A 1,097,452-nucleotide genomic window follows, 5' to 3' on the forward strand; every position below is an offset into this window, starting at 1 on the left:
TGGAAAGCTCTGGGTCAGATTTGAGTTGCTTTCTAAGATATGGCATCTTGTTTTTCTTCCAGATCAAATATATTTATTACACGATAAATGATTTGAATGAAGACAGGGCATTATTTTTTATTTTAAGTCTTTTGGACGAAAGAGTAAAATACATTAGAATTAATGTCCAACAAAGCAGTGATACTGGAGGTGGCCTCAATATTGATGTGATCCTCGATCTAGTAAAAAGTACCAAATAAGACCGAGAAGGCTTTCTCCCTCAAATGTGTGGTACAGCAAAGAAAACCAGGCAGGTTTGGGGATGATATGAAACCTCGTGTCTTTTATGCTTTGATGGGGAAACTGGCAGACCAACCAAGGAAAAGGGGTGGTGGGACGTGCAAAGTGGTCACATGACTGACTCCTTTGTGTTTTAGAATTCACACTTAAATGTTTGCACCAATCAAAGGCACCACATGTGCCCCACAACAGAAGCATATCGAGGTGCTGCTTAGATGAACTTTATGTAGATATGACTGTGAAAAACAATGAGGACACTAGAGGAAGGGGGGCAGGGGGAGAAAAGTCAATATCCAAACCAAATAACTAATTTCCAGTAATTTATATACTAGATATACACGTAAACAATGAAAGATGATCAATGGGTACAAAATTTATAACAGTGATGCAGAACAGAAAACTAAAAGCAATACATACTGGGTATAAAAGTAACACATGCACTATAGGAACAGACTAGTTAGAAAGGCACTTTTTGAAGTCTGTAACCCTAAGTTAGACAAACCTACAAATATGGACTGTGGTTAAAAGAATACGAGATCCCAAAAAGTGGCCATTAGGTCTGTTCAAAGAATTCTGCATAATAGTCTCATACTCCCAATCCCTAAATCAAACTGTCCTGGAAATAGTTCTTGGGATTACTTTTAATGAGATTGTCAACTGGTTGGTGAGCAGGTCCTGCCTGAGGACATAACTGCGTTAAAATACAGATTTCCAGCACTAGTCAACAACATTCATATGCTGAATACAAGTGTTATATACAGAGAGGGAAATAAAAGACAAATCCAACATATTTTTGACAATATGGGCACTAGCCCACGTAAAATGGCACCCTAAGAAGTAGCAGATTTCTTCAATCTGTCATGAAAAAACGAATTTGGGAATCGATGACTTCCTTTCAACATGGTAGAAGTATGGATCGACTTTAATCAGTTATCCTGAACAAGGCAGGGGGGTGGGATCAGCCAGAAGCAAACTTAATCCGCAATCATCTTCAAACTAAATTTTACAACAAAAGGTTCCGAGATGAAGCACAAAGTGTGCCCTTGAAATAAATAGGCTCCTTTAAGGACACCATCTGATAGGATGCAAAAAGATTCCATGGCTATGCAGATCATTCTTTCAATGTAAAATTCATTCTATATTTCATCTTACTTTGTTAACTGCAGAAGCTCAAATATACAGCAGATAGTTCTCTTTAGTATACTAATCTTGTGATAACATTTGTTTGACAAGTCTTTTCAAGTGTAAAGTTTGGAAGGCAAGGAGGTTAAAACAAAAGGATGGGCCGAAGAAACAATTTCTGGCAAAAACAACTTTTATTTTTGTATGCACAATATTTTGAGACCAGGCATGATCTTCGTAAACACCCTTCTGCAGCGAGATACTGTTTGAATACTTGGAAAGTCCTATTTTCCATATCTGCTAGACTACAGCAGTTCACAACAGAAGACCGTTGCTCCTACCATTTGACGGCTCTTGGAGGCAGTCGAGGACTGAAGTGACACTATGAAAAACATTACTGCAGACTATTGGCAGCTTCGACCACTTGAACCAAAATTGGTAAGTTTTTTTTGTTCAGTGGTACAGACAGATTAACCGTGTTCAGTCTCCAACCATGTCTAACAAGACACTTACACGAGTAAGAGGAAGAAAAGCACATTTACTTCTGTACAGAATCTGAAATGTCCATTTCGCCATTTGACAAGCTGACTGCTAGGAGGGGAAAAAATATACAATGCTTAGTAAAAATACTAACATTTGCGCTCTCTCTCGCTCTGTCCCCAATGCTTTTTCAAAGACATACGAAATGTGGAGTATGGCAACGCTGTTTGTGCTTACAACCACCACAAATGGTTAACGGATGCTAGGAGTCAGACAATACTGCTCTCATGCAAGCTCTTTATGCACCAGTGCCAAGCACAACACCCCACCGGACTCTGAAAAAACTCGTGAGAAACACGTTGTGGCAGGTGTGGTACCGCCTACATGGGCAGAACCTCCATGAAAAAAGTTGGTTAAAAACAGAACTTGATGAGACAAATAATATCACTTTAATTTAGTTCGTAAATTAGGATTAAAAAAATAGATTATACACATTCCATGAAACAATAAAATGTACAAAGAATGCTAAAAAAAAAAAAAAAAAATAACAGAAGGTCAGCTGGCTGAAGACAGTTATTGTTAGGATACTAGTGACCTTTCTTTGATGCTTGCCGCCTTGCTAGAGTTCTTGGTAGAATGTGGTGTGTATCCATTTGTATGCCTTGTGATGCAATAGTCTGAGTTTATGCTTCCTCCCAGTCAGCATGAGGAAATGTTTTTAAAAAAGGAGCGCTCCCATGCTTCCAACTTCGCTTTGTTCCTTGACAAATATTTCAAAGTATTGGTAGATGATGGTGACAGCCAACAAGATTCCTGTTCCAGATCCAATTGCACCAAGAAAATCGGCCAAGACGGAGAGTGCACCGATGCAGAGTCCGCCAAATGCAGCAGCTGTTGGAATGTACCTACGAAAAAGGAAGGAATGGTCAAGTTAGCGGACATTTTAAAACCATCTCGAAAGATCACATATCAGACAAACATCTTTAGATGTGATGTACAAGATACAGACAAGTTAACCAACTTATAAACATCTTTTTTAAAACTACTATATTCCCTATTTCTTTTGTTACACTGTTCTAGTGCTATAAATTGACTACCTTATCTGTGACAAAGGACTAAATACTGTCTCACCGAGGACCTCACCCCCACCTGTCTGTTCCACCCAAACGACACTGCACGGGTTTACGGCGTGAATTAAGCGTACCGAAATTACAGGATGGTCCCATACATCTTAGGACCGATAGGGTTGTGTTGAGACATTGCTCAGCACTAACATATGTCTGACCATATATACCTGGATTGAGTGTTTATGGTCACAGGGAAACAAATCCATCTATGGAGGTAGAGAATGTCTGATAGCCTCTTATTTTATTTCCTGTGCTCACTGGGCAGGGCAAAATGTGTTTGCTATTGCTAAACTGTATTTAATTGAAAGTGCTATGATCTTTCTTATGCTACGGAACTGGACTGCCAACAGTACGCATTCTCTTTGTAAACCTAGAACATTTTCTTCATGGAAAACAAAAATTATTATAAAAAAGGGAGTTCATTTGCAGAAGAGGCGTCTAAGGTGATGCCTTCTTCGTAACTTCTGTGCCTAATAAAAAGAGATGCAATAACTTAAGCAAAGTACTGAAAACAGAGCAGCAGTAGGACCTTCTCATAACGTCTGGGTAGAGTTCTATTAGTTCAACAGCCAATTTGACCAGATAATCCAAGACAAAACAATCCTGTAGGCTACATAAAGTCGTACAAACCAATTAGCACATATGCAGCTGACGTGAGCAATTAACCCTCCCTTCACCCACGCCTGAAGGAGAAGTCAGATACTCAGAAGGAACTAATTTCATAAACGTCCTAGTTCACCCGATATCTGGATACGAGAAAATACTTTGTCAAGAAAAAACCCCAAAACTCTCTCCTTAACAGATCACTCTTCTGAATTATTCATTTAGATTTAGAACACAGACAACAGAATTTCAAGTGTAATTAGGAAAAACATGGGATAATGGGACTCCTACATGAAAAAGGAAAAATACACAGCCAAGTAAAATTTTCAGCAGAAGTTGGTTTGTTCATTTTGGGCCATGGCATTTTATGAAGTACCTCGGGAAGTGTCTGAAGATCCATGTACATGAAAAAACTGAACAAAACATGTTGCAAATATTCAATGAGTGATCTTTCATACCAAGATAAACTTATCAGAAACATGGAAGCACTAGATTATTTCCTAACAGGGTACACACCAGCCCAGAATGCATGCATGAAAAAGTCCTCTACATCTAACCATAACACTAGGTTTTCTGGTCACATGTGCTGTCATTGCTAAAGTCAATTTGACAGCAGGGTGTTTTATGATAGTAACGGTAAAGAGGTACCTTGGTCAAATAAATATTTACTGAATAGATTTGAGGGACAACAAGCTTATTGCTTAATGGCACAAATTGGTAAATATTTCTCCCACCAAAGGTGAAATGAGGCATGACCAATATACAATTAGTGGTCATTAGGTCAACAGACTTGGGTTGTATATTAAGAGTATATTTTAAAACCGGCCCAGCTTTACCACCTTTCTGTATAGTTGGCTGGGGCGTGGTTAACCTATACTGAATGTACATGCCTTCTTTGTATCATAGCTCAATCTGTAGCACCTCACACAAATAAGTTACAAAACCCATACATACATTTTATGAAACTGCTTACCTATTCAGCTCATGAACCATGGAGGTCTCTCTGTGACCTCTCATAACCATCTGCTGTTCTTTCAGTTGTTTAGCAACCTGTGAAGAAAAAGATTTATTTAGAACCATACAAACAACAGTTTCGAGTCCTATTTGTTTTAAACAAAGCTCTTATCTAATGAATAGGTCCTGTAGGAAAGAAAAACACACTGTAAGAAGCCTTCATGAAATGAATGAGATATAGGACAGTCAGCGGAGTCCCTTCACATATTGGCGGAGCAGTTTCTCAACAATGTGACCCAAAAATTAGATGTTACTTACCTGTATTCCTAGTTTTTCTTCAGAGAAATCTCTATTGAAGTTAGAAGCACTAACAGTATAACCGAATCACTTTTCTTCACAAAAGTCAATTTTAAAAACAGTATATTTGTGGTAGTGCACTGCAGTCTTATTTGCCAAATTATGTTAATTTTACTTATATATAAAAAAAAAAAAAAAAAAAAAAAAAAAAAAAAAACAAAACACGTATTTAAGAGATGTCAGTATTTATGCAAGTAATTATACATGTTTACTAGTGCAAAACAGGTGGCAGGGATACCTTCTCACCACCCTTTAATAAAATAAAAATGTAAGAAAGCAGGGGAAGGTAGCTAGATGGGGTGCACCCTAGAGGCTGAAAATAATGCACTCCTCCTTTAAACGATCACACTGCACCTGCATCCGGAAAAGCCTGCTCAGTTGCGCCAGTTAGTTTTGCACAATTCACCGGTCTTCACACTAAATTGAATTTCTGCTCCTCCTGGCACAAAGGACAATAAAGAACAAACTTTGGCAAAACCAAGAATGTTCATAATTGCCTTTGCAAATCCTCTTTTGCCAATGCTGCGCAGCATCAGACAATAAAGACCTAAAATTGAAACAAAGATGCAACGAGGGGGACCATATTATTCTGTATGCACCTACAGGCATATCACCATGCGTGCACACTACCGGAATGACAGACGTACAATTTTCTCTTTTAAATGAACAATTCATAATTGCAGATGCCACTTGGATTGGCTACATTTTAAAAGACAAAAAAGCACTTTTTGGATTAGATGCAAGGTCATAAAACTTTTTTTTTTTTAAATGCAAGGATAGCAGGGGAACAGTTGGAGAGGGTGGAAGCAGCACAACAGAGAGCAATACAACGTATGCACTCTTATGGGGTGCTTCCGTGAAAAAGAAAAAACGTGAGAATTGGAAGGATTCAAGTCTGCCAATAAAAAGGATGGTAAAGAGGCAATATGCCCCACAGGAGATACAAACAAGAAGAGTAAAGCAAGGCATTGAATAATAATAAACAAGCAGCTTTGAGTGATACAGCCCACCAATGGGCAGGCTTTAAAACTCACCAAGTTGTAGGTCCTCAAGAGGCTTTTGCCTACGCACAGCTAAAAGATGTTAGGCAAAATTGAAATTTAAATCTATGCCAAATTAGACAAATAGATGTAAAAGAATAGAGCCACAACCACAGCCCACAACCAGATTCTAGGATGCCTTAAACGGTCAATAACTCAAAATAAGGCCCCTTTTGAGAGGGCAAGATCCCAAAGATATATACAACCTAAGAACTGCCAGCTTTTGCAAATCCACACAGACTGGTTAACAGACAGACGTTTAAGGTTTGCTGCATGATATTCTTGATTGAGTGCTCATTTAACTGTAGAACATGCACAGGGCTCCTCTGAAGCTACACTGGTTACAGTCTATCCGGATCAATTATTTTCCCGCCTACAAAGCTATTTGAGTGCCTCGAATATAGCTCATCCAGGACGCAAACCTAGAATTTGCAATGCTTTATCCTTGCAAGCTTATAACAATTTTAAGAAGTCATTATTTTACCGATCTAAGGGGGCCCCATGGCATTCATGTAGGTCCACTGAAGGCTCACTTAGACTCTGATCACAAATGCAATTATAGGAAATAGATAGGCACCTTTTCTTTTTTTAACAGGATAAGACTTGGATTTGGGGTACTTTATCGCATAGATTTTTAACAGTTGTCTGGGAGACTGCATAGGTAATGCCAGTCACCACTTTTTGGCTGAATTACTATATCTGGGGGGAGTGGGGCAAAAGAGTTTCTCTGTGGGCCATAAAAGTCATTGACTGAGCAACCCTGTACACAGATGCTTTTTTTGTACGCTTCACTGATCATGGAACGCATGCACTTGGTTTCCTTTTCTCCAGTGCTGCAGTTCTTTGTTTGGACGTGTGGTAGGTTGGTAAGGTATTTGGGAGTTTATGAAATGCATGCAGCTATAGTGGGTTGAAGGCAACAATTCAGTAATCACTAATGACCATTACTATGCAAAACATGGTAGGTTCTGGCAGTTGCCGGAGGATGCATTCAGGCAGCTAACGTGGAAAGGTGTGGACCAGGGCCAAATCAAATGAGTTAGTATTAACTTGTTTATATTGGCACAGAATAAACAGAATTGTGCTTCAGAACACCTGTTAACCCAGGGATCTCATGGAAATGCTATGGCTCTGGGCCACACTAAGATTATTCCTTACACCATGCACTTAGAGGATTTCAATACAAAAGCCTGGATAGTTTATGGAGTTCGGGTCAGCATAGGACTCCGATCTGAGTTACATTATTTTCCCTCGATTCATAAAGCAAATACACCCGGAGGCTGACATCTGGTATGAAGAATCTCTCTCTCCCAAGAGGGAAAAAAAAGACACTCATGGGATGGTACAAGTATCACCTTCACATAATTACCTGTTTTTACTGTCTTAACTGACACACGGAAACTGCATTTTACAAAGTGTTTTCTTTAGTTCACTAACTTTATGTACCCTCTTGGCTCTTCTACTCTCCTGAAATGAGTAGGAGTGTTGGGTGGGAAAGACATAGGTAGGGGAAGTGGAGAGTGAGTTCACTGTGGTTCCGGAGGCATGCACAGGCCAGGGCAACCTTTAGCAGAAGGCAAGTGCTTGTTTTGTATACTACATTTGGCTCTGTAGTGCAGCTCCTAGAGTGCCCTTATCCCCTAGATCCAACATCAGACAAGACATCTTCAAAAGAGAGATGAGCTACACACTGCAGAGGGTAGGCACATGATAAAAGACAATAAACCCTTCTTAAAAGTTATGCAGGACCCCAGGACACGTGCAGAGCAGGTGTGGACCAGCAACGGAAATAACCATGCAACAACATTGACTGGTTTTATGAGCAGAGTGTATGTACCAAGGGTAATGGATGGCCTTACTCAGACAAAATCCAAGTCCATATTTTTCTCACAGAGCTTTCATTCATAACCCAAAATGTAAGAAGAGGAGTACTACGAGCCATCAAATGAGCTTCGGCGCCTCACATGAGGCATGAAAAGCTATATAAAACACAATTGCAAATAAAATGGAAAACATTAGGGAGCGTCATATGGTCTAGAAGGTAAATTGGCTGACAAAGGAAAATTGGAGAGAGGCAAACATTTCACTGTGAACTTGGAGTACAATTAACTTACTAAGTGCTATATGGACTAGTTGGCCAAACTGTCTCCTAAAACGTAATTTAAAAAATTGTTTCATTGAGATCCAACTTGATATAAAACTAAGTTGCGATTTAAGATATACTTGCATCACAAAACCACAGCGAACTATGTTACAATTGTGAACATTTGAGCACTTTCCGATTTTGCAAGAATCTCATTGACTCGAATAAAAATCAAGAAAACTTATCACCATGACAAAACAACATTTAGCAGTTACAAACCAGCTTCCTCACTTACATCTTTAGCAGAGGATCCAGACACTTCAATCCAGGTCTTTGAAAAGAATGCACATGAGCCCAGCATGAACACGATATAAATTGCAGCATGAACCGGGTCGTCTAGTACTGAACCAAACGACTCCGGTGGCGAGAGGTAGTAACACAGCCCACCAACCGGATAAGCTCGAGCCGGACCGCCAGTGGAGGTATCCTAGGAAAAAAAATAGTGAAAGGTAAACAAAACAAATATTCCTTACACGTGTAACAAATCCAAGAAAAGAAACAGATGTCTTTAAACAGAAAATGCTGCTGCTTTCCCTTATTCACTTTTTAGGTCTCGCCTAGCGTTGCAGCGCGCATACGCTGCTTGCTCTGTGACTGCTATTGTGATCGAGGAGATTTCAGAAGGGGACTTGAAGCCCTGCCCATAATTTTTCATTGGGTCGCGTCAGCGTTAATGCTAAACACTGGCTTCCTATTGAAAAGAATGCTTCTTGGTTACCGCCCTTTCTCCTTATCGCCCGGCCCATACGGACTGGGTCGCTTGCTTCACCGCTGTAATGAAGGTATTTCTTATCTGAAGGAGGCGTATAGTAACAGATCATGTTTCCGCCTTGTTTAACTTGCATCAAGGTTCAGGCAGAGTTCACAAAGCTCAGCTCTATCATCGCTGCGCCCGGTTTTGCTTTAGTTTTTATAGCATTTTCTATATTGCACTTTTTGTCCACTTTTATTTTTTTGTTCACTTGGAAGCGCGTACCTGTTGGACTTTGCCGCCACGGTGAATTGCTCTGACACGTAGTCGCGGGTGTCCGCTGTCCCCGTCGCGCAGTTCTGCACCCGCCCGTCCGCAGCTCACATCTAGGCCACTATGCGGTTGTGAGTGCTCTGCACAGCTTGAGGGCAAGCTGTATCACAGTGCGGACTGCAGGGCACCTAACTTTGTGGAAGCGTTTTTTACGGGTAAACCACTTATTTTACAATGACGCCAATGTTTAGCTGCTTTGCCTGTATGACACACACCCCGACTAGTTGCGTGTCTCCCGACTAGCACGCTACTTCGTTTTAACAAGCGCTCGTTATGCGCTTTGCCATGATTTTGTGCTCAACGCACTTACTCTCCCCAATGCTCGAAGAGATAGTCGTTCCCCACACCCATGGATGTATGCATCCCCTTTCCACCCTCGCACACAAGACACGCGGTTTCACAGGCTACCGCCACGTGCGTGCATTAATCCGGTCAGGGATTTTTCACTCAAACGAGGCTGCTGAACCTACGGCTGAGCTGCTGCGTCTGTAATATGCCCCTCGCTCTCAGGGAGGGAATGCCTCGGGCTTTCCATGATCCATGTGGTGTGCACAGTTTTCAGGAGCAGGGGCTGCCCATCCTGGGAGGGTCGGGCTGAAGAGGCGGCCATAGTGTTTTGGAGGGAGAGGGAGGGGCAGAAAGGGATACATGTGCGGAGGGGCGCTTGGGCCTGAAATACGCGCTTTCCTCTAAAGACGGGGAGGGGGCTTCACACTAAACAGGGCTTACCTTAAACAAGAGTGCCGCATAACTGCCCGCATGCCTTCCTCCCCACCCCCACAACTGTAGGGGGTGCGCTTCCCTCAGACACAGCTGTTCGCATACAGAGGGTTCACAAAGTTCAATCTTCCAGATTTGAGGAGAGATAGAGGGAAAGCGGACACCCAGGATTTACACTCCTGGGGGCTGATCTGCAGAATAAACTGGCCCTCAAAATCCCAGCACATCATTAGATCATGGCGCCTACTTCCTCCATTCCCCCCAATGCTGCTGTGGCTGCGATGCCCCCTACTACACCTGGAGGCTCAACCGTGGAGGGTCTCAATCAGAATGGGTCTAAATGCCACCCGCTGAGAGCCCGTCCTTCGCCGCCAGAGCCCAGGGGCAGATCACACATGGCGAATGCAAGCACCCAGCTTCCCTGCGAATTTTAGATGGTCCTGACGCGCATCTCTCCTGCAGCACATTAACACCTTCCTGATCTTAGGTTTCTGCACCTACTCCCTGATTTCAAACAGTATATATCTCGCATTTAATGCTACTCTCCTCTGCAAATCATGCTTAATGTAGCCATCCCAAAATACAAATAAAATGGCTGCCTACACCACAACGCGAGTCAGCTAGTCACTGGAATAAAACTGGCATTTAAAGGGGTTTATACACATGCAGGTACTGGGTAAATACTAATATTTAAAGGGGTTTTTAAATACACAGTTTCACTGTAGTAACAAGCATTTTCTTTTTCCTGTGAGTAGTGTATGCCCCTTCCCCCCTTCTCTTTGCTGTGCTGGTGTCCATCACATTAATAAAAACCATTTCCATTTACAATAGCTCACACTTGTGTAAATGCAATAGGTTTCGCATTTACAAAACTTTTAGCTATTGGCATTTTAAATTACAATGCATTTTATTTTTGTTTTACAAAAGAAAAACAAAAAAAAAAACAATGTCATTTACAATATCAATGGCTCAAAATAATGTCAGTGCGAGACCTATTGCATTGTAAATGCTTGTTAATCAATATAAACAGATGCTCCTGGTTGACAGTTTTGAAGCCTGTGCCATTTTCTTGGGCCCTTTGAATATGGACAAAAAGTAAATGGCTTACCCCAGAGGTAGGGGAGGGATGGGGGGGATAAATTGCGCAAAACTAGAAATAATATCCCCTCTGCCCACAATGTAATAAAAGCCACAAAAACATATAAGGTTGAACAAGTGTAAGACACAGAAGCAATTTTAACTGTTGAGCCCTCTACACACATCATTTATTATGCATCAGTACAATTCCTATTCCCTGAATATAGATTATGAAAAAATAGCAGCAGAATACTTACAGACCAAGTACCTAGGAGATTAACCAGTAGGTTGCCACTAAAGCGAGCAGACAACATCTGAGATATCACATACAAATTGGATACCAAAGCAGATTGGAGGATGATGGGAATGTTGGAGGTATAGAAAAGCTTGATAGGATAGGTGTTGTATTGTCCACGATAACGTGCCGATTTGATTGGAAGGTCAACTCTGAAACCCTGCATATAACAAAGGAGAGACAGAGTAAACATGCACTAGAACTTAAAATGAAACACAATATACTTAACACAGAAGATTCAATGACATCTGCCATTTTCTGGCTTTCAGCAATCTATGCTGGTTTCTGGAAAAAGGTTGCTGCAACCAAAACTGATCATCCCACTCCTCCCATGTCAAATAGTCATTTAAAACTCTTTAACCTCAAAGTGTTCCGCTTCTGTGAACATTAGGATAGTCATCATGCCTTTCAACGTTAAAGTGGAGGAGCTCAAGAATTTACTTAACGGGTTGAAGAAGTTCCTTTACTTTTATATGGGGCGCTTTAAAATTAGTTTCACCCTGCAGTTTTGTCAAGTTAATAAGCTTAGCACTCTGAGAAGTTTGAGACTTTATAAAACTTGGCCAACAGAAAATTCTTGTAAAAGTTGTTGATAAAATACTTTCCTGAAAAAGCTTAGAGAAGAAATATTCTCTTAAAACTGATTTTTAAGTATTTCATCTCCACAGAGATGGCAGACAAAATGCGAGCCAGTCCAAAGACTTATGCGGACTCAAAACTACAGTGCAGATTACAAACGATTTACAACATATAAATAATGATGCCTTGGTTGGAAGAAGGAAAGACAAATATCCTAAATTCTTAATTTTAAGCTCAAAACACAATTTTCAGTTGGAGACCATTTTATTATCCATATATTGAATATATGAAGGAGGCGGCGGCCATGAAAACGATGAACTACATTTTCAGCAATAGGAAAACGCCTAGAAGATGCTGACCAGTACAAGGATGGTTACGTAAACTCACCTGAAAGTATATTACAACAGCAAAGACAAAGATGGTGGCAATCAAATTCATCAGGTTGGGAAGGTTCTGTCGGTAGAAGGCCTCACGGAGAGCTCTGATTTTGTCAGTGCGTGTAGCCAAAAGGTGGAACAGAGCAATGATGGCACCTTCAAACTCAGTACCTGAAACGGCAGTGCAGCAGATATAGGAATTACTACAGGAATGTTAGAAAGACAACGTATCCTCTGTGGGCAGACCAACATTGGCAGAAAAGTATACCACAAAAAATATCAAGTTAGGATATGAATACACCGGGAACTTAAATATGTTAAATGCTCTTCACTGAACTGGAACAGCATCCAGCAACACAGTACTTCAGAAACATTTTATCTATGCAGTTCCTATAGCCTGGACTCCGGTGTCCACCAGCATGGATCGGTTTTTATTAAATACTGTTCAAAGAGTGGTCCGTACCTGTCTGAGTTGAAGGGAGAGTTTACTCCTCTGAACAATCAAGACAGAGCACAGGCAGAGTCTATGTAATTAAGTGTATGCAGAGTAATCTGCTTGTAAGGATGCAAACTAGGGAGGTTCTGTAATTCTAAGAAAACTACCCCTTTTTGTTTGCAATATATCTATTTTTGAGTATCAGGTGAAGTACCAAAAATAATGCAGGAACACAAAAATGGCTACACGTTTTAAAGAAATGTAAGCAGACAGTTTTCCTTTTACCTCTGCCAGTGTTCACGGTGGTGGGGCTGAAAGCTTTCCAGACAATTGTCTCACAGATGTTTGTAGCAATGAAGAGAGAGATACCAGATCCCAAGCCATAGCCCTTTTGTAAAAGTTCATCCAGAAGAAGAACTATAAGACCTGCGACAAAAAGCTAAAAGAAAGAAAGGAAAAGAACCATGTTAACACAGGGTATTACTCTTACTTAAACTTGTTGATGTCAATTTACCTGTGTAAGTATTTGATCTCACTTTCGTAATTGCATAGCTTAGAAAGGTTTTGACCTATCGGCACTGTACATGCTTTGCTTTTTCATAAGAAAGAGCGAGAATGTTTTAAATATGAATAATAAAAAGAAAACCTCTAGGGCAAAATTAACCCCTTCCATGCACGGTGAATTCCCGCGCTGTGCGGGCGTTTCTCTTAGTGGGCGGGGATTCCGACGGCCGGGAGCCGTCGTGCGCACACGCCCACCGTGACACCGGATGGCTCCCGGCCGTCCTGCGCATGGAAGAGGTTAAACACATCAAAAACCTGCTAGTCATTTGTTGCAAACAGATACGTAAACAGTTACAAACAGATATATAAATGGTTCAATACTAGTCAGTTAACTGCACTAGCTCCGAATTTGTAGAAGCATGCAGAAAGAGTCTAGCTGTTCTAGCTTATAGCTTTCTAAAAAGTGCTGAAAAAATAATAAATCATGCTCTGCTGGTCATTAAAGGCCAAAAACAAACAAACAAAAAAAAAAAAAAAAAACCAACGAAAAAAAAAAAGCAGAAGAAAGGCAAGCAACGGTCTGTTATTGTTGCTTTAAACAGCTGCTTCAATTGTGCTCCGTGACTCGACCTGCCTTTCACCTCGGCTGCTGGCAGCAGGCATTGGGACATCAGACATTGTGGCATCAGAACTAGACTGTAATAACATAGTCTAATTCTGACGTCTTTTCTTTATAATCGGCGACTGGGAGCGTCACAAAACGCCAATTACAAATAAATTAGAGACTGGCGTTTATACAGAGATTACAGAATCCCATGTATAATATATGTATAGGGAGAGCGACAAGCACCCCTACATTATGCAAGTAGACTCCTATTTATCGCAGTGATTCTAATGACTTTCAAAATGCCAAGCATGTATATGTTTGCACAGGATTGACAAAGGAGGGTGAACAGCGAGTGTGTGCATTTTGACACCTTAAGTACGACACACAAGTCCATATATGGGATACCTACTCACTGTGCCATGGAATTTAAGCTGCACCATAGTGACAAGATCCAAAAAAGCCGAAAAGGGTCTGGGGGTTCAAACAATGCAAGTAATATTTTAACTATTCAAGCCATAAGCAGGTGGTTGATAGTCTACCCAAAACTCACAGAATCTAACCACCAATCCCAAAACTAGAAAAAAAAAAAATCAGCATTTTAGGAAACTGATTCACTATCTATTTTCCGAAAGCGCATGCAAAACTCAAGGTAACCAGGCAGTGGAGTGCACATTGACTATTTCACATACATATTTTAGATCCTGTGCCTTATGAAGCGATTAATGGAGAATATGGATGCATCATAACAGATACTTCTAGATGTCTGTTGCCTCAGGATCATCATTCTGGCAAGGAATTCTCTAAGTTTAATAACACTTAACAGGTCAATTTTCTTCTTCTACAGATTTTTTTCATGGTTTCTGCCGATATTCTCCACCTCTCTGCTTTCCAAAAACATTTCTGGTAAACCTTAAACAGGGATTATACCTGCAAAAGGGGCTCTTTGCCCTTAGCATTTCTGACATCTTTATCACCAGTAATTCATTTCGCACTTTATATTCACAACAATTTACGTAGTAAAAGAGAAGCAGAGATGCATTGAATCAACAAACAGATTTTAGTTCAGAATATTTCATGGATGCAGCCATTAATGAACGAGATCCTCTACTGATGTACTAAATCTGGGACTACTAATGGGTCTTGGTGGCCACTAATCACAGTCTCTAGCAAAATCTAACCATTTGCGGAACAAACAAAAGATCAGATTTACACCATATGTCCATGGCCTGCACTCGCTGCTTAAAAATCCTGTGCTTACCCTGATCACAATTAAGTTCGCAGAGGAGATTTATTCACAGTAATTGTTTACTACTGCAAACACACACACAGACAAAAGTTATGAAACTGGAATGCCTATTTGCATTTTTACAAGTGAAAGAAAAACAATTTAAAGAAAATAAAGAAGCAGAGAGAAGAGAAGTAAAGTAATGTGTTTGTTTAAGGGCGGTTTAAAATTTACATTAAAGAAGGGAAAGCGGAGATTTCATTGAGGGGGTTCAAGCTGGATGGTGCAAAGAAAGGAAGAGATCTGGACGACTATTAAAATGGGGTGGGGAGGGTGTAACAATCTGAAGTACCAGGCGCATGTGACAAACAGTGCAAGTGACTGTGAAAGCCACGAGTGAGTAAATTGTGTGGGGGATCACTTCAAAGCACTTTAATACAGCATCAAGTGATAAGGATCCCGATAGCCAGTGTGAATGAGTTTCCCTGTTCGAACAAAAAACATTAGCATAATAAATCTGCTTTTGCAAATACCTGGATAGTGATAAGGAGGCAGATGCCCGCACCCATCTCTGAAGGATCGCCATACATTCCTGTCATTACGTACACAATAGCCTGGCCGATGGTAATAATCATACCAAACACTGTAGAACAGAAAAAATGTAAGGGTTAAACCCATGATATGGGCTAGATTTATTATCATGAATAACACACTTCTCAGAACCAGTTGAGGCCATGGGGCAAACAGGGGTTACTGGGTTTTACGCCTTTGTCCTTGTGCATGACCCACGATGGCTCTGCAAGCTGAACACCATGCACACCCATTCAGCACTTGACCCTCCGGACAGCTGGGCAAGCAGTCCGAGGCTTTTCATGGAGGTGGGGGGGGGGGGGGGGGGCAGGGTGTAGAGGCCCAGCTCAACCGTTAACAAATAATATGTAATAATGATTGGCTAATCCAGTACTTAATTGAATTAAAGAGACAGTAGGCCCTTGGCACAGTTAACAGGAGAAAATACTGATCAAGCTTGAAATTATTTCACTGATGCAGGATCACTGCGAACATCTTAAGCAGACTGCTGTGTCACTGGTCCGCAGGTGAGTCATTCATTTCTTCAGTCACTGGCAACCCCCCCACGGCAGCTTTTCCTAAAGCCAGAACTCCACTGTTTTGAACAAAAATTCAAAAGGCACAGAAGTTACCCGAGCGGAGGAGCAGTAAGGCCCGTAGCACGAGGCCTCACTCCTGAGGTGTGCTCAACAGCCCTGCCATTCTCAAATGTTTGGGAGCTTTATGCAGACCACGACTGGTCAGTGCGCGCAACTGCAGGGTTCACAGAGAAGAGAGTCCCAAAATAAAAAGAAATTCTCCTAAATAAGCAAAGAGCTCATCCTCCAGAGCTTGTGATTCTCCAGTGATCCCCCCCACTCCCTGACAGACAGCACAGATTATGTCTGAGGCAGTTTTTGGAGGTACTGGTCTCACACTTCTTCTCCAGGGTTGCCGCAGCATATAGGGTGTGGTTTAAGTGTGTGCGCACGGCATAGATATACAATCCAGCATTCAGGTCAGCTCCTGAGTCACAGCAGGCTAGTGTGTGCCTCTGGGCTGTCTTTGCCACCAGGACATGGTGGATGGGCTCCTCTGGACAGTCTCTTTCTGCGTGGGGTATCTTCAACTTCCCTCCCTTAGCAGACCAGACAGACTGGTACAGAAGCAACCACACAGCTTTTTGAAGATTTTCCAGATCAAGTCAATCAATGAGAAATCTGGAACCAACGGCTGGTGGGGCCAAGAGGAGGAGGCGTGGATAACAGAGTCATGCTGTAGACATACAATTCTGATCCAACTGTAAGGGTCGTAGAACCGGTCAAATGCGGTACATTCGCTTTGTTACCGTCTCCTTTGCAGAGCAGACAGTCTTCGTTTCGGGTCATGGTTTTCACAGCAGGTACAGAAGAAAAGTGCGTCAAACTGAAGCACTCAAAACAGGAGCACAATCACCCGGGAAGACTTAGCACCAGGCAGCCATGAGCCTTTGATAGTTGCACCAATGGCTACAGCAGCCTCCCACGGTCCTTCCACACCTTACTGCCAATGTATGTTCTAAACCCAAAACTCTAGAATGGCAGCAATACACTTGTCAATACTGTAGAGGGTCATCTTATGTCAGACTCTACCATGTGGGATCCAAAAGAGGAGCCTACTTGCCTTAGAGTAGCCCATTTGCATTCAACAAGGAGAAAATTCCAGCCACCAAATGTACTCCTAGCGCACACAAACTCACTCAGAGGCCCGTGCAGGGTCCTCACACATCATAGTAGTGAAAATGTATCAGACCGAGACAGATCGCTCTCACAGGAAAAAAAGCTTGGCCTGTACTAATGATCAGAGAGACCGCTTTCTGCCAGTGCCGCTCCATGACTAGGTCTATGATTAAATCGCCAAATTCTAAGGTTTAGGACCCGTTGCTCATGACACCATAAGTCACCACAGCCTAGCCAAACAGGAGCACAATCTTCAAAAAGAATGAAGTAGCCTTGTCAATAGTCCCATGTCCATACTACCCCACTACTGAGGCATTGACACTTCAGCATTTTATTACTGATAATTAGTAGAGCACACGACCAGCGATTAGCATGGCAATGCAGCACCAGTCAAGTGTGAGAGTTTGCACAACTGTACATAAGTGTAGGTCATTGAACCAAAAAGAATAGAGATTAACTGTAAAAGACTGCCCGTAACAACAGTTTTGCACTCTGAAGACTAATATTTCCATTGGTTTAACACTTCTTATGCTGCAATCTATTGGTTAGGGGACCAAAAGCATTTTAAGTTTATTTGTTGGCAGAATCCATGTAAGACACCGCCCTTCGAATCTAGATCGGTTCTCTACACTGCCCCAAGCGACCATGTCCATTTCAAATTCCTTTAAACGCCCTAGTGTACTGGATGGCCGCAATGAAAGCCTGCAATGCTCCACCCCACGTGGAGAGACAGACTGGTTACCTGTAAATTACCACTGTTTCAAGTTGAAAACCTCTGCAGTTTATTTCACAACCTGTATTTTTCTATCCTAGATTTGCAGGTTTTGCATAGAGAACCATTTGCAGCTTAGGTGAATGACTGAACAAATGCATCCAAAGGAAGGTTGGGGCAAACACATGCACAGCTACTTCTTCCGTGGCACAGTCTGTTATCTTTCGGGGTGTCGCAGAGAATGGAAACTGGTGAAAAGGCGATGGGGGGGAAAGATGCATGAGAACATCTCACCATCCTGGTTTTTCCTTTTCGCTTTTAAAAAAGAATCTTTCCCACAGTCCTGTTCCTTCTCTCACGAGACAGATCCTTGGTGGTCCTCATGTTTGGGTACAGTATTCTAATCTGTTCAACTGTTTTACAGGAAATGTTACCCATGTGATCCAGACAGAAACCAAGCACAGTGCACCCCTAGTTTCTGCTTCAAGAAGGACAGGCTGGTGGCCTCAGAAAAGATGCCCCATATCCGGAAATTAAGGATTTGAGAGGGCGCATGAAATATTGGGTGGACGTACTAGAATCAGCTGCCATTGCTTCAGTCTGTGGGTGCAATTTACAGCCTGTTCCTACCTAAACTCCACCCCACTACTCAAAACTCAACTGAGTTCCTGTCATCTTTGCCATGGTGCAGTTACCAGGTTTCCACATAAGCATATCAGCTACTCTCATTTGGCAGCTGTGGAAAGTATGTGCCCCAAAGAACATGCAAATTTCTGAAGGGGTCTTGCAGAAAATGGAGGGTGCTGCACGGGGCCAGTTTGATATAGAGATGGCAGGTGTACGTTTCAACATTGCTGGTTAGTCCTTCTTAGTTTGAGAAAATGTCACTGGGTCAAAGAAGTTTCCTGCATACAGCATACGTAGCAGTAAGACCCCAGTCACTAGGGCACCATCAGAGGCCAATTCCTGGCCAAGCAAGCATTTGATGCACCGAAGTCATGGTCGAGGGTAGCCTGCTCACAGCCCAGGGACCCTTCAACCAGTGAAAACATCTTCACCCATGGCCGGTACAGAACAACTGCAGTGTCGAATGACTGCGGGATGCAGTCGAGGATAGGGACTTTCCAGAAGGTCCCGCGCAGCACCTTCCTACCCCATCCAACAAGCACCTTGCTAAAGAAAGGACCAGCTGAAGATACCTTGTATGGTAAGGAAGGAATTAGTGGATAGAGTTGCAACTCATCTTTGGATAAGCCGGCAATATGTTGTAGCTACACCGCTAGTAAGAAGTCGAATCCAAGGGCAACAATTTCAGTAGTACCATTGATTCTAGGCAGTGTGTCTTCTAAAGAAGCGAACCACTCGAGAAGCGGTCATACAAGAATGGAAGGCAACTATGAAATTGCTATATTAATATGCTGACAAAAACGTACCTATTAAGTGGTACAATACAGCCTTTCCTGCACTGTTGTGCGTACACTCCTTCCCATCACCCCCTGGCTTTTGCCGGTCAGGGTGGGCTGCAAACCAGTAAGATGTTATGGAGAAACAGCTACAGTTTGATTACGACACTTCAGTGACTATCCTAGGAGATGCTGTTCTTGTTCCAATTGTTGGGATGGCGGGCTGAAGACATTTCTAACTTTACTTTTAGAACTGCAAAATCACAGAAAGCAATGCATCTAAAGCTGCCTTTTTAGGGCCATAAACTGGACCTCCACTCAGTGACGAACCTGTGATACAGGCAGCAGAAGATGCAAAGGAGCAACAGGCTGAAGGAATAAGAATCTTCAGAGAAGGATCAGCCTTGGTTTCGTCCAGTCAGCCTTTATGACTATGGCAGGCACATGAAGGCTGATGAAACAGGGCATCTTTGAATCAAAGGAAGTGGATGGATCTTCCCTTGAAGGAGGCTGGCAGTCTCAAACTCTCCCACTGCCACACCAGTCTCCCACAGTTTTTACCAAACCCCCACCTCCTTGATGATCCTACTCTAAGCAGGAGGAATACACATCCACTCGAATCTGGGTGACTGCAAAGGTCATGATCCGCTGCATGGTCACTAAAGACAAGGAAGCTGCTTTCTCTTCTGCAGAAGTATAAATGCTGATGAACGAGAGAAACAAAATCTAATCACCTGGCAACAGTTATCCTTTCTGGGGGGCCGTCAATTTATTTTTCTACATTAAGCCACTAATCTAAGATGGATTTCTCTCCTTCAGCTACTGATATGCTTCTTTGTCACTCTGCCTTTTCGGCACTGTTCGATAAAGACACTCAAAAGATATGAAGGAAGAATAATTACTAATCCTGATTTCACCCAACTGGAGCACAAGTCTTGATGTCCTCCCCTTTGTTGTATGCCACTCTCTGTGGAGTTATTCAATGATTTAGCATAAACTGTATTTCTTGTGACTCTAGCGATTTGCTCCCCTCACCGGATGCAAGGCCTAGTTTAGACAGGTTAACAAATGTCATCCTAGTTGAGATGACAATAAAATAAGTTTGTTTCTAGATGAACGAGGAACCACTGAGCAGGTTTGTATTTCTTTTCAGTCCTAGACTGACCTGTTTGGAATTGCCATGGTCCTACTCCTTGACCATCTGCTTGTAGCATAGCTCAGTATCTGCCAGATATTTGTTGTTGGGGAATAGTTTTGATCACTAAATATTTTCTGCCTTTTTGGAGTGAAATGTGAACATGCCTACAGCTCTTTGCCATATACTTGCTAACATTCATCTGATTTTCTTGTGGTGAGGAAGTTGTTCCACCTATAAGTGGGATTCCACCAGATTGTCTTCATAATGCTCTCCATTTGGTCCATTGTAGGTCAACTTGATTCCTCTATTTCCCTTCAAGATCTTTTTGGAATAATATACTATATACTCTATTAAATGTCTCGGAGAAAGTGATACGTTTTCTGGGCATGTCCTCTTTAAAGCTCGAATTAGATTATGTGCCAATGCATTAAAACAGAATCCAGAGTTTCCTCAAAACCATTTTGATTTCTCGCAGTATCAATGTTGTTCACTTGTCCCCTTGTCTATGCAGACTCCATCACCGAGTGCCAGAGTAGAAATCCGATAAAAAGTATAAGCTATTAATGGGTCTTCCGTTTCGCGTAAGAGAAGTGTTCAAGATCAGTTGTAAGCAAAAATCAAGTATTTTTTATTTCGGCCTACAAAAATATTGGACTTCTGAATATAGGCTAATACTATATGGTCAAAGTAATTTGAGCATATTCCATTGCGTTGTCTGCTACAGAGGTCTAGAATGTCTAAACTAGCAATTAGAGGAAGGGGGGTGGGCTATAATGGCTGGTATAGCTGCAGGCATAAGCGCCATAATTCTATTAGAAAGCCCCCTCACTAAGGGTATAATTTTTTATCAATTAAACAGAAACCAAACGACCTCCAGTGGAATGTTGGAGCAGAAGGTAAAGGCCTGCCACTATTGGCCTAGTGACGCAGTATTATCTTCAATGTGGCACCAAATATTACTAAGATCTAGATAACTTTTTTTTTTTAACTCAGTGTCTATGTACTCGGTTAGTAATGTGTATATATATATATATATATATATATATATATATATATATATATATATATATATATATATATATATTTTTTTATTTATTATCTACTGACGGTCGCCAGTAGATAGTTATAGTTAGGATCGTGTTTCCATAGGAAATCCGCAACATTCTATTTGGAATAACTTTGACGCCGATTGACGAATCCTCGTGAAATTTTCAAAATAGGTGGGGCGCTCCGCTCCTTTCCCTGAAAGTCTCGGGGGGGGGGGGGATTCGTCAAGCGGGGGCTGAGAAAAAGGGGGGGTCCCAAAACGCGTTTTCCCCATGCATTTTTCCATAGGACCTTTAGTCCAAGCTACAGCCCGAACGGCTGAACAGAATTACTTGGAATTTGGCAGAGAGGTCCTCAGGTCAGGGATGTGCCTTTTGCAGGTCTGGTGTAAATCTGTTCAGTATTTCCTGAGAAAATAGCATATATATATATAAAGTTTTCAGCTCCAGTAAGCAAAACACGCACTCAGAAAGGTACAGCTCGTTGGCGATTTATTCACAAGGTAACGCTACGCGTTTCAGCACAGAAGTGCCTTGATCACACGTTAAACCTACTACCAATCAGAAACATCTTATGTACAAACACCAGGACTGGTCAATTGAAAACAACATAGTGGAAGGACACTCGCAAGAGAAATAATGATTCGGCCATATTGAAATGGTTCCTTTCCATTGAATCCCTATTGCATCATAGAGATATGTAATGCAGAACAATGAGTCCGATAATTCAAGTGAAACATCCGGACTACATCTGATATGAAAAATACAAAAAATACAAGAACAACAAGATATGCGCATACTAAGTAATATCGCATATATGCATCAGAAACAACATTGTACTCGGTCTAGTGCCCGAAAGGAATCAGTATCTGTAATACAAAAATTGATCAAGCCCAATGGCGAGTAACTAACGTGTCCAATATCAATAAGGTGATCCCGATGGGTGTGACTAGGGATGTTCCAACATGGTAATTAGAGTGCATCTAGATCCAAGGATCAAGATAATTTCCAACGAAAAAAGGGAGGAAAAAAGGGGGGGTAAAAATAACAAAAGTGACAAAGTGTATCTTAGCTTTATCGTGGTGAGGTGATAGTCTTCTATTCAGTTCAGAATGTGAAGATCAGTGCAGTGCTCAGGTTTTCTAAGGAGTGACGTGCCCCCGGCTGACTCCTAGAAAGAAGTGACAAAAACATTGATTAAAAACAATATCATTAGTTAATAATTAGCAAGAACAATCAGAAAACAATCAAGCATCAGGACATGAAGGTTTACCCTGGACAACTATGGACAATAACTGGATGAATTAATCAGTATGTAGATGGGTTGCAAGTTCCTCGTCCAAATTATGCCCCCCAGGGAATTTGGTCTCTAATTCCAATATCCATTTAGATTCTCTAGTTCTGAGGGCAAGTTCTCGATTCCCTCCACGCCTACCCACATTGACCTGTTCAATCGCATAGTATCTCAATAGATCGCTATTTGATTGGTGTACATTTTGGAAATGTCTGGCAATGGGATATTTGGGGTCTTTGTTATAGATGGCTCTCAAGTGTTCCTGGACTCTTTTTGGCCATGCACGACGTGCTGCCCACATACTTTTTTTGACAAGGACATTCCAAAATGTAGATTACATAGGTGGAGCTACAAGTAAGAAATTGTCTGATCTGTTTTTTTGTTTGGGTCCCTGGTATTGCAAACTCTTTAACCATCACACTAGACCGGCAGGCCCTACAATGTCCACATGGATAAAATCCACTAAGTCCTTGGATATGTTGGCCCCTTTTATCAGTGATGTCACTTTTCACCAACATGTCCCTAAGGTTGCGACCTCTTCTGTATGTTATGAGTGGTCTATTGGTCAATTTTGGGCCTAAGATGGAATCTGATTTTAAAATTTTCCAATTATCGGCCACTATTTTTTGGACTTGTTTAGATTTTTGGTTGTAGGTAGTTATTATTCTAGGTGGTTGTGATGAGACAATGGGTTTAGGTGTAGGGTTCAGGGTCTCTGATCTTTGGATGATCGATGCTTTGGAAAGGGCTTTAGTCAGTACCCACTCAGGGTATCCCCTGTCCCGAAACCGTTGGAGTATGTTGCTACTCTCGTGTGTGTAATCTGTCTCTTTAGTGCAATTTCTTTTAGCTCTTAAGAGCTCCCCATAAGGGATGCTCCATTTGAGTGATTCAGGATGGGAGCTCAAGGCATGGAGAAGGCTGTTGCCAGCCGTGTCCTTTCTATGGAGTTTGGAAGTAAGTCTACCCTCTTGGATCGTGATGCTAGTGTCCAAGAAATCCACATGGTGTTCACTAATGTTGTATGTCAGAAGTATATTATAGCTGTTTTGGTTGAGCTTTGCAATGAAGCTAACAGCCTCTTCCATGGTGCCCTGCCAGATGACAAAAAGGTCATCAATGTATCTTGACCAAAATTGTACCTTTGTAAAATGCTCTTTGAGATCTTCATTAGACCTAATTTCTTCTTCCCACTTCCCCAAAAATAAATTCGCGAAGTTAGGAGAAAACGCCGAACCCATGGCAGCGCCACGGATTTGCTTAAAAAAGGTTCCGTCAAACATAAATATATTATTACGTAGACAGAGTTTCATCATCTCTATAAGCATAGCAGTATGGTCTCTAAATCCTATTTCACGATTTTTTAAAAAATAGTAACAAGCCTCCATACCCTGGGTATGATCAATAACAGTATAGAGGGCACTGACATCCATTGTGATAAGCATGGAACCTTCAGACAATGTAATGGTCTCAATTTTTTTCAGAAAGTCAGTAGTGTCCTTGATGAAGGAAGGGAGTTGGAAAACATATTCTTTCAGGAAGTGATCTACGTACACTGACAGATTTTCGTTGACACTTCCTATGGAAGATATGATGGGTCTGCCTGGGGGTTCTAAGAGGTTTTTATGAACTTTAGGCAGTAGATAGAAAATAGGGAGTTTAGGAAAATCACGTTTAAGGAAGCAGAATTCATGCCAAGAAAGGAGCCCTTCAATTTGCCAATCATGAAGTCTATTCCATGTTTCCTCTATGCTAATATTGTATTCGTTGGAGTTGGATTTGATGTAAAAGACATCACCTTCAAGTTGTCTGAGGGCTTCTTTGACATAAAGATCTCTTCCCCAGAGAACAATATTGCCTCCCTTATCAGAGGGTCTGAGTATAACAGAGTTATCGTTAGCCAGTGATAGGATGAAGTCACAGTCATGTTTAGACAAATTTCTATTCCTGTTCTCTCTGTTGTATTTTTTATGTTTAAGCTTGGCAAGTTCTTTGCTCACTACTTCTTGGAAGGTATCTATAGGGTCATGTGGCATGATGGGGTAAAAGACTGATTTCGGTCTAAAGCTAGTACATGCAGCCCTATTCATATTTGTTTCCCTCACACCTACAATAGAATCATCAGGTTGACTATCAGATGATATACCCCCTAATACATACATATCTAGAAGAAGGTTTTGGTCATGAATATTAAGTTCAGGTGTATCTACTATTGCCATGGATTGAGGAGTATCTTTTATAGTTCTTAATGAATGCCATTTCTGGAGTTTTAGTTTCCTGCCGAATTTGTACAGGTCTATTCGGGTATCAGGATAACTGAACACTTCACTGGGGCAAAAAGTCAATCCCAAGCAGAGAGTACGTTTTTCTTTTATAGTCAAAGTTCTAGACGATAAGTTTATGATTGTTTTATTTACCATGTCGTCATCCATGGTTAACGTCTTCGTCTGTAGCCGCCTCTTTTGGATCCCACCGGCTTTGTACTCTTTGCGTTTTCTCTGCTGGAACTTGAATCTTCTCTTCTGTGATCTGCTCTTCCTCTTGCTTGTCCTCTTGGTCTCCCACGAGTTGGTGTTTTCTGGGAGGACTGTTGTTGTTGGTATGATTCGGCTTCTTTTTTCCGTCTGGTCCGTAGAACCCTGAACTCTTCTAAAAAAGTCGCCGGTTTCTTAACAACTATTTCAGTCTCGGATGCAGTGCTGGCAGAATTTCTCGAGATATCTGAATCTGGTTCGCTGACCATGGCATTTGAAGAACATGCTTCCTCAGTGTCGTGTACATCAAGAATCTCAATTGGGGGATTTTGTTGTTTATATAAGTAATCATATTTTGGACTATAGGTGAGTATCCGTCCGCTATCATAGTCCCCGCAATCTCTATGTAGCTTGCGCTGTTTACGATATTTAATGTCCTCCTCGTTCTTTTTTAAGCGCCCTTTGAGCTCTTCCTTAAATTTATTAATCGTATCTTGGTTGGGGTGTTTACTGAATTCCTCCTCAAGATCTTTCAACTGTTTGATTATGGTGGCACGGTCTTCCCACGCATACTTGATAAGGATGCACAACATGTTCTTGCTACTGGTGGCTGAGTTCTGCGACCATTCTTCTAACAAAGGGCGCTTAAAAAAGAACGAGGAGGACATTAAATATCGTAAACAGCGCAAGCTACATAGAGATTGCGGGGACTATGATAGCGGACGGATACTCACCTATAGTCCAAAATATGATTACTTATATAAACAACAAAATCCCCCAATTGAGATTCTTGATGTACACGACACTGAGGAAGCATGTTCTTCAAATGCCATGGTCAGCGAACCAGAATCAGATATCTCGAGAAATTCTGCCAGCACTGCATCCAAGACTGAAATAGTTGTTAAGAAACCGGCGACTTTTTTAGAAGAGTTCAGGGTTCTACGGACCAGACGGAAAAAAGAAGCCGAATCATACCAACAACAACAGTCCTCCCAGAAAACACCAACTCGTGGGAGACCAAGAGGACAAGCAAGAGGAAGAGCAGATCACAGAAGAGAAGATTCAAGTTCCAGCAGAGAAAACGCAAAGAGTACAAAGCCGGTGGGATCCAAAAGAGGCGGCTACAGACGAAGACGTTAACCATGGATGACGACATGGTAAATAAAACAATCATAAACTTATCGTCTAGAACTTTGACTATAAAAGAAAAACGTACTCTCTGCTTGGGATTGACTTTTTGCCCCAGTGAACTGTTCAGTTATCCTGATACATGAATAGACCTGTACAAATTCGGCAGGAAACTAAAACTCCAGAAATGGCATTCATTAAGAACTATAAAAGATACTCCTCAATCCATGGCAATAGTAGATACACCTGAACTTAATATTCATGACCAAAACCTTCTTCTAGATATGTATGTATTAGGGGGTATATCATCTGATAGTCAACCTGATGATTCTATTGTAGGTGTGAGGGAAACAAATATGAATAGGGCTGCATGTACTAGCTTTAGACCGAAATCAGTCTTTTACCCCATCATGCCACATGACCCTATAGATACCTTCCAAGAAGTAGTGAGCAAAGAACTTGCCAAGCTTAAACATAAAAAATACAACAGAGAGAACAGGAATAGAAATTTGTCTAAACATGACTGTGACTTCATCCTATCACTGGCTAACGATAACTCTGTTATACTCAGACCCTCTGATAAGGGAGGCAATATTGTTCTCTGGGGAAGAGATCTTTATGTCAAAGAAGCCCTCAGACAACTTGAAGGTGATGTCTTTTACATCAAATCCAACTCCAACGAATACAATATTAGCATAGAGGAAACATGGAATAGACTTCATGATTGGCAAATTGAAGGGCTCCTTTCTTGGCATGAATTCTGCTTCCTTAAACGTGATTTTCCTAAACTCCCTATTTTCTATCTACTGCCTAAAGTTCATAAAAACCTCTTAGAACCCCCAGGCAGACCCATCATATCTTCCATAGGAAGTGTCAACGAAAATCTGTCAGTGTACGTAGATCACTTCCTGAAAGAATATGTTTTCCAACTCCCTTCCTTCATCAAGGACACTACTGACTTTCTGAAAAAAATTGAGACCATTACATTGTCTGAAGGTTCCATGCTTATCACAATGGATGTCAGTGCCCTCTATACTGTTATTGATCATACCCAGGGTATGGAGGCTTGTTACTATTTTTTTAAAAATCGTGAAATAGGATTTAGAGACCATACTGCTATGCTTATAGAGATGATGAAACTCTGTCTACGTAATAATATATTTATGTTTGACGGAACCTTTTTTAAGCAAATCCGTGGCGCTGCCATGGGTTCGGCGTTTTCTCCTAACTTCGCGAATTTATTTTTGGGGAAGTGGGAAGAAGAAATTAGGTCTAATGAAGATCTCAAAGAGCATTTTACAAAGGTACAATTTTGGTCAAGATACATTGATGACCTTTTTGTCATCTGGCAGGGCACCATGGAAGAGGCTGTTAGCTTCATTGCAAAGCTCAACCAAAACAGCTATAATATACTTCTGACATACAGCTATAATATACTTCTGACATACAACATTAGTGAACACCATGTGGATTTCTTGGACACTAGCATCACGATCCAAGAGGGTAGACTTACTTCCAAACTCCATAGAAAGGACACGGCTGGCAACAGCCTTCTCCATGCCTTGAGCTCCCATCCTGAATCACTCAAATGGAGCATCCCTTATGGGGAGCTCTTAAGAGCTAAAAGAAATTGCACTAAAGAGACAGATTACACACACGAGAGTAGCAACATACTCCAACGGTTTCGGGACAGGGGATACCCTGAGTGGGTACTGACTAAAGCCCTTTCCAAAGCATCGATCATCCAGAGATCAGAGACCCTGAACCCTACACCTAAACCCATTGTCTCATCACAACCACCTAGAATAATAACTACCTACAACCAAAAATCTAAACAAGTCCAAAAAATAGTGGCCGATAATTGGAAAATTTTAAAATCAGATTCCATCTTAGGCCCAAAATTGACCAATAGACCACTCATAACATACAGAAGAGGTCGCAACCTTAGGGACATGTTGGTGAAAAGTGACATCACTGATAAAAGGGGCCAACATATCCAAGGACTTAGTGGATTTTATCCATGTGGACATTGTAGGGCCTGCCGGTCTAGTGTGATGGTTAAAGAGTTTGCAATACCAGGGACCCAAACAAAAAAACAGATCAGACAATTTCTTACTTGTAGCTCCACCTATGTAATCTACATTTTGGAATGTCCTTGTCAAAAAAAGTATGTGGGCAGCACGTCGTGCATGGCCAAAAAGAGAGTCCAGGAACACTTGAGAGCCATCTATAACAAAGACCCCAAATATCCCATTGCCAGACATTTCCAAAATGTACACCAATCAAATAGCGATCTATTGAGATACTATGCGATTGAACAGGTCAATGTGGGTAGGCGTGGAGGGAATCGAGAACTTGCCCTCAGAACTAGAGAATCTAAATGGATATTGGAATTAGAGACCAAATTCCCTGGGGGGCATAATTTGGACGAGGAACTTGCAACCCATCTACATACTGATTAATTCATCCAGTTATTGTCCATAGTTGTCCAGGGTAAACCTTCATGTCCTGATGCTTGATTGTTTTCTGATTGTTCTTGCTAATTATTAACTAATGATATTGTTTTTAATCCATTTTAATCAATGTTTTTGTCACTTCTTTCTAGGAGTCAGCCGGGGGCACGTCACTCCTTAGAAAACCTGAGCACTGCACTGATCTTCACATTCTGAACTGAATAGAAGACTATCACCTCACCACGATAAAGCTAAGATACACTTTGTCACTTTTGTTATTTTTACCCCCCCTTTTTTCCTCCCTTTTTTCGTTGGAAATTATCTTGATCCTTGGATCTAGATGCACTCTAATTACCATGTTGGAACATCCCTAGTCACACCCATCGGGATCACCTTATTGATATTGGACACGTTAGTTACTCGCCATTGGGCTTGATCAATTTTTGTATTACAGATACTGATTCCTTTCGGGCACTAGACCGAGTACAATGTTGTTTCTGATGCATATATGCGATATTACTTAGTATGCGCATATCTTGTTATTCTTGTATTTTTTGTATTTTTCATATCAGATGTAGTCCGGATGTTTCACTTGAATTATCGGACTCATTGTTCTGCATTACATATCTCTATGATGCAATAGGGATTCAATGGAAAGGAACCATTTCAATATGGCCGAATCATTATTTCTCTTGCGAGTGTCCTTCCACTATGTTGTTTTCAATTGACCAGTCCTGGTGTTTGTACATACGATGTTTCTGATTGGTAGTAGGTTTAACGTGTGATCAAGGCACTTCTGTGCTGAAACGCGTAGCGTTACCTTGTGAATAAATCGCCAACGAGCTGTACCTTTCTGAGTGCGTGTTTTGCTTACTGGAGCTGAAAACTTTATTGAATCTAAACTCGGCGGTGGGATTGGCCGAGTACAACACGCCACCTGACTATGGGAGATGGATCCCGGAAACGAATCCTGTTGTGAAATGATGAAATATATATATATATATATATATCTCTCTATAGGCGCGCTCCGTGCGCGTACGGTAAAACTTACCGTACGCGCACGCTGCCGTGCGCGAGCGCGATTCTGATTGTTAGATCTTAGTAAACATTCGAATCGGTCGAAACCAGGAAGTGTCGGCCGCCATTTTGTCTCTTGCAGTCTGAGGGGGTGAAAAACAAAGGTGGAGAACGTGAAAAGGGGGCAGGGTGGACAGTTCCTGACCCCCTAGCCTTTGTCAGGGGGTCCCAGAAGGACCCCCAAGGACCAAAATTTCCTTTAATTTTTTTGCGAAAAATCGCGGAGTACGCGTAGCGTAGAAACGGAAAAATTCCGCGAACTGCGTAACGTGGGCGCGCGAAGCGCACCGTGCGCCCACAGCCGCGCACGGTGCGCGAAGCGCACCGTGCGCGTACGGTACGCGCACGGTCAAAAACCTTAAAAAAAATACATAACATAGCATTTAAAAAAAACATACAAATTCACTGAAAAAACCATAGGTTTCACACACGTTATAGTTAGGAATTAGCATTTAAAAAACCTTGCAAATTCACTGAAAAAACCATAGGTTTGGCACATGTTATAGTTAGCTGGACATTTCACTCGTGAAAAACCATTGAAATTCCCCCGTTATAGTTAGTGCAGGCAACTATAACTCACGCGACCGCAATCCTCTGCTGATGACGTCAGATATTACATCACTGATGACATATGTGTCTTTCTGAAAAAAAAATATTTGTAATATATGTATAGCTAAAAATTAATGGAAGAAGACATGGGTAAATAAGTGTCTAAATACAGTGATGTAATAGCTGACGTCATCAGCAGAGGATTGCGGTCGCGTGAGTTATAGTTGCCTGCACTAACTATAACGGGGGAATTTCAATGGTTTTTCACGAGTGAAATGTCCAGCTAACCAGAACGTGTGAAACCTATGGTTTTTTAAATATATATATATATATACAATGTAGTGGCAGTCCATATTCCGATCTTGTGGGATGTCAAAATATAAAGTTACCGTGGTAGAGCACGATTCAAGTTCTAGCTTAGATATTTTAATACTGAAATCACCTGTGACTTCTATCTTTCAGCAGCCGCTTTTTTTTTGTTGCAGAGTTTTATATAGCGCAAACTTGACCCGAATCCAATCGGGTATCAGAGCGCTTTACATAGCACCAGTTACGTTACATGAGGACATACATTCATTTTTTGTTAGGCACAAGGAGATTAAGTGATTTGTCCAGAATCACAGGATGTTTAGCATCATTACCGAGACTGGAACCCAGTTCCGAGGTGGAGCGCCCTAGCCGTTAGGCCAACTCCTCAAAGCAGAAACTTTGGGTCCCTTTACATTTGGGGCTTCAGAGTTCCTTACATTTGGTTCAGTGCAACTTACTTCACACGTCCCCTCAATGTCTACACTTACAAAGCTGAAGACAGCTTAACATTCAGAGCCTTACATTCCAGAGTGCTCCTTATTTTAAATGTGTCTATCGACTGCCTCAGTAGCAATGGATGCTGATATGTACAGAAGCACAGCATCATGCCAGGCACAGAGTACCAGCTTTGTATGTCAGCACGAAAGAAGCCTTCCTCTTTTTCACAGATGCAGGTGGTTTGGCTTAAGGAGTGCAATACCTTCAGAAAAGGTAACTCTTTTCTCTACAGTAAATTTGTTCATGGCAGCCTCTGCCAACAGCGATTCGGAAGCCCTGCAAACAGTGCCCAGCGCATTAGCTTATGACTGCATGCCTTTGACAAAGATCAAGATCTCCCGTTGACAGTGGACCTGTCCAGAAGAAACCAACATTAAAGAACAAAGACCTCTGCCCTGAAGAACCACGAAACCGCCACCGGACCCACCTCTGTACCAGAAACCCATGGACCGAGTCCAAATGGCCTACCGGTCCTGTGAAGGCTCCCCAGGGCTCCTGAGCAAGAGTCCACCGTGGGCTGACCCCTGCCGGGCTCAAAGTCAACGCCTGCAGCCTCACTCGAAGACTCCCCCTGGACTGAGACCTGCCCAGTAAGGCTTTTCCGATGCTCAAGAACACCCCTGCACCCGAAGCCCAAGGGCCATGGGGAGCTTAACCAAAGATATCCCTACGCTCCCTAGCATCTCTAATTACCTGGGCAGCTGTGGGTTCTTCGTCTGGCCCCCTGGCCTGAGCCTGCAGCCTTTCTGCAAGTCCAATCTTCTCTATTTAATTGCATTGGGCACCCGACGCTCTGTTGGCACTCTGCACTCGGACGTGTCTGTGCCGCTGAGGGTGTGAATTTGGTGCTGCCTTGTGGCTCCCCCTGTACGGACCTTAACTCCAGGAGATCGACCCCTGACACCACTTTACTCACCTGTGAGCGGCACAACTTCGATTATCCCCGTCTCCACTGATTAACAGTGGGTGCCTGACCCAGAATTTGAACTCTGCACCCGGCCGCCCATGTGCCGCTGGTGGTGCAGTCTTGGTGCTCCTTGCTGGATGTTGACCTCAGAACCCGGAGACTGAATTTGCAAGTCAAGTACATACCTGCAAAACTGCATTCTTGTTTTCCTCCGCTATGTTTACATTGCAAAGCCTGAAAATAGCAGTGTCCACTTTTTGAAGTGTAATGTATTTTTCCTAAAAACGTATTTACCTTTTTGCATACATCCTGGTCTTAAAACAAAACTTGAGAAGCTTATTTTTCTTAAATTGGCGTGGATCTACTTTTTGAGTCGTGTGCATAACAAATGTCTTGCACTCCTCTGCGTTAGGCCTAAGGCTGGTCGACCACACCATCATAAATAGAGCACTTTGGGTTTACATTGAGCCCTGTACACTTCTGGGGGAACCTCTGGACTCTTTAAACAATATAATCACCTAGTGGTGTATCATATAAAGAGCCAGATTCCTACATTAACAAAATTAAAAAAAAAGAAGAAAAAAAAAAAAAGACGCAACCCATTGACTCTCATATGAGCTTGTCTTATGACAAACCACACTGCATTTTTAGGTCTCGCCTGAGCCAGTGCATGCGCTGCTCTGGCGAGACTTTTAGTAAGTGGGCTTCAGAAAATGCGCCCACACACTTTTGCTGGCCTCAAGCTTGCGGTTACGCACGTGCTTATGAGCAGAGGCGCCATCTGGCTTTCCTCGTCATGCTCATTAAGCACATCGCTCGCTATCACTTTCGGCCGCACGGCAAATGCTTGTTTCTTTAGGCCGGCCCATGCTCCTCAGTTGTACCCTACCACCGCCCCCATCAAGCTCCTCTTTTGGTGGCCACTCTCGGCACAGCACGGCGGATCTACCTCATCATCAGACCCATTATAAGCCGCCCACCGTTCCCTAGCTTTTGGAAGGCACAGTTTTACCAACGCGAGACTCGAATTCAGCTCCCCAGGTCCAAAGTCGTCTGCTTTAGACGTTACGCTACAGCCTCTCCCCTGCCAAATATATCCAAATGTATATGAATGCAAATGAATCATATCTAATCATTACTAAATCATGTTACTTTAACTGTTTACTCATGGCGCTGACAACGGCTTTCAGAAACTAAGTATGGAAGTCGTGCATCCTTTATGTTCAAGCCACTTATCTTCCTTTATAATTGTTAGCACAATGGCTGCAATCATGAACGCCAGCGCAGATGCTGAAAATAAACAACAGCCAATATCGTCATTGTGAGCGAGTCTTTTCGGGTCTCCTTGTTACCTTTGGATTCTCTTTGCAAGTTGTGGGGAGCACCATTTATCCTTGCTCACACACGGCAACAGAAACAAAAGTGCTCTTCTACACTTCTTGTACTAGCACTTTTAGGCATCTGTAGCACGGTTCTTTAAACGCCCACAGTCTTTGAAGCAAGGAAGCACAGACGTATTTGAGTGGGTGCCGTCGCTCACGGCCCTTCAGTCTGTGTTCCGGAGGCCTCTCAGGCGCCTGCTTTTTGTGTCTTGATGTGGAGGGAGCCTGGCCTGTCTTTCGGCTGCAGGGGGCCGGACCACTCTCAATGGTGTTTAAAGCTGCCGCGGCCTGTGATTGTGCACAGGCAGTCGTCGGCACAGCCTACACTCTAGAGAGCTGGTGCTGTACCTGCAACAACGCACCCACCCCCCGCCGTGTGCAAAAATGAACCCCTTTACACACCATCCACTAAGTAAGGGAGAAAAAACACAATGCACAAGTTGTGGATCCAGAGCACAGGGTGGAGGGACATGGCTCTCTCAGCACACTGTGCCTACTTAGACTGAGGACCAGTCTAACCTTTCTGCGATGTATTGCTTGTGAAGAGTGTGCACTATTTAGCACCTGTACGGAAGAGTCGTGCACCATACTCTACTTTGGGATGTACAACAATAGATTTTCACATTTGCATACAAAGGCGCATACTACATTGTCATATGTATGGAATATGCTACTTACCAGTATGCATCTGTTCTTGGCATGTAGAGCTGCAGAGTTGTACACTTAGCATAGGTCGCCATCTGGTGTTGGGCCCGGATGTTTGCAGTTTGTTTTTCTTCTTGGACCGTGCTTGGAAGTCACGAGTTTGGTGACTCCTCCTTCGGTCCGTACTGCGCATGGGCTTCGGCTCCATCCTCAGATTGTTTTTCGCCAACAGGGAAATGATGGAGCGTAGTAATAACAGTGAGAAACCCATGTGTGTTGTATCTAAATAAGATGGACTGGAACGGATACAGGTAGCCGGGGAGGCGGGTGGGCGTGTACAACTCTGCAGCTCTACATGCCAAGAACAGATGCATACTGGTAAGTAGCATATTCCGTTCGAGGCATATGAGCTGCAGATTGTACACTTAGCATAGATTATATAGCAGTACCCAACCTCAGCGGCGACCACCGGTATCCGTTGCAGCTGTTTGAAAGAGTGTTTTTAGTACAGCCTGGCCCACCCTAGCTTGCTGCTGGGAATGCACATCTACACAGTAGTGTTTTGTGAATGTGTGCGGTGTAGACCATGTGGCTGCCTTGCATATGTCATCTAAGGGTATATTCCCTAGAAAAGCCATAGAAGCCCCTAACTTTCTTGTAGAGTGGGCTTTAGGGGGAACAGATAATGTTCTCTTTGCCTTCTGATAGCAAATTTGTATGCATTTTACAATCCACCTAGCTATCCCTGATTTTGAGATGGGGTTGCCTTTATGTGGTGGAGAAAAGGAAACGAACAACTGTTTGGTCTTCCTGAAGGGTTGCGTTCTTTGTATGTAATATAGCAACGCTCTTTTCACATCTAGTGTGTGTAAGGCCCTTTCCGCAACAGATTGGGGTTGCGAAAAGAAGACAGGTAATTCCACTGATTGATTGAGGTGGAAGGGGGTAATGACTTTGGGCAGGAACTTCGGATTAGTTCGAAGTATGACCTTGCTGTGATGCATTTGTATGTAAGGTTCCTGTATGGTGAACGCTTGTATTTCACCAACCCTTCTAAGGGAAGTGATAGCTACAAGGAAAGCTGTTTTCCAGGTGAGAAATTGTAGCTCACATTTGTGCATTGGTTCGAAGGGCGGACCCATTAGTCGTGTAAGGACGAAATTTAGATTCCATACAGGGGAGGGTGGTGCCCTGGGAGGAATTACTCGTTTAAGGCCTTCCATGAAGGCTTTAATAGCGGGCACTCTGAAGAGTGACAAATGCTGTCTGTTTTGTAGATAGGCAGCGATCGCTGCTAGGTGTAGGCGTATGGATGAATACGCCAGGTTACACCTGTGAAGATGGAGCAGATAGCATATGATGTGTTGTATGGATGCATCTAGAGGGTTGATTGTATTGTTACGGCAGTACATTACAAATCTTTTCCACTTTGCGGCATAGCATGCTCTAGTGGTAGGACGTCTGGCTTCCATGATGATGTTCATGCAATCAGGGGGAAGGTTAAGGTACCCGAATTCTAAGATTTCAGGAGCCAGATCGCCAGGTTGAGCTGAGCTGGGTCCGGGTGCCTGATTTCTCCATGGTTCTGGGTTAGGAGGCATGGGGAAAGGTGCAGTTTTTGATGTGGTACCACTGATAGTTCTAGTAGCGTGGTGTACCACGGCTGTCTGGCCCACGTCGGAGCTATCAGAATGAGTGTGAGGGAGTGCTGTTGTAGTTTCCTGACCACTAATGGAATTAGTGGGAGAGGTGGAAAGGCGTATGCAAATCTGCCTGACCAGTTCATCCATATCGCATTGCCCTTGGACAATGGGTGTGGGTATCTGGCGGCGAAGCTTGGGCATTTTTTGTTTTCGTGGGTGGCGAAGAGGTCTATTTGAGGATGCCCCCACTGTTGGAAGAATGGGTGAAGAACTTGTGGATGCAGTTCCCATTCGTGTAGTTGTTGAGTCTGTCTGCTGAGCAGATCTGCTATGGTGTTTTGTACGCCTGGAACATGTTGTGCCAGGAGAAAAATGTTTTGGGGAATTGCCCATCTCCATATGCTCTGGGCTAAGCGGGAGAGCTGGGGAGAGTGTGTCCCCCCCTGTTTCTGTATATAATACATCGCAGTCATGTTGTCTGTGCGAATGAGGACTGCTTTGCCTGAAATCTGCTTTTGGAAAGATTTTAGGGCTAGAAAGATCGCCAAAAGCTCCAGATGGTTGATGTGGAGCGTTTTTTGCTGTGGCGTCCATAGACCTTGCATTGTGAGGTGTAAGAGGTGCGCTCCCCAGCCGGAGAGCGATGCGTCCGCTGTTAGAGTCACTTGGGGAACCGGGTCCAGGAACGGCCGTCCCTTGGAAAGGTTTGTGGTGTTCCACCACTGCAGAGAGTGATGTGTGCGGCCGTCCACCAACACCAGATCCGTCAGCTGACCCTGGGCCTGGTTCCACTGTTGTGCTAGGCACTCCTGAAGTGGACGCATGTGGAGTCTTGCATGGGGCACTATGAAGATGCAAGACGCCATCATCCCTATGAGCTTCATAAACACTCTTGCTGGTAGAGAGTGTTGAGGAAGGAATATTTTGCGTAAGGCTAGAATGCTTGTGATTCTGGCTGAGTTTGGATAGGCAATACCCTTTGAGGTGTCTATGGTGGCCCCGAGATATTGCTTTGTGTGAGATGGTATGAGGTGGGACTTTTGGTAGTTCACCGTGAAGCCTAGCTGATGAAGCAGTTGGATGGTGCTGTTTGTATGTTGCACGCATTGGTGGTAGGACGCGGCTTTTATGAGCCAGTCGTCTAAGTAAGGGAAGACGTGAACATGTTGACGTCTGAGGTGTGCTGCTACTACTGCTAGGCATTTGGTAAACACCCGTGGTGCAGTGGTGACCCCGAAGGGGAGAACCTTGAATTGGTAATGTTGCCCGTCCACCACGAACCTGAGGTATTTTCTGTGAGAGGGGTGTATTGGAATGTGAAAGTACGCGTCTTTCAGATCCAGTGTTGTGAGAAAGTCTCCCTGGCAGAGGAGTGGGAGGACTTGTTGTAAGGTGACCATGTGAAAGTGGTCTGAATGTATGTAGGCATTTAGAGGCCGGAGATCCAGAATGGGTCTGAGGGTCTCGTCTTTCTTTGGGATTAAGAAATATAGGGAGTAGACCCCTAGATTTCGTTGATTGTCGGGTACATGCTCTATGGCGTGTTTCTGGAGGAGCGAGAGTACCTCTTGTTTGAGCAGTGTGGAATGCTCTTGGGACATTGGACGGTGCCTTGGTGGGATATTGGGTGGGGTAGATGTTAGCTCGAGGCAGTACCCTGACCGAATGATTTGGGTCACCCATTTGTCCGATGTTATGGACTCCCATACGTGGATAAAATCTTGTAGTCTGCCCCCGACCGGAGTGGAATGGTCTGGGGGGAGCGAAGGGGAGTCATTGTGCGGGTGGGGTGGCAGAACGGGTATTGTTGGTTTTGCCCCTGCCCTTATTGTTGTTGCCTCTGTAGCCACCTCTTTGGTTGCCCTTTGAAAAGGTATTTTGAGGAGGGGATTTGTAGGAGGTAGAGGCATTATCGGTGGAGGAGCCTCTACCTGTGGCACGAAAGGACGAGCGTCGAAAGGAACGCTTAGAGGCTTGGGTCTGGAGCGCTCCCATAGACTTCGCTGTGTCTGTATCTTTCTTCATTTTTTCGAGCGCTTCGTCTACCTTTGGGCCAAAGAGTGTTTGCTGGTCAAAGGTGTGATTAAGTATTGATGTCTGGACCTCAGGCTTGAACCCTGATATCCTGAGCCAGGCATGGCGGCGAAGCAGGACACTGGTGTTTATGGCTCTAGAAGCAGTGTCTGCTGCATCGAGGGCACACTTAATGGAGGTGTTTGTGATTAGTTTGCCCTCCTGTATCAGGTCATGAGCTTGGCGTTTGTATTTCTCTGGAAGGTGCTGCATAAGAGCCTCTAATTCATCATAGTGTGCTCTATCATATCGCGCAAGCAGTGCTTGTGTATTTGCAATGCGCCACATGTTTGCAGCCTGGTAGGCGGTGCGTTTACCAGACGCGTCCAGAAGTTTAGATTCCTTGTCTGGTGGTGGGGCATCTCCTGAGGATTGGGAGTTAGCCCGCTTTCTAGCTGTGGAGACAACTAGGGAATCTAGAGGAGCAGGGCCCTTGATGTATGCAGGGTCTGTGGGTGCCGCCTTGTACTTCTTCTCTATTCTAGGGTTTAGTACTCTGGCTCTGACAGGGTCTTTGAATACCTCTGTAGCGTGCTTGGTGACACCCTTAAGCATGGGTAAAATAGCAGTGAAGCGATCTTGTAAATCAAATGTATCCAGTAGGAAGTCTTCTTCCACTGGTTCCGTGTGCATGTCCACCCCATGGTAGTGTGCTGCTCTCTGCACTAAATGGTGAAACCCTAAAGAGTCCTCTGGAGGAGACGGCCTTGATGGGTATAGGTCGTCTTGAGGTACATTGGGTACGTCAGGGTTATTATAATCCTCCCATGGATCTGGGGTCCCTGGTGGAGTGGGATCCATTGGGGCGTCCCCTGGGTCATTGTCCGGGTCCCCGTCATCCGGATCTGGGGATGGGGCCGGATCGTAGTGAGGTAAAGGTGGAGGGGGTGGTGGTGGGAGGGGGGGTGGCAGTGGGGAGGGTACTCTAAGGGGAGAAGTAGCTGAGTCCCTCTTTTTGGGTGGAGGAGGAGGAGCCGGAGCCTCAAGGCGACGCTTCTTAGTAATCACAGTCAAAAGGCCAGTCTTTGGATCTCTGGACAAAGTCTTTTGTAAAGGGTCTGGTGTAAACAGAGCCAATGGCGCCGAGTCGTCTGTCGGCACCGGCGATTTCGGAACCGGAGGTTTCGATGTTCTGTGTACGCCTTGCTTTTTGGAGGTCTCCGTGTGTTTTGGCGTCGAATGCTGTTTCGGCGCCGGAGCGTCGGTGCCGACCGATTTCTGTTTGTGTTTGGTCGGCGCCGAGTGTCCAGGCTTCGGCACCGGTGGTTTCGGAGTCGAGCTGGATTTTGCAGGCTTCGGTGCAGAGTGGTGTTTATCGGCACCGGGCGTCGGCTGGCTCGATCCCGAGCTGCCGTGAGACTTTGAGTGCTTCGACACCGGGCCCGAAGGTGGGGTGATCGAGGCTTTGGTTTTGGTTTTGCCCAGGCCGGCAGGCGAGGGAGTAACCGGAGTCTCTTTGGTTTTTGGTGCGGGGCTGGGAGGGGGCATTGTACTCACGGCCCGCTGTCCTGGTGTTACGTCCTCCAGGTCGGAGTCGTCGGCCTCGGAAGCGCTGACGATGTCTTCTCCCAGTTCGGTGTGTGTCTGCCCCGAAGCTTCGGCGTCGTCTCCGAAGATGTCCGGTGGAACTGTCGAGGATGAGTGCGCCATGGTGCGTCGAGCCCTTCGATCTCGGATCGTTTTCTTCGATCGAAAAGACTTGCAGGCGGGGCAGTCTCGAGCCTCGTGTTCCGGAGAGAGGCAAAGGTTACACACCTGATGGAGGTCGGTGTGGGGAAATTTAGACCCACATTCTGGGCACTTTTTAAACGGAGTCCTTTCCATCGGCCGGGACCGGAGTCGCGGAGGGCCCGAAGGCCGGTGTCGATGTACGGGATGGAAAAAGTGCCGCTTCGAGAGATGAAGATGATGAAGGAACTCGAAGAATCGAGGATTTTCCGTCGAGGCTGGAACCGTAGAAGTTCGAAGCCGGAGCACGAAGTATCACATCCGAGCCCGATGGCGGAAAAAAACAATCTGAGGATGGAGCCGAAGCCCATGCGCAGTACGGACCGAAGGAGGAGTCACCAAACTCGTGACTTCCAAGCACGGTCCAAGAAGAAAAACAAACTGCAAACATCCGGGCCCAACACCAGATGGCGACCTATGCTAAGTGTACAATCTGCAGCTCATATGCCTCGAACATACAATTCTGTCCACACATACCAGAACAACGACTTGGATAGCCGCTGCCGCATTACACCGCATGAGTTGTAAAAGAGCATGAGATGTAATGGTATGCGTGGTTTTACCACATGTTGTAACATCGCATGCGATGTAATAGCAAGGCATGGTAAAGCCCACGTTGTAATGGCTGTTCCCCCTCCCAACCTCTCCTCGCCCTAAGCGCTTTCACATGCAGTACAGCTCCCCTTGGTGTACAGGAAGTGGCGAAGATCAAGAAAGCTATAAGTGTACCACTTCCAGAAAACTCTGAGCTAGTTAAAACCTGTGATTCTATTATTCTTTTGGTTGAGTATGCATCTTGAGGGGAGTTTCATTGCCATGTACCGTATGTTAACATACAGGCACACTCATGCATGCAGTCATATATTCAAGGCAGGAATAGGACAGAATTTACAAAGATACCGCTATGTCTTAATCTTATAGTATTTCAGGCTTACTCCAGAATTTCAAAAGTCAGTACTTAGCGGGTGATAGCTAAACACTTATAAGGTCCCAAAGGCGAGACCTATTGGCTATGTCAATGCTTGTTTTTATTCATGAGGATAGTTGTTGGGGGGGGGGGGGGGGGTTAGGAGGCTGGGGTATGGTGTACTTCCAACTTGAATGAAACTGCAAAGAAGCATTTGTTGAGAACCATTTGTGGTTTGAAATCATGGAATTTGGTGAACAGTGCAAGAGTGGTTTAGTTTTTAAATACTCAAAGTTCAATACTGCATACTTCACCATCGTACATGCATTATTCCTATATTCATTTTATTCCAAAAACGTCCCCTTGACACTCAGAGCACTCGCTCAGTCAAGCTCTCATAATAGTCCTAGACCCTGTAATTTCACATGTCCATATATACAGCCAGACACTCAGTTAAGTGAAGCAAAGTGTTTGTCTGCTTTGCAGCTCTCCTTTAGCGGAGCAACTAGTGCGCTTCGAGGAGGCTGCACATAGCACTCTCTTATACCAACATCAAACCAGCAGACTTGGCTTGACTGCCATATTGTTACTCTCCAAGGTCTCCCTCAAGTGACACAAGGCATTTACCTACTGTTGAAGAAAACCATTCATTCCCTCTACCCCAGATGTATCAGGTCCTGCATCTCAAGCACAATTTAAAAAGCCCAGTAACATTAAAACAATCACAGCCTGCTATTCCAAGAAATCCTAGAATTACGTTAACAGCAATTTTGAGCACTGCATCCTACACAAGTCTCAAACAGTAGCTCACCTGTGCAGTCACTCGTGCACACTAGTCTGAGGTCTTGAGCACTGAAAGCCTTGTCCGAGGCACATCAGGAAAACTATCAGTATCCTTGAGTGCACTTCAGCGAACCCAGATATTGCGGTCATTCCAGAAGTTATGGCACCTAGTGAATTGAGTACATCTCTCGTCAACTGTTGACATTTTGGTGAAGAACACTCCATTCACAACACCGGTTTCTTATTCTCCCCACACTTCTACCCTTTTCTGTCCCTTTTTGTCCACTCCTTTTTCATCACTTGCCCCATCCATTTCTATCTCTTGTCACCTAAATGCTTCGAGGCTACGTTTGAGCAGCAAAAAGTATTATTCAGGCAGTCAATGTAATATTTAAGTCATACATATATATTGCCAGCTGTTAACATACAAAATTATTTTGGTGTCCAAGAAAAACAAAAAAATCCACCAGTTCTGATAAATGGGCCACTGTGCACCTTAACCAACCTTTAAATAAAGTAAAAATTTTATTTATATATATATATATATATATATATGCTGTGCTGCCTGCTGCATGTATCAGTGCAGTGACGGGGCTGGCCAGAGCAGGGAGAGGAGTAGTTTACACTCCTTACGTGCGCATGACTGCTTGGCCGGTCCTCTTGGGCCGGCCAAACAGTCCTGCACATTTTGCATTTTCCTCACCAGCCTGCATTACAAAGCCTGGTGAGGTACATGCAAAGCCTCCCCGGTGCTTAGACCAATCAGAATGCCGCATTGCAGTGTTGATTGGCTATGGGGACTCTGGGAGCTTCCTGCAGCCGGTGAAGATAGGAAGAAGAGGCAGCGGCCGGCTGGCACAGGTATGTGTATTTTCTTTTTCTCGTTCTGTCCTGCGACCCCCCAACCACTCGCGATCAGTAGCTGCCGCTACTGTATTCGTGTTGAAACAGAGACGGAAACACTTTTCAATAAAAATGACAACTTACGTTTCTGTGCACCATTGAAGAGGGCTCTGTCTTTTGGAGTGTCTCCAACTTCAATAATTTTGGCACCAGCCAGAAGCTGCATGATGAGACCAGATGTGACAATTGGAGAAATGCCCAACTCCATTAAGGTACCTGATCAGAATGAAGTAAAGAAGGAAGAGAACATATACTCAATTATTCACCCCAAAATGACATGAATAAAAAACAAAAGTGACGTGTGGTAGGTATCAATGCTACATAAGTCTTCTAACCGACATCCAAAAGCCCAACATTTGCGATAATCGCGCATTTGCGGAGTAGGAACCCATGGTGTCGTACGGCTTTGGTGCTCCATATTCTATCATACGGAGTCACAGCCCAGAATTGCAGAAAGCCGAGTAGAATGTGCAAATAGAATGGACATTTGTAAGTTACTGAAGACTACTACACTTTAGATGTCTCAAATATCCCAGTTGAACTATCCTAAAATCCAAAATAAAGCCACACAATCCTCATATCACGGTTTGATAAAAGTAGGACACATTTGAATTTCAAGGTCAAGGTTTAATTGGCGATTCATCTTTCTACCAACTTCAAGCTGTATTCAGTCCAATACCACCAATACAGGCCTACCAACTCACATGGTGCCACCATGTGTCACTCAATATTGGCTCTCTTCACCTAATTTTCCTGCTCGTTTTTGGAGGCTCTGGGCAGTCTATAGCCATTAAAGGGGTGTGAAAAAGAACAGGGGGTGGGGTGTTAAGAGCACATAAAAAAAAAGAAAAATTGGGAGGGGGTTGGTGGGGTGGGGAAATTCAGAGTGCCCCTTAAGTGGCGCTTGGCATGAGGCCCCTTCCCGCACGTAAAAATATTTTTGTGCGTTGGCTGGTCAGGCAATAATGCATTCATCAATGCCTCCTGACGCAAAAAATGTATGAGGCATAGGTTACTGGTTGCCCTTTAAGTGGCAGATCACCGCACTTTCAGCCAAGAAGAATTATACTAAAGAAGGAATCACTTTGGAATTGTAGTTTGGTAGTTGCGATAAGTGGATAAAGAGCCTGGTCAGAATTTCAAGCAGTGACAATGCACACTATAGCTAAATACGAATACATGTTAGAATGAACACAAATGACACTAGGATGTATACCCCAGACACTGTGACAAACGCACAGAATGAACTTACCTCTGTTTGAGGCAAGAATGACTCTCATCCAGTAAAAAGGATCTGCAGAGTCTGAGGACATGATCCCGAACAGGGGAATCTGGAACATCAAGATTCAAAAACATTATATAAAGTCCTATAATTACATCAGCGCTTAGCTAAAAAATATTTTTAATACATTCCTGTTTAATTTGGGCAGCTGGGGTCCCGTCTGCTTGTGTGCGAACCCCTGCAACTCACCCCACCCCCCCGAGAACTTAATCATAGTTAACTTAAATGTTTACCAAGTCTACCTAAACCTCTTTTTTATCACAGAAATCCGTTTTTCAAAACATAAATACATGGAAGACTTTTTGTACCCATTGTCTGATATTTGGACATGGGGAATCCTTTCTGTGTCGACCTAGTTGTAGGCAAGCACTTAGAGTGATGTCAAAGACAAAAATCAGATTTAACTCTAGATGTTATTCCAATCATAACTGGGTTATACATGCTACTGGATCATCATCTGCTGCCAGTATCTTTTCCAAAAGCCAGGTTCCAATAGGATCACGCCTCAGGACAGCTGGCAAACATGTGTACAAGGTCCACAGAGTAAGTATGACATCTGGGACATGAAGTTGATAAATCTGGCCTCCCCTCCACTGAGGTAATCTAGAAGTCACACAAATTACGACGTTGTAATTTACATTTGACAATTCATGTAGTTTACTATAACCGCAATAGAAACTGATCAAAGACAGGCGTGACCCAGAACCTGATTCGCTGCTAGAGATCAGCTAAACGTTAATGAATTCTGCTAATGTTAGAATAAACTGTTTTCATCACGCATGCACAGATGCAGTGAGTGATCCGCAGCTACATATAAAAAATGCACGCTTACCTGGCAGCACACTAAAAAGATAAAGAGCGTGATTGCAGTCCATAATACTTTCTCTTTAAATTGAATCTGCAAGAAATGTGAAGAAAAAAAGTTAAATCCACAATTGTTCACTGCAAATCTTGTATTCATCTACAGTGTCAGTACTGCAGGATTCCCTGCAACATTTTTTATAAAGTGTTTATACATTTTCTCTGAGGTTCCAGGGGGCACCCACACCTCCTTGTGCCTCCCAAGAGGTTCACAACAAATTGAAGAAAATATAACAAAAGCAAAACATTTTACTGCTTTATAACATAGCAAATGGCTCCCAATTACCACACCAACCGTGTATGAACCAGTCCACAGGTGGATTCTTAACAGCTACCCTCCTTGAAGCAGAACAACAGATCCAAGCCTGTGTATCAACACCTTTAACGAAGAGTTCAAAATATAGAATGGTTTGAAATTGTGTGGGTTTGGCTAAATGTGTAACTGTAACACAGTGGCATTTCGAGGTACTTGCACTAAAAATCTGGTACATTTTCAGATAAGTGTACCGAAGAATCTTCAATCAATGCAGAATTTTGCAGGTAGCTGGTAGTCCACTCAACAAGTATATATGCTACGAATCCAATATATTGTGGATTAAACAGTAACAAAAAAAATATGTGTCAAGTCTGTGACGGGCTACACTGGAATTGGGTGACAAAATGCAAATTAAGCAAGTTCCTTTCAGCAGATGGCAAACTAGTCATTGGATTCCTTTCAGGAGCCGAATAGTGGTTACAATCGTGTGGGGTGTTGCTCGCATTTGGGGTACTCAACTTGAGTAAACAGAGGAGCAAGCTGCATGGGTCAAGTCTGGTTCCCTATCAGGGGGCCGCTGGCAGTTAAGATTTATTACAATTTCAGTCAGGGACTATATTTGCCTTGAGGCATACACTGTTTCTTGAGGGAATGTCTCCAGAAGCATTTTCTTTTTTCTTGATAAACAATTATTGATTTAAAGGACAAACAAATTAACAGCATATGAAATTTTCCAATGATACAATTCGTTACCGCAGAACAGAATATGGAATACAGACAGATTATTGGTCGAGCGAGCCACCGTGACATAAAAACATTACATCTGTGTACAGAAGTGCGTTTTGGTACATTTAGTCCAATTGATTTAGTCATTTGCCCCTGACCCTGTTGTATTTGGTTGGGCATCCATGAGCCTCAAATAAGGGTTCTTCTTGAGCGGCACACCAATCCACCCCTCGAGTCTTTTTGCTATTCCAGAAGCCTTTTCTAACCGATGCCAACACTATGCTTAGTTTATAGTGACAATGGTATGATTGAAAGCTTTGGTCAACTCGTGGAGGCATTTACATTCTCCAATCCTCCAGGCTTCATGAATAAACAAGCATTTGCAATGCAATAGGTTTCGTATTCACACGATTTTGAGCTATTGGCATTGTAAATGACAATGCCTTCCATTTAGGTTTTGGGTTTTAAAACATAAATATAAGGCATTGTTATTTCCAATACTAGTAGCTTATAATCGTGTGAATGCGAGACCTATTGCATTGCAAATGCTTGACAATATGCTGAGGGATTTGACAAGTAAAGAGTGTGCTTCGAGTCAACCCAGTCCATCGAAGGATATCGCAGAGAGAAAGGAAGTGTGTGTTCAAGTGGGCAGTTCGCAGGGACCCTGGCGCACAGCAGCAAAAATATATGTATATAGCCACCAATGTGAGTGTGAATGGCCCCATTTAGATTAACCTTGGTAAGCGCGAGATATGGGTTTATGGCACCATCAGGTAAACAACTAATTACCGATAGCGTGTGAGGCACAGCAGCTCTGACACCCTGGAAGAAGCTGAGAAATGATTACTGATATTGTCATGTCACTGATTACTCATTGTGAGCCGAGCAGCATCTCAGTGTGGGGTCCTGCCCAATGCATTCTTGCCCAGCGCCAGGATGACCCAGTATTGGGGGCAGGTAGGAGATAACTGATGCCTCGTGGCGGCGGAATGTAGGAGGATGTGATCCGCACGGGGAGAGATATGCAAATTATAGTGACCCCCGTGGAGAGATCTACAAGTATTCCTCATACTGACCTACACAAGGAGAGAAATACCACACTGCATACGCTGCAGCAGTGCGAATTCAGGTACAGCAGTATCACACACAGACCCGTCAGTAACTTATAAAACCCTTAAGCACACCCACTCTTTCTAACCCTTAACCCAGCCGCATCCCCTGCCCCCGCAGAGACGCAGGGGAGAGGAAGCCCCCATGCAGAAAGATCTCCAGCCCAGATGGGCTTACAGACGAGTAATGCATGCATCACAGGGGAGGGCCGGAATTACAGCTTAGATTCCCCCTCCCCAAACATCTGGCCTAGAATTAATATGCTACAGCACACCTGGCTCTGCAATCACCACATGCTCTGTCCGTGCAAGGCCCGAATTAGCCTGCACCGCGGCTCTGGGCGAAGTCGGATGAAGCACAAAGGGAGGGATTCACCAAAAACAGACAATACAAACTAAATAATAAAATAAAGACGCAAGCTCCCTGGCACCAGCCACAAACGCGGGGCGATGGGCAGACGGAGATTAGAGTGGGAATTCTGTCATGCCGCCCCCCTCGCTTCTTTCTGTACCATGTATAATTCAAAATGGAAGAAGTGCCTACGAGGCTCCTGGCAGACCGAAGCCTGGCTCCTGCGCCAGAGATCTACCCTCCCTCGGGTGCAGATCGCACAGTGCCTCTGCACGGATACAGACCTCTAACAGTCCGGGCCCAGAGTGTGCTGCAGTTTCCTGTAATCTCCCTACACGTTATTCTCCACCCCCTTCGGGCCCCTCTGCACCCTTAAGCACAACAGCAGATCACACTTGAAGGGTTTTTTGTGTTCATTTTTTAGAGCTTGCATCTAGTTTTCATTTTGCATGAATCGCGCAGCAAAGCTGCGAAGGAAGCCCCATCTGGCCTTGGCCGTTCTCTCGTAGCTCCATCCTGCACCAGCGCCCAAGGGATCCCCAAAGCCGGCGGCCGGATAGTTTAGATCCATTAATTTGCTCGTTCAATGGTGGTTGCTGGTCTCTCCTCCGCCCTGCGCTTTGCTGCTCTCGATAATGGTCTTTCTTTTCTCCTCTCCCAGAGAGTGGCGGCTGGGGCACTCTGGGGGCCCCGGGAAAGCGGATGGTGCACCCGATGCTCTCCTGATCCGCCCGACCAAGGGACGCTCTTATTCTTCAGGATTGCACTTGTATTTTTTTTCATGGTGCAGCCATATTTGCAGCCTCCCGTTTGCATCTATTTCAGCTTCCAGAATATATTTCAGTGAACTGGGGGGAGGGGAGCCTCAGCCAGCCAGGGAGGGCGGGTTTGGGAGGAGAGCCAGCCAGGGAGAGACACAGTCAGGGGAGGAGATATGCTGGGGGAACAGAGGGGGTTAGGGTGGGCAGAGCCAGAGAGGCAGACAGGCAGAAGGGCAAGCAGAGGGAGACACGCTGAACCAGAGAGAGACAACTAAGAGGAGAAAGCTTGGGGAAGACAGCGTGGATGCGGACAAGCGGAGCTAGTAAAACACAGACATAATCAGGGGGAAATAAGGAGAGCTAGGGGGCGGGGGAAGAATACAGAGGCAGGGAGAGACACAGTTAAAGGAAGAAACAAGCGCTGCCATTGCGGGAAGGCAGCCGCTTGTTTATACTTGCATTGCGCTTTCACTTTAAGTGAAAGCGCAATGCAAAAATAAACACGCAGCTGAGTGAAACAGATGTGTACAAGCCCCCTTGAGATAAGAAATTGCTTCACGACAGCCGTGAGCCAGACGACCCAGTCCAGATGGGCCGGATGAAAAGGAGAAAGGGCGGTAACCAAGTAGCCTCCTTTTCAATGGGAAGCCAGCGTTTACCATAAACGCTGACGCGACCCAATGAAAATAAGGGGCGGGCTTCAAGTCTCTTTGTAAAATCTCCTCTACCCAAATTTGTCTCGCAGAACGAGCAGCGCATGCGCCCTGCAACACAAGGCGATACCTAAAAATTGGTGATTTGTGCAATTGCTGAAGAGCTAAACCCAGGAATGCCCAACCTATTTGCTAACCAGATAAACATGCCATGGTGAGGAGTATGACTTTATCTCAAGACCAATCAGAGGGGTAACCTTTACTTGTAGGTCTTATAATCCAACAACAATCCCGCTCATTTCCTTTATAACCAATCGAATTTGCTTTTGTTTCACTGCTAATGGGCATTACCAAACATGCCTTTTCAGACATTGGCTAATACTAAGACAACTTAGCGCTTCATCATTGATTAAGACCAGTACCCCCATGGTTTCCTTTTTTCATTCACCTTTATAGCTCTGAGGCTGGATGGCAGCAGCCCCAAGAGGGCATGGACTCTACATGCAAGTACCTGTGCAAATACTGGATGTGTTCCTCGAGGCACTACTTAAAGTATCCATGAATACATGAGTGCACTTAATGACTTCCTTTAGTGAGGCAAATGCGGCTCATTTCAAAAGCGGAGGCAGGAGCACTAGGGTTCCTCCAAAATGAGGCTGAGAGTTTTATACAGAGTCAAATGGTCCACGTCCCCAATTGTAACTACGAGACAATCTATAATACAAACAAATTCAACTTCACGACAAGGCTTATAAAACTTGTGAACCACCAACTGAAACAAGACAAAGCCTCACTGGCTGCCTTAGAGGTCACAATTCATTTAGCCCAGGTGTCCATGCTAAAGAATTGTGGCGGTTTCAATACAGAATTGGTTTTATCACGTTTGGTTACAGGCCATGACTTCGGTTTAGCAGTTTACAAGTAATAAACTTCATTCTAGGAAATGCACAGCACTACACTCTCCTTATCTGGAACAACAGGCCAGAGAAGGTTAAGGAGTCCCATCACACAATCTCTCAAAGAACCAGTAGATCTCTTCACCCTCATCTTTATATACCCATTTCCATAGCAGTCAACTTTAAGTTGACTGAGAAGAATGATGGGACTTTCCGATAACCATAGACAATAGATCATGACTCCACATATCATTCGCCAAACTCACAAAAACACTAACTTAGTGAGTCGCCATTCCTTCTAATCTGTCCAGTATCCCATTGTCAGATCTCAGCCCTCTCACTGCTGTTCTATAATACTGCAGCTTATTCATGCCAAGCGACTTGACTACCATTCACCTAAGACAAATATCATACATAACTCTTTGCCCTCTGCACCAATTAAGTAAAATCAATAAACTGGGATTTACACACATCAGCACCTGTAAAGCATCTCACCAATGACAGGGGGAGTGGTCAGTCTTTCGGTAGATACTAACAATTTGCAACTCTTCTCGGATTGCTCTAACTGCCACTGATGCTCAAGTATCCACACACTTCAGACATTAAACCATAGGACTGGTCTCTGGATGATAAAACTTTGTTTTATAGTCATCCCCCTTCGACTCTTACATGCCAGCCTTACTCCAGAGGTTAACAAAACGAGTATCAACTACTGACATGGACAGGAAGCATTCTCTCTCAAAACCCCCTTCCACAATCTTTTACTTTTTCTGTAGACACACTCTCTATAATGCATGGCTTCGACTTCAAGAGATTTTGCATCATCAAAACCATATACTTGGAACAGTCACACTGTTGGGTCCTAAAATTTCAGCCTGTTCTTCCATGTACGTTCTAGAAGTTTCAAAAATCAAAATGCATTGCGACACTTCTTAACACCGTCTCACTCACAAGAAGCACACGCCATATCACAGGTGTTTATTCAAATATCACATTTAAGTAATTCCTAAATAATCTTCATGCAGCTCCAGCAATTAACAACGTATCCTACTATCTCCATCTTTTCTCCTCACACTCCTCTTGATCCCCCAGCAACCTTAAACAAACTTCTGTGAGATTTGTGCTCCTGCAAACACACCATCCCAAACTCATGAACCTGAATCTTTAGGGGTCTACCCGCAAAGCTACCCGATACTTGGTTTAGACACTAGGACATTTAGAATATAAATTATTGGCATGATACGGGGTTCATATCTTGAACTATTCCCAGGCCCTCATTTTCAACATGCAAGTAAGGTATCCACCAGACATATGCACTCTGACTTACTGCCGCTTGGGCTGTGCTGGCGAGTGTTGGAAAACTGATGTGATTTCCTGCCATATCACAGTTAATATTAGGGGTGAGTGGAATCTATTATTCGATTGATGGTATTAGCAGAATTTAGCAATTCCGCGTTCCTCTTATAACATGGAATTACTAATAAATTCTGCTGCTCCGCCAGCGGAATTAATCCAGATTCAGTTATACTTGGCACTAAGAGTGGGATCCAGCACCATTTAAACATGGTCGGCCTCATATTGAAACAGGGCTTGTTTTTATATGCCCGAGTTAAGCATAGTGGTAGGCCTCTCGGCGGTCTTGCGATGCTGAGGGCGGTGACGCAGGACTGTGCGCTGCAGCGTGTGGGATCTGTTGAATTGGTCATGCCAGGCGGTGTACGCTGCATGTAGGAGAGACGACAGGGGACTGATGGACACACACTGAGTGTGCGGCGGGCAGGAGGGAGAGGAAAATGTAGTATAGGTAGCCCGTGGACACAGTCATCCTGCGGAATACCTTATTTGGCATGTGTGTGTCGAGCAACTGTGCAATTATTCACACAAGTTCACTATCAGGCTGATCATGACTTACACTGCATATAGTAGGACAGCGCTCTGCTGATCGGGCACTCACATGGCACTACGAAATCACAGAATAATCATGCCATGTTATTAGAAGCAGACTGCAGAAAATGTGCGGCTCGTCGCGTTTCCTTCTGCTCATTCTCTATGCATTTAGAGTGTTGTGTGATTTCATAATGCCCTCAAAGTTAAGACTTCAAATCCCGGAATTCTATTAAAATTTTTTTTTTAAAACCACAGGGAAAAAAAAAAAAAAAAAAAGAGAAAAAAAACCCCCAGAAATAGCCAACTAATCACGCACAGGTCAGCTATGTGTCAAGAGGCTAAAAGTGTAACTATCCCCTCTACTTCCCCTCACAAGCTGCTGAAGTGTTCATCTTCAGGGAACAACAGAAAAGAAAACGTTGTAAGCTAGCGCATAGTTCTGTGGTCTCCCGTACAACATTTAGGCAGGGTGGTATTTATTAATGCCTTACTGGGCTTGTCTGTTATTTTGATATTGTTCGCTTCATAATGCACGAGGCAGGATTTTTAAGCCCCACTAATTCTTTTCACAGCGGCATGTGCAGCCCTGTTCTTTGCCTATTCTTCTATCACTGAAATTTAGTTACATATGTGTTGTCGATTGGGAATGGACTAGCCAAAGGAGGGTCTTCAAAAACGCAGCACGGAGCAGATCAGTTGATATGAGGAGGTGTTGTCCATAGCGATTTAGTAGGGGGAAGATTCCCTCTATCAAATATGGATTTTGCCAGTTTGGGGTGTTTAAAAATTCTATCACCAGTCGTATCTCTAAGCAAACATCTGCTTGCGCTAAACTGCTTATATCACTTCCTGTCATGAGCTCACTTAGCCTAGTGGATTTTCAAATGTAATCGCTCGACACCTTTGTTTAAACATGATTTTTTAATACAGGGATCTCCACAATCACTAGTTTTTCAGTTTTTCCACGTTATATGTTATTCCTCTTGGTGTGGGGTACGAATGTATAAAGTTCCGTCGTAGATCTCATTTTTCAAGAGCAGTGTCCTGGTCGACAGGAAGAAATGTAACATTACACGCGCTGCTTTTCGCTTTGTTAGTTCATTTTAATTAAAATTAGGTGGGACTCCGTGGAATCTCACAGAGTTTTTATGTAACTTCACGGAGTACAACTCCACGAGTTATACCCATCACTGGCTAAGATGGAGGCGTTCGTGGACATTTGCCCCATGTCAAAGATGTTGGCTAGGGAAAGTAAGGATAGCACTCCTGTTTTTTCCAGGCTAAAAGAGGTCATCTTTGAAAAATGGACACATGGAACTGTTCTACATACGTTACCTGCATACATTAGGGTGAAAGTATCATTTTAATCTTGTCAGGCAGTTTACAGTTAAGGCAGAGACCGTACTTGCCTGTGAAAAGCACATCAAACCAACAGTATGTGACTCAAGCACAGTGATCTTGGATAGGGCATTGGGTTCAAAAATTGACAAAAGGCTACGAACACCCCCCCCCCCCCCCAACAAAAAAAAAAATCAACAGCCACAGTAAAGTGCCTCTTTACGGACAAATTATTTTAATCATTGTATTTTGTTAAGTAGCAAGTGGAAAGTGAGCACCTGACCATAAACCTCCTTTGCATCAGCACAGTCATTTATGAAAGACTGTAGATTTTAATGTTACTGGGTAAAAAAAGTTCTCACAAAGAAACTTAAGGTAGAATTTTAAAGCAAAATAGGTAAATTATCAGTCAATTAATAGCCAAGTAAGGGATCATAAATTGAGCCGCTGCCAGATATATTGAAACCAAACACTTAACTAATCAACAGCAACTAAGATTTGTCTTATGAGAAGACCTGCAAGAATGACATGTGCATACATGGTGTCTTGGCCATCACATACTTACAATATTACCATTTAATAACACAGAAACAAAGTATGTGTGATATCAAGAAAACTAACCAACATACCTTCCTTTCAGGTTTTTGGATCTCTGGCAATATAGCACAGAAAGGCTTGATGACTTCCAGAAATTTAACTGTGGAACAAAAAAAAAGTGTTTCATTAAACTAATAGTCACTTAATAAAACCATGCAGTCTAGTAACTTACAAGGCCGGTTATGAAATTTAATTAAAGGGTGGATTCCACCCACTGACAGTTCTCGTTTGAGAAGACGAAAGCAGATTTTTACCATTACTTTTAAGAGGATGCCGGCCCTTAAGTCACATAACCACGATAAGGATAAACATGTTTATTCTAAAGGTATTGTGGTTTGAAACCAGTAAAACCTAGAACTGCTGGGTACACAAATCAGTCATATTGGGACTTAACATGTGATACAGAAATACATTTTAAAACAAGACTGAGAGGTGTTGAGCAAGAGGCAGCCTTAATACTGCCAGGGTATCATTGCTGCAGGCTGATCTAATAGATTGTGGTACCTTAGTCATATTACAACCAATCAAGAGAGGTCCTACTATTGAACAATGCAAAAGGAAGGAACGAAAACAACGGTCCATTATTATTAATATTGGTGTGATAAAGTAGGATATGGATCATCGGGCTAAGTGACCTCCCCACATACCCTTCTTAGCTTTTCAAAATTAAAGAAATTAGACATCTGCACTACCAAACAGTAAGAATTATTGTTGAGCTGCGTTCGCGTTTGTAATTTCTAGACCTTTGTTGAAAAGCATAAGCACTTTAGCAAACAGTAACAGGTTATCCACGGGAGCTGTCCCTTGCACACATTACTAGACACTCACATTGGGAACGGCGGTGTCACTTACTCTTACTCCTTTACACAAACAGAAACGTGATTCAGTCTTAACGCGACTGATAGACATAAAACAATAAAATTGTGCAGATACCAAAAAAATAGTGTGACAATTTATAAAATTGCTTGTTAAACCTAATAAATTATGTATACCATTGTATATGCACAGCATCCTGAACAAAACTCCTACACCCAAATAATATTTATGACTACTAAGAATGCACAAAGAGAAACTAGTCTAAATATAAATGTCCTCGCGTTGGAAAGGGAATTGGTTTTTCTGGCATATTTGAAAATGAGCACAACACAGTGAAGCAAGATTCATGTCCTGGGTTGTTTTACCTTTCTGGCACTCTTATGATCTGGGCGTGGTTAGTGGGAAATGAGGACACCTCAGCACTAAAATCTTGGAAAACCAGGATTGCAGGAGAGGGCTCAACCCGAACTGAGTAACTTTGATATGGCGTAACATGATTATTCAGGCAACGCACAATGGGAACAAGGAAGTGGAATAAAGATGTTGCAATGTAGTATTGTCTTGTGCAGGTGTTGTTTCGATTTTGCTAAACTGCAGAAACTACACATCAGATCCTGACAAAGAAGTGTATGCCTTTTAAAGTTAGGGAATACAGACAACTCTGCATTATTTTACATCAAACTAAAAACATGCCAGCATTACAGATGAGCGCCAAGCCATGGAGATGAGTTTCACAACTTGTGTGTAAAGACAACAGTGAAGTCACTGGACCTTTTGCTAATTTATGATATTATGTTGCAGATATATAATCACCGAGCAAAAACATACGATTAGAACGTACATGTAGAGATCATGAGGCCAGAGGGCTATAAAAATGCAATTCTAATACATGGATTTCAGAATAATTAACCCGATCCATGAATGAGGGTCACTTTTATTACGACTGAGACAAATTGTAAAACAGCCCGCACCCAAACATAATACAACATGTGCATTTACAAGGTACACACAGTTAAACGGATGAATAAACACGAGTAAACACACAGATACGTGTGTAAACAGAGACGCACAGACCCACATGCAACTAAACTGGACGAGATATCTCAACTTTTATGTCCCTGGACTACACCAGTCCATCAGTTTCAGGTTGTGCCATTTGAAAAGTGCATGAGAATAGCTATATGCAAACTGGTGTCGCCATAACTAAAGTCGCAGGGTAAAGTACACTTCTAGGCCACGTACTCTCTTAAGTGGATATGCAAACAACCTCAAATCTTAATGCCTGGGGGTGGAGGGAGGGTTTAGGGGGCTGGAAAAGAAATAAACAAGGAGCAGCTGGAGCCTCTATTGGCAGAGAACAAGTGATTCATATCTGAATTCCCTCACGGCGAGACGCAGTAGTATAAAATTCTAGCAAACAGCAGATCGAAGACTACTAGCACACGTCAATCAACACAAAACATTAAAACCCAGCCATAAAATCCTTTGGTAAATCTTTCCTGCATTACACCTATCAAGAGGGAGTAGTGAAGGGGCACGATGTTTTCTTCTGTGCACTACTTCTACATCCGACAGATCAAAGCTACTTGAAACGCTGCTCAGCCCTTGCTCTAATACACGAGCTCTACTGACACTCCTGTGACCAGTCTCTTCAAGTAGCATTCGCTATCCTCTGCAATATCTTATTAGTTGGTTCACATCAACAGCAAGTACCCAGCCCTGCTCAAGATGCATTGCTAATGCATACAAACATATAGTTCTCTGGTATGCAAACTGAAAGAGGACTTTCTAAACTTTCTTCCTTACATCAACTAAGTGTAACAGACAGTACGGGTGAAGGTGTTTGGATATTTAGGACATCGAAGTATACTGCGCTTTTCCACAATGCGGTCTCATAGCACACCGCACAAAACAGGCGTAAGGGGAATCCAAATTTAATGATACCCAATAAATGACTACAAAAGGAAGAAAGGCTAAGTCAAAACTTCCGACATTGGAACTTATGGACTGCAGGTCATGATACTTTAAGGAGATAGATATCAACTCGCCGAGCGATATTTTGGAGATAGTTCAGCAGTTATGGCAAAGGGACATTACACAAGATGTAGTTTAAGCGAAATCAGGTGCAACTACTGTAGACACCCTACTTGAGAAAAAATACAAAATAGACGGGAGGGCTCCATAAATCCACGGAACCCTTTATGCATAATCATATACAGTTCTTCGTTTTCAAATTCAAATCCAGTCTGGTACATCGTTGCTTCGGGGATCACTGTAAGAACTTCCTGCCACAATCCTGGCACTTCGATTGTATCAAGAGAGGATAGGAACTAAACACTAAAAATATTTTAACACTAGGCTATTGTGGCTAGACGTTCTTGTAGTGATCCATGAACCAACGATGTTTCAGACTGGATTTGAATTTAAAAAAGAAAGAACTGTACTGGATTACGTATAAATGATTCAGTGGATTTATAGAGTGCTTCCGTGTTAGGTAATTTTTATTTACTGAGCCATCTATCTCACCAGCTTCAAAATGTCCCTGGGGTACAAAAAGTGATCCTTTGGTATAATAAGTAGCTCATAAAAGACTCATATCTACAGTCTGGACATTTACGTTTAATACATTGACTAATGGGGGGGGAGGCTTCAATTAGCTGGTCTGGGGGGGGGGGGGGGATGTGTGGCAACAGAAAAGGAAGAGACGTTATCTCATTGATGACACTTGTGTCACTACCGCTGAGCTGTAGGGTAGGGTCGTTCTTTCACAACAAACGGACATCCTGTATGAAAACCAAGGTAGGTGACATGTAAGGCAGTGAGGGGGAAGTCCTTAGGTCGAAGGAACCATGGGCTGCTTCTTCCAACATCCCTATTACCGGACGCCCTCCAATCATAGTATTAAAATGGCGGATTTTGGCGTTATTTATTTGAATTATAGGGCTGGTTGCGTCCCCGGCTCGGCTGTGTGCTCTCCCTCCAGTGGGCTGCGGATACTCACTCCCCATGATGTCTGCCTGGCTCCCCGCTCCTCTGTTGCCCGTTCAGCCGCTGTCCCGGCACACACTGCCCGCCTGGCTCCTCGGGCGGCCGCTGCTAAAAGAACCCGAGCAGGAGAGACACGTCACCTTCCCAGGGAGGCAGCGCAGGCACACGTCAGTGCTCCTCGGAAGCAGCTGCCAAGCGCCTGACGTCAGCACGCCGCCGACACCGAAGACAGACTGTACACGTCAGAGCCCCTCGGAAGCAGCTGCCTGGCGGCAGACGCAAACGCGCCGGCGACACCAAAGAAAGACTGCACACGTCGGTGCTCCTCGGAAGCGGCTGCCTGGCGCCTGACCTCAGGGACCCTGAAGAAAGACGGCACACGTCAGTGCTCAGAAGAGAGCCAGGAACCCGAAGCGTAGAAACAAAATAAACAATACAGAAGGTGTCTCTGACATACGAGTTTAAGCCAACTGTGTTAATAGTTGATTTTTAGCAGCTGACTGGCCCAATGTTGCTCAACATTTGCTTTCAGCTGTGAGCGTCAGCGTAGCCGCCCTCGTTTTATTTATTTAGTGCATTTTTATAAAGCGCGGACATTACCCGAAGGTGTCAGAGCGCTGTACAATAGAACCAGTTACGTTACAAGAAAAAAGTGTTACACAATAGAACATTACAAAGATAAATAGGAGACTTAAAAGGGAGGGTACACAAACACAAAATCCAACACAGCACGCAAGAGTGAGGAATATACAAGAACAAATACAAGTTTACAATGATGAGCTAACTCCCTAGAGGGGCCTGAGAATGAAAGTCTGGGTGAACGGGGAACTTCGCTTTACAATATATTTATGCGTTTTTATATAGCGCAAACTTTACCCGAAGGTGTCAGAACGCTTTACAATAGAACCATTACATTACATGAGGACTTCAGAGTACATGAACTACATAAAGATACGAAACAGATAAACTCACAAAGAATGGTAGTAAGAACATATGCCTACTACAGATACTAGTGGTTCGAGTTTTTTATTTATAAAGTTTTATATAGCGCTAGCTAGACCCGTGGGTATCAGAGCGCTTTACATATAAAGAGGAAGAAAAATTGCATAACATCGTAGGACATGAGGACGCATAAAGATATAAGCAAAGACATAATACTTATGTATCCAGTGTGGGGAGAAAGATGCAGCTGGTTGAAACAGTCAGATAACCACCGTCCTTGAAGGTCAAAGTGAGTGGGGAGTCCATTAGGCTATTGATGCCTAGGTTGGTTGACTTGGTTGGTAAAGTATTGGTTGAGGAGAAGGAGTTTCAGGTCCTTTTTGAAGCAAGAGAAGGAGGGGTTGCATCTGAGGTCAATAGGGAGTGCCTTCCACATCCTGGGTATGTTACCAGAGAAGGATCGGCACTGGGTCGTTTTCCTTTTCAGTTTCGGAGGGATGAGAAGAAGTAAGTTGGTGCTTCTCAGAGTTCTGGATTTTCCTGCTTTTACTAGTTTACTGTTTAGGTAGTTGGGGGATTGGGCTTGAAGGGCCTTGTGTGTGATGCAGGCCAGTTTGTAAATACCTTCCAAGGGAAGCCAGTTGAGTGCATTGAGGGTTGGTGTGATGTGTTCAAATCTTTTTACACCAGTTAGGAGTCGAGCTGCCATGTTAAGGACTGACCTTAGTGGGGCTAGGTGAGCTTTTGGTGACCCTGTTAGGATGGCGTTCCCATAGTCAAGTTTAGAAAGGACTAGGGATTGTACTATTGTCTTGAGATCATCTTGGGGAATGAAAGGTTTAATTTTCTTGAGGTGTTTTAGAGAGTAAAGCGCACCCTTTGCAGAGTTCTTAATGTGGTCCTTCATTGACAAGTTCTTATCCAGGGTAATGCCTAGTGACTTTACCGAGTCGGATAGGATGAGGGAGCAGTTTAGAACATCAAGCTCCTTGAGGCAGTCTTGAATTGGTCGGAGGTTACTTTTTGGAAAGAACAGTATTAATTCCGTTTTGTCCGGGTTCAGTTTTAAGTGGTTTGCGTTAAACCAGGTTTGGATCTTGGTTAGCGTGACATTGAGGTGTCGGACGTCACTGGGTGATTTGATTTTGTAGTATATTTGTGTGTCATCTGCATATAGGTGGTATTGAACCCCTGCTTGTTTCAGAATAATTGCCAGGGGTTCCATGAAGAGATTAAAGAGGGATGGTGAGAGGATCGATCCTTGCGGGACCCCAAGTTTGACTCGTGTTGGTACAGAGAGGCAGGAGTTGATCTTAATCTGTTGCGAACGGTGCTGAAGGAAGGAAGTAAACCATTCTAGTACTGTGCCATTAATGCCAGAGTGCCTCTTCAGAGTCTCAAGTAACGCTAGATGGTTTATTGTGTCGAATGCCGCTGATAAGTCAATAAGGATGAGGGGACAGGCTTCACCTTCATCTAAGGCTCTGTGTATATCGTCTGTAATATTGAGCATCGCTGTTACCGTGCTACAACCTTTCCTGAAACCCGATTGAAAGGTGTCAAGGAGGTTGAAGTCATTAATATGTTTGTTGAGTTGTTGGAGAACGCACTTTTGGAGAACGCACGACTGGATGAGGAACAGTCGACTGAAGTTGAACTCGGACAAGACGGAGGTCCTCATCCTCGGATCCACCCCCTCGGCCTGGGACGACTCCTGGTGGCCGACTGCACTAGGAGCACCCCCAACACCCACCGACCACGCACGCAACCTGGGGGGTCATCCTCGACTCTACCCTCTCCATGACGAAGCAGGTTAACGTCGTCTCCTCCTCCTGCTTCAACACCCTCCGCATGCTTCGCAGGATCTTCAAGTGTGTCCCCACCAAAACAAGAAGGACGGTCACCCAGGCCCTCGTCAGCAGTAGATTGGACTACGGAAACGCACTCTACGCAGGAGCCCCAGCCAAACTCCTGAAACGGCTTCAACGCATCCAGAATGCCTCCGCACACCTGATCCTCGACATCCCTCGCCGCAGCCACATCACACCACACCTGAGAGACCTACACTGGCTCCCTGTCAAAAAGAGGATAACCTTCAAACTCCCCACCCACGCACACAAGGCACTCCACAACACCGGACCAACGTACCTCAACAGCCGACTCAGCCTCTACACCCCCACCCGCCAGCTCCGCGCCGCAGACCGCGCCCTCGCCACCGTCCCCAGCATCCGAAGAGTGACCGCCGGCGGCAGATCATTTGCCCACCTCGCCGCCAAGACATGGAACACCCTCCCCATCAGCCTGCGGCAGACCGAAGACCTTCTGACCTTCAGAAGACTTCTCAAGACCTGGCTCTTCGAACACTAGCAGCTTCCCCCCTCCCCCCTCAGCGCCATGAGACCCTCGCGGGTATATAGTGCGCTTTACAAATGCCATGATTGATTGATTGATTGACTTCTCCAATGTTTTAGATAGGAAAGGAAGGCCGAGATAGGTCTGAAGTTGTTGAGCTCGTTGGTGTAGGCCCCTGGTTTCTTGAGTATAGGTGTGATTTGTCCTAGCTGAAGGGAGTCTGGGACACAACCTGATGTGAGAGAGGAATTGATGATTTTTGTCCAGAAAAGGGCAATGATGTGGTTGAGTTTTTTTACTATTGTGGATGGGAGGGGGTCCATAGTGTGGAAAGTAGGCTTTAAGCTTGCAATTATACTGAAGACTTCGATTTCCGGCATGAGACTAAAGTTCGACTAATTAGCGTAATTTTTCAGTTGGAAGTGGGCCTGGTTGTCCATGGTATGATTTAGATCAGTTTGGTCAGGTGTGGTTAAAGGGGGGCAGGTTGCGAGGGAGGGAGGATTTGAGGTTTGGATGAAGGATTGCTCAATTTTTGTGTCTTTATCTGTGAAGAAGTTGGCGATTTCTTCGCATCGATCCTTGGTGGCTTTTATTTCTTGTGGGGGTGTGCCGTTTGTTTGACTTATAACAATGTTGAAGAGTTCTCTAGGTCTATTCTTCACCTGGTCTAGTTGGCTGCAGAAAAAGTGGCCTTTTCTCTAAAAATGTGTTTTTATATGCCAACTGGGTTGATCTAAGCTGCGCTAGGTGAAGAGCCGAAGGGTTTAGTCTCCAAGTCCTTTCCGATTGTTTGAGTTGTCGTCTTTCGTTATTAAGATCCATGTTGAACCAAGATTTAGATTTGATAGATCTCAAATGTTTGAGTTTAAGTGGTGCTACTTGATCTAACACCTCTGTCATTGTGGAATTAAAGTGGGCTGTGAGGTCATCGGCCACCATAGTGGAAGGCTGGGGTTGAAGATGGGCTTGAATCCTGGATTCCAGTTCGGTTATGAGGACTCCTTTGATGTTCCTGGTCCAGTGCTTAGGTTTGTCAGGTCACATTGGTTGGTTTCTGACATGTGAGTCAATATTAAACCGTATTTATTTATTTATTTATTTACAGAGTTTTATGTTGCGCTGGCTAGACCCGGAAGTACCAGAGCGCTTTACATGAGGATCAGCGAGTTACAGGTTACTAAAATTACATTGGTTACAATTACATTCACAAGTATAGGCTTAGGAGTAAAACATGAGATTACACCATAATATAAGTTATTAGCAAGTAGCATAGCCAAGACACGCGTCTTATGGGGAAAGGAAGGTGGAGAGGGGGAAGGTAAACAGGGGAGAGGAATGCAGATAGAGTCAGGTAGACCAGAAGGGGGAAAGTAATTTAGGAGGAACAAAGCAGTCAAAGCTGTCAAAGAGAAAGACAGATAAAACCATGAAGAACCGTGAAAAACAATGTCCGATGTCCGGCTGGGTAGGTGACGGCCACGGGAGTGAACCAGAGCCAGACTCCTCTATAGCTGCATAGGACAGCTCCACCGGGCAGCGGCTATGAGGTGGTGGTCAGACCGGTCAATGGGAGAAATCGATCTCAAAGAGACCAGCTCATTTTTGTTGATAATCATATCCAGTGTTGCTTCTTTGATGTGTGTTGGTTCATTGCAGAGTTGTTTGAGGTTGGTAATTTCAAGCCGGTTGGAGAGGTTCTGGGTTGTAGTGTCTTCTGGGTTGTTCCACTGGATATTGAAGTCACCCATGAACACGTCTTCCGTGTCTGTTAGGGAGAAGCGAGTTATTAGGTCGATTAGTTCTTCAGCGAAGAGGGTACGTTCTCCAGGAGGATGGTAGATGGTGTGAAATTTGATGGGCGTGGTGCCTTTGGCTGTAAGTTCAACACCTAGGTACTCAAGAGTCAGGTATTCTGTGGATTTTAATCTGGTAAACTTTATTCCTTCTTTATGAATGATAGTTAGGCCACCACCTGTTTTGACCAGTCTGTCGTGTCTGATGATGTTATAGCCTGGAGGGGTGAGAAGGTCTAGGATGGGGGTAAAATGGTAATTGAGCCAGGATTCTGTGAGGAATGCGATGTCTATTTCTTTCACGAGTATAACTTCAGGAATATCTGTGGCGTGTTGTACTGCTGATCTACAGTTGAGGAGCATGCACAATAGAGGACGGGGAGCCTCAGTGTTGGTGTGTGCTGTATGTATAGAAGTGTATTGAGCAGTGGGTCTGGGCGAGAGGACAGGTCTAGGGATTCTATTAGTGCTCACTAAAACTGGGATTGCAAAAGTGTCCGTGTTCTGGCTTATTGTGAGGTAAGAGTCGTTGATATAATCTGCTTCTCGTTCTGAAATGGGGCGGAGAGCTCGGCTAGGTCGATGAGCCTGATTCCTCTTAGGATTGGTGGGCCATGTGGTGCCAAGTGGGGCCATGGAAGAGGCTGTATGGGGGGAATATGTGTAGCTACCCGGAGTGTGTGAGCAAGGTAGCTTAATCCGGTTGGGAAGGTCTTGTTGTAGGTGTAGGAACTCTGCCGCTAGGGAGTCTATTTTCTGTTCCATTCGGGTCAGTAGCTGGTTAAGTGTGCTGAAAGGGCATATTGCCTTCGTCGGGAGCAGTGTATGACTAGGGTCTGTGGAAGGAGAGGCTACTAGGTTGTGGGATTGAGTGGCATCATTGGGATTAGGAGTAGGGATAGTTTGGACGTGAGGAGTCGGGTCGTAGTTGCTTCTGGTCAAGAGGTTAGGAGGAAGTGCTGTGGGTCTTGGGTCCAAAGAGGGGAGTGAGTAATGGTTAGGAGGAAGTCCGTGTCTAGGGGATTGGCAGTGGGATTGGAAGTGGGGGTGGTTTGGGCATGTGGCGGTGGGTCAGGTTAGGAGAGTGTGCAGTGGTTTGAGGGAGGTCCGTGTTCCAGGGATTATCGGTGACGTTGGATGTGGAGATGGTTAGGGCAGGAGGAGTAGGGACCAGTGTTCCCTGTAAGCTGCGCACCTGCGCGCCCGTGCACCTCAGTGACCCCGAGCATGCAGTGTCCCGAGTGAAGAGCACACACATCCCGGGAGAGCATTAGCGAAAAGCGGTAATTTTAAGGTTCAGGGACGAGTTCTAAAGCAAGTGTCTCCTGCACTTGCTACTTTTCTTTCTTAATGGGCCATGGCTGCGGGGTGATTGTGGGCCAATGTGAAAATATTCCTGTTAATTGTAGCGCAGCAGGGTGCTGCAATGAACAGGAATACATTCACAAGTGCCCACAATCAGCCCGCAGCCGCGCTCTATTACGAAAAGGCATGCATCAAGTTCAAAAGCACGACGTGTAAAGCGTACGTCGTGCTTTTGGGCTTGCTGCATTTCTTTTCTTAATGGAGCGTGGCTGAGGGCTGATTGTGGACACTTGTGAATGTATTTCTGTTAATTGCAGCACCCAACTGCGCTGCAATTAACAGGAATATTTTCACAATGGTCCACAATTAGCCCTCAGCCTTGCTCTATTTGGCTCTACAGTGAGTGCCGCCACAGAGGCTGCTGGACAGTCTCAGTTTGGTGGTGCCTGCTGCCTGTTATGGCCTGTGTGTTGTATGTTGCACGACGGTCTTTCAACCCCTGTTGGTTCCTCCCGCCCACCCCCACATGAGTGGAATTAGATTGATGATCACTGTAATATACCTACTTAATACATAGACACATTTTGGGAGTTTGTTTTAAAACCAGGACATATACACAGGAGCATGTTGGGTTTTGAATACATTGGATTATTGTGGTTTTTTTGTCCATCGCATAACTATTTTATTTTGACTCAGTTTTTTATAGGAGGTGGACTGGCCAAGCTGAATGTTACTTGGGCTGAGCATCTACACTAAATAAAACCAGTTTTGTTTTCTGCCCTTCCCTCTTATCTGCTTGCATCTCCGTAATACTAATCTTTGATCTAGTTTCACTTTGGGCCTGCCTACTCACCAGACATGCGACTCATCTGATCTACCCGCCCTGGAGTCCCTCACCACATAACCACCCCCCAAGAGTGCTGCCCTGCTTCCAGGGCCGGACTGGCCATGGCGGGCACTGGGAAATCCCCCGGTGCGCTGCACGGGTGGGGGCCGGTTTTGGGCCCCTGGGGGCCGTTTTTGTTACAGGGCCGTTTTTGCAGCTTAGCTGCAAAATCGGCCCTGTAACAAAATCTGCCGAAAATCGGCCCTGGCAAAGAGCTTGGCGGCACCCTCAAGCCCCGGGGGGCCGGCCGAGCACTTTGCCAGGGCCAGTCTTGGTTCCCAGTCCGGCCCTGCCTGCTTCTGTGTTTTTTGGCACTGAAGGCAGAATGTTAAAAGAGGAGAAGGTTGCCATTGCAAGGGGGTTTGTAAAAATACAACAACAGCTGGGGAACCCCTTTTTAGGCCCTGGATTCAATTATGTTCCAGGTCGCCCAGGTTGGAGGGCAAAGTAAGTGTGTGTCTAGAAGCATATGGTGACATGCAGCCACATGGCCACCCTGTTTATGCATCAGATGTCCAGGGGCGAGCAGTCCTTGCATGTCCTTGGGTGCTAGGTGTGGTGTTGTAAGCTAAACACATCACTGAGATTGAGTTTGTTTCCTCTTTGTTCAGCCAGCACTTCTAAAAATCACCCTTACCTGCCCCCTCACAGTTCTTTGAGGCAGACTACGGTTTGAATAAAGAGCTTTACAGGCAACCGGAGTAACCTCCTTGTTAGAATCCGGGGTCTCTGGTTGGCCAGGTATGTACTTGCGACAAGCAGGGACCCTTTCCTCCAAGTCAGGTCAAAAGATTACTCTTGAAAAATAACCCCTGCTCACCCTCTAGGTAACGTGGCGCGAGCTGTCAGGCTAGATTCCAGAGGGCATGAGGTTAAGCATTTAGGGTGTCCCACAATAACCACCAACCCACCACACAGAGACACAAGACTGTATTTATCAAAATAAAGTTCTTTATATAATTTCTTCAAGCAGGCTTCAGTTACAGTCTTTACTTTTAAATAAGGTTCCAGTTACTTGTTTAGAATGTTCAAGGATGCCACAGTTCTTTAAAAAGTTCAATTTGGGTGCAATCTGCACCTTTTGGGGGTCTGTGCGCTTCGAAGTGCCTTCCGTACGTGTCATACCGGCATTGGTACGCTTCGTACTATTCCTCACGCTTCCCGCGTGAGCAAGCGTACCGAGACTCAAGCTGCACGGGCCGTACCATCGTAGGTACGCTCCGTACGAGTCTGGGACGATTCTTGCTACTCCTCACGCTTCCCGCGTGAGTAAGCGTATGGGGATTCAAGCCGTACGGGCCGTACCGTCGTAGGTACGCTTCGTACGGTGCCGAACACTCTTCCGGACATTCCTTTCAATAGCTCACGCTTCCGGCGTGAGCAAGCTTACGGGGACGCTTCGTACAGAGCCGTACGGGCCGTACAGTCGAGGGGACGCTTCGTACAGCGTTATTCGGGGAGCACAGTACCTTAGATCTGAGTGGGGAGTTCGGGGCGGCCTCCGCAGTCACAGGAGGGGCATCCCACGGCGCCTTGCAGTCCCCCTTGGCAGTGGACGACGGTGCTTGGTGGGGCGCCTCAGTACTTTCACGGCTCACTCCGGGGTTGGTGGAAGGAGGGGCGGCTCGGGGGCGATTTCAGCACGCAGCGCTGCAGCGTCGTCCAGAAGCGGCGAACTTGAGTGTCGTCGATCTTTGCAGTGGTCTCTACGGCTTGGGGTCGCAGAGGCTCGGGGCTTGGAATCAGACAGTCTTTCCTTACGGTGCGAGCTCCGGCTCGATGGGGCAGCAGTTCACTTTGCTCAGGCCAGGCAGGGCAGGCCTTCACGGTGTTCACAGCAGCACAGTCGGCCAGAGGTCACGTTGCTCGGCAAGATGGGGGCACACAGGTTCTCTGGGGTCAGCGTTCGCAATCCACCCACAGCAGCTTCCTTTCTTCCAGGGAGGGGTAGCGCCCACTGTTCCTGGGGCGCAGTTCAGTGGGCAAGTTCACCAGCAAGCCCTTGGAGATTGTTCACACAGCACAAGTTGATTCAAAAGTCTTTCTTAGTCTTTTCCTCTCCTTCTTGCAGCAAGGCACCCACCACAGGCCAGTCTCTCAGGCTAGAGACAGTACTCCTCCATGCAGCTTTCCCAGGTCCTTCTCTTCAGGCACAGTTTCTTCTTGGCGTAAACAGGATCTGATTTCTTAGGAGCAGGGCTCCTTCTTTTATGCACAGTTTCTTTTGTTCTTTGTCGCCAGGGGGCCTGTGCCTGGCTCAGTCCGGTTTTGGAGCACTTTGTTGTGGTGACTCTGCTCTTTCCTTTCAGTGCACAGGGCAGAGACATCAGTCGCTCCACAGGGGGCGGAGCCAGCATTGTGGTGGCAGAGCACAGGTCTATTCAGAGTCAAGGTGTACTCCTCCCACCCATCCTGGTGTAATCTCTTTACCCACCACCTGGCAGCCAGCCTGTCTCCTGGAATTCCCCAGCCCTGCCCCTCACTGAAACTAGACAGCACACACACACACACACAAAGCAGAGGCGGACTGAAATGGCTAAGCAAGTAAATACCAACATTCTAAAAGTAGTATTTACAAACACAGGATATTAAAATAAACTCTACTAAAAGAAGTATTTTATTATTCTGAGTTCAGGCATACTAAACTTGACTTTCTACCATGCTCTCTGAGTCCGCTGGGATTATAGAGTGTAATAATTCCAGCAGCCCATTCTGGCCTATGGAGAGCAGGTAGCCTTCAATAGTGAAAAACGAAAATGGCTGTAATTCACTATTAGGACATGCCACACACCTCAGGGCATGTCTTACCTTATGCCTACAATGCACCCTGCCCTTGGGCCTACCATAGGGGTGACTAATATGTAGTTAAGGGAAGGTTTAGGGACTGGCAAGTAGGTGCACTTGCGCAGTCAGCGTGACAGTACAAGACTGCACGCAGGTTCTGCAATGGCAGACCTAAGACACATTTTACTAGGCTGCTTCTGTGGGTGGCACAACCAGTGCTGCAAGCCCACCAGCAGCATTTGCATTTACCTGCCCTGGCACTCCTGGTGCACTTTACTAGGGGCTGATAGTAAACCAAATAAGCCAAACATGGACACCAATCAATGTCAACACTTTACCATAGGGATAGCATATGCACCTTAGCACTGATCAGCAGTGGTAAGGTGCCCAGAGTCATAAATCAGCCAACAACAGGTCAGAAAAAATACAGGAGGAAGGCAAAAAGTTTAGGGATGACCCTGCAAAAAGCCCCAAGTCCAACACAACCCCCTTCCAGCCAAAACGCAGGGCAGACCAATCACCACTGTGATGGTCTTCCCTGCTTGGGGCGATAGAACAAGGACCTGGCCTGCAACTGCAGGGGCAGACTCCAGTTCTACGCCAATCTGAACCTATGGGAATCCCTCTGTCCATACTCTCAGGGCCCACCAAGCCAATCCATGGGGAACCCTTCTCCTCACCTGTGGACACCACCTGTGCAGCACCTAACCTTAACTGGCCCACAGGTGTGTCCCAGCAGACAGACAGCAAAATGCTACAGTGGCCACTGACAGTAGTCAGGGATGAGACCCAGGCCGTATGCCTCTCAGGGCTCTCAAACCTCTGTGGCCCCAGGGAGCGGGGGGCAGTAGCCCCAGGTGCTTGGCACCCGTTGTCCATTCTCCCTCCTGTCAGGTCAGGTATGACATCCTGGCACTGACCCACCAGCCCAAGGCCTGTACCCGGCAGCTGGACCAAAGACTGGGGTGGCCTCTCCCACACCCGGTCCTCCTCCTTGGGGCTCTGTACCCTCCCACTTGGAGTGGTACCTCCTTCCAGAATTGCCAGGGCACCTGGGGCAGGTGTCCTGCGCAATTTGCCCACCAGTTCTGGGGTTCTATCCTGCAACTGGGCATCCAGGTCAGGGGGGACACCCTGAACTTGGCCCTCCAACCTAGGGTTTAAACCCTTCAGTTGAGCTGGGGTCAGAGACGAGGACTCCCTCCCTCTGCACCCCCTTCCAGATGGCTGTACCCTCCCACCTGGAGTGGTACGCCAAGAAGACAGACTGGTAGGGACACTGATTACAGATGTCCCTCCCTCCAGGTCAGACAACACCTGAACCTGGCTCTCCAGCCTAGGGTCAAAACCCTCAGGCTGCACCGGGGTCAGAGGCGAGGACTCCCTCCCTCTGCACCCCCTTCCAGAGTACTGCACACTCCCAACTGGAGTGGTACCCCTAGAAGCAACCTGGGTCAGGACACTGATTACAGTTATCCCACCCTCCAGGTCAGACAACACCCGACCCTGGCTTCCCAACCCTGGGACCAACCCATGCGGTTGAACGCTCGCCTGGCACACCAGGACTTCCCGGGGAGCACGCGTGCCCCCCCTGAATGTGACACATAGCTCATGTGTCGTGTGACAGTCTGCCTGGCGCTGATCTCCCGACCCCTGTCCATCTGACAGTGCATGAAGATCCCCCAGGACAGAAGTGGTGTCACCATGGTCATTCACTGGTGACGCAGCCCTTCTGGCTGGCCCCTGACCCACTGGTTTTTCCACTGGGGACTCTTTCCCCCCTCTCAACCCTCAATCTGGACTTCTGCACCCTCCCAACTGGAGCGGTACTGCCAGACACCAGAACTGAGGGAGGCTTGCCTACAGACACTCCCCGTTCACCAGACACTAGGGGATCCCGCACAACGGGCAGCCCCTCAGGACAGACTAGGCTCCCCACCTGGTGTTCCCTTAAAGAACCATCCAAGCTCTGAGACTGAGGTTGGACACTACCGGGACATAACCCATTCTCACTCCTTCCCCTTAAAGACAGGACGTGAGGCCCTACACCCCTCTCACTACTACCGGACCTAGTTGGGCTACTCTGAGACACTTCCACCACACTGGGTTTGAAGATACCTGAACCACTCCTCTTGGGATCACTCCCCAATGCCTTTCCAGACCCTCTGGACTCCACCAAAAGGTCTGCCTCCAATGTGAGCTTCCTGCGGTCAGAGAACTCACTCTCCAACAGGTGTTGGCATAGCTCTGGAAAACAGGGACGTACAATATGCTCTCCCACAATTGGATCACACAGCCCCCTAGCAGGGTTAACCAAACTATCCTTCACCTCACCATCCAGTGCCTCACACACATACTCTACACCACTCTCCTGAGACTGGCAAGACAGTATCTGACTGTCTCTGTCACACAACCCACACTCTTCTGGGCGGTCATCACACTCACCCACCAGGACTTCAATTTTGGGGGAACCCCTCTCCATGCACCTCTCATCTAGAGTCAGTAGAGTGTCCCTCCCACCACTAGGACCATGAACCCCTGCACCAGTTACCCTATTCCCTTCAGGGATACTGCGCACTACTGGAGCTACCTCATGCCCTTGAACCTCCTGGTGTATGTTAACCCCCTCCTTCAAGTAAGGCGCCACATCTCTGGGTGTGCGTACTACTCTCTCAGCACTAGAAAATTCAATATTGCTGCCACCATCTGAGCTGGATTTCTCCTCCTACTCAGCAAAGCTCAATCTCTGAGCTACACACATTTCTTGTTGCTGGGCTGAGACACTCATGGCCTCAAGCCTCTCGAGCTCCATATCATATTTCCTCATTATCAATTCATGCTCCATTTGCATTTCTTTTCTTCCAGAGCCAGCTTTTTGCTTTCTAGCTCCAATTGGCTTTTTACTTTCAGCTCTGCCAACTTCATTTCATGATCCCTGGTGGCCTGTCTGTCTGCCAGCTCCTCTGGCGACAGGCCTCTGCCAAAACTATGAACGCTCTCTGCTGGTTTCAATGGTGTAACTTCCTCAGTTGCACCCCTTGATTCAATCTAGGCTTTCAGTGCCTTGTAGAGATCTGATTTGTTCTTGCATCCTGCATGTGGAACCTTTAGCTTCCTGGAAAAGTGCTTGAGTTCAGTTTTCTTGCAGCTATCCAGTTTTGACTCATCCCATTCAATTCCTACTATTTCAGAGGTTTCAGAGGTCGATTTCTCAATGCTGTTTGGGCCAGGCATGACTCCAAACACAAGGGATCTTCTTTCTTGGCAAGCAAAAATAAAAAGTTCTGTGGCTCAAGCTACTGGACTGTCCTCACTGTGCAATAGCTAGTAATTACTGCGCAGACACCAAAGCTGCGAATCCGTAGATCCTCACCGCTGCCACCAATGTTAGAATCCGGGGTGTCTGGTTGGCGCAGGTATGTACTTGCGACAAGCAGGGACCCTTTCCTCCAAGTCAGGGCAAAGGATTACTCTTGAAAAATAACCCCTGCTCACCCTCTAGGTAACGTGGCGCGAGCAGTCAGGCTAGATTCCAGAGGGCATGAGGTTAAGCATTTAGGGTGTCCCACAATAACCACCAACCCACCACACAAAGACACAAGACTGTATTTATCAAAATAAAGTTCTTTATATAATTTCTTCAAGTAGGCTTCAGTTACAGTCTTTACTTTCAAATAAGGTTCCAGTTACTTGTTTAGAATGTTCAAGGATGCCACAGTTCTTTAAAAAGGTCAATTTGGGTGCAATCTGCACCTTTTGGGGGTCTGTGCGCTTCGAAGTGCCTTCCGTACGTGTCGTACCGGCGTTGGTACGCGTCGTACCGGCGTTGGTACGCTTCGTACTATTCCTCACGCTTCCCGCGTGAGCAAGCGTACCGAGACTCAAGCCACACGGGCTGTACCGTCATAGGTACGCTCCATACGAGGCTGGGACAATTATTGCTACTCCTCACGCTTCCCGCGTGAGTAAGCGTATGGGGATTCAAGCCGTACGGGCCGTACCGTCGTAGGTACGCTTCGTACGATGCCGAACACTCTTCCGGACGTTCCTTTCAATAGCTCACGCTTCCGGCGTGAGCAAGCTTACGGGGACGCTTCGTACAGAGCCGTATGGGCCGTACAGTTGAGGGGATGCTTCGTACAGCGTTATTCGGGGCGCACAGTACCTCAGATCTTGGTGGGGAGTTCGGGGTGGCCTCCGCAGTCACAGGAGGGGCGTCCCACGGCGCGTTGCAGTCCCGCTTGGCAGTGCACGACGGTGCTTGGCGGGGCACCTAAGGACTTTCACGGCTCACTCCGGGGTTGGTGGAAGGAGGGGCGGCTCGGGGGCGATTTCAGCGCGCAGCTCTGCAGCGTCGTCCAGAAACGGCGAACTTGAGTGTCGTCGATCTTTGCAGTGGTCTCTACAGCTTGGGGTCGCAGAGGCTCGGGGCTTGGAATCAGACAGTCTTTCCTTACGGTGCTAGCTCCGGCTCGAGGGGGCAGCAGTTCACTTTGCTCAGGCCAGGTAGGGCAGGCCTTCACGGTGCTCACAGCAGCACAGTCGGCCAGAGGTCACGTTGCTCGGCAAGATGGGGGCACACAGGTTCTCTGGGGTCAGCGTTCGCAATCCACCCACAGCAGCTTCCTTTCTTCCAGGGAGGGGTAGCGCCCACTGTTCCTGGGGCGCAGTTCAGGGGGCAAGTTCACCAGCAAGCCCTTGGAGATTGTTCACACAGCACAAGTTGATTCAAAAGTCTTTCTTAGTCTTTTCCTCTCCTTCTTGCAGCAAGGCACCCACCACAGGCCAGTCTCTCAGGCTAGAGACAGTACTCCTCCATGCAGCTTTCCCAGGTCCTTCTCTTCAGGCACAGTTTCTTCTTGGCGTAAACAGGATCTGATTTCTTAGGAGCAGGGCTCCTTCTTTTATACACAGTTTCTTTTGTTCTTTGTCGCCAGGGGGCCTGTGCCTGGCTCAGTCCGGTTTTGGAGCACTTTGTTGTGGTGACTCTGCTCTTTCCTTTCAGTGCACAGGGCAGAGACATCAGCCGCTCCACAGGGGGCGGAGCCAGCATTGTTGTGGCAGAGCACAGGTCTATTCAGAGTCAAGGTGTACTCCTCCCACCCACCCTGGTGTAATCTCTTTACCCACCACCTGGCAGCCAGCCTGTCTCCTGAAATTCCCCAGCCCTGCCCCTCACTGAAACTAGGCAGCACACACACACACAAAGCAGAGGCGGACTGAAATGGCTAAGCAAGTAAATACTAACTTTCTAAAAGTAGTATTTACAAACACAGGATATTACAATAAACTCTACTAAAAGAAGTATTTTATTATTCTGAGTTCAGGCATACTAAACTTGACTTTCTACCATGCTCTCTGAGTCAGCTGGGATTATAGAGTGTAATAATTCCAGCAGCCCATTCTGGCCTATGGAGAGCTGGTAGCCTTCAATAGTGAAAAACGAAAATGGCTGTAATTCACTATTAGGACATGCCACACACCTCAGGGCATGTCCTACCTTATGCCTACCATGCACCCTGCCCTTGGGCCTACCATAGGGGTGACTAATATGTAGTTAAGGGAAGGTTTAGGGACTGGCAAGTAGGTACATTTGCGCAGTCAGCGTGACAGTACCAGACTGCGCGCAGGTTCTGCAATGGCAGACCTTAGACACATTTTACTAGGCCGCTTCTGTGGGTGGCACAACCAGTGCTGCAAGCCCACCAGCAGCATTTGCATTTACAAGCCCTGGCACTCCTGGTGCACTTTACTAGGGGCTGATAGTAAACCAAATAAGCCAAACATGGACACCAATCAATGTCAACATTTTACCATAGGGAGAGCATATGCACCTTAGCACTGATCAGCAGTGGTAAGGTGCCCAGAGTCATAAAACAGCCAACAACAGGTCAGAAAAAATACAGGAGGAAGGCAAAAAGTTTAGGGATGATCCTGCAAAAAGGGCCAAGTCCAACACTCCTCTAAAAAGTGAAAAAATAAAAAACTTTCTTCGAGCTGGGTGTCTGTTGTTTAACACTGCAGGAAGCCGGCATCAAATCTACCCTCCAGCCAGCTAAATATGCATTTAAAACAGCAATTTAAAAATGAGAAAACACACAATCTCCACACAATGATTAACAGAAAGAAAATCATCGGTTTTAGTTTTTTTGTTTTTGCCACTGTCAACTACCAATAGTTTGCAACTTACTGCTTTTGATATACGTTTGATACCACATCAGTTTCATGCCATAGTAAAACAGGCTAGCCACATAAACAACATGTTTTCTGGGGGCATTAACAAACCATTCGAACGTCCCACATGTATTTTTGGCAATTAAACATTTCAACCAATGGAAAGTACAGATTTTTATCCATGTTGTGTTGTGGTGCTACAAAGCCATCGCAGGATTTAGGTGACATGCAATCTTCTCCTCCTTTAGGCTCTGCAATTTACTATCCTGTCACTACAACCCTTCACTGTCTTTAAAGGAACATGATAATACTCATTACATTTTACACGTTTTTCTTGGTTACATGTGCCCAGTGGTTAATTTGAGCTGGTGGTCTCACCCTCACTCGTTTTTTGGGGACTGCATTTATTAAATTGTGAGTTCCCCTTTTAAGGTAGGGGTGACGGTTGTGGAGATACATATATACAAATTGCAAATTCACTCAAGATTACATTTTAAGAAGAGTTAAAGCGATTAGGGTTCGACAAAAATATATTACATATTTACAAAGCTTGATCTTCTCACCATTGCTGTGGTTCTTGCGGTGCTCGGTCAGCCAGGCTTTCAGGGAAATTGTTACATTCATGGGCAGTGATCTAGGGCCTGGAGGGATCCCCGAGCTGGTAGTGGGCAGATGTCCTCCACGCTTGTTAACCTGGTTGCCTCAACTCTCCTGGGACATTGAGAACAGTGAATGGCGCCGTGACCAGCTCAGCACCGTGGGAGGCTGGTAGCTGAGGTGTGTAGGAGTGGGAACGTCATTGCCGCTTCATTCTCTTTATCATGGATTTACCCCACTTCTTTCTCTCCACTTTCTTGTCTTTCCTTTAAAAAAAAAAAAGGAAGAATTTGCATTTCCAGGCACAGTTACGGGGAGAAATCCTCCCTACTGGCTCTCACTCTGACCCACCACCACTAGGTCGGCGTGAGTGGATTATGGCCCCAGGGAACGGTCTAGAGCTGGACAAGCAGACAGGGGCGGGGTGGGGGAGCATTGATGAGCCCCTGCACGCATTCGGCGGTCGTGGCACAGTTTGCCGTTCATCTGTGAGAAGACGGTCTGCACCAGGGTGGCAGGGCAGTTGACCCTAGGCACCCAGAGTGGTGCAGCTCTCAGGGGGTTTCACTATCGCTTTCTGAGTGCAGGCCCCCGACCACTTGGTGGGGAGGGATGTTTTGGTGCCAGCTGAAAATCAGGGCACAATAAATCCAGCGGCTGCATTTGTAAGAGGTGCGGTCTTAGGAGATACGATGGCGGCCGACGGGACCTCGGGCTCTCTCACCCCTTTGGGATCTAACTCGGGCGCTACAGCAGCTGTCGCGGTGAGTGCTCTGGGATTGCCGATACATAGGTGACACACCCAGTCTCCCAAAGCTGGAGAAATGCTGTTGTACCGACAAGTTGTGGTGACAGTGCGCAATGGTTAGGTTGTAGGTGTGGATTTACACTAGAAAGGTGATCACGGATCTGGGTCTTCTCACGTCTCAACTGTGTGATCAGCCATGTTGCAGGATTTTCGTCGTTGGCGATCCTTCTTGTTACTGCTCGGATGCTGCACAGACTTCGCGTCGATATAGGATTACGGGATCCTTTACAAGGATCCCAATGGGTGGTGGCTTGATGGGGATTTATTCCAGAAGGTGATCCCTAGCCGGGGAGCTCCCAGTGGGACATCCTTAACAGTCGGCCATTTTTTCTGGACCATACGGACCGTACTGGAAACCACTGTCTGGTTGACAGGAATATGAAAGTGTTCTATCACTTCCCTACAGACTGCATTGGACCCCAGCTGCTGTACTCATATATTATGCGGACAGTGATGTGCAAACGGTGTTGTCTTTTGAAAGTGACAAATCAAATTCAGAAGTCAAGCCCCTCCTCAAGAAAGCCCTTCGCAGACCCAACAGACCTCAAGAACTACAGACCCATCTCTCTCCTCCCCTTTGCAGCCAAAGTCACACAGAAGATCATCAACAACCAGCTCACGAACTTTATTGAATCCAACTTGACACTCTGAACCTCCCAATCCGGATTCCGCAGCAACTACAGCACCAAGACCGTCCTCCTAGCCGCCACGGACGAATCCGCACGCTCCTCGACCAGGGCCACACGGCAGCCCCCATCCTACTTGACCTCTCAGCAGCCTTCGACACCGTCTCCCACCGCACATTAACCACCAGACTCCAGGATGCCGGCATACAGGAAAAAGCCCTAGACTGGATCCACTCCTTTCTCACCGGACAAAAGAATCAGACTCCCGCCCTTCCTCTCCGAGCCCACAGAGATCAGCTGCGAAGTACCCCAAGGATCCTCGCTCATTCCCACACTCTTCAAAATCTACATGGCCCCCCTCGCTATCATCGTCAGAAAGCACAGACTCAGCATAGTATCCTATGCAGACGACACCCAATTCATCCTCTCCCTCACCAAGGAACCCAACATCACCAGACACAGTTTCCAGAAAGGAATGAAAGACGTTGCATCCTGGATGAGCAGCAGCTGCTTGAAGCTCAACTCAGAGAAAACAGAAGTCCTTGTCCTCGGATCCACCCCCTCTGCAAGGGACAACACCTGGTGACCCACCGCCCTCAGCAACCCTCCCACACCCACGGACCATGCCCACAATCTCGGCATCATACTCGACTCCTCCCTCACCATGAACCGACTGGTCAATGCCATTTCTTCCACATGCTTCAAAACCCTCTGCATTCTCTGCCAGACCTTCAAATGGACCCACCCCGAATCCAGAAAATTAGTCACCCACCCACTCATAAACAGCAGACTGGACTTTGGGAACACCCTCTACGCCTCAAACTCCAGACCATCGAGAAGACCATAGCCAGACTCGTCCTCAGCATCCCACGACAAGACCAAATAACCCAGCACCTACAAGACCTCCACTGGTTCCCCGTTGAAAAGAGAGCGAACTTCAAGCTGCTCACTCATGCCTAACAATCCCTCCACAACACCAGACCCCAATACCTCAACAAAAGAATCTCCTTCTACGCACCCAAGAGAAACCTCTGCTCCACCGACCTTGCCCTGGCCGAAATCCCACGCATCCACAGAACCAAAACAGGAGGAAGAACCTTCTCCTACATCGTGGCCAAGAACTGTAACAAACTCCCCCTCAACATCAGATGAACCTCCACACTGCACGCATTCAGGAAGAGCCTCAAGACCTGGCTCTTGGGATGAGATTGAGCTGCCCTCTCCCCCCTCTCCCCAGCGCCTTGAGACCCTCATGGGTTAGTAGTGCACTTCATATATCCCTGATTGATTGATTGATTGAAATCAAGCGGACCACACTTGCAGAAGTATCACATTGTTTTTTAATGAACTGCAGTGTTGAAAGGGCAGGTTGTACAGTGTTTTTATCACAAGCATTCACATATTCACGTCACTGACTAAAATTATGAAAAGTTTACATTTTTCCCATTTGTATGTACTTGTGTGTGCGTACTGGTACTTTTAGCTATGTTGTGCGTGCAGCAATAGCTGGCGTCCAGAGGAAACTACTCTAACAGGAAGCTTCTACTCTTTTAAGTAGATCAAATCCATCTTTAGTTTCAATGACGTCCCACTCCTGTTTATAGTGTCAGTCCTGCACCAAAGTGCGCCTCTCTCCCATGGTTTTCCCTCATTTCCTGCCATGCTAATGTCTCTTTCCAGCTGCATCACATCCTAAGCTAATACATACATTGCTATGCGTCCTCATAGACAGTATATGGTGTTTGTTTGTCTGTTATGTGAGAGAACTCATCATAATATACGAGGGGTAGCGTAGAAGGGATCACATGGATCAGCTTTGTAGTTTTTCACTTGCACATTTGTTCTCTGGACCTTTTTTGTTAGGTTTATCATCTGTTGCATTTGTGTGAAGATTACATACCCCCCCACCACCGTAATACCAGCACTTTTGTGCCCATTTATTCTGGTTGAAGACCACACCTTTGGTGCACTGCATACATCATCTTTGTGCCACATTCGTTTAAATTCTATGTTAGGACCAGAGGCTTCTACTATGCTTCTCTTTTTTTTACTTCTTCAAAACAGCAGCCAATCACAACAAAGATTCAACAAGCATTTGCAATGCAATAGGTCTCGCATTAGGAAAGTTTGAGCTTTTTGTATTGTAAATTGACACATTTTTTATTTATGTGTTGGTATTGAAAATATTGAAATTACTAGCTTTCTCATGTACAATGTCAATAGTTTTAACTGTTGCAAATGTGACACCTATAGCATTTGTAATGCAATATGTGTTGTATTTACGTGACTTAGATGTATTGATATTACAAATAACAATGGCTTTTAATTTTTGCAAATAATTAATACTTAAATAAAAGTTAATGTAAATTATAATGGCAATTGTTTAAACTTTTGTTAATAACTCTTGTGAAGATTATGTTTAGTGTATTTAATTGCGCCTAAAATCCAAGAACAGAAGTTAAATATTATAATTTTTTTTGTGCCATTTGTAATAAAGCCTAAATATTGAGAGAACATATTAGAGACAGTTGTTGTTGAATGGTTGTACAGATTGATACTGTGGTGGCGGTGAGTGATGTTGTGGTGGTGTCGAGTGATGCTGTGGCGTTAATTGATGCTGTGGTAGCGCATAGTGATGTAGTGGTGCCCTTGAGTGATGCTGTGGTGGTGCTAAGTGATGCTGTGGTGATGCGATAGATAGATAGAGTACAATAGTCCGATAGATAGATAGATAGATAGATAAGATAGATAGATAGATAGATAGATAGATAGAGAGATAGATAGATAGATAGATAGATAGATAGATAGATAGATAGATAGATAGATAGATAGATAGATAGATAGATAGATAGATAGATAGATAGATAGATAGATAGATAGATAGATAGATAGATAGATAGAGAGTGAGGGCGATAGATAGATAGAGTGTAATTATGTAGAATATAATTATGTGGCACTGAGTGGTTTTGTGTGGAGTGCATGTTGATTTTAGTGGCGTGTAATTATGTGGCATTGAGTGTTATTTTGAGTGTATCTTGCATTGTTTGCATTGTAATTAATTGGCACTGAGTGTTATTTGGAGTGCATGTGGCATTGAGTGTAGTGTAATTATGTGGTGTGTAATTATGTGGCGCTGAGTGGTATTTGAAGTGTATGTGGCATTGAGCGCTGTGTAATTTTGTGGTGTGTAACTATGTGGCACTGATTGGTTTTTGGAGTGTCTGTTATATTGAGTGCATTGTAGTTATGTGGCATGTAATTATGTGGCTCTGAGTGGTACTCGGAGTGTATGTTGCCTTGCCTTGTATTTCTATGGTTCCTTAAACCCTTAGAGGCAATTCTTTTATTTTAACTAAAAGGATGGTAGTTAAATGGTGTTTACGGCAGGATGGTCGTTAAATAGTGGCTACTGAGAAGCTGTGTGCTGAAAGGCAAAGAGAAGACAGGCATGAAAGTGAAAGCGAGGATGAAAATGGAATGAGTGTGGCAGGATGGTCGTTAAATGGTGGCTACGGAGAAGCTGTGTGCTGAAAGGCAAAGAGAACACGGGCATGAAAGTGAAAGCGAGGATGAAAATGGAATGAGTGTGGCAGGATGTTAGATAAATGGTGGTTACGGGGAAGCTGAGTGCTGAAAGGCAAAGAGAACACGGGCCAAAACTGGAAGAAAACACGAGATGCGAGAGGCATGTGTGTGTGGCAAACACTGGTGGGGCTCAGAGCATTATGTTGCTGCCTTGATGCCTGTGTGTGTGAGCAGTGGGTCTGTGTGTGTGAAGTGCCTAAAGTTGCAAGAAAACATATGGTTATTTAAATCCTTAGACGCAGAATTTATGGAGCTTATGTTATCGACCTTAGAAGAATGAAAAGGGAATGGGCGCGGCATATGTTAACTTTGTAAGCGCAGAAAGCGTGCAGGGCAAACTTATTATTTTGGTTGTTTGAGACTCAGATCTGGGCAAAGCTGCAAGAAAACACGGAGGGGGAGGGCGGGGGAGAGATAGGCGAGAGGCATGTGTGTGTGGCAAACACTGGTGGGGCTCAGAGCGTTCTGTTGCTGCCTTGCCTTGTATTTCTATGGTTCCTTAAACCCTTCAAGGCAATTCTTTTATTTTAACTAAAAGGATGGTAGTTAAATGGTGTTTACGGCAGGATGGTCGTTAAATGGTGGCTACGGAGAAGCTGTGTGCTGAAAGGCAAAGAGAACACGAGCATGAAAGTGAAAGCGAGGATGAAAATGGAATGAGTGTGGCAGGATGGTCATTAAATGGTGGCTACGGAGAAGCTGTGTGCTGAAAGGCAAAGAGAACACGGGCATGAAAGTGAAAGCGAGGATGAAAATGGAATGAGTGTGGCAGGATGTTAGTTAAATGGTGGTTACGGGGAAGCTGAGTGCTGAAAGGCAAAGAGAGCACGGCCCAAAGCTGGAAGAAAACACGAGCTGCGAGAGGCATGTGTGTGTGGCAAACACTGGTGGGGCTCAGAGCATTCTGTTGCTGCCTTGATGCCTGTGTGTGTGAGCAGTGGGGCTGTGTGTGTGAAGTGCCTAAAGTTGCAAGAAAACATATGGTTATTTAAATCCTTAGACGCAGAATTAATGGAGCTAATGTTATCGACCTTAGAAGGATGAAAAGGGAATGAGCGCGGCATATGTTAACTTTGTAAGCGCAGAAAGCATACAGGCCAAACTTATTATTTTGGTTGTTTGAGACTCAGATCTGGGCAAAGCTGCAAGAAAACACGGAGGGCGGGCTGTGTGCTGAAAGGCAAAGAGAACACGGGCATGAAAGTGAAATCAATGGATGGCAATGCGTCCGTGAGACTAGCCCTGTGGTGGGGGAGGGACAGTTGTGAGAGGCGCCATGAGGAAACAATCTCTCGGCATGCCTTGGCGGGGGCGGGGGAGCGCATTCCAGGCGGGGGAGCTGACCCTTTGAAGTATGTGGCTACACGTGCACGCGCCAGTGGACTGAAGCGCTTCCCCAAACGGATTGCATGGCGGCACGATGCACGTGATTGAGCGCGTGCTCGCCATGCAATCCACTTTTGGGAGCACTTTGAAATGCCCCTCTTACTAGAGTCTCGCATAGCGATTGCGTAAACGCAAGAGCTAGGCGAGACTTAAAAACACTACATTTCTCATGACTGTATTCTAGTCACCTGATTAAACATAGAAACCCAGCAATATAAAACCCTTTCACAATACATGAACTTCCTCTTTCTTTGTCCTTCGCAGCCAGTTAAGTGCATTCCTCCTATGTCTATATATGAGGTAATTTCCTATTATAAGGTGTAGTTGCCTATTGATTGCTCGTGTAGTTTGCATTACTCGGTGTCTTTCGTGCAACGAGCTTCATTTGTTGCATGACTTGGTATAGCTTGATTTGACTTGCTGTGCTTTTACCGTGTATTTATTGGGACCCACTGCGCGGCTCACGATTTTTATTGCTTTTTTAAGGGAGTGTTCTGCCTCCCGACGGGGCGGTCTCCACCCTCGTCTTTCCGTGTGGAGTGGGAGAGAAGGGAGCGAGTACGCGCGACTGGCCGATGTGCGCTTCTCTTCCTGTTTTTAAACGTTGTGTGAACTCGCGCATGCTCGGTGGCCATTTTATGGCCTCCTGCAATCGGAGGCTTGAATTAAACACCTGAGGCACATTAAAACTCAATCTGTCTCTGCCCTTCGTGTTTAGCTCCCGGTTTACACCCTAGTTGCCCCAGGTTTATGCACAGGGTTGGAAAATTATCATAGGCTCTGCCTAGAGTTGTTTGTGCAGGTCCTCCCTACACTCTTTATTATAACTCTTCAAGATACTTTGCCTTCCTTGGATGTTTAATTTACTGCTCCCCCTGATTGCTCCTTATTGAGGATTGAATGTCCTTCTCTGATGTTTGGTCTTTTACGCTCCTGAGACACCTTTGTTGGCTCAGCTGTGCAGGCATTCAGATCTGGGCTGAGTACTATGAAAAGGGATATTAATATGAGGACTCAGCTGAGTCTCTAGATCAAGACCTTGTAGATGCATTTGATGTTGGGGTGCACCATTTAGTAAACAAGTTCCTGGTGAGGACCATTGAGCCCATGAAACACCACCTATATAGGTTTGCTGAGCAATAGGGTTGGTTGCCTACCCCTCCCCTGCGAGTACAGTGTGGTCATTTGTCCTTCCAGACTAGGACCTACTTGAAACCCCCTAGAGGTCCCTACACAGCTGATTTGGAGAGGCTGGCCAGTTCTCTAACTATGGCTCATGACTACAGCGCCGCGTCCTCCGTCTCAACCTTTGATCCATTTCAAGGTGAGGAATCCAGCTCTTCTTCTGGCCAGAGCTCAGATCACAAGGATGCGCCTGACTCTATTGAACGCAAACTCAAGGTGTGTCACGTTGACCCCATTCCCCAGGCTAAACTACTTACCTTTGAATCCTCTGACATTGTCCATCCGATATCTACTGTTTGGCTCCCTCTGCTGGAAGTGGTGGAATATGTTCTGTCACATATCCGGCATGTCTTTGATAAGGATGTGCGGGCTCGGTTATGTTCCAAATGCCCAAGGCCCGACTCTCCGGACAAGGTCACTGATACACACAAGGTAGATCCTACTCTTGTTACTTACCTCAAGAAGTAATTTAAGAATCCAAATAAAGGGATTGATAGAGCCTGGTGCTCCTGCAATGATTAACTGCTGGACATGTCCGGACCTCTAACAAAAATTCTGGAATTGGGTTTCAGAGCTAGGTGGTTACCAGGATTCCAACAATGCCACCTTCTACCCTTCTTGTTCCAGAGTCAACATGAACCGTTTCCGGAAGGGTCGCTATAGAGGATCGTAGGGCTCCTCCCAGGAGTCTGGTGCCACAGGTGAGACTAATTCAGTTTTCAGAAGTGTTACTGGGGGGCAGGATTCAGTCCTTCCTACACAATTGTCAGACTCTTACACAGGATGCGTGGGTTTTAGAGACAGTTCAGGGCTACAAGCTGGAGTTCTACAGTTCCTCGAGACAGGAACTCTTTCCTCCCATGATGTCTTTATCCTAACGAGAGCAAGATTGTATCACCTCAGAGGTTCAAACTCTCCTACAAAAGGGCGCAATAGAGATATCGACTCTTCACCCGCACGGTTTTCTCAGTCACATCTTCCTGGTTGGAGAAAAAAGGGGGGGGTTCTCGTCTAGTGTTAAATCTCAAAGAATTTAATGGTTAAATCATCTACCACTATTTCAAGATGGAGGGCATCCATCTCCTGTTGTATATGGTCCAAGAAGGGGATTGGATGGTTCAGTTAGACTTAAAATACGCATACCTTTCCGCCCCCATCCTTCCACCTCACAAACGCTTTCTTCAGTTCCTTTGGCAGGGTCTTTGTTAAGAGTACAAGGCCCTTCCATTTGGCCTCTCCTCCACCCCTGGGTGCTTTACAAAACACCTGAATACGGAGGTGGAATCCCCCAAGAGCTCATGAGGTGCGTATGATTATTTACTTAGACAACATCATTCTCATGGCCCAATGCTCCGATTGACTTTCACTCACTTGGAATGGACGATTTCCCTTCTCCAAGGTCTGGACTTTATAGTTGTAGGAGGCTGGCTTAGTATATGGTGCTCACTTATGTAAGTGTAGCACCCTGCACTAATCCAGACAACCCATATGGTGATTTTAGTGTTCTTAGACAACCTTAGAAAGCTGGCTAAGTGGTAGCTGTGGAGAGCAGTCTTCAGGCTTAATCCAGAAGGAGTGTAGAGCAGCTTATTTTACCATTACTTAATCTTATGGTATCAGGTAAGTGAAAAAGAACCACACAGTGTAGTTATAAAAATATGTATTTATTATAAACACTCACTAACACATTGCAATATCTCCTACCCGGAGATATAAACACAATACAAACAAATACTTTGGAAATAAAACACGTAAGTAGCACAAATACACACTGGTCTCTGGGGGATACCAAGCTATATACTAAAGTAGTGGAATGCGAGCTTTGACCTAAGTCGAGAATGGGCCCAGAACGCCTAGAAGAGTCGGGAACCCAAGGAACCACCCAAGTGAGTATCTAGGAACCCCATGGAGGCCGTGTGCAGTGTGGGAACACAACCGCGTTCTCAATGCAAGTCAATGGGTAAGGTGCAGTTTTAAAGAAGAAGGACCCTTCCCAGCAGATCCTGATGAAACCCTGTGGAATATGGAAGGTTGGAAAATCATGCCACCTGGGATATCCCAGGAACCAGGATACCAACACCAGGGAAGCAGGGTGCGTAGGTGCGAAGTGACGTCGGAAACCGCCGTAGACCACAATGGAGGACTTCAGAAAAGATGCTGCTGGCGAAGAAGGTGAAAGAGTCTGGTGGAACCCAAAGGTGGATTCTAGATGAGAGGTACCTGCAAGAAGAGGGGACAGAGTCTATGCCACTCAGGAGTGACCAGGAGGCACGGAAGATGAATGCCCACCGATGTCAGAGATGCAGGGAAGTTGACAGTGCCCTTGATGTTACAACTGTGCGGACCAGGCAATGCTGTGGAAGACCAGGAGCTGCTCATGAGCTGTCTCACATCGGATATCAAGAGCCAAGGGGTCAGTGTCCGGCAGGGGTACCAACAACCCTTGACAACGGCAACCAACGTAGTCGCAGAAAAAGGTGCAGTGTCAGGACCAGCGAGTCCAAGTGACTCACCATGAGCAGGTAAGTCAGAGTAGACCCCAACCAAGCAAGCAGGGGAACCCGCTGGAGCCAAAGAAGACCCTCAAGAGGACCCACAGGCTGGAGGCACATGAGTCGCAAGAGGACCTCGAGCAGCTCACCAAAGGATGAAGGCTCACAGTACAAAGGATACAGTGCAGGTGGCGGCAGGAGATGCTTGAGGCTGGAGCTTCTTGGAGCCCGAAGATCTCTGGAGGAGAGAGTCAACCAGCCTTGGCAATGGCAAGTCAATGCAGTGCACAGGGGTACTACTCCAGCGGTTCCGACGAGGGTACTGACTTCAAACTTGCTGTGAAGACAGAGCAGCCTCGAGAGAGTTGCAGAACCATCTCCTGTGTTGCTGAACCTTTCAGAGTCCATAGGAGCTCAGGAACAGCAGATTGGTCAGCTTCATTGCGGTGCCTGCAGATGCAGGGGAGTGACCCCAAGGGAGATTCCTTCGAGTGTCTTGGATGCCCACAGTCCGTGTGAAGAACCTGTAAGAAGCACAGGCACAGACGTTGCAGAAGACTGGCAGGATGACGAGATCAGGAGCAGCAGGGGTCTTCCCAGTTGCAGTCTCGGTTTCCAAATCGAAGTCCAGCGAAGTTCAACATGTCCAGACGGTTAAAGTTGAAGTGGTTTTGGATCTGAATCTTGTCCCATGATGAATCTGGGGACCCACCCACAGGTAAGCCCTTAAGTACCCTAAGGAAAGGGTTGGGAGTATTCAGGGTTCCCTCCCAGAGGAGGGGCTGGGCAGTGGGGAGGATACTCCCATGTCCTTTGTGCAGTTTAGCGCCAAAGCGGGAGCCAATGGGTCCCTGAACTAGTTTCAACTGGAGTAGGCAAGGAGGACAGCAGATGTGCCCTTCAAAGCAGTCTAGAAGTGCTGGCAAGTGCCCCCACCCTGTCCCAACACAGTAAGTCCTGTCTGGGAGGTGGGCACACCTACCTGTGACAGGAAACCTGTTGTCCTGCCTTCCCATGCTCGAGCTTGGCTCAGCAGCAGGAGGGCAGAATCTTGTGTCTGGTCGGCAGCAGCCATAGTTTGCTGTCCGGGTTTAGAAGACTGGTACCAGGAGCACTGAGGGCCTCCCTGAGGAGCTTTACAGTGCATGGAATCATACCTCGACACCATTTACGGTGTGGGGGTGTAATCCTACCTCCCACACCGCTTACAGTGTGGGGGTATGATTCCGACATGTTTGATACCAAACACAACAGGGTTTGTTACAGCCAGTTTAGAGATAGCCATCATGTAATGATGCATGGCCTCTCTATGTATTGTAATGGCTGATGCACTTACAACCTGGTAGAATAGACTCCGAGGGTCGTAGGGGTGTCCTGCTCATGCAGGGCCACCCTCAAACTTAGAACTGAGCACTCTGCCTTCAGGATCGAAAGGCCTGCCTTAGGGGTGACTTATAGGTTTTAATTGCAATGACCTCAGATATAAGGAAACTTATATCTGTCGTAAGTGGTGCTAGCACCAGCTTACACGGGCTGCAATGGCAGGCCTGTAGTCACAATTTGAGTGGTCTCTCATGGGTGACATAATACATGCTTCAGCCCATGAGAGACCCCTGGTCTACTTATGCCCTGGGTACCTTAGTACCACAAACTAGGGACTTACAAGGGTACACCAGTATGCAATCTTGAGTGTACCTAAGTTCCCGATTTAGGGAAGAAGCACAGAGACTGGGGTCCTGATTAGCAGGATAACAGTCAGACTAGTCAGTAAAACATAATGACAGCATCACAAAGTGGGGGTCACCATGAAAGCAGATTCTACTTTTCTTCAATAGTGAATACTAAGAATTGGGACAACCAGTAAAGAGAGGGAGATACCTGCCAGGGTTATTCAAAAAGACCCTGTAGAGGGTCCGAAAATTAGTGACCACACACCGTAGCAAACCAAGTTAATAGGATAACATTTCAAGATTCACATGAACGTGATAACTCAGTCCCACACATCTCATTCTCAAACCTCAATCATACTAACACACATTCCACAATAGCATCATCCTATTTACAACAACACACAAATTGGGTTCACATAAATAAAAACACATCGAAATAATGGGGCTGCCATAAGATGGTTAAGTAACAATTGGCAGTTAACATCCACGAAGTATGGGTAGTGGGGTTTCAACTACCCAGTAACCTAAACAGCGCCAACGCGCGTTTCGGTGTCAGGCCCCCGCCGGGGCTACACCTTCATCAGGGCGAGGATGGACAGGTAGTGTGGGACAAACACACCTATAATCAAAAAAGAGGTATATACAATTTCAGAGTGCAGAAAAGATTATATCAAAGCAACAATACAATACTACAAAAAAACTTTTAGAACATTATTTGTTGTAGTGATTTTATTTAAACCTATATATTTTTTGTAATATTTGTCACTGCAAGTCTGCCACGGTGGGGATACTCAATTAAGCGATATGTATAACTACTTAAAATTGGAATAAAGTGCAAGACCAAGGTAGGGTAGGAAAAAGAGAAAAGTGAAAAAAATGATAACAAAAGTATTCTCCGAGTTTGCAAGTGCTTAAAAAAATAATAAATAGATGGTGCATAGATCTCAAGATCATAGGATCGTCAAAGCGACATACGTCACCAAGAGGATGGAAGAAAAAGAAGAAGAAAAGGAAAAAAGTACCAAGTACCCAATAAGAGTGTTGAGGGCATAAGAAAGATACATGGGAAAGATATATGCAGCACTTATAACCCATCCAAACGTGATATATCAACGGGCATTCTTTAAAGAGGTGCCAATAGGTACCTAAGGGTCGAATTCTTTTTAAGGGATAGAGAAAACGCTTTTCCACAGCCTGTTAAATGGGCTCCAAGGGCTGTCGATAACCTGAGATATATATCTAGAATAATGGTAAAGGAAAGAAGAAATAAGAAGCAAAGCAAATAGTCAAATGAGGGGGACCCAGTATATTGCGAAATTCACACATATAAGCAAGGTTAAAGGCCACCTACCTATCAGGATCAAGATAGGGTCCTAACCCAAAGAGAAGGGGGTAGTCGGTGTCCAGAATACGGACTGAACGTAGGGACTATCACATCAGGCAATAACAGTCAGTGATGAAAAACTTGTTGCCAGTCAAGTCAAGTCAAGTCATCTGTACTTCTATAGCGCAAACATATCACTCTAAAGAGTCTCATGGCGCTTGCAGCGGCTGGAAGCAAGAGGAAGAAAGACAGAGGGAGATTACTGATCAAACAACCAGGTTTTGAGTTTGTTTCGGAAACACTTCTAGGACGGGGGTGGACCGCAGGTCGACCGGCAGCTTGTTCCAAGAAGACGGGGCTCAGTATGAAAAAGATCTACCACCCTGCCTGGTGGTATATATTCTAAAAGGGGTGAGCAAGGACTTAGCACTCGACCGCAATACCCTCTGGGGCTTGTACCAGCGGAGTTTTCTGGACCAGTACTGTGGTTTGTTTCCAAAAAGGTATTTGTGGGTGAGGCATAAAACCTTAAAGAGAATGTGCTTTTTCACTGGGAGCCAGTGCAGAGCTCTGAGACATGGAGCAGAGGAGGTTTGTTGAGGGAGATTCAAAATCAGCTTGGCCGCAACATTTTGCAACACTTGGAGCTTATTCAACAAGGACTCATTTATGGATAACAGAAGTGCATTTCTGTAATCCATTCGGTTGGTAATCAAACCCTGAAGCAACGGTTTCCTGGCTTCCAGGGGAATCCATTTAAAGACTCTCCGCAGTGTGCGCATAATTCCAAAACAGGAACTGACCACATGATTAACCTGGGCCCTCATGGACAATTGATTGTCCATATAAAAACCCAGGTTCTGAACTACCTCCTTAGGAGCAGGACAGGCACCAAGGTCACAGGGCCACCATTCTGAAGACCAGTATTCTGAAGCTTTCCCAAAAAGCATAATCTCGGATTTTGCACCATTCAGTTGCAGATGGGTATCCTTCATCCACCTGTTAACATGGGACATGCAGTTCTGGAAACGTGTCATGGTTTCCTTTGGATCCGGGCCCAGCGTGACTATGATCTGGGTGTCATCGGCATACGATATGACCTCAAATCCGTATGCTCTAATTACTGGAGCCAAAGGGGCCACATAGAGATTAAAAAGAGTGGGGCTCAGAATGGAACCCTGTGGAACACCCATGGTAACAGGTCTGGTGGAGGAAGTACTGAGTCCCAACTGAACGGTAGTGCTACGGTCCGAGAGATAGCTTCTGAACCAATTCAGAGCCGTGCCGATGACACCAATCTCCCCAAGCCGATGAATTAAAATGCTATGGGAGATGGTGTCAAATGCGGCTGACAGGTCAAGGAGTACAAGGATTACTGGTTGTTGTCTATCCAGGGCCCGTCTGATGTTATCAGTGACCTCGACCAGTGCAGTCTCCGTGCTATGAGCCACTCTGAACCCTGATTGTGAGAGGTCTAATAACTCGTGACTCTCCAAATAACCGACAAGTTGCTGATTAGCAAGAGATTCCAATACTTTCCCTAAATAAGGGAGTAGAGAAATCGGACGGTAGTTGGAGAGGAGGCTAGGATCGGACGTGGGTTTTTTCAGAATAGGCCTCACACAGGCAATTTTCCAGTTAGAGGGGAAGACAGCTTCTGATAGTGATTTGTTACATAAGTCAGTAATGGCCGCAGAGGTGGGTGAGCGAGAAGAGACCTCTGCCTCCGGCCCCCACAAAGATTCACCGTACACTGCACGTTTCCACCCCCACTGAAGGAGTGCTGATCTGGGCCTGAGGAAGGGGGAACTGCACTGCGCCCCCTCCTCTCTTCCCCCTTTGCCACTGGAGGACAATGGAGGGCCTCGTGAGGCTACACCTCCTGCAGTTGGACTGGAGCTGAGCTGGGAGCACCCGGGGGCTCTGGGGACCCAGCCGCCCAGAAGCTGTGCTGTTACCCTCCATGCCTCGGGCTGCAGCACTTGTTAAAGAGGAGGCCTCTAGACGAGAGTAGTGTCACAACTGATCAGTAGAGGAGAGGAATGAGTGAGTGGCCTTTGAAAAGGTCTCCAGCCATGTACAACAGATGCAGGCCTGTGATAGACCAGGAGAAGGTAGGACACGGACTGGAAAGACCTGCATGAGAGTTGGCTGCCCTCGAGAAGCTGCACACCCCAGGAGGCGCAAGTGAGCGGGAGCGCTGCCGTGCCCGCTGTTCTGTGGAGTGTCCACTGAGTCTGGTGGGGAAGTATTGCCAGGAGAGCGGGGGAGATCGAGAGGCCTGATAGCGCCTGACGGTAGGGACACCTGTGGCCCTCAGGCCCTAGACCCTCACTACGAGCCCGGCTCCCACTTTGGGAACAAGAGGAGAGCAGCCCGAACTGCTGGAGACAAGAATGGGGAAGACGACCAGGAGGTGGGACCGCAAGGCGAGGAGCGCCACGGGAGACGAAGGAGCAGACTCCCAGGAAGAAAGCGACGGCCTGCTGGCGCTGTCCAGACCCCAGGAGGGCCCCTCCTTACAAGACATTCTGCCAGCGATCACTACCTCCAGGGTGGTACTGGAAGCTAAAATAGACACTTTAGTGATGGACATGGGTAAGCTGTGGGCAGATCATCGCCGGCTGGCGGAACGAGTAACCTCAACCAAGCAAATGGTGGCAGAGGAATCGCCAGAGCTGACGGCTGTGACTGGCCGACTGACAGATGTGGAAGTAAAAATCAAACTGTTAGAGGCGTGAGCTGAAGATGCAGAAAACAGATCACACCGGAATAACATACGGATCATAGGGTTTCTGCAGAAAGCATGGTGGACTACCTAGAGAAGTGGATTCGGGACAAAGTCACCGTCACCCTGGAGTGACTGTCCCAGTTCTTTGCCCTTGAGAGGGCGCGTAGAGTGCCGGTGTGCCTTCCACACCCGGGAGCTCCTCTGCAGGCAGTGGTGGCCAGATTACTATACTATAAGGACCGAGACTTTATATTACAACGAGCTCGGACGCTGGATAAGCTACAGGTTGGAAATAGTGAAGTCCGAATTTTCCCTGATTTCTCCAGCGAGGTGCAGAGGTGTCGATCCACGTTTTGGGAGGCCAAAGCTTGTCTTCCCCAGATGAAAATAATACCATACACTATTTTGTTCCCAGCCTGGCTCAGAGTGGTGACAGATGGAGGCACTTTGTTCTTCCGGCACCCCGAGGAGGTATGGAGTTGGATTGAGCAGCAACCGGAGAGCGACTCAGGCGAGAGACACAGAGGACCCCGCCCAAAGACAGCTAGAGCACGGTGACGGTCCAGCAGGCGCAGGGTGGCGGCCCCGTCCAGAGCAGAGGTACAACAAGAAAGGCAGAGGGTGGTGGAAGTTGTGGCATCCTTGAACAGTGGGGGGTGGCCCCGTTCGAAGACTTCTGATGATGATGAGGATCAACGGAGCCTGGACTCAGACATCAGGCATAGCTCCAGCAGTGCCTCAGATAGTTAACTGCCTTGAGGAACTCCTGGGAAGGCTGATTATTTAGCGATTATCCTTTAATATTGTCTATACCTAATGATGAATGAATGATGCTTTGCCCGCTTGATGCCTTGTGGGACGAATGCTGTGTGGAGGGGTGGACCCAGAGAGGCTGCACGATGCAACTTCAATCCCCCCCTTGTTTCTCTACTCTTGCGTTACCCGTGGGTCCTCCTGCGAAGGCTAGTAGTATGCCTGTTTGCTGGTTTGGGTGAGTGGAAGGTGCCTGCTTGTCCTGGGGTGTGGGAGTAAGGGTATGTGTTTATATTCTTTACTTGGGGTAATGTGAGTCGATACTGCTGGAGTCTTTATCTGGGCCAGGCAAAGGTTGACTGTTTTAGTACTCGGTACCCACTGCGACTGGTGCTGGGTGGCGGAGCGGTGACTGTTGTACAGTACAATGGCTACGCATGCAAACTATAAAATTACTAACTTGGAATGTCAGAGGGATATAAAGTGTTCTCTTACCTGAATCGCAGGAGGATACAGATTGCCCTGCTGCAGGACGCACATCTGATGGCTAAAGAGTGGGCGGCATTACGCAAATGCTGGAGGGGGCAGGCTTACTTCACTACATTCTCGGCCTTGGCACGGGAAACATTGGTCTGGATCCGGGCTGGGGTTCCTTTCCAACACACAGGGGAACTGATAGACCCTGAATGAAGGTTTGTAGTGGTGGCAGGCAGATTAGAAGGTAGAAACATTGGTTTATTAGCGTGTACACCCCAAATGTAGACCAGTGTGGCTTTCTGTCTCATTTATCAGGAGTTCTGCACCCCGATATGGTACAATCAACTCTGCTGGGGGCAATTTCAACTGCATGGCGGACCCTGACACGGACCGTTCCCCCTCCTTCTTGAGAGACTCCCCCCCATAATCAGGACGGCGAGATGCTTCACAGAGTGGCAAAGTAGATGGGGACTACTAGACTCCTGGCACCAACTAGACCCGCTCCAGAAGGACTATTGCTTCTTTTCCCACCTCCATATCCAGCTAGACACATTTCTCTGTACTCCTGATACACATGGACCAGTGCGAGATACTGGAGCATTTAGCTCAAACTGTCTCGGATCATAACACAGTGCTGCTGCAGCTTCAATGGGAGCGTCCGCTTATCCGCTTCCCCTCCTGGCGAATGAAACCAGAGGCCCTGGAGGATCAGGTGTCCCGGGTACTCACCTCAGACAATAGTTTGCAGACAATGACGGGACAGCTTTTTACCATTAGGAGAATGGGATGCTTTCAAAGCTGTCATACGGGTGCGGTGCATTGCGGAATCAGCGGAAATCCGAAGCATGCTGCTGCAAGACATTACGCAGGCCAAATAAACTCTACAGGAGGCAGAGAAATCCAGGCCGGAACACCCATAGTTTCACCAGACATTAGGAGATGCTAGGGAAACAGTGGCGGAACAGACCGAACGACTGCGTAGTTATGACTATAAACAATATATGGTGAGGGCTGATGCAGAGCGCGATCGCACAGGCTCCTTACTGGCCTGGCTGGTTAACCCAGCACGAATGGGCTCAATGATTGTTGAGCTCTCCTCGGATATGGGAGATCGCTTGTATAGACAGGAAGAAATCAACACAAGATTCCTGCAATACTACACTAGATTTTACACAAGTGTTGCCCATTATGGAGAGGACGAGTTATAATCTTATCTGACACCTTTGCTGATCACTGCCCTCTCCGCTGAAGAGGTGGAGAATTTGGAAAGTCCAATAATGACTCAGGAGACATGAGGGGCAATAAAGGGACTGGCACGTGGGAAAAATCTAGGGACAGACGGCCCTCCGTCTGAATTCTATATGACATATGCAAGTGACTTGGCCCCAGGGCTGGAGACCCTTTACCAGGAAGCCTGGGATAGAGACCATCTTCCAGACACAATGAGGGAGGCATTAGTGGTTCTAATATTGAAACCAAGAAAACCTGGCCATGACTGTAAGTCTACAGACCGCTGTTGATGCTCAACCTCAACTACAAAATACTTAGCAAAATGCTAGCGACCCGACTTCTCCCTTTCATGTACAAATTAGTCCATCCTGACCAAGCAGGGTTCATGCAGGTAGAAACTCCGCACTGAACATCAGACGGTTGGTTGGTAGCCATTATGGACTCTGAGGCCTATGATCATAGCGGGGCAGCGGGGCCGCGGCCTTCTTGATTGACATTGAGAAGGCCTTTGACAGCCTAGAATGGAAGTTCCTTTACAGAGTCCTAAACAGAATGAACCTGGGACAGGGTTTTCTGTCATGGGCTAAGCTATTTTACACAGACTCAGTGGCCAGGGTGCGAACAGGACGGAGGATCTCTGAGAGTTACAGAGTGGGTCGAGGGATCTGACAGGGATGCCCGCTGTTGCCCCTGTTATTTGCCATGGTGATGGAGCCGTTCGCTTGCCTAGCACAGGAAGGAAACAGATACCCAGGAATCCATATTGGTGATTATCAACATCAAATAGCCTTTTACGCAGACGACCTAATACTGTTTCTCAGAGACACAAGGAGGGCCCAGGAGGGGGCAAGGGATTTGATGGAGGAATATGGCTCTTGGTCTGGTTTGCGAGTTGACTGGCAGAAGTTGTTAAGGTTTCTTTTGGAGAATGGAGCTCCCCGGCAGGATGACTTAGGTGACCTCCGCTGGGAATCTGCCTGCTTGCCATACCTGGGTGTGAAAACATGCCATGATAGGCAGCACCTGCTGGACAGGAATGTAAGACAGGCTATCAGATCCCTACTGTCGAGCACTGACTTCTGGCGAACGCTCCCACTGTCGGTTGCTGGTAGAGTGGCCCTGTTGGAAATGGTGGCCCTCCCCGGCTATAAAAACTTTTTCACTGTGCCCCCAGTATGAATCCCTGGATCAGTCTTTAATGAACTCGAAACCTCCTGCATACGTTCCTATGGGACTCAGATTGCAGATGGGAAGCATTGGCTAAGCTACAGCAGCCCTCGGCTAACAGACGGCTCGCAGTACCGAGTTTGCGTCCTACTACCTAGTCGCTCAACTTCAATGGATTACCTAAATGGATAACAGGGAGATGCTCCCCGGGTGTGATGTTGCAATTGTTTGTTCCCGGAGCTCCCCAGATTACTGGAGGCACTGCTGAGGACGGCATGCCCCACTAATGAAGACATGCTGGAGTTTCAGATAGGACACGTTGCCTGCAGAAAACGCGGTCGGGAGTCCCTTATCCTCCAGCCATTCCTCTAGAGATGCTGAACGACTTGCCCCATGGAGAGCGCTGGGATGGCTTACACGACTGGATAGATGTGTGGGTTGAGAAGGTGGGTGACCTATTCGGCGATGGACTGCTACTCCCATTCGAATACTTTAGGGAGGATTCAACTCACCCCGAGGACATTTCCTCCTGCACAGGGCGATGACGTGAGCGTTCTGGGTACATTTGAAAGCTGAGCTGTCAGAACCACAACTTCACAACACTTGTCATTACATGATATGGGTGGCAGGCACTTTTAGGGTGGTTTCCTGTCTTTACAGAGTGATAAGAAATGATACACAACTACCATTAGGGTTGCTAAAGGCTAGATGGGAGAAGGATTTGGGAGCCCCTATCCTGGAGAAAGACTGGGCTAATATCCTAGCTAGAGTGCCCAAGGTCTCCAGGAACGCGAGATTCAAACTCATTAATTACTTCTCATTCCACAGGACATATTTGAGCCAGAACACATAAGCAGATACTTCCATACAGAGGATGCGGCCTACCCACAATGTGGAGAGATGGGGCGGAGCAGAAACACATGCTATGGGACTGCCCGACTTTGATATCTTACTGGGAAGAGGTCACAGCAGTGGTAGCACATACACTCTCTAGGGAGATCCCCTGCACGTTGGAACATTGTCTACTTAACTGGTTTCCCCACACAGCTAAGATGAAGGTCACAAGCAGATTCCAGGACCTCACATTTATACTCTCAAAAGGAGAGATTAATCAGAACTGTAAAGCTCCTAGAGGTCCCAGAATTGCGTGATGGAGGAAGGACCTGGAGAAGTGGGCGGGTTCTGAATGCGAGAAAGTACTCAGGGAAGCTAGAAGGGGAATTTGCCCTCTAGAAGCAGTGAGGGTATAGGAGGGTTTGGTGACGCTCTAAGATGCCCTTATACAGACTCGCAGGGCTCCTCTTCAGTGGACTCCCCAGCCCAGACCCCACTGAGCCTTGAACATCGCGCCTGCCATCCGCCATGACAGGATCTCTGTTAGGAGTGCCTCCCTCTCTACCTCCAAGAGCAGCCCCAAGTCCAGTGGAATAACTGCCTAGCCGGCCGTCAGCTCACAGTATTCTGTTAAATTAAACTGTATCTGACTCAGGGGAGGGTGGAAGGGGAGGGTGGGAGAGAACTGTTTCGGGTTAGATGCGATTATGTATCACGCTGCGGGATGGCGACAAGATAATCTGCCCGGTAGGGCTGTGGCCAATTGTATGGCTTACAGCTATGTCACTGATTTTACCCTGCAATAAAATTTGTTTAACAAAAAAAAGAGGCTTACGGATAGTCAGACCCCCTATTTCTAAATAATCTGTTTTGTGGGATGTGACCGTAGTCCTGCGGTTTTTCGAGTTTTGACCGGTCCATCGATATCCATCTGGGAAACAATCGTCAGCCAAATTGACTCTTACATCTCATATTGTGTAAGCGAGTGTCTGACGGTCAGGATTTAGATCTCCCAGGGAGGATTTTTTTCTCCTGAGGGAGTTACTTTCTCTATCTCTCGTCGCACCAAATGCAATTCTACCTCCATTTCCTATCCTGTTTTTCCAGATAATCCTAAACTTTGCGTGGTGCAAAGTGTGAAGGCTTATGAGGGGCTTACTGCTGAATTTCGTACTGATATGAGGGGATAGTTGTTCATTGCTTTGCAGCAAACATTATGCCCTGTGGCCTCGGCCATGTTGGCGAGATGGGTTCGCTGGCTTATGAGTGAGGTAGTTATTGATACCTCCATATTTGGTGCTCACTCGGCTCATGGAACATTGGCTTCCAAGTCGTTTGCTTAGGGCTCTAGTTTGATTGACATTCTTGAAGCGGCCCATTGGTCAGCAGAATTTAAATCAAAGTCATTTTACTATAAAGCTACTGTGGATGTTGCTTCTGTGGTGGTGGCTCAGCTTTAAACAAGCATAATCAGAGACTCCGGTCCTGACGTAGAATTCAAAATTTTCCAACATTTGTGGCAATAATTTTCAATTCTGCTAAGAACACGGAGGCGATGATGATCCCACCCTTTATGTTGTATTTACCTGTATGTGATTGATTGCATATTGCTCGCTGTTATTGGTTGTTTTCTGTTTTTTTTGTTCCCTCCTCAATGACACTGTATTGGTTATTGCATGTCTTTGCTGAGGCCAGTTTTTACAACGTACTTTTTTACTCCCTTGTTAGGAACTGACGACAAGTGATTATCGGATTGACAACGTACAGAGTCTGTGGAAAGGCCCTTGTTGGTCGGAGGTCTGTTTTTGGTGGAGACACTCTTGAGGTTCCTTCAGGAGATCATCGGTTCACGTTGGGCCGAGTTCCGATTCCTACTCATATTGGGGCAGACGGTGATATTCGATGAGAATTGCTGTCCTGTTGTTATAGGGTCTTGGACTGTTGGTTGTGTCCTGGCATTGCTGGGCTTCAGACTGTTATGATCATTGGACTGTGCAAAGAAGACGAAGTGCATGTGTTGTGAAAGGGTTTAATAGGGATGGGTCTCTATGACTAATCAAGTGACTAGAATGGAGTCATTGAAATTGGAGAGTTTTTGTAACTTTATTAAGATTTGCTGCTCTTTTAAAGATGTAAAGAAAGAGAAGCATAATCCTTGCCTCTGTGTCCTTAATTGAAAATTCTTGTCACGAATGTTGGAAAATTTCGAATTGTTGGTCATATTTTATCGGGGTGGCTGTGTGTGTTAATGTATTTTAATTGGAGTTATAATGCGCTTACCCATTTATTAGGTGTGGAGGCGCTGTGCGGGAAGTAGCACACTACTCTGGAACCCAAAGTTAGAAGTAAATTGAGTGGTTGTTGGTTAGTTTTGCGCTTTACATGCATTAATCTCATTTATTTACTTCAGATTCTTAGTAGTAAATTAACTGATGGGAATTATATGTATATGTCATCGTTAGTAGGTGCTATAGGATTTCATGCAAATGATAGGTGGAGTGAATAGATGAGCTAGACACTATTAGAGACTTTTAGGGGCATATTTACAATGTCTGGCGCATGTCTGCAAATCAGCAGGGGTGCGCCAGAACAGATGCGACACGCAATTTTTCCCTTGCGCCACCACGGATGCGTCGCATTTACAATGCAGCGCACCATGGCGAAAAGATAGGCAGATGCGTGTCGCATCTTGTGGCGTAAGGGCGGCGCATTGCTGGAGTCGCGTCGCAAGCGCGATGCAACTCCAGCAAAGCACAGGGGCCGCCCATAAATAACGTGGTGCGTCACTCCTTATGCCTGCTTCAAGCAGGTGTAAGGCTTTGAGGCAGCGGCGTGGTAAAACTGACTCAGTGAAATCTTGTAGATTTCACTGCATCAGTTTTACGAGGCTTCCCTGCGACGGAACGCGACGTGACGCAGCTGCCTAGATGCATCACGTTGTAAATAAGTCGCAACGTGGCGCATGGTTTACGCCACCGCTGCATCACAGAAGTGAGGCAACGGCGGCGCAAATGTGTCGCAAGGGGCTTGTAAATCTGCCCCTAAGAGTGCAAGGACATGGTTAGAGTAAACTTCGAAAATCTTACTCACATCATATGCCTGTCTTGAAGCCTTGGAGTTCCCTCTGTGATGAACTGGCTTTCACCCCACATCTAAACAATGCCAAATCTGCTTTCTTTCGTCTGCACCCTTTCTATTAGATCTTGCCATTGCTGCCACATTGGATGGTGTTGACCCCCTCAGCAATCATCTCCATAATTATCCATCCCTCTGATATCCAGTTAGATGTCACTGCTAGTACACTGGGCAAGCTTGCATGGCCCCCGATGATTTTTGTTGCTGATGAAACAGTTGTCAATATAGAGCCATTACCTTTCAGGCCTTGAAAAATCGACTTGTCTACTCGCTCTGCAGAGTCAGATTTTATCAGGTCGAGCTATTTTCAGGACCTACTGGTCCGTTCTGGCAATGAACTTGAGCTGGAAAGGAACAGGGGGTGTATTACAGAAGGTGCCCCGGGCCGGTACGGGCGTTTGCACCCACTTTGCGTGCCCCCCGGGCACTTTGGTATTATAGAAGGGGGTGCAGATGCTTGTGCGTTCCCTTCTATAATACCAATAGTGCTGGCGCATTTAAAGCGCCAGCGCTACCTTCAGAGGGTATTCCCTCATTTGCATAGTGGCGTGCCCTATGTAAATGAGGGAATTCCTTTGACTCTGTGCCTGCGCCATATTACAGACGTGGGCGCAGAGTCAAAGAAGCCCTCAGGAGGTGCACTGACAGTGCACCATTTAAAAGGTGGCGCACTGTCAGTGTACCCCCTGAGAGTAGCTTCTGCAGGGGGTAAATAGGATCTCTAATACCTTTTGAAAGTGCATGCGGGTGCCGCCTGCTCTTTGAAAACACGGAGCAGCTGCTCTGTGTTTTCACATGAATGCGCTGCCTCCAGGGCAGCGCAAGGTCACGGCTGCCCTGGAGGCAGTGCATACACCATAATGGGGCGCATTATCATTGTTTGGGCCCGGCGCACCTTTTAAGAGGTGCGCCGGCCGCAAACAATGATAATGTGTAATAAGGCCCCAGGTGTTCTGTTCATTCAGAAAGTGAATGAGCAATAAAGATGCCTTTAGTTGACACATTAGCTGTCCAAGGATAGAGGACAAATGCCAGTTGTCTTGTTTCTAATTGCTGCTTATCTTATCCTTGAAAATGGTGTTTACTTTTACTAGCTCTTACTACAGTCAGAGATTTTTGTCAAGTGAGCCGTCTGACAATCATTCTGAAACAAAAGGCAGTAGGATGTCAGTTTTTTTTAACACACAACATTCAAATAGCATGTTCATGAATAGTACAAATATTTCAAACTATATCAGGAATTACGAAAGTTAATTTTTTTTGTAATTCCGAAGTGTGATGCAAACAAAGATTTAAATAGAATAAAAACAAATAAGAACTCTTTACTTGGTGATGTGCAAGTGACAAATATTTACAGTAACTCGATTTCCAAACATTGCTTTGTACACTATATAGTTTTATCAGTAAAACCGCACGTCAGTGGGAAATGTTTTGGCCATTCCAATGGAAAATCTGCTGATTATAAATAACAGTGTGCTACCACTTCATGCTTTGGTTATGTATTTATTAAAAGTGATAGTTTTTATACGTGATTTGAGAAACATTCCTGCCACCGCCCTGATGATAATGCTGTTAATGAACTAAGAAGCAAGTCAGCTGTCAGGTGCATCCTATATGTGGCTAGATTTCTATCACATATGGAGCAAAAGTTTATGCTATTAAATCAAGGAAAAAGTGTTTTTTTGTAGAGCAGGCATGATGAACTTGAATATTTGAAGGTGCACTCATATGTGATAAAGAAGAAAATGGCAGCTCAGTGAATTAAAATATTTGCCCAGGTTCACATAATTTGAAAACAGTTTATGGGTCGAGAACATTGCAATTAGGTATGATTTTTGAGGCCTGCCTTTAAATCTAGATCACCAGGTAGAGGAGCCAAAAAGTGAAGCATGTGTGGGGGCATTACACCATAGCCTGTGTGCCTAGGGTTGTGGTTTAGGGGGTAAGGGATATGGTTGGGAAGAGTGGGGAGATCTAAGGACAGTGTAGCCTCAGGGCGGTGAAGGGCTAAAGGGCTGTAGCAGGGGGGTCAGCACAGACTAACAGGACATGGGATTGGACATTGAAGAGTACTACAGGGAGTACTGGGACAGCAAACTATGTGCCCACTTCACCCAAGATGTGGGCTGACTAGGGAAAGGTTCCAACTAGATTTGAAGTTTTCACAGAGGCAGAACCATTGAACAGAAACTCCAAATAAAAGCAGGGAATTACAATTTAGTGGTACAAACAGTCAAGGCCGCATCAGGAGGAATCAATCAAAGATCAGAGAAAGCCACTGATCTAATTTTATCAATCACATACGCAGGGTCTGGTGTAGGGTGGGACACAGCAAATAAAGGCCTTGAAAAATCATAAGAATGTTACCAGACCTGCAGGTCTAGTGACTTGAATAATCTCAACCTAACTGCAACACGCTTCACCCTTAAAGTGTTCTCAAATTGTGTGATCCTAGACAACTATTTTATTTCACAGTCACCTTTTCTCTTCATTATTGCATAATAGAGCACCTTCAAATATGTGAGTTCAGCATGTCTGATGCAAAAAAAAAATGTGTTTGATTTAATAGACTTAACTTCTTCTCTGTGTATAATAAGAATCTAGGCCATATGCAGGGAACACATTACCCCTGACTTGTCTCTTAGTTCACTGACAGCTTTGTCATCAGGGCGGGGGACAAGAATGTTTCTCAGTTCATGTTTAAAAATGATGACTTTTAATATATTACTTTACCATGATGTGGCAGCACACTATCATTAACAGACAGCGCGTTTTCCATTGAAATAGCCATAACATTTCTTACTGCCCTGCAGTCTGATTGATAAAACAATGTAGTGTACGAATGATAATGGATGCTGTTCTTTGCCAGCTCAAATTCCTTCACCAGAAAGAACCACCAGTAAGCCCTAAAAATAGCTTGTCCTGATAAAATCTGACTCACCATAGCGAGTGGGTGAATAGATTTTTCTAGGCCTGCCAGTACTCTTACATGCTCCAGCCAATGGTTACTACAGGGGAGGAAGGACAATTTTTTTAAGAGCAAGAAGTTGCAGAGTAGTGTTTTGGCAACAGTGTTTGTCTCTGAGGAGTGTTAGTGTCAATTTAAATGACCACATATTCCCTTGTGCAGTGTTTTGGGTTCCACCAGTCCATGAGGCAAAGAGAACAAGCATTGGCAAAGCCAGTAGTTCTGGCCTTTTAAATACTTTGGCGACCTGGTAGGAAATTATATAGGATATGGTAGTAATAATAATTTTAAGAAAATGGATCGGGTGCAACAGGAGAAACTGGAGGAGGTAGAATGAAAAAGCAAAAAAGTAGAGGGTAACAGTCAGGGAAAGCAAGGAATGAGCTGGTGAGGAGCAACATGGAGAGCGTGGGGGGGATGTGAGGAGGAATGTAGCAGACTGGGAAGAAAGCAAGAAAACCTATGCTGTTCTATGGAGTGCTGAAAGAAAAAGAAAAAAGTAGTTCCCTGATTTCAGCCTTGGAAAGAAACAAGCCGGAGTTGCTTTGTTACACCCCATATATTCAACTGCTGTAGAATACTAGAGGTACCTAGCTATACCCTCACTGTTACTGGACATTTTTTTTCCAGCTATATTTATCCCTCATCTATATGACGCATTCCACTTCCCTTGGTCAGAGAGAAACTACAGCAAATATGTCTATCATTCGCAAGGACTCAAACGCTGTTGCTTCACCTAAGCGTCAGAAGAAAGAACCCAGCTCTCCTACTAAATCTCCTCTACCCATTCCCATGGAAGACCTTATGGAAGTACTCAAACTTATCAAGCCTTTCGTGATCGACACTAATGCTACTATTCAAAGGTTAGAGGAGAAGTGGTCTAATCTAGAGGCGAGGGTGTCTGAGGTAGAGCAGAGAATCCGCGACACTCAGGTTGTAATCCCTCAAGTTGCTGCCATGTCCAAGGAAATAGCTCTCCTTAAAACTCAAACGGAGGAATTGGAAAATCGCAACTGGTGAAATAACCTTAGAATTTATGGTATTCCGGAGGGAGAGGAGGGTACGGATATGATTGCTTTTTTGAAACTGCACATTCCCAAAATTGTTGGTCTCAAGGATGGTACCCCTCTTAACCTGCAGAGTGCGCACCGCATTGGCTCCTCTTCCCTGGGTCAATCCTTCTCCTCCGCGGTTTCTCGACCTCGCGGAAAAATTGTTTTATTCTTGGAGTACACTGAGCTTTTAATGGTCCTTTCGGCGGCGAAACTCAGAAAGCAGATGCTGTGGTCCGGCCCAAAACGTTTTTCTCTCAGGATGTGGCGTGGGCAACCGCTGCTCGTCGTAAAGAATTTTTGTCTCTTGGCCCGGATCTTCAATCAATGAATGACAGATATGGCCTTGTATATCCCTGCTTCTTCAAGGTTACCTACAAGGATCGTTCCTACTCCCTTGATCGTCCCGAAGATCTGCGTCAATTTATCTCTCGTCATAAGGGAGGGGCTATGGACTCTGGAGGCCCCTGAAGAATGTCTTGCCTAAGTCCTTTTTTCTTGTGTGGTTATTCTTCTTGCATTTTAGTGTTTGGAAGACATATGCTCTTATCTATACGTTGTTAATATAGTCTTGTTAGTTCTTTGTAGGTCATCTGTTTATGTTTATCTCTTATGTTAGCAAAACCAAAGGAAATGATGGACGGAGTGTTGAACATTGCAAGCACTCACCACCAGTCAACTAATCTGGGTTTAATCCATCACCGTTCTTTAGCCCACTCTGCCACCCCAGTTCAGACATGGCCATATGCAAATCAGTCTGACCCTGTGCCTCGTGGGAACAGTGCAGCCCGAACTGCCAAGCCATGTCTTCCCTGGACTGGAAACAAGCTTTCTAGGACGGGTTTCTGGCATTTCAGCCGTCTTCAGCCAGGCTTGCTTGAATCCAGTGGCAAAGTGAGCAATCCTTGGTTATATTCTTATTTCCGACCATGCTCCTGTTCTAATTGCTTTAATAATGACCTTCTTAAAGATCGCTCTTTTCTTGGATGCTTCAAGGATTTCATATCTGAGTTTTTTCTCCTTAATGCCAGTCCTGATATGCCCTTTCACACTGTCTGGGACGCCTTTAAGGCAACAGCCAGAGGCTTCATTATCAATTATGTAGCTAGTAAAAAGAAGCAATAGCACAAGGAATCTGCTGATATACTATCCTCTATTAAGAAATTGGAACACGCGTATTTTTCCTCCAACAATGCAGATATTCTTAAAAATCTGGTCCAAGCAAAACTAGATTTTAATAGGAAATCTACGGACGAAGCCTTTGGGACTTTATTGAAAATTAATTCCAAATTCTATGGAGGTCATAGTAAAGCTGGCAAACTGTTGGCTAATTATTTAAAGATCAAGTCCCAAAGGTCTAGAATCGTTAAAATTACTGATAACTCAGTTGTTCCCCGTTTTAAGGATGATGATATATTGAATTGTTTTATGGATTTTTATAAGACCCTGTACACTCCGGAATCTTCTCCCTCAGATGCGGAATTGGATTCCTTTTTCGATTCATTACCCCCACGCCCCTCCCCTCTTCCTGATTGCTCCATTTTGGATAAGGACTTGTCTCTCTCTGAAATTAAGCACGCTTTGTCCTTGTTACCTTAAGATAACGCCCCTGGTCCCGATGGTCTTACTGCGGAATTTTATTCTTGCTATTCTCATATCCTTTTGCCCCACCTTCTATCTCTTTTTCAACACTTTGCTTCCTGTAATGAGGCACGTGGATCTTTTCTCGAGGCCATGATCTGTTTGATTCCCAAAAAAGATAAAGATCCTACCCTGTGTGCTAATTATCGCCCTATATCATTGATTAACCTCGATTGTAAAAATTTTGCCAAGATATTAGCCATTCGCGTTAATCAGGTACTTCCTGAATTGATTGGCTCTGAACAGACGGGGTTCGTTAAAGGCAGGAACATTACCGATAATTCCAGAACCTTCCTTAACATTATACATCTTGCATCTAAGAGCTCCTCCCCTGTTGCTTCCATAACCCTTGATGCAGAGAAAGCTTTTGACCGCGACCATTGGCTTTTCATGATGCGTGCGCTCAAGTGGCATGGCTTTAACCCCCCTATTCTGTCTCTTATCAATTTATTATATTCTTCCCCAACTACCTCAGTTTTAGTTAATGGCTCTCAATCTTCTTACTTTCCTTTACAAAGGGGTACATGTCAAGGATTTCCTCTTTCCCTTTTACTTTTGATCCTCTCTCTCGAACCCTTTCTTCACTTTTTACGACACTCCTCTACCTTTCAAGGCTTTAAGCATAAAGCGACTGAAATTAAATGTACGGCTTATGCGGATGATATTATGTTGTATGTTTCACATCCCTCCACCTCCTTGCCCGCTTTCACAGAGATTCTTTCCTCTTATGCTGCCCTTTCTGGCTACAAGTTAAATTTTTCCAAATCTGAGGTTCTTCCTTTGAATAAACATTATTTTAGGAGTATGTTTGAGGGAATGGATTTCAAATGGAATCCTAACAATATCACCTGCTTGGGGATTAAATACTCCTCTACCATTGCTAAAACGATTCAACTCAATTTAGAAGAGGTTCTTTTTAAAGTTAATAACATGGTAGGCAACTGGTCTCCCCTTTTCTTGTCTTAGTGGGGTAGGTTGGACACAGTAAAAATGATGATGCTTTCCATCATCAACTTTTACTTGTCCATGTTACCAGTGAAACTCCCACTGAAGTTTTTTAAGACCCTTAATGGAGTTTTGAGCAAATTTCTCTGGAACGGCCGAAAGTCTCGTATTTCACTAGCTCTCCTGTCTGCTCCTAAAGATCGGGGTGGTGTTCACTTCCCTAATTTTAGACAGTATAATTCTTCATTTCTCATTCGTCGAGTTATGCCGCATCTAACTCCTTCGGGGGAGAATTCCGCTCCTGTCGGGCACAGATTGGAGAAATCTTTGATTTCCCCTTTCCCTTTTTCTCTGTTAGCCAATTATCCGACAATTTCTAAATTTATTTCAACTTTTTGCCCAATTAAGTGTAAATCTCACAGCCCGTTACAAATATTTCTCGACTTGCCTTTGTGGCATAACAAATCCATTAAGTTGTCAAACCACACTATTTTTTGGAAGAACTGGGCCGCCAAGGGGATCTTTCTGGTTAAGCATCTGATACAAAAATCCCTTCCTCTTTCCCCACAAGATGTCCAGTCCAAGTTTGACCTTCCTGCATCCTCATTACGTAGATACACTTCCTTAAGATTGCTCTTAATTAACCAGCTCTCCCTTCTTTCTGGACCTCCCCCTTCTTCTTCAGATCCCCTATTAGAAACTTTATCCACTTTCCCTGCTATTCGGGCCTCTCATATTTACAAATACCTCCATTTTTCCCCTCTAACCGTACCAAAAGTAAAGTTGAGCTACTTTGGGAAGTGGATTTACAGCGCACCCTCCCTGTTCACACATGGAACTCTATCTGGGCATGCGTATACCGCACTTCTGGCAATGCTAACACCACTAGGACTCTTTATTATTTTTTATCAAAGACTATTTTTAACTCCACTATCTCTCTCCAAGTACAGTTCAGGTGTTTTCCTGAATTGCTGGTCTTGTCCAGATACCCCTGGCTCCTTAATGCACTCCTTTTTTCTTTGCCCCAAAATTGCCCGCTTCTGGATTAAAGTTTGTGAATCAATCTCCGCTATTTGCCATGTTACATTTCCTTTTGATATTTATTCTATATTCCTGGGTAGCAACTCTACATATTGGTTTAGATCTCACAAGGTGGGTATTTTTGTCGACTTGTTAATTGCTGTTGCTTTTCAGGTAATCACCTCCAATTGGATGGACGCCACTAAGGTCTCCTATTCTGCTTGGTGGAATGTTCTTTGTTATCACCACAGACTAGATAGAGCTTCCGTCTCCACATCTCAACAACTCATTCAAAAGGAGGCCTTTTGGTCTCCGCTCACCAATTATTTATCCTCATCTGTAATAAGGACAGCACCTTCGTTTTTCAACCACCATGAGTATCTTTTCTCTGAAGTTTTTTATGAAATTCTCTATTTGCCAATGTAAAGGTTTCAGTTTACATTTAGTAATCAATGTAATTACTGTATTGTACTAGTTTCAAATAGAATATTAGATAAGGATATTATCCTAGTTTCATTTTTTTATTTTTTCTCTTCCCCTCTCTTCCTTCTCCCTTCTCTTCTCTCCCTCTCTTCCCTCTCTTCTTCTTTTTCCTCTTCTCCCTTTCTTTTCTTCTGTCTATCTCTCTCTTGTCCCTCCCTTCTGAAAAATTTAAAATGCTATTTTGTTTCCGGTACCATACATGATTATGGCTTTTTTCTTATGGGATATTTTAATATTATTGGTTGATATTTTATGTTTTTTCATTACCCTCTAGTATATATTCAGTTAACTGTCTTTTCGCCATTCTTCATATAAGTTTTGTTGTACTGTGTACCCCTGTATTTTATCTTCTTCAATAAAGCTCTTTAAAATCTAAAATACAACGCCCCCACCTGATGTCACCGCTGAGTGCGGTTGCACTGCCCTAGAGCCTGCCCTGATCTTGTGTTTGCATGTGGATCAGCACTATGAGCTATGTCATAATTATTACACCATTGTTGTTTTCCCCTGGTAAATTCCAGAAGGTCAAACCTGCTGAAATGTATTGGGGGGTTTGGTGGAACCAGAAAAGAGGCAAAACATGCAGAATTTGGTGTGTTAAAAAGAACTCAGCCTGTTATGTTCTAGTTCCCTTTTAAAAACTTGAATAGGAGGTATTTACCATTCGTGGTAAATACATCACCCCGGGGTAATGGTATTTATCCCATGTGGTAAATACCCCACCCTATTCCGATAAACTCGTAGTGAGAGCCTAAGTATATTCATCAGTAAGTGATTGGAGGCTTATGGTCTCCAGTCTTCAAGGTCCAGGTCTCCTTTTCTGATGTCCCCCGTTTCCAAGATGTCTAGGCCAAAGTCCTTTTGGCTCGGTGAGTGTGGACTGAGAGCCATGAGTGCCCGGAGGGCATCTTGTGCTATCCTTGCTTGCTGTCCCTGCCATTCCCAAGGCCACAGGTTGGAGATCACTCCCTCTGTTGTCCTTATAACCGCAGCTCTAGTACTGTGCCATTGATTTCTTCTACATTTGCCTCGTGCACCCTCCCAATTCTGACTCTCTTTCCCCAAATGAAACAGTTTAAGTTGGACTTTCAACCCTCCATTTTACATTAAACTCTGTGTTTTCTGTTTCAGGTTTGAAATGTGCGGTCGTCTCTACCATGCGTCCCTTGCATTAACCGCAACTTTCCTTTGCTTTGCACATTTTCATATCGCCGTCCTATCCAGACCTCAGTCTTTTGTGCTCTCTTATCTTTCGCGGTCTTTCTGTTTTCTCTGGTTTCTTCATGCGTTCTTTGCTTGCCCTGCTCTTCCCCAAAGGGCTTCATACCCTTTGTATCTGCATCATCTGATACTTATCCCCCTACATGGGCAGGTTGCGTTGACAGAACCTTCCCTCCTATAATGAAGCAGAAAGTGAAGCTGTAAGACAAAAGATAATTCTTCAGCTGATAGGAAAGGTTGGCATTTGTGATACAGTCCTTATTCCTAGGGCCTTTGTGAGTGACTCTGTGTGAGGATGAAGTTATTCCCTACCATGACTGCCAACTTCTTGGCATTCTCTTCTCTGGTTGTGGGTATCAATGCTGGGACCAGCTATACAGGGATTATCTTAACCTTCTCCATTCAATTTACGCAACCCCGAATTATTCGAGACAGCCTCATGTTTTTCCCTGTGCCACAGCCCGACCACTGAGGTCAGTCCCTATTTCTGGAGCACTAGGCTCTTCTTACATTTCAACAGTAGGACATCCCTTGCTCCTCTTCCCCACAGCAGGACAAGCAGCTCGTTCAGAAGTCTTTCGGAATGTCCCTCTACGATGATGATCCTGAACTAATACTCGATCTCCAGTCTCAATGATTGGAAGCAGTGGTGGCTGGTAGGGTGGCTGGAAGGGTGGTAGCGCGAGGAGGACGGGGGGATGACAAATATTTAAAAATAAACACTTACCTTTTCTGCCGCTGATCCTCCATCTCCTTTCCTCTCCTCTTCCTGACTCCAGTCCGGAAGAAGTTGCAGGAAGCATCCGTCACATAGGCTCCCCTGAGCCAATCACAATGCTGCAATGCAGTGTTGTGATTGGTCTGAGCACCATGGATCATCGCTCAGATGGGGACATGTGGCCTATGCATATTCCCCACCAGGCCGTGCATTACACCCTGGTGGGAAATATGCAAAGTGCGCATGACTGTCTGGCCGGGCCAAGACGGCCGTCCAAGCAGTCATGCGCACCTAAGTGTGCACAATCCACTCCTCCTCCCTGAGCCACCGGGCCCGTCCCACCCTAACCCAGCTCCGCAGTAGGTGAAAAATAAAATGATAATAACGTTGTTGTTATCATTTCATTTTTCCCTTTTTCACTGCTCTAAGAGCAGTGGGGCGACGTTCCTCCGCCTTAGCGGAGGGTCCGCCACTGATTGGAAGGCAGGTACTCCCCTTACAACACCCTCTTTTCACAGTGTCCCTGTTTAATGCAATCTATGGCAAATGCTTACAGAATTTACAGAACAGTAATGTTGATTTTTTACCCACTGAAGAGATTCAGTAAAACGATTTGAAGTTACTGAATATCTACAAATGCAGATACAAAAAAGTTACCACAGATTGAAGAACTCACAAAGCTATAATTGAATATATTAATTGTAAAAGGAATTATTTTAAATATTGCAAGGATTGTGCCTCTGAGATTACCTGCAGCAGCAAATGTGTCTGTGTATTAAATTGCTAACTATAGCGCAGTAGTGTGACGCATCAACTAGTTAAATCACTGTTGTTTTGAGTTAAGCTCTAGATGAAACTGAGCGTGTGACTTGCCACTGCCTACGACAGACCCAGGACCTGCTGGCCTTCAGGAGACTCCTCAAGACCTGGCTGTTCGAGCAGTAGCAGCACCCCCACTTCCCCAGCGACTTGAGACCCTCACAGGTAAGTAGTGCGCTCTACAAATGGATTGATTGATTGATTGATTGATAGGTAGGGCCAGACAGGCATTTTATTCCACCTGGCATTTCCCTAGTGGGCTGGAGCCCTTGGCATTCGGTTCTGAAGCCCTGGCTGCTCCTGGTGCCTCTGTCGCTTTCTCCAGTTACTCCGAGGTTAATTGCAGCAGGCACAGGAGGTTTCTAGAGACAGAGAAAGAAAGGGAGGGACAAGGGAGGCTGAGAGAGAGAAGAGAGAAGGGAGAAGGAGAGAGAATGGATGGATGGAAAGAGAGAGATAGTAAAAGAAGATGCATGGACTGGGTCTGTTGAGCCTTATCGCCAGGGCTGCTTTTGTTTAGGCAAGCAGGCCCAATGCTTGGCAGAGCGAAACAAAGACATACACATGTAGTGTCTCGAGAGTCAGTGGTCTGTGTGTCATGTCCTGAGCGCAGTTTGGTAATGCCCTTGTGCTCAGGAAAGCAGGCACGGGCGGGCAGAAGATGTGCTTTGGGCTGGAACCAGCCACTTGGCTCAGGTGCTCTAGTTTGCCGCTTGCGAGCAGACCTGTTTTATTTCTTACCCCTCAAGTATCTTGAATCCTGGATTAATGCAATACGAGAACCCCGTCCGAAAGAATTACCTTCCTCGCCCCAGTCTTAACCAGGTGAGCAATAGTCTCTTCCTGCACTGCTTTAACCTATGTCAGTAAAAAATGTTTTTGTTTGTACAAAATCAGGTCTTTTTTTTATTCTCTACCTCATTTTGTGTTTCTAGAAAGCTTGTGAAATAAGGGTGTCTCCCTTTTCAGACAGCACCTGCTTGTTAAACTGAAGTAGTTTACTTCTCATCTTGCTCTTGAGAACCAGGCGCGCAACACCCATTGGACTCGAAGGGCTTCAGCCCCCCCCTCATGTGTGGCAGCCCGGGATGAGACAGCTTCCCGGCGCGAACACACAGCCGCACCCGAGCACTTCACAGGTCTTTAAAAGACCATTTGCATGTTAATGAGGCCTTGCTGTTGTTTCACCCCTTCTAAGAGCCCCTGCTGCTCCACTCTGCCTATTGCTTAAAGTTTCAGCCCCCCCCGAAATTTTTTCTTAGCCCCCCCCAAATTTGGATCTAGTTGCGCCTCTGTTGAGAACAGTGTCCGGTCTTCAGTTCCAGCATCTATGTTTTATGGCACATTGGAGATAATAACTAGGAATCATGACCTTTGACACTGGAATGCTTGAAAAACAAAACCCCACTTCCTCAGTCTCTTGTGCTCACATTAGGGCCATCAACATACCCACACAGTCGCCCCCTTATGGAACAAAAATAACTGAAAGTACACAGCAAGGTGCTTTGGAAGCAAAGTCCCATCACAGCATCTACTCATAATCTCAGGTCGAATTTTCGGAAATCATTCTGACCAACTTTCTTTCCTGCCACAGTAGAATTAACTATTATTAAAACGATATGTTCATTGAAACTCCCTTTCTATTACCAGCTACCATAGCCAAAGGTACTTTGAGCCTTTATGTTTAAGAAAAACCCTTGCCACTCAACGAAGGCTCTTTCCTACACTGTTTAAACTCTGTTCATGACACTCATTTATTAAAGACAACACATGCTGGCACCATCCTGCTCTCAAACTACTGACCAGTAACACAATGACATTAAAAGTCATGTATAGCCATTCAACTCTCAATGGGCCCGATTCACAGAACTAACTTAAGACAAAATCCTAAACTTACTACCATTTTGGTATTCACAGAAGGCACTTACTCATTTCGGTATTCACAGAAGTTAGGAGTCCTAACTTTAGGACTCCTAAATGCCTTCTGTGAATACCGAAAGTCTTAAAATTAGGATTTTTCTCAGTTTAGTAGTAGTATATTTAGGACTCCTAACTTTAGGACTCCTAGATGCCTCCTGTGAATACCGAAAGTCTTCAAATTAGGATTTTTCTCAATTTAGTAGTAGTAAAGTTAGGACTCCTAACTTTAGGACTCCTAAACTGAGAAAAATCCTAATTTTAAGACTTTCGGTATTCACAGAAGGCATTTAGGAGTCCTAAAGATAGGATTCCTAACTTCTGTGAATACCGAAGTGAGTAAGTGCCTTCTGTGAATACCAAAATGAGTAAGTGCCTTCTGTGAATACGAAAATGGTAGTAAGTTTAGGATTTTGTCTTAAGTTAGTTCTGTGAATCGGGCCCAATATTCTTAAACTATGACAACCTGTTGCCTAACTAGCAAATCTGTTTTTTTCTAGAGGATGCAGCACTGAAACTGATATAGTTAAAATCCTTGGCATTCAGACCGTATTGTATAATGTAGAGGCTTACCTTCTTGACCTCTGACTGGCCTTTGACACAGTTGATCTTTTAAATCTTGTTGAGATCCTCAACACTTGGATGGGTTCATTGACACAGTTCTGATTTGCTGCATCTCATACTTGACAAACTGCAAGCAGTTGGTGAGAATGGGGCATTCCTGCTGTGACTCTGAAGCATCAAACAAACAAAAGGTGATGAGAGGAATGCTTACAATTTGCCTAACCACTGACAATTGCTCTTGGTAGCATCCCAATCCATCGTTCTTTTGATCACCAACCCACCTCAGTTTGGACCCAGCCATTTGCAAATCAGTCCTGACCCTGCTCCTCGTGGGGATAGTCCAGCCAGACCTGCCAGGCAATTTCTTCCCTGAACTGGAACACAAGCCATCCATCCACCAACCAACATGAAAATTGCCTCCTTGGCCAACATGGTCTCTCTTATAATTTGTGTAATAAACATTTAAAAAATGGATGTCCTCAGACTTGCTCAAGTTAAACCCAGAAAAAACTGAATTCATTCTCAATGCCCATGAACGCCAACTAAAAGTGAGCAAAATAGGCTTGAGGAACTGCACATGGAATGCTTTTCCACCAACCTAGCCAGAGAGTCAGCTTTCTTCATTGTCGGATTAACTCACACCTTTCCATAAAATCAAACAGCAAGTGCACAGTAAGTTCTGCCAGATCAGCATAGCTCACCCTAAACGACTTAGAAGGTGTAAAGGAAAATTGCATTTTCCAGTGTCCACCGAGGTTTATTCATGTGGTTTGCCCCTGTCTAAACCCGTGTTTATCTAAAATACAAGAAAGGTGCTTCTGCCTTAAACCATCTGTTGGTAACTTAGGGCCATAATTAGGAACCCGTTTGCGTCGCTCTTGCACCAAGCAAAGTGGTGCACAAGCGACGCAAACCTTAAGTCAGATTTTTGAAGCCACACAAAGCCACTTTGCGTGACACTGAGTGGCTCCAAAAATCTGGAGGTTGCTTTACTCTGTCCTGGGAAGGTGTTCTGTGGGCATTGCGTGGGTGTTCCCACGCAACTCTCATGACTTTTGATGCATTCCCATATTGACGAGACCTTGTAAACCTTGGAAAGTAGCAAAAAGGTATGCCTCCCTAGGAGAGGCATGACAAGGAGAAATATCTTTATTTCTACTTGTTACTTCCTCTTACTATGTGTGCTGCATTGTGCAGCACGCAAAAAAAGAGGAACATGCCTCTCACGCAAATGACTACACACACACAGAGCTCTGTTATACATGTCTTTAATCTTCGGCATGCAACTGTTAACTGAGCTCACTGCATCATACACTTTATTGACCACACCTAAAGACCTCCCAGCTGATCTCATAACTTTGTAAGGAGTCAGCCTAGGACCACAAGGGTCCTATTGCACTGGCTCACCTGACACTACATCGCTTGGCAGCCAATTATGCACCAGCACAGGGGGAAAAGACAGGAATGTGCATTCTGCCCTTTCCCAGTGACAGTGCAGGGCAGCAAGATGCCCCTTAGGTTATGTGTTTGCAAATATTTTTCCCTTTCTCTTCCTTGAGGGATTTTTTAGGCCCTACTCCTAACCGGATCATAGCAATTTCTTTCAGGGCCAACCACTTCCAGCTGGGGAACCAGAGTGGACTACGCTCCCTTGAATGGCCTATAGATCCCAACACTCCATCATGACCTATTGCTGCCAAAACAGTAACGTTTGTTACTTAAAGCATTTGCACTGTTCATGACAACATCATGATTTAAAACAAAATCAAAGGACATGTAAATGAAAAAAAGAATCGCGACTAAGCTTCTTATTTATTGGCAAATCAAAACATGCAGACGTTAATAACATCAGAATTCGTTATAACACAAAAGCTTCTCTCTGTGAGAATCAAATATAATGTGTAAGCCTCTCCCACTTATAATGAATCATCTCAAACCAGTAAAATATACCTCTTTTCATTCATAGGCCCAATTTCACATTACACATTATCTTAAATGCTCCCTAAAATGTATTTTATCAAGTTATAAAAGCACTTTCTTTTAAATACAGCGTGTCCGTTCTTCAGATTTTTAGTTATAGAACATTTCAGCCTTTCTATGCCTAACCCTACAGGGGGGATTTATGTGTTCACCCAAAATGCATACCAGCAAGAGTGACTTGTGATCTTGATATATTGAAGTTTGTTATGTTTTATTTCCCTATAGTACAAAAGTCTCCATGACATAGGGGCATATCAGCAATGAGGCGATATAAAATTATCGCTGCTTTTGCGTCTGTTTTCGGGCGATAATTTTATCGCCTAATTAGCAAGGCAACGCTATCGCGTGAAACCTTGCATTAGCGCCCGGATTCTTAACGCCCAGCTTTGCATCTCTAATGAGATGCAAAGTGGGCGTTCCTGACCTGACATGACTGGAGAAATGTCGCTAAGCGACATCTCTCCTATCATCAAGCCCCACGCTATGAAGCATAGCGGCAAGAAAAGTAGCGATAAGTCCTGTTATCGCTACTTTCCTTACGTCTGCTTCAGGACTGACTTAGCCATGATATCCTATGGAAGGTGGATATCATGGCTAAGTATGTAAGGCCCTATCATCAAGCTAACGCCAAACTTCGTGAGATTATCGCTGGGTTTTCAGCGATAATCTCACATTTGGCAGTTAGCGCAATAATTTTTACCGCTTTTGAGATAAGCGTTGCTAATAGCACGCTATCTCAGCGATAAAAATCCACGTTAGCCGGCGATAATTATCCCAGCGCTAAGTGCGCTTAGCGATAATTATCGCCGGTTGTTGCTGATATGCCCCGTGGTGAGGTTGATTAGCCCTGTCACACAGGTAACCACTGTGTTACAGGGAACCCTGGTTGGTAAGCAAACACATTTTAAATGATACAAATGGTGAAATATAAAAATTGCTATAATCTCCCACATCAACTCATATTCGAATCCGTGTCCTGTGCCACTAATTCCCATTATCACAAGTAATCATTATCTCAAAATACTCTCTACTTTCCTTCACATATCACACATAATTCATGCCGCTCCTTTTTAAGAAGGAGAATTTCACAATATTCCTTTAGTGTCAGTACAGAGATGCTTTAAAATATGGAGAGATTTGTTTTTTTATTGTTGCCACTATCTTTAGAGGAAATGAAATAACTCATATACAAAGTTTTAAAAACATATCCTCTGGGCAACAACTCTCATTTACCCCTTTCCTGATTATCCTTAAGAATAATATTGTCACCTGTGCTCTGGGTACAGGGCACACAGTGGAATCCTTCTCTGTGGCCAGCACAATCCAGCTCTTCACTCAGCAGCTCCAGAGACTAAAGCACGGTCATGCTAAATATATCTTCACTGACCCACCCCCAGAACCAGTTTTATCTATAATACAGGTATTTCTGTGGCCAGTAGTAGCAGTGTTTATGCATAAGACAGTGTACACAATAGAGGCCAATTTACCTTACTCCGGTATCTCATGAAACAGAACATTCAGGACAACATTCCAACAAATGTACATTGGAAGTCTCAAAATGGAATTCAGCGGCAATGTCCTTCACTGATTCTGCCCCCTCCTTTCCAATTGGCACCAGTTTGTTCACATGGGCACCTCCAGGTGAGGAAATTACTATCACCTGTGGAGTCACCCAGGGTTACTTACTGTCACCTGTCATCTTCCCCCTCTAATGGAGCTGCTTGGTCCTCTTCTCACAGCCTGCTGTTCAAGCCCTCGTACTCTTGCATCTTGATGGTGGTAATGCCCTGCTCCATGCCCTCCCAGGCTCCATGCTGGCATCCCTTAGGTGCATTCTATACGTCTCATCCATTACTTGAAGAAATATGGTCACATCACTCCCACCCGATAGAATTCTGTTGGCTCCCTTTGCTGGTCATCCACGTCTTCAAAACAGCTGCATCAGTTTTAGAGCCATCACTATCTGCCCCCAATTATCAGCTCACATTCACTGGTGGTTCCCAGCACACCGCAGCCAGGACACCATCGGACTGCAGACTAAGAAGTGTAAAAAAGAAAAACCAAGACAGCAGGCATTCTCCATCTATTCACCTAGGATCAGAAACAACATCTTTGTATCAGTCAGAACTACGCCTGCGCTGCTCCAATTTAGGAAAGAGTTGAAGACATACCGCTTTAAAGAACGCTATATCACAATGCATTAACCACCCCCTGCCCAGCTTCTTCCTATTCCTCGTTGACTTTGACCATATACAGTGCTCCACAGCCTTTTGCTTAGGTTTGTGGGCTAGAAATACATTATACACACAAACATATCTGTGGCTGCAATGCACCCTTGATTCCCAGGCTTTGCCCTTGTGAATCTCAAGACACCAAGCTTCTCTAACACATTTGAAAACATTATCGGCTGAAACCACTGTGGCCGGGTGACAATTTGGACTAATTTCAGTGAAAATCTGCCTAAAACAATGAATTGTTGTACTTCACTTGATGTTCCATCCTTCATTCACATGACGGAGTGAGATTTGAGAAAGGTCTACAAACAGTAGTCACTTGTAGCACCAAAACATACTTTTTAAGGTCACATGTTGTGACGAATAGATATCCGTCTACTCGAACAGAATCAGAAAGGCACTGTCCTTTTTAAAACGTGAGCTGAAAACTTGACTTCATACAAAACACAGTGAGTCAATACAATACAACACTATGCAGCATGTCAGGTCTCTGCCTACATATTATATTCATTATTCATAGCAGTCGCTACTTTGCGTCAATGTGCTGCATCCATCAGTTTTTCACTTGGCTATTTACATAGCAGCTAAGGCATATAATCAACACGCCCAAGGCAGTCTGGAGTAGTGAGCAGGTGTGCATTGTGGACAACACCAGGCTGCTAACTGCCTAAGGAGAAAAAGCAACAAAACTAGAACAAAACTGTCTCCCTCCCTCTCCCTCTGTCTCTCTCCCTCTCCCTCCCTCCCTCTGGCACCCTCCGTCTCCCTCCCTCCGTCTCTCTGTCTCCCTCTCTCGGTCTCCCTTCCTTTCCCTCCCTCTGCCTCCCTCTCCCTCTGTCTCCCTCCCTCTGTCTCCCCCAGACTGCGCCTCTCTGTCTCCCTCTCTCTGTCACCCTCTGTCAACCTGTATCCCTCCCTCTCCCTCTCCCTCTGCCTCCCTCTCCCTCCCTCTGTCACCCTCTGTCATCTCACCCCCTGTGTGTGTCAGCCCTCAGCCCGCACTGAGACAGCTTCCCAGCGCGCACAGACAGCCGCACCCGAGTACTTCACAGGTCTTTAAAAGACCATTTACATGTTAATAAAACTTTGTTGCATTGCACCTCTTAGGCCCCTGCATCTCCACTTTGACAATAACTGGAATCCCCCGGCCTCCACAGAGCAGAGTCTCAGAGTCCGGGCTGCTGCAACCGGCAGTGTTTGCTAACACTATTTAATTTCCTACACAGGTAGGATGTCTCCAAGGTCCGCCAAGCAAGGCTTGCCGGGATGCTGGCGGCCCGCGGGCCGTACTATGAGTAACCGTGCTCTACAACATGTTAGAATTGACTTATACTCACTTGCCATATTTAATTTACTCCTAAGTCCCTAGTAAAGTGCACCACATGTCCCCAGGGCTTGTAAAGTAAATGTTAAAAGTGGGCACACTGCACTGATTGTGCCACCCACTTAAGTAGCCCTTGAAATATGTCTCAGGCCTGCTATTGAAGAGCCTATGTGTGCAGTTTATACTGCCATGTCAACCTGCAAAATAAACCTTTTGCCAGGCCCAAGCCTTCCCTTTTTATACATATGTCACCCCTAGGGTATGCCCTGCACAGCCTTGAGGGCAGTGTGCAATGTATTTAAAAGGCAGTACATATACTTTTAAGTTTTACATGTCCTGGTAGTGGAAAAACTCTTAAATTCATTTTTTACCATTGCAGGGCCTATATCTCCCATACGATAACATTGGGATTACCTTATTACATTTTATAAGTGTAATTTCCAAATGGGAAGATGTAACTCATGCAAGTTTGGTGTCGCTGGCATCCAAATTTAAAATCCAAACTTATGGTGAAGTTGGATTTTAAATTACAGTTCTGAAAATGCCACTTTTAGAAAGTTGGTATTTTCTTGTTTTCCACCATTTGGTGCCTGTAGCCTGTCTCTGATCACGTGAGTGGGCGTAGTTGGCAGTTGGGCTTTGTGTATTCCTCCTAGACAGCCACACACAATGTGACCTTAAGTGTATCTCAATGGACCATCTCTGGCAGGATGGGACGAAGGAGCTGGGCACAGCCTCACTTACAGCTAAATAGGCTGTGTCCTGTCCACACACAAAGGGTTGCATACTCCCCATAGTGAGCCTGGAGCCAGGGCAGGAAGGGAGAACATATGTGCACTTCAGATGCATGCCTTTAAGGTCTCCCTCACTTTAAAGGCACCATTGGGTTTAAGTACTAGACCTCAGATACCACCATTTCAGTACACTTCTGGACCTGTGGATTATCTGCCAGGAAGATGGACTGCTATGCTGCTGAAAGGACTGCCACTCTGCTGGACTCCTGCTCTGCTGTGCTGACCTGTTTTCTGCTGTCCTCTTGTCCTGGTGAGACGGACTGGCCCTGCATCTCTTGAACATCAGAACCCAGAGTGACTCCAAGGGCTTAGTTGGCTGACCCCCTCATCTCAAGCCTCAGGGACATAACAGGCTTCTAACAACCTTGCATCTGCACCTGGATGCTGCCATCTGTGAGTCTACCCTGCCAAGTGGTGTCAACCCAGTTCTGAACCCTTGGAAGTGGGCCTAAGGTGCTTACCAGCAGAACCGACGCATCTTCTCTGCTGAGAGGCCATCCATGAGCCAAACCAACGGATCTCCTTGGCTGAGTGGCACATCGTCAAGCAGAACCGACGCATATTCACTGCTGCGTGGAGTAGACCCGGTGCAGAAGGCCCACATTTCCATTACAGTCCTCAGACCTGACACATCACCGAAGCCACGATGCCTCTCTGGCCCAGGCCCTCGCATCTGTAGGTGAGGGCAGCCTCCACGATGACGCTGGACTGCACATTGCAGCTCTTTGAAACTGACACACACCGCCAGCTGCACGCCGCAAACCCGATGCCAGGAATTCACATCACAAGCCCCGTCAACGGGATCCTCGACAACGATTCAGCAGGATCTTGCAGCGTAGCCTCACCACATCTCAGAACTGACGCATTGCCGCAGCTGCACTGTGCTTCTCTGACCAGGATCTACGGCTTTGTAAATAGTTTATTTGCTATCTGTTTGCCCGATAGCCAAACAATGTAAAACATCTGCTATTTAACCAGTAGCCTGGTAAATACTGAAGCTTCGTTAGGTATTTATCTGACTTCCAGGTAAATAGTGCATAATCCCAACTATTTAGCTGGCCACCAGGCAATTAGTGAAGTTTAAATGAAGCTTGTCCAGCACTACCCATATGGGACACAACCTCTGCTAATGAGCCAGGTGTTAACTTACATTCAAGAGAAGCGTCGCTATTTCCCATGGGTTTCTAGCCACTACCATTTACATTATGACTATTTATGGGCCTCCTGTAGTTCACCACATTACTGGAAATGATCTGTGAAGATAGATCCATTTCCATTATCTCCAATCCCATTGCAGGGAGGATCCTATGTGGTTCTGGATCCTATTTTGTATAAATATTTAAAATAAATTCAGAACACCCAAGGTCTATAAAACCCCAGGCTCCCTTTGTAAGCATTTAGCCTTGGGGCTTGTTTTGATAATACATAATACAACAATTTACCTTCATTTTATTTCCCCACCATAGTTACTCTCACAGGTGCTTCTCCCTGGTCAATGGGGCTTATCATCCTTTATAGAAACAATCTGTAGCTAATATCACTTATGCATAGGCTGCTGCCTAGACATTAGGAGCCCCCTCCCTTCTCTAGACGTCCCTGTAAATGTGGAGACTTTTAATTAACACTCCTTTTATACTTTAACAGCAATCATTGGGATAATATTTCTCATTCTCTGCTCTGGAAGACAATGAAGGGCTGTATCAGAAGAACCACCATCAAAATAATAAATCAAGGAAAATGAAGACATGGGGCCAGTTGATGTATCAAAGGGTTTTACTCATTCTGCGTCTATAGGGAAAATGTGTTCATACATACGGCTCATGAATATTAAAAGGAGGTTCTTAGAAATGAGTATATGAGGCACACAAGCAGCCCATCTACCCGTAAGATGTTGCTTCAGTCTCCACTAGCTCAAAAATCTGAAATTTCAATATACGGCATTACAAAGGAAAGGTGCTGATCCTGGATGTAATACCAGCAACAAAATCCTTTTGCAACACCAACTCATCTGGCTGTTTACTAGTGACTTACTTCAAACGCTAGAAATACACAGAATATATATCTCTAAGGAAAATCAAGAATGGTCATATTCTAATGAAATATAAAGACATGTTGAACTCATTATAGGAACTGTACACTAAGCTCTACTCCCTGACAAACCTCCTACTTGAGGTGTGATAGATCTTTATCTGGACAAGATTAACCCACTCTGAGAATCTCACAAGCGGATGCAGATTACCTTAATGTGAAGTGGAGCTCACCTGGTCTATCAGCACTCTACTCTTAAATAAACCTCTTGGCTCAGAAGGCCCCACCAATCTCCTTCACATGAAGCTGGCTAATAGATCCAAATAAATCCGTATTTCACTTTCCCTGGGATTTACAATGGAATATTATTTAGTGGCCTAAGCCTTGGAGTCGGGAATGGGGGTGTCAGGGCAGCGACCTTTGTGATGAAACGCGGGGAGGGAAATCTGCAACCGTGTTAGGTGCAAAGGCTTGGAATCTTATGCCAAACAAATTGAGATCGGTAGAACCTGAAATGCAGTTTAGGAAGGCCCTAAAGACCCGGATTTATGGAGCATCTGACGAACTTTGCCAAGCCCTCATCTAGGTCTCCATTCTCCATTGCTAAGTTTGTTATCTGTACAGCGCGAGGAGGCTCCTTTCGGAGTGACAGTTTGCGCTATATAAATATCACATTTCATGATTTCTGAAACAGCCACATTGCAGCCCAAAAAATTCAGTCGAATCTCACACTTGTTTTCGCACCGTAAAAGTTGTGCAACAGTGTTTGCCTCTCCAGTGACCATCATGCTGAGCTTATTAATACAACGCTATTAATCAGGATTTATGAAGCGTATATAGTGTAGTCACTGTATCAGACTCACGTCACGTGGTTCCTGCAGCCACATCTTCTAGCCTCTCATTGGGTGTTACTGAAAAGGCATGTGACACGGTATACTCGCCCCTTCTGTATCCTATCATTTATCAGTCTGACTTATGTCTGTCCTTTATCACAGCAATAATGATCCTGTACCATTCCCCCAGGACTGACTGCAATTAGAACTCAGGGGAAGATTTAAAATCCCCTTTTGTCACTTTTACACTGCTATGGCGTCACTTTTGTGACTCAACGGCGGCGTAAAAATGCGTCAAATTTACAACGTGACGCATCTAGGGAGATGCGTAACTTTGTAAAGCCCTGCGTGACATTATACCTGCATCAGGTATACTGTACAATGGGTGGGTGTTCCCATGCAGGACAGCCTCATAAAAGTGACGCAGTGAAATATACAAGATTTCACTGCGTGACTTTTAGGACGCCACTGCGTCAAAACCTTATGCCTGCTACAAGCAGGCGTAAGGAGTGACGCAGTGTATTGGAAATAGGCCGCAACACGCATTGCTGGAGTTGCATCGTGCTTGCGACACGACTCCAGCAATGCGTGACTTTTCCACCAACAGATGCGCCAGAATTTCTGACGCATCGGTCAATCCTTGCGCCATAGTGCGCCGTATTGTAAATACGGCGCATCAATGGTGGCGCAAGGGTTTTTCACTCAGGCTCAGGGAAACTGACGCATCTGTACAGATGCGTCAGCTCTTGTAAATCTGCCCCTCAGTCTTTTGTCAGCCCCTTCGATAATCGCACTAGGAATCGGACAGGGTTTTCCACCGCGGCCTACTGATTCTGTTAGTCTCCAACCCCTTCCGATGACACTCTGAGATTGAACAAGTTATTCCCTTGATAGGGGAAAGTGACAAGATGAACATGTTCTGAGGACATCATTAAGGGGCATATTATGAAGCCAGGCGATAAAATTATCGCCGCTAAAATGGCGATAATGGGCTTGATAATATGCTCTATGGAATTCCAATTGAAGCCCAGGTTAGATGTCCTTCACATCTAACATGGGCTTCTATTGGAATTCTCTGCGGCATATTATCAAGCCCATTATCGCCGCTTTAGCGGCAGTTTTCTGCCGCTAAAACAGCGATACTTTTATCGCCCGTCTTGATAATATGCCCCTTAGTTTGTTTCCAAAGCAGAAAGAGGAGACCCGGCCAACCTCACTGTTATTTCAGAAGACTTCAAAGTCTCTGGATATACACTCAACAAATTCAAGATAGAAGGTAAACTAGTCAATGTCCACTGTACAAACACAATGTTAATGGTCCAGGCTTTAAATAGCAAACAAGTCCATTGAAAAACCTGGGGATTTTCTTTGGCTGAAAAATCAAAGAAACTATTGAATTAAATGCAGAACTGTTATTGAAAAGAGAATGATTTTACATTATCGAATGAGATTTTAATCTTGCTCGCTCTCTTCTTTCTTAGTTCCATGTTGGGAGTAGCGTTGGCTAGTGGTCCAGATACCTGCACGTGTCGAGAAGCCCAACCCTACAAAAGAGCGTTAGGTGCACGGATCTGAATTGCTGTTTGTTGAGAGACTTTGACAAAAGCATCGCAATATTATTTTTATTGTGTTTTCTTTCTTAAGTTTTATTTGTCATTTGAGTTTCTGTTTTATACTCATTCAGAAGGGTGCTTGGGGGTTGAGTTACGTTTTGTGAACAGTTGGGGGGTGGGGAGTTGCTATCTTCTTAACACTTATGGACTGATCGAGCGTTAAAGTATGTAAAGGGGATTTTAATCCCAGGTATGCTGTCCTTTTTCAACACCGTCTGGGGGTGTTGTTTATCAGTGGTCCAGATACACTTGCATGTGTCGACCAGCCCAACCCTATAAAAGCGCACCAGATGCACGGACACGCCACTGGTGCACTGGAAGCATACCTAGGAAGACCTAGCAAGCCCTCCTGCATTGGTCCGTGCCCGAACGCCGTCCCACTACCATAACGCTACATGTTTAATATCAGTCTGGACTACAGTACTTTATGCCATGTTAAAGGATTTTTGGATTCAGCATCAGCAGATGGTTTATGCTTCACCCCATCTCTTCTGAACCAAGAACCATCAAGTGTGGCATGCCACAGAATTCAATTTTATGCCTTTTGCTCTTCAACATTCACATAGACCTTTGTCGTATCTCTTCCATCAGATGTAAATAAGATTTTATATGTACACAGTGATACTCAACTTATCATTGGCTTATTCCCTCTCTTCTGAGTGTCTACTTAAAACCCACTGGTGGGTGAACACCAACTTCCTGAAATTAAACCTCAGCAAAATGGAGATTATTCTAACCTCTCCTAAAATTCCGATACTTCCTTAACTGGCCATCTTCTTTTGCTACTCCTCCTACTCCCACTTTGCAAGTCTGCAATCTCATCAAAAACATTGATTCAAATCTTCAACTTCTCAAAGATTCAAAGTGTCCAAAACCTGCTTTTTTCACCTTACAACCCCAAAGAAAAAATTGCCATTTTTAGGCAAGGAACTCAGGGCTCCTGTAATTATCACATAGATACAATCTTGTTTAGGTTATTTTAGTTATTTATTTATTTTTATTTGCAGAATTTTATATAGTCCTGGCTAGACCCAGAGGTATCAGAGCGCTTTACATTAGGATCAGCGAGTCACAAGTTACAAAAAAATTACATCAGTTACAGGAGCAAGTATAACATAGGAGAAAAACAGTGATTAAATAATAACATGAGTTAGTTAGCGCATAGCATAGCGAAGACACATGTCCAATGGGGCATGGAAGGTAGAGTGGGAAAGGTTAAAAGGAGACCTAAGTGGGGGGTCGACTAGGGGAGAAGGTCAGTTAGGAGAACAAAGGAGTAGTCCAGCAGCAATGAGGATAGGATGAAAACCGCAAAGTTGGAGGAACCAGGTCACGGGAAACCGATAGCATTATCCCAAGATGGTGGGATGTATACAAATCAATTCAAAAAACAAAAGGTAACCTATTCTACGGATCAACGCAGGGCTGGAAGAGGGAGGCAGCCACAGGAACACAGAGGGAGGAGGCGGGGGGGAAATGAAACACAGCGGAGAGATGAGGAAAAACTATGTCCAATGTCCGGGTAGGTGATGGCTGTGGGGGTTAAACCAAAGCCAATCTCCTCTATAGCTGCCTAAACAGCTCCACCGGGCATCGGCCATATTGCTCAGGCTCCGCGGTCAGTGTAACATATATGGTTTCCGCCCGGGGGGCATCGTCACTTCCTCAGCCACTCTTTTCCTATTGTAGCCAGTTTTTAATAGTTTTATTCCAGACTTTTCCAATGCTTGAGTCTATTGTGTTTATGTCTGATCTGCAGATCTCGTTAAGGTTATATGCCTTGGGTTTGGTGGTTCTGTTACAAATACTCAGGTGCTAGTCATCATCTTAAGGTCAGGCAGACCAGTAATAGTGATTAAGGCTTTGGGCGCCTTTTTGGTAGCCATTTTGAAGTCAGGCTGTTCACAAGTAATACTTATTGAAGCATGAAAAGTAAGAAAATATGCCCCTAACTTCGAGGTATTTCTCTTTTGTTTTTAGTATGTCTGTAGTAGGTTATGGGAATGTGTACCTTTAAATTCCCTTAAGAGCCTGGTCTCTTGGCTCAACTTATCTAAAACCCATCAACCCTCTTGCTCTATTATCTTAAAAAGCATTTTTCTGTCCTCTGTGGTCTTTGCATTGCCTACCAGCACACAAATGCATTGCTTTCAAAGGCCTGACCATTCTGAAAAAAGCTATTTATACAAACAAACCAGGATTTGTTAAGAAACAATTCAGCTGGTACCACCTAGGCAGTGTCATGCAAAGAAAAAATGTCTCTTATCATTTCCGGAAGTGATAGCAGCGACGTTCAGTGATAGTTATTCTCTGTCGTTGCTGTTAAATTTGGAATTCCCTGCCTCTGTATTTAAGAGCATCACCCCTTATTTTTAGGAGACTGCTGAAGTCTTTCCTTTATAACGCCTAACTCTGTGCTCCGCCTTTATTATGGCAGACTGTTGCTTATCCCATTTTGAACAGTTGACTGCACCAATAAATGTTGGCAATTGTGCAGTCAATCAATCAATCAATGATTTGTAAAGCGCACTACATACCCGTGAGGGTTTCAAGGCGCTGGGGAGGGGGGGGGGGGGGATGCTGCTGCTATTGGTCGAAGAGCCAGGTCTTGAGTTGTCTCCTGAAGGTCAGCAGGTTTTCGGTTTGTCGCAGGTAGAGGGGGAGGGTGTGCCAGGTCCTGGCGGCTTGATGGGAGAAGGATCTGGCTCCGGAAGTAGTTCTCCGGATGCGTGGGACCGTGGCCAGGGCGTGGTCAGCGGAGCGGAGTTTCCTGTTGGGTACGTAGAAGGATAGTCGACTGTTGAGATAGGCTGGGCCGGTCTTGTGGAGTGCTTTGTGTGTGTGGATCAGGAGCTTGAAGGAGATTCTTTTGTCGACGGGGAGCCAGTGCAGGTTCCTCAGGTGGGCGTGATGTGGTCGCGGCGTAGGGCGTCGAGGATCAGGTGTGCCGAGGCGTTCTGGATTCTCTGTAGTCTGTTGATGAGCTTGGACGAGGCTCCAGCGTAGAGCGCGTTTCCGTAGTCGAGTCTGCTGCTGACTAGGGCCTGGGTGAATGTTTTCCTCGTGTTTGTCGGGATCCATCTGTAGATCTTGCGGAGCATGCGGAGGGTGTTGAAACAGGTAGAGGAGACTGCGTTGACTTGTTTGGTCATGGAGAGTTTCGAGTTGAGGATGACTCCCTGGTTGCGTGTGTGGTCGGTGGGAGCCGGGGGGACCCCAGTGAATTGGGACACCAGGAGTCGTCTTATGCGGAGGGGCTGGACACGAGGATGAGGGTCTCCGTTTTGTCTGTATTCAGTTTGAGGTGGCTGTCCTCCATCCAGTCTGCAACAGCCTTCATTCCCTGGTGGAGGTTGGATTTGGCGGTGAGTGGGTCCTTGGCGAGGGAGAGGATCAGCTGAGTGTCGTCGGCTTAGGAGATTATGTTGAGGTCATGCTGTCGGGCGATGCGTGCTAGTGGCGCCATATAGACGTTGAACAGCGTCGGGCTGAGGGAAGATCCTTGAGGGACGCCGCAGATGATCTCGATGGCCTCGGACCGGAATGGGAGGAGGCGGACTCTCTGAGTTCTGCCGGAGAGGAAGGAGGTGGTCCAGTCCAGGGCCTTGTCTCGGATCCCTTTGTCATGGAGGCGCGTGCGTAGTGAGCGGTGGCAGACGGAGTCGAAGGCGGCGGAGAGGTCCAGGAAGATGAGGGCCGCCGTTTCGCCGTTGTCTAGTAGGATCCTGATGTCGTCTGTGGCGGCGATGAGGGTGGTCTCGGTGCTGTGGTTGCTGCGGAATCCTGATTGTGACGGTTCCAGGATGTTGTTGTATTCGAGGTGACGGGAGAGCTGGGTGTTTGCTATCTTCTCGATTTACCTTAGCTGGGAACGGAAGCAGGGAGATGGGCCTGAAGTTCGCTCGGGTCCGCCTTGGGTTTCTTCAGTAGGGCGTTGATCTCTGCATGCTTCCAGTTCTCAGGGAAGGTGGCGGTCTCGAAGGAGAGGTTGATGATTTTGTGCAGGTGGGGTGCGATGGAATTGCCGGCTTTGTTGAAGATGTGGTGCGAGAGAGGGTCGGACGGGGATCCGGAGTGGATTGTTCCCATGGTCTTGATTGTGTCCTCGATGCTCACGTTGGCCCAGGTTGTCAGCGTGTCGTGGGCGGAGGGGTGCGGTGAGTTCGGTGCGATGCGGTAGGCATGGGTCGTTCGGGGTCTGAAGCTGTTGTGGATGTCGGTGATTTTCCGGTGAAAGAAGGCGGCGAGTATGTCGCACAGGGCGTGCGATGGTGGGATGTCGTTGGCGTTGGAGCTGGGGTTGGGGAGTTCCTTCACGATGGTGAAGAGTTCCTTGCTGTTGTGTGTGTTGTTGTCAAGGCGGTCTGTGTAGGAGGTCCTCTTGGCGGTCCTGATGAGGTGGTGGTGGTTGCGGATGGCGTCTTTGTGGGCTGCGCGGCTGTCTGGCGTCTTGTCGCTGTGCCATATGTTTTCCAGTTTCTGGCAGGTGCGTTTTGAGTCGAGGAGTTCCGGGGTGAACCAGCTTACTCTTCTGCTGGTGTCTCTGCTGGCGGGGTTTTTCAGCGGGGCGACGGTGTTGGCGCAGTCGTTCATCCAGCATTCGAGGGTTAGTGCACCTTTATCGGGGTTGGTGGGGTTCGTCGGAGGGTTGAGTGCGGGCTTGTCTGTAGTTGTTCTTCAGTGACTTTGCCCCAGCAGCAGCGGGGATTCTGTGGTGTGCGGTTGTTTGTGAGGGGTTTTCGGAAGAAGAAGTGGATACAGTGGTGGTCTGTCCATGTGAGTTCGGAGGCGTGGTTGAAGGGGACGTGGGGGCTTGATGAGAAGATGGCATCTAGAGTGTGGCCGGCGATGTGGGTCGGCGTCGTGACGAGCTGTTTCAGTCCGAGGTTGACGAGGTTGTCGATCAGGGTGGAGGAGTTGCTGTCGTTGTTGATCTCCAGGTGATAGTTCAGGTCTCCGAGGAGGATGTAGTCGGTGGAGGTCAGCGCATGCGAGCTGATGAGGTCGGCGATGGAGTCGCAGAATTGGGACCGGGGTCCTGGCGGTCTGTAGACGAGGGTGCCTCTTAGGGTGGTCTTGGGGTCCGTGTGGATCTGGAAGTGCATGTGTTCGGCGGTGCTGAGGGTGTCGTTGGTGTTTGTTGAGATCCTGATGGTGTTTTGGTGGACGATGGCGATTCCTCCTCCGGCCCTGTTGGTGCTGTCTCTGCGGGTGATCTTGTACCCGTCGGGGATGGCTATGGCGATGTCTGGCGAGGAGGCTTCGTTCATCCAGGTCTCGATCAGTAAGGCGACGTCTGGTGATGTGGTGTTGAGTAGGTCCCAGAGTTCGACGGCGTGTTTGTGTGCGGAGCGGGTGTTGATCAGGATGCATCTAAGCTGGTTGGGTTCTGTCGTGGTAGGTGTCTTGGCGCTTTCGCAGCAGGAGAAGTTGCAGTTCCGGCAGGTGAAGGGGCCATGGGTGCACCTTGGGGCTGCCTTGCAGCAGGTGTGGGTCCTTCTTGGGTTGAGAGCGACGAGAGTTTTGGCGGTCTTCGTGGCTAGTGCGGGGACCAGGGGTTCTGGCGCTGGGCGTGGTCCAGGCGCGGATGGGCTTGCCTTAGGTGCGCCTTCGGCGCGCCCGCGAAGCGGCCGCCATATATGGGGAGGTGGGGAGGGAGGAGCAGCTGGGAGGCCGGAGATGAGGGACGGGTGTAACAAATGGGTGCTGAGGGGGCGGGGCCGCAGGGGAGGCAGCGGCGGGGACGGGGTACAGGAGACCGACGCGGGGCACAGAAGAGCAAAAGGGGTACAAAATCAAAGGGCCACAGAGACACAAAAGTCAGCACGGGGGTACAGAAGTTGGCGAGGGGTACAGAATAAAAGGGGCACAAAAGCAAGGCGGCGAGCGGGGGGGGGCAGGGGGCACAGACAGTTACGGGCACAAAGCAATAGGCAGCATGCAAAAAACGAACCTAAGGCCACCACTGGCCACCAGGGATGAGGCGCAGGTGGAAGCCTGCGGGTGGTGGAGGGCCACGATTCACCGGCAGCAGCAGCTGAGACAGCGGGGGTGCAGGCGGAGCTGCAGCGGGGGGGAGCGACATACCAGGAAGGTCAAGGGTCGCTCTCCTCACCGCACAGCGGCCGCCATATATGGGGAGGTGGGGAGGGAGGAGCAGCTGGGAGGCGGGAGGCGAGGGACGGGTGTAACGAATGGGCGCGGAGGGGGCGGGCCGCAGGGGAGGCAGCGGCGGGGACGGGGGACAGGAGACCGGCGCGGGGCTCAGAAGAGCAAAAGAGGTACACAATCAAAGGGGTACAGAGGCACAAAAGTCAGCACGGGGATACAGAAGTTGGCGATGGGTACAGAATAAAAGGGGCACAAAAGCAAGGCGGTGAGCGGGGGCACAGACAGTTACGGGCACAAAGCAATAGGCAGCAAGCAAAAAACGAACCTAAGGCCACCACTGACCACCAGGGATGAGGCGCAGGTGGAAGCCTGCAGGTGGTGGAGGGCCACGATTCACCAGCGGCAGCAGCAGAGACAGCGGGGGTGCAGGCGGAGCTGCAGCGGGGGGAAGCGACCTACCAGGAAGGTCAAGGGTCGCTCTCCTCACCGCACAACGGCCGCCATATATGGGGAGGTGGGGAGGGAGGAGCAGCTGGGAGGCAGGAGGCGAGGGACGGGTGTAACGAATGGGCGCGGAGGGGGCGGGGCCGCAGGGGAGGCAGCGGCGGGGACGGGGGACAGGAAACCGGCGCGGGCACAGAAGAGCAAAAGGGGTACAAAATCAAAGGGGCACAGAGGCACAAAAGTCAGCACGGGGTACAGAAGTTGGCGAGGGGTACAGAATAAAAGGGGCACAAAAGCAAGGTGGCGAGCGGGGGGCAGGGGGCACAGACAGTTACGGGCACAAAGCAATAAGCAGCAAGCGAAAAATGAACCTAAGGCCACCACTGGCCACCAGAGATAAGGCGCAGGTGGAAGCCTGCGGGTGGTGGAGGGCCTCGATTCACCGGCAGCAGCAGCAGAGACAGCGGGGGTGCAGGCGGAGCTGCAGCGGGGGGGAGCGACCTACCCGGAAGGTCAAGGGTTGCTCTCCTCACCGCGCAGCGGCCGCCATATATGGGGAGGTGGGGAGGGAGGAGCAGCTGGGAGGCGGGAAGCGAGGGACGGGTGTAACGAATGGGCGCGGAGGGGGCGGGCCGCAGGGGAGGCAGCGGCGGGGATGGGGGACAGGAGACCGGCGCGGGGCACAGAAGAGCAAAAGGGGTACAAAATCAAAGGGGCACAGAGGCAGCAAGTGAAAAACGAACCTAAGGCCACCACCGGCCACCAGGGATGAGGCGCAGTTGGAAGCCTGCGGGTAGTGGAGGGCCTCGATTCACCAGCGGCAGCAGCAGAGACAGCGGGGGTGCAGGCGGAGCTGCGGCGGGGGGAGCGACCTACCAGGAAGGTCAAGGGTCGCCCTCTAAATTTACAATTACACATGCACAGGCCTTGTACAAACATTGGTGGAGCATTTTCCTTAACAATTATCTCTCTTGCCATTGACATATGTAAATATATATGCGTCATGAGGGTGAAATAGGTGCACTTTTAATGGAATATTGATATTTACATCATCACTAGGGCACTCAAAGGATGAAAGACCTGTGGGGTGATGGCTGCCCTCTTTTGGTTCCTCAAATACAGCAAATGTGTGACTTATCAATACCTAAATGGTGCAGCTTTGGAAGAATAAAGTGGATCTAGCTAAAGTCAGAGTGAGCAAACATGGATCAAAGGCTATCTCTCTGTGAAACGTGTCAATATCCGGCTTTCAGGACACAATAATACCTGACTAACTACCCAAGCAATTGGTAATTGAAAGGACAAACAAAAATGGCATCAGGCTATAAGTAATATATCAATATAGCAATGGTTGTGATGCACTCAAATAAACAAATGCGACCTATTCATATACTCTGTATCCACGGGGATTGGATAATTTGTGAGTACTAAAGTTGTTATGCTTTTTGACTTGTAGAATCACCGGTTTGAAACTGCGTGGCTAATCGTGAGCCATGGCATAACCTGTTGGAGGCATTGTTTCTAGCTGTTTTTTTCACTGGGGGTTTGTTACCGTGATATCAGAGATTTTTCCCCATTTGCATGTTTTTTTGATCCACAGTCATTCTGCCCTGGTCGGTTTCTACGACACATACGAGTTGGCGTGTTGCTTGCCATTCATGATAATTTAAAGGTACAGTTTATGAACTTTTTTCAACTTTTGTGCATGCAGTTCGTTGCACTGACAATAACTCTGCGTTTGTATACAGGACTATGTTCTGGCACCTATTCTGTCTCTTTCGATTCACTGGCACGCGCATACAATGTTAGGCTGACTCACATGTTTTAGGTGCTGTCTCGGTGGGCGTCACCCATTTGCTTTCTTCTGGGCTGGTTGTACTTGGTGTCTGTTGCATTGGTTATTCCTCGCTCTGCTCCCTTCATATACCACTCACTAACATGAACACACTAGTAAAGTTAGATGCCACAGGATACTGATGTGGGCTCGGAGGAATGGTCAGCTAACATGTAGGCTCTGTAATTATCCAAATGAGTCCTGGTTACATCTGTTATGTTGTTGCCCTCATCTTGCCAATGATCGCCGACGCCTACGGGCCCCAGTTTATTGGTAAAAGTTATTGAGACACTGCAGGGAAGCATCTGATTTGTGCTTCAGTAATAACTCAGCCCAAGTTTTAGCAAGAGCTGGGAAGTTTGTCAATATTATTTTAACTGCACTGCATAATGCCCAGCATTAAGAAACTGACAAACTCTATTCTTATTGTATATATGAATGTCGATGAAAGTTAAACCCTTTGGATAAGCATTGTGACATTTTTTACTGTCTTTTATACTATACACTTCTTTTTTTTTTACCAAATGGCCAATCGTGATATATTGCCAATAACTTGAAATGCTGCTCTTGGATTTGATATTTATTTTTGTATTTACCAGATTTAGAAATGTATATACAATCTTTTATTAACCCTTATATTTTAATCCTTGAATTTTTATTAATATGATGTTTGCATGTTACGGTTTTAATTAACTGTATAATAAAGCGATACTGATGGCTTGCTGCCTCGTCCATCTACAATTTCCAACTCCAGGACTGTCCTGGGAAGTTAAGCGTTGATGCTGATGACCAAACAACATGTTCACAACTCAAAGAATCTGATTCAGACTGGGTGGACCTGCCCACCACAATGGGGCAAGTACTGGTGACACACACATGAATACACTGCACGTCCATGCAGTGGCAAACTGGCAAAAGTGGATGGCAATTGAGATCCTGAGATCCAGCCCAGAAGATCGTCCTGCAATATACTGCAAGGTGTCCATAACTGGATCAGATGTCCCGCTGTACAGCGGAAACTTTTTTGGTAGCCACGACAAATGTGCTTACATGTCATAATCAATAAGATGGTGTAACTACGTTTCTAATGTCCTTCATGGTGCAATGGAGCTTTTCGGAGCTAGATGAGAAGGACGTATCTATGATCAATGAAAATAACAATAGCTTGATGTACAGTAAGGACATGTGTTTGTGTAAGGAGGGTCTGAAGGTATTACTTTAAAGGTTGGCGATCGTGGGGGCATCCGCAAAAAAAACGCCAACAAAACAGCATAGCATTTGTTTGCAAGTCTCAATATTCGCCTGCCCTAGAGCTAAATAGCCAATTATGAACTATTTAACAGGTGCCAGGATAGTATCTGAGAAGTGGCCTAGGTGCAGGTTAGTGAAACTGGAATGTGTACTATTTAGCTGTGGGCAGGCAAATAGCAAAGGAGTTTCACTGCAAACAAACCAGCAAAGATTATGAACGTTTTGGCAGTGGCCGTGCAAATAGCAAAGAAAAGTCACTAATTACTTGGCCACTGACTAAATAGCAGACCATATACTGTTTGATCAGGGTCGATCAGATAAGCCATAATTTTCACTATTTACAGAGCTACCAGAGTGCCCGGAAAAATAGCAAAGAAACTTTATTGTTCACTCATCTGAAAACTAAACAGAGATTACAAGGTTGGTGTCTGGGCAGACAGCACAATAAATATTATTTGCCTGTCTGCTTGCTAATTAGCATTACTTCTATATATTTCACCAAGCTATAAGTAAGATAAATAGTGACGAGTAGCTGCTATGCCCCTTTCCAGTGGTCAAACAGTATAGAATCTTTGTTCTGTGGCAGGCAGCTGGGTTTATATTCTGTGTTATTTACTTGGTCATTGGCTACAGTTTTCAGACTCCATGAAATTTGCACATTTTGTCGACTCACACGGCCTCGGTCGTAGACAAAGTTTCCTCCAAAAACCTTTTGTGAGAGAATTATAATGCAAAAGTGTTGTTTGCACTCTGTGAGATTTTTCCCTCCAAAAACGTCCTAGAAGTAAATAAATAATCAAAACTTTTCCGACACTTTGTATTTTCTGTCATTGAAGATTATGGGTGCCTGCTGGTTTTGCCAGTGAACACTGGTAATACACCTCTTTTTGCTTCCAAAACACTGATGCTCTTGTATTTTGATTTGTAATGATAACATGTGCAGTCTCTGACCCTCCTCGCCAGTGGGCGCTGTTGAGCCCTTAATGACATCTTCTTCGGCACAGCAAGAGTAGCCGGAAGCTGCACTGCTGGCAAATGGGAATCAGCGAAGTCAGCAGATCCCACATTTGCTTACACCAGGGAGGGACGAGTGAGGTGTTGCTGCTGAGTAACAGCCTATGCTGATGATAGCAGTGGCATTGTGTTCAGACTAGGAGCTATATGCAAATCATAGGCATAGAGATATGCAAATCAACCTGTAGAGTAAGGCAGGCTCACTGGTCATTTAGTGAAATAGTGTTTCATTAATATTTGGGGGTATGCAAACCTAAGTGGTTGAGAGGGCGTGCATTCAACAGCTCTACCACAGCTTATCCAAGCAACTGCTGCTAGAAGTCTAAAGGTTTGTCCTACAAATTGTATTCAGCGGTTTGTAGCCATAAAAAGGTTATGGGAGAATAACATCTGGTGGCCTGTGATGGAAATGGGTAATATGAACTTTGATAATCCTTGTTAGACCCTCTTAACATGAGATGCATACTATTTTTCAAACTGTAAAACGTTGTACATTATCTTTGTATTTAGATCTGTTTGCATTAAAGTCCTTTTTAGATCTGGCCTGACCGCTTGAGCTTCCTGCAAAGCTTATGTAATAGCAAGCAAACCAGAAAATATAATCAGGCATACACAATTCAATTCAATATAACTTTATTGAACGGCTTGTTGTATCCATAAAGGTGCAACAATAAAAATACATCCAATTCATTACATTTAAACCATAAATATGACGTATAATGAATGCAAAAGTTTAGAGATCCAGCGCCCTCAAAAGTACATAAAGTGCAAAACCGTGCATCAGAGCGATACAGTATCCATGGAGCAACGCGCTCTTACAGCAGCGACGTGCTCTTACGGCAGCGACGTGCTCTTACGGCAGCGACGTGCTCTTACGGCAGCGAAGTGCTCTTACAGCAGCGACGTGCTCTTACAGCAGCGACGTGCTCTTACGGCAGCGACGTGCTCTTACGGCATCGACGTGCACTTACAGCGGTTTTCAAAAAGGCAGCCAATCAAATTGTCTCAACTTCATCATTCAGGTGAAGAAACAATTCATGTGCCTCTATTAAATGTCCAATTCCTCGTTTCTTTAAAAAAGGGACCAGAAAATGTTTGGAACATATAAGATAAAACCAACAAAAAACATAAAATGTGTCATTGACTGTCCTGAGTTGCCATCACAGGGACATGGGGTAAAATCAAAATTAATGTTAAATGCATGCACATACAACAAAGGGTTTTGGTCAGCCCTCTTCAGCCAATAGTGTTTGTGAATGTCATTCCCATTACGCCCATTATAGCAAATGGGGTGGGCAAATGGGGTGGGCCAATAGATCAGCCCACTTGAGCCATAGACCCTAATGTTCTGTGAACAGTGACATTTCACCTGATCAAATGTTGACATCCTCTTGAAACTGGGTGTGCTTCAGTGCCAGGGCTGATGGGTTGTACTTTAGTCTTCCATTTTCTCTTTTCATTGGTCCACTTTTACCACTTTCCTTCTCCTTTTTTATTTTGTTTGTTTTTGTAAAGCTCCTGCACCTCCCCACACTGTGCTACCTGGCCCCACATTGCCACTCAATTAATCGGCAGGGAATCACATTCCACGGGGCATCTGCTTCTAACAGGGAGGTCATCTTGGAATTGAATTGTACATAGTGCATCGTTGTTTTACAGTTCCAAGATGGCTGCCATATTTAGAAGCAAAATGTCATCCTTCATGATATTGAAAATTGTTATACACAATGCTCAATGCCATTCCAAGGTGGTTGTCAAGTGCGAAGTTTAGGGAGTGGCAACTTTTATTATTTGAATTGTCTTGCCTATATGCTTCTTGAGTTTGTGTGTGTGTTTTATTGTGGATGGGTGAGTAGTTACAAACCAGCATGAGTCAGGATGCAAATGGATGGATGCATGAACTCAAAGATGAGTGACAGAGTCCTTCACCAGTGTTTCAAGAGACGCTTTCAATCATAAGCCATACCTATTCGCCCTGCTTGTTCCACGAGGGCCAAACCTTTGTTGCCAGGTACAAATTGAACACTTATCTTTCACTAGCGCAATATTCTATGTAACCACAAGATGGCAGAAATACTTTATTTCTGCGAAATGCCTATACAAACAGCACGAGTTAAACAAAAAAACATATGTTTCTCATTCAGCGGGGATTCTGTTTGAAAATATTTTATAATCATAGACGCTGCTGCATTTTTATTGTCACACACAAGTGTTAACATTGCTGGAAGCGGAAAAGGTCGACAATCAAAGGAGGGTAACGCACTAATATTTTCAGACAGTGATATGAGACAAAAATAGAGTGATTTGCTAAGCAAATGAGAACATGAAAATAGTTAAGGTCATAATGTGAGTTGGATTGGAGGTTGGGAATTGGTTTTAGTAGAAAGAAGCAAAGTTGAAAACAAAACGTGGACAAGCATAACAGAACCTCCCAGCTTCAGAATCAACAACAGACCCTCCCAGCAGGAACATCTGAAAACATCAACACTGCGACCACCCAACCACACTATTCACCAAGAAGTCCAGAAACGTTGTGCTTTGCACACGTGGGTTTGAATCCCATCCTCGTCGCCAATGCAATGGTGCGGGGCCCTACGCCCCCATGCATGAATAGTAAGGACACACATACACTTAGATAGTTGTTAGAACTGGCCCAGGGCACGTGCGCCCGGCCCCTTTTATTAACAGGGTCACATGTCCTGCGATGCCTGTGCTGGATGGGTCTGGGGTGGGGTGTAGGCCAGCCCACAGGGAGTGGCTGGTGCATCAAACAACTAGAACAGTGACAGCTGGTCAGTACATCGCTGAGCTGTGGAAGCTGAGTCATGCTGGTGAAAGCATGTGGGAGGTGTACCTACCTATCCTGCCAGGTGATGAGTGAGGCAAGCTGAGAAACACATGCTCTTCAGAACTCACCAGAACCACACATCAACCAACACATACCAAGGCGCAACCTAACAACGGTTCCGGTGACCTCTGACTTTCAGGGTTCAATGGAATGGCTCTCGTTTACTAATCAGACCTCAAAGTGAAGAATGCAAAAGGGAAATGCAAGTGTTTTATCCTGATAGGAAACCCACATCTCTCACTGTGGACATTCTCCTGACTGCTGTTAGCCTAGATAAGCGGCTTTACAGTGCTGTCCTATTGCACACTATAAATTACCAGTTGCCATCCGGACTGTTCATAGGTAGCCCCTGTCTGCAGTAGGGTAGCCAGTGCGTCATGGGCCCTAGTGCAAGGAAGGAAATGGACCCCATGGCTGCTGTCTGAATGATAAAACACAGCAATAATCAGGGTTCGGTGGGTTTGGAGAACAACACAATAAGGTCATGGAAGAGACACCAAAGATATAGGTAGAAGACTCATTCTAGGGTTGTTGAAAAATATGGTATTCTAATGCCCCAGCTCCAGAAGGAAACATGGGTAAACTGAGCTGGTGTGTCATTCATGGTTCTACGGTCAACGACCTCAAGTAATCAGCCTGTAAACGATAAATAAAGGTCATTCTCACTACATCATACCGTTCTTTTGGTCTGATGAGTTCCGAAACTTTATTGAATTCACCTATTTCTGCTTAACAATCAGCTTCTTTCATTTCTGTTACATTTAAATTTAAGTTGTCGGTTATTAACAGTGGGACTCCCAAACCTCTGTCAATTCTACTCGAGCAGCTACATCAGCGCGTCCTGCAAGGGGTATATAAACTCTTAGCGATCTTATCATACGTCTGCCAGACTGAAAACTGAACACTATTGTCTGTATTTTTGGTTTATTGTCACCCAGTTGCTTGAGCCCTATGAGCTAGATTTAGAGTCTGTTGGACTCGTGACTCCATCACAAATGTGACGGATATCTCGTCCGCTGTATTACAAATACATTATATTCTAAGGCACTTGTAAACATTTGGACGTTATCCTATGGCACTTGTAATTATTCGAACAGTATACCAGTCATGTTTGTGACCTCTCTGCCAACCTCGAAATAAGGCCCCATGCCAAGAGATTGCTCTCTGAATGCCGTCCCCAAAGGCCCCTCCTGGTCTCAATGTAATGGCTGTTAGAGCCAGGTAAGGATACCCATTTTAAGCACCAAGGGCCTCATTTAGAGCTCTTGAAAACAAACTTCAAACATGATGCCTACTTGTGAAAACGTCAGTGCCTTCAGCAGAGCCACCTCAGTGGTAGCTCCACTATAACCCCCTGCCTGGCAAAGGCCTCTAAATATGGTGGACAGTCCTCTGCCAGAGGAGTGGAGGTGATAGCCACCCCTGACCTGATGGGCTGTCGGGCCACAATCTTGTTTCTTACAAACAAATTTAATTTCCTCGTACAGATGAAATATATTCCCCTCAGTTATCGTCACCAGTCCTGCAGCATTTCAAGAATCAATGGCTGTCGAGCTTGGGGCTGAACTAGTATTTATTTAATTATTTGACGTTTTATTGCAGTCTCTGAAGATTAGGAGATGTCCATACAAAGAAACACTAGAATACAAACCATCGTGGTGTAAATGTGAAATAGTGTACAGAAAACAGCATAACTAAGTCTAAAAAGTTGCTCTGTGGAGGAAGGGGGTTTATAGACGGGGATTGAACTTCATCAGGCAAGATGATGTCTTATGGGTATAAGAGGAGGGCAAAAGGGTATAAGAGGGCTAAATATCCCCAAAAGAGTCAAGAATTAGTCAACACATTAGCAGCAAGAAGAATTGAGGATCAGAATCATAAGTATAACTTCCATAGGAAGTCCATTCGTTTTAAAAGACATCTCCCAAAGACCCCTAAACTCTGGAAGAGAGACTAATATCAGGTTGATAGGTTCCCTGGCAGATCTAGAAGGACATTGAAAAAGGAGGCCCATAAGATCTTTCTTTAAATTGTCATAGGAGGGGTTTGCCAGTATGTAAACCAGTATGTGCGTTGCCGTTACTAGGAGCAAGGAACACCTCTTCTGTTCCATGGCGCTGCCAACCATGACCCTCCCTCATCTCCGCGGTGTCGGCTATGGAGTTCTCCGCCTGCTGCAGATCAGTTCTTAATTTGCGTAGGTGGTTGCTGGTGGGCATCAGCGGCTCTTATTAGTGGGGACCTGGGGACTTGGTGGTGGTCCTGTGAGGGGCAATCCCAAACTTTGGCTCCTTCTGAGAACAGAACCAGAAGAGTGATAGATTGCCTACCCCGCCCCTGAGGACAGGCCAGCCCAGGCCCAAACATTGAGGTTGTTGAGGGTGTGGCAGCGTCAGAAGCAGCAGTAAAGTGAGTGACGCAAGCCAACATCAGTCGTCGCCTGTCACAGCACTCCCTGGAGTGACTGGCTACAGCTCAGCTGGGATAGGGCTGCGGACAGGTCATACGCAGCTGTGGAAGAACATGCAATGTTTGTCCTATGTTTGGCTGCTCACACTGCTTATGCAGTAAACTTAGCTTGTAGGAGATACTCTAGCTGGCGCACAGCTCCTCCCACCTCACAATCTTCGTACCAGTGCCACTGAACGGAGAAGCATGGTGGCCAGACTGAGGTCTCTCACAGTGTGCAGTGCCTCTTCAAGCTCTAGCCGTGCTGAAATTGAAAAACATAACTCAGACAATCCCCAAACAGGGAGAATGTTGATTAGGAATGAAAGGCAGTGCTTAATTTGTGTGAAGGAAGTGTGCCGGTGTCTGAAGCTCTGCTCAGAATCCAGCGGCTGGTGCAATTAAATGTCGGCATGCTGAATGCCCGGGCTAGTATTCTTTAATCCACTCCCGGACACTCCCTGCCCCTTTTTGTCACTCTTACAGGTTCCTGCTTTCTCCCTTTGTGACTGTTTTGCCGTCTTTTTCTTTTGCCGTCTTTCCAATCTGTGTTTTTCTCTCTCTTGCACTCTGTAAATATCTGACACTGGGAAGTAAGTGCTAGTCCCAAAATGAAGTGCCAATGGTCCCCACCGGATCAAATTAAGCACGGATGAAAGGTGTGGTCCAGAGGGCAGAGCAGCAAGGAGCCCGAGTCAAGTCAGGGCAGAGTAAGAAGGGGCGCATTCAGTGACAGCAAGCTTGACGTCCAAGGTCTGCAAACAGACATCCATTATTATAATTAATTCTGCTGCAAAAGAAATTGATAAGTACAAATGCAATATTAAACCTGTACTAGAATATGTTTTTGTCTCATGTGCACCCCATTTCACAAACCCTGCATAGCTACACATTTCCACCAAGGTGAAAAACAACCTGGGGCAAATTTACAAAGAATTAATGCAATGCAGAGCAGCAACCACAGTTATGTGAGAGGGAGAGCAGAAAAGTATCATATCTGTTATGAAATTGTACTGTTTTCCTGTCTCTCTGCACTGGTGCACGAGGCTGGCATGCACCAACGCACCCATCCTGGCACCATGTTTCAAGTTGTGTGTTTGATGTCAGATTTAGGGTTTTTCCCGGAAGTGCTCCCTTCCAATGGAAAATTCTATACTTTGACATAGTTTAAAACTTTCATAACTTTGTTTGTGTGGTGTTCAGGACAACACACATGCAAAGTTAGAAAAGTTTTGGGAAAAGAAATCTTTTTTCAATGTTACAGCTTCCTCGAGGAGGCATACATTCTGGTGCAAACCTCTACCAATGTTTGTAGATCGGGATTTGCATCAAAACCCAAGGGGCGTTGCTTGGGAACACCCATGTACTACCCATGGTACATCCATTGATGCAAAGTAGGACTAGGCAATGCAAAGTGCTGTTTTGTGTCACTGTGCGGTACTCTCCAGTGCAAAACATGTTTTCCAGCCCTGCTTGTGATGGTACGTAAAAGAAAACTACTTAAGTATTACTTCACACACTACAAATATTACTGTCAATCGACCCCATGAATGCTGCGCAGCTTTTACATTTTACACGACTGATTGGCCGCACTAGTGTAACCAAACTTGAGGGGGGCCCCCTGCAAACTATATGGAGGGGCCAGGAGCTGTCATGCATTACGCCCCTGATTGGCCGCTATCTGTCAAGCACTGCAAATGCAGATGGAACAAGTGTTGGCAATCAAGACCTGCCTTTTGTTGTCATAGATCTAATGTAGATTCAACTCACAGGCCCACCGTTTCCTCTAAATTCATATGGGTTCAAGCTGAGAATGAGGCAGGCCTTTAAGTGGGCCGGGTCCTGCTGTGCTCACCACCAAAAGCTCTAAAAAGCAGGTGCTGAGACTGATCCTTATTGGGCTCTCCATTGTTGCCTTCACCCTCAGGATAAAAAAAAAAAATCTTAACTCTGCAGCAGTACCACCCTTCACTGACTTTGATGCAACTTCAACGAGACTTGTTATAGTTCTTTCACAGTCTCATTTCAGAACTTTTTTTTGTAGCTTGGTATAACGCAAATTCGACCTGAAGGTATTGGAGTGCTTTACATGAGCCCCAGTTATATTACACAAGGACATATTCATTTTTTAAATTATAGAATGTGAAGCTGAGGCTCAGCTCTAGCCTTTACGCCACAATCTCTCCCACAAGAACTAAGGCATTTTCAATATTATATACACCCAAGGCATAGTTGGTGCTTATTTATCTTATGAAACTAGCAACCATTGAAAAAGACAATAGTCCGAGCTTGTTGTAGGTGTAATATTACTTGTATTATATAGCTGGACGCAATGACAGAAGCAGCAAAATACCAGACGGGCAGCACACTATGCTAAGCACAGGTTTTTAGCTTAAATGTTTCCAAGCCACGCCCTTAAATACATCGGTCTTTGAAAGACCCCCACGTTTTTAGGTCGAGCCTAACACAGCGCGCATGCGCTGCCCTATGGGGAGGTTTCTGGTAATCACTGTAAACTTCTTCTTGTGGGTCTGACTCCTCCCACATATTGGATTGGCCTTTGTGTGTGGCTTTCAAAAATGAAAGCACGCAAATGGCCAAAAGCGGGCGCATGTCCCACCTCTTTGTTTACTGGTCACTCCTACTGCGTTTTGCTGACGGGAGCGCGCAGGGGTGCGCAGTGTGTCAGCTGCATTCCTCGCATCCCACGGCATTTTGCCTGCGGGAGCGAGCAGTGCCTCCTTGTTTATCTTTCCATTCCTGCTTCGCGCCTTCCTTCTTCCCTCCCCACCTCCCTTCCCACCCTCCTCTTCGCTCCACACACCTCCAGGAGCCCCTCTTGTGTTTTGCAGCGGGACTGTGCTGTCAGTCGTCCTTGACGCACTTGGCTTCCGTCTATGTAAAATTACTCGAGGAACAGTTCTATTTTAATAGATAGTGCTCGCGCCTTCCTTCTTCCCTCCCCGCCTCCCTTCCCACCCTCCTCTTCGCTCCACGCACCTCCAGCAGCCCCTCTCGTGTTTTGCAGAGGGACTGCGCTGTCAGTCGTCCTCGACGCACCTGGCTTCCTTCTAAGTAAAATTTCTGGAGGAACTGTTCTATTTTAATAGATTGTACATGTGTAGTTTGATGTTGAGGTTTATTTAAACTTGTGATGTGCTGGAAACTTGTTCGCAGAGCAATGAACCCTGCCCATCTGAACCTTGACCTGTTGGCACAAAACAATGCCATTTAATTTACAGTAGGCTCTTATTGGAGTAGTGCTGCAAAAGGGATACCTGTCGCTCAGAAGTACTAGTGCATGAGTATGGATCTCCTGGGATTGCGCCAAAGTGCTACTGTGTGAAATGTAAAACCACGCGGCCATATAGCAAGGTTGTCCGGACCCTGATTTACTGGGACATTTTAACGCTCCAATAGGTGCTCTACAGCAGCGATTCTCCACAGTTGGACCAATGTGAATATCCCTGCCGCTCCCCTCCGTTCGTTAGTGGAGTATGCGGGCCCCTCTGAATCCTTCCTGCTAGCCGGTGACCCCCAAATAGACATTAGTAGAAGCCGGGGACACCCAGCCTAACCAGTCTCCAGTTTAACATTCCTTCGCACTTACAGAACGTTTTAAAGAGTTCCCTGGACAGCAGTTTAAGAACCGTTTCATTATAGGGTATTGCTAAACTGCGTCTTTTTCCAGTATTGCGATTAGGTCTACGTTATAGTTATTGCACTTTTAAAGGCAGCTTAACAGTTCTAGGGGCATATCAACAAGGGCTTTATCTCTGCTTTTTTGGCTTTAAAAGCCAAAAAAGCAGAGATAAAACTAGCACCCTATCAACAACAGGGTGCTAACACGCAAATTTGCATGTTAGCACCCTTTTACTCTACGCTTCCCCTTGCATCTCTAATGAGATGCAAAGGGGGCGTTCCAGAGTAAAATAATAGGAGAAATGTCGCTAAGCGACATTTCTCCTATTATCAAGAATGTCGCTAACCCTGTTAGAGACAAAAAAAGCAGCGCTAACCGTGGTTAATGCTGCTTTTTTACGTCTGCTAATTTTCAGACTTAGCCATGATATCCTATGGAAGGAGGATATCATGGCTAAGTTTGCCTGTCCCTATCAACAAGGTAACATGTGATTATCGCTGGGTTTCCAGCGATAATCTCATGTTAGCCTGTTAGCGTGTAGATTTTTATCACTATTGAGATAAGCGTTGCTAATAGCACGCTAACTCAGCGATAAAAATTCACGCTAGCCGGCGATAATTATCCTCACGCTAAGAGAGCTGAGCGATAATTATCGCCGGTTGTTGTTGATATGCCCCCTAATGTTTTAAATTGTCATTTAACTAGCCACTTTCACAGTGTACTTTAAACCTAACTCGGGTAGGGTTCCTTATGCTGCCATTCTCTGTGGTTCCCATAGATGTAATTGAGCTAAAATGGCAGCTCATGCACTCCCCCCGCCTTTCCCTCCTGTAGGTGGCACAAAAGATGTCTTGTGTTTTTGGAGGGCAGTGTTGGGTCAGCAGAGACGTATTTTCTAATTTCTATATTGGCTGTTTACTAACGCTTAGATGTAAACGATTCATAGTATTGTAATGAATTGGACTGAACTATGTTGTGTATGTGCTTTCTTTTTCAGTGTTGTGTGTCCTCGGTGGAGATACACGCTGTATCTGAAAATGTGTTTTATACTTTTTTTTTTTTTATTATTTTTTTATTTTTAAACAGACGGAGTTTGCATTACATAGTAGGCAGGCAGTAAGGAAGCAAAACCAATACCGCCAGTTATTTTCGCTATAATGGACTGTGTGAGCATTAACCGTTGTACTATTTTACTGGACTCAGATTTACTGCCACACATTCCAGTGGGCAGAGTCCGCCCACTGGTAATGTCTGAGATGGTTAGGTCCTCACATTTATTCCTCCTCTGGGCCCTCTTTTCTGGAGTACCCCATTCCTCCAACCTATATACCTTTTGCAAAGGGTCAACCCGTGATTTCATTAGTGCATCTAAATTCGTGTTTGCTGCCCTGTTACCGTACGACTGTGCGCTATATGTACACAGTGCATAGAGTCAAAAGAGTGCAGTGCTCTATAGTGTAAAAGGTAGATGGTCAATCAGCGATTGCGCCTGCTTGAGGTGCCCCCCTGGCTGACTGCATTCATGGCAGCTTTACTCCGCGTGAACCAATCCCCCCACCCCTTCACCCCCAGCCCCCACTTCTGCAGACTCATCTCTGCAGAGGGAACAAAACAAACAGGTATCAGTTTGGGAATACGGCCGCTCTTTTCATGTACTTTCGGCTGGTTTGCTCCCATGTTTACCCTTAAAGTTTGTAATTGAAGCCCTAAACTTTCACTGCCTGGGGATGTTAAGACAACATATAACGTCAAAAAGTGTCACTTACTTGTTTATACTTTGACGTTTGCGGCGTCAAACGTGAGAGCGGAGCGTGTAGTTGTGCAGCTCGACTCTCAGCACCTCGCAGTGTCCTCCAGATGCTCCCTCCCTCCCCCCAGCTCATCTGCTGCCCTCTTCTTCCCCCATCACGCTTTCCTGGTTTCCTTTTTCATATCCCTTTATGTTCAATTGCATCTCTTACCAAACTTCCAAACACCTCTGGCAAACCACTTATAAGGTCCAAGAGGCGAGACCTATTGGCTATGCCAATGCTTGTTAATTCTTCTTAAAGCCCTGGAATGAGGCATTATTTAATAAAGGTGATGTCCCTGTCAGCTATTTGTGGACTCTGTTACATTTGTTTGATGGACTTTGCTCAGACCCCGCAGTACCAAATGTTGCATTCAGGGTTACAATCACCATTAAACACGAATTCATCTATTAGCCTGCAATCTCACTGACACGGAAGTAGAGTAGTGTCTCTCCTTTGCAGTGTCTTAGCGCCCTCTGCAGGTGCTGGTACTTCACATACATGCGTTGTCTTCATGAGAGCAGAATCTACACGAGAATTATGGGGCTCTTTTCCTCTCTGTCCTCCAGTGTTGACATTTTAGTCGCTCCTGTGTCGTTCCAATGTTTATTTAATTATTTCATACATTTCACCCACTCAGATACTTATAACTTGCAATCTATCTCTTTTCTTGTACTGTTCCCAGAAGTAGCCAAAGTTTGGGCATGCCACCCGCAGGAACACCACCAAGTGCCCAGGTCCCCACCAACGAGTGCACCATTTGGCACTGCAGGGTCTGGCTAAAGGCCATCAAACAAACGCGCCAGCTCCAGGAGCACTGAATGGAGAAACTGCTGGGACTGGCCCGGAACACGGTTCTTGATCAATAGTTCTTGCCGGAACCAAAATCAGAGGGTTCCCACTCCATTGCAGCCATGAGGGCAGGCGGGGCTTTAAGTAGGCCGGGTCTCACCGGTGCTGAGCACCGGCAGTTTTTTAAAGGGGGCCTCGAAATGGGTCTCTATCGGGCTCTGTTTTGTGTCCTGGCACAGGCGGTCTGTTTTTTTCCGGACTGCAGTGACAGCAGGCACATCGATGCGTGCGCTCAAGCTGCTCCCTTCTCACTAGTTGAGATGTTACGGCATGACGTCATGCTAGCTGAGCGTTGTAGGGGAAGATAAATCCTTTAAAGAGAGTCATTTTCTCTCTGGATTTCCCTTCTCTTTTTGAAACTCAGGATCAGCAACATTGTCGTGGTGTCACCAGGGCTTTAAGTGGTAGCTTTTTCAATATTATACAAAAGCCATAATTGCTGCTTATTTATCTTATGCAACTAACAACCATTGACAAAGCCAATAGTCCTGGCTTGGTGTAGGTGCATTGTTACTTGTTGTATCATATATCTGGATGCAATGACAGAAACTGCAAAATACAAGTCAGGCGGCACACTATGCTAAACACAGATTTTTAGCTGAAGTGTTTTTAAGCCACGCTGTTGTATTTACATTTGCAATGCTTGTTTAATTTATTCCATGTAATGTATCTGCACCATGGCATCATATGAATAACATTCCTGTTCCATATAGAACCTTGGAAACACTGTTAGGTACTGAGGGAGTTGCATTGTTCCTGCTGTACTGACCAGTTGTGTCTTGGTTGCTGTGCTGCTTTTCAATAAACAATTTATTATTTCTACTGGACTTTCATCTTCATTTGCAACAATGGCGACGACCCATGGAGAAGAACACCTTACCAACCACCTTTCAGCAGCACAGGTGTTGTTTGTTCTGTGACCCTATTTTGGAAAACGGATTCATCTACAGCCTTCATGAAGTGAACTACTCACAGACTGTGCCACCCCGCGAAAGTCCGATTTTTGAAGACCTTTACGACGTGAGTTATTGAATTTTACATATTTTGTACTGTTTTCTCTCAAGAACACTTGCAGCGTGAGAGACTTTTAAAAATAAATACTTGTGCCGACACAAGCTGACGCGCTGGCGCGTGGTCCTGCTGTGGAGACCTGCTGTTGAAGTATTCCATTTGTCCCCTTGGAAGAGCGTATGCTGAATTCCTTCCTGGAATCTTCTATCTCAGCATAGGCGCGTCACCCCGTGACACCGTAACGCGCTATGTCACATCAACGCGCTACGTTACAGCCATTTTTTTGCTTGTGTGCTCGTGTTAGCTGTTCAGTTCCCATAGTAACGGCTCGTAACAAGGAAACTCCGGGCCGATGAAAGCTATTCGGTTCCTCCGAGAGCAGATTCCTCGAGCACATCGTGTTCAATAAAGTAAGTGCATTTTCACTCGTTTTTTTGCTTCATCTATATATATATTTTTTTTCCCAAAGACTGTGTTTGGTTGCACGCACGCGAAGGGTATTACTAAAAGTGGATTATGGCAGAAAATATTGAACTTTCCAACAATACAGTCCATAAACAATAGTCACTCCAACTATTTACTTCAACTGTACAACTTTTATCTGTTACCTTGAGGAATATTGTTGGTTGACAGCAATTTATTTATTTTTCAACTATCTTATCACACAACTGTTGAAAATCTTACAGCCTCAACATTCATATATATATTTTTTTATAAAAAAATATATATATATTTACACATAATTGCGTGACACTTATATTCTACTTCCTCTCTGCCACTCTGTGTGCTTTATTTATCCAAACAAACAATATGCAATTTGACCCACCTGATAAGTTCCTTCAGAACAAAGGTGATCCACCAATACCTTGGACACGTTGGAAAGAAGAATTCCTCAATTATATGAAAGCTATTGATGGAGAACGTATGGGAGCAGAAAGAAAAAAAAGTATTTTTTTGCATTGTCTGGGATCGGAAGGTCAAATGGTGTTCAGGGCTTTACCTCAAGTTCCTCCCTTGGAGGGAGAAGGAGAAGGGTTTAATGTATATAAAGAAGCCTTACAACAAATGGAACAGAGATTTAAACCTGTCACAAACATTGCGCTAAACAGATACAAATTTTACACCAGTATACAACATGAAAATGAATCATTTGACGATTTTCTAACTGCCTTAAGAGCTTTAAGTATACACTGTGATTTTGGCGCAATGTGTGACGAGATGATTGGAGACCAAATTATTGTACATGTCAAGAATAAAAAAACTCAAGAACGTTTATGGGAAATTGGTGACCCTAAATTAGCAGAAGCGATTTCTACGGCAAAAGCGTTAGAACAATCTGAAAAATGGATGCTTACCATTAAAAACACCACTATCAATAAAACAGAAGTCTCCGATGAAATATGTGTGGTCAAGCGCCCAGAAACACAACAAAGTGAGCATTCTCTTCCCAGAACAAAACAAAGTGAGCACTCTCTTCCAGGATTAAATTCATCTCGCACTCCTAATTATGGCGGCCAAAAGAAATTTGAAAGAAATGATAGAACAGGAACGTGCTACAGGTGTGGTAGTAGATTACACTTGGCCTCTTATGGAGGTTGCCCAGCAATTAACAAAGAGTGTAGGAAATGTGGGAGAATAGGTCATTTTTCTTCCGTGTGTAGAGATATAAGAAGGAACAATGTCACGGTACAAGGTAAAGTATCTTCATGTCTGAAGCAAATGGCACTCTGCACAAATGTGGTTCTTGTGAATGCACAGAACAAAACGAAGGTTTTGTTGCCTCGCTATATGAAGGCATCTCTAGCATAAGTGATTCTGATGCCAACCAATGTAAGAGATCCCCTATGTGTGTTGTTGAGATTTCTGGTGTGTTATGGGATCTCATGGCTGATTCCAGATCTCCGTGGACTATTATTTCAAATGACTATTTCCTTGAAAAACTTAGTAATGTACATCCTGCTTTCCAATATGTTACCATCTGACATTATTGCACAAAGTTATGATGGATCCAGAATAGACAGGCTTGGTTATTTTGATGTGAATCTCTCTTTTAAAACTAGGAAAACATGCATTAAATTATACATTGCTGTCAAAGGAATTAATGTTTTAGGATGGAGGGACCAATGGAAGTTGGGTATTATCCTAAATCCTCGCTCAATTGAACCTGTATTACTTGATGAGGAGGTGCATTTGAACAATTTCTCTGCAAGAAAAGGACATTACAATTAAAAAAAACTTCAGTGATGTGTTTTCAGATACTCTAGGTAAATTAAAAGACCTTTCTCATAAAATAAAACTTAAAAGAGATGTCACACCTGTGAAACAAAAATTGAGAGGTGTACCTATAAATGTCAGAGAAGAGCTTAAAAATATGCTAGATGACTAAGGGCCTTATGTAGGTAAATTACATTTACCACTTCATAAATACCGAATCTTACCGATTCGGTATTTATGAATCGGTAAATGTAATGTAGGTAAAAAAATACCGATTCGGTAAGTGTCGGTATTTTAGAATCGGTATTTACTGATTCGGTAATGGTAACCTGTATCTCATTGATTCCTATGGGCCAGGAGGCCCATAGGAATCAATGGGAAGCCAGTTACCATTACCGAATCGGTAAATACCGAATCGGTAATGGGGGGAGCTCAATCAAGGGTGGCAGGGTGTCACATTGACACCCTGTTGCACCCCTGATTTCTGCATGTGTGCACATGTGGCACACATACATGCCCTGAGGGCATGTGTGTCTGCCACATTGCACACATCTAAGGGCCAAAAAATGCATTTCCTGAGTCATTTGTCATTTACCACCAACTTACAGTTGGTGGTAAATAACGAATCCCCACACCCACCACACACTCCCCCTACATCTCATTTCTGTATTCGGTATTTACCGAATCGGTAATATTACCGATTCGGTAATTTTACCGATTCGGTAAATTACCGAATACAGAAATGAGCCCCCTACATGTCAAAAGCCTAAATACCGGTCGGTAACGGTATAATTACCGAAAATCGGCCATTACCGACCGGTATTAGGCTACGTACATATGGCCCTTAGTGTCAGAAAGTATTATTGAACCCATAGGTTCAGCTGAATGGTTTCTCCCATTGTTTTAGTAAGAAAACCAGACAAAAAATTGAGGGTGTGTGTTGACCGTAGGGCACTTAACGCTGGAATTGTCATAGATTGTCATCCCCTTCCTAACATAAATGAAGTTGTCTCCATGTTGGAGGGTGCCAACGTTTTTTCCACCTTAGATCTCAGGTCTGCCTACCATCAGATTTCACTCACTGAAGATTCCAAACCACTTACAGCCTTTATCACTCTCCAAGGTTTGTATCAGTTCACCAGAATGCCGTTTGGGTTGGCCTCCGCGGCATCTGTATTTCAAAAAGTCATGTTTAACATTTTTAGGGATGTTGACAAATTTGTAAAATGTTTCCAGGGTGACATTTTGATATTTTCAAAAAATGAGGAAGAACATTTCAGACATCTAACTGAAGTTTGTGAAAGGTTGAGAAGTAGTGGTCTAACCCTTAAGGCCAATAAGTGTAAAATGTTTAAAGCTTCGGTCGAATACTTAGGCCACACTCTATCTAGTGATGGGGTGGTACCCATGAAGTCAAATGTAGAAGGTATAGTTAATGCTCCTCCTCCCACGAACAAAGAACAGTTACTATCTTTCACTGGAATGTGTGAGTACTATAGCAGGTTTGTAGACAACTTTGCATCCGAAATGGAACCCCTAAGGAAATTATTAAGACATAAGGCTGTTTTTGAATGGGGGTTGGAGCAGCAACAAACATTTGAATTCATCAAGTCTGAAATTCTTAAAGCTCCCACACTTAAACCTTTTTGCATGAATAAAGAATGTATTATTACAGTTGATGCAAGCTTGTATGGGATTGGAGGAGTTTTATCCCAAAGATGTGGGAAGGATGAATGGAATGTGTGTTTTGCCTTCCGCACCCTAAATGAAACTGAACGTAGGTATGCAGTAATAGAAAAATAATTGTTAGCTTGTGTTTGGGCTATTGAGCATTACCGAAATTACATATGGGAAAGCACGTTTGTTTTAAGAACTGACCACAAGCCGTTATTAAACATAATTTCTCCTGGTGGTGGCTGGAATTCCACAGCTCGCATTGCGAGACTTACTTTGAGGTTGCAGGAATATTGTTTCAAACCAGAGTTAGTTCCTGGAAAAAAAAAATGTTATGGCAGACTTTATGTCCAAACTTCCTTGTCAGGTTGCTGGTAGTAGTGAGGGTGATGACTCTGAAGTAATCACCACCATTCAGGATGTCGTGGCTGGTACATTTGAGGACATTTCTGAAGAGAGTTGGAAGTTTTGCAAGAAGGAAGATCTCACCTGGCAAACTATCAAAGAGTACATTTTGAAAGGCTGGCCGGATAAAAAAGATTTGGCAGAACAATTCATGCCAATGTATAGAGTCTCTGACGTTTTAGAACTAGAAGGTGAACTCATGTTTAAAAAAGGCAAATGTGTACCCCCTTTTGGAATCCAGAAAATGTTTCTAGAGTTGGCGCACAAATCTCATCCTGGCATGTCAGCAATGAAACGTTTGGTCAGAAATTACTTTTGGTGGCCTGGGTTAGACCGCATGGTTGATCGCATGGTCAGAGAGTGTGAAGTGTGTATGGGAAGTGAGAAAATGATGAAAGTTAACATTCCTCCATTAAAGAGTACTGAATGGCCTAGTGAGCCATGGAAGAAAATTGCTTTTGACATCTCTGGTCCGTTCATGTGCTTACCACATGATTCTCGTTATGCGTTTGTTTTGGTGGACTATAACTCCAAATGGCCTGAAGTGAAGTTTTCATCAAGTGCTTCTACCAGTTTAGTTATTGAGTTTTTTAAAGAAGTTTTTTCCAGAAAAGGGTGTCCTGCCGAACTTGTAACCGATAATGAAGTACAACTCACTTCAAATGAAATGGAGAGTTTTTTAAAACTTCACAACATCAAACATTATACTGTCTCTGTTTATGAACCACATGAGAATGGTCTGGTGGAACGTTTTAATAGAGCGTTAAAGGGTTATGTTTCAGATGGTGTTAAAATGGGTGGAAATTGGAGAAATTTTGTGAGAGAAAAATTATGGTTGTACCGCATTACGCCCCACACTACTACAGAAGTCAGCCCTTTCCGGCTTTTAAAAGGCAGGGATCCTGCATTTAAAATATGTCCATGGTGGTTTAAAGAAAAATGCAGATACCAGTCATTTTCTGATTCTATGGTAATTGGAGTTAAAGAAAGGGTTGAATCTAAACAAATTAAGACAAAAAGCTGGTATGATTGCAAGTGGAAAACTAAGTCTCATGATTTCAATAGGGGAGATTGGGTCAGAGTTAAGAAGCCTGGTTTCACCACGAAGTGTTCTGATAGTTTTGGTAAGCCCATGAAGATTGTAAGAGTTTTTGACAACAGTGTCATAACCCAAGATGGTAGGTTATGGAATGTCAAACGTGTTGCAAAATGTTCTAACATACCCAGACAAGCAGATAATCTTCCGCCAATGTTAATGGTACGGTGGCTTCAAGAGTCAAAATTTCTGATCGTGTTAGATTTCCCCCAAAAGATTTTATGATGAATAACTTATTGATTCTTATCTTATGTTTAGTTTTATCTCGCTCTTTTGTTTGACAAAAGGGAGATATGTTGTATTTACATTTGCAATGCTTGTTTAGTTTATTCCATGTAATGTATCTGCACCATGGCATCATATGAATAACATTCCTGTTCCATATAGAACCTTGAAAACGCTGTTAGGTACTGAGGGAGCTGCACTGTTCCTGCTGTACTGACCAGTTGTGTCTTGGTTGCTGTGCTGCTTTTCAATAAACAATTTATTATTTCTACTGGACTTTCATCTTCATTTGCAACACACGCCCTTAATTACATTGGCCACGCCCCTTTGAGAGACCCTTCAGTTTTTTCATCCCACTTAAAGCCCGGAGAGCAGGCATAGTGAATCCCGCCAGGGAGCACACAACTTTCCTTTTACAGCTGTGCCACCGACCAGCCCGACCTCTACCTGGCGGGATTCCTTCAGGAGCTCACCCTCCCCTCCGAGGGCACATATTCTCAGCCCACACCGTATCTCCCAGAAAAGGTGAGTGTTCTGAAACTTTGTCACTGCTCAAGGTCCCAATACTGCTCTCTCTACCTCTACCATACAGTGCTTCAAAGCATAGCCCTACGTTGAATTCCTGCATAACACACTCTTTATTGCGAACAAAAAATCAGTGCATGAGTGTTGCAAAGAGGTTGTTGGGCGTCCTTTAAATGACTTTCATAAACATATGTTTACATTTTTTTTTTGTGGTTTCATGTAGCATGAACTTGGCACGGGCATTAGAGTGTTTTACATGAGCACCAGAATATGTTACACATGTTTTAAGGCACAAGCAGATTCTTATCAGAGAGGGTGAACAAAACCAACACCCTTGCCTAGTATGGTAATTTGTGATAGACTATGCAACCAAACACTTATTCATAGCCTGTAAGATTACGTTATAACAATCCACCGTTAGAGTCCTATTGGCCTTAACAAATGCTTTTCATAATAAATAAGCCAACCCTACTGCCTTTGTCATAACATTTCATAATAAACAGACCAGACCTATGGCATCTGCCATAACTTTTCTCTTAACCCAAATCAGGCTTACATCTTGTCCACATATCTAACTCCAGCTTACTGTTTTGAATGTGAGCTGTTCCATAAGGCAACAGTCAGGGACACAGTCTTAAAATTGGAAAAGTGTCCAAAATTACAGTTAGTTGAGCAAAATACTGTCTCTCCTAAGAGGGCCTAACAAGGAGTCTCACAAAGCCACTCTTTTATATCCACAGTTTGTCCCAGGAGATAACCATCATCAAACCCTGTGCCTACTACTGTAATCTGGGAGATTTCATGTAACAAAATACCCATATCTGGGCTTTATCAAAGACTAATAGCAATCCACTCTTAAATGCCTATTGTCTCTAAAATTTGCTTTTTACAATAAATAGGTTAGGCCTACTGTCTTTATCATAACAGTTAATAATGAACAGATCAGACCTATCGCCATGTTCAGTTGCTTGCCACCATAGGAAACTCAGTCCTGCTGTATTGTGTACAAGCTTTTCCATGAGCCAAAAAGTACAAAGAAGCACTCTGTTTTGTAGAAGAACACAAATCCAGGCCAATCAAATCCTGCCCTCAGGAGAGCAAACTTGTGGGTGGAGCCGAAGCTTCTCTCTCAGTAGCACTGTTAAAGCCTAAACTCAGTAAGACAATTGCGTAGCAAGGTTCAAAGGGAAATTTTATACACAGCTGCGTGGGGTCCAGATGGAATTACCTCTGAACTCCTAGATGAACATGGGCTTTTATAGTTTTCAATACATCTTACTGAAAATTTACAGTGAATCAGAGTATACCCCGGCATACCATATTTCATAAGATCCTTCCAATTATTTATTTTCTCACAAAAAGTGACTACATATTGATATATGTTTATGCAATTTGAACCCAGGTGAAGCAGCAGTTTGGCACGTACTCATATGATTTTCTCAGTCAGCCGTGGGGTCATTGCGAGTTGAGCACAGGCCATCAGTCCTTTAGGTGTTCTGCAAGGTCATATTAAGTGACACAGAATGGAGCCAGGAATAAGATGGATTCTACAGCACTATGAAAGCTTTGTTTCATTGATCATATAAGGTCAAGCAACAGCCAAGTTGCTAAGCCAGACCAAAATATCTATGTAGATTAGTGTACGCCTGGGTATTCCATACTTCTTTCAAACACACAACTGCACTCTGAAGACTAAAGTTAATGATGGACGTGGAGGGTGCTGGGAATGAAAAACAGCAATACATCCCTCATGACTGCCCTCCTCCTATCTGTGCTCCTGCCAGAAAAAATACAAGCCCTATACATTATATAAGACACTCTAACAGCATTACAGTGGGCTGTGGGTGCCTAGAAAGGTCAACAAAACCAAACTGCTACTGGCTCAGGCAGCTGGACAAACAAAACAAAGATCACAGCTGCAAGGAGGGGAAGCATGTTTCTTCCTGAATCACACAGCGTCTGCCCAATCAAAACATGTACTCCTGTCCACCAACATACGCAGAGAGCCAAAGTCAATTTTTGTAGTATACTCCTGGATGATCTTTTTAGTGTAAGGTCTGGCAATAGCTACGCTGTCAAGCTAAACCAAAGGTATTTGTCAGGAAGAGTTGAAACACAGCAGCTCCGGTATCTGTTACAATAGAGTACAAGGGCTATGTTTAGCTAAATACTTATTAATAACTGGAAGGGTTGCTTTAAATTGTGTAACTTAATTTTGAAGCCAAATTGCTAGTCCCTGTACAGCACTGGGCCTGATAGTGGACTCTTTGGCTCCCCTTGTGATGGCCCTGTTTGTGGATATACATCCGGGGACACCTAATTCTTGTCATTTATTAAAGTTACACCCCTCTTTGCAACTTTGCACATGAGTTCATGCTGCCAGGGATCTCCTACCACCCCAGAACTTTGCTCAGCATTGTACAAGTTGGTGCTCATATGGGGATCCTGACAACCTTTAGGATGGACACTTGGGAGGGGGGGCCTCAAAGACCATCATCGTTTAAAAAAGCACTGAATGGCTTCCTTCATTTCCCCCCCTCAGCACAGTTTAGGCCCTCCCAGGAGGTACGATGCTCTTGCAGTATTTTCAATATGCTTAATTTTAGAGTTGAGAGACTGAAGGGAGGTAGTGTTACATTCCTCGTAATGTTGGTGTCACCCGAACTGTGGTAGCTTCCTCAACAATATATTCTTCCACAATCATTTGTTACCCCAAACTGTCCACATTGGATTCAGTTTTAGAGAAGTGTTTCCCCTCCCCCCAGGGGGGTGGGGGGGTGAAAGACATTGCTGGAACGGAATCCAATATGGTCAGCTTGGGGTAACGAATGCTTGTGGAAGAACATGTTGCGCAGGAAACTACCACAACAACCCCGGCACATAATCTGCAGCTATTTACAGGTGAACCTTCCAATGGCCTCCCATAGGCATTCCAACATCTCCATCATCTTGGACTTACCCTGGAGAATGCACTGTCTGTGGGGATGAAAGCCTCAAGGCTATTGTTCTGGAGGGCACAGGGCTAAAAAGGTCATATTTTTCTGTGCCTGTTCTGCCTATTCTCCATTTAGGCATTTTCATATATAAATTAGGGGTGGGGGGTATTTGCACTACGCAAAGCTCTGTGAAACGGTAAAAAATCTCTAGTTCGCGATGCCTTTTTCCTGTTTGCGAACGCTGTTTGCGTGCTCGGGGGGAAATATCTCGCGAACACGCATTTTGAGAACACGCACAAGCACAAAATTCCATGAAGCCGCGGAACGCAGTATTCTGGGCAATTCCGTGTTCTCTGCAGAACGCGAAATTACCCAAATTCCTTAAATTCCGCGAGCGGAACAGAATTTATCGCCCAGGCCTAATATAAATATCAGGAGAAAAAGGCACCTCCAATCGTCTGGTCCTTGGCGAAAGTCAGACAACTCTGCTCATCTGCCCAACACCTGACCTCAATGTCTGACAAGTCCTCAAGTAGCGGGGGCTTGCAGTGGGCACGTGGGTCGTCTGGTCAACACCAGTCCACTCTCTGGTCCAGATTCACTATCCCAGCCACCTTTCCACAGAGATCACGTCACTGCTGGGCCACACAGGAGATGCAGCGGTGCCACGAAGCATCAAGAAGGGAGCTGCGCCAGATGTTCACTTTAGAACTTCCGATTTTTTAATGTTCTATTTTTACAATTTAACATTGACCTGAAATCAATCAACTCCACTTGAATACGTCTAAGCCTTTTCCATCTAACTTGTCATTTAAAGATTCATTCCATGATAGGAAATTATCCTTGAAGATATAACCATGCATCTGACCTTTGTGCTATTTTCATTCCTTGCCTTCGAATATAAAGGCCTTTTGGTCTGCTAACAAGGCATGTATCCAGCTACCCCTTTCTCCTCAGCCCTCTGGGGAGGACTACATGTGATGTGCAGCACTTTACAAAAACATATAAATAAAATTATATTAAAATCCTGCAAGAGGCACCTAAGAAAATCGAGAATACAATTCTATATCCTCAAATTTAATTTATTAGTTAAAATATATCAAACTCAATAATAGCAAAGCAATGTTGCTGATCACACAATAATTGGTTTGTTATTAATCAGATTAATATATTGTACCTAGTACATGAATTTGGAGAATATAGCACTGCATTCTCGATTTTTTTAGGTACCTCTTTAAGATTTATTTTTTATAACAGTTACATGTGTAATGATAGTAAGGCAACTATAATTCAGAGAGCACCTAGTGCTGGCCACAAGCTCCTTACACCTCTTTTCCTTGATCTACTGAATGAAATGTAAAAATAGGTTAATACATTTTGGAGCCACAACGAAGCACCCCAATCAGGATGATGACACAAACGTTATGTTGATCAACTTTTTATAAATAAATAGCATGGCAGATGGGATACAATGATAGTTAATGCTACACAGCTCTTAATGCATGAAAATATCCTTATGGTCATGTAGGCATTTACGCCTCAACACATGTTCAGGAACAGTCCGGCCATTGTGTCACGGTGGCATTTTCCCAGTTAGCTTCAGGCTAGTGGCTTGATTCAGGGCTGGCTGGGCTGCTGCGACTGAGCCTTAAAGACTCCATGGCCCCATAGTCGTCACAGTGGCTCTGGCGTGGTGAAGGCTTCAATCTTTCAAATATAACCTCATCGCTCTAAATGCACCTTCCTTCAGTGAATCAGCAGCACATCTGATCAGATTGCAGAGAAAAGCCTTTCTGAGAAAGAAATTGATTAATACTTAAAATGAAAAATAGGTCAGATAAGGTGACACTGAACCCATGAGGTTTCGGCCTTTTATCTTGTCCTGATGAAGACCGTGTTAAATTATTTTAAGTGTCGAAATGTAGACTTTTTTTGGTTTGGCCAGAAACCAATAATTGACATAAGACATTATGGTTTATTAGTTGATGTCGTGTATCATAAGAACTGTACTTGTAACAGTTGCATTTTGTATTGGTGCCCTCATCACTTTGTCACTTTTTCATCTGCACTGAGTCTAGACAAGGGACACCATTTTTCGATTTATGTCTTGTAATTTTACATTGCCCTAATTATGTGTCCATATGTTATAATATTTGTCTTCTGCTTTAATTTATTTTAGGGTTCCCTCCGGCTTGTGACTCGGCTCCCCAAATAAGCACTATTCCCAAATGAATCTGAAGGAACCAACTTTCCATTGATACTTTCCTAAATTGGAGCAGAGTCTGGAATAATGCAAATTAAAACAAATAATAAAATTAGAAGAAAAAAAGCATGAGGCGGGCAGCTGTTCCAATTATTTTGCAGTGGCTACTGAAATCTCGATAGTTTGACTTTGAACGCTGAGAGCGATGTTTAGTGTTTTTCCTGTAACAATTTTAGACGAATTTAGCTCTCGTGCATTGTTACAAGTAACCACTAGGTGGCAGGAACTGCTAGTTTAGGACTACAGAGCGTTGACTTTTTCAAGCAGTATGAACTGGGAGACCTCGATAATACATTCATTTATTTCGGTTCTAGCATTCCAAGACCCTGAGTACAGGACGGCAGAGCTGGGAAAATAAACTACCAGGAATTTAGATCCTAGGAAAGAGATTAATTCCTTTGCAGGTTTGAGCAGATCAAATTCAACAGACTAGCACAGATTGGGTTTTTGTGCTCGGATGTTACAAAAAACACATGCTATTTTACAGACATTACTGTGTTGACCAACTGGTCACGTCTAGTGTTTTTAAATGCTCTGTGGTCACTGTAGCGTTTGAAACGCTCTAATTTGCATGCTTGCGCGATCGCGCTAAATAAGGACAGGAGCCGGTACTTTATGCTTTACACGCGGCTCCCGACTGCCGCGCCGAGGCCACGCCTCTTTATTTATACCTGCTAGCGTCTGACGTCACGCGTCAGCGCTAGCGCACCCCGGCAGCGCGGAAGGCTAGAACGCCTCGCGCGCGCCGGACATTACACTCCTTCCAACCTTTATAAAAACATCAACCAATAAACACAAAATGCAAATGAACGATGAATCTGTTACCAGTCTGCCAGTCTCTGCAGGTTACACCATATAGTCCGCCAACTGGGATGATGGTGCGGGGTTCCTCCGCAAACTGTAGCGGGATTGGCCGCCTCTGGGTAGGGCCACCTCGGGGTTTCCGCGCCTTGGGGTGTTATTCTCCTCCCGGGACGGGGAGCAGCCGGGCAGGTTACCCCCGGGTGTGGCTGGTAGAGACTGGGAGTCACAATCTTCACCCGGACCTTCCTCCCCCTCCTGGTCTCCGCTCAGTTGGTCGGGGCCGGGTCCCTCTGGTTCAGCCCCGGGGCGTGAAGGTGTCCCAGGATGAACTTTTTTGAAGAAGGACACATCTCGGGTAACAGTTTCAGCTCCTCTTTGGGCGGTCAACATCGTGCCTGTCCGGCGGGTGACGATCCACGGTCGTGGTTCGAACGGAAGTCTGACCTTGCTTCCTGGGTAGCGGTCCTTCACATACACTTGATCCTGCCATTGGATTGTGGACTCCTTAGCTCCCCTCCGTCGGCTGGCTTGATCATTCGAGCGCGTCCGATTGGCCAGAGTCTTTTCATTACTGGCTTGTACCGGAACCCAAGTCGGGTGGTGGGGAATCGTGCCACTCACTATTCTTCCCATGGTGGCCGTTCCCGGCGCTGCCTCTGTTGTGACATTGGGGGTCATCCGGTATTTCCTCAGGAAACTGTAAATAGCTCTTTCAAGTGGAGACCCGTCCGCCATGGCTATGCGTATGGTTTTGTTGAGTGTCCTCATAAATCTCTCTACCTCTCCATTGGCTTGGGGCCAGCGTGGTGTCACCTTGCGTTGATGGATCCCCCAACTCTTGAGGTACTCTGCAAACTCCTGCCCCTGGAAGGGGGGTCCGTTGTCGGTCTTGACCACTTCAAATATGCCATGAGTGGCGATGGTTTTCTAGAATTTCGCTATCACCTCGGTGGCTGTCTGGCTTCCCACGATTTCGACCTCTGGATATTTGGTGAAGTCATCGATGATGACTAGTGCGTACCGTCCATCTGAGAGGTGTCCGAAGTCGGCACTCACGCACTCCCACGGCCTCTGGGGATTTTCTTCGGTTGCCACGGGGTGCAGGCGATCCGGCTGTCCTGCCGCTTGGCACCGAGTGCAGGTTCTCACCGTCTGCTCTACCATAGCATCCATGCCAGGGAACCATACCTTGGCCCTGAGCCTGCCCTTAGTTTTCACCATTCCTTGATGCCCCCTGTGGGCTAGGTCTACTGCCTGCTGGGCAAGACTGGCCGGCATGACCAGTCTAGGACCTCGAAGAAGACATCCTTGGCCGTCGACGGACAGTTCACCCTTTACTCTCAAGATGGATTCCAGTGTCAGTTTGGCTTGGGGTCTCCTCCGACTTAGCGATTCTTTGGATTACTCTCCAATCCCCTGACTTGACGGCCTCCGCCGCTGCTCTTAAGCATTCATCGCCTCTCGACGCTTCTATGATGGCAGCTAGGCTCATCGGAAGGGGTTGTGACTGCTCTGTTACATACCGGACATATTCCTCTGTTTCTTCTGCCTCTTCCTTTTCTTCTGTGGTGGTTTTCCGCGGGTGACTTGACAGATAGTCCGCCGGGTTCGTGGCCCCCGGTTTGTACTCCACCCGGTAGTCGTACCCTTGTAATTGGAGTATCCACTTTTCGATCCGGGGTGGTGGTTTGGAGGCTGACCCGTGGAAGAGAGGTATGAGGGGCTTGTGATCAGTTGCCACCGTGAAGTGGTGGCCATACACATATACATGAAAGTGTCTGCAGGCCCAGTGCATGGCAATGGCTTCTCGCTCGATTTGCGAGTAACGCTGCTCTGTCTCGGTCAGGGACCTGCTCGCGTAGGCGATGGGGGCCCACTCTCCATTGCTCTGGAGTTGAGCTAACACTGCTCCCAGACCAAAAGGGCTTGCGTCCACCGCCACATTGGTGGGCTTCGCAGGGTCGAAGTACGATGAGGTGGTGTCCGCCGAGAGGGCGGCCTTCGTTGCTTGGAACGCTTGCTCTTGTTCCGGGCCCCACTGCCATGTGGTCGACGACTTGGTCAACTCCCTGAGAGGTTTGGTGAGGTTGGAGAGATCAGGTATGAAGCGGCCGCAGAAATTGACCATGCCCAGGAAGCTCCGGGCTTCTGAGATGTTTGTTGGGGCTGGGGCTTCTTGGACGTCCTTCACCGTGTCCGGGTCTGGGGCCACTCCTTGATCCGAGAAGGTGTACCCGAAGAAACTAATCTTGTTCTGCAAGAATTGGCACTTCTCCCGGTGCAGGGTCAGGCCTGACTCCTGGGTCCTTTTGAGGACTCCTCTCAACCGCTGGTGGTGTTCCTCTATGGTTGATGCATATATCAGCAGGTCGTCGCTCACATTGAGCACTCCGGGGAGCCCGCTGAGGACTTTTCTAATGGTATTTTGGAATACCTCGGCGGCACTCGAGATGCCGAAGTTGAGACGCCGATACCGTCTGAGGCCCACGTGTGTGGAGAACGTGGTTATGTACCTCGAGTCCGGATGGAGTGGCAGTTGGTGATAGCCTGATCGTAGGTCCATTTTCGAAAACCACCTGGCCCCGTTCAGCTCTCCCAAGATGTCATCAATGGTGGGCGTCAGGTGCCGTTCCCTTTTTACTGCGGCGTTGGGGAGGCGCATGTCCACACAGATGCGGTTTTGTCCTGGTTGTTTCGGCTTCCTGGCAATGACGATCGGGGATACCCATGGGGTTGGCCCGCTGACCTTCTCTATGATGCCTTGTCTCTCCAGGGCCTCCAGCTCCTCCTCGACGTTTTGCCTCAGATGGAACGCGATTCGCCTGTGCCTCAGCGCCACTGGTTGGACAGATGGATCGATATGTAAGGACACTTCCTTCCCTTTCAGGCACCCGATCCCTTTGAAGACTTCCCCGAACTCTTCCATGATGGTATCCAGCTCTTCCTCTAGGACCGCCATGGCAAACGATATCAGTTTCAGTTCTTCAGCCGATTGCCCGCTCAGCAGCATCCCACTGCCCTCTTCTGTGACATAGATGGTGGTGCTTATTTTCCTCTCTCCATGTTTCAGTCCCGTCTTGAAACACCCGATGAGAGGGATGGGCGTCTTCTGGCCGTACGCAAATACTCGGATCTTCGCCTCTCGCAGCGGAGGTTTGGTGCGTAGTTGGTGATAGACGTTGGCGGCCATCAGCTCAATGGACGCCCCTGTATCAATGGTCGCTTTTACCTCCTGTTGTTGGACCAAGATGCGACATTTTGGAAGTCTGCGCTTCTTCTTTTGTGGCTGGTTGATCGCAAACACATAGTGGACTGGGTACTCTTCGGTGTCATCGTCCATGTCTTCGCTATCCGCCCCCTCCTGCACCGCATGGGCCGCCTCTTTCTTGACCCTGGTGGACCTGCACACCGCCGCAAAGTGGTTCATCCACCCGCAGGCGCTGCACTTTTTCCTCTGGCTGGGCAGTCTTGCATGTGGTGGGGCTGGCCGCCGCAGTATCCGCATTCTTTCTTCTTCATCTCCGGTTGTCTTTTCCCTCCGGCCGGTCTCACTTTGGGCCGTACCACGTTCACCGCTTCTGCCACCTGCACTTGTTCAGTCTTCACGGGGTGATGTAGGGCTGCCTCCATGTGCGAGGCCCTCGCCTGCGAGAGCTCCTTCGTCCGTCCGAGGGTGAGGATGTCCGCTAGGGGCTTTCCTTCTTCCTGGAGGACCGTGACCCGGAGCTTGGACGAGTAGCACCCTTGTATGATCTGCCCTCGGATCTCCTCTTGCTCATCGCGGAATCCACACGTGCTGGCTAACTCCTTCAGTCTGCCGTGGAACGCATCTAGGGACTCTTCTGCCTCCTGTTTGGCTTGACGAAAGATAAATCTTTCATAGTCTCTATTCGCCATGGGTTCGAAATGGGCGTTGAGAGCGTTCAGCAGCGTGTGGTAAGTCTTTGGCGTTGCCTCCACGAGGGTTTTGTAGATGTGGTGGATGTCTTTGCCTCCTAGGTGGAGTAGCAATGCTCTGCGCCTTTCCCTCGAGATGCCTGCCCCCTCAAAATATATTTGTAGGCGGTCTGTCCAATCCCTCCAGCGCGGGGCAAGGGACGACGGGGCACCTTCAACGACAAACAGCTCAATGGCGGGAATCGAGGCCATCTTGGCACGTGCGCTACGTGCGGTGGAGGCCGGCTGCCTCTCCCCTTTGTTGAAAACGATTGGTGGGGACCCCCTTGTGGGCGTCGAGCGTGGTTCCCCTCCGTGCCTCTACACCATCAAGTGGGCACACGTACCTCCAGGAGCCAGCATCGGGTTCCTTAGGGTTCTCAGGGTCCTGGGCGCTCCCACCAGGCCTGGGCCTGCTCTGGGGCATAGGGCGGCCGTCGTTGGGCTCCTCGTGGCATCAGGCCTACCACCACCCAGGCGTGACAGACTCCTCACAGGCTTCACTGATGGGGCTCCCAGGCTCTCCCAGTGTCTCCCACAGGAACTACCAGCAGGCTCAGCCGGGTCATCACTGGGATGGGACACCACTCACAGGCCCAGGAGACACGGGTGGCAGCTGCACCACACAGTGGGGCACATATAGCAGATGCAGGGCTCAATACACCCCTCGTCGCCAGTGTAGCGTTTGAAACGCTCTAATTTGCATGCTTGCGCGATCGCGCGAAATAAGGACAGGAGCCAGTACTTTATGCTTTACACGCGGCTCCCGACTGCCGCGCCGAGGCCACGCCTCTTTATTTATACCGGCTAGCGTCTGACGTCACGCGTCAGCGCTAGCGCACCCCGGCAGCGTGGAAGGCTAGAACGCCTCGCGCGCGCCGGACATTACAGTCACCAGCCACTCCTTGAGGGCTGACATTCACACTCACCCCACACCCATCCATCACAGGTGTTAACGGTCAGGTCAGGAGACCCTGCCAATAAAAGGGGCCAGGCGCACGTGCCCTGGGTCAGTTCCAGACAGTATTCCACTGTGTCGGCGTGATCATTCTAACTGCATGGGGGCCTAGAGCCGACCCTTACAATGGCGATGAGCTTGTGTGACCTCGCGTGCCTGCTGGAAGCCACCCCGCATTTCCTGATGGGGAGAAAGGCTGCCCATGTCGAGGGTACCCCTGCAGCTGCTGCCAGTACAAGGGCCGACGAAGGTGGTGGAAGGCAAAGAAGTGTCGCAGTCAGCACTGCTCACAAGGTGCCTTCAGGCTGGTGACCCCGCCTGGAAGAGGTGAGCAGCCCCCCCCACTGCTCCAGAGTTGCCGGTGTGTGCAAAAGGACTGCACTGTCACTGCAGCGCTGAAGTGCCCATTAGGTGAGAGGGGCATGAATCGGCCAATGGCCGCATCTCAAGTGTGTAACCTCTCTGCAGAAAGTCAAGCAGAGAGCCAGCGAAGGAGAGGTGTGCCGACGTGTACAGGCTACAAGACGCCGCCGGGCCCTATACACACCTCAGCAGCGACTGTGAGGGCAGCACGGCCTACAGCGCCATGGCAGAGTAAGTGATGGTGAGGGGGGCCTGATGAGGCATCTGGCTGAAAATAAATAAATACAAATAAAGATATGGATGCAGGTGGGAATTGGCGCTGCACGTAGCCTGTGCCGTAGCCTGTGAGTAGGAGCCACACAGATGTGCCACGGGAGGTGACTCCAGGGGAGAGCCGCCCGACGGCATTCTGGACGTCCGCGCGGATGTGAGAACGCCCTGAACTCCAGAGAGGCATTGCAGCCTGCAACGAGTGGTGGTTGCAGTGCCACCTAATGGTAACACATGACACTGACTGGGGCTATGCACTAGCAAAGGGAACAACATGGAGGAGAATGATAAAGCTGCCTTGAGTACAGGAAATCCCCTCACCTCGCTCTGCTGGTCTGGAGCCTAGCATCCCCTCTTTGAGGAGTGGAGAGTCCCGCAGCAGTGTCAGAAAAGTTGCGGGTGGGCTAGAACTGATGGTACAGTCGCACCTAGTGGCCACATGTGGTTACTACACCTATCTTCATCAAAACCCTGTGGCCTTAGTGTGCAGTAAGCCATGACGGATGAAGGCAAACCCCCTTTGCTCAGTGAGTTTCCTCGTTGCGCTGTTACCTTCCTGCAAGAGACCACCACTGCACCTCCATGGCTACCCTTGAATATGCCCCTGCCACACCCCGGTGGGGCGTTCTCCAACCACCATATCACACAGGTCCCCAGCTTGTTGCTCAAATTACGCATGGTGACCGTAATGCCTGAAACAGTGCCCTTCTCCCCAGAGATGCCAGATTATTCCCTCCCAGGTGTATGGCCAGCACATTAGGAGGAGGAATACCCCCCCCCCCAAAAAGACTCTGCTGTAGCTTCTTCAGCCAGCCGGTTCAGCGCATGCCTGGGTATCCTAGCCCAATAATGTCTATTTTGTACAGAGAATTTACGCATGGCGCGGTAAACTCTTTTGTGCGAGGCTTCCTGGCCTCCCTTGACCGGGCTCCTTGCTTCACTAAGCAAGGGGTTGTCCTTGACCCCTATAACTCACATGTCCCTCGTGCCACCCTGAAGACGCACGAAAAGGCCATATACCCAACCATTGATCCTGGCAGAATAAAGAAATGCTGTGTTGCTTAACACCCTTAATTGAGCACTGCACACCTTTCTTTGTACCTAAGCCTATTTACCTACATCCTGCTTGCTTGAGCCCCTCTCCAGGTCCAGAAAACATGTCCATGCCCCCTTTGTACAAGGGTAGACATCTTTACCTACATCCAGCTGATACCCGGGCCTCTCCCCGGTCCAGCAAACACTTTCAGCAGGTGTAACCCTATCTTCTTCAAAACACCCTGTGGACTGGCAAGTCAAACTCACATGCCCCCAATTGTAGCCTAACTTACACATGGAGGACTTCATCTCTTGCCACAGATCCCTCTTCCCCAAGAGAGTCAAGTGGCTCATGGCTCGTGGCTCGTGGCTAGTGAAGCCCTGTAGTAAATCCTCCAAAACTTGCCTGCCCTTTCTTTTCGATGCAGGAGAGGAAAAGTAGGAGCACTAATATCTTTTATCATCCAGAGACCTACCACAAGTGTACCCCACACCCTGAGGACCTTGCCCCCCTCTACGGCCCGCTCCTACCCATCTGGCTGGGCCAGCTATGGGGCAGGAAGTCTCAACCATAAGTGAAGCGTCCTGTGGTACCTACTGCTTCTGTTGAGGGGCATCCCCGTTAAATGGCCACTTCCTAACATGGCGATCGCACGCTAGCCTCACACCTTCGGCCCAATGCGTGGTGCCCGCTTATCCCTTCTACTGATGACCGTCCTGTGGTACCCCCCGGTTGTGCTGAGGGATATTCTCGTAGCTGGCCACTAATTATGCACCTTCCCATAACTATTGAAAACCGGCTTGCCCATGTTGTGTTGTAGTCCCGTACCCTTGGGGCATTGTCTTTTGTGCCGAACCAAGTCCATTAGTCCCTTGCTCATTTAAACCTGTTAAAATCTAACAGTGACCTCATACTTTAGGATGATAGGTCCCCGTGGAGACCCTGCGACCTTGCTGTAGAAAACACCACACCCGCAGGTAAAGCATTCCAGGTTACTACTTACAACAACTTTCCGTTAGCCCAGCTGGTTACAACTTCCCTCGCATCCATGCTTGGTGGGACGTGGTGCTCACTTTGTGTGAATTGCACATTTTCTCAAACCGGAAATGCGTGAGCTACTTGTAGCTCATGAACGCCCACGAAGTGGCTCTCCAAATTGAATCTCGACCATGTTCAACATACAAGGACTTAAGCACTGTCCACATCCGGACCCTACAAGTCACCCAGCTGCCCCCATGGCAGGCTTCCATGCTAAGACACCAACACTACATGGCCAGTACGTGCTAATATGTGTCCACAATGCAATTAAACCAGAAAAGGCTTGATTGTATCTGCAAGACTAAAACTTGGAGTCAGAACAGAAAGGTCTTAGTGGGGCCCGAATGGAAAAGGTATATGAATGGCTAATGCAGGCCCAAAGATCTGTGAAACTGCGGCTGCATCACAATAATGCCAATGGCCCTGAGTGTACGAAAAGATGGTGGTCGCTTCACTTTGCACCACACATAGCTCCTGCCGGCTGCCCCTCCTGGTAACATCACAACACTAAACCTGGCCCTTGTGCAAGTGTGCCAATTCAGACTGTTCCTTGCCCCACCTATAATAATGGCTTTGGCAGCAGGCAATAGCCATATCAAAGAACTGAATTACTCAATGCATGTTGACACGGTCATCTCCAAGATAGGCAGACCGTGCCAACTAGTGGCAGACTGTCACAAGCCCTGGTGGTGACAAATAAGAGAAGGGAGAACAGCCCCTTCCCTTAACCCCTTCGGTGCTCATGACGGAATGGTTCCGTCATGACCCACGGTTGAGCTGTGCTCATGACGGAACCATTCCGTCATGACCACACCCGCGCAAGATTCCGTCAGCACAGCGGCGGAATCTGCGCAGCATCGAAGGGGTTAAATAACCAAATGTATATCAACTAACTGATCTGCAATAGTCAACCTTGTACATTACAGAGTAATCCAGTTAAGGGACAGGCGACTAAGGTTGTATCTCTTCCCTTTGTCCAAACAGACTGACACATCTGCATCCCCCTTACGGATGACGGTCATGTGCTTCATGTTTGCCTGCTCTACTGCTAAGTGTTCCAGATCTTGCACTGCTATATCCAACCAGTTATTTACTCTCTGACCGCAAGTGGTAGGATAATGTAATTACCAAACCCAATGCAAACCTAAAATGCAAACAGAACTTGTCACGAGACACTCATCCTCTGTTCTTGATGCGCAGTAAACGTGGCAATCGAAATTAAAGAGCTGACAAGCCTCTATTTAACTTGAACTCGAAGTGTGACAAATGAGGCAAACCAGGCCCCCCCTCCCAGGCTAACAGGATGGCTTGGGCCGAAGGCAATCATCAACAATGATCTTGACTTACTCAGTGCATGTTGCAGTGGTCCTCTCTAAAAGCCAGACAGTGCCACCTCGTGGCAGACTGTCAGAGGCGCCGGTGGTGACAATAGTGACGGTGCCTCGCACCCGAAACAAAATTAAACCACTCAGTCAGATTTAACACGGGTGAACTTGCTGCTGAAAATCTCAGTGGTGGGCCCTTGCCGCGCTTTTGGAAGTCCAGGCTTGACTTTCTCACCTTGAGGGTTTAAACAAGGTACAAATATGACAATTGTGTACCCCGTGGCTAACTGGACGGGTAGAAAACGTTAGGGCCCCTCCCCCTGCTTTGTGCAAAACCAACTGTGTGTCGCATATACTGATCTGCAGATAACTTCAAGAAAAGTCCACCATGCTCCCCCCCATGAGTACCAGACATGTCTTCTACCATTCCACCCATGTGGTTACTCCTCCTGTCACCTATGAGCTTTGTCGCTGTTAGGTAGTTGCATTAGGTAATAGCAACAACTGTGGCTGTCGAGTAAGAATATAAAAATTCCGCCATTCTGAACTGATCAGACAGAGCCAAGGAAGTAGTAACTTCATGGGATTTGCAAATCCGCTACACTTATCTGTGCTTCTACCCTCCCCAACCAGAGTTCTAAACCGGGTTGTGTCCTTGCCCACTACTTTTAGACTCTATGTGGCTGACGTTGGCCCCCAACCCTTACAACAGACAGTACCCCTCCAAAATAAAAGATATTTGATATAATAGGATTTGGCCTGCCACATACACTGCACCAGCTGGACACCCTATTGTGCAGCCCAACAATGTAAGCATACATCGTGAAAGGCCAGCCAGCTTCACCACACTAGCAAAAGGATCAACTGGAAGGGAGGTTGGCGCATAACAAGACCATCAAAAATGCTGACTAGTACCTGGGCCTATCGTTTAACATCAAAGGTTTCCTCTCCAGACAATTAGTGGAAATAAAATCAAACGAGGGCGGCTTGTTTTAGGCTTTCTTGAACCTATTCAATGATCTGACAGGGCCCCGTGTAAAATGCTTACTACCGGTAGAAGGCAAAGTAACTGCCTTCCCTGTTGTGTTTCTGCCAACTTTTGTCTACCTCTCAGTTCGACAAATTGGAAATAACAGAGTGCACTCTCATTAGAAGAAGGCTAATTGCCATACGATTTTCAACACACCAAGAAGTCTATCTTTACACTATGTCGCTAGTAGCCAGTGCAAAGCTGCAACATACATTTTGGCCCCTGACAGGGGCAGTGTCATGGCGCTCGAACCCAAAAGCATATTTAATTTGTTTAATTTAAATTATTATTTTTTGGGGTGGAAAAAGCCCAGAGCAGGAAGGAGCACGACACGCCCAACTGTCTTGCCCTTGCTCCTGCCATGCTGACACTACATACATACATGACAGCAGCACCACAGTGGAATAACCGCATCAGCTAACCCTACACAGGCAACTGTTGACATCAGAACAGTGGAACTGTGGCTCCCTAGAACATGGAATGCGCATGCACGCAGCCGCGATGCAAGCCAACGAAGCATGACGTAACTGGTGTGTTTACATGTATCATTGAAGATCTGGTTCGAATATGGATGGCAACGGTGATCACATGGATGAAATCAGATAGCTGAGTAGATTGCTATGTGTGACAATTTCATAATTTCCATGTACTGAGTGCTGTTAAACCAACTATGAGTGCACTTTCTCGCGAGCATAAGACTGGTCAGTTCAACGTAGACACACATGAACAGAACTGCCTGCCTCTGTGCCCTGAACCTAGACCAACAACCCACCACCTGAAGACATGGGGCCCGATCCACAGAACAAACTTAAGACAAAATCCTAAACTTAGTACCATTTTGGTATTCACAGAATGCACTTACTACTTCTGGTATTCACAGAATGAACTTACTACTTTTCCGATTCACAGAATAAACTTACTACTTTTGCTATTCACAGAATGGATTTACGACTACTAAACTTACGTCCGCACTCGGGCCGGAAATTCCGGCCCGGAGGCGGAGCTTCCGGCCCGGAGGCGGGGCTTCCGGGCCGGAGGTGGAGCTTGCGGCCCGAAGGTGGGGATTCCGGCCAGTGGCGGAGATTTAGCCATGGCCAAAATCTCCACCTGTGGTCCGGAAGCTCCGCCTCCGGGCCGGAAGCCCCGCCTCCGGGCCGGAAGCTCCACCTCCGGGCCGGAAGCTCCGCCTCCGGGCCGGTAGCTCCACCTCCGGGCCGGAATTTCCGGCCCGAGTGCGGACGTAAGTTTAGTAGTCGTAAATCCATTCTGTGAATAGCAAAAGTAGTAAGTTTATTCTGTGAATCGAAAAAGTAGTAAGCAATACTGTGAATACCAGAAGTAGTAAGTGCATTCTGTGAGTACTAAGTTTAGGATTTTGTCTTAAGTTTGTTCTGTGAATCGGCCCCTGAGTCTGTCCACCGTGCAGGTCCAAGTGAGGAGGGGGCTGTGATGGATAAGCGCTCACCGGAGACTGGCGACCCCACCTGGCTGTGAGCCCCTCACTCCCCCCAGCAAAGGAAGGCGACTCCGCACACACCCAGAATACTACAGCGCGGCCCGGCATCAACACAGACGTGGACCATGCACCCCAGCCGGAACCTCAGACCACACGTGATTCAACCTTGCACGTCGCAGTTTGGCCTGTGTTGAAAGGTACTTCTAAACGACGAGCTCCCTGGACCACCTATTGCTGTGGGTATACCAACATGCCCAAGTTTGAATCATTCAGCCTAGGACATGGGTCCAGCCCCGGAAGAGAGTATTGCGTTGGAGGGGAACACTCCCAACCACGCCACACATGCTGTGGTGCCCCTATTCCACGTTCCTTCGATGCTCTGCGTGCGGGGATGAAGAAAATTGTTAGCTGTTGTCCCCAGGCTCGGACCGGAGTCACATCACCCAGGTGGCCTGCCCCCTGCGTACAATACAACACCCCCATCCTCCCTAGGTATGCCTGCACGCCTCCCTTTCCAGTGTGCGCCCTGGCTCTACCTGTTCCCGTTCCCTGCAATCCCCTCCTAGTACGGTGCCTGCCTCTTGCTCCAGTGAGCCCTGCTCCTTGGCCTAGCGCAGGCGTGTCGTCCGGCGTCGTATATTTGATCACTGTGTGAGAGCTGGAAGGTAAAACCAACAGGTATTAGCCCAACCCCCCCTGCCTGTTAATTAACCCCCTCAACAGACGTGTGCCCTCAAAGCAACCAGACCGACAGTTAATAGTTTTTAATTTAAGACAGATGTCTTCTTTAGCCCATTCGAAATGTGGCGCTGCTGACATTTGAACTTCGGATAAGGTTTGCGCTATATCCCCTTGCCATAATTCGATGTCTGAGCTGGAACTCCCCCTGCGACGTTCTTGCCAAGAGCCCATATATTCTACTTAGGGAGGGAGATACTCACAAAGTGGTGCACTTTAGCCAGTGACAGGCTACACCAATACCTAGTGCAGTCTGATGTGTGAGGCTACTTGTGGAGCAAACGCAGGCTGCCCGGGGCCCCCCCCCTCCGCGAACATCCAGCCTCGCCCCGTGGACGTAGTGGGCGGAGCCTGCCTCAACACTGGGAAGGTCGGCGCTGACCAACCCGGTCAGCAAGAAGAAGTTGAGGGTGCTGCCCGCTGTCCCCCCCGACCTGTCTCCCCCCGCAGAAACCGGCTTCCACGGGCGAGACCGCGAGGACCTGAGGTGAGTGCTTGTATGCGGCCCGGTGAGCTCTGCCCCACTTTGAATGCCCGCCGTCCGAATACATGTCCCGCTAACGGAGAGCCTGCTGCCACACAACTCCTGCAGACTGCAAGCATCCAATCTTGAGTCTTAAGTGGGGGAGGGGGGGGGGGGGGGGGGTCCAGCACGCGGTCCCCCTCTGGGCCTGGGCTCCACCCCCCATCCTAAAACACAGGGACTAGACGATGGGCCCGGGCCTGCACCGCAGTACCCTGGCCAGGCTCGCGTGCCGTCACGCAGGACTCGAACGGCGAACCCGGGAGGGGTGGGGGCCCGCCTGTAGACCCACCACCCTACTACCCCCTGCTGCCAAATTGCACTCGCGCTGACCTGGTCCTCACTAGACTCCCGTGGGCGCTCACGCCGCGCACAGGGAAACCAGCGCGAAAAGTGCTAGATGCACCCGCCGATCTACCCATATAGCCTGGTGCCGGGCATAACACACGTGCCTGCCATTGTGACCCCACCCGTTATGAAGGCATTACCACCCGATGCTATCCAAAGCGCGGAGGTCACAGCAGCTAATGGGGGCAACCGACATCTACAAACCCATCGCGTGATGCCGGCTACTTGTTTTGGGCCTGCACCCCCGAACCTTCCGTTAGTGCCCAGGGAAGCTACCCCATCTCCTCCCTCCAATCACTCGGCCCCCGGATGCTGAACCCCACCCGGGGTGGGGGGGGACCGGCAAAATTCCGGAAGGCCTGTGAGCCCTACAGCCCCACGCTCGCCCTAGCGCGATTTAAAAGCGGGAGGAGAGGGCCCTTGACGGACCTCCAGAAAGGCCTAATTGCCCTACAGCCTATCCGCTTGCCTGGCGTGATTAGAGAGAGACCCGACTGCGGGTGAGACCACATTCCCTGCCCCCTCCCAAGCCCCGGGCACCCACACGGCCCGCAGGCTCGTATCTACATTAGGCCCGAGCTGGAGAACTTGCTTGGGACGGGGTCCCTCAAGGGCATGGCACACATGGTGGGACCCAGATGAGGGGAGGGGCAGGGGGCGAGAGAGAGACTAACCTTGTGGTCACTCAGTCCAGCAGCAACCTCTCTACACAACTGTTAGAAATGGCGATTTCTGGTTGGCTAGGGCTTGCGCCAAAGCCAGGCAGAAACCACCACTCTAGTCAGGGCTGGGGAGTTACACGCCAAAGATAACCCCTGCTCACCCCCTTGGTAGCTTGGCACGAGCAGTCAGGCTTATCCCGGAGGCAATGTGTAAAGCGTTTGCGCTCGCACCCAGCAACAACACCCAAGGCCCACCACAAAAGAAACTCCACACAAGGTATTATATAAAAATAGCCTTTGTATTATACCAAACACATTAGATAATAAATACACACATTACAATGTGCCAACAGGCACGGGCAGAATTTACAAGGGATTATATGTACAGGGGACAGGGCCACATGGACCACTGTCAGGAATTAGCACTTTTAGAACTTAGCCCTTAGAACATAGGATATAAAATTACTGTAGCACCAATCAGAAATTACTGGTAAATGTTAAGTACCACCTACGCAACCCTAACCACCTTAGGAGAATAGTGCGCAGGGAACCAGGACCTCACTAGCACCACCTGTACTAGGAGCAAAACAACCACCTAAGTATTACAATACCTGTAGGGGTAGAAGCACACTACACATGATGCATCCCAACACATTCAGAGGTGTAAACACAAGGCATATGACGCATAAAAACACATTCAGTGGTGCAGGAAAACACAATTGCGCCAAACTCACATAAGTCACCACCTGTGACTGTCCCTAGGCCAACTGGCCTTGTTGGGGCTAGGACGCCCTGTGTCCCAGTGTCAGGGGCCTAAACGGAGCAGCTGCCCACGAAGTGCTGGGCAGCTGTAGGACAATGATGGGGCCAATGCTGGAGCCTTGCAGGCTCTGGCCAACTGACTGTCCCTTGTGCCCCTCTGGGCTCTAAACGAAGGACTGGCCCCTTGGAGTCTCGCTGTGCTCAAACAACAAGAAATGCCCCCTAGATCCTCCGTGGCTCTGAACTACAAATATGCCCTGGGGCAACGTTGGAGCCTCGTGGGCTCTAAACAAACAATGCGCCGTCGTTGGAGTCCTGCTCGGGGGACTCGAAATCGCCAAAGAAATGCCCCCGTCGTTGGAGCCTTTCAGGGCTCTATTAAATATTGCCCCCGACGTTGGAGCGGCCCTCTGGCAGGCGGGGCCGCTCAAGCGCTGGCACGAGTAGGTGGGGGCCCCCTCTCTGGGGCCCTTGCAACTAAAATCACCCCCACACTCACCGGGACACTGCACGCGCTGCTCCGATGTCTCCGGTGGTGTCGCGCTGACTCGCTGTCTTCTCTCCTCACCCAGGAGCGCGGGGTAGGCTCCCGTCCGCTCCTTCCCGGTTCCCCCGCTGCACTTCTCTTAGGGAGCCTCCGAGGCTCCAGGCACACCGGACTCTTTGGGGGCAGTACGACGGCCACAAGAGAGCTCCCGCTCCTCGGGGGCTCTCTCCTTCGGGACGGCCTTTTCGCTGCGGGCACCGGAGCGCGGGTGGGCTCCCGTCAACTTCCGTTTCAGGATGAGGCCCTGCCCCCATCCTAACGAGAACTGCCTGACTTCCTGTTTAAGCCCGGACCGGCTGCAGCGGTGATTTTTCCTGCCGTACGAGGGGTGGGCTCCCTCGTAATAATAAGAACAATATCCAGCGGGTGGGCACCCGCTTACAGAAATAAAGCGCTCCTAGCGCTAAGGGTAAAAGTGAGAGTGCTCTCATGGCTAAAGGCAAGTCCAGCGCTTCCAGGCGCTGGGGGGGGCTTCAGCAAAGCACCTAGTAAAGCGCTCCTCAACGCTGGGGCCTCACATAAAAGCGCTTCCAGGCGCTGGGGGAGAATAAAAACAAAAGTCCAGCAAAGTTCTCCTCTGTATGCAGCAAGGCAGGGGGGGCAAGGCTGGCCCCAGAGCCAGCTCACTGGACCTCCAGGCAGGGAGGTAGTCCAAGTGGCGGTCCTCTGGCCCAGCAACAGCAGCAGCCCCCTCAGGCAGGATCCTGGAAGAGAACAACATTCATGGGGTCACAGCCCCTTTTTATACATAGCTTTCCTTTGTCTCACGGTGCAGGGAAGGGGCGAACCAGTTACAACTGGTTCCTGAGCACTTTGTTTTGCTCAGCCCCTCTCCCTATTCACAGGACAGGCCAGGGTCATCAGTCGCACCACAGGGGGCGGAGCCAGCATTGTGTGGGGAAAGCCCAGCCCTATTCAGGTCCCAGGTGTACTCCTCCCACCCATCTGGCTGCTGATCTCCCTATTCACCACTGGGTGACTCCTCCTGACTCTGGGGATTCCCTAGCCCGTCACATGACCTCAGCCAGCCAATCGCCAGACAAGGCACACATTTCACACTGCACACAGAAGTGCCCACTTCTAGAAGTGGCACTTCCATACTAGGTACATGCACGCCACACACATCATCGCGCAGCATTTCGTCACACGAGTCCGTACAAACCAAACTCGCATCTGCACTCCCCACGCATCAGGAACTACCAGGGACACATACATTCCCCCATGCATTCCTATGGGAGGGCAATACACGCACGCACTTTACCCTGGGAGACAGTGGTAAAAGTGCGCAGAAGCCAAAAATCACTACACCAGGTCACAATAAAAAGCAAAAAGATTAGGGGTGAACCTGCCAGAAGGGCCAAGTCCAACAACAACCAAACGGCATCAGGGTAGTGGGCAAAGAGGGCACCCAGTGGGCGGTGAGAGGTATATGTACCTAACCCCCCCACCCCCTCTACCCGGAAGTGACGCAGCATGCCAGACCCTTGAGGGTCCTAAACACTGGGAGGCTGCCTCCTGTGCCTCTTGTGACACTAAGGCGGCCGCCTTCTTAGCGGGTCTCCTTCGTGGGCCCCGGGCAGCCGGCAGATGGCACATATTGTACAGTGAAATAGCCCCAGGACAAGGAAGGTGTCCGTAGCTCTTAGATGAAGGGGTGGCAGCATCCAGGAGCATGAGCTGTGAAGGGGAGAGAGACTGTGAACTTCTGCAATGTGAGGGCTCCAAGAAGCTCAAGGCTACCCACCAAGGAAACTGCTAAGAGTCCACTAATGCCAAGAACAGTCAAGCCACAAAGTCCCAGGCAGCAAATCCACGAAGGACAGAAGAACATGCACTTCATGCACGCCCCAGTGCAGGGCCGGCTTTAGTGCTGGTGGCCCCCTGTGCGACAATGTTTGTTGGCGCCCCCCCCAATGACCACCTCCACCACGGATTCTCTCACTAGCACCCTTTAACAGTGACCAAGTCTCCATAACCACACGCTCTCAGATGCATTGAATTAGTTATATCCACATCCACAAGAACACCATCCGCATCACGACCAACTCGGATGACCCCTTCACCTCCGCCGAACACCTTCACTTCCAGATACAAATCGACCCCAAGACCACGCTCAGAGGCACCCTCATCTACAGACCACCGGGACAACGCACACGATTCAGCGAAGACATCACAGACTTCGTCAGCCCGCACGCCATCAACTCCACCGACTACATCCTCCTGGGGGACCTCAACTTCCACCTGGAGAACAGCAAGGACCACAACACCGCCACCCTGCTGGACAACCTTGCCTACCTCGGACTCAAGCAACTGGTTACCACCCCCACCCACTACGCCGGCCACACGCTCGACCCAATCTTCTCATCCAGCAAGTACGTCGCCTTCAGCCACTCCACCAAACTCCAGTGGACCGACCACAGATGCGTCCACTTCAGCTTCAGAAGGACTACGACCCACCACCGCACACAACAGGCCCCTCGCAGGAGCTGGAACAAGATCACCGACGAGCAGCTCACCGCATCCCTCAGCCAGAACCCCCCTGCCAGCTCAACAGACCCCAACGAAGCCACCAACAACCTCACACAGTGGATCACCAACTGCGCTGACGTCCACGCACCACTGAAGAACCCTCCCAGCAGACACGGCAGCAAGAAAGCACCTTGGTTCACCGACGAACTCATCACCTCCAAGAAGAACTGCCGCTCCCTGGAGGCTACCTGGCGCACCAACCAGACCACAGACAACATGATTGCCCTCAAGCACGCCACCCGCAAACACCACCAACTGATCCGCTCCACGAAGAAGACAGCCTTCAAGGAACGTCTGGACAACAACACCCACAACAGCAAGGAACTCTTCAACATCGTCAAAGAGCTCTCCAACCCCGACGCCGGAAACAACGACATCACTCCCTCGCAAGACCTCTGCAACTCACTTGCCGCCTTCTTCCACGACAAGATCACCGACATACAAAGCAGCTTCGGCCCACCAACCACGAACCCCACCACCGAACCAACGCCCCCCACCTCCACCCTCCGCACCTGGACCCCGGTCAGCACCGAAGACACAACCCGGACGATGAACACTATCCACTCCGGATCCCCTACGGACCCCTGCCCACACCACATTTTCAACAAGGCCAACGGCATCATCGCACCCCACCTTCGCGACATCATCAACGCCTCCTTCGACACCACCACCTACCCGGAGTGCTGGAAACACGCCGAGATCAGCGCCCTGCTGAAGAAACCCTCAGCAGTCCCCACCGACCTCAAGAACTTCCGCCCCATCTCGCTCCTCCCGTTCCCTGCCAAAGTCATCGAGAAGACCGTCAACAAACAGCTAGCCGACTTCCTCGAGACAAACGGCTCCCTCGACCACTCGCAGTCCGGCTTCCGAGCAAACCACAGCATGGAGACCGCCCTCATCGTGGCCACAGACGACATCAGAGCCCTACTGGACAACGGGGAAACAGCGGCCCTCATCCCCTTGGACCTCTCCGCAGCATTCGACACTGTCTGCCACCGCACCCTAGTGCAACGCCTGAACAACACTGGAATCCAGGAGAAGGCCCTGAAGTGGATCATCAGATGAAGACAACAAGGACCCCCTGAACAGTAAATAGTTCAACTCCTAGGACAGGGTAATATACATATAGTAAAAATAAATTCCTAGGCAGTCTCTATGTACTAACACGACCATCTATCGATACTGTTTTTGGGAAACGAGAGGAATGCTAAAAACATCAATTTAATTTCAAAGATAATAAATTTTTATTTTATCATCTTATTTATTTCTTCGTTTTTTTCAAAGTGAAAAACAGAATTTCATATAATTTAATACATACAATATAATTTAAATCAACAGCAATAAAAAATATACAATACAATACAATATAAAATAAGTGGCGGTTTGTAATGAATAATCGCAATCGACGCACGTTTCGGCGTTCACAACGCCTTCATCAGGAGTAGCCACAAAAATATCTACAATAATAAAAGATGTATAATCAGAAAACAGCCTAATATTTAAATTTACATCCATATCTTTTCAAAATCATGAAGTGGATCATCTCATTCTTCGCCGGAAGAACCCAAAGAGTCCGCCTCCCCCCGTTCCAGTCTGCGGCCACCGAGGTAATCTCTGGCGTTCCACAGGGATTATCGCTCAGCCCCACCCTCTTCAATGTTTACATGCACCCCCTCGCAACCATCGCACGCCAACACAACCTCAAGATCATCACCTACGCCGACGACACCCAGCTGATCCTCTCCCTCACCAACGACCCGGCCACCGCCAGAGCCAGCCTACACGAAGGGATGAAAGACATCGCCGAATGGATGAAGAACAGCCGCCTGAAACTGAACTCTGACAAGACGGAGGTCCTCATTTTGGGATCATCACCCTCAGCCTGGGATGACTCCTGGTGGCCCCCTGCCCTGGGCACCACCCCCAAGCCAACGGACCACGCACGCAACCTGGGCTTCATCCTGGACTCCTCCCTGTCGATGACCAGACAAGTCAACGCCGTCTCATCTTCATGCTTCAACACCTTGCGCATGCTTCGAAAGATCTTCCGGTGGATCCCCACCGAGACTCGGAAGACGGTCACCCAGGCACTCGTCACCAGCCGGCTGGACTACGGAAACACCCTCTACGCCGGCACCACCGCCAAACTCCAGAGGAAACTCCAACGAATCCAGAACGCCTCAGCACGACTCGTCCTGGACATCCCCCTGCACAGCCACATCTCCGGACACCAGAGAGACTTACACTGGCTCCCTGTCAGCAAGAGGATCACGTTCAGACTCCTCACCCACGCACACAAGGCCCTCCACGACCTGGGCCCCAAGCTCATCAACACCCACCTGACCTTCCACACGCCCACCCGCCAGCTCCGCTCTGACAGCCTCGCCCTCGCCGCCGTTCCACGCATCTGCAGAACCACTGCCGGAGGAAGATCCTTCTCCTACCTGGCAGCCAAGACATGGAACTCCCTCCCCATCCACCTCCGGACAACCCAGGACCACCTCGCCTTCAGGAAGCAACTCAAGACCTGGCTGTTCGAGCAGTAACGTCCCCCCCCCCCCCCCCCCAGCGCCTTGAGACCCTACGGGTGAGTAGTGCGCTATACAAATTCCATGATTGATTGATTGATATATAGCGCCTCTACCAGTGTAGGGTGTCCGAGCACTTTGCATCACACGCACATTACACAGAGACAATCAATCATACGTGTGTAAATCAGTGTATAAGAAATGTTACATAAGCCAAAGGACTAAAAGTATAGGATTCACATGTCATCCATACAGGTAGGCAGTATAGTTTAAGAGTGCTTGGTGTGGAGAAGCACAAACTCAGAGTCGAAAAAGAAACAGCATAGTTGGGAGTTTTCTTTAATAATAAGAATCGATTTCTAGCCAAATTAACTCTTTTTGCAACATTAATCAATGTTCTAATAATGTATACTTTGCAGTGTGTATGCAGTTCTAGGATGAAAGTTAATAGCTCACTATTCTATATTAGGACTTTAAATTATAAATTGCAAGTAATAAAAGGATGTCTCTTTTGAAAGCAGTAACCTGCTGATCTGTTTACATCATAGGCACTCTGTAATCTACTTGGTACACGTTCTTTGCAGCAGGCATATTAACCCTCTGCACTAACTTCACCTAAGTCAAAACCTCAACTATACAAAATGCTGATCTCTCTCCAGGAAGATAATTAATCACACGAGTTATCTTGACATTTATGTGAGGCCTGGTAATTGCCCGGGGAAAGAAGCGCTGCTGCAGGTGCTTCAAAAGCATAATAAACTTTCAAACATGGCGCCCCCAGGAAGCCAGCACCCGGTGCGGTGGCACCGGTCCACCGCCCTAAAGCCGGCCCTGCCCCAGTGGTTGTCAGAGGCCACTGCAAGAGAGGAGATAGCACCACAAACCCCAAGTAAAGTAAGGCTGCCCGAGCCCAGAACAGGAAGCAATCCAGCGGTAGACTTCAGTGCAAACCACTGATGCGCAGTGGCAACTGGCTAGGAAAAGGATGAAGAGAGAAGTTGGTCCCTAAAAGGAATGGACCTGGTACACAAGGCACAGTGGACAGCGCTCAAGAAGAGAAAGACAGAGCATGCAGTCAGAGATGCGTCGAGGGCCGCATCTAGAGATCGGACAGTACGGGCTGGAGCCCGGGAGTGAGAGCCCTGCGAGGAAGTGGACCAATGTCATCAAAGGGTGTGACAGACCCTGTGAAGCCTGCCTGAGTAGAAGCAGGAGCGAGCTCTACAATGGCTTAGCCTTGAGGCGCAAGGAGTGCGTCCTCAAGTGCACACGAAGACGAGACCTGTGAGAGGTCCACGGTGAAGGGACCAGTGGGAGATCCATGAAGAGGAGACCTGTGAGAGGTCCACGGTGAAGGGACCAGTGGGAAGTCCATGAAGAGGAGACCTGTGAGAGGTCCACGATGAAGGGATCAGTGGGAGGTCCATGAAGAGGAGATATGTGAGAGGTCCACGATGAAGGGATCAGTGAGAAGTCCATGAAGAGGAGACCTGTGAGAGGTCCACGATGAAGGGATCAGTGGGAGGTCCATGAAGAGGAGATATGTGATATGTCCGTGAAGGAGGATGACCTGAGAGAGGTCCATGAGAAGAGTCGAGTCCTACGTAGAGGACAGGACATGACCAGGAAGTTCCCTGTGAAAAGAAGATCACAGTGAGAGGCCTGATCAGGGAAGAAGGAGGAGAAGAGAGCCAGTCCTAGAGGTAGGACATGATCAGGAGGGTCCAAGTGAAGTACACGTCACATGGAGAAGCCTGGTACGAAGGAAGAAGAGTTTGACAAGATGGAACACGGCTACATATAGCAAAGGAAGAGAAAAGAGGTGACGAGTGTGGCAAGTGAGTATATTGCCACGTTGCAGAGACGATGGAAAAGGAGAAGAAAAGTGTGGCACAAGGCCACAGCACTAGAGGACAAAGAAGATAAAAGAAGAAGAGAAACGTGTATGGTGGACACCTGTTGAACCGCAAATTACAGACTAAGAACTGTGAGTGTTATTGTAATCAAGTGCATCACTAAGAACATCCAAGGAGCACTGGACATCTAGAGTGGGACCTGTGCCTACGAAACACCCAGAGGCCAATGAGGCATCTGTGGTGCTGTGGGTGGCTGCCCACCCAGAAACCAGCTGTGTGCACCGGTGAACCTGGCGCCTGCTGCTGAGAGCACTCTCGACTATTAAACGATCAACCCGTGGGATTGCACGTGAGGTTTGGACATGGCCCTGTTGGGATTTCATCAGTGACTCCTTGGCAATGCCTATGAGAGGCCGGCACTGCCCATGCAATGCCATGACAATCCAGGGGCAAGGGCCTCAAGGGATTCCTGTGAGAGGGGAGTCCGCCAAGAAAGATGTGTCTACAGCTGCACCACAACAGGTATTAGGAAGCAACGAAAGTATGCATGCAGACTGGGTCACCTCAAAGACTGTCCTGTAGATGCCCGTGCACCAGAGTCCAGACGGCAAGAGCACACCGACCCTGAAACAACTACCCTTGAGGTGGAGCAAGTGACTTGAAGGTGGGACTGGTGGCCATTCCTCCATGGCCCTATGGTGTGGCATGGGAGGGAAGGTCCACACAGTCCCGTGTAAGCCCGGTGAAAAGGGTCTTAGGGGATTCCCATGAGAGGGAAATCCTGGTAAGAGAGGGAAGCCTGAAGTTGCTCCAAAATCCGGCAACTGGAAGCACTGCGGCATCCAAGGAAGACTAATTAACAGTAGCTGTGACGTCATCTCTTTGGAGGCTTGGTATCCATGGAGCCAGGGCGCCTTTGAAGACCTATCAGGAGCAGACTCCACTATTGCTCCAAATGCACCCTCACAGCGAACATGGTAAATATACCTCTACGTCTGAGACCAGATGGGACAGCACCCACAGTGCCCAGGTCGATTGTGAGAACTTGGACTGGCGAGCGAGAAATTCGGACTTCATCTACACTACCATTTGTGCCCCGAGTAGTCTGGTTAAAATGACGGAGGCGTGCTGTGATGCCTGGTGCTCCCAGCTGCACATGTCCGCTCATCCTGTCCTGCAAGCAACCTGAATAGACTCAGTGAAGTCTTGGTTTGTCGTTTTGTTCTATTCCACGGGTTGGGCTCATTTGTCCTGTTTTTTAATAAGGTTTGGGATGGATGTAGTGACCGGCTGGTCATGGTCTAGTGTTTCTAAAATACTGTGTTGCCACCAGCCACTCCTTGAGGGCTGACATCCACACTCACCCTACATGTACCCATCACAGGTTTCACCGGTCAGGTGACCCTGCCAATAAAAGGGGCCGTGCGCACATGCCCTGCACTAGTTCCAGATAGTATACCGCTGTGTCTGCGTGATCATTCTAACTGCATGGGGCCTGGAGCCGACCCTTACAATTACCTTACTCAGTCCAGCTCCTTTTTTTGGGGTTGATAATCTAGAAAGAAGACCAGAGGAAGGGAACCTGGTTATGAAAGGAGTGAATAGATGCGCCGCCTTTGACTATCGGGTGTGTTTACTTGTACTGTTAGTCTTGCTACCAAGGTACATTTTGGTGTTGTTAACTAACCGTGTACTCGGGTTGACATTACACAAACCTATTTGATCTTAAAATAGCTGCGTAACAAGCAGGTGATGTGTTAAGATGTTGTTTTCACCAGAACATCCCATGGGGGTCAAGAATGATTATCAGCAGAAAAGATCAACAGAGGAAACATTACATCATCATGACATCACGTATTCTGGTGCTTTTTTATGATGCAAACGAGTGCACGAAAAGTGGTGCCGGTCAACGCCGATAAGCAATAATGAAAGTGTACTTTATCTATAAGCAATGATGCATCGCTACAGCAGTGCGGCGGGCTCAGTGAGTAGGAAGATAAAGAACCATTTTTATATGTATTAAATGTGACCTATTATGACAAAGGAGACATAGAGGAAACCTGAAGAAATAAAGGTACTAAAAGATATCAAGAAGGCAATTTTTACTTAGAAATAACAATGATTTCTATTATCTGTGTGAAGTGTATATAGCTCCCTCTGACTGAGATAAAGTGTATTTCCCTGATAATAAGAGGCCGATGACGTTTATTACAGGATTTGTCGCCACTTAAACAGATGCATTTAAAAAATGCCTCTTCATGTCTTATTTTGATATGATATTAGATGTGAAGACAGCTACTTACATCTATCTTAAATGTTGCCTTGTTTCATTGTTAAGTAATCTTGTGGGATATAATACAAAAAGCTCCCTGAAGCTGTCAGCTAGTAGTAGTTTGGCACTACCAAAAATCCGAATTAAAAGTACACATTTGTAGATCGAGCCTGGGCAGCGCATGCGCTGCTCGGTGAGCCTTGCTGTATTGGAGTATGTACTTGAAGCCCCGCCCACTCTCTGCCCATATTTGTCATTGGCTTATGTCCTTGTCCTTCGTAAATGCTGGCTTCTGATTAGTTATTAGGCTTGTTATTCCCTCCTTAGTACCGCCTTGTCTTCATTTGTAACCTCCAATGAGGACTGGCCTTTTTACTTCTGTTGTTACACGGTACGTCTTCTTTAGTGTATAAGCACTATTTTCTTTAATGAGTTTCTCTTACTGCAGGAGGGCTGGAGGATCTCTTGTGCGCAGTTGTGAACACGGGCATGTTTAAATCGTAGCAAACGGGGAGCTCTTCAGGGGGAATGGGAGACAGGAGGAGGCAACTCAGCGATGCTTTCAAGCATTTGGAATGTAATAGGTCTCGCATGTACGAGAGTTTAAGTTATTGGCATTGTAAATGACAATGCCTTTTATTTATGTTTTAAAAACCAAAACATAAATAAAAGGCATTGTCATTTACAATGCCAATAGCTCAAACTCGCGTAAATGCGAGACCAATTGCATTGCAGATGCTTGTTGATTTTGGTTTCAGAAATGTGGAGCCTAATCTCATCTCACAGGTGATGAATAAACCCCAAAATGTCCAGCCAAGTGTGGGCCGCTGCCAGATGTGAGTAGCAAGCCCAGGTGCAGTGCATCTGTCTCTTTCAGCACGCCAAAAAGCTTTTGCTTGTTTGGAAAAGGTCGCAGAATATTTTAATTTCCTAATAGCATTTTAGATCAATGGTTCTGTTCTCCTGCAGCTCCACGAAGGCAAGGTAACCAACATCAAATTAACACACTCAGCAATTCTGGTGCCTGGTAAGCGAGCGGTGAATACAGGCTTCAAAACAGTAAGTAGATGTTTTTCCAAGCACATGCTCTTTAAAATACACAGGGAATCTCAGCCCTGGCTGCAGCCTGTTAGTTTTGCATGCAGTGTAATGGTTGCTCTGTTGCTGACACTGTAAATGTAGACCTGGCCGATGCTTAGTTTGTAAAAGAGTAAGGGCCCTGTTTATCTAGGGGCTGCGTCTCTTTTGCACCACGCAACATGGTGCATGTGTGCAGCGGCGGCACCTCTGCTAAGGTGGAGGAGCGTCGCCCCACTGCTCTGTGAGCAGTTCAAAAAGGAAAAATAAAATGATAATAACGCAACGTTATTATAATTTTATTTTCCCGTCGTGTCTCTGTTGGTTACGGGCGGGACGGGGCTGGCTGTTACAGGAACAAGGAGCGAGGGTGGGGGGGCCACTCTCTTACGTGCACATGACTGCTTGGCCTGCCTTCTTGTGCCGGCCAGTCATGCGCACTTTGCATGTTCTCCTCTGGCTGTATTGCACAGCCTGGGTGGAGAACATGCCCAGCCTCCCAGTCCCTCACTGAGCACTGAATAACGGCACTCAGACCAATCACAACACTGCTGTAACACAGCCTTGTGATTGTCTAGGGGTGTCTGGGAGCCTGTGTTCTTCCTGGTTCCTGGTTTCTGCTCCTGAAGTCAATCTAAGAGCTGAAGGGGACCGAGAGGCAGCGGCCGGCCTGCTGGTAAGTGTTATGTTTTTTTTAAATGTATTCCCCCAGCCCCGCACCCGAGGAGAAATATCTTTATTTCTCCTCATTACTTCCTCTTCTTAGGTATGAAGCATTCTGCAGCACACATAGATAGATGAAAAGGCATCAGGGGAATTTTGTGCAGGAAGGTGCCCGTTTCTGCACAAAAACAATCCTGCATGCAGTACAGGCACCCTTGTACGATGGTGCAATGGTGCCTGCATTGTGTGCCAGCGCAGGGAAAAGGCAGGAATGCGCCATAGTGTGATAAATACGGCACATTCCGGCGCTTTCCCTATCATGCAGCAAAGTGACTTGCTGCGATGCATGACATCTAGATAAATATGGTAATAAGTGGTAATAAGTGCTGGTGCCCATAGTTTTGCTCAGAAACCCCGCTTGGCACTATTGGATTTCAGGTTCGCTGAATACCAAGGCTGTGCAGTCTTGATTCCACCTCATGCCTCTTCAATCCACAACAAACACTCCCTGCCCCTTTTATCTCACTCTTTTAGGGCCCTGCTTTCTTCCGTAGACACGTTTTTTTTCAGTCTTTCTCTTCCTCCTTCATTTCCCCTCGTATGTTTTTCTCTCTCTGGTGCAAAGTCTGGGGGCGGGGGAAATAAGTGCTGGCCCCCAAAAATGAGTGCTGGAGGGCCCTACCTGCAAACACCGGTTCAAATTAAGTACCGTGTTTAGCCAAGGGGCATGCTTCGCACTGTTCTGGCCATCAAAGGTTTTCTTAGTTTAAAACAATACAAAAACGTATTTTGAGTGTGTTTTTGTCTCCCGACCCCAACGCTATCAAGTACCAAAATTCTGTAAAACCTTTTGTTATGAATAACCTCTCATAGAAATTGTTATTTAGATTCCATAGATATTCTGATCTATATAGTGGAAAAGCTTATTTTTATTGAGTGTGATCTATTTTTCACCTTTATGGAAAGAGATTTCTCATGCTCAAACCACCCAGTAGGTTTATGGTTTCAGAATTCCTTGATGGTTTAGTGAGTTGGATACCCACCTTCCTAAGAAGTTTAGAAAATGGTGTCATATACCCTAAGGTTATTGACTAAGGGTTTTCAACAATTCCAGTTGGGGTAAAATATTCCTTATTTTTTCTGGGGAGATGATTTTCCCTTTTCCTCTTCCTTCTGTTGTCTTAGGTATTACATTGACTGGCTTCATAGATATCAATATTTCATGCTACCCCCAAGTACATTTGGGGCAGTTTTGACTCCAATTACTTCTATAGGATTGTGATTGCTCCTTGCAATCACAGACACATCTTATATCAGGTTTGTCTGGGCAAGATTTGTTTCATCTGATTTTTTCTGGAAAAAATTCCAATTTAGTACGAGTTTATCCAAGGTTTTGTAGTTATTTATTTGCACTCTATAAGAGTGGGTTCGAAAAAAAAGAGGAGAAAGACACAGCCAACACGTGTTTCGCCCCCTACATGGCCATCCGGCCTGGGGCTTCCTCAGGGCTGTACAGAATTTAGTAAAACGAGTATGAAAACATGTGGTTAGTATCGTGAACATATAAGGGGTGGGGTGGAGGATAGGTGGGGCGGAGTTTTATTAAGGAAGAGAAAAAAGAAAAAGAAAGAAAGCAGTGAAGGTTTAGACCAGGAGGGAGTACAATTTACAATGGTGTGTTAGTTAAAATATGAGAGATGGGATAGAGGGTGGGAAGGAGTTTGAAACATTTACATATATTCAGATAATGTAGAACGGCATACATTTGAATTATAGTGCACAACGATTTCATAGATATTTATATAATACATGTGAATAATGAAGGCATTTTTAAACACACAAATTAAAAACCACCTTCGCTAACAGATGTATTTTTAAATTCTGAGCTCAAGGAGCCCAAATCCAAAATCTCCATCTCTTCCCAATTGAAAGTTACACTTGTAGAATGTTACAAGGCAGCTCCAATGATAACCTATAGGAGAGACAGGTGATGCAATAGTGAAAAAAGAAATTGACAGTATTCACTGTCAGGACATGTAAAACACACCAGCACACATCCTACCTTCCACAGACACCGCACCCTGTCCATTCAGCTAACTTGAGCCATCATTAGGGGTGCTTTACATGTAGAGAAAGGGGAGGTTTGGGCATGGCAAGCGGGGGCACTTGCCAGGTCGACATGGCAGTTTACAACTGCCCATACAGACACTGCAGTGGCAGGCCTGAGACATGTTTATCGGACTACACATGTGGGTTGCACAACCAGTGCTGCAGGCCCACTAGCTGCATTTATTTACAGGCCATGGGTACACAGAGTGCACTTTACCAGGGACTTACTAGTGAATTGAATACGGCAATCATGGATACGCACACAGGCAGCACTTGCACTTTAGCACCGATTAGCAGTGGTAAAGTGCCCAGAGTACCTAAACCAGCAAAAACAAAGTTCAGCACGCAGTCAAAAAATACAGGAGGTAGAGGGGAAAAGTGAAGGGAAACCATGCCAAGGATTCCAGGTCTAACACCCCCTAATGTGATCGACCACAAGCCATCACATGTATTAATTGAAAGTATAATTGGTTTTATTTCATGCTTTCCCCCGGCTGCAGTACAATATTGCTCAGGTGTCTTATCAGGGCGGGCTAACCCTCCTGTTTGGCAAGCAGGAGACAGTTTGGTGCTTTATTGAGTGCTGACATGTGCTCAATAAAGTCGAGCGTATGTCAGGTCGGACAGGTCTCTTACTGTGATCAGCCTGACATGCGCACTTCAGACCTCTTGAACCTGCACTGTGTTGAAGAGTCAAGGAGAACACAGCACAGCCCAATGGTCTCCTTTGACGTACTGGGTTAACCTGCCCGTAAAGATCCTTGCGTTGCTCTCATGCTCTTTACTATATAAAGAGCATGGGAGCAACGCTAATATGGGTTTTGGTGAGTTTAGGATGCCCTGTCCCTGCGGACTCACGCTCACAAGGGAGTATTACATAACATGACCAATCACTGCATGGCTTTATTTTGAAGTCATACAGTGATTGGTCATGTTTCTGTTCCTCACGGGTGACTTAAAGCTCTTCCCCTCCCACACATCGCCAGTGACAGCATTGTCCATGAGAGGAGTTGAAGACAGCAGTTGCTTTGTCATTGTCCTCTCTAGCTCAGAGCACGTGCGTCTAGACCCCTGCCTGTTCGTTTTGGACTTGGTGGCAGAACTGGACTTGCGCGATGAACTCTGTGCAGTGTGTAGCCAAACTGGTGGGTCAAGCTCTATTTTATTTATTTTATTTATTTATTTAGAAAGTTTTATAGAGCGCGAACAAGATCCTTGCGGATATCAGAGCGCTTTACATAACAACTGGCTGTAAGAAGAACAAAACAGAAATATGCAAGTAAACAATCATATAAAACCATAATGAGATCAAATATAGTAGGAGGAATATATACTGAGCAGACTCTATTGAGGAGAGCTAGACAGAATACACCTGCTCATTGTGTGAAGAAGGGCATATTCTAGAAGCAGATAAAAAAGCCAAGTCTTTTTTTCTGTTTGAAAAGCTTTATTGAATTTTATAGCAACAGTAGTACATAGTGAATATATCTATATATTTAGTCACCATTTTAACAAAACCAATGTAATATTTAGTATATAATAGGAGGCGAAAAGTAAAATAAAGCTATACAACTATAGAACAGGAAACACATATATAAACTGTAGCACCTTACAATTAAGCCTTCTAAACTTTTTGGATTTTTTGTGGATTATAGAAAGAGGAGAAGAAGGAAAAAAACAGAAAAGAAGAAGCAAAGGACCAAATAAGAAAAGATTACCAAAATCGTGTAACTTTACTTGTAATTGATTTTTAAAAATGAATATCCCATAGATACTGTGAACACGTATGCAGTTCTGAATAAAGTAATGAAATAACTCATGGAGGTTTAAATGTGGTAGTTGTGTACAATGTCCGAGGAGGCGTACAGTTCAAATAAGTTATTAGGGGTAACCAGAATAAATCCTTTGTAATGAGTTGACACAGTTAGTTCCAGGCCCCACGCACCAGCTGGGGGCATGCTCTAGATCCAGGGCCGGACTGGCCGTAGCGGGCACCGGGCATTCCCCCGGTGCGCCGCACGGGTGGGGGACGGTTTTGGGCCCCTGGGGGCCGATTTTGTTACAGGGCCGATTTTGCCAACCGGCCCTGGCAAAGAGTTCGGCGGCACCCCCAACTCCACGGGGGGCCGACCGAGCACTTTGCCAGGGCCGGTTTAGGTTCCCAGTCCGGCCCTGTCTAGATCCCATTTTGGGTAATTTCGCCAATATTTCGGTGCAACCTCCCGTGCAGGTAATTTGTTCAGATCATAGAATAATGCCCTTCCAGCTACAGCTAGCCACACCAAATACGGAACCCTCGAAAATTGTATTGCGCAAATCCTGTAAATGGACAAAAATGCAGTTCGAGGATTTGTTGAATGTTCTACATCAATTGACCCTAATGACAGGTGAAGATGTGGAAGCAGCCTTTAATGGCTTTGGCCCTGGATAAGGTGGTGACTTTAACTCAGATTAAGGTGACACGTACCCAACCCACTGCAGCGTTGTTCACTAAAGAGTTAGCCCTCTCCAGGAAAGATTGCAAACGCCTGGAGCGGGTATGAGAGGCTATAGTATGGAAAGCAAGCACGCATACAAGGAGGAATTAAAATGATACCATCAGTTAATTCGCTGCTCACGTAGGACTTTCTATACCCAGAAAATCGATACCTCGCCCAATTCTACAAAAGATATTTTTTCTAGGGTTATATCCCTATCCTCCCTAGAATGCGTGGCAGCTTGCAACTCACCATCAAAGCAAAGTTGCAACAAAATCGCATGTTTCTTTGCCAATAAGATCTCAACACTTTATGAGGCCGTCTCACAAGTGGCTAGAGATTTCTGTGCCATGGAAAATAACTTTGACGACTACCAGTCGGGGCTCGTCTTCTTAGTTTTGAGGTCCCCCCTTGGGTGAGCTCGGTAGTCTTTGTGGTAAAATTACATCTGGGTCTCCATTGGACCCGGCCACTGATAAAATTCTTGCTCCAGCCCAAGAAGTTATACTGTCCCATCTAAGCAACCTGTTGGTTACGTCCTTCTCATCAGGACAAGTGCCCCTAAAATGGAACAGGCAATGGTTGTCCCCCTACTAAAAAAAACCTCCTTAAACCCTTCACAACTGGAAAATGTAAGACCTATCGACTTGCTCCCCTTCTTTGCAAAAGTTGCAGACAAACTGGTCAATAGTCAATTGACCAATGTTTATAGAGGCCAATAATTTACTGCATCCTGCTCAATATGGTTGCCGTTCGCACCCTTCTACGGAATCAGCCTTACTGATGGCCACTGAATCACTGCGGCGCTATGCTGATGGGGGCCAGACGGCGGCACTGATTTTGTTGGATTTAAGCGCCACCTTCGACACTGTGTCACATGGCCTACTTCTACTTTGGTTAGGCCCCTGTGGTGTGAGGGGTTCTACCTGGGAATGATTTGCGTCTTTCCTATGAGTTTGTTCCTTGCAAGTGGTGCAAAAACCGCACTCCTCAGATCCGATCGCCATGTCCCAGGGGGTGCTGCAGGGCTCTATCTTGAGCCCTACATTATTTACCATATATATGTGCCCCCTGGGGAGGTATTCCTTAATTGCGACTCGCAATTTGCGAGTCGCAATTAAGGAATGTTTAGAAATCACTATTTTTTAAGCGATTTCTACATGCATAGCCTTTTGCTATTCCTTATTAGCGAATCCTTATTTTTCGCTAATAAGGAATCGCAAATGGCATTATTGATGCATGTGCCAGTAAATCTTTAATCCACCCATCAATCTGAGGACTAAGCCTGCTCTCCCATGTCATAGCCACCCTCCTCTTGGCCAATTATAGGTTGATTCGAACATATCTGCCCAACACTCCTTTCAGCTGAGGAACGTAACAAAGCAGACATGTGAGTGGTTTACATTGAAGTGTGGTCCCTGTCATAATATGTATATGGCTAAGTACCTCCTCCCAGTAAGTAAAGACTCTCTTCAACATCCAGCTCCTTTCCAGACCTTCAACCCTGCCTTTCAAGGTTGGGCTAACCCTTTCTTCCCTGGACCGCCATCAATGGGCATACCACCACCACCGAATATGAGCCAAAACTTCACGCATAGACCCCCTTTTTTAGGGAGAGGCCAGACCAACACCAGAACAAGAAGAAAAGGGGTGACCTGGGACGATCAACAGCGCCAAGTACACACCAGGAGTATGACCAACACGAAACAAGGGACCAACGCAACGACCTCATCTTCAACTTAACTGATATGTCTCTCACAAAGGAACAAGTTGACATTCTGAATAAAGGCCTTAGCTATGTCCCTACTCCACCTTTGGATGTTTTTAAACTCCAGTGTGAGATGGCTGAGTTCTGTAGGAAGTTAAAATTAAAAGCTTTCTTCAAAGATCAAGAAAAAGAAAATTTTCTGAGTGACGGCAACACCAATCTACGCCGAAAATCCACCTTCTGTCCTCTCAACCACCAAGTCCCAGTTGAAATTCTAGCCTTTGAACAGGCTATTATGAAAGAAACAGAAGGCCTCAAAGATCTACAGAAAAGACCCTTCATGAACATATCCAATGCAGAACAACAAGCATTGGACTCATTAAGGAAAAATGGAGACCTAGTGATTAAGCCCGCCGACAAGGGCGTGGGGATTGTTCTGCTCAGCACAGAGAGCTATGACCAACAATGCACGGAACTTCTATCAGACAGGAAATTTTACGAAGTGATCACAGTTGACCCAACAGAACGCCTACAAAGAACTATTACACTAATGGTGGATGAAGCTGAAACAAACAAATGGATTTCGAAGTCCGAGGCAGATTTTCTTCAGGCCCGAACACCAAGGATGCCGTATTTTTATTCGCTTCCGAAGATTCATAAGGAACGGAGACCACCCCCAGGAAGACCAATCGTCTCGGGGATAGGATCCGTTCTGGAACCTCTATCCCAGTTTGCGGATCACTACCTAAAACCCTTGGTACAAAAGACACCTACCTACCTCAAGGACACAAAAGACCTCCTAAACCTACTGCAAAACCAGCAATTCGCCGGGGATAGGATGCTCCTAGTAGGATTGGATGTAGAGAGCTTATATACTAGCCTTCCACAGAAAAAGACACTGGACACCTTGGAAGATTTACTATTCAGTCAACAATGGGACCATAAGACACCCAGACATTTTGTTCTCGAATGTTGTAGACTGGCGCTCACTGAAAATCATTTTAAGTACAATAACATCATGTACAGACAATGCCATGGTACTTCCATGGGGAGTACATTTGCGCCGAGTGTGGCAGGACTATACGTGAGTGATTTCGAGACCAAGAACATACTGAGTCCGACCAACCCTTTCCGTGAGCAGGTAGTCTTCTGGAAACGTTATATCGATGACGTTCTGCTGATCTGGGAAGGGAATAAAGAAACTCTCATCACCTTCCATCATTGGTTGAACACCAGAGATGAATGGCTGAAATTCACCTATTCTGCAAGCTCTCATACTCTGGACTTTCTAGATGTCACGTTATTCACAGATAACGATACCATCCAGACAAAAACCTTCTTTAAACCTACTGCCAAGAACAGTCTGCTGTCATTTAAGAGCTTTCACCCATGCCCAATGAGGGAGAACTTACCATACGGGCAGTTCCTCCGTCTACGACAAAACTGCAGTAACATCCAAGACTATAAGGAACAAGCTCAAGATCTCTGCAAGAAAATACAATATAGAGACTACCCTCAACATACCATCAAGAAAAGCCAAAAGAGGGCCAGAAACCAACAAAGGGAAATCCTCATAGAAACAACAGTGAAGGAACCCACAAAAGATCTAGTCACCTGTGTGAGCACCTACAGTTTGGTATATAATGAGGTCAAAAAAATCATAAATAAAAATTGGAAAATCCTCACGTCCGGTACTCTGGAATGGCCAAAACCTAGGTTTTCAAATAAACGAACCAGAAATTTGAAAGATATACTGGTACATACCAGACCACTTCCAAAACTAAGTCTGGCCACTACTTCTAGCCTCTGTAACTATACACCAGTAACCGGCCATTACCCTTGTGGTTCCTGTTCGGTCTGTTATCTCACCAAAGCTGCCAAGACCTTACAACTATTGCCAGACTTAAAATGGACTATGAGGAGCCACACAAACTGTAATACTACCCATGTGGTATATATGATCACCTGCCCATGCAGTTTACGTTACATAGGCATGACTTGCCGCAAAGTCAAGGTTCGACTCTGCGAACACAAGAGTAACGTTAAGTGCAAGAAAAGTACAACTAAAATGAGTAGTCACTATCTTGAGAAAGGTCACACAGTGGATCACCTGCAATGGGTGGTTTTAGAGACATTAACCATGAAGAATGACAATGCAGAAAACATCTTGTTTGAAAAAGAGCAGAGGTGGGTTTACCGCTTACGCACACATACTCACGGATTAAATGATAATATCCCGTAGCTGAGCATCAAGAAATAAGTATTTGATAATAACTAGCACATGATGAACCATTTAAGCGCAATATTTGCATGGCGACATTGGGAATTATACCACAACGGTAATAGTCATCACTAAGCAAGCAGTTTCTCCTTGCAAGTGGCCACTTTACTTCGTCACTATAATGATGAAAATACCAAATGATGACATTTAATACCGCTTTTGTCAAAATACAGTAGTAAATATAAAGGGTCAACCCATATGTAGTCACTGGGACCTGGGTAGGGAACAGTATAGAGAAAAGTGGTCCCAGCATACAATTCATTCAAAGCAAAACATTAAAGGGACACAATTAGACGAACAACTCAAAAGAGTTCGAATGCCATTTAATCACATCGAACATGTTAGGATGTTTCAAATGGAATCAGCAAATTTAAGCAACAATTTGAAGAAGTAAAACAAGTGCCCAAGGAAAGGAAGGGGGAGTGAGTGAAATGGTGCGGAATTTGGAAAAAAGTGAACACAGTGGTAAAATTACTATATTGCACTCAAATTGGACGGCATACATAAGTCTCTGCCGTATTTAGAACACAGATCCAATCAAAATCACAATATCTACAATTCTCAGTAATGCCATATAGAAACAATCACAGTGCATCATGTACTGTTGACGGTATTGGCCAAAAACGTTGAGTCGACGTTTCGACCCCTTGAGTGTTGTAGGTGTTGGATGCAACCTTACGAAGTGGGGTCTTCATCAGGACTGGGATAAACACAAAGGGAGGGTGGGCACCTGAAGAAACAAAAGTATAAATGAGTTTAAACTCATCAATCCTTTAATCAGGGGAGCTAAAGTATGTTGAAGTGTCAACAAAAGTTACCATTTCTGTCGGAAGACAGGCCTCTAAGACGTCCGAAGGTCGTCAAAGAGAGAGGGATTCAAAACTCCTCGGCGGTAACGAACGGTCGTAGAGAGTGGTAAACACCTAAAATAAAGTTAGGTGAATCAAAATACTGAACCAGAGTAGTTAGTTCAATGAATGGTCGCTCCCAAAGTAAGCGAAAAGTAATTTACCATAGTGAGGAAATATGAATTTTTATGGTCAATTGTGTCCCCTATCTTAGACCCCAACGGCTCCATGTACATGCTACAAGTACATGTATGTTCCCTCCAGTTCCAGCTATGAAGACGCAAATACATGTGCGTCCAACGTCAACATGTCCTCTTTCAGATCCGCCATGAATGGGTCGAATATTCCATTCCTAAGTATGATTGGCCACCGACTTTATATGGTTCACTTTTCTAGTTTTACAGTTCAGGCGAGTAGGCCCTGAATTCTGTCATCAAGCCTTTTCCTGCTTCTGCCTCTGAAATGCTCCAGCCTGGACCTGCATCCGTATCCATGAACTTTGTCCTACTCCCTGCGCGGCTAACGGTGCTTGACGCGGCCTGTTGCCTGCCAAAAACTGTATTCAGCCTTCAAGTTATCTGCTCCGCTCCTCATCCAATGCATTCCTGTCTAGTAGTTTAGGTAAACATCCTTCCAGCTACCGAGCAAAGGGCTCGGCCTCGCTGTCTTTATGCAAGTAATTCATAGCCCCTGTTACCATGGAAGATTCCTGCCCCCTCGCATCTCATGTAGACACATAGACGCTTGTACATGCACTAACAGTCAGTATAGAATAGATTCCGTCCGAGAGACCTTTCCTTTTGGATAAAACAGTTCCTTAAACAAAGATATTAGATACGATTTGGGATTAGGTTGACCTGACCCCCCAGACTTCTGTCTCCACATGTAGAGCTAAATGTCAATTCCCCTTCACCCTCTAGTTGCACGTCAATCACACGTCATGCGGCTGCGCGCGCATCTCTGCCAAATATTTCTGCTGACACTGCAGGATTCTCTTATGGATCCACCCACTTGTGACATCATTTTAAATGACGTTTCTAGTATACGCCTATTATTACGCCTATTTTCATTACGTATGTGTATTCTTATCTGTATTATCAGCTGTTACGCCTCCTGCATCTGTCTTAATGTAATGCTTTTCATATATATATGATTACTTGTCAATAATGTATTGCCTATCCCTTCCTGAACCTTCGTGGTGATGGAATAAGATTGCCTGGTTCGAACCATAATTCCTTTGTAAGGAATAAAGCCCTTTTCAGAACCTCTAATACCACGGATTCTGCCTCTTATTTTGACTGAGTTATTCTTACTAGACTTTACCGCATAAAAAATAGTACAGGTAATTTAAATATTTACCACATAAATTGGCGCCCGAATAGGGACACTTTCTCATCTCACGCGCCGGAGGTGCGTTGCAGGCCCGGTCTCCTGCCACAGCTGGACGGACAAAAACGCGTACCCGCAGGATTTCCTGTATCTCCCTCCGGCCGAGCGGGGGTGACTGAGGCTGCGATCAACACCCAGACGAGGCGGTGAGAAGTGCGAAGTATCCCGACCAGAGCCTAGCTGAGAGAGCAAGATCCGAGGTATACAGAGGCCCACCAGGTTCCGAAGTTCCGAGTCGAGTCGAGTCCAGTCCGGTCCAGTTCAGTTCAGTTCCGAGGCCTTCCGTTCCGTGCTACCCGGTGAGTACCATTGCTGGGGAGGCATTTAGACGTGCACATTGGTTTGTGCCGGTCCTGACGGGTTTGGGTACACAGATCCGGTCTGCACTGTTTTAGCAGTGTATCTGTACTGTTTAGCAGTATATCCAGTATGTTCATGTATATAATTCAGTGTTATCTAGTATTAGTATTATGTCAGTAGTTAGTTTTCTCTTAATTATCATTGTTCGTTAAATGTTAAATGTTAAATGTTTACAGTGTTTAAAATTGTGGTATGAATGAGTGTTCATTATTGTGTTTATCGTATTAATTGTGTTCAAGTCCAGTTTGAGTAAGAATCAAGTAGCAAGGTTTAAAGATGCCGTTCTTTTCAAAATTAAGACAGATCAAAACTAGAAAAGGAGTACTCGAAGAAGCTGTTTCCATTCCACCTAGGGACACTCCAGGGTATTTTATGTACCATAAGCATGGCCTAGATGCCGTATTATATCTTGATTTATGGGTGGACTACACCAAGGATCTAGCAGAAAGTCAGAGGTGGCCCGTAGCTGGGACATGGGATGCAGATTGCATCATGAGAGTAGAAGAAGAATTATGGAAAAAGAAAGCCAGACAGTCACAGAAAGATGCCATTGAGTTATGGCGTAAAGAATCGCATAGGCGCACAGAGAAAGCGCTCAGACAGGAAGAGAAAAGTAGGGAGAACTCAAATAAAGCCCGAGAAAACGTATTAGTTGAGGAAGGTATCCGAGTAAAAAAAGAACAAGTAGATAGACAACGAAACACTCTTATGAATGGTATGTATCCTCTTTTGGCCGAAGGTTTACCTAAGGCCACCCCGGAAATACCGAAAGATTTGCCACCCCCATTACTCCCGATTAAGGCACATCCCAAGACCGCAAAAGATATTTTCCTTTCCTCCTATTTAGACGATGTAGCTCCCGAATATGTTAATGTTCCACCACACACGCCACCTGTCGATGGTGCTCAACCCCGAGATCATCCGCCCCCAACTCCGCAACCACAAACTCCTCCGCACAATCCAACAGGTCCATTTGTTTCCACCACTTTTCCTGCATCCACAGTTTCTACCTTACATCCCACAAATCCTTTTATGCCTAGCACCTCAGAAGGTGCGACAGGAGGTGCGGCAGCAATTTTTGCCACGCCACCATCACGAAGTAAATCGTCTCTTAGAGATTTAGCAAACCAACGTACACCCCAAATAGCAACGTCCGACATGTTTAAGGAACATCTTGTAGATTGTAGATATGATCCAGTGCCCGGTAAAAATGACAGAATGCTGCTATCATCACTACGTATACGACGAGCTTCAATATATTTAACGACACTACCAGGAATGATTAAACATTTAGACAATATATATCGCTTTGTCCAAACAGGGCAAGGCCCTGAAAGTATTGACGAAGCCATGGAATACCAGAAAGTGGATATACAGAGACTACTGTTACGCTTCTTCATAAACTGCTTGATCAGAGACAGAGATAGGTCCGAGGTAGACCAGGATGAAATGCAAGTACTTACCAGATGGGGTCAGAATATATCAGAGGGAGAACATGATAAGCAGACGTGTATAGTAGCTATGTGCCGAAAGATCCGCAAAGAAATAGAACGAATACATAAAGCCAGATTGGAGGCAGACAAAACTGAATCAGAGGGAGAGGAGGAGGAAGAATCAGAAATGCCCACAGGACAATTAGAAACGATAGCTTATGTAGGTAGGGGAAGACATTGTAACAATACCAGATACTTTAACGATCCAATACGTCCGATACGTCCAGAATGCAACAGACATTTTCAAGCCCCTATGTTAAATGCAAGGTCCCCTGAATACCTATTCCAGGCTGCTGATAAATTACTCCGAGACCGAAGGGGGTATCACATGCTCGATTCTATGGATGAACAAGAATTAGCCAGGTCAGCAGTACAATGGGCTGACAGTTCTGAAAAATACAGTGATGATGCGCTAGCACACACGTTTTTGAACCTTACCCCAGACAAACAGCGTTTAGCTGGTATATACATGATACAACACCTCCTTATATTATATAGAAGCCAACACTCCGATCCTGGTCCCCTACCTGATATACTGATAGAATTACTCACGAATAAATGGAGAGGTTCAGGTACTGATTTAATTAAAGAAATTCTAGAATATCGACACCAGTACATTGTCTTCGTATGCCCAGAACATGTTTCAGTTCCCCCCAAGGAAAGAAAAACGTATCACATAGACAGACAGAATCCCTTACGCGAAGTGCACCCAATCAGAGGTGAGGACAATACTTTTAAACGCGTGTTTGTGTACACGCCCATAACTAAAATTGAATTATTAGAAATGAAGAAAGTAGTACCTAGCCATGACAAAGACCCAGCAGGTTTCCACCGTGAGATAAAAGACATGTTACTCATGGGAGAGTATACTTATCCTGACATTATGAAAATATTGAAAGTTTTATTGCCTGCCGGTATTTACGAGAAACTCAAAGAAAAGGAATGGGAGGTGGGAGACCAAAAGATAGAGTGGACAGCATTAGAAAACGAAGAAAAAGCCCGAGCTGCAGGTTCAGGGCTTGGGGAAAAGACTACAGCATTACCAGGATTATTAGTGCAGGTACTACCACGTTTATTGACTACGAAAAAGGAAGACTGGGGTGCAATTTCAGCCTGTAAACAAAAACAAGATGAAGACACTAGTGATTTCTATTCCCGATTTGAAAAATGTTTTGGTATTAATAGTGGCATAAAAGCAAGTAGTGAGTCGTATCCACATCTGTTTGTGACAAAATTAGTTGAGAATTCCCTGCCCCAAGTTAAGAATAGAGTATTAAAATTCGAGAGTACTTGGCAAGGTAACACACCGTCACAGATGTTACAAATGTTACAATATCATCACAATAGAATTAGAGAAGAACAAGAACATGAACAAAGACGTATGAAAGACACGAAAATGAAAATGCTTGTTGCTCAGTCCGTTCCAGCTGACGGTCATAAAAAGGGTACGACGCAGTCCAATGATTCAGCGGGTCCCGTTAGAGGGACATGCAACTATTGTAAACAGCCAGGTCATTATATACACGATTGCGCAGTTCTGAAACATAATATCTCTACGGGTATAACGAAGGAGAGACCACGTCCGCCCAGACAGGATCAGATCCAACAACAAGTCCCTCAGCATGCGCAACCTATGCCAGTTCCACAACAGACCGCACCACAACCACAACAACAACTACAACAACAACCACAGCCTATTGCTGCAACACAAAACACGACACAACAGATGTACCAGTATGCACAAAATGACTATCCAGAGTATCAGCGCTACACATGAAATAGCCTAGAGAGGGAAGTTGGCCTACCCCTTATTGAGGTCCCCGTAGATCAAGAGGGTCCTTACGTACAGAGTCAAGTATTAGGGAAAGACAGAAAGTTTCTACTCGATACAGGGGCAAGCAGAACAACTATCAGTCACAGCGAAGTCCCAGGGGCACCCCTCTCAGGCTCACAAAATATTTCCCTTGGTTTTTCAGGAAAGCCCACTATTAACGAAGTATCACAACCGCTTGCATTCACAGTCGGTCCATTAACACGGACTACAGATCTATTGCTTACAAAATCATGTCCAGAAAACTTGTTAGGTATAAAAACATTGAAGGCTCTAGGAGCTGTAATATGTTGTTCTCCGGAAGGAGTACGACTATTTTTGCGTGACTTTAAAGGTCACTACGTGTCTAGAGACATGGATCACCGGTTACAGAATCTACCAGCACATTTATGGGCGCAAGGCCCCACTGATGTAGGTTGTATGCACATTACACCATATCGAGTCACACTCAAAGCAGGAGTGGTACTACCACGAATGCGACAATACAAGTTACCCCCAGATGCTGTTGTGGCTTTACTGCAAATCGTTGACGAGCTCATTGCACAAGGAGTGGTTGTGAAAACCGACTCCAATGTATGTAATTCCCCGATAATTCCGATTCTTAAACGAACTGATCCAAAAGCACCACCAGTATATCGATTAGTTATTGATCTGCGAGAATTAAATAAATGCATTGTACCACAATACCCCGTGGTCCCAGATATCTCTTCATTGCTAACAGCCATAGATTCAGAAGCAACGTTCTTTACTGTAATTGATCTCAAGAACGCTTTCTTTAGCGTCCCAATCGATCCGGAAAGCCAATATTTGTTCGGATTCAGTTTAAATGGACGAAGTTTTAAATTCGCACGCGCACCGCAAGGATTCACAGAAAGCCCCAGCATCTATAGCCAAGCACTGAAAAGAGAACTTGACAGTATCCACATGCCAGCTAACACTGCCCTGCTTCAATACGTCGATGATCTGCTGATCACCGCCCGAAGCGAACCTGAATGTGAAAAAGCATCACTGACAGTTTTACATTTCTTAGCCGACAAGGGGCACAAAGTGTCCCCTTCGAAGCTGCAATTCTGTGTCCAGCAAGTTGTGTACCTTGGGCACTTGCTGTCCAAGGGGGGAAGACAGCTTACACCCGACCGTATCCAGTTAATTGTTAACATGCCGCCACCCAAGACACAAAAGGAGGTACGGGCATTCATAGGCCTCACTTCGTACTGTAGGCAGTGGATCCCTCAATATGCATTTCTAGCAAAACCACTCATTCAGTTGACAACACAGGAGGCAGCGACATCGACTGTCCTCCCTTGGACTCAGGAACATACGCAAGCTTTTGAAAGCTTAAAGAAAGCTTTATGCCAAGCACCTGTTTTAGCAACACCATGTTACAGCAAACATTTTACACTTTTTGTTACAGAACGTGAAGGTACTGCTTTGTCAGTACTCACGCAGGAACAAGCAGGATCACACAAGCCATGTGCTTATTTTTCTAGTACATTAGATCCCGTAGCTCAGGCTCTTCCTGCGTGCCTGAAATCAGTCGCAGCAACAGCTTTAGCAATCAGACAAAGCCATGCCATAGTGTTAGGACATCAATTGACAGTACAAGTACCACACGCAGTAGAGGTTCTCTTGAACCGGACCCAAACACAACACTTGACTATAGCAAGACTGACGGGTTATGAATTAACATTGTTCCAGCCACACATAGAAATCAGACGTTGTAGTACATTAAATCCTGCCACACTTTTGCCATTAAGTGGAACAGACCCATTGGCACATGATTGTATTGAAGTTATCACTATTACGACGAAACCCAGACAAGACTTGACAGATATTCCATTATCAGATCCAGACCTGACATTGTATGTAGATGGTTCATGCATGAGAACAAGTACAGGAGAGTTAGTGGCCGCTTATGCAGTCACAATAGACACTGAAATTATTGAAACAAATTGTATCGATACCTTGTCAGCTCAAGCAGCAGAGCTCATCGCTCTGACACAAGCCTGTATTCAAGCCAAAAATAAAAAAGTCAACATATACACAGATTCACGTTATGCATTCGGAGTCGTCCATGACTTCGGCGTGCTTTGGCGAGAGAGAGGTTATTTAACTTCTCACGGTGCCCACATCCAGCACGGTCCCCTTATTCAAGCTCTGTTAGATGCAATACATCTGCCTACTGCAATATCGATTATGAAGTGCAAGGCCCATACGAAAGTGATTGACATTATTTCTCAGGGTAACGACCTAGCTGACAGAACAGCTAAACAGACTGCTCAGAATCAGACTCATACAACTGACACGACAAAGACAATAGTTCCGACACCAACACACTGCATGACAGTTAAGGATCCCGCCCTTGATGTAATTGACATACAGACACATGCTACACCAGAAGAAATAAAGAGATGGACTGAATTAGGAGGGATCCAAACGGATCAAGGATGGATGACGAAGGGAAAATCTATATGGTTTCTCCCCGACTCAATGGTTCAAGTCATCATTAACACAATACATAGTCTAGCGCACCTAGGAGAGAAAGCTATGCTAGACAGTATTCAACACATTTGGTTCAATAAACACTTGCGAGCAGCAGCTAAACAGAAAGTACGTACCTGCATGATTTGTTGTCAGTTCAATCCAGGAAAAGGCGTACCTGTAGAACAGGGTGGATTTCAACCCCCCGATCACCCCTTTGAAGTCCTCCAGATGGATTATATCCAGATGGAACGATGTCGAGGATTCAAATATGTCCTCGTAGTTGTATGCGCTCTTCCCCGGTGGACAGAGGCGTATCCCGTCTCAGATTACACTGCCCCGACTACTGCCAAACAGTTAGTTCGAGAATTCTTCCCACGGTATGGTTTGCCCCGTGTCGTGTACTCAGATAATGGCCAGCCATTCTCATCCGAGCTAATGAAACATGTTTCACTTCTGTTAGGCTATCAATGGAAATTCCACTGTGTCCGACATCCCGAAGCAGCAGGTCTCGTGGAGCGGCATAATCAAACTTTGAAAATTAGACTGTCCAAAGTATGTAGAGAAAAAGGTGTCGACTGGATAGTAGCTTTACCAGTTGCGCTCTTTTACATGAGAATGGTAGCACACTCTCGAACAGGGCTATCCCCGTATGAGGTGATCTTCGGTAGACCACCAAATATGTGGGGGACGCCTATACCTCGTAAAATCACTGATGTTGATTGTAATATGCTGACAGATTACCTGGCTTCCTTGATGTCTGCACTACAATCTTGTCGTTCACAGGTAGCTGCAGCTTTTCCCGATAACACTGAGGTGAAGCCCCATGACGTGGTTCCGGGGGACCTTGTACTTGTAAGGAACTTCGACAGGAGGAACCCGCTGGAGCCTCGCTGGCAGTCGCCTAAGCTCGTCTTATTGACCACAAGGACAGCTGTGAAGATTGAGGGACGTAAAGGGTGGTTGCACTCGAGCCATATCAAAAAATTTCATGGACTATCATCCGACTTGAATTTTCAGCCCTGCATTCCCTCACAGACTGACTCAAAACTCCCCCTGGTTGATGAGCCAGAAAAAGAGAATTATAAACTGAAACTAAGGTCTAGCGAGTCAGACAATTTGATTGTTTAAGTCCTCTCCAAGGTGAATCGGTTGAATTTGTCTCTGACATGTATCCTCTAGACCGAAATAGAGAGAGAAATAGACAGAAACAGCTCAAGAAACATGCGTACTGTAAATCACTTCGTAGTCACTGCATAGTGACATTGTTAATTATGTTTTCTCTAAGTCTTCTGATTATTATTGCCAGTATATTATTACACATGTATTACCCTATTTCTAAGCGTGCTTTCAATGCTACTGCCGAACATTCTTTTAGCGAATTACCCCCGCATGAGTTGTCCTATAGATTTGCGCTGCGCAACAATACATTCATTAGTATGTTACATCATTCTCATCAGACCAGCAATGCTACAAATTGTTGGATATGTGGCCGACTCCCTCCCTATCAGAAATACAGGGGAGTTCTGCCCCTCTTTCCGTATCCATTCACACACAATGGCTCCTGTGGAGCATGGTTTAGTTTGATTAATTCCCTAGATTCAAATTCCGTAGTTTATCAAGATAATTGGGTTTGGGGAAACCTGAACCTAGTTTTACTTAAAGTCTGCTACCCTAACAAGGAGAGACTTCCCAAAAGAACAGGAACTGATCTAGAAAATGAAGTATATGGATTAGGTAACTTTACACTTAATCTCATGATCCTGAATGTTGAATCCGAAGCTACACCAATCTTGCCCGCTATGTCAGTATTTCCAGTTAGAGGCGAATTATGTGTAAGAAAGAATGGTTCAATGCACATGGGCCATAGTAAATGTACCACTGTAATAGAATTCAGTGATAAAGGCAAGTCTACATTTAGAGCTTCTCGTCACTCCTACTTCATCTGTGGTCACACCGCATACATACGCCTACCCCTAGATTGGGATGGTACCTGTTACATTGCATTCCTTCTGCCACCTGTTTTCCTAGCCCCGCCTGATTACCATAGGAATACCCATTTAGTACACAATAGACAGCAGAGAGATCTCCCGATTGTCGACTATACCGAAACAGCATGGGAGCAGTACACAGATTTCAATAAAGGTTTCTTTCCCTACATAGGTACAGTCACAAATAGTAAGTTGATACGTAGATTAACTAGAACCCTTGAAGCAGTAGTGAATGAAACTACTTCCGCCTTAGGCAACTTAACAGAGGAGCAGTCTGCGATGCGGATTGTTGTTCTTCAAAATCGTCTTGTCCTTGACGTCATTCTGGCCGATAGGGGCGGAGCTTGTAGGGTCATCGGATCAAGTTGCTGTGTTTTCATACCAGAAAACGCGCCGTCAGTATATAAAGCCATAACTCGACTTCATAAAATCGTAAGCCAGATACACCAGAATACAGGCACCTGGACTTGGTCCGGTTGGTTCTGGAGCGTGTTGTCAGCCTGGGGATGGAGGATCCTATCCTTCCTAGGTATTGGCTTCCTCATACTATTCAGTTGCTGCTTGTGTCTACAATGTGGGCCAGCGATCTGTGGTCTGTGTGCCACATCGTGTATCCCGCCTTCAAATTTTCATTCAAGATTCCGGAAGAAGAAAGAAGAACAAATGATGCTATATGAACAGATTGATGGAGTGATGAAGATGGATATTTCATAAGGGTCCGTAGGGGACAAGGAGGGAATGAGGAAATATGAATTTTTATGGTCAATTGTGTCCCCTATCTTAGACCCCAACGGCTCCATGTACATGCTACAAGTACATGTATGTTCCCTCCAGTTCCAGCTATGAAGACGCAAATACATGTGCGTCCAACGTCAACATGTCCTCTTTCAGATCCGCCATGAATGGGTCGAATATTCCATTCCTAAGTATGATTGGCCACCGACTTTATATGGTTCACTTTTCTAGTTTTACAGTTCAGGCGAGTAGGCCCTGAATTCTGTCATCAAGCCTTTTCCTGCTTCTGCCTCTGAAATGCTCCAGCCTGGACCTGCATCCGTATCCATGAACTTTGTCCTACTCCCTGCGCGGCTAACGGTGCCTGACGCGGCCTGTTGCCTGCCAAAAACTGTATTCAGCCTTCAAGTTATCTGCTCCGCTCCTCATCCAATGCATTCCTGTCTAGTAGTTTAGGTAAACATCCTTCCAGCTACCGAGCAAAGGGCTCGGCCTCGCTGTCTTTATGCAAGTAATTCATAGCCCCTGTTACCATGGAAGATTCCTGCCCCCTCGCATCTCATGTAGACACATAGACGCTTGTACATGCACTAACAGTCAGTATAGAATAGATTCCGTCCGAGAGACCTTTCCTTTTGGATAAAACAGTTCCTTAAACAAAGATATTAGATACGATTTGGGATTAGGTTGACCTGACCCCCCAGACTTCTGTCTACACATGTAGAGCTAAATGTCAATTCCCCTTCACCCTCTAGTTGCACGTCAATCACACGTCATGCGGCTGCGCGCGCATCTCTGCCAAATATTTCTGCTGACACTGCAGGATTCTCTTATGGATCCACCCACTTGTGACATCATTTTAAATGACGTTTCTAATATACGCCTATTATTACGCCTATTTTCATTACGTATGTGTATTCTTATCTGTATTATCAGCTGTTACGCCTCCTGCATCTGTCTTAATGTAATGCTTTTCATATATATATGATTACTTGTCAATAATGTATTGCCTATCCCTTCCTGAACCTTCGTGGTGATGGAATAAGATTGCCTGGTTCGAACCATAATTCCTTTGTAAGGAATAAAGCCCTTTTCAGAACCTCTAATACCACGTATTCTGCCTCTTATTTTGACTGAGTTATTCTTACTAGACTTTACCGCATAAAAAATAGTACAGGTAATTTAAATATTTACCACAATAGACCGCAACTCTTGGGGGTTGTGTCTTATATTTCGTGAAAGAACATTACCTGGAGATCAAGCCAGGTAATCTGGATGGTCGAACTGCTGGAAATAAATCACCGCTAGTTCACCAACAGGGAACGAATCTAAACAGAGGAAAAGACAAATCGGTTGGTTGGGAGGGGGGACCTGCAGGTGAAAAATCACAAAGGGCGCTGGAGATTGCACCATTCTAGGAAGGTATACGGTAAAAAATCACAGTCTAGTGAGTGAATCCCGTAGGATCCTGAGGACCATGGAGTTAATATTGGAGCATGGTTAATACTAAAAATAGTATATTACGCACTAAGTTGGGACAAAGTGTCGGGCGCCGACACAGCATGTCATGTACTACATGCGGACATATCATACCAAGATAAACAGGGCAGGGTGTCTAAGACAGTGAACAGAGCCCCAAGGCCAGCATGAAAGGGGGAGATAGCTTACCCTACGTCTCAGCGTCTGCTGCATCAGTTAATGGAGAGTGCGCGAACGGGGCACATCATTAAATAGGGAGACGCGCGGTGAACGCGTGATCTCCGTTACCGTGCTGGCGCTAGATGCCGGTTGGTAACCGTAATGGAGAAAAGACTATAGTTGGAAGAGTCACGGAGTAAACAACATCTTAAAATTGTGCAGCCACGGAAGTATGTAACGTGTGAGTCTAACAAATCACAGAGATGGCAAAGATTGCTCAACTAGAAACATTGTAATCAGTATATACATTGTATACCCAGACGATTTAACATTTCTCATTGGTGCAAATTACAGAACAACAAAACTTTACATGAGGAAAAATCTGTTGGGAAGAGAGACAGATATAATGTAAAATGTCCACACAATCAATGAGTTTAGCAGATCTTGAGCACGACAAGCATGTAAACATTATAGCGTAAAGAGCAATATATGTAGTCATTTGCGAACATGTAGATTAAGAGAGATAACGGATTCTCATCATATTAGTGAAAGAGATAATAACTTCTTAACCTTGGGGGAGGAGAGAAACAGACATATCGAAAACAGATATAGCTCACACTAATTACACGCGGAGGACTGCTAATTGGGCATTACTGCCATCAAGTTCATTAAGCCCATTGACCACCGTGTCCATCATAGACATCCATTTGGATTCTCTCACATTGAGGATGGCTGACAGGTTACCGCCTCTGGGGCCCAGCTTAACCTTCTCGAGAACTAGCCATTTGAGATCATCCGGTTTATGATTTTTAGAGGTACAGTGTTCAACGAGGGGGGCACCCACCACGTTGCACCGGATTCTGCTGTGGTGCTGCAGAATTCTAGCTTTCACCTTTTGTTGTGTCTGACCAATATAGAGTAAGTCGCAGGGGCAACTGATACCATAAATTACATTGGAGGAGTTACAATTCGTAAAAGAACTGAGAGTGATCGAATGTCCTCTATAAGCAAAGATCTTCGTTGTGTCAGTGGAATCGCAGGCCTTGCAGTGGCCACACTTAAAATGTCCGATCACTGGTGGTAAGCTCCACAGTTCTTGGATAGTCTGTGTTGTTGCTGTTTCTAGAAAGGAGTGGACTACTTAGTCCTTCACATTCCTCGCTTTCTTGAAGGAGTGCATCGGCGGGTTCGGTTGGTCGATGTCATCAGCTACTAATTTCCAATGCTTGTTAATCACTTTCTTGATTTCGTTACTCCGTGTCGAGAAAGTGGTGACACAAATCATTCTCTGTAATGCTGAATCTTGTTTAGCCTTAGGTGTTAGGAGGGTTTCACGGGGATTGAACCATGCCCTCTTGCGTGCCTTCTTAACCAGTCTTCTGGGGTATCCCCTAACTAATAGACGATTGCTCAGATCCTCAGATTCAACAAGGTAATCCTCCTTTTTGGTACAGTTTCTGCGGATCCTCAGAAACTGTCCAAAAGGTAAGTTATCCCTAAGACCACGTGGGTGGTGGCTACTGTATCTAAGTAGCGAGTTACGTTCTGCAGGTTTCCGATACAATGTTGTGTGCAATTTGTTGTCCTCACAGTAGATTTTGACGTCCAGGAAAGCAAGTTCTTTGGCATCCGAGTGTGTCGTAAACTGGATGTTGTCGTTGCGTAAATTGAGCCATTCATGGAAGACCGCCAACTCAGTGGCGTCTCCATTCCAAATCAGGAGAATATCGTCAATGTAGCGTCTCCATAAATTGATCTTGCCAGAGAAAGGATTGTTGGTAAAGATGAATTGGCGTTCAAAGTGATCCATGAAGAGTATTGCTAGATCTGGAGCAAAGGCTGCTCCCATGGCAACACCTTTAGTTTGAATGTAGAAATCTCCTTGGAAAATGAAAACATTTTTTTGCATAGCAATCGTCAAAAGTAGAATTATGAACTCTGTTGGAACTCTCATAGGTGCTGGTCTGGTGTTGAGGACTTCGGTCATCACCTCCAGTGCCGGTATCTGGGGAATGCTGGTATACAGGGACACGATGTCGCAGGTCACCAGTAACTGGGTACTCGGATCGAAGGGTAGTTGGTCAACCAGGTTGATCGTCTGCATCGTATCCCTAAGATAGGCCTCAGTTTTCTCCGCCAGTGGTTTCAGGAAGAAATCCACATATTTACATAATGGTTCCAATAGGGAGCCGCATCCTGAGACAATCGGGCGTCCAGGTGGTTTTTGGAGATCCTTATGAATTTTGGGTAGGGTGTATATAGTGGGCAAACGAGGGTATTTCTGATTGAGATACTCAAACTCGAGTTTGCTCAGTATACCATGTCCGTAAGCTTCGGAGGTAATTTGCAGAATTTCTTCCGCCAGATCTTTAGTTGGATCAGATCGTAATTTGGAGTAGCTCACACCATCTTGGAGTTGCCTCAAGATCTCATCCTTGTATGCAGTTGTATCTTGAATAGGGCTCCCGGTTTTATCGTATTTATTTTTTTGCCATTTCCGTCTGTATTTATCCATATTTATTTTTCGGGCATTTTTTCTGTATTTATCCACATCTATTTTTGCCACAAGCAAAAGACGACGCTACAGCTAGTATTTTTCCACATTTATTTAAATTGACAATGCACACATGCGCTCAGTTGTTATTGGTCAACACTATATAAAATTAACAAAGAGTCCATTTAAACTGCTTCCATGCTGCTGCAGGGGCTCCTAATGCAACAGCAGCGAGACACCCCCCCCCCCCCCCAAGGATGTTGTGATGTATTAATGTGTAGAAAAATAAGCTTTAAAAAAAATGCACAATTGGCGCTTCTATGTAAATCCTGTGTTGCTTTTTACCCCAAGCAACATACACGAGTTTGTGAAGCCTGAATTTTAGTAGGCGAGGGGGGAGGCAGGGTGTGTAAAGATTTGCAAATAGTGTCATGAGGTTTGGTTTTATGACGGAAGTCCTGCTCTCTCCCGATGCTATTTCGCTCTAAAACGGCGATAATGAGGATCTCACTGCCGTGCTTTGCCGTGAGTATTGATCAGCAGTCCAGCGGTGGACCCAAGCAGCTGCCCAGGGATAGAGTTCTTCTGGTTTTCTTTCTGTTGAAATGTCTACTTGCTTCGTGCTCCTGCGTTCACGCGCGTTAGTCTTTCTGTTGAAATGTCTACATGCTTCATGCTCCCACATTCACACGCGTTAAAGTCTTTCTGTTGAAATGTCTACATGCTTCGTGCTCCCGCATTCATGCGCGTTTAAGTCTGCATCAATGTAGCGTATAAATGCAGAGGGACAATGAATGCAGAGCTGTACTAAATACGCCGGGTTCGCAAGTCGATCGCTCGCATCCTGGTCTTCTGTTCTCCTCCCAAAGACATTCCGAATCTCACATTCCTAAATATGACGTTCCAATGCCTGTATTAAACAAGCCAGCGCGAGCAGGCACATGGAAACAAAAGTAAACACGAACGCAAGTGAACGCGACCGCCATCTGTTACAGAAAACAGTGGCCAGACGCGAGGTCACAATGTGAATGGCAGGGGCTCTAAAAGGTGTGAAATAACAAAAAAGCCTCATTAACAAATAAATGGTCTTTCAAAGACCTGTGAAGTACTCGGGTGCGGCTGGCAGCTCTGTGTGTGCCCGGGAAGCTTTCTCAGCCCGGGCTGACACCTCTTAACCCTTTAAGGAGGGGGAGACACCAGACGGCAGCACAGCAACATGTACTAGTATTTTCCCGTTTTTTATATATAAATACAGATAAAGGAAAACTTGTTTTCCGTCTGTATTTATATGTAAAAATCCGTAAAAACGGAAAACCGGGAGCCCTAATCTTGAATGACGATCGCACCCCCCTTGTCGGCAGCCTTTATTACAATATCTCTATTGTTCTTCAATTTGGTTAACGCTGTTCGTTCCAATTTCCTGGTGTTGGGGATGGTATGTTTGTAGTTACCCAATAGTTTATTCACGTCGGTTAGTACCATGTTCTCATAAGCCAAAATCTTGCTGGACATCGCACTAGTGGGTGGGACAAAGGTGGAGGGGGCCCTGAGCCCAGTGGCCGACTGTATTGCATCAGAGGCAGAATGTTTGAAAAAATATCTCAAACGAATCTTTCTAAAGAAGGCATGTAATTCGACCTTAGTATCAAAGCTGTTAGGATGAGACGTTGGTATGAAGGAGAGCCCCTTTGAAAGAATGCGTTCTTCATCTTCAGTCAATGCGTACGATGAAATATTCACCAATGGGTTATCCTTTTCTACCATCTGTAGACCTTGCGTCTGGTTGATATTTCTCCATGGTTCTCCGTCTGAAAACGCACCTGCTTGCCTGCCGATGCCCTGCCTCTCTCCCAGTTGGTTGTATTGGATTGTCGACCTCTTTGTGGGCCCCTTTGCCACGGGCCTCGTCCTCTGGGGGGTCTCCATTGACCCTCGTCTAAAAAAGAGGGAGGGTAATAGCCTTGTGGGGGATACCAATTTTCACGGTAACCTTGGTCAGAGCTGGTAGATGGTTGCTCGTTGTCACTTCCAGAACTACCTGACGATTCAGAGAAGTTGGTAAAGTTCCTTCTGCCTCTGTAAGGGCCTCTTCCCCTGCCTGTGAATCTGCCTTGGTTATCCTGCTTGTAGTAATCCTCTGTTAGGTAGGGATAGGTGTTCTTTTTCTCATAGAAGCGGATGTCTTTCGCAAGTTTGTCCAATTTTTTGTTCTGAGTTGTGAGCTCAAAGTCTTTTAAAGATTTAGCCAAATTTGCCAAGGCCTCCTTGGCGTTAGCTAGGGTAGAATCACCGGCAATTTCCTGTTTGAGGGAGGAAATTTCTCTGGACAGTGATTGTACTTGTTCCGCTGCCGTCTCGACTCCCAACACCATCCAGTGTCGTGAGGCGTTGTTAGCCACAAAACTGAAACCTTCTTTGAATTTTGGTATATCGACAAAAATGGCTGGTTCGTTCTTAATCTGTAGACCGACTGGTATTACATTGGCCTGTAGATATTTAGTGAGTAGGTGACCATGAAGGTGGGTACGTATTAACTTCTTCTCAAGGCGTTCTAAACGTGCCACTTTGTCGTTCAGCGTAAAGTCAATATTGGGGGTATCTGACGATAAAAATTGATTAGCAGGGTCTTGTAACAACCGATTAATATAATCCTCTGTGTATGAAAGAGTCTCACTCTCTGCCATCTTCTGAAGAGTGATTAATCACAGAAAGACCTCGCAGGTGTGCACCTGCTCTGAAGTAGTAAATATAAAGGGTCAACCCATATGTAGTCACTGAGTATCTCAATCAGAAATACCCTCGTTTGCCCACTATATACACCCTACCCAAAATTCATAAGGATCTCCAAAAACCACCTGGACGCCCGATTGTCTCAGGATGCGGCTCCCTATTGGAACCATTATGTAAATATGTGGATTTCTTCCTGAAACCACTGGCGGAGAAAACTGAGGCCTATCTTAGGGATACGATGCAGACGATCAACCTGGTTGACCAACTACCCTTCGATCCGAGTACCCAGTTACTGGTGACCTGCGACATCGTGTCCCTGTATACCAGCATTCCCCAGATACCGGCACTGGAGGTGATGACCGAAGTCCTCAACACCAGACCAGCACCTATGAGAGTTCCAACAGAGTTCATAATTCTACTTTTGACGATTGCTATGCAAACATTTTTTTTCATTTTCCAAGGAGATTTCTTCATTCAAACTAAAGGTGTTGCCATGGGAGCAGCCTTTGCTCCAGATCTAGCAATACTCTTCATGGATCACTTTGAACGCCAATTCATCTTTACCAACAATCCTTTCTCTGGCAAGATCAATTTATGGAGACGCTACATTGACGATATGCTCCTGATTTGGAATGGAGACGCCACTGAGTTGGCGGTCTTCCATGAATGGCTCAATTTACGCAACGACAACATCCAGTTTACGACACACTCGGATGCCAAAGAACTTGCTTTCCTGGACGTCAAAATCTACTGTGAGGACAACAAATTGCACACAACATTGTATCGGAAACCTGCAGAACGTAACTCGCTACTTAGATACAGTAGCCACCACCCACGTGGTCTTAGGGATAACTTACCTTTTGGACAGTTTCTGAGGATCCGCAGAAACTGTACCAAAAAGGAGGATTACCTTGTTGAATCTGAGGATCTGAGCAATCGTCTATTAGTTAGGGGATACCCCAGAAGACTGGTTAAGAAGGCACGCAAGAGGGCATGGTTCAATCCCCGTGAAACCCTCCTAACACCTAAGGCTAAACAAGATTCAGCATTACAGAGAATGATTTGTGTCACCACTTTCTCGACACGGAGTAACGAAATCAAGAAAGTGATTAACAAGCATTGGAAATTAGTAGCTGATGACATCGACCAACCGAACCCGCCGATGCACTCCTTCAAGAAAGCGAGGAATGTGAAGGACTACGTAGTCCACTCCTTTCTAGAAACAGCAACAACACAGACTATCCAAGAACTGTGGAGCTTACCACCAGTGATCGGACATTTTAAGTGTGGCCACTGCAAGGCCTGCGATTCCACTGACACAACGAAGATCTTTGCTTATAGAGGACATTCGATCACTCTCAGTTCTTTTACGAATTGTAACTCCTCCAATGTAATTTATGGTATCAGTTGCCCCTGCGACTTACTCTATATTGGTCAGACACAACAAAAGGTGAAAGCTAGAATTCTGCAGCATCACAGCAGAATCCGGTGCAACGTGGTGGGTGCCCCCCTCGTTGAACACTGTACCTCTAAAAATCATAAACCGGATGATCTCAAATGGCTAGTTCTCGAGAAGGTTAAGCTGGGCCCCAGAGGCGGTAACCTGTCAGCCATCCTCAATGTGAGGGAATCCAAATGGATGTCTATGATGGACACGGTGGTCAATGGGCTTAATGAACTTGATGGCAGTAATGCCCAATTAGCAGTCCTCCGCGTGTAATTAGTGTGAGCTATATCTGTTTTCGATATGTCTGTTTCTCTCCTCCCCCAAGGTTAAGAAGTTATTATCTCTTTCACTAATATGATGAGAATCCGTTATCTCTCTTAATCTACATGTTCGCAAATGACTACATATATTGCTCTTTACGCTATAATGTTTACATGCTTGTCGTGCTCAAGATCTGCTAAACTCATTGATTGTGTGGACATTTTACATTATATCTGTCTCTCTTCCCAACAGATTTTTCCTCATGTAAAGTTTTGTTGTTCTGTAATTTGCACCAATGAGAAATGTTAAATCGTCTGGGTATACAATGTATATACTGATTACAATGTTTCTAGTTGAGCAATCTTTGCCATCTCTGTGATTTGTTAGACTCACACGTTACATACTTCCGTGGCTGCACAATTTTAAGATGTTGTTTACTCCGTGACTCTTCCAACTATAGTCTTTTCTCCATTACGGTTACCAACCGGCATCTAGCGCCAGCACGGTAACGGAGATCACGCGTTCACCGCGCGTCTCCCTATTTAATGATGTGCCCCGTTCGCGCACTCTCCATTAACTGATGCAGCAGACGCTGAGACGTAGGGTAAGCTATCTCCCCCTTTCATGCTGGCCTTGGGGCTCTGTTCACTGTCTTAGACACCCTGCCCTGTTTATCTTGGTATGATATGTCCGCATGTAGTACATGACATGCTGTGTCGGCGCCCGACACTTTGTCCCAACTTAGTGCGTAATATACTATTTTTAGTATTAACCATGCTCCAATATTAACTCCATGGTCCTCAGGATCCTACGGGATTCACTCACTAGACTGTGATTTTTTACCGTATACCTTCCTAGAATGGTGCAATCTCCAGCGCCCTTTGTGATTTTTCACCTGCAGGTCCCCCCTCCCAACCAACCGATTTGTCTTTTCCTCTGTTTAGATTCGTTCCCTGTTGGTGAACTAGCGGTGATTTATTTCCAGCAGTTCGACCATCCAGATTACCTGGCTTGATCTCCAGGTAATGTTCTTTCACGAAATATAAGACACAACCCCCAAGAGTTGCGGTCTATGGTAAATTACTTTTAGCTTACTTTGGGAGCGACCATTCATTGAACTAACTACTCTGGTTCAGTATTTTGATTCACCTAACTTTATTTTAGGTGTTTACCACTCTCTACGACCGTTCGTTACCGCCGAGGAGTTTTGAATCCCTCTCTCTTTGACGACCTTCGGACGTCTTAGAGGCCTGTCTTCCGACAGAAATGGTAACTTTTGTTGACACTTCAATATACTTTAGCTCCCCTGATTAAAGGATTGATGAGTTTAAACTCATTTATACTTTTGTTTCTTCAGGTGCCCACCCTCCCTTTGTGTTTATCCCAGTCCTGATGAAGCCCCCACTTCGTAAGGTTGCATCCAACACCTACAACACTCAAGGGGTCGAAACGTCGACTCAACGTTTTTGGCCAATACCGTCAACAGTACATGATGCACTGTGATTGTTTCTACATGGCATTACTGAGAATTGTAGATATTGTGATTTTGATTGGATCTGTGTTCTAAATACGGCAGAGACTTATGTATGCCGTCCAATTTGAGTGCAATATAGTAATTTTACCACTGTGTTCACTTTTTTCCAAATTCCGCACCATTTCACTCACTCCCCCTTCCTTTCCTTGGGCACTTGTTTTACTTCTTCAAATTGTTGCTTAAATTTGCTGATTCCATTTGAAACATCCTAACATGTTCGATGTGATTAAATGGCATTCGAACTCTTTTGAGTTGTTCGTCTAATTGTGTCCCTTTAATGTTTTGCTTTGAATGAATTGTATGCTGGGACCACTTTTCTCTATACTGTTTGTCAAAATACAAACAACACTATGTGCCTTATAAGGAACATACCAGATGTATGAAATTGTGATATCCTTTCATCAATCCAAGCATCCGGGGGTCAACCATTCTGAATAAAATGGGATCTCCACCCCCTTTTTACCCATTTTTTATCCCGACCACTATATGGACCCGATCAGTGCAAGCAAAAGCTTTGCCCCATGGAGTACAGCTCCGTGAATATACATTTATGTGGGTACATGGAGTTCTAATGTATTTATTGTAATAATACTAGTGCGATCACACTACAAAGCGGTAAACCAGAAATTACGAACTTTTTTTAAAAAACTGTTTTTTTGGAAAAGCAATTTCAAAGTTCTCATTACGTAGACGTGACTAACTAGGAGACAGAGAAATGACATTAGTCCTCTTTTTCTGTTCATGAACATTCCCCCTTCATTTATCTCTGACCCGGTTACGAAGTGCAACACACCGGGAGGAGAGAGGCAGTGACAGAACAAGTCACGTATCGCCGCCGCAAAGGTACTGTTCAAGAGTGCACGAGGACGCCGATGGAAATACATAAAGTATTCAAATTTTTAATTTCTTTCTTTTCCTTTTTAAGAGCGTGCACAGTCTATCCCTCTTGATGTAACCCTCCGAATGAACAATTAAGGTATTTCTCCAACATCTGAAAAACACTATAAATGTCTCTGTTTTCTATGTACGCTCGTGAAAATAATGATTAAGTTTGGCATCAAGGTTAATTCTCTACTTTCTTCGACTAAGATCTAGATATCGTGACCTACACCACTTCCCTTTGTTTTTCGTTGAGAGACTAGACATGGGAATCAATGGATAAGACTATCTTTAACACAACTCGTTTCCTCCTTTCCATTCAACTAACCTTGAAAGGTCAAGCATGAAAGCCATCTGACCTATTGAAGTACTAGCACTGCTCTGCTTTACTCCCTCTTTACTAGTATTAATCCCTATGACAGTAAGATCGTAGTATAACATATGAGAACCTTTTCTGGGGGTTAAAAATGTGAATACCACAAGATGTTATACATGTCATTGTTATACTATTTTATTTCTCGATCATTATTTAGAAACCAGTGTCGAACTAGAGATACATCATTCACTATGATTAAGACCTACTCAGGGATGTCATAATTGAACGTGGTTCTCATTATCAAGAACCTAGTGCCTAATTAGTGACACGTCACCTGCCCTCTATGTCGATCAAGGGGCATTTTATCGATCATGACTAAAACCTATGTATGGGTATGAAATTAGGATGTTATTCTAATTACTAAGAACCCAATGTTGAACTAGGGATACGTTATCTACTTACAATAGCATAATAATCGCTTTTGGGTTACTGTGTTAATGGTCTTTCAGTTAATCTTGTAACCTGCTTTCCTTTTGGAAGGGAGGGCTGATTTTGCCGTTACTGCATTGGAATGAATATGAATAGCCAAATCGGCTATGTTACATGTGAAAAGCATTGCCATATTTATAATTTGCTACGACATTTGATGTCTCGAATTTTGAACATCATGACAACATATATATGGACTGTAATTCCATTCCTCTTTTTTCACCCAATATTTCCTTTATAAATTTAGGTTCAAATTGAACACAGACGTTTTGGTGAAACAACGATACTCACCTTTTTTTCACAAGGGAGAATTCTTGCAAGTAGAGAGTCCCCCACACATACACTAGGGTCCTGATGAAAGCCTATATGACCCCTCGGGGCATGACAAAAGGCTGAAACATGTCGACCTATTTTCTGGACACATATTGTTAGTGCACTAGACCCTAAATAGTCTGTTCTGTGCACGATAAGTAATTTTTAATCGTACTCGAATCCAGTATTATTAAAATTATAGACTGGTTCTTTCGAGTCTTTTTAATTTTTCCATTCTTTCACTCACTGTATAGCACTTCACAAAACACCCAACATCTCTGATCACAACTGAAAAAAACAGAGGAATTACCTCCGGGTGGAGGAAGCATTCATTAACCCAATGATGATGCTGTCACGTTGTCTAGTAGCGGATTATCGAACATACCGCTAGAATTCCACCTGTGAATCCACACGTGATTGAGGGTTTCTTAACAGTACTTGTACTGTAGCTATTAACCCTGGTTCTTTCAGGACCTGTGATCCACTCTCCATTGATATTTAAATCTATCTTGAGCCCTACATTATTTACCATATATATGTGCCCCCTGGATGAATTGTTGAGTGTCACAATCTGACTATTGTGTCCTAGGCGGATGACACACAATTAATAGTCACCTTATCTCAGGAGCCAGATGGGATGGGCTCTACAATTTGAGAGATGCTTGTTAGATGTGGCTAACTTGATGACCAACAGTTGCCTCAAATTAAATGCCAATAAAATGGAGGTTCTTACTGTGGGGAAACGCCACTCCACCTGGACATCGGTCTGGTGGCCTGACGCAATGGGCCCTACCCCAGTCCCGAAGGAAAAAGTAAAGAACTTGGGACTTTTGGACGTGGCGTTATTTCTAGAAAATCAGATAGCCGCTGTTGTGGGAAAGTTTTTTAACATTTTAAATATGTTAAAAAAAGATCTTTGATGTCCTTCCGTTCTTGGCCAGAAAACCCGTTGTACAGTAAACAGTTACCTCTCAGTTATATTACTGTGATGTATTATACCTAGGAGTTACCAAAGCGAGACTGCAGAAATTACAGAGACTACAAAATGCTGCCTCTGCCAGGCCTGCCTCAACTGGTTTGCACTGGCTGCCACTCAAAAGAAAGAATTCCATTTAAACCCTTGGGCTTTCGCCACCAGTTTTTTATGGTAGAGGTCCACGATACCTGACCTCTTTGGTGAGTTGTCATAAACCGAGTCGTAATCTCTGATCCTCAGGAACCAACCAAGCAGTTATCCCGCGGGTACGGAAAGCTAAACGGGTTGGCTGTTCTTTCGCCTTCTTAGCAGCTAAGGCCTGGAATTCTCTGCCCCTTCACCTGAGGATGGAACCATCAGAGCTGTTGTTCCAAAGGAGACTAAAAACATGGCTTTTCTGGTATGTGTCAGCATAGATCTCAACGTAGTTGCCATATTAGGTGGATATATTAGTTGTTGCTCCTCTTTATGGTCCCTCTCTCACAGCGCTGTGATAGGCCGGTAGGCGCAGCCATGCGCTTTATAAACATCTTTATTATTATTATTATGATGATGATGATTATTATTATTATGATGATGATGATGATCACGATGATGATTATTATGATGATGATGATGATTATTATTATTATGTTGATGATGATGATGATTATTATTATAATTATTATGATGATGATCACGATGATGATTATTATGATGATGATGATGATTATTATTATTATGTTGATGATGATGATGATTATTATTATAATTATGATGATGATGATGATTATTATGATGATGATGATCACGATGATGATTATTATGATGATGATTATTATTATTATTATGATGATGATGATGATTATGATTATTATGATTATTATTATTATTATTATTATATGCATATTAGAACCAGGTGTTGTTTTACAGGTTCAAAAAGTTTTGTCAATGTTATGGTTGTATTTGTGAAGAAAAACTAGGGTTAAAAATAACCTATTGTAAAACCTTTATAGGGTTTGCCTAGTGCTTGCTGTGCGAGAGGTGTGGTGGATTTTGAACCAGATTAGATTCCAGATTTGTAGCGAAAAAGAATGCTGTAAGTCTGATTCCCACAAAAATTCAACTCTAGATTTGGGGCCAGTGAGAGGTGCATATACAAGATATCTGTGTATATATACAATGCCTTAACCTCTTCAGTGCCCCGCCCTTTCCACGCCCTGTGCCGGGCGTTTCATTAGCGGGCGGGGTTCATGACGAGATAGTCTCGTCATGGGCACAGCGCAACCGCGCTCCAGGGCACTTAAGGGGTTAAGAGCTAGGGAAGGGGGACAGTGACTCAGGGAGCAAAGTGGATGAATGGGCATGTGTAAGAGTTGAAATGCATTGCAAAATAACTTTCCTTAAGAGTTCGTACTTTATTTTATTTTTTAATTCTCTTTATTGAGTTTTCATAGTGAGACAGTAAACAACCATACATGACGCCTCGCAGGGTGTTGAAGACAAAACACCCCAAGCAACAGGTTTGTGTCTAACGCATGTGATCTACATTGCAAATCGGGACACCTACAACAGGTCAAGACGTGTTCCGAGATCTATCCACTCAGATTTGCAGATTATTACAACATTACAATTACAATTCAGGAAGATGTGACCTCACTCGGGACATAATTCATCAGATATTACCTCAGCGGCTCCCAGATGTCCTTGGGTCTGGATGTTACCGGCAACTCCTCTGCATACAATTCAAGAGTTTCCTTACAGTACACTGAGGCCCACATGCATCAAAGCAGAAACCGGTCGCAAACGGGCAGATTGTCAGAATCTGCCCCTTTGCTACCGGTATTTTTGCATTTGAGATGCATCATCCCAAATGCAAAAATCGCAATTTAAGTAATCTCTAAATTGCGATTACTTAAATTGCCATTGCACTTAAGGAATCGAGATTCCTTAAATGCAATGCATTAAAGTAAAAGAAACTAGTGGTTTCGCAAATAGGGGGAGCAAATTACCATCAATTTGTACTTGATGGTAATTTGCAAAAACTTTGAAAAATGCACTAAAGTACATTTTTCAAAGTTCCATTTTACACACACCCTTGGGGCATGTGTGCATGCAAGATGTACTCATATGCAGATTTCAGGGGTGCAACAGGGTGTCCTTTTGACACCCTTGCACCCTTGAAATTGCATTCTCAATTTGCGATTCTCTAATTGAGAATCGCAAATTGAGAATGTCTTCCCATTCATTCCTATGGGCCTCTAGGCCCATAGGAATGAATGGGGAGGTATTCCTTAATTGCGACTCGCAATTTGCGAGTCGCAATTAAGGAATGTTTAGAAATCACTATTTTTTAAGCGATTTCTACATGCATAGCCTTTTGCTATTCCTTATTAGCGAATCCTTATTTTTCGCTAATAAGGAATCGCAAAATGGCATTATTGATGCATGTGCCAGTAAATCTTTAATCCACCCATCAATCTGAGGACTAAGCCTGCTCTCCCATGTCATAGCCACCCTCCTCTTGGCCAATTATAGGTTGATTCGAACATATCTGCCCAACACTCCTTTCAGCTGAGGAACGTAACAAAGCAGACATGTGAGTGGTTTACATTGAAGTGTGGTCCCTGTCATAATATGTATATGGCTAAGTACCTCCTCCCAGTAAGTAAAGACTGCTCCACATCTCCACGCTAGATGATAGAAGTCAGCTTCACCATGTCCACATATTTTACATTGATCCGAGTCGCAAAGTCCTATTTTATACAATTTAGTGGGAGTGTGATATGCCTGGTGAATAAACTTGGGTGAAAGTCTGCCAGTTAAAATGCATACCTGTTCCCATTCTTTCATAGTTATTGGGGGCTCTAAGATGGAGTTCCAACGCTCAAGGCTTTTATCTACCACCCATATTGTTTCCTCCTGTACTGCCTTGTACAAGTTAGTGATTAGCTTCTTTTTGGTGGGAGCTACAATAAGAAGCTGCAGAGAGTGGAGAGACGGTGGTTCATCAGGGAAGGACGTATAGTGGCTCCTCATGGCGCGCTTTAGGCGATATGTAGTGTACAGTAAGAGTGGTGTGGGGTTAGCAATGAACCCTAAATCAGCTTTGTCTATATATGTACCAGCAGGGTAAAGATCGCGCATATGTGTGATTCCCACGTCTCTCAAGGATCTCAGAGGACCAGCCTCTTGTGTAACAGATAGTGCTGCATGTCCAGCTATTGGCACAGCCGGCACATAAATAGGGAGCTTGCCGGCCAGCTTTCCAATTGTCTGCCATGCCGCCATGGTGGCGTCAATGGGGTTAATCTCCTGTTTGGGTGTACCCCTGTTAACATGTGTAATTATCCCTGTTAAAGGTATGGGATGTGCGTCCCTGCCTTCCACCGCTAAATGTGGAGTGAAGTCATGTGGCCTGAACCAGTAATAGGTATATTGAGCCTGCGCACCTAAGTAATATATGTATAGATCTGGTGCCCCAAATCCCCCTCGAGCATATGAGAGTGTCAACATGGTCCAACTAATTCTAGCCTGTTTGCCTCCCCACACTAGTTTCAAGAGTTGTGTTTTGATCATGGTGAATAAGTGCCTGGTGAGGCTGATTTGTATATTACAAAAAAGATACAAAAAGCGGGGGAGAATTACCATCTTGATTACCGCAACACGGTCAGCCAGGGACAGAGGGAGATGAGTCCATTTTTCCACCTGATTCACCAAAGTGTTGTATTCCCTACCATAATTTTCTTTGACGACTGTCTCTGGGTCACGATGCACCCAAATGCCTAAATATTTGACAGGCTCAATTGTCCAGACCAGGGGATATTCCATCGGAGGGGGGAGTATGCATAACGTCAAGGGAATTACCACGGATTTTTCCCAGTTCATCAAGAGTCCGGAAAAAAGCCCGAATCTAATGTATTCGCGGAGTACCGAGGAGAGATGAATCTGTGGGTTTCAAATGAACAGGATCATGTCGTCGGCATACATTGAAATACCGACAGGTCTGTGATTGAAGTTAAGCGTAGTGTGTCTGTGCCGCTGCCATATTATACAAGCAAGCGGCTCCATCATTATGGCAAATAAAAGAGGCGATAATGGGCATCCTTGTCGGGTGCCCCTATTTATACGAAAGGGTTCAGAAGCAAGACTGCCCACTCTCACCCTTGCCAACGTGTCGGTGTAGAGTACTTGCAGCCAGAGCAGCAGAACATTGGGGAACCCTATTCTCCTCAAGACATAAAACATATAACCTCATTCAATTGAGTCAAATGCCTTCGCGGCATCAAGCATGACAGCTGCTGCTTGGAGATCAGAATTTAAAATATGGTACATGGCGAAGATCGTGCAAAGGTTATTGGATGTGGAGCGTCCTGGCACGAAGCCTGATTGATCAGGCAAGACCATGGTGGGTAGTAGAGGTTGCAATTTAGTAGCTTAGTTTATTTTCGTCATAATTTTTGTGTCCAAATTAATTAACGACAAAGGGCGATACGATTCACATAATGTTGGATCTTTATCCTTTTTAAGGAGAGTTATAATGAGAGCCTGCCTGAGGCATGGAGGTAAGATTCCAGAGTCATGAGCCTCTGCATATACTTCTAGCAAATAAGGGGTAAGGAGGCCTGCATAGTGTTTATAAAATTCAGCAGTGAACCCGTCTAGTCCCGGGGCCTTGTTGTTAGGTAAAGACATAATCGCCTCCTTGACATCAGACTCCTCTATAGGCTGACTGAGGTATTCTCGGTGCCCATCCGACAGCCACACACAGGCGACATCATCAAGATACTCAGCTAGGATGGCCTCATCACATGCTCCAAGTGTGGTGTATAAGTCTCTATAAAAACCTCTAAATTGTTCTACTTTTTCTTGCGGCTTATAGTGGTCAACACCCTGAGCATCCACTATTTTAGTAACCTGGTGATGCTCAGCCCTAAAGCGTAACGTTGCAGCGAGCTTCCTACCAGGTCGTCCCGTCTCACCGTAAGCTCTAGCCCCATGGCGACGCGTCAAGTAGCGAGCCTCTGATTCCGCCAATGATTCATACTCCTTTAACAAGACCTGAATTCTGTCAAGGGGGGTTGCTGTCGAACTGGCTAAATTTTTTGTTTCTAATTCGCTCAGCAGTTTCTCAGTCTTTGTGAGCTGACCTCTGATGTCCTTCAAAATGCCTGATGTAGTGCTAATGCAGACCCCACGTATCGTGACCTTGAATGCCTCCCATAGGACAGCCGGACTCTCCACCGAACTCGCATTTAACTCAAAGTACTGTATTATTGCCTGCCTTATAGTGCCCTCATAGACAGGATCAAGTGGGGACTCAGCGCGAAATCGCCATGTAACGGGGTAATGTATGTTTGCAGGAATTTGGATGCCTAACAATATCGGATTGTGATCTGAGAGGGTACGCGGTAGGTTGTGTACATGTGTTACCCATCCATTAGCCTCCCCATTCAATAACCAATAGTCTTACCGCGACCAACTGTTGTGCGCTGGGTTGATATGTGTGCCCACTTTAGCATCAGCATTGCGGAGTCGCCAGGCGTCAACCAGTCCCATCTTCGCCATGGTCTCTCGAACACATTGCGCTATTCTGTTAGTTCGCGCGCCGTGTGGGTTGGATTTATCTAGACTCGGATCAAGATGCGTGTTGAAATCGCCTCCCCTAAGGATTGCCGTCTCCGGCCATGTTCGCAGCAATCCCAACAATTGGACGAAAGCCTGCGGCTCATCTACAACTGGGCTGTATACGTTAATGAACATTGCCAGTGTATTGCCCAATTTGCCCTGTGTCATAGCCCAGCGACCCTCCCTGTCAGTATGTGATAATATAGGGAGGAAACGTACTCCTCTTTTAATCAAAATAAGGACACCCCTTGCGTAGGTGGAGAATGACGCCGCCACTTTATTTCCCGCCCATTTATGTGCAATGTTGACTTCCTTCTGTTTACTCAAATGCGTTTCCTGCAGTAAAGCGATTTGGACTTTGTGCCTCACGAGATATGCTTTCACTTGCCTGATTTTTTGGGGAGTATTGAGGCCACGGATGTGCCACGTTATGCAATTCTATTGCTCACCCAGGCCTTCCATTGCAATGCTTGAGTCTATTCTGAGTAAGTATCACTCCGTGTTCCAACAAAATCGTAAGCAGACCTGTACCCATGTCTGACCTGTCAATCACAGCAAAGAAATCAATTTTGTACAATAAACACCCCCTCCCCCCACCCACTTTGGCAACCCCAATTCGCCAAAGCCATGACCCCGTCAAAAACCCCACCCAACAAGGAACTCAATACAGCAATTACGTGATGGGGTATACCCATAGGGGGAACGTAGTGGCACCTACCACTCCCAGTTGTAACAGGGAGGGGGCCGCCTCAGAGAGCATAGGTCACTGCCCATGACCTGCCCGCGACTAAAAGGGACAAACGTTATGCAAGGCATTGTTAGTGACAAGAGCAAACAAGGATGCCAACCCACGCTCTAATAATCTATCTCATAAAGCAGATCGTACTCCGCATGCCCTCAGTTATCTGCAACAAACATGTCCACAACAAACCCTCATGCAGAATCCCAGTCACAGACTAATTTAGCCGCACAAACACATATCAACAATTTGCCTAGCATCATATTTGTAATAAGCAGTATCTCTGAAATCGTATGCCTGGCCTATTGATTCCATCCAACTATTCTGCAAGAGAAGTGAGTCAGTCGGTCTCGGAGCAGGTAGGCCCACTTGGATCTGTAGGCAAAATTGACAGACGAATACAAAAAGATAATTTTATTCGTCAATGTCTGAAGTGTGGCCCGAAGGCTGGTTTTTACGTCGCAGAGTTTTAGCATATTCCATGGCCAGCTTCGGATTAATGAAAATCTTTGCCTTGTCGTCTATGCCAATGTGAAGGCGAGCGGGGTACAACATAGCGTATGACACCTGCTCCTTCATTAGCAGTTTCGTGACGCCTTGAAATTCTTTCCTTGCCGCCTGGACAGAGGCAGTAAAATCAGGATAGAACGAGAGTTCATTTCCTTGATGACGAATAATGCCTTTTTAACGGGCTATGCGCAGCACTGTGTCCCGATCTCTGAAGTTTAGCAGCCGCGCGATGATGGGCCTTGGGGGAGCGCAAGGGGGCAGTCAGGGCGCAAGAGATCTGTGAGCACGTTCCACAACCAGCATATTGAAAGGTTCTCAGCTCCGCAAATGTCTCTGAACAGAGCCTCGACGTAGTCATCCAACCGCCCCACCTTCGTTGACTTTGGCAGACCCAAAATGCGCACATTATTGAGCCTCGAGCGTGCTTCAATGTCCTCATTTTTATCCCTGATGAGTGTCAGGATCTTCTCAATGTCTGAGGTCTTGGCTGCCACCTGTTTCAAACCGTCTTCGGCATCGGATATCCGTTGTTCTGCTTCACCCAGCCTTACCGCCTGTTTATCTAGTTTAGACGACATGTGGTCCATGCGGCCATTCAGCGCTTCGAATTTGCCGTCTCTAGACTGTAAGCTGGCTTGGATCGCTGCCAGTGTCTTCTCCAGTGCAGTTGGTGCCTGTGCAGCAGAGTCCAGCTCCGAGTCAGATGCAGCGTTTTGCGTCGATTTGCCACTTTTACGCAATTCAAAGTTAAGCCGAGGCTGGTTCTTCTCCGGTTTACCCATGATAAATGGTGCAGAAACCTGTGGAGTTTAGGAGGCGCTTGAGGATAGAGACCAGGCCACAAAAATAGCCGTGTCACCAAATCAGGCCGGCTGCAGCACAAATAATGCGAGTCTTGTAGCCAAATAGCTGAAAGCCAGATACCCCCCTTGCTCAGGCGCTAATATATAGTCCAGATCCACAGGAGAAAACAAAGGGAGCACCCAGCACACGACTACCAGCAGCCAGCCATTGTCCTCAGTGAGGCCTAGTCTATAGTACAGAGCTGGGCGCTCGCGTAGCACTCACCCCCTCCGATCGGGTCGATCTCCAGCTCTGCGCGCGCAGGATCCCTTCGGAGAACTTACAGTCAGATCGCCGCTCACCCGCTGTAGTACGTGCTGCCCCCGGGGGTCCGATACTCTGCCCGCAGCTTGCCAGCAAGGTTGGGGGGAGCTGTGTCTCGTCCGCGGCCACGTCTAATGACGCGCGGCCGCCATTTCAGCAATCGGCGGCCACATCAAAGGGACACGGATCGGGCTTCAGGGGCACCCCACAGCGGGCGAAACTTCACCAGAGGGCAGCACAGTGCTCCAGCACACTCTCAAGTCACTCTGGACTCGCGGGTTGCCACAGCAGCACAGGATAACTTAAAGGATGGAATTAGCGGCTGGCAGAGCTACACTACTGTGCGGCCATCTTGCTGCGCACCAGACCACGCCCCCCAAGAGTTCTTACTTGAGCGTGGATGCAGGAGAGAGACCGTACTTGTGTTGAATCTCAGATAGGGAAAAAAGTTCACCACCCTGAAATAACCGTTTAACTTGAATTATATCTTTCTCCACATGTACAGTTTGACAGTTTAATGTGTTTGTTGTGCCAAATAGAGGAAACTAGAAATGCCTGTGTGAGAAGTTGGCCTGGCATATGCTGTCTACTAGTTATAGGGGACACCTTGCACCAGTCCAATTCGACTCTTATGGTGATAGGTTAAAGACAACCTTTAAAGAAAGCTATCCTAGTGGTAGCTGTGGAGAGCAGCCTTCGGGCTAAGTCTTGAAGGAGTGTTAAGCTTATTGTTTTACCATAGATAACCTCTTGAATAACCAAATGAAAGAGTAGTCCACACAGGTATATATATAAAATATATGTATTTATTCTAAGAATAATCCCACTAGTCTCTTTATGAGGCTGGAGGTAAAGATACAATTCAAACAAGCATTGATAGTTACAATAAATAGCACTGGAATCATAGGGCCCCAGGGGGGGACCAAACCATATATCAAAAAAGTGGTATAAGAACCACGACAATTCTACAGACAATGCCTAGGGCATTTAGGGTCGCTGGCCCCTTGTGAAACCACCCAAGGTAGTGAGGAAGGGGACCCACGGGAGACGCGTGCAGTGGCAGAAGCTACTGTCGGGATCTCTATTAAAGCCTATGGAGAATGTCGCGGTTGAATTTTACAAGATTAAAAACACTTCTAGCAGGAGTTCAAGTTCAATACTTTAGAGTTAAGCTTTTGAAGGGCCCACACCCACGAGAGTACCAAGGTACCACTGTTACCTGCCCCAGGGAAGCCGGGTGCATAGGTCGTTTTTGATGTCGGGTCGCGGGCTGATTTTCAATGGCAAAACGTGAAGAACTGCTGCTAGCAAGAAGCGTTGTCGATGTCGTGAAGATTGAAAATGTAGATCTTGAAGAGAAGGACCTGAAAGCAGAGGGGACAGAGTCTGGGTCACGGCACAGGGACCAGGGGGCTCAGGAGAAAGAGCCCTTCAATGTCGGGTGCTTCCAGGTGGAAGAGGTGTAGCTTGGATCATCAGCCACGGGGTCCAGGAGGTGTCAAGGAAAGCCAATTTCTGGAGGGCAACTGTCCCACAAAGGGTGAGGGTTGCTGCGGTGTTAAGATCCGGATTGGATCTACTAAGCCTTGGCAACCACAACCCACTCAAGAAACACAAAACAGCTACTGGTGCAGACCCACAAGGTATGAGCAAGGTTTCCAGCAAGGAGACTGAAGAGCAGGCCTGGAGCAACCAGAGGAACTCTTGGAAGTGAAGATTGACCTCTGCTAGGGCCCACCAGTCGAGAGACAAGGGACCGTGGGAGGCAGCAATTTGGCGTGCGTAAAGATGCGCCCACGGGTTGCCGGTGCGGGCTAGGGTGTCGATCTTTGACACAAATGATGCTGAGAGGTTGGCTCAATAATGGACCAAAGCACGACTTCCCCACTTGCCGGGATCGGGTGCTGTGCAAGAGGTGGCCGGTGTCCTGGGGTATTGGGGATCTCGGCACCCACGGGGTCCACGGTGCTGAGCTTTGCTGTGCGCACACACTGGTCTCTGGGATGCTTGGAAATCTACCTCAAGGTAGGCAGAAGTCTTCGTTGTCCGTAGGAGCAGCGGAGTTCCAACCGGGTCACTTGCAGTGTTTCAGGTGCCTGCCAAGCAGGGGGGTAACTCCTTTACCCCAAGGAAGATTTCTTCATTCAGCTGTGCGGCAGCAAGTCGAAGTTCAAGTGTGTGAAGTCCAAGAATAATCTGAGGCTCTGGGGACCCTGTATTCACCTTTATCCAAAGATTAGGGGAGTGTCCAGATCAGAGCCCACCAATGAGAGTTCAGGAGGGAAAGGGTGGCTACACCCTCTCCCCTTTGTGTGGTTTCCCGCCTGGGCAGGGGACAGGATGCCCCTGAACCGGTTTGAGGCGGTGTATGCAGAAGTAGGCACTGGAGAAGCATACGTGCAAGTCTGAAAGACATCCTATGGTGCCCCCACCCAGTTCCAATCCACATAGTCTGTCTGGGGAGGTGGGAGCACCTCCCTGCAACAAGATCCCTATTGTCCAGCTGCCATGGCTGGAGTTCTGCCCAGCAACAGGCAGCCAGAGTCATGTGGGTGGCGGTAGCATCCATTTTGTACTACGTGTGCACTTTTAAATTGGTGTCCCTCTAGCAGGGGGGAATCATGCCCTCACTCCCATGGCTGGATTGGGGGTATGATTCCTACATGTTTGACACCAAACACGATATGGTTCTGTGTAGCCATTCTCAAGTTATCACGCTATCGCGATTACTTATAATGCAGTTAAGAGTATATGGTATGGCTGCACTACAAACAACCCAGCAATAGTTTTACGAAGGTTGCAGAGGGGCCCTACTCAGGTAGGGGTTCCCACTCACACATATCTCAGCACCCTGCCTTGTAGGATTAGCAAGGCCAATTGGTAGGTACCTAGGGTGCTCACATCAGTTTAGAGAAGAAGCAGATAGGCTGGGGTCCTGGATAGCAGGGCCACATCCTGGCTAGTGTCATAAAACAGTCAAAACATCAGCAAAAAGTTGGGGGCAACTATGCAGTCGATGCCACTCTCCTACAGCCTGTTTTGGTGATAGCAACAGAGTAACAATGGGATATGCTAGAAACATTTAGTTCTTGATAGTGGGGGAGGAGAAGGATCTCGGGGGTATGAGAAATGAGCAACTGTGCAAAAGGAAAAAGGTGAAATCATTGAATCTTCCAATTTGCACCCTACGGTAAGGGGAGTGTCCCCATCACCATCCAAATAAGGCAATTTTTGTTTCAATATGAAAGCGAAATGATAGTTTTGTCAATTAGTAATACTTAACCCTCCCTGCTCTTTAGGTTTACCCAGTGAATGCAATAAAATACGTTCCCCTTCTGACGTTTCCATGAGAATTTACCAAGCAGACTGTTAAGAATTTAAAAGATCTTCAGTGGGAGCTTAACAGGCAGCATAGATAAGTGAAACGTTATGACTGGTAACATCATCATTTTTAATGTATCTAATCTGCCCCACCCAGACAAATAAAGGGGAGACAACTTTATGAAATACTATGTATTCCATGATGAGCATCAGTCAAATTAATCCGGATAGCGTCAGTTATTTAGGTGGAATACTTAATCCATAGACACTTAACACAATTAGAGGTCCATTTAAAACCAGTGTGCGCAAACATATCTTTTAAACAATACCCATTTAAGAGGAGAGCTTCTGATTTATCAGTATTGAGTTTGCAGCCTTGATAGAATGGAATAATTAATTAAGAGATCAACAAAGGTGGGTATGGAAGATTCTGGATTTGATAAATGGAGAACTACATTGTATGCGGTAAATTTAACTTCCATAGCATTATGCTTGAAGCCTTGAAAAGAGGGCAACTGACGAAGCATCTAAAGAAAGGGTTCCAGTGACAGTATAAATAGTAAAGGTGACAGTGGGCAACCTTGTTGTGTACCACTGAAAGGAAAGTTGGTAGGAAGACTGGAGCCGTTCACGTAAATAGATGTTTTAGGGGAGGAATAAAGTAGGGTGATGTATTTGAGAATTCTTGAGCCAAAAGCGTGTCACTTTGATGCTCGGAGCATAAAATTCCAATTAATTTGATCTAAAGCTTTTTCTGCGTCTAATGTGATGGCAGCCATTGGTAAAGTACCTTTTGATGCAAGAGGTAAAATATATATTTTAAAAAAGCAACATATTTTTTATTTTTTATGCATGTAGAAATATTCAGAAGTATTACCATTGCCACCCTACATCCAGTCGATACAAATATGAAGATACATAAATTACTGATATATACCTGTGACCCCTTCTTCTTTGATTTTAGATAACATGCATGGGAAAGATGGATAATTCTTTATTACATTTGCATATTTGGAGTACGCAGCTCTAACCCCAGCAGTGGTCCAATGTGCCAGTCCCACTCCGCTCTGCTTGCAAGGTGTCCTCAGACATGTCAATGGGAAAACACTAGGTAAGGTGTACTTTTGTTATTTTGTATCCATGGACCCACATACAAGAAAATGGGGGGGTTGTATGCAGGAACATCGCAGAATGGGGAATAGTGCCGAATAAGAACTTGAACATGCAGGATCACATCAGCGCATCTACCAAAGGAGCGAACTTTCAACTGAGCATCCTAAGGAAATTAAAACCCTTCCTTCCCACTGATGACTTCAAGTTCCCATTGCAAGCATTAATTCATCTCACGGCTCAAATATGGCAGTGCAACCCTCTGCGGTCTACCTCTCAGGACCTCACTGAATGCTGCTGTGAGGCTCATCACAGGCTCCAAGAAAACCAACCACATTTCCCCGGATTTGAAATCTCTAAATTGGCTACCTTATGAAGCAAGGATTCAACTAAAACTTGCCTGCATGACCCACAAAGCACTTCTTTTCAACACTCCTCTGCCTTGCAAAGAAGCTATAACTCTCGGGGGGTCCCCGTTCTTCCAGCAGCTCCAGTAGGTAATTACCCATCAGTACGGAGGCTTTACTCTGCATACCATTACCTCGCAAGGGGAAACATCGTTTACAACGCGGGGATTACATCGCGATGCCATTACATCGCGGTTTTTACAACGCAAGTCGTTACAACGACTTGCGCTAGATGGCGCTCTAGGACAAGGAATAGTATAATTTACTATACAACACCTTCCCTACTGTACGTAGACTGGAGTTGGAATAGTAAATTATACTACTCCTAAGTCCAGCGCCCTCCAACGCAAGTCATTGTAACGACTTGCGTTGTGAAAACCGCAATGTAATGTACCGCGATGTAAATGTATGCGTTGTAACGTCATACATCCCTTTGCAAGCGTTACAACGCATGCGATGTAACAACGCGTAGCCTTTACTATGCAAGTTGTTACATCGCATGCGTTGTAACTACGCATGCGTTGTAATGGGTAAACAATGGTGCTAAGGCGGATGAGGCAGAACTCCTCCCAGGATGCGAAGCTGACCGGATGAGCGCACACAGAAAGGTGCGAAGTACGCGATGACAAAGCGGAGCTGGAGATGATTTGGAGCATGTGCAGGAAAGGGGCAAAAGTTGTATACTTATGTCACTTGTCTCACCTGCCTCGGCTTTGCATCGGAGAGTTGCAGACAACTTACTCCTTCCAGGAGGAAGCGGTAGGGGGGGGTGGTGACATGGAGGGGCTGAAAAGGGATTGGGAGAGCAGCACCAGTCATAATGGAGTGAGGGGGCCATGGGCGCCACGGAGTCACGCATAGGTTTCCTCACCTACGAGGAGGACGTCAGGATAGGAAAGCCGGGGGCGTTGTCCTAGGGGGAGGGTCGTGCAGGGGGTTGTTTTTTGGGGTTTTAGGGTAGTGTAGTTGTGTTTGTGTAGTGCAGAGTAGTGTATTTGGGTTTAGGGTAGTGTCGGGATCGTGAAGGGTAGTGTTTTGGAGTAGGGACAGGACTGGGGGAAGGGGCAGGGTCGTGCTGGGGGTAGTGTTTTAGGTTTTAGGGTAGTGTAGTTGTGTTTGTGTAGTGTAGAATAGTGTATTTGGGTTTAGGGTAGTGTCAGGGTTCATGAAGGATAGTGTTTGGGAGTAGGGACAGGACTAGGAGTAGGTAGGGGCAGAGTGGTGCTGGGGGTAGTTTTTTAGGTTTTAGGGTTGTGATGTGGTGTTTGTGTAGTGTAGAGTAGTGTATTTGGGTTTAGGGTAGTGTCGGGGGTCGTGAAGGGTAGTGTTTGGGAGTAGGGACAGGACTGGGGGTGGGGCAGGGTCGTGCTGGGGGTAGTGTTTTAGGTTTGAGGGTAGTGTAGTTGTGTTTGTGTAGTGTAGAGTAGTGTATTTGGGTTTAGGGTAGTGTCTGGGGTCGTGAAGGGTAGTGTTTGGGAGTAGGGACAGGACTGGGGGTAGCGGCAGCGTCGTGCTGGGGGTAGTGTTTTAGGTTTGAGGGTAGTGTAGTTGTGTTTGTGTAGTGTAGAGTAGTGTATTTGGGTTTAGGGTAGTGTCGGGGGTCGTGAAGGGTAGTGTTTGGGAGTAGGGACAGGACTGGGGGTAGCGGCAGGGTCGTGCTGGGGGTAGTGTTTTAGGTTTGTGATGTGGTGTTTGTGTAGTATAGAGTAGTGTATTTGGGTTTAGGGTAGTGTCGGGGGTCGTGAAGGGTAGTGTTTGGGAGTAGGGACAGGACTGCGGGTAGGGGCAGGGTCGTGCTGGGGGTAGTGTTTTGGGGTTTAGGGCAGTGGTGTTAGTGTAGTGTAGGGTAGTGTTTTAGGGTTTAGGGTAGGGTAGTGTTGGGGTGTCGTGCAGGGTAGTGTTTGGGTGTAGGGACAGGACTGGGGGCTGGGAGAGGGTTGTGCAGGGGGTAGTGTTTTAGGGTTTCGGGTAATGTTGTGGTGTTGTGTAGTGTAGGCTAGTGTTTTAGGGTTTAGGGTAGTGTTGGTGGGTCGTGCAGGGTAGTGTTTGAGTGTAGGGAGCGAGCTGGGGAAGGGGGAGGGTCATGCAAGGGGTAGTGATTTAGGGTTTATGGTAGTGTTGTGGTGTTTGTGTAGTGTAGGGTAGTGTAGTGTTTGGGGGTTTGGGTAGTGTTTTAGAGTTTGTTATGTATAGGGTAGTGTATTTGTATTTAGTATTTAGTGTAGTGTTGGGGTAAATGTCTGTTTTTATTACTAGACACATTTTTAGTTTGCATAAATTAACACTTGCAATGTAAAGGTATGCGAGCTAAAAACTTACGTAGTAATGTTAATTGCTAAGTAAAAACTTCGTAGTAAAAAGCTGCAAAGTAATGGTATGCTAAATAACGAGTCATATTCGCTCCGGTACCTTGTTGCTTAAATCAAAGAAATTGAAAAAATTGAAAACCTACAATCGATCCTTCTCAGGTATTGCCCCGAGAATCTGGAACTCCTTACCTATGGAAACTAGACTGATTCCATCAACAATGTCCTTCGAAAAGGAATGGAAAGCTCTACGGATGAGTACCTTTCTGAGTTAGAAGTTTAGCGTCCGCCTTTCGGCATACCATCCTAGTCCTGGCTGGCCCCCTAAGACCAGTGGCCTGTTCCTCCTCATCTAGTGTAACGTCAACGCCCTGTGCCTTACTCTACTCACATGGTCTTCTGACTTCCTTGTCTTGCTCCTCTGCTCACTTATGATATCTTGCAATGTTATGGTTCTGATCCTCTCCATTATTTCTTCATTATGTATCTGTTATTATTTTTCTTGCATACTGCTCCTGTTTTGACACAACTGTCCCCCCTATGCTTGTTGCAACTCTTCTGTAAAGAGCTATACAATTTTTTTTAAAATAAATAAATGGAGCCCCCCAGGTGCCAGTCAAGGGTGTTTTGTCACAACAGTCCAGTTTTTGTTGTTGAACCTTTTTCTTTCTGGATTTGATTAAAGTGTTTCACTCTGCCCTGACTTAATACCACAGGAAATGTGACACCACCTGGGTTTCTGCCGCTTTTTTCATTGTGTAATTTTAATGTGCAAAAAGAGCAAAAATATCCGCAGGAACCTGTGTGTGCACTGTGGCGTAGAATTTAAACCGTGCATATAATGCGTGCTCTAAGACTGTGCAAATAAACCTAAAGAGGCAGAACTTGTAAGAAGCAGACGTGAGAACCCTGGCTCTGCCTAAGATAAGATGACTGCAAGCAGCCATGCATTATTTACAAACACACCCCCAACCTGAAGTTTGAATGACAATAATAGGAGGTGTTCAAGAGAGGTGTCAATAAACAGAGAGAAATGCTAAATTGAACTTTAAAGTTCAAAAGCAAATAAGAAGTACTGCACTGCACTGTTTGGGCCCTTCCGGAGGCCCTCAACCCACAATCGTCTCTAACTGCTGGGATTTTTGATCCATGACACTGCATGCCTGGCACCACTGCCCAAAGAGCGTCGCCCCAGCTCCGCTTCCCATGCACAGTCCGCGGGTAACTTTCAATGTGCACATGTGGTTACCCTTGTATTCTCTCTTCTCTGCTTCCAAACTACACACACTTTGGGGCAGATTTACAAGCCCCTTGCGACACTTTTACACCGCCGTTGCGTCACTTTTGTGACGCAGCGGCGGCATAAACAATGCGCCACTATGCGAGATATTTACAACGTGACGCATCTAGTGAGATGTGTCACATTGTAAAGCCCTGCGCTACATTGACAGATGCGTCACGCATCTGTCTATCCTTGCACCACGGTGCGCCGCATTGTAAATGCAGTGCATCCATGGTGGTGCAAGGGGTTACTTGAGTCACGCAAAATAACTGGAGCATCCCTGCTAATATGCAGGGATGCGCCAGTTATTGTAAATCTGCCCCTTTGTGCCTAGCTTCATCTGTGCTCTCTGTGCTTTCTACCTACTTCCAGGGGTTCCTCTATGCCCCCAGTGGCTCTGATGCGCTGTGTGTGCTTCATCAGTGCATGATGTGTACTTCTGTCCTTCACTTGTACTTTCTGCCTTTCTAGTGTACTTAGGGGCATATCATCAAGGCCCCGTTTATCGCTACTTTCCTTACGCCTGCTTAATCGCACATTTTGCAGCTAGCGCTTGGATTTTTATCGCATTGGAGAAGAGCGTTGCGGATAGCACGCTATCTCTGCGATAAAATCCAGCGATAGCCGACAATAATTATCCTCGCGCTAAGCGCGCTTAGCGATAATTATCACCGGCTGTTGCTGATATGCCCCTTAGTGTCTCAAGTGTAATGTCTGTGCTTAATATAGGGGCATATCATCAAGGCCCCGCAATAAAATTATCGCCGCTTTAGCGTCCATTTTCGGCGAAAATTTTATCGCACTATCAGCAAGGACACGCTAATGCGTGTTTCCATGCTTCAACGCCATTTACCTTAACGCCCAGCTATGCATCTCTAATGAGATGCAAAGTGGGCATTCCTGACCAAAATAACGTGAGAAATGTCGCTAACCGACATTTCTCCAATTATCAAGCTGCACGCTAACCTGCATAGCGGTAAGAAAAGTAGCGCTACCCGCGCTTATCGCTACTTTCCTTAGGCCTGCTTTCAATCTGACTTAGCCATTATATCCAATGGAAGGTGGATATTATGGCTAAGTCTGCCCTGACCTATCAACAAGCTATCGCCCATGTTTGTGCGATTATCGCTGGATTTCCAGCAATAATCACCCATTTTGCAGCTCTCGCTTGGATTTTTATCGCATTGGAGATAAGCGTTGCTGATAGCACGCTATCTCTGCGATAAAATCCAGCGATAGCCGGCGATAATTATCCTCGCGCTAAGCGCACTTAGCGATAGTTATCGCCGGCTGTTGCTGATATGCCCCATAGTTCTTGTGTGGCTCTGCGCTTTCTGGTTACTCTCTGTCTATTCAATCAACCCAGGGCTTTATGGGTAATCTGGGTGCTTCCTGTGTCCACTCTGCCCTTTGAGTGTGCTTGGTGCTTCAAGAGTAATGTCTGTGTTTCCAGTGTACTCTCTGCCCTTTCGGAGTACCAAGTACTTCAGCATTAATCCTGGTAGCTCCCATTCACCCCTGTGCTTCATGTGAACCCCTGTGCTTCTCATGTACTTTTTGTCTATCCAGTGTACTTAGCGCTTCATGAGTCATCTCTGCACTTCTGGGTACTGTGGGGTTTATTTACAAGCCCCTTGCGCCACTTTTGCGTCACTTTTAACATGGGAAACGTGACGCAAAAGTGGCACAAGGGGCTTGCAAATCTGCCCGTGTGCCTCCAGTTCCCACTTATGCTCCAGTCCACCCCTTAATGTTCTTGTATATTCTCTGTGCTTCATTCTGTCTGTACTTTCTCCGTGCTTCCCATATAGTCTGGGCGCTGCTTCCAAGCGCACATCTTGTCTTCCTCTTCTATAGCCTCATCTGGTTTGTTTCTCCCACAGTTTAATTGTGAAAGAGCTTGTTGGTGATCTGCAAAAGGTGCGAGTGATATCAACAGCGGGGACTGAAACCGGGCTGTGCCCATGTACTTGCACTACCTACCTTATAGAGATTACTTCTCCCAGGCATAGTGCCTCTTGTAGTGGGGTCAACACTCAGGGCCCGGTCTCAGGGCGTGCCTAACAATCGCCATCAGTAATTAAACCCCAAACATTAGCTGGGTTCTACGTGCACTAGCCCCAAACGGCATAGGCACCTTTGTTTATAACCTTTGGGCTGAGCCTGGCCCTCAGGGTGCAGGTGGTTTGATTTGATTTTAAGTTTGTAAAGCGCAACAATTACCCAAAGGCATCAAGGCGCTGTAAACGACCATCCGGAGAAACCCTACTATGCCTATAAAAAATTAGGGAGATCATCTATAGGGCTTATAACCCGGATCTTGAGTGCTCTCCTAAAGGGCATCAGCCGAGAAATCGCCCTGAGGCTTTGTGGGAGGGAGTTCCAGAATCTGCTTGCCTCCGCTGAGAATGCTTTCTCGCCCCATTTCTTTCTTTTGGTTCTTGGCACCATAAGCTGTATTTGATGCGCTGATCACAGATTTCTTCCTGGGAGGTACCAACCAAACATAGGGGCAGATTTATGTTCCCTGGCGCATCCCTGCAAATCAGCATGGATGCGCCAGGGAAGATGCGTCACGCAAGTTTGCCCTTGCGCCACCGCAGATGCGCCGCATTTACAATGCGGTGAATTGTGGCGCAAGGACAAGCAGATGTGTGACGTATCTGCCGGCGGAAGGTTGGCGCAGTGCTGAAGTTGTGTCGCAAGCGTGACGCAACTTCAGCACTGTTCCAACCTACCCCATACCTAACATGGTGCGTCAAGCCTTACGCCTGCTTCAAGCAGGCGCAGGGTTTTGACGCATCAGCGTTGGGAAAGTGACTCAGTGAAATCTTATAGATTTCACTGAGTCACTTTTCAGGGGCGTTCCTGCGACGGAACGCCCCCCTTGCGTGGAAACGCCCACATGAAACCTGACGCAGGTTTCATGTGGCGCAGGGCTTTACACCGTGACGCATCTCCATAGATGCGTCACGATGTAAATAGGGCGCAATGTTGCGCAGGGTTTACGCCGCCGCTGCGTCACAAAAGTGACGCAACGGCAGCGTAAAAGTGGCGCAAGCCCAACATAAATCTGCCCCATAGTTTTTATTCTTAGTGGGCAGGGAAGGTAAAGGGCCCTGTGCACAATGCATAGAGATTTAAACATAATACGCTTTCTTATTGGAAGCCAATGTAAGGCCTCTAGTCCCTTGGTGGCAGACTGGTGCCTAGGGATGCCTAGATTTAATCTGGCAATCGCATTTTGTACCACCTGAAGTCTGTACTGAGTGCTCTTTTTGGAGTCCAAGTATAGTGAGTTGTAGTGTAGTTAGTCTGGACATAACTAGGGCAAGTGCGACCTGCTTACGGGCTGAATGCTGAATAAGCAGAAAGATTTCCGTGAGCATCCTTATAATCAAGATGCAGGTTGCTACCGTGCGACTCGCCTGGGCATTAAAGTTGACTTTGGTATCAACGAGAACTCCAAGGTCCTTAGCCTTCTTCCCCTGGGCCAGGCAGGTTCCTAATGATTCTGGCCACCAGTTACTGTTCCAACTGGATGATCCTGTGCCAAAAAACCAGCAGCTCTGTCTTTTCCCAATTAAGTTTTAAAAAGTTTCGGCCCATCCAGTCTGCTACTGCCGACATACATTGTGAGACATTACCTGCAATGGAGCATGAATTCTTGGTGATGGACACAATAATTTGAGTGTCGTCAGCATATGACGCTACCTTTATCCTGAATGCTTGATTATTGCCGCAAGGGGGGCCACATAAAGATTAAAGAGCGTAAGGATCGACGAGGAGCCCTGCGGCACTCCACATGGCAGTGAAAACACCTTTGAGTAGAAGTGTTGTACCTTCACCTTTTGAGATCGATCCCTAAAGGAATGAGGACAGAAGGGCCAGGGCATGGTGAGAGATACCCAAACTTTGGAGACGATCCAGTAGCAGCAAGGGCGAGATGGTATCAAACGGTAACAAATTATCGTAGCAGCCGGGTGGCTCTCTACCTCCTTCTGAGGGGCAGACTCTTTCTTGGCCTCCGTGCATTGTGCCAATATTCAATCCATTCTTGGATGGTGTCATTTCTTTATCCCTTCCCTTCAACCCTCCCCCAGATGACCATCTCCTCCTCTCGGATCTGTAGTTCTGGAACCAGGCATTGACCTTGACGTTGATCTTTCTGAGGGGCTTGGTTAACATTGCCCTTGTGGCTCAATCCAGGTACTTCTTCCAGTGGAAGCGCACCTTCATCTCCCAGCAGTGGCGTAACATTAGCCCCCACAGCTCCCGCGGTACTGGGGGCCCCCTCAGTGGCACAAAGTCACACACCCTGCACTGGCTGGCACTGTGCATGGGTGACTGGCCCTTGGCCTGTAGTGCCTGCTTGAATGCCACCTAAAAGTCACGGCGCTGCTGCCCCTATGTCCATGTGCAGTCGACCCAGTTTCTAAAACAGACACAATGTAATGTGCCTGGGCGCCTACCTACTCCTCTGGGTTCGGGGACGGAGCGTGCTGTGTCGACATGCACCGTGGTACTGTTGGCTGCCCGTGGTCCACGAAGGGGACCCTCCTAAGAGGGCGGCCACCTTAGTGCCAAATGAGGGCACACAAGTCAGTCCAGTCTGGAGGGACCCACTAAGGGTCCGCATGCCTCGTCACTTCCGGGAAGAGGTGGACGGGGGATGCAGTATAAGTACTTCCCCCCCGCCCATCTGGCGGCCTCTTTGTGGCTTCCCGTTACGCTGTTTGGTCGCGTCGAGATGAGCAGAGGCAGGCAGTTTCGTTTTGTTGTTTAAGGTGAGCAGGCTTGGGGTTTTCTGTTCGCCCGTCTGGTAATTGTTATTATGGCCTCTGCTCTTCTTCTGCGTGTAGGGTTTAGACCGCCGGTAGGAATACTTTGAGGTCTAAGTCCACTATGCCGGACAGGTGGTAGGAGGCATTGGTTGACACCGTAGTTGGTGCGACCATATTTGTAGGCAAAGGTGCAGTGTTATCGAGGGCTGCGGCGGTGAGCGGAGCATGGGAGACATTTGGGTAGAACGGCGCTCACTGACCACCAGTCTTTGCGGCACTCGTATCTGGATTAGAGGTCATGGAGGGGAAACTCTTGCTGGATCTGCTTTGCCCGTGCCGTTGAAGGTACCTTGACTAACCTTGGTTTTGTGCCGGCTTGAAACACAAGCAGCTGTTTATTGAGGCCAACACCGGGAGGCTCATGAAACACGGACCTGTATGACCGCCCCCTCGCCAGGAAGGAGGATGTTCAGTGTCGGGGTTAAGGAAGTTTTCAAAAGGGCACTTAACTCAGATTGCTCGTTCATGTATACTCCGGGTGCAGTGAGGTGTCTAGGCCACCGGATGGCACTGCCACTCGGTTTTGCGTGCTCTCCTTCCTCGCCAGAGTTTTGTCATCCCCAATTAACCCCTTCGCTGCTAGGCCTTTTCCCCTCCTGTGCTAAGCCTTTTTTGGGCTATTTGGGGTAGTGCGCGCTTAGGCCCCTGTAACTTTTTGTCCACATTAGGTATCCACGCCAAATTTGCGTCCTTTTCTTCCAACATCATGCGGATTCTAAAGGTACCCAGGGTTTGTGTATTCTCCGAGAGGGTTCCCAGAAATTAGTCAAAATACAGCAACATTTTGTTTTTTTTGTGAAAAATGGGGAAAAGTGGCTGCAAATGAAAGTGTCTGGGTTTTTCTCTGCAAATGATATCAAAAAAGGGGTTGTGGGGCTGAAATCACCATTTCTCCAGTTTTTAGGGAATGGCAGATTTTTGTCAGAAATCCAACAGTTTTTACACAGTTTTGACATTTTTCTGGGACATACCCTATTTTTGCAATTTTTTGTGCTTTCAACCTCCTTCCAGATAATGGTAGAAATGCAATAATGGATCCTGGAAAGCTATACATTTTTGAAAAGTAGACACCCAGGGGAATCCAGGATAGGGTGACTTGACTGCCTCCCACCATGATCTGTTACCCAGAATCCCTTGCAAACCTAAAAATTGACAAAAAAAACACCTTTTCCCCACATTTCTGTGATGGAAAGTTCTGGAATCTGCGTGGATCCATAAATTTCCACCCAACCCGCGTTCCCCAAAGTCCTACGAGAAAAATGGTACCTCACTTGTGGGGGTCGGCCTAGTGCCCGCGACAGGAAACGGCGCAAAATGCAACGTGGTCACACCTCAATTTGGCATTGAAAATTGACCCTTTTTTGGCAAAGTGCCTAGCTGTAGTTTTTAAACGCTAGCCCTGCCGGCACCTAGGGAAACCTAGCAAACCTATATATTTTTGAAAACTAGACACTCAGGGGAATCCAGGATGGGGTGACCTGACTGCCTCCCACCATGGTCTGTTACCCAGAATCCCTTGCAAACGTAAGAAATTGACAAAAAAAACACATTTTCCCCACATTTCTGTGATGGAAAGTTCTGGAATCTGCGTGGATCCACAAATTAACACCCACCCCGCATTCCCCAAAGTCCTACGAGAAAAATGGTACCTCACTTGTGGGGGTCGGCCTAGTGCCCGCGACAGGAAACGGTGCAAAATGCAACGTGGTCACACCTCAATTTTGCAGTGAAAAATTACCCTTTTTTGGCAAAGTGCCTAGCTGTAGTTTTTGAACCCTAGCCCTGGCGGCACCTAGAGAAACCTAGCAAGCATATATATTTTTGAAAACTAGACACCCAGGGGAATCCAGGATGGGGTGACTTGACTGCCTCCCACCAGGTTCTGTTACCCAGAATCCCTTGCAAACGTAAAAAATTGACAAAAAAAACAAATTTTCCCCACATTTCTGTGATGGAAAGTTCTGGAATCTGCGTGGATCCACAAATTTCCACCCACCCCGCGTTCCCCAAAGTCCTACAAGAAAAATGGTACCTCACTTGTGTGGGTCGGCCTAGTGCCCGCGACAGGAAACGGCACAAAACGCAACGTGGTCACACCTCAATTTTGCAGTGAAAAATGACCCTTTTTTGGCACAGTGCCTAGCTGTAGTTTTTGAACCCTAGCCCTGCCGGCACCTAGGGAAACCTAGCAAACCTATATATTTTTGAAAACTAGACACCCAGGGGAATCCAGGATGGGGTGACTTGAGTGCCTCCCACCATGGTCTGTTACCCAGAATCCCTTGCAAACGTAAACAATTGACAAAAATAACACATTTTCCCCATATTTCTGTGATGGAAAGTTCTGGAATCTGCATGGATCCACAAATTTCCACCCACCCCGCGTTCCCCAAAGTCCTACGAGAAAAATGGTACCTCACTTGTGCGGGTCGGCCTAGTGCCCGCGACAGGAAACGGCGCAAAACGCAACGTGGTCACACCTCAATTTTGCAGAGAAAAATGACCCTTTTTTGGCAAAGTGACTAGCTGTAGTTTTTGAACCCTAGTTCTGCCGGCACATAGGGAAACCTACCAATACCACACATTTCTGAAAACTAGACACCCGGCGGCCTCTAGGGAGGTATGGCTTGCGTGGATCCCCCAACGTTTCCTTACCCAGAATCCCCTGCAAACCTCAATTTTAGCTGACAAAATCACTTTTTTCACTCATTTTGGTGTGGGAAAGTTGTGGCATCACCGGGCTCACACAAATTTACCACCACCCAGCCTTCCCCCAGGTCTCCCGGTAAAAATGGTGCCTCACTTGTGTGGGAGGCCCAAGTACCCGCGACAGGCAAGGGCCCAAAACGTAGTGAGGCGACATCAAAATGGCCTATCGCAAAACCACCTGGTTTTGCAAGGGGGGTCACTTGGGTTTTTGGCCCGGTGCTCGGCGGCCATCTAGGGAAACCTACCGAACCCATGCATTTCTGAAAACTAGACACCCAGCGGCTTCCAGGGAGGTATGGCTTGCGTGGATCCCCCAACGTTTCCTTACCCAGAATCCCCTGCAAACCTCACGACTCACGACTCATGACTGCCGGAAAAATAGCAGTTGCCATCAAGGGACTAGTAGACCAATATGAAGACATTGATGGCTTCCTTAGCCAGCCCATCAAAAAAGTTGAACCCAAGAACTTCTTCATCTCTTCAAGATGTGTGGGAGTCCACTGGGTAGCTCTAGAGTGTGGCTTAAGACTGGCACTGTTGTCCCTCAAAAACTGTTCGGCATACAAATTAGTCTGCTCAACAATCTCTGCCAAAAACACATCGTCCATAAACAACTGAAAAAAACTTTATCGGCAAAAAGTTTTCAGTATTCACTCTACATCCTGGAACACCAGTAAAGTCTGGCAATGCCGGCTGCACCATGCCAGGGGCAACCCAGAGGTCATCACTTTCAAAGGGAAGCCTTGCAGCCCAAGCCTGCAGCCCAGATGCCTCTTGCCGCACTACACCAATGGGAAGCCTTGCAGCCGCAGGCTGCAGCCCAGAAGCCTCTTGCCGCACTACACCAACGGGAAGCCTTGCAGCCCCAGGCTGCAGCCCAGATGCCTCTTGCCGCACTATCGGCACATCAGTCTCCTCCTCTAACACAGGCACTTCATCCGCACTAAGAGTATCTTCATCATCCGATGACTCCATATGGAGAGAAAACTCACTGCCAGAATCGTCCCCTGCCTCCTCTGCCTCAGATGCAGAGTCAGTCTCTGAACCATGGTCAGAGGAAGACTCAAACAGCAAACCAACAACCTGCTGAGCAGTAATCCTGCGGCTAGCCATTATACTTACTAAGATAGAAGACTTCACAAACAAGTCAACAACAACCAACAATGTGCAAACCAAGTAAGTAAACAAATGTGTACCTTTATCACAAAGATCAATGTACTCAAAAACTATGCAATTCAATTACAAGAGACAGCTGCACTCACCAGAACCTACTCTGCAGTGACACAGCAAAAACCAACGATATCCAACTAGAAAGAAGAAAAAAAAACAAATTACTCACAAGACAACAAAATACACTCGAGCACCAATGCAAACAGTTTTTGACACTCAAAAACCAAACATACTGCTATTATTACACCATTTGCAAAAGAAAATTCATGCAGAGAAATCAAACACATTTACATTGTAAAAAAAAAAGTCTCTTACCAAACTACACAAACAGCAGAACCACCAGTAACGAAACCGCAAACTGGAAAGAACAAAAGCCTTCACCTAGAACAAAAAAGTTAAAAAAAAAAACATTACAATTGCAAATCACAAAAAATATAACAATAAACATTATAATGTGCTATGTAACTACCCAAATGGTCAATTGGGTTGTGTGCCAGGTGGGGCAGAAAACAGCAGGAAAAAAAAACAGGCTAATCTGTCCAGGGGCGGGGGGTCCAGATACATATAAAAAATTGCCCGCTGGAAGCAACCCTTGCCCAAGGGGTCACTTCCATTTTTATTTAAACTAAATCCCTGGTGTCTAGTGGGCTTTTCTGCCCGCCCCTGGGACCAGAAACGGCTACACACAAGACCGATCTGCCCCCAGGGGGGGCAGAAGAGTCTTGATAAATAATTGGGCCCCCAGGAAGCGACCCTTGCCCAAGGGGTCGCTTTCTTTACTCAAAAAATAACATCCCTGGTGTCTAGTGGGCTTTTCTGCCCCCCCTGGGAGCAGAAACGGCTACATAATCAACCGATCTGCCCCCAGGGGGGCAGAAAAGTCTTAATTATATTTTTAGCCCCCAGGAAGCGACCCTTGCCCAAGGGGTCGCTTCCTAAAACTAGAAAAGACATCCCTGGTGTCTAGTGGGCTTTTCTGCCCCCCCCCCGGGAGCAGAAACGGCGACTTATGCGACCGATCTGCCCCCAGGGGGGGCAGAAAAGTCTTGATAATATTTTTCGCCCCCAGGAAGCGACCCTTGCCCATGGGGTCGCTTCCTAAAACTAGAAAAGACATCCCTGGTGTCTAGTGGGCTTTTCTGCCCCCCCCCTGGGAGCAGAAATGGCGACTTATGCAACCGATCTGCCCCCAGGGGGGGCAGAAAAGTCTGAATTACATTTTTCGCCCCCAGGAAGCGACCCTTGCCCAAGGGGTCGCTTCCTAACACTAAAAAATACATCCCTGGTGTCTAGTGGGCTTTTCTGCCCCCCCCCCCTGGGAGCAGAAACGGCTAAAAAAAAAACGATCTGCCCCCAGGGGGGGCAGAAAAGTCTTAATAATTTGTTTTGCCCCCAGGAAGCGACCCTTGCCCAAGGGGTCGCTTCCTAACACAACAAAAATAGATCCCTGGTGTCTAGTGGGGCATCCCTGCTCCACGATCGTGACGCTGTGTGCGATCGTGAAGCAGGAATGCCCAGCATTGAGACATCAGGGGAGAGGAAATACTCTTTCCTCTCCCCCGATGCCTCAAGGCATCCCAATTCCCCCCCCCCCCGCCACACCGGAGCGAAAAACCTACCTTCTCCGTTGGACATGCTGGAAGAAATGAATTCCAGCGCGTCCAACGCTTCCTGATGACGTCGACACGCGCTGTGCGCGCTGACGTCATGGGGAAGCGTGGGGGGGATAGGGGGTGGCAGCGGAAACTCTTCCACTGCCATCCCCCTCTGGGGGGGCAGGATCGATGCCCCAGGGGGGGAGCGCCAGCTCTTCCCCCAGGGGCTGTGCTCATGACGGAGCGGTTCCGTCATAAGCACAGCCCAACCGATGCTCATGACGGAACCGCTCCGTCATGAGCATCGAAGGGGTTAATGGGTTTTCTCCTGCATTTCATTAAAAGGCGTACCTCGGGCCTAGAATCATGTTTGTAGTCGGAGTAAGAAGGGTATGGATATTTATTGTGGATTGGCAGGATTATGTATATAGCTACAGGTTACAGCACAGCTACACTTGGTTTAATTTAGAATGCAAGAGTAAGCTGAAAGTTAAACTCAAACCGAGAGGAAGCATCCTGTTAAAGGAAGTGGTTGAGTACTTTCCTTTGAAGGGATCACTTTTATTTATGCACAGCTCAATGACCTGGAGAGCACCCCCCACCGTTCATGTACACTTGCCCCGTGTCTGCTGGCAGTCAGGTTAGCAAGCCAACCTATCAATATGCGGAGTATAACCGCATTATGGGAGCCACCATTACAATTGAACTGGAAAGTGGCTGAACGGGTGAGGTATGGGAACCTATGATGCGCATCCAGATAGACACGTCAGTTGCCATCCGCCCACAACATTCAGTTAAACCCAGGGTCCAGGGGGTCATCACCTAAGTTACATCTGGTCATGGTAGGGGTAGGTTGGTCATATACTCAGCAGCCGTGGTCAAACTCCACAATGGGCGACACCAACAGGAAGTGACTACATGGGGGTTTCTGTAGAACGGGGCTGTCTGATCGGGGATTTGATAGCAGAGGAGCAATTGAGCAGTGGGCTGTGTCGCCCTCAGTTCCCACGTGACTCGGAAGGAATAGATGTGGGCACTGCATGGCAGGCCAGTTGGTTACCGTACAAGCGATTGTGGGTGATGCCAGGGTCGAGGCTTAAACCACAGCGGGCTGGTGCCTTCCCGTAAGGCAAGACGGGCAAGTCTAGCAGTACGTTTTCAGCTCAGGGGCTGTGCTCCTAGGCAGGGGCTTATTCATTGGTGGTCTCAGGCCTCCTTGTAAAAGGCAGATTTACGGTGCAGATTCCAAGTTATGCTGGGATAGTATTTTCTTTTTTTTTTTTTTTTTTTTTATTCCTCATTTACTGCCATGGTTCCAGACTACTGAAAGCCTGCTGCTTGGGTAACAGGAGCTACGGGCGCACCGTTGTGTTGGCACAGCAATTGCTGGGAGGGCGAACGGTAAGAGATCAAATATAAAAGCCCTACAGCCACCACGGCCGCCCTAACAGCTCAACCCTTGCTAGCCAGCTGACAGAAGTTAACCATCTTTGTGGTTATTCATGCTGGAAAGGATATGTGCGCCTGGGCAAGAGAAAGAGGGAGACCATCAATGAGACAGCAAGGTGGCACTATGGCAGAATAATCATCGGAGCCGGGGAAAAAAAAAAAAAAAAAAAAAAAAAAAAAACCCCAGCAAGTTCAAGCAGTCCCATCCAGCATCTTCCAGTAGTTTCTCCTATCACGATTACCGGCCCTAGCTATATCTAGTTTAGAGAGCTGAAGCAGAGAACTACGCCACTCAAAAAAAGATGGTGGCGTAGGTTCTTTCCAACGTTTACAAATTTCTCTTCGAGCCGCTAACATTGCGTAGAATAGTAGGTTACCAGCCATAGAACGTAAATTGTCTACTGTTCCAAAAATGACAAGTTTCAGATCTATCAATATTGGACGACCCAGGCTGGCCGAGAGTTTATTGCTAATTGCATCCCAAAATGGAGTTAAATGGGGACATTCAAAGAACATATGTGTATCTGCCGCCTCCATAAGTCCACATCTCGGGCAAACCACCGGGCCTCCTGCAGCAAATTTCGAAAGTCTTTGTGGAGAATAATAAGCTCTATGTAAAGTGAACAGGTGATTCCTGCGAAGCCAAGCTGGTTTGACTAATTCCCACAACAGTTTACAGGACATCAACCAGAGATCTACAACATTGGAGGCTGGCAGTGAAGAGCTCCAGAGCTGTTTTGGGAGATCAAAATCGCCGTCCATTTCGTCCAATATTAAAGAATACCATAGTGAAACCTCTTTTTTTACAGGAGTCTGATCAACCAAAAGAGTTTCCAAGTGGTTTCCTCCCCCTAGAACAAACTTATCAAGCCGTGTGGGTCGTGATGTTACTGCTTGGGACCAACTTACTATTTGTAAATACTTAAATCTTGAGAAATTGGGCCCAACTTTACGAACTAAATCCTCCCAGGGGATCAAGATCCCTTCCACAAAAAGATCTCCCCAAACAGCTATCCCTGATTCCCTGAGTGGTACTGCAAGTGCATCACTTAGCCAGTTTGGGGGCTCTGGAAGATCCCAAAGGGGAGCTCTGCTAGAATAATACCCTAGTTTAGTAGAACATTTTATTTTTGCCCAAGTTCTTGCCAGGCCCTGTAAAATCTTTAACTTCACCTTTTTGAAAAATTTGGGGTCTCCAAACTTAAACAAAAAACCTGACTGCCCAGCTCCTTCGCTCTTCAACAAGGTAGAAAACAAGTTGCCAATCCCATCACCTGCAGGAGTTTTTAAGAGCATACGTGAATGGGAAAGCTGAAAAGCCCAGGCATAAATTTGTAGATCGGGCCCTGCCAAGCCCCCCTTCTCCCTTCGACGCCTTATCTTTTTCCAAGCTATCCTTGGATTTTTATTGCACCAGATGAAAGAACTGATCTCACCCTGAAGTTTAGACAACAAAGCAGGTTCAAAATAAAGAGGGATTGTATTAAACAAAAAAGAGATTTTGGGAAGGATAGACATTTTGACTAAGTTAACTCTGCCAATTAGAGTAAGAGGAAGATGCACCCAAGCTCTCATCAATTTCCGACATTCTTTTGCGATCCTGGCAAAGTTATTGGACGCGATCAAAGTGATGTCTTTAATAATATTTAACCCCAAATATCGAAGGCATTTATTTGAGCCGTTGCTAAAACTGCTCCCGACGTCATTCCATACCAACGTTTCAGTTTTGGCAGCATTTACTTCGTAACCGGAAACATTTCCAAATTCGACTGCCAAACTGATAACTGCCGGGAAAGCAGTATCGATGTCTGATGTCATAACCATGAGGTCATCCGCGTACAACGCAACTTTCTTCTCCCATTCCCTATATATAAAAGGTTTGATACGGGGTTCCTCACGAATTTTTTGAGCCAAAGGTTCGATATAGAGGTCAAATAAAAGAGGGGAAAGAGGACAGCCCTGACGGGTCCCTCTAGAGATGGAAAATGATTCAGAGAGACCGCCATTAACAAGTACCCGAGCTGTTGGACAATTGTATAACAACCGTACAGCCCTTTGAAAGTTTCCCCCCACGCCAAACTTAGCCAAGACCCCCGACAGGTACAACCAATTGACCCTATCGAAGGCCTTGGTGGCGTCGAGCGTGAGAATGGCCAACGGGGCTGCATTCAAGGTGGCCATATCTATGGCCCCAATTAGATCATATGTTAACTCGAAGAGCTGGCGGCCTCTGATAAATCCCTTTTGGTTAGGATGAACTAAAGCGGGTATGACTTGACCCAGTCTTCTAGCCAATAAGGAGGCAAAGATTTTGTAGTCTGCATTTAAAATGGATATGGGGCGATAAGAACCACAGTCATCAGGAGGCTTACCGGGTTTTAATATAAGAGTAATAGAAGCTTCATTCCAAGTTGCTGGTGGTATGGCCCCTCCTACTATGATATGGTTAAATAATATTGTAAGAAAGGGAGAAATTTCTTCTACCAGGATCTTATATAGTTCTGCTGGTAGGCCATCCGGACCAGCGGCTTTTCCCCTCTTACTAGCACGGATTGCCGCTTCTACCTCTTCCTTGGTTACCTCCTTTTCCAACATATCGCGTTGCAGATCCGAGAGTCTTGGGAGAGAGATACCCCTTAGCCAACTCTCTATATCTGCTAAGTCAATATTCTTGTCCTCCAAATAGATGTTCTGAAATTTTTTTTTAAAGGCGGTTCTAATCTCTATATCAGAGGAAGCAGTACCCTGGGTGGTTGTTACCTCGCTAATAATGTTACGCGCTCTATCAGACTTTGCCTTCCAGGCCAACAGTTTACCAGCCCCCTCTCCATATTCAAAATGCGACAGTTTACTCGCTTCCCATTTTTGCAAGATACGTGTATTTAATACGTCGAATAAACCCGCTTTAAGGGAAGCCAACTTCTCTTGGAGCGGAGAATAAATATCTGTAAGATCTTTATTAGTAACATTAATTTCTGCTTGCACTTCCAGAAGCGCAGCTTCAATAGATGTTACCTCCTGGACATAGAGCCTCCTACGATGTACAGCCTTATTTTTAATCACTCCACGAAGACTACACTTAAATGCATCCCAAACGACCCGAGGGTCTGAAGATCCAATGTTTATACGCATGAATTCAATGGTTTCTGATCTAATAGACAACACATCTTGGGAACAGGAAAGTAAAGATCTATCAAATGACCAAGAGTAGGTGAGAGGTTTAGTTACACCGACCAGTTCCAAAAGAACAGCAGAGTGATCTGAGAGATGCGAAGGAAGGTAAGAGATGTCTTTAACTGAATCAACCAAGATATGGCTTATCAGAAAGTAGTCAATTCTAGAACGATGGTGATACTTGTGATTGTAAAAAGAAAAACCTGGTTTCGTACCTGCTCTTGCCCGCCAGATGTCAACGTACCCGTATTGTTTCATGGAACTCTGCAAAAGAGCTCTGGCTTTAGATGGAGCTAACTGCCTACTACGAGGGATCTTATCCAAAGATGGATCGAGTACTATATTAAAATCTCCTGAAAGGATTATGGGATCCGGAAAGTGTAACAAACTTGAGAAAAGAGACTCTAGAGGAGCAGGATCGTCCTGGTTGGGACCATAAAAACCTGCAAGTGTTAGGTTTACCCCTCCAATAACCACCTGAGTAATTGCCCATCTGCCTCCCGGATCAACCTTACAGGTTATGATCCTAGTATTGACTGGTTTTTTAAAGAGAACAGTGACACCCCTCGTATTCGAAGTCTGGGAGGTAGATACCGATATGTCAATCCACCTGTTCCTTTTCACTAAGTCCAACATCTCCTCTTCAATTAGATGTGTCTCCTGGAGTATAATGATCTGAGCATCAACATCACGAAGATACTGAAGAATTCTGTTTGCCCTTGATTTGGTTCGCAGACCATTAACATTCCAGGAGAGAATCCTGAGATCACTCATAGCTCAAGTTCCACCCTTTAAATGAGTTAAAATGTAAGAATTCATACCAGGAAAAAACAAAGGAAAATATAAATTTACAGAACTGAATCTGGGACCAGACTGAAAACGAGGAAATTTTTCTGTTAATGCTAACCCACACCCCTAACCTTACCCCTACATCCCAGTGACCTACGCGCACCCCCCCTACCCCCTGGGGAACCCATGCCAAGTCCAACCGGAACCCGGTGTGTGGTGCCCCTTGCCCAACCCCACCCCCCGGAGTGTATGTACAATTGATATAGTTCCACTATATGTGAATATTTATATAAGTTTTTTATTTTTTTATTTATTATTATTATTTTTTTTTTTTTTTTTGCTTTCTTGCTCCCACTTTATAATTTACAAGGTGCTTCAGATTTCCCACCTTACTTGCGATTCCATGTATGGACGTAAGAACAATCTATGGATATATAGAGAAGTGGGAGAATATGAAATTCCCTAAGAGTACACCTGAGGTAAAGAATAATAGCTGTAAAAAGGATTGAAATAGGTTGCTCAAGGAGGCACCCCGGCTGCGCCCTTATCGCTTTGAAGGGTAGCTAACAAATCATCAGCCGCCTGAACTGATCGAATATTGTACATTTTGTTACAGAACATAACCTTCAAAATTGCAGGAAAACTTAACTGGACCGTGGCACCAATCTTCCGAAATGCATCCATCCTTTTACCGAGTTCCCATTGCTTCTCAAGCGTCACTCTAGACAGATCAGAGTGTACTTGAAATGAAAAACCTTTATAGTCGAGGGACTTTAACATTAAAGCTGCGTTAAGAATCTGCTCCTTTATAGTGTAAGTATGAAAGTTCACAAGGATCCTCCTCGGTTTTGATCTTTGAGGGTTCCGTCTAAAGGGTTCTCTGTGTACCCGTTGAATATCCCGAACTATGTCTTCTTCAGATAACGCCAGCTTTAAAGAGTGAACTAGCAAAGGAACAATGAAACCTTTAAGATCAGAGCCCTCAACTCCCTCGGGTACATTCAAAACTCGGATGTTGTTTCGCCTTGCGTGATTTTCCAAAGTCTCCATCCTCTCAGAAATAGAAATGTCTTCGTTCTTAAGTTTCAGTATCTCATCCCTCGCTTCATCTATATGCAAGGATAATCCACCAACCGTTTCCTCTAACGCATTAGTCCTTGCAGTGAGCCCATCAACTTTAGTACCCAACGCTTCGCAAAAGCTTTTGATCTCTCTTTGAATCACTGCTGATTCTTCAAAACCACGCTTAATGTCGGCTGAGAGAGATCGAAACATTTGCTCTAGAGAGGGAACTGATGGGAGAGACAAAAGAGGGGTTGCTATATCAACTGGGGTCGTTTGATGCAGCCCTACCCTCAATGTCTGTGAATCATGCTCAAGGTTGCTGCTCAATATCACATCCTGCACTCCTTGAAGCGAGCATTGCTCCTGTACCAATGAATCTATTGCAACCTGGCCCGAGTGGTGATCATCATCTCCTACCCCCTGAGGTGCCTGAACCATAGTATCTAATCCTCCGAGCTCTGGCTTTGTAGCGTGAACGGGGCCAAAGACAGGAACGATGATACCTGGCATGTTGACCGGCAGTGGTGGAGACTCTCCCAAACAAACTGGCTCAATAAACGGGGTCGCCATTGATAGAGATCAGGGTGTGTACAATATTCCCACTACCACGAATAAAGTAATCTCACAGTTACACGCACATGCATACATCATACGCTAGGGCCCATTTCACTAACATACGCTCAAATACTCTATCAGCAATAAACCTGTGGAAGGAAAACACTCCTAAACACCCTGCATCTATACCGAGGTCGATAAGACCTGGTTTTTGTGACTGTCCCTAAGCATAATCTATACAATATATACAACAATAATCAATAATGCAAACCCAATAATTGACAAGAAAGAATATCCAACACCATGTTTAAAATTATATTGCTTTATCTAAAATTAGTCAAAGAAAATCAATCAGAGTAAATCATTTCTCATAGTTACCTATTCTAGCTAAATGTCAGAACGGGTCAGGACAAGTCTCTCGGTAAATGTCTCTCAAGACGAAGTCCCTTCAGCATCAATCTTCAGCAACGCCGATTCGGTACGCGGCAAAGGCAAAATGGCAAGTGGCAAAGACCCTCTCTAGGCTAACATCTCTTATAGTTTCTAAACAATAGAAAGATACATTGGGAACATAGAAAAAACTATAATGTCCGCCGGACTTGCTGAGCAGAGCGAGAAGGAAAGGATGTAACATCGCTACATTTGAGAATCTCCGCTCAGGAAAAGTACACATAACGAAAACTACGGAACAGGAACCAAGAAAATAAAACATGTATCATAATAATCCTGCTTCTCCTCGGCCATCGAGCCACAGTTCAGAGCTTCTCTCTAAGGCTCCTTTGTTTCCCAAGGCTGCCAAGGACACTTCCACTTCACTTGGAGATTTCCCAAAAACTGCTGCTGTCCTCATGGAAAGTTTTTCAAGCAAGGACCATGGTCAGTTAGCTTCAGGACCATTTCCAGCAGGGGTCTCCCTCGTCACAGTTTTCACATTATAAATCACAGCCAGGCTCACAAATCGGCCATCTTTTCTTAGGCCAACATAGGCCTCAATAGACCATCTTAATTAAAAGAGACAAAACAACGTTACCACAGCATAGTGATTAAACAGTGTTAACCCCACTAATACCCTTATGTGTATGCATTTATCTAGCACTTGCAACATAAAAAAGCATTAATTCGGAAAGCGTTTTGTGCTCAAAAATAAACAGCACATAGCAACGTTTAAACATGAAAACACGCACGTTATTTTTAAAACAGCATATTTATGCACACCCACGTGTAACTCTCTCTTGTTAGGACAAACAGATTGATTAATATAAACACACTTGCACAAGACAAATGATTAATTATTCATTATTAATAATTAGTACAACGAATAGACATGCCAGAGCTTCAAAAGCCCCAGAATTTTCAAACTGAAAACTCTGCTCCAGCAATCCCCCCTTTGGTGATTTTATCACCAAATAAACCCCCCAAAAAAAAAAATTTGTGAAAATTTAGTCCCATTTTAGGAGAAATCGGAAATGTCTTTTCCCCTTTACACAACATTAGACACCAGTCACTCTTTCATCATCCCTTTTTGTCTCTAAGTAAACACTCTCCCTCAATTCTTCTAGTTCAATTTCTTGAGGTTCTCTTTTCAACCTCTTGTTTTTCTTTTCTTTATTCAATTTCTTCCTCCCTCCCCTGTTTTTACAACACACACACACCAATCTTATTATTAATAAAGCAACAATTATACAAGCTAAGGGAAACAGTATTCTACCTATAATAGTACTACCTATTTTTGCAATAAAATCCTTAACAGCTATCATTTTATTAGCTATTTTAGTCCATAAACTCTCAGCTTCAAGTGGTACTAATTCTTCATGCAAATCAGTAATATTTTTGATATAGACCTTCAGGTCTTTGCTTTCGTCTGGAATGTAAGTGCAACAATGTTGAACTTTCAGCATTCCACAGACTCCACCCTCCTTGGCCAATAGAATATCAAGGGCAAGTCGATTTTGCATAGACATGGCACGTACAGCACTTAATTCCGTATTCACCAAAAGAAACCCTCCAGCGGTATTTGTCGATAAGCGATCAACCACGGTGGACAGTTTCCGAATCCCATAAGCATTCAAAGAAATTCCCACTGCTGGAATCAAAACCCCAAAAATATCACCCACTATTTCAGACCAAGTTTCTCTCTTAAAACGCATTAGTAAGTTAATATGTTCTACATCTGTTATTTTATCTATATGAAAAATCTTTGGAAAAACTAGGCCCACATAACACGTGCCATACCAATGGTCAGGCAACTTGTAATAAGCCTTATTCCCACAAACATAATATACTCCTGGAAAAATTGTATCTTCTCCACCTCTGAAACCCCAACCTGTTGCAACGAAGTATGTATCATGGCACTCACTAGTCCCGACAAAATATGTATCATATTGGGATTTCCTTCTTGTAATACAAAGTTTACCCTTCTGTGGTGCATCTAGAGCTAAAGTTGGACTAGCCCCATTCTTCAACTCTTTTCCCATCTTAATGTCCCAAATTGTCTCACTCACTTTATATTTTCCTGCTTCCTCATGCATGTTCAATCTCCTTTCTTCTACCATATCCAGGAAAGCTTTCTCCTCTCCTTTCAAACTGCAAGTTAAATTGTTCTTAAAAATGTAATCTAATGTTAATCCTTTTTCTTCAATAAAAATCTCACCAAAAGTGTTAGCTTCTTTAGCTGGATTCAGCTCTTTGTTCATTGGCAAATGCCCAAAAATACTATCTCTGTTAGACATTTTATAATCTACTTTCCCTAACAAATAAAAAACACTACTCAAAATACTACAGGAAATACCATATGTAGCTGGTAAATGATGATAAGTAACACCCTCTGAAACGGATGCAGGTAATTGCATACAGACGTAGCAATCCCTTACTTCCATTGTCTTCACATATTCATATAACAGTTTCGAAAAAACATTACTAGAAAAGTTATTAATTGACCTATCTTTGTGTATGTAAGTATTACTAATTCTAATTGGAACTACTTTTTGTGAATTCTTCTCTACATTTGTTTCATTCTCTGTATGCATTTCAAACTCTACTTTAAAAGTAACTAATAAAACTAAAACACCCCATAGAAGCATTAATAATCCAGTACAGCAGCAGCACATCCTACACCACCTCTTAAGGAAGGCACATCTATTTCTATTATCCTCTATGTTAGCCATTTTAGTTTAGCCTCTACTACTCCACTACTGTTTGAACTTTTCAATTTCAATTCTTCAGCAATTCTTCAGCTTTCAGTTTATCCAAATGATCTCTTCGTTCACTTAATCCAAGTGAATCTTTCTTTATTCAGTTTGGATACTTGTCATTCTTCACTTCAATTTCTTCAACATCAAATTGTATTAAATCTCCAACATCAAAATCTTCAGTACTCGACTCTTCTCCAATGTCAGTCAAGAGTACTTTCAGAATTTCACCAGTATCTTCCTCAACCACTTCTCTCAAGATCTCTTCCGGATTATCTCGAGTCACTGCTTCTTCTTTTCCTCCTTCAGACAGTGCCACATAAGACCATTCCGGTGATCTGTACTTTTGGTTGGGTCTTCTTACTCTTTTTATTTCTACTGGTTCGTTTGACTCCTTTAATTCTTCTCCTTCAGCTTTTGAACTTTGACTCGAAACTTCATTCACTTGTTCAGCTTTCGATGTATTTGCTCTTATTATTTTGTATCTCAGCCTCTTAACTCTGTTGTTAGGCCAACGATCTCCTCTTAACATCTTTTTCGGCTTTATTTCTTTATTACTTTTTTCTCCGATCCAAGTTCTCTTTCTCAGAACTCGACCCTCTGTTTGTTCATCCTCATCATCTGTTTCAAGTGCCTCTTGTTTCCGTTTTCCAGCAGCTCTCTTCTTTTCCACAGATTTTTTCACCACTGTTTGAGACTTCCCTACTCCTGTCCCTCCTCGGGTCTCCGACACGCAATCTTCTTGCTGTCTACTTGTCCCTTCACCTGGCTCATCAAGAATGTTCCCTACACCTCCTCGGGGGTCTTCCGCAATCTGTCCCTCTCTATCTTCTTCTGACCCTACTTCTTCAAGTATAATCTCAAGTGGTTCTTCAATCTCCTCCTCTTCTGATTCAGGAGTAGTCTCTGTGTGATTTCTCTTTTCTTTTCTTTTTCCTTCACTGCTGTTTGAAACTTCAGGCTCTCTTACAGAATTTGATCTCTTCTCTGATACTCGCAGTGGTTCATTCGAAGCTCTTCCTACTTCTTTCCCCACTGATTCTGTATCTTCATCATCACTGGAATCTGACTCTTCAAAATACTCTTTACCAGTCCCTTCTTTTGGGTTTGGAACTCTCAGAGTATGACTTGCATGTACCCAGTGCTTCACTCCAGCACACTTTACTGCAGTCGTCGTAGTCAGAATAACTTGTCTCGGCCTTCCCCACCTTGGAATCAAGCAATTTCTTCTTCTGTGAACTTTTATCCTCACCCAGTCTCCTGGACTCAGATCATGGGCTTGCTTCTTCTCAAGTGTGGTAGCTTCTTCTCCAACCTGGTGAAACACAGAATGAACTGCGTCAGCCAGGCCTTTACAGTAATCCAAAATCATGTCATCAGTTATTGTCACCAATTTATTGACAGGCACGAATGCATGGCGCATTGCACGTCCCATGATTATCTCGTGCGGACTCAAACCAGTAGTTCTATCTGGAGTAGATCTCATAGTCATCAGAACTAGAGGCAAAACATCTGGCCATTTCATGCCAGTGGCTAAGCACATTTTTCCAATTCTATTCTTGATTGTGCCATTTATCTGCTCAACCACACCAGAAGCCTCTGGTCGGTATGCACAATGTAGCTTCTGCTGTATTTTCAATGCTTCACAAATCAAAGCCATGAGCTCATTTTGAAAGTGTCCACCTCTATCAGACTCAACTGTTACTGGAAACCCGTACCTAGGAATCAACTCCCTTAACAGTAACTTTGCCACTGTTAATCCATCATTTCTTCTAGTCGGGTAAGCTTCCACCCACCTTGAAAACAAACAGACTACCACTAGAACATACCTCAGTCTGTTTACTTGGGGCATCTCAATGAAATCAATCTGCATTCTTGTAAAAGGACCTCCTTCTCTGCCTATTGTCCCCAGACTCACCACTGTCTTTTTCCCAGTGTTAAATTGCTGACAAACTAAACACCTCTGACAGATGCTTTCTGCAATTGTCCTGAACTTTGCATTGTACCAGGTTTGCTTGAACGACCTAACCATCGCGTCCCTCCCCAAATGTCCCTGGCCATGATACATCCTTGCCATTGACGACAAGATGGAGTTGGGCATCACTGGTCTGCCATCTCTGTAGACCCAAACATGGTCTGTTTCTCTTGGAGCACATCCTGCCTTAATCCAATCTTTTTTCTCTTCCTCTCCTGCCTCATCTTGCAACTGTTTCACTTCATCCCAGGTCTCTAAGACATTAGTAAACATCACAGAGAGTAAAGACATTTCCCCTTCTCTGTCCCTGTTGATGGATTGATTCGTCTTGGCACAGTATTGCGCAACATCGTTGGCATAACGGTTTCCGACCGTTATAAAATCCTCCCCTAGTCCATGGGCAGCACATTTTACAACTGCTAACTCCTTAGGCAGCTGTATCGCCTCAAGCAATTTACCAATCATTTCAGCATTCTTTATCGGAGTTCCACTCGATGTCAAGAAACCTCTTTGTAGCCAAAGTTGGCCAAAATCATGCACCACTCCAAATCCATACTGACTATCAGTCAATACAGTCGTCCTCAAATCTTTCCCAATTTCGCAAGCTTTTGTCAATGCTATCAATTCAGCAACTTGCGCAGATTTCACTCCTTTCAATGGTGATGCTTCCATGACCTCTGAAACTTTGCATACCGCATATGCTGCACATAGCACACCATCATCATTTCTCAGGCATGATCCATCCACAAACAACACATGATCACTCTCATTCAAGGGTAGATCCCTTATGTCTGGTCTTGGTTTTGTACAGTACTCAAGCACATCCAAACAATCATGATCATCTTCCATCTTCACACCCACATTTTCAATATCTGGCAAAAGCGTCGCCGGATTCACATTCACACATCTCTCGAGAGTCACATTTGATGCTCCCAGAATCACTTTTTCATATTTAGTCAATCGACTATGTGACATGTACTGAGTCCTGCTTCTTGTCAAAAGAATTGCCACATTGTGAGGTACGAATACCCTTACAGGATATCCCATTATGATTCCCTCACTCTGTTCCAGACTCCTGCATGTTGCAGCCACAGATTTCAGACAACCTGGTAAACCCACAGCTACAGGGTCAAGTGTCGATGAGAAGTACTCAATAGGCCTTCTCAATAATCCATGCTTCTGAATTAACACTGAAAGTGCACACCCATTTCTTTCACTGCAGTACAGCTCAAATTCTTTCTCATAGTCAGGCATACCCAAAGCTGGAGCCTGACACATTTTACTTTTGAGCTCTTCAAATGCTGCCATTTGTTCTGCATCTAGATCCAATGGATCTGTCATTTCACTTTTTGTCAGTTTAATCAGTGGCTTTGCTATCAAGGAAAAATTAATTATCCACTGATGACAATAACCCACCATGCCCAGGAACATTCTCACTTCTCTCTGGGTTTTTGGAGCTTTCATTTCTCTGATTATTCTGATCCTGTCAGTAGTCACTTTTCTCAGACCCTTTTCAATATTGTGTCCAAGATAATGCACCTCTTTCTTACAAAACTGTAATTTGGCTGGAGATACCTTTAACCCTCCATCTGCCAGATGATTCAGTAAAGCTATGGTATCTACTTCACAAGCTTCACGTGTCTTTGATGCCACCAGTAGGTCATCAATGTACTGCACTAGCACTGAACTCTCGGGCATGATCAAACTTTCCAACAATTTCTTCAATAACTGATTGAATATCGAAGGACTCTCCGTATACCCCTGTGGGATTCGACACCATGCTAAGATACGCTGGCCAAACCTAAATGCAAAAATCGGCTGGCTATCATGATGCAATGGAATTGAAAAGAACGCATGACACAAATCAATCACTGTATACCACTCAGCATCATGTGGAATTTGATACAGGATCACTGATGGATTTGGCACAATAGGACAACATGCCACCACAATTTGATTAACTTTTCTCAAATCCTGTACGATCCTAAATTTCCCATTGGGCTTTTTTAGTCCCATTATCGGTGAATTACACGGACTACTCAGTAGTTCTCTCAGGACTCCTTGCTGAATCATTTTCTCAATTATAGGAGTTATCCCTTCAATTATTTCTGGTGTCATTTTGTATTGAGGAATGTTAGGATATGTGATTCCCTCTTTTACTGCAATTTTCACTGGATCTACATTATTCATCAATCCCACATCCTCTCCAGTAAAATCCCAAACTGTCCTTTTCACTGTGTCTCTCAGCTCTTGAGGCAAATCCTCCGGATTAAACACAGCAAATGCACCAATTAACTCACTTTCTCTATTTTCTAGAGTCACTCGGTACAAAACATCTTCATCTGGTGTCTCAAAGGCTATTCCATCCGGTGTACAAAAAATTGTGCAGTTCATTTTGCACAACAAGTCCCTACCCAATAGGTTCACTGGACTCGTGTCACAGACAATGAATCTGTGCATGTCTGAAAATTTCCCTATCTGTACTCTTACAGGTTCAGTAAGACGTGTTTTGATTTGCGTATTGGCTACACCAACTACTTGGATTGCTTCATCCGAGAGAGGAAGATTTCTAACATCTGTTGACCTGACAGTTGATCTTGTCGCACCTGTGTCTACCAAAAAAGTAACACTCTCCTCATTTATTTTCCCATCCACAAATGGCCCTGCCTGGTCTATTTCTAGAGTTGCACCAAGTATGCACTCTTCTTCCTCTCCTCGGCACCGTCAATAATCACCCTCAGACTCACTCCCTTCACTCTTTAACAAGTACTGCTGTACTTTGTTAGAACGTCTTGGTTTGTTTACCTGCTCATCATTGTAGAATCCTGAATCCTGATCATACTTTTGTAACCCTCTATTCTGCGGCAAGGGCGGTTTTGGCTCTTGACTCTGCTGTCTCACAACTTTCTGTTGTTGCTGCTGTTGATTATTTCCTTCGTTCTGCACCTGTTGATTTAAATTTTTATTTTCATTACTCACTAATGGTGGATTAGGACACTCCGATCTCCAATGCCCCAATTGGCCACAGTTGTGACAAGGGAACTTTTTCTTCGCTTCCTCAAGACTTCCTTTTCCTTTCCCTGCATATCTAGGTCTATTCCCTGCATTATTTCCTGGATTATTCGCTTGTTCCACTAACTGTGCTTCTTGTCTTTCCGCAACTTTCACTTGTGCCCACATTGCTTTCTCTTTCAGCTTTCTTTGTTTTGCTTCAATTTCATCACTGAAGTATTTTGCATTCCTCAGGATCTCATCTACTTTCTTACTCTGCCAATCCACTGTGTGCTCACGAATTCTCTCACCAATTTCAGGTCTAAGGCCATATACAAATCTGTATACAAAATGACTCAAATCTTTGTCACCCAGGTGTTCATCTCCACTGAATTGTTTAAATGCCAGTATCAGCCTCTCGTAAAAAGCATGAACTGATTCTTTCGCTTCCTGTTGTGTTCGATCTATCTTTACCCAGTCTGTCTCTTTTGCAGGTACTTTACTCTTCAGGTATACCATCACCTGATCATACTTCCTCATTACCTCTGGATCTGGTGCCCCTGTTCTTGGGTCTCTTGGATATTCCTCAGTAGGCCAACTCACAACTATTTTACACTCAGTCCACAAGTCTGCTGGAACAATTATATCAAACAGACTATTCAGGTCAACCCACAGCACTTTTGACAATTTCACAAACCTATCTACCTGCCTATACCACTCGACGGGCTTTTCTCTCAATCGAGGGAAATCATTCGTGAATGATAAAATATCCTGTCTGGTCCATGGAACATGTACATATCCTCCTCCAGGTATTTCTCTCATAGGATAATTATCCACTGGTTTCTCCTTTTCTCTCACTGGAAATGCTGAATAAGTTGTTCTATCTTCAGTCTCATCTCTTTTCTTGTACCACCTATCCTTCCACTTTTCTACATCACCCCATCTTCGCAATAATGCTACCTTTTCCTTAATTTGTCCTGTTCTACCAGTAGCATTCAAATTTTCAATATCCTTCTCTGTAAAATCCATCCTGTAAGTTCTTTGTAAAGCTTTCACTTTATCAATGTCAACTCCCTGCTCATTTGCTATTGCTCTTAGCCTGTCATGTGTATTCCTTGCTCTCCAGGTAACACTTTTGCACATAAACATTAGTTCACCATCATGATGACTCTTCAGAATCTCTGTTGGAACTGTTCCTGTAACAAGCTCTTCTAGTTCTACACGTAACTTAGCTACATCAATTACTTGTGAATCTTTATCCTTTTTCTGTAGAACCTTCATCCAATCATTCAAATCATCCACTGTTATTTCAGCAGTTTTTCTCACTGGAACCACTCTCTTTTGCGGTTCTAAAATTGGCATCCCTGAACAACTAGCTTCACTAGCATCCAATATTTCACTACATGTGTCATGTCTTGATTGTCTCAGGTCATTTCTTTCTGCTCTTTTGCCTGAATCTCCTGAAGGACCAACTGAATTTGTCAGATTATTCCCAACATATGGAATCATCAGTCCATTCTCACCTGTCCTCTGTTTGTCAAACACAGGCATAACTGGACCTATTGTTACAGGCACCGTAACAGCTTCTAGATTCTTCGTTAACTCCCTAATCTTCTCAGTCAACTCTGTTGTAGTTCTGGCTAATTGTCTGGCATTCTTATCAAGGTAATGATCACTTCTCACCTCAGGTGTCTCATTTTCCGTCTCACTAACACAAACTGTATCCCTTATCGGAGAAACAACTGGTGTACTTTTATCCGGTTCTGATCTATATGGAGGTGGTCTTTTGTAAATCATGTCATTCAAGACCTCATCCTCATACTCATTAACTCCATATTTTCTTATTTCTGACTCAGGAACCCTTTCTGCTCCTCCTTCAACTGTTCTCATTGGATATAATCCCTCTGACATACTAACATCTCGCCACCTTTTCATTCGATCATGATGAGTCTCACGATCATGTCTCCTCCCAAACATATACCTATAGTACCCTCCAGATCTTTGTTTCTCTCTCTCATGTACTTCCTCTTCCCATTCCACTAAAGCCTCGAACTGTGTAGGTCTCGGTTTCCGGTCAAGACATAGCATCTTTTCCCGTAGATTTCTCAACACGGCCAGATTAAATGAACCATGTTCTGGAAAAGCTAGAACACCATCTTCTTTAGTATACCTAACCCAATTCTCCAACCATATACAGGTATGAAACCCATGTCTTGCAGCCATGAAGGATGCAGGTGTTTTCGGTGGAGGTAACAACTCGCCCTCTCTTGTTTTAACATCTTTATCCTTGCTAAACCACTTTTTAACTTTACCAAAAAATGTTTTCTTCTTTTTCTCTTCTTGGTAATACATTTTAGCGTTTACAAAGAACTCTCTACTCTTTCCGTATTATAAATATACAATACGAATTTTCAACCAATTGCAGCGCAACTCACACTAACGCACCAATCCTGGAACGTCTACGTCACTAAATAGTTCTTCCAATCCTTGCGCGGCTCACACTAACACACCAATCCTAGCGCGAGCACTATTCTGATCTACCATCCAATCAGAGCGCGGTCTTTCTGACGTCAACAGTCGCTGCAGTTTGTCTCCTGTCTTCTGTCACTCGTCTACCCCTCCTTTACAAAATCTTTTCAGTAGACTTCGTGTCAAAATTTCTACAAAATCTATTAGTTACAACATAAAAACATCTCCATTGTCTGCTTCGCTAACCACAGAATAGTAAAAGAGAGTCTATTTCATAAGAAACCTTTCATTGACACAGTAGCACTTCTTCTACTCTGCCCTACTAACATACATTTATTAACTGTTTCCTCTAGGACTTGTCCAAAGAGTCTTACAATCAACTAAATGTACAAACATTCACGCACATTCATACAAAGGAAATATAGTACATACACACAGAATCCTGCTTCCCGAGAACAGACAATCTGCTCCACTACAGAATTATAACACACATTAACTAAGCAAGCTTTCTTTGCCCAGTTCTTCAAATAAGCTCAGAGAATACCTATTACTCCTCCCGCAATAAGCTTTAACGGAAATCCTTACGGATCCCTGGGACTTAAGACCAGAGTTTCACAGATAACCTTCACTATCATACACACTCCTTATATACCAGAAATATCTAATAGTAACATACGACGATGTCACTGATTCCGAACCCAGACAATGTGACGCGCAACTTCAATTGTCACACGTTATTCCTTACAATTCCGTCTTTCCCGAGAGCAGCATATACTTCCCTCTGCCCTACTACGGAACTGCTACCAGCTTCCAAGTTCCAGAAGCACTACATATAACTCAACATTACGACTCCAACATATAGTATTAGTACATATACCAACATGAACCAATAATAAATAATCAATAAAAACAATCTTATCAGATCAAGACAATCATCAAAAACCATCCTCTGCTACCAGGAAATTGATAGAGATCAGGGTGTGTACAATATTCCCACTACCACGAATAAAGTAATCTCACAGTTACACGCACATGCATACATCATACGCTAGGGCCCATTTCACTAACATACGCTCAAATACTCTATCAGCAATAAACCTGTGGAAGGAAAACACTCCTAAACACCCTGCATCTATACCGAGGTCGATAAGACCTGGTTTTTGTGACTGTCCCTAAGCATAATCTATACAATATATACAACAATAATCAATAATGCAAACCCAATAATTGACAAGAAAGAATATCCAACACCATGTTTAAAATTATATTGCTTTATCTAAAATTAGTCAAAGAAAATCAATCAGAGTAAATCATTTCTCATAGTTACCTATTCTAGCTAAATGTCAGAACGGGTCAGGACAAGTCTCTCGGTAAATGTCTCTCAAGACGAAGTCCCTTCAGCATCAATCCTCAGCAACGCAGATTCGGTACGCGGCAAAGGCAAAATGGCAAGTGGCAAAGACCCTCTCTAGGCTAACATCTCTTATAGTTTCTAAACAATAGAAAGATACATTGGGAACATAGAAAAAACTATAATGTCCGCCGGACTTGCTGAGCAGAGCGAGAAGGAAAGGATGTAACATCGCTACATTTGAGAATCTCCGCTCAGGAAAAGTACACATAACGAAAACTACGGAACAGGAACCAAGAAAATAAAACATGTATCATAATAATCCTGCTTCTCCTCGGCCATCGAGCCACAGTTCAGAGCTTCTCTGTAAGGCTCCTTTGTTTCCCAAGGCTGCCAAGGACACTTCCACTTCACTTGGAGATTTCCCAAAAACTGCTGCTGTCCTCATGGAAAGTTTTTTCAAGCAAGGACCATGGTCAGTTAGCTTCAGGACCATTTCCAGCAGGGGTCTCCCTCGTCACAGTTTTCACATTATAAATCACAGCCAGGCTCACAAATCGGCCATCTTTTCTTAGGCCAACATAGGCCTCAATAGACCATCTTAATTAAAAGAGACAAAACAACGTTACCACAGCATAGTGATTAAACAGTGTTAACCCCACTAATACCCTTATGTGTATGCATTTATCTAGCACTTGCAACATAAAAAAGCATTAATTCGGAAAGCGTTTTGTGCTCAAAAATAAACAGCACATAGCAACGTTTAAACATGAAAACAAGCACGTTATTTTTAAAACAGCATATTTATGCACACCCACGTGTAACTCTCTCTTGTTAGGACAAACAGATTGATTAATATAAACACACTTGCACAAGACAAATGATTAATTATTAATTATTAATAATTAGTACAACGAATAGACATGCCAGAGCTTCAAAAGCCCCAGAATTTTCAAACTGAAAACTCTGCTCCAGCACCACCACCGGGACAGGGGGAGGTGTACTCATTTGCTCCGGGGTAGACTCGGTAATGGGATGCGAGGGCTCAGAGGAAGAAGTGTGAGGAGAGACCTCCATTACAGCCAGAGATGAGGAAGATTGCCGTAAGTTTAAGGAGACGTTTGGCAGAGAGGTTATCTGGTTATTGTTGGACGACAATCTGGACTCGGGGAATGAAACAGAGGCGGAAACAGAAACAGGCGCTGGCAAAGAATAGTCTTGCTTACGCCCGTGAGTGGTCTCAACACTGGGCAGAGGTGGACTGCCTAGATATGCAGAGGGGCTTTTGTGAATATTAAGGAGTTGGGGGACAACCTTAAAATAAGAACGTAAAGAAGGTGTAATCTTAGAGTTGGAGTCTAGAACAAACTTAGCAGATTTTACCACTTTATTTGCCTTAGGAACTCGTTTAGCCTTCACCTCATTAGCTAAGAAGGATGAAGATTTTTTTGCAGGTTGTGTCTCTTGTGGGGAGGCTGCTGCGGGCTGATGTATTTTCTGTAACTTTTGTGCCCTTGCCCCCCTACTAGACGCCTTATTATCGTGAGAGGAGTGAATTTTTAGAACCTTAATACCTTTTTTTCCCTCCCTCCCTGCCTCATGCGCTTTAGAGACACAGTCCCCGGCTCCAACACTGTCAGTAAACCGCGAGGGCCCAGACTGACTCTCACGCTCTACACCTAACTCGTCTCCCCAGGGGGTAGTCTTTCAAACGCCCCCGCAACCCTTTCCCTTTCCCTTTCACCTCAGGTCGCTGTTTCACCGACGCTGCTGTCGACCTCGTAATAACTCGCTCTGGTTGCTCCGCGTTGGTCTCACCAGCAGCCGCCACCACTGTTGCTGCTTGAGTCTCTGCTGGAGTCCCTACGCGAGCCGCCACCTCCACGTTGAAGCAGGTCGACCCGGTGAAGGGAGCAGCGGAAAGAGCTGTGATCCAGTAGCTTCGTCTGCTCCGCCACAGATCAACCGCCGCAATGCTCCAGCGCAACACACCTGGTGAGAGGCTCTGACTCAGCTGACTCGAGGGAGCCGGCCCCGGTTCCCTCACGCGTTCAATCCAAACGCACATGGAGGAGAGAAAGAAAAGGCATCCGGACGGAAACAAGAAGAAGAAGAAGCTTAGTAATGTAAGTTTTCCTAGAAGCTCACAGAGTTAACGGAGTAGTCCCCTGAGATGTCAGTAATGGAACCGCAACTGCTGCATTCCCCACTCCGGAGGTCAGGGGCGGAGCACCGCGACAGCTAACCAACTGCCGCCATGTTCCCCATCAACAAAAACCTACTTGGATTGCTGGGATAGTATTTTGTGTGTTTCCAGGCATAGGGTACTGCACGTAAAGCACCATGATCCCGAACTTGAGGAGGTATAGGTGACCCACGGGCCAGACTTATGTCATGGAATGGGGGCTGAGGTTTGAGTTCCGGCTCCAGCTAATTAGTATTCCTTCGCCCAAATCAAGATGGGCCCAGTCCGCGCCAGACATTAAACCTAAAATTACCTCCCTGATGGGCTTAGGCTTATGTGTTTATGGCTGTCGTCAGTGTGGGTGAGCATATTGGCGCTGGACTGCATGGGGCGAAGGCCTCACCCCTCCATCGTTCTCAGGTGCTTGTAGTTATTTTTGCAGTTTTTGTTTCGCAGGAGCACGCGGTGAGCGTTGCCATGGGCCCGAGGTCCACTCTTCGCAGGGGTACGAGGCCCAGAAGGTTAGTCGCAGGTTCTCTGCACAAACTGGCCCAGTAGAACCTGGAATGCGCATCCGCGCTGCTAGCGCCAGTTGTAGCTGGGCAACTACTGCCTGAGTGGTTACCCCATCAAGGAGTGTTTTTCGTCGTGCTCTGTCCTGCGCCGGATTGTTTAATTTATTTGCAGTCTTATATAGCACGGACCTGGCCCTTAGGCATCACAGGGCTTTACAACGAGCAGGACAATAAGTGTACTGCGTGTTAGTTACAATGGTTTAACACAGCTGCCAAGGCAGTTTGCTATGTGTGACATGCTCCAACCTTAAGTGTAATAATGTGACGTTTCAACGACTAGGGGTGACACTTCCACCATTACAACAGGGGCACGCATGATTGGTTTGCAGCCCGGGCCTCTTCTGTTTGTTTGCTAAAATGGTTCCGCCCATGGTGTAGGAAATGGCTTCTGGTGTAGGTGCGGTGACTCCGGAAGTGAATTTTGATTAGCTTGTTGCTGGCAGTGTGGTGCCGGGAGAATAGTCTGGTCATATTTGCTCCCCTTTACCCATTGAGCGCCTAGTTTTGACGGTCAGCATGCCGAAGCTCACTGTGGAGAGGCACGTGATGTGTGTTCATGGGTGGTATTGCAGTGCTTGGTGGTAATGGTCGAACACAAGCAAACGGTTATTATGGTTTCGGGGGACGTTTATTATTACAAGCGTTACTGTGGTGTCTGCGGGTAAACGCAACTCGAGATCGGAAGCGAAAACGAAGTCACTTCGTTTTTCAAGTAACGGATGTATTAGCCTATTCGGAGTGACAGTAGGGGGTGTTGTAGCCAGAGTTTTGTGCGTTTGTGCATTTCAGTACAAGGCGTACTTCAGGCCACATACTTAGAATCATGCTTGTACTTGTATAGGGAGGGTATATATATTTTAATTGGTACCCGCAGGATTACACAAGATGGCAGAGGTTACAGCACAGGAACTCTGTTTCATCCAGAATGCAGGGTCATCGCTTGCATATAGGTGAAACGTGACAAGTGCATAGGGGATTTCACGTTGTTGCAAGGTTTCCAATGGGTGCAAAAAGGCCTGGTTTGCAGTTAATGTAAATGTAAATGTTGTAGACTTGTAAAGCGCACAGCTACCCCAGCAACGGGGCGTCCCGGCGCTGTAGACCACTGGGGAACCCGTCCTGGCTATCCCTGTGAGATGGTCCCTTTCTGGGTATCTCCAAGGTGAAACCAGGCATCCCCGGCGTCTGTGGGGGGCCGTTGTAGAGATGAGGCAAGCTTAATGCCCAGAGTTGCCGAGTGTGTTCCTGGTTAGAGTAGGTACCGAGGCAAGAATTATCGAGTCCGTTTTTGACCCTGGTCCACGACCCTGCCGCGTCAGGAATTGAACCCTGGTCCCTGGCTGATTCTCTGCTTACGGGTCTGCCACCTCTAACTAGTGAGCCACACCTCTCCACCGTTGTAGAGATGAGGCAAGCTTAACCCCTTCGGTGCTCATGACGGAACGGTTCCGTCATGAGCCACGGTTGAGCTGTGCTCATGACGGAACCGTTCCGTCATGACCACACCCGCGCAAGATTCCATCAGCACAGCGGCGGAATTTGCGCAGCATGGAAGGGGTTAATGCCCAGAGTTGCCGAGTGTGTTCCTGGTTAGAGTAGGTACCAGGCAAGAATTATCGAGTCCGTTTTTGACCCTGGTCCACGACCCTGCCGCGTCAGGAATTGAACCCTGGTCCCTGGCTGATTCTCTGCTTACGGGTCTGCCACCTCTAACTAGTGAGCCACACCTCTCCACCGAAGGGATAGGCTAAAGGAGGGATTTTACTAAGGGTGGCAGCAGGGGCCCACATGCAGCAGGTGCGTACTGGAGCAACTCTGCGACAAAGTTGTAAGGGTGGAGCGGGAGTCAGATTAACCTCTAACAATTGCAGTATAGATCTTGCACAGTCTCATGATTCAGTACTGTAGCGATTTTCAATTTCTCTCTAGGAAGCCATATCGGTTGCTTATTTGCCTATGCTACTATCAACCTTTGACAAAGGCAATATTAGGACTGGCGATGGGTCCAAAGGTTACAGGTTTTTTAATTAGAGGGAAACTGGACAGAAGTGCCAGAAGTGTGTGGCACACTAGGCTAGGAAAAGATTGCAGCTTAATGTTTCAACCCAATGCCTAAGATAGGTCCATCTCCCAGGCCAGAATCACTGGGCCAGCGGGTGGCTTGACGACGTACGTTCTTCTTAGAAACAAGCAGGTACTCTGGTCCAGAGTACCTGCACTGCTACATTTCCATTTTAGCACTGGGGATACCGGGTAATACTAGTGGAGCATGGCCGAGTGCCATAGCATATCAGACTGTTCAGGTGCTATTATACTACCCTTATGTGCCTATGTGCCTATGCTCCACCTTTACCGTACTCCTGACGGTTAGGACAGTCAATTGTGGACCCGAAATGACATTACTTGGTGGCATTTTGCCGACAGCCAACCTAGCAGCTTTGCACAGGCACACATGAGGGTCCTTACTTTGTGTCAGTTAATTTAAGGCCCAGGGCTAGGTGCACTGGTAATCTTTTGTTCCCTTATACAGTATTTATTTCGTGGTTAAACAGGTACTAAGGTGGGGATACCTGTGGCAGTATTTTCATGCCTGAACGTACGTAGTGATGAAGTAATAGTGTCCCAACATGATATACTTTTGTATAGGGAGCGTGTTAAAAGTTTCATTTGGTCTAACAGTGCCAGGCTAACGGGGACGACTTGGGCAAGAAACAAACTTGGTTACTCAACACTGTTGGTTAGAAGGGATGTTGTCAAGAGCAGAACTCAAACTAATTAGCCTTAAACACATGATGGAGACGATTTAAGTGACATGCCTAAAAGCTGTAAATGTTGTACTAAAGGGATGGCATGCCGAGGGAGATATCTTCCATATTTCACTGGATCCCCTCAATTCAACACGCCTAAGGTAAGCGGAGGATGCCTGATTGATTTGTTAGACCTGTTATTAGTTTTATTAAACGCACCAGGTACTATGAAGTAGACTTTTGTACTCAAATCATAGGTACTGCCAGGACACATGTCGTTCAATACACACACCTCCAGACAGGACCGCCCCCCTCCCCCGAGTAGAGGGAGGTAAAACACTTTAGGGGTTGGCATGCTTTTACAGACGTTGGTGGCAAGCTCGCACATGTGGGTGTTCCGCTGAGTTTGGGGCAGGTTGCATGCTTCATCTTGTCACTTCCCTGTCAGAGCCAGCTGACCCCTAGGGTGACAGCACGCTAAAATACACGTCGTGTTGGAGGTAGGTCCAGGATAAAAGGTTGTGCTTGGTGAGGCCCAAATCCAAAGCGGTTGGAGTATCTTTCCAAGGGGCACATAGGGTTGGGAAGTACAAAAAATGTAAATTGCAACTGGGGATCCCCTCATTCATGTCAGATCCTGCTCATTTGTTGTTTCCGCAGAGTTTGGGGCATGCGACGGCGCCCCGTTAGTCCTACGGGCGGTTGTGGACCTGAGCAACCGGGGGGTGCCTGGAACGCTCCGCCCCTTCGGGGACGTGAGTAAGGGGATGGACTGGCGGTCCACCGGTGGGAGGGCTAGCCCCTCCCCCAAAATTGGTAAGCCCCGACTGGCGACGGCCACGGTGTAAGTGGTAAGCACCGATTGGCGACGGCCACGGTGTAAGTTGGCTCATCAGGCGGGCAGGCACCGTATGGGCTCGCCTGCCCTTGGATCGCCCGTAAGATAACCCACCATGTTTGGCATATTTGTTATGCAAATAAACCTGCAGCAACTTTCTCCACAAATAATGTGTGGTGTGGTTTATTTACTGATGATATTGCTGTATGTGTGATGGGGAGTGTTGCCAATATCGGCACTATGCACATGTGAGGCTGAGCCTCTCTGCTAGACTTGCCCATCACTCGGCTGCTGTTTCAGGTACACACTCCGCACTGCCCTGTGGTTCCCGGCCAGACTAACGGGGCAGCTGACCCCTCTGCTGTTCTGCACTCTGGTCTGGTACACACCGGCACAGCACACCAAAAAGCAGACTTTGTTTTGCTTCGCATGCATCGATCGCACAGCGGCAGCATTCAGGCCTGACACTAAATTACCATAATTCTGAGCTGAGCACCGAGCCCTTTCTATTTATGCCTGTCTTGTCGTCTTTTCTCTGTCTAGTCCCTCTCTTCTTTTTCTCTTGTTCTTTCTCTCAGTGGCATCCTTAATCGTTATCTCTTTTGATTTTTCTCACCTCGCCCCCTCAAATTTTGAGCTCTCTCAACGTCACACTTTCCAGACCTTACCCGAGGAGCACAATCACTGACATGCTCCTACCCCAACCCGACAGGCCTCTCAGAAGCACGGGCGGTGGGCTTTGCTTAGGGCCCGACTGGCCATAGCGGGCACCAGGCGTTTCCCCGGTGGGCCGCCAGGGTGGGGGCCGAGAAGCAGTCACTCCCTCCTGTGCTCGTGCTGTCAGTCTTGAAGCCCAGGCACGTGGTCCGCATGGCTCTGCCTCAAATATTTCTGCAGCGCTCCATCTCTCGCCATCTCCCTCTCTTTGCTGTCTTCCCTGTCCCTATGCTCTCCATGTCTCTTGCTCTCTCTGGTCTCTCTCTCACTTGCTTTTTCCTCTTTCCTCTCTCTCGCCCTCTCCTTCTAGCCATCCTGGCACTCTGACTCCCCTTGTTCACTCTTCTCCTGGCCTGTCTGCTTCTCTCTTTCTCTCCGCTCTATGGCTATAACTCCTTAGGTGTATGTAAGAGTGCGAGCATGCATGTGTGTATGCATGTACGTGCATGTGGCATGTGTGTCGATATATAGGTGTCTATTTGAGTGTATACATATGTGCTTATGCATGCATGTTTATATGAATACATTTATGTAAGTGTTTATTCTAAGTGTTTTTGTCGTAGAATAACTTAAGGGTGCTGACGTATGCCGATTCATAACAAGAAATTAGAGCATTAGAGTCCAGCCCTGTCCCGCACACTCGAAAAGGCAATTTATATAAACCGCAAAAAGTTTCATCATCAGTAAATACTGTAAATCAGTGTCTCCCATAATCCTATGTACTCACCATCTGCTGTTTCAAAAAGTATTCCTATTTTTCTGACACCCTGGTAACATAACTCCGCCAGCTGCCTTAAAGGTCACAGGTGGGAAGCTCAGTGGGTCCAGACGGTGCTGCCAAAATGTTCTATGAGGATTAATAGCTCTTGAGTTACTATCACTGTTCTCGAGTTCCAGGCAATTTTCCAACCCAAAACTTTTTTAGCGTGAAAAGCTGTGCAGAAGTTGTAACAGGATAAACAGTTCAAACATCCGTTCAGTGGCGTAATCATAAACTTTGCATGAGTCCACTAAGGGAATGAACAATTTGTACCTCTAGTTCTGTCCCCAGTTTTCCTCCTGAGGTTCTGGAGAGTAAGAAACTATTTTATCATCAGGAAATGATTCCCTTTGAGTCTGCGCTCTACAGACCGACCTTTATTATCTTTACTAGAAGTATATCAGCAAATGGCATTTAGATATTTGGGCGCATAAACTACTGTGGCACAAAAAGACAAATTCATCTGCCCAGGATCACTCAGTGAGGGAAATGGTTGAGCTAAGAATTAAGGCATAATGCCTGAGAATTCAGCCACCAGGAGGAGCTTTGATGATACGCAGAGGTGACATGTAATATGGGTGTCTCACTGTATATTGAGCACGCTTACATTACAGTTTGCAGAAGCCGGAATTTAATGAGTTGCCTCAGAACTATATGCAGGGTAGTGAATTGTTACTGTCCCATTTTGTTTTGGCTGTACCAGCACTGTCCAAATGAAAGTGTTTTAGCCCAAATAACTTGTTAAGGAATTGCCAAATTAAAAGCACAGAGGCTTGGTAGGAAAAGGGTTGAACAGCACTTTGTCCTGCCGGCTTACTTGGAAGTTTCGATACAACCTGATTAAAAACAATGCGTTACCTTGGGTCTATCCCATCACCAGTACATGGCCTACTGTGAAAAGACATTAGTATATTTTTACTACAGCCCCACGGTCACCAACGCCAAACCTTCTGGTCTTTTAAAGGCACCCATCTGGGACCAACTTGACCCAGACCCAGCAAGCACCATGCACAGGCAGATGAAGGGAAGTCTGTATCTTGACTTGTACTTTCCAAGAAGGCTGAGGCAGGACAGGACTCTACACAGGTACACCTCAATGGGCTCTCAACATCCAGGGTCTTCTCTGGACAGTTACTGAATGCCACAGAATGACCACAATCCCAATAAACAGGCCCTGGACCCACACTAGTGGGCTGTCAGCATGTAGAGCGAGGGCTTCCAAATGTTCTAAAGAGGCCTCTTGTCCTGGTACCTTTCCATAACACAAAGGGGGTGTCAAGTCCCCAAATTGATTGCTTTATCAACACTGAGGTGCCCTGGTGGCTGTGTTCCCAAGGGACTCTTCAAAGAGCAGGCCATGAATGGCAGGCCCGTTTTCCCTGATGAAGGGAGCTGACCCGGCTTATGTGGACTACCCGGGTGGGGCTGTTTGTTCTGCCCCCACCCTTCCCTCATCCAAATGAGTTAACTTCTTAGTAGATTTGTTGTCACTTTAAATTTGATTACTTTGAAAGGAGCAAAGGTTTTTAGCGCTATTCTCGGAGGTCAATTGTTTTTGCATTTGCCCCCAAATTGGGTTTGTTTCAGACCTTTAAAGGTCACAGTCACAGAGGGAGAGATCTTGGGGGCACTCGGCTTAATACAGTCCACTTCAGTTTGTATTCTCATACATACCATTTAATATTTGGACTAAACCTGTTTTGAAACACTCACAATTTTTGCACATATGTCACATGCAGATAACATGTCTTGCCCAGGATCACACAATTTGATCCAGAAAGGGAATCAAGGTTTAGAAGTCTTGTCATTTGGTGCCGCAGCTTACAGTGTAATCACTAGACAGCAGGGTCGGATTGGGATCACAATTTGGCCCGGGCACGGCCCAAAAAAGTGGCCCACTTTTGCGGGACGTGCACTTTCATGAAACACTATTTGGTTACTCTCCGTGGTGTCATTTGTAGAGAAATGTTTGGTGAATTAAGCATTTTAAAGCTTAAGAAGCCAGTAACATTGGTAAAGACTAGGAGCACTGCAGTTCTAAAAACTGAATATTTACTTGCAGTCTTAACGTCCTGCACAATGTAGTTAAAAGCTCTTCCCCAACCAGATATGTCCTTGACTCTGATCATCACATAAATCAGAAATCTAGTACAATGTCAAGGGGAAAGGGTGAGACTGGAATCTCTGGGAATAGAAAATGTAAAAACAAAAGTAAGAGGACAGCAGCTCTGAACCTCTACCTTGGAGAATAGAACCTCTAATGACAAACAGTAAAGAAATAAATGTTGCTTATTGGCCATAAAAACATTTCGCAAAGCATTCAAAAGAAATTAAATCTAGCTCCCTCACATATTTTGCACTTTCCCCTGAATTTAAAGTACTTTTTGCCGCCTTGTCTTGCCTCCCCTCTTTCTTTGTGTGAACTATTCTAGTTAGACAGTGATCCCCAGTTCTGCTGGGCAGTACCAACTGGGGGCTGGGGGAAAAGAGGAGGTGAACAGAGAGGTAAAGAGACATTATATTGAGATAGGTGAAGTAGAACTAGAAATCAGGTAGTGATGGGGAGAGACATAAGGTAAATACGGAAAGAATAGATAGCCAGAAGAAAAAGGTACATCGCTATAGAAAGAGGAAGAGGTAGGTAGATAATGAGTGTAAGAGATGTAGGTAATACTTTATGGTCATGGAAAAACACATGAACACATGCAAACCTGCAAAGTGAACCTTCTTCACTTTTCCAAAGAGAATATGTATCAAATGCCGCACAGAAATCAAAAGAAGCAATAAAGTCATGGTTCAAGTGACCTGCAGACAACTAGTGATATTGGTGTAAATATTCCATCTGAGTAACTATCCCTAACAAGTCTTCACATGCCCTCCATGTGTAAGACACATGCTGTAGCACCAAATCTGAAGCACGTTCTGTGGGCCACAATTGCCAACAGCTGCTCAACCTTATAAAAAGTGCTTCGCACTACATGGAATTTCATTTCTTTTTATTTGCAGATTATTTACTTTTTATTCCACTAGTTCACCTCTTCTGCCTTCTCACTTCAGATGATTTCTCAGTGGGTTGAATGCACTTTGTGGAGGTTGGAACCTGGAGTTTGCTAAACTTTTCATCCTTCTCATGCAGATGAAATGGCACTGGTACAAAACACTACTGCTTTCCTAGTACATATCCCTTCATGGTATCCATACAGACAGCACTGCAGCCCCGAATCGTGCTCTCATGGGGTGCACCTGGAAGGTGCTTCTGCACCCCCGCAATATTAGAGTGTATTGCAGCTCCCAGTAGCACCCTTTGTACATGCAGATTTTGCAGGACAGTACAGCAGTGTCACCGGTCTTGATGTCGCTGGTATAGGTCTGGATGAGCAGACGTCAGCGCTGTACAATACAACATGAAAGATGTGCAACTAATGCACAAAGGAAAAAAGTTTACTAATAGACTATTAACCTCTAATCTTGGGTTTAGGGGTAGCTTGCTACTCATAAAGCACTTCAACTCGTTGTCAGGGCTAGTAAGCACGATATAAATTCAATGTACACTATGTTAACTAACAGTAGCGGCCGGCACGGATCGGGAGTGGCCATGTGATGTAAAACAAAAAAAAGTTAAAAAACGTACCTTCTTGCTGCTCTCCCGCACGTCGTCTTAGTCTCTTCTCTCCAGGGGCCGGAACAGGAGGCAGCCAGGCTCCCTCCCCTAAGCCAATCACAACGCTGCAATGCAGTGTAGTGATTGATCTGAGCAACGTAGACGGCACTCAGCCAGGGAATGGGGTCCTGGACATGTTCTCCACACAAGCTGTAATGCAACCTGCATGGAGAACATACAAAGTGCATATTATTAAACTGCACAGCATACCACTACACAACACAAAATATCATTCCATATAATTACACTCCATGACACACAATCCCACTCTACATAATTCTAGTACACTCAAAAACACAATTACTATCCACATAATTCCACTGCACACCATGCCACATAATTCTACGCTACACGATTCCCCAACTAACACTTACAATCCAAACCACATAATTCCACCACACACTTCATACCTCCACTCCACAACACATAGGTAAAAAACATTGTCATTTACAACGCCAATAGCTCTAACTCCTGCAAATGCTAGACCTATCGGTATTGTCAATGCTTGTTTTTTATTGCTGTTCTTCCTTTTGGCAGTTTTATATAGTGTGAAGTCAGCCCAAGGCTATTTGAGCGCTAATTATGACCACCAATTACAGTCCCCAAGATCAGATTTTTTATTTAAGGGCCAGGGAGATGAAGTGATTTGCCCAGAATCACAGGATGTTGAGAGCAGGCGCTGGGACTCGAACCTGCTCCCCCATCTCTGCAACTCTGACCTTCAGGCCACATATGTCTATGAACACGCAAGACATGAAAGTGGGGGGATACTGTCCTTCTGATGGACACTGGGGCCAAGGTAACAGTGGCCTCCACCCTGAAAGGTAGAATAACAGTGAGGTCCCTTAGTTTACTTATTACTCAACCCCTCCCCAGACCTCCATTACCTGAGCAACAGACCACTGCCAGGCCCCCTTGTATTGCTAAATTAATCAAGCCCTCCCCAGCCCTCCAGTACCTCAGGACAATGGCCTGTCAGGGAAGGGGACCACAGCGAGGCCCCAACAAAGACACCCTTTCCCACCCACCATGCCCCCTGAATGAGAAGGGCTGTGGGCAAGGTGTGAAATACGACACTGAACACGTTTCTGAGCTGCATGGGCCCCAGGGGGTGCGAAGTGAGAATGGCTTAGTGGCCTGGCCCACAGGGAGGCAGATTCTCCCAATTACCTGATCCCCACCCCACTATCAGGGGCGATAGTCTGTCAGGGAGAGGCCACAGATGATTGTGGCTCCCCAGCGAGGCTGCTTTACTATCCCAGTCCAGTGCCCTCTGTGGACTGAGGAAGAAAAGAAACAGGCCACAGAGGGCACTGACACTGCAGCTCTTCGGACAGTGCCCGACTGCCCGCTGTGCAAATCCGTCCCTGCTAGACAGCATCTCCTTCAGTGAACAAACTGCCACTGTTTTGTTAAAAGCAAAAAGAACAATTGATGGACAGAATGCAGAACAATGTCATACATTCATCCAAGTACAGAGATCTGGACCTAAATCCATCGTTTTTTTGCTCACCATGCCTTTCCAGTTTGGACCCAGCCATATGCAAATCAGTCTTGACCCTGTGCCCAATGGGAACAGTCCAGACCGAACTGCCAAGCCAGGTCCTCCCTGGACTGGAAACAAGCATCCTAGGACCGGTTAATTATTTCACAATTAATGAATGGGAACTGGGGACAATGGATGAAATCATTGTATGACAACATCTGCCACTTAGGATTTAAAATAAAAAAGGCAGTGGCCAGAAAAATAAACTACCCACCACTTTCAAACATATCACTACTGGATGCCATTGAGTGAGGCGAACAAGCCGGGCACTTGTTCGGCTGCTTCCCTGAATTTGGTCTTCTGTCAATCCTTCTACTCTTTCCTTCTCGCCGTCCATCCATTCTTTGCTTCATTTACCCATGAATACCATTCTTCTCTCTATTCATCCATCCATACTTCTCTCCAGCCATCAATCGATTCATCCCTGCCATCCGCCAACGCTCCATCCCCAGGGCCACACCCCAACCCAGAGCTTCCGCAGCTTACGTGTGGTATTCATGAGGCCCTTGGTAGTAGCTACAAACCAAAATCATGTCTTCCTTCTAGAACCCATTCCCTCACTACCACTCTCCAATGGAGCCCCTCACCTCTCCATAGCCCCTTACACATTTATTTAATCTCTTTTATAGTGCTGGTCATTTTGGGGCAGTGGGCCACATTGGTGGGTGGGGTGTCACCTCCATGTACTTTGCAGGGGGGCCCGCATTAGGTTTTGCTATGCCCCTGGCTCGCAGATCTTAATGCGGGAGAAGGGGGTGTGTGACGTGTTGCGCTTGGCGGGGTACGGTCCTGCCAGGGTTGTTCGATCTTCTCTCGTCATCTCTCTTCTGTCTAGCTCTCTCGCTATCATACTTACACTCTAATACTCTTGCAGTCTCATTAGCAGTGGTAAATGATGCCGCTGCAGAATGTGATGAGTCTCCCATATCTCACAGATATTCATTGGCTCTGGGCTGAATGGGGCCCCTGTTTAATGATTTGGGGCTCCCTGCAAGGGTTGCCCCCCCCCCCGCACCGCAGGGGCTGAATGGTTCTTCCTTACCCTGTCGCCCCTGCTCATGTCTCCCTTCTTTCCAGCTCCACCACTGACACTCTCTCCCTGGTCTCTGATGTATCTATTCTCTTTTACTTTCCCTCTCACTGATTTCTGTTCCCCTCTCCAGCTCTCTATCTCCCACACATGCACACTGGTGCTCTGCTTTCTGTCTTCCTTTTCTCATTTTCTCTCTCTGTCCCTCCTTCCCTATTTCTTTCCCGCTCTCGCTGCTCTCCCTCTTTTTACCACTTCGTCTGTGTCTCCTCCTCTTCTCTTTCACTCTTATCCCAACTTTCATAGCCATCCATAAGCATCCACTGTGCAAGGTTTTGTTTTTAGTTACTTAATGTTTGAGCAGAATACTTAACACAGGAGGTGCCACAGATGCACAACAAATAGTCCATATAAAGCAGACGACCCACACTTGCTTTTCGACAACTTTTTTGCCTCTCTTTGGTTTAGCTGCTATGTGTAGAAAGCAAAGCCTACATGCGCATATTTGTACTCTGTGAAGCTATGAAGCGCTTCATTGCCTCGTTTGGGGTAGTAAGCACTATATAAATCCAATTACAATATAACACAATGTAAATTGTGCAACGCACAACATGTAGTCTCTTCAAAATTCAAAAAAGTGTATTTATTAAGTCTCTAACATGCGGAAGCGTTTCACCTCAGTAAATTAGATGATATCACTGCACACTGTCTTTAAAAGTGATAGATTTTAAACATGAGCTTACTAGAAACATTCAGGCCCTGCCCTTAGAGCAATGCCGTTAGTGAACTAAGAGGCACGACACCTGTCATGTGCACACAACACGAGGCCTACATTCTCATTATACAAAAAGCAACATTATGACCTTTTACGTCAAACACCAGATGTGTTTGTAAAGCACATATCCTGAACTCACACATTTGAAGGTGCTTTCATGTCTGATAACAATGATAACGGAGGCTCAGTGAAAATATTTTCCTTGAATCACACATTATTGGGGGAAACCAGGATTATTCCATGATTTCTGGTTTAACATTATACATAACAGCCACTAGATGGCATCTTTTTAGCAGATTGGACATGAGAGGGTAATGCTCTCTCTTTAATTCTTAGCACAGGTGGTCAGAGCGTTGCCAGCAGACGGAAGCCACGTGAAGACTCGGCTGGTTTTGGTCTCAACAGGTCAGAACCAGGTTTCTGGCTCAAGCTGTAGCGGCTGCTACCGGATGGGGGCGGCGGGGCGGCAGAGAGGGGGTGGACGGGAGGGAATGAAAAAAAAAGAAAAGGACTAACCTGGCTGCTGCCTCTCCTCCGTCCTCTTCAGCTTCCTTCTTCCTGGCTCCAGTCCCGGCCGGCATCAGGAAGCTCATGGACACACAGGTTCCCCTGAGCAAATCACAATGCTGCAATGCAGTGTTGTGATTGGTCTGAGTGCTGTGGTTCGGTGCTCAGACGGGGTCAGGGAGCCTGTGCATGCTCCTCACCAGACTGTGTAATGCAGCCTGGTGGGGAACATGCAAAGTGCGCATGACTGTTTGGGCGGCCCAAGAGGTCATGAGCCCTTCAGGAGGGGAAACCACTCCTCCCCCTGCTTTGGCCAGCCCCGCCCACCACTGACTGGTATAGGAAAAATATAATGATAATAACTTTACGTTATTATAATTTTATTTTTCCTTTTGACCAGTGGGACGAAGCTCATCCGCCTTAAGTGGAGGAGCCACCACTGGGCTCAAGGCTTTAGTGGTTCACCCACCTCCATTTATTTTATAATGCTAAGAAAAGTAGCGCCTTTTCAGTCCACATTCATATTAAACACTAAGGCAGGGAGGGCACCAGACATGCTGATGGAGTAGTTTGAGCCTAAACTTTGGTATATTAATAGATTGTGGGTGATGAAACAATATGGGGCCGATTCCGATCCTGGAAAAACCGGGTACGAACCGTCGGTCGGAGCGTTTTCTCCGTCCGTCTCGTACCTGGGAAAAAAACTTTACAAACATGCAAGTACGATTCGCACGGAAACACCATTTCCGTACGTATCGTAAAAAACACCGACCGACGAAAAAATATATACCAATGTGATCCGGGATAGCGCCGACGTGACGTCGGGACGCATTCAGGCTGCGTTTCACGAACCAGGAAGTACGATTTGAACCGACAGCAGTCCGGACGGCAATATTTTTACGGCACCCAAAAAGTGCCGGAAAAGCGAAGTACGCCGCGATGCGAGTGGAATTGGGGGCCCGGTATGTGCCGTACACCCCCCCAGCCCTCCCTATGGATGCGCCGAACACCCCCCAGCCCCCCGTATGTACGCGCCAAACACCCCCCTAGTCCCCCGTATGTATGCGCCGAACAACCCCCAGCCGCCCGTATGTACGCGCCGAACACCCCCCAGGCCGCGGATGGACGCACCGTACCCCTAGCCCCCTCCGCGTATGGACGCGCCGTCCCCCCAGCCCACCACGCAGATGGACGCGCCGTCCCCCCAGACCCCCCCGTGGATGGACGCGCCGTCCCCACAGCCCCCCCGTGGATGGACGCGCCATACCCCAAGCCACCCCCGCGGATGGACGTGCCGTCCCCCCAGCCCCACGCGTATGGACGCGCCGTACCCCCAGCCCCCCCGTGTATGTACGGTGCGGACCCCTACCCCACCCCCCGTATGTACGGTGCAGACCCCCACCCCACCCCCCCGTACATACGTGGGGTGGGGGTCCGCACCGGACATACGGGGGGGTGGGGTGGGGGTACGCTCCGTACATACACGGGGGGGGCTGGGGGTACGGCACGTCCATCCGCGGGATGGCTGGGGGTACGGCGCGTCAATCCGCGGGGGGGGGCTGGGGGGACGGCGCATACATACGGGGGGCTGGGGGGACGGCGCGTACATACGGGGGCTAGGGGGGGGACGGCACGTATGCGGGCACATGTCTCCATGGTTGCTATTGAAGTTCGCTCCGTGCGGTGTTTTTTCGATACGGTTGTACAATCGGACGGACGGGATGGATCGTACTTGCGCGCTCGGACTTCAGTTTTCTGATTCGCACGTAAAATCGTCTGGGGACGTGTCGGACACTTTTTCCGACCCGAGGACGTGTGGGGGAATTTTCCCAATGCGATTCGTATGTATTTTTTCCCATGCGAATCGTACTTGCCAGTTTGTACGGTACTTGTACGATTCGGCCGGAAAAAAATCCGGATACGATTCGTACGGGGAAAATTTTTCCAGGATCGGAATCGGCCCCTATATCTGTTGCAGACATCATTTCTTTGTAGACACAGCCAAAACTTTAACAGAAAAATATATGTATTTTTACCACAGGAGTCATGAGGAGCGATGTAGGGCAGTCAGACAGATGCAAAGCAGAGACAGGCACGCGTGGAGGTAATTCAAAGCCTTACTTGTGGCACTGAACAATTTGCCCACTGCAGCAACTGTTGCAGATGGATCACTGACGAAATATCGAGAAGGAGAATATCGACCTGCCAAAATATCGAGGAAAAAATATAGAATGCCAAAATATCGAATCCCTATACAAACAGGTAAGTACAAAAATATAGAATCCAAAATATAATAGGATAGCGGGCGGGTAAAATTTACTATTACCACTCCAGTAAGTGCAATAGTAGGGAAAGCGTTGGATAGCAGGAGGGTAAAAATTACTATTCCCACTCCAGAGAGTGCAACAGTAGGGAAAGCATTGGATAGCAGGAGGGCAAAATTTACTATTCCCACTCCAGTGAGTGCAACAGTAGGGAAAACTTTAGATGGCGTAGGGGTAAAAATTACTATTCCCACTCCAAAGAGTGCAACAGTAGGGAAAGCGTTGGATAGCGTAGGGGTAAAAATTACTATTACCACTCCAGTGAGTGCAACAGTAGGGAAAGTGTTGGATAGCAGAGGGGTAAAAATTACTATTCCCACTCCAGTAAGTGCAATAGCAAGGAAAATAATAATTTAATATTTTATTAAAAATAAATTAATTATTAATACCAAAAAAGTATTAAAATTAATTACCAATCACACAATATTTAATAATTAATTAATTATAAATACCAATAATTTGTTATTTTAAATTAATTACCTATTAATAATTAATTAACAACCAATTAATTTTCAATACCAAAAATTTATAAATACAAGTAATACCTATTAATAATTTATTAATAATAAATTAATTATCAATATACAATCATTATTTCAATAATTAATTATTTACAATTAAATTGCTTCCCACCATATTCCCCTATAAACCCACAACCCACTACAAATAATAAATTAATAAAATTAACATAATTATCAATTAAACAATTAATACAAATTATTTACCAATTAATACAAATTATTTACCAATTAATAATTAATTAACAACCAATTAATTTACAATACCAATCAATAATTACTTAATAACAATTAAATTACTTCCCACCCTATTCCCCTATAAACGCAAAATTAAATTAAAAATAATTAATATTTCCTAAAAATTCTTATTTAATGTACTATAATTATATTACTTCCCACCCTAATCCCCTATTAACCCACAACCCGCTACGGAATTAAATTACACAAAAATTAAATAACATAAAATTCATTACTTTAAAAATATTCATACATACTTTCCAAAATTAATACATACTTTTAACACATATACTAACACTTAAAACACTATAAAAAAAATCGATATTTTTAACAACTATATTATGACTGTCGATATTACTTACTTCTATATTATGTAAATCGATATTTCTTACCTGATTTTCGATATTCTTCACCACTATATTTTGGCAATTCGATGTTCTGTCCATTCTATATTTAAAACTCGATATTCTGTCCAGTCGATATTTTTTTTCTCGATATTATGTCTGTTTACCGTTGCAGATAGGTAATACTGCAAAGCATACTGAAAGGCACTCTTTCTGGTTTTTAAACATTTAAAGACTGCACCTTCCAAACTGCTTTATAAACCTTATTGCTTTTTCACAAAATTCTTTAACAAAATTAGCTTTAAAATGCAGCATTTGCTCATCTTTATTTTTCTAAACTGTTCATTGGGGGAGGACCCTCCAAAACCCCTCTCATGTCAGTCAGGCTTACTAGCTTCACTCACTAAGTCACACTCTTACACCCCGCCACTTTGAAAAGTCGCCTGCCATATATTTAGCGTAAGTCAGTTTGGAGTTCCATGACCTGATCAAGTAACCTGAATTTTGGCCTTGTTCCTCTCTATGGTCATGTACCTCCTCTGCGACTGGCTATATCCTTATACCCTACGGCATACTTTATAAGGATATGTATTAAGTAGGTTGTCAGATCTTTCATACTTCTTCAAAGATGTCGCCCCTACTCAATAACAGAACAATGTTTCTAAGATGTTACTTAGTGTTATAGGCTTTGGGTCACTAAACAATGGATCATTGAGCGGCTGTGTCTATTGTGGTTCTGCAGGATTGACGTATGTTTCAGTTCTCTTGAAGCAGGGGTATTCAACGTGGGTCCAGGAGATCCAAGTTCCAGTCCGGATTTAAAGGATAGCCTCAAAGGATACTTTTCCATAAAATTATTCTAAATGAAACATATTTACTTGGTCAGGATTTTCATGAAATTCTGGTTAGGATCGGTTCCTCCTGGACCTATAATGGACATCCTGTTTGAGGAAGAGCACAGAAGGATCCGGGCTCTCAACTTTAGGGAAGCGACCCTGCCCCCCTTATATTTGCACCTGATCCAGGGCGCTGCTCACTCTATAGAGGAACCCATTGCATTCCATGTGTCTTGTACCCGGACAGTCGCTTGCCTTCAATGTCGATATGAAAAAAGAGTTTTGCTCAGTGAAGATTTACATATCTAATGATTTTGCCCTGACCTTGAATCTGATGTGAAATCCTACAGTAAAAAGGCTGTGTGTTGTACACATTGCTACTAGAAATGTTTCATTTCTGCTGCACCTGAAATGTAATGCTAGTATTCCTATTTTCGGCTCAACCTAAAACTGGCCCAGAACTGTGTCATGCTCATTATGGTCTGGCTTAAAAGCACAGCTGCCACCAGTCAATTGTGAGAGAATCACCAGGAGAGGGTCTTTGGCGCTGCCCACATGTTGCGAGCTAGGAGTACATTCACTTCAAGCTTATTGGTTTAACCTCTATAGAGATCAACAGATATAAAACAATTAATTTTTTTTCATTAATTTCCAAACAATAACATCAGTAATATTTAGAAAAAGGTTGAAAAAATAAAATAAAAAATGTAAAAACATTGTAACGTATTTATATTTGTTAGAAGGAAACATTACTAAATTGATTATTTATTAAGTACAAAGGTGCTAAATAAGGGGGTACATTTATTCATAAAGTTTTATATAGCGCGAACAAGATCCCGAGGGATATCAGAGCGCTTTATAATAGGGGGCCGATTCCGATCCTGTATTTTTTTTTTCCATACGACTCGTATCCGTATTTTTTTACGTACGAATCGTACAAGTACCGTACAAACGGTGAAGTACGATTCGTACGGGAAAAATACATACGAATCGCCTCGGGAAAAGTCTACGAGACGTCCCCGGAGAGTTTTACGTACGAGTCGTAAAACTGAAGTTCGAGCGCACAAGTCCGATCCGTACCGGCGTTCCAAATGCACAAGCGTATGAAAAACGTCCCGTACGGAGCGAACTGTGTACGACCCCTACCCCGGGTACACTTATGCCCGGGGTACGAGTCGTACGGACCCCCCACCCCAGCCCCGTATGTACGCGCCCTACCCCCACCCCAGCCCCGTATGTACGCACCGTACCCCCAGCCCAGCCCCGTATGTACGCGCCGTACCCCCACCCCAGCTCCGTATGCTACGCGCTGGGGGTACGGCACGTACATACGGGGCTGGGGGTACGGCGTGTAAATACGGGGCTGGGGTGGGGGTACGGCGCTTACATACGGGGCTGGGGGTACGGCGCATACATACGGGCCTGGGGGTATAGCGCGTAGATACGGGACTGGAGTGGGGGTTCGGCACGTACATACGGGGCTGGGGGTACGGTCCGTACAAACGGGGGGTGGGGGGTACGGTCCGTACATATGCAATGTTGAGGTACTCACCGTACATGATGACACGTACGATGTGGGTGATGGCGTGTATGTCGCGTAGCGGGCCCCCTTTTCCTCGTGCATCGCGGCGTACTTAGCTTTTCCGGCACTTTTTGGCTCCCGTAAAAATATAGCCGTGCGGAGTGCTGTGGGTACGAATCGTACTTGCTGGTCCGTAAAACGCTGCCTGACTCCGTGCGGACGTTGCGTACGCACTGTCCAGGATCGGAATTGTATGTAATTTTTAGCCGTACGGTGTGTTTTTACGATTCGTACGGAAATGGTATTTCTGTACAAATCGTACTTGCTGGTTTGTACGGTGAAATTCCCGGGTACGAGTCGTACGGAGAAAATGCTCCGTACGACCATTTGTACCTGGGTTTTACAGGATCGGAATCGGTACCTAGGTTGGAAGGAAGAACATAAATACAATATCGACATCAGGTAAGAATAGGAAACAAGGATGATCACGCAAAGAACTCCTATAAAGAACCACATACTAATAATTCAAAAATGCTTGATTACTCAGAAAAGTAAATAAAAGAAATATGAAGTCAATTTCACCAGTGCAACAGTGGATCTTTTGAGTCAGACATTAGCATATAGTACTGCTTAAGGCTGAGTTGATTTTAATTTTCATTTATTCACAAGCTTATGATTCTTTGTACAAATAATACATAGAAATTCGAATATTTAGAAATGGTACAGAGTCTGCAGGACATACAAAAAGTGCATGTTTCAAATCCTGAGACCCTAGGTTACATAAATTGTACGGACTATTGAGCTTTTTCAAACTGAACCAGTGGCTTTTAAATGCATTTAATTGAAGAAATCCCAACCTAAGTGCGAGTATAACCCTCTGAACTCCATGATACGTTTGTGGGCAGTTATATTCTATAATATCTTTCTAGGGTTTATGCAGTTTCAGTTTCTTGCAGTGCATACTGTCCTCAGAAAAACTAAGGGGCAGATTTACAATAACTGGCGCATCCCTGCATATCAGCAGGGATGTGCCAGTTATTTTATGTCACGGCAGACACCTCTTGCGCCACCATGGATGCGCTGCATTTACAATGCGGCGCCCCATGGGCCAAGAATAGACAGATGCGTGATGCATCTGCTGCCGTAAAGGTGACGCATTGCTGGAGTCGCGTCGCAACCGCTACTCAGCTCCAGCAAGGCTCGGGGTGCCCCAATGCCTAACATGCTGCGTCAATCCTTACGCCTGCTTCAAGCAGGCGCAGGGTTTTGATGCAGCATGGCCGTAAAAGTGACTGAGTAAAATCTTGTAGATTTCACTCAGCCACTTTTAGGAGGCGTTCCTGCGCCGGAACGCCACCCCCCTGCACCGGAACGCCCACATGTGGCGCAGGGCTTTACAACGTGACGTATCTCCCTAAATGTGTCATGTTGTAAATACCCCGCAGCATGGCACTGGCTTTGCGCCGCCGCTGCGACACAAAAGTGACGCAACGGCGGCGCAAATGTGGCATACGCGGTTTGTAAATCTGCCCCTTTATTTTCAATAGCAAAAAAGCTAATTAGTGCAAGTTCTCATTGCAACGCTTGGACTGGACTTGCTTGGCTCACTGCTGTTCAGTTTCGCAGAACTTTCCCTTCGTATAGATTTAAGTGCGACCATTTACTAAATGGGATGTGCTCCAGTGCAAATGTGAGTATTGGAAAGATGTTGACTCGATAAATTTATATTAAATAATTATAATGTCACCTCCAGAAGCTGTGTAGAATGTATTTAAAACACTGGCCTGTGGAAAAGCCTCTAGATGTGAGAGATGCAGTTTACAATTCCGGTTCTGAGAGAAACATATACTTTTTCACCACTTTAGCGAGTTTCCACCTAGCTTTCAGGAAAATAAGCAATACTGTTTTCTTCCCTTAAGAGCAATTACCTTAGTTTTAGAGCCAGGGGTACATGTTTTGACTGGGCATAAGTTGTGTGCTTCCACAAAAAAAGTGCTGGCCCTCCACACAGCTGTGATCGTTTTATTTATCCAGCTGCTTTGGCTTGAATTTTCAGGGGCACAGGCATACCATTGTAAGTGTCTTAGATAACTAGCTAATTTATGGCGTTTTTCTCTGGCAGTAGCACATATGAGAGGCGGGCAGTTATTAAAGTACATGAGTTTTTAGGTCTGGCTTGACAGTGCATTCATAAGACAGACCTTTTGGCATTGACAATGCTTGTTTTATAGACATACAGCGAGGTCTTGTGAGGTAAAGGAGGCGATTAGTATTCACTTGACTCAGCTCCTTCGTATTTGCGTAGTGCTTATCGGAAGGGGGCGCTGTGTACAAAGTTAGATGACGTCAGCTGAAAAAGACAGGCCATCTGATGAGAATGTCTGCAGAGGCAGCACAAGACAATGACATCTAAATTATAGGGCATTTTCGGACAGTCACAGACTGACTATATCCGGGCAGCCACATAGTGACACAGCGGGCATATTTACAGACTAAAGAGGTCATGGGAGAGCTTTAACTACCCAGAATAGACTGTTACCGTGGCAACGGCGCCTGAAGCTGCTGAAAACATTTAAAGATTATTTATTATGTATTTTTCTCGTGGTTAATACCTGCAGCTTTGAACTCTCAGTCAAACATTTCCTGTCCGTGTGGGTTAAGAGCAATAGGTTGCAGTGGCACGGATGTGTGCTTTATTGGATAAATGTAGATTGGCTTGCCAGTCATGGCTACTTACTTGGCCAAACAGTGGGATCCTGGTAAACCACCTTATCTCCACGTGCCTTAGGGGCATATTATCAACGGCCAGCGATAATTATCACTGGCCGTACATAGCGATAGAAATATTATCGCCGGCTATCGCTGAATATTATCGCCATGATAACGCTTTATTTACAACGCATAGCGCTATAGCGATAATATTTCAGCGATAGCGGTGTTTTCAATGGAACATTGCTGGTTTTCCAGCGATGTTCCATTGAAAACAGCGATAACATTGCTGATACGACCCTGTGGTCCTATCAGCATAATCCATCTCCCATTAAAAGTATGCCTTAGTCAGGAATTTAAAAACGTTAAATTCCTGAGCTAAGGCTGAGGTAGCGCGATTTTTTTGATCGCTGCACCTCCTTGTTAATATCGCAAAGCTACCTTCGCGATATTAACATGTGTTGTTTTCACAGCTACGCCTTCTTTGCATCTCATTAGCGATGCGAGGCGAGGCTGTGAAAAAACAGGCTCTACATCAAGGAAACGCGCGCTAGCGTGTCCTTGATGATATTGCGATATGATTATCGCCGCTTTTCACCCAAAAACGGACGCTAAAGCGGCGATCATTATATCGCCAGCCCTTGCTAATATGCCCCTTAGTCTCTTTATCTGACAAATGTCACAGCAGCGCCTCGAGGCGATTCTTATCAGATTGCGTGTTACACATGAAAAAGAGAGAAATTCATTCAGGGCCTGTACGATTACAACGGCCTATACACTTGTTTTGAGTAGCATAGGATACTTTACCTAAATAAACTATAGGAACCATTGCCAAATGTATTGACTCCAGTGCTTAATTTGTAAAAAAAACATAAGTGCCAGGGCTCTCGTCAGGAGGCCACCACAGCTTGAACCACACATTGCCCCCGGCAGCACTGCCAACAACAGAACCGACACAACTACTAACCATCACACCCTACAAATGTGACAATTCAGACTATTCAAGGCCCCCAAAGCTATAAGAATGGTATGGAGCGGGTAGGTAATAGTCCTTTCTAATGTATATTGAATTTATAATTTTCTTTTGTGGCCACCTCTAAATCAGCCAGACAGCGCCACCTTGTGGCAGACTGTCACAAGCACCGGTGTTGAGAATTAGGTGCCGGAGCCGAGTACCGGAAACCGCCCGGCTCAAATTAAGCACTGGTTTACTTATGTATATGAAAAGCTGTAATTGCACCAGTGTTAAGCTAAATGTGTTTATCCTTTGAGATTTAGCATTTTATATTAATTTATGTTTGTATTGGAATCATCTGAGATGTTTATCGTCACATGATGCATTGTCCAACGCTTCATCAATACGCAGACTCAAAGCCTGACTTTGAGTTTGGTGCCTGACGGTGCAATATCACGCGCCTACCTCGTGGTGGCAAATATGCCACTTTTCAAGCAGTAGAATAGCACCGATGCCATGGGCCCCGGTGTAGCCAAGAGAAATTACCCCTTTGACTGCTGTTGGGATCATAAAACTACAGCATTGGCCACGTTCAATTTGCCCCTCGCCATGACGAAAGAGGTGTCTTGACTTAAGTGCCATCTTTACTAAGATTAGCGCTGTTTTGATGGTGGTGCAAACCTCTGCGGTAATTTCCACCAAAATCCCCATATCACATGATGACATTTCTGCACCAATGTGTGCACTGGAAATGTACCCCCAGGGGCAGGGGATGCATTTCCTATGCCCACCCCACATACCTTGTGTCCCTATCATGTTGGTGGGAGCTTCTCAGCATGTAAGGAACACTTTACTTTCTGTAACTTTTTGCCCCACACCCATAGGGGGGTCTGATCAGGCCACTGGATATGGGACGGCGGAGCAGTGACCGCCCGCGTTGAGAAATCTCGCTAGGAGGTGGTCTAGTGTAGGATTTTCCTCGCTCGCCAACTTAATATTGATGAGCGCGAGCGAGCAAAAAACTCAGCTCCGCGAGTCTTTCGGAACTCCACGTGCTCCGCGGAGCGCAGAGTGCGGGAAATCTCCGCAAACTCCGTGAACAGAGCAGAGTTGACTGCCCTGGCCTATTACATTTCTGCCCATGGGCGTCCGCAGGGGGGGGGGCAAAGGGGGCACTTGCCCCCCCCCCCTGGATCGCTGGTGCAGGCCCAGTCAGGGCCGGCGCTAGGCATGGGCAGTGTGGGCAGCTGGACCTCGCGGCTGTCTAACTAGAATGGGCCCCCCACGAGTCCATCATGCTTTTGAAATGGTGCCTTTGTAGTTACAGGTGGGCAACCCCCTCCCTTTGTTTCGCAGATTTGGTGAACTGTGAAAGACACAAGGCGGGGTGGGGGGGTGAGGGGGGAGCCCTCTCCTGGGCCCGGCTGCGGTGGGCTGAAATGGCAACATGACACCGCATCCCTTTGAGGTGCTGCAGACTGGGCAGGGCAGGGTTTGTGGCCGTGATTAGCTTTCCCTTTATCTCTTTCTTTTAGCTTAATCGCTGCATCTGCATGATAACAGCATTAGGCAGACACTTGAACTGGTGTGAGGTGTGAAGTGAGCCCTGCCTGTGCATGAATGAAACGCAGAGCATCCTGCAGGGCTCACAACAAAAAAACAGAGTGACCTCACATAACAATGGGCTCTGCTCACTTCCAAAGAAGGGAAAGGGAGAAGAGCAGAAAACGGAGAGAGAGAGGTGGTTATAGATTTTTTTTTAAATGTATTTAATACTTGTGCTCAATCATGTCGGAGGACGGTGCTCCGGCCCATTTGAGTATCTCGCAATTATCTACTGGAACCCACTCTGGTCAGATGGACCTTTTTACTTGCCCAATAGCGTGGAGGGAAAACACACAATTATCAATTACTGTCCGCAATTTGCCATAATCAAGGACTCGAGACTTAATCTCTTGGCTCTCTGGTTTTTATTATCAGCATGAAGATTTGCAGATACAAAGTCCTCAATACGAGGCACAACAAGTACATAGGCACTAACACAAAAGCTACTCTACGGAGAATCCGCATACGGCTAAAAATAACTAAAAGTACAATCTCTAAAAGCATGAGGTAGAACACCACCAAGCAAATGTCGATACTAGGGACACTGAACCATACCATCTCTGTCCCTACTCTGCACTAGATGACATCCCTACTTAGCAATCCCTTGAGACCCTCATCGAATAAAAGGTGTCAGAGTGAAACTTCATAAGAAGACTTCACTTAGAGAGCTTGGTCTAAGTTGCCCCCTCTATCCCTTCGCCTAGCCTTCCTCGGCTCTGGGCTGCTCTGATCTGCCTCCACCCTCGGGGCGCTGTCCCTAATACAGAACCCCAAATCCCAGAACACGCCCTTTGCGCCTCCTCTTCTGCGGGGTCGTCTTTCAGTAAATTTCCACAGAGCGCTGTCCAGTTCTATCGTCCATCGCTTGGCCTTGAGTCCCAGACGCCATCCGCACTAGGAGTTACGATTGGCACATTCCGATACACTCCCATGTCTGGCTTTTACTACATAAGTCAAATTGTGAACAAAGAGCTTCTCTACTAACGAGCAACTGTCCTTGCACCTGGGGTGAGATCATGCAAAGCAGACATTCTTCACATCTTTTAAGTTGCAATTTACTACAGCCTAAAACCTCTACTGGAATAAATCCTTTTTGGCCTATTGCCCTTGGCTAACATAAGAAAATACCAGGCCTTTCGCCTCAACGATATATGCGAATTCTGGCCTCTACTTCGGTTACACAAGCAGGTTTCAATCACAGTATTGACATTTACGTCTTTCTTTCATGTGTGGTCAAACTAAACAGTCCACAGACACGAAGTCTAATCTACACGTTTTAACATCACATTGTTCAAAAAGGACTAAGCTCTATGCATGACTTCAATATATACATACGATGCTTGTACATAGCTGGCACTTCTATTAAAATCGATATAGGTTATACAATTCGTAATACATTGCACACAAAATACCTGAGTACACGTTTGATTATATGCGGGTGCCGACTAACAGTGAGTATACTGCACCCCTACAATTTTCAAACTTTTAAGCGCTACATCAGTTCCCCCCTTTGATGACATCCGTCATCACACCCTTACATTTCTCTTCTTTAGAACCGATTTAGACCGCGCTAGTCATAACTTTGCCATGTCGAACTCCCTCCAGTCTCTTAAGACTCTCATATTGCTGCTCCTGGAGCTTCGCCATCCTTTTCTCGTTTGCCTTAAGAGCCCTTTCAACCTTGCCTCCTTGATACCACTTCCATGCCTTCACGCATCCCCACAAACAAATCACGCAAACCACAGCAATGATAATCGGCTTCAACACTGATCCCAGAAATCCTCTTCCCAAATTCGCAAACCAAGTTCCCACTCTTCCAAATCCTAATCCAATCTTCTCCCACACATTCTCCTCCGTCAAATCCATAATCTCCTTGTGAATAGTCGTGATGTTATCTATGTACTTCCCTATCTCCTTCGTGTTGTCTGGAATATATGTGCAGCATTCCTGAACCTTCAATAATTTGCAGACTCCGCCCTCTTTGGCTAATAACACGTCTAAAGCAAGGCGATTCTGCATAACCATATTCCGTATCGACAACATCTCTCCAGCCACCAACAACAAAGATCTCGCCGTGTTCATAGACAACTCATCAACCACAGTCGCCAACCTCCTAATCTTCACATCATTCAACACCACACCCATACTAGGTATCATTGCTCCGTATATGTCCCCAATCACTGCACCAGCGTTCGTAGCCCTACGTTTCCTGGACTGTCGCTTCGTTTCTAACAACTCCAAGTCCTCGGTGTGATAGATCTTCGGGAATATAATGGCCAAATAGCATATGCCATACCAATTCGCAGGTAGCCTGACATAAGCATTCTTCCCACATACATAATATACTGTCGGAATTACCTCTACTGGACCTACCATAAAATTCTTAGCAGAAGCTTCCACTGTGAAGGTCTGAGAACAAGTGCTATGTCCGACTGCGACCTTATCCGTATCGGATTGAGGCCGTCCAATACACAAATTCCCTCTCTGTACCTCATCTAACGCTATTGGTCCATAACTCCCCTTGGATCTGTGAGCTCTCTCCTCATCTGTCCAATCTACTGGGCTATCTCCGGTGTGTCGTGTCTGGGTCAACCGTCTGTATCTGTCCTCTACCTGGTCTATGAATTTCTTCTCTATCTCAGATAACGCACATGTCAGGTTATTCCTGTGAGCATGCGCCGTATCCAACTTCATAGTCGGTCTAAAATACTTCAGGAGTCTGTCCTCTTTCTTATTAGAATCATATTTGTTCAAATGCTTGATTGCTGGAACTTCAGGAAGTACCGTATCAAAATTTGAAAAGAAATACTCGAACTGTCTCCTGTCATAAAATAAACTGAGTAATAAACTACAAGAAATCCCATAAGTCAATGGGAGATGATGATACTTGATACCCTCATCCACTGAAGCAGGCAACTGCATACACACATAGCAATCCTTCACATCCATCGCATCAACATACTCATACAGCAACCTTGCATATGCATTAAGCTTAAAATCACCCTTCGATAAATCCATGTGTAGTCTGCGATCGTCCCTCATCTTCGATGTTTCCTGTTCCCTGATACTGACACCACTCTGCCCTGGGGTAATAGGTGTAGGTGCTCCCTGAACCTTCCCCTCTTGCCTGTGAGCCACCATGTACGAACTTATCACTACCGCAAATATGGTGATTATCACAACTCCTACCAATGGGCCTATTATCAATTTAGCCCTACGATGTGGGTTTGCAGGATCTGCCATCTTCGGAATATACTCAGTGTCCAATACAGTCTCTGAAAGGGTAAGTCTCTTTCTCATCAGTGTCTCTTTCGTGAACTTAGGCAAACCTCCCTAACTTTTCTTCGTTCTATAACGGAAAAATCCCTGATTTTGTTCTTCTTCCGCTCGGATCTAGGTTATCTTCTTCTCTGCTTGCAACCTTCTCAAATCAATCTAACATAAGCGCTGGTCCCAACAGCTCCAAGACTCCCTGCAATATCTCGAGCTTAAGAATGATCAGTTCTTGTGGATCTGGCACAGTCGTGAACGTCGGGAACTCCAAATTGTCCAAGATCATACCTCGAATGACACTCAGGAATGGCGGACTTGGAATATGAATCGTCAGAATTCCTTCGATCTCCAATCCCGGAACCTTCAGCAACACTTCCACCCTCTGGAGCGGGACACTGTTGACCAATGTCATCGACCTCAACCTTCCCGTGCTCGGTAACCCTGGCATCAGTCACTTGATATGCCCACTCGGGTGAAGCGTACTTCCGACTTGGCACTCGAGTTCTCTTGGACCTTCTCACACCACCTTGAGGATTCTCCTCGTCACCTGATTCTTCTTCTGGCTCTTCCGAAACTGGTGCAAGATCTGTGTCCGGAGCCAACCTCAGGTTTACCCGGTTCTGTCTTGCGGGCCAAACCCTTTCTGCTTCGGTAACACCTCCGGTCTTCCCTTCGATACCCTGTGCACTGACCTCCTCTTCTTCGGCAGAACTTGATTCTGTACTACCCACTGCACCTCTTGCTCCTTCGCCCGTTTCTGGGTCAGTACTTCTTTCACGTTCTTCCTCAGCTCGATTCAGTGCACCATCAGCCGCTTCAGCAACCCTTACAGCTTGACTGGCCCTCTCAGGAGGCTCTGTCGGCTCACTGGGATCTTTGTTCTCGAGAGGGGCTGTATCTTCCAAGGGTGCTGGAACTCTACGGGTATGAGAAGCATGCACCCAGTTCGGTAAACCTCCACACTTGACAGCGGTGTTCGTGACAAGGATCACTTGGAAAGGGCCGCGCCACCTAGCATCCAAACAACTCTTCCTCACGTGCTTTCGGACTAGGACCCAATCGCCTGGGTCCAAGTCGTGGCACCGGTCACTCGCAGCTGGAACCGTTGCTGTCTGCACCTGCTGAGACACAGAACGGACCACGTCAGCAAGGCCTTTACAATAGTCCAGGATCATATCATCAGTGATATTTATCAGAGCAGTAGCAGGTATTGCAGGCAAACGCATCGCTCTTCCCATGAGGATTTCATGGGGTGACAACCCAGTCCTTCTATCAGGCACACTTCGGAGGCTCATAAGGACCAAAGGTAATGCATCTGGCCATTTCAGAGACGTAGACGAACACACTTTCGCCATCCGAGCCTTCAGAGTTCCATTCACCTGCTCCACTATCCCTGAAGCTTCTGGTCTATAGCTACAGTGCAACTTCTGGTCTATATTCAAAGCAGCACAAAGCAACTTCATAACTTCGCTGTGGAAATGAGTTCCTCTGTCCGATTCAAAGGACGTCGGGAACCCGTACCTTGGAATGAGTTCTCTCAATAATAGTTTCGCTACTGTGAGTGTGTCACATCTGCGTGTAGGGTACGCCTCCACCCACCTGGAAAAGACACATACTATCACTAATATGTACCTCAACCCATTACACTTCGGCATTTCGACAAAATCTAACTGCATCCTATTGAAAGGTCCCCCTGACCTCCCTATGTGGCTCAACGTCACAGCGGTTCTTTTCCCTACATTCATCTGTTGACAAGTAACACACCTCTGGCACACAGTTTCAGCCACTGCACGAAACTTCGGATTGTACCAAGTCTGACGAAACACTCTCATCATGGCATCCCTACCAAGATGTACAGCCCCATGTATCAACCTCGCCATGGGATTCAACAAACTTTCCGGCAACACTGCTCGTCCATCATTCGAAACCCATATATCCACATCTCCCTTCTCACATCCCGCTCGTATCCAACTGTCACGTTCCTGATCCGAGACCCCTTCCTGAAGCTGTTTCAGTTCCTCCCATGAGTCGGCCATTGCTAACATCTGACCGTACAACACCTCCTCCCCAGTTTCCTCAACGTGGGTCTCAGTGAAGTTGCATCCCTGTTCTGCACAAAACCGGGCTACTTCATCAGCGTAGTTATTTCCCAACGAAACGAAATTGTTCCCCTTTGTGTGTGCAGCACATTTAACAACAGCAATTTCATCAGGACCTTGCAATGCTTTTAACAATTTCCGCACATGATCACCATTTCTTATAGGAGAACCTGAAGACGTCATAAACCCTCTCTGGGACCATAGCTGTCCGAAGTCATGAACCACACCAAACCCATACTGGCTGTCCGTGTAAATAGTTACACGGATCTTGTCGGCTGCCAAACAGGCACGAGTCAAAGCAATGAGCTCAGCCACCTGTGCGGAGTGTACTCCTTCCAAACAAGCGGCTTCAACCACACCCGTGATGGTGCATACAGCAAACGCTGCTCTCAGTCGACCGACACTGTCTCTTAAACATGAACCGTCTACAAAGAAAATCTCATCTGACACTGGGAGCGGTTCATCGACAATGTCAGGTCTCGGTTTGGTGCATAGTTCAGTCACATCGAGACAATCATGGTCCTCACAATCTTCATTATCATCCATAAATGGAATAGGTAACAATGTAGCAGGATTTAAAACAGCACACCTCTTCAATGTCACATTATCGGCTGCAAGGATAACTTGCTCATAACGAGTCAGCCTATTATTCGTGAGGTGCTGTGTTTTAGTCCTAGTCATCAACAATTCAACAGAGTGTGGCACATGTACAGTAAGAGGATGCCCCATCACAATGCTCTCACATCTCTCGATGCTGACACCTGTTGCCGCAACGGATCTGAGACATCCGGGCAACGCAGAAGCTACTGGATCTAAAGTAGCTGAGAAATAAGCAACTGGTCTACGGACACCTCCATGATTCTGAGTTAACACTGCTAATGCGCAACCTTCTCTTTCGCAGCAGAATAATGCAAATGCCTTGTTGTAATCCGGCATTCCCAACGCAGGAGCGCTACATAAGGCTTCTCTCAGCCTCAGAAATGATTTCAAGCAGTCGTCGTCCCATGGTACCGGATCACTTACATCCTTTCGCGTCAGCCGCTGTAAAGGCTTCGCTTCAAAGGAAAAGTTTGGGATCCACTGGCGGCAATAGCCCACCATTCCCAAAAACATTCTAACTTCCCTCTGCGTCGAGGGAACTGGCATTCTCAGAATCGCATCAATGCGATCTGGAGACACCTTCCTTTTACCCTTCTCAATTCTGTGCCCCAAATACTGTACCTCAGGTAAACAGTATTGCAGCTTGTTTGGAGACACCTTGTGACCGTTCTCTCCCAGGAAGTTCAACAATGCAATGGTATCGACCCTGCAAGCGTCTTCTGTCTCTGACGCAACAAGCAGGTCGTCAATGTATTGCACCAAAACAGAGTTTTTCGGCAACACAAGATCTTCAAGATTCTTCTTTAAGAGCTGATTAAAAATTGACGGGCTCTCCGTATACCCCTGTGGGATACGACACCACGTTAATATACGATTCTCTAGCCTAAATGCAAAAAGAAATCTACTCTCTTCATGTAGGGGAATCGAAAAGAATGCCTGACACAAGTCAATTACTGTGAACCATCCAGCTTCGCATGGGATCTGGAACAGTATCACAGATGGATTCGGTACCACTGGACAACATGGAACAACTATGTCGTTTATTTTCCGCAGGTCTTGCACTATCCTGAACTTCCCACTTGGTTTCTGCAGTCCCATAATGGGTGAATTACATGGACTACCCATGATCTCCACCAGTATTCCCTGCCTAATCATAGACTCAATCACTGGTTTAATCCCTGCAACTGTTTCAGGCGATAGTTTATACTGAGGTGTTCTCGGGAATTCTGCATTCGGTTTAACCTGTATCTTCACTGGTTCCACTCCCCTGACTAAACCGATCTCCTCTCCGCTTAGATCCCACACATCGGTCGATACAGACTCCCTCAAATCCTGTGGAAGCTCCTCCACTGTCAAAGCCGGGTACATTTCCACACACACCCGCTGATTTGCAACCTTAAAGGTCGCGTCATCATCTCTTGTCTGTACCTCTACTCCCTTCGGGGTACAGTAAATTGTGCAATTTAGTTTACACAATAAGTCTCTTCCCAACAAACAAACAGGACTAGAGTCGCACACCACGAACTGGTGACGATCCCTAAAGTTTCCTATCCTGACTGGAATCGGTTCCGTCAAGGGGCTCACTAGTCTCTTGTTCGCCACTCCAACCACTTGTATGCATTCCCCCGAAAGGGCTACCCCCGGAACTACCGCTGACCTTATAGTTGACCTGGTAGCCCCCGTATCTACCAAAAAGGTAGTCGGGCGTCCATCGAGTTCTGCTTCCACAAAGGGTCCTCTCTGATCTACCTCTAGAATAGCCCTAAGGAGGCAATCATCATCCTGACCTAAACTTAGCTGCGCCAACAAATCTGCATCCCTCTCCTCTCCCACTTCGAACATGGGCATCTGCAAATAAGTCCGAGCTCCCTGCTGTATGTTCTGCATCCGGGGTGGCTGGGGAACCTGCACCTGCGAGACGCCGGTCCCCCCTTGCATCATTCTCGGTACAGTCACCGTCTGTACCTGTTCCGCCCCAGGGACCTGACCCATTCCTCCCTCCATCTGCGGCTGATTATAGGGGTTCAAGGGGCACTCGCGCCTCCAGTGTCCCACCTGGTGACACTGGTGACAAGCAGTCGTCTTCTTCAAGATCGCTACATCTATGCCTGTCCTAGGGTCAACGGGCCTCGGCCTTCCCTGACCCTGCATATTCTGATTCCCTGTCTGATAATTTCCCTGTCTCCGCACCACCTGACCCCCATTCGGCGGTCCCTGAGCAGCTTGCATCTGAATGAGCAATAAGTTATCCTTCATCTTCTTGTGCTTGGACTCAATCTCATCCGTGCAGTACCTGGCGTACCGCAAGATCTCGTCTACAGGCTTATTCTGCCAACAGATCAAATGCTGCTGTATCATAAGACTGACCTCGGGCTTCAAACCCAGCACGAACTTAGACACGAACTGTCCCATGTCCTTCGTTTCCAGCTCATCTAAACCACTGTACTGCTTAAAAGCCTTCAAAAGTCTCTCATAAAATTCATGTACTGTCTCCTTGGGCTCCTGCACTGTCCTGTCTATCTTCACCCAATCGATGTCTTGGGGTGAAACCTTTGATTTCAACCAGGTAATTACCTTATCGTACAGCCTCATTACCACGGGCGACGGACCATTTGTAACTATGTTCCTATCAGGCTCATAGTCCGGCCAATCAACAGCAATTTTACATGCGTTCCACAGATCTCCCGGAACCACGATATCGAATAAGGTGTTCAGATCTATCCACAACACCTTCGAAATCTTAACGAAACGCTCAACTTGCTTGTACCACTCTGCAGGCTTCTCCCTGAGCCTGGGAAAATCATTCGTAAATGATGCCAAATCCCCCCTGCTCCATGGTACATGCACATATCCTCCATTCGCCACCTCCCTCAAAGGAAGGATCTTTACCTCCTGCAAATCTCCTTCAGAGCTCCCTCCTTTCGCTCCCCTAGAGTTCTTTTTCCTAGCCCATTTCTCTTGCCATTTGTCAAGCATCAGCCATATTCTCATAGCTACAATCAGTTCCCTAGTATGTGACCTTAGACCAACAACTCTTTTCTCTTCCAATTCCCGCTCGGTACAATGCATCCTATGGCTCCCTTGCAATGCTCTAGTCTTGGATAGATCCACCCCATATTCTCTAGCCAAACCCGCCAGTTTCTCATGTGCCGCTCGTGCTTTACGAGTCACATCTTTTGCTACAAAAAGCAATTCATCTGGAGTATACGTCACTACCCTCTCAAGAGGTAGATTCCCATATATTATTTCATCCGCTTCTGCTTTAAGTCTTACTACATCTATCATTCCTGCCTTCAAGGCCCCTTTCAACACCTGACAACTTGCTCCACATCCCTCATCATACTCGCATTCCGGCTCCTGCTCTCTCCTTTCTTCTGGTGGTTCTATGGGAGCAGAATGGCTCGTAAAGGCAACTGGGGTTGTCCCCGCTCGGCCCATATTCCAGCTCATTTGCTTCTTTGGCGGTACCCATGACCCTGAATCTGCTCTTGGCTCCATCAGAGTCCTCGGCCTCACCGGTCTCTCGTCCTCTTCGCCCCTAGATGAGTCTGACACCGCTGCTAACGGTGTACTCCATTGTACAGGGCTTGGAGGTCGGGCCGTTGCCCCTTCCAACTCACTTTCCCCGCTTTCTCTCCTCGTTCTTTCTGCCACTCTTTCTGACCTCTCTCTTTCCTCTGATTCCGGACTGTATATTGACACAATCGGTCCAATGGTGACCGGTACCCTTAAGGCATCCGGTAACCTCATCTCTCTTCCAATCCTTCCACTGGTCTCCGACTGACCCTGTGAACTCGCTGTTTCAAACGAAACCAACCCTTCCACTCGGGTCTCAGACTGGATTGTTACCCTCCTAGAGTCTCCCCTCTCACCCCACCTATCATCCTCTTCATCTGGATTATAAGGGGGTGGTCTCTCGTCTAGCAATCTTTGCAATACCCCATCATCAGAATCACTATCTTCCTCTCTCTGTGCTTTCCCATGCCTTATCCCAGTCTCCTCCATTAGCGCGGGATACAGTTTCGCTTCCTCAATTGTCTGCACTCTCCATCTTTTCTCCGCTGCGTCCCACTTGGCATCCTGGAATGCCCTAATCGACTTCCTCATTCTCTCTTGACTTCTTCCCTTTTCCTTATCGTGCGCTGCTCTAATCCACGCATGTAATGCTTCAAACTGTGCTGGTCTTGGCAAGGGTTTTAAGGACCCCATCACCGTCTTCAGTTGGTACAGCACTGCTAATCTAAATGAGCCGTACCTCGGGAAAGCTAATTCCCCTTCACCTTGTGTAACCTTGTGCCAATTCTCGATCCAAACTATAGTATGTAACCCCACATTCTGTGCCATGTAATGTGCCGGGGTATCCTCGGGAGGGGCTTCTTCTCCCCCACGAACAACCACATGCTTATCGCCTCTACACAACTCTCGCAGAGCCCTAAGGCACTTCATAATGAGCAAATTCGATCTCGCGCTCTATTGACTTCTTGTTCTCGAATCCTCCAATAACAGCGCGACTCACACCAACCGGCCTATCACAGCGCGACACTCTCTGACGTCACCTTCCTTCGTTCGCAGCAGTTCCCTTCTCCAAAACTCGTTTCACGCTTACTCACGTCCCATTCACACACTGAAATAACCAATTAAGTTACTTCTCTGGCTGTCCGTCCACAGCCTCTGACTGTTCGTCCACAGTCTCTCGACCTTGTTGACCTCGATTGGCGCCCGTCTGCCCCCGTCCGGCCAGACAACTCGCCTCTGATAGGTTACTAACACTCCGATCTGCACACCACAACCCACGACCAGCGTTAAGTTGCCATACACACACGCATTCGCTCCCCCTATCTCGGTCCAGGTGATCGATGGTACCTCACGATCTCCTTTGGGTGGTCAACAAAATCTATCTCAGGTGTCTTCTACACCACAATTCCCGGGCTGCGCGCGCTCACAGCCTGATCTCACAATCACACGACATACACAACAACTCCGCAAGACATCACACAACAAATCAACACCGCAATCTACAACCACTCATTATGTTCATACTCACTCCTGGAACTGCTGCTTTCTGCCGCACCGCTACTCGCCGTCGATGCTCATCTGCTGCCGTCTGCTGCTCGCCATCTGATGATTCAGCATCACTTATCGTCTTTTGGGCCTCAAGGGTCACTTATCCTTCTCTAATCTTCCCTCGCTATCAGTAAGAAACCATCCTCGTTTGCTACCAACTGCTCCGGCCCATTTGAGTATCTCGCAATTATCTACTGGAACCCACTCTGGTCAGATGGACCTTTTTACTTGCCCAATAGCGTGGAGGGAAAACACACAATTATCAATTACTGTCCGCAATTTGCCATAATCAAGGACTCGAGACTTAATCTCTTGGCTCTCTGGTTTTTATTATCAGCATGAAGATTTGCAGATACAAAGTCCTCAATACGAGGCACAACAAGTACATAGGCACTAACACAAAAGCTACTCTACGGAGAATCCGCATACGGCTAAAAATAACTAAAAGTACAATCTCTAAAAGCATGAGGTAGAACACCACCAAGCAAATGTCGATACTAGGGACACTGAACCATACCATCTCTGTCCCTACTCTGCACTAGATGACATCCCTACTTAGCAATCCCTTGAGACCCTCATCGAATAAAAGGTGTCAGAGTGAAACTTCATAAGAAGACTTCACTTAGAGAGCTTGGTCTAAGTTGCCCCCTCTATCCCTTCGCCTAGCCTTCCTCGGCTCTGGGCTGCTCTGATCTGCCTCCACCCTCGGGGCGCTGTCCCTAATACAGAACCCCAAATCCCAGAACACGCCCTTTGCGCCTCCTCTTCTGCGGGGTCGTCTTTCAGTAAATTTCCACAGAGCGCTGTCCAGTTCTATCGTCCATCGCTTGGCCTTGAGTCCCAGACGCCATCCGCACTAGGAGTTACGATTGGCACATTCCGATACACTCCCATGTCTGGCTTTTACTACATAAGTCAAATTGTGAACAAAGAGCTTCTCTACTAACGAGCAACTGTCCTTGCACCTGGGGTGAGATCATGCAAAGCAGACATTCTTCACATCTTTTAAGTTGCAATTTACTACAGCCTAAAACCTCTACTGGAATAAATCCTTTTTGGCCTATTGCCCTTGGCTAACATAAGAAAATACCAGGCCTTTCGCCTCAACGATATATGCGAATTCTGGCCTCTACTTCGGTTACACAAGCAGGTTTCAATCACAGTATTGACATTTACGTCTTTCTTTCATGTGTGGTCAAACTAAACAGTCCACAGACACGAAGTCTAATCTACACGTTTTAACATCACATTGTTCAAAAAGGACTAAGCTCTATGCATGACTTCAATATATACATACGATGCTTGTACATAGCTGGCACTTCTATTAAAATCGATATAGGTTATACAATTCGTAATACATTGCACACAAAATACCTGAGTACACGTTTGATTATATGCGGGTGCCGACTAACAGTGAGTATACTGCACCCCTACAATTTTCAAACTTTTAAGCGCTACATCAACGGTTATGAAGTAAAAAGTTTGCCCCCCCCCTGGAAACATTTCTGCGGACGCCCATGTTTCTGCCCCCTGTGGGAATAGGAGCTATGGGATATGCCACATGTCATTCAAAGAAATACGCCAGGGAACCCGAGCTAGCATCATTAGCCAAGCAACAGCTGGTACACCAGTGTGAAATCTAAAGCATTCTCTAAACTCCAGATAACTATGTGTCTGGGTCTGTTAGAGGCAGCACAGAAGAATACAAAATGCACTTTAAACTGATGTTATTGGCTATCACTTAGGTACGGCTTCAGCTCCTCCAACAAGGAGCAGCTCCTTGGGAAGATGAGCATATGTTTCATAATGCCCAGTCTAAAACTCCTTAAAATATACTGCTCACAGGGACTATTAAACCTGTAAGGTGTCCTTTGGGAACCCATGACATTTTGAGAGGCTAATGCAATCTAGGACAAAATTGAGTCCTACAGCTTCTGGTAATTCAGACCTATGCATCCAGGAGTGTTCTCTGACACCCTTCTTCTCATGGGAAGTAATTCGGAATTGAAAGGTAAAAATTAAGTTGGTATCTATAGCTTGATTCATGGGAGCAGCGCAAGTACAGGAAACAGTGGCATGGATGACCGGTGGCCTCAGTTAAAGCACTGGTGTGCGTGGACAAGAAGAGAGGCTGCGTTAGAAACAATACAGATAAAAGGCCTGACATTGGGGCATATTAACAAGCCTGGCGATAAAATTATCGGCGCTTTAGCGGCAGAAAACTGCCGCTAAAACGGCGATAAAGGGCTTGATAATATGCGCTATGCAATTCCAATTGAAGCCCATGTTAAATGTGAAGGACGTCTAACATGGGCTTCAATTGGAATTCCATAGAGCATTTTATCAAGCCCATTATCGCCGTTTTAGCTGCAGTTTTCTGCCGCTAAAGCGGCGATAATTTTATCGTCAGGCTTGATAATATGCCCCTTAGATCTTGCCAATGGGGAATACTCTGTCACAAATGTCTCCATAGGATTTAATGGGATCGTAATACGGCGAATGGGATGTCCGACGTATTACGAACTCATTATATCCTATGGAGATTGTAATATGGCGGTCGGGACATCCGTCACATTGTGATGGAGTATTCCATCTGCCAAGACCTAAATAAGGCCCAAAGTAATGTCCCAGAGTCTACCATATCACTTTGTGTTTAAAAAATAAAAACAATTTTAGTAAAGTTCAGTGGGGGTCCACGGAAATGAGAAGTTTAAGAACTGCTGCAATAGAGGACGCTCTTTGGAATTACATGTATCACGTGTATATATGTCACAACCATAGCATAGCTGTAGAATGTTCCTTGTCTAGAATGTTGTTAAAAAAAAGGCCGAAGGAAAACGGTGCATAAAGCAAGATGTCTTCCAGATATGGGAGGGATATCACCTGGTGCATGTGTCGGTCCTGCCCCTTGAATGTTTGTGAGGATATCTCCTCCTCCTCCATGGAGGGGTGACACGTGCAGGGCTCTAACCAATCACTGACGCCAGACCTATTATTTCAAGAAAGTTGCAAGAACCTTTATTTGACCATGAGACAGAATCAGCTCTTGTCAATGGGAAATGCAGCAAAGCACCAGCCACAGAGAGAGGTGAAAGGAATAAGGGATGGGGCGCTTTATGGCCATTACTTCCCACTCTATGATAAAGTTGATTTGTGTTGTGGAAGTCAATGTTCTGGCCCATAGTTGAACCTAAATGGCTTTAGTACTCTAAACTGATATGTGACATGACCTGTTTATTATTTCTACAGCCGCTAGGAAATGTCTGAGCTTTGAAATTCTTGCTTCTTGTTTTGTTTTTCCTCACTTTATTTGTGTGTGTGTGTGTGTTACATGACAGAGTATACATATATATATATATATACATTTGTATCTTCTGGCATAGAACTTATTTTTCTTCTATGATTTATGCTTAGGAATATTCTGCAACAAGGCACCCCTTGTTTCTTTTATAAATACTTGTACCCATGGTCCCTTATATACCTTTGGGTTCCCTTGCCTATTACAAATTGTGCTGAATTCTTGGCACATGAGGTCAGAGCGTGGGTGGAAGACAAAAGGCTCGGCTCATTTTGGGCCAGAGGCTCCAAGGCAACCTCGAGCTGAGGCAGGCCTCTAGCTCAAGCTTGGGTGGATCTTTCAGTGACTTGCTGACTTATTTCACATCATGGCAATTAAGGGGCCAAAGGCATAGGAAGGCGTATGATTTGACTATCATCAAATTACAGGCACCTTGCACCAGCAGTGTTGTCCTTCTGCTCATCTGCCCCCTGTTGACCGGAGAAACCTAAGGAAAGCACGCAGGCAGACCGGGCGGACTGCCGGACAGAAGAACTACGCCTCCCAAGATCCTTAGCGGCGCTTCACGCCACGCACGCAGTCACCAGCGCGCCAGAAGGCGCATAAAAGGGGGCCAGGGCTCCCGCAGCACGGGACCCCATTACACACACCTTGCACCAGCAGTTTTGTCCTTCTGCTCTTCTGCCCACTGTTGACCGGAGAAGCCTAAGGGGAGCACGCAGGCAGACCGGGCAGACCGCCTGACAGGAGAACTACGCCTCCCAAGATCCTTAGCGATGCTTCACGCTGCGCACGCCGTCACCAGCGCGCCAGGCGGCGCCTAAAAGGGGGCCAGGGCTCCCGCAGCACGGTGCGTGCGCGTCCGCGCCCGGGCGAAGCCTGGGCAAGGGCGGGCCCGCCTGCGCCCGTCACAGACGGACAGAGGCCGGGCTAGGCCACAGCTCTGAAATTCATGTTCGTGACTTTGAAATTATTTTGCTAAAGGTGTAACAACGCCCAAGGACTGGAACTTTATAAACATCTGATATAACTTTGGTTGGATACTGGACTTCTGTTTTGCTGCTATTCTCCCCCAAGGCAGTGCGTTTGAAAGGTTTTAAGCCTGCCATTAGTATTGGCAAATATATATTTTTATCCTCCTTCCTTTTTCTTTTATCTCTGCTTTGTTGGTAATTTAAAAAGCGTTGGGTCCTTTTTATCTTGATTTTTGCCATCTGTTTGTGACATACTCAATATGGGGAAGAGAAAAACAATGTCCACTCAGAATAAGAAATCAGTTAGTACAGGAGAGCACTCCCGCCAGTCTTTACTCAGCTACTTCACTGGAGCTGTAGCTGCCATATAACGGCAGATTAACACGGTTGAGGAGGCCCTGAAACCTGGGGTAGATAAGAGTACCTCAGCGAAAGCGAACTCTGAATTAGTTGAGGATCAGAGAAGTAAATTGGGTACTAATGGCTGTGTGGTGAATATTTCTGACCATCTGTCAGGTAGTGAGCAGGAACTTGATGCGCAGCACCAGTCACCAAATAAGCGTGCCAGGAATCCGAGTAATTGTCCCAGTATCTGCCGGAACACTAACGGGGGGAAGCTATAGACTCTATTGCAGTAAAGAGGTTTTCCCCTAAAACCCGAAAAAGGGCCCAGAAAAGGACAAAGTTAATACCAGTAACTAAGTCCGAAAACTGGGAAAAAGCAATAATTAATACTAACACGCGCATGCAAATTGAGGTAGAAAAACTAAAAGCAAAACTGGATGTTCTAGACACATTGATAAGAGACAGCCTAGGTAGCCTGACAACTAGAATAGGCGCAATTGAGGCGTCTTTAGCTAAATGCTTAGATATCGTTCAGCTTTCATTATCAGGTAGAACGAATTCGGTTGGCCACACTACTAAAGATGACCATTTAGCCATTAGCTCACATATAAGACACACTGATCCTGTTAGTACTAGCTTTAAGGCTCCTACAATTGTCCCCCCTCCAATAATTCAAAATACACTAGCCGCTAATTCATCGGTCCACTTAGCTACTAGCGCACCGGCCCTGTTGAAGTCAGCAACAACTTTTTCTTTAGCAAACCCAAGAAATGCGAGCCAGAATCCTGGGTTAAAACATGTTCTACGCTTAGATTTACCACCAGCGGTTACACCGTATGTAGTGATTCTAGTTAACGTCCCTGCATTGGCTGATGAGATGGGAGAATCATGGGTGAATCTAAGGAATAAGTCCTTACAGTGGCTGGGTCGTAGGTCAGGCTTAACCGGAAAATTATTTGACGAATTCAAAATGGTAAGGAGGGTAGGCTGGTTAGGGAGCAGGCCAAAAAACTACCAAGGGGACTGCGTTGTGTTGACATTCAAAACGCCAAATTTTGTGAGATTAATCTTGAATAGAGTTGGAGATAACTTTATGGGAAACTCACAGATTAGTGCCGTTCCCCTATGATATTTTTATCAGCCCCTACAATGGAATCCCCCTAGGTCAAATTGGGAAAATTCTATGCCGTTTTTAGGAGTCAGTTTAATATTCCCACCCAAAATCGCTTTGACAGACTCAACGAGCTTAAAGAAGCAGACTGACTGAGATCTGGGGACTCTTCCGAAGCTGTTACTATTAGTCCATCAGATGGTGTCCACCACAAGGGTCCTTTATTAGACAGCTCTAGTTGTATTAGAACAGTACAACCACCCAAAGAGATACCAGCCAACACAGCTGTCAATCATGGAGAGAAGCGGGATGATTTTGTGCATACCTCGATCTCTCACAATGAAATTATCCCCACTTTTGGCGTAGCTACTGGTGGTAAATTGGGCAGCAATGTAAAGGATACCAAATGTCAGATCATGTTTTGGAATGTGGCTGGACTGAAAACAAAAGTGACTAACATTGTGTGGGTGAATCATGTAAACAAATATGAGATACTTAGTCTACAAGAAACCTGGGCTGAGGAGCCGATTCATTTGTGTGGCTATATAACATTGCACACCCCAGCAGCCAGATCGATACATGGCAGAGCAAAAGGGGGTCTTTGTACTTACATCTCCAAATATTTAAAAACTAGGAAAGTTGAGGTGGTCGCTAATAATAGTTATTATCATATTATTAGTATGCACGTGGACAAGGCTTCCTGTGTGATTATTTTGAACTTCTAGAATAATGCCCCCTCCGAAATGGTGGAGGAGGTATTGGGAAATTTATGCAGAGATGTGAAAGATTTGCTTAGCCGGATTACCAAAGACGTTTTTGTCATTTGGGGAGGCGATTATTTATTTATTTATTTTTTTTTTTTGAAACCGTTTATTGCAATCTCAAATAGTTACAGGTATGGGCCTACAACCGTCTGGCCAGCCGCTAGAGTGGCAGAAGCATATGACATATATACAGAAAAATCGCTTGGCGGTGCAAAAAGGTAAATCAGGAGATATCAGTAGTGCAGGCCACATAACTCCAAACCCACAATACGGTTTCCTTTTGTCAAAACACAACACAAAAACCACACCCGCAAGGCAACCCGCGATCCCAAGTGACAGCACGCGCTCCTTAAGTGGGGGACCCCAACCAATCGCCAAACTCTGAAGAGGGGAATGAGAACAGATCAGGGACTGGGGAACCACGTGCCCGTGGCTGGGGGAGGGGGTCGGCTAGGGGGACGGAGCTGGTGAGGCAGCCGGCAGCAGTGGCGGCTCGCAAATACCCCCGCGCTAGGCGTTCCAGGGGCCCCAGATTTTCACCCACGCCCCAGGCTTACCCCTCGCAACATACACCACCTTTTCACGAAACATACACCAATCCATGTGTTCTTTCCAGGCCGACACCGCCGGGGGCCTCTGGGATCCCCACAATTGAGCAATGTCACGCTTAGCTATCATGTATCCCAGAGTCACCCACCGCGCCTGCGGCACCGAGTAGTCAGTTGGCTCCCACACATTCAGCAAGCATCTCCTCGCTTCAGGCAACAGCGCGACACGCGTAACCACTCGCAGGACCTCGTGCACACCACGCCAGAATCGCTCCACCTTTGGGCATTCCCACAGAATATGCAAGAAAGTTGCCAAAGCACCACAGCCATGCTTACACAGTCCATCCTCAGCAAAGCCCATACGTAGAAGCCTTGGCCCCGTCACGTAAACCCGGTGGAGGATCTTAAGCTGGACGAAGCGAAGGCGAGCCGGGATGGCCACCTCCTTCGGAGAGGCCACCGCGGAAATCCAGTCCTCGTCGTCCAACTCCAGCCCATCGGCCACCCAGGCCTCGCGGAGGCCAGTCAGCAGGCCCGATCGGTCGTTGATCAGTTTTTTATATATAAGGGAGATCGTGCTGTCTGGGACATGGCCATCCAGCACTCTGTCCTCCAGGGGGGAAGACTCCGGAATGGACGCGACATCCGGGAAGACGGAGCCCAGCGCGTGGCGGACTTGTAAGTACCGAAAGTACTCACTGCCGTGCAACTGAAACTCCGTCTGCAGCGTCTCGAAAGTTTTGAATCCCCCCCTCGTCCAGAGATCTCCCACTGTGCTGATGCCGATCGTGTCCCACTTCTCGAAGCCCTTCGAGGTCCACAGGGAGCCCAACCTCGCAGACGCATATAGCGGTGACGCCCGGGTCAAACGGTCCTTCCACCCCATAGCTGCGTTAGCCGCGTGCCATACACGCACCATGACACGCGTCGGTCCCGTCAGGCGAGGGTCCGGCGCGCCAGAGTAGAGCGCTCGATTGTAGTCGCCACCGGGCAGGAGCATCTTGTCCATTTCAAATGCCGGGTTCAGGGCGGGCCCGTAAAGGCCATGATTAATCGCAGCTAGCTGGGAGGCCCAGTAATACCGTTTAATATCCGGGAGGGCAACCCCCCCATCGTACCACGGGAGCGTCAATTTAGCCAGGGCAATACGTGGCCTCCCGTCCCAGAACAGGCGACGCTGCAAACTCTCCACCTCACGGAAGTAGCGCGCCGGGACCAAGTCCATAGTGTTCTGGAGAGCGTACAGAAAGCGCGGCAACGACATCATCTTAAACAAGGCCGCTCGGCCGAGCGGCGAAAGCGGCAGACGCCGCCAACGCACCACGTCCTCCTTCAAGCGCTGGAGGGGGGGCAGCAAATTCCGCTCGTAGCGGGCCTCCAGGTCCAGAGTAATATATATACCCAGGTACCGAAACCCCTGGGAGGCAATCTGGATCGGACAGTCCCGTGGTAGGACCGGAGCCTCCCCGGCAAGCACATATACACAGGATTTCGCCCAGTTGATGACGAGGCCTGAGTTGCGACCGAATGAGCGCAAAACATCAACTAGGACGATCAGTGATTTACGCGGGGAGGCGAGATATAGAAGGATATCATCAGCGTAGAGGGACACACGGTCCTCATGCTCGGGGGTCCAGCGGAGACCACGGATGGAAGGGTGCCACCGCAGCCACTCCGCCAGGGGCTCCAGGGCCAGTGCAAACAGGAGAGGCGACAGGGGGCAACCCTGTCGCGTGCCCCGTCCCAGTGCGAATGGGGCCGAAACTCGTCCATTCACCACCACCTGCGCCAATGGGCCGGAATACAACAACTTGACCCAGCTGATGAAGCCCGGTCCGAAGCCAAACTTCGCCAGCATCGCCCAAATGTATGGCCACTCGAGCGTATCAAACGCCATGGTGGCGTCCAAGGACGCCAAGATGGCCGGTTCCCGCACGAACGGGACACGCGCTAGCACCCCGTGCAAGCGTCGCAGATTAAGGGCCGTGTTGCGATGGGGTATGAAGCCGGACTGGTCTTGGTGGACCAAATCGCCCACCACGCCGACCAGCCGGTTGGCCAGCACCTTGGCGAGGATTTTGGGCTCCGCGTTCAAGAGCGAGATAGGCCTATAGGATGTGACCCGCTCACGGGGCCTCCCCTCCTTGTGGATCACCACGATCGTGGCCAGACGCTGGTCCGGCGGAAGGGAACCCCGCGAGCGGGCCGCCAGGAACATCGCGCGCAGGTGGGGCGCCAGTACATCCGGTCGCAGCTTATACAGCTCGATAGGGATGCCATTGGGGCCCATGGCCTTGCCAGATGCGACCGAGCGGATAGCAAGGGCAATTTCGTCCGAGGTGGGAGGAGCGTCCAGCGAATCCCTGTCCTCCACCGAAAGGGAGGGCAGCGCGATGTCCCGAAGCAGGGCATGGGAATCCTCCTCCGAGCAGGGAGAAACCGGGGAATACACCTCGCGGAAATAATCCGCGAAGCAGGAGACAATGGCGTCCGGCTCGGTGACACACACACCATCCATCCTCTCGATCAACGGAACCACACGACTTGGGGAGGCGATTTTAATTGTTTCTTATGTAACAAGGGAGATAGGGAGGTGTGTGGGATTAGTTTTGGTAAAGACACTAGTTTCCCGCACTTTTCTCATTCATTGCATGGGGATCTCCTGAATGACATTATATTCTCTTGTGACATGGGGTTTGCAAATAGCCTATGTTTACCTGAGGCCCCTTTTAGTCCAACTTTTAATGGTAGAGGTGTCTTTTCAACTATCGATTACATCCTGATATCCTGTAGACACTCTGCCCGTGTTAGGAACTTTATTACTCACAATATCGCTTTAAGTGACCATTTTCCATTAAGTGTTGATATTTTGGTGTTTAATCAAGACTTTAATAGGAAAAATAGATCCACGCAATTCTTGAATAACATCATCTTGAGCAGACAAAATGGATTTGCATTGAAGTGGACGAAAGTGATACCAGAGGAATTTCTTTCTAAATTACTGATGACCTGTAGAAATAGTTTTTGTGTCTGCTTAGATGAAAATTCTTCACACTCAGCAATTATAGAGAATTTTATAGCTATTTCAGCCCAAATTAAGGATGGTTTGATTCTACGTGTACTAAGGCCTATTCTAGACTTAAATATGCCTTAAAAGCTAGAGTTAAGGACTATGACCTTATTAGAGAAGCCAGAAGGAACTACAAGAGGGCACCAACAAAAAGGAAAGATGAATTAAAAGAGGAAGCGTGGAATGCCCTGCATGCGGCTTCGACGAATTGCGATTCCGCTGCCTTTTGGAAGGCGGTTAACGCGCCTTTCCTTACTGATAAAACTAAAGCAATTATAGAGATTGCCATCCCGGAGTAGGACTGGGTATCACATTACTCCCAGCTCTACACTAATCAACCACTAGATGATCAAGTGCCGTTGGAGGTAGAGGCTGACCTGGAGCTCTTATCCTCTTTACATAATCTTAGAATGGACTTCACTTTGAGTGAGGTCAATTCGGCTATAATGGCTAGCATGGGCGGCAAGGCACCGGGCTTGGACGGTGTCCCGGTTGACTTGTTTAAAAATAATGTGGCAATATGGGGACCTCTGCTTACTCAATTTTTTAATGCATGCTGTTCTATGGGCTGTTAACAACATGGTACGAATCCACTATTGTTCCTATTTTTAAAAAGGGCGATAGAGCAAGTCCAGCTTGCTATCGTCCAATATCGTTATTGGATTCTACAGTCAAGATAATAGGGTGTGTGGTTTTAAATAGACTTCAAACGTGGGCGGAGGAGCAGTCAATTCTCAGTAATCTCCAATATGGCTTTCGCAAGGGTCTGGGCACCATAGATCAGGGGCCTAAACCTCCACATTCTTTTAGACAAATATACGAAAGCTAAAAGGGGGAGGCTGTTTTTAACTTTTGTTGATTTAACATCAGCATTCGATTGCGTCGTTCACGAAAAGCTCTGGGCAATTTTGGAAAGGCTGGGGGTGGACGACCATATAGTCTCTTTTCTTAGGCAGCTTTATTCAGGGGCGAGAGCGAGGGTCCGCTTTGGACAGGATGGGGACTGTACCAGGGACTTTCAAATTTCGAGAGGAGTGCGGCAGGGCTGCGTCCTTGCTCCATTCCTGTTTACTCTATACATCAATGATTTAGAAGGTACTTTACTTAAGGAGTGCAGGGATCTGCCTTCCGCAGCTGCTCGCCCTATCCCTGCACTCCTTTATGCAGACGATGCGGTTTTGTTGGCCCGCACGCCCATTGGCCTGCAAAGGGTCGTAACATCCTTCTCACAATTGATGACAAACTTGGGCCTGACAATTAACTGTTCTAAAACGTTTTCGATGAGATGTGGGCCTGGGGCAAATAAAAAGAAAAACTCTATTTTCATTAACTCAAAGGCTTTAGAGAACTCTTACACATTTTCCTACTTAGGAATCCTTTTTGATCAGTCCGGCTCCTGGAGCAGTGCAATTAAAACTAGAAGGCTCTTATTTTGTAAGTCATTGATGGCACTAACGAACTTCAGCTGGACAATGGGTAGACGTTTGCCAGGGGAATTGTTGTGCATTTATAGGGCAACATGTGTAGCGATTGCTACTTATGGTGCAGGCATACAGGGGTATGCTAATGTCAATTTGTTACAAGTGGCTGAAAATATTTTCCTCAGGTATCGCTTGGCAGTACCGGACAGTACGTCTACATTCATCTGTCATACAGAACTTGGTTTGCCTTACCTCGAGGGCGTGACAAAAATACAACCTGTCCTTTTGTGGCACAGGGGTTGGACCACTGAAGAATCTGCATTTAATCGCCTTATTTTAAAGGACACAATGGGAATTGATGGGGTTAACAAGATAAGATGGCTATTCTATGTGTCGGGTACTAAGAAGGGATCTTAAAAATCTATGTACGTCATATTTGAGTGAACTTAGAATTACTAGTGAAATGACTAAATCCACGGTGGTGGCACATCATCTCCCATTGATTACTGTCAATATTCAGCCGTACATCCTGTTAACTACTAAGGACTTTAACAGGTTCTTGTTAACGCGTCTCAGACTTAACATCTTGCATAGAACCCTAAGCTTCCCCGAGGTAAACGATTGGTCAAGATCACTCTGTAACTGCCCCTGTGATGATATATCAGCCCAGTCGTCCAAACATATCTTGTTCTTTTGCAAATTTTATTCCATACCCAGAAAAAGATGGATAGTCCCAGTGATAAAGAGAATGGAACTGAGACATTGTCACCCGGCATTCCTGGCGCCACAGAATTTAGATAATGTATTTACTGTTGCTTCTGTTACTGCCTTTTTAAAAACTATTTTTAAATTTCGTAAATCAATTGTGATATGAATTTTTATCCATCTGTTTCTAGCTGTATTTATCTCTCCTATTTTTAACCATGTAACTTGATTATGATTTATAAATTGTACTTTTATGGTTATTTGCTCTATATAATAACGAATAAAGTTCTTTGATTGATTGACTATCATCAGTTTGGTGAAGCAAGAGTACCAACACTACAGTACATGGCTTATTGTTTCAAGATTCATAACTTTAGTAAGCAGACTATGAGACTGAACGTTCTCTCCCCTATGGGTAAAATAAAATGATTGTTGGATTAAAGTCCTGTTTTCTTATCACATACTTAATACGGTGTTTAGGTTGATTGAAGTTTTTCCTATCTGTTGAAAAAAGAAGCAAATCAGAAAGTGATTACCCAAGAGTGCACAGTTTGCCGCAAAGAGAGGACAAAAAAACATGCCTTGCACACTTTGTAGAGGGGTCTTAGGCATGGATTTCTTTATAGCACTTGCTACATTAACAGAGCCTGTTTATAGGCACTCCTAATCTTTACAGATAAGAGACTAAAGTTAATAGGAGATTGTGAGGCCTATGCAGTTGTATAGCTTCCATTGGTGCAGCAGGTGCAGTGGCACTGGGGCCACTGAACCCTGATCATTGATTTATTATTGCTGTATTTCACAGCTCAAAAAGTAGGGGTACACATGTTCTTCCTTGCACTGGTGCCCACGACACGCTGACTACGCTACTAGGCCTAAGATTCATTTCCATTCCAATTCAATAATCACACTACTTCCTTTGTGCACTTGACTTGTCAAAGGTAGCAATAACAAGCAGAGAAGGCTTACCCTAGGGTGTGGTAGAGCGATAGCAACTCAGACACAGCATAACACAGTATTGTCAAATGTTTGACTCGTCTGGAGACCAGAGTTTTAATTTAGAGAGCAGTATTGAAAGAAAACATCCAACATAACTCCACAACTCACTGTGCACACCATGTACATGCTTCGCATGTTTGTAAGTACCCGTGCCCTGAATGAAATGTTCTAACCTGTGGGGCACATTGTTAAATCCTCTTAAGTGTCTTTGAATGTAATCCAGCTTAGCTGTCTCCTGCTGCTCTGCCAGAGTGAGAGATGATAACGGAATGTTTGTGTGACTGTGATGAATGGAATGCTTGGGTGCCAGTGTGGATGTGTGGTGACATTTGGAGATGGGCTGAGCAGCAGGCAGGCTGCTCCTGGTGGGGACGGGGAAAGAGCTGGAAATAGAGCTCTAATGGACTGATGTACATAATACCTGGAACTAATAAAGAAGTCTTCAAACTCAACATGGCTACTTGTGTCAACCTGTGTGTAAGGGCACAACATTATTTTGGCGACGAGCGGACCTGAACTCAAGCGTCTTTAAGGATGGTGCAGAAACCAAGAGAAACTATTAGAGACTACAGAAAACTAGAGACTACAAGAAACATGAGAACCAAGACAGAAGACATCAAGCGTAACAAAGTAAGAGTGTCAAGTATGGAGCTACAGGCTGGCCAGCCCCACCAGTGTCCATGTTAACGGATGGCCCCAACTACCATTGCCCAGCCTGTACATGCTCCATTGGAATTATAAAAGGTATTGTGAGTATAAAGTTTTGTGAGAATAAAAGGGTATATAAGTAGTGGTGTAATGCACACTACAGTCACATGTGGGTGATACAGCCACATTATTCTCCTGTGATCTTCAAGCAGTGTATTGGTTTGAAGAAAATGGCACAATAGTTCTCCAAAGCCAACCTTATGCTTTCTTCATTGAGAGTGCACAAGATCTAGTCGTTTATACAATCTGCTATGTGTAGCTGCACCAGGCGGGCAACTAGAGCCAAATTTCGGGGGGGGGGCTGAAAAAGATTTCGGGGGGGGGGGGGGGCTAAGTCTTCCAGCCATAGGCAGAGTGGCTGTAAGAAGGGGTGAAAACACAACAAAAGCCTCATTAACGAGTAAATGGTCTTTTAAAGACCTGTGAAGTACTTGGTGTGGCTGCAATTAGACGGATGCCAGCCCGCGAAGCTGTCTCAGCCGGGCTGACACACATGACGGGGGGGCTGAAGCCCGGTGAGCCCAATGGGTGTTGCGCGCCTGAGCTGCACGGGAGGTGAAATTCCTGCATACGGTGCTTACTTGTCTTTGATTTGGAAATTTAAATGGTTGGATCTAAGGAACGTAGGGATTCTTTGGACTCACGTATGAGTATTTCGGCAAAGAAATGTGTGACCGTCAGCGTAATCCTAACACTTTGGTTATTGGGTCTCTTTTTCCAGCCTACACGAACGAGTGGAATTTTTCAAGAAATGTAACTACATGAGCATAGCGCATTAGTCTGAATACTTCTGGATACGTGAACAACCGTTTTAACAGTGTCATTTTTAAGAGTATGTTCTTTGCGCTGAGGACCAAGCTTGCAGCATTCTGATGTTTTGTTATACGCTGTCAAGGGAAATTTTAGACAAAACCAGCCCTTTGTGACAATTTTATCCAGATTTTCAGGTGTCTGGGCTCAATGGCGGTTTAACCGCTGCGCATCGTTTTTTTAAAAAGTATGGCACGAGCCCTTACAGTACGCGCAAGCTCACCCACGCCTGAGGGAGTCGCGTGGAACCTCTTGGCATCTTGGAATCTTCTTGAGGTGTCCGCTTTCTCCACGTCGATTTTTCAATGCAGCCCTGCTCTGAAGAGGTCTGTCTGGAAGCACTAACGCGCTGTGAACCATCCGGCGTGACGTACGTGGCGATCTGACATCTTGTGGTTGGCGGTTGCTTCTTCTGGTGATTCCTGTTTGTTTTGCCAACCGTGTGTGGCATACATGTGTTTTGTGAACTTCGTTGGGCTGTCACGATGTCCAACTGTCTGCTGCTGGCGTTGGAGAACAAGATGAGGAACTTTCATCGTGGGATTCGTTTTTCTGATGTTCCGTTTGTCGTTTGTATCTGTGTGCCACAGCACCAGGAATTCAGAGGTACTCTGTTCTCTGTGTGCATATACACTATACAAATCTTGCATACAGTCGAGGGGCCAAGAAAAATAATTGTTGGTTGAAGCAGCCACAGGTGGGGTCTATTTCTGGCTTACTGTGTTCCGTGCCAGTTTCATCGCTATTTTTTGCACGTAAAAACCCACTGTTTTACTTCTTGACACATATGAACAGTAGAGTAAAGTTTTTTTTTTTGTGAATGTAAAAACACTCTGTGTTAAGAAATCGTGAGACATCTCTCACATGAGGTCTGCTGCGTCAAAATGTGTTTACAGTGTTGTTAAATACTAAAGACTATGTATAATGTTTATGGTGTTTCAGCAAGACCACTTTTATGCCCCCTGGGTTTTCGTTTTCTTGGATACATAGGTACCCTTAAGCAAAGGAGGTTTTAGTCAAGTAGTACTCGTGTGAAATGTCGCTCACCAGTGATGGGTCACAATTTAAAATTACATGAGTAGAGATTTAGGTGCCGATTCCGATCCTGTAAAAATTTTCCCCGTACGAATCGTATCCGGATTTTTTTCCGTACGAATCGTACAAGTGGCGTACAAACTGCCAAGTACGATTCGTATGGGAAAAAATACATACGAATCGCATTGGGAAAATTTCCCCACACGTCCTCAGGTCGGAAAATGTGTTCGACACATCCCCGGACGATTTAACGTACGAATCGGAAAAATGAAGTCCGACCGCGCAAGTACGATCCGTCCCGTCCTTCCGATTTTACAACCGTATGGAAAAAACACCGCACGAACCGAACTCATATAGCAACCATGGAGACATGTGCCCGCATACGCGCCAAACACCCCCCAGCCCTCGTATGTACGCGCCGAACACCCCCCTAGCCCCCGTATGTACGCGCCGAACACCCCCCCAGCCCTCGTATATACGCGCCGAACACCCCCCCCAGCACCCGTATGTACCCGCCGAACGCCCCCCCCCGGCCGCGGATGTACGCGCCGAACCCTCATCAGTGTATGTACGGAGCGTACCCCACCCATGTACGTACGGAGCGTACCTACACCCGTGTATGTACGGAGCATACCCCCACCCGTGGATGTATGGAGCGTACCCCCACCCGTGTCTGTACGGAGCGTACCCCCACCCGTGTATGTATGGAGCGTACCCCCACCCGTGTATGTACGGAGCGTACCCACACCCGTGTATGTACGGAGCGTACCCCCACCCGTGTATGTATGGAGCGTACCCCCACCCGTGTCTGTACGGAGCGTACCCTCACCCGTGTATGTATGGAGCGTACCCCCACCCGTGTATGTACGGAGTGTACCCCCACCCGTGTATGTATGGAGCGTACCCCCACCAGTGTATGTACGGAGCATACCCCCACCCGTGTATGTATGGAGCGTACCCCCACCCATGTATGTACGGAGCATACCCCCACCCGTGTATGTACGGAGCGTACCCCCACCCGTGTATGTATGGAGCGTACCCACACCCGTGTCTGTATGGAGCGTACCCCCACCCGTGTATGTATGGAGCGTACCCACACCCGTGTATGTATGGAGCGTACCCCCACCCGTGTATGTACGGAGCGTGCCCCCACCCGTGTATGTATGGAGCGTACCAACACCCGTGTCTGTATGGAGCGTACCCCCACCCGTGTATGTATGGAGCGTACTCCCACCCGTGTATGTATGGAGCGTACACCCAGCCCCCCCTGTATGTACGGTGCGAAACACCACCACCTATGGACGGTGCGGACCAACACCCTGCCCGTGTCTCTACGCACCCTACCCCAGGCCCCGACACCAGCACCCTCACCCAACATCGCGCATGTACGAGTCGTACTAAGCCATAGCAAAGGTCAGTACTGTACAACAACATGGCCCATGTACACACCGTACAGACGCTAAAAACACTCGTACCGAACCAGGACAAAGCAAAACAACACAAGGAGAGTCAATTCGATTCGCACAACACCACAAAACATGTACAACAAGCCCAAATACATCCTATACACTGACCTCCAACTGCCAAACAGCTAAACAGAGGCCCAAAACACAACCACTCCTTATAACACACCCACCCAAAGTTCAAACACAGCCACACCCACACCCACAAATGGACCAATAAAAAGGCCCAACACACACAAACCATGATCCTTTGCAACAGATCCACTACTGCCAGACCACAGAGAGAACGCACTGCACCATACTACATCCATCAATACACCTTACACTTGCACTCCTTCACACAACCACCATCGCAAACACCCCCTCATCACATTCACACACACACCTTCACAACCACACTCACACAACCACAACCATCCACACCCACACCCCCACAAACATCCACACCCACACTCCACACCATGCCCACTAACAAGAATCCAAAGTTCACTAAGGATGAGCTGGAGACCCTTGTTGACGAAATCATCTGAGTCGAGCCACAGCTCTTTGGAACATTGGTCAGACAGACCAGCATATCCGCAAAATCTGCCATGTGGCAGAGGATCGTTGATTCAGTGAATGCTGTTGGAGCCACCAGAAGGACCAGGCATGAGTGCCAAGCCAGGTGGTACGATCTGCGGAGGACGATCCGCCGCAAAATGACGGACGATCACAACCAGGGGAACATCACTGGAGGAGGGCCACCCCGCAGACCGGTACATGGAGCGTACCCCCACCCGTGTATGTATGGAGCGTACACCCAGCCCCCCCTGTATGTACGGTGTGAAACACCACCACCTATGGACGGTGCGGACCAACACCCTGCCCGTGTCTGTACGCACCCTACCCCAGGCCCCGACACCAGCACCCTCACCCAACATCGCGCATGTACGAGTCGTACTAAGCCATAGCAAAGGTCAGTACTGTACAACAACATGGCCCATGTATGCACCGTACAGACGCTAAAAACACTCGTACCGAACCAGGACAAAGCAAAACAACACAAGGAGAGTCAATTCGATTCGCACAACACCACAAAACATGTCCAACAAGCCCAAATACATCCTATACACTGACCTCCAACTGCTAAACAGCTAAACAGAGGCCCAAAACACAACCACTCCTTATAACACACCCACCCAAAGTTCAAACACAGCCAAACCCACAAATGGACCAATAAAAAGGCCCAACACACACAAACCATGATCCTTTGCAACAGATCCACTACTGCCAGACCACAGAGAGAACGCACTGCACCATACTACATCCATCAATACACCTTACACTTGCACTCCTTCACACAACCACCATCGCAAACACCCCCTCATCACATTCACACACACACCTTCACAACCACACTCACACAACCACAACCATCCACACCCACACCCCCAGAAACATCCACACCCACACCCCACACCATGCCCACTAACAAGAATCCAAAGTTCACTAAGGATGTGCTGGAGACCCTTGTCGGCGAAATCATCAGAGTCGAGCCACAGCTCTTTGGAACATTGGTCAGACAGACCAGCATATCCGCAAAATCTGCCATGTGGCAGAGGATCGTTGATTCAGTGAATGCTGTTGGGGCCACCAGAAGGACCAGGCATGAGTGCCAAGCCAGGTGGTACGATCTGCGGAGGACGGTCCGCCGCAAAATGACGGACGATCACAACCAGGGGAACATCACTGGAGGAGGGCCGCCCCGCAGACCGGTACACTAACATCCCTGGGAGGAGAAGGTGATGGCCACGCTGCCGCCGGTGGGAGTACACGGAGTAGAAGGAGTCCGAGAGCCTGGTGAGTACACAAACAACTCACCTCACATGGGGGGAACGCCATACACAACCAATATCCCAATCATGCACGCAACCACCCCAAAGCCATCACCGGACACAACCACACTCCAAAAACACACACATGCCACTAGCGCCTTCATGCCCCATGCACCAAGCAAGGCCATGCCAAGTCACAGGCCACACAAAACACCAACACAAGACAGGATGTCCCCGATGCCGGGAGGGTGGGCCTCAAAATTAACATTGAGCAACTCAGAAGCAGACAACAATGCCCTCAGCCCATATGGCCTAGGGCACAGCCATACACACAGTGTGTCCCCACACAGTACTGTGTTGCCTGCAAATGGTGGCCGCGTTGCAGGATGACATGGGTATGAAGGCACACTTTGCACACAACAGCAGCTAATGAAGAGGCATCACTGTGAAAGAGTGTCACCACACACCGCCACACCAGCAGGGCAGACTCAGACACTCCGCCCAATGGGTGCCTGGAGATTAGAAACAAACCCACATGAACAAGCCAATGGCCTTTCGAAAGACCTGCAATCTGTGTGTGCCCAGGAAGCTGGGCTGAGGTGACAGAGGGTTACAGACAGAGGAAGGGAGAGGGGGAGAGAGAGAGGGAGGGAGACAGAGGGGGACACAGGGAGACAGACAGAGGGAGGGAGGAGGGTGACAGAGGGAGGGAGAAAGGGAGACAGAGGGAGACGGACAGAGGGAGGAGGGTGACAGAGGGAGGGAGAAAGGGAGACAGAGGGAGACCACATCACCCTTGGGTGGTGTGGCCATGTCGCTCGTCAGCAGGTGGACTGTGTGCATGTAGACAATGTTTGCCAGTGCGTTAACCCCCCCCTTTTTCCTTTGATAAACACTGGGCCATGTGTCAATCTGTGCACGAGTACATCCGTGCTGCAGGCACAAACCTAACCTTACACCCAGTATACCCACCCACTGTGTTTGTTAGAACCCTGTCACAAATGATTAAGTTACCTACCTGCATTCTCAAATAGCATGGAAAATACACCATTTGCCCACGTACAGTGCAACACGTAAGGCGGCTCTGCATGGCTCGCTATGCCCGCTCACTACACTGCTGACTGCGTTCCAAAAAGATGCATCAACTAAGATTGTGTCACACATAGGTAAAGTGTCGAAAGCTGTGGCCAAGGGACATACCCATGCACAAGTGCACTGTGAGAGGAATGCAAGACATATCCAACTACCCAGAGGAACTGGGCCAACTCAAATATGAAAGAAACATGGATGTCGCATGTAACACAATTAACATTGTCTCTCTCACACACAGGTCAACTTTGTCGATCTCCCCCCAACATTGGGGGGGAAGACTCACAGGACCAGGCTCTGCGTGAAGAGGACCCCACTGGCAGCGACGACTCACACCACTCCGTGGATGACCCAGACCAACCTGCCCCCTCTGGTGTCCAACCACCTGCAGCACCTGCCTCAGGTACAACTGTGCCAACCACCACCCCCATTCCTGCCACATGCCAGGAGACACCCAGGAGCCCTGCCCGCACACAACAACACAGCCAGTCTGACCAGGAGGGACAAGGTTCTCTGGGCACTCAGGAGGAGGCAGGCGACACCGCAAATGCCATCCCTCAGGGGTCCCGGAGACCCGATGTGCCCACAACGGCAGGCCAGGTGCAAGTGGGCAGGGGTGGTGGGAGTGGAGGACGGCGGAGGCGCAAACCTGACCAGTTGGCTCAGGAACCGGTAATGTCACACGTCCGCAACATCCTGGACACATACCGGCGTGACACCAGGGGCATCAGCCAGGCCGTGGAGGCCCTCAATGAGATCAAGAACCTGCAGGCCGAGCAATATGCCAGTCAACAGCAACACCAAGGACGGATAGAGGCAAAACTGGCTGAGCTCGTGGCGGTGCAAACGGACATGACCAGTGTACTCCGTCGGATGGCCGAAAACATGGGCAACCCTCCCTGTGCCACCAGGCGTAGATCACCACCAGCCACAGGGAGGGATCAGGAGGAGGAGGAATCGTCCGACGGAGCATCACATGCATCGTCACGGCCTGCTTCTGAGGGTCCCCGGAGGAAGGTGGTCCTCCACGCAAAAGACAGTGAGAGTCAGCGGAACATCACCATCTCCCAGGTCACCTGGCCTGGAACCTGGCCCTCTGGCCCAACAGCAGCACATCAGCAAATGACATTCTCTGCCACATGGACTTGCTGGTCACTGTCTGACCAATGTTGACAAAGACTGTGGCATGGACTCTGATGACTTTCAATGGCAAGGATACCAACTCCCCCAGTGAACTTTGGACTCTACACACCCGGAAAGCACCTCTTGTCATCCCCCAAAACACGTACCCCACAACAAATAAAATTCAGCACTATCAAGAGATGATGCCGTCATTTTGCATTATTCCATGACATGTGTGTGTTGTAAAGCCTAACCATGCCTGAGTATTTTAAATAACTACAACCATCCATACCCTGGGGTCTGAGTCTGGCACAGGGCACACATGGGTCACAATGTATCAACCAATACAGACATGTCAATAAAACAATGCCACAAGTTGCACACAAAGACAAGGCTCTCAGGAAGGAACTATGCAAAAGGTGTATGTCAAGGAAGGAATGTCTGGTCCAACATGGCACACAAACACACAATGGATGCACATGCAGCACAGTGGCCGTCGTGGAGACTGACATGCCACAATACCTACACAGCCATGGACATCATGCACAATACAGATTCTAATCCCTGACAAACAGCTTGCATCTTGCTACTCTACACATAGACTCATATGCACTATCTCTGATAACTATGCCAGACATGCCGCATGCACAGTGGCAACAGACCACCATTGACAGAGATGAGGCACCTTGGAGGCAGAGGGACACCTTTATTAGTCATGTGTGTCGGAATGCAAATGCAACTCTGTCAACACATACACAGGTCATGTGGATGAACATGTGGGACCGACACTGGCACCCCCCTTTGCACCACAGATGCTGGAAATCCATAGAACTGGCACACAAGTGACGGGTTACAGCTAAACACCCCCTGCTGCTCACGGAGAGGCTGCTATACACCATTGAGGCTCTAATGGGGAATTCACACACCATGTCAACCCGGTGCAACCCGTATGTTTCCGAGGGCAGTGTTATACACATTGATGGCTTCCTCACAATCCACAATCCCATTACAGATGACTGTCACCAAGTATGATCATCAATTCAGGTTAATTCAGCTCCATTTCATGTGCCCCATGGTGATTCTACATGTATGCAAAGTAACCAAACATGAACAGGAGCAGTGCACACACATGCAAAACAAATACCACACCCAAAAAGCCGTGCTGCATCCCTTACCCTAAGGAGATGTTCACAATTATCCGTCATGTAACGCTGATTCAGCACATGTTGCTGTGTTCATGAGGAATAGCAGGAGCACAACAATGCCACCAGCAGACAGCATGCGCAAGTACCTGTGGATGAGAGACACACAAGAAGTCAGCCAAAAGAAGCACATCCGCATGCATGTGCATGTACTCGACACGTATAAGGTTGTCAACATGCTAGGTGACAATGATGACTCTGGGAAAACATTCTTCTATTGCACCATCACTCGAGTGACACATCCAAACACACCTCTGACTCACTTGGCAGACATGCAGATGGACACACACATTGCAACACATGCCACACACGGCCCAATGCGTGCACACTCAGACACTGGAACGCACCACTAAGCAAAGAAGTCGCGTATGAGCCGATTCCGGATGTCCTCTTCCGCCTCCTCCTCCTCCACATCACTTGCCTCGTCACCAAGCCCTTCATCCTCCACGGGTGGATGTTCCTGCTCATCCGGATCCAGGATGAGTGGCACAGCTTTCTCCACTGCCATGTTGTGCAGCATGCAGCACACGAGGAAGATCTTGCAGACCTTCACCGGTGCATATGAGAGTGCGCCGCTGGTCTTGTGGAGGCAACGGAATCGGCTCTTCAGGAGGCCAAACGTCCTCTCTATCACTCGCCTGGTCCGCCCATGGGCGTTGTTGTAGCGGTGCTGGGCAGCCGTGCTGGGGTTGCGGAGAGGCGTGATCAGCCATGGCATGTTGGGATAGCCAGCGTCCCCTACATGGAAACATCATGGACAAAAGTGGGTCAGGAGAAGCAGTAAGACAGGAAGATGACGCTAAATACAGGACTCACAGAGTATACCCACCAACAATACATGCTCGTTCGTTGCGCAGCTGCAGCATCATTTCAGGCACCCTGCTACGCCTCATGATGTAGGCATCGTGTGTTGATCCTGGAAAATGAGCACAGACATGGGAAATCACCATGTTGGCAAGACACACCACAAGGGCATTATTGGAGTGGTAATGCTTGCGGTTCCTATACGCTACCTCCTGTGCCTGTGGTGGTACCAAAGCCACATCTGTTCCATCTATGGACCCAATGACATGGGGCATCCCTCCCAGGGCATAGAACTCACGCTTGACACCTGTCAACTGCTCAGGATTTGGGAATTTAATGAACTCATCCAGGTGATCCAACATGGCCTCTAAAAATTCATGCAGAACACGGCTGAACATGGTTTGGGACATACCACCAACATGAGCAATGGTATATTGAAAGGTACCCATGGCAAAGAAATATAGGGCTGCCATCACCTTCATCTTGGGTGTCAGTGCGGTGGGATACCTGTGTAGCGGTTGGAGGTGTGGTGCCAGCCGTGTTGTCAAGTTCTCAATCAACTGTCGGGGGAAGCGGTAGCGCCGTATACAGTCATGTTCCCTCAGGTCAGCCAAGTCCGGAATTGGTCGAGGGAGAGGCGGAGCCCTGCAGTAAATTTGAAGGGACAACGAAGAGTGAGTACAGTACACCACCAATTTCAATGTACTGAGCACATGTTCAACAGGCAATACACATATGCTACATACAGAGTCAGGTCTGTGCAATATGGCCTGGACACGTATGCCAGGCAGGTGACACTCCTACCAAGAGCCAGCTACAAACGTCGATTCTCAAGCTCAATATGCCATGGCATGAAACTAGCTGTGGGCCAGTGTAAGTGAACAGGCAGACGCATTACAGGAGTTACAGACATCCACATATGTGCAGAAGAAGGATGTATATCGTACAGACAGGTTGCGGAACACTAGAGGCACAGGTCACATGTCATAGAAAAAGGACAGACCACACAACTTGCCATGAAGGAGTACATGTCAAGGCTGATCACACATACATTGAGAGTATGCAGATATGTCCTTGTTTTGAACTTCCGAGTCGATGCATACATACACACCTTACGTCGGATTACACATGTGGGCTGGTGTGCGTAACAGTGTGCCATGCCCATCTACACACAGGCACATGTTGGTTGCATCAACTGCAGATGCATTTGACCAAACACCTACAGCAAACCTATGGGAACACATGACACACACATGACATAGTTACAGCGTGCAACGCGGGCATTCACATGTCAGGTGTAATATTCCGTGTACCTGGCACCAGGGGACAGTTGAGGGTGTCGGTGACTTTGCCATGCCAGTGACGCATGGCTCAACAAGTCTGTACTACATGCACACATGTCAAAGGAGTGTAGGGGAAGTGTGGCACATAGTGCACCATCACACATGACATGTGTACACAGCTCATCATACATTGAGTAGCTTCACACCTCAGGAGTAATGTGCCACATCACAGCCTGACACACCTGTGCCCGACACATGTAGTACTGCACAGACAATGCCTTGATGTCCAGCCTTGGCCAAGTATGACAGCTCTATTCCTGTCTGTGTGCCGCCTGTCACCACTGTCAGGTTTGAAACGCACCGTAGATACGCTCTGAGGGCGTGTGTAGTAGGGTCCGTATCACTATGGGAGTGCTGGCGTATGCGTACGCCATAGTAATACGGACCGTACAGGCGTGTGTACGGTCCGTATTACTATGGCGTACGCATACACCAGCACTCCCATAGTGATAAGGACCCTACACACGCCCGTACGGTCCGTATTACTATGGCGTACACATACGCCAGCACTCCCATAGTGATACGGACCCTACACATGCCTGTACGGTCCGTATTACTATGGCGTACGCATACGCCAGCACGCCCTTAGTGATAGGGACCCTACACACGCGTGTACGGTCTGTTTCACTGCATTTGGGGTGCCCTAGGGCCGTGGAATGCACCGTACCTGTGTGTAAATATTGAAATAACATAGGGGACACATGAGGGACAAGTATAAGGGCCTAAATGCATGCTGGTTGTCATGGAGACCGAGTTTAAAGTTTGAATTCTTGCATCAGGTGGCCAGCAAAAGTCGGTTGGAGACAATATACTTTGTTGCAAAGTGGTTGTTGACTTGACATCATGCTCAATTTTTAAACCATGCAAAGCCACTCACTGAGGTAGGTTTAAAGGGATTGGAGGAAACGTAGGATGCTAATTTAACTGACCAATCACTCTGTACTCCTGTAAATGAAACAGGCCAGCAAGGTAGATATAAGGCAGCCAGGTCCCATGAGAGAGCACTTGCCTGCACATCCTTTCATTCCACAACACTGCTGCTGCTCGTGATTCCTCTGGCACCATGTCCAGGTCTGTGGAGAGGGCCCAGCCATTCACCATGGAGGAGAATATGGCGTTGGTGGATGTGATCCTCCCACAGTACACCATGCTGTATGGTCGACCAGGGGAGCAGGTGAGTGCTGACTACACTAGCTTAGACTGTGCCCCTTATTTTGTGACTGTGACTTCTGGCATTGTGTCCATGTGTGACAGACATGCAATGTTGTTTAGAGTGGGTCCCAGGGTGGTGAAGGCCTCATGTCTCACATGCAGAGCATGCTGTAGTTCCTGTGTCCACTCCTCACTTGCATAGTGCTTACTGTGACAATAAATGCATGGTGCATGCCACATTCAGCCTGGCTACTCCTCCTGGGAATGTTGTTTCTACAGTCCTGATGTGATTCTGTGGTCCCCCCAGTGTGACAGGTGACAGTACCCATAGATGTGTGTTTGTTTAGTGTACCTGTGCGGAGAGTGTCCAAATGATGTGTTCGTCCCCTGGACATTGGTGTGTGTGTGTAAGTCCCCTGTCATGTGGGTGAGTGCATATGTGGAGTGTTGCACACCAGCTGCATGAGGGATGGATATACCGTGGCCATGTGATGTGAGCAGGGAGCAGCAGTGCTGTGTGACTGCCGTGCTGAGCCAGCCCCACACCTGTGACACCCCCCCAGTCTAGTGGCACATGGGCAGAGTGAGGTTTGTACCTGCAGTTGGCAATGGCAGGTCATTATTCCTGTGCCTGTGTGTGTGTCTGTGTACTCTGCTGAGGTTGTGTCAGTGGCCTGGGGCATGTGACTGCTTTGAGGTGCTGTACATAATCCTGGTGTAGCTTGTGATGCACAGTGTGAGCCTGGATCATTGATTGTGTTGCACCCCTCATGCCACCTGTGTACTTTCAATGCCACCTAGTGCATTAGCCCTTCCCCAGAGGATAATGTCCCTATGACCAAGGTGCAATGAGTTGGCTGCATACCATGCCCTGTTCAAAGAAGACTAATTATTAATATGTGCGTCTCTGTGTCATTGCTCAGGTGGATTAAAGTATTCTCACTTTTGCATCCTCACAGGTAGGCGTCTATGCCAAGGAGGAGATCTGGAAGGAAGCCGTCAGTGCCATGAGGAAGACGGAGGGTCGGAAGCGGCTGCTGGGGGACTCACCTGAGAGGCACAAGAACCGTGGGCGCCGGCGTCTGACCCACATCCACAAGCGTGTGCTGGCGGTGGTCTTCCCCAACTTGGATAGGCGCTTACAGGAGAAGCAGCAGCAGGAAGGGGGTAGGTACATGTGTGTTTGTTGTGTGTCACCAGCTTTTGGAAGTGCGCAGTTGCATGGATACACTGCCAAGGTTTAAATGTGCAGTGCATAACCTGTTCCCCAAAGGAAACCGGTGCTGTTCTTCCTCCCTTCCCCTGCTTGCCACGTGTTCCCTGGTTTGTGTGTAGTCACTCTTGCTCAAGGTTATCTAGGCTGGCAGTTAATCCAAGTGCCCAATGCTTGCAGCATCATGTGTGGGGGTGGTGTGTAACAGGTTTTGGGACCTTGCCTGTGCCCTGGCCAGTTCAGTCATTGTGGGGTCCATGTCAGTTGGCACGGATGGTGAGTCCTGACATAGGAGTGTCTCTTAAAAGTGTACTGCCTTACAGCATGCATGTCCAATGTTGTGCCCTCTGACATGATGTGCATGAGTGGGAGTAATGCATAGTGCAGGGACGGTTGCTTCAGTTGCAGTCATATCCATCCAGGACCATGGAGGAGTGTGGCCACTACCGGGCCCTGGGGCACCTTTTCCTAGGTATCATGTGTGTCATCCTACAAAGTGGACATTCTCTGTGTCTTCGGCATAGGTTGGGCTCTGTGGCATTGTACCCTGGCCTCATCTGTATTTACGTAAAGTGTGCTACATGTGTCCACTGTACAGGGTGACCCAATTTTGCTTGTGCATACTCACAGTGGGCAGTGCCTGTGTGTCTTGGTACGACAATCTGATGATGGTTGATTGTCAATGATATATGTGGACAGGCGCACCAGGGGCAGTTTGTGTACAATCAGGATTTAGTGCAGGCCATGTGTTTTTATCCCAGAGTAAGAGGTGTAAGTACTTCCTCTGTCTCAATCACATTGTCTCAGGTAGGGGGTGGTTTGTGCGGGCAAGGCCTACATGTCAAAATCTGAAGTCTCCTTGCTAGGTCTGGCCTGTGTGTGATGTTTGTCTGGACATACACTCAAGGTGCAGTGACCCAGTCATGTTGGGCATGGTTTAATGTATTAGCTTTACAGCATGTGCAAAAATTTAATAGACATGGTTCCTGCTCATCCCTTTTTTGGCAACGCTGTGTGGTGCAGATGCTGTGCACGATTGTCCCCAGAGCCTGGCTCCTCTGTCCAATTTGATATCAAGTAATTTGCTGTTGTGTCATGCTCTCCATTGTTTCTCAGTGGCATGGTGGGTCAACCAACTGTGTGTTGCAGGGCCTACATATGTACCTTGTATTGTAGATGTTACTCATGTTGCTTTTCAGGCTATGCACTGTGACCTATGTAGATTTGACTCATGTGACATATGTTTACAGGTGTCTGATTATTTCCTGTCTCTTCACCTTGCCCACAGCATCGTCGGGGGACTCCGAGGGAGACACTGGCACGGACCGTGAGGAGGGAGCGAGCACCAGTGCCAGCAGTGCTGTCTTGTCTGGCGCATCGAGTGGCATGGAGGCCGAGGGGAGTGAGGCGGAGGACCTGTCCAGTCCCACCACCGACTATGACGCTGACGGGTCCGAGGCTGAGCTCCCAGAGGGGGCGGAGGCTGCTCCCACAGCTGAAAGCAGCACTCCATCTCTACCCGCCCACTCCATTCCCATCACCGGCCTCCCACTTGCTCGGGTCCCTTCCCGCCGTGCTAGGTCACCACGTGTCTCCTTCTTGCCAGGCACCGCACCCCCTGCCCCTGTCTCCACTGCTGCCGGGAATGCCGAGTCTGTGGACATCCTGCGCCAGTTGCAGGTTGGTCAGACTGCGATGCTTAATGTCCTCCATGGCCACACAGAGTGCTCACCCAGATGGAGGCATACATGGAGGGCATCTCAGCTGCGCAGTCTGACCAACGCCAGTTGCTGAGGTCCATAGACTCGACACTGACTGCAACAGTGGGTCTCCTGCAGCGCTGCGTCCCCCCCCACCCCTGCACCATCCACACTTCCCACTCACATGCCTGTCCCAAGCACACCCAGACGTACCCATGCACGCACCCCACCTGACACAGGCACCACACCACCAGGGAAGGCCAAGCTCACACCTCCTGTCACGCACACACAGGGTGAAGTAGGCACACCCACTGGGTCGGGGGGCAAACGGAAGACACGCAGCCACAGTGGGAGTCCACATTCCTCACAACCCACTCCCTCCAAATCCACTCCCCTCAGCTCTTCTGGCCAAGATTCCAACAAAGATTCCTTCATGGGCGCTCTGTCCCTGAGCCCCAGTGTGACACCACCCCGCAAGCGGTCAAAGAAGTCCCCGGTCAGGGTAGTTGAGTCCCCCCCCTGTCCACACCCTCCCCCACTAGTGCTGCGACCCATCCCTCCGACACATCCCCCTCCTTGGGGCCTGTGGTTCCTTCGGGTGCAGGGGAGACGCTGGGGGACCTTGCAACCGTGTGCAGCGCCATTCTCACCACCACCTTTGGCGCTGCCCCACCCCCTGTGGTGGAGTCCTCCGTCTCTGCACCTACCCTTGCCCTCCTGTCCCAGCGGTCCCTGGTCCTTCCCCCCCACATGATGCCCCCCCCTGTGGAAGCAAAGGAGGTATGAACTGTGCAGGCAAGCTAGGGGACACGTGTCCCTATGTGTCCCCCACCAGGAATTGGACTATGGGCTGCCCTATGGGCCTTGTACATATTGAACTTTTATTCACCAATTTTTTTTCATGCTGAATAAAGCAATGTTTTTTTTCCTTTGCACACTACTGCTTTTCTGGTATTGCTGTTGGTGGTGCTGTTCCATGATTTGGGGTGGTGATAATGTGTTAGGTGTCTGGGAAATGTAGTAGTGTGCTGCTCATGGGGTGGACCCTGGTATCTGTGTGCCATCACAAGGTATTTGCAAAATATCTTTGTTCATGTAAGCTCTTACTGCATGGTGACATTGTCCCAAGGTGTGTTCCTTCCTCTGTGGACCCTGACATCTTCTCTGCAGGGTGTTTCCAAAATGTTGTGCTGAGCTGTGTCTACACTTCCTTGGGGTGTGACGGATCGGTTCAACTTTGCCCATGCATGCTGGGCAATGTCTCCACCTGCATCATTAGTGGCATCCATGGTGATCACTATACTTGTGTATGGAGTATATTGACATGACTTCATGTGGACATGTTCCCTTTTACACACTATGCATGTGTGTACTCCCAGCCTCGCACACATGTGTTACGTGTTCTGCAGGGTCTTTGAGCACCTGACTGACAATTGTGGGCATTGTATCTGTGGGTACTCCACCCTTTTCTTTCCATGGGCACTGCTGGGAGGACTCTGCACCCACCCCTCCTATGTCTGGGCACTGCTAGGGGGTCTCTGCACCCACCCCTCCTGTGTCTGGGCACTGCTGGGAGTGATAGCCACCCACCCCTCCTGTGTCTGGGCACTGCTGGGAGGACTCTGCACCCACCCCTCCTATGTCTGGGCACTGCTGGGAGTGATAGGCACCCACCCCTCCTGTGTCTGGGCACTGCTGGGAGGACTCTGCACCCACCCCTCCTATGTCTGGGCACTGCTGGGAGGACTCTGCACCCACCCCTCCTATGTCTGGGCACTGCTGGGAGTGATAGGCACCCACCCCTCCTATGTCTGGGCACTGCTGGGAGTGATAGGCACCCACCCCTCCTATGTCTGGGCACTGCTTGGAGGACTCTGCACCCACCCCTCCTATGTCTGGGCACTGCTGGGAGTACTAGGCACCCACCCCTCCTGTGTCTGGGCTCTGCTGGGAGGACTCTGCACCCACCCCTCCTATGTCTGGGCACTGCTGGGAGTGATAGGCACCCACCCCTCCTGTGTCTGGGCATTGCTGGGAGGACTCTGCACCCACCCCTCCTATGTCTGGGCACTGCTGGGAGTGATAGCCACCCACCTCTCCTGTGTCTGGGCACTGCTGGGAGGACTCTGCACCCACCCCTCCTATGTCTGGGCACTGCTGGGAGGACTCTGCACCCACCCCTCCTATGTCTGGGCACTGCTGGGAGTGATAGCCACCCACCCCTCCTGTGTCTGGGCACTGCTGGGAGGACTCTGCACCCACCCCTCCTATGTCTGGGCACTGCTGAGAGGACTCTGCACCCACCCCTCCTATGTCTGGGAACTGCTGGGGGGTCTCTGCACCCACCCCTCCTGTGTCTGGGCACTGCTGGGAGGACTCTGCACCCACCCCTCCTATGTCTGGGCACTGCTGGGAGTGATAGGCACCCACCCCTCCTGTGTCTGGGCACTGCTGGGAGGACTCTGCACCCACCCCTCCTATGTCTGGGCACTGCTGGGAGGACTCTGCACACACCCCTCCTATGTCTGGGCACTGCTGGGAGTGATAGGCACCCACCCCTCCTGTGTCTGGGCACTGCTGGGAGGACTCTGCACCCACCCCTCCTATGTCTGGGCACTGCTGGGAGGACTCTGCACCCACCCCTCCTATGTCTGGGCACTGCTGGGAGTGATAGGCACCCACCCCTCCTATGTCTGGGCACTGCTGGGAGTGATAGGCACCCACCCCTCCTATGTCTGGGCACTGCTGGGAGGACTCTGCACCCACTCCTCCTATGTCTGGGCACTGCTGGGAGTGATAGGCACCCACCCCTCCTATGTTTGGGCACTGCTGGGAGTGATAGGCACCTACCCCTCCTATGTCTGGCCATGTACGCTCGGGACATACACGGGTGGGGGTACGCTCCGAACATACACTGGTGGGGTGTGGGTACGCTCCATACATACACGGGTGGGGGTACGCTCTGAACATACACTGGTGGGGTGTGGGTACGCTCCATACATACACGGGTGGGGGTACGCTCCGAACATACACTGGTGGGGTGTGGGTACGCTCCATACATACACGGGTGGGGGTATGCTCCGTACGTACCCGTACCCACGCTCTGCAGGCCTGGGTACGGCCCGTACCCATGCCTTTGGAACGTGGGTACGGTGCGTACCACGCGTACCCCTATGTGACTCCAACAATGGCGGTACGGGCCGTATACACGTTCTAGGGGCCTGGGTACGGCCCGTCCCACCATTGTTGGAGTGACGTAGGGTCACGCGTGGGGCGACCCGTACCCACGCTCTTAAGGCCTGGGTATGGTGCGGACCCCCAATGGGGTGCCGTAGGGGTCCGCACCGTACCCAGGCCTTCTGAGCGTGGGTACGGGTCGTACCACGCGTACCCCTACGTGACTCCAACAATGGCGGTACGGGCCGTACACACGTTCTAGGGGCCTGGGTACGGCCCGTCCCGCCATTGTTGGAGTGACGTAGGGTCACGCGTGGTGCGACCCGTACCCACGCTCTTAAGGCCTGGGTACGGTGCGGACCCCCAATGGGGTGCCATAGGGGTACGCACCGTACTCATGCCTTCAGAGTGTGGGTACGGGTCGTACCACGCGTACCCCTACATCACCCCAACAATCCTGGTACGGGCCGTACCCAGGCCTTTAGAACGTGGGTACGGGCCGTACCGCCATTGTTGGGGTGATGTAGGGGTGGGCGTGGTACGACCCGTACCCACGCTCTTATGGCGTGGGTACGGTACGTACCAGAATTGTTGTGTTGCCGGTTCGCGTCAACATCCACTTCCGTTGTGGCGGACGCAGGCGTTGCTGGACACGCCCCCACCCCCTCGAAGTAACCAGGCCCTGAAGGTCAGGTATGTCCAGGGCATGTATGATTTGTGACTTGGGTGGGGGTTATGTGTCCTGCCCCTGCCCCCCCCTTTGCCCCTGGGTGTTGGTCTGACCTTCTGCGGCGTCTGCGTCGGTTCCTGTGGAGCAGGTGGACTGCTATGAGGTCCGGGATGACACGTAGGTTCGGGTCCATGGCTGTCCGTCGCGTACAGGTGCTCCTTGTGCGCGTCGTCCTGATTTCCCGGCAGTTTTTGGCAGCCGGAAAATATTGTCCGTGCGGGGTGACGTCGGTACGGATCGTACTTCCTGGTTCGTGAAACGCAGCCTGAATGCGTCCCGACGTCACGTCGGCGCTTTCCCGGATCACATTTGTATGTGTATTTTCGTCGGTCGGTGTTTTGTACGATTCGTACGGTAATAGTGTTTCCATACGAATCGTACTTGCATCTTTGTAATGTGTTATCACCGGGTGCGAGTCGGACGGAGAGAATGCTCCGTCCGACGGTTCGTACCTGGTTTCTCCAGGATTGGAATCAGCCCCTTAGTGTGTATTTTGGTAATATTTCCATTTTGTGCATATTGTTTATTGAATCCACTGTTTTGGCTCCCTTACACAGGGTTGGTCCATGTACTTTGTGGGTGGTAGTCACAGTTTAATTAGTTTTATCCCTTACTTGAGGGGTGGGTTTGGGTTATAGCCCGTCACAGTTTTATCCCTTGCATGAGGGATGGGTTTGGGTAACAGTCCAATTTTTTAGGTCTCGCCTAGCGTTGCTGCGCACATGCGTAGCTCGCTCGGCGAGATTTATTGTCAGTGAGGACTTTGAGAGAAGGGCTTGAAGCCCCGCCCCTTATTTCCATTGGCTTGTGTCACCGTTTATGGTAAACGGTGGCCTGCCATTGGAAATAAGCTTTCTTTGTTGCCTCCTTTTCGCTTTCTTGTACGGCCCATCCGGACTGGATCACCTGCTTCACGGCTGTCGTGAAGCAGTTTCTTATCGCAAGGTGTAAACAGGCCGTGCGATCCAGTCCGGATGGGCCGTCCCAAAAGGGCGCCAGGTGTTTATTTTTGCAACGTGCTTTCACTTTAAAGTGAAAGTGCGAAGCAAAAATAAACAGCCCTGCCTTCCCGCAATGGCGAGCGCTTGCTCTTTACTTTTATCTGTGCCTCAAGCATTTGTTGGATAGTTAGACAGAGAAACCTTATCAGGTTGGAAGAAAAGAAAAAAGTGCATTGTGACATTTACAATTGGATTTTTCCATTGTCTCATTTGCGCTCAGCGTGTCGTTAGATTGTGTAACTCGTGGACACAGCCAGATGTGAAAAGTTTGTATTGGCATACAAACGAGAGGGGGGAGTCCAGGAGGCGGATATTATTTGTACACGATAAAGGCCTCTGTCCACACATCACCGAGCCCCAATCCAGCCCTGGGGAGGTGGGCTGGGGTGGCATCAGAGACATCCGCCCGCTGCTGCACCGCCAATCACCAGACTGACAGAAAACCTATTTTAGCAAAAAAAGTTAAAGATTTGCAGTGGGCTGGGTCGAGGAGGGTGGGTCCGCCATCATCCTCAGGAGGTGCCTGCCCTGCGTGCGAGGGAGCAGAGCTTCTTTCCTAGTTTCCTGAGGAGCGGCAGCACAGAGGCTTCTCGGCTCCAGTGCGGGCTCTGGGAGTTTGTGGCAGTCCCTTAAGCAAGGGATGTACACACGGTGCTGAGGCGGGGGAGGCTGCGGTTCGAGTCTGACTAGAGGGGAGTTCACACAGACGCGGCGCTGCTCCTCGCACTGACAGGCAAGTGCTTATATACTCTCTGCAAAAGGTATGCATGCCCCTCCCCCACACACACTCGCAAACCCGCACACCACTACCACTCCACTCTTTTACTAAAGAGGCTGCTTCTGTTCTACCCAAAGAATGTATTTTCTAACTTTTTCCTTCGTTATTTTGCTATAAAAAATATCTTTAATCCAGTGCAAGCCGAGATGGGCATATAACGTGCATTCTCTTCCCGACACAACACCCCGTTCACTCCTAGAAGCCCAAATCTTGGCACAAAGAGAATGACTGACATTAATGCCTGAATAAAGAAACTAGAGAGGCGAAAGAGGAGAGTGGTGGTTGTCTTTCTTTCTGTAACAATCCTTATTGGTTTAATATTAACTGTGTGATTTTCTTTACCACGGTATTCCATCCACGCCCGTATTTTTGTTTTCTCTATAATTTGGGATGTGGTAGTTTTGTTATTTGGGGATCACTATGTAAATCCACCAAGCTAATGTGTATTTTTATGTGAAGCGGCCTCAATATAGCTACAATGCACCGAGGCAACTGCCGTGTATATTGCATGTTATTGGCATGTAACATTACTGTCAGCCTGTTAATATAGTCCAGAGCCAAGAATGTGTGCGCTTTATGATTTCTAGGAATCGATGCAGAGAGTTGGGGAAGCTTGGGTGTCCTGTGACCTCACAGTTCTTGCGGCGGTCCGGAGGAGGGGTGGTTGCAGTTTCTCTCAGACCCTGGGCGCGGTGTGCCAAGCGGTGCCCTGTGAAAGTGGGCATATACCCACATCCTGGTGTAGTGTCACCTATAGTTGGCTAAGTGAGAGGGCAACATTGGGTGCATGGCACACTTGGCGGGCACGTTCTGAGCGTAGGACTAGTGGACATCGCATGAGTGAACATCTGGAAGGCCCAGATGATAGGACAACAGGCCATTAATCCTGGTCCCATTGTTTTTTTTTTAATTATTATTTTTATTTTTAACTAAACTCTTCGGGCAGGTGGGAACGCAAGAGGGAAGTTTTGAGTGTGAATCAGATTGGCCGGTTCCAGGGAAAGGGCGCCCCGGGTGAGTTCTTTAAGCGGTGTACCTCTGGGGCCTTGTAAGGCAGAGCACCTCTGGGCAGATTCAGAGCACAGAGACCACGTCCTGGGCACCTCCTAGGCAGGAAACAAATGCACATGCACTTACGGCAAGTTAAATGTTGCGCAGGTGGGCTACTTGTGAAAGTAGGGGCACACCTGGGCAAGTCCTGATCGCTAGTTGCATTGTGCGTTTTCTGAACATGGTATATTTGGAATTTGAAATCTGGATGGAGACTGGCTGCAGGGTGACTGTGACTGACTTCCCAAGTAAAGTGTTCTGATTTATTTTGCTCCTATTTAAATCTTTGTTTGCATCACACTTCTGAATTATAAATAAACGTGCTTTTGTAATTCCTTGTATATTTTGAAACATTTGTACCATTCATTTACAACCTATTTACATGTTGCGTTAGAAAAGAAACTGACATATTACAGCCTTTTGTTTCAGAATGATCGCCAGACAGCTCACTTGACAAAAACCTCTACCTGTAGTAATAAAAAAAAAAGAAACTACATTTTCCAAGCAGCAATTAGTAAAGAAGCATTAAAAATACAATAGGTCTCGTTTTTTATTAGGTTAAAGCCATTTGCTTTGCTATACAATACCATTAGCAAAGCAAATGGCTTTAACTTAATGAAAGGCGAGACCTATTGCATTTTCAATGCTTGTTTTGATTTTCCAACCGGACCTGAAATGACTTTTGTAAATGTATCACTTTTACCGTTCTCTGTAATTTTTTCTCCTTTGCTGCATTTTCTTTGTCATCAGGCTCTAAGACACGATGGTGCATGTTCTGTTCAGCGTTATGATCCAGGAAAAAAGAGGTTTAGAGGCAGGCTGCGCTGGCAAATCCTAACAAGCATTTGCAATGCAATAGGTCTCGCATTTACGTGAGTTTGAGCTATTCGCATTGTAAATTACAAAGTCTTTTATTTATGTTTTGGTTTTTAAAACAAATAAAAGGCAGTTTCATTTGCAATGCTAGTAGCTTAAACTCTCGCAAATGCGAGACCTATTTCATTGCAAATGCTTGTTACATTTTACAGTCAGTGACCTCTACATGGGGGTAGGTTTATGGGTGAGTTCCCATATAAACAGGTTTTGATGTTAACCTTACACAAGGTTGGTTTACGAGTTTTGGCCCCATTTACTTGTTGTACTGTACAAAGGTTCATCCCTACATAGGGTGTGTGTTTATGGGTGTTAGCCCCATTTTCACTTTGTGTTTGTTGTCTTGCCCTGCACGTTTAGTCTCCTCTATGGGTCGGATGTGTTTGTAAGTTGCGTTACTCTGCACGTCCTGTAACGTTTTGTGTAAGTCGCCCTGCGCCTCACGTTTTGTATCTACTGTAAGTCGCCATGCGCTTAAGATTTTGTTGTGTGTAAGTCGCCCTGCGCCTCACTGTGTGTACCCTTTGTGTTGTTCACTTTGTGGTACACGTGTATTTGTCGTTTTGATTTCACCCTTGTTGCATGTTTCTTTATATTTTAAATTTGTTTATTGGGAAGGATGGGTAAATGGTTTGACAATGTATTATCTTGCTTGTCATTATTTTCCTTCTCCTTCTAGTATTCAGAGTTCTTTCTTTTGTGGAGTCGTTTTTAGCTTTGTCTCTCTTAAGTTAGAACTTTTACTTGTTTTGCATAGTTTTCGTGTTTATAGTTATTCCCATGTTTTCGCACACTATTAGTTTTCCTTTAAAAGGAAGGGGATAATGTAATGTCCTCTTAAGTGTGTTTGAATGCAATCAAGCCTAGCTGTCTCCTGCTGCTTAGCCAGAGTGAGGGATGATAACGGAATGTTGGTGTGACTGTGATGAATGGAATGCTTGGGTGCCTGTGTGGATGTGTGGTGACAGTTGGAGATGGGCTGAGCAGTAGGCAGGCTGCTCCTGGTGGGGCTGGTGAAAGAGCCGGAAATAGAGCTGGAATGGACTGATGTACATATTTCCTGGAACTAATAAAGAAGTCTTCAATCGTAACATGGCTACTTGTGTCAACCTGTGTGTAAGGGCACAACACACATCTTTTACAACAGTTCCCACTGCTCTGTAAATGAGCCTAAACACTACTGCTTGTAAACTTAATTTCACCCAGAGTTATGGGTTGGGTCATGCTCCTCAGTCTTAGCGTTGGCCCCACCCTGATCCCTCACATTGAGTTTTGCCAGTAAGTTCTTCTTTTAGCCTGCAAGACAGATGTTCCACATGGATCTTCCCCCTCCCCAGTTCTTGATGAAACCATGATGTACTCATGAAATGTAACATAAGGCATAGCAGTCTGTTTGACGCGGTTACCTAGTGAGATTCTTGGGGGCACAGTCTCAAGGATCTTTTGCCGAGTTATCGGCACTTTATCTCAGCCAAAGTCGCGAAAAATTAATCGCCCCATTCACAAGCTAGTGCTAAAAGCAGATACCACCAGTTTACATGCGATAGCAGCCGCAAAAGACATTGCCACGGATGACCCCGGCAACTATCGCTAATGAGATGCAGAGTAGGTGTTCCAGAGCAAAAAGGTGCGACATCACCACTCCGCAACATTCTCAACGACCAGCTAGATCTGCGATAAGATCACAAAACAGGCGATAAGGCGCATTAGCAGCAGGAAACTAACACTTGCTCTGACCTGATGCAAAGTCGGATGACAACCTGCGCCAGAAAAGGGAGCCCAGCCCAGAGCCACACCTGAAGAACAACAAATGCCATGGAGCTACTCATCATGCAGCTCGGAGCCCCAAGAGGGCCACAACACCCACCGTCACTCACCCCCGGACCACGCCCCCGGCCCTACTCTGGGCACCCCCCTCCTCCCCCGGACCAAGAGATTGCACATCAACGTCACAAAACCATGAACAAAATCATTCGCCTGATGCCGCAGAATCACAACAACTAACAGTCATGTGATTACAGAAAAAGCAGAATCAATCATTCACCATTGAAAGTCCAAATAAAATATCACAATCAAATTTGTCTCCAAACAACTAATGGAAGAGTCATGGCGGGTCATCCCTCGACAAATCTGTAAGTGACAGCCTGTAAGACAATATCCAAGAAAAGAAGGTGTAACAGGCACTCATCAAAGGACAGAGTGAGAGAGAGAAAGAGAGCGAGAGAGAGACCGAACAAGGGGAGCAAGGACAATCGGGCCCTTGGCTCATACATGCCAACTGTTGCGTGTGTTTCGCAATCGGTGCACCCTAAATCTAAGGCCTGGCATCAATTTCAGCGCAAAGGCCACATCACATTCCAGAAATGCAAGCAGTAGTCAGACTAAAATTAGGCATAAAAAGCTCCTTTGTCTCAATACACAAGGCGGAAGGGCATCCGAACCTCAGACCTTGGTCTTCAATGCGCCCGGCACCCCTTGAGCGAGATACCATACCAGACTCTGACGACTCCCACACCACGAACTGCGCTAATGAAAGACCAACGTATCCACACCCCACACACACTTGTCCCTGCTCGAGCTACATCTGCATGGGATGCCCCTGACACATTGGTAAAAAACAACCCAGACGTCCAAACGTTGAACACACATACAACTCAAGCTGTGGCATATCGTCCACAGAACTGCCGCCGGTCTGAGGAGTGCCGGTGGTACGAGACCAACAAACGCAACGGCAGCCAATCCCGGGCACATGCACAACCCCTGTCATGTGGAACTGTACCGTGCATGAATGCTGTATCTGTTGGGAGCTCTGCCTATGGCAGTTTTGCGAATCAGTTACTGTATGAGTTTCCGGCTTCGGTACGTCACATGCTACCAGCCCTGGTTCCACTGTCGATCATGCACATTCGAGTGGCCCATGGAGGTCTGCCTATCCAACAAAACGGTAGCTGAACTGGATTATGACTTGTGTGTGTGCCCCCTGTTGGCCCACGAACAGGAGTGCAACCTGGATACCCATGCATGGGACATCCTGATCTGTGGTGTATGTACTGGTAGTAGTGGATGGGAGATTGCACAAGTCATCGTGTGCAGTGACCACATCGAGGCGCTTCTCTATTGGGCTGTGTTGCGGATTGGTGAAACGTCGTGGGCGGAGCACATCTGTCTGGACCAGTTAATGGATTGGCTCTCCCTTGTGTTCCTTGAACTCGAGAACGACGTACTTCTGAAACTGATTGCTTATGAAGCTGCGCTCGCATTCATGGATGAGTAACTTCCTTCCTGCAGCCACAACTGATTGACACTGAGAGCACAGGTTCCAACACCGTGTTGCATTGTGGAGGAATGGTCACACATCTCCGGACAACAGTGGACATGTATGCATTCGCCCGTACTCAGAATGCATGTGCGTGCACCTACGCGTGTTGTCACACACCTTTACAAGGTGATGCAGCCCCATGGGCAGAGGTGCACAGCGTTGTTAGGCAATGTTCCTAAATCTGACATACTGCTGGAGGGAGACTACACACCTGGCAATGTAGCATGAAATGTGACCTTGTTGGTCTCTTTCACCTGCTCACTGTCAGCATAGCACACAGTCGGCGCAGTTCGGTGGTACAGCTACATGCAGATCCCATGGGCTGTGAGTCATGTCCCCGGACACGGGCAATGAGCAGACGCCAAACATCACATGACTCGACCAGCAAGGCAAGGTGGGCTGAGACCGTTGACAACCGTAAGGATATGTGTTCATTTTTGCCTCCCCATTTCTTGCACCTCGACACGTTCCCATTCTGCCTGTAAGTGTCTTAAGCATTTGTCTGCCTGTTGTGGCCCATTCCTTGCCCGTACTGACACGCACGTGCTAATAAAGTCTACGCAACTTCACCAGTGTACAACTGTGATGAGTGTTGATTATTATGACAAATCCTGTGCCTCAATGAGCATTGTCCGTACACAGGGAGAGACAGACTGCTGCTGGTACATTGGTGGTAAATCCCTATTGGCAGCTCCACCTCTGTGAGCCAGACATTGTTTTTGGGATAGTTGCTGGTAGACCTGTGCTCTTACGTGTCTTCAGCAATGTGAGTATGGTGTCCAACTTCTTGCCATGTGGATCAATGTGATCCATTAAAACAGACTGTGTCCACACTGATGTGTGTGAGTAGGTGATGCGAAGAGATGTTCTGTAGCCACATGCGATGAGGGACACTTCTTCAGGCGTGCAACCGATTTTGACATTTCTACACACAGCCCTATATTACACATGGACGTGGGGCTACGTTGGGGGTTTGCGAGATTGTTGTTCATGTGCAATGAGGCCACAGCTAGTTCACACCTTCACAGTCATCTAATTGGCCATGTGGGTCAGGGCCAAACATGCGCATTTATGACATTTACCAGGGTGTATAAATTAACAACAGGAGAGAGAGGGAGTTTTTGGAGCCACTCTTAGTCCCCCAGGGCTAGTATAGATCAACAACAAAAGAGTGTGTCCATCAGATGTGAGCAAGTGCAGAGCAAATTAGAAAAGTGAATCACTATGTTTTTAAAAGAACCCTCACTCACCAACCTAGTTGGTGACATGCTTCATCATTGGGTTCCCACCGGAGAGACCGAATGTCTCCCCGGTGTGCTACGACGCCTGAATTACAGCGGAGCTGGTTTTTTGTGTGTGGATGCAGTGCAAAGGGTGATAGTGTAAGTTTAAAATATGCCACAGTTTCAACCAATAATGAATTTTAATAGTGGTAAACCGGACACAGTTAAAATGGTGTGGCGGACGATAGGAACTGGTGATAATTAGACCAGCTACGTCCTAAATCAAGTGCATAGTGAAAAAAGTGGTCAACATGTTTCTGCTTCTTGCGTCAGTGCACGAAGCATTCGTCAGGACCTAAAGTGAGACCACCACGGCGGTATACGCACGCTAAGGCGTACCCTAACCTGTGGGGTCAGAAACCGCTTAAGACTTACGGTCGAGTTTACCCTTCAGCAATTTCTGAGAGGTTCAGTTCTGTTGGAGTAAAATAGAGAAAGACAACACAGAACAAACAAACAGTGATTCACATCATACATATATAATTTCACATAAAAACAGACTTGGGCTAATCACACAAGTGTCGTGAAGATATTTCATGCACACACATGGTGGGAATTTCCCATTGTTCTGAACCTACGGGGAGCAAAATTCACTAGTATTAGCCCGTGTTCAAATTGTAAAGGCATGTGGTGCTCTTTAGTGCTATCACTAATTGTGCCGGAAAAGTGATACACCCTGATTTTGGGGGGTGATACGGCAAAGCGGCATAAGTGTATCGCCTTCACACTGATGGTCAGCACTGCATTAAGGCCGACTTCTAGGAGGCGATAGGGAAAATAAAATGCTTGGTTTGTGATGGAGATTCAAGGGTTAATGTATCAAATGGAATTGTGAACATCAAGAGAGCCGATCACAGTGCTTACGTGATGTTCAATTCAGTTTCACTACATGAGTCCGGGTGGGAGGCGGGACTTATAGTCACACTCTGGACGGGGAGCGAAAAGAATAAGAAGAGTTAAAAACTTACACGGTTGAAGTAAAGGTATAGAGATCCGTCCTGCAGCACCTTTACTTACTACTCCAAAGTCACCAGCCCTCTGCAACACCTATTTGGCCCTCCTGCGGACTCGGATGTTGATATCCGGAGCAGCCGAGAGGAAAAAATAGTGAGCGTTTACCAATCGGAAGGCGTCACGTCATCACGTGAATCACGTGAGACGTAGACGCGGGGGAAACAAACTAGACTGCTGCTTGTCAGGGGGCAAAGTAATACTTGGTAGACTTCCGGGAAAGATAGCTCGTTGTCTAGAGGTACGGTGACAAAAGGGTGAAAAAGAGGCTATTTGCGTTAACCTGGTTATGCGTACAGCCTGCAAAGCAGGTTTCCATACCAACTCTATCTGCGGAAAAGACTTTTTGTGGAAATCATGGTTTCGCGTGTTGCAGTATTTAAATATGGTAATACTCTCGAAATAGAGCCAAAGAATGAGTGTCAAAATCATTGCCTGGTGCGTGTTCAATAGAGCAGGGGCTTAGTCTAAGACATGTCCCCTAGCTCAGTTCCTAGTGTTCTAAGCCCGTGGAAATGAAACTTAAATTAACGCATGTGCTCTAAGCCCGTGGTAATGAAACACATTTTAATGAAGGCAATTGCGAGAGTGTGTGGAAAATTGCCTATTGGGTGTTCAATGAGGCCCAGATTTGTTCATTTGAAGGGCATCTGCAACGAGGAACACAGTTACGTGGTGTCATCAAGAGGGAGCAAAACCACAAGGTGACTGGTTAGGAGTTTCATTGGCATATTATCTTTATGACTTATTATCTTTTTAGTACTGTGCCCCAAGGGATGTTATCGTTGAAACCTGTGGTGTGACTGGACAGGCGATAAATCCAACGTTGTTCCTTTTCGAACAGGATGTTGGTCGCTCTGATCCCTGGATTAATTTGTTCAATTATAGTCCAGGTTAGGTCGTCAGGGGTGTGTTTGAGGGCTGAGTAGTGTTCTGTCATTTTGGTGATACTCTTCCCACAGCGGATTGTACTTCTGTGTTCGACAATGCGTTGTTTGATTTTACGTGTGGTCATTCCAACGTATCTGATCCCACACAGACATGTAAGTAGGTAGATGACATTGGATGAATTGCAGTTCGTGTGGGTACGTTGACTCCACACTTTGTCTTGTTCCAGATTCAGAGTCTTACTTGCTTTTGTGAGGTGGCACACACTGCACTGCCCACAAGGAAAATGCCCTGTTACTTTGGGAAGTCCCCAGGATTGTAGGACAGACGGGATGTTATCAGGTGGTGATATTCGTGGTCTCGTGTGTACTAGGGCATCTTTTATGCTTCTTGCCTTCCTGAAAGAAAATAGGGGTTTTTCCCATTTCAAGTTGTTACTCAATAGGATGCCCCAATTTTTGCGAATGGATTTGGTGACAGCATTAGAAGCCGTGCTGTAAGTCGTTACACATGTCAGAGGGATATCTTCTGTTGTTTTTACTGAATCCTCAAGTAAAGCCTCTCTGTGTTGATTTCTAGCCCTCTTGCAGCTGCGTTTTAGAATTTTATCTGGGTAACCCCTTCTTTTCAGTTTTGTTGATAGGTTATCAGATTGAATGCGAAAATCTTCCATGCGACTGCAGTTGCGTCTGATACGCAAAAACTGACCAAAAGGGAGGTTTTCCCTAAGCGGTCGTGGATGGAAACTTGAGAAGGCTAAGAGATTGTTTTTTGAGGTCGGTTTATAATATGTTTTTGTGAGGAGCTTGCCTTCACACTTGGTAATAGTGAGATCCAGAAAGATTATTTCGTTCTGATCATATGTGTTGGTGAACTTCAGACTTGGATCGCAGGTGTTGATCCATTCAAAAAACTTGACGAGTTGGATTTCAGGTCCTTTCCAGATCACCAGGATGTCATCTATATATCTTTTCCAAAAAGATATATAGAGTGAGAAAGGGTTGTTGGGAGTCAGTATGTACTTCTGTTCGAAATCATACACGTAAAGGCCTGCCACACTAGGAGCAAAGGTACTCCCCATGGAAGTACCGGTAGCTTGGAGGAAGAGGGTCCCCTTGTATTCAAAGAAGTTCTTTTCTAAGGCTAGGGTTGCACAGTCAACAATGAACTGTTTCGAGGTCTGAAAGTCCCAGGGACTCATCTCCAAAGTTTCACTGATGACCCTGATGGTATCTTCCTGGGGAATGCTGGTGTATAGACTTTCTATGTCTAAAGATACCAGGAAGGTTGGATCGTCTGTCAAGGTTACATCCTGTAAAAGTACCAGCAGGCTCTTAGTGTCTTTCAAGTAGGTGGATGTGCTCTGGATCAAGGGTTTTAGGAAAAAGTCACATTATATAGAAAGAGGCTCCAGAAGGGAACCAATTCCAGAAACAATGGGACGGCCAGGCGGAGGGGACTTATTCTTATGAGTTTTAGGTAACGTATAAAAGTAGGGAATAATCCCTTCACTTTTAGTTAAGAAGTCAGCCTCATGTCTGCTTATATGACCGTTGGACTCTGCCTCCTCCACCAGGTTAATAATCATTGTCTTCAGCTCAGGGGAGGGGTCAATGGTTAAGGGGGTGTAACTGACCCTATCCGCAAGGAGGGTTTTCAGTGCCAGGCACTGAAAACCCTCCAGTCTAATCCTTCCATTGTCATCAAACCAGCTGACAAGGGTGGGGGTCTTGTAATCCAGGATTCATCAGCCTATGATACTGAATGCAGACGCCTCCTTGCGGATAGGGTCAGTTACACCCCCTTATTCCCTACTTTTATACGTTACCTAAAACTCATAAGAATAAGTCCCCTCCGCCTGGCCGTCCCATTGTTTCTGGAATTGGTTCCCTTCTGGAGCCTCTTTCTATATACTGTGACTTTTTCCTAAAACCCTTGATCCAGAGCACATCCACCTACTTGAAAGACACTAAGAGCCTGCTGGTACTTTTACAGGATGTAACCTTGACAGACGATCCAACCTTCCTGGTATCTTTAGACATAGAAAGTCTATACACCAGCATTCCCCAGGAAGATACCATCAGGGTCATCAGTGAAACTTTGGAGATGAGTCCCTGGGACTTTCAGACCTCGAAACAGTTCATTGTTGACTGTGCAACCCTAGCCTTAGAAAAGAACTTCTTTGAATACAAGGGGACCCTCTTCCTCCAAGCTACCGGTACTTCCATGGGGAGTACCTTTGCTCCTAGTGTGGCAGGCCTTTACGTGTATGATTTCGAACAGAAGTACATACTGACTCCCAACAACCCTTTCTCACTCTATATATCTTTTTGGAAAAGATATATAGATGACATCCTGGTGATCTGGAAAGGACCTGAAATCCAACTCGTCAAGTTTTTTGAATGGATCAACACCTGCGATCCAAGTCTGAAGTTCACCAACACATATGATCAGAACGAAATAATCTTTCTGGATCTCACTATTACCAAGTGTGAAGGCAAGCTCCTCACAAAAACATATTATAAACCGACCTCAAAAAACAATCTCTTAGCCTTCTCAAGTTTCCATCCACGACCGCTTAGGGAAAACCTCCCTTTTGGTCAGTTTTTGCGTATCAGACGCAACTGCAGTCGCATGGAAGATTTTCGCATTCAATCTGATAACCTATCAACAAAACTGAAAAGAAGGGGTTACCCAGATAAAATTCTAAAACGCAGCTGCAAGAGGGCTAGAAATCAACACAGAGAGGCTTTACTTGAGGATTCAGTAAAAACAACAGAAGATATCCCTCTGACATGTGTAACGACTTACAGCACGGCTTCTAATGCTGTCACCAAATCCATTCGCAAAAATTGGGGCATCCTATTGAGTAACAACTTGAAATGGGAAAAACCCCTATTTTCTTTCAGGAAGGCAAGAAGCATAAAAGATGCCCTAGTACACACGAGACCACGAATATCACCACCTGATAACATCCCGTCTGTCCTACAATCCTGGGGACTTCCCAAAGTAACAGGGCATTTTCCTTGTGGGCAGTGCAGTGTGTGCCACCTCACAAAAGCAAGTAAGACTCTGAATCTGGAACAAGACAAAGTGTGGAGTCAACGTACCCACACGAACTGCAATTCATCCAATGTCATCTACCTACTTACATGTCCGTGTGGGATCAGATACGTTGGAATGACCACACGTAAAATCAAACAACGCATTGTCGAACACAGAAGTACAATCCGCTGTGGGAAGAGTATCACCAAAATGACAGAACACTACTCAGCCCTCAAACACACCCCTGACGACCTAACCTGGACTATAATTGAACAAATTAATCCAGGGATCAGAGCGACCAACATCCTGTTCGAAAAGGAACAACGTTGGATTTATCGCCTGTCCAGTCACACCACAGGTTTCAACGATAACATCCCTTGGGGCACAGTACTAAAAAGATAATAAGTCATAAAGATAATATGCCAATGAAACTCCTAACCAGTCACCTTGTGGTTTTGCTCCCTCTTGATGACACCACGTAACTGTGTTCCTCGTTGCAGATGCCCTTCAAATGAACAAATCTGGGCCTCATTGAACACCCAATAGGCAATTTTCCACACACTCTCGCAATTGCCTTCATTAAAATGTGTTTCATTACCACGGGCTTAGAGCACATGCGTTAATTTAAGTTTCATTTCCACGGGCTTAGAACACTAGGAACTGAGCTAGGGGACATGTCTTAGACTAAGCCCCTGCTCTATTGAACACGCACCAGGCAATGATTTTGACACTCATTCTTTGGCTCTATTTCGAGAGTATTACCATATTTAAATACTGCAACACGCGAAACCATGATTTCCACAAAAAGTCTTTTCCGCAGATAGAGTTGGTATGGAAACCTGCTTTGCAGGCTGTACGCATAACCAGGTTAACGCAAATAGCCTCTTTTTCACCCTTTTGTCACCGTACCTCTAGACAACGAGCTATCTTTCCCGGAAGTCTACCAAGTATTACTTTGCCCCCTGACAAGCAGCAGTCTAGTTTGTTTCCCCCGCGTCTACGTCTCACGTGATTCACGTGATGACGTGACGCCTTCCGATTGGTAAACGCTCACTATTTTTTCCTCTCGGCTGCTCCGGATATCAACATCCGAGTCCGCAGGAGGGCCAAATAGGTGTTGCAGAGGGCTGGTGACTTTGGAGTAGTAAGTAAAGGTGCTGCAGGACGGATCTCTATACCTTTACTTCAACCGTGTAAGTTTTTAACTCTTCTTATTCTTTTCGCTCCCCGTCCAGAGTGTGACTATAAGTCCCGCCTCCCACCCGGACTCATGTAGTGAAACTGAATTGAACATCACGTAAGCACTGTGATCGGCTCTCTTGATGTTCACAATTCCATTTGATACATTAACCCTTGAATCTCCATCACAAACCAAGCATTTTATTTTCCCTATCGCCTCCTAGAAGTCGGCCTTAATGCAGTGCTGACCATCAGTGTGAAGGCGATACACTTATGCCGCTTTCCGTATCACCCCCCAAAATCAGGGTGTATCACTTTTCCGGCACAATTAGTGATAGCGCTAAAGAGCACCACATGCCTTTACAATTTGAACACGGGCTAATACTAGTGAATTTTGCTCCCCGTAGGTTCAGAACAATGGGAAATTCCCACCATGTGTGTGCATGAAATATCTTCACGACACTTGTGTGATTAGCCCAAGTCTGTTTTTATGTGAAATTATATATGTATGATGTGAATCACTGTTTGTTTGTTCTGTGTTGTCTTTCTCTATTTTACTCCAACAGAACTGAACCTCTCAGAAATTGCTGAAGGGTAAACTCGACCGTAAGTCTTAAGCGGTTTCTGACCCCACAGGTTAGGGTACGCCTTAGCGTGCGTATACCGCCGTGGTGGTCTCACTTTAGGTCCTGACGAATGCTTCGTGCACTGACGCAAGAAGCAGAAACATGTTGACCACTTTTTTCACTATGCACTTGATTTAGGACGTAGCTGGTCTAATTATCACCAGTTCCTATCGTCCGCCACACCATTTTAACTGTGTCCGGTTTACCACTATTAAAATTCATTATTGGTTGAAACTGTGGCATATTTTAAACTTACACTATCACCCTTTGCACTGCATCCACACACAAAAAACCAGCTCCGCTGTAATTCAGGCGTCGTAGCACACCGGGGAGACATTCGGTCTCTCCGGTGGGAACCCAATGATGAAGCATGTCACCAACTAGGTTGGTGAGTGAGGGTTCTTTTAAAAACATAGTGATTCACTTTTCTAATTTGCTCTGCATTTACCAGGGTGTACCTTTTTGTGCAATCAATGCCCCTACATTCATTCATACTTGTATACGTGAATGAACATAGACATGACACATCTGTGTGATTTGGAATGTTTTATTCACATTCTGGGGAGTATCGGAGCTGGAGGGTACATGGCCAGTTCAAGCCCACATAACGTGGTTGCCCAGTGGTGGGCCAACCAGAGTCCTTGGGGGAATTCAAGGTTAATCTGAAGAGGAAAAGTTCAGTCCGCAGCAAGATTACTGTGTCATTGGTACCAGAGCAGATATGGCAGGCCATGTCAGGGTCCAGGTGAATGTCGCTAAGTGTTTTGGGGGACAGTGGGAGGCGTTGTTCCAGATCATGATGCATAGGGCTGAACCAGGCAGGGACAGGCCATGTGGCGGGTACGGATGCTACAGCCTCCTTCCTCACACAGTCATTACCCTCCACATCTTACTCCTCTGAGACGTCTTCTGTGTCCGGTGTGTCAGGTGTGTGTGGTGGTGTTATGGCTGCATCACCGTGGGGCATTGACACATCAGGGGCGGAGGTGGTAGCGCTGCATTACTGTGTGCCACTGACACATCAGCGGGAGGAGATGTGTGTGTCGAAGTTCCTGCAGCAGTCATCTGGGACAGGCTCAGTGGCAGCAATGGCAAGATGAGGATCTGCAAGGCATGGAAGATCCCAGCTACATCTCGCTGGTGTTCAGCCGTGGCAGCCATCCTGCCAGCCTGCATCCGCTCCATGGTCTCCATTGTCCTCTGCAGCTGTGCCAACTCTGTGCTGTCATCGCTGGAGCCTGTCTGACTAGACAGTTCTTGTATCCGTGTAATGACCCCAGCGAGGTCAGTCAAGGATTGTTGGTGAGCATGGTGCGGACACTGGGTGTCCGTTAGGGACTGTAAGTGGTCCCTGATGGGACTCAGACACCCACGTATGGCATCGAGTTTGGCTGCCATGAGGTCGAACCCCACCCGCAGCTGATCAGTCACCTTCTCCTGGCACCCTAACACACGGTATTGGAATTCCATGTGTTGGTCGTGGGGGTCCTGTGAGCCAGCTGTGGTGGTGGTGTGTGCTTCCTGCTGTGTGGTCTGTGTAGGGTGTGGGGTCTCCTGGGGGTGGTGTGTGGAGGCTGTCCACGAGCCGTTGGAGGGTGTCTGGGCAAATGTGCAGGGTGTCCTCTTCATCTTCACTGTAGAGATGTGTGGTCTGCTCTTCAGGAGGTGTTGATTGTCCCTCTGCAATGTAACGGGAAGAAGCAGGTTAACAGTATGTTCCATGTATGTTCACGCATAGGAGATGTTTACATTCAGACTGCATGACAGTGTACATTTTGGCTGTTTTGGTGAAGCTGGCTATTTGATGGGAGACAGTGGATATTTCGACTACATGATGGATGTGAGGTTGTACTCGTACATTATCATCTCACAGTGTCATGCAATGCCAGATGTGATTGGCCAGTTACTACGCACGAGCGGCACCAGTTGTGTCTTCTGTCCTGTGGTGTAAGGGTTGCACTTTGTATGACATTGTCATCAATGTTGATGTACTGTGATTGCTATGTGTGTGTGCTGCATTGTTGGCGAGTCTCTCCTGCAGCTCTGATTTGGCGGCCCCTTATACCTTTGAGTCGGTGTGCCTTTGACTTGTGTGCTTTTCGGGTGCTGGGATGTTTGCGACTTGGGTCATTTGTGCTCTTGGATGGTTTTTGTACTCTTGTGCATTGTTTGCCTGCTCCTTTACGGATGTGGTCCACACTCACTCACCTCAAAGCCGTCTCGTGCACCATGTGATGTATTGTGACTGCAGCCATGCCATCTGTCATGCAGTGTCACTTGCATTGTCCGTGTGGCTTACAGAGCAGCTGCTTTTCTGCATTCAGCACATGTGCATGGGTAGGTTGTGGCATTGGTGATATGGAGGGGGCCCATTTGTGCACATTGTGGATGGGGGCCTACTTGGTGTTTCTATGTGTGCTGCAGTGTGCTAAGGGTATCAGGGACATGTTCCACCCTCATTGTGGGTGTGCAGTGTACTGCACATTATTGTGCATGTGTGCCATTGTGCCCATCTCCCTCCGTCCCACCAGTCCCTGGTCCTGACTCACCCTGTTGCTGTTGGGTCAGGTCATATTGCGCTGTGTCCAGACCCCTAACTCCTGCCACTGTTTCCACACTGATGACTGTGGCCACCATTTCCTTCAGCTCATCCAGCTCCTCCTGTGGCGCAGGACTGCCACCTCCAGTCGCCTCTGCTACCTTCCTGTTGGCAGCGAGTTTCTCCTTGGTTTGGCTGTGCACTTCATGCCAGCGCCTCTTGCCCTCTTCCATTGACCTCCTCGATACTCCGACTGCATTCACGTTGATGACGATGGACTGCCATATTTCCGTTTGTGTTGCCAACGATGCAGTGGAGGTGACGAACAGTTGTTGGTAGTGTTCTATCACCTCCGTGACGATAATCCGGTCTTCCTGCGGACTGAACCCCGTCTTCCTCTTCCTCTTCTCCTTGCCCTTCCCCGACCCCGGGATTCCTGGCTGGTCCTCCGTGGGGCTTATGGGGTTTGGGTTGTCCTCTGTACTCGGTCCAGGTGCATCCATGGTGCTATACAGTTTGTTTTGGTGTGTTTTTTTTTTGCTTTTATAGTGCATTTTCCCGCATGACGCGTGGGAATTGAAAGCCTGTCGCTGGTTGTCGCTGATTTTTGTATCGCGATTTGGGGCCTCGCAACTTTTTTCGCGTTGGTGTTCTGCATTTTTGCGGAGTCGCGTTGATTTTAGCACGGTCCTTTGACGCGTTGTCGTGGGACTATCGCATGGTGCCGCTGGCTTGGGAATACCACATTAACACGGAGCTATTTTCCCGCGATAGACTGCGATGTGAAGAGTTGCGTTAAGCTAATTTTGCGATTTTTGTCACACGTTCTTGAGAATATCCCCCTTAGTGTTATAAAGCCTTTCGTTGACTGGTGGTATGTGTTGGGCTTTTTCAGTAGAGTGCAACAAAGATGGCCACCAACTCTCGCTGGAGTTCAAATCTAATGTTCAAATCACTGCTCAAGTGATGCTGAGACCAGATGCCTGATCAAAGACCCTGGTGGTCTGCTGTGCCAAAGGCAGCCGATAGAGAAAGATGAGCATGAAATGGAGGCTAGTTTTCTAGGTGAGGCTGAAAGTATGATTGAGGAACATCGCTGTAGAGAAGCTCTGAGGAATCTATATGATAGGGGCCTGCACAGGCTGCTTGTGGTCAGAGAGCTTGTGGGTGTGCTGTGTAAAGCTCATATAACTGAGGACTAAGGGCAAAAGAAAGAAGGGAAGATGGTTGATAGAGGTAGGAGCAGTCAGCAAATGATTACTTAAATATGAGAGGAGATGTAGTCTTGTGGCTAGTGAGGTGATGTTGGAACCTGGAGACCTGACTTCCATGGGTACCAAATGCAGCTTATACACGTAATTGAAAATCTGTATGAATCTGGGAACCCTGTCTCACTCTACCCCAAATTGTAAATTTGTTATTTAAATGAGTTCATAGTACTTCATCCAGTATGGCTGCAATTACATGTTGCTATCTTGTTCTCCATCAAACGCTGGATTAGGGAGACCCAGCAAGACAGCAGAAAGCTGAACCACTGGTAGGTACGCTGGGTGCATTCTGCCCACTTTTTATAGGGCCTCTGTGCCACCACAGCCAAGGACAAACCATATGCAAACTAGTCTTTACATTGCCCACAAAGGGATGGTTGAGCCCAACGAGTGAATTTTTGGAGGATGATGAGCTACTACTGGGGTAAGAAGCATAGCAGTGAAGCGGAGGATGGTCAGAAGATTGCCGCAATAGTCGGCTGGCAGAGAGAGTGGGCTTGTGAGGTCACAATGAGCATGAAATGATGTTCAATGGAGTTTATGGGCACGGCAGCCATTATGCAGTTTGAAGATGTGTGTTTGTACTTGTATAGCGCACTGCCACCCCCAACGGGGGCATCCTGGCGCTTTTACTCATACCGCTGTGGAACCCTTCCTGGCTTTCCATGTGAGGTGTCCACTCCTGGGCACCCCCATGGTGAGGCCAGGCATCCCAGCGCTGTTGGGGCCGTTGTGGAGATTAAGCAAGCTATTGCCCAGAGTTGCAGCGTGGGACCCATGATTAGAATAGGCACTGAGGCGAGAATATCCAGTCCGCGGAATTTATAGCCCGAGACCCTGCCGTGACGGGAATCGAACCCTGGTCCCGGACCAGTGCTCTGCATCGAGGTCTGCCACTCTAACCATTGAGCCACACTTCTCCTCACTGTACTATAAATAACGTTAGCGCCCAATGGTCAATGGCAACATGATCCCACCATGCCATGGACATTCCAACCGCCTGAAAAGAACACTGATAGAATGCGCTTGGAAGTATCTTTGAACTCACAGGTAGTTATTTCATGGTTGTCCATTGATGACCATGTATTATTGGTGGAGGTCTGCAATATTGAGTGTGCAATCTTGAGTTACCAAATTCTTGAAGCTATAGTATCAAGGACCAAAATATCGACAGGTAAGTACGTATAGGTGAGTATAGGTCTACTATACTTAACTCCATACAAATGTACTTTGATGATATATACCTCTTTAAGGTACGTATATGTGGAGTAAAGATTCGTAAATCTATTCTTACCTATATGCACTTACAAAGTCGATATTCTTGTCCTAGACATTTTGGCTTCATATTCCGGTACCTTGAGATTTCACACTGGCTATTCCAGCTATAACCTGTATTTTCCATGGATAACCATGCTTTGTCCAAGGACAAGTATCTCTGTTAGGGGTCGGCGAATTTTTAATTATGCCTGTATATTTGGGCACATTTGTGGCGTTTGTAATTCACAAAGATGTTCCCTAAATTTACCTGAGGCCTACATGGTTAAATTCACTGAAAACATGCAGCTCAATGTCCCACCAATGGGGACAGGAGGCTTAAGGGAATTCTTTTCCCACTGTCACCTGAGTGGCAGTGAGGAACACATTGTTAGCTGCTCGGACTAGGGCCCATAATACAGAATATTTTGCGCCCTCTTTGTTTGCACCGGGCGCACCTTTCAAAAGGTATGCCTTGCGCAAAAAAGGAGAGTGTGTCGTATTATATTGAATTTGCTGTCCCCAGGGCAGGTGCAAGGTTGTGCTGCCCTAGGGGCAGCGCATTCAAGTGAAATACGAAGCAGCTTTGAAGCAGATGCTCCGTGTTTCACTGTGCGGTGGCAATTCCCCTGCACTTCAAGGAGGATTAGAGATCCCCTTGCAGGTGGGTGGAGTGAGTGACTGCACCCGCCTCCAAGGGCGTGTCTCGGGGGTCCATGGGACATCCTTTTTCCCTCCAGAGCACTGACAGTGCACCACTTTTTTCGCTGTGCAATGTCAGTGTACCACCCGACAGCTTCTTTGCCTCTGCACCGGTGTCTATAATAGGGCTCGGGTGCAGAGGCATGAGCCACGCCCCCATGCAAATGAGGGAACTCCCTCCGGTAACAGAACCGGTGCTATATGTGCGCCAGACCAATCTATATTACAGAAAGGGCTGGACAGCTATCTGCGGGCCTTTCTGTAATCCAACGTACTCCGGAGGCGCACAAAGCGGTCCCACATGCCCATTGTGCCCCTAGGGCACTTTCCATAATACGGCCCTAGACGTTTAGAAAACCGACAGAACATGTGCTGCAAGAGGAAGGTGGCGCTGCTCTGAGCTTTGCATGGCAGTGGGACCCTTCCCACCGCAGCGCTTGGTCACACATGCCAATAGACCCGATTCAGACAGAAGACTCACGATTTATGAGGCCAAAAATGGCGCTCAATGGGAGAAATACATTATCCCGACTTTTTTAAATCTCCCTCATTTTCTCTGCTAGCCTGTTGGCATGCATGCTGGGCCCTTTTCCGTTTTTTAATAAAGTCTGTCAGCTTCACATTTCTGCAAGGATGGAGAACTTTTTAAATAAAATTTGTGGAAATGCACAAGTCTTCTGACTTTGCAGAGTCACACTCTCAGAGGGTTGGTTAGTCAAGTGTTTCTCAAGCTTTTGACTTCTGGGACCCTCAATGAACCAGTACTGGAAGCCGAGACACCTGCCTAAGCAATTTCTACAATCTGAAAACTTAAACATATATATAGAAACATGTATTCATCAAACAAATACACAATATATTTTATTTCACACCAAAACAAAAAAAATACAGAAATCAGAATTTTAATTTTAATGGGAAGGTTCAAGCTTTTTAATATTTTTATTCTGTTTGTTTTAAAATACTAGATATCAATTTGTCTTTTTTGCTCTTAATGAAAGATGTATTTTTATTGGTGCATACCAGTGCTTTGTTTGAGTCCACCAATAGTCCATACATTGTTCTATCTGATATATGTGTGAATCAAGATAATCTTAATTTTTAGCTTCCAAATAGCGACTCAAACTTAACTTAATTTTTAGCTTTCAATATAAAATTCTTTCACATTTACTAAGCTTTTTAACATTTTCAATTTTGCTTTTCTATGTATATATATATAGTCTTAATTTGCTACAATTATTTAATTTTGCAAACAGGTACAGACCCCTGGGGTAGGCATTGCGAACACTCATGGATCTGTGTCAGGGTCAGACAGCCTATACAGCAATCAGGTATTGTCCAATGGGCTGGTCTGACAGGTTCGTGAGCTGCTTTTTTTATGGCTTTTTAGGGCCCTGTCTTATGGTCTGCTGGGCCAGATTTTACTGTTCCTTTCTGTAACATTAAAACAAAAAATGCCTGCAGCAAGCTCAAATCCAGGCAGTGTTCCATACCTTGCAAAGCAGCTATGCTGCGTGGCTTAACAAGTTCAAAATTGTCTCATTTTGCAAACATAGCCCCCATTTTAGCTTTCTAATTCCCCTAATAGTGGACATTTTAATTTTGGTGCCCTGGCCTATTTTCCGTTCCAGTCCAACCCTGGTCTGCGGTACCAGGTTAAGAATCGATGGGTAAGTCCATTTACCCGACGATCTGTTTTTGAGGTGCCCCCTATTCCCTTTGCATTTCAACACAGGTTGTTTTCCTTTCTCCTAGAATACACGCTCCATCAGAATAAATGATGCGACAGGTTGTCCTAGTGACGTAACGGAACTTGAGGGGCCACCCCTGCAAATTACACGGAGGCGGCCCCCTCCCCAGCTCTCTATCTACCACTTTCGCTGAGGGGGGCTCCCTGGAGCTCCGGGGTCTCCCCGCACTGCGGGGGCTCTTGCTACGCCACTGGGTTGTCCAGCTGTGGGAACTATGTGATGGAACCGCCCCTTAATGAACACCAAACTGCTTTCTAGGTCAGCCTCAGGCAGGGCCGGACGGGCCGAAGCAGGCATTGGCCATTTCCCCAGGAGGTTGGTAGGGTGGGGGCTGGTTTCGCAGTGGTGGGGGCCAGTTTTGTTACTGGAGTCCGGTTTTGCAGCGGTGCTGTAATGTTGACCCACAGTAACAAAAGCAGCAGCTTCATACCTGCATACATGCCCCTCCTCTCCCCCACTCCCCGGGGCTGGTCTTACAAAACTACCAGGGTTGCTTTCGGTTCCCAGTCTGGCCCTGGCCTCAGGTACGTTCACTGAAGGGTGGGGACAAGACCCCCATTTTCCTTGCTCAATTTCACACGGCCTCTACGTGAAACCACAGTTTTTTTTACAAAAATGCAGCACCTGTGTTTTTGTGCAGCTAATGATGCCACCGAGGAATGAGCAACAGAAGTGATGCTAATGAACCGGTCCAAGCCAGAAACGAGGGCAGAGGTCGCCTCTGAGATGGCTTGTCCCCGGCAGAGGCAGAACGGAGCAGGCAGATTCACATCAGCATCTTTAATTGACCCTCTGTTTTTTGGCTTTAATTGACTGTCTCTAGTAAGGGTGAATAAAACTGCGCTAATGAATCCTCCGAGGGCCGATCCGCACCACTCAGAATGCAGATAAAAGCTTAAATGGGATGGAGCTAATCTGCCTTTAGGATGGAAAAGTCTGAATATATAACAGCATTCGCCGTATGAGCCTGCTTCAAAGACCAAAAACTAATACACAATCAGAGATGAAGCTTGAGGAAGAGGATGTTCCTTGGCGAGGAAATCAGGACACGATCGTACTTTATTCACCGAACACAGGCGCAGTGGGTGTTCCAAACACAGGCGCAGTGGGTGTTCCGAACACAGGCGCAGTGGGTGTTCCGAACACAGGCGCAGCGGGTGTTCCAAACACAGGCGCAGCGAGTGTTCCAAACACAGGCGCAGAGGGTGTTCCAAACACAGGCGCAGTGGGTGTTCCGAACACAGGCGCAGTGGGTGTTCCGAACACAGGCGCAGCGGGTGTTCCAAACACAGGCGCAGCGAGTGTTCCAAACACAGGCGCAGAGGGTGTTCCAAACACAGGCGCAGTGGGTGTTCCGAACACAGGCGCAGTGGGTGTTCCGAACACAGGCGCAGCGGGTGTTCCAAACACAAGCGCAGCGAGTGTTCCAAACACAGGCGCAGAGGGTGTTCCAAACACAGGCGCAGCAGGTGTTCCAAACACAGGCGCAGCGGGTGTTCCGAACACAGGCGCAGTGGGTGTTCTGAACACAGGCGCAGCGAGTGTTCCAAACACAGGCGCAGAGGGTGTTCCAAACACAGGCACAGAGGGTGTTCCAAACACAGGCGCACTGGGTGTTCCAAACACAGGAGCAGAGGGTGTTCCAAACACAGGTGCAGCGGGTGTTCCAAACACAGGGACATCGGTTGTTCCAAACACTGGCGCAGCAGGTGTTCCAAACACAGGGACAGCGGGTGTTCCAAACACAGGCACAGAGGGTGTTCCAAACACAGGCGCACTGGGTGTTCCAAACACAGGAGCAGAGGGTGTTCCAAACGCAGGTGCAGCGGGTGTTCCAAACACAGGGACATCGGTTGTTCCAAACACTGGCGCAGCAGGTGTTCCAAACACAGGGACAGCGGGTGTTCCAAACACAGGCGCAGAGGGTGTTCCAAACACAGACGCTGGAGGTGTTCCAAACACAGGGACAGTGGGTGTTCCAAACACAGGTGCAGAGGGTGTTCCAAACACAGGCACAGAAGGTGTTCCAAACACAGGTGCAGAGGGTGTTCCAAACACAGGCGCAGCGGGTGTTCCAAACACAGGACAGCGGGTGCTCCAAACACAGGGACATCGGTTGTTCCAAACACTGGCGCAGCAGGTGTTCCAAACACAGGGACAGCGGGTGTTCCAAACACAGGAGCAGAGGGTGTTCCAAACACAGGCGCAAGAGGTGTTCCAAACACAGGGGCAGCGGGTGTTCCAAACACAGATGCTGAGGGTGTGCCAAACACAGGCGCAAAGGGTGTTCCACACACAGACACCGCAGGTGTTCCAAACACAGGGACAGAGGGTGTTCTAAGAACAAGCGCAGAGGGTCCTCCAAACACAGGGACAGAGGGTGTTTCAAACACAGGCGCAGATGGTGTTCCAAACACAGGTGCAGCGGGAGTTCCAAACGTAGGCGAAGAGGGCATTCCATACACAGACACAGCGGGTGTTCCAAACACAGGCGCATCAGGTGTCCCAAACACAGGGACAGTGGGTGTTCCAAACACAGGTGCGGCAGGTATTCCAAACATAGGGACAGCGGGTGTTCCAAACACAGGTGCAGAGGGTGTTCCAAACACAGGCGCGGCAGGTGTTCCAAACAAAGGGACAGCGGGTGTTCCAAACACAGGCACAGAGGGTGTTCCAAACACAGGTGCCGCAGGTGTCCCAAACACAGACGCTGCGGGTGTTCCAAACACAGGCACTGCAGGTTTTCCAAACACAGGTATAGAGCGTTTTCCAGATATAGGCGCAGCAGGTATTCCAAATACAGGCACAGTGGGTTTTCCCAATATAGGCACTGCAAGGGTTCCAATGACAGATGCAGTAGGTTTTCCAAACACAGGTGCCACAGGTGTTCCAAACACAGACATAGCGGGTGTTCCAAACACAAGCTCAGTGGGTTTTCTAAACACAGGTGTGGAGGGTGTTCCAAACATAGGCGCAGCGGGTGTTCCAAACACAGGCACAGCAGGTGTTCCAAATACAGACGCAGAGGGTGTTGTGGAAATGTGCCTTTTTAGGGGCACACCGGTACAGGGTTCACCCTTATCTTTGCCCACGGGTCCTTAGACTAACAAAGAAGAGATTGGCACTGAAGCTGGAATTCAAATAACAAGTTTATTAATCACTCATGAGTCGGACTACATCAATACAACACCCTCAAGTGCTGCAGGAGGTAGTACATTAAAGTCACAGACCATGGTGCTTTTATACACAATTGTTGCATGTAGTTACAAATAGAAGGTACAAGCATACACAGGAATAATTACCGACAAACATGGGCAGATGGATATCACTTAGTCAGCAAAGTGGGAAGGGGAACAGAACTGCTTACATCAGTAGGAAATAGTAGACAGTTACATTTTTAACCATGTGCATTCTAGCAGCTACAGGCCTTTTCTCAGCACGTCTTGCTTTGGCTCAGTACAGAAGGAGTTAACTAAAGCTGATGACTCAAGCAGAATAGAAAAGCAAGCAACAGTGAAGGCGGAAGAATCACAAGGCTAACAAAATGGATGCTGCAAACAAGATGGCTTCAGCCCATGCTAACAGCAATTAGTTTTGATTTCCACAGACGGCCCTTTTAGCATTGGCTGAAGACATCTCTACGACTTAGAAGGGGCATGGAATATATCCTGTACATCTATTCTCATGAGTTCATTGATTTCCTGGTCCATTGCTAGGCGGTCATTTACATTCTTGACATTTTGTTTAGTCGGTATACATGAGGTACAAGTAGAAATACAAAGGGAACAAAGCATCGGGCCACATTGGATACATAGGCAACAGGTGAAAAGAATCGCAAAAAATATACATAGGGCTGACAATATTTTCCATCCCCATTCAGTAAACATAGTCCATAGCCATCCAGTCAAAGTCCATGTCCCCGAATCCTGATAGATTTCAGTGGCTATCTTGTGCATCTTAGCAATTGCTTCAAAAACTGAAGGGGCATGGTCAGGGATATACACACAGCAGCTGCTGCCAATAATGCGGCATGCTTCACCACGGTCGGCCAGGATGACGTCAAGGACCATCCTATTTTGGAGCGCCACAATTCTAGCAATTTGTAGTTCTTCTGTGATATTTCCAAGTGCCATGACTGTCTGATCGGTTACAACCTCTACAACACGTGTCAAGCGCCTTATCTTTCTGCTCTTTAAGGCCGCACCAACAAAGAAGAATAGTCCCAAATTAAAGTCAATGTACTGTTGCAATGCAGTATCAGTTTGATCCATCTCATCGTGATTTATTGTCCTTTTAAATCTACTCTTGGAAATGTCACTATGCAGTTTATAGTCTTTGTGGTAGGATGCAGGTGCCATGAACACAGGTGGTAGCAAAAAGGACACATAGCAGCTTCCTGGCCAACCAATAGGTAAATGGTAATAACCTTTACTTCCACAAATGAAATAGGTGTTATGTGAGGACAAAAAACTACTATTGTTTATTCCAGTAATGTTCAATGTTATAGTACAGTCACTTTTTCCCACAGGGATACTGCCAATACTGCTCACACAAAGGTCTGCTCGAGCTCTAGTAACAGCTATAACAGGAGATCCATTACCCTTGATTGTTCGAGTGTTAGGAAAAACATAGCGCACAGAAGAATTTCCTCGACGATACTCCTCCATTTCCCATACAGTTCCTTTAGCTTGTGGATCTCCTTCCTCATCAGGGTAACAAGCTTTGTTTAACTGAGCGTTTAGTCTTCCTACATCAGCATAGGTAATATTAGCAACTTCAGAAGGCCACAACAATGCAAACTAGGCTCTGCAGGAGCCATTGTGTGAAAACGGCAAAGGAATGAAAGGCGTTCCTCCCTTTTTCTGATGAGCTGGCATCATTCCTCACACCCAGCAGTTGGTAATATTCGTAGCATTGTGGGGGTGATGCAACATCTGAATGAACGTATTGTTGAGATAGGACATTCTGTGCTTCTGCTCATGATAAGGAAGAGTGAAATGGTGGTGTTCAATGGGGACAGGAGTAGTAGCAGTCAGTAGTTTTCGAGCAGGAGCTACTCCCTCTACCACCCATTTTATTGTAGCAATGATAACAATCGAAGTGAGTCCAATAATGAACATACTCTTTCGATCACAAACTCTTGCAGCAGTTTGTCTCTTTTCCTTAGGCATGTTCATCTCATGTCAGATGACAAAACAGATGGTGCCCTAAGGTCCTGGGCAGACATTGGTTTCTTCCCTGAGGTTGAGACGAGTTGCCACTAAAAGGTTAACCCCCTGTGTAACTCAGTCTTTCACTACCCAGGACAGTGGCTCAAATAGTGGCTCAAATAGTTTTTTTCAGCAACGAAGTGTCTTTCTTCCGGGGTTGCAGCTGATATCGAGCTGTACCAGGGATCGTGTGGTCCAGGACGACTTCCTCAGGTCCTTCAGGTGTCGAAGCTTGTCCTTTCTCGGTGTCCAGGATATCACGGTGATCTGCCAACACAGCTGGGCTCACTAGGTCCTGCAACACTCTCCGGCAATGTGTCGCGTGGACCCAGTTCTTCCGGTTGGTCACTCGAACCGCAGTCCTAGTAGCCAAGAGCACCTGCCCAGGGCCACGCCAATGTGGCTCCAAGGAACTGGTCCGCTGAAAGGACTTTGTCAGCACGAAATCACCTGTCTGGAAGAGTCTCCCGAACCTGTTGATAAATAGAAGACAAACTGTCAGTCAACTGAGACAAATAGTCGTTCATCAATACATAGGGTACATCATGGATAGGGCGTGGCTTAGGAATCCCCCAAATATTCATTGGCCTTCTAAAAACCACCTCATACGGTGTGAGGCCAGATCGTGTATGTGGTACCGATCTAATGGATAGCAATGCTAAGGGCAGTGCATCAGGCCATTTCAAAGATGTGGAAGCCTGTATCTTGGCCAATTTTAGTTTTAGGGTAGAATTGTAACGTTCCACCAGCCCTGCTGATTGTGGGTGAAAAGCAGCATGAAACTTCTGCTTAATTCCTAACCCTTTCATGAGGTAATCAACAACTTGTCCAATGAAATGGGGTCCGTTGTCACTCCACAAAACTCGGCAAATCCCAAATCTGGGAAAAAAACTCCTTTAGGAGCACCTTCGCTGTAGTAAGAGCTGTATTATCTTTCGTGGCGTATGCCTCCACCCATTTACTAAAGGCACAAACCACTACCAACACATACTTTAGGTTGTTACAACGCTCAAACTGTATGTAATCCGTTTGCAGGAGTTCAAAAGGTGCAGAAGGTATTGCAAACCCTCCTGCTGGAGTGTGTGTTCCCTTTCCAGGATTATATTGGAGACAGATCAGACAAGACTGGACTATCTTTTTAGCTGTGCCAGCAATATCTGGATGATCCCAAACTTGCATAAGTTGTTTTGCCATTGAGGATGCACCAACATGTGCCGGCCCATGTGCCATGTGAATCAAGGGGTATGAGTAGGCTGTGGGTAGCTTCCATTTTGTCGTTTCTTTATTCCTCCAACAGCCCTCATCATCCAGTGTTCCCTCCTTAGACCATTGGTCTAATTCATCACCAGAAGCAGATCGTTGCATGTCCAGCACCTCTTGTCTGGCATCATGCCAACATTCAGCCTGTGACTTGACTACATACATAGACGAGGTACTTCGCTGCATTGCAGTCTCACGAGCTGTGTAATCTGCAAAGGCATTTCCTTTTCCTATTTTATCAGTCACTTTCTTGTGTGCACTACACTTAACAATTGCCACTTTCTTAGGATATGTCAAGGCTGTAAGGAGATTATGTACTAATGCACCATGCACTATTTGTGTCCCATGTGAAGTAAGAAAGCCTTTTTACTTCTAGAGTTGCCCAAAATCATGAGCCACTCCAAAGGCGTATCGGCTATCAGTGTAAATGTTAACAAGCAAATCTGTACTAAGCTCACATGCTCTTGTCAGTGCTATCAACTCAGCTGCTTGAGCTGACTTCTGTGGGATGCGAGCTGTCTCAACTATTGTCTGAAGTGCTGTAATTGCATAAGCAGCAGACGTAGTACCATCAGGCAACTTCAGGCAGGACCCATCAACTCACAGTTCCCCCTCAACACTAGAAAGAGGAGTATCTTGTAGGTCAACACGACCCTTTGTGTGTTCTTCAGTATGGGATACACAATCATGTAACTCTTGTGACTGAGACTGAGTGGCTGGAAATGGCAATAATGTAGCAGGATTCAAAGTCAAACATCTTTTCAGTGTGATATGAGGGCCCAAAAGTGTCAATTCATATCCTGTCAAACGGGCACTAGTCAAATGCTATGTTTTCGTTTGATTTAACAAAGCATCAACCGAATGGGGTACTAGCACAAGCAATCTATGTGACAAGACTATTCCCTCATACTGACGTATGGACACAGCCGTTGCCACCACCGCTCGAAAACAACCAGGCAGCGCACGGGCGACTGGATCAAGGACAGCTGAGAAATATGCACAAGGACGCTGCTTATCACCGCGTGTCTGTGTTAAAACTGAGAGAGCGCAACCGTCCCTCTCGTGTACATAGAGTATGAAGGCCTTAGTGTAGTCTAAAGTTCCTAATACTGGTGCAGTACAAAGAGCTTGACGTAACTGTTGAAAAGAATTCTGGCATTCAGTGGTCCATGGGAGGGGCATCGGAGGGTCTTTAGTTAAAAGGGCTAACAAGGGTTTAACAATGTGAGAAAAGCTAGGGATCCACTGCCTACAGAAAGAAGTAAGGCCAATCAGTGAATGAACATCCTTCTGAGTACGGGGCACAGACATGTCTAAAATAGCTTGAATGGGATCTGGTGTGAGTGCATGTCCCTCCTTAGACAGGAGGTGACCTAAATAAGTAACCTGCTGTCCACAATATTGCAATTTCTTCCGAGAGGCTTTGTGATGATGAGAGGCAATGAATGATAGCAATAACAGTGTACCTTCTTCACACTGTTCAGGGGTATCGGCAGCCAACAAGATGTCATCGACATATTGAATAAGAGCCACCCCTTTCGGTACAGGGAAAGAATCAGGCTGCCTTATTAATGCCTGACTATAAATGCTAGGACTCTCTGTATACCCCTGTGGAGCTCTACAAAATCTCAATGGTCGATTATTCAAAGTGAAGCTGAACAAATAACGGCTGTCAGGATGAATAGGTATTGAGAAGAATGCATTCTTCAAAACCATCACACTAAATGTAGTGGCAGTAGGAGGAACCATCAAGTGTTGTGATGTCAGAGACTACCGGACATTGGGGCACCACTATTTTGTTGACCTCTTGTAAGTCAATGATGAATCTGTAAATTTTAGTGTCAGTATCTTTTTCAAAATAGGAAGAATAGGACTATTACAGGTATTGTAAGGGTCTTCTTCCACAACCCCCACCGTGATCAAATCCTAAACAATGTGTATTAATGCTTCTGCGCCTTCCCGAGATATTTAATATTGGGGCAATCGAGGCAATGAAGCACCTTCCTTCACTTGAATATGCACTGGTGGGATAAACATGTGTCCCACATCGGTATCTGATGTAGCCCACAAAGTACTAGGTAAGGATGCCAGCGCAACATCCTCTTTAATGAGACTAGACCTCTCAACCATTGGATAGTTATCATTTAAGATAACACGCACACCCTCTGGAGAACAACGTATTGTAGCACAAAAATGTTTAAGCATATCGATACCCACAATGTTACCTGGCCTGGTAGGGGAAAGCAAAAATGGACGTGCTGCAGTGAATTTATCAAGACTAAAAGCAAGTGGCTGTGACAGTGGGCTAAGTGTAGGTGTCCCCTCGAACCCTATCGATGTTATCATTGTGCCAGACAGAGGAGCCCTAGGAACCAATTGTTTAGACAGAGCACTACGAGTAGCCCCTGTATCAACCAGAAACCGATCAGTAGAACCCAAAAACGTTTGCATCAACATAGGGACCCTTCTGATCTACTGCGACCTCAACCGGTTCCTTACCCCATCCTAGGCTTTCCTATACATAATCAGAATCCTTGAGACCTTCACCGAAAAATCAGACATTTGATATTGGTTTCGTCTATCAAAGGTAGTAGAAGAATTTGGGTTGTGTTCAACTGCCTCAAATCTGGTATCGTTATCCATGCCTCCCCTATTTCCTGAGTTCCCTGGGCGACCTCTCATACTTCCTCTACCCCACTGATACTGCTGACCTTGCAAAAGGGGACATTCAGAATGCCAATGTCCAATCTCTTTACAATAGGCACATTGATCAAAAGACAAAGTTGCTTGAGGGAAAGGGGCTACACCAGGGCGATACATCGCATGTCCACCTCTTCCACCACCTCTAAATGGTGGACCATATACTTGAGCCAACATAGCTTTCGTTTTGGAAATCCTTAACCTTTTTATCCTCCTTGCCTTTTGCTTCCAATTCCTGACGCTCATAATACTGGGCCATAGTCAAAAGGGAGACGGGGGAAGACGTAGTCCATGAACTCTCGCTGGCCTTTAGGCGGCTAGCTATTTCTGGCAACATGCTGGCGACAAATTTGTCGACGAGCAGATGCTTACCCGTGTCATCTGTCAATGACTGCCCACTAAAGTCATGGAATGTCTCTTCAAATCACGTAAAGAAATCAGAAACTGACTCATCTGCTTTGTTTACAAGACGCTAATGTAGTCCAATCTATTTTCTTAGGGGATATGAGTTTTCAATTCAGTCAGAATAGCTTTGGGAAGGTCTAATATCTCCTGTCGTGGTTTCTGCGCAGGCTCTCTAGCCGCATCTATTTCCTCTAAATGCACCCAAGTATCACCATAGGCTACATTATCATCTACCTTCCGAATTGATCTCCGCATATCAGGGGGTAAAATAAGTCCAAAAAACATGTCAGTATCTGGCGGAGTCATAGTAGAGGAGCTAATAGCTCCTTCCACTTCTTCATAAAAAGCGGCCGGATTTTTCCGTGGGTCGGGCAAAGCAGCTTTAAGAGCCATAACGTCTGCTCTACTCTAAGGAGTGTAGACCCAATTATAGACAAATTATCCCTTTGCATCATCTGAATCTTTATCATCATTCGTTCCCGCTCCCTTTGGGCGAACGTACAGAGGTGCTGCTTCACGCATGGGTTTCATAGTAACTACAGTATCACTAGTATCTTTATCTGTCCCCGTAGCTCCATCTTGTCGCTTCGGGGTCTGAACTGTTTGTTCAGTTGTAGCCTTACCAGCTGCTTTTTTCTCCTCTCGCAGACGGAACGTGTCAGTGCACAATTTAACCACTCGCCTAATTAGATCAGGCACCTGTGAAGGAAGAAAGGTGCCATCACTTAATTGTTTATAATCAGAATTTATATCAGAGGGCTCTAGATCATCAGAATGCTTTCTAAAACTGAGTATTTCTTCCCAAGTAAACATCTCTACAAAATATAACTGCTCTAAATCTTTCCACTGCTGAACCATTGCTACGAGTTCTGGAGCAGAGCCACTCCCACAAGCTGCTTTACAAGCAGCGGATCTAAGAGTGGCCTTGCCTTCAGTAGTCAAAGTAGAGCGAGTCTTCCGCCCCTCTTGCTTATCTTCATCTTTTTCTTCTGAAGACAAATGCTCCTCATCAGAACCCTCATTCTCAGGGGCACTAGAGAATCTATACGGGCTGGAGGTCTATCTAACAAGATGGAATCATCCTGAGGTTTATTAAGTATGGGATAAATAGGGCGGTTAATAGGGTACTGGCCAGTTACCTCTAAACGATGCTCCCTATCTTCTTTTTTTTTATTGCAGTCATCTCTTTATTTTTTAATTCTAACCCTTTTTGATATATCGTTTTACGCTGTTCTTTTTCTGCTATAGCTTCTTTTTTCCTCACTCTCTCTTGCACTTCTTTCTCCCACATTCGTACACAACATATCTTGTAGACTCTTATGCTTAAACAAACACTGCTCTAGATACTGAATCTTTTTAAAATCAAAAGACCCTTTCACAAGCCATCGTAATCAGGATCCTTTTTCAAATATTTGTTCCACAGTGTACTATAAATTATGGAAGAAATGCCGTATTTAATATACATATGCCTATTAGGTGTCCCCTCTGGGGGAGCCGGCTGACTTCTTTCTAAATCCATTCTGGTACCACCAAGACAACAACACAAACTACGGAGTGCGCTAGGAGTAGGCATGCTATAAAAATTTTTTTGTAAAATATTACTTATCCCAGATATGTCAAAGTAGAGAAAAATCTCCACATTACCTGCCTTTATCTTTTGCAAGAGATAAACAAACAAACAAAACCAGAATCTTGGCCAAGCAAATCCAAAATCAAGGGTGCCGCAGCGACCTTACCAAACAATAGTCTCCAACCTCCAACTGCCAATGTCTTGGTCGACCTAATGGTCACTGCAAAACTTGCGCCAAAGGAAGTCTCAGTCGGGACTGGCCACCACCTGGAGGGTCAAATTGAGAAAACCGGAAAAGTCGCTTTGGTCTGCAAAGACAAGGGTCTCGTCATGCAGGACGTCTCCTCAGCAAGATTCCATCCTTCCGTCAAGACCACTCTTTCGGGCGGCCGCGTCTCTGATGAGCCTTACGAGTCGGGCGCCAAACTGTGGAAATGTGCCTTTTTAGGGGCACACTCATGCAGGGTTCACCCTTATCTTTGTCCACGGGTCCTTAGACTAACAAAGAAGAGATTGGCACTGAAGCTGGAATTCAAATAACAAGTTTATTAATCACTCGTGAGTGGGACTACATCAATACAACACCCTCAAGTGCTGCAGGAGGTAGTATATTAAAGTCACAGACCATGGTGCTTTTATACACAATTGTTGCAGAGTAAGCATGTAGTTACAAATAGAAGGTACAAGCATACACAGGAATAACTACCGACAAACATGGGCAGATGGATATCACTTAGTCAGCAAAGTGGGAGGGGGAACAGAACTGCTTACATCAGTAGGAAATAGTAGACTGTTACATTTTTAGCCAGGTGCATTCTAGCAGCCACAGGCCTTTTCTCAGCACGTCCTGCTTTGGCTCAGCACAGAAGGAGTTAACTAAAGCTGATGACTCAAGCAGAGTAGAAAAGCAAGCAACAGTGAAGACGGAAGAATCACAAGGCTAACAAAATGGATGCTGTGAACAAGATGGCTTCAGCCCATGCTAACATCAATTATTTTCGATTTCCCCAGTGTTCCAAACATAGGCGCAGCAAGTGTTCCAAACACAGGCACAGCAGGTGTTCCAAATACAGACGCAGAGGGTGTTCCAAACACAGGCCTAGCAGGTTTTCCAAACATAAGTGCAGAGGATTTTCCAAACGGAGGCACAGCAGGTTTCTCAACCGTAGGTGCAGCAAGTGTTCCAAATACAGGAGCAGTGGGTTTCCAAACACAGATGCAGCGAGTGTTCCAATGACAGACGCAGTGGGTTTTCCAAACATGGGCAACTAAAGAAACAACGCCCCGTCTTCTTCCCAAACAATAACTCATGATTTCAAGTAACAAGATTATGTGAGGCTCAGAAGAAGTAATTTGTTCCTTTTCTGCTTTATTCATCACTGTGATTCATTTCCCATTACATGCTTATACTTATCAAACACCATGATTATTATCACAGTTATAAAAATGCCCAGAAATCCAGTGATTACAGGCCACATAAATACAAAAATACCTCATGTTAAAAACACGACACAATCACTATCAACCATTCCACACACACACTCTCACTACCATTCCTTTACTCATTCGAATATCTTAAAACTATCAACATATTGTGAAGCTCTTTACTCTTGTGACAATGGTCACTACAAAACATCCATGCCTCTATTACTTCATTATCACACAATTTAAAATTATTTTCTTCAGTATTTTCTTATCATGACCATAACATATATGTTTAAATAGTTAGCTCTCCTTTCTTATTGCTCAATAGTTGTTTTTTCATATTAACTACAGAAAACCATCTTTTGATGATTGAAAACATGAATCACATTCATTTATTTTCTATTCAAATTTGACTTTTCTTTTTAGTTGCGACACAACTGGATCTCACATTCATTCCAATCTCAACCTCTAATCCACAAATTCTAATCTCTAATTCCTCACCCAGACCCTAATCTTAACTCTACCCCTAAACCTATGTTGTACATCCCACCTTATGTGCTGCGGCCCCCACAATGCAGAGTACACTACATCACATAACACTACATGACTAGGATGTAATTAGCCACTACACTGGCACTATTAGATCAATATCGTCTCCAAACCTAATCCTACCACTACACCCTATCCTACCTCTGGCCTCCGCTATGGCCCACCTCTTACCCCTATCCTAATGTCATCTTTTACCTGTACACTAATCCTAAACTTAAAACTTTGGGCATATTTAAAAATCCCCTATCGTCACAGGAACGTCACTTTTAGTGACGTTATGTGCTTCGCCTTATTTACAAGGCAGCGTGCCTTAACGCTGCCTTGTAAGTAAAGCCTCCTTTCACGCTATACTTAGCGTGAAAAGGGTGGGCAACAGGTGCTACGGTGGACGGTCCACCACAACACCCATTGATTTTGACGCTGCCCCATATTTACAAGTGTGGCATAAATATGGTGTAGCACCAAAATGTATGTTTTTGCTATTTCCATGTCTGCTGCGTTGTGCAGCACACATACAAACAGCAAAAGGCCTTTGATTGTTTATGTGCAGGAAGGTGTCCCTTCTTACACCTAAACAATAAAAAAGAAATGATGTTTTAAAACTTTTATGTGTGCTGCATTAAGCAGCACACATAGAAATTTCAAAACGCCATTTAAAGATTGTTTATGTGCTGGAAGTAACACCTTAGTGTAGTGTAGATTGATATTCAGTGCAGTGGTATGCATCAATGCAGTGTAGTGTAGATTGAGTGGTATTCAGTGCAGCGGTGTGCATCAATGCAGTGTAGTGTAGATTAAGTGGTATTCTGTGCAGTGGCAGTCGTTAATGCGCAGTAGAGTAGATTGAGTAGTATTCAGTGCAGTGGTATGCGTCAATGCAGCGTGGTGTAGATTGAGTAGTATTCAGTGCAGGGGTATGTGTCAATAAAGTGTAGTGTAGATTAAGTGGTGTTCCGTGCAGTGATATGCGTTAATTAATGCGCGGTAGAGTAGATTGAGTAGTATTCAGGGCAGTGGTATGCATCAATGCAGTGTAGTGTAGGTTGAGTGGTATTCAGTGCAGTGGTATGCGTGAATGCAGTGTGGTGTAGATTGAGTAGTATTCAGTGCAGTGGTATGCATCAATGCACTGTAGTGTAGATTGAGGGGTATTCAGTGCAGTGGTATGCGTCAATGCAGTGCAGTGTAGATTGAGCGGTATTCAGTGCAGGGGTATGCGCCAATAAAGTGTAGTATAGATTGAGTGGTATGCAGTGCAGTGATATGCATCAATGCGGCATAGTGTAGATTGAGCGGTATTCAGTGCAGCGGTATGCGCCAATAAAGTGTAGTGTAGATTGAGCGGTATTCAGTACAGTGGTATGCGTTTATGCGGCATAGTGTAGATTGAGTAGTATTCAGTACAGTGGTATGTGTCAATACAGTGTTGTGTAGATTGAGTGGTATTCAGTGCAGTGGTATGTGTCAATGCGGCATTGTGTAGATAGAGCGGTATTCAGTGCAGCGGTGTGTGGCAGTATAGAACACTGCTGAGTACATAGAATGAGTGGTATGCAGCGCAATGGTATGTGTCAATGCGGTGCAGTGTAGATTGAGTGGTAATCAGTGAAGTGGTATGTGTCAATGCAGAGTAGTGTAGATTGAGCGGTATTCAGTGCAGCGGTATGCGCCAATAAAGTGTAGTGTAGATTGAGCGAGATGCAGTACAGTGGTATTCATCAATGCGGCGTAGTGCAGATTGAGTGGTATTCAGTGCAGTGGTAAGTGTCGGTGCCATGTAGTGCAGATTGAGCGGTATGCAGTGTAGTGTTATGATTGGAATTTAGGGCAATGGTACGCGGCAAAGCAGTGTAGTCTAGATTTGGTGGAATTCAGTGCAGTGGTATGCGTCAATACAATTTAGTGTAGATTGAGTGGTATTTAGTGCAGTGGTATGTATCAATCAAGTGTAGTGTAGATTGAGTGGTATTCAGTGCAGTGGTATGCATGCATCAATAAAGTGTAGGGTAGATTGAGTGGTATTCAGTGTAGTGGTATGCGTCAATACAGCGTAGTGTAGATTGAGTGGTATTCAGTGCAGTGCTATGTGTCAATACAGTGTAGTGTAGATTGAGCGGTATTCAGTACAGTGGTATGCGTCGATGCAGTGTAGTGTAGATTGAATGGTATTCAATGCAGTGGTATGCTTCAATGCAGTGTAGTGTAGATTGAATGGTATTCAATGCAGTGATATATCTCAATGCAGTGTAGTGATGAATATGTAGATTGAGTGGTATTCAGCGCAGTGGTATGTGTCAAAATAGTTCATTATGAGTGTCATTCAATGCAGTGGTATGTATCAATGCAGTGTACTGTAGATTGAGTGGTATTCGGTGCAGTGGTAAGTGTCAATGCAGTGTAGTGATGAGTATGTAGATTGAGCGGTATTCAGTGCAGTTGTATGTGTCAGTATAGTGCAGTGGTGAGTAAATAGATTTATTGTTATTCAGTGCAGTGGTATGTGTCAATGCAGTGTAGTCTAGCTTGAGTGCTATTCAGTGCAGTGGCATGTGTCAATGGGGCTCAGTGTCGATCGAGTGGTATTCAGTGCAGTGGTATGCATCAATAAAGTGTAGTTTAGATTGTGTGGTATTTAGTGCAGTGGTATGCGTCAATTAAGTTTAGTGTAGCTTGAGCGGTATTCAGTACAGTGGTATGCGTCGATGCAGTGTAGTTTAGATTGAATGGTATTCAATGCAGTGGTATGCTTCAATGCAGTGTAGTGTAGATTGAGTGGTATTCTGTGCAGTGATATATCTCAATGCAGTGTAGCGATGAATATGTAGATTGAGTGGTATTCAGTGCAGTGGTATGTGTCAAAATAGTGCATTGCTGAGTACATAGATTGAGTGTAATTCCATGCAGTGGTATGTGTCAATGCAGTGTACTGTAGATTGAGTGGTATTCCGTGCAGTGGTAAGTGTCAATGCAGTGTAGTGATGAGTATGTAGATTGAGCGGTATTCAGTGCAGTTGTATGTGTCAGTATAGTGCAGTGGTGAGTAAATAGATATATTGGTATTCAGTGCAGTGGTATGTGTCAATGCAGTGTAGTCTAGCTTGAGTGCTATTCAATGCAATGGCATGTGTCAATGGGGCGCAGTGTCGATTGAGTGGTATTCAGTGCAGTGGTATGCATCAATAAAGTGTAGTTCAGATTGTGTGGTATTTAGTGCAGTGGTACGCGTCAATTAAGTTTAGTGTAGCTTGAGGGGTATTCAGTGCAGCGTATGCGCCAATAATGTATAGTGTAGTTTGAGCGGTATGCAGTGTAGTGGTATGCTTCAAAGCGGCATAGTGTAGATTGAGTGGTATTCAGTGCAGTGGTGTGCGTCAATGCCGGTAAGTGTAGATTGAGTGGTATTTAGTGTAGTGGTATTTGTCAATGCAGTGTAGTGTAGATTGAGCGGTATTCAGTGCAGCGGTAGGCACCAATAAAATGTAGTGTAGATGGCGCGGCATTCATTGCAGTGGTATGTGTCAATAAAGTGTAGTGTAGATTGAACTGTATACAGTGCAGTGGTATGCGTCAATGCGGCGTAGTGTAGATTGAATGGTATTCAATGCAGTGGTATGTGCTAGTATAGTGCAGTGCTGAGTACATAGAGTTAGTGGTGTTTAGTGCAGTGGTATGCGTCATTGTGGTGTAGTATAGATTGAGTGGTATACAGTGCAGTGATATATGCCAGTATAGGGCAGTGCTGAGTACATAGATTGAGTGGTATTCAGTGCAGTGGTATGTGTCAATGCAGTGTACTGGAGATTGAGTGGTATTTAGTGCAATGGTGTGCATCAATGCAGTGTAGTGATGAGTATGTAGATTGAGTGGTATTCGGTGCAATGGTATGTGTCAATGCAGTGTAGTGTAGAGTGGGTGGCATTCAATGCAGTCGTATGTGTCAATGCAGTGTAGTGTAGATTGAGTGGTATTCAGTGCAGTGGTGTGCATCAATGCAGTGTAGTGATGAGTATGTAGATTGAGTGGTATTCGGTGCAATGGTATGTGTCAATGCAGTGTAGTGTAGAGTGGGCGGCATTCAATGCAGTTGTATGTGTCAATGCAGTGTAGTGTAGATTGAGTGGTATGCAGTGCAGTGGTATGTGCCAGTATAGTGCAGTGCTGAGTAAATAGATTGAGTAGTATACAGTGCAGTGGTATGTGCCAGTATAGTGCAGTGCTGAGTACAAAGATTGAGTGGTATGCAGCGTAGTGGTATGTGCCAGTATAGTGCAGTGCTGAGTATATAGATTGAGTGGTATGCAGTGCAGTGGTATGTGCCAGTATAGTGCAGTGCTGAGTACATAGATTGAGTGGTATACAGTGCAGTGGTATGTGCCAGTATAGTGCAGTGCTGAGTACATAGATTGAGTAGTATGCAGCGTAGTGGTATGTGTCTATACAGTTTAGCAAAGAGAATGTAGACTGAGTGGTTTGTCTCAATGCAGTGACCTGGATGCAGTGGAGGTGCACCGTGTAAACAGCTGCTGTCTCCCCATCACCCCCTCCCTCCCAGTCACGTGTGCACATCTTATGCTCACGGCTGCGCGAGGGCCATCTGGGTCTGCTCCTGGCTGTCCTTATTTGGCCCCACAGCATTCCCCATTTATCTGAGAGAATGAGACACTTTTATGCCGCGGTTTCACTCCTCACATCTGCCTCGAGTGACTGTGACAATGGCCCCTCGCCTTGACTGTTCCCTAATTGCCGGCAGGGCGGGGCGGCAGATGTGAAGTTATCCTCTCTACCGCCATTGTCTCCCCGCTTCCTGCTCCCCCTTGTAATTCCGCGCACAGCGCAGACAACTGAAATTATAGGGTTGGGGCAGCGCCGCGCGCAGAATCCCAAAGAGCTGCCGGCCCAGGATGCACCGTGCGCAGGGATGAGGCGCGCGGAAGGAGGACACCGGGCTGTGGAGGAACAAGGGCCTCAACAGGAACATCCGGCTGGGCATCCTCTGGGTCCCTGGTAAACGCAGCTCTCCCATCCTGGCACCTGAAGTACAGGGCATCGGTCCTCACGCTGCGCGCGAGGCCGCACTCACGTGCCGCATTCCTCCTGTGCGTGCGATGATGGATAGTCGTGGCTTTCAGGTGCTTCCAGAAAAGCAGAAGTCTATTACATGGCGACCCAGAGGCTCGAGGCTCATGAATCAAAACTGCCAGTCTCACTGCCTGACGTCTCTATGCATTTGCCCAACCATTGCCCTATGAGAGTATCATCTCATTTGCATAAATAACTCATCACAGAATGCAGCACAGCAGGGCTGACTTTTAGCATGCTGGCTTCCAGCATGTTTTTTTTGTTTTGGGACATTAGATGTGGGTAATATATTGTTGGAAACAGTGCTTTAAATGGACCGGTACTGTCCAGGACCGAGCATCAGCACTTTTTATTTTGAGAGTGATGGTACCGACACTTCTCAAGAGAAATATAATACTTTTATTCGGAGAGTAGCGGCACTTCGCAGAAACAAGCAGGTACTCTGGTACAGAGTACACTTCTATCTTTCCATTTCAGGCAGAGGTTGGAAATGTAGGGGCAGATTTACAAGAAACTGGCATCTGTACAGATGCGTCAGTTTCCCTATGCCTCCATGCAAAATCCTGCATCACTTCTACGAGGCTTTCCTGCGGGGAATGCCCATCCTGCATACATTATACCTGACGCAGGTATAATGTGGCGCAGGGCTTTACAAGGTGACACATCTCCCTAGATGCGTCACGTTTTAAATAAGCCATTTCTGAATGCATTGTTTATGCCGCTTCTGCGTCACAAAAAGTGATGCAGCGGCAGTGCAAAAGTCTTGCAAGGGGCTTGTAAATCTGCCCCATAGGATTGGAGCATGCAGGACTGCAGAGACCAACTCTGCCACATGAAATGAAACAAAATAGTTTTCTAAACCGCGCAGTACCCAAAGGTGTCCGCTGGACGGAGCAAAAAACCAGGACAAAACCTAGAACAAAGACAGGTCTGGGAAAGAAATTAATCTATTGGGGAAATATCCAGGTCTTCAACTGCTTCCTAAATGTCCGCAGTGTAGCCTTCGAAAGAAGAGCAAGAGGCAAAGTGTTCCAGAGTGTCCCTCCACAATAAGAAAACATTTTTCCCCCCATTTCACTTTGTATATTCTCACAACCTTGGCCTTTGGTGCCGAGCTTGACCTAAGGTTCCTACTGGGGGAATACCAGGAGAACTGTTCCTGAAAATATGTAGGGCCGGTCTGGGAGAGGGCCTTATGGACTATGCACAGGGCCTTAAAGGACATCCTTTTTTACACCGGAAGCCAGTGTAGCCTGTGCATTAGTTGAGATATTGGTGCAAACGTTGGAACTTTCAGCAGCACTGCAGTTTCCTTATCAGATGTTTATGGGTACCTAGATATAAGGCATTGCAGTAATCCATCTTAGATAAGATGAGGGCCATCATCACTACCTTTTGTAGATCAAAAGGGATAAACAGGAGGATTTTTCAAAGAACTTTCAGCATAAAAAACCTGATGAGGTAACAGCATTGATTTGGTCTACAAAACATAGCTTCGGGTCAAAGATGACTCCCAGATTTCTTGCTTTCTGGGCTGGCCTCGGTAACGTGCCTCGGTGCGAAGGTCACCATGATGCATCCCAAAAGATGGTTTCATTTCCAAAGAGCATTACCTCCATCTTTTCTGAATTCAACTTAAGATAGTTTCTCTGCATCTAGCCTGCAACATGGGACATACATCTACAGAAATTGCTTGCCTCCTTTTTGGCATCCGGTGAGACAGACACCACAATGTGCGTGCCATCTGCATAAGAGAAAACCGCCGGACCATAACTATGAATAAGATTAACAAGGGGAGTAATATAACTATTAATCAATGTGGGGCTAAGAGCCGACCCCTGGGGCACACCACAGGGTAGATGGAAAGGCCTGGAACTTGCATTTCCCATCTCTACCCGATGCTGTCTATCTTTGAGGAACGAGCTCAACAATGTGAGAGCAGTGTGCCTGAAACCATGCCAGTGCAGCCGTTTGATGAGAATTGCGCGGTGAACTGTATCGAAGGCAGCTGAGAGGTCTAATGATATCAGTACTGCTCTACCTCCCTTTTTAGTTCCTCCGACGCTGCTACCAGAGCTGATTCAGTACTATGGTTTGCTCTGAAGCCAGACTGGAATGAATCAAGCAATTGGTTGGCATCTAAGAATGTCAATCTTTCCTCATTCATTGGCCTTTCTAATATCTTGGATGGAAAGGGTAGGTGAGATATGGGTCTGTAGCGTTACGCCTTTTTTGGATCCAGAGAGGGTTTATTCAACAACAGAGGGATAGAAGCATTTTCCCATACAGTCGGAAAGAGCCCTAAACACCAAACCTTATTCAATAGGTCTATGAGAGGTCCCGCCACCACATTGGGCACTGAGTTGATTACCTGAGGAGGACAGGGGTCTGAGGGACCACCAGGGTTGAATAAGCTAATAGGATTTAGTGTGTTTTCTTTAGTAAGAAAAGAGAACCTGTCAAAATGAGGGGTGTTAAAATAGTCCCGATCCGATCCTGGTTTCAATCTCACAGTCTGCCCTGCGTAATCCTCTAAACTTAGCTTATTTGAAGAGGCGGGAAAAGATTGAAGATGGAGTCAACTTTAAGTTGAAAGAATTCAGCCAGCTGATTACAGAAATGTCCGTCAGGCTTAAAACTGTTGCTGTTATTCCACTTGGACAAGGATTTAACCGTTTAAAAAAGTTCGCTAGTGGAATTTGTCGCTGAGCTTATTTTTTCTGAAAAATACTTAGTCTTGACTGTTTTAATTGATTCTTTATGCTTTAAAAGTATTTTTTTATGCTTAATGTTTTTTTCAGGACAATATTACTTTCTCCGTATGCGCTCTTGCAGTCTACACTTAAGTTGCGCAGTTTGTAGTTCTTGCGAGAACCATGGGGCAGCAGAACTTTTCCTGTGGCTCTTAAATGTTTTTTCCGGTACCAGCCTCAATACGGCTGTGTCTAACCACTCTGTGTAGTTGATTGCTGCACTATTCACATTATTGTCTGGAGTAGGATTTGATTTATCACAGCGACCCAACTTAAAGGAGAGGTTTTTACATGTTGCCTGGAGGCTGAGGAGTTCTGCTGTCTGACCTTTGACTGAGGACAGTAAAAAGGCCATGGGTGGAATCTTGCAGTAATCTCAGCCACTGGTAATTGCTCATGGCCACATTCCAGTCTGTCATTTCTTTGCCCACCATGCCACTTTAGGTTGAAACCGGCCATATGTAAGTGAAGACTGATTGGTAAAATACAATATGGCTTCCGCAAGACTGTAGCACAGAAGCCACTGCCCTTAAAATGCCACTCACTGCATGCCGGATAGTGTGATATCTGCCTCTGCAACCATAACGATATATCAGTCGTGTTTAATAGCATTGAGCATAATCGGCTCCTCACAGTCCTTAAATCCCACATGGGCCTCAGAGGTAAGGTCCTTGAATAGTTTTCGTAATTCCGAACCAACTACAAACACCTGGAAGAGGTGGGCAGTAATCTGTTTGACCTCATTCCTGTCATGTGTGGGGTCCTTGCACCCGTGTTTTTCAACTAGTACATGGAACCACTAACAATCACGATGGAGGAGGCCGGGTTGCGATTCTCCAACATACAGACAATAACCAACTGTATCTAAAACAAGTGTTTACAATGCAATAGGTCTCACATTTGCAAGAGTTTAAGCTATTTGCATTGTAATGAAAATGCCTTTAATTTATCTGTTTTGCTAATTAATAAGTAAATAAAAGGCAGTGTCATTTACCATGCCAATAGCTCAAACTCTTGTAAATGCGAGACCTATTTCATTTCCAAGAAGCCGCCATTGTCCCGGGCTGCTTGGAAAGTAAAAGCGCATATGGTGCGCTGAATGTTGCAGGAAAGCATGTCGTGCCTGCAGTAGGAGAAACTAATTAAAGAAATTGGTGCTTACAGACTAAAAAAGACGTACCATGTAAAAGCCAAAGGAAAAGGGCCAGTCCTCATAGGAGGTTACAAATGAAGACAAGGCGGTACCAAGGAGGGAGTAACAAGCCTATTAACGAATCAGAAGCCAGCATTCACCAGGGAAAATGGCACAAGCCAATGAAAAATATGGCCGGAGAGTGGGCGGGGATTCTATTCCATACTCCAATACAGCATGTCACAGAGCAGCTCATGCGCTGCCCAGGCTCGACCTAAAAATCATTACCATGAGATATTTGTACTGTTTAAAATTTTCTAGAACAGAGTCCACAGTTGGATTTCAGTGACTTTCCTTAAGTTAAATTCACCAAAAAACACAAAGTGATCACTATGGGGCCGATTCCGATCCTGTATTTTTTTTTCCGGTACGACTCGTATCGGTAAATTTTTCCATACAAATCGTACAAGTACTGTCCGACCCGTGAAGTACGATTCGTACGGGAAAAATACAACTTTTCCCGATCCGATTTGTACGGATCGGCCCGATGCGTACAAATCGGATCGGGAAAAGTTATACGAGACGGACCTGGACACTTTTCCGTACAAATTGTAAAAATGCAGTCCGACCGTACTAGTACGATCCGGACCGGCTTTCCGATTTACGATTTGTACGGAAAACGTCCCGTACACGGGGAATGCCATTACCCGCTACGAAGCGAACTGTGTACGACTCGTATCGCGGGAAAAGTTGCTCCCGGGGTGTGAGTCGTACAGGGGTACGAGTCGAACAGGCATACACCCCCGTGCGTTGTGTATGTACGGTGCGTACCCCCCGTGCGTATGTACTGTGCGTACCCCCAACATTGCGTACCCCAACATCGTGTATGTACTGTGCGTACCCCCAACATCGCGTACCCCAATATTGCATACCCCAACATCGCGTACCTCAACATCACGTACCCCAACATCACGTATGTACTGTGCGTACACCCAACATCGCGTATGTACGGTGCATACATACGCGATGTTGGGGGTACGCGATGTTTGGGTACGCGATGTTGGGGATACATACACAACGCACGGGGGTGTATGCCTGTATGACTCGTACCCCTGGGGACTCTGCTTTTACGGCTGTTTTTGGCTCCCGTAACAAAAGGGCCGTACGGAGTGCCGTAGGGACGAATCGTACTTGCTGGGCCGGAAACCGCTGCTTAAATACGTACAGACGTCGCGTACAAGCTGTTCCGGATCAGAATCGTTGGTTTATTTTAGCCGTATGGTCTTTTGTACGATTTGTATGGAAAGAGGCTTTCTGTACGAATTGTACTTCCTAGGTTGTAAGAAAAGTTTACCGGGTACGAGTCGTACGGGAAAAATGCTCCATACAACGATTTGTACAGCCTTTTTCCAGGATTGGAATCGACCCCCTTATGTCTACCTGAGTCCAAATTTCAGATGGGCTGGCTATCTGAATTCAGCATCTATTTTTTCTCATCAGCTCTGGTGTGTGAGGTTAAATCATTAGTACACTTTCTTGTTTTCAGTTTCTATTTCTTGTGAATTCTGAAAAAAGTGTAAAATTCAGTGGTCATCAGAGTTTACCTTTTTTTTTTCTCCGTACAAATTAACTGGGATGAGTACTTTCTAGTGCCTATAAAGAAATTTGTTTTTATTTCCTTCTTTCCATCTCTATTCATACTTGCTTCTATCTCCCTTCTTTTTACTTTTTACATGAATTTGCTCTTTAAAGTGACTTTTCATTATTTCCCTTCTTAGCCTGTCTGATTTCTCCATACTCAGTCCCCTCGTTTAGCAGTCCAGCCCCGTCCCATGTCAAGCACGTGCATTGACTGGGCGATGTTTGCACTTCATTACGGTTTGAATGTATTGGGATAAAGATTAATGGTGGCCATTTAACACCTCTCTGAGATGTGGATTGTGGAGTGCTTGGTGCCCTGTTATTCCAAGCCAGTATCGCACTGCCCTGTACTTTGTCTGGAGATACCAAGAAAGAACTGGGCTAATACATGTTTATTACTGTGTGCCCTGAGCCTATTCGTGCTCTGCCTTGTCAGAAGGGGGAAGACCACTAAGTAATTAATATGGATGCCATTATCTATAGGGACTTTGTTGACAGCAAACTGTTCTATTGGATGAAGACACAGCTGACGTTGTAAAGTAGATACTTTACCCTGTAGGATTTCTTGGGGCATTTGCCAGTGCAGTTTACGCCATGTATTAGATATATTTATGAGATTTTTAATTTATTTATATGCGAGCCTGCACAAGGACATTTTAGCATTGATTTTTATGAATCATGTGTTCGTTTGTTTATGTGAAAGCAGTAAGTGCAGTTTGTTTCCACTTGTGTTGGCACTGCACAAAGCACTTTACCTTTGTGTTCTGTGCAGTGTGCTCAGTTCTAACCGATTCCCATCCTTGAGGTCGAGGGGAACAAGCGCGGCTCAATATGATTCCATTAGATGAAGTCACAGGAGTTTGTACAAGTGATGTTGCCAAGTGTTAAACCTTATTCAGTACCATACATTCCCAGCCTCGTTTTACCTAGGGGTGTGCAAAATTTGCATAATTTGCTGTCCTGTAATTATGTCAAATTTTGGCAAAATGACTCAAAATTATGCATACTTACTCGAAATGCAAATCCGACATTTGACAATAGATTTTCACATGAAATGAATTCTCGGGTCAATTTTCTCAGCGAGAGTGCATTTTGATCTAAAAACCAAAAGCCCCTCAAACACCAGCAGCTTGCAATCTGCTGTTCCCATGCATTTGCAGTAAGTTATTACAAGCACATGGCGCGTTCACAGTAAGTTTTGACTGCATATGGCATGTAAGTATGCAAAATGGGATAATGCCAGCATCTTGGAAATTTGGAGGAAGTAGGAATGACGCTTTAACTTGGTGACCATGGGGCTGCATCATGAATGCATCCTACCTTAGTGTGCAGGCTCAGAATGGGAGTATACACTTGTTTTTTTCTGAAATTGTACTGTCTTCAGCAAATACTAGGAAACACATTGCAACGATTCCCTCTTCGTGTTACTGAGCTGTGCTATCTGCAGCTCAAATTCTAGCTCTTTGGTTTGCTGAGGTAATTTGTGGGCTAAAAGCAGCACAATTTCAGCACAACCGGCAAACAAATCCCATCTGTGCATGAGTACAGAAGAGGTTTATGATATGGCCCTCGATCCTTCTTTGTGAGGGGATGTGGCTTGTATAGACTTGCTTTACAGACCATCATGGAGCACACCTTGGAAAGGAATGTTGTGTGCAGTATTTTATGGGTGGACACTCACTCTGCGGTCATTGGCATGCACAGTGATCTTTGTTGCCATAATCCTGATACCAGAGGTTTGAGAAATCAAACCTCTGCAATGCTCTCAGTGAAGGAGGATGACATAGTGGAAGTGCCACTTACCCTGGACTGACACACCGTGCAGAGCTCAGCTGAGAACCGTCTGGCCGCTACACAGCATCATGTAGTGAACAGTGAACGGAAACCACATGAGATGAACCAAGCTCCCGAAAGGGAAGTGTAAGAGGTCCTGGGGTACCAGGGACATTGTGGATGGTTATATGGGTACATTAAGTGGCTCACCGCGGATCGAGTGGACCACAGTGAAATCATTTATTGCACAAAGGAGCTTAAAGGTAGGGGGCTGAAATTAAACTGCTTAACACCAGAGGCCACCAAATGCAGTAAAAGTGCAGCAAAATCTATGTGTTGAAGATGACCATCCTTGCGTGGTACCACCCTATATTTTTACCTTGCCTGTTTTGCTGGCTGTCAAACTCAATGCACTTTACCCCTGCTCACCAGTCAAAAAGAGCCTGTGCTCTCCATTTCAACAAGAGGAAAGTAACATACATCTTATTGGCATCTTTAACTTACCTATATGTCCCTCGTATATGGTACCATGGGGTACCCAGTGCCTGTAAGTTAAATGTCACAAGTGGACTGCATCACACATTGTGTGATCCACAATTGAGGCAATGTTAACATGACTGCAAGCCTGACACCTCTCTCCTGGCTGTGCTGGTTTAAACAGCAAATACAACCTGTTAATGTAAACCCTTTTGACAGGCCTAAACCCTTGTTTTAAATGTTAAGAGGTAACCCCTAAGTTGCCGTACACGCCCATAAGGCAGTGTTAATGATATTTAGGAGTAGGGCATGAAAATGTTTAATGTTATCCATGTACTTAAAGTTAAAATGCCCAAAAGGCTATTTTCACTTTAGCAGGGTCAGCTCTTCCAAAGGGAAGTATTGGAATGCACTATAAAATTTAATATTGCCCACCTACACATAGGAAAGAGCTACAGAGTTCATGTTTGGACTTTTTAAAATATTTATCACGAGCCCAATTCATTGACGAAGTCGTATTTGTAATACATATTTTAAAACAGGTGCATTTAGAAAAGTTACATGTTGTCTGCATAAAGCCTCTGGAAGACCATTTACAACTTCACTCAGGAGTTGTATAGCTCCCCCGATGAGGTTTTGAGTGACTAGAGAAGAACCGTTTCCCTGTCTACACCTCCAGGGTGGGATCAGGAACTCTGTACATGGCGGAAAAGGTTCTGGCATGTTGGGTTTGGTTAGAGGAGAGAACTGTGGGATTGTTTGCAGTATAAGACACAGGAAGTGCTGCAAAAGTGTGTGGGGTCAGCCCTGGGAACTTTTACGGTATTGGTTAGGGAGTGGCTAGGAGTTTCCACCACCCACAGACTGGCACTGGGCATAACTTTGGAACTCACAGTACCCCTCCTCAGATCACTTCTGGCCCTTTGGAAGAAAATAAGAGGCCTGGACCTACTCTCTATGACCCAAGAAGAGCATTGAGGACTGGCTCTGCTCTCCCCTCTTGTGGACAAAGAAGTGGATTCCAAGAGTCATGAGGCTGACCTCCTGTTTAGGCTACATGGACACCACATGCTTCAAGGTCCTATTTCCTGCATCCCTAGCCAACCAGTACCAACTGGACCTGCCCTGGACCATGCTGCTGGCCTCTACTGGAGTGAGTCTTGACCCTCAGGTGCTGTCCCAAAGGTCCTGGGCCCTTGGCTGGTGTCAAGGTACACTGCTCCTAAAGCTTAATGTAGCGTGGGACTTGGAACTCTTTTTGCAATGTTTTGCTCTGAGAACTTATGGGGGACCGGCACCAACTTGCCAAGCCGATCAGATGAAGGTGCTTTGCAGCTGGGCCAAAGATTCAGGTTGTTCCTGCTATGTTCTTCTATGCAGCAGCAAACCCAACTCCACAGGACATTGCGGAAAGGGTAGCTGTACTCGTGCAGCCCTCTTTCGCTACAGCCTGGAGCCTTCTCCCACTGCAGGAATCTGAGCTCCAAAAAGTGACTAAGTGTGAAAGTAGAAATTGTCACTTTTCGAAGGCTTGCAACTTATCCACCCAGCAAGGGACCTTCTCTGGGTGCGAAATTTGATTGTCTCCCACTTGGAGCTTCCCTGCCAAAAGTCAACGGCTTCACTGAGACCTCCTCCAGTGGCTAACCAATGACGTGGAGCCTCTTCGGCCAAGCCTGCCTTCCTTTGCTGAGTATTTTTGACTTTCATTCCAGAGACTAATTCTGAAGGTAAAGCTTTTCACTGAGACAAACCTGTCCCTGTATTTGACCGATACTTCGTTGAGGTTAGCTTCAAATGTTACCCTTGTCCTTGTTAAGCACAACCAGATAACCATGGTCAGCTCTTAAAGCTTTTTGGTGCTATTTTGAACCTTAACATTAAAATATTCATATCTCTAGTTCGTCTTACTGAATGTTTGTTGGTATGGTTTCATTTTATTTATTAAAGTTGGCTCTATTTTTCTAAATTGGTTTGAGAATTTTCTTGTGTTGTTTTTTCACTTTATTATTGTTTCAATGCTGCATTAATTTTACACATTGCCTCTAAGTTAAGCCTGCCTGCCCTGTGCTATAGCTACCAGGCTTTTATTGTATTTTGTCTGAATTACAGTAACTCCACTCTAGCAGGCGTACCAAGCTCATCATTTGTGCGTATGAAAGCCATTGTACATTCTGCGGCTAGAATGATATTGGGAACTGTAGGAAAGTAGAATCTGCTTTCACGGTGTCTTCCACTTTTTGCTGGTGTCATTGTATTTTTATGACTAATCTGACTGGGATCCTGCTAATCAGGACCCCCATTTCTGTGCTTCCTCCCTAAATTAGACCATGGTGAGTACTTAGGTACCCCCCAGATTGGCTACTGGTGTACCCTTGTGAGTCCCTCGTATATGGTACTAAGGTACACCAGGGATCCCCATTGGCTGAAGCATGTATTATGCCACCCAGAGGGGACCACTCAAATTGTGGCTACAGGCCTGCCATTGCACCCTGTGTAATCTGGTGCTAGCACCACTTATGACAGATATATGTTTTCTTATAGCTGAGGTCACTACACTTAAAACCTATAAGTCACTCCTAATTCAGGCTTTTCAATCCTGAAGGCAGGGTGCTTGGTTATAAGTGTGAGGGCGCCCCTGCATTTGCAGGACACCCCTAAATTCCCGGATTCCATTCTCCAGGTGTTGTAAGTGCATCAGCCATTATGATGCATAGAGTGGCCATGCGTCATTGGTGCGCAGTCAAATTCATTTTACATTATTTTTTTAACTTTAAAAAAACTGATATTTTTAACAACGATATTTTTGACATCGATATTTTTTCTCTCGATATTTTTGTACTTACCATAATGTAGATAGGATGTCGATATTCTTGACTTCGATTTTCTTTCTGCGATATTTCTGTGGGTCGATATTCTGACCTTCGATATTCTGTCAGCAATTCGCGTCATTATGTGATGGCTAACTATAAACCGACTGTAACGAACCCTGGCATGTTTGGTGTCAAGCATGTTGGAAACATACCCGCACTGTGGGTCAAAATATCGATTTTTTAATATCAACTAACATAAACATCGAGTTTTTGATATCGTAGGGACAGAATATCGAAGTCAAGAATATCGTTGACCAGAATATCGACCTCAAGGTAAGTAATATCGTTTTTTTTAATATCGATGTAAGTAATATTGAAGTAAGTAATATCGTTAGCAAAAATATTGTTGTCAATAATATCAATATTTTTATTAGTGTTATGTATTTTAGTATGTATTTTATATGTATGTATAAATTTTTTTTAATGTATTTTCATTATTTTTAAATATATGTCTAAAATGTTTAGACATTAGTAATTTTCTTTAAGTAAATTTTGCGTTTTAGTTTTAGAACGGGTTGTGGGTTCATATGGGAATAGGGTGGGAGGTAATTTTATTATAATTAATTAATTAATATTTTTTTATTTATTGGTATTAATTATTAATTTATTGTTAATACATTTGACATTGTTAATTAATTTTTATTAATTGATTAATTGATAATGAAATTAATTGTGTTTTTTTATGTGTAGCGCGTTTTGTGTTTATGGAGGAATAGGGTGGGAAGTAATTTAATGTTATTTAAGTAGATATTAATTTGATTTTATTGGTATTTATTAATAATTTATTAGTTAATTAATTATTACTATGGTATTTATTTAAAAAAAAAAGATTTGAATGATAAGTATGTTAATTTAACCCCTACGCTATCCAACACTTTCCCTACTGTTGCACTCACTGGAGTGGGAATAGTAATTTTTACCCCTCCGCTATCCAACACTTTCCCTATTGTTGCACTCACTGGAGTGGGAATAGTAGTTTTTACCCCTACGATATCCAACACTTTCCCTACTGTTGCACTCACTGGAGTGGGAATAGCAATTTTTACCCCTACGCTATCCAACACCTTCACTACTGTTGCACTCACTGGAGTGGGAATAGTAATTTTTACCCCTACGCTATCCAACTCCTTCACTACTGTTGCACTCACTGGAGTGGGAATAGTAATTTTTACCCCTGCGCTATCCAACACCTTACCTACTGTTGCACTCACTGGAGTGGGAATAGCAATTTTTACCCCTACACTAGCCAACACTTTCCCTACTGTTCCACTCACTGGAGTGGGAATAGTAGTTTTTACCCCTACGATATCCAACACTTTCCCTACTGTTGCACTCACTGGAGTGGGAATAGCAATTTTTACCCCTACGCTATCCAACACTTTCCCTACTGTTGCACTCACTGGAGTGGGAATAGTAATTTTGACCCCTACGCTATCCAACACCTTCACTACTGTTGCACTCACTGGAGTGGGAATAGTAATTTTTACCCCTACGCTATCCAACTCCTTCACTACTGTTGCACTCACTGGAGTGGGAATAGTAATTTTTACCCCTGCGCTAGCCAACACTTTCCCTACTGTTGCACTCCCTGGAGTTGGAATAGTAATTTTAACCACCACACTATCCAACATTTACCCTACTGTTGCACTGTTTGGAGTTGGAATAGTAATTTTATTCCCTCCACTATCTAACATTTTTAGTATTATTTTAGCTAATGTTGTATATAATTAATTTAAAAAAGATTAAAAATAATTTTAATTTATTTAATTTGTTACATATATTTATTTTATTTGTATTTATATTATTGTTTTATGTGTATAGATGTATTTATAATGTATAAGATTTATTTTAATAATTTATAAGTTATTAAAATAATTATTAAAACATATTATTAAGTAAGTATATATATTATATATTATATGTATATATTTAATGTATTTATAAATTATATATATATTATTTATAATTTTTAAACATTTAACAATATTTTTAACTGTTTATTTTAATTATATGTATTATTTACTTCATTTTACATTATTTTTTTAACTTTAAAAAAACTGATATTTTTAACAACGATATTTTTGACATCGATATTTTTTCTCTCGATATTTTTGTACTTACCATAATGTAGATAGGATGTCGATATTCTTGACTTCGATATTCTTTCTGCGATATTTCTGTGGGTCGATATTCTGACCTTCGATATTCTGTCAGTGATTTGCGTCATTATGTGATGGCTAACTATAAACCGACTGTAACGAACCCTGGCATGTTTGGTATCAAGCATGTTGGAAACATACCCGCACTGTGAGGGTCCACCGGGAAGCCCTCTGTGCTCCCGGTACCAGACTTCCAGAGTCTGACAGCAAGCTATGGCTGCTGCCGACCACAGACACGATTCTACCCTCCTGCTGCTGGGCCCAGCTCAAGCAGGGGAAGGTAGGACAATAGGTTTCCTGTCACAGGGAGGTTTGACCACCTCCCAGACAGGACATAGTGTATTGGGCCAGGGTAGGGGTGCTTTCCAGCACTACTAGACTGCTTTGAAGGGCACATTTGGTGCCCTTCTTGTATACTCCAGTTGGAACCAGTTCAAGGAGCCATTGGCTCCCACTCTTGCGTGAAACTGGACAAAGGACATGAGAGTATCCTCCCCACTGTCAGGCCCGTCTTCTGGGAGAGACCCCTGAATCGTCCCAACCCTTTCCTCAGGGTACTTAAGGGCTTTCCTGTGGCTGGGTCTTTAGATTCGTCTTGGGACAAGATTCAGATCCAAAAACCTCTTAATCTTCAACCGTCTGGGCATGTTGGACTCAGTTGTACTCCGCTTCGGGATCTAAGACTGCACCGGGAACACTCCTGCTGCTCCTGGTCTCGTCATCCTGCCTGTGCTCCATACAGATTCTTCTCCAGGCCTGTGGGCATCCAAGACAACAAAAGGAATCTCCCTTTGAGTGAAGGAGTCACTCCCCTGCATCTGAAGGCACTGCAACGAAGCTGACCGGTCTGCTGTTCCTGAGCTCCCACAAACTTCGAAAAGTCCAGCAGCACAGGTTGGTTCTGCAACTCCCTTGAGGCCTGCACTGTCTTCACAGCAAGTTTGAAGCCAATATCCCTCGTCGGAACCGCTGGAGCAGTACCCCTGTGCACCGCGTTGACTTGCCGTTGCCAAGGCTTGTTGACTCTCTTCACCAGAGATCTTCAGGCTCCAAGAAGATCCAGCATCTCTTGTTACCAATATCTTTGTCCTCACCACATCCTCTGCACCGTGGGCTTGCATAATTGGTGAGCTGCTCGAGGTCCTCTTGTGACTCCTGTGTCTCTGGCCTGTGGGTCCCCGTGAGGGTCTTCTTTGACTCGTTTGTTGCCACTGCTAAGGCTTGTTGGTGCTCCTGCCAGACACCGACCCCCTGGCTCTTGACATATGATGTGGGACAGCTCGTGAATGGCTCCTTGCCTTCCACAGCATCGCCTGGTCCACACAGCTACAGCGCCAAGGTCACTATCAACTCTCCTGCATCTTCCGACATCGGTGGGTATTCATCATCCGTTCCTCCTGGTCACTCGTGAGTGGCATAGACTCTGTCCCCTCTGCTTGCAGATATGTCTCTTCCTGAATCCACCCTTGGGTCCCACCGGACACTTTCACCTTCTTCAACAGCGGCATCTTTACTGAAGTCCTCCATTTTTTGTGGTCTACCGTGATTTCCGACGCCACTTCGCATCTATGCACCCGACTTCCCTGGTGTAGGTATCCTAGCTCCCGTGGTATCCATGGGTGGAGTGCCTCTCCAACCTTCCATCTTCCATTGGGTTTCTTCAGGCTCTGCTGGGAAGGGTCCTTATTCTTGAAAACTGCAACAGCGACTTCCCCTTTGACTTGTGTTGAACACAAGGTCGTATTCCCACTCTGCACACAGCCTCCGTGGGGTTTCTGGGTACTTACCTAGCGTGGTTGCTTGGGTCCCTGGCTCTTCTCAGTCTACTGGGTCCAGTCTCGACTTAGGTTGTGGTCCACTTTATTAGTACATGGTTTTGTCTCCCCCTGGAGACCACTGTTATTTGTGCTACTTAGTGCTCTATTACTGATGTATTATGTGTATTGTGATTATATCTCTGGGGAGGAGATATTGCAATGTGTTAGTGAGTGTTGATAATAAATACATATTTTTATAACTACACCGTGTGGTTATTTTTCACTTAACCTACACTATATGGTTAGTACTGGTAAAACAAGCTGCTTAACATTCCTTCTGGACTAAGCCTGAAGACTGCTCTCCACAGCTACCACTTAGAGAGCTGTCCATGGTTGTCTAAGACCACTAAAATTATCAGAAGGGTTGCCTGGATTAGTGCAGGGTGCTACAATTATATAAGTGAGCACCATATACTAAGCCAGCCTCCTACAGGAACCAAAAGATTTGGACACATATCGCCCATACCGTAAGAACTTTTCTAAAAAACAGAATTACACTTAAATTCCTAGCAAGAGGATGGCGCATGTAACACTCTGGAGTGGTTATGTTTCCCCATACCTCCAGTGCAGCCCTATTTCAGTGATCCTCTGGATGCTCTGAGGTTTGGAGATGTGGTAGAGACAGGGCACCTGGAGCTGGGAGAGTCTCACCTGTTGTATGTAGGGCTCCTGGTGGCCTTATTGGGTGGCATGTGCAGATGAAGACCTCAAAGGCTCACACTGTTGTAAAGACGGTGTTCAAGATGACACCTGCTGGGATCATAAGCGCCGGGAGGCTGATTGGGTGTTTATTACCCCTAGTAACTAGATATGCCGAGTGTTGTGGCCTGTGTGACACTCTCAGGAAGAGACAGTGGTCCAGGACTGAGCTCCTATGTTTCTCTGTGTGACTGGGGCCTGAGGCGCACAAGAAGAGACATTGAGGATTGTGCATTAAATGTATGTCTGTGAGCCGGGAAGCTGCATAAACTTTTTAACTGCCTGGGCTAACACGCTGGGAGAGAGAGAGCAGCCTATGGTGTACTGGAAACGAGTGGGGGAAGAGGAGAACCGTCTCAGCCCCACAAGAGATTAAGTGGAAAACCAAGAAGGCAAAAGTAAATGTGATGGAATTTCCCACCCCAAGGCATCATTCCTGGTCAAGTGGTGAAAAAGATGGTGTATACGAACAGGGATGAGGAGCGTAGAGAGAAAGAGTAAGAAGGAGTGATTCCCTATTCTTGGCAGCTTTGCATGAACTAGAGAACAAGACAAGAATTTGAGCCCAATGCAGTGGTGATGGAGCAATACACAGAGTATCAATAAGGATCTTTGCAAATTGATTCTCACAGCTTCCCTGTGACATCTTGCGAAACTCAGGCAAAAGACATATCTTGAGTTTAATCAAAACTGGACGAACCCAGTGGTGTTGGTACGATCACTGGTAAGCAGTGCTTGAGGACCCACTAGGTGAGTAAAAGGCCCCTCACACACCAACCTAGTTGGTGTCATGCTTCATCATAGGGGCCCCAACCGGGTGGCCGAGCGCCTCCCGGTTGTGCTGCAACGCCTGACTACAGCGGAGCTGGTGTGGTGTAATAGTGTGATGTGGTGGAAGTTTAAAAATATCACTGAGAATCCTTGCCGAGGGAATTTTATTAGTGGCGGCTCAGGATATATTAAAATTAAGGTTATGTGAAGCAACTACGAAAAGGATTTAATTTCTAATAGTTGACTATGTGGTTGGTCTACATGTTTCAGCCCACCTCAGGATGTGCGGGGCTTTCTTCAGGACCAGAAAGTGCAGTGAGTGACAAAATAGAGCCACGTGGATGGTGAAAAAATTAAAAAGGTAATTTACATACACACTCACTAAGGTGTGTGGAAACGGTATCGGCTCAGTGGCAGACACCGCAGCGAAAAAAGACCTGTGGGAAAGAAGAACACAACACACAGACACATATAGCAAATGATGCTAAGAATCGCAACAAATATAAAATGCAATCTGGCTGTGAGAAGATCAATGTTTGCAAGCAGTCGTACCTGTGGTAACACACTCTGTGACATGCGTCTAATGTCTGGTGCTGGTCGATGTCAAGTGATAGAACGGGCGTGATGCGCCCTATGTGAACTATCGGTGGGGTCAGCAGATTGCGAGTGGACTGCCCTCGTGGGGTGCCTGGTTGGTGTAGCAGGCAACTTAAACGGTGATGCCGTGTAGCCACTGACTGGAATGGTCGGGCTGTATCGCAAGGAGTGAGCGCTAGTGCGATTTAGCATGCCGAATGGCTGTGTGTGTACCTAACAATGTGCTCGGTACAGTAGTGGGGAAATTTCCCCTGAGTGGCGCGCTACCAAATAAAATAAAATAAAATAAGGAAAGAATTACACTATGGCTGATGTTGATCGCTGATCAGGAAGGGGAGGAGTGGGCTCCTCGAGACACAGATTCTGTGAAAGAACGAAATATTGTCAGGCATAAGCACTGGGAAGTAAATGGCCCGGTAAATCCAGCAATGAAAAGCGCGCGTCACCTTACTTGGTCAGGAAGCAGCACCCGCTTGGCACCTACTGTGGTCTCCCGGATCCTGGATGGTGAGGAGTCCAAGTTTGTGGGAGTATATAAGGAGACTGGGGCCATTGCGTACGTGTTGAAGGACCAGTGATCGCTGGGCGGGGCAGAGCAGTCTGCTCATGTGCCGGAATGAAATGCTAGTTACACGTGAGTGCTGGATGGAGGTATTTGTGGCACGCATGCGTCCAAGATGCTGTTAAGACGCGCATGCGCAAAAAACCGGCAATGTAAGAAGAGCTCACGGGGAGCTCGTTGAGGTGCTGAAACGGAGGTGTTGGCAGCAGGCTGGTGTTTAGGCAGTGGCTGTTATGCCTATAAGTGAAAAAATCATTTGGGAGGATATGATGTTATGAATGGTTTCAGACATGAAAACACGTGTTGTAAATACTGTGGGTTAGGTCAAAGAAAAGCGGGCATGTAATTAGGGTCTCCTCAGACTGTTCCAGGGGATATTATCGTTTAACCCAATTGTATGGCCAGAAAGGCGATAAATCCATCTTTGTTCCTGTTCCAAAAGGCGGCTCTGAATGTTGGGTAGGTTGTTATCTAGGGCCTCCAGAACGACCCATCTCATGTCGTTGGTGGTATGGCCTTTCTCTAAAAAATGATTTGTCATTTTTGTAATGTTTTTCTTGCAGCGTATTGTGCTGCGATGTTCGCAAATTCTGGTTTTCACCTTGCGGGTGGTCATGCCAATATAGATGAGATTACATGGGCACGTTATTCGGTACACCACATTTTCAGTATTACAGTTCGTGTGTTTGCGAAGTTCCCATGTTTTGCTGGGTTCAAGGTTCAGCAATTTGGTCGTTACAGTGATGTGGCCGACACTGCAGTTGCCGCAGGGGAAATGTCCTTTGATGTTAGGAAGACCCCAGGCGTAGAGGACCTTGTTGGAGGGTCTGGAAAAGTGTGGCGGTCTTGTGGATACAACAGTGTCTTTTATGGTGCGGGCTCTTTTGTTAGATAAGAGGGGAGGTTCCCAATTGAGTTTGCCCGTGTTAAGTATTCTCCAATTCCTTTTGATGATTTGGGCAACTTTGTGTGTCACTGTGTTATAGGTAGTCACGCATGTCAGTGGCGGACTGGTGGGTTCTTTGATGTAGTTGTCCAAAAGACCGTCACGGTTTTGATTCCTGGCCCTTTTGTTGGCTGCCTTAGTTATTTTTTGTGGGTAACCTCGTTGGTGCAGCTTCTGGCAGAGATCAGTGGCCTGTGTCTTGTAATCCTTGATGTCACTGCAATTCCTGCGGAGGCGGAGGAATTGGCCATACGGAAGATTTTCACGGAGGGCTCGAGGATGGAAACTGGTAAAGTGCAGTAAGGAATTGCGGGCCGTTGGTTTAAAGTGAGTCTTACTCATAAGGCCTCCCGAGGCTGCTTTTATATCCAGGTCAAGAAAGGTAGTCTGGTACCTGTCTGCGCTGTGTGTGAATTTAAGATTAGGGTCACACGTGTTAATCCATTCGCAAAACGAGGCCAGAGATTCTTGTGATCCCTCCCAAATCAGAAGGATATCATCAATATATCGCCTGTAAAACTTGATTTGGGGAATGCGTGGCATGCTGTTATTGAGAAGGTGTTTTGTCTCAAAGTGAAATACATACAAGCCTGCTATGCTGGGGGCGAAAACGCTGCCCATAGATGTACCGTACTTCTGTAGGTAGAGCTTGCCCTGGTATTCAAAGTAATTCTCTTTGAGCGCTAAGGTGGCGCATTTCAGTACAAAGGAAGGTGGAGTTCTGTATTGCCAGTTCGAGTCTGTAAGAGCCTCTTCCAATACTTTCAAGGTGTCATCTTGGGGGAGACTTGTATATAAGCTCTCCACGTCGAGTGACACGAGAAAGGATGTGTTTGGGTCGTAGGGCATATCCGCTAGAAGTCCTAGAAGGTCCTTGGTATCTTTAAGATATGTGCTGGTGGATTGAACCAATGGTTGCAGGAACTGGTCACAGAAACGTGAGAGAGGTTCCAGTAGGGATCCGATGCCCGAAACGATGGGGCGTCCAGGGGGGGGGGGGGGGGGGGGGGGGTTTGTTCTTGTGGATTTTTGGAACCGTGTAAAAATATGGGATTTTGCCTTGTGTGGTGGTGAGGAATTTGGCCTCGTTCTTTGATATATGGCCAGAGTGTTCCGCATCGTCCACTGTGGATTGTATGCGAATTTTCAAGGTGGAGGTAGGGTCATGTGTGAGTAGCTCATAATTCTTGGTGTCATTTAGTAGGCGCTCACATTCATGATGGTAGTCATCCTTGTTGAGTATGACCGTGCCTCCCCCTTTGTCCGCTGGTTTGATGACAATGTCTGGGTTGTTTTTCAGAGACATTAGAGCCATGCGTTCTGTTTTGCTGGTGTTTTGAAACGTGTGGGGTTCTTTAAGTGCTTCTATTTCCTTATACACTGTCTGCTCATATACCAAGATCTCAGGTGGTATGGAGCACGGTGGAGGCATAAATGAGGACTTGACTCTGAGGGTGGTGTCCCCCTGGTCTTCTGGATCAGTGGTAGTGGGGGCGTTTTCAAAGAAAGCCTTGAGTTTGATTTTGCGGAAAAATTCCGCCAATTCACAATGTAATTTACATTTATCCAATTTGGTTGTGGGGGCATACCCGAGGCCTTTTTCTAGAATGGCTGCTTCTGCGGATGTAAGAACATGGTTGGAGAGATTAGTGACAAGACTCAGCGCGTGCTCGGGCCTGGTTGTTGGTCTCTGGTTTGGCTCCTTGTCTGGGCACCTTGCTGCGGGTTGTCTTGCCAATGTACTGTGTTCCCTCTGCGTCTTCTTCCACGTCCTCGTCGGCCTCTTCCTAAAAAAGACTGTGGGTGATTTTGATTTAGGTATGGCGGTGGGGGTCCAAATGGCGGGTTCCAACCGTATCCGAACTGGGGGTGCACCGGTTGGTACAAAGGTGGATAAGCCATGTTGGGTCCCTGGGGTCCGTGAGGCCAGGGTGGTTGCCATCCAGGTTGTCCATTTCTTCCTTGCTGGCGTCTGCGGTAGCTGTTGTTGCTAGAGCCACTACTTGCGGATGAATCATCGTCTGATGAATTGCCTGTTGTGTCAGCACGGTGAGGTGGTTGATAATCAGCTTCGGCATAGGGGTATGTCTTGGCGTAAGAGAATCTTTTGAGATCCTTCTGGAATTTGTTGATCTTACTTTGTGTAAGGCCTTCTTTGTATTCGTTGATTTCTTTGTTTGTTTCGTCCAGTCTTTTCTTAAATGAGGAAAGTGTAGCTTTGAAATGAGTTTCTGTGGCTTGTATTTCGATGAGAAAGGCATCTGAGAGACGTTTGGATGTTTGGATGATGAGAATCATCCAGTCACGGGTGCATCTCCATGCTATTTGTGCCCAATCTTTTCGAAAGGTGGGATCTTCAAGGAAGATTCGTGGGGCATTGGTGACAATTAAGCCCCTAGGTGCGGTGTTGTTCCGTAGGTATTCGGTCAGAATGACTCCGTGGAGTATAGTTCGTATTCTGTTGCTTTTTTTTTCATTGAGATTTTCCCAATCTGCTGTTTGGGCAATGGATGATGCCAGATTGAAATCTGCCAGTAGGGGGGGATTGTCAAGTATGCTGCTGACGTCGTCCAACGTAAACCCTAAACCTGGATTTTCAGCCATAGTGAAAAAAAGGGGGGGGGAAAGGATTTAGGAAGCGAGCGTCGTCAATAGAGGAGGCTCTCACAGCTGTGCGCTGCGAATAAATGGAGAGAACAATGAGAGAGCTAGGGAGGCAAGGGTGCGTCCGTATCCCCTGTGGTATATGTTTTGATTAAACTCATATATACCACAGGGGATACGGACGCACCCTTGCCTCCCTAGCTCTCTCATTGTTCTCTCCATTTATTCGCAGCGCACAGCTGTGAGAGCCTCCTCTATTGACGACGCTCGCTTCCTAAATCCTTTCCCCCCCCCCCCCTTTTTTTCACTATGGCTGAAAATCCAGGTTTAGGGTTTACGTTGGACGACGTCAGCAGCATACTTGACAATCCCCCCCTACTGGCAGATTTCAATCTGGCATCATCCATTGCCCAAACAGCAGATTGGGAAAATCTCAATTAAAAAAACACAACAGAATACGAACTATACTCCACGGAGTCATTCTGACCGAATACCTACGGAACAACACCGCACCTAGGGGCTTAATTGTCACCAATGCCCCACGAATCTTCCTTGAAGATCCCACCTTTCGAAAAGATTGGGCACAAATAGCATGGAGATGCACCCGTGACTGGATGATTCTCATCATCCAAACATCCAAACGTCTCTCAGATGCCTTTCTCATCGAAATACAAGCCACAGAAACTCATTTCAAAGCTACACTTTCCTCATTTAAGAAAAGACTGGACGAAACAAACAAAGAAATCAACGAATACAAAGAAGGCCTTACACAAAGTAAGATCAACAAATTCCAGAAGGATCTCAAAAGATTCTCTTACGCCAAGACGTACCCCTATGCCGAAGCTGATTATCAACCACCTCACCGTGCTGACACAACAGGCAATTCATCAGACGATGATTCATCCGCAAGTAGTGGCTCTAGCAACAACAGCTACCGCAGACGCCAGCAAGGGAGAAATGGACAACCTGGATGGCAACCACCCTGGCCTCACGGACCCCAGGGACCCAACATGGCTTATCCACCTTTGTACCAACCGGTGCACCCCCAGTTCGGATACAGTTGGAACCCGCCATTTGGACCCCCACCGCCATACCTAAATCAAAATCACCCACAGTCTTTTTTAGGAAGAGGCCGACGAGGACGTGGAAGAAGACGCAGAGGGAACACAGTACATTGGCAAGACAACCCGCAGCAAGGTGCCCAGACAAGGAGCCAAACCAGAGACCAACAACCAGGCCCGAGCACGCGCTGAGTCTTGTCACTAATCTCTCCAACCATGTTCTTACATCCGCAGAAGCAGCCATCCTAGAAAAAGGCCTCGGGTATGCCCCCACAACCAAATTGGATAAATGTAAATTACATTGTGAATTGGCGGAATTTTTCTGCAAAATCAAACTCAAGGCTTTCTTTGAAAACGCCCCCACTACCACTGATCCAGAAGACCAGGGGGACACCACCCTCAGAGTCAAGTCCTCATTTATGCCTCCACCGTGCTCCATACCACCTGAGATCTTGGTATATGAGCAGACAGTGTATAAGGAAATAGAAGCACTTAAAGAACCCCACACGTTTCAAAACACCAGCAAAACAGAACGCATGGCTCTAATGTCTCTGAAAAACAACCCAGACATTGTCATCAAACCAGCGGACAAAGGGGGAGGCACGGTCATACTCAACAAGGATGACTACCATCATGAATGTGAGCGCCTACTAAATGACACCAAGAATTATGAGCTACTCACACATGACCCTACCCCCACCTTGAAAATTCGCATACAATCCACAGTGGACGATGCGGAACACTCTGGCCATATATCAAAGAACGAGGACAAATTCCTCACCACCACACAAGGCAAAATCCCATATTTTTACACGGTTCCAAAAATCCACAAGAACAAACCCCCCCCCCCCCCCTGGACGCCCCATCGTTTCGGGCATCGGATCCCTACTGGAACCTCTCTCACGTTTCTGTGACCAGTTCCTGCAACCATTGGTTCAATCCACCAGCACATATCTTAAAGATACCAAGGACCTTCTAGGACTTCTAGCGGATATGCCCTACGACCCAAACACATCCTTTCTCGTGTCACTCGACGTGGAGAGCTTATATACAAGTCTCCCCCAAGATGACACCTTGAAAGTATTGGAAGAGGCTCTTACAGACTCGAACTGGCAATACAGAACTCCACCTTCCTTTGTACTGAAATGCGCCACCTTAGCGCTCAAAGAGAATTACTTTGAATACCAGGGCAAGCTCTACCTACACAAGTACGGTACATCTATGGGCAGCGTTTTCGCCCCCAGCATAGCAGGCTTGTATGTATTTCACTTTGAGACAAAACACCTTCTCAATAACAGCATGCCACGCATTCCCCAAATCAAGTTTTACAGGCGATATATTGATGATATCCTTCTGATTTGGGAGGGATCACAAGAATCTCTGGCCTCGTTTTGCGAATGGATTAACACGTGTGACCCTAATCTTAAATTCACACACAGCGCAGACAGGTACCAGACTACCTTCCTTGACCTGGATATAAAAGCAGCCTCGGGAGGCCTTATGAGTAAGACTCACTTTAAACCAACGGCCCGCAATTCCTTACTGCACTTTACCAGTTTCCATCCTCGAGCCCTCCGTGAAAATCTTCCGTATGGCCAATTCCTCCGCCTCCGCAGGAATTGCAGTGACATCAAGGATTACAAGACACAGGCCACTGATCTCTGCCAGAAGCTGCACCAACGAGGTTACCCACAAAAAATAACTAAGGCAGCCAACAAAAGGGCCAGGAATCAAAACCGTGAAGGTCTTTTGGACAACTACATCAAAGAACCCACCAGTCCGCCACTGACATGCGTGACTACCTATAACACAGTGACACACAAAGTTGCCCAAATCATCAAAAGGAATTGGAGAATACTTAACACGGGCAAACTCAATTGGGAACCTCCCCTCTTATCTAACAAAAGAGCCCGCACCATAAAAGACACTGTTGTATCCACAAGACCGCCACACTTTTCCAGACCCACCAACACGGTCCTCAACGCCTGGGGTCTTCCTAACATCAAAGGACATTTCCCCTGCGGCAACTGCAGTGTCTGCCACATCACTGAAACGACCAAATGCCTGAACCTTGAACCCGGCAAAACATGGGAACTTCGCAAACACACGAACTGTAATACTGAAAATGTGGTGTACCGAATAACGTGCCCATGTAATCTCATCTATATTGGCATGACCACCCGCAAGGTGAAAACCAGAATTTGCGAACATCGCAGCACAATACGCTGCAAGAAAAACATTACAAAAATGACAAATCATTTTTTAGAGAAAGGCCATACCACCAACGACATGAGATGGGTCGTTCTGGAGGCCCTAGATAACAACCTACCCAACATTCAGAGCCGCATTTTGGAACAGGAACAAAGATGGATTTATCGCCTTTCTAGCCATACAATTGGGTTAAACGATAATATCCCCTGGAACAGTCTGAGGAGACCCTAATTACGTGCCCGCTTTTCTTTGACCTAACCCACAGTATTTACAACACGTGTTTTCATGTCTGAAACCATTCATAACATCATATCCTCCCAAATGATTTTTTCACTTATAGGCATAACAGCCACTGCCTAAACACCAGCCTGCTGCCAACACCTCCGTTTCAGCACCTCAACGAGCTCCCCGTGAGCTCTTCTTACATTGCCGGTCCTTTGCGCATGCGCGTCTGAACAGCATCTTGGACGCATGCGTGCCACAAATACCTCCATCCAGCACTCACGTGTAACTAGCATTTAATTCCGGCACATGCGCAGACTGCTCTGCCCCGCCCAGCGATCACTGGTCCTTCAACACGTACGCAATGGCCCCAGTCTCCTTATATACTCCCACAAACTTGGACTCCTCACCATCCAGGATCCGGGAGACCACAGTAGGTGCCAAGCGGGTGCTGCTTCCTGACCAAGTAAGGTGACGCGCGCTTTTCATGGCTGGATTTACCGGGCCATTTACTTCCCAGTGCTTATGCCTGACAATATTTCGTTCTTTCACAGAATCTGTGTCTCGAGGAGCGCACTCCTCCCCTTCCTGATCAGCGATCAATATCAGCCATAGTGTAATTCTTTCCTTATTTTATTTTATTTTCTTTGGTAGCGCACCACTCAGGGGAAATTTCCCCACTACTGTACCGAGCACATTGTTAGGTACACACACAGCCATTCGGCATGCTAAATCGCACTAGCGCTCACTCCTTGTGATCCAGCCTGACCATTCCAGTCAGTGGCTACACGGCATCACCGTTTAAGTTGCCTGCTACACCAACCAGGCACCCCACGAGGGCAGTCCACTCGCAATCTGCTGACCCCACCGATAGTTCACATAGGGCGCATCACGCCCGTTCTATCACTTGACATTGACCAGCACCAGACATTAGACGCATGTCACAGAGTGTGTGTTACCACAGGTACGACTGCTTGCAAACATTGATCTTCTCACAGCCAGTAAAAGATTGCATTTTATATTTGTTGCGATTCTTAGCATCATTTGCTATATGTGTCTGTGTGTTGTGTTCTTCTTTCCCACAGGTCTTTTTTCGCTGCGGTGTCTGCCACTGAGCCGATACCGTTTCCACACACCTTAGTGAGTGTGTAGGTAAATTACCTTTTTAATTTTTTCACCATCCATGTGGCTCTATTTTGCCACTCACTGCACTTTCTGGTCCTGAAGAAAGCCCCGCACATCCTGAGGTGGGCTGAAACATGTAGACCAACCACATAGTCAACTATTAGAAATTAAATCCTTTTCGTAGTTGCTTCACATAACCTTAATTTTAATATATCCTGAGCCGCCACTAATAAAATTCCCTCGGCAAGGATTCTCAGTGATATTTTTAAACTTCCACCACATCACACTATTACACCACACCAGCTCCGCTGTAGTCAGGCGTTGCAGCACAACCAGGAGGCGCTCGGCCACCCGGTTGGGGCCCCTATGATGAAGCATGACACCAACTAGGTTGGTGTGTGAGGGGCCTTTTACTCACCTAGTGGGTCCTCAAGCACTGCTTACCAGTGATCGTACCAACACCACTGGGTTCGTCCAGTTTTGATTAAACTCATATATACCACAGGGGATACGGACGCACCCTTGCCTCCCTAGCTCTCTCATTGTTCTCTCCAAAAGACATATCTTCACACAGTTGGTGGCAGCGGAGGGATTTTTGGAGGTGTGAGGAAGTGGATCCGAAGGTTCAGACAGAGGACAACTTCTTCTTTTTTCACCTTTGGTTATTACTGTTGTGGAGGTTCCAGGCATGAAGGTACTGCCCTATTTCAGCCTATAGACACTTAGATATATAGTTCAAGCATTGTGGATAGTGATTGACTTCTGAAATTTACTTTGAGAGTTGGGTTTAGTTGTGATTTCCTCCACCCCCCTGCTTTCCTCCTTTCGTGCTTAGGGGTAATAAAAAGTTTATAAGTCAAGGCACATATTACATGATGGTTGTTTTATTTAATTGGGGAAATGACATGTTGCGGTTGCTGAGTTACAAAATACAATGTGCTCCCCGAATAAAAACGGTTGAATCCTAAATTAATTTGTGTGCCTCACATACCAGACAACCTGAAAGATACTTTTAAAATCTTTGATGGCATCAAGAATTTAAAATGTTTTGATGCGCTTGGTCTAGAAAAGAAAAAAATCAAGTACTGCAAAGCTGCTGCATAGTTTATCTCTGGCGCAGACCCCACCATCTGATACTCAGTACCAGTTGATCTAAGATGCTTTAAAGTACTCTTCCGACTTCACAAAGGACTAAACCCACACTTATTTTAAATGTACCCAAAATAATTTTATTTACTGACTTCTTGCTACTCTATTTCTATCTCGGTCCCCCTTTAGAATCCCCCTGTGGTCAACTGTGCCTGTCTTTACTGTACCCTACTTTACTTCTGCAATTTCCCTTTCTATGTACGATCGCTCCATGAAACTTCTCCATTCACTGGCCTCCTGAATATTATCTTTCTACCTCAGCCTTCCTTTACCCTTACTCATTCTTCTATCGAAATCCACAAACCCACTCTCCTGCCCTTTCATCTCTCCCTGCCTTCGTGTCCTACTTTACTTCAGCCTTATATCTTCACCTACACTCTGGGCCTCTTTCAGCATCAAATTCCACATCTTAAGTTCTCCCTTGTTGTTTCCGAAATAGTTTTGCCTTAAAGATCTTTTCTAATATCTTTCATCCTCTGCCTTCTTCCTTTTCTCCGTTCTCACCCGGCCCCCGTATTCAACCTGCTATTTCTGCTTTTTTGGCTTTAAAAGCCAAAGAAGCGGAGATAAAAATATCGCCCTATCAACAACAGGGTGCTAACATGCAAAATCCCATGTTAGCACCCTTTATCACTACGCTTCCCTTTGAATCTCTAATGAGATGCAAAGTGGGCGTTCCAGAGCAAAATAATAAGAGAAATGTCGCCAAGCAACATTTCTCCTATTATCAAGCTTCACTCTAACCCTGTTAGAGACAAAAAAAAGCAGCACTAACTACGGTTAACTCTGCTTTTTTACGTCTGCTAATTTTCAGACATAGCCATGTAATCCAATGGGAGGTGGATTACATGGCTAAGTCCACCATGGTCTATCCACAAGGATATCCCTATCCTTGTAGTTTTATCGCTGCATTACCAGCGATAACCTCCCAAAATGCCGCTATCGCTGGATTTTTTATCGCCTAGGCGGTTAGCGTTGTTAATAATGCGATAACCAGGCGATATTATCCAGCGATAGCGGGCGTTAAAAAAATTAACGCTAAGCGCCCTTAGCGTTAATTTTCCCTGTTCCTTGTTAATATGCCCCTATGTTTTTCTTTTGCTCAGAATATTTTTTCCTCTGCTTACATATCTTGTTGAGACTTCTGTGATCTCTTGTCTTTATCACGGATGCTCTGTTCTCATTGGTTGGCTGTTCTACACAAGGGGTTAACTTTACCCACTTGTTCGGTTGCTGACGCCTCCACAGAGCTGCACTTTCTAAAAATGAGAAATAAATAAATAAATAAATAAAATGTTAACAATTCTGCACCACCCATGCCTTGCATTCCTTTAAAGCAACCCCCTTATGTACAGAAAAAGGTACAGCAGTTATCATTACCATTAGAGCATAACCTTTTGTTCTCGACTGAAAAGTCACAAGCGCCGTTCATCTGTGCTGATAGATAGGTGCTGTAGGTCACTGGTAACACTTCACACAAGGATCGCCTTCGCAAAAACGTCAAGAGCATAGAGACATCAGAAAGGCTAAGACCCGGAGCCTCCATTTTACATTTGGAATACAAGCATTTATGCACTAAAATAATTTGGGCTTGATTATCGGCCTTATATATACATTTGTGGCCAAAATAGTTCTGACACTGTGGTCTGACGACTTTCACTTCTCTGCTTTCCTGGTACTTGATGTCTACATGGGCTGCAACCGGGTGTCATGGTTTGAGTCACTACTGTGGATCTACCAACCCTAGTGGGTGGGTTCAGTTTTTTTTTGTTGTTGCAGATTTTATATGGCACGAACTCGACCCGAAGGTATTGGATTGTTTCACATGAACACCAGTTACGTTACACAAGGACACATTCATTATTTGGTAGGCACCGTGAGATAATGTGATTTGCCCAGAATCACAGGATGGTGAGCTGATGCCGAGGCTCCAAAGTCGGCAGCTCTAGCCGTTAGGCTACATCCTCTCCCCAAGGTTGCTAGGCGGGTTGATGTCCTATTGTCCAGGGTAGGAGCTGCTCTCATTATTTGTACTCAGCAATTGAGAGGGCTCTCATTCTCTCCTGAAGCAAAGAACGACATAGCCCAATATTGAGGGAGGTCTGTAGAAATCCAGTAGGGAGTAAACTCACACCCACATGTTCTTTTTTTGCTACAGCCTGATTTATTGTACCACTGCTGCCCTAAAGTGGGTACAGATAGTTTACGTTTATGTTTATTGAGCTGGTAAAGTGCATGGCTGCTTCATATGAAACGTCCCAGCTCTAGTATTCTGTCCCTCAGAGGGCCATATTTTGAGATGTCTTCTGAAGACCCTTCTGAAGGGCACCTCTGGAGGTTAAGAGGCAAAGTGTTCCAGATGTTGGGTGCTAGACACCTGAATAAATATCCCTTTTTCACGCTATCTTGATCTGAGTAAGCACGGCCAAGCGTTAGATGAGCGAAGAGTTCTTGATTGAATGTAGGGCCTTATCAGATCGGGAAGGTAACTAGGGCCAATGTTAGACAAGGCCCTATAAACATAACACTTGGCTTTAAATTGTATTCTCTTACTGGCCAGCAGCCAGTGTAGCCCATCTAAGACCTGCACTGATAGGTAGGTATCCGGGAATATTAGCAACAGAAGAGCTGCTGAGTATTGAATCGTCTGCAGGCATCTGAGCAGCCTTTTAAAAGACCCAGGTAAAGTACGTTACAGTAGGCCATGTTCATGTTGTCAGGGCCAGGACCACCGTTTTATTGGCCAAAGTGGCAACAAACACTTCCTTCAAACATCTCAATGTCGTGAAACGCCTGGCTGACAAAGTCTTGACTTCATAGCTGAGATGTTGGTCCATCCAAACTCCTAGGTTATTCACTTTAAACTTAGGATGAGGAAAAGCGTCTACGGGACTCAGGACACCAAGCGGTGGACACGATGCTTGGTTGGTTCCTCGCTATCATCACACCCGTCTTATCCCTAGAGAGCTTTAAGCAATTAAGGCTCATCCAACTCCCCACTGCAGAAACACAGAGTTCCAGCTGTGAGGGTCCTTCCCAGCTGAATCTTGGAAAATTGTAATGATCAATTGTGTATCATCGCATGAGTGAGAAGAGTGAATCCAAAGCCTTCTATGATCTCTGCAAGATGCCGCATAAACACTTTAACACGTGTAGGGCTCAGGAAAGGGCACTCGGGCACCCCTTGCAACAGTGGGAATGCTTTGGAGCAGAAAGGTTTCATCAACGCTTGATTGGATAAAAGAGGGGAGCCACGATAGGGCTTCGTTTCAAATCCCACAGACCAGTAGCCTCCTTAAGAAGATATTGGTAAAAGGCTGCACTGAGATCAAGCAAGATGGCTGCTGCAGCGGCCCCCTGGTCCAAAGCGAGACATAGATTCTCGGTAGCAGAGAGGTGGGCAGATTCTGTACTGTAGTGGAGGCAGAAGCCAGACTGAGTCCCGTGAAGCAACTGGTTATTTTTTAGATATTTTAAAAGCTGCTTGTTGGCATGTTTTTCAACTAATTTAGTATAGAAAGGCAGTAATGAGACAGGGAGATAGCTTTCTGGTTTCAAGGGATCCAGGGTAGGATTTTCCAAAAGCGCGATGACCACTGCGTGCCTCCATGATTGTGAAACTGAGGAAGAGGTGATTGTTTCAATAACTCGCACAAGATGTGGTAAATCGTAGGGCATCCTTTCTTAATAATATGGGGGTGTGGGGCGGGATCTAGTGGGGAACCTGATTCGATGGAATTGCGTAGGTTGTGGTACTCCTCCCTTTGACTGATGTTAAAATGTGGTAGGCAGGAGTGCCCAAGCTCCGAAGTCTCAAAGGTGTCAGGGGCCAAAGTATTCCTTCCCTCTTAGGGAAAGGTAGAGTAAATGCCATTTACTTTTTGGTAGAAGGCTGTAATTCATTGCACCTGGCAACTGAAGGAGGAGCCAAAGGGGCTATGACCAAAGGGATCTCTTGGAGGAGTTGGCAGCTTTTTTATTTGTTTCTGCATACAATGCTGTGGCTGTCTGTCTAATAGTTTTCTAACACTCTCTAATAGGCATGCAATAGTTGGCTTTGCAGATCGGATTGCAAGCTTTACGCCAAGTTCGTTCCACGGTCTCTCCATAGTTGACAATTTTCCATTAAGCCAACTAGCTTATGGTTTTGGTTTGGACAGAGATGATGGTGTAAGGGGAACCATTTTATAAAGCGAGACTGTGATCTAAGTGTTAACTACTGAGTTGGCCCTAGTGACATTATTAGGAAGGCTCGGTATAGCTAAGGCAAAAGATTTGCAAAAGAGGTCGCGTGAAAGTTTTGACCATTGTCTAGACAGTAGAAGAGGCAAAGAAGTGCGGCTGTTGTCCACTGCCTGAGGTATGAACAGAGGAGTGGCGTAGTGATCTGACTACAATAGTGAAATAGGAGCCGCCATCAGCATGTTGTGAAGGTTAGAAAAAAACTGGGTCTAAAATGTGGCCCGCATAATGTGTTGGGCGAGTTGCCTGTTGCAATGATTCGATGCTTTCCAGATCACTTCCTAATCTCATTACTGAGGGGCGAGTTGAGCGATCAAACTGTAAATTGATGTCTGGTATATTGGAATTAGTGAACCTAAGCGCCTGTGGAGCAATAAGCTACAGGAAAGCATTGGTGACATTAACCGCTGGACCTGGTGGATGATATATGAGAGCCCCTGAGAAGGAAAAATGATGGCCTCATTTTAACGTGATGATTCGCTTTCTGGAACCCTCAGTTGTGAGACTGAGCATCTTGAAAACAATGGCGGCCCCCCCTCCCCTTTGAGCATGGTGGTCCTGTCAGACAATGTAATAATTGTGTGCAAGGGCTTGCACAATGTCAGGCATTAAGGTTTCTTTAAGCCATATTTCTATTAGGAATAAAGCATTGCATTTGTGGTCCATCAAAAAAGTTATATATATTTAACTTATTCTTAACCATGGATCTACAATTGATGCAAAACAGTTTTAAGTTGTTACCTGGCAAAACAGAAGTTACTTTAACACTTTGCCCTGGGTTCTTGGGGAACACGCAGTGCGTCCACTGTAGGGGCCTGTGTTTGGCCTCATGGTCACACGTTCAATTCCCAGCGGGTCCACTCAGCCTTTCATACTTCTGAGGTCTATAAAATGAGTACCATTGAGTTGGGAAGCAATAAACATCTGTTATTCAGCGCCAAGATACCCTTGGGTGAATGTGCACCTTACAAATACACGTTATGCTATTTATACTGTAGTAACGATCAGAGAGGGAAGAGGTGGCCTACACACAATTGATGGACGGAATGCAGAACAAAGCAAAACATTCTCCCCAGTCAAGAGATCTGGGTTAAATCCATCATTCTTTTGCTCACCATGCCACCCCAGTTGAGACCTGTCCATATGCAAATCAGTCTTGTTGATGGATTTAGGGCCAGATCTCTGTACTGGGGTGAATGTATGACATTGTTCTGCATTCTGTCCATCAACTGTTGTTTTTGCATTTGTCACCCCGAGTGGGCAGGGTATGCCCAGACGTGGGTCCCGTGCTCTCCATGCCACTGGAATCAAGCTATCCTGGCTGAGGAGGGGTGAAACCCCGAACCGGTCCTAGGATGCTTGTTTCCAGTCCAGGGATGACCTGGCTTGGCAGTTCGGGCTGGACTGTACCCATGAGGCACAGGGTCAAGACTGATTTGCATATGGCTGTGTTCAAACTGGAACAGCATGGTGAGCAAAAAAACAATGGATTTAGGCCCAGATCTCTGTACTGGGGTGAATGTATGACATTGTTGTGCATACTGTCCATCAACTGTTGTTTTTGCATTTGTCACCCCGAGTGGGAAGGGTATGCCCAGATGTGGGTCCCATGCACTCCATGCCACTGGAATCAAGCTATCCTGGCTGAAGAGGGGTGAAACCCCGAAACCGTTCCTAGGATGCTTGTTTCCAGTTCAGGGAGGACCTGGCTTGGCAGTTCGGGCTGGACTGTACCCATGAGGCACAGGGTCAAGACTGATTTGCATATGGCTGGGTTCAAACGGGAACGAACGGCATGGTGAGCAAAAAAATGATGGATTTAGGCCCAGATCTCCGTACTGGGGTGAATGTATGACATTGTTCTGCATTCTGTCCATCAACTGTTGTTTTTGCATTTGTCACCCTGAGTGGGAAGGGTATGCCCAGATGTGGTTCCCGTGCTCTCCATGCCACTGGAATCAAGCTATCCTGGCTGAAGAGAGGTGAAACCCTGACACCGGTCCTAGGATGCTTGTTTCCAGTCCAGGGAGGACCTGGCTTGGAAGTTTGGGCTGGACTGTACCCATGAGGCACAGGGTCAAGACTGATTTGCATATGGCAGAGTTCAAACTGGAACGGCATGGTGAGCAAAAAAACGATGGATTGAGGCCCAGATCTCTGTACTGGGGTGAATGTATGACATTGTTCTGCATTCTGTCCATCAACTGTTGTTTTTGCATTTGTCACCCCGAGTGGGAAGGGTATGCCCAGACGTGGGTCCCGTGCTCTCCATGCCACTGGAATCAAGCTATCCTGGCTGAAGAGGGGTGAAACCCCGAAACCGGTCCTAGGATGCTTGTTTCCAGTCCAGGGAGGATCTGGCTTGGCAGTTCGGGTCGGTCTGTACCCATGAGGCACAGGGTCAAGACTGATTTGCATATGGCTGGGTTCAAACTGGAACGGCATGGTGAGCAAACAAACAATGGATTTAAGCCCAGATGTCTGTACTTGGGTGAATGTATGACATTGTTCTGCATTCTGTCCATCAACTGTTGTTTTTGCATTGGTGAACAGATGTCAGTGATATGTCTTCAGGCTTGTGAGTGAAAACCACATAAACTAACTTGTGTGAATTAGAGTGTGTGTATATATGTCTTCCCTGAGTGAGTGTGCATAGTACCCTACTTTCTGATGAGCCATGGAGTTGAGAATGATCTGCTCCCTTCCAGAGTAAACCGCCTTGCCTATGTGTGTGTGGGTATTTCACCAGTGTGACACTCACATGGATGGTTTCCAGACCCGCTGACTGTGATGGAGGTAAATGATATTGATATATAATAATGGTTTAATGTCCCTGAAACCCACAGTGCAGATCTGCCAATGTTACGACAAAACCTACATTTATTCACTGACATTTGGAGAAAGGTCTACAACAGAGTGGAAGCCTGCTCAAAGAGTTGAGGCCTGTGCACAGAGCGTGTCCTGGTATCTGTGCAGTGTTGTATGGCAGGAAGCTATGCAAAGGCAGAGTCTGGAGTAGTTACTAGTTAAACTGAGGCAGAATGGATCCCTGCCTGGTGGAAGTTGGTTGTCCAGGGGCTGGGCGAGCCAGATACGGAAAATGTGGGCAGGCTGGCAGCTAAGATATGGGTGTAAGATGGCTACAGGTGGGATTCCTGCAGCAGGGGGAATCTGAGGGGTAACGGAAATTTAGGACATTTGTAGGGATAACAATCACATAGTGCTTGATGTGCAAACTGCAGTTTGGTAATGATTGTGTAGAAGTCTGAGCGTCCCTGTCAAGGTCCATAGTCTTAGCCCCCATGAGTGGTGTGAGTAAGGTGCTCCTCCTCGGCACTCCCTTGTAAACCGAAGAAAAGAACTCTGGGGGCCCGATTCACAGAACTAACTTAAGACAAAATCCTAAACTTACTACCATTTCGGTATTCACAGAAGTTAGGACTCCTAACTTTAGGACTCCTAAATGCCTTCTGTGTATACCGAAAGTCTGAAAGTTAGGATTTTTCTCAGTTTAGGAGTAGTAAAGTTAGGACTCCTAACTTTAGGACTCCTAAACTGCGAAAAATCCTAACTTTAAGACTTTCGGTATTCACAGAAGGCATTTAGGAGTCCTAAAGTTAGTAGTCCCAACTTTACTACTCCTAAACTGAGAAAAATCCTAACTTTAAGACTTTCGGTATTCACAGAAGGCATTTAGGAGTCCTAAAGTTAGGACTCCTGACTTCTGTGAATACCGAAATGAGTAAGTGTGTTGTGCTCTGTAGTAGAAGTAGACACTGGTAGCCAAGTAGATTTAACTTGTACCTTTAATCTTTAGTCGGTTCAAGTACATCCAGACGGTTGGTAAGTACATCAGACAGGTAGTCCAGGTAACAGGTGAAGTATAAGTAGATTAGCCAGTAGTCAAGCCATTAGTTCCAGGTAGTAGGAAACCCCTTGTAGTAGCAAACCCCACCAGGAGCAGCCTGCCTGCTGCTCAGCCCCTCTCTCTCTAACTGTCATTCCTCACTCACACAGACACCCAACATTCCATGCACCACTGCATTTCCAACATTCTACAGTAAACATGCACATTGACTGAGCAGCATGAAGAAAGGGTGAAGTGTGTAAAATAGAATAACTATGCAGGGCATAACACATCCCTTTCCTTTTAAAAGAAAACAAAAAGTAACAATGCTGCAAAAGAAGAACTATACACAGAAATGTACAAAGGCAAGAAATAGTTCAAAACCCAGGGATGTGAAATAAAATAAACATCACGGGAGGGTCAGAGCTATTCAAAACAGAGAGAATGGATGCCTTACGAACATCAATGGAGTAAAATAACCCATCCTCTCCCAATAAATATAATGAACAAAGCTCCTTGTAAAGGGCAAAGACAAACCCGACACTACAATCCCTTCTGAAAGGGAACACATTAATAGACAAGATTCCTCACGTAAGGAAACTTACATTTGCTGTGAAAGAGGAGCAAAAACCAAACTTCCACCCCTCATACGAGGTACTAACACTAGGGACAGTGACCCATAAAGTCCAGAAAGACTTTATACAGGAATATGGGAACAAAAATTATGTAAATACACCCTGTGTAGGGGAACTGAACCCATAAACCCAAAACCCACTAAGTGTAAGCGTTACATGTAATTTTGATTGGAGAAATCCCCCAAAACATACACCGCGTAGGAGTTACCAAACTAACAAGTGTAAATTGGAATCGAACCCATGACTAAAACCAACCCAGTGAAAGGGTTACCTGTTATGTTAATCGGAGAAGACCCGATAAACATACCCCGAATCAGGGTTACTAAACAAACAACTGTACCTGTGAGACACACTCATAAACTCACCCCCAGTGTAGAGGCTGCGTGTAACGCTTAAAGAGAAAAGAAGAACTCACAATACCCACCCCTGCGTAGGGGCTAAATGTAACACTTTATGCGAAAAAGGAAGAATTCCCAAACGCATGCCCATACCAGTTAAGGGAGCATTGTAGTGCAGCTACCCACTAATAAACCAGATCAGGACGTCCTACGGGAGAGAAAACCCAAGATGTGGAAGCTGGCACATGTAAACTGTTAACCTAAATCCCTCAAGCATAGTTGCTGTTCAATACATACACAATGTACAAGCAAAGCAAAAACATTTCTGTAGGGAAAAAAAATAAAACCAAAGACTACGCCGGTGAGCGATCTCTCACCTGAGCTGTGTGTACACACCCAACTTGTGCACACCACCCTACAAAAATGTGTCTTGTCTGAGAAAGCCCATTGAAGCCAAATCCATAATACAAGACAGTCCAATAATGTGCGCCTGTGAGCAAACTTAAAGGAAGAGCACCTCCATTAAAAAAAATTAGTCAGTGATCCTGTTTTAAATACACCGCTGCTGCCATAAGTCTCTCAATTGAGATTAGTCAATCTCAAAAATGTTTAGTGAATCAGAATACTCATACTTAATGTCCAGATACATGGAACATGGCACCGGAAGATAGTCAATGGAGAAACTTTGTCACCGGATGGTAAATAATAGAAAAAAACTTCCACTCACCGCAGGTGTTCAAACAGCATCCTAAGACCACTTTTAGAAACCTGACCGATCACCGGGGCAAAACGCTGCATGGAAACAAGAAACAGCAGCCAACTCGTTCCCCAAAACGCGACAATTTTGTCACTCTTCGTGCTCCACATAAAAAAAGTGGTTGGCAAACAGACAGGCTGGCAGGCACGCTGGGAACCAGCATTAACAAAAGCGCTTGCCAGCCTCAAGATGGTGGCACGCTTGTGGCGTTGCGCCGGGTGGCTCCCGGCACGCGAATGCACCAAAACGCTGCAGTACAATGGTAGAGCGTCACAGGAGAACCCTCGTGGATCTACGCGACATGGAGGCATCTCAGGTACGAATCCACGCGCTGCATGTAGCTCGCGCCTCAGCTTTTGAATTTCAAAACACCAGTTAGACTAACAGTAAAGCGCTGCCAGTAACAGAGAAAAAAAACAAAAGAAAGGCTCACCTCAAAAGCGCCAAAAATGTACATTAGGCAATATCCTCCGTTTCTTGCCGCATAACAAGTACAAAAGGGCCAATTATAAAGATTCGGTACTCCAACACTACTTCGGCTCTGAAAATGCCAAACGTAGTGCAGCGTCGTGTAAACCGCAGGGTGTGTGTAGACTCCATAATCTCCCCAAACAGTGCTTCAACTGCAATATGCTGCCACTACTGCGCTTACAAACACCTGTGCAAGACACGGTCAGTGTGGATCACTGCTCCAATTTAGATGAATGTAGCAATTAAAAACACTATCTAGGCACCTCCAAAGCTGCTCCCACATCCAGAAGGAGTTAGATTTCGCACAGATTAGATGGCCATGTAAGAACATGACAAGAGCTGCTTCCAAGCACAGTTGTACAAAATGAAAAACTTTACCAAAATCTTAACATGTGCTGCATACAAGCACAGTTTGTACAAGTTCCAAGTCCTTACTGAAGCAGGACTAATACAGCATGCTTACTTTGGGGCTGTCCGTTGTACAGGACACTGGTGGGGCTGTGGAGAGTGCTGTGCCAATTTCTTTTGTTGCTTGTGACCTCTTGTGTTGCGTTGGAACCTCTTGAGACTCTTCATAAGTTGCCTTTAGCGTGCTTGTAGTTGCATCATTTCTATGCTGTCTTGGCAAGTTAGACCTGTGGCTTCTTCTCATCATGTGGACTTGTGCAGATGTCATCCTGTGGTTACTTGACCAACTGTACAGGCAAGTAGGCATGTAGGTACTTCTCCAACTGTCGCTCGTCGCCAAAATATGTTGTGTTCTGTAGTAGAAGTAGACACTGGTAGCCAAGTAGATTTAACTTGTACCTTTAATCTGTAGTTGGTTCAATTACATCCAGATGGTTGGTAAGTACATCAGATGGGTAGTCCAGGTAACAGGTGAAGTATAAGTAGATTAGCCAGTAGTCAAGCCATTAGTTCCAGGTAGTAGGAAACCCCTTGTAGTTGCAAACTACACCAGGAGCAGCCTGCCTGCTGCTCAGCCCCTCTCTCTCTAACTGTCTTTCCTCACTCACACAGACACCCAACATTCCATGCACCACTGCATTCCCAACATTCTACAGTAAACATGCACATTGGCTGAGCAGCATGAAGAAAGGGTGAAGTGTGTAAAATAGAATAACAATGCAGAGCATAACAAAGTGCCTTCTGTGAATACCAAAATGTAGTAAGTTTAGGATTTTGTCTTAAGTTAGTTTTGTGATTCGGGTCCTATGAATATTTGCTTTGGATGCAGTCCAACTACTCTGGAAGAGGAATGGAATCCTTTCTGTATGGATGGCCACTCAAGCTGCACATGAGTGCTGGTGGACCTAGTCCAACAATATAATCTCAGCAGAGTTATAGAAGCTATCTCCGAGAAGCGCCAACACCACCATCAATTCTGGCATGCCTTTTGAAACACCTTTCACACTGGCTGTAAATTGCTCAAAATGCCACTTCAAAGAGATCTCCCATGCTTCCAGCAACTGGTGGTCATTGTATCAGTTGGACACCCAAGCCTGAATTTTCATTAAGTGCATCTATCATGTAACCCCACTATATCATAAATCCCAGGTATTTTCCCTAATCCACAGCAGTGTACAAAGAACCTTCGAGCGATCTTTTCTGGGTTCTTCCAATTTCCACCTGTTTTCCTAAGGAGGCAGAAAAGTTCCCTTCCAAACAGCCCAATATTGGAACTCTTTGTCTTATGCCTGTCCCACGGCTTCATAACCTTCTGGCTGTTTCAGAAAATTCACCTGTTCTCAGTCTCCTTCCATACACAGTGCATGGGCCCTGTGCCTAGGTATCACATCTATGAACACGCGCTATATCGCTCGATCACTCATTCCGTCCCACCCTCTCCCTTACCCTCCCCATTAGCAAATTTACAATGGGGAGATCCAGAACCAGGCTAAATAAATAATACGGCGAGTCCAGAGTATCCTCTCAAAGTTTTTTATTTGAATGTTTAAACCACATTTTAATAGGATAATAATATTTTTAGTCATACCTGTAAGCAAAATTAAAATTGCACTGATAAAAACAAAAACAAAAATCTTTAGAGCTACAGTTGGCAATTCACAAATTAGTGCTAAAAAATTGATTATATTCATAATAAAAATGCATCTAAAAGAACATCTATCTCCATCGCCCTTCATAAGTTCGCAAATTTGAGATATCTTTATGAATTTAAATGCAACATTCATGTCGTCATGCAAATATTATAAAATGCTTGCACATTCTAGATCATACGAATGAAAGCATAAATACATCAATGAAGGAAATACCTCAGTTCCCAAAGAGATTGATAATTAAGGACATTTTTTCTCCATCATCAGTAACATTCATTTAAGACATTTTATAATAAGAAGACCTTGACCTCCGCTGTGGACTGCACAATCCATCATGTTGGACCCTTAACTCTAACATCCAGCTCCTTAAATGTGGCCCTTGGTGTGGCTCCTGGTATCCTAGTCTGGCTACTGATATCTTTTGTATTGTTCTCTTCACCAAGGACTGAAAAATAACACTTGCTATGATGGTTCTAAGAGAGGACAAAGACTTACATGTGTGACTGCATTGTGCCTTTAGATGGAAGAACTACACATGGTGACTGTGTTGTTCCTTTCGATACAAGAACTACACATGGTGACTGTGTTGTGCCTTTAGATGAAAGAACTACACTTTGTGACTGTGTTGTGCCTTTCGGTGTAAGAACTACACATAGGGATTGTGTTGTGCCTTTTGATGCAAAAACTACACTTTGTGACTGTGTTGTGCCTTTCGATGCAAGAACTACACATGGTGACTGTGTTGTGCCTTTCGATACAAGAATTAGACTTTGTGACTCTGTTGTGCCTTTCGATGCAAGAACTACACATAGTGACTGTGTTGTGCCTTTTGATGCAAGAACTACACTTTGTGACTTTTTTGTGCCTTTCAATGCAAGAACTACACATGGTGATTGTGTTGTGCCTTTCGATGCAAAAACTACACTTTGTGACTGTGTTGTGCCTTTCGATGCAAGACTTAGACTTTGTGACTGTGTTGTGCCTTTCGATGCAAGAACTACACTTTGTGACTGTGCTGTGTCTTTCGATGCAAAACTACACATGGTGACTGTGTTGTACCTTTCGATGCAAGAACTACACATGGTGACTGTGTTGTGCCTTTCGATGAAAGAACTACACTTTGTGACTGTGTTGTGCCTTTCGGTGTAAGAACTACACATAGTGATTGTGTTGTGCCTTTTGATGCAATAACTACACTTTGTGACTGTGTTGTTCCTTTCGATGCAAGAACTACACATGGTGATTGTGTTGTGCCTTTCGATGCAAAAACTACACTTTGTGACTGTGTTGTGCCTTTCGATGCAAGAACTACACATGGTGACTGTGTTATGCCTTTCGATGCAAGAATTAGACTTTGTGACTGTGTTGTGTCTTTCGATGCAAGAACTACACATGGTGACTGTGTTATGCCTTTCGATGCAAGAACTACACTTTGTGACTATGTTGTGCCTTTCGATGCAAGAACTACACATAGTGACTGTGTTGTGCCTTTCGGTGTAAGAACTACACATAGTGATTGTGTTGTGCCTTTCGATGCAAGAACTACACATGGTGATTGTGTTGTGCCTTTCGATGCAAAAATTAAACTTTGTGACTGTGTTGTGCCTTTCGATGCAAGAACTACACATGGTGACTGTGTTGTGCCTTTCGATGCAAGACTTAGATTTTGTGACTGTGTTGTGCCTTTCGATGCAAGAACTACACTTTGTGACTGTGCTGTGTCTTTCGATGCAAGAATTACACATGGTGACTGTATTGTGGGTATATCAATGCACTAGCTGCAACTTCTCAGCGGTGATTTGTACATTGTAATCTAATAAATACCTGGTAAATACCTACAAAATTCGATGGTCAAAACATGTTTCATGACCCTACCTGTGCTGTGGGGGTCGTTGTTGCTCTTCTGTCCTTTACATCATGCTAAAACAATTTTATTTGCATGAGTGACTTGATGACATCATCAGCGTGTGGCTCTTTAAATATAGTGGTGTACAATTGTTCCCTGCTTGTGCAGCACAGCAGAGCTGTGACTCATGTGGCCAAAGAACATTGTGCAGAGAGACTAGAACAGCTCAGTGACTGCCAGACTCTCATTGGCCAATCAATCAATCATCTCGTATTTGTAGAGCGCCGCTAATCACCCGCGAGGGTATGCAGACAAATCTGGGTTTATTTGCGCATTTGAATGTTGAGTGTTGAATGTTGAGTATCCTCTCAAAGTTTTTAATTTGAATGTTTAAACCGCATTTTAATAGGATAATAATATTTTTAGTCATACCTGTAAGCAAAATTAAAATTGCACTGTAAAAAACAAAAACAAAAATCTTTAGAGCTACAGTTGGCAATTCACAAATTAGTGCTAAAAAATTGATTATATTCATAATAAAAATGCATCTAAAAGAACATCTATCTCCATCGCCCTTCATAAGGTCGCAAATTTGAGATATCTTTATGAATTTAAATGCAACATTCATGTCGTCATGCAAATATTATAAAATGCTTGCACATTCTAGATCATACGAATGAAAGCATAAATACATCAATGAAGGAAATACCTCAGTTCCCAAAGAGATTGACAATTAAGGACATTTTTTCTCCATCATCAGTAACATTAATTTAAGACATTTTATAATAAGAAGACCTTGACCTCCGCTGTGGACTGCACAATCCATCATGTTGGGCCCTTAACTCTAACATCCAGCTCCTTAAATGTGGCCCTTGGTGTGGCTCCTGGTATCCTAGTGTGGCTACTAATATCTTTTGTATTGTTCTCTTCACCAAGGCCTGAAAAATAACACTTGCTATGATGGTTCTAAGAGAGGACAAAGACTTACATGTGTGACTGCATTGTGACTTTAGATGGAAGAACTACACATGGTGCCAGTGTTGTTCCTTTCGATACAAGAACTACACATGGTGACTGTGTTGTGCCTTTCGATGAAAGAACTACACTTTGTGACTGTGTTGTGCCTTTCGTTGTGAGAACTACACATAGTGATTGTGTTGTGCCTTTTGATGCAAAAACTACACTTTGTGACTGTGTTGTGCCTTTCGATGCAAGAACTACACATGGTGACTGTGTTGTGCCTTTCGATGCAAGAATTTGACTTTGTGACTGTGTTGTGTCTTTCGATGCAAGAACTACACATGGTGACTGTTGTGCCTTTCTAAGCAAGAATTAGACTTTGTGACTGTGTTGTGTCTTTCGATGCAAAAACTACACTTTGTGAGTGTGTTGTGCCTTTCGATGCATGAACTACACATGGTGACTGTGTTATGCCTTTTGATACAAGAATTAGACTTTGTGACTGTGTTGTGCCTTTCGATGCAAGAACTACACATAGTGACTGTGTTTTGCCTTTTGATGCAAGAACTACACTTTGTGACTGTGTTGTACCTTTCGATGCAAGAACTACACATGGTGATTGTGTTGTGCCTTTTGATGCAATAACTACACTTTATGACTGTGTTGTACCTTTCGATGCAAGAACTACACATGGTGATTGTGTTGTGCCTGTCGATGCAAAAACTACACTTTGTGACTGTTTTGTGCCATTCGATGCAAGAACTACACATGGTGACTGTGTTGTGCCTTTCGATGCAAGACTTAGACTTTGTGACTGTGTTGTGCCTTTCGATGCAAGAACTACACTTTGTGACTGTGCTGTGTCTTTCGATGCAAAACTACACATGGTGACTGTGTTGTACCTTTCGATGCAAGAACTACACATGGTGACTGTGATGTGCCTTTCGATGAAAGAACTACACTTTGTGACTGTGTTGTGCCTTTCGGTGTAAGAACTACACATAGTGATTGTGTTGTGCCTTTTGATGCAATAACTACACTTTATGACTGTGTTGTACCTTTCGATGCAAGAACTACACATGGTGATTGTGTTGTGCCTTTCGATGCAAAAACTACACTTTGTGACTGTGTTGTGCCTTTCGATGCAAGAACTACACATGGTGACTGTGTTATACCTTTCGATGCAAGAATTAGTCTTTGTGACTGTGTTGTGTCTTTCGATGCAAGAACTACACATGGTGACTGTGTTATGCCTTTCGATGCAAGAACTACACTTTGTGACTATGTTGTGCCTTTTGATGCAAGAACTACACTTTGTGACTGTGTTGTGCCTTTCGATGCAAGAACTACACATGGTGACTGTGTTGTGCCTTTCGATGCAAGACTTAGACTTTGTGACTGTGTTATGCCTTTCGATGCAAGAACTACACTTTGTGACTGTGCTGTGTCTTTCGATGCAAGAACTACACGTGGTGACTGTGTTGTACCTTTCGATGCAAGAACTACAACTGTTGACTGTGTTGTGCCTTTCGATGCAAGAACTACACATGGTGACTGTATTGTGGGTATATCAATGCACTAGCTGCAACTTCTCAGCGGTGATTTGTACATTGTAATCTAATAAATACCTGGTAAATACCTACAAAATTCGATGGTCAAAACATGTTTCATGACCCTACCTGTGCTGTGGGGGTCGTTGTTGCTCTTCTGTCCTTTACATCATGCTAAAACAATTTTATTTGCATGAGTGACTTGATGACATCATCAGCGTGTGGCTCTTTAAATATAGTGGTGTACAATTGTTCCCTGCTTGTGCAGCACAGCAGAGCTGTGACTCATGTGGCCAAAGAACATTGTGCAGAGAGACTAGATCAGCTTAGTGACTGTCAGACTCTCATTGGCCAATCAATCAATCATCTCGTATTTGTAGAGCGCCGCTAATCACCCGCGAGGGTATGCAGACAAATCTGGGTTTATTTGCGCATTTGAATGTTAGCAGAAGCCCATTCAGTGATACTCATCTCAGCACATATGGAATTCCCTGTATGTGCCTATCAGTGTAAGACTGGCAAGGTATGGTATACCAGGGACCAAAGTTTTTCTCAGGCGTCCGCTGCAGAATGTTGGGTTGCCGAATACCAAGGTTGCAACGTACTGATTCCGTCTCTGCCTCTTGCTTCTAACATCCTACATTTCCTGTCTTTTTATTTCATCCTTTGCAGGTTGTTTTTCAGTCCAGCTTTCTCCAGTCTTCCTTTGTGACTGTTTTCCTATCTTTCTTTTCCTCTTTCTATATCCCTTTTCTGCCTTTCTCTCTTTTGCTCTGGGTCAAAGTTTAATGATGAAAAATAAGTCCTGGTCCCCAAAAATGAATGTCGGTGTTCACGACCTGCAACCACCTGTACACATTAAGCACTGTTTCTAAGGAATCAAAGCTTTTAGCCCCCATAATACTTTTTTATAGGCATGATTGCATTTCTCTCTCTCTGGTCAGCACTTGTGTGTCTCGCTAGGGTCTTTTTTAGGACTAAGTGGGCCTTGTATTCTTCAACTTGCCTGCAAAGTTCGGTCCTGGGCTCTCATTGGCCAAATCCTGATGTTTATTGACAAGCCATATCTGCTGCTTTCTATATGGTGCCTGTGGTTTTCATGCTTCTGTGGTGAGGGGGCCTGAAGCTTTCCCTCAATCCTCTTTCTTTCAGTTGGGGACTGCTTCTGCCAAAGAATATCATCTTTGTTGGGACAGAGTTTTAGGCAAAGATTCCAGGTTGATTTTTTAAAGTAAGGGACTGTTTTGACATATCCTATTATGAGATAATATGAAGAGAGATTCGAGGTAATGCCTCGATTACATGCAGTAATGTCTTCTCGTCACAGCACTTACACCCCTTTCTTTCTTCTGTTTTGTGTCTTTATTTGTCGTCTGTTAGAGGGGTCTGCTTTGGTAATCATACCATAAGACATGGGTGTGTTGATGAGGAGTTTAATGTGTGGGGAATGGTCACAGATTTCCAGTTCTCTAACCAGAAATAAAATAGGTTTATCGTTAAGGTTCATGACACATTGGTTTGTCCTTCGACTATGTATGACAAAGGTAGAGATGTTCATGTTCTCCTTGAAGGGCTGTAGGAAGCATGCAGATTGGTAATTCTCATACTTGGACTCCTGATAAAGTTATGTCATCCTTCTTGGAGGTCTCTGAGATACTTGTTTTGATGGGGTTTGCCTTCGAAGGAATCCAAAATTGGGCATCTTTAATGAAAGCCCTGCTTATTGTTTCCCCTCTTCAGGTGAGTACTTCTGGATGAGTAAAAAACTTACTTGGGTAAATATAGGGATTATAAGAATGTGGGAGTTTAGAACAGACAAGACTTACAATCTTGACTTCCTGAGCTTGTTCATTTGTCCTCAGCCACTACTGCGCCAGGGCAGAGAGAGAGCAGGACTGCCCTAGACCCTGGTAGCTATGCCGCATTCCTGCCCTCTCCATTTGACGCAGAACAGAAAGTTGTCTTGCTGCATTGTGTTGAGTCAAATGTTAGTAAATCTGCCCCTTTGAGTCTATCAGCAGTGGGAAATCCCATCCCAAAGGTAAGGGCAATGCCTTCCTTTGATAAACGCATGGGGCACCGCTAAAGACCTTTCAATCTATCAGCAGTGGGACCAGCGATTGCAAATGGTGAAGACAGTACCGTGACTTTGATAGACCCATGTGGTGCAGCTAAAGACCTTAGGGCCTCGTTTATGAAAAGTGACGCATCGCTGCATGAAAACAGCGATGCGTAATTTTTCATTGCGCCCTCCTTGCGACATGCTGGACACATTATATTTACAGTATGACGCATCATGTCACAAGGAGTTACAGATACGTCAGTATTTCTGACGTATCTGTAGGCACAAAAATGACGCATTGCTGGAGTGTGTCACAAAAGTGATGCAACTCGATCAATGGGTCATTTTACATGGGCAAGTCCCATTTCAAAATGTGCCTGCGTCAGTCTTACGCCTAGAAGTGATGCAGTGAAATCTCACTGCGTCACTTCTACGAGGCTTACTTGCGTCAGACGCCCAACCCTGCATACATTATACCTGGCGCAAGTATAATGTGGCGCAGGGGTTTACAAAGTGACACATCTACCTAGATGCGTCACTTTGCAAATATGACGCAACATGGCGCATTTTTTACACTGCTGGTGCGTCACAAAAATTGACGCACCGGTGGCGCAAATGTGACACAAGGACTCATAAATAAGCCCCTTTGAAACTAGCGGCACTGGAAAATATATTGAAAATGGTGAGGGCAGTGGCATGGTTTTGCTAGACGCAAAGGGTGTACCTACAGATCTCTGACTCTATCAGCAGTGGGAAAAACTATTGATGGGGTGCAGCTAAAGACCTCTGGGCCTATCAACAGAGTGAAAGGGCAGTAGCGTGGCTTTGATAGCTGCATGGGGCGCAGCTAAGGACCTCTGAGCCTATCAACAGAGTGAAAGGGCAGTAGCGTGGCTTTGATAGATGCATGGGGCACAGCTAAAGACCTCTGAGCCTATCAACAGAGTGAAAGGGCAGCAGCGTGGCTTTGATAGCCGCATGGGGTACAGCTAAAGACCTCTGTGCCTATCAACAGAGTGAAAGGGCAGTAGCGTGGCTTTGATAGTCGCACGGGACGCAGCTAAAGACACCTGAGCCTGTGAACAGAGTGAAAGGGAGGTGGCGTGGCTCTGATAGTTGCATGGGGCACACATAAAGAACTTTGAGCCTGTCAATAGAGTGAAAGGGCAGTTGCATGGCTTTGATAGCCGCATGGGGTGCAGCTAAGGACCTCTGGGCCTATCAACAGAGTGAGAGGGCAGTAGCATGGCTTTAATAATAGCATGGGGCGCAGCTAAAGACCTCTGGGCCTATCAACAGAGTGAAAGGGCAGTAGCGTGGCTTTGATAGCTGCATGGGGTGCAGCTAAGGACCTCTGGGCCTATCAACAGAGTCAGAGGGCAGCAGTGTGGCTTTGATAGCTGCATGGGGTGCAGCTAAATACATATGGGCCTATCAACAGAGTGAAAGGGCAGCAGCGTGGCTTTCATAGCCGCATGGGGTACAGCTAAAGAACACTGAGCCTATCAAAAGTCTGAAAGGGCAGCTGCGTGGCTTTGATAGCTGCATGGGTCATAGCTGAAGACATCTGAGCCTATCAACAGAGTGAAAGGGCAGTAGCGTGGCTTTGATAGCCGCATGGGAGGCAGGTAAAGACCCCATAGCCTATCAACATAGTGAAAGGGCAGTAGGGTGACTTTGATAGCCGCATGGGAGGCAGCTAAAGACCTCTGAGCCTATCAGCAGAGTGAAAGGGCAGTAGCGTGGCTTTGATAGCCGCATGGGAGGCAGCTAAAGACCCCATAGCCTATCAACATAGTGAAAGGGCCGTAGGGTGGCTTTGATAGTCGCATCAGCGCAGCTAAAGACTTTTGGGCTATCAATAGTGTGAAATGACGGTAGCATAGCTTTGATTGATGCATGGGACACCGCTTAAGGCTTTGAGGCTATAAGCGTTAGGGAAGGCAGGGCAAGGGTAGTAGCATGATAGTTAAAGAAGGTGAAGGAAAAGGTCTTTCTGTCAATAAGCACTGGGAAAAGTCATCTCAAGGGGTTGGATAGCAGGATATTAAAACAATATCAAACTGTTGAACTTTCATTAAATAAAAACAAAAACAATGCAGCTTAAAATACAGTATTGGGAACCACAATGCTTGTAAATAAAGATACTGGCTGAACAAAAAGACAATCCATCCATAATCCGGCATCAAGGGGACCTCTTCCAGTCCTTGCAGCTGCTCTCAGTTTGAGGAACTGGCCTCATCACCCAGTGTTCACTTCTCACGTGGAGGTCCAGATTGAATGGATGAATGGAGGAAATAATGCATGAGATGAACTCTCCCAGAGGGGGTGGAGCTGTGGCTACTGCTCCACCAAGTCTGTGGGGGGAGGGATCAGATCTCGAGGGTTCATCTTTGCAACAAGGCAGACGTCATAGCTGTCGTGCATCAGAACCTTCACAGCTGCCATGTTCCACTTGTTCTCCCACGTGTCAAGCTCTAGAATGTCTTTCATGATGACCTCGTGACGATCTGAAATAGGAGGCAGAGAATATGGAGCTCAGGTCAAAGGAACAAGACAAACACGTAGAGCAGGTTCTCAGCCACGTCACACACTGTGCTGGAAACCGTCAGCCATGATGAACTACACACTCCGGTGAGTCTTCAGCCACGTCACACACTGTGCTGGAAGCCGCCAGCCATGAACCACACACTCTGGTGAGCCCTCAGCCATATTACACACTTTGCTGGAAACCACCAGCCATGAACAACACTCCGGTAAGCGCTCAGCCACATTACACTCTGCGCTGGAAGCCACCAGCCATGAACCACACACTCTGGTGAGCCCTCTGCAATGTCACACACTGCTCTGGAAGCCAGCAGCCATGAACCACACACTCCGGTAAGCCCTCAGCCAAGTCACAGGATCTCTTGGATAGCTTTTCCACTCTCTTGCACTCTCTATTAAGAGGCATTCTGGAAGGATCCTAGAGGAATGAGACATATCTGAGGACTTGCCCTCAGATATGTCTCATGCTACAAGCCCTGTGCTTAGTCACATGTTTTCCTGGGAGCCCCCTGTCTTGCCATGCTCCCTTTGAGGTACCCTCAGCCATGTTGCACGCTTTGCTGCACGCTCTTTGCCACCCATGTCAACACTGCATGTGCCACCCTCCTGTGGAGACTATTTGCACCATTACAAGGCCTCCAGGAGGCTCTCTGCAATGGCAAACACTTCTTTGGAAGCCCTCTGCTGGGTCGCATGCTCTTCTGCAAATTATCCGCCAGTCACTTCCTCTCTGGGTGGCCTCTAGCATGTTATGTTCTCTTGAAAGACTGCTAAAAGTCTAACTGCCCACTGTAGGTCACGGGATTCCTTCCATGCCCTCTGCTATGCCACAAGGGTTCTTTCATGAATTCTGCCGTATCATGAAATTTCCTCCATACATTCTGCCATGTCCTATGCCCTTCTGAAAGCACTGCTAGTTACACTGTCTTAGTGTTGTCTCTACCATCTCTCACTGTCTCCTTCGGGCCCTCTGTCAGTCAGTGTCTCAGTGAAGTCTCTGCCATCTCTCACTGTCTCCTTCAGGCCCTCTGTCAGTCACAGTGTCTCACAGGTCATCTTTCGCTCTCTCCTGTAGGCTACCTGTCCACCAAACACTCCTGTGAGCCTCCCACAATGTCACAAGCTCTCCTATGTTTCCTTTGCCATTATGAGACAAAGTCCCTTGTCAGGCCATTACCAATCCCTTGGTCTTGACACTGGGTCCCTTGCCATGGCTTAGACAACGCATCTTCCAAGTCAAATCCTTTCCAAAAAGCCCTTTCATACCACAATCATTCCCCAGTAGTCCTCATATGCCAGTAATCTGCCAGTGACTTGCTTTACTGCTGGTCTTTTGCCTTGTCACATTTTTTCTCATAAGACTCTACCATATTTCACGCTCTCTTGCATATGGTCACCATGTCATACACTCTCCTTCAGGCCTTTGTCATGTCTCATACTCTTCTGAAAGTCCCCTGCCAGGTCACAGTCTTCTCCAAGCCCCATTCACGTTGCACCTTCTTCACCAAGCTCTGTGCCCTACATGTCCGTCTACACTCATGTCCTCTGAGAGCTTTTGGCTGTACTGATCACTGTCCTGGGAGACTTCTCCCATGTCACCTCTGAAACTGCGAGCTTTCATCCCTGTCTCATATTAAATACCCTCTTTTAGGTGACATTAGCTCTAGGAGCTCTCAACCATGTCCAATGCACTGTCCAGCAAACTTCCTGCTCACCTATAAGGATTCTGCAATATCACCAACACTCCCAAAAGCCCTCTGCCATTTTACACACTGGCCAACAGTCCCTCTACTATGCCACATGCCTCTTGCAATTTGCCTGTCATGTCACTCTTTGTCCTGCTGTCACTGCTGGGTGCTATGCTCTTCTTAAATCCCTCTGCATGTTGCATGCTTTCCCGCAAGCCTTTTGTCATGTTTTGTGCTTGACTTGCTTTAGGGTTTGTGTTATTGGACTGGTGTTGGATTTTAAGTCCAACACGTTCCCTACTGATGCGCAAACTGGAGTTGGAATAGTAAATTATACTATTCCAAAGTCCATTGCTACCCTTAGGCAAGTCATTGTAATGACTTGAGTGGTCGAGGAATGCGTGGTAACAATGCATTTGTTGTATTGACTGCGTTGTGAAGGCAAGCATGGGAAATGCATGCGTGGTTCCGTCATACAACACTTGTGCTCTCCAGATAGCTGTTAATCATGCTGCATTCTCCCCTGCAAGTCCAAGGCCACTTCACATGCTCTCCTGAGAGCCCTCTGTATGTCCCACGTTCTCCGAGTGAAATGGCAATGCCACACACACATCTCCAAACTTCAACTATGCCGTACACTTTCCTTCATATTTCTTCTTTAGTTAATTAATGTAGGGTTGTCTTCCCTACTGATTGTATCAAGTCTGCAGAGAATGTTTGCAATAGGTAGTATATTTTTGCCATATCCACACAAAAGGGAGGAGAGGGTCCGAGGAGAAAGTTTTAAGACCTGCGAGGGTTAACTACCCAATCTTTAACCATAACACTATATAGAACCCTCTGGTCTAAGATGAAAACAAAGAAGAGAGAGAACATCCAAGGTGAGCCTTTAGTGTCCCTTGGGGTGTACCTTGAGTAGGATGAAATCCCTCACCCACCATAGGTGGCACGCTTCATCATGGGATTCTCCTTGTTAGGGGAAAACCTACTCACTCCACGGGCTACAACCCCCTCTCTGAGAGGGAGGAGCTCGGGGATGTTTTGTTCCTAGTTTTTGATGTACTAAATCTGACAATGATGAGTGGAAAACTAGGTGGGTGAGATACACAGCGCAAAGAAATATAGTAATAGTGAGAAAGTGAGATAAAACAGGCTACCAGAAAAGTCATTTTTCCGTCAGGCAGCAGACTTTCGTGCCCGGAGTACCGACTGCGAGAGCGGTGCCCCCTCCCTGAGCTGCATGCCAGGTTAAGGTGAGGCTAATTTCCCGCAATATATGGGTACCACCAGTAAATCCCCAAAGAAGAAAAAGATCACTGGTTTTGCATTTTCTCTTCTGAACCTCTTTCACCATTTTTTCACGATTAAAGTAATTGTTGACAAACTACTATACTATAATATACTTTGGTCCTGACGAAAGCCACAACACCTCTATTGAGGGTCAACAGGCTGAAACATGCAGACCCCCCCTGTTTCACACCAACTCAAAGGTAAATGTTACCCCTGATAGTGCTTTGGTTTTAATTCTGGCCCAAGGACGTGCTAATAAAGGTATATTATGCACCTGGTAGCCAGTATTATCTCACTTTCTCACTATAACTATATGTCTTTGAGCTGCGTATCTCACCCAACCTAGTTTTCCACTCATCAATGTCATATTTAGTACATCTAAAACTAGGAACAAAACATCCCTGAGCTCCTCCCTCTCAGAGAGTGGGTTGTAGCCCATGGTGGGACTAGGTTTTCCCATCACAAGGAGAATCCAAATGATGAAGCGTGCAACCTATGGTGGGTGGGGATTTCGTCCTAATAAAGGGAAACCCCATGGGCCACTAAAGGCTCACCTTGGATGTTCTCTCTCTTTGTTTTCATCTTAGACCCGAGGGTGCTATATAGTGTTATGGTATATTTTTGCTGCCTTATGTGAAAGCCACCTAAGAGGGCCCAGGAGGAAGCTCCAACATTGTATCTCTTTTCAGGAAGAAAGGATGAGATAATCAGAAATGTCTGGTGGGGAGGGCAGAATGAGTCAATATGGCCTCCATTGATATTGTTGATGTCTCTAATGATTGAGCATATATAATCCCTGAAGGTTTCCAGAGAGCGGTCTTTAGCCCATTCTCAGTGGAAAGTGAGCAAAGGTCATGCCGGCAAGCTGACTGTGCAGCCTTATATGATCTAAGCCCTCCCATGCCCAGTGTTAGGGACATCTCCAGGAGGTCTCTGAAAGCAGCAGGACCTCTCCTGAAGGACGGATCTGACCCTTGTGGAACCACGAGTAGAACATTCTGGCACCAGACTCTGTACGACTTCCTAGTGGATAGATCCCCCATCTGGGTCCTACCCTTTCTTCACTAAACATGAGCTGCAGAAGATTGATATCAATCAATGAAACAAGGACTGCATGATTCATGGTCAGGCAGTAGCATGGGTGACATGCTGCAGGCCATCACTGATAGGGCTACAAACCAAGGGGGGCGTGCTTAGGGCACTAAGTGGAAACCCGCTCTACTGCAAGGATGCGCGATCCATTTAAGAGATTGCTTCAGGCAAGCTTGTTTCATGCAGCCCATTATGCCTCAAGAAGGATGTACTGTACAGCACCAGTTAAAATCTTCCAGCGTCGCTTCACTGCTGACCGACAACTGCCCCACAGTAGCACAATTCTGTGTCAGAACCACCAGGGAGGGAAGAGTTTCTCCTGCCCTTGGTGAGAAAAGAAAGCTTATAAAGCTATCTCTGATGCATGAGAATGAGTTACTTGTAAGCTATGCGGGAAATGAGACATGCTCTTTACCCAGCTTTTCGGACATCCTTGGCGTGTAAATGGTTAATTTTGAATATACTCTGCTATGGACATGCACTGTAATGTGAAAATAAACATCAGAGAGGGCACCCTGCCTGCTGAGTATGAGTTCTTCAACCTGAGTGAGACGTTCAAGTAGACTCGTTTTTACAATGTTTCGACCTAATGCAACTTCAAGGTCATCAACAGGACATAGTAGTTTGGAGCATTAGCAAGATTTGGATCTTTTAGACAATCATGGATATTCAAGGATTAAAGTAATTAATAAGTCACAGGATGTTGAAGTAAGGGCTGTAAAAGTTGAAATAAATCACAATCAGCATATAGGTTCAAATTTCACTGAACGCTCACATCTCAATAAGCAAGCAAGCCAATCGGACAAAATGGACCTTGAGGCTTATGACTAAATGCATTTGTTTTGCCCCTGACAGAGAATTGATTGTCGAGGTCCACTATCTTTTATTGTATCCATAACTTTGCAACTCTTTTTATCACACTGTGTGGTCACTATTAGCAATGAGCATCTTTACATCTAATTAAAAAGTATTTATCTTTTTTTCCCACTAGAATGGTTGTATTTGTGGTTGATGAAAAATCTGTGATGATTTTCAGTTGTTGAATATATTTAGGTTGTCCAGAAATTGGTAATAACCGATTGTGCCCGACAGTACTCTCCCGGCTGAAAATCAGCTGACCCTGTTTAAACCGGGTATCACTGATTTTTCACATTTGTTGCACCGTTTGGCCACTTGAGGGAGCCAACGCAGTACAAAACAGAACTGGACTGAAAACTGCAATTTAGAAGCAAACAGCGCGGAACAATGTGAATCACCCCCATTAAATTAGGGGAGACACATTGGTTGGCAAGGTTGGTAGGTGGGGTCAGGTCCTATTTCAATTGTTGTAGGGAGTATGTCTGGCACTACACACCTCACCACACTGCAGACGATGATGAGACAACGACCGCCAGTGCTCCAAGACCTAGCAGGTAAGTTCTGCAGGGGAGGTGGATTGGCAGAATCCTATACCTCGCTTGGGGTTGGAAAGGTGGCGGGCCTCGCTCAGTGGTGGTGGTGTGGTGTATTCTTTGATTAAGTAACTTCCCGTCCTTATTCCCCATTTGTGTATAGTTGGTGTGGGCCTGGTGCCTCCGATGGCACTGAGTGCTCCATACAGTGGGCACCTGGATTCTAGGAAATAAATATTAAAAACTGTGCTGGACTATTCGATGGGGAAAATTGTGCTGTACGGTTAGGGGCTGTGCCTTGGGTGGTATAAGCGTGCAGATGCCAGTGGCTGTTCTGCCTGGTCAGGAGGTATGGGAGCGCTTTACATGAGCACCAGTTGATTACACAATGTACCCCCAACTCTAACTCCAATGAGTGTGGCACTTTCAGGACTACATGCTGTAACTGTAACCCACACCGCACGAATGCGGTGGAAGGGCCATCACAGGCAGGGTGCAAAAAAGCAACCAATGATGGCCCCCCAACCAGTCAGCCTACTCCCCCTTGCCCTCTCATAACTGTAGGAGATTTGTTTTTTGCCGTTTTATATGGCACAAACTTGACTTGAAGGTAAGGGAGAGAGCGCTTTAAATGAGCACCAGTTACATTACACAATGCACCCCTGACCCCAACTCTCTCCTCCAGTGCCGTATTGAAAACCTCCTTTGGTGCCCACTGAGTGTCTGCAGAAGGCAGGCTGCCTTGACTAGATGTGTGGATACTGGAGGTAGGCAGAGCTTACAGCTCTAAAAGCCCCTAGACATATGAGTATTCCTCTACACCTCATCTGCTGTGATATCTAATTGGTGCAGTCAGTTGTGGCCTTTTGGGGACATAGACCACCTTTCATTGGACAAGGACTAGCACTATTGTAATTGAAATGGTATTTATTTAGTGCTTATGAACCCTGATGAGGCATTGAAGCGCTTTGCGGAGAGTAGCATGCTATTCCGGTACCGAAAATGTTACATTGACAAGCAGCACAGATGAGAGGAGGGCAGACATGAGGAATATATATATATATATATATATATATATATATATATATATATATATATATATATATATATATATATATATATATATATATATATATATATATATATATATATATATATATATATATATATACACATATGTATGTATGTATGTATATATATATACACATACATATTACCTACTGGCGGTCGCCAGTAGGTAGTTATAGTTAGGACCTAGTTACCATAGGAAAATCGTAACATTCTTTTCCCAAAACTTTGGCGCCGGTTGACGAATATTCGCAACATTTTCAAAACTAGTGGGGCGCTTCGGTCAGCTCCTATCCTGAAAGTTTGGGGGTGACTCGTCAAGCAGGGGCCGAGAAAAAAGGGGGGTCCCAAAACGCGTTTTCCCAATGTTATTTCCCGTAGTCTCCTGAGGCTTGAGCCGGGAGGTAGAGCATGACGCTTAGCTACTTGCTGCTATTTTCGTTTTTTAACTCGCTTTTAAAACTGTTTTACTTGTATTTAACTGTTGGGGGTTTTACCAGCTTTTAATACTCATTGTAATTCAGACCGCTAGGTTGGCGCTTTGCACTGCTTACCTGCACTTTTTTGGGGCATTTGCACCAGGGACGCCATCAGATCGGCACTCCAGCTTCTCGTGTGGAGGCAGGGGGGACGCCATCTTGGTGGTACCTCCTGGCCCGCACTAGCCTTTCCACTCCATGCCAGCACTTAAGCGGACGCTCACTCGGGCCCGCCACTGTAGTCTCCTGAGGCTTGAGCCGGGAGGTAGAGCTTGACGGGCGCGCAGCGGATGAGCCTAAGGCAAGCCCGTCTGCTTTCGTCCGCGCCAGTACGCCGCCAGCCGCCAGCCATGCTGCTGGGCGTTCCCCTGGAACGCTTAGGTACACCAGGGATTTTCTGATAGCAGTTGGACACAATCTACCCCTGTGCAGTGTAGATCACTGTCTATCTCCAGAGGGACCCTTCTGCTGTAACAGTTGCAGGTACAACTCATACCTTTCTCCTCCACCCGCTGCTCACATTCCTATCAAAATTCCTTTTAAAATACTCCACCTGAATGCGCGTTCTCTAGTAAAACATTACAACGAAATTTATGATCTCATTGATTCAGAATCTCCAGATGTCTTCTTCATTACCGAGACATGGCTCACGGCTGATACTGTTGTTGAACCTGGGCTTGCTCTTCCTCCAGGTTTTAACATCCACACCATCAATAGAGAAACCAGAGGTGGTGGTCTGAAAGTCATCTTCAAGACTCCCCTCCACTGCACATTCACTCGCGAGGATATTGCTGGTTCCGAATGTGCACGCTTCTCCATCTCACTTAATGCCAACTTTTCATTTTCTGGCCTCTTGGTCTATCGTCCTCCTGGCCCTTCCACGGAATTTAAAGTAGCCATTATGGAAGCTGTTCATGCTCTGGCCACCAGAACAGCCAATTTCACCCTTGATTCTAACGTCAGCTCCCTGCTTGCTGATCTTGAATCTTGTCAACTTAAACAACGGGTGCTGGAACCCACGCATTTGGCTGGACATCTATTAGACCCGGTCTTTTCTAATATCCCTTCTCTCCAGGTCAAATTCCCTAGCCCTGTCTGCTGGTCTGACCACTACCTCATTACTATTCTTCTTCCTCAGGTGGAGACCACTCCTAGAGTTGCGACTAGGGCCATGTTTAAACGTAGCTGGCACAAACTGAAACTGGAGGACCTTCTGGCCTTCCTGTCTTCCAGCCTCCCCACCCTTGATAACCTCGACCCTGAACAAGCCTACAATGCTATCCGTGAGTGGATTTATGCGGCACTTGACTCCCTTATTCCATTAAAATGGTCTAAGGGACGTGACGCCTGCTCCAATCCCTGGTATACAGATTCCCTGGCCGCTATGCGGAGCGCCTGCAAACATAGCGAACGAGCATGGTGCAAGGATTATTGCCCCTTAGTGAAGAAACAATATCAGGCCGCTATTAAAAGCTACCACAAAGCCATACGACTAGCCCGTACTGCCTTCTTCACTAATCAGATTGCCTCCAGCAACAACCCCACAAAATGCATATTCAAAATCATCAATGATCTGAAAAAAAGGAAAGATCCACTCACTTCGCATATCACTTCCGGAAAACAATGCGAAGAACTGGCATCCTACTTTGTTCAAAAAGTTGCAAATATCTATAAATCCTTCCCTAATCCTCCCATGACGTCAGAACAGCTCTCAATTCCTACATCTTATTCCTCCCTGGAGAGCATCCCCTCTATCTCACAAGAAGAGTTCCTTGCTCTCAGCTCCAAAGTCAAATCGGGGTCCCCTCTCGACCCTATGAGACCAGCTTTATACCGAGAGTGCCTTTCAGTTCTCCTTCCACCGCTACTCTCGACTATCAATTCCTCATTCAGCAAGGCTCTGGTTCCCCTGGCCGGGAAACAGGCCAAGGTACTTCCTTTGCTGAAAAAACCTCTCCTTGACCCCACCAAGCCCGAGAATTTTCGGCCGATCTCTCTTCTACCGTGGGTGGCCAAAGTAGCGGAGGCACATGCCAATAAAATTCTTTCTGATCATATAAACAAAAATAAGATTTTAGATAAATCCCAGAATGGATTTCGTGCGGGCTATAGGCCTTCTAGCTGTGAGCGAAAACCTACGTTCCATCCTTGATAAAGGCCAAACAGCGGCACTCGTATTACTTGATCTGAGTGCGGCGTTTGTCTCCCATCGGATTCTCCTGCGCCGGCTTGAAGAAGCCGGTATAAAAGATCTTGCCCTTGAATGGTTCCGCTCCTTTCTGACTGACAGATCCTTTCAGGTTTCTGCCCCCCCTTTTGCTTCCTCCATCAAACCCATTGAGCAGGGGGTTCCACAGGGCTCGGCGCTTAGCCCGGCCCTTTTTAACCTTTACGTACAACCCTTAGCTGCAGTCGCCCACTACCATGGTCTCTCCATGGTTTCCTACGCGGACGAGACCCAGCTCATGGTAGCTCTCTCGGACGACCATGTTCACGATGCCTCTCATTTCCAGATAGGCCTTGAGGCTATCGCGGGCTGGCTGACAGAGAACTGTCTCCAGCTGAATGCCAGTAAATCCGAGGTTCTTCTGGTAGGCAGGGACAGGGAGCTCTGGAACTCCCATTGGTGGCCTCCGTCCCTGGGACCTGCCCCCCCCACCAAATTGGTGGTGAAGAACCCCGGGTTTCTGTTTGATTCCACCTTGAGCTTTCAAGAGCATACCAAAAAAATAGCTGGCACCTGCTTCGGTCTTCTACGTGCCTTAAGACCCACGCTCCGGTTTTTTGATTCGTCTACACGCCAACTTATAGTCCAGGCCACTATTCTTTCGAGACTAGACTATGCCAATTCTTTGCTGCTAGGGGCCAATAAGGCGGAATTGAATCGTCTTCAGCGCACCCAAAACTCTGCAGCTCGCGCCATCCTTGGTCTCTCGAGATCATGTTCAGGAGCAGGGGCTATCCAACGCCTTTATTGGCTGCCGATCTCCAAAAGAATTGAATACAAATCCCTCTGTCTCACCTTCAAAATTCTTAAATTCTCCACCCCCGAGATCCTGTCTGACTTGATCACCCCGTACATCCCTAGTCGTACGCTGCGCTCTTCTGAATCGATGCTAGCTTCTGTCCCCAGAGTTAAGAGATCGAGAGCTGGGGGCAAATCTTTCAGTCTTTTGGCACCCAAGCTTTGGAACTCCCTGCCGCTGAAGAACCGCAGCCTGGACTGTCTGACCTCATTCCGTAAAGCTATTAAGACCTTTCTCTTCCCTATGGCCTAAACATTTTTTTCTCTCGATACTGCTACTAGCGCCGGGACGCCCCTTCGTTGGGGCAGCTGTGCGCTTTATAAATGATTTTAACATAACATAACATAACATAGGATATTTTCACATGGCTACAGCCCGAACTGCTGAACGAAACTACACCAAATTTGGCAAAAAGGTAGCCTTTGGTTCAGAAAGCGCCCTTATTTTTAAATGGTGTAAATCCGTTCAGTAGTTCATGAGAAATTAAAAAATATAGAGGTCAAAAAATCAATTTCCCATAGGAAACTTTAGACACGGTTATAGCAAAAACTACTGAACGGAATTGTACCAAATAGGGCAAAAAGGTACTGTTTGGCTCAGAAAGCGTCCTTTTTAAAAATGGTGTAAATCCGTTCAGTAGTTTTTGAGAAATTAAGAAATAAAGATAGTGATATCTATGGCCGCGGAGGATCCGCGCACCCTCCCGATCACGAGCTTCATGCTAATTGGCTGTCAACACTCCAAACCAGAAAGTGTTGGCAGCCATCTTGTGCCTCGGTAGAACCGAGGCACAAGAAAACAGAAAAAGAAACGCGAAAAACAAGAAAAGGGGGGAGGGTAGAAACACCCTGACCCCTAGGCCTGCTCAGGGGGTCCCACAAGGACCCCCAGGGCCAAAAACATCATTTAAATTTTTTTTTAAAATGGCGATATTCGCGAACCCAGTGCGAATTTCGGCCGAAAATAAAATAAAAAACGAAGCGCGGGCTCCCGCGCTTTGTTTAATTAAGCCCCCAGGAGGGCCAGGTCCCGGGGGCAGTTAAAAAATGTGTGGGGGGGCCCAATCCCCCCATACTGCCCCCGGGACCGCCACCTCCCGGGGCTTGATCAAAGAGGTGCGGGGGGCACGCAGCCCCCCCGCAGCCCCGGGGACCGCTACCCCCAGGGCAAATTTTTAATAGTGTGGGGGGCCACTTAGGCCCCCCACCCAAGCCCCGGGGACCACAACCCCCTGGGGCTTTCATTAATTGTTTGCAGGGGACATACGGCCCCCCGCAGCCCCGGGGACCACCACCCCCCGGGGCTTTGCATTAAGTGGGAGGAAGGCCGCGCTGCCCCCCTCCTGGAGCCAGTGATGGCCCTGGGGACCGCCACCCCCCAGGGCCGGCTCCTGCAGTGTCCTGGGGTGCCCACCTCCGGGACACAGCTGTTTGCAATGTCATTGCAAACTGCTTTGCTTCATCGAAGCGAGAGCAGGGAAAGCAGATTGCCACGCTGCCCCCCTCCCCTGTGCATTTCTTTTTTTTTAAAAGCAGAGGCCAGGCCCCAGGGGATGGAGTCCCCGGGGCCATATTTGGCCTGAGGAGGGGGGCCACGCGGCCCCCCTCCGAAAAGAAAAAGTAAAAAAGCAATGGACAGGCACGGGGCCAGAAGTGACCCGGGAGGGGGACGCGTTTGCAGAGTGGTGAAGGGGGGGGGGGCTGGGGTGACATGTGTGCAAACACGCCCTGTGGCGCATTTGAAGTTGGGGAATTAATTCCTCTTCAATCCTGAGGGTCCCTGGGGGCCAACTAGCCCACAAGGTACCTCCAGTAAGCGCCACAGAGCTGCGTTGCAGAGAGGTGTAAAAAGGGGTATGGCCTCTGAACACCTCTCTGCAACGCAGCTCCCCGGCGCATACTGGAGGTACCTGGTGGGCTAGTTGCCCCCAGGGACCCTCAGGATTGAAGAGGAATTCATTTACCAACTTAAAATGCGCCACAGGGTGTGTTTGCACACATGTCACCTCAGGCCCGCCCCCTTCCTTCACCACTGTGCAAATGCGCCCCCTGGTGAGCTCACTTACTCATACAAATACTAGCACATTCTAACGCTCTTATACAATCACTGATACAAGCACACACTCATCCATACAGCCTCTCTCACAATCACACACTCTCACTTATAGCCATTTAAATACTCTAACACACATATATACTGCCTTTCACATATGTAGTTACTCACACATATACCACTGAGATATACATTCACTCACTAACACACCCATACACACACTCACCCACCCATACAGTCCATCACAGATGCAGTCTTGAAACCATGCACCCAGTGAATCATCTACTCACACATCTATGCACAGAGTCACACACACCCCACCCACACAAGCACTCAGGCACCCATACACATACTCAGAAAACAAATCAATAACTCATATATACGCTCATGTAGTTATTCACAAACCGATGCAGCCGCTTACACACCAACAGACAGACGGATACAGACATTCACACAGTTTAGTCACTAACCCATGCATTCAGTAAGATACGTTTAATCACTCACTTATAGAGTCACTCACAAACCTACTAAATCATCCATTCAGACACTTATACACCCACTCATTCTTCAATACGCCTTTCCCTATATATATTAAACATATTTAAACTTTACAGAAACACACAGTCACTGGATGATGTCATCAGTGATGTTATCAGTGATGTCATTTGAGATGTCATCAGTGATGTCACTGACCATGTCATGAGTGATGTAATATGTGACGTCATCAGCAGTGCATTGCGGTGGCGCGAGTTATAGTTAGCTGAACTAACTATAACGGGGGAATTTCATGGGTTTTGTACGAGTGAAATGTCCAACTAACTATAACGTCCCTGAAACCTATGTTTTTTTCAGTGAATTTCTAAGGTTTTTTAAATGCTGATTTCTAACTATAACGTGCCTGAAACCTACAAGATTTTGTACGTGCCCTAGTGCAATCTGGAACCAGTTTACACCAAGCCGATGGACCGAATGGGAATCTGTTGCACAAGCTTGCACCAGCATGAAAAACATTGCCAAAAGCAAAACAAGTGTATGACAAATACCTACCAGGAGTGTTTCTCGCAGATATTGAACATATTTCTTAGTTACTCCAAGGGAATGTAAAGAGCTCTGTTACCATTGATGAAACTCCAGAGATTTATGGCAACCCATCAGTGGCAGTACTAATCACATTTCGCAATGCAAAAAATGGATGATTCCGACGTACCATCATGGCAGATCTAGATGTACTGGAAAAATGCAATGCAGTGTCACTTGGAATGTTGCTGCAAAAAGTTCTTACCAAGTTCAACAAAGATTGGAGTGATATTGTTTGCATTTGCAGTGATTCAGCTACATATATAAAAACGTTGTATGAAGACTTGTCAAAATCGATACCAGAGCTGAAGGGCTTCCCTGTAAGAGATCCTTGCCACTTGCTAGATTGTATGCTGAAAGCATCTATTCAATCTTCAGAGTTAATGAAGAATGCTATTGACTTTGCAGTCCATTCTCATGCACTATTTCGTTATGCGTTCTCACTAAAATGCAAATATTTCTAATTTTGTGATTTTCTTGGCATCAAAGAATGAGTCATCCCAATTGTGTCATTTAGCTGATGGTTCTTAGTCCTAGTGGCGGTGAATGCCATATGGTCCACTTGGAGACCATTTACAGAATTTTTGCTTAGTGATGATTCCAAAGGCAAGAAATGTGAGGATCTTCGGTTGCATATTGATAGTGATCTGAAAAAAGTACACTCTAAGGCATTCTTAGATTTTTACAGGAGAACATGACTGCTGTAGTGGACATAATAAAAAAAACTACAGTCAGAAAACACCCTTGTCTACCAAGTGTTCAGCGTAATTGGTGTTGATGTGAGAGTAGGCTGGGCGAAACTTTTAGTGACTTAGGCACTGCAACATGTTTCATGTTAGAATGCTTGCCACTAGGTAAGTAAAGAAATGTTGAGAAGCAATTCAGGAAATTTTATTTTACAATGCATGAGAAAGGGTTTGCAATGATGCATAGAAATTTCCCTTCACCAACCATGGCATTTGAAGTCAATGAAGCCTTACTGTGGTACTCTTCACCAGTTCTAGATCCCTTCCATAAAGGGAGATTTTCTCCGGACTTTGAAAAGTACTGCTTAATTTTTGACCGCTTAAATAACTCTGAGGGCATTTGCGCCCCGTTCAATGCATATGTTGCAGAACCTGTCCCAAAGAATCGCAATCTTCAGGTGCACCATTATTGGCATGGAAAGCTATGTCAGTGCCCAGAGTTAGAAAACAGTGATTGGCTGTTTTGGCTTTGCCCGTCTCAAGCACCAATGTTGAGTTGGCCTTTTCACAGATAAAAGTTTACATGGGAAAGAGCGAGTGCGCATGACCAAAGACTCACTGAGGAAGTATTGTATGATGTACCACAATAAGTTTGATCTGTAAAAATTTATTTGGACCTCATATACACTGTAAGTACACTGTCTACATACCATGAACTATCAATACAGAAGCAAGCAATAATACAAGCAAAACGTTCCATAAACACCTGAAAACATTGTTTCGGTTGCTTTTAATGCCACAAAAATATTTAACCACTGATAATTACTGCTTTTTAAGGTATTGAAATCATTGGAAAACACTAAAAACACTGCTCTAGAATTTACCCAAAATAAAAACTGAAAACAGGAAAGCCTAAATATAATTGTTGGTCAACGGTAGTGAAATTCGTAACACGCGTTGTATAAATTTAGGATTTATTGAGTAAATACGGAGGAGTAAATAAGGATGCTGGTAACCACTGCTAAGCCTTCTTTCATCATCGCTACATTCTACGTTCTACCTTATATACACATTCTACCTGATGTCGTGGTAACCTTCCACCCAGAAGGTTCTAACTAATTAAAGGAGCAGATTACTACACATCCCCTTCCTTATAACAAAAGAAACATACATCGCATAAAACTAAATGCTACAAATGAAACATGTTTACATAACAAACTAAAAAATACATAACTTGTACAGATAATTACTTAACACTTATATCAATCTGAATTATTACACACATACTCATTCAAAACTTTAGGCTTTATAACTCTTCTGCCAAACCTCGTGATTACAGGATCATTATCCATGTCACTGGTTTGTTCTGGTTGAAGAGCATAATTAGAGTTGGTATGTGAATTATATTGGACAGAATCAGATGCCGCTTCAGACCTCATTTCACCAACTTGGAGTTCAAATGCCACACCTTGTTTAGTAGAAATCTCCTTACTAATGGTGTCATTAGGGGTGCGAGTGGTGTCAATTGGTGTGAATGTGTTATGCGAGACTTCAGGAATGGTACTTGAACTCGAACTACATTCAGGGCTTAACCACCAATAATCACCACCCCTCCCCCTTTCCTCAACATCATTGTCATTGTCTTGGTGTTGATGTTGTGCAATTGCAACCCGGTTCATATGATGAACACTGCCCTCATCTAACATAATCGTATTGCGCATTACTTTAGAAATTTTTCTGGGTGCAGAAAAACGAGGCTGTAGTTTTCCCACTTTCTTCCCTTCTTTAATCCTGACCCATTGTCCCACTTGCAAGTATACGTTTTGGTACCATGTTTGGAATCAAAATAAAGCTTATTCTTTTTTTGTGAATTCACAATGCAGTCTCTGACCTTATCGCAATCCCATACATATTTTTTACTTCTACCCATCCATGCTGGGTTAATATTGCAATAGGGAAATCTCCCTCTCATAAGACCAAAAGGACTTTCGCCACATGTATCATGCTTAGTGATCCTGTATGACCATACTAGTTTATCTAGCTCTAAATCCCAATTCTTTCTTCCTTTGCTGGCCATTTGTAAAGCACCTTTAATCACTCTGTTGACCCTTTCTACAACTGAATTTCCTCTAGGATGGTACAAAGCAGTGATTTTTTGTACTATACCGGTGGCGCCAATAAACTGTTTCATTCTATCTGACTTGAATTGTACACCATTATCGGTCAACATTGTTGCTGGTAACCCTTCTCTGATAAAGCATTCATCAAGAAATTTAATTACCACCTCTGTACTAATGCATTCCACCACTTTGACTTCAATCCATCTGGAGAACAAATCAACTAATACCAAGATATATTTACACACCCCATCCTGCCACATTATAGGACCCATAATGTCCAAAGCTAAATCTTCCCAAGGTAATTTCGGACACCCTAAGGAAGACATTGGGGGGGTTAAGTGTTTTCTGACTCTTGTCAGCACCATCCCAACTCACACAGTCCAGGACCTGTCTTTCAATATCTAAGTCAACTTTAGGGCACCAATATAATGCCTTAATGTTTTTCGTAGTTCTAGAAACCCCTGGATGACCATCATGACCTATTTTAATAATTTTTTGCCTGATTCCAACAGGAGTAATAATTCTTTTGTCTCGACAGACAAATTCGCCATCAAGACTTAATTCATCTCTTACTTCCCAGAATGCTCCAAGTTGTGGGTCAGACTTGTCTGTACTCAACCAACCATCAGAAATTTTCTTTGCAACTTCCATGAGTAGGTGATCCTTAGCCCCCTCATGTTGCCATTCATTAATTTGTAAGCCACATGACTCTGAAAAAACCCCTGCAACACAGTAATCATTCCAAATACTCTGATCCACCTCCCTGAGTGGTAAGGACATTCTACTTAAGAAATCCGCAATGATGTTCTTGACACCTGGTACATACTGTACTTCATAAACAAAGTCCTGGAGTCTCATGGAAAGTCTAGCTATTCTAGCCGAAGCCCTACAAAGGCCTTCAGTGGTGAGAAGTTTGGTTAAAGGTTTGTGATCGGAACGAAGAGTAAATTTTTTTCCCCAAATAAACTTTCTAAAATGTTCCATTGCCCAAACACACGCCAGCGTCTCCTGTTCTATTACAGAATACTTCTCCTCAAAAGGAGACAATGATCGTGAAGCAAAAGCTATTACCACTTCTACTCCTTGCTTTGTCATTTGGGACAGTACTCCCCCAAGCCCTGTGCCACTGGCATCTGTAGTTACAAATGTTTCAGCAAATGGATCGAACCCTTGTAAAGTGGGTGCACATGTGATTGCATTTTTGATTTCTAAAAAGGCTTTCTGACAAGCTGCATTCCATACAAATGGTATCTTGTTTTTCATCAATTGTCGCATTTCGTAAGTTTTTTGTGAAAAGTGGTTGACAAACTTTGAATAAAATTCAGCTAATCCCAAGAATGATTTAAGATCATCCTTAGACTTAGGTGCAGGAGAATTGATGATGGCTTCTACGAGTTTTGCTTTGGGTTTGTGTCACGGGGTCACTCCAGAGGGAGAACGGGCTGGCGATGTTATTGACTGTTCCTTTCCGCCCCGGCCACAGGACTCACATGGCCCCTTTAACGCGAACTGGGAATTCCTGGGGGAGGACTCCAAAGCGAAGAAATCCGTTCTCTGCTTCTGAGGTTCTCGGATGTTTTTTCCGATCAACCAGGGAGGACCCTTCTAGCAGAGCATTCCATCTCCACCCCACCAGGGGTCGTGGTTAAACAGAAACCGTACCGGATTCCTGAAGCTCGACGAGCCGCATTTCAGGAGGATGTCTCCCGGATGTTGGTATCAAGGGTTATAGTTCCTTCACACAGCAATTGGTGTTCCCCCGTCGTTCTTGTACCAAAACCGGATGGCAGTATCCGGTTTTGTATTGACTTTCGGGCCGTGAACAGAGTGTCCAAACAAGACGCCTAGGGTGGATGAACTCATAGAACGCCTTGGTGAGGCCCGATACATAACCACTATCGACCTCACCAAGGGTTATTGGCAGATCCCGTTGGCCCCCGCTGACCAGAAAAAGACCGCTTTCTCCACCCCTTCCGGCCACTACCACTTCACGGTCCTCCCCTTTGGGTTGCATGGGGCTCCAGCCACATTTCAACGAGCTATGGACACCCTCCTGGCCCCTCATCTGCAGTACTCGGGGGCTTATCTCGATGACATTGTGGTATTCAGCAAGACCTGGGAGGAACACCTACTCCATTTAGTAAACATCCTTGGTAGCCTTAGACAGTCAGGACTGCACGTCAATGCAAAAAAATCAAGGGTGGCATTTCAGAAGGTCCGCTATTTGGGATATCTCTTGGGGGTAGCCGCCATACAGACAGTTCCCTATCCGAAGACCAAAAGGGACTTGAGGGCATTTTTAGGGTTAGTGGGTTATTATCGTAGATTCATAGCCCAGTTCGCTACCATAGCGGGACCCCTTACCGACCTACTACGCAAAACCCACACCTCTCCCCGATTACAAGCCCCTTCCGATCAGGAAGCCCATGCGTTTCAAGCCCTAAAAGATGCCCTAACTACCTCCCCTGTACTAGTGACCCCGGACTTCACCAAAACCTTTATCCTACAGACGGATTCCTCAGGTATCGGGATTGGGGCGGTCCTCTCTCAACCGGACCCAGACGGCCACGAACGCCCCCTTCTTTTCCTCAGCCGGAAACTATTCCCCAGGGAGCAGGCCTATTCAACCGTGGAAAAGGAGTGCCTCGCGGTCAAATGGGGGGTTGACAAACTCTGATATTACTTGGAAGGCAGACCCTTCATCCTTTATACGGATCACGCTCCTCTTACCTGGCTACAAAGGAATCGCGGCCATAATGAACGGATCCTCCTTTGGTTTCTGGCCCTACAGCCCTATCAAATAGACGTCCGGCATCGGAAAGGGGTGAACCAGGGGAACGCTGACTTTCTTTCTCGAATCCCTTGTTCCCCCGACCGGGGTACTCCTGGGGGAGGGAATTGTCACGGGGTTACTCCAGAGGGAGAACGGGCTGGCGATGTTATTGACTGTTCCTTTCCGCCCCGGCCACAGGACTCACATGGCCCCTTTAACGCGAACTGGGAATTCCTGGGGGAGGACTCCGCAGGAACCACGTCAGCAACGACGAGCCAATCAGGAGAGACGCTCCCACGTAAGGGGGAACCGGAAGAGGAGGACAGCGCGAAAGCCGGAGAGAGAGTCGAGAGCGGAGAGAAGGAGGCACTACGGAAGCAAGGAAGCGGAGGAGACTGAGAGAGGGCGATCGAAGGGACCGAAGGAAGCCGAGTTGCGCAGTCGACAGAGCCAGGAGGCCAACGGATACGCCACTTGCCCCGCCACGTTCCTGGAGGAGCGTGGCTGGGAAAGGTACGGGATCGCATCCTGAGCTTTTCACTTTCACGGGGAGGGACAGAGTAATTTGTGTGAGGGAGGTCACGGAGCTCCGGGAGCCCGAGGGTTGGGTGTTGTCTTTTGGTTTTCTTCACCCCACAAACACGCCTCTGGACCTAGGGTCCTCTCGCTTTTGATTGATGCACGACTGAGACGGTGGCAGCCCCGGTGACCCCTCACTCCCATTCCCCCTCATGTAGCGTACGCCCCCTTCAATCCTACTCACCTTTGTGTCCCTGTGTTTCTTCCTTGTTCTCTTTGGCAGCACCGAGGAAGAGACGTCCCCGGAGAAGGAACCCATGACCAAGACTCCCCCAAGCAGGAAGACGTCAAAGTATACGGGACAATTTGTGAGACTGTGAACGTAACGCAATAAACCAGAGTGTTCAACACAGTAGCGGATCGTGGTTTTCTTACAACCCCTCCATCCGCCTTATTACAATTGGCAAGCCAGATAGGAGCCGTTGAGAACCAGCATCCGAAACAGGATGGAGGCCCTCATCCATCAGATGAAGGAGGGCCAGGCCAAACTCGAGTGGGCAGTGGAAAAATCCTCCAGTCAGGCGGAGGCGGACCGCGCCGTGTTTACTTCAGCGATCCAGAACCAGGCTGACAGTTTGTTGAAACTAGCCGAGGGACATGCCTAACTGCTTGTCACGCTGGGGCAGGGCAGAGCGAGTACCCCTGGAACAGTGGTCCTCCTCCAGAAGTTCGTACCGGGAGACGACCCCTTGGCATTTTTCTTGATCTTTGAAAGGGCCGCGAGAACCAGTGCCTGGCTGGGAGAACGTTGGCCTTTTTATCTCGCCCCCCTCCTGATGGGAGAAGCCCAAGCAGCATACCAGACGGTAAACAAAGACGGGACCGCCACCTATACGGTGGTAAAACAGTATGTTCTGGATCGTTTGGGTGTGGACGACGAGACACACAGGTTAAGGTTCCGACAAGAACGAGGTGCCCCGGGAGACTTACCCAAAACGTTGTTTTTCAAACTCACAGGAGCCGCTGACCTCTGGCTCAAACCCCATGAAGCCAACATGGAAGAGGTCATGAACAAAATCTATCTGGAGCAGTTTCTAGAGTCCCTCCCATATGCAACTCAACGTTGGTTAAGAGAACACGCTGGATTGTCGCTGGAACATGCCATTGAAATGGCGACTTCCTACGCCAGGGCACAGGGCAGGCCACCTATAAAAGAAACGGAGAGACACCCACGTCCACCCGGCCCTGTGAAACCAGAAAAAAAGGCCTCGAGGCCTCCACCCGAGGCCTACCGTCCCCGTGCCTCCCGACAAGAGAGCCCTGCCTACTCGTCTCCCCAATGTTATGACTGTGGAGAATGGGGACACATAGCGCGGTACTGTCGCAAGAAAAGAGAGAAAGAAGAAGAACCAATGGATGTGAGCTATGCCCCCCCGCTCTGTCCTATTTGCTCAAGAAACCGGGCCGGTGTTTTATGTAAGTGTGTCTCTCAATGGGAGGGTGGTAAGGGCTCTCCTTGATTCAGGATGCAGGCATTCAGTCATAAAGCGGGAACTGATAACGCCTTCTTGGCTTTTACCTGGGAAAACAGTGCATATCAGGTGTATACATGGGGACGTGAAAGAATACCCGTTGGCTAGGATTACCCTGGGTGTTGACGAGGGTATACAGTCAGAGGTAGTGGTGGGGGTGGTAGAAGACCTCCCAGAATCACTAATCATAGGGATTGACACCCCCTCTTTTACACCCCTACTGCAGGCTGCCCTAAACCCAGCCAAGTACAACGTGTGTCTCACACCTGAACCCTGGGCTAGAGACAACCACTTTAGGATGGCCCAATTGAATGACGCAAGCCTCACCCATGCATGGCAAAAGGCCCGAGATCAGCAGGATCCACTAAATCGGACCTATCCTACCTTCCTAGAACAGAAGGGTCTCCTGTACTGGCTCGCTAAACCTGACGCAATCCCCCAACTGTTGGTCCCCATAGGGTTCAGGGACCAAATCCTGTTTTTTGCACATGCTCACCTTTTGGCGGGGCATTCCAGAGCAGAAAAGACAGGCCAGGCCATTTTGCAACATTTTTTCTGGCCTGGGGTATACGCTCAAATCCAGAAGTACTGCCAGGAATGCCAAACTTGTCAGAGACGCAATCCCTATGTTCCCCCCTCCAGTTCCCTTACACCCCCTGCCCATCATTGGGACTCCCTTTGATCGATTGGGTATGGACCTTATAGGGCCATTGCTCAAATCCGGCCGCGGCCACCAGTATGCTCTGGTGTTGATTGATTATGCCACCAGATATCCAGAGGCCTTCCCCCTTCGCTCCGCGACCTCCAGCGCCATCGCACAAAGACTCATAGAGGTGTTCTCCCGCATGGGGTTCCCTCGAGAGATCATCACTGATCAAGGTACACCATTCGTGTCGCGTTTAATGAAACAGGTTTGCGACCAGTTACGTATTAAACATATCACCACCTCTGTTTACCACCCCCAGACAGACGGGCTTGTGGAGCGGTATAATGGCAGTCTCAAGCTGACCCTAAAGAAACTTATGTCTGGGGATGGAAGGCACTGGGACCAACTGCTCCCACTAGCCCTCTTTGTACTCCGTAGCCAAAAACAATCCAGTTTGGGGACCTCTTCCTTTGAACTGTTGTTTGGCCGTAAACCTCGAACGTTACTCGAGATCACCAAAGATAGTTGGGAACGGGAGGGGTTACAAGAAGCCGAAGCCCTACTGGACTATACCCGGCAGCTACAAAGCAGGCTCCATAAACTGAGAACCTTGGCCCATACACAGTTGTCGGTAGCACAGAACAAACAGAAAACGTTTTATGATCGGGGCACGAAGTGGAGGGAGTTAAACATAAGTGACTGGACGCTGGTACTCCTACCCACGTCCACCCACAAATTAAAGAAAGAGTGGCAAGGTCCTTTCAAGGTAATACGAAAGATAGGGAAAACCACGTATATCCTACAGATGAGAGGGAATAGGACACAAATGTTCCACATCAATCTCCTTAAAAAGTGGTTAGGACCCCCTCCCTCAGGGGCCCATACGGTGTCTGTGGTCTCCCCTCTGTCTCACACAGTCAAGGAGACACCTACCAATCCTGATCTCACAACGTCCCAAAGCGAAGAAATCCGTTCTCTGCTTCTGAGGTTCTCGGATGTTTTTTCCGATCAACCAGGGAGGACCCTTCTAGCAGAGCATTCCATCTCCACCCCACCAGGGGTCGTGGTTAAACAGAAACCGTACCGGATTTTTGAAGCTCGACGAGCCGCATTTCAGGAGGATGTCTCCCGGATGTTGGTATCAGGGGTTATAGTTCCCTCACACAGCAATTGGTGTTCCCCCGTCGTTCTTGTACCAAAACCGGATGGCAGCATCCGGTTTTGTATTGACTTTCGGGCCATGAACAGAGTGTCCAAACAAGACGCCTAGGGTGGATGAACTCATAGAACGCCTTGGTGAGGCCCGATACATAACCACTATCGACCTCACCAAGGGTTATTGGCAGATCCCATTAGCCCCCGCGGACCAGGAAAAGACCGCTTTCTCCACCCCTTCCGGCCACTACCACTTTACGGTCCTCCCCTTTGGGTTGCATGGGGCTCCAGCCACATTTCAACGAGCTATGGACACCCTCCTGGCCCCTCATCTGCAGTACTCGGGGGCTTATCTCGATGACATTGTGGTATTCAGCAAGACCTGGGAGGAACACCTACTCCATTTAGTAAACATCCTTGGTAGCCTTAGACAGTCAGGACTGCACGTCAATGCAAAAAAATCAAGGGTGGCATTTCAGAAGGTCCGCTATTTGGGGTATCTCTTGGGGGAGGGACACATAGCACCCCAGACTGAGAAAGTAGCCGCCATACAGACAGTTCCCTATCCGAAGACCAAAAGGGACTTGAGGGCATTTTTAGGGTTAGTGGGTTATTATCGTAGATTCATAGCCCAGTTCGCTACCATAGCGGGACCCCTTACCGACCTACTACGCAAAACCCACACCTCTCCCCGATTACAAGCCCCTTCCGATCAGGAAGCCCATGCGTTTCAAGCCCTAAAAGATGCCCTAACTACCTCCCCTGTACTAGTGACCCCGGACTTCACCAAAACCTTTATCCTACAGACGGATTCCTCAGGTATCGGGATTGGGGCGGTCCTCTCTCAACCGGACCCAGACGGCCACGAACGCCCCCTTCTTTTCCTCAGCCGGAAACTATTCCCCAGGGAGCAGGCCTATTCAACCGTGGAAAAGGAGTGCCTCGCGGTCAAATGGGGGGTTGACAAACTCCGATATTACTTGGAAGGCAGACCCTTCATCCTTTATACGGATCATGCTCCCCTTACCTGGCTACAAAGGAATCGCGGCCATAATGAACGGATCCTCCGGTGGTTTCTGGCCCTACAGCCCTATCAAATAGACGTCCGGCATCGGAAAGGGGTGAACCAGGGGAACGCTGACTTTCTTTCTCGATTCCCTTGTTCCCCCATCCGGGGTACTCCTGGGGGAGGGAATTGTCACGGGGTTACTCCAGAGGGAGAACGGGCTGGCGATGTTATTGACTGTTCCTTTCCGCCCCGGCCACAGGACTCACATGGCCCCTTTAACGCGAACTGGGAATTCCTGGGGGAGGACTCCGCAGGAACCACGTCAGCAACGATGAGCCAATCAGGAGAGACGCTCCCACGTAAGGGGGACCCGGAAGAGGAGGACAGCGCAAAAGCCGGAGAGAGAGTCGAGAGCGGAGAGAAGGAGGCACTACGGAAGCAAGGAAGCGGAGGAGTCGGAGAGAGAGCGATCGAAGGGACCGAAGGAAGCCGAGTTGCGCAGTCGACAGAGCCAGGAGGCCAACGGATACGCCACTCGCCCCGCCACGTTCCTGGAGGAGCGTGGCTGGGAAAGGTACGGGATCGCATCCTGAGATTTTCACTTTCACGGGGAGGGACAGAGTAATTTGTGTGAGGGAGGTCACGGAGCTGCGGGAGCCCGAGGGTTGGGTGTTGTCTTTTGGTTTTCTTCACCCCACAAACACGCCTCTGGACCTAGGGTCCTCTCGCTTTTGATTGATGCACGACTGAGACGGTGGCAGCCCCGGTGACCCCTCACTCCCATTCCCCCTCATGTAGCGTACGCCCCCTTCAATCCTACTCACCTTTGTGTCCCTGTGTTTCTTCCTTGTTCTCTTTGGCACCACCGAGGAAGAGACGTCCCCGGAGAAGGAACCCTTGACCAAGACTCCCCCAAGCAGGAAGACGTCAAAGTATACGGGACAATTTGTGAGACTGTGAACGTAACGCAATAAACCAGAGTGTTCAACACAGTAGCGGATCGTGGTTTTCTTATAACCCGTCCATCCGCCTTATTACAGTTTGATACCTGCATCACAAATCTCGTGCCCTAAATACGTGACTTTTGTTTCCGCAAATTTCCATTTGCTACCTTCAGCCACTAACCCATTTGACTCTAAGATTTTTAACAATTCTTTCAATTTAGAGTCGTGATGGAGTTTGTCTTTACCCATGATTAAAATGTCATCTTGAAAAAATACTACTTCTGGAATATGACCTAGTAGGTTGGACATAAGTCTTTGAAAGACGGCAGCTGCCGAAGCTAGCCCGAATGGCATCCGTTTGAATCTGAAGCAGCCAAAGGGGGTACAAAATGTAGTGAGATGCCTGCTTTCTGGATCAGGAACCACTTGATGGTAGGCAGCCGAAAGATCTAGGGTTGAAAATATTTTGGCATCACGAGTTAGAGACATCATCTCATCAATTCTGGGGAGTGGGAATTGGTCTACTAGGATTTTATTATTCAAATATCTCAAATCCACACATAGACGGGCTTTTCCATTGGCTTTGCGAGCCACGACCAATGGAGAAACCTATTCAGCAGCTTCCACTGTTTCAATAACGTCATTCTCTAGTAGTTTCTCTAATTCCTGTTTCACTTCTTCCCTAACTATGAATGGTATGTTGCGAGCCTTATGTATTTTGGGAGTGGCCCCAGTTTTCAAAATAATCTTATGTGTGAAACCTTTAAGCTCGCCCATTTGGGATGAAAAGACCCTAGGAAACTCTTTTAGTACCCACTTTTTAGTGTTTTCATTTTCGCATGCAATGAGAACTTGCTCTTTACTGTTCGGATCTAATATGATGTTGAGGTTTTTTTGATCTTTCCACCCAAGGACAGAAGGTCCTTCTTTGGAAATGTATAATTTTCCCGTTGCATGTCTTCCCTTAAATCTAAACACCAGTACTCTGAACCCTAGTATATCATTTTTAAGATATTGAAATCATTGGAAAACACTAAAAACACTGCTCTAGAATTTACCCAAAATAAAAACTGAAAACAGGAAAGCCTAAATATAATTGTTGGTCAACTATAAATATTTTTTCCACTAAGAACCCTTTGTGGTTTATTTGGTGGCAATATACAGTAGACAGGTCACAAGCACTTTGAATTACCATAATAACTTTGCACCATTCATTGCGTACATTGGTATTATTCATAGAAGGGATATTTGTAGGTGATAGAAAATCTTGATTACACAAGCCATTGAAATTTCAGCTTGGTTGCGAAAATCTACTTCATTCTCTAGGAATGAGGGAATGAATGTAGGGAATGAATTCCCGCTGCCTGTCTCAGAGTGCCTCTTCTACCGGCAGTGTTTGGTACCACTTTTCCTACTGCGCGGCACAAATGGCCTGACAGGCACACATGGCACTGGATTGTTTTCTGCCAGAAAATAATTTTGCCTTCACTCTCTTCATGTAGAGGTTGGAAAGTGTCAGACATTTTCCATTTACATTGGTTACTCAGAAGTCATTATAGGCATGGTTGGTTCTATGATAACACATCTTATCGCTTCATTTTCCCTAGATGCTATTACTAGCCCAAGTCCAGGTGCTAGAAAAGTGCAAGATATCAGCTCTGCCTTTAGCTCACTATCACTGACAGTACAAACTTGTTGCCGAATCAGGACATGAGAAGTACTTCGCACTTTACTTCTTGGCTCTGTTTGGTCCCCAAAAGGAATTGGTGGGGTCACACGTTTTCAGTCAGTTTACTTGAGAATATAGTGACTTGAATATTTTTTAACTTATATTCTGGCATGGAACATCTTAAAATAGTATCATTACTTTGGCTATGTTAAAACCACTCTTCTGAAACTTCACTATGGAAGACAAACAAATACATCATTAAAAATATGTACCCAATTTACAGTAGGTTTAAAATTAAATACTGCCTGGTTGCATCTTAGTTGTGTGTGGATAGACAGTCTAACCTGTCCTTATTACATCTTTGTGTTCTCTATAACTATTTTATTAGATCATTGTATTCTGTCAACATTCTTTAATGATCTTCTACAAGATAGGCTGTTGGGGAGAAATATTTTGAATATTGGAGAAAGCTGATGCCGACTGATCCTTGTGATTTGCATCATTAGACCAACAAAAGTTACACTTCACAATCTCCAGTCTCCAATTTGATGTGGATTGATCAAGGAATATTACAGTGGCGACGAGTTTAACAAACTCTGGGGTGTAGAAGACAGGAGTGGCGACCGGCACAGATCAAGGGTGGGGAGCCGGGGGGGGACAAAGGAAGGTGGTGTTTAAGAGGATCGAAAATAAGAGAAGAAAAAATATATATCTTACTGCTGCGTCTCTCCTCCGTCTCTACTCCTCGTCCCTCCACACTGCTGGAACAGAACAGGAACCACTTCCAGGCCCCCCCAAGCCAATCACAAGCCTGCAATGCAGCATTGTGACTGGCCTGAGTGCCGCAGTCGGCGCTCAGCCAGGGAATGGGAGCTTGGGCATGTTCTCCACGCAGGCTGTAATGCAGCCTGGGTGGAGAACATGCAAAGTGCGCATGAATGTTTGGCCGGCCCAAGACAGCCGGCCAAACAATCATGCACACTTACAAAGTATGCTCACCACTCCCCCTGCTTCTGTCGTCTGAGCAGCCCCGCCCGTCCTGCAAAGCTACAGCAGCAGGACAAAATATAATAATAATAACCTCAAGTTATTATCATTTTATTTTTCCTTTATTCTACTGCTGCACAGCAGTGGGGCAAAACTCCTCCCCCTTAGCGGTGGGGCCGCCACTGGAAGACAGTTAGAGACACGAGGACCAGGCCTACTTAAAATTGTGAAATCCAGCACAAATGGAGAAGCTGACAAGTGATTGAAAGTTTCTTTCATGTACTGTAATTTTAATTCTACCATTGTCAAGGTAAATTTGGTGGCATCAGTACATGCTCAAGTAATATTCCACTGATGTGAACTGCGAGCCGCTCGAGAAGAAGCGAGTGTGAACTAGGCTCTACTGAAAAGCACAAGACCGTACAAGAAGAAAAAAGTGTGAGCAAGGAACATCAAGGCAAACTCAGGTCATTAAATTAAAAATATTGTTATCTGGGGCAATAGAGAGACATTTTGAAAATGGGAGATAGCTATTGACGGGTGTTCCTCATGATCTGAATTCTTTGATTCGTTGATCCATTAAAAACTTATGTTTACCAATTTCTAGAATAAATGAATCAAGAAGCGTTGAATGCCTACTCTTCCAGCAGTTGTTAATCTTTCTATTGTTTGTTAACTTTTGGTAGGTATCAGAGATGCACAGGTACAGGCTCTGTTAAACATAACTAGATTTCATTTTGGGTGAGCCTTAGCAGGCCTATAGTTCCATTTCCAACCACTACTGGCAATCTGTACAAGTAACTCGATTTAAGTTAGCCCTTAGTTCTAATTTATACAGAGCATCCCTCTTGCAAACTCACGATTACACTAACTCGATCATGATTTACTGATTATTTCTTTAATTAACTTTGGTGACATAGTCTCTGGGTATTGGCTGCCTCAGGGTGCTCTTCTCAACGAGTAGTGTTCTCACTTAGAAAGGAAGCTTAGTTCACTGAAACAGCGTTAGTATGTTCGTGAACCTGGGAATTCATTCAGGATAAGCCTGAGAAAGGCTATCTATAGCCGTCTTAAATATGAGCTTCCCAGGTGTTACCTGTATGAAGGCTACCTAAGAACTACCTGCTATGGGCCTGATTACGATCTTGGTGGACAGGGTTACTCTGTCATTAACGTGATGGATATCTCCTCCGCCAAATGACAATTCTGTTATATTGTATGGAATTTGTAATACGGCAGACGGGATAGCCGTCATGTTTGTGACAGCATTTTACATCTGCCAAGATCGTAATCAGACCTTTTATCTCCTGGCTTCCATTGTTTGAGTCTACGCCCTTCCTCTATGTCTCTCCCCCATAACTGCCTAGCCTCTACTTTCCCTCAGCGCTGCACTGAAATATGCCTAGGATCCAACTCAAACTAAATGACACGGACAACAGTGTGAAGTGCATTGTGAATCCACATGACCCTTGTTAAACAGGCTCTCCTAAGCAACTGTCTGAAATCTTATCCGTGCAAGGAGTAGCCCTTTTCAGTCGGCCATCATAGCACTGCTCCTAATGCCTGCTTCTTTGCTGTTACTCAACTCGTACTATGAGAGCTATACAGGTGGGTGAAGAATGGTTAACCACCAGTGGTGGGTGTAACTCACATAATTCACTGTAGCATATTTACGTGCAATTACCGCAAAACTGCACGAGATTACGCAAAATTACGGGAGGAGCATAACCCAGCTTTAAGACCTATTTTTTGTAGCACAAAATGCACCCTTGCATCCAAAATGGAACCAAGGATGCATTTTTTGCTAGGAAAATAGTGCTAAATGTAACAGAACATAAACAGCAGCAGCCACTCATGCACTTTAAATTCATTGTTCCTGGGCACCTGGGGTAGGATTTGTTTCCCAAACTACTCATAATAATGCAAACTGGGGCAATAGGGTAATTTACGGTAATTTTTCATCAAAAGAGTAACACAAAATTACCATACTTATTCTGATTAATCTGGCACAGTTAAAATTTCGTCCAGGCCTATTAACCACCATAATAATTTTATGGGTTACTATTGTTTGTATAATCGTTATTATTTTTTTTATATAGTTTGTAATTTAAAGTGATTTAGAATGTTTAATTTGATTGCTAATAGTAATTTATTGTGTTGCTGTGGTTTGGTGGGTTTGTAGGGGGATAGGGTAGAAAGTTAATTAAGTAATAATTAATTATTAATCAATTAATAATTTTTATTTAAGTATAGAATTGATTTAATCATGTATATTAAGGTATACTGATTTACTTTACTTATATTTTATGTGTGGGTTGCTACGCTTATAGGGGTATAAGGTGGAAAGTTAATTAGGTAAAAAATAATTCACAATTAATTTATTATTAAATATTTAATTGATTATTAATTGTATGAACTGTGCAATAAATATATTTTATAGGTATATATTAGGTGCAGGCTGCTGAGTATGTAGAGGTATAGGGTGGGAAGTTAATTTAGTAATAACATTTTTTAATTTAGTAGTAATTATTGAATTGATTATTAATTATGTACATTATGTAATACTGATACATTTGAGTTATATTTAAGTTGCGGGCAGTGGTTAATATGTAAAACAAAAAGTGATATGGCCCTCCTTAGAAGGCCACTGAAGCTTGCACCATCTATTGCTCCTGCCAGCACTGCTAATTACACAACCAACACAAATACTAACCATCACACTGCTACAAGTGTGGCAATTCATACTATTTCAAGGCCAACAAAGCTATAAGAATGCTTTGGTGGCACATAATAGTGAGTGTTAATGGACTTTTCTTTTTTTGCTGAGTTTTATATAGCGCAAACTTGACCCGAATCCAATCAGGTATCAGAGCGCTTTACATAACACCAGTTACGTTACATGAGGACACACATTCATTTTTTGTTAGGCACAAGGAGATTACGTGATTTGCCCAGAATCACAGGATGTTCAGCGTCATTACCGAGACTCGAACCCAGGTCCCCAGGTCCGAGGTTGAGCGCCCTAGCCGCTAGGCCAACTCCTCTCCCCTAAAGTAATAAACAATAGTTGTTGTGCTCAAACCCAAATTCGTCAGACAGTGCCACCATGTCGCACACTGCCACAAGCACTGGTGCTAATAATTAAGTGCTAGTCCCAAGCACCACAAACCCCAGCTCAAATTGAGCACTGGTTGCGGATTGCTAGGTTTGTAGGGGTATAGGGTGGGAAATTAATTAAGTAATAATGGAAAAAAATACTTATTATTTATGTATAATTAAATATATAATTGATTAATAATTACATAAATTGTGTAATATTCATATCCTTTAGTTATATTTTAGGTATGAACTGCTGGGTTTGTAGGGAGAGAAGGTAAGCAATAAATAATGAATTATTAATTGGAAATGAATAACATTGTTTAATTAATAATTGACAATTAATTATAACATTGTTTATGAATTTTGTAAATTGGTTAATTGTTTATTTTTTTAATATGTATATATTTTATGTTAAGTAATGTTTATATTTAAAGTTTCATATTTTTCCAAATGAATAAGGTTAATCAAATATGTAATGTGTTTGAATTGAAGCAGTTTACCTACTGTTGCTTAGACTGGCTGGATATAGTAAATGTAACCCCTTCGAAGACTAACGTTTCCCTACGGTTGTATGATGGAACAACGCATTCCGTTGTAACGAATGCCTTTACCACGCATGCGTTACAACGCGAATGCCTTTACCACGTACATCCTTTACCACGCATGTTTGTACAACGTACTTTGTTGTAAAGCATGTATGGTAAAGCCTATGCGTGTTAAATTTGTTTCCTAACCCCTGCCCTCAGTCCTTAAGCCAGTTCCCTAAACCCTAATTCTAGTCTCCGGCGCGACCCCCGCCCTGTTAAAAATTCCCGACCCTTCCCTAAACCCTAAATCTAGTCCCCAAGCACGACCCCTCCCTGTTAAAAATACCCGACCCTTCGCTAAACCCTAAGTCTAGAACCCTGCGCAACCCACTCCCTGTTAAAAAAATACCCGACCCTTCCCTAAACCCTAAATCTAGAATCCTTGTGCGACCTACTCCATGTTAAAAAATACCCGACCTTTCTCTAAACCCTAAATGTAGAACCCTGCGCGACCCACTCCCTGTTAACAAATACCCGACCCTTCTCTAAACCTTCAATCTAGAACCCTGCGCAACCCACTGCTAGCCTCAAGCCCTTTTAAAAAATACCCGCCCCCCGCCCTGAACCCTAAATTTGTCCCCTGGCCCCCTGATTCTTTAAAGTAAAATCAACAATCCCCCTTACCTTTTCACGACGAGGCACTGCACAGCACACACGTCGTCAAGAGGAAGCGGAAGGATATCTTCGCTCCTCTAACAACGCCAATAGCCTTTCAACGCAGGTGCCGTTACCAGCACATGCACTCACCACGTAAGTTGTAAACAAAAATGTGTGGTGAAGGCTATGTGTGGTAACAGTGTATGCGTGGCAGTGCCTGTGTGGTAAAGGCCCTGCGTGGAAACAGCCACGTTGTAATGGCTGTTTCCCTTTCCCTACTGTTGCACAGACTAGTGTGGGAATAGTAAATGTAGCCCCTTCATAGTCCAGCGCATTCCCTACTGCTACTTAAACTGGAGTGTTGCCCAGACTGGAGTGGCAATAGTAAATCCTACCCTTCCAAAGTCCAATGCTTTCTCTACTGTTGCACAGACTGGAGTGGGAGTAGTAAATTTAACCCCTATGAAGCCCAACACGTTCCCTACCGCTTCACAGACTGGATTGAGAATAGTATATCTTGTCGCAGCAAGGAGAGAAACTTTTTTTCTCATAATTTCCTCTTCCTATGTGTGCTCCATCCTGCAGCACACATATAAAGAGGAATATGCCTCATTGGATTGTTTTTGTGCAGGAAATTATTCTTTTTTGCACAAAAACAATTCTGCTTGAAACAGAGGCATTCTTCCACAGTGGTGCGTTGAATTGTTGCTGCTGCTACATCTTTAAACTTTTTTAAATTTGCTTTTAAATCATTTTAAAACAGTGCCTTTACCTTTTTGCCGCATTATGCACTTTAGCCGGGAGACATGATAGAGGTTAGTGCTTCAGCTTTTGAGGGGGGAGTGTATAAAATTATATCCAGTGTGCGGATGCGTTGTTAGTGTCTCGCACTACAGAATTTAGCGGGTGGGAGAATGGGGAATTGCTGTTGCTGCTACATGTTCAACTTTTTATAAACTGCTTTTAAATCATTTTAAAACAGTTATTTTACCTTTTTGCTGCATTGTGCACTTTAGCTGGGAGATGCAATAGAGGTTAGCACTTCAGCTTTTGAGGGGGAAGTGTATAAAACGATATCTGGTGTGCGGACACATCATTAGTTTCTCGCATTACTGAATTAAGCAGGTGGGAGAGCGAGGAATTGTTGTTGTTGCTACATCTTTAACTTTTTGAAAAATGCTTTTAAATCATTTTAAAGCAGTGCTTTTACCTTTTGCCGCATTTTGCACCGTAGCTGGGAGATGCGATAGAGGTTAGCATTCCAGAATTTGAGGGGGAAGTGTATAAAATCATATCCGGGGATGACACTCTGTGGTCTTTTCTCTCACTTATAGCCAAAAATCCCCCTCCTTTGCACTAGGCCTCTGCCTTGAGAAAGTTTCAGGTTGGATGAACAGCTCCTGCCTTAGGCTTAATGGAGGAACAGCAAAGCTTATGATGCTAGTTAATAACCAGGCACCTTCATGTAATCTGAACTTGCCAAGCTGTATAGGCCCCTACTCTACTCCACAAACTGCAATAAAAACCCTCCAAATGTGGTTGGACAATTCTCTGAACTTCAACAGCCAAGCAGTAAAGCTCTCAGCCATTGGTTTTGGCCTTCTAAGGAAGCTTCATAAAATTCTCCCCTTCCTTCTCCTCACTGCGAAGAGGCTGCTGCTCCAGACTATTATTCTTTCCAGCTTGGACTACATCAATTCTCTATACTTAGGTGCTTCAAAGATAACAATAAGAAAACTGATGGTGATCCAGAATGCGGCTGTCTGGATTCTGTGTGACCTACCTCGACATCAATCAGCCCGAAAAGCTTTGGCTTCCCTCCACTGGCTTCCAATGGCGGAGAAGATCATGTTTAAATCACTCTGTATCACCCGCAGGGCACACTTTGGTAAAGGATTTATCAATCAATCAATCATGGCATTTATATCGCGCACTACTCACCCGGAAGGGTCTCAAGGCGCTTGGGGAGGGGGGGGGGGTCTGCTACTGCTCGAACAGCCAGGTCTTGAGCTGTTTCCTGAAGGCGAGGTGGTCCCGGGTCAGCCGCAGGTGGACCGGTAGGGAGTTCCATGTCTTTGCCACCTGGTAAGAGAAGGATCTTCCTCCGGCGGTGGCTCTCTGGAAGCGGGGGACGACCGCGAGGGCGAGGTTCGCGGATCGTAGCTGGCGGGTGGGCAAGTAGAAGGTCAGGCGGTCGTTGAGGTACCTTGGGCCCAGGTCGTGGAGGGATTTGTGTGCGTGGGTGAGGAGTCTGAACGTGATCCTTTTGTTGACCGGGAGCCAGTGCAGGTCTCTGAGGTGGCTCGAGATGTGGCTGCGTCGAGGGATGTCCAGGATGAGTCGGGCGGAGGCGTTCTGGATGCGCTGGAGTCTCTTCTGTAGCTTGGCTGTTGTTCCGGCGTAGAGGGTGTTTCCATAGTCCAGTCTGCTGGTGACGAGGGCCTGGGTGACTGCTTTCCTCGTCTCGGTCGGAATCCATTGGAAGATCTTGCGGAGCATGCGGAGTGTGAGGAAACAGGATGAGGAGACGGCGTTGACTTGTCTGGTCATCGAAAGAGTGGAGTCCAGGATGAAGCCCAGGTTGCGTGCGTGGTCCGTTGGTTTGGGTGCGGTGCCTAGGGCCGGGGGCCACCAGGAGTCGTCCCACGCGGAGGGTGATGGTCCCAGGATCAGGACTTCTGTCTTGTCCGTGTTCAGCTTTAGGCGGCTGTCTTTCATCCATTCGGCGACGTCTTTCATCCCTTCGTGGAGGTCTGCTTTGGCGGTGTCGGGGTCTCTGGTGAGGGAGAGGATCAGCTGGGTGTCGTCGGCGTAGGAGATGATGTTCAGGTTGTGTTGGCGAGCGATGGCCGCTAGAGGTTTCATGTAGATGTTGAAGAGCGTAGGGCTGAGCGACGATCCTTGCGGGACGCCGCAGATGATCGTGGTGGCCTCCGAGCGGTAAGGAGGCAGGCGTACTCTCTGTGTTCTTCCGGAGAGGTATGAGGTGATCCAGTCTAGGGCCTTCCCTTGGATGCCGGTGTCGTGGAGGCGTTGTACTAGGGTGCGGTGACAGACAGTATCAAATGCAGCGGAGGGGTCCAGGAGGATGAGTGCCGCTGTTTCGCCGTTGTCGAGCAGGGCCCGGATGTCGTCGGTGGCTGCGATGAGAGCGGTCTCGGTGCTGTGGTTGGTTCTGAATCCGGACTGTGACGGGTCGAGGGATCCGTTCGTCTCGAGGAAGGCGGCCAGTTGCTTGTTGACGACCTTTTCGATGACTTTGGCCGGGAAGGGAAGGAGCGAGATGGGGCGGAAGTTCTTGAGGTCGGTCGGGTCCGCCGTTGGTTTCTTCAGCAGGGCGCTGAGTTCGGCGTGCTTCCAGCTCTCCGGGAAGGTTGCTGTGTTGAAGGAGGCGTTGATGATGTCTCGGAGGTGGGGTGCGATGGTGGGGGCCACTTTGTTGAAGACGTGGTGAGGGCACGGGTCGGTCGGGGATCCGGAGTGGATGGTGTTCATGATGCGAGTCGTGTCTTCAGGGGTCACCTCGGTCCATGTCCGGAGGATGGCAGCTGGGTGCGTGGGTTCGATCGGTGGGTGCGGGGGGTGAACGCCGAAGCTGTTGTGGATGTCGGCGACCTTGTGGTGGAAGTACGAAGCGAGGGAGTCGCAGAGGTCCTGTGAGGGGGCGATGTCGTTGTTGCCGGTGATGGGGTTGGAGAATTCCTTGACGATGTTGAAGAGCTCCTTGCTGTCATGGGCGTTCTTGTTCAGTCGTTCCTTCAGAGATTTCTTCTTGGTGGTGCGGATGAGCTGGTGGTGTCTGCGGGTGGCGAGTTTGAGGGCGGTCATGTTGTCGGCGGTCTTGTCGAGGAGCCAGGTCTTCTCCAGGGTGCGGCAGGCCTTCTTGGAGTCTTTGAGTTCGTCGGTGAACCAGGGGGCTTTCTTGCTTCTCGGCCTGATGAGTGGGTCCTTCAGTGGGGCGAGGTTGTCGACGCTAGTGGACAGCCACTGTGTGAGGTTGCAGGCTGCTGTGTTAGGGTCCGGTGTCCTGCCGGGGGGGTTCTGGCTGAGGGAGGTGGTGAGCTGGTCGGCGGTGATCTTGCTCCAGTTTCTGTGTGGAACCTGCTTCGGGTGGGGGTGGGCCGTGTTCTTTGCGAAGCTGAAGTGGACGCAGCTGTGGTCGGTCCAGTGGAGTGCGGTGGAGTGACTGAAGGAGACGTGCTTGCTGGAAGAGAAGATAGGATCGAGCGTGTGTCCGGCTTGGTGCGTGGGGGTGTTGACCAGTTGCTTCAGACCGAGGTTGGCCAGGTTGTCCAGCAGGGTGGTGGAGTTGCGGTCGTTGTTGTTCTCCAGGTGGAAGTTGAGGTCCCCAAGGAGGATGTAGTCGGTGGAGTGGAGGGCGTGTGGGCTGATGAAGTCCGTGATGTCATCGCAGAACTGTGCCCGTGGTCCCGGGGGTCGGGATTTATGATCTACCGTTCTTTAGTAGCCCCCTAATTCCACGGGGGAACCTTGTGTTCTTCAGTGGCCCATCTAGCCATAGTTCCTAGATTTAGATTGATAAGAGTTGGAGGGCGCTCTTTTGCCTATAATGCAGCTAAACTATGGAATGGTCTTCCGTTCGCTCCCAGATCAGCCAAAATGGAACTTCCATTCAAGAAACTTCTAAAGACTTGGCTGTTCTAGGCCAGAACCCTCTTCTATTCTGTATTGCCTCTCTGACAGTGCTAGGACGCCTATTAGTAGCCATGCGCTATATAAGTGCACAGTAGAATAGAATAGAATAGAATAGAATAGAATAGAATAGAATAGAATGTTGCATTGCGCAATATGACAGCCATGTTGAAAAGAATGGAAGAGAATGCTTTCTATGCTTTTAGTATGCGAGGCACCACCCACGATCAGGCGCAGTCAGGCAGAGCCATTTTGAGGAAGGAAGCTGTTTGCAACCTGATTGCCCCCGCGAAGTTCATCGGAGAGCAACGCCATGGGAGCCAGCACAGAATGCAGGAGGACCTGAAAAGCGGTTGGAGGATAGCCAGGACGGAGCACCGCTGCGGGAGGTGAGTGGCGAACGAGGCGAGAGACTCACACTTCACTGCGGAGTGGGGCGCGACTTGCAGTGTTGGAATCTTAACACTCGAGTCGCGATCGCTGGACTGATTTGTTTTTTTTCTCACTGCTATCATGAATGCCAATGCAAGCACGATCTTTGCTGTGAGGCAACTGAGGTCGGCCACGATCTTTTCCAGTGCACCAAATCCAAATGTGGGTGCAAGCGGAAGCACAGGAGCCGCTGCTCACAATGGTGACAATATCTATCTGCAATTTAAAATGCTGGAAAAATTAAAGAAAAATTAACTCACCAAATGGTGGGAGTGCGAGTCCCTCCAAAAATATCTGGATGTAGGGAGGATACCGAGAGGCCTGAGGATCTTGACAATGCCCAGCCATGAGAACCCTCACCCTGATATGCTTAAAGAATGGGCAGAACATAACATAAACAGCTCTGCAGGCATGCTAAGGATCTTAATAAAGTGTGCAGAAATAGACAGAGAAAGAATCTTGGGAGAAATCAAAGATATGGAAGAGAAAATTGAGAAACACCCTAATCAAGACATAGTGCAATCCCTGTCTAAAGCCATGAATGATAGGCTTACCTCAGTGGAGGATGGAATTGTGCAGAAGAAAGTGCGTAAATTCAATAGAGACCGGATAGACTACCAGACTGGCCAGATGTACACATTTACCAAGCGCTTTGATAAAATGAGGAGACCGAAAATGCAGGGAACAACAAGGATGCAACAAAATCCACCTCAAAGCGACGTGGCACGTCTGATACCAATCATGAAGAAGGCAGAAGAATGGAAATACATACCACCCTGCAAGATGATTTAATTTTTTACAATTGGACTGTCGAACAAACAACATGCCTTTGCCAGGGAATACAAGACAAAGAGGCAGAGGAAGAGGAAGAGAAAAGCCAGAAGAGGTGGCCAAAGGAAATGAGACTACAGAAAGCAACAATGGAAAAGTGATGAGGAGCAAAAGGCGTTATTAAATTCAGAACCTAAAACGGTAATAAATCTATCTGAAATGGAACTTCGGATGAAGATCGGCGTAACCTGGCTCTGGGACTATCCTTTTGCGAGCCCAAAGAATTCGATTACGTACAGACTAGAATTGAGATGTTTAAGTTCATCCGTAAATTAAAATTTGCTAAACTATACAAGTTAAAAACCAAGGTGAAACCTATCTCGCCAGCTAGAGACACACAGGAACAGAACCTAGTAGTGAGGGATGTTGAACTGATTCAGGAATTATGGGAGTTAGAAAATGCCAACCAAACACCCTTAGAAAATACACACGTAGCTGAGCGATTAGAAAGGGAAGGAGTGTGGGTATCAGAGGAAGGAGGCTCGAATCTGAGACCCAAATCTAAAGCCCTACCACCCACCATGAATGATGACATAGATACATTTGCAGCCATAGTTACTACTGAAATTAAGGAACTCAGAAACTTTAAAGTAAAAGGGAATTTTAGAATCAATTCTAGTCTGAAAGAAACCCTGAAAAAGATCACAGAGAATGAGGATGTAGTCGTCAGGAATGCGGACAAGGGGGGCCACATAGTCCTGTGGTCTAAGAAGGCCTGTATGGCAGAGGCCTATAACAATCTTAGAAAACGCACTTGTTACAAGAAGGTTACCTTATCGCATGTAGAGGAAATAGAGAGCAGTTTTACTGAAAGACTCACACAGTGGAGAAATGAGGGCCCCATCAGTAGTGATGAGTTCAATTTTCTGAAAACGGATAAACCCAAGCTTCCAGGCTTTTACCTTATCTCGAAGGTACATAAAGACGCAGCCAGACCCCCAGGAAGACCCATCATTGCTGCGCAAGGGAGTCTTTTTGAAAATGTATCAAAGTACATTGATACTTTTCTGAGACCATTTGTGAAAAGGCTTCCCTTGCACATCAAGGATACCACAGACTTTCTTAAACATTTAGAAAATGTGGTATGGGAAGAGGACTTTGTACTGATGACATTAGATGTCCAATTGCTCTACACCAGCATCAAACATGAGGATGGAATTAGAGGCACAGAACACTTCCTTAAAGAAAGGCATATCTGATTCTTCAAACACAATCTAATGAATGTAGAAATGATGCGATGGTGTCTTAAACACAACATCTTTTTCCACAACTACGACATCTATGAACAGCAGCAGGGAACTGCCATGGGGACTCGTTTTGCCCCCAGTTTTGCGAACCTACTCATGGGGTGGTGGGAAGATCAGGTACTAAACAATCCTCCTTTGGAAAAATGGAACAACAATACACATATGTGGCTCTGTTTTATAGATGATATTTTTATCATATAGCACGGTGAGGTCAGTGCAGCGGAGACAATTTTAGAAGAGATTAATGACAACAATCTGAATCTCAAATTCACCAGTAACATTAGCTAAACACAGGCAGAGTTCTTAGATGTTAAAATCGAAATAGTGGAAAAACAGATCATTACTTCACTATACAGGAAACCGAGTGCGGAGAACAGCCTATTACACGCTAACAGCTTTTACCCGAGAAGTCAAATCTGTAGTATACCTTACGGGGAGTATCTTAGAGCCAGGAGAATCTGCAATACTGAGACCAGCCGTGCTAGTGCACAAACAGATATGACAAACAGGTTCCAAACTAGAGGGTACAACAGAGAGACTCTAAAAACCACGGCAAAAAGGGTAGCGAAAATACCTAGAGAGAGCCTACTGCATAAGAGCAAACACAGAATTGAAAAGAAACATGAATATCGGTTCATCACTTTGTATAGCACAGTTCACCGAAAACTCAGAACCATATTATAAAAAAATTGGCATTTAATCAAAGGAGATCCCATTTTAGGTATAGATCTACCGAAACACCCCATGATTACATACAAGAAAGTAGACTCCATAAGAGACAAGCTAGTACATAGTGGCGTGAGAATGGAAAAGGAAACCTGGTTACGCCCCACTGAAGGCTTTTTTAAGTGCACCAAGTACAAAGCCTGCAGAAATGGAGAAAATTTGAAAGAGTTCACGTTACCCAACAGGACACACAAGATTGGGGAACACTATACGTGTAAAAGTGACTACGTTGTGTATACCATCAGGTGTGGCTGTGGGAAGTTTTATGTGGGGAGTACGGCTCTACAAGTACACAGGCGTATACTGCAGCATCTGAGAGCAGTTAAAAACAATGATCTCAGTTATGCATCAGCCAAACATTGCCAAGACTGTCCATACCATGACTTTAACAATCTCAAATATAGTGTCATTGATGGGGTAAAGAGTGATGAGAGAAGAGGGGACAGAGAAAAGAAACTCAGAATCCTAGAATCAAGATACATACTCGCACTAGACAGTATGGAACCGCAGGGACTCAATGCCAGCGAAGAGATGTATGTCCACCTATGATCCTATGAATTGCTTATCATATTGAGTTAGTTTTTATCTTATGAGATTTCTGATCTTAGAAGCAAGCAGCATGTTATTTGATCCATTTTGTACATATTGTTTTTAGATTTGAATATGTTGGTTGGTGATCGGTCAACTAATATGATATTTTGTTTTTATATTTTTTGCAGACACTAGAGAATGCCAGTGCATTCAGAGTAGTCATGAAAACCAGGAAAACACACTGGAAGATATTCACCTGAGTGGGCAGATTTCCCTCAATTTGTTGGGGTGATAGTAAGAACGTTTCTATTTTGCATTTTTAGCAAGGAGCTTTGTGACGAATAGTCTGGAAGACTTTGCAATTGGGTCTTGACCTAGAGTTTTTATCTGTCGTACGTAATGTAATTGATTGATACGTACAGATAGTTTGATTTCCTTCTATGATACCCAGTTAGGGATTGTTATTTTGAACATTTGGACTTTTACTCTTTACTGCTTAGATACGAGACTACCTCACAGCCTGAGTTAGGTGTGTGAGCTAAGCCCACAGGGGCAGAATCTCGTGAAGACCCTATAGACATATATGTCGAATTTGTGGCGTTGCAAGCTGTTTGCTTCTTGCACCTTGATCACTCAGTTTTTTTCTTTTATTGTGTTATTCTGTACGTTATTAGTGTGTTCAACTCTTTTGATCATGCCCTAGCCTACTTAGGCAGAATTGTGGTAATTATTCTGTTATAAACATGTAAATAATGTTTGTATGCTTTCAGTGACATTAACGTGATTGCATTTTGACTGAAACTCTACCATATTTACTGTGCACAACCCTGCAATGTGTATTCTTCACTATAAATTTAAAACAAGATGGATACTCAATTGTTGATGAAGGCGGTAGCTGAAACGCATCCTGCGAGACCGTGTTCTTGTTGGCGATGAGCAGGCGCGCAACACCCATTGGGCTCACCGGGCTTCAGCACCCCCCCCCCTTTAAAAGACCAATGAGGCTTTTGTTGTGTTTTCACCCCTTCTTTACAGCCACTCTGCCTATGGCTGGAAGACTTAGCCCCCCCGAAATCTTTTTCAGCCCCCCCCCCCGAAATTTGGCTCTAGTTTCCCGCCTGGCGATGAGTGAGAAATAAAACCCACTTGGTATCACAGCTTTGAGTGCCCCACCTTCCTTTTTGGATTGTCTTTGGAGATTTGGAGTTGGGTTGGGGGCTCCCCCCCCTCAAAAATATTAAGTTATATAAAAATAATATATACTTACATTATATATACTTACCATGCGTGGTAAAGGCATCTACGTGGAAAGGACATGCGTGGTAACTACGCGCATTGCATTGTAAAGACATACATTTGGCGTTCTGTGAATGGCTTGATGCTGGAATGTGTGTACAATGCCCAACACCCTCTTTTGAAAAGACTTAACCCACGACGCAGTCAAATAACACGATGTTCCAGAAAATGCAAAATATTTGAACCGCTGGCCTCTGCGCTCAATTAGACTTTTCCAGCGTTTGCCGGAATGTATGGCGCTGGGTTCAAAGTTCTCCTGCAAGGAACTTCAAAACGAGTAAGAAATTCCGCGTCTCCGGCTGGAAGGGGTCGAGAATTGAAGTGTAATCAAAGTACACCGCCGATTTCCCTCTGACGAGAGTGACATTTAATAAAAATGTGTCTCGGAGTCAAGCTAATATGTAAGGTCTGGAGCCCAAGAGAGCAAAACCGGCCCTGAGGCAGAGACAACGATCTATTGATTTCCGCTCTCTTCGTGTGTCGGAGTCTTGCATCTGAGGCGAAGGCTGGGAAGGGGGGGGGGGGGGCAGCTGGGCTCCGAGCTGGGGGGGGGGGGGGGCGATGATCCACAGGCTCCAAGGAGTCTCACTCTATGGAGTTTTAGAGTTTTGGGTCTAGTAGGGAGAGAAAAAGGTTTCGTCTTTTGCCTTTCCCGGGGCACCTGTGAGGTTCTTGTAGATTCGAGAGGTTCAAGTAGGCTAGTACAGGGCCCAGTGTGGGCAGTGCTTAATTTGTAAAATATGAAGTGCCAGGGCCCCTTCTAGGAGCACACTGCAGCTTGCACAACCCGCTGCCCCTCCCCCCAGCATTGGAACAAGTACTAACCATCACACGCCTAGTAGTGTATCAATTCAGACTATTCCAGGCCGCCAAGTGCTATAATAATAGCTACAATGGCAGGTCTAGTTATTGTGTATTGAATTATAAAACTACTGTTGTGCTCATTTGTATGTGGCACACTGCCATAAGTGCAGGTGTTGATACTTAAGTTCTGGTGCCCCTCACTCTCAGCGCGAATCTTCACCTGAGCAGAACACGTTCCCTTCGACTCCCAGGCTTTCATTTATTGAAATGTGACCGCCAATAATAATTAATTCCCCGGCGCATGCACGTTGCCACTCAGCGGCAAAGTGACTCCTTGATTACGCCCCACGTTACCAAATTCTAGTTGCTCACACTTTGTCCTGAAGATGAACTCGAATAATTGAGTTCGAAACGTCGTCGACCCCTTACAACATGAACTCCTTAAACTGTGTAAAAAATCTTTAAAGGTGGTTCTACTACTGTTGTCAATGCGATGTTTTAATTTTAAGTTCACCCTCACTTCTCACGTCACGCTTACTGTCACTTATTGTGTGAGCACCTGAATTCCATCAATGTGTAATAAATGCCTTTCATGCATTGACCCACATGTCCCTCCTTATATCAACTATTGCTCTCTTCTGAGAATTAAGTTCCTATACTTCTACTGACCTCATTGCCCTTTACACGGTCAATTCTCCCTGGACCGTTTTAGGCCAACTAGAACCATTGTTCCTTTCTACAACTAAGTTCTGGTGCCAAGCACCAGAAACCTCTGGCTCAATTAAACACTGAGGGCCTGATTACGAGACTGGCTGTCCAAGGACCGCCAGACTCCTGGTGGTGCAGCGATAGCGGTCTGCAACTGCCCGATTACGACTCAGGCGGTGGGACCATGGCCAGGAAACCGCCATTCTCTGGAGGTGGCGCGGTGGTCCAGAGGCCACAATATGATTGGCGGGACCTCCGTGGTTCCGCCAAGCGATTACGCATTTCCTCTCCGCCAAGGTTTTCATGGTGGTTCATGCTCAATGAAAACTCTGGCAGAGAGGAAACAAAGGGTGCCCTACAGAGCTTCCTTGTGCTTCACAACCTGTGTATGCACACAAGGGGGCACCACATGTGCCCCCCTTTGTGCATACACCCCGTTGCCGTTCAGGAACTGTTTTTGGTGTTCCCATTGCGGTGTGTATTTTTAAAGGGAACGCTGTGAAAACTTCAAAAAAATCCTGCCAGACATGAGTTTAACTTGTAATCTGGTGGGCGGCCCGACCACAGGTTTGGTGGTGAGGTGGCAGGGCGGACCCATCACTGCACTGTTAAACTCATAATCGGCCCTAAGTGTAGGGCTGTTTTTTAGGTCTTGCTGAGCCAGCGCATGCGCTGCTCTGCGAGAAATTTAGTGAGTGGCTTTTTGAAAGTGCTACCAGAGGCTTTTGCTGGCCGCAAGCTTGCGTTCACGTGCACAGCCGCCATGTGGGTTTCTTTCAAGGCTCATTAAGCCTTGCGTGCCCCTCTCTTGGAATCTCTTTGAAAATTCCGAGCGCCTTCTCCTCAAGTTGTCTGTGCCTCTCCTCCTGTGATCCCTGGTGCGAGCGGCACCCTGCCACTAGTCCAGCATAAGATCCTTCTGTGCTCGACCAGCGCCCTGACTCTTCGCCGTATTTTGTAATCAGACCGCAGCTTAGACACCCCCACCTACTGTTTTAATTATCCGGTCAGCTGCGTACTTGCTGTCGTGGTTGAAGATGTTTTGATGTACGGCCCTTCAGCTGGCAGGCGAGTGCTGTTTATTGCGTGGACATCCTTTAATTTTCGTGAATCGGTTAATTTCATCGGGTCTACCGTTCTCTGCAAGCCTGTGTTTATTCTGCGGTGCTCATATTAACTGTTGTCGTCGTTATTAGAATTCAGAGACAGTGGCTGTCGATAAGGTTGTTGCCTGATAGATTTACCATTGGCTACATCAATATGATATTGAGTCACTTTTGTTTTACCTCAGACATGTGTAAATAATCAAGAAAGCTCATTAATTAACTGCAGAATCATTTTTTTCCCCACGTGCAACGTTTAGAATTAACAAGATAATGAGCCCATCAAAGTTACATTTTTGTGGCACTGAGACTTTCGGAAGGTATTACATGCATTTTCGGACACTATAAGGGACATTTCATTTCAATAATAGTTTGGATAAAAACGTTTTTTCCCCCCTCATTTTTCTTCAACCTCATCTTAGTGTTCATGTTCTGGGTTACTCGTCCATAGTTTTTTTCTAAAAATTAAAGGGGGTCATTCAGTTTGTGAACACATGACCTTCAGTTGTCCCTTTCTGGAGGCTACACGTGCATTGATACCAAGTATGTGCCATCCAGAGAAAGTAGAGAAGGAAGATCACAGAAATTCAATATTTTGCTTAGATTTTGGTGTGATGGATGACAAGGAGAAAGGGCTACTTTTGCACAATGCATATTTGATTTATTGAGCGCCACATTGTACTGGAGGAGGATGTAGCACAGCGGCCAGAGCTGCCAACTCGGGAGCTGGAGACCTGCGTTCAAGTCTCTGCATCAGCCCAACATCCAATCATTCTGAGTAAATCACTTAATCTGCTCGTGCCCAAGGAAAGCACCTGGATACCCTCACAGGTGATAAACCACTCTATATAAATCTACAAACTTAATAACCTGGCAATTCACAAAAACATTATGATTACAGGAGGTAGGATTATAGACGTACTCCTTTACTTACCCCTAGCTATCTTTCTGAATCAGCCCCAAAATGTCCAACTCTCTATTAGTAACATTTCAAATAGGGCTCTGTCCTTTCTAATTGTACTAACTGTATGTGAACATTCTATGAATAGTCCCATTTTAGATGTTTTGGGGCCAATTCACAAATATATTCAAGTGTAGTTTAGAGTACTTCATGCATACTGCTTTCCGTACTCTAAAGAAAACATGTATATTTTAACAGTGTTAGTAGCTGGTTCGTTGTGCCTGTTATGAAACACTTTTTAAACATGCTTTTGACTTTTATTTCAACAATCATTGATTTGTTAAAAGTTACAGTTTCCTGTCAGAGGCTGTGTGTTGCTCAAACTGCATACTATGTCACTTAAACAGCACCTGTGATTTGTAGGAAATGCTGCTTATGCTTCAATTTTTTAAGGGAATAACTGACGATGGAGACATAATGTGAAAAATTAACTGAAAGAGTGGGTAACAATAATTGACAAAGCTGCAGCATAAAACATATAATTATAATTTCATCTGGCTACATCTCAAAATTATCAAACAATACTCTCATACGAGACCCTGTTATGTTTGATCTGCCTTGATCCATGTCTTGGTATTGGACTTTACCAACAAAGTTGGTGCATATCTACTACAACTCTCCATTTTCATAGTGAATATAATGAACACCTACCGCCTATGTTAAAAGTTTTGATCAAGAAACTTCAGTTTTTGCAGCAACATAAAACAGGTTTCTATCACCACGTTAATCTAGTGATCTCAAATTGTGTGACAGCACTACACTGTAAAAGAAACACGCATTGGCATAGCCAAAAGGTCTCGCCTTTGGGACCTTATAAGTGTTTAGTTATCCAGCACAATATCCTTGGTGCAACCACATCAACTGTTGCATGGCCATACACTTATAAGGTCCCAAAGGCGAGACCTATTGGCTATGCCAATGCTTGTTTAGGTTGGTAGGGACCTGCAGGTCTGCGAAGGTCGTCGGAGGGGGTCTATTGGTCAGCTGTTGGAAGGGATCTGTGACCTGTGCTGATGAACACTTCACATTGGACTGGTACTTCAGTCGTGGGTGCAGTGGTATTTGATGAACACCGGGGGCAGCAGACGGGGGCAGTTGGATCCATGTGCTGTGGCCTCCTTAGTAGGGTGACCAGGCTTCCTGGATTTGACCGGACAGTCCCGACTTTACACAAACTTTCCCGGCAGATTTTGGCAATTTTGGGTCAGGTCCGGGTTTCAGTGAGGGTCGATTGCAAACATTAGAGCCACATTTTTATGTGTTCCAAATCAGTTCTAGTTAGCAGCTCTTATTAGAAAGCTGTTTAAATAACCTGTTTGATACTGGGTTTAAAAACTGACTTTTTATTTATTACCTTAGTGCCTCCTTTGTGTTTCTATATTGATGAGCGCTGTCATTCCGTGCCGGTTGTATGACAGAGGCATGCATGCCTAAACCACATGTGCCTCAGCAACGCCGCCCGAACAACGAATGTGTCTTAACAACGCATTCCTTTAACACGCATGCCTTTACAACGCAATTTTGTAGTAAAAGTATGACTGGTAAAGGGATATGTGTGGTAAAGATCATATCCCAGCCCCCTCGCTCAGAGCCCTAAAAACAACCCAACCCCCCTATGTCCTAAAAACAACCCGACCCCCCCCAAGTCGTAAAACAACCTTGACCCCCTCTGACTCCTAAAAACAGTCTGACCTCACTGAGCCCTAAAAATAACCCCCCAGCCCTCAAAACAAACCTGACCCTCCTGAGCCCTAAAAACAAACCGACCTCCTGAGCCCTAAAAACAACCCGAGCCCCGAGTCCTGAAATAAACCCGACCACCCTGGGGCCCTCAAAACCCAGCGCCAGCCCCACTTACCAGGCTGCGTCCTCTCCCGATCCTTCCTCTTCCTGTGCCCGCCCATCTCAGCATCTAGACCGCGCACCGCTTTAGCCACACATATGCATGGTTAGTGGCATATGCATGGTTAATGCAAGCATGGTTTCGCTTGTGGGGAAACGGCACGCGTGGCTCAGACCACATTGTAAAGGCCATTTCCCTTCTGTGCCCCTCAGGTGATGCTGAATTAGTCCTTCTACTATTTTTATGAACTGTCTTGGTTTTTGGCTTACAACATCTGGCCACGCTACTCCTTAAGCAACTGGTGGCACACTAAACAGCTTCAGATGAGGGAGGAAGGACTCAACCTAGGCTAGGTAAGCAGCAGGATAACCTGTAAGGTGAGTATAAGAGGCCTAGCACAGTGGGGTACCATGAGCAGTTGGAAATTCAACTTTGGAGAAGGCTGATGGGGTGAGGAGGGACATGAGGCACAGGAAGTCAACTAGGACAGAGGGTTGTGGATTGAATGGAGGGTTCTCAGCAAGGAGCAGTGATGATGTGGGATGGAGACAGGTGCCAACACAAAGATGGATTAGCTGGTGGTGGCATTGAAGGCGGGAATGGGCCAGGTAGGGCCTGTGAGGAGATTGGTGTGGTACTAGGAGGATGAAGTGCTTCAGCAAGAAGACAATGGAGTGAAAAACCACATTGGGCTCTGGTGAACATTTTCGTGCATGAATCTGGCTGAGTAGGATGGTGACATTCCAGCATGCAGGCAAATGAAGTAGTAGAAAGGTGAAGTTTAATATGAACAGCGAGGGGTGGTGGAGCTGGTGACTAAGCCGTCAGTGAGGAATGAGAAGTAGTCATAGCTGCTAAGGATCTTTGTTTGACACACAGAATCACTTTGGAGTTAGGTACATTTCCAGAATGGAGAAGAACTTTGCAGATGCGTTGGCTCATTCGTAGGGGCAGCAGTTCTGTGGGCAGATGACGAAGGTGGAAGTAAAGAGGATTCAGATGTCATAGGTGCTTATGGAGTCAAGTTCTAGCACATCAAATGCTACCTTCTGAGCCAATCAGGGTATGGGTTTAGGCAAGTGTGGCTGGAATTTTCAGGTGTGAAAATATAAGTAGAGTAGCAAGCTGTAAACTGAGGGGCAGATGGAGGTATTTGATAGAGAAAGAGGGAACATATTTTAAAATTACCTCAATTGATGGAAGATCTTCCCTGGTGACTATTGTCCTTGCTGGGATTGCATTCTACATGAAATAGTTTTGGGTCTACGATCCTATGGCACGTAAATTGGGGGCAGCGGGGGTGATGTTAGAAGGTTAGGATGGGTAAAGAGGAAGGGACATAGCAGTCGTAGGACAGTGGCATCTGAGATACTGGGGAAGGTTGAGAAGTCGCAAGGGAGCTGCAACTCAGCCCTGGAGACAGCAGTGTTTACATTTTGCAGACTGGACGTTTTCTGGAGCCTTTATGGTGTCCAAATTGTTATGTTGCTGGGTATTCCAGGATTACAGCAGGAGGATGTGCAGGACAGGTGGAAAGTGTGGTTATTAGGTTGAGTAGGTCAAACACTGATAAGACTAAAGTGGGTGAAAACTAAGTTTTAGTTTGAAGATAACTGTTGCTTCACAGTGTAAATGTGAGTAAGTGGTGTTTTGCATGAAATGTGTGCTTCAGGCACACTCTATATAGCAAATTTATACACAGGGGCAACCCCCAAGGAAAAACCGTATAAAGGGTTTAATTTTGAGGAAACAAAAAGTAATGCGTGGAAATTTGTGATATCCCACTTGCTCACAATTTGGGCCTGTTTTCATCTGGGTCTAAGATTCCACAGAAACATAGGTTGCATTACTTTGATAGATCAGACTTTGCATGGAACCCTATGGGTATATGCGCTCTTTCCACCCCATTATGATCTCTTTGCACACATTAGTAGAGGTCTGGTGCCACATGACTAAAAGGCATTTGTATGCAAAAATAAATCAGCACTGTCAGTTGCACTGCTTAGCATCGCTAGAGCGTCCAGGGCAATCGATAGTTAATATGGGTCTGAGAGTTTTCAGTTATTGCACTGTTGCTCCTAAGATGTATGACAATCCCACGCATGATTTTAGCATGCATGCTTACAACAAAGCCTTTACCACACATGCCTTTACCAAGCATAGTAAGTGTAGTTAACATAAGTAAAAAAAAAAAAGAAATATATATATATGGGCACAATAAAGCATAATTGTGCTATCCTCTGGTGTGTCGCCTTTTAACTTTTCGGAGTTCTGAAGGTGTAACGTATCTGGAAATACATATATATATATTCACTGAAAAAAACAAAGGTTAAAGCGGCGTTATAGTTAGGTGAAAATGGTCAGTTGAAACATACTGTTTTAAACTAACAAAGCCACTCAAATTCACGTGTTATAGTTATCTCAAGTAACTATAACTCATGCCCTCGCCATGCACAGTCTTGTCATGATGTTATCAATCATGTCATAGAAGATGTCATGAGTGATGTAATATGTGCGGTAATTCATGGCGAGTGCATGGTGAGGTAGTTATAGTTACCTTAGTGCACAAGTTATAGTTAGTCGAAATCACTATAACTGGTGAATTTCAGTGGTTTTGTTTGCTTAAAAGTACATATTTTAACTAACATTTTCGCCTAACTATAACGTCCCTTTTATCTTTGTTGTTTTTTCAGTGAATTTCTAAGGCTTTTTTTAATGGAAAGTAAGATATTATTACCATACCTAACTATAACGTCTCTTCAACCCATGTTTTTTTCAGTAATATTTTACTGCCATACGGAAGGCCGACCCCTCGCAGTGCACAACCTTTCACTGTGAGCGGCGTAGTTACGTCTATCTCCCCGTGGGCAGCAAACTGCACACCACCCTTTGCCAGGCCATTCACCCAACCCCCGCTGGTGTCCAAACTCCTGTGGACACACATGGCTGCGTATAAGGGGTGTCATTTTAGGTAAGGCAGAGCTATTGAATATTTCAAAGGGTCAGAACACCTAATATAAGAAGTGGGTGTATTGAATTTATGAAGGAGTCACACTGTCAACATATATAAAGTAATTTTTTTGTTTTGTCAGAAAATGACCAATAATTACAATGAAATGTATATTTCATTAATTGACACAGTTCAATGTTTCATAAAAACGATTGTCATAAAAAATGAAATAAAGCTTTCTTTTTTTTTTTAAATGAACATCTTTGAGTCTTTTTTTAACACTTTTCATGCAACAAAGTGCAGCCATAGAACTGACCACAAGGGGGCTCTGCACTCAAACTGAAGAATATAGAGTTTCAACTAGGAGCACTTGAAAAAAATTGATACTCTCCCCTGGGGTCATGACTTAATAGACTATGGGCCTGATTACGGTGTCGAAACACAGTTGCAGTCTCACGACCGACTGACCTCCAGGTGGCGGTCCCGACATCGCTATTACAATTACAATTCAACCGCACATTTCTCTATGGGAGCTTGTGCTGCGGCCGTAACACAAGCTCTCGTATAGAAATGGGAGATTATGTGAATCCCTGCACCATGTTGCAGGCACCTCTAGGTGCCTGCCATGCAGTGCAGGGAATAACTGCCCCCTCGGCCCCCAACCAGAGGCCGCAGGGAGAAAGGGGCCCTGCAAGGGGCCCCCAAAGTCACTTTCCTTGTCGCAAAGACCGACATGGAAAGCCTGTTGAAAACCGACATCGTAATCCCGACGGTTGAAATGCAGTCCGTAGGAATTATGGTGAGGCCTCCAGGCTCTCTGAGCAAATCGGAATCCAGCTGGAATGACCGTCCGGTTTCACCTTTGACCACCGACATTGTAATGCGGTGGTAGAAAGTGCAACCAAAGATGTCGGTTTGAAAGCCTCCGATATGCGTTTGGAGGCTTTCCGACCGACATCAAAATAGGGCCCTTACTGTTTTTTTATGTTGCTGGGGGGCTGTTGCATTCCCTGAAGGCCCCTCCCAACATAAGGGCACCACATGCTTTAAAATATATTATGTTAATCTGCCCTAGGGCATTATGGGGTGCTCCTTGCAGTGAATAATGAATGAGTGGCTCCTGCTGCTTATTTATTATTCATTATTTTTATATTTTGGGTGTTCCGGTGCCCACCCTGGACATCCAGATGCTTATTTTTTGTTGGAGGTGGTGGGGGAACCCCAGGTCCCCCACGGCCTGCTGACCCCCCTGCTATCACCCATCCTGTGTGCCAGGGAGAGCTGGCGATTCTTTTTCCCCCCCTAATATTGGGGAGGGTGGTGTGCGACTCCCCTCTCCGAACCTTTACAGGACTGGGGGACCCAGTTTCCCCAAGGGATATCCATTTTTATGGGAGGGGTATTCGCGGATATTCCACCCCCTAGCCTTTACCGGACCCTTGGACCCAATCCCCTGGGCCATAGTCTTTTTTTTTAAGGGGAGATGGATACGCCGCCCCCTCCCCGAGCCTTTATGGTCCCCAGGGACCATAATCTGTGGTCCTGCTGGCTCCACTGTATGTACCCATCCTGTGTGCTATGGTAGCCAGCTTTGCTCCTACTTGGCGGGAGCAGGTAATTCTTTCTGCTCCCGAACGGCAGGAGAAATCTCTATTTCCCTGCAGCAAAGTCGCATGCAGGTAAAAAAATTGTACTTGCACCCAGTGGAAGCATTTTTGTTACTCCCCCGATGGAAGTATATTTTTTTTCCTTGCTCAGTCAAGGCCCCTGCTGAGCTGAGAGGACTTGGTTGCCTGCAGCTATAGTGCTCTTCTCAGGGGGATTACGCATGCAGCCCTGAACCCACTGGGGCCCTGGAAGGATGCGCATTTCAGACCAGTTAATGGTATCCGCCCACCAGGAGGATTCTTAATGCAGTTTTTGATCAAATTCTAAAGAGCTTTTATCAAACCCACCTGGAATAGCCGGGCGCATAAATGTCTGCAGAAAAGCAGAGTTTTGTAGGGAAAAGGGTTTTTCTACAGTTATAAAAGATTTTATTTTTTAGATTCTAAAGCAATGGCCAGATAGAGGCCACCATCTTCTCAGACTGGAAGTAGGCTGTCTTTATGAATGGTGGTTCATTCTAGGTTTTTTTTTCAAATCTTTTTATTGACATTTTCAGTAAAAAGAACAATAAATACAACAGAGAGCACCATTCAAAGCCCAGGCATCATATACATGGACACTTCAAAAAACCCATTCTCATCCCCTGCCCCCCCCCAATCTCATCCTGCATTGCGATTCTCAACATTTCTTGATGGGTCTGCCAGGGCCATCTGTTCACAGCCAGCGACAGTGTCTGGAGCACCACATGTATTACCTCTATAGTCCATTCCAGGCTTTTGACCAGGATCTTACTCTGTCTGGCACAACAAGGCGATAACATTTCAAGCTGTAGCCCCTAACGAAACGCACTGCAGCTAATGTGTTTTGCAGGGACGTTCAGCTCACAGAGTGAGGAGTGGGTTTCTTTTAATGCAGCCTTCAGCTCTGAGAATGTATTAGATTCTGAATCCAAACAAATCTGGCAGAAGAAATGATTGAGTTGCTCAAGATGACACAGTTTGATCAAGTGGAGGACTTGGGATTTAAGCTCAGGTCTGCATGCTGCTCTGTCACAAGCTTGGCCACTAATCCTTAACTTCTGTCTCCGAGTAGCACTGATATCCCCCAGCCACACAACCAACACGCTTCTTTCATAGCAGTAAGGCCTGCATTGGCTGCAAACAATTCATTAAACATCCTACCTGTGACAGGCTACATGTGCGCAGATACCAGGCTGACTTAGATACGTGTGCGTAGATACCAGGCTGACTCAGATACGTGTGCGCAGATACCAGGCTGACTCAGATACATGTGCGCAGATACCAGGCTGACTTAGATACGTGTGCGTAGATACCAGGCTGACTCAGATACGTGTGCGCAGATACCAGGCTGACTCAGATACGTGTGCGCAGATACCAGGCTGACTCAGATACATGTGCGCAGATACCAGGCTGACTTAGATACATGCGCGCAGATACCAGGCTGACTTAGATACGTGTGCGCAGATACCAGGCTGACTCAGATACATGTGCGCAGATACCAGGCTGACTTAGATACGTGTGCGCAGATACCAGGCTGACTTAGATACGTGTGCGTAGATACCAGGCTGACTCAGATACGTGTGCGCAGATACCAGGCTGACTTAGATACATGTGCGCAGATACCAGGCTGACTTAGATACGTATGCGCAGATACCAGGCTGACTCAGATACGTGTGTGCAGAAACCAGGCTGACTTAGATACGTGTGCGCAGAAACCAGGCTGACTTAGATACGTGTGCGCAGATACCAGGCTGACTTAGATACGTGTGCGCAGAAACCAGGCTGACTTAGATACGTGTGCGCAGAAACCAGGCTGACTTAGATACGTGTGCGCAGATACCAGGCTGACTTAGATACGTGTGCGCAGAAACCAGGCTGACTTAGATACGTGTGCGCAGATACCATACTGAATTAGACAATAGCCACACTTTTCACTCCATACAAGGCTGCACACACATGATTATACGTGGTCAAAGTCATTTTACAAGAGCTTGCAATAAGTGAGACTCAGTAAGACTCAATCACAGCAGGGATCCAACAACTGGGTGGTCCAAAAATAAAAAATCTGGGGCTGTTAAAGCGGGTTGGAACCCACTTGCTCAAAGTCGCTTTCCCTGGATGTGACCTCTGGGACCCTGCCAGGGCAACCAGGGAAGGTGCGCGGTTCTGGGGCAAGGGAATGCAGAGCTATGCTGCACCCCAACTGAGGAGCATATTAACAAGGGCTTTATCAGTGCTTCGTGGTGTTCCAGTGGGGGAGCCCTGTCAGTCCCGCCAGGGCGGAGTCAACATCCGCTCAGTATGACCCCAAGGGGGCAAGGGGGGGCAGTCCCAAAGCATAGGCAATAAGTCCGCAGGGTCTGCACTACACCTGGGGCAGTGTGGAGGCACCGCAGGAAACAACTTATGCAGTTTCTGGGGTGTGAGGTATGCCCTGTGCAGCAGTGAAAACTGGATGAATTTGAACCGGGAGTTGCGGGGCATCAAACTGGGATATTACAGGAGGAAGCACCACTCCTTGTCATGTTGGACACGGCCAAGGTCTTCCTCCCAGCCGGCACGTAGGGGTGCCAATAAGTCGTGCAAGTGTGTGCCTATACCTTTATATAGCCGTTCACTAGGAGATGTCTACCCGTGCCCATTTCATACACCAACTGCATGAAGGAGTGTGTCTCAGGTTCTGATCCTGTTAGCACCCAGTGTGTGTGAACGTAGAGAGAGATGTTGATGTGGGTCAAAACAGGGAGTCAGACAGTCCATGTGTAATAAAGTCGTGATGCGCATAAGTTCTCCGGCCACGAATAAATCACCCAATGTATGTACCTCAGCCGATTCCCAAGGTTCTAACCGGCAGACTGTAGCAGGACCCACTGAAGTAGGCAGTCTGCGAAGTGGTATGTTGGGGGTGTAACGTGTGGGGGCAGTCGTGTAATTAAGGGCCTGTTTCCAATATATAGTTGCCTTAGTCAGTAGTGGTAGGCTGGGCTGCTGTGCTCCAGGCAGCAGTAGTGTATGCAGCTTACCCATTTGTAACATTTGTGGCGTGTAATCAATCTTTTTTAGGTGAAATGCAGATAGCCAATAAGATTACCACTGTAACTAGCCCATGTAACAGTAAGCCCAGACCTCAGGGCTGCCCAGTCCACCCTCCTCCGGAGGGAGCTGCAACTTGGATAGGCATACTCTGCGTCTGCCTGTGCCCCACACCAGATTAATGAGTAAAGAATTGAGCAGCCTAAAGTATACCCCGGGGACCACCACTGGAAATTTGACACAAATATATAACAAGCATTGGCATGGCCAATAGGTCTCGCCTTTGGGACCTTATAAGTGTTTAGCCATGCAACAGTTGATGTTGTTGCACCAAGGATATTGTGCTGGATAACTAAACACTTATAAGGTCCCAAAGGCGATACCTATTAGCTATGCCAATGCTTGTTAGTTTTGCCTGCTGCTCCATAGTTAGCAGAGCTCGTCTACATTATACAGGAAACCTCGCCCTGGAAAGCTGGCCACGTGTGCATTCAATGGGTGTTGCTGCTCTGAGGATTCTCTTTTTACATCAACTACAGCTTAGCCCTGCTGCTCTGGTGTCACATGTATGTTTATTTAACAAAGGGCTCGGCATACACCTGAGATCTTTAGTATGGAGGACTGGCACACCGGGGTCTTTCTCCCACCTATCCAATGAAGGATGACTGGGAAGTTTCATTGGAAGGCTTGAGGCTGTGGTACTATTGTAGGGGTTTCACAGTGTACATAACTCTTTGTTAATGGCCTCACAGCAGCCTGGTGGTTCATCATTTAAACCATTCATCTCAGCGGGAAGTGCTGGCAGTAGAGACAATGATGCTGCTGCTCTGAATTGAACTGAACGCAGGTACCTTGAGGTTTCACCTTTCACCCTTCAAGGATTTTACACACACTTTCTGAAATTTGAATTAGTCATTCTTGTTGCAGCCATTCACGTGTTGCCCTGGGCTGTCTTAACCCCTTCACCGCGGCACGAATTTTGCCGCGGCGCTTGGGGGGTTTGGGGGCAGCGTGGCGCCGCCATGCTCGTGACGGAACCACTCCGTCATGAGCCACGGGCGCGCTGTGCTCATGACGGAGTGGTTCCGTCACGACTCCGCCCACTCGCGCTAATCACCCGCACAGGCGGGTTAATCAGCGCCGTGTGGGCGGAGCGGCCGCCAACGGCCGCAGCATGACGGAACCACTCCGTCATGAGCACACGGCGCCCGTGCCTCATGACGGAGTGGGTCCGTCATGAGCAGGGAAGGGGTTAAAAGAGGTAAATGTTGTTGTCTCTCTGGGTCACATTCACTATGTTAGATTCGTGTTAGATTAAACTGTGTGCCCAACGTGCATATCTTTGTAGACATGAGTGAAATCCGACCCACCGAAGGCCAGCCCTTTGGGGAGGACTGGACTCAGGGAACACAGGTCTGATATACAGCCAATGTTTTACACAGGGTGTGAGGAAGCATCAAGTCCCTGAGAGAGGCGTTAGAGTATTAGTGAGCTCTCTGCAGTTCATTATCATGAAAGTAGGGGAAGTCTTCACTGTTTGAGCTTGAATGCAAACTGGTGCTAAAGTAAATAAGGAGCGCCGAGTCTTTTGAAGGACAGGATATAGTCTTTGCAAAATACAAAGATTATAAACAAGCATCGCGGCATCGACGCTTTACTTTTAATGTTAAAAGTAAAGCGCGGGTAACGCGATTATATCAAAAATAAAGAAATAGATGTTTTTTTCTATTTCTTTACTTTTGGTATAATCGCGGCACCCGTGCTTTACTTACAATATTAAAAGTAAAGCGCGTGTGCCGCAATTATACCAAAAGTAAAGAAATAGAAAAAAACATCTATTTCTTTACTTTTGATATAATCAGCGAGACCTAAAAATGTGAAGCTTTTCCTGCATAAAAGATTTTGTGTTAAAATCGAAATGGAATTGCAGCACAGTTGCAACTTAAATTAAGGAGGATGTCTGGTATGGATTGTTCTCTCCTGGCGCCCGTGGTTTGTGTACTTGTAACACTTGCAAATGCCAAGCCATTAATCAAGCCGGATGGCTCTGTCTGGCTTCGAGCCCAGTGGCGCCTGTTGTCTGTTCCCTCCTTAGCATCTCACAAAACTCTTCCGTGTAAGGTAAGGGAGGGAGGGGGAGGAGCGGGTGAGAGAGGGTGGAGGAAAGCCGGCTATGCGAGGAATGCTAGAAACCAGGATAGCAGCTGTGCGCGTTCACGCTATCGCGAACGCAAACTGGAGGCCTGAAAAAAGCCACTAGGTTAGCACTTCCAAAACCCGCTTACTATAACTCTCGCCAGAGAAGCGCTATAAGCACTGGCTCAGGCGAGACCTAAAAAGCGGGGCAGCATTACCATTTTGGAAAGTGTCAAGCCTCCCGCCACCGCAAGGGGCATTGTGATCCAAATCCTTATTTGTGCGCGGAGTGAAGGGATGGCATTGCTTAAGTTTCCATCCAATATGTCAGCCATGTACCTATATATCTGTATACAGTAGTAACGGAAGGTGTGCGGGGCTATAGGAATATTATGCGTTCCTATGCATACCGTATCCCTCAGTGTACACTCCCGGAAGAAGAAAGCATGTGATTTGGCATGGTTAACGCAAAGCCAGAGAGTTCACTAAATGTATAGTGCAGTGTGGCATGGGGCGATAGATCCATGGTCAGGTCACCCATGTATATGATCATATCTTCTGCATACAAGGAGACAGCATTTTGCCGCGGGTCCTGTGATTAAACAACAGTCTCCCACTGCCTGTCTGATACTCTGTGCTAGTGGTTCCATAGCAATTACGAACAGAAGTAGAGACTGGGGGTATCCCTGCCTAGTGCCTCAATGTATTGCATAAGGGGTAGATATGTGTGAGACATCCGTGCTATTGCAGTGGGATCTGTGTATAGGAGTTTGACCCAACTAAAATAGGCCTGGGGGATTCCAAACCTCATCAGTGTGGAGAACATGTACTCCCATCCCAAGGTATCAAACGCCTGCTGGAGGTCGAGGGAGAGGGCTCCTGTAGCGGGGGAATGTGCCTTTGCCAACTCCATGACCTGGTACAGACGTTGAATATTTAAGGAGGAGCTCCAGCGTGGGACAAACTGGTTTTGATCAGCGTGTATTAAGTCCGGCAGAATAGGGAGCAGCCACCTCGCCAGCACCTTGATCACTATCTTATATTCGGTTGTTAGCAAAGATAGGGGCCTCTAAGAGGACATGTCCTCCGAATCGCGGCCTGAATTGAGCATGGACGTAACTAGTGCTTGGCGAGCTGTGGGGAGAAGGGATCCAGTCTCAAGCAATGTTTTGTATAATTTTTCTAGATGTGGCAGCAACCAGGAGGCAAAAGTGATGTAAAAGTCAACTGGTAAGCCATCCAGACCGGGGGTCTTATTTGCAGGGGAGTTCAGATATCGCATTGCAGATTTCGTCCTGAATCGGAGGGCCCTATAGCGCCGCTTGGTGGGACGGTCAGACCTGGGACAGCTGCAGGCCATCTAGAAATGTTGTAATGGCAATGGGGAATGGGGAAGTGCGGGGGCAATATAGACAAGCTTAATAGTCCCTAAATGTTTCATTGATATCCACTTGAGTGGTGCATTGGGTTAGCCTGGGCGTGCGCACTCCGAGGATGGGTTGATCGGACAAATCATGCATGCCAGGAGCACTCCAGCCTTGCCACATTCAGTGTGTAATTTCTGATTGTGTGAACTATAATCTATAATCCAAAAGGACTCCAGGAACTCCGCATATTGAATACGACACTCCTGGAGTTCGCCCTCACGGGAGTCGTCATGGGTTGCCTCGCGTTCGAGGGGCCCAAGTCGTGTTTGAGCGCACTTGATGACTTCCAGCACTGAGTGTTGTGCCCTCACTACAGTAGATATGGATGTTCCACGTATAATCACCTTACAGGCCTCCCACTCATCCAGTGGGGAGGAGGCAGTGCCTGTGTTTTCTGCAAAGTAATTTGTAATTGTTGATGCCAAAGTATCTTTGAATACTATGTCCTGTAAATGTTAGGGCTGTAATCGCCATGTGGGGACTGGGGAAGGGATATGGCCCCACCACATGACAAGCTCCAGGGGGTTGTGATTGGACAGGGTTTTACCCAGGTAGGTGTAATCAGTGATGCCCACCAGCATGTATGCAGGTCATAACATGCCGTCTTGGCGGGAGTGTAATTTATGTGGAGGGAGTAAAAGGAATATTCTCTCATACCCGCATTAAGTTCCCTCCATGCATCACCAGAGACCCATCCTGATACCCATTCAAGGAGCGCCCATGCCTATTTGAGTAGGGCGGTACTAGGCAGAGGAGGATAAAGGCAATCCAGGTGTGTGTCTAGGACTGCGTTGAAGTCCCCTCCAATCATCCAGGGGAGATGAGACCAGTCAGCCAATATGAAAGACAGATGTGGGAGGAATGCATCGTGGTCCGAATTAGGAGCATAAAAACTACCCAATATCAACAATCTACCATCCATAATCCCACTGACAAGCACAAAGCAGCCGCTGATATCCCCCTCTAGTCTCCACAGCCTTAAACGGTACACGCAGAAAAGGTAGTGGCTAACAGTTGTTCCCTCCATTTTGTTTGCAGTTTAAGGGATTCAGCTAAAGAGAGGTGGGTTTCTTGTAAGTAAACTATATGGGCCTTACAGCGGCTGAGCTGAGAGTGGCTTCGGTGGCGTTTATGCGTTAAGCCCATCCCCTAACATTCCACGTCAGTACTTTACATGCATTTGCTACTGTTTTCATAAAGCGAAGGACAAGAAAACATTACAAACACAGCCCCCACACCGACCTCCCACCATATATAAATCAGGAGTATAAAGTATATGGCAGAAGATGAAAACACAACATTCATACCCCAGTACTAAGTCCAGCAAGAAACATACATTAGACCAAAATTGTGAACATAACTTAACATAGCATGAACTGGAGCAATCGCTTTGGGGGGCGGTCATTCGAGTGTGCCGAGTAGGACAACCCACAGCAATAGCATAATGAACACACCTTAGCCACAGGGCACCCCAGAAAGAACCCCTCATAGTGGTACAGCATATCATATTAAATACAATATAATACTTACTTCTGGGGTGACGTGAAGGGCCACACCCGCCAGCTGGATGTCCGAGGACAAGAGGATAATTCTACATGGCCGGAGGATAGGGAGGTCAGATCACCATGTCCGCCGTCTGTGGTGTAACTGTGGGAAAGAGGGCCATGCTCGTATTGGAGTCAGAGTCGGAGGCTGCACCAGAGGATGAGCTGGTCATGGTCCGACAGGCTTGTTGCTGTCTGGGCGAAGTCATTGTGGCCAGCACCGAACACTGCTCCTCCAGCGCCTGCTTAGGAGAAGGGATGGCTCCAGATGGGGGCACCCGAGGGGTTCCTCGCCAAGGTCTATGCAATAGCTCCTGGAGGGGAGGCCGACGGGCATTTGGATATTGCATCTCCAACCAGTCCCAGACAGACTCGGGGGAGTCAAAGTACAATGGGGCATATTTACAAGCCCCATATCGCCACCATAACGTCACTTTTCTTGATGCTGTGGTGGCGATACAGGCTTCGCCTAATTTACAAGGCAGCGTTAAGCCACTTATGAACCCATCAAGTCTATTTGGGCAGACCCATGCAGGAGAAGGGTGGAGAAGTGGCAGATCAATAATCCCCTGAGGCCAGCTCAGTGGGGTTCCACGATGGCTAGGTGGAGAGGCTGCCGGGGGTATGCTCTCAAATGTCACACAGAAAAAGCCCCCAGTACAGTGTCACCAGTTCCAGGCCTCACAGGCCCCAAAGTCAGGATGGCCAATTCTGGGATTCCGGCCTCCCCTTGCCCCAGGCTATTGCATGTGGGTGCACTCAGTCTGTCAGGTGGTCATGAGAGGGCCAGCTCATGCGACAACAGATGAGAGCAGAGATGCCCCCAGTGCTGGCCCACATGGGACAAACTCCTGCCGACGGCATCCGGGGAGAACCAACAGCAATCCACATCCTTGGGAGCCAAGGATGCATCCCTTGAGGCCGAGGGGTGCACCTACCTCTGGCCGCAAGCGCTGCTGAGGGCATCGTCAGACTACGGAATGGAGTCGGCAGGGCCTTGTTCCTCCAGAAGAGCCTGCCCACGGCTGAATGCAACTGCTTCCGGCGGGGCGCTCACTACGTGGGGCAGGAGGCCCCCAATGCTATCATAAATCATTGGCGAGAGGGTTCTTGGATGCCTGTGCCAGGAGGTTTGAGGGGATACCTCAGCATCCAAGATAGAAGGAAAGCAGAGAGCCACACGTCTCAAGGGGACAGGCCGCGCCATCAACCGCAGTGTAGTCGCTGCGGCATGGTGCTCCGCTAATTATTGATTCCTCCATCAATGATAAAGGCAGCTGTTGAGGGTAGGAAGGGTAGTCCCCCACGTCCTCACAGCTTATTGGGGCTGCACAGGGGGAGGATGGCGGCAGATAATGGAGATTCCTGGAGCACCCCGCGTAGCCCTAGTGAAGTCCGGCCAGCATCTTCGGCAGCTAGCCACGCCCCCAGGCATAGGAAGCAACATAGCACAGATATCGCATAGCCACATAACCAATCCAGTTTCAAATAGAATATGGCAATGAAGGACCCAATATAGTAAGACAAAGCACACATTTGTAGAGTCAAAAAGCAATGGGGATTTTTTATTTGGGATGCCGAATTAAGTTATAACGGCTGCACAGGCCACAAAATTCATAAATGGTCCTATCTGTGGCATGTGGGCTGATACCCGGCTGACTTAAACAGTAGTCACATTTCCTAGTCCATGCAAGGGTGCACGCACACATGGTCACGTGTAACCAGCACAAAGCTTCTTACCCAGCTGCTCAGCAGCGGACCTTATATTAAAAGGCAGGCACTGGCGATTAGCACTCAAAGACCTTTTACAAGAGCTTACAGTGAGTTAGACTCAGTAAGACTCACTCACAGCATGGATCCAAGAACTGGGTGGTCCAAAAATTTAAATCTAGGGCTGTTAAAGCGGGTTAGAACCCACGTCCTCCAAGTTCCTTTCACTGGAAGTGACCCCTGCGCCCCGCCTGGACAACCAGGGAAGGTGCAGGGTGCCGGTGCAAGGTAATGCAGAGCTATGCTGCTTCTACTTGTCAATGGAGTCTCCCTATATGAGACACAGGAATCTACCTAACACTGATATTGCATAGCCCAATAACCAATACAGTTTCAAACATAAAATGACAACCAAGGACCCAATACAATTGGAGGCAGCATACATTTGTTGTTGGTTTATATAGATCAATTAATGGGTTAATAGGTCATAGAAGAGGCTGCCAGTGATGAAAAACAGACCCTAAGCTGGTTGCCTGCCTGATTCACCAGCAAGCCTTAGACGTACATTGTGACACCAGCAGTGGAACTGGTTTACCCTGTATCTAGAGTCCAAAGTCCAGAGCAACGTATCTCCGACTGAGGTGGACAGAGTCCAGGTCAGCCACCCAGCTGCGAAGGGAGACAGGGGCACCATTGCTTTCAACCAGGACCCCAAACAAGTGCTTTCAGAGGCATTATGATCTCACCTCTCTCTTGCCCACTGTTTCTTGGTTGTTTTTTTCGTACTAAAACCACTAGATTGAACTAAGGGTACAATCCAAGGCTAAGGGTGCGGCGGCCGCTGACCCTCACCCTCTATTACCTGTCGCCAACAAATACCTGTCAGACACAACCTGTCGGTTCCAGGGCCTCTTGTAAATCTACTAGGAAAGATCGGTCCGAGTGTCTGATAGCTTGACCCCACTATCCGAACAGTAGCCCATAGCTGTATGGTGATAAGGTTGTGTCGCATAAAACCCAAACCCCTGTTGCCTGTGAACGTCTGCATGGTGTTGGGAAGCCACCTGTGTGAAAGCTCGATGGCCATATCAGATGTGGCTCAAGGCCAATGTCCGCAGGGTATAATTTCAGACCATAATATCTCACAGGGCTCAAGCCACTTTTAATGTGATCAACGGTATCCCCCATTGCTGGAGGAGAGGACCACTCGCTTAAATCTTTATCCCCAAATTGTATTATCAAATCATTGGGTGGCTTTTACGAGAATCTGAAGTCGTTGACCGTGCTAACCCAATGTGTGCCCGGGAACCAGAGTCAAGCCGTAGCTCTATTTGTGAAACTTGGCTTCCAGCTGCTGGGTTCAGCCTACTAAGTTGCCCTTGATATGAAGGAGTGGCCAATGACCCATACTCTCCACCCAATCAAGAAATGATGTACTGTGATGGGTTTAGTACAGTTTATTGGGTTCACTGAACATCAAGCTATGCATGACAAACTATTACTATCATGGCACCCGGAAAGTCCAAATAAACATTAATGGTGAGTTATAAATAATTGCAAACCCAATATTGCAAATAATCTGTGTAATACCAACGTTTCACTATTTATTTGAAGAGTTTTATATAGCGCTGGCTAGACCCGGAGGTATCAGAGCGCTTTACATGAGGTTAAACAGTGTCACAAAGTTACATCAGTTACAATTACATCCGTTACTAGAGCATTAAATAACATAGAAAACAAGACCATTGAGGGTTAAGGGGATAAAGTAAAGGGGGTTAGAATGCAGATCAGGTCACAGCAGACCGGCCATGGAGTAAAGTACTACAGGGGACACCAAAAAGTCAGAGTCAAACAAACCGGTAGGGTTCCCGTGACCAATCACATCCAGAGCCGGACTCCCTCACAGTGGTGGGTCGCTATTAGAGATGGAACGGGTCCGAGGGAGAGGGCGAAAAGGGTGCTTCACCGTGATCATGCAATAAGAGAGGGGTGATGGAGACTCAAGAGGGGGTGGACTAAGGGCGATGGTCAATCTGGTGGGACAAGGTGCTGACCAGCGGCGTGAATCAGTCTTGGAGTCTGGCGAAACCGCAAGATGGGGGATCCAGGTCATGGACCCGAAATACCTTGCAACAAAATGGCGGGACTGCGGGCAAACACAAATCATGTCGAAAAGCCAACAAGGAAACCTACTCCAGAAGCAGGGCTGAATGGGGAGGGCAGTTACCAGATCTGGATGAAGGAAGGCTGGAGGTCGTTGATCCCTCACGAGTCGTCAATAGTCAGTCAGCGCAGGCGCCCAGGCAGCAGCTCCAGAAAAGGAAGGCAGCTGCGGGGTCAGGAGGGCACGTCAACGGAGAAAAGGGAAAACAAGCTTGGTGATGAGGGTGGCAGCATCGCAGCACTCTCGAGGCTGCTCCTTTGGGGGAATCAAGACCCTCGCATCTCAGCCATAACCCCGTAAAGGTGCAGCAAGACGCCAGGCAACCACAGCACAGGTCCAGAATGCATGCGACGGCCAGAGGGGCTATCCCAAGCCACCTCCAAAACAGCCACCAAGGCAGCCCAGCCGGGCGTCAGCAGCGATGTACAGGATCAGCAACTGGCAGACCCTCTAAGTCCACTGGACGGCGAGGGAAGAAAGGAGAACCAGCGGGGAGACGAGAGACAGTGCCCAGGTCCAGAGGATAGGTGACGGCTGAGGGGGAGATCCACAGCCAATCTCCACTATAGCTACCTAGGCAGCTCCTCCAGGCATCGGCCATGGTGCTGGGTCTCCGCTGTCGGTAGATATTCAAGTTCTTCAGATGAAGTGGAGGTCAGCGAAAAATGTAATCGAGGGAATTGCAGAATTCAGAGGGAAACAGTCCATAGAACCCTTGGGGTGAAGAAAGTCCAAGGGGGGATGGTTCTAGGGGAAAAAGCCAAAAGGCAATCCCTAGCCGGGTAATTTCCGGCCGGAGCTTCTCACCTGTCGGCCATCTTGCCAAAAAAAAGATGACCACCTCTAAATAAGAAGACCCGACTGTTGGGTCCGGTTTCATGTGCAATATAACAGAATACTCCCAGCCCTAGGAGCAACGTTTGTTAAATACAATAGTACAAAAGGAATGATCACCAAAGAGGCTATTACACAGAGAAGCATCAGTGTGTGATTTGTGCAAGCAAGTGACATGAATGGACCACTAGGGTCTTAAGTCTATAAGGGGGACACCTGCCCTGATGCAGCAGTTACGACCCTGAAGAAGGGGAATGAGTAATGTCTAAAGCACTAAAGCTGGGTCTTAAATACCCTTTTGTCCCCCACGCCAGAAGTGACCCTTGTGACCCCACCCTGGGAAACCAGGGAAAGGATAGGAGTTCTGTGCCAAGGGAATGCAGCACTATGCTGCCACCCACTAAATGAGTCTCCCTGCATATCACACGGGTAACCACAATGGACATAATGAGGTACAGGACAATCGTTAGGTGCATGAACGATACACAGGATGCCTTTTTGGGGGTCCTCTTCATGGTGTGGGGTGCAATAAAACATGTGGCACTCAAAAAGTTTCTGTCCTGGGGCATGTTTTGGCCCCCGATGATTGGGTCATTGACGCATGCTGATTGATGGCTTGCTAATGCCTTCTTCCATTGCTTTTATTCTGAGAGGTAGATGTGCTGTGCAAGCCGCATGCCTAAGAGGGCGGGGGCTGAATAGCCAAGCAGTTTGGAAGAAGGTTGTATTGCTTCCTCTCCAGCACCAGGTCACAGAGACTGACTGTTGTTACTTTGACGGTCTTTATATCAGGAGTCATTACTTCATATGTGTGTATGTACACAAACACACACTATACTACTCCTTAACGCTACCCTTCCCTGAACTCTAAAAACCCCTTACTAGCCCTTAACACTACTCTGCCCTGAACCATAAAACCCATTTCTACCTCTTAATGCTACCCTTCCCAGAACCCCGAATAAAACCTTTACTACCCCTTAATTCTACACATCCTTGGAATCTAAAACGTATTACTACCCCTTAAAGCTTACCGTTCTTGAGCCCTAAAAAATCCATAATACCCTTTAAAGTGGGAAGAGCAAAAGGTAAGGAAAAGGGACAGGGATGTAGGATGACATGGAAGGGCAGAAGGGAGGGGAAAACAATGCAGGTGAGGAGGAAGATGTAATTTTTAGTTAAAAAATCAAGGACAGGGGTCAAGGAGATGCACAAGAGTAGAAAGGGGCAGGGAAGATGCAATAACATCAAAGGTGTATGCACAGGTGAAAGAAGGGGAGGGAGTTGGGGGGCATCTTGAAACAAAGGTAAAAAGAACAAGCATTGAAAATGCAATAGGTCTCGCCCTCGTTTAAATTGAAGCAATTCTATTTGTAATTAGGTGGCTTTTTAGCTTTGCTTTTATTAGTGTTTTTCAAACGTTTATGTACATAACATGCATATGTATGCATATATGTAAATGTATGCATGCATTTATATTTGTATTTATATAGATATGCAGATGTGTATATATATATATGTTTATATATGTATGTATATATATACACATACATATATAAATGCATATGCTTATATATGCATATATATACATATATATATATGCATATGTGTGCGCGTAGAGAGAGGTATAGAGAGGTAGAGAGGAAGAGAGGAAGAGATGATGAGAGGAAGAGAGGTAGAGAGGTAGAGAGTAGTAGAGAGAGAGGTAGAGAGAGGTAGAGAGAGGTAGAGAGAAGAGAGTGAGTAGTAGAGAGTGAGTAGTAGAGAGTAGAGAGTGAGTAGTAGAGAGTGAGTAGTAGAGAGTTAGTAGAGAGTGAGTAGTAGAGAGTTAGTAGAGAGCAGTAGAGAGTGAGTAGTAGAGAGTAGTAAAGAGTGAGTAGAGAGTAGTAGAGAGTGAGTAGAAAGTTAGTAGAGAGTAGTAGAGAGAGTAGTAGAGAGTGAGTAGTAGAGAGTAGAGTAGTAGAGAGTGAGTAGTAGAGAGTAGAGTAGAGCATAGAAGGGAGAGTAAGTAGCAGAGAGTGAGTAGAGTAGTAGAGAGTAGTAAAGAGTAGTAGAGAGTGAGTAGTAGAGAGTGAGTAGTAAAGAGTGAGTAGTAGAGAGTTAGTAGAGAGTAGTAGAGAGTAGTAGAGAGAGTAGTAGAGAGTGAGTAGTAGAGAGTAGTAAAGAGTGAGTAGAGAGTAGTAGAGAGTGAGTAGAAAGTGAGTAGAGAGTAGTAGAGAGAGTAGTAGAGAGTGAGTAGTAGAGAGTAGAGTAGTAGAGAGTGAGTAGTAGAGAGTAGAGTAGAGCGTAGTGGAGAGTAAGTAGCAGAGAGTGAGTAGAGTAGTAGAGAGTAGTAGATAGTAGTAGAGAGTGAGTAGTAGAGAGTGAGTAGTAAAGAGTGAGTAGTAGAGAGTAGTAGAGAGTGAGTAGTAGAGAGTAGTAAAGAGAGCAGTAGAGAGAGTAGTAGAGAGTGAGTAGAGAGTAGTAGAGAGTGAGTAGTAGAGTAATAGAGAGTGAGTAGTAGAGAGTAGTAGAGAGTGAGTATTAGAGAGCAGAGTAGTAGAGAGTAGTAGAGTGAGTAATAGAGAGTAGTAGAGTGTGAGTAGTAGAGAGTGAGTAGTAGAGAGTAGTAGAGAGTAGTAGAGAGAGAGAGTAGTGGAGAGTAGTAGAGAGTAGTAGAGAGTGAGTAGTAGAGAGTGAGTAGTAGAGAGTAGTAGAGAGTGAGTAGTAGAGAGTGAGTAGTAGAGAGTGAGTAGTAGAGAGTAATCAGTAGAGAGTGAGTAGTAGAGAGTAGTAGAGAGTGAGTAGTAGAGAGAGTAATAGAGAGTAGTAGAGTGAGTAGTAGAGAGTGAGTAGTAGAGAGTAGTAGAGAGTAGTAGAGAGAGAGAGTAGTGGAGAGTAGTAGAGAGTGAGTAGTAGAGAGTGAGTAGTAAAGAGTAGTAGAGAGTGAGTAGTAGAGAGTGAGTAGTAGAGAGTAATCAGTAGAGAGTGAGTAGTAGAGAGTGAGTAGTAGAGAGTAGTAGAGTGAGTAGTAGAGAGTGAGTAGTAAATGTATGTGTCTTGTAAATGTATGTGTCTTGTAAAGCGCACTGCTGCCCTGAGGCGTCCTGGCGCTGTAGACCGCTGGGGAACCCGTCCTGGCTATCCCTGTGAGATGGTCCCTCCAGGGTATCTCCAAGGTGAAACCAGGCATCCCCGGCGAATGTGGGGGGCCGTTGTGGAGATGAGGCAAGCTAATGCCCAGAGTTGCCAAGTGTGTTCCTGGTTAGAGTAGGTACCGAGGCGAGAATTATCGAGTCCGTTTTTGACACTGGTCCACGACCCTGCCGCGTCAGGAATTGAACCCTGGTCCCTGGCCAATTCTCTGCTTATGGATCTGCCGCCTCTAACCAGTGAGCCACACCTCTACAAGGGTGAGTAGTAGAGGGTGAGTAGTAGAGAGTGAGTAGTAGAGGGTGAGTAGTAGAGGGAGAGTAGTAGAGAATCCCAGCCCTGTGGAGGGCAAGCATATTGTTACGGAAGCACAAGTCTTCAACCCAATCAAAAGATAACATAACATAACAGGTGTATTTGTAAAGCACACGATTACCCGTAGGTGTCCTGGCGCTGAATAGCCATGATGTACTCCTGACACCGAACGGGTGGGTGGAGCCAAAGCCCCTCTTCTGGTGGTTCTCACATAATTGTCTGGCAACAGCTGTGCTGTCAAGCCAGACCATAGCCAGATCATAAAAACAGCTGGCTTCTAAGAGCAAAGGATAACAGGCAGCGTGAGTTATCTCGTCCGTTGACAGGCTTGTCCACCTTTAATATAGGTTATTATTCACCAAGAAGCAACTGGAAGAAAAGGCACTTTTATCTGTAGCGCTACATTAGATGGCAATTCCCTACATTCTAGCAACTGGATAAAGGAGAAACCATTTATAGATTCCCAACTCGAATCTGACTATTGCATGTCATCTCAAACAGTGCCAGGTCAGTTTTACATTTTCCAAAAAGCAGCACTGTCTATTCCAACATGTCCTTTAAGATGACGTTTGCAATGATGAACCACCAAAGTCCAGTGCCCCCTCCCCTCACCAGAATGAGGGAGCCCTACAGGTGCTAAGAAAGCGTTTACACTTCCTCCTCCAAACAAGCTTTCTCTCCCTCTTGCACACTCTCTCCATTAACTTTAACATACTTCTTTTTTTAAAATCCACATTATAATCGCCACTGCTATTGGCAGTGTTAACACAGATAACAAGGATTCTGTGTTCGTGGAGGCTGACTGCACCACACGCCTCAGTAGGTGTAAGCACCATTAAGCAGCGAGAGAAGGTGGTGCAAGTGGGCGGTGTGTGAAAACACACTGGTAGTGTGTAAAGCTGGCACTGCTGGAAATTGGGGGAAGCTAGCATGGTAGGTAGTGTCTAGCACAGATGGCAGTCAATGAACCTGGCACGAGAATGGAATGTAAGAAACTGACACAGGTGAGAAATCTTGACGTTTTCAGTGATGGTAATGCGATATGTTGTCACTGGTGGGCAATGTACTGTGTTCTTTGCTATAACAGCATGTGTATAGCACTTCATACCACAGTTGTGGCTCCAAAGCGCTGACGATAAAAACTGGCGCTAGTGTAGGCAGCGTCAGCAACCACATTGCTGACCATCGTGGACAGTGTGGGAAACTGGGCACTGGTGGGAACGCTCAAAAGGTGACACTGGTAGGCACACGCAGACGGGCACACACAGTTAGCACTGGTTAACAGTGTCAGAAGCTTGCAGTAGTGAACAGCGCAAGGAGACGCTGTTGAGAGCTGGCACTGGTCGGTAGTGTGAAGACAGGGCACTGGTGGGCAGTATTGTTTAGTTGTCAACGGTTGACAGACGTGAGCGGAGTGAGGAGCTTGCACTACTGTGAGGACGAGAGTCAACTTACAGCCCAGAACTTTGCAAGTTTAGTAATTTACCATAGTGCTTAGAGGCATTCAATGTGCAATGTGTGCTTCCCAAAAATATATCACTGATGAAAATAGAATTTCCTGACACAGTGGTCTTCGTAGTTCTGATTTGCACTAGAATAGTGGAAGTCATAAGCTTGGTGGCATTTTGTCATTTGCAACATCAAACACAAGGGCGTGACATTTCACAGTCTACAGTCTGAAAAGTAAAAGATATCCCAGTACAAAGTCAGTCAGTGTTGCAACGGTATAGAAATGAAGATGGAAGGGCTTCAATACACATTATGACATTTTAAACAACGAGGGGCATTCGAAAAACATGTTTAAAATATACAGCCATTTCTTTCAATTCAAAAGTACATCACAATCTGGATGTTCGCGTTAACAGCGCTTTACAGTAGGTATTTAGCACGTTTCTACGCGTTCCCTGTTTTTATGCTGAAATGGGGTTTGTGACACAGAGACATGAAGTGATGTGTTCAGGATCACACATTGGAACTCAGATATCCTGGGCAGCGCCGAGTACACGCACAGCCAGCACTTGGGGGTAGAAGGGCTCCTGCGGCGGACTTGTGATTCAGAGAAGCTCCTTTGTTACTGAGAGCAGGGGGCATAATTGCGGTATTGCTTGCGAAGGGTGGGAAACAGTCTGCTCTGTGGTGAGTTTTTAGGGAGCCGGTAAGTTGATGAAGTAGACTGAACTGAAGCTGGGCAGTAAACCTCACGATTAACTCTTGTGAACAAGTGAAGCTTTGTGGTGCTAAACACGCTCTCTGGAAAGCGAAATACATATTCACCTTCCATGTAGTTATGTATCTTTATATTTATTACTTTGCTTCTAATTCAGCATCTCTAATTTACTACACTATATCTCACCCTATACCTCTCGCAATATATCCTCTATCCTCTACCTCCACTCTGACTCATCTCAAACCTCATTTTACTACTCTTTCCAATGCACTACCCTATTCCTAAAACGAAACTAATCCTGTTTGGGTTTCTTAGTAGTGTGCTACCCACCTAAAAGTGTTTCAACACCTCATCAGGGATAGCAAGCTCTATATAAATGCAAACCGTTTCCTCATCTATCCCTCCACTATCTTTTTCAATCCACTTACATACTGACATGTCCACCACTCAAATTAATTTAATATTTCCCTATACTAATTCACCACTAATCCTTTATGGGTTCCGGAGTAGCATGCTATATGCTGAAAAGCGCTTCAACACCTCATCAGAGGTAGCAAGCATTATATAAATGCAAACTAAAAGCGCTTCAACACCTCATCAGAGGTAGCAAGCATTATATAAATGCAAACTCGTCCCTCTTGTATCCCTTCACTATCCTTTTAAATCCAAATAACAGACTAACATGCCCATCGCTCAAATTAATTTTATATTTCACTATACTAATTCACAGGGTTCTGGAGTAGCATGCTATTTGCTGAAAAGGCGTTTCAACGCCTCGTCAGGGGTAGTAAGCGCTATATAAATGCAATTACATTTACAATTACAACTTTTGCAGCTTGAGCAGGAAAAGAGGGATGCCACTGAACAGGTCTGTGTAACATAAAACATGGTTTTTGTTGATCCTTTAATCTATGTTGCTCTTCAAATAGAAGCTCATAAATAAATAATAAATCCATTATTTGTAAAGCGCAAACAGCTACCGAAGGCATCCCGGCGCTGGGGGCCGTCGGGAAGATTAAGCGAGCTATTGCCCAGAGTCAAATGGTGCTATGCTGACCTGCCGGCGGTGCCAGGGATCGAACCGTGAGCCCCAGAGTTCCAGCATCAGTCGCCCTGGCCGTGGCACCACACCTCTTCCCTCGCACTACCACTGCAAGAGTATAGAATGGTGGAGTTGTGGGGTGAGGAGAAAAATAAACATGAGAGTACTAAAGACCGGAAGCATGAGAAGGAATAGATGGAGAAAAGGATGGAGACAGTCGTGGATATGTAGGGGAGAAGGCAGAGGGGAGATTGGAGCGATGTTGGAGTGTATGGAAAGATGGATGGATGCGAAGGAAATGGATGGATGGAAGGAGAGGTGGAGAAGTAGATGGAGAGAGAAGTCAAAAGGGAGTAAGCAGAGGTGTATGGTTGTATGAAATGGTGGAAGGAAGGATGGATGGGTAGATGGATGGATGGATGGATGAATGTGTGGGTAGGTGTCTGGATGGATGGATGAATGGAATACAGAAATATGAGGAAAAAGGAAGGAACTATGGAAATAAAGTAAGAAGGAAGAGAGAATGTCTCTGAGTTGAGGCCTAATGGTATGACGGTTAGCAATTACTTTACTTGACTTAGCATGAAATATTATAATTTAACCAAGAGGTAAACATGCAAATTATAACATAACTTGGGTTTAAATTTTACTTGGGGATGTGTGATATAATATGACCGATGTGTTTACAGCGTTCACCCTTTTGTCCATTTTGCTTACTAAGTTATTATTAATTATGACCATAAGTCTTACTCATGTGCTTTGCAGAATACCACATATTAAATATGAGTTTGTTGTGAAGTATCAATATGTGTGTGTGCGTGCATTGACTTTGGGGTTCGAGGTGGGGCTCTGCAGATGAGAGACGAGAGATTCTCAGAAAGCTGATTCTGCCTCCTGACAGCGGCCTGATTTAGCATGAGAACAATTGTTCCTTTTCTACAGAAACGTTGCAGTTCTGCTTTTTAGATTTAGGAAATCTACCCGGCATGACCGCAATAATTTCAGAGAACACAACAGTGGTTACTTGTTTTCCACATAAGTGTTGCAAGCTTGTCAGGAAAGGTTCTGCCTACACTCTTGCTGAGTATGGAACCTTGCTGACAATCAGTGAAAAGCATTCTCAATACGAGCCATTCATATTGTTTCAGTTATTACTATCATTAATAATATATTAGTATTAATGTTAATATATGTGTTGGTTATGTTGGGCCCGATTCCCAAAAGTAATCTGAGACAAAATCCTAACTTTACCACTTTCGGTATTTACAAAAGGCATTCAAGTTAGGATTCTAACTTTACTATCCTAACTTTACTACTACTAAACTGAGAAAATCCTAACTTTACGACTTTTGGTTCACAAAAGGTATTCAGTAGTAGTAAAGTTAGGACTCCTAACTTTACTACTACTAAGTACCTTTTGTGAACACCGAAAGTCGAATGGATCATGATTTTCTCTCAGGTTACTTTTGTGAATCGGCCCGTGGTGTTTTGGCAACAGTGTCCCTTTAACCCCTCCCCTGCTCATGACGGAACCACTCCGTCATGAGCCACAGGTGCTGTGTGCTCATGACGGAGTGGTTCCGTCATGTTGCGGCCCTTGGCGGCCGCTCCGCCCATGCGGCGCTAATTCCCCACCTGTGCGGGCGATTAGCGCAGTGGGCGGAGGCATGACGGAACCACTCCGTCATGAGCACAGCTCAACCGTGGCTCATGACGGAGTGGCTCCGTCATGAGCACAGCTCAACCGTGGCTCATGACGGGGTGGCTCCGTCATGAGCACAGCGCCACCGCGCTGCCCCCAAACCCTTCCCAGCGCTGCGGCGGAATTCCCGCCGCAGCAAAGGGGTTAAACCAGTTGAGCTGTGTGGTGCTGGGGCCCTGGATAGATAAAATAATTTTATGAAGAGCACAGTGAGGTTGTGAGCCCAGTGAGGCTCCAGGTCTGTGGTACCTCTGGGTTCTTTTGGATGAGTATTAATATCAATATTGTTATCATTTTATTAATATACTCTGCAAGCAGCACTTTGGAAAGTGTGGCCAGGCCTCCTGCTGACACACTTTAGGAAGCCTGGTCCTTTTGCTGTGTTTACATAAACATGGAGTAAGGTAGGGTATCCCACCTGATTCTCGGCTGATTCTATGATATTATTTATTGATGATATTTTATCTGGTGATCATATTGTGATGTACTGTGAGTTTTAATTAACTGAACAATAGAGCCTTACTTACTTACAAAAACATAGAGGTGTCTTTTCTTGATAGATAAGCACCGATGCGTCGCTTTTCCTAGTGAATTATCAATGTGTACTCTAGTTCACGTTGGAGAGTCCTTGTGTTGTGTAGTCTAATAGTCTAGTTGATTGCAAAGAAACAACCCAGAATTTTAATTTTTAGACATGGGCTAATCATAAATGCATTTATTTTCCCGACATGCTTCTTTCTACCTGCGCGCGCTGGTGTGCAATCCGCACCTGATTATAAACTTGACACCTCAGAACGGGGATTATGGGCAAATTGTGGATAAACTTTGCTTGTTCTATGATGTGCAACCCTGCATTGTGTGCTATTTGCCGCTCACAAAGTTGTATTTATCAGCTGCATATCGCGAGGGCAAACTCATCTCATACCAAATCTGGCCCAATTTGAAATCCCGCCTGAAACGGGATTAGTAGCCTCATAGATAGGTGTCATTAGTGCCCACGTAGTTACGCCATGGCTGCGTCAACTTCCGGTACTGTGCAAGCCCTGTGGTAACCCCCCCCCCCCCCCTCCCATTCAACCCCCGTGCTCTGCAGGGCAGCCTTCCTGTGTGTGGATAATCGTACACATATGTTGACGGTTCATTTCACAGGCCAGGCTCTAAGACGATTCTGCCAGCGTGGCCAGGAAAAGATTGTAAAATTGCTGCATTGCTAAAAACGCTCTAGAATAAATGTAAATAGCACATGTATGGATAAACATAAGGTCATCTCGATGTCTACGAGGACAGCACGGGGGAACACAAGGTCTTTATGAATGGACTGAAATGTGTCGTATTTTCAAAACTGCGGGACTCTTGCTGTAGTATTTATTTCGATGCTGGCAACTCGCCAGATCAAATTGGCCTCGCTTGCTATTGAGCGACAGAGGCAGTGCAAACGAGCCAGTCCCCGCACAGACGTGCTGGCTGTCTCTGAGTGTAATTGGGAGCAGATGCCACCATGCAGAGACCCTTTCTGTAGGAAAGTGTTCAATGTGTTGGCTCTAAAATCGAGGTAGTAAATTGTGATATGCCGTAGAGGTTTGTAGATGATAAGCGTGCACGTTTATTTATTTATTTTGCATGTCAGAGCCGCCAAAACCGTGTGGATGAAGTCACCTCGCTGACTGTACACCACGATGTACGTCGTATTACAGAGAAACAAAAAAACACAAGCACTGGCAAAGCCAATAGGTCTCGCCTTTGGGACTTTATAAGTGTTTAGCCATGTAACAGTTGCATAACTAAATACTTATAAGGTCCCAAAAGCGAGACCTATTGGCTATGCCAAGCGGCCCTGCGGTGCGAAAGTGAAAGTAATCGCGGTAAAGCGCGGCGCGCGCGCCCGCGCACATGCACTGTAGCTCTAGGCTGGCCTGGTAGCACTTTTTGGAGCCCTCTCAATAAGTCTCGCCAGACCAGCGCATGCGCTGGGTCAGGCGAGACCTAAAAAGGAAGCATAGGAGGGAGGAAGAGAAGAGGTGAAAGGAAAGGGGACAAATTAGGGAAGATTATGGGTGGTCTACCCCAAGGAAAGACAGTAATGTACAGATAACCCCAGTATAGCAGCTCTGGCTGAAAGGTACAAAAAGAAAATCAAAATGAATTTATGTGAAACTTTAAGATAAAAACTTGTAGAACAGAATTCCGACAAACAAAGGCATTCACTGAATTGGAATCTATCATCTAATAAACACCATTGATCTTGAAAATGTCTATAAACAGGTTAGGGGAATGGATTCCGAAACTGCTATTGTACAAGTTTGCTCAGAGATCACATTGGGTCCCTTGATATCTTTGAAGTGTGATGGCTGTTCTTATTGACTCCCATCAGTAGCCTGTTTCAGAAGAGGAGTGGTGGTAGGTTGAGGGCCTGTATGACTATGCAGCAGTAACCTTTGAACTGGGCTCCTTTTGCTGTGGTCCTGATGTGGAGATGGACATGTAATTTGGAATCCAGCAGGAGCGTTGGAGACTTTGTGTTGAGAACAATGGTGGGCGTATACGCTTTCGCTGCTAGTGGAGTGATCCATTTCTGGATTGGGAGTTTGGCGACGGTGCTTGCCCTAGGGTAGGGATTCAAATCATGCTAAAAAGGTACAAAGACAGCGTAAGAGCTTTTGCCTTTGTTAGTGCCTTCGCAAAAACCAAGTTAATTGTGGGGTGGAGCACTTTGATCTTGTTCACACCATTTCTCCCATCACTGCATTGTCGTTTTGTATTGTAAGGTTTCTATAGAGCTTCATACCACTCAGGCGGCTGCAGAGAGGTAAGCCATGTTCTGGGTTCCTGGGCTCCCTTCCAGAGTTTGCGGTGAAAGTGACAAATTAGTTTGTTTTAACTTTAGCAATGCCTTACCTGGGGGGAGGGGAGGGAAGGGGGTGAAAGTAAAAGGGGCAGAGCCGGACGCCCTTGCTCAGAAGCTGCTGCTGGTTAAAACATCCCGACCTCTGACTTCAAATGTTTTACAAACAAAAAGTTAATCAAAGTGCCTCCTCTCTTACCTGAAGTTGATTGCCTTTCATGACACTCTCTAGACCTCTACCTACCATGGTTATTCACATATGGTGCAGCATACACTTGATGCAATATGTGTCCCTCTTAACCTTTTCAGAGTGACTGAAAAATATCCATCACTTAGACTGACCATCAAACGATCAGCTTCATCTCCTCCTTTCCATTGTCACTGAAAACTACTAGGCCATGAAATCACATAATAGTGGTGGACCAAATCTCCTTCAACTCCTAAGTATCTCCTTTCGTAGTTACCAGCCTCATAATAACAGTTCCGCTGTCCTATCTCAGACTTATACTTGCCTTTGGCAGCCTCATCCCATTTAAGCCCTTTTCATATAATAAGCTTAAAAAAAACCTAGCTGCCTGAGGCTTAAAACGAAAATTCCCAGAAACAAATTAGAGAACCCTGGAAGACAGTGGAAGACATATTACAGCAATAAAGGCAAATTTGTACTTCTACTGCCAGTGCTTAATTTGAGGTGGTGGTTGCCAGTGGGGCCTCTCTGCACTCTTTTTTGGGGACTGGCAATTTTTTTTTCTCATCTGACATTTCCCGAGAGCAAGAGAGGGAAAACGCACAAAGGATAAAGAAAGAAAAAGTCAGAAAATCCTTCACAAAGGGAGAAAGCAGGAACATGCAAGAGTGCAAAAATGTGGTAGGGACTATCTGGTTGTCCATTAAAGAGAAATGAGGTGGATTCCAGACTACGCAGCCTTGATATTGAGTGCCAGACAGTATGCAACAGGGTCCCATCCTCATGATCACATCGGACACACACCGGAGAGGCCACCAAGCCTGCCCTCCAAAGCCTGACCCTGGTATAATAAACTCTATGGAGGTGCTTGAATTGAATGAGCCGTAGGATCATTGCGATAGCCGCCCCACGCGGAGATGCCAGAGCCTCCGTCCAATCTTCCTCTTCCATCTGACCCACATCACCTTCCCAGGCCTCCCTTAAGCGCTGCAGTGAAGGGGAACAGTGTATAACTAGGGACTGGTACATTTTGGAGATCTTATGATCGAGGAGATCCCCCATAAATACTTTGTCTTCTACCAGGCTGAACTCCGGCAGCGACTCCAAACCCTCCAGGCTGGGGGAGATAGCATGCCTGAACTGTAAATAGTTGAAAAATTGGGTTTTCGGCATCTGAAAGTCTTTCTGGATGTCCTGGAAGGATTTTAAAATCGGACCCCGCATAACATCGCCCAAGATGGAGATCCCAATATTATCCCAGTCGCAGAACCCATGTAAGGACGCTAGTTGTGGAAGGCGGCCATTATGCCAAAGTGGGGTCTTCCAAGTCAGTCTGTTCCACCAACCCATCTTCCGTAGCGCCTGCCTCCAGATCTGAAAGACAATCCGCGTAGCAGATGGTAAGAGTGTCTCAATGGGGCGGAGTAGAGAATCGTATGTAGAGACTGATCCCCATGCACTGTCGCTCAACGGCGTAGGCCGGGTCCATCCTGTCCCCGTACCACCACTCATTTAAGACGAGCAGGTGCGATGCCATATAATAAGACCAAATATCCGAAGTTGCCAGTCCCCCGCTATACGTAGACTGGAAACAAGTCCGTATTGCCACCCAAGCCACCCCACCACCCCAGAGGACCTGGCCCAAGGCCGCATTCACCTGACGGAACCACCGCGGGGGAATCGGAGAGGGATGATTCTGCAGTTGATACAGAAGGCGCGGGAGCGACACCATCTTAAAAATGGCCGACCGGCCATAAATAGATAGGGGCATGTGAGACCAAGTCTTGATATCCTCACGCACGCGATCCCATACAGGTGCCTGATTACGATCCCACGCCGTGGCGGGGGAGTCAGACAGATACACCCCCAAATATTTCAATCCCTCATGAACCACCTGCACTGATGATGCCCAGGAACCAAGCGCACACCCGCCTCCCAAGACCCACAGGTTGGATTTCCGAGGGTTCATATATAATCCCGAGGTTTCCCCAAAGATCTGCATTATGCAGGTAGCCAAGGGCCCATCGTATCTAAGTTGGTAAGGAAGAACAGCACATCATCGTCGTACAGTGCGATACAATCAGACAATCCGTGTGCAGAGTACGGGTGCAGACAACGGCGTACACAGTGACTGTACTTCCCTTGCTGTGTTCCCTTTGCATAAAGATCAACAGTCGATCAGGTTGGGTGTGCACTGGCTATTCCAGCACCTGCCGTTGCTTGGTGCTAACTGCAAAGCAGAGAAATGCTGAACCCAAGAGTGGAGTGGTGCACCACCCGTTTGTGTAGAGAGAGTTATTTTCAATAAGTCTTATAGTCTTTGTTAAGTTGTCTTAAACAGTCCTTTATTGCAAAAATCCAAATACAAGAAATTGTCCGCCGCCACCTGTCGATCGTGCTCTGCTTGGTCCAGCCGCTGCCTGGTTTGTCTCGTGTCGTGATGGCCCGCTCACCACCGCCGACCCCTGACCAGGGGTTACTAAAGATCAATGCACCACGTTTCAGGCGAGCAAATGTATCCCAGTCCAGCAGAGGCAGGTAATGCGTAATACCTCAGCCCCAGCAGTCTCACCCGCGCCTGTAATGGCTGGGCGCACCACTATCCAGGTGGAGGCCTGGGATCTCACACTCGGTGGCACCGGGGACCCAACAATATCTCGAGCGGCAGAGCAGGCGGAGGCCGCATCCAGGATACCACACACCGGTTCATGCGGCCCAATAACCCACCGATAAGGGCCCTCTACGGGATTCCCTCAGGGCGTCTCTAATGCGTGCTCCCCCCCTGCGGCCGTGCAAGACCGCCAAACCCCCAGCAGAAAAACACAAAGAGAAATGGGGGGGAGAGAGGCCAGAGCCCAGAGATGTATATGGGAGTGCGGGCCCCAGCCGACCACCGGAACAGGGGAGGCCCAAAATGCTATGGTGGGCCTCCCTCACAACCCAGATCCAGCCAGACCACTGCCACTCAGCGATGAAGCCCCGCCGGGATGGCGGCCAGCCGACCAGGCCGTGCACACCCCACAGCGCCTCAACACCACGGCCCGATATGGCCGCCGAGCTACACGACACCCCTCACAGGAGTCCTTGATACCAGGATGCCATCCGCCCATGCAGTGCCCTCTGCGCAGCCCGGCCGACTGCCGGTTGACAGTGTCCGGTAGATGGTGGGGGAGAGGAAGAAGACAAAGCAATAGGCACCAGCTCCACCAATGCGCTGGTGGGTCGCCTCTCAATGTCTCCCCGCACCCGCGGGCCCCACGGGTTCCCCTCAATGCGACTCAACTGTGCGCTCATCCCCTGTGGCCCGACATGACTGCCGAACCTCCAGCTAACCAGCACATAGAGAGGGGGGGGAGAGGTGCCGGGGCCCTGGGAGGATGGGCATTGCGGGCCATGCCAGGCTTCACGCCAGAATGCGCGAAAGAACTCACGTGTCCCAGCCAACCACCAGGACAGGAGAGGCTCCAGAAGCTGCAGAGGGTCCCCTTCACCTCCGGAATCTGGCCGGGCTACCGCCGTGCAGAGATGCAATACCAAGATGGCGGCCAACCGACCGTACTACTTACTCCCACGATACCTCGCCGCCGCGGCCCGATATGACCGCTGAGTCGCACTGCACCCCGCAGGAGACCTCGAGGATAGGGGGCTGCCAACCCTCAGGAAAGGATCTCCGCCCCGCCGGCACCGGCCGGGGGTCCAGCTATCTCCGATGTGCGGCTCGCCAGCTCCGCTGCCGCCGCAGCATCATGCCACCTCGGTCGGGGACCCAGACGACTCCCCAGCTCCACACGAGGCCGCACCACCAGCAGGCTGCGTCCCCCTCTAAGTGCCACACAGCCATCTCGGAGCACCCCGCGGTGTCGGGGCCGGCCCATGCGTCAGTCTTCAGTGTCCGATTGACACAGGGCTACTCAGGGACCCAGAGAGGCAGGATATTTCCAGGATATGTGTGAGGCTGGACGGAGCGCTCTCAGCTCACGTCCGCCATCACGGCAGTTTTCTGCCGCTAAAGCGGCAATAATTTTATCGCCTGTCTTGATAATATGCCCCCAAGTCCGGCAAAGCTTCAATGGCACTAGCAGCCTAGGACAAGCCCTAAGGAATGTGAGCGCCATGTGAAGCTTGGCAGTGCGTACGTTTGATTTGCATTTTACATAGAAGACTTTTTTTGTTTGTTAATTCAGTGCGCATGTCGTGTTTGTTTTTCAAAACACCTTTGTTCGAATTTTTTTAAGAGATTGTCATGTTACTGGGACACGCTGTCCTTATTCAGTATGGCAGTGTTTGTCAGAGCTGAACTGGAAAGTTTGAAAAGGAAGAGTCGCTTTTTGTAACAGAGGGAATGAAAGCGTGCCTAAACGGTCTGTAGTTAAAAGCGCGTGCTTTGTGTGGGTTTTTTTCCATAGCAAGATAAAAGAAATGAAACAAATTGGGAAAATATATAATTTTTGGCCTGATTGTGTTTTTTGTGAGATGTGGCGAAATCAGATATGCGGGGGCATATTTACAAGGGGATATCGCCACCAGAACGTCACTTTTAGTGACGTTCTGATGGCGATATCCCCTTCTTATTTACAAAGCGGTGTTAAGCCACTTATCGTTGCTTAATGCCGCCTTGTAAATAACAAACCACACAAGATGATGGACGGAATGTTGCACATTGGCAAAACATTCACCCCCAGTCTTAGATCTGGGTTTAATCCATCGTTATTTTGCTCACCGCGCCACCCCAGTTCAGTTGGTGAGCAAAAGAACGATGGATTTAGGCCCAGATCTCTGTACTGGGGTGAATGTATGACATTGTTCTGCATTCTGTCCATCAACTGTTGTTTTTGCATTTGTGACCCCGAGTGGGAAGGGTATGCCCAGACGTGGGTCCCGTGCTCTCCATGCCACTGGAATCAAGCTATCCTGGCTGAAGAGGGGTGAAACTCTGAAACCGGTCCTAGGATGCTTGTTTCCAGTCCAGGGAGGACCTGGCTTGGCAGTTCGGGCTGGACTGTTCCCATGAGGCACATGGTCAAGACTGATTTGCATACGGCTGGGTTCAAACTGGAACGGCATGGTGAGCAAAAGAACGATGGATTTAGGCCCAGATCTCTGTACTGGGGTGAATGTATGACATTGTTCTGCATTCTGTCCATCAACTGTTGTTTTTGCCTTGTAAATAAGGCCCCATTTCATGCTTCACCTACCGTGAAAGGGGCGTGCAATGGGTGCTGCAGTGGGCTTTCCCTGCAACACCCGTTGCTTTTTGACGCTGACCCATATTTACAAGGCTGGGGCAGGGTCAAAAACTGAGACCAGGGAATACCTGGTCTTACACTGGCGATACGACTCAAATCGCCTTTAGGAGATTGTTTATGTGCAAGAAGGTGTCCCTTGCTGTGCATAAGCAATCGCCCCTGCAGAGCAGGCACTATGCAACATGGCTCAAGGGTGCCAACCTAGCACCAGCGCTAGGAGAAACGCATGGGTGCGCCGTATTTTTGTAAATACAGCACCTCCCTGCTGTTAAAAAATGTCAGAGCGTGGCGTTGCCAATTTTGGAGTAACACCACACTCCTACATTTTATTGTAAATATCCCCCGTGAAGTCCGGACGCTCTAAACCAGTACCAGCATGATTCCATCGTGAACTCGAGGGTCTCTGAAATGCTTCTCACCCGGGATCAATGGACTGTGTGTTAATGCTTTATCTTGTGTTTTTTGTATTTATTTGTTCGCAGAGAGTTCGCTTTTCTAATTGGAGCGTTGCACGTTTTTCGGTTCAAGCGGAACAGATCAGGTACTGCTTGGGTGAAAAACATACAGAGAGATTGCTTGATGATGTTTGAAGGATGCCTGTTAAGGCACTCATGAGTAAACATGGAGTAATACTGCTGACTACATACAAATGTTGACCAAAAGTTGGATTTGCCGTGGTTACTTCATATGTGCACAGGTCGTTGAGTTAAAATACTGCCCATTTGTGCTATGTAATGTTTTGTAGTTATTTATACAGCACTCATGGCAATGCTTTGCAGAGGCTGTATGCAGCACACTGCAGCAGTGCTGCCTCCTGGTGCATAACTGCAGGTGCAGGTTTGTCAAAAATGTCAAGGTATCTGAGGGCTTTAACATTTCATTATGGCCCTCTGTGTATTGCTTGAGTGCAGAGAATATCCGTAGGGCCCATGGTATTTTCGTATCATGACATGCCTTTCTTTTAGCGCACTTCCTATGTTTCCCTTTGTATTTGTGTTCTGCTGCAGACTCCATACAGCTTGTGCACTTTGGTGTGGCATTTGCAGTGGTTAATTTGTAAAAACAGAAGTGCCGGGGCTCTCGTTAGGATGCCTCTTCGACCAGCCCATTTCTCCTGTTAGCGCTGCCTAACACACAACCAACAAACCCTACAAGTGGGGAGAGGATGTGGCGCAATGGCCATAGCTGCCAACTCCAGAGCTGGGGAACCAGGTTTGAGTCTTGGCTCAACATCCTGTGATTCTGGGTGGATCACTTAATCTCCCTGTGCCTACCAAAAATGAATGTGACCTTAACTGATGCTTAAGCGCCGGTGTTGATGATTGAGTGCCGGTGCTGAGCACCTGCTCAAATTAAGCAGTGGGTGTTTGTGATGTAACACACCATTACAGACTGGAGATGCCCCCAGGCTGTAAGTGATCAGGAGAGGCACGGTCAGGTTTATCAACCAGGCACACCCTACAGAACGGAGGGCCAGGGGTACAGTAGGCAGCAATTTCTGATCCATGTTAGCCAGGGCTGTGTGTCATTAGTTTACACAGAGGTGGGTTTGGGGCACCAATATTGGCACTCTGGTGTCTTTCAAGCCAACATAAATCCACCCAAAGCGAATAAAGGTTACATGCACCGACCCACACAAAGCGCATGCCACTCACACCATAAGCGCTATTGCTTTCACCAAATCCATGCAAAGCGCCGCTAGGCAATGTGCTTTATACTTAAGTAAAATACACATGGATACGCTCATTACATGGTTTTTGCTTTTTCATTTATCATTTGTGTCGGAAGATGTCATACTTGTAACTACGGCTGTCTCCATGGCTTCCTTTATATATATATTTTTAATTTCCCGTGATTTTGTGTTTATTTTGTTTGAGAACCTTGACCCTTCTTTTTAAGAAAAGATTTAAATGGGAAATGGCGACCAGCCTCCCCAAAAATGCTGTGTCACCCTAAAGTGAACCCCAAAGTCGCACCTCACGCAGCCCCGCCCCAGTCTCAAACTCTGTCTCAAACTTCACCAGCTGCCACTGGAGGTTTTAGGGTGATAGCTGCAATGAAGTCTAGGAAGAAAGTAACCAATTTTGGTTTATTTTTAGAGTTAGATCAGGAAAAGTGCAGAAGTCGGAAAGTCTGACTTTACCCAACTCTGCTGGTGCAGAGAAAACTTTTGACAGGCAGTAGTTTTACCTTTTATCCCTGCCTTGGAGCCTGGCCAAACTATTCGAGCTTCCAGCTGTATTACCTAAGGAAGATAAGAAAGAAATTCTGCGGAGGCCCTTGTGAATCAAGTCCACAGTGAGCACTGCCCGCAGCCTTCACTGTCGACTTCCCTGAGAACCATACTTGTTTATAGAGCAATGTGTACAAAAGAAGCTGGGATGGTGCCATCAGTGATGTCATCAATGGTGTGATTTCAGATGTCCTGAGTAATGTCATAAATTATGTCATAGAACATGTCATGAATGATGTAATAAGTGAGGTCATAAGCAGTGCATGAAAGGGGCACAAGTTACAGTTAGCTCTGCTAATTCTAACTGGTAAAAATCTGTGCTTTTTGTTTTTAGTTAAAAGCGTTAATGTTGTCATTGACATATTCCGCTAACTATAAAGTCACTTTAACCTTTGGTTTTTTCAGTGAATTTCTAAGGCAAACACAAGGAGATGATGGACGTAGCGCTGAAACTTTTCAGACCCTCACCCCCAGTCACAGATCTGGGTTGAATTCATCATCATTCTTTAGCTCACTTCGCCACCTCAGTTCAGACCTAGCTATTTACAAATCAGTCTTGGCCCTGTGCCTCATGGGAACAGTCCAGCCCGAACTGCCAAGGCAGGTCTTACCCTGGACCGGAAACAAGCATCCTGGGATCAGTTTCTGGGTAACACCCCTCATCAGCCAGGCTAGCTTGAATCCAGTGGCACAAAGTGAGCAAGGGACCCACGTCAGAGCATGCCCTGCCAACTAGGGCAAACAAAGCAAACACAAGGAGATGATGGACGGACCGCTGAAACTTTTCAGACACTCACCCCCAGTCACAGATCTGGGTTGAATCCATCATCATTCTTTAGCTCACTTAGCCACCTCAGTTCAGACTAGCTATATGCAAATCAGTCTTGACCCTGTGTCTCATGGGAACAGTCCAGCCCGAACTGCCAAGCCAGGTCTTCCCTGAACCGGAAACAAGCTTCCTAGGACCGGTTTCAATAACTTAACACATACAAAGGCATATGACATACACCATTGTGTTATTGGTGCCATTGTCCAATGTTTCATGGTATAAAGTATGCATGTGCGCATTTCTTAGGCATGGTTCTGGGATGGTACATATGTGGACATTGTTGTTTTGGGCAGGATATTTGGACGTGACTAATATTCCTGGTGTTGTCGCATAGGTATCCTTGAATTTGATTAGCATGTCTTCTTAGAAACTTGATGTGGCATGTGTATTGAGCTTGAATGTAATCCATCACTGTGCACTCATAGCCATCAGACACATGCAACATGCATCCCCTTGGTACAGACGAGGATGAAACACACAAAACTGAAGCTCCACACATTTCAAATTCTCAAAGCAGTCCTGATTTACCTCTCGAACCTAGAAAATTGATCACATTACACCAGTCCTATCAACATTGAACTGATTTTCCATACACATAGGAAATAGGCTTGGACAATATCTGTGTTACTCACATGTAATCTAGTGTAATTTCTTCTTATGCAAAATGACCGAAATTATGCTAATATGCCACATCACGTAATTCCATGCCGCTCATGGTTAAAATTGACCACAAACGCGCAGTTTGAAGGTTAAAATGTACTATAAACGCACCGGAAGAACACGAACGACAGAATGTGAGCAGCTGTTGTTCACAGTGCTTTTGTTTTTTGTACTATATGTTTAGAGCGAAATATATCCTTGGATCGAGCATTTTGTGATAAACGACAGCACTAAATGGCAGTTTTGCATACACGGTAATTACACATATTTTTTTCCAAAATGGCATACAATTACGCTAAAGCAAATTATTCAAATTTTGCACATCCCTAGTGCGTAGTACATGCAAGGCGACCACCAACATATATGGTACTATGTTTGGGTACTTTAGTACAAAAACTCACCATCCTAGGGGACTCAAAGTCATAACACAAAAATCTATCTTATGACTGAAAACTCTCAAGTGCAGGAAAAGTTCTACTTTGAAGCATTCCTTCTTAGGCAACCGCCCCAAAACTGGGAAATGTCATCCCAATATGTAGCTGCGTATCTCCCCCCCCTAAAACGGGCCACAGTGAGATCAGACGATGGGCATAACTGTGGCCTACCCTGGATACCTGGCTTCCTCTTCCTGAACCAGTCTTATTCAGAATACCATTTAGCATACAGTAGAACTTCTACACATGGCCATTATGGAGTACATGACTTTACTGCCTTCATGCCAACATAGACCTATGTATTACCTGAAATACTATCATTCATGCTGCTCTCTGTTATGCGTTAGGTGTGCACTGTTCCTCTCATGTTGAAGTGCACTATATTTCTACTCCAGATACTCTTACCCCCTGATGAGGATCAAAATAAAGCTAAAGGAGAACAAACAAAATGATTAACAAACATTGAACCCAAGCCTTCGGGTTCCAAAGGCAGCAGTTTAAATATGCAACTAAACTATTCCTCTTTCTATTCAAAGACATCTTAAGACTCAAGGCTTTATATCCCTCTGCCAGATCAAACAAATTCAAGGGTCTGCGTAAAGCTGCAAGACCATCACGGCCCTAGTCCAGAATTCCCGACTCAGTAGTCTGGCAAAATGGGTGTCAGGAAGCTGGGATGGAGGCTTTGCTTTCTGCTGGGTACTGAAAAAGCACATGGGAGAGATACTTTAAACCCACTCTAAACCCACTCGGGTCCCCGCAGAGTGTCAGTTCTGTCTGCACTGAGGCCTCACGTGTGCATAGGAGACACTATGCAACAGCATTCTGTCAATAAACACACTTCCCAGAAGGTGATGAACTCTTGCATAGGCTGGAGAGACCACAGCCATCTTGAATTTAATTTCCCTCTTGACTCACGGTGTCTTTACTAGGCAATTATAATATTATATTACTGCAGCAGAACCTAGCTACTTGGACCTTTCATTCCCTTTGCCTAGAACCACTTGTTTTCCTGCTGGTTTTTATTGGAAGACACTGAAAAGTATTTCAGAAAAATGAGCTTTGAGGTATTTTTGAACATTTATACCAACCCATCTGACATTGTGGGTTGTTAAAATGTTCTAAGGCTCTCCTGTGACACAACAGGAAGGATTCTTAGACTGGACTATGTTGCTAATGCAATGTATGAACATTGATGCTAATGCAATGTATGAACATTGATGCTAATGCAATGTATGAACATTGATGCTAATGCAATGTATGAACATTGAAAAATAAGGAACGAAGAGTTCTGGTACAGTTATGATTGATAAATTAGGCAGTATTCAAATATGAACATTGCTGATTATCTTGCAGTACAACAAGAGTGAAGTAGAAACTGTAACTCATCTTCCTCAGAGAGTGCATAGTGATGAAGCTTGAGGTAGTTACTGAAGTTATAGGATTGTTTTTTAGTAATCATATATATAATAGGTAATCATTTATTTTATGTTTAGTTTTAAGGAATTCCAAGTTCGACATCAAAGTACAGAAAGTTGGTTATACACAGATATTGCTTAAGTATATCCATCCACTTTTGCAGCTCAGCGCAGAAACTTTCATGTGTGCAAGTTATTAATAATATCTCTTTGCCGTTAGATGTCCATGACATACCGCAGACATTCCTGACCGCCAGCAGTGAAAAGTCAGAATAGTGGTGGTCAGCGTCTCTGTTTTCAGTCTTATCTCATTCCCCTTTCTCTGTTTCTATCATGCACCCTCATATTCCTGTGGCATTTTTCATTTGAAGTTGCTATAATATAACTCTTTAAGATGGAATGGAATGAGAATGTCTTGATAATAGATATGTTATGCACAGTTAACATCAAATAATAAAAATTGTTTTGAAAAACAGACTAAAAAATACCCTAGCTATAGCGTTAACCCTTATCCAAACTCTAAGTTTACGTCTTTGATGGTCTTCCTATCTCTGTTTCACTGCTGAGCTCTCCATTGATTACACATTTCTTATTTCAGCCAAAGTGTTTCCTAAAGAGAGTAATCTATTTGGATTCAAAACTAAAGAAGAAGCTTCTTGATGTCTGGAACACCTTCATGCTCAGAAGGGCAGAGCCATCTTTAAATCCATCCTGGTTCTGTTATTAGAACTTGACAGACATATTTGTAGCCATTACTCGACTGGAGGAGTATGTTCCCAGAAGGAGTGTTTTGTGTTCATCAAACACTTATCTGGGAGTTCTGTGGTCTCCATCACGTGTTGGTCACAGTCTGTGGTAGATTTGTGCTCTTGTCACCTGAGAGATTCCAGCGACTGACAACTTTACATCCCTTCTTCCAAGTCTTCAAAATCTCTGGAGGGTTTTCTCAGTGAACCTGTTTGCATTCAGATTCAACTCAGTCAGTTATACAGTTTGGGCCCGATTCACAGAACTAACTTAAGACAAAATCCTAAACTTACTACCATTTTGGTATTCACAGAAGGCACTTACTCATTCCAGTATTCACAGAAGTTAGGAGTCCTAACTTTAGGACTACTAAATGCCTTCTGTGAATACCGAAAGTCTTAAAATTAGGATTTTTCTCAGTTTAGGAGTAGTATAGTTAGGACTCCTAACTTTAGGACTCCTAAATGCCTTCTGTGAATACCGAAAGTCTTAAAATTAGGATTTTTCTCAGTTTAGGAGGCATTTAGGAGTCCTAAAGTTAGGAATCCTAACTTCTGTGAATACCGAAATGAGTAAGTGCCTTCTGTGAATACCAAAATGAGTAGGTGCCTTCTGTGAATACCAAAATGCGTAAGTGCCTCCTGTGAATACCAAAATGGTAGTAAGTTTAGGATTTTGTCTTAAGTTAGTTCTGTGAATCGGGCCCTTGGAGACCAGATCCAGCAACTCTGAGAATAGAATTGTTCCTTCTTGCTTGGAATCAGGATCTTCCTTACAACTTTCTCCTTGCATATTGATTTCTTTATGCCTCTTCAAAGTAAGGGGGATTTGAGGAATTTGCTTGTTTTAACTCCTCTCTTGACCTCTAAGATATAGTAAATGGATCTCCTCCAGATGTCTTTTTCCACTTTGCAATCACCTCATCAGTCCCTTAATGGGGCATATATTTGGTTTCAATATGTTCAATGTTTAACTTTCTCTGAAAGATTTAGCAGCCAAGTAATCGATGCTTCTGTGGGCCATATCTTTGAAAAGAGTTTCTGATGTCAACGCTCTGGACTGGTACATTCCCCAACTCAAAGCTTATTTCGGAAAATTACGTGTCCCTGCTTCTTCTGCTACTCTTACCAAGTGGGTCAAATGGACCATGCCACAGGCTGGCATTGATAGTTTCCTTTTATAGGCTCATTCTTCTAGTGGAACTATGGCCTCTAAGGCTTTTCACATGAGTTGGAAGTTGGAGGACATTCTGAGAGCAGCCAGTTACTGACATTGCGGCAAATATTATCCCTCTGCTGGACTTGTAAGCAAGCTTCAGCCGTCCTTCCAGGTTTTCGCCCCCCTCTTTATTTCATGTTTCCATTTATGTATTCTCTTAGGAAGCAGTGTCAGTAACACAATCTACATGATCTTTTTTTGCAAGAATGAGAACAACTTGTTCTCTTCCCCTTTGTCTTCATTTACATTTTCTTCATCACTGTTTCAACTCTCCACAATCTGGGTTAATCGGCAACGCATCAAGAAAGAGGAGGGGCTGACATTTCACGGACCTTTTATAATACGGATCACACAGCTGTTTTACATTTTTGCAGTGATTGTTGCCAGGTTCTCATGGTAATGTAATTTTAACAATATTACAAGACATTCACTGTTCAGTTATTTGCCTATTGTGGTTTCTGTGGCTGCTAACATTAAAGAAAGAAAGCAAGGCATAATACTCAGCTCTGTGTCTTTAATAAAATTCAAACTTTACTTCATTAAAACATGGAATATCTAGTTTTCAAAGTCAACTCCAGTAAGTTTTAGTAAATTTAGAACCAGTCCTGGTGTGCAGAGAGGGTGAACTGAACACAGAGGGTGGAAAGGGCACACGTTGCGTGTATGTGAAGGATGCGTTTGGAGACCAAACACTTTAAGTGATTGCACTCAGCCCGTATTTCCTTTTGTATCATGTCATACTTTAGTGATACCTAAGATGGAGGCTTTCAGGGGGAGCCCAAACAGCAAATTTCATTGCAGGGCTCCCCCAGAATACCCTAGGGATCGTTTAAAATAAGTCAGACAGAGGAGTGTTGCCAGTTTCGGATTACCAAATAGGTAAAGTAGGCATCGGCCTATGGGCCCCACTCTTTTTAGGGACCCCGCGACAACAGATCAAAATAATACTGATTTGATCTCGAAAGAAAGTTACAATCAAGCTTTCTTAAATATTGTTTCAAAAAGACAGAAAAAAATTAATCAATTCAAAGAAACAAAAACTTTACATTAAAGACTCTATGGAGATAATACTGTATTAATGTAATGTACCCATTAACAACTTAAAGTACATAAAGCAGAGACATCAGACTCACATAACAATTTGTCTCTTAAAAGCGCATCTTCTGGCAGCTGTCAGTTTGTAAATAAATCCGGTGCATTGGGTATTAGGAGATAATTTGCTAGGGGGACCCCAAAATTTCGACTGCCCAGTGTTGCTGAAATTGGGAATGGAGAAAGAAACTAGGAAGGTCCCCCTGCCCCTTCATGTCCGTTGTTCTCTTGGATAGGCTACCACCAAGTTGGTGAATTTATAGGTTGCTCCTAAAAGGAGCCCACCCAACTCCACCCTGCTTTCCTGCCCACATTTGTCACAAAGACCATGGCTGAACCAGTCTGTGTGGAAATCACAAAACTGCAGTACTGACCAGATCTAGTCACAGTGTTGAACAGCTGGAATAAACAAGGGAACATAAGTATGGGACAGAAACCTCTGGTCAGTGTGTTAACGTTTCCTAAACAGAATCCTAGGACCCCATCAAGTGGCAACCGGGAAATTCCTTTGAGCTCCAGTGTTGGTGTGCTGACTGCCAACCCCCTCCCCCCCCCTGCTAGGTTAGAAGAGTCGACTAGACAACCATGATGGGCTGCTTGCAACGCACTTTGAATAGAGAGAATACTGACTGTGTAGGAGGGGCAATAAGGCACCCTGTGCGTGAGGCAGACACTGCTCAGAAGGACCGAGATGTACCAAAGTCCTAAGACGAACTTGACCACTTGATATAGATAATCAAACCTCTAGGAAAGACTTCAAGTGCCAAGAGAAGGCTAGCTCAAGAGGTGGAGTATCACTGATGTGACCCAGACTGGGCACTTGCTTGTTTGAGTGAGAAGTTTTGAGATTGGACCTGACGAAGATGTGGGATGCAACCTCTCTATGACTGCAAGCTCTCCGGCCCCCAGCGCACCTCTCACAGACTGATTCTGGCTCTGCCTCGATTTACCAGAGGCTAAGGGTGCTGGTGCTTATCATGCACAGAGATCCCACTGTCTGGGCCGGAGTTGGGCTGCATTGTCTTCATAGGGCAAGCCATGCACAGCACACCACAAGGAATCAACCTGCTTCCTCAATCAGCGATGCGCGCAGGAGCTCCCTGCATAGAAAGACTTCACGAACGATACCACACCAGACAGAGAAGTACTGCATTTCTAAGGCTGCAGTGAGTGAGAGTGGTGTACTTGATGGGGGAAGGAGGATGGAGACTGAGACTGTGACTAAGGGAAAGAGGACACCCCACAAGATTCACTCCAGTAACAATCATTGTGATTTTTCCCTATTGGGCGAAAGATTCATGCTATTGCCTCGAGAGACTGTCCCCAAAGTCCTGGAGGTACTGTTTCCTATTGTTACTGTTATGAGCCCCAATCTACCCCAATAGAAGCCTATGTAGCTATACGACCTTTTACCTACATTTGTCCTACCTTGCTCTACATAATGGCTCTGGCGATGACCTTTTACCTAGTTATGTGCCGAATAAATGTTGTGTGGTTTTCTTTGAAACCTAGCCCCATTTATTATACATGAGGATTCTTAGTATCACCGCAGGATTACCATCTTCTGAATAATAACTCTGTACAAAAGTCACCGCTATAGTCATCCTTGGACAACAGGCCCCCAGTACCATTACACATCTAGTTAGAACCCATGAGGGCACCTTTTGGGTATAAAAGAATCACATCTTTGCTGGACAAACCAGAGGAGAAGCTCCCAGCTGACATAAGACTCTGGGATCCCTGCTTGCAGAAACTCCAGCATGCTGTGGTCTGGCATCCCTTGCGGGGTGTCCAACTCAAGACCAAGATGGGGTCCTTCGTTCTCTCCCATCAGGTAATGGGCATGGCTCTCTCCTAGGGAGATTCTTGGCTTTACTCCTACATACATGCTAAGTACATTTAGGCACACTTAGATAGGGTCCGCATGGTAGGAGTACGCCTGATTACTGCTATGTGTCTATATGCTTGCATATATTCACTGTTTTAGCACCATGGTAGAATTCTACCTTTTATTTACTCTGTTGGTGCTTGCAATTGTATATATATGTTTCTGTCTAATGATTGTCACAGTAAACATGTGTTATTCTAGAATGAGGCCGGTTCAATAAATGCTTATTGAAAATGTACCCATCGTTTATTCTGTGTATATCTCTGAGACTAAGTGAGCACGAGTGACCGAGCGAAAAGTGCTGTACTAATTCCACAATCCCTGATGGGTCACGGTTGTCATGTTCGATCGTTGCCAGAAACTATTCGCTCCTTGGTTTAGGTTGGGGGGCTGAGCTAGCTGATCTACAGATGAACATATCCTTTAGGGGTGTCTGGAATACGTCTGGACACCAATCCCATAGTTTATGTTGTCTAAACGCACAGATCCTATATAGATTTATAGGAACTACACAATAGTACTCTGTAATTGGTGCCCTTTGTGTCTTATGTAAAGTACATGTTTCCAGAGTATGTAGTATCAAAGTGGTTCTTGTTTTCTTAGCCTTATGTACTGAATAGTCAGCAGTTTATTGGTTGTTGCATGATGCTCCTTGAATGCTAAGTCTTTAACCCCACACCACCTTCCTGAGGAAGACAAGATCTTCTTGACTTCGCTACCATGAGAGTCACTTTGGGTGCTGGTGATCACAGTGGCGGCCAGCTCAGGTAAGCGTGGTGAGGTGATGTGGCAGTGCAGGGTGCTGCAGTGGGGAAAGCCGACAGACAACAGAATAGGTATTATTTATTTATTTAATTAGACTTATTCTGTTGTCTGTTGACTTCCCCCTCCCACCGGCCCCGCCCCTGCCCCGCCTCACTACGTATACCTGTGCCGGCCGCCGCTGGTTGATCATTTTTAGGTCCCTTAGTTGGGTTAAGCCCCTGAATACCAGTGGTAAATGACTCTGGAGATAAGACCGGAGCCCAGTAACCCCTACCTGCTCAGTCACTCCTGAAAAGTTCCCCACACCCCAAACGTTTCCTGGTCTTTTTAAGTAAGTGGTGCCACAAGTAAAGCCTGGTGGTTTTGACGCCCCTCTACCAATGTGAGCCTCTGAGCTCTGTGCTTTCCTCCTTGGAATGAGGCACACGTCCTATGCTATGCAATAATACGAATATTGTGCAGCACCAGCTCTTTAGATCTAGCAGCAGTGCCACATCAAGGATGATTAGGACCCGAGCAAGACATATTTTCAGGCCCCTGTTCTGGAAAACTTTGCATTTGTTACTCATTTTCAGCTAATTATGGTCCTCATGATGCCAAACACCAGTGAACTTTCTGGAATGGTACACACAAAAACAGACAACGCTTCAACATACATTAAAAAAGAAATATCATGTTGTACTTAGATCTACGTTCTTTGTCTTGGAACAACAATACTCGAGATGGAATTCAGTCTAACCAGGCTGTACCTCCCACTGTTGGAAACTAAAGGAAAGGGTGACTTGGCAGATGCTTAGTTGATTAGTGCATACAAGCGAAACAAAACATAGATACATAAAGCATGAAGTTACAGCTTTAAATGCAGATATTAGTTGTCACAAAAAAATTCACCTTCACAGTTGGCATTCTTGCTGCAACACTGCTCTGTTTTTTTTTTTAACATTTCTGATAATTTTATGTTTAGATATCTTTCCCTGCCTTACCCCACTTCTTCTCTTTCTATGTTCATGCTTGACTGTCTGGGTGGTACAAAAGGGGGTGGTGATGGACGGAGCATCAGAACCAATCAAACACTCACACCCAGTCAACAGATCTGGGTTTAATCCATGACCGTTCTTTAGCCCACTCTGCCACCCCAGTTCAGACATGGCCATATGCAAATCAGTCTGACCCTGTGCCTCATGGGAACAGTCCAGCCCGAACTGCCAAGCCATGCCTTCCCTGGACCGGAAACAAGCTTCCTAGGACCGGTTTCTGGCATTTCAGCCGTCTTCAGCCAGGCTTGCTTGAATCCAGTGGCAAAGTGAGCAAGGGACTCACGTCTGAGCATACCCTGCCAACTTATGGCGAACAAAGCGGTACAAAAGGGGGTGGTGATGGACATTGACCTCTGGCTCTGCTGAATAAGTCAGACAGGAGAAGGCAGGAGACAGAAGCAAGAGGACGTTGAGGTGAAAGGGAGGTGAAGATAGAGATATGGTAGAGGGAAATAGGTGAGATAGGGAAAGGCCCAAGGTAAGGAGAGAAAAGTCAGGTAGGCAGAAAGAAAGCTACAGAGAGGAAGGTCGAAATAGGAAGAGTTAGATTGAGAAAGACAGATAGGGAACAGGAATTTTTTCAGAGTGAGGCAGAGTGAACTAGAGATAACGAGTAGGAAACAAAGGGGCATATCAACAAGGGCTTTATCTCTGCTTTTTTGGCTTTAAAAGCCAAAAAAGCAGAGATAAAACTAGCGCCCTATCAACAACAGGGTGCTAACATGCAAATTTGCATGTTAGCACCCTTTTTGTCTACGCTTCCCCTTGCATCTCTAATGAGATGCAAAGGGGGCGTTCCAGATTAAAATAATAGGGGAAATGTCGCTAAGCGACATTTCTCCTATTATCAAGAATATTGCTAACCCTGTTAGAGACAAAAAAAGCAGCGCTAACCGCGGTTAACGCTGCTTTTTTACGTCTGGTATTTTTCTGACTTAGCCATGATATCCTATGGAAGGAGGATATCATGGCTAAGTTTGCCTGTCCCTATCAACAAGGTAACGTGAGATTATCGCTGGGTTTCCAGCGATAATCTCATGTTAGCCACTTAGCGTGAGGATTTTTATCGCTATTGAGATAAGCGTTGCTAATAGCACGCTATCTCAGCGATAAAAATCCACGCTAGCCGGCGATAATTATCCTAGCGCTAAGTGCGCTTAGCGATAATTATCGCCGGTTGTTGTTGATATGCCCCAAAGAGAGAGAGTTGCACTACACACATAGGCGAGGAAGAGAGAGAGGCAAGGTGGAAGGGGATGTGAGCTAGAGAGTGCTACAGGCAGTGAGAGGTAAAAGTAGACAGGTACAGTGGTAAGAGAGTTGGAAAAGTATAGAGACATGAAAGTTAGCAAGATAGTGGTAAGATATAGAGGGGAGAAATGAGAAGTGAGATCTAGTTATACAAGTCAAGCAAAGAGGGAAGGAAGGAAGGAAGGAAGGAAGGAAGGGAGGGAGGAAGGGAGGGAGGGAGGGAGGAAGGAAGGAAGGAAGGAAGGAAGGAAGGAAGGAAGGAAGGAAGGAAGGAAGGAAGGAAGGAAGGAAGGAAGGAAGGAAGGGAGGAAGGAAGGGAGGGAGGGAGGGAGGGTGGAAGGGAAAAAAGAATGAAAGAAAGGTATAATGAGATGGGAGAAGGATAGAAAGAGATGAGTTGCAGAGAGAAAAGGGGTGACACGGAGAGACAGGAGTAAGGTAGAGAAACAAAGGTGAGGTTGGTACAAAGGGAGAGAGAATGTAGGTTAGAGACAGATAGTGGGTAGGGAGATGTATAAAGGGACAGAGAGGGTAAGCTAAAATAGAGACGTCAGAAAGACAGATGAGAGAGAGCAAATGTAATGATAAATATCAATAAGGCAGAGAAACAGAGTGAAAAAGGAGGGGGAGGTGAGGTTTTGGGAACAGAGGTACAACAGAGAGGACAAGTAGAGAGGTGAGGTAGAGAACGAATAGTGAGTTAAATTGAAAAGTTAGGTAGTAATAGACAAATGTGGGTTAGAGATAGATAAGGTAGAGCGGGAGGTGATGAAGAGGATGGTGAGGTGGAGAGATGGGTTAGAGAAAGGTTGAGAGAAGTGGGTATATAAAGATGAGGAAAGATAGAAATGTGAGGTAAAGAGAGATGAGATTGAGAGAGGGAACGAGAGGTGAATTAGATGGAGAGAGACCGGGAGGTGAGACAGAAACAGAGCAGATACGTGCAGAGAGAAGTCTGAAAGTAGAGACATGAGTAGAAGTGTTAGAGAGATATAGATGTGGAGGTAGGCACAGAAGGTGGTAAAGAATTGACCTAGAGAGATGTGAGAGAGGTACATAATGATATAGAGCTATGTAGAGAGAGGTTGAAAGAGAGGGCTGAGGTAGAAGAGGTGAGATGAAGTAAAAAGGGAGAAAGAAAAGGCAAGGCAGAGAAAAAGAAGTAGAGAGTTATATAAAGATTAGATGTAGTCAGGAGAGACTGGTAGGTAGAGAGGGGAGCTAGAAAGAAGGGCGGGAACTTAGTGATTGGTGAGGTAGGTAGAGATGAGCTACAACAAGCTAGGGAAGTAGACAGAGAGAGAGATGAAATAGATATGGGTGAAGTAGAAATATGAGGGAGAGGAGACAGAGATACTTTAAGGCACAGGCAAAGTGGGATATTGCCCACGGCCACCTTTGTGTAAGCCCCTTCTCCCCCCCCCGAGAGGGAGAACTTTCTATTTGACACTGTTTCTGAAAGTTCCACATATAATTTAGTACTGAATTGCAATAATTAGCAGAAAATGGGTAAAAGAATTCATAATTTTGAAAAGACATTTTGAGTCTCAGTTGTGGGGTAGCTGACCCCCTGAGACCCACAGCACTCAAGGGAAATCCATCCCCCAACATTTCAAGTGCCAGGAGATGCTGCAGAGTCTTGCCTTAGGGTGCGTGGCCTCACACCAACGCGCTGAAAACTGCTAGTGCAAACCGGCAGTGCGTAACATTTTGAGCCTCAGTTGTGGGTTAGCTGACCCCCTTGGACCCACAGCCCTCAAGGAGAATCCATCCCCCAATGATTAAAGTTCCAGGAGACGCTCCTGCAGGAGTCTTGCCTGAAGGGGCGTGACCCCACACCAACGCACTGAAAAGGGCTGGTGCAAACCGGCCGGGTAGGACGTTTTGAGCCTCAGTTGTGGGATAGCTGACCCCCTGGGACCCACAGCACTCAAGGGGAATCAATACCCCAACATTTAAAGCACAGGGAGACGCTCCTGCAGAGTCTTGCCTGAGGGGGAGTGGCCCCACACCAATGCGCTGAAAAGCGCTAGTGCAAACCAACGGTGCGGGATATTTTGATCCGCAGTTGTGCTGTAGTTGACCCCCTGGTATCCACAGCATTCAAAGGGAATCCATCCCCCAACGTTTAAAGCGCCAGGAGACACTGCTGCAGAGTCAGCCCAGAGGGGGCGTGACCTCACACCAACATGCTGAAAAGCGCTAGTGCAAACCCGCAGCACAGGACGCGGGTGGAATGCGCTAGGGCAAAGGCAGGGCGGGCCTGTCTTGCGCCCGTCAGCAACAGCAAGAGAAAGGGCAGGGTAAGATCAAAAGGAAGTGGGAGTTTCTGTCTAATAAAATGATTGGCGTCCACTCCCAGCATGACGGGCAGGTTGGCGTTCTCGATCCCGAACCCTGTGGTGTGTCTGACATTTAGAACGCGGAGGTATCTTTATTTTGGATCCCCAAACTAGACTTTGTTTGTAATTCTGGACAGCCTAGTTTGTGTGCTGGATACCTATTAACATCTGAATCACTGAGGTCTTTGAAGGGTATTGCTACTTGATTTATGGGTATTTGTTGCCTAGGGGCTCTCTGGACTTGGCATCCATTTTAGAAACGTTTTGGTACAATGACTCGTTGTCTTTTAGCGGCTATTTCAGCCTTGCATAGGTGTTTGATTCAGTTGCCTGCTTGATTCTATTTCATAATAAAAATTAGCCATCGTCAAAGGTAAGGCACCAGGGAGGGACTATTGGGGCTAAACCTCCCCACATAGCTCCCTCCAGCGTGTTCTAAAGCAGTTCACCATTTTTTCCACTATGGTTAAAAGAAAGGCCTCGAAGAAACCACTGGGAGCAAAGGAGAGAGTAAAGCACCCAGGTACTCTGCAGAGAACTGCACCCTGACAGAAATAAGGGGCATATCAACAACAACCGGCGATAATTATCGCAAAGCGCATTTAGCGCTAGGATAATTATCGCCGGCTAGCGTGAATTTTTATCGCTGAGATAGCGTGCTATTAGCAACGCTTATCTCAATAGCGATAAAACTCCTCACGCTAACAGGCTAACCTGAGATTATCGCTGGAAACCCAGCGATAATCTCACGTTACCTTGTTGATAGGGACAGGCAAATTTAGCCATGATATCCTCCTTCTATAGGATATCATGGCTAAGTCAGAAAAATACCAGACGTAAAAAAGCAGCGTTAACCGCGGTTAGCGCTGCTTTTTTTGTCTCTAACAGGGTTAGCGATATTCTTGATAATAGGAGAAATGTCGCTTAGCGACATTTCTCCTATTATTTTACTCTGGAACGCCCCCTTTGCATCTCATTAGAGATGCAAGGGGAAGCGTAGAGTAAAAGGGTGCTAACATGCAAATTTTCATGTTAGCACCCTGTTGTTGATAGGGTGCTAGTTTTATCTCTGCCTTTTTGGCTTTTAAAGCCAAAAAAGCAGAGATAAAGCCCTTGTTGATATGCCCCTAAATAACTTGATAGAAGAAGTCGAGGGCCTTCTTGCCACGAGAGAAACGGGAGCACAATCTAAGACAGGGAGGAAGGGGGCTCCACAGAAGGGAATTCGCTCATATCTTAACAAACCATGGGGCATATTATCAAGCCAGGCGATAAAATTATCGCCGCTTTGGCGGCAGAAAACTGCCGCTAAAGCGGCGATAATGGGCTTGATAATATGCTCTACGGAATTCCAATTGAAGCTCAGGTTAGACGTCCTTTACATCTAACATGGGCTTCAATTGGAATTCCATAGAGCATATTATCAAGCCCATTATCGCCGCTTTAGCGGCAGTTTTCTGCCGCTAAAGCGGCGATAATTTTATCGCCTGGCTTGATAATATGCCCCCATATTAGGTTGTGGCACCGGGGCCAGCCTAAAGGGCAAACACACTTGTATTTCCCCTGTGGGGAATTCCCTCGATCTCCCCTACAGGCTTTGCACATGGAGCAATTATAAGCAACTGCCACTCCTGTAGAAAATGTTGAGTGTTCAAATTGTTTTGCAGTACTGGAATCTATAGATCTCACAGAATCCTTAGGAAATAATCTGGAGTCTGACCAGACAGGGACTGAGCATCTCAGAGCCACTAACAGCGAGGACGGCGTGGAAACCCCTGCACAATTACAGCAATTAAGAGGGGAGATTTTCAGTTTACAAGAATGCATGGGCAGGCTGGCCTAGGTGCTAAATGAGAAATTGGACGAGTTATCACTCATGGGAGTAAATATTGGTAATACCCTTGATGTTAAAAAGAACAAATCACCCTCATGACATAACCAAAGAGATGTCTTCCAAAGTCCAGCCCCAGGAGTGGTTAACACAGCTGATCCAATTAATGAAAACTATCCCAGCATGGAACCAACAACTTCCAAAAATAATGCTAGAGGGGAACTGATCGAAGGGAGATACATACCTAAACAGAATTCAACATCAGCTACATATACAGTACCTAGGCCAAAAGAACTGAACTCTAGCAGAAATCCAAATAACATCCAACCTAATGAGGCCCACGGATAAGTCTTATGATATTCACATGACAAAGGTCCCTAAATTACTGCAAGGAACTAGAGAAACTCTCGAATCGTGTGTCAACAAAGCAATTTATTCGTTAAGCTATATTAGAGAATGCAGAGCAACAATTATGGATGACATCTTGTACTTCACTCACCTCAGGAATAAGGACACTCGTTTTGACTGCATAGGGGCTAAAACTCAAAAATCACAACTTGGAAGAAGGCCTAATGCATTGGAGCTAAGGTTTAGACCTGATATAAAGTTGCAAATCAGACTTATTAATGCCTCTAATTTTCCAATAGAAGCTAAGGTGGCTCTGTCTCATAAATCTCTTACACCCCCAACAATGTTCTCTTAACTCAGTTGAGTACTCTAACCTGTCTGAGAGTGATGGACTACAGGGAAACTTGGGGGGCACAACAATGACGACTACATTGGAGATTTTGATAGACTAGTAAAGCCACAGGAAGTAGATGCCGGAGAAGACAGAGGGGGAACACAGAGTAACTATATGTCAGTTGAGAAAGATGCCAATATATTTGGAGGCCGGGCTCGCTATCCAAGTTCGCATAGTGTAGATAGGAAGGAGAATGGAGGAAATTGTGCAAGAATAATGTCTTGGAATTTGGCGGGAGTTAGAGCAATATTCTCAGACCCCATATGGGGGGAGTTTATTGACCAACATCACATCATCCTCCTACAGGAGACTTGGGCCGTGGCCCGGTGTTCGAAAGTGGTTTTATTACATTTTGTGTCAACGCAGTACTATCTAGGTCGGGAAGAGACTCAGAAGGTTTACTGATCTGGCTAAAGCTGGATCTTTTTCCAACAGCAAAAGTAGTTCCATCAAATAGTAGTGATTTATCGGGGCTAGAAATGAAAATAAATACTCAACATGGGGTGAGATGTATAGCTAGCTATTATTAATATTTATGTCAAATCGGTACCTCTAAATAGCCAACACCAGACATGTTGAAACATTTGAATCGAAATGCCTTAAAACCTATTTTAGGAGATTGTGACACGCAGCTTACAAATAAACAATTGAACTTAGACCAATCGCTGCAAATTCTTGATTTATCAACTAGATCGAGGGTCCCTGAGCACGCTCCCATGAAACTGACTGCCTGGCAGCGCAGCTGGAAGACTTAATTGTAGAACACGACCCAAGGATAGTCACTGGCAACACTAGACCCCTCTCCCCCTTGTCCAACTTTCAAAAGAGGCACTATTACTAGTAATGTCGATTACATACTGCTGGATCAGGCACCTTGGCCTTTTCTGGTGGATATGACCGTAATCCCAAGACCGGACAGTGACCATCAAACTCTGAGCACCACATTTTCAAATTCTATTTTTATGAGTTTAAATTTGTCATCTGTAATTTCTAAAAACCCTACTGGGACAGTTAACAACAGGAGAAATGTTAAATGGGCAGATATATTGGCTCTGCTGTACGAACACCAATATATGAGAGATTTGTGGGAAATATATCTTCAAAAGCTAGCACAGAAATGCTAGTCACAAATTGTCACTCTGCATTGCCAATTATTAAATCTATTGAGGCCCCTCTTCGAAAAAGTTAGTAAAAGGGAGCGCCATCTTCAAAAAAACCACACCCAGTTGGTTCAGTAAAGAATGTCATCTTCAATAAAGCTGCCTGATAGAGGCTATAAGGAATGGTGGCCAGACTGAATTAATTTCCACTAGGAAAAGTTATAAAAATATCTTGATTAAAGCTAAAAGGATCTAGGAGGCAGAATAGTGGACAGAACTCACTAATACAGTTGAGAATAAGAACATGAAGCCTTTCTGGAAGTTGGTGGCAGCTGGCACGCGGGAAATTGATAACCAGTTAGAGACAGAAGTGCAGGCAGACAAGTGGGTTGCACATTTCAGGGCTCTCTATAGTGAAAGGGGTCAAGAAAAGGACCAGGGTGAGAATGAGGGGGAGGAGATCTGGAGCAAGTAAACTGAGTAACTATTGAAGGGGGAGGGGACACCGCAGAGAGGGAGCACTCGTATTTTACTCTGAATGAAACGGAGAAGGCCTTAGAACAAATGAAGAAAGAAAAGGCCCCTGGTCTGGTTAGTATCCCTGGTGACTTATTACTGGTCACATCCTGATGTGTGGGTCCCTAACCTCAACCTTCTAAGTAATGGTATTATGAGGGAAAATAAAATTACATCTACCTGGCTTGTTGCTGCCATAATTCCAATCTTCAAAAAAGGAAATAGAGAACCGCCCTTCAACTATAGATCAATAAGTTTATTGCAGAATAGCCAAAAAGGTTTTGGCAGGCAAGTCCTGATAAGGCTACAAACGTGGGTCTCAGATAAACACATTTTAGAGGATACACAGGCAGGCTTTAGAAAAAAAAGTCAGCACCATCGACCTGTTTTTTTGCTTTATGGTACTGTGCTGGAAGTATGTCACCTTGAAGAGGGATCACTTATATGTTACATTTATTGACCTGAGGTCGGCCTTTGACCTAGTACCAAGAGATAACTTATGGAAGGTACTGGGTGCGTATGGGATACCTGGAGATCGTCTCTGGATCTTAAGAGTTCTTCATACTAGGGGCATCATTTATGAGTCCCCTTGCGCTTCAGAAACGTCACTTTTTGTGACGTTCCGTGGCGCAGGAGCCTGCTCCATATTTACGAGGCAGCACTAAGCCACTTTTTCAGCTTAATTTTGCCACGTAAATATTGTTCCCTTTAATGTCATTTTCTGCATTAAAGGGGCATGCTATGGGTGTTGCTGGGGGTGTTCCTAGCAACATCCATGGATTTTTGACACTGTCCCAGATTTACAAGAACTTGTAACTCTGAGGCAGCGCCAAAAACATACGCCTACTCGGTGGAGCATAAGGGAGGCACAACGAGGAGAAATATCTGTATTCCTCCTTGTTTTTCATTTTCCATGAGTGCTGCATTTTGAAACACACATAGAAAGAGGAAAAAGCCTCTTGTGATTGTTTTTGTGCAGGAAGGTTTCTTTTCATGCACAAAAATAACCATCCGCGCAAAGCAGGCACATTTGCACCATGGTGAAAAGGTGCCTGCGCTGGCGCACAGCAGCCAATTGTGCACCGGATCAGGGGAAAAGGACAGGAATGTGCTGTATCTGATATCTTTTGCCATAGGGCAGCGCAGCAGGAGGGCCTGCAGCGCTGCCCTACGGCAAACCTCATAAATGAGGCCCTAATACTTTTGCAAGGGTGAGGTGGAACATGTGTGGTGACCTAACTAATAGGATCCCTATCAGACGGGGAGAAAGCAGGGATGCATACTTGCCCCAACATTCTTTAGCCTCTATATTAACGGGGCAGTTTAATGGTTATCTGAATGTACGCATGACGCACCCAAGCTAGCAGGAGTACCAGTCCTGATTTTAATGTTCGCGGACGATTCTCTGCTTATTTCTAGAACTCCCATGGGTCTTCAGTCGGAACTGTACTCCTTTGCTGCTTTCTGCAAAAAGAGAGGCCTCGAAATGAACCCATCAAAAACAAAATAATGGGGATAAATACACACAGATTCTATTGAGCTATGATGGAGATTGGAGGCTACCTGAAAGAACACGGCAAACACTTCGACTATTTATGAATAAGATTGTCAGATACTATCACTTGGGGACATCAAATCCAGAAGTGAAAAATAGCTCTTAGCCAGATTGGGAGGAAACACAAGGCTATAGCGGGTTGTGCAGTATCACTGTCCCTCCAAATATATAGAGCCACAGCGGCGGTGGCAGCCATCTATGGGGCAGATGTATAGGGGTACAGTGACACATTTATCAGAGGCCTGCTGAATCTACCATCAAGCACACCCCTATCTCTCCTGGGGCTGGATCTAGCTCTAAACCCTAGCCACATGTGGTCTCTTTTAAAGCCACTGCTATACTGGGTGACGGTATGGTCTACCCCGGAGTTGACTCCCTACAGGGACTCTTTAGTAGATCTAATCTCCTGTGGCAAACAAGTCTGTACCCCATGCCTGAAAAAAGTTAAGAAGCAGTGTGAACTGCTGAAAATGGGAAAAGTTTGGAATTCGCCGGCAGACGTTGCCAATGGCGTTAACCTGGAACTGACTGGGCAGTTCTCGAATGATAAATGTTCACTTAAATTTGATGTTTACATTGATAGAATTTACCTTCCACTAGCAAATCGCCTATATGTGCAGTTTAGATTTGGTACATTACCCCTAAGATCATTAACATCCAAGCGGGACAAATCAGGCTGCTCGCCAGAACACTGCCCTTATTGTCTTGTGGAAAAGAATCGGTAGACCATTTACTCCAATTTTGCCTCAACTACTCACTGCCGCAAAAGAAATGGATAATTGCAGTCTGTAAACTGGAGGGGATTAATAAACTGGAATGCACACAGGTGAGCTACTCAGAGGTAGCTAGAGAGCTACAGTAGCTCACAAGCTACTGGTTGGAGACCCCTGGGATAAGGCATCACTGGGAGGCTTTAAGAATTCTAGAAAATGACCTGAAGGAATCGATAGTCTTCGCAGTGGCACGACTCCTACAGCGGGCATGGAGTGTCAGATCGAAGGGGCTGTCTTCAGGGAACCCTTACACTCATAAGAACATCTAAGGTCGAATTTGTATACATGTATTTATTTCAAACTCCTATGCATAAGGGGGTGAGATGGCTGACTGAGTAGTATCTAATGCTTAGAAATCATAAAAGAATGTATCCCCATCAAGAGATTTAAATCCATCAGGTGTATTTGTGTGCTTGTGCGTTTACAACTATGTAGCCTGAACCCCTATATGCCCAATGCTGCTATTTTGGTTTCCAAATTTTGACATCCACTGTGTTTCTATGAGGCTGTAATTGTATTTTTTATGTTTTAGTTCATAGAACAAGCTGATAGTGACCCATTCTATATACTAGGGCTCACATCATCTCCTGCTGGTCTGGAAACTTAGACAGCATAATGGACCCTTTTCAGGCCACTTTTATGTCTTCTTAGAGGTTTTTTTTGCTATTGGTTTTACTTGTTTAACTGGGAGAATGAATTGATAAGGTGGGCTTTCACTTGGGATTAGATTAATAATCAGTAATTGTTCTTAATATATGCATTTTATTTTAATATGCATTTCAACTTATTTTATTATGTATTGTATTGCATGTTGCACTTTTCATTCAACAGAAATATAGTCTATTGATTGATTGAATTCAAAATTCTTCTGAAAAGGAGCCCCAAAAATAGTCTAGTCAAAATTATATCTTGCCACGTGGCCACGAAAAACCCTTAAGATGACACTGAGTACCTGACACAGATGTTATTTACAGTGGGGTGCGTTTTCACATTCAATTTACACCAGGTACTAAATGAGCCTAAAGCTAGACAGGGGTAGTGTTAGGGCCAGATGCAGGAAGCATATTACTGGTCGCTCATTGAGCCGTTTGCGACCCGTAAAATGCATTTTGCCCTGTACTAAAGGCAAAATGCGACTCAGTAACTTGTTACAGAATCACATTTTGCTTCTGCAATTCGGTATTAGGAAAGGGTGGGTTAACCCGTTTGCTGCTTCTGTCGGCCAACGGCTGTCGCGAGCACTACCTCCGTAGTGCTGCGCACGTCCGTTGGCCGACGCGGCCCCGCCCACTCTTCAAAGGTGCCGCACTGCAGCGGATTTTCGGCTGCAGTAAACGGATTAAGAGCGTCCCTTCCTAATACCGAATAGCACTGGTACGTATGAATGCTTTGCGACTGGAATGCGATCACAAAACATTCATAATTTACTGGCTCCAGAGAGGAGGTGGTAACCCATTTGCAAATGAGAAGGGTTCCCCAAGGGACCCCTTACCCTTTATGAATGTGTATGAATTTTTTTTAAGAGCAGCCAGTGGTCCCAGGACCATTGCCTGCTCTTAAAAAATGAAAAGAAAACTTCTAATTTTTATTTTTGCAATGCAGCCCGTTTTCCATTAAGGAAAACGGGTTGCATTACAAAAAAATAGCTTTATTTAAAAAGCAATCACTGCAGGAAACCCCAGCATGCCACCAATCCTGTGATTGCAGCCATTCCCCACGGCTCGCAAATTGCCACCTGCCTCATGACTATTGATGAGGCAGGTCCATTTGCAACCCGTTGGGAATCGCAAACAGTGTCTTAGACCCTGTTGTACATAGCTGTTTGAGATTTCCATTTTGCGAATCACAAAAATTGGCAATTAGGAAATTGCAAACCGACTTTTTTGTACTTCTCGTCCTTAATGCCTGTCTGTGAAACTACTTGAAGGATGTTTGTGAATGCGCGCACACGTATACACATATGGGTGTTCGCAGATACCCTTTCCACAACTAACCTTTCATTATTAATGGCAGTTGAAAATTTCAATGTTCTGGCAATTCTTTCTCCATCTTAAATGCCCTCAGTGAGTTGAAAATGACACTAATGTTGAATCTATGAACCAGGATGTGAAATTTAGAATTGCACTTGACTTCTCTTGCGCATGTAAGACGTACTTGCGACTCCTCTGTGAATCAGGCTCTTCGTAAGGGAGGTGTCCTTCCAAGACAGATTTTGTAGCTGACATATACTGTGAGAGAAGCAAAACGATGCATGGGTCTGTAAATAAAAGAAGCAGAGCTATTGTTTGCGCGCTGACGAACAAAGCTTTCTGCGTCGTGATGTTTCAGACTCATTTGTAACTTCTAATTTCCATTTTGCAGGCAATCATGTTCTGCTCTGCGCTGTCTACTGTGCGTGACGTGCATGTAATGTCATGTGGGGGCACAGTGAAGCTGTGATTCAGCTGCGGTGCCCACTGTACCTGAACGTCAGCTCACCTACACTAGGCGTACACCAGTGACGTAGACTTGCCAACTCACACGGTGTCACTCGATATCAGCTCGCTTCATATGGTCACCTGGGGAGGAGGTGATATCACATGGGTGGCTGGAAAGGCGAGCTAGAGGACACTGGTTTGAAAAGGGTTTCCAGCTCGTCTTTGGAGGCTCTAAGCAGCTGATGTCCATTAAGTGTGAAAAGATACCAGGACACTGGTCATATGCTCGGCAAGCTTTGTTTCTTTGTCAAGAAGGGGAGTTTATCAAAAGTGGACAGAAGTGCCTCCGAGACAGTTTCCAGGATGAATCTCCACCCCTCCAAGGACCTCCCTCCTCCTCACATGGTTAATGTTTTTGGCCTGGCTTGACGGCACAGCTGTTGCCAGACAATTATGTGAGAATCACCATGAGAGGGACTTTGGCTCCACCCACATGTTGGGAGTCAAGAGTACATGTTTTGATTGGGCAGAATTTGCATGCTTCCACAAAAAAGTGCTTGCCCTCCACACAGGTGTGATCATTTTGTTTACTTATCCAGCTGCCTGAGCTTGAATCTTCAGGGGCAAATGCCTGACATTGTAATGCTATTAAAGTGTCTTAGATAACAATTTATGGTACTGTTCTCTGACAGCAGCATAGATGGAAGGAGGGCAATCATTGACATACATAGATTTTTAGGTCTGGCTTGACAGTGCAACTGTCACCTGACCTTTTAACCTACACCAATATTATTCTATATTTCTTTGCTTTCATACAAATACATATCCGTACCCAATTGTATATACTTGTAATGCTTCACATTACCATACCACATTCTCTTTAAGCCGGACCTATTGGCGTTGCCAATGCTTGTTTTTAAAGTTGGCAGAACTGGAGGATTAAACAAGCACACTGGCCTAGCAAAATATGGCAGCATTCAATGGTAAGGCGATAAACGGAATAAGTGGGTTGATGAGATTACCTCTTCGCGACCTAACTAAGTTACGCCTGACAGCTGTCCACTAAGCTCATGTCATGAGCACAATTGTCAGCTAGTCAAGGTTATTTCAGACATGCCTGTAGGCCTGGAAGTCGAGTCACCAAAATGCCAGATAGAGTAAGTGTCATCAGATACTCTTTTTTACCCTATAATATCACAGGTTTGGCCACATATCCATAGAGGTTCTTTCACCATAACAGCAGGGGCTGAGGAAGAAAAAGCACACACCCTTTGACCTCATAACATCACAGGTTTGACCAACTGTACCGCCATTCAGCAGCCTCCTACTTGCTGGTAGAGCTTAGTGATGGGTCTTCACTGGATATGCAGAAGGTAAACAAGGTTTGCAGAACACTCTTTGATTTTTGTTCCTTCTTCTGAATTCATGATCCCTGATACCTGGGGCTAGCAAGGGCAGTACCAGGGATACTAAAGGACAAACCAGGGGTAGCAGCTGCTTTGTCAGGGTACCCCTAAATTATGTCCATGGATTATGGGACTTGTAATTTCTCTTTTCCTACAAGTTCCAGTATGCTTAGTACTGCTGCCGGAAAACCAAGACTGGCTGAGAAGGCTAATGGCAGTAGAGAGACCATGCACTGCCTAGTTATTCAGGAAGAAAGTTGGATAAAAGACTATATTAAGTCTCAGACTGAACAGTAACTAGCCACTCCTCTTAAATCTGGTATATTGGCACAATCACTCACCTCTTACCTTCCTTTTCTGCCCTTTTGACAACAGCTTAGAAGCTTAGAAGGTGAGTTATACCATACCCGCATCTTACAAACTCACAGAATCCTCGTGACCGATTGTTTATTTGTACCAACCCGTTACTCGCTTGTATGTAACTCAGTGCTCCACAGCAACTACAAAGACTATATGCACGTGCTATATACACCACTCAATATATATCAATAAATATATAAGGACCTACATTTAACACAGCCCACCACACTGGATACCTTGAATTATCAAACGTTAACAGCTGCTATTGACCTCAATTCAATGTCAGTCTAAGGCATCTTAGTGACTATTTTTCATGTCATTAGAAAGCATAAAACAAGATAGATGGAAACCATGAATGAAACCTGGCCACATTCCATTCGTATTTTTAACCTGGTGGGCGCCATTGCACAAAGGGACCAACTATATGCAAATCAGCCTTGGCCTGCCCCAAAAAGAGACAGTTGCCTTCTACTAGGAACCCTAGAAATGCTCTTGTTGGCCCTCTTCAGTGAGGAGAGGCTCGTATCACAGTGAGCAAGGGACCCATGTCTTGATATTTTCACGTCACTTATGGTGTCTCAATTGATCAGCACAAAAGTCACGGATGAAAATACTTGAATTAATCTGAATGACTGTCCTTACTCTTGCCACATCCTAGTCCTAAAACGGCAAGCTGTTGCTGTCTGGGGGCAGAACTATTGTATCCAAACACATCACATACATGTAGAGTGGAGGTTGGGTCAACTCCTTCATCATGATTGGATGGCTTTGTTGCCTATCTCAATTGTCTGATCCTTATGTAATGACTTTTCTCCTATTTTTGCATTTGACCCATCCAGGAGTATCTAATTTCACATTTATTTTTCTGACTGGATGAGTTGCATCCTTGCATTGCAGACTAAAGGGGGCTCTTTTTTTAAGTCTGGCCTTTGAGACAGTTTTAGCTATCTCGCCAGACTATTATTTTCAAAATGTGTATATGTAATACGCATGCCCAAACGAGCTTGCAACCAGTGTTCTTCATCCATTGGTCTGTTCAACTGTCATTCCTATTTTGCTCCGGCCTACCGCAGCTTTGAGCATGGAGCAGTGGGTCAGGCAACTTCCGCCATTGGCTGGTCCTAAGAGGGCAAGCTTTTGCTGTCTGGAGGCAGACCTATTGTATCCAAACACATCACATACATGTAGAGTGGAGGTTGGGTCAGCTCCTTCCTCATGATTGGATGGCTTTGTTGCCTATCTCAATTGTCTGATCTTCATGTAATGACTTTTCCCCTATTTTTGCATCTGACCCATCCAGGAGTATCTAATTTCACATTTATTTTTCTGACTGGATGAGTTGTATCCTTGCATTGCAGACTAGAGGGGACTCTTTTTTTTAAGTCTGGCCTTTGAGACAGTTTTAGCTATCTCGCCAGACTATTATTTTGAAAATGTGTATATGTAATACACATGCACAAACGAGCTTGCAACCATTGTTCTTCATCCATTGGTCTGTTAAACTGTCATTCTTATTTTGCTTCGGCCTACTGCAGCATAGAGCATGGAGCAGTGGGTCAGGCAACTTCCGCCATTGGCTGCCCTGACTGTAAGTGACAGCAGACTGCCATTGCACATGTGTACATCCATAAAACATATTCCACTTCAACAGGGAAGGCCGAGCATTATGCGTCAGAGCAATAATAGTGATATATCGCATACTGTATCAATCATTTGACATTCCTTTATTTTGGATCAAAATGCCATTAAAGGTACAGGAAAAAAAACATAAAATAGGGCGCTCATTCATATAACGCGCCAACAATAAATCATTAAAATGCAAGATACGTGAGATATATAAACCTCCAGTTAAAAGCAAATAAAATGCAGTGCAATTTCTTGAGCAACATAAATATTACGGCATATTACGACGTTTGCCCAAATTACTCTAAGAAAATCGCATTATACATAATTTTAAAAACTCTAAAATGCACACATTTTGTTTATGATATTCATTTTTGACTGTTGCAGAAGGCCCATTCCTTAACAGCAATGCAGAGCATTAATGTCTGTAGATATAAGTGCCATTGACTATGTTTCCTTCACGCCGATAGCCTTCATCACAATGAACCAAATATCTTGCAATCGAGTACCCAGTACCCTCTCTGGCATCGGTCCTACATACCCCTAAGGCACTATGGCGATTACTGAGGCAGAGCAAATGGCAAAGCGGGCTAACCCAATATGAGCTCTGCTTCCTATAAGCACTGCAACAAAATAATATATGTTCTTCATTTTCAACTGCCTGGAACCCCAATGGGCACAATTTAGAGCAATCAGATTCCTTGTGCCCAGAGCAAGTAAAGGAAGCCAGTGGAAATATACCTAATCTAAATTTTATATAAAGTGCTCGTGCAACTGGGTTGCTAACATAAATCATAAAAGGCTCATAGTCTGGGGTACATTTAAAAGATAAATAAAGATCTGTAAGGCTATCTGAGGTTGCAACAGATAATTTGGCGCCAAGGATGTAATTTCAGAAACATGATTTCACATTTTCACAGGCACCTCGGCGTATTCCTGCCAGATGGGATCAGTAGGAACTCAGACCTAGCTTTGATGACCATCTTTTTATGTGAGTGAGCCAGGGGATTATACTGGTTGCTTGCCCAACCAATAACTCTCTACCGCCGGGTCTGGTGGCTTAGTGGACTGAAACGTCCAATGTAGCGGCCTGTGTTTGACCTCATGGTTAAAGGTTCAAATACTGGCGGGTCTACTCTGCCTTTCATCCTTCTGAGGTCGATAAAATGAGTACCATTGAGTTTGGTAACAATAAATATATGTTATTCAGCGCTAAGATACCGTTGGGTGAACGTGCGCTTTACAAATACACGTTATGTTAAATGGGGCCAGGTCTTCGGTGGTCCGAAACCTAATCCATATAGAAAGCTGCAGTATCAGAAATTGACCGAAGATTGAGATCAAACCTCAATGGAAGTGTTAGGGCACTCGTAGGGAGTCTCAGATGCAACTTTATGAAAGCATTTTCTGACGTTTCCAATGATGCTATATTAGACTGGTCCCATAGATCTGCCCCACATACTTCAACTATATGTCTCTACTGCAGGTGAGATAGCGAAAGATGACACTCTTTTTGCAAATTGTATAATGGTCCCTGCTCTGTACCATACTGTAATTTTACCAGGTGATAATTCTCCTATGTGAATGGTGATGAGAAAATTGCTGCATTAAAAAAAAAAATCATACAGCTCACAGCACCTACAGAAGTATGATGCTGGTCTTTCGTCATGTCAGAACATCTCCCCCGATGTCTTGCTTCCTGCTCTGGCACTTAGCTACACGTTTGTAACATACGGCTGTCAGTGAATCAGTCGTGCTTTTTAGGTCTCGCCTGCTAGACAGCAGATGTGCTGTTTTTGAGAGACGTATTGTTTGTTTGCAGTGGACTTAAAGCATGCCTATTGCTTACCCAGTGGCGTAACGAAACTTGAGGGCCCCCCCCTGCAAAGCACATGGAGGGGGCCCCCCACCTCCTGGCGGCCTGGCTCACCACTACTACTTTGCCCCAAATCTGGTATAGCTTGATTTGAAACCTCCAACGTATAATGAAATGCCTCTATATTCTGGAGAGTTGGTGGAAGTTCAGGCAGTGGTTGAACTGGTCCAGGGTTGTGTAGAGCTTTGTAGCTGTGGATCAGAATCTTGAATTGACATCTCTTCTGATTGGGGAGCCTGTGTTGCTTCTTGAGGTGGGGGGTGATGCGGGTTCACTTAGGGAGGTGGCGGGTGAGCCTGGCTGCTGAATTCTGTATGGTTTGCAGTCTCTTCAGGAGGTGAGAGGTGATTCCTACATAGAATGCGCTGCCGTAGTCCAGCTGACTGGTGACTAGGGCTTGAGTGACAGTTCATCTAGTGTTAAAGTGGTGCCATTTGATGATCTTACAAACCGTGAGAAGAGTGAGGAAGCAGGTGGAGGAGATTGCGTTGATCTTGTTTTCATGCTGAGCTTGCTGTTCAGGATAATGCCAAGGTTGGGGGTATGGTCTATTAGAATGGGTGTGGGTTCTAGTTTGGATGGCCACCAGACGGCACTCCACGGGGAGGTGTTGTTCCCGAAGATGAGCACTTCCGTTTTGTCTGTGTTGAATTTTGGTAGACATCTTTCATCCAGTCAGTGACGCTCGTCATGCACCTGCGGAAGTTGGCCATTGTGGTAAAGGGGTCTTCTGATAGTGAGAAGATGAGCTGGGTGTCGTCTGCGTAGGATATGATGTCTAGTCCGTGGGTTTCTGACGATGTTGGCCAAGAGGTCATGTAGGTGTTGAACATTGTAGGGCTGAGGTACGAGCCTCGAAGGATGCCGCAGATGTGCTCTTAGGTTCCGAGGTGAAAGGAGATAGGCAGTTTCTCTGGGTTCTTCTGGTGAGGAATGATGCAATCCATTTGAGGGTGTCTCCTTAGATTCCAATGTGGTGAAGCTTCTTGATAAGGGTGTGATGGGGTACGGTGTCAGAAGCTGTTAAGAGGTCGAGGAAGATCAGGGCCGCTGTTTCTCCCCGGTCAAGGAGGGCTCTGATGTCGTCTGTGGCAGCGATCAGGGCTGTTTTGGTGCTGTGGATGCCAGATTCGGAGGTGTCCAGAAGATTGTTGTTCTCCAGGTGTTTCGTGAGTTGGCAGTTGATTGCCTTTTTGAGGACTTTGGCTGGAAAGGGGAGCAGAGAGATGGGACGGTAGCTTTTGGGGTCACTGGGGTTGGCAGATGGTTTCTTGAGAAGGGGTTTGACCTCTGTGTTTTTCTATTCTTCAGGAAAGTGGCCGTGGAGTTGGATGCATTGAAGATGGGGGTGAACTTGCTGCTGATTGTCTTGCTCCTGAGGTTGAAGATGTGGTTGGGATGAGTTGTGGATGGCTGTACTGCTTTGAGTGGGGAGCTGGTCCCATGTGGTCATCAGGTGGTCGGGTTTGGGATCTGTAGGAGAAAGGAGGCTGAGGATATTGGCGGTGGTCGGCTGGGGTTCGAACTTTTTGTAGATGATGGAGACCTTGTTGTGGAAGAAGTCTGCCAGGGTGTCGTTGAGTTCCTGGAAAGGGGTGATGATGTTTTTGGTGGTGGAGGGGTTGGAGAACTCTGATGATGTTGAAGAGTTCTTTGCTGTGATGAGAACTGGCTTCGATGCCGTCTGCAAAGGTGCTCCTTTTTGTCTCTTTCAGAAGTTGGTGGTGTTGGTTGAAAGATGTCTTGAATGTGGCTCAGTCTGTCGGTTCCATGCTGGTGCGCCATTTCCTTTCCAGTCGCTTGCAGTTACGTTTTGTGGTTCTCAGTTTCGTGGTGTACCAACTGGTCTGTTTGGAGGATCTCTTGAGCTTGGTGGGCTTGACAGGGAGACTCTGTAAGCGCAATCAGGGATCCAGATGGAGAGGTTCTTGACAACCTGTTGTACTGTTCTAGTTTGGTTGAGGTGTCAAGGTGAGAGGTGTTGAGGACATCTGTCCACTGTCTCTCCAATACTTTGTACAGTCTGTGGTATGAGGTGGCGAGTGCCTTGGTGGTGGTGCCAGGGATCCTGTGATGGAGAAGTGGAAGATGGCATGGTCTGTCCGGCAAGGTCGGTGACATGGCTGTACTTGACTATGTCACTGGCCATGAAGATGGGGTCAAGTGCCTGTCCTGCGGTGTGTGTGGGGTTGGTGACAAGTTGAGTGAGGCCGATGGTGTTCATGTTTTCGAGGAGGTTGGCGGTGTTAGTGTTGTTAAGGTTGCTGAGGTGAAAGTTGAGGTCTCCGAAGAAAATGTAGTGTTTGGAGTCAATGGCGAGTGGGCGATGAATTCAAGGATGACATCGCAGAAGCTGGGGCAAGGCCCTGGAGGTCTGTAGCCAAGGGTGCCTCTGATGGTGGTTTTGCCATTGGTTTGGAGCTGGAAGTTGAGCTGTTTCATGATCGGGGTGGTGTCACCTGCGGTGGTGGTGCAGTGGATGGCTTCTGTGTGGATGATGGGGATTCCACCTCTGTGTCTGTTGATACGGTCTAGGTGTGCTATTTTGCAGCCATCGGGCATTGATGAGGTGATGTCAGGTGCAGATGTGAGGTTGAGCCAGGTCTTGGTGAGGAAGATGAAGTTGGGAGTGAGGGAGGAAATGGTGTCCCAGATCTTGGTGGCATGCTTGCAGTGATCGTGCGTTGAGCAGGAGGAAGTGGAGTTTTTCTGAAGCGGTCTTGGTCATAGTGGTGGTGGTTGTCATGTGTGCAGGTGCTCCAGTGTTGCAGGAGAAGTGGCAGTGCTGGCAAAAAAAAAAGGTCCTACCATTGACCATGGAGAGGTGCAGCAGTAGTTGTTGCGGAGTCTGGGGTCCAGGGCTCAGAGGTTGGCGGCAGTGTATCTCCAAGTAGCGGCGAGCCAGGGTTCCTGACACTGAGTGAATTCCAGACACGGACCGGCGCACATGGGTCTTTGGCACGCCAGCTGTGCGCATCCGCTGCACAGATGTGCTGCGAACTCCATTAAGTAGGTCCTGGGAGAAGGGAGAGGCACTGGGAGGTGGTGGGCGAGGCCGACAAAGGCTGGAATTGGGAGTGAGAAGCGGGAGGGAAAATGGCGGGAAAGAGAGCAGGCAGTAAAGCAAACAGAAATCATAAAAAATCGAATTAAACAAGGTTGACCACAATAATACAATAACCAGTAAACAATTCAGGAACCAGGGAGGCAGCGAAGCAGCAAGGGGGGAGCTGTCACGAAGGGCTTGCTTGGTGGGGCTGCACTGCAGCCTCCGTTAGGTAGGTCCTAGGAGGAGGAGGGGGGGCGCTGATAGCTGGTGGGAGGGGCCAGTGAGGGCTGGAAGTGGGAGGGAGAAGCACCAGTAAAAACAGTGGGAAATCAAGCTGGTGGAAAAACAAACAGAAGGTAAAACAAAGACAGTACAAAATAAGTTGAACAAAATTGAACAAGGATGAGCTAAACAAGATTGAGCACAATAATACAATAACAAGTAAACAATTCAGAAATCAGGGAGGCAGTGAAGGAGCAAGGGGGAGCTGTCACAATCACAACACATTTACCAGACCACCTTAACCACTACAGCCAGTGGAATCTTCATCCTGGCAAATCCTGCGTATGCTTGATGAAAACCAATAGCAGAACTCAGAGCTAACTCGGTACTAGAGACACCTTTGCACTGATTCGCCTGAGAACTCAGAAATGTGGCACTAACATGTGCACCGCTCATGAACTCAACCCATACAAAGAGATGTACTTCCCCTGAGGGGTGTAGTCCATTAATTATGCCAGATAGTGTTACGAATGCATTTGTCCCCCCAAGGGAATACTGAACACAGGATTAAAAACATAATCTACTAATCTCCATGTATGGACATCTCAAGAGGCAGAGGCGCATAACTGACTCATAAAAAAAGTAATGTGCAAGCAAAGAGGATTTAGAGGTGAGGGGGTGCAGAGAGAGTAGAATAAGCCAGTGTGACATCAGAGAGAGCCCCTTTAGTACTTGCAGGGATAATGGAGTGAAAGGTTCTGTCTGAAATCTGGGCAGCATCCTAACATAGCAAATAAATATTAGAGCAGGAATGTATCACCATTTAGGTATAAAGTTAGTGTTACATGTCACTCATCTGGTCCTTCAAATGAATTGACAATGATGAGCACCATAAGCACAAAAAAATGCCATGAGACCATGAAGGGACCGGCATTGGGGGACACACTGTCAGACCAAGGGCCATGAATCAATGTCTCTTTCTCTTCATTCCCTTTGATGAAATCCTGACAGGTGGCACCTATTTGATGCAGCTTCACAGGCCATCACAGGGGGCCGCTGCAAGCGAGGACCCAAGTGTAGAGCAGCAGTGACTATGTAGGTAGAAAGCCCTTCCAAAGAATGTAAGTAGCCAAAGAGCAGGGGGTCAATGGCCTGAGCATGCCGGGGCTTTTGTTGCCAGTTGTCACATGTCTCTTTTTCTTTTAGTGGGCAGAGTCTTCCCATTTTCCCAGTTTGTATTTTTACACCTCTTCTGAAAAGTGCTGCACCTCACTGATGAGGTCCGAGTCGCAAAGAAAGTGGTCTGGGGTCACTTATGTTCCTGTCTGAAAGAGACCTGACTTAGCAATTTGGGCTAGAATGTCCCATTAGGAGCAACATTAATATCTGCATTTTTGGATATTGCTAATCTCAGTCTAAATTGGCACAATGGACTAGAATTCAGCCCTGAGCAATCACTAGTGGCTGAGATTATTTCAATCATTTTGTTCATTACTTTGTATTTTATTGCAATAGTCCCCTATTGGTGGGCATAGCAGCTCGGGCCACATCCTTTCTTTTCTGGCCTGGGCAAGTGGGTAAATCTTTTCATAACCTAGAGCATCAGCCCTAAAGAGCTGCTCCCTTTTACTCCCATCTATTATGTACCTAAGATCCTTGTGCAGAGACCTGCCAGAATGCACTACTGGGAAACTTCACAACCATCCAGTCACAGAAGGCAGTACCCACTGATAGAGGACCTTAGATGATGGAGGGGTCACATGGTATGAAGAGATGAGGACTGATACCAGCTAAAGCAAGGTGTGCATTACATATTGGGCTTGCCTCCAAATATTGTCCTGTGGTGGATCAAACAAGCCTTGGGGCTTGTACGGATAAATGGCTAAAGCCAAAAAAGCATTAAGCTATTCCACTAAACCCGAACCTGGTGCTAGATCTTGTAACCCTTCGTGAACAGTGTCACATCCGGGGCTTAGCCCAAACCCAGATGATAAAATTGGTGATGCTTCGTTTTACCACCAATTTGATGCTTGGCAGGACCACGAATAACAGATGTTTCTAAACACAAACACAACTTTGAGCAACAGGAATCTACAGGGATCGAGCATCTAGTGGAAAATGGAAGAGCACCGAAACATACCGCCCTAGTCCCTCCATCATTATTGCTACCTCACACGATGCAGTCATGGTGGTCACAGTGATTTACGAAGGCAGAAGGGAGAAGAATTCTTTACACCTGCTATGGAGATAAGAGATAAATCCTAGTTCTAAGAGCTACATTGCATCCAATGGGTCAATGGCTGAACACTAGGTTGGATGAATTACTTTTGTTAAAGCAGGTCTGATTTGAGATATTAGTGGACTGTCCAACATAAAAGCAGTGTTTGTAAATATTTTATCCTGGCGACTAACTCTTTTCTGGATCTTTCTTTCGGTAAGGACAATTCTGAAATTTCAAGACATACGGCACCACAGTGTTAGACCGAGGGACCCCATTCTATATGTTATGATATTTTTTCATGTACATGCTTCTGATGCGATTGAAACGCATAACCAGCAGGCTACCACAGTAGGCTACAAAGAAGTTAATTATGGGTTTCAATAATTAGGTGCAAAGAATTGAAAATATGAGATGGTGGTAAAAGAACTAACGTCCTCAAATTTGGCAAAGGCTTAGCACTTTGCTGAAAGTGGGGTGTTAAGCACCAAATAATAGATTCAAGGGGACAATTGCCACAGAGAACAGAAGCATAACATTTCCATAAAAAGCACAAATCAACACATAGGCTCTTAACTTGACCCTCTGTCCCAAGGGTACACGCACAATTTGACCACAATTTGAACACAACCTCCCGGGGGAACTGTTGTCAGCAATCTGGCTGATTTCTAATGTTACACTAAGTCGGTTATAAGTCTGAGAAAGACACCACTGCCGTAAACCAGTATTGACAAAAACCAGGAATACAGTCAGCTGAATTCTGTCGAGTAGTCAAGTAGGCAAATAGCCATTCAATAGACTTAAATGGAAAAACTATTTTGCCACAAGAGCCACTTTCGGTGCCAATGATCATCAGGGGTCTAGAAGAAAGGTTTCTAGCTGTCTAGTTGGTTCAAGACACGTCTGCGGGCAGGTGACAGTATGAAGTGCATCTCTGCCTGTGAAATTTAGGTTTGGAAAGGCTGACCAGTCCATTTATTGAGGGACAGCTAGAGGTCAACCAAAGAATTAGCCAGCTAGGCAAAAAGTACAGAGTTCATTTCTTAAACATTTCCTGCCCCATGCCAAGGGAAATGGAGAGGACCAGAAAACTCAACACAGCCACCCAAGAGAAAATCCGGGAGATTGCACCCTAGGTGAACCAACACAGAACAAATGAATACAAACTGCTGACTCCTATTTGGCCAAGAGAAGCTTTACCTTTTTGAAGCAGTGAATCTTGCAGGACTGTAAATAGAATCCTTCTCAAACTACGGGCCAGATTACATCAATCATGCTTTGGAACGCCAATTTGTTATGAAGACAAAATGGTGCAGGATGGTGTTGTACCCTTGTGATAATAATGTACAAATGTGCTGGTAATTATTGCCAAAATATCAGGAGTTTAAAAAAAACAATTTTGTAGCCAAGTATAACTATTTTTACCTAATTTAATAAAGAAGTCAATTTTCGGCATAGCACTTTGTATTTGTATACAAAATTGTAACTGTACAAATGAACCACTGTATGACATTTGCAGCATTTAGTTTGTAAGAAAGTCGCAGTTATGCATAAAAATAGCAAACAGTATGCAAAACAATAACCCCCTCTATGAAACAATAGTTTAAAAAAACATTGCTCAACAACACAACTGAGCAGCACTAAGTTTACACCAAAGATGATACACTGGCAACTGGGGCAAAACAAAACACCACCCTGGCATCATTATGAGCGCACAATAAATTACACCACTAAGCTTATTTAAAATTGTGCAGACCAAAAAATGCGTCTAACGTTTAAGCAGAAGTCCAAGATACATGCTTGAATGCCTGGATATCCATAGGGGATAATTTTACATGTAATACTTCTTGGGAATAATTTACACAGTCAGCGGTTAGCTTGAAAAAAATCTAGAAGGGATACACCTTTCGTGAATCCCACAGTGGCTGGCATGGGTTGTAAACAAAAATGAGGGCCAAAAACTTTAATTTTGGTTAAGTGGGTCAGTATAGTGGTACGTGTGCTTTCTAGGAGGAAGTACTCAACTGTTCCAGACGCCTTACCTAAATATGCACCAATGACCAGGAAGAGGAGTGAAGAAGAGCTGATATGTTGAATGTTGTTTTGTATGAACCTATTCTAAGTTACTTTAAAAATATTTATATATGATTTATGTTTTATTATGGAAAGTTTAGATTGGTGACCTGTATGGTCAATGCTTCGTCATTGACTGGAAGTGAACTTGGTGGGAGAAAGTGTAATAGTTCTGGTTGGGGCAGCCATGTGCGACAAGAAATGTTGTAAAACTTGGTCTGATGAGTATCTCCAATGAACCCGCATTCAGAACGGGGCACATGACATATATGTTTCTTAATCTAATACAAACGAGTAGACATCATTTTTGGAAATCAAAATCGATCCTTATTTTAAATTGCGCAATAAATTTGAAAAATTAGATTTAAATTAAGTTTAAGTGGCAATTCGTCATATCAACAAGAACCTTTCAAGAATTAAAGCAGATGATTTATTTATTTATTACTTTATTATCACGGCAACAGGCTGCCTTTCGGGCACTTGATACAAAAGGGTAGAAGTGAGTAGAACTGGCTGAGTGTTGGATGAGTGAGGTTGGCATAGTCAGGGTAGTTGTTGGGTTGAAAACAACAATCGGGAATAAAGTTAAACAGCAACTGTCCCGATATTAAGGACTGATGTGTTAAGGGAATTTTTAACTGCACTTTATTTGGGTCGTGTTAACAAACGTTACACATGTTCACAGTTTACATATTTGTGTAGCATGTTTTGTGGACGGTTGTCTGCGCAGGGAGTCCGTTGCATTAGGTGGGTGCGACACTTACATACATATGGGGGACACATGTCATGTACCTTTGACAGCATGGCCGTGATAACAACTGTCACTTACAGTAAAGAAAAATCCAGCGCTCGCAAGTGCCGCGGGGTCTATCCTGGCGTAGAAAGGCCAGTTCTTGAAGGAGTCCAGTCTCTGCTCCTCGGCTCTGAACCTCTCCACACTCGGCCATGATACTTCTGGTGGGACCTGGACACGCACGTCATACTTGGGGATGTTCCCCACCTCTTTCCTTTGAATGAAGCCAAAGTCAGGCTGACATTTCAAGTGGTCACTGTGCAAGGAAATTCTGAGATTGTGGAGCACAGCACTAGCCCACAGCAGAAACACTGCTTACTACTCGCCACACCGGTGCTGTAGAAGCCCGCGCTGGGCATCTCCTGAGGGGACCAGGACGAGACAGGCTGCAAAGAAAGGAATGTTTTCAACCCTCAGGGTGAAGAGCTGGCGCAGACGTGGAGACAACTGCGCGCTGCCGCGCACCATTTGATTTAAAAAGAGACGAGGTGCAACAACGGCGAGCGTAACGTAAGTTACGTAACCTATCACATCCAAGCAAGACTGATGTGTTGTGCTTGCTGGCTGCGGAGGGGGTCCCTGGAGCGCAGGGGCCCTCCCGCAATGCGGGGGCTGAGGGGGCCTGTGTTACGCCCCTGTGCTTACCATTGATTGCCTTCATTGTCCCGCTAATTTTCTTGCTTCTTATTAATTAGTGCGTGTGGGCTTTCCTTGCTCTTCTTGTGTTTATCCCTCCCCTGGAGCATGCACATATTACTGTGTCCATACACTGCTCGCTTTTTCAGTCATTACTTTTGTTTGCTTAATCACTCTACAAGAGTACATATCTCCCTAGTGTATGTCTTTTTCCCTTGCCACGCTACTCTCTTGCCTCTGTGAATTTCCGTAATGCGCTTGCCATCATGTGTTCCCCACCTGCGTCACTTTCTTGCCTGTGTTCTTTTCCCTCCCCTCAGTTCCACGTTGCTCTCTCGCTCACCTTTTCTCTCTCTGTGCTTCACGTTGCAACCCCTCCTACTCTTTTGCTTCTCCATGCATCTTCTTTATTCTCCCCCATCTTCACACTCTGTGTTGCTTTCTAACCCCTGTGTTGCTTCAGACTGCCATCTCTGTGTTGCCTACACATTCACCCATCCGTGTTGCTTCCCGTCATCCATTTTGCCCGTGTTGCTTAGGCGCCCTTAGACGTGTTGCTTCTTCCAACCAGCTTTCTCAAACATAAATAAAAGCTTTAGCATGTGTTTTTTTCGTTTTATTTGTGGATCCAAATTGGATTAGCAAATATTTTTTGTTTTTTAAAAAGAAGCCAATGTCCTTTGTAGGTGTGTGCATGAGTGATGCATCGGCGTACAAAATAGCGCAAAATATTTTTTTCTGTTTAGCCATGCTACACAGCTTTGGTTATGCTGTGCAGCATGGCTAAAAGGTATTGACACAGCCAATATGCCAAAGGTGTGACCTATTGTCTTTACAATGCTTGTTTGCGAAAAGGGTCTCAGCTGCAGGCCAACTGCAGATTGCACTGACCTCAGGAGCCTTGGAGACATATGCCCCTATAGCTGAGGATCCGACTGCCCTGCTGATCGAGGACTTTTGCTTCCACGTTTAGGAGTCTACCTTTCTGTAAGGGAACAGTAGCAGCGGCTTGTTTTTAACCCAGAAACGGCTGCGTCTTTCTTGGAAGTGTCATCATGCGCTAGAAGTAACATAGGGGCATATTTACAACAGCTTTATCTCCGCTTTTTTAGCTTACAAAGCCAAAAAACGGAGATAAAACCAGCGCCCTATTTACAAGAGGGTGCTAACATGCATAATCGCATGTTAGCACTCTTTTTCCCAACGCCTCCCTTTGCATCTCCAATGAGATGCAAAGTGGGCGTTACTGGGCGTACCCCGGATGGACTACCTTGCAAATATCGCTGATGTTTACATCGCGATATTTACAAGGCAGCCCACATGATTTTAGCAGACGTTAGATATTGGCGAAAACGGCCGTTTTCGCCAAAATCTAACATCTGCTAAAATCCTGACTTAGCCATCCCTAACATAGGGGGTGATTATGTTGATACGACGTATCAGCAAGTTTATCGCCATTTTGCAGGGAACATCGCTGGAAAACCAGCGATGTTCCCTGCAAAAAGGCGATAACCTCGCTGTCGCTGGAATTTCTATCGCCCTGGAGAAACGCATTGTTAATAACGTGCTACCAGGGCGATAAATTCCAGAGATAGCCTGCGATAATATTATTATCGCTAAGCACGGCCAGAGATAATTATCGCTGGCCATTGATAATATACCCCACAGTATTACTGATGTGAACGCTACTCTGGTGTGCTTCAATCTAAAAAGGCATGAAATATGTGCTCAGCAAGCGTTTCCCAGTCTCTCAGAATTCATTTGATTCATAAAAGTAAGTGAAGTGTGGCTAAACCGGCGATTAAACTGATCACTGATTTTACTTTGCAATTTGTATTAGAAATATAGCAGTAGCCTTTCTCTTTTATGATTGTTGCCTGCGGAGTTGGACAATTTTGTTTTGACATGTAAAAGTGGACACATGTCTCTTGTCAAATTCTGAGGAGTTTATGATGTTTTACTTTTCCTGTGAAACTTTTTGTGACCTTCCAAAGGGTCGTGTTGGAGGCAACTGACGTGAGATCTTTCCACTTTCTCATACTCGCCCATTATTTTGCTCATATTTTTCACCCCTAATTTTCTAATGTCTTCCTAATTACACAATGTCAGAAATTCTCACTCAGGTTAAACTTTTGCCTGATGTGGCACATGCAACAGAAAAGTAACTTGCCATTGGAGACCGAGGTCGCCTCTATGACCTTGCAGAGTCCTGGATATTTCACAAACTGGATTGGACAGGGTTTATCTTCCTGACGTAGGTGGAACCCAGATTATGAAGATAACCTGAAGACAAAAACTACAGGAGGCCTTGATGAGACAAATGCAACTGACCATTGGTTACGCTGACCTTAGGAAATGACCCTTGGGATGAAGGTAGTGGATTGGAAGATCATTAGATGGTGTGGAAGATTGAGTAATGTTCTGAAAGACGCGCGTCTTAGAGACTGACGGCTATATTGGCACAGATGATTTACTCTCAAGAGGTTGCTTTCTGGATGGGCACCCACTGAAAAGAATTCATAAATAGCTTTGCTAATATAGCAAGACAACACGAAGGCCTGTTGTGGCTATAACAATTTAACAGGATGCCACATTGACACACAACACTCTATGGGGCATATTCTCAGGGACACATCGCCGATTTATCGTCACTTTAGTGCCGCAAAAGTGGCAATATATTTATCGCCCTATTCTCAAGCTGTTGCAAACTGCCGACATCGCCAGTTTACCAGCGATAGTTGCCGCAACAAACATCGTCACGGATGATAGCGGCAACTAACGCTAATGATATGCAGAGTAGGCGTTCCCGTTCAAAAACACACGAAAACACCACTTCGCAATACTCTCAACGACCAGCCAGATCTGCCATGTGATCCAAAAACTGGCGATAAGGCCCATTAGCAGCAGGGATTTAACACCTGCCTTTTACTGGTGTTAAGCAGGACGACAACCTGCAGTATGAAAGGGAGCCCGGCCCATAGCCACATCTGAAGACCAACACATGTCATGGAGCCGATGATCATGCAGCCTGGAGACCCAAGAGGGCCACAGCATAGGATGGCACCTATGGAAATGCACTGCTCGTCGGTAAGTACCAACTGAACACACCACACACGTCAACTCCACAAACATACAACTCACAACTGTGGGAATGAACATGTTACAAAATCACATACAACATGCCAACCAACATGCCCAACTACCAGACACACCAACAGAAGTAACTGTGGTAACCTTGGCCAGCTATGTAGACAAACTATCCACGGTCTGGCACCTCTGCCCCACAATTGCAGAATGTGGGGAGAGGTGGAAACCAAGTATGTGTGAAGGATGCAAGTGACCCATCAATGAGAATGTACACAATGCCAAGTGTGGCGGAGATGTGCTGGACAGACTTCAGTATGCAGAGCACAGACATGTCCATGTGGACATGTACTGCTGGTGTTTGTAGTGTTGTGGGCAATGGACGCAAACAGGTCACCACAGGCAGAGTGGAAGACCTTGGACATGTAGCTTTGTCGTCGTCCCCTGTAAGCGTGAGCGGAGTGGCCTTGGCCGGTGTATGCCATGAATAAATAGCCCAGGGTTCTGGGTGTGGTTCAGTTCCGGGATGGCCACCAAAGTTACTACTGCGTGTGTCCGCCATATCCTATCCATAGGCATACACACACATGGCCGACCACCTTCAACGGCCAGATTTAAACTGGAGACAGGTGGCTACGTCCCAAGCCAACCCGCGCACATCTCGTCATCGCATGCAGGGTCGTGTCTGCCAGGACGGTGCCCCCCACCCAGCCACGAGGTCGCCGCCGTGACTGGTGGTGCCTGTGCGATCCAGTGCGCCTGCTGCACCCCAGCCCTGGTCCCCAGACCCGTCTGCCGCCCAGAGATGACTGGCCGCCCCTGCGCACCAGTGCTCACCTGCTGCCACCGGCATGTCTCCAAGAGGGCCCACCACGTGCTGGTGCAACCTCCTCAACCGATCGCTGGATTCCGCACCACAGGCCCCCAGCGCACCCTGTGGCTCCGCACAACGGAGTCATGTAAGTGCTGACTGCTGCCTTCGGCGTACACTGCTGTCCAGCAGGGCTCACAATTCAAATTGAATCTTGATTGGCAGGACGGCGTATCGAGGCCTACGCATCATCGCAGGCTGCACACCCACTCAGCTCTGCCACTAACTCAGTGCACCGCAAGTCAACGTCCTGTGGCAGTAGGCCCGTGCCGGCCGCAGTGCATCTGCTGCCACCAACTTTGTGCACCGCAAGTCATCATCCCGTGGTGGTAGGACCGTACTGGCGGCAGTGCATCGGGTGCCACCAACTCTGTGCACCGCAAGTCATCGTCCTGTGGCGGTAGGCCTGTGCCAGCCGCAGTATCGGGTGCCACCAACTCTGTGCACCGCAAGTCATCGTCCCGTGGTGGTAGGCCCGTGCCAGCCGCAGTGCATTGGTTGCCACCAACTCTGTGCACCGTAAGTCATCGTCCCGTGGCAGTAGGCCCATGCCGGCCGCAGTGCATCGGCTGCCACTAACCCAGTGCGCCACAAGTCATTGACCCTTTATGATTGAGTCTCGTGGTGCGGACGCCATCATGTCACCTCCGGCAGTGGGGAATTTGATGTGGTAGGCCCCTTTTATTAGCAGGCTCACATGTCCTGTGACGCCTGTGCTGGATGGGTGTGGTGTGGGTGTAAACCAGCCCTCAGTGAGTGCCTGTGGCAAGCTGACAACTAGACCAGTGATCAGCAGATCACTACAGGGAAGACCTGGGACATGTAGCTTTGTCGTCCTCCCCTGTAAGCGTAAGCGGAGTGGGCTGGGCTTGCGTACGCCAGTCCAGTGTAGGGGTGTGAACAATGAGCCCGGGGCTCTGGGTATGGTTCTGTTCTGGGCTGGACAAGGAAGTAACAAATGCGTGTGTCTCTGTTGTAGTGTCGGCGTCACCCGGACCGCAATCGTCAATGTTGCACCCTGTGACTCAAGTACCACAACATGAGCAACATGGACGTAAGGGGGAATCACTGACCCTACATTCCTCCGTACTTTCATACTTGAATGATCATAGACACATGACATATCTGTGTGAATTTGAATCTTTTATTCACATTCAGTGGAGTGTTGTAGCTGGAGCAGTACAGGGCCATGCAAACCCCACTTTACATTGTTTCCCCGTGGAGGGTCAGCCAGTGTCCTTTTGGGAATGACAAGTTCATCGGAAGAGGAAGAGTTCAGTCTGCAGTCTGATTGCTGTGTCAGTGGTATTCAAACAGAATATGGCAGTCCATGTCGAGTTCCAAGGTGAGTGTCGCAGAGTGTATCGGGGGACAGTGGAAGGTGATGATGCAGAGGACAGAACCAAGCAGAAATAGGCCATATGGTGGAGATGAATGCTACCGATTCCTTCTCACCACTAAGGCAGAATCATCCACATTTTCGTCCTCTGATGTCTCATGTGCCTTACATGTGGGTGGTGGGGCTTTGTCTGCTGCACTGTGTGGCAATGACACATCAGGGGCCGGAGGTGGAATGTCTGCTGCACTGTGTGGCAGTGACAAATCAGGGGCCGGAGGTGTATTGTCTGCCGCACTGAGAGGCACTGACACTTCACGGGGTGGAGATGTTGATGGAGTAGTAGCAGCAGCATTCATCCGCGCCAGGCCTTGTGGCAGCAATGCCATGATGAGGGTCTGCATGGCATGGAAGATCCCAGCTACATCTCGCTGGTGTGCAGTCGTGGCAGCTATTCTTTCCGCCTACATGCGCTCCATGTTCATCCGCATGTGTCCCAACTGCCGGCTGACATCGCTGGAGCCACTCTGACTAGACAGTTGTTCTTGTCTCAGAGTCAAGACTCCAGCGATGTCAGCCATGGATCGTTGGAGAGTATGGAGCGGACTGTGGGTGTCCGTTATGGACTGTAAGTGGTCCCTGATAGGACTTAGACACCCACGTATGGAATCGAGTTTGGCTGCCATGAGGTCGAACCCCACCCGCACTTGATCAGCTATCTCGTTCTGGCCATCTAATACACGGCGTTGGAAGGCCCTGTGTTGTTCGTGGCGGTCTTGGGAGACAGCCGTGGTGGTGGGTGCTTCCTGCTGTGTGGTCTGTGCAGGGGTGAGGTCTCCTTGATGCAGCTGGGCTGCCCTGCCCCTGGAGGTGAGGTGCCGAAGCTGTCCATGAGCTCTTGGAGGGCGTTGGGGTCGAAGGTGTGGAGGTCCTCTTCGTCATCAGTGAAGAGATGTTCGGTCTGCTCTGCAGGAGGTGTTGATTCTCCCTCTGCAATGTGAAAGGGAGATGCAGTTTAACCGTGTGTTCACATGTATGTTGACGCATTGTACAAGTTTACATACAGACTGCATGACAATGTACATTGTGACTGATTGGGAGCTGCCTATTTGATGCGGGGCAGTGGACATTTCGACAACATCACTGATGTGTGTTTGTACTTGTACATTGCCATCTCACATTTCCCTGCTATGCCAAATGTGACTGGCCAGTTTCTACACACAAGCGGCACCAGTTGTGTCCTCTGTTCTGTTGTGAATGTGTTGCAGTTCGTACCACATTGTTGTCAATGTTGATGTGCTCTGAATGTTATGTGTGTGTGCTGCATTTTGGGAGAGTCGCACCTGCAGCTCTGATTGTGTGCCTTTGACTTCTGTGCTTATACAGTGCAGGAATGTTGCAGACTTGGTTAAATTGGGCTCTTGGTGGGATTTGGGACTCTGGGGCATGGTTTGTCCGCAGATGTGTTGTTGACGTCAGGGGTTGTTTGTGCGCCTGGATGTGTCAGAGTGTGTCCTGCTCCTTTACGGATGTGGTCCACACTCAGCCACCTCAGTGTTGTGGCATGCAACATGTCATGCTATATTGGCTGCAGCCATGCTATTCGTCATGCAGTGTCACTTGCATTGTCAGTGTGGCTCACAGACACGCCGCTTTGCTGGGTTTAGCACATCTGCATAGATTGGTTGTGAGATTGGTGATGTGTGGGAAGGGCCCCCTCTGGGCACATAGTCGATGGGGGCCTACTTGCTGTTTCTAGGTGTGCTGCAGTGTGCCAAGGGGATCAGGGACGTGATCCAGAGTCATTGTGGATGTGCACTGTGCTATACATAATTGTGCATGTGTACCATTGAGCCGATCTCCCCCCGTCCCCCCAGTCCCTAGTCATTACTCACCCTGTTGCTGTTGTGTCAGGTCATGTTGAGCAGTGTCTGATCCCCCAACTCCTGCCACCGTTTCCACACTGATGACTGTGGACTCCATTTCCTCCATCTCGTCCAGCTCCTCCTGTGGTGCTGGACTCCCACCTCCAGTCTGCATTGCTGCCTTCTGGCTGTTGCCGAGTTTCTACTTGGTTTTGTGCTTCACATCATTCCAGTGCCTCTTGACCGCTTCCATTGTCCTCCTCAGCACTCTGACTGCACTCACCTTGTTCATGATTTTTTTTGTCCGTTTTTTGTTGCCAATGACACAGTGGAGGTGACGAATAGTAGTTGATGATTTTCTATCACCTCCATCATCAGGATCCTGTTTTCCTGCGGACTGAACCGCGTCTTTCTCCTCTTCTTCTCCTTGCCCTTCCCTGACCCAGAGGTCCCAGGCTGGTCCTCCGTGGGGCTTGTGGGGTTCTGGTTGTACTTGCTCCGGCTACCTCCATTGTGCTCCGCAGTTGTTTTTGTTTTTTTTTCCTGCTTTTATAGTGATTTTTCCCGCCTGACGTGTGTGAATTGCATGCCTGGTGCAGCTTATCGCTGATTTTTTTATCGTGGTTGGGCCAATCGCCACTTTTTTTACGTTTGGCTTTAGATTTTTATCGCCGTCCGGGTACTTTTATCACGGACATTTGACGCGTTATCGGGATACTATCGCATGTTACAGCGGTGTTGAGAATACAACGTTAAAACAGAGTTATTTTCCCACGATAGCCGGCAATATGAAAAAATGCGTTAACTTATTTTGGCGATGATTATCGCACGTTCTTGAGAATATCCCCCTAAATGCCTTTTAATAGCTGGATCAGACAAAGAGAAACAGTTACTCAAGATATTCTGTACAGAATAACAGTTGATAAATATATATTTTCAAGAATGAATGATACCATGGAATATTGAAAATCCTGTTTATAGTATCGACAGTGGAAACCTGCCTCCAGGTGCATAACTGCAAAGAAGGAAAGCGTAAGGACTAAAATAAAGGATATGATGTTTTCTTCGGGTAGACCAAGATTAAGTGCTAAATAGTTGAGTGAATTTTTATCTCAGTAGCTTCTTGCTGTATTGAATGGGAAATTTCCTTTGGAATGTCCAGTGGCCGGACTATGAAATTTGGTAACGAACAGCAGTCACTTGATTATATTTTGATTATATACATCAGTTACGTCTCTTAGCAAAATTCTTCTAACAATATTCTAAGCACATGACGTTTGTCTGAAATATACCCCAACGCTATCCTCAAAGAATTAAACCTTCGTGTAAAGATGAAGCCCTTTGACTTTCCAATTGAATCGGTATTTAGTGTTGATCAATTTCCTGAAAATTATCTGAATTGATATGGTCATTCATTGTTGCAGATTTTGAGTTAGTTATTCTGCACTAATATTGACATGAACTCTTGGCCGCGGAAAAACTGAAGTTAATAATATAGGTTGATTCTAACTCTTTGAATACTTTGAAACCCCCTATGTTAAGATATAAGAAACCGTCTAAAAATTAACAACAGCATTCTACTTGAGGAAATGGGAAACAAATGCATAAAATTATTTTAAAAGTTTATAGCCGTAAAGGTTTTGAGGCTCGTAAATAACAGTGCCTGAATTACCAGCTGTGCTTGAAGTAAAGTACACCTGAAGATGTTTGGATAGACTAAATATCAGGGGCTAGATTTATCATTCTTTCACACAGCGCAACGCAGCAAGGGTGGGGGAGGATGATCAGGTGGGGTGCCAAATTTAGTTTCATCGGGGGAGACTGATTGAGGAAAGGCCAGCCCTGTACTCTGTCCATGAGCCTTGTTTTTAGTATTTCTTCAGTTCCAGGGGAAAAAGAAGAGATTCCCCTCTTGATATTGGGTAATGGCTGGGATTTGGGGTCGGGCCACCATGAGACATTGCTGGACGCTCTCTGTAGATGAACATTACGGTATTTCAAACCTCGATCTGAATCCAATGTCCATTTTGTTCTCGGGGTATCAACATCATATTTAAGAACCCATTCCTGAGTTGGGCCACCTTCAACACAGTGTCACTTCCGGAAGTTCCAGTAGAATCTAGCCACATGAAGTCATCGTGATGCAAAGCCAAAATAAACAAACAAAAGATCAGTAAATAATTAACCCCTTCAGTGCCACACCCTTTCCCCGCCCTGTGCCGGGTGTTACATTAGCGGGCGGGGTTCATGACGAGATAGTCTCGTCATGGGCACAGCGCAACCGTGCTCCATGACGAGACTATCTCGTCATGGGCACTGAAGAGGTTAACACTGTAAAGCAAGTTATGGAGCAGATGAGAAACAACTTTACTGAGTAACATCAAATATAAAAAAGCAGGACCATCTGTCTTTGTCCTGAAAGAAAAGAATTGGTACACTATACGGTAAGAATAATATAGATGAATATAATACAATATATTTGGCACACCTCTGGTTCTATTTGGCTAGAATGCAAAACTAGGGAATACTGTAGACGGTGAGACTGATCAATACCACTTTTACCCACCCCGCCTCGTGCCTCCCTTTCTCTCTCCCTCCTATTCTGGAGCAGTTAATTCTTCCCCCAGTCTCCATCAATCAACTTGGATTTGTAGAGCGTGGCTAATGACCTGCGAGGGTATCCAGGTGGTAGGTACTTACTGGGATCAGTTGAAGAGCCAGGTCTTGAGTCCCTTTCTGAACTCCGGGAGTGAGGATGTTGTTTGGAGGTGGAGGGGAAAGGCATTCCAGGACTTGGCGGCACGGTAGGAGAAGGAACATCCTCCATTGTGGCTTCGGCAGATGTGAGGGGTGTGTGCAAAGGCAAGGGAGGCGAAGTGCAGGTGTCTGGATGGTTTGTGAAAGTTCAGGAATTGCTGATGTCAGCTGGTCCTTGGTCGTGGAGGGCTTGTATGTGTGTCAGCATCTTGAATTGGCATATTTTCGGGATGGGGAGCCGGTGTGGGATCCTGAGGTGGGGTGTGATGTGGGTCCGTTTGGCCAGGTCGAGGATGAGTCTGGCAGCTGAATTCTGTATCGTCTGGAGTCTCTTCAGAAGTTGGGTGGTGATTCCTGTGTAGAGTGCACTGCCATAGTCCAGCCTGATGGTGACTCGGGCTTGAGTGACTGTTTTCCTGGTGCCAGCGGGGAGCATGTAAAGTGTGTGTGTGAGAAGTTGGCCTGGTATATGATGCTCACTAGTTAAAGTGATCACCTTGTACCATGCCAAGCAACCCTTATGGTGTGGTTGTAAGTCAACCTTTTCGGACTAGCTGCCCTAGTGGTAGCGTAGGCTAAGCAGTCTTTGAGGCTAAACTCGTGAAGCGTGTTAAGCCAGCTGTTTTACCAAATGTAACCCCCTTTTATACCAATGAAAGGACACCACACAGATATATATTCAAAATATATATGTATTTATTTCTCAAAGTAACCCCTAGTCTCTTTATGAGCACAGGAGCACAAATCGTCAAACAAGATTACAGTAGAATACACAGAAGTTGCACTTTATATGGATAGGCCCTGGTGGCCACTCGAACCATATACTAAAATAGTGGTATAAGTACCACGAACAGAAAAGGGAAAAGGCCTAGGGCCTCTAGAATCGCTGGGCCTACAAGGAGCTAACGTCAGTTAGTGACCAGGAGGTCCACGGGTGGCGTGTGCAGAGCAAATAGTCACACGCGTGCTCCCATAGGTTTCAATGGGTGCGTAAAAAGTACAAAGTTACTGCAAAGAGGATCTTCCGGATGGGCTAGGAACTCAAGATTTGGAACACAGGCACTAGAGATGTAATACTACACTTGGGCACAGGTGTGCCAGCTTTACCTCACCCACAGGAAGCGGGTGCATAGGCCTCGAAGTGCGTCGGGTTTCTTCTATCTGTTCCGTGGAGCTTGAAGACAAAGATGCTGCAGGCGGTCGGTCCGGGAGAGATGCAGTGGATCCAAGAGTGGATCGGAGATGTTGAAGACCTGTAAGCAGAGGGGACAGTGTTCACAGTCACTAGCCAGTGACCAGCGTGGCACCAGGTGGGTACCAGGCAATGTCGGGTGCCAACAGGAAGAAAGGTGTAGCTTGTCTCTGCAGCCACGTGGTCCCTGGAGGTCGACGACGTCCAGGAGTCGAGTCACGAGCTGTCCCACGCAGGCTCTCGCTGTCGGCGGTGTCGGCGACTTGATCGAAGCAAACAAGCCTTGGCAAAAGCAATTGTTGTAGGAAAAGGAAATAAGCTGATGGTTCTGACCAGCAAGGTCAGAAGGACTGCTCCTTTGGAGGGGAGCAAGGGCCAGTCTGGAGCAACCAGACCAGCGGTGTATTTCTTGAAGTTCATCGCCAAGATGGCTACTAGCCAGCGGGCCAGCAACCGGTTAGGCGCGTTGAGTGGCAAAATGCAGAAGGGCCCCACGCAGATCGTGGAGATGCTGGAGGGCTCACCTTTGGTGCAGATGCTGCTCGGGTGTTGGGCTTCTCAGATCCCAAAGCACAACTTGGAGGGAGCCTCGGTTGTTGCACTTGTCAGCTTGTCGTAGTCGTTCCAAGATGGCTGGCTCCACGTGTCTCGGTGCCTCCACGGGTCTCCTCTTTTCAGGGACTGTGGATCGGGCGGTGAGAGGTCTGGAGGTCCAGATCTTGTCAGTCTCTGGGCTCGGGCTCCGGCGGGAGGCGGCGGCAAAGCAGACGTTGATTCGCTGGATGGTGCTTGCGTTAGCAAGGTGGTCACTCCCTGACCACAGGGGAGATTGGCTTCAGTCCTCTGTGCAGCAGAGCGTCGAAGTTCCCGTCTTCTTCTTAGTATTAAGTTGATTCCAGGATGTCTGAAGTCTTAGGACACAGCTCCTACCTTTAAGCGGATTCTAGGGGCCGGACTACCTGCTAGGTCCCTCCCTATGGGTGGGACCAGGAAGGGGGGTGGTTACACCCCCAATCCTTTGTCCAGCTCGCCCCAGGCCCGGGACTGGTGTGCCCCAGGACCGGTTTGAACTGGCATATGCACCGAGGCTCCTTGTGAGCCACAGGCATGTCTGGTTTCTTTCAAGCCCTACCTGACCAATACACAAAATCCTGTCTGGGGTGGTGCACGCACCTCCCCTGGCAGGAAACCCTTTGTCCACACCTCCCAAGCTGGAAGGACTCCCAGCAGCAGGAGGGCAGACTTGTGTCTGTGGTGGCAGCATCCATTTTGTGGAGCTGAGGCTATGTCTGATTTTACCCGGGTTTCAGGCACTGTACATGTCGTGTCCCTCTAGAAGGGTGGAATGCTAACCCCGTCGCCAGAATTGGCGAGGGGTTAGTATTCCAATTCGTATGACACCTTACTCGACATGTTTTGATAAAGCCAAACCAAAGATAGCATTTAACCGCGAGGTTCATAATGCACTTAAGAGTATATGGTATGACGATATCTGGAAACAGTAGAAGGAAGTTGTTCCGACCACTGCAGACAGGCTCAGCTCATGCCAGAGCACCATCTCACATGGAACCAAGCACTCTGCCTTCAGGATTGTTAAGGCCTGCCATAGGAGTGACTTATAGGTTACCAGGTGTCCCATTTAAGGTTAGGTATAGGTATACTACACCTAAGTAAGAGGTGATTACACCAACTTACCCCAGCTGAGTGATCAGCCAGTTGTGTCAGATTGTTAGGCCAAGCCTGGGGTGGCATAATACATGCTGCAGCCCCTGGCAGGCCTTGTGTACACCAATGCCCTGGGTACCTAGTGTACACTGGTACAGGGGCTGACAGGGTGATCCACTTCCAATTGGTTATGCACCTAGGGTGCATAGTTTTAATTTAGTAGAGAGAACAGCAGGCTGGGGGTCTGATTGGCAGGCCCACAGCCTCAATATGTCAAAAACCAGTGAAGCAAAAAGCAAAAATTTGGGGTGACCATAGGATAGCAGACCCTACTCTCCTACACAACCCCCCCCCAAACGCTGGGACATTAAACTAGCCTTGACCAGTCTCGTCTTCATGTCCTAAGTGGAAGTACCTGGAGAGACCATCTGCATTCCCATGGTCAGTACCTGGCCGGTGCTCCACTGTAAAGTCCATCCCCTGTAGGGAAATGGACCACCTAAGCAGTTTGGGGTTTTCACCCTTCATCTGATTTAGCCACAAGAGGGGCTTATGGTCGGTCTGAATCTTGAAGTGAGTGCCAAACAAGTATGGCCTCAGCTTCTTCAGGGCCCACACCACAGCAAAGGCCTCCCTCTCAATAGCTGACCAATTCTTCTCTCTGGGGGTCAACCTTCTGCTAATAAAAGCAATGGGTTGGTCTTGACCATCTACATTAAGTTGTGACAGCACAGCTCCCACACCCAACTCAGAAGCATCTGTTTGGACAATAAACTCTTTGGAGGAGTCAGGACTTTTCAGGATAGGTGCAGAGCACATGGCCTCCTTCAGGTCATCAAATGCCTTTTGACAGCTTACTGTCCACTGAACCTTTTTGGGCATCTTCTTGGATGTCAGATCATTAAGAGGAGTCACAATGGACCCATAGTTCTTAACAAACTTCCTGTAGTACCCAGTCAAGCCCAAGAAAGCTCGAACTTGAGTCTGGGTGGTTGGAGGGGACCAGTCCTTGATGGATTGTATCTTACTCTCCAGTGGTTGAACTTGGCCTCCACCTACAAGGTGGCCCAAATACACAACCTTACTCTGCCCTATCTGGCACTTAGTAGCCTTGATAGTGAGGCCTGCCCTCTGCAGGGCCTCAAGAGCCTTCTTCAGGTGGATCAGGTGATCCTCCCAGGTGGAGCTAAAGACAGCAATGTCATCCAGATATGCTGCGCAAAAGTCATCCAACCCAGTAAGGACTTGGTTCACCAGCCTTTGGAAGGTGGCAGGTGCATTCTTCAGACCAAAGGGCATCACCACAAACTGGTAGTGCCCACCTGGGGTTGAGAATGCTGTTTTGGCCTTAGACTCCTCAGCTAATCTGATTTGCCAATAGCCAGCTGTTAAGTCAAATGTGCTCAAAAACTTTGCAGAAGCTAGTTTGTCTATGAGCTCATCTGCCCTTGGAATAGGGTGTGCATCTGTCCTGGTGACAGCATTGAGTCCTCTGTAATCCACACAGAACCTCATCTCTCTCTTGCCATCTTTGGTGTGAGGTTTGGGGACCAGAACCACTGGGCTAGCCCAGGGGCTCTCTGAGGGTTCAATGACACCTAATTCCAGCATTTTATGTACCTCAGCCTTTATACAGTCCCTGACGTGGTCAGGTTGTCTGTAAAGCTTGTTCTTTACAGGCAGACTGTCACCAGTGTCCACCACATGGGTACACCAGTCAGTTTGACTAGGTATCAAGGAAAACATATGTGAAAATGATTGTAGAACCTGTCTACATTCAGTCTGCTGATGGGCAGTGAGGTTGCCTCCAAGGGTCACTCCTTCAACTGGGCCATCTTCAGGGTTCTGAGACAACAGGTCTGGGAGAGGGTCACTTTCTTCCTCCTGTCCCTCATCTGTAGCCATGAGCAAGCCCATGTCTGCCCTGTCAACATATGCTTTGAGCCTGTTAACATGGAGTACCCTGTGGGGACTCCTGGGAGTTCCTAGGTCGACCAAGTAGGTGACCTCTCCCTTCTTTTCCAGGATTGTATGGGGTCCAGACCATTTGTCTTGGAGTGCTGCTGGGGCCACTGGCTCCAACACCCATACCTTCTGTCCTGGCTGATACTCAACCAAGACAGCCTTTTGGTCATGCCAAGCTTTCTGTAAGGCCTGGCTTGCCTCAAGGTTTTTGGATGCCTTCTCCATATACTCAGCCATCCTGGAGCGGAGACCAAGTACATAGTCCACTATGTCTAGCTTAGGCTTTTTGAGAGGTAACTCCCATCCTTCCTTCACCAAACACAGTGGGCCTCTCACAGGGTGCCCAAACAACAATTCAAAGGGGCTGTAGCCAACCCCCTTTTGTGGGACCTCTCTGTAAGCAAACAGAAGGCAGGGTAGAAGGATGTCCCATCTTCGCCTGAGCTTTTCAGGTAATCCTTTGATCATACCCTTTAGGGTCTTGTTGAATCTCTCAACAAGCCCATTGCATTGTGGGTGATAAGGGGTGGTGAACTTGTAGTTGACACCACATTCCTTCCACATAGCTGTTAAGTATCCTGACATAAAGTTGGTACCTCTGTCAGATACTACCTCCTTAGGAAACCCCACTCTGGAGAATACTCCCAGCAGGGCCCTGGCCACAACAGGAGCTGTAGTGGTCCTAAGGGGAATTGCCTCTGGATACCTGGTGGCATGATCCACTACCACCAGTATAAATCTGTGCCCAGATGCAGTGGGAGGATCCATGGGACCCACTATATCTATTCCCACTCTTTCAAAGGGAACCCCCACCACAGGTAGTGGTATCAGGGGGGCCTTTGTTGTGCCACCTGATTTGCCACTGGCTTGGCAGGTAACACAGGAGCGACAAAACTCCTTTGTATCTTCATTCATATGAGGCCAGTGAAAGTGAGGGACAAGTCTGTCCCAGGTCTTATTCTGGCCTAGGTGTCCTGCTAAGGGAATATCATGGGCCAAGGTAAGAAGGAAGCCCCTAAATTGCAGAGGTATAACCAACCTCCTGGTTGCACCAGGCTTGGGGTCTCTAGCCTCTGAATAAAGGAGCCCTTCATCCCAATACACTTTATGGGTACCTTGAGCATTCCCAGCAGCCTCAGCAGCAGCCAGCTGTCTGAGGGGTTCAAGAGAGGGACAGGATAACTGAGCCTGCCTCAAGTCAGCCCTTGAAGGTCCCCCTGTCCCCAGAAACTCAACCTGATCAGGTTCAAGCTCTTCAGGGACAGTTCCTTCAGGGTCCTCTAGATCAGCTTCCTGGGAAGGCTGATCATCACTCTGAGGCAGGGGGGAAGGCACAGCCTTGACCCTCCTGTTCTTCTTCTTGGTAGGTGCTTGGTCCATTGTTCCAGGATCCAAGACCTGAGGTTCAGTGAGGCACTTTTTGGCCTGTGACCTGGTCACAGCAAGGACATGTGATGATATACCTAACATCTCTGCATGAGTCCTGTACTCCACTTCTGACCATAGAGAACTCTCTAGGTCATTGCCCAACAAACATTCTACTGGGAGGTCTGCACTAACCACAACCCTTTTGAGGCCAGTTACCCCTCCCCATGAGAAGTTAACAACTGCCACACTGTGTGAAGTAGTGGCATTGCTGGCATTGGTCACCAGGTAGTTCTCACCTGGTATGTACTGTCCAGGGTCCACAAAGCCTGGTGTCACCATAGTGACACTGGCACATGTGTCCCTGTAGGCTTGAGCCACTTTGTCATTAATTAAAGGAGTCTGTCTGTACTTGCCCAGGTTACTGGGGCTCACAGTCAGAGACAAATCAATGTCCCCATCACAGATCAAGACTGCCTGTGTCAGGGTTCTGTCTAAGTCAGAATCTCCTTCAGTTCCCATAGTGATTCCCACTACACCCTTTGTCTGGGGACCAACACTGCTAACAGTAGTACTGGGAGCAGGTGCCTTAGGGGCAACAGTGTTGGGGGCTCCACCCTTTTTGCAATCACTAGTCCAGTGAGTTGTATTTTTGCAATGATTGCACCAGGGTTTCTTTTGACCTTCTTTCTTCTTTTTGGACTGTTGTTGGGACCCACCCTCCTTAGCAGTAGTTTGGGGCCCTGTTGAAGACTTCTGGTCTTTAGATTTCTGATCTCCACCCTTTTGGTCTGTTTTCTTCTGATCACCCCCTTGGCCCTGGTTCTGGTTCTTTTGCTTAACCCTGGTTCTGACCCATTTGTCTGCCTTCTTTCCCAATTCTTGGGGAGAGGTCAGATCAGAGTCAACCAAGTGTTGATGCAGTTGCTGGTTTTGACAGTTGTTTAAAATCTGTTCTCTCATCATCAAATTATACAATCCTGTAAAATCAGATACCTTACTTCCCAGCAACCAACCCTCCAAAGCCTTAGTGGCACATTCAACATATTCAGACCAGTCCTGAGTCTGTGTCTTTTGGGTGTCTCTGAACATTAACCTGTACTGTTCAGTGGTTAAGCCTAACCCATCTACCAGAACACTCTTCAGGACTCTGTAGTTTCTGACATCCTCTTCTCTAACAGTGAGGAGTCTGTCTCTGCCTCTTCCTTCAAAGGAGAGCCAGAGGATTGCTGCCCACTGGTCTTCAGGAACCTGCTGTACTTTGCAGGCTCTCTCAAGAGCAGTTATCCATTTGTGGATGTCATCCCCACTTTTGTAGGGGGGCACAACCTTAGACAGGTTCCTATTATCAAAGACCCTATCTTTGTCCTTAGGGACAATGCTGCCACCAGTGGGTATAGACCCACTCTCTCTAGGTTGCCTAGCCTTGTTCAGTTTTTCTTCCATCAGGGCTACTTCTAGCTCCTGCTTCCTGATCCTCAGCTGGGCTTCCTGCATTCTGGCCTCATGTTCCCTCCTCTGAGGGGTGGTCAGTCTCCTTCTGGAGTGACCTTGAGAGCCTCTAGAGCCATGGGAAGCATTGGAGTCACCTGAGCGATTCCTTTGCCTTCCAAGCCCTGTGTTCAGTCCACTGGGGAGATCCAATGGGGTGAACCCACTGTCAGTCCCCAATAGCCTTAGTTTAGCTGGGCCAAGTATAACACTTGGCACTGGGCTAGTTCTCCCTTCATCCCCACTCACATCTGTATCCCCATCACTTTCTTCCTCTGTGGTAGGCATCCCATCTAAGGGGTGACTATTGGAAGGGGGTACCTCTGTGGCATCTTCAGAAGGGGGGCCTCCTGTTCCTGTCCCTAAGGGGGCTAACTGGGAAGCTTTCTTGAGTTCTCTCTGATTCTCATCATTCTGTAAGAGTTCTCTGAGCTCAGCAGAGTTAGGGTTCTTGGGCTGTTTAAGGCCTCTAAGAGTTGCCAAATGCCTGAGCTCATTCTGATTAAGGGTAGCAAAGCTGGATGGTGCCCTCTGGGGGTCACTCTCAACAGAGATGGGTACAGTGGACCCCTCTGCCCCGGCCATTGCTCTTAAGTGTGGGTGGATGTGTTGCAATCTACCTACACTTGGGTTTACCTACTAAACCTATCTAGTAGTTGTAGTCAGGGTGTGCTACTCCCTTTGCTCTACAACAACTAAGTTCAGTAGAACTTATGTATATCTAATCTTGTTTTATATGTACCTACAGGTACCTATGTGATCTTTCAATTGGTAACCAAGAGATTACAATGGTAAAACACAGCAAGCTCAAATCCAACCGCTGCTCACCAATGTGAGAAGTTGGCCTGGTATATGATGCTCACTAGTTAAATGATCACCTTGTACCATGCCAAGCAACCCTTATGGTGTGGTTGTAAGTCAACCTTTTCGGACTAGCTGCCCTAGTGGTAGCGTAGGCTAAGCAGTCTTTGAGGCTAAACTCGTGAAGCGTGTTAAGCCAGCTGTTTTACCAAATGTAACCCCCTTTTATACCAATGAAAGGACACCACACAGATATATATTCAAAATATATATGTATTTATTTCTCAAAGTAACCCCTAGTCTCTTTATGAGCACAGGAGCACAAATCGTCAAACAAGATTACAGTAGAATACACAGAAGTTGCACTTTATATGGATAGGCCCTGGTGGCCACTCGAACCATATACTAAAATAGTGGTATAAGTACCACGAACAGAAAAGGGAAAAGGCCTAGGGCCTCTAGAATCGCTGGGCCTACAAGGAGCTAACGTCAGTTAGTGACCAGGAGGTCCACGGGTGGCGTGTGCAGAGCAAATAGTCACACGCATGCTCCCATAGGTTTCAATGGGTGCGTAAAAAGTACAAAGTTACTGCAAAGAGGATCTTCCGGATGGGCTAGGAACTCAAGATTTGGAACACAGGCACTAGAGATGTAATACTACACTTGGGCACAGGTGTGCCAGCTTTACCTCACCCACAGGAAGCGGGTGCATAGGCCTCGAAGTGCGTCGGGTTTCTTCTATCTGTTCCGTGGAGCTTGAAGACAAAGATGCTGCAGGCGGTCGGTCCGGGAGAGATGCAGTGGATCCAAGAGTGGATCGGAGATGTTGAAGACCTGTAAGCAGAGGGGACAGTGTTCACAGTCACTAGCCAGTGACCAGCGTGGCACCAGGTGGGTACCAGGCAATGTCGGGTGCCAACAGGAAGAAAGGTGTAGCTTGTCTCTGCAGCCACGTGGTCCCTGGAGGTCGACGACGTCCAGGAGTCGAGTCACGAGCTGTCCCACGCAGGCTCTCGCTGTCGGCGGTGTCGGCGACTTGATCGAAGCAAACAAGCCTTGGCAAAAGCAATTGTTGTAGGAAAAGGAAATAAGCTGATGGTTCTGACCAGCAAGGTCAGAAGGACTGCTCCTTTGGAGGGGAGCAAGGACCAGTCTGGAGCAACCAGACCAGCGGTGTATTTCTTGAAGTTCGTCGCCAAGATGGCTACTAGCCAGCGGGCCAGCAACCGGTTAGGCGCGTCGAGTGGCAAAATGCAGAAGGACCCCACGCAGATCGTGGAGATGCTGGAGGGCTCACCTTTGGTGCAGATGCTGCTCGGGTGTTGGGCTTCTCAGATCCCAAAGCACAACTTGGAGGGAGCCTCGGTTGTTGCACTTGTCAGCTTGTCGTAGTCGTTCCAAGATGGCTGGCTCCACGTGTCTCGGTGCCTCCACGGGTCTCCTCTTTTCAGGGACTGTGGATCGGGCGGTGAGAGGTCTGGAGGTCCAGGTCTTGTCAGTCTCTGGGCTCGGGCTCCGGCGGGAGGCGGCGGCAAAGCAGACGTTGATTCGCTGGATGGTGCTTGCGTTAGCAAGGTGGTCACTCCCTGACCACAGGGGAGATTGGCTTCAGTCCTCTGTGCAGCAGAGCGTCGAAGTTCCCGTCTTCTTCTTAGTATTAAGTTGATTCCAGGATGTCTGAAGTCTTAGGACACAGCTCCTACCTTTAAGCGGATTCTAGGGGCCGGACTACCTGCTAGGTCCCTCCCTATGGGTGGGACCAGGAAGGGGGGTGGTTACACCCCCAATCCTTTGTCCAGCTCGCCCCAGGCCCGGGACTGGTGTGCCCCAGGACCGGTTTGAACTGGCATATGCACCGAGGCTCCTTGTGAGCCACAGGCATGTCTGGTTTCTTTCAAGCCCTACCTGACCAATACACAAAATCCTGTCTGGGGTGGTGCACGCACCTCCCCTGGCAGGAAACCCTTTGTCCACACCTCCCAAGCTGGAAGGACTCCCAGCAGCAGGAGGGCAGACTTGTGTCTGTGGTGGCAGCATCCATTTTGTGGAGCTGAGGCTATGTCTGATTTTACCCGGGTTTCAGGCACTGTACATGTCGTGTCCCTCTAGAAGGGTGGAATGCTAACCCCGTCGCCAGAATTGGCGAGGGGTTAGTATTCCAATTCGTATGACACCTTACTCGACATGTTTTGATAAAGCCAAACCAAAGATAGCATTTAACCGCGAGGTTCATAATGCACTTAAGAGTATATGGTATGACGATATCTGGAAACAGTAGAAGGAAGTTGTTCCGACCACTGCAGACAGGCTCAGCTCATGCCAGAGCACCATCTCACATGGAACCAAGCACTCTGCCTTCAGGATTGTTAAGGCCTGCCATAGGAGTGACTTATAGGTTACCAGGTGTCCCATTTAAGGTTAGGTATAGGTATACTACACCTAAGTAAGAGGTGATTACACCAACTTACCCCAGCTGAGTGATCAGCCAGTTGTGTCAGATTGTTAGGCCAAGCCTGGGGTGGCATAATACATGCTGCAGCCCCTGGCAGGCCTTGTGTACACCAATGCCCTGGGTACCTAGTGTACACTGGTACAGGGGCTGACAGGGTGATCCACTTCCAATTGGTTATGCACCTAGGGTGCATAGTTTTAATTTAGTAGAGAGAACAGCAGGCTGGGGGTCTGATTGGCAGGCCCACAGCCTCAATATGTCAAAAACCAGTGAAGCAAAAAGCAAAAATTTGGGGTAACCATAGGATAGCAGACCCTACTCTCCTACAGTGTGGAAGCAGGTGGAGGAGACTACGTTGATTTGGTACTTCATGGTGAATTTGCTGTCCAGTATGATGCTGAGGTTGTGGACGTGGTTTGTTAGTGTGGGTTCGAGTTTGGAGAGCCACCAGGTACCGTTCCTCGTGGAGGTGTTATTTCCAAAAATCAGCACTTCTATCCTGTCTGTGCTGAGCTTTAGGCAACTGGTCTTCATCCAGTCCGCGAGGCTCGTCATGCAGCTGTGGAAGTTGGTCCTGGTAGTGGAGGGGTCTTCTGAGAGCGAGAGAATGAGCTGGGTGCCACCTGAGTATGATATGATGTTGAGGCCATGGGTTCTGAAGATGTTGGCCAAGGGTGTCATGTACGTGTTGAACAGTGTGGGGCTGCGGGAGGAACCTTTAGGGATGCCGCAGTTGATTCTATTGGGTTCAAAGGTGAAGGGAGGTAGGCAGATTCTCTGGGCTCATCCTGTGAGGAAGGATGTGATACATTTGAGGACATCTCCTTGGACCCCTATGTGGTGGACTCTTTTGATGAGTCTGTGGTAGGATACGGTGTCAAACGCTGCTGAGAGGTCGAGGAGGATTGGGCCACTGTCTCTCCCTGGTGGACGATGGTTCTGATGTCATCTGTGGCAGCGATCAGGGCGGTCTCAGTGCTGCGGCTGGTGCGGAATCCGGATTGGAAGGTGTCCAGCAGGTTGTTTCCTTCCAGGTGTTCAGTGAGTTGGCGGTGATAGCCTTCTCAAGGACTTTGGCGGGGAAGGGAAGCAGAGTGAGGGGGCGGTAGTTCTTGAGTTCGTTGGGGTCCACGGAGGGTTTCTTGGGGAGGGGTCTGACCTCTGCATGTCTCTATCCATCTAGGAAGGCAGCTGTGGTGATGGATGAGTTGAGAATGGAGGTGAGTTCATAGCTGATCTCCTTGCTCCTGAGGTTGAAAACGTGGTAGGGGCAGTGGTCCGGGGGTGCTCCAGAGAGGATGGAGTTCATGATGGCTGCGGTTCTCTGAGTGGTGAGCTGTTCCTATGCGGTGAGTAGGTGGTTGTGGGTTGCGTCAGTTGGAGTGAAGAGGTTGGTGGGTTGAGGTTCATGGTACTGTAGATGGTGATTATCTTGTTGTTGAAGTAGTCCACCAGGGTGTTATAGACTTCCTTGGAAGGGGGGTATCATATTCTTGCTGGCTGACAGGCAGGAGAACTCTCTGATGATGTTGAAGAGTTCCTTGCCGTAGTTAGACATTGCGCCGATGCAGTTCGCCAGTGTGTCTTTTTTATGTCTTTCAGGTGTTGGTGGTATTTGTTGAGGGTAGTGTTGAAGGTGGCTCGGTCTGTGGGGTCTTTGCTGGTGCGCCATCTTCTTTTTAATGTTACTCCATAGTTATTTTCAGTTCAATGATTTATTGCCCATGGACCTGTGGCAATCCTCTCAACAAAACCGGATAAAAGTGTAAATAAGTAATTTAAAATATAAACAAACTCAAGACGAAGGAAAAAGACGAATTTGCGAAAGCACATGGGTCCAAGAACCATGTGTACTTGCTGTACAGTTCAATCACTGTCCTTCCCCCCTCTCATCAGTAGCAACATGGAGGTTATGGAGGGGCGGAAGATGAACTAGGGTTGTTTTTTTTGTAGTCTTGTATATCGTGAACTCGACCGGAAGGTAGTGGAGCGCTATTCATGAGCACCAATTAATTACATCACACAAGGGCATATTCATTTTTGTGTTTTTTAGGCCCTGTGGTGATTTGCTCCTCTGAGATGTCATCGGAGGTCAAAGGGTGTGTGATTCCACTTCAGTTACCCTTGAATGTTCATGAAATCTGATCTGAACACCTTATATGAAGATGTACTGTGACATGTTAATAAGAAACAAAAACAGTTGAGGCAAAATGCCATCTGCACCGTCGTTCCATCAACATCTAAATGAAGTTGTTTTTTCAACTGAAAGGCAGCCGCGTCTTCTCCGCGGTTTTCAGCTCCAGAATCTGCATAAAAACAAGTGTGGCAGCACACAGGGGTGCGGAGCCATAAAAATAGAAATAAGACTAGCCTGGCATCACCCACTTATCTTCAGCCATGGAAACAGAGGAATGTGTGTGCCAGCTTTAAAACAAACCAGGCTTATAAATAGGAGAGTAGCCTGGCAAGCTGCCAACCAGTTCGATACAAGCGAAGCAATTTAGGACTAACTTGGCAGCCTCAAAAACAGGAAACTGGCAATGTTCCCATCTTGGTAGTAAGAGGGGGGATTTAAACAGGGCATTGCTCAGATTTCCTGGGAATTTATCACTCCTGCAAACACAGCAACTCTCATATAAATATTTCTTCTAACGGTACAGTGTGCGCACCTGCTCACCTGATTCCTAAAAAAATATTTGGAAATGGCTTGCATGATTATTGAAAGGAGCTTAACAGCAGCTTCAAACTTCAATTCCTACAGATCATCTCAAGAAGCCATATGACATGGCAGGTCATGAAATTAGGGATCTTTTTGTTGTGAAATGCACACAATTTCCTGCAAATTAGGCAAAATATCGCCTATTATGTGAAATATAATCGGCCATGCGGCTTATAAATATGGCCTAAAAGGGCATACCTCGCCTACAGAGAGACTGTATCCCACCTCGCTTTCCCAAAGCTGTGGCTGCCAGGATCCGTAGAACGCGAAGCGAACCTCACGCCCCAAAGAATCAAAGATGGTGAGACGTTCCAGAGCTTCTCCTTCTAAATCAAAGGCCCATTCAAGGACGGATTTTGCACCCATCACCATCACTTCAGTTTAAGCAGAATTAAATATAAGTTGTTTCACATTATAACATTAAAAAAGCAGTCAATAGTTCATTTAGTTGATTCTCCGAACCAGCCTTTAGTGTATCCTTGTGTGCGAATTACAACAAGCATTTACAATGCAATGGTCTCGGCAATATTATAGGTAGAGCTATTGGTATTGCTCATTATTTTTTTATTATTTTTGTATCCCTAAATAAATGGCATTGTCATTTCTATTGGCATTAGCTTTTTTTTTTGCATATGTGATACCTATTGCATTAGCAGAGAGAGAGTGAGCCAAATTGTGTCTGCATTGCTTCCTTCACCACTTTCATGCCTGTCAATTTCCTGCATCCCACTACAGCGTGAACCTTCTACGGATCGTATTCCATTAAATGGTGTCATCACATACCAACACAGCAGGAAGCGCGTCAGACACACAGACAGCAATGCCACACTAAGCACAGGACGTGAAATCTCAATAGGACCGGGCTGTTTTATGACAACTCTAGCCCTTCACACTGGAGCAATCAGGGAGTTAGCTTAAATCCAACTCTTCCAGCTCCTCTCTTACTTCCCCCTGGCCGCACTTACGTAGTGCACATCTTTAGGAGGTGCCTGGTTGCCCAGAAAGCAGATAGCCATACTGGATGCTATTTGGCATCCCTCGACCAATAATACACAGCCGAATACTGTAGCAGTATTTCTAAGCTTCCCTTCCACTTCCGGGAGGCATGGACAGACGGGAGTTAAGACGGTTAGAAAACATTACACTGTTAGAAAAGGAGGGACTATTCTTGTAGGCATTTCCAAACTAATTTATAAACTTAAAACGACTATCCTATGGAACGAGCTATAGTCATCGCATCCAATATCGTTTCTGAAAAGTTCACGTTTAGGAAGTGGGACCTCATCTTTAAAACATAATAATGGAATGTTATGCGAACTTTATTTTGGCAATGTTTAGCAGCACCTAGGCAGTGTTGGTATTTTTGTTATCGTAATACCGCTTCATGTGCATCCTGCAAGAAGTGGGTAGTCGCATTTCTTCTATTTCCATGCCGAGGTAGCCGGGCTCGGGATCTACCCGTTTACTCTCCGTGCTTATAGCGGAGTCCGGGGCGCCCGAAATGGCGACGGAAAGGGCGGTGCTTATTTGCGTCCGTCCCTTGCAACGAGAGAAATAAGGGGAAAAAGTCACCCTGTGGAAAAATAATTTTAAAACTTGGTCTACCTCCTCTTGTGAAAAATACATACTTTCATAGCAAACAAGCAAGCTATAAAATATTACTTTGCACCCCAGTCGATTGAAGCGTTTCAAGCAGCCCTAGGAAAACACCGTGAAATAATAATAAACAAAAGTAAACAATGGCGCAGAGGTGTTGGGCGATAGGGTGCTTGCTATATAAATCTATTGCTCTGGCGTTTTCCCTTGCCCCAGTGAGAGAAGCAATAAAATAACAAAATACTAGAAATTTTGCATAATTAAAAGAAAGACATAGGCGGTGGCAGTTGTGTGGAAGTTTCTACCACGATGTACAACGTATCTTTTAAAATTGGAGTGCATATATGTATATGAATACTGCAATAAAATACTGCAGCTCATTATTTACGAATGTGTATAATTGCACGATGCCGGGTAAGGCATATATGCTGCGCCTCGACAACGATATCCAGATTTCGGGGTTGCTTGGTCTCGATTCTGATCTCTTCTGGTATAAAGTTGCGTGCAGTTTCTCTCTCTTAATCCTCCCCCTTGGCGGCAGCCCCCTCTCCCCACATCCCCCAATGCTCTCAAGGGGTTCACTTCAGTGACCAAAGCTACGAGTTATTTTTAGTTACCTTATTTCTCCTCTTGCCTTTTTCCTTCGCTTTAACTCGCAATTCGTGTGGAGATTTTTTTGTTATTCAAGGAGGATGAAACCAGCGTCAGGGCTCTGGTGCGCAGGAGCGGAGAGAGAAGGGGAGGGAGGAAAGGGTAGAGCGGGGATCACATGGGGGAAAGAAACGCAGCGGCGGTTTTCAGATTCGGGGGCGTGGCTAAAAAGTGGAAAGAACACCAAAAAACACGCCCCCGAATCTGAAAAAGACGGAGCCTATTTGGAGGGACGGCTCTCTCCTCCAATGGCTGGCCTCCGTTTAGGAAGCCAGCCAATGGAGGAGAAGCGAAAAGAGAGGCGGGCTAAATAGCCACTCTAGAAAACATTAAATCTCCGACTTCCGGTTCTGCCTTCGGCAGACCGGTAGTCCTCGACCTAAAAAGGAAACCTCAACATGCTTTACATCCGGGGGTGACTGAACTCATCCTGTCTGAAGGTCTTTTAAGAAGAAGTGAAAAGGGTGGAAACCAGCGGGATGCTGGTGGATACCTCAGGTGGACACCAGTCTTGGTACCTCTGGTGGACACTGATCTTAATGTCAAAAGGAGGAGAAAGCTTCCCATTCTGGCCAAGTCTCACCTTCGCAAAGCTGCCCCTGCTGCACTAAAACCAGCTGCACCAGGTCTCATTGATTGAGCCCCAGTGCCCTTTACGGGAAAGACCTGTTCACAGAATGAACAGCGGTGAAGACGACCTGCGCTTTCTCTATCTGAACACTGCTTACGGTTCATCAGGAAAAAGACACAGGTTCTTGCCAACAACAAAAACCTGCATAGACGGAAGACATGGGTTTATTCTTATATGAGGTATCCCCCAATTCAGGGCAGAACAGATTATTTTTCCCTGAAGGGTCTGTCCTTCTGAACCTGTGTAATGGAAGAAAGTTTTGATGATCACCTGAATGAGTTAATCAATGAATTGTATGATTAAATATCGACTAAAGATAGATTGTGTTACCAAAATATCACGGTCAAAATATGGAGGATCAAATATCAGGAAGGTAAGTGCATATCAGAATGTATTAAACTATTCTTAACTTCACATCTACAAACCTAGAAGATATGTCTATTGTCACAGTACATAAATTTGGAGTTAAGTAAAATATATCTATACCTAACCAGTGGCGGCTGGCATCTACCGGGAGGGGAGGCGGGGGCACGAGCAGGGAAATAATTATAAAAAATTAATTTAAAAAACTTACCTGACGCGACGTCCTCGCTCCGGACGGGACCTCTTCTTGACTCTGAACTGGAACTGGATGTTGGAACTCCCTTGCCCAATCCTGGCACTGCTCACATGCGCACTTTAAACAGTGCCATACTAACCCTGAGCGGGTAACTCCGCTCCGCCAGCGGAGTTTGCTGAGATTTTCCTACTCCGTGCTCCATGGCGAATGCAGAGTTGGCAAAAACTCCGCCTCCATGGCGGAGCAGAGTTAGCCACTCCCTCCCGCCCTCCCAAATGCTGTAAAAGGATTACAAAAAGGCACTTACCTGTGTTTCTGCCACCTCGCCTGCCAGGCCGCTCTTCTTCCTGCTCCTCCTCTTGCGTCCTCCATTGAAAAAAACACTAAGTTGTACTTCTTGCGAGTGCGGGAGCGGGGAGGGAGTGGAGTGGAGCAATGCGTAGCTCCACAGAGTTTTTTTTAAACTCCGTGGAGCTACGCATAGAGGCACTATGCCAGCTCCGCCCACCCTTATGCCATACCAGCCCACCCTCCTCCCTTCTGAGTGACATGCTTTAGTCACTCAGCAGCATCCCCACCCCCGTCCCGCAGCTCGGTTCGGGACAGGAGATAAAAAATAAAATGGTAATTAATTACCATTTTATTTTTTTATATTTGGGGGATTTTTAAGTGGGGCGATGCTCCTCCGCTCTAACGGAGGAGCCCCCCTATACTTACTATATATTCTTACCTTATTGATATCTGCCCTCGATATTGTGGTAGCCCGATATTCAGGAGTGAATTTTTTTTTTTTTTTCAATCTCAAAGTCCAAGTTTATTGCACGACGCGTTTCGACTGAAAGCAAGGAGTGAATATTAAGGTGGAATATCAATCAATGAATATTCTTTTCTAAAACCACATAGCAAAACAGATCACCAAAAGAAACTTCCTGAAATCTCAAATTAATACACTTGATTTGCAATCTGGAATATTAAACGTTTTGAGATTATCTGTTAAAACATGTCCACGGGGCTTCTAAATAATAACAACACTCCATGTTTGGAATTATTTCATTTTGGAGCACTCCAAGATTAATCTGGTCAGAGTTAACTGGACAGGTTAGTTGGGTATTGAAGAGAGAATGGAAGGCACAGAGGGTAACCTAAATGTTTTGGCATTGAGCTCTTCTATCTTGGGCAGAGTGAGCAATTTGGGCCCACAGGTGCTCACTGAAAGATGGAATGGAATGGAAGATTCTGGCAGAACAAGGGGGACTTCAGTTATCTGTAACATTTACTAGGGCTTTGCTATTTGTTATGTCAAGATGTAGGTCTATCACTGGGTTTTGGGGGGCAGGGGGGGCTGTAGCTGGGTATTCTGGATTATGCCCAGGTATTTTGAATTATTCCTCAGCATACACATGTTTGTCTCTATGCAATTGGGGCTCTTTCTTGGCATTTGGGTTTGTGGCAGGGCATTGAACCTGTTAAAGCATATATAGGTGTTTATGTGGGTATGGGGTAACGACACTTGGCATAGGATGCCTTCATCTAGGTTGGGTGCTAGATACAACCATGGTATATGATGGCTGCACCTTAGTAACCCTAGTAAATATACAGATGTTAACTGAATTCAAAATGTATGAGTTTTTTCTTATTATATTAATGTTGTACTTGCTGTAGGGTTTTGTTAATTTCAGTTATGTCATCATGTCCATGATTTCATCAGGACTACAAGTCATAGCATAACTTTCTGTGAGTTTTTACTGGGGTTCACGATCATGTGATGCCACTTCCAGTGATGGAATTGTGGTCATAAGGTGTAATGTCACTCCAGATGCGCCTGCCACTTTGATGAGTTTTTTTTTAGTTTCTGGGATTCGTCGCCACACAGCTATAAAAGCAGCCCTGAGGGGGAAGCACACAAGTTTCTTACAAACACATACTTGTTTTGCTGCTGTGAAGTAATAATGCCCCATAATGTACTGGAATATTCCATGAAATTATCTTGTGAATTGCCAGTAAAATCTTTGGCTTCTTTGGCAACATATGTGGGGCTGCTCAGCAGAGTAGATCTCTTCCTACTGGAAGCAGACTTGGGAACTGTTGTCCAGACTCTGGTTGTTTCACACACTGAGTCAATCCACGCCTGAGTTTTGTCTCCTACATTCACCTAACTCTACTAAAGTGTCCTCCATGAAGAAGCACGCTTCATCTGAGATCTTCACAAGTACAACTGGACCACACTGACCTAGAAGAAACTCCGTTGGTTCTCTCTGCTCACGTGCATCACATCCAAGACCTACTGCGCAGACTGCCAGCTCTGGCACCTCACCATACCGGGTGAAGAAAATGAAAGCCTCTAGTGGAGCACACCTGACGTACAGCAGCAGCATGCAGGGATGAGCCGGTGAGATGTCCGGCATTCTTCTGCTATCCTTGGACTAATGGAAATGGCATACCAGTCCAGATCCACAAGGGCCTAACCTCTATTTAAGCTCAGCAAGAAGCTGAAACCCCATCTCTTCAAGACGCACCCTGACAGCGTCTGTAGTGATTCAACGCCCTCCTACTCCATCCCCACCCTCATCCACAGCCCGTCACTCCTCTCTCTGCGACACCATCCCTCCCCCACCTACAGTGGCATAGTTAGACCATGTGGCACCCGTGGTGGTCCCTGCGTTTGCGTCCCTGCGTTTGCGTCCCTGCGTTTGCCACACGTAACATAAACATAACATGTGTATTTGTAAAGCGCACGTTCATCGCTACGGGTATCTTGGTGCTGAATAACAGATGTTTATTGTTACCCAACTCAATGGTACTCATTTTATCGACCTCAGATGGATGAAAAGCTGAGTGGACCCGCCGGGATTTGAACCTGTGACCATGAGGACAAACACAAGCCCCAAGCCCCTGCAGTAGACACATTAGTCCACTGAGCCATCAGACCCGGCTACATGTATACCAGCGTGACATGTAAGAGCGGGGGGGGGGGGTGGGGTGCTGGCGATTCCTGCGGCAGCTGCAGATAAGAGTGGGGATGCTGCTGCCCCCAAAAGTCATGCTGCCCGGGGCAGACCCCCCCTTGCTACGCCATTGCCTGCCTGTAAGCCTTACCTCAACACCGTTCCCCGTACCAGAGTAACCCATTGATAGTAATGCAGCACCACCATATTCCCACTTCATATCCGCCTTCTTCTGCACTATGCACAATAAAACCACAGTCCTGGACAGCGCTCCAGTGCAATGGGGCTAGGCCTGCACATTACAAGCAAGGCTCCCAGTTTTCCATTTTTATTGATTTTTTGCAGATAAATATAGACAAAAAAAAACAGTGCGTTTTCTGTCAGTATTTATTTTTAAAAGCAGAAACATACAGAAAATTGGGCTTCTTATAAGTGACTCTCCATGCTGTCTTTCATGAATTGCAAACCAACAGTTAAGCAGATAAACAGCATAATGAGTTAAAAAAAAAGAGATTTCCTTAAATACAGGCATATGCCAACATATATTTATAGTATATTTGTAGCATAATGCTAATATTTACCTGTGGGTGTAATGTTTTATTATATTTGGCTGCTTAATTTGCCAAAATGAATGAATAAATGAATGAAAGAACATTTGTAAAGCGCCTGGTTACCCGGAGGCATCCCCGCGCTAACGGACACTCTAGTAATCAATAATAATTCATGGGAAAAGTAGGGTTTTTAGCTGTTTACGAAAAAGAACATGGTTGATTTGAGACCGGATATGCAGGGGGGCCATGTTCCAGAGTTTCGCCCCACAATAGGAGAACCTACGGCCTCCACATCTGGTGCGTTTTACTCTAGGAACTGTCAACAAACATTTGCCCTCTGATCTTAAAGTTCTTTGTGGTTGATAAGGGTGCATCATGGCCTCAATCAACATAGAACCTTTCCCAGTCAAAGATTTTTGTATGATACACATAGCTTTAAATTTAATCCTGTCCTGAATGGGGAGCCAGTGTAATGAGGAGAGTGCCGATCTAGCTGATAGACGTTTCGGAATATTCAGCAAAAGTCGAGCTGCACAATTTTGTACAGTCTGCAAGACTTTAGTAGTAGACAGCGGGGCTCCAAGGTAAATGGCATTTGCATAGTCCAACCTAGACAGGATAAGTGCCTGTACCAGTATTCTTCTAGCCAAAAAAGGGAGCAGGGGGAGAATCCTCCTGATCATCCGCAGAAGACCGTAACAGGTACCTGCAACTTTTCGTGCCTGTTCCTTAAGGTCAACATTGGTATCTAGCACGATTCCTAAACTTTTAATGTTTTTTTAGGGGTAGGTGGGGGTCCAAGGCTAACCGGCCACCAAGATTCAACGGTTATAGATGTTGCTTTACCGAAAAACTTTACCTCTGTTTTTGCTCCATTAAGCTTCATCTGCATAGGTGACAATGTGCACCCCAAACGTGGTAACAATGCTCGCCAGTGAGCTCAGGTAGACGTTGAACAAAGTGGGGCTTAGTGCTGAGCCCTGGGGGACTCCACACGAAAGCGGTACTGGGTCAGAGATGCAGTCGTCCACAAAAACGGAGAAGACTCTGCCTTCCAGGAAAGAGCTGAGCCATTTCAGTACAGCACCCCTGACCCCAATGTCTTGGAGGCGTTTAATCAGGAGTGAGAGGTTCACAGTATCGAAGGCTGCGCTGAGGTCTAGTAAAATACTTGCAGCGCAGCCTCTGTTATCTAAGATCTTCCTGGCTTCCTCCACCACCGACAAAAGAGCGGTCTCGGTGCCCTGTTTTGCCCTAAAGCCGGTCTGCGAAGAATGCAGCAAGGCGTTCTTTTCAAGGAAGCTAGATAGCACAGAGTTGACATGCTTCTCTGCAATTTTACAGACACCGGGGAGTAGAGATATGGGCCTGTAGTTCGACCAATCTTCCAAATTTAGGTTGGGCTTTTTCAACAAGGCCCTAACCATTGCCTTTTTCCACAGGGGAGGAACAATACCTGTGTGAAACGAGGCATTAATAAGTTCGACCAGAGCTGATAAGATAGTTTTCCTAATTTTGAAAAGAGCAGTAGGAGGGGCAGGGTCAGAGGGGGAGCCAGATTTAAGATGAGTGAGAATTCACTCTATCTCCGACTCATCTACCAAAGGAAGTTCTACCAGGGAGGCTGTTCTATCTTTGACTCCATTTGGCAGGGCAGATGTACATCTACCTTCCGAGGAAAAGATTTATAGATAGTTTGAATTTTTTCTGAGAAAAAGTTTGCCATCTGATTACACCAAGATTGAACATTCTCCCGAATAGGACAGGGAGAGGGGGGTGCCAAGAGAGATTTTGCAATCTGAAAGATTTCCCTCGGAGAGTTGGCTGCAGATGTTATTTTTTCGTGGAAAAAAATACTTTGCGCAGATTTAATCTCGATTTTATAAGCTCTAATAGCATTCCTATATTTAGTTCTGTTGGTCAGTAAGAAGCCTTTCCTCCATTGTCTTTCGCATCTTTTACACTCTTGTTTGAGTTTTCTAAATTCTGGGGAATCCCACGGATTCTTTTTAGAGCCCGGTTTCACCTGTATCTTTTTTTTGGGCAAAACTTTGTTTAATGAAGACTCTAGCCAATTATTGAAGATGTCATTGGCCATTATAGGATTAGAATGCAGTGGGGGCCGGGTGAGTTCCAGTTCACTTTCCAATACATCAGGCATAAAAGTATGAGTGTATGTTAATCTGTTAAGTAAATGTGAAAATATACAACTTTAGGACTTAATTTAGCCTCAAAACACAAAATAAATATGAATACCAATAATATGGCCAAAAAATAAATATGGATAAATAAATACCAGAAAACCGGGAGCTCTAAATGTAAGTCATATGCAAACACACAAACACAAAAATTAATTGTTTACACCTACATAAAATTAAAAAATTGTCTTGAACCTTCCTTGATTGCTGTGTCCTCTCGGAGCACAAAAGACATGTATTAAACATTTTGAAAGGGATGCCTTTACCTCCAGCATCATCACTAGGAGAGACGTTTTATCAAAGGCAATCATTCATACTACACTTAAGTATTGGTATTAGCTTTTGAGCAAGCATGACATGGCTTTCCATCAATGTGCACTTTAGGGCATATGTATGAAGCATTTTTCCCGTACGCAAACGGGCCGATTTTCACAATCGACCCATTTGCGAACAGGAAAAAGCATTTTGGGATGTATCATCCCAAAAGGCCCTTGCAAAATAGGGAATCGCAAAATTTGTGATTCCCTATTTTGCGAATGCATTTAAGGAATCGCAAACTGCAATTCCTTAAATGCAATTCTGGAAGCACCCAAGTTGTGCGATTTTGCCTTAAGAAATCGCAAATTACCACCAACTTCAAGTTGATGGTAATTTGCGATTTCTTTGAAAAATGCACTTTTTTGCATTTTTCAAAGTCCCATGTGGCGCACATGCATATTTCAGGGTTAAACAGGGTGTCCTTTTGACACCCTTGCACCCTTGAAATTGCATTTGCAATTTGCGAGTACCTAATGGGTACTCGCAAAATTGCGAATGTCTTCCTGTTCATTCCTATGGGTCTCTAGGCCCATAGGAATGAATGGGAAGGTATTCCTTAATTGCGAATTGCACTTTGCGATTCGCAATTAAGGAATACGTAGGAATCGCAATTAATATTGCAAAACCTACATACATTTCATTTTGCGAGTCCTTAATAGCGATTTGCTAAAATTCGCTATTAAGGACTCGCAAAATGATTTTTACATACATATGCCCCATAATGAACTCTTACCCATCTCCCAAGGAAGTTGTAGGAGCCTGTAAACAATATACATTACTTGTACATTAACCCCTTCGCTGCCAGGCCTTTTCCCCCTCCTGTGCCACGCCCTTTTTTGGCTATTTGGGGTAGTGCGCGCTGAGGCCCCTGTAACTTTTTGACCACATAAGGTATCCACGCCAAATTTGCGTCCTTTTCTTCCAACATCATGGGGATTCTGAAGGTACACAGGGTTTGTGGATTCCCCAGGAGGGGTCACAGAAATGAGCCAAAATACAGCAAAATTTCGTTTTTTGTGGGAAAATGGGAAAACGGGCTGCAAATGAAAGCATCTGGGTTTTTCCCTGCAAATGTTATCAAAAAAGGGTTTGTGGGGCTGAAATCACCATTTCCCAGCTTTTAGGGGATACCAGACTTTTGTCAGAAACCCAACATTTTTTACACAGTTTTGGCATTTTTCTGGGACATAGCCTATTTTTGCTATTTTTTGTGCTTTCAACCTCCTTCCAGTTAATGGTAGAAATGGGTACAAAAGCAATAATGGATCCTAGAAAGCTATACATTTTAGAGAAGTAGGTAAAATTCTGAATTCGGCAAGGGGTCATTTGTGTAGATCCATCAAGGTTTCTTTATAGAAACTAACAGTTAAATATAGGAAAAATTGAAAATTTGTTGAAAAAAAACGCCTTTTGTGTCAACGTTTTCACCTGTAACTTCTTCTAATTTTGACAGCTCTTTGAAAGCAATATACCGTTCCATCCGCTGGACATTACTGGTTGTGGGGATATATAGGACTTGTAGGTTCACCAAGAACCCGACGAACCCAGAGCCAAAAACTGAGCAGCAACTTGCAATGTTTTTTTATTATGTACCGGGTATATAGTAATTATTCTGTAAAAATGTCTACATGGAAAAATCGGTATGAAAGACACCTATGTATTTCTGAAATGAGAACAAAATATAGAGTTTAGAAACAGTAGATATTTGCACATTTCCGAAATTGGGATACTCATACTAGCATGAGAATTATCAGTCATTTTTTAGAATGACTTCTTTTTTACACGATGTCTTTCATTTGGAAGGCAGAAATGCATCAAAAGTCAATAGGTAATAACAGTTCCTTTACAAATCTGAATTACCCTAAGTCTCCCGATAAAAATGGTACCTCACTTGTAGGGGTAGGCATAGTGCCCACGACAGGAAATGGCTAAAAATCCAACGTGAACACACCACATTTTCACAATGCAAAATTACCCTTTTTTAGCAAAGTGCCTAGTTGTAGTTTTTTAACCCTAGCTCTGCCGGCACCTAGGGAAACCTAGCAAACCTATACATTTTTGAAAGCTAGACACCCAGGGGAATCCAGGATGGGGTGACTTGACTGCCTCCCACCAGGTTCTGTTATCCAGAATCCCTTGCAAACCTAAACAATTGCCAAAAAAACACCTTTTCCCCACATTTCTCTGGTGGAAAGTTCTGGAATCTGCGTGGATCCACAAATTTCCACCCACCCCGCGTCCCCCAAAGTCTTCCGAGAAAAATGGTACCTCACTTGTGTGGGTCAGCCTAGTGCCCGCGACAGGAAACGGCGCAAAACATAACGTGAACACACCTCAATTTTGTTGCGAAAAATGACCCTTTTTAGGCAAAGTGCCTAGCTGTAGTTTTTGAACCATAGCTCTGCCGGCACCAAGGGAAACCTAGCAAACCTATACATTTTTGAAAACTAGACACCCAGGGGCATCCAGGATGGGGTGACTTGACTGCCTCCCACCAGGTTCTGTTACCCAGAATCCCTTGCAAACCTAAAAAATTGCCAACAAAAACACATTTTCCCCACATTTCTCTGGTGGAAAGTTCTGGAATCTGCGTGGATCCACAAATTTCCACCCACCCCGCGTTCCCCAAAGTCTTCCGAGAAAAATGGTACCTCACTTGTGTGGGTCGGCCTAGTGCCCGCGACAGGAAACGGCGCAAAACGTAAAATGGACACACCTCAATTTCACAGCGAAAAATTACCCTTTTTTGGCAAAGTGCCTAGCTTTAGTTTTTGAACCAGAGCTCTGCCGTTACCTAGGGAAACCTAGCAAACCTATACATTTTTGAAAACTAGACACCCAGGGGAATCCAGGATGGGGTGACTTGACTGCCTCCCACCAGGTTCTGTTACCCAGAATCCCTTGTAAACCTAAAAAATTGCCCAAAAAAACACATTTTCTCCATATTTCTCTGGTGGAAAGTTCTGGAATCTGCGTGGATCCACAAATTTCCACCCACCCCACGTTCCCCAAAGTCTTCCAAGAAAAATGGTGCCTCACTTGTGTGGGTCGGCCTAGTGCCCGCGACAAGAAACGGCGCAAAACGTAACGTGAACACACCTCAATTTTGTTGCGAAAAATGACCCTTTTTAGGCAAAGTGCCTAGCTGTAGTTTTTGAACCATAGCTCTGCAGGCACCAAGGGAAACCTAGCAAACCTATACATTTCTGAAAACTAGACACCCAGGGGAATCCAGGATGGGGTGACTTGACTGCCTCCCACCAGGTTTTGCTACCCAGAATCCCTTGCAAACCTAAAAAATTGCCAAAACAAACATATTTTCCCCACATTTCTGTAGTGGAAAGTTCTGGAATCTGCGTGGATCCTCATATTTCCACCACCCCGTGTTCCCCAAAGTCTTCCGATAAAAATGGTACTTCACTTGTGTGGGTCGGCCTAGTGCCCGCGACAGGAAACGGCGCAAAACGCATTGTGGACACACCTCAATTTCGCTGTGAAAAATGAACCTTTTTTGGCAAAGTGCCTAGCTGTAGTTTTTTAACCCTAGCTCTGCCGGCACCTAGGGAAACCTATCAAACCCACACATTTCTGAAAACTAGACACCCGGGGGATTCCAGGGACGTATGGCTTGCGTGGATCCCTCAACGTTTCCTTACCCAGAATGCCCTGCAAACCTCAAATTTAGCTGATACAAACACCTTTTTCACACATTTTTGTGTGGGAAAGTTGTGGCATCACCGGGCTGACACAAATTTCCTACCACCCAGCGCTCCCCCGGGTCTCCCGATAAAAACGGTGCCTCACTCGTGTGGGAGGCCCAAGTACCTGCGACAGGCAAGGGCCCAAAACGTATTGAGGCGACATGAACATTGCCCACCTCAAAACGACCTGGTTTTGCAAGGGGGGTCACCTGGGTTTTTAGCCCGGTGCTCGGCGGCCACCTAGGGGAACCTACCAAACCCACACATTTCTGTAAACTAGACACCTGGGGGATTCCAGGGAGGTATGGCTTACGTGGATCCCCAACGTTTCCTTACCCAGAATGCCCTGCAAACCTCAAATGTAGCTGAAAAAATCACCTTTTTCACACATTTTTGTGTGGGAAAGTTGTGGCATCACCGGGCTGACACAAATTACCTACCACCCAGCGTTCCCCCAGGACTCCCGATAAAAACGGTGCCTCACTCGTGTGGGAGGCCCAAGTACCCGCGACAGGCAAGGGCCCAAAACATATTGAGGCGACATGAAAATAGCCTACCTCAAAACGACCTGGTTTTGCAAGGGGGTCACCTGGGTTTTTGGCCCGGTGCTTGGTGGCCACCTAGGGGAACCTACCAAACCCACACATTTCTGAAAACTAGACACCCGGGGGATTCCAGGGAGGTATGGCTTGCACGGATCCCCCAAGGTTTCCTTACCCAGAATTCCCTGCAAACCTCAAATTTAGCTGAAAAAATCACCTTTTTCACACATTTTTGTGTGGGAAAGTTGTGGCATCACTGGGCTGACACAAATTTCCGACCACCCAGTGTTCCCCCAGGTCTCCCGATAAAAACTGTGCCTCACTCGTGTGCGAGGCCCAAGTACCCACGACAGGCAAGGGCCCAAAACGTATTGAGGCGACATGTAAATTGCCTACCTCAAAACGACCTGGTTTTGCAAGGGGGGTCACCTGGGTTTTTGGCCCGGTGCTCGGCGGCCACATAGGGGAACCTACCAAACCGACATATTTCTGAAAACTAGACACCCGGGGGATTCCAGGGAGGTATGGCTTGCGTGGATCCCCCAACGTTTCCTTACCCAGAATGCCCTGCAAACCTCAAATTTAGCTGAAGAAATCACCTTTTCACACATTTTTGTGTGGAAAAGTTGTGGCATCACCGGGCTGACACAAATTTCCTACCACCCAGCGTTCCCCCGGGTCTCCCAATAAAAACGGTGCCTCACTCGTGTGGGAGGCCCAAGTACCCGCGTCAGGCAAGGGCCCAAAACGTATTGAGGTGACATGAAAATTGCTACCTCAAAACAACCTGGTTTTGCAAGGGGGGTCACCTGGGTTTTTGGCCCGGTGCTCGGCGGCCACCTAGGGGAACCTACCAAACCCACACATTTCTGAAAACTAGACACCCGGGGGATTCCAGGGAGGTATGGCTTGCGTGGATCCCCCAACGTTTCCTTACCCAGAATGCCCTGCAAACCTCAAATTTAGCTGAAAAAATCACCTTTTTCACACATTTTTGTGTGGGAAAGTTGTGGCATCACCGGCCTGACACAAATTTCCTACCACCCAGCGTTCCCCCAGGTCTCCCGATAAAAACGGTGCCTCATTCGTGTGGGAGGCCCAAGTACCCGCGACAGGCAAGGGTCCAAAACGTAGTGCGCCCGGTGGGGGGGGGGGAAGAAAGACTGTAATAATTAGGGGGTGGGGTGGGGGCATGGGCCTGCCGGTTTTGGGCAGCCCCTACCCCTATTTTTATTTTTTGTAAAATTCCCTGGTGTCTAGTGGTCTTTTTGCCCCCCCCCCGGGGGGCAGATTGGGGGCCAATGCCCCATCTGCCCCCTGGGGGGGCAGAAAGGCTGTAATGGTGGTGGGTGGGTAGGGGCATTGGTGTGCCCATTTCGGGCAGCCCCCACCCTAAAACAAACTGAAAACAAATCCCTGGTGTATAGTGGGCTTTCTGCCCCCCCCGAAGGGGCAGATTAGGGGCCAATGCCCCATCTGCCCCCCGGGGGGGCAGAAAGACTGTGATAATTGGGGGGTGGGGTGGGGGCATGGGCCTGCCCGTTTTGGGCAGCCCCCACCCCTATTTTTATTTTTTTTACAATTCCCTGGTGTCTAGTGGTCTTTTTGCCCCCCCCGGGGGGGGCAGATTTGGGGCCAATACCCCATCTGCCCCCCAGGGGAGGCAGAAAGGCTGTTATGGTGGTGGGTGGGTGGGGGCATTGGTGTGCCCGTTTCGGGCAGCCCCCACCCTAAAAAAAAAATGAAAAGAAATCCCTGGTGTATAGTGGACTTTCTGCCCCCCCAAAGGGGCAGATTAGGGGCCAATGCCCCATCTGCCCCCCGGGGGGGAAGAAAGACTGTGATAATTGGGGGGTGGGGTGGGGGCATGGGCCTGCCCGTTTTGGGCAGCCCCCACCCCTATTTTTTTTTTTTTAAATTCTCTGGTGTCTAGTGGGCTTTTTGCCCCCCCGGGGGGGCAGATTGGGGGCTACTGCCCCCATCTGCCCCCCAGGGGGGGCAAAAAGACTAAATTTGGCCAAAATTATTTGGGGGGAGCAAAGGCCCTGTCCCAAGGGGCCGCTCCCCCCTCCCTGGTGTCTAGTGGGTGGATCCCTGCTTGGGGATTGCCCTCCTGTGGCGATCCCCAAGCAGGGATCCACTCCCCTTTCCAACGATACCCCTCCCGTCTTTCTACGTGCTCAGGGGGCTGAGATAGCCCCCTGAGCACATACAAAGTGAAACTGAAATGAGCCTCTTGGCTCATTTCAGTTTCAGTTTCAGTGTAATGACGTCGGCGCGACGTGCGCGCCGATCGTCATTACACTGAAAGCAGGGGGGGGGCCTCGGGAGCTAGGGAAGCTCCTGAGGCTATTTTCGCTAAAAGGGAATCCCTCTGGTGCGAGCTGGACTCGTCATGGGCACAGCGCGACTGTGTTCCATGACACACAAGGGGTTAAAGGTGGACCAATAGCTGCAAGGTCCATCTGATGCTGCAATCACAAATGTTTAATCACTTTACATCCAGGCCATCATCAGATTTTATCCGCAATTCTGAGAGTGAACTTTTATGAAGAAGGTAATACCACACCTCGTATATACTGATACCATAGAGTGCATTATTTACCGGGTGCAGCAGTGCCTTGACATTAAGACTTCTGCACTATGGAATAGGACCTAATGTGGTGATACTACATGTTTCCCAATGTTCCAATTTCAAAGATTTCCCTGCACAGCTTTCACCAAGTTACAATTCTGAATCGAGTGCAAATTTCTGTTTGTGTCTGAATTTGGATTGATGCAGCCTGTTGAAGGAGGGCCTTAGTTAGTAGGCTATAACGGTCACTCTGGATAGCCCTCTGTGCTTAATTTGAGCCAGTGGTTTCCAGTGTGGTGCTCGGCACTTAATTGTCAACACCGGCACTTGTGACAGTCTGCCACAAGGTGGCGCTGTCTGGCTAATTTAGGGATGATCACAACAACAGTTAAATATTAATTCAATATACATTACAAAAGACTATTGCCTGCTGCCCAAGCCATTCTTTTAGCTTTGGGGGCCTGAAATAGTCTGAATTGTCACACTTGTAGGAGTGTGATGGTTAGCAGTTGTGTTGTTACTATCATCGGCAACATGGCAGGGGCAATGTGTGGTGCAAGCTGCAATGGGCCCCTGTCGAGAGCACCGGCAATTTTACAAATTAAGACTGCATCATCCAGAGCAAAAATCTGCAAAAGGTTTGGTTCAGGGTATCTCAAAGTAGCCTGTGTGCACCCAGCAATTTATCTTTGAGGACACACCTCTATTCAGCGAGTCACTACAAGAAGAAGTGCAGAATTAGATAGAACTGACATAGATATGCTTTGCAAGACTATGGCATGATGTACAAAACCGTTTTTTTCTTGTTTCAAAGCCTGTGATTCACAAAATTACAGGGTTTGCAACTGCAAAAAACCTCTGTCAAAAGGGCTTTTGCAACTCATTCCAAAACACAATTAGGTGGGGGCATAAAATGGGTGTCTCGCTGCTATTTTGAATGTATTGTATCAATGGTTTGTGACTGCAACTGTGTTAACCATTCAGTTACCAACCCAGAAATGGAGAGGTAACTGATTTGCAAAAGGGGTAACTGGTCTAATGGGACTGCTTCTCCTGTGAGAAAAGTGGCAGGCGGCCTTGAAGGAAGCAGGCAATGGTCTTTATGTTCCCAGATGTGTTCTCTAGATGTCAACATTTTTAGGTCTCGCCTGGCGTTAGCAACGCGCATGCGCTGCCCTTGCCATGCGAGGGCCTTTTGACATCGATACAGATCCCAAGCGTGCACGTGGACGGACAGAAGATGTGCACGCGGGGACTGGATTCATCACTGGCGGCGTGACACTTTGGGAACTTTTTTTTGGTACTTATTTCATGCTTGTTTAAATCAAGTTGCAACTTGAGGCTGGACAATTTGGGTAATTAGCCCTCGGCTTTTCCAATTTCTGACAACCGTAAAATGACTTTGCGAGGTCACTAATGCAGCTAATTGGGAAGCAGATAAGTACTTTATTCAACCTGCTGAAAAGACAACAAACATGCATACTTTTCCCAGATTACTACCTAACCGTTTACGTGATAGTTTCCCACGTCCTCCTCGCAAAGATTAAAAAATCTGTATATTATTTTGGGGTTCTTTTTATAAAGTATCATGCTCTGCAGAGTAACCGATATACCATTTTTTTTTAATATATACAATTTGACATGTCACATATTTCTGAAAACGAAAAAGCTGACCTCGAATCTCAAATTTTTCTTTCGATGCGGATTTGTTCCATTTCCTGACCTGCTCTTTTCGGCTGCGCACCTGTGACTTTTGGCAAGCACGCACAGAGCAGGTAAATCCAGGGGAGACGACAAAGGCGGTAAGCTCACACTGATGATGTTTACCCACCTCTTTGCACTTTCTTGCGGAATGGAAAATGGAGACAAGCATTTGCAATGCAATAGGTCTCGCATTTGCGAGAGTTTAAGCTATTGGCATTGTAAATGACAATGCCTTTTATTTATGTTTTAAAAATCAACACATAAATAAAAGGAATTGTCATTTTCAATGCCAATAGCTCAAACTCTTGTAAATGCGAGACCTATTGCATTGCAAATGCTGGTTTTATTTAAAGTAGCACCAGTCCCTTTAAGGGACCCAGTTGTTTCAAAACAATGTTGACATCCAGGAGTGCATATGCAGAGATGGAGATCATCTCCTCCTTGCAAGCTCCCATCCCTACTTTTGCAACCATTCATTCAGGGTCACAAAAAGCCTCCCGTCTCACTCATCTTAATCAGGCCGGTCGTTTGCGACTTCCTGGGAAGATAGGTTTTTAAAATGCGCCTGATTAGTAGAGAAGTCTTGGCAAAATGAAGCCCTGTTTGGAAACTAGTCGGAGTGCAATTTGCACAGACTGATTTGCATGTACTGCTTAGCACTATTCTAATAAGATCTTCCCCTTTTACAGTGCCTGTTTTGGACACAAAGCAAACCACAGTCACCAACTACCCACACACGCCATTTATTATCCAAGGTTTCATGGTTGCTCTCTGCATAAGCACTGTCGTAATACGCATGCGTGATGACAAAGCACACGAACAGCAGTCACCCTACTCTTCTCTAAACAGATCTGGGCCGGGCTTAGAGCAGTGTGGTAACAGATAATCCTCCTGAAAGCAGCAGGAACATTCTTTTCTCCATAAGTATAATTCCTGCCTGAGAAATTGATACCTGAGAAGAGAGAGGTTCTGGGAAAACCAGAGCCTGTGTGAATCACAGCTAGGACCTAAGGTCTCAATTTACATAAAACAGAGTATTTAGCAAATGCTAATTTGCATAGAAAGAAACCATTGCGTAATTTTGTGTTCCAAAAACAGTACCACCATGATTGTTTAGAAACAAAATTATATTGTCCGCTTTATAATTCAAGCCATTGAGTATGCATTTAAAGTTTTACAACACCTATAACAATGCATAACTATTCAAATCAGAAAGAGTAAATAAACATACAATGTTGCGTTAAAAATCCCAATGCATTTCGGGTTAATACCTAACCCTTCGTCAGGGGATAAATGCGTTCTACATTGACAATAAACAATTTGTGAAATTTCTTGCGTTCAATTCTTCTTGACCTCCATACGGAACTACAACAAAAGTGTGCTGTTAGCCATGTTGTAATAACATTTAAATATTATAGAATTTGCACTTTAAGGGACCCAGTTGTTTCAAAACAATGTTGACATCCAGGAGTGCATATGCAGAGATGGAGATCATCTCCTCCTTGCAAGCTCCCATCCCTACTTTTGCAACCATTCATTCAGGGTCACAAAAAGCCTCCCGTCTCACTCATCTTAATTAGGCCGGACGTTTGCGACTTCCTGGGAAGATAGGTTTTTAAAATGCGCCTGATTAGTAGAGAAGTCTTGGCAAAATGAAGCCCTGTTTGGAAACTAGTCGGAGTGCAATTTGCACAGACTGATTTGCATGTACTGCTTAGCACTATTCTAATAAGATCTTCCCCTTTTACAGTGCCTGTTTTGGACACAAAGCAAACCACAGTCACCAACTACCCACACACGCCATTTATTATCCAAGGTTTCATGGTTGCTCTCTGCATAAGCACTGTCGTAATACGCATGCGTGATGACAAAGCACACGAACAGCAGTCACCCTACTCTTCTCTAAACAGATCTGGGCCGGGCTTAGAGCAGTGTGGTAACAGATAATCCTCCTGAAAGCAGCAGGAACATTCTTTTCTCCATAAGTATAATTCCTGCCTGAGAAATTGATACCAACATGCTAAAGACAGGATTGTTAATTCATCTGTAGGAGAATACTTCTGGGGAAATTGCATTACCACTTTTTGAATGACTGTACGCTACCACATTCCTTTAGCCGTGCCTTAATGCCATGATGAAGACCTTGGGTGGGGGTTTCTGTCTCCCATTGGAGTGGGTTTCTATCATCTCCAAAGGTGGGGCATGACAATCCACCAGATTTGGGGCTTGATTTAGATCCAGGCAGACATTTACTCTGTCACAAATGTGCCGGCTATCAAGTCCACTGAAATATAAATTCCTTAGGATATAATGTGATTTATGTTTCGGCAGACGGTTTATCCATCACCATTGTGACGAAGCAGCCCGTCCGCCAAGATCTAAGTCAGGCCCGTAGTTATCTTAGGTGGGTCTCTCTTTGGTAGACATAGCTGCTTTGGTGGAGAAACACTCCTGCCAAAAAACACCAGTGCTTCTCGCTGCCGCGGAATTTTCATCAGCGAATGGGCATATAGCCGCAAAATTAGGTGGTACAAGGTCAGGGAGGGTCTGGATTTTCCAGCATTTTATGAACCCTATAATTACCTTTGAGTGAAAATCCACCACCTTTCGTGTGGTTGTCTTTCCCAGAGGTAACTCCACTATGCATAGATATATTATTATAGACTGTGTGACAAACGTTTTAGCAGACCTGCATTTCTAGTTCATCTGGTAGATGACACAGCCAGAGGAGTTTCATGTGGCAGAATAACCCCTATTGAATGTCGGGTGAGCATGCTGGATAGTAAATTCACCACTAGTTGGCATAGTTCCTAATATCAAACTTATCTAATCAGTCTTTCTTCGAATATACCATATATCCAAGTCATTTTACCTCTACTTGCCATAACCATCAGGTTTTTGCACAAACTGAATGTCACATTAAAAGATGCTAAGCTCCAACCGCTTCTTGTAGACCATGCCCCCGGACATCTGGTGACCACTCACCCATTCTGGCCCCATTGGCTAACTGACCGCTTTCTTTGGCATCCACCAGGGCAGTCACAAGTGGAGGGCAGGTGGGCTTTGTACCGGGCCTAGTGGTGTCCTTAGTTGCCCCCCCCCTGCAAGGAATGGTGAGAGGGCACCTGCGCACCATGTGGGATGTGGGTTTGTCTGCTACGCCCCTATCCGGGCCCTGCACTTTTTGGGGCCCTTCTCTACTCTTACTAGAAGTTTTTAAATAATAGAACAGAAGGCTGACCTCATCCTTCCTGATGCAACTATCATAACACCACTGTTAGGTTATGCCAAACAATGGTAAAAATGGGAGGAGGAGATAGAACTCCCACTACACGACAAGGAATGGGAGCGCGCCCAGGAATATTCAAAGAAAGTGACTCGGAACGCCCGTTTTAAAAACATACAATTGTTCATACTACATCGCGCATACCTCACCCCCGTGCGGCTCCAACGCTTTTATCCAGACACTCAATTTGTATGCCCAAGATGTCAATCCCTAGATGGGACATTTAAACATATGTTTTGGCTATGCCCCACAATACAGCCCTACTGGAATACAATACATGAGACATTGCGGGAGTTAACACTGACATTAATACCTGGGAAGCGAGCGGGATAGGGATCTTCCGCAGGCGTAAATCTATTAAGGTACAAACGCGGTTCGTTTCACTGGCCCTCTTGCTAGAGAAGAGAGGAACCACAAATAAACCCCCATTGCCGGCCTGGGAGGGAGCGGTCCAAAAATGGGGCTCGGCAGAGGAAGACGCAATCAGGCGGGAGGAGGCACAGGGGGTGCGCAGAATGCACATCTCAATGGAATGGGCAACAATACTGCACTAATTCCGTCATCACCTGGCCAATGCTCAGCAACCATCGTTGCTACAGACTACACCAGAAAAACCCGAGTCAGGCTACACAACCCGTGTCCTCCCCCCTACACTCATACGGACGCATTCACTCCCACTACCTGTCTGGATGCGGGACCCGGCAACGCCCCCGAGCGCATAGGGCCGGCTATATAACGCTCAGCCTCAACCGAGACACTCCTGGAGAGCCCCTCCATTTCCCTGGACCACCTCCCCTCATAAATGCATGAAATGCCAGAATGGTCCTTGCTTTTAGGTGTCAACAGAGGCACTCCAAGTCCGCCCAGGTATGATCACCCCCAGTTCCAATCCCCAGTTTACCACACACCGGGTGCTATTTCAGACATGTAGTTGCTCAACGGAAAGGCAAGGAGACCCACTTTCATACCACATAATAGCTGCAGAGGACCACATAACCAAGCCTGCTGCCTTAGAACTATCCCCCACCCCTGCGGGGCCCAGGGAAATATGTTGTCTAACTGTATTGCTTGAATCAACTGCTATGCCTACATTCATGTAACGCAATATGAAAAAGCTAATAAAAATTGTTTAAAAAAAATAAATAGGTTATGCCAAACAATATGTTTTCTCTATGCCTACCAGACATGTCTTCTTAATTATGAGCTGGGGCTTGGATCAGAGGCCATAGAGAGGCCAGCCAAATGGTATGGCCCCAGGCCCCAAAAAAGCGTCTGACATGTCTGGTATCCACTGTACCCGCATGCCGGGCTTTCTGAACACTGATAGAAGTCTGGGGTATGGTATACGCCTGAAAATATAACTATATGACTATGGCAAATCATCCACCCAATTGGAATTGTTTAGACATCCACAATTGGCATTTTACAAAACTGAATTTAAAGAGCTTTTAGTATTGCAAAGTGTATATTACATTCCCATGATAAACTCTATAATGAAACTCAGCTCCTTCCACCTCTCTCAGCTTTAAAAGATAATTACACTTATGCCCCCTGAAGGGATGATAAATGCAGTGGGGGTTCTAATTAATCTCAGACTTGATTATGCGAAGGAACTCTGCAGGGGTGTGTCTGGAAAACTGCGCGGTCCATTGTATTATTGATCCTGCGGGATCTGCATTGGCTGAATTGGCAATCTTCTAATAGCTTTTTAATCTGCCGCATTATACGAAGTGAGCTGAATTGTTGATGTGGGTCAAACTCACAAACTTTCATTTATGGATCCTCTGCAAAATGTGTGAAAAGGACAGTGGTGGCTGGTGATCTATGAAAGTGGTTGGGCGGGATACCTGCCAGGAGTTCACCCCATTTTTTTCACAACTTGCCTTGAGAGTTCCCCATATGTTAAGCCTACCTTCATTGTGCCAATGCCAGTATTTTGCTATGGCTACTCTCTTATGACAAGAATTACATGTAATATTCCAATACCAGAATTCTGCCATTTATGCTGTTCATACACTATGGGTGCCCCGTATGACAAAATATTCCCCGGGTGTTTCAGAGCCAGCATTTTATTGCGGTTTGGTTTCCCCACTCAGCACCAACATGCCATGGCTGCCCTCTCTGAGACAAAGAATTACCTCCAGTATGCCAGCACCAGTATTTTTCCCTAGGTGTACCCTTTTTTCAACTATTATTTTATTTGCCTAGGTGCCCTCCCTTATTCCAAGAATGCACTGACCTAGCACCAGCATTTTGCCACAGGTGCCCCCAATGCCAAGTATTTCCTCCAGTAAACAAGTGGCAGCAATTTTCCACATGGGCCCATATGCCACAAATTACTTCTAATATATCAGGGACTATATTTTGCCATGGGTGCCCTCACTTATGTAAATAAACATTTACAATATGTCTGCGTCAACATGTTAAACTGGGTGGTGACGTAAGCCCAGAGTTATATTGAGTATGCCATGGCCAGTGGCAGATTCAGAATAACATAACATATGTATTTGTAAAGCGCACGTTCACCCGTAGGTATCTTGGCACTGAATAACAGATGTTACCCAACCGAATGGTACTCATTTTATCGACCTCAGATGGATAAAAGGCTGAGTGGACCCTTGGGGATTTGAACCTGTGACCATGAGGTTGAACACAGGGCCCTGCAGTTAACGCATTAGTCCACTGAGCCACCAGACCCGGATAATCATAAAAAACATACAAGCTAACCCACACTTACTAACTCACACTCCCTCATTTTCAATCATATCCACTCCCTCTCACATTCACTTTCTTCCCCCTCACTCACTCCAACTCTCTCACTTACTCATTCTCACTTCCACCTACTGTCCCTCACACACAAACATACTCACGCTCACTGGTTCTCACTCTCACTAACAATCACACTTACACACATTAACACTTTCGCACTTACTGGCTCTGGGCTAAAGTGAAACTGCACCTGCTGCACCATTCATAGCGAAACCTCTGACTTAACTCCCTCTCACAATATCTAATCACTCACTCCTTGGAACTCACTCACACTCCTTCACTCACTTCCTCACACTCATTTACACTTACTTATTCACACTCAGATTCTCACTTTCACTCTCATTGACTCTCTTAAGCACACTCACACACACACACCCCCACACACACACTTTCACTCAATCTCATTCAAACTCAATCACACACTCACAAACACATATACACTTGCACAGAGAAACCAAATTGTTTTGTTTACTTACCTTGTTTCTTTTCCTGGCAACTCAGAGCCTCCGGGGCCACAGCAGAGCAATATGGCACTGCAAATTGGAACCAGCAGACCTTGACACCCAATGAGGACCCCGAAAGAGCAGGAAGGCTGGGTTTGAAATGGGGAAGACCCACCTCAATCCCTCTCCCAAGACTCTTGATAGGACTGGAAGCACAGCCCTATGAGAAGCTGGCTCAGTGCTGAGAATCTTGCACCTGCTGCTGTGTGTGGCTCCTCACTGGCCTCAGTGATGCACTGATGCATACCCTGACAACCAACCCCATTAACCAGAAATACTGTGCTGCCTGAGGCACATGCAGAATGTCTGGTAAATAAAATGGATTGTGTGTGTGAGGGGATTGTAGTTGAATTACACCTTAACATGCTGACTCCAGACATCTTCCTACAAAGTAAACAACACTCTGTGGAATAAAAAAGAAATTGAGAACTCTGAGTAGTTCCCAAGATTAGGTGAGGAGCAGCTTCTGTATAGCGCACCCTACAACACCAGCAACACTCTGAATCTGCTCACCACAAATGTCTGTTTTTCTCAGAGGCGTCTCCTCAGATAACGAGGAGCGTCAACCCACTGCTCTGTGAGCAATTCAAAAAGGAAAAACAAAATAATAATGCAGTAATTACCATTTTATTTTTCTGTTATGGCTCAGCTGGTTAGGGGTGGGGTGGGGCGGGGCTGTCACAGGAACAGGGGGAGGAGTGGTGGGCACTCTCTTAAGTGCGCATGATGGTTTGGACAGCCGTCTTGGGCCCGCCAAACAGTCATGTGCACTTTGCATGTTTTCCATCTGCTGTATTGCACAGCCTGGGTGGAGAACATGCACAGCTCCCGTTCCCTCTCTGAGCGCCGAACCTCAGCACTCAGACCAATCACAATGCTGCTCTGAGGCAGCGTCGTGATTGGCTAGGGGAGTCTGGGAGCCTGTGTGCTTCCTGGTTCTTAGTCCTGGAGTCGACCGAAGAGCCGAAGACGACTGAGAGGCGGTGGCCGGCCTGCATGTAGGTGTTTGTTTTTCATCTACCCCCTCACTCCCCCCCCTGCCCACCACCATTGTTAAGTAGCGGCCACCACTGGTTTTTCTAGAACAGTTTTTATACATAGGATTAGCACAGTGCCATCCACGCCGAGCTGGAAAGGGACAAAGTCTTTTGCCATTTCTTCAGCAAAGTCTTTAGGCATAGGATTAGCTCAGTGCCATCCACGCCGAGCTATCTGCACTGGCGCACAATCTGCTGCCTAGCCCCAATGCAGGCACCCTTGCGCCATGGTGCCTCTTACCACTCCAGGCACAGTATTACAGCTTTGGAATACTTTTTTTCAGTGTGTCCTTAATTTTCTTATCTGTTCTGCAGCTGAGCACTGGTATCCCAATAAACTATGGTGGAGTGCCTTACACCCTTGGCCTCTGGTATACTGGGAGGGAAAACGTCCGGCCCAGCCCAATGCTGTTCTGAAACAACACATCACAGGCTGTCTCATGACCCTTCCCCTGACTCTGGCTCCTTCAATCAATCCGGCAACATGAATTGTGATGTATTTTATTTTAGAAATGCAAAAAATGTATAGCTAAATTAGTCACTGGATGTGCCATGTTGAACCTTGGGTGGCTGCTTTAGTAAATGCCATGCTTGCAATTTAGTATTAAAATACAAGCATTTGTCGTGATTCTATTGGGCGGCTGGAGGGGGGTGCCTCCGGAACAGCAGGGTAAGCGTGGGGGCACCATCGGCCACCTTTCCCCCTGTTAGCTACACCACTCACTACCAGGGTTTTTATTGGAGCATGCACAAATGATTCTGAATAACTTCAATATAAGTATTATATTCCGTTTAATCTCGTTACTTATTCATCGGTGTCAGTACATACACAAGCTTAAGACATATATTTACAGTATAACAGCAACACTCTCCACCAAGGGCGATAATGCAACAGACCAAGCAGTGGGCAGCCAGGGAGGCCAGGTGAATGGAGGTTCAGCCAGGGAAGGGACCATGGGATACCAAGCAGTATACCAGTCAGGAAATAAAGGGGGCCGTGCCCACTTTAATCAAAATGAGGGCATGCGGGTCAGCCCGCTAGAAAATGCTAAACCCCTCGGGAGGTAAGTGCCCAACGTCTGTGAGGGAGCGCCACAAATGGGTCAAGCGGTACCTACCAAACAGTAATCAGATAAGGGGCCAAAGGGCCAACGGGCCCACCCAAATAAGAAAAGGAGGACACCCAGAACTAGAGGGAAGGGGCAGAGCTCTTCCAGCTATGCGCCGTTATACTGACCAGAAGAAAAACCTATTGTTGCTCTCTGCTGCAATGAATTTCAATTGCACACAGTTTTTACTTTTACATCCATTTGATATGAATGGTAATCCTCTACAGAAAATGCCCAAGAATCACTCTAGTAAACACTGAACATGTCAATGGGACAGCACCTCTACCGTGCAAGAGAATCGTTGTGAAATTGGTACTATTCTGAGGTCCTACACACAGTTGTTGAAGCACCACAATACGAGGCGCAGACCAGAAACCCTCACTCAGGAAAGATTTTCTCAGGATTTAAAAGCAACTCTGCAAAGACCCAAGAGACAGTTGGTGCAGCACAAAGTCGGAGGCAAGACAGTTCCGGTTTGTAGGCAAAAGGGACAGTTCAAGCATCCGCCATTGGTTTCACAATCAATCTAAAGACATAAATGTAAGTCTCCCTGGTTGATTCCTAAACTGGGTCCCTGAGGACAGTGCTGGATAGCTTGAAGAGTGTCTAGGATGTATGGAAATGACTTGAATAGTTCTAAGGATGAGAGGAAATTCTTTGAAGTGACGCTGCAGAAGGAATTTCAAGAAGCGTTGCAAATAGAAAACTTCTGGGAAAATTAGGTTGGCATCCGAGTTGAAGATTGTCTCATCCGGAGAGCCAAGAACACAGGTGGAGAGCAGAGGCCCAGAACAGGCCTCCTCTCATCAACAGAAAGGAAAGCCAAGTGCCTGGCCACGCACTGGTGTGGATTTAATAGGCACGGAAATCCTCCAATCCTACAGTAAGTCGTCGAATCCCCAGATCCTCGCATCCTGTGTTAGATCTGCGAATCCCGCGTCACCGCTTTTGGGGTCAATCAATCAATCAAAGGCATTTATAACGCGCACTACTCACCCGGAGGGTCTCAAGGCGCTTGGGGGGGGGGGGGGGGGTCCGCTACTGCTCGAACAGCCAGGTCTTGAGCTTCTTCCTGAAGGAGAGGTGGTCTTGGGTCAGGCGTAGGTCGGGAGGGAGGGAGTTCCAGGTCTTGGCGGCCAGGTGGGAGAAGGACCTTCCTCCTGTTGTCGCTCTTCGGATGCGGGGGACGGCGGCGAGGGCGTGACTGGTCGATCGGAGATGGCGTTTGGGAGCGTAGAAGTTGAGGCGGCTGTTGAGGTAACTCGGGCCTTGGTTGTGTAGGGCTTTGTGTGCATGGGTGAGGAGCCGGAAGGTAATTCTCTTGTTGACCGGGAGCCAGTGCAGGTCTCTCAGGTGTCTGGAGATGTGGCTGTGTCTGGGGATGTCGAGGATGAGTCTCGTTGAGGCGTTCTGGATCCGCTGGAGTCTCTTCTGGAGCTTGGCGGTGGTTCCGGCGTAGAGGGCGTTGCCGTAGTCCAGACGGCTGGTGACGAGGGCCTGGGTGACCGTCTTCCTGGTCTCGGTGGGGATCCACCGGAAGATCTTACGTAGCATGCGCAGGATGTTGAAACAAGACGAGGAGACGGCATTGACTTGTCTGGTCATGGAGAGGGAGGAGTCCAGGATGAAGCCCAGGTTGCGTGCGTGGTCTGTCGGTTTGGGTGCGGTGCCCAGGGCGGGGGGCCACCAGGAGTCGTCCCAGGCGGAGGGCGAGGAGCCCAGGATGAGGACTTCCGTCTTGTCTGAGTTCAGTTTCAAGCGGCTGGTCGTCATCCATTCGGCTACGTCTTTCATCCCTTGGTGTAGGTTGGCTCTGGCGGTGGCGGGGTCGTTGGTGAGGGAGAGGATCAGCTGTGTGTCGTCGGCGTAGGAGATGATGTTGAGGTTGTGTTGACGTGCGATGGCCGCAAGGGGGCTCATGTAGACATTGAACAGGGTGGGGCTGAGCGAGGAGCCTTGGGGAACGCCGCAGATGACTTCTGTTGCTGCAGATCTGAACGGGGGTAGGCGAACTCTCTGTGTCCTTCCAACGAGGAAGGAGATGATCCAATCCAGTGCCTTCTCCTGGATTCCAACGTTGTTGAGGCGCTGCACTAGGGTGCGGTGGCAGACAGTGTCGAATGCCGCGGAGAGGTCTAGGAGGATGAGGGCCGCTGTTTCTCCGTTGTCCAGCAGGGCTCGGATGTCATCTGTGGCAGCGATGAGGGCGGTTTCGGTGCTGTGGTTGGCCCGGAAGCCAGACTGTGAGGGGTCGAGGGATCCGTTCGTCTCGAGGAAGGCGGCCAGCTGCTTGTTGACTGTCTTCTCGATGACTTTGGCTGGAAACGGGAGGAGCGAGATGGGGCGGTAGTTCTTGAGTTCTGTGGGGTCCGCTGTTGGTTTCTTTAGTAGAGCGCTGAGATCGGCGTGCTTCCAGCTCTCCGGGAAGGTGGCGGTGTCAAAGGAGGTGTTGATGATGTCCCGCAGGTGGGGTGCGATGACAGCGTCGGCCTTGTTGAAGACGTGGTTAGGGCAGGGGTCGGTTGGGGATCCGGAGTGGATGGAGTTCATCGTGCGGATGGTGTCTTCGGTGTTGTTCGGTGTCCAGGCGCTGAAGGTGGTGGTGGGGGGCGTTGGTGCGGTCGTGGGAGGCGTTGTTTGTGTGCTGAAGCTGTTGTGTATGTCAGCGATCTTGTTGTGGAAGTACGAGGCGAGGGAGTTGCAGAGGTCTTGCGATGGGGTGATGTCGTTGTTTCCGGCGTTGGGGTTGGAGAGCTCTCTCACGATGTTGAAGAGTTCCTTGCTGTTGTGTGCGTTGTTGTCCAGGCGGTCCTTGAATGCTGTTTTCTTGGTGGCGTGGATCAGTTGATGGTGCTTTCGGGTGGCGAGCTTGAGGGTAGTCATGTTGTCCGGTGTTGGGTCTCTTCTCCAGGCTTTCTCGAGGGCTCGGCAGTTCTTTTTGGAGCATTTGAGTTCGTCGGTGAACCAAGGGGCCTTCTTGCTGCCGGGTCTGCTGGGCGGGGTCCTCAGAGGGGCGAGTTCGTCCGCGCAGTTGCTGATCCACTTCGTGAGGTTGTCGGCGGCCTGGCTGGGGTTCACTGAGCTGGCGGGAGGGTGCTGGCTCAGGGATGCGGCGAGTTGGTCGGCTGTGATCTTGTTCCAGCTTCTTCGTGCAACCTGTGGCTGGTGGTGGTGGATCGTGGTCCTTCTGAAGCTGAAGTGGATGCAGCTGTGGTCCGTCTAGTGGAGTCCGGTGGCGTGGCTGAAGACGATGTCCTTGCTGGATGAGAAGACGGCGTCGAGTGTGTGTCCGGCGAGGTGGGTGGGGGTGGTAACCAGCTGCTTGAGTCCGAGGTTGGCGAGGTTGGCGAGCAGGGTGGTGGTGTTGCGGTCGTTGTCGTTCTCCAGGTGGAAGTTGAGGTCCCCGAGGAGGATGTAGTCAGCGGAGGGGAGGGCGTGCGGGCTGATGAAGTCGGCGATGTCTTCGCTGAATGGTGTGCGGGGTCCCGGGGGTCGGTAGATCAGGGTGCCTCTGAGGGTGGTCTTGGGGTCGGTGTGGATCTGGAAGTGCAGGTGTTCGGCGGTTGTCAGGGTGTCGTCGGTGTTGGTCGTGATGCGGATGGTGTTCCTGTGGATGATGGCGATGCCTCCTCCGGTCTGGTTGCCGCGGTCCCTCCGGGTGATCTTGTAGCCCTCTGGGATGGCGATGGCGATGTCGGGCGCTGAGGAGGCGTTCATCCATGTTTCCGTGAGGAAGGCGACGTCAGGAGCTGTGGTGTCGAGGAGGTTCCAGAGTTGGACGGCGTGTCTGTGGACGGAGCGGGTGTTGAGCAGGATGCACTTCAGGTGGTTGCTGCTGGTGTTCGGCTTGGTGAGTGTTGGTGCAGTGCAGGTCCGGATGCAGGTGAACTTGCAGGAGTGGCAGCTGAATGGTCCGTGGGTGCGTCTCGGGGTGGCTCGGTAGCATCCTGGGATTCGGCCGGTGTTGAGTGCGTTGAGGGTGGCGACGTCGTAAGTCCGGCAGGTGGGCTGGGGTCTGCGGGGGCCAGGGGTCCTGGCGCGGGGCGCGGTCCAGGCGCGGACGGGCGTAGACGGGCTTACCTTTGGCGCACCTTCGGCGCTCAATCGGTGCTCCCGCTGCGCGCGTCTGCTGCGCGGTCGCTCAGGGGGCGTCATAAGAAGGGAGCCGGGAAGGAGGGTCCGCTGGGAGGCGGGGAGCGCGGGGCCAATCGGCAGGCGGGGGGGCGGGGTCGCGGCAGGGAACGGCGGGAAAACCTATGCGGGCTTGGTGGGCGGCCCTGCCGCGGCTGGGGCGCCGGGGATCCGAGGTCGGGCGGCCCTACGGCGGCTGGGGCGCCGGGGATCCGAGGTCGGGCAGGCAGCAGGTAAGGAGGCAGGCAGAGCAGGCGGGCAGCGTGGGGGCGACTAGGCCGTATGGGGACAAGATAGGCTGTGCTGGAGATGGTGGGTGGGGTGTCACAGCTGGGTAGCACACACCCGGCAGTCACAGTTCTGGGAGGAATGACTCTTGTCACACCAGCATGGATGACATCCCGAGATGCAGTACCCTGGGCAAGGGATGGAAGGGGGGGCAATAATGCCCAGGACCACAGTTGGATGGAAATAGGAGTAAGCACCTGGAGTTGGATGAAAATAGGAGTAAGTACAGAGAAAAGACAGATGCTGGGAGTCAGGCTGCCTGTTAGACAAAACACTGAAGCCCACCAGGTCTGCAGCAGATACGCGGGGTGTAGTACATGGCCTCACAATGAAGAAGCATACAACATATGCCGCAAAGGCAAATAGGGAGCTTTGTAAACTAATTAATTAGGTATGTGTGATAAACAATGTTTGGAGATTTTCTTTTATTAATTCTAATAATGATTGATTATCACAGAAGTATCCATTATTATGGTGATAATCCTAGCTGACTTGATGTATAATAGAAAAGCCTATAATAAAACGAATTGTATCATTCAGAGGCTTACTTAGGTACTGATTTGGGGAGTTATGGGTATTTCTAACACTACAGACGAAACAAAGGGGTGGAAAATACATGTTTTCTTTCGTTCCTCAGATAGGGTCGGCCCTAAAAAATGAGCGGTTCTTAATACTATAGACTGAACCCACACAAACCCTCCTGAGCGAGTCAGACACTCACTCAAGGAAGTACAATTTGTGGTCGGTGATTAAACATTTTATAGGAATGCTTTTAGCTCCCGGCTCAGACCTGACACTCGTCCTGCTTGTATCACATTATAAGGATTTAAAAGCCCAGGCTGCAGTCCTTTTCATCAAATGCTGCGGTCATTTTACTGGACTCAGCAGTGCACCTCGCCAACATGCTCATAAACTGAGGGCACTTTTAATTTAAACCCCCTGCGCTTTAATTCACTCTGGAACATAATCTGCTCTTGTTAATAATGTCTGCCACTTGTCCTCTGCCTTCAAGTATGTTAAATGTCCAGCTTAAGTGGTAGTTTGGACCAAAGTGTGATTGGTGCTTGATGCCAAGTCAGGGTCTGTGCTTTTTGAAATCAGGGGAATATAAATGGGCAAAAATGGGTGTGGTTTACGAGACAGCTCATATCTTTAGCATTAATGTTGCCGCATGGCTCTAAAAAAAGCAGGCCTGGGAGAAATGTTAATTACGCTTTGGAAAAATGGAGACCCCTACATGCACAAATGAACTTGCTAGCCGTAGGGAAATTAATATGAAGGTGAAAAAAAGAAGCTACAATGTTTTGATATTCAGATATAACAAATACAACCAAAATAAAAAGTGTTTTTGATAAGAAAAATTGAATGAATATGGTCATGGTCATTAACTTAAAATGACGCATAATATCTGTTGCATAATTATATCCATGTTGTCCTGGAATTTGGAACTTATTGATTGTTGTACACTTGCTTTTAGCTTATTGTTTTCCCCTTCATAGAAATGTTAATTACACCAGAGTAATTTTAGTATCTATGCATAACTTGCAAAATTACCGAAAGTACTTGATTACTCCAGCTTGAATGATTAGGATTAATTTGGGTCAATAATCCTACCACAGGAGCACCAGAACAGATAACTAGGAGAGAGCGGCGGCTGGCAACTGTTGTTTATCCTGTAGAATTTAGTGCTATTTTCTTAGCACAAAATGCATCTTTGGAACCATTTTAGACGCAAGGGTAGATTTTGCGCTAAATGCTGGATTACGCTTCTCACACAATAGTGCATAATTACGAGTAATTTTGAGGTAATTACGGATACTATGCCAGCTACGCCCATCCCTAAAAAAAGACCAGCAGTTCACCTCGGGTGCACCATGCATTGAGTGCCCGCTTCACTTGACCAGATCACTAGGAAAGAGTTTTTGTTAGAAAATAGAGCCAGCGTAGATCCTTTGATTTCATAAACACATGCCAATGACATCATAGGAAGTGATATCATGGAGGGAATACAAAAGAAATTCTACATGAAGCGTAAATTCATTAAAATAATATCAGAAAAGTGGCGGCTAGCAACGGTAAGAGCAATAGGGCGGGGTGGGGTGGAAATTGACAGATGACGGGATAAGTAATCGTAAATATTTAAATAAATAAATAAAACCACTTACTTTGTGCATGCCGCATTGTCATCACGGATATGCAGCGAGCGCAAAGTAAGTGCTTTTATTATTTATTTAATATTACTTATACCGTCATTAGTCGACTTCCACTACCACCCGCCCCGCCACCGCCTCACCGCTTTTACCTGTGCGAGCCGCTACTGTATCAGAATCTGACTGGCAATAACAATCAAAAGATGTAGCTATTCGAACCTAAAGCAATGCCTACCTTTTAAACATCGTTAGACAAAGTGATTAAATCACAGAGGTTGGAAAGCAGTTCATCAGTGGAGAAGGAGGTGCAATTTTGGGTCACCACCAAATTATGGGGCATATTATCAAGACAGGCGATAAAATTATCGCCGTTTTAGCGGCAGAAAACTGCAGCTAAAACGGCGATAATGGGCTTGATAATATGCTCTATGGAATTCCAATTGAAGCCCATGTTAGATGTGAAGGATATCTAACCTGGGCTTCAATTGGAATTCCATAGAGCATATTATCAAGCCCATTATCGCCGTTTTAGCGGCAGTTTTCTGCCGCTAAAACGGCGATAATTTTATCGCTTGTTTTGATAATATGCACCTATGTTTCTGCTTCTCGTTCACTTCCAGAGTAGAATTTTTATTAAAGTGTTTAATTCACGGCAATGTCATTCTTGAACAATCTATGCCATTTTTGGATAGAGCAAACAACAAAAAGCAACTACGGAATAAAAAAAAATACGAACTTTTGAAGGGCAACGAGCAAGGAGCATTAATCATTTTGTGCTGCAACACACAATATTATGCTGTAAACACAGTTTACAAAGATGTATGGGAAGTGGTGGCAATCAATCAGAGGCAGATTGTGCTGCGGGCTGTCACCTGAAGATCACTTTGGAAATCAAGGGAGACAACGGGTGCATTTTACAGCACAAGTGATCAAGGAAAGTGACACAGAAACAGGGCACTCATCAAATATTTCAATACGCGTTCAGGAAAGAGATTGGTCTCCAAGAATTTCTAACAAAAAATGGTGAATTATTTATTAAGTTAAAGCCATTTGCTTTGCTATACAATACCATTAGCAAAGCAAATGGCTTGAACTTAATCAAAGGCGAGACCTATTGCATTTTTAATGCTTGTTTTTTTTAAAAAGTTGCAGCAGTGATAACTTTTGCGTGACAGGCTATTGACTGTTGCCATGTTCAGGCTGGAGTCTAATGAGTGGGAGTAGTGCAGTAAATCACAAGACAGTGATCATTGCTGAGATTAAGCCATAAAAGTGAAACTGGAGAGGACTAGTGAAGGCAAGCCTTGCCGCACTGATCAAGATAATCGTCAATAACAATAACTCACACCCTTGATTGCCGACTTTGAGCTAGGCTCTGGGGAAATTTAGACTAGATCGGTAACCCAGTTTGTTTACCTCGCAGTTAGCTAATACCATTATTTGAACCACAGGGAATGCTTTAGAAATCTACGACACTAAAGTATCACAGGGGAGACACCACCCAACTGCTGTGCCCCATGCTAGGCCACACTCAGAACACATGTTTTTTAAACAGATTTATATAGCACAAATTCGACTTGAAGGTATTGGAGCGCTTTGTATGAGCACCAGTTACGTTACACAAGGACACATTCATTTTGTGGAGATTAAGTGATTTGCAGGATGCTGAGCCATAGCCGCGGCTCGAACCCGGTTCCCAAGCTCCAAAGTCGGCAGCTCTGGCGTAAGGCCCCATGCTCTGCTCTCCACCAAGTGGCGTCCACATCATTATTAGTAAGGTTGCAGTTGGACATGCTGAGATGGAAACAGAAACTTTGCACACAAAAAAAAGCATTTACAATGCAATAGGTCTCGCATTTGCAAAAGTTAGAGCTATTGGCATTGTAAATGACAATGCCGTTTATTTATGTGTTGGTTTTGAAAACAGATAAATAAATGGCATTGTCATTTACAATGCCAATAGCTTAATCTCTCGCCAATGCGAGATCTATTGCATTACTCACCCAACTACTCCCCGCCCTTGACTTAACCAGCTTGTGCAATGGCAGGGGCGAGAGGGGGTCAGAAAAAAACAAGTGTGTGTTTAAGACGCGGAGCGCATACTTGGGTCATTCTTGAAAGAGAGCACGGCGGTTCAGTGGAACATCTTGGTGTCTGTGCGTTCTGTTGTGGCTGAAAGGAAAATTACAGCACAAACACCTTACAATAAAAAGCGCGGTGCACGGATGCTCCTCTCTCTCTGCTTTGGGTGAGCGGGGTCAGCGTTAACAACGCTATTGTGTAACCATATAGCACTAGAGGGAGGGGGAGGAATCTCCTCCCGGCAGACGTTGGGAAGGAGAGCCCGGCCGGGGTGGGTGGGAAGGAAGGCTGAAGATCGACACGCCGCCATGCAAGCATAGGGACAAACATATGTGCACGTGTGTGCACAGCCCTACGCTAATGAAAGTAAACAAAGATGGCGTCGGGCTGTCCACATGTGCGTGCATTTTTTTGTCCCTACACGTGCATGTTTAGCTTTGCGGATGGCGAGAGCAGCCACCTTTGTCCATCTGGACGCATGTGCATTCAGCTTTGGCTGAATTGATTCCAAAAGGTCTTCTCCATAGCGAGAGTAGCGCATGCGCAGCTTTCGCCAGGCGAGACCTAAAAAAATATTAACTTATACCGTCCATCAAATGTGTAGTAAAGCATTGTACTTGTAGCTTCCAATTGTTTTAATTTTCCTTTCTTCCTTTTTCAAAGCAGAATTTCAGTCATATCATATGTCCGAGTATATCTACAGAGAGTGAGCAGTTTGGGTACACATAAATGTAACAAGCATGACCTTTAGATTATATAAATACGCATGAATGTTAAATTGTTCAGTGAAATGATGTCTGGGGTCATCCAGCATAACACACAGCCTAAATACGTAAAATACACAAATTACTTACATGTTTGCAAGAATATCATAGTAATGCGTAAACAATATCTAAAGTACTAAGACTATTTTGAATGGGAATGCCTAAACATAATGCATGAATTTGAATATATAAGTTTTGATACAAATAAAACATTGGATGTACTGGAAAATGCTGTATTACCCAGCAACATTGTTTAAATGCTTTAGAGTCAAGTTTTTCTCCTTCAGCTAATTTATTCTGAAAGTTTAGGGCCTTTGCATGACTTTGGCGGTGTGGCAGAGGCCCGCCGCGCCAGTGCCCCGCTGCCACACCGCAAAAGCCACAATACGACCACCCACCGTATTCCGAGAGTAACCAAGTCGGCTGGCCCACGGTAAGGCCCATATGTGAGCCTTAGTAAAGCACCGCAATGGGAGCACCATTTCACGTTCCTGCAGGGCATGGACTGTGACGTCCATGCTCTTCAGGAACTGGGGGTGCATGCAGACAGGGGGGCACACCATGTGACCTCCGGCATACATCCCCTGGCACAGAGGCACCAGGGGGTCTATGTGCCCTCTTTATTCCCTCACCACCATGAAAATTGTGTGGGTGAAGAAGATCCTAATATGCTAACAGGTGCGGCAGCGGCACCACCAGCATATTAGGAGTCTCAGACCACTGCAAGACTTCCAGGGATTGCGGATCCCTGGCAGCAGCAGCGGTCCCATGGTGGGCCAACCGGCCAACTTGTTATAGGGCAGTCAAACCTCCGGTGCTGCAGTAGCTGCACCGCCACAGTGGGTTTGGTCACCCATTGGACCTCCAAACCTATGCGAGCATATCCAGGCGCTTGGCTCTTGTTGCTAAGAGGGTGATCAGTCGAAAAGCCAGTTCTTTTTTTTTTTTTTTTTGAAAAACCTTTATTTCAAAAATCAGGACACAGCTATTCAGCCGACAGCCCGAAGGTTCGGCAGCATTGAGAGTTAGATACAGTGATGTGTCCCCAGTACAGTACAAAGAGTAGTGCAAAGGTCCAATTTTAGGTAAACACAAAAAAGACTCACAACAAACCCCAGCAAGGCAAGAACATTGAAAGCCCATGGTGAAAGCCCCCAGGGGAGGCCGGACCCCACTCATCTACTAGTTACAAGACAGTGTACGGAGGAAGAAGAGGGACAGCAGAGGCCCAAATCGGTTCCTAAAACCAAACTGTGCTGGAAAGAAGGTCAGGGGGAAAGCTGTTCCTCGGGAGGTTCCAGATCCGGGGCAAGACATATTCCCCCCCTGTATTGGTTCCACCGCCCCCAGATGGCATGCCACTTCCGGGGGCGACCTCTGGAGCAATAGACCGTCTTCTCCCTAAACATGCTCCAGTCCATGTTCTCTTTCCACGCGGTCAGTGTAGGGGGTCCCGAGAAGCCCCACAATCGCGCGATATCCCTTTTAGCGACCATGTTACCCAGAGTCACCCATTGGGTCTGCGCCTCATCGAGGTCAGTGGGCCCCCAGACGTTCAGGAGGCAACACCGCGCCTCCGGCTGCACAGCAATGCCCGTCACCTCCCCCATAACTGCATGGACTCTCCTCCAGAACTCCACAATGACACCACATTCCCAAATGATGTGCAGGAAAGTACCCACCATACCACATCCCCTCCTGCACAGGCCGTCCTCCGAGAATCCCATGTGGACCAGCCTTGGCCCCGTCACATACACCCGGTGCAGTATTTTAAGCTGCACCAGCCTCAGACGCGACGGGATCGCAACCTCCTTAGGAGAAGAAACCGCTGACTGCCAGTCCTCATTATCCAACTCAAGGCCATCCCTAGTCCACTGTTCTCTCAGCCCCAAAAGCATGTCTGCCCGGACGTTAATCAATTTCTTATATATGAGCGAGATCGTGCTCTCGGGCATATGACCATCAAGGACCCGGTCCTCAAGGGGAGAGGACTCCGGCACCTTCTCACCCTCCACGAGGACTGATCGGAGGGCGTGGCGCAGCTGGATATACCTGAAATACTCGGAGGGCCCCAGCTCATACTCAGTCTGCAACTCCTCGAAGGACTTCACCCTCCCCTTATGCAGCACATCTCCCACCTTGGATATACCTATCATGTCCCACTTATCAAAGCCCTTCGTATGCCAGAGCCTTCCCAATCTCTCCGATTCAAACAATGGGGTAGCGAGGGTGAGCCTATCCTTCCAGCCCAGCGAGTCAGTCGCCATCTTCCACACACGCACCGCCACACCTGTGGGCCCCGTGAGGGACGAGTCTAGGGACCGCGAATACAACGCCCTGTAGTAGTTGCCACCACGCAGCAACCACCTGTCCATGGCATACCCAGGGCTGAGGGCGGGGCCATAAAACCCATGGTTGATCGCGCTCAGCTGCGTGGCCCAATAGTACCGTCGGATGTCTGGGAGCGCAATGCCCCCATCGTACCACGGGAGCGTCAACTTTGCAATAGCTATTCGCGGCCGCCCATCCCACAGCAACGTCCGTTGGAGGCCTTCGACCTCCCGAAAGTATTTGGCCGGTACCCAGTCCAAAGTGTTCTGGAGGGCGTAGAGGAAGCGGGGAAGAGACATCATTTCGAACAGGGCCGCACGCCCAACAAGGGAGAGCGGCAACTTCCGCCAACCTTCAACATCTCGCCTCAAGCGTGCCAGGGGGGGGAGCAGATTCTTCTCGTAGCGCACAGCAGGGTCCATGGATATAAAGATCCCCAAATACACAAAACCCTGCTGGGCGACCTGTATCGAACATGTTCTAGGGATCGGTGGGACCTCGCCACTAAGAACGTACAAGTACGATTTGCCCCAATTAATAACGAGCCCCGAGTTCCTACCGAACGATGCGAGTACGTCACAGACCACTATAAGTGACTTCTTAGGTGAGGCAAGATACAACAGGATATCATCGGCATAAAGCGAGATACGGTCCTCGTGATCAGGCGACCACCGAAGGCCCCGTATATCCGGGTGCCAACGTATCCACGCTGCCAACGGCTCAATGGCGAGGGCGAACAACAGAGGCGACAGGGGGCAACCCTGCCGAGTACCCCTACCAAGCCGAAACGGAGTAGATGCCCGACCATTCACCACAACATTCGCTAGCGGCCCCTCGTACAGCAACCTAACCCAACTCACGAAACCGCGACCAAAACCAAACTTGGCCAGCACGGCCCATAAGTATGCCCACTCCACCGTGTCAAAGGCCATCGTGGCATCAAGAGACGCCACAATAGCCGGTTCACGCAGCGTGCCCGCCCTGGCGATGACGCCATGAAGACGCCTAAGGTTTAATGCTGTGTTTCGGTGCGGGATGAAGCCCGATTGATCCGGGTGGACCAAGTCGCCAAGTACCCTAATCAAACGGGTCGCCAGGAGTTTAGCCAGAATTTTCGGCTCAGCGTTGAGGAGTGAAATGGGCCGATAGGAGGCGCACCTATCTCGGGGTTTACCCTCTTTATGTATGACCACGATCGACACCAGCCGCTGATCCAACGGAAGGATCCCATCCCCCCGCGCCTCCAAAAACATGGCGCGCAGGTGAGGGGCGACCCTATCCGGGAACAGCTTGTACAGATCGATCGGCAATCCGTTCGGTCCAGAGGCCTTACCCGAGTTTAACGCGCGAATAGCCCCCACCACCTCGTCAACCGTTATGTCACCATCCAAATCGTCCCTATCTATGTCAGAGAGGCAGGGCAACTCGATATCACGGAGGAGATCCGACGAGTCCTCAGGCGGCCTGTCCGACACAGAGGAATAAACCCTACGAAAATACTCCGCGAAACACTTCACAATCCCCTCGGGATCCACAATCGCCTCTCCCCTCTCTCCCGTCAACTCTGGCACCACTCTATTGACCCGTTCTTTCCTGTCCAACCACGCCAGGAGTTTCCCTGCCTTATCACCAACATCATACAGGCGGCCCTGTTGTTCCCTACTGAGGGTCTTAGAGGCATTCGTCACCAGGTCCCTATACTCCGTCTGCTTCAAGCAAAGCTCATGCAGTGAGGACTCTGTAACCCCCTCCTCCATAGCCCCCTCAAGGGCCGCGATCTCCTCCTCTACCTGCCGTACCTCGCCATCCCTCCGATTCTTGGCAGCCACCACCAGGGAGAGGGCTTCCCCCCGAAGCACGGTCTTAAAAGCTTCCCACAGCGACACCGCCGAGTCCACAGTTCCCAGATTGTCCTTGAAGTAATTATCTACCTTCTTTACCAGGGCGCTGCGCATCTTGGGGTCTCGGAAATACCATGGGTTGATGGGGGCCACCCTCCCTCCTCCCTCCCGACCTAGATCCAGCCGGATCCACACTGGCGAGTGGTCAGAGATACCGCGTGCCATGTGCCTCGCCTCGGATACCAACGAGGCATGTGCGGCCAGAGTGAGCAGGTAGTCAATCCTGGAGAGGCTACCATGCGCCCCGGAGTGGAACGTGTATTGACTCTGTGTGGGGTGCCGGAGCCTCCAGCAGTCTATCAGACCAAGCGTGTCTAGGAAATCTGGAAGCCATTTCTGAGCCCCCCCTGTGTCCCTGGGCGGGTATCTATCCAACAGTCCGGAGCCCACAGCGTTGAAATCCCCTCCCACTACCAGCATACCCCCCGGGAGAGTCAGCAAAGCCCTGCCCAGATCAGCAAATGTGGAGGCCTGCAGGGCCGGCGGGACATAAACCGAAACCAAAACCAAAGTCCTTCCTTCCCACCGTCCCGCCACCGCCACAAACCTCCCCCTATCGTCAACAATGGTGGAGTCCACCTCAAAAGGCAACGATGCTCTAACTAGGATGCCCACACCCCTGGACCCAGAAGAGAATCCCGAGTGTGCAATGAATTTATACCCCTTCCTATTCAGGGCGTAGCACGTATTACCTATGAGATGCGTCTCCTGCAGCAGGGCAACATCTGGCATTGAGCGTTTCAAAAATTGCAAAACAATCCCCCTCTTGATGCGATCCCCCAAACCATTAACATTCCAGCTTATAACACTTAAGCCTCTACCCCCCATCCTCAAACGGAAAGAGGCCCACCCCACACCCGAGGAGCCACCATGGAACAGCCCTGAGGATAATCATCATGCCTTGCAGAAATAAACCCCCAAACAACAAACTCCAAATCCCCGAAACTCCCCCCACCCTGCACCCCTGCTGCAGCTTACAAAGCCCCCCCAACTTGCAGTGTGCCTGTCGCCCTACAAAACCAAAAGTCTACAAAAAGTACCCTAAGGGAGGAAAAGAGCACTCTCGTCCTCCCGCAACCCTCCACAGTTACTGCACTCTGTTCAATTTCTCAAGTATAGTCAAATCAAGTCAGGCCGGCTCTGAGATATCAGCCCTGTCCATCCCGGCCACTGTCTCCATGCTCGGCTGTGTCGTCCCCCGTCCGTCGCCGGGGCAAAGCGTCCAGCCATTCGTCGGCCATAACAGGAGAGTCAAAAAAGAATGTCCGATCTTCGTGCACCACCCGTAGTCTGGCAGGGAAAAGCATGGCATACTTCAGATCCAGTTCCCGAAGCCTCTGCTTCACCTCCAGGAAGCTCTGTCTCTGTCTCTGCACCTGCTGGGTGAAGTCTGGATAAAAATTCACCGACGCATTCTGGAAGGGAACTGGGCCCGTCACCCTCGATGCTTGCAGGATTGCGTCCCGATCTCGAAAATGAAAGAGCCGGGCGACAATCGGCCGCGGCGGGGCACCCGCCTTGGGCCGCCCGCCCGGCACCCTATGGGCCCTTTCCACCGCAAAAAACTTTCCAAGGCCCCTAGGCTTCAGATGATTAAGGACCAAATCCTCAACAAGCAGGTTTGCCGAAGCCTCATCCGAGGACTCCGGGAACCCGATGACGCGCACGTTGTTGCGCCTGGCCCGGCTCTCGAAGTCCTCCAGCCGGCGGGCGACGAGGTCACTCTCGGCCCTCAGCCTACGGACCTCGGTCTGCAGTTCCGCAACATCATCAGTGAGGCCCGTGGTCTTGAGGTCCAGGTTCTTAACGCGTTCGTTCGTCTTGCCCAGGTCCGAGCGGATCAGATTGACATCCACCAGGATGGCGTCCACCTTATGCGCCAGGGCCTCGAACTGTCTCCCCATCGAGGTCTGCATCCCGTCGAGCGCGCCCATGACATCCTGTAGGGAGAGCTCCGGTGCCACAGGCGAGTCCTCCTTCTGGGCATCCGGCGCCTGGCTCGATCCACTCGGTGATGCTTTCTGGAGAGCGTAGCGGTCCATGCTGTTGACTTGGGTATACGTTCCCCGCCTGGTAGACTTAGTCTTCAGCCGATCCCCTTCTGCTTTGCCCGACATAATGGACTCCAGGCAGTCCAGTGCAGTTAAGACTGTTCCTTCTCAGGGAGAGGAATAAGGAGTGAGCAGTTCTGCCTTATGCTGCCAGAGTAGCCCGCCGAGCGTCCTTGGGGTAATAAAGCCACCCAGAGCTCTCCAGTGTCCGGGCAGACAAAGGGAACGAAATCGAAAGTGAAAGAGCGGGGACCTCCGTCCGACAGTTCACACCTCGCCTGGCCGTTGTTGATCAACTAGGAGCCGGGCATCCTGCCAACTCTAGTCCCTGGCATCCCCGGGAGATAGGCCGCAATCTTCCGCCAGGCGTAAGTCCGGTTCCCGATGGGCGATCCGACCGCGGGTAGCATCAATCGCCTCCCTGACAACTCAGCAACACGATGCCATGCATACCATCAGGATTAGAGACAGGATAGTCGACGGAGGGCGCGAGGGTCTCGGGAGCTCTAAGCTCACGCGGCCATCTTGGTCAAGCGCTAGGCTCCTCCCTCAAAAGCCAGTTCTTGAGTCTCTTTTTGAATTCAGGGAGAGAGGGTGAGGTTCGGATGGGAAGGAGAAGGTCCTTCCATGACTTGACTGTGAGATAGGAGAAGGAGCGTCCTCCATTGTTGCTTCGGCAGATGCAGGGATTGTGATCGAGGGAGGTGGAGCTCAGGTATCTGGAGGTTTGGTGGAAGTTCAGGTGGCGGTTGATGTATGCTGTTTCTTGGTCATGAAAGGCTTTGTAGGCGTGTATCAGAATTTTGAATTGGTATCTTTTCTGGATGGGGAGTCAGTAGAGGTTCTTGAGGTGGGGGGTGATGTGGGTCCATCTAGGGAGGTCGAGGATGAGTCTGGCAGCTGAGTTCTGTATCGTCTGGAGCCTCTTCAGTAGTTGAGTGGTGATTCCTAAGCAGAGTGTGTTGCCATAGCCCCGCCGGCTGGTGACTTGAGTTTGAGTGATTGCTTTCCTGGTATTAACAGGGAGCCATCTGAAGATTTTTCGGAGCATGCGAAGGGTGTGGAAGCAGGCAGAAGAGACTGTATGGCTCTGGCTTATAATGGTGAGTTTGCTGTCCAGGATGATGCCAAGGTCACGGGAGTGATCTGTCGGTGTGGGTCCGAGTTTGCAGGGCCACCAAGAGTTGTTCCATGGGGAGGTGTTGTTCTTAAAAATCTGCACTTCTGTCTTTTCCGTGCTGAGTTTTAAGCAGCCGGTCTTCATCAGGTCAGCGACTATCGTCATGCAGTTGTGGGAGATGATCCGAGTGGTGGAGGAGTCTTATGAAAGCAAGAGGATGAGCCAGTGGCGTCACTAGGGGGGTGCGGACCGCACCGGGTGACACCCTCACGTGGGGTGACACCAAAGGGCCGGTCACTGTGGTGCAGACTGCAGAGCAACGCAACAACGCAACCTAACTATGCAGCAGGAGGAGCGAGGAGGTGCCTGTGCGCAGCGCGCACTGTCTCCTCCTCCGCAGCGTCTGCGCGCCTCGGCAGTGACGTCATCACTAGAGGGGTGCAGTGATGTTGTTGGAGCCTGGTTTAAGGCTAGCCGCCGAGCGCCGACCGAGGTAGTCCCCCCCACCCGCTGTCTGCCACCAACTCAGGTGAGTGGCCTATTGCCTATTCACACAAGTACTTCTTGTAATTAATTCCTGGCTGCAAAGTTCTCTGCACACGGTCAAGACAGCCGTTTGTTACTTGGTCTGAGCGCCGCGGCCTTATCATGAGTTCAGGCCCGGTTCTAGAGGGCCCACCCAAACATCATTCTGGCTCACCCAAACAGATGCCTTGGCCCTCGCAGTGAGGGCTTGAGGGCAGGCGCGCATCACCATTTGGCTCAAAGTGCTTCAAACCCCCGAATACCCCCCACCCCGTCGTGTGTGTCAGGCTGGGCCGAGACACCTTCCCCGGTGCGCGCACACACACAGACAGTTTTAGTGATTATCGCAGCCGCACCCCAGTACTTCACAGGTCTTTAAAAGACCATTTACATGTTAACGAGGCTTTGTTTATTTTTTCACCCCTTCATCTCCACATGGTGAAGGGGACACATCCTTTCATTGGCCCTGGTAACCTTTGCCTACTGTTCTGCTGCGTGGATATTTATTTTTCTATGCAGCAGAGAAAATAAATGTGTTTATTCCTATTCACCTTTCCTGACCCCTGCTTATCACATCAGGCTGTGACACAAAGTTTGACTAATGGAGTCGGTAAGATAATGTGTTACTATTCTTTTTAAAATCTGCACAGGCCCAGCAGGACACATGCTTCGTGCGTGCTTCATTTAAACAGTTTTTATCATTATCATGGCCAATGCAGGACAACAATAAGACAATACAAAATGCCCAGATAACGCTGGGGATTAATGATCCTGCTGGAGAGCAATCATTTGTCTGTTAGTAGTTTTTAAATGGAGATGAACTGTATTTTATGTGGAAGCTCAGTGGGTTACTGCCTTTGTCACAGAGATCCTTGTGTTACTTGCAGTTCAGAAGTTACAATCCTAACATAGGACATTGACCAATGATATGTAATCAAAGAGCTGCCTACAAACGTGAGTTTTAAAGTTAGAACTTCGTTTTTTTTGTTTTGTGATATAGTTAGAACTTCCCCAGTATTTTATTATTCTAATGTTGCTAAAATGAGTATGTTTGGCAGATATACATTTTTATCAGTAAAGCTGACCCCCACGGAATACTCTTTAAATCCTAAGGTTGTGTTTCTCCAGACCAAACCCTCTTAAAATATCCAGCCCACCAGTATGGATGACATGTGATTCATACACCTTGTAATCCTCATTGGCTTATGTGACATTCCCTGTAGACTGATTTACATACTTGTATGATTCATTGTCTCTGTATAATGTGTACGTGGTGTAAAGTACTGACACACTACACTGATATGAGTAGCGCTATACAACAAATGAAATGCATATGAGAGAGGGGCTACGTAAAGGAGAGGGGCTACGTAAAGATGAGGGAATATTTAGAAAGAGATTTGGAAAAGAGTGCCTGAAACTGGCCCTTGTAAGACTAAGAAGAGTTAAAGGAGTGCCCGGAAGCAGGCCTGGCTAGACATATAAGAGACAAATCGAGCCCGCAGTGGCCCACCCAAATGCACCTTTGGCCCACCCAAATAAAAATTCATGGAGCCGGGCCTGCATGAGTTATATATTCCCGTAACCTCAGCACTGTCAGCAGCAAGCAAGTCAGTGTGTGGCATGCCGGTAAGGTTCCAAATGAGCGAATTTCCTGATGTCTGCTTAGTTTGAGTTTGATTGACAGACAAGCTCGCCAGTGCGAGGGAGGGCCAGAGGCTGCGCCATTTAGGGGTTGGCGCGCGTAACGGTAACAGTTCACAATACTGTACATAATATTAAGATGAAAATGAATAATTATTTTAACGATTGGTCGATATTGGTTTAATGGCCATTTCTCAAACGTTGTGATTGCAGCTTTGCAAGGAACGTGTTACGTATGGGGTTTAGCGTATCGGACAGACCATGAGTTTCATGGATAGAAAATACTTTATGTCGGAACACTTCACCCCTAAACCCATCACTCTTAAACTCTTCAGCACAGACCCCAACACGCCTTAAACCCATTATCTGTCATCTCCAGCCCTAAACATTTGACCCTTAAAAATATCGACTATTCATTTTAAGTCTACAACAAATGCACATGAGCAAACAGCTTGGCAATGAAATAGATATGCCCAAATGGTATGTATGTTTCCTTTGTGGGGCCCGGGTAAAAAAAAACTCCATGCATGTTATGCAGTCTATTTTAAGTGACAAAAGAGGCATTTCAGTGCACATTGGGCCTGTAGCAATAGTTTTAAAAAACTAATTAAGATGTAAAGATCACTTTATATGGAGCATTCCTAGGTTAGCGTTCTGACCAAGGAATTCACAGGAAACGTTGTGTTATTTTAAGTTAAACAAAAGCTGAAAGCAATGTTGCTCATGTATATGCTTTTGTACCCAATTAAATTAAGTCATATACTATGGCATAATGGCAAATCACATTTCTTCAAATACCCTCCCTCAGCCGGTATGGGCCTGCAGGGCTGCCGTCTTCCCCACAGGCCGGGAGAAGAAGACTTTTCACCTCATAGTGAATGCAGGGCACGAAGAGGTTAACTTCTCAAGTTCAAGGCTATAAACCACAGCATCGCGTTCATCCCTCTGACAGAAGAAGGATGGGTCTGAGCAGTTGTTGTGCCAGAACCAATGTTTCCTTAAATGGTTTAATGCTGAATGTGGAGTGTAAATGTCTGCAGAATATTATGCTTATAGCAACGTTTTCTGGGCGGTAGAATCAGAGAAAGTTCCCATTCAGACTCCACATTTATGTTTGTTAATTTTACCGTTTTTCTTCAGGTGCAGGTTTCTCAAGTGCTCTCTCCTGTCTTTTCTTTATGATAGCAGCAGTATTGTGCGCATTATATTCTTCTTGGTGTTATACCTCTCTTATTCCAGCATCTTGTGTCACCTCAGAGGAACGTGTTAGAAACCAAGAGATTTATGCTGGAAAACTGTTGGCTTGACTGATAGATCATGCAGTCTGTGTGTTCTCTTTTGTACTGCCAGTCACTGGTGTATTCAACTGTGTAGCCTTAGACCGTGTCATGTATGTGCATGTAACTTGCATGATCGAGGTAATTATTAGCGGCGATACTACGTGTCTCTCGGTCCTCTTTCAAGTGCTTGCCGTCCTTTTTCCCCAGCAACCCCCCCCAGGGGCGGCAATCTGAGGGATAGCCCCGGGCGCCACAAGCTCTAGCTACGTCTCTGCTCCTATAGTCGGCTTCAGGATTATTAACAAAGTCAGATCTTGAATCAATGATTTAGGTTCAGCCACTTTTCACCAGCAAACCGAGTTTTATGCACCACGGGGCAACCTCCCTGCATCAATTATGGATCTGCCCTTAGTTGTGCTCTAAGGCCTGCACCTTGAACTACAGCCTTCTCTATTTCTGCATGATGGGAAATTGTGTAATGCTCGAATGTGTTCCACAAAAATCGATAAATAACGTGGGGATTTGTGGGACCCATCAGATCTAGCGGCGTTTAATGCCAGGGAAATGAGGTGGCCTTCATGAAAATAAAACAACACACGGGGACAAGTCGGGGCCTTCGGGAAGGGCCACGGTGCCAGCTGGGTGACGCCGAACAGAGATGCATGCGCTAAAATTGAATCACTAACATGAAACAACACATCATTAACAAAAAAGTGAGTTAAATAGAACAACATTGAAACAAATCTGTGAACAGTAACCATGACAAATTGCCCAGTGTATGGAGGCAACAGAGGAGAGAAGAAGGCTTCGCAAGACATTAGAAGCCCCGGTGTTGTAGCACCAGCAGGTGGACCCTAGTATGACAAGTGTAGGTTAACTTTCAAGGCTTGTCCACCACTATTCATACTGAAGTTCACCTCCAGTCTTGAGGGCAGGCCTATGAAGCAGCACACCCTAGAACAACAGTGACCCTGTCACTGAGATCACAGGACCCTTGAGAAGGGCCAGGTCAACTCTAGGCCGGTACAACCGGTGTGACCGCACCAGGTGCTGACTTTAGGTGGAGGCATAACTTTTGCAAGTATATTATGGTTTTAAAAGCGCTTGCTGCCTCCTTCCTGGCCTCCAGCAATTTTCGGTAACAATAAAAATGCCATGATGACTCTGGTGATTAATGTTCTTCGTAGAGAGAGATCGGAATTTTGTCTAATGGAAGATTTGACTCATAGAAAGGTAGCTCAGAGGGTTAATGTACCTGCTGCAAAGAACATGGACCATGCAGATCACAAAGTGCACATAATGTAAATAGGCCAGTGGGCTACTGCTTTTGTCAGAGAGATCCTTTTGTTACTTGCAGTTTATAAGTTAAAATCCTAACATAGAACAGTGAGCTATTAACTGTCATCTACTCCGCAGCAACACAAGTCACATTTTTTATTAACTTTTGTTACGTTTGAGCTACAAACAATTTATTAGTTTAAATGGTCAGATCATGCTGCAGATCTTGCATTATGAGGCAAATATGGCAGAGCCATTATTATTTAGAAAACATTTGCAAACTAGGATTTTTAGCCATTCATGTTTGAACTGCTGTTTTGGAAAAGGGAGAAGTGCTGATGACAGAAACTCCATGGCTCGGAGTCAGAGACAAATGGCTTGTGCTTCCACATTTTATCGTATTTGGGGACATTCTGTGATTAGAAGCATACCCACTTTGTGAATACATTTTACTGTCAATAACTCATTATAACCTTAAATAATCATGTGTATCCATTGGTTGATAAAACTGGGCAGTCAAACCAAACAAATACAAAAAATTGGGACGTTTGCGCATTCTGGCCACGCCTCTGGTTCTGCCCACTGATCCAATCCTTGGGTTATTCCGGCCCTCTGATTCTCCGCCCACAGTTCCCCTACTTTTTTTCCCCCACTTCGACCACTGACATATCATGTTGCTGGATAGTGGGAACACCACACCAGTAAAAAGTACCATACCTATGATATTATAAATTCCAATAAACTGTTGACTAGCAGGTAGCCCACTGTACAACCTGATTAATGAATCATTATCACACTGTTGTTAACAGGCACATTTTGTAAATATAGGACCTACATTTACAAACGTTACTAAGGATTCTGTATGGTCCCGTTATTTGCCAACTGTGTCCACTAGCGGACTCGGGCGGAGAAGGTCCATGCGGTAAGTCGTGAGGGGGTGACACCATGAGTTACCCGCACCGGGTGACACCAACCCTAGTGACGCCACTGGGATGAGCTGGGTGTCATCTGGGTAGGATATGATTTTGAGGTCATGGGTTCTGACAATGTGGGCCAAGGGCACCATGTAAGTGTTGAACAGGGTGGGGCTGAGGGATGTGCCTCGAGGGACGCCGCAGATTATGCTCTTGGTTTCCGAGGTGAAAGATGGTAGGCAGATTCTCTGGGTTATTCTTGAGAGGAAGGTCGATCCATTTAAGTGAATGTCCCTGGATCCTGATGTGGTGCCGTCTCTTGATCAGTGTGGTGGAATGCAGAATCAAATGCTGCTGAGAGTTCAAGGAGCATCAGGGCAGTTGTTTATCCCCGGTCGAGGAGGGTTCTGATGTCATCGGTGGCAGCAATCAGGGCTGTCTGGGTGCTGTGGCTGGTGCGAAAATTCGATTAGGAGGTGTCCGGCAGATTGCTGCTTACCAGGTGTTCGGTGAGTTGGCGGGTGATGGCCTTCTTGAGGACTTTGGTGGGGAAGGGGAGCAGGGGGATGGGGCTGTAGTTTTTGAGTTCTCTCGGGTCGGCAAAGGATTTCTGGAGGTGGGGTCTGACCTCTGCGTGTTTCCATTCATCGGGGAAGGTGATGAATGCGTTGAGAATGGAGATGAGTTCATTGCTGATGTTCCTGCTCCTGTGGTTGAAGAAGTGGTGGGAGCAGGGGTCTGTTGGTGCTCTAGAGTGGACGGAGTTCATGATGGCTGGGGTGCTCTGTGCTGTGAGCTGTTCCCATGTGGTGACCAGGATGTTGCAGGTGTCATCAGTTGGAGTGAGGAAGCTGTGCAGGTCGGTGGGTTGGGGTTTGAAGTTTCTTTAGATGGTGGATATCTTTTTGTGGAAGTAGTCTGCCAGGGTTTTGCATAGTTCCTGGGATGGGCAGATCGTGTTCTCTGTGTCTAAGGCGCTGGAGAACTCTCTGACAATGTTGTAATATGTGATATGATATCCATTTGTAAAGCGCAATGAATCACACCTAACAGAGCTAGCATCTTCCAATCCCATCCCCAAAATGATAGAATAGCCAGGTTTTCAACAATTTCCTAAATTGACGGAAATCTACACAGCCACAAAGAAAGGCAGGAAGCTGATTCTATACCCTCAGAGCGGTGTGAGAGAAGGATCTGTCCGTGTCTGGAAAGCCTGATCCCCAGAATAGAGAGAAAAACCTTATCACTAGATCTCAGTGTACATGCCGGGCAGTTGAATTGAAGTTTGTTTCTAAGATATAGCAGGGATCTACCAAAAAGAGCTTTGTGAACAAGACAATAGATGTTAAAAACAATACATTTCATCACCGGTAGCCAATTTGCAGACCTAAGATGCCTAAGGCGAGCCTGCTGGGAGACTGCAAACCAACCTGGGTGCCGTATTTTGCATGACCTGAAGTTTCATCAGCAGAGTTTCATTAGCTGCCATAAGCAGAGCATTGCTGTAGTCCAGGCGACTGATAACCAGCACCTGGATCAGCATTTTCCTGGCCGAGGCAGGAAGCTAAGGAAAGACCTTCTTCAAAGTTTGCATCATGGCAAAACAAGTCCCTCTTGCAGCAGCAACATGAAGTCCTGGTCAGTTTTTAACCCAACATTTTTAACTGAGTGAATAGGAATCGGAGCAGAACCCAGCTCCACCGGCCACCAGTCCGGTGCCCAGAGATGCTGTTCTTTGCCAAATAGCAGGACCTCCATCTTCTCACTATTCAGTTGAAGACATTTCTTACCCATCTAAGTAGTAATGTCTTTCATGCAGTTTTGGAAGCTCTGACTCGAATACTCAATGTCTTGTTCCATAGTGATGATCAACTGTGTATCATCGGCATACAAGGTTATTTCAAAGCCATAAGATGTTGAAGAGTTCCTTGCTGTGGTCGGTGCTGGCTTCAATGCAGTTTACCAGGGTACACCATTGGTGGTAGATGGTGGCTCGGTCTGTGGGATCCTTGCTGATGTGCCATCTCCTTTCTATCCCCCTGCAGTCGCGTTTCAAGGGCCTGAGTTCTGGTGTATACCAGCTGGCTTCTTTGGTGGAGCTCCTGGGCTTAGTGGGCTTGATAGGGGCAACTCTGTTGGCACAGTTGGTGGTCCAGAAAGATAAGTTCTTGACGACCTATTCAAGGTTGGGTGCGGAGTCGGGATGGGTGGTTTTGAGGGCATCCGTCCATTGGTTTTGTGTCACTTTGTTCCAGCTGCGGTGGGAGGAGCTGGGAGGCTTGGAGTTGGTGCCTGGGAATCCTGCAATGGTTCAGTGGATGATGGTGTGGTCAGTCCAGGTGAGTGGTGAAATGGCTGTTCTTGACTCTGTCTCTGGCAGTGATTTCAGGTCAAGTGTGTGTCCTGTGCTGTGTGTAGGGTTGGTGACCAGTTGGGCGAGGCCGATGTTGCTCTTGCTTTCCAGGAGGTTGGCAGTGTTTGTCTCGTTGGGGTTGTCGAGGTGGAAGTTGAGGTCACCGAGAAAGATGTGCTACTAGGAGTAAATGGCAAGTGGGGAGATGACATTGAGGATGGCGTTGCAGAAGCGGAGGGGGTCTGTAAGCAAGGGTGCCTCTGATGGTCGATCTGCTGTCAGTTTGGAGTTGGAAGTTGAGGTGGTGCAGTGGATGGTTACTTTGTGGATGATGCGCTGTGCCTCCGTGTTTGTTGGTGCGGTCCCGGTGTTTCATCGTGTAGTTGTTGGGCATTGCACTGCCAATGTCAGTGGGGAGGGGTTGAGCCAGGTCTCTGTGATAAAGATAACGTTGGGGGTGAGGGTGGTGATGGTATCCCAGATTTCGGTGGCATGCTTGCAGAGAGATCGGGCTTTGAGCAGGAGGCAGTGGACCAGTTCCGGGGTGGTCGCAGTCAGTGAATTACCTTTAAAAGCTTAGCCCTTACAGGACTTTTCATGGTATGGGTCCCGGGTATTTAATTGAACGTGTAACAATATCATCCCATCAGTGATTTGTGATCATCCAATGCACTATTGTTAACAATTCCCAGGATTAAGCTAGTGAGGAAAAGTGGCCGTTCATTTGCCCTTCTGGAAGCAAAACTTTACAAGAATCTTTCTGTTACTTTACGTGGCAGTGACAATGACATTTGCCTCAAAAACAATTACAAACTTGGCTCTCTGGATCTGCTTCACCAACTGTCACATGATCTCATTGTGCCGCCTCCTACTTACTGTAGAGTTGGGATGCCCATTTTGGGTGGCTTTAACAGTGACCTATTGGTTAATTCATTCATTCATATGTTCAGACAGAAAGTCTGTACCTTAGGAGGATTAAAAAAACTGCAGGTATGAATTTATCAGTGCCTTTATATCTGCCCCCCTCCTTCTCAAAATTAGTACTACAGAGAACAAAGGAGTGTCATCAACACATAGAAATAAGGTTAACCTAAGTGAATTAACTCAGCTCTGAAGAGTAAGTTGCTACAAAAAACGTGCTATGCCATCATAAAGCCACCAGAACTATGACATATTCTTTTTTCAAACCAATTACAAACCGTTCATGTTTGCAGGAGTGAAAATGTCATGGAAGAATTTTCATAAACAAAGCTCTCACAGATACACTGAGTATATGATGTTCCAGAAATCGTGTTTACCACATTTCTTTCTGGTCGATACATAGTTATTAACTTTGCCCCACTAGAAGCAATATGCACTCAGCTTTAGGGACCAAGCTTCCAGTAGTCAATTTTTGTCTGCAGTGAATTTTGTGTTGATTTCTCAAATGAATTAAAAGTTATAGGAGGTCCCAAAACTTGTTATTTGTGAAAGCAACATCGATTTTCTACAAGGAAAGGTTCTTTGCACATAACTTTAAATTCACGAAGCAAAGGTTCACCAAATTTTATCGACACACCAGCCTTTCAGTCATTCATTACTCTTCATTAGCTTGGTGAATTTTCATCCAGCCATTTTAGATTTACAAGCAAATATATGACCGTCCAAAGTTCATGCTCCAGGTATATGCCTGTATGTATGCATGTATGTGTGTGTATGTATATATATAGATAGATAGATAGATAGATAGATAGATAGATAGATAGATAGATAGATAGATAGATAGATAGATAGATAGATAGATAGATAGATAGATAGATAGATAGATAGATAGATAGATAGATTCACTGAGAAAAAACAGAGGTTAAAGTGGCGTTATAGTTAGTTGAAAGGTTGAGTGCCAACGTAACGTTTTAAACAAAAAAAAACACTGAAATTCAACAGTTATAGTTTTTTCTAGTAACTATAACTTGTGCTCTAAGGTAACTATAACTCACAGCCCAGCCATGCACAATTTTTTCATCATTGTTTTGTCATCTTTAATGTCAATGCAAATGTTGTAGTGATGTTATCAATGATGTCAGAGAACATGCAGTGAGTGATGTAATATGTGGGGTAATTAATTGTGCATGGCGAGTATGTAACTTATAGTTATCAGCAAGGGCACCGGGGACCCCATCCCCCGGGGCATTTATTTTATTAAAATAAGGCGAGAGGGGTGCATGCCCCCCCCGAGACTTTTCAGCCGCTGAGACCCCATCCCTATGGGGCATTTTTTTAAATACAGGGAGTGTGGTATGCAGCCCCCTCCCTGATCCAGCAAGGGCCATGAAGACCCCTTCCCCTGGGGCCTTTTTCTTAAAATTAAGGGCGAGGAGTTTGTGACCCCACCCAAGCCTTTGTCTTTGATCCCGCCCGGCGGGACAAGATATTTTCAACTGCTCCCCCGGGTGGGAGCATAGTTAAGTTCCCTGCACAGGGGAGTGTGGGCACGGTATACCCCACTCTCCCAAGCAGGCAACAACAGGGTTCTGGGGGTGGGCTCCCCTGGACCCTCTGTTGTATTACTCCTCAGGGGTTGGGGTCCATGGGGCTGATAACAGCACGGTGAGTGGGGCAAATGCTCCCTCTCCCCTTTCTTACTTGTTTTGGTTCGAGGGAGGGTTCCTCTGGCACAGTTGAAGCCTGGAGAGGGGATACATACCCACTTCCCCATCCTAGTACATTTGGTCCTGGGGAATTGAGTCGCGGGGACCTTTATGTGGCTCAGCGAGGGTAGTGGAATGCCCCCCTAATCTCATATTTATATTAGGCCCCTGGGGAAGGGGTCCCCGGGGCCCTGCCTGGCTCAGGGAGGGGGGCCACAGTCATGCACCCCTCCCCATATTTAATAAAAAAAACAATTTTAAACATACAGCAGGCATTTAAAAAAAAAATAGGAAATTCAAGTTGTGATCCCACATGAGTCCCGTGGGATTGTAACTTTAAAAAACAGAAGAAAAAACTAGCCTCAAGGGTTTAGAGGGGTAGGATGCCCCTACCCTAGCCCCTTTTATTTTTGTTTCTTTTAAAATTAGAACATGCCCGTAAGTGCACGAGTTCTGTAATGGCTGCTTGCGACATTTTTCTTTAGGTTGCGGACAGCCAATCAGAGAACTCACTTCTGTGGGAGCCTGAATCCCATAGGACCAAATTGTCTCAAGGCAAAAAAAGCCCCTTGGGCCAATCAAACGGTCTGTTTTTTTTAAATTGGTTTAGAGGGAGTCTCGCAAGAGTCCCTTGAACCCAACCGTCCAGATATACAAATATGTTTCTTTTTTAATACCTTTAAAGCTCCTGAACGGATTTATGCCACATCACAAAAAGCATGCTTTCCGGACCAAGATCTAGCTTAATGCCAAATTTGGTGTAATCCGTTCAGCAGTTTTTGCGGTAGCGCAGCCTAAAAACTCTATGACAAATGCATGGGGAAACTTGGTTTTGGGACCCCGCTTGACACATCATGCTGACACTTTCCAGGAAGGTGCTGAGGTGGACAGAGATTTTGTTTTGAAAGTTTTGTGAAGATTTGTCAGCAGCAAAGTTATGAGCAAACCAAAAAAAAAATCTTCCTATGGAAACGCAGACCTAATTATAACTAACCAATGCTGACTGCCTGGGATTGATAGGCGTAGTATTGGATTTTGGCATTATCGAATTTTTGATGTGTCCATTTCACCACAATGTCCATAATAATAACGTTCTCCCCATTAATGGTGATATAATACAATATAAACTGATATGGTTGTTATTATTGAACGCTATTTCACATTTCAAGTTATTACGTGCATATTAAGGTCTGGATTATTGACCAATGCGGGCTGAAGCAATGTTGGCAGTTACTACAAAGGATTAGTTTTAATGTGTTTATGAATTTTAATAGACATGTTTTTAAATTCTTGCAATTTTGCACATAACATACAGCTATTTGCACATGTATAAAGCGTATTTTGCACAAGTAGAAGCAATATATACCTGTCCAGGCTTCTGAAGATTTGGCTTAAACGTGTTTATGAAGATAATAGATATGTTTTTTAACCAATGCTAATTTGCACAAAAAGAGCAGCAATTTGCCCATTTAAGAAACAGTATTTGCACTAGTCAAAATATGTTGTTGATGTCTATTATTGAGAAATAGGTTTAAAACTTGTTTCTCTAGACATGGTTTTGAATGTACGCAAACTTGCACAAAGAAAGCAGTATTTTGCACATTTGAGAAACTTCAAAGTATTTGGTCGATGTTTATGAACCCATAATCACATGTTTGTTGCACTGTCACTTTAAATTCAATGGTTACTCCTTGTGGCGTCATATGATCAAGGCTTCTCTGAAGCCGAAACGCGTCATGGCGGCAGTGCCGGTTTAAAGAAAATAAATTAATCAGCACTCATACCTGGGTCCGTACCGTCTTTTTGTGCAGAGCTTGGGAAGTGGAGTACTGCGACGGATTGCGTGTGCATCTGTAAACTGATTTGCTTCATCAGTATTTTACGGACCCCTCCTGGTGTTTTGGGCCAAGCGGCAGGAAGTATTCTTTCGTGTACCGGAAGAGATTGTTTGTTTCCGTGTGGTTCAGCCGCGGTTGTCCCCGGACAGCTCTACGTTCTCCTACCAAAGTTACAAGGCGACACAGCGCGTACCGAAGGACGCGAGCAACGCTGGAATTGACTGTCGAGGTAGGAGTGAAAGCTGGAAAGTCCGGTACAGGAGTGTGCGAGCAGCACAAGCAGGGATATTGTTTCTGATTGTTTGTGCCAAGCTTAATATTAAACATAACCATTGTTGCACTATGTCTGCCGAAGCTATGTGGGAGCATCGCTCTTTGTCTCGATACTTGGAGGTTGGGCGCATTCCCCGGGGGCTGCGCATTATGCTGGCCCCCAGCTACGAAAATCAAGACCCCAGGATGCTATCAGAGTGGGCGGAATGCAATTTGGAATCCTCTTGCAAACTCGTTAAAATTCTAGTCAAATATGCTGAGAGTGACCGTTTGGTCCTACAAGGTAAAATAGATGAATTTAATGTGGAAATAAATAATTTAGGACCATCAGATAATGAGAAAAAACTGCGTGAAGAGATGCTAATCCGTTTAAAGGAGGAAGATATAATCAAAAAACGGAAAGCTTTCAAATTCCAGAGGGATAAGCTTGACTATCAGAATGGTCAGGTCTTTATCTTTGCGAAGAAATTTCAGACTTTCAAGATGGCAAAGGAGTAAATAGGTAGCACAAGCAGAGCTACAGACCTGATTCAATCTCCTACGTCCATATCTGATCTTAGATCTGCTCCTGGAAGTGAATCTGAGGGAGAACAGGCAATGGCATCAGCTAGTTTGGGGTTTACAAAGCGGTCCTTGGCGCAGGAGGTGGATTGCCTGCGCCAGGACAGAAGTCAAACCCTGAGACCAAGAATGCAGAAATATCTAGAAAGTATCCAAAGACGACAAAGACTCAACCACAAGTGCAAGGAACGACGACAAAGCCATAGAATTAAAAAGTGGAGGGAAACAAAACAACAGAAAACCCTACAAGAAATGGAATCGCAATTAGATGTAACTATGGAGAATAACCGATTGTCAGTAATCAACTTAACTGACATGAAATTGAATGATAACGAACATAACATTCTAGCATTGGGATTGTCTCATAGCCCTGCCAGTGACTTTAATTATGTGCAGACGCGCATTGACATTTATAAATTTACAAGGAAATTGAAACTGCACAAATTTCATTTTTTGCAAAAGAAAGGCCAATTGAATAATGAAACAATGGTGGTTCCTGCAGCAACTAGTCCATCCATGCTTACAGTTAAGGGTATGGAGCTCTTGCGTGATTTACAGGAATTGCGGGAAGAAAGCACCAGCTCGCAGTGTTCTCAGATTAGTGGCAAATCCAATATATCAAACATTGGGATCGCAGGTTTAACGCACTTTAAAGCTAAATCCACATTTAATCCAATCATGTTACATGACAATTTGGATGTCTGTAATGAGTTGTTGACCAATCAATTGAAAAAACTACAAATATCTACGCTGAAATCACGGTGCAGAGTATCTAGGGAGAACAACTGTTATGGTCAACTGATACGAAAATTACAATCCAAAGACAACATAATTGTCAGACAGTCCGACAAGGGTGGCAATGTGGTCTTATGGCCACGTGAGATGTACTTGGAGGAAGCTTATTGCCACCTAAAAGACAGAGACAGTTACAAAATCAGTGATATGAAAGCAGTCAAGCAGGCATGGAGTGAAATTTATGTCAAGCTTGTAGGATGGAAGAGTGCAGGTCTATTCAGTGGGGATGAATTTAAGTTTTAAAAAAATGATTATCCAGTGATTCCGGTTATCTATTTCATCCCTAAGATACACAAGGAAGCCAACAAACCACCTGGGCGGCCGATAATTTCATCCCGTAACAGTATTCTAGAGAACACGTCCAGATATGTTGATTTTTTCCTGCAAGAACATGTTAAACATCTGTCTTCATACATTCAAGACACCAGTGATTTCTTGCAGAAAGTTCAGGACATTGTCTGGCAGGACAACTACCTCCTCATTACCCTAGATGTCAGTACGTTGTACACAAGCATTCATCACCGTGATGGCATTAAGGCAGTGGACTATTTCTTAAGCAAGAGACCATTATGTATGCTAAATCATAACAAGATGTTGTTGAATATGATTTTATTCTGTTTAACCAACTTCTTTTTATTCAATAATGAGCTTTATCAACAGATGAGAGGAGTTGCGATGGGGGCTTGCTTCTCCCCAAGTTATGCCTGTCTGCATATGGGCCTTTGGGAGGAGCAGGTCCTCATCAACAAATTTGCGGAAATGATGGCCAACAATGTAATTAGATGGTATCGTTACATTGATGATCTGTTCCTTGTATGGAAGGGCAATGTACAAGAAGCTTTGACCTTCATAGATGACATCAATGACAATGAGCTGAACTTGCACTTTGTTGCACACGTTAGCAGGGAAAGAGTCAACTTCCTAGATGTAGAGGTATACATCAATCATGGTAAATTGGAGACTACTTTACATCGAAAGCCAACAGCAGGTAATACAATGCTCTACGCATCCAGTCATCATCCTGAACATCTGATTCGCAGCATTCCATATGGGGAAATGCTGCGAATCAGAAGGATATGCAGTGTTGAGGCAGAATGCACCCTAGCTCAAATTGAGAGTATGAAAAGATTCCTGACCAGGGGATATTCTAGGGAAATTCTTGACAGGACAATGAACAAAACCAAGGTGATTTCCAGAGCAGTAGCCCTTGCACCCAGAATGTCCAATCAACTTAATGGCAGGTCTAACATCAGTAATGATTCACCTCGGTTGATTTTAACTTACAACAGGCAGCATTTGGCCTTGCGCAAGTTGATCAACAAAAACTGGGTTGTAGTACGTAATGACCCCGTTATAGGGGAACTTCTTCCTAAAAAACCTGCCATCACATTTAGCAAGGCACGCTCTATGAGCGATATGTTGGTTAAGAGTAGTCCTGAAATAATATCGTCTAAAACATGGCTCCACAACATAAAAGGTTTTCGCAAATGTGCTACATGTAAAGCTTGCAAGTATGGTAAAAACAAAACTACTTTTACCAGTCCATTCAATGAGGTGCCCATCACTATATTGAGGAGATTAACCTGTAAAACAGAATATGCCGTATATGTGCTGGAGTGTTCATGTGGCCTGCAATATGTGGGCAGTACCAAGTTGCAGGTTCACAAACGGATACTCCAGCACATAAGGGCAATCGACAACAGTGATGCGGCATATCCTGTCGCTCGTCATTTCAAAGAATGCCATGATAACTGTCTTGATCATCTCAGTTATTACGTGATTGATACGGTGCCACCACTCAGACGAGGGGGCAACGTGAAGCATTACTTAGAAAATTAGAGACCAAATACATCCTGGAGTTGGATTCTAAAGTGCCCAAAGGCTCAATTCCAGTGATGATCTTTATACATGTTTATAAAGTAACTAATAATGCTTCCTGTAGAATTTGATTTCTGGATTGAACAGTTTTTTAGCTGTAGTTTCAACCACCTCCTCTGCAATATAATTTTTAACAAGATGTTTTTTTATTTGTAAAGAAATGAATTATTACATGTTTTCAAAACTTGTATAGTGGATTATTGCAAACATGCACTTATTTTGATTTTGTAGATATGGGTTCTTTCGACAGCGATTTATCAAGTAGAAGTATAGGGACAAAAAATATATTACAATCTCTGCAAAACATATACTATTTATCATTATTGCATAGAGTATATGGGTCTCGCACATACGATGCATGGAAGTAGGGACGTTTAGGTGAATATTATTTAAAATCCATACATGGCCATTTTTCATGTGAGGAGTAGTATGATAGCCCACATGGGCTTGATAGGCGTAGTATTGGATTTTGGCATTATCGCATTTTTGATGTGTCCATTTCACCACAATGTCCATAATAATAACGTTCTCCCCATTAATGGTGATATAATACAATATAAACTGATATGGTTGTTATTATTGAACGCTATTTCACATTTCAAGTTATTACGTGCATATTAAGGTCTGGATTATTGACCAATGTGGGCTGAAGCAATGTTGGCAGTTACTACAAAGGATTAGTTTTAATGTGTTTATGAATTTTAATAGACATGTTTTTAAATTCTTGCGATTTTGCACATAACATACAGCTATTTGCACATGTATAAAGCGTATTTTGCACAAGTAGAAGCAATATATATCTGTCCAGGCTTCTGAAGATTTGGCTTAAACATGTTTATGAAGATAATAGATATGTTTTTTAACCAATGCTAATTTGCACAAAAAGAGCAGCAATTTGCACATTTATGAAACAGTATTTGCACTAGTCAAAATATATTGTTGATGTCTATTATTGAGAAATAGGTTTAAAACTTGTTTCTCTAGACATGGTTTTGAATGTACGGAAATTTGCACAAAGAAAGCAGTATTTTGCACATTTGAGAAACTTCAAAGTATTTTGTCGATGTTTATGACCCATAATCACATGTTTGTTGCACTGTCACTTTAAATTCAATGGTTACTCCTTGTGGCGTCATGTGATCAAGGCTTCTCTGAAGCCGAAACGCGTCATGGCGGCAGTGCCGGTTTAAAGAAAATAAATTAATCAGCACTCATACCTGGGTCTGTACCGTCTTTTTGTGCAGAGCTTGGGAAGCGGAGTACTGCGACGGATTGCATGTGCATATATGTGCATATATATATATATATATATATATATATATATATATATATATATATATATATATATATATATATATATATATATATATATATATATATATATATATATATGTTGCTACTAAGTTACCCACAGGTCGAGGCAGCACTCAGGCAGCAGCAATGCATGGTAGACCACACACGCAGCAGGAGCAGCCTGACGCGTTTCCGAAACCTCCTTCCTCATAGACTCAGTCCCACAGATTAAAACAGCATTTGGGCCACACTACATTTATTGCCTAAACTGCCTTCTGATAGGCTGCTTCATAAGCCACAACATGATTGGTTCACATGCCCCTCTGGAATTCTGGGACATGTAGTGCGGCAATCTCACCCTGATGGGTGCTGTGTCTTCTGGGTCCTTAATGCATAGCCCTCCAATGAGCCCCACTGTGCGCGCAGTCTGAATTCCTGGCGTTGCTTGTCCCATGTGGAACCGGACGTATTTCCAGCCCCTAGCCCGCTTTGCCAATCCTAGCTGTGGTGCTCCCTCCACGGCTGGGCAGCCGTAAAAATATGTTGCTACAAAGTTACCCACAGGTTGAGGAAGCACTCGGGCAGCAGCAATGCACGGCAGACCACACACGCAGCAGAAGCAGCCTGAGGCTTTTCGGAAACCTCCTTCCTCATAGGCTCAGTCCCACAGATTGAAACAGCATTTGGGCCATGCTACATTTATTGCCTAAACTGCCTTCTGATAGGCTGCTTCGTAAGCCCCAACATGATTAGCATAGCCCTCCAATGGGCCCCACTGTGCGCGCAGTCTGAATTCCTGGCGCTGCTAGCCCCATGTGGAACAGGACGTATTTCCAGGCTGCTCCTGCTGCGTGTGTGGTCTGCCGTGCATTGCTGCTGCCCGTGTGCTTCCTCAATCTGTGGATGACTTTGTAGCAACATATATATATATATTTTCACCAAACAACTTAAATACACTCCATACGAAGGTAGTAAAGCAGGAGAACGGCACACCAAGAGAATGCACAATATCTTTATTGTGCACAAAGGGCAAGACGACACGTTTTGGCGTTAAGCCTTTTTCGAGTAAATGCTAGTTGGCAACTTCCTTTAGAAATAGACACCGGTGTTTGCAAACATAGAAGACATACTTCAATCATACACGGAGCATTGGTGTTGTGACCACCGAGTCTGTTATCTGATTAAGACAGTCAATTATTTTTCAATTCATTTTTCAAATACCCAAATTCAGAAAATAAATTAAGAAAATAAAATGAAATAAAATTGTGCGGTGTTTCAATAAATTATACGATTGAATTAAATTCTCAATGAACATACCGCATGTGTCTGTGCTTCATTCTATTCAATAAAGTTATTCATTGTTGACAAAATCGCTACTTTTTTTGCAATGTAGGTGCATTTGCCCAAGACTGTCGTCTATGACGATCACATGTGCATAGTATTCCAAAGGTATTACATTCATAAAATAACACATTTAAGGAATATCCACAATGATAATGGGTAAAATACCTTACATACCACTAATCACGCAAATATGTATACAATTTGTGAACATTGATTATGGCTACACAAACTTCAATGAAAATGTGATGGGTAATGTACCCATTGAACTTGGAGCACCGTAGACAACAATAACCTACGTTAAGACAATTAATCATGGGTAATGTACCCTTAGTATCTTATCACAGTCTTGTATATTGCCTTGTGTTCTAGTTTGCATGTGCCGGTCAGATTTACATCATAGAGGGTTGCCACTAAAAATTATTACAGTGCCTAATATGTGGTGTGTGTCGTATCTAGAAATTAAGGAGTGCTAATAGTGATGATTAATGGAACTATTCAAGGCTACCCAATTGTCATAAAATAATGGCAATTCCCTACATTCGATATACAATAGTATTATCATAAATTTCCATGACTAGATATGCACGAAAACAGGGAGGGTCTGCCTGTACCGATCCAAATTTAAAAACAGTGATAAAGTGAAATTAATATTAATGAGAGAAACGAGATAGGACTGATGGGTCAAACTCAACCTATGTGCGTAGCCAATTCCTCCCCGCTGTTAAGACCATTGGGGGTCTTAGTATTTACATCAATTATATATCTGGATTCCTTTATTCTGAGATTGCGCTCCCGATCCCCACAACGGACATGGAGTAGGATTCGGTCTATAACGAAGAAGCGCAGCAATTTGTTGTCACTTTTGTGTTCTTGTGAAAAATGTCGAGCTACTGGATAGTTTCCATCCCGGTTAGTTATTGCTCGTAGGTGTTGGAGAATGCGTGTTTTTAATGATAGCTTGGCACTACCTATGTAGTAGTAACCACACGGGCATTCCAAAGCATAGATGGTGTAATCGCTATTACAATTGATGATTTTAGAAATTTTCTTAGTTAATCCTGATCCTGTCTTGTATGTTGTGCGATTTATGCCATTCTTACAGGCCTTACACGGCCCACAGGTGGTAAAACCATTGGGAGGATTAAGCCAATTTAAGTCTACCCCTTCCTGAGGATAACTATGAACCAGAGAATCTCTAAGAGATTTAGCTTGCCTGTATGTGATTTTGGGACTCAGTTCCACATATTTGCTTATTATGGGATCAGCTGTGAGTAAGGCCCAATGGGCTTTCATGATTTTTCTCAAATCAGCTACCTCTTTGCTAAAGGTGGTAACCATTCTCGGTGTTTTATCATTTTTTCCTGAAGCAATTGGCTCCTGTTTTTGTAAGTCCTTAAAAAGAAGCTCCCTTTGTGTTATGCCTTTTAATTTACTCTTGGCACCTTGCAAAGTTTTCCATGCTATAGCCTATAGTTTTGAATCTTGTCATCATGATGGTCTGCTCTTCGTTGAAATTTTCTGTTGTGCCATAGGGGATGCTATTGATAAGAGGGACCGGGTGATTGCTTGACCCATGTAAAATGGTATTGCCTGCTGTCTCCTTTCTATGGAGACTTGTTGTCAGTTTGCCATCCACAATCTTTATGCAAATATCCAAAAATTCACAATAGTTTTTACTCAATTTATATGTGAATTTCAGATTAAGATCATTTCCTTCCAATCTCTGTATGAATTGGATGGCTTGTTCATCAGGACCATCCCAAATTAGAAATAAGTTGTCAATATATCTGATCCAGATGGGTATATGGTCAGTATATTGTTCATTTTCTTCTACCCAGACAATTTGTTCCTCCCACCTGCCTAGGAATAAATTCGCTAGGCTGGGGCAAAACAAGTGCCCATCGCTGTACCTGAGCATTGACGATAGATATTCTTTTCAAATAGAAAAATATTTTCTTCCAAACAGTAGAGCATCATAGTCTCCAACATTTCATTGTGTTCCCACAGGGTAATGTGTCTGCTTTTAAGAAAATACATACAAGCCTCAACACCTTTTTTCTGCTCAATGCATGTATACAGTGAACACACATCAAGTGCAATCATTGTAAAATTGTCCTCCCATTGAACATCATAAATTCTTTTCAGAAAGTCAGAGCTGTCTTTACAGTACGATCTCAAGTTTACCACATACTTGGAAAGATAGAGGAGACTATTGGACGCCCTGGTGGATTAGTGGCGTTTTTGTGGATTTTGGGGAGGAGATACAAACAAGGAATGCAGGGATTATCGGTCTTTAAAAACTTGTATTCCTCCTCATCTAAAAGGCCACAGTGATACCAATTCAATAATAAATCATGATAGCGTCTGATCGATGTTTTATATCTGTCCCAGTTGATTCCTTCATAACAGGTGTGATCAGAGAGTTGCCGTAAAGCCTCATCTTGATATTGTTTTTGGTCCATGATTACAATATTGCCCCCCCCTTATTCGGAGGGCTTAATAACAATGGTAGAATCTTTCTCCAAGACTTGGAGGGCTTCCCGTTGATTTTCATATTGTCGCTCCGTTCTTTAGGTGCGCAATCTCTTTAAATCCTGTATTATGGCTGAATTGTAGGCTTCAATATTGTCATGTGGGACATTAGGATTGTATTTCAATTTTAATTTCAGACCACTGTGACTTGTTTGATTTGGTTCCACATCAAAAGTATTCCAACACTTGTTCCACATTCTTATCTGCCACCTGTAATTCTGCATGTTGTTTCCCCACGTTTGTTGGCACTTTGTGATCCAATAGCCATCTTGTAAAGTTTCATCAATTTGAGTTTATGAATGAAGAGAAACAGATCAATTCTTGTATCTGTATAGAGGATTACTGGGGCAAAAAGATAAACCAAGAAGCAGTACCGATTCTTCGATTGTTGATAATGGACAAGATGATAGATTGATAATGGAATTCACACCCTTGTTATCTTCAAAGTCCTTTTCAGTGTACTGCGTTCTTCCTCCCATTCGCTTCGCTCGTCTGCGTCTTTTCTTGTTCCTCTTCCTTTTCCTCTTTTGGGACCTTTGCCTCTTGTCCCCCTGCCTCTTCCTGTTTGCTTGTCCTGTTGGACTTGCTCTTTCTTCTGTTTGAAAATTTGAAATTTGTGCAGGAAGGTTAGGGGACGCACGCCTAAAGGGGCAACTGTGTTATGTACATCTGAGTCAGAACTCAAATCAGAACTGGATCCAGTAGAGATTTCTTGTTCCCTTTGTTGACCTAGGGTTGATCTCAAATTTCTTTGTGCCCAATCAAAGCGTTTGGCATATGTGAGAATGCGTCCCTCGGCGTAATCGCGTTTGTCGCGTGAAAACTTGCTTTTTTTTTTGATTGTGTCTTCGTAATCTTTAAGTTTCGTTGGCAATGATTTTAAGAATTCGATTACTGTTTTGTCTGTTTTCATGAGGCGCAGGGTCAAGACTGATTTGCATTTGGCCAGGTCTAAACTGGGGTGGCAAGGTGAGCAAAAGAATGTTATGTTATGTTAACCGGGGTTTTATAAAGCGCACAGCTACTCTACTGAGTGTCCCGGCGCTTGGTGAGTGTGACTGGACTGAACTAGACAGGAAAGGAAAGCGTGCAGAGCAGAAATTGTTACGTTATTGCTGAAACAGCCATGTTTTGAGGGCTTTTCTGAAAGGAAGAAAATCCTGAAGAAGTCTCACAGCAAGTGGCAGATCATTCCATAGTTTAGCCACTCTTAGCCGGAAGAAGCGGCCTCCAATTCAAGAGTATTTCAACTTCGGAATACAGATTAGTGCCAATGAAGCAGAGCGAAGAGAGCGTTGGGGATAATAAAATTGAACTCTCTTCCGCAGGTAGGGGGCACCATACCCATGTAAGGCCTTAAAAGCCAGCACCAAGGCCTAAAACTGTATCCGCTTACGGATCGGGAGCCAGTGGAGAGAATTCAAATGAGCAGGCATCCGGGTTCTGGGGCCAAGAGATAGAATGGCCCTGGCCGCAGCATTTTGCACTACTTGCAGACGGGTGAGCAGATACTCTGGAAGACCCAGATGAAGAATGTTTACGTAGTCCAGCCTAGAACCAATCAAGGCCTGGACCACAATTTTCCTGTAAGGGATCGAAAGTAATGGAAGAAATTGTTTGATCATTTTCAAAAAGCCAAAGCACTGACCTACCACAGTCTGAACCTGTGGCTTCATACTCAAAGAATTGTCCAGTTTTACACCAAGGAGGGTGCATGTCCTGAGGCCACAAGTTCTGCCATAAGTTGTTAGATGGACAACCAAAGAAGATGATTTCCGACTTATTGGAATTACATTTAAGTCCATTCAGCTGAAGCCAGGAGAACACTGCCGACAGGCAGGCTTTAGTTGCTTCCCCCTTGAACTCTGAATCCTTGTCACATGTAAAAAGGAGTTGGGTGTCGTCGGTATTTTAGCTCCATGTGACTCAACTAAACTAGCCAATGGGGACATGTACAGATTGAATAAAGTTGGACTAAGCACCGAGCCCTGAGGTACACCCACCTCCAGAGAGGGGATTAAAGCGGAAAAAGGGGGATGCCAAACAGTTTGTTGACGCCCTAATAGAAAAGAGGCAAACCATTTAAGAACCGTCCCTCTAAAACCAACCTCCTGGAGTCTTTCCAATAGTCGGCTATGAGGGACGGTATCAAAGGCTGCTGAAAGATCTAACAGTATCAGCAAAGCCTTACCGCCTTCATCCAAAACATCCTTAATGGATTCTGAAATTTCTAGAAGTGCTGTTTTGGTGCTAAAATTAGGGCGAAACCCAGATTGGTTTAGTTACAAAATGTTGTTAGTCTCAAGAAAAGCAGAGGTGACTGAATGAACATATTTTTCCAGTACCTTGGAATAAAAAGGCAGAAGGGATATAGGTCTATAGTTAACGGGAAGCTCTGGATCCATATTGGGCTTTTTCAGAAGGGGAAGGATATGTGCTCTCTTCCACTTGTTGGGAACCAGCCCCTGCTGCAGGGAGGTATTCAGAATCTGATTCACATAGGAATTTATGGAGGGAGCATGATGGATTTAACCCAGATCTCTTGACTGGGGGTGAATGTTTTGATTTATTCTGCATTCCGTCCATCAATTGTGTGTCTTTTGGTTTCTCGCCCTAAGTGCGCCAGGTATACCCAGACATGGGTCCTGGGCTCGCTGTGCCATTGGAATCAAGCTATCCTGGCTGAAGAGGGGTGAAACCCCGAAACTGATCCTAGGATGCTTGTTTCCAGTCCAGGGAGGACCGGGCCTGGCAGTTCAGGCTGGGCTTTTCCCATTGGACACAGGGTCAAGACTGATTTGCATATGGCTGGGTCCAAACTGGAATGGCATGGTGAGCAAAAAACCGAGGGAGTTAGGCCCAGATCTCTGTACTGGGGTGAAAGTATGACATTGTTCTGCATTCTGTCCATCAATAGTTCTTTTTGCATATGTCACCCTGAGTGGGACGGGTATGCTCAGACGTAAGTCCCGTGCTCTCCATGCCACTGGAATCAAGCTATCCTGGCTGAAGAGGGGTGAAACCCCGAAACTGGTCCTAGGATGCTTGTTTCCAGTCCAGGGAGGACCTGGCCTGGCAGTTTGGCTGGACTGTTCCCATTGGGCACAGGGTCAAGACTGATTTGCATATGGCTGGGTCCAAACTGGAATGGCATGGAAAGCAAAAAACGATGGATTTAGGCCCAGATCTCTGTACTGGGGTGAATGTATGACATTGTTATGCATTCTGTCCATCAATTGTTCTTTTAGCAAGCTTCACCAACATGCAATTTCTCTAAAACGCCACAAAATCAATAAATAAGGTTTTGTCAAAAAAATAAGGGACTTTGAATATGCTATGATAAACACCATAATCAAAATCATGGACTAGACATATCCGAGTCTGCATAGCCAAATAATTGGTGTGGGAAGGGGAGATCATTTGGTATGGAGTGAATCTGCCGGGGAGGAGGACGCTCCGATGAGCGTAGAACCGCCACAGTCGTGTGCGGTTGTGGGAGGAGAACAGCAGTGGCTGTTGAAATAGAGATTCTGGTGTTTTTGGCATCCCCGGCGGATTCACTCCATACCAACCGATCTCCCCTTCCCAACCAATTATTTGGCTATGCAGAGGCTCCTGAGTCACACGCCTCCTGTGCCTTTCAAGCCGATCCCCAATTACGGCGTTCCAGCCCAGAGGTTCCAAGCTCCGACCCTGTGGCATTTGTTCTTCATCTCTAAGGGCTTCCTGAAGCACTCTGAGCCTTCTCTCAACACGCTGCTCCCTGTCTGCTGCCATCACGTCTGGATTGACTCCTTTCACCATACCGTGGACACGGGACCATGTCCCTTTCAGCCTCCAGCCCACCCTCACGCAGACGTTGTTCGCTGCGCCACCTCTGGACCTCCCCACAACCACGCTAGTCCTACCTAGCCTGACCCTCAGCACTGCCTATTTGGCAACCCGGTCCTGAAGATGATCCTGAATCTCTAGGATCGAAACGTCGTCGACTCCTCAGCGCAACTTACGGCGCAAAACCTCTTGTAGTTTAATTAAATCGTTCAGTCATTACCTATCAAAATATTGTAAATCGTTCCTGTTGAACCACAAAGTCCTCTGTACATATTTCACATTGTGTCACCTTGCGCCTTTCGCTGATTTCACATTGTCACTTGCGTCGCCACTTTTATGTGTCAGAGCACATTTGTGCACCAAGTCCAATTCAGGCTACCTATGCATTTTATGCCTACAGTGCCGCTACAACTGTACCGTTTCTAATTTTTATTATATGATGCCATGTGCACATTTCAAAAAAGTCTCCCTTTTTCCTTCCTTGTAATGTATTGCACATGCTTGTTTAATTGACTCCCTTAAGGATACCCGTTGAGATATTGTTGCTTATTTTTGTGTACCTACCCAGACCTCAACCTGGTCTGTGGGCTATACTCCTGTTGTTTTTATAGGTTTATGCAGCCAGGCTCGGGAAATACTGATCTACCTCTTTGAGGGAACACAATGTACTTGCAGACACTGTGGTTCTGCTGAGGTTCGTCGAGGGTGGGGTCAGACACATTACCAAACTTATAAGGTATGTGCATTGTTAAAGACGTGGAGTGTAAGCTGAACAAAATATGGGCCACAGGGCATAGGCTCCAACGCAGGACTCTAAGGGCCTTATTATGAGTACGGCAGTCCATAGGATCACTGTCACACTACGGACCAGCCCACAGTATTACAAGAGTGGAGTTCGGACTGCCACAGGACCGCTGCGTCCACCAGGATTTAGCGGTTGCCGCGCAGGGGTCAGGGAGCGTTAATATACTGGCAGTTATTTTACAAGTTGGCTTTCCACTGCCCTGTTCATGATCGTGAGCCCACCATGAAAAGGGTGGTGGAGAGGCAACAAAGAGGGCCCTAAATGGGCCCCCTGCCACTCCTGGGCCTGGGGGTGCCTGCGGGGGGAGAGGGGGCTCACGTGTAGTGCCCCCCTGGATGTGCACTTCCAGTTCCTGCAAAGTGTGGCAGATATGTTACACCGTGTAGGAAGGTGCAGTCGGCGCTCTGACAGCGACGGTCTGCATGTTAGGCTCTTCTATGAGCTGAACAGACCGCCACAGTCAGACCGCCGCAGTACCACCCGCCAGACCAGGACTGAACTCCTAATCTGGCAGGCGGGCACACCGCAGCTTTGGCAGTCCTACCGGGGACGGCATGTTGGCGGCACCACTGTAGGACCGCCAAAGTCGGAATAAGGCGCTAACTGCTATTGGTGTCTAGTGGTAGTAGCAGCAAAATAGGGAGGTGAGCGACTTCTACGCCCATCTCTCTGAACATAGGCTTGGTGAAGCAGTACCTTGTCCACCATGTAAATCCAAAAAGGACCTGGATTTACTGAGCTGGGCTCTTGACCGACCAAGAGGGCCAACGCTCAGTGCAGTTTGAGAGCTGTTGAGAAGGTGCCTCAGGAAGGCAATGCCGGATTCAATAGAAGAGATTTTGTGCTACATATGCTTGATTTATCATCTGATCACTTACTGACCTGAAATGTCTGAGTGTCAAATGGAAACATGCCTTTCTCGCCACGTGCATGCCCTGTGGTATTTGATTCCAGGGCGGTGCCTGCTCAGTTGAACACCAACTTGATGGTTCCTTGTGTATGTTAATGTTTCTATACATCTTTGCATGAAGCCTCGCCCAGTCCCTTGCACAGCATTTCACTGAGAATGAGGACTACATGCCCCATAGTGCCCAGGTAGGGTTGCAGCTAGCTATGCCTTTTAAAGGACTGTTCTGAGTTGCTAAAAAGTGTCCTGCTGGGGAGTGTACCTTAGTGGGTGTTGTGTTAATTATACATTCCAGCATAAATACATTTCTGTGGTTTAGCTGCTCGAATGTACTTTCTTTCCAATATTTGTTGTCTATTGCTTGGGTTTGGCTTTTAAAGGTCTATGCTAGTGAAAACTAATAAAGATTTCTTTGAAAAAAATTAATGACCTGATCACACCCTATGCACAAGGGCATTGACTGATCACAAGAACATTATGTGAATACCCACCGAGTCCACAGTTTGAGAATCGTGTGATAATTGCCCATGGAGAAGGATCGATCACTCCAGTGCAAGTCATACTGGGGTCTGCTTAAATGAAATCCACTTATGCAGCAGTTTCATCCAGGGGTTTCCCTAGAAGTGATCTTAAGGAATGGGAGGATACACTAGCCCACAGATAAAACAGGGGGGGTCGGGGGGAGGGGGCACCTGCAAAGGACAATTTTAATGACAGTGAAAATGATATATAAATATAGTCAGATTTAAACATGTTAATCAAACATACATATGAATAAATATATATAATTCATATGCATGTTTGTTTAAAACCCGACTTTGTATAAATGTGTGTACATATCTTTATCTACATATGTAACTATAGACACACATACATCCACACATACATAGAAAGTCACAGTTAAACATTTGTAGGCTTGTGTATTTCCGCAAACAAACAAACACTGCTTTGCATGGAAAGGTAGCAGGGCAGATAAATCTATGTGGCAAGGTGCAGTGTGTGTTTTTGTCTGTGTTGCTTCTCGGTACATTCAGCAACTGTGGTGCGGCGGCGTGGTGGGGGTGGGGGCGTGGTGGGGGAGAGGTGTCTAGAGTCTCTAGACAGATAGAACTCGAGCACGTGCCTCCATCGGACTCCCTCTAGCGGTGTCGCTGTTTTCATTCTTATGTTCGTATTCCATCTCATACATGTTCGAAAGGCGCCTGCGCAGGACGGATTCCTTTTAACTAGGAATACTTTTGTAAGACAGAAGATTACTGTTCTGGAACTGTTTGTTAATCAGTGCAAAGCATATAGCTCATCTTATGTACTGAATCATAGAATCCTCTCCGCGTATTTAACATTACAGCTTCGACCAACCAACCGTGCCTGTGGGTAGGGTCATGTGGAAGGCAACCTGTCAAGATGGGCTTGCCATGCACTGCCGGCTGGGGTAGCGCTGGCACCATACCCAGCTGGTACCCACTGTCGGACAAGACCACTTCTACTTCTGCTAAGAAACCTTATATGGCTTTGCCTGTGATGAAAATTTCTATTGTGAGGTATCCTTACTCAGCTGTTACCTGCTAGGCGTGTGCACGGGGACACATCGAAACCCCTGCAGCCCCTGTAGTGCAGGGAAGGGCCAAACCCTTCGAGGGGCCCCAAACTCTCCTGGGGCTCCTCATTCAGCAAAAAGCCAATGTGCATCTGTGAGATATGGGAAAATGAAGGGCCTTTCATTACATTATTCGAGAGGGACCCCATCATTTTCCATTACGCCACTGCACGTGCATGTTTGAGGGTACATCACAACCGCTCCAAGCTGGACATTACCTGACCTGCGTTATGTCTGCTGTGTAAATAATCAATCAGACACTTATATAGCGTGGCAAATCACACGTGAGGGTCTCAAGGCGCTGAAGAAACCGGCTGCTGTGCGGTGGTTGTTCATTGGAACATCCAAGTCTTGAGTTCTTTTCTGAACTGCTGGATCAATGGGGTGGTCCCGAGGCGGTGGAATCACTTCACGTCATTCTGCTCCGGATGATTCTGAGTGGTTAGGTTTTTCATACCCAGTTTTTCCAGCGGTGTAGGACAATCTAACTTGATTTTTTCCAGGCAACATCGCACAAGACTTTGGCTGCAGGATCTGTTTTTTTGTTCTTTACCAAAAATACTTTCCCTTCCTTCCCATCTCCTCTTAACCCCTCCCCCCCAATCCTCTTCCCCACTCAGAGGCCCGTGGATACATTCACTACCTGCTTAGTGCAGGTGGTAATGTATGCTGCAAATCTCAGGGAATGGAGACTTCTGTGTGGTGTTATGACCTAACATTGTGTATACTGATGAGAAATGACCACAGGATAATGATATAATCGCATGCAGAAACACATTACAACAGTAATATGCAACTTGGAATCTTGAAATAAGGTCCCATGTGTTGGGGAAGCTGGCACTGCTGCTGTCTGAGTCATACTTGTCATGTGTGAAGAAACCTTATTTTTTTGTGGTCATATCTGTGTGTTTGTGTACAACACACTTGATGTTGTACCTGTGAGTGAGGAAGGCATGCACAGCAGTTGTTTATACCATGTTATTTTGTGTGGTACTGCCACTCATTTACTTTTAGCAGTAAGATGTTTTTGCATTAGTATAATTCGTATCATTTATGCAAAGCATCAATCACATATGTAAAAGAAAACACCTCTAAAATGTAAAATGACAATATAGCTGGTAGATGGCTGGCCAATCAGCTAGCTGGACGACTGGCTGGCACAGCTAATTCGGACTTGTAACTCCACCCCACCCCCACCCCCAGTCCCTGCCTCTAGGGTTCTGGAAACCCAAATCTGTCTTGAAATTAAATACAGGACTTATTTACTATGATTTAAAATTATATATTCCAATGTTCTTTGATGATTAAGAGGTGTAGGGACGATTGTAAATATTCATTCTAAGGGTTACCTTTGAAATCTCGCACTAACAGAATCTCTTTCCACATATATGGCCTGAATTACATCTTGACCAATGGGATACTCTGTCACATTTGTGATGGAGTTTCCTATCCCTCAAGATCTAAATCCAGCCCATAATCTTTTTAGCATGGAACAATATCTAGACCTGTGAGGTAGAGTAGGTAAACCAAATAACATTCTATATGTATTACTTTGGACTATATCAAGAGTCTTAGCTAACTTCCCTAATGATGCTTCAGCCCTGTAAGTTAATGATGGCAAACGTTTGCTTGTAACCACCTGAAGCAGAGGTTCTAATAAGGGATTTTAAAGTTTTTTGGGCAGAATAGTAAGAGCAAAACAAAGAGATCAAGCATTTGAACTTAATGATGAGATGTGATGACGAAAGCTACCTGGCTCGTCAAATAGGACCACAAGATACTTCTAAACAGGTATATGTTCTATGTTCTTACAATTTAAATAATGCATACCTTTTTTCTTTCTTTTTTTTCTTTTTTTGCTATCATCCGTAGGCTATAGCTTACATGCATGACTACCCCAAATAGTTCACACTGTTAATTATACCTAAATGGTCTTTTTTTTTTTTGTAACTTCAAAGAAACAAAGAGCATGTCTGACTCTCTTGTAATGTCTCCATTCAGGGATGATGTTATTCTTTTTCTGTTTCCAGGCTCTCTATTTTTCAGACTGTCCCCTCCTATACCGCCAACAGCTCCCTCGAGATAAGGATGGGTAAGGGTATCAGCCCAGAAGAGGAAAAGAAGCAAACCTTTTCCCAATCTTGGTGTCTTTACTGAACTGTCCTTCCCCTTTCTTAATTGTAAAGAGTTTTTTCACTCTCGGGTTACCCATGTCTTAAGGTTGTGATTTCTTTTCCACAAGTTGAGCGTTTTTCCTAAAATTAGACTTTCTTTTTCAACAAGACCTTTCCCCGAAACAGGTCTCAGTTACTTGCTTTCCTTTTTCCCAATGTTCCTCTTTTCTATGACAGTCTTCATTGAGCTTTCATCCTAAACTCACCAGTGGCACCACCATCAATGTGATCGTGGAGCTCTTCCACATTTTCTCCTTCCCTGTTACGCACTTGGCTGGCCACGGACCTCACCAGAATCGAGCAGAAGCAAAAGCCCTTCGGTGGAGGTTTGTTCCAGGCTCGTAGTTCCCAACTGGCCTTGTACTTGGCATCGACAGCTGTCCTTGCCTCCACTGCCAACCGCTACTCCTGGAGTCCAATGTCCTTTGTCACCCAAGTCGGTTTCTCTCCAGCCTTAATTAGATTTTTGGGGGAGCTTCCCCTTCTACTTGGCACCCTCCCTTAAGACTGTCTTCCTCTTCTTACTGTAGGAGTCTCCAAACAACAGGGAGAGTCTCTCTCTTTCATTTCCATTCTTTTTCATCTCCTTCAGTCTGTTGTCTGTTTCTCTTACTCCTAGTCTGCCTTCTCTTTCTAATGTTTTCTCTCTTTCTGTTTTCCAGGGGTCTGTAGTAAAGATGGTGGTTGTAGGAGAGTGGCATCGACTGCACAGTTGCCCCCAACTTTTTGCTGATGTTTTGACAAGGGATATGGATCCATTGTGGCCCCCTTAAATGACTTAACCTCTAAGAGGATGCCCAAGAAAGTTCAGTGGACTTTCAGCTGTCAGAAAGCTTTTGATGACCTAAAACAGGCAATGTGTTTTGCTCCAGTGCTCCAAAGCCCCAACTAATCCAAAGAATTCATAGTTCAAACTGATGCTTCTGAGGTGGGGGTAGGTGCTGTGTTATCACAACTGAATGAAGAGGGCCAGGATCAACCAGTAGCTTTTATTAGCAGAAGGTTGACCCCCAGAGAGAAACGTTGGTCAGCTATAGAGAGGGAGGCCTTTGCTGTGGTCTGGGCCTTGAAGAAGCTGAGGCCATGCTTGTTTGGCACTCACTTCATTGTTCAAACCGACCATAAGCCCCTCCTATGGCTAAAACAGATGAAGGGTGAAAACCCCAAACTACTCAGGTGGTCCATTTCCCTACAGGGGATGGACTATACAGTGGAACATAGACCTGGGAGCAACCATGCCAATGCAGATGGCCTCTCCAGATATTTCCACTTAGAACATGAAGACTTAACTGGTCAAGGTTAGTTTAATGTCCCTGCGTTTGGGGGGGGGGCTAATGTAGGAGAGTGGCATCGACTGCATAGTTGCCTCCAACTTTTTGCTGATGTTTTGACTGTTTTATGACACTAGCCAGGCTGTGGCCCTGCTATCCAGGACCCCAGCCTATCTGCTTCTTCTCTAAACTGGTGTGAGTACCCTAGATACCTTCCAATTGGAAACTGAGGATACCCTGTCAGCCCCTTGTAGATGGTATCCTAGGTACCCAGGGCATGGGTCGCTCAAATGGCCTACCAGGGGCTGCAGCACTTATTGTGCCACCCCTGGGACAGCCATACCAAATGACACCACCAGACCACTACTGTAGTCTGGGTAAGGTGGTGCTTGCACTCCTTACAGGGATATAGGTATCCTGTATCCCACTTAATACAACACATATATCCTCATAGGTCACCCCTAAGGCAGGCCTTGCTAATCCTACAAGGCAGGGTGCTGAGATATGTGTGAGGGGGAACCCCTACCTGAGTAGGGCCCCTCTGCAACCTTCGTAAAACTATTGCTGGGTTGTTTGTAGTGTAGCCATACTATATACTCTCAACCGCATTATAAGTAAATCGCGATAGCTTGAGAATGGCTACACAGAACCATATCGTGTTTGGTGTGAAAATGTAGGAATCATACCCCCAATCCAGCCATGGGACTGAGGGCATGATTCCCCCCTGCTAGAGGGGCGATATGGGAAAAACGGCAGAATTTAGAAACCAATTTAAAAGTGCACACGTAGTACAAAATGGATGCTACCCGCCACCCACACGACTCTGGCTGCCTGTTGCTGGGCAGAACTCCAGCCGCGGCAGCTGGACAATAGGGATCTTGTTGCAGGGAGGTGCTCCCACCTCCCCAGACAGACTATGTGGATTGGAACTGGGTGGGTACACCATAGGATGTCTTTCAGACTTGCACGTAGGCTTCTCCAGTGCCTACTTCTGCATACACCGCCTCACACCGGTTCAGGGGCATCCTATCCCCTGCCCAGGCGGGAAACCACACAAAGGGGAGAGGGTGTAGCCACCCTTTCCCGCCTGAACTCTCATTGGTGGGCTCTGATCTGGACACTCCCCTAATCTTTGGATAAAGGTGAATACAGGAACCCCAGAGCCTCAGATTAGTCTTGAACTTCACAGACTTGAACTTTGACTTGCTGCCGCACAGCTGAATTAAGAAATCTCCCTTGGGGTAAAGGAGTTACCCCCCTGCTTGGCAGGCACCTGAAACAGTGCAAGTGACCCAGTTGGAACCTCGCTGCTCCTACGAACATCGATGACTCTTTCCTACCTTGAGGTGGGTTGCCAAGCATCCCAGAGGCCAGTGAGTGTGCACAGCAAAGCTCAGCACCGTGGACCCCGTGGGTGCTGAGATCCCCAATACCCCAGGACACCGGCCACCTCTTCCACAGCACCCGACCCCGACAAGTGGGGAAGTTGTGCTTTGGCCCATTAATGAGCCAACCTCTCAGCATCATCTGTGCCAAAGATCGATGCCCTAGCTTGCTTCGGCGACCCGTGGGCGCATCTTTACGCACGCCAAATTGCTGCCTCCTGCGGTCCCTTGTCTCTCAACTGGTGGGCCCTAGCAGAGGTCAATCTTCAATTCCAAGAGTTACCCTGGTTGCTCCAGGCCTGCTCTTCAGTCTCCTTGCTGGAGATCTTGCTCAGACCTCGTGGGTCTGCACCAGTAGCAGTTTTGTGTTTCTTGCGTGGGTTGCAGTTGCCAGGGCTTAGTGAATCCAATCCGGACACTAACACCGCAGCAACCCACATCCTTTATGGGACAATTGCCCTCCAGAAGCTGGCCTTCCTTGACGCCTCCTGGACCCCGTGGCTGACAATCCAAGCTACACCTCTTCTACCTGGAAGCACCCGACATTGAAGGGCTCCTTCTCTTGAGCCCCCTGATCACTGTGCCGTGACCCAGACTCTGTCCCCTCTGCTTTCAGGTCCTTCTCTTCAAGATCTACATTTTCATTCTTCACGACATCGACGACGCTTCTTGCTAGCAGCAGTTCTTCACGTTTTGCCATTGAAAATCAGCCCGCGAGCCAACATCGAAAACGACCTATGCACCCGGCTTCCCTGGGGCAGGGAACAGTGGTACCTCGGTACTCTCATGGGTGTGGGCCCTTCAAAAGCTTAACTCTAAAGTATTGAACTTGAACTCCTGCGAGAAGTGTTTTTAATCTTGTAAAATTCAACCGCAACATTCTCCATAGGCTTCAATAGAGATCCAACAGTAGCTTTAGCCACTCCACGCGTCTCCCGCGGGTCCCCTTCCTCACTACCTTGGGTGGTTTCACAAGGGGCCAGCGACCCTAAATGCCCTAGGCATTGTCTGTAGAATTGTCGTGGTTCTTATACCACTTTTTTGATATATGGTTTGGTCCCCCCCTGGGGCCCTATGATTCCAGTGCTATTTATTGTAACTATCAATGCTTGTTTGAATTGTATCTTCACCTCTAGCCTCATAAAGAGACTAGTGGGGTTATTCCTAGAATAAATACATATATTTTATATATATACCTGTTTGGACTACTCTTTCACTTGGTTATTCAAGAGGTTATCTATGGTAAAACAATAAGCTTAACACTCCTTCAAGACTTAGCCTGAAGGCTGCTCTCCACAGCTACCACTAGGATAGCTTTCTTTAAAGGTTGTCTTTAACCTATCACCATAAGAGTCGAATTTGACTGGTGCAAGGTGTCCCCTATAACTAGAGGGCAGCATATGCCAGGCCAACTTCTCACATTGGTGTGCAGCGGTTGGATTCAAGCTTGCCATTGTTTTACCAGATAACAAATTGAATTTCTAAAGTGAAAGCCACTTGGTACTAAAGGTACATATACATTTAAGCTTAGAATACAATAAGTTCTACTGAACTTAGGAGTTGTGTGTAGAGGGCTTAGCACAGCTTGACTACAACTCAAGAAAGGGTTCAGTAGGCCACACCTAGTGTAGGTAGATACACCAGTACCACTACACTAGAAATGTCTTCAGGATTAGGAGCCCATAAGGCCCTGGAAGGACCCTCAAGGGTCCCAGTCAACAAGTATGACAACCTCTCTTTTGCAGAGCTTAGGGAGATGTGCACTACTAGGCAACTGAAGACAAACAAAGGTGCCAACACTCAACGTCTCAGGGAAATCCTGCTCATTGCAGACTTCAAGCAGACTCTAGTGTCTGAGGGGGTAGACAGGTTGGGTGGGCATCCTGCTGAAGAGGACACCCTAGTGGTGGACTCTGATGAGGACCAGGAAGAGGAAGTTGAACTTGACCTGGCTGAATCAGACCACTCACAACATGATGGAGGTGATGGCCCAAGAGGCACTCCCTCCATCCCTAATGGGAGAGTGGTGGATCCAAACAGAAGGAAAAGATCCCCGTCAGAGGGGTCTAACCATTCTGAGAGATCCAAAAGGACCTATGCCTCTTTTCAGAGAAGAGAATCCTCCAAGGAGAGGAAATGCAGACTGATCCAGTTTGAGCAAGCCAAGCTTCAGCTCAGGAGAAAACAGTTAGCATTAGACAGGGAGTCCCTGGAGCTTCAGAAAGCTTCAAGAAAATGGGGTCTAATGGTGGCAGTAATAATACCCCTAGAGTTAGAGAGAAAGCTCCTGACAATAGGAACCTGCATAAGATTGTGTCCCCCTATCAGTCAGGGGATGACATCCATAAATGGATCACTGCACTTGAGAGGGCCTGTAAAGTTCAGAGGGTCCCAGTGGGCAGCAATTTTATGGCTCTCCTTTGCAGACAAAGGAAGAGACAAGCTCCTCTCTGTCAGAGAAGAGGATGCAGATGAGTATTATATTTTGAGAGATGCTTTAATAGATGGGTTTGGCCTAACCACTGATCAATACAGGTTAAAGTTCAGAGATACCCAAAAAGCACAGAATCAAGATTGGGTAGACTTTGTAGATTGTGCTACTAAGGCTCTGGAAGGTTGGTTAACTGGCAGCAAAGTAAATGATTACCAAGGATTGTACAATCTCATTATGAGGGAGCAGATCCTTAATAATTGTCAGAATCAGCTCTTGCTTCAGCACCTGGTGGACTCAGATCTGACCTCTCCCCAAGAATTGGGAAAGAAGGCAGACCAATGGGTCAGAACCAGGATCAAGCAAAAGGTCCAGCCCTTGGGGGGGTGCAACTAAAAAGGAAGATGCCAAAAACTCTGAGAAGGGTGGGGAAAAGGGAAAAGACCAGCAGTCTTCAACAGGCCCCCAAAAATCAGCATCTGATAATTCCCAATCCAACAAAGCTAAGCAGCCAAGGAAGCCATAGTGTAAAATCTGTAAACAGAAAACCCATTGGACTTCAGACTGCAACAAGTAGCACTACACCTGCCCCTAAGGCATCTGTTCTAGGGGTGGGCGGAATTGGCGGAAGGCACTTCCGCCAATTCTCGCGAGAATGCAAGCAATTTCCGCGATCACGCGATATTTCCGTGATCGCGGAAATTGGTGCTTCCGGCCTGCCGCTGCCGCCCGCTACAGGTTGCGGGTCCCTCGAGTCAGCTGTCCATCGTAGTGGGGGAAAGGGCGGAAGATGTTGCCCACCGCTGGTGTGTGGGGCGGGGCTTCCATGCAGTTCACATGCCGCCCGTGGGCCAGAGACGCCGCGGGCCAGAGACCGATCAGAGCAGCTGGTGTCAGGAACTACACGGGGATTGCGCGACAGGTAAGGACCGTCACCACAGCTAGTTTTTGACGGTCGATATGGGGAGAACAGCACACCTGCCCAGCCTCGACCTAGCTCCCGAATGTATTGTGGCGATGAATGCGTTACTGAATTTGAGCTTCAACTCGGGCACCTGCTTTATTTATATCTGCAAGTGCTTGGCCAGGCAACAATTTCCGTTCCCTCCCGGAAATTGCGACAATTCGGCATTTCCGCGTTCCGGTCGGAACGCGGAAATGTCGAATTGTCGCAATTTCCGGGAGCGGAACGGAAATTGTCGCCCACCCCTAATCTGTTCCCCCTAGTCCAGCTATAGGTGGTGGTACACAGAACAAGGGGATAGTAGGGTTGACCCTGGGATCTGGAGAGGAATCTGGCCTAGTCAGAATGCCTACTCCGGCTGTATGAGTTTGTGATGGGGACCTGTCCCTATTTGTGAGTCCCAGTGGTCTGGGCAAATACAAGCAACAGCCTAGAATAAATGGAAGGGAGTCTCTAGCTTACAGGGACACAGGGGCTAATGTCACCATGGTGACTAAGGACCTTGTGGACCCTAGCCAGATCATACTTGGAGAAACTTACCAGGTGACTAATGCAAGCAATGTCAGTACTCACCATGCTCTGGCAGTTGTTAACTTCTCTTGGGGAGGGGTAACTGGCCTAAAGAAGGTTGTGGCGAGTGCAGACCTACCAGTAGAATGTTTGCTAGGGAATGATTTGGAGACCTCAGCATGGGCTGAGGTGGAGCTAACTACCCATGCAGCGATGCTGGGTATCCCAGCAGAAGTGTTTGCCCTGACAAGGTCAAAAGCAAAGCTGACACAAACTGAACAGGCCTTGGATCCTGGAAAAATGGACCAAGGACCATCCAAGAGGAGTAGCAGGGGTAAGGCAGTGCCTTCCCCCAGGATCAGTCTGAAGAGACTCTTATAGAAGAAGAGGATCTGACACCTGAAGAAGGAACTGTCCCAGGTGAGCTTGAACCTGATCAGGTTGAGTTCTTGGGGACAGGGGGACCTTCTAGGGCAGACTTGAGCCTGGAGCAGCAGAGCTGCCCCACACTTGAACCCCTCAGACAGCAGGCTGCTGCTGAGGCTGCCGGGAATGCTAGTGAAACCCATAAGATATATTGGGATGATGGACTCCTGTACTCTGAGGGTCGAGACCCCAAGCCTGGTGCAGCCAGGAGGTTGGTCATACCTCAGAAGTTCAGGGGTTTCCTACTCACACTGGCCCATGATATTCCCTTGGCAGGACACCTAGGCCAAAATAAGGCTTGGGACAAAATTGTCCCTCACTTTCATTGGCCTCAAATGAGTGAGGACTGTAAGAGTTTCTGTAGCTCTTGCATTACCTGCCAGGCCAGTGGCAAGGCAGGTAAATCCACAAAGGCCCCCCTGATACCACTACCTGTGGTGGGGGTTCCCTTTGAACGGGTAGGGATTGACATAGTTGGTCCACTTGACACACCAACAGCATCTGGGCACAGGTTTATTCTAGTGGTAGTGGATCATGCCACCAGATACCCAGAAGCTATTCCCCTTAGGACCATCACAGCACCTGTGGTGGCAAGGGCCCTCCTGGGAATCATTTCCAGGGTGGGTTTCCCTAAGGAGGTCTTATCTGACCGAGATACAAACTTTATGAGTAGTTACCTCAAAGCAATATGGAAGGAGTGTGGTGTCAACTACAGGTTCACCACCCCTTATCATCCTCAATGCAATGGGCTTGTTGAGAGATTCAACAAGACCCTCAAGGGTATGATCAAAGGGCTCCCAGAAAAGCTTAGGCGAAAATGAGATGTTCTTCTGCCCTGCCTTCTCTTTGCATGCAGGGAGGTGCCACAGAAGGGGGTTGGTTACAGCCCTTTTGAACTTTTGTTTGGTCACCCTGTTAGAGGGCCACTCTGTCTAGTGAAGGAGGGATGGGAGTTACCTCTCAAACCCCCTAAACAGGATATTGTGGACTATGTACTTGGTCTCCGCTCCCGGATGGCTGAGTACATGAAGAAGGCGACAAAAAACCTTGAGGCAAGTCAGGAATTGCAAAAAGCCTGGCATGACCAAAAGGCTGTACTGGTGGTGTACCAGCCAGGACAGAAGGTATGGGTGTTGGAGCCAGTGGCCCCAGCAGCCCTCCAAGACAAATGGAGTGGACCCCATACCATTTTGGAAAAGAAGGGAGAGGTCACCTACTTGGTGGACCTTGGCCCTCCCAGAAGTCCCCACAGGGTACTGCATGTAAACAGACTGAAACCATATGTGGACAGGGCTGACATGGGCTTGCTCATGGCAACAGATGAGGGTCAGGAGGAGGAGAGTGACCCTCTCCCAGACCTGCTCTCTCACAACCCTGATAATGGGTCAGTAGATGGTGTAGCCTTGGCAGGCAGCCTCACTGCCCAGCAACAGTCTGACTGCAGACACGTTCTACAGTCATTCAGGCATATGTTTTCACTGACTTCTAGTCAGACCACCTGGTGCACTCATGAAGTGGACACTGGAGACAGTCTGCCTGTGAAGAATAAGATCTACAGGCAACCTGACCATGTCAGGGAATGCATAAGGACAGAAGTCCAAAAGATGTTGGAATTGGGAGTCATTGAGCCCTCAGATAGCCCTTGGGCTAGCCCAGTAGTCCTTGTCCCAAAACCTCACACCCAAGACGGTAAGAGAGAGATGAGGTTCTGTGTAGACTACAGAGGACTCAATGCAGTCACTAGGACTGATGCACATCCCATTCCCAGAGCAGATGAGCTCGTAGATAAATTGGCCTCAGCCAAATATCGAAGCACATTTGATCTGACAGCTGGCTACTGGCAGATAAGGTTAGCTGAATCTGCAAAAGCCAAAACTGCATTTTCTACCCCTGGTGGGCATTATCAATTTATTGTGATGCCCTTTGGTTTGAAGAATGCACCTGCCACTTTTCAAAGTTTGGTGAACCAAGTCCTCTCAGGCCTGGATGACTTTAGTGCAGCATATCTAGATGATATTGCTGTCTTCAGCTCCACCTGGGAAGATCACCTGATCCACCTGAGGAAAGTTTTGGAAACCCTGCAAAAAGCAGGACTCACTATCAAGGCTACTAATTGCCAGATAGGGCAGAGTCAGGTTGTGTACCTGGGCCACCTTGTAGGTGGAGGCCAGGTTCAACCACTACAGAGCAAAATCCAGACCATCATGGACTGGGTTGCTCCAACCACCCAGACTCAGGTCCGAGCTTTCTTAGGCCTGACTGGTTATTACAGAAGATTTGTCAAGGGATATGGATCCATTGTGGCCCCCTTAAATGACTTAACCTCTAAGAGGATGCCCAAGAAAGTTCAGTGGACTTTCAGCTGTCAGAAAGCTTTTGATGACCTAAAACAGGCAATGTGTTTTGCTCCAGTGCTCCAAAGCCCCAACTAATCCAAAGAATTCATAGTTCAAACTGATGCTTCTGAGGTGGGGGTAGGTGCTGTGTTATCACAACTGAATGAAGAGGGCCAGGATCAACCAGTAGCTTTTATTAGCAGAAGGTTGACCCCCAGAGAGAAACGTTGGTCAGCTATAGAGAGGGAGGCCTTTGCTGTGGTCTGGGCCTTGAAGAAGCTGAGGCCATGCTTGTTTGGCACTCACTTCATTGTTCAAACCGACCATAAGCCCCTCCTATGGCTAAAACAGATGAAGGGTGAAAACCCCAAACTACTCAGGTGGTCCATTTCCCTACAGGGGATGGACTATACAGTGGAACATAGACCTGGGAGCAACCATGCCAATGCAGATGGCCTCTCCAGATATTTCCACTTAGAACATGAAGACTTAACTGGTCAAGGTTAGTTTAATGTCCCTGCGTTTGGGGGGGGGGCTAATGTAGGAGAGTGGCATCGACTGCATAGTTGCCTCCAACTTTTTGCTGATGTTTTGACTGTTTTATGACACTAGCCAGGCTGTGGCCCTGCTATCCAGGACCCCAGCCTATCTGCTTCTTCTCTAAACTGGTGTGAGTACCCTAGATACCTTCCAATTGGAAACTGAGGATACCCTGTCAGCCCCTTGTAGATGGTATCCTAGGTACCCAGGGCATGGGTCGCTCAAATGGCCTACCAGGGGCTGCAGCACTTATTGTGCCACCCCTGGGGCAGCCATACCAAATGACACCACCAGACCACTACTGTAGTCTGGGTAAGGTGGTGCTTGCACTCCTTACAGGAGTATAGGTATCCTGTATCCCACTTAATACAACACATATATCCTCATAGGTCACCCCTAAGGCAGGCCTTGCTAATCCTACATGGCAGGGTGCTGAGACATGTGTGAGGGGGAACCCCTACCTGAGTAGGGCCCCTCTGCAACCTTCGTAAAACTATTGTTGGTTTGTTTGTAGTGTAGCCATACCATATACTCTTAACCGCATTATAAGTAAATCACGATAGCGTGATAACTTGAGAATGGCTACAAAGAACCATATCGTGTTTGGTGTCAAACATGTAGGAATCATACCCCCAATCCAGCCATGGGACTGAGGGCATGATTCCCCCCTGCTAGAGTGGCGATATGGGAAAAGCGGCAGAATTTAGACACCAATTTAAAAGTGCACACGTAGTACAAAATGGATGCTACCCGCCACCCACACGACTCTGGCTGCCTGTTGCTGGGCAGAACTCCAGCCACGGCAGCTGGACAATAGGGATCTTGTTGCAGGGAGGTGCTCCCACCTCCCCAGACAGATGATGTGGATTGGAACTGGGTGGGTACACCATAGGATGTCTTTCAGACTTACACGTAGGCTTCTCCAGTGCCTACTTCTGCATACACCGCCTCAAACCGGTTCTGGGGCATCTTGTCTCCTGCCCAGGCGGGAAACCACACAAAGGGGAGAGGGTGTAGCCACCCTTTCCTGCCTGAACTCTCATTGGTGGGCTCTGATCTGGACACTCCCCTAATCTTTGGATAAAGGTGAATACAGGAACCCCAGAGCCTCAGATTATTCTTGAACTTCACAGACTTGAACTTCGTCTTGCTGCCACACAGCTGAATGAAGAAATCTCCCTTGGGTTAAAGGAGTTACCCCCCTGCTTGGCAGGCACCTGAAACACTGCAAGTGACCCGGTTGGAACCTCACTGCTCCTACAGACATCGACGACTCTTTCCTACCTTAAGGTAGGTTTCCAAGCATCCCAGAGGCCAGTGAGTATGCACAGCAAAGCTCAGTACTGTCTCCCGTGGGTCCCTTTCCTCACTACCTTGGGTGGTTTCTCAAGGGGCCAGCGACCCTAAATGCCCTCTGCATTGTCTGTAGAATTGTCCTGGTTCTTATACCACTTTTTTGATATATGGTTTGGTCCCCCCCTGGGGCCCTATGATTCTAGTGCTATTTATTGTAACTATCAATGCTTGTTTGAATTGTATCTTTACCTCTAGCCTCATAAAGAGACTTGTGGGGTTATTCCTAGAATAAATACATATATTTTATATATATACCTGTGTGGACTACTCTTTCATTTGGTTATTCAAGAGGTTATCTATGGTAAAACAATAAGCTTAACACTCCTTCAAGACTTAGCCTGAAGGCTGCTCTCCACAGCTACCACTAGGATAGCTTTCTTTAAAGGTTGTCTTTAACCTATCACCATAAGAGTCGAATTGGACTGGTGCAAGGTGGCCACTATAACTAGAGGACAGCATATGCCAGGCCAACTTCTCACAGTGGTGGTGTCAGGCCTCGTGGGAGCAGTCATTTGAGTATGTTTTTCTATGCTAAAAACCTTCAGAAAATGATCACTGTTGACAGATGACTCACCCTCAGCCTCCCACACAGAACTGACATCACACCTCAGGGAACTCCACTGGCTCCCAATACTTAAATGTGCTCAATTACTACTCCTCACGCATACATTCAAGGGACTACAAAACTCAGGCCCCACCTACTCAAACAGTTGCATCTCCTTCTACCACCCACCAATACACCTCCACTCCGCAGGACTCCTACTTGCACACATCCCACACATACACAGAACCAGAAGGAGGACGAGCATTCTCTTACATCGCTCCTAAAGCGTGGAACGATTTCCCACTACACATCAGAGCCTCCTCCTCTCGTCTTGAATTTCAAAAGAAGCTGAGGGCCTAACTTTTCAATTAACCAATCTACCATAGGCTGGGCTCGGCACACACACCTGCTCAGCTTCAAGATACCCTTGCAGTGTGTTTTACAAATATACATAACAATACACTGTCACATCTTTTTCAATGAAAAATTATTTTCAGATTTAAATAACTGGACACTGATTAAGGAATAATCTAAAATAACATATTGTAATAGAGACGTATTGGAGTCATCATTAACCATGAGCAGAGAACTCCTCTCCGCTGGCGGAGCTTGCGGATTTTTGCATACTCTGCGTTCCGCTGAGAATGCGAAGCTTATTCAAAACTCCGACTCCGCAGCGGAGCGGAGTTCGGCCCCGGGCCCTCCCCGCCTCCACCGCCCCACAATAAATATTTTTAAAATAAATATAAAAATTAAGCTAAAAAACACACTTACCTTTATCGCGGTGTCTCCGGGCTGCCGCCGTGGTATCTCCTGTAGAATCCCCTACGTCAGACGTACGTCATGGTAGGACTGCGCATGCGTACATAGTGCTACCCATGACTTACATCTGACGTAGGAGTTTTGGCTTCCAGAACAGACCACGGCGAGGAGGAGGAGGGCAGCCCGGAGACGCCGCAATAAAGGTAAGTGTGTTTTTTACCTTACATTTTTATTTCTTTTAAAAATATTTATTGGGGGGGGGGTGGAGGGAGGCGCGGAGCTGAATTTTTGCCCAAGTCCATGGAGCTACGCACAGAGCAATTACGCCAGCTCTGCCCGGGCTTCGCCATCATAAGATTATTAAGGAGCCTGCTATATAATACTCCTAACCATAATTTGCGGCAGATGAATGATATTTACCCAATCTATCCTTTTTCTGTGAAAGGATCATCCGTGGTGGAATTTGCTAAATGACCCTGGTTGCACTGACTGTCCTCCCTTGTGTCGAAAGGTAACGGCTGCTGCTTTAGACCTTTTCTTATTAGCAAATTTATTCAGGTGAATTAATCTGTTAGAAACCCACCAAAAATGAATGTTTTTAAAGAGAACCAGAAGACAGGCACCTAGCCATAAAGAATGAGTGATGTGGCTTCCTGGAGGAGTCTACCTTTTCAGGTTTTACAAGAATTGATTCTTTTATCAGCTTTTTCAAAAAGAACAACGGCCACAGACAATACACCAATGATCCTATCACCGCTCTGCAAAGAGAACTATTTTCATCGGAAAAGAACCCTTCAAGCACAACATACCCGCAGCCCCAAAAAGGAGCACACCATGTAACACGGATCAATCTTTTGCCAATTCTGTAGGTTCCCAGCACCCCTCCTCCTTGTAATGTCTACATTTTAAGCCTCTAAAGTCTTTTTTAATGCCGCTCTGTGTGCAGGATCAGTCGCTCCATGGGCTAGCTCATTAAAATGCCAATATTTTTGCAGCATCAATTCTTGCACGGCATGTTATTTGGGGAGATGCGTATTAGATGCGCCTTCTTGTTCCATCTCTATTTTGCATGAGCAATGTTCCTCCGCACCAGGCCTGCTGTGTCAGCAGCTTTTGTGATTTCATCCGCGGCTTCTACAGCTCAGTTTTTCGCTCCAAAGGGATCTTTAATAATGCAACAGTATTTTCATAAGATAGCTCTGAATTCAAGCACGCGGCACAGGGAGGCAAAATAAGGATTCCGCTGGTGTGAGAAGAAGCCTTATGTAACCATCTGTGGATATTTCTGCTCTCTGATTGGTTGGTGACTTGTGCCAAACCTGCCAGCAAAACACTAGGTCCCTATTCACAATCCCATTCCCATGTGTAAGTTCATCTAACAAGGCATTCACAGAAGGTGACTTTGCACTTGTAAATCCATTTACTTATGTAATATTGAGGCACAAATGTGTAACATTGTGCCTGAGTGAATCCCACTGCAGAAGCAGGGTTTGGGATTTCCAACAGCGAATGCCCTAGAAAGCTTAGAAACACCCACAAATTCTTGTGTGTGTGTGTCTGACCATCAACCTTCCTCCCTGCCATTCTCACTCTGGATATACAGATTTCCTCCTGTCAAGGGTGGAAGTACTTTTCTGTGCATGGTAGGAGGGACACCAGTGCTTAATTTGAGCCAGTGATTTCCGGTGCTGAACACCAGCATTTAATTGGTTTCCGGTGCTCGGCACCGGCACCTAATTCTCAACACCACACTTAGGGCAGTCTGCCACATGGTGGCGCTGCTCATGTAATTTAAAGATGAGCAGTATAACAGTTGTTTAGGAAACAATATACATTAAAAAATTGCTAATACCTGGCTCCCCAGCCATTCCTTTAGCTTTGGGTGTCTGGAATTATTGGAACTGTTGCATTTACATGCGAGAGAGATGGTTAGTAGTTGTTTTGGCATCAATGACAAGGGTGATGGGTGGTGCAAGCTGCAGTGGCCTCCTGGTCAGAGCCCTGGCACTTTATATTTTACAAATTAAGCACTGAAGAACACCCTTAAAATGTGTTGGTACATTAGGAAAGGGGTGATAAAAATTTATTTTTTCGAAAGTTCCATTGCAAAAATAACATTCCTACATGTGCATTTTTATACTGAGCAAAACTGCACACTCCGCTGTGCCTCTGAATAGTCGCAAATGCTAATTCACCAAAAAGTTCCAGGCATATGCCTATAAACCTGCGAGACACAGGTTTTCAGGATTTATGGCGTTAGTGAATTGGCAAAGGTTTCCAGAAGTACTCCTGAAAGCCTGTGACTCACAGGTCTTCAGGGGTACTTCTGGAAACCTTTGCCAATTCACTAAAGTTGTAAATTTGCACCAATGCATGAGTAATCAAAATATACTCTATGGCCCACAGTGCCTTCGTCCACAGGGCCCTTTGCGCCACCCTACCTGCACCATGGAATCCTCCACAGACATAGAGCTTTCCATCCACTGCCCCGGCACTGCTAGAATTGCTTCGTAATGATAGGAGAGGGAAAGGCATTGGGGGTCCAGCTCTCCAAAAATCTCCGTCAGCATTGTAGATTTCCACGGCATCGAGACATATCCGAGATTGGCCCCGGTCTGGGCCGCGACAACCGATGCCACCTGAAATGAAAAAAGGCATTGGTAGATTCTGGGAGACAGAATGCATTACTTCTAGGATGAAGAGCAAATGACAGGGTCAGTATCTGGGGGGCTGTTCTTGTATATCACACTGAGAAAGCAGGCAGGTCCTCCAAAATGTATTAGGTGTATGGTAATGTCTCCAAATGGAGATTCCTCCTTATATATCTAACACATTTTCTGTAATCTTTTAGTTAGCCAACCCTTCTGAATTTTCCTTTAACCTTCATCCCTAATTTAAAAAAACAGTAAAATACAAAGTTCTGAATGAAGAAAAAAAAATCTTACACTCTTGTCTCATTCCAGAGTATGCCACTTAAAAACCCTGATGTAGAAAGGCCCGGCTACTTACCAGTACTCTTCATTACTTTGAGTCCAGGTCCTGTTAATTCCCACCCACCCAGGGGGATGGGATTGATTATATTATAGAGGATGGTTGTAACTTGCTTGTATATATACAGGATGTGATGTCATTACTCCTCACCTTTTCTACTGCAACATAGGAATGGCGGCCATATTGGGACGAAATTGCAGTAACATTCAAGATTATAAAAACCAAGCTAAGGACCTCTGTGACAAACTGAAGAACCGTGACTATCCTGCAAGTACCATCAACAAATGCCAGAAAGGGCGAGAAATCAACAAAGAGACAGCTTCCTGGAAACTACGAGGAAAGAACCAGAAAAAGACTTGGTTACCTGTGTCAGTACCTACAGCACAGCCTCAAACAACATAAAAAAGATTGTAAATAAAAATTGGCGAATCTTGACCTCTGGATCCCTAAAATGGCCGAAAACCTGGTTTTCTAATAAGAGAATAAGAAACCTAAAAGATATGCTAGTCCACACTAGACCACCACCACAAACGCGGAACGAATCTCTACCAAGACTATGGAACAACCCACCAGTGACGGGGCACTTTCCATGCGGTTCCTGCTCTGTTTGTCACCTAACAACTGCAACGAAAACCATACAACTGTTACCAAACTTGAAATGGACAATCAGAGTTCACACCAATTGCAATACGACACATGTAATCTACATGATTACCTGTCCTTGCAAATTGCGCTACATAGGAATGACTTGTCGCAAAGTGAATCAGAGAATATGTGAACATAAGAGCAACGTAAAGTGCAAGAAAAGTACTACTAAAATGAGAAGTCACTTCCTGGAAATGAGACATACGGTCATTGATTTACAATGGGTGATCCAGAGACCTTGACAACAAAAAATCACAATGCAGAACAGGAACTCTTCGAAAAAGAGCAGAGATGGGTCCACTGTTTTAAAACGAATGTACAAGGGCTGATTGATAATATTCCGTGGCTAAGCATCAAACAATAAATCGGTAACTGTGCCATGATTAAATGAGATCTCAACAATCTACATCTATGAGGCATACATACATAATATATATATATATGATTTAAAAATATATAATCTCACTCCTTTCATAATGCATAATTTATTATCTCACTTTATGTGACCATTTACATCCCCAATATATTGTTTATAGACATCTCTTTGCCTTGCTCAGGAATAAGGAAAACATGACCCCAGAAATAGTCCTCTTTCTTTTTCCATACATACACTATTTCAACTCCACTAGTCTGCACCCGGAACAGAACCGGGTCACTAGGGGAAGAGCCAGCACAAGTCGTGCTACACTGCCACAGAGGTATGGAAGAAGAACACAAGGATGCCGACAAACCTTAACGTATTATTGAACAATGCTTTTTACGAATGCATTTTCCTTGTGTTTTAAGAGCGAAACGGCTTAGCAAATACCCGATGAAGCCCGGAAACAGGGATTGAAGGTACGGTTTATATGGAAGAGTGTACTGCTACAATATACATTACGCATCACTACTAATATGCCGCATGTATCTATTTCCTAAAACAATATCTCACTGTACCGTACGCCATACATCTCCCAAACCAAGGGCAGCCAATAAACAGTGAAGCCTATATAGAGTCGTTTTTACGCATATCATAATGATCAGGTCTAAGACTACATCGTAAACCCTGATAACCCTTTCTTTAACGACACGCAAATTAACATTATTATACCCGATGATTACATAGCGATATAACCATAATTATTTTTGAAACAGGCGGGGAGCTGCAATACCATCACCCTATATTGGCCACATTATTGGACCCTTTATCCTTATGAACTATCTTGATGCCATCATAATTGATTACGAAAATCAATTCTAATTCTGTGAGGCGCTGATTAACTACCACAATGTTGAACCGCACGGAGCCACATATCAATGGCCACGTTACCAATACCAACTAGAACTTTCCCGATATAACCTTTTTTAATAATGTTCTTGATGATGATTTCTTTCAAGAAGTTATGTCGTAAATATACGTGCATTGTTATTTCCCTGGGCACTCGCCTCCATATGACAACATGGATTTAACTGTTGTATCTGAACTTGCAAAATGAGGGTATATTTTGCCATAACATAGTGAAAAGGATTGCTTTAAAGAATTGCCATTTTTTAGTTGTTGCATTGTCTGATGCATTTTTCTTCCGCGTTAACACAGCATAAGTGAGAACATAACGAGGAATGCTTTCTCTTTTCTTGTACCTTTCCCTCCCCCTTTTTCTACCAATATAGGTTCTAATTGAGCAAACACCAGGTGGATTAATTTATTCCCACCTTTTCACAGGAGACCCAAACAACAGAGGGCCTCCCATCACTTTCTAGGTCCTGAAGAAAACCCACGTGACCCCTAGGGGCAACTCAAAGGGCTGAAACATGTCGACCTTTTTACAGACACCCCACAGTGCATTAGACCATAATTAGTCTTCCTGTGCACGCCAAGATCTTTTAACTATCTCGAACCCAGTCTGATTAAAAGAACGTTCTGGCTATACGAGATTTTTATAACACTTCACTTCACCGCAACACAATTACCTATCTCTAGATCACTACTGAAATAACCAGTGGGTCAACCTCCGGGTGGAGGAAGCACATAATTAACCCTATGATGATGCTGTCACGCTGTTAACAACAGAGCGGAGAACCAAGATATATCGCTTTTTCCAACCTGTTAACGTGAATGAGGGTTTTTTATCGGTACACTGTACGAATATCGCAAACACTGGTTATTCAGGTCAAGTGATCCATTCCCCATTTGATTTTTTTTTTATATCTGAGTAAAGAAGCTGAGGTGATCACAAACTCTTCTTTCTCCCTCCTATTTGATTATAATTGATTTTTTTGTATGTCAGCTAAGGAACAGGTGCTGTGGGACGGAGATGGAATCTTGTAGGTAAGGATTGTAGCGGGGTAGACAGACAAGGAAGTAATGATGACTTCAAAATGGCTGATGGTGTTCACGATGAAGGGTGGGGAGATGTTAACATTGATGAGGTCACTAATATACCTTATATTTAATGTATGCACGAAAATCATTATTTCTGCTGGTGAACTCCACTGCACTGAAGTGGAGTGGGGAGGATGGCTGAGTTCTTGCAGTCGCATGCTACTTGTGTTCAACACAATAGAACATGACACACAACAGCTACAGTATGTATGGGACTAAACTACAGTACTATCGAGTCAAAACACTATTATGTGTGCGACACAACATAAAGTGCTGAACAAAGATACTTAATTAGTGCACCACACATCACAAGTTTACAAAAGTCACTGTGCTTCTTGTGCTTTGCTATTCATGTGCTACACAATACCATTTTGTGTTAAATAAACTGTTCCACTTTTGTGTTAGATGACAGAAACAGCACCGTATTCCTGAGCTCTAATTCTGGGATTGAAGTGTGGATACACGGTTCATTTGATGAAATGTGCTTTGAAATAGATACACAATGCTTTATTGTAATGGCACGTTCTATCAGTGTTCACGCAGGGGCCAAAGGGGACACTGAAATGTCTTATTCTGGCTCAATAGATTCCTCGGGGATGGGATCAGACTTTCAAATTAGCTACACTAATGGTTTAGTGAACTTTGGTTTTGAAACAAACTAGTGACATCAAATTGCTCGACCAAGTTTATTTTTAGTTTCAGGGTGTGATATGATTGTGTTTGAGTTCATTTAGATGCATTGAGAAAACACTTTGTACAACTCTAAACCAAAAATAGAATTCACTGGAGTATTAATAGAACTACATGTGTTAGCTATCAGTCTTGTCACCTCAGAGCAGCACAGTTTGATATATGTAATTTCTGACAGCCTAGGGCTGATCTCATTAATGTATAATTGCCATGCAATTGTGGAAGCAAGTGGCACAGCACAGCTGTGAAGGATTGTCAGTTTTAACCCATCTTTAGCCATAGGGTGGCTTCTTACCTGAAGTCAGACATTGTCTTGAACCTCTCTTAAAACAGTGGGCTCTAAAAGGGCATCCTTGGAAGCTCCTGGGACTATTTTCACCAGGGATGAGTGACTGTGTTTTCGTTCTTGTGTAAACCAAGGAATCAGGAAGAAGGGGCCTGGCATCGACTCACCAACATACCATGGAGGTGGAAGTGACATCCTAAACTATTTGACCTTAATGACATCACAGGAAGTGATATGCTATGATCTTTGAAGTTTACTCTTCCCAGAAGTGATGCCACACGACCTCAACCCCAACAACATCACAATAATTGACATCAGGACGTTCCATAATCACTGGATGATTAATATAACAAATATATATGAGGGTACTCACATGATTTCTTTAAAGTATTGGGCGTTATACTTGCCCTGAATTGTAACAAATGAACAAAGCAAAGGGGGGTTCACCCTCCCAAGAACATTTTGAAAACATTGTGTCAAACAGTGTATTTAAAGCACAGTTTTCACATACATTTTGCCATAGCATCTGAAAAGGCACTCAGTAAATTTTCAAGTCCTTTCTTGGAGGACCAAACCAACAAAACCTGAGAGTTGACACCAGTTTTTTACAACTGTGCTACGGGTGCCACCATATGTGAACAATTAACTCCACTGTGGCCGGGTCAACATTTTGTCATGGTTGCCAGGGTCAGACTGGGAATCCAAAGCAGCCCTGTAAATTTTGTCGTACCGGCCACCACCCCCCAAAGGGGTGGGGGTGGGAGGAAAGGGGGCACGCATGAAGCACTGCTGCTTAACAAAACCGGCCCCCGGCACTGGTACTTTAGTTACCGGGGACTGATATTGCAGCATCACTGCAAAACTAGCCCCCACTACTGCAAAACCGGCCCCTACCCTTCCAGCCTCCCATGCAAAATCCTAACTTTATGACTTTCGGTATTCACAGACGGCATTTAGGAGTAGTAAAGTAGTTAAGTTTAACTGAGTCAAAATCCTAGTCGTAAAGTTAGGATTTTGTCTGTTAAACTTGATTTAAGACCAAAATTTAAGATTAATTGAGACAAAATCCTAATTTTAGTACTCCTAAATGCCTTCTGTGAATACCGAAAGTCGTAAAGTTAGGATCTTGGCTCAGATTACTTTTGTGAATCGGGCCCAATGTTCTTGACACCTGTGCATCACAACATGCACTGATATATTTTAAACTCAAATATGAATGGTGTTTTCTTATTGATCTGAAGTGCCCTTTAACGTAAATATGCCTGTTAAGATTCATGACTCTAGAAGGCCTAGAGCGCATTTCACTCAAGGTTGTAGATTTGTAGATTTCCTCGTAGTAAAGCAGAGCCTTGCTTTCAATACTGTCAACCAGTGCTTAATTTGAGCCGGAGCTTTCCGGTGCTGAGCACCGGCACTTAATTGGTTTCCGGTGCTCGGCACCGGCACCTAATTGTCAAGACTACACTTAGGGCAGTCTGCCACAAGGTGGCGCTGCTCATGTAATTTAGAGAGGAGCAGTATTACAGGTGTTTAGGGGAACAATATACATACAAAATTACTAATACTTGCCTTCCCAGGCATTCCTGTAGCTTTGGGGACCTGGAATAATCTTTACTGTTGCATTTACATGCAAGAGAGCAGGTTAGTAGTTGTTTTGGCAGCGATGACAGGGGCGATGGGTGGTGCAAGCTGCAGTGGCCTCCTGGTCAGAGCCCTGGCACTTAATATTTTACAAATTAAGCACTGCTGTCAACTAGAAGTGAGGTTTTAAAAATAGCAATGATGTCAGCAGTGTATGTTTGTATTGTATCTTTGCTTCACGGATGTCTCACATTTTCTCTGTGAAAAGATCCTGCCGCCTGCTCATTCGATACGTTTCACTGAAAGTTACAATTTTCTGACATGTCTGCACCCCATACATTGGTACTGAGAGAAACATGTATATAAACCTTTCAATTTTGCATGGATTGTAGCATTCTAAGCACTAACAGGACGTGTTGGCTGAGAGCTCTGGTCAGTTGAAGTGCCGCTTGCTATTTTTCTATTAAATGAAAGTTAGACTTTTGGCTTCCCGACGTGTAGTGTTTTATTGTAACGCTCATGTGCACTCACTCATTCATTCTCACTCACTCTTGCACTCACACTTACTCCCACTTGTCTCACTCATTCTTTCTCTGACTCACTCATCCACTCTCAAGCACTCATACTCACCTGCAATTACTCTTGCTTTCACTCTCTCATTTTCACTCACTCACATTTACTCCTATTCTCACTCGATTGAACATTATCACTCAGTCACATTCAATTGCGCTCGCTATTACTCTAACTCATTCTCACTTATTCTCACTCATTTACACTCACAGTCCCACTCACATTCTCAAACACACTCTTTAACACTCTCTGACACATATTCTTTTATCATTCACCCATGTGCAAACACTCACACTCACTGCCGCTCACTCAGGCACATTTGTACAAAATATTAGAATATTATTCACTATTAGTATAATTTAAAAAATGGACAGAAAACAAGGAAGGCGTATCCCTGACGCCCATAAGGGCGAGCCGTCCACAAAGTTTTGGTACTGATTTTACCCCCTCTGAGGCAAGTCTTTCTTTCTTTCTTTAAATCTTTATTTCGATTCGATGAATCATAAAAGAAAACATACAAGTACATTTGAATCACACAGATTAACTTAAAGAAAGAAATCGTTCATAGATAAAAAAATACACTATAAACTGGGGAGAATACAATTACAAAAAGTGAATTGGAACATAGTCCTAGCCAAGGATAGACAGTTTACATTTCATTTTGGCAGGTGAATTCTTCTGATATACCATATTGCTGCTAAGTACTTGCTAATAGCAAAAACGGTAGAAGGAGATAAATCACTTTTCAGCAGCCTATATGCATCTAAATGTCGTCTAAATCCCCAGCTCCTACAAATGGGAACAATCCATTTCTTCCTAGATTTAGTGTACGTAGGGCAAAAAAACATTAAGTGAATATCGTCCTCCAGCTCACTAGAGCATGAAGGACAATTTTTTGCAGTAGGCGGGTGCCACCTACTGGTGAGTGCTCTAAGTGGTAGTGCGTTATATCGCCATTGTAAAAATAGTTTTCTCAGGGCGACAGGATTAATGTTATTCAGGACGGTTTCCAATGTATAGTGATCCTTAGTGATTAGAAAAGTAGCAGTCATTGATCCCAAGTTCTCAGTTGCAAGGGTTGCCGAGAGCTTAGAATTGTGGTAAAGAGCAACAAGTTCTTTACGGGGTATGGTTGCACAGGTCTCTAAGGGTTTTGTCCAATGGGTCTGTAAACCCAGATTAGCAAGTTCATTTTTGACATAATTCAGCCATGGGATTTTACCCAGGGCTGGATGAAGATAGAGTTCCATAAGTTCAGATCGATAACTCAAAAGTTCAGGGGTTGTCCAGAGACGCCTCCAAAAAGTTAAAGGCTTTACTCCGAGTTCCTCCCTTATCAGTCTTAGTCCCATATCGAGCCTAAGGGGAAGTAGCGGCGTACTAGATGGAAGGGCAGACAGGTTCCGTAAGAACTTGTTCTCCGTAGCGACAATCTCAGGGGCGCAATCAATGCCCCAGAGTTCGCCGCCATAAATTAAAGCCCCACGAGCCTGCATTTTATAAATTTCTAGAGGCGGACCAATCGGATGGGTCATAGATTGGTTCCATAGTTTCAGGAGTCCCCCTACCCTTTGATTTAACTTTAAATTTGATTTGATCTGATGATGAGACCAGGTCATTTTCTCGTTTAATGTTAGACCCAAATACTCGAAAGTGTGGACTCTTTCTAAGCTGGTTCCATTTATGGTAGGATTAGGTCGGAGGGACCTAGGGGGGTTGAAGATCATAAATTTAGTTTTAGCCGTATTGATCTCCAACCCCCGATCGCTACAAAAGGATACAAAACCATCCAAGACACGTTGTAGCCCCATAGGGGTCTTGGCAAGAAGCAACGTATCATCGGCAAACATAATGGCCGATATGCCAGTACCCGCAAGACGTGGATCATCTCTATTGGGTACGTCATTTAAGTGAGAAATGAGACCATTTACATAAAGGCAAAACAGGGTGGGCGCCAGGACACACCCCTGCCTTACCCCCCTTTCAACAGGAAAACTAGCTGAAAGGCTGCCACCTCTCCCACATCTTACCCTCGCATAATTGTTAGTATGGAGACGCACCAGTATGTGCAAGAGAGGCCCAGGAAGGCCTAAATCTTGTAGCACGGACCATAATTTTATGCGGGGAACTAGGTCGAAAGCCGCGCGGAGATCGACAAAAACTGTATAGAGGGACCCCCCCTCTATCTTGACTGTTTTCCAATAGAGCATGCACAGCATAAAGATCTGGTCAGTTGTGGAAACGCTCTTTCGGAAGCCAGCTTGATAGTTGCTCAAAATCTCAGATGACTCAACCCAATCCATAATACGGTTCAGGATCAGCCTCGAGAAAAGTTTTTGTGCAACATCTATCAAGCTAATAGGCCTGTAATTCCCTGGCAGCAGTGGAGATCCTTTTTTAAAGATAGGCACAACTTCGGCGCCTAGCCAAGTAGAGGGAATAGGCAAGCCATCGAGGATGGCATTGAACAGTAATGTAAGATATGGTGCCCATACACTAGGTTCATGTTTATACAAGTCACCTGGTACCCCATCCAATCCTGGTGCTTTCCCAGCAGGAAGTTGGGAAATGGCAAGCTGGATTTCAGTTAACGTAAAAATTAGGTGGTCCCAGGTTGGTTCTGCGTGTAATGGGCTCGCAGGGGCAAACGACGGGGCCCTATAAAGAGTGCTAAAGTGGGTTTCCCAGGCTTCTGGGGCAATGTTATTAATTACAATTGCGGGAGGCTCGGTTGTCCCGGTGGATACAATCAACCAAAATCTCCTCGAATCTCTTGATTTTAGGGCAGAGGTTAAATTCTCCCAATTTTCAGAAGCCCATTCCAATTTAGCAAAATGTATCAGGGATCTATAAATCTGTCTCTTATGTTGGATATCAGCCTTGGAGGCTTTGTCCTTTATAGCACCGAGCAGATCGCTCTTTGCCGATCTGCAGGTCTTATTGTACCAGTTAGGCTGATTGACAAATCCCTTTTTACAGGGAGTAATAGGGTTAAATAACCCAGACAGCATAAGAAACAATTCCTGATGGGCAGTTGCCAGTTTCTCGTGATAATTTGGGGGGGAATACTGCTCTAGGAACTCCGCTATGTTGTTTAAAATCGAGGCGGCTGCAGCATAGACTTGGGATATTTCTTTATCATTGCGAACCATTTTAGTCCATTTAATTCTCCGCTTGTTATTGGAAAGAATAACTGAGTCCGATGGCTCTGAATTAGGTGGTGACGCTAAAACTAGAGGGGACAAACCAGATAAGGAAACATCCAATATAAGTGGATTATGGTCGCTCTCCCCCCTTGGAATTACTTGAAAATCAAGGACTCTATTCCAGTCCTTGGCTTGAACAAAAAAATAATCAAGCCTGGCCTCTCTACCAGATTTATTAAATGTGGGCTTAGGACAGGGGTCTTCAAACTGTGGGGCGCGACCCCCAGGGGGGCCGTGGAGTGATGCAAAGGGGGTCGCGCCTTCCCAGTCAGCCCGGGCTGCTGCAGTGAAACTTGAGCTGCTGGGGGCTCAGCTGGGCAGTGTCTGGATTCCTATCTCCGGCCCCCGTGTTTTTTCACAGGTCTTTAAAGACCATTTAACATGCCTTTGTAAACTGCTTACAGAGGCTTAGGTTTTTTTGCTGGTTCCAGTACCCCCTGGGTCCCCACTGTGCCTATTCCTTACATTTGGATTTTACATTCACTGCGGTAGTGTGAGAATGCATTTCATGGAAAGGAATACAAAGTTGGCTTCCTGGGGGCGCTGTGAGTGAAAGTTTATTGTGCTTTTGAAGCACCTGCTGCAGCGTTTCTGTTTCTTTCCCCGGCAATTACCAGGCCTCACAGAAATGTCAAGATAACTTGTGTGATTAATTATCTTCCTGGAGAGAGATCAGAATGTTGTATAGTTGAGGTTTTGACTTAGGTGAAGTTAGTGCAGAGGGTTAATATGCCTGCTGCAAAGAACGTGTACCAAGTAGATTACAGAGTGCGTATGATGTGAAGAGATCAGCAGGTTACTGCTTTCAAAAGAGACATCCTTTTGTTACTTGCAATTTATAACTTAAAGTCCTAATAGAGAATAGTGAGCTATTAACTTTCATCCTAGAACAGCATGCACACTACAAAGAATACATTATTAGACCATTGATTAATGTTGCAAAAAGGGTTAATTTGGCTAGAAATCAATTCTTATTATTAAAGGAAACTCCCAACTATGCTGTTTCTTTTTCGACTCTGAGTTTGTGCTTCTCCACACCCAGCACTCTTGAACTATACTGCCTACCAGTATAGATGACATGTGACTCCTATACTTTTAGTCCTTTGGCTTATGTAACATTTCCTATACACTGATTTACACACTTATGATTGATTGTCTCTGTGTAATGTGTGTGCGATGCAAAGTGCTCGGACACCCTACACTGGTATGAGTGGCACTATATAACTAATTCAATGCATCTGAGAGAGTGTGGTTATGGAGACTTGGTCACTGTTAAAGGGTGCTAGTGAGAGAATCCATGGTGGGGGTGGTCATTGTGGGGGGCACCAACAAACATTGTCGCACAGGGCACCACCAGCACTAAAGCCGGCCCTGGGAAGTATGCACAGATAAGTGCTGAAAATACCGCTTTAGGTGACTGCTTTTTTTTGTACCGACTGGGCCACCAAAATAATCTGCTGGCAACCCTAACCATAGGACTGGAAGTTTGTTGCAGGATCAGCACATTATTTATTTCCTTCACCCACGATCCCCGATTAATGCCGCAATAGTTTAACTTAGATATTAAAGTCTACGCCCCCGTCAATAACATGCTGAGTTACTTCACGGGTCTGGGAATGCACCCTGCATTCAGACAACTCATTCCTCATTCTCGCCCTTCATTGTCACGCTCACCCTGCACCCACAGTGATCACAATGCACTCACACTGATCACCATGCACTTGCACCATTCACCCGCTCACCCTGCACTCACAGCGATCACAATGCACTCACACTGATCACCATGCACTTGCACCATTCACCCGCTCACCTTGCACTCACAGTGATCACAATGCACTCACACTGATCACCATGCACTTGCACCATTCACCCGCTCACCCTGCACTCACAGCGATCAAAATGCACTCACACTGATCACCATGCACTTGCACCATTCACCCGCTCACCTTGCACTCACAGTGATCACAATGCACTCACACTGATCACCATGCACTTGCACCATTCACCCTCTCACCTTGCACTCACAGCGATCACAATGCACTCACACTGATCACCATGCACTTGCACCATTCACCCGCTCACCTTGCACTCACAGTGATCACTCTGCACTCACAATGCACTTGTCCTGCTCACACTATACCTCAACCTGCAGTCACACGAGTACACTACTCATCCTGCACTCATGTGACACTTCACTCACCTGTCCCCCTCACTACTCAATATGCAACTCACTCAAACAAGCCCATCAGTAATCATACATTCATTCATCCCATTCTGAACTTGCATCCGCACCCAAAATGAGAGAGGACAGCAAGGGAGTGAGAGAATTTGATTGAAGAGGTCAGGGATGAGGAGAAATGTGAATTGCCGAAGAGAAGTGTGGACACGCAAGAAGTGAGTGTGATCCAAAGGTGAGGGCTTCTGTTAGAACAAAGGGGAGATGTGAAAGAGGAATGGGGGGACTGGAGAGGTGTAAGATACAAATAGACAAAAATTTGAATGAAGAGACGAGGTGAATGAGAAGTGCTGAGGGGCACGGGAGGTGACAGGGCCAGAGAGGCCATGAGATAAATGTGAGAGACTGTTAGAGATGAGGGCAGTGAAAGGACAGAATGGCAAGAGGTGATTAAAGGTGAAGTGAGAGGTTGAATGGGGAGAGTTCAGAAGTTGTAAAAAGGGGTGAAAGAAAATGACCTGCAAAGTGAGAGAGGGATCCGGGGTTAGGAGAGGAGAGAGGGATGGAAGGGAGGGGGTGAGAGGAAAGCTGCATGGGTAAAAGGCTTAACTCTACACAAAACCGCCAGGGTTTTAAGGAACCCCTGCTTCTTCCGGTCAGGGCCAGGTGAGCTTCTAATGTGGCAGCACGTATTGCTGCAGAGTGGAAGGCCCTTCACAAAGGTTGACTTGAAATCTTTCTGATGATAATTGCTGTATTTTGGTTATAAATGGGTACTGATTGGGTGAAATCTTTCCTCAGCGTTACTGTGTGTAACAAATATCAAAATAATGAAGCAATGCTATCCCAAAATACGCGGCATCACATAACCTTATTTACATTTTCATCCCACGCAATTTAGTCAACAGGTTTAGACATTTTGTCAAGAGGGGGTCCTTACGCCTCAAAATGTTGACAGGGGGGTCTCGGCATCCAAAAGTTTGAAGACCTCTGGCTTAGGAGGATTATCCAGAATAGTTCGACCATTACAAGCCCTGATAGAGTGGACCATTGTCAAGGAGGTAATCTGGATAGCCAAGGGTGTCCAGGCCCTGGCCATTGGACCAGAAACCTGGGGAATGTTCCAGATTTCGTCCTCTTCCAAGTTTATTTGGTCCGCCAGACCCTCCAGTGGTTCAAAATGAGAATTAAAATCACCAGCTATAAGAAGCGTTGTGTGATCAGGTATTCCAGTTAAAACATTCGAAAGGGCCTCAATCACCCGGGATTCCGCACAAAAATTCACGGGTCTGGCGTATACATTAATCACCGCCAGTTTATTAACTAAGCCCCAATCCAATATTAAGCATAGAATATCATCAGACCCAGTTTCAAATTTAGTAACAGTACATCCTAAGTGAGTGGCAACCCAAATAGTCAGACCGCCAGAGGGGCGGCCACGTCCGGCCCACACCGCCGGAATTGAATAGGTAGCATAGCCGAGTCGGTGGTAATCTTGTCTTGCCCAGGTTTCTTGAAAACAACAAATTTGGTGGAGATCTATAAAGGAGCCCCAAATTGGGCAGTCAAGTTTACTGGGTAGACCGGCTATATTCCATGACAGCACTTTATGTTTTATTGTGCAATTGGAAGGAACTGCAAGAATTTTACAAGCAGAAGGCTCGCCCAAATTCGGAGAAGTAGGAGTGGTGGTAGGAGCAGGAGTAAGAACAAGAGGGATGGGATGGCAATTAGAGGGTGGAGGCACTGAAGGAGGTGAAACAGAAGTAGAGCCCTCCTGGGGAAGTCAATCGACATCCTCGAGACAGGCATACCTGTTAAAAGTTGAATAGCCAGAAAACAAAGGCTCATCAAAATGGACGCGCCTAGGCCTGCCTCTGACCCCGTTGCCCCCAACTTGGAACCAATTATCATCCATGTCATCCTGGGAAAGAATATGGATTGGGGGATAGAAGAAAGACAGAGGCAAAGGATTGATAAGAGAAATGCTATTACCACCAGTCCAATTAAGAATATAGGGAGCTGTTAAGCGGTTGCTGAAATTGACCAAAATACAGTCACCCTTAATGTTCTTTGTGGTGCTACCGAGCCAAGGAACCCTTCTGACCATTAAAACCTGTGACCTTACATTTGGAGGGAGAGGCCTATGCTTGTTGAGCCAATTAATGGCTTTGTTTTTTAAAGATGCATAGGATTCAAGCGATGAATTAACAAGTTCCGGCACCCCTGTTAGGACAACGACATAAGGTGAGGCTTCTGGTGGGAGATTGATTATATTCCTCCTTTTTGTAATGGCCATATTTGAATTAGTATTGGCTCTTGGATCCTTGTTATTTTGGTCCAAATCTGCATGTTGTGGGTTGGGTGCTGTGACTATGTTCTTAGTTTGGGATTGTGATTGACATTGAGTGGGCACGTAGGATGTATGTTGTAAGGCAGGAGATACCAGCAGAGAAGTAGTTAAAATAGGTTCTGGTATATTTGACATAGAATCACTAGGTCCAGGTGGAAGGATTTCCTTCCTTTGGGATAGGTTTGAAGAGCCCAAGGGAGCAGAAAGGGAAAAAGAATGTGAGTCCGCTTTTCTTGCTTCACATACAGCACACGGTTTAGCTCTGCTCACTGATACATTTGCCGGGGCTGTAACGGCCCTTTCTATTTCCTTAAGCCTAGTGTCAATTACATCAAATCTAGCAGACAATGAAGTAAGAAGACCCTTGATAGCAGTTTTTACAATATCATTATATCGGCAGGAGGCCTCATCGGGTTCTGAATCACAATCACAATCAGAGACATGTGTTAGACGTCAATACAGTTTCTTCTAGTGATGATTTGGGAATGCCGCTGTTAACTTGGGCAGGCCTAGTACATGTTGGAATAGGTGCTTTAGCAATACTAGTGTGGGGTCCATCGAGTCTAGGTTTTTTCCCTCTCTTATTGGCCCCCACACGTTTTCTTTTTGGAACAGCACCCTCCTCAGCATACTGTGCTCGATTTGGCATCTGATCCGGCAATCGAGATTGCATAATATGATCCGTACCCTCAGGGATTGGTTGAAGAGTATCTCTACATGAGGGGGAACTAGCTCTTAGGTCACATAATACAGATTCAATTGTACGATCAATACTGTCCATCAATGCTGCTTGTGAGTCATCGAGGTTTGTAGGAGAGCCTACAGATGCGATGAAGCCCAGAGATGACCTACGTGTACTGGCAATTCCATCAGATAGACGCCTTTCTAGTAAGTTCAATTCACCTTGGATTACAGAGTTCGCCCTGATAATAAAATTATCCAGTGTTCCAGATACTATCGGTTGTGATTTCGTTAATTTACCTCGTGTATCCATAGTGACTTACTTCCTTGTGCAGGGCGACAAAGTTGATGAAAGGGACAGGGCCCGGTCCGGTCTTGTCCGTGCTTGAACGGGCTTAAACGGGCCCGCCCTTTGCCCGGGCTTCGCCCCGGACTACGCCCTGCAACGCGTCCCGCAACGCGGTAGTAGGCGCGGGAATTAAATAGGAAGAGGAGGAGCCGGGAAGAGTGCCCAGGTGCGCTCAATCCGGTTGCACAGCAGCGCACCCTGGTCCTCGCAGTCCCAGCAGGAAACGGGCTCCAAGCACAGCACACAAGGTATCGTGGTTAAAACTCCTCAATGGTAAAATTCTAAAAGAGGGACAGAGTTCTCCTGTGTCCACGCCAGCGAGCGGTTGCAAAGCGAAAGCCAAGGATCGCGAGGAAGAAGGCAGACCGGCAATCCCAAAACTGCATCAATGCGAGAAGGGCAGATCTCAGATTGGTAGGTGATTAAGACAGTTTTGTTGATTCTGAGGTGTCAGCACCAGAGACAAACTGCAACAGTTCATGCCTGAAGACTTCAAGGATGACAAAATGTCATCGTGTTTGTAGACAGAAAAGAGATGTACCACAAATTACACATTTCTTCAATTGAGCGTGTTTTTTCAGAATGTAAACTTGATTTGGATTGTATTTCTGCATATTGAGCATAACTGTGCTCCTGCCTTGACCATACTAAAACCCAATTCATAGTATATGCGCTGTCCAATATGAATCATCTAAGGACTTGAATGTGAGTGTCATTGATGCAGATCCACGGCTCCCTGTTAACATACATGATACATTGTGGGTCACTGTTTTCAATCTTTTTTTCTTGCCTTTTCTCCCCGTCTCGCTTGTTTTGGGTGTCAGATCCAAGAAAAATAAGCCCTGGTCGCCAAATTGAGTTTGTGTGTGCGCGCGCGCGTCCCACCTGGTTCAGAATGGGCCAATTACTAGTTTGGGAGATCGAAGATCTCAATATTGAGTAGGCTCGACTGTCCTATCTTCATAGATGATAGCGACGGAGGCTGAAGTATGCCCTATTTTAGATTTATGAAGCTGGGCGAGTTTTGTACTCGAATCTTGAAACCACTTTAGAATAAGAAAACCTGATTTGTGCACTGAGGAGGAAGTGTTACATTATTTATAAGTACTATTAATAATAAGATCTGCCCTTGGTTAAAAGTTCTTCTTTAGAAGTGCAAAACATATTAAATTGCAGGACTGAAAGGGACCAACCGGTGAATGAGGTTAAATAGGCAAACATAAGCCAAGCAGGCGTCACTGAAGAAAGGAACATTCTAGAATGTCCACAATAGGGGTCTCTGGTATGTATGATTTCTGAAGATATATGGGCAACCTAACTGGTGGATTGATATGGCAGCCCTTATTTTTCATCTAGACCCCAGGGAACTCTCGATAAAAAAGCTCCCCCTCACTTGGTTTTCAATAAAGGAGGTAGGAGCAGTTATTGAAAGAATAAAGCTTTCAATGGCCGCCGTTCCCGGCAACATATCAGCGGCAATAATTACATTGAATAGTGATTGGTTGGCACTGGTGTATTCCATCTTTGTTTGCTGGATTGCCGCAACAGGCCTCCATCCTCCATTGTCAAAATTGTCTATGTTAAAACCCATCTTAAAAAAAGGGAATGGTGCAGATCCGACACGTTATAGGCTGATTACCCTTTATTTTTTAAAACATATTTTATTAGGTGTTTTGGGGTACATAAAGGGCCATAGCCCACTGTATAAATACTGATTATCTGATAAGTCCAAAGTACCCACATATATATGAAACTGTAACCCCTGCAAACATGCAGATAAAACAATATAAACTTGGCACAGGGCGTTTTAGACCCCACCAGGTACATAAAGGCATAATGTAGACAACTACCAGTGACTGTATGATAGTATCTAGAATGTTCAGGGATATTACCCATAAGTAGGGGCCCTACTATATGGGGTCTGTTTGGGGTAAGGGTGGTAACTCTATTCCACGATATGTTGCCCATCTGGATCATATTTTCCTGGGTTTCTGGGGACATCCCTGAGCCTGGAAAACCGCTATGTCGACGCCCATGCATCAGTCTAGGGCCTTCTTCCATTCCCCGATTGTTGGGGGGGACGTTCCCTTCCACTGCTGAGCAATGTCCCGTTTGGCGAGGGTAAGGGCCAAAAAGAGCAGGTGCTGTTTGTACCTGTTCCCACCAATCCCATCTGTACTATGTAATAAAAATAGCCGCGGGTCAAACGGAAGGTCCCACGACAGGATCCAATCTAACCAGGATTCCACCCTGCGCCAGAATGGCTGTAGCATACTACAATTCCAAACGGTATTTAGAAAAGTCCCCTCCTCTCTCTCACAACAAAAGGACACTGGTGACTGGATGGCCCCCATCCGCCATAGTCGGGATCGAGTGTAGTATATGCGGTGTATGTATTTAAATTGGATAAGGCGGTAACGTGAGGACACTATCGCTTCCCGGGGCTGGCCAGGGCCTCCGTCCAGTCATCTTCCATCATGTCAGGTAAGTCCCTTAACTATGCCGCCTGTGTCCTATATAGAATGGTATGGGCATGGGTGGTTAATGTTTGATATAGCTGGAATATCTTATGTGCCCCGAGGTCCCCCGTAAGCAATCGAGGGGATGGAATTCTGGCAATGTTTCAAGTGAGTGCAGTAGAGGGGTGATCACGTGTCTCAGCTGAAGGTACTTATAAAATTGTGTCTTGTGCAATTGGAAGTCTTTTTGCAGCTGTTGAAAAGATTAGAGGGTGGGGCCCCACATGACATCACCTAAAGTGGATATAACTAGAAGATCACCCCTTCTTGAACCCCTCTTGTGCCTCAACGGGGCGCAGATATGTGCTGTGCCACACAAGTGTGATACACGTCAAGTGGCCTTGCCACCCCATACTCTGCCGGCAGGTGGTAGGAAGTCTAACTTTGCGTGATTATAGAGGATCTGAAGAAGGGGTTTATGCTCCATAGCCATATGCTCATGCACGCATGCAGGATCAGAGGGTGAGTTGCGCCACCATTCGTTGATGACAAGTTAGTGAGATGCCGCTATACCACCGCAATACATAGACTTTGTACAAGTGCCCAATGCCACCGCCCCACCCCCCACAAGAACTTATTATGAATGGTGTTGACTTTTGTAAACCATACGCGCAGTATGTCGTATGGGAAATTCTGTACTCTATACAGGACCTGGAGTAATAAAACCATTTTAAAAATAGCTGATCTCCCATATAATGACAGCGGGAGATGACACCATATCGCTGTCTCGTCCTGTAAGTTGGCGGCTGATTACCCTTTTGGATATTTCCGTTAAGATATTCTCCAAAATTATTTTATCTAATTTGGAAGACTGGGCCCTTTGAATCGAAGATAATTCCAATTGAGCAAGGGGGCTTTCGGATGGGTCCTTCCACTATAGATCAATGGGCCATCATTCAGAGGGCTCTAGAAGTGAACCAAAGGCTCTGCTTTTGTTTTGAAGACTTCAGGACAGCCTTTGATTTGGTGGACAGGGACACCCTATGGAGAGAACTTGCCACCTGGGAGCTCCCTCCGAACCTCCTTTGTGTTTTGCAATACCTACACTCCGCAAATTGGGCTCTGGTGGAGCTAGATAAATCGGGCCAGCTATCCCAGAGAATTCCCATCAAGAATGGCCTTCGGCAGGGGTGTATTTTAGCACCCCTGCTTTCTAGTTTATTTTTAGCTTACCTTCCCACTTTTATATCCCAAACAAAGTCCTTTTTCCCTAAAGTCAGGAAAGAGCACATTGCTTTATGCAGACAACCTGGTATTGTTGGATTGCACCCCAATTGTTCTGCAGAGGAAATTATACACCCTCGAAACATATAGTAAGCAGAACCAGCTTAAAATTAGTCTAAAGAAGACTACGGTGTTGGTCTTTGGCAAAAGAGTAAAAAAATGTAGCTGGTATCTAAACGCTAGGGAGGTGGAGTCAGTTGATTACTGTAAATACTTAGGTTTGACATTTAGGTGGAACTTATAATGGGACATACACTGGGATTGTACTAAGCAGCAGTCTTTGCTGCAGGCCAGTTGTTTGTCTAGGTTTGATTGAAAATATGGAGGGTTGTCTCATACTTCTTTATTGAGGGCCTATGAAGTGAAGATACCTCCGCTGGGCTTGTATGGTGGAGAGGTCTTTTCCCTCGATTCCTCCTATGAGTGGGACCGATTAAAAGGAGCAGTTCTCGGAAGACTTTTGTCGCTTCCACCAGGCACCATGGACCAGGGCATAAGGGTGGAGTTCAATCTTACCTCCTGCAATATGTCAGCATTTACTGGGGCTTTACGACTCTTAAATAGACTCTTGGAGGACGATGAAGTGATAAAGGTCTCTAAATTCTGCTGGGACGAGTTCAAGGCAGTGAAAGAAGGTGGGCAAGGGATGTAAGAAACAGATTGAATGGTATTAAGAACCTCCATTCTGATTGTGGTACGATTACGTCCTGGTCCCCTTTTCCAGGTAAAAAAGTATGGAAAAAGTCTGCGGCAAAGCTGGCCGGGACTCTCGACCTGAGTCAGAAACCTTCGATCAGCTTTTCAATACCCTCGCTAGGTCTGGAGACTGTTTTTCCTTACCTGACGCAGGAACCTGATCCCGGCCCGCGTAATTAAATTTGAAGGGCAAGAGTGGGATATTATCCATTCCATGTATCTCGCTCTTGTTGGCCCAGGGTTCAGGAAAATAACGTTTTTTGTCCCTGCCCCCTGAATGTAAAATGCTCATTGTTGCATATAGTTATGGACTGTGCTTTTTACCCTTCAAGACGCTTTAAGTTTTCAATACCCTTGTTTTTTAAATATAGAACTGTACAAAGGATGAAGGCTACAGAGTTGCTGTCAAAAATGAGTTATTTTTGAAGTGGCAGTAGGAATTGCTCGTTTTGTACGTTCTGTCAAAAAGAATTAATGATAGATTACAGTGGGGGAGATGGGTTGTCCTGACTGGTTTTAAATACATTTTACACTGTAACTGGTTTATGTGTTTTTAGAATGTTTTATGGACAATTGTCCATATAAACTTGTTTTCTACCCACCTATCTAGAATGTCCACTGTTGGTGACTGCTAGCAATGCAGAGCACTGCTCTTTTTCTCTACACCGGATATATATTTGTTCAAGTATCAATATGTAAAAGAGTCATAGGTGTATGCTATTAAATAATGCATTGTTTGCAATGAATATGTGCCATTATTTTTGTTTTAGCTCAATCAATCAATCAATCAAGGCATTTATAGAGCGCACTACTCACCCGTAGGGTCTCAAGGCGCTTGGGGGGGGGTGGGGAGGGGGGGTGCCGTTACTGCTCGAACAGCCAGGTCTTCAGCTTCTTCCTGAAGGAGAGGTGGTCCTGGGTCAGGCGTAGGTCGGTCGGGAGGGAGTTCGAGGTCTTGGCGGCCAGGTAGGAGAAGGACCTTCCTCCTGTTGTCGCTCTTCGGATGCGGGGGACGGCGGCGAGGGCGTGGCTGGCTGATCGGAGGTGGCGTTTGGGAGCGTAGAAGTTGATTCGGTTGTTGAGGTAGATCGGGCCTTGGTCGTGGAGGGCTTTGTGTGCGTGGGTGAGGAGACGGAAGGTGATTCTTTTGTTGATGGGGAGCCAATGCAGGTCTCTCAGGTGTCCGGAGATGTGGCTGTTTCGTGGGATGTCGAGGATGAGTCTGGCTGAGGCGTTCTGGATCCGCTGGAGTCTCTTCTGGAGCTTGGCGGTGGTACCGGCGTAGAGGGCGTTGCCGTAGTCCAGTCGGCTGGTGACGAGGGCCTGGGTGACGGTCTTCCTGGTCTCAGTGGGGATCCACCAGAAGATCTTCCGTAGCATGCGTAGGATGTTGAAGCATGCCGAGGAGACGGCGTTGACTTGCCTGGTCATGGAGAGGGAGGAGTCCAGGATGAAGCCCAGGTTGCGTGCATGGTCCGTCGGTTTGGGTGCGGTGCCCAGGGCGGGGGGCCACCAGGAGTCGTCCCAGGCGGAGGGCGAGGGGCCCAGGATGAGGACCTCCGTCTTGTCTGAGTTCAGTTTCAGGCGGCTGGTCGTCATCCACTCGGCTACATCTTTCATCCCTTCGTGCAGATTGGCTCTGGCGGCGGCGGGGTCGTTGGTCAGGGAGAGGATCAGCTGGGTGTCGTCGGCGTAGGAGATTATGTTGAGGTTGTGTTGACGTGCGATGGCCACGAGGGGGCTCATGTAGACGTTGAAGAGGGTGGGGCTCAGCGAGCATCCTTGAGGGACGCCGCAGATGACTTTGGTGGCCTCTGACTTGTACGGTGGTAGGCGGACTCTCTGTGTCCTTCCGTCGAGGAAGGAGATGATCCATTCCAGTGCCTTCTCCTGGATTCCGACGTTGCTGGGGCGCTGTACTAGGGTGCGGTGGCAGACCGTGTCGAATGCCGCGGAGAGGTCTAGGAGGATGAGGGCCGCTGTGTCTCCGTTGTCCATCAAGGCTCTGATGTCGTCGGTGGCAGCGATGAGGGCGGTCTCGGTGCTGTGGTTGGCTCGGAAGCCAGACTGTGAGGGGTCGAGGGATCCATTTGTCTCGAGGAAGGTGGCCAGCTGCTTGTTGACGGTCTTCTCGATGACTTTGGCTGGAAACGGGAGGAGCGAGATGGGGCGGTAATTCTTGAGTTCGGTGGGGTCCGCAGTGGGTTTCTTGAGTAGAGCGCTGAGTTCGGCGTGCTTCCAGCTCTCAGGGAAGGTGGCGGTGTCGAAGGAGGTGTTGATAATGTCCCGCAGGTGGGGTGCGATGACAGCGTCTGCCTTGTTGAAGACGTGGTGAGGGCAGGGGTCGGTCGGAGATCCGGAGTGGACGGAATTCATCATGCGGACGGTGTCTTCGGTGCTGATCGGATTCCAGGCGCGGAGGGTGGTGGTGGGCAGCGTTGCTGTGGTCGTGGCGTGCGTCGGATGTATGCTGAAGCTGTTGTGTATGTCTGCGATCTTGTTGTGGAAGTAGGAGGCGAGGGAGTTGCAGAGGTCTTGCGATGGGGTGATGTCGTTGTTTCCTGCGCTGGGGTTGGAGAGCTCTTGCACGACGTTGAAGAGTTCTTTGCAGTTGTGTGCGTTGTTGTCCAGCCGGTCTTTGAATGCAGTTTTCTTGGCGGCGCGGATCAGTTGGTGGTGCTTCCGGGTGGCGAGCTTGAGGGTGGTCATGTTGTCCGGTGTTGGTTCCCTTCTCCAGACTTTCTCGAGGGCTCGGCAGTTCTTCTTAGAGCTCTTGAGTTCGTCGGTGAACCATGGGGCCTTCTTGCTGCCGGGTCTGCTGGGCGGGGTCCTCAGAGGGGCGAGTTCGTCCGCGCAGTTGCTGATCCACTTCGTGAGGTTTTCGGCGGCCTGGCTGGGGTTCTCTGAGCTGGCAGGAGGGTGCTGGCCCAGGGAGGCGGCGAGCTGGTCGGCTGTGATCTTGTTCCAGCTTCTACGGGCAACCTGTTGCTGGTGGTGGTGGATCGTCGTTCTTTTGAAGGTGAAGTGGACACAGCTGTGGTCCGTCCAGTGAAGTTCTGTGGCGTGGCTGAAGGCGATGTCTGTGCTGGATGAGAAGACGGCGTCGAGTGTGTGTCCGGCGAGGTGGGTGGGGGTGGACACCAGCTGCTTGAGTCCAAGGTTGGCGAGGTTGTCGAGCAGGGTGCTGGTGTTGCGGTCGTTGTTGTTCTCCAGGTGGAAGTTGAGGTCCCCCAGGAGGATGTAGTCAGCGGAGGGGAGGGCATGCGGGCTGACGAAGTCGGCGATGTCCTCGCTGAATTGGGTGCATGGTCCCGGGGGTCGGTAGATCAGGGTGCCTCTGAGGGTGGTCTTCGGGTCGGTGTGGATCTGGAAGTGCAGGTGTTCGGCGGTGGTTAGGGAGTTGTCGGTGCTGGTTGTGATACGGATGGTGTTCCTGTGGATGATGGCGATGCCTCCTCCCATCTGGTTGGCGGTGCGGTCCCTCCGGGTGATCTTGTAGCCCTCAGGGATGGCGATGGCGATGTCGGGCGCTGAAGAGGCGTTCATCCAGGTCTCCGTGAGGAAGGCAACGTCCGGGGCTGTGGTGTCTAGGAGGTTCCAGAGTTCGATGGCGTGTCTGTGGACGGAGCGGGTGTTGAGGAGGATGCACTTGAGGTGGTTGCTGCTGGTGTTCGGCTTGCCAGGTGCTGGTGGCGGGCAGGTCCGGATGCAGGTGAACTTGCAGGCGTGACAGCTGAAGGGTCCGTGGGTGCGTCTCGGGGTGGCTCGGTAGCATCCTGGGGATCGGCCGGTGTTGAGTGCGATGAGGGTGGCGGCGGTGTACGTCAGGCGGGTCGGTCGGGGTACTCGTGGGCCAGGGGTCCTGGCACTGGGCGCGGTCCAAGCGCGGACGGGCGCAGACGGGCTTACCTTTGGCGCACCTTCGGCGCACAATCGGCGCGCCCGCTGCGCGTGACCGCTGCGCGTTCGCACGGTCGCCATATATGGCGAAGTGCGCGGGGGGCGGAGCAGCTGGGAGGCAGGAGCGGGGAGGGTACAGAAGGAAAAAAGGGGCGGGGTTAGCGGCGGTGGCGGGAAGCGGGGAGCGGGGAGGGAAGACGGAGGGCAGCTACACGGACAGCAAACAGCAAAACAGGCAATACAGGCAATACAGAAGTCAAAAATAAACAATTTACAACAATTCTAACAACGATGACACCAGGGTGAGAAGCGGCGAGCACGGACCACGCCGCTCGAAGGAGGGGGCGTGGTCACGCGGCGGCAGCCGGGCAGCGAGGCAGTTAGGCAGGGAGGCACACACAGCAGCTGGCGGCCGTGCGGCGCGGGGGTTTCCTAGAACTAGGTCACACTCACCTGCGTCGCACGGTCGCCATATATGGCCAAGTGCGCGGGGGGGCGGAGCAGCTGGGAGGCGGGAGCGGGGAGGGTACAGAAGGAAAAAAGGGGCGGGGTTAGCGGCGGTGGCGGGAAGCGGGGAGCGGGGTGGGAAGACGGAGGGCAGCTACACGGACAGCAAACAGCAAAACAGGCAATACAGGCAATACAGAAGTCAAAAATAAACAATTTTACAACAATTCTAACAACGATGACATCAGGGTGAGAAGCGGCGAGCACGGACCACGCCGCTCGAAGGAGGGGGCATGGTCACGCGGCGGCAGCCGGGCAGCGAGGCAGTGAGGCAGGGAGGCACACGCAGCAGCTGGTGGCCGTGCGGCGCGGGGGTGTCCTAGAACTAGCTGTAGAACTTGTGAACATCAACAGCTTCATGGGTTGTTCATCCCAAATAAACTTAACTCCTAAGCAGAGACTAGATATATACTTCTAGGAATGATAGTTTGAAGGCAGGAGGAAGGACCCTCTGTTAAAAACAACTGGGAGCCACTATACCCCACAAAATTACATTGAAAAAAAGTGAATTAGGAGATAGATTTATAATTTTAAGGTCATTTTTGTTTCATTTTTTAGCCATTTTAGGGAGTGAACGCCACAAACCATTGTGAAGGAGTGGGCTGTACTTCAAACTATTTTCTCAAACTGCTGCAAAATAATAAATGATTAAAACACTTCAGTCCTGGTTGCTCAGTTAAAATGCTCCACATAATCATAAAATTAATTTGTAACAATAATAATTATTCTTATAATACAAGGAATTCTGCAATCCCAGTATAAAAACCTGGCTCTAATTTCTTTATAATAGGCGACTTGTGGCACACCCAGTCGCTGATTATAAGGACATGACTAACCACTCAACTGTAATAACTTATTACAGTTGAGTTCTGAGCCACAAAACCTGCTTCCAGAGCCAGCACAAGAGGGGCACAGCAGATCATGGCACAGAGCACAATTAAAGCAGCTGTTTAAAGAACCAAAATAAATTTGCTTTTCTTTAGTCTGTTCTATTTATCTAACTTTACAGTGACAAGCAGGAGGAGATATTTATGGAAGCATGTTTATTTTTTGCACTAGTTAGGTAAATATAAAAAATTAGAATCTGTCTGTATGTTTGTACACATTCCGAGCTATTGCGCCTTTTCTTTACAAAAAACAGCTTTGTATCATAATGATTCTAATATATTTTTGCAACAAATTTCTAATAGCTTCATTGATGTGTTAAATTTTGCACTAGAGATACTAGAGATTCTATTTGTATTCTTCATGGTTGCAAGAACGCCCTCTCTCTCTCATAAGAAACAGCTATGCACCAAGGATGTAAGTGATTTGTAGAAAAGGTGATGGTGTCGCCATGTATTACAAGGAATAAAGTACCCCTGCTGTACATGATAAGGATATTCCAAGCCCCCCCCCAGAGTTCCATAATCTTGAAAAGGGACTCGACCATCGGTCTCGCTTCTCTATCTCATGGGTATTCGCAAACGTTTTTCCAGAGGCCATAATGTTTGGCCTGTGATGTGATCGAGGGCCGCATTGATGCCAGTAGGGTTGTGGTTGGGGGTTTGGGAGGGGCGGGTGCCATTAAGGTGGATGTAGGGGAAACAAAGCATATACATCTAGGTGCCGATTCTATCCGGGCAAAAACATTTGCGTACGAATCGTATTCGTATATTTTCACGTACGAATCGTACAAGTACCGTACAAACTGCGAAGTACGATTCGTACGTGAAAAATACATACGAATTGCGTCGGGAAAATGGTCCGAGAGGGAGCCGTAAAGTTTTACGTCCGAATAGCGTCGGGAAAAGTGTCCGATAGGGAACCGGACATTTTTACGTGCAAATCGTAAAACAGAAGTCCGAGCACGCAAGTACGATCCGTACCGCCCGTCCGAATACACAACCGCATGTAAAAGGCCCCGTACGGAGCAAACGCTGTAGCATACATGTACACGGGCAAACTTGTGCCCGGATACGAGTCGTACAGCCCCCCTCACCCTGCACATCTCAGCACCGTACCCCCGTGTGTCAGCACCGTACCCCCCCGTGTGTACGCGCCGCACCCCAGGCCCGTCTCCCAGCCCCACAACTGTACGTGCCGTACCCCCAGCCCCCCGTATGTATGTGCCGTACCACCAGCCCCCCGTATGTACGCGCCGTACCCCCACCCCCGTATGAACGCGCCGTACCCCCAGCCCCCCGTATGTACGCACCGTACCCCCAGCCCCCTGTATGTACGTGCCGTACCCCCACCCCCGTATGTACGCGCCATACCCCCAGCGCATAGTGCTGGGGGTACGGCGCGTACATACGGGGGGCTGGGGGTACAGCGTGTACATACGGGGGTGGGGGTACGGCGCGTACATATGGGGGTGGGGGTACGGCACGTACATACGGGGGGCTGGTGATACGCGCGTACATATGGGGGTGGGGGTACGGCACGTACATACGGGGGGCTGGGGGTACGGCGCGTACATACGGGGGGCTGGGGGTACGGCGCGTACCGGGCTCTCTTTTCCTCGTGCATCGTGGCGTACTTAGCTTTTCCAGCACTTTTTGGCTCCCGTAAAAATATAGCTGTGCGGAGTGCTGTGGGTACGAATCGTACTTGCTGGTCCGTAAAACGCTGCCTGACTCCGTGCGGACGTCGCGTACGCGCTGTCCAGGATCGGAATTGTATGTATTTTTTAGCCGCACGGTGTTTTTTACGAATCGTACGGAAAAGGTATTTCTGTACGAATTGTACTTGCTGGTTTGTACAGTGGAATTCCCGGGTATGAGTCGTACGGAGAAAACGCTCCGTACGACCATTTGTACCCGGGTTTTACAGGATCGGAATCGGCACCCTAGTGTCTGAATTTGACAATGTGAAACCAGAAAACCTGGGTTTAATCCTGGCTTTACCACTTAACCAAATTGTGTGATCTTAAGCAATTTCATTGACCTTGAAATACATAAATTAAGGATGTGCACTGTACAAAACCTTCTCCTGTGTTTGATTTAATAAACTATAATGCTGTTCATATAAAGGAACCCAGGCCACCCAACTGGCATGATTCTTAGTTCACTATTGGCATTGTTGTTAGAGTGGGGGAAAGAATGAATGTTTCTATATTGATTTTTAAAAACCATCTCTTTTTAAAAAAAAATACTTCTCAATGTACTGATATAGTCTGATGTACCAAGATCAAATGGTTCTGCTTGTTAATGGAATACACTTTTGGAAATTTGAAGGGACTTTATCACATTTTTACACTTTTGCTGTAAGATGTCTTTAAAAATGGTGTTCCTAAAGCTAAGCGGTGCAGGACACCCTCGTTATTTGCTTTCTTTAACTTCAATTAATCATTGAATAACTGCTTGCCTGTTTATTTAACTTCTTCTTAGTGTTAGTGCTGAGTCAAGTAAACAGCAGCCCAGTGCTGCTGTTGACCAGGGGGCTGCATGTAAAGGTCAGGAGGGCTGTATACTGCCCCGGGCCATACTTTGAGCATCACTGCTCTACATGGTCATGGAATTCCTCAGTGACTTGTAATATCCTTATAATATACTGCGGGGGGTATTTTATCCCATAAATAACAATAGCTTGTTTTAAATAGCATTTATACCACACTTCCATTTCTTAGCACAGTGAGGAGTAGGTGTAACTAGTATAAAATGTATCAAACTTTAAAGGGTGTAGGATTGAGTTATCTTTATTGGAATTCACACTTGTGGCCTCCACATCACTATGTCAGCAGTGAGAGATTAACTCACTGAGCCATCCCGTCAGAATTGTAATGTCCAGTATCCCTTAAAATGACACAGGATCTCAGAAATAGTTCATTATTGTGAAAAGTAACAGGATCTATTCCCATGCAAAAGGCACAGTTAAGATTTCTCCAGAATGACAAAGAATTTATTATTTCAAAAATGTTATGATATGATTGTCCGGAACTGCAAAATAATTTTTCAGAAAAGTTGAATTATGAAATCTCCAAGAAATTTTTAAGAATTTATTAAGACATTTAAGGTTGAAAACTATTCCCTTAAAGAACAATAGAAAAACTAACGCTATTAGTAAAGGGAAAAGGATAACAATTTAATGAAAGGATGAGGGGGCCAAGAGAGATTGGTCCAGGAGTGCACAATATAAGACTGATGTTAGGTCTTGAAATTAAATTTACACTTTGCTTGCCATTTCCAGGCAAAGTCTAGGAAGCCTCCTTCTCATGTCCTTTATCAAGGAACTAAGGTGGAATCACAAAGAAATCCGCATTTTTTAAACACTGGCTGCATTGCCATTCCAACTTCATTTTGTCTCGCTACTGATTTGCTAATCATTAAAATCTAAAAATTCCATTTTTAATATTGCTAGGGTAGGACTTCTGTTTTGAGAGTCCTTGCAAATGGTTTGCAAATGGATGGATAGGAGCCTGCGAGGCATGCGATGGACAACAAATCCCCTTCCTACCATTTGCATTCACTGAATGACAACAGATTTTATTATAAACAGTGACTTTCTATTATGAGGACTAATTTCAAAAATAAAAGTTGACATTCACTGAATGATACTGGTGGAGGTGGGAGGGGGGGCATACATTCGATCCCTGGACCACACTCAGCTCCCCCATGCCACATGCACATATTCACATGGTGAAGGCTGTCTCGTGGGGACAGCTTCCATTTTGCAAGTGAGATCTCATTACCTTCAGGAAGTAGGCATTAGAGCAGTGTTTTGCAACTACAATTATGGTCCAAAACCTCTGATGACCTGCAATTGCTGTGGCAAACCAATGAAATCTTCCATTGTGATTTGGTAGGAGAAGGGGGCCTTTCTCATACCAAACTGCAATCAGTGGCAATGTGCATTTTGTGAGCCTGAAAGTAATTTCCAACTTCTAGTGTGTCCTTTGTATATTGCTACTTGCCCTGATATTGCAATGTGCAGGCTGTGTGACCATAAAAGGGATTAGTGCATCGGGGCTTTTATCACTATGGCTTGATAAAATGTAAACCTCTTATATTTTTTTAACTGAATAAGATAATTAAAAACAGTTCAGATTTTGGGGGCCTCTTTAAATCCGTAGAACTTTCAAATGTCAAACATGTAACTGACACACTAGTGTGTCACTACCTTGCCAACTAAGAACACACTTACGTTTAACTCGTTAGTCACCTCAATTACATTACCAAATGCCCATAAGTAATATGTATTTTACCATCACCATTATGTCAACACCATATTCTCATTCATACTTGTAGTTTGTTCTATTTTCCTGGCCTAAGCTCTACCCGCCCTTAAACTTATTCCTTCCTCTTACTCTAACCTTAAACCGTTTCTTTACTGATACCTTAACCCTAATCTTTCCTTTAGTCTTAACCTAACCTTCAACTTTTCCTTTACCATTACAATCACCTTAACTCTAGTATTTCCTTTACTCTGAACTAAGCTTAAACTTACCCTTTACTGTTACCTTAACCCTAATATTTTGTTTACTCATAACCTAACCTTAAACGTTTCCTTTACAGTTACCTTAACCCTAGTCTTTCCTTTACTCATAACTAACCTTAAACTTATCCTTTCCTGTCACCTTAACCCTAATCTTTATTTTATTCTTTGTGAAACCTTAAATGTATTCTTTTCTGTTACCTTAACCCTAATCTTTTCTATACTCCTAAAGTAACATCAAACCTATTCTTTACTTTTACTTTAACCCTAATATTTCCTTTATCCATAACATAACCTAAACATTTCCTTTACTGTTACCTTAACCCTAACATTGCCTTTATGCTTACCCTAACTCTAAGCCTAAACCATTCCCTTATCCTAACTCTTATCCTTACTATGACCCTAAATCTGTCCCTTACCTCTCTGTCTCTCATTTATTTTGATGTATGCTTCTATTTATTAAATGTACGGTTGAACAATCCCATACCTAAACACCTGCTTTGAGGCATTCATATTCATTATGAAGTAATGTTTCTGTGTCCTATTGTGCGATACATTTGAATTTATCTGCATTCGCGTATGACCACAATGATAAGAGGCTACAATACAATGTAGAAATGCTTATCAGGCTTTCTCCTTTACTTTCTTCAGGAGAGGTACCATTAATAAATGTTACTGCAGGTCAGGTTTGCTTTGGGCCATGTAGTTAAGACAGGCAGTGTCAAGAACAATGGAGAGGATATGTACCCATGACTTGTGGGCAATTACTATAGGGGTGAGCAATTCAGATGACTCAATGGCTCCATTATACCAGCCTCCATTAGCCTTTTAAGCTCCTCTTCCAGAGGTATTCTCTTGAGAATTGGGGTGGATCACACTTTGTGTGTGATGGGTCTGGCTCCTTCCTTGAGTTTTATCTTATGTTGGAAATCTTTTAGAAACCCTAATTGGTCAGAAAACAACAGTGGGAACTCTTTGTAAATCTTAGCCTAAATCTCCGATGAATTCAAGGCTCAGCTCTATTGGGATCGAAGGTCATTTCTAGTTCTTTTTGGTGTTTCCACCCTAACAAGGTCAAACCCTGTTTTGAAATATGGACTTTTCCAACAGTGGAGTGTCCTTTGAAAGATATGCGCATTGTGACCATGCCTGTTGATGGAATAGGGGCTTCTCAGATGTACAGCTGGTTCTGACAAGTTACAGCCATTCATTTCAAATGTTTTTTGAACACACTATAATTAATTAAAGTGTACAGGGAACAAGAATCTGCTAACACTTTGACCTTCTTGTCATATCAATAAATCTCACATGAAGGAGGATGCTTGCATTCACTCTCATTTTTGACCTGTAAAACAAACTTACATATGTGACACTCATTACTTTCAACAACATTTACACTTTTGTTGCCGTATTCTTTACATACTCTTGTATAATGTCTCTTTTTCTCACATCTGCGACAAACCCAGTGCTTAGTTTGAGTCGGTGGTTTCCGGTGCTCGGCACCGGCACATAATTGTCAACACCAGCACTTGTGACAGCTGCCACATGGTGGCGCTGTTGTTGCAATTGAAAGATGAGCAGAAAAACAGTTGTTTATTAATTAAATATGTATTAAAATCAACTAATACCAGCCACCCAAGCCATTATTTTAGCTCTGGGGGCCTTGAAGAGTCTGAAATGTCACACTTGTAGCAGTGTGATGGTTAGTAGTTGTGCTGATACTGTCATTGGCAGTGCAAACAGGGGCGATTGGTGGTGCTAGCTGGGGTGGCGTCCTCACCAGGGCCCTGGCACTTATCTTTTTTACAAATTAAGCACTGGACAAACCATATCGTGTGCGAGACAATTGGGAGAATTAGCCATATGATTGGGGTTACCACATCTATAACACCTTTGTTTACTGGGATCTACCTCACTATTCGTTTTACCTTCTCTTATTTTCTGTACTTTGTCAACTTTTGAATGCTTGTTTTATCAATTACCTTACCTACTGCAGTGCCATTGGTTACTTCCATCTCCTTCATTTCTTTCACAAACTCAGCTGTGTGTTCAATACTTTTTGCAATTTCTATTACATTGTTTTAAAAAAGGATTACGACAGTAGCTTATCTTGGATTTTCAAGTTATTAGTGCATCACACTAATTGGTTTCTTATTAATGAATCACATAAGTCACCAAACTCACAGGTATTGGATAATCCTCTTAGTGCTGCTATTTAGCTCATGACCTTTTCGCCTTTCCCTTGGGCCCAAACAAAAAACATATGTCTCTCTAAGACTTCATTTATTTTGTTAACAAAATGGTTTTCCAGTTTTTTGAAAGTATATTGAAATAAGGCTCGTTGTTCGCCACTGCCACCTTCTTCCAAGGGAGCCTCTTGTAAGTCTTCATAAATCTTCCTACATTCTACTCCTAAATTGTGCAAAAAGATATGCTGTATCCTTAATGAAGGGAATGTTTCCCCTCCTATAAGGTATGACTAGAATAGTCTTGCCTGGCGTTTCTAGGGAACAGTTGGTTCTCCAATATCATTCAAAAATGGCAGTGGTTGGTTCATTCCAGCTGCCCCCATAGTTTATTTTCTCTTGTTATATCTTCATTAATACTGATGAAGTAAAGAATTACTCAGTTATATTGGAAAAAATATCCTTGGTTTCACACAAAACAACTGTCTATAGGCAAAGAAAGGAAAGAGAGAGACAGAGAGAGAGAGAGAGAGAAAGAGAGAGAGAGATAGAGAGAAAGAGAGGGAGAGCGAGTAGGCTAATGTGTAGCTTTAAGAAAAATTATAAGTTCCTTGGCTGTACAGAGTACCTGTAAGTTATGGACTCCTGTTTTGATGTCAGTGTTAAAGCAGAGTAAATAGCTAACTCCACCTCTAATCCTTGAGAGGAGAAGCAGGGCCTCTCAACAGTGCGGCTCAATCAGAACGACAACATACATGAACATGGAAGGCTCAGAGAATCAGTGCGGCGCAACCAGCTGGCCTAGACGAAGAACACGGCCACAAGCAGAGAGGAGCGGTGCGGCGTAATCAGCTGGCCAAGCTGGTGCGTACACGGCCACAAACAGGAAGGAGCGTCACGGTGTAGTCCGCAGGTCCAGCTTGTACTTACAAGCAGCAAAGAGCCAGGGAATCGGGTCCACTAGCCCAACATAAAATCTGCCACACACCGCGCTCCTCACACTTCCTCTCCTCACAGCCAATTGGATAAATGCTAGCCTTAAAGAAAAAACTGAGCAGCCTGGAGCGCTGAGGGTCAGCAAAGGGTGACAGTAGCTACTCACCGTTCTCTGTCAGGAGCTGCTCTGCAAGTCCAATATAGTTAGGTGATCAAACGATGATCAATCAGTAGCAACAGTCTGATATGGTACAGGGGTGGCATTGATTGATGCCCCTTGCACAGCTTCCTTGTCCCCAAAAATTTTTGAAATACTCAAATGTCCATACACGTGAACAATTATGAGCTTTATTCGTCAACACCAAAAAGCTCCTCACAGAGTCTTTAGTTTTGTTGTAACTGACTGAAACTGGTTCCATCAAAACTTATTGAACATTCCACGCTTAGGAAGGAACAAAGGGCTTCATTGCGATGGTGGTGGGACCGCCACGGCCAAGCGGTTGGTGGCGGTCCCACTGCAGTCGAACCTTCATGACCGCCCGCCGCATTATGATGGCAGGCCGATTGAAGGGGGGCGGAAAGACCAACCGCCATGCATTGTTGGAGGGACTACAATTCCTACAACAGTGGCATAATCTTATATATTTCATAAAAAAATTAGGAAATATTAATGTAAGTGAAACAGCAATTTTAACTTAAATAATAATTAATTGATACAATAACTGTTATATATTAAATTAAAATACACTTTATTTTTAAGTTTGAATAAATAATCAACTTCTCACCTAACATATAAATGTTATATTAATTTATTATCTACTGAAGAATTGTAATGGACAAGTTAAAACTAATTTTAAATAAAAAAGAGAAATACAATTCTTATGAATATATTAATAGTATCTATTTATATTAAACTTATTTGAACAGTAAATGAAATCTAAACATATTTGAAAAATAAACTTTTCACATGTAGCTGGAGGTCTCTGCCACCGGGGCGGAGATCTCCCTCTGATAAAGTAGACGGGGAAGTTTATACAACTATTAAAAACATAATTTAAAAAATGTAATGTTACATTTTAATGCATAATAAATGTTATACATTTATTTTAAATGTAGAAAAACTGTACTGTTAAACTGTGATACAGCAAAGTTATCTTGCTATCTAAATGAATAATTATTTGATGAATTATATTAAATTAAATAAATGATATTTCTGAAAAGATTTATTATAAATAAAAAATCTCTACATTTATTTTTTAATCCATTAGAAAATACTAAAATGTAACTTCATTTTTTTAATTAAGATTAAAACTTGGATATTTTATAAATTTTAAAAATAAATTGTGTAACTATTTTAGAAAAAATAACATGTTTTTAATTGACTATACTTCTTCACTATAAAATAAAATGCATTTAAATTGTTAAAATGTTAATATTTATTTTAACAGTATTTCCTATCTCTGTTATATTCTATGGGTTTGTGTTGCAGTAACAGTGAGTAGTAGCCATGTGTGGTGCTGTCCTACATTTATGTCTGTTCTGGGCCCTTTTTAGGTCTCGTGTGAGCCAGCGCTTTAGCGCTGCCCTCGCGAGAGCTTTTGTAAATGGGGGATCTGGAAGTGCAAACGAGTGCTTTCAGGCCTCCAAATACAGTGCATGTGCGCCGGGCGCGCGCACCATTTGGCAGCCTGCACACCATTTGCTTTCACTTTCGCTTTGATGTTTGATCGCGATTACTTTCACTTTCGCGGCCGCACGGCCGCTTGTTCCACATTAGTTTAACCTTCCAAAGCTCACTATCCATTTTAAGAACTGCCTTGCTTTGTAGTCACAAAAAGTTGTCAGGTTTTCTTTCTAGTTAAATTAACGCAATGCATATCCACTGAATAGAACTAGCTGTAGGATTTGGGTACTTATTTCAACCATCTATTTTCGTTTTTATCCATTTCATGGGTGCACATGGAAGTTACAGGTAGTGACGTCGCTGCAATAATACCAATGAGAATGAAAGGTTAAACGATATCAAGTCCTGCTGTCACTATTTAACGACCAGGTCGTATGCAAATTATAGGTACCTCGCGCTTTCCATTTTCTGACCCCCGTTGTTTCAGTGTCTTCGAAACGGGCACAGTCACATTTAATCCACGTCTTCACCTCGACATATCAAAGTTGCAGCCATTTGGGCACAAAAACACCGGAAGTCGCCTCGAAGGCACCGACCCCCATTTAAGGCGGATGGAAACCTGGAGGCCGTTCTTACCCTTATCATACTGTCCACATGGCCTTCTCTCTGCCGCTCCGCTGAACAGAGCTGCCTGTGACTGTACATTGGCACAGGAAATATTTGCTTTGGGTGACATTTTAAGCGATGTGCCGCCAGTCACTCGACACATCACTGGCAGGCAGCATGACAACCGCCTCATCCGAAGGGTAACGACACTGTTTTTGTATTCTGGCCGGATTGTGCCTACTATGCCAGCAGCTCCTGGTGACGTTCCCTCGGGCGCCTAGCCGCCTCCACCTCCTCCCATCCACTGGCAGTAGATTTCTTAGTTTACATCTATAAGATGGGCGGAGAGGGCAGTAACGTTGGATCAGGTGCACTGGACAGTTCCAAAACCATGTTAGCGCCGCTTCCTGTGTCGAATGCCAACGTGACTAAAGTTGCGCTATTCTCGGAGGCGCACACAGAAACTCGTTTAAACAAGCATTTGCAACGCAATAGGTCTCGCATTTGTGAGAGTTTAAGCTATTGGCATTGTAAATAATAATGCATTTTATTTATGTTTTAAAAATCAACAAGTAAATAAAAGGCATTGTCATTTACAATGCCAATAGCTCAAACTCTAGTAAATGCGAGACCTATTGCATTGAAAATGCTTGTTGGCAGTAGTAACTTTAGAAGAGCAGTTTGGGAAAAGCAATGGGCTTATTTTCCTGTAGGTGGATGCATGTTCTCCCTGTACCCCTCTGTACTCCGCTTTAACCCCTCCTAACTTCTCCCTAAACCTTTCCCCATTATTAGTAGGTATTCCCCATTTTCCAGCCACTCTCTGCATCCCTCTCACATTTACTTCTAAAAAATATATCTATGTGTGTGGAGACTCTCAGATAGAACAGGCAAAGGCATAGTAGGCCTCCGCAGTTTGTTTTGTGAATAGCATTTTGTAGTGTACCACAAGACGTGCTACAAAGTGCAGTTTGTGAATAGTCCCCCAACATTCACTCTATCCGGCAACATTTTCAGCTCTGTCCAGATGAGAAACCTGCCACACTATGTTTCAATCACAGCAGGTTGCATGATTCTTGTATAAAAAGCAAAGGTATTGTACACTCAACCACAAAATAAAACTCAACGACATCTGGTGTAGTTTATTTTTTTAACTTTATTTTACTTTTTTATTTAAAGTTTAAAGTTAATGCAATGGAAACATGACAATTGAGGATCATACCTAGATATAATGGTCATGTGCCGTGATACTGTACCATAGGGCCGGCTTTCGGGGGGTGCCACTGGTGCAGCCGCTGACCTGGAGGGGGTTTGGGCGCTGACGTGGAGGGGGTCCCTGATCTCAAGAGGGACGCTGTGTTTAGCAACAACTTATCATTTAAAAGCTCCTGCTGCAGAAAGAGCTCCTTGTGCCTCCAGCTTTCAGGCAGCAATAAAAACGTCAAGCTAACTCTTGTGATTGACGTTCCTAGAGAGAGATCGGAGTTTTGTCTAGTGGCAGTTTTGACTCTCCATAAAGTAGAGCAGGGGGTTAATGGGCCTGCTGCAAAGAACAGATCTGTATTTTATGTGGATAGCTGAGCGGATTAGTAAAGCCAGCCTTTACCAATGCTTTAAAACAAATGAAATGCATGTGGGAGAGGGACTATGGAGGGATGAGGAGCACTTTTGCCGGGTGCTAGTGAGGGAATCCCAGGTGGAGGTCATGGGGAGGGGAGGGTGCCAAAAAAGATTGTCCCACTGAGCATCACCAGCACTGAAGCCGGCCCTGCTGTACCGTACAGTCCACAACATACAAAGCCCCATCTTATTAATAGTAAGACCGCCGCTGGTATGGTAATTCCCAATAGGAATTATCTTATAGCATCTACTTTAATGTGGCACACCTGCAAAAGGTGGAGTTACAGAATCAATTAAACGTATCCCAAAGCTGCAAGACTGCAATGACAGCATGTATGCCAAAAAGCGCTCCTAGAGTCTACACTTCTATTGAACCATTAATACTCCAGGATACTCCATGGGACAACCTGATACTCTGTGTTCCAAGGACAACAACGTCATCATAATCTAACAGTGGCTGGGATGTTTGCTCCCACCAGCCCAGTCACTTGGATCTCCTGACCTCTCCAGTCCTGCCTGAAGGACTCAAGACCTGGCTGTGTGAACAGGTCACCACGAAGAACTTAGCAACTCCAGCGTCTCGAGACCCTCACGGGTGATTTGCAGAGCTATACAAAATGCTTGATCGAAGTCTTCACGTTGAGTCTCCCTTGCACACCTCCGACTGCGCGGAGGTCACTCTCAGGCTATCAATAAGCCATCAAGGGAGCTTTTAACTGCTTCTATTACCGAGCTGCTCACCCACCTCTTGTGAAAACTCGGGTGCCTGCACCTGTGGTAAGATTGAGCCCAGGCTAGTAGTGTGGTTCCTAAGATGTAGGAGAAGAAGCACAGCCACCAGCTGTGAGGACCTGTGACAAGCAGCGTGGTGTGGCTTACAGCAGCTTGGAGCAACACAACAGGGAAGCCATGAGACCCAAGAGGGCATTTATCAAGTTTTGATATTGAACTGCCTAGGAGGCTCATGAAACAAACAATGTATACACAGCAACTTTAGCAGTAAAAGCAAAGCAATAACTAAAATAAAGAATCCATACAAACATTGTAAATATGATTCCAAGAAGGATGTGAAGTAATTGAAGATACAAAGGGGTCGATTCCGATCCTGTATTTTTTTTTCCGGACGACTCGTATCCGTAATTTTTTCCGTACGAATCGTACAAGTCTCGTCCGACCCGTGAAGTACGATTCGTATGGGAAAAATACATACGGATCGGCCCGATCCGTACGAGTCGGATCAGGAAAAGTTGTACGAGACGGACCCGGACACTTTTCCGTACGAATCGTAAAAATACAGTCCGACCGCACAAGTATGATCCGGACCGGCTTTCCGATTTACGAATCGTACGGAAAACGTCCCGTACACGGGGAATGACTTTACCCACTACGAAGCCAACTTTGTACGACTCGTATCCCGGGAAAAGTTGTTCCCGGGGTGCGAGTAGTACAGGCCCCCCGTGCATATGTACGCACCTTACAACATCGCGTATGTACGCACCATACATACGCAATGTTGGGGGTACGCACCGTACATACGCAATGTTGGGGGTACGCACTGTACATACGCAATGTTGGGGGTACGCACCGTACATAGAAAACGCATGGGGGTGTATGCCTGTACGACTCGCACCCCTGTACGACTCGCACCCCTAGGGACTCTGCTTTTACGGCTGTTTTTGGCTCCCGTAAGAAAAGAGCCGTACGGAGTGCCATAGGGACGAATCGTACTTGCTGGGCCAGAAACCGCTGCTTAAATACGTCCGGACGTCGCGTACAGGCTGCTCCGGATCCGAATCATTGTGTTTTTTTACCCATACGGACTTTTGTACGATTCGTACGGAAAGAGGCTTTCTGTACGAATCGTACTTCCTAGGTTGTACGGAAAGTTTACTGGGTACGAGTCGTACGGAGAAAACACTCCGTACAACAATTCGTACAGCCTTTTTCCAGAATTGGAATCGGCCCCAAAATGTTGTCACAGCAGGAGTTGATCGCGAGAATTGCAGAACTTCTTTGGAATCTTTAACAACATTCTTTAAAAACATATTTTCAAAAATGTTCTACACCATCATTTAAAAAAACGCAATTCCATTGAAGAGGAACCACATTAAATACATTACATATAGATTGGGGAGAACAGAAGCCCTGCCATTGTCTGGTGTGATATCCTATGGAAAGCCAGCTGAACCTCAAATTCAGAAATAAGCTACACATACTGTGGTCAATAAAGTTGCTCATTTGTGGCTGAGTTTGCCAGTGCTACCCCTGTAAAACAATTATAGGTGTAGGAACCCTATGTTTTCCTAAGCAGTCCACCACCCGTCTACCCCAGTGCCGGCTCCCTCTTCCACAACTGAGTGACCAAGCCTGCCCTCCTCAAGAGGAGTGTGGGTGAGGGCCAGCCCCTACAGACATTTTAAACAAGCATTTGCAATGCAATAGGTCTCACATTTATGAGAATTTGAGCTATTGGCATTGTAAATGACAATGCCTTTTATTTATGTGTTATTTCTAAAATAGATAAATAAAAGGCATTGTCATTTAGAATGCCAATAGCTTAAACTCTCGCAAATGCGAGACCTATTGCATTGCATTAGGGAAGAGCATGTCCTGCCTGCAACAGCGTGCAGAACAAAGCTATTTAGGAATTTAAGAAAATAGTGCCTTGAGGCTGTTATTAAAACCTAGGGAGTAACGACACACGTAACAGTGGGTGTCGCCATGGGAGGTTACAAAATGAGACAAGGCGGTATTCAGGAGGGACTTTCAAGCCTTTTGACCAATGAACAGCCACAGTTTACAGTGGACAATCACAAAAGCCAATAAAAAATGTGGGTGGGGAGTGGGCGGAGCTTCAAGTCCCTACCTCAATACAGCGTGCCTCGCAGAGCAGCGCATGGGCTGCCCAGGCTCGACCTAAAAATGGAGGACAAAGTGATGGATTTTTGCTTAATTCCAAAAGAGACTAAGTAAACAGTTAGTGGTTTAAGAGGCAGCTGCGTCACGTATGGCCATGTGTCCTGCAGCTGTTTCTTTTTCTTCACATCTTCTCTACGTCTTCATTATCTCTCCTTTATCTACTTTTCAATCCCGCTCTCTTTCCTTTCTCATTGTATCCCATCTCTTCGCACCCCTTTCTCACCTCCACTTTTTATTCTTTTCCCTCTCTCTTTTTTTCTGCTCCTCCACTCCACTTCTTTTCACTTTCTTACTTCCTCTTCCCTTTTCCCGTCTACTTTCCTCCTTTGTCTCCCCTCTCATGCATCCATTCTCTTTTTTTTCTTTTCCTTTCTAACTTATGCGCTAACTTTCATCCACATCAGTCCCAGGTTCTTCTCTTCCACCCCTTTCTAACCGTTCACAGCCACCATTGCCTCACAACCTTTCCCCTATTTTACTCTCCTGTCAGTCACCAGTACTAAAGTGTCAACACTTGCATGGCCTCAGAACCCCTTACACGCTTGTCTCACACCCAAACACCTCGCCTGGACTCCAAAATGTTATCTTACCCCATGTTTGAAGTCTATTGCTTGTCTCCTTCACAAGACAATATTTTAACTCTTCCCTTTCTTGCACTGCTTTCCTTTCCCTCTGTTTCTGCTTTCTCCCCTGTTCACCCCCCTCATTCTTAACTTGTGCACAAAGACACCATTGACTTTCTTTACCCTGAAGGTGACTTTAAATGACCTTGATGATGGATGACAGCTCCCTGGTGACTCCTGGCCTGGGGTCTCTGTGCAACATTGTGTGACAATGTTCATTTCAGAACAGACTGGCTCTCTTTACATCTCATTACCCTTCCCTCTGCTGGGTGGTGAAATAAAGCAGCTGTCCAGTGTGCCAATCCTATATTAATTTCCTAAAAACACAGGGGCTTATTTACAACCCTCTTGCGCCGCCGGTGCGTCACTTTTAATATGGGAAAAAGTGACGTACCGGTGGCGCACGGGGCTTGTAAATAAGCCCCACAAAGTTCAGTCTTCTTTCATTCAGATTTGTCGCTGCCACACACACTTCCACACTCTCCCTTTCCTGCCTAACCTTTTCTTTCTCTACGACTCTCTCTCTCTTACTTGTCTCAGCCTGTCCTTTTCTCCATCTGTAATTTACAGGGCTTAGAAACAGAAATACAGTATATGGCGCTATATAAAAACAAGATTGACACTGATTGTCAATCACATCTCGGATCAGACTGTAGGAGTATTTTAGAGTCTCTGTTTTTCTATTGGCTGTTGAAGTGAGTCCTTCTGCCTCCTTTGCAACGCACGAGGGACTATTTTACACCAGATAAATACACTAAGTGACCAGACATTCAGCATTTTTCATTAAATTAGGCAAGTATACTTTTAGGAATCATTTATAATGTCAAAGATTCGGATGTACACAAAATTGTTCTGTAGTCTGAAGTGAAGAATGCGCTGTGGCGAGCAGCATCAAGCTATATGCTGAATTGTATACATTGCACAATCATGTTAATTGCCATGGTGCTGTTTGCAGTTTCTGGAACTAAATACTATCCTGTTACCTGCTTGGAAGTAATTGAGGTAAGTCTGAGGTCAAGGTTATATAGAGACAATGAAGTGCTGATCAAAATCATTGGTGCAGAAGTAACACGGCTATCCATTTCATTTTGTAAACAAGCACCTGAGAACACATAATCTGCCCAAAATAATTTCCACGCCTCAGCATTCAGGTTACAAACATTGGTCCGAAAGGTAACATATCAAATTTGGAAGCTAAAGGACAACTAGTGGTAAAACTGATCAACTGGCTTTATTGCTGTGTATTTAAACACAAGTATGCATATAAAGAGCACATACCCACATACATCCACATGTACAGACAGAACAACTCTTCCGGCATCCATGCACTCAAAAGCCATCATACACAGTGACACCCATGGAGAGAGGCAGAGATGAATGCAACCCCTGCACACAGACCAACAATCAAACCTTCACGCGAGTGCCCCTTCTGTACAGACACCACAAAGAGGCACACACAGCCCACAAACAGGCAGACACACACACAGTCACCAACTTCATTTAAACATACACACACAGGTGGACTACTTTCTATGGTACCCACCCTTCTCCATCATTTCCCTTGCCTTCATTACTTTCCGCTCCCCTCTTTCATGCCTCATGTTTATTTCTCTCTTCCTTTATTCCTTCAGTTATTTTCTCTTCTTCACCATATCAATGTCCAACCTACACTTTGCCAGTGCTTGTTTATTCTTACACGCCCCTAAGCATTGCCTTCACAGGGGGCCATAAAGTGCATGCGGGGGAAGAGAAATGTAGTGGAAGTGACAGACTCTGCCCCTGTGTCTTCAAAGCAGCCCTGGCATCCTGGTGGCATCTGATTGCTGCCACCCCTAGTGCCTGTTGCAGCTGGTAATGAGGACTGAGGCAGGCCTCGGCTGTCATGTGTCAGAATTTTGTATTTTATGATTCGCAGCGTCGTCTAATGGCAGCAGATTTAACAAGATTTCTCGGTTGACAGGGCACCCCTCAGAAGTGCCAGTCAGTCAGGCGCGCAACACCCATTGAACTCACAGGGCTTCAGCCCCCCCCCCCCCGTCGTGTGTGGCAGCCCGGGATGAGACACCTTCCCGGGCAAAAAAGCAGCCGCACCCGAGCACTTCACAGGTCTTTAAAAGACCATTTGCATGTTAATGAGGCCTCGCTGTTGTTTCACCCCTTCTAAGAGCCCCTGCAGCTCCACTCTGCCTATTGCTTAAAGTTCAGCCCCCCCCCGAAATTTTTGCTCAGCCCCCCCCCCCCGAAATGTGGCTCTAGTTGCGCCTCTGCAGTCAGTCACCCTGGGCAGCCTGCACTGCCGAGGGAAGGAGGCCTTTTGATGGAAGGGCTCTGTTTCCGGAGCTGCTGCCGCTTTCACAGTCGCTGGCGAGAGCAGGTGACTACACCTCAAAGCCTCGACGCCTCTTCCCGCCATTTTCGGCTTCCACTCCACCCTGGCTTGTTTACACCCAGAGGAGGCGGGGCGTGTCTCCTCTCCACTCCCCGCCCGTGTTTAATTAATCATTTTTACATCTCTCACGTGAAATACCTCCGGCACTGCTCCGAGGGGCTAAATATAGCTCAGAGGGTCACCTTCGAGTCCTCGGCCCGCCTGCTCCACAGTATAAAAGCCCGCGCTGCGCGCGCCACGCTCGGATGGATCCGCCGTCACGTGCGCTGTCAAGGCCTTTTCACTGCCGCTGCCTGTAATGGGCTCGCGCTGTGCAAGGTTCCGCGCGCTGAAAGGACCAGAATATGAGCTTTGTGCAACAAATGGAGATGACAGAGCAGGCCTTTTGAAGGCTGGAGACATTCTCGCATTGGCAGAAAGGGCTTCCTAGGACCCGGCTGGGGCGCAGGCTTCGCATTGTATGCACGCGATTCTGCAAAGCACTTCCAAATATCCCATTTAATTGGTTCTTTTTCAGTATGAATATTTGATTTTGTCTAGAGCTGGGAAGCTCCTGGATGTTTTAAGGGCCTGTTGCCTCTTCTTTCTGCAGGAATGAGCGGGCGAAGGTTGGCGAAACAGGCAAAAAATTGATAGACAGTGGTGGCCAATTGCTGTATTTACCTACTCGAAATGTATTGAGGGTTTTAGTCTGTATCCTCCACTCAGCTTAACCACCATCACAATTGTAAATAATGAACGTACGCTTGTCATTCTCAGCACTTAAGTCTGGAATTGGATGTGCTTACGCCTATCCTATCCCAGCACGCGGTGGGTGGGCAATTTGCCAAAAAGAAAAAGTGGGTAACCCAAAGTTTTTCTTAGGCACCCATTGCCAGCACTGGTGTTTGTTGGGGTGCCGCATCCTAAGGCTGGGTAGTAGTGATAACACCTCATGCCTGGTTTTTTTCTCCACTCTCCACTTCTCGTCTTAATCTCACTCTTGCCAGTTCTTTTTCAACCCTGCTTTCTCCCTTTGGCACTGTTTGCCTATCTTTCTCTTTCTTCTTCTTTGTTCATTTTCTGCCTTTCTCTCTCTTGACTAAAAACATGCCCTGGTCCCAAAAAGATGAGTGCCGGTGGCCACCTCCTCCATCAGTCTGTACAAATAGTATCATATCACTTTTCATCCCTGATGACATTACAGCAAGTGTTTCCGGTCCAGGGAAGGCATGGCTTGGCAGTTCGGGCTGGACTGTTCCCATGAGGCACAGGGTCAGACTGATTTGCATATGGCCATGTCTGAACTGTGGTGGCAGAGTGGGCTAAAGAACGGTGATGGATCAAACTCAGATCTGTTGACTGGGTGTGACTGTTTGATTGGTTCTGATGCTCTGTTCATCACCACCCCCTTTTGTACGGCTTTGTTCGCCATAAATTGGCAGGGTATGCTCAGACGTGAGTCCCTTGCTCACTTTGCCACTGGATTCAAGCAAGCCTGACTGAAGACGGCTGAAATGCCAGAAACCGGTCCTCGGAAGCTCGTTTCCGGACCAGGGAAAGCATGGCTTGGCAGTTCGGGCTGGACTGTTCCCATGAGGCACAGGGTCAGACTGATTTGCATATGGCCATGTCTGAACTGGGGTGGCAGAGTGGGCTAAAGAACGGTGATGGATCAAACCCAGATCTGTTGACTGGGTGTGAGTGTTTGATTGGTTCTGATGCTCCGTCCATCACCACCCCCTTTTGTGACATTACAGCAAGTGGCATCACACATAAAGAACTTTTGGTAAGTGACATCAACTAATCATTGGACACCGATGATAGGCCATTGTACTTATTTCGAAGCAATCTTTTTTTTTAATTCTACATTGGTGCGAATTGGTGAATTGTGACGAATACAAAACACTCAAAACTCGCTACTAAATTGGAATGGAGAAGACGTTTCTTCAACAGAATGTTCCCATGATATTCTGTTGTCAATACTCACGATCCACACAGCTTCTGAGAATTTAAATGCATAACACCTGCTGTAACTAACAGTGGGCCCGATTCACAGAACTAACTTAAGACAAAATCCTAAACTTACTTCCATTTTGTTACTCATTTTGGTATTCACAGAACGCACTTACTCATTAATGAGTAAGTGCCTTCTGTGACTACCAAAATGGTAGTAAGTTTAGGATTTTTTCTTAAGTTAGTTCTGTGAATCGGGCCCAGTGTTTCAACATTAACCAGCTGATTCCTAAGTGATTAATACTTAGAATTTTAATAAGTGCCACTATGAATATTGACAAACTGCTGTTATGCATTTTGAATGCTTCTCACATAATACTGATTGACAGCTCTACTATTGTCTCCTAATAAAATAATCACAGGCTTTCTCAATTTAAGCTCTTGCAATAGTAAAATATCTGACTCCTTTTGCATCTACAGAGTTTTGGGAGCATTTCTACTCAATCACACAGGGATTTAGCACATTTCAGTTAAAGCAGTTCTTGATTTAAGGTTACCACATAAACCACATAGCTGTCTCACGCCGCTCACTCTGGAGGAACAAATTTGTGCAATTTAAGCTGGATTTTTTTCCCTTTCCAAATTGATTCATCAACTGCTTTCACGTTGTCCTCAGTGGTTTTAGGCCCTCATTATATCTCCCATGGAATTCACAGTTTGGGTTAAAACAGGATCTTACAACAGGATTCTGAGTGTGTCACCCACACAAGTTTCCCCAAATAAATAAATATATAAATAAATAAATAAAACTGTCAGAATTAGAGCACCAAAAACCGCACAGTTCAACTTTATGCACCTGGAGCAAGGGAAAACAAACAGATCCCGGTTGATGCGTTAATCACGTATCGAGTAAATCCCACACCTATGAAGGCACTGAGTTAGCTATTGCAGTACCAAATCCCAGCACACCTTGTGATTAACCCACTACTCCCTTTAAACTTAATTTCCCCACCCTCTTCTCTCGTGTAAACCACAATTTCTCTCCTTATCAGCAACATTTTTAAGACTGGAGCTTAGCTTTTGCATAATTTTATGAAAACTCCAGACAATTGTGGAGGGGAAATATTTCACATCTGTACACACCTTAACTTTAAAATTATTTTGCTCGACATTGGTTTAAGGTGATAGTGGAGGATTTTCAGAACGTCTTTCATTGTATTTTATGGTGCAGACTTTCTTCGTATAAAAGAAAAGTATTTTAAACCAAGAATTGCTCTGGGTGTTATTTAAGCCTCAGCTCCATAGGAGTTGGGTACACCAGATATACTCCCTTGACGTACCCAGCCAAAGTTCCAATAGGAGCGGCAGGCCTTACATTGAATTAATATACTTTACTTCACTGAGAGTTCTTTCAATGTTAAAGAGGTCACGGACACATATACCAATTACTTCACATCCTCAAAAGCCCTTCTAATTGTCGCAATGTATTGCACAGCCTCAGGTCAGCTGCTGCGTTTAACATCGTCCAGCAATTGTTTGCAATTGTGTCGGACCTCAGTATCTCATCATTAATTAACATGCATGAATGAATGAATGAATGAAAGAGCATTTATAGAGCGCGCAGCTACTCAGAAAGAGTGCCCTGGCAGTGGAAAGACTCTATCAGACCCATTGCTGCCACAAGGGGCGGGAGGCCGGGAGTTAGTTACGGAAAAGCCAGGTTTTAAGCATTTTCCTGAAAACGGTTATGTCGGACACTTTCCTGAGAGTCAAAGGATTTTAAATATTCTTGGATAATTAATCATTCCAGTAAATAGCATTACAAATTGTGTGCACTGTCCCAGTTTGTGCCACAACGCACTCTTACCACATTACAAAACCAATGTGCTGTCCCCAGTGCAGCAGACTCTGACAGATCACTCCTGCGCTGAGAAGAGTGCATTATTGAAAGACAGGGCTGCAGTTTGAAAAGCTGCTTCAATCAATCGTCAATAAATCATTCATTTGTAGAGCGCACTACTCACCCGTGAGGGTCTCAAGGAGCTGAGGGGAGGAGAGAGCTGCTAGGGTTCGAACAGCCAGGTCTTGAGAAGTCTCCTGAAGGTCAGCAGGTCCTAAGTCTGTCGCAGGTGGATGGGGAGGGTGTTCCATGTCTTGGCGGCGAGGTGGGAGAAAGATCTGTCGCCTGTGGTTGTTCGGTGGATGCGTAGAACGGTGGCAAGGGCGAGGTCAGCGGAGCAAAGTTGGCGGTTCAGGGTGTAGAAGGTGAGTCGTTTGTTGAGGTATGCTGGTCTGGCGTTGTGGAGTGCTTTGTGAGCGTGGGTGAGGAGCTTGAAGGGGATCCTCTTGTTGACGGGGAACCAGTGCAGGTCTCTCAGGTGGGCAGTGATGTGGCTGTGACAGGGGATGTCGAGGATGAGGCGAGTGGAGGCGTTCTGTATGCGTTGAAGCCTTTTCTGGAGTTTGGCTGTGGTTCCCGCGTAGAGGGCGTTGCCATAGTCCAGCCTGCTGCTGACGAGGGCTTGAGTGACCGTCCTTCTGGTTTCAGTGGGGATCCATCTGTAGATCTTGCGAAGCATGCAGATGGTGTTGAAGCAGGAGGAGGAGACAGCGTTGACTTGCTGGGTCATTGATAGTGTTGAGTCCAGGATGAACCCCAGGTTGCGTGCGTGGTTGGTGGGTGTCGGTACAGCTCCCAGCGTAGCCGGCCACCAGGAGTCGTCCCAGGCGGAGGGGGTGGAGCCGAGCATGAGGACCTCCGTCTTGTCAGAGTTTAGTTTCAGGCTGCTGTTCTTCATCCATTCTGCGACGGCCTTCATTCCTTCATGGAGGTTGGTTTTGGTGGTGGTAGGGTCCTTGGTGAGGGAGAGGATCAGCTGGGTGTCGTCGGCGTACAAGACGATGTTGAGGTCATGTGATCGGACGATGTTGGCGAGCGGTGCCAAGTAGACGTTAAAAAAGGTCGGGCTGAGGGAGGATCCTTGGGGTATGCCGCATGTGATCTTGGTGGTGAAGGAGGTGATCCAGTCCAGGGTTTTGCCGTGGATCCCTGTGTCGTGGAGGCATGTGCGTAGGGTTTGGTGGCAGACGGTGTCGAAGGCGGCCGAGAGGTCCAGGAGGATGAGGGCTGCGGTTTCGCCGTTGTCAAGCAGTGCCCTGATGTCGTCAGTGGTGGCGATGAGGGCGGTTTCGGTGCTGTGGTTGCTGCGGAAACCAGATTGGGACGAGTCCAGGATATTGTTCTCCTTTAGGAAGTGGGTCAGTTGCCTGTTGACAGTCTTCTCGATGACTTTCACCAGGAACGGGAGCAGGGAGATGGGCCGGAAGTTCTTGAGGTCCTTTGGGTCCGCCGTGGGTTTCTTGAGTAGGGCGTTGATCTCGGCGTGGTTCCAGCTCTCCGGGAAAGTGGCGGTCTCGAAGGAGCTGTTGATGATCTTCTGGAGTTGGGGTGCGATGATGGAGCTCGCTTTGTTGAAGATGTGGTGGGGGCAGGAGTCGGAAGGTGAGCCGGAGTGGATGGTGTTCATGATTTTGATGGTGTCGTCATTGTTGACGCGGTTCCAGGAGAGCAGGAGGCCAGTGTGGTTGGGGGGCGGTGAGTCTGAAGTGTTGGCGGCTGTCGGGGGGGGTCTGGGTGTTGAAGCTGTCGTAGATGTCTGCAATATTACGGTGGAAGAAGGTGGCTAGGGAGTCACAGAGGACTTGCGACGGCGGGATGTCGTTGGAGCTGGGGTTTGCGAGTTCTTTCACGATGTTGAAGAGCTCTTTGCTGTTGCGCGCGTTGTTGTTGATGAGTTCCTTGAAGGAAGTCCTTTTGGCGGTTTGAATGAGTTGGTGGTGCTTGCAGCTGGCGTTCTTGAGGGCTGCGTGGTTGTCCGGTGTCTGTTTGTGGCGCCACTTCTTTTCGAGTCTTCGACAAGTCTGCTTGGATGCCTGGAGGTCGGTGGTGAACCAGATGGCCCTCCTGTCGGTGCGTCTGTTTGAGGGTTTCCTGATCGGGGCGAGAGTGTTGGCGCAGGCGTCGATCCGTTGCCTGAAGTTGCGGGCGGCTGTGTCGGTGGGGTTGGTTGGTGGGCCTCGGGCAAGGGGGGTGATTAAATGGTCTTTGGTGACCTTGTTCCAGCTGCGGTGTGGGATTTGTTGAGGGTGGTTGTGCGTGGTCATGCGTGCTGTGTTTTTTGAAAGAGAAGTGGAGGCAGCGGTGGTCAGTCCAGTGAAGTTCGGTGGTGTGGCTGAAGGTGACGTGGTTGCTGGCGGAAAAGATGGGGTCGAGCGTGTGTCCGGCAGAGTAGGTGGGTGTCGTGACGAGCTGTTTGAGTCCCAGGTTGGCGAGGTTGTCGAGCAGGGTGGTGGAGTTGTTGTTGTTGGCATTCTCGAGGTGGAAGTTCAGGTCTCCGAGGAGGATGTAGTCTGTGGAAGCAAGGGCGTGTGTGCTGACGACGTTGGTGATGGAGTCGCTGAACTGTGGTCAGGGTCCGGGGGGTCTGTAGACAAGGGTTCCTCTGAGGGTGGTGTTGGGATCGGTGTGGATCTGGAAGTGCAGGAGTTCGGCCGTGCTGAGGGTGTATTCGGTGCTGGTCGAAATTCTGAGGGTATTCCTGTGGACGATGGCAATTCCTCCTCCTGGTTTGTTGGTGCGGTCCCTGCGGGTGATCTTGATGCCATCCGGGATGGCTATGGCAATGTCGGGCGCCGAGGCGGGGTTCATCCAGGTCTCTGTCAGGAAGGCGACGTCCGGGGAGGATGAGTAGAGTAGGTCCCAGAGTTCGATGGCGTGCTTGTGGACTGAGCGGGTGTTGAATAGTATGCATCTGAGATGGTTGTGACCTGCCCTGGTGGGGGGGGGCAATGTTCGGTGGCTGGTGAAGCTGCAGCGGCAGGTGAAGGGTCCATGGGTGAGCTTTGGGGTGGCCTGGAAGCAGGTGGATGATCGGCCGGCGTTGAGTTTGTGGAGGAGGTTGGCGTCATAGCGACGCCGGGTGTCGTGGTGCTCGCGGGGGCCAGGGGTTCTGGCCCTGGGCGCGGTCCAGGCGCAGACAGGTGCAGACGAGCTTGCCTTAAGTGCGCCTTTGGCGCGGCCGCACAGCGGCCTCCATTAAGAAGGGGAGGTGAGAGGGAGGAGCAGCTGGGAGGCGGGTGCGGGGATGAATGGGCGAGCGAGGGGTGGGGCCGCAGGGGACGCAGCGGCGGGAAGGGGAAGAGAGAGAGTGGGCAAACAGAAAAAAGGGCAGAGAAAGGCAGAAAAAAAGCCAATAAAATTAGAAGAAGACAGCGGAAATAGCAGAAAACTGCAGATAACAGCAGCTAAACAGAGGACAGGCAAAGAACGAAATGGACAGGGAGAGTGGACACAAAGTCTTGGAGGCACGAACTTGCAGCAGCAGCGAAGCAGGAAACACAGGCGCAGTCAGGTGGAGCTGTACGGCGTGGGGAGCGACCTGCCTGTAAACAGGGTCAAGGGTCGCTCCTTGACTTCTTCATTCACTGGGTGGACTGTCCTCTCTCTAAATAAAGGGGAAGGCATTCCTGTGCAGGTGCGTACAGTACATTACACAGGGATCCTGGAAATATGCGTTTTTGCTTGGTTTCCCCATAATTATCGATGTGCTGCGTTTGCCACATCAATCAATCAATCGGGATTTGTACAGCTTGCCAAATCACCCGTGAGGGTCTCAAGGCACTAGGGCTGCTAGCTGCTTCGTGGTGATCTGTTCATTCAAACAGCCATGTCTTTGTTGTTTGTTCTTTTTAATAGGTTCAACCAGTGGACGAGAATCGTGGAACCAAATAGGTTTACCGGAAAGGTAGGACCCTTGATGTAAGTGTGACTACAGGGCAACCCCTACAGCCGCGATATCCTGTGAAAAAAGAGGCCCAACACCAACGGATTGGACCTATGAAAAAGAACAAAACAACAAAAGGTCTAGTATATACTTGACTCTTGGATTCAGTCAGGTACTTGCATCTAGTCTGTACTATATTGGACAACTCGCTGAGCTGACATACCAGGGAGGTGAGACTAATCATCCTGATGAAGCCCCGGACCCACCGGGGCCATAGAGTAGGGCTGAAACATGTTGGTTTAGAGTCATAGGAACAGTGTATCCTTAACACCCTACATCTTCAGTTTAATTTTTAACATCCCCAACTACTCCATCAATAAAGGGATATCTTGGAGTGAGCTGGAGGATTTTTAATCTTTATACCCCCTGGTCTTTTCTTTTAAGTGCTCCCTGGAACATGGTCGAGCCCACCCTGACCTTGAGGACTCAGGACGAACCCAATGATGAAGCATGACTCTATTGGACTGTGTGAGGGTTATTTAAAGAAAAGGAACCCTTTCCTTCCCCGCTTTTAGTAAGGCGGAGCACCACCTGAAGAAACTAGTGCCCCACAAGTTAGACAGAATACGAGTTGGGATACTTTTTTGTTTTTATACAATAACTTGGGAGGATGTATCCCTCCTATATCCCTTCCATAAGGTGGAAGAACCTCTCTACCCCCCTGACTTGAGAAAGGAATCACCTATCCCTTTCCCAGATCCTATATATCTCAGGTTATAAGATGTCGCAGTGTTAAAAGGGATGTGTCAGTGAATGTTCCTTCCTGGTGCCTTGCTTCTGTGGCTGTGTTGGTACCACAGGAGTGTAGCTCCATGTGTGATTCTAAAAACACATAGAGATTTCTTTCAGTTGGTGAAGGGGAGAGGGTTTGGGGGGGGGTAAGTGGAACTGATAGTGATGGTTTTATTAGTGCAAGGACGTGGTGGATTTTTGATATGGAAGTTCTGAGTTGAGAGAACAGAGGGACACCTAGTGTTTGATGGCGATGAGACATTTAGAGGCGTAGCTCACCCCAAGAATAGACTCATATTTGTGAGACATTTGCTGCCCCTGCATTAGAAACCATCAACCCCCTCCTCCCTCCGCTGGGGAAACAAATGTTGAGGGCTTCCATTTGAACACACAGGTCCTGATTCACAAAGGTAAACATACACGTTTGTGTAAGTCTACGCTTTTCACAAAACTGAATTTTAATAGTTTATTCAGTCAGGGCAGAGAACTCTGCAGTCGAGGCAGAGAACTTCACACATAAAAAGATAGGACATGCCCATCTATTTATGTGCACAGTTCTCCTCCCCTAATGCGTTGTCTCCGCCCCTGTAATCTTACTATTAAAATGCAGTTTTGTGAATACTGAAAAAGCGTCAACTTACACAAATGCATAATTTAATCTTTGTGAATCAGACCCATAGTGTTCAAGATATCAACTCTCAGTCACAGTGACGTAATGGAGGCCCCTGCAGCCCTTGGGGTGCAGGTGGACCCCATACCTTCACAGGTCCCCAACCCTTCAGGGGGCCCCCATTCAGGCCACCGACAAAGAACATCTGTTAAATACGGGACACTTGTGAGCCCCTCCTCACATTCTGCAGCAGGGGCAGTAGCGGTCCGTGGAGGGAGTTCCGTGGGGCGGTGAGGCGAGGCGGGGGAATGTAAACACCGGAATATGGATGAACGGAGAAAAGTACACATTTAAATAAATAAAACGAATTCCTTTGCGCGCGCTGCATCGCAAAATGCGATGCAGCGCGCGCAACGAAATTCGTTTTATTCATTTAAATGTGTACTTACCTCTGTTCATCCATATTCCGGTGTTTACATTCCCCCGCCCCGCCTCACCGCCCCACGGAACTCCCTCCACGGACCGCTACTGAGCAGGGGGCATCGTTTTGCACAACGCCCCTGCTCAGGCATCACTCCCACGTCGCCATTTTGAGTTCTTTGCCTCTACACTTCCTAAATGCAATTTTTATCTGATTGGGAGAGGGTTATATAAAAGCAAGGCAAGCGGTTAAAGGCTGCGTCTGAGCGCTATCCCTCCGGGAGATCAGTGACTGAGCTCTCTGTTAACCTGTGCATCCTCTCTCATATCCACCGTCCCAGAATCCCTCAGCATCCTTCCTCCCAGACCTCGAGTGAGCCTGCCCATCCCTCACCCTTCATTTCCGTCCTCGCACGTGCTTATTTTTAGAACATTTCATATTGCCGAAGGCTTCTGATAACTCCGTTCCCAGCACCTCATAAACACAAGAACAGCGCGCAATAAACATTATCTATCTGAAATCAAATAAAGCACAGATTAGCAGGTAGAGAGGGGGAGAGACAAGTGCAGCTGTGAATTCATATCAGGCAACAATCAAAAGACAAACCAGGAGCACATCAAGTAATATTAGCACAGAGATGAGATCAACAAACCTTTAAATATCGACTTATTTCATGTTTTTACACAAAAGAAGGCTATGTCCAGGCACTATGTATCAACCAACATAAAATCTGTTTTACAAACGTTTGAGTGTGAAATGGCACGCGACAAGACTGGGAGATGTTAGGGGTACGAAGAGAAGTTCAGTTTTAGTAAATTTACTAGTGCTGGAACTTCATCAAACACCCTTCCCAGCGTTCACAGTAATATTAGGGGTGTACAAAGTTATATGTCTGTCTCCTAGGTTCTGCCACCGTAGCAATCCTCACAACTTGCAAAATATGCCACTTCTGCAATAAACCGCATGTGAGTGAAGTGCTTTGCTGAAAAGGAGAATTTCCAGTTAATTGATTTTTGTATTTTTTAAGTAGACATTATGTTTTTTCCTGCAAATCTTACTTTTTAGATCTTGTGTTAGCAAAGACCTTTTAATTTTACCATGATTATATAAATAATGTACTTACTCATAAGGCTTTTCAGCGGGACCGCTTCATCCATTGCTGTGTTTCTGTGCCACTCTTAGTTTTTTTCTACCCAGAGCAGCAAACAGCATGGGGCAATAAGTCAGACGACTTCAGTTATTGTCTAATTTCACACTTAATGATGGCGTTTTGCTCTCTCACAAGGAGCACATCCACACATAAAGTAGTTCCTTCCGTGCCAGAGCAAACTTTGGAAATGTGCGTTTTTACAGATCAAAAAAATACTTTAGCTTTCAGCCAATTTTTTTATGATGTTGAGGGCTCATTAGCCTCCCAGGGTACCAAAGTTTTGAAAAACCACCCCAAAACAAGCATTGACAAATGTCAACAGGCATCGGGCTAAAGGCAAACTTCTTGGCTATGTCAAGGAAGAAGTGTGGCGCCGCGGCCAGAGCGACGGACTCTGGAATCTGGGGGTCGGTTCGATCCCCGGCGCCGGTGGCGGATTAGCCCAGCATCATGTGACTCTGGGCAATAGCTTGCTTAATCTTCCCGATGGCCCCAGCGCCTAGAGACCCTTACAGGTGATTGTTTGCGCTTTACAAATGTGGATTATTATTATAAATGCTTGTTTCAATAGTCTTTGCAATCTTTTTTTTTAATTTGATACTTTGGTGAAGCTGTCAAAGTTTTAAAAAATCACAAAATTAATGAAGTTAACAAGGGTAGCCAAAAAGGTTAATTGAGAACTTGTATCGGTCCTTGTAGAGTTTCTGTCTATGTTCCATCAAAAAGTTTTGTCATGAAGAGTCTTCCCTTTCTCTCACTCCAGGATCCTCCCCTTCACAGAACCTATGCCAGCATCTGGATGTGTATAAGGTAAGCTCCACCCCCTATAAACATCATCAGTTCTGCTGTCCTCAATTCTGAATAGATCCTTTAAGTTCCACCTAGAATTCCTGACCTGTAGTTTGCTTTCAACCGTACCACTTGAAATGGTCTCCAGAGCCAACTTTTTAAAATCAGTACCACCGGAACCACCAGATGACCACATCCTAGGATGTCTGACACATCTGAACCCCCCTGGCATTCCATTTTACATCTAATATTTTAAACCCCTTGTTAGGGTGGGGGGTGTCTTTGATTTCAGGTAGATCCTTGTAAAGCTTTGACCAACGGGTAGGGTCTGCAATCTTGGAAATGTGGGGGGAAACACGGTTTTCTTAAAAGACATAAGTTATGCTTGAAAAAGGCGTCTTTTTCCAACTTCCTAAGCACAGGTTCACCAACCCTCTGTGCCACAGGCATCAATGCTGTGTGCAACTGGTCTCAACGTAGTATCATACAGCTAGCAAAAAGTGCATTGACCTGACAGGTGGACTGAGCAAGGAGAACGTAGATTGCTTTACTTACAGAGACAGTACTCCTGGCCAGTTCGATAAGATTGTGGTAAATAATATTGAAAGCACAATATTGACGGGTCACAATATTGTGTCCAGAATATCAAGGGAGAAAATATGGAAGAGGCGGGCGCACAGAGAGAGGGATGGTTTTACGATTCTGGACTCCGCTTTCACGTACTGTGGAAATATATATTCACTGAAAAAAACAAAGGTTAAAGTAACGTTATAGTTAGGTGGATTTGTTTTTGACAACATTAACGTTTTGAACTAAAAAACACAGAAATTCCCCAGTTATAGTTAGCAGCACTAACTATAGCTTGTTCCCGTTAGATGTCGGGGTTAGTCCAGGCAGGGGATGAGTGTTCATGACGGCACGGCTGAGAGTGCCAGTCACGGTATTATAAAGGTGTCTTACTACTGCTCATCCGATCCTTGGCCTCTTTGCAGAGTGCACTAAGTGATGGTCACAAATGTGCCAATTGTAACTATGATTGTATGGAAAGTGTGTGGAGGAATTGTGTATCTTTCCAAATATAAAAAGGGCAAAGGGAACAATGTTCTGGGGGAAGAACCGCCCATTAAAGCCCCTCTTCCGGGAAAGAGTCTTGCTTGAGCGCTGCAGCCTAGCTTCGGCATTCTGTCTGCAGGAAGTGTGTGAGGCTAGTGATGTGGGTGGGTGGCACATGTTGGGGAAAAGGGAGCTTCTTACGAAGAACTTTGGGCACCTCACTTTCCATAAACTCTTGTTCATCACTGGCATCGAGGTGCGAAATTCTGGAATAGATTGCTCAATTCTATTGTTTACATTTCTATGTCTATTTTTAGATAGAGTGTGTACTATTCCCTGGTACAGTTTTAGCACCTGCTTTGTCTTCTGTTTCTGTTTCTTCACGTGATCTCCAATGGAGCCTCTTTTAAGCAAACATATATATTCGTGTTCTACACAAGTGCATTTTAGCGACAATGCCTCTTGTTGCCCGTATGTGGGATTCACTGTTTATTTTTCGTTTGGTAATGAACATTTTGAGACTTCAAGATTGGTGTAAACTTAAAATTCTTTAACAAAACGCATAAGACTGGCATCTGAAAGGATGTTCTTCATTTCAAGTATTAGCTACTTGCTGTGTGTGTGCGTGCACGTGTGTGTCTCTTTGTGGGTCTGTTCACTTATCAACCAGATAAAAGCCAGTGTATAAGGCATTTACTTATTGTTCTCACTTGGAGCCTTCTCAGATGCTGCACAATCCCTCCATCCCAGATGGCGCACCAGCCCTGCATCGCAGATGCTACACCACCCCTGTATTAAAGATGCTGCACCAGCCCTGCATCACAGATGCTGCACCGGCCCTGCATCACATATGCTGCACCACCCCTGTATTAAAGATGCTGCACCAGCCCTGCATCACAGATGCTGCACCGGCCCTGCATCATAGATGCGGCACCAGCCCTGCATCACAGATGCTGCATCATCCATGCATCACAGATGCTGCACCAGCCCTGCATCACAGATATGGCACCATTCCTGCATCACAGATGCTGCACCATCCATGCATCACAGATGCTGCACCATCCCTCCATCACAGATGCTGCACCATCCATGCATCACAGATGCTGCACCATCCCTCCATCACAGATGATGCACCACCCCTGTATTAAAGATGCTGCACCAGCCCTGCATCACAGATGCTGCACCGGCCCTGTATCACAGATGCTGCACCGGCCCTGCATCATAGATGCGGCACCAGCCCTGCATCACAGATGCTGCACCAACCCTGCATCACAGATATGGCACCATCCCTGCATCACAGATGCTGCACCATCCATGCATCACAGATGCTTCACCATCCCTCCATCACAGATGCTGCACCATCCATGCATCACAGATGCTGCACCATCCCTCCATCACAGATGCTGCAGCACCCCTGTATCAAAGATGCTGCACCACCCGTGTATCAAAGATGCTGCACCTGCCCTGCATCACAGATGCTGCACCAGCCCTGCATCACAGATACTGCACCAGCACCATTCCCACATCACAGATGCTGCACCTTTCATGCATCACAGATGCTGCACCATCCATGCATCACAGATGCTGCACCATCCATGCATTACAGATGCTGCACAATCCATGCATCACAGATGCTGCATCAACCCCGCATCACAGATGCCGCACCATCCCCTCATCACAGACGCTGCACCATCTCTGCATTACAGATGCTGCACCAGACCTGCATCATGGATACTGCACCATCCATGCATCACAGATGCTGCACCATCCCCAAATCGCAGATGCTGCACCATCCCTACATCACAGATGCTGCAGTATTCCTGCATCACATATGCTGCACCATCCATGCATCAAAGATGCTGCACCTGCCCTGCATCACAGATGCTGCACCAGCCCTGCCTCACAGATGCTGCAGCAGTCCTGTGTCACAGATGCTGCACCAGCCCTGCATCACAGATGCTGCACCATCCATGTATCACAGATGCTTCACCATCCATGCATCAAAGACGCTGCACCAGCCCTGCATCACAGAAGCTGCACCATCCCTGCATCACAGAGGCTCCAGCCCTGCTTCACAGTTGCTGCACCATCCATGTGTCACAGATGCTGCACCATCCCCGCGTCACCGATACTGCATCATCCTTGCAACACAGATGCTGTACCAGCCATATGTCACAGAATCTGCACCACCCATGTGTCACAGATGCTGCACCACCCCTGCATCACGGATACTGCACCATCCTTGCATCACAGATGCTGCACCAGCCCTGCATCCCAAATGCTGTACCATCCATGCATCACAGATGCTGCACCATCCCTGCATCATAGATGCCGCACCGGTGCTGCATCATAGATGCCGCACCATACCTGCAACACAGACGCCGCACCATCCCTTCTTCACAGACGCTGCACCAGCCCTGCATCACAGGCATTGCACCAGCCCTGCATCACAAACACTACACCATCCATGCATCATAGATGCTAGACCTTCCCTGCATCACAGACACTGCACTAGCCCTGAATCACTGATGCTGCACCGGCCCGCATCACAGATGCTACACCATCCCCGCATCTGAGATGCTGCACCATCCCTGATTCACAGATGCTGAACCAGCCCTGCATCACAGATGCTGAACCAGCCCTGCATCACAGATGTTGCACCATCCCTGCATCACAGATGCTGCACCATCCTCACATCTGAGATGCTGCACAATCCCTGAATCACAGATGCTGAACCATCCCTGAATCACAGATGCTGCACCGACCCGCCTCACAGATGCTGCACTGGTCCACGTCACAGATGCTGCACTGGGCCATGTCACAGATGCTGCACCAGCCCCCATCACAGATGCTTCACTGGCCAGCGTCACAGATGCTGCACCGGCCCGTGTCACAGATGCTGCACCAGCCCCCATCACAGATGCTGCACTGGCCAGCGTCACAGATGCTGCACCGGCCCGTGTCACAGATGCTGCACCAGCCACGCATCACAGCTGCTGCACCGGCCCTGCATCACAGATGCTGCACCATCCCTGCATCACAGATGCTGCACCATCCCGCACCACAGATGCTGCACCATCCCCGCACCACAGATGCTGCACCAGCCCCGCATCACAGATGCTGCACTGGCCAGCGTCACAGATGCTGCACTGGCCCATCTCACAGATGCTGCACCAGCCCTGCATCACAAATGCTGCACCAGCACTGCGTCACAGATGCTGCACCAGCCCCGCGTCACAGATGCTGCACCATCCCCGCACCACAGATGCTGCACCAGCCACGCATCACAGATGCTGCACCAGCCCTTCACCACAGATGCTGCACCAGCCACGCATCACAGATGCTGCACCAGCCCTGCGTCACAGATGCTGCACCAGCCCTGCGTCACAGATGCTGCACCAGCCCTGCGTCACAGATGCTGCACTATCCCCGCACCACAGATGCTGCACCAGCCACGCATCACAGATGCTGCACCAGCCCTGCACCACAGATGCTGCACCAGCCACACATCACAGATGCTGCACCAGCCCTGCATCACAGATGCTGCACCATCCCCGCACCACAGATGCTGCACCAGCCACGCACCACAGATGCTGCACCAGCCACGCATCACAGATGCTGCACCAGCCCTGCATCACAGATGCTGCACCAGCCCTGCATCACAGATGCTGCACCAGTCACGCATCACAGATGCTGCACCAGCCCTGCATCACAGATGCTGCACCAGCCCTGCATCACAGATGCTGCACCAGTCACGCATCACAGATGCTGCACCAGCCCTGCATCACAGATGCTGCACCAGTCACGCATCACAGATGCTGCACCAGCCCTGCATCACAGATGCTGCACCAGCCCTGCATCACAGATGCTGCACCAGTCACGCATCACAGATGCTGCACCAGCCCTGCATCACAGATGCTGCACCATCTCTGCACCACAGATGCTGCACCATCCATGCACCACAGATGCTGAACCATCCCTGCATCACAGATGCTGCACCAGTCACGCATCACAGATGCTGCACCATCCCTGCACCACAGATGCTGAACCATCCCTGCATCACAGATGCTGCACCAGTCACACATCACAGATGCTGCACCATCCCTGCCTCACAGATGCTGCACCAGCCCTGCATCACAGATGTTGCACCATCCCTGCATCACAGATGCTGCACCAGTCACGCATCACAGATGCTGCACCATCCCTGCATCACAGATGCTGCACCATCCCTGCATCACAGATGCTGCACTAGTCACGCATCACAGATGCTGCACCATCCCTGCATCACAGATGCTGCACCAGTCACGCATCACAGATGCTGCACCAGCCCTGCATCACAGATGCCGCACCATCCCTGCCTCACAGATGCTGCACCAGCCCTGCATCACAGATGCCGCACCATCCCTCCATCACAGATGCTGCACCATCCCTGCATCACAGATGCTGCACCAGTCACGCATGACAGATGCTGCACCAGCCCTGCATCACAGATGCTGCATCATCCCTGCATCACAGATGCTGCACCAGGCACGCATCACAGATGCTGCACCATCCCTGCATCGCAGATGCTGCACCATCCCTGCATCACAGATGCTGCACCAGTCACGCATCACAGATGCTGCATCATCCCTGAATCACAGATGCTGCACCATCCCTGCATCACAGATGCTGCACCAGGCACGCATCACAGATGCTGCACCATCCCTGCATCGCAGATGCTGCACCAGCCCTGCATCACAGATGCTGCACCATCCCTGCATCACAGATGCTGCACCAGCCCTGCATCACAGATGCTGCACCATCCCTGCATCACAGATGCTGCACCAGTCACGCATCACAGATGCTGCACCAGCCCCGCATCACAGATGCTGCACGACCCCTGCATCACAGATGCTGCACCATCCCTGCATCACAGATGCTGCACCAGTCACGCATCACAGATGCTGCACCAGCCCCGCATCACAGATGCTGCACGACCCCTGCATCACAGATGCTGCACCAGTCACGCATCACAGATGCTGCTCCCTCCCAACTATGCAGTTCAGTTTTGTGAATGAGGAAGAGGGCAAGTGGGAACTTGTGTGCTATGAAGAGCATAAATAAGTGCAAGCGCTACAGTGCTATGTTACATGTTATGTGTCAGTGTTTGTGCATCGCGGCTATCGATCCTCTGACCACATTTTGAGCCCGAGTGGCAAAATATGTCTACAAAATAACAGCATTTCGTGAAATAATACGTTTTTCATGTTGAAATACAATTCTTTTCCAAATTTAGGACGCACTTTCTACCGTAGCAACATTTCGCACAGTATTCGAATGTGACCAAGAATGGGGCCACACACCAGCTGCTGTTGTGCACAAACATTCCCACACAGCATGTAATCCGCTCCCTGGCAGAGGAAGGGCTGGACATTTCACTGATCCTCCAACTCTAAATGATAAAAGGAGTACCAAATTGACTTGGCGCATATTTGTTATATTGCAAAAATGCTACATACTGTACATGTCATAGGTGCACTTCTTTATCCGGTTTAAAGCCATCAGCTAGCTCTGTCTGAGCGAGGATGCAGTAATCCTCTTAGAAGGGCTCATCCTGTTACTTCTCCCCAGTAAAGCCTGTGTATTGCCCAGTCAGACAGTAGCTTCCAAATCCACTGTAAATAAAATAATCTCTTAATAAAGGGCAGGCCTTAGACTTTGTTTAGATGTCCTGTTGTTTCTGACATGTGGAGAATGGAAGGTTGTTATTGCCCTTGTGATATTCGAACCTACATTCTGTTATAAAAAACACACAAAAGGTGATGGGAGGCTGCTTGCAGTAAGTCTAACCACTGGCAATCGCTCGGGGTAGCATTCCAACCCATAGTTCTTTTGCCCACCATGCCACCTCAAATTAGACCCAGCTATATGCAGATCAGTGCTGACCCGAACACGCTAACAGACTAGTGGCCGAGCTTCGGACGGAAGCTGGGCAACATCTAACAGAGCCACGGGAAATTGCGCAAGGGTTTGCCGAATATTTTCAAACTATCTATAAATCCCATACCTTCTCCACGGAAGAGGAGGCAAATGCCCTTCTCTCGGACATGTCCGTCCCTACGCTCTCCAAAGACGATTCCGACACTCTGGATAAAGAACCTACACAGTCTGAGGTAGAGCGAGCGATACAAGGACTGCAATCAGGAAGGCACTGGGTCCTAACGGACTACCCATTGAACTATAATAACTCGCACCTAATAAGATAGCTCCGTATCTCACTAACCTGTTTCTCGAAAGTAGAGAAAAAGGAGTGCTCCCGAAGGACCAGAGGCTAGCAGCCATAGTGGTTATACATAAGAATGGTCGTCCCAAAGATAAATGCGCCTCTTATAGGCCGATATCGTTGATTAATGCGGAGGCCAAGATTTTGCACAAGTTGCTGGCCTCCCATCTCCTGGGGGTAATCACGAAGCTTGTCCACCCAGATCAATCCGGCTTTATGGCGTCAAGAAACACCTCACTTAATCTCAGACGCCTTCATGGTGTTATGGGAAGAATAGAAACTTTGAGAGAGGATGCGGTGGCGATGTTCCTAGACGCCACCATGGCGTTCGATACTATTGAATTGTGCTATATGTTCGCAGTCTTGAAGAAATTGGGCTTCAGCCCTAACTTTATTAATTGGGTCGGACTTTTATATAAGAAACCACTTGCACAGGTGGTGGTAAACAATACCAAATCAATCGTGTTTGGGTTAGAAAGGGGAACCAGACAGGGATGTCCCCTCTCACCGCTACTCTTTTCACTAATGCTGGAACCTCTAGCATCATGGATACGGGAAGATTCAGTTGTGAGGGCAATGCGATGGGCAGAGGACTGGAAGGATCGAATCTCCCTGTATACAGACGATATACTATTATATCTGGCATCACCAAAAGCCTCGATAAATAGGGTATTGCACAATTTTACTAACTTCGGCAAATACTCTTGTTATAAAATAAACTGGTCCAAGTCAGTAATCTATGTATTGAGGGGTGACTTCCCCAGGTTGACCAGAGGATACGTCATAACAGAGGCGAAAGGGGGGTTTAAATACCTCGGCATTTACATCACTAAAGATCCAGACCTATATAATGAGCATAATCTCCTCCCCCCTGTACAGAGGCTCAAGAGTGATGTCCAATATTGGAGATCTCTCCCTCTGTCCCAGCTGGGGCGCGCTGCGCTATTTAAGATGATGGCACTACCACGATTCTTATATATACTGCAAAATTCTCCAGATCCAATACACACAGCTTACTTGAAAAATATAGAAAGTGCTCAGAGACTCAAAATCCTAAATCGTACATACTTAGCAAGCACCGCTTTAGTCAAGATGGGATATAGGGAAGATCCCAGATGGAACAAAGGTTGCGGTCAAGAGGGAACCGTTATCCATATTATATGGGATTGCATATATATTCAGCGATATTGGGAAAAGGTCACCCAGCGTATGGCGTATATACTAGCTAAACAAATACAGCCCACGATAAAACTGTCTTTTGAATATATGGGAGCCCACTGATCTGGTAGAAAAGGAAAAAAACTGGGTTGCGTTAGGAATGATGGTGGCCAAGAGGAATATAGCTAATTTATAAGGGAGATCTTGAATCACACACACTGAGTGCCTGGAAAAACGATATGGATTGGTGCATGGTTATGGAAAGGATGGTATATGAATCACGAGGTTGTCCACAAAATGGTCCACTACAAGGGGCAAATGGAACACAGATAGAGGGAATATTTGTGAACCCCCTTAGGCACGAATTCACCCTGCACTAGAAGAAGAATTGTAATGGAATTGTGTAACTAGATAGGCCACAGAAGAATGTGACGTGTGATGCACAATCATAGTAATGTCTTCACCTGTATCTGCAATTAATTTAAGATGTTATCAATAAAAAGAATAAATACAAAAATAATTCCGTGCTGACCCTGCTCTAGTAGGAAGAGTCCAGCCTGAACTGCCTGGCTAGGTCTTCCCTGAACTAGAACGCTAGCAACCCAAGACCAGTTTCTCCCTGATTGGGGCTCATGAGGATTGCACCATCGGCATCTCTGGTGTTGTGGGACTGCGGGCAGCAGCCACAGAGGTGATCAGTACAACAGGTGGGATGGATGACTGTTTGTCTTTGGCAGTTGCAGTCTCTGGGCCATGGGGAATGTCTTCTGCTTTGGAAGCAATGAAAGCTGTTTGCAGGACATGCTGCACTTCAATTACTGGTAGCCCCAGTCCTTTGGGTGAGCTGCAGGGTTGCAAAAGGCATCCTGTTGTTCTCACTGTAGTTTCTTCTCGCAATTTGCCACATGAAGCGTGCTCTGGGAGACCGGGTGGCCCCTCATGACTCAGGTCAGGGCTGGCTTTGCTCCAATGGCAGCCGGCTTCTTCTTGGTGCACCACACACTGGGAACTCAGAAGAGATTCTCCTCCTGAGCAGTCTCTCCTCTTGCAGGACCAGGTACTCTCCTTCCCTTTCTGAGCTGGAAGACAAGCTTCTAGGCACAAGACAGATTCATAGCTTCTCCAGCACATTGTGCATACTTCATGTGATGTCTCCTGATGTCTGGGAGATTGTCGTGAAGACACCAGCAGACACCAGCCCTGGTCTCACAACTGTTCTTCGAGTACTCTGTGGCACACTCCTTTTCTTGGCCAAGAAGAAATTATTGGAACTGATACAATGGGGGTGGTTTGGGCTCCACTTGTATGTTCATTTTCCATACAGGGAATGTGGATCACTGTCTGAGATCCAGAAAACAATTTGGGGTGGATGCCTTTCAAATGTAATTTTCTAGCTGTAATACAGACACAGCCTTTTGGTATGGTGATGGCTCTTACAGCAGGTAGTGATAGTGCTGGCTCTTAGAAAGAGTATTCATAACGTAGGAGCTCCGAGTATGAAGACTTTGCACCTGGCTGTCATCAGCCTTCCTACAGTAGCAATCAGGAAAGGATGAAAGGGTGGGCTAGTCCTAGGATCAACTTCACCCTTAGCAACAGAATCTGAGGACTGACCTCCTCCCATACTATCCACCAGATGGCAGTGCTCAGGAACATCTAATCAGCATTCTCTTGATAAAGGTTTTCATAAAATACCTAAGGCTAGCCCTGTCTTCAGCATCCTGCACTTTGCTCTCTGCATCTCCACCCTGCAGCCACAGGAATATAGAAAATTCACTCCTACTGTCTAAGGAAGCTGTCTCCACCCTCCATCTTGTGCCATGCTAAACAAGGGACAATCCAAAATGGGTCCCATTGGTCCCACAAATCATATTCACATCTCACATTGAATCTGGGTACCATATGTGTGCGAGCATCCACCATGCATATGCTTATGCAACACACACAGGGAAGGCCGCTGCAACAGACTAGGTGTTAAATGAAAGCAAAACTTTACACGAGTGAGGCCAGTAGGCCACACTTCTCTCTGATGCAGGAAAAAGTTTTTTTCAGGAATACTAGTTCTCAAACCTCAGTGCTATGCCACCACTGCTTCATGTCATCAACCCAGGACACGGACAGCAGTCCCATGTCAATGATAGGGAGCATGTTTGGTGTGCCTCTCCAGGTCACAGTAAAGTGTCTGGGCTGGGTATTCCCATGGACTGGCTAAGGTCTCAGTGCACATGCTAGATTGGTGTGTTAATTGGGCAAGTAGGCAACTCAGGGCAGGAGTGCACACCCACATACCATGCTGGGGGCATGCCTGTCCCAACAGGGATTAAAAGTGATAGGATGGAGCAGGGCAGAGTAGAGAGGAGACGAGAGAAAGAGCTAGAGCTTGATGGTTTGCCGAGCCCGCTTAGCAAAGAATGTGTGAAAGGGAATGGGAGTGAGAATGTTGAAGACTAAGGCTAAGTATATTGCGAGATGGTTGATCGATTATTGCTTGTCTTTCGAGAGTTAAGAGTGAAAATAAGGGCTGAAGGACCAGCGGATCAATGACGTAACATAGCCTTGGGGGTAATGGGAATGACCACAGGAAAAGAATTGGCAATGACTGCGACAGAAGAGTCAACAGACTTTGGAAGGGTAATGTACAGTAGCGGCTCGTGGAGGGAGTGCCATGGGGCGGTGGGCGGGGGAGGGGCAGGGTGGGGAGTAGTAAACTCCGTCTCACTGCCGACCGGAGTAATGTAAATAAATAAATAAATAAAACAAATTTCATTGCGCGCGCTGAAACGCATTTGGCATTTGGTACCCTAATACCAAAGGCGCTTACCACCTTTGTCAACCACTCAGGCATCCCTCAGAGGGTTCCTGAAAAGGCCTCTTCAAGATGCTTAAACACCCCAGGGTTGGTGCATTTTTGCTTCCCATTTTATGATTGGCAGTCTTGTCAGTAGACCCAGGTTCATTTGCTTAATACATGCTCCTCTGAGAAGGAGGCACAGCAGGTGACCACTTTGTGCGTAAATGACCCTGGGCGCCGCTGGTATTTCTGTCGTGGCAGGCTGCTGCCAACATCCTCCAGGACCACCTGGAGTGCACTTGATCTGCCAGGTAGAAGTGTGCCAGTTCTTCTCAATGATACAAAGGTTTTTAAATTGGGCCCTAAATGTCTTTGCCTTTCTCTGTGTTCATATATATGTATGACGTTCTCTCTCTACCCCCTGCTGTGAGTATGCATCTCCCTGGTCCACTATGTGGCATCTTACACCTTTGTGTATGTACTTCTCTCCTTGTGTGTTGCTGTATGTCTCTGTGCCTCACTGTGCCTTTTCCTGCCTGTCTCTTCATGTATGTACTTACCTGCCCCTCTCTATGTGTCTCCTCCCCTTCCAATGTGTGTGTGGGCGCGTGAGAGGGAGAATGTGTTTTGCATCTGAGCCTGTCCCTCTCCACCCACTCTTCCTCTCCCTGTGCACGCTCCAGTTAACTGTATTGATTTATGTAGGTGACTGTTATGACTTACATGCATTGCTCTATTGCTTTTAAATCCCATTATCATGCAATTTTCAGATATTCGCCAGCCCTGCGATGCGTAGCGGGTTTCAGATGTTTTAACAAATGATAGCACTAAACAGGGCACACTTATCACACTCAAGAAAATGTAATGTAATGATCTCTTTAGGCCCCATTATGAGTCAGAGGAGCAGAATTACCATATGAGTTCCACGCCACCTGATTGTGAGTTGGCTGGGGTTCCAGCTCCTGATCCTGCTAAGTGCTGGAACACCAGACCTGATTTTACCAGGAGCCAATTCTGCCCAGTAAACTGGCATGAGGCTTCAGCTGCAGCAGAGCAGGTGGGAAAAGTATGTGTTAAACCCCATGGGCATAGGTTTTATGAGCAGTGAATGTGGCCCCACACACTAATATCCCATTCCAGTGGGTTTAACTCTTAATTCACAGTTACCACTTCACTACTTCCGTGCAACTGTTAATTAGGCCCAGTGAATGTCGCTGGATCAAGCCAGCCTGGCTGATGAGGCGTGATACCCTGAAACCGTTCCCGGGATGCTTGTGTTCTGGTCCAGGGAGGACCTGGCCTTGCAGCTCGTGCCGGACTGTTTCCATGGTGAGCAGGGTCAAGCCTGATTTGCATATGGCTGGGTCCAAACTGGGGTGGCATGGTGAGCAAAACAACGATGGATTTAACCCAGATCTGTGATTGGAGGTGAATGTTTGACAATGTTCAGCATTCCATCCGTCATCTTTTTGTGTTGCCAGTGTAGCAGCGTGCATGCTGTGGTGAGATGACACAGCATTGCTCTATTTGGTCCAAACTGAGGTGGCATGGTGGGCAAGAGAGCAATAGGTTGTAATGCTACCCAGAGTGATTGCCAATGGTTAGAAAAATTGCAAGCATTTCTCCCATCACCTTTTGTATGTTTCACAATAGATTACCCATGTGTAGATGCCTGGGCACATGTAGGTGCCATACAGTACTATATACAAATTATATGTAAAATGGAGTCTTATAAGGTGTGGATATTTAGTTGCAGGACTTCCCTGAAGATTTAGAGTTATTGCACATTGTTCAAGAATATAGAATATACAGTTTACCCACTTTGAAATATTTTAGCTTCCAATGAAATTGTAAGCATGCTCTCGTCAGCAATGTGTGCAGTGTATTTTACCAAATTACCAAAGGTTGTCCATATGGCTTAGCTGAAGGTGCCTTATCAGTGGCTAATGCTTACCTGTCAGCCCCTTGATACAGAATTGTGGATCATGTGAGGTATTTAATAAGACAATCTATTTAATGTAAATAGAGAATTAACACTTGTTTACAGGGTGTCGAAGGTCTCAAAAAGTGGGTGACCCAATTAAAGTCTATAGAGGCATTTTGTTTGTAAGGTGGGTGAATACCAAACAAAAGACGGTGAAATCCGTGAATATGGGTGAGTTCACAGATATGGAACATGTCCTGCACTTTGTCAAATGTTATGTACACTATCAGTTGGTTACTAATAGAAGACTGGGCATAGCTAATTGAATTCCTCCTAGTGCAAAAAGCCTAAGGCACTCTGTTACAATCCTTGGATGATGTAATTGCAGCGCCATGGGTCGTGCGTTATATTAAATTTAAATAACATAACGTTAAATAACATAACATTGCTGATGTATTATGTGAGATTATAAGCGCTGCATGCAGAGGGTGCAAGTTATAGTTAGCTCACTGAACTAAAACTGAAACAGTTCAGTGGTATTTAGATTGTTTTTTGTAACCATAACTGCATTTTAACAGTATTTTCAATGAATGTATGTTAAGATCTTATTACCAACCCTAACTATAATGTCAATTTCACGATACCTTCAACAGTGCACAGGCCCGGCCCTGCACACAACCCTCCTTGACTGGCCAACCCTCGGTGAGTGGCCAACCCTCTGTGTCCGACCAGTCACCAGTGTGCATGGCATTGGACTGTTTGCAGCAGAGTTGGATGCAGAACATGGTCTTTGGCCATGCCCCTATGCTCAACCCTCCGTATGTGGCCAACTCCCACCATGCACAGGCTTTGGCTTTGCACTGCTGGGGTTGGCCCTAGGGCCTGTACTTTGGCTATGCCCTGAGCCTACCACTCCACTGATGGCCAACCCCCACCATGCACAGGCTTTGGCTTTGCACTGCTGGGGTTGGCCCTAGGGCCTGTACTTTGGCTATCCCCTGAGCCTACCACTCCACTGATGGCCAACCCCCACCATGCACAGGTTTTGGCTTTGCACTGCTGGGGTTGGCCCTAGGGCCTGTACTTTGGCTATGCCCTGAGCCTACCACTCCACTGATGGCCAACCCCCACCATGCACAGGCTTTGGCTTTGCACTGCTGGGGTTGGCCCTAGGGCCTGTACTTTGGCTATCCCCTGACCCTACCACTCCACTGATGGCCAACCCCCACCATGCACAGGCTTTGCACTGCTGGGGTTGGCCGTAGGGCCTGTACTTTGGCTATGCCCTGAGCCTAACGCTCCACTGATGGACAACCTCCACTGTGCACGGCCAAATCCAGAAGACTGTCCTTCTGTTTTTTTGATCCACAGTTGCAGGAGGAAGATTCCCGATCATGTTGCTGTGGTGCCACACAAGCTTACTATAACTGGGTTAAAGGACTGTTTGGCCGCTAACGGTCAGATATCACTAACTTTGAACCCATTTAAACCCACTGACACATTATTGAAATGCTAATTTCCTGAAAACTACTGACTGGAATTACTTCAACCAAGCAACAGTAATTTCCAGAGTAAAGTTTTAGTTTCATGCTAAATTTTCTATATTCTCATACGGGGTTTCTTTCCATAGCAGAGAGCAACCATTACTATGGCAATTCAAACGGGAAATGCAGCTTTTTTTTGAAGACTCCTTCAAGTGTACCCACCCACAAAATTTGCCTGAAACAAAAAAAAAATCACTAGTACAATAAACATGGTGACTACCACGTTTTGTGCAGATCTGGAAAACTGCCCCTAAGTTATTAGTAAGTATATGGTTTTTGAATAACTCCCTCCCCGCCCCCACCCCATTTTACCTCCCTCACGTTTTACATCTGCCTTAGCCTGAAGTTCCTTCCTTTGGCATTTAATGCTAAGAGCCTTCCAAATCACATGCAGATTCATTCAGAGCACAAACCATATTAGCAGATTAAGGGGCATATCATCAAGGACGGGTGAAATAATTATCGCCGCTTTTGCGGCCGTTTTCGGACGAAAAGTGGCGATAATTATATTGCATTATTTGCAAGGACATGCTAGCGCGTGTTTCCTTGATTCAGCTCCCGTTTTGTTCACGCCTCGCTTTGTATCTCTAATGAGATGCAAAGGAGGCGTGCCTGACAAAACTCCATGGGAAAATATCGCTACCTCAGCTTCGTGATACGTGATATCATCAACGAGGGGTAGCGATATTTTAAATCCCGTTAACTATGCCTTAACGCAGGAATTTAATGTCTGTTAAATTCCTGACTAAGGCATAGCTAACATGGGAGGTGGAGTATGGTGATACGACCACATGGTTATCAGGGCCGGACTGGGAACCAAAACCGGCCCTGGCAAAGAGCTCGGCAGCCCCCACCCCCCCTTCCAGGGACGGGGGGGGGGGGTGATTGGAGGTGCCGCCGAGCACTTTGCCAGGGCCGGTTTTCGGTCGATTTTGTTACCGGGCCGATTTTGCAGCATAGCAGCAAAATCGGCCCCAGGGGCCCAAAACCGGCCCCCACCCGTGCGGCGCACCGGGGGATTGCCCGGTGCCCGCTACGGCCAGTCCGGCCCTGATAGTTATCACCAAGGCTATCTCCGTTTTGGGTGCAACATCGCTGGTTTTCCAGCGATGTCGGCCCATTTCCCTGGAATATTATCGCCCTGGAGTAACGCGTTGTTAATAAGGCGTTACCAGGGTGATAAATTCCTGCGATAGACTGCGATAAATAAACAAGCGCTAAGCGCGCTTTGCCTTTATTTATCTCCGTCCTAGTATATATGCCCCTAAATCTATTTTACCCTCTGCCCTATTCAATATTGCCCACCTTTCATGGATCTGCACCAAATTTGCCAAGGCTACCGACCATTACACAGACTGACAGATTTCATGTGGATTCATCAAATGGTGCCATGGTTATTAGCATGTGAACATGTTTTGGCCCCCTTTTTAAAAGTCCCCCCATGACGAATCTACACATATGTAAAAATGCTCAGAGCTAGCTAAGCATGCTGAGCATCTGCCATATTTTGAGCAAATTCTCACACAGCATTTCAATTATGGGAAGTCAAAAATACAAGTGAAGATATCTCTAAAATGTAACCTCTTAAGGCCCAACCAAGGCCCCTCTTTAAAATGCCAATTTCTCAAAAAGTACTGAGGTGATTTATACCAAAAAATCAAAAGCACAATCCCTGAGTCAAGTTCTAACTTTGTGGCAAGGTTTGTTTCATTTCATTAAGATCTTTTTTTGGTGTCAAAGACCAAAAAACCCTCTGGGAATTAAAATGGGAAATCACACTTTTGGGTCCTCCTTTTTTCTTGGGCCCAGCCTGAAGGATTTGTGTGAACATACAATAAAGGACCCGAACTTGATTACCTTGTTTTTAGAAAGTTTACTGCCCATTCACCAAATGCCCCCAAAGTTATTAATAGGAAAACAAATCATACCTTTCCTATAGAAGCTCAGACCGAATTACAGCATCAGGGTAATATAAATAAATGTGGGACCCTGAATTTGGTTGTTGAAGTTTGCTGGGGCAAGACTACACCGCCCATAATTTTCCTGTGGCCAGGAGACAAAGGAGGAGGTACCTGAGAGCTCAAGGTGCATCTTGCCTTCCGGCAGCATGGTACACGCCCACGCTGTGCCAGGCCAGACCCGCCTGCGCCAGGCTGCGGCCGATCAAGACCGAACCAGGCCCTATCTCTTTGATCGTCATCAGTTTTCATTGAAGGTGTGGGCAAACCGAATTCGACTGATACATCAAACTGCTGAGGGGCCTCAAATGAAAGTCATAGATACGTCATAGATCACATCATGGAGGGAATGTAGCCTAACAGCTAAGTTGGTCTGCCTCAAATCTGGTGAACCAGGTTCGAGTCTCCGCTACGACGCTCAACATGCTGTGATTCTGGGCAAATTACTTACTCTCCCTGATCCTAAAAAACAAAATGAATGCGTCCTTATGTAATGTAACTGATACTCATGTAAAGCGGTCAAGTTTGTGCTATATAAAACTCCCCTCCCCCAAAATAAAATCGAAATCAAGTTTATTGATAGTTTAAAATATTATATTTCATCATGCACATGCAAAAAACAATTACAATAAAAACATAACATTGTCCAAGCTATCTACAAACATTTGGACACCGCCACAACTATTAGCGTTGATGTGTCACTTTTACAGATTCTATGAGCGTCTTCCCTTTCTGTTAGGTTAAGAGATTGACACAGAGGCACTAACCGCCTGCTTCTAGGATTAGCATAAAGGGAGCAAAAAACAGAAGGTGGTCATCTGTTTCTATGGCAGTTTTACAGTAAAAACAAATGCATGGGCCGTGTTGCGAGCAAACCTTGTATCTGCGAAAGGGCCCGCTGGGATTGTCCCATTCCTCAATTGTAGAAAAACTGATTGTGCACGGGCAGGGCGTATAAAGTCTAAAAACTCTTCAGCCTTGCTTATAAGTTTGTGGATCAAAAAAACACTTGTTACGCTGCCTGTCACACTCCGACGGTCCCTGCTAGTGGCCACTTTTCCATAGACCAGTAATTTTACCAAATTTACATCGCCAGAACAGATAGCGCATGGATCTTCCCGGAATTTTTCAGGGCCCAGGTCGGACCATGCGTTCTTCAAGGAGGACAACCACTTGATTTTACCCACTGAATTCATTCTCAGAATATCCACTAATCCCTTTCTAAAATTGACTAGTAGATTATTACTCCAGATACTTTTCCAGTAAAGCAAGGGTCTTAATGCAGCCACCACTGCAAATTCATGTATACCTAGGTCCAAACGCAAGGGAACAAGGGGTGTTCCCTTTCCTAAGCCAGTAAGGACTCTAAGGTTTTTGTTTTCCGCCATGCTCAGGGGCTCTACATTGGAATAGCCCCTGAGTTCAGCACCGTAAACTGCAGCCCCGTAGCTCGAGCCTTATAAATCTCTACTGCTGGTCGTTATCAGAGTCCAGTTGGTCTTCATTGCAAATTTACAAATTGTCCCCGCCCTGTGTTTCACCGTTTGGGTGATTTTAAAAATCTTTGGTTCCCAGGACCCAGTCTCAGTAATCTAAATCTTAAATAGTCAAACTCGTGCACTCTTTCAATGCATTCACTGTTCAATTAAATACCCCCTCTCACTTTGCCTCTACCCGCGTAGGTCATACATTTTGTTTTAGAGTTGTTGATTTCAAGACCATTCTCTACGCAGAACAGGTTGAATGTGTCAACCAAGTTTTGGAGGCCCATCCTAGTTTTAGACAACAAAAGCGTCTCATCCGCAAAGAGAAGTGCTGGGGTTTTTCTTCTGCCAGGGAGGGGGGAGTCATTTACACAATTCTCCAAATATCTAACACAATTGTCGATGCATAGGAAAAAAATAGTTGAAGCAAGAACACACCCTTGCCGCACCCCTTGATTGACTAGAATAGACTCAGTCAATTCCCCACTTGTGCCACACCTGACTCTAGCAAAGTTCCCTTGGTGGAGTAGAATAATTATATGTAACTGATCTGGGGGGACCCCCATCTCTTGAATTACACCCCACAATCTTTTTCTAGGCGCTATATCAAAAGCTGCACGTAGATCAACAAACGCCACAAACAGGTCGTCCTTGGCCAGGTCCGCCGTCTTCCATTCAACAAGGAGCTAACCGAAGGCCTGGTCGACGGCACTGGTCTTGTGTCTTAAGACTGCCTGCAGCATAGAAATGATGTGATTTTCTCTGCACCATTCTAGAAGCAGCTCCAAAACCTATTTACTAAAGACCTTCTGCAGGTTATCTATCCCAGATCGTGTCTTTTCGTTCTTCGGCTGTATGAGCACTTAGCGATGAAATAACGACTGTTGAAGAACTGAGGCTTTTAGCACCTGGTATTACCGAAGGCACACTCATAGAGTCCACTGCCTTGTCCAGCACTTGTCCATCCATGGATGGCTTGCCTGTAGTAACTACTCAAGGGGGTTCCACAAAGGGTGGGAACTCTTTAGTGGGCAGGGTTGACGTGCATCTTGTCGACAGACAACGCAGGATGGGTCACTTGGTTCTGAGCAGCTTGTCAGAAAATGATAAGAAAAACAGACTCTGATGAGGAAGATTGTTGTCAATCACACCCTGAATTTATCTAACCTTTCAAGGCAAGGATTAAAAGATAGCGACTCAGTTTGCGCTCAAACATTTATTTGAAATCTTTTGTTGCGAAATTGAACAATTGATTAAGATAATATTTGACAATTGTTCTAGGACAGCATCTGATGAAATGTGATTGTCAACCTGACCAATCTGTCTAAGTCTAATAACACTGCCAGGGGGCAGGACTACACCACCTGTAATCCCCCTTGTGGCAAGAAGGCAGAGGAGTAGCTGCCAGAACGCTCCGACTTGGAGGACGGCCAATGAGGGCTTTCCCCATAGGGTAATTCCACATTAGAATGAGTCATGCTCCAGCCCTTGTACTGTAGAACCTGTGACTGATGGTTGGCAGCCCATTGCTCCTATTCTATCCAGGGACTTAAACCCTTGTATAACAGGGTGTTCCTCCCAGAACATTGTACCCTACACACCTTCCCAACTGAGACCAGATCACTCGAATAATGAGATGCATCTTGTTAGCCGGTCAGACCATTGTTCTGATATCTTTATGAACCTTCCACCAGAAACAACAACCTGTGTTTTTGTTCTTGGGAATGTCCCTCGTTTGAAGGAAGGGGCGAGAGAAGACTTTTCCGAGTTGAAGAACATGGCCATTCATTGCTTGAAAGCCACTTTGGGGGGAGCATTATATTGCTCAACATGTGATCACGGCCAGCCGGACTGGGTAGATTGATCTGGAACCCAGGCACCTGCATGGGAACTGTATGATTTTACATTTTGACCAGCCCGGCATCACGGGTCATTTGTTGTCTAATACTCCCCTTCTTACTACCTCTTTCCAGGCACTATCAAAGGGTGTCTTTTACAAACCTCCCACGTTATCCCATGTTCATCTTCCTTATGTTGCATCGCATACACTCGCTACCTAGTTTAAACTTAACAGCACTGAACAGGTTCGAACCAGTAGGCTCCCTGGAGAATAATGACTGACAATATCTTGGAGGCCAATTTATGTACTACTAACCCCAGAAATCTTGTTTCCCATAGGGTCAAATCAAGTTGATCACATTTCCAATTTTGATTTGATCTGTCTTCAAGAACCCAAACCATGGCTTATCTCTTCTCTTTTGGTGGTTATCGTTCATGCCATGTCTAGGCAACTCCTTCGTCATCAGGTAGGACTCTAAACGCTCTGTTGATTTTTGTGTCTCTTGCACTCAAGGGGCAATGGCAAGATATCTCCACTGGTTTCCCAAACCTACATGGGGTGTTGTTTTTCTTCATCTGAACCACATAAATTGCTGGTAATCACTTTTTAAAAATCCAAAACTCGTCACTGAGGACCCTCGCAAATTTACATGTGTTTACATACTTTACCCCTATTTAGGGAGAAGAATGGGAAATGGTGCTCCTCCCCCATTCATTATCTTTTAATGGGATACTTTAATATTTATTTGTGTGGAGATGTTAATGAAGGGCATAGTACCTGTGTAAAGGGTTCACCAGAGGCTTCTCTCTACACATGCAGCTCACAAAACAAGGGAATTTTGTAGCTACTCTGTTGCATGATTTTAATCTTGTCTTCTTATTTGACAAGATTGTTTCTATTCCCAGCACCCCATACCCAATACTTTTATCTGCTGTTGTTGTTTGTCTGTTATTTACTTTATCTTTGTCTGGGTTTCACTTTTTAGCCTTATTTAGAACATTCAGATCCTGTGTGAAGGCTTTGGTGACCATAATCCTACTTACTTACCTTTGAGTGGTGTAGGGCTATTCAGAGTTTGTTTGGGCACAAGTGTGGATGTCAGAAAGCTACTTATGGGGCTAACGATTGAAGTGGTCCAAGGTGGCAGCGGAAGATTTACTGTGTAAACTTTTCTTGAGCAGTGCCAGTGAGTTTCAATAATTGTCTTAGTGAAGATTCGTCGGGAAGGGAGATACTTCGTGCCTTCAATACGTTATCCATTAGAGTTGGTGATGTCTTGACAGTACTCCATTCTAATTCTACAAACCTTCTCCCAGGTAGCTTGACGCCCCATCGTGATCTACAGAAGGCTATCAAGGTGGTTCCTAGGGATAGAGATTCCATTTATTTCTGTCACCAGAGATATAATGCAATAGTCAACCATTGGAAAATGTTTTGACAGATGAGGACTGGGTTCAATTGCTTCAAGCTAGTTGCCTCTCTAATAGTTCATTGTTTTGAGAGGTTGTCAATTGGCCTCTTTTCGTTCCAGCTGATATAGGTATTATGTGTTCAAATATTCCCCCCGGAGTCCCAGGTCAAGCACTTTTTATGAAACTTTACAGGAGGCCCCTCCCTCCAGGTGTCCCATTGAACATCTCCTTTTCATTGGAAGAAATGAATGATAGCAGTCGCAGCTCTCCATGGATTCATATGAAACTGCTACCTGAATATTAATCTCCTTATTTTTCCGGCTAACTTATTTGTTCAATTTTTTTACAGGGCACCAATGGTCCGGTCATGCTTTCTAAGCGTGTGTGCGTCTCAACATCACTATTAATGTTTAAATGTTGTCCTTTTCTGTGTTTGTATGTTTAGTTACTTCTTCTTTTTCCCTCTTGTTCACTGCTAGAGCTACTTTTTCTTCTTTATGCTTTAAAAGTTGTTTTCATCTCTTTTTTTGTCTATACATTTTATTTTCTTCATTATGGCTGAATTCAATAATATTAAAATTACATCCCTAAACGTTAAAGTTTTAAGACATCCAGTGAAAAGCACTAAAATTTTAGATTATTTACGAGGATATAAAGCGGATATTTGTTTCTAACAAGAGACACATATAGAAGATAAGATCTTAGCGTATATGAAAAAAATGGGTCGGTACTATTATGTCTTCTCCTGCTGTTCACAGGAAAAATGGTGTTGCTATCCTCCTTGCAAAAAGTTTACATTTTCAGATTTTGAGCAAATCTTTGGATGCAGAAGGTCTTTACATTATAGTGAAACTTACAATTCAAGATACAGTTATGTTTTTAATTACTGTATATGGCCAGACTACTGATTATCCTAATTTTTGGTCCCTTCTTACCACAGAAGTGCTCAAGTTAGACAATGTCCCACTTTATTGTTGGAGGTGTTTTTTAACCTATATGTGACCCTTTATTAGACAGATTATAACACATATCAGCCACCTAGAGCTTTTTTTATGCTAAAGTCATTTTTTCAAAGAACTAATTTGGTTGATATTTGGCGGTTACATCATCCTTATGAGAAAATGTTTACTTTTTTTTCAAACCCTCATAACTCTTACTCAAGATTAGATTATTTATTAGTTTCTCACCAATTAATTTACTCAGTTACTACAACACATATCTATAATATTGATATTTCAGACCATGCTCTAATTTCTTTGGGTCTACAACTTAATCCAAATTCTCAAGCTCAATCCAGATGGCATATGAATTCACATACTGTTCTTAATGAATACAATAAACCAAAAATCTTATCAGCACTTCAGGATTATTTTACTTTTAACCCATAATGTTCTACATCCATGATAACCTGATGGGATGCCTTTAAGGCTTATATTAGAGGGACATCAATTTCTCTTATGGCTCATGAAAACAAATTATTTAATTCTAAAATTAAAGAATTGGTTAAACAAAATGCAAAATTTGAGAGACTTTTCATAACATATAATGATCCCCAATTTAAAATAAAATTGCAAAAGCTGCGTTATGAGTTTAATTCAATATTAAGTAAAAGAGCTGGTATAGAACTTTATAACACTAAAGCCAAGTTAGTTTTAATGGTAATAGATCTGGAAGGCTCTTGGCAAACTATTTACGTATTAAAAAAGATAAAACTCAAATTAATTCAATTCATAGTTCCAATGGAGAGATTGCATTATCCCCAAAGGATATTGTTAATGAATTTTTATTTTTATTACTCAACCTCTTATAATAAATCTAATTTTGAAGATCCTTCTTTGATTGATAATTTTTTACATAAATGTGAATTACCTAAAGTTTCACAGTCAATCAAATATAAATTAGACTCGCCAATTACTATGGAAGAAATTGAATTGGCTATTAAATCCATTAAGCAGGGTAAATCTCCAGGTCCTGATGGTATTCCAGTGGAATTCTATAAAAGAATTGCCTCGCAACTCCTTCCTCATTTATTTAAACTGTTTACCTTTTTTGGTGCTTCAGGCTTAATTTCTGGTTCCTTTACTGAAGCTTTGGTTATGGTTCTTCCAAAACCTTACAAAGACCCGACATTTGTATTGAATTATCACTGTCTTCCTCAATTAAGCAAGATTGTAAACTCTACACAAAAATTCCTGCAAGCAGATTGACGTCCATACTGGACTCCCTTATTCATTCTGATCAATCTGGTTTCATGAAAAATAGATATTCTGTCAATAATACTAGAGTCTCTTTACATGCTAATTAACAGGGTTCTTCCCTTTCTTTACCATCTGGAGTGCTTGCATTGGATGCTGAAAAAGCTTTTGATACAGTTCATTGGCAATTTTTAGTTCGTACCTTTTCTGCATTTAATTTTGGTGATCCATTGATTCGCATGATATCTGATCTCTTCTCTAGTCCTTCTGCTCACCTATTAATTAATGGTCAAATTTCTAATCAGTTTTTTCTTTTCAGAGGTACCATACAAGGTTGTCCCTTGTCTCCGTTGTTATTTCTTCTTGTTATTGAACGCTTATTTACTACTATTAGAAAATGTATTACTATCACTGGTATTAATATCAAGGAAGTTATCATCAAAACATTAGCATATGCAGATGATATACTTTTGTTTATTAGTAATCCTGAATCCTCACTTCCGCCATTAATAGATATTATCTCAATCTATCCTCAGATTTCAGGTTATACGTTAAATTCCAACAAAACTGAATTTTTTCATCTAAATATTCATTGTACTCTTGATCTATTACCCATACAAGAAATAATTTGGCCAAGGGATGAAATTAATTATCTTGGTATTCAGTTTTCCACTTCAATTTAAAAAAAACTACATTAAATTGTGAATCTATTATAAGCTTTATTAAAGATAAATTCTCTAAATGATCTGCATTATATCTGTCATGGTGGGGAAACATTGATTCAATAAAAATGGTAGAAGCCCCTACATGTTTTTGTATTTCCTAGCTATGACTCCTAGTCCATTTTCTATGCAGTTTTATCAGACTATTGATTGGCATTTTTCTAAGTTTCTTTGGAATAATAAAACACCCCATATAGGATATAAAAAATTAGAAATGGCTAAATTTAATGGAGGTTTTGGCATGCCAAATTTCTTTAACTATCATAAAGCATTTTTATTAAAACAAAGTTCTCTTTGGTTTAATCATTCCCACCTTAATAATCTCCATACATGGCTTCTTATAGAAAAAAGTTTAATAACGCCATTTCCTTTACCTACTTTGCTAACTATGTCTAACACTTCGGCGTTAATTAAGAAATCTATTATTTTGAAATCTACAAATCTAATATTTAAAGATTTAGATTCTCTTTTTCATTCGACTATTTCACATTATTTCGAATGTCTTTATGGCATAATCCTAAATTAAAACTATCTCGAACAGTAACATTTTGGCATTCCTGGATTAAAGCTGGCATTTATTTATTTAAAGGACATGTACCATAATAATACTTTTTTATAATTTGATGATTTATGACATAAATTTGGCTTACCTCCTAATTGTTTTAAATATAAGCTTTTATGTAATTCTATTCTAGACTCCTTTCCTAATAATTTCCCCTCTAATAGTAATTCAGATTCAACAATTTATATTCATGCAGTATATTCTTCATCTCACGCTATTTCAATAATTTATAAAAAAAAGAAAAATGTTACAAGGAAACAATATTGAGATGATTTCAACTTTTTGGAATAACGAACTTTCAACATCTTTCTCATATGATATATGGGAGAAAATATGGTTAAATAATATTTCAGGTTGGTAACCTGTATATTATATCAAACAAATTCCTTTATTCTTTTTAACTGCTTATGGACTCTGTTAAAGTTATTTCAAGCTAAGCTTCTATCTACTTTGAATTGTTGGCACTGTAATGTACATCCAGGTTCGTTAACACATATGCTTTTTGATTGTAATTTTGTTCTTACATTTTGGAATGAAGTTTGGGACATTATACATTTTTTTAAACATTTTCTGAATTACTTTCATTTAATATTTTGATTTGCAAATCCATTGCTCTTTCTACGAATCTGTCAGGCATAGCATGCAAACTATTAATTTTTTAATTGTCAGCTGCTCTAAAATCTATTACTGCATGTTGGAAAGATGTGTCCCTATTAACTTTTCATGCTTGGTGGTCATTGATTATTTTTACTATAAGAGGTGCTAATTTATCCTTGCCAGGTATTGTTCATAATAGTCCCTCATTGATGATTATATTACAACATACTTATAATTTTTATTTTATCACTTAACTACAATTATTATATGGTAATTATAAGTAGCTCTGTTACAATAGAAATGTTTTACATAATAATAATATTTTTTTTTTCTTCCCTTCCCTTTTTAATTTATTATTCTTCAAACTATATTGTACCTGTTAAATATTTATATATATTGTTTCTTAATAGAAATGTTTTCAGGGTACTTATTACGGTACTCTTTTTTGTATTGTCTTTGCTTATCTTAAAATTCAATAAACTATTTTGAACACAAAGAAGAAACGAATGATGCAGTTTGTGGCAGACCTCCTGGTCCTGATGGATTCCTCTGAACTACACCTCTCTGAGCCACTGATTTGGCCCTCCGCTCACTCCAGTTATCAACACTTCCGTCAATGGAACGGTTAAACCTGTTGTACTGCCTTTTGGCTATACCAAAGGGGTGGAACCGTGTTAAAAACATAGGTCCCTGTTGTGATGGTTTGTCTCTATAGGGCACTTTTCATTTTAGGTTGTTTTGTAGGTATTTTAGCATCCCTTCGGAAACTTTTTATTACAGTTTTGCTGAAGGTTCGAGGTTTTCTCCAAGCTCACCCTACTTTCTGCTTTTACAATTGTTACATGATAAATGTATATGTTTTTCCATTGTAACCTTCATAAAAGAATAGACATGTATAAGACATAGGACGGATGTTTGACGATGAGTTATATATATCTCACTTGGACTGGTTTTACTCATTTTATCTTCATTTTTAAAATAGTTTTTAATATTTTTCAATATGATTGTTGTTTGTGTATTACTCTGACTTGAAGCTTTTGTGCTCATTTATAAATCACATACATGAATCCGAAATAAAGGCATGATGATGAAATAAGTAAATGAATAACTAAATAAACAAACACAAATAACATATATATATATATAGATGTATATATATACATCTATATATTCACTGAAAAAACCATAGGTTTCACACATGTTATAGTTAGCTGTACATTTTACTGATAAAAAACCAATGAAATTCCCCCGTTATAGTTACTGTAGGCAACTATAACTCACGCGACCGTAATCCTCTGCTGATGCTAATACTGTATTTAGACACTTAATTGCCCATGTCTTCTTCCATTAAATTTTAGCTATACATATATTACAAATATTTTTTTTCATAAAGACACATATGTCATCAGCAGAGGATTACGGTCGCGTGAGTTATAGTTGCCTACAGTAACTATAACGGGGGAATTTCATTGGTTTTTTATCAGTAAAATGTACAGCTAACTATAACATGTGTGAAACCTATGGTTTTTTCAGTGAATTTGCAAGGTTTTTTAAATGCTAATTCCTAACTATAACGTGTGTGAAACCTATGGTTTTTTCAGTGAATTTGTACGTTTTTTTAAATGCTAACTTACTTTACGCCATTCGTGGCGTGCGCGCCCAGTTAACGCAGTTCGCCTTAAGAGGTGTGCCTCTTTTATTCTGCTTATCGAATTTATGTTTTACAACTGGCTTTAAGATTTGGTTTTATTCTGTTTCGATGCTATGGGCCTATTAACACAGATCTTTCCATTCTGAAACAGCCTTGCAGAACAGTATTCAACATTTTATATATATATATATATATATATATATATATAAAATGTTGAATACTGTTCTGCAAGGCTGTTTCAGAATGGAAAGATCTGTGTTAATAGGCCCATAGCATCGAGACAGAATAAAACCAAATCTTAAAGCCAGTTGTAAAACATAAATTCGATAAGCAGAATAAAAGAGGCACACCTTTATTACAAGAACTGTGCACAAATAGGCTTATATTCCGCTGATTGTAGCAGTGTATGTTTTACACAAACTTACATTGAGCGTTAGAAGGCATAGTATTAATAACACAGTGTGCCTGTGCTTCTGTGTAAAACAAAATCATTATTTGTTGGTTATTAAGACGTCAAAATGACAAATTTAGTGAAATAATACTGTCCCAGAATGTTTTTGTATCATACCGTCTAATTTACCTTTCTTATAACATAGTTAAAGCAACCATACCGCATAATTTGGTCCCCCGCTGTTGCATAATTTCAGTGACTCTGCCTGTGGGTCATACTGCAACACACGCTTTTGCAGCCAAACAGGTAAACCCTGGATTGTAACCAATCCTGGACATGGCAAGCATCAGGGCAGGACTGGGAATCAAAACTGGCACTGGCAAACTGCTCGGCCGCCCCCCCCCGGGTGGGATGCGGCCGAGCTGTTTGCGAGGGGCTGATATTGCTGGCCATCCGGTAACGAAAACGGCCCCCCAGGGGCCCAAAACCAGCCCACACCTTGGCAGCCCATCGGAGAAATGCCCGGTGCCCGCTACGGCCAGTCCGGCCCTGGCAAGCATGCTTTAGATGCAACAATCTTATAAATTGTTCTTACTCCAGCTTTAAACTATCATTCAAGGCCACACTGCTGCAAGACCAAGCGGGTGGTATAAAAATGAGGCATAATATTCAGACACATAGACCTCACCAAAGTACAGATACACCATATTGGTGGGTGTCACTGCCCTTAGAGCAGCACTCCCCTGCAGTCATCAACAAACAAACACCCACCACAACACATTGGGCCACACCATGCCCACCCTGCTCACAATACTTCATACAGCTGGGAATCATCAAGGCCACAACATACACAACTGCTCACACTGTGTGTCTGGAACGTAGAAATCAGTGTGCACACAACAGTATGTTCCACTGTGTAAAAGACAACATCGTTAGAACAGCCTAGACATGACTCTGAGCATATATACAGCAGAAGTACCCAACTATTTTATATATAGAGGGCTATCACCGAGGTCCCAACAGTACCAACCACAATAAAATACAATCACAATCTCAAATGTACCCTGCCGCTGGGACTTTCAATCTCACCATGTGTTGACTCTTGCTTTGAACAATGCTTCTTGCCTAATGGGCTTTTCGAGAACACATTCGCCGCTGATTTCCCCCAGTCCCGGCCAGGGTACTCTACACATCTGTGTAATAATGATCTTCAAATCCTGCCAGGACTTCCTTGAACAATCTTGCTGATCCGATGCGCTTTCCAACATTGCATTGGGCGGATGGGCAGATAGGTTGTAGGGCACTAATGTAAGGGAGACCAAGAGAACTTCTCCCTGGGCCGGGTAGGAGTTCCTCTGCCCTACACAGAGAATGCGCATCACATTTTGTTGTTAATTTCGAGCAAAACATTCAAAATCAGGCGCTGGACCGTACCACTCTCTAATTCAAGGCGTGTTGCCAACCATTTTTCTTTAAAGAAAGTGATGCACAAATGGTGCATGATGGCAGTTATCTGTCTGTTAAACAACTCATTACATTGGTTGGAAATTAGGTCTGCCATGAAAACCGTAAAAAGCCAAGCAGGTATTGTGACGACAGTGTCAAGGCCACTTTTGGTACCAGTTGTAGGTCAAATAGGCATCTCCTGTAAGTCTGTGATGGAATCTTCCTGATTTGCTATTCCTCTTGGAAGGGACACACTTTGAGAATCTGCTCATCTTCGGTCCATCTTTACACCAAGCATGCAGCTGCCATATTTCCTGCCTTACCCCCACCAACAGTGTATGTGCCCCCTTGGAATGGGAGCCGCTGAAGAAGCAGGACTTGTGAACATCTACCAACTCCTCACCGCTGCTTACCATAAACACCTGTCTGCAATCCTCTTCTAACAGTCTCTTACATGCGCCTTGACAAGGTGGATAGTAGCATTCTCCTTTTCACTGTGTCTGAAGTGGTCACTGATGACCTCACACCCTTCTGTATCTCCTCGTGCCTCTACGACTAAAGGCACTCTGTATCCCGGTGCTCCAAAAAGTGCCTGGACCGTAGGGCAGGAAGACTGGCACAATGATTGCTCAGACACGGAACCTGCTACCCAGTCACTGTACATGGTGAGCCCAGCTCTGGGTTCAGGGGGCTGCCGACAACAACTGTTGCACCACCAGACAGTCCAGGGTGGCCCTGCCAAAGTCTTCAAATGGCTCCCCATGAATACCAGGCATGCTGTCACTCAGGCCCTAATCACCAGCTGATTAGGCTATGGCAACGCACTCTATGCTGGGATCAACACACACCTTCTGCAGAGACTCCAGACCATACAAAACTCCTCTGCCAGACTCATCCTCGACCTCCCCAGATGAACCCACATCACCCCCCAAACAAAACTCCACTGGCTCCCCGTACAGAAGAGAAGCCAATTCAAGCTGATGATCCACATCTGCAAAGCACTGCACAACCAAGGACCAGCCAAAATCAACCATTCCCTGAACTTTCACAATCCTACCCGACAACTACAATCCACATCCCTCTCACTCGCCCACACCCCCCATCTCCTACCTTGCGGTTAAAACCTGGAACAACCGCTCACTGCAGCTACAGACCTCCAACCTCTCTACTGGAATTCCGGAGAGTACTCAAGACCTGGCTGTTCGACTGAGTCACCCGAAACATCATGATCCCCAAGCAGCTGAATACGCTTCCGGGTGATTAGCGGCGCTATATAAATCCACTTGATTGATGGATTGATTGATTGATTGCCTGGCAATTATCTCTTCCACTGTAGCTGCGGTGGCCTCATTAGTTGGTAGCCACAACAATGTGGGTTTCTTAATGCTACTAAACATGGGTTCATCAAAAACAGGTGGTAGGTACAGTCACACCGCTTAAGTTGTGTCTCATTGCCTGTTGCAGAGTGCAGCTTTGTGCCCCACATTTTGGGTGGACACTGCACAATGTTTGCTTGGCAGACGGTCTGCATACATGCAATTCAGTGCTGGGCTAGTGTGCACCTGGGCACAGCAGAAAAGGCTCTCTGCCCTCCCTAAGATGGGCCCTCTCCACCACTCTAACGGGGCCACACGCTCATCCTTTGAGATTGAGTCACCAAAATGTCGGGAATAAAATCTCAGGGATAGGAGAAGTGTCATCATGCACCGTCACACCTCTGGTAAAATCAAGGTTGGCCCCTTGTCTCTCTCCACACCCCTCATCTGCCTCCTATTTGCTGCTAAGTGAATAATGTGAAGGCAAGGGGAGGGAATTAGAGAAAGTCAACAGGACTCCTAGAATCCCATGGTAGATCCTTTCTGTTCCTTTCGCTGCCTTCATGACCTCACGGAGCAGGGGTATCAAGAGCAGTGTTTAGGGTACCATAGACCAGCCATGGGTAGCAGTTGCTGAGATGGTGCTGCAAACGTTGTTTGCCAGAGGCCACAAGAGGTCCAGGTGCATCCAACCACACTTTTGGAAGACCTGCCAACTTTGAAAAACTGTTTATTGTGTGAAAGCGGAGGTAGAGCATTGCAGAGGGCGTGCCTAAGGTGGAGCTTTGCTATGAGCCAATCACTGCCTGAACAACCATGGATGGGCGGGGGCATTAAAATAGGGTGGGGCTTTGTGCCCTCACTGTCAAAGCAGCCACTCGTGTAGTCCCAAAAAATGCGACCTCCCAAGCCCTGGCGAGCTTGCAAAACCCGTAAAAGATCTCAACTGTGCAGCATCTCCACACAGAAGCTTCAACACCTCATCAGGAGTAGTAAGCGCTATATAAATGCAATTTCAATTCAATACAAGCTGGAAGCCTACTCTGTGTATTGGTTTCAGCTCACTTTGTGTTACATTGCCTCTTCACCAGGTGAGGATGTGAACAGGAACCATATTGTGTGACACACGGTGGTACTGTGTAAGTTGGCAGGTCTAATTTAGAGGCCTTCATTACATCCCTCCTGTGCATGTTGTCCATTGCGCCCCCCAGTGTATCCCGTCATTAGTTCCTCCCTTCAATGCCAGCAATTATAAAATGAGATGCCACCACATGCACCTTTGACGCTAAAGAAAACAACATGGGATGCATATTATGACCTGGATTCAGATGGTGTGTTTTTAGCAGAGATGTGGAGATTAAAAAATGTAATTAACAATTAAAATGCGGCTTGTGCCCTCCTCGGTGTAGCTCACCTTTAAAACAATTTGCAAGTGCATTTTAATTCTGGCTTCCAGGCGGTCTCTTATGTAAGTTCTGCTCATTACTCTTTAATCGCACTCACGCTGAGAGCCATCTCGCCTTCACGGCGCTGCTTGCAGCTCCACAAATACCTGCGACGCAGCAGCGCTGAGGAGGCTCCTGCAGCTCAGAAGCAATAATCCGAAAAGCAGCCGCTGTCTCTTCAGGGGGAGCTGTGGGCAGCCCAGGACATCCTTTACTGTCACTGCGGCAACCAGCTCCAGGGGAAGCGGGCCAGAAGAGAATCAAGAAACTCAAAGTGATTAATGGCGGCCTGGCTGCACGCGACAGGAAGAGGAAATGGAAGTGCACTGTGAAGGCCTGTCAGTGGCCCGCTGCGAAATTCAATTATTTATTTAGAGTTTTTGGATCCACAGCCAAAGGCGAAGAACCGATTATAATTTATTGCTTTGGTCTGTCAAGAACATCACTGGAGAGCCCTTCCAGAGGCCTTGCCCATTTTTCCAAGTTTTCCAATAAAGTTTTGCGTTCCATAGTGCTGTTATCTGCGGTCAAGGCGGATTAAGGGTTCTGGTCCAAGCATTCTAGCTGGTCCTCAGAGATGTCTGCAATTGTGCTTTCTGCTTCCCTCCCCGCCTGAACCAAGATTGTCTGTCAGTCAGAATCAAACTGGGTTCTATGAACTCTTGTAGATGTGTGCTCTCCCTTTCCAGGGTCTCGCTAATAAAGAAGAGGTTAGAGGTAGTTCTGCAGTTGGCACTTCCACTGTTTGCTGATGTTTTTTTCAGTAGTGGCAGGATTATGGCATGCTTTAGAGCTCTCTGGACCTCTCCTTCTTGAGGACAGACAATGTTCTTGTCATCTCTGATGTGAGCATAGAGCTGTTGTCTTTTATTGAGTTAGCCGTATATGGCTTTGCTGGGATATTCAAAGCTTTCAGTTTGGCAGCACCATTTCCCACTCTTGAACAAGACTTAACATTGTGAAAGATAGGAAAGTGGGTAGATTTTTGGTGTACCGGGTTATGAACCCGGCTTTTCTGCTATCTGTGCACGATCTTTGATGATTTTGTTCTGGAAGAAGGACATCAGGATGTCACAACGGTAATCAATGGCGACAGGGACTTTTTCTTAATATCGTTGGCCTCTAACTTCACAGAAAATCTTAAATAATTCTCTAATGTGGTTAGGTGCCTGGATAAATCAGGGACCACAATGATCTCTCCTTGCTTCCGTGGTAAGGCAGCTCTGAGCCGAATGCAGTCAATGTAGAGATCTGTGACTAACCTGCAGATCGCAAGTTCCCAGCATCTCTCTGAGGTCAATAGAATCAACGCTCAACAAGGATTAACACTTAATGTAGAGGACTTCGAATCATTGACTAGGAACAGGGCTAGAAAGAAAAACGGGGAAATATATACTGTGCCAGCGCCTAAGATATGTGATGTTATCTTTCTGCATGGATTTAAGGGAGAACGAACTTCACAACGCGGTCGTTACACCGCGGTATGTTTACATCGCGGGCATTACAACGCAAGTCGTTACAACGACTTGCGCTGGATGGCGCTCTAACCTAAGGAATAGTATGATTTACTATTCCAACACTTTCCCTACTGTAACGTAGGCTGAAGTTGGTCTAGTAAATCATACTATTCCTAAGTCCAGCGCCCTCCAGCGCAAGTCATTGTAATGACTTGCGTTGTAATGAACGTGATGTAAAATACCACGTTCTGAATGTATGCGTTGGAACGTCATACATTTGGATTTAACCCTTTATGCTCTGGTTCTGTAAGGATCATCACCCTGGCAGGTTAAGGATTGGCCCTGACCTAAGTTATGGGCCTGCAGAGGTGATGACACTTAGGGGCCAATTACGATGCCCATCGGATGCGTGTCCGACCGGCATCGTAGCAGAAGCGGGACCACCTGACAAGGACTTGGAGGTCCCGCTTCCCAAATTACGATCTGACCGCCGTGTTGGCGGTTGAATTCTGTATTTTTTCCATAGCGGCTTGTGCTGCCGCTTGCAGCACAAGCCGCAATGTAAAAAATGCAGAGTTTAAACATCTCTGCACTGCATGGTGCCTGCCACATGGTCCTGGGATGTTTAGTGGTGCCCCCAGGCTCCATAGCGGAGGGCCAGAGGAGAACAGGGCCCTACGAGGCACCCCCAAAGTCACTGTCCGCCAGGCAGTAGGCGAAGTTGTAGTCCCGGCGGCAGAGCCGAGGCTGGCTCCGCTGACATTTGAGGGATACATTTCCAACCGCCGCCCATGCGCTCTGTGAGCCTGCCAGAAGCGCAGCAGAATTCCCCTACGGGTTTCCCTCCGACTGCCAGTATCGTAATGCGGCGGTTAGACGGAAACCTCTGGTGTCTGGCAGAAAGCCTCCGCTGAGCTGCTGGATGGCTTTCTGTCCTACATCATAATGAGGCCCTTAGTTGGAGTAAGAATGCTTTTGGTGTGCACCAAAGTCTCTCTTTTTAAAGTGCATTTGTTTGTGAAGCAAGGTAAGGAACCCATGCATAAATCTGGCATCAGTGGTCCAACATGCATGATAGCAAAGCTGGCAGGCTTGGAAGACATGGCTGGGGCTCAAGATTGGTTCAAGATTAATTACATCAGAGACAGGTAAATAGGTGAGTGTTTCAGGTGTAATATGTTATTAGCACACAAACTTTGGCCTGCTATCACCCTCTGATCACCTCTTATCCTTCACCCATGGACAATAACTGCCCTTTTGTCACCCCTGGCACTGCCCTTGCTTCCCCTGGCCTCAGGATCATGAGAGCAGCAGCAGACACAAAGAGGTAACAGACCTGTGAGAACCCTGCTTACTCTCTGTGGTGTCAAGTTCTCCCCCTGTCTCTAGCACAGTGAGTTAGAAACAGGAGGCGTTGAGGGTGCAGGGTGAGAGTGGAGGCCCACCTAGTTATGTCGTTTGAGGTTAAGGGGTGCATGATGCCCGTTCCAGAACCCTCGCCCCACCCGCTTACCAGTTATGAGAGAGCTGTAACTGAGGCCACATGCAGCTAGTTAGTGCCTGCAGTTGGGGAAATCTGATTGGCTGTCCTGCTCTCAATGTCTCAACAAACTTTTTAAACACGGGTTCATCCGGGCAGATCCAATTTTAGCCTAGAGACTTTTATACCTCTCTTTCCTTTGCTTACACTTTCAGACAGGCATTGATTTCTCGCCTTGAAGACAACCTTCTGCAACAGAGAGAATTTTCAAGGTCATGGAACACAATTCATTGAACAATCCTTTGAATTATTAGATTTGATAACAAATGCTATCAATATTGTTTTAAAATGTTATATCAGCACCAGGTTCGTATTGAGCCCATATATTTATTGATTCCATTTTTCGACTTTTTATATATAAAATATTCAGGATGTGATTGGGTTATGAAAGAACGGTGATAATTTATACTTGGTAATAATGGTCTTATTTAAAATGTGGTCATGGATTTAAATTATTATAAAAATAAAAATGCATTCATTCATTCATGCTCCTTTTTGAGCTGCATATACTGAAAATTCTTGGCTTTCCAATTGAAAAGAGAGGTAAACAACAAACAAAAGAGCACCATGTTCACCAAATTAAACTTTCAAAGAAACCTCTCTGAGGCGATCTGGGAAACAAGATTTGAATGAGCTGCCATTGCAGGCACAGCATCATAAACAACGCGTCTTTGATTCCTAAACGTCTTCTCATTGGATGTTTGTAACCCCTCTTAAGAACTGCAGAAGGGAATTTAAATACCAGATTGACGTCATATCCTTTCTTGGGAGGGCCCTTCGTTCGGGAGTTATTGTGTCTTTGTCAAGATTCCAGTAAGAGCTTTGAGGGCAGCCTGTGTACCCTTTTGGGGGCCCCCACTAATACGGAACTTTCCCAGCCTCAGCTGAAAGGAATGTGTCTTTTCGTAGGAGATTAACATGCAGAGAGGCGAATGCCAAGCAGCCGCCATAGCTCCTATCCCAGCATATCTGGGCCCCTTCTATGTGTAGAGCACAGTGGGAAGTCTTTGTGGGAAAGGCTGCAGCCATCAGATTTATGAGCTGTGGAAATATACAGGAGGTGGAGCAAGGGGGCGGAGCATCGGGGAGGGGGGCAGGTCACACCTGCTGCACAGAAGGGAAATCTCTGCTTTAAAGATGGGTGTTCATGTAGTGACCCTATAAGGCGCGTGGGAAGTAAAATGCATGATGCCCGACTACGGAAGCCCATAGTCAGTTCCAATAACATCAAACGTGGGGAGTGGGTTGGTAATGCATCCTGTTCTAGTTACTGTAAATATTTGTACATGTAATCTTCATGTTACTTTAACCAGGAACAAACTTTATGTACTCAGCGTGAACTTTAAAATATGCGCGCGGGGGGAGTGGGGGGTGGGAGGTTGGCTCATCAAATCAATATGTGACCTTTTGCACACAACGTATGAACCCCGAAGGGATTCAACTGAAATAACCTTAGTTAATTATACTACAGGATGTGAATATAAACTCTTCAAAGGAATGAAATTGTGTCCAGTTAAAAAGCCATTATTGCGCTCTCACAAGAAGGGAAATCAGATGACCCCCCTCCCTGCCGTGACATTTTTAACTGACTGAGCAGGGCATGTCTTAGAAACAAATCTTTTTTATGCTGTATTTTCATCAGAAACACATCTGTTGAGCCTGTTTTCTATGTGCCTCTGACCAATAACCCCAGCAACGTCACGCTGCGCACTAAGAGATACATATCTCTCTCAAGCCTTGTCAATCTATTACAGGAAACAGGATGGAGTCGGGACTAAGATGTCCTGTGCAGTTTAAAAGCCTCTAGAATTTGTATGTAATGTTTTCATTCCAAAACGTTTACATTTTAAGCCACGAAGAGTTATGTTTTTTAGCAACACCCACTTCTCGACTCTGAAGGTTTTTTTTTTTTACCAATGACAATTCGTCTCTCCCTGAAATTGTCACTTTTTCGCAAATTCGCAAATTAGCTGTACCAGTCAGTCAGTCAGTCAAAATTACTTTATTCGGTTCATAGCAAAAACCATAAAAGTACGACGAACATAAAACAATACAACCATTTAAAAACATTTGACATAAAATTACAATAGTTATTTACTCAAAAATCAAAAATGAAATACACTATAGCCATGTGATCTTTTTCCTCAATATCATTGATATTACTAAAAAAGTGGCAATATTAAATATCTCCCAAGGAGAGCCCAACATCTGAAGATACATGAGAGCTGGTTTCACCTGTCTGAAACCTTTATTTTTTAAAAGAGGAATAATGTATTTTTTACGGATTAAAGACAGGTGGTCACAGAAGAAGATAAAGTGCATAGTGTCTTTTATGGAGAATCTGTCGCACGAACAGATCCCCAGATCCTTCTCCTTAGTCCAACCAGGAGAGTCAGTAAATAAAAGATGGAATTTGTTCATTCTGAACTTAGTTAATAAAAAACGATGGTCCATCTTGTTGACAATACCCAGGTAAGGCTCTAAACTGTTAGATGTAGTAATCAGCTGGTGTGCCTTTACAGTGGGTTTGAGTAATTCTCTTTCCTCCCTTATTATCATAGCCCTCTGTTTATAGGTGACTTTAGCCCATTTTAAATCCCCCCTTACTATAGTGCTTGGACTTTCAAATAACTCAGGTCGGCCCAGATACCTTGCTAGAAATTTAATATGGTTCAACCACGGTATAGTTTTACCATACTCTAAAGATAAGCAATCTTTTAAAATTGCATGGTTCAGTTCTAGTTCAGGATTTAGCCAAATTGAGATCAATTTCAAAAGTGGGGCAATGGCTATGCGATCAGTTAAGTAGTCAATCCCACACTCTTGATGAACAATATAGCCTGATGTAGAACATGGAAGGGATAATAGTGATTTTAAAAATCTATTTTCTACAACCTGTAGATCAGAAATATTTTTAAAACCCCACAGGTCAGCCCCATATAGTGCAATGGAGGTGCATTTTGCTGCGTAAACGTTCAACATGGCTTGCATGGGCTTCACCCCCAATTTGCGTCCAAACTCTAAGACAGCAAGTGTAGCCCTAGCAAAAGCGTTGCGTTTGGCAGCCAATTGTGGGGCCCAGGTGGACTTGTCGTCAAAAATGACACCTAAATAAGGGAATCTTGAGACCCGTGATAAAACATGACCTTCACAAAACATGGTTTTAACTCTCTTTGGAATAGAACCCACAAACATCACATGGGATTTGGAGAAGTTCACTCCAAGATCAAGTGCAATCATGAATTTAGCAAAAGAATCTAAAAGATTTTGGAGCCCTACAGCCGTTCGTGCTAAAAGAGCGGCATCGTCTGCATACAATAATGCTGGGATGGCGAATTTGCCTGCCCTGGGAATATCCTTGCAAGACTTAGTTAGTGTAGAACCCAAATCATTAATATATAGTGTAAAAAGCAGGGGGGCTAAAATGCATCCTTGCCTAACGCCGTTAGTGATTCCAATTTTATCCGTGGAATTGCCCTGACGGTCATATCTGACCGTGGCGGTGAGGTCTCTATGCAAATCCGCTAGAAAATAAACAATATTGGCATCTATTCCACAGTTAAGTAGTAACCCCCACAATTTTGAACGATTCACTCGGTCAAACGCCGAGGACAAGTCCATAAAGGCCAAATACAAAGCCCCTTTTTTTGCAATGGTATACTTGCCTATTAGAAATTGGAGGTTCAGGCTCTGGTCTATGGTCCCGCGGCCCTTACGAAACCCATATTGTAGACACGAGAGAGTAGCTGTGTCTTCTAACCAATCAGTTAGTCTGCCCAGGACCACACGCCCCAGAACCTTCACAGCAGAATCAATAAGGGAGATAGGCCGATAGCAACTAGGATCCCCCCAGTTACCTTTTTTAAAAATGGGTATGATCACTGATTTGGACCAGGTGTCAGGAATCCCAGCGACACATACCCGGTTAAAAACATTGGTTAGTACTATGGACCATGTCTCAAGATCAGATTTAAAGAGGTCCGCTGGTACGCCATCGGGGCCAGGGGCCTTATTACTTGTCATTTTACCGATGGCCTCGACCACCTCTTGCTTAGAGACTAATAAAGTATATGGGTTCACAGTGGTGGGAGAAATACTCAGTTCACCACTAGTTCCCATTTCATAGACTGTTTTAAAATGGGAGTGCCACGATTGTTTCCCGATGCCGCAGTCTAGTTGATCATTTCCTATATCGGAAAAAAAGGGTTTATTGACCACAGACCAAAACTTTGCGCTATTTCTTATTACATCCACGCAGGAAAGTTCTTCCCATGCTTCCTCCCTAATCACCTTTTTCCTGGCATCCAGAGTTTTCTTGTATTCTTTTCTCAACTCCGAGACCAAAATCCTATTTACTGGCTTAGATTTCAAGGCGGCCATTAACTTTCTAGTAGCGGTTGAACAGCTTTTGTCAAACCAACCTAGCTCTGCCTTATCCTTGTGTTTCCCAGGACGGCTCAAGTCAGCTAAGATCTGACTACAGATAACTGAGTATGCCGATAGGACCTCATCATCCCCTGCTTCGAGGTCCAGGCAAGATTTTAACTCAGATCCTACCTTACTTTTCAGGTTGTTATAAAAGTCGCCTGGGATTACTTTGCACCATCTAATTCTACGCGCCTGATCTGATGGGCAAATATCGGATTTATCCACTGTTGTTGGGAGTTTAGCCGGTTTTTCAAAAATGTGACAGAGAATTAGAGTCACGGGGTTATGATCACTTAAATGGGACCAGGTCGTCACGTATTTTTTAATATTAGCCCCCAAAACAGAACTAACAAAGATGTAATCAATAACCGAATCTTTCCCAGTTCCTTTAAAGGTGGGAATAATTTCTCCCTCCATAGACGGGAGAAACAAACCGTGGTCTGCCAAAATGGATTCAAGAAGATGTCCCGCCGCTGAATGTTCGAAATGTGCAGCACTTGATTCAATCGGTCCCAAGGGATCCGAGGAGAGACAGAGAAGTGGACAGCCATGGATGTTAAAATCACCCATCACTATAGTAAGGCAATTCTTACTGTTGAGTTTATTGGTCTCCATGTGATCAGCTAAAAAACTATTTAATGCGGCCAGGTGATCGGTCGTGGCAACTCTATCATATGAGTTATAAAAATTAATTACCAGAAAATCAGGTCCCTCATTCATCAGGATAAAAATAGCCAAAAAGTTTGGCGAGCCTGTTTCTAGTTGAGAGAATGAGCCAGGTATAGATGCTGAAATTAACATAGCCAGCCCACCCTTCGCCCTCCCCGAACTAGATGGAGTGGCGGATACAAAAAAACTCTCATACCCATCCATGTACAACGTATCCTCAGTGTCCCATGTCTCTTGTAAACCAATAATGTTACCTGATCTGATTAGATCTCTCCAAGTAGGATCCTCTACTTTACTTCTAAGACCAGCTATATTCCAAGAAATCAATTTAGAAAAAAGACCCAGTGATTCCTGATTTGGACCTAGTAAGATGGAACCGCAATTTGGGGGTTTCACAAGTGGAAGGACAGGGACTTGTATATCAGGAAAGGTGACTTGATCGCTGGTCTTTAGTCACTCGATATCATCCAGATTGGAGAAGACCTCAAATCTATTGGAGACAGGGACAGCAAAGTTATTGGTGGGACCGAATCTAGTACCGAGTCTAGTTGGTTGAATGGAAAATAATGAACCAATGTGAGATGGAGGATAAAAGAAACCCAAAGGGAGAATATTCACATAATCTTTATGGATTCTCACAGATCCTGCCTGTCTTAAAATGTCATTTACTAGCCCTGGGGATCTGAAACTTATAACAATACAGTCACCCTCTAGATGTTTAACAGTCTTTCCAACCCATGGTACCCTTCTAATCATCATGAAGTGCTTATTAAGATGATGGCCCAGAACCGTTTTATTAGACAAGTGATGAAGGGCCTTGTTTTTCAGAGAAGACCAATGTTCCTTTTTGTCTCGCTCCAGTTTAGGCACATTGGCTAAAATAATAGTGTAGGGGCATGCCTCAGCTGGTAAATGTAAGGAAAAATCCCCTCCTTGCTGAGGAACAGGAAAATATGAGCCCCCCTCCTTAGTCTGCATTTGCCCTACCGTTCCTAAGGTCTTGCCCAAGTTATCTAAGACTGGTTGGAAAGTAGTAGATCCTGGGCAGTTGGGCACTACAGGAGGGTCTGGTTGTTGTGAGGAAGTAATCATGGAACTCAACAAGTTATCTACCGAAGCCGTGAGTGTACTTAATGTGTCCCCTGCAACAATGTTTGAGCCTGTTTGGGGTACTTTGCTTCTAAGGTGAGATTCCATAATACAAATACGGTCCTCAATTCGTTTCAAGGTGACTATTAGGGGCTGAATAAGTGAGGTAAGATGTGCTTCCATGGTTGTGATAATACTAGACATAAGTGTCTCCCTACTCTGATCCACCTTTACGTTTGAACTAGTACACCTATTCTCGCCAGAATCTGCCCTGTCCAAGTGAAGAGAGCTAGAATTAACTTTCTCCTGCCTAGAAAGAGAGGTATTAATCCTTGGTTGCTTTGCCTGCTTTCGATTCCCCGCAGAGTTATTAATGGCTTTCCTTTTACCAGTAACAGAGCTCCCCCCATTACACTTAGTAACATTTTTCGACCTGGACTGTCTAGTATGGGTAGCCACGGGTGAAGGGGCAATGCTATCTGTACTCAAGGGTGTAATAATAGTGGGAATAGGAATAGAAATAAAATCTTCCGCCATCAACTCATTAGGAATAACTCGGGGATACAATACTGCCGGTGTAACATTAGGGGAGGAAATGTCAACTGTAGGTTGCGGGATACTTAGATGGCCATTAGGCTCAAGAGATAGTCGCCGTTCAACCAGTGCAATTTCATTTACTACGGCTGTTTCAGCCTGTTTTAAATAATTGTCCAATGTCCCCATGCCTGCAGCCCTCGTACTTGGTTTTGAGTTCCCTCTTTGCATGGCTCACCCCGGTGTTGAAGGAATACGTAACGAAGGGTTGTGCAACTCACCCCAGAACAGAAGTCAATGAGGAATCAGGCCAGATGTAAGGGGATGGACCCAACCTCCTCCGACCTCTGACGGCCTCAGACGGTCCGCCCTTTGTCCGGGCTTCGTCCGGCGCCCGCCCGCGCGCGTCCCGCGACGCGGAAGGAGTGGCGTTCTTTTAAGCGCTTCCGGGCGCTTTGATGACGTGTGTGGGACGCTAGGGCACCTGGGAGATGCGGTCTCCCCTCACCAGGGCGATGTGATGGCGGCAACAATGGCTGAGGGACCGCCGCGAAGCACCAGCAGCACCAGCAGGACTCAGGTAGGTGAAATAGAGGCAGGTCACCAACAGTTTCCCCTTCGCGTGCTCAGGCTCCCAGTCGAGGGTAGAATTTTCGTTTTCCAAACTGTACCTTTTTCGCTATGTATCTCTGTATTATTTATTAGCTAATATCAACATTGTAATCAATTTTGATTTCTCGTTTGCTACTTGAGATATATTTGCATTATATTACAATTTCCTCCGTTTTATTTCGTCTCTTAAAAAAACGAGTTTTACATTACTCTGGTAAAGTGTACACCAGATGTTATTAATAAAGTGGGATCTAAGACTATGAGTGGCAGTGTTGTAAAACAGTACACACGTGTAAAAAGCATAAGACAAGCAAAACAGATACAATTTCAATCCACAATAAAAACGAATCCTAGTGCAACAACTGTCTCAAGTAGCAAACGAGAAATCAAAATTGATTACAGTGTTGATATTAACTAATAAAAAATAAACACAATTAAAATAAAAGCCCTCCTACTTCATAGACGGAAAGACAAAGCATGAAAAGAGGATCTCCGAATAGTTGTTGCACTAGGATTCGTTTTGATTGTGGATTGAAATTGTATCTGTTTTGCTTGGTTTATGCTTTTTACACGTGTGCACTGTTTTACAACACTGCGACTCATAGTCTTAGATCCCACTTTATTAATAACATCTGGTGTACACTTTACCAGAGCAATGTAAAACTCGTTTTAAGAGACGAAAGAAAACGGAGGAAATTGTAATATAATGCAAATATATATATACCTATATATATACACACACACACACACACACATATATATTTCAATCAATCAGAACATTTGTAAAGTGCACTACTCACCCGTGGGGGTCTCAAGGCGCTGGGGGGAGGGGGGAACTGCTCCTGCTCGAATAGCGAGGTCTTGAGAAGTCTTCTGAAGGTTAGCAGGTCCTGGGTCTGCCGTAGGAGGATGGGGAGGGTGTTCCAGGTCTTGGCGGTGAGGTGGGGGAATGATCTGCCGCCGAGGTCACTCTTCGGATGAGGGGGACGGTGGCGAGGGCGGGGTCGGCGGAGCAGAGCTGGCGGTTGGGTTCGTAGAAGGTGAGTCGTCTGTTGAGGTATGCTGGTCCGGTGTTGTGGAGTGCCTTGTGTGCGTGGGTGAGGAGCTTGAAGGTGATCCTCTTGTTGACGGGGAGCCAGTGCAGGTCTCTCAGGTGGGGTGTGATGTGGCTGCGGCGAGGGATGTCGAGAATCAGGCGCGCAGAGGCGTTCTGAATGCGTTGCAGTCGTTTCAGGAGTTTGGCCGAGGCTCCTGTGTAGAGAGCGTTTCCGTAGTCCAACCTGCTGCTGACGCGGGTCTGGGTGACTGTTCTTCTTGTTTCGGTGGGGATCCACCTGTAGATCTTGCGGAGCATGTGGAGGGTGTTGAAGCAGGAGGACGAGACGGCGTTGACCTGCTTCGTCATGGAGAGAGTAGAGTCGAGGATGAACCCCAGGTTGCGTGCGTGGTCGGTGGGTGTTGGTGATTTCATTCATTAAGGTTGTCCACCCAAGCACAAATACGAAGCAATTGTTTTCTCTGTATTTGTTTATAAAAACACATTCATTTTTCATTTTATGTTATTAGCTTCCCATGCTGCTGTCACGCCACCCAGGCCACTGGATGTGCTGATTGGAGGATGCAGAGTACAGCAACCTGGAGATGCCTTTACAGATGGATTGTGTATTCAGCATCTCTTCGCTTACCTCTGGATATGACCTTCTCGGGCTCTTCCATCTTCCCTGAACAGGAGACCTGTTCTGTTTCTCTGTTTGTGGATAAAAGTGAATCGATAATTATTTGTTTAAAAAAAAGTATTATTATAGATTGTGGCTGCTTCAGGGATTGGAGGGTTCACTGTTTTTGCACAGAACTGCACATGGTGTGGGTGTGGCTTTTCTATTGTGAAAAGAAGGAATGTTTAGTAAGCTTCACTAACATTCAACACAGGTAAAGAATGGACCGGAGCAGGGCAAGCATCACTATGTGTGAGACACAAGCATGTCCTTCTGGTTCCCATGGGTTACCTCCTCCACGCATTATTCAAGCTCCCAAATATCTTTTCAATTGACCAATGCCAACATCATGATTTTGTGGGTCCACGCCCGTATGCTGGAACTGGTAGGGCCCATGTAACCCAGCCGTCTCAGAGATCCGGAGATCTCCCGGCTAATTGCAGCTTTCGAGGACACTGATCACAATGCTCACTTTATCAAATATGGCTCTATACCGTTGGTTCTCTGCTCACCTGACCGCCTGTTGGACCAACCGCTGACCACTTTGTCGTCAGCGCCAGTGCCAGCTCTGTCCACAGTACGCCGCCAGCAACGTGACCTGTAACCCAGAAGTCGGAAGCAGGGAGCGGGATCGGAGCAGTGCGAGGAGCAGTGCGAAGAGCGCAGGGAGCGCTCGGGTCGCCCGAGTGCCGGTGGGGGCAGCCTCGGGCGGATATCTCGGTGAAGGAGGAAGGCTGGAACTGGGAATTAGATAGCGGCCGCCGAGAAATAAGTTTATAAAGATCTAACCTGGGAGGAGGGGGAATGTGTAATTTAGCCCTTGTTCTCCCTAAGTGCCAGCAAGTCAAGGAGACATATTTGCAAAGGGAGCCGGTGCACAACCAGCCTGTTGTGCCGGAAAGTACACACGGAGTGAGCCCTTGGGGGTTGTGTGCCAGCCCCTATCATATTGCCATAGGGGGCGCATCGGCGTGGCACACCCAAGTGGAGTGGCCCTTAGCAAGGGACCGAGGGATGCCATTGCCCACGGAGGGCTAGACAGTATTCTTTGGCTGGTGGAGTTAGGAGGAGCAGACAGAGAGGTGGCAATGCAGGTCAGTAAGTACGTGCAAGAATTTGAAAGACAACTGAGTAAGAGATAAATTGGGAATTTTCTGCGGAATGTGAATTGTCCTACCCTGACCAATTGTGACCGGTGCAGGGTGGCTCTTTGAAAAAGCAGGACTTATACCTAGGAAAAGCAAGTTGCAGACATCCTTCAAGCCAGGGCGGGCTAAACATAAGAAAGAAAGATATGGCACTAGGGAAAGCCAAAGTGCGTAAGGGTCAAACTACCCGTGCTAAGACTCACAGAACCCCAGAAGAGGGAAAAGTGTCGGAAGGATCTAAAAACAAGAGGGGAGGAATCAATAGCCGGATGGAGGGAGTAACTCCTGGGACAAGCTGGAGTTCACTGGCCAAACAATCACAGCTTATAACCCCTAAACAAAATAAAGTAGAAGGAACATCAAAGGGAGCGTCTGTCACTAAATCAATAAGAGACTTTGTAGACAAACACCTCATGAAGAACTTACTAATAACTGACCCAAAATCTTGGAGAAAACAAGCAGTAAATGAAAGCTCAACACTTCAGAATGTGGAGTCGTCCTATGTCTGCCAGCAGGAGATACCAAATATAAGCGGACTGTCGCTGGAACCAAGATTGTCTTTGTCGCCCCGCCTCTTCACCGATCGTGAGCTATGTAACTCAGAGGGGGAGTAGAGTATAGAAAGCGAGCCTATGAGCATAAGGCCAACGAACAGAGAAGGTGCTCATCTGGAGACAAATAAAAGTATGGAATTGTTACCAGTTATAGGAATTGATCGGACAGAAGGTTCATTATCAAACCTGGAGGTGACGGCGACCTCAAGTGCTTCAGTGTTGGAAGTTATGCTGATCCTTCAAAAAACCCTGCAAGGTCTATTGGAAGTATCAGTGATGAACAATGACATTTTAAGAACTCAGAAAGACCAGTTACAACTGATTGTGGGAGAATTGTAACAAATTAAAGACCATATGCTCTCGATTGTGAGACCAGTCAGTGAAGGAATACCCTTGGAAAGTACTCACCCTCAGTGGGAAGGGAAGACAGAAGCCCTCCGCAATCTGAAAAACATTGTGTGTTTACCTCACGTTATCCTATGCTCATAAAGAAATTGGGTGAACCAAGGAGATATAAACATTATATTCCCAGGACAAAGAGATTGGTGAGAAGGTGTAGGAAAGGGAACACAATGGACTTAAAATACAAGGAAACGGAAAACACAAATTTAGAAGGAGGGCTCAGCAGGACAGTCAAACCTCATAGAACTGAGCGCAGTGTAAGAAATACAGCGCCAAAAATTGGCATGAGCAAAATAACGGACAAGGTGCGGTTCGACAATGAGCAAAAGAAATTGTTAAATAGCTCAAGGAATGCTAAAACACAGAGGATGAGTGTAAATGCGGGGCGTAAAGGTAGGAATAAATCAGTGGGAGGTAATGAGAGAAAAGAGAAAACACAGGAAAAGAAGGGGAAAGGGAATGGTAAGGAAGATCCACCAGACAATGATTTATGGCTATTTCTGGAAATAACTCAGCAAAAGAAAACAGGAAAGAAGGCAAAGAAGTTGAATCCTTTAAATCATTCTCAACTGCTTTTCTCTTTCTCCAAGTGTCCAAAACTGAGTGATATAGCGTCGAAAGATTTAAAACAAGTGGGTGTCACGCAAAACAGCACGGGAAAATAAATAACAAAGGTTTGGATATATTCACGTCTGGCTAATTTAGCTATATTAAACACGGAGAAGGGGTTACTTAAAGAATGTCTTACCCCTAGTCAAGAAACGTTAGAAAGGGATAAAGGCAAAAAACCCTTAAAGTTAAATCATGCAGGTTTAGGTCTAAGACAAATTATACTAATAAACCAGGGATATGGATCAAAAGAGGATATCAAAATTGTTATTAGACTCTACGCAAAGGATGCAGCTGGTGACGATTTAGTCCAAGCAAACAGATACAATGTACTAACAGAATTAGACGATGAGGAAATAAGCTGGATGAGCGATAATCAATTAGAGGGGAGGGTCCCCGCATAGCCTGGTCATACTCACTTGGAATATAAATTGGTTTAGCAGAATTTCAAAAACAGAAAATGTTAATAGGCTAATCAATGACCACAAATTTGTATGCCTGCAGGAAACCTGGCTATGCAACGAAACCCCTCTGATACAACTAAACTCACCGGCTAGAAAGGGGAAATTTGGGCGGGCATCGGGGGGCCAAATGATATTGATATCGAATAAAATAGCCAAGAAGGTGTTCCTGTTAAAAGTAACATGTAAATGGCTATTGGCAGATAGAGTGACTCCCTTGTATCCTATCCCAGAGTATGAAGGTATCATTATAGTTAATTTCTCTATGCAGGGGATTAGAGACAAAAAGTGTAAATTCAAAATGAAAAAATTTGAAAAAAATGTGCAAGATTTAATTGAAGTACATCCCAGAGATTTGTTTATACTGATGGGGGACTTTAACCATAAACTGGACCCCTGTGAAGTCGACCAGGGGTATAAAGAGCTACTTGCAGCGTGTAAGAGCACTCCCGCTTGTTTTCCCAGTGGGGGAGGGGTAGCACGAGATATCGCCCTAGGGAAATTCCTGGGTTCATTGGGCCTCGTCTGTTTAAATGGAAGGATGGAATTAGATCGGCCGGCAAATCGCTCATTTAGGATAGGTAATCAAATATGCCCCATAGATTACATTTTTGTCCATGCTTGGGATTTTGAACTCATTATAGCATTTGAGGTGAAAAAGGAGGAGGGAAGTGACCATTTACCTTTGACGTTAAAGATGATGGGAGGCAATAACAATTCAAGCAATATAATCATCCCTCTGGAAGTGGATTACCCCAGACGATTGACTACTCGTCTATCAGAGGAGTGTCTGGGAAAGCTTGCGGCGTTCCAGCAGGCCCAGACACTAGAGATAAACCCTTCCACAGAAAATATAGGATGGTTCGAAAAGGTTATATCTGATGTGGTCCAATGTCTAAGGGTGGATCTACAAAGAAATAGCCATAGTGACCAAAAAAGGGGGGACCTCAGGGGAAAAATAACTGGTATAATGAGGAATGTAAAAAATTAAAATTGTATATAAGAAAAAAGGAAAGACAGTTAAGACTAAAGTATGGTATATATATGTTCAACAGCCTACAGAAACTAAGAAAATAATATAAAAGTTTGATTAGAAAGTATAAAAGAATCTTTAAAGAGAAATGCTGGGGAAGATTACTGAAAGCTATTGAATCAAGAAATATAAAAATGTTCTGGAAATTAGTCCAAGATGGCTCAGGTAGGAAACCGGGGGCTATGAATTGTGTGGTGACCGAAGAGGCATGGGAGAGTTATTTGGGAGAATTATATGGTAAAGGGGTTGGTCAAGGAAAACAGAAAGATACAATATGGATGGAGGTGGAACAAGATATTAGGCCTCTCTTTACGTTATCTAACGTAGGACAAATTATATCTAAATGAACACTTACGCGGGCAGCAGGCCCTGATAATCTTCCGGCAGCAATTATTCAAATTAGACCGGATTGGTGGGCTGATTTTTTCACTAAAATGTTCAATAGCATCCTGGATTCTGGGTTAATTCCGGTAAATTGGAGAGGGGCAATTATTAGACCCATCCATAAACGAGGAGATATTCTGCTACCCAAAAATTACAGGTTAATTAACCTCCTGGATATCAGTGGAAAGGTGTTGTCTAAAACCATTCTGGAAAAACTTAAAGAGTGGGCTGTAGACAATGAAGTGGTGCCTCCCGAACAGGGCGGATTCCGGGAGGGCCACTCCACAATTGATCACTGTTTTGCGTTATGGGCATTGGCTCGGAAGTCTATGGAAAAGGGGGGTAGTTTATTCTGATGTTTCGTGGACTTCTGGGCCGCATTCGACCTGGTAGTTCGAGAACGTCTATGGGAAATGCTAGGGGTCTTAAATATCCCCAATGGGCTCATATCAATAATACAAGAGCTGCATAGTTAGAATTGGGCACAGGTTATTCTCGATACAGAGGGTGCACTGTCACTGAAGATTTTGATTGCAAATGGGCTAAGACTAGGGTGTGTGTTGGCCCCGTTGCTTTTCTCTTTATTTATAGCAGACTTGCCCGCCACCTTGAGATCGGTGAGGGGGGCCAGCCCAAAAATAGACAAAAAACATATTGCATGCTTACGTTACGCAGATGATTTGGTGATTATGGACCAAACTGAGATAGGTCTGCAGAGAAAGCTCAAAGTGTTTGGGGACTACTGTAGCCGAAAGAAATTATTAGTAAACCTGGAAAAAACAAAGATTCTTTGCTTCGGCAAAAAGAGGAAGATTTTCAACTGGGTCCTAGACACCATAAAATTAGAGAAAGTTAATGAGTATAAATATCTAGGAATCTGGTTCGAGAAATCTATGAAAGTTCATCTGGATGCACTAAGAAATCGGGTCCTAACCTCAGTTAGCGGCCTGAGGAAATTGAATGCTCCCTATGGAGAACTGACGGATAGACCTGTCCTGAATGCCTATAGGGCCATGGTACCTCCCCAGTTTGTATATTGTCCCGAATTGTTATTTTTAAGTGGTAAGAGGAAGTGGGATGTTGAAGAAGGAAAATGTGTAAAACAATTACTGTCCCTACCTAGATCCTCCATGATACAGGCCATAAGACTTGAAATGGGTATGGTCTCATGGGAGAAAATGGCAATCATGGCACTAATAAGGTTCTGGCAACGCTTGGGTTGTGAAGATGGGCAAAACTTATCTTCTTGGTGTAAATGTGAGATCCTACAGAGTGAAATGAAGTGGGCAAAGGGGGTTAGAGAAATAGTGACTATGGCGTGTAGGGTTTTGAGGATTGATGTAAGCCAGCAGAACTTCCATACGAGTATAAGTAAGGAGGAACTTAGGACAGCAGGGAAAGAAATATCATGGGACACGGATAGGCAATACTTGGAAGGGAAAAGATCTGTACATTTCATGTTGAAACCTTGGCAAAATGGCCAACAATTCCCGTACATGGATTTTCTTCCCAATCGCTCGATAAGGAGATAATTATTAAAGATAAGGACTGGGATTAATCCATGTTATGAGAATGATAGGATTAAGAGGGTTATGATTGTCCCAGAAGGGAAGTGCACCTGCAATATAGGGACAAAATGCAACATTTTGCACATTTTATTGGACTGTCTATATGTTCTCGATGCACGAAAACTGTGGCTACGTCCAATCTTCCTAAAATACGAGGTTATGAATTGGGAGCAGGCAGGAGATCTGCTATTAGATATGCACGCCTTAGCTGTAGGATGTGCATTAGAGAAGTTTATGCTTTCAGTTTAAAATGTGTCGAGTAGATGTTGCAGCGTCAGTATGGAAAATACAGCAGTTTTTATGAATGATGTTGGGAATTTAAAATAATTGTGAGATAGACTGTATTTCTTTTAGATGGATATTTAATATATTTGAAGTATTTTATTGGTTTGATAAAGTTTTTAACTGGAGCTGATTTTTAAACCGATGATATGTATGATGCTTGGATGTTTGTCCTTGTTTAAAGACCAATGGTCTAAAAAAACATTTTTGACTTGACTTGACAGTTTATCAAATATGAGTAAAATATTGAGGGTCTAAACCTTCTCAGCTTCAGTTCCAAGCACAATGATAGGCAAGTCCAACCATGGAAGACACTATTAGGCTGTATCGAGATGTCGTTACCTGTAGCAGTGGCAGCTCCTGCGTGCGGGGAGAGGCACGTGTACACCTGGTGTTTTTGTACTACAGACGTTCTTTCCTACTTCTTGCCCACCTAAGGCTGGGGGATCAGCTTACCTCCACCATGAAATCGTATTGCAGAATTACTCTATTGTCTCACTTTTCCCACCTGCCCCATCTATGCACTCCTTGGGCAGGAAGTGGTCACTATCCTTGGAGAGGCAATGTCCGGGCCCTGGCCCATCTAAGGGGTCTTAGACCTGGACCAGTAGAACCTCTGGCCACCCAGTTCCAAAGCGGGTACGAGAAAGTATCCTGTAATCTTTATTAAAGCAGATTCAGAATCTGCCTAGGTCCCTGCTAACTCTGTTAGACCATAAAGAACTGGAATGTTTCATGAGTTTTACTTTAGAACGCATATATATTTAAATTACTCCAATTACTCCGGAGCAATTTCTCCCAGGTCTACTAGAAACCTATCCCTGCGCCCCATGCTCCTATGGAGGGGGGTCACACATGTCCAGAACTTCCACATTGACAAGTTCCATGCATGAGGTCCTCATCCAGTCCAGGTTCTTCTCTTTGCATTCACAAATTTGTAATGCCTCATTATAACATCAAGACTACAAGTAGAAGAAGGTGAAACAAAATAAAAATAGCGGATTGGATGCTCTACTTACACATGGATGGGGGAAACGTGAGAGCTCTGACTTGCCAATTATGCTTTCTGATATGAATTAATCATAGTCTTTTCTATGGCTGCTTTTTCAATCTAGTTCCGCCCTACCTTGATGGGCCACCCTCTTGAAGAACCAGAAACCTTATGAGTCTGGCGGCGCGGGGAACGCCTTAATCTCCTGGGTCCACTTGCTTTATCTAACAGAGACACAGGACACTCTGTTGGGCGTAGAAGATCAGATTTTATTAGCTGCAGCTAAGTACAGTTGTCCCAGAAGTACACTCGGTATGTTCTCAGGAGACTGCCACTTCACTCCGTGGCGCACAATCTTTTATAGTACATGGATGACATACAGATTAACCAAGAACACTCCCAATACATACATAAAGAACCAATAAGAAGAGCTCGAAAACAAAGCTTTACCAATGAAAAGAACTTGAGAAATAAAGTATCGAGTAACCCGAAGAAGCCTCTCCTCCAACTGTGTTTGTCACCCCTCCCCACAGGTTAATTCATTAACGTGTCCGCAACTGACTTGCAGGTGGAGTGATACGTTTGTGTGCTTTGGAGGACAGTTGTGAAACGAGAGAATATGAGCAGAGAACGGCGAAGGCCAGAAGATAAGATAAAGTCAGAAAAGAATGGTGCGAACCAACAGATAGTTGAGACAGGGATTAGTCAAACCAGACAGGGATTAGTGGACTCGGCCAGTCCCTGACACCAGTTCGTAAACAGAGGCAGAAGGCTATTTCGACACGATGCTGCAGGAAAAGCAGAAAAGACTCGTTCGCCGTGCTGCCTGAGTGAGGGCAACACAAAATGGCGGCGGAACACAAAATGGCGGCTCGATACGATCGAGATCGAAAATCGAGTTTCCTCACTCTCTGGCCCTATTTATTTTGCAAAGTGCCTTTGGAGATACGTGACGCATCGTAGATTGGACAAAACACATGCTAGCTTTAATGCCATGGGGAAATGGAGAGGTTTAGAGCTGTCACCTGGCCCATTTCCAACAGGAGCACCTTTATCCAACCCTGAGTTTTTATACACAACAGCACTTTGCATGCTTGGACTTGTCGGCAATACCCATCACTTCCAAAAATTAAGGAATGCACAGTGCTGTTGGACTGGTGGAACATGTCCCATGTGACATGAGGTCCCTTGGCAGCTATGAAACAAAGAGTGAGATCTTGCCCTCTGAGAAGGAGCGTCTAAAGGAATGAACAGGCCCAGGCATGTAAAGCATTACAACAAGACATGCACATTAACCAGAGGAAGAGCAGTGCTTAAATCAACACCATCAAAGGAGCACTTTAGCTCTCTGAGAAAAGGCCCTGTGGATGGGAATATAAAGCTCCTCTCTGGATTGAAGTGTGAACTGATTATCTCGCATGAGGAAGCCCAGTTAAGAATGAGGTCTTAGGCTCCGTGGAAGAAGCAGCACATGATATGTTATTCCAGCAGACGCTCTACATACGTGGGAGGAAGCAGAAGGGAGCACATATCCTCTAAAATCAGACTAAGACTGGGCAGATTGAAGACTTGTACCTGGGAAATGATATACTGAATATTTGGGGTGGCAATGGCTACTTACTCTAGGGTGTTGGTCAACTAACCTTTCTCCCAAAATTCCCCTTGCCCAATAAATTGTGAATTAAATCCTCTTGATCCCAGAGCAAAGGAACTCTTTAAAGTGCTCGATCAGGGTTGCAGAAGTTTTACAAGAAGTCACTAAGTTACAGGCCGTCAAAGCGCTAGGCCTGGGTGCTTCTTGACATCCTTTAAAAAACATCTTTGAGGTCTGTTACCCGCCAAACACACCACCCTCTTCAAGTACTTTTTGATGCCTGTCATGAAGTATATTCTGATCTCAGAAATTCTGAAACTAGGGAAAGACCTGGTATCTGTTGGCACGTTTTGGACAATTTCTCTGCATAACAGAGTTATAAAGATGTGTACTGTTATCTTAGCCGCTAGAATGGAGGCCCTTATGCTGTTATTCATCCACCTGATCATTTGGGTTTCGTAAAATTCAAACAAGTTGGGGACAATACGAAATAAACGTACATATTATGAATAATGTTTTGCACACCCAGAAGATGCCCTCTTAACTTGGAAGTGAAGACTCCTTGGTATGGATAAGGGCAAATGAGATGGCATCTCTACCCTATAGTATCCAAAGAGGAATGCACTAAGGATGTCCAATCTCTTCCCTTCTTTTTGCACTTACTATGGAGCTACTGAGCAACCACACCAGCTAGAAGAGGGAGATTATGTGAGCAAGGATAGGCTAATATAAGTTCAAGCTCTCTCTTTAGGCACATCTTGATGTTGATGCCAGAACCACTGATGTCCCTTCCCCCACGCATGATGGAAATGCAGGAATATCAGGGTGCAAAACAAATGTTCAGAAAGAAGTCCATGACATATTTGGAGGTCCAGATTGCTCAGTTCATAAAAATGGTCATACAATTAAACTTCTCCACGTCGGTGAAGGAAATCCAGGAGGAACTCCCACAGTTGCATGCAAAAGCTAGCTCGTGTTCCCACTTCATTTACCCCAATAAGATCCAATCCTATGGATGACATCTGAATCCTACCCTTGAAGTCCCCTTTGCCTTATGTAACATTTTCTATTCAATGATTTACACATGTATGAGTCATTGTCTCTGCCCTACACTGGTATGAGAGATGCTATCAAACAAATACAATACATGTGACAGGGGGGCTATGGAGAGATAAGAGGCACTATTGGAAGGTGATAGAGAGGGAATCATTGCAGAGCCCCAACAAAGATCGTTGCATCATGATACACAGTAAGGTCATCATTTACGATGTTTTAAAAGCGAATACAATTAAATATGTAATATCAAATGTATATGGAATGCACTATTTTTCCCTAATTTTCTTGGGGGGGAGCCTCCCAAAGCTCCCTTTGTAGTGGTCAGGCTCACTCGCTGCACTTGGTGTGCACCATACAGGGACTGGTCTGACAACATTTGATAGGTCTGGTTTGGGTTCCCAGTACGGCCCTGGTGGGAGCCTCGTACCACGAAATAAAAGCAAACATTGAAAAGTTGGTTGCCGAGGTGCAGCACCAACCTTCCCATTAAAATCTTTTGATTTTTGCGAATGTTTTCAATATGAAATAATCAAATCTTTAGCTATTAGAGTATTTGTTTGGTGCACACTTGGTTGTGTATTTTTCACGAATTGCTGTTTTAATGTTTGAAATTTAAATAGTACAAATTGCTAGGGGGTCCCCGGCTTTCAATAGTGACTTCCTGGGGGTCCTCAGGAGTCAAAGTTTGGGAACCACTGGGGTAGAGGAGTTTGGATTGAGTTTTATTTGAGTGTTTTCCAGCACCAGGCATATTAGGTTGTTATGAATACATATGGAAAACTCAATAAAGAATTTTAAGCCACAGAGAGTGTTCAGGAAGAGGAAGACAGGGGGCGTACTGGATTAGTAATCATTGATGGAGTATTTTGTGGCCTGACATAAGCAAGTAGCGTAGGGTTTTTACCGTTGCAAGGACAGCTCAGATCGGTTTGGGGCATTTTTTGGGTACTATAATTTGCACTGAAGTAATGTGTTTACAATTCAATACCCTCAATTGCAGTCATGGTCAATGGATTGTCCTGCTGAGCTGTATTCTCTCCTACTGTAATGGAATGTATTTACCACCAGCGGTACTGTCTCTATCTATCACCCTTTGCGAAAATAGGCCTTAAGTGTGTCGGACCAGATTTATTAAGGTTTTACGTCACACTTGTGCTACGCAAGGGGACGCAGGGTGATGCTAAACCTAGAATGAGATTTACCAATCCATGCAAGGCCACACACACACATACACCGCAACGCACCACACGCATACATACAACGCATCGTTCTACACGTATACATACACCGCAACGCTCTACATGAATACATAAATCGCAATGCTCTACACGCATACATACACCGCATCGTTCTACACGTATACATACACCACAGCGTGCTACACGAGTACATACATCGCACAATCTGCACGCATACATACACCGCAGCGCTCTACACGTATACTTACCCCCAGTGCTCTTCACGCATACATGCATCTCATATTACAGCCTAGTTAAGTATGGCGACGCCATTTTGTATCTCGTTAGACGTGCGGCTGCACTGCAAGGCTACATGTGCCCAAATTAGCAAAGCAATTTGCAACTCATTAAGTAACACGCAGCAATCAATTTTGTCCAAAAATATGCTGGAATGCGGCTGGTGTCTTGTCAACCCAGCGACTGCCAGAAAACGACTGGCACCGCGGAGGAACCAGTTTTAAGCTGCTGAGAAAAAAAATACAAAGGCCTGGAATTGTGCATCTTTGCTTTGATTTCTGGTGGCTTGTAATAGTGCACATTGTGTAAGGCGCCACTATCAAGAGGACCCATTTCAAGTACGACTCCTCTCACCAGTCGTGGCTACAGAGCACAAGCATTGCTAGCAGCATTTAAATGCTTCTTTTTGATGGATTGGCCACACACACGCACGCACACAGTCACAAAATATACACAGATACACACAAACATATGCACGCACACACCCTCACAAAATATATACAGATACACACAAACATAGGCCAACATACACACACTCACAAAATGTACACAGATACACACAAACATATGCACGCACACACCCTCACAAAATATATACAGATACACACAAACATAGACCAACATACACATACTCACAAAATGTACACAGATACACACAAACATATGCACGCACACACCCTCACAAAATATATACAGATACACACAAACATAGACCAACATACACATACTCACAAAATGTACACAGATACACACAAACATATGCACGCACACACCCTCACAAAATATATACAGATACACACAAACATAGACCAACATACACATACTCACAAAATGTACACAGATACACACAAACATATGCACGCACACACACTCACAAAATATATAGAGATACACACATAGACCAACATACACACACTCACAAAATATACACAGATACCTCACAAACATATGCACACACACAAAATATACACAGATACACACAAACATATGCACACACGCACCCTCACGAAATATACACAGATACACACAAACATAGGCCAACATACACACAGTCACAAAATGTACACAGATACACACAAACATATGCACACACACAAAATATACACAGATACACACAAACATATGCACACACGCACCCTCACAAAATATACACAGATACACACAAACATAGGCCAACATACACACAGTCACAAAATGTACACAGATACACACAAACATATGCACGCACACACACTCATAAAATATATACAGATACACACAAACATAGGCCAACATACACACACTCACAAAATATACACAGATACCTCACAAACAAATGCACACACACAAAATATACACAGATACACACAAACATATGCATGCACACACGCACAAAATATATACATATACACACAAACATAGACCAACATACACACACTAACAAAATATACACAGATACACACAAACATATACACACACACAATATACACAGATACACACAAACATATGCAAGCACACACCCTCACAAAATATACACAGATACACACAAACATAGGCCAACATACACACACTCACAAAATATACACAGATAAACACAAACATATGCACACACACAAAATATACACAGATACACACAAACATATGCACGCACACACCCTCACAAAATATATACAGATACACACAAACATAGGCCAACATACACACACTCACAAAATGTACACAGATACACACAAACATATGCACGCACACCTCACAAAATATATACAGATACACACAAACATAGGCCAACAGACACACACTCACAAAATATACACAGATACACACAAACATATGCACGCACACACACTCACAAAATATATATAGATACACACAAACATAGGCTAACATACACACACTTACAAAATATACACAGATACCTCACAAACATATGCACACACACAAAATATACACAGATACACACAAACATATGCAAGCACACACCCTCACAAAATATACACAGATACACACAAACATAGGCCAACATACACACACTCACAAAATATACACAGATAAACACAAACATATGCACACACAAAATATACACAGATACACACAAACATATGCACGCACACACCCTCACAAAATATTTACAGATACACACAAACATAGGCCAACATACACACACTCACAAAATGTACACAGATACACACAAACATATGCACGCACACACACTCACAAAATATATACAGATACACACAAACATAGGCTAACATACACACACTCACAAAATATACACAGATACCTCACAAACATATGCACACACACAAAATATACACAGATACACACAAACATATGCAAGCACACACCCTCACAAAATATACACAGATACACACAAACATAGGCCAACAAACACACAGTCACAAAATGTACACAGATACACACAAACATATGCACGCACACACACTCGTAAAATATACACAGATACCTCACAAACATATGCACACACACAAAATATACACAGATACACACAAACATATGCAAGTACACACCCTCACAAAATATACACAGATACACACAAACATAGGCCAACATACACACACTCACAAAATATACACAGATAAACACAAACATATGCACACACAAAATATACACAGATACACACAAACACATGCACGCACACACCCTCACAAAATATACACAGATACACACAAACATAGGCCAACATACACACACTCATAAAATATACACAGATACACACAAGCATAGGCATGCACACAAAAGAAACACAGATACACACAAACATGCACACACAGTCACACCTACTTACAGAATATACACAGATACACACAAACACATGCACACACACAAAACATACACAGATACACGCAAACATATGCACACACACAATATACACAGATACACACAATCATGCACACACACTCACACATACTCACAAAATATACACAGAACAAACATACGCACACAACCTCAGGTCGGTCATTTGCAACTGATATGCACTATTTGACCATTACCTTATTATTTTACCTTGACATTTCTTTATTAGATCGTCCTCAAAACCCCAAACCCCAATAAAAGAATCGTAAAATACTATGCAATCCTGCACAATATTACCGGCCCAATGCACATAACACTGCACTGCTTTCCACCATTTTTTTTAAAAAGTGCATCGCCTAAGAATTACCAAAACAGAACATTTGTGAATGCAGGCCCCTGCATTCAGTCCAGCCCTGGAGGGCACACATGAAGCAGCAGAAGCCACATTTTTTAGTCTCACAATTCAAACAATCTTTGTTTGAAAAGCCTGGAACAGCTGAATGTGTCGCACTTGACATGGGGACACTTGCCAGCTGGGAAGACATTTCCTGGCCAAGGCGCTCCCACATGGCACACAATCCCAGATATATGACGTCTTGCCATTATGGCCCAGGTTTTACATTACACGCACACGCCTAAAAAGATCAACTGATTAGTAAAACATGAACTAACACCGTCGAATGATGCCATTCAGACCATGGAAACAGAAGTAGCTGAGAACCGTGAGAAAAAAAGCCTCTTGGCGCTACTCTAGTTTCAGTCTAGTTCTGCCAGCTCAGTCCTTCTGAAATGTGACCTGGGTGACAGCTTGTCAATTTCTTGTTTTGGTGGGCGAGGTTTCAACCTTTGGTGAATTCCCATGTTCCTCAAGACGTCTCATGTGTTTGGTTGCAAAGCTTGTAAGCCTTGTTTGTGTGCAAATAAACACACACTCATTTACTGAAAAGTTTCTAAAATATCTGGACTCCTGGCATGCAGGCACCCACTCTGCTAAAGCATGCATTTAATGTCAGATATACAGTACTGAGGGATGCTCTGGCCACAGAAGCACAAACAGAAAAAGCAAATACTCCCAGTGAATGCAAGATGTAGTAAACATGTGAAATGGAAATAGGGACTGACTCACTCACACGGATTACCTTTTACGGTAATGTTGTGGATTTGGGAGCCAGCTTCAAATTCACTTTTTAATTGCGTACCATATAAAGCCACTGACGCCCTGGTGATGAGTTAGATCATACTTTGTGTTGCCCTAGATTAATGTGTAACAAAGGTCACTATTTAGCACTCCCTGTACCAAACCCAGCCTTGCTGAGCTGATGGAGCACACAAAGGACTGAGGCATAGAGGTGGGCGAGCCAACAAATTCACAGGAAGAGCCGGGCCAGAGCCGAGCCACGCATCTGGTTTGACTCTAAGAGTCCATGCACGAACAGAGCCTTGAAAATATGTGGCAGGTAAATCATTCAACAAACATCACTACCAACTTGTTGTAAAGCGCTCTGATATCCTTCGTGATCTTGTTTGCGCAATATAAAACTTTATAAATAAATAAGATAAATTAATGAATAAAAGTCTTATTAAAATTCAAAAAAGTGATTTAGCATGCCGACACGTTTCAGCTTAGTACATTAGATGATCTCACTGCATTTGGAGGTATATATTGAAAGTGACAGTTTAATACAAGTATTTAGAAATATTCCTGCCCCGAAGCACTTATGACACTTATGTCTTATATACCTTAAATGCGGCCTACATTCTTGTTATAGATCGAACAACTTTATATTCTATTGAATCAATACAATGTTTTTGTGCAGGGCGCATCCTGAACTCACGTATTTGAAGGTCTTCATTTGGGATAAAGAAAAAAAGAGAGGCTCCTTGTAATACAATGTTGCCTAGGATCACACAGTATTCAAGCTGGGCAACCCTGACCAATCCCAGTTTTTTTGTTTCATATTGTGCAGTTCTGCCACTAGATGGGTATCACTTCTGTCTCGTGTTTTAATGCGATATAACTGATACGCGCTGACGTGGTTGGTTGGATTGGTAAGACTCTGTCGTCTTCAACGTGACCGTAGCTCAGACGGAGTTACCGACTTGGTGTAACAGTGACAGAAGCTACTCATCAGTCAACCTGCATTCTAGAACTCTAGGGGCCTTCACCATCCATGCCTCCTGGTCACTCCTGAGTGGCAAAGACTCTGTCCCCTCTGCTTTCAGGTACTCTTCGACTTGAACCCTATTCTGGGTTCCGACTGACTCTCATCCTAAGACTGCAACCGCATCGTGTCCATTGACAAAGTACTAAGTACGCGGTCGTGTACCCTCTTGGCATACGACCGTCATGGGGTTCCTAGACCCTCCCCTGGGGTGGTTCCTTGGGTCCCCTACTCTTCTACATCTCCTGAGTTCAATCTCGATTTAGGTCGCATTCTCCTATTTGTGAGATATGGTCGGGTCTCTCCCTTTGGACCACTGGGTATTGGTGCTACTTACAGTTCGATCCTTAAAGTAATGTGTGTATTGTAAATATATCTCCAGGCAGGAGATGTTATAAAGTGCTAGTGAGTGATTGTAATAAATATCTATTTTTATAAGTACACTGTGTGGTTCTTTTTCACTTAGTCCATTATAAAGGATTAGATTCGGGTAAACTGAGCTGCTTTGCACTCCTCCGAGACTAAGCCTGAAGGCAGCTCTCAACAGCTACCACTTAGAGAGCTTTCCACAGTTATCTAAACCACGAAAATCACCTTAAGGGTTGTCTGGATTAGTGCAGGGTGGTACACTTAAACAAGTGAGCACCATATACTAAGCCAGCCTCTCACACTGCTGAACAGACCAATGGAACAAAAAGCCTAACCAAAGCCCCTCAATGTAACTATATATTTATTAAATGAGGATAGCAAAACACCTAACTATGTGTTTGAGAAAACCAGTCATCTCTATCTTTCATAAGTGTGATAGTACCTAGCAAGTTATCATAAATAAAAACTTTTTAACAATGATATGGAGTAAATCAAACCGATAGCATCTTTCATATTAAAAATATGGTCCATATGGATTAATACCAATTGACATGACCACTATTGTGCTTTTTAACTTTTTTATGAATTTTCCTATGATATAGCAATACATTTTCTCTTTGAGTTAGACGCTAGGTTTTAGTGACACCAAATGTTGTGATGCCATCAGGAACAAGGTCTTATGGAATCACTTCCTTGGATTCAGGGTCAAAGACCATACAATGTAACTTCCTGTGATGTCGATTAGGTCAAATGATGTGTGATATCACTTCCAGTAGCCGTGGCTTTTTGGTGACCCAATATCCATACTTAGCACACAAAGGAATGAAAAAATAGCCCTTTTTTAGTTTCTAAATGAATTACAAACAGTATGTGATGATGTTTACATGCAATTCTTATATTTTTTTTCAGCCAACAGGAGTTTAATCCCACACCACTAGGGACTTTTTCAAGGCTCTAAAGTATTCGGCACACTGGATGCAGTCGAGAAGATCTTTGACAAGCTATTGCAAAGTCACATCCACCAGTGGTTAGACTATGAAAACGACTTACCAGCACACGTTGGGTGGGCTCGATTGGATATGAAATAATCGTGATGTCATTAACAAGTCTATTCCTACTGGCTTTCATTGACCCGAAGTCAGATTATGAATTAATAGATAGTACTTTTATGGAACTATCTAGAGAAAAAAGTAAGAATAAGGTTTCATTTAAGGTATTTTTGAATCCACTTCTCAAAATGCTGCTTAAGATTTTGAAATTTGGGTGGACAGAGAACTGACGTACTCATATTCTTCTAGTGTAAAGCGTGAAATAGTATTTGCCCCAACTTGCACATTATTTCACCACATTTAGCACTTTCACATCCGTCTGCAGTGGTAAGGTAAGGTACGGTAAGGTCATTTTTATTATGCATGATTAATTAAAACCGTTGCATATACATAACATGTGATTAAATAAGATTCATCATGTAAAGTAGCAAGGTTAAAATAACGTTAAAAGACCTTGTTTGGCCAATTTTGTCCATTTAGTAAGTCTTTAGGTTAAAAACGAATAAAAGCTGCTCTGTGCTCCATTTGTCCTTTCCCACGCCGACTTGTTTTGGCTGGAATGGGATCTTGCATAGATTTGCATATAAATAAGATCTTGTGTGAAGTGCCGCTGTGCAGAATAGGCTTGCGAGGTTTGTGGGACCAAGTGTTCCCTGGGATGGTCTTTCAGCTAACATCCTTACTATGTGGCTTGGAGTTTGCTGTTTAGTCCTTTGTTGTGTGTTGGTTATATTGTAGTGCTTGTGGGAGTTGTGCGATGTGCAGAGCTAGATTGGTTCTAACTGCAGTCTCTTCTCTGCGACAGTGGGAGTTTTTGTAAACCGGCAGGTCAATTGGATGTTGACAGATTTGAAACAGATCAGAACTGCCTGTCTGCTGGAATGAATCCCATATGATTAATAAGAGGGTGCACATTATGTGCGCGAGGGCTTCCGTTCCAAGGCTGCATAGTCGACAAATGTTCTCTCTGGATTTCCTCTTCCATGGTGGAAGGTGTGGTAAGATCGCCATTATACCCATGCTGTATTGTAAAAGTTTTTCTTTCAGATGACTATTGAATCCTTCGCTCAAGTACTTTTGTGGTTTGGCTGTTACATAGTTGTTGAATACGTTCCAGCCATGTGCTCTGTTTTCAAGCACAGCCTTATCTTCTTCCAATAACAATGCTTTGTTGGTCTTGGTAACCACTTTCTTGAAGCTGGTGTGGGACGCTGATGTCTCCCATAGATTGTTCAGGCCAAGTCTCTGAGATATGTTCCCAAAAGTGAGTTCCTTCTTAGTGAAATTTCAGCCCAAAGTTGCCAGTTCAGTGCAGTGCTTAATTTGAGCCGGTGCTTTCCGGTGCTCGGCACCGGCACGTAAATGTCGAGACAATACTCAGAACAGTCTTCCACATGGTGGCGCTGCTCATCTAATTTAGAGATGAGCAGAACAACGGTTGTTTAGGAATACAATATACATTAAAATAGTGCCAATACCTGCCTCCCCAGCCATTCCTTTAGCTTTGTGGACCTGGAATAGTCGGAACTGTTGCATTTACATGCAGGAGAGATGATTAGTAATTGTTTTGGCAGTGATGACAAGGGCAATGGGTAATGCAAGCTGCAGTGACCCCCTTGTCAGAGCCCTGGCACCTAATATTTTATAAATTAAGCACTGGTTCAGTGTATCTTGCTCTGCCCCTCTGATCTTGTGCCAGCATTTTATAAATGTGCCCCTTCTGGCCAGTGACTGCTTCTGTAGCCCAAAATCTAGCCTTATGTGGGCGGGGAGGTGTATTTTGGGAGGCTGAAGATTGTTCTAAATGACCTGATGGTTCTTTTTTTCTACAGTAGTGGCGTCTCTTCCTCTCATTGTCTCACTCCCGTAAGTTATCGTTGGGAGGAGTTTAGTTTGGATAACCTCTAATAGAGGGCCTAGGGAGGGCCCGGCAATCACTTTCTTTAAAGTCTTCATGGCGAGGGATATTGTGATGCCTTTTTGTTTTAGTGCTTTCATTTGAGGTTTGAAGGAGCCTTTGTTGTCTAGTAGAAGACCCAAGTATTTGTGTTCCTTTGTCGATTCTAGTCGATGTGTGTCTAGAAGCCAGCAGAATGTCTTCTTTTTTTTAGATTTATTGTCATTGTTTTTGTTTTGCCTAGATTGATTTTCACGGTGTTCTCGTTAGAGTATTCCTGAGTTACATCAAATAAGTGATGAAGTCCTAATGGTGTTCGACTTACTAGGACTAAGTCGTCTGCATTTAAAAGGAAAGAGATGGTCATCTTGCAGAGGAATAAGCTTCAGGTGAATGGAATACACGCATAAATATCCCGCACATGAGGACGGTCATTCTCCCACCTTGCCGCCAAATCCTGGAACGCCCTTCCCCTCCACCTCCTAATTTGCAAACTTCAGGAAGGGGCTCAAGACATGGCTCTTCTACTGAGACCCTATGCCCAGTGCCTGGATACCCTCACGGGTGCTACGTTGTTCTATATAAGCACAGTTTGATTGATTGATACTTGTGTTTGCAGGTGAGCCACAGGCTTAACTTGGAGTAGTGCTGACTTAATCCAGGAAACCAAGAGTAAGTCATGACTGCTCCATGACTACGTCACATCTACTCACAGCAAAATATGTGTGAATTCGGCCCACTCAAGTACTTCATCTAAGAGTCAGTCGCAGACCGGGTGTTGGACCCGGCCTCGTAGAATGGCCCTACGTACCCCCGCACCCCCGAAACCTGGTACCTGCAGCCCAAGCACACGGCCCAGCCGACCCTCCCCACCAGGACACACGCACCGACCCGGACGTCCCCGTCCATGGCCTCTCGCCTTTCGGCCACCCCGGGCCCGCGTGCCCACTTCATGCACCAAGATGGCCGCCGGCCCCAGCGCGACCCGGGCCTAGAGGCGCCACTCCGGCTGGAGGACATCACGCTTCCAGGGGATGAGAGAGGGAGGAGCAGTTTCTATCGCACCTCTGAACTCCCCTGGGACGATGGGTTTCGATCGGCCCTCCGGCCTCCCTGAGGGCTGGCTCCACGCCTGCTGGGTGTCTGGGACTCCTCCCGACCCGGCCCTGAAAGGATCAAAAGACAATAGCAGGAAATCCCGACAAGCGACCCCCAGGTGACAAGACCCCTGCCTGCACAGACTCCGGACATCAAAGAGGGGTCGACCTATAACAAGGGGTGCTCTGGGTCTGTCCGCCGGATTCGACGCTGGAACAACGAGAGCCTGCCGACGTGGTCGCGGCTCCTGAAACTTGGACCCTCCTGAGCCCTGCTGAGAGACTCGCGGCTCCCTGAAGATCGTAAGACCTCCGAACTTGTACCTGAGCCTGCTGAGTGACTCGCGGCTCCCTGAAGATCGTAAGACCTCCGAACTTGTACTTGAGCCTGCTGAGTGACTCGCGGCTCCCTGAAGATCGTAAGACCTCCGAACTTGTACCTGAGCCTGCTGAGTGACTCGCGGCTCCCCGAAGAACTGTAAGACCTCCGAACTTGTGCCTGAGCCTGCTGAGTGACTCGCGGCTCCTTGCACCTCGTAAGACCTCTGAACCTGCACCTGAGCCCGCTGAGTGACTCGCGGCTCCAACGAACTCTCACGGTCCTGCCGGACCTCGACTACCACCACGTAGCCCCCAGCTCGAGGATTGTGAGCTGTGCGCCGGATACGTCCCTGCCTTGAACCTTTACCAGAGACTGTCCCGCTACCCTCTACCCCTTCCAAGACTCATTGAGCTCGTGCTCACCTTGTACATATTTGCAGTGATAACCTACTTGATAAAGATTGATTTCTAAGAATACCTGGTGTGGTCACTCTGTGTCGTGTGGTGCCAGAAGTACGATCCTAGATACGAGATTCCTCCCCCTGGGGAGTCTCCCGCCAGTGCCCGGCTACGATACTTCGAGGGTGGGTCTCAGGGTAGTCCGGACCCCTTCCAGGCTCCTCTGAGGTCGCCGTCTAACATTGGTGGCAAGCGACGGGATTCGGGCCCATCACCTAGAGATCGTACCGTGAACAACGGAAGCACTACCGACAAAGATGGCAGAAGGAAGCAACGTGAGCCCCGCAGAAACCAACGCCAACAGGGTGTTCCAGGTGGAGCATCTAGAAGAATATACACACAAAGAGCTAAAGCAATTTTGCAAAGAACTTAAAATCGCTACCACTGGTCTCAACACTAAGGAAGATTTGCAGAAAGCACTGAAAACTTGGGTGGAGACCGGGGCCTCCCGCCCGGAAGGCACGGGGGAGCGCCCCGACGAAGCCGAACCCCCCCAGAGTGAAAGCAGCAGCAATCAGGTGCGAGGCATCGTACCAGACGGGGGCCTATCCCCGGAAGAGCTCGCGGACAGAGAGAGAAGTCGCAATCATGAACTCGAGTTAGCCAAACTCAAAATCGAGGGCGAATTAAAGTTAGCGGAAAAAAGCTAGCGGTAGAACAAATGCGTGTACAAGGCGAACTAGAAGAAAAGAAGCTCCAACGGGAGCACGAAGGAAGGAAGCTCCAGCTGGAGCACGAACGCAGCTTGAAGGAACTCGAGCTCAAGGCCAGAAATGAGGAAGGGAGGCCCCCGGGAAACCGAGAGACGGCCTCCCCAGCGGAACAGAAGGTCCACATCCCCAAGGATGTGGTCAAGGAATATTATAAAAACGATGACATTCAGCAATGGTTCAGGGCCTACGAGGTCGCCATGACCTCCCATCGGATCGCGCAGAAGGACTGGGGGACGGGGTTGTGGGGGCGGTTTCTGAGCGAAGGAAGGGACACCCTGCTCGACCTACCCCTCTCCCTGCAGACCTCCTACAGCCACATGAAAGAGGCTCTACTCACAAGATACGGCCTCACCCCAGAAATGTACCGTCAGCGATTCCGGGACTGCAGGAAGATCCCGGGCACCACCTGGGTGGAGTATGTAAACTTTTTCAGTCGGGCCTTCGATGGGTGGATCAAGGGCAGCAAAGTCACCACCCTTGCCGAACTCACTGACCTCATGTTGTGGGAACACCTGGCTGCGAACTGCTTCATAGAACTACGTCAGCATCTGCTTGACAGCAAGCTCACGGACCCCCGGAAGCTGGCTGTGGAGGCCGACCGCTGGACCAACACCCGGGTCTCCCGGGGCATGGTAGGAGAGTACCCCCGAGCCAGTCAGGGACCACCCCGCCAGAGAGGGGGAGGGAACCAGGGAGGGCCGAGAGAATCCCAGCCTAGCCCCCCGAAGACACAACCTCCACCTTTCCCGGCGCCCCCCCCACAAGTGACAGGGCCCCCTGGGAGACGGGGACACCGGGTGACCGTCACATGTTTCCGTTGCCAGAAGCCCGGGCACTACGCCAATGACCCAGAGTGCCCCATGGCCACCCAAGTCTCCCCTACCACCCCTACGAGACAGATAGCCAACGTAGCCCTGGGGGAGGAGGTTGAGGAAGCCGAGGAGTGGGAACCCGCAGCGATGGCCCTAGTATCCCTGGGCGACAGGGAGATGATCCCTGGTAGCCTCCTACCCTCCAACACCCAGAAATACGGGCAGCTCGTCAAGATCAATGGCCACCAAGTCGAGGCCCTGCGGGACACCGGGGCCAGTATCACCGGTGTCCTCAGGCACCTAGTCCCCGAGGAGCAAATCCTCCCCAACGTCTTTTGCCCCGTAATATCCGAGGACAATAGAGAAAGTATGTGTCAGGTAGCCCTGGTGCCGTTTGAGTGGGGAGGGGTGATAGGTAAGCTCAAGGTGGCCGTAAGAACCTCCCAGCTGGTCGACTGCCTCTTAGGGAACGACCTGGAGAGTTCTCCCTGGAAGCACGTCGAGCGCAAGGCCCACCTAGGAATGATGGGACTCCCCGAGTGGGTGTGCGCCACCACCCGATCGATGTCAGCCCGACTCACTCCCCGGAGAGAAGTCGAAAGCACCCCGATCGAAGAGACCAAAACGGTCCCCGCCGAGGGTCCTCCCGTCCCCCCATCAGAAGGGTCCGTCGCCCGCGACGAACCCGCACCATCCGACCCCGCCCCGGTCCCCGAGTTGGGAGACCTACCCGAGTTGGCCCAGTGGCGCCACGAGGGGGGGCCCACCCGGGAAGAATTTTGCCGGGAACAAGCCACTTGTCCTTCCCTGGTCGGGCTGCGGCGCCAGGCCGAGGGCCAAGCCGCAGGGGACCAGACCGGGACGCACCGAATCTATTGGGAAAATAACATCTTGTACAGTGAGCAGAAGTCGGTGGAGCTGGGATCCGGACGGGTATTGGTGGTACCCCTCCGCTTCCGAGACTTCCTCCTGGGCTTAGCCCACGACGTCCCCCTCGCCGGCCACCTGGGTCAGGACAAGACATACAGCCGTCTCGTGACCCATTTTTACTGGCCTAGAATGAGAGCAGCGGTAGAAGCCCACTGCAAGTCCTGCCCCACGTGCCAGGCCAGTGGGAAGAGTGGGGGGAAGCGCAAGGCTCCCCTCCAACCCTTCCCGGTCGTCAGTACCCCTTTTGAACGAGTCGGAATCGACGTCGTGGGACCACTGGACCCCCCCACCTCCCAAGGTCACCGTTTCATCTTGGTCCTAGTGGACCACGCCACCCGCTATCCTGAGGCTATTCCCCTACGCACCATTACGGCCCCCGTGGTGGGCTGGGCCCTGATGGGGATCTTTTCCAGGGTGGGTTTTCCCCGCGAGGTCGTGAGCGATCGCGGCACTAATTTTATCTCAAAATATATGACGTCCCTGTGGCAACAATGTGGGGTGTCCTATAAGTTCACCACCCCGTACCATCCCCAGGGGAACGGCCTAGAAGAAAGGTTTAATAGGACTTTGAAAGGGATGATCGCTGGCCTAGAAGAGCCCCTCCGGCGTAAGTGGGACGTCCTGCTCCCCTGCCTCTTGTTCGCTTACCGGGAGGTCCCCCAGAAGTCCTTAGGGTTCAGCCCGTTTGAATTACTCTATGGACACCCCGTCCGAGGTCCCCTCAGTTTGGTTAAGGAAGGGTGGGAGGCAGCGCCCCAGACCACCCCCCGAGATGTGTTCCAATACGTCCTGGCCCTCCGGAACCAGACCAGGAAGTTCCGAGAACTGGCCGAGGCCAACCTGGAGGCGAGTCAAGAAGAAATGAAGCGCTGGTACGACCAGAATGCCACTCTGGTCGAGTTCCAGCCGGGCCAGCAGGTGTGGGTCATGGCCCCCGTGAAGCCTGGCGCCCTCCAGGACGGATGGACTGGGCCCTACAAAGTGGTTGAGAGAAAGAGTCAAGTCACATACTTGGTGGACGTCCAGTCGCCTCGGGATCCCCTCCGGGTCCTGCACGTGAACCGCCTCAAGCCTCACTTCGTGCGGACAGAACTGAGCCTCCTGCTGGCCACCGATGACGGGGCCGAAGATGAGTCGGATCCCCTCCCGGACCTCCTGTGTGTCAAGGAGCAGGATGGCTCCGTGGAGGGAGTGAACCTCTCCCCAGCCCTCACTGCCCAGCAACAAGCGGACTGCCGCCAGCTCCTAAGACAATTTTCCGACCTCTTCTCCCTGACCCCCCGGGTCACCAACTGGTGTGTTCACGACGTGGACACCGGGGACAGCCCGCCGGTAAGACACCGAGCCTACCGGGTTCCTGACCGGGTCCGGTCCTGCATTCAAGCTGAAGTCTCGAAGATGTTGACCCTGGGGGTGATCGAGCCCTCTGACAGTCCTTGGGCCAGCCCCGTGGTCCTGGTCCCGAAGGCAGCGCCCCCCGGTGTCGCCCCCGAGCTCCGATTCTGCGTGGACTACCGGGGGCTCAATGACGTTACCCGAGCCGATGCCCACCCCATTCCACGAGCCGACGAACTCATTGACAGACTAGGGGCAGCCTGGTTCCTCAGCACCTTCGACCTCACCTGCGGATATTGGCAGATTGCGCTCACCGAAGGGGCCAAGGAGCGGTCCGCTTTCTCCACCCCCGATGGGCACTACCGCTTCCGCGTGATGCCCTTCGGGATGAAAAATGCCCCGGCCACTTTCCAGCGACTGGTGAATAGGGTCCTGGCCGGGCTAGAGCAGTTCAGCGCGGCATATCTGGACGACATCGCTGTTTTCAGTTCCGAATGGAGTGAGCACCTCCAGCACCTCCGGAGAGTGCTAACCGTCCTGCGCCAGGCAGGCCTCACCGTAAAAGCCAGCAAGTGCCAGATCGGGCAAGGATCCGTAGTCTACCTGGGGCACCAGGTCGGGAGCGGCCAGGTCGCCCCTCTACAGCCAAAGATCGACGCCATCCTGGCCTGGGAACCACCCATCACCCAAACAGAGGTCCGAGCCTTTCTGGGACTCACTGGCTACTACCGAAGATTCATTCGGGGGTATGGCAGCCTTGTCGGCCCTCTCACAGAACTCACGTCTAAAAGACAGCCAAAGAAAGTGCAGTGGACGGCTGCCTGCCAAGAAGCTTTCGATGCCCTAAAAAAGGCCATGTGTACTGCCCCCATCCTCCAGGCTCCCGACTACACCAAGGAGTTCATAGTCCAGACCGATGCCTCCGAGCATGGCATTGGGGCCGTCCTGTCCCAAGTGAATGACCAAGGCCTAGACCAGCCCGTCGCCTTCCTCAGTCGGCGACTGTTGCCCCGAGAACAGAGATGGAGCACCATAGAGCGCGAAGCCTTTGCCGTGGTCTGGGCACTCAAAAAGCTACGACCCTACCTGTTCGGCACCCATTTCAGAGTCCAAACGGACCATCGGCCCTTGCGATGGCTCATGGAGATGCGAGGAGAAAACCCCAAGCTACTGCGGTGGTCAATCTCCCTCCAGGGGATGGATTTCACCGTAGAACACCGCCCTGGTACGGACCACGCTAACGCTGACGGCCTCTCCCGGTACTTCCGCCTCAGCGAAGAGAACCCCCCAAGATGATGGGCAGTTCTCTCCGGCTTTCAGCTGGGGGGGACGCGTGTTGGACCCGGCCTCGTAGAATGGCCCTACGTACCCCCGCACCCCCGAAACCTGGTACCTGCAGCCCAAGCACACGGCCCAGCCGACCCTCCCCACCAGGACACACGCACCGACCCGGACGTCCCCGTCCATGGCCTCTCGCCTTTCGGCCACCCCGGGCCCGCGTGCCCACTTCATGCACCAAGATGGCAGCCGGCCCCAGCGCGACCCGGGCCTAGAGGCGCCACTCCGGCTGGAGGACATCACGCTTCCAGGGGATGAGAGAGGGAGGAGCAGTTTCTATCGCACCTCTGAACTCCCCTGGGACGATGGGTTTCGATCGGCCCTCCGGCCTCCCTGAGGGCTGGCTCCACGCCTGCTGGGTGTCTGGGACTCCTCCCGACCCGGCCCTGAAAGGATCAAAAGACAATAGCAGGAAATCCCGACAAGCGACCCCCAGGTGACAAGACCCCTGCCTGCACAGACTCCGGACATCAAAGAGGGGTCGACCTATAACAGGGGGTGCTCTGGGTCTGTCCGGCAGATTCGACGCTGGAACAACGAGAGCCTGCCGACGTGGTCGCCGCTCCTGAAACTTGGACCCTCCTGAGCCCTGCTGAGAGACTCGCGGCTCCCTGAAGATCGTAAGACCTCCGAACTTGTACCTGAGCCTGCTGAGTGACTCGCGGCTCCCTGAAGATCGTAAGACCTCCGAACTTGTACCTGAGCCTGCTGAGTGACTCGCTGCTCCCCGAAGAACCGTAAGACCTCCGAACTTGTGCCTGAGCCTGCTGAGTGACTCGCGGCTCCTTGCACCTCGTAAGACCTCTGAACCTGCACCTGAGCCCGCTGAGTGACTCGCGGCTCCAACGGACTCTCACGGTCCCGCCGGACCTCGACTACCACCACGTAGCCCCCAGCTCGAGGATTGTGAGCTGTGCGCCGGATACGTCCCTGCCTTGAACCTTTACCAGAGACTGTCCCGCTACCCTCTACCCCTTCCAAGACTCATTGAGCTCGTGCTCACCTTGTACATATTTGCAGTGATAACCTACTTGATAAAGATTGATTTCTAAGAATACCTGGTGTGGTCACTCTGTGTCGTGTGGTGCCAGAAGTACGATCCTAGATACGAGATTCCTCCCCCTGGGGAGTCTCCCGCCAGTGCCCGGCTACGATACTTCGAGGGTGGGTCTCAGGGTAGTCCGGACCCCTTCCAGGCTCCTCTGAGGTCGCCGTCTAACACCGGGCCCTCTCCGCTATCCCCCAATCTGGATATGTGAGTATTTCAAGGGCTTATGAGGAGCCTGAGGAGACACATGACTAGAGGCAGAGCATTAAAATTCAAATCTTATCCTCGCACATGCCCAGATACAAAGCTCTGTTCTACTTGTGGCCTTCACAAAGCCTGAGTGCTGGCTGTCAGGACAAAGCACTGGCTGTCCAGAGAGCACAGTGCGCCCCTCCAAAGGCCAGCCTCGGGAAGCCTCTTTTCAAGCCCTGACAATCCCCCTATTTTTCCATGGCAGCTGCAGAATTTTGGCCTCAAGATTCATAGCCTTGTGCGAAAATATCAACCCCCAGCCCCAAACGCACTTTTAATCATAAAGCTACTTTTATGACTGAAAATGGATAGATCGCGTCTGCATGGTGATCACAAGAGGTGACCTAGGAGGTGTCGGTCCATTTACTTTCACGTAATATTACACTATCATGCAATACTATAACAATATTTCATAAAATAGCAGAATTTCTCAGATTTACTGCAGGTCAATGGACAAATACCTTTTGTAAAATGGGCTTATATTTATGTATTTTACCTTGTATTTAACCTGCAAAAGCTCTTCTGATGTTGGAAATGAATATCATGCTGCATTATCAAGCTCGGGGTGCGGGTTATCTAAAAAGAATAGCACACCCCAGCACCGCAGCACCGCAACCAAAGATGCTGTGCTGTCTTGCTGCCTAGCGCCTTGTATACATCTTAGTGCAAAGCTGTGTGCGTTATGTCTAGCATACTTTTGGTACAAAACCCCATGGTTAAACTTTTTAAACATTTCACAGATTGGATGTGCACCGTATGTACAGTGCAGCACGCATGCAATGAGTGCGATCTTTCGAGAAAGGAAAACATATCTCCATCTTGGCGCCTGCCTCAAGGTGGCATTATTTTTTATGTGAAATCAACAGGAGTGGAAGAGGTGTGTTGAGACGGGGGAGGGGAGGTCAACACCAAAATTGTTGTGAGACCCTCAACAGTTTTGTTCCGCTAAAGGCATGTCTCCCTTTGGCGTACTTAGCCACTGATCGTTACATCATTGGGTCTTTTTCTCCACCAGGAGGGATTGTCTCTTGAATCTGAGACCATATGGGATCCACCTTGTGAGGAAAAAATGTTTAAAAATACCTCCTACCCAGAGGCGTAACACAGGCCCCCGCATCCAACACGGTGCAGGAGGGCCCCTGAGATGCAGGGGGCCCCCTCAGCACAGTACTTGGGCCTTAGCGCTCTGGATTAAGGGGCAGATTTACGTTCCCTGGCGCATCCCTGCAAATCAGCAGGGATGCGCCAGGGAAGATGCGTTACGCAAGTTTGCCCTTGCGCCACTGCAGATGCGTCGCATTTACAATGCAGTGCATCGTGGCGCAAGGACAAACAGATGCTTGACGCATCTGCCGGGGTAAGGTTGGCGCAGTGCTGAAGTTGTGTCGCAAGCGCGACGCAACTCCAGCACTGTTCCAACCTGCGCTATCCCTAACATGGTGCATCACGCAGGCGTAAGGATTTGACAAGTGGCGCATGGGGCTTGTAAATCTGCCCCTAAATCCGGAGCGGTGGCCCCTCCGTGTCCATTGAAGGGAGGCCCCTTAAACGTTCGTTACGCCACTGCTCCTACCTTTAGAAAGGACACATTTTATTAAGAAGATCAAAGGTAGTGGCATGATTAAAAAATGCGAGATGTGAAAAGAGAGGTATTAGGTGTCTCTCACATTAATCTCTGGAAGAACCAGGTCAACATGTTTCAGCCAACCTTGCACCCTATGGGTCGATAGCTCAGGTGTTATTTTTTACAGAAAGCCAGGACTGACAATCTTTGTAGATATGGCTTTAAGTCAACAGCCATGGGCGGTAGCAGTGGAACGCCCAGGAATCACCCATGGTAGTTCACTTTGACGCTAAGCAGTGCAGAAAGCTATTTGGACTACTTTAAGGGCAATGTTCCAGCCTAAAAATTCTTTATCAAGACTTTGATCCACTTTGCATCATTTTGTGTACCGTTACGCTGGCCTACGGTCTTGATAAATCTGCCCATAAGTGCTTTAAATACAAGGTAAATGTACTGTATGTCAATACATTGTTCTGTATGGCTACTTGCTGACTGCACTCCGATGTTGATGCAAGGCTAGAGAGTGGATACTGAAAGTGGCAGCTCAAGAAATGCTGGGGGGCTAAGAGGAAGCCGAGATACCTAGGATGTGCCAGTAACCGTTCAAGATGCTGGGATGAAAACATTACCCCTTGAAGTCATCCTTTGTGAGACATCCTGGGGAACCCTCCTCCTCAAACAGCGATGATGCCCCAGTCTCCTTTCCAAAGGCCCTTGGGAAGGGTGCAGCACCCTTCTAACATCAGAATCCCAGTGAGAGGCAGATGCCTATATATATATATATTTATTTATTTATTGGTTTATATAGCGCTAGAATCGACTCCAATGGAGTATCTCTGCGCTTTTCGGTAATCGGTAAACCAAGGACAAGATGATGGGGAGGCTAGATCTCATTCTTAAACAGCACAGTTTTAAGGAGTTTCCTGTAGGTAAGATGTTCCTTGCATTGTCTTAATGATAAAGGGAGTTTATTCCACAATGTGGGGCCTGTAATATATGAATGAGTATGAGCCAGGATTTGCACACAGCGTCATTATGGTGACTTTAATAAGCCTGGAGACTGAAGTTCTCTTGTGTAGGACAGTGTGCCAGAGCAGGAATGAATGTGTGAATGATTGACCTTGACCCTTTCAGTGAGCTTCAACCTCATCCTTTCATTGACATTACAGCATAGCCCCAGAGAGGGACTAGAATGTAAAACTGTTCATTATCTATAATGCCAATTGAAGGGAAATGATGGGCATCATGGGCATCATTGAACAGTTCTGTAATATTCACACTCAGAGGTATTTCTAACCGTGGGTCATCAGTTTACTCTCTCGACTCGATTTTGGTTTGTCTGCATGCCTAACTAGACAGGTGAAAATCCCTGAATACAGATTATTCCTTTGTATGTCATGTCTGTTGTATTGATCTAAAGAAGTATATTGGTCATTATGAATTAGCAAAGGGTTTATCCAGAAATATGAATGAGGACTCTAGGCAAACTCAAAGCAAATTCATACAGCGATCATAAAAATTGGTATGTGTCTTGTTAGAAATTGGCTGGCAGAGGTGTGCACCAAACAGGAACCACAATCCTAGTGTAGTACACATTAAAATGTACCTGTGTCACCCTCTGGTAGCTTGGTACAGAGCAGGCAGGCATAACTAAAGAGGCAAGATGTAACCTATTTGTGCACATACATACAGTAACACAGTAAAAACACCATAAAAGTACTCCACACCAGTTTAGCAGAAAAGACAGCATTTATCTGAGCAAAACAAGATCACAACGACAATAATCCAACATACACAAATCAAGATATGAATTTCACAAGATTAAATCAAAATGCAGTGCTTAGAAGTCAATAGCTCAAACTAGAGCTATCTGGTCGTGCTTGATCAGGGCAAATCCAAAAGTTCAGACCGACTGCAATGGAGTAAGATCTGGATTAGGGATTCACGCAGACCCACTGACAGTACCTTGGATGCATCGATGCTCGGAAATGATGCATTGGAATCCAGAGGTGATGCCTCGCTGTCGTACGTGATGCGTTAGTTCTGAAGTTGGGTAAAGTCAGTGAGGCGTCGATGTCAAGAGCACCGTGCATTGGTTCCTTGGCGTCGATGTCGAACTGCTGGACTGAAGGCGATGAGTCGATTAGAAGCCACACCGGGCCTGGAATGCGTTGGAGTCGGGACGCTGCATCACAGATGTCGGTAATGCTGTGTCTGAGACTCGCTTAACAGTGGTTATTTGGAGGTGCTGTGCCATATAAAATCAGGGCTACTTTGTAAGCCGAGGTCATTGCATCACGCACTTGGTAAGTGGTGTCCAAGGCTGCGGTGCAGGCAGCTGCAATTTGTTGGTTTCACAGAGATGCGCCGGTTTCGAATGACACTTCGGTGTTGGTTTCTTGGGTTGCAGCACCAAACACTCACTTCCAAGGGCCCAGGACTGGATTTGGCACCACTTGGCAAAGCAGGACTTACAACAGAGGAGCCCAGGTGCTGGTAGCAAGATGCAGGTCAAGTCTTTGATATCCCCTGAGACTTCAGTAACAGGAGGCAAGTCCAAACAAGCCTTGGAGAACATTTAGAAGCAGCATGTTGAGAGTAATGGCCAGTCCTCTCACTCCCGGCAAGAAGCAGCAGGCAGAAGGCCAACACAGCAAAGCAGGTAGGAAAGTGGCAGTCCCTCCTGGCAGCACAACAGCTCTTCTTCCTGGAAGAAGGTCCTCAGTCCAGAAGTGTTCTGAGCATATGGTGTCAGATGTCTAGTACTTATACCCATTTTAGAATTAGGGTAACTTCAAAGAAAGGTGTTTGTAGTACACACGGCCCTGCCCTTCCAGGCCATGGCTCCAGACACACAACAGGGAGGTATGCAGCGCTTTGTGTGGGGACAGGCACAGCCCCTTTCAGGTGCAAGTGTCAGATTCTCCCTCTCACTTTAGCCCAGGAAGACCCATCAGCGTGGTGACGGGCCATCAGAATATGCAGGGCACACCTCAGCTCCCTTTGTGTGTGACTGTCAAGAGGGAATTCACTAAGTCCATCTGTCATCCAACCCAGTCGTGTATTCTAGGGAGAGGCAGAGGCACAGTAAGAAAATGCCAACTGTCAAAACAGGAGGTCAGAAGGCAAAAATACAGGGGAAATCAAACCAAAAGATGCCAGGTCTAACATGTTTGTTATCCAAACACAAAATATGAATTGGTGGTTATCTATTTAGTCATAATTACATAATGCAAATTAAAAATGTATACACTTAAAACTGTTTTGCAAGGGGTCATTTATGAAGACTGGAATTTTCAGTGATGACTTCCTCCTCAGTGAAAAGTTAAAATAAAATGGAAACACTTTAAAAATGTGTATGAGTTAACCACGTGTTCTGGTACCAAGATGAAGCAGTGGGCACGGGCCACCTATCCTTCCTCATTTTGAAACACTCACGTGCCATCCCTTGTGCACCCTACAGAATTATCTAAGTGGAAAATGTATGTAGACATAATAGTCCCTTGTTGGACTACTGACCTGACAGTGTAGGATGATTTTTATGACCCATTTTCAGATCAAGTTGGCGGCTCAGTGTTAGCCACTGAGTAGAGGCCGAGCACCCCCGGGTGGCATTTTTTCAAACCCCCTCTCGACTTCTGAGTGTGAGATTATATCTCACCTTGCTATTCGGCACTCAGTGGCTTAACAATAGCCCCCGCAGCCCATGCGGTGCTGGGGGCCCAAGCTCCAGGGGGCCCCCTCTGGCACTGTGCACGGGCAGGCCTGAGAGCTCCTGACTGGGTCCAGAGCGTGGAGGGTCCACTCCATCCATTTGCAGGGGGGCCCCCACAAGTTTCGTTATGCCACTGTCAACACAGAGAACCCTGGCTGACTTTGCAGTACTAATGTAGCAGTGTGGAGACTGGCGGAAGCTACGACAATTGTGCGGCAGCGGCACTGAGGATTTTTCTATTTCCGGTCTTGTGGGAGGAGTCATTTATTTGACACGCACTTCACGTTATGATAGTCACCTTGATTGTCGTGATGTCATTGATACAATTTGATGATCTTCTATTTACCTTCTAATGTGCATTTATATATTGTGATTTGGTCCCCAAATAAAATGAAAAAAAAGAGCGAGGTTACGGGGTCAGGAAGCCACCCTTTCCGAAGAGCTTTCACTCTATGATCAACAAAGGATAGGTTTTCCGGCATCCTGTTTTAATTTATTGTAGGTACTCATTTTTACAGCACAATTTAAACCATACAATGAACATTCCGCTTCTTTACTATGACAAAACTATTGTATTAAAAAACTATTTAATAATGATTTTACATATAAAGATTAAACAAGTGTTTAAAATGTTAATTCCATTACAGCACATTCCTCTATTGCATCGGTAAGAAATAATAAAATAGGTTAATTTCACCTATTTTCTTACATAGCAATAGTCATTTATGCCTCCTGTGGTAAAGACTTCCAAATCCTCACTATGGATCCAGTAAGTGAGTGAGACTTTGGGAAATAATATAGACACCTCCAATTTGTGGACATTTAGCTTTCTATTTGTCATACGCCTTAAGCTTGTCTGCTCGATTTTGGGGACTTTTTCAATCGAACACTTTCGATGTCTAAACAATCAGTTAATCAGTAGATTTGTAGAGTGCTTCTTGTCACCTGTGAAGGTATCCAGGCGCTGGCAGGGTCCAGTTGATTAGCCAAATAGCCAGATCTTCAGGGACATTTGGAGCTCTGGAAGAGATGGGGAAGTCCGGGGATGAAAGGGTAGCTTGTTCCATGCCTTCGCCGATAGGTAGGAGAAGAAGCAACCTCCGCCTCTGCTACTTTGGATGTGGGGGGGTGAGGGTAAGAGAAAGGGAAGTGGAGCGGAGGTGTCTGATGGGCTGATGGAAGTTCAAGCGGTGGTTCAAGTAGGCGGGTCCGCAGTTGTGTAGGGGCTTGTATGCGTTGGTCAGGAGCTTGAACTGGCATCTTTTCTGTTCAGGGAGCCAGTGTAGTTCCCTGAGGTAAGGGATGATGTGGGTTCATCTAGGGACATCCAAGATGAGTCTGGCTGTGGCGTTCTGTATGGTCTACAGTCAATTGAGGAGGTGAGCTGCAATTCCTGCAGAGAGAGTGTTGCCGTAGTTCAGTATGGCTCAGGATGAGGGCTTGGGTGATGAGGCGTCTTGAGTTTTGGGGTAGCCATTTGAATAGCTTACGAAGCATACAGAGGATGAAGAAGCAGGAAGAGAAGACAGAGTTGACCAGAGTCGTTAAGGTTAGCTTGTCGACCAGAATGATGACTAGGTTACTAGCCTGGTCAGGGGGTGTAGGAGTAGGTCTGAGTTCTGAGGGCCACCAGGTTGAGTCCCATGGGGACATTTCGCTTCCAAAGATCAGTACCTCTGTCTTGCCCGTGCTGAGCTTCAGGCAGTTGTCCTTCATCCAGTTGGTGGCCTCTGTCATGCAGTTGTGGAAGTTGGTCTTGGTGTTGGTGGTGTCTTCGGAGAGAGAGAGGATGGGTTATGTATCGTCAGCATAAGATATGGTGTTGAGTCAGTCTGTTGTAACAATGCTGTCCAGAGGTGTCAGTTAAGTCTTGAAGAGGGTGGGGCTGACTGAGGATCCTTCAGGTACTCCACAGATGATTTCCTTGGGTTAGGAGGTGAAGGTGGACTTTTTGCATTCTTCTGGTGAGGAAACAGGTGACCCATCTGAGAGACGGCTCCTAGGATGCCCATGTTGTGCAGCCTTGTGATGAGTGTGTGGTGGGAGACCATTTCTAAGGCTGACGGGAGGTCTGGGAGGATCAGAGCCGCAGTCTTTACTCGGTCGAGACGGGCTCAGATGTCGCTGGCAGCCTCTATCAGGGCTGTCTTGGTACTATGGTTGCTGTGGAATCCGGATTGGGAGGAGTGGAGTGGGAGGTTCCATTCCAGATGTGAGGAGAGTTGTTGGTAGATGGCTTTTTCTAACACTTTGGCCGGGAGTGGGAGCAGGGAGATCGGTCTGTAGTTGTTGAGTTCACTGAGGTCTGCCAATGGTTTCTTTAGTAGGACGCTGACTTCTGCATGTCTCCAGTCCTCGGAGAAGGTAGCCATGGCAATTTAGGTATTGAACAAGGTGGTGAGTACTTGGCTGATTCTGGCTGTGCCTACGTTAAAGATGTGATGAGGGCATGAGTCGGTTGGGGCCTCTGAATGGACCGAGTTCATGATGGAGGCAGTGTCCCATGAGGCCAGCTGACTCCATTTGGTTAGTCGGATGTCTGTGGTGGTAACAGGGTCATTGTGTTGCTTGAAGAAGTCGGTGACCTTGGGCTGGGGTTTGAAGGTTCTGAAGATGTTGGCGATTTTGTCGTGGAAGAAGTTTGGAAGATTGTCGCAGAGTTCCTGTGAGGGGGTAATGTTGTTTGTTACAGCTAGGGGGATAGAGAATTCATTGATGATGTTGAAGAGTTCTTTGCTGTTATTGGAGCTTGATTTGATGCTTGAGCCTTTTTCTTTGATTCTCTCAACTGTGTGTGTTAGAGGTTCAGTGCTGTCTTGAAGGCAGTCATGCCGGTCATGACCTTGCTGGGGATCCATCTACTTTCCATGAGCTTACATTGTCGTTTAGTGGTTCTGAGGTCTACAGTGTACCAGCTAACCTGCTTGGTGGCCCTTTTGGGGTCTGTTGCCAATGTGAGTGATGCTGTTGATGCAGTAGGTGATCCAGTTTTGAAGGAGATGGTGTGGGTGGTGTTGAGGGCATTGATCTACATGTCCTTTGAGACCTTGCATCAGTTGAAGTGTGGGGCATTGGGCAGACTGGGGGTGGAGGTCCGTGAGCTGGTGATGTTGAAGTGGACGATGGAGTGGTCGGTCCAGGTGGGTTCCATAGTGTGACTGTGCCTGATGCTGCAGGTGGAGATTGGGTCAAGCGTGTAGCCTGCAGTGTGCATGGGGTTATGGATGAGTTGTGTGAGTTCTTTGTTGTTCATGCTGTCGAGGAGGTTGGTAGTGTTGTCATTGTGGTTGTCGAGATGGAAGTTGAGGTCGCGGTGAAAAATGTAGTTGTTGGTGTCATTGGCGAGGGGAGCAATGAATTTGCAGAAGGCTGGACGTGGTCCTGGAGGATGGTACACAAAGGTGCCCCAGAAGTTGAGGTGTTCCATGCTGGCGTGATGCCATCATTTGTGGTAGTGCATTGGATAGATTCCTTGTGTATAATGGAAATCCATCCACCAGGCTTGCTGATGTGGTCATCGTGGGTGATCTTGTATCCTTCAGGTATTACAGTGACCATGTCAGGCACAGAAGTGGGGTTGACCCAGATCTCAGGAAGGAAGAGGACATCGGGTGGGAAGGTGGAGATGAGGTACCAAATCTCGATGGTGTGTTTGCATAACAAGAGTGTGTTGAGAAGGGCTCATGCGAGATGGTGTTTTTGGTCAGGTGGTGTCTGCGGTATGTTCAGAGTGGGCTTGTCGGTGGGCTGGTGTGTGTGCTGTGGCAGATGAAGTGGCAGTGGGTGCAGGTGAAAGATCCTACTGTGGAGCGTGAGTCGGCGCAGTGGTAGTGTTTGCTGCGGCATCCGGGGTCGAGGGTATATAGCTCAGCAATGGTGTAACACTGGTCTAACGGATCACTAAATCCGCTTGCGGGTCCCCTGTTGAAGCCAGTGGAGGGTTAGCTGCACAGCGTTAGTGCAACTGTACTGTTTGCTTTCATGTATTAACCAATCTGCAGGTAGAAGGGCAGCCTAAAAAGGCGAACAGTCAAAGTTTGGAGGCCGACAAAGATTATTCACAAAGATGGACAAGACTAGCATCTGAACCACAGAATGCAGAAGCACAGATGGAATCAGAAGTTTGAAATATCAGAGTCACACATAATTGGCAGTCTGTGGTACCTCAAGCAGAAATCCTACATGTCATTTAGAGTAGTTCTCATCATCCTTAGTACACATTACTGTAAATAAAGCTTTGAGCACCAGCGTTGATTTCCCAGGTGCTACAAGTCATTGAATGGGCTTCCCCTACAAACATGAGAAATATTCTATGCCATTTGGTTCTCTTCTTTCACTCCAGTGAACGCCCATTTCTCATGTACAATTTGTCCATTGGACGGGCAGCAGGCTGAACTGGTCATCTTTGCCACCGGCACACTTGCTTGTTCTAGTCTACTTTGAGTTGCAATTCCCCATTCTTGTGACTTTTCCATATAAAAATATTACAACTTTTTATTTCGAATCCTCCAAGAAGTGTGCTAACTTGGTGAAATGTATGTCCTTGGAATTGCAGAGTAATCCAAGATGTGGACCTAGACTACATGCCATTAAATATGAACATATCTGACAAAAGCAGGGTCTCACAAAAGTAGCATGTTGGGTTAGCAGGGGTGAGGGGCAGCAGTCTATAATACAGGACAGGCCTCAGGTCAGCACTACCATAGACACACTTTTGGGTACCACCCAGACAAGACACTTAGGGGCCTATTAGGATGGTGGTCGGAAATTCTCCCCGACCGCCATGGGAGCGGGAAAAGACCGCCTGCAAGGACCGCGGCATAACCGCCGGCCCAATTAGGATGCTCCGCAGTCGAAATCCGCGGTGTGAAAATGAGCATGTCATGCAGGTCACTGCACTGCGTGGCAGGCATTGCACAGTGCCTGCCACCTGGTACAGGGACATGTAGTGGGGTACCATGGGTACCCCCCCAGTGCACCCACACACATCCCCCAAAAGATTGTGGGCCCGCAATGGGCCCCCAGAGACATTCTCCGCATGCCTTTCCATGGCGGTTCCACCGTCGCGAAAAGGTTGGCTACCGCCGGCATCATAATCATGCTGGCACCGGCATCATTGTAGCGGTCCAGTTCCGCCCGCTAGGCATGCATGTGGACTGGTACCGGCGGAAAAGTGGCAGGCGGAGATTCTCACCGCCGCGGTTGTCACCGCCATGCTAATGGGACCGACAGTTTTCAGGGTTGCGATAGCGGGCGGATGTCCGCCGCCGGTCCGGCGGTTGCCACTGCCGGCCCGGCGGCTTCCATTTGTCCGCCATTCTAATAGACACCTTAATATCACATCTCAAGGCCCTCAAGAGAGATAGATCGAAGCTCCCACTGACTGCCAGATAACGCTTAGAGAAGGACCCGTCAGAGCCATTGACAGAGAGGGACTTGGAGAGAACAAGCGTGCTGGTACAGAACATAACGAGCAAGGCAAATCAAGCCGATCCACTTTAATTTCTTACACCATACATATCTCACACCAGAACGGATACACACAATATAGTCACATGTGCCAGGTGCAACGCCCCTAAAGCCACGTTCCTGTATGTGAACCGGGCGTTGTGACCGAGTAGAGACGTTCTGTCGGGAGTTGGCGACTCACTTAAAAAGAATTACCAGCATTTGCATAGAAAGAGCACCCAATCTCTACCTGCTTGGGCTCATACTGCACTCCAAAAAGGGAAGTAACAGATATAGATTCTCCTCCCTGGGCCTTAGTGCTGGGTAAATACCGGTTAGATATACAGTGGTTTTCCCACAGGGCGCCTGCATATGTATCCTGGCGAAACAATGTGGGGGAAGGGGCACTAGCGGAGGAAAGACAAATGAGGGAGGTGCATACAGATAATAAAGTTGAGGAAGATTTACAACTGTGGGGGTGTATGTGAACAAGCTACTGGAACCTGAGGGGTACGTTGACGCTGAATACGAGGAATCACCGGGATAACCAGGCTGCCTAGCATGATGGGATGCATACATCGGAGGGTGTTTATTTCGGTACGGAGGGGCCATAAATGCAACCACAACACCATTGAACGTGATGTCTGTAACCGACAAGACTAGAACTGTAGAATATTGATTCCCTGTATCACATATGTGCTATTTTGTTGGGGGGGGGGATTGTTACAGTATGTAGAGTTTGAAGATGTAACTACATATTGTAACCTGGATCTAATACAGGTAACTCAATGAAGATATTTTTGAGATAAATTACCAAACTCAGGCACTACAAGGAGTAATGGGGACCCTATCCTTACTAACAGAGATCTCGTGCCTGTAGCCACTATAGTTCTTAGACTAAGAGAACACTTTGTGCAGTTTACCTGGATGTTGGGGTTGACTGACATGCTAAATGCGCCTATACACACGACTGCCATGACAAAGTACAAATAAGATACCCACTACTCAGAAGCCCGATAGAAGCGCAGTCTTGATATTGATCCACCTTTTTTTTTTAGCTTTATATAGCGCGAACTAGACCCGAGACAACCGGTATCAGAACGCTTTACATGAGCACCAGTTTCGTTACAGTAAGACTCATTCATTTTTTTTTTGTTAGGCACGGGGAGAATAAGTGATATGCCCAGAACCGCAGGATGTTGAGCGTCATTGCCGAGGCTCGAAACCAGTTCCCCATCTTCTCGGTCGACCGCTCTAGCCGTAATGCTACCTCCTCTCCTTCTTTATCGCAGTTGATGTTTCCCCTTTGTGCAAATGTCAGTTGAACATAACGATGTGGATGGCAAAGTCCTGCCAGTCCCTCAAGCTAACTACTACTTCGTTTCAATTATACCAGGCCCAGTGGCAGTCATGAGTTGAGGGAATGTATATAGCCCTCCAAATGCTGTGGACAGATCTCACCCACCCCAGGTCAGATAAGAGGAAGGTTGCTGTGCCCAAAGGGTATGATTGTTGTAAGTGGGGTACATCCTTCTAAAAGAGTAAAAGTACAATGGTCATTTGACGTGGTGCAGAGACAGAATATTGAGTACAAAATATCGAGTTGCACAAATATTGAGTCATTAATATCGTGGGTCAGAAATATCGACAGCAAGAATATCGTGGTCAAGAATATCGACTTTAGGTAAGTAATATTGATTTTAAAAATATCGAAGTGTTTAATATCGTTTGCAAAAATATAATTGTTAAACATACATTTATATGTATGTGATGTGTTTTTTTGCATAAGAATTGTTTGTATTTTTAATATGTGTGTTACATTTTTAGTAGTTATTACTTGTTTATTATTTGAATTTTGCGCTTTTAGTTCCGTAGCAGGTTGTGGGTTTATGGGGCAATAGGGTGGGAAGTAATTTAACTATATTACATTTATTACTTTTTTTTAATTTGAATTTTGCGCTTTTAGTTCCGTAGCGGGGTGAAACCCCAAAACCGGTCCTAGGATGCTTGTTTCCAGTCCAGGGAGGACCTGGCTTGGCAGTTCGGGCTGGACTGTTCCCATGAGGCACAGGGTTAAGACTGATTTGCGTATGGCTGTGTTCAAACTGGAATGGCATGGTGAGCAAGAAAACGATGGATTTAGGCCCAGATCTCTGTACTGGGGTGAATGTATGACATTCGTCTGCATTCTGTCCATAAACTGTTGTTTTTGCATTTGTCACCCCGAGTGGGACGGGTATGCCCAGACGTGGGTCCCGAGCTCTCCATGCCACTGGAATCAAGCTATCCTGGCTGAAGAGGGGTGAAACCCCGAAACCGGTCCTAGGATGCTTGTTTCCAGTCCAGGGAGGACCTGGCTTGGCAGTTCGGGCTGGACTGATCCCATGGGGCACAGGGTCAAGACTGATTTGCATATGGCTGGGTTCAAACTGGAATGGCATGGTGAGCAAAAAAATGATGGATTTAGGCCCAGATCTCTGTACTGGGTTGAATGTATGGCATTGTTCTGCATGCTGTCCATCAACTGTTGTTTTTGCCTCCGCTATCCAACACTTTCCCTACTGTTGCTCTCACTGGATTGGGAATGGTAAATTTTACCCCTCCACTATCCAAAACTTTCCCTACTGTTGCACTCACTGGAGTTGGGATAGTAATTTTTACCCCTCCACTATCCAGCACTTTCCCTACTGTTGCACTCACTGGAGTGGGAAAAGTAATTTGTACCTCTCCGCTATCCAACACTTATCCTGCTGTTGCACTCAGTGGAGTGGGAATAGTAATTTTTCCCTCTCTGCTATCCAACACTTTGCCTACTGTTGCTCTTACTGGAGTGGAAATAGTAATTTGTACCCCTCCACTTTCCAACACTTTCCCTACTGTTGCACTCACTGGAGTGGGAATAGTAATATTTTCCCCTCCGCTATCCACCATTTTCCCTACTGTTGCTCTCACTGGAGTGGGAATAGGAATTTTTCCCCCTCCGCTAGCCAACACTTTCCCTACTGTTGCAGTCTTTGGAGTGGGAATATTAATTGTTACCCCTCTCCCATCCAACACTTTCCCTACTGTTGCACTCACTGGATTTGGAATAGTAAATTTAATTATTTTGCAATCTAACACTTTACCTACTGTTGCACTGATTGTATTGGGCAATTTAAGTTTAAATATTTTTTCATAGTTTAATGTTTTAATTTATTCTAGAATGTTTTTTACATTTTAAATTATTTATATATATATTATTTTTATATCATTTTAAAGTTTTAAAATAAATTAAAGATAATAGTTTATTAATTATTTGAAAGTAAATATATATATATATGTATAAATGATTATGTTTGTGTGATTATTTTTTAAAGTAAGTTTATTTGTAACATTTTGTAAATATGCATACTAAATTTAATTTATTTTGTAAAAATTAATATTAATGTTTGCTATATTTAATAAATATTATTTTATTTTGGCTGTCAACTGTGCCTGGCATCTTCATTGCAGCACTTACCTGGGCCCCAGAGCAGTCATCCTTGGCACTATCGCGCTGTGTCTCCCCCGCCGCCTATCGACATCAGAGGCCGCTGTAGGGGGAGACTACAGCTCCCAGCGCCCCTCTCTGCACCGCTCACTTCCGGCGGAAAGCGCGCCCGGAGGCGCTACATCATCTGCGGCTCCCTCGGTGGAGCGGGGGGTCTTTTGGCTGTCAACTGCGCCTGGCATCTTCATTGCAGCACTTACCTGGGCCCCAGAGCAGTCATCCTTGGCACTATCGCGCTGTGTCTCCCCCGCCGCCTATCGACATCAGAGGCCGCCATAGGGGGAGACTACAGCTCCCGGCACCCCTCTTTGCACCGCCCACTTCCGTCGGAAAGCGCGCCCGGAGGCGCTACATCATCTGCGGCTCCCTCCGCGTCGCGGGACGCGCGCGGACGGCGCCGGACTGAGCCCGGGCAGAGGGTGGGCCGTCTGTGGCCGTCAGGGGCCGGAGGAGGCCGGGCTGGGCCACCCCCCTTGGCTGTATTCTACAAAGTCTCTGAGGAGTGGCTCTCCAATCCAAGGTGATCTGATATCTTGTGTGGTGCTTGCTTGCTGTTGTGCCCCTCTGACACTCCCAACGTTGCTGCCACTGCTTCCCGAATGGGCAAGAGAAAGCTAGCCGAGAGCTCTGGGGGAACAGGGGGTAATAGTTCCTTGCCTAAAGTCCGGAAAATCAGGAAGCCGCGACGTGCTGGTAAACAGCCCGATCCGGAGGGGACTTTGTCACGTATTGGTGTCTTAGTGGGGGAGTGTGAGGCCATTTTAGGATCTGACCAGCCACCGGCGGACGATAGCCTGGTCACCGTTCCATCTTCTGCTGACTCTGGACATGTTAACTCTCTGCCAGCACTTATTGTGCCAGAAATGTTTCGTTGTAAGCCCATTGCAAGAGTTGCCAAGGGGGTTAGTAAAGTGGATGTGCTTGAGGGTTTAATTGTTGGGGATAGCTCCTCGTTGTTTGCTGCAGCTGCAGTTGATACTCAGAGCAGTGCTCCTGCTGTTCCGTGTTTTAACAGGTTTTCTCCCTTGATGAATGAGCAGGTTGTTATCAATGGGGTTTCAACTGAACCTTTGTCGCATTCCCCCACACTCCCCTTAGGTAATTCTATCGACTCATCTGTTAGTCCCTTATTAGATCCTATAAAAATGGTTAACTTGTTGAGAGATGAAGTCAGCGCATTGAAACTAGTGATAGAGTCTTTGACTAGCAAAGCAGGGTTGTGTTCTGTTGCCCCACGCCCCGCCTCTGGCATTATTATATCTAACCCCTCTCCTGCTCCAGAAAAACCCTTAGGAACACAGGCTGACAGGCCAGGACTTCTCAATGCTCGTTCTAAAGGTTATGTTACCTACAGTAATGCGGTTCAGGCCGACACGAACCACATTTTGGTCCGCTCACCAGTCAATACCAAATGTACCTTGCAGGATAGAACAAGTCGTAAAAGAGGCTGGGTGTGGGAAGCGACTCTGACACTTTTGACCAGGGGTCCCTGGTGGGCGGGGGTGTTCGGAATGTCCCACCCAAGGGCTACGCCGTTGATTGTTCCAACTAAATTTTTATGACCAATGTTCTCAAATTGCCATCTAACGGCGGTACCGAGTCTCCCGAGTCGCTGACTAACAAGGCGATCCACTGGTTGAGACATGTGAGGGGTTGTCGTTCAGTCATTAGGGAGGATATCTCCAGAGCTATTAGACTTTCTTCATCCAGAGCCCCTGTTGATTGCATCGAACTAACTCTTAAAAGCAATCACCTCGCTGAAGGTCTTCTTTCTCTGGAGTTTAGATCTTGTCCCCCGGAAGGTTCCTCCATCCAACTGCGAAGTTACCCCTCGCATGATCTAGGGGGGTCTAAGCGTGGCCAATGCAGCGATAGGGACGTAGATGGTTCATCCCTGGATATCAATGACTGACTACACAACGAGGGGGGTGTTGGTCCTTGGGACGGGGGTGAGAGGGTGAGGGATATTGAGAACCAGGAGTCCATTATGGCTGACCCTTGCACTGACCCCTATTCTATCCCCGTCCACCAAGTGGCTGTAACCTCGAGTACCTGTCATTCTGTCTCCGCCCTGGAATCTTGTCAGGGGTTTGATCCATCTGCCAGTAGCCCCTTAGCAGATTCGCAACCTTCCATCCCTGATACTGCCGGTTTTCCTCTGGCTGGTGGCTCCCTTTGTTCTTGGAATATTGCTGGTTTAAATTCCAAGTTAGCTATTGCTGATTGGGTAGTTTTTATTAACTCAATGGATATTTGTATATTCCAGGAGACTTGGCTTCTTGAACCACGCTTTTGTATGGGCTACCTAAATTTTCACATCCGGGCAACCAAGGGACACCATGGGCGTCCATCAGGGGGCCTAACTATCTGGTTAAGAAGCGAATTGTGTCTGACTACCAAGCTTTTCCACACGGGAAACAGAGACATTCAACTGTTGAGGTTAGATCTTGGTTTACTGGGTAAAATCGACATATATAATGTGTACGTGAGGGGCTCTAGAGGTGTAAAATCTTCGGTCATTGATGACCTACTTCGCCTGTTTGATCTTTATTCAGCTGACACCTTCATCATCGTTGCAGGTGATTTTAACGTATCATTTGAACCTCTTGTCGACAATAAGTGGGACTCACAGGATAGTGAAGAGTTATGTTGGGATATCCCTCCCCTGGAGTTGTCCCCTATATCAAGATGGCCAGAAGTTGCCATTCAGATTAATTCCCTTTGTATGGAAAGGGGCCTGAGGGCTCTGAATGATAGGATGCCAAGCGATCGTGAGGGTGCCTGTACATTTAACAACGGGCTGAGTAGGAGTCGAATTGATTATATTTTGGCTGAGATGAAATTATGGCACTCCCTTGTTGATATGGAAATTGTGTCCCTCCCAGAGAGCGATCCCACCCCCTCTGTTTATTACATAAATGGTGGAAGGTAGACAATGGTCCTGCTGAGGCCAGGGAGTTGTCCCCTCCCGCGGTGGTGTCATCTAACGACATGCGCCGTTTGAGATGGTCCGGTCTTCTGGGGAACCCTACCACCTTATCAAAAATCACTGAGGAGGTGGATGGTTCCATCATTGCTATTGAGTCAGTTTTTGCCTCTGAGGGCAACCTGAGGGATGTAACATCAGCGCGCGACAGTTTATTTGCCAGTTTGAAATCCTATTTCCTCACAAAAGCGAGACCAGGACCAAGAGGTGTTAACCAACAAGCCTCTTGGTATAATAAAGAATGTAGGGAGGCAAGGCTATCGCTTGGGTCTGCCCTGAAGGGTGGCGATGTAAGCCTGGTTCGTCACAGAAGAATCATCTACAAGAACTGTGTCGCTAAGGCTAAACGCCAATGGGATGGAAAAAGGTGGGAGGACCTCCTCGAAGCAAGTCTTCGGAATGATAGTAAATTATTCAGGAGCATTGTAAAGTGGGGTTCTGGTGCGCACCCTGAGTGTCCCCAAAATAATGTCTCGTAAGAGAAGTGGGTGGAGTACTTTAAACCGCAGTATGCTTCCCCTACTGATCTTTCTGATAGCTATGGGTCCCCCCAGTTGTTTAATCCAGAAGATAATTTCTCTATTTCTGAGGTGGATTTAGCACTGGTAGGAGTGGCGTCCGGCAAGGCTCCTGGCCCGGACGGTGTTCCGGCGGATGTCTTCCTGTATGACAAGCTAAAATGGGGGAGATATATACAGCTGATTGCTAATGTGATGGCACATGGTGCCCCTATCCCAAGCTCAGGGAAAGCGGCGGAAATAATTCCGGTGTACAAAAAGGGTGACCGCTCGCTTCCTGAGAATTATCGGCCTATCAGCTTGATTGACGCTATCCAGAAGATCTCTGGTAGATTGATCTTAAATCGTGTCCATCTCTGGATTGCGTCAAATAATATTTTATCCCCATTTCAAGCAGGTTGCCGCCAGCACATTAGCACTGTTGACCAAGTCTTCCGTTTTATCCTCCTTTATTGGAAGACTGTGGTCTTGGGTAAGGGAAATTTGTATGCAGTGTTTGTGGACCTAAGGGCCGCCTTTGATTTAGTCCCTTGTCCGAAACTATGGCTGACTTTAAAAGATCTGGGGCTTCATGGTGGATTGTTGTCCTTAATCCAGAGGCTTCACGCAGATAATTCTGCTAGAATCAGATGGGGCGGCCAGGGCACGTTGACTGAGGATTTCCCGGTCCAGAGAGGTGTCAGGCAAGGTTGTGCAATGGCCCCTACTTTATTTTCCCTATATATTAACGACATAGCGGATCGTCTTTTGAAAGCCCATGTTGATGCCCCCTTTCTTGGTAACACTAAGGTCCCTATTCTAATGTTCGCTGACGACACGCTTCTAATTGCTAAAACACCCTGCGGACTCCAGCGTTCATTAAATATTTTCGAGACCTTTTGCGTTGATCGTGGCCTGGAGGTCAATATTAAAAAAACGAAGTTTATGGTATTCAGGCCACATAAATCTTTTAGAAATCAATTTGTTTTGTTCAATAATCCATTAGAACAAGTACAGGCTTTTAATTATCTTGGAGTCAATATTCAAAATAATTTTTCATGGAAGCTACAGAGAGATCTGACTACTCTAAAACATAGGCAGCTTGCTGGAGTATTAGCTGCTGAATTTAAAACGTCTCCTTCGAAGCCTATCAGACCTGTGTTACAGGTTTACAGTGCTAAAGCAGTGAGCTCGACTCTTTATGGTGCGGAACTGTGGGGGTACGAGAACTTGTCTTCCTTAACCATCTCGGAAAACAAGTTCCTGCGTAGTATCACTTCTCTCCCACAGAGCACACCTATAGTTCCCTTAAGGTACGACCTTGGGAAGAACTCTATAGCTGATGTAGCCAGGCTTCGACCTATTCTTTATTGGCGTCGCGTATGGACCACTCCGGCGTTGGCACAGTATGCGGAGGGTTTTCTTGATATAATGTCACTGGTGGGCTCCCGGAAGATTGCTTGGCTTAATGAAACTAGAAAATCCCTTGAGGCTCTGGGCTGAGCGACCTTTGGGAGAACCCTACGGTAGCTATTTTCCCATCTAAAGCTCTTTTGAAGGAGAAATATTGGGAGTTGATTAATACCAAGGCATTTCTTGCCACTAAACCCCTTTCGCTTTCTGACGAATTTATGAATATCAAATCTGTCCCTAGGTTAGAATATTTTTGGGATCTCGTAACCAAAGTTTTAGATAGGAAACTATTTTTCCAAATGCGAGTGGGAGCGTTGCCCTTAAATTCATTTGTAGCCCGGTGGGAATCTAAGAAAAGTAATTTATGCTCCTTCTGCAAATCTCAGGCGGAAACATTAGCGCATATGTTTTTTGTATGCCCTGCCTATTCGGCCCCGAAGCGTGTATGGTTGAAACCCTTTTGCCAACTATTGGGTACTAGACAGAGTGCTGAAGCAGGAAGACTTCTTCGCACCTGCACTGACCCGGTAATCGTTGTGGCTGTTGCTAAATTCCTGGGGTGGGCATGGATTATAAGAATTAAGAGTAACAGTTAGTAAAGTCAGATGTCCGGTTTGTTACAGTCAATGATTTTTTATCATATCTATTTTTAAAACTTGTAAATATTTTAAACAGTATCGTTTTTATATTGCCTTTCTGCTTAATTATTTGTGTATTCTGTACCTGTACTGGTTTGTATCGCTTTTATGACTTTTGTCGAATAAAGCTGTTTGGATTGGATTGGATTGGAAATATATATATTTAAATTGATATCTTTTACATCTATAATTTTTAAATCGATATTTTTTATTAGATATTTTTGTACTTACCTGTGTAGGTATGGGAGTCGATATTTTTGTAGTCTATATTTTTTTCTTCGATATTTTGAACATCGATATTCTATCAGTGAACCGATATTACTCTCGATGAAGAATGGTGTTGGCCTCCAGCCCTGGATCCTAAGTGAACTTAGAATGCAGGGAGGAAGAGGGGAAAACACCCAGCACCTAAAACCAAATTATAATCCACAGGCAAGTCAGAGTTCAGGCAACTAGTCAGCAACCAAAATAAAATCGTAATCTGGAGCCAAGTCATCCTTCAAGCAAAAGCGTTATGGAACTGAGGGAAACTGAAAAGGGAGCAAAACCAAAAAGATGTAGAAAGTAAATACATTGAACGAACCAAACAATAACGAAAGAGCCAATACAAGAACGAAAGTTGCCAGCCTTCCACAGGGAAAGTAGTGGGTACCACTTCTGACCTGGAAATTCCAGCCCTTGACCTTCACCAATTCTTAATCCTGAAGCCCCAACCACATAGACCAGACTTCCACACCCTTAAATATAAATGCAATTCTTAAGCTCTTTTAATCTATGTTTTTATATCACAACCTTCGGACTAAGGTTTGACTAAAGCTCACTTGATGGAACAGGCATTCTGGGGCCGATTCAGATCCGGGTCGGAAGGCACTCCGACCGAGTCGGATCCGGACTGTTTTCCGACCGAGCCGGACCCCTACAGTCCGACCGAGTGAGTACGATGTGCACGTATGCTGTCGGACTCGGTTCGGTCGGACTCCCATAGAAGTCAATGGGAGCCAGTTGTACGACGCATACATGCGCTCCCATAGACTGAATGGGTACGTCTTAAACAAGTGCGCCCCCTACAGTGGGTACACATCGGTGCCATCCGCGCCGTACATGCCTGTGTGGGGGAGTCCCATGTGTCTCCCCCTGTGTGCAAGTCGTACGGCTGCGGGTGTCGGGGGGTCTGACGCGGATGCCCAAAGTCCGACTCCAGGAGTTTTTGCGAGCCGGACACTCCGGCTCGCACAGGCTGTCCGACGCGTGCATCGTACTGGCTCGGTCGTGAATCGCATCCATTGCACGCCACGGTTAGCTTACGACCGAGACGTACGGAGCGGTTCGGAACCGGAAACGACTCGGTCGGTGATTTTCATGTAGCTCACATCGTACTGGCTCGCTCGTACAGCTGTTCGAGTCGGGCGGAAAAGACGCGTACGGCTCATAGTTTTTCTGGCCGGATCGCGTTTGGTGCCCTTCCGACCTGGATCGTAATCGGCCCCTCTGTTGGAGGAAGGTTCAACCAATCTGAAAAGGAAACACTGGGCTAGGCCAAATCCTCCCATAGCTCTTTTCGTTTTTTAATGTTTGCATAAATGATGAAATTGTAGTGCATTTTCTTTATGAATTTTTGACTTGAGCAATCTCCTTTTTGTAAAGGTTTTTATTAACTTGTAAAATAAATATTTACTTACTTACTTACTTCCACACCCTCACAGGGCTTCTCATGCAGATTCCGTTGAGTCATTTCCATGAAACAAATCCCATTTCCACATAATTCTCCTATTCAGATATGCCACTCAGTATTGCCAATACCTTTATTTTCAAACCATTTTGCCAGTCTTCCTGGTGATTCACAATGTTGAGCATTACTGAGTGAGTACGGTGAGGAATGAGTGCAGAAGTCACTGTGAGGTCACAGTAGGGGACTTTCACACCAGTGCCGACGTTTGCTGGTCTGTGGTCCCCTCTGGTGGCATTGAGGTCTGTGCTGTTAGTTCTGAATTGATTGCTGGCAGGAAGGTGGTTGAAGAAGCTGATGGTGGTAGCACTGCCCTTATTTCATTTTCTTTTCTAGACTTCCTGCTCAGTGTATCTGTATCTGATCTTCCTCAAGCCCATGAGAGGGGTGTGGGGGATTCCCTCTGTTTAATAATGTCAGTCCAGCCCTTTTGACTGAGATGTGAAGAACATACCAAAAGACGTCCAACATTGTGGTTTTAAATATAATGTAAGATACTTAAGTGTCATAGTAATAGTGACATGTTTACCTGGGGCCTGGGCTTGTGTTCAAAAATCATAACAGCAAAGAATATGGCTGGCTCTTAATTGCCCCAGCAGCGCCCTCCAGGTTTAGAAGGTCGCCTGGGTGTGAACTTGTGCAGCCAACCTGCAAACGTTCTCTCAGAGACATTTCAAAGTTTCACCGATTGCTAAATTAAAATCAGAGATTTATAAAGTTTAATGTGCTATCTGTAAACATAAAGAAAAATGTGACTTCAGATGTGCATTTGCTTGAAAACAGAAATCAACGGTTATCTCTTATAAAGTATTTCGATATCCCTTACATACGAGGTTTTAGCATTTATTAATTCAGTTAATTTTCCGAAGAACAACAAGAGGGAAAGTGCATTGGGAATGGAAAGTGTGGTACACGGAGTTTCAGCGCCAAGGGTTGGAGTTTTCTGCACCGGATCAAAGCAGATGCTAAATGAATTTTGTTCATTTGCCCTCATAAGGACCAATGGCAGTGTTCAGTTGCCCTCATAAGGCCCAGCCAATGGCAGTGTTCAGTTGCCCTCATAAGGACAAATGGCAGTGTTCAGTTACCCTCATAAGGACCAATGGCAGTGTTCAGTTGCCCTCATAACGACCAACCAATGGCAGTGTTCAGTTGCCCTCATAAGGACCAACCAATGGCAGTGTTCAGTTGCCCTCATAAGGACCAACCAATGGCAGTGTTCAGTTGCCCTCATAAGACCCAGCCAATGGCAGTGTTCAGTTGCCCTCATAAGGCCCAGCCAATGGCAGTGTCAGTTGCCTTCATAAGGCCCAGCCAATGGCAGTGTTCAGTTACCCTTACTAGAAGTGGCTGCTGCTTCACCTGTACCACAAGTACCGATGTTAGTATCCGGTACCCCCTGGCCCTCTTACTTCCTTCAGGCCCATGCATTCAGTGAATCAGCGTATCATGTCCTCAGACAGAGAGCCCTGCATGTGGACAGAGAGAGCAATGTCTCCCCAGTCGCCCAATGTCGGTCTTTGCAGATAGGGGAGGACAGTGTTTTAACAGGCATGCAGCATTCCCCAACAGTTACCATCTGGCAAGTTGGGGAAGTGTGGGGGGGGGGGTTGCTGCTACGACCACCACAGGAGCAGGTGAACTAACTTGATAGCTCGAACTAACGACTGGGGGACCATCTGGCTGCCTGTGACCAATCAAAGACAGTCTATAGTCTATCTTCAGGTGCTTGATTGGATACATGTACCTTGTAAGCAGCTTTCTAAGGTGAACGTTGAGCCGAGCACAGGGAGGATTTAGTAGTTTGCCATCTGTAGGAACTTAGCAAAGTCACGCTGCTGCAACACATCCTGTGTGAGGGTAATGTATATCTCCATATGTATAGTTGTCTTTTGTGTGAGTAAGGTTCTAATCGCATTGCTATTTTCTGCACCCCCCGCCCCCCACTCTCAGCAGGAAATGGAAGTCTGTTAAAGTGCTTAGTAGAGGAGTCAGTAGAAAATCCTTCCAGGTACCCCTGGCCTGCGGGAGAACCAGCATCCTTGCACCAGGCCTGTATCTCCCAATCATCTCACCTCCATCACAATCTTCTCTCCCCCGGAAGTAAAAGTACATCTGCAATGGATTTCGTTGAGCAGAACACACTGGTGTAGAGCGTTGTGATCTTGTGTCAGTCCCATCACTGCACAGGACCACTGAACGCAATCAGAAAAGCCACAACATAGGAAGCTTGTTGTTACACACATTAGGCGCCTACAATAATGGCCCCATTGGTCTTAATATTCCTCTAAAACACAAACTGAAGTGTGAACGTCTCATTAGCCGAAGCCACATGGCAGAACAATGCAGCATGGCTAATCGAATCGCAATCTTTTCTCACTTACCTAAGACATAAATCTCACTGTTGACTACAGCCGTACTGAAGCGGTACTTGGAGTACATCATTGGCGCGCGTGGAGTCCATTTATCACACCCTGGGTCATACTCCAGCATTCTGTTGCTTAATCGATCAGGCTCATCGTCTGGAAGATCCATCTGTATGAAAGATGACAACTTTTCAACAGCGTAACACTTAGCGGTCACTGAAGCGCACGCGCGAGCATGCAACGCATCAGCGGCTTGGATGGAGAGCAACAACACGGGCACAGCCATTACAGCCGTGAAATAATTCATGCTTACAACAGTTCATAAATTCTCTGGACGCAACTTTAAGGATATTGTACATGGCAGATCATAACTTTGAGTGCATATTACTGCTAATCTGGGTATTCAAGTAAACTATCAAAGTCTGTTGCCATCACCGTGCCAACATGTGGGCTGTTCGAAACCATCTTTGTAGATCCTTGGGCATGCATGAAGGACAAGGGCCAGAATGGGGTTGCGGAAGCTGATACACCCCGAGGCTCGCACTCATAACCTTAGTTCTCTGAAAGGTACTCCTGTTTTTTGTTGGACTGAATGATGCTCTAAGCACAAGCCTACAATCCTTGACCTTTCTTATGACCTTGCCTTTGAGAGTCATTGTTTACTGACAGCTACACCATGACCCTGGATGTCTTGCAGTTCTAGAAGACTTCAAGATTCTTTTTAGGAACAGAGCTCCTAAAACTGGCTGAGGGACTAGTGTTGGCTCACACAAACATGCTACTCTGAGCAGAGAATACCATAGCCGAGGCACTTTATTAATCATTTACCAGCCACCAGGCTAGGCTTCTCAGCTCTGGCCGAACTCCTAGGCACATCTTACTATCAATATGTGCTATGGCCCTAATCATATGAGAGTCTAAGTAATGAACTAACATCCCTTGTATAATCCTGCACATGGCGTCACTGCCAGCAGTCTCACAAACGCAACGGGTTAGCAGGCCTGTACGAAGAGTGGGCCACACACCTGACCTTCTCTTCCACACCAGTGAGGAGCCACAAGACTGGACCACCATCTTTCAGCTCTGGCCAGAGCCGGACCGTGGCCATCTTCCATCTTGTGAGGGTTTAGGCATAGAGGTGTGGCGAGGTGCGGGGAGGGGAGGCATGCGGCAATAGGTTGGGAGCATCCCAGGTCTTGACGTCACATGACCTAAGGACTTGTGATGCCTTCTGGTGCTTCTCGATGGACTTGGAAGTGCTGGTTGAGGACTTTTAAATCGTTCTGATGGAGCAAAAGTAAGGTGTGCAATGATTGGACCAGGACATGGCATGAGTCTCTTGGTCACGTGAGCCCAGGCCTGCCACCTCCTCCCTAGAAAGTGGAATATATGAAGTCAAAAATCACTAGCCAAACTCTATTAAAGTAAGGCCATTGCCCTCTGGGGCAACAGCTGCAATCAGTGTGGCACGTGTTACGGTCAAGCAGAGTGCAGGAGGTCACAGCCAAGCCCGGGCTTAGAGGGGAACGTGGGGGCGCCCGCACATTCCCTCCTGTCCCCACAGACACTCTGAGATGCTGCTCTGCAAATCAGCACAACATGGGTGATGCTGTAAGGGAAATGCTTTGTCCATAGTCCCAAATACCACTTGGAATGGGGTGCAGGGAGGCTGCCATTGTGTTATCCCGTGTATAGATTAGGAGACATTCTGTCGAGCATTAAAGTCCTTAAACACGCCACAATGTTTTAAACGACGTCAGCTTTTGTCCATTATCAATTTAATGCAAACATTTTCACTTAAAATGCTATCTCTGCCATCTCCCCCACTGGTCTGATTAACCATTCCTTGCCTCCAAGAAAAAAAGACATATAATAAAAAACAAACATATTTACCTTATACATATTATACAGCAGTCCACTGCATTTTGTATTAAATAACGTGACCCTTGTTTCACGTGCACAGCCGAACGTATCCCAAGCCTGCCATGGGGCTCATGTCAGTGATACGTTCAACCAGTTCTGGACTTTTAGCTGGCAGTGCTGTGCATTCTGGGAAGTGTAGTTGTACTTTTCTCATTGCACACATGGGCTTTTTGAAGTGCCACCACGCAAAGTTTAATTGGCTGAAACTCCACACCCAACCTAGGTGGCGCACATGGATGGCGTCAGTGGGGAGCCATGTTTGGTAGGAGTTCACTTTTTCATACACATCCTGCACAGCAGACAAACATTGACAATAACCATTGATTTAGCTTTTGTGTAGTGAATTTGTTTGTAGCAAGCTTTACTAACAAGACCACAACACGGGTAGTGTATGGGCAGCAGCAGCATAAGCGTCCCAAAAACAAAGAACTGGTACAGGACAGATGGCAGCAGAGGGAATGGTTCTGTGCCACCCATGCCCACCCAGCCCTCCTACCACTTTTGTATCCCAACCGTAACTGACATCACCTCCAGGCCCTCCCTAGATGCTCTCAATTAGGGCCAGATGTACGTAGCTTTTTTGATGTTGCATATGGCCAGATTCGCAGAATCGCGTCGTTTGCAACTGCAAAACAGCCTTTTTGAATGTACAGAACCCTAATTTGCAATTCGGCAACATGTTGCTAAATCGAAAAATGGGTTTGTGATTCGGTATTAGGTAAGGCCGTGTTAAGGGCGTCTCTTCCTAATAACGACTCGCAGTGGTGTATGTGAATGTTTTGCAACTGAAATGAGGTCGTAAGACATTTTCATGTTACTGCCAAATCCAAATTGGTGGTAACTCATTCTCAAACCGTAAGGGTTCCCCAAGGGACCCCTTCCCCTTTGTAAATGGTTGTAAAAGCTTTTTAACAGCAGGCACTGGTTCAACGGACCACTGCCTACTCTTAAAAAACGAAAAGAAATCTTTTCATTTTTGTTTTTGAAATGCATCTTGTTTTCCTTTAAGGCAAACTGACTTTTTTTTTTTTTTTTTTTAAATGATCTCTTTAAAATGAATAATAGACATGGTGGTCTGCCGACCCCCAAAATTTGCTATTAGGTATTCACAAACACAAAGCTATGCATCTCTGGCCCTGAGTCCTTTAGCCTGTACAATGAGTCCTGAATTAGCGATGTGCACCCTCAGTGTTAGGACAAGACCTGTACAAACTGACCGGGAATGCTGTGAACAAAGTGGAAGAGGACAGAGAGAGGTTCAAGGGAGAGGATCTGGCCTAACGGCTAGTGTGGTCGACCTCGAATCTGGGGAACCGAGTTCGCATCTCGACAACGACGCTCAACATCCTGTGATTCTGGGGAAATCACTTAGGGGCATATTATCAAGCACGGCGTTAAAATTATCGCCGCTTTAGCGGCAGAAAACATCCGCTAAAGCGGCGATAATTGGCTTGATAATATGCCCTTGAGAATTCCAATAGAAGCCCATGTTGACACCAGAACATGGGCTTCTATTGGAATTCTCAAAGGCATATTATCAAGCCCATTATCGCCGCTTTAGCGGCAGTTTTCTGCCGCTAAAGCGGCGAAAGTTTTAACACAGTTTCTTGATAATATGCCCCCAAATCTCTCTGTGCCTAACAAAAATGTATGTGTCCTTACGTAACTCAACTGGTTCTCATGTAAAGCGCTTTGATACCTGATACCTTTGGTTCGAGTTTGCGCTATATAAAACTCCGGGGAAAAAAATGCTTTCAGACGTGCAGTGGTATTCAGGGTTCTGCCTCTGGCTGTCTCCTTCTGACCCGGTTGGAGGGTCTTACACCATACGCACTCTGAATAACAAGTAAACATACATTACTTTAGATGGCTTCTTCTCCTTCACCAACTCCGGCATCAACACTGCTTCGGATGAAGACTGCATATGCACTGTCTGGGTCAGGGTCACTAGCATAATGCGATTCTATGCCTGCAGAATAGATCCCTCACACATTTCTCCCACACCTGCCTCTCCCGTATTTCCCTCTTACCCCTTCTCTTCTATTTTACTCTCTCTTTCTCATTTTTTCCTTTCTCACCCATATCTATCTCTTGCCTATTTTCTCTCTTACATTTTTTTTCCCATATCTTTCTATCTCCTCCTTCACCCCCTAGGTCATTGAAAGGATTTTGCCAACCTAGGTGATGGCAAAAATATAACGCCTACTGCGATGGCACCCTCCACATCTACCTGAAAGTTGCCTTTCTGTTATCGCCCACTTTATCCTCTTCTCTCACTTCAACCCTTCTCTATCAGTCTCCCTCCTTCCTCCAATTATACCAATGCTAACCGAACCTTCCTTGAACTCTCTACCTCCCTCTTGCGCACTGTCATTTCTAACCCTCCATTCTCACACCTTGTTCTTTACACTCACCTCTCTTCCACCTTCCTTTTCTCACTGTCTGTATCCTCTATCTCAACACTTAAACAGCTGACTCTTGATTACCCTCCTTTCATGGGTCTCTCTCATAACCTCCTCTCTGACAACTTCCTGTTTATACCCCTCTCTCTAGCACCCTCTCTCTCCTGGCTCCTCTATTAAACACACATACCTGCCTATTTCAAAAAACCTTTCCCCTTATGCATCCTCCCCTCACAGACATCTTCCAGTCCTTTCCCTCAAACACACTAGGGGTGGGCAGTAAACTCCATTCCACTGGTGGAATTCATGGACTTTTTGTTAGTCCGCACTTTGCTTGGAGGGCGGAGTTTGGCAAAACTCTGCCTATGCTGCGTAGCGGAGTTTTTCGGCACCCACCACTAAGTTTCTCTCATGAGTGTAGCAATTTCATTTTGCAGAGGAGCTCTTCATGCTCTGCTTCTCCCCAGTAACAGTGTAGTCATTTCATTCTAATTCACAGGAGTAGCGGAAATGACATCACAGACTAGTGCAAAGCACAGGAGACCGATGGCAGCATCCTGCTAGCACTCCTGAGCAGGTGCCAGGCCAATGCGGTTGGTCACTATGGCAATGAAGTCCTGCCCTGTGTGTCATACCCGCTGTGCCCCACTGGCACCAGATGCCGCCAAGTTACCTCTTGGCCGGTGAGGGGTGCAGTCTCTCGAGGCCTGTTGTGAAGCAGCCTGGAGCAGCTCTCTCCGATCACCCTTGGTGAACTCTGGCTGAGGCAGGTGTCGGAAGGTGTTATTCTCTGCGGCCCAGGTATCATGGCGGGGTGATCACCCTTTGCCTTGCCCACCACTGCACACACCTTGACTCTGAGGTTAAGGTGATCCCACTCCACTTGGGAGCCGGAAACCCTCCAGACATTCTATCACTGGTTCTATACCGATACTGTTATTATTTGAAAAGCTTACCAGCAATCTGCAAGCAGTGATGTTCCACGAGCTCATAGTGACGACTGCTATGTTCCGGTGTCTTGTTCTTCTTTGTGTTCCGATGCACGCCTCAGCAAGGGAGATACGAGATGTATGGTTACGCAGTGTAACCAGTGTATGCTTGACGTCTGACGTGCAGCGTTCCGACGTAGTGTATCAGAGCGTTGCTGTTGCCATAGGAACCCCACATAGCTGAGGGGATCGTGCCGCATGTGGCAAGTTGTCAAGCAACTAAAGATTATTGAGGAAGGAACCAACAGTGTTTAGCGAGGACGAAGCGACAGCCGAATTGAACCATGGTGACCACTTTATTTTAATTTGTTTCTTTTGTGCATCTATATTTAGGAACTATAATACTCTGGCTCTAAGCAGTATTTTGCTCACTGGTTAAGTAACTCTGCGGAATTGGAACTATTCCAACTATCGTTCCACTGTATTCAGGGTTATATTTTGGTTCACATGGAAAAGATGGGTGGTCGTCAAGTGAAAAAGGTGGAGAACGGCAATGGTGAGTGTGTTGCTGTGGAAAGCACCTGACGAGTCAGGAAGAGTCCTAAGTGGCATAGCGATTATGTGTGCTGTTAATATTATGTAAATCTTATTTGTTTTCTCTTATGTTATTGTGATGTCATGTATCTTTGTTCTTTAATTTATTGTTTTATTGTTGGAGAGGAAGATGTGTTGTGTCCTAGCAACTGATCTTGCATCCTAGTGATGGTTGCTAGCCCTCCAGGGTTCTGGAACGTGGACCACAGAGAGGAGAATACAGTTGCTGCTGAAGGACGTGTCCAGGGGTTGTTCCTCCATTCTTAATAAAGCTCTTATTACCGAATTATTCGTCTGCGCCTCATTACGGTGTTATGTATACGCACAGGGATATAGCCTTATCAAATATCTAATGTAATTGGGAAAACATCAGTGGCTATTTGTTGTATTGACAGCTGGGTGGAGGGGAGCCCTTTTGATTTTGGTGGGTGAGTGGAGCAACTCCACACGCTCACGGAATTCCACTGAGTTTTTATACAACTTCGCAGAATTCCCCGTAGTGCAACTCCGCGAGCTCAGCCCACTGCTAAAAGACACCCTTACTTACCCCATTCTTCCCCTTCTCTAACACCCCCTCTTACTGCTTCCTTCCCTACACATCCTAACCTATCTTTCACTCTCTTTCTGAATTCATATATATCACATACTCTCTTTCTCTCTCTCACAGCCATGCCAGTGGTAGTTGTGGTTCGTATGCTCCCTATCACCAGCAAAAGTTTTGAACAATCATTTTTCAACTTGCACCAACAGCAACAACATAAAGCTGCATTGACTAGATGTCTGATGTCCTACTGAAGTGGTCTATAGAGCTGCATCGACTAGATGTCCGATGTCCTACTGAAGAGGTCTATAGAGCTGCATCGACAAGATGTCCGATGTCCTACTGAAGCGGTCTACAGAGCTGCATAGACTAGATGTTCGATGTCCTATTGATGTGGTCTATAGAGCTGCATCGACCAGATGTCCGATGTCCTACTGAAGAGGTCTATACAGCAAGCCTTATGCAGCAATACAGACTAAAACGAAGTCATTTATGATTTCAAGATGAAACTGAAGACTAGTTGTGAATAAGAAACATATAGCTTTGAGGTAATTTAGAAGTAGGGTGACCAGATTTTGAAAGACAAACACTGTGGCATTCCATAAGCATAAACGTCAGACTACAAATTTGCACCAGCCGAGGTGCCCAAATGTCAAAAATACAGACAATGATGACTAAGGGAAATTAAATGTAAACTAATGTAACACTTACTCACAAAAATAATCTGTGTTAGCTAAATTACTTTCTGCTCCTAGTGGCGAACTGCCGTATTCTGATAAAAAACACAGGAAGGGAGGAATGGAAGTAGCAATCATATTTCCAGAAGCCATATTCCACAAGACGGTCTGAAGACCAGACTTTAACTCTAAGGGATATATGGGATTTAATTCACAACTTGCCCCACCTCCTTATTTGTGGTCATAGACCACATATTACTTTTCTTGGGCCTTAGATAGTCGGTGCAGCTTCTAAATTATCAGTATCTCACCTTCCTTCTTTGTAGGGGATATCAACAGCTGGACGAAATACCTCTTTGCGGGAGGTGATTGCAATATAGACTGCCTATGTTTTACACAGGTTGTCCAGCAATTCACTCATAATGAAAAGTTCACCCTGTATTTGTTGTAGTCATTTCATTAGATGCTTGTGTAAATATGGCAGAATACTTGCCACTCTCTTGGTCAGAGCACTCCTTGAAACATCTTTGACAAGCATTCAACATGGGTAACAGCAAACAACCAATGGAAGCTTCAGTATGACTTATGGATTTCAACATTGAACGTCCTCAACCCTCTGATCATGCGTTTAGCGCCCTTTGATACCGGATGCCTCGAAACAGTCATGATTCAGGCAGAAACATTCTGGGATCCATCAAAGGCTACGAGCTTGTCTCAGTAAAGCCGAGGACAACAAATCCCTCACGGATGACTTTAATACTTACAAATATCAAGAAAGGGCCATGGAGATGACTTTGCAGAAGCTCCTGTATGTACTCCAAATTCGCAGTATTAGGTTACACCCGAGTTCTTTGAATGAGATAACCAGAGAGATCATCAGCTCCTCTGAGATGGGGGATCAGCTAGGATAGCACTCCCCAAACTCATGAGGCGGTAGTGTGATGGAGGCATTGCCGTAGCAGATGTGGAGCAATATTACTGGACTTCCAAAATGATCCTTATTAATGAGGGGGTGTTTTCCCCCCAGGAGGAGCCAAAAGCACTCTAAAGCAATCAAAAATCTCCCCAAATGACTAATGAAATCGTAAGAGAAAAGCTATGTTTTCAGAGGTATTTTGAATGTGGCAAGTGAGTCAACTTCTGAAATATGGGCGGGCAGATTATTCCACAGTTTGGCAGCAGCCACGAGATGGAACGACCTCCCCATCTGGCCTTCCAAAATCTGGGAACCAACATACACTTGTGCAAGAAGGATCTGAGAAGCCTACTGGGGGTGTACCAGCGGAAAAGAGAGTTATGTTGGCTGGAACCTTTCTGATGAAGGACTGAAAAAAAAAAAGCAAAGAACTTTAAGAATAATCCTCTTTCTGACAGTATGCCAGTGGAGGGAACGAATCCTGTCTCTAACCAAAAGGTGTCTTGGGATGTTAAGAATAAGTCAGGCAGCCGCGTTCTGGGCAACTTGAAGTTTGTTAAGACAGGAAGCATTATTATTGAGATACGATGAGTTGCAATAGTCCAATTGTGAGGTGACTAATGCAATAATGACTGATTGATGCATTTCCACCGGAATATAGGGGAACATTTTTCTCAGGGTCCTGATGATAAGAAAACAGGTGCTGATAGGGCGGCTGACCTGAGTGTCAAAGATCAAGGTATTGTCAAATAAAACACCCAGGTTTTTGGCTGATTTGACAGGAGTCTGAAGAGATCCAAAATCCTCCGGCCGCCAGATGTTAGATCAAATAGGCTCCTCAGTGCCAAACACCAATACCTCTGTTAGTCAGCATTACGGTTTAGGGCCTTGTTTGTCATCCACCTACTAATGCTAGAGATACAATGATTGAATCTCTCAGCTACAGAAGTCAGGTCATTGGAAACAGAGACAATGATTTGGGTGTCAGCTTCATACGACAGCACCTATAACCTGAAAGAGTGCACCAATTCAACCACCAGAGCAACATACACATTAGAAGGTGAGAAGGTGACTACCACGCTGCGCTGGGATTACATGAATAGCGCTTTGCTGTAACTTGCGCTTGCAATTTTAAAGCCTCCTCATTTTTGTATCTTATTTGAGCTTATTTTTTTACCCTTGTTTTAACTACAGTCGCGCCACCCCCTGGCCCCCTCACGCACTATAAAACTTCTTACAAGTAGCGCAATTTTGAGGGTCCGGGCTCACGGGGTCACGTGACGCGCCGCCGCCATTTTGGGAAGGTCAGTGCCACTTCCTGTGTTCGGGGGTTAGCGCTCTAGCGCTGTTACACCGCCACATCGCTTATTTAAAGCTCGCCTCGGCGCGCAGCGGTGACGCGCAGCGGTCGCGCCTTCGCTACGCCTGAGTCCAGCTAGAGTCCTGCCCGTCTGCGCCCGTCTGCGCCCGTCTGCGCCCGTCAGCGCTAAGGCAGGGTCAGGGCAGGAGACACTGGACCCCTCAGGATGATATCGGCTGACGCCCTGCGCCAACTGCGCTGCGAGGTAAGAAGCTGCCACCATGGCGCCTTGGACCCTCTGAGCGGCCCTTACCAGTGTCCTAGCTGTTCCTTTAGGCTTCAAAGGCCACAGCCCATCTTAAAACTCCAACCTAGCCCACCCACGCTACATACAGCTGACGTAGTCGCTGATCATGTCGCCCGACCCTCAATAAAAATCCTGCATCTAAACGTCAGATCCCTGGTCTGCCATTATCTGGAAGTGTTCTCCCTGATTACGGATGAGAATCCCGATGTATTCTTTCTCACCGAAACATGGCTACATGATCAAGCCATGGTAGCCACGAACTTAGCCCTACCAGTGGGTTACACAATGTACACGCTTCATCGTAACGCTCGAGAGGGGGGGCATCGCGGCTGCGGTAAAATCATGCTACCCATGTGCCTGGCAGCCTGTTTCCATAGCGGGGTGTGAGAGCGCTCAATTTAACATCTCTATAAACCCCCATTTCACTTTCTCGGGACTGCTCATCTATAGGCCTCCTGGCCCTGATGTAGCCTTTCGTAATAGCCTCCCGGAGGTAGTCTCCTCCCTTGCCTTGAAGACTGCCAACTTCACTATAGTTGGAGACCTCAACTTACACATGGATTCACCGATTACCAACTCAGTCAGCAGTCTTCTAGCTGATCTTGAAGCCCTTCAACTAGTTCAGCTGATCGAACAACAGACTCACACTGGAGGCCACCTACTGGACCCCTTCCTGACAAATATCACCAACATTTCAGTGCTTCAGCCTAAACCCATGGCCTGGACCGATCATTATCTGATCGAGATCCACATTGCAACATCTACCCCCTCCTTTAGAAATAACTTCCCCAACATTTTTAAACGACCATGGAAAAATTTAAACCTAGTGGATTTCCACCAGCTCCTGATGAAGCATCACCCATACCCCCCCACTGAAGTTACCCGTGGTTATGACAGTTTTTGTGAGTAGCTAACTCAAGCTTTGGACTCGCTCATACCTACTAGATGGAGCAAGACCAGATCAGGTCCCTCCAGTCCATGGTACAATGATTCCCTTAAGCAGCTTAAATCCTCCTGCAAAAAGGCGGAACGAGCCTGGCGTAGAGCGTATGACACTGACCTCAAGTTAGCCTACAGGGCCTGCACTAGGCTATACCATCAGGCCATTTGCAAAGCCAGGGCTGCATATTACTCGTTGGAAATAAAAAACAGCACTAATCCAACGAAGGTAATCTTTAAGGTGTGTAAAGATTTAACTAGCAAAAAGACGGCAACCTCAGTAAAAGCCACCTTAGCCCACTGTGAAGATCTCGCCTCTTTTTTTGTTGAAAAGGTCGAGGCTATATATAGGTCCTTCCCTCAGTCCACTTCCTTAAATAATACACCTGTTCCTAAGCCAACTGCTTCAAAATCATTGCTATCCATTCCGGGCCCCACCTCTGAGGAGTTCAGATCTTTGGTTACCAAAGTTAAGTCTGGCTCCCCCATGGATCCTCTAAGACCTGCTCAATTTCGGGATCTTGCAGAGTGCTGCTATCCTTCACTTCACAATCTCATTGAATTCTCCTTTGACTCTGGTACTGTGCCCACTAAGTGGAAGCAGGCCACTATCATTCCTATATTAAAGAAACCTTCCCTCGACCCTGCCAAACCCGAACACTATCGGCCCATTTCCCTTCTCCCTTGGATATCAAAATTAGCAGAAGCACATGCCAATAACATCCTGTCTTCACACCTGCAGGAAGCTTGCATTCTTGATCCTTCTCAGAATGGGTTCCGTGCGGGTCACAGCACCGAGACCGCTCTTTTAGCAGTTGTGGAGCAGATAAGGAAGATGCTAGACAGTGATCAGACGGTGGCACTGATCCTTTTGAATCTTAGCGCCGCTTTCGACACTGTCTCTCATCCGATCCTACTCCAACGGCTTTCTGAGGCGGGAGTCGGGAAAGTAGCGATTGATTGGTTCCGCTCCTTCCTTGCGGAGCGCACCTTTAAAGTCTCTACGCCGCCTTACGAATCCTCTCCCCGCCCTATCTTACAAGGTGTTTCACAGGGTTCGGCTCTTAGCCCTACCTTGTTCAACTTATATGTTCAGCCGTTAGCGGAGGTAGCCCGTAGTCGTGGTCTTACCATGGTGTCATACGCTAATGATACTCAGTTGGCGGTTGCACTTAATGGTGACACCACTATGGATGCTACCGCCTTCTAGGCTGCCCTTAAAGAAGTAGCAGGGTGGATGTCGGAGAATCGACTTCAACTCAATGCTACTAAGACCGAGGTCCTTGTCTTCGGCAAGGACACTAAGCTCTGGGGAGATCAATGGTGGCCATCAGAGCTGGGCCCCGTTCCCACTCCCGTTACAGAGGTTAGAAATCTCGGGGTGTGGCTTGATGACAAGCTCTCCTTTACTCCCCACACTAAGAGAGTGGCTGGTGTCTGTTTTGGCACTTTGCAGTGCCTTCGGCCGATTTTTAAATTTTTCGATGCGGCTACCAGACAAATAATAGTCCAAGCCATGGTCCTCACCAGACTGGACTATGCCAGCTCACTCCTGCTGGGAGTGAACCAGGCAGAGCTAGCTCGTCTCCAGCGTGTCCAAAATGCGGCAGCCAGGATGTTGGTTGGCCTCCCTAAATTTTGCTCAGCGCGACGCACTATCCAAGATCTCCACTGGCTGCCAGTAGGGCAAAGGATCAAGTTTAAGGCTCTCTGCCTGACTTTTAAAATCCTTAAACTGGCCTCGCCTCCTATCCTTGCCCAGACTATTTCTTATTATATCCCTTTCAGAGCTCTCCGGTCATGAGGGCAAAATCTTGCCATTGTCCCACGCTACAAAAGAACAAGAATAGGCGGACGCTCTTTTGTAGTGTTGGCGGCCTCTCTCTGGAACACTCTGCCTACCTCACTCCGTTCTATTTCCGATCTGCTCCTGTTTAGGAAGGCATTGAAAACCTTCCTATTCTCCACAGTCTAACTCTCTGCTGATCTGGTCTTCTCAATGTATGTTGTGTTTGTCACCATCTCTTTAGCGCCGGGACGCCTCTTGGCTGCGGCATCTGTGCGCTTTATAAAAATTATATAACATAACATAACATAACATAGAAAGAGTAAGACTCAAGGACAAGCCTTGAGGCACTCTACAACGAAGACTAAAAGGTTCCACCTTGAAACCCCCGCAACTGACAGTAAGAACTCTGTTGGTAAGGAAAGAGCGAAGGAGCTTAAGTGCAGACCCACCAACACCAATTTGCTGCAGCTGTTGGATCATCCGGACCGGCAAGACGGTGTTGAATTCTGCAGACATATCTAGCATCACCAGAATGGCCACCCCACCCTGATCAACCTAGCGGCGGACGCTGACTGCAGCCTCGATAAGAGCAGACTTTGTACTGTGGCCACTCCTGAAATCATTTTGCGAGGGATCAAGGATATCGTGAGACTCAATAAATGTAATCAGTTTCTGTTTAGCAAATGTTTCAAGTATCTTGGCCGGCGCTGGTAGCCAGGAAATAGGACGGACGTTCAAGTGGGAAAAACCCCTGATTACAGCATAAGGGTGAACAGATTATGCAGAAAGTCGGCAATAGGTACGGGGGCCAGTTGGGGCATTTTAGGTAAACAGGGATCAGATGGAGATGCAGATTTAGCACTCAACAACAAATCTATAGTTTGATGCAGAGAGATGAGGGCAAATCCAGTGAGCTGATTGAACTGAGGGCATAAGATGTCAGTTTTGGGAAGCGACTCACTTTCCATCAGTAGATTAAAGTCTAAACAAATATTCAGAATTTTATCCCGAAAATGTGTAATTCAGTTACTGAAGTCTTGGGATGAATTCAACTAACCCTGGGAAATAGGTTGGGGGTACAAATCTTTTACTGCGTTAAAAATGAGCTTAGGAGAGTTATTAGCAGTCTTAATGTTTTCTGTGAAGAAAGCATCCTTGGTTGATTTAAAGGCATGTTTATAAAGCAGCAGGAGGGCATTATGCTTCTTTTTCTCCCCAGGGCCTAAAGAAGACTTCCATTTCCACTCTTGTCTGCGTCTGCTGAACATATAGATCTTAATCTATATGTTCAGCAGAGGATCAAGGTGCAGATGGTTTACTTCTGGTGACCGTGATGGCTAAGCTATCCAAGGTAGTGGTGACCCAGGCTTAGAAGCCTTCTGCGGAATAACCATGGGTGTCAACATGTCTGGCTCTGGAGAGCTTTAGTGCCCATTCCAGATTAGCAGATGTAATCTTACTCACACTTCTGCAGACGGTAGGCTTAGGAGAAGTTAGGTTCTCCCTCGACACAGAACGTGGGGGAAGGACAGTGAATGAGATAGCCTGATGGTCTGCCCAGCGAAGGGGGTGAAAACACAGTCAACAGTTGTGAGAAACTGGCTCTATATATACGACACTAAAATGAGGTATAGTGTGTATAGAGTCCAGGTGACCCCAGAGGTAGGCAGAGGTTAAAGTTAGATAGAACCTTACTCTCTATTTGTGGTAGAGTGGTCAAGCAGTAGGGCAGTATCAGAGGACAGTGTTAAGCATTTGATATACACACTCAGTCAGCAAATGAATTCACACACTCAATAACTGAACTCTAGGCCAATTGTTTTTGTATAAAAAAATATACTGTTGTTTTATTTTAGAACCAAGCAAGCCTGGCACAGGTAAGCATAAAATACTTTGCAGTAATAAGTTGCTGATTGTAGAACAGTTTGAAAATGCAATAGAAATTGTACTTGGTTTGATTTACAGGGAATGCAGTAGGTTGCAACACTTAGCAAATACATTACATTGAAATGAATAGGATTTTTCAGTAAATTACAGGCAAGTTACTTTTTATGTTACTTTTCCAACTCAGTGCTGGATACCTGGATTCAGCACTGGGACATTTCCTGCAAAAAGGTAAGTAAATATGTTTGGTTATTTGTGCGATTTTTAAAGAATATTTTTAGCTTTCAAAACTCCACACTTAGAAACTTTTTGGAAGAAAATTGTCAATGTTCTCATATGGAGGAAAAACAGGTTAGCGGTTCACAGGTAAGTAATCGACTGTGGGAGTTAAGGTTCTGGGGTTAGACTCAGGGGTCCCCCAGGGTCAGTGATGCACTCTTGTTACACCTTCAGCAGCACTAGGGCGGCCGGGTGCAGAGTGTAGAGGCCAAATGTTATCCTTTGGAGGATAGGGGGCCTCCGGTTGGTGGCTGCTGCCAAGCAGGCCACTGGATTGTGGGAGCAAATCTCCTAGGGTTTAGGTCAGGGCAAATAGGGAAACAAAGTAGCACAAAAGGTACACCCTCAGTGGCACTGAGACGGCCGGGTGCAGAGTGCTGTTTTGACATCGGGCGCCCTGTTGTTTTCAATGGAGAACCTCCGGTTTACAAAAGCACTGCAGGCAGGGAGACGAAGGACTTCTGGGTGCGACCACCACTTCGAGAGGTAAGTTGGGAAGTTAAGGGTTGGTTAGGCACCGTTGGTTTGGGCACACAAGGCAGTGGGGCGTCGGGTAGAGGGATGCCTTTTGGGGTAGGATTCTCACCAACTCCGGGTCGCGGTCAGCGGGACCTTCTGGATTTAGGCTGCAGGCATCGGCTGGAGGCTTGAGGCAGGTCAGGGGTCACCGGATCTCGGGTCAGCATCACCAGGGTGACCTCCTCGTGGTGTTTTTCCACTCAAGCTTGGGCTGGGTTCGGCGGGTGCAGAGTGGGCTGGATTTGTTATCTCCAGCTGCTGCCAGAGATTGCAGTTGAACAAATCCGGTGTTCACAGGAGAAGCAGTCTTTGGAAGTGAAGGCAGGCAGGTCCTCTGTGGTTGCTGGCTGCAGGACCAACCGGGATTCCACAGGAGCAGGTTTGAGGAGAGACGGACCTGTAGGGCTGGGGCCAAGTCAGTGGGCGTCTTCCTCTTGTTAGCTAGCTTCACGGCTGTTCGGTCCTTCTTCTTCTTTTTTTCTTGTCGTTTCTTGATCTGAGGAAGCAAGGTTCAGGGTGCCTCCTAAATACTAGATTTAGGGGCGTTACAAGTAGGTAAAAGGCAGGGACCAATGGGTCCCTTTCCTGGGGTGGGTACAACCCTATTGTGCCACCCTCTAGTGGGAGGGGGGCAGGAGCCTATCCCTGGTTGGTTGGGTCCCCCCATCCTCAAGATGGCGGGGACTCTGAGATTATGCTTCACCTCGCCTCCCCCACCTGAGGGCTGGAGTTGGCAGAGGTGGGCACGCCTCCCTCCCTCACTTGTTTTTCCCACCAGTTCTCCCACCCAAAGTGGGGGGTAGAATCAGTGGGGACCAGTTGCTGAAAGCAGCAAATGGTCTGGGGACGCTCACAAAGGCGGCATGCCTTTGAAGCTTCCCCTTCGTGAACCCTGCCCATCCTGGGGGAGGAGGCTTGGCACCTCGTCCCAGGATGTGCATTGTTTCAGGCCCCCAAGAGCAGCAGGCTCTTGACCCAGGGTTCCAGAAACATGTCTGTTGATGGCAGCCTAAGCAGCCACTCAGTCGGGACACTAGTGGTGGTTCAGCTTCCAGGGGGCATCTCTGAGATGCCCTCTGTGTTCATTTTTCATTAAATCCCACATTGGCATCAGTGTGGGTTTAATGTGCTGACAAGTTTGATACCAAACTTCTCCGTTTTCAGTGTAGTTATTATGGTGCTGTGGAGTTCGTAGTGACAAACTCCCAGCACCATATACTCTTAATGGCAGCACTGCACTTACAATGTCTAAGAATGGACTTTGACACTGTAGGGGTACAGAGCTCATGCACCTGTGCCCTCACCACTGGTATAGTGCATCCAGCTAGAGGGGTGATTCATCTATGCCAGGGCAGTGGGTTGCAGGCATGGTACACAGAGATGTGTGTGCCATGTTAACTCTTCACTTTGTTCTGCACCAAAACACACAACCTGCAAAGGCAGTGTGTCTGTGTGTAAAGATACAGGGCCTCTAAGGGTGGCACAATAAGTGCTGCAGCCCTTAGAGACCTTCTCTGGTCACAGTGCCCTGGGTACCTGTGGTACCATTTACAGGGGCTGACCTGTGGCCAGAAATGCCAATTGGGTTTAGTTTTGGGGAAAGAACACAGGCCCCGGGAACCTGATTGGCAGGGACCTAGGGCACACCAAGTAAAAGTGCATCAGTAGCCTGGCAAAAAGTAGGGGGGGGTTACTGCAACAGAAACCCACTTTCCTACATCAGTCAGATTTGCATAGTTGGTAAAGATACCATCGAGAGTGTGACCTGCGATATAGATAGGCAAACATACCCGATGGGAGAACCCCAGGTTAGACATCAATTCAAGAAGGGAGGCTGTGTCTTTACATGAGGTATCATTCAAATGGAAATTTAAATCCCCCAGGATTGTAATGTGATTGTGTACCAGACATGGTTACAGGATCTGGCCTCAGTCCTCTGAGATGTTGTCATTATGGATATACCAGAAGGCTGGGAAAAGTATCATTGGCGGAGATTTTAAGCCCCCAATGGGGTCTTCTTTGCAGTTAGTGGTGTTAGAGCCCAGTACTTGGTTCTCTTCTAGACTTGCATTGTTATTGTGACGAAGGTGACTAGTGGCATTGATGGGAAGTATCATAGAGGACCACCGCACAGGACAGGATGTAGGGACGAACCGTGCAGGCCCCTGCCAGGATATGGGATATCTGATGGTCACCGGACTCTGGTACAGGTGGGAGGAAACTTTCAAGAGACCTCATTTCCGGGGTCCTTTTCAGGTCAGCGGTGTTGGCTACATATGGTGGACTTTCTCAGCCTTAGCAGCGGGGCCAGAAGACAGACATCTTTTCACCCAGAAAACTCCCTAAGATGGTAAGTCCTTTGCTTACCTTCTTTTCACTGTGTGTATTTACATTTTAGGAAACTCTTTCATAGCACCGTGTATATGTTTTCCTAATGAATGAATGTGTATCTCCATACTAAAGCAATCAGCGCAAATCTGAACATTAACATGTATGTGTAAAGGCTGAGTGCAGACCCTTCTGTCTTGTTGCATGCTTACCCCTTTTTTCCCCAACTTAATTCAATAATTCTCCTACTGAGATGTTGCCGAGCTGGTGAACCCAGTCACTGTGACTCTGTCACTGAGGTCCCATGAACCTTGAACAGGTTAGGGCGGTGCAAATGGTGTGACCGCACTGGGTACCTATTTCAGGTGGGTGCGAAGTGTTTGCAAGTATATTATGGTTTCTAAAAAAATTGCTGCCACCTTCCTGGCCTCCAACAATTTTCAGAAACAATAAAAATGTCATGATAACTTCGGTGATTAATGTTCTTCCTAGAGAGAGATCCGAGTTTTGTCTAGTGGAAGGGTTGACTCCTGGAAAGGTAGCACAGAGGGTTAATATGCCTGCTGCAAAGAACATGTACCATGCAGATCACAAAGTGCACTGCTTTAATGGGGGACCATGATGAATGGTCATTTATTGTCAGCTGTAGATGATGGATCCCTGAACAGTGTCATGTATGTGCATGTTTGCATTGTGCTGAGGGGATTACCAGGTAATTGTTCACGCAGCTCTCTGATGGATGTCACATGCGGTTTTTCTGAGTCCCCAGATAGATCATGCAGTCTGTGTGTTCTCTTTTGTACTGCCAGTCACCGGTGTATTCAACTGTGTAGCCTTGGACCGTGACATGCATGTGCATGTAACTTGCATGATCGAGGTAACTCTGCGTGGACAATACAAATTTAAAGTGCAAAGAAGATGGAATGCTGCCTGCAACAAGCATTAAAACATTGGTTTGTGCCAGTGGGGGAATAACGGTAATATTAGGTATTTACAGCGCTTCAAAAGATATTAAGTGTTGAGTGAGAGTGAAAATAATTTTATAAACAATAGTTTAAAAAAAAAAAAGTGATAAAAAGAGAAACGACACCTAATCAGCAGAAACAGAGGCACAGCAGGAACGTGAAGCATTTGCAGTGATGAGAACACTTGGAAATGGATACAAATGCAGGCGTTGGCAATAATGTTGTAGTAAAGGCACCTGAATGAAAGATAACAATTCCAAAGTAGCAGCACAGAGTACCGAAAAGACCACATTTATTTCATAGAAGGTCGCCTCCTCACAGTACTGCGAAATGTCAAAATAATGATCAAAGTTATGAGGAAGGAACAAGTAGTCGCATATTTTAAATGTGCACCATACTTTAAGTATGCAGGACCAGCATATTTAAAGTTTGCAGAAAGAGCAAACAGTGGCAATATTTTAAGTATGCATATTTTAAGTTTAAAAAGCCATAGTACATTTACACTTGGTAACACCGTCTGGAGGGATATAATTAAACAAGGCTGTGAGGCAGTGGTGCTTTCAAACACCTGAATGTGTAATAAGCCACACAAAATATTAATAGATGGGACGCAGCAGGAAACTTTTGAGGCTTACAGCTTTCGCTGCTCAAAAGTCTGTTTCAAAGCAGACAGCAGAAATATAGCGTCATACTGTGCAAAGATGGCGAGGCACTTCTTAAATATTATATGTGCATTCAAAAAAAGTATAAAAGGATGCAGCAGCGGTAGTGCAGAAAGATGAAAGGTACCGTGTTGTCACTGGGCCACAGTTTGTGCACAGGAAAACTAGAAATGTTAATTTATTAACAGTAAAATGGGATGCTCACCTTTCATGTGGAGGAACGCATACATATTTACAAAAGAGTAAATAAATAGTATATACACCGCAGGAGTCACTCGACTCCAACACATTTTAAAATAAATTAATGCATGTCCACTCCTAACACTACTCAATTGAAAGTGAAAAGATGGATAAAATAAAAGAAACGCTAAAGAATTAGCCCACATAAATTAATTAATAATGTAGCACTTATAGTGAGTGAACAAACAATGCCCTTCAAAAGACATAACGCATTGGCATTCATTATAAAAAGTGTTATTGTGAATAAATACAAGATGTTTGCGTCAACAATATTAATCTGTGCTAGTCTGCAACCTCTTATAAGGCGCCATATAATGAGGATGCTAGCATGAATGATATTAAACTCTGAAAATATATGCAGAAATTATAACTTGTAGGCAAGCTTGCAAACATAAAGGAGAGACATAAAGGAAAGAACCCTGTTATTAAAAAATATATATGTGTAACATTTCTCTAGTAGCTTAAGGTAAAGTTTTTTCAAGTAGGACACTGAATACACCAGTGCATGGCACTTACTTAACATCAAGAAAAATAGGGCCATATTATCAACAAACTGCAATAAATATCGCAGAGCGCGCTTAGCGTGTTTTTTTCTATTGCCGCCCATCGCTGGATTTCATCGCCGAGTTAGCGCGTTATTATCAACGCTTATCTCAAAGGTGATAAGAAATCCAGCGATAGCAGCAAAACGCGGGAATAGCGCGGGAAATGCTGCGATAATGAAAACCTCGCTGATACGTCCCTGTGGCCTCAGCCTTGCAATCCACCTCCTATTATTAAGATCACTAAGTCAACTTTATAGCAGGAGTTAAATTCCTGCGACAAAGGGGGCTTAGCGCGATTATTATCATGGCTTCGCGGGTCTGCTGCCGGCTTGATAATATCGCGAAGCCGTGTCAGCGAGTTCTCCCATGCTGTTTTACTCAGGAACGCCTACTTTGCATGACATTAGCGATGGCATGCAGGGCGATAAAAAAACGGCAGCCATCGAGCGAAAACAAGCGCTAACAAGGGTTAGCATGAGCTTGTTAATAGTGCGATGAACATCTTGCCGCTTTTTTGGCTTTTAAAGCCAAAAAAGCGGCGATATGGCCCTGGATAATATGCCCCATAGTTCTACATTGCGCTTACAAAGGGAAAAATATTTTCGAAAAGCACTTTATGGTGACCTGAAAACAAATGATATTTTTCATGTATTGATAAGAAAATATTTATTTACAGGTTACAATATTAAAGCAAACCATTTAAAATAAATGTTAAGTGCAAACGAAAAAAAAATACACGACAATTAACAACTATTCTAAGAATCTCTATATTAAACAAATTAAATAAACTGTAAAAAGACACGTTGAAAGCACATTATTTAGAAAAGTCAAGGTAATGCATATGTGGAAAAACAAAACAAACAGACATAAAGAAAATTAAATGCTTAGCCTAAGCAAATGAACAAAACATATATTCAGCAGGTGATGAGAACCCACCAATATCATTAGAAATCTCAGCAACCACTACAATTCATCATCACTAAAAAACATCAAAAATAAGCCCCGTCTATCTTAGAATGTAAACCGTTGTAATTTCTGCCTCTGTCGTGTTTCAGAAAGAAAAGACAAAATTGTTTTCACAAAAGCCAACTATTTAAAACAAAAATTAGCAAAGCCAATAGGTTTCCCCTATATGAAATCTATTAGCTTTGCCAATGTGTTTTTACATGTTGCACAGCAGCGCGAGCTGCTGTTCAACAGGCTATAAGTAAATTCAGCCTGCATTGACCACGTCGTAGACGTTTTTTTCCTTTAAACCATGTTGCACAGCATCCTGCGCTGCTGTGCAAACGTAAAGAAACAGCGAGGATGGATCGGGGTGCTCAAGCAACACGAGGGAGGAGGGTGGGAAAGACATCGGAGAGCTGGAGAAGGGTGGGATTAGGGGACTTGGGTGAATCCGCCAGGAGCGGGAGGTGGGTAGGGGGAGGGTGTAACCACAGGAAGCGGGAGGAGGGCAGAGTGAAGTGGAGGAACTGCAGGCGCATTCAAGAGTACCTACAGGAAGCTGTACTTGGTCCATGCTCCACATCAGGGACAAAGAATCAAACCCAGGAGGAAGCCAGGGGCAAAGAGGAGCCGCTGATAAACAGGAAGAAAGGAAGGAAGAGTGATGTGGGAGCCAACCAATGATAAGTAAAGGTAAGTAAGGGTGGCTGTAAGACCTTTTAAAAAACATTTATACAGAAAGCACCGTGCAGAGCAAACATAAAAGAAGAAACATAAAAAAAGTCAAGGACGTCCAGACCCCACCCAAAATAGTTTTCCAAACAATCAAACAACCACAGCTAGAAACAAAATCTTTCAATCTCAGCTCCTATTGCTACCAACATTGCCAACTTTTTCACCAACAATATCTTAAAAATACATAGCAATATCAAATCAGACCAGATACAAAAATCCAGCTGGAAATTCCACAATGGAGTATTCGAGATGGCCATTATTTAAGATATTACCAACACAAAGACACACCACAGTGTGCAACTGCCCAGCAACCCCACCAGAAGCAGAATCCCACAAATCCACTTACATGTACCATATACCTTTCCCTCTCTTCGCCTACCCTTCTGATTTGGGAGTCATTCTAGGTTGGTTTCTCTCCTATGCCAAACAACCAGCTTTACCACTCTTTAATGTCCATTTCTTGCTTCCCCTGCTGTCCAAATCTTCATCCATTTCCGTGGGCAGCTCCTGCCCTCATATATTGTTTTCTCTGCCAGCATGATCCAATCCATGTCTTTGCTCCAGGCGTCCAGTACAGGAGTGTCTGGATCCCTTCACTTAAGCACAATATTGTGTTTTGCTGCCATCAATCCTAATGCAATCCAAATTTTCTGGTGCACACTGGTCGTTACTTCATTTACTATGATGAGTAATGTCCGCTTCGGTGTGTTTTCTATGTGAGTCCCTAAGGTTTGTATCATGCAAGTCAACACTGCCTTCAAGTAGGCAGCCCCAGACTGGGAACCCAAAGCAGCCCTGTCACTTTAGACCAGCCCCCACCCCAGGGTGGGGCAGCATGAAGCATTACTGCTAAACAAAACCGGCCCCCTGCACTGCTGCCTTTGTTACTGGGGGTTGATATTCCAGCATCGATGCAAAACCGACCACCACTGCTCCAAAACTGACCCCCACCATTCCAGCCTCCCGGGCAAAGGCCCGATGCCTGATACGGCCAGTCCAGCCCAGCCAGTAGGTCTGTATCATGAAGCAATCCCAAAGAAGATTGTAGAAGGAACCCACCATTACACAACCCTGTAATTACATCTCATTTATTACTCAACCCATTTTTATTTCTGGCAGACCTGGAATAATACTCTCTATGCAGCACCCTGAGTTGCACCATGCAGAATCCAGACCTTATTGAAAAGTAAACATCCGTGGGCTCTGCAGCACCTCCTTCCATTCTCCCTTCAAATGTGCCCAGATTGGACTCCCATGTCTCTCACAGCTTCTACAGCTGCCTCGGTAAATTGTTTACTATTCTTTTGTAGAGGCAGGAGATTGCTCCTTATGCCAGGGGTTCTACCAGCACTCCAGACTCCAAGGGAGACACATCTGGGACGTCTGTTCCTGTAGAAATTTGCGAGAATAGTATGTTTGACCTGTAGTGGAAGGTTTCACCATTTGCTACGTTATATTTCTGCTGTAGCTTTTCTAGTGGCATTCTGGTGTCCCTTTAGCACAGGTCACCTAATTTTGAGATGCTATTCATGTCCCATTTATACAACCATTTGAGGCTCCCTGCAGCCTTAAAATACTGAGTATCCTACAGAAATGTCTCCGCTGTGAGTTGTCCTTTCCATCCCAAATAAGATGTGGCCTCCCACCAAAGGGACACCACCGTTTTTATAAGTGGGGGAAAACCGCCAAGGGGGATTCTCCCATACAGTCCCATGGGGTAGCCCCTAGGCCCTATCATTTATTACATTCAATTGTGAGGCCCATTAATAGGCTCGGATATCTGATAGTTATTCCCCCGTCATACACTCCTTGCGTCAATTTTTTTTAAAGTGATTCGGGGCGGGGGAGTAGCCCTATAGTAGTAGCCAAACCTACCCCTCTAATGCCCTGAAGAAGTGCACCGAGACGTGTATGGTGTCTTTTGAAGTGCATATAAAAATCCCAGAAGAGCCATAATTTTAAACATTGCAGCTCTTCCCATTAGCGACAGTAGACGGACATCCCACCTGAATCAGTCCAGACGTGTATACAGGTTACATGCCAGAAACTCGCCGAAAACTTAGATCTTTAGTAACATGGATGCCCAGATATTTAAACCAGTCTGCTTTTATTGGCATATGGCAATCTAGGGGTAGTCGTGGAACATCCCCAGTCAGGGGGTAAATTAGATATTTGTCCAAATGTATATGATATCCAGCATACTTACCAAAGTTGCGAATAATCTGCCTCATCCTTTCTACGGTAAGCTCATGGTCTGTCACATAGAGCAGTGCATTATCCACATAAAGAGATATGCGGTCTTCCCAGCGTCCCTCCCAGTATATTCCTTTCACAAGAGGATCTTGGCAAATCTGAGCCACAAGGGGTTCAAGGAAAGCACAAATATAATTGGCGACAGTGGGCAGCCCTGCCTGGTGCTTCCCTTTAGCTAAAAATGACAGCGTATGTTCATTTACTTTAACTCGTGACAGTGGGATGCAACACAATAGTCACACCCATACCATAAAATTTGGCCCAAAGTCCAGTCTGCTGAGCATTGCGAACAGATACTTCCGTTCCAGGGTGTCAAATACCATCCTGGCATCTAGGGACATTATCACTGCCTGCTCCTGCAATTCTTCTGCCACCCCCATCACTCCTAACATCCTACATAGTTTAAGTCTTGTACTTCTATTGGGCATAAAGTCCGCCTGGTTGGCATGCTAATATATATATATATATTTTTTTTTAAACAATTTTTATTGAAAATAAAACCAAACACACAGCAGAGCAATAGTAATGTCACATTCAGTAATCCTATCCCCGGCATGGTATACAAACGGACACTGGAGAGTACAAACCCCGCCCGCAGGGACTCCCACCGCCTGTCAAATCCACTAGCACAGCAACCCATAAACGAGCTCACGCATACATCGGGATCGGGTAACCCAGTCCCTACCGCAAGCACCTTTCGTCTCAGGGGCCTCAGGTCACCTCGGGCGCCCCAGCTGCACTCAACGCCGCCAGTCTCTCCCTTCTCAGTTCCACAGTGGGAGAAATGCAGATGTCTCCCCGATATTTGTTCCAGCGACCCCACTTAAGATCCCATTTCTTGGGGCACCCTCGACCCTTATAGACTGTTTTCTCCGCCACCATGGCCTGATCCATGTCCGTGGCCCAGGTCCGCAGCTGCGGCACCGTGACCACCCCCCACTTCTGGGCAATGTTCCTCTTCGCGATGACCCACCCCATGGCCGACCATTCCTGCTCTGGCTGAGTCAGAGCCGTGGTGTCCCATATATTGAGGAGGCAGAGCTGGGGAGAGGGGGTCAGGGGATTGCCAATGGCCCGCGCCATCTGACGGGTGACGGCCTCCCAATAGCGCTGGACGTGGGGGCATGCCCATAGAATATGTAAAAATGTCCCTATCTGGTGGCATTGTCGCAAGCAACGCTCATCCGCTCTCTTTCCTAGTTTACAGAGCAATTCAGCGTCAAAATATACATGGTGTAGGATTTTAAGCTGCACCAGGCGGAGTCGCATTGGGATAGCCACCTCCCTCGGGGAAGCCAACGCCTTCGTCCAGTCCTCGTCCGCCAAGTCCCCCATGTCCGTCTCCCAGCGAGCCCTAACTTTCTGCAACGGATCAGTCCTGTTATTGGTCAACTTTTTGTATGTCAGGGAGATCGCCTTGCGGTCCATTGGGTCCAACAGCAGTCGGTCCTCTAGAGGAGAGTAAGCCGGGAGAGGGGCGTCAGCAGGAAGGGCGCCGGCAATAGCGTGACTTATCTGAAGGTAACGAAAGTGCTCAGACAGGGCAAGTTGGAACTTCAGTTGGAGCTCCGCAAACGTCGCCATCCTACCCTTGACCCACACATCACCCACAGTCGCAATACCAATTAAGTCCCACTTGTCGAACCCTCCGCAGGTACTCAGCCTTCCCAGGGAATCAGGTTCCCAGAGGGGGGTGGCCCTAGTCAACCGCCCCTGCTCCCCATTCGCCGCTGGAGTCTGTGCCATATCTCCACCGTCCGGGCAGTGGGACCAGTGAGACGGAGTTTTTTGTAGTTGGAATACAAAGCCCTATTGTAACCACCCCTCCCCAGGAGCCATCGATCGGTGCGGAAATTGGGGTCATCGTGGGGCCCAAACAACCACTGGTTGATTGCTATCAATTGCGATGCCTGGTAGTAGAGCCGCAGGTCTGGCAATCCTATGCCGCCATCATACCACCCCATTGTCAATTTTTGCGTCGCTATCCGAGGCTGTCCTCCATCCCACAACAGGTCTCTAAGGGCAGCGTCGATCTGTAAAAAATACGACTCTTGGATCGGGTGAGGCGCATTTTGTAACGCGTAGAGAAAACGCGGAAGGGCCAGCATCTTAAACAGCGATGCCCGGCCCAATAGTGTGAGGGGCAGCGTTTTCCAGTGGACCACATCCGCTTTAAAGCGCCGGAGCAGGCCCAGCAGGTTGTGGTCATAGAACAATGTGGGGTCCAGGGTAACATGGACACCGAGGTACAGGAAGCCCTGTGGCGCCACCGGTATGGTGTATCCTCTGGGGCTAAGGGGAGGGTCGCCCCACAGCGGATACATCTGGGACTGGGACCAGTTAATCTGGTAGCCGGAGTGGGCCCCAAAGATATGGAAGATGTGGAGAACCCGGCGAATAGAGCGGGCCGGGGAGTCCAAATACAGCAAGATATCGTCTGCGTATAAGGATATATGATCTTCGTGATCCGGCGTCCACTGGAAGCCTCTAATTTCTGGATCACCCCTGATCCAGACCGCGAGGGGCTCCAAGGCCAAAGCAAAGAGGAGCGGCGACAGCGGACAACCCTGCCCCGTGCTCCGGTGTAAGGAGAAGGTGCCCGAACGGTGATTGTTTTTTTTTTTTAATTTTTTTTTTTAAAACCTTTATTTATATCAGTCTGGAACACAGCTATTCAGCCGACATCACGGAGGTTCGGCAGCCAATTAAGTGCAACACATGGAAGCGTCCATAGCTCTGGTACAGGAAAAAAAACAAAGGTTCCGTTTTTTAAACAACCTGAAATAAATAACACAAGCAAGGCAGTATACACAATAAACTCGTGTCAGTTCCAATGGGGGCGCGGCCCCATTCCCAAAATCAGAACAAAGCCACCGGTCGGGTGGATGAGGGAGAAGCAGAGGCGCAAACATTCTAGCATATAGTCATCATGAAAATCCCAAGTTGGAAGTGAAGCTAGGGGGAAAGCTGCTCCTCTAACGGTTCAGTGGCCGGGGGCAGACATATATCACCCCTATACTGGTTCCATCGTCCCCATATCTTGTGCCATTTCTTAGGCCGCCCCCGGGCACTATACACCGTTTTCTCCCTAAACATGCTCCAGTCCATATTATCCATCCATGCATCTATAGCGGGAGGTCTCTGAGAGCCCCACAGCCGCGCAATGTCACGCTTCGCCACCATATTTCCTAGGGTCACCCATTGAGTCTGCGCCGCGTCATAGTCAGTAGGACCCCAGACATTCAAAAGACAGCGCCGTGCCTCTGGCAGCAGTGCAATACCCGTGACCTCCTGCATGACGACATGAATTTGCTTCCAGAACTCCGCGATCACATCACATTCCCATATGATATGTAGAAAGGTGCCCACCATCCCACAGCCCCTCTTACATAAACCATCCTCGGAGAAACCCATATGAATCAGTCGGGGCCCTGTGACATAGACTCTATGAAGTATCTTAAGCTGGACCAGCCTTAGTCGTGCGGGGATCGCGACCTCCTTAGGAGAGGAGATGGCGTACTGCCAGTCCTCATCATCCAGTTCAAGGCCATCCCCAGTCCACTGATCACGCACCCCTAGGAGGAGGTCAGTCCGGACATTAACGAGCTTCTTATAAATTAAGGAGATTGTACTCTCCGGCATATGGCCATCCAGGATCCGATCTTCCAAGGGAGAGGACTCAGGCACCTTCTCCCCCTCGACGAGGACGGACCGCAGAGCATGGCGTACCTGTGCATACCGGAAATATTCCGTACCCTCCAGAGCGTACTCCGTCCGTAGCTCGTCAAACGATTTAACTCGCCCCTTAGCCAGCAGGTCCCCCACCCTGGATATCCCGATCAGATCCCATTTCTCGAATCCCTTCGTGTGCCAAAGTTTCCCCAACATATCGGAGTCAAACAGCGGAGTGGCGAGGGTGAGCCTATCCTTCCAACCCAGCGAGTTCGTAACCGCCTTCCACACGTGCACCGCCACCTTGGTTGGCCCCGTGAGGGACCCATCCGTTGACCTGGAGTAGAGTGCTCTAAAGTAATTACCCCCGCGCAGCAACCACCGGCCCATAGCGAAGCCGGGGCTCAGCGCCGGACCGTAGACTCCGTGGTTGATCGCACTCAACTGAGAGGCCCAATAGTATCTTCTGATGTCAGGAAAGCGCGATACCCCCATCGTACCACGGAAGGGTCAGCTTTGCAATAGCTATACGCGGACGGCCATCCCACAGCAACGAGCGCTGGAGGCTCTCAACCTCACGAAAATAGCTGGCCGGGACCAGCTCCAGGGTATTCTGCAGGGCATAGAGAAAACGGGGAAGAGACATCATTTTGAACAGCGCGGCACGGCCAAGGAGGGAAAGCGGCAGCCGCCGCCAACCCGCCACATCCCGCCGCAGGCACGTCAACGGAGGGAGCAGGTTTCTCTCATATCGAACAGTTGGATCGGTGGAGATATAGATCCCCAGATACAAAAAACCTTCCCGGGCGATCTGGATCGAGCAATTCCGCGGGAGAACAGGGACGTCTCCACTCAGGGCATACAGGTACGACTTCCCCCAGTTAATGGTGAGACCCGAGTTCCTACCAAAAGAAGTCAAAATGTCACAGACAACTATGAGAGACTTCCTGGGTGAAGTGAGGTATAGCAAAATGTCATCGGCATAAAGAGAAATGCGGTCCTCATGATCTGGTGACCATCGGATCCCCCTTATATCCGGATGCCATCGTATCCAGGCCGCCAGCGGTTCAAGAGCGAGAGCAAACAACAACGGCGACAGGGGACAACCCTGCCTGGTGCCCCTCCCCAGCTCGAACGGACGGGACGCCCTACCATTGACCGCGACTTTAGCCAGGGGTCCTTCATACAGCAGTCTCACCCAACCAACAAAGCCAGGTCCAAAAGCCGAATTTTGCAAGTGCGGCCCACAGATATGCCCACTCTACCGTGTCGAAAGCCATCGTGGCGTCAAGTGCTGCCACAATGGTCGGCTCCCGCAGCGTCCCCGTCCTTGCGAGCACACCGTGGATGCGCCTAAGGTTCAACGCGGTGTTACGGTGTGGGATAAAACCAGATTGGTCCGGGTGGATCAGGTCCCCGATCACCTTGATCAGACGGTTGGCCAGTATTTTAGCGAGGATTTTCGGCTCGGCATTAAGTAGCGAGATCGGCCTATATGAGCTGCACTTATTCCTGGGCTTGCCATCTTTGTGTATGACCACAATTGTCGCCAGGCGTTGGTCGAATGGAAGGCATCCCGTCTCCCGCGCCTCTACAAACATAGCTCGCAGATGTGGAGCGATCTTGTCCGGCCGGAGTTTATAGAACTCAATTGGTAGGCCATTCGGGCCCGAGGCCTTGCCCGGGCGCAGTGAACGGATCGCACCCGCGACTTCGTCAGCTGTGATATCACCATCTAGATCTTCCCTGTCTATGTCAGAGAGGCAAGGCAGGGCAAGATCGCGCAGAAGTTCACACGAGTCCTCCACCGGCCTGTCCGACACAGAGGTATAGACCGTGCGGAAATAATCTGCGAAGCACTGGACTATGCCATCCGGCTCAGTGACAATAACGCCACCCTCTGTTACTAGATCCGGCACCACACAATTGACCCGCTCCTTTTTATCCAGCCACGCTATTAATTTCCCGGCCTTGTCCCCGACGTCGTACAGCCGCCCCTGCTGCTTCCTACTCAGGGCTTTGGCCGCATCCGTCACCAGGGCCTTATACTCCGACTGCTTAAGGCTCAATTTATGCAGCGCTGCTGCCGTGACCTCCTCCTCCAAAACCAACTCTAGAGCCGCCATCTCCGCCTCGATCTGAGCGACCTCCGCATCCCGCCGAAGTTTGGCTGCCGCTATCAAGGAGAGGGCCTCTCCTCTCAGCACAGTTTTAAACGCTTCCCACAAAGACACCGCAGACGTGACCGAGCCTAGATTTTCCTGGAAATAGCGATCGACCGCCTTCAGCACCGCACTACGAGTCTTAGGGTCACGGAGATACCAGGGGTTAATCGGAGCCACCCTGCCCCCCACTCCTCTACCAACATCCATACAGATCCACACCGGCGAATGGTCAGAGATACCCCTAGCCATGTGCCTAGCCTCGGACACAAAGGAGGCGTGTGCGGCCAAGGTAAGCACATAATCAATTCTAGAGAGACTGCCATGCGCCCCGGAGTGGAAAGTGTACTGCCGCTGTGTGGGATGCAGCAGTCTCCAACAATCAACCAGACCAAGGGCCGAACGGTGATTGTTGACCGAGACATGGGCCAGCGGTCGCCGATATAAAAGTCGGATCCAGCCGATCATCTAGGGGCCCTAATCCAATCCGGGCCAAGACCGCGAAGAGATACTCCCAAGCCACAGTATCAAACGCCATCTTAGCATCGAGCGCTAGTAGAAGCGCCTCCTCCTGGAGAGTGGCGGCCCGTCCCAGCGCTCCATGCACCCGGCGAAGATTTTGCGCCGTGTTACGGCCGGGCATGAATCCTGATTGATCCGGGTGGATCAGGGCGGGCAGATAGGGAAGTAATCGATTGGCCAGCACTTTGGCCAACACCTTAGCCTCCACGGTAATTAAGGAGATAGGCCGGTACGACGCGCACTCGTCCGCTGGTTTGCCCGGCTTACGGATAACCACTATTGTGGCAGAGCGAATCTCAGTTGGGAGGGTGCCCGTCTCGTAACACTCATTATACAAGTTCAATAAATGGGGTGCCACCCTCACTGCCATTGATTTCAGGAGCTCTATCGGTAGACCGTTAGGGCCCATTGCCTTTCCGGACCTGGTGTCACGTATGGCCCTCTGTACCTCCTCGAGCGAGAGGTCCGCCTCCAACCCCTCCCTATCCTGCTCCGAGACACCCTGGACGTCAATAGTAGCTAGGAGATCCGGAGCCCACCGCGCCTGCGAGTGTTGCGGCGGGGCATAGATCCGTTCGAAATACGCCGCGAAGGTCTCGGCGATGTTTCGGGGATCAGTGATCAGTACACCGTCCGGCCCCTTAATCGCCCCGACTCACCTCGCCGCCGCCGCCTTACGTTCCAGCCAAGCCAACAATTTCCCCGTACGTTCCCCTAACTCATAAATCCTATGTCTGGTAGCCAGGGCGCGCTGAGTAGCCTCTTCGAGGAGCAGCTGCCGATAATCTAGCCGCTTGACAGTTAGCGTGTGTCGGGTCTCGGGGGACATGTCATGCGAAACCTCTCGCTCAAGGCGAAGTATGTCAGTCTCGAGCTCACCAACCCTACGCCTGCGTTCAGCCCTGTGGCCCACCGTCGCAGAGAGTGCCCGTCCCTTAATGACCGCCCCGTAAGCGCCCCAAAGTGTGATCGCCGACGCCACCGACCCAGTGTTTTCTGCAAAATAATTGTCAGTGTCCAGCCTCAGGGAGTCCCTTATATGAGGGATCTTCAATAACCAAGGCTGGATCCTAATAGGGCCCGGCTGCCTTGCTCCCTGGGCTCCATATGTAGCCGTAACCGGGTAGTGGTCGGATATGCCCCGCGCTAAATACCCCGTCTCAGTGAAGTGGTGGAGGTGTTGTGCTTGGGTGAACAGGTAGTCCAGCCTCGACTGATTGCCATGAACCCTGGACTGGAAAGAATAGAACGTCTCTCGGGGATGCGACCACCTCCAAACATCCACCAGTTCCACGGCGTCAGTAAAGTTACGTAGGTGTGACCCCTGTGGCGCGTCTCGTCGAGGGGGGGCGCGGTCCACAGCGCTGTCCATCGTCAAATTAAAGTCCCCGCCCATCACTAGGACACCCTCGGGTAAGGTCACCAGGAACTTCCCCACGTCTGCTAGGGTCTGACGCTGAAGGCCCGGCGGGGCGTATACTGAAAGCACATTGAGCACCCGCCCCTCCCAGCTACCGGAGCAGGCCACATATCTACCCTGGGGTTCTGTCCAAGTAGTGTGAATTACATAGGGGCAACCCTTACGCAGGAGGATCCCCACTCCCCTGGACCCCGAGGTGAAACCCGAATGCGCAACCATCCGGTATCCCTTTCTGTCTAGGGCCTTGCAGGAGTTGCCAACAAGGTGCGTTTCTTGGAACAGCACCAAGTCAATGTGGATGTAGTGTGTTACTATGCCCCGTTTTAGCTTGTCCTCCAACCCGTTGACGTTCCAAGTCATAAGGTTAAGTCTCCGATTCATTGCCATAAGAGCTCAACAGTAAAGCGATAGGATGCGTGGACTTGCACACCCAGGGGCGCCCTGCCGCCCTGGCGGGATAAACCGCGGCCAGAGTACTACCGGCCTGCACAAGGAAGGAGAAAACGTGACCAATATTCTGGCGGTAAGTGCCCCGCATGACCCTAGGATAGGGCCTGACATTCAGCTCCGCTGGTGAAGAACAATCAAAAACTCCTCCCCAAACCACACAACTCAAACCAAACAGCAACCATAGAAATCTACCCCCCACCCTGCCTCCCTGCACAGCGGGACTAAAACCGCCCGCCACCCCCAACATGCAGAGCGCCTGTCGCCCTCCCCTGAACAACTCGAGGAAACGTGTGCTGCTCCACTCCCTACATCAAGTCTGTCGATACTCAATAACCCGCCACCCCCGACCCACACAGCCCCAACGAGGGAAGTTCCCTGTACAGTTTGGTAGTAGTCACTCAATCAGTCCACGGCCCCCCATGTCCACCCCACCTTAGCCATGCCTGCTCAAAGACCCATTCTCAGGGGTAAGCCTACATTCAAGAAACAGCTACGCCATAGCGGGAGTGTCCAGGTGAGCTGCCCCCATTCATCAGCAATGGTAGTCTGTCATGTCCATGTAGCCAGGGGTGACTCTTATCGCCCACCCGGAACCCTCCCTCACCCTCGGCTCAGCGGCATGAGACCCCCTGCATTGCCACCAGTAGCGCAGCACTGGAGACCAGCCAGGCCACACCAGCCGCACACTCCTTTTCCCGCAACCGTAGTCAGTGGTCTCCGGTCGGGCCGGGAGCCTCAGCATCCGATTGTGACGAAGGCCGCCTCCGCTGGCGCCAATCCTCCGCCTTGTCCGCAGCCGACTGTTCCTTTTTTGCCCCCTTGCCCACCGTACGCCATCCCTCCAGCCAGTCCCAAGCCTCCTCCGGGCGTGCGAAGAACCACGACTTTCCGTCTGCCTCCACACGTAGCTTGGCCGGGAACAGCATAGCATATTTGAGCTCTCGATCACGGAGAGCCTTTTTAACCTCCAGGAAGCTGCGTCTCAGTTTCTGGACCCTTTGCGTGTAATCAGGAAAGAACGTGATGGTGGTGTTCTCAAGCTTAAGTGGTGGGGCAGTCCTTGCGGTTTGGAGAATGAGATCCCGGTCGCGGAAGTTGAACACCCGGGCAAGCAACGGACGTGGCGGCGCCCCCGGCCGCGGGCGGCCACCCGGTACTCGATGGGCCCTCTCGATCGAGAAACATTTGGAAAGTCCACGGGGCTGCAGGTACTTGAGGACCAGCTCCTCGACATAGAGGTCCGCCGCCGGCCCCTCCGTGCGCTCCGGGACACCAATAATGCGGACGTTGCGGACGTTGTTGCGTCGCATCCTGCCTTCATAATCGTCCAGCTGCCGAGCAAGTAGATCTTGGGACGCCCGTAGGTCAGCCACCTCGCGCTTCAGAGTGTCGGTGTCGCTATTGAGCTCCTTAGTGATGGTCTCCACTGCACCCACCCGATCGGCGATTTTTCGGACGTCCTCCCGGATCTGCCCCACCTCCGTGGCCACCGTGTCTATGCGTGTTTCCAACGACGCCTTGATTGCTGTGAGTACCTCCATGAGGTCCTTGTTAGTCGGCTCCCCCTTGCCATCTGCGTCCTGCGCCACCGGTCCCTCTCCGCTCCGCTGCTGCTTCCAGGCGAACTTATCCAGTTTCGTCTGCGCAGCTGACTTGCCACTTCGCCCGGTCGCCATAGTCCCGCCGCCGTCGACACTCTCCCTCCTCCAGACGCAGCCGCTACTCCCCGCCGCCTGCCGTGGCCACCGCCACTCGGCCTGTCGGTTTTCGCAGGCCGCGTTTCAGCCACCGGGACCCTGTGTCCGGGTCCGAATCCTCCACAGCGGGACCGCAACGGGGGGGGGCTCCTCACTCTCTCGCCCAACACTGCCACCGCACCAGGCTCACAGCCCTCCCTTCGGGTCACTAGTCCAGGGAGTCCGGCGCCGCGTCGTCAGGCGAGCCGCCGATCCGTCTGCCACGAAGAGCCAGGCCAGGCCCAGGAGAGTCTCGCACCATCGGGGTCCACCAATCCGCCGCAGGTCACCGCACCCTGCGCCCGCCTGTACGTCGCGCCAGGAGTAGGAGCGACCCCCAGCCTGCCAGGGCCGATGCTCCGGGCGTCTCCAGATGGATGATCTCCCTCGCGTCAACAGGCACAGCAGTCACAGGGGAGGAACCCGGTCGCCCAGCACCCAGGCCCCACCACAGCAGCGCAGGGGTCCGCTCTCCAGGCCGGGCCCCAGCCACAGGCGGCACCGCCGACAGTCCTCGCTCGCCGGGGAGGGCCCCCACAGTCTCCAGCCACACCCCCAGCTCCAGCCACTATCGCAGGAGGGCGCCATCCACGGCCCCACCGCACCTAACCTCCCGGTCCGGGCGCAGTACAGGTCACACACGTGGCCGGAGCTTCAGCGCGGCACACGGAGCCGTCCGGATGTCAGTCCAGTTCCCTCCGATGTCAGGATGCTCCACAGGGCTGCTCCCCTTCACCATCAGAGGCGCCGCGCCCCACACCGCCGCTGCCGAGAAAGACAGGCCGCAGCCGCGACCTCGCGTCCTTTCCGCGCCCAGGCCGGATGCTCCTCCCTCCGCTCGGCCGGCGGCCAGGTCCCGGGAACCGGAGCTCCCGTGCCGTATATGCACCAATCGGGCCCAAACTGCAACGCTGGGTCGGCCGAAGCCTCAGGACCTCCAGGGACCCCTCAAAGCATGAGCCGGGAGCAGCGGGTAGGAAAGATCAGGATAGAACGGGAGTGGTGCTGCAGAGCCTCGCTACTGAGCGGCCATTCCCGTCGGCAGCAAGCCACGCCCCCCGGCATGCTAATATTTTGACTTATATATTCAGCAGAGAGATTGGTCTGTAAGAGGCACACTCATCCGGGGATTCGCCCACCTTTGGTATTATTACTATGGTGGCCAACCTCTGCTCAGTAGGAAGTAGGCCCACATCCTTTGCCTCTTTGTGCATGGCTAACTGGGGGGCCAGCTTTGTGTCAGTGCCCTGCCTTAATCCAGTTTGTATCTTCTCATTTTTTAGGTACCACAGGTTTAGTGCCAGTCTCTCTGAAGGCCTTGCCCACATCAGGGTGCCCAAGACCAGCGCAATGGGGTGCACAAGACCAGTGAAGTCTTCACAACCATCGTCACAGTGCCCGACCCGGTCCCCAAGCAGGGACGTTCTTGGCGCATCCTCCAATGTGGATAAGCTGTATGTAATCCTGACTGCCATTGAGGCTTCACGCCTCATACTGGAGACAAAAATGGATGCGATCGCCATAGATGTCAATCTCATCCGTCAGGATCATAGAAAGTTGGTTGAATGTGTGACCCTCACAGAGCGCTCCTTGGCGGACCTCCAGCCTCAGACATCGGATCTTCAAAAGCAGATGTGGCACCTCAAAGATCGAGTACAGTCCTAGAGTTGAGGACCGAGGATGTGGGGGAACTGGCATGGCACAGCAATGTCCATATTATTGGCCTTCCTGAGGTCAGTGAGGGCCCCAACTGGTCGCTTACCTGGAGGGGTGGTCTAAAGAGCTGATCCCTGTGGAAGATCTCATCCCATTCTTGCCCATCGAGAGGGCCCGTCAGGTCCCTGCCCTGCACCCCCCTCTGGGTGCCCCTGTGGGCTCATCATTACCAAAATGCCGCATTTCAAGGACAGAAACATGGTTTTCCGGGCTGTCTGCCAGTCATCTTTGCATCTCATTCCTGAGGGTTAAGAGCAAACTCCGAGATTTGGGCTTCAATAATGCACTGCTGTGATGCGTAACAGTAAAATCTTTTCTTCCAGGATCAGTTGGAGGCTTGGGACTAGATCAAAGCCTTATCACCTACCTTGACTGCCCTGCTGGGCCAAGGGAAACGACCCAGGGGGTGGCCTGGTTGCCGTTGTCACCAGTGGTACAGTCGGCTGGGTCAACCGCAGATCTGAGCCGTGCCTTCTCCTGAGCAGGCGCTGGACAGCCCCCTATATGCTCTGGAGGTGGCAGCGATCTTCCGGGATTCCCCACTGGATTTCCCAGCCACTTTCTCAGCCCTCTCGGACACTGGTAGCTCTGTTGCCTCTTAAGCCTCTGATATTGGCATACCCCAGGGGTGACCCCCTAAACAGCTGATGATATCATCACCCATGTGCCAGCACCCTTTTTGTCCAGCACTCCCCTCAACATGGGATGCTATATACTGGAGGGTCGGGCCACATGACTGTACTGGTCAGGGGCCTCCTCTTGCTGCCTGGTTCACTCCTCCTTCGTCCTTTACTGCTGTCGTGCTTTCGACCTGCCTTTCTTCTAGGATGGTTTGGTGCTTTTGTTTGGGCGGCAGGCCGTTGCCTCACTGCTCCCAGTATGCTTGTTCTGTTTTGTTCTACATGGTTCTTGAGGGTCCCTCACTTCAGGTCACACTCTGCACTAAGATCCAGGAATTCTTTGACCACAATGAGGACACAGCCTCTTCCCCGACTGTGGAGTGGGAGGCCTTTAAGTTGGTGCTCTGTGGCAAGAGCATAAAGGCAGTGGTTGAGGTCCGGCCCATGAACCTTCATGAGTTGGAGGCGGCTGGGCACTGCTCCATCGATGCGGAGCTGTGGTCGACTGATGACCCTCTTCTTTTGCCCTTCTTGGTCCCCCTCCTGGAAGACAGAGGCCCGGCTTTTGAAGCGTCTCCAATTTTAGAGTTTGCATCGTACTCTGCCAAGATGAATGCTGAAGACAATAGATTGGGTAAGCTATTGGAGTGACTGGCTAGCAGAGACACCAAAGAGGCAATAGTACTGGAGCTCCGCACTTCGGATGGCAGTTTCCTCTAGCTGGAGACCCCACCTCTGGTCCCAGGAGAGTTCCTAGACCAGGTGCAACTCCCCAGGCTCATGCCAGTTGATCGGACAGACCTTGATGCCCCCTTACAGGCCAGGAGGAATATAGCATATTACTACACGATGAATTACATTGCATGCTTTTACATATTTCTCAGTTTAGGAGTCCTAAAGTTAGGACTCCTAACTTTACTACTCCTAAACTGAGAAAAATCCTAACTTTAAGACTTTCGATATTCACAGAAGGCATTTAGGAGTCCTAAAGTTAGGAGTCCTAACTTCTGTGAATACCAAAATGAGTAAATGCCTTCTGTGAATACCGAAATGAGTAAGTGCCTTCTGTGAATACCAAAATGAGTAAGTGCCTTCTGTGAATACCAAAATGGTACTAAGTTTAGGATTTTGTCTTAAGTTAGTTCAAGGAATGTAGATGTGGAGTTAGTTCTAGTAAATCTATGCTTCCTTCTATGAACTTACCTGTCGATATTCTGTACTGAATATTCTTGTGCTACGGTATTCTGGGGGTCGATATTTAGTAGTACAATCAGTATTTGAGAAAGAATGCACCTATAGAGCACAGGTTCACTGTTTGGTTATAGATGAGGGCAGTGCACCCCTAAAAATATACTTCTGGCTACGGGCCTAGTTGCCTAGGGTTAAAATATTCTGTGATGTGCACCTGCTTCAATAAAGGGACCTTTTCTTTCCTAAAGTGTCAGTGGGCTGTACTGTACACTCTCGTCCAATGATCCATCAGTCTCCACAGCTGTGAAACGCATTCTTCTCGCCTGTAAATGTTGCTATCACGCCACTTGTTCACGCTAATCTTAGCACACTATTCATGAGAGCTGCTGCGGGGCCCAAACACTCCTAGCCACCTGTTTTAAAAACTGTCATGACAGACAGAAGTTGATTCTAATTTTAATGCCAGCCTTTGTTTCCTGATAAACCCATGTTTCCATCTTAGCTGCCTCAATTATCTGCATGTGCTGCAAGAAAGGGAACGTGCCTTGTTTTCACCACAGTTTTTATAAACATAACTTGGATGCCTTCTTTGTGGATGTATCAATGAATTTATTAAAAAGTAATTCAGGTTTTCAAAATGTTTATAAGGAGAGCGAAGAGCGTGGCGCTGTGACGCGATGACTGGTTTATCCATCACTGGATACCCTCTTACGGTGGTCAGACTCTCTCAGCGGGGTTGCAGGCAAAGGAAAGAGGCACCGGAAGGAAGCCTCCCTTGGAATCATCTGTATCCTGGTTGCATTCACACACAGCTTTGCAGCAAGGGCATGTGGCAGACCTTGCACCTCCTGCGGTCCTTCCTCAAGTGATTCCCCTTCCAGTCTCCCTCTCCACTACTTCTTGTCTCCACCACAAAGGGGCGGGGACCACTACAGAGGGTGACTTGCGTGCCCCCACGGTCCTAGCTCCCTGCTCTTGAGTTATGTGCACATGACATCTCCCCTTCACTTGAAGGGAGTTGGTGGGGTTCTGCAACTCTTGCTACTCAGACTTGTTCTATTACACACACAGGCTTACGTCTGATCTGTGTTGAGCATCTGATTACCTGGGTCTGATTTTCTCCTGTCCCCGCTGCAGGGTGTTCACCAGGCCCTTCAAAGTCTTCATCATCCAATGAGGTGACTTCCCTCCCTTTCACTGAGGCTTTTCTAGGGGATCAGCTAGAAGGAAGACTCCTTTTGAAGTTGGAGATGTTTTACGTTATCTTTCTCTCCCCATCACTGGGTATTATCATTATTTCTTTCTAACTGACCGCTTTCCATGGTCACTTCAAATACGTGACGTCCAACTTCCTCCGCTGGCCATTCTTGACCTGTACCCAGTCTTCCACATCAAGATCAAGTTCCTTGACTCTCCTCTTTTGGTCTTGACCATCTGCTGTTGATCATACTCTTGTATCTCGCCATCTCTTCAGGACCCTTTGGTATTCTCTGGGGTCCACTATGGTATTGGAGTGCATATGTCACCACCCAACATGAGTGCAGATGGGCACTTCCCTTTGGTACTGGGCACTTGTGGCGGCCATATTTGGTGAGTCACAGTCTCGGGCGGCATTAGCTTGTTTCTAGTTCTAACGTCACAAGGACGCTTGACCTCTTTTAAGGAGGTCATGTTTACGCGCAGCGGACGCGCGCAGCAGTCGTGCCGGATCCTCGCCGGAGTCACGCCAGAGTCTAGCCCGTCTGTGCCCGTCCGGGCCCAGTCGGGCCTAGGGCCAGTTTCCCTGTCCAATCCTCTAGATGATGCACTCATATACTCTCGTGAGGATATGTTATTATTACGCCCTTTTAAAGATACTACATGCAAGTACATTCACAAAGGTCCCAAGCTATTCGCTGGATGCAAGTCATGTCAGATGATTCACTCAGTGAAGGGTAAGAATGTTTTGGCTATGGCTCTATTGAACTGTAGATCACTCCCGAGCCACACATTAGAAATGTATCTTCTCTTACAAGATCATGACTTAGACATTCTGTTTTTGACGGAAACTTGGCTGACATCTGGTTCTGGGGTGGATATAGTTCGGGCCCTCCCTCCAGGCTTTCTAATATACCACCTGGATAGGCCCGTGGGGCGTGGGGGCGGCATAGCTATTATATACAGAGACACTTTTGTATGTAGGGCTCAGGCCGGGGGGGTACTAGACTGCGAGAGCTGTCAGTTTTCCCTACGGATTTCTAGTACGGTGCCGGTGTCAGGCCTACTGGTTTATCGCCCACCAGGCTGCGTTGGTAATTTTGTTGGCTCGCTGATGGAAACAATCACGCTATTAGCATCCTCCTCGGACAATTTTATGGCTTTAGGGGATTTTAATCTTCATTTTAATGACCCAGCAGACCCTGTGGCGGTTGATCTGCAGTGCGATTTAAAAACTTTTGACCTGAGTCTAATCAACGCGGGAGCTACGCATAATAGGGGCCATCTGTTGGACCCCATCTTTTCCAACATTTCCCGTCTTAGAGCTTTGCCCTCCCATTCGCTTCCATGGTCTGACTATTTTTTGGTCTCAGTAATGTGGCAAGTGGCCTCTTTGGCCACCCCTCTCCCTAGGGTTTATACCTTAGAGAGAGCTTGGTCTAGGTTGTCGTTGGATGACTGGACGGGTACTCTCGAAGGTATGCGTCCTCCTCTTGTTTCTGACCCGGTAATCGCAGATACCAATTTTAATCTGTGGTTGACCGGCTCTCTCGACGTTATTCTCCCTAAAAAGAGAATGTATAAGAGGGAGCAGAGATTGGGCTCGGATCCTTGGTATACACCCGAGCTGAGATCCCTTAGGAGGGGATGCAAGAGGAGGGAGAGGGTGTGGAGAAAGGAAGGGAGGGAAGACAGACGAAAGGAGTATCGCTTGGCGATCAGGCTGTATAAATCTGCTCTCCGCCATGCTAAGGCCCAATTTTTTGATGAAAGAATAAAAAGTGCTGCTAACTCATCCAGAGAGACCTTCAAAGTGGTAAAGGAACTTCTCACAGTTCCCGAGCCCCTGGTTACTCATGAGAGCCCGGGTGAGAAATGTAAGGAGTTGGCTAACTATTTTCATAAGAAAATTGAAAATATCTTAAGTGCCCTCCCCCAGGCGCGCCAGAGATTAGCCACTGGCAGCCAGGCTTTTGGAGCTCCTGTCCATCTGGCCTCCTTCGGGGTAGTCTCAGTGGACGAAGTCCTTAAGGAAATGGGCTCCATGAAGAGCGGATCACCTAGGGATCCGGTCCCGATGAGATTGCTCAAACAGGTAGCAACTACTATTGCGGCCCCGATTGCGCATCTTATCAATGCTTCCCTTGCTCAGGGTCTGGTACCACCCAGCTGGAAGAAGGCAGTGGTAAAGGCGCTCTTAAAAAAGCCAAATCTAGATCCAGCTGATTTGGCAAATTTCAGGCCCATTTCCCTGCTTCCTGGACTCAGTAAAATTGCTGAAAGATTAGTAAATCGTCAGTTGTCGCACTTCTTGGAAACCAATGGCCTATTGCGTGATTCCCAAACGGGTTTTCGACCTGGCCAGGGCACCGATACCGCTCTTCTTGCAGTCGTTGAGGAAGCAAGGAGCATTCTGGATGCAGGAGGATCAGTGGCAGTGATCCTCCTGGACCTTAGTGCGGCCTTCGACACTGTGAACCATCAAGTGTTGATCCAACGGCTGTCAGCTATAGGGGTCTCGGGTGTCGCTCTGAAGTGGCTGACATCTTTTCTTCGTGACCGGACGTACCAAGTCTGGGAAGGTAGTGAACGCTCGGCGTCTATCCCCCTCCAGTGTGGTGTGCCACAGGGCTCTTCTCTCAGCCCTACATTGTTTAATGTATATATGGCCCCCATGGAGGATGTGGTGGCCCCTTTTGGTTTTAAAATCATCAGCTATGCTGACGATACGCAGCTGGTGGTTGCTCTCTCCCATCTTAACGACAACCCAGACTCTCTGCATTCCTGCATGTCCGAAATTCATACTTGGATGTGTGACTCGGCTTTAAAGCTGAATGGTTCAAAACCTGAATTAATATTGTTAGGGAACAAAACCCCTCCGCTTCCTCTGACTAGCTGGCCTAGCTGTATGGGAGCTCTTCCGAGTCCCAGGAAGGAAATCAAGAGCTTAGGGATCTGGCTGGAGCAAGATCTCTCATTTAGGACACAGGCGAAGAAAACGGCGGGAGTCTGTTTTGGCCTTCTTCGTTCTGCGCGTAAAGTGATCCCCCTGCTTCCATGGGCATCTAGGAAGCTGCTCATTCAGGGGCTTATTGTATCCAGATTAGATTTTAGTAATATCATCTATCTAGGCGCCCCGGAAGCGACTTTCAACAAACTCCAGCAGGTTCAAAATGCCGCTGCAAGGCTGCTTATGAACACTCCTAGGATGCAGTCAGCGAAACCCGCATTGAAGGCCTTGCACTGGTTGCCGGTGCGGGAAAGGGTCAAATTTAAGGCTCTATGTTTAGCGCATAAAATTCTGCAGGGGAAGGGATCCCCCATTTTGAGGAATTTAGCCGTGCCTTATAAGGCCAATAGAGACCTCCGTTCCAACCAGAATTATCTGCTCCAAGTTCCCAGAGTGAAAAGGGAGCGGGCTGGCGGACGTAGATTTTCGGTTAATATTGCCTACTTGTGGAACGCGCTTCCAATGGGTTTACGGTCTGAAACGAGTTTGGGTCGGTTTTGGAAACTTCTGAAAACTTTTCTTTTTCCTGCTTGACGTTCCTGACTTCTTAGCCGTTTTTTTCTGGTTGTTTGCTCTGGACAAGCGCTGGGATGCCCTAGGGCAGTGGTTCCCAAACTGGGGTCCGGGGACCCCTGGGGGTCCCCAAAGCCTCCTCAGGGGGTCCGCGACTACTTTGAAAATCAAATAATATTAACAGATTAATAAATTGTAAATATATAAAGATGCTAAATGTACAATTGAACATTTTAAAACGTACTGTAAATGTGAAGGAATTTGAAACAGGAGGCAAAAAATTAAATTAGTATCCTCAGATTGATTTGTGGGAGCAGAGCAAGTGCATCAAACTGAATATAGTGTGGATGATGAGTGGTCTCAATTGAATTTAGAAAAGCTCCAACCCTTCTATTAAAATTACATTTTGATTTTATTTAATTAGAAACCACATATAATTAAAAATAATGTAACTTGTGTATTTGCTTGATTAATTTTTTTTCTGTATTTTTGTGTATTGTTTAGTGGTTCAAAGCATCAACATTGCTTGGGCCGGGGCACCCGACTTCCAGTAATGACTCGTGGGGGGGTCCCCAGCTTCGAATAATGATTCAGGTGGGGTCCCTGGGTTCCATTAATGATTAAGTAGGGGTCCCCAGAAGTCAAATGTTTGGGAACCACTGCCCTAGGGTAACTATGCGCTATATAAAAACTGCATTAATTCATTCATTCACTGTGCGGGGCATTTTGGAAGGCTTGGTGGACAGTGTTGAGGGCTCACTGAAGAGGCACTTTGTCAATTTACGCTTGCTGTACCATCTTTTTTCAACGTGGCCATGAATCTTTACACCATGCCAGTTATCTGGGCCACAATGGCATGATCTTCTGTGTCTGAAATGTTGATGGCTGGCGAAGTCTGCAAAATTGTATCGATTAAACGGTGGAGCATTGTCTATTTTGACAGTCTCTGAAGCACCCCAAGTAACGAAAATTTAGTTGAGAGCTGGCTCTACTACATGTGTGGTGGTTGATAACACACCTTGCTAGTGGCAATCTGAAATACTCAACCACGATGACCAGGATGTATTTGCTGGATCTTAGAGGTTTGAAGAAATCAACCACGACCTGACTACAGAGGGCGCATAGTAGGTCTGACATGTGTCAAGCATCTGAAACTGGATTCGTTTTCTGGGAGCTTGTTTGGTGAACATGAGTCTCCAATGGTCTTCATGCCCTAAACCAAGTACTTGTTGCTGTAGGTTTTTCAAGAGTACAACCCTTCCTGCTCTCAGCGGGAACCCACTGCTGGTTACTGCTGGTACCTCACTCACATGCTTGAACACCTCTAGTTCACCGTTGAATTTTGGCTTTTTCATTGCTGTCGCTTTTGCTGTTTTACTCTTCATACCACTTTGCACAATGTGGGCTCTTTTTCTCTGCCTTGATGATGGTGCCATTAGGTGCTGACGGGGGAGATGCCTGCTCGATTATGAACTTGAGGTATTCCTCAGCTAGGGAGGGTTAGTGAAAGGGAATGCCGAGGCATGTAGTCTGCCGGATTCTGATCCTTTCCTGGTTTGTGTTTTATAATTTATGAGCTTTCCTGCAGCCTAATTCCGCACCGCTCAATCTGCGGCGCCTTAGGGATGCCAAATGTTGTCAGTAGTGCTTGATGATCTTTCAGAATTGTGAACTGCTTGCCATGGAAAGGATGGTAGTGTTCATATGCACACACCACGGCTAGGGTTTCTCTCTCAGGTTGAGTGAGAGTAGGTCTTATCAGACCTCAGACGTCAGCTGGCATAAAACACTATTAGCCATTGCTCAACCCCTCGCTCATGTTGATCCAGGACAGGGCTGGCATCGATTGCGATCTCTGAGCAGAGTTGCGGATTGAAATGTGCCACATTATCATTGGCATTGACTCTTTTCTTGATGGTCTGAAGCACTCATTCACATTCTTCAGTCCATTTAAATGTCCTGCCTTGCTTGTTGAGGTCCCCGGGTCGCAATGATGGTCGTGCAGTCCTTGACGTACCTTCCACTGCATGTAGCCATTCCTGGGAAGGATTGAAACGTGCTGATGTCCTGAGGTGGTAGTGTGCCATTCAGCTTCTTAATTTTCTCTGGTTAAAACATGCTTCAGTGTATCTGTATGCTGCTCGCTGGTCTTTCCCAAGAGAAAAATGTTGTCACTGTATCTGAACACATTTATGATGTGTCTGATGACCCTATTGGTGGCGGATTGGAATATTTTGGCAGCTGGTGACACTACGAAGCTGAGACTCTTGTATCTAAACAGTACGAATTGTGAGCTGAACATGGTGATGTATCAGGAGTCTTTCCGCAGTTCGAGATGATGGTATCCTTTATATAAGTCTAGTTTGGAAAATAAACAATATGATCATATCCTTGATTTGAAGAAGTCAGTTGCATTCTCTCTCAAAGTCTCATTTTGCCTTTGAGTTCCATTTCGGTACTATCAAGAGTGGCGACACCCACGGAGTGAGTCCTTTGGATCCTTCAGTGATGTCCAGCTTAAGGTGGTCTTGAAGTTCATCTTTGACAGCTTGTTGGAGATGAAAGGATATATTGGGATGATGGAGACCAACTGATTTGACGCTTTCATTGATGTGCAGTCACACTTGGTCGTTTTTCTTCTTTCCCAGTCCCGGGAACCGCTTAGGGTGCTCTTGAGCCAGTGTTACATCATCGCGGTTGGAGTACGGAAAGGTGTCAAGCTTTGGTTAGTCAGCGGTGCGAAAGCCAAGTAGGCAGTCTGCTGGAATGTGTCTATCCATGACATGTATGTCTGTATCATTCATTCTGTCTTTGTAGTTGAACACTGACTTGAACTTTCCAAGTCATGGTCGTGGTTTATGAGCCCTCCAGGTGAAGACTCTCACGTTGCATGTCATAGTCTTGGCCGGGATGGAGAAGTAGCTCTGGAGGTGGTGTGGGACCCGGAGAAACTGCTTCTCCTATTCCCTCGCGGCTCTGGCATGGAGACATGATGTCTTGTCTTTGCTTTGGTTTGCCGACATTTCACAGTGGAGCAAACGCCGACACACTCTTGACGCCAGTGTTTGCCTTGTAGTGATTGAAGCTTTCTTTTTTTTAAATGGTTGGTGCCCCCTGTGCCCAACTCCCTTTCCCATCCTGCCAACAAGCATTTCACCACCATCAACTGCAGCGCTGTTTAATTAGATGCTGCGGTGCAGGCCGCGAACTGTCAATCGGCAAGAATGACCTCAGCACAAAGCTGCACACCCTCTGCTTTGGTGCTGTGAGCATTCCTCTCTGCCTACTTAGCAGACTGATTCGTGGTGATTTTGTTGCAGCACCAGCAGCAGTTGCACCCCATGTCTGGACATTTTCCTTTGCGAGAGGAATGCTCGCCTTTATAGCACTCCTTCATCTCTTTGTGATGATAATTTCTTTTCCTCAAAACTTTTGTTTTTGTATTCGTGAGAGTAGCGATCTCCCGGTCTTGATCTTCTCCAGGGAGTTTTGCTTATTTTCTTCTGCTCTTGTTTGTGTAAACAGAGTACTTGCTCCATCGTTTCTGCCTTGCTGGCATTGATTTTCTATGCGTGTAGCTCCACCTGGTCCCTGATGCATGTCCTTTCTTGTATTTGTTTCATGGTTTAGCTTCTTTTTCAGGAGCTTTCGCTGTAGAGATTCAGACAGGCATCCTTCAATGATGCACATTCGAATGGCATCTTCATCCGTGAATTTGTCAAACTAACACTACTGGACCAGTCGTCGGAGTTGTGTGATGTAGCCATTCATTGGCTCACTTTTTTCTTGTGAGGTCAGAATGAAAGTATATCTTTTGTAGTCTAAGGGCCTGATTATGATGACGGCGGGATGGGTCCTATCGTCGCATTGTCTGAGATCCGACCGACGCCCACTCTGCGGTCTGATCGCCCGATTACGATGTATGTGGTAACACAACCGCAAGACACCATGATACTTCTGCTACCTCAACGGCAGCAGTAGAGCCAGCGGCGGCACATGCAGGGGTTCCCACCAAGTTTCCCGCCGAGCTAATTATGACCTGCCTTTCCGTCAAACATTTACTGGCGGGGACACCACCATGCACGAGTCAGCAGAAAGGCAGTAAATAAGCTCAAATATTGAGCTGAGGGTGATTGTGTCCTTGTGTGCTGTCACTAGTGCACATATAAAGCGCTCCAATGCCTTCAGGTCAGAATCGCACTATATCGAACTGCAAAATATATAATTTTTTTTAAATTACGCCCAACTGCCTGGAATTACGTTCTGGAGCGAGCAATGTCCATAAAGTGAAACAACACTCGCTTGCATGACAGTCAATGAAGTAGAGATGTTCAGCAGTGGCATGATACTTGAATGTTTGTCAGTAGCTGCATTCTAGAAGCACTCTAGTGAGGCATCATTGGCATCCGGCTTGTTTCCAGCGGCAAAACATACCCCAATCATGTCCCCACTGCAGTGAAACCACCAGCCCTGTGTGACACTCCTAATACGGCAGGGGGGGAGGTTGGCAGCTCGACGGAGTACGCGGTCCTGCCACCGCCGCGGACTGGCGATCAGACCACCAAACTCATTAATCGGGCCCTAGGTTCCTTTTTAGCATTTTAGAAGACATGTGTTGTTGAGTGCTTCACAAATACTCTTGTATTTTGCTGTAGGGCAGTGGTTCCCAAACTTTTGACTTCTGGGAACCCCCCACTTTATTATTACTGTAATCCGGGGACCCCAACTGAATCATTATTCGAATCCGGGGACCTCCAATGAGTCATTAATGGAAGTCGGGGACCCCGGCCTAAGCAATGTTGATTATTTGAACCACTAAATAATACATACAAATACAGAAAAAAGCATTCATCAAACAAATACACAAATTACACATTTTATTTAATTAGGAAAAATATAAATAAAAAAGACATCAAAATGTAATTTTAATAGAATGGTTGGAGTTTTTCTAAATTCAATTGAGGACACTCATCTAAATTCAGTTTGATACACTTGCACTGCTCCCACAAATTAATCTGAGGATACTAATTTAATTTTTAGCCTCCCATTTCAAATTCCTAACATTTATAGTATGTTTTAAAATGTTCAATTGTACATTTTGCATCTTCATATATCTACACTTTATTAATTTGTTAATATTATTTGATTTTCAAAGTAGTCGCGGACCCCCTGAGGAGGCTTCGAGGACTCCCAGGGGTCCCCGGACCCCAGTTTGGGAATCACTGCTGTAGGGAAACCCTTGATCATGTTTCAAATGTTTTGATCTGTCTTCATGGTGAATAGCATCTGTGCTTCTTTTTTTTCTCATGATTCTTTGAAGAACTTGTAAAAGTCTTCTAGCCATTCTTTCCATGTATGGCCAGATTGCTGATGCAGTTAGAATGAATGGTTCTCGCGCTCTGGGGTAACCTGGGAAGTCAGTAACTGTCTTTCTCATAGTGGACATTGCTGCTATCACTGGACTCCTTCTTTCTGTAATCCTGCACTTTTCTTTTCAAGAATCTTCCTTTTCCCATGATTTTGTTTTCCTTTTTTTACGTTAGCTCAATTGGGGTGATTTGCTTCGATATTCTTTCTCTCTTTGCAGTCAGCTCGATTTTTTGTAGGTTTTCACTATTTATTTGCTTAGTTTTGTAATTCCTACGGTTCTATTCAGGGTGCTTGACCTTCTAATGGTGCCACCTATGTGATCTTATAGAGCTCATCTGGTTTCAAAATGGCTGCTGCTCTAGTCCTTCTTCTTTGTGATGACCTGGTGCCCCCTTGTTCTCATGTGATTTCACACATCAGTTGGCCTTGGCCTTTGTGAGAGGTAGCTCACGCATCTCAAGCCGTGTTTGTGATTTGCCTGACCTGTTTCAGGGCACACTGTGTTAATTTTTTTTAATAGTTTATCTATCTGAGTGTGATGATGCCTTAGTATGAAGGAGCTCACGTGTCATTTGATCCCTCGCAGTGCTCTTTTGTTTCTACATTACTTGTTTCTATAGGCAGTTCACCCTGTTTTTCAGTGCGCCCCTTTAATTTTACACAGCCCGCATTGTACAGTAGTACTTCTTGATGCTTGCTGTTTACGTGCGGATGAGTGGCGCTTTTGGCGTGCATTTGGTACTCATCATTTGTAATCCTTGTCGCTCTCTTAGGTGGGTTGCCGACAAAGGAATGATGCACCGAAAACAGGTTACTTTTGCAAATCTTCTTATTCTGGTTGCATTCACATACAGCTTTCCAACGGCTGGGTGTAAAACTTCCTGCGTCTTTAGTGTTCCTTCCTCAAGTGAATTAAGTTCCCTTCACCACTACGTTATATATATGTAGTATGTCATGCTTACATTTTGTGTTTGTCACAATCATAAACTCCAAAATGATACAAATGACACATGTTTCATTGGTATAGAACATTCTCAAGACAAAAGACCGAGGGTCCTGATTTATATGATGGTGGGAGTGATGGAGCAAGGACTCGTAGAAAAGAGACTTGCTCGAAGGCGATCTGCTCCTTTAACTTACTAACAAGTTACTAAAAGTGTTTTTGTATAAAAACTAATGAGCACCACACAAATACGCGGGTTACTGAAGCTTGCTTGTTAGATTTGGGCGTCTCTAGTTGGCAGAGGTAGGTACCTTTGACCAGATAGGGACCCTTGTGTCTAGTCAGGGTAAGGGGGTACACTCCTAAAATAACCCCTGCTCACACCCTTGGTAGCTTGGAACGAGCAGACAGGCTTATCTCAGAGGCAGTGTGTAAAGAATTTGTGAACACATACAGTAATCCACTGACAATACTACAGATGGACACCACAAAAGTTGCAATATAAAAATAAGTATTTTTATATAGACTTAACACTAGACCACAAATGATAAGATTTGTTAACTTCACATTCCCCATTCCTCCACGTAGGGGAGTCAGCTACTAAACTGCACCCACAAATACTTTGATAAATCATCTTTACATGCTAAAAAGCATATAACCAATTCACAAAAGTGAACTTTGAAAATGAAGAATATCAGACAATGAGAGAGGTGATGATGATTTTGGGGTCCCCCCTAACCTAGGTGGAGGACCAAGCAGATGCCTTGAATACAAAGAGCATATCATGCTGAACGATTCAGTGGTGGTCCCATCCTCTTAGGACCACCCCAAGCACAGTTATGAGCAAAAATACAATCCCAACCAAAGGCCCTGCAAAGTATTATGGGACGAGATTAACAGTGGGCAGTGAATATTATAGTATCCAATATCAAAATACACTCTTGACGCCAGTGTTTGCCTTGTGGTGATTGCAGCTTTCTTTTTTTAAAATGGTTGGTGCCCCCTGTGCCCAACTCCCTTTCCCATCCTGCCAACAAGCATTTCACCACCTTCCACTGCAGCGCTGTTTAATTAGATGCTGCGGTGCAGGCCGTGAACTCTCAATCGGCAAGAATGACTTCAGCACAAAGCTGCACACCCTCTGCTTTGGTGCTGTGAGCATTCCTCTCTGCCTACTTATCAGACTGATTCGTGGTGATTTTGTTGAAGCACCAGCAGCAGGTGCACCCCATGTCTGGACATTTTCCTTTTTCCGGGAGGAATGCTCGCCTCTATAGCACTCCTTCATCTCTTTGTGATGATAATTTCTTTTCCTCAAAACTTTTGTTTTTGTATTCGTGAGAGTAGCGATCTCCCGGTCTTGATCTTCTCCAGGGAGTTTTGCTTATTTTCTTCTGCTCTTGTTTGTGTAAACAGAGTACTTGCTCCTTCTTTTCTGCCTTGCTGGCATTGATATTCTATGCTTGTAGCTCCACCTGGTCCCTGATGCATGTCCTTTCTTGTATTTGTTTCATGGTTTAGCTTCTTTTTCAGGAGCTTTCGCTGTAGAGATTCAGACAGGCATCCTTCAATGATGCACATTCGAATGGCATCTTCATCCGTGAATTTGTCAAACTAACACTACTGGACGAGTCGTCGGAGTTGTGTGATGTAGCCATTCATTGGCTCACTTTTTTCTTGTGAGGTCAGAATGAAAGTATTTCTTTCGTAGTCTAAGGGCCTGATTATGATGATGGTGGGATGGGTCCCATCATCGCATTGTCGGCGATCCGACCGACGCCTCCTCGGCGGTCTGATCGCCTGATTACGATGTATGTGGTAACACAACCGCAAGACAGCCACCACCGTGATACTTCTTCTACCTCAACGGCAGCAGTAGAGCCAGCGGCGGCACATGCAGGGGTTCCCACCAAGCTTCCCTCCGAGCTAATCATGACCTGCCATTCCATCAAACATTTACTGGCGGGGACACCACCATGCACGAGTCAGCAGAAAGGCAGTAAATGAGCTCAAATATTGAGCTGAGGGTGATTGTGCCCTTGTGTACTGTCACTGGTGCACATATAAAGTGCTCCAATGCCTTCAGGTCGAGATCGCGCTATATCGAACTGCAATTTTTTTTTAAATTTACGCCCAACTGCCTGGAATCATGTTCTGGGGCGAGCAGTGTCCACAAAGTGAAACAACACTCGCTTGCATGACGGTCAATGAATAAGAGATGTTCAGCAGTGGCATTATACCTGAATGTATGTCAGTAGCTGCATTCTGGAAGCACTCTAGTGGGGCATCATTGGCATCCGGCTTGTTTCCAGCGGCAAAACATACCCCAATCATGTCCCCACTGCAGTGAAACCACCAGCCCTGTGTGACACTCCTAATACGGCGGGGGGGAGGTTGGCCGCTCGGCGGAGTACGCGGTCCTGCCGCCGCCGCGGACTGGCGATCAGACCACCAAACTCATTAATCGGGCCCTAAGTTCCTTTTTAGCATTTTAGAAGACATGTGTTGTTGAGTGCTTCACAAATACTCTTGTATTTTGCTGCAGGGAAACCCTTGATCATGTTTCAAATGTTTTGATCTGTCTTCATGTTGAATAGCATCTGTAGTTCTGTTTTTTTTTCATGATTCTTTGAAGAAGTTGTAAAAGTCTTCTAGCCATTCTTTCCATTTTAGGGCCAGATTTCTGATGCAGTTAGATTGAATGGTTCTCGAGCTCTGGGGTAATCTGAGAAGCCAGTAACTGTCTTTCTCTTGGTGGACATTGTTGCTATCACTGGACTCCTTCTTTCTGTAATCCTGCACTTTTCTTTTCCAAGAGTCTTCCTTTTGCTATGATTTTGTTTTCTTCTTTTTTTTTTACGTTAGCTCAATTGGGGTGATTTGCTTCGATATGCCTTCTCTCTTTGCAGTCAGCTCGATTTTTTTGTAGGTTTTCACTATTTATTTGCTTAGTTTTGTAATTCCTATGGTTCTATTCAGGGTGCCTGACCTTCCAATGGTGCCACCTATTTGAATAGAGCACATCTGGTTTCAAAATGGCCACTTCTTTAGTCCTTCTTCTTTGTGATGACCTGGTGCCCCCTTGTTCTCATGTGATTTCACACATCAGTTGGTCTTGCCCTTTGTGAGAGGTAGCTCACGCATCCCAAGTCGTGTTTGTGATTTGCCTGACTTGTTTCAGGGCACTCTGTGTTCATTTTTTAAAATAGTTTATCTATCTGAGTGTGATGATGCCTTAGTATGAAGGAGCTCACGTGTCATTCGATCCCTCGCAATGCTCTTTTGTTTCTATATTACTTGTTTCTACAGGAAATTCACCCTGTTTTTCAGTGTGCTCCTTTAATTTTACACAGCCCGCATTGTGCAGTAGTACTTCTTGATGCTTGCTGTTTACGTGCGGATGAGTGGCGCTTTTGGCATGCACTTGGTACTCATAATTTTTAACCCTTGTCACTCTCTTAGCTGGGTTGCCGGCAAAGGAATGATGCACCGAAAACAGGTTACTTTTGCAAATCTTCTTATTCTGGTTGCATTCACATACAGCTTTGCAACGGCTGGGTGTAACACTTCCTGCCTCTTTAGTGTTCCTTCCTCAAGTGAATTAAGTTCCCTTCACCACTACGTTATATATATGTAGTATGTCACGCTTACGTTTTGTGTTTGTCACAATCATAAATTCTAAAATGATACAAATGACACATGTTTCATTGGTATAGAACTTTCTCAAGACAAAAGACCGAGGGTCCTGATTTACATGTTGGTGTGAGTGATGGAGCAAAGACTCGTAGAGAAGAGACTTGCTCGGAGGCGATCCGCTCCTTTAACTTACTAACAAGTTACTAAATATTTGAGCTCATTTACTGCCTTTCTGTTTTCGTATAAAAACGAATGCGCACCACACAAATACGCGGGTTAGTGAAGCTTGTTTGTTAGATTTGGGGGTCTCTAGTTGGCAGAGGTAGGTACCTTTGACCAAATAGGGACCCTTGTGTCTAGTCAGGGTAAGGGGGTACACTCCTAAAATAACCCCTGCTCACCCCCTTGGTAGCTTGGCACAAGCAGACAGGCTTATCTCAGAGGCAGTGTGAAAAGCATTTGTGAACACATACAGTAATCCAGTGACAACACTACAGATGGACAATACACAAGTTGTTATATAAAAATAAGTATTTTTATATATACTTATCACTAAACCACAAATGACAAGATTTGTTAACTCCACATTCCCCATTCCTCCACCTGGGGGAGTCAGCTACTAAACTGCACCCACAAATGCTTTGATAAATCAACTTTACATGCTAAAAAAGCATATAACCAATTCACAAAAGTGAACTTTGAAAATGAAGAATACCAGACAATGAGAGAGGTGATGATTTTGGGGTCCCCCCTAAACTAGGGGGAGGACCAAGCAGATGGCTTGAACACAAAGAGCATATCATGCTGAACGATTCAGTAGTGGTCCCATCCTCTTATGACCACCCCAAGCACAGTTATGGGCAAAAATACAATCCCAACCAAAGGCCCTGCAAAGTATTATGGGACAAGATTAGCAGTGGGCAGTGAATATTATAGTATCAAATATCAAAATAATTCTACAAAGAGCTGCAGTTCAACTAGTCATTACTAGGTGTCCCTCACGAGTCAAATGCAAAAGCATTGAAATTATTACATCAAGCTGCAGTTCAACTAGTCGTTGCTAGGTGTCCCTCAAGTCAAATGCTTTTGCATTTGACTCATGAGGGACACCTAGTAACGACTAGTGGAGCTGCAGCTTCATGAAAGGGTTTCAATGCTTTTGCATTTAACTCGTGAGGGACACCTAGTAACGACTAGTGGAACTGCAGCTTGATGTAATAATTTCAATGCTTTTGCATTTGACTCAAATGCGAATGCGAACAGCCCAAGCAGCGAGATGCGCTGAGCTTTTCGCCCATGATTTTCTAACTAATGAACTGGGATTGACCTTAACTAAATACAAATCGGCAGCAAATCGTTAAGCTTACTAATACAGCTGACCCTGCCCTCCAAGCTTATACACACGTGACAATTTCACGGTCGTTTCTCAAGCGCCTTAACCTGGGTGAACTCGTCTACCCTGAGCTGGTTACTGAAAGCCCTCAATTGTTTTGCCAACAACACGGCCCATTTTTGCCTTACGAATACCTGTACCAATTCAGCTTGCTCACCCGTTATATGTCCTGATGATGATCTCGAACAGTTGAGATCGAAACGCCGTTGACCCCTTACAACAAAAAACTCTTCCTATTGTATAAAAAGTTTTTTGAGGAGTTTTCTACAATTGTTGTCAATGCGATGCTGTCATTTTAAACTTCACCATCACTCTGCACGTCACGCTTCTTTCACTTATTGTGTGAGCACCTGAATGCTATTGTTGTGGAAATAAATTGTTTCACATGAACTGATTTATGTCCCTATGTACATTGTTTTTGCTCCCTTAAAGAAATTAATTTTCAATTCTCTAGTCATAAGTGCTCTCCGTAGGATCACTTTGATATTGGACCTTTTGGCCACACCAGGACCATTGTTCTTCTATCGCAAGCCCACTAGCAGCATTTGATTTACATGCCATTGGCACCCTTGGTACACTGTACTAGGGTCGGACCAGTAAATCAAATAATCCAATCATGGAGTCACTAATCCATACATCAATTTACAATAGGGAGCACTTGCACTGTGGCACTGATTAGCAGGGGCACAGTGCCCAAAGCATCTAAAACCAGCAAAAACATATGAGGCAACAGCAAAAAATGGAAGGGAGATCCACGCCAATGGTACCAGTTCTAACATTGCTTATGTGTTTACTAACGTTAACAACACGAACAAAGGACTAAAACCGCTTTAAACGGGGAATCTTTATTGCGCATGCGTCAACTGCATCTACGCAGTATGACGAGTTAATGCTTGGAGGGAAATTCTTGTGCATGAGCAGAAGACACTAAAATGGAGTCTTAAAGACTCGCGTGCATGGCATCTGTCTGGCTGAAATGAAAACAAGCTATTCTACTAATGCTAATGCGGGGAAAGTATTATTATGTAAAGGGGAATAGAGTAGAGATGGGTGGTATACAGTGAAACCATTTTATTTGTGAAAGTAACATCTGTGCGTATTTGGGCCTCCCCTGCATAACCGGACTTAATGAAGTGACGCGATGCCTGCGCATGCTCACTGAGTGAAGCCATGAAGGCCATGACTAAGGCGTTGAATGGAAGCCAAATTAGAATGCTACAAGCCTGGGAACGGATGCTGAAGAGTCCAGCAATGTCATTAATGTTGCAAAATGGATACATGTAGTGGATGGGAATACAATTTTGAATACAAATTAAGGGGATGTGAGATGCTGATGAAGAGCCGAATGCAGAACTTTCTATCCTAATTTAATTTGGTTAGCTAAGAAGATCGCAGAAGAATCTCGAGGGGAAAGAGAGTGTCAGAGAGCGGTGCGGCGCAACTGTTGGTAATTTAGAGAGGTCATCTATCCTGTCCTGAATCCTGTCCTGAAGTCTTTGTCTCCTGACCTATCCCGAGGGACCCTTACCAGCCCTTTGGCCAGGGGGTTGGCCTTCACACCATTCTTGGTAATTATAATTTCGTGTTATTTGTAGATGCTCTTTTCTCTCTATCTTCTCTTTTCCTTAGACATCGTTCATTGAGTAAGTCCGTGTTATATTGTTTGATGATTTAATTGAATTTTCTCTCCTAAGAATGATGGTGAATGCACTGTGTATTTGAGATGGTTCACCTGAGATTGAAATTTAGATAAAGATTTAAAATTTCCTGAGTCCGTGGTTATTTACTTTAAATGAAAAGAGAGAGTTAGTGTTAAATTTCACCATCAACTAGTTCAACTAATGGTCCATCGACCAGAGGAAAGAACGTTTTGATCAGTGAAGGGTTAGTTAGGAGTAAGATATTACGAATCCTAAATTGTGGAAATCATAAACTTTGACTCCAGTGGTTTACTCAATTGCGTGTGTTTATGGGCCCAGGTGAGTATATGGTAGTGGAGTATATGTTGTTGTTGGTACGTCGCTGGATCAGGAGGGGAACTCCGTTGCAGCAGTGACAGAGTTCCCTCCCAGACAACATAATGGTCCGCCTGCCTGATCTATATGCGGGCAGACATTAAGGGCCTGATTTAGATTTTGGCGGTAATGATCCCGCCTTCACTTTTCCAACTGATTCACCGCTCGCCTACTTGGTGACCCGCCGCTCTATTTTGATGCTAGCAGGTCCATAGATGAAAGACCGCTGACTCCTCCAGGAATTTTCACCCGTGTTGATGGCGTCATAGGCATAAGCGGCAGTCGCCAGGACTCCAGTTAAGATGACCACTGAGCTAATTACGATGTGCCTTTCTGTAGAGGCAACTGTGGAGGGAATATCTCTTACTTTGAGTTGGCAGAATCAAAGGAAATTAGGTAAAAACTACCTTTTTACTGCTTTCCGCTTCTGTTTCCATCTTGAACCCCATCCTTTAGGTCCATCCTTTGCCGCTCCGACTCCACCACAACGCCAAACAACTCAGTTGTCGCCGGGACCAAAGGTGAGCTACTTCTATAATTGTCTTACTATGAATCATGTGTTGACAATTTCTGTAGCCTCGTGTATTTTTGCATTGCTCTTACATGAAACCTTTTTCTCAGGTGTAATGCAGTAGTGTTCATTTTACAAATGATCAAGGAAAATTGAACACACCTGTATTGACACGTAAATAAATATGTTGTAGTGGTGGTTGTGGGTGTGGTGCTTGTGGTGCCTGTGGTTGTGCATTTAATAGTGCATGTATGTTGTGTGTGTGGCATGCAACATGTAGCACAAAGGGCCATAAAACATTGCCTACATATGTTTTAGATGCAAATGTGACACATATGTGTATTGACACATTAATAAGTAGTACTTACCAGTTTCCACTACACCAGGGACTTACTCTGTCTGCAAACCACCGCTCGGAAACCGCCAGCACAATGGGAACATCTAAATACCGCTGGCCTGACGGCAACGGAGTACTACTAGCCAGCAGAGGAGACTTTTGCAGTAGCGGTTCAGCCAGCACATATCTAAATGCGGTGGATGGAATACCGTCAACTCAACTTGAAACTGCCATGATGGAGGGATACTGGAGTCCCACCAAGAACTAATTCAGGCCCTAAGTTTGGCCACAATGGGGACTATCCTGTTTACGCCATGGCCAAACTTCTCCCATGACCCTGGGTAGTAACGGCATTTGGAGAAATGGCTACATGTCCACCCGCCCAATTTAGACGAGCAGACATTTGGGGCCTCATGTAGGTAGCATACCAGTTACCACTTCTAAAATACCGAACGATACCGAATCGGTATTTTAGAAGTGGTAACTCGTATGTAGGTAATGAGTCGGTATTTTTTACCGATTCGTTACAATTCGGTAATTACCGAATCGGTATTTACCGATTCGGTAATGAGGCATACCTTCCCATTGATGGGAAGGTATGCCTCATTACCGAATCGGTAAATACCGATTCGGTAATGGGGGGAACACATGAAAGGGTGGCAGGGTGTCACATTGACACCCTGTTGCACCCCTGATTCGGCCATGTGTGCACATGTGGCACACATACATGCCCTAAGGGCATGTATGTATGCCACATTGCACACTGCTACGCGCGTAAAAATGCTTAAACACATACATTAATTATTTACCACCAACTATAAGTTGGTGGTAAATACCGACTCTTAAACACACCCACACACTCCCCCTACATCTCGATTTTGGCTTCGGAATTTACCGAATCGGTAAAATTACCGATTCGGAAAAGTTACCGATTCGGAAACATTACCGATTCGGTATTATTACCGAATCGGTAATTTTACCGATTCGGTAAATTCCGAAGCCAAAACTTGTCCCCCTACATACCAATAGCCAAAATACCGGTCGGTAACGGTATAATTACCGAAAATCGTCCGTTACCGACCGGTATTTGGCTACCTACATGAGGCCCCTGGTCATTTTTCTCTGCTTCTTACCGCCAGGTAAAATATGCTGGTAAGGAACACTATAACCATTATAATGCTCCCCCCGCCATAGGAGAAGAGTCTCATAGCGAGGGGAGTATTATTATATTTTTTCTTTACAAAAAGAAAATCCCGCTCTGGGATTTCTTTTTTGTAAAGCAAAAACAATTACTCTGTGCTAAAGGACTGTCTCCTGCTGACGCAGCCCTGTCGCAGAGAGTAATATGCATTGCCAGGGACCGCCGTCATGGTGGTTCCTCACAATGTTTTAATAAATGACCGCCTGCGTCGCAGTCATTTATGAATGGGGCAGATGGGCATCCTCTCCACCATGTGGACAGAGTAAAAACCTCCATCCCGATGGCGGAACGGCTGGCTGCCCGCTCAAAAATATATCAGACCCTAAGTTTGACAAGTCAAATATTGTAACTGGAGTTAAGTCGATAGCTATAGGTTTTTTTTTGTGGAATATTTTTATTGGGTTTATCAACAAAACATAAAACAAACACCACTCGTTTAGTGCAAGGCATGGCATACAAGGGTTACAAGGTACCGGAGCAATGACAATACAGGTGTCACAGAGAGAAATAAACAGCCCAATGACAACACACCATCGCTCCCATCCCCGCCCGTCTCCAGCAGTGGAGCCATTAATCCTGGTCACTGAGATCCGAGTCCGCTGCATCCGGTGGGGGCTCACAGATATTTCCTCTGTATACATTCCATCCACTCCAGACCTGGGACCATTTCTTGGGGCACCCTCTATGGACATATACAGTTTTTTCGGTCACCATTACAAGGTCCATATCTCGGATCCACTGCGTCAGGGTAGGCCCCTGCCCCGATCCCCATTTCTGGGCTATATTACGCTTTGCAAGCATGAGCCCCAAAGTCACCCAAAGCTGGGTCACCCTCTTGTGGTCCGTCTGTTCCCAGACATTGAGGAGACACAGCCGAGGTTCCGGCAGCGTGGGAATTTTTGTTACCTGGGAGAGAATACGCAACACCCCTTTCCAATAAGTCGCCACGACAGGGCACTCCCAGAGGGTATGCAAGAAGGTCCCCTCGTGGCCACAGTTCCTGAGACACAGCGGGGACTCCACCCGGTGGAGTCTGAATAGGAGGGTGCGAGTGTAGTATGTGCGGTGCAAAATTTTGAGTTGGACCAGTCTGAGCTTGGAAGATATGCCCACCTCCCTGGGGGATGAGAGCGCGGAATTCCAGTCCGTCTCATCAAATTCTCCAAGTTCTGCCTCCCACTTCCCCTTGAGGGCGGAAAAAGGGTCGGGCGGTTATTTATTATCTTCCGATACGTTAGGGACGTCGCCCTCTGGAGCAGATGCTCCATGAGGAGCCGGTCCTCCAAGGGCGATGACTCAGGGAGCCGAGTCCCACGTGGCATCGCCGCCTGAAGAGCGTGTTGAACTTGTAAATATCGGAAGTGCTCGGTGTCCGCCAGGTCGTAATCCGCTTGCAGTTGGGCAAAAGTGATCACCTCTCCCTTGCGCCAGAGGTCTCCCACCCTGGAGATACCAATGAGATCCCACTGGTGGAACCCTTTGGTAGTGCGAAGTACCCCGAGCTGCCTAGTGTCCCAAAGTGGCGTTGCCTGGGTAATCTTACCGGCCCATCCCATCGCCCGTTGCGCCGCGTGCCATATCCGGAGGGTATGGGCTGCGGGCCCCGCCGGAACGCGACCCCTTTTTGGGTTGTAAAGGGCTCCCATCACCCCTCCGGGGCCGAGTAGTTGTCGATCCATACGGTATGCGGGGTCATCCCCCGGCACATGGAGCCACTGGTTAATAACCATGAGGTGCGACGCCCAGTAATAGGTCTTAATGTCGGGGAGGGCTATACCTCCATCATACCAGCCACTGGTAAGCTTATGGAGGGCGATGCGAGGCGACTTGTCCTCCCAGAGAAGACGAGTGATCTCAGCGTTGATCGCAGTGAAGTAAGAGGGTGCAATGGGGAAGGGGGTATTTTGCAGCGCATAGAGGAATCTCGGGAGGGCGAGCATCTTAAAGAGCGAAGCCCGCCCAAGCAATGTCAGCGGCAATGCGCGCCAGTGTTTAACGTCGGTGCGAAGCCGTTGGAGGGGCCTCATTAGATTTTCCGCGACAAATTTGTCCCGGTCGGCCGTGACGTATACGCCAAGATATTTGAACCCGTCGTGAGCTACTAGAATGTTACAGCCTGACGGAAGCCGTGGTGGGGAGCCTCGGAGCATATATAAGATGGATTTCTCCCAGTTTATTTCGTATCCGGACCTACTACCATATAATTCACATATGTTGAGGAGACAGGCGATAGAGCGCGCCGGCGAGGCGAGATAGAGGAGCACATCGTCCGCATAAAGGGATATGCGATCCTCCCAGTCCAACGTCCACCTAAGGCCACGGATCATCGGATCCTGTCGCACCCACGCCGCCAATGGCTCGAGAGCCATGGCAAATAGGAGCGGGGAGAGGGGGCAACCCTGCCTAGTCCCTCGACCCAGCGGGAAGGCCTCAGAGACGCGGCCATTGACCACCACCTGTGCAAGGGGCTTAGTGTAAAGCAGCTGGATCCACGCGCAAATCCTGGGGCCAAGCCCCATATGGCGGAGGACGGCGAAGAGGAAAGGCCACTCCACTCTGTCAAACGCCATCCGCGCATCTAACGACAGTATGGCCGCATCTTCCTCGATCGAGGAGCGGCAAGCAATGATGCCATGGAGACGCCGCAGATTCAAGGCGGTGTTCCGGTGGGGCATAAATCCCGACTGGTCCGGGTGTATTAGGGTCGAAAGGTAGGGCTGCAGCCGCGATGCTATCACCTTGGCCAGGATCTTCGCCTCGGCATTAAGCAGCGAGATCGGGCGATAAGAGGAGCACTCGTGGGACGGCTTGTTGGGTTTCGGGATCACCACTATTGTAGCCATCCTCTGATCACGGGGGAGAATCCCCGTCGATAGACCGTCCCCATACATGGCTAATAGGTGAGGGACCACAAGAGCGGAATTTTGCTTGTAGTATTCGATTGGGATTCCGTTGGGCCCCATTGCCTTGCCACTGCGGAGGGCCAAAATCGCCAGCGTGATCTCCTCCGCCATCAGATCCGCCTCCAGGGCCTCAGCCCCCGAAGCGGCCAGCCGAGGCATTGCGATGTCCCTGAGGAAGAGCTCATTATCTGCCACGGTGGCCGAGGCCTCCGGGGTATAGATGCGTTGATAATGGGCCGCGAAGGCCTCGGCTATGCGCTGGGGCTCCGAGGTAAAGTCTCCTTCGCCCAGGCGAATCCGCGCCACCCACCGCGACGCACGGTCCCCCTTCTCCAACCACGCCAGGAGTTTGCCAGCCTTGTCACCGAGTTCATAGATGGTGTGCTGGGTGGCTACTTGTCGAGCTCGGGCCCCCTCCCAAAGATGGGACCTATATTCTTGCTGCGCCATATGAAGGGTATGCGCCGAATCTCCGTCCCCCTGCAGTGTATGGGATGCTTCCGCCTCCACTATCGCCCGTTCCAGCTCCAGTACAGCGAGCCGCTGGGTCTTAGTGTGGTCCGTAATGATGGAGATGGCCTGGCCACGGAGGACGGTTTTAAAGGCCTCCCAGAGGGTTGCTGCGCTCTCGACAGACCCAGCATTCTCGGTAAAATAGGTCTTGGTCGCCTTTTTGAGGGTCTTAGCAATTTTAGGGATTTTAAGATATCCGGGGCGAATCGGGAACAGTGTGCGCCTACCTGGGTCACCGGACGCAAACGTGATGACCACCGGCGAGTGATCCGAGATGCCCCTAGGTAGGTGCGACACCTCAGTCACCCCTTTGTACCCGGCCGGTGAGGTGAAGATGTAGTCGATACGGGAGAGGGTGTGGTGTACCCCGGAGAGGAAGGTGTATTGTCTCTCATCAGGCCAGTATGCCCTCCACGTGTCTACTAAGCCAAGTGCGGTAGCAAAGTCTGCGAGCGTGGAGGTGTCGGCCCCAAGAGTCCTGTGTGCAGACCTGTCCAGTGCAGGGTCCATGGCTGCATTGAAGTCCCCGCCCATGATGAGCTCCCCAGGCGGGAGCGCCAAAAGGAATTCGCCCAGTGCCCTGAGGGAGGCTTGGTGTAGTGTCGGGGGGATGTATACAGAAACCAGGTTATAAACCCTCCCCTCCCATTGACAGGTAAGTGCTGCGAAGCGGCCATAGTCGTCTCTAAGGGAATCAAGAAGAATCAGGGGGACACGCTTGTTCACCAGTATGCCCACCCCCCGGGACCCTGTCGTAAATTCTGAATGTGTTGCCATCTTAAACCCCCACCTATCCAGGGCTTTGGTGGACGTACCCACTAGGTGTGTTTCTTGCAAGAGCGCCACCGCGAGCCCCCTGCGCTTGAGATATTGAAGCACTAGCCCCCTCTTAATCTTGTCTCCCAGGCCATTGACGTTCCAGGAGAGGACCGCAAAGGAAGGAGAACGCCGCTGAGCAGGGGCGTCTGGCAGTGAGTCCGTGGTCGCCCGAGGCAAGCTATGTGATGCCGTCTCCAGGGGAGGGTTGTTAGTCGCGTCCTGCCCTGTGCCACCCCTGTGCACCTGTACCTGCCCAACTTGCCGTCTGCACCCCTGAGTGGTTGGTGAACCTAAAACAAAACAAAAATCAACATTTAAACGAACTCCCCATCCCCCCACCCCCCTCCCTGCCTCCCTGCCCAGCGGATTCACAACTACCCGCCACCCCAACACAGCAGAGTGCTTAGTTCCCATAAACTTGGTACGTGCGTACGGGGGAAAGCCGCTCAGCACACAGCCGCCTCTCCCCATTCCGTAAGTTTGTCCCCTCAAGCAGCAGACTGTCAGACGAGAGAAAGGAAAAAGGGGGATCCGGGGTCGTCAGCCCCCTGTAGGTTCAAGGCCCCAAGGGCCGACAGCCACAGCAAGGCCCCAGGTCGCCAAGCGTCCAATAGTTCGGTCACATCACAGCACCATGCCTCAGGGCACTTCGTCACCCGCGCCTGAGTCCTCAACGTTCAGGGTTTGGTGAGAGTCGGGAAGGCCGCCCAGGGCGCGCTCTCCCCTGCCCCTCACTCTTGCTGGACGCCACCCCTCGAGCCATTCCGAGGCCTCTGCCGGCGACGTGAAGAACCATGTGCGCCCCTCCGCCTCTACTCGCAGCTTTGCTGGGTACAACATTGAATACTTTAGCTCTCGAGAGCGGAGGTCTGCCTTAACTGCCATGAAGTCCTTACGTTGCCGCACTACTGTAGCGGTGTAGTCCGGATAGAGGGTGACCTTAGCGTTGTCCACCCGCAGTGGTGGGGCGGCACGCGCCGCCTGGAGGATAGCATCCCGGTCGCGAAAGTTGAAAATGCGGGCCAGGATCGGGCGCGGGGGGGCCCCAGGCTTAGGCCTCCCACCCGGCACCCGGTGCGCCCTCTCGACCGAGAAGAACTTGGAGAGCCCGCGGGGCTGCAGCTGTTCAGTGATCAGTTTTTCAACAAAGAGGTCTAAGGCAGGGCCGCGTTCACTCTCAGGCACACCCATGACCCGCACGTTGTTGCGCCGGGACCGGCCTTCCTGGTCGTCCAACTTGGCCAGCAGCTGCTTTTGCACCAGTTCAAGGGCTTGTATGCGTTTGTGGTGGTCTGCCGTGCCCCGCGTGAGAGTCTCCGTGGTGGCTTCGACCTCAGTCAGTCTGGAGTTAATTTTGGCGACGTCCGCCCGGAGGAGCGCAACATCTGTGGAGATAGTGCCGATTGAGGCCTGCATCTGTGTCAGCGTGGCCATGACGTCCGCCAGCGTGTACTCCGCGGGCCCGTCCGGGGGGACCGTTTCTGATCCTGACAGAACGCGTACTTTTCAAGCTTCGCCTGTGCCCCACTGCGGTGGCCCTTCCCTCCCATGGTGCCAGGCCGTCTCCGCAACCACTCCCGGCCGATGCAGGCACAGGGCTACCGCAGGAGCGTCCGACCCACGTGCAGGGCAGGCCCAAGGGCGGCGCCGCCCGACCACGAGTGCCGCAGTGGGCCGAGATATCTCCAGGTCGCCCCCACGGCGCGGCCGCCGATATCCGAGGCGCCACAGGCAAAGCGACGGTCCCCACAGCGAAAGGTCAGAGTATGGCCGCAGGCACTAGGGCGTTGCACTGTATCCCAGGACTACACGTGCTGGCCGGCAGTCCACCCAGGTCAGGCGCTCACAGTCCCCTCAGAAGGCCGCAGGGAGGCCGCAGTCCAGAGCGGCAGGGCGCCGCCAGCCCCGCATAGGTCAAATCAGAGTCCGTTCTCCACTAACCTCCCTGTAGCCGGCGAGTCCACCTCTGCTCCTCCTCAATGCTGGTTGCCTCGAGGCGCGGGCCGCCGCCCAGGCCCCTCTAGGCACGGAGATGGACGGACGGCGGGACCAGGGTTCTCACTCGAGGAGGCGCCGCAGGTGGCTCAGCTCATACGATCGTTCCGCGGGGCCAGATCAGCACCCCGCCCTCGCCCTGGCGCGAGTCCGCCGAGGGCCCTCGAGTCCTGCCACAGGTCGCTCCGGGGATCGGCCCGTCCCAACAGAGCCCGGCCGCACGCAAGGCGACGCAGCCACGCCCCCTGTCTACCAGGCCCCGGGGATGCGAGGCCCAGCAACGCGCCAGAGGCCTCGCCTCACAGCTCCGGAACGGGGGGGCCACCAAGAGTCGAAAGGCCAGATCTGGGACACCGAGGCCCCCGGACCCAACAGCAGTCGTCCAAAGATGATTTTTGCCTGAGGGGGTGTCGGATAAATACAGGATAGTAGGCCGGTGCGGAGGAGCTCCGGGCTCAGGCGGCCATGTTCGTCGCGAGCCAAGCTCCGCCCCCGATATAGCTATAGGTTTTGACATCGAGTATGGTGGCAGAACTTTAGAGAAAGTATGTAAGTCTCTCTGTTGAGTTTCATAAATATGCAGTCAGCAGAAGAAAATATCAAAGCCCCTCATTACGATGGCGGTCAGACGAGCGTCCGATCGACATCGCCGCGGGCAGATGTCCATCCAACAATGAGTCGGTGGTCCCACCTGCCAGATTGCGATAGGACCATCTCCACAGCAACAGGGAAAGTCAAGGTCTCTGTGCAGGTTATTCTTACAGATAGCCATCCTGCAAAACCCATAGAAAGTAGACAGCAGAAGTGATTCTGTATCTGGACCCTTGGGACTGTATCTACATACACAATACAAGCCCCTATGGGTCCAGCAGGAGGAGAGTGGGGATTCCTAAGAAAATAGTAAGAGGCCACTGTCTCAGTTAAGGCACCTTTGACTACATGAAACACAAGACATGGGACAGGGATTGCCTCCTGGGAACTTGGAGCCAACCCATGTATAAAGGAACACACTTATACACAGGTGAGAACAAAATAGTACACTTAGCAGACACTTGGAGCCTAAGAGGAGTAAAAGGCGAGCAACAGAGAGAAAAGAGCTGTACATAGCATGAAGGGTGATACTACAGCAAGGAATCAAGGAAAAGCTGGAGAACAAACAAGACAGAACAAGCACAAAGATTCTAGGAAATATAACAAAACAGGAGACTACAATGAAAGGAAACTAGAGACTGCAAAGGAGAAACATAGAGAAAAAGCACATGAGCGAGGGGCAAAGTCCAGGAGACTGAGGAGAAAATGCAAGAGCTATAACAAACAAAGTAATAAGCAAAGGGAAATAAAATCAGTAACAGAAACAAATTGGAAATAATTAGAAGGGGATCAGCCCAGGGGCAGCACCTTACAGTAAACAAAAGGCAGAAAAGGGAGAAACCAAAATACAATGGAGGGCGGGGAGAAAATCTGTGTCAAGGTGCACAGGACACAGGCTCTGCTTGAGGCAAGTCATGAACTGTTCAGGAAAACAGGCAACAAATGATTCTTTGCATAGGGGTTCCAACTTCAATGCACAAACATGGAGCTTCAAGCAGTAGCTTAGAAGCAGTTCCAGGCAGCAGCAAGCCTTGGTTGGAATCACAAAATTAGACTGCTCAAGACTAGTCACAGGAGTGTGCAATTCACATCTCTCACAAGTCCTGGAAGAGCGAATCCAGTGGTGAAGAGCAGCAGAACAACTCCCATTGGAAGCATTGCACAGTGGATGCCGGATTCTGTGAATACTTGGCAGTGCATTCTGGGTTGAGTAGTCCATGGAAGCAAATAATGTTTTATCCCATGTGTCCAAGACTGAAATAGGAAGTTGGCAGAAGTCATACGGTGACTCTGGATGAGTCTTAATGGGGATGTCCAGGCTAGAGTTGGCCCATGCCCAGCGCTGCCCAGAAGCAGAACAATAGAATCATAACACTATCATGCCCCGGGTAAAGCTTGATGCCCCTATCATTAAATAGGAGCTTTCTGAACTTCATAAGGGTAAATATTGTGCCAAGCCAACTAGAATAGATGGCAAAAGTAGTGTCTTAAAGTGCAGAATAAAATGACAATCCAAATGGTAGATGTGCGCTATAACATAATGCTGAATCCGATGTCTCATTCGACAACTGCAACCACAAGTCATGGTTGTATGATAGAACAACACATGCCTGAACCACACGGTCTTAACCCCTTCCCTGCGGGGTAATTCCCCGACGGTGTGGGGGGAGGGCAGGGGGGGGGAGCGCGGCGCCGCGGAGCTCATGACGAGACCTGCTCGTCATGAGTCACGGTGGAGCTGTGCTCATGACGAGCTGGTCTCGTCACGGCCCCGCCCACTGATTAATTCGCCCGCACAGGCGGGGAATTAATCATGTGTGGGGGCGGAGCGCAGCTGCTGTGACGAGACCAGCTCGTCATGAGCACAGCTCCACCGTGACTCATGACGAGCTGGTCTCGTCACGAGCACCGAAGAGGCTAGCCAAGACTGTGCCTTTACCACGCATGTCTTTACCATGCAATTTCGCGGTAAAGACATGATTGGTAAAGGGGCATGTGTGCTAAAGATCATACCGCTGCCCCCAGCCCTGAAAACTGTCCCTTTTCCCCTGCCCCAAGCCCTAAAAATTAACCCCATGCCCTTAAAACTAGCCCAACCCCAGGCCCCCAGTTCCCCTGCCCCCTGCCCTGAGCCCTAAAAACTGTCCCCTACATCCATAAAGTACCCCAACGCAGCCCCCCCGCCCTGAGGCCTAAAACTGCCTCAGCCCTTAAAACTGTCCTTTTCCCCCACCTCGCACTGAGCCCTAAAAACTGTCCCCATCCCTAAAAACTACCCCAACCCCAGCCTCCTGCCCTAAGTCCTAAAAACTGACCCCTGTAAACTATCCAAATCCAGCACCCCCGCCTTGAGGCCTAAAACTGCCCAACCTTGAATACTGTCCGCTCCCCCCACCCCATCCTGAGCCCCACAAACTGACCCACACCCTAAAAACGACCCTGATCCCAGCCCCACACCCTAAAACCTAAAAACTCTACCCTACGCCTGTAAAGTACCCCGACCTAGCCCCCGCCTTGCATACTAAGACTGCTCCCTGCCCTATAAACAACCCCGACACCCAGCCCAAAAAACTCCCTCCACCCCAAAAAAACTACCCTCCACCCCAAAGCCCCACCCCTCTTCCCTCACTGTATCCTTTCCAGATCCTTCCTTTTCCTGTCTTCCTGTGCCCGCCCATCCACTCTGCATCTAGACTGCGCATTGTCTTAACCACTCATATGCGTTGTTGAGATATGTGCGTGTTTAAGGCAAGCATGGTTCGGCTTGTTAGGAAACGGCACGCGTGGCTGAGGCCGCGTTGTTAAGGCCATTTCCCACAAGTCACCGTTCTCAATTCCAGCGGGTCCACAAGCCTTGTATTCTTCAGAGGTTGAGAAGATGAGTGCCTTTGAGTTGAGGACCAGTCAACATTTGTTATCCATTATTAGTGCCCAGGGATCCGCTGGAGTGAACACATGTGCTTGCACATACCCCCGTCCAGTGATTTTATATCACAAGAATGATAACAATATTCTCCTTAGATTCTGATTCACTTCACTTTTTATCTCAGCAGAGGTTTTACTATTGTTTGTTTAGTTTTTGTTTCGGAGGGACATGTACGACGTCACATATGGTTCCTACCCAGCAGCCCTGGTGCGGGTATCACTCCTGTTTGACTCTTGTTAACCCCTTCAGTGCCCCGCCCTTTCCACGCCCTGTGCCGGGCGTTTCATTAGAGGGCGGGGTTCATGACGAGCTGGACTCGTCATGGGCACAGCGCAACCGCGGCCCATGACGAGTCCAGCTCGTCATGGGCACAGAAGGGGTTAAAGCATTGCTCTTTACTGTTAAATCTTTGACAAAAATGCTTTACAGTGTGCTTCTGTCAGGCAGATTTCATAGGGCTCTTGATTAAAAAAACTCAAACATCAAGTATGGGACAAGATCATTAGTCAATAAAGTATCTGCATCGTGAAACCTCTATCCGCCTCTTTTTGTACAAAAGAAATGACAGGAGTTATTCATTTACATTTCTCTATATATAGAGATAGGCACAAAATCTTAATTTACATATCTCCCCCCACAGAGCGAGACATTGAATGATGGAGATGAAGTATTTATGCTAAAATTGCATTTACCACCAGCAAAAGTCATTTTGATGCATCAGTGTCCTTTATAATGAGAATTTCCAGTAAGCGGGTAGAAAAGCCCAAAAGATCCCTGCATGATTGATTTTTTTATATATCTGGTTCCAATGTGATGCATTAGGCATAGGTCATAGAAAAATGATCTTTTCCAGCACAGAAGAGAGCAGCACCATGTGACGCAGACAATATGGTGTCAGAGGCAGCCAAACTACTAAAGCCTACCTTGAAAACACTGCAAAGATTCCCCATCAAAGAGAGACAGCAATTTAAGACCCTGTGCTGCCTACTCACAACTGCATTTTAGAATACATAATTAGGTAATCATGTAGTACTATTTCATATACTCTTACACACCTTTCCAAATTAACCCCAGAACATGAAAAATTGGAAAAAATTATAAGGGAATATTCATTCAGTTATTACAAATGGAAAACGGCGCGGTTAGCTCTGTCCACTCTGAAATGCCCTGCCTACACATTTGGAGATAGAAAAACTAAGGTTTCCGAAAGTCCTTAAAGACTACCCCTTTCACTCGCCTTTGCGGATACAGCTCCATAGAATCACCTGGGCACCCTGAAACGATCAACAACAGGAAACAGCTCCATTGACCCACGTGGTAACCCTGAATTGATCAACCACAGGAAGCAGCTCCATAGAACCACCTGGGCACCCTGAATTGATCAACCACAGGAAGCAGATACATAGAACCGCTTGGGCACCCGGAATTGATCAACCACAGGAAGTAGATCCATAGAACCGCTTGGGCACCCTGAATTGATCAACCACAGGAAGCAGCTCCATAGAACCACCTGGGCACCCTGAATTGATCAACCACGGGAAGCAGCTCCATAGAACCACCTGGGCACCCTGAATTGATCAACCACAGGAAGCAGATACATAGAACCGCCTGGGCACCCGGAATTGATCAACCACAGGAAGTAGATCCATAGAACCGCTTGGGCACCCTGAATTGATCAACCACAGGAAGCAGCTCCATAGAACCACCTGGGCACCCTGAATTGATCAACCACGAGAAGCAGCTCCATAGAACCACCTGGGCACCCTGAATTGATCAACCACAGGAAGTAGCTCCATAAACCCACCTGGACACCCTGAAATGATCAACAACAGGAAGCTGCTCCATTGAGCCACGTTGGAACCCTGAATTGATCAACCACAGGAAGCAGCTCCATAGGACCACCTGGGCACCCTGAATTGATCAACCACAGGAAGCAGCTCCATAGAACTACCTGGGCACCCTGAAATGATCAACCACTGGAAGCAGCTCCATAGAACCGCTTGGGCACCCTGAAATGATCAACCACAGGAAGCAGCTCCATAGAACCACCTGGGCACCCTGAAATGATCAACCACATGAAGCAGCTTCATAGAACCACCTGGGCACCCTGAAATGATCAACCACATGAATCAGCTACATAGAACCACCTGTGCACCCTAAAACGATCAACCACAGGAAGAAGCTCCATAGAACCGTTTGGGCACCCCGAAATGATCAACCACAGGAAGCAGCCCCATAGAACAACCTGGGCACCCTGAAATGATCAACCACATGAAGCAGCTCCATTGACCCACCTTGGCACCCTGAAATGATCAACCACATGATGCAGCTCCATAGAACCACCTGACCCCCCCCCCCCAATTGATCAGCCACATGAAGCAGCTCCATAGAACCACCTGGGCACCCTGAAATGATCAACCACATGAATCAGCTACATAGAACCACCTGTGCACCCTGAAACGATCAACAACAGGAAGCAGCTCCTTAGAACTAACCCTGGGCGGAGTTTGTGGAGGTGCACTACGCGGAGCTACGCGAAGTGCAAAAAAACTCTGTCGCACTATACAGCGCTCCGCAAGCGGTGGAGTATGCTAGAAAAATGCCGTTTGCGGTGATTGCACAGTGCTGGATGCTTGTCTCCACTGTGCAATCATTGCGAATAGCACCATGCACAGCGCAAGCTTACCTTTTCTGCCACTCGAGTAGATTTTTACTCAAGCGGCAGCTTTCTCAACGCAAATGGGCAGTTTCTCAAACGAGCAGTCGCGAGCATACGCCACCACTCGCAATGAGAAACCTGACCCCCCCCGCGTTCAGAAATCTCGCCGGGAGGTCTATTTTCCGCGCTTGCGCTTGCCAACTTGATGTTGGCAATCGCGAACAAGGAAAAATCTCGCTGGGAGTTGGATTTTCCTCGCTTGTGCTTGCCAACTTGACGTTGGTGAACGCGAGCGAGGAAAAAAACTCTGTTCCACCGCACGAAGCGGAGTTTGACGGAAATCCGCGAGCTACGTGTAACACAGAGTGTGGGAAACTCCGCACACTCCGCGAGCAGAGCGGAGTTCACTGCCCAGGGTTACTTAGAACCACCTGGGCACCTTGAATTGATCAACCACAGGAAGAAGCTCCATAGAACCACATGGGCACCCTGAATTGATCAACCACAGGAAGCAGCTCCATAGAACTACCTGGGCACCCTGAATTGATCAACCACAGGAAGCAGATACATAGAACCGCTTGGGCACCCCGAATTGATCAACCACAGGAAGCAGCTCCATAGAACCACCTGGGCACCCTGAATTGATCAACCACAGGAAGTAGATCCATAGAACCGCTTGGGCACCCTGAATTGATCAACCACAGGAAGCAGCTCCATAGAACCACCTGGGCACCCTGAATTGATCAACCACGGGAAGCAGCTCCATAGAACCACCTGGGCACCCTGAATTGATCAACCACAGGAAGGAGCTCCATTGACCCACGTGGGAACCCTGAATTGATCAACCACAGGAAGTAGCTCCATAAACCCACCTGGACACCCTGAAATGATCAACAACAGGAAGCTGCTCCATTGAGCCACGTGGGAACCCTGAATTGATCAACCACAGGAAGCAGCTCCATAGAACCACCTGGGCACCCTGAATTGATCAACCGCAGGAAGCAGCTCCATAGAACTACCTGGGCACCCTGAAATGATCAACCACTGGAAGCAGCTCCATAGAACAGCTTGGGCACCCTGAAATGATCAACCACAGGAAGCAGCTCCATAGAACCACCTGGGCACCCTAAAATGATCAACCACATGAAGCAGCTTCATAGAACCACCTGGGCACCCTGAAATGATCAACCACATGAATCAGCTACATAGAACCACCTGTGCACCCTAAAACGACCAACGACAGGAAGCAGCTCCTTAGAACCACCTGGGCACCCTGAATTGATCAACCACAGGAAGAAGCTCCATAGAACCGTTTGGGCACCCTGAAATGATCAACACCAGGAAGCAGCCCCATTGAACAACCTGGGCACCCTGAAATGATCAACCACATGAAGCAGCTCCATTGACCCACCTGTGCACCCTGAAATGATCAACCACATGATGCAGCTCCATAGAACCACCTGACCCCCCCCCCCCCCCAATTGATCAGCCACATGAAGCAGCTCCATAGAACCACCTGGGCACCCTGAAATGATCAACCACATGAATCAGCTACGTAGAGCCACCTGTGCACCCTGAAACGATCAACAACAGGAAGCAGCTCCTTAGAACTAACCCTGGGCGGAGTTTGTGGAGGTGCACTACGCGGAGCTACGCGAAGTGCAAAAAAACTCAGTCGCACTATGCAGCGCTCCGCAAGCGGTGGAGTATGCTAGAAAAATGCCGTTTGCGGTGATTGCACAGTGCCGGATGCTTGTCTCCACTGTGCAATCATTGCGAATAGCACCATGCACAGCGCAAGCTTACCTTTTCTGCCACTCGAGTAGATTTTTACTCAAGCGGCAGCTTTCTCAACGCAAATGGGCAGTTTCTCAAACGAGCAGTCGCGAGCATACGCCACCACTCGCAATGAGAAACCTGACCCCCCGCGTTGAGAAATCTCGCCGGGAGGTTTATTTTCCACGCTTGCGCTTGCCAACTTGATGTTGGCAATCGCGAACAAGGAAAAATCTCGCTGGGAGTTAGATTTTCCTCGCTCGTGCTTGCCAACTTGATGTTGGTGAACGCGAGCGAGGAAAAAAACTGCTCCACCGCACGAAGCGGAGTTTGACGGAAATCCGGGAGCTACGCGTAACACAGAGTGTGGGAAACTCCGCACACTCCGCGAGCAGAGCGGAGTTCACTGCCCAGGGTTACTTAGAACCACCTGGGCACCTTGAATTGATCAACCACAGGAAGAAGCTCCATAGAACCACATAGGCACCCTGAATTGATCAACCACAGGAAGCAGATCCATAGAACTACCTGGGCACCCTGAAATGATCAACCACAGGAAGCTGCTCCATAGAACCACCTGGGCACCCTGAAACGATCAACAGCAGGAAGCTGCTCCATTGACCACGTGGGAACCCTGAATTGATCAACCACAGGAAGCAGCTCCATAGAACCACCTGGGCACCCTGAATTGATCAACCACAGGAAGCAGATACATAGAACGGCTTGGGCACCCTGTATTGATCAACCACAGGCATAGGCACCCTGAATTGATCAACCACAGGAAGCAGATCCATAGAACTACCTGGGCACCCTGAAATGATCAACCACAGGAAGCTGCTCCATAGAACCACCTGGGCACCCTGAAACGATCAACAGCAGGAAGCTGCTCCATTGACCACGTGGGAACCCTGAATTGATCAACCACAGGAAGCAGCTCCATAGAACCACCTGGGCACCCTGAATTGATCAACCACAGGAAGCAGATACATAGAACGGCTTGGGCACCCTGTATTGATCAACCACAGGAAGCAGCTGCATAGAACTACCTGGGCACTCTGAAGTGATCAACCATGGGAAGCAGCTCCATGGAACCGCTTGCGCACCCTAACTTGATCAACCACAGGGAGCAGCTCCATAGGACCACCTGGGCACCCTGAAACTATCAACCACAGGAAGCAGCTCCATAGAACCACCTGGGCACCCTGAAATGATCAACCACAGGAAGCAGATCCATAGAACTACCTGGGCACCCTGAAATGATCAACCACAGGAAGCTGCTCCATAGAACCACCTGGGCACCCTGAAACGATCAACAGCAGGAAGCTGCTCCATTGACCACGTGGGAACCCTGAATTGATCAACCACAGGAAGCAGCTCCATAGAACCACATGGGCACCCTGAATTGATCAACCACAGTGTGGCAAGATTTAACCCTTCAGCTGCAAACCTCAACTACATTCTACCCTCCAAACTCCACATATTTATCTGAGACAGCTGTCAACACTTATAAATAAATAAAATTCAAGTAAACATGAGTACAAAATAAATTACAAATACAATATAAACACAAACCCATAAATAAACAAATGCAAATGCCAGGTGATGTCCCATAAAGCCCTTCTCTTGCTCACACTCTTTTCAGTCAGTAGGGGAGACAGCTTGGAGAACTATTGTGAGGCACAGGCATTACTTATCATAAATATAGTGACGACACACAGGTTTATTTGGGCGTTTCTTCAGAATCCAACATCCTTCTTTCACTTGCCTTTAATGAATGTGTTTGACAAAGCAACCTGTCAAAACTAGCTCGCATGGAGCAGACCTTCCGCTCATCTCCTCAGCAGCCTCCATCTCTAGTACATTGTGACTGTACTGCCTGCCCTAACCTTCTTTCCCGATGAAGTTAGAGCCTATGTCCTTATTGCACAAACTTGACTTCTCGACTTTCTCTTCTCCCTCCACCTGACCTCCTCACCCTCCTCTCGCTTCTGTTCTTTCCCAGGACCTCCGTATATCAGTACTTAGGGTTTCTGATCCATACGCAACCTTAGACCCCCTGCCTTTCTTTTCAGTACATTGCTGTTGTTTCCTGTCACTTGTAGATTGTGCTACAGCATTTTCCTGTTACCTACTTCTGTGTCATGACCAGCACTGATTGTGAGCCAGACTTTGTAATTTATCTTTCTAATATTCTTGTATCTTACACCTTGGCCTTCCTGTGTACCAGGTTCAATGTTATATGTTCTCATTTGCTCCTCTCTGTAGAGCAGCCCAATGCCCCTCAGCCTGGTTCACCAACAAACAAAACCATTAATAGAGTAAATATTACATTAAAACATGTACCACTGTCGCTAACTGTATACTAAAATGCATGTTGGTACACAGGTACATATTTCAAAGCATGCCCAAATAAAAAGCACCCCCCATGCTGCTGCACGTGCCATGAGCTCCTTCAATGACACATTATCCTGCTTGAAAGACTTCTAAAGGCCCTTTCAAGCACATACCATCTTCGAAACCAGCTCCATCACATAAGAAGCAGCAAAGAATAGCAGAAAAAAGTAACATCCCCTGAGGCAACTCATCCACAAGAAACTATAGCAGCACAAAAACAAATTACATGGGCGCAAATCTTCACCATCTTTATGCTTAACATATGGAACAAAGCGTCAGATTCATTCAGCTTTTTACCACTTGCAAACCGTCCACTTTAATAAATCAAAGAAGTTGCGACTGGCAAAAAACATTTGGGGGCTGATTCACAAGCCCCTTGCACCTCTTTTACGCTGCCGTTGCGTCACTTTTGTGACGCAACGGCAGCGTAAAGCCAGCGCCATGCTGCGGGGTATTTACAACGTGACGCATCTGGGAGATGCGTCACGTTGTAAAGCCCTGCGCCACATGTAGGTGTTCCGGCGCAGGGGGGTTGTTCCGGCGCAGGAACGCCTCCTAAAAGTGGCTGAGTGAAATCTACAAGATTTCACTCAGTCACTTTTAAGGCCATGCTGCGTCAAAACCCTGCGCCTGCTTGAAGCAGGCGTAAGGATTGATGCAGCATGTTAGGGATAGGGCACCCCCGAGCCTTGCTGGAGCTGCGTCGCGCTTGCGACGCAACTCCAGCAATGCGCCGCCTTTCCGACGGAGGATGCGTCACGCATCTGCCCATCCGAGCGCCACGGTGCGCCGCATTGTAAATGCGGCGCATCAGTGGTGGCGCACGGGTGGGCAGATGCGTCGCAACTCTTCTGGCGCATCTCTGCCGATTAGCAGAGATGCGCCAGACGTCATAAATCTGCCCCTTGATTTTTTTACTAAACACATTTTTCCATTTAGAATACTTTTGCCGAATCTCAGAATGTGTTTGGAAATGGGTTTCAGATTCAGTTTTCGGAAGGATCGTGTTTTAAACGTCCCTTCCAAATACCGAACCAATACCCTCTGTATCAAAGGTGTGCGAACACAATTCCGATCACAAACCATTGATCAGTTCCTGACCCCGAAATTGGGATGGGAACTCATTATGCAAAAGGGAAGAGCCCCCTTTACAGGTTGGGGTGTTATCTTCAGGCGAAGAAGGCAATGGTTAAGGGTACCATTGGCAACTCTCAAAGTTTTTTTAGAATAGATTTAGATTTTTTTTAAAGCAGTTCTATCTCCTTGATTTTGAAATGAAAAGACAAACATAGTGGTCTGCTGTCCCCAGGGCCGGACTGGCTGTAGCGGGCACCGGGCAATCCCCCGGTGCGCCGCACGGGTGGGGGCTGGTTTTGGGCCCCTGGGGGCCGTTTTTGTTACAGGGCCGTTTTTGCAGCATAGCTGCAAAATCGGCCCTGTAACAAAATCGGCCAAAAAACGGCCCTGGCAAAGAGCACGGCGGCATCCCCCCCGCCACACCCCCCACCCCCGCGGGGTGGCAGATGGGGGGGCAGCCGAGCACTTTGCCGGGGCCGGTTTTGATTCCCAGTCCGTCCCTGGCTGTCCCTTGCAGACCACCATCCCTGTCTTTACAGTAAACCGGAGCAGTCACAATTTTCAATCTGCCCAATGAACATTTGTTATTTTACCAGCTGACCTGACCTATTATTACATAGGTCTTTTGTAAGATAATTTAGTGGCTGCAAAACAAATATACAAATTGCAACAACTTTTTGCAACAACAGTTTTAGAGCGCAAGGCCTAAAATCCCACTGCGTGTCTGGCTTGTCACATCACTCCTGCAGCTCAGGAAAGAACTGAAAACACATATCAAACAGCAAATCAATCAATCAAGGCCCCCATCACAGCCATTCCCTGGGAGATTCAAGACATCCCCCCATGACTACAGCCACAATATTGAATCGTCTCCACTCGAGGGGGCATATTTATGAGAACTTTGCGGCACGGTTGCACCAAGCAACGTGGTGCATGTTTGACAAAAACCTCTAAGTCATATTTTTGAAGCCACGCAAAGCCACTTTCCGTGGCTTTTAATGGCATAAAAAATATGGATTAATGCAACGCAGCACAAATTGCTGCGTTGCATTACTCTGTGCAAGGGAGGTGTTGTGTGGGTGTCCCCACGCATCCCTAAATGGTTTTTAATGTATTTCCAGATTTACCAAACCTTGTAAACCTGGGCATGCACCAAAAGGTTACACCTCCCAGGAGAGTCATAATGAGGAGAAATATGTTTATTTCTTCAGTTTTCATTCTGCAGCACACATAGAAAGAGGTAAAATCCACTCAGGATTGTTTTAGTGCGGTATGATACCCCTTCCTGCACAAAAACAATCCTGCTTACAACAGGCACCCGTGCACCATGATGCAAGGATGCCTGCATTGGCACCAGACAACCAAAGCGGCCACCAGCGCAAGAGCAAAGGACAGGGATGTGCTGTATTGGGAAATGCTGCATATTCCTGCCCTTTCCCAGTGGCGCAGGGCAGCACAGCAGGGTGATGGGAGTCTGGGAGCCTGTGCACCAGGAGCAGAAGAGAGCACCGAGGCAGCGGGTGGTAGGTACATCGCACAGCCCATCACTTTTCCCTGCTAGCAGCCGCCACTACCTTTATGAGATACTGTCACCACTTCATTCCTGTTGTGAGCAAACCCCAGCATCACCTAGACGCAAAAAGTATGAGCTATCACTGCTGGAGCAACTATTGGTTAAAACATTGACAACAGTGAGGCCTGTTCTCTTGGGTGCATCAGCAAAACAAATATACTCCAGAGGTTCCAGAATTATGCTCCAGAACAGTCTTGGGGGAGGTGATAACATTGAACACTCTTCTCCCACACTGGGCTCCCTTCTCTGGCTCACAATCCAGACCTGAAAGGAGGCGCATGAAGAGTTCTACTTTCAATCAATGTTATCCGTTGAACCAGGTCAGTTGGCTGACACCACAAATGATGCACCAATGCCAAGGGTAATGAAGCACAAATAAAACATTGCTCTTGCAGGAATTATTAGGCTAAAATGAACAAATAATGAGTCAATATTAACAAAAAGGAAGAAATTGGTCAATCTTAACAAAAAAGACCAAAAATCCACATGTGCGCGCGTCTATAAGAGCGTGACTTTCATACTGAAAAGCAACGACTAGACCATAAGGCCAAAAACGTGAGGGCCCCTGCCTCCTCCAACATCATTGCGTGACACTCACACATGGTCTCAATCACTTTTGGCTTGGGGCGTTGTTGGAACCACGTTCTGATGGATTGTGTGACCGGCACCTCTTTATGGTATTTCTTTGGAGCTGAAACATTTTATTTCAAAGTGTAGTGATACTTATGGCTTTTTGACTCATTTGTCTTAACTCACATTTTCCGTCTTTGTAGTATGCAATGATTGATCTCGCAACTTGGCCATACAGGTTAGGACACCTTTGATTTTTTTAATGTATTCGCGTGCATGGGATCTGCGCGGTCCATCCCGCTGGTCATTCTATGTCTTAATTAGTTTAAAATCTGACTGCCTGCCAGCATAGCTGATATGGATTTTGTTTGCGCGCAGGACCCAAATGCATGCTTTGCAGGTTTGTGTATCCATGGTCCTCCATTGCAAATGAGGAGTTCAGGAATGTCTTCAGAATGTTTGCTCTGGATTTTGGCAAATCTACATGATGCAACCTCACGTTGTTTTCTTGCATGGACTGATACGCCACCTAGTCACTTGCCTCAGCCTCTTAGGCCACAAGATGATCCAGGGTACACATTGACTTGTGTGCTATTTTTTGCACCTTTATGCACCCATAAGATTGTCTCTCATAGGCACTATCATCAACATGCCTCGCAGTTGGACATTTTCTTGTGTGGATTTATTCCCCATGATTCATTGTATGGGTCTTTTATTTCTTCTTCCTCTATTCATAGATTCTAAGCCATCTTTCTTTGAGACTATTTGATCCCGATTGATCTGGTTAGGTAAGACAGATTTGTTTTCCACTGCTACCTGGTAATTTGTTAAATAGATTCAGACTGATTGTCCTTGTACTTCACTCTGTAGGTCGCTTCCAGTCTGTTGTCCTGATGAAGACCCCAGATGATTGGTCTGGAAAGCGGTCGAAATGTCGACACTCCTTGGGCCTACCCATATCTTTAATTGAAGTACTTTCAAACTAAAATGCTCATATCATTGGGTTTGTTATTGATTCACTCATGTATCCCAGGGGATATTGTAAATACTGATGGTTTTTGTGCCTTTTCTGTTATTCTGTATGGCTCACTGTATTTCACTTGCAATGCACCGTCACTTGGATCGCCTATGTTTGACTACATTATGAAGATCAGTAATCTACGTTTGATGATTCAAATATATAATCGACTATCCTCATTCATGTGCATTTTTGCACTTTTTTTATTAAGATTGGCCAATTTCTTCCTTTTTGTTAAGATCGCCCCTTTACTTGCTTTCACAAATGAGATACCCGCGATCTTTAGACGTCATTCTTACTATTGGTCAACATTGTGTCTACCAACTACTGGGTGGCAAAACATTCATTCCTAGCCCTAGGCACAAAAATACAGAATGATATACCTTCAGACTTTAGAGTGATTCAAGATCCGACCTCTTGCAAGACTTTCCTAAAGTAGTTTGGCGAGTATTTAGGGACTTTCACATCAGATGTTTCCCATACCTCTCCAAGGCGATACATGAGGAGGTGACCACCCTATGAGTTCCCCCTTGCCACTTGCCCCTATCAATTTGGCACCTGCAAGCCTGGCACCAACTCCGACAAAGTCTAGCTGTTCGGTCCACGACATTGGACATGGCACCTGGGCAGATGAGTCCAGGTTTGCTGCTGAACATCACAAGCAGGCAGAAACCATTTCCACAAAGCTGTCTTTGCTGCTATGATAAGTTCACTGAGAGCGAATCCCCAGGAGCGTATTCAATGCCAGAGGATTCTCAGCGAATTCCCAGCAAGTAATGGAACATGTTCCATTGATTCCCCGTAAACATTGAACGCAGAGACGAAGCACAAAAACACCATAAAATATTTGACCCAGATGTCTGCAGGCATCATCTACATAGGAATAAAACTGGAACCCTACAGATGACTACAGGTAGCTCAAGGCCTAAAGAATATAGTAAAAAGAAGATAGGAAAAGGAGAAGCTACTGTTTGATTTAGTAAAATCTTGGAACCAACATGACCACCATCTTCCAGCATCCTTTGTCCAGCCATCAAACCAACTGTGGACATCAAAGTGTCTTATTCCGAGGTACACTGTGTCCAGACAGCTGTGAAATGCAACCTCTTAGCTGCTCCTTATCGCCATTCTCTGCCCAGTGTGATGAGCTAAATAGGGATGAACATCTACAAGCTCTGGTGGCTCCAGTGCAGTGAGGGCTTTTTGAAGAGCAGAGACCAAAACCACCTCATTAGGTGAAGGTAAAACTGAAGAAAACGTTTCCTATTGTTATTCTAGGAAACTCAGTATGTTGGTAGTTCTGTGCTGTTAGGACAGCACACTGCCTGCACAACACTATAGACACATCTGTACTGGCAGTCACGAGCAGCAAACCAGGCAAGGTGAGCAGACAGGGACCTCCAGACTTCTGTGGGTGGTCAATGTGGACGCGCTGCTCCAAAAAACGAACACGGTGCTCAATGCTTGGGCAGTCACTGCCAGTTATGGACCACCCAAAGAACACTTATACTCAGTGTGGCCCGCGGCCCCATGCAACCCAATGGTCCAATGTTTGAAGCCCTTCAGCACCTGCACGTTTCAGGACCAAAACTGATTTGCATATGGCAGGTCGCTGTCTGAAGTGGCTTATTAGGCAAAACAGAATGGAATGAATGCAGCCCTGAGCAATTGCCAATGGCTGAGATAAATTCAAGCATTCTTTCCATCACCTTGATGTTTGTTGGGTTTGGGGTCATGGCTGCATATAGAGATTGCTATGGAGTGGTTTTTCTGGGGGAACTGGGGTCTGCAGCTGCTTTTCTCTGGGTCCTAGGACTTTTGCCACTATCAGTCGGGAGGGGTTTGCAATGATTCCGAGACAGCTTGCTCCCTCCATCTTAAAGTGCGTCAATCCATCAAACAGCATTTGTGAAGCGCAGCACTGTCATGCCTAGGGGTATCTGGGCGATGTGTCTCAGTCGAAGAGCCAGGTCTTGAGTCTCTTTCTGAAGTCTGCCAGCGAGGGGGCTGTACGGAGCTGGAGGGGAAGGTCGTTCCAGGTCTTGGTGGCGATGTGGGAGAAGGAGCGGCCCCCGCTGTGGCTGTGACAGATGTGGGGGGGGTGCGAGGGCGAATCAAGAGGAGCGCAGGTGTCTAGTGGGTTGGTGGAAGCTCTGTCTTCACTCCTCTCTTTACAACGGTCAAGTTAAAATCTTCTATGACCAGGGCGCTGATATTAAAACTGATGGGAAACAGAGGTCCCTTACAAATGTACTACACATGGAGCCTGCGGCTATGCATATCCCTTCACGTGTGTAACTGAATGATCTCTTGCACAGGGGGGTCTGGTGCTCAGGACTATGTGTCCAGCGTGTTCTTGCTGGCCTGTGCATACGCACTTGCACTTATTGTGCTTGCGACTATGTGTCCAGCTTGCAGGCCTGTGGGTGCGCACTTGCACCCTGAATGGCTAAATCCAAAGCCAGTCTGCCATTGCAGGCTTCTGTGAGCGCACTGGCTCCGAGGGTACCAGGGTCTATATGTCCAGCCTACTATTTCAGGATTGTGTGTGCATTAGGTAGAGTGGAATGGCCAAGTGTGTTTTCACTACCTAAGAGGCTTGATCTTTCCATAGGCTAACCTGGGGTAGAATTTGACATTACTTCAGGCTGCAACGGTGGATTGCAGTGGAACAGTCTCATGATGTTTCCCATCAATGGAGTCACAGTGCCAAACACTTTCTAATGATAAAGTTGGTCTTGGCATAACTCGCTTAGAAATGCCCCTTATAGAATATGGGTATTTCTATGTTCTAAATCTCTTTGTGTGGCTTGGGGCCTGGCTCCAGTCGATACCGGAGGCCAGGGGAGCACATCTGTGTATTCCCAAAAGGCAGCTACACACCCTAGGCATGCCCTGGAACAATAGACCTCTGTAATTTGAGGGCCAGGCAGAGAAGATTGGTAGGAGAGGTTTTGTGATATCTAGCCTCTTGGTCCGGATCATGGCCTCACTAAAGATTAAGATCTACATTCCACGGCCCCATGGCAGACAGGCCTGAAATTTAGAGGAGACATCTGTGGTTCAAAGGGAAACCCCCTGAACCACCCCATAACATCAAAAGCACACTTCATTATGACTACTGGTGCCATCCTACAGCAAAGGGTGAGATCAGCTTGTAGGGAGGCGGGACTGGAGAACCCGGACTAAGCGGTGCACACTGCCAGAGGAATCTGTTGTGCTCATAGAGGATAGCTCTCCAAATAGTGGCGGGCCTGGGCTGAAGACCAGCTGAATTGTGGTGCCCTGAATTTGCTCTCCAAGGCCCCTTGGCAGGCCTCCTGTTCTCCATGAGATCTCAAGAACATCAAAGATCTCCTACAAGGGGCCTATACCATCTACCTGTGACATCTAGAGAGCGCTGCCCTTGCAAGTGCCTACTTCGGCTGCTGAATCCCAACACGCAGCAAGGTATGGGTGCTGGACTAAGAACTGTGTCTGGAGACCGGATTGCCTAGTGCAGAGCCCGAGAAATCTTGCCTGCATTTAAGGTGTGTTGTTCCTGTACCACAGAAACCCCAACACTCATAAGCATCTTGTTGGTGGTGAGCGAATTCACCAGTTGCTAGGTCACCCACGGCCTCCTCTGTTGTTCATGCCGCATCTCTCTCATGCATCACGCCGACTCAATGTTCATTGCAGGTGGTGTCCGATTCACAGGATGCAACCCTCGGAGTTGGGGGTGTACCCGTAGTACTGCCTAATTCTACCTCATGTGGTTCTGCTTAACTTGTGCCTGTGTGTGTGACCAGACTGGTCTGGTGTAACCCAAATCAACTTTCATGGGATGCAGTGCCTCATTTCCAGGGAGGTATGGAATTTGCAACACTTTGTTGTGTGTAACCGGAATTGCCTGGTGCAATCCATATCAATGTGCACTGGTCATTGTGCCTTATGACCAGGGAGGTACGGAATTTGTGACTCTTTGTTGTGTACGACCGCAATTTCCTGGTATCACCCATATCAACGTGCACAGGTCATTGTGCCTCACTACCAGGGAGGTGTGGAATTTGCAACTGTGTGTGTGTGTGATTTGAAGTGCCTGGTGCAACCAATACCAATGTGCACCAGACCTTATGCCCAGGCTGCCTGGGTACGACCCTGATCAACGTGTACCTGACGAGGTGCCTACTGCAACCGAGAGGCTACCCTGCGTTATTCCCCATTCATCATTGTTCCCTTCCTGACCCTTATCTTGGCAGACAAACAAGCATATCCTCACCGAGCCCCACACAAAGACATCATGGTGGCAGGTAGTAGTAAGAGAGAGATTGACTGGACTGGAGGAACGCTGCCGAGACAGTTTGTAAGCGGCTCCAGAGACTACATGACTCCCTTGTGTTTTGAGACCTGTGGGTGACTTCCTGAGTGGTGGCCAAAGCACAGTTGTTTACATCTACTTTTTAATTAAACTTGTTACTTTCTCCACCTGCTCCTGAGAACCCAGACTGAGTGGGACCTGGGGATTTTCCATCTGGGGTTATCGGGCAGTCAGGGTGAAGTGGAGGGTGGAGGGAGGTTTAGGCCACGGGGAGTGCAAGAACGTTCCATATGGACTAGGCTGGTTTCCGTGCACCGTCTAGCGGAGCGGATTGAGTGTGTGTGAGAGACACTGTGTGTACTGCTGGTGTTTCATAACCTTGGCCAGCAGTGTGGTTTTCTAAGTTGATTTCATACCAAAAGCGCCTCACAGTTGACACTGGTTTTACCCGCGTGGTCCCGGTCCGCAATGATTCCACCTCGTGCCTCTTTCATCCACCACCACGCCCTCCTTGCCCTTTATTACTCTCTTCTAGGTTTCTTTCATCCCTTCTTTCTCCCTTTGTCACTACTTTCCTATATTTACCTTCATCCTTCCTTCTGTCTCTTCTGCCTTTGTCTCTCTTACTCTGGGTCAAAGTCTGAAAATAAAAAATAAACCCTGATGGACCAGGCCTATAACCACCTACTCATATTAAGCACTGCCCAGGGGGCAGGCAGTACCTGAGTAGCAGAGTCCGAAGGATGAAGGCAACACTGGTGAGCAAGAATGTAAGCTGGGAGAACAAGGAGGAAGGGAAGTAGACAGCATCTGTTGAGTTAAGAGAGAAGCAGGTGGCAAGGAGGAGAAGACAGGGTATATAGACAGATTATAGGAAACAAAACATTGTGGAACAAAATATCATGTCAAGAAATGGAGGACAAAAATTGTGTGAAGGTAAGTTTCTATAGGTAAGCAAAGTTTTACTATATATAACTCCACATATATGTACCTTGACGATATATATATATATATATATATATCTTCAGGGTATATAGATATGAAGTTAGGAATAGTAAATCTATACTTACCTATTTACACTTACCTTCTCAATGTTTTGGTCCTCGATATTTTTGACACAATATTCTGTCCACACGATATTTTTGTTTCTGATGTTCTATCAGTGTTCCGAAAACAGGCAGGGAAGCAGCAATGCCTGCTGGAAGGAAAGCAAGCAGCGTTCAAGGAGCAGCAGTGACGTCAACGTAGACAACCACAGAACGCACTCAGTCTCCACTCCAGGTGCCTGTTGAAGCCAAATCAAAAGTCACTCATGTCAAACGTGTACCCATTCCATGGGTATGAAGACAATATGAAGAGAACACAAGCTAATGTGAAAAAGGCTTTACAAACCAATCAACCTATGGAAGACTCCAACCGGATCAAACTTCTGGGAAGGGAAGAGAGAACTTCGAATTGCAGGAAAGGCGGATACATGTTCCCAATTCAAACGATTACCATTGGGGAATTACAAATGCTGCATAGATAAATATTCAAAGTCCCTGAAATATGGTTCAGCCCATTCTGGTTTTTAGGGACCAGGAAGAGACCCGATGATGAAGCATGCAATATCTTATTGGGGTTGTTGATGTGTAAAAGACAACGGGCTATCACTACTAGTGCATTTTAAAACCCAATTCGAAAGACCAACTCTGTAGGGAGGAAGGAAATGAGGTGAAATGGTGCTCATATCTAAACAAGTACTGACAAAGCCAATGGGCTTGCCTTTAATGTGCGAATACAAGTAAAAAGCATATGTACATGCTTGTGTTTGCATGTGCTAGCACATTAAAGAGCAATATTTTGACTTTGCCAATTCATAGCGAGGGGACCGTACTTTCAAACGAGGGATAGGTGAAGTTGGTAGATTATAATACCGATTTTAACGAGATGCAGCACACTAGAAGCCCAAAGCAATCCACACCCAACACAAGCCATAAAACACACAACTGTATCAGTGTGTGGGTTTAAAGGGGGTCATCATTTGTAGTGAATAAAATACTTCTTTTTTCCCAATCCTGTACCATTAACAATCACCAGCAATAGGCATTCTAGAATGTTCATTTGTTTGATGATGTCACCTGGGGTTTTGAGATCTATTGTGACATCATTCACCAGATGTCCCCTCTCAGGCAAGCAGGCAAGCATGGAAGCTTCCACCTGCCTGAGCAGTTCTCACCTGTGGGGTCCACCCGCCCATCACATAGAGCTTGTTATTGAGGGTCACCACAGCATGGCAGGCTAGCGCGATGGGCAGCGGGGCGACGCCCCTCCACTTGTCTTGCTCCACGGAGTACTTTTCCACACAGTTTGTAACGTTGTAGCAGCGGTTTTTCATCTGCATTTGACCTCCTATTAGATAAAGGTCATTATGGACAGAGCCCAGGGCATACAGCTCTCGAAATTCAGCCGAGGAGAGCTTTTCCCAGACATAGTGCCCTCGCTGGTGGTACCTACAAGACAAATACATCGAAAGATGAACCGTGGGTACACAGGGCCGCACTCAATACTACACATCCAAAACAATTGTAACATTTCTGTCCTGCTTGAGCCAATAGCATAGCAGGGATGCCATGGACTCTGCTGCAGGCAAGGGAAATGGCCCTTTGACTGCTGTTTGGAGTAGTAAATATAGCTATTATCAGGGTGCAATGGAGCCCTCAGGATTCTGGGTCCTGGTGCCACTGCACCTGCTGCACCAATGGCAGCCACGCTCCTGTTTGAAGCATTGACGTGGCCCTTATTTAAGGCCTGAGTCAGAGTGCATTGCCAAAAGCAGGCCTAAAACATTCAGGGGATAAATTTAAAGCAAGGAATTCAATTGTTTTTTTGCACCAATTAAGGTCCAAATTTACTAAGGTGAGGAAAGGGCATTGGTTTGTCTCTGAGTGGCACATACCAATGCAAACAGGTGATGCGATCTACTACACATTATTGGGTCCCCTGGAAGGAGCTCAAGGTTGTGATTGGTGCTGCGGGTGGGTGGGTGCCGGCCTTTGTAAAACTTCAGCAGACATGCTTCTCCCATGCAAGCGGCACTTCGAAATGTTCCACCCACCAGTACCGCAGCTTCTCTCCAGCCAGGGACTGTGCCAGTACTCTGATGGGCAATCAAACTACACAGGGCTTGGCCCATAATCAATACGGCTAGGCCCTAACAATCAATGAACCAGCACGAATGCAGAGACTGATATCATTTCATGGATCACTCACTCCTGAGATCACACACACCTGTTATGATCAACAGCAATGTATTACTTTTTTTCTTTGCTTTTTCTTTTGATCTGCACTTTTTTCAAAATATGTTTCAAAACATCAATTTATCAACACTCTTTTAAACATACTTGACATTACACACAAAGGAGGACATCAATTACATCTACAAATATGAAAATAGAGAAAACAAAAAAAATGTAAGCGTATGCCTGGTTGGGTGCGGGTGAGTGGGCGGGGTGGGGAGGAGTGGCTAGCCCAATGTTATGGGCGCTGACCAAACCAGTCATAGCACTCTCCGTTTTCTCCATGCAGGCTGCTGCGCAGCCTTCATGAAGAAAATGGCCTCCCCATAGACGCCTGTAAGGACAGCGTCCCAGCCAATCACAATGCTGCCATTGCAGAGTTGTGATTGGCTTAGGGGAGGAGAGGGAGGCTGCCTGCTTCCTGTGAGCAGAGAGAGAGCAGGAGACGTGATGCGGGAGTCCGGGACCGGAGGCGAAGGTACGTTTTTATTTTTTATTTTATTTTATTATATTAACCCCCTCCCCGCGTGATCCCCCTGCCCCACACCCGCGAGTCATGCCGACCGCGACTGGGGGCGAGTAAGCGCTGGGCGGGAAAAAGACCTTGCAAAAAACCACAAAATATTATGTAACTTTTTTCTGTCTTTAACCTTCACGTATGTACATGTAAAATAACACACAGCTTAAATGTAAAATAAATGCAAGTTAAGTTAATCAGTGGGAAATGCACTATCATGCTTTATGAAACGTCTATTAGTTAATACACTGCAGAGGTCTGTGTCTGTCAGCAGACATCCACGGAATTGGATCCTGGTTGGAGCAGTGGACAATAGTTAGCGGCTAACACAGGCCCTGCAGCCCCTGTGGCCCAGGGGGCCAGTGTTGCGCCCCTTTAAAAAGTTCACACTTCACAGCTCATCTTGTAACTCCTTTCCAACACAACTCAAAAAGAATTAATCTGTGTCATCAGGGACTTCTTAAGGATTTTGGGGGCTCTGGGCCAAACGTATATTGGGGGCCCCTGTTCGGAAGAGCTTTAAATTTATGATCCAGTTTCAGCTCTTTTGTACCCTCTTTGGCCAGGTCATTGACAGTGCACAAGAACACGCCCAAATTGTAAATATGTTTACATCTAATATTCAGGCATAGTGATGTGTGTTTCTAGTGACAGCCGCTACTTAAAGGGGTTGGCGGGGTGGGGAGATGGGGGGTTAAATCAAATGACATGTTTAAAAAAAAAACTTTCCTGCAGGCTGATCACCGCCTCTCGGTCCTCTTCGGCTCCTCGATCGACAGCAGGAACCAGGCAGCACACAGGCTCCCAGACTCCCCTAGCCAATCATGACGCTGCCCTACAACAGCGTTGTGATTGGTCTGAGTGCCGTGGTTCAGCACTCAGAGAGGGAGTGGGTGCCTGTGCATGTTCTCCACCCAGGCTGTGCAATACAGATGGTGGAGAACATGCAAAGCATGCATGGCGGTTTGGTTGGCCCAAGACAGCCGGCCAAACTGTCATGTGCATTTACGGCCTGATTATGATGCAGTCTGAAACATCTCCAACCGCATCGTAATATGCCAGTCGGATTCCCTTCCGACCGCCTCATTACGATGGAGGCAGTCGCAAAGGTATCTGAATGGTAATTTTGTCTGGCTTCCAACGGCCTCGGAGAGCCCGTGCGCCAGTCGGAATGCGGACAGTAATCCCAAGGGCGGCTCTTTACACCCCTGGGATTACGATATTGCAGCCTTTCCGTGCTGGCCTTTCCGACACAGAAAGGCTGTCGGAACTCGACTTTGGGGGCCCCCAGCAGGGCCCCCTTGAGTGCATGACCTTCGGTTGGAGGCAGAGGGGGCACCTATGGTTCCCCTCCTGTTGACCCCTTACAGGGTGCAGCGGGGTGCAGGGATGAACTGCACCCCCTATTTTACAATGGGAGCATGCATTCCGGCCGGAATATGTGCTCCCAATGTAAAGTATAGAAATGCGACCGAACAGCGTTTGATCGCATCCTAATTAGTCGGTCGGGACCGCCGATCGGGTGTCAGTGACCGAGACGATGTCGGGTGGAGGAAACTCAGCCCGACATCGTAATCAGCCCCTTAGAGTATGCTCACCACTCCTCTCCCTGGCCCCTGCTCTGGCCAGCCCAACCCTGCCTCCACCTAAGCAGAAACGGAAAACTAAAATGATAATACCATTCATTAGTATCATTTTGGTTTTACTTTTAACTGCTTTTGGGGCGACGATGTGTTTTCAATATTGTACACAGCAGCAGCTCACTAACATTACTGCAAATAATCTCTGTGACACCTTCCCATTTCTCATATCTGAGGTCTTGTTTTGATCTGAAACGTAAACAGATTTTCCTCAAAATGTCTGTAATAGATTCTCACACATCACCCGCATTGAAAAAATTAAACCTAGATTCTAAGTGTACCATCCAAAAGTTGGACTATTTTATGAAATTAAATGTTTTATTATGTCTATCTTTTATGGAATGAAACTTTTCGGAAATAAACATTTACTTACTTACTAGTAAAATAAATGAAAGGAAAATGGAAAATGGTATGTAAAAAGATCTCGGACCGCTTCTTTCTCAACTGCAGTGTGGGCACCAGCAAACTCCCTTGACCAATCCTGCTGCTGCTCACATGCTGTTAACAAGCATGAAAGCAATGCCCTGATTGGAGGGAGAAGCATCTTTTAGCACTCCCCAGCGCACTGGAGACCTGCACCTGCTCTCAACTCAGCTGTCTAATACAGCTGGGTTGAGAGGTACAAAGGGGCAGATTTATGATAACTGGCGCATCCCTGCTGATATGCAGGGATGCGCCAGTTATTATGCGCCACAGCTGCGCCACCATGGATGCGCCGCATTTATAATACGGCGCACCATGGGGCAAAAACGACACAGATGCGTGACGCATCTGTGCCGTAAAAGTGGCGCATTGCTGGAGTTGCGTCGCAAGCGCGACGCAGCTCCAGCAATGTTCTGCTGTTTTGACGCGGCATGGGCCTAAAAGTGACTGAGTGAAATCTTATAGATTTCACTCAGCCACTTTTAGGAGGCGTTCCTGCGCCGGAACGCCCCCACCTGCCCTGGAACGCCTTCATGTGGCGCAGGGCTTTACAACGTGACGCATCTCCCAGATGCGTCACGTTGTAAATACCCCGCACCATGGCGCAGGATTTGCGCCGCTGCTGCGTCACAAAAGTGACGCAACGGCGGTACAAAAGTGGCGCAAGTGCAACATAAATCTGCCCCAAAGTGCGTATGTCTGGCTAGCCGTAGCAAGACGGACGGCCAAAGAGACATGTGCACTTTAAACAGTGCACAGGCAGCCCTTTGCCCACCACTCCTCCCTGCTTCCGCTCCGCATGCCCCGTCCCGTCTTGACATTTGGTTCAGGACGGGATGATATAAAATGGTTTACATTTAAATGTTCATCTCTGGGGATTCCGGGGACATTTATGTGGAACAAAGACGGAGGAGCTGCCCCTGCCCACAGCCCAAGGAGGCCCTAAACAGGCACAGAGGAAAAGGGACAGAGAAAGACAAGACAGGGAGAAAGGGAAATTGGACATAACATGTGTATTTGTAAAGTGCACATTCACCCTGAAGAGCATCTTGGCACTGAATAACAGATGTTTATTATGACTCATCTCAATGGTGCTCAATGTTTTGACCTCAAAAGGATAAAAGGCTGAGTGGACCTGCCAGGATTTAAACCTGTGACCATAAGGTCACACACTGACACACACAAACCCTTACAGCATTAGTCCACTAACTGGCACATGCATCAACAATGCCATTTGCGATTCCTTAATAGCGAAAAATAAGGATTCGCTAATAAGGAATAGCAAAAGGCTATGCATGTAGAAATCGTTTACAAAATAGCGATTTCTAAACATTCCTTAATTGCTACTCGCAAATTGCGAGTCGCAATTAAGGAATACCTCCCCATTGATTCCTATGGGCCTAGAGGCCATAGGAATGAATGGGAGGACTTTCTCAATTTGCTAATCTCAATTAGAGAATCGCAAATTGCTCATGCTATTTCAAGGGTGCCAGGACGTCAAAAAGACACCCTGTTGCACCCCTGAAATCTGCATATGAATACATCTTGCACACACACATGCCCCAAGGGCATGTGTGTGTGTAAAATGGAACTTTGAAAAATGCACTTTAGTGCATTTTTCCAAGTTTTTGCAAATTACCATGAAGTTCAACTTCATGGTAATTTGCTCCCCCTATTAGCGAAATCGCTAATTTTTAAACTTTCATGCATTGCATTTAAGGAATCTCAATTTGGGATTCCTTAAATGCAATCGCAATTTAAGGAATCGCTATTTAGAGATTCCTTAAATAGCGATTTTTGCATTTGGGATGATGCATCCCAAATGCAAAAATACCGGTCGCAAAGGGGCAGATTCTGCTAATCTACCCGTTTGCGAGCAGTTTTCTCGTTGATGCATGTGGCCCTAAGCTACCAGACATCGAATGATGGGGGAGCGGGGCGATAGAGGTTGCAGAGGTATCAGAGAGAGAGAAAGTGGAAACTGGAGGGGAAGGGGTGAAACATGAGAGAGAAGAAAGTGTGAGGAAAAGGAGATACTGGACACAGAAAGAGGATGGTACATGAGGCATCAGAGGAAGAGGGCAAGTGAAATACCAAGGGTTAGACGGTCAGAGGAGAGAGAGAAAGGGGAAAGAGACACATGTTGAGCGCAGAGTTGACAAGGGGAATGGGAGAAACTGAGCGGGAAAGTCTGGGAAAAGGAGAATGGCAAAGGTGAGGATGGCACTGATGTCCTTTGGTAAAAGTTAGTTTATAATCGGACACAGGTTCATGTGTACTTTTATGTACTGGACTTTACCTGAAGGCAAATATTCCTGGCAATAATACAGCAACAATAGCACATTCATTCTGTTGCGAAATAAACTACGCGTCCGAGCACATACAATCGTGGCCAGAATCCTTGTCTGGTGCACTTTTTTCACTTCGCTTTTTATGTATAATGCGTAAATTCACATTATTTCCTGATCTAAGCACTGTAAATAACAGATGCTACTATTACCCATTTTTTAGGGTACTCGTTTTATTGTCCTTTGATCTTCAGTCCATTAAATGTTTGTAAGTTAACTCCGCCCATAGCCCCACCCAACCTCCACAACCAATTTGGGTGGGCAACTAGACTTATTTTTCCCACTAAAAGTACCGTGCAATGGAGAGCACTTTGTAGTAATGGCCCTGGTGACTAGTTTTATTGCATGCAGTGTCATCTTAAGGATTTTTGGGCCCCTAACAAAAAAATATTTTTTGGGCCCCTATTTGCAATACCTTTGAATTTTATCCCACTTATTTTGCAAATTAGAGCCCTATGTTGGCAAGAAAATTGAATTATATGTTAAAGTTTATGATGCAAAAATACAAAGAAGTGAGCTAGAGAAAAAGTTCACTTTTGCGGGGGGCCTTTGGAAGATGGGGGCCCCGGGCAAATGCCTACTTTGCTTATGCCTTACTCAAGCAGCTGGTGTCCACCCCCACCCACCTCGCCGGACACACACTCGACGCCATCTTCTCATCCAGCAAAGACATCGCCTTCAGCCACGCCACAGAACTCCACTGGACAGATCACAGATGCATCCACTTCACCTTCAGAAGAACGACGACCCACCACCACCAGCAACAGGTTGCCCGAAGAAGCTGGAACAAGATCACAGCCGACCAGCTCGCCGCCTCCCTGAGCCAGCACCCTCCGGCCAGCTCAGCGAACCCCAGCCAGGCCGCCGACAACCTCACGAAGTGGATCAGCAACTGCGCGGACGAACTCGCCCCACTGAGGACCCCGCCCAGCAGACCCGGCAGCAAGAGAGCCCCATGGTTCACCGCCGAACTCAAGAGCTCAAGAAGAACTGCCGAGCCCTCGAGAAAGCCTGGAGAAGGGAACCCACGCCGGACAACAGGACCACCCTCAAGCTCGCCACCCGGAAACACCACCAACTGATCCGCATCGCCAAGAAAACGGCTTTCAAAAACCGACTGGACAACAACGCACACAACTGCAAGGAACTCTTCAACATCGTGAAAGAGCTCTCCAACCCCAACGCCGGAAACAACGACATCACCCCTTCGCAAGACCTCTGCAACTCCCTCGCCTCCTACTTCCACAACAAGATCGCGGACATACACTACAGCTTCAGCACTCAACCGACGCACGCCACGACCGCAGCATCGCCACCCACCACCACCCTCCGCGCCTGGACCCCGGTCAACACCTAAGAAACCGTCCACACGATGAACTCCATCCACTCCGGATCTCCGACCGACCCCTGCCCTCACCACGTCTTCAACAAAGCCGACGCGGTCATCGCACCCCACCTGCGGGACATCATCAACACCTCATTCGACACCGCCACCTTCCCCGAGAGCTGGAAGCACGCCGAACTCAGCGCTCTACTGAAGAAACCTACAGCAGACCCCACCGAACTCAAGAATTACCGCCCCATCTCTCTACTCCCGGGGCCAGCCAAAGTCATCGAGAAGACCGTCAACAAACAGCTGGCCACCTTCCTCGAGACGAATGGATCCCTCGACCCATCGCAGTCCGGATTCCGTGCCAACCACAGCACCGAGACCGCCCTCATCGCCGCCACTGACGACATCCGAACCCTGATGGACAACGGGGAAACAGCGGCCCTCATCCTCCTAGACCTCTCCGCGGCTTTCGACACGGTCTGCCACCGCACCCTAGTGCAGCGCCTCAGCAACGTCGGAATCCAGGAGAAGGCGCTGGAATGGATCGTCTCCTTTCTCGACGGAAGAACACAAAGAGTCCGCCTACCACCGTACAAGTCAGAGGCCACCAAAGTCATCTGCGGCGTCCCTCAAGGATCCTCACTGAGCCCGACTTTCTTCAACGTCTACATGAGCCCCCTCGCGGCCATCGCACGCCAACACAACCTCAACATAATCTCCTACGCCGACGACACCCAGCTGATCCTCTCCCTGACCAACGACCCCGCCGCCGCCAGAGCCAACCTGCACGAAGAGATGAGAGAGGTAGCCGAGTGGATGACGACGAGCCGCCTGAAGCTGAACACAGATAAGACGGAGGTCCTCATCCTGGGCTCCTCGCCCTCCGCCTGGGATGACTCCTGGTGGCCCCCCGCCCTGGGCACCGCACCCAAACCGACGGACCACGCACGCAACCTGGGTTTCATCTTGGACTCCTCCCTCTCCATGACCAGGCAAGTCAACGCCGTCTCCTCGTCGTGCTTCAACATCCTGCGCATGCTTCGGAAGATCTTCTGGTGGATCCCCACAGAGACCAGGAAGACCGTCACCCAGGCCCTCGTCACCAGCCGACTGGACTACGGCAACGCACTCTACGCCGGAACCACCGCCAAGATCCAGAAGAGACTCCAGCGCATCCAGAACGCCTCAGCCAGACTCATCCTCGACATCCCACGACACAGCCACATCTCCGGACACCTAAGAGACCTGCACTGGCTCCCGGTCAACAAGAGAATCACCTTCCGCCTCCTTACCCACGCACACAAAGCTCTCCACGACCAAGGCCCGAGCTACCTCAACAACCGAATCAACTTCTACGCCCCCAAACGCCACCTCCGATCCGCCAGCCACGCCCTCGCCGCCATCCCACGCATCCGCAGAGCCACTACAGGAGGAAGGTCCTTCTCCTACCTGGCCGCCAAGACCTGGAACTCCCTCCCGGCTGACCTGCGCCTGACCCAAGACCACCTCTCCTTCAGGAAGAAGCTCAAGACCTGGCTGTTCGAGCAGTAGCGGCACCCCCCCCCCCCCCCCCAAGCGCCTCGAGACCCTACGGGTAGGTAGTGCGCTCTATAAATGTCTCTGATTGATTGATTGATTGATGCCTTAAAGCATCCCTGATGCCTTGTGTTTCTCTCAATGCCCTGATTTTGCCTACATGATTTATCACCTGGACATATTTGCGTGCGCAAACAATCTAGGACCGAACATAACTTGCCCAAAACCCATAATTTAAAAACTTTAGGCAAGACTGAGAATGAGGCCCTAGGAGTTTGGGGTACCCGCAGTAATGCCGGAAATCTCTCTTAGGGCCTCATGTAGGTAGCTAAATACCGGTCGGTAACGGACGAAATTCGGTAAATATCCCATTACAGACCGGTATTTAGGCATTTGAGATGTAGGAGGCATGATTTAAGGATTCGGTAATTTACCGAATCGGTAAGGGATCGGTAAAATACCGAATCGGTAAAATACAGATTCGGTAAATTACCGAATCCTTAAATCATATGTAGGGAGCACTCAAGTGAGTGAATTTCAGTAGTAAGGATTCGGTATTTAACACCAACTACAGGTTGATGTTAAATAACGAATACCTTTCAAAAAGCTAAATTTGGCTGCTTTAAAAGTGCCATGTGGCAGACATACATGCCCTTAGGGCATGTATGTGCGCCACATGTGCACACATGCACGAATCAGGGGTGCAACAGGGTGTCAATGTGACACCCTGCCACCCATGATTATGCTTCCCCCATTACCGATTCGGTATTTACCGAATCGGTAATAGTAAATGGCTTCCCATTCATTCCTATGGGCCTCCAGGCCCATAGGAATGAATGGGAAGGGATGCATTATTACCGATTCGGTAAATACCTATTCATAAATACCGATGTTTACCGAATCGGTAATAATTACCGATTGTTTACCTACATACTATTTACCGATTCATAAATACCGAATCGGTAAAATTCGGTATTTATGAATCGGTAAATAGTATGTTACCTACATATGGCCCTTAGTGTTACCACATTTGGGCTCAGATTTACAAACATGTTTGTGCCACAAAAGTGAAGCAGACCAGCACAACATGGTTTTGTTTGCTATTTACTCTGCCTTAAAGTAATGCAAAGCTGCGCAAAGTGCGGCTTTGCATTACTTCGCGTCAAGGGGGCATTCCCATGCAACCACCCATGGGTTTTTAGCAAACCCCTAGTTACTAACAATAGGAGACAGGGTTTTGCATCAAAAACTAACGCCACTTGAAAGCAGGTGTTAAAAGGAGAAATGTTTTCATTCCATCTTTCTTTTCCGACTTTGATTGTGTGCAGCAGACATTCAGAGCAGGAACAGTTCTAAAAGTTGTCTAGGCATAGTATGTTGTACTGAAATGGAACCCTTCCAGTACCAAACCTATGCTAGACTCATGCACACACCCTAGCATTATTGCGCAAAGATGTGTGGGTGGCTCTCATCAGCACAATTCTGCACAGGCGCTACGGGGGTAGATATGGCGCTCTCCTGCTCTCTCCCTGTCACACAATGCAGAACAGCAATATTCGCTGATGCGCTGTATTTAGTGACCTGATTTAGAAAGGTTTTGCATCAAGTATCGTGCAAATTTGTGTGCATGGTCCTCAGCAGCCTGATTGTGCGGTGGCGCTAGGGAGAGGGGAGGAGAGTGTCATAACTCTGTAGATATAGCACTTTCCTCCCCTCTCCCTGTCGCGAAGCAGCGCAGCAACTTTCGGTGCCTCACTGCGCTGTTTGAAAGGTACCTAAATCCAGGGCCGGACTGGGAATCAAAACCGGCCCTGGCAAAGTGCTCGGCTGCCCCCCTCCCCCTCCAGCCGCCGAGCTCTTAGTCAGGGCCGGTTTTTGGCCGATTTTGTTACAGGGCCGATTTCCAGCTATGCTGCAAAAAGGTCCTGCAACAAAAACGGCCCCCAGGGGCCCAAAACCGGCCCCCACCCGTGCGGTGCACCGGGGATTGCCCGCTACAGCCAGTCCGGCCCTGCCTAAATCTGGGCCTTGGCCAGTGTGGCATCTCTGCAAATTTACAATTAAATTAATTGGCACAGGTTTAGCACCTGCTTCTGGCTGGTGCTAACAGGTTCTTTTCTCCCCTGGTTCAATATGGTTTTACCACATAACACAACATCACAAACATGCAAAAATGATTATTTGAAGCGATATGACGTGCTTCCCTTCATTTGAAGGAAAACAGCTTTTTATTCATGAGCAGAAAAGATCACAGGGAGAAGAGTAACTCGATTACACGTACCTTATAAAAAACCCACATTTCAGCACAATCTTCCTTTAATTGAAAAATAATTGCAATGCATTGGGGATGAAGAACGTGGTAAAAACACAAATTTAGAGAAAGCAATAATTATAGGAGCCAGCTCCCTCCTCTGCAGCCTCCTCCTCAAATACCAGAAAACCACTTTCAGAAGAGAAAATTGCTAACCAGTCTCATTAACTGTACATGGAGGATGATGTGAGACCGCGATATTTTCTAATTACAAAAATAATAATTGTGCTTTAGACCTCGCCTTACATAGAAATGAGTAGAAAAAAACTGGGATCTCAACACCTGAATAACGTCCTGGGCCTGCGGCTCGCAAAATAATTATGAGTTCTGCAAAGTAAAAAATCAGGCCCTGAGGATCCCACCTCCTAAGTCCCTTCTTTTTTAAAGGGGAGGCGGCTCATTCCCCCCTCTATGAGCCTTTTAGTCCCCTGGGACCCCCATCCCCCAGGCCCTTCTTTGTCAAGGGAGGGGCATGTCGCCTTGCTCCCCGAGCCTCAATAGGTCTTGGGGACCCCATCACCTAGGGCCAATTTTTTAAGGGGGGGGGGGTCACCTGCACAGCCTCCTCTCCAAGCCTTTTTTTTTACAGTTTTATATAGAGCGAACTTGACCCGAATGGGGTATCAGAGCGCTTTACATAGCACCAGTTGCATTACATGAACACACATTCATTTTTGTCCGGCACGGGGAGATTAAGTGATTTGCCCAGAATCACAGGATGTTCAGCGTCATTGCCGAGACTCGAACCCAGTTCCCCATATTCAAGGTTGACCGCCCTAGCCGTTAGGCCAACTCCTCACCCCTTTAAAAGACCCGTGGGAACCCCATCCCCCAGGGACGTTTTTGTTTAAGGAGAGGCAGGTCGCATGGCCTTCCTCGCCGAGCCTTTCAAAAGCCCTGGGCACCCCATGCCCCAGAACCACATTTCTTTTAAAGGGGAGGCAGGCCACATGACCCCCCTCCCACAGCCTCATTCCCCCAGGGCCCTATGTATTTTCAAAGGGAGTGGGGACAAGTGCACCCCTCTCTGAGCTTTATTAGGCCTTGGTACCCCATCTCCCAGGGCCTCTTTTTTTTTTTTTAAAGGGACTGGAGTCGCTGTTCCTATTCCATGAGTCTCTTTAGACCCTGGGGATCCCGCTCTCAGGGTGCAGCGGGAGCTGGCATTGATCCTGCCCACAAGGAGCAGCTACTAATTCTGCCCCCTCCCCTTTATTAAAGCTATCAGGCCCGGGAATGGGGTCCTCGGGCCATCTGAAGGCTGGGTGAGGTGGGACAGCGCCCCCCTCCACAAGCCTTTTCCTGCCCCAGGGACCCAATCTCCTGGGGCCCACAATATTAAAGGTAGGTGTCCTGGTGCCCAACCAGGGCACCCACCATACACTTGTTGGGGGATGCAGAGGGAGCCCCAGGGCATCCACAGTCCTGGCTGGCTCTCCGTATGCAGTGGGAGCCGGCATTGATCCCATACGCAGTGTGCAACTAATAATGCTGGGGGAGTAATATTTAGATCTGTTTCCCTGCCCACTTCAGTGCAGACAGGGAAACAGATCAAAAGTCTGCTCCCAGTCGGCAGGACCATTTTCAAAGCTCCTGCCCCCTGGAGCAGACTTCATCTTTGCTGCTGCTTGGCAATAGGTTGAAAAATACTTCTGCCAAGTGGGAGCAACCACAGGTTTCCCTGCCAGCTACGGTGCAGCCAGGGAAACGATATGTTCCGGGAGTGGGCGTCCCGGGAGATAGCTTGGGACCTGACACAGTGGGATGGGTTCCCGGGGTTATAGAAGGCTCAGGGAGAGGGGCCGCGTGTCCCCCCTCCCCTTAAGTTGTAAATAGTGGCCCTGGGGCATAGGGCCCCAATGGCCTTTTAAAGCCTTGAAGATCAGGGTTGCATGGCCCACCTCAAGTTTTTGAGCATTTTGGCCCCAGGGGTGGGTTATTCGGGCCTATAATGGCCCAGGAGGGGGGGCACATGACCCCCCACCTTTATTCAAGAAATCCCCCCAGGGGATGGGGTCCAGGGGCCTATAATTAATAAATGTATTTATTTAAGTGTTTTATAGAGCACAAACTTGACCCGTGAAGGTATCTGAGTACTTTACAAGGTTTACAGGAGAGAACAAACAAAAAGACTTATATGTGCAGGAGTGGCCTCCTTTTTAAAGCGTGCCAAAGAAGGGATTCTTCTGATGGCGGGTGGGAGAGAGTTCCAAATTCTTGGTGCGGCCCCGGAGAAGGCCCGATTGTAGGTTTTTTTCTTCCGGAAACGGGCAGATTGGAGCAAGAGGTCTCTGGCGGACCGAGAGTTCCTGCTTCTTCCAGATACCACTAGTTTCTGTGCCAGATAAGCAGGGGAGTTTGCGTATAGAGCCTTGTGTGTGATGCATGCCAGCTTCAGCTGTATTCAGGCCTCGCGGGGGAGCCAGTTCAGAGCTTTCAGGTGTGGTGAGATGTGGTCGAATTTCCTTGAGCCTGTTAGTAGTCTGGCGGCCGCGTTGAGGCAGGCTTTTAATGGTGCCAGGGAGATCTTGGGTAAACCGGAGAGGGTGGAACAGCCATATTCCAGCCTAGAGATGACTAGTGCCTGGACTGCCATTTTTAGGTCGGGAGCATCGATGAATGGTTTCAGCTTCCTTAGGTAGCTCAGATGGAACCTGGATGATTTAGCCATCGAGTTGATGTGGTCCCGCATGTTCAGGTTGCTGTCGAGGATTATACCCAGGGATTTGGCCGAGTCCACGATGGTTGGCGGGCAGTTTAAGGCTATGATGGCCATGATCCACCTCTGAATCTCAGGGTTGGCTTTTGTAGGGGAGATTAGGGGGAATTCAGTTTTCTTTGCGTTGAGTTTGAGTTGGTTAGAGGCGAGCCAATGGACGGTCAGTTTCAGGGCCTCATTCAGGGAGAGGATCTCCTCAAGCTAAGAGATTTTAATGTATATTTGGGTGTCATCCGCGTACATATGGTAGGAGATGTTAGTGGTGCGAAGAACTTCGGTAAGCGGCTCTAGGTGAAGATTAAAGAGGGTGAGGGACAGGGTTGAGCCTTGAGGGACTCCAACCGTGACTGGGGTGGGAGCCGATAGTTTGCCGTTAATTAAGAATCTCTGTGATCGGTTGTGGAGGAAGGACCTAAACCATTTTAAAACAGAGCCATCCAAACCCATCCTAAGTTTGAGGCGTTCGAGTAGATTTTCATGGTTGATCGTGTCGAAGGCCGATGATAGATCTAGGAGGATAAGAAGGCAGGTTTTGCCTTGGTCTAGGGCTTGGAGGGCGCCGTCCACGATGTGGAGCATAGTCGTTTCCGTGCTGTGCCCCAGTCTGAATCCAGATTGGCAGTCATCAAGTAGGTGGAAGTTGTTGATGTGTTGACTTAGTTGCTGTTGTACACACTTCTCAAGCACTTTGGCTAATAGAGGGATGTTGGAGATAGGTTTGAAGTTGTCAGGGGAGGCTGGATCCAGCGATGTTTTTTTTAGAATAGGGAGGACTTGGCCGGCTTTCAGAGCATCTAGAATCGATCCTTGCTGGAGAGAGGCGTTGATTATTGCAGTCCAGCTAGGCACAATGGATTGGGAGGCAGCAGAGAGGTAGCTGGATGGTAGAGGGTCATTAAAGTGGTTGCTCGGATTTAAGGTGGAGAGGATTTTAAAGACGGAGTCTTCATCATAGTATTTTAAGTTGGTCCAACGTGCTTGGTTTTTAGGGGAGGCCAGTGGGAGTGGCGTGGACAGGGGGGGCAGGTCAGGAAGGGGTTGAGAAGATGTAGCGGTACTGAGTTAAATTCCTAAGGCCGTGATCGTATCAGCGAAGAAGGAGGAGAATTCCTCAGATCATATTAGAGACTTGGGAGATTATTTCGGTGTTTTAGCCAGTTTATTTGATTGGTGTTTGACCAGTTCAAAGAGCTTGCGGGGTCTATTCATGGCATTCCCCAGTTCTGATCTTAAGTATTCTTTTTTTGACTTGAGGATGTTCTTGTTATAGGAGTTTCTCGCCTGGCAGATAAGTTTTAGATGAGCAGCAGAGGGGTGCTGCCTCCAAGTTCTTTCAGATTGCCGGAGGGATCTCCTCTCCATGTTGAGGGATCCAGTGAACCAGGGGTTTCTGTCTTTGATTTGTGTTCTTTTTAGTTTTAGTGAGGCAAGGTCATCCAGAATGTTCGATATAGTCGCTGAGTAATGAACATTGAGGTCACTGACCGTAGTTATATGCGGGGGGAGGTCAGATTTGCAGCGAGCCTCCAGTTTCATGTGATTAAGGTTCTTGGTGTCTCTGATCCCGCGTTTCGTAATCACCGGTCGCGGTGCCTTTGTCTTGTGAGTCCCGGGTAAAAGGAAGGCAATGGCATGGTGGTCAGACCAGTCACATGGGTCTATGGAGATAAGCTTAACTGAAGATTCCTTAGCGATGATCCAGTCCAGGGTGGCCCCTTTTGAGTGAGTTGGCAGAGAGCAAGCTTGAGTCAGGGCTTGATCGGTTAGGAGATCTTTGATGGCGTTGACGTGGGGATCCTTCGGATAGTTCCAGCGCAGGTTGAAATCGCCGAGCAAAACCTCTTTAGCGTTGGAGGAAATCTTAGTTGTGCTGATTTCCAAGAGGTGATCGTGAAAGAGTCATTCAAACCTGGGGGGTGGTAAAAGATGTGCAAATTGCACAGATGCAATGGGTTGCTGCAAATGGAGAGGGCGAGGTATTCGCAGGAGTCAGTGATGTCCGCCGTGAGTTCCTTGACAAGGAGGCTAGAGCGGTAGATGCAGGCGATGCCTCCTCCTTTCCTGCTGGATTGTCTGTTGAGTCTAGCAATATTGTAGTTGGGAGGGACTAATAGATCTAGACAGGGAGAAGAGTATTCGTTGAGCCATGATTCCGTTAGTATTGCTGGATCTAAGTTTTTGTTCAGGATGAGATCAGTAATATCAGCGGGGTGCTTAACTGCCGATCAGCAGTTGATTAAGAGACCTGATAGGGGTGGGGTCTGGGGGGGTGTCGGGGTCTGGGTGGATAGGAGTACAGGCGCAAGGTTGCTTTTAACCACACTTCTGTTACGGTGAGTAGCTGGCCTGTTGGGGTTGATGGTGACCATGCTGATGGTATGTTCGGGACTCGCATCAGGTGGACATGGGATGATTTGGGCAGGGTTGTGGTCTTGGAGGATGGCTAGGATTTCGTTTTCCGTGAGGTCTAACAGAGTTGAGGTGACAGTGGCAGAGTTGTAAGAGAGGGCAAGAGCTTGGGATTCCTCCTCTGAAAGGTGGCCCAGCCACCTCTTTATTTTTTTGATCTCGCAGCAGTTCCGCAGGATCGCAACAATTTTCGCCAATTTGTTTTTGGCCCCAGACCGGGTCCATATAGCTTCCCCCATGAGGCCTAGGGGGTCCCTGATTCCTACCATGTCCCCTTATACCTTTTATTTTCACAAGTGCAGGACAGGGACTAAGTCCCAGAGTCCTGTAATAGCTGACAGCAACATTTTTCTGATGAAATAACAATGAGAGGGAGCACACTTTTGATTTACAGGCATCTGATGCACCTATGTTGTTAGCTTTACAAGATCTGAACAAGGAAGGAAACGTGCAAACAAAAGTGGAAGGGGAGACGAGCTCTACACAGGAAGGACTTCAACAGGAGAATATTAAGCAGTTGGGAGCAGGTATCAGTCCGTTTAAACCTAAATCTAAGTTTATCCCTATTATGCCAAAAGATGCAATTGATATCTTTCACGAGGTAGTGACTGAAGACATTAAAAAATTACATAATCGGACTAAACATAAAAAGCGTTTTAAAAGTAAGAATGAAGTGGAATATGCCAAGTTGATTAAGAAGTTAAGTAAGAACCATGATATCATTGTGGCCAAATCTGATAAAGGTGGCAACATGGTTATTTGGCCACAGAAGGATTACATATTAGAAGCACGTAGACATTTGCAAGACAGGGATTGTCATGAAAAGACCACTCATACCAAATACAAAGCGGCCAGAGAAACTCTAAAAAAGGAACTAGTGAGTTGGAAGAGGGAACGGGTGATTTCAACGGAGGAGTTCAAATTTTGGAATATAGAACTCCCGGTTTTGGCAAATCTTTATTTCATCCCCAAAGTCCACAAAAAGACAACACCGATCCCTGGCAGACCCATAATATCGGCCATTAACAGCGTGGGGGAAACAATAACTCAGTATGTGGATTTTTTCCTTCAAGAGTATGTGAAACAATTGCCAAGTTACGTGAAGGATACTGGTGATTTCTTGAGGAAGGTCCAAGGAGTTACATGGTCGGAAGATGTATTGTTCATAACGTTGGACATTGAATCTTTATATACTAGCATTGAACATCCCACAGGACTTAATGCAATCAAGTATTTTTTAGATTCTAGACCAATTGAATTTCATCAACATAATAAGATGCTTTTAAGTTTGATCTCATGGTGTTTGCACAATAATAAATTTTTATTTGGCAATGATATCTACTTGCAGAAAAAAGGAGTGGCGATGGGGGCTTGCTTCTCCCCCAGCTACGCATGTTTGCATGTGGGCTGGTGGGAGGAGCAGGTCCTCAAGAAGATGTACGCCACTACTTTTAATAATCACGTTTTATATTGGCTAAGATACATCGATGATGTTTTTATCATATGGCGAGGTGCATAATTAAGTAACAATAACTCTGCTAACCTCAATTTTATTTCAAATCTTAGTAAGAACTGCATTGAATTTTTGGACGTAAGGATTTACCATAATCAAGGTCAGTTATCTACCACTCTGTTCAGGAAAGAAGCCGCTGGCAATTTAACTCTTCATGCCAGCAGTGCCCACCCAAAGCACTTGATTTGTAATATTCCAACTGGTGAATTTTTGCGGCTCAAGAGAATATGCGATAACAATGAGGATCTAAAGAGATGCACGGATGAGGCCTACCAGAGCTTCAGACAGAGGGGCTACAGTGAGAGGATCCTGAGAGCGGCCATTGATAAAACTAAGGACCGATCCAGAGAGTTCCTACTTAACAATGACTTAAATTTACAAACGTCCAATGACGATAATGATACCCCTAGATTAATCACTACCTTTAGCAAGCAAGAGAGAAAGATATGCTCCATCATTAACACAATTGGCCGATTGTTCTGACAGATGGGGTGCTGTCTTCTAGTTTACCATCTCAACCTACTGTTATGTATAGCAAAGGTGTGTCTATGCGTACACAGATAGGGAAGTCCTGCCCGGAGTTGGCAGTGGTGAGGATGTGGTTACAACCCAAAGATGGCTTTACTAAGTGTTCTACCTGTAGAGCGTGTAAGTTTGGGAAAAATACCACCCACTACTCGTCACCATTCAGCCCTGACAAAATAGCTATTAGGGGCAACTTTACGTGCAGGACAGAGTTTGCGGTGTATATTCTGACATGCACCTGCGGACTTAGATATGTGGGCAGCACCAAGTTGCAGGTGCATGTCAGAATATTACACCATCTCTGCGCCCTTGGTCACTGGCTGCACAAACGGGAAACAGTCTGTTTGATTACATGCACGTGTTTTATTTAATTATTTGTGATTTATTGTGGCCAGTCCAGCCACGGGAATGCTCCACCGTTGCTTCAGGCGGATCTCTACTGTTCAAGGAACTCGAGCAGTGCTGAGAACGAGGGGGGCCTGAGCCACTGGAAGATATTAGCAACCCAGCAGCGCTGCTTACTTCTTCCAACCATTTGGGATGATATTTTTAAACGGAGTTACAGATGAACCCACTGGGGTTGTGCACAGAGTTTGGCTATAAGAACAGCAACTACCATAATGCTTTGCCAGAGCCCACAGGGGCGGGACTCAAATAATTAAATAAAACACGTGCATGTAATCAAACAGACTGTTTCCCATTTGTGCAGCCAGTGACCAAGGGCGCAGAGACGCTCGAAACGCGTATGGCACCACAGGATAGGAGTGAGACAGGCTGTGAAGCTGCTGCCAGTGACACGTGTGTGTGAACCCCTTCGTGCGTAGCATTCCTACGAGGGCAACCTTCTGTTTGTGATATATATATATATATATATATGTAATGCTTTGCCTGTGGATAATTAAAAACTTTCTTATCTGACGTCTGACTGGAGGGCTTGATTTCGCGCTTTGGATGTAGCGTGAATATTGTAATGATTTATGGCGGTGACGTCGCCTACAAGCCCCGGCCCGCCTGGATGGGCTTCCCTTCGTCGCCCTTGCATGTGGATTTTTGTTTAAAGGAGGCCCGCCGGCTGCCCTCATTTTGGAAAGAATCCTTTCACCATGACGGTGCCACTTCAAATACGGAAGGCTCCGCCACTGTTTTGACAGAAGGCTTGTTGGCTGGAGATTTCTCGATGATTTCTGGGCAGCCAGGGTTTGCGTGAGTTGTATAACCCATGCACAGCCGGACGGAGTGAAAATAATCCACAGGTTGCTACATTGGAGATTGGAACAATGAGCACACGAGGGACAGTGCCTTAAAGGTAAAATGAGGTGAACTGTCATTTGGCACGACATGGAACTGTTCCTTTTAAAGCCAGTTTATGTCAGTCTTTTTTCATTGAGGCTTATTAAGGCATACAAGGATTTTAAAGAATGAAGGACATTACGGTGCATCATACGAGAGTTGCAGTGCATTATGGACATGGTAGTCCTTTAAATGACAGGATTCATAACCTGGACTATGTAAACTCGAACACTATGAAATATTGGGCATTAGCCATGTTATTGTAAGAGTATTACGAAAGGGAAAACGTTTCCTGGTTCCTGATGCTTGAAAGAAAAAATAGTTGTGAACGAAAATGTTATGTGGTGCACCCGTAGTCCTTCTTCACTGTTGATGATCCCAGTGTATTTAAAACCCAATGTCACTGACCCTCGTATTTGCATATGATTAAGACCCACTTGGAGGTCGTAACGCGTAATGCTTTGCCTGTGGATAATTAAAAACTTTCTTACCTGACGTCTGACTGGAGGGCTTGATTTCGCGCTTTGGATGTAGCGTGAATATTGTAATGATATATATATATATATATATATATATATATACACACACACATACATACAAATTCATGATTAAGGGGCGGAGTGGCCCCGAAAACGCGTCGGATCTGGCTGAACCATGGAGAGGGGGTGCGGAACTGCACAGGGACCAAGAAGCCGGATGGCAGAGTATCGCGGTGTGCCCTTTCAAAAGCTTAAGTGCGTTTTGTTTATTTATACACCCACACGGTGGGCCTTGGTCGTGGGAAGGAGCACCATTGCTGCATGCGGGAAGAGACAGCATGCGAGGAGACTGTGGCGGGATTACTTTTTCCTGCCTTGCAGCGCGACACTCGATGTGAAATGAATAGCTCTTCAAACCCTGCTCTCCTTTCCTACTAAAGGTTGTATAATATATATTTGAACTATACACAGAGGCAGAAGCCTACTTAAGGATATTAATGTTACTCACCTTCACGGACTACATCATCCAGCAGTCTGCTTGATGAAAACCTTAGCCACACCCACTTAGGGTGGAGTAATCCAATAAAAATGATTTGAATTACGAAGGTGAGCCCTTGATGCCTGTGTGTAACAAATCCATGATTAAGGGGCGGAGTGGCCCCGAAACGCGTCGGATCTGGCTGAACCATAGAGAGGGGGTGAGGAACTGCACAGGGGCCAAGAAGCCGGATGGCAGAGTATCGCGGTGTGCCCTTTCAAAAGCTTAAGTGCGTTTTTTTTATTTATATATATATATATATATAAGCAGGGCTGCTAGACAGCTGAAATGCGTTACAAAGAAGCGGAATAAATCCTGAACATTATAACTCTTTTGCGTCCTGAAAGTACGTGATTCCCTTTGTGGATTTGGATTTTAATGATATACATATATATATAGCCGGCAGGGGCCACGGGGCCTTGGGGCTCCTCCCCGGCCCCCAACAAGGATATAGTGGGTTCCCTGGGTGGGCACCAGCACAGCATCCCTTTGATGGCTGGTCCCCGGGGGATGAGATTCCTGGGGTGGAAATTGGCCCAGGGAGAGGGGCTGCATGCCCCCTCCCCCGTTCATCATTGGCCAGGACCCAGGGATAGGGGTGCTGCATGCCCCCCTAATTAAAAATGTGCAGGGCAGGTGGGATGGGGTCCCTGGCGCTGAAATTGACCCAAGGAGAGTAGCTGCATGTCCCACTCCCCATTTGCTAATTGGCCTACCCCAGGGGTTGGGTTCCCCAGGCCAAAATTGGCCCAGGGGGTGGGGAGCTGTGTGCCCCCTCCCATTTACAAAAGGTTCTGGTTCCTGGGGGATGGAGTCACCAGGACTGAAATTGTCCCAGGGGAGGGCAGGCTCCCTATTTACCGAGGTCCCCATTCTTGGGACATAGTGGTTTGCTGTCACATGGCAAGAGGTTCAACAGCTCCCACCAAACACCAAACGAGAGGAAACAGTAAGTCTGCACCCACTGGGTGCGAGCAGGAAAACAGGTGATAGAATTGCTCCTGCATTCAGTGAGCAGCATTTTTGCAGCTCCATGCTTGCAGAAGGAATGCCAGCTCCTGATGAAGGCGGGGAGCTAGCAGGGATCGCGGGGTCATTGGGGCTCCCCACCGCGTTCCCCAACTGTGTACACTAGGTGCCCTGGGTGGGCTCTACGGTATTCAGAATCAAGTGGCGGGCCCGAAGGTTGGCATTCCCAGGGCCAAAATTGCTGCTTTGCCCCCCTCCCCTTGTTAAATGTGAAAAGTGGGCTCTTTTATGTCCTCTCCCGGTGAGAGCAGAGTTCATGGCTCACGCTTTGAATTACTATGATAAGCAAATGTGCAAAATCACCTGAAAGCCTCACACATTTGGCTCCACCTCATGCACCTTAGTAATACTCAAAGGTCTTCCTGACTTTTGCCAATATGATGGGCAGCTTCCCAAAAGGTCCCCCAGGGTGTTTGCCACTGATTTTGGTGATGCAGAAGAATGTGAAGACATCTTCACCAAACAGAGAAGTGCTTACTTCATATAGTTAAGAGGAAGTACCCTTGTTTGGTGGAGATTCACTTCTTTGTAGCCTTGTTGACTTCTCAATAGGAGGATTCATGTTTTCACAGATTTCTGGATAAAGACACACAAGAAACAATCACATTTTCGAAACACACACAAGGTCATTCGTGACATTTCTTCATGGTCCATTACTCAGCTGTAGTGTAGAATACACACCGGACATTTACCCAACAAGGTAGCACTTAGTAATTAACCAGCAGAAGTACTCCAGTTGAGGAGATATTTTGTGCAAAACTGTGGACTCTTCTTGGATAAAGGGCAGTTGAGGTTCTGTTCTGGCCCAGTCACTCACACAGCTACTGACACACCCACACAGGCACTTAGACACCCACACCCAAACAGTCACTCACACATCCATTCATACACCCAAAAAACCACTCACACATTTACTCACAGACCCATACTGTCAATCACACACCCACTCACACACCAACATAACCACTCACACACCCACTCACAGACCCATAAAGCGCCTCTCTCACTTACTTACAGACCCATTCAGCTGCTCACATACCCAGTCACAGGCCCATACAGCCACTCACAAACCCACTCACACATCTAAATAGCCACACACAAGCACATTTACACACCCACACAGCTACTCACACACCTACTGACAGACCCATGTAGCTACTGACACACTCACTGATTGACTAACCAATACACAACTGCAAAACTACTCACGCACCCACTCATATACCCATACAGACACTTACACACTCACTCACAGACTCTTATAGCCACTCACAGACCCACACAGCCACTCATACACTTACTCACAGACCCATACAGCTGATCACACACCCAATCACTGAACTATACAGCCACTCACACAACCACTCTCAAAGGTTGCAGGTTACAGTTAGGAACTACACTTTTACAAAACCTTTGATATTCACAAAGAAACTAAGGTTATAGGGACATTATAGTTAGGAAATGACATTTAAAAAACATAGAAATTCACTGAAAAAAGCAAAGTTAGGCTCCGATTTCACACACACAAAACCATAGAAATCCAGCAGTATAGTTACCTGAACTTTTTATAACTTACACCCCCACAATGCACTGCTCATGACTTCACATATTACATAACTCACAACATAGTCAGTGACATCACTGATGACATCTCAAATGATATCAATCAATCAATCAATCAATCATTTGTAGAGCGCACTACATACCCGTGAGGGTCTCAAGGTGCTGTGAGGGGGGGCACTACTGGTTGAACAGCCAGGTCTTGAGTAGCCTCCTGAAGGTCAGCAGGTCTTGGGTCTTTCGTAGGCTCAGTGGGAGGGTGTTCCAGGTCTTGTCGGCGAGGTGGTAGAAGGATCTTCTGCCTGTGGTTGTTCTACGGATGCGAGGGACGGTATTGAGTGCGAGTGCGAGGTCGGCGGAGCGGTGCTGGCGGTTGGGGATGTATAAGGAGAGTGGTCTGATGAGGTAGGCTGGGCCGGTCTTGTGGAGTGCCTTGTGAGCATGGATGTGGAGCTTGAAGGATATCCTCTTGTTGATGGGGAGCCAGTGCAGGTTTTTCAGGTGGGGGGGTGATGTGGATGTGGCGTGGTATGTCGAGGATCAGTCGTGCAGAGGCGTTTTGGATGCGTTGTAGACGTTTGATGAGCTTGGTCGGGGCTCCCGTGTAAAGGGCGTTTCCGTAGTCGAGTCTGCTGCTGACGAGGGCCTGGGTGACTGTTCTTATGTCTGTCGGGATCCACCTGTAGATCTTGCGGAGCATGCGGAGGGTGTTGAAGCAGGAGGAGGAGACGGCGTTGATTTGCTTGGTCATGGAGAGCGTTGAGTCGAGGATGATTCCCAGGTTACGTGCATGGTCGGTGGGTGTCGGGGGTGCCCCCAGTGCCGTCAGCCACCAGGAGTCGTCTCAGGCTGAAGGGTTGGAGCCGAGGATGAGGACCTCCATCTTGTCCGTGTTCAGCTTCAGTCGGCTGATCTTCATCCAGTCGGCGACGGCCTTCATTCCTTCGTGAAGGTTGGATTTGGCAGTTATGGGGTCCTTGGTGAGGGAGAGGATCAGTTTAGTGTCGTCGACATAGGAGATTATATTGAGGTTGTGCTGTCAGGCGATGTGTTCAAGCGGGGCCATGAAGATGTTGAACAGTGTCGGGCTGAGGGAAGATCCCTGCGGTACGCCGCAGATGATCTCGGAGGCTTTGGATCGGAATGGGGGAGGCGGACGCTCTGGGTTCTGCCGGAGAGGATGAAGGTGGTCCATTCCAGAACCTTGTCTCGGATCCCTATGGCGTGGAGGCGAACGCATAGTGTGCGGTGGCAGACGGTGTCGAATGCAGCGGAGAGGTCCAGGAGGATGAGGGCCGTGGTCTCACCGTTGTCCAGCAAGGTCCTGATGTCGTCGGTGGCAGCAATGAGGGCAGTCTCGGTGCTGTGGTTGCTGCAGAACCCTGACTGGGAAGGGTCCAGGATTCTGTTTTCTTCAAGGTATCGGGTTAGCTGTCTGCTGGCGATCTTCTCGATGACCTTTGCCGGAAGTTCTTGAGGTCTCTAGGGTCCACCTTGGGGTTTTTGAGGAGGGCGTTGATCTCGGCGTGTTTCCAGCTGTCTGGGAAGGTCACGGTCTCGAGGGAGAGATTGATGACGTTGCGCAGATGGGGTGCGATGGAGTTGCTGGCTTTGTTGAAGATGTGGTGCGGGAGTGGGTCTGACGGGGAGCCGGAGTGGATTGTGCTCATGGTCTTGATGGTGTCATCGAGGTTCATGTTGGCCCAGGCAAGCAAGGAATCGTGGTCGATGGTGTGCGGAGAGTCTGCTGTGTTGCTGTCTGTTGGGGCTGTCTGGGTGTTGAAGCTGTTGTGGATGTCTGCTATCTTGCGGTGGAAAAAAGTGGCGAGGGAGTCGCACAGGGCTTGCGACGGCGGGATGTCGTTGGTGTTGGAGCTGGGGTTGGAAAGTTCCTTCACGATGTTGAAGAGCTCCTTGCTATTGTGTGCGTTGTTGTCGAGGCGGTCTTTGTGGGAGGTCTTCTTGGCAGTCCTGATGAGGTGATGGTGGTTGTGGATGGCGTCCTTGTGGGCTGCGTGGCTGTCCGGAGTCTGCTCACAGTGCCATTTCTTCTTTAGTTTCCGGCAGGCTCACTTGGAGGCTAAGAGTTCTGGGGTGAACCAGCTGGCCCCCTTGCTGGTGTCACTGTGGGAGGGTTTCTTCAGCGAGGGTGTTGGCGCAGTCGTCGATCCAGCATCTGAGGCTGTGGGCAGCGTCGTCGGTGTTGGAGGATTTGGTGGGTGGGCTGAGAGCAAGGTTTGCGAGTAGTTGGTCTTTGGTGATTTTGCTCCAGCAGCGGCGAGGGATCTGTTGGGTGCGGTGGTGTGTGGTGGGTTTCTAGAAGGTGAAGTGTATGCAGCGGTGGTCGGTCCAGTGGAGTTCGGTGATGTGGCTTAAAGAGACGTGGGAGCTTGAGGAGAAGACGGGGTCGAGGTTGTGACTGGCGGAGTGGGTAGACGTTGTGACGAGTTGCTTCAGTCCGAGGTTGGCGAGGTTATCAATCAGGGTGGTGGAGTTGTTGTCGTCGTTGTTCTCAAGGTGAAAGTTCAGGTCTCCGAGGAGGACGTAGTTGGTGGAGGTCAGGGCGTGCGTGCTGATGAAGTCAGCGATGGTGTCGCTGAACTGGGGTCCGGGTCCGGGGGTCTGTAGATGAGGGTGCCTCTGAGGGTGGAGTTTGGGTCTGTGTGGATCTGGAAATGCATGTGCACTGATGACATCGTTCACAGAACCACTCACACACCCACACAATCACTCACACAGCCACTCACACACCCATACAACCACGCACCTACCGACACAACCACTCACACACACATTCACCGATCCATACTACCAATCGCACACTCAGCCACACACCAACACAACCACTCACACATCCACAGACCCCTATAAGCACTCACACATCTACTCACATATCCACAGAACCACTCGCACACTCAAAACACCATTCACACATCCAATCACAGACCCATATGTCCACTCACTCACCCACTTACACACTCACACAAACATTCACAGATCCATACTGCCAGTCACATACCAAAACAACCACTCACACATCCACAGACCCATACAAGCACTCACACATCTATTCACACATCCACTTACACACTCACAAAACCACTCACACATTCACTCACAGACCCATACAACTACTCACACACCCACTCATACACATACAACCCCTCAAACACCCAGTCACACACTTTCACAACCACTCAAACACCCATAAAACCACTCACACACCCATAAACCACTCACACATCCACTCACAGACCCACACAGCTACTCATACACCTACTCACATACCCATACAACCTGTCCCACACCCATACAACCACTCTCACACCCATAAGACTATTCACACACCCATACAACTACTCACACACCCACACAGCTACTTAGATACCTACTCACACACCCATACAACCTCACCCACACCTATGCAACCACTCACACACCCATAATGCCATTCACCCATACAACCACTCACACACCCATTCAACCACTCACACCCCCATTCACAGACCCATACAGCCACTCACATTCCAACTGACAGACTTATACAGCCACTCACACACCCACTGACAGATCCATCTAGTCACTCACACACCCACTGACAAATCCATACAGCCACTCACACACCCACTCATGCACCCATACAACCACTCAGAAACCCACTCACACACTGATCCAATTAGTCACACAACCACTCAGATAACATATGTCCGAAATATTATCACTCACTCAGAGTACAGAAACAATTGTAATGTAACATATGCAGTAGCTCAGTATCTATCTGTAAGTCTCAGAAATGTCTATGAAACACTTACACCCATTGGATGATGTCAACAGTGATGTCATTTGAGATGTCATCAGTGATCAAAAAAGCCAAGAAAGCAGCCATCACCACACACATCGACTCTGCGGCCAACCCCACAAAGGAACTCATCAAAATAGTCAAAGAATGTTCAAACCCCACAGCCATACGGAACACCATTCTCTTCTCTCAAGAACTCAGCGACAACCTCTCAGACTACTTCCACAGCAAGATCACCAGCAACTACAACAATTTCAACCTCCAACTCGCCACCCTGAACCCCAATGACCTCAACCAACCAGTGAACATCAGTCAAATCATTACCACCTGGTCTCCGCACACCACCCTGACCATCTCAGTCATCATGTCTTCCATCCACTCCAGGACGCCCACCAATCCCTTCCCCCACCACCTCTACAACCTCACAACAAACCCAATCAGCACGCAACTCACAAGCATCCTCAACACCTCCATCTTCACAGCAACCTTCCCGCACAGATGGAAACATGCAGACGTCAGACCCCTACTAAAGAAAGCCTCCACTGATCCCAGTGATCTCAATAATTATCCTTCAATCTCTCTGCTCCCCTACCCAGCCAAAGTATTCGAGAAAACCATCAACCAGCAGCTCACCGAAATCCTGGAACAAAACCACCTACTGGACACCTCACAATCCAGATTCTGTTCCAACCACGGCACTGAGACCATGCTGATCGTCGCCACAAATGACATCAGAACACTCCTTGACCACGGTGAAACTGCGGCCTTGATCCTCCTTGTCCTCTACGTGGTGTTCAACACCGTCTCCCACAACAGCCTCATCAATAGACTATACAATATAGGCATACAGCAAGATGCCCTCAGGTGGATTGTCGCCTTCCTTTCAGGACACAGACACTGCATTCAACTGCCTCCTTTCAACTTCGCACCAAAAGACATCATATGCGGTGTACCACAAGGATCCTCCCACAGCCCCACCCTGTTCAACATCTACATGACCTCCCTCACAGATATTGTCACATCCCACAGACTCAACATAATCTCCTATGCAGATGACACTTAACTGATACTCTCGCTCACCAAAGACCCATCCAATGCCAAATCCAACTTCCTCAATGCCATGACCAACGCAGCCAAATGAATGACAGACAACTGCCTCCAACTCAATTCCGACATAACCGAAGTAATGATCTTTGGGAAGAACACCTCTGCATGGTACCACAACTGGTGGCCTGCAGAACTCGAATCTACACCCTCACCAACCAACCATGCACGCAACCTCAGCATCATTCTCGACAGCCAATTGTCTATGAAACCACAAGTCAATGCAGCTGCCTCCTCTTGCTTCCACATTATTTGCATGCTCTGAAGAATCTTCAGATGGATCCCAACCAACATCAGAAAGACCGTCACTCAGGCCCTAATCACCAGCCACCTCGACTAAAGCAATGCGTTCTACATCAGCATCTCCACCCAGCTCCTCAGAAGACTCCAGACCACACAGAACGCTGAAGCCAGACTCCTCCTGGACCTCCCCAAGCATAACCACATTACCCCCACCTAAGAGACCTCCACTAGCTCCCCATCCAGAAGAGATGCCAGGTCAAGATCCTCATGCATGCTTACAAAGCCCTTCACGACCTAGAACCCGCCTACAACAACTATTGACTGAACTTCCTCCAACCTTCCAAACACCTGCACTCCTCTTCACTCACCCTCACACACCCCCCAGATCCGCCTCAGTCGCAGTGGTGGCTGCACCTTCTCCTACATCACTGCCAAGACCTGGAATGACATTATTTCAGTGATGTCACTGACCATGTCATGAGTGATGTAATATGTGAGGTCCTAAGAATTGCATTGCAGGGGCATAAGTTATACTTAGCTCAGGTAACTATAACTGCTATGTTTCTATGGTTTTGTGTGTGTAAAATCTGAGCCTAACTATAACACGTCACTGTAACCTTTGCTTTTGTCAGTGAATTTCATATATATATATATATATATATATATATATATATATATATATATATATATATATATATATATATGTATATATTATCTACTGGCGGTCGCCAGTAGATAGTTATAGTTAGGACCGAGTTTCCATAGGAAATCTCAAAATTCTATTTTGAATAACTTTGGCGCCGGTTGATGAATCCTCACGAAATTTTCAAAACTAATGGGGCGCTCCGCTCAGCTCCTATCCTGAAAGTCTCGGGGTGATTCGTCAAGCGGGGGCCAAGAAAAAAGGGGGGTCCCAAAACGCATTTTCTCCATGCATTTTCCCATAGGACCTTTAGTCGAAGGTACAGCCCGAACGGCTGAACAGAATTACTTGAAATTTGGCAGAGAGGTAGTCCTCAGGTCACGCATGTGCCTTTTGCATATATGGAGTCAATCTGTTCAGTAGTTCCTGAGAAAATTGCAGTTAAAAGTACATAAATATATATAGCCGCGCACCGTGCGCGCACCCTTACGTGCGCGAGCGTAATTCTGATTGGTGGTGACATGTCAGTCAACGTTCGAATCGGTCGAAATCAGGAAGTGTCAGCCGCCATTTTGTTTGTTTTGGGTGCGACACTGAAAAAGAGAGGTGGCGAACGTGAAAAAGGGGGCAGGGTAGAGAGTTCCTGACCCCCTAGCCTTTGTCAGGGGGTCCCTGAAGGACGCCGAAGGGTGAAAAAAACATTATTTTAAATACATACATAACTTAGCATTTAAAAAAAACGTACAAATTCACTTAAAAAACCATAGGTTTCACACACGTTATAGTTAGGAATTAGCATTTAAAAAACCTTGCAAATTCACTTAAAAAACCATAGGTTTCACACATGTTATAGTTAGGTGGACATTTCACTCGTGAAAAAACAATGAAATTCCCCCGTTATAGTTAGTTCAGATAACTATAACTCGCGCGCCCGCAATCCACTGCTGATGCCTTCACATATTACATCACTCATAACATGGTCAGTGGCATCACTCATGACATCACTGATGACATCATCCTTGTGATAGAGTGGCGGTCGCGCGAGTTATAGTTATCTGAACTAACTATAACGGGAGAATTTCATTGTTTTTTTACGAGTGAAATGTCCACCTAACTATAACATGTGTGAAACCTATGGTTTTTTAAGTGAATATATATATATATATATATACACACACACACATATATATATTTTATATATATATATATATATATATATATATATATTCACATATACAAAAGGAAGCAGAGAACAATCAGTCATTCCCAGGTTTAGGTGGAGAGCAGCTCCTATATAGAGCACCCAACACCAGCGAATCTCTGAATCTGCTCACTTCACGTGTATGTTTTTCTAGCAAAGTTTCTAAGCATAGGATTAGCACAGTGTCATCCACACTGAGCTAGAAAGGGACAAATGCTTTTGCCATTTCTGCAGCCATTTATGTGGCACTCTAAGCATGAAAGGGCACTGCTTTGACTTATACTGAGTGCTCCTTTGTGTCAGGACAAAGCTAAACCTATCTGAAGAGCTGTAATGACAGCTAAGTGTGTCAGGGGTTGCTTTTATTCATTCCAGGTTCGCTTGGATGGCATTATACCAATCCAACGCTGCATACTGGAGTGGTAAAAGACATTTGGCAATCTACAGCTCGGTATGGATGACACTGTCTAATCCTACGCTTAAAGACTTTGCTGTGGAAATGGCAAAACACTTTGTCCCTTTCTAGCTCGGCATGGATGGCACCGGGCTAATCCTATATTGGGATAATTCATGGTGACGAAGTCTAGTAATACTCAGAGCAGAGGGAGGTTTCAGGTGACATGAGAATCTCAAAGGTAGGATTTTTTAAGAAACTGGTAGAGGAAGACAGACTTGACGCGCAATAAGGAGACCCTAGAGCAAAGACACTACGTTTGCAAATGATAGGATGGTATTTGGAACTTCCTCCAATGATATAGGGGCGCTCTCCTTGTGACATTGCATCATGACGGCCTCATCATCAAGAAGCAGCCTTCATTATCCTGGTGATGCTCCTAGAATCATCCTCAGTGTTAACGAGCCACTAGTATGATGCGATGCTTTTTGATGACCACATAAATATAAATTGAGTTGAAGGACGATTGACAAGGTAGTTGATACAAATGTGAACCTTAAGAAAATCATGAGCTTTTTAACTTAAGAACTAAAATACGGAGCAGTTCTTTGGCCGCGCCATATCTTAGATCCCCAATTAGAGAGAACAAACATGAAGAAGCATGTTAACATCTATAGACCTTTTCCATTACACACAACATTTACTGGATTTTAGGCAGTATTGATTGGGGTACACACCTACATATTTCAACACTCTTGTTCTTTTGTCTTGAGAGTTTAACTGCACTTGCCTCTCCAGCGACAATGATTTCATTGTTCTCCGTGACCACGCCGGCACACACAAAGCCCAAGACCTCCCCATACTTTGGAGAATGGATGAAGTACGTCTTCTGCGTCGACGGGGCATAACAAAAGCTAGCATCTCCATAGCTGCCATGCTTTGACCGAATACCCAGGGAGTTGTTGCCAATGCACAGCAGAAGGCTGGTGGTCTCCATGCCATAGCGAAGACTTAGAGAGTGCTGCTTGGACTTGGAGATGTTCTCCAAGGCACCCTCGATCATATTGTTGCATTCGGAGTCATATAGCAGTGCTAAGTTTCTCTTCCGGGCTTCCCGGAGAAAGGAAGGGCTCACAAGCATCAACCTCACTTGTTTCAGGAGTTCGGGCAGGTGCCTGGCTCTGACGCTTCGGTCATGGTTCATCCAGCGAAGCACCAGGTCCAAAATATTTTCCTCCCTGGATACATTCAGATCGTCGGAGGTGATCAGACTCAGAAGCTGCTCAACTTCAATTTCCAACAGCTCATCATGCAAACTGACTTCGGCAAAGTGCTGATACAAGTATTTCTTGGCTTGATCACATAAGTCTTCTGCCCCAATGCTCTTTGCAAAATAGTAGACCCCCGCACAGTTGGAAGCGTCCATGTGGTCTGTCATGTACGCTTGACATACGCTAAAAATTTCTTCCATCTGCATGACGAATGCAGCAGTGGCTACGTTCTGAACATTTGCGTTGGTGATATGAAGCTCAGCACTGTACATGTAGTTCAAGATGGCCGCCGCACTCTCCGCTGTTACATCGTGCAACACAACTTCCTTCTGGGTGCACTCCAACAAGCCACAAGTAAACATGGCTCTAAAATAGGGACTGAATGAAGCCAGAATCAGCCGGTGGCATGGGAACCTCTGGCCCTCAGCTACCAGCTCCACGTCAATAAGCGCTGCTGACTCTCTCATCTTCGATATTTGGTCCAGCACCCTTGAGCCATGCTGCTGCCTTCTCTTCTCATCTCTGTGGCATTCCATGGCGAGGCTGCAAATGTATCTATTTTTAAATTTTCATCAAAACGAGTTGAGTTTTTGAAGGGCTATTTGCATGTTTGATCATTCAAGGCGTGATGCAGCTTTCCAAGCAATCTGGAAGAGAAAGCAGATCATTTGAATATAGGACTTAATTGTGACATTTTGAGTTTTGCTGATGAATTTCTAAACACTAAACTTCTGTTCTGAAATGACTTCATCTTTTTGTGAGATAATTAACTTTTGTTGTATTGGATAATTGCTATATCAAAATGACTTCATGGGAATGAATACCTGAATGTTTCACTGTTCTTAAAAATATAATTAAATTCAACCTACTGCACAGAAAAAACCTATAAAATGTACCACTGTCTAAATCACACTAACAATAAATAATGCACAATTTGATTTTATTTGAGGTCATGATAACTGTGTACAACATTACATAAAAAAGTAAATAGCACAACAAAATATTTAACATTAACCATCTCAAAGAACATTCCTCAGAATTAAAAGACACATTAGGTAAAAGGTTCACAGATAACTTAAAACTCTTGACCACTCTAGAACCTAACTTGCTAGCCGTGCGCACACCTCCCACATCCACCGCAGGGGCTGCTCCTTCTGCTACATCGCCGCCAAGACCTAGAACAACCTGCCCCTCCATCTCCGAACAGCAGCCTCCCTGCAGGATTTCTGACAGAATCTCAAGACCTGCCTCTTCGAATGAGTCGTCGCACCCTCAGAAATAAGATACCTCTAGGGGTGACAGTGATGTGCTATACAAATGTTATTTGATTTGATTTTGATTTGAACATAAGATATATTTGGCCTTGCCCATTAGTGCTGGCTCTAAGAGTGATGGATGTGAGGAGGAACATTGCAAATACCTTGCAGTAGTCCAGGTTCACCAAGGGTGGTGAACTGGGGCAGGGGAATTAATCGCTGTATGAACTCTGAAGAATGGTACATGAAGACAGAGACTGCCCATAGAAATTCAGGAAATTATGGGGAGATGCTTGTGTACGTACAAATAGACAGAAGGAAGGTTTCAAAGGAACAGGTGAGGGAGTATTTAATTACTCATTTGAATAATCTCTTTGAAAGTTGTTTTGATAAAGACCAGTTGTGTATAAATTATATGAGATTTTAAGGAGTAATGTGGATAGCTGTATCATGGATAGTGTTGTCAGTGATGTCATCAGTGATGTCATCAACTAAGTCATATGTCATCAGTGAGGTCACCAATGTTATTTAGCATATCATCAGTAATGCAATAAGTAAGGGGATAAGCAGTGCATGGCAGGAGCACAAATTATAGTTAGTTTGATGAAATATAACTTCCACATTTCTGTGTTTTTCATGTTTTATAACCATGCTGCATTTTAACTGTGATTTTTTCAGTTACTTTCTGAGTTTTTTTAAACATATGTTAAGATGAAATTACCAAACCTAACTACAACTTCACTTTAACCATTATTTTTCCAGTGAATTTCTGTTTTTTTTAAAATAACTTCTAAGCGGAATTTGTAAGGACCAAACCCCCATATATGGATAACGTCTAGCTAGGCCCTGAGCCCAACCCTTTGGAGGTGTCCAACCCCACCTAAAGAAAGCCTTCTGATGTGCACAGTGGGAGTGGGGCACACAGTTTAGTTCACTGATCCCAGTTTGGATCTACATTTCCCCAGAAGAACGCTTCCTGACCTTGGTGCCACAGTCCCACAGAAGCTTCCTTCATAGTTGGCGTGCCCCCGCAGGCCAGACCCCACTCCACCAGCCCCCTTGAGTGACTGACCCCACTGCACACAAAGCAGCAAAGCGACTACTACTTGCAACTGACTCCACTACACACGACCATCAGCTGTGTTCATGATCCCCCCGAGTCTTGTAGTGGCAGCCACAATAATTGCTCCCGATGTTGCTGCTGCCAATCAGATCCTTTCCGTACTGCGGGTCTGTGGTACTAAAATGGGATTGGACAAAAAGCTCACTCGGCCAATTAGAATCAAGCATATTTTTTCATTTTGGAGTTATGGAGGATCGATGGTACAGGTACCACCTATCGTCCATGACATGATGGTCCAGATATTCCTAACTGATTCTGAGGATTAACCCCTTCATCCTCATGCTGCATACATTTTTAAAATCCCAAGGGCCTTATTTTGATGTCGGTCGGAAAACCTCTGACCTGCGGTCGGAGGCTTTCCGACCGTCATCTTTGGTTTTACTTTCAACCGCCACATTACAATGACGGTAGACAGAAGTGAAACCGGCCTGTCATTCCGGCTGGCTTATGTCAGCCAGTTGGAACCAACATGTCATCCCTTAAGGACGGCGTTTCGGCTGTCGAGATTACAATGTTGGTTTCCCACAGGCTTTTCATGTCGGGCTTTCCAATATGAAAAGCCTGTCGGAAAGTGATTTTGGGGGCACCTAGCAGGGCCCCCTTCTCCCTGCAGCCTCAAGGGGGTGAGGGGGCACCTATCGTGCCCCTCTGTAAATCCCTTTACCGTGTGGCAGGCACCATCAGGTGCCTGCCTTACTGTGCAGGGATTTACACAAACTCATATTTCTCGATGGGAGCTTGTGCTGCGGGCTGTTTCCGCCTGCAGCACAAGCTCCCTTAAAGAAATGGAAGTTTGCAACCACACCATATGCGGTCACATCGTAATTTGGTGGTCGGAACTGCCGACCTATGGTCTGTCGGTTCCAACACCGAAACGTGTTGCATCCTCCCGACATCGTAATCAGACCCAAATCTCTCAAAAACTTCAAAACAAATTTACACCACACCAACAAAAGCTTAATCAATGAGTAAAGTTCTGACTTTGTGCCAAGTGTGGTGTAGTTCAGTTCAGAGGTTTTGTTCTATAGCGGTGAACAAAGGGAATTCAAACGGGAAATCGCAGTTTTGGGCGACCCACCATTTTCTCCGATCCTATTTAATGGATTAGTGCAAAACATTCCTGAAGGACCCAAAGTAGATGCCATTTCATAGAAAATGTCATGCAGATTTGTCAAACTGCACAAAGGTTATTAGGATGACAAAAAAACACCTTTCCTGTGGAATTACAGACTCAACTATTATTACACTGGAGCAAGCACTGCCAGTGTAACATACATGTAAATTGATTTGCATATAACTTTAGTACCACTTGGGGTTTCCGCACGAAAACTCGCAGACATTTAGCAAGTTCAGCTCACTATTAGTGTACCTCAATTTGTGCTGTGATACTGCTTCATGAATCAGCATGAAATTATCTTCAGCATGTTTATTGTTCTCTTGGTATGCAGACCAGTCAAATTGGAGCAAATTCAAAGATAGGTGTTTCAATAGCTTTCATATGGTAATAATTTTGCTGCCTTTTCCAAGATCTGGATGAAATTTTGTAGGCCCTTAACATGTTCAGCTTACTCTTGATCCACAGAGTTTCATGCATTTCCATCCTGAGGGGCAGATTTAAATAGTAGGTGTAAGACATTGGGTGTTAGTTGAGGGTGGTAAGTACCCCCTCTTCACTAATCACAATACTTGTCAGGGTGAATCTCTAAAGCCACTAAAATAACCTGAGCTTAACTACCTGGCAGCTATGGCACAGAGCAGACAGGCTTAACTTAGAAGCAATGGGTAAACTGAAACAATAATTAAGTCAAAATGCAAAACAATAAGAAATCCCAAAACGACTTAGAAATAAAGAATACATTTTAATAAACAAAATGACACCAAATTGAAAAAAATCCTATAAAAGGGAACTGAAGATATGAATTCTGAAAGATTTAGGCATAGGGCCAAGAATACAAAGTTCCAATGATAGTCAATGATCACTGTAGACAAGCACCATGGTGCAATTTGATGCTGACCGCGATGGAGTACTGCTCAGATACACAAACTAGGTTTGTCCTTGTCAAAGATTTTTCCTTCTGATTTTAATCCTTTAAATACCAACCCACCACAGGAATCCACTTCTAAAGCCTGCCATGACCTCAGGGGAGACACGTAGACACTCACAGGGTGGCAGACAGAGGCAAACAGGAAAGCCCAGTCCAGGTTCAGTCCCCAATGGTCAGAAGGGCAGTTGCAGGAAAAGGCAAGCTGTAGCTTTTTATTTCCCTGTAGGTTTAACAGGAGGTCAGCCTGATGACCCTTAGACTCCTCTTCTTTGTCCCAGGTACTAGAGGAAGAGCAGGGTCTGTTTCTAGACTCCTCTCAGGTCTCACCAGAATCTGTCCTCTTCTGATCTTCAACAGGGCTTAGAGGTTTCTGAATTTGGTGCCCAAAGATGCTGCATTCATGCCTGCACAAGCTAGGGGGTGGGAAATAATCCCTGGTCATTCCCTAGCCTATGGAGTAAATGTTACCAGAGCTAACCCTATCCACTTTGGGCATTTTAAAGATGGCAAAAAACTTAGGGCACCATTACGATGCCCACCATCGTAACGGTATGCGGGACCACCCACATCAGGGGTCCGGCGGTCCCGCTGTGCCTATTATGATGCGAACACCACCCTGGCGGTCGCATCCCGCATATTGAACATTGTGGCGGGCGGTGCTTCAAGCAGCACCCGCCTCAATGTTCAGGATGCATGTTGTGCATTGCATGCACAACGTGACAGGCACTGCGCGGTGCCTGTCCCCTTGTGTATGCCAATGTAGTGGGGTACCATAGGTACCCCCCAAGTGCAACTCCCCACCCCCCCGGATGCCCGTAACGGGCCCCCAAAGCAATCTCCGCCGGCCTTTTCATGGTGGCATTGCCGCCATGGAAAGGTCTTTCAGGTTGCCCATGCTAATATGGATGGCGGTGCCTGCAAGGCACCACCACCATATTTGCTCCCTTTTCCGCCCGGTCGGCAATCCGACTGGCGGAAAAGCGGCGGACGGTCTTTCCGTCCGCCGCAGTGCTTTTCGCCATGCTAATATGGCGGGGGGTCCAACAGGGGCATTTGGCGGGCGGATCGCCACCGCCGGACCGGCGGTGGTGATCCGCCCGCAATGCTAATGACCCCCTTAGGCTCAGAGGGCTGGGGGTGTGTGGCAAGTGTACTATGGTAATCCTAGTGTCCTCCCACATCTAATGCTAAAAGCTAGTTTTAGCAGCCCTGTACCTCCAATAACCTCGGAGACAGAAATCTAGTAAAACAAAAGCTGAGTAGTCAGACAAGATATACAAGATTTGTTTTGACATTATGTCCCCCTCCTTTGAAGTGTGCCTGAAGTTTTATATGAAAACCCAGCAGACCTGTCAGACAGGCTTTTAACATTGTAATGTCAAAGAAAGGCCCACTGTAATTGGAATTGGAGCCTGCCTGTCTGGAGGACAAATAAAGTGGGCAAACCCGGGTGTTAGCTAAATCTGCTTGTGGCATCTGCTTGTGACAGGGGACCTCCCTGAAGTTAATCAAGTTCCTGGGCCTGACCCACAGGCCATCCTATCAAAGGCACAAAAACACCTCCCCACACCCAAGGCCTTTGTCTCAACTCTGGGAGCTAGATCACACGTCATCAAGGGAGCTATTCAAATGCTAATTACTACCTGGAAGAAGTCAGAGGGAAAAATAAAGATTAGCTTCCAGGAACTTCAGGCAGGGCAAAGTTGACTTTCTAAAAGTTACTTTTCCATAGAAATCTGACTTCCCCAGTGAACTAGAATGTTAATAACTTTCCTAACTAGTCCCATTCTTGAGATACAGTATTAGTATTTAATATTGCATCCCACTGTTTTCCTATGAAACACTCAGTCTTACTTCAGTGAAATTTGAGGTGCTGGTCCCTGCAAGGACATGTTTAGCATTAATCGTTTACATGTCCTACTTTAAAATACCATGCCCTCTTCATTATGGGCTGTAAGGCCTACTTAGGAGCGACTTATGAATATTTAAAAGGAAGGTTTAGTTATGTCAAATAGTAATTTTGACAGGTCTAATCTACAATTCCAAACTTCACAGCCAGGCTATATAGAGTAGGCCTATAGTCAAGTTTACACTGTCACTATAGTGAATGACACAATTTGTGCTGCAGTCCACTAGTGACAATTAACTTACAGGCCCCAGGTCACTTTGTACCATTTACTAGGGACTTAGTAAGTTAATATGCCTATTAGGAGTATCCCAATTTAACCATGCAGAAAGGAAGCGCACAAGCACTTTATCACTGGTGAGCAGGGGAGAAATGCACAGAGTTCTACAGACAGCAAAAGTATAGAGTCCGGCAAAAGGCAAATTTTCCAGGCGACAATACATAAAAGGTGGATTTCCTACGGTGGAGGTAGGGGGGTGGTCAAAGAAATGTTCATTTGCAAATATTTTTGGCGCTCGTTAACTTATCAGCATAATATTTGATGGACTGTTAGCAAGTTGAGCCCACTGCAGGAATCTCAAGTTGCAGGCACATTTAAAAAAGGGGCAATGTTAAAGTAGGTGTCAAAAATTGTTTTATTTGCTCATATCGTTGGTGCAATATCATTGAATTTGGCAGCACCTTAGTATGTGTGCCTTACCCTTGCTACAAGGAGTTTCATGCAAAGCCATCAACAAGGGGACACAGTGCCAGCGGAGGGTGGCACAAAAGTGTTCATTTGCTAATACTTTGCTAACCTGCCACATACTAAAAATCTCTGATCCACATGGCCTACAAACATGCATAGCACGGGTTGGCTGTAGGGTATAGCCTGTAGGTATTTTATTACTGGAGCCTGCTTTAGTGTGTTAGCAGACTAAACTTTGGTAGTAGGGTCTCTAAACGTATAATGGGAGCTGAAATCTTCTGTGTCCAATGGGGGCTTTCATTTTTAGATTTTGATCCACGCAAGTCGGCAAACTTCAAGTTCGACGTCTGTCCGCACACTAACAGACGAGTGATCTCTATCTTTTAACCCTTTCAAGCTCTCTGACACTTTATTAATTATGATAAATTCTTCCCTGTGTAAAATTTGACTTTCATTCCAAGATCACTATAATTCCCTTCGGGGGTGATTTCTGTAGCAGACAGCACCGTTTTCTATGGGAGTCAAAATGGGAACTGCTACTTTTTCAATACCTGTTTAAGTCTTTCCTTGTTTTTGGAATGCATGAAATGCAAAATATCACAAAAAAGCGATACACGGCACGTGTTTGCCAGGCCTTGTGCAGCTCTATAAACGGTGCCAAAGTTATAAGCAAATCAATTATTTTTGGCCACCCAGTGTATCTTTGCCCAGCTTTTCAGATCTCTGCACAAAACCTAAGAATCACAAATTGGACCTAATGTGCTAAGAGGCTGCCATATTTCAATAATATTTGTTTCACAGCACCAAAGTTCTTAGCAAATTAAATTGTTTTTGAACCCCCTTTCAACTTTGTATTCCCTGTCAAAGATTTGCACAAAACTTGTCATCTCGACAGAAGATTAAATATGCTAAATATTTGCCAAAGTTCATGTGGATTCATCTAATGATGGCATAGTTATTGGCAAATTAATATATTTTGATGTCCCTTTTAAAAGGGATTTAGAAATAATTCCTCATGAAGTATTGTGTTATTTGTGATTCCCTTGATAAATCTGCACAAATTTAAATATATAAAAAAGGAAGACATGATAAGTGTCTGCATATTTTTTGCAGATTCATCAAGCAGCACTGATGTTCTATTTAGGGTTTTTAATTTTTAGTTCTATTAAGGGAGATATTGATCATACATAATCCATTTAAATTCACAAATATCAATACAGTATAATAGGCAGCTAACAAACTGAAGCATCTTATGCACTTAAATAACAAATGGCATCATGTTAAACAAATTAAACAAAGTTTTTTTCTCAAATAAATGTTTGCTTTGATCCAATTTGAACAGCATGTCACCCTTATCGTTGCTTTACCCTATAGATTATATCCAGCCACCTTGAAAATGTAGGAACTAGTTGAGTATTCCATTTTTGCACTATCAGTGATGGAGATATAAGTATTGACATATCAATCAAATTGTGATATCCAGTTGATAAGGGAAAAGCTGAGGAATACCCCAATAGAATTATTGTGGCTCTCAGGATAACATAGTATTTAATTTGTTTTCACGGTATCCAGAATCTTCATTCCAGTACTAGCCTAGCCTGAGTTTAAATATTTAATTTCCTATTCTATCAGAGACAAGTTTATACCAATTATAAATTAGCAAAGCAATTTGGTTAAATTTGATTTAAAACCATATGTAAGCAATAGATTAACCATTTTGCATAACATTACATTGTATGATAATTAGCCCCCCTTAAACAAATAAATCAATCTCATTGATTTCATTGCACATATCTAATGTCATAATATGTTCTTCTATATGTCACTTACGAGAACATTTTGTCAAAACATATTTTCTTTACAAAAGAGAGAAAGTTTTTTCACTGCTCCATGGTTCTCATAATTCGACTATTCGTTAGATCTGTATAAGTACTTATACTTCCAGGATAGCAGTACCTAGCAAAATATGATTACGCATATTATAATCACCCATAAATCATAATTTGAATTTTGTCATAGGTGTCTGTTATTTTGCCCAGGTTTTCGATTCACCATTATTATAACACTTTAAAAAACCATTCGTTTTCCATTTGGATATTGGCAATTTATCTAAAAGAGGCTGATCCTTCATTGTTAGATCTTCTAAACATGGAACGACATTGAACTATGGGAAACAAAAGTCCTTAAAGAGTTGTTCTTACCTGTTAAAAAACATTGCAGCACCTCATAGCATACCTTATAGGTGATTTAGTTAACTTTAAAATATAAAAATATTATAAGGATATTTCCTTAAAAATAAGGGTCTTTAATTTAAATCATAAAAGTTAGTTAAGTTTGGTGTGCCATAACCCCTAACTAATAATTTTCATTATTATTACATGGGTATTGCATCGCTACAGCTAATACATCCAGAGTACAGTTACAGAATAGAATATTTTTTTCAATCTATTAATTCTAGATTCTCCCAATTCTTGAAACTGTGCAAATATATTAAAAACCCTTTCCTCATTTTCCTCTATGGTTTCAAAAATAAGATGATATCATCCACATATAATTTAATTTTTACCATTCTTTGTATTAAGGGGACTTTGGTATTATTGCTTCAAATTGGAATGGCAAGAGGTTCAATTAAAAAAGCAAATACAACCAGAGACAGGAGCAACCCTGTCTTGTCCCATGGCTTACCTTTAAAGAATCAATTTGGATGAATTCAAAGTCAGTCTGGCCTCTGTAAAGATTATTTAGCACACTTGTGAGCTGAGGGGAATCCAAATACCTTCAAATAAAAAGGAATTTCCCAGCAAACAACATCAAAAGCCTTTTCCATGTCTAATAAAAAATACTTTAGCAGGGATCTTCTTACAATTAAAAACATCCACGGATTCTAAAAATAATTTTGATTTGCATATAATTGGCATCCAGAGAAAGAAACATCTTGGGCTTTATGAATCATTATATTGCTCACTTTATTAATTCTATCAGCTAGTAACTAAGCTATACTTTTATACTGAGAATTTAGTAAAGTAATCTTCAGATTTCTTGCCTTTTTTTTTAAACTGACCACTACTTAAATATTTTAAGAAAGAGGAATTTCGCCACATGCCACAATATAGTTAGCAAGTCTTAATAAATAAATACATGTTTTAAATTTCCCTAAGTGCTTAAAATAATTCCAGTGGAAAATGTCTTCTCCACTAACCTTTCCATTAGGCAAAAATAAAAATTTGGGATCAATTTAATCTAAAGATTCTATTAAACGGGAGGTGCAGTCTTCAGCAAGTCTTGTAAACTTTTCAAATGAATTTCCTGGTGCTTAATATAAATATTTATACTGTAAAATATAACTTTTAAATAAGACAAAATAATATAAAATAATATTTTGGTAAATAATGTATTGAGTTCACTTTTATTGCTAGCTCTTAGTTGTGTTTTTTGCTAATTGGTGAACACATTGCACAGGCAGTTCTTTGATCGCATTTCTCGTGACAAATCTCTCCTTGTGTATTCACTCTCAGCATATGAAGGTATGTTTCATCATTTAAATTAGTCTCAATATAATAATATTCCCGGAGATGTTGTTTCAACTTCTCTAGCTCCACTCTATTTGGTTAAGAATTGTGTACTAGGTATTTTTCATATACACCTTTAACCTCCAATTCCACTTATTTTTTATTCTCTATTATTTGTGTTTTCATGGGGTGCCTTGGAGGTGTCCTAGACCATAGCAATTCAAGCTGTTCCTTCATTGTGGGAAAAAACACTACTGCATATTTTAATTCTAACACTTATATCTTATTTTTATCCTTTCAAAAGATCTATCATAGAATTAGGATTGTCCTGTGTAGGGTTATACACGCTCATTAAAAAAATTATTCGTAAATACTGAGCAATTCACCCAGGCCTAGCAGCCCTCTTTGCCAACTTGCCAATTATGTTTTCCAAACTCTAGACCCTTGGAGATAAATAATGCTATCCCTCTATGAGCAGCAGTGGTACAGGAGAACTATCTACATCCCAGCCAAGTTTTAAAGATAGTAAAATTCAGCAATCTACCTGTTGGAATATGGTTTCCTGCAAAAGAGTAATATACAGGCTATGTATAAGAACCCAGGTGTGACTTAGAGACATATTTAGTGTTTGACCGACAGGGTATTCTGTAGCATATGAGGCGGGGTGACCTGACCCATAAACCTTGGCCCATCTGCCTCATTTAGAGATGGACAGAGCTTATGCAGCCCGTCATCGGAACCCCCGTTGGCTCAGTTGATGGAATACATCCTCCGATGGCCTGAGACAGTCAGGGTCATCAAAATAAGGATATTATACCGCCTGTCCTATTTAGGGTGGATGGTGTAACATCTTATTTTTGTGTCCATCACTCCCAGGGAGTGGGAGTCAGTTTTTGTTTTTCGGCATCAACATCCCATTTTGGGAGTTTGTTTCTGAAAACCAAAATCTTTGTAAACGTTTGGTGGACAGCCGTTAATACTAATGGTGACCACCGACAGCCTTTTAGTAAATTGTGTGGAACCTCCCTGACGGCGGACAGAGTACCATTGGGATGGCAGAGGTAATGTCCTAATGGATACTACTACATCCGTCAATTTCTAAATCAGGCCCTTACTCCAAACTGCTTGAGTAAGGATTGATTATTTTACCCTGTAGTCAGAGAAATCCAACAACATGGATGTTGGATATTCAGCATGAGGTTCAATTTGTGAGGGAGGTCTATGAGCTCTCATAATTGTATGGTCCTGACTGAAACCTGGGAGAATGTGTTCTAATCAATTTATCAGCAAATAAATCACTACCAATATTTCCCTCTTCATGTTCAGGAACACCTTGTTTATTCTGAAGTTGTACTATTTCCTTCCCAGTTGCACCTATAGATCTAATGTTTTGCTCACTTTTTCTTTGCAATTGGGGATACATTGTTATGTTTCCTCAATACTGTCCAACAAGAGTCATCTTTTCATCTGTTTTATCCAACGGGGCAACTTTAGTGCTGTGTCGTTTCCTTGCGGAGAGTGACGCGGCCCGCTATATCTCCCCTAGCATACAGGTTTCTGATCGCTCCACCCTCCAGCAATATGCGGACATGGTCCAGCTCCTGGAAGCCGATCGCGAAGCCACCTTGGGAATTGTCTTCGGTGCTGCTGATCTTCTTTGATTGAGTGGCAGGGCAGCAGTATGTTTGGGATTTTGGCTGGATGCTGCACAGTGGGCAGAGGTGTTGGCTGAGGAACCAGAAGGAGCAGGAAGGAGAGGATTGGATGTCCAGAGTATTGATTTGGCCCCTGCCACCCCTATGGTGCATCTATATAACAGTGCCGTTGTTGGATTTTACCGTACCCTGTAGACATTGAGAGGGGTGGGTAATCACTGGGATTTGACCGGATAGTTAATCTATCCACTGTCTGTGTGTTTGACTGGACCACACCGGTAGAACGATTCTGCTTTTTGGACTAACCTGGGGCAGGATGCTGAAGGACTCGGATAGCAGCCCTTTTTAGCCATCGCAGTACGAAGGATAGGCGGTTGAGCAGGCAGGTGCATTCCACGTTTTCTTAAAGGGGGCATCCATTTGTTTGGGATACTGAAGTGACGTGGGACAGGACAATTCTTCCTTACAAGCGTTACGCTAGTCTTAAGAAATGTATTGATCAGACCTCTTTTAGTTATGACTAAATCATGAAAGTTGCTAAGATGGAGGTTTCGGATGACAATCACATGAATAAATCTGCCAGCACCCAGCTATGTCTGTGAAGCATGCAGCAGGGTGGGCAGCCACAGGTAGCCTCAGCAAATTCAGGAAGACACCAAGGCACATCTAAAGGAGCTGGGACTAGTTCACAAACCTTTTTGACCACAAATTAACTCAGTGTTGATGCAGGATAGTCTCAGCTCCTGCTACAGTCCACTAGTTTTTCCAGCTTCAAGTGAAGCAAATGAGCAGGGGGACCTGGAAACTGTGCAGGGGGGAACGGTTTACATCATTCTGAACTAGAAGGTGCTTCAGTCTGTGAAGAGCTGAAGGATACATTGATCTGCATAGGCCCTCTATATCTGCTGCTGATCAAAATATGGATTGCGGATCTTACTGTATATGCATATTCTAACAGTCTTAAATGACAGCAGGATACAAATGTGCAGGGTCAGCCGTCAAGTGACATATTCCCCAGTTTCAGATCCATAAGAATACACATAGATCTGAATGTGGGAAAGGATAAGAGGTTTCAGATCAGCCAGCAGGAACTTCTGCGCGAGTCCCACCTTCTTCTCTTGTGCCAATGAACTAGTCCATGCCGCCACCACTGATGCAGACTGTCATCTCAGCTGAGAAAAGGCAGTAAGGAGCTGTTAGCTCAAACATGTCTGAGGTTTGTGATCCTAAAGGGTTGCTGCTATTGGAGACTATTTTGGGTGAGATAAAGACAATGAAGCAGCTTCACATCAACCCATTGTATTGGTAAGTTGCCCATGCACTAAAGTTAGGAGCACATTTGTATTGTATTGTACTGTATGGAAGTCTTACATAGCGCAGCTGTCACCCAACGGGTATCCTGGCGCTTAGAGACCAAGATGGATTAGGTCAACGAGAGCAGGCTGAACTGTTAATCGGATGCATTACTTCCTATTCCTGGCAAAAAGCCAGGTCTTCAGACTCTTCCTGAAGCCCATCAGGGAGTCCGCTTGTCTGATGTTTTGGGGTAGCTCATTCCAGAGACATGAGGCTGCTGTATCAAAGGCCCTACCTCCCACCCTAGCCAACTTGAATCTAGCAGTAGATACCAAGCTTAGACTGGAGGATCGAAGAAGTCTTAGTTCAATACAGCTTTCTAACTATCAAGATATCTTGAATTTGAATCTCTGCATTCCCAACCAGAGAACCTCTTTAAATACTAATTAATTTTTTAAAAAGCTACTGAACGGATTTACACCAAACTAACAAAAGCACAACCCTTGAACAAAATTGTAACTTGGCGGAGCAATCCCTCACATAGAAACTAAGATAGAAAATCACACCTTTCAGCTTCCCCTTTTGTTTTTAACTCAAATGCCCCAAAGGTATTAAAAATGCCTTTCCTATTTGAACTAAGACCTAACTATATTTGTGCCGGAGCTATGGCTGTGCTCCTTGATAAAGAAATATTAGCTGAACGGAATTACACCAAGTTTGGCCTGAAATAGAACTTTACTCAAACACGCGCCTCTGCTTAGTTTGGTGTAAATTCACCGAGGGAGGTATGGGAAAACCATGCAGTAAAAAGGGGGGTTCCTTTGGTACCGCAGATAATGTGTGGTTCAAAACAATTGCAAAAAAAACTTACTGAAAAAACAAAAAGCATTTGTAAAGTAAAGGTGGCTTTAAAAATGGCCTTTGTGTTTATGATGTGAACTTTGTAGAGGAAGGGATGTTCCTGCAGCCAACCCGTGCTGCGTATGGTTGTAGGATGTGCGCAGCTGGGCTTGGACACCGGTGGAGGGTCGGTTGCTCCTTTAGGAAAGCCCTGCTGCGCAGGGCCTGCGTCAATATGAAGTGGGATTCATCCGCACATGGATGGTAGGGTGGATGGGCAGGCGGCCAAGCTGTGCTGCCAACCCCTACTGTACATGGCCAAAGATCATACAAAGGGGGGGTCGGATGCCTGCTGTGGCTCAGGCCTAGCCCTGCGCTCCACCTCTGTGGTGTATGGCAGCATAAGTCCCACTCCTACTGGCATGGTTGAAGGCCATGTGCCGCTGGGGTGTGCCACCCGCGAGAATGTGGCAGTGGGCCTGGCGATGCAGTGCCAGATATGGCTATAGTCTGTGCGCATCAAGGCTTGCCATCTATGTAGTGGGCTGGATGCAGGACCTGTAGGGGAGCAGGTCCTGAATTCTACCCCTGCCATCCTATCCTTCTCACTCACCTGGTAGGTTTCATGCACTCTCTCACCGACTCTCTAACACAGTTTTAATCACCCGTCCCTCTCATGTATGAGTTGCACTGACTCTCATTCACACTCACTGACATACCAAAGAAGCAGCGTCATTTTTTTACGTTTATTTAAACCATAAGAGTTGGTTCTAAATAGAAAACTTATTCATAAAACTTTTTTTTTAAAACATTTTTTTAGTTTTTTTGGAGCTAAAAAACATAAATGCAACTTGAACATTAGAATTGAAACTTGGATGAAAATAAATGTATTTCATGCAATTCTGCTGTAGAAGTACTTGTTTTTCGTGCTCATGTGCTCTGCTCTTCAATGGAAATGGCTGTCCTGCAGACCATGGCTGGACAACACGTTTGTAATTCTTTAATTGTTTATTAAGCTTTTTATAATGGAACCTTTTTAGATTTTTCTGCACACAGCCTTTGCCTGCGCGCAGCATGGGTTGGCCAACCTCCCCAATGCATGGACTCAGCTGTGTTTGCCAGAGGTTTGACACTGGCAGTCGCGTCTCCTGCAGGTAAGCGTGGTGGGGCGGGGCAGGGTGGGGCAGGGGGGGCAATGTCGAAAGACGATGGAATAGGATTTATTTATTTAATTTTCCCTATCCCGTCTTCTGTCGACTTTACCCCTCCCGCCCTGCCTTACCTGAAGGAGGCGCGACTAGACACTGGGCCTGGTCAGGTTCTGTCCTAAGTTATGAACAGGGTTTTTTTAGGATTTCAGTTTCCTATGACCCTCCCTCAACCAATATGTTTCAGCCCTACACTTGCAGGCCTAAAGAGGTCCGGGGCTTTCGTCTGGATGATTTTAAAACTGTATCACTCCCCCAGTGACACAGCTATTTGCTCGATTCTATTGTGTGTTGCGTGCATTTCTCAAACCCATGCACTGGCAGTATAATACTCGCCACTTCTGGTCCAAATCAAAGTCTGGGAAATTGTAACCTGATGGGGGCAGGAGTTCAGGGGGATAGCCCTATAGTCAAACCTTTGTCAAGGGTCTCTCCCCACAAATGCACCTACTCAACTCCGTTCTCCCCTTGCTTGTGCATGAGTGACCAGTGTGGCCCTCTTAGGGGCATATTATCAAGACAGGCGATAAAATTATCGCCGCTTTGGCGGCAGAAAACTGCCGCTGAAACGGCGATAATGGGCTTGATAATATGCTCTATGGAATTCCAATTGAAGCCCATGTTAGACGGCCTTCACATTTAACATGGGCTTTAATTGGAATTCCATAGAGCATATTATCAAGCCCATTATCGCCGTTTTAGTGGCAGTTTTCTGCCGCTAAAGCAGCGAAAATTTTATCGCCTGGCTTGATAATATGCCCCTTATCTTTTCTTGAGTCGAACCACTTAAAAGTTTGATGGAGGAAAGATGTGTGAGAGACAGAGCGCATGCAGAGTACTTTAGTTGGCTGCTCAGAGGAAATGTGCAGGTCCTGTTTGGAGTTTTTTTATGATTAGCAAGTTTTTCACGCACATAGTGTGCTGGAAAGAACTATTAAAACATCCAATTTGTAAATCATGTTGGGAATAGAGGGAGGAGAGAGATCCGCAGGAGTGAGCCAAGGAGGGGAGTTTGCCAAATTGCAGGGGACTACATGTTAATGGGTGCTGGCATACAGGGTAAACCCAGAAGTGGAGTTAGCCCCACTATGAAAAAACATGGGGGCATATTATCAAGGCCAGGCAATAAACTTATCGCCGCTTTAGCGTCCGTTTTCGGGCGTAAGGCGGCGATAACTTTATCGCCTAATCAGCAAGGACACGCTAGCGTGTGTTTTGCTGACTCAGCCCCCGTTTCCAGCACGCCTAACTTTTCATCGCTAATGAGATGCAAAGTAGGCGTGGCTGTGAAACCAACCAGGGAAGATATTGCGAAGGCAGCTTTGCGATATTATCAAGGAAGGGTAGCGATTTTTTAAATCGCGTTAAGTATGCCTTAACGCAGGAATTTAACGTCTGTTAAATTTATGACTAAGGCATACTTAACATGGGGGGTGGATTGTGTGGCTAAGACCACGGACCCCTATCATCAAGGGTATCGCCGTTTTCCATGGAACATCGCTGGAAAACCAGCGATGTTGCATGGAAAACATCGCTATTGCTAGGATAATTATCGCCATTGCGCTGAGCGTTGTTAATACAGTGCTAGCATGGCTATAATTATCTACAATAGCCGGCGTAAACATTTCAACGCTAAGAGCGGCCAGCGATAATTATCGCTGGCCGTTGATGATATGCCCCATGGGACTTTATCATGAGTTTGGCGAACAGGATACTCAGTCAAAACCTCACTGATACCTTGTCTGCCGTAAGCGTCATAGATTGTAATTAAGGTTCCCTGTTTTCCGTTTTTACTGATTTTTACAGATAAAAACAGACAGAAAACCATTTATATTCCTGTCTGTATTTATTTTTAAATTTGGATAAAAATGGAAATTGGGATGTTTTTGAGTGATTCTAAATGCTGTCAATCATGACTGACAGGCCAACAGCTGGGCAGATTGACAGGCTAGGGGATAATAAAAAAATAGGGATTTTAGTGAAGAGCCTTAAACAGCAGATTTCCACAACCTTGATACTAAAATTTACATATTTTCTTACAAGTGCATATTTTACCATCTGAATGTGTATATATCATTGAAACCTGTTAGGCGTTCAGGCACGAGTGTACATTAACTGGTTAAATAAATGCAGAAATATTCACATTTCAGCTTAATTTTTTCACAAATCCTAAAAGAAAATATGGATAAATACAGGTAAAATTAGCAAAAAATAAACATGGATAAATACAGACGGAAAAGACAAAAATAAAAATACCTTAAAACCGGGAGCTCTAATTGTAATGCACTTGAAATACGGCAGACGGGATACCTACCACGTGTGACAGTGTGGTTCTTTTCCGAAACTCCAAATAAGACCCAGGGTCTTTTAGAAACAATTTCACTTAGTACTTAAATTGAGGAGGTGGCTGCCAGTGGGTGGCACCCGCACTTTTTTTTGCCAATCATCACTATTTTATGCAGGCGCAATCTTGATGAAAAAATTATTTCGGTCCAAAGAGACTCTCTTGGTAAACTCTGGGTGTCTGGGTGAGTTTAGAGTGTGGAGAGGTGTTCATGCAGGCCATGTTGGACCGTTTTGCAGTTGAGGCTGACAGTGTGAGTCTCTGGCAGTGCCTGTCACAGTGCCATAAAGGTGTTCTGGCTACAAGCTCATTCAATACAGAGCACACAACATGACTGTCATGTGTGTCAATGCAATTTGATTAGGGCTCGTGGTTTTATGGTATTTATTTTTTCAACATTCCATCTGTATTTATCCATATTTTTTTTTTGCCCATTTTATCTGTATTTATTCCTATTTATTTTGTGTTTTGCGTATCAATTAAGTTGTAAAACTGCACATTTCCATATGTATTTAACTGATAGGCGCGCACTCACACTTTGATGTCTGTCGTGTTTTAGCTATTTAAGCTGCCAAATATTACATAACAATACATCCACTGGTAAATACTAGCATTATACCATAAATGTATGTTGACATATGCCGTTATTTAAAGAAATATCATCTTGTTTTTTAATTTTCCACGCTGTCCATCTGCTCAGCTGCTGGTCTATAATTCATGAAAGACAGCACTGAGAGTCACTTAAAAGAAACACAATTTTCTGTATTTATCCACTTTTAAAAATAAATGCAGACAGAAAACACATTGTTTTCTGTCTGTATTTATCTGTAAAAATCTGTAAAAACGGAAAACAGGGAGCCTTAATTATGATTCTGTAGGAGAGTGTGAAAGGGGTCCCCAGCTGTGGCAATATGGTCAATGGGTCATGTGTAGCACACACCGTGAAGTGAACCGCAAAATCCATGAGCCAAACCCCCCCCACACACACAAACACACTCCATACCCCCAAGTGCCTCCCTCCTCCAGACTATGCTGTTTAGCTCGCGGCTGTTCAGGTTTCCTCTGCTTTGGCGACGGATGTCATTTGCGGATGAAATCTCCATGGCTTTAACAAGCACTGACGGCCCTTTGTTTGTTTGGATACTGTTCTAACCCATAGCAGATGATGAATATATTAACATAAATTTGTTTCCCTTCACACAGATAAAAAAGACGAGTGCTGAGGCCCGGGCTACTGCAGGGCTGCAATCACTCAGGGAGACTTGAACGCCAAAAAATATTCAAACATTTAAAACAAGCATTTGCAATGCTACAGGTCTCACATTTGCGAGACTTTAAGCTATTGGCATTGTAAATGACAATACATTTTATTTATCTGTTTTGATAATTAACACATAAATTAAAGGCATTGTCATTTACAATGCCAATAGCTCAAACTATTGTAAATATGAGACCTATTTCATTTCAAAGAAGCAGCCGCCAATGTCCCGGGCTGCTTGGAAACTGAAAGCTCGTATGGAGCACTGAATGTTGCAGGAAAACAAGACGTGTCTGCAGTAGGAGAAACTTGCTAAAGAAAATAGTGCTTACCGACTAAATAAGACATACCGTGTAACAACAGAAGTAAAAGGGCCAGTCCTCATGCGAGGTTACAATTGAACACAAGGGGGTAGTAAGGAGGGGCTAACAAGCCTGTTAAACAATCAGAAGCTAGCATTTCCGAAGAACAATGACACAAGCCAATGACAAATATGGACGGAGAGTGGGCGAGGTTTCAAGTCCATACTCCAATACAGCATGCCTCGCAGAGCAGCGCATGCGCTGCCCAGGCTCGACCTAAAAAAAGATACCTGTAAATACTGTAAATTCAAGTGGAGGGAGGGTGGTTCTAAAATTTATGAACTGAGAAAAGCAATTAACAAGTCTCAAAACAGAGCATCACGTGGAGAGAACAAAGAAGTGTAAATCTTGTGAAAATGCAAATAATGCAGAAAAAGTAGAAGCAGAATCAAATTAGAAGTGGGAGGACAAGCAAAAGCAACTCTCAGTAGCAGATGCAGACTGGCTAGTTCCAGGAAATACTCGTACAATCCTAGGGATGGTGAAGGGCAGCTCAAATGTCAGGATGAGGATGATGTTCAACCCCAGCGCAAAATAATGCAGACCTCCATGCACAGAGCTGAATAGGCACCAGGCTGAGACAGGACCAGACATTCAAGGAAGTGAACAACCATCTTCATTTAGCTGAACATGCTGGACCCGATCCAGAAAGGCATTTACATGAATACGTTTGACTGCAAGGAATTGACCAAATGTGACCTTGCAGAGGGAAACCATTGTAGTTCCCTTCCTTCATCTGCTGGTCACACAGTAAACAGGCCTCTAAAGGATCATTTAGTCACATCTGATATGAAACTGTTTAGTGTGAATTCCCCTTTGTTAGTCCGCCATTATGCTGAAATTGATGATGCTACTCTATACCAATGGCCACATGTCTTATTTCTTACTGAAACACAGCTCACCCAAGCCACACATGCAGAATCCACCTAAGCTCATCCTCAGGGTTATTACAGTATTCAAAGGTGTGAAGGACGAGGGAGTAGCCAGAAAAATAAAATACCCCCCACTTTGACCCATATATAGCAATAAATGCGTGAGTAAAGTGAGGAATCCTAACCCTTCCTATGAAGTGTCATGGGAATTGTACCCCTGGGAATCATTTGCAGAATATGATGCAAAATGATGACTATTATAGCATGATTTTAAAGGAATTTGGAAAAAACTACGCATTTACATGCATTGACCTATTTCTCTCATTCCTCCTTTCCATCTTCTGTTTTTTTGTGCATCTTTATTTTCTTTTCCACATTTTTATCTTTTTGTGCATCTTTATTTTCTTTTCCACATTTTTGTTTGTTTTATGTTTATTCCATTCTTTCTTTCCATCTTTCTTTCCTTCTGTCTATTCTTCTCTCATTCATCAGACCTTTTTTCTAGCTTTCTATCCGTCTTTCTATCCGTTTATTCTTATGTTGCTCCTGGCATTCTTTCACAACTTCTTTGCATCATTTTGTTTTGTATTCCTTCCTTTCACTAATTCTTTCTTCTTCTTCTTTCTGTCAATCAGCCATCCTTTCATCTAACATTTCTTCATTGTTCTTTCATTATATTTTTCTGCTTTCCTTCTTTTATTGTTTCTTTTTTCTTTTTTAGTTCTTTGCTCTTTCTTTTTCTTCTTTCCACTTCTTCATTCTTTAATTTCTTCTTTTGCACCTTTTTTCCTTATTTCATTTGTTCATCTGAACCCTATTGCTTCATGCTTCCTTTTTCCTTCTTTCATTATTTTCATTATTTCATTATTTATTTATCTAACATGAAAGGAGGAGGCATAGCCTGCATCTACCGCTCTAACCTTCTTGTCAAGGAGCTTCTGGCAGACACCACCGAGTCATGCGAATACCTCGCCCTCGCTATTCGCAGCAACTCCACCCCACTGTGTAACCTGCACATCTTTTACCACCCCCCAGGCATGAACGACTCTTTCACAGACCACCTCATGGAAATCATCACAGCCAAGATCTCCACTAACACCAAAGATATTTTCCTTGGTGATTTTAACTTGCACTAGAATGATCCCAAGGATCTGCACGTCAACGCCATCAAAGACCTCCTGGACGGTCAAGCCCTGACCCAAGCCTGCTCACTCCCAACTCACTCGAACGGGGCCACTCTTGACTGGATCATCTCTAACGAATCAATAGTCAAGCTTATCTCTATAGACCCATGCAACTGGTCCGACTACCACGCCATCACCTTCCTCCTACCTGGTACCCACAAGACAAGAGCACGGCAACCAGTTATTCCTAAACGCTGGATCAGAGACAACAAGAACCTGAACCTCAGGAAACTTGAGACTCGCTGCAAATCTGACCTCCCCCCCTCGCATATCGCTATGGTCAGTGGCCTCAACGATCCCTACTCTGCGACTATATCAAACATCCTGGATGATCTAGCCCCACTAAAACTGAAAAGAGCCCAAATCAAAGACAGAAACCCCTGGTTCACAGGATCCCTCAACAATGAGAGGAGATCCCTCCGGCAATCTGAAAGAACCTGGAGGCAGCACCCCTCTGCCGCAGACCTAAAACTTCTCCGCCAGGCCAGAAATGTCTATAACAGGAACATCCTCAATTCAAAAAAAGAATTTTTCAGATCTGAACTAGAGAAGGCCGAGAACAGACCCCACAAGCTCTTCGAACTGGTCAAACACCAATCTAATAAACTGGCCAAAACATCGAAAGAAACCCCCAAGTCTCTAATATTCTCCAAGGAATTCTCCTCTTTCTTCGCTGACAAATTCAAAACCCTAGGAATCGAACTTAGCTCCGCCACATACTCTCAACCCCTTACTGACCTGCCTCCTCCTGCTGTAACGCCCCCACAGGCTCCACCTAAAATCTAGCTTACTGGACCGACTTCAAAGTCTATGACGAAGACTCCGTCTCTAAAATCCTTTCTTCCTTAAAACCGAATAACCATTTTAATGACCCGGTCCCTTCCAACTGTCTAGCTGCCGTCGCCCAATCCATTATTCCTAGTTGGACTGCAATAATTAACGCCTCTCTCCGGCAGGGATCAATCCCTGACTCTCTAAAAGCCAGCCAAGTCCTCCCCATTTTGAAAAAGCCGTCGCTGGATCCAGCTCCCCCTGACAACTTCAGACCCATCTCCAACATCCCCTTCCTAGCCAAAGTGCTGGAGAAGTGTGTGCAACAGCTAAGTCAACACCTCAACAACTTCCACCTACTCGACGACTTCCAATCCGGATTTAGACCTGGGCACAGCACTGAAACCACCATGCTCCACATCGTTGATGATGCCTTCCAAGCCCTTGACCAAGGCAAAACATGTCTCCTAATCCTCCTAGATCTATCTTCGGCCTTCGACACGGTCAACCATGAAAAACTACTTGAACGCCTCAAACTCACGATGGGATTGGATGACACTGTCCTAGAATGCTTTAGGTCCTTCCTCCTAAACCGATCACAGCGATTCCTAAACAACGGCAACCTATCTGCACCCTCCCCGGTTACAGTTGGAGTCCCTCAAGGTTCAACCCTGTCCCCCACCCTCTTCAACCTTTACCTAGAATCACTTGCCGAAGTGCTACGCACTGCAAATATCTCCTTCCATATGTATGCTGATGACACTCAGATCTACATCAAAACCTCATCTCTCGAAGAGATTCTCTCCCTGAACGAAGCCCTGAAACTCACTGTCCAATGGCTCGCCTCCAACCATCTCAAACGCAACGCTAAGAAAGCTGAATTCTCCTAATTTCCCCTCCTAATACCAACCACGAGATCCAAACTTTGATTACCGCTATCACAGCCTTAAATTGCCCACCGACCATCGTGGGCTCGGCCAAATCCCTGGGAATTACCCTTGACAGCAATCTGAACATGCGGTACCACATCAATTCAATAGCCAAAGCAGCCAGATTGCACCTGACCTACCTTAGGAAACTGAAACCATTCCTTGATGTTCCTGACTTGAAAATGGCTGTCCAAGCACTCGTCATCTCTAGACTGGAATATGGCTGTTCTACCCTCTCGGGTTTACCCAAGATCTCCCTGGCACCTTTAAAAGCCTGCCTCAACGCGGCCGCCAGACTACTTACCGACACAAGGAAATTCGATCACATTTCTCCTCATCTGAAAGTGCTGAACTGGTTTCCTCTCGAGGCCAGAATACAGCTTAAGCTTGCATGCATCACACACAAGGCTTTATACTCAAACTCCCCTGCATATCTTGCACAGAAACTTGTGGTATCCGGAGGAATCAGAAACTCATGGTCCGCCAGAGACCTCTTGCACCAACCTGCACGCTTTCGGAAAAAAACAACTTACAATCGGGCTTTCTCTGAAGCCGCCCCAAGAATATGAAACTCTCCCCCACCAGACATCAGAAAAATCCCTTCTCTGGCCCGCTTCAAAAAGGACGCCAAGACCTTTCTTATGAGCAAACTCCTTGTTTAAACTTGCCCTCAACACCACTATGGCCCGGATCCACGCTTGTCTATTGCCTCCCCTCGGATTTCCTAGTCACCTCAACCAGAAACCTGGGATCTTGTCTTGAGTAATGGTAAATGTAATCTGTAAATACGTATCTCATCTTGAGTAACTGTAAATGTCATTTGTAAATACGTGTCTTTCTATCTCCCATATATTCTATACCCTGCCCCCTACTATCTGTTTTTCTTTTACTTGGTGATTCTATGCCTCTTTGTACAATGCTATGTTGCCTGTAGAGCGCTCTGATACCGCAACGGGTCAAGTTTGCGCTCTATAAAACACAGTAATAAATTTGAAAATTTGCATTTTCTTGCGCTGTCTCATTCTACTGGTTTCTTCCTTTTTTTCGTTGTCAGTTTAATAGTTTGTCTTTCCCTCCGTCACCGTTTTGGGCTGCTTTTAGGTATTTTTTTACCCCATCCCACAGTTGTGCTATCATAGTTGGGGAGAGGAGTTGGCCTAACGACTAGGGCGGTCGACCTTGAATCTGGGGAACTGGGTTTGAGTCTCGGCAATGAAGCTGAACATCTTGTGATTCTGGGCAAATCACGTAATCTCCCCGTGCCTAACAAAAATGAATGTGTCCTTGTGTAACGAAACTGGTGCTATGTAAAGGGTCTGATACCCGATTCGGGTCAAGTTCGTGCTATATAAAACTCTATGAAATAAAAAAATAAAAATAGTTTAGTCTAGTGGATTTTGGTTTTTTTAACTTCTGACTTGCAATGACCTGCAAGCCAAAGTTAATTGTTAAGAAGTGCCATAAAACAATGTACTCTGTTCCAGTAGCAGCACCCCCGCTTAAGCTTGGTGATAGACCCTGTGGTGGGGTGGCATTGTGGTCATTCACAACATTAGTATTGAGTGCAGTGTGGTATCTGCCCCCCCCCCCCATTCAGGACAGTGAAAGTGCGCCATTTAAACTCTAGCTCAATAAAAATGGAACTTTTTCAGATCTCTTTATTTATAAACCCCCGGGTCCTCTTAAGCAGTTTAGGGAATTCTTAATGGAGCATACTTTTTCACTCTCACTTAAATTGTCTAATTTTAATTATATCGGTGACTTAAATTTGCACTTAGATGTGACCACTGATAAAGCGATTCAGGATTTTATTGACGATCTGGCTACTTGGCGATTGACTCAGCTAGTAGACATTGACACACCTGGCCGGACATCTTTTAGATCCGTTTTTTTCCAATGTAACTAACATTAACATTGCAGTATCACCTCAAATGGGTGTTATATTATAAAGTTAGTAAATTCAAGTGGTGGGAAGCGGATGTTTCAAGGCGCGCTTAGCCTTTAAAATGTTGAACACCCACCACCATGTGAGCTCATTGGTTGTCAGAATTCGTCTCATAAAAGGCATGGGTGTCAATTGGGGGTAGTCAGGGGTCGCAGCTGAGAACCCCTACCTCGCTTCCTGTTACTCCTGGGACTTCCTTTGCGACCCCTGGCCTCAGAGGGGGCAAAACTTTTACCTCCTCTGAGGCCAGGGGTCGCAAAGGAAGTGCCGGAGTGGCAGGGAGCAAGTTAGATGTCACAGATGCGACCCCTGACTACACCCAAATGATGCCCATGATAATAGGTTTTACCCAGGTAAGTGTCCAGAGTGATTGACTTTCCAGGGTGTGAACGGAACAACATTTCATTGAGGTGCAGCAGAAGGGGGTTCCGCTGGAGCAGTGATCCTCAAAGTGCCCCTCCTGACCTTGCCATGCGCCCCCTGGGTGAACAGCACCACTGGGCTGCAGCTTACTTTACAGAGAACTAAGAGTCACAAAGATATTAAATAAACCTGGCAAGCATTGATTTACAGGTCAAGTGAACTAAAAGAAGCACATAAAATATCCTGTCCCACTCAACTCTAAGAGCACTTTAATTTTTAAAGCCACCTTTCAACAAACGTGTAAAAATGTGATAACGTCCATTGACATTTTATAATTGTATTCAAATTTCATAAAAGGGTATTTAATTAACATGCTGAAGCGTTTTACCGTAGTACATTAGATTATATCAGGGCATTGAGTAGTTTTTTTTTTTACTGTGACAGGTTTCAAACATGAATTTTGAAACATTCATGCCACCCCCACCTTGGCAACAATGCCAATAGTGAAATTAGGAGCCATGCCAGTTGTCATAGGCAACCTCTGGCTGGCCTGGGTTTCTTTTATACTTGGATAAAATTATAGTTTATTAAACCAAACCCAAGAGGTTTTTTACAGTGCACTTTTCGCACGTTGTGCAATTCAGCCACTAGATGCATACCTTCACCCACGCCCACCTCACACCCTGGCCCCTGCCCACTACCCTGCTGGCATGAATGCAGCCCCGGTTGCACCACAGACCAAACGTTTTGGCCTCAAGGAAATGTTTGCCCATGCCTTGGAGAAATTATTCATTATTTTCCCCATGGGAAACAAAGCAAAAACTAAATGAATCTCTCACAGTGAAGGCACGTGCTTTGCATAAGGCTGAATTGTTCAACGAGCTCGAGCTGGAGGAGAAATGGACCATCCACAGGAGGGTGACACCTAGAAACCTGCATTTTTTGCAGCTTTACCAGGTAACAGGGGAAAGTTTGGGGAGTACCTAAAGTCGGTATGCAGGAGCAAAGATCTCCTAGTTTCGTGTATTAGTATGCGTACAGGAGGAGTGAGAATCAAGCCGCACCAGTTCCTTGTGAATGGGGGAGCAAAGGGGTGTCTGTTGGAGGGGGTCTGTTCCTCCCCAAAACCCACCACCCCGGGCATCAGAATCAACTACAGGGACCCCGGCTGCCCCCACGGTTTCAGATTCTGCCCCCTTTGCTCCTTGTCACCAGCACTGCTTGGTGCAGTGTTGAAGCAGCCAGGGGTGGGGTTGTCTCAGCCTCACAGTTGCCAACATATAACACACGCATGACAAAACGGGGCGCCTGATAAAAAGTGTTTGCAAAGGCAAGAGGTAAAATACACTTTCCAATGCCATACATTACATAAGATTACGTAAAGCTGCTAAAAAGCTAGTAGTTTCCTTCGTAGGGAGTTGGTTCAGATGTGATTCAGGCAGGCTCAGTGTGCGGCCTGACCGCTGCCTTCAACGCGCGCCAATTCCGCCGAAAGACACACGTCCTGCATAAAACGCACGCGCCGGGACTAATCCATAGACACGCTTCACCTTGAGCCCCGGCGACCGCCCTTTCACATTTCCGACCGCCTGCCGCCCTGCAGGGCAGGGGATGAGTACACACAGCAGCACGTCCGCAGCACAAAACACGGGGTTAGTGTTCTGAACAGTACCTGCTCCAGGCTTGTTTATCCCCGGATGTGCTCACATTTGGGGTCTGGAAGCTGCATCTCTGCGTCCGGGGAAGGGGAGAGACAGACGTCTGTGTACGACAGAGATGTCCCAAACCTGATACGGTCACATGCCACCCCTGTTTAGGGTATTAATAGATCTGTCGTGCTGGAGTCAGGGACTCCCAGAGTCCAGCTCACCAGCTCCAAGATTTCCTAGCAGGTAAAGTGGCATCTGAGTCCCCTTGCGTTAACATCATTGCTTTAACTGTTTTTGTCGGTCAATTTCGATCTATTATTGCATTCTGTGTTATTACTACTATAGTATTGGAGAAAGCTTTACTGGGGCCAGAGGGCTGTAATGCTATTAGAACAATCCACCCATGGCCGCTAGTATGTTTTAAAGTAAACAAGGTGAAACAGAAAGACTAAAATGAGAAGGTTGGAAGAGAATGACTATACCAGCCAATGCTGACATTTGTCACTCATTTGTCCTCTAAGGAGCTCCCAAAATGTCAGTCTTCTAATGATGCTGTTTTTCCCGCTGCTTAAGGCGTTAACATTAATAAAGGGAAGGGCAATTAGCAGCTGTCAACGTCTGGCAGTGTGTGGCCAATATTAACCCACCTAATCGGACCCTAATCTGACCCACAAACCAGGCAGATAAACAGGTAAAGTGCCCCTGTCATCTTTATGTCCCTACCTTTTACTTTCACAGAACAGGAGCAAGTGGCAATATTCTAAGAATTCTTATTGGGTGAGGCACACCCTAGAATTCAATAAGGGAGTGCTCAACATTCCAACGTTCTAATACAGCGCTGTATTTCGAGGGCATCACTGTTATTAAAGGCACTCTTCCTAACTTGTAGGCCTGAGTCGCATAACGAACGTTCCAGCCGCTGAGGTAGAATGTTCTAAAACAAACATGGAGGAAAAGAAAGAGATGCCTTGGAATGTTGTAGAAGAAGGTCTAGACCAATCATATTTAGCCCTGAGCCACTTTGTTGTTTACAATGGAGCTCTCAACATTCCAATATTCAGATATAGTCTTGTAGCCCGCAGTCTCGGGCTATACTGTTCGTTAAAGGCCCTGAACACAAATTATAGGCCTGAGTGTGTTGGGGAGGAGTGAGTGTTTTTCAATCAGTGGTCCGAAAGAAATCGGTTGATTACGATTTCGTTTTGGAACCTAGTCAGGTTGAGCTTGAAGTTGCCAAGATTACTGGGTGATGTAGGGGGTTTTGTGGATTGCAACACGTCACGGAGGTCCTCAAAAGGAGCCACTGTTTCCAGGCGGCCGGTAAATGTAAAATTTGCTGGTGTTGTAGTTTTGTATTGATCTAGGTGTCAGTGATGGCAGCGAGGTGGAGTAGCGTGAGGGACGAGTCCGAGTGGTCAGTAAGGTTTTATCACAGATTGAACGGATATTCCACACACAGAAAGATGTAGGAAACATATGACAGTTCTGGTGTTTGTATGCAAGTCTTTACCATGCGTTTAGCCGAAGGGTATATGAGATGGATGGTAAATTACTTTTTTAGGATGATGTAAAGGCATGGAAAGAGGCAAAACAGTGTGGCAGTGAAAGGTGGAGATGGTGGAATAGAGGTGTAGTGAGTTTTGTGAGTGGCCATAGAGGCCTCTTACTTTACAGAGTGAAAACAGAAAAGGCTGAAGGAGCTATTAATGGTAGAAATATGATGTGAGATGGTGTGACACATGAGAGCGCATGTTACAGGGAAGAAAAGAGCAGGGGGTTTCACTCACGGAGTAGTGGGTGCTCAAAGGAACCTTGCAGCAGTGTGAGAGACAGAGGTAAGCCTTGCTTAGAGCGCTGCTATATTACCTGATGATAAAGCTCTGTGTAATAAAACAGAACTATACCGCAATGCTGGATAGTTTACGCACTTGAAGCGAGCAATGTAAACATGAATTAACAGTGTGTAGTATTCTGATATTATGGTTTCTCTCCTATGTTATCCTGTTCCAAGCTGCTCGGCCTGTGTGGGTGCTCTGAGTGGAATGTTTGGTGAATGGGCTATGAGTGGAATGCCTGTGAGACTGGATGAGTGATGACAGTTGGTGGATGGGGCTGAGCAGCTAGCAGGCTGCTCCTGGTGGGGTTGTTAATGAGGATTTACAGGCTGCCCTACAGGACTTATATACCTGTTGATAAGGACTTACTGAGGATTTATACTACCTGTCTATTTACCTGAATGAACCTACTTGGATTACAACATACCAGCGTGTCCTCATTACTTCACAGGAGGAACACACGACGGGTGTGCTGCCGAGGGGAGCGGAGAGCGAAGAGACTGCTCTTCGCGCTCCCCCCGGCTTTAAACTACCTCACTTCACCAGCTGAAACTGGTTCTTGCTGGGTGGGGGGGTCACCCGCGCCCCGGAAGCGATCCGATCACTTCCGGGGCGCGGCGGAGTACGGCCCCCAGCCAATGCGGGGGCCACTGGAACGAGAAAGATCTGGGGGCACGGCCGACCACCATAATGGCGGCGGGGCCTATGCTGGCCCCGCCTTTCTCTTTTGATGCCTTTATGTTGGTTACAAACAAATGGTAAAGTGTCTTTTTGCTGCAATAGCATTATGCATGTAACGAATTAGTAGATTATAGAGCTAGTGATATACACTATGACATGACCTGCTTTAACAAGGACTGCATACATACAAGCACAATTTGTCAGCTATTGCCCATCTTGGAACAGTGACATGTTTTTCCTCAGGTGCATACTTGGCTCTATTCCACTATTTTAAAGAATGCGGGACTGAAGACCAATTATTCTTCATCCTTGCTGGAAAGGAGTGGAATGTGCTGCCTTAAAGATTAAGAGCAGAGACAAAGCACCTTACTCTTAGAAAGGGCAATAAGGCCTGACTCTACACATAACATAGCATAACATAACATAGCGTAGCATAACATAAGATAGCGTAGCATAACATAACATAATATAACATAACATAGCAAAGCATAACATAACATGACATAACATAACATTACATTACATTTTCTTGAGTTCTGTAGAACACAACAAAGTTCAGTTTTCTAGACTCCCTGGCACTAAGGACTCTATCAATGTACCAACACAAGACAGAAAACCGTCTGCACCGCAACCACCCCACAACTCACTGAGATGTGTTACAACTGTGGAGACAAGTAGGCAAGTGGGAAAGTCTCCAACTCGTCGCCAAAATTAATGTGGTAATGATGACACGCTGGTATGTTGTAATCCAAGTAGGTTTATACAGGTAAATAGACAGGTAGTATAAATCCTCAGTAAGTCCTTATCAACAGGTATATAAGTCCTGTAGGGCAGCCTGTAAGTCATCATTAACAACCCCACCAGGAGCAGCCTGCTAGGTGCTCAGCCCCATCCACTTTCTGTAACACTCAATTCCCATGTTTTTTTTTTTTACATTAACAAAATACATTACAGCGATAGTAAGCGGAATCTCCAAACTCGCTTTCATTAAGGAAGAATACACTAAAAAACACTAGGAAATTATAAATACATTTTAAATATATATTTTAAAAACCAAAACCCTATCCTAGTGCACACAATACGAATTGTACAATTAGCAGAGAGTGGTCTGATGCCTTTTTATATTTTCATTTTTCAATAACGTGTTCTTTTGAATAATAACAATAAACAAGAAATGTATGAATCAGACTTCTAGAAACTGTTTGTTATCCAATAATAATGATTTAAAATAGAACAGTCATCTTAGATTAAGTACTGTGAATATATTCAAGCAAACTTGATTATCGCCTTGCACAGAAAAATATTATAAACCAACAGTGCATTCCATATTAATCACACTTATCCACTTTTGACTGAGTAACACATATACCTCAAGCATGGGACTACCTAGAATAGAAAATGCATTATATTCATAGGAAGCCAAAAAATTATTTATGAATAAATTCTTACCCTAATTGGGCTAGACGCACCTGCTCGAAGACATTGTTCTTACTTCCATTGGACTGTCATTTTTTATGGTTTCTTTTTTTGTGCAGCTGTCCCTGAACATACGATCAGTCCTGTTTTTTACTCCTACTTGATGTCGATTTTGCATCTATGTCCATCCTCCCATCCTATTGTAAAGTGCTCTGCTATCCCTCGGGATCATGTTCGTGCTACATAAAACTTTATAAATAAATAAATAAATGACATTCACATAGCATTACACTTGTTTCTACGATGCAGTGCAAGACAGAGGCAGAGTATAGTGTAAAATTCAGTTGCGTTCCCTGTGATTCTTACCCGCATGTGACAGCAAATGGTTGCAGAATGGACTGTGCATAGTTAATTTTATTTGCTTATTATTTTATTTTCTATTCTAAAGTAGTCTACCAGTACGGAGATGTATTACAGCGCTTCACATGAAAGAAGAAACAATAACATTCACAATACAGGACCTAGGAATCAAAAGGTCTAGCACAAGGAGCAAAAGCAATGGGTGAGCAGAAATAATCTGGGAGCTGAGCTATATGGGTACGAATTTGCATATGAATTGCCAAACGTGCATTTAAAAAGAAGATGATGAGTGAGACTCAAGTTCCTAATGCCAAGGACAGAGCTCCAGGTTGTAGTGGTGGAGCTGTTAAGTCATTGCATGAATGTGGAGTTGGTGCAGAATTTGTAAACTTCCAGAAGTAGTTTGCCCCAGCTTACAGAGCCATTTTAGCTTGATAACAGACCTGCCAAGTATGAAAGGTTGTTGTAGTTTGAAGCCTTGTAGATTAGGCAGCAGAGTTTCTATTGGATTCCAGTCATTTTGGGAAGCCAGTCGAAATCACACAGCATGGGGGTGATGCAACTACATTTACTGGTGTTTATGACAAGCCTGAATGCAGAACAGGTTTAAGTGAGGCAATGAATGTTTGGTGGATTCTAGATAATATGGGATTTTTGAAGTCTCTTCTGGCTATGACCAGAGTGGAGACAGCTGGTTTCAGCAGTTCAGGGTTAATAAAGTGAAATATGTTTTCAGTGCTTGTGGATAGCTGTTTGCCGCTTTCACCACAGTTTTTGTGTGAGTGATGTGCAATGTGATGGATTAATTATGAATCCAAGCAACTTTAAAGACTGTTAGACCTGGCATCATTGGCATGGGTTTCCCCAGTATTTTTGCCTTTGTCTCCTGTGTTTTGCTGTGTGTTTGACTTTGTTTTGCTGGTCTAGATGCTTTGGGCACTTTGCCACTGCTGTTCAGTGCCAAAGTGCAAGTGCTCCCTTTGTAAATTGTGGTTATAGATTGGTGCATAATTGGCTTATTTGATTTAGTAGTCAGTCCCTAGTACAGCGCACTGTGTGTGCCCAGGGCCTGTAAATCAAATGCTGCTAGTGGGCCTGCAGCACTGGTTGTGCCACTCACATAAGCAGCCTGTACATGTAATGTAACTCAGGCTTGCCATTGCAGTGCATGTTTGCAGCCTAGTACTGCCATGCCAACTTGGCTACTGCACCCACTTGCCTGGCCCTAACCTTCCCTTTTCTTACATGTTAGTCACCCCTAAGGTTCCCCTGTGGGCAGGGCGCAGTGTATGTGAAAGGTAGGAAATGCCCTGGTGTGTGTGGCATGTTCTGATAGTGAAATGCTGCCAAATGCGTGTTTCACTATTGCAAGCCTACCTGTTCCCATAGGATAGAATGGGGTATTTGCTTATAACATCTTATAAACATAACTACCCCTGGATACAAGGTAGGAAAATAAAGTTTAGTATGCCTGAACTCAGAATGTTAAAATGCATCTTTTAGTGAGGGTGATTTTTACATTCTGTGTTTGAAAATAACACTTTTAGAAAGTAGGTATTTTCTTGCTTAGCCATCCAGTGTGCCTCTGCCAGGATGTATATTGACTGTCTGGCTTTGGAGTGACCGGGGCTGGGTATGTGCAGTGACTCCAGAGAGTCTGGACGAGTCAGGGATGGTCTGAATAGACCTGGGCTGCATTTAGAGTAGGGGGAGGAGATTTCCTTTCACCTGAATGGGCCTGGTGTGCCTTCTACAATGCTGTCTCCACCTCCTGCCAGGAAGCTGCACCAGAGAGGACAGAACTGGTTTTGACTGAGTACAGGGCTTCTCTGCCACCAGAGAACAAAGGATTTTGCTGTATAAATATTGGGGCCCAGACCTCAGAACTTTAGATCACCTCTGGGAATCAAGAGGAACCTTTGCCAAGGAGAAGAGCCGGAGAAGCTGAGGAGAAATACTGCCCCTTTGCTGTTTGCTGTCTGGGGATGGCCTGCAGTGGCTGCATGCTGCCAAGAAAAGGAGAAAGGACTTTGCTGTTTGCTGTGTCATCTGCTTGAGGAAGATCTCCAAGGGCTTGAATTGAGCTTGCCTCCTGTTCTGAAGTCTCAGGGACGCAGAGACTTCAACCCCAGTCACCCATGAACTCCTTTGCTGGGAGTTCTGACCTGTTGAGAGGTGCCTGCCGGTGTTCTGGACCTCTGGAGGTTGTTTTGGGACTGGAAACTGCAAGAACTGTGAAAATCGGCGCATCGACTGTTTCCGACGCATCGCAGCGGTGCGAGAGAAAATGTCCAATGCACCGCCCCCGCCGAAGAATCGACGCAGCGTCTGCTCTCGGCTGAAGTGTCTGCCGTGTGGCGAATCCTGTGCACCCATCTCTGACGCCAAAGATCACCGCACCGATTCTGACGCAGGCCCGGTTGGAGAAGAACCGATGCATCGCACGGGATTGTCACGCATCGAAGCGCCAAGTCTGTCGCATTGTTGGGGGACGCGGTAAGAAACCGACGCATCACCTCCCCATGCACTAAGAAACCGACGCATCACCTCCTCCCCGGTAAGGAACCGACACATCACCTCCTCTGCGCAGCAGTAAGGAACCAACGTATCACCTCCCCCGGAGCAGGGAACCAACGCATCACCTTCCCTGTGTGTAAGGAACCGAAGCATCACCTTCCCTGCGACCCTTTTTGCTTGCATTTTTTGACGCATCCAAGGCGCTTTGTGCAAAAGTGTCGCCTCTCACATTTTCTTGGAACTGAACTATTTCTACCTTTTAAGAATCATATTTTTAATACTGTATTGTGGATTTTTGTTGTTTGGTCTTGTTTTGGTTTAGATAAAGATTACTTATTTTTCTAAACTGGTGTGGTGTCCATCTGTAGTGTTTTCACTGTATTACTGTATGTGTTCACAAATGCTTTACACACTGCCTCTGAGATAAGCCTGTCTGCTTGTGCCAAGCTACCAAGGGGGTGAGCAGGGGTTATTTTAGAAGTGTGTCCCCCTTACGCTGACTAGAAGCATGGGTCCCTATTTGGACAAAGGTTCCTTCCTCTTTCAACTAGAGACTCCCATTTCTAACAAGGAGGAAGCAGGACAGAGTTTTAGCGTGCCCAGCAGCAGCACCCCCACACCCCACCTTTAGGGTGGCGGAGCATTTTCCCCCTGCTGCCAGTACAGCAAAAGTGAAAAGTAAAACGGTAATAACATTTAATTACCGTTTTATGTCTCACTGCTCCCAGCCCCAGCAGTGTTTGGGGACATGGCTGTGCCGCTGACTGGCACCAGGGGAGTGGTGCTGACCCCAGTTTACTCTACGCATGTCACCTTGGCCAGCTGTCTTGGTGCGGCCAGCCTGACATGTCTCAGACAGCTTGGTGGAGAGCAGGCTCATGCTGCTCATCTGGAGCATGAGAGCCGCATAGGGATTTGCAGAAGGGGATTGCTTGAGGTTCCATGAGGTTTCGTCACGCTGACTGCATCCAAGAAGAAAAGAGAAAAGACGGAGGAGAGTGAATCATGGAGGAGAGCATGGGTAAGTAAATAAAAAAAATGTATTATCTTTTTGGCACCCACTGGGTTTGGCTCTCAGTCCCCTTGATGCCCCTCTAGTGTTGAGGATCACTGGCCACCACTAGTGTCCAGAAAAGAGGGGTCTAATATGTCCCAGTGATAGGATGATAGTTCTATGGCTAAGAACCAAATCTGGGCTGACACAGCCCAAATCGGACATAGCCTTTTGCTGTGGCATTTAACTAAGATGCCTGGCTGGGGACATCCTGAGGTCTACTACCTAAAAGGGGTTAGGAGGCCATGAGAATGAAGCTGGGTTGGTAAAATGGACCAAGGCCTGAAATCAAGGGAAAATCATTGCCTGGATTGGCCTCTTCGCAAACAGTGATGACTGCTGCTCAGGTGGGAGATGTTGCATTCAGCAGACCTCGGGTCTTCCTGTCTTTGCTTGTCATTGGTACATAGTAGTATATGCCTTCTAGGTTTATAGTGCACATCCTATTCTAGTGTTGTAAACTGGGTACATTTGGTACAGTTCCAATGTCCTCAATTTTTGACTTTGTTATTCTCCAGTGCAGTCTTTTTAATATCTACTATTTTCAAAAGGTGCGGTCACATGTGCTTCATGTAATTCTCCAATTATCATTTAAGAGTGTAGGTAGCTGGCTCTCTATATAGTGCACTAAAAGAAAGTGCACTGTGCAGAAAGTCCAGTGAGGCCCAGATTGGTATACAGAGGCAAAAGTAGATAATACTAACACTCTATTTGTGGCAGTGTGGGATTGCAGTTAGGCGTATCAGAGCTTAGTGCTAAGCATTTCTTGTACTCACAGAAGCAATAAATGAGACACACAGACAAGAATAAATACTATACCACTTTGCTAAAATAACACTTATTTTTATATAAGTGGACTATGGAGAAAATAGTAACAACGCATATAAAATCATACAGTTGGTTCTCGGTGTTCGCCTTCTGGAATTAGGTAAGCAGCAAGGCCAGGCCCAATGTTCCACTAGCGGATCTTCTGGAGAGTCCCGGATTTGGCCGGAAGCAGGGTGCCAAGGTCGTTGGTAGCAGGCACTATGGAGAAGGGGGCCACCTCAAAACAGGCTGCACAAGGGGACTTACAGGTAAGTCCGTGGGACCCCAAACAAGGGATCGGGTCACAAGGGCCTCAGGAGAATGGTATCATGGGAGCACAGCTGGTTTGTTGGTACCCAGGTCAGGTGGGCCGGGTGCAGAGCAGGTAGGTCAGCTGGACTTGGTGCGTCAAGGCGGTCCTCGCGATCAGGGGCAGGCAGGTTGCAGGGATGATTCCAGGACATCTGGGCCACTCAGGGAGTAGGTCTCAGGGGTCTCCATACCCCTAAATGGGTGCTTGCTTCCTGGGCAGTTGGAGTCCGGAATGAACTCCTCGTCTTTATGTCTGTTGCAGGGGCTCCTGTACCCTAGGTATTCGTACTGCACAGCTCCAGTAGGTAAAGGTGTCTTCACACTCGGTGGGGATCCAGATCTGACTCTCTGAAGCTGGTGTACCTCTTTTTGCTTGGTCGCTGCCTCAGAGTCGCTGGTGGGAAGGGTGCAAGTCGGTAAACCGGACTCTGCTGGTTCGGTACCCCAAGGAAGTTCTTTTGTGATTGAGGTACTCTGGTGTTCTTGAGGCCTCACAGCAGCAGCACAAGACAGCACACCACGATGGTCAGCAGGCACGGTTTCACGTCAAATTCTGCAACAGGGCTTCTGTGCTCGGGTCAGCAGCTCGTCTTTGTCCGTGTCTTCTTTTAGTCCATCAAATCTAAAGTTTAGGGTCCAGGGGTGCCACCTAAATACTACATTTAGGGGCGTCAGGGGGGTGACAGGTAGTAGCCAATGGGCTACCTACCTTTAGGGTGTCTATAGCCTCTATTTGACCACTTCTGTTATATGGCTGTTAGGTTCATTCTCAACATTGCTAAGTTAGCATGAGCTCTGCTGCCATGATGCTTCATTTGCGCACATTACTACATGATTTTATTTTGCAAGACTCTGTTTGTGCCTTCCACATGAGGACTGTCTGCTTTCTGCGTTCTCTACTTATTCCTGGAGTTTAGTCTAAACACAATGTGCACGGTCGATAGACATGCTCCTTGTTATCCTGTTCTGGGCAGTCCTTAGCACCTCGACAAAACATGCTAAACACAGCTGCATTGCTGGAAAACGTGTGCTTTAATATTGCGGGGATGCATGTTTTTCACACACTTGGAGAGAGGCCTTTCCTTGGAGAAGAGCTATGCTGTACCTATGATGTAAACCTACCATGGAGGCTTTACGGTATGGGGTCTGCTGACAAAGCCCAGAGATCTTACTTTATATAATAAACTTCACCTTACCAAGGGGAGGGTGGTTAGGTCTTATAGTCCTTTTCCACTGTCTGTATATAATGACAACCCCCTTTGTATTCTATGGTATCGTAACAATGCTAACTGTTTTAGGTTTATGCATTTTGCTGCTGGTATTGGCTCGTATACTGCACCCTAGAGCACGATAGTTAAAATAAACATTTTGAACTATACAGTGACTCTGACAATCCTTATTGTGGACAAGTATGAGTGAGTGAGCGAAAGGGAATGTCCTGCTCCCGCGATTCCTGAGAGAGTCGGGAGTGTTATGTTCTGGGTTGTCTAATCATTTGTAGGTTTGTGATTATGTAGGAGAATGAATGAGACACAATATCTAGTAGGTTTTGGGATTTTGGGTACTCAGGTGGTAGGAAGGTACAACCCCTATACACGAGGTCCTGTTTTTCTGCGCATAGTTCTGTGTATGTGCAGAATCCCCGCAACATGGCACCCCTGCACTCGACGCCCCGCGGCCTTGGGTGGCCCAACCCATGGTGTCTAACCAACCCCCAACATCCCAACTTACCTCTCCAATTGGTGGTCGCACCCAGAAGACCTTCGTCCCGAGCCTGCAGTGCTTTTGGAAACTGGAGACTCCCCATTGAAAGCTACAGGTCTTCCAACGCCAAAACAGCACTCTGCACCCCTCTGCCCCAGTGCCGCTGAGGGTGCATCTTTGGTGTTGGCACAACCCCCCATTTGCCCTGAGCTTAAGTCCAGGAGCTTTGCTACCGCAATCCAGTGGCCTGATCGTCAGCAGTCACCAACCGGAGGCCCCCTATACCCCATTAGATAACATTGGGCCTCAGCACACTGCACCCAGCTGCCCTAGTGCCACTGAGGGTGTGGCAAGAGTGCATCCTTGACCCTGGGGACCCCTGAGTCTGACTCCAGAACACCAACTTCCACAACAAAGTACTTACCTTTAAACCGATAAGACAATTTTCTTCCATAGGATAACATTAACTGTTGTTTCGATGAAAAAGTGTGGAGTTGGAAGATCTTAGAAAGCCTTTAAAACTGTAACTAAATAACCAAAATGCTTTTACTTACCTGTTTACAGGAAATGTCCCAGTGTAGTATCCAAGTATACTGCACTGTGCAAGAAAAGTAATCTGAAAAGTAACTTACATGATATTCTACTAAAAGTCCTATACAAAGTATATGTGCTGTATTCTGAAAAAAGCATTGCATTATCAGTAACACTACTGTAATCAAATCAAAGTACATTTACAATTGCAATCCAAACTGTGTTACAACTGTATATTTACTGCAAAGTATGTATCACTTACCTGTGCCAGGCTTGCTTGGTTCTAGGAAATAAAATAAATAAAAGAATATTTTCATACAAAATCAATTAGTCTGAAGTTCAGTCTTTGAGTATGTGAATTCATTTGCTGACTGAGTGTGTACAACAAATGCTTAACACTACCCTCTGATAAAGCCTTACTGCTCGACCACACTACCCCAAATAGAGAGTGAGGTGCTATCCACTTTACCTCTGCCTACCTTTTGTGTCCCACGGGACTCTGTGCACACTATACCTCACTTTGGTATAGTATATACAGAGCCAGCTTCCTACAGTGGCCATCATGTACCTTTCTAAGATGGAATTCATGTCCCCAGCCTATCATAGAGATATTCAGGAAAGACTTTCTCACCGCCAGGATGCTCCAATAGAAACAATTGTCATCTATGTTAGGCACATACATTTCGATGAGACATAGTTTTCTGTCATAGTGCACCATAGATTGGAACATACCTCCTTTCGGAATCTGATTGAGCATGATGTGACTGGAAAGGAACCTGAGGTGCCACCCAGATAGAGACACCCCTAGTGTGCAGGTTAAGTTCTTGATAACAGTTGCCCCCTCATTTCTCGTACACATTGCTCTTCTTTTCAATGGTTAGGTTTCTCTTCTGGAGGAGTACAATCCCAGCACCATGCCACCTGGGATGAGTGGACCCTTTGCCTTTAGGTAAAGCCATGATGGCCCTGCATATTCCATGTTCGTATCTTTGTCCCATGCCCCATCAAGATCCAGGAGGTACCCGCGCCTGGCCTCTCGCTTTTTTCCTGTGACATTGCCATATTCAGCCCACTTGACACCCCCTTCTGTTCTCATTCCTTTTTCTCCCCAGCCTATCGGTGAATCTAAAAAAACACCTCAATGAAGATTTCTCACACTCCGGACAATCACATTCAAGCTGTATCTTGATGAGTTGCCCAACCACATTGTAAGACCACCCCTTAACAAGTGAGGCAATCAGATGAGATAACTATACTTCCCCCTCCTCCAAATGAAACAATAGTGAGGCAGCAAACACAAGTGTGCAGTCTCTCCTCAAGAATACATAGCCAGACACCCCTAACTCCTGTAACAATACTCTGGGGAGATTCTTACAGATCAACTAAAGAGTCTGTGTCCCGTGACACAAGTGATTACCCCAGCAGGCTATGCACAGGTTTGACTATAATCGCCCAACCTACTCCTATCGCCTTAACCATGAAGGCAATTGACTAAAATGGTGTTCATATCTGCCTCATCCTAAACTGATGTAGTGAGACATAGTGTACCTCATCCCTCTTGACTCTCCACTGATCAAATTCAGGAAGCAACTATCCTGCACAGGACCAGACTGGCCGTAGAGGGCACCGGGTACTTCCCTGGTGGGTCAGAAGGATGGGGGTCGGTTTTCAATCTGTGGGGGCCGTATTTGTTACTGGGGGCCGATGCAATATCACCCCTGTAATAAAAGCGGCAGCAGTGCTGCTCGCTAGCACCCCCAGGAGGCCGGTCCAGCTGTATTGCAAGGACTGGTTTGTGTTCCCAGTCCGGCCCTGATCATGCATCCTACTTTCATCCAAAGACTCCTCCTGAAGATTCTTGTGTGTAGTCACTACTCCTCAGAGATCCTCTTGCAGAACTTGTAAGCTCCATATCATATTCATATTCCCTGACTTCATTTGGGACTCCTTCACCTACGATGCCAGCTCAGTTTCACGCTTGTCGTTCTCCTTTAACTCGTTGCTGGTGTTGACCTTGGGTAACCCTGTTGAGGACCAACTATTCGCTACCTCTTACTAGCCTCTTGTTCTCCAATATTTCCTTTGGATTCGACAGGTATAATCTTTGTTAGGTCTCTCATCTCGAGCCACTCTAAGAACTCATTTGGTATCATGAAAAAGTGTGATGTTAATTAATGTATAATCATAAGTTTGGCCAGCAACATAAGTAAGTATTTCATACCTATCAGTCTCAGTTTTTGCTTCACTGCATTGCAGAAAATTCTCAAGCTTTGCACCTTTTCTGTATAATCTGGAAAATTATTATCACAACGTATTCAAAGTGAGGGTTTTGATGCTTTCTGGTGAGCGGTAGATCACATCTTGTTTTAGATAGTTAAAGGTCTTGCCACTATGGCTCTTGGAGGTACGCTAGGTAAAGGCGGCCGGGCCAATGCTCTGTGAGCCCTCTCTACCCAGAAGAAGACAGAAGGTTTTCTTGGCTAGAGAACTTCAGTTATCTACTGCTCCAGAAATAACTTGTCTGACAGGCCCTCAGGCCACTCCAGGAATACCTGAAGACACGTGTTATTTTGTCTAGACCTTTCTTCTACATCCTTGGTATGAACCTCCAATGTATTTTTAGCTGTTTGACTTCAGGTTTCAACTGATTCACTGCTCAGCCTTGAGAGAGGGGGTCAGTGACAATGAGTGGTGAGTGTGGATGAGAAAGCTTCTACGGAGAGAGCTTTGATGAGGACGAGGGTAAGACATCATCTTTCTAGGATGTGGCTTTCAGGAAGCTGAGCATGTCAGTGAGATATGTGAGGGATAGGGCTTTGAAGGCTGACCATGGAAGGATTCTACGAGAAAGGGTGGGTTTAAGAGGAGAACCAGACTTGGTGTCACTGCTTATTAGGCCTGGGCAGAGTTTGTGGAGTGCCGCTATGCTGAACTCTGTGAAGTGACACAAAAACTCTGCCATGCTACATGGAGTTCCTCATGTGGCAAAGTGCATTACGTCATGCCGTTCATGCTGATTTTTAGCACCAGATGCTTGTCCCGCACTTTAAAATTAGCACGAATGGCACCACACGCAGCACAAGAGAGCGTTTCTTCTTTCTGCCGCTCAAATAGATGTCCTACTCGAGCTGCAGCTTCCTCAACGCGAACGGACGCTTTCTCAACATGAGCAGTAGCGACTATCCGCGACCGTCCACGACCACCCGCGTTGAGAAATCTCGCCAGGAGGTGGTCTAGAATACAATTTTTCTTGCTCATCAACTTAATGTAGGCGAGGTTGAGTGAGGAAAAAACTCCGCTCCGTGGAGTTTTTCAGGACTCTGCATGCTACGCGGAGCTCGAAGTGAGAGAAACTCTGCAAACTCCACAAGCGTAGTGGAATTTCACGCCCAGTCCTGCTGTTTATCTTTATCACTGCCTTATGGAAGCCTAATGAAAGTTCACAGCGCCATCAGCGGGAGACATTCTCAATGGGGCAAATTTGAAAAATTGTAATGTCTCGTCCCACAAGCCCAAGACTGTGTAGTCTCTGTCCTCAACCTGGATCTCGTGCTATGCCTGCATGGATGAGAGACCGGCAGCTTGTGGTCTTCCTTGTTATGACTCCTCCACCCCAGGACACCCTAATGATGGAGTCACTGCTACAACTCATGATTGTGATGAGGGTATCACCAGGGGTGGTGGCTGTGGATGGACGGTTAGAGGGACATCCTCTTGAAGAGGAAGACGTTGGCATTAGGAGCTAGGGAGGAAGTTCTTCATGCCGCAGCAACAGGGATACTGTCTCTTCCCTTGTCCTCTAGCTCTCTATCTCTGCACTATCTCTGGGAGCGTCTCTGCAGGATCTCAGAGTAAATCTCACTATTTCAGTCTCTCCTCGCCCGAGGTACATTGTTCCTTTTTTCTCCTGAAGGCACAAATTAGTCCTTAGTCAAGCTCTCTGTAAAGCATCACCCTGACATATGCCTCACAGAGAACAGGTGGTATTACATCCAAAGTTCCCTCAGCATTTCATCCTTCTAAGGTCGATAAGATGACTAACAACTTTATTGAGTAAATACTGTGCCTACCTAAAGCGCTTAGACACCTACACCAAGGTATGAATTGCTAGGAAATGAAAGGGGTTTCTGTCTTTCTAACCTTTAGTTCCACCTCATTAGTGGCACAGTAAAACAAGAAAACATGGTGGTTGGTACAACAGGTGAGGAGAGAATCGACTTGGTAAAATCGTGAAACTGGAAACTTACACCCTCAGAAAAAAGAAGAGTAAATTTGATAGCTGACAACCTGAAATGCCATTGAAGCCAAAATGTTCAAATGATGAGGGTTTTTTCGAGAAAAATAGGAATTCGACATGGTTGTCTGAGTCCAGAGATGCTCAACGTGGAAATATCAGCTCCAGAGCTGCTGTGCATTCTAAGCAGGAGCGGCTGCTACCAGGAAGCAGCACTGAGGCGGGGATAGGGGAGGAGGGGAGGAGTAGGAGAAAGGGGGGTTAAAGAAAACAAAAATAACACTTACCTGCTGGCCAGCCTGCTAGCCAGCCACCGCTGCCTCTCCTGCATGCTCTTCCTGGCTTCTTCTCTGCAAGGGAAGCAGGAAGCACCGGGCTCCCAGGCTCCCCTGACCAATCATAACGCTGCAATGCAGCGTTGTGATGGGTCTGAGCGCCGGACCACGGCGCTCTACCACAGAATGGGAGGCTGGGCATTTTCTCCATGCAGGCTGTAATGCGGCCTGCATGGAGAACATGCAAAGTGTCAGGAAGGATGCAAGGCCCTCGTTTGTGAGTCCTTGGTACTCAAGGGAGCTGGGGATGTCTTCTTCACCGCCTTGGCTAGTCTGCTGGAACCCGCGTGTGCTGCTGTATTTCCAGCGTGGAATGAGACAAGACATGGCGCCTGAGGTGGGCCTTGTACTCTCAGATGAGAAGCTCCCCTGGTGTGAGGGACATGAGCGAAGCGCGCGCTGTGGTAGGCTAGGCTGGGATACAACAGCAGAAGTGGTACTTTCTGCCACGCTGGAAGAAGCGGAGGGAGCTGGTGAGAGGGTCCCTGAGTGCCAAGTGATGTAAGCATGGACTTCAGTTTCTGAATACATGTGTGTGGTTGGCTCGCAGAGGAAGGCGGGTTCTGTGTGGCGTGTGGCAGGCGCACCACTCAGTAAGATGTTGGCACGGGCTGCAGGTATGTTCAAAGTAATGAGGAGGTAAGTGGGCTCCAGTCCTTGGGTCGCCGAATTAGATTGTTTTTCTGGAGCATGGCAGAAGCATGAAGTACTGATGCCCGCGCAGGCTACACATGGTTCAAGTATGGCGGCTCAAAGTGCTCAGGAACTATTTACAGCCCTCGGAACATTCCGGGGTCACAAAAAGGAGAGAAAATGCCAAGGAGCATGGAACCCAGACACTGTGCCCAGGTATATGAGCTCGTGCCAGAGATAGGGAGGGCATGGATAATCTGTCAAAAGAGTGAGAGAACAACTGGTGCTTGTGAGGAAAAGACTGACAGGATGACTGCAAAGAACTCAAGCTGAGACCTTTCAGGAAGGTCTGTTGGTGACTAGAGAGAGACCCCTCGTGGGAGTAATATGCAGACAAGGAAGACTCGCTGGTGGCGCCCCACCAGTGGAAGCTTGAGGGGGCTTCCTCAAGAGACTAACTCAAGTGGGGGTTCTACACATCTAGCAGCCCATGGACGGGAGACACCTTCATCTAATGGCTTGCGTTAATGGACAACGAGGCAGTCTCCTGCGTTGGGTACCACTGCTCTGGAGGGAAGAGACGAAACCTGCATCTCTGGCATGAGTGATTGGATGGCCAGCCAATAGCTGTAACTGAACGTCAGCAGGACTATGATGATGGTGACAGAGTACCAAAAGGACCTAGGAATGTGTAGGCTCTGGCCTAGTCTCATAGCAACAGAGATGCTATAATATTAACAACAATAACATGAAACACAAGGAGAAGAAGAAGGAATACAATAAATAGAAGAAGATGCAGAACTACTTCGCTAAAACGTTTTTGTGTTGCAGTCTCTCAACTTGTCACACTGCGAAATAAAGAAACCTTGGAGTATGTACCGCCGGACTTCTGTCGCGCTCTTTGATGTACTCTTGCATGACTCTGGGATTTGACCCCAAAACATTTAAAGTGGGGAAAAAATGGGAATATTCAGGGAATATTTATATACAATTAGTACAAATACAGAGAACTGTGATCTCTTTGCACTTTTACAAAGATGGAGTTGGACATTTTGGGGCCGATTCACAAAGGCACGTAAGAGTAGATACGATACTCGTGTAGAACTGCTTCCATATTCATAAATACCTGTGTGCATCAACCCCCAAAATACTAAAAAAGTGTGGGGTGGGCATGTAGTAGTTACCTAGGGCTTACTGCACCGTTTACCAAAAACTCACCCGTGTACCTTCCTGCTCTCGTCCCTCTCCTGCTGTTTGCATGGACTGTGAAATAGCGCCTAGTGTATTGTCACCGATCACTCTATAGTCGTTTATTAATTTAATATGCTCATTTTTCCTTCTACATTTCTTGCAGACCGAACGGAAATCCTAATTTCCTTCCTGATTTGTGCAACCTTCCTTTGTTTCTCAACCCTTTGTGAAGGACATAAACCCAGCCTATAGGAGACAAGGGCATAAACAGCATACAGGAGACAAGGACATAAACACAGCCTACAGGTGAGATGGGCATAAACACAGCCTACAGGAGACAAAGGCATAAACACAGCCCACAGGAGACAAGGACACAAACACAGCCTACAGTAGACAAAGGCCTAAACACAGCCCACAGGAGACAAGGACATAAACAAGGACATAAACACAACCTACAAGATACAAGGACAAAAAACAAGGACAAAAACACAGCCTACAGGAGAAGAGGGCATGCACCCAACCTACAGGACACAAGGGCATAAACACAGCCTACAGGAGCCAAGGGCATGAACAGAGCCTACAGGAGAGATGGGCGTAAACACAGCCCACAGGAGACAATGACATAAACGCAGTCTACAAGAGATAAGGGCATAAGAAAAGGAGATAAACACAGCCTACAGGTGTCAAAGGTATAAACACAGCCTACAGGAGACAAGGAAATAAACACAGCCTACAGGAGGCAAGGGCATGAACACAGCCTACAGGAGAGCTGGGCATAAACACAGCCTACAGGAGACAAGGACGTAAACAGAGCCTACAGGAGAGTCAGGCATAAACACAGCCCACAGGAGACAAGGGCATGAACAGAGCCTACAGGTAAAATGGGCATAAACACAGCCTACAGGAGACAAACGCCTAAACACAGCCCAACGGAGACAAGGACATAAACACAGCCTACAGGATACAAGGGCATAATACAAGGACAAAAACACAGCCTACAGGAGAAGAGGGCATACACCCAGCCTACAGGACACAAGGGCATACACACAGCCTACAGGAGCCAAGGGCATGAACAGAGCCTACAGGTGAGATGGGCATAAACACAGCCCACAGGAGACAATGACATAAATGCAGCCTACAGGAGATATGGGCATAAGAAATGGACATACACACAGCCTACAGGTGTCAAAGGTATAAACACAGCCTACAGGAGACAAGGAAATACACACAGCCTACAGGAGACAGGGGCATGAACACAGCCTACAGGAGAGCTGGGCATAAACACAGCCCACAGGACACAAGGGCATGAACAGAGCCTACAGGTGAGATTGGCATAAACACAACCCACAGGAGACAATGACATAAACGCAGCCTACAGGAGATAAGGGCAAAAGACAAGGACATAAACACAGCCTACAGGACTCCAGGGCTTGAACACAGCCTACAGGAGACAAGTACAGGAGACAAGGACATAACCACAGCCCCCAGGAGACAAGGACATAAACACAGCCTACAGGAGACAAGGGACTAAACACAGCCTACAGGAGACAAGGAAGGGCATAAACACAGCCTACAGGAGAGACGGGCATAATCACAGCCTGTAGGAGAGTCAGTGGGCATACACACAGTACACAGGAGAGACGGGCATAAACACAAAACACAGGAGACAATGACGTAAACACAGCCTGCAGACGATAAGAGCAAGCAAACAATTTCTGAGAGCCTTAGCTGTCTGGAAGGCGGTGCGTCTCCGTACAGCTTAAACAAGGGCCCCTCTGTTATTTCCTCTTTGCTCCATCATGACACAAAAGGGCAGGCCACACATAGCCATCCATGAATAGCATTGCAGGGAGCCAGGATCTGAACTTGTCACCTCAAGCACGCAAGGAAGAGGGGTCGGAGAGAGCCACTCAAAGATAACAAATAAGGAGCTGCGTGAGATGTTTCCTCCCTCTGGAAGGACATGAACTCTGGGAGGGCTCTTTACGTCTCTATGAGACAGGCCATAAAACCACAAATCACTCATGCTAACCAGCATTAGCAAGCTCTCCTTAAAGGGGCCAGCCGATGAATGACGTCACAATAGAGCTCACTCCCCAGCGGACTGCCGTCATACAAGGCAACATTCTAGAACACCTAGTGATGCTGATTGTCAGGGATGCAGGGCCAGACAAAGAGAACGGTGTGTTTTCTTTGAGATGGATGGCCCCTTTAAAGGGTCCAGGCGGTTCACTTCCCTGACAGCAACTGAAGTAAGCCTGAAAGGTCCAATCAGGCGTAGCCACGAACCCAGAATCGTCCAATCAAATAAACACTCGAGATCCTCTGTACTCACATACATATGGACAACATCAAATCACTAACAGAGCGCACACAAACCGCGGATCAAACAGCACCCACTTGGGTTCTTGTGCAGTCTTCGCCAACCAAACAGGAGAACAGTGTTTGACTTGTGCTGGTGGCTGCAGCTGGTGAGCACCAGCCCTTGTTTCTGGGGATTTCCTAATCTTCACATGTAGTTCTTTCGGGCTTGGTATCTGACTCTTGCCGATTGCCCCAAACCAGCCTTTGGTCTTGGCAGAGACGTTTTAAGACATGGCCAGAGGGCTCTGGCTCAGGGCCCCAGCCTTTGAGGGATTGGGGCTGATAGAACCCGCTCTGTTCTGCAGAGAGTCTTGCCTCAATGACATTGAATAATTCTTAAACAGATTGTTTTGAATATCATTTTTAAATGTATGTGGGTGATGTGTAGGAGTCTATTACAGACATTGAGAAGTGTTGTGTTTATGTTTCATGCAACATCCATAAAAAAGTTATTTTAGATCAAAACAGGACCTCGCATATGAGAATTTGGAGGGTGGCACAGAGAGTATTTGCAGTAATATTAGGGAGCTGCCGCTGAGTTACGATACTGAAAACACACGTCACTATCTGTAAACACATTTAGAATGTGGACGAGTGTGCCTGTGCACTGTCAGTGACCTGGCCAAAGAGGGCATGACAGAGATGAAATTGGCTCATAATTTCAACGGTGTCTCGAACTTGGGCCCCCAAAGTACGTCTGGCCAAGAGCCCCCAAAATCCTCCCGATGTCCCTGGGTCTCGGGATGCTCTTTGGCAAAGATCACCCTGGTGATTGCTGGGTGGCCTGAGCCTGAATTCAGGTGGCTCTGTTGGTCCCAAGGTATCTCTCTTCACAACAGTGAAGAGAATAATACAAAATGCAAATCTAAATCATGGCCAATCAGATGATAACTCAATACATCCTGTGAAGCTGTACTTAGCTAATGGCTGAGTGTGCCGCCCCATTGGCCCATGCTAAAGTGGGAGGAACAAAAATGTGAATAGCATAATATCCAGACGCGGCCGGTGCCGCAGGTAAGCGTGGTGGAGCGGCCGGGGGAGGGGGGGGGGGGGGGGGGGGGGTTGGAGTCGACAGACGACAGAATAGGTTTTATTTATTTATTTATTATGACCTATTCCGTCTTCTGAGAACTTCCAGCCCCTCCGACCTCACCCCGCCCCCGCACTTACCTGCGTCAGCCGCCGCTGACAATAACAGACAATGGATGAGGATGTCTGGCTGGGAACCCCTGTAGGTAAATGTGTTATACATACAATTTTTGTAAAATCAAAATGCCTTGGCTGGCACCAGACATTATCAGCAAGAGGTAAGCTGTCTAGCGTGCTGCTCATTGAAGTGTGTAGCTAACAGGCACAATGCATTCTTATGATAAACAGCACAGCATGTTCTTGAATGCAGGTTTTAAAGTTGCACATGGTGATACCAGTGTAAACTTTGGGGCACATACATGACATTACATTGAGCACATTCTTTGTGATGCAGTAAATTAACTGGTTAATTTCTTTTTCTTAGCAGCATCTGATACACTGGTGGCTTGTTTTGGCCACCTGGGAACACACTGAAGTAGCTGCAAGTAAGACACATATTTCCCACTGGAGGCAAACAGCGTGTTAATTTGCTATCCTACAGGTCATTTCTGAACGATCCAATATCATTACATGCCTGTTTCTTTACACTGCCTTTCTAAATGCAATGCCATACACTTAAAGTGTCACTGTAAATGGGATATCTTCTGTCTTGCACCGTTTGAGTTTACCATTTGGAGGGAGCACCTGTCAGTACCTCGAACTTACTTGTAGACAACCTTTAAGACGCTTTTTGGTAATTTGAGGTGAGAAAATGCATGTCTCATAATTTCTAACTCCTTTCCATCAATCATGCTCTCCCATGTTGAGCAACAAGGATGTGCAATGTTTCCGCATAAGACACTACTACCAGTTGTTCTCTTTGTAAACATGGAGGCTTGCAAAATCATCTTATCACTGTACTTGTCATGCCTAAATATTTTGGAGATCACCCACTCATAGCACGTATGAATTGCAATTTATGGACCAGATATAATTTTGGGTGGGGATTAAAAAATCCTCTAATTTCTGGAGGATTTGTTAAATCCTCCATTGCAGGATCCTCCGCAGATGTGGAATCTTTCTGCAGAATTACCTCCCCTATGCTTTCCCTCGGGCAAGTAAATATCATCATTGGATTCTGTGCCAGAAGAGAATCTTCAAATGGATGATTTGCCACTTTACGCATTGTATGAAGAGTTTATGTTACTGCCAACTCTAAATCATGCCCAAAGTGTAGAAGACTGCCGAAGCTTTTGCATGTAAGTAGGTAAGGTGTCACTAGCCACTAAAAGTCATTGATCACTGGTCGAGTCTCCTACTCTGCCCTGCACATCAATTTGATGGGCCCATTAGCTTTGGTATTCTTATATTGCATTGGATATGTTTGAAGCAACCCTACCTAGATGCTTTAAAGGAAAGGAAAGAGTAAATTAGAGATGGGATGTGTAAGAAATGGGTTTATTAGTTGAGGCGAGTGGAAGCCTCACTCAGGCAACAAGCACAAACCTTGTCAGGTTGAACCACAAAAAGTCCCTAAATTAACCTGTGCTTACCCTGTGGTAGCCTGGCACAAAGGCAGTTGGGCTTAACTTAGAGGCACTGTGTGATGTATTTATGCAGCACATAAATGGTAACGAAGGGAAATCCCAAGACAAGAAAAATTCCAAACCAATTTAGAAACATAGTGTAATTTTAAGAAATAAAATGACATCTAAATGAATTAATCCAATCACTAGAACCAGGGTTATGATTTTTTAAAGTTTTTAGTGAAAAATAGCACCAAAAAGAACAAAGTACCAACTGCTGGTATAGTGCCACATGAGTCATATGTCATTGCTACAAGTTACGACCAACATTGATGAAGTGCTGGTTGGCCACAAGTACCATGTTCATCCCAGTCTAAAAGTTACCTTCGGACTTAGAAAATTTCTTGAAGATTTCCCTGGAAAAGGTAGAGTCTTCAGTGGGCAAGGCAGCCGGCTGCAGCCAAGAGGTGGTCATAACCCTCGGGGAGCTGCTAGATGGAGATGTGGTGAAGACTTCTACCCGCGGACATAGATGTTTTTTCGAACTTGGATTCCAAAGTTGGATGAGGCAGCAGCCTGTAGCTGAAGAAGGCTCTAAAAGGCTGGAATCTGTCATTGAGAGGACCCACTGAAAAAGATGTACGGCGGCAGAGAAGAATGTTTCTGGAGCTATTGCGAAGTCAGGATGACCAGTGATGTACCTTGGGCACATCAGCTGATGGGTAGGTCCTAGTCTTCTGTCGGTTGTCTGAGCGGATTTTGGTGAAAACTTTTCTAACTCCTAGCTTTTAGGGTAGATAGGAGAAGTCCACCAACACCACTTCCAAGGGTCCAGGACCTGGGATGCACTACTCGGGGGGTTAGGACTCAGTCCAGCGAACTTCAGCAGCAGGATTCAAGGTAGGTCCAGTTGTTACTGGTCAGCTGGTAAGGGGCAAATATACCTCTGGAAACTTGCTGTAGCTTACTCATGAGGCTAACCAACTAGTCTTGGATTGAACACCGACTTTCCACCCTTGAGCAGGATTCACTATTGCAGATTTCTCTGCTCTCATGGACAAGAAATCTTTAATAGTAAATGCATTGGCACATAACAAGGATCTCTTTGTGAATTCCTGACAGCCATGAATGAGGTATTTTGGGCTGCATGCTTGCATTTATAGCCTAAAAGATCTTTATGAATAGAATGTTTGAATACCCAACCTTCAAATTGATAAAAGTGCCCATCATCAGCTGAAGTTGCTCGTGTATATAGGGTAGGAGCCTTTAAAGCTGGTGAAATCTGAAGACTCACTCCAAGCTAATGCTCAAGTTCTTAATTTTCTCAACATAGCCATATTTAGGCAAAATAAAACAGAAAGAGCCATGTGTGCAGAAGATGTGATTTTAAGATGAGAAGGACTGAGAAACATTTTAGGTGTTTTTAAATTCAAGCCGCTATCTCCTATCAACTATCCAGAATGTCAAGAACTCAAACATAGAAGCAAATGTTCCAAAGACCACTGTCATACAGATAAATCTATTTATTAGGTTTGTATTAATAATATTTATATTGTGCTGACCTAGGCACATGAGCAGTGTAGCACATTTAATGGAGAACAGTTAAATGCATTCACAACCGAAATATCAACAAGTTGTGACCAATGTTCCCTCTAATTTTTTTCCTCTGTGTGCGGCAGTGTAAGGTCTCTGTGCGCTGCAGCCAAGGTTATGTGCGCCAGGAACCAGACCGCGTGTGTGGGTGCAGCGTCTAAAGAAAGGGGCGCGGCCAACATTAAAGTGAAAGTGCCTATGGGGCACTTTTACACAAAGTGTAATAAAAAGAAAGAAAGAAAGCTTTTGTAGCGCAGCCACTAAAGTGAAAGCGGTTGCACTGTAAATTAAATAAATAAATAAGCTCAGCTGTTCAAGTGAAAGCGGACTGCACCGTAAATTAAATAAATAAGCACTCCCATGGTAGTTAAAGCGGACTGCGCTAGAAATGTAAAAATACATGAGTAAATGACATAATATAAAAGGTGGCGGCGTGATGCAACATCCTGGGTGGAATAAGGAAGATCATTAAAGAAAGCAGTGCTCACCCATTAGATAAAGCAGACCGTGTAACAACACAAGTGAAAAGTCCAGTCGTTATGAGAGGATACAAATACAGACAAGGCAGTACCAAGGAGGGACTACTAAGCCTATTCACAAATGAAAAGCATCGATTTAGAAAGGACAGTAATAGGAGCCAATTAAAAAGATGGGTGGGAAATGGGCCGAGCTTCTATGCCATAACTCAACCATGCCTCGCAGAGCAGTCAAAATTCAGGTAAAAGGTAAGTTTTACAGACACATCAGAGGAGGTTGCGCAATAGTATATAAGTAAGTAAAAAGACAACCACTTAAGTACAAGTGAAAGTAAGTTTATATTAGGTTGAGACAATTGTGCACTGCATGGTTTTTCAGTATGCGCGCAGCTTTACGCAAATGTGCAGGTCTTTTTGTGGTAACAAAACCGCCCCCACCTTTCCAGCTCCTAGAGAAAACGCCTGATGCCCGGTCCGGCCAGTCGGGCCTTGCTACCACCCTCCAATGGCGCCCCTCATCTTCACATAGACCCTCTCTCGTGTGTATTTTTAATTTCTTCTATAGTGCTACTCATCCCAAGTATGTGGGGCAGTGTTGGAGTGTGTTGCAACACACACATATTATATAGAGACAATGACTCATATAAATGTGAAAGTCAATGTATAGGAAATGTTGCTTAAGATAATGGGGCTTACAATGTGTAATCATACTTTCATCCATCATTCAGTCTTTCACCATTCATTCTGTCCTTCCATCTGTGTGCCCATCCATGTCCATATTCAACCATTTACAAACCTATCCATCACGTATCCTTCCATCCATCATTTCACTCATCCATCCCTCCATCCACCCTTTTACTCATCCATCCATTATCCATCCATCCACCCTTTCACCCTATCCATCCGTACACTCATCCATCCACTCTTCCACCCATCCATTCACCTATCCAGCCATCCTTTCACTTACTCATTCATCCACCCAGTCACTCATCCTTCCACCCATTCACACGTTCAGTCATCCATTTACCCATCCTTCCTTTCTCTCTCAATTCCCCTTTCACTTAGCCATCCATCCTTCCATCCGCCCACCCATCCATCTACTCATCCACTCATGAATCTGTCCATTGAACCTCACTCATCCATGCTTTCACTCATCCATCCTTTCTCTCATCCATCCACCCTTTCACTCATCTATCCATCCTTTTGCCCATCTACAAGCCCTTACATCCACCCTTTCACTCATCCATCCATCCATTCACCCTTTCACTTATCAATTCATCAATCCACCCTTTCACTTATCAATTCATCGATCAATCTATCATTTCACTCATCAATTCACCCATTCTCTCATACATCCATCCATCATTTCACTCATCCATCCATCCAGCCATCCATCCATCCACCCATCCCTTCACTTACTCACTCACTCACCTTTTCACATTAATTATGAGCTGATCCTTTGTCTGCAGAGTTGCAGACAGAAGAGTCCCATAAAGAACTCCACCCTCACTGTAGTTCCTAAAGCAAGGGGTGGGGTGGGGTGGGGCAGGGTTCACTATGCCCCTGCACATAGGTAATCCGAAAAAGTGGAAGGTATGAGTCATGCATGATGCACAGTGCCTGGACGTGGGGCGACTGTGGCATGGTGGTATTTCCAGAGCTTTAAGTGGGATGAAAAAACGAGGGGCGTCTCGCCAAAAGGGTGTTCGATGTAATTAAGGGTGTGGCTTAAAACACATAAGCTAAAAATCTGTGCTTAGTATAATGTGCCGCCCGACTGGTATTTTTTGTTGCTTCTGTCATTGCATCCAGATATATAATACAACAAGTAACGTTACACCTAGAACAAGTAACGTTACACCTACAGCAATCCAGAACTATTGGCTTTGTCAGTGGTTGTTAGTTGCATAAAATAATACAGCAGCAACCCTGGCTTCCTTGAATATAATTTTGAAAATGCGTCAGTTCTAAAACGATGAGACTTTGAGAGAACTATAATCCTTTCCTTTGAACTTTTCACCGCCTTCCTTTGGTTAACTGGATTCTCACCTAGCAGCAGCAGAGGCGTTTTTGCACTTCTATGGGACAGAATGCCCTGCCCTGGACTGAGGCTGGCGGAGGCCATCACATGCTGTGCCAGCCCAGACCCATTGTCATGCTGTATGTGGCAATCAGCCGCACACAGAATGACAATGGGCGGGTGGGGCTGCTCTGTCTTGTTCTCAGAGGAGTGCGAAGCGGCCACATCAGGGACGGAGGCCTTTCACAAGAGAACAGCTCTGTTCCCTAAAAGGCCAAAAATTACGGGATCCCAACGGACGTGAGGTCCAATATACGGACGGTCACCCTAGTCTCTGTGCCACCAAATGAGCGCTACGAACAGCCTTTGGGTTTGCATAGTGGTCCATAGACACAATAGAAGTTGTTCCTCCCATCTCTTTACCACCCCTATCAAATCCGCTAGTAAAAAGCTACACTGGGTGTAAATAACTACAAATCACCTCTTAGTTTTTCTTTGATTTTATAGTTTCTTATTGGTTAATTCACATTCGACTTTTCATCAATGCTCTTGCTTCTCCTCCATTTCACTTTCCTTTATTTACGAAATGCTTTTCTCACTTCAGTCCTTCTCCCCCTGTAACTTTAACCTTTTTTCTTTACATATACACCAGTTGCTATGTAAATATTAATCATTTATCCCAGGGAAGGGCTCCATCTGGGCCATCTGGTCTCCCCCGAACCCCCGCCACCTCCCCCGTCGTGTGTGTCAGCCCGGGCTGAGAGAGCTTCCTGGTCACCACACAGACAGTTTTTCAGCTGCCAGCCGCACCAGAGTACTTCACAGGTCTTTAAAAGACCATTGACTTGTTACTTTTATTCTATGGTCAGCGGAGATTCAGACATTTCTGCGGGGCAGTCTCCGTTCTGAAAGGTCGCAATGGTGGATGTGCTACGTTTAGGAGATGGGCAGCTGAGTGGGTGGTCTTTGCGTGGATGACTGACGAACGACGTTAAGCCATCATAATAGGCTGCTTAATTGATTGTCACATCGGTGCTAGTGAATTTGAATGTGCCACGCAGAGTGAGTGTTACGTTTGTTGACAGCCCAGATCGTTTGTTGACAGCCCCTTCGAGCTGAGTGAGTTAGCCCCCTGCTGCAAGCTGCTCCAGGGGTCGGCTATGTGCGCGCTTCATATAGGACAGTGCGCGCTCGGCGTGAAAGAGGTGGGCGCGCACGCACGCGCGCAGGTTCGAGGGAACACTGGTTGTGACATAAAAAAGGGAAGAGAGAGCATTTAACTTCCAAAATTGCTTGGAGAACAGTTAAATGCATTCACAACCGAAATATCAACAAGTTGTGACATAAAAAAGGGAAGAGAGAGCATTTAACTTCCAAAATTGCTTGCATATAATTGGTCCATAAGTGACCTGAAACACATTTTAAATATTAGGAGGCATTAGAGAACATATTCATTTTATGTATATTTTATATAATGATGTTAACCGAGGCGCAGCCCATAAAACAAAAACCACGTTTTATTTTATTTAAATCATAATGAAATTATTCCTTTAAACATTGTACTTAAACAATCATAGATTTTGATTGTCTCTCTTTAATTAGAGAAATTGCAGGCAATCATAAAGTTGACCAAAGAAACAGCAACCACATGGCTTTCCAAATGTAACAAAAGGCATATCTTGAGTGCATTATTATTGAAACACATGAATCTGGAAAACCAGATCCAACAGGAGCGACATTATTTTCCACACTTTGCCAAACCCACAGCTACCTCCACATTGCTATTGCAGAGTTGTACAGTAGTCCTAAGGATAGGGGAATGGGACAAAAGAGAGAAACAGAGACACAGAATATAGTCATATTCATGGTTTCACAGCTGGGCTTAATCTGGACTACCAGAGTGTTGATATTTAAAATGTAGAAGAGAACTTTAGTACAACTATAGATTAAACATTAACGTTTTAATTTGACACATTTGCTAAGATGTACCTGCTCACACTCTCTATCATAATTTGGGTCTGGGTTATTCTTTTGAGCTGAGATAAAATTATCATTTAATATAGTAACTCAACAACAACCAGGATTATGATAAACTTGTTTATTAAAGAGATGTAGCTTCAATATTAGGAAAAATACCTTTGTATGCTTGGTTTGTGTTCAAGGTAACAAGGGAATAACTGTAACTTAAAAACATTTGTTACAATTGTGTAAGTAGTTTCTACCCCTGGTCGTATATGTGTTCACTATTTTTGATATCAACATACCTTACAACAAAACATCTATGCTTATAAACTTGAACTCAAGCTTACAGTAATTCATAACTCACATGGTTGATTCCTTGTGGAGAAAGCAGTGCAATAAAGTTTGGAACCCTGTGGATGATTCTAGTGAAGCAAACAAGTGCTAATCCCTATGGATGATTCCTGGTGAAACAAACACTTTCTAAAGAGTTTGCAATCCCTACAGATGAATCCTTATAAGCAAATAAGTATTACAAAGTTTGGAGTCACTATGAATGAATCTTTATAAGCAAATAAGTATTCCAGAGTTTGGACCGCTATAGATAAATCCTTATAAGCAAATAAGTATTACAGAGTTTCGAATCACTATGGCTGAATCCTTATCAACAAATAAGTATACTTTAGAGTTTGGAATCACTGTGGAGGAATCCATACAAACAAATAAGTATTACAGAGTTTGGAATCACTATGGCTGAATCCTTATAAACAAATAAGTATACTTTAGAGTTTGGAATCACTGTGGAGGAATCCATACAAACAAATCTGTATTACAGAGTTTGGAATCACTATGGATGACTCCTTATAAACAAATAAGTATTACAGTGTTTGGAATACCTATGGATGAATCCTTAAAAGCAAATAAGTAGTACAGAGTTTGGAATCACTATGGATGAATCCTTATAAACAAATAAGTATACTTTAGAGTTTGGAATCACTGTGGAGGAATCCATACAACCAAAAAGGTATTACAGAGTTTGTCATCACTATGGATGACTCCTTATAAACAAATAAGTATCACAGAGTTTGGAATACCTATGGATGAATCCTTATAAGCAAATAAGTATTACAGAGTTTCGAATCACTATGGCTGAATCCTTATCAACAAATTAGTATACTTTAGAGTTTGGAATCACTGTGGAGGAATCCATACAAACAAATCAGTATTACAGAGTTTGGAATCACTATGGATGACTCCTTATAAACAAATAAGTATTACAGAGTTTGGAATACCTATGGATGAATCCTTAAAAGCAAATAAGTATTACAGAGTTTGGAATCATTATGGATGAATCCTTATAAACAAATAAGCATTACAGAGTTTGGAATACCTATGGATGAATCCTTATAAGCGAATAAGTATTACAAAGTTTGGAGTCACTATGAATGAATCTTTATCAGCAAATAAGTATTACATAGTTTGGACCCCTATAGATAAATCCTTATAAGAAATTAAGTATTACAGAGTTTGGAATCACTATGACTGAACCTTATAAACAAATAAGTATACTTTGGAGTTTTGAATCACTGTGGAGGAATCCATACAATCAAATAAGTATTACAGAGTTTGGAATCACTATGGACGAATCGTATAAACAAATAGGTATACTTTAGAGTTTGGAATCACTGTGGACGAATCCATACAAACAAATAAGTATTACAGAGTTTGTAATCACTATGGATGACTCCTTATAAACAAGTAAGTATTACAGAGTGTGGAATACCTATGGATGAATCCTTAAAAGCAAACAAGTATTACAGAGTTTGGAATCACTATGGATGAATCCTTATAAACAAATAAGTATTACAGAGTTGGGATTACCTATGGATGACTCCTTATAAACAAATAAGTATTACAGAGTCGGGAATACCTATGGATGAATCCTTAAAAGCAAATAAGTATTACAGAGTTTGGAATACCTATGGATGAATCCTTATAAACAAATAAGTATACTTTAGAGTTTGGAATCACTGTGGAGGAATCTATACAAACAAATAAGTATTACAGAGTTTGGAATCACGATGGATGACTCCTTATAAACAAATAAGTATTACAGAGTTTGGAATACCTATGGATGAATCCTTAAAAGCAAATAAGTATTACAGAGTTTGGAATCGCTATGGATGTATCCTTATAAACAAATACATTGTTATGGGTGAATACTTATAAACAAATAAGTATACTGTAGAGTTTGGATTCGCCAATGGTGAATCCTTATAAACAAATAAGTATACTGTAGAGTTTGGAATCGCTATGTGTGATTACTTATAAACAAATAAGTATACTGTAGAGTTTGGAATCGTTATGGGTGAATACTTATAAACAAATAAGTATTACAGAGTTTGGAATCACTATGGATGAATCCTTATAAACAAATAAATCGTTATGGGTGAATACTTATAAACAAATAAGTATACTATAGAGTTTGGAATCGCTATGGGTGAATCTGTATAAACAAATAAGTATACTGTAGAGTTTGGAATCGCTATGGGTGAATACTTATAAACATATAAGTATACTGTAGAGTTTGGAATCGCTGTGGGTGAATACTTATAAGTATTCTAGAGTTTGCAATCCCTATGGATGAATCCTTATACGTAAATAAGTATTACAGAGTTTGGAATCACTATGGATGAATCCTTATAAACAAATAAATCGTTATGGGTGAATACTTATAAACAAATAAGTATACTGTAGAGTTTGGAATCGCTATGGATGAATCCTTATAAACAAATAAGTATACTGTAGAGTTTGGAATCGCTATGGGTGAAGACTTATAAACATGTAAGTATTCTAAATTTGAAATCCTTATGAATGAATACTTCTACGCAAATAAGTATTACAGAGTTTGGAATCACTATGGATGAATCCTTATAAACAAATAAGTATACTTTAGAGTTTGGAATCACTGTGGAGAAATCCATACAAACAAATAAGTATTACAGAGTTTGTAATCACTATGGATGACTCCTTATAAACAAAAAAGTATTACAGAGTTTGGAATACCTATGGACGAATCCTTAAAAGCAAATAAGTATTACAGAGTTTGGAATCACTATGGATGAATCCTTATAAACAAATAAGTATTCTTTAGAGTTTGGAATCACTGTGGAGGAATCCATACAAACAAATAAGTATTACAGAGTTTGGAATACCTATGGATGAATCCTTAAAAGCAAATAAGTATTACAGAGTTTGGAATCACTATGGATGAATCGTTATAAACAAATAAATCGTTATGGGTGAATACTTATAAACAAATAAGTATACTGTAGGGTTTGGAATCGCTATGGGTGAATCCTTATTAACAAATAAGTATACTGTAGAGTTTGGAATCTCTATGAGTTAATCCTTATAAACAAATAATTATACTGAAGAGTTTGGAATCGCTATGTGTGAATCCTTATAAACAAATAAGTATTACAGCGTTTGGAATCACTATGGATGAATCCTTATAAACAAATTAATCGTTATGGGTGAATACTTATAAACAAATAAGTTTACCATAGAGTTTGGAATCGCTATGGGTGAATCCTTATAAACAAATAAGTATACTGTAGAGTTTGGAATCGCTATGGGTGAATACTTATAAACATATAAGTATACTGTAGAGTTTGGAATCGGTATGGGTGAATACTTATAAAGAATACTTATAAACATATAAGTATTCTAGAGTTTGTAATCCTTATTTAATTTAATTTAATTGTGGGTTTATATAGCGCTAGAATCGACTCCCGGAGGAGTATCTCCGCGCTTCGACCGCTGGGGAACCCGTCCTGGCTCACCCTGAGAGATGGTCCCTAATGGGTATCTCTAAGGTGCGACCAAGCATCCCCGGCGGTCTGGGGGGGCCGTTGTGAAGATGAGGCAAGCCAATGCCCAGAGTTGCCGAGTGTGGTCCCTGACTGGAGTAGGCACCGAGGCGAGAATTATCGAGCCCGCTGACCCTGGTCCACGACCCTGCCGCGTCGGGAATCGAACCCTGGTCCCGGGCCGTCCTCTGCTTACGGGTCTGCCGCCTCTAACCAGTGAGCCACACCTCTCCACAATGAATGAATGATGAATCCTTATACACAATAAGTATTACAGAGTTTGGAATCACTATGGATGAGTCCTCATAAACAGATAAGTACTGTAGAGTTTGGAATCACTATGGATTAATCATTATAAACAAATAAGTATTACAGAGTTTGTAAATACTACCGATGAATCCTTATAAACAAATCAGTACTGTAGAATTTGGAATCACTATGGATGAATCCTTATACGCAAATAAGTGTTGCAGTGTTTGGAGTCACTATTGATAACTCCTTGTGGAAAAATAAGTACCGGTCTATTCCTTGCGAGAAACTTCTCTGGTTACCAGATGTCTTTCTCGACTTGACGGAAAAACAGATAACAGGATAACGACAACAAACCTTGAGGCAGCCACTATGTATAACGATTGCAGCGGAAGGACACTATGGAGCAGGAAGAAAGTATTCTTTGTGCTTCAAGTTGGCCAACACCTCTGGCAAGTCTAGTGAGAGTCCTGTGAGCTCATGGGATATGTAGTCATTCTTGTCTTTACTCTGGTGTTTCACGAAATGTATCCTTTTGAGACCAGATTCACACCCTGCACACTCTTCCATTCTCCTCTGCTCCTAGAGACTTGTGCCTTAGAGCAGTGCATTGTGCATGACCAGCGTGAAATGGTGAGCACATCCTTTGCTGAATTCTGACAGTTATGAAATGAAGGGAAGCAGGACATGGAAACTGGATTCTTTGTTCATGAGATGAAATCCATGTTAATAACAAATCATCTAAATTAAAAGAACATTCAGGACACATGGGCATTTACTACTATTGCCCTTAAAAGAGCCATTGAGTCATTGATGTCACAATACATCTCAAAACGTCAGCTGGCAATATCAAACAAAGAAACATTTGGAATACCTATTGTTGGTGAGTATTAGTGATGCAGAACTTGGGGAAGGGAATTGTTTTTCATCTCTACACCGGATGGCCTCTTTAACAACTGTTCTAAATCCCTTCAATTTCCACCCAGGATCTATTCCAACCAGGAACTTCAATATTGGGTTTGCCAGAATACCCCTTCCACTCCCAAATGAGGAAGAACTATGCGGGTTGAGAATTTCACTTTCTGGGAACATAGATCTCTCGCCAAAGTGACCTGAAGTTAGATTTAGATTTGACCTGGAATGAGAATCCATTTAGTGGTTGTGAAGAAATAATCTTGTGTTTCTATTGATTTCATGTTAATGATCCTCTTCACCTGGCTATCACAGCTTTCACTGATATATTTTATAATCAAATTGGGTGTTGTGCTCCTATTACTTTGAAGTACCCTTTAGCCTTACTATGGTTGTTAAGTTTCATTAATCTAGCAGGACTAGAACCAATTGTATTTGAAGTATTACATTTTAATATTTCCTGCATTTGACAGGAAAGCATAGCCTCACTTTCAATATTGACAACCAGAAGCATGCTTCTAAGAAATGAATGAAGTCAGCTTCGTGTTCATGTATTGTAACTTTATTTCATGATATCTCGCATTATCCCCGTGAGAAGATCCTGCCACATACTCATGAGAAACGTTATGAAGAATGTAACAAAACTTATTATGGTCCATAGATTGTATGTATAAACAGTGTATATATTTGCATGCATTTTAGCAGTACAAGCTCCAAATGGCCGTTTTGGGTGAGAGCTCTGATCAGTTGAACTGACAATTGTCTCTTGATTATTTGCTGGGCTGCTCGTTATTTTTGCATTAAATGTGTTAGACTTTTGGCTTCCCGATGTGCTGTGTTATATTCTAACATTGGTGAAGACATTTAAACTCCATGACTAGCGCACGCACTATCACGGATGCGTTCTCAAGGGGGACCACCAGAGACCCTCACGCAACTGGAACGCCCACCAATATGTCCCAGAGAGAGGTGGGTTCGGTATTGATTAATTTGGTCACATATGTCACGAGCCACGCTATTACCAATGATTCTAGAGACAAGAGACCTAATTCAAGATAAGGGCCCATATGTAGCATCAATACATGCCACCTCACACCCACATCAGAGCACTTAGTGAGATATGGTTACCTAATCCTATATCAAAGACTAGGTGCCGATTACGATCCTGGAAAAAAATTCCCCGTACGACTCGTATCCAGTCTTTTTACCGTACAAATCGTACAAGTGCCGTACAAACTGCCAAGTACGATTCGCATGGAAAAAAGTCCATACGAATCGCATTGGGAATAAGTCCCCACACGTCCTCGGGTCGGAAAATGTGTCCGACAAATCCTCGGACGATTTACCGTACAAATGTGAAAAGTGAAGTCCGACCGCGCAAGTACGATCCATCCCGTGCGTCCGATGTTACAACCGGATGGATAAAACACCGTCCGCACCGAACTCCCATAGCAACCATGGAGACATGTGCCCACATACGCGCCGTACCCCCCCCCAGCCCCCGCATGTACGCGCCGTACCCCCCCCAGCCCCCGCATGTACGAGTCGTACCCCCACCTGTGTATGTACACCAGTGTACGTACGCACCGTACCCCCACCCGTGGGGGTACGGTGCGTACGTACACTGGTGTACATACACAGGTGGGGGTACGGTGCGTACGTACACTGGTGTACATACACGGGTGGGGGTACGGTGTGTACGTACACTGGTGTACATACACAGGTGGGGGTACGGTGCATACGTACACTGGTGTACATACACGGGTGGGGGTACGGTGCGTACGTACACTGGTGTACATACACAGGTGGGGGTACGGTGCATACGTACACTGGTGTACATACACGGGTGGGGGTATGGTGCGTACGTACACTGGTGTACATACACAGGTGGGGGTACGGTGCGTACGTACACTGGTGTACATACACGGGTGGGGGTACGGTGCGTACGTACACTGGTGTACACACACGGGTGGGGGTACGGTGCGTACATACGGGGGCTGGGGGGGTACGGCGCGTACTTACGGGGGCTGGGGGGGTACGGCGCGTACCGGGCCCCCTAATCTGGTCGTTTCACGGCGTACTTCGCTTTCCCGGCACTTTTTGGGTGCCGTAAAAATATTGCCGTCCGGACTGCTGTGGGTTTGATTCGTACTTCCTGGTTCGTGAAACGCAGGCTGCATGCGTCCCGACATCACGTCGGCGCTTTCCCGGATCACATTTGTATGTATATTTTCGTCGGTCGGTGTGTTGTACGAATCATACGGAAATGGTATTTCCGTGCGATTCGTACTTCCATGTTTGTATTTTGTTCCGACCGGGTACGCGCCGGACGGAGAAAATGCTCCGTCCGATGGTTCGTACCCGGTTTTTACAGGATCGTAATCGGCACCTAGATGTTAGAGTTTCAGTCGGTGCACCATCTCCTATGGAGAACTAGGAAATGTGAAGACTATCTGGGGAACGAAACCACGGGCCTCGTTTGCACATGCAAGCAGTAGCGGCTCCCTTTCATAACACGTGGTGTGCTGGAGGAGGGGTATATAATAAATAAAACCAAAGCATTTACCTGGTCTCTGCCCCCTCTGCAGGCTCCTAGACGCCAATCAAGAAGCTGCTCGCATGAGAGCAGCGTCGTGATTGGCCTGGGCAGGCTTGTGTAATGCTGGCTCAGGTCCTATGAGCCTGTGCCTCTACTCCACCCGGCTGTACAACACAGCTCAGGTGGAGAGAGATCAAAGTGCGCTTGACGGTTAGGACCGCCTATGACAGCCGGCCGCAGCGTCATGTGCACTTATAATGTTTACTACTCCTCTCCCTTTTCTCGTCATGCCCCTTAGATCGGGTTGCCTTTAGCAGAAAGAAAAATAAGATGACAATAAAATGGTTTTATAATTATTTTATTTTTCCCGTTTCTATCAGCTGCCAGGCACTCAGCGTGGAGGGGGGCAATGGTCCTCCGCCATAGCAGAGAAGCCGCCGCTGTATGCAAGTCAGCTACAGAGTCCCACCAAGAAACTGTATTCCTAACCTGAGAGGAAGATTTCATGAGGGGTTGCTTCCAGTTTCAACTGAGCAGCTATGTGTCAGTGCAAATCCCCAACCCTAAGCCTTTGATATGCTTTGTTAGGGTCACCGTCAGCATCATCCCCTCCTCCCAGATAGAAAATGTATATTACAATTGTGCCTGCACTTTACGGTGGAATGCCACTTAGAGCAGACTACACATGGCACATAGATGGGCATTTAGCATCAGAAATAGAAGTTGTCATGCAAAAGAAACTGCTCATGGATTAAATGATTCACACAACTGTATAATATTGGCATCTTATGGTCAGTTCCACGTACAAACACACCGGGCTCCGAGGTAACGTGGAAATATTTATTAAGAATAAGCAAACAAAGGGGCAACACAGATAGCAGCAGGCAAATTCATCTGACAGCTGCTAACTACCCTTACACACACACACACACACACACGCGCCCACATTCCACCTTCCACACTCCGTACCACATCATCCAACCTTCTACTTTCCACCGAGGCACATACCACACAATGCATGCAATGTAAGTGACTGGAACTCAACTGCCATCACACTACAGAATAAAGTCTTGAAAGTTCTCAAGAATGTTTTCCAGGAACTCTCTGTGTCTATGAAAGAACCTCTGTGAGAAGGGAGTTCAATTGCAATGCTGGAAATCCCTCACTGTGAAGATTGTGCAGTTAACGCAAAACAGTGATTAGGTTGTTGCAAAAACAAGCCACACATGCAAGATAAGTTTTGAACTCACAATGAGGGCACTATGCCAGAAACTATGGTGCTTACAAGTCAGGCTGCCAGGCGAGGAGACCACCAGCATTCCTACTCTGAAACAATACAGCAATGAGCCCTGGGAAAGGAGGTCAGAAACTGTAATCCCCAATTAGTGGCCATACACGGTCACCCCAGGAGTTTGTGGCAGACAACTGTACACAAAAGGTGTCGGCTGTAGGTGAATTCTGCAAATATTCATCACTAGATCATGCTATCTGGACTCGAGCCAAAGGAGATGCTGAAAGGTTTGTGTGTACCCTGAAGAAGACTCTATGAGTTATTATCGCGGAGCGAAACATGGATATGGAGGTGAGTCTGTTTAATGTGTAAACAGGTGTGGGTACACCCCTCCCTCATCAATGGGATGTGCATCGACTAACATGCTCCAGGGACAGTCAGTACCAGTAACAATCTGTGACTTACCTGTCTGTCAATAAAACTTAACTACTATGTGGCCTGAGCAGTGTGGCATTGCCTAGGTTTCCTTGTTGTGGCTTCAGGTTAGATCTCATTTGTTTGTTTTAGAAAAAAAGTTATTGACCAGTTGGAAGAAGATGTTAAGAGACCCCTTAGGACACGCGTGTGCTCTGATACATGCCTGCTCACATGAGACACCTGCTCGCTTTGCGTAGAAGGTGGCCTATAAAAGGAGCTTTGTGGGTTCTGGCAGGAACTCAGCACCAGGTGAAGAGGTGTTCTTCACTGCCCTGTTACTCATATACCTATCCTCGCTCTAGTAACATGTAAGGCTTTTTGTTGTACTGCTTGGAGTTGGACACTTATGCCTCTAACCATGGTATTCTCATCACACAGCCTTCCATGCTGCTCTGGTAGGTATGGATGGTCCGATGAAATACGTGCACTGTTTGACTTGAGTTGTGGCTTCCCTGGAAATCCGAGAAACAAATTCTTTAACTCGTTTTGTGGTTGCCACTTGCAGGTCTCTCACTTTGCACTTCACTCTTGGACTACAATACCGGTTTGGTGAGTTATTGTGCATTTTTGTCGGTCATTGCCCTCTCACCCACTTTTTCCTGTCACTGAGGTCACCAGGGACAGGTGACAAGACGTCAAAGCCAGCAGCTTTAGAGGTTGTGGCAACAGGAGCCTGGAGGCAGCTAAAGCAACTGGGCTTTTTGTTCCGGCTCAAGGCTGCTTTTGAAATGATGCAAGGTGATTTCACACATGAGATAAGCAGGATTCCTTTACAGCACGGAAGTACACAGAAATCAGGAAATAGGTGGTTGATGGTGAAATATACCTCTGGAAATGCAAAGTATGGCACAGGCACACAAGGTAAAATCGGGCACATTCTGTGCACATCTCCGTGGTGCCCATAGAATCAGGGCCGAATTTAGCGATGGTGGCGCCCAGTGCGACCATCTTTTTTGGCGCCTATTCCCCCCACCCCCATATGTTCTCCTCCACAGATCCCCTCACTACCACCCAGCAAAGAGCCACTCATCTCTCCATAGACCTTCTCTCAAATATGTTACATTTGCTTTAAAGCACTGGTAAAGGCTGAGTTTACTAATCACCTCAGCTATCCACATAAGATACAGATCTGTGCTTCGCAGCAGGCATATTAACCCTCTGTGCTACTGTATGGCGAGTTAAAAGTTCCACTAGAAAAAACACCGATCTTTCTGTCTAGCAGGAGCACTAATCATAAGAGTTATCATGACATTTTTATTGCTGCCTGAAAGCTGGACACAGCAGGAACTCTGCAGTAGGTGCCTTTAAATCGTAAGTTGTTGCTAAATACAGTGCCCCCCACCCCCTTTCCAGGTCACCACTCAGGGCAGCCCTAAGGCTGCCCTGTATAGTTGTGCACCTTAAAGAGGTCCGGGGAAGAAACAGAGGAGGGTAGCACTTGGAATGCATTTCAAAGCAGTAAGCACTGGTTGGGTAAAAAGGCCTAAGGGAAAAACCAAGACATTTTGCATCCAAGAGAGAACACAGTGCAGCACCAGATCTACAATGGCTGCTTCTGGTGTCACCTCCTAGCACATGCCTTGAGTGATGCAGACACACCCACGCGGTGCAGAGGCGAGTGTGCCTTGTCTACTGGAAGGTTCGCACTTCAAGCAGTCCCCTCCAGGACAAATTCCTGTGCATAGACGAATGCAGGATGTTCTGACGCACACTGGGTGTGTGCTGTGTCCTGCAGCACGCACACATTGCACTGACTCCTGGGAGAAGAAATCAACGCATTCCTGCTTGTTTGCGCCGGCTTCCAGGAGATGTTAGCTGCTGATGCAAAGCCTGGTCTGGCTGTCTCAGTAGATCACGCTTTGCATCAAAATCTAAAAGGTGTTTGCACTAATCAATTCAATTCAATAATCTTTATTCTCGGTCATTTAGACCATCAAAGATAAAAATACATTACATTTTGTTTTTAAAAAGAAAACTTGGAGAGTTAACAATGTTTTAAGCAAATTCAATCACTAATCCACTACCAGTAACCCCGCCTGGCTAAAGTGATTTTCGTGATAAGAAAAAATCCACTCACAGCTGCGGCTTTACATCACTCAAGCACCAGTATGAAGGCTCACTGCATCTGCATCTGGGTCTTCCCCGGGACTCTCATGGCGAGTGGTGGTATCCACAGACCACCCAATGGTTGCGACTGAGCTGGGGCAGGGTTATGAGACTAAGCAGTTATGGCTGTGGACAATTTTGGGCTCCCCTTTTTTGTCGTTTTGTTTTTTAGCTCATCTCTCCTGATTCATTATTTTGAGTTTATTGAGATTTATTTTGCAGCAAAAATGGTGTAAGGAAGGGGAGAGTTTAGGCAAAGACGACCCCTGGTCTTTTCCGCATTTGTTGATTAGGTCTGAATAATGAGGAGTTTTTTGTCTGGTTGCAGTAACACAAAGGCCTTTTCCAGCTGTGCTCCCAGGGTCAGGAACAACATCCCCACACCCATCAGGACCACCACAACGCTGCTCTTAGTCAGGAAACATTAGAAGACACATCTCTTTAAAGAATGACATCACAATGCAGTAACGGTACAATCCTGGTCCCAGAGCCCAGCTACCTCTCCTATCACTCAACTGTTAGACCCTGTGCAGCGCTCTGGGGCCTGTTGTCTAGGTTCACATTGCACAAATAGCGCATACACTCTTACATACACACCAAGGGCCTGATTTGGGGTTTGGCGGATTAGATACTATGTCACAAATGTGCTGGATATCCCATCCAACATGTTAAAAGAGCCTTATCTCCTATAACGCTTGTAATACAGCAGGCAGGATAGCCGTCACATTTGTGACAGAGTATCCCATCCGCCATGTGCCTTATATCCTATAGCACCTGTAATACAGCAGACGGGATATCTGTCAGATTTGTAACAGAGCATCATGTGCTCCGAACTCTAAATAAGACCCTACATCATTGCTGCTGGTGCGTCGGTCAGCCAAGTGTCAATGCCAAGAAGGGTCAATGTTTTTGTTCGAAAGCGGACATATATGTGTTTCTTGATTTGTAGATTTTAGTGTTGAGTTAGCTGGTAGGGATGATAAGATGTGGGCCTGATGATTATCAAGGAAGGTCTGTAAGGGGTTGGGGGCCTATGGTATGCTAAAGAGAACCCATGGGTTTGGCTCCTGGGGCTCTGTAAGGAGGAGCAATCAGGAGGTTAAAGGGATTAAATCAAGGACAGGGAGGACCAAGACAAAGATTACTGATGATTGGGTAGTACTTGGAAAGATGCAGGAACAATAAGTGGGAGAAAGAGATGGCAGAATAAGGAGGACTCCTAGTCCTAGAAGTAGTTGTGTTGTGCTCCTGCAGGCCTCTGTGCCACTAGACCAGAAGCCAGAGACTGATCTTGAGCATCCCTTCCAGCAGCCGGTCCATCCACCCTGCCACACCCCAATCGCTAGTATCTTTTATACGTTTCTCATATATAGTGGTGTATGGAGCAAGGAGGGGGTTGAGCATGCTTGGCTGCTGTCCTTGCCACACAGGACAGTAAACATTGCTTTCATTCAGATTTCAGAAGGAGCAAGAAGCTGCTGCTATTGTATCTCTCCTGTTCCTCTGATATTAAACCATGTAAGGAAATATACACCTGAAAAACAACCCCTAACTGCAATGAATTGTAAAATACTGCAGATAGTGGAAATATACCTTCCCTGGCTTATTTTTATGTGGGGAAACTACTAATGATGGCTTATTATTCTCAGCAACAGAAACATGTGCGACATTTGAGTCCATATCGTTTGTAGGTTTACATGAATCTGAGAGGACCATGTTGGAAATGAACAAGTATGTCTTCTAGGCACTAAACGTCTTTCGTGCACCTTAGTGTGTTCTATTAACACTGATTAACACTGTTAACATACAGCATGGCTTGCATTGTATGTAACATTATCTTAACTCACAATAAACCACATGTGTGTGTGTGTGGCTGTGTGTGTGGGTGCATGTGTGGGTGCGCGAGTTCTTGTGTGTGTGTGTCTGTAGTTGTGTGTGCATACATACATGTGTGTGCATACATACATGTGTGTGTGTGTGTGCATGCATGCGAGCTGCATGTGTCCTCTGGACCCCGCTTGCACGACACCTTGCAAGCGCCTCTTCCAGTGTTTAGAGGCTCAAGTGTTAACTGTTGAGCTTCACCACAGAATTCCAGTGACTGACGTTGGCCATAGATGTTCTTGTGTCATCCAGACAGTAAACTCCACCCACCCCCTGGTAGTAGCCTGACCTGCATGAGCATCAGTGCTGCTGCGTGAGTGCAGCCAAGGCTCAGCGTAGAGATAAATCAGCCGGATAAAGATGCATTTACAAACGCAGTATATTTCGCCTTGTTGCAAAGCAACAAAGTAGGGGGTGTTCCTGTTATTAAATATAATGCTATCTTTTCCATAGAGTTATAGGAATAGTATGTGTGGAAGAGATTACACTTTCATTACACATCTCCGGAACCTGATTCCTCTGAGTTTAAGGGCAGTGCCCTGTGCTAGAGGGCTATAGCCAACTGGATAGGTCACGTGGTCTTTGGTGGATAGGGTTACCTGCATTTTTCATGTATTACTCTGTACTTTGTTGACCCTTGTGAAATCCTCACCTCTTTCTGCTATAAACGTTTCCAGTGTTTGCAGACTTTAGTCTTGGTTGTTTTCTACCAGATGAGCCAATTTCCAATGTCGCCCGTGGGTGGGAGGGAGAATCCAACCTGTAAGGCAGAACCTTTGACTCATGACATCACTGGAAATAACCTCTCAGGAAATTACACTATGGGCCCAGTTATGATGTCGGGCGGAAAGCCTCCGAGCACCGGTCAGAGGCTTTCCGCCCAACTTCGTAGTTTTCATTCCGACCGCCGTATGAGGAGGACGGCAGTCGGAATGAAAGCAGCGGGGGGATTCTGATGCAGTTCCGACGGGCTCAAGGAGCCTGTCAGAGCACCAGAAGCCAGCATAATCCTCTAATGATGGCGGAGCCAGGTTCGGCTCTGCTGTCGGGATTATGATGCCACTTTCTGACCGCCATTTCATGTCAGCCTTTCCGACATGAAAAGGCTGTTGGAAAGTGTCTCTGGGGGACCCTAGCAGGGCCCCCTTCACACCTGGCCCTCCGCAATGGGGCCTGAGGGGCACCTATGTTGCCTCCCTAAACATCCCTGCATCATGTGCGCTTTTACCACCTGCCGCACAAGCTTCCATTGACAAATGCAGGTCTGCGACCGCCCTATGGGCGGTTGCATCATAATACTGCAGTCGGAACCACCGACCTAAGGTCGGCGTCCACCAAACATCATAATTAGGCCCTATGTGTGTCACCGAGAAAATAATTGGACAGACAGAGAAGGAGTGTCCCTTTTAATGTTGATGGGGTCAATACTGGTAGTTACTGGCTCATCAGAATAATGGGAACCGCAGAAACATCGCAGATCTCTTTTATTTCATCTAGAGATTTGGGTTTAGAGGAATAAAAATTATGTATTCTCCCATAATTTTTAATTTGTAAGGAGATTCTCAGGGCCCCACTTGTATTTCTTACTAACTCTGCCCTCTAGAGATGCTAGCACTCCCAGTATCTGTAATTCTGGGGCCAGAGTTGGGGGCCGCAAACCTGGGGACTTTGTAATGAGGCCCTTAGACTCAGTACTTCACAGTCAATGGCAGCACAGTGTCTCAGTCCATTTAGAATACAAATTTAATTAAGTCCAAAACCATTTAGCCATGGAAGCCATACAACAGGTGACATCAAAGTACCTATGTCTTTTCCCATTTTAGTAGCCTACAGGAAATCTTGCCTTCACCGATGTATATTTACATATCTTGACATTTGGAAAGCCATTTGTTGTTCGTCTTATAACTTTGGCACTATTTAAATAATATGCATAAAATGTGGGCATTGAGAGTGCGCTTGGTATTTTCAATTCATGCAGATCCTTCAGGGAGGGGTGAGGGGGTTCACGCAAGTGCTGGCAGCATCAACCCAGAGATCAATGCAATCTTGGACACTTCATTGGCCACTGATGACGTCCCTAACGACTGGAAATTAGCAATTGTCAAATCGCTACAGAAAAAACAACTGCCCGATCGTGCAACTCTTTCAAACCTCCGCCCTATCTCACTACTCCCTGCTCTGAGCAAAATCATCGAAAAATTGGTAAATGACCAAGTAACTGCGTTTCGGGTGGAGGCGAATATCCTCCAACCACGGCAGTCTGTTTTTTTTCTTTTTAATTTCAGTAGATTTTTATTAAGATTTTGGTTTTTTTCTCCCCAAAAGCCCGTGACATATAAACATATAACGTAACACATACATAAAACAAATAACACTTGGATGCACTCTGCATCGCATGTTGTAACAGGGTCGCCCGCTTTGGTAGTACAGGTTGGGTTACAATTAGCCTGGTTACAATAAGACTGTTTTGGCTATCTTCCACCCGTTGCACTCTTACGGTTCATAGAAAGCATAATACCCTCCACAGAGTCTGATCAGTTGGAAATTTTAGACACGTTAAAGTTTGATTTGGAGGCTGTAAAAAATGCTGTGCTGATTTTATTAGATTTATCAGCTGCTTTCAATACCGTCTCCCACAACATCCTACTGCACAGTATTAAGAACTGTGCAAGCTCTCATCTGGCACTGTCTTGGATTCAATCCTTCCTCTCAGATCGTAGACAAAGGGTCATGTTAGGACCTTTGTTATCCCCCCAAAAAGACTATTTTCTCTGGGGTACCATAGGGCTCGTCGCTCAGCCCAGCATTATTTAACATTTTCGTGGCCCCCCAGATCTCGCGGATTACATCTTTTGGTATTGAAGCTACATCTTATTCCGACGACACCCAGTTGATCTTGTCGCTGGGTAAACCTTCTATTGGCTCTTAGATCAACTTTAAAAACTGTTTAACTGAAGTCATCTGGTAGATGCATTTAAAAGGTAAACAACGTTTACCGCGAAACTTTGTCCCCGCAGGGAATCACAACGCGGTCGTTACAACGACCGCGTTGTGATTCCGCATACCATTACTCTGCAAGTCGGAACAACTTAAAATGCAACACCGATAAAACAGAGATTATGTTGCTTGGGAAGTCCACCGGCTACGGTCGAAGTTGTAAAGAACCTCAGAGTAAAATGTTATGCTTCTGTCATTCCGCCAACATGCGCTTGCAGTGGAGGGAATGTGTTTTAGTCTAATAAAATCACTGAAAAAGTTATTCGAGTCGCCCCACTAGCGGCAAGAAACACAGTGGCTTTTGCATTGATAGCGTCTAGATTGGAGTACTGCAATAGTTTGTATGCAGGTTCATCAAAAGAAACTATTCAGAAACTACAGGTGGTGCAACACTCTGCTGCCAGACTGGTATTACCCCCCCCCCCCCCCCTTCGATCCTCTGCATGAGCCGCTCTGGAAGTTCTGCACTGGCTGCCTGTGCATAAAAGGTCTCTCTTTAAAATCCTTTTACTCACTTTCAGAGCTTATAGAGCTGTGACCAAAATACCTAATTTGCAGGTTTACTCACAACACGACTCCATGAACGCTGAGGGCAATCTTCACAAGCCTCCTACGTTCAGACTTAAAACACGAGGAGGAAAATCCTTTGCAGTCCTGGGTCCAAGGGCTTGGAGCCATCTACTCAGGCACTTGAGACTCACTGAACCAGAAGCCTTTGTTAGAAGGCGGCTCAAGACATGGCCTTTTGGTATTTCCGATGCGCTGTGTTACTCGCTCATCCTTGGACCCACAATCTCATCAGGTCTCTTTGTGTCATGTTGTCATACTTGTTGCCTCTCGGGGCCAGGTTGCTCCTCTGGGAGTGGCAGTACGCTTAATAAGCATGCCATTCAATCATTCATCCAGTGTTCATTTGCTAATAAGTCTAGCAATGTGTGCTGACTTTACACATATTTTGACAGGCAGTTGAAAGTATTGGTTTGCTGTTGGTGTGTCAGGTTTGTGACAATCCATGGGGGGGAGGGGGGGAGTGAAAGGGAGGGGATCGAGAAACTACTTGTTTGCTTATAACTTTGGAGCTGTTTAATGCATCTGCATCAGATGCGGCACGCATGGAGCAAATTACATCTAGTGCAGGAAGGTGCTAAATCAATGCGGGGGGGGGGGTTAAAGGGAAGGGGTCAAAAATATTTCCGATTTACTAATAACTTTGGCATTATCTGATGATGTGTATACAATTTTGCAGGGTCTTAGCTTGTTTAGTCTTCTCTTGGTATTTTAAGTTTGTGCCGATACATCATTGTGGGTGGGGGGGGGCTGTAGGGGGGGGCAATAATGCGGGGAGGGTGCAAAAAAAAGTTTATTCGCTAATTGCATTAGCACCATGTCAAAAATCTTCACATCATATGGCAGAAGGACTGATTTTCAATTGATGTGCCAAGTTTTGTGACAGACCATCAAAAAGGGGAGGGGGAAGTTGAAGGTAAGCAATACATGTAATTTAATTTTAGTGTTGCTTGATGAATCTGTATTAATTGTTTCAGGCAGTTAGCAAGTTACACCTTGTGTAGTTATATCAGGCTTCTTGCAGATCCAAACGGAGGGAAGTGAAAGGGAGAACAAAGCGCTTCATTTGCTAATAACCCTGGCACCGTTTGATGAATAAGCACAAACCCTGGCAGAGATTTAGCATACTTGGGCTATTCTTGGTTTTCTAAATTTCATGCAGGTCCGTGGAACACATTTCAGGGGGGGTGCAGACCTTTCAAAAGGAGCCAAAGATATAAGGGTAGAGGGAAGTAAACAGTTTCATTCACTAATAACTTAGGGGCTGTTTCATAAAATCGGCATGGAATTTACCAGCTAGCAAATTATGCTCAGTATAAGGCCAGGCAACCATCCCATTCTTCTGACACATTATTTACCAATTATTTTATTAATTTCTTCAAACCTACTATAGTTAAAAACCTAGCACTTTCGAAGTTACAAGGTTTGAATTCCAAAACAATCTGTTTTAGAGTATAGCTCAATTATCTTGTATCAGTTTGGTATAATTATTCTTTAATCATGAGGCGACCTGTATCCTCCTTTGCTTGAAGTATGGATACCAACAAACTAACTTTCTTTGATAGTATTGGCATGTTATACTAGTCCTGCCCAGTTCACATTTTAGGGTGTGGTTTTCAGTTTCTCTGGGGAGAACAGTGTTGGCTAGTGACATTTGAAAGTAGTGGGGCTTAAAAGTTCGTTTTGACTTTTAGTTAGTGAGCGACGCAGGCAAGCTTAACGGACAAGCCTGGGGTCCAGGCTGGATCTTCCTCCAGAGAAATATTTTTTTTTAAAGATTGCCAAATAGTGCATTTTAAAGCAAATTAATTTTGTGATAAAGCAAGGCTTATGTAAAGCAGTAAGAACGTATAGTTTTGAAATATTAAACAAAGAAAAAGCTGCCCTATATCTTACTGCATTAATATGTTCAATAGTTACTGTAATGTGCAAATTGTACAACGCAACAACCTCAGCCTTTTAACGAGTGTGCTTTCCCAGTGTCTTGTACTGCATGCGGCACCAACTTTGGAAGAAAATGCTCTAACCAGGCTTCAGGAAGGGCCCACAGCAGCTGATTGCAATCAGTCATAAATAAAATATGAAGACAGGTCTTTTAGTGTGATGAAAATGTGCTGGCTCTCTAAAAGGGAACATGTGAAATACATTTCTGTGATTCCAATAGCGTGCTACACAGCCAGTATTTTGTTTTCTCTCTGAGATGTAACAGCCTCCAGATATAACACAAAACTGACCTACACCTAAAAACCTATCATTATGATTGACTTTGTCATTCGTTGCAAGCTGTTTAACATAAACGAGTGATAACAAGGATTTGTTATGAATAAGTAACCTTCAAAATGTTTCAGTTTCTGACATTTCAATAGTATTGAGACCTGTGGAAGAAGGTTTGGCTTTCAGGTATGTGTGCTTTATGTTAGATATACATGTCCTTTTTCTCTGCACATTTTCAACATCTCTCTTTCCTCTTCAACACCCTCTTTTCACTCTTCCCCAAATGCACTTCCTTGCATCTCACTCACTTCACCACATCCAAACATACACTGCACTCACTCACATTTAAGCAATTTATTTACTTTTGCCCTGTAAATATGTTGCCATCTGTGCATCCCCTTCACACACATATTGACAAAATTGTAATTACAACTGAAATACATGACCATTGTTCTTACCTACACTTTGGTTTGCTTCAGCGTCAGAGCTCTCAATCAAAGCCCCTCATAAACACCTGCACAGCTCAAAGTATGCATCGAAAAAAATACAGAAAGAAATACAACAGGATCAAATATCTAACTCTGAGGGAGGCAAGTTTAAGTAAAACTTGAAATAAGATCGGAACTAAATAGCTGACATGCATTGCCTTAATGTTTTAACACTCATTGTTCATGAGTCAATCCATGTTTTTGGCATTAATGTTGTTAAGGGCATGTTACTGGCGTGCAAGACTGCGGTAATGCGGGCTGGAAGGCCATGGTTTGAACTACTATGATCCCTAATGTCCACCTTTATCTTGCAAATCAAATTTAAACAAGCATTGGCATAGCCAATAGGTCTCGCCTTTGGGACCTTATAAGTGTTTAGCCATGCAACAGTTGCATAACTAAATACTTATAAGGTCCCAAAAGTGAGACCTATTGGCTATGCCAAGCGGCCGTGCGCCCGCGAAAATGATCGCGAACGCGATCAAACATCAAAGCGGCCGCAAAAGTGAATGTAAGCTCGGTCAAGCGCGGCGTGCGTGCCCGCGCACATGCACTGTAGCTCTAGGCTGGCCTGGTAGCACTTTTTGGAGCCCTCACAAAATGTCTCGCCAGACCAGCGCATGCGCTGGGTCAGGCGAGACCTAAAAACTACACACAATGCTTTTCTTTTCAGAGTATTACTTCATCAAACCTTTGGAACATAAAACCGTGCGATTAATACCATGTTATTGTTAAAGTCTGCATTGCATGCTCTCGGTCTGGAGACAAAGCAGCATGGCCATGCACCTACAGGGATGTGGTACTTGCAGTGAGGCAATGCAGCTGATTTAAACTTACTCTGCCGGCAGACTGCATTAGAACTGCGATGCCTTTATATCAAATGAGCCAACATAGCTTGGCTGGACTGGAGAGACTTTAAGGTGCACAGCATGTTCTTCTCTGCAGGACTCGGTACTCAGGGCCAGTTTTCATGTCATATAGTAGACTAACTGTCTACTGTACGCATATTTCTCTCGGTTTGCATTTGACTCGGATATTTGGATCACATTCACAGGGGAACAAGAACCCTGGCCTGCTCTTCTTTGGGATCAATTTTGCAGCATCTCCACTTCTAACGGGCGAGCAACTTGCAGCCAGGGCCCGTGGTGTCACAGTGGGAGAGGTTAGGGTGGAGAGGGGTCTCAGCACAAATATATAACAGAAGATTAGCATTGTAACGCTTACCATTATGCAGAACAAGGCACTAAAACACACATGGGTGCATCCACTCCTACGTGTGACGACTGGGAAAGGGTGGGATCTAGGACTGTGAATGACGGACAGCTGCTCTCACGCAGGAACGGAGACTCTAGCACCCGAAACCATGACGCTGAAAGCGTCACTGGCCTACACTGGATACTGCCATAGACTGCAATGGCAATGATTCATAACGAAGGGCTTTAGAACAGTAAGCCCTGCGTGGGACGTTACGGTGCAGAAAGTCGATTACTGCCTGGCTTCTGTCACCTGCTTTAGAACAAGGCGGGCAGGCAGCCTGGGACACACAGCCCAGACTTAAATACATCGATTTGTTTAGAGATACAATCTTATCTCTAAATAAATTGATCTAGTTAATATTTGCACAGGAATGTGATGGAATATCAGGGGGACGTAGCCCCCAAGCCCTGATGGAGAATCCGCCCCTGGGGGAGACCAGTCCCAACCTTCAGAATGTTCATGTTTTTCCTGGATTTAACTTTTGATACTTCCTTTTGCAGCTAAGCCTTGCTTCCGTTAAGCCACAAGCTTATGATTTTTGGATTTTACGCTTCATTTACCACGTCCATGGATCTATGCCTTAAAGACACAGGAGGTTATTTGCTTGTAGGGCCTGGATTGGGGGTTTGTTTCTTGTTCCTGGTCCTCGAGGCGTCGCAGGAGAAATCTTGCGGTCTGGGGTTGTCTCCCTTGTAGATAACCTGCTCTCCTCCAAACTATTGACACTTTTCTTCTCACAACATTTTGCCGCTTCATGATGTCAAAAAAGACCACAGAAATTAGGGGGAGCCAAACGGGATGGGTGTCTTTTAAAGACGGAGAGGAACTGGTGACCATGCAAGTATGAATGATTGAGGCTCTGGTTTCGTGATGATACTGATGCAGAACACGAAGTTGTAGGAGGTCCTAGAAGCACATAAGAAAGGACTTTACGGTAATCAATCAAAAGTAGCCCAAATAAGCATTTCAATAAAGCCAGAGGTTGGAGCCCCAGATACACCACAAATCTGGAACTTGAGCTTCACAACTTTTTCAGGACCAGTTAAAACAACATGGTTAGTTGGGTTGGAAGAATTATTAGCTTTTGTGGTTGTGTGGACTTTTATTTTGGTCATTTTGACATGTTCAGGCCAGCTCGTACCATCACGCGAGTAGTACTACGTTATCACTAGGAACTCTTGCCTGGTACTCAACAAGCTTCAAACTGGAGTCCTCGGGAGGTGAAGCTGGCATGGAGCTCAGAGGCCACTCTTTTGGACTTGATGGTACGTAAGTCTTGTGAGGGACGAAAACCTGAGGAAATGGAGCTCGTGGATTGAGGTCTCCACACTGGTTTACATCTGTTCAGTACTTTGACATAACTGGACACGGGCCAGGGCGGTGGACATTGTGGCAGCAATGGATGGAGAACACAAATATGAGAGGCATTCTGTCATAAGAAGGGAAACACTAGAGGAGGCCATCTTTACTTAAAAAATTAAGGGGCATATTATCAAGGACGGCGCTAAACATTATCTCTGGTTTAGCGGCAGAAAACCGCCGCTAAATCGGCGATAATGGGCTTGATACTATGCCGCACCAGAACATGGACTTCTATTGGAATTCTCACGGGCATATTATCAAGCCCATTATCGCCGCTTTAGCTGCAGTTTTCTGCCGCTAAACCGGCGATAATGTTTAACGCCATCCTTGATAATATGCCCCTAAGCTTTCACAAGTTTTTTTTTACATTTTGAGGTCATTGAACCCACCACATATTGTGTTCATGAACAGATATGCATGGCAGTTTTTATATTCTAAAGGTCCCACTTAGATGGAAAGAAGAGACAGAAAGAAGCAGGGAGGGCACAATGTCACACGTGTCTGCCATAAGGGAGACCATGAAATGCTTCTGCATCTCCTGCCTTGACTGGTGTTTGTTGGGTCTGTGTTCCCAATAAAAGTGGTGTCTGCCTTTGAAAACCTCTTCATTTGGGGCTCCACGGGAAGGAGACCGTGTTGGTTGCAGCGTCCTGTGACAGTTTTGGTGTTACTGTCACTTTTATTGTTCCCAAACTTTCACAGATGTAATGAGTGTCCTTTGGAGTAAAATTGCTCATGTGGACAGGTATTTTTTGAGGGTCACAACACTTAGGGCCATATGTAGGTAATTTCTATTTACCGATTCCTAAATACCGAATTTTACCGATTCGGTATTTAAGAATCGGTAAATAGAATGTAGGTAAAAAATCGGTAAATTTTACCGATTCGGTAATATTCGTTATTACCGATTCGGTATTTACCGAATCAGTAATAAGACATACCATCCCATTCATTCCTATGGGCCTGGAGGCCCATAGGAATGAATGGGAAGCCATTCACTATTACCGATGCGGTAAATACCGAATCTGTAATAGGGAGAGCATATTCAAGGGTGGCAGGGTGTCACATTGACACCCTGTTGCACCCCTGAATCGTGCATGTGTGCACATGTGGCGCACATACATGCCCTAAGGGCATGTATGTCTGCCACATGGCACTTTTAAAAAAGCACAAAATTGCTTTTGAAAAGGTATTCGGTATTTACCATCAACTTGTAGTTGGTGGTAAATAACGAATCCTTAAACCAAAAATGCACTCACTTGAGTGCTCCCTACATAGGATTTAAGGATTCGGTAATTTACCGATTCGGTATTTTACCGATTTCTTAAAATACCGAATCGGTAAATTACCGAATCCTTCAATCCAGTCTCCTACATCTCAAAGGGCTAAATACCGGTCGGTAACAGAAAATTTACCGATTTTCGGCCGTTACCGACCGGTATTAGCCCACCTACATATGGCCCTTGATGTGGGGGAATAGTACTCTTTGAAAGTGTGGGATTTAGAACTGAACAGTGATCTTTCGAGAGCTGTGTCCTAATCAGGCTTTCTTTAGAGGGACAGATTCAAACGATGGACAAGGTCATAGGAGCTCATTTGAATCTGTCCTCCACTTACCCTACATTTTACGTCATAAATGAGCAGTGTTTTGGTGTGGGCCTGCACGGAATTCATCCATTTCAATGCATTTCAATTGGAAGCTCAGTTGTTGTAAGCAATTCAGTGCAAGGAGCCTGCATTACAGCTTACAAATTAAGAATGCTGCTTGTTGTGTGAGATTGGGGAAGGGACACTGTGTGGGGGATGAGGTCATAGTGCAGGTAGGTGGGTGAGTGAGAGAGTGGAGTGTTCAGAGTGGGCAAGGATAATGTTTTCCATTTTTTATTTGCACATTCCATTCCTAAGGAAGAGAGAAGGGAAAGAGAGCGAGATAGACCACGAGGGGACAGAAAATAAACAAGCATTTGCAATGCAATAGGTCTCGCATTTACGCGAGTTTAAGCTATTGGCATTTAAAATAACAATGCCTTTTATTTATGTTTTAAAAACCAAAACATAACTAAAAGGCATTGTCATTTACAATTCCAATAGCTGAAACTCTCGTAAATGCGAGACCTATTGCATTGCAAAAACTTGTTATAGTGCGTTGATGCAGCAGGAGCAATGTGGGGCTTGAAAAACAAAATGCGAATACAAAACTTGAGCGCATGCCAGATCTCATAACCTGCTTAAAACGAACGGATACGGACTAAAACGCATTTGGCCCTCTGCAAGAACCATAAACAATAATAAGCAAAGCAAAGAAAAGAGACTATACAGGTAGAGGGAGCGACAAGTAGATCTAAATCTAGGGGAATACATGTAGGCCAACCCACGGGAAAGGAAAGATGAATACGAAAAGGGGGAAGGGAATGAATGGATTCCGTCTGGAAGGGGACGAAGTGTGTGAACTGAAATCTGCTCGATTTAACCTTTTGATAAGTGCGCCACATGATGGGAAGTAGGGGATCTGGCCAAGATCAAAGGATGTCCTCTAGTAGGAAAGCCGGGATTAGACCTGGAGTATTCAGGGTGCACAGGCACAGCCCCCTCACCTGGGAAGACGACGGCTTTGTCCCTACGTGTCCTCCTGTCACAGCCAAGGGTGTTACCGTTCACACTGTAGAAACACTGCCCTGATCTAAGCTAAGGAAAGGTTCCCTAAAGAATTAGGGGCAGATTTACAAGCGCCTTGTGTCATTTTTGCGCCGCTGTTGTGTCACTTTTCGTGACGCAGCAGCAGCATAAAAATGCGGCCCATTTACAACGTGGCGCATCTAGGGAGATGCGTCACGTTGTAAAGCCCTGTGTCACATTATACCTGCGTCAGGTATAATGTATGCAGGGTGGGCGTTCCAACACAAAAAAAGCCTCGTAGAAGTGACGCAGTGAAATCTGCAAGATTTCACTGCGCCACTTCTAGGACGACACTGCATCAGGGAATTGAATATGCCATCCTTTAGTTTGTAGAGTTCTCACGCGAAAAGTTCTGAAGTAACAACATGTAGACCTCTGAATACAGGTCACTTATTGTCTTTTCTGTCATTCACACTAGCTGAGTCCTGGCTATCCTCCACGTTCCTATCCTTGACGAGGAACACAGTGCCCAAATTGGAGGTCGCCTGGAGATCTTCAGAGCCATCCGAGTCTGCGCAGTAGACATCGCGCTCACACGACTGTAGCCACTTCCGAACTCCATTTTGAATATTGCGGCCTAGTAGGCCTGAATGCCAACTTAAGTGAAACAAACTTAAAACATAATTAATATATGAAAATGAAGATTCGAATGTTTAAACCCACACTAATCCCATTTAATATTAGTATTTTCCTAGCTTATAGCAACATTTAAAGCAATAATACTCACCATTCCGCAATACCAGGAGCATAAACCATTACAAAAGCAACATAAACCATGCAATTTTCTATACCACCACATTCTACAGTTAATATGCGTACCACAGTTAGTCATTAGAATTATTTGCCATGCAATTAGCATTTAGTCCCACGTGTAATTTGTGTTTACTAAGGTACAAAATGTATTAAAAGTAACACTCCACACAGTTAATATAGGTCAATATTTATAATAGTTACGTAATTAGTATTTTGGCATGCAAATAGAGAAGGTATACAAATTTTGGTTTTACCTTCTTCATAAATCCCCCCTTTGGTGATTTTTTAATATCACCACAAATCCCACTAAATTTCAAGTTAAATTTTATGGAAATGATTTCTCAGTTCTCTTACGTTATGTTACGTCACATCATGGTTTCCCCCAACTCATCCTCTCTTGTTTTCTTATACATATTTTCTTTCCATTCTTCCAGTTCTATATCTCCCATTTCTCTTGCCTTTGTTTCTTTCTCTCTTTTCTTGGCAACTTCTCTTTTTATTTTATTTTGTAACTTTCTTCTTTTTATAAATACACACCCTAGTCTCAAAATTAATATTAGTATTACCACACAAGTCACTGGAATTAGAATCTTACCTACAAATGAACTACCTAATTTGATTAAGAAGCTTCTTATAGTAGAAAACCCTTTACCAATCTTTTCCCAAACACTTTCAACCTCCAATGGAACAATTTCCACATGCAAGTCGGTTATATTCTTAATATATTTCTTTAAATCTTGACTCTCGTCAGGAATATAAGTACAACAATGTTGCACTTTCAGCATTCCACAGACTCCTCACTCTTTTGCCAAAATAATATCAAGGGCAAGTCGATTTTGCATCACCATGGCTCTCATGGCAACCATTTCGGTATTTACCAGTAAGAACCCTCCAGCAGTGCTTGGCGATAAACGATCCACTACTGTAGACAATTTTCTAATTTTATGTGCATTCAGAGATATTCCAACGGCTGGAATCAGTGCTCCAAAAATATCCCCTACAATTTCTGACCAACTTTCCCTCCTCCTACGTGTTAGTTGTCTACCTATCTCGTGCACACCATCTTGTCCCCTTCCCACATGAAATATCTTTGGGAAGACCAGGCCTAGGTAACATGTGCCATACCAATGGTCCGGCAACCGATAATAAGCTTTATTCCCGCAGATAATATATAATTCAGGGAATACCGGATCGTTTCCTCCTTTAAATCCCCATCCTCCCATGATTCTATATGTATCATGGCATTCACTCGCACCTATAAAATAATTGTCATAAACAGTTTCATTTCTTCTGATACACAATTTCCCTCTCTGAGGCCAATCCAAAGCCATTGCAGGACTCATTTCTCCCTTCAAATGGTTTTCTTTCTCCACATCCCAAACTGTTGTCTCTCTCTTTCCCTCAGGTACCTTTCGTTGCATCTTAATTCTCCTCTCTTCTACCATGTCCAAGAAGGTCTTTTCTTCCTTCCTCAGACTATAAGTAAGAATATTCTTTAACACTGCTTCTAAAGTCAATTCTCTAGTTTCTAAGAAATAGTCACCTAAAGTCTTACCAGGTTTTATCTTATTCGACTCAGGAAATACAGGTACTTGTGAGAAAATGTTATCTACATCAGAGTAATAGTATTCTAATTTCCCGGTTTTATAAAACAAGCTTGCTAATACACTACAGGTTATTCCATATGTCACAGGAAGGTGGTGATATGTAACACCTTCTGTCACCGATGCAGGTAATTGCATGCAAACATAACAATCTCTAACGTCCATAGTTTTTACATATTCATACAATAACTTTGAAAAAACATTGTTAGAAAAATCAGTTATAGACCTATCCTTATGTAGATCAGTTCTGTCTATCAATCTAGTTGTATGAGTATCATGAATCTTTTCTACATTAGTCTTATTCTCAGTATGACTCTCTATCGTTTCAAACATTACTTTAAATAAAATTATTAGAGCTAATATACTCCATAGAAGCATTAGTAATCCTGTACAACAACAACACACCTTGCACCATCTTCGAAGGAACACACATGTAGGCTTTCTACCTTTTGTGTTTGCCATTTCGGAAATGATCAGTGTCTTTTGACTTAGCCTCTCTTATTCACAACTAACTTTGTCTAAACCCAAGGCTCTAAGCGCCTACTTGGTTCTTTTCAGTTATATGTCTTGTCCGGTAATTCAATCTCTCTGCAACTTCTTCTTGTCGCTTCAGTCTGGCATTTGATCACCTTTTACCTCGTTTTCACAATCTTGGTTCAGAATATCCTGAACATCCGTCTCTTCTCTGATATTAGACAAGATAACTCTCAGGATTTCCGAATCTTCTTCCTCTTCAACCACTTCCGGTACAGTCACACCTAGATTTTCTTGGCTGTCTGCTTCCTCTTGTACTTCAGGAAGTGCCACATACGTCCATTCCGGTGACTTATACTTCTGGTTGGGTTTCTTAATTCGCTTTTCTTTCTTCAAGTGTGTCTGATCAGTGTCTCCTGATTTCTCTTGACTAGACACCTCATTCACTTGTTCTGCTTTAGATGGTTTCACTCTTGTCAATCGATACCTCAGTCTTTTCATTTTGTTTGGCCAAATTTCTTCTTTCGCTGGCCTTTTCAACTTATTTCCCTTCTCACCTCGCTCAGTTTTCCAAGCTCTCTTCCTCAAGACTTGTCCTTCTTGTACTTCTCCTTCGCTTTCCTCAGATTCGGTCTCAGTGTTAACTTTACCTTCTTTAGATTTTTCCTTCACAACCTCCTGTTTCCTGTCTACAGTTGTCCCTCTTCGTGTTTCTTCCACGCAATCTTCCTGCTGACTTACTGTCCCTTCTTCTACCTGGGTGTGTTTTCCCTACGCCTCCTCGGGGGTCTTCCGCAACAATCTTACCCTCACTCTCTGTATCTAATTCCTCACCTTCTACTTCTATGACCTCAGGTGGAATCTCTCTCGTACTTGCATGTGGAGCTTCTTTATCAAGGATTTCTTTGACAGTTTCTTCAAAATTTTCCTTTACCTTTTCCTGTACTCTCACCTGTTCAGTATCTGACTCGGAGCTAGTGTCAGAAATCTCCAATCGTCTCCTTAATGGCAAATTCTCTGGTTCCGTAACTTGGCTTGGTTCCAACTCTCCCCTTCTCGGAGTTGGTCTTGTTCTTGTTTCTTCTGATTCTGACTCGGAACTGGTATCGGATTCTCCCAAATATTCTTCCTCGGGTCTATTTACTGGACTAGGGATTCGAAGAGTTTGACTCGCATGAATCCAATTCTTTACTCTGGCACATTTCACAGCCGTCGTCCTGGTCAAAATCACTTGACGTGGTTTTCCCCAATGTGGAACCAGACAATTTCTCCTTCTATGCACTTTGATCCTCACCCAGTCTCCTGGACTTAAATCATGAACTGGCTTCTTTTCAAGGGTGGTTGCATCCGATCCAACCTGATGAAAATCATAATGAACGGAATCAGCCAACCCCTTGCAATAATCCAACGCAAAGTCATCAGATATAGGCAGTAGTTTGTTGACAGGAATGAAAACATGTCTCATCGCTCTACCCATAACAATTTCATGGGGACTCAGTCCAGTATTCCTATCAGGAATAGATCTAATAGTCATGAGCACTAGAGGCAAGACATCAGGCCATTTTAAACCTGTGGCCAAACACATTTTTCCCAAACAGATTTTAATGGTGCCATTTATCTGTTCCACTTCTCCAGAAGCCTCTGGACGGTAGGCGCAATGCAGTTTCTGTTGTACATTCAATGCTTCACACATCAATTTTATGATTTCATTCTCAAAATGCCTTCCTCTATCTGACTCGATCATAACTGGGAAACCAAATCTAGGAATAAACTCTCTCAATAGGAGTTTTGCTACTGTAACCCCATCACTCCTTCTGGTTGGGTACGCCTCTACCCAGTGTGAAAACAGACAAACAACTACTAGGACATATCTCAACCTGTTACATGGGGGCATTTCAATGAAATCAATCTGCATTCTGGTGAAAGGACCTCCCTTCCGTCCTATGGTTCCCAAACTCACCACTGTTTTTCTTCCTGGATTGTATTGCTGACAAATTAGACATCTTTGACAAAGGCTCTCAGCTACAAGCCGAAACTTGGCATTATACCATGTCTGTAGTCTGATCATAGCATCCCTTCCTACATGTGCCTGTCCATGGTACATCCGTGCCATGGTAGAGACCATGCTATCAGGCATGACTGGTCTTCCATCCCGATAAACCCAAACTCTGTCTGCCTCTCGGGGTGCACATCTGGATTTTATCCACCGTTTCTTTACCTCTTCTCCTGCCTCTTCCTGTAACTGCCTCATCTCTTCCCAAGCATTCATAGTGTTAGTAAAAAGTAAGGGACATGAGTTCATTTCCTTTTCCCTGTTCCGATTAACTGAATTCTGGTTGCGCGCACAATATTGCGCTACGTCATTTGCAAATTCGTTTCCCGCCGATACATAGTCAGCACTCCCTGAGTGAGCAGCACATTTTACTACCGCCAATTGCTTAGGCAGCTGTATCGCCTCAAGCAACTTCCCAACCACTTCAGCATTCCTTATAGGAGTTCCACTCGACGTCAAGAACCCTCTTTGGGACCAAATCTGCCCAAAATCATGCACAACTCCGAATCCATACTGACTATCAGTAATCACAGTGACTCTCAGATTCTTTCCCAATTTACATGCTCTCGTTTACGCAAACAGTTCAGCAACCTGAGCTGATCTCACCCCTTTCAGACAAGACGCTTCCAATACAGCCGCTACAGTACATACTGCGTATGCTGCACTCAAAATTCCTTCTTCGGTTCTCAAACATGACCCATCCACAAACATCACATAGTCACTTACTTTCAGAGGCACATCTTGTATGTCCGGACGCGGCTTGGTGCAAAAGTCAAGCACTTCCAGACAATCATGATCCACGTCATCCTTCACTTCCACATTTACAGCATCAGGCAACAATGTTGAGGGGTTTACATTGAGACACCTCACAAGGCTCACATTCGTAGCACCCAAAATGACTTTCTCATATTTAGTTAGAGACTATGCGTCATAAACTGAGTGCGGCTCCTTGTTAAAAGGATCGCAACGTCATGAGGTACAAACCCTCTCACAGGATATCCCATCACAATTCCTTCACTCTGTTCCAAGCTCTTACAGGTAGCAACCACTGCTTTCAAACAACCAGGCAACGCCACAGCTACAGGATCTAGTACAGCTGAAAAATATGCAATTGCTCGTCTTAATTTTCCATGCTTCTGTACTACCACAGAAAGTCCACATCCATCTCTCTCACTGCAATAGAGCTCACACTCTTTTTCATAGTCAGGCATTCCAAGAGCCGGGGTTTCACACAAGCTGTCTCTCAATTGTTTAAAAGCCTTCAATTCTTCTTTGTTCAATTCAAGGGGGTCTTTCATATCACTCTTCGTCAAGCGTACCAGAGGTTTTGCAATCAGTGAAAAGTTGCTGATCCACTGAAGACAGTATCCAACCATTCCAAGAAACATTCTCACTTCTCTTTGAGTCATTGGTGCTCTCATTTCCTTTATTATTCTGATCCTGTCTGCAGTCACTTTTCTCAAACCTTTCTCAATTTTATGGCCTAAATATTGTACTTCCTTTTTGCAAAAATTGTAATTTCGATGGGGATACCTTAAGTCCTCCATCCGCCAAATGATTCAGTAATGCAACTGTATCTACCACACAAGCTTCTCGGGTTCTCGATGCCACCAGTAGGTCATCAATGTACTGTACTAGTACTGAGCTTTCGGGTATTTTTAAATCTTCCAGGGATTTCCTTAGAATCTGATTAAATATCGATGGACTTTCTGTATACCCCTGTGGGATTCAGCACCATGCCAAGGTACGTTCGCCGAACCGGAACGCAAAAATCTGTTGGCTGTCCGGGTGCAATGGGATGGAAAAGAAAGCGTGACATAGGTCAATGACCGTGTACCATTCTTCATCATGGGGAATCTGATATAGGATTACTGAAGGGTTTGGTACAATGGGACAACACGGTACAACAATTTTATTCACTTTTCTCAAGTCTTGCAATATCCTGAAAGTTCCGTTAGGCTTTTTCAAACCCATGATTGGTGAATTACATGGACTACTCAGTTAGGAAGGAACATCAAAAAATAGGGTCCATGAAATCTTTCCTTCAGGTTACAGTAACCTTTTATTTTTTATTTTTTTCAAATTTGCTGATTCTTCAACGAGTTGCTTCAATCAACAATACAAAATCGATTTGTAGATCACAGTTGCATTTTCTATAGCTCAACAGCCTTTCTGCCTACGCGTTTCGTCCTTCCTTTAGGACTTCATCAGGGCTTGTTTTTTAGAGAGAAAAATTCTCTTCTTTTTCTAAACATCGAATACTTTGTGTCATAAATTTGCAGCGCACAACCTGATATCTTGAATTCCATCAATTCTTATTTCTCATAATTTCTTCAATACTCCTCTTTTCACTATGTTCAAAAGATAATCACTTAAAAATAATCAATTATTATTTTTCTGAAATCCTTCAGTCCTCCTCCTTTCACTAAGTTCAAAAATCTTTCACTCTATCAATCTTATTTCACAGCGATCCTCTCTCCTGCCGCGGGCCCGATAAATCCCAAGCGGGATGATTGAAGCAACTCGTTGAAGAATCAGCAAATTTGAAAAAAATAAAAGGTTACTGTAACCTGAAGGAAAGATTTCATGGACTCTATTTTTTGATGTTCCTTCCTAACTGTACTCTTTTACTGTTTTCTTCAGTTCCTGAGGCAGTTCTTCCGGTTTAAATGCAACAAATGCCTCAGTAACTCCGGGTTCCATATTGGCCATGATCATTTTATATAGTACATCCTCATCAGGAGTTTCAAAAGCTATACCATCCGGAGTACAGAAAATCGTGCAGTTCATCTTACACAACAAATCCTTCCCTAACAAATGTACAGGGCTGGTATCGCACACGACAAAGCGGTGCATGTCGGAAAATTTCCCTATTTTAACTTTAACAGGCTCGCTAAGGTACGTTTTTATCTGTCTATTGGAGACTCCAACTACTTGGATTGTGTCACCCAAGAGAGGAAGATTTTTGACATCAGCTGATCTAACAGTTGAACGAGTAGCACCAGTATCTACTAGGAAAGTAATATTTTCATCATTTACCTTTCCATCCACAAAAGGGCCTGTCTGGTCTACCTCTTGAGTTGTGCCAAGTACGGACTCCTCTTCCTCTCCTTGGCACCGTTTATAACTCTCTTCTGATTCACTCTCATCGCGTTGCAGCCAATACTGCGAAACAGCACTAACGCGCGGTAGCTTCGTTACCTGTTCCTCTGTGTAAAATCCTGTCTCATTACTGTATCTCTGAGGGTTTAGGCTCTGTGGAAAAGGTGGCTTTGGCACCTGACACTGTTGGGCAACAACCTGCTGCTGTCGCTACGGTTGACAATTCACCTCATTCTGCACCTGTGGATTCAATGATGCATTATCGCCATTAGCACTTGGGGGCAATTTATACTCGGATTTCCAATGCCCTAATTTTCCACAGTTATGACATGGCCACTTCTTTTTGGCTTCGTCTAAACTAATCTGTCCCTTTCCTTTTCCAATATTAGGTTTTTGTCTCACATGGCCCATGCCATTTGCTTGTTCAATCATCTGGGCTTCCTGCCTTTCCGCTACTTTAACCCTTTTAGCTTGCGTTGCTTTGCTTCAATTTTGTCGCTAAAATATTTCGCATGTCTCAGTACTTCATCTATCTTTTTATTTTGCCAATCTACCTTATGCTGTTTAATCATTTCGCTTATTTCAGGTCTCAACCCATACACAAATCGATATACAAAATGACTTAAATCTTTCTCACTCAATTTCTCATCACCACGGTATTGCTTAAAGGCCAACAGCAATCTCTCAGAATAGGCATGGACAGATTCTTTAACTTCCTGGTGAGTTCTATCAATTTTTATCCAATCAGTTTCTTTTGGAGGCACTTTATTCTTCAAAAAAGTAATTACCTGTTCATACTTTCCCATCACTTCTCGATCAGGGGCACCTGTTTTAGGATCCCTAGGATATTCTTGGGTGGGCCAACCTACTGTAATTTTACATTCCGCCTATAGATCTGCCGGCACAATTATATCGAACAGACCATTCAAATCTATCCATAGTACTTTTGATAATTTGCCAAATCTTTCTACTTGTTGGTACCACTCCACAGGCTTCTCGCGGAGTCTGGGAAAATCATTTGTAAATGATAGAATGTCTTGTCTAGTCCGGGGAACATGCACATAACCCCCTCCTGGGATCTCCCTCATGGGACATTCTGTTACCACTGTCTCCTTTTCTCTTACCGGGAACGCTGAAAAGGTCTTATCTGTTGCATCATCTCTTTTTCGAAACCACCTTCTTTTCCATCTATCTACATCACCCCATTTCCTTAGCAAGGCAATCAGTTCTTTAATTTGAGTTAACCTTCCTGCAGTATTCAAATTTTCGATATCCTTTTCAGAGAAATCTACTCTATATGGTTTCTGTAGTGTTCTTATTTTCTCAAAGTCGATGCCCATTTGCTTGCTGTCTCTTCCAGTTTCTCATGCAAACTTCTCGCTCTCCAAGTTATACTTTTACAAAGAAACATTAACTCTTCATCCTGATATGCTTTTAATTTCTCAGTTGGAATAGTCCCTACTATTAATTCCTCCAGCGTTATTTTTAATTTTGCCACATCTAAAGGTTGATGTTCTGTATCTTTTCGCTGTAAACTCCTTAACCAATCGCTTAATTCATCAGAAGTGGGACCTACAGGAATTGTTTCATTTCTTATTCGCCCTATACTTCTTTCTGGGGTCTCTGGTGCCGATTCTGTTGTCATCAGCGTCTTACTTGCTGGACTTTGATTAATTGTCAGATTTTTAGGAGTACTTAACCCTGAGGTTCCTACTAATTTTCCCCATGAATTTTCTCCTGAATCTCTTTTTTCTGTCTCGATTGGTTTATTACTATTGTAAGAAACTGTTAGACAATGCTCACTATCTTTCTGTTTATCAAAAACAGGCATCACTGGTCCTATAGTTACAGGTATAGTTACGGCTTCCATATTTCTGGTTAATTCCCTAATTTTCTCAGTTAATTCTAGGGTAGTTCTAGCCAATTCAGCTGAATTTTCATTTACCATCCTGACAGGTTGTGCTGTTTCAGAGTCACTAAATGAATTATTTTTCCCTAAATCAGGTGACGTTTGCTCAAAAGTTTTATTTCTTGTTTCTTTTACTGGCGCACTTGGCGTCAGCAATGTGGAGTTTGGTTGATACGGGGGAGGATTTTTATAAAACATGTCTTCTAGCACATCATCCTCCTACTCATTCACACCATACTTGTAACCTTCTACCCCTGTATTGTTTCTCTTCTCTGTACACTTCCTACCACTAGTCTCTTCAGCGTTCCTTAATGGAAACATCCCATCAGTCATGTTTGCACTCCGCCATCTCCTCATTCGGTCATCATGACTTTCTTGTCCACATGGTCTACCAAACATGTAATTATACCTTCTGCCACTACGCTGCCATTCTCTTTCATACCTCTCTTCTTCCCATTCCATTAAAGCTTCAAACTGAGTAGGTCTAGGTCTCGGTTCTAACCTCATCATTCTTTCTCTTAGGTTCCGTAATAAAGCTAAACTGAACGAACCACTTTCTGGAAATGCTAAAACTCCATCTTCTTTTGTATACTTTGCCCAATTATCTAGCAAAATACATGTGTGGTACCCATATTTCGCTACCATAAAGGATGCAGGCGATTTCGGTGGAGGAAGTAGCTGTCCTTCCCTAGTCACAATTGGCTTATCCTTTTTAAATAGGTTCTTGATTTTTCCAAACCATGACTCTTTCTCCTTCTCTGGTGGATCGTAATACATAATTTTCTTATTCTTTAATCCTGAATCGCTAGATTTCCTGAATCGCTTCTCTACGACTATTCTATGTGCTGTCCAATCCCAGCGCGACTCACACTAACGCACCAATCCGGAGTTTCTACGTCACAATGGCAATTCTCCACTCCTAGCGCGACTCACACTAACGCACCAATCCTGTGCGTCTACGTCACACTGGCAATTCTCCACTCCTAGCGCGGCGTACACCAGCGGTCTTTTTGACGTCAGCTTGTCGCACTACTCCTGCTTCTGCTGACTCCTCCTTTACAAAATTTATCTGCAACTTTTCTTACGTTTTCTTCAATCAAAATCTGTTAGTAACGAAATAAAAACACCACCATTGTCTGTTTCGCTAAACCAAAGAGATAGTTTTATCCAATTACACAAGAATTCTGTATTTCCCGAAGGCAGCGCTTACCTCTACCATACCACAGAATTATTCTGTTTCGCCGATAAAGTAGCACTTCCCTCTACCTTACCCTTATAACAAGCAAAAAGGCTCACCATTTCTCTGGGGATAAAACACATGTGGAGACTACACTGCTCCTGAGAATTAAGGCCAGAGTTTCACAAGAGAACCTGTTATTATTGCACTCACGCATATTCACACAGAAATGTCCCTGACCATAACACACGACGATGTTACCACCTCAAACCCAGACAATGCGTTGTGCGACTTCACTTGCCACACATTTTCCAAGTGTACCTATAGGGCATCCAGACAATACACCGTGCGACTTCACTTGCCACACATTTTCCCTGTGAAGCTACAGGGCATCCAACTTCCTACATCCAGGAAGTCTTCAAAAACAACATAAAACGCGACGCGACTCGACATAGAATGTTAGTACAAAAATCAATAATCAATCATCAATAATCAATAATCACCAAACCAATGCAATAAAACCATAACTCTGCTACCAGAAAACTTCTTCAGTGGAAAAGGGCAATATTTACATATCCTCACTGCGTCACAGACCCGTCATCACACTAACTCATTCATACATGCATTCATTGGTGGGGCCCATAACACCAACACTCATACGTCTCACTCCGAATCTGCACACAGGAGAAAAGAAGCGCTGGACATGTGGGGGGTACCTTATTACCTATAGGAGGAAAATTCTTTACATTATATACACGATATACATTAGTACCTATAGAATCCTAACTTTAACATCAAGGCATTCCACCACTTGGTCGATGCACCAATTAGTTGGACTGGTTGATGGTGATTTAGAATCAGCTAAAACACATTTAAAGTTCAGAACCTTTAATCAATACCGTATTAAAAGAATCGCAAACCAATTTTCTGTTAATAAATGTTTAGTTTATCTAATTAATTAACCTTCATTGACATAGTCAGCATTTAATCAAATCGAAATTTTCAATGAACATATGGCACAAATTAGCATGACAATTATATTTACCTAAAGTCTGATACCGGTGACCATTTCCCGAAACCAGTCAGCCCTGCATAAATCAAATCCCTTCTGGTGTAATCGTCCAATCAAATGCAGGCAAAGACCCAAATAAGTCAGCGAAAAGTTCCTTCGCTCGGCACAACACAGTCCCAAAGGTATCCAAAGGACCAGGCAATCGTGCAAGCAAATCGACCCAGCAATCACCAACGGAAATTTGGAACGCACTTCTGGAAAGCACTAGTCTATATTCTCTTCTAAAGCTCCCTTTTATAATAAATTCTAGGATAACATGCAACATTTTCTAAGAATCGAAATGTTCTGATTGGCTAAGCTCCTAAGATTTGAAATATTGGACGCTGTTCCCAGGTTTTCTTGGTTCTCAGGGAATTGAATATGTCCTCCTCTAGTTTGTACAGTTCTCATGCGAAAAGTTCCGAAGTAACAACATGTAGACCTCTGAATACAGGTCACTTATTGTCTTTTATGTCATTCACACTAGCTGAGTCCTGGCAATCCTCCAAGTTCCTATCCTTGACGAGGAACACAGTGTCCAAATTGGAGGTCGCCTGGAGATCTTCAGAGCCATCCGAGTCTGCGCAGTAGACATCGCGCTCACACGACGGTGGCCACTTCCGAACTCCATTTTGAATATTGCGGCCTAGTAGGCCCGAATGCCAACTTAAGTGAAACAAACATAAAACATAATTAATATACGAAAATTAAGATTCAAATGTTTAAACCGACACTAATCCCATTATATATTAGTATTTTCCTAGCTTATAGCAACATTGAAAGCAATAATACTCACCATTCCGCAATACCAGGAGCACAAACCATTACAAAAGCAAGATAAACCATGCAATTTTCTATACCAACACATTCTACAGTTAATATGCGTACCACAGTTAGTCATTAGAATTATTTGCCATGCAATTAGCATTTAGTGCTACGTGTAATTTGTGTTTACTAAGGTGCAAAATTTAATAATAGTAACACTCCACACAGTTAATACAGGTCAATATTTATAATAGTTACGTAATTAGTATTTTGGCATGCAAATAGAGAAGGTATACACATTTTTGCTTTACCTGCTCCACAACCATCCTAGCGACTGCAGGGCATGTGAGGAAAATAGTGGCAACTTGATGATAAAACATCGCTTTTGGCAATGATGCGACTATGCAATATTCAGGAAGGGTGACAATCTATTCAATTTGCGATGGGGGCATAACTGTAGGAGGGAAAAATAAGGCTTTTTTTTCTCAGGGGAAATACAGCACACTCTGGGTCATTCAGCAGTTGCTAGGCAGAGCTAGCAATGTTCACAAATAGAATGTATGAATTCGATTCTCCGTGTTTTTGGAAACCAAGGGGTTCATCGGACTAATTGTTTCAAAAGCCAAATGACTCAGATACAATATATATTTAGCACAGGCACGAACACACATATACATGTATTTCCTATTATGGAAGTGGTGTTACTTTTCCAGGTATTAAGAAGATGCACACCTATCCCAAATAGCAGGACCTCTGATGGGGTGGCCGACACTCCCACGTCACCGCTGTCCTGGCTGCGGGTGCTGAGTTGCGGTGACATGGTGGGTGACTCGTCGATGTAGGGCATGGTCTCCGACCCTTCCTGCACCAGCTTCTGCTTCTCGGGCCCATCTGCGTCGTAACCCTCGGTGCCGTAGTTGAAATCTGAGACGAGGAACAAGAGAGACCCATGAGCGCCTTCGATGAACACCGACAAGGAGGGATGGGAGGCAGGCGCTGGGCGCCGCTGGCGGGCAGACATTGTGCTTCTCTAGGGCAAAGGTGCCAAGCGAAGGTACAGAGAAAGATTTAAGAGAGAGTAGGAGTGGGGGGCAAGAAAAGAGGGAACAGTGGGTGAGGAAAGATGGATAGGATAGAGAATGGCCAGACAAGTGTTGAAGCCCATCTCCTGTCCTCCGTACACACAGACAGGGAGGGAGGGAGGGAGCGAGCGAGCAGGAGTTGTGCTTACGCCGCGAGTATTACGCGTGCACATCTCCTGTCCTCCATACGCGCACATCTGCTGTCCCTTGTGCTAATGCCGCGAGCCGTACGCGTACGCGTGCACATCTCCTGTCCTCTGTATGCGTGCACATGTACTGTCCCTCTTCGGCAAAGAAATCGACAACAATAGGACTCGCCAAGGCGGGCAGCGCATGCGCTGCATCGCTAGGCAAGACCTAAAAAAAGAACGTTTCTCTAACGTATGCCTGTAAATATGAGCTGTGTGTGCTGTTCAGAGGTGCGTGTACGCATGCACGTGCTTGAGCCTCGCGCACAGGGCCAAGGAGAGTTCACATTCACAATCCCTTCGACGTGACACTTGCCAGAAACAGGCCATGCCCTAGTTACTAGGATAGCGAAATGTGCGTTCCACTGTTCAGATATCATAACCCGTGCCTTTACGTTTATCATTATATGTGAGTGATTAAAAAGATGACTTTGGAGCAGAGAATCTGCAACAGCAGAAAAACCTGCAAATACATTTCTGTCTAAAAATAATTTTATGAGTTTAATCTTCGTTATGAGACCCATGGGGGTAGTTTCCTGCAGAGGTGTACCCTTTTGCCTTTTTACTTTAATCTGCCTTTTAGTAATTTACATACTTCTGCCCTTTACCCCTGCTACCAGCTCCTGCTAAGATACTGGAAATATTAATGATCCAAAAATGTGTTTAATTTATTGAGACCCATGATGTCCTCGATCTTTTGCAAAATGAGTTCAGGAGTGGCCACGGGACATAATCTGCTCTCACTGTGGCTGCAAATAGTATTCGGCACTAGGTTAATTAGGCGGGTGGTCAACATTTCTGATAATGCTCGATTTATCTGCAGCATTTGACACCGTGTTGCCGTACGGATGGTCCAACGCATACAGCAAGTCGGTGGTGTCCGTGGTACTGCCCTAAAGCTTCTCCACTCTTTCTTAACCACTAGATCACAAATTGTCAGCTTCTGGCTTTTCAGGGCGGAAGCCTTTAGTCTCCCCTGTGTGGTGCCCCAGGGCTTATCCCTTAGCCTGACCCTTTTTAATGCATATGTTGCTCCGATGGCAGAAGTGGTGCGCTCCTTTGGGTTCCATGTGCTATTGTATGCTGATGAACCCAGATCATCGTGTCCATCTCAAACTACCCTGCATCGGTAGCAGAGAAGTTCAATCACTGCATGATCAGTGAATGAAAGACACTGCCCTAAAATTGAATGCAGAAAAAAACGAGATTCTGGTGTTTGGCATGCAAGAATCCCTCTGGTCCAACATCTGGTGGCTGGAGAACTGTGGACCCCATCCCACTTGGGTCAAGTCATCCAAAAACCTGGGTATCATCTTTGACAACACCGTGAGCTTCAACACGCAGGTCAGCCGCACCTACAGCGCCTGCTTCCTCAACATCAGGACCGTGAGGAAGATTTTCCCTTACATTCCCCTGGCACTCCGCCAATCCGTCATCATGGCTCTGGTCACCTCAAGATTGGATTATTGTAATTCTTTAGTACTCAACGTTAAAGCCTCTTGCCTCAATAAGTTCCACCGTTTGGTCCTTAACATTCCTGGATGGCTCTCGGTTAGGGACGCCATTCGTTCCCCTCACTGGCTCACCATCAATACAATAGGATCACTTTTAAAGCTCGCTGTATGGCTTTCTTAGCCCTACATTAGAAAGAACTCAATCAACTTAACTCACTCTTTCACTGGTGCACTCCTGGCAGGCTTCTCAGAACTTCCTTCCACAGAAAGGCAATAATTCACAGATTTCGGAAGGCCAGATGGGACGGTTGCTCTATTTCGGTGGCGGCTGCCAAACTATGGAACACCTTACCCGCTCACATCTCTGGACTTTTGCTGTTTCTAAAAAACATCTGAAAACATGGCTTTTCTCTTCTCAGACCTCCTAGACATCTTCCCAACAGCTCCAGACTACCAGACTGCCAGACTGCTATGTCCTGCCTCCCAAAGCGCTTTGACACCTTTGGGTATAGTGCGCTCCACAAAATGTGTTAACATATCATCTGTTGTTAACATAACAAGCCACTCTAAGTTACCGTTACTATGTGTATTTTGACAGCAGGCATACAATGTCAACACGTTTCGGTCTCAGACTCCCTTGCTGACAGTGTAATAACATGAATAGCGGTGTGTTCTTAAAACGTTTAGTATGAACAGTCAAAACAGAGTGTTCTGTGAAAACTTTCTTGCATCCGGCAGATCAGCTTATTATTTACCTTCAAAGCCAGCAAAATTGTCAGGTAATCACACGATGAGTGGATTAACAGTCATGGACATAAAGCCCCAGTGGACATTCCATGATTGAGCTTAAGATAACAATTCACGAACAAAACAAAATGCTATGCCCAAGTGGGCTAAACAATCGAAATTAATGTCAGTCATCCTATTAGTACAACCGCCTGATTAGGTATAACTTCATGTCACCCCAAATACCAAATTCCAAAGGAGAAAAATAGACCATAAACAAAAACATTTAAAACAATAAAATGAGCTCCTAACATTATACCAACACCAACTAAAGACTAAAGCCTGACTACGCGTGGGTTGGTTAATTCCGACCCATGCGTAAACCCCTGTTTAGACATGGGTCAGAATTATGAGTTTGAGTGGCATTTAACACATCAATAGTTATCGGATGCGTTAAACAACTCAACCTTTGTTAAATTTCAGTATGTCAAAATTGTCGAAATGTAATGGGGGTGAAGCATATGGTATGTATCATATCAAGCAGATTTCTGGGCATTAAACATCACAATCCACATGTTATTCCCCACAAACTTGTAATAGGTGTTATTTATCACACCTGATAAAAAACGTAACCCATAGTATTGTTATTTATCAGGTGTGTTAAATAACACCTAAACTCAATATCAGACTCTCTGTGCCTGATTTAGTGTGTGGTGGAGGGTTACTCATTCACAAATGTGACAAATGCCTCATCCGCCTTATTACAAATGCATTATATCCTATGGCGCTTGTAGTAAGGAGGGTCAGATATCAGTCACATTTGAGAAGTAGTAGCCCCTACCATACTCTAGATCAGGCCCTATTACACATTATCTGCATAATTTGCAAATGAGCTGAAAATTCTTCACTTTAATTCAATCCCTTGGGGTGGAAGCACTCAAGGTAAATGGTACCTTTAATTGTGATTGTTTTAATTCTCTAGACATATTCATGCCCATCTTTTATGCACTAGATCTAAACAATGAGTCTGTGCTGATAAAACCAGGCAGTAGGTCTCAACTTTCTCACGGAAGTGAGGAAAAGCGTCATGAGCTCGTAAGATGAGATACCAACTCTTAGTGCCTGTGGAACTGAATAATACCAGGAAATTCCCTTGCCTGGTGTGTGCACTCTCAAATTACTACCTTAACCAGCAGAAATGTGTACAGACTCCTTTTTTTTATGTATAGCGCTTTTAGTTTGCCAAAGTGGCAACATCAAGGAGTAGCAGAATCTTTCCCAGTTAACATTTCTGATAGATAACATCCCAGTCAATGTCGGCACATACGTGTTGGGTTCTCTTCTATTTATTTGACTGAATTTAATCGAATTGCAGCAAATCTACTGAGCTATATTTAAATAGCATCAGAATACTTTATCTCTTTAAGCTCTTCTCCACTCCTCATTTCCTACAGGATTCTCGAAGGTTGTGCAGGTTTCTTTATTGTACCTTCAACCTTAACCCAAGGGGTATTACTCTTACTCTCAGCAGTTGTATGTCAAAATATCATTAATAAAACCATTGGCTGACAGAAATATTGCGTCCTAAATATTTTTTACCATATCAATGTCCCATTTTGTGTAGATTTTCCATTACTAATTCCAATTTAGAAATATTTTTGGAAATAATATTTAGGATACAATATTGTTATCAGATGATATTCTGGTACAATATACTCTTGGTATCTGTTTTCCTGAACACTGGGTGGGTTCTTTCTCGTTGTGTTTGTGTCAGGACGGAAACGTCCTCTGCAAGATGAGTACCCCTGCCCGGAGTGCCCAACTGTACTATTGTCTGAATCCCTAATGCTGATTTTTTGTTAAATGCGAAAATGGATAATGCGTGTGTGCAATGACATAGGCCTGTCTTATGGATTGCGGTCTTGTTGGACCGGGAGTGGTGCCCAAAGCACTAACTTGATAGTGATGGAAGGCTACTACCTTCACCAGGAGTCAAGCAGAATGAGTGCGGTGTTGGCAGCATACCGTCGTAAAACCATGAGGAGGAAATGATTCCCCCAGACATATTTGTGTATTGCTGCCTTCCTGTGAGATGGGTGGGGGCACACTGGAGGGAAAAGGAATAGACACCCTTTACATTCACAAATACGGCTCTTTGATTCAGTGAAAGATCGACAAGGAAGGGGCCTAGATATATCTCAGGAAGGGGTAAAAGAGAAGATAAGAGAATCATACAGAGTAAGGCTGGGGGTCTGGGATTAGCCTTTTGATGCACATATTACTGTAGCTGGCATCCGGGTGTGAACTCTGATCACTCCCATGAATTGTGTTGGGGACAATCAGCGCCTGATTCGTACTTGCTGTGACAGATCTCTTTCATGAAGGAAAATTAAAAAAAGAAGTGACCAACTCAAAAGAAGCAGAACCCCAACATGAAACTTCACAAACCCAGACCCTAATTAATATTTGGTGTCTGGAAAACAACTATAAGTAGGGGAGGTTGATTTGCCAAACATTTGTCATCTGCCAACCATCCAGACGTGCTGTGCGAGAAGGAGAAACTCTGCAAAACTTTAGCAGGTGACCAGGACTGGGGGCCAACGGCTGCTAGTCACCCTGGGTGAAGGGTCATCACCGAAGGAAACCAAGGCTGCCTTCTCTGGAGCCTGGAGCACCAGCGCCTGCCTGCTTGCCAAGACCAAAACCAAAGAGGATGATGGACGGAGTGTTGAAAATTGCAAGCACTCACCCCCAGTCAACTGATCTGGGTTTAACCCATCATCATTCTTTAGCTCACTCCGCCACCTCAGTTCAGACATGGCCATATGCAAATCAGTCTGAACCTGTGCCTCATGGGAACAGTCCAGCCAAAACTGCCAAGCCATGTCTTCCCTGGAACGGAAACAAGCATCCTGGGACCAGTTTCTGGCTAATCAGCGGTCATCAGCCAGGCTAGCTTGAATCCCGTGGCAAAGTGAGCAAGGGACCCACGTCTGGGCATACCCTGCCAACTTAGGGTGAACAAAGCAAAACCAAAGGGGATGATAGACGGAGTGTTGAACATTGCAAGCACTCACCCCCAGTCAATTGATCTGGGTTTAATCCATCATCATTCTTTAGTTCACTCTGCCACCCCAGTTCAGACATGGCCATATGCAAATCAGTCTGACCCTGTACCTCATGGGAACAGTCCTGCCCGAACTGCCAAGCCATGCTTGTTTCTGGTCCAGGGAAGACATGGCTTGGCAGTTCCGGCTGGACTGTTCCCATGAGGCACAGGGTCAGATTGATTTGCATATGGTCATATCTGAACTGGGGTGGCAGAGTGAGCTAAAGAATGAGGATGGATTAAACCCAGATCAGTTGACTGGGGGTGAGTGCTTGCAATGTTCAACACTCCGTCCATCATCCCCCTTTGGTTTTGCTTGCCAAGACCAGCATGCGATATGAGCAGTAGCGGATCCTCGAAGGAGTGCTGCGGGGTGGTGGGGCAGGGCGGGGGAGGGACAGGGTGGGGGGTAGTAAACTCCGGCATATGGCCAACCGGGGTTGAGTAAAAAGATAAATAAATAAAACGAATTACATTGTGCTCGTTACAACGCAAAATCGACGATGCAGCACTCAATATAATTCGTTTTATTTATTCATTTATTTACTCAACTCCGGTCGGCCGTTTGCCAGAGTTTACTACCCCCCTCCCTGTCCCTCCCCCGCCCCACCACCCCACAGCACATTCTCGAGGAGCCGCTACTGGATGTGAGGAGAGCTTTGAAGAGAGAAAGGTCTAGTGGGAAGCCCTATGGTGAGGACTCCTTGTGCGAGGTTTGAGGATATGGCTGTGCACTGATCAGTCCGTCGCTCATGTGCGACATTGTTTTCGGCCACCCCGTATACCAGGAGATGGCTGCTTAATACTGAGCCATGTGTGGAGCATTGTGTAGACCTTGCTACTCCCGTACTACTGTGCTGGGGTGACCTCGTATGCTTGAGGAGGCCACCGGTAAAATTACTGCTTCAAGGAAGGCCAGGTTCTTGACTGTTTGGGAGAGCCTGCACCCATACAACCCTGTATACTGCGGCAACCCAGTATGCCAGCAGGGGCTGCTGATACCAATGCTGCTAAAGGATTCAGGCTGCTTCCCAAATGAGAAACTGAGGCTGCCATCCATGAGGTGGACCCGCACTGCAAGGGAACTGCGCATTTGAAGGTGCCCGCTGCATCACTGAACTCTTCTTTGCTCTGAGAGCCTGTAAGATGTGAATTGGGCCAGTTGGGACCCGGGGGAAATCCCTGCTAATGTTGCTGCAGCGCCAGAGACACTTTTGACTCAGTTCCAAAAGGTTTGGCAGTTCGGGCTGGACTGTTCCCATGAGGCACAGGGTCAGACTGATTTGCATATGGCCATGTCTGAACTGGGATGGCAGAGTGGGCTTGCAATGCTCAACACTTCGTCCATCATTTCCTTTGGTTTTGCTTTGTTCGCCATAAGTTGGCAGGGTATGCTCCGACGTGAGTCCCTTGCTCACTTTGCCACTGGATTCAAGCAAGCCTGGCTGAAGATGGCTGAAATGCCAGAAACCGGTCCTAGGAAGCTTGTTTCTGGTCCAGGGAAGACATGGCTTGGCAGATCGGGCTGGACTGTTCCCATGAGGCACAGGGTCAGACTGATTTGCATATGGCCATGTCTGAACTGGGGTGGCAGAGTGGGCTAAAGAACGGTGATGGATTAAACCCAGATCAGTTGACTGGGGGTGAGTGCTTGCAATGTTCAACACTCCGTCCATCATTTCCTTTGGTTTTTGCTTTGTTCGCCATAAGTTGGCAGGGTATGCTCAGACGTGAGTCCCTTGCTCACTTTGCCACTGGATTCAAGCAAGCCTGGCTGAAGACGGCTGAAATGCCAGAAACCAGTCCTAGGAAGCTTGTTTCCGGTCCAGGGAAGACATGGCTTGGCAGTTTGGGCTGGACTGTTCCCATGAGGCACAGGGTCAGACTGATTTGCATATGGCCATGTCTGAACTGGGGTGGCAGAGTGGGCTAAAGAACGGTGATGGATTAAACCCAGATCAGTTGACTTGGGGTGAGTGCTTGCAATGCTCAACACTCCGTCCATCATTTCCTTTGGTTTTGCTCAGTTCCAAAAGTGTCAAAAGGGAGAACTCCTGAGTATGGCCTAATTGTTTGCATTCCCTGATGCAGCCACCAGTGAATGGGGAATAACCCTGAACACGTTATATGAAGGAGGGTAGAACAGGGATTTGCCTGACAACAAGTAGAGCCCTGACCTCAAGGGGGATTGCGTTGTTGCATTTGAACAATGCATTTCTTTGCATGTGTAGATTTAGAAATATAATACTAATTTTCTTATAAAAGCAAATATTTGGCAGGACATTGATTAACTGTTTGTACTGTTTCACTTTGAGTTATGAGTCGTGTTCACTGACCTGTATCTACATCCCCCCGAGGGAGCCTTGACTGCTTGACCACAGCTACCTCCGAGAGTCAAATGCAGAAGGGGTACTTGGCCCAGTTGAGCGAGATCCATAGTAGGTCAGACACCGGGACATCAGGCGTTAAAGGCCTCAACCAGCATGGTTGGGCCCAGTAGCCCCTGCGTGCCCCGCAACCCTCTGAAAGGGGCTCTGACAGTTTACATTATCGGATAGAGCAGCTATGTCCTCAACCCCAATGGGGATCTCCATTTTTCAGCACTTTACAATGGATTTCCGCCGACCGTAGGCCAATTTCAGTAAATATCCATCCTTCCTGTCATCAGTGTGACATAATGCATCGAAAAGCAACACCCAGTTTTCCCATTTTGCCACCTAACAGCTTTAGATTATTTCCTGGCTCTGTCTGGCGCAGCCTGTGCTACAGTGGGTCCTTGTTCCATTCAGGGAGCACTCAGACACTCCTCTCAGACACTGTTGCCCGTCATTTATAAGCAACCGGTTCTTTTGTAGCAATAATGTTTGCATACATTCTGGTAATGTACCTGAAATTCTAAAACAACAAGGTATACTCTAGCCTTAGCGACTCCCTGTGATACGGATAGGCTCTCCTGGTTCAGGCATGCTTTAGGACCTGGCCCAATCTATGAGAGCAATGCCGGATTGCGCTTAAAAGTCAAAAGCTACCATGGGATATTTTCCAAAGAAGGGCATCTACATAAGAACATCCTCGACAATAATTCCCAAGCGCCCTCCTATTTCCCTCGCGAAGCAGCCTGAACATCCTTCTGTGGCATCACAGGCTGGAGTCACGTGATCAGCTTAGACCGAACACGTAGGGACCAATCCACAAGAGAAAGTTGTGTCTTGCTTTCTGTGTGCTCTGTGTGTCCCTGCTCCACAAGGTGTATGATGCTCCCTGGAATGTTGCTATGTCACTCGGAGTGTTGGTATGGCTGTTACACCCGCTGAGACTAGAGGGTGAGATGGGAAGTCCTGTCATCCTGCTGGGGTATTTTGTGGATGTATTCTTCAATCTGCCCCACCGCTCTTACCTGCACGGGCCACACCTGTGTTTCTTAAGAGCTGGGTAGTTGTTCTTATTACTGACATGCTTTCCTCCAAATCTATTGCAATTTTCTGGTAAAACCTTGCCTGAAATATTTCCTCTAAATGGTTTGTACATCCTGTTTTTGTCTTTGCTTTATTGAGCACCTTTTTATTATTATTCAGCACCTTCAACAGAACATTCTTTATCTTAATTTAGTAATCTGAAAGATTTGATAGATCTTTCTACGCCTCTTGCAGAATCCACCACTCTCTCTAATGATGGGTTCTTATGACGGGGAAGCTGCCCCTGTATTTTGCTTTATTAAAGTAGTTACAATCTGGTCTCTAATGTATTGTTCCAAAATAGTTCCAAATTTGTAATTGGAAGCCAGCACAGGTAAGGCTGCAAAATACCTTTCTATCGGTTTGTTAGGTAACTGATGGGAGCAGTAAAAATTGGTGACCTAGAAAAACATTTGGCCCTTCGTTGAAATGCCTTTTAACCTCTCTAAAGCTTCCATATACACATCAAAACTTTGCTCATCACCTCGAACAGGAGAAATGACAGCAGGCCACATTCAAGGCCGTAAGTCACCAAGACATCCTACCCAGACTGCAGTCAATGGCTATTTTTTCTGAAGACACCTTCAAATTGCTCACCTACTAAGGGGCATATCAGCAAGAACCGGAGATTATTATATCTCGGCGCGCCTAGCGCAAGGATAATTATCGCCGGCTAACGTTGATTTTTATAGCTGAGATAGCAGCTATCAGCAACGCTTATCTCAACAGCGATAACAATCAAGGCGCAAACTGCCAAATGTGCGATTATCGCTGGAAATCCAGCGATAATCGCACAAAGTATGGCGATATCTTGCTGATAGGACAGGGACAGACTTAGCCATGATATCCACCTTCCATAGGATATCATGGCTAAGTCAGATGTCAGGTCAGCGTCAGGTTAGCGCTACTTTTCTTATCGCTCTGCAGTTTAGCGTGAGGCTTGATATTGGGAGAAATGTCACTTAGCGACATTTCTCCCGTTATTCTGGGGAGGAACGCCCACTTTGCATCTCAATAGAGATGCAAAGCTGGGCGTTAAGGGAAAGGGCGCTGAGGCAAGGATTCACGCGATAGCGTGACCTTGCTAATAGGGCGACACAATTATTGCCGCTTTCCGGCTGAAAACGGCCTCTAAAGTGGCGATAATTGTCTTGCTGATATGCCCCTAAGTAAGGCTGCTTCCATTGCCCCCACTTACTGTTTAGTATCCACATCAAACCCCTCATGAGCATGTTCCATACCAATCACCTCCACTTCAACACCTGTGCTGATGACACACTAAGCTACCTAATGTTGTCATGGAGATTCAACCAATTCACAGCCATATTAAGTGGGCGGGAGGACATTGAAGCCTCCATGGGCCACAATTGTCTCAAACTTAACAGAATTCCTGCCCAAGGCTTGCAACAATTCCTCAAGCAAACGAATTCGCTATGGCCCCTTTCACCTTCTTCAAACAAACTGCGCAATTCAAATCCTGTTTAAAAAGCTTGGGAATCATATCAGCGTCTGAGATCCGCCTTAATTCTGAGAAAAGTACAGCAGCAATAGTCACGATGTTCTAAATAAAACTATACAAAAGAAACTTACCACACATCACAACAGAAAACAAACAATACAATAGTAGTGGGCGCTCCAGTTAACTATTGCAATGCCTTATATGCTACCCGCCCCCCTACCAAATCCAGAGATTTAAAAACCCCCGAATATACCTACTCATTGGGTTGAACAAACACCATTCTGTGGCAATCAAGCTACAAAGCCACTATTGATTCCTGGAGCAGTAAAATTAGGGGCTCTATCTTTGATACATCTTTTATATGCAACATATATAGATATTGAATGTGTGTTTAATCATATTAATCCACGTGTAAACGAATGTGGTCGGTGATCGCCTTTAAGAGAACTAAAAATCACCCAGAAAGTATGTAGCTGAATTGAACTCCCATTAACAAAAAAATGTATCGAAATAACTGTCTCATTACTCAAGTTGATTGTGGTCGTCTCGCTTCCGTTTGGGATCTTGGGTTAACCTAGGCCAGAACTAGGCCTGAGTTTAAAGTTACACCTTAAAATGTTTTCCAGTGTCTAGTTTTTCTCTCCACTGCAGGTGCGCTATGAGATTTCTCATTAGCTAGAAGAAGGTTCTTTGTTTTGCCTTAGACTCATAATGAGTTGTGGTAATGAAGATTTGGCAGCAGACGTGAAGGTGAGACGGTGAGAAAGGTCTCCTGTACCAGGCAGACGTGAAGGTGAGACGGTGAGAAAGGTCTCCTGTACCAGGCAGATGTGAAGGTGAGACGGTGAGAAAGGTCTCCTGTACCAGGCAGACGTGAAGGTGAGACGGTGAGAAAGGTCTCCTGTACCAGGCAGACGTGAAGGTGAGGCGGTGAGAAAGGTCTCCTGTACCAGGCAGACGTGAAGGTGAGACGGTGAGAAAGGTCTCCGGTACCAGGCAGACGTGAAGGTGAGACGGTGAGAAAGGTCTCACGTACCAGGCAGACGTGAAGGTGAGACGGTGAGAAAGGTCTCCTGTACCAGGCAGACGTGAAGGTTAGGCGGTGAGAAAGGTCTCCTGTACCAGGCAGACGTGAAGGTGAGACGGTGAGAAAGGTCTCCGGTACCAGGCAGACGTGAAGGTGAGGCGGTGAGAAAGGTCTCCTGTACCAGGCAGACGTGAAGGTGAGACGGTGAGAAAGGTCTCCGGTACCAGGCAGACGTGAAGGTGAGACGGTGAGAAAGGTCTCCTGTACCAGGCAGACGTGAAGGTGAGACGATGAGAAAGGTCTCCTGTACCAGGCAGACGTGAAGGTGAGACGGTGAGAAAGGTCTCTTGTACCAGGCAGACGTGAAGGTGAGACGGTGAGAAAGGTCTCCTGTACCAGGCAGACGTGAAGGTGAGACGGTGAGAAAGGTCTCTTGTACCAGGCAGACGTGAAGGTGAGACGTTGAGAAAGGTCTCTTGTACCAGGCAGACGTGAAGGTGAGACGGTGAGAAAGGTCTCCTGTACCAGGCAGACGTGAAGGTGAGACGGTGAGAAAGGTCTCTTGTACCAGGCAGACGTGAAGGTGAGACGGTGAGAAAGGTCTCCTGTACCAAGCAGACCAGACAGATGGTACATTCAAGGAACGAGCAGATGTGTGGTTTATTGTACAGGCTGGGAAAATAGGGGGTCTAATGGCTCCAAGAGAACTCTGTTGTGGGATTGGTTCATTATGGTGGGAACTTCATAGCGAGAAGCTTCTGGAAACTTTCTTTTGTTTTAATTTGTGTTTGACAGGTTAGTTTAGACAGATCTTGTCTTGACTCTGTGAAGAGAGGACCATTTGTCTACTGGTTTCCCTGCCCTGAGAGGAACGGTGTAATGCTTGAACACTGTTTCATTTCCCTTCCAACCTGAAACGTAGTTCATGTGATGCTGACACCTTCCTCTTTCCCATACTTAGAAATACCACAATAACTTTCAGTGCCTTATCAATAATAGAAAAGTCTCTTTATGGAACACTTCATTTGGAAATTCTGCCGTCCCTTTCTGGTTGAACTTTTGTTCTTTATAATACTTACATTTAGATTTCTTGTTCACTTTAATATTTTTGACCTGATTATATATTTCCTACGTTTTTGTTAATTAACGTGACTTGTGATTTGACTAATTTGCTAATAAACCTTCATGGTGTGGACATTATCCTCTCTGTTGGTCCTCTGGAGCCATATTGGTTTCACAGATAATTGACATGTGCTGCTAATATTTGCTCCTTTCAAGCACGTCAAGTTGACAATCGATGGTCCATACGAGCAGTGGGGGTTGTGTGCAACTATTTTACTAAGAGATTGAGATGCAAGGATCCCTGTTCTATCAATTCCCATGCATTAGAGAACAGAGTTCAAGGTCCTTTCCCAGACGTACAAATAATGCTCGTCTGCAATACATCATGGATATGAATACAAAATACCAGCCAATCAGCCTATCTGCTTCACAGAAGGCAATCTACTAACCCCTCTGAGAACCAAAAACAGGAGCCAAGATGACAGAAGATTTGCAGTGGTGGGACCTCCCCTCTAGAACAGCCTTCACAAAGACATCTACAATGGGATATCCCTCATGTTTCTTAGGCACACATAAAAGGCACACCTAATTTAATGTTAGCACACCCCTCTAAAGAGCCAACCTCTTGGGATCGTGGTCCCCACCTGCGTATGTTTGTCCTACCCACTGAAACTAAACATATCTGCTTGCAAAAGGCGAACGCCTTGAAGGTCTCCCTAGGTCACGTCTGTTGCATTATTGGAACCAACCCACTCGGCCCATATCATCTGGAGGTGCTGAATCCAGTGTTGTGAGACACTCGGGACAATAACATGTCATCTACACAACGGTAACTTCTGAACCGCTTGCCACTTGAGGCGAGGATAATGTTCATAATGGAGACTTCTATCCCTGGAAGGTGGCTTCCTCAAGCATCAAGAAGCACTGAGGTCATGTAGTCAGTGCTATACAAACATACACCTAACATCACAGAGAAAAGTAAATAACCCATACAACAAGGGACACTTTGAAGTGGAGGAGTGGTCTCAGTATATTGAATCCCCATTACTGCTCCATTGTCCTAAATTGGTGAACACTAGTGAACCCTGCCTAGTTAGAGTAAGACTCCTCCCCTCCAGCTCTGACTCCTACTCAGTGCTTAATCTGAACTGGTGGTTTCCGCTGCTCAGCATCGGCACTTAATCAACACCAGCGCTTGATCACCACTTTTGGTGGTAACAGGGAGATTAAGTGATTCGCCCAGAATCACAGGATGTTGAGTCGATACGGAGACTCGAACCTGATTTCCCAGCTCTGAAGTCGACAGCTCTGGTCATTATGTCACATCCTTTCCCCACTTCTAGGGTTTTTTGGTTCTGTGTTAGGCAGTGCTAACAGGAGGAATTGGCTGGTCAAAGCTGCCTCCAGACAAGAGCCCCAGCACTTCTTTTTTTACAAATTAACCACTGCTCCTGACACATCTTTACATTCAGGCCACTTTAGAATTCCCCAAAGACGTGGATACCTCGTCTCCCTCAGTCGTTACACATCCTAGGCTCGGATCCCACCTCCTTCGGTTTGTTCCTAGCCCAGGATTGAACGTTTTTCTCTCATAGCACCTCCTCCCGGCCCCCATTACTTCACAAACCCTGGTAGCTTATAGCTACATTCTTGTCAACTCCCAGGTTTCCCTGCCTCTGGCTGGATCATAGTATCAACGCCCATTCGCCAGTGCGCGAGAACACCCAGCGAATGCTCCTGTGTCCAAGATCCCTCCTTCTTTTCTCTGGGTGACATTAGTGGACTGATTCCCAAATCACTGGTTGTTTCAACAAAAACAGAGAAAGGGGCAGGCAATTCGCACTGTAACACTCCTTTAAATGGAGAGCATAGTTTAAAGGGAGCAATCGGTGTCGATAATATAACGCGTCTCTTTGCCCAGTCCTGCATCTCTAGCAAATAGCATAAGTAGGCATTTTAGAATGTTGATTTGATGATGAAGTCAGCTTGGGTTTTGTGATCTATTGTGACACAAGTCACCGGATGGTCCCTTTAAAAGGCAAACCAAGGGGAGGACTCACTGCAGCATGCAGTCAAAAAGGGAGCTTGTGTTATTGATAAGAAGCCTCAGAGCTAAACTTCTGGCAAACTGCAGAAAAGAGAAAGCACAAGTTGGAGAAGGTTTTGCAGAATTCCATTTTAGCCAGGAAGATGTCCTGCTCAGCACTTCAGTGTTTGCTGCCTGCCCTTTGCGGTTTGCTTCCAATATTTTGGAGAAGACCACGCCCGCTGCTTGTATTCCACCAAATGCCAATCAGAGAGTCTCTTTATGTTTGTCATCCTCCCTCACTTTACCAGACAGACTGGCTGCCTGTAACTCATTCAGCGGCGCTGTAGTTTCTTGTAAGATAGTTCTCAAATTAGCGCCTGGAGAACCTCACTGGTGATGCTGTCGCACTTTGCAAACCCTGATTGATTTATTGATCTCACTCCGGTGCCCTGGTTAGAAGAAGTGAACTTGTTAAATTCTCAACTATTTACCCATCTCAAGATTCTCCCTACAAAAATTCAAGTTATATATCCTACTGGGGTGAGTTTGTACTAGGCAATTCCTGGTGCTCACTAAATGCGTCTTAATTATAAAAAATAGGCGTACTTCACTGAGGTGCTCCAGGGGAGTGAAATCACCCTAAACCCTCCAAATCATGACCATTGGGTCCTTACAAGATGAATGCAATCCTCACCATATGCATGATTACAAAAGACATTTCATTGTTAATAATTGTACACAAAAGAATAGTTTGTTATTTTCTGGTCTTTGTCTTTAAATTTCTGAGCCCAGCCAACACGTGTTTCGTCGATAGGGGATTACCCCGCGACTTCTTCAGGGCTATAAGAACACGATAAGACCAATTTCAAACTCCAAGGATATACAGTATATTGTGCACCGCATTTACAACATGGTGAAGAAACATATCACCACTGTGCAGTATCTTTTCAGTTGATATAAACATGTAAAGGAGATATCACAATCAATTTCGTAAGGTAGAAACCCATGCACAGGATATTTTTATTTTTTGTACGTGAATATTGTAGCCTTACAATAGCAGCCCCTGATTATGTTGTGTAAACTACATCACCTTATCTCAGTGACTACTTTGGTGGTGCCCAATAACTCAATCTCTCGAAATACACCAGTATCATTTGTTTGAAAATTGGAGATCAATACGCGACATGTCCCCACATCTCCCTGTATGCTAAAAAAGCCTACCTGTCAGGCTCGCAATTCTTGTCTTCTTCTCCCACCTGTAATGGAGAGCGCATCAAAACCATCCCTGCTGATTTAGTATGTAGATCACATTTGCTCATCAAATATATACCCCTTCTCTCAATCTTTGCCAATAATGTCCAGCTTTTTTTTTACCTCTCTGCCAGTTCTATTTACGTCCCGGCTGTTCATATATTATTGTCCTCTCCCTTGTATTGATTAAGCTTCAGTGTGGTTCAACACTGTCAATCAAATTTCAATTATTGCTTAATATTAGAGTCCATAATTCATCATTATAATGCGTATCCCAAAGGTATGGAAATTTATATCATCTTACCCAAAATATAGATTTTGTTACAAATGACTTCAATCCAGGCGAGTAAAATTCAATCCGCACTTTAAAAAATTTCAGTGTAATGTCCTGCAAGTCAACATGTCAAAACATCTATGTTTAGATTTACTGCTATGACCAATGCGCACCCCTGAGCCCCATAACGGCTTCCAAGCCGGCTTTTGACACATACGTGTCAGCAGGTACGCTCGTGTACTTATCTTCCGCAAAAGTTTTGTCGTCGGTGATGCTGGAAGCGGAAATTAATCATTGTTCCAGTACTATTTAACTAGTTCCTCTCATGACAACTAGACCCTTCACCTACTTCACTGAGCAAGACGACCCATCTAGTGTCTATTTCTACAGAGCGCTTCTGAGTTCACGTTTATCTGCACCCCTTAAAATCTCCTTCTCTGTGGGAAACTTGAAACATAATTGACCCATTGTCCTCCATGTTGTATGTATAATTATTATACCCCAGACAGTGTGTTACTTAGCTCCCCACTTGATCAGAGTTGCAGTGCCTACATACTTCCAATCAAGTTACTCATCTGTTGTTCCATATTACAGTCATCATTACTAGTGCGCTTTATCAACATTTAGTAATTTTTTTACAGAAAGCCACAATTCCTCGAGACCCAATTTTGTCACAATAGGCTCTCAAGAGATGCGTGTCAGGTTGGTGTGATGAGTAAGAAACACCTCAGATACATTTATTCTCAAATTCATTTACAGTTTTATGCCCTTCCTGTCTCAAGAAGAAAAACTATCCCTTAGTCTCCTAAGAAATATTGTAGTTCAGGGTCTGTGTTAAGACCACATTCGACTGCCTTAAGACGCATTATCCATAATGCCTCTTTACGCCTTAATTTTAGTTCCTTGTTACCACCTCTAAGGTTTTCTGTTACTATATCAATACTGTAAAAAGCAAATTGTTTATGTTGACCCTGTGCCCATCACTTCATGGCATGGATTGACATGGTATATCTAATATCCTGTTGTTTCAGAGCGCTCATGTGTTCCCCGATTCTCTCCTTCAGGGCCCTGATCGTGCTCCATACATGCATACGCTTGCATTTGCATTCAATAATGTAGATGACAAATTTAGAATTACAGTTTATGTTATATCTAATCATGTAGGTCTTGCCATCATATCCCCTGAATTCCTTCTTTTTATCCATTGCCCCAATTAGCACACCAGGGCTAATTGCCATTCCTCCACACCTGAGGCTCCACACGCTGGACCGAGGGTAGTAAAGGTGTGTATACACAGCAGGTCATATCACACAGTCTAGAGTGGATGTTGCCGTGCATAAAGGGTGTGTGCGCACCCACAGATTGATGGGTACAGAGAGTTTAACAGTCCGAGTTATTGCAGTTTTTGAGTCCAGGCTACCACCATCACCTATCATAGACCGCCCGTCCCTCCCAAAAATAAGATACAGGAATTGGCCATCTGTTGTTGAAATGAACACAAAATGTTTGGGTCTGGCTTGCTTTTCTGTGCCGGTGGATTTGGTGTCCAATGTGCCACAGGTCTTGGTTCCACAAGTCTATCCGTGAGTGGGGCACGCTTGAGATGGTGGGCCTTTTGTGAGAAGACCTGCGGCGGAGGTCTTCATAAGTCTCACCATGGAGAAAGGCGGTATGCTGCAAATCAGTTTTCTACTGTGGAACGAGGTGTGGTTGTCCAGCAGCCTTTAATGCATTTGGCCAACATATTGGTCAATAAGCAGATGAAAAATTTGTTCCGCATGCTGTTGTTTCAGCGCTGTTTGTCTGAGTGTCAGTGCACAAGGTGGAAGCACAAGCCAATACTGCCACCACAAACTGCCTGTGTTGAAACAGATAGTTACAAAACTTCTCAATCCCTTTGTCTGTATCTAATGATATAGGTTTCTACCTCCATTGTATCTTTGGGTTTGCAACTTGCACCTACCATGAAATAGGAGACAATTTGCAAGATATTATTTATAACGAATTGCTTTTACTCATAAAATTAATTTAAAATGGCTTTTTTTTTAAAACAAAATTGCCCACTCTTAAACCTAACTTATACCTTAAGAATTACAGTCACCCAACTATACATATTCCATTCTTAGCATGCTCATACCGTGCACAGCCGCCAACAATTTAGCATCCAGACATCATTGGATCGGATCTTTATTTCCCCATAATAGCAGTGTGCTGCTAAGGGGATTATTAAAAACAAATAAGTCAATATACAGTTTCAGCGGAATCGAATTCTTCAAACCCGCCTTCTTAAGGACCTGCAAAATTCACTAATCTTACAATGGAAGTAAAGTGCAAAAATAGACGGGATTTACAATAGAATCTTTATGTTAATACACCATCAAACAATGAACCTTCCACAAAATGAACACCAAATAGCCACCGAGTCTTCATATTTTCAAAAATCTAATTATTTTACTAAAGCTTACACTCTAGACAAAGCTCTGTGTACTTAATAACTATACTTTTAAATACTTTTTGCATCTATTCGTGTCATGATGCAAAGTTTCAAACACCAAAATTGCCCAGGGTAACTTAGTCACAAATAGTGCAAAAATGCCTACAACTCTTTTGTCTACTACAATGACCCTACTGCCTCCCATGCATTGTGAGGAATCCCAATCCCTTTTGAGTGACCATCTTGTTTAGAACCCACATTGCTAGGCTCAAAGCTCTTTGTTATTCACCAGGAATATGTCCTACAACCAGTTAATAATCCAGTTACAGCATGGATTGCCTTTTGCATTGTGGGAGGGGGCGATACTTAGTTGTGGGCATTTCCATGGGCTTGCAATGTTTGGTGAGGCCTACTTGATTTGTTTACCATGACAAAATCTAGGACTGATTATTGCAATATATGGTTGCAACACAGGCTTGACCAGAGCTCTTCAACCTTTTCTATGATGAGAGCTACTTTTGATCATGAAAATAGTCCAGAGTTCCAATTACTTCGATCATTGTTGCAGTAGTGACCACATGGGATACGACCACAAAAGTGACCCACCAAACGTATGCCACAATATTGAGGGACAAAAAAACCTTTAGACAAATTTTCATATCCAGAATAATCTCATCAAGGTGTACGATTCTTAGCTCTATTTCTATGTACCTTGAACAGATATATAATAGCTAGATCTACACCTATCTTCAAGATAAATAGGTGTGGAGTTAAGAATGTAGATGTAACTATATTTATCTGCATATACCTACTTTCATGATGCTGTGGATGACAATATTCTGAATGCAATACTTTGACAGCATGACAATTAAAATGTGATATTATGATAGAACACTGACTGCCCCAACTCATAAGGCAAGTACCCAACATCAGTGTCAGGAAAAGCTTTATCAATATAAAATGCCTTCACATGGTTAATGAAGTAGCCACAACAACAACAGATCACGAAGGAAATACTAATAACTATAAATCTCCCAAACTCTCTCATTCAAAGAGCAGCTTTAAAAAGGTTTTGGTTTACGATCATTTTCTTTTCAAATATCAGCATGCCACTTTCTCAAAACATACATTTTTGGTTGAGCATTCGAGACCTCTTGTATATACTTTAGTATATACTTATTATATACTTATATGTGTATGTACTTTGTGGGCTCTGGAGATCACCCCTAGGACTTTTCTGCTTCCGCTTAGGGACTTTATTTCTTTTCAACTGCCTCTATTTAACTGTCTTTATAGAAAACGACCAGCAGAGGTCAGTAAAATACCAGAATTGCTTTCTGCTGAGGGACTTTCTTTTTTTTCTGGCAACTGTCTCTATTTAACTTTCTTGATCGAAAACGACCAGCAGAGGTCAGTAAAATACCAGAATCACTTTAGCATTCTCTAGATTCCATTCCATAGAAATTGTCTTCCATGAGCACCCTTAGACAATAATGTTTTTTTCAAATCTTGTATTTTCAGTGATATGACCACCGAAGGCCCTGATTTTATATTAAACACACAGCTTTGGACTATACCATTTCCTGCTGGAAGGCAATATTTCTCTCCATATCTTCCCATACCTGGCATGTCAGGCGTGTCATGCAGTTTGGTCCTTACTTTTCCTGTATGTTAAAAAACAGTAGATGTTTCAGCACCCAGGCTAATGTACTGCATAGCTAAATACATATAAGGTCCCAAAGGCGAGACCAATTACATTGCCATTGATTGTTTCTATCAATTATGCCCTTTTCATGTTGGGCAAAATACTCCAAGAACATCTTATCTTTTCCCGCACACTAGGACTGATAGAGTGGGTCTAGCAATGTAACAAATCCCCATGTGACTTTGCAAAATAGAGAGTGGAGACAGGCGGTCATGTTTCATGTTTCACAGGTTGTCACAGTGTGTGTTTGTGTGTAAGTGTGGAGCCCTGCCATTGGTCAGGCTGGCTGCCTCTATAAGGGCCTGGAACTGTGCAGTGTGCCTTATGCAATGTGGCTAGACCTTCTTAATTACATACTGTGGTGGACTGCACTTCTGAGAGCTACTTTGTATAAAATTGGGTGGTTGGTTGACTGGGGTGTGAGTCCTGGTCAAGCATCAACCACAATCCTTGTCAGGATGCGGCACAAGCCAAACCTAAATTAACATGTGCTCAACCTTCTGGTAGCTTGGCACAGTGCAGTCAGTCTTAACCTAGAGGCAGTGTGCAAATTATTTGTGCAACATTTCACAAATAGTAATAAAGTGAAAAACACCACACAAAAAGGATCCCATATCAAGTTAGAAAAATAGAGTACCTTTTAATAAATAAAACGAGACCAAAAGGACAAAAATCCAATCAGTAGAACGGAGATATGCATTTTTAAAGATTTTAGTGAAAATAGCACCAAAAAGCACAAACTGCCAACTGTAGATATGTGGTCGCGCCGTACCAGAACAAAGTCACAAGTTCAGGTTGACTGCAATGGAGAAAGGGCCGGCTACAGGGACCCAGTTAGGCCTGCTGAACAAAGTACCTTAAATCCTGGTTTGCGGAGCGTTGCAAGGATCTGCATCGAAAATGCATCATGCAGCCAAAGTGATGAGTCAGTTCCGAGGTGCGGCGAGGCCGCGATACAAGGTCCTGTGTCATCATCAAGGATCCCGTCGATGAGGGCTTGTGATGCGAAGTGTGCTGTCAAGGATGCATCACGCAGTCAGGGCGATGGACCGGTTCCGAGGAGCTACGAGGCTGCGATGCAGTATGCGGCATTGTCATCAAGGCTGCTGTCAATGAGGGGTATGAGGCCCTGCGATGGGGATGCGTCATGCAGCAGCTGCTCTAAAGAGGCTGTGCAGGCGAAGTAGGTCTTTGCGACAGGTCTAATCCACGCAGCAGCGATGATGTATCAGTTCTGCTCGGGGTTGCACCGAACAGCAGAGGAGATGCATCAGTTCTGCTGGATCCACAGTGGCTGACAGACCACATTAGAACCACTTCGAAGGGTCCAGGACTGGGGTGGCACCACTTGGCAGAGTAGACTCACAGCTGGCAGAGGGATGGGGCTGGTTGAGGCTGTTGGAGCCTTCTGACCCTGAAGCTCAATTCAGGAGGGTCAGGAGTCCAGCCAACTAGCCCTTGGAATCACTCTGGTGGCCCTTGGTTCAACAAATGCAGGTCCAGTCCTTCTCACTCAGGCAAGAGGGTAACGGGCCCGCAGGTTAGCACACCAGGGCAGCAGTCCTTCAGAGCAGCAGTGCAGCAGAGTGGCAGTCCTTCTTCCTTGCAGAGTATCCACAAGGCCAGAAGTGTACAAGTGAGTGGGTATAGGAAGTCCAATAGTTATGCCCAGTTGTGCCTTTGAAGTGGGGAGATGATTTTAGAGGCAGACTTTTAAAATGCACCTGTGCCCTGCCTTCTTGGCCCTTGGCTCCAGACTAACTACAGGGGGTATGCAGTCCTTTGTGTGGAGGCAGCACACAGCCTATTCAGTGATGGCCCATCCAGGCATACCTAACATCCCTATTGTGTTTGGATGTCTAGGAGGAATACGCAAAACTTAACTGTTAACTACATCTAGTACTGTGACCCAGAGGCAGGCATTCGGCACCAAATGGCTAAGGGAGGAAAATGCCAACTTTCTAAAAGTTGCAAACAGAAACAAGGGGCACCCTACTCACTAGGAACCAGGGTAAATTGTATGTGGCAGAAACAGTGATTCCTGTGGAAAAGTACTTCTCGGAATTGATAATAATATGCACAATCGCAATGGTTATGGATTAAGTAGATGTCAGAATGAAAGGAGACCAAGAACATCTCCGTTTGTATTTCCAATAGTTCTTTTATATTTTTAAAGAGTATATGAATATGTACAAAAACATTACAGTAGTGCTTAGTGTCCCCAATGTGAATGGAACCAAAAAACAAAGACTCGTGAATTTGTGACATATATAACTTGGTTTCCACAATTTTCAAAGACGGCCATCTATAATTTTACAATGATCACAGCCACTGTGTACAATAGTCAAAGCTGATCAAATGGTTCGCTTTAAATAGTTGTTGACGACGTTTTGACCCTTCATAAGGTATAGGGTCTCTTCAGGACCTATGGATGTAGGGACATCTGAAAAAAGGATTGCGCAGCCACGTGAAAAGTGTGAGACACCGGTCAGGTGAAAGAAATATAAGAATACTCAAACGTGACCCAGCCGGGTACCCAGTGTGAGAGACGGGGTGAAGGGCTGGGTACCCGAGCAGAAGGCCAGTGTGGAACTCACGTAGCTAAGGCACGCTTTACGGCATCGCTAATTAATTCAGAAGAGGACAACTTGACCTCACGGGATGAGCTTGTGTAGTAATGATGTTTGACACGGGTACTCGATAGTTCCGTCAGGTCAAGTTGTCCTTTTTTGAATCAATCAGCGGTGCCGCAAAGCGTGCCTTAGCTACGCGAGTTCCACACCGGCCGTCTGCTCGGGTACCAGAGCAGACGGCCGGTGTGGAACTCGCGTAGCTAGGGCACGCTTTATGGCACCGCTGATTAATTCAGAAGAGGACAACTTGCCCTGACGGGACGATCGAGTACCCGTGTCAAACATCATTACTACATAAGCTGAAGCGACGAAACGTCGTCCACAACTATTTAAAGCAAACCATTTGATCAGCTCTGACTATTGTACACAGTGGCTGTGATCATTGTAAAATTATAGATGGTGGTCTTTGAGAATTGTGGAAACCAAGTTATGTATGTCACAAGTTCACGAGTTTTTGTCTTTTGGTTCCATTCACACTGGGGACACTAAGCACTACTGTAAAGTTTTTGTATATATTCATATGCTCTTTGAAAATATAAAAGAACTATTGGAAATACAAACGGAGGTGTTCTTGGTCTCCTTTCTTTCTGACATCTACTTAACCCATAACCATTGCGATTGTGCACAACTTTCTAAAAGTGGCATTTTCATAACTGCAATTTAAAATCCGACTTCACCATAAGTTAGGAATTTTCATTACAAATCCAAAGACCTCAAATATGGACTGGTTACCTGCTCCCAATTGGAAATTACAGCTTATTACATGTAATAAGGTAACTCATATGCTATCCTATGGGGGAGGTAGGCCTTGCAGTAGTGAAAAACGAATTTAAGAGTTTTTCACTACTATGACATGTGAAACTTAAAACAATATGTCCACCTTTTTAAATACATTGCACCCTGCCCTCTGGGCTGCTCATGGACTACTCTATGGGCGACATACATGTATTTAAACTGAAGGTTTGGGCATGGCAAAAGGTTTATTTTGCCAGGTAGAGATAGCAGTTTAAAAACTGCACACACCAGCTGCAATTGGAAGACCTGAGATATGAGGGCCACATGAGTGGGTGGCACAATCTGTGTTGCAAGCCCACTAGTAGCATTTAATTCATAGTCCCTGGGAACAGGTACTGCCACCTTACTAGGGACTTACAAGTACATTACATATACCAAATGGGTATAGCCAATCTTACCATGTTTTCAGGAGCGAGCACAAGCTCTTTAGCACTGGTTAGCAGTGTTAAAGTCCGGAGAGTCCTAAAAGCCAATAAAAACAGCTTCAGCAAACAGTGGGATGAAGGCAAAAACTTGGAGATGACCCTGCAAACAGGGCCAAGTCCAACATACTTTGAGAGTACTGGTGAGCTCCCGGAAGCTCCCGAACTACCCGTTGGAGACCCGCGGGCTGGACGGAGCCCTTTAAGCATCCCACACACAACACAGATGCAAAGTCTTATAGATGACAAAGCACTGGCAAATCAGTAATAATGCACAAATATACATCACACACACACACAAAGCTAGTATAAACGTAACATATTGAAGCTTTACAAATGCAATAACATAACATTATATAACATAACATTGTTATCTAATTTGCTCATCTTGGACTTAAAAGCTGTATCTAAGATCTGAGCGAGCGTGTGAGATGTATGGCCTGACAGCGGAAAGTGAGCGAACAAGTGAAGTGAAGCTTGCACAGGACTTTCAACAGATATGGTACTGTTCATGCTGGGACTGGCTGACAGTTGGTCGTTATTGTGAATCAAGATTGTGTGTTTTTGTCAGAAAATGTGGAGCATAAATTGTCTATAAATAACCTGCTTTTACCTTTTGTAAAAGGCCTATGGTAAAGACTATCAGCCTGATTTAGAGTTTGACAGACAGGGTGCACCATCGCAAACGAGGAGGACTATCCTGCCCGCCAAACCCTCTGTCTGCCACCGCATTTAGAGTCGGGCGGACCATAAGTATTCCGTCGATGGAATACTACCTCCGACCGCCCAAAGGAGTAGGGGCAGTTAGAGGAAGAGCTTTACATTGTCCGCCCTATTTAGGGTGGATGGTGTAAAGCATTTGTTTTCTGTTCATCACCGCTTGAAAAACAAATTCTGCCACTAAGGGACAGGAAAAAACAATAATGACCCCCTCACACATGGATCACACTCCGAGGTGTGGAGACCATTAATTCTTTGTTTTGGGGATTTTGTTTTTAAAAAACAAAAAACTTCTGAAAGGTTTTACAGGCGGCCTTCATATCTGACGGCACAGTGCTGTAAACCTTTCCTACAATGACAGGCTCTGCCATGATAGTGGTTCCTCCCAATGCAGAGAGTTGTCCACAGAACTGAGGAAAACTCTACATTTGTGGTCTTACGATATAGTGAAGGTATTGTCCACAGAGAAAATTACATCCACCAATCAGGTTCTTTATTCTATTTAAAAAATGAATTGCAAAACAGAAGATTCCTTAGACCTGGCTCAATGTGGAATAGGACATTTCCAAGGTCACTGTTCACTGGGGGGCATTACTTTGGTCTATACAGGAAGGAGAGCTTGTGAAATTGGAACAGCGTTAAGTTGCTAAGAGACATTCACTGCGCCCTTGCATTTGCAAGGGTTGAGTACACAGCTACAGAATTCTGGGACGAGAACAATATAATTTGTGCTAACATGGGAAATATGTCTTCCTCAATTAAAAAACCCTTCACAATTAATTGAAAAACAGACAGTGGAGCACAACGTCTCATCAAGTTTGCATCAACATTTTATAAAGACGTTTTTACCCTAAGTGTCTGTTTTATAGTATTTTCCAATTAGCTCATGAGTGTCATTTACATAATTGCAACAATTCTCAATAATTTGATATCTTCGCTCAGTCTGTACTTGCAGCAGCCATGCATGATGAGCACCCCCATCTCACATGGTCTTAAAATGCACTGACCGTTGTATGGAAGGATTAGATCTCTTTGCACAGAACTTTCCATATGTTTAATGGAGTTCACTCAAGCAAAGTAGAGGTCGTCGGTGACGTCATCAAGTGTGACGTGACCCCATGGGTTGATTTATTTTTATGCCGTTCAATTCGCCCTTTCTCTTTTACGGTTTAATTGTGGTTCTGTTCACAGATTATTTCTCTAACCCTTCCCTATTAGAGTTCAAACTAATGTAGGGTGTAAACACTGGCTTTTGTAGCCACCTATAACCCAGTCACATTTTTGAGGTAGCAGATCTCAGCCTGGGGGAAGGAGGAAGTGGTGTGCTGGCAGCAATATTGGAAGGAAGTAAAAGATGAAAAGGGAATGGAGGTAAATTACAGCAGCCAGGAGTAGCAGCTGCTACCCATGGTTGGCCCTGGGTGCTCTTGGCCCTATTCTTGCAACCCCTAGTTTCAGGAGCACGAGGCAGTGTCAGAAACTTTCTGAAATTTTCAATCTTTGCCTATGGTCCACCGTCCATATAACCCATAAACCTGTGTTGAGGTGCTAAGAGTCATACAACGAGTCCATATTGTGATGTCATCAATGGGGAAGTGATGTCACTTCCTCTAAACCTGGCATTTTAGTGAATCAATGTTCCTGGAAAAGAGAGCAAAAGAGATTTGATTATCCTGATATATAAACTCTCCTACTGGAATATTAAGTTGATCTTGAAGAGAGGAGCTTGAAAAGGCACAACATCATGTAAAAAAGATCAAGAGTTGTGTGTCCTAAAAGAGGAAATATAGAAAACAATTGGTTCTGTTGGGCGATACAAAATGCAGTGATAAATGTATTCAATACAAGAGAAAAGGTGTTTCACACTTCCCTTTACACAATAAATGAAACAACAATTTTAATTGAGAACACACCAGGAAAACACAGGGAGAGTTGATTTACTTATATATTTCAAGAAGTATTGAATATTAAATGGCTGTCACAAATACAAGTAAATTGTGAAAATACAAAGGTGACTATTGTGAGGAGGTGACATGTGGTGACTGGTGAAGTGGACAGTACACTATATACAAAACATACATATTTGACATAAATTAAAAGAACCCCGGAAGCCAAGGAAATACAATGTACCAGAATTGTTACGGTGGTCCTTCTGACCTGCCAGTCTAGGAGAACTCTCACTCCTCAGGACACAGTCTGACTGCAGACCTGCCAACTCATACGATGCCACTGTGCGTCACACGATAGTAGCTCCCTTTACTCAGTGAGTCAGTGAGGCTCCGATTTCACACAGTGGCAGGGAAGAAGAGCTAGAAACCACTGACCAGAACGGCTTTCCAGCTTGTTTTTTGAGTCTCTCAATATGCAATGTCCATTAAGTGGTGTGAAAACATCCCAAAACATCTGGGTCAGCCTCAGTAAGCTTTTATTTTTTTGGAGGGGGGAGGTTAATGGACGGAAAGGTTAAAGAGCTTTTTACAGAGTTCTCGACACAGGGTTCCTTAATCTCCAAGTCCCTGTCCCCGCCTCACACTGTGAAATATTTCATTGAGTTGACAGGTCTGCAACTGCGAATTAGCACTTTTTCAGTCCCCGGTGGCTATGCAGCCAATCAAGAAAGACACACCAGAGCAGTTTGAGTCACAGGCCTTCCATGGGACAGTACGACCAGGTAGCCCTCAAAGTAGAACAAGTTCAATCCTCACTGGTCCTGGAGAACAATCACTGAAGTGGCACCACCGACTATGATAAGAGAGTACGGTCCAAGTTAAAAGATGCAAGCTAAAAGCAGGGATCTTCCATTAGTCCTCTTGATAGAGGTCAACAGCCAACATTGTCTGTCTTCTTGATTCCATATTATTCTTGAGAGTCTTCTGTCTTCTCTCCCAGATTTCGAGCCGTGTTCTGATTTTTAAAAGGTAAAAGCCCCAAGTTATATTGCTAACTCATCAGTGGATGGGGATGCTGTTATAACCTATCACATTAATTCCCTCATGCTGTCCCCTCCCCAAGTACAAAATCCCCTCCAGAGTTAGTCACCGTCCATGCTGCACCTCGTTGAGGGCAATCAGCCAAAGGCAGAATGACCCCCATCAGTGATTCCTAATCTGTGGTCCAGGAACCCCTGGGGTTCCACGAAGCCTACTTAGGAGGTCCGCGATGGCTTAGAAAATTAAATCATATTAACCGATTCATAAAGTGTATATAAATAAAGAAGCTAAATGTGCAATTGAAAATGTTCAAATGTTCAGTAAATGTGGAGAAATTTGAAATTGGAGGCTAAAAATGAAGTCAACATCCACTGATTCATTTTTGGGAGCAGGGCAAGAGGATCAGACAGAATATAGTATGGACAAAGAGCGGACTCAATTGAATTTAGAAACACTCTAACAATCTTATAAATTTCAGTCTTGATTTTTGTTATATTATTTTGTGAATTAAATACATTATTTCATAATTTGTGTATTTGTTTGATGAATGCTTGTTTCTGTATGCATCTGTGGTTCAAATCATCGAAAACGCTTAAGCTGGTTTTCCTGACATCCAGTATTGACTCAGTGGCATCACTAAAGACTGTCGGAAACTATTTTGTGGACAGAATATCGTGTCAAAAATATGGACCAAAAAATCGAGAAGGTACATGCAAATAGGTACGTATAGATTTACTATTCTAAACTCCAATCAATGTACCTGGAAGATATATATGTCACCATGGTACATATATATGGAGTTACATATAGTAAAAATTTGCTTACCTATAGAAACTTACCTTCACAATATTTTTGACCTCGATATTCTTGACACAATATTTCGTCCCATTTGTCCCATGATATTTTTATTTCCGATATTCTGTCTAAACGCCGACTCAGTGGGGGTCCCCGGATTCCAATAATGATTCAGTGGAGGACCCCTGGTTCCGGTAATGAAGTAGGGGTCCTCAGAAGTCAAAAGGTTAAGAACCATCAACGTAAATAAACACAGACACACATCAAGGGGCAACTTTTATCTGTCCTGGTATTGGAATATAAGGTGGTGCCAGGTCATCCTGCCTTTTGGAGTTTAGCTAGCTGTAATGTTTTTTAATTATGCAATGTTCTCCAGACCCGTGGTGTCGCAGCGGTCCAGCCACCGCCACACCGGCGGTCGGACTGCCCAATTACGACTTGGGCAGTCAGAGCGTAATTGGATATTTGGCCCCACCAGGGAACCACCATTCCATTGGGGTGGTGCGGCAGTCAGTGGCTATGTAATATGCAGGTAGTACCGCTGTGGCATATTACAAGTTTCAGGACCAGTTTCATGAAGGAAAACAGGATGCATTTAAAAATAACAATAAATGTTTATTTTTAATTTTTTAAGAGTAGGCAGTGGTCCGTGGGACCACAGCCTGCTCTTAAAAAAATATTTTTGGAAACATTCTTAAAAGGGAAGAGGTTTCCAGGGGCCGCCTTCCCATTTGTGAATGGGTTAATACCAACTTTCCATTGGTGGTAAAGTACGAATGTTTTGTGACCGCATATCAGTTGTAAAACATTAGTACATACCGTTCAGATTCCCTGTTTGGAAGGGATGCCCTGAACTCACCCATTCCAAATAGCGTTTCTATTTGCATCTGTAAACCCAAACTACGATTCCGTAAGAAGTTACCGAATCGCAATTTGTACATTACAATACCATTTATGCAATCTCAAATGGCCAGATTCTGCAAATCGGGCCATTTGAGACAGCAGAAGTGCTTTGTACATCTAGCCCTAATGATATATGTCTTTGTATGGGAGCCCAGAGATTGGTTCTATATAAAGGCACATAAACATAAACAATTGACATTTTTTTTTTTTAATTACCTTTTCATTGCCTTCTTTCAAATGAAAAAATTAAAGACAGTGAAAAGTCAGGAGACAAACCTCATAGGGAAGGAAGACGTTTTAAGCCCTCGCTCCTAATGTGCAATATAATGGATGGTAAAAGAGAGTTTGTTTTCTGCACAGTTACGGTTTAGCTCATAAATATATGTATATAAACCATAGTCTAATGCACTAAATTAAATAAATACGCATTTAAAATATACAATCTTACAATCATCAGCATAAACTGACAGTTTAACCGAATAACTTATTTTTTCCTTAAGGCTATTAATAAAAGTCTCAAGGTGACAGACATACCCAAATATCTCAGATCCACCAACTTGGCAGTCTCTCCAGTCACTATGGGCCCGATTCACAGAACTAACTTAAGACAAAATCCTAAACTTACTACTTTTGGTATTCACAGAAGTAAGGATTTTGTCTTAAGTTTGTCTTAAGACAAACTTAAGACAGACTTAAGTTAGGATTTTGTCTTAAGTGTGTCTTAAGTGTGTCTTAAGTCTGTCTTAAGTCTGTCTTTTGTCTGTCTTAAGTTTGTCTTAAGACAAACTTAAGACAAAATCCTAACTTCTGTGAATACCAAAAGTAGTAAGTTTAGGATTTTGTCTTAAGTTAGTTCTGTGAATCGGCCCCAATGTCATATTTTATAAATAAATGACTTCTTGCACTGAAAAGGGGGCGCACTATGTAGTGCAATATATGCGCATGCTCATTTTCCTTTGAGAATACAGCAAGAATTTTCCTCACTTGAATATAATTTGCAAGCCACGGACACAATCGAATAAAAGGGATTTACTCCTGTTCGGAGTATGACTATGTAATGTTTTATTGTATGATTTGGAAGTGTTTACTGCTCTGTGTTTAGGATCCCTGAACACTGGGCCGTGACAACTGCTTGGCTGCTCTTTTTCTCGACTTCCACCTTTTCCTTTAAGAATTTCGTTTCTGATAAACCATTTGACATATTTTGGTGTTTCCTCATTCTCTATGGTTATTTTATTTGACTGAGGAAGTGTGAATATTGGCATCCATTAACTGTTTATAAAGTACCTGTTTTGTGGGAACTAGAAATCAGAAAAAGATACCCATCTCTTTTTGTGCGTGCATGACAGTGATGCTGTTGAAGAAGGTATTCAGACAAAATATTGAGTCAGTAATATTGACTGACACAATTAGCGAGTTGTAAATATCGTGACAGAAATATCGACAGCAAGAATATCGTGGACAAGAATATCGATTTTAAGGTAAGTAATATCAATTTTTAAAATATAGAAGTCATTAATATCGTTTGCAAAAACATAGGGGCATATGTACAAGGAGTTAATTTTTTTAGTTAGGGTGGCTTATTTTTTATCGCCTTATTTACAAGTTGCTGCTAACCTCAGTTAGCGGCAGTTTTCTGACGAAAATGTGCATTTTTAAGATCGTCACTTCTGTTAGCGGGAGTTAACAAAAAAATGAGATGCAAGGTAGGCATTCCCGTGCAAAAACTGCTGCTAACCCCACTTTGCGATATTTACAAGGAATTCCTTGTATGGTGCAAAACCCAAAAAACTGCCTCTAACTGGAGTTTGATGCAGTTTTTTAAGACCAGAAAATAGCTGGTCTTAAAAATGGTGCAAACACTTGGGGCCTCATTTCAGGATGTTTTGGTGCTGGACAGCGCTGCAAGGAATGTTGCTGTGCTGCCCTGCGACAAAACTATAGGGCAGGAATGCGCAGCATCAATAAGATAGGGTGCATCCCTGGGCCTCATTCATCAAAAGTGTTGCACCACTGTGACAAAACAGCGTTGCAACACGTTTTACTACGCCCTTCTTGCGACACCATGGATGCGCTGTATTCACTGTAAAGCGTTCCATGTCGCAATTAATTACAGATACGTCTGGAATCCTGAAGTATCTGTCAGCACTAAAGTCAATCATTGCTGCAGCAGTGTAGCAAGTATGACGCAACTGCAGCAATGCATGGGGCCAGCCTATCACTATGGCACTGCGTCACCCTTATGCCTGCCATGAGGCAGGTGTAAGGTACTGACACAGTGGCATCCTACAACTGTTGCAGTGAAATCTGATTGATTTCACTGCACCACTCCTATGATGCTTTGTTGCGTGGGAACATCCACCCTGCATTCATCATACCTGATGCAGGTATAATGTGGCCAATGATCCCTCTAATTGTTTTCCTCAGTGTAAGGTCTCTGTGCGTTGCAGCCAAGGTTATGTGCGCCTGGAACCAGACTGCGCATGTGGGAGAAGCGTCTAAAGAAAGGGGCGCAGCCAACATTAAAGTGAAAGTGCCTAAGGGGCGCTTTTACACAAAGTGTAATACAAATAAGGCAAGTAGGAAAGATTTTGCAACGCAGCCGCTAAAGTGAAAGCGGTCGCGCTGTGAATTAAATAAATGAATAAGCTCAGCTGCTCAAGTGAAAGCGGACCGCGCCGTAAGTTAAATAAATAAGGGCGGCCAGCTAGAAAAGCGCACTTCGCAATGCACAATGCACAGCTGGTGTTAACCTACCGGGTATTGCAGGCACAGGGACCTTAGACTCAAAAGGAGCGCTAGGTTAGCCTGCTCAAACCAATCCTGGGGCTTCTCTCATGCTGGGCGCAGCTCCAGGATTGATTAGGTTCACGTTGGCACAAAGTCAAAATGAACCACTTTCTGTTTCTTTCCTACCTTGAGCGCGTGCACTACACACCACCTAGGCCTTCGAGGAGAGCAGAGGAGCTGGGGTGAGGAGGAGAAGAAGGTATGGAGTCAGGATCTGAAATGGTGACTGCGGGCAGTGAGCGAGGCCCGCAGGGAGCGAGGCTGAGAGCAGTTGAGGAGCCAGAAATCGCTGCACTTACGATGCTGCCATTCTGACTCTGGCCTCCGTATTGTTGGCCTCTTCGGTCTCCCAGACAAAGCTGGAACTTTAAGAGAGGTAAGTGCTAATAAAGAAACAGGTGTGAGCATTTTAAACTTCTCAATGTAGAGGAACTGACAGCTTGTTGAAGTCCAAAATGGAGGCGAAAGCCTTTTTCACCAACATGAAAACAATGGCAGTGAAATATGATAGCCCCCTTTCTGGGGTAAGGCTTGGCATAAATACTAATAAGAGGAGGAGCCTCTCTGCCTCTTGTAGAAGCCTGGTGTGGTCTTGGAGTGAAACAAATAGAGTAAGCAACCACGAGTCATCACTGAGTATCTGGGTAAGTTAGTTACAGTGGATGGGTGTTGGAGAACTGTTTGGGAGTTCAGGGTCTCTCCAGTGGTGTGTTAATCCCTCTACAGCACCTGCAAATAGGTGATTTCAGCCTGGGTTCTTGGAGCAAAGAGTCCCACTAGCCCTAAAAGACAAGAGGGGCAGGTCTTACAGTACCATATACAGCGACTTTGATTTGGCCATCATGAGCACCTCATCCTTGGGTACAGCACTTAGTCCCACACTTTTTGCAATCCCTTCTTCAAGACCTAAAAGAAATGCAGCAAGTCCGAAAGCACAACGTGTGTTTTGCACGTTGTGCTTTTGAACTTGATTCATGTTTTTTTTTGTTAATGGAACACGACTGCGCGCTGATTGTGGGCATTTGTGAAAATATTTCTGTTAATTGCAGCGCACGATGGTGTTGCGATTAACGGGAATACTTTCACAAATGCCCACTATCTGCCTGCAGCCACACTCTATTAAGGAATGAAATACAGCAAGTCCAAAAGCAGGATGTGTGCTTTACACTTTGTGCTTTCGAACTTGATGCATGTTTTTTTTGTTGATGGAACACGGCTGCGGGCTGATTGTGGGCATTTGTGGAAGTATTCCAGTTAATCGCAGCACCCTCATGCGCTGCAATTCACAGAAATATTTTCACAACGGCCCACAATGAGCCCCCAGCCGCGCTCCATTATGAAAACAAATGCAGCGAGTTCAAGAGGTTCTTGTGCTGAATGCGAGCACAGGCTGCCAATCATATGAAACTTCCCTGCCCCGCCACTCCCGGCGACGCGGACGCTCTCCATAGCTGCCAAGGATTCAGATTGTTTATGTGTGACATTTTCACAATTTCAGTGTAAATATGAGTGACATTCAACTACTATGAGTGACACTTCCTCGTGAGCAAAAATCAAACAATGAAGACACTAGAAACATATAAATATCAGAAATTACACTCATTGAGCAACAAGAACTCTAAGAACTCGCACAACCTACTCACATCCTGCGTGATTTTACACCTCTTTTGACCACTGCAGCTAAGCTGACTCAGAAGGTCTAAGCACACGAGGAAGGATAAGTCTGGAGCTCAGTGGATAGTCAGGCGGGCAAGCAGCTTAGTTCCTACCATCACCAGCTTCCCTTGCATTGCTGGCAAGTTAACACTTCACTTGTGCCTAAGTTTAAATACAATTATGCCAATGTTTCTCCAACAACAAGGTGTTGTCTCTGTTTGTGCTCTTGTGTTCTTTTATATGGGTTTGTGTATACATCTGACTGGCACTACAAATGTGGCCCTGGCTCTGGGATGTCAGCTCTATGATGGCAGAGCAGGAGTCTCCACTGGCAGATGTCTGCATTTGGAGTGTCGACATGTCAGAGGAGAGAGAATCTGTTACATTATTTACAGATTCTCGCTGTTCCCTCTTAAGTCATGTATAAACATAATAAAATCTCAAATAACATAAGTCACTGGGACAGTTCAGCTTTTACGTTTGCAAAGTGAACATACTAGCAGAGTAAACATCTATATATTGTACCTTGATCAGGTATATAACATTAAGCGCCTCAATTGAGTTGAGATCATATTGAACAACATCCACGGAGAAGTGTAGAGGCAGGGCTACCTTAACTTGTTATAGGTCAACTGCTGATCAGTAATATACTTGGGGCACTATTTTGCTATATGTTTGCATTGTTGTTTCTTATGGGATTCTCTATGATGACATGTACAACTACCAGCTAATGTCTTCTGGTTTACTGTTTGATATGTAAAATCAATAAAATGTGTTAAAAAAAACAAACATCTATTTATTGTTACCTCGCCCCTTACCAGTATTTATATTTCATGAAACCCCATAAAATATCTCCACATCTGGCCGTCCTCATAATTGACAGTGAAAGCCCTTCCTGACAGTCCTCGCCCCCTCTGACTGCCGTTCCTGACACACAAACCAATCTGAGCCACTCTACTCCATGTGTTTTTGACATTTTCCATTAGATGTTTGCTTAGAAGGTCTTATGCCGATATCTCATGGTTCAGTAGTTTTAAGACAAAACCTCCAATCACAGCCCAGTGCTGCCCATTTAGATAGGCTTTGAAATGATCTCCGACCCCTTCCAAAGGGGCCACCATGGCACGTTCTGGAATGTACCACAAAAAAGACGTGCAAAGTAGAAGGAGGGGAACTGGACAAAATGTGAAATGGAGGGATAGAATGAGCAAAAATAGAAGAAAAGCAGTAAAATATAAAGAAAAAAAGCACAAAAGAGAGCAATAAATAATGGTTGAATGAATTAAGTTCTGGCTGAGGAGTGCGAGAGTCAGAGATAAGACAGGCAGAAAGGGGAAAGCCAGTCTGAGAGAAGAAGTTGTTTGAAAAGTATAGTCAGGGACTTGCAGTTTTGCTATTAAGTTTGAATGTGTTGGTTCAGTCAGTGGTATGCGCTTTCAAAGTGCTGTTAGGTTACTTAAAAAGCCAGTACTGGCTAGGGAGTCCACATGACATGATCCCAGTCAGTAGCTGTGCTCACTTGCTGTTGTGTGCTTCTCTGCCGTGCGAGTACACTGCTTTACACTGTAATGTGCCAGGCGACCCTGTTTTTTCTTATGGCCTACCTGGCACATGGGCGCACGGACATCTGTATTTGAGGGGGCACTAAAAAGGGCGAATGTGCGGGCGTTTGCACGCCACATGAACAAACCTGTCTGGAGTGCTCCGGCGCCTTCTATCAAGATATCAAACTATCATCTTCAGGTGAACACCAGATGGTCCAGATAGAGCCCTCCCATGCGTGAGCTATATTGTGTGGTTAGCGCAGTTTCAGATATTTCTGCGGGGGCTGCAGAGGGGGAGAGTCTCCGTTCATATTCGGCTGGTTTATTGACTGTCATGTCGGTGCTAGTGAATTTGAATGTGCCACGCCGGGATGTCGCAGGGTGAATGTTATGTTTGTTGACAGCCCAGATCGAGCTGAGTGAGTCAGCCCCCTGCTGCAAGCTGCTCGAGGGATCTGCTATGTGCACGCTTCACAGAGGACAATGCGCGCTCGGGGTGAAAGAGGTGTGCGCGCGCATGTTCGAGGGAACACTGAATGTGGCACAGGGCTTCACAAGGTCACGCATATGCTTAGATGCATCACTTTGCAAATACCACGCAACGTGGTGCAAGAATCATGCTGCAAGAATGTCAAGAAAATGACACATTGGCTCATGAATAAGTTCCCCTGTCTTTTTACCCTACACTGGCTCATAATGGCTGCCATGCGCCAATGCAGGCACCCTTGCTCCATGGTGCAAGGGAGACTGTTTTGCGGAGTTGATTGATGTTGTGGCTCCATCACTTCTAGAGATGTCTGCAGGTGCATCTGGACTAGTGAAGGGCGGGAGTGAACCAGTTGGCCTTCTTGGAGTGTTGTTTGCCTGGTCTATTTTTGAGGGGTGCCAGGGTGTCGGCGCAGTTAGAGAGCCATAGGTGGAGGTTGTGCACTTTTGTGTTGTCGTCTGTAAGAGTTGGCAGAATGGTGGGGCTGAGGGAGTTGACAAGAAGTTCTGAGGTGGCCTTGATCCAGCTGCGAGAGGGGGTGATGGTGGTGGTGTACGGTTGGCATGGTGAAGACGTGAAGTATACTATGAAGGTCGGTCCTGGAGAGTCCAGTGGTGTGGCTGTAGTTGAAGTTCCCGCTGGCAGAGAAGACGTACTCGAGCGTGTGTCCGGCTATGTGGTTGGTATGGTGACTAGCTGCTTGAGTCCAATGTTGGCGAGGTTCCCCAGGAGAGGATGGTGTTCTGGTCACTGGGGTTGTCCAGGTGGAACTCGAGGTCTTTGAGTAGGATGTAGTCGGTGGATGGGAGAGCCTGGGGTGCAATGAGGTCTACAATGGACTTTGGTGAATGGGGTCCATGGCCCGGGGGGCCTGTAGATGAGGGTGCCGCAGAAGATGGTGTTGGGGTTAGTCGGGATCTGGAAGTGGAGGTGTTCCATGGTCACTGCTGGGTCATTAGAGTGTCTGGTCAGTCGGAGTGTGCTTTTGTAGATGATGTCAATGCCTCCTCCTGAACGGTCGGGGTGGTCCTTGTGGCTGATATTGTAGCCATCAGGGATGGCGATGGTGATGTCCGGTCCAGAGCAGAGGTTTGTCCAGGTTTTCATGAAGAAGGAGATTTCTGAAGAGGTGGTGTTGAGGAGGTCCCAGATGTCTGTGGCGTATTTGTGGAGGGACCGCACATTGAGGAGGATGGTGTTGAGCTGGTCGGGTGTGCTGTTGGTCGGCTGGGCCGCAAGAGGCGCTGGTGTGCTGATGTGGCAGAAGGTGCGCTTGCAATTTCGACAGGCACATGGTGCAAGGGTATTCTTCGGTGATGCTAGATGGCAGGCGGCATGGCGTCGAGGGTTGAGGGCAAGGAGGGTGCTGGCATCGTAGCCGTGCGTATCTGAGAGGCAGGGTCCCTGGTGCTAGGCACGGTACAAGGCCTGACGGACACAGACGGGCTTTCCTTTGGCTTCGCTTCAGCACACCAGTGGCATTCCCGCTGCGCATGGCCGCACAGCATCCACCATTAAGTAGTACTTCAGGAGGGCTGGACAGCTGTGAGGAGGGAAACACGGGACAGGACACTTGAGGGGGCAGGGACACGGGTGATAGCAACGAGGGAGAGAATAGGGAAAAAGAAACTGCAAAAAAAGCACAGGAATAACAAAGCCAAACACAGCAAAGATAACAAAAATAAAGAAAAAGGTAGGAAAGCAACAGAGAAGAGCAGAAAGATGAACAGGAACAGCAGACGAGAGGGACAGGAGGGCTGTCAAGCTGCAGAGCAGTGACGCTCTACCACTGGACAATCAGGGATGAGGTGCAGGCGTGAGCCTCCGGGTGGAGGAGGGATTCGAACACCTGACCTCTGCGTCAGAAGAACCAGCAGCAGCAGATGGGGACAGCAGCAGCATCCAGACAGTAAAGCGCTGTTTAAAGAGGAAGTCCACTAAGGGTTAGTCCCCCGTGCACCCAAAAGCAAACTGAAAGGGTGCAAGGAAAGGCAGCACCACCTAGATTGCCTCTTCTGATCTGACAGTGGTGACCAGATTCCGTGTTCCCCAGTTCCCCAGCGAGTAACAGTGGATCAAGCTGCATACCCAAGGGCCTATGCCAGAACCAGCCTTGTGCCCGTGGCACCCACGGCCACCAACGGCCAGTCTCAGCGAATTGAGCAAATTATTGGAGTCCCCCACCAGTCTTGTGCGGTGCCCTTGGTGATGAAGGTCAGCCGAAGCACAGGGATTGCTCAGGGCATGGTGTGTGTCACCCACAGTCGCTAGGCCTGGGCCCGATTCGCCCCTGGGCCTCATTTGCTAGGCGTTCCACCTTCTCCTCACCTTGATATTGACACTGGGGCTCCATGCCCTGCACTCTCTCCAAATCTGTGACTCAGCCAGCAGGAGCCTCAGCCAGGAGGGAGTTCACAAGCCTGGGTACAGCAGTCGCCACCAAGTCCGCTGGGGAACCTCCTGATGCAGTTGTGGCAACAGGGTCCCTTTAGGCGCAAAGTTGCAGGTCTCCCGCCACACAAGTTTGGTACAGCTCAGGGGCCTCACCCTCCTATGGCCTGTGATGCAGAAAGGCATGGCAAACCATTGATAATCTCCTCCTTGCACCCTGGGGTAGGGGTGGATCGTAATATGAGATGCAGACCTCCTTGGTGCACATGAGCACCTCTACCATTCACAGCTCCAGGGGGCGCCAGGGGGCCTTCTCACACAGGTCAGCAACGTGTCTCCATGGGACCTGCCAGATGTCACCACCAGGTAAGGACAATCGCCGCACCTCAATGTCTACCGCCACGGCCAGCGACTCCACAGCACCTCCGCATCCCACTCCGGGTCCCTGGTGCAAGCCCCAGCGAGGTCTCCGGGCCCCAGGGATAGTCCGCGCTTTCAAGGTTTTGGATGCCATGGTGTTGCAAGGAGTGCGCAATGAAAAGTGATGCGTCACTGGTTTGGCACAGCGATGCGCCTCTTTTCATAGATGTAGCCCTGAATTACCTCTTCCAATGGGACTCTAGCTGGTCATCCTGGTTGTTGGGGGGCTTAGGGGAGTGTTAATATGTGCTGCACTTAGCTTGGCTGCTCCATTCTGCATTCTATTGGTTTTATTTCCTATTTTCATTGGAGGTGGACTTATAGGCAAGTGTTGCCTCTAGAGGCAAAAATAAGTCACGGGCTGACTAACATGAGTTTTTGCCACTAATGGGCCTTTCGTCAGTTTTCACCCGCTTACGTCAGAATTTGTATCGCCTTCACGCTAGTCTTACTGGCAGTTTTCACCGCAGCTACCTGAAGCTATCGATATGCAGCGACGTATTGTAAATATATCGCTATCAGGGCGATAGTTTTTGGTGATAGGCCGCGTTAAGAAAACTGCCGCTAACTAGCGTTAGCGTTAGTTAGCAGCAGTTCTTGCACATATGCCCCATAGTTGTTTAAAATATCGATTTTTTAATTGGTGTTATGTATTTTAGTATATATTGTAAATGCATCTGATGTATTTTTCTTGTTTAAGTAATGTTTATGTTTTTTAATAGATGTGTTAAATTTTTAGTAGTTATTAATTTTATTTTAATTATATTTTTGTATTTTAGTTCCGTAGCAGGTTGTGGGTTTATAGGGGTTCAGGGTGGGAAGTAATTTAATTATAATAAATGTATGATTATTTTTCATTTATTAATATTTATGTAATTGATATTTTATAGTGTTAATTGTGCTTTTAATTTTATTTGGGTACATTTTATGTGTGGGTTGTGGGGTTTATAGGGGTAAAAGCTGGGAAGTAATTAATTTTTTTATTAATAATAGCTGTAGATTAATATTAATTATTTGCTAAATAATTATGGTAATTGTGTAATTCTTTTTAGGTGCAGGTTCTGGGGTTTATGGAGTAAAGGGTGGGAAGTAATATATATTTAATTAATGTTAATTTATAATTATGATAATTAATTAAAAATTCGTTTTGTTTATTGTTTAATTAGATTTTTTTGGGGTGTGGGTTTTGGGTTTCTAGAGGTAAAAGATGAGAAGTAATTTAATATTAATTAATTAATAATTAGTTGGTAATTAATATTAGTTAATTAAGGGATGTTGTAAGAACTAGGGTAGTTGTATTTTGATATATTTGTATGTTTTAACTTGAAAAAGTTTACCAAAACAGGTAGCAATGGTAGGCCCACGTCGGGTTGATTGTTTTCATAACGCTTTTTATTTAGTAGAAAAAATGTAAAAGAAAGGTTACTTTTTCTATTAAATAATAGTGTTACGAAAGCAACATTTTAAAATATTTCTTTTTTGTTGGTGCGACGGGTTTTTGAAATGAAGTTAATGCGTGATCGCGGTTTTTAGGATAGGTGGAAGGAACATTGGCACAGACTTCGTGGATTGAAGAAAAACTCTTTGGGATATTTTTGAAAAGTGAATTTTGGATTTTTTGAATTTATGCTGAGGTACGTTCAAGAGAGGAATTCATCGATGGATTTTTTCCAGCTTTTAGTTTAAAAAAAGGTTACTTTTTTAGCTCATTTTACAAGGATTTGTTTGAGAGAGTATTGCAACGATGGATTTCTTGTTGAATTTTTTGCCAAATTAATCCTTTTTTCTGGATTTTTTTTTGTGATGACTTTTTTGTAGGTGTGCACAGTACAGTTTTCAACACAAATTTTTGCTGTTAAATTTTGGCCTTGCTCAACTATGCCAATGTTGGTTAGTTTAACTCGGGTCATGCCTTACATCAAGGTTGATGGATTATTTACTATGGATTTGAGGACTGCTCAAGACTCTTGGTGAAAAGTGGGATTGTACGCAAGTCCAAGAGTTGAAGAAAGAAGACAACTGAAGGTAAGAAACCAGACTTTTAATTTATAATGTAATTTTTTTTTAAATGGCAATTGAATTAGGGGGATTGTTTGTCAAAACAGGCAATTAAGGTGGTTTAGGATTAAGTGTAAAGTAGAAATGTAGGATGTGTGCAATATTATATAGGTAGTCTGAAACCACCATCAATGAAAGTTGTTGAATTGCACCCAACAGTCGTTCAACATTTCTTTTGTTCTTTTAGCGATTCATGGGTTTAGACTACCAGTTAATTATTGCACAATTCTAATTTCTTGGAAACCTTGGGGCTCATTACGATGGTGGAACGATCGCCACCGCCGGGCCGGCGGTGTCGATCGTTCCGCCATCATGAAGAGATTTACACACCGCCATATTCGGATGGTGGTGGGTATCATGGCGGACGCAATGTCCGTCAGCCGCTTTTCCGCCGGTGGCAATCATTACAATTGCCTGCCGTGCAGAGCTGGGCCACTAATATGGTGGCGGTGACTAGCAGGCACCGTCCGCCATATTAAGATGTGGGTGTTTGAGGGGCCTTTCCATGGCGATGATGCCGCCATGGAAAGGCTGACGGGGATTGGCTTTGGGGGCCTGTTGCGGGCCCCCTCTGTGGGGGGGTGCACTGGTGGGGTGCACTGGGGGGAACCCATAGGGCCCCCCTGGACCAAGTGGCAGGCACCGTGTGGTGCCTGCCACGTGGTGCAGGGATATGCTGTGCATGCTCTTTTACCATTACGGACGGTGCTGCAGCCAGCAGCACCATCCACAATGGTAAAAGGCCAGGATGCGCCTGCCAATATGGCGGGTGCATCCTAATTGCACTGGTGGGACTGCCGCACGTCTGGCGGGTGGTCCCATCACCGTTATGATAGCGGGCGGACTGATGTCCGCCCGCCATCATAATGAGCCCCTTTGCTCCTTCTTCAAAATTTCCAAAAAATTATAGAATTTAGGATGTGGTTTACCGATACATTTGTTGAAGGAGTTGTGCCATCCCTCTATGGCATTATTTGTTTTTGCTCCTCCCTCTAAGCAGGTCGAGTAGCAGTTCCACCATTTCACATGGAAACGTGGCTTCCTCCTGCCACCTGACGTCCTTAGATGGCCAATCCATGTGTCTTCAAAGTAATTTAGAAGGGGTGCCAATTTGTCCTCGTTTGCAGTAAAATAGTCAGATTCAGTAAGAGATGTGTAGTATTCATCTTACACTGTCAGGAGGAACAAAGCAAAGTGCTGTTAGTTTCTTCAATTCAAATTGCAGTTTACTGTATGATATATGATCCTCAACTAAGGATGTTTTTTGAATTTTTCGCCAATAAGCCTGTGAAAAGTAAAACAATAAAAAAAATCCTTCGGTATCCATGTACATTTTGGTAATTGTGTTAATCATAGGTAATTCAAAGTCAATTAAGACCTTTCTAGGACTTTTGTTCATGGTTTTAGCTTTTATCACTGACAAGAATTCAGTGTATGTTGAGGTTTATCAGAGAGTAAACTGTACACTAAGGGCACTACTGTATGATTAATGTACGCATGAATAGTGTATATTTGGGTGAATAGATGGTGTGTGGATTTTAACATCCCATCCATCATCCAAATATCACTTCTCTCTAACTTAACAAAATTATGGGGTGTGCTAAAGATTGGTATTCCTTTAGGAGGGTTTTTGTTGTCATGCAAAAGAAAGTAACGGTTACAGAAAGTTCAGGTGGAATGTTAATATCAGAGAAGGTTTGAGGGTGTTACACGTAGGGGGTTACTTGCCTGTTTTTTTACACTGAATATTCTGAGTAGGTTGGGAATTGTGGTCATACAACTTTCTACATGTGTTGGAATGTTTTGAGACACCTCCCTCAAAACTGAGCCACAGGGTTCATTGGAGGTGGATGCCAGGGCATTGATTTCATTCAGGGAGAGTGGTTATACTCGGTGGTCCTTTCAACAGCGTCACCAAAAGTAACCGCTCTGCCTGTGCAATGGGATGAGTAATATTGCACACACCTCCAATGACACCTGGGCTCAGTTAATCTCTCCTTACAATAAACTTAGCCACTGTGACTTAACAGTCTGTTTCCTCTGCTGGAATGTATGTATTTGGTTTCGTTTCTTGCTACCATTATCTGTAAAAATAAGAAAAAGAGAAAAAAATGTTTTAGTGAGTTTAGCTGTGATTGCTTCCAAAATAATATTCTGCCTGCAAGTGAAAAGTTAGTGCACATTCTTTATTTTACAGCTGTATTCTTTTCCACATTGTTCCAGGATTTTATAGCATTGGCTTGATAATGCTTTTGGGGAATTTGTTCTCGCTTTTACACCTTAAATGGAAAAAAGTTTAAGTTTGTCTAAACCTGAGAGAATGATAATGGTTACCTTTTGTAGGTTTTATTGTGGTCTTGTTCGAAACTTCTATTGTTTATAGTGGTTGTTTTTGGATTTTAAAGGCAGTTTCTCAGTATATTCTGTTTTGTGCTTTCGATTTTTTGGTTCTGAAAAAAGAGAAGAAATGTTATAAGTATTTTGCTTGGATATTTTCAGTTTTGCTAATAGCCTGCAAAGAAAAAGATTAGTGCTTTTTTAGTTGAAAAAAATTGAACACTTTTACCTTGATTTGTTTGGTTTCTTCTGTGGTGATGGGCTTTTTTTCTTAGCTTGAGGGTGTGTCCTCTAATGTTGTTGGTGCATATGCTTAAATCTGTTAAGAAGGTTGATTTAAAAAAAGTTTGACTGTATCCTTTACAAATAAGAGAATTGACAATGTGAAATTAACAGTTTTAATTTTTTATTTTTTGAATTTAATTAGTAACAAGTTGCCCTCAGCACCATCCAACACTTTCACTGAGGCAAGCACCGGTTGGAGTAGGAATACATAATTTGCCTCCACCACCATCCAACATTTTCCCTGAGGCATGCACCGGTCGGAGTAGGAATAGTAAATTTGGCCCCACCACTTTCCAACACTTTCCCTGAGGCAAGCACTGATTGGAGTAGGAATAGTAATTTTGCCCGCACCACCATCCAACACATTCCCTGAGGCATGCACCGGTTGGAGTAGGAATAGTAAATTTGCCCCACCACCATCCAACACATTTCCTGAGGCATGCAGCGGTTGGAGTAGGAATAGTAAATTTGCCCCACCACCATCCAGCACTTTCCCTGAGACAAGCACCTGTTGGAGAACGAATAGTATATTTGCCCCCACCACCATCCATCATTTTCTCTGACCCTGTTCCTTTTTGCAAAGTGATTACACTGTTAAGATAGTACGTTCAAACGGAAAATTTCTGATCTGTGTTTGCTAATTTATTTTTTCGGATATCAATAAAGTATTTTTTTTTCCACCGTACAGAATGTTTTTAATATTTTACTTACATTTGATCATCTAAAGGTTTGGTTGTTCCTGCTCGGATTTTGGTGTTTATTTTTATCCAATATCTGTTAATATTAAAAGTTTGATTTTATTAATATTTATTTAGGGCTAATGGGTTCTTTAGATTGCTATTAACATTTTGACATTTTATTTACTTACTTTCGAAAGGGTACATGAGCTTGAAAATATCTGCTTTTTATTGTTTGCAGATTTTAAAAATCTGAAAATGCTGAAATAAGTTAAGAATATTATTGTAAGTACTTGCTATTTAGGTTTTATTATTCTGATGTTGTTTAATTTTAAACGTACACTTCTGTCTGTAGATGGCAGCATTCAAATCCACAAAACACAATGATTCTCCTGGCACTTCTTCTGTGTGTGGTCACCGTGGAAGTCAGTTTACCAATGAGCACAAAATGGTGGATGGCTTCTTTTGTACGTTTTTTGAGGGTAAACGACAATTTGGAAGAAATTATGTTTTGTGAACAGTTTTTTCGCATGGTTCATAACCTAACAGAATGTACATTTATTTTGTCACCTGTAAAAATCTTCTTTTAAATGTTCCTTCTTGGAATGGCAGCCATTTTGAGTAGTTGTGGGATCAGGGTCTGTAATAAAAATAGTTGTAGGGCTGCTGTTTGATGTGCTTCAAAATGGTTGTATGTATAATCTCTTGTTGACTATAATTATGCTGCGTTTTTTTTTTTTTTTAAATAATGTGGAGAATCAATGTTTTTTTACCCCCTATTTTTATCAATTTTTGGGGGGATTTTAATATTAATACACAGGTAATTTATTGGATAGGTACTTTAAAAAGTACCCAAGTACTAAAATTAATACCTGGGTATTAATAATCTTCCTCACCCAAAACCCCTATTTTCCTTGCATCCCGTCCCAGGGGATGGTTATCCAAAAAAAAAAAGTAAGAATAAACAAAACTGAAAAAATACTATGCCTTGTAATGGTATGCATAGTATTAGTATCCATTGTAATTGTATGCGTTGTAATGGTAGTTTTAATGTAATTCAATGAACATACGTTGTAAAAACATGGATTCAATGGTAGTTGCGTTGTAAAAACTGCGATGTAAAAGTATGCATTGTAATGATTTGCGTTGTAACGTCATATATTCATTCCAAGGGTCAGTCGGATGACCTCCTGTGTGTTCCATGGACCGAAACTGCAAATGGCCTGTTTCTTGGAGTGACAAGTGGACCAATTACAACTTGAATGGATCTTGTTTGTGGCCTCTGCAAGAGTGTGACCTTGTCCCAAAGAGCTGTCCCTGTTGCCCAGGGAGCCTTAGATGTGGCTTAGAGGAACTTCGCAAACACAACAAGATTATGGATGGAGAGCTGAAACTTTTCAGCCACTCACCCAGTCAAGAGATCGGGATTCAATCCATTATTCTTTTGTCCACTATGCCACACCAGTTTGTATCCACCCATATGCAAATCAGTCTTGACCATGCCCCTCATGGGAACAGTTCAGCCGAAACGGCCAGGCCAGGTCCTCCCAGGACTGGAAACAAGCATCCTAGGACCGGTTTCAGGGTAACACCCCTCATCAGTCAGGCTAGCTTGAATCCAGTGACAAAATGAGCAAGGGACCCATGTCTGGGCATACGCTTCTCACGAAGGATGACTTAAAGCAACACAAAAAGATGATGGACGTAATGTTGAACATTGTCAAACATTCACACCCAGTCAAGAGATCTGTGTTGAATCCATTGTTTTTTTGCTCGCTATGCCACCCTAGTTTGGACCTAGCCATATGCAAATCAGTCTTGACCCTGCACCCCAATGGGAACAGTCCAGCCTGAACTGCCAGGCCAGGTCCTCCCTGGACTGGAAACAAGCAGCCTGGTACCAGTTTCGGGGTATCACCTGTCATCAGCCAGGTTAACTTGAATCCAGTGGTACAGCGAGCAAGGGACCCACGTCTGGGCATACCCATCGCCACTTAGGGGCAAACATAGTCAACACAACAAGATGACGGACGGAGTGCTCAAACTTTTCAACCACTCACCCCCAGTGAAGAGATGTGGGTTTAATCCATCTCACTATTCCACCCCAGGTTAGACACAGCCATATGCAAATCAATCATTACCCTGCTCCTCATGGGAACAGTCCAGCCCGAACTGCCAGGCCAGGTCCTCCCTGGCCCAGAAACAAGAATCATGGGATTGGTTTTGGGGTATCACTCCTCATCAGCCAGGTTACCTTGAATTTGATGGCACAGGGAGCAAGGGACCCACATCTGGGCATGCTCTTGGCCACTTAGGGCGAACATAGCAACACACAACAATAGATGGAGTGCAGAAACTTTTCAACCAATCACCCTGAGTCAAGAGATCTGGTTTTAATCTATTGTTCTTTTGCTTACTATGCCACCCCTGTTTGGACCCAGCCGTTAGCGAATCAGTCTTGACCCTGCTCCTCATGGGAACAGTCCAGGCCGAACTGCCAGGCCAGGTCCTCCTTGGACTGGAAACAAGCATCCTGGGACCAGTTTTGGAGTATCGCCCCTCATCAGCCAGTTTAGCTTTAATCCAGTGGGAAAGTGAGCAAGGGACCCACGTCTGGGCATACCCTTCCCACGTAAGGTGACGAATGAAAAAGAACAGATGATGGACGGAATGCTGAACAAATCAAACATTCAACCCCAGTCACACATCTGGAACAATTCCATCCTGCTTTTGCATGCCACACCATTCCAGTTTGGACCCAGCCATATGCAAATCAGTCTTGTCGTGCTCCCCATGGCTTCAGTTCAGCCCGAACTGCCAGGCCAGGTCCTCCCTGGACTGGAAACAAGCATCCTGGGACCAGTTTCTGAGTATCGCTCCTCATCAGCCAGGCAAGCTTGAATCTGGTGGAAAGAGCGAGCGTGGGACCCACGTCTTGGCATACCCTTCCCACATAGGGTGACAAATGCAAAAAGAACAGATGAGGTATGGAATGCTGAACAAATCAAACATGTACCCCCAGTCACAGATCTGGGTTAAATCCATTATTTTATCTTTAATATTTTTGACTCCATCCCTTTACCTTCACCCCACATTGAATTCTCACCTACCTGCATTAGATGTAATTTGCTAACTGCGTGCCGCATCTGATGAAGATTCATTAAACAGCTCCAAAGTTAAAAGCAAATGAATAGTTTCTTGAACGCCTCCCTTTAACTTTACCCCCCCCCCCCACCCCGATGGATTGTCAAAAAACTTGACATACCAATAGAAAACCAATACTTTTAAAAATGTCTGCCAAAATATGTGTAAATTCATCATGCAGTTCTAGGCTTATCAGCAAATGAACAGTTGCTTGAGCCCCCTCACCCTTCCCTGAAGGAGCTGCATGAATGTAACAATACCAAGGGTAATCTCAGCGTACTGCCTCCCAAATGTTATGCATATTGATTAAATAGTACTAAAGTTATAAGACAATCAATTCAATTCAATTTCAAAAACTTTATTTAGAAGCATTACAGCATCCATAAAAGCGAATCACAGTGCAAAGCAAACAATAAACAACTCCAAATGTATTGAATACAGAAATACATAAAATATATACGGTAGAGGATAATAACAGCAACATGGTTAGATAAGCATTGACTCACATGCACGTACAGTGGATTTGAAAAAGGAGCCAATGTGCAAAATAACTTCTTCATTGTTTAAAAGTATTAAAAATCTAAAAGCAGGGCTACATTGGCCAATATTACAACAATATTTCCTTAAAAGCAGTATTTTAAAAACTCTGGTATACCTTTCATAACATTTACAAAAGAAAGTAAAATGAAGCATTGTTTGACCAGATAAATCATCACATGGGAAAGGTATAGATTATAGATAGTGTGTGAAGCCCATAGGAAGCAGAGCAAATATTTGTAACTGTATGGGATTTGAAACAGGAAAAATAAGGAGCGCTCCCATTGGTTGCAAGCAATCCAGATGTTGTTAGTGCAGTCCGAATCCCACAGATATCCAATCATAGGGGGTTCCCCTATCAGATCCTGTAACCGTTGTGTCTCCTCGATGTTATAAAGTGCGTCATCACACTCCTCTTAATTATGCTGGCTCATGAGAGGGGATCTGTGAACATCACGATTCTACAATATTCTGTTTTGATGTAAGAAATCCTCGGGATTTGTAGCTCTCAGTCCAGACAAAGGCAATCCATTATTATTTTTGTGGTTAGGGTAGTCTCAAGGTTCTTCCAGATCGAGAGCCACAACAAAAGAGGCCTCCAAGGTAAGATAGCCCGAGTACCTTATGACAAATAAAATGTGCAGCAGACAGGGGCACAGATATAGCCTTACTTAGAAATCTGTTTTCTTCCTGTTGGATGGCCATGCAGTTGAAGATTCCCCATACCTCGGCACCATACATGGCAATTGGTAGACACTGGGATTTATAATGACAAAACAAGTGATCCACCACCCAAGGGTTGGGGGACACTGCATAAAGACCCATTGGCCGTGGCAAATTTAGTGGTACGATGTGTGATGTTAGGGGACCATGAACCTTGGGCAGAAAAGTAAATGTCCAGGTAAGGAAAGGTACTGGTGGTACTGGTCAGAAGGTTGGAACCATTTTCCATGGATGACAGACATCTACACTTAGGTCCACAGGACATAACATGAGACGTAGTGAAGTTAGTTTGAAGGTCTAACGAGGATATAAAGTCAGCAAAAGCAAATACTAGCCGACGCAGTGCCCTGGGTGTGCGTGCCATGAACTGCGTCCTCCGCATACATTAATGCTGGAAGATTTTCTCTCTTTATAAAGGGGACTTATGGTGTGGAACATAAAAGAGAGGCGTGAAGATCATTAACATATAGAATAAATGAGAGAGGGGCCAGCACACATCCCTGTCTCGACCCGCAATGGAATCCCATGACATCCGACACCCCCCCTGTTGGTTAATACGAACTCTTGCCCTCATTCCCTCTTGCCAATAGGTGAGGAAGTGAAACAGCGTTATGTCTAAGCCCTGCTTGATAAGAATGTGCCACAGTTTGGCCCTGTTCCCGGTCGAAGGCTGATGACAAATCCATGAATGCCAGTTAGAGGGGAGATTGTTTGGCAACGTGTATTTCCCTAGCACTAGGTTAAGATTAAGACATTGTTCAGTTGTTCATAATTTGTGCTTGAACCCATATTGGCAGCCATATAGTACGGACTCAGCACACACCCATTGAATAATCCTGTTGTAAATAACGTGGCCCAATATTTTTGCAGTAGTGTCTATAAGGGAAATTGGACTATAACAACACAGAAGTGAGCGATCCCCTTTTTTAAAAATAGGAACTATAATCGACTAATTTAATGTGCTAGGCAGAGGCAAGTGTACAAGGCTATTGAAGACATTTGTAAGAAGAGGTGCCCGGAAGGAAACATTACATTTTATCAAATCAATAGGGACCCCGTCCAGGCCTGGTGCCTTACCGCCAATGCTTTGAGGGATGGCATCCTCAACTTCTAGCAAGGTCTTGTGGAAACATGATACTAGACATGGGTCAACTGGGAAGATGGTTGAGGAGAAGGGTGCTGCATAAATTTCCCCAAAATGCTCTTCCCTCTAACAATATGACAATAGATAGTACTGGCTGTCCTAATACTGCGTTGGAGTGGACCAAAACAGCTTCCTATTTAACCGCTGAGATGCCTGTGATAGTATTTCCCAGCGTGATACAACAGCGTTTATTAGTTATTAGTTTGCAGTGTTTACGCAGGTGAAGTACCAGACCAGGGTCGCTGGGTTTGGACGTTAACGCAGTACGGAGGGCCTTGTTTGTTGCTGAGCACTCAGAGTTGAATCCCCATGGACTATTCATGTGCAGCCTTTACTGATTTTAATAGACCCTCCCTAAACCCAGAACATAGTTTTGTGAATGCCCCCATCCCCTGTGTGCCCTTGAGCCTCTTTGGATAGGTGTGTAATCACCAGCTCCTGATTTGCCCCAATTACTATATTAAACAAATGGGCAGAATTCTGCTGCCACTACGTCAACCTCAGGTTATCGATTGAAGGTTGGAGGTGACAGGCACCAACATCCCTCCAAAATGTCCCCTTGTGATGGAGTGAAAGGGTGATTTCAATAGTGTTATGATCACTAAAGGTAGAGGAAACAACCACGCCATGTTGAAATAGATACACCAAGTTAAGAGTAATGAACACATGGTCAATGACTGAGACTAGCAACTAGGACCCACAGAAGCCAGTGCATTTACCAAATCTAATGGGGCAAGGATTGAGATTAATTCCCGGCTATGGGTATCAATGTAGATGTTGTCAGACGGGCAAGGTGTAGGTGAAAGAACCCCGAAGTTGTTAGGAATGCGCACAATAAAATCTCCGGCCAGGCAGAAATACAAGGGTTGTCTCAGAGATGCTAAATTATCCATTGATTTAGAAACACATTTGCATAGAGGAGGGAATTTAGAATTAGGTACAATACTAAAGTCATTATTGGAAAAGTTCACGATATGCAAGCTGATAGCAGTCTTAATGACTATAACTTGGAAAGTGCAATCGTGCGTCTCAATGGCTCTGACATGACCCCCTGCGTTAGTGCTTAGCCATTAACCAGCCCCCCAGATGCACGTCCACTGAGCGATGGTATGGCAGGGATGCTGAAACATTGATACCTGTCAAGAGATGGGTCAAAATATCCCACGCTTCCTGAAATAGGATTATGTCATAACCCCTTATAAAACATTGCAATCTTTTACATGGATCTTAGATCTAAGGCCAGCCACATTCCAACTTAAAATCCTCAATGGTGAATTACTACCATCCCCAGTATTGTGTGATTTGCTGATAGAGGGTCCAAGGTTGGTGTAGGCTAGAGATGGCAGTGAACCCTTGTTTGCAACAGTTATATGGGGATTTAGTGCTTGCACCTGCCTTCATACGTTATTTTAGACGTAATGACTGTCGTAGCTGTTGTAACAATCGCGCTATAGGAGGCCACATCATCTAGTAGATTTCACTGCATCACTTTTACGAGGCTTCCCTGCGTGGGAACGCCCACCCTGCATTCATTATGCCTGACACAGGTATAATGTGACGCAGGGCTTTACAGGCTGACGCATCTCCCCTTAATGCGTCACGTTGTAAATTGGCCGCATATTTTGCGCTGCCACTGCGTCATAAAAGTGACGCAAAAGTGTCACAAGGGGCTTGTAAATCTGCCCCTAAATACGAATAATGTATTTGAGCGGTGAATGGTAGTGGTGGTGCTTGGCATCTGGGGAAAAGGGCCTCGAGAAAAAGCAGGCGGCCTAGAAAAATATCCCAGGGGCAGAGTGACAATGTTCGTTTCAGTGTGTCTGTTATAGTCTTTTTATACAGAATTTTCCGTACATTGGCAGATTTTTTTGCTGCAAAATACTTCTTAAATAACTCAAAATAATGAATCAGGAGAGATGAGCTCAAAAACAAAACAACAAAAAAGGGGAGACCAAAGTTGTCTACACCCTTAACTGCTTAGTCTCATAACCCTGCCAGGGGCAGCTGCTGTCAAACCGAGGGGGCGGGGCAGGAAAGAAAAAAATTATAATAATAAAAATATAAACTTACCTTTGCTACCGACTGCCTCGATCTTCTCCTCCCACACTGTGCTGTTCCACTGCTCCCATACCAACAAAACTACAATTCCCATGGGCACAGGCTCCCAAACTCCACCCAATCCCAGCGCTTCTCCCAGCAAGAGAAATGCTGGGATTGGGCAGAGCGGGCAGTTTCCGCTCCAGCAGGACCTGTGAGCCCATGCCCCTGAGCACTAGATATCTCCAAGGGAACAGCCTGGAGATATCCAAGTGCACATGCGGGATTGGCCGCCTGTGGACAGCTGGCTAAACCCACATGCGCACTTTTAGCGCCTGCCTACCACCATTCCCCCTGCTTGTGATGCTGCTGTATGACCCCACCCCTGACTCAGCAGGCTGGAAGTAAGAATAAAATGACAATAAAATAGTTTCATTGTCATTTTTCTTTTTTTCTTACTGCTGCGTTTTAGCAGTGGGGCGACGCTCCTCCGCCATAGCGGAGGAGCCGGCCCTGAACCTTGCCCCAGCTCAGTCGCAACCAACGGGTGGTCTGTGGATACCACAACTCGGCATGAGAGTCCCGGGGAAGACCCAGACCCAGATGCAGTGAGCCTTCATACTGGTGCTTGAGTGATGCAAAGCCGCAGCTGTGAGTGGATTTTTTCTTATCACGAAAATCACTTTGAGCCAGGCGGTGTCACTGGTGGTGGATTAGTGCAAACACCTTTAGATTGTGATGCAAAGCGTGATCTACTGAGACAGCCAGACCAGGCTTTGCATCAGCAGCTAACATCTCCTGGAAGCCGGCGCAAACAAGCAGGAATGCGTTGATTTCTTCTCCCAGAAGTCACTGCAATGTGTGCGTGCTGCAGGGCACAGCACACACCCAATGTGCGTCAGAACCGCCTGCATTCGATTATGCACAGGAATTTGTCCTGGAGGGGACTGCTTGAAGTGCGAACCTTCCAGAAGACAATGCGCACTCGCCTATGCACCACGGTGGGTGTGTCTGCATCACTCAAGGCATGTGCTGGGAGGTGACACCAGAAGCAGCCACCCTTTGTAGATCTGGTGCTGCACCGTGTTCTCTCTTGGATGCAAAATGTCTTGCTTTTCCCATTGGGCCTTTTCTCCCACTCAGTGCTCCTTGCATTGAAATACTCCGACCCTGGGAATGGTGCCCTCCCTGTTTCTCCCATATACCCTTTTAGGTGCACAGCATTCTATGCACACCACGGAGAAGTGCCCGTGTGCACAGAGTGTGCCGGATTTTACCCTGTTTGCTTGTGCCATACTTTGCATTTCCAAAGTTATGTTTCGTCATCAACCACGCTATTTCCTGATCTCTGTGTGCTGTAAAGCAATCCTGCTTAGCTTATCTCATGTGTGAAATCATGTTGCGTCATTTCAAAGGCCTATTGGTTTGGCTGCCTTCAAGCGCCTGTTTGCACAACCTCCCAAACCTGCTGGCTTTGACGTCTGGTCACCTGTCCCTGGTGACGTCAGTGGCAGGAAAAGTGAGTGAAAGAGCAATGACCACGCTAACTACATAATAACTCACCAAACCGGTACTGTTGTCAAGGAGTGAAGTGTAAAATAAGAGATCTTCAAACGCTAACCACATAACGAGGTAAATAATTTGTTTCTCTGATTTCCAGGGAGGCCACAACTCAAGTCAAACAGTGCACGTGTTTCATTGGTCCATCCACACCTACCAGAGCAGCATGGAAGGCTGTGTGATGAGAGCACCATGCATAGAGGCATAAGTGTCCAATTTCAAGCAGTACAACAAAAAGCCTAACACCATCATGGCAAAGGTCCCCCCCGCAAAGCATGAATGCCTGCAAATAAATACACACCACACAAGTTTATACTTGGGAAAAAACTGCTGCAGGTTAATTACATACAAAGTTATGTATACTGGTGGGTTAGTTTACGGGCGATCCAAGGACAGACAGCCTTCTCGCCACCTGCCCGGTGATCCCTTTCCCGGATCACCTGACCACCCTAGGTCCATTATACTCATGCCCCTTATGGGCGGAGCGTAGCTAGGCAAGCCCCCGGTTGCTCAGGCCCACAACCGCCCGAAGGACAAACGGGGCGCCGACATAGATTCCGTGAACCTCCCATGAGGCTCCTGGGGTTCCGCTCTGGCACCCCTGTGTGCCGCGCAGAGGTACCGTTCTGTCCCCGTATGCTTCCAGATCGCCCTGTAACTCCGCCTGCAACAAAAAAGTACAACATTACAAAGTCCTAGCTATGCTTTCCACTGCCAACATGCCGGGTAAGCGGTAGGGTGGGAGAGCGCGTGAGAAGCGTGGTGTCCGCGGCGCGTCCGGTGCACAAAGAGGCAGAAAAAGGGGGTGGGAGGGACCTATGTACCCCTCACCTCACCTTTCTCCCCCCCCCCGGAGGAAAGGGGGGGGAGAAAGGTGGTGGGGTGGGAAGCCCGATGCCACTACAGAGCCGCCCTCTTGAGTGGCCCCCTGTGGTGGCCTTGGGCAGCCGCATTCCATGTTAATGGGATCGAGGATTGTTATATGAGTAACAGGGCAGTAAACATCGCCGACCTCGCCAGCACCCACGCACTCGCCTCCACGGACTACATCCTCCTTGGGGACCTGAATTTCCCCCTCGAGAACAACAACAACACCAACTCCGCCACTCTGATCGAAAACCTCGCCAACCTCGGCCTCAGACAACTCGTCACCGCACCCACCCACGCCGCAGGCCACACGCTGGATGCCGTCTTCTCCACAAGCACCCACATCGCCTTCGACCACACCTCCGAACCCTACTGGACCGACCACCGCTGCATCCACTTCACCTTCAAAAAACCAACCACGTACCCTCGCACCCAACAGCTGCCGCGCTGCTGCTGGAACAAAGTCACCGAAGACCAGCTGACCACCACCCTCGCCCAGAACCCACCTACCAACCCCACCTGCCCTGACGCCGCAGCCCGCAACCTCAGACAGTGGATCGACGACTGCGCCAACACCCTCGCCCCACTCAAGAGACCATCCAACAGCCATGCCAGCAGGAGAGCCACCTGGTTCACCGACGAGCTCCTGACCTCCAAACGCGCCTGCCGTAAGCTGAACAAGAAATGGCTCCACAAACGAAGGCCAGAAAACCACGCAGCCCACAAGGACGCCAGCCACAGACATCACCACCTCATCAGACTAGCCAAGAGATCCTCCTTCAAAGACCGCCTGGAGAACAACACACACGACAGCAAAGAGCTCTTCCACATCATGAAAGAACTCTCCAATCCCGACGCCAACGACATCACGCCCTCACAAGAACTGTGCGACTCACTGGCCTTCTTCTTCCACTGCAAGATCGCTGACATCCACGACAGCTTCAACTCCACGACCGCTCCAACGATGCACGACTCCTCCCTCCCCCCACAATCACCAACAGCGCCAACCGCCTGACCTCCTGGGCCAACACCAACGAGGCACGCAAGATCATGAACTCCATCCACTCAGGATCTCCGTCAGACCCATGCCCACACAACGTATTCAACAAAGCAGACACGGCCATCGCACGGAAGGTCATCAACATCTCCTTTGAAAAAGCGACATTTCCGGAAAGCTGGAAGCACGCCGAAATCAACGCCCTCCTCAAAAAGCCCAATGCGGACCCCAAGGACCTCAAGAACTTCCGACCCATCTCCCTGCTCCCGTTCCCGGCAAAGGTCATCGAGAAAATCGTCAACATTCAACTGACCCGCCACCTCGAAGACAACAACATCCTGGACCCGTCCCAATCCGGATTCAGACGAAACCACAGCACCGAGACAGCCCTCATCGCCGCCACAGACGACATCAGACGCCAACTGGACAACGGCGAAACATCAGCCCTCATCCTTCTTGACCTGTCAGCCGCATTCGACACGGTCTGCCACCGCACCCTAAAGACACGCCTCCAAGAAGCCGGAATCCAAGAGAAGGCCCTTGACTGGACCACATCCTTCCTCTCCGGCAGAACCCAGAGCGTCCGCCTCCCACCTTTCCGGTCAGAAGCCACCGACATCATCTGCGGCGTCCCCCAGGGCTCATCCCTCAGCCCGACGCTGTTCAACATCTACATGGCCCCCCTCGCACAAGTGGACCGCCACCACAACCTCAACATCATCTCCTACGCCGACGACACCCAGCGCATCCTCTCCCTCACCAAGGACCCCCACACCTCCAAAACCAACATTCACGAGGGCATGAAGGCCATCGCCGACTGGATGAAGAGCAGCCGTCTGAAACTGAACTCGGACAAGACGGAGGTCCTCATCCTCGGACCCACCCCCTCAGCCTGGGATGACTCATGGTGGCCGACCGCTCTAGGGACAGCACCGACACCAACCGACCAGGCACGCAACCTAGGATTCATCCTCGACTCCTCCCTCTCCATGTCCAAGCAAGTCAACGCCGTCTCCTCCTCCAGCTACAACACCCTACGCTTGCTCCGCCGGATCTACAAATGGATCCCGACCGAAACAAGAAGAACAGTGACACAGGCCCTTGTCAGCAGCAGACTGGACTACGGCAACGCACTCTACGCAGGAATCCCAGCCAAACACCAACGGCGGCTACAACGCATCCAAAACGCCTCCGCCCGACTGATCGTCAACGCCCCCTGCCGCAGCCACATCACCCCCCTCCTGAGAGACCTGCACTGGCTCCCCATCAACAAGAGGATCACCTTCAAGCTCCTCACCCACACACACAAAGCACTCCACAACGCCGGACCAGCCTACCTGAACAGCAGACTCAGCTTCTACACCCCCACCCGTCAGCTCCGCTCCGCCAGCCTTGCCCTCGCAGATGTCCCCCGCATCCAACGTACGACTGCCGGCGGCAGATCCTTCTCTTACCTCGCCGCCAAAACCTGGAACACCCTCCCAACCCACCTACGACAGACCCAAGACCTACTCGCCTTCAGAAGACTCCTAAAGACCTGGCTCTTCGAGCAGTAGCGGCACACCCCCCCCCCCCCCACCCCCCACCCCTCAGCGCCTTGAGACCCTCACGGGTAAATAGTGCGCTTTACAAGTACATTGATTGATTGATTGAAACAACACCTCTTCACCTGGTGCTGACTTCCCCACAGAGCTCGGGAATCTTCTTTTATTGTCCGCCTTCTATGCAATGGGGAGCAGGGTCAAGACTGATTAAACATACGGCTGTGTCCAAACTGGAAAGACGGGGTGAGCAAAACAGCAATGAATTTAACCCAGATCTGTGCCTTGGGTAGAATGTTTGATTTGTTCATCATTCCCTCCTTCATCTGTTCTTTTTGCATTTGCCAACCTGAGTGGGAAGGTTATGCAAAGACATGGGTCCCGTGTCCGTGATGCCACTGAATTTAAGCTAGCCTGGCTGATGAGGGGTGATATCCCGAAATTATTCCAGGATGCTTGTTTATGGTCCAGGGAGATCCTGGCCTGGCATTTCGGGCTGGACTGTTCCCATGGGGAGCAGGGACAAGACTGATTCACATATGGCTGGGTCCAAACTGGAATTGCTTAGAATGGCACACAGTTCTCGCGTGCACATGACGAGTCCAGCTCGTCATGAGGCATCCCCTGCAAAATCCCTCTGGTGCGGGCACCAGAGGGATTCCTTTAAAGCAAAAGAGCCTCGGGAGCTGGGAACGAGCTTCCCCAGCTCCCGAGGCCCCCCCCTGCTTTCCCTGTAATGACGATCGGCGCGCACGTCGCGCCGACGTCATTACAGTGAAACCGAAACTGAAATGAGCTGAGAGGCTCATTTCAGTTTCACTTTCTACGTGCTCAGGGGGCTATCTCAGCCCCCTGAGCATGTAGAAAGACGGGAGAGGTATTGTTGGAAAGGGGAGAATCTCCCCTTTCCAATGGTACCTCTCCCGAGTGGATCCCTGCTTGGGGACCGCCACAGGAGGGCGATCACCAAGCAGGGATCCACCCACTAGACACCAGGGAGGGGGGAGCTGCCCCTTGGGCAAGGGCCTTTGCTCCCCCCAGTTTATTTTGGTATCATTTAGTCTTTTCCCCCCCCCGGGGGGCAGATGGGGGCTGTAGCCCCCAATCTGCCCCCCCCGGGGGGCAAAAAGCCCACTAGACACCAGGGAATTTTTTTTAAAGTAAAAATAGGGGTGGGGGCTGCCCAAAACGGGCAGGCCAATGCCCCCACCCCACCCCCCAATTATTACAGTCTTATTGCCCCCCCGGGGGGCAGATGGGGCAGTGGCCCCTAATCTGCCCGTTCGGGGGGGCAGAAAGCCCACTAAACACCAGGGATTTGTTTTTAGTTTTTTTCAGGGTGGGGGGTGCCCGTAATGGGCACGCCAATGCCCCCACCCACCTGCAACCATTACAGCCTTTCTGCCCCCCCTAGGGAGTAGATGGGACATTGGCCCCTAATCTGCCCCTTCGGGGGGGGGGCAGAAAGCCCACTAAACACCAGGGATTTGATTTTAGTTTTTTTTAGGGTGGGGGCTGCCCGAAATGGGCAAGTCAATGCCCCCACCCACCCGCCACCATTACAGCCTTTCTGCCCCCCCTGGGGGGCAGATGGGGCATTGGCCCCTAATCTGCCCCTTCGGGGGGCGGAAAGCCCACTAGACACCAGGGATTTTTTTAGAAACTATAAATAAGGGTGGGGGCCCATGCCCCCACCTCCCCAATTATTACAGTCTTTCTGCCCCCCCCCAGGGGGAAGATGGGGCATTGGCCCAAATCTGCCACTTCGGGGGGGCAGAAAGCCCACTAAACACCAGGGATTTGTTTTTTGTTTTTTTTTAGGGTGGGGGCATTGGCATTGGCCCCTAATCTGCCCCTTCGGGGGGGGACAGAAAGCCCACTAAACACCAGGGATTTGTTTTTAGTCTTTTTTTAGGGTGGGGGCATTGGCCCCTAATCTGCCCCTTCGGGGGGGGGCAGAAAGCCCACTAAACACCAGGGATTTGTTTTTAGAAGGTTTTTTTTAGGGTGGAGGCTGCCAGAAATGGGCACGCCAATGCCCCCACCCACCCGCCACCATTACAGCCTTTCTGCCCCCCCTGTAGGCGCCAGCGAGTACGCAGGCTTTTTTTATGCGTGGGGGTGGGGGCTGCCCAAAATGGTCATACCAATGACCCCACCCCCACAAAAAATAGCCACAGTCTTTCTGCCCCTTTAGGGGCATATTGGGATGAAACCCCCTTCCCTGATTCCCCCCAGGGCGGCAGAAAGCCCACTGGGCTCCGACTATTTTTTAGCAATGTGCCTACCTGTGGATATTGGGCCCTAGCGCAGTTGGCACGTAGGGAAACCTAGAAAACCTGTACATTTTTTTAAACTAGACATGGAGGGGAATCCAGGATGGGGTGACTTGACTGGCTCTCACCAGGTTCTGTTACCCAGCATCCATTGCAAACCTAAAAATGTGTCCAAAATAACACATTTTTTCTCACATTTCTGTCGTGGAAAGTTCTGGAATCTGCGTGGGTCCACAAAATTCCACCCACCCCGCGTTCCCCAAAGTCTTCCGAGAAAAATGGTACCTCACTTACATGGGTAGGCCTAGTGCCCGCGTCAGGCAAGGGCCCAAAACCTATTGAGGAGACATCAAAATAACCTATCACAAAACAACCTGGTTTTGCAAAGGGGGTCCCATGAGTTTTTGGCCCCGGGCTTGGCAGCCATCTAGGGAAACCTACCAAACCCACACATTTCTGATAACTAGACACTCGGGGGAGTCCAGGGAGGTATGGCTTGCGTGGATCCCCCAAGGTTTCCTTACCTAGAATGCCCTGCAAACCTCAAATTTAGTTGAAAATATCACTTTTTTCACACGTTTTTGTGCGGGAAAGTTGTGGTATCACCGGGCTGACACAAATTTCCTACCACCCAGCGTTCCCCCGGGTCTCCCGATAAAAACGGTGCCTCACTTGTGTGGGAGGCCCAAGTACCCGCGACAGGCAAGGGCCCACAACGTAGTGAGGTGACATGAAAATTGCCTATCTCAAAACGACCTGGTTTTGCAAGGGGGGTCACTTGGTCTTTTGGCCCGGTGCTCGGCGGCCACCTAGGGAAACCTACCAAACCCACATATTTCTGAAAACTAGACACCCGGGGGATTCCAGGGAGGTATGGCTTGCGTGGATCTCCCAACATTTCCTTACCCAGAATGCCCTGCAAACCTCAAATTTAGCTGAAAAAATCACCTTTTTCACACATTTTTGTGTGGGAAAGTTGTGGCATCACCGAGCTGATACAAATTTCCTACCACACAGCGTTCCCCCGGGTCTCCCGCTAAAAATGGTACCTCACTCGTGTGGGAGTCCCAAGTACCCGTGACAGGCAAGAGCCCAAAACGTATTGAGGCCACATCAAAATTGCCTACCTCAAAAAGACCTGGTTTTGCAAGGGGGGTCACCTGGGTTTTTGGCCCGGGGCTCGGCGGCCACCTAGGGAAAAAACCTACCAAACCCACACATTTCTGAAACCTAGACACCCGGGGGATTCCAGAATGCCCTGCAAACCTCAAAGTTAGCTGAAAAAATCACCCTTTTCACACATTTTTGTGTGGGAAAGTTGTGGCATCACCGGGCTGACACAAATTTCCTACCACCCAGCGTTCCCCCGGGTCTCCCGATAAAAACGGTGCCTCACTCGCGGGTACTTGGGCCTCCCACACGAGTGAGGCACCGTTTTTATCGGGACACCCGGCGGAACGCTGGGTGGTAGTAAATTTGTGTCAGCCCAATGATGCCACAACTTTCCCACACAAAAATGTGTGAAAGAGGTGATTTTTTCAACTAACTTTAAGGTTTGCAGGGCATTCTGGGTAAGGCAATGTTGGGGGATCCACACAAGCCTTACCTCCTTGGAATCCCCCGGGTGTCTAGTTTTCAAAAATGTGTGGGTTTGGTAGGTTTCCCTAGGTGCCGGCAGAGCTAGGGTTCAAAAACTACAGCTAGGCACTTTGTCGGGCACTAGGCCGACCCACACAAGTGAGGTACCATTTTTCTATGAAGGCTTTGGGGAACGCAGGGTGGGTGGAAATTTGTGGATCCACGCAGATTTCAGAACTTTCCTCCAGAACCTGTTGGGAGGCAGTCAAGTCACCCCATCCTGGATTCCCCTGGGTGTCTAGTTTTCAAAAATGTATACGTTTGCTAGGTTTCCATAGGTGCCGGCAGAGCTATGGTTCAAAAACTACAGCTAGGCACTTTGCCAAAAAAGGGTCATTTTTCACTGCGAAATTGAGGTGTGTCCACGTTACGTTTTGCGCCGTTTCCTGTTGTGGGCACTAGGCCGACCCACACAAGTGAGGTACCATTTTTCTCGGAAGACTTTGGGGAACACGGGGTAGGTGGAAATTTGTGGATCCACACAGATTCCAGAACTTTCCACCACAGAAATGGGCGAAAAATGTGTGTTTTTTGGCAATTTTTTAGGTTTGCAAGGGATTGTGGGTAACAGAACCTGGTGGGGGCAGTCAAGTCACCCCATCCTGGATTCCCCTGGGTGTCTAGTTTTCAAAAATGTATAGGTTTGCTAGGTTTCCCTAGGTGCCGGCAGAGCTATGGTTCAAAAACTACAGCTAGGCAGTTTGCCAAAAAAGGGTCATTTTTCACTGCGAAATTGAGGTGTGTCCACATTGCGTTTTGCACCGTTTCCTGTCGCGGGCACTAGGCCGACCCACAAAAGTGAGGTACCATATTTCTCGGAAGACTTTGGGGAACGCAGGGTGGGTGGAAATTTGTGGATCCACACAAATTCCAGAACTTTACACCACGTAAATATGAGGAAAAGGTTTTTTATTTTTACAAAAGTTTAGGTTTGCAAGGGATTCTGGGTAATAGAACCTGGTGAGAGGCAGTCAAGTCACCCCATCCTGGATCCCCCTGGGTGTCTAGTTTAAAAAAATGTATAGGTTTGCTAGGTTTCCCTAGGTGCCGGCAGAGCTAGGGTTAAGAAACTACAGCTAGGCACTTTGCTAAAAAAAAGGGTAATTTTGCATTGTGAAAATGTGGTGTGTTCACGTTGGGTTTTGAGCCATTTCCTGTCGTGGGCACTATGCCTGCCCATACAAGTGAGGTACCATTTTTATCGGGAGACTTAGGGTAATTCAGATTTGTAAAGGAACTGTTATTACCTATTGACTTTTGATGCATTTCTGCCTTCCAAATGAAAGACATTGTGTAAAAAAGAAGTCATTTTAAAAAGTGCTAGTAGTATGAGTATTCCCAATTTCGGAAATGTGCAAATATCTACTGTTTATAAACTCTATATTTTGTTCCCATTTCAGAAATACATAGTTGTCTTTCATACCGATTTTTCCATGTACACATTTTTACAGAATAATTACTAAATACCCGGTACACAATAAAAAACCATTGCAAGTTGCTGCTCAGTTTTTGGCTCTGGGTTCGTCGGGTTCTTGGTGAACCTACAAGTCCTATATATCCCCACAACCAGTAATGCCAAGCGGATGTAACGGTATATTGCTTTCAAAGAGCTGTCATATAATTAGAAGAAGTTATAGGTGAAAACGTTGACAGAAAAGGCTTTTTTTTTTTAACTAATTTTTAATTCATCCTATATTTAACTGTTAGTTTCTATAAAGAAACCTTGATGGATCTACACAAATGACCCCTTGTTGAATTCAGAATTTTGTCTACTTCTCTGAAATGTATAGCTTTCCAGGATCCATTATTGCTTTTGTACCCATTTCTACCATTAACTGGAAGGAGGTCGAAAGCACAAAAAATAGGCTATGTCCCAGAAAAATGCCAAAACTGAGTAAAACATTTTGGGTTTCTGACAAAAGTCTGGTATCCCCTAAAAGCTGGGAAATGGTGATTTCAGCCCCACAAACCCTTTTTTGATAACATTTGCAGGGAAAAACCCAGATGCTTTCATTTGCAGCCCGTTTTTCCCATTTTTCCCAAAAAACAACAACATTTTGCTGTATTTTGGCTCATTTCTGTGACCCCTCCAGGGGAATCCACAAACCCTGAGTACCTTTAGAATCCCCATGATGTTGGAAGAAAAGGACGCAAATTTGGCGTGGATACCTTATGTGGTCAAATTGTTACAGGGGCCTCAGCGCGCACTACCCCAAATAGCCAAAAAAAGGCTTGGCACAGGAGGGGGAAAAGGCCTGGCAGCGTAGGGGTTAATGCTGAAAAATCAAAGAAACATCTACTCTTGTTAGAGGAAAAGATCTTTATCACTCAAGATGTTTTTAATAGATAGAAGGATTTCCATTATCTTTGACCAGTGATTCGTTCTTTGGGTGCACACTATGGCCTGTTTCATCCCTTGTCCTTCAAAGTGACATATCAAAATAAAATTACAACATATGAAGACCCCGTGCAACTTCAGAAACTCCTCCATTCACGTTCATTTGACAACATGGATACTGCAGGACCTTCTCATCATTGAGTCTTTTAGACTCACAGATCTTTAGTAATCGTTGGCTTTTGCCCCTTCGATTATAGCTAGGCTATGGTATTTTATGTTGTAACTTGTTGGGTTTTTTCCTAGGTTTTTGTATGTTAACTCCATCTTTTTGTTTTTTGTTTCTCAGTCTTCTCTATTTCTGTTAGCATGCTCCTTCATCAACTGTTTTGCTCCGTTGATGTGCCATTCTCATTCTGTGTTGTCTCCATTCCCACCTCTTTTTAGTCACCGAAACAAGGTATGTTCTCTCAGTCGTTGCTTGTTTGATATGTACTGTCTCTATGTTTTCTATCTTATTTACCTTGTAGTCTCCCTTCTTTTTCTTGATTATGCCCTACGCTTTTCTTTCTTAAACCTTCTTCTCCTTCTATCTTGCTCATGGATTCTTCCGTTTCTTGCATAATTCATTTACATGCTCTTTGAGGACTGTTTTCAATTTTCAAATTTGTATTTACACATATCATTCACAGTGTTATCATGGAATGCTAAAAGGTTTATGAATCCCATTAAGCGACAGAGAGTTCTATCTCATCCGGCCAAATACAATCCGGAAATAGCCCTTTTACTTGAGACTCACCTTACAGAAAGGGAAGCTTTGAAACTTAAGTGTGGATGGTTTGGCTCTGTCTTGGTATACCCTTCTTTGCATAAAAATTGAGTGGTTATTTTATGTAATAAAAAACTGGATTTTAATGTGTTATCTCAAGGTACAGTCTCTGAAGGCAGATGGATTATAGTCTATTCCCGTATCAACAAAATTCCGCTAAGTGTTTAATGTTTATAGACCTACTCAATATGATGATTTATACCTCATTTTGGGAGGAGATTGTAATCAAATTTTCAACCTACTTCTAGACAGCCAATCTTCAGTTAGGTGTGTACCACATAAAACAGACAAACAATTTTGTTCTACTAGTTCCCAAACTGCTTTTCTTGATTTTTGTAGATGCTGTCACCCTACCTCTAGAGACTATACATTCTACTCTCCTGCTCATGGACCACTCACTAAACTAAATTATATTTTTTGAAAACAGATTTTATTTGTCAAAATAGCACATATAATGCAGACCTCTGAATCCCAGAGACAACTGCCGCATAAGAGACACAAAAAAAAACAATGACTTTGACCGTTTTTCATCATGAAAAGCAGGAGAATATGAAAGGCGATACAAATAGAATCAATTCCTTTAACCAACCAACCAACTAAATTATATATTTTTGAGCAAACAATTGTCACAATGCCTAATCACTGCAAGGATTGGTCGTTATTTCAGATCACGCCCCCTTGAGCACGGATTTAGACTTAATGCCGGCTACCCCTAAATCAAATAGATGGAGGTTTAATAATTCTCTACTAGATGATGTAAACTTCTCTTCTTCTTTTCTCTCATTTGCAATGGAAGTATTTTATTTAAATTCAGCCTCTGACGTCTTCGCACAGCTGGTATGGGACACATTTAAGGCAGCTGCAAGGGGCTTTATCATTTACTTTGTTTACTGGTGATAGAAATGGGATTTTTGGTCGGCTAGGGCATGTGCCAAAGTCACACAGAAACTACCACTCTAGTCAGGTTTTTCTTAAAGGCAGTGTGTAAAGCATTTTCACATAACCAACAGTAATACAGTGTAAGCACTACAAAAGGACACCACACCAGTTTAGAAAAAAATATCCAATATTTTTATATATTTAAGACAAGACCAAAAATGATACAAATCCACAATACAGTACTTAAAAATCTTCTATTATCAAAATATGCTTGAAAAATAGTTCCTTGATGTCGATAGCTCCGTCCGGGGCTATCACAGTGTTGTGAGCAAACAAATCCAAACAGTTCTGACTGACCACGGTGTCGCGGGCCAGCTACGGTGTCGGAAAGACTCGCAAACAGTACCTTTTAGAAATGCAGGGCATGGGCGACCTCTCGTTGAGCTTCCGAAAGCACGGCATCCGCAGTCATTGGTTCCAGCGGTCGGCGCAGGAGTCGTCGGGCCCTTGAAGTCACATGCGTTGTAGGTCGAACTCCCCTCTGTTGAAGTCAGGAGCGCTGGCATCTGCAGGCGTCGGGTGCAGCAGTGCGAAGTGCAGCGGTGCGGCGTACGGTGCCCTCAGGTCGCGGTGCAAGAAGCGGCTCGGTGGTGGTGTCAGATGGCATCGTCGGTGAGACCAGGGTCGCGGTGCGAGGTAAAGCGGCGGTGCTGGCTGGTTACGGTGCAAGCAGCGGCGGCGTCGTGTCTGAAGCGCTGTCATTAGCTGACGAACTGAAGTCGATGGTGCCGGCATCGGTAGGCAAAGGCTGCGGTGCGGGATGAGGGTGGTGCGTCATGTAACTTTACGAGCGGTACCCTTGAACCATGGTACAAGCAGCGGCGTAAATTTAGGCGTGGAGGGGTGGCGTCGGGGATACCAAGCAGTCATCGTGAAGCGAGGCGGTGTGGACTGCGGTGCCCACAGGTCGCGGTGCGAGCAGCGGCTCGGTGACGGCATCAGCAGGCATCGTCGGTGAGACCAGGGTGGCGGTGCGGCGTTGCGGCGGTGCCCTCTGCGGTGCCTTCAGGACACGGAGTTGGCAGCGGCATCGTAGATGGCATCTAGTTGCTTTTTCTTCTGTTGCAATACAAAACACACAGTCCCCAGTGCTGAAGGCAGAAGACCTTGAAGTCTGTGGTGTTCCTGAGACTTCTTGAACAGGGGGCAAGCTCTACCTCAAGTCCTTTGAGAAACTCACAAAAGTAGATTGCAGAAACTCCAGTCCAGTCCTTTCACTGCCCAAGACAGAAGCAGAAGCATCCACTGCAGGCCAACACAGCAAAGCACTCAGCAAAGTGGTAGTTCCTCCTTACAGCTTCTCCAGCTCTTCTTCTTGGCACTCTTCCTGATCCAAACGAGTTCTAAAAGTCAGGGGTCTGGGCCCCAATATTTATATCCCAAATTCCTTTGATCTCTTAGGCACAGAGTGTCTGTGCCCAGCCAGAACCAGTTCTGCCTTCTCTGGTGTGACTTACTGGCAGGAGGTGGAGATGGCATGGTCAGAGGCAGACCAGGCCCTTTGAGGTGCAAGGAAATCTCCTACCCCTTCCCCAATTGCAGCCCAAGTGATTTAGCCCTTTCCTGGCCCACCTAGACTATCTGGAGCCACTCCTGCTTCCCAGACTTCTGTCATCCAAAACCCAGACAGGCAATCCACATTCCAGCAGAGGCACACGGGACGACTGCGCAAGAAAATACCAACTTTCTAAAAGTGGTATTTTCAAACAAAGAATGTAAAAATCACCTTCACTAAAAGATTAATCTTTAGATTCTGAGTTCAGGCATACCAAACTTTATTTTCCTACCTAATACCCTGGGCCATTTATGTTTATAAGATGTTATAAACAAACTCCCCATTCTGTCCTATGGGGAACAGGTAGCCTTGCAATAACAACTAAATTGGACGTAGTTCACTATCAGGACATGCCACACACACCAGATCATGTCCTACCTTTCACATACACTGCACCCGGCCCACAGGGGTACCTTGGGCCTACCTTAGGGGTGGCTGACATGTAAGAAAAGGGAAGGTGAGGGACTGGCAAGTGTGTGCACTGGCCAAGTCGACATGGCAGTTACAAACTGCATGCAGACTCCGCAATGGCGGGTCTGAGTTACCTTTTAGGGGCATTTCGTGTGGGTGGCACAATCCCATGCTGAAGCCCACCAACGGCATTTGATTCACAGGCCCTGGCACACGCAGTGCACTTTACTAGGGACGGACACATAAATAAAACAGGCCAATCATGGAAACACAAATCCATAACACATTTTACCACAGGAGCACCTGCACTTTACCACTGAATAGCAGTGAGAAAAGTGCACAGAAACTCTAAGCCAGAATAGATTCAGAAACAGGGAGGTCAGAAAGCAAAAACCTCAGGGGAAGCACGCCAAAAGATGCCAAGTCTAAGACCTGGAAAAAACATATTGTAGATAAAGAGCATAAGCAGTTGTTGTCTTCCATTAAAACGCTAGAAACCCAGTTTTACTCCACAAAATCCAATGTTGCCTTACAAAAGTTAATCAAAGCCAAATTACATTTTAATGACATTTCTGCGAAATAGACTTCCTCTATGTTACTTAAAAGCAGTGCTCAATATTATGGAGGAAATAAGAAGGTTGGGAAGGTATTGGCGAATTACCTCAAAGTTGGGAAACAGCGTGTTTAATACTGAAAGTGTTTCTCTTTTTATAGATGAAGATATCTTACATGAATATGTAAAATTCTACACTGATCGAGCTGGTGGGAAACACTGCTGCGGCGCTTTTATTACAGGGGGTTGATATTGCAGCACTGCTGCAAAACCGGCCTCCAGTAACAAAAACAGCCCCAAACCGATTCAAAACCAGCCCCCACCCTTCCGGCACACCGGGAAAACGCCTGGCGCCTGCTACGACCAGTTGAGCCCTGCTTGAAATAGATATTTCTTTATAAGAATTCCTTGGTGCACTCTCTTTCCTCAAAAAGGTAAAAAACATGGTCCAGACAGTTGTACAGTCAAGTTTTTCCTTCACTTTTCTAATCAATGAAACCCTAAATTACTACAAGTCTTTCATTCTCTATCTACTTCTGGCGTGCAGACCCGTTAATTCCAGGAAGCTACCATTTGCCTTATTCCTAAGGAAGATAAGGATCTCACATTATTTAAGAATTATCGCCATCTATCTCTCGTCATTGTTGATTACAAGATCTTTGCAAAAGTATTAGCACTACGATTAGACCCTCTCTTACCACAATTGATTGTGAAAAGTAGGTTGGCCTTTGACAACACATATCTCTTCTTTAATGTACTGAGAAAATCCTCATCAGTCAAATACTCTTTAGCAGCTATAATGGTTGATACTGAGAAAGATAGTGATAGGATTCATTGGGATTTTTTGCTACAATCTTAGAAGGCTTTGTCCCTAAATCGAATTTATCACTGATCTCTTTATTATAAGCCTCCCCTAGGGCCTGTGTCCTGGCTAATGGCCAGAACTCGCCATATTTTGTTATACGACGAGGAGTTCGTCAGGGCTAGAGTGACAAACCGTCCGTAAATTTCACTGACCTCCCGTTATTTGGGCCTCTTGTCCGTTTTCCATGATGATTTCTTTCACAGACACCTTTGGTCCATAATTTTGGACATTGGAGAGATCTCCCCCTGTCAGCAGCCTCAGAGTTCTGTAAGTCTCACTGCAGGGGCCAGCTGTCACGCCTGCTTTGAGCTCAGTGGCCTGCAGCAGCCGCTCCCCGACCTGGCACAGACTGGTATCGGCCCATTATCATTCTGTTTGCCGGCCTAATTATCACATACAGAAAGATAACGGGCCTCTATGTGCAGTCACCGCATTTGCTTGAACTCCTCCTAACAGAGCCTAGGGCATGGCATTCTGGTTTTGTTCAGGGGCTCCTGTCACCTCACCAGGAGCCAAGCTTTGGGGAAGTGGAGGTTGCATTTTGACACTTCTTACAGGGTTGAAGGCACAGTCTTAAGATCCCTTATGTGCAGGCAATTTATAGGCTAAAAACGTCGCTTTAACTCTGATGATCAGTTTATCTGTTTGAGAAAAACAAAACTGTTTGAGAGTCCTGAGTTTTCTCTCGCCTGAGTTTTGACTCATCATAAAGTGGCGCAGGGGGATAGTTTGCCTCCAGCGAAACACAGTGTGTAACATGCAGATCAAAGAACTGATTTTTTAATGCAGCCAGCTAAGTGGGTTACTATTTTTGTCACAGGGACCCTTTTGTTAATTGCAGTTCATAAGATACAATCCTAATATAGCACAGTGAGCTATGAATCAAAATCAAATACTAGCATGTAAACTGCAAGGCACAGGTTTACAGCCTTATTGTTTTTCTCTAATCTTTCATTATTCTAATGTTGATAAATAGGGCTCCTATGAATAATAATACGGCAGGGTTGAGTAAATTATTCAGCAAGACAAGGCATATTATGGGGCACAATGCAGCACATTTTGTAACAGTATTACTAATTATTTTGACAGTTTTTAACTTGTTGACACTGTCTGGGTATAAGGTGCACCTAGTTAGTACCAGTGTAGCACAAATACAGCAATACAATGGCGTAGCTAGGGCTTTTGTCCGGGATGGGGGGGGGGTGGTCCCAGAGTTTGCTGCCCAGTAACGCCCCGTGCAGGTAAGAGCGGGGGGTCAAAAAACGATGAAGGCAAATACATTTTTAAAAAGAAAAACACTTAACTTGTGCTCGCCGAAAATGCTCACCTCACCCGCCGTCCCCCAAAAAGTGCCGCCTGGAGCGGACCACCCCCACCCTCCCCCACCTAGCTATACCACTGTATTAATAAGCAACAGAAAGGGGTGTCCAGCCACATTTTGCAAAGGACCTGCCACCATGTGGATTTTTAGTAACTTTTAAATCATTTGAGCTCAAATCTGCAGAATAAGTGGCAGATGATGGATTATGTGGCAAATATAGCAAATCTATAATTATACGAAAATTGCAGCGGCTGGACAGTTGAGTAATTATGTGGAATTGTTTGCTACAATCTGCAGGTTATGCGGCAGATGATGGATGATGTGGCAAATAAGACAAACCTATAATTATATGAACATTTCTGCACATGCACAATCGCATAATTCCAGTGGCTCTGGATATAACACTCTCCAGCACCCTACTCTACCCTACATACTTGGAATGAGTAGCAGTGTAAAAGAAATTAACTATGCATGAAAGCGGGTCTATGTAGGGATGAGGGGCACCACTGGAGGGTGGCACTGATTGAATCCTTGGAGAAGGAGGTCTTTGGGGGGGTGGGGCACAACAAATATTCTCATACCATCTAGCCTCAGCCCAGTCAGGGGCGAAGCCATCATTCCTGTAGCCTGTGCAGTGCCCTAGAACCTGAGGTAAAAGCACTTCAGAAGCTGATTGTGGGAAAGCTGGTGAGAAGGCATAGTCTAAGAACAGATTGATGAAATTCTATTGCAATCAGTGTTTCTATAAAAATTGATTTCAACATTTCCAATTAATGGAAAACAAAGAGCACAAGTAAAGATGCCTACATACCATGATCAGTGTGCTCTAATCCCAGAATCTTCTAGTGTTGCACTGGGACCTGACAAACAATTGCTCCGTGCTAGAAACTTGTGTTGATTTCTCCCCCATTCTTTGAAATATAGCATTTTCTTAACAAGCAGTGATTTTCTGTCTGTCTGTGTGTATGTGTGAGTATATGTCATTTATGTAGCTGGACCCTATTCAAAAGGGGGCACCGCACAAGGTCGAGACAAAATGTAAGTTTGAATATGGAAAGATCTTCTAGTGGATCCCCACCGCGCACTTGTCAGCAGCAGACTCGACTACAGCAACGCCCTCTACGCCAGCACCACAAGAAAACTCCAAAAGAAGCTGCAAAACATCGAAAATGCATCTGCCAGACTCAAACATCTCTCACCACAGCCACATCACTGACCACCTGAGAGACCTTCACTGGCTCCCATCAACAAAAGGATCACCTACAAGCGCCTCGCTCATGCCTACAAAGCCCTCCTCAACACCCGACCCGCATACCTCAACCACCGCCTCTCCTTTCACACCCCCACCAAATATCTCTGGAGGACGATCCTTCTCCTACCTCGCTGCAAGGACTTGGAACTCCCTCCCTCTGCATCTCAGGCAATCACCATCTCTGCTTCAATTCAGGAAGGACCTCAAGACAGGGCTCTTTGACTGAACAGCAGACACCCCGTCCTCCCGCAGCGTCTTGAGATCCTTACAATTGAGTAGTCCCGCTCTACAAAAACCTGATTGATTGATTGATTGATTGACTGACATGCAAGTTACAAAGTGAACCCTCACATAATCTCTCTATTCACTCCCTATTAAACCTCTTCACCTTTTGGTTCCCTTTTCTCTATCTTTTCCCTCCTCTCCCCTTCTTAGCCATTCTTCTCTGACTCTCTCCCCCACAAGCTTTCTCTTGGTTCCCCCTACCTTGCCTTTTAAAGGTCCCATCTAAACAAAATCTCTTTTCAACCCTCTTTCTGTCACCCTCACCCTCTTTCTGTATCTGTTTTTTGCTATTTTTTCTGCTCCATATTCTTCTGTTGTCGTCTTTTCTCTTTTCACAATCTGTTCTTCCTCTCAGCTTGCAGGCCCTCGCTTGCTTTACTCTTCTTTCACTATTCACTCTCACTGTTCCAACCTTCTGTCTCTCCTTCTCAGCATAAAGCCTTCTCTCCTTTCTTACCATCATTTCCCTCTCTAGTAGTTCTACTGCCTGTGAACTCAAAGGGCCTAATTAAGACTTTGGCGGTGTGGGAACGGGCTGCCACGCCAACGTCCTGCTCCCACACGCTAAAGCCGCACTGAAAACGCCCGCCAGATTACGAATTTCCTCATGTCCTGCGGGCGGTACTTTGTTGGTGCCCATTAAAAAGGCACCTCGATGGGAGCACCAAAGTCCGTTTCTGCACAGCATGGACTGTGCAGTCCATAATGTGCAGGAAAGGGAGTGAGTGCCCACAGGGGGGGCACAACATGTGCCCCCCCTTGCAGGCACTCCATGGCCCTGAGGAAACAGGAAACAGGGGGCCTCCCTGCCATGAAAACCGTGGTGGAGAGGAAATTCCTAATATGTTTGGTGGTGCCGCAGCGGCACCACCAGCATATTAGGGTCTCTCACCGCCATGCGACTGCCAAGTGATCCATAATCCCCGGCGGTTGCGGCAGGCCTGTAATCGTAATACCGCAGGTGCACCACTAGTCTGGCAGTCCAGGGACCACCACCAGAGTTTCGGCAGTGCAGTGGGCTGCCAAACTCGTAATCAGCTTCTAAGTCCATGTTTAGCAACTAAGTGAAACATCTGGCACTATCATTCATGGTATGGGTTAGAATTGTGAAATCTGTCTCTTATATCGGCTGTCAAATTCTGCGTGGAGTGTATATGTTTTCTTGTTTTTTCATCGTTAACTCTGTCCAGCTATTTGTGAATGTTTGCTCAACACTCCAATGTGTAATACAAACTAAAGAACATATACCCGCTATATAAAATACTTGAACTGTGTTGGATGAGAGTAAATTGTTATGGTTTTTTGGAGACTCTGATTGTTCACAATTATGGTTGGAGCACTTTTGATCTTGGTGATGCTCAACTATATGGAACATCTGAACTGTGTGGGATGTGTGCTCAGTGTTCTGTCTTATGTATTCTGTGGCTGTTTTTGCTGCTTCCCAATGGAATTTGTTGTTTTGTACATAGCAATGTCCAAATGCTGCTTTCATCTGACCAACGATATTGATTTATTCTACGTAAAATCTATCCTTCTGTTGTAAGTGTATTAGGAAAACATCTGGGTAGCTCATACAAAACAATAGATACTGAAGGGAGGTATTTAAGCACATCAGTGTTTGGGAAAGTCTCATGAAGGAGCATGTGAAGTAACATTTTACAGAATATGAAGACTCTAGCTGACGTGACAAGAATAAAATACGATCTGGGATCCGCAATAATATTGGATTGCTTGAGGTGGGATGTAATGGAATAGGAGATTACTTATGGATGTGGCATTACTTTTCAAATAGTTACTGTTGTGTGAGAAGTTAACTGTCTCCCCCATCTGAGGACGTCCAACCTTCAGTGGTGTATGAATATGCATCACGTGTCATTGATGAAAGACCTCTTAAACTCATTGTGGTCTGAAGACATAGCCTAGTACACAGATGTCTTAACCATATTTCATATCAAAATAACTAGCAGTGTGTGTGCTAATCTCCCCAGGTTAATCCACTCTACCTTCCCATTCAAACATGATTGTGTAGTTGAGGGGACTTTATACAATTTGGAAATAAGGTGTCTGAAGGTTTAAATTGGACAAATGAGGCACATCAGAAATTCACCCCTCGCTTTCTAGCCGGTTGTAGGTAATGCCCTTAACGCAGGATGCCAAAGTTCTGATACACCTGTAGGCCCACTCAAGACAAGCCAAGATATTTTAATTTATTTACAGTGGCATATCAACTTGGTCAGATTCTTTCATCCAGTAAGCCTCCCTCCACCTCTGCCACAATGTATTTAATTCACTGAGTTGCAATGTAGGACATGTGTATCAATCCCGGTAAAGCCGCCTTTAGACTTCACCCTTTTTACATCAAAAACTTGTGTACTGATAATGGCAAAATGTTCCTCTTTAACAGAAGTGATGAGAAAATGAGCAACAGAACATCATGTAACTCCTCTACAGCACCAGCCACAAAAACACCCTGAATGTACCAACTTCACACCCTTGCACAACCAAGTGAACAAAGTCTAGTAAACTATCACACATACATCCCAGCCTTATTGTGAGTTTGAGTTGGGAAGGTGAATGGGCAATGAGGATGCCTTTACATTTTGTTTTCAGCTTGTAACAAGTGCTAGGTTTTCAAGAATAGAGGACAAATGTCAGGTTGTGTAGTCTGACAAAGTTCTGCTTATTTCTTTAACATGTGGATTGGTGTTTACAAAATTCTCTAACTTTGCAATCAAAGATTGAATAGTAAAGTGGACCAGTTGGCAGTCTTCTTGTGGTGGTAAAGGGCATGTGAAAACAAAGCTGTCAGTTCTTTTGTAACACACAACAGTTTTTAGATACCTATAAATGAACTGTGCAAATGTTTCAAAACATATCAGCAGTTAGGAAACCACAAACGGACCACGTGTTTGTAATTCAGAATTGTGCTGGAAACAGAGTTTTAATAAGATCAAAACAATAAAGACACTTTACTTGGTGATGTTCAAATGATACATATTTGCTGAAACCACATTCCCACACATTATTATTTGTGCAATGTATAGTTTTATCAGTAAAACTGCATGTTGGCATGTTGCTGCCATTCCAATGGAAAATGTTCTGTATGTAAAAGACAGTGCCTCCTTCTGACCTGCAATAATGCCTCAACTACGTGTACAGTTTCTAGTCTGTAGCACACTTCTGTGCACCAAAGAGAATCTGCAGTTTACAGCTCACAGAAACGAAATGGCCCAATCAGTATACTATTTCCCACATAGAGTTAAAAATTAGGGAGGACTGATATATGGCTAGCCAGGGCATTGTATAGTAATGTAAACTGATATCTATCCGTTCTGGCCCACAATAATACCATAACACTCAGAAGTCTAAAGCCAATTATAGTTCATGCAGTCTAGTTAATAACTCCCTTTTCCTGCTTACCCTCACACAAGGCCTGGCCGTTATGGATCTTAGCCATCACTCAGAACTGTACCAGCCCCTAAATCCAGGATTTGTAAAGCGCGGTAAATCACCCATGAGGGTCTCAAGGTGCTGAATTGTAGGCACAGGAGATTATGTGATTTTGCCCAGAATCGCAAGATGTTGATGCCAATGAAGAGACTCAAACCTGGGTCCCACCAGCTCCAAAGTCGGCAGCTCAGGTTGTTACGCCACAACCAATCATCACCAGCTGAACAGACATGGAATACCTGAAGTGATCTGACACATAATACTGGTCACTCGGAGGACTGCACTCTAGCCCAGCACTGCAGGTCCCAATTAGCCACATTCTATGCATGCTGCTTTATATCTCATAATGGCACTCAGATATGAAATGCTAGTAACAAAGTCCATCTGAGAAGATCTTCCCGACCACTTCTCTCACCAAACATGCCTGCCAAGGACCATGAACTCTAAACAAAATATCAGACTGGACAACCTAGTGCAGTAACTATATAAATAGATTGTGAACATATGAAATACCATAAAAAGACCTGCACAGTTGCTCAAAGCTGCACGCATACTGAAAAACCATGCATAATTGTCTCGACCTAATACAAATGTATCTTGACTTGTACTTATGCTGTTTGTCTATTTAAGTACTTATATATTATTGCGCGACCTCCTCTGATGTGTCTCTAAAAGTTACCCTTTGTCCCAAATTTTTGTCCTGAATTTTTGTCCTGAATTTTGACCCTTTGTTCTGAATTTTTACACTCACCGCCCTTAAATTTGAACCCATGCCAATTAGTCACCCTAGTCAGGGCTGTCCCTTATCGCCGCTGTTATTTATCTTGGCGCTAGAACCTTTTCTTTACCGTATCTATCAAAACCCGATTATCTCTGTTTTTTCTTAAGGGGATTAGCAGTCAAAATTTGCGGCGTATGCTGACGATATTCTCTTTTTTATCTCGGATCCAGATAATACTATGCCAGCTCTCCTTATGGAAATGTCATCTTTTTCATCAGCTTCTGGCTATAAAATCAATCTGGACAAATCCGAGGTACTCCCACTTAATAAACATTGCTTTAAATGTTCTTTTGCCTCCTTTGGTTTTCAAAGGACATCCTCTAAGATTAAGTATCCCTGCATTTGGTTTACCAGCACTATTCCTGATACAGTCCGTACCAACTTAAAAGAGGGTTTGAATAAAATTGCTTCTCTATTGACCTCTTGGAATCCTTTGTTTCAGTCTTGGTGGGGTCCCTTAGATTCGATTAAAATGATGATCTCCCCTATATTGTTATACATTCTTTCCATGATACTGGTCATTTTTTTTTTTAATTTATTCTATACTTTCCTGATTTTTATGGTGAAATAAAAAATGTAGGGTATTGTTATTGTAGGAAGTTGGCTCTTTCTGTGGTATACCAAAAAGAGGTATATCGTGCAAAGATTCCAGGTAGTCCCTTATGAGTGGACAGGGGCTTGCTCTAGCGATCCCAAGGCGCTCTTCTACGGGGTTGTGTGGTCGAGCAGCCTCAGGCTTACCAGAGAGGAGTGTTAGACATCTGCACATATACACAATAGTCAATAAATGTTGCACACAACTTAATAAGGAGATCCACACCAACACATATCTTTAACTATGTTTAGGCATCAGAATCAATATAACCATTTAAATATGGTTTGCAAGAGAGATATTTTACGTTTTAAAAAGTCGATATTTAGTGCATTTTTCACAAGCTGCCATGTTATCCTATGGGAGGAGAAACAAGTACAGCGTTTAGGTAAATCGACGTACGAGACCAATCTCCTAGACTTAAGGTGGGTATGGGGCAAGGTCCAAGGCAGCACCAGCAGGTCGCCTCCAGCCCCACTAGGGCGGCTGGGAGCAGAGGTGCAATACCGCTTCGAATGCCCAATGCAAGTCAAGGGGGATTGGTCTTCGCGAACAGAGGCTGTAGGCTTGGACTGGGAGGCCCGTCGGGCTGAGCCCACAAGTGGGCTCGAGTCTTGCGATGCTAGAGGACATGTGGACACTGATGGTCCTCTTCTCCTCGGGCCGGGGGGGCTGGGTGCAGAGGGTCTTTGAGGTGTCAGGTTTCTTCATCAGGCACCTCTCCTGATTGAGGGGGCCTGCACATAGAGGCCTCAGGCGGCTTCGGAAAGTTCATGAGGAGTAAAACCACAGTGTACTTTGTCTCTTGATGGCTTGGGGACCACGCTGACACCATTGGCCCACTTCGGCTCGGTCTGGGGGCTCGGTGCAGTGGGACTTGGAGGGGTCAGGTCTGTGCTGGTCTGAGGTCCTCATGGTTTTTCTTGGGGTGCCTGCAGGATGCAGGAGAGCAGCTCTGCTACTTCACGGGAGTCTTTGAGTCTTTTTGAAGGCAGGTTTTGGAGGCACAACAGCTTGCAGGACGAGTTGACTTTGGCGCAATTCAACAGGGAACAGCACACAGGCCGGCAGGACTGGGGCCAAATTATTTGCTCTTCTTTGGTCTTTGCATTGGCGGCTCTTCAGTGTCCTTTTTCTTCACAGGTTATCAGGATACGATTTTCTGGTGCCAGGGGCTTCTCTAAATACTGAACTTAGGGGCATTAGGGAAATGTAGGGTAATAGCCAATAGGCTACTTACCCCTGGCATCACTATGACCCCTATATTACCACTTCCTGTGGGAAGTGGGCATAACCCTGTCCCGGAGATCCTACGTTTGCCATCACCAAGATGGCTAACTCTGAAAAGTTGCCCTCCACTTCAGGTAGCCCACCTTAAAGGTGGTACTAGACTAAGGGTGGACACACCTATCTTGACTAGCTAATTTTCCCACCTGCTCAGATGCCAAGAGCTCTGAACAAAGGGGGTCGGCATCCTCTCCTGTGAGGGAAGCCAGATTTGCATACCAAAGACAGTAGGTGCTTTGAAGCTCCCCTGCCCTGGAATGCTAATCTGCAGGTCATCCGGTGGCTGGAGTGTAAAATACCCTCTGCCTCAGCGGGCTTGGTTTCTGCCCTCCTGAGAGCAAAGGCCCTCACCCTTGGGGGTCAGAGACTTGTCTCTGGTGGCAGGCTGACAAAAAACAGTCAGTAAGCACACCAGTAGCTGGCAGGTTTTCAGAGGGCACCTCTAAGATGCCCTCATTGTGCATGTATTAATAAATCCAACACTGGAATCAGTGGAGGTTTAATAAAATGAGATGTTTGATACCAAACATCCCTATCTTCAGTGAAGCCATCATGTAGCTGGGGAACTTGATTTTAGTAGTGTCCAGCACATGCTTGTAAAATGGCTTCCCTGCTCACTGGTACTGGCAGTAATGGAACTGGCCAGCACAGGGGCATATCTGCTCATCCAGACATATCTTCACGTGTAATACAATGCACCCTGCTTTAGACCGGTAAGGCCTGCTGTAGGGGTAACTTACAAATACTACATGTAGTGTTAGGGGACATGGCACACAGAGATGTGTGTCATGTTGTGCTTTCACTTTTGTCCTACCAAGACACCAAGACAAGCAGCCTGCCATGGCAGTCTTGCATGAGTTTGGTGAGGGTCCCTTAGGGTGGCACTATTCGTGCTGCATCCCTTAGGGGCCCTCTTTAGTACCTCAGGCCCTAGGTACCAGGGGTGCCATCTACTAGGGACTTACAAAGGCAACCAAAGGCATTACCAATTAGGCAAACAATTACACATTTTTGGGAAAGAGATCTGACATTGGGGACCTGGTTAGCAGGAAACCAGTGCACCTTCAGTCGAAATCACATCATATACCAGGCAAAGCGTGAGGGTGACCATGTGGAGAAGTGTGGCTCAATGATTAGAGCGGCAGACCCTGATGCAGAGGGCTAGCCCGGGACCAGGGTTCAATTCCCTTCCTCGGCAGGTCTTGGGCTCAAAAATTCCATGGACATGATAATTCTTGCCTCGGTGCCATTCCAATCATGGAGTCCCACTCTGCAACTCTGGGCAATAGCTTGCTTAATCTCCACAACGGCCCCCACAATGCTAAGGATGCCTGGCCTACACCTTGGGGGTGCCCAGGAGTGGACGCCTCACAGGGAAAGCCAGGATGGGTTCCACAGCGGTATTCGTACAAGCGCCGAGAGACCCTTGCGGGTGAGTAGTGCGCTATACAAGTATCAATTTACCATGTCCAAAAGGGGCCACTTTCCCACCTTTTTTAAACTCAAGAAATCTAAATTGGAGGGTGGAGTGAACTTTCCAGACTTTCATCATAATCACCACACCTTATTTATTTTTTCTTGTGCAGAGTTTTATATAGCGCGAACTTGACCCGAAACCGCTTTACATAGCACCAGATACGTTACATTAGGACACTCATTCATTTTTGTTAGGCACGGGAGATTAAGTGATTTGCCCAGAATCGCAGGATGTTCAGCGTCATTGCCGAGACTCGAACCCGGTTCCCCAGATTCGAGGTCGACCGCCCTAGCCGTTAGGCCAACTCCTCGCCCCTTAGGTTTACGACACGCGGTTTTATGGCTTTAAACGTGCTCTTCCCTTTTCTCTCTCTGTGGCTTGAATTGGAACAATTGTTGCTCCTTGCTTGGACTCCACTAGAGGTTGTGGCTTTTACTTTCCCTTTTTACCTAACAACATCTCCACTTTTTAAACATACTTATGATTTATTGAAATTCCATTCTTCTCCTCGTGCAATTTCTCAAAATGGCTTTTTTGCACTCCCCTTTGCCTATGATTAGCTGACCAAGCATAGGAATACATCATTGTCCTGGAAATCTTGCAGAGAACGAACATAAGTTCGGTCCCTGCTTTGTTTCAGGAAGAGGCACCAATCTCTTTCCCACAATTTCAGCAATCTTTTAAATGCCCTACCTCCTTCCGGCCTGGCTTTACCCTTCTGGTAAATATAGTGTTGCGTCACTTCCTTTCCTTGGAAGACACAAACACTTCAGTATCGTGCATCGGACGTTGTTAGGTTCCTCAACCTGCGCTTTAAAAGCTTTGCAGATCTATAAATATCTTTCCCCTGTGAATTCCCCGAGGACCAAATCTAAACTAGAATAACTTTGGGAAGCAGATTTGGGTTGTAAGTGGTCGAGCATGTTTTAGAATAAACTTTGGGGGCAAGTTTATAAACCATAAAGAGCAGCAGATACAACCCAGATGCTATGTCTTGTCTATAACAGACTGTATATTACCCCTCCCCTTTCGACTAAATTCTCCCAGAAGCCAGAGGCTCACTGCTGCTCCTGTAATAAACCCAGTAGTAATTTGATGCATACATCGCTCTGGTGCCCCATACTCTTTCCTTTTGGCACAAGGCCTGGCAGGAAATTAATGCAATTTTTCACAGTCATTATAATTTTGAGATTATGTACCTATTTCTTAGCAGTTTAATTGATGTTGAGGTGCTCGTGTATTTTCTAATAATAAATTGTTAGACTTGTGACTTGCTGTTGCCCTTCCACAAACTACTATTAATTAGAAATGGTTTTCAAATATTTGATGTAAAGGTTGGTGGCACAGTATTTGTTCTCAACATAGGCTGGATAGAGCGTTTGTGTCAACTAACAGTCATCAAGTTAAAGGTGATTTGTTTTGGTGACCTCTTACATCCTTTTTCAGTGATAATGCTTAACAGTTTCCAGCCACTGCTTGTACATTATTGGAAAACGTGAAACCACCTTGAACTCTCTGATGCTGAATTAGATACCTTTTGTTTTTAGATTTTATATTGATATATGATTCGATAATACTTGAGAACCTTCTTTATAGCCCTCAACCTGCTATTGTATTAATGTTTTCAGGCATTATTGAGCTTATGCATATTTTTATGTCTTATTCTTTCTAAACCCCCACCCCTTTCATGTTTCCTCTCCATACTCTCAAATTTAAATCCGTTTTAAAAATGCCATTTTGGTGCTTTTACTTTATTTATTAGCTAATTTATCATGCAATGGATGCCTTACTAGTTTCCTTTTTTCTTCCCAATTAATGGTGGAATATTCCAAGAGTTATTTTTCGCAATGTATGTTTCATTCTCAAATACAGCCTTTTGTGAACTTAAAAAAGGAGTGATTTACATATGGCTGATGCAGTGGACAAAAGTGGTGCAGTTGGCAAAAAGCGTGATTAACTTGAATGTGAACAAACTAATTTCCAATTGCTGAGATTAATTTAAGCATTTCACCTATCAGTTTTTTTTAAGTATCTCACATTTGATTTCACAGGATATAGAGAGCTCAAAGGCTGATTATGCTCCAAGAGTTGCTGTGTTTGACACAATAAGGTCTTAAAGCCATCCAAGAATTTAGCCTTCAGGCTGATCTGCTTTTTGAGATGTTTGTTATCATTTCATGATGGTGGAACGAGATAATAGCTATTGGGGGAGGTAATAGGAACTTAATATCAAAAGAATTCTGTCCAGAAATGTCAATAGGTCTGTGGAAAAGTCTTATCGCCACAGTGGCTCTTCACATGAGTTGAAGGGAGTATTTCAAAGTTGTAGGAGAAGATGGTGTGACTGAATTCTAAAGCATGTGGGTTCTACGTAGGTCGAACCAGAAAAAAATCACCTATTAGTGATGAAGAGGCCAGTAGGTCTGTGAGGGAGACAAGGAAGGCATGGTGCATCATTGAGAGCTAGTCATTTTACCTTTGGAAGCTTTTATGACAGGCTGAGTTGCAGAAGTGGAGTTGAAAGTGATGATGTGTGGGAAATATGGTGCTATCTCCCCTTTCGGAACAGTGTGTGTTTGCCGTACTATGCATCTTGATGCTGTAGTTGATCATCTTTGAGTGATGGCGAGTTGGTCCTCCTGGCATCTGCTGGGTCCACACAATGGCATAGAGGTTGTGTTGGAGTTTGATGTTCAGATGGGGTATAAATGGGGCATGGACGGTGTCTGGCAAACATTTGAAAATGCCCAATTGAGGTCCCTAATGTGGTTTGGTGTTTTGTGGGAAGGACTGTGGGTCTGTGGAGTTAACATGATAGGTGTCACTGCTTGCACGAGCCTTGTGATTCTCCCGCCTTTGATCTTTCCGAAATGCACATTTGAGCAAATATCTACCACGAGGCTGTGGATCATCAGTGTCTTTTCAGGCAGCTTTATTAAAGAACTGATTATGTTTTACCCTAGTCTATGCTCCTCATTCTGTTCCATTCAATCTGACCCATTAAATATCAACTCTACCTCTAGAGGCCATCTTCCGACTCCCTTAACCCATGTCGGGTGAGTGGGTGTCCGTAACGACAACTCTGATTCACTCAACATTTTTCCAAAGGTATTCCACCACTGGACAAAAATAAATGCTTCAAAATCTGCAGCACCAAACTATAGGCAGGAATTTCTCTGATTATGGGTGTTTGTTTGGAAATGTGATAGTTGAAACCTCGTGGGTCTGGAAAATCAATCAATCAATCAATCAATCAATAATCTTATAAAGCACAACTACTCACCCGTGAGGGTCTTAAGGCGCTGTGCTCAAGGGTTTTGCTGCTGTCGTGAGCACCCATTTTGATCTGCTTCTGCTTCAATATTGAAACATGAAAGATGGAGAAAACTCGCAGATGCCATTTTTATGGCCTCGCTTGATGGCACAGCAGTCGCCCGACAAATACGTGATCATCACTAGAGAGGGGCTTTGACTCCGCCCACACGTTGGAAGCCAGGAGCACATGCTTTGATTGAGCGGAAGTTGTGTGCTTCCACAAAAAAGTGCTTGCCCTCCACACATCTGTGATCATTTTGTTTATGTATCCAGCTGCCTGAGCTTGAACGTTCAGGGGCACACACATGACATTGGAATGCAGTTAACGTGTCTTAGACAAGTAGATAATTTATGTTGCTTTTCTGTGGCAGCAATACAGATGGGAGGAGGGTAGACATTAACCTACATGGATTATTAGGTCTGGCTTGACAATTCAACTGTCACCTGACCTTTTAACCTACACCAATATTATTAAGCTCTTTGCTTCCACACAAGTATATATCTATTTCCATGCTATTTACTTGTAATGTTTTACATTACTGTACAACATTCCTACAAAGGAGACCTATATACATTGCCAATGCTTATTTAAAGCTGTAACTTCAGTGGACCTACCATACCTGATTGACACTCGGGATATTTGATAACACGTTCCCAGTGCTTAATTTGTAATAGAATGAATGCCGGTGCCTACAGCTCTGCTCAGAGACCCGTGGCTGGTGCTTTTAAGCATCAACACACTGAAACCCAAGGCTCCACGTTCCTGAATCGACCTGCGTGGCTCTTCACTCCGCTACCAGACACTCCCTGCCCCTTTATTTCACTTCTGCAGGGTCCTTCTTTCACCCTTTGCGACAGATTTTCCATCTTTCTCTCCCTATTTCTTTCCCTTTTCTGCATTTTTCTCTCTCTTTCTCGTGGTGAATGTCAGTTGAGGAAAAATAAGTGCCGCACCACAAAAGTGAGAGCCGGTGGTCCCTGCCGGCAACCACCGGCTTAAATTAATCATTGCACATTCCTGATGATGTAGATCTGTGGAAGGTTCTCACCAACAAAACTTTAGAGAGAGAATAATAATTGTGTTTTAAAATCAAAAAGGACACCTTGCAGGGTTCTGCCCCTTCCTCTCTCAGGAGATGAAGGCCTGAGATAAAATTGTAGGTTTGTAGGGTTTCATTGACTTCTCTTAATATATACTGGTTGGTTGCAGGGCTCGAACTACTATTAAAAAAATTGGCAAGATGTTATTGTTATGGACCTAGGTGAATTTAGGCATCGTCAGGTTTCTAGGCATACTCCTGCGAAAGGCATGTGACTTTTTGAATATTAGCATTTTAATGATGCAGAATTGTATGCACCATGTGTTATTATTGAAAGGCAACGCCACTATGCAAATGTTTTTCTTTTGTTTTGCATAGAGAAAATAGTTTCTCAATGGATGCATCCTTTCTCTGACAAAGTTTGACGTCATCCATCTCCTGTCCACCTCAAAGAGGGATTGACACCAATACTTGACTGGTGTAAATTTGACTTTTTCCATCCAGGGTGGGAAAGAGTTGGTGGGAAGAATGTGACTGCTCACAGACAGCCCTGTTCATGGGCATACAGGACCTTACAAGGAAAATTAGTAATTAATTCTCCTACTCACATCTCCATTGCATGGCATTTACTCGCGCTTAATTTTATGCTAGCACGTGGAAAGATTGCAGGGCAGTAAATGGATTTATATCTGTTAAATCACGTGTTGTGGTCCCCTGACCATGATTAATCCATCTAATTTAGATCATAAAAGTATTTTTGCCACCGAAATGCCTTTGTGAATTGAGCCCGTTATGTTTTATGTGTTTTCTCTACTCAGCCTAAAAATGCAGTTCTTCTGTGCAAAATAATGATGTGTAATGGTATCAATTAATGTAATGAAAATGTTAACTTTAATGAAATCAATAAATAATATATATGCAGATGCGCATACAGTATAATGATATTTATTGCCATATTTGGGAGTGGAGAGGAGCCATGATCCATGAGGGTTGAAGCCTCTGGGGTCTCTTGTTCCTTGCCCCCCCCCCCCCCCCAATAATGGTAATAAGTAGCATATTACTCTCGGCTGTTTTACTTGTTTGGTTTATACCTGGCGGTAGCAATTATTATAAGCACATTTAGTTAACAGCAATGAGAGGGCGAAATCAAGGGCTTCAAGAGGACAGGGTCCCTCGGTGTCTCAGAACAGGTAGTAATTAAAAATGCACATTGAAACGGGTCCCTTTCAGGCACCGTACTCATGTCCTTAACTCTACTGGCAAAACACTGATCGATTTCTGAACAATGAATGTAAAACAGTTAAGGTAATCCATGTGGTTTCTCTCTATTTATATCTCACATGCTTCACTTCATATTACATTCCCTAAGAGCGTTTTTTCAAGGGCGTTATGTTACAGTAATTTCTTTCGTGTAGCATACCACTGTCAGATAGTACATACTTTAAATAGAGTCGCATCCAGGTGTGTATAATAGGCCACGATTGAACTGTGGTTGAAAGCAGTGCGATTTTCTCACAGTGCCTGTCAGCGGTTGAAAAGCTTTTTTCAGAATACATGATCATCCAGTTCTTGGCCTCTCTGCAGTGCACAGAGCAATGATCCAGTATGCCAGTTGTATTTGTGATTCTTTTCAAATGTGTAGGTAGGGTGACACACTATAGGAATTTTAATGTACATGTTGAAGCCGCTCCCTTAATTATATAGGCCTTGACCATTTATGGGGACAGGCAACCCTCCGCCCCCCAAACCACCAC

The 1,097,452-nt window shown here is 46.0% G+C and overlaps 2 protein-coding genes across 2 annotated transcripts; both read right to left on the reverse strand.

The window, feature by feature from the left end:
- Window positions 1-1,576: 1,576 nt before the first annotated feature.
- SEC61A1 (SEC61 translocon subunit alpha 1) lies at window positions 1,577-57,045 on the reverse strand. The gene is made up of 12 exons (XM_085624401.1): window positions 56,807-57,045; window positions 53,022-53,089; window positions 44,383-44,448; window positions 43,521-43,599; window positions 42,353-42,484; window positions 15,483-15,592; window positions 12,899-13,052; window positions 12,188-12,348; window positions 11,184-11,381; window positions 8,341-8,532; window positions 4,585-4,661; window positions 1,577-2,786 (listed from the first exon to the last, which is right to left on the reverse strand). The coding sequence occupies exons 1-12, from the start codon at window positions 56,811-56,813 to the stop codon at window positions 2,600-2,602; spliced, it is 1,431 nt and encodes a 476-aa protein (XP_085480527.1). The 5' UTR covers window positions 56,814-57,045; the 3' UTR covers window positions 1,577-2,599.
- Window positions 57,046-419,446: 362,401 nt separating this feature from the next.
- KBTBD12 (kelch repeat and BTB domain containing 12) lies at window positions 419,447-945,646 on the reverse strand. The gene is made up of 6 exons (XM_085624402.1): window positions 945,538-945,646; window positions 917,778-918,958; window positions 886,427-886,700; window positions 801,823-801,973; window positions 651,903-652,100; window positions 419,447-419,616 (listed from the first exon to the last, which is right to left on the reverse strand). Exons 2-6 carry the CDS (start codon window positions 918,845-918,847, stop codon window positions 419,447-419,449), a joined length of 1,863 nt encoding a protein of 620 aa, XP_085480528.1. The 5' UTR covers window positions 918,848-918,958; window positions 945,538-945,646.
- Window positions 945,647-1,097,452: the final 151,806 nt, after the last annotated feature.

This window comes from Triturus cristatus, chromosome 9 (assembly GCF_964204655.1).
Source record: "Triturus cristatus chromosome 9, aTriCri1.1, whole genome shotgun sequence".
Lineage (NCBI taxonomy): Eukaryota > Metazoa > Chordata > Amphibia > Caudata > Salamandridae > Triturus > Triturus cristatus.

Coding starts and splice junctions, on each gene's coding strand:
- SEC61A1 (XM_085624401.1), bottom strand. Junction 15,593..42,352: donor CTTCAATGGTGCACAGAAAC/GTAAGTTGTCAT, acceptor TCTGTTCTACAG/TGTTTGGTATGATTATTACC. Junction 4,662..8,340: donor CTGGATCCTCTGCTAAAGAT/GTAAGTGAGGAA, acceptor TTTTCTTCACAG/GTTGCTAAACAACTGAAAGA.
- KBTBD12 (XM_085624402.1), bottom strand. CDS start 918,847: ATGGAATGCCACAGAGATGAGAAGAGAAGGCAGCAGCATGGCTCAAGG. Junction 801,974..886,426: donor TGGGCGGGTGGACCCCACAG/GTGAGAACTGCT, acceptor TCTTTCATACAG/ATGGATCTTCCAGACGATGA. Junction 652,101..801,822: donor CAGTGAGATTTATGTCTTAG/GTAAGTGAGAAA, acceptor TTTTCATTTCAG/GTGGCATCGGTTGTCGCGGC.